General features: G+C 39.6%; 4 protein-coding genes and 1 non-coding gene across 31 annotated transcripts in view; 4 read left to right on the top strand and 1 right to left on the bottom strand.

Moving 5' to 3' along the window:
- Nucleotides 1–1,934, top strand: part of ndufs5 (NADH:ubiquinone oxidoreductase subunit S5) — a 5,831-nt gene extending 3,897 nt beyond the window's left edge. Inside the window, exons 2-4 of one of the 2 annotated variants that reach the window (XM_072548462.1) lie at nt 452–534; nt 936–1,161; nt 1,643–1,934. In XM_072548462.1, coding sequence (XP_072404563.1) covers nt 946–1,161; nt 1,643–1,747 — 321 coding nt within the window. In that variant the 5' untranslated portion in view covers nt 452–534; nt 936–945 and the 3' untranslated portion in view covers nt 1,748–1,934. The remainder of the gene's footprint in view (nt 1–451; nt 535–935; nt 1,162–1,642) is intronic. The other variant, XM_072548461.1, reaches the window with a different exon arrangement.
- Nucleotides 1,935–63,912: 61,978 nt separating this feature from the next.
- Nucleotides 63,913–663,092, top strand: macf1a (microtubule actin crosslinking factor 1a). Of its 22 annotated transcripts, none has more exons than XM_072548439.1 (102): nt 63,936–64,454; nt 285,874–285,935; nt 322,330–322,419; nt 327,017–327,109; nt 333,455–333,532; nt 335,768–335,860; nt 371,097–371,263; nt 371,503–371,615; nt 375,813–375,919; nt 379,712–379,831; nt 380,801–380,896; nt 382,910–383,037; nt 384,352–384,445; nt 388,256–388,410; nt 392,450–392,729; nt 395,246–395,374; nt 396,298–396,375; nt 401,090–401,251; nt 404,416–404,520; nt 409,357–409,452; nt 412,253–412,378; nt 415,298–415,450; nt 415,744–415,851; nt 416,510–416,664; nt 417,375–417,501; nt 419,012–419,195; nt 420,934–421,091; nt 421,357–421,535; nt 422,850–422,988; nt 426,702–426,895; nt 427,659–427,821; nt 428,914–428,997; nt 429,100–429,207; nt 429,304–429,402; nt 431,309–431,461; nt 436,350–436,438; nt 438,799–438,934; nt 447,259–452,367; nt 458,802–458,951; nt 459,085–459,300; nt 465,176–465,325; nt 467,247–467,480; nt 469,249–469,398; nt 470,436–470,669; nt 471,829–472,080; nt 473,634–473,862; nt 474,122–474,438; nt 475,598–475,774; nt 482,134–482,257; nt 484,480–484,688; nt 485,093–485,410; nt 486,372–486,538; nt 493,151–493,307; nt 493,604–493,730; nt 495,451–495,513; nt 500,871–501,106; nt 502,016–502,145; nt 503,250–503,449; nt 503,557–504,052; nt 506,818–508,289; nt 544,052–544,213; nt 548,493–548,663; nt 551,400–551,566; nt 553,439–553,598; nt 555,992–556,318; nt 557,515–557,599; nt 562,297–562,538; nt 562,662–562,868; nt 582,071–582,190; nt 583,333–583,440; nt 583,711–583,929; nt 585,684–585,887; nt 588,608–588,839; nt 593,177–593,403; nt 593,584–593,706; nt 596,378–596,479; nt 596,565–596,666; nt 597,275–597,448; nt 601,034–601,189; nt 602,077–602,274; nt 605,471–605,599; nt 608,152–608,322; nt 608,965–609,120; nt 610,527–610,733; nt 613,835–613,954; nt 615,410–615,579; nt 616,044–616,203; nt 616,397–616,591; nt 617,746–617,874; nt 618,657–618,800; nt 622,345–622,533; nt 626,834–626,930; nt 629,298–629,467; nt 635,326–635,488; nt 635,892–636,046; nt 636,534–636,608; nt 641,326–641,343; nt 645,119–645,236; nt 654,963–655,174; nt 657,066–657,167; nt 659,822–659,930; nt 661,875–663,092. In XM_072548439.1, the coding sequence occupies exons 1-102, from the start codon at nt 64,292–64,294 to the stop codon at nt 662,120–662,122; spliced, it is 22,404 nt and encodes a 7,467-aa protein (XP_072404540.1). In that variant the 5' UTR covers nt 63,936–64,291; the 3' UTR covers nt 662,123–663,092. The 22 variants fall into 22 exon arrangements, with proteins under 22 accessions (XP_072404552.1, XP_072404551.1, XP_072404540.1 ...); XM_072548440.1 differs by lacking the exon at nt 63,936–64,454 and adding an exon at nt 128,881–129,128; XM_072548441.1 differs by lacking the exon at nt 63,936–64,454 and adding an exon at nt 280,845–281,069.
- A 37,843-nt stretch (nt 663,093–700,935) lies between these two features.
- Nucleotides 700,936–794,985, top strand: LOC140453612 (bone morphogenetic protein 7-like). 2 transcript variants are annotated; one of them, XM_072548456.1, is made up of 7 exons: nt 700,936–701,616; nt 754,724–754,916; nt 770,328–770,476; nt 775,359–775,556; nt 776,573–776,649; nt 783,152–783,262; nt 794,336–794,985. In XM_072548456.1, exons 1-7 carry the CDS (start codon nt 701,226–701,228, stop codon nt 794,483–794,485), a joined length of 1,269 nt encoding a protein of 422 aa, XP_072404557.1. In that variant the 5' UTR covers nt 700,936–701,225; the 3' UTR covers nt 794,486–794,985. The 2 variants fall into 2 exon arrangements, with proteins under 2 accessions (XP_072404557.1, XP_072404556.1); XM_072548455.1 differs by having other exon boundaries at nt 776,570–776,649.
- Nucleotides 720,004–720,075, bottom strand: trnaw-cca (transfer RNA tryptophan (anticodon CCA)). Its single transcript has one exon. It is a non-coding gene; the product is annotated as a tRNA-Trp (tRNA).
- Nucleotides 794,986–821,302: 26,317 nt separating the features above from the next.
- On the top strand, nt 821,303–854,981 carry hmgcl (3-hydroxy-3-methylglutaryl-CoA lyase). Of its 4 annotated transcripts, none has more exons than XM_072548459.1 (9): nt 821,303–821,403; nt 832,168–832,251; nt 839,198–839,305; nt 841,977–842,072; nt 845,014–845,162; nt 848,990–849,053; nt 849,333–849,521; nt 851,384–851,509; nt 852,658–854,981. In XM_072548459.1, exons 1-9 carry the CDS (start codon nt 821,383–821,385, stop codon nt 852,757–852,759), a joined length of 939 nt encoding a protein of 312 aa, XP_072404560.1. In that variant the 5' UTR covers nt 821,303–821,382; the 3' UTR covers nt 852,760–854,981. The 4 variants fall into 4 exon arrangements, with proteins under 4 accessions (XP_072404560.1, XP_072404558.1, XP_072404559.1 ...); XM_072548457.1 differs by lacking the exon at nt 821,303–821,403 and adding an exon at nt 824,812–824,934; XM_072548458.1 differs by lacking the exon at nt 821,303–821,403 and adding an exon at nt 824,897–825,011.
- The last annotated feature ends 14,486 nt before the right edge of the window (nt 854,982–869,467 follow it).

Here is an 869,467-nt window from a genome sequence, read left to right as displayed (position 1 = left end):
ATCTCTACTTGACCTTGAAATGCTAGCCCAGCCAGCAATCCGTAAATGAATAAATAAAGCTCTTTTTCATTCCACTGGGAGCTGGAGCCCAAGCAGGATGAGGCCCTGACAGGACCAGCAGAGCCTCGGTAGGCCGAGGGGCAGGAAGGTTGAACTTTGGCCTGACTGCACTGAATCCATTTCCTTTGGAGGTGGGAAGTGGGCAGCCAAATCCCACTATCCAGCCGAATTTTCTTCCTCCTGCCAATGTCCCTACTGCTTTTCATTGTTAGTTGGGTGGGGAGGGTTCCATCCAATATTCTAGTTGATTGTGACTTTTGCTGTGACATAATAATAATTTTTAGTTTATGTATTGTCATGACAGTATCTCCTAACACATTGTTTTTGTAATAGCCTCATAGCAGTGGTACTGGATCTTTACCAACTTGTAATTACTGTGTTAAACTTCTAGAAGTCCTTCACACAGCATTGTGGATGACCAACACATATGGATTGTAGAGGTTCGAGGAGATAGCTCACCACCATCTCTTGAAGGTAGTTACAGCTTGGTAATAAATGTTGGCCCAGCCAGTAACACTAATGTGTCCTGAATGAGTTTTTTTAAAAACCGAGATTCTTCTCCCACTCTGTGTGATCCAAGCCTACTGCTTGGAGATTGCTGAAAATGTGTTGCTGGAAAAGCGCAGCAGGTCAGGCAGCATCCAAAGAGCAGGAGAATCAACATTTCGGGCATGAGTTCTTCTTTGGCTCATTCCCGAAACGTCGATTCTCCTGCTCCTTGGATGCTGCCTGACCTGCTGCGCTTTTCCAGCAACACATTTTCAACTCTGATCTCCAGCATCCACAGTCCTCACTTTCTCCTGCTTGGAGATTGCATCAATTATAATACCATGTTTACTTCCATCAGTTAATTCCTGAGTATCCTGTGCTTCCAGGCTCTCAGCCATGCCGTTGATTAATCTTCAAGAAAAAATAGGTATCGATATTGACAAATGGTTGCTGATCCAAAGTGGCGTACAACCTAATCACCGCCCAGCTCGTTGCCATGTATTTGAGAAGGAGTGGATTGAATGTGCACATGGAATTGGGAAGATCAGAGCCACGAAGGAATGTAAACTTGAATTGGAAGATTTCCAAGAATGTTTACACCATCAGAAATTGGTATGTAGCTAGATACTGTGGGGAGAGATAATGTTTTGTAACAAAGATTTCAGAAAGGTGCAGTTGAGAGTTTGAAATGTTCTTGCAGTTGTCGATTTTATTCTTTGAGCTTAAGTTAGAAGTCTTTTTAAAGAAGTCACATCTATGAACTAAGCAATGTTTCATATTATTGTAATGGTGGAAGTAGTCTGAAATGTGGATGGCATCCTAACTTAATTCAAGTGCAGATTTCTTCCCTATGTTTAATTGATTTCATACCCATTTATGTACACGACAATATGTTGTATGGATATTTTACTATTGCCCTGATGTACTTGTGTAAGGTATGATTTGCCTTGATGGCATGCAAAGCAATACTTTTCCCTGTCTCGGTACACATGACAAATTAATCAAATCACATAATTTGCCTGCAAGAGATTACATCTCCATAAACTCCCAAGTGTTTTGCTTACATTGCTGCTGCTTGTTGTCTTGTTCACAGCACAAGAGGCTGCGTGATATCAAAATGCAAAAGGAAAAGCTAATGAAGGAAGGCAAATACACTCCTCCAGACCACCACACTGGCAACGATGAACAACGACCGTAGGTGCTGCCCTCACTTCATCACATTGGCAAGAGCAACCATCCTCGCAACACTCAGACTGAAGTATTGCACTTGGTCTGCCAAAGATTATTATGTAAAGCTTTCATGCCATGGATACCAGTATACTTGTGCAGATGGTGATAGATCTGTATAATTTACTATTGAATAATTAAATTCTAATTCAGTGTGACACTGCTTGCTCCCTGTGCTTTTAATTTGTTGAAAGATGCTCCAGCCTCAATATTATTTTGTTGATGCTGTCTCGCATTATTGGTGCAGTCTGGAAAACTCTCATGTTAAACCTTACGTGCGAGAATGAGTGTATTAGAATTCTCACCGCCCAACTCAATCTTTCTTACTAAACATGGTCTTAGATAGAACTGCACTGCTACCACCTTGATATCTATTTCACCCTGAGTTGAATCTCTGTCCCTTGTACTGTGTTTCACCAAGACCATCGGCATGCATTTTGCTAGTACCATTTCTGCCCCTGGCTCAGCTCATCTACTGCTGAAACCTTCATCCCTATTTTTGTCACCAAGAGACTCAACAATTGCCTGACCCTAACTCCTGACTAAACTCCCATCTTGCACGCTGTCTATAATCTTAAACTAGTCTAACACTTACCTTAATTCATTCTAAGCCCCTTCTCCCAGCACTCCTATGCTTGCTGACTCATTCTTGCTGCTCATCCGGGAACATTTCAATTTTATATATTTATTACATTCTTTGTTTTAAAATTTCTCTGTGATATCACCCCTCCCTATTTCTATAACCTCCTCCAGCCCTGTATCCCTCAGATATTTGCATTCCTCCAATTCTGATCTCTTGTGCATCCCACTTTCAGTTGTTTTACTATCAGTGGTTCTGTCCTCAGCTCATTCAGCCCAAAATTCTGGAATTCTAGCCCCTCTTCCAAAAAAAAAGATCTTCCACCTCATTATCCCTTTTACTTTGAGGCTCTGTAAAACATACCTCTTTCACCATGCTTTTGATTGCCTGGCCCATTTCCTTACATATCTCAATATCAACATTTGTATATGCTTCTAAAAAGTACCTTAAGATGAATGCAAGTTGTTAGTGCACGTGCAGAGTCTGGTAACGATGAAAGCGTATCTCCATGTATAAAGTGCAGTTCTCGGATCATCTGGTTGCCCCTCATTGCCTGCATGTAATGGTATTCAACTCTTGCTCTCCACTCACGAGGAACTCTGGTGTCATTTCACCTCCTTGTTTAGACTTACCAGGTAAAGTGTTCATATCACTTGCGTCACAACACTTGGAACGTACTGGATGGTAATAATGGTAAAATCAATATTGGTTTCAACCCATTCCACAAAGCACTTGATGTCTCCACATTTCAAGCCAGCTAGTGTCATGGATTTGCTGCATCCATGTGCTGACTGCAATGTAAGTGAAGTCATTGTAAGGGTTTTAATGGTCAATCGCTTTGAAGAGTAGATCTACTTGGAATAACTTTTTAATTTCTCCAAAGAATTCTCTCTACATCTATTTCCCGTCGTCTGTATCCTCCAGCTCCAAGAACCAATTGCTGTTTATTTTGCTGTAAATCCTATGAGAAGGAACCTTTGGATAGTTGCTGATTAGTGAGCATGATCATGGGAGTACAGAAATATAACAGATTGGCTCATTTGAAACATATTTTGATTTTTAAAGTAAAATGGATACAGTTCAAAGTCACCTTAATCAAAGAATAATTTTGAAAATATCAGAACACTGCTATATAATGTAGAAATCATTAGCCAATCACTTTCCTAAAAATATAGCCATTGTTTGTTTTGAACCATAACTCATACAGCTTTGCTTATCCTTAATTTTGGTCATTTCGGATGAGTGAATAGCTAAAATAAAATCAGTCACAATGTGATTCATTTTTACCTATTCCACCATCATCAATATTTGTCATAGCTTCAGTTTTTTCAAAATTGTTTCTTGTGTTAATGTACATTGTGCTCTGTCTTCTATTTTAAAATACCTGAAAAGTTGAACACCATTCCCCACAGCCTTGCGTCCAAATCTGTGTATCAAAGTTGTTGCTGTCAGTACTCAGTATGACAACATCATATATTTGCGACCAGCCAATCTTCTCTCAAGTCATGCTTTTTCATTCCCTCAAAGCAAGTTTTCATCCAACTTTCTACTTGCTAATTCAATACTCTCACTCTTCCTCAACAGTCTTCTGTAATCCTTTTTCAAAGGCTTTTTGAAAACCTACTTATTCCACATCGGTTGCATTTGCCTTCTCCATCCATTTTATTTGTTATCTCCATTTAGAGTTTTGTTAGCTTTACCTTGCACAATCATTTGAAATTAAGTTCAGCTGCAGTTATATAGATATTAATGAGTATCATAGTTAATTAGAGATTCCCAAATTATCCCAATGATTGGTTTTAAACTAGCAATGCTGTAATTATGTGGAGTAGAACTTCAATCCCTTTTTAAATTTGCTACTGTCCAGCCCTTAAGCGCACACCCACACATAACAGAATGATGAGATATTATGTCTTGTGCTATGCCCCATTTTCCAAAGGGATTCTTTGATACACAGTCAAAGGGTCAGGAATTTTGCCCTCCCTCAGCTGAACTAGAAATACTAAAGTATTACAGAATTTATCTTTACACCTCACTTTTAACCAATTGTAGTTTTACAGAAAAAAGTAGTGTCTTTATAAAGTGTTATGACCAATTTCCATTTATCCAGAACAAGTAATCTCCACGTTTCAATTGTTAGAAACAGACGATGAAGAGGAGTAGGTCATTTGACCCTTTGTTCCTGCTCAGCTATTCAATAAGATCATGTTACACCATGCATTGAAAAAATGTGATACACTTGAAGCTTTTTTGACAACAAAAAGTTGAGGTGTGCTTTAGGTGTAACTCTGTGATGCTGAAAATGATCGAGGTGGGCCACTGTTCAGCCTTAGGGTTGAAGGATAGAAGATTTATTGTTCTCTTTGATCTTAATCATCTTTTTGTTGGTCGATGAAAAAAGACCGAAGTCCAGTAATGATCCTCGTACTCCATCAATCTGAATTTACAAAGTACTGTTAAAGTCATTTGCCCACTGCAAGTGGGAAAGCTAATTAATTGTCTGCTTGCATTTCCTTGCCATTGTTCCAGCTGTCATTATTATTGTAAAATATGAGCCTGTATTGTGTAGATGAAAGCGAGATAGCTGCTGGTTCCTGAAAACTTTTTCAAAGCTGCAAATGAATGGATTGTTTAAGTGGACTTTTTTAAAAAAAACATGAACAAGTCAGTTAATACATTTAATCTAATATCAGTTTTTAAATTCCAAGAAGTAAGGTTTCTAAATAATGGATAATCCACAAAGCATTTCTTTAATCTGCTGATGTCACATAATAACATACAACCCAATGGGATTCTGTGGAAATGTAATTGTGGTGATGATCAACAGAGTTTTATTTATTCCAGGTGTTCACCATTGTAAGAACCCTTCCTCTAATCATATTCATTTCCTTTGGTGAAACCTACCTTTGGGGCATTAATTGAAATTGGAGCTCACTATTAGATGAGCTGATCTAGTGTTGCTTTCAGCATCAACACACTGAAACTTTGGATCTCCTTGAGGCTGACTGTGGAAAAACTCAAACAACTTGAATTTTTTTAATTAATTCATTCACAGGATATGGGCATTGCTGGCTTGGCCAGCATTTATCATCTATCCCTACTTGCCCAGAGAGCAGATGACAGGGGTGGCATTGCTGTGGGTCTGGAGGCACATATAGGTAAGGATGGTGGTCTCCTTCCCAAAAGGACATGAGTGAACTAGATGGGTTTTTCCAACAATCAACAAATGGAGTGGGGTGGCATGGTCGCTCAGTGGTTGGTACTGCTGTCAAACAGCGCCAGGGACCCCGGTTCAATTCCACCCTCGAGTGACTGTGTGAAGTTTGCACATTTTCCCTGTGTCTGCGTGGACTTCCTGGTGCTCTGGTTTCCTACCACAGAACAAACATGTGTAGGTTAGGTGGATTGGACGTGCTAAATTGCCCATAATGACCAGTGATGTGTAGGCTAGGTGAGTTAGCCATAGAAGTGCAAGGTTACAGGATAGGGTGGGATAGTAGGTCTGGGTGAAATGCTCTTTGGAGGATTGCTGTGGACTCAATGGGCTGAATGGCCTATTTCCACACTGGGGGAATCTGATTCTATGAACAATAGCTTCATGGTTATCATTAGGCAGAGGAACAGGTGGTGTTGAGGAAGAAGGGAGGCTGCAGAAGGACTTGGATATGTTAGATGAGTGGGCAAAGAAGTGGCAGATGGAATACAATGTGGCAAAGTGTAAGATTATGTATTTTGATAGGAAGAATAGAGGCATAGACTTTTCTAAATGGATAAAGGCTTCAGAAATCTGAAGCATGAAGAGATTTGGGAGTCCTAGCTCAGGGGTCCAAAGGAAGTTTACATAGTTGAAATCCCGGGGTTGAAGAGCAGCGGACGACTCTGGGTCAGTATCCATTGAGTTTAAAAGGAGAGGGAGATCTGATTGAAACTTACAGGATACTGATATTACCGGATAGAGTGGACATGGAGAAGATGTATCCAGTAGTAAAGAGAGACAAGGACCTGAGGGCACGGCCTCAGGGTGAAGGAACAGCCCTTTAAAACTGAGATGAGGAATTTCTGCAGTCAGAGGGTGGTAACTCTATAGAACTGATTGTTGCAGTGGACTGTGGAGGCAAAGTCATTGAGTATATGTGAGACAGATTTGAGATGTGGAGGGGATGCTTCCCCTCATGGGCCATTCTAGGACAAGAGATCATAGTCTTAAGATAAGAGGTAGCAAATTTAGAACAGAGTTGAGGAACAGCTTCTCCCAAAGGATTGCGAATCTGTGGAATACGCTACCCCAAAAAGCAGTGGATGCTGGGACAGTAAGTAAAAATGAGGAGTCGGACCGATTTTTAATTGATAATTAGTTGAAGACTTATGGAGAGATGGCAGGAAAATGGGGGTGAGGAGCATATCAGCCATGATCGAATAGCAGAGCAGACTCGATGGGCTGAATGGCCTAATTCTGCTATGAACTTATGATTGGTAAGGGGATCAAGGCTCATAGCGAGAAGGCAGGAGAATGGCATTGAGAATGCATATCAGCCATGATCAAACAGACTGGATGTGCTAAGTGATCTAATTCTGCTCCTATAATCTTAATTCTAGATTTTTGTTAGATTCAAACTCCACCGACTGATGTAGCTGGATTTGAACCTGGATCTCTGGATTAACAGTCCTGTGATAATACCACCAGGCCATCACCTCCTAATTGTTCCTATTCAAGAGATAAAGACTTCTCGCCTACCCAGACTTGTGGAGAAAGTGATCCCACAGTTTATATTAAATGGGAAATTACAGCCACTATGAAGGAACAGTGATATTTATACAACAACCTGAAGGTGCTAAGATTTGCCACAATGCTATGCTCTTGTTCTACTTAGCGTACAGATAGTGGGAGGAAGATACTTTTGATAAGCATTTGCTGTATGCATTTTGTATTTGTACAAACTGTAGGCACTGTTTGTGGTAGAGGGTGTGGGCTATTGAACCTAATGAGTGTTGATTAATACTATAAGAATTAAGTTATAAATATAGATTTTATTATGGGAATAATACAAACACACATGCAGTGACCTCATATTACAAATGTGTTCTAAACACACCCAAATGTATTTACCTTTTTAAGATCAACCAACAGGCCATTTATGTTATGCTTGTTCCTTAAAACCAATTTACAACTCATTGACATTGAGTCTTGTCACCAAAGACTGTCTGGTATCAGAAGATAAAAGGCTTCCTAGCACAGTTTCAAGAGACTTTTAATCCAGAGATCCAGGTTCAAATTTACATGTACAGAAAACAAAATTACTCACCAAACTAGGTAGCTGTAACCAGGTAAGCTGTTACAGATTCCAAGTCTGCCTTTGATACCAGCACCAGTGTTGTATGTTTGTCTCTTAAAGACATTCTCCAGAAAACAGTTATTTAACTACACTCATGAAGAAGTTGCATTTTACCCACAAGATTGAATATTTAATTCAAGTTGGAATCCAAAAACCACTTCACCAAGCATTGCTTCTCCAACAATAATGGTTGTCTATCAAATGGACTGTTGTTTACCAATTGCAATGCGTTTCTTGCACATTGTTGTAGCTGCACGCATTGTGTATTGGTTTGTCATCAGACTCCTGATGTGAATCTTGTAGGTGCTAGAAAAGGTTTGATGGGATCAGCAGATGATCTACTCCAAACAGGAGAGCTTGTGTTTGCCTTGTTTTTCCACTGAGAGTGTTGTAATTTAAATTCCATTTAGATAGTGAAAGACTTAACTGTGGTACTATTGGCTGTGTTTTCTCATGTTGGAAATAAAAACAGTTGGGGAAAATGCAGCAGGAGTGGTAGTAGTTGTGGAGAGAAGGGTTAATGTTTCAAATCCAATCTGACTCTTTCTTGGAACTTGAGAGCTGGAAGCTGTTGACAAAGGGGGTGGTGGTTTGTGTGGAACAGATCATAAAGGTGCACAGAACAAACAAGAGGGTGTGCTGAAGGTAGAGGAGGAGAGGTATAGATTCAAAATTGGTGTGAATGGGAGGTGTGGCTAGTAGAAAATAGGTCAGCTCAGTTCAGTGCAATCCAAACAAACATGACACTGGGGTAAAGGAGTATAATCGAAATGGAGGACTGCACTCATGCTCTGAAGTTGATGACTTCAATGTTAAGTCCTCAAGACTGTAAAGTGACAAATGTAATGCCATTCCTGCATCTTGTATAGGCTTTGCTGGAACACTGCAGCCAGCCCAGAACAGAAATGTTAGTATCAGAGTGAGATGGTACATTGAAAGACAAGCCTCTGGAAGATCAGGGTCATTCTTTCAACAGAACAGACGTGTTACCCAGACCAGTCACTTCTTTCAATCAAATCTCATTTCTTCACAGCTGACAATGCAGTCTCCTCTACATTAGCAAGATTCCTCCCCTCCCTTGGGACTTCTATGCATAGATGTGCTCCAAGCAGAGCTAACCTATTCCTTACTATTCTCAAGCCTACCAATCAACACTAATTTTGCATCTAACTCTATCCTCTATCATTAACACTCCTTTTTTTACTCTAGGTACCCTCACCAATGTCCCACTCACTTCTCCTCCTCTGTCCACAGCATAAAAGGACATAATTTTCCTTCCCTCTTCAGTCCCATGGAAATATCAAGTAGGACTCACTGTTACTTCACATATGCTGTGACAAATTCCTCTCGCACTTTGTTTTTTTTAATTTCTGCTCTCCTGCATCTAAGTGATTTTCTTTTATTTTGGTTGTTGGACATGGTCATTACCTAGTATTTATGTCTCACAGATGTTACCTGCTATTTGTCAGCTCAGCCAGAGCTGCTGCAAGATGACATTGACTTGCTTTGCCAGAGGTTTTCTGAACGCAGTTCAAGACTGGAATTGTCAGCAAAAATATCACTCCTGACCTTGGGATGGAGGAGAGGTCATTCAGGAAGCAGTTGAAGATGCTTAACTAGCAGTTTGCTAAAATAAATTGCGCAATTTATTTTAGATTGTAAGTGAAAAAATTATTACAGGTCAGGTCAATTCCCTGGCTGTCCTCTGTTTGGCTTGTCCTATAATAATAGTGTTGTCCCAGTCGAACTCATGTTGCTTGTCATCTGAGTGTGTGGCTACTAAGGATAGCTGGCCAACTAGCCACGAAACGACATGACCAGCTATCCTTAGTAGCCACTGGGACAACACTACTATTATAGGACAAGCCAAACAGAGGACAGCCAGGGAATTCCTAGAGGCATGGCACTCATCCACAGATTCAATCAATAAGCACATCGACCTGGACCCAATATACCGGCCACTGCAGCGGACAGCTGGAACTGACAACCGGAAGCGGCAGAGACAAATCACTACAAATGCCGGAGGAAACATCACAGAAGTGCTTCACAGGAGGCTCCCAAGCACTGAGGATGTCACCTAGACAGGGGACAAAAAGTCTGCAACACAAATTCCCAGCTCGGTGAACAGAACCACAACAACACAGCAAATCGTGCAGTTGAGTTCAGTTTTAATGGCACCATGTAGGCTGGAATAGGTAATGTTACAATGGGGCCAACAGTAGGACCAGCTTTTGTAAATATCTTTGTCAGATTCCATGACAAATGTGTCTTTGCTGTAAGAATATCCTTAAATGTCTTATTGCGTTCCATCCTGTGCTCAAATTCATGTGTCAAGTGAGCTGCCTCCCCTTGATTTCCTAGTTGTGAGATCAATCAGATTTTCCACTATTGCCTACTACAAATCTATCTTCACTGGTCCTTATACATGTTGGGATCCTACAGTTCTACATGCTAAAGGTATTTTTAATCAGTCTGTTCTAGGACATTATTACACATGTCTCGCAGATGGAACTGGAACCTAGGCCTCCCAAACTGGCAATGAGATGTTACCACTGCCCCACAAGAATGATCAATGCTTTTGGCAACCACATAAATAGACCCTGATCAACTTGTTCATTATTTAAACTTGATGATACTAAAAGCCAGCACATCAAAGTCACCCTGGCAGAAAAGGGATACCCTGATTAGATCACTTCTTGCTATATATCGCACAAACTCATACACTACCCTAAAGTGGTCATATAATGTGCCCAATCTATCTCAGATTAACCTGGAAGGGTAAGGTATCTCAAATGTTTGAATAACAGGTGAAGTTCCCTACTATTAGGCACTAATAACATGAAAGGTGTTCACCACTAAGAAAATGCTGCCACAAAGCCGTCGAGAGGTTTGAGACTGAGTATAGTGGCATATGAATTTCCATGTCAGTGTAATGCCAATTATGTAGATCATACATTGCAAAGACAGGGAGATCATCTCAGCTGACATTTTTTTCATTTTAGCTGTTGTCAGCAAGTAAGTTACTAACCATACCCAACCAGCCCATGCTTGCAAAACCCACAAAACAACATCCAATGTTAGAAATGGTTCTGCAATTGGACAACATTTGTTGGATGATCCTGAGTATGCAAAGAATTATGCTGACAACCAATTTAGGATTGTCAGTCAGGCTTGTAGTACGGTGCATTTGCGTACACTGGAAGCTACATACATTAATCCATAAGACTCTTTGCAGATGGAAAGAACATGCATTCACACTGCACCTGCTTTACCTCAACAAAATAGAAAATATATATTCATTGGTTCTGGTATTTCCCTGAAGAAATTAACCAATCAAGAGCCAACCTGTCTGGTTTAAAATTTAAAGAAATTCTTTAGGTTTGCTGTCAGTCAGCATTTAATGTGTGTATTCTCATTGGCTGTATCAGAGTCCACTTGCTAATAGATCAACATTCTCCTCTCATACAATATAAATGTTGGTTTTCCCCTTGAATTAGTATTCTAACAAGTTGCTCTGATGAATGCAAGGTTAAAAGCTTTAATAAAATGTGCCTTTTGTCAGCAATAAATTTTGAAGTATTATTACTCTAGTACTTTAGGAAATGTAGCAGCCAAATTATTCACAGCAAGCTTCCAGAAACAACAATGAGATAATGATCACTGTATTTTGTGATGTTTGTTGAGGTATAAATCTTAGCCAAGACACCTGGAGAAACTCCCCTGTTCTTAAAATACTGCCATGGGACTTTCTATGTCCAACTGAGGAGGTGGGGATCTCAGTTTGATTCTGAAGCAATTGACTGTAACCAACGCTGCAGTAGTTTCTCAGGACTGTTCTAAGGCGTTGATCTAAATTATATGCTGAAGTCTCTGCAGTGGGACAAGAACTCCCAACCTCCTGACTCAAACTGGACAGCTACCAACTAATCCACAGCTGTGCAATGGAAAATTTCATGGCCATTGTCTGGGGCTTTTTGATGCATGCTTCCATTATGCGTGGATGTTCTGTCTTTCAATAATAATATCTTATGCTTGTAACACATTTAAAGCAGTAAAATTGACCAAAGACAGGTCACTAGAGCATGATCAGAACTACAGAGTAGTGCTGTAATGATTTACATAACTGAAAATGACTCAGCCTTTAACATTTTTGTTTTTAATGCTTGTAATTTGGTGAACATAGGCAGAGCATTCCTATTTGTCCACATCAAAGTTACTGGTTAAACTATAAGGCTAATACCAAAATATCCTGCATGGGCCATTCCGTGTTAAAAATGCAGGTCTTTATTTCAATTGAGCTCTCTTCATCTTGTCTGCCTATAATACATTGTGTTTCACTGTGTCCTATGGTTGGTACTCTGTATTTTAAATCTTACTACTCATGTTACCTTATACCCTCTTATTAAGCAGGTATTTATTTCACATCAGCATTTGCAAATGTTGTGAGGGAAAGCTCAAGTTAATGATTCATTGATTTCCAACTGACAATTATACTATAAATGTTGAGTAGTAACTATTTTTAGTCATTACAAATCAAGAATCATACTTCCCTAATTAGCAATATCTGACATCAACTCAATAGTATAATTCAACGAAGACTTAATCTTTGCATTGCATTAGCACCCCATGCAAGTGCTGTTAAACTTTCTTTAAAAGGAAGTGATTGCCTTGTCACAAAACATATTTGAACAAAAATAAAAGTTAATCTAATTGTAATGTGAAATAAATGAATCAGTTTGCAGTATAATCCTGAGAATTTTCAGGCATTTTTACACTAAGATTAAATTATACAATAATTTGAATGTTGCTACATAACTAGTAAATAGAAATTTAATGCATAAAAGTAATTATCAGGTCATATGAATTAAGATAGGTAATTTGCACAGGTTTTCTCACAGAGATTCAATATATCACTCTCATATTAAAAGCTCTGCTGAAATTAAATAAACATACTATAAAAGAGTCCAAATGGAATTTCTTCTGAATTGTTTCATTCATAATTTCTGAAAGTAATTTATGCAACTCATTATTGTGATAATGATGGTCATATGAGCTTGACACTGATAAATGATTATCCTAATATAGGCAACTTTAATTACAGTTGTTGAATTGCCCCATTCATGGCTCTGGAGCTTGTAGTTTGCCATATCTCACTCTTCCTGTTTTGACTCCATTCTCCACGGTTAGTCATCCTTGTATTGTATGTGAGAGACATTATGCTCCATATCGCTAATTGTTTATTGTCCAACAACATGTTCCTGATTTCTCATATCCTTTCATTGTGCAACAAGATGGTGGCAGGGTAGCAGGGCTGCATGTGGGCTCTTGCCAGAGCCTCATCCATTCCCATCCGCTTGTATTCTTTTTTATCTCTTTTTACTTCTGCTGTTTTTCTTTACTTTGGCGGCATTGGCACAGCAGTGCGAGCGGGCAATGTGCAAAGTGCGGCAGCCTCCTAGTAGTTGGAGGTGGTGACAGTGGCAACAAGGATATCCTCCCAGCATTCAGGGCTGGAGGAGCCACAGACCTCCTCCATCGATCAGAGGCATCGACAGAAACTCTCTAAAATGGAGCACTGACAAGGCAACATCTCAGAGGACGGTAGCCAGAGCAGGACTCTTGGGGCGGTGACTGCCTGACCTGGCAGTGGAGCCAGGGACTCCTGTTTGCAGGAGGCCCAGAGCAGGGACTTCCGGCATTGGTGAAGTGGCAGATACAGCGGCGACTGAGTGGTATTCCCAGAGAGGGGACTCATGATATGAGAGGTCCAAGCAGAGTCAGGGATTCCTGTTATTGGTGACGTAGCAGAACTGGAGACTCCTGGTTGTGGGGCCCGTGTGAGTTCAGCAGAGGACTTGGCTGCTGTGAGGTGGGCCCAATGGCAAAAAGATGGCGTCTGAAGAATGGTGGGTCCTATGATGGTGGAAGAGGGGTGCCATGTTGCTGGTGAGCCAACTCATTGTGGACGCAGAAGAACAGAGATAGACTCTTTTCATGGCATTTTACTGAATTATTCCCTGCAAAATGCAAGTGACAATAAACCATTCAAATTCTTTGTCTTACAAAGTTTGCACTGACAGCTCATTAAATAAGGAAGAATGGATAACAAAGAGGAAACAAGAAAGTGGAAAAAAAGCAGTGGTTTATGATGTCATCTGAAGCCCTCCAGAACCAAAATTTTGACAATCATCGGAACCCAGATTGTATTACTGCCTTCAGCATCTAACACCCACCTGCCTCAAGTAGTCAAATCTGTCATCCACCATCTTCACAGAAAGTTGTACTCTGACCTAGTTACAGAGTTGTAAATCGAAATCACATTGATTTATGTGACTTTGTATTGTCACTTCTATTATAATCAAGCAGCAAATATATTTCTATATAGTAACAATAAACAGAGGAAGGTTAAGAGCATGTATTGAGTTCACTACTTCTATTTCCTTTCCAAAGTCAGTTAACGGTATTATATAAAGACAATGGCACAGACTACATTCCAAACCCCCTTATGTGTTAATCTTAGTCATTTCATTGTGGAATTATTAAAGCATAGCTGAAGGATTTCCCCACAGCAATGGAGGAGTATTAGAGATTGTAAGATTTAGTTATCTAATAATTTGACTTGATCAAACAAATGAGGAATTAAATTATATTTTGTTGAATTGTGGTTTGTTATGTACAGTTTCTGTAAGGAATAAAGCCATATGGTCTGTGTCGAAAGTAATGTTATGGGTTTATGGTTGTATGGTTGCTTTGGCTCAGACTAATTTAAACGTAGCCGGATAAATGTAAAAATGTTTTGAGCTAAAAGATTTTTTATCAAGGACACACTCATATTTTACATTGATTTTGTTTTGTAAATTAAAGTATGTAAAAGGCCAATGGATACATATAAAAATATATGTACATATCTATTGCTTTGGAATTATGTTTCGCAGTGAGTTTTGTAATCTTGTTTTGATCTTGTAAAATATATATCAATTGAGATATTTGGGATGGTAGTTAATCACAAGAAGGTGACACTACATGCTCTAGACAGATACCTAAATGGGTTCATTATTGTGTCTTGGTAAAAATCAATGGAATTGGTAGACATTATAGGGACCTGTCGTAAAAGGGATGATCTGCAGACTTTCTGGAGATATGAGTGTAATTGCCCTTCTTCTCAGCTCAGTGACAAACTGCAATTTATTTATAAAAGTTGCTGTTAAGCAGTTTTTAACACAAATACACCTGGTCCCAGCATGTTTCACACAAGTATCAAATTCAGGTTCTCCAAAAGACCAGAAGACCACAAGGTGTGGGAACAGACATAGATCATTCAGCCCATTGAGTCTGCTCTACCATTCTGCATGATGGTGGCTGATTTGAACAGCTTCAACTCTACTTTCCTGCCTTTTCCCAGTAATCCATGATTCCCTTTCTGATTAAAAATCTGTCTATCTCAGATTTGAATATACTTATCAACCCAAGATCTATATCCATTTGCAGTAAAGAATTCACTACCCATTTAGATACAGAACTACTCTTTTTCTCTGTCTTCTCTGGCAATCTTTTATTCTGAGATTATGCCCTCTGATCCTGAATCCTCCCACAAGAGAAAACAATCTTTCTATATCTCCCTTGTCAAGTCCCCTAAGAAAATTATATGTTTCAATAAGGTCACCTCTTATTCTTCTAAACTCCAACGAGTAAATGGCCAACCTACTCAACCTCTCCTCAGAAGACAGTCCCTTCATACCTGGATCAACCTAGCGAACTGTCTCTGCACTCCCTATGTTACCTGTGTATCATTGCTTAAATAAGGGATATAAGATTGTTCACCTTGTGGTCTGATTCATACCTTGTATAGCTTTAGCAGACCTCCCTGCTTTTTATGTTCCATTCCCTTTGAAATTCTATTTGCCTTTCCTACTACCTCCTGAACTTGTATGATAGTTTTGTGATTTATGCACAAGGACTCCCATATTCTTCAGTGCTGTAGTTTTCTGCAGTCATTCTCCATTTAAATAAATACAGTTCCTCTATTCCACTTGCCAAAATGCATGATTTCACATTTCCTCACATTATATGCCATCTGCCAGTTTTAACCCACTTGCTTCACCTGTCTATATCCCTCTGTAGACTCTTCGAGTCATCCTCACCACTTGCCTTACCAATCATTTTTGTGCCATCTGCAAACATGGCTTTGGTACATTCACTTTCCTCATCCTAGTCATTATTATATTGTGAATAATTTTGGCCCCAGCATCGATCCTTGTGGCACTCCACCAGTTACAACCAACTTAAAAATGCCCTGCTTATCCCATGGTACCTCATCAAATGCCTTCTGCAGGACACCAAGGCATTGAATTCTATGAAAAACTCCATTCACTGCTGATATGAAGATGTAGAGGCGTACTGTACTTTTAAGAGAAGCAAGGACTGACAGAAAGCACAAAGTATCCTGAACAAGGTAAAAATGTAACACTTGGTTGAAACAAATAGCTGGAGTTGTTGTTAAAGCATAAAAACAAATTCAAATTCGGCTAATCAGTTTAAATTATACCCCAAGATACCAAAATCCAATTGAATTTGAAATATAATGTTTTTGATTACATCAAACCAATGAAATAATCTGATGTTTTGAGGTATAAAACCAGACATTTTGAATAGTTAGAAGAAGAACTACCAAGCCACCAATAAGTACAGACTGCCAGCAGAACAGCTCTCAGAAAGGGACCTGTCCATAAGAAGGTTGTGCAGCAGAACATTGAAACTGACCTAGAGAAAATCTACAGAGAAAACTCTACAAAAGAGAATTGACAAAGCTGACTGGTCTTTGGAACATGTTTTTTTTGTGTGAATCTAATCAGAATTTTTTATCGGACCAGTGTTGCAGAGTGAGAAGTAAAAGATAGGTTTAAGAGAAAGGAGTTGTAAATAGTTGTTGGTTTTAATATTATCTGTTGGACTTAAAGAATAAAATTGTTAACCTTTACTTTAAATAGTGACCTCTGGGATAGTTCTTTGCCTCTTGAATTTTAACAGATTACGGCTTGAGGTAAACTTTTGCTGTGTTGCTAGTTTAAATTAGCAGAGGGGTTTACCCCATGTCGTAACCTTACATATACCAGAGAACATGAAATGTAAATGCATATTCTAATTGTGCTCCTCAAATTGTTAGGATGTTGTACAGTATATAGTTTATGTAATTCCAACTCTTACGTATTTCTGCAAAGTCTTATGAGAAATTTTCCCAAGACAATGCTGTACTTCATGATACATCTCAAATGCAGAGTAAAACTAACATTACTCTGAATGTAGAAGCTTTAATTAGCTTTGGGAGTTTCCACATGTTAAGGTACTAATCTCAAGCAGAGTGCCAGGTGAAAACCTGCACTTAGTCTTTATTTAAATGGTGAGAATAGTGAATATGAAAATGCAGGTGTTAGGCCACAGCAAGACAAGTATACTTGCAAATAGCTGGCTGGAAAACCATAAAATATATATTTTCACAGTTTTCAATAGATATTAGAGGAACAAAAGGATCCTGCTGTTCTGCCCCAAGTTCTGATGTCACATTCCCATGGTCACTTTAGGAATTAGATGAAACAGAAGAAATATTGTTTAAATATTAACCAACCAAGTTGCCTCAGTCCTGGAGGGAGTAGCTTTTTGATGACAAGAATTCAGATATTGTTAATCTTGCATTTATTATGTTTCCTTGGTTTTCATAATATTTTTAAAAATACTTTTGTGTAATAGTGAGAAATCAGAGTTAATAACAATGATATATTCAGCATTCAATAACCTCTTTCACAAAATTACATTCCTTGATGTCTGACTTGAACCAGTGTGTACATGTAGAGACAAAGAGACATAGCCGGCTCATTTTACTTGTTGACCTCTGTACTTGCCTGTAAGGCTGAACAGTCACAGCTGATCCCAAATCCACATATCCATTATTACTGTTATATGAAACAACATTTCTCAAAAACAGTTTGTCTGGCCTCGAAAGCTGGAAGTAATTTTAAAATACTTAACCCTTGGTGTATGATATAAAAATGTTAAAGTTCACAGGTGGGCATTCCCTTTACATTTTAAATCAGCTGTGCTATGCAGGCATAAAATGAACTCAGGTGATAACATAGAATTCCTACACTGTGGAAACAGGCCCTTTGGCCCAACAAATCCATAGTGACCCATTCTCTCTACCCTATATTTGCCTCTAACTAATGCACCTCACCTACTCATCCCTGAGCACTATGGGCAATTTAGCATGGCCCATTCACCTAACCTACACATCTTTGGATTGCTTGGGGGGTGGGGGGGAGAGACAAACCAAAACACCTGGAGGGAACCTGCACAGGAGTATGTACAAACTCCACATAGACATGTCCCCAAGGCTGGAATTGAACCCATGGTCCCTGGATCTGTGAGAGAGCAGTGCTAACCACTGAGCTACTATGTCACCACAGGTTTAGCGCTTTGCTAAAGTCCAAGAAGCCTATTCTGAGGTTGGCATCAAGAATGCTAATAATGGGAAAAATAAGTATTTATCATCACATTTCAATGATAGAATTTGATAGTGTATAGAAGGGTTTTGATTAATGTGTACAGACTAAATGTGACAGTCGGAAGACAGTACATTTCTTTGTATCACCTTGAACTCACTGCTCTGGACCATGGACTCCATCACTGGTGCAGTAGAGTCATAGAATCATAGAGATGTACAGCATGGAAACAGATCCTTCGATCCAACCTGTCCATGCCGACCAGATATCCCAACGCAACCTAGTCCCACCTGCCAGCACCCGGCCCATATCCCTCCAAACCCTTCCTATTCATATATCCATCCAAGTGCTTTTTAAATGTTGCAATTGTACCAGCCTCCACCATATCCTCTGGCAGCTCATTCCATACACGTACCACCCTCTGCATGAAAAAGTTGCCCCTTAGGTCTCTTTTATATCTTTGCCCTCTCATCCTCAACCTATGCCCTCTAGTTCTGGACTCCCCGAATCCAGGGAAAAGACTTTGTCTATTTATCCTATCCATACCCCTCATAATTTTGTAAACCTCTATAAGGTCACCCCTCAGCCTCCGACGCTCCAGGGAAAGCAGCCCCAGCCTGTTCAGCCTCTCCCTATAGCTCAAATCCTCCAACCCTGGCAACATCCTTGTAAGTCTTTTCTGAACCCTTTCAAGTTTCACAACATCTTTCTGATAGGAAGGAGACCAGAATTGCACGCAATGTTCCAACAGTGGCCGAACCAATGACCTGTACAGCTGCAACATGACCTCCCAACTCCTGTACTCAATACTCTGACCAATAAAGGAAAGCATACCAAACACCTTCTTCACTATCCTATCTACCTGCGACTCTACTTTCAAGGGACTATGAACCTGCACTCCAAGGTCTCTTTGTTCAGCAACACTCCCTAGGACCTTACCATTAAGTGTAGAAGTCCTGCTAAGATTTGCTTTCCCAACATGCAGCACCTCACATTTATCTGAATTAAACTCCATCTGCCACTTCTCAGCCCAGTGGCCCATCTGGTCCAGACCTGTTGTGATCTGAGGTAACCCTCTTCGTTCACATCTAGATCTTAAATGTGGGTAGTACATCAACAAAGTGAATTAAAACATGGCAGGCTTTTGTCCTTTTGAAGTGAAGGAGGAGAGGGATGAAAATATAAAAGAGGAACTGTATTGTTGGCTCCATGGCTGATTTAGAAACAGATTCTCCATGTTTAAGACATCAAGATGGTGACAAAATATTCAATTTTCGTAACAGTAGTTCACACCTGATCTACCTATCAACTGAGGTATCATACAAATCACTGTCAGCTATTTATCTTCTACTGCTGTTACTTTTAAGCATGAAAAAGTAAACACCTTGTGTGAGAACAGTTTCAAGACAGGACTGTTATAGAATCATAGATTGTTTTCCAGGAAGTTGCTCTTTTTCAACTTTAATACTGAAGTGCATTGACATACTTTCAGTACTTTAAGGTAACCAGCAATAGCAGAGAAAAGTTATTTTAAGCAGTCATTCTCCTGTATGAGTATTGAGAAACAAATATGCCAGTTTACCATTCTAGATAAAAAGGCTGTCATTTGTTTCTTTCATGATTACAATCTAAAGAACTAGCTGGCACTATTAATTACAAAGGTCTGAAGGATGAAAAGGTAAAAAAAAATTGAATATTTTGTCACCATCTTGATGTATTAAACATGGAGAATCTGTTTCTAAATCAGCCATGGAGCCAACAATACAGTTCCTCTTTTGTATTTTCATCTCTCTCCTCCTTCACTTCAAAAGGACAAAAGTCTGCCATGTTTTTATTCACTTTGTTGATGTACTACCCACATTTAAGATCTAGATCTATCTGATGCCTATAATTTGCATTTCAAATGCAGCTAGATCATGAAAGTGAGGTCCACATGAACATATTAATTACACACAGCAACAGGGTTTCTCAGTAATTTTGCTCATCAAACTTAAAGCTTTAGAATGTTTTGAAGTACTTAAAAAATCAATAGATTAAGAACAATTTACGAAGTGGCAACTCTTCAAATAATTTTCAAGCATTCTAATATTGTTTTGCTAAAGTCATGTACATTTTCCATTGAAAATAACCCCATCTTTTAGGAGGATGTTAGCAATGATGAAAATCATGTTCATGAAGTGCAACAGAAGAAATATAAAACTATTGAAAAGTAATCAATATGATCTTTCATAAGAATATTAAATTTATGATATTCATATGTTAAAATGTACATCAGTCTAAGTTCCTTACATTATACAATATGGATATTGACCTTCAGGGTTTTGTACAATAAATATAAAAATATAATGACTTTGAATGCAAACATTTTTATGTCTTTAATCAAAACAATAATTATGGAATAGTATCCACATAATCATATCTATTAGGATTTGGAGAAATATTTCTCTCTTAACTGAGTTAGCTAATCTCACCTGGGAGACTACATATGACTTCTATGCCCTTATGGTCTGAGGGAATGAGGCAGAGGGTGTGCAAAGGACAGAGGCAAAAATCAAACAGGATACCACTCTGATCAGAGCTCTTCTGGAAAATGATTTATGGGAATTCGTACATACAATGTCACGGTCAGCTAACTGTGATGCCTTTCACAATGGGATTAGTCTGCTGTCTTAGAATGAGGGTTGATATGTAGAGAATAGTCAAGTGGTAAATGAGCAGAAGCCATTTGTCTGCTGTGAAATCATACTGCAGCACACATAATATTTGTATGAAATGAGGTATGAAATCTCCCTCATAAAAAGTTTCAACTAAAGTGCTAAAGATTAGCTGAAATGTTAAATGCCATCTCCTCTCCAATTATATAGAGCTGGTTTCATCTTAACATTAAATGGAACTATTCAATGGAAATTCATTCTGTAGAGCTGAACATCACCAGAAATTGGCTAAGTATCATTTCCAATGAATTTCATGGAAGGCTTCTCTCTGCAAAGCCTGATGCTGTTGTCTCAAACTCACCACATTTGGATACATCACATGCCTACCATCCTCTGTTTACTTGATACTAACCCAAATCTCCCACTTGCCATTGGCAAAAGTATCATCACTGCTGGGATATCCCAAAATTCCAGCACCATATTTAACAGGCCATCAAATGCTAGCAGCCCAGAGATCACCTGCAAGGTTTATGACATTTCCCCAGACATGACAGACAGGGACCTGGATGTCCTCATGGACCAAAGGAAGACCATCTACCTCTTACAGAGAGGTCACAACACCAGAAGCTACGAGAAGAATCCAAGGTTGCCATCCAGAGAAATGTCCAGCTACACGACAAGATGGTCAATGACTTCTCCACTCTTCCAGGATCAGTGCCATCATCTTCACACGCTATCACTTCTACTGCACTCACCTCCCAACAAAGCTCATGCTGTAACATTTACACTATTCCATGCAATCCTCAATTGTTCTCACCCACCAACTCCTCCCAGGCTATAACCTAGTCTGGTCTCCGCACAGCATATTCACTCAATCCCTCCCTTTATCTCATTTCAGGGGGAAAATGACCCACAATAGTGCCAAAAGAGGCAGGATAAGTGGTTGAGAGCCTAAAATTCAGTTCCTCACCACCTATAAGAAGACAATGTAGGCTCTTGCCAGCAAGGACCAGGATCAGGACGAGTCCCGTGAGAGGCAGAAACACTCATGTTTTGGCAACCAAGTAAGAAACATTCACAGGAAATGTTGGAGAAGCTCAGCTTGTCTAGCAACAACTGTGAGAGAGAAAGACAGAGTTAGCGTTTTGAGTCCTTTCTTGGCAATTACATTAACCCCTGACAAACTAGGCTTTGAACTTTCCCAAGTTCCCACCCAACCCATTTATCTAAGTTTTAATCTCTCCATTCTGCTCTCAAACCCAGGCTTATTGAGCAAACATGTCATATCTATTTTTTTCTGCCCCCATGCTGATTTCATTGACACCCACAACATTACCCCTTTCCTTTCAATGCTTTATCATCTCCCCTCTTTATTCATTGAGTTTCCCTCTCTTTATAATTGTTATTCCCTCTGCATCACAGCATACTGCCTCTAATCCTCATAAGTAAACTCCCCAGCTACCCTCCTGCAGCAGTGTCCACTAACAAACTCCATTGACCTAATGGGTTAGGACTGATTGTGGCACAAGCCCTTGAACAATTTAGACAAACACTCTGAATGTCAAGACCCAAGACTAATATCTGTACAGCTCCTTGGCTACCTTCCTGTGACTCCCTAGACTGATGGCATGGACCCAGAGGACTAACTGTGGCACGTTCTCTGTGTTGCAAGGTTATGGTCCCCTTCACTGTGACTTACTTGAGTGATCATCTGACTGTGCTCAAGCCCCTGGACTGATATCAGATGCTGCCTTTGACTTCCTGTGCTGGGACCCACTGACTGAAGGTTATTGCCCTTGACTAGACTGACGACTATTCCCCTTACACTTTGAGACATGACCACTCAATTAACACACATGCAGTGTGTTTGATCTGTGCACAGTAGGTAATGGTACAAGTGTGACATTGATGTAGCATCGTGCAGTACAGCAGCATGAACATGTCCACCATCTTGATGATCGCTGCTGACAACCGTGACAGCTGCCTGGCTTTGTGTTTGCACTAAATAGTAAAGAAAAACAGGAATACTGTCAGTCTGTAAGCTCTGGCTGAGGGGGCAACTAAAAAAGGCAAGAATGCTGTGAAATTCAAAATTGGCAGAGTGAGTGCTAAGAAAGCAGACGAGCAATCCTGAGAGGCAGCCTGGTCCAACCTATAAGCGGTGTCTGTCCCTGTGCAAGCAGTGTCCTGGGACAGCATTACAATGAGATGTGCCACTATGCTCCATAGTGCAGAAGTGTATTGCAGGTGGGCTGGAGATGTGCCATGATGATGCAATGAGGCTGGTCAGATGCCAATGTCCATTAATGGGGGTTGTGTATGGTCACTGCACATGGCATATGCCTTAAGATATTGGTGCCATGTGTCAAAAGTGGCAGACCAGAGGAGCAGGTGGTGAGCTGAAGTTGCTCAGTAACACTGTTGGGATTCATGTTGGGCATTTTCAGTATCTAGTTTCTATTTGGCAGACAGAATAACAGGAAAAAGATTATTAATGAGGGTGAAAACAAGTGATAGTGCATGCTATTAGGCCTCTTGCTCTTCCCTAGCAAGCATCTCATTTTGCCATCCATCACTCATTTGGTAAATGGACATATTGGTCTCAATGTCAAGAAATTTCTCTCTGACCATCTCACCAGATTTTCCCTACTTTCTCTCCATGGCCCACATCATTATTAAACTGGACAGGGTTCAGAAGAGATTTACCAAGATGTTGCCAGGAAGGTTTAACTTATAAATAAAGGCTGGGACTTTTTCACTGGAGTGGAAGAGGTTGAGAAGTGACTTTATAGAAGTTTATAAAATAATGAGGGGTACAGATAGAGTTAATGGTAGTTGTCTTTTCCCTACGTTGGGGGATTTCAAGACTAAAGGGTACATTTTTAAGGTGAGGGGAGAGAGATTCTAAAAAGAGGAGGAACAAATTTTTTACACAGATGATGGTTTGAGTGTGGAATGAACTTTCTAAGGAAGTAGTGGATGTGGGTACAGTTACAACATGTAAAAGATATTTGGAGAAGTACATGAATGGAAAAGGTTTGGAGAGTTATGGGTCAGATGCAGGCAGGTGGGACTGCTTTAGTTTGGGATTATGTTTGGTATGGACTGATTGGACCGAACAGTCTGTTTCCGCTTTATGATTCTATGACTCTGATTCAGGGACTGGGAAGATTCCATTCATCGTTCTGCTTTATGTATATGAATTCAAAAGGGTAAATGAGAAGTTATGGTTGTAGAGATCAGTTCTGTCAGGGTAGTATTTCTTAGTGCCTGTGCTAACTACCCTTCAGGCTATCCATGAAGAACTTCCCTGATAGTCAGGGCAGACTGATATGTCAGATGGCACAGCAGATTTAGCCATTATCTGTTCATTGCTGGGAACTGATCCAAACACAACTCAGACTGATAGGATAAAAATCTACTCTTTTTGATCACAGGAAGGATCAAATAAAATGAGTTTCAAGCAAGTGTTACATTTGTGCAGTGAGCAGCATTTCTCTTGAGGCTGGGATTAAAGCATGTTGCTGAGACAGCTTGTCATCATCTAAGCTGCACTGTACCTACCTGGAGCTGCACTAGATTGACATGCCAGATGAAATGTTCAATTTCTAGTGCTTTCATCATTTATATTAAAAATCAATCAGATGTATATTTAGATAACCTAAAATAAAATCCATGCTGTGCCGTATCAACATCTGTTCATTTGACTTCCCAGGAATGTTTCTCTTCATTCTGAGGATTATTGTAATCATTAATCATTAAATTCCTGAACGCAATTACTGACTTCTGTCATATCCACTGCATCTCAGCATTTAACATTGCACTGTGATTCATAAAAGTCAGCCCCATCTACCTCCAGAATCTTGACAGACTTTATCATTTCATCTGTTTCAATGATCTCAATAATTTGAGCAGTTTGTGTGTCTGGAAGGTCACTTGTGTTTTCAGTTAGAGGGATTTGCCACATATAAAAAAAATCATCTGCTTGTATTCAACAGTTCTGAAGTGAAGTATATTTTTCTTTCAGGCAATTTTTCTGTGGAGTTAAGTATAAAATGGAGAAGATTGCATTTCCTGAGAAATAACATAAAATGTCTGTAATAAGTCCCATTATTCTGGAACACTGAAACGTGCCATTCTACACTGCACTTTTAAATAAAGTTTATTCTGACAGGTTTAAATAACTGATACATAATCCAGTAATTATTTCAGGGAATGAACCACCACTGAATGTCCATTGGTAAGAACCACCTCCCTCCCTTTGTCTCTTTATTTTTCTAAATTTCCTAAAGATGCCCAGTGGAACATTTTCTTATAATAAAATTGTTGTTCGTAGGTGCACTCATAAACAAAGGTTGATACTGAGTCACAAAAGGAGATATTAGGGCTGAAGTTTCAATGAGATCACCACTTAATCTTTGAAAGTTTAAGGAATATAGATCTAGTTATCTCAACATCTCCTTATAAGAAAACCCATCAATCCAGGATTGGTCTGGTGCACTTCTGCTGCATTTTATCTGTGGCAAGTATATTTTCCTTTAATAAAGCGACCAGTACCATACACATTACTCCAAGTGCTGTCTCACCACAGCTTTATAATATTGCAGCAAGACATTTTTACTTCCGTACTCAAATCCCTTTGCAATGGAAGCTAACATACCATTTGCCAACCCTATTGATTATTGTCTGCATGCTGTCTCTAAGTGACTCATGAACAAGGACGCACAGGTCCCTTTGGACACTCACTATTCCCAATGTTTCACTGCATTGATTAATGGCCTGTAAAAGTGTCTCTTCTTAATCCCATGCGGTATATTCCTTTGTTTCCCTTTTTTTTACAGCCCCTTTCTCAAATCCATAATGTAGTCACTGTAATTAAAGTGAATTCTGCCAATGAACAGAGCTAGTGTTCTATTGGTTGTCTTCAGTAAGTATTTAAGTTGATCCCTTCTCCACTGGCAAATGTTAATATTAATGTATTTTGGTAATGTTTCACTGTTTCTCTTGCAGTCATAAGACAGGTATGTGTCATTGTTAGAAATATTTCTGGTTTCAAACATTACTTTGAAAGTGTCAAAGTGTCCAAGATAGAATAATACAGTGACAGCTTAAATTCATTCACAGATTTTGTAGCAGACATTTCTGAGGATAAATTTTCCTATCCTGTGAAGACGATGCACCGTGATTGTGATGATTGACCTCACTTTGAATATCCAGTAATATTTTTTGTTTTTGCTTCTTGTACATGAAAGTCACAAGAATACTTCGCATAGCAATTTGAGGAGGAGATGCCATCAATTTAGTATTTTTAAAGGAAATTTGGAGAATATATCTTCATGCCCAAAGTCAGCTCCCTTAAACACTCCTACACTAAAGTGAACTTTTATTTGCTGAGGTGAAGAAGTAAACTATTTTCAGACACGCAATTTATATTTAGTGTGTGGTAGCATGTACCTTTTCAAAATAAATGGAAATATTCTTAGAAAACTTCTGTCTCTTTCCATCGCCTTTTGCCTAATTTTAGTGGGGTCTTTGTTTAAGTACTTTCATTCTACAATGACAATGAGTGTTGATAATGTTAGTTGTCTGAATGTAGCAGGCACTATAACTTGCATAAATACAATTTACTTCATTAATCCACCATAACAGAACAAATTTGACCACACATATTCACCAGAATTTATAGTGTGGCTATTTTTCAGGTAGAAAGATTATGGAGTCATTCAGCTGACATTTGGGACTTGGTGACTGGTAAGACTTTCCCAAAGCTGCCATCCTATGGGTCTGGAACAAAATAGGGTACCACAATCAAGATGAAATCCAGAAACAGGAAATGAACATTAATCGGAATTCAAAATGCTAATTGGCTGAATTAATTGCCATTATTAATTTTAAACACTTTAAGTTCATTTAAGTAATTTTTCCCGTACACAAGAAAGTAAATTGCTTCTGCGGGTTTTTTTTCCTTCTCCTATTAAAATTTCACCTCAATGTAATAAAATGGCTTCACTCTATTTATAGAACTATAGTGATAAAGGCACTGAATTTTATATTGATAATATTTTAACATTTGAAACAATGTAATAATTCTGTCACCTACTTTTGGTGTCCATTTCTTGTCAGGCTGGTTGATAGATTGACAATCTTATTTGTCAGTTTCAATTGATTCATTGTGGGAGGCATGATTTCTAATAATACTTGACTCGTGTAACATAAAAACATTTCCATTGTTAATTCTCCACCTATGAATTGTTCTCCTTAAACTTTTTGTCCCTGCCTTCGTCCATCCTCAACTCCAACAACTAGTGTCACAAAGCTGGTCCTTTTTCTTTCTAAAAGATGTTCCTTTTCTCATGGATACTGTGCCCTTGATTTTTTTTCAGAGGGGCCATAAAACTCTCCAGGTATCGAGTAGATCAGTTTGGTATAGTTATTAAAGGGTATTGAGAGGGCTTATTGTTTATATGTAAAAGAATGAGACCTCATGCCAAAGTGGTCATGCTTTAGAAGTGACATGTATAATGAAAGGGGAGTGGTCAGCTCTCTAGCCGAGCAGTTCAGTCCAGAACTAGTTAGGAGTTCAGCTGTGTGGAAACAGGTTGTGAAACTCGCTCTCCTTCTGCCCTTCTAACCTCAATCTGTAAGCATTTGTTCCATTTTTACTGTTTTTTTAAAGGGAATATGCTTCTTGGAACTGTTGTATATATTCAGACCAGCATGATTAAGTCTAATTTGGATAAACTGAGTTCCATACAGGTTTTTTATTGTGTTCTTTGTATTTTATTGTGTAATTTTGTGAATAAACTTTTGTCTGTTTTAAAACCTGGTAGTCAACCTAGCTAACTTACTCTGGGTAATTCTCACTGTACACTTACTAAAACAAATTGCAAAGTTATGGCCTAAGCTGCCTGCTTTTTCTTTCTTGTAAATATTTTTAATGAAAAGAAAAAGGGTTTGGGGTGTTTTTTTTACAAAATTAAAAACTTAATACAAAATAGTGTAACCACTTTACAATATAATAACAGCATCAATATAAAATTTTAAAAACTAACTACCAATCTACTCTACAAACTACCAAAACACAAAATACAATATAAGAAAGAAGAGTCCTGGGGGACTTTCTGATACCCAACTTACTAAAGTGTTTTTCCTCACACAAACGGAAAGGATAGTATTTAGTTTCTTCCCGTATGCATCTAGAGAAGAAAGATTTGGAAAGCCCAAAAGGAGAGACACCTGGTCCAACCCAAACTCTGTTCCCAAAATCTTTGCTAAGGCATTCGCTACACTGTCCCAATATCTATGAATCTTATGGCATGACAACAAACAATGAGTGAGTGTACAACTTCTATTTTACATTTAGGGCACATTGGGGACGCTCCTGCCTTAAACTTTGCAAGCCACTCTGGTGCTATATGAGCCCTATGAAGTATCTTCAATTGAATAGCTTGAGTTCTATTACAGATAGAGATCTTCCTGACATTTTCCCAGATATCTTCCCACATCTCTAAGGAGATTTTCATCCCTAATTCTTGAGTTCAGGTTTTATATAACCGTTCCATGTCCTTCGATACCTTATTACCTAGCGTGTGATAGAGAGTACTGACCGAGGGTGCACCCATTGGCCGACACACTCTCCTTTCCATATCTGATTTGTAAGGATTAGCCATCAATGTGATCTTTTTTTGTACGAAGTCTTGTACTTGAAAATATCAAAAAAGGTCCTTGCTAGGCAACCGGAACTTCTGACCCAACTGTTCGAAGGACATCATGACCTCCCCATCGAACAGATCTCACAAACAGGAGAAGCCTCTGAGCTCCCAAATTCTAAATCCAGCATCTATCAAGCCTTCTGAAATCCCAACATTCCCACTATAGGAGTAAAAGGGGAGTTTTTTTGTAAATTACCCTCACCCTGTTGCATCATCCTCCAAGCTTTGATTGTGTTTAATACAATTGGGCTTTTACAATGATCTGTGATAATTCTCAACTTATCCATAAATAATAGATTGATGAGGGGGCATTTTGCTTGGGAAGCCTCGATATCCAGCCAAATTGATTGTGGATCGCAAGAGACCCAGTCAGCCACATATGATAACAGGGAACTCAGTTGATACTTCCTAAAATCTGGGAAATCTAGACCTCCCCTTACTTGTGGGAACTGCAACTTACCTCATCTAATAAGGGGCCGTCTATGATTCCAAATAAAAGAACCCAGCCAACCATAAAGCTTACGCAGTTCCTGTCTCTGCAACATCAAAGTAAGCATTCTCATGAGGTATAATAGGCGAGGGAGAATATTCATCTTCACCAAAGCTATTCTCCCTAGCCAGGAGATCTTCCCAGCATTGGAGGTCCTGCCTTATTTTCTCTAATAAATGCATATAATTAGCTTTATATAGCTGACCAAATACCGGGTTAATAAAAATACCTAAATAGAGAAAACCTCCCAGAGACCACCTAAAGGGGAAGCGGAAACCATCTGCAAAATTGGAAATGCTGGTAAAACCTCCTAGTGGCATGGCCTCTGATTTCGTAAAGTTAATTTTGTAACCTGAAAACATGCCAAATAAATTAACCACTTGAATTAAATGGGACACAGATATCGATGGATCATTTAAGAACAGAAGGACGTCATCTGCATGATGTGATTTTATTCTTACCCGATCCTACCTCGTGGCCGTTATATTGGGGTCAGTTCAGATAGCTTCCACCAGCGGTTCAATCACTAGTGTAGATAGTAGTGGTGAGAGAGGACAACCTCTGCCAACAGTAAAACTATCCAATCTTATGCCGTTGGTAATCACCACTACTTTTGGGTCTTTACATAATACTGTGACCCACTTGGCAAAACCTCTCCAATACCAAACCACTACATAGTATAAACAAAAGGCCATCCACGCGGTCAAATGCTTTCTCAGCATCTAGGGAGACGACTACTCCCGATATTACTCCTTACTGGCAGACTTGTACCATGTTTAACACTCTTCCGATATCATTAGTAGAAGTGCGACCCTTAATAAACCCCATCTGATCCTCTTTTATAATAAATGGTAAAACCCTCTCTAGTCTTAATGCCAACATTTTTGAGAGGATTTTAAAGTCCACATTCAAAAAGGATAGAGGTCTCTACAAAGTACAGTCATCTGGGGCCTTTCCTTTCTTAAGAATGAGAGAGATATTTGCTTCTGTCAAAGAGGGCGGGAGGCTACCTTGACTATATGAATAGTTATACATATCTATAAGTGGTCCAGTCAATTCGTCTATGTACTCTTTATAGAACTCAGCCTGAAATCCGGTTAGGCCGGGCACTTTACCGCTCTGGAGCTGCCTCAACACCTCCTGCACTTCCTGAGTTGTCAGGGGGGGCATTCAAAAGCGACACCTGCTCCAAGGATAAGCCCAAAAGGACCAGATTCTTAAAATAAAGACTCCATTTTCCTTGCTCTATCCTCACAGCCTGCCGGAGTATACAACTCGAAGTAGAATTTTCTAAAGGCTTCACCGATCTTTTTAGGATAACAAGTCAAAGTACCAGCACCATTTCTAATAGACGTAATGGATTAGGAGCCATTTTCTTTCTGGCAAGGTATGCTAGATACCTGCTCGACTTATCACCAAGCTCAAATAATCTCTGCTTCGCAAATAGCATCTCCCTCTTTGCTGTTTGAGTAAGTGTAGCATTCAAGGTAGTCCTGAGGGCTGTAATCCGCTGTAATTTAGTAATGGACAACCTATCAGCATATGCAAGCCTCAAGCAGACGCTGTTGTTCTCCCTTTTGTCTTTTCCGGGTCACAGAATATGAGATAATCAAGTCGCGCGCATATGCCTTAGCAGTCTCCCACATCACCGATGGGTTACTAGCCGTACTTGAGTTGATGTCCCAGAAAGTTTTAAATTCCTGTGAGAAGTATTCTATGAACTTACTATCCTTCAATAGGAAAGGATCCATACGCCAATGCCAGGAACCCATCATGTCACCATTAGTCTTGACCTCCATATATACTGCTGCATGGTCAGAAATAGCTATATTCCCTATTTTACAAAACAGTATCAACTTCAGAAAGGTCAAAGGGACAAAAACATATCAATTCTGGTATGGCACTTGTGCAGGTTAGAAAAAAAAGTAAAATCTCTACCCTCAGAGTGAAGACACCTCCACACAATTATCAGTCCCAACTCCCTAATTAGATCAGCCAACTGCTTAAATCTCAGAGATATACCCGCAGAGCTCCGAGGTATCATGTCCACTTTGGGATCGATAATACAATTAAAATCTCTCCTATAATTATGTGACGCACCCCAATGGCCATCAACTTGGAGAGCGCATTTGTTATGAATTTAAAAGGATGTGCCGGGGGGCAATAGACATTCAAAATCCCATGTTCCTCTCTATATATTAGGGCTTTAAGTATTATAAACCATCCGGACTCATCTTTTATCTGGCTTAACATTTGGAAGGGAAGATTCTTCTGGATAAGAATGGCCACTCCCCTACTTTTCAAATTAAAAGATGAAAAGAACACCTGACCAAATCCTCCCTGCTGCAGCTTCAAATGTTACTTATCAAGTAGATGTGTCTACTGTAAAAGTGCCAAATTAACCCTCTCTTTTTTAAGACTTGATAGTATCTTTTCCTTTTAATTGGCGAGTGGCTCCTTTTGATATTCCAGGTGCACCATTTAAACGACTGACTAGCCACGATCATTCAAGAAAGTGCGAGACCCCCCAGGAGGAAGAACCCCACACAACAAGTATTGAGTAGAGACCATAAACAATTCACATAAATTTAAAAATACAACCTTGAAAACAACTAAATCAAAACTACTAAGAACGACATCTAAAAAAAACATAAGACATGATTAAAAGGAGACCTTCCCCCTTGTCAACAAGGGGGCACTCTTACCATCCAATAATCCCACCATAACACCTCCCAGCTAGAGCCATGCCCTTGGCCCAGATATTACAAAGTAAGATAAACAAATACCAATGTCTTTCAATACAGAAATTAGAAGTGGGTAACCAACCCACCTCCTCCATATTATTACCTAGGCATTCTTAACAAAACGGAGAAAGCGAGGACTGCAGATGCTGGAATACCAGAGTTGAAAAATGTGGTGCTGGACAAACACAGCAGGCCAGGCAGCATCTGAGGAGCAGGAGAATCGATGTTTCGGGCATAAGCCCTTCTTCAGGAATGAGGCTGGTGTGCCAAGCGGGCTGAGATAAAAGGTAGGGGGGAAGGAATTTGGGGGAGGGGCACTGGGAATACAACAGGTGGAAGGAGGTGAGGGTGAGGGTGATAGGCCGGAGAGGGGGTGGGGGGGCGGAGAGGTCGGGAAGAAGATTGCAGGTCAAGAGGATGGTGCTGAATCCGAGGGTTGGGACTGAGATAAGGTGGGGGGAGAACAACTCAAATGACCTCCTCCTTCAAAGACCGCAATTTCCCCTCCGATGTGGTCGACGACGCTCTCCACAGAATCTCCTCCACTTCCCGCACCTCCGCCCTTGAACCCCGCCCCTCCAATCCCCACCAGGACAGAACCCCACTGGTCCTCACCTTCCACCCCACCAACCTCTGGATACATTGTATCATCCTCTGTCATTTCCGCCACCTCCAGACAGACCCCTTCACAAGGGATATATTTCCCTCTCCACCCCTATCAGCGTTCAGGAGAGACCAATCCCACCGCGACTCCCTCGTCAAGTCCACACTCCCCACCAACCCAACCTCCACTCCCGGCACCTTCCCCTGCAACCACAAGAAATGCAAAACTTGCGCCCACACCTCCCCCCTCACCTCCCTCCAAGGGCCCAATGGATCCTTCTATATCCATCGCAAATTCACCTGCACCTCCACACACATCATTTACTGTATCCGCTGCACCCGATGTGGTCTCCTCTACATTGGGGAGACAGGCCGCCTACTTGCGGAACGTTTCAGGGAACACCTCTGGGAAACCTGCACCAACCAACCCAACTGCCCTGTGGCTGAACACTTTAACTCCCCCTCCCACTCCACCAAGGACATGCAGGTCCTTGGCCTCCTCCATCGCCAGACCCTGGCCACACGACACCTGGAGGAAGAGCGCCTCATCTTCCGCCTCGGAACCCTCCAACCACACGGGATGAATATAGATTTCTCCAGCTTCCTCATTTCCCCTCCCCCCACCTTATCTCAGTCCCAACCCTCGGATTCAGCACCACCCTCTTGACCTGTAATCTTCTTCCCGACCTCTCCGCCCCCACCCCCTCTCCGGCCTATCACCTCCTTCCACCTATCGTATTCCCAGAGCCCCTCCCCCAAATTCCCTCCTTCCTACCTTTTATCTCATCCCGCTTGGCACACCAGCCTCATTCCTGAAGAAGGGCTTATGCCCGAAACCTTGATTCTCCTGCTCCTCGGATGCTGCCTGGCCTGCTGTGTTTTTCCAGCACCACATTTTTCAATTCTTAACAAAACAGCAACATAAAATAAAATATATAAAATTACAATCCCAGTAAATATTAAAGGAAAACTCAAAAACATCCCCCAACAACCAGATAAGCCAAGCAAGTTGTAAATAAGAGTTAAGAGAAAAAAACCACCACATCCACTTCCTCCCCACCCCTCCCCCCCACGCACCCCACCCTCCCGGAAGGAAGAAAAAGAGAAAGGGGGAAGAAGGAGGAAAAAAAGGGGGAAAATAAAATAATTGTCCACACAGTTCAAGTCCTTCAGTCTATTTGAGAGCATCTAAAAATTCTTTGGCTTTTTCTGGCGATCTGAAGTTATACACAGACCCTCCATAACTAAAGCACAGCATTGCCAGGTATCTCATGGAGTACTGAATATTTAAATCCCTCAGACGCTTCTTTACCTTGTCAAATACCTTCATCTTACGCACCACAACTGGAGAAAGGTCCTGGAACAGCATTATTTTGGATCCTTTCCCAAAACTCTGGAGGCCTCCAGCAACATTTGCTTTTCCCTGCAGTGCTGGAGTTGCACTAGGGCCGGGCGGGGGTGCTGTTCCGACCCGGGCCTGCGCACAGCAACCCAGTGGGCCTGCTCAACCCACACCCTGCCTAACTCCAACTCCAGTTTCAGCAGTTGTGGGAAAAAATCAACAAGCTGGTCTTCCTCCTCCCATTTGGGAAGGCCCAGTAACTGAATATTCTTCCAATGATCACGATTTCCGCGGTCATCGATATGCTTTTCTAAGGCCCGGATTCGGTGTTCCAGAGCCCAGACCCGACCCACGGAAGATTCAGCAGCAGTCTCGGACGGCGTGGCCTGTTGCTTCGCCCCTCCAACACGCTTCCCGAGTTTCACGATCTCTCGTTCATGCTTCTGCCGCATGACCAAGATGGACCGGGTCTCCCACCTGGACCAGGTCTCCTCAATTGAAGCGTTGATCGTCTCTTGGAGCTTAACAAACTCTGATTAGGCTCGCCTCTGCAGTAAGTACCCCGGGGTGGCTGTGGACGCATCTGTTGTGGTGGTGGGAGCGTGGTACCTGACTGTTGCGAACTCTATGATCGTTTACCTTTAGTCATTTTAGAATGTACCAAACTGCTAAAGTTTGATGCAAAATGACTATAGCTGCTGGGAAAAAGCTATTTTTAGTAGTTTAAAAAGTGAGGGTAGGGTAGATTACAATATTAAGGGACGCAGGATTCTCTCAGTCTGTAATGCTGAGGGATGAGGAGATATGTACTCCTAAGGGACTATTGCCAGAAAGCAGACTAGGTGAAAATTAATGCTCTCAATATTCAAGAGTTAATGTTTTGTTTGGCTGAGCTGTATTATTCTTATTTATTAGTTTGTTGTTAGTTATTATTTATTTCGTTAAGTAGTTGGGACTTTTATTATATTTATTTTTATATACAAATTTATACGTTTGTACAGGAGGGCGGTTTGGGGTTTTTTTTTACAATTTTTTGGTGTTCTTTCTCTGTATTGTTTTATATTTGTTGTACCAATAAAAATCTATTTTTCAATAAAAATGTATTTTAAAAAATAAATAATGGATGTGTCAACTGGATTTCCAAAAGCAATCCCATTATGCAACATCACAGCTAAAAGAGTTGTAAAAGAATTACTTAAATTTTTTACAAGATACGGACTACCAGTAGCAATCAAGGATCAAACTTCACATCCAAACTATTCAAGGAGATTGTGGATAATTTGGAAATAAAGCAATTCAAATCTACTGCGTACCATCCAGAATTGCCGGGAGCGCTAGAGAGATGGCATCAAACATTAAAGACCCTGTTGAGGGCTTATGGTCAGAATTATCCAGATGATTAGGACAAAGGAATTCTGTTTGTACTTTTTGCGATCAGAAATGCACCAAATGAATCGACCAAATTCAGTCCATTTGAATTAATTTTCAGGCATGAAGTAGGAGGACCGTTAAAATTGATTCGGGAAAAATTAATAAGTCAGAATTCAGAGACCACCCATTTGGATTATGTGTCTAATTTTAGAGAATGATTAAATTGAGCTGGAGAATTGGCTAAACAGCATTTAAAAGTATCACAGTATACAATGAAACAGGAAGCAAATAAGAAATCACAAATTTGCAATTTTGCAATTGGGGATACAGTATGGTTGTTATTTCCAATAACAGGTGAACCTTTAAAAGCCAGGTTTAGTGGACCTTATCTAATCAAGAGGAAATTGAGTCAGGTGAACTACTTGATAAGGACTCCAGACAGGAAGAAATCTCACAGAGTGTGTCATGCGAATCTACTCAAAATGTATTTTGATAGGGAAGGAAAGCAAGAGGAGAAGGTGTTAATGATTACAGCACAGAAGGAAGAACCAGGCTCAGAGGATTCTGAATTGGACATTCCTCAAATCAAATTGGACAACAAGGAAGTTGTCAAAAATTGGGATAAGTTCTTGAGTTACCTTCCACAAGAAAATTAAAATGACCTGAAAGAGTTATTACTATCACACAGGGAGATATGCGGAAATAAACTAGGAAGTACTAACCTAATTGTGCATGATGTAGAGATAGAAGATGCTGTTCTGATTAAGCATAACTCTCTATTGTTGGCACAGGTTCAGAAGGAGATAGAGTACATGCTCCAAAATGGCATAATTGAAGTGAGTTACAGTGACTGGAGCTCACCCATAGTCATAGTGCCAAAGCCAGATGGTACCCAACAGTTATGTGTGGACTATTGCAAAGTCAACGCCATTACAAAGACTAATGCATATCCCACTCCATGGTTGGAGGACTGTGTCAAAAATGTGGGACAAGCAACTTACATTTCTAAGTTGGACTTGCTCAGAGGCCACTGGCAAGTACCTCTGTCAGACAATTGTCAATGACAATTTCAGCTTTCATAACACCAACTGAACTATATCAGTTCAAAGTCACGCCATTTGGTATGAAAAACACTCCAGCCACCTCTTAGAGACTGACTAATAAGGTTGGCGCAATATCGAGGGCCGAAGGGCCTGTACTGCGCTGTAATGTTCTATGTTCTATGTCATTGTCAGGTTACCCAATTGTATTATTTACATTGATGACCTGGCGATTTTTAGATGCTCATGGAAGGAACATTTACAGCATTTATTGGACTTGTTCGATCGACTTCAGAAGGCAAGCTTGGTGGTAAACCTAGCTAAAAGTGAATTTGCCAAAGCCCAAGCCACCTTCCTGGGCCATATTATTGGACATGGACAAATGGCTCCACGGGATGCGAAAACGAAAGTAATTGGGGAATTTCCCACAGCATCAAAGAAAAAACTAGTACTAATATTCCTGGGATTGAGTAGATTTTACTGAAAATTTGTGCTGAACTTTAGCAGTGCGGCTGCTTCACTCACCGAATTGCTAAAAAAGGTCGAGAAGTTTCAGTGGACAGGCATTTGACAGCCTAAAAACTGTGTTAACCACTGCCCCAGTATCAGCCAAACCGGATTATACAAAGCCTTTCAAGGTGGTTATCGATGCCAGCGATGTGGGTGTCGGTGCGGTGCTTCTGCAGGAGGAGGATGAGGGGACAGAAAGACCCATCGGGTATTTTTCCAGGAAGTTGAACGTTCATCAACAGAAATATTCAATGGTGGAGAAAGACACTTTGAGTTTGGTGTTGGCCTTACAACATTTCAGTGTTTATATTACCAGCAATGCATCTGAGACAATCATATACACTGACCACAGCCCATTGACATTTGTGAGAAAATTTAAGGACAAAAATGCCAGACTGTTTAGATGGAGCTTGTGGTTGCAGCCATTCAATTTGAAATTGCACATGTGGTAGGTCACGGAATTGTGATTGCCGATGCATTATTGAGGCTCGAATCAGATATGGAAGCATTCAGTGGCAGGTATGCCACAGCGTGAATTCGCATGTGATTGTACATATTTGCAGGTGTATAGTTAGTGTAGTGTATATGTATATTTTAGACTACTAACGAGTTGGTTGTAGAAGGGTTTTAAAAATGAAGCCATCTTTTGATATTGATGGGTCATTTTTTTAAGGGGGGTGGTATCACAAAGCTGGTCCCTTTTTTCTCAAGAATACTGTGTCCTTGATTTTCTTCAGAGGACTCATAAAACTCTCCCAGTTCCGGTTAGACTGGTTTGGTACAGAGATGAAATGGTATTGAGAGGCCTTTTTGTTTATAAAAGATGAGACTTCGGGCCAAAGTGGCCATGTTTTAGACATGACCTGTATAATGAAAGGAGAATGGTCAGCTCTCTCACTGAGCAGTTTAGTCCAGAACTAGTTCAGAGTTCAGCTGTGTGTAAACAGGCTCTCTCACTCCTTCTGCCCTTCGAACTTCAAACTGTAAGCATTTGTTCCATTTTTACTGTTTTTTAAAGGAATTTTGCTCATTGGGAATGTTATGTATATTCGCAACTGCCTCCACGATCGCCAGGAAGACCATCGCCGACATTCCTGAAGAAGGGCTTATGCCCGAAACATTGATTCTCCTGTTCCTTGGATGCTGTCTGACCTGCTGCGCTTTTCCAGCAACACATTTTCAACAGCATAATTAAGTCTGGTTTGGATAGATTGAGTTCCGTAGGGGTTCTTTATTCTGTTCTTTGTATTTCATTGTGTAATGTTGTGAATAAATTTTTGTCTGTTTTAAAACCTGGTAGTCAACCTAGCTAACTTACTCTGGGTAATTCTCACTGTACACTGACCGAAACAAATTGCAAAGTTATGGTCTGGGCTGCCTGCTTAAGAAAGTTTTGAGTGGTTTGGCCTAGTCCAGATCACTAGTACAAACAACTTATTGGATATTTGACTTTGACTAATCTCAACTTCAGTTGCCTCTACTGCACTCTTCCTTCCCCTTCCCCTTATTCACCAAGCCAAACCTCCTGCAATGTTTGCACTGCCCTAGGCCTGAAAGCAAAATCAGAATTGTTGGGAAAACTCAGCAGGTCTGGCAGCATCTATTAACAGAAATCAGTGTTAACACTTCAGGTCCAATGACGCATGTTCAGAACAGAAGAAGGTTGATATATATGCTAAAGATGGGATGGGGGGGGCGCGGTAAATAATAGGTGGAGATGAAGCCCAGAAAGAGACAGAATACCAGTTGGACAGACAAAGTAATGGGTAAAGGCCACCCTGGGAGAATCAATAGCTGCTAATGAGGGCCATTAGTGGCTGACAATGGGTTCTTTGTGGTAGCAGCCCATGTGATAACAAGGCTGGTTGTTGGGGTTGGGGTAAGGAGATGGGAGAGGGTGCTCATCCTAAACTTGTTGAACTCAATATTGAGATTTTTCATATCTTATTTTGGTTTCTCATTTATTTATCTGCCCTCCCCAAGCCAACCTGTTCACAAAACCATCATTTTGTCCCTGAATATTTTCTCACTAAACTGTTAGCAATCCAATCTCCACTTTCTACTTCACAATGTCATTTATCTTTTCTCTTTAGCTATTGTCCCTTCCCTTTTGAAATCACTATCCTCATCAAATACTGGAACATGTCACCTCCCACAAGTCTGTGCCCATTTTTACCACAACCCCATGTCTGAATTTCTCCAATTAGATATCCATCCATGCCATAGCAAATAAATAGCTGTAATTAAAATCATCAAATGGTATCACCCATACCGGTGACTGAGACAAATAACTCCTCCCAGTTAACTTGATTTTTTTCAGCCTTTTGAGATGTTGGTTATGTACATCATCATACTTCTCTCTTATACAACTTATAGAAATACTTATAATTTGGTTTCACCTCTACCTATCCAAATGACATGGCACTGTGTTCCATATTGTATGTTCATACCCAGGTGAATGGTGGAGCAGGCAGAAGGGGCCAAATGACATATTCCTGTTCCTATTTCTTATGGTTTTATAGCTCTATCTCTCCAGGCCCTCCTTTGACCCATACTGCATTGTCACTCTTAAAGAGGTATGATTTCCTTCAGTTAATCATACAGAAGATCAAACACAACATCAGTTCCCATCACAAAACCTGGTCTCCCAATACCAGTTCTATCCTTTACTCTGACTACTCTCAGGTTGAACCAGGTTGCTTAAAACTGCCTTATCTTACTTGACTCTGAGTTCACCTCAACCTATTTGCCTTCTCATTAAGACTATCTACCTCTGCCTCCGTTAGACTGTCTGCCAAAGCACATCTGCTACTGACATCTTCATGCATGCCTTTTTCATATCGGGACTTCATTATTCCAATGTTCTTCTGGCTGACATCCTCTCTCCATAATCTTCTTCTCATGCAAAATTAAGTTGCCCTTGTTCTACCCTACATCAAGTTCCACTACCTATAAAACCAGATATTGCTAGAAAAACTCAGCAATTCTGGCAGCATCTGTGAAGAGAAATCATAGTTAATATTTCAAATTCAATTTCTATTTTTGTTTGTTTCAGATCTCCAACATCCATAATTCTTTGTTTCATCCCAGTTTCCTATCTCTGCTGAGCTCACTGAATTAGAATCATTCCTCTAATGTCTCAAATTTAAGAATCTCATCTTGTAAGTCAATTTCTTTCCTAATCTGTAACTTTCACCACTCCTAAAACTTTATTTCTCCAACTTTGACATCTTGTGTGGTTTCTCACTTTGCCTCATCTATAATGGCCGTCCCTTAAGTCATCAAGGCCCTATTGTCTGGAATTCATTCTCCAAATCTCTTCATCTCTTTCTTTGAAGACCCAAAGTCTTAAGACTGAAAATGCTGAAAAAACATTGTTGACCAGATTCTAGTCACGCTTCCTAACATCTCCCTCTTCAGTTTGATGTTGACTCTTATCTGATTACAATGCTGAGAAACGCCTAGGAATGTTTGTATGTGTTAAAGGCATTTTGGAAAGACAAGCCATTTCTTCTGCCATTGCTTAAGGTACATAAATAGAACTTGAATAACTGCATCATGGCTGGAATTCACCCGACATATGGCTGTTGGAGAGGAGCGCTTATGACTTTATTTGGAAGTACAAGATTTCAAGTAGTTTTGTGTGAAAACGCATGGAGAATTGCACAGATGCATTCATGAATGGGGCAAATAAAAATAAGAATAGGTATTAATTTTTAGAATATCTGACTGCATTCTCAAGGCCTACGATGGAGAGTATGCATAAAGCTAAAGGTTGATTTATCTTGTAAATTATGTTATCCAAACTTCTAGTCCAGCTTTTAGTTCAAACAAAGCTCCATTGAACCCTATTAAACTCAATGTTTATCCCAAGTTAGAAAAACAGCCAGTTCACATATTTGAGCCAATTACTTAATCCAGAAATATCCCTGAGAATAACAGAAACTCTGTCCAGTGAAACATTTTCGTGAAGATATACCAAAAATGAGACCATTATTCTGAAGCACATTAACATGGGCAGAATACCAGACATTGAAAAGGCCCACAAGTTATCCAGTGGAGATCCTGGAAGGAAAATGAAAAATGATCTTTTATATGCCCGCCAATCCTAAAACAAAACGCTGAAAGAAAACTTGCACAGAATTACACAAAATGTTTCCATCGGCTCCAGGGAAATCAGCAGCGATCTGTGCCAGCAAGAAACGTACAAAGGTTCTTTTGGGGGATGAGATACACATGAATTAAGTATTCACTTTCTATCCACAGTTTCTCAGCTGTTTCCTTTGGTTGAGTCTATCTTATTTTTCACTGTCTACCTTCTACACACATCAAGTTAAGAATTTTAGTTGATGTCTTTTGAGGAAATTATATTCACAACAGCACTGACCTGCTTGCCAAACCACATCTTTTGGTAACTGTTACTTCATCATTTCAGATGCCAAAAAGAACGTTTTGTGCTTTCTTTTCTACTTTTGCTACAATAAGCTTATTTTCTGTCAGTGACAAGCATTTCTTTTTACTTTTGAATTTAACTTCCCCAGAGTCAGCAATCTTTCATTCCAATCTAGCTATACTTATTTCAGCCAGGCACTCCGCAAAGTTTAATTGATTGAAAAGAATTGTTAATTTAAATTCACATGGTTTCTACCAAACCAATAACAATTTGTGCTGTGATATATATTTGCATTCCTTATTGTCTTCAGTTCTTGAAAGACAGAGATGGGTCTTAACCACAATGCTATGACCTCAAGCAAGGGTAGGGAAAAGAGAGAGGTCCAAAACCCACTCCAGCAAAAACAGTGATTAAAAGCTGTGCTATTGGTATTAATCTTATCCATGTTGATCACCTAGCCAACTAACACACCTAACATCAGAGTTGCAGTGGCAATATGCACGCCTATGTGTGTGTTGCAGTCTGAAGCTATGGGCATTGAATGTTAGAAGTTCCAGGTTTATTTCCATCATATTGGTTGACCAGAAATCTCTCCTGCTCTAACCACCTGCCAATGGTTGGAAGGATTACAGGTTATTGTTCAACATGTTTGGCCTCATTGCTTCATTTAAACATAGCTTCCTTAGTTATTGGTTCCTGGAGTGGCAAAGCTAGGAAGGGGTGAGATCATGGGGGAATTTGCAACAGGGATGCAAACTTTAAAATTCAGTTGTTGCTGGACCAGCAGATAATGTACCTCAGTGAGGTATGGATTGGTTCATGTTCGGATACATGTAGAAAACATTTGGATGAGCTAAGTTATAGATGGTGGAGAATGAAAGGCAGGGAACGAAAATTGGATTTGTATGACAATTATGAAGTTTGTAAGACTGGTATGTTTTGATGTGAGCCATGAAGTATTTTCTTAAATGTTTATCATTTTTCCTCACAGCCTTTGCTGCTAAACTCCTTTTACAGTTCACTCCAGCCAGCTCTGCACTCATCTTTTGTAATTACCCTTATTTAAGCATAGCATAGTTGTTTCGGACCCAATTTCCTTCCTCTCAAACTAATCACTAAATTCCATCATGTTATGGTTACTGATTCCAAGAAGATCTTTTAATCTGACATCATTTATTAATCGGCCTCATTGTACATTACCAGATCCAAAATAGTCTGATCCTTGGTTTGGATCCACAACATATTATTCTAGGAAACTGTCCTGAATACACTCTTTGTGTTCTTTCTTATGGTTTCCTCAGCCAAGCCCAATCCACATGAAGATAAGTCACCCACGATTAGTGTAATGTCTTGCTTACATGTCCTCATTATCTCTTGATTTATTCTGTATCCCGCTGCATAGCTACCAATGCGGGCCTATAAACTACTTCTTTCCCTTTTTATTTCTTATCTTCACTTATATGGATTTCACATCTTCTGGTCCAAAATCATTTCTTGCTATCTTATTTATTTCATCCCATGCCAATAATGCTACCAAACCACCTTTTCTTTCTTGCCTGCTCTTTGTCAAGTCAGGGAGTCCTGAACATTTAGTTCCCAGCTTTGATCTCATTGTAACCATGTCTCTGTAATAGGTATAAGGTAATATCCTTAGCCTGAATTTGTGTTGTCAATTCATTTATTTTAATCTGAATACTATGTGCATTTAAAAAAAAATCAGTTTACCTTTTTATCACATTTCCCTTCTTTAAACTATTTACTGTTGTTTTTCTATGTTTGTATACTTGCCCGTTCCTTTACCACTCTGGATTGTGTTACCCAAATAGCTGTCCTGTAACGCTGCCATACCCTCTTGCTTTGTAAGCCTACAACATCCCTCTCCCAAACCATCCTTACTTCATCTCCTTTAGTTAGTTTAAAGCCCTATTAATAGCCCTAGTTATTCAATTCAGCAGGACTCTGGTTCCAGCACAGTTCAGCTGAAGCCCATCTTACCAGAACAACTCATTTTTACCACAGTACTGGTTCCAATACTCCACAAACCAAAATCTATTCCACTCACAATACTTATTGATGGATGCACTTAAGTCCTGGAATTTATGTTTCATCAGCACTCTAACACAACCTTACAATGGCTTTGTGAGCTTTCAATAATTATGCTTCATATCATCATAGGTGTGTCTGGGTGTTGTATTACAAATATGCAAAAAGCCATTTTCTCCCCCTTTAGACTATTAGTCACCTTATTGCCAGACTAGCTTTTCACCTTTGTTGTCTTCACCTTCTGCATTATATTTTAAATACAGTAAAATGCAAAACCAGCTCATCTTAAATATTTTTAGATTTAATAGAAAACAACATTGGAATAGTTTAAAATTAACTCTAATTGGGCATAAATCATGAAGTAATTCATATATTAACTCTTGTTCTGACATTATTTTTACATCGTGCTCAGAATTCAGCATAACCTATCAAATCTTATAGTTATTTAATAGTTATTTAATAGCATATTTTACAAACTGTATGTAGCCTTTTTAGTGAAGGAAGTGAGAAACTTTAATGCATTGACATCAGCAATTAACATGCCACATTCAGGTTCAGTACAGTTTAGGTACAAATACACTTTAATCTGAACCGCAGTGAGCATTCTTTTGCACTATTCTTTTTTTATAAATATTTTTATTGACAACCTTTTTAAATCTTTTACAAAACATTTATATACAAAGAAAAAGAATAACACCATGAAAATAGAAAAAAAGTCAGTACAAAAAAGGCCATGACACAGTGCTATTGTTACTAAACAACCTATTTTCCGACCAGAACAAACATATTTACTTAACGTAAACTAAATTACAGACATATTAAATAAATACTAACTGAAACTCAATTCAAATAACTTAAATTAAATAATATCTCACAACTTTACTCTATTTCACTCATCACATCTCCACTGAGGCTCCCATCCCTGGGAGCACCAGCTACACGGCATGGTTAGAGACCCAGGTTCAGTTCCCGCCTCAGGCAACTCTGTGTGGAGTTTGCACATTTTCCCTGTGTCTGCGTGGGTTTCCTCCGGGTGCTCCAGTTTCCTCCCACAATCCAAAAATGTGCAGGTTAGGTGAATTGGCCATGTTAAATTGCCCGTAGTGTTAGGTGAAGAGGTAAATGTAAGGGAATGGGTCTGGGTGGGTTGCGCTTCGGCAGGTCGGTGTGGACTTGTTGGGCCGAAGGGTCTGCTTCCACACCGTAAGTAATCTAATCTACACTATCCGTATTCTTTTTCCCCCAGTCTCCTCCTCCTGGGGCCCCACAGGCACCCATACTGATTCCCACGGTTATACCAAGGCCCTGATTAATATTGCTGATAAGTTAGCGTCAATATAATTTAAAAAGGGCCGCTACGTCTTGTAAAACTGTTCCATTTTGTGGTGCACCATATTTGTGAGGTAATCTTGTGGGAGATGCTGCAGCACCAGCCCAAGCCACCCCATAAGACCTGGTGGCTTTTCTGACGTCCAGTTCACCAGAATATTTTTTTCTCGCACAGTGGGTAAGAACATTACCCAATCTCTTCCCATGCTCACCTAGAGAGGGCGAATTTGGCAACCCCAAAAGGAGAAATTCCGGATCCACGTTATTTTAAATCCCCAGGATAACCTTTAGCTCCTTTACTATAGCATTCCAGTATCTCTGGATTCCTACAACAGGACCAGTAACAGTGTGTAAGAGTGCCTATACTAATTTTATATTTGATGATACTCCTCTCTTGAACTTAGCTAGCCTCTTTGGTGTCTTATGAGCCCCTGTGTAAGATCTTCAATTGCATGGCCTGCGCACTGTTACATATTGAGATTTTCCTTACATTCCTCCAGTTGTCTTCCCATATCTCCCATGAAATATCCTCTCCTAACTCTCGATTCCATGTCCTACAAAGTCCTTCCATGTCCCCCAGGGTGCGACCTTTCTGTAAGTGATATAAAGTACTGAGTGAAAGAGCACCCGTACACTGGAATATTCTTTTCTGCACGTCTGATTTGTAACACTGAACCAGGATCATGGTCTTCCTCTGTCTATAGTCCCTTATCTCGAAATACTGAAAAAGGTCCCTATTAGACAATCCATATTTCTGACTTAACTGACTAAATGACATTAGGACTTCCCTCCCAAATAAATCTCCCAGGCAGAAGATTCCCTTATTCACCCATGTCTTAAAGCTGGAGTCCATTGTCCCAGATTTAAATCCTTGGGCTCCCACCAATGGGGTAAATGGCAAAGTCTTAGACCAATTGCCCTCATCTTGCCTCATTATCCTCTAGGCTTTTACAGTATTAAAAATAATTGGACTTTTACACTGCTGGGTCACGGATTTCTTCTTGTCCATGATTAATAAATGAATTAAAGGACATTTCGACTGCGAGACTTCAATATCAAGCCAAATCAACTCCAAATTCCCTCCGTATCCTGTCACCAACATATGTTAACACAGCACTTATTTGGTACTTTTTCAATTCTGGAAGATCCACCCCTCCCTCAGCCTGCGAAAGCTACAATTTAGTGAATTTAATTAGAGTACACTTGTGGCATCAAATAAAGAACCCTAGCCAACCATTAAGGCTCCATAACACTTGTCTCAGCAACAACAACGGGAGCATTGTCAAGGGGTACAGCAGTCGAGGAAGAACATTCATCTTAATCAGGGCTATTCGGCCCAACTATGATAACGGTAACCCCTCCTACCACTGCAAATCCTGTTTTATCCTCTCTAGTAATTGTACAAAGTTAGCTTTGTACAGCTGGTGGAAGGAAGGGGTAATAAAAATTCCCAAATACAAAAAACCTTTTGGCGAAAATCTAAACGGGAATTGCATTCCATCCTTCAGGTTAGGCACCACCACTAATCCCCCTACCGGCATGGGTTCGATTTTATAAAATTGATCCTGTAACCTGAGAAACCACCATATGAATTAATTGTTTGGATCAGTTGAGGAACAGACTTTTCTGGAGTGGCCAAAAGTAAGAGGACATCGTCAGCATAAAGGGTGATCTTATGTTTCCCCCATTCTCACCTTTGGTGCTACTATTTCAAGATCCCTCCTGATAGCTTCGGCTAAAGGTTCAATCACCAAGGTAAATAACAGCGGTGATAAAGGACCTCAAATAGATGCGGCCGTTCTATCTGACCAAATGCATTTCTAGGGAGACCACCAAATCCAAAATCAATCTTTGTTGGCATACCTGCGCTGTGTTCAGTACTCTCCTAATATTGTTGGAGGGGCTACAGCCCTTAACAAAACCTGTCTGGTCTTCTTTTATAATATGGGGCAGGACCTTCTCCGACCTCAGGACCAGCGTCTTGGATAAAATTTTGAAATCTATATTCAACAGCGAAATTGGTCTACACGAAGTACATTCTTTGGGTCCTTCCCTTTCTTTAAAATGAGGGAGATATTAGCCTCCCTAAGAGAGTGCGGCAGACAATCCTGTGTATATGAATAGTTGTATATCCCCAAAAGTGGTTCCATTAACATGTTTATGAATTCCTTATCGAATTCAGTTGGGAATCCATCTGGCCCCGGTGCTTTGCCACCCTGGAGATGCCTTATTGCTTCCTGTACTTCCCGTACCGTTAAAGGCGCATTCAACAAGGAAGCATACTCCGTACTTATATTGGGGAGGTTCAGATTTTCAAAAAAGGACTGCATTCCCATTGTACCATGTTCGCCCCCCCGCCCCCCTCCAACCGATATAGCTCTGCAAAGTCTTCCCTAAACCTAACATTGATGTTTTTCAACTAGCGGGTAATTGTACCAGCCTTCTCCCTAACAGAGGTAATAGATTGGGAAGCTTTTTCCCTCCTAGTCAAATAAGCCAGATATCTACCAGGCTAATCAATGAATTCAAACAGTATTTGTTTGGCACAGGAGACCTCTTTTTTAGCCACTTGTGTGTGCAATGAGTTGAGAGCAGCCCAGAGAGCTGTGACCCACTGCAGTTTAACCAATGATAGCCTATTATAATATGTTTTCTCAGCGACCTTCAGCCGGGTCTCCAGCATCCGTTGCTGCTCCTTCCTCTGCCTCTTTCTAGTCGTCGAATATGAAATGATCAGACCTTGTAAATATGCCTTAGTGGCCTCCCACAGCATTGTCGGGATTACTAGCCGTACCTGAATTGGCATCCCAAAATGCCCTGAACTCTCTTGTAATATATTCAATAAATTTACTATTCCTTAACAAAAATGGATCCATGCACCAGTGATGTGCATCCATTCCACTACCCTTGATTTTAACATCTAAATATACTGGTGCATGATCTGAAACAGCTATATTCCTAATTTTGCATGCCAATGTTTTGTGTCCAAACCATCAGTTGGCATAAAAACATGTCAATTCGCGTATAGCACTTATTTGGGTTGGAATAGAACGTGAAGTCTCTTCCGTTAGGGTGGTGGTACCTCCACACATCCACTAGTCCCAACTCAGTGCGCATATCCTTTGGCACCATGTCAATCTCCGGATCTATCAGGCAATTAAAATCTTCTATAATCATATGGCGAACCCCAAGATTAATTAATTTTGCCATTGCACAAATTAGAAATTTAAGAGGTTGCGCCGGGGGACAACATACATTCAAAACACCGTATTCTTTTCCATGTATTAGGGCTTTAAGAATGATAAATCGCCCATGTTCATTCTTAATCTGCTCTGTTACCTGGAAAGGGAGGTTCTTTCTTATCAGTATAGCCACTCCTTTATGCTTAAATCTGAAGAATGAGAAAAATACCCTGTCATAACCCCCCTGCTGCAATTTCCGATGTTCCTTATCACTTAGCTGTGTCTCCTGCAGCAGGGCAATGCCCATCCTTTCCTTCCTGAGGCTTGATAAGACCTTCGTTCCTTTAATAGGAGAATGGCTCTCTTTTATATTCCAGGTGCACCACCTGAACAAATCACTAGCCATGGTCATCTAGGGCAGCCTGTGGTTTCCCAGGAGGTGTGACGAGTTACAAAGATATTAATTCTATGCGATCTAAGAACTACTCCTATAAAAACAATTACAACTAAAAAGAACACTATATTTAACTGAAACAGACACCCAAATAACCCCCAATTCACTTGAAATTGTCCCCCTTGCCCATAGGGGGCACCCCTCCCAATCCTTACGACCATCTTAACTCCCTCTAGCCGAGGCCATGTCCTAGCCCCAGGCAATTCACAAATGAACAAAACCTGTTATTTACATTCTGAGAGTTAACAATGGATACCCAAACCCACCCTCCCCATTCATCTTAGCCACAGATATAGCCACCCCGAATAGAAAATCAAGAGGACTGCAATAAAAAAAAGGAACCCTAGATAATACCCAACCGACTGAGATATAAAATAATTCCAATTTTACAACAAAGCTGTACATATAAAACTAATAACCACAAAAAAGAGGAAGAGGGAAGTAGAAAGGGGGGTAATAAAATAAAACCCAAATCATTGTCCACAATGATGCCCCCTCTCCTCCCATCCCAGCTAAGTTCCTTCATTTCAAAGACTTCACAAAGTCCTTTGCTTTTTCTGCAGAGTCAAAGTTATGTACCGGTCCCACCATGGGCGAAACACAGCACAGCCGGGTACTTCAAGGACCATTGAATGTTCAGGTTCCTTAATTCTTTCTTAACATCATCAAATGTCCTTCTCTTCTTAATAAGGGCTCCTGAAAAGTCCTGAAAAAACATTATTAGATTAGATTAGATTAGATTAGATTACTTACAGAGTGGAAACAGGCCCTTCGGCCCAACAAGTCCACACCGCCCCGCCGAAGCACAACCCACCCATACCCCTACATTTACCCCTTACCTAACACTACGGGCAATTTAGATTGGCCAATTCACCTAACCTGCACATCTTTGGACTGTGGGAGGAAACCGGAGCACCCGGAGGAAACCCACGCAGACACGGGGAGAATGTGCAAACTCCACACAGACAGTTGCCTGAGGTGGGAATTGAACCCAGGTCTCTGGCGCTGTGAGGCAGCAGTGCTAACCAATGTTTTGTGTCCAAACCATCAGTTGGCATAAAAACATGTCAATTCGCGTATAGCACTTATTTGGGTTGGAATAGAACGTAAAGTCTCTTCCGTTAGGGTGGTGGTACCTCCACACATCCACTAGTCCCAACTCAGTGCGCATATCCTTTGATGTTAGTTCCTTTAGGCCTCTTTCCTTTACTGGACTTCATCCTGGCCTTAAAGGTGCCCCAGACAATTTCAGCGGCTCCAAATAGTAAGTTTATACAAATACTTTTTTATCCTGGGAGTGGTTGATAAGGGTGGGGGGAGTGGTAAAGGTCCACCTTATCTTTGAGCCTTTATACATTAAAGCTTGTGAATTCTTTCCCAATCTTCTTTTTGTTTCCACTATTAACTATTTTTCTCTATAATACAGGAGCTGCACTAGGACTATGCGGGGCCATGGGTCCAGTCTTGACCTGCGCATTGCGATCCAGTCGGCCCGCTCCAACCTTACCAGGCCTGACTCCAACTCCAATCCCAGGAACTTCAGAAGCCATCCCTGCAGAAAGCTGACGAGGTCCTTGCCTTCCTCGTGTCCCGGGAGTCCCATGATCTGTCGGTTTTTTCCTTTTATTTTTGTTTTCCAGGTCATTGACTTGATCCTGAAGGATCCGAACCTGGTCTTCCAGCGTTCGGATTCTTCCTCCCGAGACCTCGGTAATGGTCTCCTCCACTGCCTCCAGTCTTCATTCCAGCAGCTGGATGTCCTGCTCATGCTTTTTTAGCATGGCAGACAGTGGCTCAACTGCTGCTTGAATCCACTCTCGGAGTTTGCCAAACTTCGAGAGTAAGTGTTGCTGTCCTGCTAGATCCAAAGGAGCCATCCTGGAAGTCTGAGCACTGGCTGCAGGCACCCCCGCTGCAGTATGGGAGTGTCCTGTCTGCTGTGTTCCTTTAGGCCTCTTTCCTTTCCTGGACTTCATCCTGGCCTTAAAGGTGTCCCAGACAATTTCAGCGGCTGCAAATAGTAAGTTTATACGAATACTTTTTTATCCTGGGGGTGGTTGATAAGGGTGGGGGGAGTGGTAAAGGTCCACCTTGCCCGGGGTATGGCACAGAGCCCAGCACAGAAGACCACTCAGACTGCTGCCATCTTGGATCTCTCCTTTTGCACTATTCTGATGTTTCAGTTTTGTATGCTAGCATTCAAAGAGTAAGGGTACAAATTTAGGCTGTTACCAGAGCTGTCATGAACTGGGTTTAAGAAATAATTTTAAATAGGTATCAAGCAGCCAATGGACAAAAGCAAACTGTTTCCTACCAGCCTTGACTGAATTCAAACCCTCATTCCAAAATTGCATTCTGCTCAAAACTCTTACCACTCAGATCGGTTCAAAATGTTGAAGAGAACAAACATCAATACATCAACTGCACTGATGACTTTGTTCATCCTCTTATAAAATTATCTCAAATCGACATCAACCTAAATACCTTGAGGTCTTCCATCTTGTCCTTCCACTCAACATGAATCCCTTTTTTAACGTTTTTTTTAGATCTGTCCATGGGATGTGGGTGTCACTGGCAAGGGCAGCTATTATTGCCCATCCCAAATTGGGCAAAAATTGATGAAGAAAGTGGGGATGACTTGCCTTTTTGAATGGCTGCTGTCCTTGAGGTGTAGGGATGAGCTGTTATGAAGGGAGTTCCAGGATTTTGACACAATTATAGTGCAGGATTAATTGATGGATGTTACTAACATCAATTCAATCAATTGTCCCAATGATTGTAATTATTTCATGTGTTTTTCAACTTTCCTTGCATGTTAGTTTTGAAGATTTTGAATTTTGTTAATCACCTCTAATATTTGATAAGATCACACTATTCTTTTTTTCCAGCACTTTACTGAAATAATTTGTCATTCCTCAGGAATGTAGGAGGCATGGGTACGATATTCCAATGTGGTCTACTGAAAAATGTGTGGCTGAGAGTGCTTAATAATGTTATAATCTAATCTATACAATAACAACAACTTATATTTCAATAGTGTCTTTAATGGTTGTACAGGACACTGGTTAGGCCACTTTTGGAATTCTGGTCTCCCTGCTATAGGAAAGATGTTGTGAAACTTGAAAGAGTTCAGAAAATATTTACAAGGATGTTGCCAGGGTTAGAGGGTTTGAGCTCCAATGAGAGACTGAATAGGCTGGGGCTACTCTACCTGGAGTGTCGGAGGCTGAGAGGTGGCCATATAGAGACTTATAAAATCATGGGAGGCATGGATAGGGTAAATAGACAAGGTCTTTTCTCCAGGGTGGTGGTGTCCAAAATTGGAAGGCATAGGTTAAGGTGAGAGGAATCTATGGGACAACTTTCTCATACAGAGGATGGTGTGTGTATGGAATGAGATGCCAGAGGAAGTGGTGGAGGCTGGTACAATTACAATATTTAAAAGGCAGCTGGAGAGGTATATGAATAGAAAGGGATACGGGCCAAATGTTGGCAAATGGAACCTGATTAATTTAGGCTATCTGGTTGGAATGGATGAGTTAGACTGAAGGGTCTGTTTCCATGCTGTTCATCGCTATGACTCTATAACTCTTATGTAGTAAAATGGCCCAAGGTGCTTCACAGGAGTACATCAAAGTTTGACACTGAGTCACTATGTGGATAATAGGACAGACAAACTTGAAACTTGGTCAAAGAGATACATTTTAAGGATTTTCATAAGGAAGAAGGAGAGGTCAGGGCTCTGGTAGGGCAGCTAGGGACACATTCAAACTGTCAATTTGATTCAAAACCAGATCTTAGATGTAAAATACACCCTAGTGCCTCATCAATATTTCAAGACTACTTTTCATTATATTTGCGTGTTGCAACTGCATTGTCCACTTTTATCCATTTTCTTATGCCCTCTTCATTTAATTCAGTTTAAAAAATACTCTAGGTCTGCTTTTCCCATTCCTGTACCCATAATAATTATATAAACAAATATCTATATCTTTACAGAATAAGAATTCTAATGTTTTCCCTCATAACTAAGACCCTGACTTTACAGATCTGCCAAGTAGCTTTTCTCTTTACCCACTCCAATAATTCATTGTGGCACTTGTATCTTGGCAACCAGAATGTGATGCAGCACTCAAGTTCTGTTCTCACTAGAGCATAGTGCAGTTTTATCACGACTTTCTTTTTCTGTCTGCACCCTTCACTCTTAAGGTTTGTTGCCTAAGTTTGTTTCCACAGAAATGTTGATGCTATATTTGAAAATCTTAAAGGATTTCCTTAAAATGCCTCATTTCAGCATTACTGTTAACTTAATATAATTTTCCACTTCACCAGATCATTCTTCACAAGTAACTCCGAAGAATTAAACTGCATTTGTTTCAATGCAACGGATCTTAGGCTGTTGAATTCAGAGCATGTATGGGAAGATGGGACTGAGACATCATGGCTATTACAGAAACATGGTCAACGGAACAACAGGACTGGCAGCTCATTATTACAGGTTTTAGGTACAAAACGAAGGATAGAAAGGGAGGAAAGAGAGAAGGAAGTGTGGTGTTTTTGATTAAGGAATTGGAGAAGATATTTCTGTGTGATTGTCCAGTGAAATAGATGGAAATTAGAAATAAGAAGGGGATGTTCACTTTGCTAGGATTGTACTATTGCCCCCCCCCCCCCCCAACAGCCAGAGGGAAATTGAGCAGCAAGAAAGTAGAGAGATCTCAGATATACAAACATATATATAAGAATAATAGGGTTGCAATAGTAGGGATTTTAATTTTCCAAACATTGACTGGGACTGCCAGAGTTAAAGGCTTGGATGGTGAGGAATTTGTCTTATGTGTTCAAGAAAGCTTTCTTTATCAATATATAAATGCACCTACTAGAGAAGGAGCAAGACTTGACCTTCTCTTAGGAAATCAAGCAGCAAACTGGCTGAAAAATTAGTAGGGGGACACTTTGGGATCAGTGATCATAATTCTGTTAGTTTTCAAATAGTTATATGAAAGGATTATTCTTCCATAAAAGTTAAAGTTCTTAATTGGAGTTAGGCAAATTTTAATGGTATGAGATAAGAACTTTCAAAAGTTGATTGGAGAAGACTATTCGCAGGAAAAGGGGTGACTGGCAAGTGGGAGGTGTGCAAAAGTGTGATAATGAGAGTTCAGAGGCATTATGTTCCTGTTAGAGTGAAAGGTAAGGCTGGTAAGAGTCAGGAACAATGAATGAATAAAGGTATTGAGTTTCTAGAATCATAGAATCCCTTCAATTTGGAAGCAGGCCATTCAGCCTATCGAGTCCACACTGACCCTCTGAAGAGCATCCCATCCAGACCCACCCCCGTCTCCCCCCCACCCACCTAATCCCTGTAACCCTGCATTTTCCCAAAGCTAATCCATCTAGCCAGCACATCCCTGGACACTATGGGCAATCATTATGGCCAATTCACATAACCTGCACATCTTTGGACTGTAGGAGGAAACTGCAACAGCCAGAGGAAACCCTTGCAGACATGGGAGAATGTGCAAATTATACACATCCCTGAGGATGGAATCAAACCCAGGTCCTGATGTTATGAGGCAACAGTGCTAACCACTAAACCACTGGGCTGCCTCTACCACAGAGGAAGCAGTGAATACAGGAACAGTTATAATGTAAAAAGGACACTTGTATAAGTACATGAATAGGAAAGTTTGGAAAGATATGGGGCGAGAAGCAAGCAGATGGGACTAGCTTATTTTGGGAACATGATTGGTGTGGACTAGTTGGACCATGCTGAGTGGTTCTATGACTCTAACTGTAATTCTATCGTACAATAATCCATTCTATTTCTTAGATCATATTAAATTTCTGAGTAGTTTTAAATAAAATGGTTCGACTTTGATGTAATTATTTCTGATTTGTTGCTAAATTCTAGGTTCAATACTGCTTTTGTTCCGTTAATCTATTAATGTAATGTTCTAACAAATCACTCATCAACTATAGACAGCAATTTTATCACTTTCACACATTGAAATAATAAAAAAGTCTTTTGATTTTATGGTCTCTTTCATTGTATATTGTTTTATTGCTTGAACAAGGTGTAATTATATTGTTATCACATCAGTTCATTTGTCAGCTTCTGTTACATAAATACCCATGTTGAATGCTGACATCCATCCTTTCTGACTTAATCTAATACCCCAATATTCTCGATAACATCTTTGTTATTACATGATAATCTCCCTTGCTGGTGCAACTTTTGATTCTGATCATATTTCAATTATTCTAATTATGTACATATTATAGAACATAGAATATAGAACATTACAGCACAGTACAGGTTCTTCGGCCCTCGATGTTGCGCCGACCTGCAAAATTAATCTGATGGCCACCTAACCTACACCGATCCATTATTATCCATATGTATGTCCAAGGCCCATTTAAATGCCCTTAACATTGGCGATTCTACTACTGTTGTAAGCAGACCATTCTACGCCCCTACTATCTCTGAGTAAAGAAACTACCCCTGATATCTGTCTTAAATCTATCACCCCTCAATTTACAGTTATGTCTCTTCATGTTAGCCTTCACCATCTGAGGAAGAAGGCTCTCACTGTCCATCTTATCTAACTTTCTGATTATCTTATACATCTCGATTAAGTCACCTCTCAACCTTCTTCTCTCCAAAGAAAACAGCCCCAATTCCCACAACCTTTCCTCATAAAACCTTCCTTCCATACCAGGCAATACCCTGGTAAATCTCCTCTGAACCCTTTCCAAACCTTCCACATTTTTCCAATAATGCGGTGACCAGAACTGCATGCAATACTCCAAATGTGACCTTACCAGTGTCTTGTATAGCTGAAGCATGACCTTGTGGGTTCGAAACTTAATCCCCCTACCAATAAATGCCAACACACCATATGCCTTCTGAACAATCCTATCAACCTGGGTGGCAACTTTCAAGGATTTATGCACCTGGACACCGAGATCTCTCTGTTCATCTACACTGCCAAGAATTTTACCATTAGCAATTGAATTGGTCTCAATTTATTGAAACATTTTCATTTCCAGATTTGAGAATTATGTCCAATTTCCATTATTTTATATCATGGCACATTGTAGATATATTCTATCTACGTGGCATTCTGCTTTCTCCTTATGCTCCACTCATGCTTGAACTACTTTTGCTTTTTCCATTGCAAAAATGTACCTGATTCATTTGGTAGTACTGACTTTGACTATTGCCAGAAGCTTTTTGTCTTATAGTCATCAGGATTTGCAAGGACATCAAGGTAAAGATATTTTAAACCAGGCAGGCTGAGTCTAAGTATTCAGGTTATTGCCCTGAAAAATGAACCAGTGATGTCACTCACTTAGGTGAGCTGAGACAAGTGCAGTGCTGCAGTCCACATCCACATTTGCACATTCCTTATGCTTGCAAAGAACAGGGACCTGGATATGAACATATGTAGCTTCCAGATTGTACAATTATGCCACACCTTGGGCACGATTGACAATTCTAAACTGGATTACATTGTCCTTCATGCACTCAGGATTATAGAACATAGAACATAGAACATAGAAAAATACAGCGCAGTACAGGCCTTTTGGCCCTCGAGGTTGTGCCGATCCAAGCCCACCTAACCTACACTAGACCACTATCCTCCATATGCCTATCCAATGCCCGTTTAAATGCCCATAAAGAGGGAGAGTCCACCACTGCTACTGGCAGGGCATTCCATGAACTCACGACTCGCTGAGTAAAGAATCTACCCCTAACATCTGTCCTATACCTACCACCCCTTAATTTAAAGTTATGCCCCCTCGTAATAGCTGACTCCATACGTGGAAAAAGGTTCTCATGGTCAACCCTATCTAAACCCCTAATCATCTTGTACACCTCTATCAAGTCACCCCTAAACCTTCTTTTCTCCAATGAAAACAGCCCCAAGTACCTCAGCCTTTCCTCGTACGATCTTCCTTCCATACCAGGCAATATCCTGGTAAACCTTTTCTGCACCCGTTCCAGTGCCTCCACATCCTTCCTATAGTGTGGCGACCAAAACTGCACACAATACTCCAGATGAGGCCGCACCAGAGTTTTATACAACTGCAACATTACCTCAGGACTCCGGAACTCAATTCGTCTACCAATGAAAGCCAGTACGCCATATGCCTTCTTCACCGCACTATTTACCTGGGTGGCAACTTTCAGAGATCTGTGTACATGGACACCAAGATCCCTCTGCTCATCCACACTACCAAGTAACCAACCATTAGCCCAGTACCCCATCTTTTTGTTACTCATACCAAAGTGAATCACCTCACACTTACCCACATTGAACTCCATTTGCCACCTTTCTGCCCAGCTCTGCAGCTTATCTATATCCCGCTGTAACCTGACACATCCTTCCTTTATGTCAACAGCTCCACCGACTTTCGTATCATCCGCAAACTTGCTCACACAACCTTCTAGCCCCTCCTCCAGGTCATTTATAAAAATGACAAACAGCAATGGTCCCAAAACAGATCCTTGCGGTACACCGCTAGTAACTGCACTCCAAGATGAACTTTTACCATCAACTACTACCCTCTGTCTTCTTCCAGCCAGCCAATTCCTAATCCAAACCTCCAACTCACCCTCAATGCCATACCTCCGTATTTCTTTCAGTAGCCTACCATGGGGAACCTTATCAAACGTCTTACTAAAATCCCTATACATCACATCTACCACTTTACCCTCATCCACCTCCTTAGTCACCTTCTCAAAGAATTCAATAAGGTTTGTGAGGCACGATCTGCCCTTCACAAAACCATGCTGACTATCCTTGATCACATTATTCCTATCCAGATGTTCATAAATCCTATCCCTTACAATTCTCTCTAAGACTTTGCCCACAACAGAAGTGAGGCTCACCGGCCTATAGTTATACCTACTCCCCTTCTTGAACAAGGGAACCACATTTGCTATCCTCAAGTCTTCTGGCACTATTCCTGTAGACAACGAGGACATAAAAATCAAGGCCAATGGCTCTGCAATCTCCTCCCTTGCTTCCCAGAGAATCCTAGGATAAATGCCATCAGGCCCAGGGGACTTATCTATTTTCACCCTTTCCAGAATTTCCAACACCTCTTCCCTACATACCTCAAAGCCGTCCATTCTAATTAATTGTGACTCAGTATTCACATCGGCAACAATGTCCTGCTCCTGAGTGAATACTGACGAAAAGTATTCATTCAGTGTCTCCCCAATCTCTTCAGCCTCCACACGCAACTTCCCACTACTATCCTTGACTGGACCTATTCCTACCCTAGTCATTCTTTTATTCCTGACATACCATAGAAAGCCTTTGGGTTTTCCCTAATCCTACCAAATAAGGACTTTTCATGTCCCCTCCTTGCTGCTCTTAGCTCTCTCTTCAGATCCAGCAAATCTAGCAAATGTTATGCAATCACGAATGATGAATCATATGTTGAACAATGTGCTGTGCATTTTACAAGAGCCGGTTGATTGCACAAGGTTAATAAAGTGCTTGCTGTGAACAGTTGAAAGAATATACCATGACCAGAGTCAACCTTCCTGGTTTAAAATTTAAACAAAGCTTGGCAATTAACTGTAATTCATTATTAGCTGGTGTACAATTAATGTCTACTTGCAAACCAATAAGCTCTCTCCTCTCATATAGAATAAATTTTGATATCCCTTAGTATTCTTGCAAATTGTCCTGACTGGTGCAAAACAAAAAGCTTTAACAAGTCATCTACTTTCTTTGGTAATAAGTAAATATCTGTCTCCACATATGAGGCGTGTTATGTGTTCATGGTCTTTTAAAATACAGCCAAGATGCAATGAGGTACCTGACAAAGGAGCAGTGTTCAGAAAGCTTGTATTTCCAAATAAACCTGATGGACTATAACCTGGTGTTGTGTGATTTTTAATTTTTTTAAATGTATATAGAATCTTAAAATATATTAACTGTTATTTTCTACAAGTTGGTCGTAAGATCAGCGGTTAGAAGGCAATTTATTGATTATTGCAACTCTTTGTATCTATTTTACTGCCAGTAGTAAGGAAGTAAATTTCTGATAACTCGTTAGTTTGTAATCTGCCATGTATTTATCTTGTCAAGAACGATCTACACCCTTATTTCCTCTCTTCTTTCACCTGCTAGAGAATATTATGCAAAACAAAAATGTTTTTATTCCAAATTCGGTCCCCAAGGGTTGGATTTTTTTCATTCTCTTTGTGTATGCTTATCTTTCATTGTCTGGTTTCCTCACCGTTTTAATCCTCTACCCTCTACTCTGCATTTAGACTTGGTCTGAACCGGACACCATGATTTTACCTTGAGCTTTTGAAATAGCATTTGCAAATGTTGGAAATCTGATGGAAGAGATCAACAATGACATTGCAAGGAAAGATCATTGACCTGAAAGATTGGGGGGCGAGGGGGGTGCATTTTCCCAGGTGATGGGGGTCCCGCCGACCAGCTGTATGTCCGGCTACAGTCTGCCACAGTTTCCGACCCTCTGGGGAATGGTCGCACTATTCAGGCCAGGGAGGGGAGTCGCCCGGGGTCAAGCACCTGGGGGCGAAACGTGCTACGCACCAAAGAGGCTGGCAGCTGCTAATTGCCGGCTGTTACGCGGTGAACAATATTGAACTCCACCCAACTGTCTCTATTGATGCCCTCAAATCGGCTGAGTATTTTCACCAGGTTCTGTTTTTTTTAGATGCCCAGCATTAGCTGTATTTTGCATTCGGAGTGGGGTGGTGGAGAAGCCAATACGATACAGTTTAATAAAGAGATGCAGATACGACAACATTAAAAGAGATTGTTTAAATTTTAAAGTCTATTTTCATATCCATGTTGCAAATTTCCAGCTGTTTTAAAGACTTTGTCACTTTATAATTCAATATATTAGTGCAAGTAAGATGTTTAAAGGCAATTTATCGATTTGCACAACATTCCGGGTAGACTGTGATTATAGTTGTGCAATGCAAATGAACATATTTTATTCATAGATTTCCGCTTTGGTTACCACAAAGTGGCGCTCACTTTCCCAATGACCAGGAAAACACATTTCAGCTTTCAACTAACCCTGTGGGAAATCCGAATCCCCCGCTGTTACTAGCAAGCTTTTACTGTGATATTAAAATGCAAATTCCTGTCGTGATGTAAAGTCATTTTGGGAGCGGCTTTAACATTTTCGCGGGGAAAGAACGCTGCGAAAATAGCACATATTCCACACTTGCTGTTGGAAAACAGAATCCTGTGTATTTTTAGGCTAACTGAGAGTGAAGAACTCCCTCCCACCCACCGAGAATTTTGGATACATGACAAGACAGCCGCCATTTCCTACCAGCGTCAATATCTTACTTGCCTCGCTACTCGCCTCGTTTCCCATTCTGTGGTCACTTGCACTTTATTAGAATGGATGCTGAAGAGGTTAGGCATCAGCATCTCCCTCCTCTCCCAGCAATAAACTGATAGGCACTCAGGCAGAGATAGAGATACACACAGATACAACATACAGATTCACAAAAACATAGATGGAGATACACACATACCCACACAGAAACATACTCACATATATACATACACACACAAACATATTCTCACAAACATACGTGTAGATATTCATACAAGCATATATACTGATACAAATGCACATACAGATATAGGTACACATAGATACAGACACAAATCATGTAGAAATATGGATACTAATACAAATGAAGACTTCCATGCAGAGATATAGAACCTGACCCATTTGGATGTAAATGTCAGGCATCATCTCTCCACCCCCGAGGCTCTCAGCCTCATTCCTGATGAAGGGCTTTTGCCTGAAACATTGATTTTCCTGCTCCTTGGATGCTGCCTGACCTGCTGTGCTTTTCCAGCACCACTCCAGTCTTGACAATGTCAGACATGCACATAATCCAATGATGTAATTAAATACACAGGTACAGTCGCTAATGTGGGCAAACTTACAAAAAACCACAGAGCACACATGGTTACAGATCGATATTTGATACCGATGAATTGGGAATGCACTAAGGAGAATTAACAACTCAGAAACAAACCCTTCGCCCATGCCGACCAGGTTTCCTAAACTGAACTTGTCCCATTTGCTCATATTTAGCTTTCTCCCTCTAAACTTTTACTATCCATGTGTCTGTGCAAATGTCTTTTAAATATTGTAATTGTCCAACCTCTACCACTTCCTCTGGCAGTGCATCACCCTTGGGGTGAAAACATTGCCCCTTAGGTCCCTTTTAAATCTTTTCTCTCTCACCTTAAACCTATGCCCTCTAGTTTTGGACTCCCCTACACTGTGGAAAGAAAAACACATTGGCTATTTGTCTTATCTATGCTTCTCATGATTTTATAAACATCTATAAGGTCACCTCTCAGCCGTCAATGTTCTAGGGAAACAATCCCAGCCTATCAAACTTCTCCTTATAACTCAAACCTTCTAGTCTTGGTAACATCCTTGTAATTTTGTTTGCACCCTTTCCAGTTTAATAACATTCTTCCTATAGCAGGGTGACCAGAATTGTACACAGTACTCCAAATGTGGCCTTACCAATGCCTTGGACGAAGTGAGGACTGTAGATGCTGGAAATCAGAGTCGAAAAGTGTGGTGCAGGAACTCCTGATGAAGAGCTTATGCTCGAAACGTCGACTCTCCTGCTCCTTGGATGTTGCCTGATCGGCTGCTTTTCCAGTACCACACTTTACCAATGTCATAGCATGACATCCCAACTCCTATAATCAATGCTCTGATGATGAAGGAAAGCATGCCAAATGCCTTCTTCACCACCCTGTCTATGTGTAACATCATTTTCAAGGAACTATGTATTTGCACCATTAGGTCCCACAGTTCAACAACACTCCCCCAGCCCTATCATTAATTGTGTGAAGTCCTCCCCTGGTTTGACTTACCAAAATGCAACACCTTGCACTTATCTGCACTGAATGCCATCTGCCATTCCTCAGCCCACTGGCCCAGTTGATCAAGATCCTGTTGTATTCTTAAATAACCTTTTTCATTGTCTGCCACGGCACTAATTTTGGTGTCAGCTGCAAACTTACGAACTATGCCTCCTATTCAAATTGTTTATATAAATGACAAACAGCAATGGACCCAGCACCAAATTTTGCAACACACCGCTGGTCATAGGCCTCCAGTCTGAAAAATAACCCTCAACCACCACCCTCTGTCTTCTACTGTCAAGCCAATTTTGTATCCAACTGGCCAGCCATCCCTGGATCCCATGTAATTTAACCATACTGACCAATCTACTATGCAGTACCTTGTCGAAGGCCTTGCTAAAGACCATGTCAACAAAATCTATCACTCTGCCTTCACCAACCTTTATGGTCATCTTTTCATAAAACTCTATCAAATTTGTGAAACACAATTTCCTGTGCACAAACCATGTTGACTATCCCTATTCAGTCCTTGCCTTTCCAAATGCAGGTTGAACCTGTCTGCAGTTCCCTGGCTTTTCCTTGCAGCCTTTCTTAAATAAGGGCACCACATTAGCCAATCTCCAGTTTTCATGTACCTTACCCATGGCTGTCAATGATACAAATATTTTTGCTAAGGGCCCTGCAATTTCTTCCTGAGCTTCCCGTGGTTTCTTGGGATACACTTGATGGATGTCAGGGATTTATCTACCTTTATGTGTTTTAAAGCTGCCGAGTTTAAAACGTCTGAGAATTAAACGATGTAAACAACAGAAGTTTCTGCAGAAAATCTGGTTCCAAAGATTGTTTCAACATTCCTGGTAAACTTGAATTTTCTTCTGTTTATGCTGTGTTGTTAATCAACAATATAATGATGTGCATCAATGAAGTACTTGTAACATGCTGCAGATAATTTCACAAAAGACGATTTGATGAAGATCAAAAACTAACCAAATACTGCCTCTGGCTATTAGAAAAAGGATGAAACTTTTAGTTGTAAATCAGCAATAAAGAGGAACATTAGAAGAAAAAGAATGTGGAAATGAGTAAATGGGAATTACGGTGTTTCTGGCCTAAACAGCTGAAACAACAGCTACCAATAGTAAATTTTAGAATATACAAGAGGCTGGAGGTATAAAAATGGCTGGACTTGAATGTAGAGTGATCTTGACATTATGGGTTCACTTCCTGTACCAGTTGAGATTACCATGAAATTACTTCCTTCTCAGCCTCTCCCTTTGCCTGAGATATGGTGACCCTCATGTTGAGCCGCCAACAGTTGTCTCTCTCTAATGAGAGAGCAGCCCTACGGTAATTTAGAAATATTCTTTGCGTTATACAAATATCCTGAATCAGCACTACCTGTCCAGTAAACCTTGCAAAACGCTAAATAATACTGGAAAAATGATTTGTAATTGTTAGAGTGTAATCGGAATAACAGGAATAACATCCACATATTTTGACAAATTACTTATCAATTTACGATAGAAGACCTTGCTTGGTGAAACTGGGACCAGTACAGCAGATTGGGTTATGGGATCTGTCCAGCTTACCTCAACAAATTTAGTATTCTGACTACAAATCTCAGTTTTTTGCCTACTCACTGTCCTGACTGTACAACTGCCTCACACAGTATTTCTGACAATCCTGTACAATTGTCTCCTCCAGAACTAGGGGTCACAGTCTAAGAAAACAGGGTAGGCCATTTCGGACTGAGATGAGGTGAAATTTCTTCATTCAGGGAATGGCCAATCTGTGGAATTCTTTCACAAACAGATTGAAAATAAGACGTTGAATGCTTTCAAGAAGGAGTTAGATATATTCTTAGTGCAAATGGATCAAAGGGTTTGTGGCAGGAAAGGGGCGGTGAAGTAACTTGGATAGATGATCATCCATGATCATATTGAATGGTGGAGCATTTGTCAAAGGCCGAATGGCCTACACATGCTCCTATTTGATATGTTTCTATTAATAATGATTCCAAATGATTGGAGGTAAGTAGGGGAGATCCGGCTGGGCGAGCTCTTTGAGGGTTTCCACTCAGTTCATTGGTTGAGAGGGGGAGTTTCTTCCTTGAAACGCAGGTTCCTGTCACATGAAAAGACCGCTTCGTCCAAATGAGGAGTGCAGGGGCGGAATGCAAATTCAATTCAACCAAATCATTGAATTCAATATGAAATTATCATCACGTCAAAAATAAAACAAGCAGTCAACTCCATACAATCTACGTTCTCTGTTTTTTTTCTGCAAATGGTTATTTTTAGAAAGAGGGGAGTTTTGAAAGAGAAGGCTTTTTTAAAAAAAATGGGAGTTCAGTGTCATTCTTAATACAGTATTTACCAGGTCAGGAAATTCGGGTGTTCATAACATTCCTAACTGAATAATTTTCTGTATGGGGTAGATAGGGGACTACTAAAGCAGATCATTTGCGAATACAGAAATCATACAGAGATAATAGTGTGAAAGCATTTAAAGTTTATTTTAGATCAAAACTAATCTGACCAAAAATCACATTGAATTCATGATGCCTTCAGTGGAATAACCTAATTAAAATCATATTTTTTAAAAAAATCCAATGCCTGATTTTTCCTTTACTAAATGGAATTATTTTATTGCAGTAAAATACAAAGCAGGAGATGAAGAATGATTTAGTAAACCCGCTCGGCTGGACCAATCCGGCTTGTGAGCAGGCATGGTGGATCAGTCTGAGGTTATAGTGTGTGAAGATAATCCGTGTTTTTATTGCTGTTGGCGGTAATCTCCCCTTTGCTCTCTCACTCCGCGAATTGGAAGAGCAGAGAGCGTTTGGAAGGGAGGGAGACAACGCCAAGAAATCCAAAAAAAGAGAGAGGGGGGGGGAAAAAATCAGAAATTCCTCCAGGTGTGTCTTCATCTCAGCACCCTGCTGGGTAACCAGAGACAGTGCAAAGCAATTATTCGAAGGAAATATCGCAAGGTCGGATTGACTGTTCTGAGAGAATTGCGACCGGCGGTGATTTAGTGACAGCTATTTGCGGAGTCACAGGGTCAGCTTCAGTGTTCACCGGAAACAACTGAAGCCAGTCACAGCAGCCGCCAGCTCACGGTAAGAACCTGCCCCTCCAGCAGGTTGAAAGCAGGACGTTTCTGTGCTCACTCACCACCACCTCCCCTCTCCCACTTAACATTTGAAGTGAGCCCCCCCCCCCCCAACCTCAGATACTACACGGTGAAGTGTTGCTCTGTTCTCCGATCTTTGTGTGTGAGAGAGGCTGAGAAGAAGAAGAAAACGACATTTCTCCTGATGTCTTCTTCAGACGAAGAGAGTGTGAGCGAGAGATCGGGAAGCTTGTCCCCGTGTCCGGGGGATACTTTACCCTGGAATCTTTCCAAACATCAGAGGTCCAAGAGGCAAAGCCAGGAGTCGGTGCTGGACCCCGCGGAGAGAGCTGTGGTCAGAGTGGCTGGTAAGAAATCTCTTTGAACATTATGTGGATTGAGAGAGCCCGCAGCCCGGGCTCTCAAACCACTTCATAGATTTCAAACCATTTACTGATAAAGAATGTTGTGAAGGAAATGTCATCAATTGGGGGGTAACTACATATCGATCAAATATTAAAGAACAAAGCAACAAGCAAGGGGGAAGGATGCTTGTAGCACATGTGCGCTTTTTACAAACGGGCGCCTGTGTTCGCCCAATACCAACCAGTCGAGTTGGGGATTATTTCCTTATTAATGGTCTAATTCACATCCTGAGTGTCCTAATGTTTGAGTGAAATTAACATTTCAGTCAGAAATATGATCACCCGGCTGGGTCTATTTGTATTGTATGGATTAACCATCTCCTAACCTGAAGTTCTGGGTGGATTCCTTCTGCTCGGTCTCTTCTCACTCTATTGGAGAAAGCCCAGTGACAGGTCAGAAAGCTGGGGACCACTCCTGCTATTGCAACCGCCTATGACTAGTCCCTGTCACTCTCAGCTTTTCAACAGATAGTGCGAGTTTAACTGGAATTTATTATAGAAAATCCCATTTTTTTTTTCTTCATGGATTGCTAAATAATGCTTCAATTCTATTGAATGACGTCACCGTCCGACATCCGTGATTTAAACGGACCCAGAAGATGGGAGTAGCTGGTGTCTTGGTTGCTATGGTTCCGCCCACGGAGGAGTACTTTGCATTTCTAGTGGTGTGTCTGAAGTGTTACAAATGAAAGCCCCACCATCAATCCTGATACTACCATCTTCTCCAACATGTAGGCGTGACATAGAAACAAAATGCTGCTAGTTCCAAGAAATTAAACATTAGCATTTCGAATGTGTATATATTATGTATAAAGTAATCTGATTTAAAAGGCATCATACATTTCTCAATGTGAACATCAATCCGGATGTATGGAGTATCTGGTATTTCTGGTTGATAACACAAAGCTATTTCAATATATGAAACCTCCAGTAGCCCCTGTGGTCAGATTTCCTCTATGCAGAGGCGTGCCACGTGAAAACCTGCTAGGGATAATAAAATCAAAATCACTAAATCGTAATCGTGATCATTTAAACACCAACCAACACCAGGGACTCCGGCTGCTGGCTACAATGTAAAACACCAGTGAATCGTGAATAACATAAGAGTCAGTCATCCAAAATTGTGAAAAACCAGCCAAAAGCCTCCATTCTAAAAAGCAATCGACACTTGGGTGTGTCAGATGAAAAACTGCAAGCAGTCCTGAAAAATGTATCACCAACTATCAATTCTCAAAACGTGATGCAATCCTAAAATTACCACTGGCAATCCTAAAATAACTGATATCGTCCAAAAATCCTGAAGAGAGTTTAGAAAAAAGACTATAACTAATAATACTGACATTTGAAAGACAATTTTAAAAGATAAAGACCTTCAGTAATGTTGATATTTAAACCGTCAGTCGTGTGTATGGGATTTTTAATAGTCCAGCAAACCTGAATCAGCCTATTATTTTGCTTTGTGAAACAGCAATCAATATTTTGTCATTATAAAACAACTAATTATCTTGTCAGGTAATAAGCCAGCGAGCAATGTTGTAATACAGAAGAAGAGCCAAATTTGTATTATGAAATACTAGACAATAATCTTGTATTATAAAAGCCAAATATACTATACTGCAGTACAAAATAAGAGCCAGTAATTCTCTATTACAACACTCTTAAACGATTAGCCTGGAATGAAAAAGACCAACCAGTGACCCTATAATATAAAAATGGCCAATATTCCCAAAATGTAAAAGATCTCAATCAGTAATCATAGATCATAGAATGGAATCATAGAAATGCAACATGAAAAGAGGCCATTTGGTCCATTCTGTCCTTGCAGACTCTTTGTCAAAAACATTTAGCTATTCCCACTTCCGTGTCCTTTCCACAAAGCACCACAGTTTTTCTCTTCAAATGACTATCCAATTCCCTTTTCAAAGCCATAATTGAAACTGCCTCCACCACATCCTGAATCTCTGCATTCCAAATCTTAACATTCATATGTCAACTACAACTTTTGAAATTGTGATCTGCACATCCAAGTATAGATTAATAATGTAGATTAAGAAATGCAATAAATCAGAAAACTACAGAGAGTGGTGTGCACAGCCTAAGGCATCACGGGAGCCAACCTTCCACCCATGGACTCCCTTTATAAGGCTTGCAGCCACAGAAAGGCTGCCAACATCATCAAAGAGCCTTCACACCCTGGTAATAATCTCTACAACCTCTTCCGTCGTCAGGCAAAAGATACAGAAGCCTGAACACATGCACCAGTTGATTCAGGGGCACTTTCTTCCTGGTCATTATTAGACTATTGAATGGACTCTGTAGCCTCAAATAATGCTGATCTTGCTCATGCTGATCTCTCTTGTAGGTACTGCATGCTTCCATCTAAACCTTTTGTTTTGCACATCCTTACTTATTATGATCTGCCTCTACTGCTCATAAACAAAATTTTTCACTATACTTCGGTACAAGTGACAATAAATAAATCAATGAATCAAACAAATCTTGGGGAACTTCACTTCAAACTTTCTCCTGTGTGGAAAAAAATCATGCAACACTATTCTGTTTCATGTCATTCATTCAATTTCAGACCCATGTTGCACTGTCTCTGTTATTACATGTGCATCAATTAAGCCTGTCATATGGCATTTTATAGAACCCCTTCTGTTGTCTATTTATACCACATCAAACATATTGTCCTCATCAACCCTCACCACCACTTCACCAAAAACTCAGTCATTTATTCTATTAAAAAACCTGCACTCATCCTGCAATGGAAAACACTAGCTAATAATTCCACAAAAGATGAACAAATACAACACAAATCACTAGTTCATAATCCAGTAAAAGAAAATGTCAGTCAGCAATATGGAATATGAATATTCAACCAATGGTGGCTAGTTTGGACAAACAGGTAGAAACCTAGCCACCAGGACACATGGACACCAACTAGCCACAAAACAATATGACCCTCTCTCACTAGTATCCTTACATACAGAGAAGGAAGGACACCACTTCGACTAGGACAACACATCCATCTTAGGACAAGCCAAACAGGGACATGCACAAGAGTTCCTAGAAGCAACTGGAACTCTATGAACAAACACATCGAGTTAGACCTCATCTACCATCCCCTGAGAAAAAGAACAGGAAATGACATCACCCCAGGAAATGACATCACCATCCCAAAGATACCCAAACATATAAATAGAAAGCAGGAATCATGTACAGTGCTTTGCCTGGAGGCCCACTGAAGATGTTACCTAGTAGGGTGACAAAACGTCTGGAAATGAACCTTCCAGCTCAGCGAGAAAACCTACATCCAGAACCTCAACCTGAGCTACAAATCTTCCCAAGACTCACTAATCAGCCAATATTTCTATCATATAAATGCAAAGTAATTATCAAAAATTTAACATCTAGGATTAATTATCAATCTTGCATTGTAAAATACAATATCATAATACTGTAATATCAAATACTAGTCAATAATCCTGTAATTAATTACATAAACTGGCAAATCTGCGATATATCCATGCTGTGGTGGAGGCTGGTACAATTACAACATTTAAAAGGCATCTGGATGGATACATGAATAGGAAGGGGTCAGAGGGTTATGGGCCAAATGCTGGCAAATGGGACTAGATTTATTTATTTCTTGTCAGCATGAACAAGTTAGACCAAAGAGTCTGTTTCTGTGCTATATATCTTAATGACTCCCATAACCCTACAAGGCACCAGCCAACAATTAGGTATTATAAACATGTATGGAATCCTGAAGATTATTGCATTGGATTGTCAAAATATATGCACATTTGTACACCAGCACCAAATAAAGTTGTTGCATTGTCGTAAAAGCCAACTGATTCACTAACTTTCAAATTATAACATTGCATTTTGAATTAGGTAGGTACAACACTCATGATTTTAATGTGTGATCAAGAAATTTAGATTTTTAGAAATAAATGAAATAAAGTTACGTGAAAGAATCTGCTTCCTTTCACTCTATAGTCTTCATAATCTCTTCCATGTAAAGAAGTGTAGTATACATTTAGCTCCCTACTCTAGTTCTTGAATTTGCCAAGCCCTAAATTTTAATGCAGGATAGTCTGAGAATTCCTAGTCTCAACAATGATGTAGCATCTAAAACAATCAATAGTTTTATTGTGGTATCCAATTTAATAACTCGTTTCTCTGTTGTTTACTTTCATATTTATGTATCAAAATTTGTACTGTAGTCTATGGTGCCAGGAAAGTCAAAGTTTTGCTGTGGGTTTATCATAAGCTTCAGGTGGAGTTCATCCTGCACCTTTGTGTCTCCTTGTGCTGGAACTCCAATAGATTGCTGCTGTCTGTGATTAATTTTCTCTGCTGCTGCTGCAGCCTTACCCCAGTCTTACTTTACACTCATGACTGTCTATAAAACTGGCTAAATTAGCTTCCAACTGGTTGAATTTCTTCATGGCTTGAACCACACATGTTCCTTTATTTCCAAGTGTTCCCTTCTGTAATACATTATTTACTGTGGCCACTTGATTTCTTTCTGTTGCTAACTGTGTACACTGTGTTGAGCCTTCTCTCACTCTTTATTTAGCTTCTGCACAGGCTTTCCCATTCTCTGGTTCAGTGCCTAAGTATACCTTTAAGCCCATCACTAGCTGGACCCTTCCACTGCTGTGCTTCAATTCAGATAATTTCACCACCTCAGTTTGTATTGCTGAGCCTGTAGCCTCAAATAATGCTGATCTTGCTCAAGCTGATCTCTCTTGTAGGTACTGCATGCTTCCATCTAAACCTTTTGTTTTGCACATCCTTACTTATTATGATCTGCCTGTACTGCTCGTAAACAAAACTTTTCACTATACTTCGGTACAAGTTTATCATCACTTGTTTTTAATTCAGGCTCTCATCATCCATTTCCATTGCATAAATCTGATCACCATCTTCATATTTTAGCAATGTGAGATCTATGCTCTTGTGAGTGAATAAAAACAGACTTGATGGAACATGACTATATACAGAAGATGGTAAGAGATGATATCCTATTAGGAATACTAGAGAGATAGGCTTAAGTTCCATGTGATTTGATATTCAGTCTGACATTTCTACTCTCACACATGCTTAATAGCTATACCCAAAGTAAAGGTATAGTCCCTTTTCACATCAAAACACAATATTTTCTTTATTCATGCGTTATCAGTGTTGTCACCAAGGCAATATTTATTGTCAATCGCTCATAGCCTATGAGAAGGTAGTGGTGGTGAAGTCTGTTTTTGAAGTCCATTTGGTGTAAGGACACCAATAGAACTGTTAGATATGGAGTTCCAATATTTTGAAATCAATGATGGTGAAGAACTGCAATAAATTTCTAAGTTAGGATGATGTGTTACCTTTGGGTGCTGGTTGTATTCCATGCCCATATTCTTCTAAGTGGTAAATGTCAAAGCTTTGGAATGCAGTTATAGAAAGGGGGGAAGGTCTCAGATACAGTCACTTAGATGGGTTAACTCCAGGAAGGGTAAGAGAGGTAGGCAACTAGAACAGGAGTCCTTTGTGGATATACCCATTTCAAACAGGTATGCTGTTTTGGAAAATATAGGGGATGATGGATTCTCAGGGGAACGTAGCACAAACAGCCAAATTTCTGGTATTGAGACTGGTTCTAATGCAACGAGGGGTACGTCGGCTTCCAAGAGATCAATTGTGTTAGGGGATTCTGTAGTCAGAGGTCCAGACAGGATCAAGGATGTCTCAGAGAGGGTGCAGAATGTTCTCACAGGGGAGAGGGGCCAGCAGGAGGTCATTGTCCACATTGGAACCAACAATATTGGAAGGGAAAAGGTTGAGACTCTGAAGGGAGATTACAGAGAGTTAGGCAGAAATTTAAAAAGGAGGTTCTCAAGGGTAGTAATATCTGGATTACTCCCAGTGCTACGAGCTAGTGAGGGCAGGAATAGGAGACTAGAGTAGATGATTGCCTGGCTGAGGAGCTGGTGTATGGGAGAAGGATTCACATTTTTGGATCATTGGAATCTCTTTTGGGGTAGAAGTGACCTGTACAAGAAGGACGGATTGCACCTAAATTGGAAGGGGACTAATATACTGGCAGGGAAATTTGCTAGAACTGCTTGGGAGGATTTAAACTAGTAAGGTGGGGGGGTGGGACCCTGGGAGATAGTGAGGAAAGAGATCGATCTGAGACGGGTACAGCTGAGAACAGACGTGAGACAAACAGTCAAGGCAGGCAGGGACAAGGTAGAACTAATAAATTAAACTGCATTTATTTCAATGCAAGGGGCCTAACAGGGAAAGCAGGTGAACTCAGGGCATGGTTAGAAACATGGGACTGGGATATCATAGCAATTATGGAAACATGGCTCAGGGATGGGCAGGACTGGCAGCTGCATGTTCCAGGATACAAATGCTACAGGAAGGATAGAAAGGGAGGCAAAAGAGGAGGGGAGAGTGGCATTTTTGATAAGGGATATCATTACAGCTGTGCGATGGGAGGATATTCCCGGAAATGCATCCAGGGAAGTTATTTGGGTGGAACTGAGAAATAAGAAAGGGATGATCACCTTATTGGGATTGTATTATAGACTCCTCAATAGTCAGAGGGAAATTGAGAAACAAACTTGTAAGGAGATCTCAGCTATCTATAAGAATAATATGGTGGTTATGGTAGGGGATTTTAACTTTCCAAACATCGACTGGGACTGCCATAGTGTTAAAGGTTTAGATGGAGAGGAATTTCTTAAGTGTGTACAAGACAATTTTCTGATTCAGTATGTGGATGGACCTACGAGAGAAGGTGCAAAACTTGACCTACTCTTGGGAAATAAGGCAGGGTAGGTGACTGAGGTGTCAGTGGGGGAGCACTTTGGGGCCAGCGAGCATAATTCTACTCGTTTTAAAATAGTGATGGAAAAGGATAGACCAGATCTAAAATAGTCCTAAATTGGAGAAAGGCCAATTTTGACGGTATTAGGCAAAAACTTTCAAAAGCTGATTGGAGGCAGATGTTTGCAGTAAAGGGACGGCTCGAAAATGGGAAGCCTTCAGAAATGAGATAGCAAGATTCCAGAGAAAGTATATTCCTGTCAGGATGAAAGGGAAGGCTGGTAGGTATAGGGAATGCTGGATGACAAAAGAAATTGAGGGTTTGGTTAAGAAAAAGAAGGAAGCATATGTCAGGTGCAGACAGGATATATTGAGTGAATCCTTAGAAGAGTATAAAGAAAGTAGGAGTATACTTAAGAGGGAAATCAGGAGGGCAAAACGGGGACATGAGATAGCTTTGGCAAATAGAATTAAGGAGAATCCAAAGGGTTTTTACAAATATATTAAGGACAAAAGGGTAACTAGGGAGAGAATAGGGCCCGAGCTGAAAATGTGTTGCTGGAAAAGCGCTGCAGGTCAGGCAGCATCCAAGGAACAGGAGAATCGACGTTTTGGGCATAAGCACTTCTTCAGGAATGAGGAAAGTGTGTCCAGCAGACTAAGATAAAAGGTAGGGAGGAGGGACTTGGGGGAGGGGCGTTGGGAATGCGATAGGTGGAAGGAGGTCAAGGTGAGGGTGATAGGCCAGAGTGGGGTGGGGGCGGAGAGGTCAGGAAGAAGATTGCAGGTTAGGAAGGCAGTGCTGAGTTCGAGGGATTTGACTGAGACAAGGTGGGGGGAGGGGAAATGAGGAAACTGGAGAAATCTGAGTTCATCCCTTGTGGTTGGAGGGTTCCCAGGCGGAAGATGAGGCGCTCTTCCTCCAACCGTCGTGTTGCTATGGTCTGGCGATGGAGGAGTCCAAGGACCTGCATGTCCTTGGTGGAGTGGGAGGGGAAGTTGAAGTGTTGGGCTACGGGGTGGTTGGGTTGGTTGGTCCGGGTGCCCCAGAGGTGTTCTCTGAAACGTTCCGCAAGTAGGCGGCCTGTCTCCCCAATATAGAGGAGGCGACATCGGGTGCAGCGGATGCAATAGATGATGTGTGTGGAGGTGCAGGTGAATTTGTGGCGGATATGGAAGTGTCCCTTGGGGCCTTGGAGGGAAGTAAGGGGCGTAAGTTTTTCATTTCTTGCGGTTGCAGGGGAAGGTGCCGGGAGTGGAGGTTGGGTTGGTGGGGGGTGTGGACCTGACGAGGGAGTCACGGAGGGAGTGGTCTTTTCAGAACGCTGATAGGGGAGGGAAGGGAAATATGTCCCTGGTGGTGGGGTCCGTTTGGAGGTGGCGGAAATGACGGCGGATGATACGCTGGACATGGAGGTTGGTGGGGTGGTAGGTGAGGACCAGTGGGGTTTTGTCCTGGTGGTGGTTGGAGGGGCGAGGCTCAAGGCGGAGGAGCGGGAAGTGGAAGAGATGCGGTGGAGGGCATCGTCGACTACGTCTGGGGGGAAATTGCGGTCCTTGAAGAAGGAGGCCATCTGGGTGGTACGGTTTTGGAACTGGTCCTCCTGGGAGCAGATGCGGCGGAGACGAAGGAATTGGGAATATGGGATGGTGTTTTTACAGGGGGCAGGGTGGGAGGAGGTGTAGTCTAGGTAGCTGTGGGAGTCGGTCGGTTTATAGTAAATGTCCGTGTTGATTCGGTCACCCGAGATAGAAATGGAAAGGTCTAGGAAGGGGAGGGAGGAGTCTGAGACGGTCCAGGTGAATTTGAGATCGGTGTGGAAAATGTTGGTAAAGTGGATGAACTGTTCAACCTCCTTGTGGGAGCACGAGGCAGCACCGATACAGTCATCGATGTAGTGGAGGAAAAGGTGGGGGGTGGGGCTAGTGTAGCTACGGAAGATGGACTGTTCCATATATCCTATCCCCCACCTTTTCCTCCGTTCCACACCCCACCAAATCCCTCGAACTCAGCACCGCCTTCCTAACCTGCAATCTTCTTCCTGACCTCTCCGCCCCCATCCCACTCCGGCCTATCACCCTCACCTTGACCTCCCTCCACCTATCACATTTCCAACGCCCCTCCCCCAAGTCCCTCCTCCCTACCTTTTATCTTAGCCTGCTGGACACACTTTCCTCATTCCTGAAGAAGTGCTTATGCCCGAAACGTCGATTCTCCTGTTCCTTGGATGCTGCCTGACCTGCTGCGCTTTTCCAGCAACACATTTTCAGCTCTGATCTCCAGCATCTGCAGTCCTCACTTTCTCCTCAGAGAATAGGGCCCCTCAAAGATCAGCAAGGCAGCCTTTGTGTGGAGCCACAGAAAATGGGTGAGATACTAAATGAATATTTTGCATCAGTATTTACTGTGGAAAAGGATATGGAAAATATAGACTGTAGGGAAATAGATGGTGACATCTTGCAAAATGTCCAGATTACAGAGGAGGAAGTGCTGGATGTCTTGAAACAGTTAAAGGTGGATAAACCCCCAGGACCTGATCAGGTGTACCCGAGAACTCTGTGGGAAGCAAGAGAAGTGATTGCTGGGCCTCTTGCTGAGATATTTGTATCATCGATAGTCATAGGTGAAGTGCCAGATGACTGGAGGTTGGCAAATGTGGTGCCACTGTTTAAGAAGGGTGGTAAGGACAAGCCAGGGAACTATAGACTAGTGAGCCTGACCTCGGTGGTGGGCAAGTTGTTGGAGGGAATCCTGAGGGACAGGATGTTCATGTATTTGGAAAGGCAAGGACTGATTCAGGATAGTCAACATGGCTTTGTGCATGGGCAATCATGTCTCACAAACTTGATTGAGTTTTTTGATGAAGTAACAAAGAAGATTGATGAGGGCAGAGCAGTAGATGTGATCTATATGGACTTCAGTAAGGCGTTCGACAAGGTTCCCCATGGGACGCTGATTAGCAAGGTTAGATCTCATGGAATACAGGGAGAGCTAGCCATTTGGATACAGAACTGGCTCAAAGGTAGAAGGTGGTGGTGGAGGGTTGTTTTTCAGACTGGAGGTCTGTGACCAGTGGAGTGCCACAAGGATCGCTGTTGGGCCCTGTACTTTTTGTCATTTACATAAATGATTTGGATGCGAGCATAAGAGGTACAGTTAGTAAGTTTGCAGATGACACCAAAATTGGAGGTGTAGTGGACAGCGAAGACGGTTACCTCAGATTACAACAGGATCTTGGCCAGATGGACCAATGGGCTGAGAAGTGGCAGATGGAGTTTAATTCAGCAAAATGCAAGGTGCTGCATTTTGGGAAAGCAAATCTTAGCAGGACTTATACACTTAATGGTAAGGTCCTAGGGAATGTTGCTGAACAAAGAGACCTTGGAGTGCAGGTTCATAGCTCCTTGAAAGTGGAGTCGCAGGTAGATAGGATCGTGAAGAAGGCATTTGTCAGAGTATTGAGTACAGGAGTTGGGAGGTCATGTTGGGGCTGTACAGGACATTGGTTAGGCCACTTTTGGAATATTGCGTACAATTTTGGTCTCCTTCCTATCGGAAAGATGTTGTGAAACTTGAAAGGGTTCAGAAAAGATTTACAAGGATGTTGCCAGGGTTGGAGGATCTGAGCTACAGGGAAGAGGCTGAACAGGCTGGGGCTGTTTTCCCTGGAGTGTTGGAGGCTAAGGGGTGACCTTATAGAGGTTTACAAAATTATGGATAGGATAAATAGGCAGAGTCTTTTCCCTGGGGTCGGGGAGTCCAGAACTAGAGGGCATAGGTTTAGGGTGAGAGGGGAAAGATATAAAAGAGACCTAAGGGGCAACCTTTTCACGCAGAGGGTGGTACGTGTATGGAATGAGCTGCTAGAAGATGTGGTGGAGGCTGGTACAATTGCAACTTTTAAGAGGCATTTGGATGGGTATATGAATTGGATGGGTACATGAATAGGAAGGATTTGGAGGGATATGGGCCGGGTGCTGGCAGGTGGGACTAGATTGGGTTGGGATATCTGGTTGGCATGCACGGGTTGTATGACTCTATATGCTATAAAAATAGTCTTGGTAAATTGCTGAAGTGCATTTTGTAAATGGTGAAACCTGGTAGTGGAAGGAATAAATGTTTAAGATAATGGATAGGGTGTCAATAAAGCAGGTGTTTTGTCCTGGATGATATCACACTTCTTGAGTGTGGTTGAAGCTGCACTCATCCAGGTAATGCAGGAGTATTCCATGACACCCCCGACTTGTGCCTTGCAGAAAGTGGAAAATCTCTGTGGTAATGAGTTATTGAGTGAGAGCGTAGTTGTTGGAAGCCAATCATCTCGACCTAGGACATCATGCAGTAGACACCTATAATGTTTGGGCTGTTTAATTTATCATCTTCATTCATCGTAAGCTCAGGAGGAGGGATTTTCACTTGTGACCGTGATATATTCAGTCCAGTTTGCAATTTCTAAGCTAGCACAGTCTATGTCCACAAGCAGCAAAAACTGGACTAGATTCAAGCTTGGATTAATATGTGACATTTCACACCAAGTTATGATCATCAAGCAAAAATCTAACCATTTAAATTTGCGAATGACAGCAGAATAAGTAGAAAAGTAAGCTATCAAGAGGCAATCAAGAGTCTCCAAAGGGACGTAAACAAGTGAGTGGGGAAAAAATTGGCAGGAGGTGTTGAACATGGCTAAATATGAATTTTGCCATTTTTACAGGAAGAATAGAAAAGCAGTTTACTTCCTAAATGAAGAGAAATTGCAGAATTCGGTAGTCCAGAGGGAGCTGGAACTCCTGGTACATGAATCGCAGTAAGTTAGTATGCAGGTATACAAGTGTTTAGGAAAACAAATGGAATATTGTTGCTAAATGCAAGTGAAATGGAATGTAAAAATAGTGAGGTTTTACTGTACGAGATTCCATTATGATCACGCCTGAAGTATAGTACAGTCTTACTCTCCTTATTTGAGAAAACGTATAATTGCTTTCAAAGCTGTTCAGAGAAAGCTCACTCGATTCATCCCTGGGATGAAAAGATTATTTTATTAAGAAAGGTTAAAGAGGTTAGGCCTATATCCATTAGACATTAGAAGAACGAAAGGCTATCACACTGAAACATATAAAATCTTGAGTGGAATGGATGTTTCCTTTTGAAGGGGAAAGTTAAAACCGAGGACATAGTTTAAGAATTAGAAGTCTCTTCTTTCAAACAGCGATGAACAGATCTTTTTAAATCTCAAAAAGTTGTTCCGTGTTAAGGTTTCTCAAATATGCGTTTGATTTTTGATGAACAAGAGATTCAAGGGTTATTGCATTGAGATAGGAGGTTAAAGCTGAGATCACATGCAAGACCTTACTGAAGGCCAGGGCAAAGCAGCAAATACTCTACTAGCTCACATGTCCTCATAGTATTCAGGGCATTACTATCACAATAAACACCCTGAGAGTTACTATAGACTAGAAACCTAGCTTGACACCAGCCACAAAATTATAGGAGCAGGGCAGAGATTAGATATTCTCTGGCTGTGAATTCACCTCCTGATTTCTCAAAGCATTTACATCAAATGCAAGCCTCTTTTCAGGAGTTTGATGCAATATTCCCACTTAAATGGAACATTTAAAATTCAATAACATTCAGAACAAAACAGCCTGCATAATTGGCACTATATCCAATGGTTGCTCCCATCATCACTTGCACACAATAGTGTATAGCATGAATAACATCCATTGCAACAACTCTTCAAGATTTTTTTGGCAACACTTTCCAAACTCAAGAGCTGCACTACCCAGGAAACAAATGGTAGATGCATGGGAAACGACCACCTGAGGGTTTACTTCACATTACACATCATTGATACTTATAAATATATCACTATTCCTTCATCATTGCTGGGTCAAAGTCCGAGAACTTCCTACCTAACAACACTGGAGATTCCCTAACCACATGGATTACACCAGTTCAAGAAGGTGGGGCAATCAAAGATATTAAGGCATGGACAATATTCCATCGATGGCCATATTCCATGTACGAAAGAAATACTAAACACTCAGAGTAAAGCCATTGCTTAGTTCAAATGCATCTTGAAAGCATATCAAATCAATGAATGTTGATGCAGTACTCAGCAATTAAAGTTAATCATGTGTGCCTGTAGCAAATTATTTTCAATTATGCTATAGAGTGACAATCTTTGATTAATTGCGTCTGTAGTTGGAATGGGGGCTAGTAGAAGTGGTTGAGAAGAGGATATTGGATGCATTCAAGAAACAGTTACAACCGACAGTTGTACAAGTTTGGGAAGATTAAGCATGCCTTAGCCCCTTCTTATGCGCCAATCCTGTGATGTTCAGAACGCAGAAACCTAGGGAGAGGTGGAGACTATTCAGTCCTTTGAGTCTGCTCTGCCATTCATAGAAATGTGGAAAGAGGCCCTTCAGCTCATCCTCATAACCCCAGAATTTACCATGGCTAAACCACCTATCCTGAACATCCCTACGACAATTTAGCATGGCCATTCTTGTACATCTTTGGACTGTGGGAGGAACCTGGAGAACCTGCACACAGATACAGGCAGAACATGCAAACTCCACCCAAGATTGGAATTGAAGCTGGGTCCCTGGCGCTCTAAGGCAGCAGTGCTGACCATTGAGCAACCCATTCAGTAAAATCATGGCTAATCTGGCTGCAGGATCAACTCCTCTTTCCTGTCTGGCCATCTTAACTTCCCTGCCTATTAACAATCTTTTTAGCTCTATCTTGAGTAATTCCAGTGATCCAGCCTCCACTGCTTTCTGAAAAAAGTAGTGATAGACCACTATTTTGTGTTGCTGCAGCTACTGTAGTGTCAATATACCCACAGTGCTGTTAGCAATGAGTTCTAGTTTGATGGCAACAGTGGGATAGTGATAGTGTCACCAGATTAATAATCCAGCAGTCCAGACCAATCCTCTGGGCAGTTGGTAGAATTCAAATTCATTTAATTAATAAATCAGCAAGTTTAAAAGCTAGTCTCAGTAATGTTAACCATAAAACTATTGGATAGTTGTAAAAAGCCATCTGGTCCACAATTGTCCTTTAGGGAAGGAAATCTGTTGCTCTTACCTGGTCAGGCCTACATGTGACTCCAGAACCATGTCAGTTGGATTGATTCTTAACTGTCCTCTGAAATGGCCTAGTATGAGGCACAGTTGTATCAAACCGCTACAGAAAAACATCTTAACTCTAAATATTAACTATAATCTCCCTCTAGACATTCCCAACTGTCTGAACAAAAAGTGAGAAGAGGAAAGTAAAAAAAGGGAAGGATGGAAAAAAGTAAACAAAATTACCATGAAAAGCACAAAGAAGTGACATAACTAAAATTTTGTACCAAAAAATTTGTAAATACTCATATCCATAAAGTGATTGAAAATGTCATAGAGGTCTACGCCACATAAAAAGGCCTTTCAGCCCATCAAGTTTGCACCAATCAAAAACAACCACCAAATTATTGTAATCCTATTTTCTAGTGTTTGGCCCATAGCCTTGAATCAGCCATACCAGCCATATCAGTGATTGTTAGAGCAATGGCAGAGCAGATTTGTTGGGCCAGATAGCATAATTCTGTAGTTTTATGAATGGTTTGGCATCACAAGTGTACATCTGAAAACATCTTCAATGTTTTGAGGGTTTCTACCTCAACCTATGGCCTATGAGGAACTGAAAATTAATGCCAGCACCCCTGCAATTTCCTCATCAATTGTTCAGGATACATTTAATCTAGTCCTGGATATTTATCTACATTATATCCTGAAAGACCAATCAGAACCTCCTCTCTGTCTATGCTAATTTCTTTAAGTACATCACAGTCTTTCTCCCTGATTTCTATGTGCACATTGTCCCTCTCACTAGTGAATACCAACACAAAGCATTCATTTTAAACCCTACCCATATCCTCTAAGCACAGCAGGTCAGAGAGCATCTGAGGAGCAGAAAAATCAATGTTTGGACCAAAGATCTTCGTCAGGACTGGGGACGGGGAAGGAGCCCAGAAGTATGTAGAATGAGGGGGTTGTGTGGGGTTGGGGGAAGTGTAGGTGGGACGTGATAGGTGGATGCAGATAGGGGGGTTATCATCCACCTATCATCATCCCACCTATCCTTCACCCAACCCCACCCTCTTCCCTCTATATACTTCTGGGCTCCCCCCCCTCTCCAGTCTTGACAAAGAGTTTCAGCCCTAAACATTGACTTTCCTGTTTGTGGGATGTTGTCTGACCTGTTGTGCTTTTCCAGCTTCACAACTATTGACTCTGACTTCCAGCATCTGCAGTCCTTACTGTCTCTATGCCCTCCAGTTCCATGTGCAAATCATCATTGTGATCATTGATGGGCTCAAATTTTTCTTTAGTTATCCTTTTACCCTTTACCATAAATTGCTGGAGAAACTCAGGAGGCCTGGCATCTGTGGAGAGAGATAGAGTTAATGTTTCAAGTCCAAGTATCCTTCTTCAGCATGCGCAGTTCTATATTTTATCCTTTTACTCTTCATGTACTTGCAAAATAATTTAGGATTTTCATTTATTTCACTTGTCATTATTCTTTCACGTTTCTTTTCTCTCCAAATTTATTTTTAAATTTCCCTCTGCATATCCTTTGATGTTCTAGAACTTCTACTGTTTTGAGCTCTCACTGTGTGCCATAAGTCTTCCATTTTCTCTTTATCCAATCCTGTATATCCCTGGATATCCAAGAATCACTGGATTTGTTAGTCCCATCCTTTATCTTTATTGGTACATGTTGGACCAAGACACTTCCTATTTCCTTCTAGAATATGTCCTACTGTTCTGACATAGATTTTTCTAAAATTATCAGCTCCCAGTCCACTGTAGCCAGATTATACTTCATTTTATTAAAATTGTCCTTCTGCCAGTTTAGAACTTTGATTTTAGCACCATCCTTATCCTTTTCCAACGCAACTTTAATCTAATAGTGTTGTTATCACTATCTATATAATGCTTCTCCAGTGATATTTCAACTACCTGCCCACCATTATTACCTAAATTAAATCTAGGACCACACCTCTTTCTTGCACAGCCTTCTACATTTTACATACTGGCTTAAAAAGTTCTCTTGGATGTATTTTAGGAATGCTGCTCCCTTTAAACATTTCACACAATGACCATCTCAGCTAATGACAGGCAAATTGAAATGCCTACTATCAATACCTTATTACTTTTAGACTTCTATGAAATTTGGCAACATATCTGCTCTTCTATTTATTTCAAACTGTTAGGGGGCCCATACTGCACTCCCAGCAATGTCATTACTTCTTTTTGGTTTTTAAGTTCTACCCATATTGTTTCATTTGAAGGGCTTTCTCTGATGTCATCCCACCTCATTGCTGTAACTGATTCCCTAATGAGTGCTCCAAACTACCTCCTTGCATTAAAATAAATACAATCCAACTTTTCTGAACTCCCCTTGTGCTCTAAATGGCTTATAAGATCTATGATTTCTTGACTCACTTACTGTCTCTTCTAATTTTGGCCATTCATCTCTCCTTGCTGAACATTCTCTTTGGATCACAGTGCCCTACCGAGTTAATTTAAACCCTCTGCACAGCACGAGCAAACTGCTCCCCAAGTATAAATACAAACTTTAAATTTTATCAGGACTTTAATGAATTTAAATTAAATTCCAATATGACATCTTCGAGTTTGAGTGTCTATCATTATTTCAGGATTGCTAGGCACTGAGCAGAGGAGATTTACCAAGATGTTGCTGGGCTAGAGAGTTTTAGCTTTGAAGACAGACTTTATATAAGCTTACACTTGCAAGAAGCGAGTCTTATTTCTGATCCTCAAACTATTTCATAACCAGTATTCCTGTATACTTTGAATTTTTTATTGCTATTGACACCTCACTATTCAGAACCCCTATGCTATTGGAGTGATGACTCTCATTATAAATGCTTGCACGTGGATGGCACAGTAGCTCAGTGGTTAGTACTGCTATGAATCCTGATAGTGGAGATCCCATGGGTGTGCCGTTGGTTTGTTTGTAGATTATGTTGTTGAAGGTGAAGTGGGTGGTGAGGCACAGGTCCACTAGCTTCATGATATTTTCGTTGGTAATGTGATTGATGGTGGTTGGGGTGTGTGTGATGGTCTCTTCTAAAAGTGTGGTATGTGTTTCCTTTGCCAAGTCGATGTTGATGGAGGTGAACAGTGCTGTTACGTTGAATGAGATCATTGTTTCGTCTTCCTCTATTTTGGTGTTTTTGATGATTTTTAGGAATTCCTGGGTGGAGTGGATGGAGTGCTGTGACTCTTCTACTAGGTATATCAGTCTTGCGTGTAGTTCATTGGCCAGTCTGTAAATTGGTACTCTGGGTAGTGAGACTATGGGTCTGAGGGGGGCTCCTAGTTTATGGATTTTTGGTAGTCCGTAGAATCGTGGGGTGTTGGTCCCGCCTGGTTGCATTTTCTGGAATTCTGTCTTGTTTAATTGACACTGTATGACACTGTAATCTTTTGCTATAAATTTTGTGTCTATGATCCTGCTCCACAGCTACCTGATGAAGGAGCAGTGCTCCATCAGCTAGTGCTTCCAAATAAACTAGTTGGTCTATAACCTCGTGTCGTGCGATTTTTAACTTTGTCCACCACAGTCCAACACTAGCACCTCCACATCTTTATTAGTTGAGGCATAGAGTTTAAAAGAAGGAAGATAATGCTGGAACTGTATAAGAAGCTGGTTAGGCCATAGCTATAGAGTATTGTGCACCATTCTGGAATCCCATTACAGGACGCCTGTGATTGCACTGGAGAGGGAGCAGAGGAGATTAACCAAGATGTTGCCTGGCTAGAGAGTTTTAGTTTTGAAGAGAGATTAGATAAACTGGAGTTGTATTCCTTAGAGCAGGGGAGACAAAATGAGGATATGATCAAGATGTATAAGTTATGAAGGGAATCAAAAAAGGTAGTCAGGAAGAAACCTTTCCTCTTTTTGGAGGGCTCACTGACTGGGGGCATAGATCTACGGTAAGGGGCAGAAAGTTTAGAAGAAATGTGAGGAAAAATCTTTTGACTCATAGAACAGTGAGAATCTGGAACTCACTTCCTGTAAGGTAACATTTAAGGAATGTTCAGATGTACACTTGCAATGCCAAAGCTCTTAAGGCTATGGGCCAAGTGCTGGAAAATAGGATTAAAATAGTTGGCATTTTTTGACCGATGGGCCAAAGGGCCTTTTCTGTGTTGTAAATCTCCGTAACTCTATAACTCTGTGACCAGTAGGATGGATGGCTCTGATATCCTAAAGTTTTCAACAGCTACATCATGGACTGCCTTGAGGCAAATGATTCTAAAATAGTCCAGTTAGTAGAATCGTCCACCTGTACCTCTAATTGTACAATGACACCAATGACCTAATGCGTGTATGATGCTGAGAAAGTAGTTTGCAGATGATATACGATAGTGACTTCGAGGCTTTTCGGGGCAAATCCCTCCAACTCCTCTGCAGTTACAAGCTGCTTCTACTGCCATGCCTGGGTTTACGAGAGCATGGGACTGTTTCTTAAAATATACCCAGAGAAAGTGAAAAGGAAAATAAATGATAATGGCAATCTCCTGTGCAGTCATTAAAGTTACAGTAATATTAATAGGGACCATAACAGCAGGAAATGAGGTGGAATTCTTTATTAAGCAGGAGCTGAAATCTTGGTTTTCCAACTTTGGGTCGACTGTGAAACATTCAGTTGGCAATGTGTTAGCAGCATCATGATGTCCAGTGGTAGGAACTTATTCATCTTGCATTTTCTTGGTTGTTTAATCTTTGGATCTTTGGATTTATTTAATTTTGCGTCACAGATGAGATGAACAGGAGAAGCTGAACAGTCTTTTTGCAGCAAAGAAGCTGCAGAGGAAAAGGGAAACATAGAGCAAATTAATCCAGGGCTTTCTAGATGATGAAAGAGATAAAGATTAAAGATGAAGCAGAAAAAAATACCCTTCTGACAGATTCAATGAGTTGGATAATACAATTGAGAACCTGAATATAGAAGATTCAGAGGAGAATTAGAAGGAAAAAATGACAAGCAACAAAGACATTAAGAAGTATCTGGCAGCTAACTTAAAAGGGAATTCAAAATGAAATCGGCATATAAATAGTAAAAGTCTGGTAACGGAAGAATTAGCATTGACTAGAGGCTGTTGTGCCTGATGACTGAGGTGCTGAGGTGTTGAATTAATCCTTTGCATTTGTCTTCACCAAGGAAGAAGATGCTGCTCAGTTCATGGTGTAAGAGGAGAAAATTCAGACACTTGAAGAGTTTAAAATTGATAAGGGGGAGGCATTGGATAGTCAATCTTAAAGTTGATAATGCATCTGGACTGGAAGAAATGCATCCAAGAATGGTGAAGAAAGTGTGAGTGGAAATTGTAGGGATGTTGGCCCATAATTTTCCAATTTTGCCATTTTTTTGTTCATTCATGGGATTTAGGCATCACCAAGCATCCGTTATTGCCCAGAGGGCAGTTAAGTGTCAACCACATTGCTGTGAGTTCAGAGTCACATGTAGGCCAGAACAGGTAAGGATGGTAGTTTCCTTCCCTAAAGGACATCAGTGAACCAGATGGGTTTTTCCTGAAAATCAACAATGGTTTCATGGTGATCATTAGACTTTTAATTCTAGGTATCAATTGAATTCATATTCCACCATTTGCCCTGGCAGGATTCAAACCCAGGTCCCTAGAATATTACAAGGTCCAGGGGTAGGAACAATACCACTGCACCGCAAGACTCCCTTAAAGCTTGCTGTCACATAAGCTTTTAGAAATAATATCCCTGGATAAAATTAGTGGTTAACTGGACAAATGCAGGTTAATTAAGGAAAGCCAGTATGGATTTATTGAGGCAAATTGTTTTTAACCAACTTGCTTGAGATAATTGATGAGTCAACTGACAGGATTGATGAAGGTGGTGCTGCTGATGCTGAGATTTAGATCCACAAACGGCATTTGACAAAGTGCTTTACAACAGATTGTGATAAGCCATGCCTCGTTATAAGAAAGGGATAATAGCAATATGGATACAAAACTAACAGAGGAACTGGAAATAAAGAGTAAAGGTGAACATTTATTTTTCTGACTGGAATGTTTGTAGTGCGTTACCAAGGAGTGGTTTTAGGAACCCTGCTCCCCTAATGTATATTAAGGACCTCAACTCTCATGTACAGGCATAACTTCAAACTGTGTGGATATTATAAAACATGAAGGTGTTGTGGGCTATGAGGAAGATAGTTTTGAATTTAAGAAGTATGTAGATGGTATTTTACAAGGTGATGTTCTGAAAGTTTTAATGTTGGAGACATTATTAAGCTCCACCTGATCTGAAGATAATATTCAGTCTTGGCTGAAGAAAAAAGGAGTCCAGCTCAAAATTTTGAAGCAGACAGATGTGACACCGTTGTCTCCGTATAGTCTTATCATAATTATTACAACTAACAAGCCAATGTATTTTGCATACGTTGCTATCATACAATAAAATTACATCTTGTTAAAACAAGTGCCTCTTCCCATTAAGATTTACTAGTGGTTAATCTTCTACCACAGCTAACCAAATTGGCTCTTAGACCCAACACGCAAAGGAGGATTGAGGGGCTGTTGTGGTCGAGCAATTGTGTTCCCTAACTCTAAGCTGACAAATTTGGGGTCAAGTCCCAATTGCTGCAGCGGGGTATTATTCCATGTCTGAATAGGTTGATGTCACATTGCCTTGACAGTACAAATCATTTCACATGCATTATTACCCAATTCATATTGAATGATAACACACTACCATAGTGTTGCCAAGTAAGATGTCTTACAGTACCCATTATTTATCAATGATTGCTAATCATGAAGCATAACAATAAAATATATTCTCTGATTAAGAACATCCCAAAAATACACATGGTAATAAACTATATTGTGAGATTTATATACATGTATATAATTTAAAGCATCTTATTACACAAACCATCAATTAACTCTCATTACATCTTAATTCTTGGCATGTCATTGTTGTGCCCCTGTCAACCAATAGACAGTTGACAGTGATTTCTTTTGCATGTGGTGACCTTGACAGATGTAATCTGGTAGGCCATGGCATTGAGAACATAGGTAGAAGGACACCCTCCTTGGCCTTGCCTGCAGAAGGATCCAAAGTCACCAGCCAAGACAATGAGGAGCACGAACTTATTTTGGGAGTTCCTTAAGAGGATGATCCCCAGAGCAATTGCCATTGTTCCTTCTTCTCTCGCTGCTCAATGGCACCTCCCTGTACCCCTAAGGAAGATGGTGACCAGGACAGAGGTCAAGATGCTTTATGACTTTTGACTAGCTACTGATGTTCTGAACCCATGGCCAGAGTAATGGAGTATAATACTTTGCACATGTAGGTTATTTAATACACCTGGCTCTCCATGACAGTTGCCAGCATCTCTACTGAAGAAGTCAAGTGCTCATATTCTAGATCCATGACAGAACTCAAGGTTTGGAATGACACCTCTACAGACTGTAGGAGGCTCCTCACAGTCCCTGGCACCTCTGCCACATTATCCTTCACCTTCTCCTTACCAGGGACCCGAGTTCAATTCCAGCCTTGGGCAACCGTTTGTGTGGAGTTTGTACATTCTCCCCGTGTCCACGTGGGTTTCTGCCGGGAGCTCTGGTTTCAGCTCACAGTCCAAAGATGTGCAGGTTAGGTGGATTGGCCATGCAAAATTGTTCATAGTGTTTAGCCATGTGCAAGCTAGGTGGATTATCCATGGTAAATGTGGGGTTACGGAAATAGGGTAAGGTGCTGGATTTGGGTTGGATGCTTTTCAGAGGGTTTTTACTTGATTTGATTTGATTTAGTTTATTATTGTCACAGGGACCAAAATACAGTAAAATGTATTGTTTTGCGAGCTATCCATGCAAATCAAACCTTACGTAAATATATCAGTCTAATAGAAAAAATGCAGAATATAGTATTATAGCTACAGAGAAGGTGCAGAGAAAAACCAACTCTAATATACGAGAGATCCGTTCAAAGGTCTGATAACAGCGGGAAAGAAGCTGTTCTTGAATCTGTTGGTGTAGACTCAATGGTGAAAATGGCTTATGTCCGCATTGTAGGGATTCTATGATTCTCTATATTTCCAGCATGATTATTGTGACTAAGATCACACACCTTCATCAACCTGGGCTCAGTATTGGCCTGATCCTGAAGAACCCTCCCATTGTGAGGGACCTCAGATGACACATCTTTTTACTCAGTCGCTGGGATATAACTCTGAAGTGGTCACAAGCATTTGCCTAAAAATATCTATACACTAACCATCTGAAATGTACAGGCATGTAACAGAGCTGGCGGGGGATCAATGATGATGTATTGTCTGGATCTTGTTGACCATCATCAGAGGCAGAGTCATAGTTCCACTATGGCTTTCATGGAAGTTGGAGGGATTGGGGGTCAATGGGAATTGATGGTCAGGTTGAGGAGGCAGAGGGGATTTGGGGCAGTAGGAATCTGGAAGGAGTGCGGGGCCTCTGTCGGGGATTTTGGAGGGAAGAGTGGTTAAGTCAGGGTTATATTGCATCCTAATGGCCCAGGTCAGTGGGATGTCAGTAATTTGTCTGCCATCTAGGGCTGGGGCAATGTCAGGCCTGCAGTGTTGTTGGGAAGTTGGGGGTTGGGTGGCATGTTCTTTGAGAGCTAGGTAAGGACTCAGCTGGGCTGTTTGGGGGTGGTCAGAGGAGGCAGTGGGTTGAGCGTCAATGATGAGTCAAAAAAAGTCAGTTTTATTGTTAACCAGGAGTTACTGTAGGTTTTATTTCCTCTAAATTATCCTGGCCAACTATTGATGTAAGTGAGTTGAAACCATCCAAAGTCTCTGGCTCTAACTTAGCATTAAGACATTTTTGGAGGGTTTCAGATGCTGGTAATTGTCCATTGAAAGTTTCAATTTCCTGGGTAATTCCTACAAAGTCACCTAGATTGGGGCTTCCACATGGTCTCAACTCACAACTCCAGTCTGTGTTGCTGCCACAACTATCTTCCTGTTGGAAGATTTGGGTCACTATTTCTGTGAGTCTCCACATTGAATGATGTCATTACATTGTAGCACAACAAAGCATCACAGCTGAGACCAATCCTCCTGCCATCTTTCAACAGTCACACAGAGGGACACTGTTGTGGTGCAATGATGGTGTCCCTACCCCTGGACATCCCACCTGCTCCAGAGGTATGTAATAACATCTCTGAACAGGGTGATTCGAAAAAACAGGTCAATAACCACATATTAATGGCAGTTTCCCTCTCTCTGAGCCAGAAGACAAGGAGTCCAACTTGTTCCAGATGTCTGTAATCACATCTCTGAAGAAGTTGATTCGAAAATATCACAGCATCCACACATTTGCATTTCCAGCATGTGTAACTGGATATGAATCATTAGTGGAAATGCTGGTCAATTTTCTGTACCCATACCTGGTTAGTTGTGAAAGCTTCCTTTGGTGCACTGTGTCACAATGCTGGTCATTTTACAAGGTTACTATCCCCTTGAGGTTTTTTCCAGAGAGGGGGTAATTGGCCAGGCTCCAATGAGGCTGAATTTGATAGGTTCATTGGGGCCCTTTTTGTTTACTCCTAACAGAAAATGCCTCCAGCCTAAGGCTTTCATGTCTTTAAAAAAATGTATAACCAAAGGGGAGTGGTCAGCTAGCTGTGTGGCTAGTCTTTGCTTAGATTACAGTTTTTGGTTCAGTTCTGCAGCAGTACATATGAAGAAAGGATGCTGGGGTAAGTCCAGCTATGTACTCTGTCTCTATAACTTCAAGCCTGTTAGCCCTGGTTTGTTTCATTTTTACTCTTTGTGCCAAGGGACTTATTGGGACTTACAACTATTTTCAGAACAGCATCATTAAGTCGGGATTGTGTGTCGGGTTTTTAGATAGGATAACATATTCTATTTTCTGTTCTCTGTGTTTCATTCCATAATTTTGTAAATAAATTCTGTTTGTTTAAAACTTGGCAGTCGGACCAGCTAATTTACTCTGGGAATATCCACTATATACTTACCTAAAACGAATAGCAAAGTTATGGTCTGGGCTACATGCTTAAGAATGTTTTGAGGGGTTGGGCCCAGTCTGTAACAACTGGTAGTGTCCCTACTTCTGGGTTCAAGTTTCTGCTGCCCTGGAGGTGCGTCATAATATGTCTGGACAGTAGTCTTAAATATATCTACCAGGTTCATCACAGATATTTTAATCAACCTGTTCCAATATGTTATGACCCACTCCCTATGGAATGGGCTTTAAGGGTCTAGAGAAGGAGCAAAAACTGACCTTCTCTTGGGAGCTAAGGCAGGGAAAGTGACTGAAGTGTTAGTAGGGAAACCCTTTAGGACTAGTGATCATAGAACTGCTAATTTTAAAACAAACTTAAAAATCACACCATACCAGATTATAGTCCAACAGGTTTATTTGGAAGCACTAGCTTTCGAAGCACTGCTTCTTCATCAAGTACTTCTTCACCGCCTGATGAAGAAGCAGTGTTTCGAAAGCTAGTGCTTCCAAATAAACCTGTTGGACTATAACTTGGTGTTGTGTGATTTTTAACTTTGTCCACCCCAGTCCAACATCAGCTCCTCCAAACCAATTTTAAAATAGTTATGGAAATGGATAAGTATTCCACAAAAGTTAAAGTTCTTATTTGGTGTAAGGCAAATTTTATTGGTATTTTAATTTTAATGAAACAAGAACTTTAAAAACTTGATTAGAGTAGATTGTTCCCAGGATGACGGACAAGTGGAAGACTTTCAAAAGTGTGATAATGAGAGTTCAGAGGCTTTATGTTCCAGTTAGAGTGAAAGCTAAGGCTGGTAAGACTAAGGAATGATAGAGGAATAAAGATATTGAGGATCTAGTCAAGATTAAGAAAGAATCATATATTAGAACTGGGATAAATGAATTTCTTGAAGAGTACAAAGAGTGTAGCGGCATTCTTAAGAAGGCAGAGAGTGGGTTTGAGATAGCCTTGCCGAAAAGGTTAAAGATAATTGAGAAAGATTCGACATTAAGAGCAAGAGAGCAACTAGAGAGAGAGTTGGATTCCTTAAAGATCGACAAGGTCATCTTTGTGTTGAACCTCAGGAGATGGGAGGGACAGTCAATGAATATTTCATGTCAGTTTTTACTGTTAAAAAAGATGGAGGCTAGAGAACTCAAGGAAATAAATATTGAAGTTTTAAAAAGAGTTTACATTACAGAAGTGCTCGAGGTCTTAGAAAACATAAAGGTAGGTAAATCTCCACGGCCTGATCCCTATAACCTAGGACATTGTTGGGATGTTAGGGAGGAAATTGTGGATCCCCGAGCAGAAATATCTGTGTCATCTATCCCACAGGTGAAGTACTGAAGGACTGGAGGGTTGCTAATCTTGTGCCATTGTTGAAGAAAGGCTGTAAAGAGAAGCCTAAAAACTATAGACCCGTGAGTCTGACATCACCGGTCAGTGAGTTGTTGGTTGTGATGCTGAAAGATAGAATTTACATGCATTCGGAGAGGCAAGAGTTGATTAGGGATAGTCACATGATTTTGTGTGAGGAAAACTATGTCTTGCAAACTGGATTAGGTTTTTTAAAGAAGTAACCAAAATGATTGATAAAGGCAGAGCAGTAAACATTGTTTACTTGGACTTTAATACTTTGACACGGTTCCACATGGTAGACTAATTAGTAAAATTCAATTGGATGGGATTCAGGGTGAGCTTGCCAAATTGGATACAAAGTTGGTTTTATGGTAAGAGACAGTGGGTGGTGGTGGATGGTTGTTTTTCGGACTGAAGGCCTATGACCAACAATGTCCCACAGGGATCAGTACTGGGTCCACTTTTGTTTTGTCATTTATATAAATGACTTGGATGAGAATACAAGAGGCATGGTTAATAAGTTGGTCGTGTAGAGGAAGGTGAAGAAGGTTATCGAGGATTTCAAAGAGATCTTGATCATTTGGGTCAATGGGCTGAGGAGCAGCAGATGGAGTATAATTTGGTTAAATGTGAGGTATTGCATTTTGGTAATACAAACAAGGACAGTACTTATGCAATTAATGGTAGGGCCCTGGGTCATGCTGTAGAACAAAGACACCTAGGTGTTCATGTCCAAAATTCTTTGAAATTTGTGTCACAGATAGACAGGGTGGTTAAGAAGGCATTTAACATGCTTACCTTCACTGTTGAGACCTTCCAGTATAGAGGTTGGGACATCACATTAAGGTTGTACAGCACATTGGTGAGGCCTCTTCCGGAGTACTGTGTGCAATTTGGTCAGCCTGTTATAAGAGGGTATTATTAGAGTGGAGAGGGTTCAGAAAACATTTACCAGGACGTTGCCGGGAATGGAGGGTTTGAGATATAAAAACAGACTGGAATGACTGGGATATTTTTTTCACTGGAACATAGGAGGTTGAAAGGTGACCTTATTGAGGTTTATAAATCATGAGGGGCACAGATAAGGTGAATGCAAGAGTCTTTTCCTTTGTGTTATAAGATGTGGGTATACCTTTAAGAGAGTTAAAAGCAGCCGAACTACCGGACCTAGCATCAACCGTACTCAAAAATGGTAACAGTATAACATTGTGTTGAACCACTCAATTAGTTTGTTGCTTGGAGACAAAAACAAATTTGAATTCGGCTAATCAGCTTAAATTATATCTGAAACATAACAAGCTCCAGTCAAGTTTGAATTGAATATATTGACAATCTTAAAAGTCAATGACACAATCCGGTGCTCTGGAGTATAAGACTGGGGAAAATTGAACAGTTGAGAGGAGAACTGCTAAAGCCCAGCATGTAAACAGACTGCTTGAAAATTGCTCTCTCTTAAAAGTACCTTTTTGATTAGTAACCTGTAATGCAGAAATTCCTAACAAGGAGAAGACACAGTAAGATCTGAAAACAAAAACCTACGTCTGCCCTGGTTTTGAGATAAGAAGTGTTGTTTTGTAAGTTTTAACCAGGAGTTTTATCGGACTAGTTATCTTAGAGAAAGAAATTTTAAAAAGTGGTTAGTTAAGTATTCTCTGTTTTACTTTAAGAAATAAAATTGTTAGTTTTTACTTTACATAGTTCTTGGCCAGTAGAGATTTTACAGATTACTGCATGAGATAAATTGTTTCTGTGTTGCTGGTTTTAAATTAAGCAGAAGAGTTTACCCCTTGTCGTAACAATAGGATTGGCGAGTTCAAAACTAGGGGATATATTTTTAAGGTGAGAGGTGCAACGTTTTTTACACAGAGTGGTTCATGTGTGGAATGAACTGCCAGAGAAAGTGGTGGATGCAGGTACAATGTTTGAAAGACATTTGGATAACTTCATGAATAGGAAAGGTTTTGAGGAGTATGGGCCAAGCGCAGACAGGTAGGACTGGTTTAGTTTAGAAAAATTGTTGGCATGGACTGGTTGGACTGAAGGGTCTGTTTCCATGCTGTTTGACTCTATGACTCAAAGATAGAGACAGTACTATTATGTCACAGAGGTCTTACCATGCTGTTTATAGCCTTCCTTCTATCTTCCTGGTCGAAATGAACTAAGCAAGACAGAGGATCATACCTGATATTTCTATCATTTGCATTGGCTCAGTCATTAATTGAACATCACAATGAGGCATTAAGGGAGCTCAATGATAAATTTCTATATACCAAGTTTCCAAGTGTGGTTTACATTGTTGAATTAATTTTTTTAAAATGTTGGTGTGTAATTTGAGCTAGGACAGCTGCAGAGCATATTTTCAACCTCCTTAGAGACACAGAATGCTATGTAAGTAGAGGAGCTGCAATAATGCTTATTCTATGACTCATATTACCATGAGATATTCGATTCTAATTGTAGGGTTAAGGATTGTTTATTCTTTGTGCCTCCTTTTTATATTGCAGCATTTTCTAAATCAGATTGTAAAGCAATGACTTTGTGACTTGTTTATAAGTGTGCATCTTCTAATAATGCTGTGCACTTATTAAATGTTTGTTCATTATACAATGCTATACTTTGCAGCCCATGTCCTACTCCTCCAATGACCACCTGTGACAGAACTTTTCATGATATCATTGTCCATACTCTGAAATTATCACTTGAAACTTCCATCTGATTCCATCCTACAAACCTGCTCTTTGACTGTACTGTCCCCTTTACATCTGCTCAGATATGACTCAAAGAATGAAACACTTGGCATATTTTTCCATTATAAAGGTGTGATTTGAAGAGGGAGATGGCACGGGGCAGGGTGACACTAGGCACACGGACACACAAAATGGCTGCTGAGCCATCAGTTGGTCAACTTGACACATAAGATGGCCGCCGGATCCCAATATGGAGAGAACCAGCAGACCAGATACAGACACCGTCAGGGCAACCAGCACAATGCACTCACAACCCAGTTGATTAATTTAAGGTGGGTGGGGGAGAAAATACGAACACTGCCCGCCAAAGTGTTTGGGTCCAGCCAACACCTCTTATAGAAATGCTAACAGCTTGATACAGACTCGGTATGAAATGCTAATATCTAGGTCTGCAGTAATCGTCCTTCTCAGGAAGAGCAATTAGCACCCATTAGCTGTCTTCCTGTTTGTCCTATGAGCAAAACCAATGCAGTGTACAAAATCCCATGCAAGGACTGCACAAAACACTACACAGGACAAACAGGAAGACAGATAACGATCCGCATCCATGAACACCAACTAGCCACGAAACGACATGACCAGCTATCCTCAGTAGCCACACATGCAGATGACAAGCAACATGAGTTTGACTGGGACGACACTACTATTATAGGACAAGCCAAACAGAGAACAGCCAGGGAGTTCCTTGAGGCATGGCATTCATCCACAGATTCAATCAATAAGCACATCGATCTGGACCCAATATACCAGCCACTGCAGCAGACAGCTGGAACTGACAACTGGAAGCGGCAGATACAAATCACTATAAATGCTGGAGGAAACATCACAGAAGCGCTTCACAGGAGGGTCCCAAGCACTGAGGATGTCACCTAGACAGGGGACGAAATGTCTGCAATACAAATTCCCAGCTCAGCGAACAGAACCACAACAACGAGCACCCGAGCTACAAATCTTCTCACAAATTTTCTTGACATGTGCTCTGGATCAAGAGAAGACTCACAGGTGACCACTGTGGTGTTGGTGTCTTTCTATCCCCGGAGCTCCTTGTGCAATAAACTCTTGTCATTGAACCCCTGATCCTAACTCAGAGACTGGTGTTTTTCCCCACAACAGATTTAAATATCTTTCTGAAAAAACTCTGTATATACAACAATGCAATACCTGTTGTAATGTGGATAAATATGGCAGCAATATACCACACAAGACTCTCAGTGATAAGTATCATGACATTGTTTTAGATGATCTCAATTGAGTGAGGAATGTTGTTTTGGCCACCAAGAAAGTATTCAGATCTTTTATCACATTAAAATCATTGATGTCCATCTGTCAAAGTGCATATGACCTCTAATTAAAATTGCCAAATTAATACTCCTTCATTATTGCACTGGAGTGTTAGCCTAAATTATGTACTTACGTCTTGGTGTGGGGCTTGCATCTACTTCATTCTAGCTCAAGAATAAAACTGCTATCAACTAATATCAAATAAATTGCATTATGACACAATAATTGCCTCAAAGATAGTTGCATGAAGAACATTAAGGTTGTAAGTAAGATATTTATTTTGAAGTAGAGATTGTCTATTGTTTTCAGACTAAGTGCCAGCCTTCTTCAGCAAGAGTGGTATATATTTCTCACCAATAGGACAAACTCACCAAACAAAGTTTTAGGGTGGTAAGCAGTTGGAAAAGAGTAGGCCTACAAGTCTATAATGAAGGATAGGATGATCACCACAAAAATATTCAGTTTGATCCAGTACCCAGTTTGGATTCCACTGTGAGCACTGTTCTCCAGATCTCGTGAATGAATTTTTAAAATTACCTTGTAAGTACAGCTTGATTGATGAATATGTCTATCATAATGGCAAGACTGATTTTGTTTGAAAAATGATTTTTTTGTCCACTTTCTGCTACTTATAAGAGCAACCTCTTGTGTGATATTATATGGGCTAACCACACTGAAAATTCCTAAACAATTGCAGTTGTGTTAGTACATTGTATGAATAAATTACAAATCTTTGAATAGTATTGGAACTGAATCAATTACTTTGTCTATATACCCTGTAACTTATACAGGTTACCACTCAAGAGAATTATGAACAACTGTGATGTCATTATTGGCACCATTCAAAATTTGGGAAGAAAGGTTAGCTCTTTCCATTCAGCAAAACAAGGCTAGAATGTATTTAAAAATAAATAGGAAAACTTCCAGGCCTTCTACTATGCAGCACTACATCTTTAAAGAACCTCAATAAGCCATCCACTTTCAACCTATCCAAGATGGAACAGGTATTGGAGCCCAGAGTTTGAATCAATGCAGTTTGAGATTCCAGCAAAAGTGGAAAAGTTGGAGACACAAACTCTGGTGAGAAGGTCAGTTGTGTTGACCATGGAACTCGTCATACATTCCATGGTGGAGTACTGAGTACTAATGTCCCACAACAGGACACCACACAACTTGGAAGCTAGCTCATCCAGACTTTTGATACAGCAATCGGTTGGCAAAATAGTTGTGATGAAAAATCATTGATCTGAAACTTTAATTCTATTTCTGTCTCTCCACAGATGCTGCCAGATTTGTCAGCATTATCTGTTTTCATTCTCAAGTGCACTGAGAATTTTCTTTTCAAGGATGAATCCCGAGAGTCAGCATCTCTCATCTCATCAAAGCTTGGAGGCAAGCTTGCCCTGAGATGAAACATCTCCTGGGTTGTCCATTCCATTAGTTCCTGCTTCTGCTCACCCATGCAAGACACAGGCCTCTCTAACTCACCCCAACCTCTCCTGGTGCCAAACTCTATGCTGGTACTTGGGAGGGATAGAATGCATGGTAGTGCATTTTGTAGGGGATCATTTTCATCCAGATATCTTATTTTCCAGGGCCCAAGTACTGAGAAAAACATAGACTAAGAGGCAAAGATTGAGTCATAGAGTCATAGAGATGTATAGCATGGAAACAGACCCTTCAGCCCAACTCGTCCATGTCAACCAGGTATCCTAACCTAATCTAGTCCCATTTGGCAGCACTTGGCCCATATCTCTTTTTTATAATATATTTTTATTTAAAAAAAATAGATTTTTAAATATTACAACAAATACAAAACAATGCAATTCAAAACAATACAAAATAGTACAAAACTAAATCCAAATAATAAAAAAATTCCCCAACCCACCCTCCTATACGAATGTATAAACATATATAGAGAAGTATAAAATATAAAAAAACCTAAACTAGCTATTGAACTAAATAAATAAATACCTACCAACAAACAAATAAATAGTAATAACTCAGCCCAACCAAACAAACACTCGTACATTCTCAGTTCCTCCTCCCTGGATATTGGACTCATGAAACACAATCGTTGTGGCTATATAAAAGCCCTTGTTAGTGTGGCGGATAAATCTGTGTCCAGATATTTCAAAAAGGGTTGCCATGTCTTGTAAAATTTCTCAGTTTTGTGGTGTACCATATTTGTGAGAAAAACCAGGGGAATATGCTCCATAACAATCTTCCGCCAACCCGACAGGCCTGGGAGTTTTTCGAAGATCCAACCTACGTCCTTGCACAGAACGTAAGAATATTGAAAAGTTTTTTCTTATGCACGTCTGCAGGAAATACAATAGTTAGGCCCAAAAGGAGCGAAATAGGTTCCTTCTCCACCCCTACACCTAAAATCCTCTCCATTGCACCCGCCACAGCACTCCAATATGCTTGAAGCCTGTCACAAGACCAAAGACAATGGGTAAGAGTGCCCGTGCAGACCTTGCACTTGAGGCATGCTGAAGATACCCCTGGTTTAAATTTTGACAAACAGTCTGGGACTAAGTGGACCTTGTGAAGAATTTTCAACTGTAAAGCATGGGTCCTTTTGCAAATTGATATCTACCTTGCATTCTCCCAAATATCCTCCCATACCTCTGAAGAAACTTCAACACCCAACTCTCTTTCCTACATCTTGCAGAGTCGATCAGACTCATTTGAGGTGGCAGCCCCAATTGGTGATATAAAGTACTGACAGAGAGTGTACTCTTAGCCCTTAGTTACCCCCACAAACCCAATCACTCACTAGGTCAAAAGTGAGCTTAATTGGTAATTTTTAATGTCCGGAAGGTCTACTCCCCCCAATCTGTGAGGCAACTGCAGTTTGGCTAATTTAATGAAGGGCCGTTTACGGTGCCAGATAAAGGAGCTGAACCAACCGTTCAGTCTCTTGAGTGTTTGTTTATTGAAAATCAGGGGGAGCATCCATATAGGGTATAGCAAACGAGGGAGAATATTCAACTTAATAAGCGCTATCCGACCCAATCACGAGACTGGAAGTGCCTCCCATCTTTGGAGATCTAGTTTAATTTTTTAAAATAATTGAGTAAAGTTGGCTTTGAACAACCAATCCAGAACTGGAGTAATGAATATGCCCAAATACACAAAACCCCCCTGTGACCACCTAAATGAGCCTATGTTGATGTCTAGGAATGCCCGAAATTTCCTAGAGAAATACTCCACAAACTTACTGTCCATGAGAATAAAGGGGTCCATTCACCAGTACCTTGAGTCCACTGTAACATCCTTAATCTTAACCATGAGGTACACTGGAGCATGGTCAGAGATGGCAATATTACCAATCGTATAGGATGCCACCAGATCCAGGGTTACCGCAGGGGTCAGAAAGAAATCAATCCTCGTGTGACATCTATGCGGATTGGAGAAAAACATGAAATCCCTACCTGTCGGGTGGGGACACCTCCAGACGTTCACCAACCTTAATTCCCTACACAAACCCCATAACTGTTTAGTTTGTGCAGAGGGTATCAAGGGACCGTTAGGCAAACTGTCTACTGTGGGGTCCATGAGGCAGTTAAAATCTCCCCCTATAATGATGTGCCGAGACTTGAGACTTATCAGTTTAGAAAAAGCATTTACCAAGAATTTAAGAGGATGAGCTGGGAGACAATAAACATTTAAAATACCGTATTCTTCCCCATTTATCAAGGCTTTAAGAATTACAAACCTCCCATATGTGTTTTTAACACATTCCAACAATTTAAATGAGAGATTTTTCCTAACCAGTATAGTCACTCCCCTACTTCTGGTATTAAATGATTTCAGATGCTTCTTGTCATCCAAATGTGTCTCCTGTAACAAAGCAAAATCCACCTTCTCCTTTCTAAGACTAAAGAGTACCTTCTTCCTCTTAACTGGTAAGTGACTTCCCTTGATATTCCAGGTACACCATTTAATCATGAGCCATAATCTTCTGCAATTACATTTAAATTCCAGAGAGGAGGAACTCGAACCACAAATTGCTGAGCCTTAGTGTCACATGATCCACCAAATATAAAAACTACATAAACTAAAACCACTACATTTAACAAACATACAAAATTATTAAAAATAAAAAACAACAAAAAACAGAAAACAAACCAACATATAAAGTGCCAATAGCGCTGAGTAGGGGAACTCACCCCCTGCCTGGTGGGTGCAACTACCCATCCCGAACTGCCCATAAATAGGCATCTAACCATCTCAACCACCATCACTTCTTCCAGCTAGAGCCGCATTGCAAGCACAAGCTAAAAAGAATAAACACCCCACAGAATATCAATGTGAATAAAAAAACATTCTTTTATTAAAAAAAAGGGGAATAAATACCCCACCCATCCTTTGGTATGTCCTAACTTAGAAATTTAAAATGTATATCTTAATCACTGCCAGACATAGTTTGAACCAAATTATTATCAATAGAAGAAAAAAAGGGGGGAGAAACAAAGCTCCAACCGGATTTCCTCCATTTCTTTTACAGAATGATAAATGCATACTCAAGCAACAATATTTATACATACTACAACTGTTTAAATTAGGTTAGTTTGTCCACAAAGTCTCTTGCCTTCTCCGATGTGTCAAAGAGATGCATGGATCCATCGAAGGTGATCTGAAGCACTGCTGGATATCTCAGGGAGTACTGAATCCCAAGCTCCTTCAATCTTCTCTTGACATCATCATACCATTTTCGTTTTTGGATCCCCGCCGCTGAAAAGTCCTGAAAAAACATTATCTTAGATCCCTCGTAAATTAGGGCCTTTGGATCCTTCCCCTGGAGTCTAGAAGCCTCCATGACTCTCTCCTTATCCCGGTAATGATGGAACCGCACCAGGAAAGGACGAGGGCGTTGACCCAGACCTGACCTCCGCGTTGCGACCCAGTGAGCCCTCTCTATCTTCAATCCTCTCATGCCAGCCTCCAAGTCAAAGAATTTCGGAAGCCAATCTTCAACAAATTCCACAGGCCGCCCACCTCAGGCAGACCGATGATCTGAATGTTTTTTCTCCTGCCCCTGTTTTCAAGATCATCCACTTGGTCATGCAAATTATGAATCTGCGTCTTCAGGGCTTGGATCTCATCCTTGAATGAACTGGCATCAGCTTCCACTACTATGACCCTGTGCTCCACCTCATCCGTCCTCTTCCCCAGGTCTCCCAGCTGCTGCTCATGCTTCTGCAGCATGAGAGAGACTGGAGCCAGCTTTTCTTCAATCTGTTTCCTCAGCATCTCACGAGTCTTCCCAAGCTGGTTCACCAGGTCCTGGAGAGTAATCGGCTCCGAGGCTGCTGCAGGCTGAGCTGCAGACCCGGCCTTGGATGCTTCTCCTCCCTTTTTAGGCATTTCTGGACAGCTGAAAATACAGGTAAGTCAATTTTTAAATGTTTCTTGGGGCTCCACAATCTTTCCAACGCCCCAAGAAATCCTGATGGCCTGGGTTGGATGAGTTAAAGGACCGTCCTGCTCCTGCTGCGATGCGAAGCTCTGCAGTGTGATCTTCTCAGGTCCCCGCCATCTTGGATCCCCGGCCCATATCTCTTTAAACTCTTCCTATTCATATTCGGATGCCTTTTAAATGTTGTAATTGGATCAGCCTCCATTACTTCCTCTGGCAGCTAATTGCATACACACACCACTCTCTGCCTGAAAAAGTTGCCCCTTAAGTCCCTTTTAAATTTTTCCCCTCTCACTCTAAACCTATGGCCTCTAGTTCTGGATTTACTCACCCCTGGGAAAGTACCTTGTTTATTTTCCCAATCCATGCCCCTCATGATTTTACAAACCTCCATAAAGTCACCCCTCAGCCTCCGACACTCCAGGGAAACAGCCCCAGCCTATTCAGCCTCCCCCTATAGCTCAAATCCACTAACCCTGTCAACATCCTTGTAAATCTTTTCTGAACCCCTTCAAGTTTTGCAACGTTCTTCTGAGAGGAGGGAGAATCGCATATAATATTCCAAAAGTTGCCTAACCAATGTTCTGTACAGCTGCAAAATGATCTCCCAACTCCTATACCCAGTGGCCTGTCCAATAAAAAAAACATACCAAACGCCTCCTTCACTATCTTATCTACCTGTGCCTCCACTTTCAAGAAACTATGAACCTGCACTCTGTTCAGCAACACTCCTCAGGACCTTACCATTAAGTGTATAAGTCCTGTTAAGGTTTACCTTTTCAAATGCAGTACTTCACATTTATCTAAATTAAACTCCATCTGCCACTCCTCAGCCCATTGGCCCAATTGATCAAGAATCTGTTGTAGTCTGAGGTAACCTTCTTCACTGTCCACTACACCTCCAATTTTGATGTCATCTGCAAACTTACCAACTATACCTCATAAGTTCACCTCTGAATCATTTACATAAATGATGAAAAGCAGTGGACCCAGCAATGATCCTTGTGGCACACCACTGGTCAAAGGCCTCCAGTATGAAAAGCAACCTTCCAGCCTCTGCCTTCTACCTTCAAGCCAGTTCTATAACCAAATGCCTAGTTCTCCCCGTATTCCATGAGATCTAACCATGCTAACCAGTCTACCATCAGGAACGTTGTCGAAAGCCTAACTGAAGTCCATGTAGATCACGTCCACCACTCTTCGTTCAAGAATCCTCTTCGTTACTTCTTCAAAAAACTCAATCAAGTTCATGAGACATGATTTCCCAAACAGAAAGCCATGTTGACTCAGCTAGACATTAGCTGATGCAAGGCTTCACTCGGCAGCACAATGTTGGCAACATAGGTCAATGTGTAACTGCTCAAGCTAAAGTAAGGGCACAAGCAATAGATAGACAGCATATTGCCATATTAAAACTTTTTTCTCTTAATGACCTGCAATCTCCAGGGCTAAATGCTCCATCTCACTACAGGTCATGGTAATTGTCCAACCCATCAATTTTTGTTATCTTCTCAGACAATCTTTGTTGCAAAAGGAAGTGAAAGTATTAACACTTGGCTGTGTAAAAGTGAATGTCTTCATGATCGTGCAGTTCATTTTCAATGTGAGGGAAAAGTACAAATTAGTGAGGGCCGGGAGATGTCCAATATCTGGACTGTGAAGTCAAAAAGGACTACTCAGAAGAGTTTATGGTTTACCAATTATTACCTTGTCAGAAATGATTGCTGGTAGGTTCAGCAGAGACAGTAGGAAACAGCAGGAGGGTGTGTGTTTGGAGTTCAAGCAGAGATAATACTTTGTGATTACTGGAAAAGAATATGATGCAGAACAGGGAGATATTAAGATTGTTCTGTATGGGAGTGGTGGAAGGAAGTTGCTGGTAAATTGGAGTGACCTGGAAAAATTCAATATCTTGCAGATCTGCTGCTGACTATTAAAACCACCAATAATCTAAGGAAAGCGTATTGCAAATATTAAACACAGTAGACTTTCATTACAAAATAACTTGGTTTCAAATAGCAACGAATAAGCAATGAAGCATAATTTGCTGTGGCCACGCATCAAACAGTACATGGGAAGATCGAGGCATCTGGTGCTGGGTGAGCAGAGCAGTAACTGTATCTCCCTAATCAGTTAGATTGCTGAACTGAGAAATAAACAATACAGAGTTGGAAGGATAGTGTACATTAAAGTAAGTGAATTTGATGTAAATCAAAATGGAAAATGAAATAGAGAGGGAAAGAAATAAAAAGGAAAATCAAATATTTTGTTTTAAACTTTACATTTTAACCTCCAAAAATAATTAAAACCTTAAGCAATAAGCATCCATCCTTGTTGCAGTTCATTTTCATTACTGGAGAGGAGAATCGCTGTAATAAACACATACCATGTTGTTAAAAGGTTACTGAAATTGAAATGGACATGAAGTAACCTCCTGTGCCAAGGTAGGTCATATCAACCCCACAAGTGCAACAACCTGAGGCTGTTCAGTTTCAAGGGTGAGGCAAAGTTTGTGACATAGTTTTCACAAAGCTGACAAGTGAGCAGTCAAATGTGGATAATAAATTTGGTTATTTGAGTTTAATCTCTAATGTGCTCAATGCTTGCATTTGCTATACCACTGGCACATTAATAATCAGTTAATAAACATTAATTGGACAGGAAATTATGACACATTATAACTATATAGTCAGTTGAATTATGTTGGTCTTGAATCTCATTTTACATTTCAATCAAATTGAAAGGAAATTGCGAGGAAAATTGAAAGACAAATATTTCTCTATTGCTTTTGAGCTTCTCCTCGAGGCCAATCAGAGATAGGCTTTGGCATAAATCTGTCAGCTAGTCACCTTGCCACTAACATTATAGCAGAAATGAAGTAACATGAAATAAAGGGACTGCAGAAATCCAAAAAAAAGTGAACAAAATTGGAATAGTTGGTAAGTTGTTTCAAAATAGGACTTTATAAAATACAATTTCAAAGACATTCCCAGTTTAGATCTTCATATTGACTCATTACACTTTCTGTGAGTGCTTACAAATGATAAAGAAAATGTTATTTAGACACAAAAAAGGTACCATGATGACATCAACTATAGGTTCAGGTTACCAACTTTAAAGGGACTAGCAACTAAATCTAATATGGCTAAATGTAAGCTAAATAAAACAATGAGGTGTGCACATGATGATAGATTTCAATTTTCAGATAAGCCTGTTTAAGTGGAAACCAAACAAAGTCTAATTCCACACATACAATCAAAGGCTCTCCAAAGCCAAAATGGTTTTTCAAAGATATTTGCAATTGGTGATTAGGAGTATATGAACAACCCTTAGCTGTTAAATTGCATACAACTGGCTCAGATATAATGTTAGTTTTTACACTACAACTGATAGTAATTGGAAATCTAATACAATACAATGCCCTCTACAGGAGATTGGAGACTTGTGGGAGCAGAGCAAGTTTTGCCTCTTTGACAAATTAGTTGAAGATTCCTTAGGGGGGTATGTAACACGTGATGGACTTTGGTCTGTTTTGATTTTGAAATTTTAAAAACCTCAAACTTGAACTCACTGATCCTTTTTCTGCTTGTAAACAGAGACAGGGTGGAAGGGAGGTCAAGGGAACCTACTCATTCCCAGGACTCATCATGACTAGCCCCTCTCCATGCAATCATGCAAGTAACAACCTCCACTCTATGACCCAACCCCCTTTGAAATCACAAACCCCCTTTTCTCAATTATGGCCCTTGCAACCACTAATTCCCGCATGATCCCCACCCTGTGACCACTAAAACCACAATGATAACTGACTCTCTCATAGTAACTGACACCTATCCCAAAATCATTGACTCATCTGATGCCTGATCTCTGCCCCAATATATTTCCAACATTCCTTGACTCTTAAACCAATGCTGCGTTCAATTCACTGTACCTTGTGACCTTTATCAGAGCAGCAGGAAAACTAACAATGCAGAATCTATCTAATAATGTCAGTTAACCCTTTCAGATACTAAATGACTTAGACAATATTAACTATTCTTGCATGAAAAGAATTACCTTAAGAGTCTATTGCTTCTCTTGTCAATTACTTAACGTTTTAAATTACCTTATGTTTCTCAATCCTTCCTGCTATGCAAATAATTTCTCCCTATCTACTCTCCAGAAACTTCATCATTTTGAATACCTCTGTTAACTTTCCTCTCAACCTTTTCGTCTCAAGAGTATTTCCAACTTCTCTAATCTATCTATGTAACAGAAGTTCTTCATCAATAAAACTATTTTTGTGAACCTTGCTTCACGTCCTTCCCAAATTGTGGTGCCGAGACTGGATGTAATACTCCAGGCAAGGACAAACCAGTGCTTGAGACATGTTTAATATAACTTCATTGCTTTTGAAATCCAGGCCCCTATTGATAAAACCCAAGATGCAGTATCTTTTATTACACATTTCCTCAACCTGTGCTGAGACATTCAGTTATTTATGCACATATACTCTACGTTCTTTGTTCCTGCACCTCCTTTCCTATAGCAGACACAATGGTAGCCATCGTGCTGATTACACTTTATTAAGACATGAGTAAGGATCACCATGCTTCACTAACCAATACTACTTAACTGTTAGCTCTCTATTTTGAAAGGTAAAATAGGAGCTTCTTCTATTGCAATATTAACATAAGTTTATTTAGTAGAACACAATATTATGTCGTGTTTATTTCCTGATTGACAAGCATTTAGAATTACTGAAAAAAGAAATTTTGTTAAAGCTCTTTGTCTTACACTCATTCGGACCATTTGTGTGAATGCCAAATCAAAGGGGAAACCAACATTTATATTTCATGAGAGGAAAATGCTGATTGGTTGGCAAGTGGACTCTTTTTCTGGTAATGGCTTTGCCATGGAGAAGGTGTGAATTCATGATGATTGACATTCTTTGATTAAATGTTAAACCATTTTGCTTAGATAAATTAATTAGCAAATAGCTTTCGATATTTTATTGAGTTGAAACAAATGCAGCACACATTCTTTCTGTCTGCAAAGAACAGGGCATTGTATTGACCAGCCTCATTTTGTCTTTAACTTAGTGATTCAAACATTGGAAGATCAATCACAATGAAACTTTTTGTTGTTAAAGGCTCAATTGCAAGATGACAATATCAGTAAATATACTGAGACAATTGTTGGAAGTATCAAAAAGGAAATCAAACAGTTTCTCCTTTTTTTCAAAACAGTATATGCATAAGTATATTATTCCTACTTGATTTTATTATCAATTATAAATAAACATAGCCATTTGAGAAAGGCCAATGTGTGTCTTATCAACAAATTAGTGACTGCATAACATATTTTGTGATAAAAGATACAGTTTCAATTTACTCTGAGAAAAATGCTACACTACAAGTGTAAAAGAATGCTCAGAAACAAATGTACATGGTATTTAATACTGCTTTGATTATCAATGAGTAGAGGCCACAAGTTTATGTGATACAGCCAGCCCTTCTATAATACGATGGTTGCATTCTTGTGCAACCCCGCATTATAGAAAAAATGCACTTTGGAAAAATGCTTAAAGTAATGGTGCTGTAATCATGTTACAGCAAACACATGTTTTAAAAATTTGTGCTTTAGAAGCAACATCCCAAATTCATCAATTGCGTTACAGCAAATTTGCTTTGACAAAACACGTGTTATAACAGAATGACCTGGATAAGGAAATTCAATTGTTGGTCATGTGCTGAAGTCTTGCAGTATTGGAAGTTATAAGTTGAGTGAATTTTCAGGTTAGTCTCAAAATGAGATCCTATTTATTCAGATGGAAAGGAAATAAACATATTTTTGAAAGACTAACAAAAGCACTTTGCTATTGCACCTATTAGAGTTTTATAATTTGACTGCATGCAGATTAAGACAACTGTTCTTTGTTGTTCCTTCAGTTCTAAAATGAACATGAACATAGGAATTAATAGTAATTTGACTCACATTGGATAGCAGGATCAGTGATCTATTTATTGAGCCACCTCATTTCTGTGTCTATGGATACAAATCCCATGATGCATTCATGATATTATGCCTTTTGCTATAACATGTAGCTGCTGAAATGGTGCCAACCTCTTTTCAAAAGAATATACATGATGTCGCAAAATGTCTAAAAAATACAAAATATGCCAGCAATTTGATTGCAATTGTTCTTTGTTTACAACTCATTGAAAGACAATATATTCCTTGCATTTCGGGCAGGCAGCAGAATTCACACAAAGCATCGTGCGGGTGAATGAGAATTATTGAGCAGCTGGGATTGCTGATGACCCAAGGGATTGATTTCAGTTAGTGTGCACTGCATTTGCCAGCTTTGGCAGTGTCAAGGGATTTGGTTGTGTCACTAGTTCTCTAGTATGGTTGAGATGCAGCATACTCCAAAAATTTGGAATGAAACTTATTGGTAACTGTTGTTAACAAATACTAAATCGTTGGCACAGGCTAGGAAAGAGGACCCAATTTTGAAGAACTTCCCATAGGTAAATCTTCAGGAGCTTAAAATCTGCTCAGACCTGGCTACCTTCCATAGTTATAATTCACCACCGACATCCCTGTCCCATACTGCAACTATACTGTAAACTGTCTACTTCAACATCGCTTCCTCAATCCTCTATCCTCATCTCCAAAGTAAGTGCAAGAAGCACATAACATCATTGTCACTAATATTGAACCATCCAATCATCCTTTAGTGCTCAATCATATCCTGACCCTGAACTTGTATTTTGTCTCGTTGTGTCTCATCTTCCCTCATACCCTTTCTGAGTGCATCTTGTCAAGAGATCCAACTCCTGTTCCCTTCATCCTAGCCCCACAAAACCACTTGTGACCATAGTTCACCTTTTGATCCACATCTTAACTTGTATTGTAAACATTTCTCTTTTATAGCCTTTCTCACCCTCTCCTCTATTACCATCCTTGTAAATTATGGTGCTATGTTCAGATTCCCTATCTCTTCAAAAACTTTAGATTTGTGTTGTCTCCAAAATTTAATTCTATGTTTTCTGAAACTCAATGTTTTATCTCTCCAATCAGTTTTACATTATAGCCACAATACTGAAACGGCCCTTACCAAATTCCTGAATTGATATCTGACATGACTGTGGCAAAATTAAATTTTCTCTCCTTGTCTTTATCAGCTGTTTACAGCCTTTGACTTGGTTGACCACTTGGATAAACCTCTACACTGTCATCCAGCTTGGGCGGATTGCTCCCACTTGGTTCCATTCCTTTAATCTAATATGGCCATCATTTCCAGTGTCTCTCACAGATCTATTCTTGGCCCCCTCCTAATTCTCATCTATATGTTGCTTCTCAGTAATATTATCAAAAGGCAAAGTGTTCATTTTCACATGCAGGCTGACAACACTCAGCTCTACCTGACCACCAATTTTTCAACTCTTCCACTATTGCTAAATTATCAGACTGCTTATCCAGCAGCCAATACTGGATGAGAAAAGATTTCCTCCAATGAAGTATTGAGAAGATTAAAGCTTTAGTTTTAGCTTCTGCTCCAAATTCTGTTCCCTGTCACCTGCTCCAAACATAACTTTGGCAAAGTCTATGATTTTTAAAAATTCAGTCTTGGGATGAAATCAATTATTAGCCTAGCCCTAATTGCCCTTGAGAAGATGGTGGTGAGCCACCTTCTTGAATCATTGTAGATCATCTTCTGTACATAATCCCACAATGCCATGAGGGTGAGAGTTCCCGGACCCAGCAACACTGAAAAATAACAGAGATGTATTTCCAAGTCAACTTGGCAAGTGGCTTGGAGGGGAACTTACAGGTGGTAGACTTCCCATATATTTGCTGCCCTTATCACTCTAGTTGGAAGGGGTCTTGGGTTTAGAAGGTGAATTTCTGCAGTGCATCTTGTGGATGCTACACACTGCTGCTTAGCATTGGTGGTGGAGTGAATGGATATTTGTGGATGGGGTGCCAATCAAGCAGCAGCTTTGACTTGGATGGTGACAAGCTTCTTAAGTATTGTTGGAGTGCATTCAATCAGGCAAGTGGGGAGAGTTCCCCACACTTCTACTTTGTGACTTGGTAGGCAGGCTAATGTGCTGTTTTGGATCTGACATTTTTCAGTTCTGCCATTATGTACTTTGTCAGGGTAGGATTGCTGTGAACAATGCAAGCACATTAACAATGAATGGTTGCCTGAATTTCAACTATTATCATTTAAAAGAGACTTGAGGGGCAACTTTTTCACACAGAGGATGGTTCATATGTGGAATGAATGGCAAGAGGAAATGGTAGATGCAGATACAGTTACAAATTTAAAAGACATTTGGATAGTTACATAAATAAGAACATAAGACATAAGAACGAGGAGCAGGAATAGGCCATCTGGCCCTTTGCGCCTGCTCCGCCATTCAATAAGATCATGGTTGATCTTTTCATGGACTCAGCTCCATTTACCTGTCCTCTCACCATAATCCTTTATTCCTTTATTATTCAAAACATTATCTAGCTTAGCTTTAAAAACATTTGCTGAGGAAGCCTCAACTATTTCACTGGGCGGGGCATTCCACAGATTCACAACTGTCTGGGTGAAGAAGTTCTTTATCAATTCAGTCCTAAATCTGCTCCCTCTAATCGAGATGCTGTCCTGTCCTAGTTACACCCACCAGTAGAAACATCCTCTCTACTTCTATCCTATCTATTCCCTTCATAATTTTATATGTTTCTATAAGATCCTCATTAGATTAGATTAGATTAGATTAGATTACTTACAGTGTGGAAACAGGCCCTCCGGCCCAACAAGTCCACACCGCCCCGCCGAAGCGTAACCCACCCATACCCCTACATCTACATCTACCCATTACCTAACACTACGGGCAATTTAGCATGGCCAATTCACCTGACCTGTACATCTTTGGAGTGTGGGAGGAAACCAGAGCACCCGGAGGAAACCCACGCAGACATGGGGAGAACGTGCAAACTCCACACAGTCAGAAGAATAGATTCTTCTAAATTCCAATGAATATAATCCCAGTGTACTCAGTTTCTGTTCATAAACCAACTCCGTCAACTCCAAAGTCAGCCTAGTGAACATTTTCTGCATCCCCTGTAGTGCCAGTACATCCTTTCTCAAGTAAGGAGGCCAAAACTGCATGCAGTACCCCAGGTATGGCCTCATTAGCACCCTATACAGCTGCAACATAATTTCTCTGCTTTTAAACTCAGTCCGTTTAGCAATGAAATACAAAATTCCATTTGCCTTCTTAATTACCTGGTGTACCTGCAGACCTATCCCCTGTGATTCATACACAAGGACACCCAGGTCCCTCTGCACAGCAGCATGCTGCAATTTCTTTACTATTCAAATAAGAATCCTTTTTACTGTTACTCCTACCAAAATAGATGACTTCACATTTATTAACATTATACTCCATCTGCCAGACCTTTGCCCACTCACTTAAACTATCTACATCCCTTTCCAAAGTTTCACAGTCCTCTGCACACTTTGCTCTACCACTCATCTTAGTGTCATCTGCAAACTTTGACAAACTACATGTGGTACCTAACTCCAAATAATCTAAATTGTGAATAATTGCTGTTTCAGCACTGATCCCTGAGGCACAGCACTAGTCACTGATTGTCAATCAGAAGAGCACTCATTTATCCCCAGTCTTTGTTTCCTGTTAGTTAACCAATCCTCTATGCATGCTAATGCATTGCCTGAAATGCTATGCATCTTTATCTTATGCAGCAGCCTTTTGTGTGGTATCTTGTTGAATGCCTTTTGGAAATGTAGATACACCACATCTACTGGACCTGGTTTTCAAAGTGTTCATAATGTCTTCATAGAATTCCAGTAGATTAGTTCAGCATGACCTGCCCTTCATGCATCTGCCCAACGGGACAACTTCTAACTAGATACCTTGCTATTTCTTCCTTGATAACAGACTCAAGCATTTTCCATAATACAGAAGTTAAGCTAACCCGTCTATAATTCCTCATCTTTTTGTCTACCTCCTTTTTTAAACAGTGGCTTCACATTTGCTGTTTCCTAATCTGCCCCAGAGTCCAGTGAATTTTGGAAAATTACCACAAGTGCATTTGCTATTTCTCCCATCAATGTCTCTTCTTCAGGCAGCCGAGAAAATTTGGCATGACAGCGAATACACTTGCCAACTTTTATAGGTGCGCCATTGAGAGCATTCTGTCTGAATGTATCACTACCTGGAATGGCAACTGTACCAGTCAAGATCAGAGAGGGTAACAGAGAGTGATGAACTCAGCCCGGACAATCACAAAGGTCAACATCCCATCCCATCCCACTTACCAGGCCTGCTGTCAAGGAAAGGTCACCAGCATTCTCAAAGATCTATTCCACCCTGGATTGTAGAATTTCTAAAATCTCTACCATCAGGGAAAAAGTACAGAAGACTGAATTCATGCACTAGCCAGTTTCAAAACAGTATCTACCCTACTGTTGTTAGAATACTGAATGGACTCACAAACTCTTAGCATTTGCCAGTACCTGTGTTTTTATTCTTGCCGCTGTTTTCCTATTATTTACTTATCTATGCTATTCACTATGTGATCTGCCTGCATTGCTCACATGACAAAGCTTTTCACTGTGCCTCAGAACACATGACAATAAATTCAATTCAATTCAATTCACTCATCTCTTTTAGCACCCTTGGATGCATTTCACCTGGGCCAGGAGATTTGTCTACCCTTAGTTCCATTAACTTGCCCAACACTACCTCTTTCATGATAATGATTATTTCCAGGTCTTCACCTACCTTTGTGTCTTTGTCAATTACTGGCATGCTATTCGTGTCCTCCACTGTGAAGACCAACACAAAATGCCTAATTAATGCCTTGGTCATCTCCTCGTATCCCATGATTAAATCCCCCTTCTCATCCTCTAAAAGACCAATGTTTATTTTAGCCACTTTTTTCCATTTTATATATTTATAGAAATTTTTGCTCTCCATCTTTATATTCTGCACTAGTTTATTCCCACAATCCATCTTACTTTTCTTTATAGCTTTTTTGTGGCTTTCTATTGACCTTGAAAGCTTTCCCAATCTTTTAGTTTCCTGCCAATCTTGGCCGCTTTATATGCCTTCTCTTTCAATTTGTTAGCCTCCCTTATTTCCTCAGACACCCATGGCAGATTACCCCTTTTTTTACAGTCCTTCCTTTTCATTGGTATACACTTACACTCAGCATTTTGAAAAATTGCTTTGAAAATCCTCCACTGTTCGTCAACTGTCCCATCATAAAATCTTTGCTTCCAGTCTACTTTAGCGAACTCCTCCCTCATCCTATTGTAGTCTCCATTATTGAAGAACAGGACTCCAGTATTGGATTTTATCTTTACACTTTACATCAGTATTCTAAACTCAATCATACTGTGATCAGTTCCTCCAATAGGATCCCTAACTGTGACATCATTAATTATTCCTGTCTCGTGACACAGGACCAGATCTAGTATAGCTTGTTCCCTCGTCACTTCCATCACATACTGGTCAAAAAAACTATTGCGGATACAGTCAATGAGCTCCTTCTCAAGGCTACCCTGACTGACCTGCTTCAACCAATTAACATGTAGATTAAAATCCCCCATAATAATTATTGTACCATTTTTACAGGTATTAGTTATTTCTTTGTTTATTGACGCCCCCCCCCCCCCCGCCACTCCCAGCAATGTGATATTATTTGGTGGCCTATTCACTACACCTATCAGTGACTTCAACTACTTAGAATTTCTCACTTCCATCCAAATGGATTCAACCTTATTCTTCATAGGTCCAACATAATCTCTCACCACCACCCTAATGTCATCCTCAAATATGAGAGCTACACCACATCTCTTGTCTTCTGTCTGTCCTTCTGAGTAGCCTTATACCCCTGCATATTTAACTCCCAGTCATGATCATCCTACAACCATGTCTCTGTAATGGCTATTAAATTATAGGAAAGGTTTAGTGCGATATGGGTTAAACACAAGCAAGTGGGACTAGTTTAACTTGAGAAACTTGGTCGGTATGGGTGAATTAGACTGAAGGATCTGCTTCAGTGCCTTATGACTCTATGGTCAACAAAGATCTGACTATGCAACTCCACTTTTCCAGCTTTTGGCTTATAGCCCTGGATGATATGGCAACACAAGTAAGTATCTAAATCTTACTTAAATGTTATGAGAGTTTCTGACTCAAACACCCCTTCAGCAATGAGTTCCAGACTCCCGCCACTCTCTTAGAGTGAAAGATTTTTCCTCAATTCTCAACTTAACCTTGTACTCAAACCTTAAACCCCCTAGTTATTCATCCCTCTACTAATAAAAAAAATTCTCTTCCCTCTATCTAAACTCCTCATATTCATATCTTCATAATCCTCATATATACCTCTATCATGTCCCCACTACCTTCACCGTTCTGAGGAAACCACCCAGTCTATCCAATCTTAGCTCATAGCTCAGACCGTCCACTCCAGGCAGCATCCTGGTAAATGTCCTTTGTATCTTCTATAGTGCAATTACATCCTTTATATAATGTGATGGATGACTGCAATATAATTTGCCCTGTTTTGAATGCAGTCACATGTCTTTTCCATGTTTTCATGCTTCAGTGCAAAATCACAGAACATCACTACAGCTTCAGCTGGGTGGGCATTCATTGGGCTGTTCAGGGTTATCAACTTCCTCAGGCTCCTTGGTTGAAGAACATACTGTATCCACGACTGACTCATCTGTCAGTTCCATTGTGCAGCGTAAGGTGCCAACCATGTTTGTCCAAGTTTCAAAGGTTGATTCTGCTAGAATTTCCATATTAGCCTTCCACATTTGAGTCAAAAGCCTCATTCCCAGTCTGGTCAGTCTCACCATGCTCCTCCTTATTCTCATTATCTTGAGCCATCGTAACCTGGAGTGAAAAACCATTACAAAAATACAGTAATACTTGGAATTAAACACACTGGTCATGTTGGAGCTCCATGTTGAACTATATTGGGTTTTACTTTCTGGGAGCTCATTGGAATCAAATGCAGTGAAAGCACTTAATGATTGTGGCATCACCATCTTCCATGCCTTCATCATCATGATCATGGCTTCTCAAACATTTGAGTAATACTCCTACTTCTTTCCAATGTCTTTAATAATATGAAAGATCATTCTTTGTCTTGAATTGGTTTGGCCATCACTGCAACTCCAAGTGGCCCAGACATTTTGCCAGGCTGGGAGTGTTTGACTGCAGTTGGGGAGTTCTTTATGTGAGCTGTCTCGAATCACATTAGCAGAATTTCTTTGACATCAGGATAGATAACCATTCTCAATGTCTTCCTTGCTGGAGATAATGTATGTTTGTCAAGTTGATCTAAGATTTTCACCTTGTGCTTTAGATCAGTTGATAAATTCAGGGGTGGAATCTCCACTTCTTTACAGTGTCTATTTTTCACTTCATAGCATGGTTTTCTATTTGTTGTATTAATCTCATTTTCTCTCTAACTTACATTACTTTTAACATTCTTACAGATTTACCCATACATGGTGGGTTTCACAGAGAGTTTTCCCAAATTTAAAAATGACTTACCGTAATTTCACAGTATCGTAGACTAATTCTGCTCCGATTATTTAGGATGGTTAAATGACATGCTTTTGCAAACTTAGCTAGTCAGGAACTTTGACTGATCATCAGCATTTCCACTAATTCTGTTTTTATCTGTATGATCTGTGTGCAGCAGTGACTTTCGGAACTGGAAGTCAAGGCTGCAAAAAGCGTCGGTACACTAATTGCAATGCATGGACCCTCAGTGTTGCTAAGCAGCTTACAGGGAACTTTACCGATCTATAGGCATTCTTTACCGAATTTTCTATTCTGATAGCAGGAATGGCTGACAACTTTGATACAACCAGAGTTTCAGGTATCCAATTTTGACTTATCATAATTTCACTGTAGAAGTGACTATTTAAGAGGATACATTCTCCTTTTCAATTAGTTCCAGTATCCTAATAGCAATTCTGAGTTACCTCTCTAATGAGAGTGGTGAGCCTGTGGAATTCTCTACCATAGAAAGTGATATAAATATTTTCAAGAAGAGTTTCATACAGTTCTAGCTCTGAATGGATCAAAGGGAATGGGGAGAAAGTGGAAACAGAGCACTAAGTTAGATGATCAGCAATGATCACATTGAATGGCAAAACAGGAACTAATGGCCTACTTCTGCTCCAAAAAAAACAAAGTTTTATTGATACTTACTTAAATCATTAAAGAAAATTCAAGAAATTTTAACAGGGAGTAGATATTGGATTCTGGCTAGAGTGTTTACTTTGAAAGGGATTATTCTCACCAGGGAGAATGGAAGAGGCATCCATTGGACTTTGTCTTCCGAGATTGTTTGGAATATTTCTGACAAGTTATGCAGGTTTATTGTTGCACAGTGGTTTTGTTAACCTCTTTCTGTATTGGATATTTATGGTAATCATTTTGAGTGAAACATTGTTTATAATTCTGGGAGTGATTGTGTGCTTAACTCATAGCTTCCTTTCCATGTAGTTTATTTTGTATCCTAAGATACTGAATCATTTGTCACAGTTGGAGCTTTAGGGAACAGAGAAATTAAAACAAATTTTAGCACACTTCAATAATCCTATATTGTGCCTCCTTAGCATTGTAATCATTTATTAATCTTATTTTAGAAACAATAATAAGCAATGGATGTTTTTAAATTATGCCATAATATTTTTCAACTTACATTCAAGTAACGTAGTCCTTTGCTTTTTGCAGTAGACACTGATGTTTCTCACTGTGACTATGGTCACATAATGTACTGTTGACTTCCTCCTGCCTTACCTTGTCTATGATGCCATACAATACCCTGTCCTTGCACTTCACTGTCTTTCACTGCAGAACAAATTGATTGTCACCTTGTTTCACTTTGTATGTTGTGCGGTCTTTAATTTCACTTTATAGGTATTACCAACTGTAAATTGAACAGCGAGCTCTTCCCAAATTTCCTCTTGTGTCACTAATAGCTGTTGCCGTTTTATTCCATGTCTTGTATAACTTTCAAATCAGTTAGTTCCAATTCTGCTATGGTTAGTTATCTCTACTCTTAACTTTTCTAGTTTAGTTTCCTCACCTGACAGTAATAATAATGTGACTAGATTTTAATTTCTCCCCAACTTTATTCCACACTGAGCACTTCACGTTATTCTGCTTTGACTGATATTGCTCAATCATAATGTCAATGCATTGCATTGTTAGAAAATCTGTTGTCTGGATACCTTAACTTTGAACTGCCTGTAATTTTAGTGCTAAAAGAGGTAATAGAGAATATTTTTTAAAAATGTATTCTGTACAACAGTGTGAATTTCTCATGGCAAAGCATCCCTGCCTTGGAACCAGAAGCTCCAGGTTTATACTTGAGGATTAAATGACCAAGGAAGATGCACTCCTAATGTGACCAAACAATCTGAGCATCAATCTCTAAATCCTTCCAATACACCTAGTGGTAGTTGGTAAACACAGGAGTCTCAATGTCAACTAATTTCCAGCAGGCAACAGCAATTTACTTTGCCAAACATAATTGTAGACCCAAGCCTATGGTTACTAATGCCTCTCAAGACATGGTACCTGAAAAGAGTTACAGAATCATAGAATCCCTTCAGTGTGGAAGTAAACCATTCAGTCCATTGTGTCCACACTGACACTTTGAAGAGCATCCCTTGTAGACCCAACTCACATCTCCCACGACTAATCCACCTAGCCTGCACATCCCTGGATACTATTGGGCAGTTTAACATTGCCAATCCACCTAATCTGCACATCTTTGGACTGTTGGAGGAATCAAAGCACCAAAGGAAACCCATACAGACATGGGGTGAATATGCAAATTCCTCACAGTCAGACAGTCGTCCAAGGGTGGAATCAAACTTGGGTCCCTGCTGCTGTGAGACAGCAGTGACAACCACTGAGCCACTGTGCTACCCAATGATCAATAAACTTCTAGATATGGTAAGTACTCAAACTGATCAGAGTATGGTGTAATAATGAGGAGAAAGTGAGGACTGCAGATGCTGGAGATCAGAGCTGAAAATGTGTTGCTGGAAAAGTGCAGCAGATCAGGCAGCATCCAAGGAACAGGAGAATCGATGTTTCGGGCATCGCCCCTTCTTCTTCAGATTCCTGAAGAAGGGCTGATGCCCGAAATGTCGATTCTCCTGTTCCTTGGATGCTGCCTGACCTGCTGCGCTTTTCCAGCAACACATTTTCAGCTATGGTGTAACAATGTCTTAAGAGAGTTTGAAGAGCTTTATACATTATGGAAACAAATGGCAGCTGTTAGAACAAAGTGTTATGATTGTAAATGTGGTTGCTCTGCAACTGTCCTCATTGTCTTCAGTTATCCTCAATTTTATCTTCTTGCTGCACTTTTTTTGTTACATTCAAAATTTTGTTGTCTGATCCTAAAGTGTGAAGAATGTAACTGTTTAACTTGTATTACATTGTGCTTTACTTTCTCATGGTGAACTGAAGTAAAATAATTGGTTCTGAGGAAGGGTCACCAGACCCAAAATGTTAACACTGGTTTGTTTTCACAGATGCTGCCAGACCTGCTGAGCTTTACCAGCAACTCCTGTTTTTTTTTAAATAATTGGTTACTGTCCCTGGTGTCACCTCACACGAATTTACTACAGCCAGCATTTCGCCCTGAAGTGACGTTGCTGTGGTTGATATTGTCCATCTAAATTTGTGATGTGTGATTTACACCTTGTTCTCATAAATAGCAATGTGATTTGTGTTGTTTAGTGTTTTGTGTCATATTCTGTAGATATCACACTTTGATCTGTTGTCTTCATCTTTCTTCATAAGCTGTGCTGTTTCTTATATTTCACAGGTAATTTGGATCAATTGTTTTTTTTTAATTTACAGTATAGAGCCTTGCAGGCATTGGTTTCAACTGAGGTACTGCTCATTCAAATTTGCCTGTGCTGTTCACAGGCCACTCGATTTAATGCCAAGGTGAAATAATGAGGTCATGTTATTTATATGTGTAGTTTCATTATTAATATTTAAGTGCAATGACAACTAGTCCAATGCTGAAGTTTACATTTTGTAGTGAGGTTCTGTCTGTAATATGAGTCTTTATACCTTGCCCGATTGAAACAGACTTCTTAAAAGAGGAAATGTAGATTTTTAGTAGAGCTTTTCTTTTGGAAAGATTTGTTGAACTTACCTGTACCTCAAATGTTCTTTGCTGCATTTCTTCCACCCATTACTAATTTTGGATTTAAGTGATTAGCTAGTGTTCTCCAGTCTTAGTTGACAGGACAAATGACAGCTGCTGTCATTTTCTTTTCTATTGGTTGAGATGTGAATAGCTTGTGTTCCCATACATCTCTTCTGATTTGCTGCTGACATTTAAATCCCAGAGAAAATATTACTCAAATTGCATCACTTAATGGACTGCTAAATTTAAGAAGGCAATCATCACCACTTTTTCAAGAGCAACTAGGGATGGGTAATAAATGCTTGCCCAGACAGTGAAGTCCATGTCCCATGAATGAATAAAAAAATTATAAGCAGTAGGAAGACAAAGAGGACATAGAAGATGGTGATCACAGAGTGAACTGTTTGTACTACTGACAAGAAAGCCCAACTCAGTTAATCACCACCAGTGAATGATGTATCTATCGGATCCAATGGCCACTCTCCTCTATTAATTTTCATCCCTTTATTGGGTCAGCAATGCTTCACTGTTATCAGAACTGCATCAGTTTGGTGTAATTCATGACATGCTGTAAGGTCAAGGCTAGGATATATTGTTGTCGTCGAGAGTGTGGTGCTGGTAAAGCACAGCAGGTCAGGCAGCATCTGAGGAGCAGGAGAATGAATGTTTCAGGCAAAAGCCCTTCAACGGGAATGGGGCTGTGAGCTTAGGGGGTGGTGACATAAATGTGAGGGAGGGTGGGGCTGAGGGGAAGGTAGCTGAGAGTGCAAAAGGTAGGTGGAGGTGGGGGTAATGCTGAAAGGTCAGAGAGGAGTAGATAGGTAGGAAGGAAGATGGAGAGGTAGATGTACTGGGCGGGGGGGGGAGAGAGAGGGGGAGGTTATGGGGAGTTGAAGTGTTCGGCGACAGGGCAAAGGAGTTGGTTGGTGCGGGTGTTCTGGAGATGTTCTCTAAAGCGCACTGCCAGTAGGTCCTTGGCCGCCTTTATCACCACACCCGACACATGCAGGAAGTACGCCACATCTTCCTCCCCTGGACCCTCTAACCCCACGGCATCAATGTGGATTTCACCAGTTTCCTCATTTTCTCTTCTCCCACTTACCCCAGTTCCAACTTCCACCATCCTCATGACTTGTCCTACCTTTCCATCTTCCTTCCCACCTATTCGCCTATTTGCACCACCCTCCTCTCCAGCCTATCACCATTACCTCCACCTCCATCTACCTATTGCATTCTCAGCTATCTACCCCCCCCCAGCCCCACACCTCTCCCATTTATCTCACCACTCCCTCGGCTCACAGCCTCATTCCTGATGAAAGGCTTTTGCCAAAATATCAATTCTCCTGCTCCTCGGATGCTGCCTGACCTCCTGTGCTTTCCAGCACCACACTTTCGACTCTAATCTCCAGCATCTGCAGTCCTCACTTTCACCTATGTTGTTATAGTGTTTAAAGTAGCAGGTATCTTGGCAACTTGAGTTTACATGGCCATGGACAAGGTCTCCATTGACTCTTGGACTCATTTGATTGCCATGATTGAAGTGCCATAAAATTGGCAGCTCAATACATGTACAAAAGCATCTTTACCATTGCCTGCACTGTCAAAAATTTAAGATAGAGATGAGGAGGAATTTCGTCTTTCAGAGAGTTGTGAATTTGTGGAATTATTTACTGCAGAGGGCTGTTAAGGCTGGGTCACAAAGTATATTAAAGGCTGAGATGGACAGATTTTTAATTGGTAGGGAAGTTAAGGATTATCAGATCAACCATGATTTTATTAAATAGTGGAGCAAACTCAAATGGCTGAATGGTTCACTTCTGCTCCAACATTTTATACATCTTATCATCAACCCACCCTGTTTGAATTAGATTCCTCTAATCTCTTTGTAATCATGGACATTGTATAGGAAAGGACTGTTAGTACATTTCAGACTTCCTATCACATTCAATGATTTTGGTTTTGTTGAAGACCCTGATATACAGTATCTGTGCAGCTAAGCAGACAAGGACATTGGGAAAAAAGAAAGAATCTGAATATGGACAAGGTAACAATGTTGTGTTATGTGACATGTGGATCACTAATATTTAATTCAATTATTGGGTATCAAAATCTCTCCGCCTTCAATGGTTAGGGATGCCAAAACTTTGCTTCCTCTCTGTACCATGAAAGACTATCTGTATTCCCTATCTTTTCCTTGTACTCTACACTCACTTAAACAGCAATGAGGTTATATATGAATGACTAGTGGCGCATTTTCATGAATGCAGTGAATTTAATGTAGCTGACGATCAGGTAGAGACATCAAGTTGCATTAATAGTAAAGTGACTTGCAATACAGAAAGATAGATGAAGAACAAGGAAGTGCACAGGAGCAATATGTGCATGTGAAAGATAATTGGGTGTGTCAAGTTGTGTCTTGACAAGGCAGAGTAAGGGTTGAGGGGATAAGGCGGGGGTGGGGGGGGAGTGATATACACAACATGGTCAGGAACATGGTTACTGTGGGACTGCAGTAGTTTGGGACCTCAGCTGAGTGAGATAAGGCTGACTGAATGGATTGGAAATGGATTCAAAGTGAAAACTTAGCTAGTACATCCTGTCCAAGTACACTTGACAGGGGTAAAATCAAATTAGGTATGTAAGTAAAATAGCCCAAATAATGGAGTGAGATCTGACTGGTTATTGTTGGGAATTTGATTCAAAATGGAAATTAGGTGCAAAGTAGGGCAGAAGTACTCCAACTAAGGTTTACTGCAAGAAATAAACTTTCCAGAGCTAAAAGTAAGTGGGAGAGGATGTTTGTACCAATGATATTGGTAGGACTGGATGGGAGGCTTTGCTGAAATTCTTTGAACAGTTGGGATCTAAATTAAAAAGCAGGACCATCGAGGTAATGATCTCTGGATTACTGCTTCAGCTACAGGCAAAGTGGCATAGGGTAGACATTCCTGATGAAGGGCTTATGCCCAAAACGTCGACTCTCCTGCTCCTTGGACGCTGCCTGACCTGCTGTGTTTTTCCACTCTGATCTCCAGCATCTGCAGTCCTCACTTTCCCATAGGGTAACTAAAGTCAAGGAGTAAAATGTGTAGCTCAAAAATTGGTGTCGGTGGAATGGATTTCAGTTTGTGGGGCACTGACACCAGTACTGAGGTAGAATTGAGCTGTTCTGAGAGGTGGGCTTCATTTGAACCATGTTGGGATCAGTATTTTGGTGGATCGAATAACTGGGACTGTGGAAAGAGCTTTAAACTAATTAGACCGGGGATGGTTTAGGAAGAAGAAATGCAAGCTTACAAAGCAAGACAATATGGCAGAATTACAGGGCAGCTATTTGGATAACAATACCCAGAGCAGGACAGGAAGGGACAGAGAAAACAAACATTGAAAGACAGCAGTAAATAGGATGAAAAGGGGAAATAATGCTAAAAAGGCAAAATTCTTTACTTGAGGGCATGTATTATTTGGAACAAAATAAATGAATTAACCTCACAAATATAGGATAACAGGTATAATCTTATAGCCATATAGAAATATGATTTCAAGGAGATCAAAGTTGGGAACTAAATATTCAGGGTTATGTGACTTTTCAAAAGTACAGGCTGAAAGGAAAGGGCGATTGGGTAGCATTGTTGGTATTGAAGAAGTATGATATCGAAACACAATATTGAATTGCAAGGTGTAGAATCCATATGAGGTAAGAAATAAAAAGGGAAAAGAAACACTGTTGGAGTAGTCTGCAAGCCCCTAACAGTGGCTATATATTGGAAAACGGAATAAGTCAGGAGATAATGTGTACTAAGTTTAAATAAAGGTAATTACAAAGGAATGAGGGCAGAGGTGGCTGGAGTGGACTGGTGAAGGAGTTTAGTAACAAAGATGGTTGAGGAACAATGGCACACAGTTAAGAAAATAATGGTTAACCAGGTAAGTTAAGAACAGCATTAGATTCACGTAAAAACAGACAATGTAGCAAAAATTAATGGTAAGTTTGAGGATTGGGAAAGTTTTAAAAATCAACAAAAGACAACTGAAGAAAAGTGTGAGAAAATAAACTTTGAGGGTAAACCTGCAAATAGTATCAAGGTGGACAACAAGGGTTTCTTTAAATATATATATAAAAAACAGAGAATTTAAAATGAACATAGGCCCCTGAGAGAATGACACTGGGGAAATAATAATGGGAAACCAGAAAATAGCAGAGGAGTTGAATAAATATTTTGCACCAGTCTTCACGGTAGAAGACAATAATAGCTAAGGAGTACTATGGAAACAAATGGGGCTAAATATCGATCAGCCCTGTGGACCTGATGGGATGTACCTTAAGATATTCAGGCAGGTAGCTACAGAGGTAGTCAAAGTCTCACAGGATTGGAAATGTAAAATCTCCATTTAAAAAGGGAAGGAAACAAAACAACAGTGACTATAGGCCAGTTAGCTTAATGTCTGTTATTAGTAAAATGTTAGTGTCTTTAGTATCTACTATAAAGAATGTAATAGCACAGTATTTAGAAATGCATAATATGATCCAGCAGAATCAGCATAGCTTAATGAAGGGGAAATCAAAATGACAAGTTGCTAGAATTCTTTGAACATGTAAATAGCAGTTTATATAAAGGGGAAGTAGTGGATGTAATATATTTCGATTTTCAGAAGACATTTGATAAGACGCCATTCATTAGGCTACTTATTAAGAGCCCATGGTGTTGGAATTAATATATTAGCATGGATACAATATTGGCTAACTAATAGGAGACAGAAATTTGGGATAAGTGAGGCATTTTCAGGATGGTGATGTGGGGTCACAATTATTTACAATATATATTAATGATTAGAATGAGGGAAGTGAATGTTTGTAGATGATACAAAATAGATGCAAAGGCAAATGATGAGGGTGAAAAAATGTGCAGAGGGATATAGACAGGATAAGAATGGGTAAAAACTTGGAAGATGGAATATAATGTGGAGAAAAGTGAGATTGTGTGCATTTGCAGAAAGAATAGAGAAGTTGAATATTAATTAAAATATGAAAGACTGCATAATGCTACACAACAGAGGGAGTTGGGAGTCCTCATCTATAAATCATAAAAAGCTAACATCCAGGTTCAGCAGGTAATAGGGAAGGTAAATGAAATGTTGGCCTTTATTTTCAAAAAGGAATGGATATAAAAGTGAGGAGGTTTTGCTAAAGCTATAAAAAGCTCTAGTCAGAATATAGTAGGAGGCTTTGTGCCCTTTATCTAAAGAAAGATATACTGGCAGGCTGTCTTGAGAGGGTTCCCTTGGTTGATACCATGTAAGAAGATTCTTATGAGGATATGTTGAGCTTGTACTGTCAAGGACTTAGAGGACTTGACAGGTTAGATGTAAAAGGTTGTTTCCCCTTATGGGAGAGTTTAGGATCAGAAAGTGTAATCTCAGAATAAGAGGTTACACATTTAAGACAGTGATGTGGAGGAATATCCTCTCTCAGAAGTTGGAAGTTACTCAGTATATTCAAAGCTAACATAGATTTTTAATCAGTAAGGGAGTCAAGGGTTATGGGGAAGAGGCAGGATCATGGAATTGAGGATGATCAGATCAGATATGATCTCATTGGATAGCAGTTTAGACTCAATGGGCTGAATGGCCTACTTCTCTTCCTATGTCAGATGATCTTATGATACATGTGGAAGCGCAACTGTACTCTCCTTTCCTAGCTTGGTTAGGGCATTAAAGCTCTTCACACGGTGAATCTAGAAATGTAGTCATGATTTGGAGATGCTGGTGTTGGACTGGGGTGTACAAATTTAAAAATCACACAACACCAGGTTATAGTCCAACAGGTTTAATTGGAAGCACACTAGCTTTTGGAGCGACTCTCCTTCATCAGGTGATAGTGGAGGGCTCGATCGTAACACAGAATTTATAGCAAAAATTTACAATGTGATGTAACTGAAATTATACATTGAAAAATTGATTGTCTGTTAAGCCTTCCATCTGTTAGAATACAGTGATAGTTTCATTTCTTTCATGTGTAAATCACAAAACCTTTTTTTTAAGTTGCATTCTCGGGTTAGCTGTTAACAATGGTGATAGCTAGACAATATGTTGAAGGTGTTGGTCCCCTGTGTTCTCTGTCTATGCCATGATGTTTAGATTGATTCTAATCTAAAAAGTGAGATAACAGAGTTTTACATAAATCCATGCAATTTTTGAGCTCAGAGTTCTACATGAATGCATGCAGTTTTTGAGCAAAGTACAATGTAACTCTGAAAGTACAAATTCACCCCACAAAATATGTGTACATGTGGGTCTTTGTCTGTCTGTGTGGGGTGGGGGTTGTGAGTGTGAGAAAGTGTGTATGTGTGTAGTGAGTGCAGAGTGTCTTAAGTCTGTGAGGGGGTGCATGTGTGAGTGTGGGAGTGTGTGTGTCTATAAGGGTGTTTGCACGTCTGTGTGTACCTGTGTCTGTGTGTGTGAAGGAATATCTGTGTGTGTGTGTGTGTGTGTAGTGCAATGGTGATCACCTGTAATGTGACATGAACCCAAGGTCCCGGTTGAACATTCTTCCTGCTGGTGAGCCCATCACCACTTCCAAACACACCACTTTCAGTTGCAACAACAAGTGTCTTCTTCTAATTGCTGGACAAGAACTGGACAGTACTTTGAACACTTCTGAGGGCATCAATAACTTTACTAACAACCAATTTAAGATAATCAGTTCAACTCGTAAAGTGGCTCACTTTCACTTGTTTAAAGCAACATACATTCAGATGGAGTGATTTATTCTCTGAAAATGAAAGAAGTTGTTTAAACCTTGCACATTTTTGAATAATTTGGGAGCTTAGGGAGCCTATATTTCTCCATTGCCTTCTCCATGGCAATACCTCAGTCAATCAGTTGACTTTTAAAACAATCAGCAGACTTGCCTCCTGTAGTATAAATGTTTGGTTTGAAAAGTAGTATTCATCTGATTACCCTGATTAGTTCATGATGAAACACTTCACACCATGTCTTTCTTTTCAGCAATAACCAGAACCATCTTACTTTAGGCTAGGTTTGTCTCTAAACTGTGGAGTGTTTTCTACTCAATTCCTATTGACTGAAGTTATACTTGGGCTCCTTAATGCAATGGTTGGTCAAATGGTGCCTTGATATCAAGGACAGTTTACCTCACCCCAAGTTCAGCTGTTTTGTTAATGTTTAGGCCAAAGCTATAATGAGATCTGGAGCTGTGGTGCTCTGTGGGAACCCAAAATGAGCACGTGCGAGCAGGTCACTGCTCTTTATGTAGTCCTAATATTGTTAAAGCACTGTTAACAATATCTTCCCTAACTTTGCTGATGATCCGGTATAGCTTGATGGGATAGTAATAGGCTGAGGTGGATTTGTCTAGCTTTTTGTGAAAAGGACATATCTGGACAATCTTCCACATTGCCAGGTAGAAACTGGTGCTGTAGCTGTATTGGAAAATCTTGGCTAGGGACGTGACTAGTTCTGATACATGTTTTCAGTACTACTGCTATAATGCTGTCAGATTTCATAGTTGTTTCAATGTCCAGTGCCTTCAGCCATTTTTATTTATCAAGTGGAGTGAATTATAGAACATAGAACATAGAAGAATACAGCGCAGTACAGGCCCTTCGGCCCTCGATGTTGCGCCGATCAAAGCCCACCTAACCTACACTAACCCACTATCCTCAATATACCTATCCAATGCCCGCTTAAATACCCATAAAGAGGGAGAGTACACCACTGCTACTGGCAGGGCATTCCATGAACTTACGACTCAAAAGAATTGTTGAAAGAAGAGTTTCTGTGATATTGGGGACCTTGGGAGACTGAGATGGATCATTCCTTTAACACTTCTGGCTGAATGGACAAAAAACGCTTCAACTTTATCTTTTGTTGTGATATGCTGGCCTTCCCTATTATTAAGGATGGGGATACTTATGGTGCCTCCTTCTGATCTGTTACCTAATTTTCTACAAGTATTCAACTCTGGATGTGGCAGGATTGCAGAGCTTTGATCCAATCCATTGGCTATAGGATTGCTTGGCTTTGTACAACATATGCTGCTTCTGCTGTTTGGCATGCAATTGATCATGTGCTGTAATTTCAGCAGGTTGACAGCTCATTTTTAAGTATGGCTGGCATTGCTTCGAGCATATTCTCACTCTCACGTTGACACAATGAATTAGCATTGTGCCATGTGAGGCAAATGCTAAATCATGAAGTTATGGATTAGAGTTGAATGCAATTCTACTGCTGCTGTTGGTGGTCTACAGTGCCTAGTGGCTGCCCAAAGTTGAGTTGCTAGGCCTGTTCAAAATCATATGAGATGAATGGCTGATATCTTAACAATGTCCTCTGGACTGATCACTGATATCTCATGCTTTAATGGCTTAATCTCTTCATAATCCTGTTGATTATCCCACAGACTAACCTGGCAGTGATATGATTGTCAATTTCTCTAAAATCTCACTTGTGTTAGGTTGATTTCTTAATGATCTCATATGACAGTAATGTAGACCTCTCCCGTATTGCTCCAAAAAATTTGATTGGTTGATTCTTCCATAATGAGTTGACAATGATGTAATTGATTGCTGCACAATCTCATTTGGCAATATGTGATTGGTTAATTTCTATAATCTCATCTGTTTTCAAATGTAATTGATTGATCACACCATCACCTCACCTGATAGTAATATGATTAATAGATTTCGCCAACCTCTTCTTTGAGCATGATTTGGTGACTCAACTTTGCACAGTCTCACTTGACAGTGATCTAATGAGTTGATCTCGCAATTATCTCATCTGTTTAGTGATGTGACTGGTTGACCTCTCCATTATCATACTTGGGTGTGATCTGATTAGTTGAGTTTTGCTTAATCTCACTTCAGAGTTGAGTTTTCCGTAATTCATGTGTCAGTGATAATGATTGGTTGACCAATGTATTCAATGAAATAAATTCATCTGCAGTGATGTGATTGGTTGACCTCTGCATGAACACATCTAACCATGTTGTGATCAGTCGATTTCTTAATAAATTGACCTGATAGTGATGTGATTGGTTGATCTCACAATAATCTCACCTGGCAATTATATAATGGTTAAGATTAGAATGGTGCTGGAAAAGCACAGCAGCTCAGGCAGCATCTGAAGAGCAGGAAACTCAACGTTTCGGGCAAAAGCCCTTCATCAGGTGATGGGGTGCTCATTCCTGATGAAGAGCTTTGCCCGAAATGTCGATTTTCCTGCTGCTTGGATGCTGCCTAACCTGCTGTGCTTTTCCAGCATCTGCAGTACCCACTTCTGCTTAATTACATAATGGTTGATGCCTCATTAATATCACCTGGCAGTGGTTGAATTGCTTGATGTTTATGTGCTGTCATGCCAGTGATGTTTGAAAGCTGCATTATTATATCTTGCAGTCCAAAGATTGGTATCTCTATCTTTGACTTGATGGTGGCATGTTTGGTTGATCTCTGCATTATCTCACCTAGTAATGGTATGATTGGTTGATTACTCAATCTTCGAGGAGAAAGTGAGGACTGCAAATGCTGGAGATCAGAGCTGAAAATGTTTTGCTGGAACAGCGCAGCAGGTCAGGCAGCATCCAAGGAACAGGAGAATCGACGTTTCGGGCATCAGCCCTTCTTCAGGAATGAGGAAAGTGTGTCTTTCTTCATTCCTGAAGAAGGGCTGATGCCCGAAACGTCGATTCTCCTGTTCCTTGGATGCTGCCTGACCTGCTGCGCTGTTCCAGCAACACATTTTCAGCTCTGATTACTCAATCTGTCTTGATGGTGATGTATTTGGTTGATTTCTGTATGATATCACCTACCAAGCAGTGTAAATGTTCATGAACCCAATAATCTGCCTTGGCACTTGGGTGAATGATGAATAATTAAATATTCCCAGGCAGTGAGCTGAATGGTTTATATCTGCTTTGGCAATGAGGTGAATGATACACATCTAAATACACCCCTTGCACTGAGGTAATGAATGAACAACAATGCACACTAGCAATCAGGTAAAAGGTGATATCTGAATACTCCCTTGGCTGTCAGGTAAAAGATGGATAGCTGAGTACTCCCCTGGCAGTCAGATAAATGGTGCCTATCTGAATACATTCCCCCCTCCCCCAGACAGTCAGGTGAAAGGTAGATTTCTAAATACACCCCAGGCAGTCAGGTAAAAGATAAATAGCTAAGTACAACCCTGGCAGTCAGCTAAGTGGTGGCTATCTGAATAATCCCTTGGACAGTCAGGTGAAAGATGGATTTCTGAATACATCTCTGGCATTCAGATGATCGGGGAATATCTGAGTACACCCCAGACAGTCAAAGCTGTACAGCATGGAAACAGACCCTTTGGTCCAACCTGCTGACCAGATATCCTAAATTAATCTAGTCCCATATCCCTCTAAACCCTTCCTATTCATATACCCATCCAGAGGCCTTTTAAATGTTGTAATTGTCCCAGCCTCCACCATGTTCTCTGGCAGCACATTCCATACATGCACCATATGCTGAAAAGGTTGTCCTTTAGGTTCCTTGTAAATATTTCCCCACTTACCTTAAATCTATGCCATCTAGTTTTGGAGTCCACTACCCAATCGAAAAGATCTTGGCTATTTGCTGTATCTATGCCTCTCATGATTTTATAAACTTCTGTAAGGTCACCCCTCAGCCTCCAATGCTCTGCGAAAACAGCCCCAGCCTTTTCAGCTTTTCCTTATAAGCTCAAACCCTTGAATTCTGGCAACATGCTTGTAAATCTTTTCTGAACCCTTTTAAGTTTTACATCTTTCCAATAGCAGGGAGACCAGAACTGAATGCAGTATTCCAAAAGTGGCCTATACAGTTGCAACATGACCTCCCAACTCCTATCCTTGATGACAAATGAAAACAGAAGTTGCTGGAAAAGTTCAGCAGGTCTAGCAGCATCTGTGAAGAGAAGTCATAGTTAACATTTCGGGTCACTGGACCCAAAATGTTAACTTTGATTTCTCTTCACAGATGTTGCCAGACCTGTGAACTTTTCCAGAAACTTCTGTTTTTGTTTCTGATATACAGCATTCGCATTTCTTTTGGTTCCTATACTCAACATACTGACCAATAAAGGCAAGCAAACCAAATACCTTTTTCACTGTCTTGTCCACCTGTCACTCGAGAGTCATAGAGATGCACAGCATGGAAACAGATCCTTCAGTCCAACTTGTCTATGCCGACCAGATATCCTAATCTAGTCCCATCTGCAGCGCTTGACCCTATCCCTCTGAAGCCTTCCTATTCATTTACCTATCCAAATGCCTTTATAAGTGTTGTAATTGCACCAGCCTCCACTACTTCCTCTGGCAACTTAGTCCATACATACACCACCCTCTGCATGAAAAGGTTGCCCCTTCGGTCCCTTTTAAATCTTTCCCCTTTCATCCTAAAACTATGCCTTCTATTTCTGGACACCCTCAACCCACGAAAAAGATCTTGTCTACTTACTCCATCCATGCCCGTCATGATTTTCTGAACCTTAAGGTCACCCTTTAGCCTCTGACACTTTAGGGAAAACAGCCCCAGCCTATTAAGCCTCTCTCGATAGCTCAAACCCTCCAAGGCTGGCAACATCTTTGTAAATCCTTTCTGAAGCCTTTCAAGTTGCACAACATCCTTCCTTTGGGAGGGAGACCAGAATTGTACACAATAGGCCAAAAATGTCCTAATCAATGTCCCTTACAGCTGCAACATGACTTCCCAACTCGTATACTCAACGTTCTGGCCAATAAAAGAAAATATATAAAATGCCTTCTTCACTATCCTATCTACCTGTGACTCCACTTTCAAGGAGCTATGAACCTGCATTCCAAGGTCTCTGTTCAGTAACAGGACCTTACCATTAAGTGTATAAGTCTTGACCTGATTGCCTTTCCAAAATGCAGCCCCTCACACTTATCCAAATTAAACTCTACCAACCATCCCAGTCAGGTGGATGGTGGATATCTAAATACATCTCTGGAAGTCAGGTGAATGGCGAATATCCGAGTACTCCCCTGGCAGTAGTGTGAATGATGGATATCTGAATATTCACTGCTGATTTTTTTTTTTGGCTGTTGTTCTCTGACCCTGGAATCGCCGTTGGTCGCGAGGTACCGGCGCGTGGCGGGGTGGGGGACAGTGCTGTGCGCAGCCGCGGGGAGGCGCTGATTGGGCTGCTATCCCAGAGCCAGGAGGCGCTCGGCTGGAGCCCAGAGGCGGCGCTCTGGCTGCTGCCACTTCCTCGGGAATGTGGTCGGCCTAAGTGCGAGAGTGCATCAGACTCCGGGCGGCGCTGCCTAACAATCCGCCAGCGGGTGTGAACCATTCATCAGCAAGAAATAAAATAAAAGGAGCAGGGAAGCGGCGGGGCGGGGACTGATCCCGGGGCGTTGGGGGGGGAAAGAAAAGCTCGTCTGAGTCTGCTGCGGCTGCATTCTCGTCCCGCAGTGAGTCTGGAAACTCCGTGCTGTGAGCCGGCGGGAGGAAAGGGCAAGAAGAGAGGCCGATCGCACTCGGTGTGTGGGTGCGGGGAGGATTGCGGCTGGAATACTGCCACTATGGCCGGTTATGTGCCGGGTCAGCTACCAACCACTTTCGCCGAGGAGAAGGAATATGTTCAGGCCTATGAGGACGTTTTGGAGAGATACAAAGGTAATGAATAGCTCTCCTGTATAATCACTGCTTCTGAAAGGGCCCGGCATTATTCAAGACCTTTGCAAGCACGCAAATAGGAATTTTCCTTTTGAACGTTCACAGTCTTGGCAACCCTGTGATATATTTGTCACAATTGTACACTTTTTTTTCCCCTCCCCTTCCTTTTTTTTTGTTCCTTTCATTGGTTCCGAGATGTTAATTATCTGCTGAAAAGGTGTTTTATTTTATTGTAGCTATTTCCCATCCAATATTAATCTCCAATTTTCCCAAGTTGAAAACACAAATTCCAAGGAGAAAGATACTGTCAAGTCCTGCAGGGCTTTGAATTCTTAGTTTTGTTTGGGTATAATTCCTCCTTAAATTCATGACGCCCTTTTTCTTATTCATGTGACAGCTCCGTGTTTTCATTTTCGCACCAGGGCTCATTTCCGAAAGAAATCTTGGTGTTCATGCAGGGTGTTTTCGCTTGTTATATTCGTATGCGTATTTACCGGCGGCATATTTAATACCATTATTTTCAAAAAATCTAACAAATGTCCCTATCTGCCATTAACTGATCTTTGTATCGAAATGACTTTTGTCTGGAAAGTAGCTTAGTCAAAAAATGCAGAAATCTGTCTTCAATCAGCAAATGACCATTTTTAAATTGTGATCTTGGTTGGATTAGTTAAACAGCTGGTGAATGGTTAGGTTTGTACATAACGTTTTAAATCTAACAATGTTACTGTAAACCCATAACCTTTCTTTATTTCATCCTGCCGGTTTGTCAGAGCAAGGTGTGACAGACTAGGGAGGCGCTGCATTGCGAGTTAAGACTTTTTGCCGAACAATAGAAAGAGGATGTTTGTGGGCAAGTGAGATTACTCAGAATGTTCTTAATCCTGGTGATGTAACAAACTTGTCAGCTCAACCTGTGCGTGGTATCCTATTTCGAAAACGAAATTGGATGAATTTCTTTCTAGTGGAGAATGCTTTCATATCGTAAACCGCGTATATTATTCGTTGCAATTCTGACCTTACTACTTTTTAACCAGCTGTAGTTAAAGAATGTTATGAGATTTAAAAAAAATAGTTTTAGGCATCCAGTTGGATTTAAAATCACTAGCCTGCAGCATTCATAATTTCACTTGCATTCCTGAAGAGAGACAATGACTATCAAATTGACCTGTATCTGCAGAGATAGGTATTCGAACCCGTTTAACGAATGCTGCATTTTAATGTCTTTCTCCCTGCAGTGCTCTGTCCAGGCACCCTAACCATAGTTAACCTGAGCAATTCAGTTGGCGCATGCGTGTTGGCAAGGCGGAGTGTGTGCTGGGATTGCTTTTGAGTATAAACAGGTTGATTCGAAAAGTTGTTTTAACCTAAACATTCCTGTAACAAGCGGGGGGACGTGGTCTAAGGGACTGATCAACATTCGTGATTTGTAGTATATAATTCGGTTTTTAAATTGTGATGCTTTTAAAACTGGTTTTGATTTCATAAAGACAGTTTTAAACCATCGAGTGCTTTTTGAAATAATTAGTTTTCACATTGGCATTGTGCTGGTTATACACTATTTCGTGCTTGTAGTATCAGTACTTGTGCCTTGTAGCCAGAAGTTGCTGGTTTAGAAGACTTGAAATGATCTTTGAATTGTTTGCAATTAGTATTTTAAAATGATGCGGGTATAATTTTTTTGTCTTTTTATTTTCCTTTTAGGCATTGCACAATTTTGGATCAAATTAACAAAAAACTAGAATAAACCATTCAGCCCTCAAGCCTGTTCTACCATTCAATTAGATAGTAGCTTACTACTTTATTCTTTCATCCAAATGGATGAAAGTCAGTCTATGAACTGAGAGCAGTTAAAAGTCAGCCACATTGCTGTGGGTCTGGAGTATATGTAGGTCAGACCAGCTAAGAATGAGATTTCCTTCCTGAAAGGATTTTAGTGGACAAAATGGGTTGTTGATAACAATAGATGATTATGTTCATTATTACTGAGGCTACCTTTTATGTCCTAGGTTCATTAATTGAACTTAAATTCCACCTACTATGGTTGGATTTGAACCCGTGTCCCTAGAGCATTTGACTGAGCCTTTGGCTTCTGAGAGTAGTGTTATTATGACTAAATCGCCATCCACCCCCTTTTTAAACCTGAAGCTCCATTTATTGATCTTGGTTTTAATATTTTTTGATACATTTGTCTGCTATTTCTTCCTTTATCAGTAACCTAACTACATAAATTAGTGGTAATGTTAGTATTTGCACATTCTCCCCGTGTCTGCGTGGGTTTCCTCCGGGTGCTCCGGTTTCCTCCCACACTCCAAAGATGTGCTGGTCAGGTGAATTGGCCATGCTAAATTGCCCGTAGTGTTAGGTAAGGGGTAAATGTAGGGGTATGGGTGGGTTGCGCTTCGGCGGGGCGGTGTGGACTTGTTGGGATGAAGGGCCTGTTTCCACACTGTATGTAATCTAATCTAATCTATTTTCATGTAAGATGGTGAATGTGTGTACATGAATCTATGTATTTTGGTCCTTCTATGCCTAATAATAGACTGAGTTAAAATTTGCAACTATGCATTTAATTTTTTGTTATCCATCTTCCATTTGTGAATGCAAGGAGAAACAACATTGAGTCCAGCCTACATTTTTGTCTGCATGTAGGTGGAATGGATGTATTTTGTCTGAACTTTTAATTGTTGATTTAATTGGATTGCAATGTTTTGTAATATTGAGACAGAAGTAATTGAGGTAGAAATGAAAGCCATGCATAAAGTTTTAGGAAATTTTGAAAATCATATCATGGAGCTATTTCAGCTGTTCTGCTTTTAGAATTTACAATGTACAGAAATGCTTATCAGTTCTTGTTATCTAAACTGTTCAATATGTTGTTAAAATATAAGGCAAATTTCTATTCTTGAAAGGGGGAGGCAATAGCCCAGTGGTATTATCAATAAACGGTTAAACCATAGATCCAGTTAGTGCTCTGGGAACCTGGGTTTGCATCCCGCCGCACCAGATAGTATAATTTGAACTCCATAAAATCTGTGAGTAGAGTCGACTGATGACTGTGAATACGTTATGAACCAGATATGTTTTTCCAACAATCAAAGATTATTTTAGGGAAGGAATCTGCCATCCTTACTTGGTCTGGCCTACATCTGACTCCAGACCAGCAGCAATGTAGTTGACTCTTAACTGTCCTCTGGGCAATTAGGGATAGCAATGAATGCTGGCTTGGCCAGCAACACCCTCATCCCATGAATGAATTAAAAGAAAAAAGTTGGTACATGTAGCTGATGCAGGATGGGCAATAAAAGCTGGCCTTACTAGACATGCCCACATTGTGTAAACAAATAATTGTTGATCTAAATTGCAAGAAATGTTGCTGTAATGTCTTCAATTACAGTATAGAAAAGCATAATTCTTGCTCAGGCTTGTCTGCAAAGTATTTAGCCAAAACCTAGTTAATGTCCAAACCATTGAGAAGCTGAGAATATGGTGCTATTTTCATCTTTGCATACAGTGATTAATGGAGATTTCATTTGGCTAAAATTTTGTCAAGTGTATAAAATCTTCTATAATCTTTGATTTATCACCTGGAGAAATTAGATACATATTTCAGGTGTAATGTTTGTTAATGCATGTCTTGCCCACGCAACTAGTAATAGATTATTCCTCCTTCTTGTGCTTCTCTTTAAATTTTGTATATATCTCCTGTGCTTCTCAAATCTGCCCATTAATTGCCCACACTTGCAACTAACTGACTTGTAACAGCAAGGAGCACTGGGCCCATCAAAGGCTATGGGATCCAACAAAAGCAGCTGCAGGATTGAAGAATTGTGCCATAAAACTTGCTCATTTACATTCCAATTACTTTCTAATTGTTCAGGGTGGGTTCTGGTTGGATTTTGGACCTCAAACAAGAGTTGAATTCCTAAATTCAGATAAGAGTGATTTGCCTTTGAAATGTTGTCTTCTGTAGACACCATGAAGGAACACAGTAAAACTAAAATCAGGAAGAGAAAACTCTGGCTCCAGTCATGCCTATCAGAGGGGCGGCAGTGGGGTATCACATTAAATTAGTATTGTCAGGAAAAAAGTTGCTAACCTCAGCTGGTCAGGGCTACCGGTGACTTCAGATCAACAGCCATATAGTTGATTCTTAAATGTCCTCCGAAATGGCAAGTTTTTTTTGTATCTAACCACCAGAATGTCTCCTAAAAGGATTGAAACTGTGTGGACAACCTGATGTGAACCAAGGCAATGACATTCACAACTCTGACCTTGCAAAGTCTTCCGTGCTAACATCTCAAAATTAGGAGAGGTGTCCCATAGAGTAGTCAAACAACAGCCTGATATAGTCATGCTTGTAGAATAATTCCTTACAACATCCCAGACACTACCACCATCATCCTAGGTATGTCCTGTCCTAGCAGTAGGGCAGAATCGCCTGTGGTGATATACACTCAAGTGAGAGTTGCTCTGGGAACCCTTGGCATTGATTCAGGAACTCGTGAAACTCATGATGTAAGTTCATGTGTGAACAAAGAAACCTATTGGTTACCACCTACTGTTCCCATTCAAGTGAGATTTAGAGGATGGCAAATGTGCAGAATGTACTCCACTCACACCGATGTGGGGATTTCTGTGTCAATTAGGAAGAGTGACTTGATAGCACCAAGCTGACTGAACTGGTTCAGACCTGGCCCAGCAGCAGGATATGAGGGGGAACAAATGTACATGAAACCATCCTCGCCAACCTATACGTATCAGCTGAGTCTGTCACCGAATCAAAACGTTCTGGTGTAGAAGGAAGCCATTTGACCCATTGTGTGTACTGTTCTCTAAACAAACATTTTGAGTCTGACTTTCTCCTGCTTTTTCCTCTGCACACTATCTTTTCTGTATAAGCAATTAATGTCTCTTGAATGTCTTGATTGAATCTACCTCCACCACACTTATCACTGCATTTTAGACTCTCCCACTGTGTGGGGGGAGAAAAATCATTTTCTCTCACATTGCATTATTACTTTTTCATACTTTTATGTCCTTTAAATCTGTGCCCTCTCATCCTTCTTTCTTTTTGGGTATAACTCTATCCAGTCCTCTCGCGCTCTTGCTCTCTCCCTCCCATTTCCTCTTAACCTTCTCATCTGCAAGGAAAACAGTCCAAATGTCTCCAGTCACTCTCCGATCTCTACTGCAGTCTCTCCTGAGGTGTAGCATCCAGACTGTACTCAACACTGTAGCTGGTGTCTTAAATCAACATAATCTCCTTGCTCTTGTACTTCACCCAAGCCTTGTTAATGAATCTGCAATGTGTGGTTTATTAACAGCTCTCTCTGTCCTACCACCTTTTTAATGATTCATGCACGTATTCACCAAGATCCATCTGTTCCTGTACTATTTTGGATTTTAGTTTTACCCTTTTAGTTTGTACTGTCTCCCTGTTCTTCTTCCCAAAGTATATCAACTTACACTACTCTGTATTGAAGTTTATCTGCCATTTATTTGCCCTTTTCCACCAACTTGCCAAGTCCTTTTTTTTTGAAGTTTGACACTGTATCCTTCCTACAGCTTACAATTAGTCCAAGTTTTGTGTTGGAATTTTGAATTTGACATCTGTACACCAAGGTGTAGATCATTTAGTATAAATTTGGGGAAAGCATGGATTCCAACACTGATTCCTTGGAAACTTGCATTATAAATCATCCTTCAGCCCCTTTTTCCCCCCCAAAAAAATCCAATACCTTTGCAATAGTTTCTATCACTCAGCCATGTTTGTATCCATGTTGCTATTGTACTTTTTAAATTCCATGAGTTCCAGGTTTGCAGGTTTGTGTGACATTGCATCAAACCCCTTTCAGAAATTCACATTTACTGCAACGATAGAACTTATATGCACTGTATACTTCTTGATTTTCTGTATTTTTGATTATGGATTCAATTGGAAAATGGACAGATTTTAAAGTCACGGATAATGGCAAGGGATTGCTGCATTTTCAACAGGCAAGTTACTTGTTGATCGTTTGTAGGTGCTGTATGTTCAGGCATTTTTGGAGTGAGTGGGGCAGAAGAGGTAGAGTAGATAAATTTGAGCTAAGAGTGTGTATGAATAGGGATTTGGCTGGCTCCAAGTAGATTGGTCTGGTCTGTGTAGTGGTGACTTCTCATAGTTGACAAAGGCCTTCTGTCTGCCAGTGATTTTGATTTGGCTCCCATGGCTGTGAATAATAGTCAGAAGCCTGAAGAAAGCTGGTTTTCCATTACCAGTTGCTGTTAGTTGCACCTTTTCAACAAGTAAGTTAAAGACTTGTGTACGTTGTGAGTCACTCACCTTGCCACCTTCAGGCAAGTGGAAGTAGCTGGAGAAGGAAGATCAAGGAACAGCTAGTCTTCACAAGCCAAAAGGATAATTTCAGCAAACCCTGTGGTGTGTATGTGTGTGCGCATGTAAGGGGCTTAAGTGTTTTGTGTAACTGAGTATATGCCAATTGTTCAGTACAGAAACCTGGCCTGTTTTGTCAGCTTGGTTCTTTTAAAAAACAACAGCTAAAGTGGTGGACTTTACTTTGATAAAATGTTTAATTTTTGTGATGACTCTGGGAGTAGCAGGGCCTCACTTCCAGTTTGCTACTCTGGTGGTATGCGGCACGTTGCCCTAGTCAATCCTCATAGCTTCTCTTTCTTCAAAAAAACTTTTTAGTTAAATATGGTTCTTATCTTTTATGACATCCATGCTGGCTGTCCTTCCTCAACCTGTATTTGTCCATATGATTATTCATTTTCTCCCAAATTGGGAAAGTCTTAATGTCAAGGTTAACTTGACTGGTCTGTAATTTCTGCACCCTTTTCTTGAAAGAGGCCAGAGTTTGCTCTTCTCTGGTTCTCTGGCACCACCCTTGAGTCAGAGAAACTGAAAAATTGATGCCAATGTCTACTTTCTCCCCTCCAATATCCTTGTGTGCCTTTCATCTGTCCTGGTGTCTTGTCAACTTTAAGTATTGTTAGCCTATCTGACACTTCCTCCTTCTCAAATTTTAAATCTATAGCGATTGAATTTGCACTTGTCACCACAGCCTGTCCAGCAAGTGTCCTTGATGAAGACCAGTGCAAAGTATTCCTTTTAATACCTCAGCCATGATCCCTGTTTCCATATCCAGATCCCCCTCATTGCACCTAATCACTCTTGTTCCTTTTAACCTTTTTTTCAACTATTGATCTGTCTATAGAAGATTTTAAGATTCTCCCTTTGTTAGCTGCTAGTCTGTTTTCATAATCCTCCTTTTTCACCTACCTTATCAGCATCATTCTTAATTATATTTTTAAACTGACAACTTTTTAAAAAAAAAAAAAATTCCTATTTCCTTTTGTTCAGTGAGCTCTGGATTTGTTCATCATTCCTTTTTTTTCCCCCATTTCAGAGAAAATATCTTGACTGTCCTTGAACCTTTTTTTTTTGAAGCTAGCTCGTTATTCAGCTCCAGTTTTTCCAGCTAAATTTTGGCTCCAATTTTACAGCTCTGTTCTTTCTGGTCTGGACTTTCTAGTTAATATTAGTTAACACCCAGTACTGCTGTTGCTTGAGCCAGGTCTCTGTTGTAGCCATATTATCATAATTTCACATGTCAATCTGCACCTGTAACTCATCTTTATTCTTGTACTCTACCTTCACTTACATGCATTGTAACACTGCTTTAGACTCTTATAAAAATCCCTCCACCTATTAACTTGCTAATCTGTATTCTGATAGTGTTTCCCAGTATTTTGTGCCCCAGAAATATTTTTTCCAATTGAGTTTAATTTTAACCAACACACACGTGCACAAACATCCTCTTAAATTCTGACTGTAACTCCAATCTCTCTACCTCCTATGTTGTTATTGTAATGTGGACCACAATCTTAGGCTGAGTGTCCTTCCCAGAAGAATGTTCTACAGTTGCTCTGTGACATCTGACCCTGGCATCAAAGAGGCAACATTTCATCCAGGAGTCATGCTTCTAGCTGCAGAAAGCTGCCTGTTCATCTTAAGTAATCATCACTGTTCTTCCATTCTCTATGCTTACCTCTTTACAACTCCTCTTGAGGAATTGTTGCCTCATCAGTATACAGAAAGAAAAACCTACTAACAAGCACAATAATCTCTGAAGGCCCACACTACCTGTTTTGTTCTCTTGGTCAGCTTGACAGTCATTCATTCCCTGTTTGCTTGCATGCACTAGCCTCTGTGACCATTTCCCAAAATGTGCTATCCCATAACCTCAAGGATGCTGCACTGTGACTTGAGCTCCATAACCCAGAACTGCAACTGGTGATGTTTCCTGCATAAGTTATGTAAGTGATGTGAAGTATCCAAGACTTCCCACATACCAGAGGTGGTGGTGAGCTAATGCCTTGAACTGCTATGGTCTGCCTGCTGTGGGTTGATCCACAATGCCATTAGGGAGGGAATTCCAAGATTTGGACCCATTGACAGTGAAGGAATGGCATTATATTTCCAAGTCAAGATTGAGTGGCTTGGAGGGGAACTTGAAGATGATGGTGTTCCCATATATCAGTTGCCCTTCCAAATGGAAGTGATCATTGGTTTGAAAGGTGCTGTCTGAGGATCTTTGAATTTCTGCAGTGCATTTTGTAGATGGTACACACTGTTGCTACTGAGTGGTGGTGGAGAGAGTGGATGTTTGTGGACATAGTGCCAATCAAGTGGCTGCTTTGTCCTGGACAGTGTCGAGCTTTTTGAGTGGTGTTGGGGCTGCACTCACCTGGACAGGCTTTGAGGAGTCAGGGAGTGAGTTACTCGCTGCAGTGTACCTAACCCCTCTCCTGCTCTTTTTGTCACTGCATTTACGTGGTGAATCCAGTTCAGTTTCTGATAACTCCCAGGATGTTGATAGCAGGGCATTCAGTGATGGTAAAACCATTTTAATGTTATGGGGCGGTGGCTAGATTTGTCTCTCATTGGTGATGGTCATTAGTGCCACACAAATGCCAGGCTATGTTCATTCCACTTGTCAGCCCCAGCCTGGGTATTGTCCCAATAAAACTGAAGGAACAGTGGATGCTGTAAATCCAACAAAAACAAGTTGCTGGAAATGCTCAGTAGGTCTGGCAGCATTTGTGCAGAGAAATCAAAGTTAACATTTTGGGGATGGTGACCCTTCCTTAGAACCATCTTCCTCTGTCAAGTATGACCCCAACCACTGGAGAGTTTACTGCCTGATACCCATTGATTCCAGTTTTGCTAGGGCTCCTTGATGCCATACTCTGTTGAATGCAGCCTTGATGTGTGTCTCTGTGTCCCACACATCTCGATTCAGCTCTTGCCTATGATTTGAATGAAGGCCATAATGAGGTCTGGAACTCTGTGGCCCTGGTGGAACCCAAACTAAGTGTCGCTGAGTAGGTGCAGCTTGATAACACTCTTACTGACATCTATCACTTTTTTTCTCTGATGATGGACTGTATATTGGGGCAATAATTGGCTGGGTTGTATTTGTCTTTTTTCATATACAGGTCATATAGGCAACTTTCCACATTATGTAAATGCCAGTGTAATTGTACCAGTGTTGTAACTATACTGGAGCAGTGAGTTCTGGCGCACAAGTCTTCAGTACTATTGCCAGCATGTTGTCAGGGCCAATAGCTTGGTAGTATCCACTGCCTCCAACCATTTCTTGGTATCACGTGGAATGAGTTGAATTGGCTGAAGACTGGTATCTCTAATTCTAGAGGAGGGCAAGGTGAATCATCCACTCTCTCTTCTGGCTGAAGATTGCTGTGAAAGTTTCAGCCTTATCATTTGCACTGAAGTACTGGACTCTCCTCCCATTTTGAGGATGCGGAGATTTGAGGAGCCACTGCCTCCAGCGAGTTGTTTAATTATCTATCACCATTCATGACTGGATGTGGCAGGTCTGCAGAACTTAGATCTGATCTGTTGGTTGTGGGATTGCTTAGCTCCATCTGTCACTTACTGCTTATGCTGCTTGGCATATAAGCAGTCCTCCAGGAGAAAGTGAGGACTGCAGATGCTGGAGATCAGAGCTGAAAATGTTGCTGGAAAAGCGCAGCAGGTCAGGCAGCATCAAAGGAACAGGAGAATCGACGTTTTGGGCATAAGCCCTTCTTCATTCCAAGGGCTTATGCCCGAAACGTCAATTCTCCTGTTCCTTGGATGCTGCCTGACCTGCTGTGCTTTTCCAGCAACACATTTTCATCAAGTAGTCCTGCTTGGCTTCACCAGATTGTCTCATCTTTGGGTATGCTCGGTGTTGCTCCTGGCATGCCCTCCTGCATTCTCCATTGAACCTAAAGATTGAGTGGGGGAATATGCCGAGCCATGAGGTTGCAGCTTGTGCTCTGCTGCTGTTGGCCAACAGTGCCTCATGGATGCCCAGTCTTGAGTTGCTAGACCTGTTTGATGTCTGTTCCATTTAGCACAGTGATAATGCTACACAACATGGAGGTTATTCTCAATGTGAAGACAGGACTTTGCCTCTACAAGGACTGTGCAGTGGCTAATCTTGCTGATACTGTCATGGACAGAGGCATCTGTAGCCAACAGATTTGATAAGGCTGAGGTTAAGTATGTTTGGTTTCCACACCACTTGCTGCAGACCCAGTCTAGCAGCTATGTCCTTTACGACCTGACCAGCTTGGTCAGGTGGTATTGCTGCCAAGCCACTCCTGGTGGTGGGCAATGAAATCCCCCACCCAGAGTGCACTTTTGTGCCTTTGCCATCCTCAGTGCTTCCTCTCCGTATTACTCAACTTAGTAGAAAACTGATTCATCAGCTGAGGGAGGATGGTAAGTGGTAATTAGCAGGTGGTTTCCTTGCCCCGTTTAACCTAAGACATGAGACTTTATGGGTTCTGGGGTAAATGCTGAGGACTCTGAGCTATACACTCCTGACTGTATGCCACTGTGCAGCCAGCTCTGCTGGGTGTGTCCTGCAGATGAGACAGGACATGTCCAGGGATAGTAATGGTGGTATATGGGACGTTGCCTGCAAGGCATGATTCTATGGGTATGATAATAACAGCCTGTTGCTTGACTAGTCTGTGAGACGGAGAAAGTGAAGTCTGCAGATACTAGAGATCAAGTCAAAAAGTGTGACAGAGAAAGCACAGCAAGTCAGGCAGCATCCCAGGAGCAGGACAGCTGGCATTGAGCATAAGCTCTTGAGGAATGTGCTGAGACAGCTCTTCCAATTTTGGCATTGGCCCCCAGATGTTAGTGAGGTCAGTAGGGTTGGTTCTACTGTTGTCTCTTCCTGTGCCCAGGTTGCTGCCAGGTGATGCATCTGGTTTTATTTCTTTTGAGACTTTGTAGTGATTGGTACAACTGACTAGCTTGCTGATGTCATGTGGCATGTTCCTGATGAAGGGTTTTTGCCCGAAATGTCCATTCTCCTGCTCCTCGGATGCTGCCTGACCTGTGCTTTACCAGCACCATTCTAATCTTCAGTGTCTGCAGTACCCATGTCTGCCTGCCTGAGTGGCTTGCTAGGCCACTGAGTGGACATTTTGAGATTCAGCCACGCTACTGTGGGTCTGGAGTCACGTTTAGGTTAGATCAGGTGAGGATGGCATATTTCCTTCCCTGAAAGCCATTAGTGAACCAGATGGATTTTTCCAACAATTTTCAATGATTTCATTGTCATCAATAGATTCTCAATTCCAGATTTTTTTTTTAATAATTGAATTCAAATTCCACCATCAAACCTGGGTCCCTGAACGTTATTTGGGTCTCTGGATTAATAGTCTAATAAGATTCTCAGGGACAAGATATATATGCACTTAGAAGCAAATGACTTATTAGCAATAGATAGTGTGGTTTTGTGTGGAGGAGGTCATGACACACTAACTTGATCAAGTTTTTCGAAGAGGTGATGAAGTGAGGGGAAAAGCAGTTGGTTTTTACATGAATATACAGTAAAATCTTTGACAAGGTCCCTTATGGCAGACTGGTACAAAAAGTGAAATCTAGTTGTACTGGGGGTGAGCTGGTAAAACTAGCTTGGTCAAAGGAGGCAGAGGGTAGTGGGGCATGGATGCTTTTCGGAACGGAGGGCTGTAACTAGTTATGTTCCACAGGGATCAGTTCTGGGATCTCTGTTCATGATCTAGAGAAATGATTTTGGAGGAAAACTTAGCTGGTCTAATTTAGTAAGTTTGTGGATGATACAAAGATTGGAGTTGCACATAGTGAGGAGCGTTTGGAATATACAGCAGGATATAGATCAGTTGGAGTCATAGTCAGAAAAATGCCAGATGGAGTTTAATCCAGACAAATGTCAGGTGATGCATTTTGGAAGGTCCAGTACAAGTGGAAATCAGTGAATGGCAGAACCCTTTTAGGAGTATTAATCTGTAGAGGCATCTGTGTTTGCAGGTCCACAGGTCACTGAAGGTGGCAGCACAGGTAGGTAAGCTAGTTTTTTTTTAAAATAAGCATGCTTGCATTCATTGGAAGGGGCATTGAGTATAAGGACAGGCAAGTTATGCTGCAGCTTTGTAGAACTTTAGGCTGCATTCGGAATATTGCATACAGTTCTGGCCACCACACTACCAGAACGATGTGGATGCTTTGGATGTTGCCTGGTATGGGGGATTTTAGTTCAGAAGGAAGGTTGGGGTAGACTGGGTTTGTTTTCACTGGAATGCAGGAGGTTGAGGGGTGACCTGATAGGAGCTTAAGATTGGAAAGTATGAGGTTTTTTTGCAGGATGAAGGGTTCAATTATAGGGGGCACAGGATCATTCTCACAAAGGGTAGTGAGTGCCTGGAATGCACTGCCACAGGTGGTGGTGGAAGCAATACCATAGCACTCGAGAAGCACCTGGATGAATGCATGAAAAGAAAGACAATAGAGGGGTATGGATTCTGTAAATGAAGATCTTTTTCAGTATGAAAGGGTGAAATGTGGCTGTTCAAACTTGGAGGGCTGAAGGGCCTGTTCGTGTGCTGTGTTGTTCTTTGTTCTTTATTATTTAATGCTGTTAGGCCATTGCCTCCCCTATTGTTTATAAATGTCATACTACAGTTTAGGAGTATTAACCAATTCCTACAAGGTGAAATTTAAAAAAAAAAACCCAAACCACCAACTCATTCCTTTCCTCACCTAACTTGTCAACTCATTAAGCTCCCAGCATTCCCTTTTAAGCTGCACTTTCAATAGTGACAGTTCATGATATTATCACTATGATCCCAGCATGGTCTTTGCGAAGATTGCATGGTCATTGAGCAAACCTTCCAACATGTTGTGCAGCACTATCACTGTGCTGATGGAATTGATTTCAAATTATTCTAGAAACTCCCGACTGGACATCCATGAAGTACTATAGGCCGTCAACAACAGCAGAATTGTATTCAATCGCAATCTGTAACCTCATGAGCCTCACACTCCATTATGAAATTGGGGGATCAACCCTGGTTCAATGAGCTGTGTGTGAGGGGCATGCCAGGAGCAGTACAGGCATACTTAACAATGAGGTGTCAAGCCAGTGAAGCTACAACACTGCTGGCATTCCAAACAGTGTAAGCCACCTCTGACAGCAACTCCGCATTCAGTGTATCTGATCTAAACTCATGTGTGCTATTAACAAATGGCTGAAGGCATTGGATATTGCAAAGGACTTAACAGCATTGTAGGCAATAGTGCTGAAGACTAGTTTCTGACCGAGCCATACCCCCAGCCAATCTATTCCACTACAAGTGCAACAATGCCAGATTGGTATCTGTGTAAAGTTGCTCTGTCCTGTCGTCAACAAATCCAATAGGGACAATCTGATGAGTAAGCATAACTTGATGGGGCAACAAAGAGTGATGCAAGGTCTTGTCAACAAGGCCATTAAGTGGTACTTACTCAACAATAACCTGTGTGTGAATCTTGGCTTTAGTTCTGGAGGGATAATCAGGACCTGATCTCTATTATAACCTTGCTCTACATGACCAATTGAGTTCCAGTTGAGAACTGAAATTAGGGAGACTGCCATTGATGTGAAGGCATTACTTACCACGTGGACCAAGGAGCCTGAGCAAAATGAGTTGGGGAAAGTTTGTCTGCAGGTTGGAGTCCTACTGGCAAAAAAAGATTTGTGGTTTTGGGGGTCAATATCCCAGCCGCAGGATGTCCGTGCAGGAGTTTTTACAGGGTTTTGCTGTCAGCCCAACTATCTTCAACTGCTTTATTGATCTTTCCTCCACTTAAGTTGAGGTGGGGATGTGCAATCATCTGTGAGCAATATTTAGCACTGTTCACAATCCTTCAGATATTGGAATGTTCATTGTTACAAGACCTGGGCAACCTTCTGGCTTGATAAGTGGCAAACAATATTCATTCCAAGGAAGTGGCGGATAACGACCATATCCCATAAAAGAGAATGCACCCTTTTCCCCTTGCTATTCAATGGCATCATTGCTGAATATCTCTATCAGCATCCTGGTAGCTGGAATTGACTAGAAACTGAACTGCACCAGTTGAAGAAATAGTGTGGCTAGAAGAACTGGTTAGAAAATTTTTTTTAAAATTCACTCTTGAAACGTTGGTATTGCTGTCTGGCCATCATTTATTGCTCATCTGTAGTTGCCTTTGAAAAGCTGATGGTGAGTTGCCATCTTGAGCTGCTACAGTCAAAGTGCTGTAGATAACCTATGATGTCTTTAGGGAATTCAGTGGGTGTTCGTGTCCTGACTCCCCAAAGATTGCCTACTATGTATAAAGCACACATCAGACTTATGATGGAATACTCCATTTACTGGGATGAGGGCAGCTATGGCAAACTTGATACCATCGGGGCAAAACAGGATGACCTGAATAGCATTCGATCTAGATAACTTTACAGTGTAGAAACAGGCCCTTCGGCCCACCAAGTCCACACCGACCCGCCGAAGCGCAACCCACCCATACCCCTACATTTACCCCTTACCTAACACTACGGGCAATTTAGCATGGCTAATTCACCTGACCTGCACATCTTTGGACTGTGGGAGGAAACCGGAGCACCCGGAGGAAACCCACGCAGACATGGGGAGAACGTGCAAACTCCACACAGTCAGTCGCCTGAGGTGGGAATTGAACCCGGGTCTCTGGCGCTGTGAGGCAGCAGTGCTAACCACTGTGCCGCCCACTTTTTGAAAAAATAGGCTGGGGCAGTTTTCCCTAAAGTGTCGGAGGCTGAAATTAGATTAGATTGCATGGACTGCAGCATATCTACATCTTTTAATATTGATATCTTCCCCTACCAACGCAGTGTGTACTATCTACAAAGCAATTTGGGGCAGCTCATTGGTTAGCCCTGCATGCCTCACAGCACCTGGGACCCAAGTTCAATTCAAGTCTGTGGCGACTGTCTGTGTGGGTTTATTCCGGGTACTCATCTTTGGACTGTGGGAGGAAACCAGTGTGGATCAATTGAATTGACCATGCTAAATTGCCCATAATGATAGGGGAATGGGTCTAGGTGGGTTACTCTTTTTGGAGAGTCGGTGTAGATTTGTTGGGCTGAAGGTCCTGTTTCCATACTGTAGGGGATCTAATTTAATCTAAACATTCCAAACCTGAGGCTGCTACCACTTAGTTGGATGAGGGTAGCAAATGCATGGGAGTATCAGCACCTGCAAATTCTCCCCCAAGTCTACATAATTGGCAACTGACTTAATTCTAATATTGGAAATATATTGCCATTCTTTTACTGTCAAAGTCAAAACCCTGAAACACACTCCCTAACAGCCTTGTCTATGTATGTATACCACATGGACTGCAGCATATCAAGAACGCAGTTCACTAACATGTCTTGAAGGTAATTGGGTTTGGCAAATGTTGGCCGAAGCAGCAACATCCACCTCTTGTGAAGGAATCCAAAAATAGGAAGATAGTTGTTGGAGGCCAATCACCTCATTCCCAGCGGGATTTCTTGAGGTATTGTCTGGCCTAACCACCATCAGCTGCTCCCTTGATATAGGGTTGTTAGCTTGTGTGCATTGCTGTTTTTAAACTTCCTTCATAAGGAAGTAGCCTGTACATCAAATTTAATTCAGCATTCAGGTTTAGATGATCTCTGGTATGAATGCTACTTTGTCGTTTAAGTGCCAGGTAATGACAATCTTGATTTTGTTTTGAAATTCAATAGCTTTACTAGTCATCTAGTGTCGTTCCCCCACCCCTCCTCCACCATTATCATTCAAATTTAAGTGGGCCAACCTCTCTCATTGTAGCTACAAGGGCAGGTCAAAACCTGGATGGTCTGTGTGAGTAACTCCTCTCCTGATCTTCTTCATTGGTAAGATCAATCAGAAATGTGACTGATTTTAATCTTTTCGGGCTACAATTCTAGCCGCTTACTAAGATTGACACCGTCCAGGACAAAACATCCCACTTGATTATCATCCCATCCTCAATTACTAGCGCACCATGACATTGGTAAATACCATTTACAAAATGTACTGCAGCAACTTGCCAATGCTTCTCGATTAGCACTTTCCAGGCATGTAACCTTTACCATATCAAAAATTTAGGGCACAAGCACATGGGAACACCCCCATCTTCAAGTTGCTTGTCATTCTGACTTGGACTTTTTTGTTGTTACGACTTTGCTTTAAAATCCTGAAATTTCCTATGTGGGAATATTTTTCATCCGATTGACTATAATGGGTCAAGCCAATTCCACTGCCATCTACTTTCTTGAGAGAAATTAAGGGAGTTAAATTATTGTCCACATACACTCTACATTTTTTTTGTGAGAGTACAGTTCAGGTTTGAATTGATCAATGTGTTCATTATCTGGTCAAATTTGACAGCGTCTCCAATGTATATGACTCTTTATGCACAGTACATCTGTAATTCTCTTCAGGCTGTAGAGATGTAGCAATTCCAGATCGGAGCGATTTTATCTATCCAGAGTGTTGCTTTCATGATTTCAGAGTTCAAACTTTCATAGAGATGTACAGCACAGAAACAGACGCTTTTTGGTCCAATTTGTCCATGCCGACCAGATATCCTAAATTAATCTAGTCCTATTTGCTAACATTGGCCTATATCCTTCCAAACCCTTCCTATTCATATACCCATCCAGATGCCTTTTTTAAATGTCATAATTGTACCAGCCTTTTCCTTTGGCAGCTCATTTCTCTCTCACACACACACACACACACACACACACACACACACACACACACACACACACACACACACACACACACACACACCATCTGCTGCGTGAAAAGGTTGCCCCTTCGGTCCCTTTTTTAAAATCTTTTCCCCTAAACCTATGCCCTCTAGTTCTAGAGCCCCCCCCCCACTCTAGGGAAAAGATCTTGTCTATTTCCCCTATCCATGCCCCTTGTGATTTTAACCCTCTATATAAGGTCATCCATCAGTCTGTGATGCTCCAGGGAAAACAGCCCCAGCCTATTCAGCCTCTCCCTATGCTCAAACCTGGCAGCAAACCTTTTTCTGAAACTTTTTTCAAGTCAATCAGTAACATTTTAATCAATGACTTCTGATAGGTCTCATGTAAAATGTGATTTTAATACAAATGCATATTACTATATTGCAAAAATATCTTGGGATAACACATTCCAAATGTTGCTAAATCCTAATTGCTGGAAAAAAAGACAATTTAGTTATTTTTGAGAAGATTTTGTTTTGGCTTCAAGCATTGGTATGATTTGACAATAATAAAAATATTCACATTACAAATGTGAAAATCCACTTTTGAGTATCTTTCACCTAGAGGGCTCTTCATCCAGAGGAATTCTCTTCCTCAGAACATAATGGAGTCAGTCATTTTAAATATTTTTAAGCTTGAGTTAAGTATAGTCTTGTCGTATTAGGCTCCCTTGTCTACCTACTGTCCTTTGACAATGGTTGAGGCCACCTTGGTTCAACTGTCAATTGGTTGGGAAGCCTTGAAGGGCAGATGCTCAAACTTCTTTAGTTCTAGGTATTTTTAATTGACCTGTTCAGATACATTATGACCACCATGTAAAACAGCTAGGAGTTGAGCCCAGGCTTTTTGGGCCAGAAGTAGGGCCACTATAGCTGTGCCACAAGACCCGTCCTGTGCGCTAATATCCTGTTTTGATTTCCATGTATGTTGCCTTGGAATTTAAGCAGCTCTGGTGCACCTTTTTTTTAGATCTAGATCTATACGTTTGCATTGGGATAATGAGCTTTAATTTCATGTGTGTGCACTGAGGTGATCTCCGCTTCTGGTCAGTCAATTTTTAAAAAATAAAAACTCAAGCTGGTAACTAAGAAGGTGAGATAAAATATTGTACTGCTCCATGATAGAATGTATTGATATTCCAAATTGCAATGCTGTATAGAATTTTGTTATGGAAAAGTCAGTTGAAATAAGTCTCTTAAATGTAAGTTGTTTTTTTTTTCTTTTGGTACAGTGACTATGTAATTATAGTCTCCCATGCCAGTCTGTTACTTTTGAGAACATTTCTATCCTATTTTTGGAGAATCCTTTCCATGTGATGCATTAGGTTCTACAGTTCAGTGATGCAGAGCAAATATTTTAGAATGGTTGCTTCTTTGTTACAAGGAGTGATATCCTAATAATAGGATTTTTTTTTGAGTCAGTATGATATGCATTTTTCTAAAGTTCTGGCTTGTTTGATTTGTTTTACGTAGATATGTCTACAGTCAGCAGTACATCTTCAGTGGAAAAGTACTTTAAGCCAATTTGTTTGAGAACGAAGGATGGAAATCAGCTGTTGTTTCACATACACACGAATGAATCCATATCCAACAGTCCTAATGTTTGTCGATATCGGTTGTGGGTTGGCATCAGTTAAATTTCTTTAAAGGATTAAAAAAGTTAGTATTTTTAATTGTGAATTTTAAACTTCTAGTTTCTTGACGATCTAGAATCCTGATCGAGCAGCTAGAGGCAGTTCATCCTATTTGAGTCTGCACCAACCCTCTGAAGAGCATCCCACCCTATCCCCATAACCCCTCATTTGCTATGCCTAACTCACCTGAGCTACACATTCCTGGAGGCTGCGGTGCAATTTAGCATGGCCATTTCATCTAACCCACACCTCTTTGACCTGGCCTCGCCTCTTCTGTTGCCTTTTTTTTTTACTGCCTATTAGCCTACAAATATGAGGTGAATGGTTTCAAATCTACTACCCAGTGTAGATTTCTTTGCTTATTGAAACCTGACAAACATGGTGTGGTATAAAGTTATATAGAAGTTGGGAAAATTACAGATTCACTTTACCCTTGTGCTCTGATATTTGAGCCTCACTACTCCTAAGATCATTACAAAAGTTAAAGATTTAATTAAATTAATCAATGACCCCAATTTATTTGTCTGGTGATCTCCTCTGGATAACAGAAAACATTGACCAGTCACCTTTAGAAGCTATACTTATCTGCAAGAGATCATTGCACAGATTTTGCGTGGAAGTTCCAGTAGAAATTCGATCCATTAACCCTCTGCCAATGGGGGAAAATGGTCATGATAAGCGGATCCGCAGATAATGATCTAATTAATTATTACAAGCTAATTTATCAATTTTTAACTGCAGGAAATAAAATATGAAATGTTAACATGTCACTCTGTAGCTTAAGCCTAAGCCCCTATACATATATGCAGATGGGCAAGTAAACTTTTATTATGGGTGGGGAAAAAAGTGGTGAGAATATGTATAGGGTATAAGCAGGTAGGGAAAGAGTTAAGTTCTTGTTTCACAAAACCTAGAGGTTCAGCTGAGCATGACAGATCAGATAAGAACTTGCAGTTAACAATCGGGTGCTGGAGGCAAGGGTAATGGGTTAACAAGGAAGAAAAGCATTCATTATGTAGAGCCATTTAACAATATTGGAAGCATTCAGTATGGAAGGTCGGTTTAACAAGGTGGAAAGTATTCATTATGTGAAGCCAGTTAAGATTAAGAACATGAATTGTGTAACAGCAGATGGCTTAATCTTTACTGTCGACTCTGGGTGACTGTTACAATCTCTATGTATATTGCCTTAATCTGGATGTTCCACCGTGTGAAATGACTAATTCATGAAGAAACTGCTGATTGAGAGAGAAGATGGAGAATTCATGTCACTGTTCACATGGGTGATCATGTTCTCTCCCTTCAGGGCCCGGAGTAAAGTTGGAGGTAAAACTACACTGTCTGTGAGAGTTTTACTTGAGCTGAGGGGGGACGACAGTGGGGAAGCACAGTTCAGTTGGACCACAGGATTCAATGAGGGGTCGTTTTCTTCTCTTCCAATCTGTAGTTTCATATCCGGATTTTTTTCAATTCTGCACTGAAGATCAGAGCAGTTGACAGTTTTTCAGACGCTGGTTAGATGCAGCAGCTTACTGCCAAACCTTACTTTTAACTCATGTTCAACATTGTAATTTTTCCTGTGTAGTATGATTTGGAGATACAGAAGCAAAATCCCAGTGGTGCTAAGAATGAGTTCGAAACAAATACAAGAAATATTCATCTGTTTGAAAGATCATCAACCTTAAGTCTTAACTGTGGCCCCTCCAGGGAGACTGCCAGACTATTTGGTATTTCCAGCCCTCCTTATCAAAAAAATATAAATGTTGATTGAACATACTAAGAAATGCAAAAATATATTGCATTGTTTTGGCTTTGTTTGAATTCTCTGTGCATTTTCGCTTTTTGTTGAATGCATTGACATCCAAGTATGATTGTGGGAATTGCCGTTTTTATTAGTGAATCCAATCAGCGAATGGTGATGTTTAATCATAGTGTCTTGCAGTTTTCTTTGCTTGATGTCACTTAGTTACTTCTCGTGGGAGTCAGCAGGAAGGGAGTCCTGATAGAATTTTTATGACCTGAGGTACTGAGACCAATTGTGGAGCTGCAGTTGCTTTACTTAACTGGTCTTTACTTAACTGTGTAGATGTTAATAAGGAAAGTTTTTTTTTAAGTAAACTTCGGCAATGCAAAGTTAATGCATGTGCTTCTTGGAGGCTTTAGCACAATGAACTAGTGTCAGAAACACAAGCTTACAATGTTTGGTGCAGTCACACCTTGTCCTATTCACACATTTTCTTCTGTCATTTGACTCCTATTGACACCAATGTCCCTAGAAGGGCAAAATTACGAACATTACTTATAACATTTTGTGTTATTAATACTCAGTATGTGACTGGAACAAAGATAAATTACGGTTTCTTTTTGTTTAGATTCTCCATTTATAATGGGGTCTCAAAGTAGGCAGTGTCCTAAGGCATTCCTTTGGACAGAAGTTAACTTTTTTTTTTCTCTTTCCCCACTTTGGAGTTGTGGGTCCTGAGATGACTGAATGAATGGTCTAGTGAGGGATCTGCACTCTGTGCCACAGGTGGGCAGATACTGTTTGAAACAGAAGTATGCCAATTGGATTTTTGTACGATCATAATTTTGAAGTTAGTTTCTGTGAAGTATGCAGCCTGGTGCTCAAATTGCTTAAAAATATCATTTTAGGCTAGAGAATTGTGAAAGATCCAATAGGGAGTTAAGATACTCCATGCAAATTGAGTTGAATTTACTTGAAGGTGTTAAATGCCATGAGATAGTGAACAAGACTTGAATGTGTAATAACATCCCTGATGTATCTAACAAAGTTTATGACAAATTCAGATTTCCAGAATCCTTTTGTGGGGGAAAATGTATTGTTTAAAAAATTTTAGCCATTTTAATCAAAGTATTTGTCTCCAGTTTTGAAGAACATTTCCCTTATCTACCACTTTTAGATTTTTCTTGAGGAAGTCATATAATCTAACTTGTAGATTCTCTTTTAATTGATTTAAACACCTTTTTTTTTTGGAAGCCTTGGAATATGCAGTGAAGAAAACTGGTAGATGAGAAAGGACATTGCTCCAACATCCCATCTCACTTCCAAATGTGACCTCCATTGTAATTTTGGCATTGAAAAGAAAACATCAGTTTATTTATATAATGCCACCTTTTTTAATCTTGAAAACATTTAGCCAAGCACCTTCAAGGATAAGTAATTGGCAAACATTGATCCAAGTCAAGGGTATTAAGGCTTAAGTGGGAAATTTAAGGAAGGAGTTCTAGAACTTTTGGGTCCTGGTTGTTGAAGATAAATTTGCCATTAGTGGTAGCAATGTAGTCACAAATTCACGAGATGCTGGAGTTGAATGAACATCAAGTTTTCTGTGTAGTAGAATTGGTGCAGAGATAGCGATGGGGAGGTTTGAAGCCATAAGGATTTTAGATGGTGTGCTTTTATGGTGAATGATGCCATATGACCTCAATGTGTGGCTTTATGGTTTTGATTTGTATTTCCATGTTTTGTATTAAAATACAGTTTTAGATTCATGTTCAATTTTTATGTTCTGAGTGGTGTCAGTACAGCTGATGTTATTTAGTGAGGGTTTTGAGGATCGATGCAAAGATTAAGTTGAACAGTTCAGTGCATTAGAAAGCAGGGATTGTGGGGGGGAAATGCGGCAGAAATTACCTGTTGCCTAAAAACAGGAATTACGTATCAGAGACCGAATCATCCAGAAGGCAAACCGTGTGTACAGGCCCCGTCCAAGCAAAAAGGTGCTGTTAGTTTAGTATCCCAAATGGCAAGACTGAAGAAAAGGTCCTGAATTAGCTGAGGAAAGAGATCTGAAAGCTGAGGACATGGAAAACCCATACATTTTGCTCTGAAGCTTTTAGAAGTCAGTAAGAAGGGGTGGCAGGGTGGCTCAGTGATTAGCACTGCTGCCTCTCAGTGTCAGGACACTGGTTTGATTCCAACCTTGGGTGACTGTCCTTGTGGAGTTTGCACATTTTTCCTAGTGTGTTGGTTTCTTCACAGTCCAAAGGTATCCAGATTAGGTGGATTAATCATGCTGAATTGCTGATAGCCAGTACATCTCTGGACACTGGATTAGCCATAAAAAGTAAGATTCCACAGATAGGATAGGGGGTTGGTTCTGGGTGGGATGCTGTTCAGGGGGTCAATGTGGACTTGATAAGCCAAATGGCCTGCTTCCACACTAGTCACTTCTCTTATGAAAAGGTTGAATTAGCCAATTACAGCCATGCCAACTGAAATAAGGAACTTTAAATTCAGTGACTCTACACAGGGCTTTGAGTTTCAAAGTGGTAGTTGTTAAAGGGTTGAATCACTATTTCTGATTATTTGTAATAAGGCAATTTCAACTTATTCCTGTATAATGTGTTAGTGTTCCTTTTTTTTGTGTCAAATAAATATATATGACCTTTCCCTAAAAGTATAACTACCAGGTTTCGGTGATAAGTATCATTTTAGAGATGCCTCCTTGAACACTGAAACATTGGTACTTTCTCTCTCACTTTAAAATATCTCAATCTTAACTATTCTGTTGTATTTCATAATTTTGTTTTATATTCATGTGTATTTCAATCATTTGCTTTGCAAAATATTTTGGCACTCACTAGATGGAAGTGGCTTTGATGTCCTGGTCAAATGAATTCCTAACAAACCATAGGCACCTGCATAAAGTACAGCCATATGTTTATCAAGACATGTTTTGAATTTGTCAGAGCAGTATGTACCTGTTTTGAGGTTTGTTGAAAATGTTTGTACTTGTTAAGTTAATCAGCAGCATTTTAGTATGTTTAGCTTAGTCAAAGCTAAACATCTGATGTGTTAAGATTTACAGTCACTACTTATAGCCCCCTAGTTATTGAGGATTGTCACATTAAATTTGGTAAATTAAAAATTGTGGTGGTCTTGCTGTAGAATAGTAAGAAGAATAGAGTTGTAGGTTTGTTTATTGGGCTTTGATTTTTATCCCCTACAGCAGCTGAAATTTTTAAAAAGCACCTATTACTTCACCAGGAGGATGATTCGAAATAACCTTGGAGTAAAAAGATCTTTTGAGTTTAATTTCTGTGCATTGTTTTGATATGTAGCTGTTGCTTTTTAAGAACCAAATACCATTCGTTTTCTTGATGCGCAAGTATGCATAAATTCAGTGAAGACCTGACTAAATGTTTTTAAGGTTGTTTTACTTATCAATTTCTTGAATCAATGGTTGTGACGGCTGAAACATGCTGTGCACTTTGAACTCTAATCTAAACAAATCTGAGATATGTGCAAGAAGCAGAAAAGGCTGAACATGACACAGATGTGTAGACTCCTTATTGAACACCATTTTTGGTGCTTATTCTTTTGTCAGTGTTTTGTGGATCCATGACTGACTTGTGAATGACTTGTTTTTTTTATGGGAAAGGGGATGGACAGAAGAAGGAAGGAATGATTTTCTGAAATGTTTAAATAATTAATCAATATTTTATAATCCAATTATCTATGATACTACAGCAAAGAAACTGAAAGTTAGAACACTGAGAGCTTAGCAATATCCTTGGAGAGAGAAACAGTGTTAATGTTTTGAGTCCAACATGACTCCTCTTCAGAACTAAAAGTTATTGGAAAATGCTTTTCTGTACTTTTTTAAACAACAGTGGAGAAAGAGTAAGAGGGCAGATGGTGTAGAGGTCCAGCGCAAAAGATAAAGCGGTTGTTGATAGTAACAGACAAGAGAAACGTAAAGTCCTTGTAAATTTAAGGTGTGAAAGGGAGCACCTTACTAAGAGCAAAGCAAACCAGACATAAGGGGGTGGAAAATCGAAGAAAGATAAAGAACGGACAGAGGCTGGGACTTTCCTCCTGAAGTATAGGAGGCTGAGGGGTTACCTTGGTTTATAAAATCTTGAGGGACTTTACATCTCCTACCTCTGAAACAGTCTGTTAACGAAGCTTCAGAATTCCATGTTGAGACCTCCAACGTTGTAAACTGCCTATGCAGAAAATGAGGGGTTGTTTCTTGAGCTTGTTGTGCTTTGGAATTTTGCAGCCAGCCAACGACAAATTGGTTTATTGAACTAGCGAGTGACTAGGTGGTCAGGGGCATACATATGGACAGAGTGGTGGTGTTCCAAAAATGGTCATCCAGTCTGTTTGGTTTTGCCAACATAAAGGAGACCATGTTGTGAGCTGGGTTGAAGGTACAGGTAAATGCTTCACCTGGAAGGTCTATTTGGTGCTTTGGACAGTGAGGAGGTGAATGGGCAAGTGTTATGTCTGTGACTTGGATGGAAAGATGCCACAGGGGAGTGAGGAAATGTTAGATATGATGGAAGAATGGACCAGCTGTTACAGGAAATAATTCCCTGTGGTATGCTAAGAGAAGTGAAAAGTAGGGTAGTGGCATCTGACTGGATATATTGGACATGATGATGGAAGATCCTTTTGAAAACAAGGAAGTGGGGTTAAAATTAAGGGCCAAGGAAACTTTATCATTGTTCTGGAAAGGGTGTGAGAAATGCATTGGACACAGCTGAAGGCCCTGTCAACCACAACAGTGTGGATTTCCTCAGTTGAGGGCACAGGAGGCAGCTGGAAGGTTCATCTAAGATATAGCTATCTGAAGATTAAGTCATACTTTAATCACATGCAATCAAGATTGCTCACTGCAGTAGTCACACCTAGTGAGTTTACTGTAAATCATCTATAAGTTGTGTAATGTTTCATTTGCTTGACTGTGGAATTAAAGTTCCAAAATGTCCTAAATTTTTACGGATGGCTGTGTTTGAGAATGTGGATTTTTTTTTGTTTTGAAAATTGTGACGGTGAGATCTTTTATGCTTAATCTGTCAGCCATTACTGTCTGCACAGCACATGCATTTCATGTTTGAAAGGGAAAAATAAATTGGCAGAACAAACTAGTGAGTTCAGGTGATTTAGTTTCGAGGAGTCTATCTTTGTGGGATTAATTGACTTTGTATTAGTGTTGTCTTTATGATTTGACTTTAATTTGAAGCTTATGCTTCCATGCTGTACTGCTACCATCAAGCCAAGGGTTTAATCCTGGCTGAGTGGAAAGTGCAGTAGGGCATGCGAGAAGCAGTACCAGGCATAACTAAGATGAGGTATCAACCTGATGAAGCTACCAAACAAGACACTTTTTTTTGTCTATCACTTGCTGCCTGGCATGCAAAGTTAAACAATCCCACAGCTGATGGATGAGATCTAAAACTTTGCAGTCCTGCCACTTCCAGTTGTGAATGGTGGACAATTAAACAACTTCCTGGAGAAGGAGGTTCCTCCAGCACATCAGTGTAAAGGATAAGGCTGAATCTTCACAGCAATCTGCAACCACTAATGTTGAGTGGTCTATCTCTGACTGACTCCTCCACTGGTCCCTAGCATCACATATGCCAATCTTCAGTCAACTTGATTCACCTCATGTAATATCAAAACTGGTTGGAAGCACTTGAGACTGCAAAGGCTATGGGTCCTGACAATTTTCTGACAGACTGAAAACTTGCATTCCAGAATTGGCTGCTCTCCTAGTCAAGCTAATCTATACAATGCTGGCATCTGACAATGGAAAATTGTCCAGATGTTCCTGTACACCAAGCAGGTTAAATCCCCCCTGGCCAATTACTGCCCTATCCGTCTACTCTTAACACCTTCCATCATTTCATTGGTGATAATCAATAGTGCTCTCAAGCAGCACATGCTCAATGACAACCCTGTCTGGGTTTTGCCAAGCCAATTCTGCCCCTGACCTCATTACAGCCTTGGTTCAAATATGGACAAAAAAAGCTGAAGTCGAGAGGTAAAATGAGGGTGACAGCTCTTGACCTTGAGACCACATTTGACATGTGGCATCAAGGAGCCCTTGCAAAATTGGAATGGGGCAAACTCTGCTAGTTGGAGTCATTCCTGGCACAGAGGAAGATGCGGTGATTTATTGGAGGTCAATCATCTCAACTCCAGGATGTTTCCACAGAAGGTGGGGATAGTATCCATCTTCAGCTACTTCATTAATGACTTCCCTCAATCATAAGGTCAGAAGTGGATGTTTGCTGCTGATTGTGTGCAATGTTCAGCACATTCGTGATTCCTCATACAAAAGCAGTTCATCTTCCTGTAGGAAGGCCTGAACAATATTCAGGCATGGCTGAGAACTGGAAAGTAAGTGGCCATCTTCAGTAAGAGGCAATCTCACCACTGCCTCTTGACCTTTTTGAATCCCCCACTATCAACATCCTATGGGTTACCATTAACCAGTAATTCAACTGGATTTGTCACAAACAAATTTTAGCTACAAGTGCAAGTTGGAGGTGAGGAATACTGCAGCAAATACTTCTCCACTTGACCACCTAAAGCTTGTGCACCATCTACAAACTCCAACACACTCCAGACTTGGACCTTTTTGAAGTTTGGTAGAATGTGAAGTGATTTCATGGAAACACCACATTTGGAGGACTTAACAGGATAGATGCTGAGTGTGTTTCAAAGGTTAGTTGTGCAGGGCAGCAGTGTGTGAATTTAGAAATAAAGGCATAGTTTTAAAAAAAAAAGACACTCCTTTCTAAGGTGGAGCAATTTCCTCTGAGGGTCGTCATCTTTAGAATTCTCTTCCCCAGAAAGCAGTAGAGCCTTCATCATTGAATATGTTCAAATGATAATTTATGTTGGGCAGGCAGGAAAGTGAAATGAATATGATAATTCTATTGATCACTCATGATCTTATTGAGGGGGGGGGGGTCACAGGCTCAATGGACTGAATGGTCTGTTCCTTAGTCTTATGAATAACGTGGAATGAAGATGTGGAGCTCATCTATGAAAATGAGGTTGTTTGGGATTTAATGGTTTATCGTATGCCTCAATATTCTTGTTTGTTTTCAAACTAAAGCTATTGGAAATAGTACAAAAATATTTTACATATCTTTTTATCCTAAAGGGTTTAGCACTTACCAAGGATAATATGTTACATTTCACATGATCTGTTCAGGTTTCATTTTTGAATTGCACAATTTGAGTAGATGATCAATGACTATGTGCCACCTTTTTTTAGGTTTTTTAGATTTATTTTTAAGGATCAGCTTTTGGTGTGTAATTGATTTACCATAAATTTCTGTTCATTTTATAACATACAGGACAAAGGTTGAAGGTAAGAATACTTGTTCCTGGTAAATCAATGTGGTCTACATTCACAACCCGTTAATGAGTGGACTTCTGTTTTAGCAGCAAGTAACTTCTTTTTTTTATTCCGGCCTTTCTTATTACACTTAAGGCCAACACGCAAACGCTCTAACTTATAACAGGACAGTATGTTAGATTGCCTAATGCTTTCGTCATTCTAAAATTGTTTCTTAGCTAAAAGATAAACAGTAACTTCACAAGAGATAAGCTAGCATTGTAATCATCTATGTAGTAGATGATAAAGAATTGTGAACTTGACACATTACTGATGTTTATGAAGCAAATTGTTATAATTATCGTCTCCTAAACGAAGTCCTAGCATGAGAATTAAATTTCATTGCTCAGTTGTAGAACTTATCTCCAGTTAGAAGGCTGGAGATCCACTGCAGAAGTTAATCTAGATTTAGGTTAGTGTTTTGTAGCAGTAATGATTAAGTGCTGCATTACCAGATATGCTGCATTTTAGATCAGTTGTTAAACCATAAAAAGGTTTCTAGGACAGAGGGAGGCCATTTGGCACATTCTATCTAACATAATGATTCAGTATTCCTTCCATCCTCCACCACTCACATCTGTCAGTTCAAATGGGCATAAAATATATTGTGTAGCATTTTATTTCAGGGAAAGGAAGTCTTCCTGCTGACATCACCAGCATTTTTCTCTTGAGTAGCAAAAATGGTTATTCATCCCTTTTTTTATTTTCCCCTCGTCTTGTTTGCTCTATCTTCCCTTTTTTTTTTGTCTCCCTTGTGCTTTGTCTCACTAGGTCTATTTTTTTTCTCTTTAACAGTCTCCCTTAGTAATCTTGCTGAATTTCTAATTAAGGCAGTGGCAATAATCATGGAATATTGCAACATAACTCTAGTTAATAAAAATAACTTTAGGAGATGACTGCAAACTCATTCGTGAGGTGTTGGGGAGTGTGCTAAGAAGGGAATTTTAAAACATCAAAAAGAAACAGCAAAAGTGCAGGATAGTGAAGAGGCGAATGATCTTAAATATAGGAAAAAGTAGAAGATATAAACAGAAGAATGCAGCAGAAATTAGAACCAGAAATTATTATGGCAAGTAGTCAAAATTCAAGACTCTTTTTAACTAACTGTCAACAGCATTTGTAACAAGATAAAAGGAGTTGACAGCATAAATATAAACATGACTTGGTAGTTATTACAGAGTAGTGTGTTACAGGGTGACAAGGACTGGGAATTCTATTCAATGGTATTTGTTCTGGGAACAATGGGGAAAGTAGGAAAAGGAGAGGGGTACCATTGTTAATAAAGGAAGATATCTGAGCAGTGCTGAGTGATGTGAGGTGTCAGGCCATCAGAGTTGCCTGACTTTGACTATAAATCGAGAAATCCCAGACATGTGTAAGAAGGAGGCTAAAATTATCGCAGGTGATTTTTACTCCACCCAGCTGATTTGTACAGTTAAACAGGTTAATGTGGGATGCAAGCTTGCAGAGTACATGTGATTCTAGTTTGTTTCTTAGTGCAGCATAATGCACAACCCACCTGGGAACAGACTATTTTATATCAGTAACGTGTGATGAGATAGGATTAATGCAAGATCTTGTTTATAACCATTCCTCTGGGGATAGCTATCACAACATGGCAGAGTTTCAAATTCTGTTCAAGAGAGAGCAACTCTGGTCTGAGCTGAAGATCAGATAATGAGCAGTGGCAGACCTTTTTAACCAGATATTTCATAAAGGGCCAGCAAAACTTTTTTATTTTGATCAAAAACCTTAAAGTAGTCAAGAGAAATGTTTAAAGTGGCCAAAGCTAGTAATTGGCCAGAAGATTGAGAATTCTTTTAGGAATCAGGAGTGGGTGATTCAATTTTCCCTCTCTTTCGTTAGCATTTAATTATGAATGTTAATTGGTTTATAAGGAGTAGTCAGTGTATGAGACCCCTGGGATACATGACTTGGGAGTTGATGAGGGCTAACAGGGAAGTAAATAATTTTTAAGCCATTATTTTTGCATTGGTTTCAATGGAGGGAGCTATAAATGTCACCATTGGTTAGCAAGGTGCTAATGTGAGGCAATTTAAAAATAGTCTGTATCACAAGGGACAAATTTATTTGACAAACTAACAGTACTGAAGGCAGAGAAGTTGCCAGGACTTGATGGCCTGCATCCAAGAGTCTTTAAAGCAGTGGATGTAGAGATTGTAGAGGCATTGGTTGAAATCTTCTAGAAGTCATTAGAATCTAGGTGAGTTTCAAAGGTTTGGTAAACTGCTAATTTGATGTGAAAACCAAGAACAATGGTTGCTGGAAATCTGAAATAAAAACAAATTGGGGAAACTCAGCAATTGGAGCAGAGTTCATGTTTCAGGTCCAGTTCTGAAGTGACACTGGACTCCAAGCATTAACTGCTTTCTCTCCACAGATGCTGTCAGATCTGAGTTTCTGCAGCAATTTGTTTTTGTTGCTAATTCTAGAAAGGAGGGTGACAAAGCAGAGAACTATAGACCAGTTAGATTCCAATTTGACTATTGGAGAAAATACTAGAGTCCATTTATTGTTTTTAAAAAAAAAGCAATGTTTATAAAAATTTAACACCATTTGACAGTCGAAGTGTAACACTTTGACAAATTTGCTTTGCAGTTCTTTGCAGGTATAACCACAGGATTGATAAACGGTAACGTGGTACTTGATATTGTTGTAATTCAAACGATGCAATGTGAAAAAAGGTTGTTGTGCAAGATTGGAGCCCACAGTATTGATGGTGATGTATGAGCATGGTTTGAGGGTTGGCTATCATGGAGTCTTAATGGGCCTTCAGGTTGGAAGGATGCAGCGCACCACTAATAATAAGGTCCAGTCCTAGATCCTCTGTTATTATCTGTTTTAGGAGGGTGGGCTGAGCATATGTTGTGATGCCCCCTAAAGAATCTAAAGGGAATATGGATAGGTGGCTAGAATAGGAAAAACCTGGCAGATGGAGTTTAATGCAGGACAGTGTTATGCACTTTACTAGGAAGAATCAAAAGATATTGTGTTCATGACTTAGTGAGTGGCTAAACATGTTAGTCCTTTTATTCATGCGAGCTTCGAATGAGCGATGATCTTATTGAAATGTATGAGATTCTGAGGGCGCTTGACGAGATAGATATTTGCACTAGTGGGGAATTGTTGAACTAGGGGACATAATTACAGAATAAGGAAACACTGTCTCATTTTAAAAGTGAGATGCAGAAGAATTTCTTGTCCCAGAAAGTGGTGAACTTCTGGAATTCTCCATTCCAGTGAGCTAGATCAGTATTTAAGAGCAGCTAAGTGGATTTTTAAACAATCCAGGAGCTGTCAGAGAAATAGTTAAGGTCCTGGACCGATCATCAATGATCTTTTATAGGATGACTGGGCAGGTGATTGGTATACTCCTGCTTCTGTTTATGTTCTTCTGCTCTATCTCCATTTTACTTGTGTTGTGCTCATTGCGTGGATCTGCTACTGAGAATAAAGAAGCTGACATTCTGTCTATCATTTCTTTAGGTTGCTGTCATCTATATTGTTTTTCAATACTGAAAAACATTCCTGGTGCACTTGACCCTAACTTGTCCCACCTCTGCTTGAGCTAGAATCTCATTAACTTGCCATCTCCTGTGATCTGGATTACAAATAAGTTTGTTTTCTGACAGATTGCATGTGTAAGCATCAAGCTCTTGTTTTTCACAATTTCACCAAATGTATCTGTAATGCAGTTTCAGAAGTTATCTCAGTTCAGGTAATAGTGATTTTTCTGTTTCAGTTTTGCTTTGCACTGTTTATAATATTGAGTTCTAATTTGAGTCAACACTTTTGGAAAGATAGAAATATTAATACTTGTATCAATTAAAATCTAAAATGTATTTATCATCAAAGTATACTTTTTGTATACTGTACCACCAAGTGTTGTGGAATTCCTTTTTAAATGTAGTTTGAAAGTCCGTATAGTTAGTTAATGCTGACTTAATCCTTTGAATTTCATACATTTTTTTTAATAAATGAATTTGGAGGCCATTGATCTTTTATTCCATTAAACTTATCGGTATGTTGGGTTTGTGATCAAGGGCAGTTGGACGCTTCAAAGTATTGAGAATAGCTTAAACTAATTTTTGGTAATGGAAAAATACTTTTTTGGATCTTTGTTCCAGGATATCATAACTAAAATAATTCGAATTATTCTATTTTATGGCTGTGGTGTGTCTGTTTCTGAAAAGGAGCTTGGAGTTTACTTTTAACTGCAAACATTCATTTTTTTTTATTATTCAGAGGAAGACATTAATCAGTATAGTCCTGGTTGTTATAGGTAGTCATGTTACTCCAACTGCTACAGTGACTTTTTTCATCATTCCTGATGAACAGTAATTTTTCTGCATGCTGCAAATCCACCAGATGGTGGATGTCATGTATTTTGGAGATATTGTGCTGCTCCTACATATACATTAAAATTTTTAAATTTTACTACTGCTGGACCCATACATCCTTTCTTTGCTTGGAAATGTTCTTCTAGTCATCTCCTGTTTTACATTGCTTTGCCACATAGTATGATTTAAGCTAAGATCTTCTGAAGCTCTTAGGGGCTCTTATTGTTTGGATAGTATTACATTTAAATGAAACTAGGACTTTTGTTATTGTTTACTTCTAACATGCATTCTTAAGTATCAATGTTCTAATCAGATGGAATAAAATAAAACTTGTAAAGGAACAACCAAGTGTGCTGTTACTCTTCCATTTTGAAGAACCAACAGCCCATAACTAATACAAAAAGCTAGCCCATGGAGTTCTGTCACTCAACTAGTGAACTGTTTTTTGCATTTAAAGTATTCACTGGAGTTAGAGCTGAGAGATTTTTCTTATCGTTTTGGGGATGAGGGTGTCACTGGCTAGGCCAACATTCATTGCCCATCCCTGATTGCCCAGAGGGTAGTTAAGTCAACCACATTGCTATGGGTCTGGAGTTGCATGTAGGCCAGACCCGGTAAGGATGGCTGCTTCCTTCCTTAAAGGGCATTAGTAAACCAGATGTGTTTTTCCAACATGGATTCATGGTCATCAGACTCTTGCAGATTTTTATTGAAATCAAATTTCATTCTCTGTTGTGGTGGGATTTGAGTCCAGATTCCCAGAGCATTACCAGGGTCTCCGGACTAATAGTCAAACAATAATAGTCAGACAACCGGAAGCGGCAGAGACAAGCCACTACAAATGCTGGAGGAAACATCACAGAAGCACTTCACAGGAGGCTCCCAAGCACTGAGGATGTCACCTAGACAGGGGACGAAACGTTTGCAACACAAATTCCCAGCTCGGCGAACAGAACCAAAACCACTCCAATGAGTAAACCTGGCCTTCAGCAAAGTACAGCATTGTCTATGTCATGTCGGTCAGTTCCATAAGTTGTTTTTTGTTTCTCCCTGTGGTCCACTTAATCAGTAGTCTTTGGGCAACAGTATCTTCTGATGATGCTGCATCTTAGATTAAAAATGGTTTAGTGGCCTCCTCCAGAAATCTGTTTGGGGTCTCATTCAATCACTATTAATTACACAGACAATGAGAGAGAAATTCAAGTTGGCTGATGACAAAGATGGTATTGTAACTAAAGAGACATTTAATTTTTAATCTCGCTTTCACCTTTAAATATACCCCCTAGTCATTAAATTCCCCATTTTGAGGAAAAGACACCTACATGAACCCTATCCATACCTATCATAATTTTATAAACGTCTATCAGGCCACCTCTCAACCTCCTGAGCTCCAGGGGAAAAAATCCCAGCCTTTTTACTCGAGCCTTCCATAACTGGCAACATTCTGGTAAAATATTTCCAGACCCCCTCCAATTTAATATCCTTCCTATAGCAGGGTGACCAGAACTGGAAAACAGTACTCCAGAAGAGGCCTCACTAAAGTCCTGTACAACCTCAACATGCCTTTCCAACTCCTGTACTCCAAAGGATTAAGCAATGAAGGCAAGCTTGCTGAATACCTCTTTAATTACACTGCCTATATGTGACACAAATTTCAAATAATTATACACCGGAGTCCCTTGGTCCCTCTGTCTACAACATTATCCAAGGCCCTACCATTAATTCTATATGTTGTGCCCCTTTTTGTGTGCCAAAATGCAATACCTCTCATTTATCCAAATTGAACTCCACCTGCCATTTTTCAGTCCGTTGACCCAATTGATCAAGATTCCTTTGTAATCATGGAAAATCATCTTCACTGTCTACTATATCTTAATCTGTTATTTGAACAAGACTTGGTAGGGGAGGAAGCTGCAGCTGTTTTGTCTTGTTTCAACTGTAACTTGTTTATTTTAGTGGCGACTCTCAGCTTTTCTCTTTTTTTTTAAGAAAGACCCTGTAGGTAGCTGTACTTTTTCTCACCTCTTGGAGAAAGTGAGGACTGCAAATGCTGGAGATCAGAGCTGAAAATGTGTTGCATGAGTACCACCTTCCACTTCTGACTTGTTCCAAATGTACAGCACAGCAGTAGGTTCAGCATAGGGGTTTTTATTGAAGGGAGTTTATGGTGTCTGCTACAGTGTATGTTACTCTGGTAGAGTTAAAATGATTGCAACAGACTAGGAGGGGTATTTCTTCATAATTGCATTTCAGTCTAAAGATTGAAGGTTGAAAGAAAATTGGAGTTATGCGTGTGAGCCATTAAAATGTCATGGACAGGTCCAAAGAATAGCTAAATGCAAATGAAGTGTTGATCTTTTGTACTTTATTCCTTTTTTGTAGTTAAAGTTAGGTTTCATACAAACTCCTGGTTAGATCATTTTAAGGACTTAAAGTGGTAGATGGAGAAAAATCACCCCCAGTTATGTAATCTAGGGCTAGGATCTTATTGTCAAGTTGGAACCAGACCTTCTTGCATGAAGACCAAGAAAATTAATAGTTTTCTATTTTTAAAAAAGGAATCTTAGCTTCCTGAATGAAATATCCATGGAATGTAGGGTATAATTCCTGAAGGTATTTTGTAGCCAAGAAGTCTGGATTGGAGTTGATTTGCTGAATGCAATCAGCTGTTCACTTTTTTTTTAGCATCCAGAAAGCCAACTGTGGCATACTTTGAATTTGAGGAACCCTAGCAAACCCAGTGTGTTACACAAATGATAGTACATGAGCTCATCTTTCAGTAATGCAAAACTTTGCAAAATCCTTTATGGACATTTTTTGAGGAGCACAGATTTGAGGAGCTGTTGATCTACAAGTGCACTTGTTCCAGTTGTTTCATTTGCCAGGTGTTTATTGGTTTGGTAAAATTCTGTGAATGTTATTTACTCACATTCTTATCTGCTGAAGTTTACTTTAACTTTTTTTTGGAATATTGGTTGCAAATTTTAAGACCTGTTTCTCTTGGTGTATTGAAATCTTTCTTTGAGAGATTATAAGCTTGGCTTTGTGAAAATAGTGTATGGACTGAAATGTTTCTCTCTTCAAAGCAAATTTGAATGTTGGATCTGACATTTTGGTCAGACATAACATGTTGTAATCTTAAATGTTCAGTGATACTGTGGACCTACCTATGTGAAACAACATCGATAATGCTTGGGCTTCATACATACGTTCTGAAATGTGCTTACAGATGTGAAGCTTAGTTGATTTTTGTTTTATTCTCTAAATATGGCAGGGGCCAGAACTAAACATTTGCTCAATACATTTTCAAACTTGTACATTTTCTTCCCGTGCCTTCCTTTTTAAGGCAACATTTGCTGCACTATATCTAATGGGAGAAAGTGGTGTGTAAACTCATATTGGCTTATAGGTTGTGTTTGGTTTCTGTCTTTTTTTTTTGTAGGATCCAAAGAGTGAGGATAGAAGGTCAGTGACATGACTAGTGTATGTGGCTAAAATATATTCTGTATCCCCACCCACAGGAAAAAGAAGTACATCTTTTAAATACAATTGCAAATAGAAGTTTCTTTTGCCAGTTGAAAATCTATAGCATAGATGAGACAATAGTAATTATCAATTCTTGGAGTTTTTAGATCAGGCATACAATTAAAGAATTTTGGGTTAGTGGTGCTGGAAGAGCATAGCAGTTCAGGCAGCATCCAAGGAGCAGTAAATCGACGTTTCGGGCAAAAGCCCTTCATCAGGAATAAAGGCAGAGAGCCTGAAGCATGGAGAGATGAGCTAGAGGAAGGTGGGGATGGGGTGCTTTAGGGAACATCTCCAACAGTGAAGGAGGCCCAACATTTCAACTCTTTTTTTTTTTTCCACCCCACCCCACCCAACCCAAACTGAGGACATGGAGGTCCTGGACCTCCTTCACTGCTCCCTAACCACCAGACGTCTGGAGGAAGAACGACTCCTCTTCTGCCTCTGAACACTTCAACCCCAGGGCATCAATGTGGACTTCAACAGTTTCCTCATTTCCACTTTCCCCATCTTGCCCTAGTTCTAAACTTCCAGCTCAGCACTATCCCCATGACTTGCCCTACCTGCCTGTCGTCTTTTCCACCTATCCATTCCACCCTCCTCCCCTGACCTATCACCTTCATCCCCCTTCCCCACTCACCTATTGTACTCTATGCTACTCTCTCCCCACCCCCACCCTCCTCTAGCTTATCTCTCCATGCTTCAGGATCTCTGCCTTTATTCCTGATGAAGGGCTTTTACCCGAAACATCAATTTTGCTGCTTCTCGGATGCTGTCTGAACTGCTGTGCTCTTCCAGCACTAATCCAAAATCTGGTTTCCAGCATCTGCAGTCATTGTTTTTACCTATACAATTAAAGAAAATGTAATTTAAATGCTAATTTGGGTTGGATTGGATTGTGGTATTTACAAATTGCCTTTTTTTTTGAAAGAAAAAAGTCTTTGAAATCCTTACTGGTTAAGAGTCCACACAAGGCTGACCTCTTCTGTTAACTGCGTTTTGGGACAATTGTACCTAGAATTATTGATATTAGGTGTAACTTTAAGTTCAATTTTTTTCCCTCTTCTAATCGGGACTGAAGGTTGAGATCCAAAAACCTTTTCGGGTTTTGGAATTATGAAAATATTGAGCAATTTGCCTTTTTCAAGTTGACCATTCCTAATAAAATACTTTGTACAGCAAGAAAAGTACATTTGATATAGCAGCTTTCATGAACTTGGGATGTTCCAAATACTACTATAGCCACCACTGAAAAGAACTTGATGGAGAATTTTGTACTTGGTTCGCTCAGTTGGCTGGATTACTAGTTTGTGGCAGCGTGACTCCTAAAGTGTAAGTTCATTTCATATACTAGCTAAGGCTACCAGGAAGGTCCTGTTTTTTTTTTTTGCAACCAGTCCTGTAATTCAGGTTGAACTTGAAATAAATTAGTTTTCGCGCTCCTATAGTCCTCCTAGAATTGTGATTTCTCTGAATTCTCAATTGTCCTACTTCATCTGTTCAAACAAAGTGGTCCTGCCTTTATATATTTAGTGTAGTCATTGCTGAAATCTGCAACTAGCTTATGTCATATTAAATAGAATCATGTGACTAGTAATGATCCATATTGTGATACTGATGTCTGCACTTCCCTAATGGTTTTTGAGATTTTGAGTAATCTCCATTGCTGAAATTTGCATCTAAATCCCTACACTTCCACTGCTGGGAAGAGCGGGAGGGAAGGTATTCTGGTCTGCAAATCAGTTTTGAGAAAATGTTAATACAAAATCAAGTCAGTGTTTAATACATGCTCCATTGCCCAGAAAGAGACTTATTCCAACAATTAGTCAACAACTTTTAATGTTGTCTTGAGCATTTGACTCTTTGGCTTTACTCAGTTTTCATACTACTTAGAAATTATAATGGTGAATTCATGTGAGAATGTGTCCATATTTAATTGCATTTTAACTCATCAAATAGAATTTGGGGTTTAAGATTTGTATTTGAATTGCTAGTCATAGTGTCAATATTTAGCAATGGTCATTTTGACCATGTTTAGTCAGACATCAATGCATCATGGCCATGTAACTTTTATTTTATGCATGATTTCATAGGTTTTGTATGAATCAGGGATCATAAGTTCTGGTATCATCATCCCCATGCTGTTTTTACTCAATGAATTTTTAAAAATGCTTAGCATTTGAAGGAATGATAAAAGCTTCCTCAGTTGTTGAGACATTTGGGGCCATGCCATGCTGAAGTGATCACAGTTTCATTTTCAGACCATTGGAGCAGAAATTAGGCCATTCGGTCCATCAAGTCTCCTCCTCTGCCATTCAATCATGGTTAATAGGTTTTTCAACCCCATTTTCCCACTCACTTCCCATAACCTTTTTGATCCCCTTGGCAATCAAGAAGTTAGCCGTCTCTTGTCTTTAAAAATACGCAATGACCTGGCCTCCACAGCCCTCTGTGGCAATGAATTATTCAGATTCATCACTCTTTGACTAAAAAAAGTTTCTCCATATCTTTGTTCTAAAGGGTCTTCCCTTTATTGTACTCAAAGGCTGTGCCCTCTGGTCGTCTTAGCTTCTCTCAATGGAACCATCTTCCCAACATCCACTCTGACAAATCCATTCAGTACTTTGAAAGTTTCAATTAGATTCCTCCTCATCCTTCTAAATGAGTATAGTCCCAGAGTGCTCAAATGTTCCTCATATGATAAGCTTTTCATTTTTGGGATCATTCTTGTGAACCTCCTGGACCTGTTCCAGGGCAATCCTTTTGAGGTCTGGGACCCAAACTTGCTCACAATACTCTAAAATGTGGTCTGAGGTACATCCTTGCTTTTATATTCTAGTTCTCTTGAGAGGAGTCATAATGTTGTGTTTGCCTTCCTAATTACTGACTCAACCTGCAAGTTTACCTTTTTAAGAGAATCCTGGACTAGGACTCCCAAGTCTCTTATACTCCAGATTTCTGAATTTTCTCCCCATTTAGAAAATAGTCTATGCCCCCCCCCCCCCCCCCCCCATTCCTACCAAAGTACATGACCTTGCACTTTCCTGCACTATATTTCATCTGTCACTACTTAGCCCACTCTCCTAACTTGTTTAAATCTTTCTGCTGCCTCCCTATCTCCTCAATGCTATCTGCTTCTACATCTATCTTTGTATCATTTGCAAACTTGGCCAGAATGCCCATAATTCCTCCATCCAGATAATTTAGTGTATAAAGTGAAAAGTTGTTTGCCTAACACTGGCTTCCAGCTTCTGTCCTGAGAAGGAGCCTTTTTGTGCCCACTCTCTGCTTTCTGCCAAACAGCCGATCTTCATCCATGCTAGTACCTTGCCTCTAACACCATGAAGCCTTATCTTACTCTGCGTCCTCCCATATGGCACCTATCAAAGGCCTTCTGGAAGTCCAGATAGATAATATCCATTGGCTTTCCTCTGTCTAACCTGCTTATTACCAACTCCAAAGAATTGTAACAGATTTGTCAGGCATAACGTCCTTTTTGATGAAACCATGCTGACTTTGCCCTATTTTACCATGACTTCCAAGAATTCAGAAATCTCATCCTTTGGTAAAATTGGAGGTCATGCTAATTGGCCTATAATTTCCCATCTTTTGCCTAACTCTGTTCTTAAATGGGAGTTAAATTAGTAATTTTCCAGTCCTCTGGGACCCCCACTGATTCCAATAATACCAGAAAGACCACTACTAAAGGCCCCGTTATCTTTCTGCTATCTCCTTCTTCAGAACCCCTGGGGTGTAGTCCATCTGGTCCAGGTGACTTTTGTCCACTTTAAGACCTTTTTTTTTTCCCAAGTTTTCTAGCACCTTTTCCTTGGTGATGGCCACCATATTCCTTTCTGCCCCCCAATTCTCTTGAATTTTGGGATATTAATTGTGTCTTCCATCATGAAGACTGATGCAAAGTACTGATTCAGTTCCTCAGCCATTTCTTTGTTCCCCATTACCAGTTCTCCAGCATCTTTCAGCAGCCCAATGCTCACTTCTGCCTCTCTTGCCCTTTTTATATATCTAAAGAAACTCTTGCAATCTTGTCTAATATTATTGGCTAGCTTGTCTTCTTCATATTCCATCTTCTTCTCCCTCCTTATTTCTATCTTGGTTGTCCTTTGATCTTTTGAAGGCTTCCCAGTCCTTGGTCTTTGACTTTCTTAAAAACTGCTGCCAAGACACTTTTTTTTTTTGTTTTGTTTTTTTTTTGTTTGCCTGTCCGTTTCTTTTGACATTAAAGTAGACCAAATGCTGAGGCTCATTTAAGAGCTCAGTACATGAACTGTTGTTGTCACTGAGATTTTTCCTTTACTTTAGCAAAAGCTGAAAATAGTCAAGTGTTTAAATGGACTAAATTTACTCCAGTTCATGAAATCATGAGAGTAAATTTGAACTGAGATGTCAATCAATTTTTCAGACTCCAGCTAACAAGTACTCTATGGTAATACCAGGATATACTGGAGCTACTGATTTTCTGGTGCAGAGCTCCAAGTTCATTTTAGTCAAGTACACTGCACTTCTAATGGAATAGCAATGACTGATTTGATTTGGGGTAGGCGGGGAGTAAATATGGTGAGGTTTGTTTTGCACATATTACAATCTGTAATTTGTATGCAGGCTTACAACAGTCCTACTACAGTCATGAATAGTAGTGGACAGTGTTTAGAAACTCACTGGAGGAGATGGCTTCAGTGATCCCTATCTTCAATGATGGGGGAGCCTAACGTATGCATACAAAGTTGATCTACTCCATGTGATATCAAGAAATGATTGGAGATATTGGATCATACAAAGACAACATTCCAGCAATAGTGCTGCTGATGTGCTGCAGAACTTGCAACCCTAGCTAAGCTGTTTCAGTATAATTAGAGCATCTCTGACGATATGGAAAGTTGCCCAGGTGTATTCTGTACCCAACAGAGGAGAAATACAACCAAACTAACTATTGCCCCACCTGACTACTCTCCATCAGAGTGATGGTGTCAACACAGTACTATGAAGCAGCACCTACTTAGCAATAACCTGCTATTTGCACCCAGTTTGGGTTCACTAGGGCTACTTAACTCTTCTCATAATCGAAAGATCTGAATTCCAGAGGTGAGGTGCGTGACAGCTTTTGATATCAATGCCACATTTCACCATCTGTGGCATCAAATAACCCTGAGAAAACATGAGTTGATGGGAACCAGGACAAACTCCCCACTGTTAGTTGTACCTGGCGCATTGACATCCAAAACTTATAACCATCTTTCAGTCATCTCTGCAGGCTTTGCTCAGGGTAGTCTCCCAGGCCCAATCTTCAGTTGCTTTACAATGACCTTCCTTCCATCTTTAAGGTCAGAAATTGGGATGTTCACTGATTTTATACTGAGTGCAATTCCTCATACAGAGGCAGTCTGTTCAGATACAGCAAGACATGGGCTGACAAATGGCTATGACCATTTGCAATAAGAAACAATCTAACCACTGCCCCTTGACATTCAGTGCTGTGCTCATCACTGAATCCCCCATGATCAACATCCCAGAGGTTACCATTGATCAGTAATTGACAGATATTCATAGAAAGAGTGGGTCAGAGGTGAGCAATATTGCAGTGAGGACTATCTGACTCCCCAGTGCTTGTCCACCATTTAGAGTTTGATAGAATACTGCATGCTTGCCTGGATTAGTACAACTCCAACAAAACTCCCCAAGCTTGACCCTTCTCAGGGCAAGGAACCTGTCTAATTGTGGATATGGTGCCAAAGTTTACCCCACTCTACCACTCCATAGGGGCAGTGTGTAAATCTACAAAACGCACAGCAGAAATTTGCCAAATATTCTTAGCATCTTCCAAACTCTCAACCGCTTCCATCTAGAAGGACAAGAGCAGTGGATATCTGGGACAGCACATACAGCATTCCCTGTAAGGAACTCCCAATCCAGACTCTGAAATATAGATCGCTATTCCATCAGTAGTGTTGGGTCAAAATCCTGGAATTTTCTCCCTAATGGCATTGGTCTACAAGAGTTTTAAATACAGCTGACCACCGACCATCCCAAGGTTTTGCAATAAATGCTGATCCAGCCGGTGTTGTTTGCATCCCACAAGTGAATTTTTAAAAAATCCCTACACTTCTCCATTTCAAATGTGTATTCTTATTCTAGAATACCCTCCCCCATATCTCAGTCAAAGCTCCTTTTTGAATCTTGTATGTTTTAATAAGATTACCTGTCATTCTCAAACTAATGAATAGTGGCCTAACCTGTCCAGCTGTTCTTTATCAGCCAACTCTTGTTCCAGCAGTTCAGTGAATTCTTTTTGAATTGTCTCCAATGCTTGTAGATCATTCCCTTTTAAATACAAGGGCCAAAACTGCACATCTCCAGATTTGGCTGCACAGCCCTTGCACCGTGATGCCAAGACTTCCCCTATGTTTAAATTCCAAAGCTATAGCAATAAAAATGTAAATTCTATGATCCCCCGATTTTCTCCCTTCCCCCAATGTGCATTGCCTTACATGTTGACATTAAACTCCATGCAAGTTTTTTTTTTGTCCACTTAATCAACCTGCCTATGTTCCCTTGCAGAGCATGCACTTCCACCTATTTTTTTGTCATCTTGGAATTTTGATACTCTACACACTGACTTGTCCCTAGCACTGAGCCTTGTGGCACTCAACTATTGCTTCTTTCCACCTGAAGAAAGACTTATTAAACCAAACTATCTTGTGTGTTAACCAATCCTCAATTCGTGCTAACATATTGCCCCAATATCATGAATTCTTATCTTCTGCAATAATTGATACGCTACATCTACAGGTTCCACCTTATCAACTCTGCTTGTTATATCCTCAAACAATTCCTATAAATTTGTTAAACAGGATTTTGCTGTCACATAACCATGTTGACTCTTAAGAATTTCTCAATGTTCTGCTTTTTTTTGTTTCTTAATAAATAACTCTCGCATTTTCATAAGAACAGATATTAGGCTAGTTGGTTAATAGTTTCCTTTTATGTGTTGGTCAGCCTTAAACTGGGACATCGTTTTGGCAGTTTGCCAATTTGCTGGAACTTTCCCAGAACCCATTGAGTACTGGAATGCTTCAACCAATAGTTGCATAATCTCTGCAAACACTTCCTTCCTTCAAAAGCCTTGGATGTAGACCATGAGGTTCTTGCAACTTGGCTGGCTTTTATCCGACTAGTTCATCAAACATGTCTGTGATAAACTGTCACAAGATCTTTCCTCTCATCAGCACATTGATCTGTTATCTTTTGAGATGTTTTATAGTGTCCTCCATCATGAAGACTGTTGCAAAATATTGGTTTAAGTAATCTGCTATTTCCTTGTTCCCCATTAATTCCCCAGTTTTATCCTATCTCTAGCTTTTTTTAAATATAAAGAACTGTTCTTTCTTTTGTCAGGATACTTTTAATCCATTTTCTCCCACCTAATTTGTCTTTTTAGACATCAACTTAAGTCCGCAATTCTCTGACCACCTACTTGTACTCACTGCTCTGTTTGCCTTAGTTTTTGCTTGGATATTTTTCATGACTACTTTGGTTCATCATTCTTTTTGATTTGGTATATTTTTAAATGAACGCTATGAAATACCTGTTTCAATCTCTGCCACTGCTTATCCACTATTTACCCAACCTGCAGCTCTTTCTTAAAACCTCTGTCATTGCCCTAAAATAAGCTCGAGGCCACTGGTTTGTGACAGTTGTATTCCCTCTGACTAAATTTTAAATTCTACCATGCTGTGATTGCTATTCACATAGGATTCTTAACTATGAAATCTTTTCTCAATGCTAGTTCATTACACTTTGAGTCTTAATCCTGTTCCTGGGTAGGTTGAGAGGTGTTGCTTTAATAAATAATCCTTAATGTGCTCGACAAATTGTCTTCCATTTTTATTCTTGTCCACTTGATTTTTTTTTCTAATTTGTATGCAGATTACAATCACGTTGGGCGGCACGGTGGCACAGTGGTTAGCACTGCTGCCTCACAGCACCAGAGACCCGGGTTCAATTCCTGCCTCAGGTGGCTGACTGACTGTGTGGAGTTTGCACGTTCTCCCCGTGTCTGTGTGGGTTTCCTCCGGGTGCTCCGGTTTCCTCCCACAGTCCAAAGATGTGCAGGTCAGGTGAATTGGCCATGCTAAATTGCCCATAGTATTAGGTAAGGGGTAAATGTATGGGTGGGTTGCGCTTCGGCGGGGCGGTGTGGACTTGTTGGGCCGAAGGGCCTGTTTCCACACTGTAAGTAATCTAATCTAATCTAATCTAAAACCCCATGGCAATTGTACTGCCCTTCCTAAACGTCTGTCTTACTTTCCAGTGCATATTTTGCTCTACAGTGAGGCACCTCTTCTGGGGCCTGTAGATGATTTCCACCTGTGACTTCTTTTCCCTCATCATTCCTTATTTCTATTCAAATAGATTCCACATTGCAACATATTGCATTTGTAACACTACTCACTTGTGGTGCCTTCCTCTTTGTGAAGCAACTCCACCTTATTTTACGTTTGCTTCTTCTGGAATGTTAGATATCCTTGACCAAGACTGGGAACTCTCTTCATCCTGCAACCATGACTCTGTAGCAGCTATTAAGTCATAGTCATTACTTATATTTGTGGTGTCAACTCATCTGTCAGGACAAATGCTGCTTGTCTTCAGAAAGAGTCTGCGACTTTGACTTTTTACCATCATTCTAATTTCTGCACTTTGATTTCCTTATTTTCTGTTGTTTCCTGTCACATTGATTATAATTTGTTTGTTTCAGTGCCCTGCACCTCTGCTCTGATTTTGGTTTTTTTTTTAAACTTGCTTTCAATTAATCCCCCTCCCACTCTGCAGTAATTAGTTTGAAGCCCTGTCTACAACCATATTATGATTCTTTAGGACATTTAGTCCCAGCATGGTTCAAGTGAAGCCAATGCCAATGGAACAGCTTTCTCTTTTCCAATGTTGTGGCTGATAACTCATTTCTCCCACACTTTTAGCCACGCACTTGCCTCTCCAAACTTGTTTATCCTTACTGCTCTGCATGTGGCTCAAGTAGTAATCTAGAGATTATTACTTTTTTTGTGGTTCTGTTTTAATTTGGTCCTGAGCTGCTCGCAATCCCTCAGCAGGTGTTCTTGCCTAGTTCTGCCTATGTCCCTGGAACCTACATCGATCCTTCCTCTCCAGCTCAGGAGAGATGTCCCTCACCTTTTGCAGCAGGTAGGCAACGCAGCCTCTGACCTCCCTTTTTTTTTCTACAGCAAACTATTCTTGTAACTATGCTATTTCCCCCTAAGAGCCCCACATTCCTTCTGCCACCACCTTTCTTCCCGCCCCCCCCCCCCTTAAACTCTGCTCACTTATTCACTAATCCTCACTGTGGTGTTGCCTCTGCCTCTGTTTTAGATTGGAAGCAAAACCTCCTTCCTATTGAACAAGAGCACTGGTTAAGGCTCTACTAGAGCTAAATACTGGAATCCCATACCTGCCTCACTTGCAATCTTATAGTCCTCTGACTGCAGACTGCTTTAAATGTAATTAAAGCTCCCCACTATCTTAAGGGAGATTTAAGGGTAGGTAGTGTGTGTATATATAGTTATCTCCTGCATTTAATATCATATTTGAGCAGCACTGGGGAACCATCTTATTTGTGGCCTTTGTATACATGAGGATACTAGTCATTTGATTTTGGATAGTTGTAATGGCTAGCTCTTTTTGAGCAGCATAGAATGTTGAGATTTGTGGTTTGTGACGCAACAGAATTCTGGCATTGAAATTATTTGGATTACCATTTTTTCTTTTTGCATAATTATTTAAAATAGCAAATTTTAGATGAGATTTTCTGCAAACAAAATATGATTTGCAATTGGCTACCAGAAATATTTAAGTGCAGTAAAACTGAATTTAGAAAAAATCTTTCACATGACTACAAGCATGTGCCCTCATAAGTGTCCATTTAATACCATTGTATGGCGTCAATGGCTTAATTTAGCAGTTACCCCTATTGTTCCAGTGGATGTCTCCAGAATTCTGAACTACCAAATTTTAAAACTTGGAATATTATGTTGCAGTTGTGAAAAACAAAATCTGTTAAATTATGGTCTTGTGTATACATCACCATAGATAGCAAGCACATTGTTTCTGTGTGTATGTGAACAGTCAGTTTAGCAGACTTCACATGAAATTCAAAGAGAACTATTTTAAGATTTGAATTTATGCACTAAATATTAGCTATTTTGAGTATATGGGGAAATCGTTTTGTTTTCGAACTGGGAATCTTTACATGTGTACTTGTCATTCAAAATTGCATGTGGGTGGTTGTGCTTGACTTCTATAATGTGAAATATTTAAAGACCCAATGGTTCAGTTTTCTTTCACCTGTCCATTTTACAGTTTTTAAAAGAACTTTTCACAGGCAGAATGAAAACTGCACCTGTCATGGATATTTGAGGACCTCCATTCCAGTATCTGTTTTATAGCTGCAGGCACAATAATTGTAAAGATATTTAAGAGGTTGTCCAGCTATTTTACATTTAGTCACTGGCTACTTTGCATGCCTTTCTCGTTGGACAGAAGGTGAAATTGCTATCCCTCAAGGACACAGCCAAGGAAACTGATTTCGAAATCACTTTACGCTTTACATAGTGATATGGCTTTGCATCTGATTCAGTTTTTCCAAGTTTAATCATACTCAAGTAATTTATTTCAATGTGGTGCTCATATGTCGACTGCTGCAGATTTTAGGTTTTGTCACTTTTTATTCCTGTTGCTTGAAGCGACACCAGTGTACAAAGAAAAAGCTATCGACTACATTCTTTCCAGTGATTCCATTTTATATACTTGGACTCAGCAAACTGACTGCTCATGCATTTAACAAGTTGTAATTATTTGCCGGGAAGAGGGATTATTCTATTTTAAGGCGATTTAATTCTTTGCCTTTTACGAAAGCTGTCTAAATATCCGGAGAAATCTTTGCAGCTGGTTTTGTCATTTAAAACTAAAATTCTTGGAATTTGAATATGGCGATGCAAATTTCGAATAGTTGTCTTAGTTACAGGCTCTTGGGCTGTGGTGCAGTTTCTGTTTAAAATAACAAGTACTTAGGTGGTTAAATAGTTGCTGGTGACTGGGTCAATAATGTTTGCACGTTTCACAGACTTAATCATTTATCACAACGTATTCAATTACTTTGGGATATAATATGAAAATGAATGAGACCTTATTACATAAACAAGTCTGTCATAATATTAAACAGATTGACATAAGTCAAACTCTGTCACAGGATCCTGTTGTCTGTTAGTGTTTCCCAGTAGTGTTTAGTAGTCTCACTCCAGACAAATTGTGACAGACGCATGAATAAATTCACCCTTTGAAAGGCATACACTGGAATGGTGGCTGTGGTTGGCACTGGTGCTTCAGTTCTAGGGACCTGGGTTCAATTCTAGCAACTGTCTATCTGTCTGTCTGTCTGTCATTTGCACATTCTCCCTGGGTCTGTTTCCTCCAGGTGCTCCGGTTTCCCCTCTGTTTGAAGATGTGCAGGTTAGGTGGATTGGCCATGCTAAATTGCCCAGTGTTCAGGGATTTGTAGGTTAGGTGCATTAACTAGGGGAATGGGTCTGGGTAGAATACTCTTTTGGAGAGTTGGTGTGGACTTGTTGGGCCAAATGGCCTGTTTCCACACTAGGATTTTGTGATTCTATCCAGTGGGTTGCTTGTATTTTGGATGGTCAAGTTTTTTTGAGCATTTTGGGGCTGCGTCATGCTCTTGTCTTGTCTGTTGATAGTATACTACAAAGCTTGGAATCCTTTCCCAAAGGCCATTGTGGGGCAACCTAAGCATATGGACTGTAATGGTTCAAGAAAGCAGCTCACTGTTAACTACTTTTTTTTTAAATGACAAGTAGGGATGGGTAACAGATGATGAGCCCATGAGAAACTCCCATGATTCCCACAAGTGCGTACAATTTTTTTTTTGAAAAACTGACAGGCTTAGGGAGTCAGAGGTGAAATTTGCTGTAGAATTCAGTCTTTGAACTCATTTTAATGGTAGTTATTCCAGGGCTTAGTTAAATTTCTAGTCAATCATGGTCCAGGAATTTGATGCTTGGGTCATGGTAATGCTGCTTAGTAGCCAGGAAAGGTAAATAGTACTCATTGGAAATGGTCATCGATGGTGCACATGTTACTTAAAAGTTATCAGCTCTAAATGTTCAGGTGCTCCTTTTTATGTAGTCTGGATTGCTTTGGTCTGAGGAATTGCAATTTGTACTTACCTTTTTTGGATGATTGCAATTGTTCTTTCCCTTTTTTTTGACCTTATTTTTGTTTTGGGGGAAGATTATCGATGCAACAGTTGAACATTGTTGAGTCTTGACTATCACATTTCTGCAGCAATTTCTTGGCACAAAGGTGATTTAACCTCCAACCCCCTTTGCATAGGGTATGACTCAAAAATAGTGGAAATTTTCATCTTCCTGTTGACTTCAACTTTTTCCAGGACTCAGTGCTCAGTGTTTATTCACAGTGGCACAGTGGTTAGCACTACTGCCAGAGACCCAGGTTCAATTCCCACCTCGGGCAACTGTCTGTGTGGAGTTTGCACATTCTCCCCGTGTCTGTGTGGGTTTCCTCCGGGTGCTCTGGTATCCTCTCTCAGTCACAAAGATGTGCAGGTCAGGTGAATTAGCCACGCTAAATTGCCCGTAGTGTTAGATGAAGGGGTAAATGTAGGGAAATGGTTCTGGGTGGGTTGGTCTTCGGAGGGTTGGTGTGGACTTGTTGGGCCAAAGAGCCTGTTTCCACACTAAGTAATCTAATCTTAAAAAACTGAAGACATCTTACATCATTATATTTTTGATGACATGTAGACTGGGATAGTAATTGGGTGCATTGGATTTGTCTTTTGTGAACAGAATATTCCCATTTAGTGTTGATGCAAGAGTTGTGGCTGTATTGAAAAAGCTTAACTGAAGGTATAGCTAATTTTGGTGCACAGTTCTTCAGAATTGCTGCTGTGATGTTACATTCTTCATCCTTTTGTAGCATTAGGCTCTTTTAGCCATTTCTTGATATCACATGGAATAAATGAAATTGACTGAAGACTGGAACCTATGGTGGGAATTTCAGGAAGAGATAGAGACAATTCACCAACTGTTTTTGCTGAAGATGGCCACAGATATTTCAGCTCCTCTTTTGCACTGGCATTCTAGGCTCCACCATAATTTGAGGATGAAGATGTTCTTGGAACCTGTTAGTGCATTCAGCTGTTTAACTGACCTCTTCACTCAGATTTTGAAAGTGACAGCAATATAGATTTGGTCCTGTGTTGTGAAACTACTTAGCTTTATCTGTTGCTGCTTCTGTTGCGTGCATTTAGACCGATTGTTTTAACTTCAGCAGATTGACATATAATTTTTGGATATGCCTGATGCTGTTGCTGCCATGTACCCCTTCGGTATTCCTTATTGAACCAAAATTGGTCATCTAGTTTAGTGGTGATGGCTGAGTGAAAGATATTACTGGGTCCCTTGCTTAGATGTTTGTATTATCAGGTGAGGTGACTGGAGGGTGGCTAATGTGGTGCCACTGTATAAGAAAGGTGGTTCTTAAAGCCAGGAACCATAGACTAGTTGGTAGGTTGTTGGGAGAGATTCAGAGGGACAGGATTTACGTGCATTTGGAAAGGCAAGGACTGATTAGGGATAGTAAACATGGCTTTTTGCATGGGAAATCCTGTCTTGCTAATTTGATTTTTTTTTGAAGAGGTGACGAAGAGTAGGAGACGTTGTCGATATGAACTTCAAAGCATTTGACAAGAGACCACTTGGTAGACTTGGCAAGGTTAGAGCACATATAATCCAAGAGGAGCTAGCCAATTGGATACAAAATTGGTTTGAAGATAGGAAATGGAGGCTTGGTGTTAGAGGGCTGTTTCAAACTGGAGGCTTGTGACCAGCAGTGTGCCACAAGGATTGGTGTTGGGTCCACTAATTTTATTCATTTGCATAAATGATTTGGATGTGAATGTAGGAGATAGGCTTAGTAGGTTTGCAGATGATGCCAAAATTGCTGGTGTAATGGATAGTGAAGACAGCTACCCCAGTACACTGGGAGCTTGATCAGATGGGCCAATAGGCTGAGGAGTGGCAGATGACATTTTAATTTAGATGTGAGGTGCTGCATTTTGGTAAGGCAAGTCAGGGCAGGGCTTATACACTTAATGGGAGGGCCCTGGGGATTGTTGCCGAGTCAAGAGACCTAGGGTTGCAAGTACATTGCTCCTTAAAGTGGAGTCATAGCTAAACAAGATGGTGAAGGTGATGTTTGGCACACTTGCCTTAATTTGATCAGTGCAATGAGTCTGAGTTGGGACATGTTGTGGCTGTGCAGGTCATTGGTGAGGCCACATTTAGGATACTGTGTTCAATTCCGGTCACCCTTCTATAGGAAAGATGCTCAACTTGAAAGGGCTCAGAAAAGATTTATAAGGATGTTACTGGGACTGGACAATTTGAGATAAAGGGAGAAACTGAATACAGAATAACCTCTGCTATCATAGTGTCAATTATCCAAATTTCAGATAATCAGAATAAGATCTCAAGGTCACGTAAAAACGTTATCCAAACAATCTGGTATCCGAACAAAATACTCCCAGCCCATCTTGTTCGGATAATCCATGTTCTGTAGGCTGAGGCTTTTTTCTCTGAAGCATTGGAGACTGAGGGGTAAACTTTTGTAGGGATTTATAGAATCATGAAGTGCATAGTGAATGGCCAAGGTCCTTTTTTTTTCCCCACGGTAGGGACGTCCAGAACGAGAGGGCATAGTCTTGAAGTGAGATTGGAAAGATTTTTAAAAGGGACCTGTGGGGCAACTTTTCCAAGCAGAGGGGTGGGTGTGTGTGTGTGTGTGTTGAACTGCCAGAGGAAGTACTGAAAGTGGGTAAGATTACAGCTTTCAAAAGTCATCTGGATGTGTGCATGAATAAGAATAGTTTAGAGGGATGTGGACTAAATGCTGGCAAATGGGACCATATAAGTTTTTAAGGAAATCTGGTCAGCATGGATGAGTTGGACCAAGCGTCTGTTTCTGTACTGCATGACTGTCAGATCATGCCCAGTTTTGAGCTGCTAGAGCTGTTCTGAATTGTCCCCATTTAGCATGGTGATAGTTTTGTGTAACATGGAAGGCATATTCATGTTCTGGTGATTAGTTATTCTTAAGAACTATCATGTTAAACCTACAAATATTATCATAGACCGAAGCATCCGCAGTGGGTGCGAGTGCAAGCAGGTGGTTTTCTCTTTTATTCTGTCACCACTTATCTGCCAGACTTAGCCTGTGCTGTGTATTTTTAGGACTTGGCTACCTTGTCCAGTTGTGCTAATACTGACATCAAATGTTTTTCACTACCTGGATAAGGTAACATGCTCTTTCTGCCCTGTGCTGCTTCCAAGTGATGTCTAACATGGAGGAGCTCTGATTCATCAGGTGAAGGAAAACAAGGGGATTTAATCATAAGGTTTCCTTGCCTGTATTTGATCTGTGCCATGAGACGTTGAGGTCCTGAGTCATTGCTGAGGGCTCCTAGTATGTTACTGTGCTACCACCTCTGGGCTGGTGGTTGAGAAATCTGGGATGTAATCTGTAAGATGTGATTTAGTAAATATAACTGTTGAGCTGTTGCTTGACCAGTAGGATTGTTCTCATAATTTTCATTCCAATGACAGTGTTTGCGAAGAAGACCTTATTTTGAGCTGGATGTACCTTTTTTGGTTTCTGGTATTTAGACTGTTGGATGGTTTGTTCCGTTTTACTTTCATTCAACTTTTCTATAGAAGTTTGATACAAGTGCCTTGGTGAGTTTAGCCACTTCAGAGGGTTAAAAGTCAACTACGTTGTTGCATTTCTGGAGTTTCATGTAAACTAGTATAGTAAGGATGGCAGATTCTCTGGATTTTTTTTTTTTGCAGTAATCCTATAGTTTTCACTGTTGTCAAGGCCAGCTGTTAACAGCAGATTTATTAATTGAACTTAAATTCCCTCAATTGTTGTAAAGGGGCCTTTCTCTAGAGCATAGTTTGTATAGGCCTTTTTTTTTTCTGGCTTTATTAGTATTTGTGGAATGGTAGCAGAGTGAAGATGTGAGGGGCCATATCTGACATTATAAAGTCATAATGTTTCAGTCTTGGCCATTTATCATTTGTTTTCTGAAAGCTGCTAATGATGAAACTCCCAGGGTACATCTAACATTGAAATGACTTTGTATTTTTTTAAAGTCATGAGTAATGTATTGCGTGTGGGGTGAAGGCTCTACAGTTTGTCTAATTGTTGTCTAAGTTGATCGTTTCATTCCATATAAGAGTATATGGAGTGGTGCAGCTTGTGCTAGTTTTTTGTTGTTCACTGGAGTAATGATTTTCAGACTTGTATAATATTTGATTTTCAAATACAAAGCTGTTATCCTACGAATTTGGAATCAACAAAGATTTAATGGAGAAAACAGCTGCATGTAAACTAGCAAGCAAGATAATACTATGTCAGTTTCCATATTCTTGTGAAAAGGCAAGATTAATGAAAGTAGAAGTCAATACTTTTTTTGAGGTGCATTTCTTCAGACTTGCAAGAAGCATTCAATAAGATGTACATAAGGTTATTGTATTAAATTAGTGCCTTGGATCATGCAAGATACATACAGTATCATGGATTTAAGGTGGGTAGATGGTGAGGGGGGAGAAGAAACAGCAGTAAGTAGGCATAATTGACCATTTTCAAGTCAGAAGGTAAATACTGGAGAGATTCTTCAAGGGAGTCCTCTATAATTTATATTAATGTCTTGAATACAGTGACAGAGTAACTTGGCATGGTCCAATGGCTTGCAACTAATGCCATTAACAAACTGAGATTTGTCAGTTTTCAGTTCCATTTAATTTTTCTAGTGCAGTTGTCTTAATGTTCCTCACTGATTTAGATTCTTTATCTCCCCTAATATAATTTTTGTATCTGCTAATATGAAGATGACAATTCTTTAATTTCTTGTCATTTCCTTGTTTTCATTGTCATTTCTCCTGTGTCAGCCTCTTGACCTTTTCTCATCAGCAGAATTTTTTGTTTTTATCTTGGACCCACACTTTTTTTGTTTTTTGGCTGTGCTTCCTCTTCAATTTTTAAGTATACAAAGAGGTTAACCTCACTGGTAAGGTCAGAATTTATTGCACATTCTTAATTGTCTTTTTGAGAAGTTGGTGGTGAGCGACTCAATTGAATACAACTGAATTATTTGCTAGACCATTTCAGAGGGCAGTCAAGAGTTGACCGCAATGTTAGTGTCAAATAGGCGAGATAAACGTGACACGTATACTTCTGTAAAGGATATTTGTGAACAACCTTCCATAGTAGTTTGTTTCAATTTCATGAAAATTATATTTCCCAGTTGCAAAAGTGGAACTTGACCTTCTAACTCAAATCCAGGGTCACAGACTAAAGATCTAATAACCCCAATGCATAACTTCCTTCTCTAAGACACCAATAGCAGTGTGGTTATTTGGAAATGAATCCAATATCTGCTGAAGCAACTATGACATGTATAAAGAGGAAAAAATGAACCAAAAGATTTTCAGGTATTTGAAATGAAACATGCAGACGAGATGGCAAGCATCCCATCTGAAGGAGATAACAATATAATAGTTAGAACACGCCACTAAGTGTACAGTGGACGAAGCAAAGTTTAACTTGACCACCCACTGGCTACAAAAACAGGTCAGAATTTGGGGAATCTGCAGTGAGTAATTTTACATCCCGATTTCCCCAGAGCTGTCTACCATTTATAAAGCAGAAGTTAGTGTGATGAAATGCCTTCCAATCACTGGATGAGTACAGCTCCAATAATGGTTAAGCAGGTTAACAGAATCCAGGACAAAATAGGATTTTCATTCTATCTGGTGCATTAAACATCCTCCAACACTCTCTGCATCAATAGCACATTACAATGACAATGCATACTGTTTGAGATGCACAGCAGTACTTTGAATATTCATTCAAGTGCACCTTCCAGATGTGTGCTCAGTACGATGTAGAGCAAGGCCAGCAGATGGCTGAGAATATCACCATCCTTGGTGTCATTAGGTGTGTTTTGTGTGTGCATGTGTTTAAACTGATGTTCCATGGATTGCAGTAGTTCAAGAACATGGTTCATTACCACCACCTCAAAGGCAATCGGATGCTAGTAGAGCATGAATTAATATTTCTCTAAAATTTACCCAGCTGCTTTCAAGCAAAACCATTTTCCTTAAAGTTTTTTCCTGTACTAGAAGAAAGTCCTGGTTCTAGTTTCCTTTCAATCGTGTATAATATTTTATTACGTAGAATAATACAGTGATGAACAGGCCCTTTGGCACTCGATGTTGTGCCAACCTGTGAACTATTCTCAGCTTGCCCCCCGCCTCCCCCCACATACACTACCCCAAAATCCTCTTTTGTGCTTATCTAAGGATTGTTTAAATCTCCCTAATTTGGCTGAATTGACTACCTTTAGCAGGTAGGGCATTCCACACCCTTATAACTCTCTGCGTAAAGAACTTTCTTTCCTCTGACATCTGTCTTAAATCTATCACCCTTCCATTTGTAGTTATGTCCCCTCGTACAAGCTGACATCATCCTAGGAAAAAGTCTTTCTCTGTCTACCCGATCTAATGCTCTGATCATCTTGTATGTCTCTATCAAATTTCCCCCCCCCCTCAGCCTTTCCTCATAAGACCTTCCCTCCAGGCCAGGCAACATTCTGGTAAATCTCCTCTGCACATTTTTTCAATGCTTCCACAGCCTTTCTGTAATGGGGCGGCCAGAACTGTACACACAATTCCAAGTGTGGCTGTACCAGCGTTTTGTATAGTTGCAGCATGATATTGTGGTTCCGGAACTCAATCCCTCTACCAATGAAACCTAACACAGCATATGCCTTCTTAACAGCACAATCCACCTGGGCGGCAACTTTCAGGGATACCCTACTTTTGTTATCCTAATGTTTAAATGATTATTCTGTCCTGTAAAATGATATAGTCTATCACTAACATTAGTTTAATTTAATGAGTGTTATGGACCGGTTATAAAAATATTGTGTATTTCTGGTGTATATATAGATAAATGCTACTGTTTTCTGCTAATACTTTGAACATTGACTCAAATTTTGGCATCTTTTCAGAAAACCACATTTTAAAAGTAGGGAAGGTTTTTTAAAAAAAAAAATTTGGTATGAAATATATGTTCATGTTGTAGTGTGCCATCAATCTCTTCCTACATTTCGTGATGTTAACATTTGCTACATGGAAATTTGTAAAGGTATTAGTGACCATAAAACAAGCCATAAAACAGATGCAGTGAATTTATCAAAGATAATGCTGTAGAGATCATGTTTAGATTTGCAATGACACTGGTACTAAATCGTATTCCAGTGGCTGCAGAGCATAAAGATGTGACAGCTTCTTTAAAGTCTAACTGAGGAAACTTGTTATTTATTTGGTTTGTCTGCTGACTAAACCAGGAAGTACAAAAGCCTCCTTTTCAGCCGTGTATGACATCATTACAATTCATCAAAGTTTTCGTTCTTGTGCCACTAATAAATAGTGTTTGTAAGTCACCAATTTTATTTTACAGAAGAAGTATTTTTTTAACAAAATTGAAATTGTTACCTCTATGAAGTCGTATCAAACCTTTCTAACTGAAATTGCAACATTGAAAGGTAGGTTGACATTAACTTTTTCGGAGATGTATGTTGTGATTTGGTTTAAACTCCATCTTTGTGAAATTTTGAGTATAGAGTCTGTTGAGAGTCAACTTTTTATTTTTTCATTGCCTAGATTTGTTGGCAGTTTCAGTCAAAAGGCATTACTAGTTTGTACATTTTTTTTTAAGCAAGGTGCTGACATTTTTATTGCTACTACCTTGCAGTAAACAGTACATTTTCACTTGGCATTTTGTGCTGGTTTTTAAAAAAACAAAACTTCTCTCATTTTGCTTATGAATGAAAAACTGAGAATCTGGAGGAATTATGCAACAAAAAATTCAGTTGGCAAATGTAACTATTACAAAACAACAGCAATTTCCATTATTCTTTACGAATCAGTTTAAAAACATGTGGATTGCGACTGTTTCGGGAGTTAATTCAGCAAAATGGAAAATCTTGCTAAATTCTAAAACGCACACGGTGACTTTTTGTTTTGCCTTCATATTTTGAACAAATTTAGTTTTATACATTCACTTGTTGAACTAGTGGACTTCGTGACCAAAAACTGTTGTTTAAGCAATGTTTGTCATTTGCTGCATAAATTTGACCTATAAACCTCCACTTTGTTTATGTAGTAGTAGTTTAATATTCACAGGGCAAACAATGAAAAAAATTGCTTGAATATTGGGTAAAAGGTACAGAAGTCTGTAAAGCTCTTTCTACACTGTTTATAAAATTCCCCATCTCCCCTTTTTTTCAGCCATTTTGAAAATGCAGAACTTTTCCTTAATGTACAAATAGAGCTTCAAATCAATTTTTTTTTTGTACTTGCACATTCATTTGACTTGTTAGCTGCCACGATTGAAAATTTTTAAGTTGCAGTTTTGGTAGTAGTGTTAGATATTTTTGCATTGGAGTTGTTATATGGTCACTGGTTAGCTTAAATCCTTGATAATTTGTAATTACAAATTATTAACTTTTGTGAAAATATTATGTGGAGATGCTGGTTTTCGATTGGGGTGGACCAAGTTTAAAAATCACACGACACCATGTTATAGTCCACCAGGTCTCTATGGAAGTACTAGTTTTCACAGCACTGCTGCTTCAGGTGGTTGTGGAGTATAAGATGATTATACTCCCCAACCACCTGAAGAAGCAGTAGCGCTCCGAAAACTAGTACTTCCAAATAGAGCTGGTGGACTATGACCTGGTGTTGTGTGGTTGCTAACTTTGTGAAAATAAACAGTCATGTTTCAATTTAGCACTTGCTACTAAATGAACAAAGCTAAGTCTTTAAAGTTATATTAAAGTATTAAAATAATAGAAGCTATCTCACTGTATTTAATAGCTTGATCAAGATGTCAGTATATATTAAGTAATTATGGTAGAAAGCTAGAATAGCTTGTAAACTAATTGCAGTACAGATTTGATCATCTTACTGTGATGGCAGCCTCACATGGATTGTGCAGAGATTGCAATGATTGTTCTGTTTTCTGCCACATGCTTGTTGCAGTAAAATTGACTTTGATAATCTGACCTTGAACAGAACATGCTGCATTTTGAGCAGTGTCTTTGGTGAAGATCTTTCTCATGAATATTTTTGCATTTGCCGTTATTGATAGTAGTTTCCACTTTATTTGTTTTTCCAAATAGTGCAGTTGACAGCAATATCCATAAATGACTTCCTTTTTGTTTTAATTCTTCTTGTTTCCTCTCCACTGTTCATGGTCACCTTTTTAGGTGCTTTTATGTCGCAAGAGAATTGGCTATCCTAACATAATGTGCAAGATAAATCTTTGGTTGACTTATTTTCTCCTCCCATTGCATATCGGTCATCTTCTACCCTGATGGCTTTGCCAAGAACAAAAGTGAAACATAGGTAGGAGGCTATTAGAACAATAAACCCTGGCTGGTGAATAGTTATTTTTAACCAGCTGCCAAACTGGTCTAGCATATTTTGACTTTATTGTGAAAGCCCCACTTTTTAAATTTTGGTTTTTTGGGTTACAAATGCTCATGTTACCTTTTTTGATTTAGGCATATACAGACAATTGGGTGGGAAAGCATCCTGTTTCAACACCTCTGCCAATGTCACCAAAATATTTGGATACAAGACCTTGATTAGATGGGCAAATGGGTTGAGGAGCAATAGGTGGAGTTTAATTTAGATAAATGTGAGGTGCTGCATTTTGGTAGGGCAAAGCAGGGCATCATTTTATACACTTGATGGTAGTATTGCTGAATAAAGACCCCTTTAGGTGCAGGTTCATTGCTCCTTTCAAGTTAAGTTGCAGGTAAACAGGGTGGTGAAGGTGGTGTTTGGTACACTTACCTTTTTAATTGTCAGTATTTGAAGAGAAGTTGGGAAGTAATGTTGTGGCTGTACAGGACATTGGCTAGACTACTTTGGAATACAGGGTTCAATTCTGTTCTCCCTGCTATAGAGAAGATGTAAAACTTGAAAGGGTTCAGAAAAAGTTTTAAGAATGTTGTCGGGGTTAGAGCATTTTGAGCAATAGGGAAAGGCTGGGCTATTCCCTGGAGTATTGGAGGCTGAGGGGCGACTTCAAGTTCATCATGAGAGGCATTGATATGGTGAATACTCAGTCTTTTTTCTAGAGGATATAGGTTTAAGAGGAAAGATTTTAAAAGGGACATAAGGAGCAACTTTTTCATGCAGAGGGCGGTGCATGTATGAAATGAGGTGGTGGTGGAGACTGGTACCTTTTTTAAAAGGTTGCAATTGTATCAGATGGGTACATGAATAGGAATGGTCTAGAGTGATTTTGGGTTAAATGGAACTAGATTAATTTAGAGTATTTGGTTGGCATGGACGAGTTGGACTGAAGGTTCTGTTTCTGTGCTGTACATTGCTATGACTCTGTAACTTGTAAATTAAACTATTTTTTTAAAGCACCTGCTTTCTGCTCAACTTAACTGCATGTGCCAGTTTCTACTGTGCTAAGTGAGAAAACCAGCATGCCATTTGAAAAATTTGTTTTAATTTGTAAACCCAGTTCTATTCAGTCATTTGAAATTTGCAGTTAGTCCTGATGTTAGTTTCTCAGTTCTCTTGCCAAATTATCTGACCTTGGTAACAATGCCAAAATGGTTCTAATGTTTTCAGAAAAAAAGGGCTTTTGATATTTTGTGTAAGATGCATCACTTGTGAATTTGAAGCATGTTAATTAACTAATGTAGAATAAAAAGGAAAGCATCTGCAATAGTAACCAATAAAGTAGTGGGAGTGTCCGAACTAATTAATTGTCTTTTAGGGAATGCAACCAGAGCTGTTGTCTCAACCATGGTGGTTGCTGACAACAATCGATTCTTCTATTACCATCACTGTTCTGTTCTATCTCTGAACAGAGATATACCAGAAATTCTGCAGTAGTCCTGGGAGCCCTGAATGTTGACTCCAGACTTCGAGCTTCCTAGTTTTGATTTCAAGTAAACGCTGAAATCTGATTAAACAGAACTGCTCTCTGAACATTACTTGGAAGGAGTGCTGAGACTACAGGGGCACAAGTACACTGGATGGAAGACTTCATTGCCCATTAAATTAAATAGTTCAGTAGCAACAGTATTGACTTGAACTGGTTAGGTTCTGAAGAAAATTGCTTCTAGACCAACTGTTTAGGTAACTGACACAAGAAAGGAAGCTACTTTACATAGTCCTTAACAATCTCCATATCCTTGATTCATTTGTTGATGAAACCTTTTTCCTCATGCCACTACTGATTTTGTGCATTACTGTATCTTGAATCAGTATTCATCAGTTACTGATGCATCTACAATCAATGCAGTCATATTCAAAATCCAGTTAAGGAATGTTATGAACACTTTAACCATTCCAGGGTATCATCCTCCTCATTTTACCATCCGTAGGTAAACCTTGTTGAAAGAGAAGATGTTACCAAAGCTTATTTGACACTCATGATAGACTAGAATAGGAAATTTCAAAGGCAACAACAATTTATACTGCCCAAGAAAAGGGTGGTGATAAGTTGGCAAGTTGAGTTGGGGTGTTGTGATGGAAAATGCACTAGGGAGCAATTGTCTCCCTTTCAATTAAAAGAAAAACCTGGAAAACAAAATACGTGGACTGTTTCAGTTTGCAGAGCACAGGGTTCAGCTTCTGAATATTGTATATGTAACTCAAAGTATCAATGTGCAAGATTAAGAGCTTGACTGAATTTTAAATCCATTAGTGCAATTCCAAAAACATTCAGAATTGTTCAGTCACTTTTGTCCAATTCCAATCGCATCTAATATTGGACATTTTATGTTATAAGTTTTGCAAGACCAGATTGTACTCAACTATCAGCGCACTCTTTTAATTCTTTAATGGACACCACTTGTTGTTTTATGATCTAGTAGTATTATGATAAAACAGTCCACATGACTGGCACTTCGTACACAGTTTAAACATCCACTTCCTCCTCCATCAATGCACCATAGCTGCAGTGTGTACTTTTTACATGGTGCTCTGTCACATGATGCCAAGATTTCTTAAGCACCTCTCAAGGACATGGGAACAGCACCACTTCCATATTCCTAAACTCCAATCGCACTGCTATTTTGAAGAAGAAGCAGAATCCCTAGAGTGTGGAAGCAGGCTATTTGGCCCAAGTCCACTCTGACTCTATGAAGAGCATCCCAATCAGACCCACCCATTACACTATCCCCGTAACCCTGCATTTCCCATTGTTATCCATGTAACCTGCACATCCCGAGACACTGGCCATGTCAAATTGCCCAATCACCTAACCTGCACATCTTTGGTCTGTGGGAGGAGATACAGGGAGAACGTGCAAACTCCACACCAGGTAATTGCCCAGTGTGAAATCGAACCAGCTCTCTTGTGTTGAGTCAGCAGTGCTAACCACTAAGACACTGGACATGGATTACCATTCTTTCATTGATACTGGAGGGAGAAAAAAACTTAGACATCCCTCCCTAACAGCAGTGTCAGAGACTGCAATGGTTAATGAATGAAGCATGCCACCTTGCACAGTGCTTAAACCACAAGTGTGGAGTGCATCTTTGTACACAACAGATTTGCATAAAGGCTGTGTTGATATCTGATTTTTAAAAAGACCAAAAGTGTAAACACCAAAGGAACCACCTGAGCTGAAGATCTTTTTCTAATATTCAGTGACAGCTGATTTTGCTGTGACTAGCAAAAACGTCTTAGTGCAAACCTGTTCTGATCTGTTTCTGTTGTGGTGACTCTGCGATATGACCCAAATGAAATTTGAGTCTGTGTAATGTATATAAAATACTAAGTACTCATGTCCACAATGTCAGCCAGTCATTATATGCTAACTCTACAACCTCTTTGTTGCAAATAACCTTTGGGACAACGCAGCAACAATTATTGGAAGGTTAGTGATCAGGGTTACATTGACCTTCTATTTCCTCAAGGCCTGACAAAACTGGTAAATTGAATGATTTATACCTGTATTGATATAGTAAAGTTTGTTTTTGAGGATATGGAACATGCTGATTTTTGGTCAGTTGATAGTTATAAAAATTGGCCGAAAAGAAAACAGCACAGTACTTTATGAAAAGTGAACAAAATAATGAAATAGACAACCGTTTATGATCCTAGTACTTGATTTTTATTGTTTGATTTCACAACTGATTTTTGAAAAAAAATCCACTCCTGGATAGCTTTATGGCTGGAAATTGGCCATTTTTTTTTCAATTTAATTGCTTAAAGTTAAGTTGCAAAGAATCACTGACCAATTCTGCTATTCTGGTAATAAAATAAGGAGAATGTGTTCCTTTCTAATTATTATTGACTTTTTTTTCATGTGTAGATCTTGAATGGGAAAATTATTGTTTGACATATATGAATTTGCAAATCTGACCCTTTAAGGTTTTTGAAGATCTAAATATGAATATTTATCCATGCTAAGGTATGGTCAAAAGCCTTGCGGTGATTTGGGCACTAGATTTTTTGTTGAAATACTGATGTTTTGAGCATTGTACTAATGGGCAGTAATCTTAGATGTAAGATATTTTGCCCAGTGAGAAATTACACAAAATATTTCTTAGTAACAAGTTGATTTCACCACTTTTGACAACCACTTACTAAACTACTGCAGAAAATGGAGGTTTTGTTGAGTTGAAAGAGCCCCAATACTTTTCTATGTAAGTAAGGAACAGGAAACTATTATCTGTAACCTCTAGTACATGCAAATGCACCACGCTGGGAGGCCAAATGACAATCTTTAAATTTGGTTTTTCATGTAATTCTTTGCATACTCCAGGTTATACAATAAATGCAGCCTAGTTGCAGAATAATTCTAGTGTTGGTCATTGAGAGTTTTGCAAGCACAGACTGGTTGGTTGGGTTGGTCAGCACATTTTTCTTTGAAAGGGTATGCTGTTTGATATGATCTGCCAGTCTTTGTACAGTCTACGTAATCTGACATTTTCACTGACACATTCATATGACATTTTGTATGATTGATGAACATTTTGTTCAGCACAGCCTTGATGCTGAAATAGAAGGTACATCAAAGCCATTCTGTGGGATGATGGCTACACTGAATAGATAAGTTCTCACTGTAATTCGTGCAAACTCTCAAATGGCTCGAAGGCTGTCATTGGGGAATTTTCAAATGATGAATTTAGAGATGTGTTTTAAGAATGTGAATATAATAGTTGTGAATGGCACAATGATGAGTTCTTTTTAGCAATGATATATGCTAAAGGAATGCTACAGTAGTAGACACTTGATTTACAGTTTGACTGATTTTAAGTCAACTGATCTACTGTCATATAGGCTATCCATGTTAATAATTCCCAAATTATCTCTCCACTTTTTTGGAGCAGTTGAATTCATTGCAAGCAAGCAGAAATTATTCAATGACCGGCTAAATTGCAAACAATTTGGCAAGCCTTAATGTGATGTAAGGGCCATCAGAAGTTAGCTTCAGTCAGGAGGATATGGCATATGGAAAGGGGGTCCAAAAGAATGGAAAGGCGCAGACAAAGGCTGAAAGTATCAAATGTTGGAGATCACGGTGGATTAAATAGTAGTATCCATGGAGACAGAGCAAGTTAATGTTTCGAGTCTAGATAACTCTTCACTTAAAGCATCAGATCTCCAGCACTTATTTCCAGTACAGATTCCAGCATCTTCACTAATTTTTCTACAGAGAAGAGTCTTATTGATCAACCTGGAAAAATAATTGTACTGTATAAGGAGTTTTAGAAAATTAAGTCCAATTCCCCTGATGCCCAAAAGTTATACAGCTACAAGAATCAAACTGTTGCAATTGACAGGAATTTTGACTATTGACACATCGGTTTTGATGGTCTTTGATGCCATTTGGTCCCAAAACAGTTGCCACATGTTGGTACTGAAGTCAATTGTTTAGTACACTGGCTAAACATTTGAAGTATAACAGGAAGGTACATTGAAAATGATAAGCTGGAGGAATCCTCTAGATGAGGGGCAAGAGGTTAGGCCCATGGAATGAAAACATGAAGTACGAAGATGAAAGGCAGGAAAATGTAGTGCTAGCTCACAGTCTGGGATTGACAGGACCCTACAAAGCATTCATGAGCTGTTGAATGGAATCCTAGTAACAAGAGATGATCAAAAAGTAGTCACCCAGAAAGAGAAACTGTAATTTAACAAGTCAAGGAATATTGTATAAACTAGGAATGTCGCCAGAAGCTGAAGCCCATGTGAATAAGCAGCCTGGTGGTTGCAAACAAATGAAAGATCTTAATGTAAGATGCTAAAGGACAAGATTAACAAAGCTGGAGAGAATTTCTGTGAACAGCAATACCAGTTAGGGAACAACTAACCTTTTGCATAAGCAAATGTGAGGAAAAAGTGTTGCCTGATGGGACTTGTAAGACTAAAGTAAGGCCAATGGTTGGTTTGAAGAAAAACTGACATCTCTGATATGAGTAGATCCACCAATAGTATGAAAAACAGTTGTGACCATTTTCTTGGCTTTTGTTAGCAACAAATTCTTTAAAATTAAGATCAGCTGATGATTAAAGTTGCAAATCGGCCAGCAGATCAGCTCAAGAGGGAAGTCTTTTTCTTTTGTTTGCCAAAAGTGGCTCAACACAACAGACTCTGGAGGTCATTGTATGTATTACCAAAATGATGCCTGTAGCATTTGGTACTTTTCAGTAAGGTCTGTCTCACTAAAATTGGGCTGTCTTCTGGGGAAAAAAATCCAAACCTGTTGTGTTTTACTGGCACCATTTGTGGCAGCTTGCAGGCACCTTTTGCATATAGATAATTGTGTGGTAGGAGCACACAATTTGAAAATATTGTCATAAGTTGGCTGAAAACCAAATTCATAATGGTAAGTTAGGTATCTGGAGTTTTATAACTACTATAGATTGGAAATCATGCGGAATGAATGGAGTGTCACTTTGCACCAGCAATCCTATTTACTTAATTCTTATTTATGAAAATAAGACGACCAAAAATAAAATAGTGGCTTCCAGAACTGAGATGGTGGAATTGTGAAATCAAATTGGACAGCTGGATTGACTGGGCACATAAATGATGTCTGGTTTGAGATCTTGGAGTTGCATACAATTATGAAACAGCCAAAGGTTGAAGATATCATTTGGGCAAGCAAAACATTGAAAAGTTTTAAATGAAGCTTTTTTTTGGTTTTGCAATTCTTATTGTTGGGAAATGCCAGGAAATTTGAACTTTTTTTTTAAAGTGACCTTTCTTCTCAAAGGTGCAGAACTGTTTATAATCTTTTACGGGGAAAGGGGGAGGTAAATGTTGCCCTTTATTGGAAAGCTTAAAAACAATAGTTATGGGCCCCTTTACAGAAACTCTCCTTGTTCTTGAGGCATTAGATGTCCTGTTTTCTTTGAACATATTGGAAGGAATTTTAAAGGAATTTGGCAGCAATACCCATTTATGCTACATCGCAAATTCACCATGGAATAAAATACACTCCACAATGTGTAAATGAAAATAAAATTAGAGGTTTATTGCAGTTTCAAAACAGGTTCTGGAGAATAGAGAAATATCTGAAATTGATGTGGGTGAATAGCAGCAGTCTGCTACCTGTTGCTTTTTGTAAAGAAAGCACAAAGAAACTTTTTTGGAAATACTGGGAAAAGGGTGATTGGAACATTAATGGCAAAGTAAAATGTGAACCTAAACTGTTTATCATTTCTACACTTTTTTTGAAGGATGAGAATTCAGTCTTGTCAAAAAGTCTGGCTGAGACTTCGTTGAACAAGAGAACAGTTGATGGGTATACAATATTAGTTATGGATTAATTGGGTGCGCGTTCTCTCTATAGATATGGGCAGCGAGTAATCTGTTAGATGGGAGTTTCATGAAGTGTAGTTAACGGAAATAAGGCTCTCGCTTGCTTTGTTCAAAACATTATATTTGTGTGAATAACAATTTTCCCCACTGGTCATAAATTTGTTTTCAATGTAATTCTTCATACACTCCAGGTTATTTGGTAATTGCAGAATTACATTTAATGTAGAACACCTGTTGGAATTTTGGGAAAGCACAGGATGTTTACAATTAGTACCTTGCCCATTAAGATGGTCAAAGGAATATCCATTTTAATTTAATCCACCAGTGATTTGGACATATGCCTGAGCATCTCACTGACATTGAAATTAATATACTGGTACCACACTACATGTTAAGAGAGCACCTTTTTGGTTCAATGGCAGACCATTGCTACTGCATTATAAGAATGAAACAGCTAGCTTCACTTGTTTTGCTCAATTTTTTTTGAGATCCCTAGTCTTCAAGTAAATCTGAAATGGTCTGGACACTTTTTTTGAAAACTTTTTGGCTCATTCTTGAGTTTTTATGATATACAGTGAGAAATGTTCTGACCAGAGTATCCTTATGCTGCAGAAATCCTTTTTTCTCTTGACAATGGCAGGATGAATCTCCTGTTGGTTTCCGGATGTACCTCTCTGGAAGCTGTCTCACTCCTACATCTGGCTCTGGTAGCTCGCAAAGCTATTTGGCAGCTTCTTTTTGTAATCCCTGCGGAATTGCTGCCTGTTCAAAATCCAAGGTTTATTAGGAGGCCTGTAATGATTTCTTTTCTCTCCTTTTTTGTTAAACCCATAACAAGGTTAAATACACCTCTGCATCCACGTAAAAAGGTTAATAAATTAACTTTGATCAACATTCCTTTTTCCTGTTAGGAGTAGATGGACAGTCTACAGCACAAGTGTTTGCAGCCTTAAGTTTTGAAGTACTGAGTGATTTTGAGCTGACTTGTAAGCTCAAGTGTGCTGCTGTTGTTTCCAAGAATAAATACTATACTACATCTACTTTTAATAACCTAAGCCTTCCGTTGGTCTTGAACAATTTAAGTGTCAAAGCTTACTGTCTGGGTTGCAGTTGTCATACAAAATTCTGATGTACAGGTGCATCTCATATTTCTTGAGTCTTTTGATTTTAAAATACACTTTGTCTCAAGTCAAGTGCACATCATGAATGTCAACATGTTGGTGCCCACACGGTTTGCCAGTGAAATTTGAGCAAGCAGCTTTCAAAAACACATACCGTTTTTCAAATTTTAAGTTCCCATATTTGGGTAATTTTTAAATGTCTTGTAAACTTGACCGAGAGTGATGTTACAACATACAAATTATTCAAAATGCCTAGCACATTACTATATAAATTGATGGTGTCAGTATAATTAAAATTGTAATACATTTTTCATTTTTAGTATGAAATAATTGTTTGTGAAATTACCCAATTTAATGTCATGGTTTATTCATGGAATTGAAGACACAGCATAGAACTTTTGTACCTCAACAAGTGAGCTTTTCAATTTATATTTAGAAAATCTATTAAATATTGGTTGTGGAAAGGACTGCAGTTATACTAGAAATGTGCAATGTGGAGCAACTGATAAGTTTGGCCCTTAAGAATCTTCAAGTAAAGATGCAGGGTGTGTCCAGCTTATCTCGCACTTTGGAGTTAACAGAATGCTTTTTTTAAAGGAAGGATATTTTTTTAATCTAGATGTCCAAATGTGTGTTTGGAATAGTCTTTGCTCAGGTTTTATCTTCCGTAGCTGACCTTGTTCAAAATTAAACAAGTGCAGCCCTCTTCAGTTCAAAGAACAAGGACTCATTTCAGTTTAGAAGATAATATGTTTAAAAATCTGTGTATTTTCAGCTTTCAAGATGCAGGCTGCTTGGGCCTTGCCATTTATCAGGGTTCATAGTTTGTCATAGAGTCAGAGGGCACGAAAGCAGACCCTTCAGTCCAACCAGTCCAAGCTGGCTATAAACCCAACCTAAATTAGTTCCACCTGCCTGCACTTGGACCACATCCCTCCAAACCTTTCCTATCCATGTACTTATCTTTTAAATGTTGTAACTCTACCCACATCCTCCACCTTCCCCCAGAAGTATTCCATCCATGAATCACCTTTGTTTAAAAAAAGTTGCCCCTTGTCTTTTTTAAACCTTTCTCCTTCTGTGTTTTTAAAAAACTGTCCCCTAGTCTTGAAATCCCCTAATCTAGAGAAAAGACACCTCCCATTCGCCTTATCTACACCTCTCTTTATTTTATAAACTTCTATCAGGTCACCTCTCAACCTTCTAGTCTTCAGTGAAAAATGTTCCAGCCTCGCTTTACAACTCTATCCTCCATTCCTGATAACATCCTGGTAAATCTGTTCTGAATCCTCTGCAGCTTAATATCCTTCCTGTAACAGGGTGACCAGAACTGGACACTGTACTCCAGAAGAAGGCTCATCGCCATCCTGGGGAACGTTCACACTGTCCCAACTGCTATACTAAAGTTTGAAGTAATGAAGGCAAGCATGCGCAATGCTGCCTTAACTACCCTATCTATATGTGATGCAAATTTCAAAGAATTATGTACCTAAACCCATAAGAGTCCCTGTTCTGCAGCACAACTCAAGGCCTTACTTTTAATTGTATAAGTCCTACCCTTGTTTGTTTTAGCAAATTGCAATGCTTTGCATTTATCCAATTTTAAACTCCGTATGCCACTCCTCAACCCATTGACCCAATTGATCGAGATCTTTGTAATTTCAGATAACCACCTTCACTGTCCACTATCCCACAATCTGTCATCTTCAAACTTACTAATCGTGCTCTTTATATTCTTTCAATATTTTCATCTGTAAATGACTGACAAAAGAAATCTTGAAATACAAAGATATATGCTGATTGGTTTCAACTATTCCAGAATGTGATTTCATACTTAACATGATACTATCTCTGAAAAAGACAAACAGTGTACAGATTGAGTGGTTGTGTTGTGAATGGATCTCCTGGCCTGCCTTTTTATTTAGCACTTGCTGCTGAAGCAAATGAGATTCATATGGAAAACAACTGTTTCGATACACAGTGGAGGATGTCTTCTGTTAATCTTTATAATATGCAGTTCCAATAAGCTTTGGCAGTTTTCCAAACTACTGGTAAGTTTTTCATGTATTACCTGCAATCCGTTCTTGAACTTTTTCTTTTATTAAGATTTCTAATACGAGAGGCAATATACAACTAGTAAAGCAAATTACAAATCCTACATTAGTTTTGTAGAGCATCGTGAAGTGATACCTGATGCCCTCTAAACTGAGCAGAGGTGAACTCTTCAGTGAAATCGAGACTGCTTTGCAAAAATAAAATATTTGGAGATTTTTGTGAAGTTAACCTCTTTTTCACCTATTATTATAATAACTGATATTTAGTTAGCTAATTTGTTGTGGTAGAGTTTGAAGTTCTTTTATCCCCATACCCTTGCACATTTGAATATCTCAATTGAACCTGCCTCCTCCCCATTCCTGACAATACATTCCATACCTTGACTACCTGCTGGGTGAAAAATCTTTCACCTTGCATTTATATCCTTAGTAAATCACTAAACCTGTTCCTGCTATTTCTAGACTCCATAACTCGATTCAATTTTATCTAATATGCGTCAGTTTCTCTCGATTCCTTTTAAGGATCCAGACTTGCTTCCACATTAAAAATGAGTTCTCCGATTTAACTGAGGAGTGAAATGCATGATTTACTGTTTCTGTAACAGTTAGAGCGGAAAGTGATTGGGGAAGCTGGAGGAAATAATGCTGGGGTTGCCACACACATCTTTCTTTGATTCTTGACTTTAATTAGTTGCTAGCAATGAGACTATAGTGTTTTCTGTCCCTCCACTTCAGGGGTCTTGGGCCAGGATTTTCCACATTTCATGGCAATCATGCCCATTTTTCAAGGAGTTTCTCTGGGTGTCCTTGAAGTATTTCCTCTGTTTTGGGACTTGCTTACTGTGTAAAAGCACTCTACTCAGCTTGTTTTGGGCATCTTGTTCTTCTGAGTGAAGAAGCTGACATTGGTTCACTTATCCTGTCAAGAATTTGCAGGATCTTGCAGAGGCAGTGCTTCATACTTTTCTAGAGTTATGAGGTGCCTGTTGTTCACTGTCTATATTTGAGTTGTACAGGATGGTGGGTATCACTGATCATGTGCTCAGTGCTGAGTTTGAGGTTCTGTCTTTGGCAATGAAAAGCTGAGTTGGCACAATGAAAGTGTTAAACTTCATTGATCTCTGCCCATGTCAACAGGTTCCCATGGTATGAAAGGCCTCGTCAACTTGGAGCTCAAATGCCAACCAAAACCTATTCCACCAATTGTGAAGTGGTTTTAAAATTGTTTTGAGATCTAGCAGAAGAAGTAGAATTTATATTGAAAACAGTGGGGACCAGGAGGCAATATAGGTCAGCATAGATAGGTGAGAGATTGGAGGGCTTAGCTTGTGGTCATGTTGGATATCAAAGCTGTGGCTTCTGTATTTGAACCTGAGACAGTGGCTGGGAGGAGGGTAGGGCTAGTGGAAAGAGTAATAAGCGTATGGCAGGAAACCTATATGATGGTTTAAACTTTTCTGCGGGAAATTGTAGCTTGTGCAACCTTTCTTTGTCTTGCCCTTGCTCCCCTTTGAAAATCGTACAATGAGACATCTCTGAATGAAGTCTTTCAGCCCATTGTAGCTATGTTTTGTTAGCATTTTCTAGAGAACCTTTTATGGGGTTTTGTTTTTTAAACTCCACTTACTCTTGCCGCTTTCAGGTGACTAAATCACCATATCCCTACTGAACCATAGGGAGGCTGCTGCTATGAGAGAGAGAGAGATGACTGGTCACCATGGCTCAGGTGAGGGGAGAGTTAGAGGAGTATCTCTTGTGGCAACTTCAGCTGGTGCAGAGACTCCACCTACACTGGTGTCACTCTATTGCAAACCAATCATCAAGCCAGCTAAGCTAATAGCATGGGAACAGGGGTCTAAATACTTTCTCTCCTTTCCATTGCTCAAGAACACTGCAAAATTATGAAATTAGAATTTTATTAGAAAATATTTTCTACCAGCTGTGTAGACAATATTCAGGAGACATAGCATACTTAAATTTGAATAGTTTAGATAGTCAGGTAACTAAACTGATCTGATCATATACCTGGACTAAATGGGAGATATGGCTTTCCCTTCACTGTACTCTTCTGTAGCATTCTTTTCCTTCCTTCCATTTTAAAAAAAAGTTCTTGATTTGGATGTAACTCCTTAGTCACAAATTGGGGTTTTGCTAATATCTTTGTGTTCCTGCATTTTCAGTGAATAATGGTAAGTATGTCAGACATAAAAATTGCTGTTACTAAGGTTGGGTTCATTTTTACTTATTACAAGTTGTTCTGCTACAACAATTGTGTTCCTCTGCAACCTTGCACTACAGAAAATCACATTATAGAAAACCACCATAGAAAATGGCTGTACCTGTTCAGAAAGATTGTGTTATCCAAGCAATGTCTATAATTTGTCAATCACTTTATAGGCAATTTGCGCTGATGAAAACGTGTTATAGCAGAGTGACCTGTACGCTCAATAGAAATTCCCGGTGGCTCTTCAATAGAGAGAAATGTTTTCTGTTTATTCTCTAACCAGAGCATGCAGGAAGATAGTGAAAGCATGGAGATTAAAGTGCTCCTAAATGTTCCAGCTTAGGTCAGCTAAACTAGTTAAAAACAATGACTGCAGATGCTGAAAACCAAATACTGGATTAGTGGTGCTGGAAGAGCACAGCGGTTCAGGCAGTATCCAACGAGCAGCAAAATCTGCTCAGCTAAACTAGTACTGATGTGTGATCAAATCCAAGCTTTTCATTGTCTATACCCATACAGTTCAACTACGTGTTGACTGTCAGTTCAGTTAGCGAGGATTGATACATTTTTAAATATTTCTTTGACTTCTTTTATTCTAATTTTTGGTTTTGTTTAGGTTGACTGAAATCTATTTTAATTAGCATAATACCTACTTTTTAAAACTTTCTAAGATTTGACTGATGGCTGGAAAAGAAGTGGTACATGAGAATGCAGTAGATGCGTAGCTATTGGAAGGTAAATGAAATGGATTTTGAGGCTTTTGGCAAGATTTTTCTTGTAGGAAAGTAATACTGTCATGTTTGGAGTGGGGCAGAAAATGGTAGCAAGAGTAAAGATTGTGAAGTGAAATATCGGGGCAGAATCATTTGCGGAAGTATGCCAATTTGGGTTGTAAAGGGAATTGCAAATGAAGGTCAAACTTAAAATCAAATCAGTGTACTGTAGAATGAACTTATTGGGATTTACCTAGCATGGTATGATGAGAGAATGTGTCTTTGGTTATGGAATAAAATGTTTGGTCTTGGAATAGCAACCTACTGCAGACAAATGAAAACAAAATGCTGGAAATACTCAACTCTGCAGCATCAGAACAGAAACAGTTAGTGTTTTAGGTTGAAGAACTCAGATGATTTAAACTCAAGATGCTTCTGGACCTGCTGACTATTTCCGGCATTTTATGTTTTCTTTACTTTTGGTGATGGAGTTGGGGGTGGAGATTCATAATTTTGCTGATTTTTATTTTCAGTTATGCCTGGAAGTGGGAATTTAAATGGCAGTGAAGATGGAGTTAAAACAAAAAGTCAAATTAGTTGTGCTGTTAATGGGTGATATTGAGTATGGATCAGGTAGACAGATTTTCTAAACCAGTGTTGATATGTTTTTATACACCACTGGAGCAGGTGGGACTTGAAACTGGGCCTGTTGGCTCAGACAAAGGTGCTACCACTATCACAAGAGTAACACAACTACACAGAGCAGTTAGCTTTTAAATAACATTTTCTAATCAAGATGTTATTGCATACCTCTGGTAAAAGGTGGGACTTTAACTTTGGTCTCCTGGCTTAGAGGTAGGAACATTACTACTGCATTACAAAGCCCTATGGGTAGAAGGTTATCTTTGGATCAAACAGGCTGCTCACTGGTCATGATGATGCTTTCAGAATGACTTTTGTGTGCATGGCATTACTGATGTGTAAATAGTCCACCGGTGGAACAAAAGGGATATCTTATGAATTGCGAATCCACACAAGTTGCTCATAACTTTGCAACATTAACTGTCATTTAAAATTCACATCAAAAATTTTTATTTTCGTAGGGAAGAAGTTTTAGTTCTTTAATAATCTTAAAGATCTGGAGCTTAGTTTCAAAGCTACTCTTGTGGTGTAGTCATTTTTTAATTTGGAAAATAATCTAGCCAAAGGAAAAATAGATTACTCACCATAGAAATCATGTATTTTGTGAATGTAATGCATCAGTCGCACATTTTGAGACTGATTTTGTTTTAAGCTTGGTTTTTTATCTGTTTATACTGATGCAATGGTTAATCTGAAGTCATAGATTACCTTCTATAATGATCAGTGCATACTTCTCTTCAAAATTTGCAAAAATAGCCACGTTGTGAGGACATTCCATCCTGACTGGATAATTATAATCTTCCATGAAATATGTTAACAACTATCATGAGTTGTGTGCACCAGGGTGCTTCTGCTTTGTGTATATTTTGTATTTTCCACATTTTTCTGTATGGAAGTCAAAGAGCAAGTTTATACATTGTTTACTTCTAGTATACTGATTTTTAAGGAGATGTGTGGATACTGAAACACTGTGACACTGAACATCAAGGACCAGTTAGCTTTCATGTTTCATCCCTGGCCTGATCTGACTTGGGTAAACTCAGTTGGAATGATGGTGGGCAGGAGAGTTGCTTCAGCATTATTGGGCTGAGTAGCCAAGAAACATGCCTGTGTTTTGCTGCTTCTGTTTTATGTTTTAGAGATTCACTTTAGAAAACCAAATTGGGTTAAAAATGTTTAATTGTAACATTTTCAGACAGTCTATTGTTACGCATCCCAAGATTTTGATACCAGCAGATTTCTAGTGCCCTCTAGAATAGTAACCTGGTATGTTCTGCTTGAGAATCTGGACAAAGGACGTGAAATCTGTGCGGCACTTCTTACCAGTGATCTCCTCCTCAATGCCTAAACTGGTAAAATGACATTTTAACTTTAGAATTAAATTACAACTAAAGTAGTTACTGTACAGTTTTTAAAAACAAAAGTTTGTAAAACCTCTACTTGGTTGAGATCAATCCATTTGTGCAGTTAAATTTGCTGCTTGCTATCTCATTGGGTAATAAAACGTAGATTTTCAATCTGAGGTGTTTGAACAAATTGCTTTTGTTCAGATTGACTGTATCATGAAAACCTAACAATGAGATGGGTGTCTTTTGAATACTTGATGGTGTATTTTCTACTTCAGATTCCCTACAGTATGGAAACAGGCCCTTCGGCCCAACAAGTCCACACTGACCCTCAAGAGTATCCCACCCAGACCTATTCCCCTACCCCCTATATTTACACCAACTAATGTACCTATCACTGTGGGCAATTTAGTATGGCCAATTCACCTGACCTGCACATCTTTGGACGGGTGGGAGGAAACCGGAGCACCCGGAGGAAACCCACACACACTGGGAGAATGTGCAAACTCCACACAGTCACCTGAAGTGGGGATCAAACCCGGGTCCCTGGTGCTTAACCACTGAGCCAATAAAATTCAATTTTGTTGAACTTGATTTGGATGGGTTTGGTGTGTTGATAGTAACTTGAAAGTGCTCATGGACAATTTTCCAAGTTTTACTTGGTGTGGAGAAAATGGAACCAAGGCCTTGTAATTCTAAACTTTTTTGATTACTTTTTGGATTGTTGCTGTGAAATACCATCTTTTGGACTTCCCATTTTTGTTTCTGCCCATTCAGTTTCATTTAACTAGTGGACATTTAGTGCAAAGTTTCTTCTTGTTTTTCTACTTTATCCAGCATTATGACACATGTATGACTCTACACCATAGCTACACATGGGTGGATTCCTGGTAAAGTGACATCATGATATTTGCTATACCTTAATTGCTTAGTATTATGAACCAAATTTTATGTTGCTGAGCATTTATTCAGAGGATTGACAGGTGCTTGGGTTTTGTATCCAGGATTACTGTTGGTAATTGCTGATAGCTGGTTGTAGAACAGTAATGGGCTAACTGAGATTTATCATCTTTGTAGAGAAAAGATGCCCTGAATTTTGCTTGATTAACAAAATGTTTGAAAATTATAAGTCATCCTGAACCACACCTATGAAGCATACTATGTGATCCTGTTCAAAGCCAACACCCTATATTTGGAGTGAGTCTGATTGTCTGTCTGGAAAAGTGACTTCATTGCTTTTATTCTTCTGTATAATGATCACCCTGTGGTTTCCTGCTGCACCAGTGAAAACCTGTTTTATGTTGAGATTACACATGATGCCCAACCCTAGGATACAGTTACACAAAATATTGCATTGATTTATTTGTGGTGTTCTTAGTTGGCAGCTTAAATGGTATTACACACAAGAACCTGGGCTTGAAACCAAGCACGAATATTCATTTGTATTAGTGTTATGTTATTGTTCTAAATATTGCTTTGTTGTATAAGAAGAATCAAATACTAATGAGTTTGGTTCATTTAAAATGGTGACCGGGAACATATTGTGCTGTGTAAAGTGAATATTGTATGATGCTTTAATTCTTCAGTGTTGATATTACAGTGCTTATAAATGAGTTTCATTTTTCTGTCAAAATTTGCAATTTTACTGTTTGATTTTCGATTGATAAGTCAGCTGCTCATAGAGCGCACTTATATTGCTTTGCTCTTTTTTCCTACATGTCATAGATTTGAGATTTTCTTAGATTTAAGTTTTGGATTTTTGGGAAATGCACAATATGGGAAGAGGTGAATATTCATACAAACTATTAATGCTCTCATTTAATAAGGTGGTAAAATGGGTTGACTGCAAATACTTCATGTGATAAGGATCAAAGATAAACAGCATAATTATACAGAATTTGTCATTCCACTGGCTTTTCTTTTGCTGCTACCCTAAAATGAAGCATGTATTCGAATTGGCATAAGTTTGTTCCCTTTTTTCGCTCTTCAATCACTAGTTTGTGACTTAAGCTTTGCCGTTATTCAGTGCTTTCACAGTGGTGCAAATCATTTGCATCATTTTGATGTTTGTTATGTAGTCACTGTCATATTAGAAATGTGACAGCCATTCAGCAGGCTCCCACAACAGCAAGTTAGTCCAGGACCAAATGATCTGTCTTAACTTTGGTTGAGCAATAAAATTTGGCTTGTTCATTGGAGTAGAACTGCTCCTCTTACAAAAAGGATTCCATGAAACATTCAAATTTCTGAGAAGCAGGTATCTAGTTTGACATAGTATTTGAAAGATTCCACCTTTGACAGTGCATCAGTCCTTCAGTACTGCAAGAAAGGAAAATGCATCTATGGTGAAAAACAAAAATGCACATTGTGTTGTTACCTTTTTTCTTCACAATTACACACAGTACTTTATTGGTGGATCAGCCTGAATTTTGTCTTCAATAACATTGAGTTGGAACTAAACTCAAGTTCTTCTGGCTTAGAGGGAAGCCTCAGATGGAGTCGCAGCTGCTGCTACATTCAACAACTGTTGAAATTCAGTCTCATTCTCAGCTGCCTAAGAAGGCTTGTGAAAAATTACCACCTCTGGTAGTAGGAGAAAAGTTAAAACAATGTATTTTCAACAGATGAGTAAAGCACTATTTTTGTAGAATTGAGAACAAAGTCCCTGTATTCAGTGTTAGCCAAGGCTTTACTGGTGGCACTCTTGCTCCTGAGTGTCTCAGTTGTGGGTTCAAGATCCATTCGAGGTTGAGCAAAGAAATAAAGGCTGACATTCTGGTGCAATACTGTGGGACTGTTACACTATCAGAGATTCTTCATTCATATTATAATGTTGAACTGGGGCCCAAACTCTTCCCTTGTGAATGTAAAAATGCCATCGTGCAAAAAAATAGACTGGTCATTACCATTATTGCTGTTTTTGGAGTTGATTTGCCTGTGGTGCGCCTTGCATTGCAACAGTGACTACACATCAAAATCACTCTTCTATAATGTATAAATGTCTGTTTCTGTGGTCATATTCATGAGATTCTGATTTGAAGCCAACTTGGATATGTTAAAAGTTTCTGGAAATGTGTTCTGCAGCAGGAATACATGCAAATATAAAATTAGAGGATTTGACTATGTTTCCCCATCTTCATTGTGGCACCATGAAACATTGGGTATCTTTTTTACAATTACCTCATGAGATGTTGGTATCACTGGAAACGCTATCAAATCAATTTTTTTTTTTGAAACCCCATCTCAGCTGCCCCTGAAAAGATGGTAAGCTTCTTCCTTGAACTGTCACCGTTCATATAGGAAAGGAAAAGCTCTAATCCAGGAACTCAACAATGGAATTCTATGTTAATAGAGGTGGTACGGATGGCTTGAAAAAAATTGGAATTGATGCATGCTCTTCCATAATTTCTGCCTCCTGCTGCAAAATAGGAAGAGCTGGAGTCCTTAAGTGATGTCATCTTGTCACCTAATGGTACACACCTAGTTACACATTTTGCCATCGTTGCTTTATTCGCTACTCCTTTGCAACTTCCCCTGAAACAACTTTATTACACAACTCTTGCTCATTTTTGTACCCAGTTACCCAGGATTTACCGCAAGATTTCTTTGCTAGCTTCCTTACCCAGCCTCTGCAGCCAGCAACTTTTCGGCTTCTCTGATTTTCTCCTTCTGTTTCTACTTACTACACCTGTACTTGAGTTTATAGCCTTCAAGTCTGCCCTATAAGCACTTCTGCTCATTTGCAGCCATTTACCTAAATTTTGACAGATCACTTGGCCTCTTTTAATACCATTGCCCAATGATATACAAAACTGTCTCTGTTTGCTAAGTAAACTCTAATTTTTTTGTTGTAGCCTTCACCACAGTTATCCACAATTTCTCCTTTCAGCGTCACCTATCTCTTGAATCAATCTTGGAAAATTCTCTCTCCCAAGTTGCTGACAACTGCTCTGTTTTTTTTTAGCTGCCAAATGTCTGAATTTCGGACAGTTTTGGGGTGGCATGGAGGATCAGTGGTTAGCACGGCTGCCTCCCAGCACCAGGGACCCCGGTTAGATTCCAGTCTCTGACGACTATGCAAACTCCACACAGACATTCTCTCCATGTCTGTGTGGGTTTCCTCCCACACTTCAAAGGTTTGCAGATTAGGTGAATTGGCCATGCTAAACTACCAATAGTGTTCAGAAATTTGTCGGTTAGGTGTGTTAGTTAGGGATAAAATGTAGATGAATGGGAATGGGTCTGGATGGGTTACTCTTTGGAGAGTTTGTTTGGACTTGATGGGCTGAATGGCCTGTTTCCACACTGTAGGGGTTCAATGATTCTAAGAATCTAGTATATCATACTCTAACCTCCCACCCTTCCTCGATCCCTTTGAAAAAAATTATTAATTTCCAAAAGTGCTCTTTCTCAATCAGCTTTTTTTCTCATTCACTAAATGATCCATAGTGGTTTTTTCCCAGCTTTTTAACTGCAACCAGTAATTCACCTGTGGTTTCTCATTCAGGGTAATGCAACCCATCAAAAGTAAAGAGAAACACTGGATTCTTCCCCCATTGGTTGATCATCTGATAAAGCTGTCCCCCTTAAGACAAAAGAGTGGACACTTAAATGTAGAGGGTGTTTGGCATGAACAAGTTGGACCACAAGGTCAGTTTCCATGCTGTATAACTGACTGTATAACTGGTTTAGCTGAGAATTGATTATAACTGGCTTGACAACAACATATCAAGTGTAATCTGGCTCTGTTCTGCCAAACTGTTGGCAATTCACATTCTCTTCCTGGCCCAGTTTGAGTTAACACATTAAATGGTTCCTTGTCTTTGCATTTTGCACACCCTTTTCAAATCTGACAGCGCTTCCTCAATAAAATACTGTCTGTCTGTCAATAGACTGTTGTCTTCAAGCTTCCTTCCTCCAGTCCTTTTAAACATATTATTTTTCACATACATGCACGTCTTTTCTGCAACTCTCTAATAGAACATTTTGGAGAAGAATTTCAAACATTGCCATAATCAATGAAAGAATCCTCATGGAAGGATAAATGACATTTGTGATAGCTACTCTGTTCTTCCTCAAACCAATCAAGAATAATACATCCTTTGCAATTAACAAAACCATTCTCTTCTCTTGTATCCGTTTAACTGTAATTGCCCTCATCATCTGGATATATTCTTACCTATTTAATGTACCCAGAGAACTGACTCTTATTTTTCTTCCAACTTTGGTCTTTTTGAAAACACAACAAAAGTATCAATGATTCCCTTCTGTTTTGCATCTATGTACTGCTTTTTTGAGATAATCCAGTAACTTTTTATGACAAAGTATTCAGGAATACAAAGCCATTGTCTTTCTCCCACCACAGACATTTTCCTTGTTATCAATTCTGTTTGCACTGTCGCATTAAACGTATGTAGTCTTGGGATTCATATTTAACCCTGAGCTAAGCTTCAGACTATATAATACCTTTTCACATTTCAAAGGCTGCCTATTTCCAACACTCTGACACCGTTTGTCTCTGAACCTTCTATGTTTTGATGAAATCCTCAAATGAAAAACTCACAGTAATGAGGGTCACACTTAATTGTTCTGGAAGTTTCAATTCTTCTGATGCTCTAGTATTTGAGAATGAATGCCCTTCACATCAAAACAGCATTTGATTTGAGCTGGGCATCAAGGAGTCTAACTTAAACCTGACACAAGTGGGAAATAGCAGGGAGCACTATCCACACATTTAATCATACTTAGAAAAAATGGTAGTGGTGGTGGTTCTTGGTCAAACATCTCTCTTCCAAGCCATCACTGCAGCAGTTCCTTGTTTCAGAAATGCTGTTATTCACCTTCAGAACAGGTGGGACTTGAACCCAGGCTTCCTGGTTCAATGGTAGGGAAATTTACCACTGCAGTACAAGAAAGTCCTTACTCTGGGTAGTATCCTAGGCCCAAACACCTTCCCCTGTTTTTCTTCCCTCTACCATATTGTCAAAAGTGAAGTTGTTATCTGGTTGGGAATTACAAATGGCGCTGAATGTCATATAATGTTGAATTAGTCTGTGTGCATATGCAGCAAGATCTTGATAACAGTTGGTTTTGTGTTAATGAGTGGCAAGTAATATTTAAAATTTCCAGGCAATAACTATTTCCAACAAGAATAGATCTAGTCATGTTCCAACAGTATTACCTTCAGTGACATTACCATCACTGAATCCCCCCAATATCAACATCCTGGGAATTAACATTGACTGTATGTGAACTCTATCAGCCGTATGAATGCATTGTCTACAAGATCAGAGATGGGGAGTTCTGTGACCTATAACTCACCACCTGGCTCTCCAAAGCCCTGTCCCATCATCCATAAGGCTCCAGTCAGAAGTGTGTTGGAATAATCTCCACTTGCCTGAATGAGAGCTGTTCCAAGAATACTTAAGATTTAGATCATTTTGAGGACAAAGTAGATCCCTTTTTAATTGAGAATCTATGCATCATTTTAAATATTCACATCCTCCACGATTGCCTCTTAGCAGCAGAATATTGGCAGCAATTCACCAAATAACTTTTTAAAATCTGTGAAGTCTACCATCTGGAAGGATATAAGCAGCGTGGGGACATCACCACCTTGAATTTTCCAACCACATCTTGACATTGAGATATTCCAGTGTCTATTCACTGACATTGAGTCAAAGTCCTGTAACTCCATTGCTTAGAATTCTAAGTGTAGGTGTGACCATGTGAACTGTAGCAGCTCGGGAAGGTGGTGGCAAAGCAGTAACATCACTTCCCTAGTAATCAAAGTCCCAATTTAATGATCTGGTAACATTGTGGTTCATTTCAATTCACTACAACAGGCAGCTGTGGAGGCTAGGTCATTAAGTTTATTTAAAACTGAGGTTCTTCGGGATCAAGGGTTACAGGGAGAAAGCATGAGAATGGGGTTGAGAAACTTACCAGCCATGATTGAATGGCGGAGCAGACTGGTATAATTTCTGCTCCTATGGCTTATGGTTCAAATCCCGCCATTGCAGATGGTGAAACATGAATTCCATTAACATTTTGGAATTGAAAATTGGGCCCTTTGGAAATCTGTCAATCTTGCCTGGTTTGACCTTTTGGTGTGATTTCAGACCACAGCAATGTGGTTGATTTTGAAGTGCTAGGTAACAAATTTTATTGCCAGTTTGTAAGTTTTTAGCCACATTCCTTGACTGAATAACAAAAAAAACCTGACCTAATCAGCAGCACTTAACCCATGAAAGAACTTGAAGATTATCCAGATTCAGCACATGCCATAATTTTCAGAGATTGGAAACTGCTACTAAAGGTCTTTTAAATTGATTTCATTTCAGTATGTGTATCATATTGTGGTTCATCACTTAGTGGGTCCTACACTGTTTAGGAAAGAATACAGGAGTAAGCATTTTCTTGGCTGTCTGGAGATTTGCACAGCAACAACAATATTCTCAACAGTTGTCCATATCTATAGATTTAAGCTGGGTAGTTCAAACACTTTTTGGTTTGAGTCAGGTTTGTTGGTCAGTAATTAATAGACCCTGCAGAGGGTGTTAGTTAAGCCCCCTCTCATTTTGAAATTGAACCAAGAGTTAATTGTTTGAACATTTCTACTTAGTTGAGCAACAGGAGGTTTACCAATGCAGCCTAAATTATTTTTACATGTTGACAGTTAGACAGACTTTTATGGAAACTGGGTTTTCCAACAAAATTAATACTGAGAAATTGATCAAGAATGAAACACTATATAAATAACAAATAAAACAGAAGGAATCTATTCCTCATCGTTCATGCTGTTTGCATATTAAACAGTTACCTCTGACATCTACCTAAATGAAAGGTGGTTGCAAAGCACTGCAGTGACAACATTGTACAATAGTACTTCCCCACAGATATCCCACTGCATTGTGGGCATCACTGTGATTGGGTTTATTTTCTTGTATCATGACAACTTGTGGGAGAAGAGGTTGAAGGCCTTTGCTTTATGGTCAGTTTTTTTGGCAAATGGAGTACAATGTTATCTGTACATCCACACTTTAAGTGTATCATTTTAAATAATAGTATTTCTATTTTTCACACTGAAATGTACAACTTCACATTTAGCCACCTTGTACAGATTTGCCATTTACTTGCCCATTCACACAACTTGTTAAAATCACCTTGAAGCCTCTTGCTTCGTCACTTATCATATTGACTTGGAAATATATCACCATTCCTTTAGTATTGCCAGGTCAAAGTCTTGAACTCCCTTTGAATAGAATTGAGTAATGACCTCTGCCAAATGGACTGCAGCTGTTCAAGAAGGCAATTCACCATCATGACCTTCCAGGGCAAAGTAGTAAGGGCAGTAAATGCTGGCCTGGATAGTGAAGCCCTTGTCTAGGAGGTGCAGATTCAGGCCCACATGTTCCTGAGGTGTGGAATAATATGTCTGAGCAAGTTGATTTGAAAAATCTCCTGTTTTTATTAATTTTTAAAGTTAAGTTTTCGACAATTACCCAGCCAAAATCCTGCTGGAGTGAAGGCAGTTGATGATTTTAAGTGGCCAGCTGTCTTTGTAAGCTAGATACAGTAAATACAAACCTTCTGACATTGAAAACCTGGGCCAGAATTTTGGGTTTGTGGCCCCTCAACAAATGTGTGCTAAATTGCTTTCTGCATTGTAAATGCTCATGGCTCTTTCTCAACTTTTTTTTTTGTTTTTGGTTGGGAGGTGTGAAAATTGACGACTTAACTGTGAAAATAGAATCATCTTTATCCATATTTTTAAATGGAGAGGTTGAGACAGAGGTCAAGCGGTCGACTTCCAAGCCAATAAATTTAAACAGATTATATGAGGCCTTGGCGTTTTTTAAAATATTAGAACACTAGAAGCAGCCTGAATGAATTGGGTCAAACTCTCTGAGCCAGGGTTTTTAGTTTAACTTTCAGTAGCTGTTGGTTTTGAAAGCTGACATCTCTCATCCTTGCTCTCATGCTCTGCTACAAGCTTGAGTTTTCTTCCTGCTGCTAGAAATGCATGTGAGACCATCTATTTTACTGACTTTTTTTTGCCTTTGCCAAGGGTGTGCTTGTGGGATGTGACTATATTGGGAATAATTAGTTTATTATTTCAGTATTTCAAGAGTTATTGTTAAGCCAGTTCTTTATTGAATTTTTGGTCTGTATTTTAACTTTATGCATATGCTAAGTGTGTTTTGCTTCAAGGCTGATAGCTTGACCAATCGAATTCCATCCAGAACACTTGCCTTTTGATTCCTGATGAAGGGCTTTTGCCTGAAATGTCGCTTTTCCTGCTCCTCTGCTGCCTGACCTGCCATGCTTTTCCAGCACTACTAATCTAGACACTTAAAATAGTGTTGGGGTCTAGGCTATTCTCCTTAACATGTTTTGAGGGGCTTTGGTCTGGATCATAACAAATGTTGAACTGTTATTTTACACCCTATGCACACTGATTAGGATAATTGTGGACTTGACACCTTTATTAACTACTATATTAATCTTATTGGCAGGGAAGAAGGGCATGTCTGAGTGTTTACCTGGACTGCTTTTAAAAAGCATACATAACCTGAAGGCTCTTGGTTTATTGGTCAATGAGAATTCAGTAATGAAAAATTGTTTTCTGCCTCATTGGGATTTAGGGTACTGTTTCTATCAAAATGGTCCACAAATTATGATAAACATTGCAGAGGAAAAATAAATTTAGAATTTATGCTCAGCTATTCATCAATGGGTATTTGATGTTGCAGTCAATTTAGTCAAAGGATGTGTTCTGCTTGCTTAAAAAACTAAGGCTTGTGTCTGAAAATCCTGATCAATTTTGCAAAGCAATTATGGATTAAAAGGTTGTCTGGGCATGTATGTTACAAAATTCTGTAATGGCTAGTCTTCACAGAAAACAATGGCTGGGAGTTGCACAATTTTGCAAACTAGGCAGAATGTCTAACATGCCTAATGATTCACATGAAACCTTTGTTCTTTGGTTTATCCTGACTTCACACTGAACATGGTTTCATGGGCACTTACAATGTTTAGAGTGTATCTAAATTCTGGACATTTGGACTGTTTCCATAGACTTTTTTTTGTTTGAGCATTATGGCTGAGCTTCCTAGTCTTCCAGTTTCCACAGGCTTGCACTTGTACCACTTGGTACTGAACTGCATTTCTGTTCTTGACGCTGTACCCACCGAATGTTTTGATTTCACCCCCATCCCACCTAATATAACAGGAACTAAAAATTGACAATTGCTTAGAAAAAAAAATGCATTTTGTTAAACCTTTTTTGCATGCATCAAGGCAATTTGCAAGAATTATAATGTAAAGGGAAACAACATTTGTGCTGAGAGGAGAGTGCTAATTAGTTGGCAATTGAACTCTGGTAGAAGCAATGCTAAGGAGAATGCACCAATTAGATGAGTATCAGTTAACTGCCAAACTTTGTTAAAACATGAAACCAGTCAAGTTGACTCTGCTCAAGGCATTGCCTTGAAGGAGCGGCATGATGGCTTAGTGCAGAGGTGGGGAACCTTTTCCACGTTGGAAGGCCGCATTATAATCTAATAAGGCCACATCCAAGAAACTTCAATTATATATTCAAAATTTGCATTTTTAAAAATTGTGGCGGTCAGTCTGAGGATTATTTCGTTGAGTTTTCTTTTACTCTGGTATTCTAAATACATTCATTTTAAGATTAAAAATAAAGGATGAAAAACAAATTTAAAAAATAAAAGATTTTGTTCTGCAAAACTTGGATTCATTCAAAAGGCCACATACAATGGCCTAGAAGGCCACAGGTTCCGCACCCCTGGCTTAGTGGTTAGCACTGCAGCCTCACAGTGCCAGGGACCCAGGTTCAGTTCCAGCCTCTAGCAACGGTGTGGAGTTTGCACATACTCCCTGTGTCTGTGTGGGTTTCTTCGGAGTGCTCCAGTTTCTTCCCACAATCAAAAGATGTGCTAAATCACCCATAGTATGCAGTGCATCATTCAGAGGGAAATGGGTCTGGGTGGGTTACTCTTCGGAGGGTCGGTGTGGACTTGTTGGGCCAAATGGCCTGCTTCCACACTAGAAATCTAAACCACTGAATGACTTGTATGTATTGCTGAATTGAAACTGGGACCGTGTGCATGGGTGTTCTTTTTGTCTGCAAAGCACACTGCCCAGTGTGTTAATATGTGGCTTCCAGTACATATTGCACTGTCTGATCCTAAATTGGTTAAGGGTATAACTTTTTGCATACTCTCTAGGCAACATTTGTAAAATAATTGATAACTGAATTTCATCTGACATTATATGAAATGCTCTGCTTATTACAAATGCAACCTTTTCAACAATACTCAAATGAAAACCATGAAAATGTGGTAGTAAAGTAGATGTAAAAGGTAAACTTAATTTTGAAAAATGTTGTAATTTAATTTATTTCACACCTAATTTTAAATGGTTATTTTACTGAATATTAACTCTGGTCTGCCACACATAAGGCTTAATTTTCATATTTTTGCTCTTTCATCAAGCTGATCTATGGGCTCTAATAGATCAAAAGGAGCTACAGTGCAATTTTATTAAAATAGTTGCTGAACAAATACATTTAACCGTGATATCCTGGGTTATCCAATTTGGCCCCACTCAGGCTTGTCTGTGAGTTAGAACTTTTTGTAGATTAATATTTTAGTAAGTAAAGACTTAAGAATATTCTTATCTTAGTGGTGTTTCTCTTTGCTGTTGACGCATGTTTAATAAACTAGATTTGTATTCACTAGAATTTGGTTTACTGTTTTGCAGCAATAAATTTTGAATAAATGACTGGTTTTCGTCTTTATATACTGTAAAATGTTTGAACTAGTTAAAGTCTCCACTATTTAAAAATCTTAAAATAAGGTTCTATTAACCTTCTCACAACAAGTTAAGTATAAATTAAAAATTGTGCAAGTTACATTTTAAGGTTCAATATTTGATTTAGATGCCCTGAGTTGTACGATTACTGTAAACTAGCACATTAGATCTGTGATTGGAGTATTGACTTGGTACAAAGATGATGTTTGGTCCAATTCTTCCTTGTCTGATCAGACCTAGACATGTCTGGAATGTCAAAATTTGCAGGTTAACTCCACCCTTACTGAGGGATTGTTAGACATCCAAAATTATGTTTCCTTTTTTGTTTCTGTGGAATTTCACCACTGCTGTGCGTACAAATCAAGATTTTTTTTTGTAAAAGATACATATGAAGCTACATTGCAGTAAATGTTAATTCACTTTTATTATTTTGACTTAGTTAAATGCAGTAAATGTTTTTTAATAGAAAAGAATGCATTTTCCATTCTTAACAATTTGTACTTATGTCCTCTTATTAATTCCTGTGTCACAGGAAGTTGAGCAGTCCACCCTCTGGTTAGTTGGCAGAAGTTATTTATTGAAGCAGTCAGTGGATGGTTGGCATTTGTTATCGCTCACTGTTTAACAAACACTAACTACAGCAAACCAGAAAGTTTTTAGTTGTCTGGAAAATCTTTGAATTCATCGTGTGCTTGTCTTTGTAATTTGACTGCACAGCAACAGTAACTGACTTTTTAAACCTATTGAGTCCTATTGGGGAGAGGAACTCAAAAATAGTTCCTTTGGTTCCTTTATTGCAAATCAGAATAACTAACTATATTAATCATTTAAACTTGATGTTGACTGAGATTAAGGTATTATATGCAAATGAATACTTTTTGCTTGTATCAAGAGATTATAATTTTGTGCATATTTTGGCCAAAATTGACTTCCACAAGCAAATTTTGCAATCTTCTAAAACAAGTTGGTGTTCTAATACAAAATTTGAAAATGAGCAAGCAGAAATAGGTAGAAATTGGAGTTGTGAAAATTTTTAAGAAAACTAAAATCACACAGTAAAGCATCAAGTATACAGAGTTGCTAAAGTAAGCTTTGCCTGAAAGAGTAAGGCTAGGGAACTAAAGTTCCAAGTTGTTGAACAGTTTTTTTAAAGCTCTGGCTTCACAGCACTAGACAGAAAATATCCAAAGAATTGTAGAAAATTGAGGCAAAAGGCCAGAATTTAAAACAGTCATGATCTCTAGAAACTTGGGACTAAAGGCTGACAATTCCCTTGACCTGTATTGGGGTCTTGGAGGAAGTGTCTGTTGAGGTAGTGAATGTGTTGTCTATATTCAAGAAGCTTTTCTCTAGAAAGAGCCCACTGAATTTGAAAACTGCAAATGTACATCACTAATCAAGAAAGGAATGAGACAGACAGCAGGAAACTAGTCCAGTTAATCCAACTTCCATATGGGCAAATGCATTATTGAGGTTATCGTGGCTGTTTATAGAAAATCATAAGTTAGGCAGAGTCAGCATTTTGTGAAAGGAAATAATGTTTTGATATATTTAAGATTTCTTTTGAGTATTTCACAAGGAGGGTGGTTAGAGAGGAACCAGTAGATGACATTTAGATTTTCAAAGGGCCCTCAAGGTAACATAAAAGGTTGCTGCAAAAGAGAAAAGTTAATGGTATTGGGTGTGCTGTATTAATATAGTCTGGCTAGATGACCAGAAATAGAAGAACGATAAAGGTCATTTTTAGGCCAGCCAACTGTAACTAGTGGAATGCAGCAGGCATCAGTGCTCAGGCTTCAACTATTTAAGTTAATGACCTAAAATAATGACTTGAAGTTACAGACTAAATTGCAGCACGTTCTGTCATAATGTGTGTTTCATTAATGCAAATTCACTGTAATGCAATTGACTAATTGTTTCGACAGTGCAAACTTTTGAAATGTGTGCTGGCTGTAACAAAATTACAGCACCAACACTATAAGCACTAAAGCTTGGTTTTCCTATAACATTGGGTTGCATAAGAACACAATCATCTCACCTTATAGAAGAACTGACTGTACAGCTAAATTGGCTAATGATACAAAAATACAAAGCAATTTGTGAAGAGGATACAGAGAGGCTTATATAAGGATGTTTGGATATTCTTTATGAACAGAAGCATGTTACCATGCAGTCACAATAGGTAAATCAGAAGGTAAATACAATTTTGGCTTTTATTGCAAGGGGATGGAAAATCAAAGTGGATCTTGCTGCATTTATACAGGCATTGGTGTGATCACACATCCTGTGTCGGGCTTCTGGCTTGAAAAACTTATTTGCAATGGAAGAAGTACAGAGAAGACTCACTAGGCTGATTTCTGAGATGATTGTGTTCTCTAATGACAAAAGTTTGAATGGGTTGGGTTTGTACTCGGTTTACAGAGAAGAGAGCTGACCTTATCAAAGCATCGCATAGATTAAAAATAAGGGGTCTTCCATTTAAGATTTATGATCGGGTGACTTATTCTTTCGGGTCTGTTTTAGTTTCTGGAATTCTCATCCCCAGAGAACTTTGGAGTCTGAATCATACAATCTATTCAATGTTAGAAAGTTCTTGATCAATAGAGATGAGGATTATGGGGGCCAGGTAAGAAAACAACACAGTAGACCTCATGGGCCAAATGTCTTGATTCTATACCTACTTGTTACAATTGTGAAAACTGGATGTTGGGATCTAAATCCCTGATAAGTGATTTGAAAACAGCTGCTGCATACTGTGGGCAAAAGCAGTGTTTTGCAGGTTCCAACAGCTCACATTACATCACTACTTGATAATCTGCTGATGCAGTATCTACTGACAAGAATGCTTCCATGCACGACACCCTTTTCTGATTTGTGACTCATCAAAAGTAATGGCTGTCTCATGAATTTTACAAAAATAGGGGTGCATCTAAGAATGAAAATGCACTGTTCAAAAGCAATTTTGCTTTGAGGTACATACTTCAAAGATGTAATCAATTTTTATTTCATTGCCACAGTTAAAATAATTTGTACTGCAACCCAACAACACTTCACCAAAAATTTATATTAATTTGGAATCCTGTTCATAACCTGTGTTTTCCATGCTTATCTTTCTGGTAAAGCATTTGAGAAATGCATTTACAAATAAGGTCTGCATTTAATTTAAGGTGAGGAATTGTGATTAAAATTATAGAAAGCATTTCTACCGTCACAGCAATTTGTTCCCTAATTTGGTATTGATTCCACTTTGTGGATAGTGTGCTTCAAAGATTGCTGTCATCCCTGAAGGTTGCAGGGGAAATAATTTCAGAATATCAGGCATTTTCCCGTGATACTGCCCATTGACCATATCCAGCTGGTAGTGAACTTCCTAATTACTGTCACAATCCTACATGAGCACTTGCTCTGTGCCACTGCTGCAGATTTTTAATCTGCCAGCTTTATTTGAAAGACTGCTGATTTCCATTCCAATTTTCCATGTATGGGCAACTGGAACGCAGAACTTGTTTGTGATTTAGTCCAAAAAAATCTGTTTGTTTTATTAAGGCCAGAAACGATTGTTAAATTAAACTGTGGTTTGCCTGTGCATTGATTTGGGAATTGTTTGTTTGGCTTAGTCCCTGTCTTGCTTGAGATCATAAGTACTTTCTGCTTAGCTCAAATGTGGAAGTGTCTTAGTCCTATTTAAAACTTGCCCAACATTTGTCTTTTATAACTAAAATCAGAAGTCCTACTGATTTGATTCATGTTAATCAAGAGTTTAATAGGAAAACTGATCATTTATATAAAGTTAGTGCTCATGTTTCGTCAGAAGGGTGTGCATAAAAGCCACACTCTCTGGAGAAACAACAGAATTTAAGCTGATGCTTCAGTGCAGTGTTGTCTAAGTGCTGCATTGTTAGAGGTGCTGTTTTTTCTTTCAGGTGAGGCATTTAAAATGAAGACCTGAATAGATGCAAGGTTGGGTGCAAACTATGCTATGCTACTGTTTGAAGATCGCAGATAACATACAAACTAGCAGCAGGAGTAGGCTATTTGGCTCTCTTTGAGCCTGCTCTGCAATTCAATAAGGTCATGGCTGACTCTTGCATGGCTTCAGCTCCACTTGCCTGCCACCTCACCATTACCCTTAATTCCTTAACTGTTCAAAAAAAAATGTATCTTAGCTTTGAAAGCATTTACTGAGGAGTCCTCAACTTCATTGGACATGGAATTCCATAGATTCACAACCCTGAAAGTGAAGAGGTTCCTTCTCAATTCAAACCTAAATCTGCATCTGGTAATTTTGAGGCTGTGCCCTCTTGTCCGAGTTTCATCCACCAATGGAAAGCTCCTCTCTTTCTCATCTATTCCCTTCATAATCCTATGTTTCTATAAGATTCCCCCTCATATTTTTCTAAATACCAATGAATAGAATGCTAGTCTACTCAGTCCCTCCTCATAAGCCAGCCACGTCCACTCCAGACGTACTGGCACCCCCCTCTTGTGCCAGTACATCCTTTCTCAAGGTGTGGCCTCACCAGCGCCCTACACAGCTGCAGCACAACCTCCCTGCTTTTAAACTTGATTCCTTATTGCAAAGAAGGACAAAATTTCATTTGCCGCCTTAATTACCTGTTGCACTTGCAGACCAACCTTCTGTGATTCATTCACATGGACACCCAGGTCCACCTGCAAAGTAGCACACTGCGATTTTTAACCATTCAAGTAATAGACCTTTTTTACTGTTGTTCCTACCAAAATGGATCACTTCTCATGTATGAACATTGTACTCCATCTGCCGGATCTTTGCCCACTCAATTAAACTATCGATGTCCCTTTCACACTCCTCTGTACTATCTCTCCTCTTCGTGTCATCTGCAAACTTTGATACACTACATGTCCTCAACTCCAAATCCTCTATGTAAATTGTGAATAATTGTTATCCTAATATTGACCCCTGAGGCACACCACTAATCACTGCCAACCAGAAAAGCATTCATTTATCCCCACTCTTTGCTTCCTATTAGTTAACCAAACTTCTGTCCATGCTAATGCATTGCCTGTAACACCTTGCCTTTTTGTATGGCACCCTGTCAAATGCCTATTGGAAATCTCTAGATACACCACACTTACTAGCTCTCCATTGTCCACCATGCTGTGCTGAAGGGCTGGAGAGTCATACAGCATGGCAATGCACCCTTTTGGTCCAACTCATTTGCACCAACCAGACATGCCAATTTGACCTAGTCTCATTTTCTAGCATTTGGTCCATTATCTCTCTCAAACCCTTCCTATTCATATACCCATTCAGGTGCCTTTTTTAAATGTTGTAATTGTACCAGCCTACTCCCATTTCCACTGGCAACTCCATTCCATAGACACACTGCCTTCTGCATGGGGAAAAAGTTGGGCCTCAGGTCCCTTTTTTAAAAAAAAAATTTTTTGCCTCCTCCCCTTAAATCCATGCCCTGTAGTTGGATTCTTCCCACCCCACTCTAGACCTTTGGCTATTCACCCTATCCATGCCCCTCAATTTTAGAACCCCAAGATCACCCCCTCAGTCTCTGAAGCTCAAGGAGAAAAAAAGACCACCAGCCTATTTTCAGCCTCCCCCTAGAACTCTAAGCCTCCAGTCCTTGCAACATTCTTGTAAATCGTTTACGTACCCTGTCCAATTCAGCAACTGCTTTCCGATAGAAGGACCAGAATTGTAAGCAGTACTCTTAAAAGTGGCCTCACTGATGTCCCCACTCCTATACTCTATGCTCTAATAAATTGAGGCAAGCTTGCCAAATGCTGCCTTTTACTACCCATCTATCTGTGACTCCTCTTTCAAGGAGCTATGCATTAGGACTTCTAAGTCCTTTTGTACAGTAACACACCCCAGGGCCCTACATTTAAGTGTATAAATCCTGCTCTGGTTTACCTTAGCAACATGTAGCACCTCCCATTTATCTAAATTAAACTCTGCCTGCCATACCTCAGCACTATCAATGACCCTTTATACTATGAGAAAATTTTCACTGTCCACTACACCATCTATTTTGCTGTTATCTGCAAACCATTTCTCCTATATTTGCATCTAAATCATTAATCTAAATGACAAAAAGCAGTGGACCCAGATCCTTGTAGCATGTTGCTTGTCACTGGTTTCCAGTCCAAAAAAGCAACCCTCTACTACCACCCTTTTGTACTCCTACCATCAAGCCAATTTTGTATTCAATTGGCTAGTTCTTCTGGATCCCATGTCATCAAAGCTTACCAGTCTACCATATGCATGGTGGCTCGGTGGTTACCACTGCAGCCCTACAGCAGCAGGATCCTGGGTTTGATTCCATCCACTGGTGACTATCTATATGGAGTTTGCACATTTTCTTTGTCTGCATGGGTATCCATTGGGTGCTCAGGTTTCTTCCCACAGTACAAAGATGTACAGGTTAGGTGGATTTGCCATGCTAAACTGTCCATGTCCAGGGATGTGCAGGGTTACAGGAATAGAATAGAGGGGTGAGTCTGGGTGGGATGCTCTTCAGAGGGTCAGTGTGGTCTTGATGGGCTGAATGGCCTGCTTCCACACTGTAAGGACTCTGATTCTATGCAAGGAATTGTCCAAAGCTTTCCTAAGGTCCATATAGATAACGTCTATTGTTTTGTCACCTTCAATCCTCTGAGTTTTTTTTTGAAGAGTTGGTGACAATCTGGGTTAGTGAGACACTATTTTCCACACACCAGACCTGTTGACTATTCTGAATCAGTCTGTCTTTCTAAATGCATATAACTCCTGTCCCTCCAACTTCCCCACCACTGGAAGGCTTGCAGGTCTATAGTTCCCTGGCTTTTCCTTCTTAAATAATGGCACCACATTTGCCAATGTCCAGTCTTGTGGCACCTCTGCCATGTCTGTCCATGATGCAAAAATCAGTAAGTGGCTGAGCAATCTCGTTGCTAGCTTCTGGGAAATACCTGATCAGGTCACAAAGATTTAATTTAAATTTTGTGCATTTTTTAAGATCTCTAGAACCATCTCCTGTAATGTGGACTCTCTTTTTTTTTCAAGGCATTGCTGTATTTATTTTCCCAAATTCCTCAACTTCCATGTCCTTCTCTGCAGTAAATACTGGCATGAAGTATTCATTTAACATCTCCTCCTGTTGTTTCATACACAGACAACCATGTTGATCTTTAAGCGGCCCTATTCTGTCCAGTATTCTTTCCCAAGTTTCTCTTTTGCCCTTAACATACTTGTAGAATTTCTTTAGATTCTCCTTAACGGTATTTGCCAAAGCTATGCCCTTTTTGTTTTGTCCTCCTGATTTCCTAAAGTGTACTTTACTACAACCCTTCTACTCCTGGGGGTTCATAATCCCAACTGTCTAAACCTGACATATACCTCTTTTTTTTTTCTTGACCAGAGTCTCCATTTTTCTAGTCATCCAGCATTTCCTACACCTGCCAGCCTTTCCCTTCACAATAGCAGGAACATACTATCTCTGAATTAGTTATCTCATTTTTAAAGGCCTTCCACTTCCCAGCCATCCTTTTTTACCTCCTTCCTGTGTTTTGGGCAATATGTATCCTCCTCCAATGCAGTCAAAAACAAATGGCTGGGTCATTACTTTTCGCTGTTTGTGGGAACTTAGGCAAGTGTGCAATTAGCACTTACCAATGACTCTTTGTGACATTGACTGCATATCAAAAAGGAGCTTATCCCACACCACCTGCTCAACATGACCCATGTTCTCGATAACTGACAGCATCTCTTCCAACCACATTCAAATGTTCATTCTTATTTTGTGTCATTTTGATCTCTGCCGTAACTATCTCTGTGTATATACTCTGTAGCCCCCACAAATATATTTGAAGCTCAAATGGACATTGTAGAAATTCAACAATATAAGTAAAACCTCCTTTGAAGTTGGTGATACTGTACAATTTTGAGCATGTTGCAATGAAGACAGCCCTTCAACATGTTGGTTCTTATCATCTACTTTCCCATCACACTATCTAACTGTTTATTGCATAAGTTCATTCGCCTGACACGCTGTTCCAGCTTTTAATTATTAACTGTAAGGAAATGATTTCTGACTTCTGTCCTGAATTTAGCCTCCTGAACTCGTGCTGTTTTGGAGTTCTGGAGTGTACTGAGTTTGTGTTCATTTTCTGTATCCCATTTGCTTGTATCTAATCTGGACTTTTTTTTTATGCCGGTAAGTCCTAGTTTATTTAATTGTTTGGCAAGGACCTAATTCTTTAATATCGTTGCTCCGAAAGTCATGATCTTAAAATCCTAGGTGGGTGGTCTGAATGAGCCACTATATGGCTTTCAGAATAAGTTTGACGATTTGAACTCATGATTTGGTAACCTAATACACGAATCTATTTTAATGCTGGCTCCAATTTTTTTTTTGGAATTGGCAACCAACAAATGTAATTCTGTTTTGGCAACTTCTGCCCCAAGTATGGGCTATGTGTATCTTCTATTCATAGTTTCTCACAAGCAATAGCATTAGTGCTAATTTTACCTTGTACTCATTAGCCCAGTTGCAAATAGTTCCTCCTTTTGGTACTGTTTTACTTAAGTCCCTTGACTCTACAGTCTTTGCTCATTACAAGGTCATGAGCTGTCCAACCTTAGCCTAGACAATCCAGATTTTTTGATTTTTAAGCATTCCAATTTCTCCAGATTGCTCAGATGTCTGGGTTTTCAGCTTCCCTCAGTGCCCTCCCTTCAATCAGTACTTTGGATTTGAAATGGATACTTGGTTGTTAAATATTATTTATAAATGACTGGGAGCTATTGGCCAGGAACCAATTGTGTGTTCAGGGAGGGCCACCTTCAAGGCTATACTGGAACGTCAGGGTTATGCGGAAAGTCTCACCAACTTAAGCAGTCTCCTAGCCAGTATGGCAAATAGGATTGAAGACAAAAGCACTAAACTTTGCAAGCCTAAAGCTTGCTTGATTACTATCCAAAGTGTCAAACATTTTTATGAAGCGTAGATGCTTTTTAAATTGTAATTTAAGAGCTGGATTGATGTCCCGAAATCGATCGACCAATCAATGGACCTGTAACAAAAGATTTTGGCTGGTGGATCATGTGAGGGAAGTTGATCTAATCAGAGACATGGATGTTCATTGGTGCATTCAAGGTGCAGTCCAAATCTGGGCAGTGGTTAGTGACCAGGAGCACAGAGGCTGCTGCTAGTTGCAGCCACCAGTTCAAACACATCCACATCAAGCACACTGACCCAGGCCTAACTAATGGAAAGAGAACAGGAGGTCACCCTTCAAGATGAAATTCTTACTGCCTTGCAGCATTGGAGATGAAGGACAGCAACAGCAGCTGGTTAGTGGGTAAGAGCTAAACTGGGATTGGGATATGTTCTTGACATAGACTGCAGCAAAGGCTTGGGCAATGCTGCACTACCCCTCACTTTTTTTTATCCCTACCATACCTTTTGCAAACTCCCCCTCACTTTTAAACATGGTTACATTTAATATCAATCTCACTCTACAACTACACACCAAAAGGATAATATCGTGATATAGCAAAAAGTCATGAAAGGGTAAATAAGTTTCGGTTAGGGAATAATTTTAAGCCAATCCTGTCTGCCTCCACGTGGTCCAAATTCCCCTATTCTCTGCCTGTTCACGTCAGTCAAAATGCCTCTTAAATGTTGTGATCATATCTGCTTCTACCACCTCCTTTGGCAGCATGTTCCAGGCTCTTACCACCCTCTGTGTAAAAGTAGAAACTTTTCCTGTCCATCTCCCTTACTTTTCCCCTCGCACTTTTTTTTCTAACCCATGCTTCCTACCATTTGACATTTCCATTTTGGGGGTGGAGAAAGACTTTGACGATCCAGTCTAACCACACTTCTTAAGTTGTACGTACTTCCATCCTGTCACCCTTCAGTCTCTGCTTTAGTGAAAACAATCCAAGTTTATCCAACATCATTACAGCTAATACACTCAATCCAGGCAAGATCTTGGTAAACCCCTCTTGCGTGCTCTCCAAAGCGTCCATTTCTCCCTGTAGTGCTGCACACAGCATTCCAAATGTGGTCTAACTAAAGTCCTTCTTACAGCTGCAACATGATTTGCCAACTTTATGCTCAGTGTCCTGACTGATCAAAGCAAGCATCTGTGTGCCACCTTTATCACCTTATCCATTTGTGTTGCCATTTTCAGTGAGCTGTGGACTTCCCAAGATCCCCCTGTATATCAATGCTGTTAAGGATCCTGGCATTTGCTGTATAATTTCCTCTGCATTTGACCTCTCACAATGTACCAACTTGTACTTGTCTAGATTAAACTTCATCTATCATTTCTCCGCTCAACTTTCCAACTGATCAAAGTTTTTGGAAAAGACCTAAAATGCTTATGCTGGATTAATTGTGCTGAGTCTTTCTATCTTTTGTTTTGATGTCATTACACAATGTCGTTACATTTGCTTTACTGCAAAAATAAAATGTTTTTATAGGTCTTGCTAAAGTACTACTCTTGACAAGACTTTAGCTCCTTTTTAAAAAAAAAATATAATTTTATACCTCGTCTTGCATAATTATGACTTGTCAGCCTACAAAATGTGCATAATATACATTTTGATGCAGTATTACCAGACTCAGTAATCGAGGGTTGAAGTAAAGAATCTGCAATTTCAAAAATGTTGAGTTTTCTTTATCTCCTTTATTACAGTATCTATTTCAAATTGAACAATGTAGCTAATTACTTTGTGAAAAAACTTCTAAACCTAGCTGAGAATATTAAATTTTGTTTGGATTGCTATCAGATTTTAAAATCATTTTCAGGTGGTTGTTTAATTTTGTTTTCTCTATTCTATTTTCTTCCTCCATCTCCCTCTGCATTAAGTGAATGGATGCAATTTTGACAACTAGGGTTCTGGTACGACTAAACAGATCTGCTCCATTTTTTTTTGTATGATAATCTTTCACTTGTCCTTCTTGCAATATGGAAATGTTCTTTCCCTCCCATTGCGAATCAGATTGAAATTGACCTTTTATTTCAGTTATGTGCCAGTTACTGATTTGACACTTATGTAAGGAAGAAATGCTTAAATCTGATTTTGGAGATGCCGGTGTTGGACTGGGGTGTACAAAGTTTAAAAATCACACAACACCAGGTTATAGTCCAACAGGTTTAATTGGAAGCACACTAGCTTTCGGAGTGTCGCTCCTTCATCAAAAATTTAGTGATGTTCAATGTTTGAGAAGATTTGTAGCTCGGGTGCTCGTTGTTGTGGTTGTGTTTGCCAAGCTGGGAATTTGTGTTGCAGATGTTTCGTCCCCTGTCTAGGTGACATCCTCAGGGCTTGGGAGCCTCCTGTGAAGCGCTTCTGTGATCTTTCCTCTGGCATTTGACAACCGGAAGCGGCAGATTCAAACCACTACAAATGCCAGAGGAAAGATCACAAGCGCTTCACAGGAGGCTCCCAAGCACTGAGGATGTCACCTAGACAGGGGACAAAACATCTGCAACACAAATTCCCAGCTTGGCAAACACAACCACAACATTTAGTGATGTAACTGAAATTATACATTGAAAAATGCCTTTATTGTCTGTTGAGTCGTTCATCTGTTCGAATACCATGATAGTTTCACTTCTTTCATATGTAAATCACAAAACCTTTTTTAAAAGTTGCATTCTCTGGTTAGCTGTAACAATGGTTATTAGCTAGACAATATGTTGAAGCTGTTGGCCCCCTGTGTTCTGTCTGTCTATACCATGATGTTTAGATTGATTCTAATCTTAAAAAGTGAGATAAGAGTTTTACATGAATTCATGCAGTTTTTGAGCAAAGTACAATATAACTCCAAGTACAAATTCACCCCACAAAATGTGTGCATGTGGGTCTTTGTCTGTCTGTCTGTGTTGGGGGTTGAGTGTGTGTAGTGTCTGTGAGGGGGTGAATGTTTGAGTGTTGGAGTATATGTGCGTGTCTGAGGTGGGGGGTTGAGTGCCTGTGTGTGTGTAGAGTGGTCGAAGTGTGTGTAGTACAATGGTGGTCACCTGTAATGTGACATGAATTCAAGGTCCTGGTTGAGGCCCTCCCTATGGGTACCGAACTTAGCTATCAGCCTCTGCTCGGCCACTTTTCGCTGCTGCCTGTCCCAAAGCCTGCCTTGGAGGATGGTCACCCGAAGGTCCGAGGTAAAATATCCTGGACCACTGAAGTGCTCCCCAACTGGGAGGGAACACTCCTGTCTGCTGATTTTGTTGTTTGGTGCCCATTCATCCGTTGTCGTAGCCTTTGCTCAGTTTCCCCATGCGAGTAGAAGCTGATAGCTAAGTTCGGTATCCATAGGGAGGGCCTCAACCAGGACCTTGGGTTCATGTCCCACTACAGGTGACCACCATTGCACTATACACACAGATACTCCTACACACGCGGACATGTGCGGACACTCTTGCAGACCCACACACACGCTCTCTCTCGCTCTCTCTCGCTCTCTCTCGCTCTCTCTCGCTCTCTCTCGCTCTCTCTCGCTCTCTCTCGCTCTCTCTCGCTCTCTCTCGCTCTCTCTCGCTCTCTCTCGCTCTCTCTCGCTCTCTCTCGCTCTCTCTCGCTCTCTCTCGCTCTCTCTCGCTCTCTCTCGCTCTCTCTCGCTCTCTCTCGCTCTCTCTCGCTCTCTCTCGCTCTCTCTCGCTCTCTCTCGCTCTCTCTCGCTCTCTCTCGCTCTCTCTCGCTCTCTCTCGCTCTCTCTCGCTCTCTCTCGCTCTCTCTCGCTCTCTCTCGCTCTCTCTCGCTCTCTCTCGCTCTCTCTCGCTCTCTCTCGCTCTCTCTCGCTCTCTCTCGCTCTCTCTCGCTCTCTCTCGCTCTCTCTCGCTCTCTCTCGCTCTCTCTCGCTCTCTCTCGCTCTCTCTCGCTCTCTCTCGCTCTCTCTCGCTCTCTCTCGCTCTCTCTCGCTCTCTCTCGCTCTCTCTCGCTCTCTCTCGCTCTCTCTCGCTCTCTCTCGCTCTCTCTCGCTCTCTCTCGCTCTCTCTCGCTCTCTCTCGCTCTCTCTCGCTCTCTCTCGCTCTCTCTCGCTCTCTCTCGCTCTCTCTCGCTCTCTCTCGCTCTCTCTCGCTCTCTCTCGCTCTCTCTCGCTCTCTCTCGCTCTCTCTCGCTCTCTCTCGCTCTCTCTCGCTCTCTCTCGCTCTCTCTCGCTCTCTCTCGCTCTCTCTCGCTCTCTCTCGCTCTCTCTCGCTCTCTCTCGCTCTCTCTCGCTCTCTCTCGCTCTCTCTCGCTCTCTCTCGCTCTCTCTCGCTCTCTCTCGCTCTCTCTCGCTCTCTCTCGCTCTCTCTCGCTCTCTCTCGCTCTCTCTCGCTCTCTCTCGCTCTCTCTCGCTCTCTCTCGCTCTCTCTCGCTCTCTCTCGCTCTCTCTCGCTCTCTCTCGCTCTCTCTCGCTCTCTCTCGCTCTCTCTCGCTCTCTCTCGCTCTCTCTCGCTCTCTCTCGCTCTCTCTCGCTCTCTCTCGCTCTCTCTCGCTCTCTCTCGCTCTCTCTCGCTCTCTCTCGCTCTCTCTCGCTCTCTCTCGCTCTCTCTCGCTCTCTCTCGCTCTCTCTCGCTCTCTCTCGCTCTCTCTCGCTCTCTCTCGCTCTCTCTCGCTCTCTCTCGCTCTCTCTCGCTCTCTCTCGCTCTCTCTCGCTCTCTCTCGCTCTCTCTCGCTCTCTCTCGCTCTCTCTCGCTCTCTCTCGCTCTCTCTCGCTCTCTCTCGCTCTCTCTCGCTCTCTCTCGCTCTCTCTCGCTCTCTCTCGCTCTCTCTCGCTCTCTCTCGCTCTCTCTCGCTCTCTCTCGCTCTCTCTCGCTCTCTCTCGCTCTCTCTCGCTCTCTCTCGCTCTCTCTCGCTCTCTCTCGCTCTCTCTCGCTCTCTCTCGCTCTCTCTCGCTCTCTCTCGCTCTCTCTCGCTCTCTCTCGCTCTCTCTCGCTCTCTCTCGCTCTCTCTCGCTCTCTCTCGCTCTCTCTCGCTCTCTCTCGCTCTCTCTCGCTCTCTCTCGCTCTCTCTCGCTCTCTCTCGCTCTCTCTCGCTCTCTCTCGCTCTCTCTCGCTCTCTCTCGCTCTCTCTCGCTCTCTCTCGCTCTCTCTCGCCCTCTCTCGCCCTCTCTCGCTCTCTCTCGCCCTCTCTCGCCCTCTCTCGCCCTCTCTCGCCCTCTCTCGCCCTCTCTCGCCCTCTCTCGCCCTCTCTCGCCCTCTCTCGCCCTCTCTCGCCCTCTCTCGCCCTCTCTCGCCCTCTCTCGCCCTCTCTCGCCCTCTCTCGCCCTCTCTCGCCCTCTCTCGCCCTCTCTCGCCCTCTCTCGCTCTCTCTCTCTCTCTCTCTCTCTCTCTCTCTCTCTCTCTCTCAGGCCCCCAACCCAGACATGCGCGCACACTCCATCTCCCCCCTCTCCCCTTCCCCCTCCCCCTCTGGTGCAAAAGAGGGATGCATGTAAGTTGAGACTAAATAACTTTATCAATGCAATCTGCTTAGAAATCAACATGAAATGATTTTTTTAAAAGGTATTTTGTCACTCTCTCCCATTCTGTAGTGCTTCTCAGATGAGAAACTTAGTATTTTATAGCACTCAGAAATGCATGGAGAACAGTTTGACAATGGTGCAGCCACTTGTTTCTAGGTTCAATTTCTGTGAATAGAGGAGTTGTTCTGATGTTTGCATGCTTAGTATATGTCTTCCATTTTTACTGTAATTCATTATTTTTCACTTCCCAGTAGTTTTGGCAGCTTTGATTTTATGCATTAACTAGTGTTTCCACGCATCAAATATATGATCCAGAGGGAGCTGGATTAGTTGTGATAAATCTCAGCCTTCTCTTTTAGTGTACAATGCAGTGATTCATTCTTAATTCCATGGGGGCCACAAGCAGTATTTACATTTAATATAAAAACTTTTGTGCTGAAGAGTATTGGTCTGATGCCCTTACTATCCACCAATGGAGACAGGTGTGGAAAAGGATTGTTGAAAAGGACAATCAACAACTGGCTAATCATAAAGCTTTGAAGTAAAGTCTGTGTTGGACTGTGTTTGTCTTCCTCTCTCTTTTGGATGCTACCAAATTTGTTGAATTTCTCTAGTAATTCCTGCTTTTATTTCATACTTCTGGTGCACACAGTATTTTTTAACCTAAAAATCTCACTCTGCACATCGACAGCAATTGGAAAACTGAGTGCGATTGTTGACTCAAAGTCCAAACTAGTGGAACAGAAACAATAATCCAATATGGAGGTGAGGTGATCTCTGTCTAATGAGGTTGGAATTTTCAAATAGTTTGCCATCTAACATAGAATACAGCGCAGTACAGGCCCTTTGGGCCTCGATGTTGCGCTGGTCCAAACCCACCTAACCTACACTAGCCCACTATCCTCCATATGCCTATCCAATGCCCTTTTAAATGCCTATAAAGAGGGAGAGTCCACCACTGCTACTGGCAGGGCATTCCATGAACACTCAACTTGCTGAGTAAAGAACCTACCCCTAACATCTGTCCTGTACCTACCACCCCTTAATTTAAAGCTATGCCCCCTCGTAATAGCGGACTCCATACGTGGAAAAAGGTTCTCATGGTCAACCCTATCTAAACCCCTAATCATCTTGTACACCTCTATCAAGTCACCCCTAAGCCGTCTTTTCTCCAATGAAAACAGCCCCAAGTACCTCAGCCTTTCCTCCTATGGTCTTCCGACCATACCAGGCAACATCCTGGTAAACCTCCTCTGCACCCGTTCCAGTGCCTTCACATCCTTCCTATAGTATGGCGACCAAAACTGCACACAATACTCCAGATGCGGCCGCACCAGAGTCTTATACAACTGCAACATGACCTCAGGACTCCGGAACTCAATTCCTCTACCAATAAAAGCCAGTACGCCATATGCCGCCTTCACCGCACTATTTACCTGGGTGGCAACTTTCAGAGATCTGTGTACATGGATACCAAGATCCTTCTGCTCATCCACACTACCAAGTATCCGACCATTAGCCCAGTATCCCATCTTTTTGTTACTCTTACCAAAGTGAATCACTTCACACTTGGCTACATTGAACTCCATTTGCCACCTTTCTGCCCAGCTCTGCAGCTTATCTATATCCTGCTGTAACCTGACACATCCTTCCTCACTGTCAACAACTCCACAGACTTTCGTATCATCCGCAAACTCGCTCACCAACCTTCTAGCCCCTCCTCCAGGTCACTTATAAAAATGACAAACAGCAATGGTCCCAAAACAGATCCTTGTGGAACACTGCTAGTAACTGCACTCCAAGATGAACCTTTACCATCAACTACTACCCTCTGTCTTCCAGCCAGCCAATTCCTAATCCAAACCTCCAACTCCCCCTCAATGCCATACCTCCGTATTTTTTTGCAGTTGCCTACCATGGGGAACCTTATCAAACGCCTTACTAAAGTCCATATACACCACATCTACCGCTTTCCCCTCGTCCACCTCCTTAGTCACTTTCTCGAAGAATTCAATAAGGTTTGTGAGGCACGACCTGCCCTTCACAAAACCATGCTGACTATCCTTGATCACATTATTTCTATCCAGATGTTCATAAATCCTATTCCTTACAATTCTCTCTGACTTTGCCCACAACAGAAGTGAGACTCACCGGCCTATAGTTACTAGTGTTCTGTTGGCTCAATCGAGCACTTGTTTTTTTTTCCAGAATTTACTTCCGTGAAATTGCATGACTTAAAAAGATGGTTGGCACAAACTTAAATACTTGTCTCCTAGGTTCTATTTTTATTGTGTACATCTGTGCTGCTGTACAGTTTACAAATGTGCAGCAGTGTATTGAAGTTGCTGGAGTGTTGTGGACATTAAATTTCAGGGCATTAGTTTAACTGTATTATTCCAGTATCAGGCCAAAAGGTTAGTAGCCACCTCCAGAAGATGATTTAAGATTAGAGAACAAATCACCTTTTTTACAATGTAGTTCCAGTCAGTACTGTAGACAGTGAGTCACTGTACTGACAAAATTTGAAATATAAACTTGTTACTTTCCAGTATTTTAAACTGTACCTTTGCTCCACAAATCCTGCAATCTGAATTTTTAATCATTTTTACTTTTATTGTAAGACCAGAATGAATATAAAACATCTCCTAAGGAATTGCTTTATCTCCAGAGGAATGTGAAAATTAAATAGCAGACGTCTTGTATTACTTACTGTGATATTCCATGTATTAATCTAATGTTGGAATATCTTCATACAAATGAATTAAAGGAATGCACCAAAGAGTTTTGGAAGCTGAATAGGAAATGCAAATGAAAGCAAAATCTCATTGAACTTGGAGTATGTTGCTCAATCCAAGCATGTCAAAGCAAGAACAAACTGTTTAATTTCATTTTGATTCAAGTAATTTGATCCAGATTCTTCTGTCTTTTTACATGTATATTAAGTTCACCGCTTTACTGGGGCTAGCAGATTTTGTCATTGTGGCACAGAAGGAAGCATTCAGCCCTGCGGGTCCTGGCTGGCTCCCCATAAAGCTGTTTAATTAGTCCCATTTTCCTCAAGTACCCATGCAGTGTCTCTGCTGTCACTACTATGGTGTTGTAATACCTAAATCAAATTTCAAATGGACCCCACCACGAGAGAGATTTCCCTCCCCACCCCTATCAGCGTTCCAAAAAGACCATTCCCTCTGCGACTCCCTCGTCAGGTCCACACCTACTCCTGGCACGTTTCCCTGTGCCCATATAACTTTCTCCTCACCTCTGTCCAAGGCCCCAAGGGATCCTTCCACATTAGTCAGGAATTTACCTGTACCTTTATCAACGTCATCTACTGCATCTGTTGCATCGGTGTGGTCTCCTCTACATCGGGGAGACAAGACATCTTCTTGTGGATCTTTTCAGAGAACATCTCTGGGATGTCCGCACCCACCAACTCCTCCATCCTGTGGCTGAACACTTTAACTCCCTCTCCCACTCTGTCAAGGACACATGGTCCTGGGCTGCCTCCACCGCTAAACCGTTACTACTTGACACCTGAAGGAGGAATGACTCACTTTAGCCTTGGGACCCTTGCAACCACATGGGATAAATGTGGATTTCAACAGCTTCCTCATTGCCCACATTATCCCAGTCCCAACCCACAAGCTTCATCCCTGATGAAGGGCTTATGCTCGAATTGTTGATTCTCCTCTTCGGATGCTGCCTGAACTGCTGTGCTTTTCCAGCACTACACTCTCAACTCAGAGCTCCAGCATCTGCAGTCCTCACTTTCTCCTAAATCCATATCTGATCATTTTTAATAAACTTTCACTCTTTTGACAGACTTGACTCTTCTGTGGTGCTGTTTTTGGGTGTCCTCCAATAACTTGAGCTGTGAGTGGCTTTCAGCAGGCCAGTTGATTTCTGTAAGGTAGTGAAGTCACTGTTGAACTTGAATTTTTTTTTTTGCTTGATATTTGCTGATGCTGATTCTGAGCAGGCTTTAATCTGAAATTCAGGGGTGCCAAGGCTAATGTATTGTCCCTATTGTCATTCCAATTAAATCAGCAAACTCAGCACAGAGTGGGGATTAAATATGGAATCTTCTTTGTTTGTGCTTTCTCAGTTACACTTTAACTAATTTCACTGAACCATAATGAAAAGACTGCACTGGTTAATAAGTGATAAAATATTCTACATGACAAAGATTTGTAAATTCTCGTCACTTTACTGTGAATTATAACTAGAACTCAGTGCTTGTGATGGAGTTTGCAATTGTTTATTATTCTGTAATTGATTGAAATGTCAAGTAAACACTTTGAATACAAATCTTTAAATTATTAATTGTCAGGTTACTTGATTATTCATCATGGCTTTTCAATACAGATTTGATTTCCATAGCTTGCTTTTGTTGACCCAGTTTGGGAAGTTGACTCTCCGGTTGCATATTTCCACCCTAACTCTTCAATTTTTGTACACATTCAAAACCAAGCATTGTTTTTGAAGATTAATTTTAAAATCTGTGCCTTTGATTTTTTTAATATTGTCTGTTGGATTTGGACTGTCAAAATGAGAGAAGTAAGACGGTGCCAAATTTTGAGGTGATTGTTAATAGATTTCAGCAGTCATCATCTGTTTGAGTAGCAGGTTGTACTTGAGAGATGTTTGCACATTCAGAAATCCTCAATGTTGTTAATTAGATGTGTAAGAATCCATTGTAGAATCAATACAAGTGTACAAAAAGCAGCAGAAGTGAGCCATTTGGCCCCTCAAGAGTTCTGTACCATTCAGTAAGATCATGGCTGATCTAGCCATCATCTCAACTCCTCTTACCTGTATTATCTCCATAACCCTTAATTCCCCTACCATGTTAAAAACCCATCCAACTGTGCTTTTGAATGTATTTAATGAAGCCGCCTCTTCAGTTTCCTTGGACAGAGAATTCCATAGATTCACTTCTCTCCAGGAAAGAGTTCCTCCTCATCTCTGTCCTAAATTTACTCCCCCTAATCTTGAGGCTGCCCCCCCTAGTCCTTGTTTCACCCACCAGGGGAAACCACTTTCCTGTCTCTATCTTATCTATCCCTTTCATTAATGTTTCTACACAATCCCCTCCCGCTTCTAAATTCTAGCGAGTGCAGTCCTAGATTGTTCAACCTGACCTCCATAGGGTAACCCCGTCATCACTGGAATCAACCTGGTGAACTGCCTCCAAAGCCAGTATCTTTCCTCAAGTAAGGAGACCAGAGCTCGCACAATATTCCAGATGTGACCTCCACTGCTCTTAAATTCATTAGCAATGAAACCCAATCTTCCATTTACCTTCCTGATTACCTGTTGACCCTGCAAATCAATTTTCAACTATTGATAATATGATCACTCCTAAATCCCTCTGCACAACAGCATGCTGCAATCTTTCACCATTTAAATAATACTCTGATCTATCATTTTCACTTCCAAAGTGGATAACCTTACTTTACCAACATTTGTACTCCATCTGCCAGACCCTGGCCCACTCACTCAACCTGTCTAAATCTCTCTGCAGACCCTCCACATCCTCTGCACAGTTTGCCTTTCCACTCAATTTAGTGTCATCAGCAAACTCTCTTCTCTTCTCTTACAAATTGTGAATAGTTGCAGGCCAAACACCAACCCCTGTGACATCCTGCTCACCACTGATCTCCAACCAGAGAAACCTCCATTTATCCCAACTCTCTCTGCTTTCTATTGGTTAACCAGTCCTCTATCCATGCTAGTACACTCTCCATAATTCCAAATGTTCTCATCTTCTGGATGAGTCTTTTATGTGGCTCCTTATCAAATGCCTTCTTGAAATCCAAGTATACAATATCCACTCGCTCCCCTCCATCCACCACACTTGTTTCATCCTCCAATAACTCCAGTAAGTTTGTCAAACACTACCTTTCCCTTCCTGAATCCATGCTGCATCTTCCTGATAGAACCGTTTCCATCCAGATGTCTCACTATTCCTTATTGAATAGCCTCCAGCATTTTCCTGACTAATTGGCCTATAGTTACTTGCTTTTGCCTACACCCTTTTTTTAAAAATAACAGTGGTGAGATATTTACTGTCTTCTAGTCTGCTGGGATCTGCCCGGAGTCCAGTGAATTTTGGTAAATTACCACTAATGCATCTACTAAACTTGTGCTATTTCTTACAGCACCCTGTGATGCATTCCGTCAGGATCAGGGGACTTATCTACTTTCCTTTTTAGACAGTCAAGTTTGCTCAACATTACCACTTTAGTGGTGATAATTGAATTGAGGTCCTCTCCTCCTATCGTATCCTTAACATTATTCTTTGGCATGTTAGACACCACTTCCACTGTGAAGACTGACACAAAATAATAGTTATTCAAGGCCTCTGCTATTTCAGCATTACCCAATATTAATTCCCCTTTCTCATCCTGCGAGGGACCTACATCCACTTTAGCCACCCTTTTTATGTAATTTTAAAAACTTTTCCTACCTGTTTTTTGTTTGCTAGTTTGCATTCATAATCTATCTTTTCCTTTCTTTATTGCTTGTTTTGTGGTTCTTTGTTCCTTTTTAAACTTTTCTCAATTTTCCTGTTTCCCACTAACCTTGGCTATTTTGTAAGCATAACTTGTGATGCTCTTGGTGAGGGATCTCCAGGATTTTGACGCATTGACACCTGAAGAAATGATATTTCCGAGTCAGGATGGTGAATGGTGTGGAGAGGATTGTGCAGCATGGTGTTCTCATGTATCTGCTGTCCTTGTCCTTGTCCTTCTCGATGGAAGTGGTTGTGGTTTTGGAAGGTACTGTCTGCGGAGTCTTCTGAATTTCTGCAATGTATCTTGAAAATGGTACACACTACTGTTAGTGACTGTGGTAGAGGGAGTTCATGTTTATGGATATAGTTTCAATCTTGTTGGGCTGCTTTATCCTGGATGGTATCAAGCTTGTTGGTATCAAGTAGCGTTGGAGCTGAACTCTTCCAGACAAGTGTAGAGTATTCTATCACACTCCTGACTTGTAGATGGTGAACAGACTTTGAGGAGTAGGGAAAGCATTACTCGCTGTAGAATTCCTTGCCTCTGATCTGCTTTGCTAGTTACTTGTATGGCTAGTCCAGTTCATCTAGTTCATAACAGCTCCCAGAATGTTTATAGTGGAGGATTCATTGATAGTTATTGCATTTACTGTCAAGGGGTGATTGCTAGATTCTGTCTTGGATATGATCATATCCCTGTCATGCAATTGTTAGTTGTAAGCTCAAACCTAGATATTGTCCAGGTACCTGCAGCCGGGCGTGGATTGCCTCCGTATTGGAAGAGTCACATATGTTCCTGAACATTGTGCAGCCATTAGTGAACATCCCTACTTTTATGATAGAGGGAAGGTAAATAATGAAGCAGCAGATGATGGTTAGGCCAAGAACACTACCGTGAGGAACTTCTGTAGAGAGAATTTGCAGCTCTGATTGACCTCCACCTACGACAACAATCTTCCTTTTTAACCTGCAGAGAATTTTTTTTGTCCCTGATTCCCTTTGACTCCAGTTGTGCAAGAGCGTTTTGATGCCAATGCAGTCAAGTGTGCTATTGATGTCTGGGGTTGTCACCTATACCTCTGGAATTCAGCTTTTTTGTCTTTGTTTGAACCAAGGCTGTAATGAGGTCAGGAGTTGAGTGGCCGTGGCAGAACCCAAACTGAATGTCAGTGAACAGGTTATTGCGAAGCATTTACTACTTGTTGGCACTGTTGATTTTCCCCATCATTTTACTCTTGAGAGTAGACTGATGGGGTGATAGTTGACCAGATTGGACTTGTCCTGCATTGTGTCCAGGTTATGCAAGCGTAATTTTCCACTTGTTGTGCAGATGCCATTGTAGCTGTTCTAGATTCTCTTGTTGGATATGATCATTGGCTGGCACTTGCGTGAAGCTTGGCCAGGTGTGCAGTAAGTTCTGGAGAAAAAGCTTTCAGTACTATTGCTGAAATGTCGTCAGGGTCCATAGCCTTCACAGTATCCAATGGTTCTACTTGTTTCTTGTCCTGTGGAGTGAATCAAATTCACTGAAGACTGATTTATGTGGTGCTGAGGATCAGCATGTTGATCTGTTTGTGATTTTTGAATGTGTGTAGTATCTACAAATTATAAAGTGTTATGTGGATGCTTGAGGTTTTGTTTTCTGCCAAGAAAAGCTTTAGCTGATTCTAAATTTTAGATAGAAAATTCCTAGCTTGTTTTGTTCATATTTGTACTGCATTTAGGAAAACTGGAGGGTAGTTTTACAGGAGAATGGAATTAAATGTTTAATAATCTGAAATCAGTAAGAATTAATCTATTTACCTTTTTGCTCAATGATGCTGATTCAATTAACAGCTACACTCTGTTTAGAATCTGTGTCTAGTGCTGTCAAAAATTAGGCTATCTTCAACTGAAGTGTGAACCAGTTGTTTTTAAAGAAGCGCTCTCTCCAGCCTTGGAGCCTTTCATTTATGTTTTCTCAAGGATGTGCTGTGTCCTAACAACTGTTTAAAAATATAACTGTAGAATCAAAACTCTAGCATCCTTGTCAGAAATATTCTTAATTTTATGGCTTATTATGCTGCATTAGTCATGTTACTTTAAATTAATGCAGCACTAAGTCACCTTTTTTAAGTCTGTGAAAGCTTTTCTACAGTCTGCTGTTAGTAACAAGTAATTGTGACCATGCCAGTCTTTGACTCTGTGTGGAGTTTGCACATTCTCCCAGTGTCTGTGGGTTTCCTCCCACAGTCCAAAAATGTGCAGGTTAGGTGAATTGGCCTTGCTAAATTGCCCATAGTCATAGTCATGGAGATGAACAGCATGGAAACAGACCCTTTTGGTCCAACCAGCTATCCCAACCCAATCTACTCCCACCTGGCCCATATCAATCCAAACCCTTGCTATTCATATACCCATCCAAATACCTCTTAAATGTTGCAATTGTACCAGCCTCTGCCACATCCTCTGGCAGATCATTCCATACACATACCACCCCCTGCATGAAAAGGTTATCCTTAGGTCTCTTTTTTTTTATATATCTTTCCCTTCCCCCTAAACCTATGCCCTCTAGTTCTGGACTCCCCAACCCCAGGGAAAAGACTCTGCCTATTTATCCTATCCATGCCCCTCATAATTTTGTAAACCTCTATAAGGTCACCCCTCAGCCTCTGACGCTGCAGGGAAAACAGCCCCAGCGTGTTCAGCCTCTCCCTGTAGTCAAATCCTCCAACCCTGGCACCATACTTTTAAATCTTTTCTGAACCCTTTCAAGTTTCACAACATCTTTCCGATGGGAAGGAGACCAGAATTGCACACAATATTCCAACAGTGGCCTAACCAATGTGCTGTACAGCCGCAACATGACCTCCCAACTCCTGTACTCCTACTCTGACCAATAAAGGAAAGCATACCAAACGCTGCCTTCACTATCCTATCTACCTGCGACTCCAATTTCAAGGAGCTATGAACCTGCACTCCAAGGTCTCTTTGTTCAGCAACACTCCCTAGGACCTTACTATTAAATGCATTCGATTTGAGATTTGATTTCCCAAAATGCAGCACCTCGCATTTATCGGAATTAAACTCCATCTGCCACTTCTCAGCCCATTGGCCCATCTGGTCCAGATCCTGTTGTAATCGGAGGTAACCCTCTTCGCTATCCACTACACCTCCAATTTTGGTGTCATTTGCAAACTTACTAACTGTACCTCTTTTATGCTCTCATCCAAATCATTTATCTAAATGACAAAACATAGAGGGCCCAGCACCGAACCTTGTGGCACTCCACTGGTCACCATTCTCCAGTCTCCTCCACCACCCTCTGTCTTCTACCTTTTTGAGCCAGTTCTGTATCCAAATGGCTAGTTCTTCCTGTATTCCATGAGATCTAACCTTGCTAATCAGTCTCCCATGGGGAGCCTTGTCGAACGCCTTGCTGAAGTCCATATAGATCGTATCTACTGCTCTGCCCTCATCAATCATCTTTGTTACTTCAAAAAAACTCCAAGTTTGTGAGACATGATTTCCCATGCACATAGTCATGTTGACTATCCCTAATCAGTCCTTGCCTTTCCAAATACATGTACATCCTGTCCTTCAGGATTCCCTCCAACAACTTGCCCTCCACAGAGGTCAGGCTCACTGGTCTGTAGTTCCCTGGCTTGTCTTTACCGCCCTTCTTAAACAGTGCCACCACGTTTGCCAACCTCCAGTCTTCCGGCACCTCACCTGTGACTATCGATGATACAAATATCTCAGCAAGAGAACCAGCAATCACTTCTCTTGCTTCCCACAGAGTTCTCTGGTACACCTGATCAGGTCCTGGGGATTTATTCACTCTTAACCATTTAAAGACATCCAGCACTTCCTCCTTGTAATCTGGACATTTTGCAAAATGTCACCATCTATTTCCCTCCAGTCCAAACTTCCATATCCTTTTCCACAGTAAATACTGATGCAAAATATTCATTTATTATCTCCTCCATTTTCTGTGGGTCCACACAAAGGCCGCCTTGCTGATCTTTGAGGGGCCCTATTCTCTCCCTAGTTACCCTTTTGCCCTTTTAATAAATTTGTAAAAACCCTTTGGATTCTCCTTCATCCTATTTGCCTAATCTATTTCATGTCCCTGTTTTGTCCTCCTGATTTCCCTCTTAAGTATACTCCTACTTTCTTTATACCCTTCTAAGGATTTACTCGATCTATCCTGTCTATATCTGACATATGCTTCCTCCTGTTTCTTAACCAAACCCTCAATTCTTTTAGTCATCCAACATTCCCTATACCTACCAGCCTTCCTTTTTCACCCTGACAGAGATATACTTTCTCTGCATTCTTGTTATCTCATTTCTGAAGGCTTCCCATTTTCCAGCTGTCCCTTTTTTACTTGCCAACATCTGCCTCCAATCAGCTTTTGAAAGTTCTTGCCTAATACTGTCAAAATTGTCCTTTCTCCAATTTAGAACTTCAACTTTTAGATCTGGTCCATCCTTTTCCATCACTATTTTAAAACTAATAGAATTATGGCCGCTGGCCCCAATGGGCTCCCCCACTGACACCTCAGTCACCTGCCCTGCCTTATTTCCCAAAAGGAGGTCAAGTTTTGCACCTTCTCTAGTAGGTACATCCACATACTGAATCGAAAATTGTCTTGTACACCCTTAAGAAATGCCTCTCCATCTAAACCTTTAACACTATGGCAGTCCCATTCGATGTTTGGAAAGTTAAAATCCCCTACCATAACCACCATATTATTCTTACAGATAGCTGAGATCTCCTTACAAGTTTGTTTCTCAATTTCCCTCTGACTATTGGGGGGGGGGGGTCTATAATACAATCCCAATAAGGTGATCATCCCTTTCTTATTTCTCAGTTCCACCCAAGTAACTTCCCTGGATGTATTTCTGGAAATATCCTCCCTCAGCACAGCTATAATGCTATCCCTTATCAAAAATGCCTCTTTCCCCCTCCTCTTTTGCCTCCCTTTCTATCCTACCTGTAGCATTTGCATCCTGGAACATGAAGCTGCCAGTCCTGCCCATCCCTGAGCCATGTTTCCATAATTGCTATGATATCCCAGCCCCATTTTCCTAACCATGCCCTGAGTTCATCTGCCTTCCCTGTTAGGCCCCTTGCATTGAAATAAATGCAGTTTAATTTATTAGTCCTACCTTGTCCCTGTCTGCCTTGACTTTTTGATTATCTTCTCTTTTCTCTTTAGCTGTACCTGTCTCAGATCGGCCTCTTTCCTCACTATCTCCCTGGGCCCCACCCCCCCACCTTACTAGTTTAAATCCTCCCAAGCGGTTCTAGCAAATCTCCCTGCCAGTATATTAGTTCCCTTCCAATTTAGGTGCAATCCATCCTTCTTGTACAAGTCACTTCTACCCCAAAAGAGATTCCACTAATCCAAAAATGTGAATCCTTCTCCCATACACCAGCTCCTCAGCCAGGTAATCATCTACTCTAGTCTCCTATTCCTGCCCTCACTAGCCTGTAGCACTAGGAGTAATCCAGATATTACTACCCTTGAGGACCTTTTTTTAACATTTCTGCCTAACTCTCTGTAATCTCCCTTCAGAATCTCAACCTTTTCCCTTCCAATATTGTTGGTTCCAATGTGGACAATGACCTCCTGCTGGCCCCTCTTCCCCCGTGAGAAGATTCTGCACCCTCTGAGACATCCTTGATCCTGGCACCAGGGAAACAACACACCATTCTGCTTTTTCTCTGCTGGCCACAGAAACGTCTGTCTGGACCTCTGACTACAGAATCCCCTAACACAGTTGATCTCTTGGAAGCCAATGTACCCCTCATTGCACTAGAGCCAGTCTCAATACCAGAAACTTGGCTGTTTTGTGCTATGTTTCCCTGAGAATCCATCACCCCTATACTTTCCAAAATAGCATACCTATTTGAAATGGGTATATCCACAAAAGACTCCTGCCCTAGATGCTGACTTCTCTCACCCTGACTCCTTCCCACCCCCCCCCCCCCCCCCCACCCCATAACTGCCATCCATCACATGCTGTTGCAAATTCCTCCTTGCTTCTATCTGTCTCTCCAACCCATCCACTCGATCTGATAAGATTCGCATCCAACAGCATTTATGGCAGATATAATCCGCAGTAACACTTAAACTCCCACATCCGACAAGAAGTACATATCACTGCAAAGGCCATTTTTGCTCCTACACAATCTATAGACCCAGAAAATAACAGTCTTATTCCTCTACAAACACTGCCCCAGGTTAAATTAATAGCTATGGCTTCTATTTTAAGTTTAATCAAGAGACTTCTCTCCAAAAACAAATAATCGAAAGAATCCATTATACTCACTACTACAGCCTTTCTCTTGGACAGATTTGAAACTTATCTGATTCTGTGCTGTGAACTTCGCCCAACAGTTCCTCCAAGATTAGTTGTGAATTTCACTGATGAACTCTGATGTCCAGCGATGCACTAATTCAAACAGCAAAGGCGGTAACTGTGCAGGTTCTCTCCCCCTTCTCACCATGCGCTTCCTTTGTCTGCTCTGCTCTTCCTTTTAAAACTGCTGTTGTTTTGACTTATGATTTGGAACTTTGGAAAAAAAAATCAGGAATGTTTAGGTGAGCTGCATTAGTTAGGGGGAAATGTAGAGTAATAGGTAGGGGAATAGGTCGGTGTGGACTTGTTGGGCCAAATGGCCTATTTCCCCACAAGGGATTCTTTGCTTTGTTACATTTGCAATTCTGATGTAGTGTAATTAAAATAGCATCTCGCAGCTGATCTCATTTGGGTGAGTTATTCCTCCAGACAGCAGGGGGAGACATCAGGCAAATAAGCTCTGGTTCATCAGTTCTTTGACCAATATATTGCATCTCTTGCTGGATCTAATTACTTCGCAATAACTTCACCGTCATGAATAATCTTAGCATCTGTAAAGTGCTGAAAGTTAGTAAGCAATTGTTTTATTAATTCACCGTATATATTAAAATGAATTGCGGAGATATCACATTTTGTGGGGGAAAAAAAGCTGTTACTTGTCATTACCAGTTAAAGATTTCCTTGCCTATATTTAACCTGAAGCCATTAGAATTCATTGATATACAGTTGGGAGCAAGAGTTCCTTTTGAGAGTCCTCAACAGTGGGTCTGCAGTCATTCTATTATAACCTCAGTTGGGGATCTGTCCTGCCAGTGGGACATTGACACACTCAGGGATGATGATGATGAACAGGTTATTGCTAAGCACATATTGCTTGATGGCACTGTTGTTGACCCCCTTCCATGGGACAGAGTCATACTTACATGAATCATACCTTACAGACAATAAAAAGCTGTTGACTCATGTGCCTGACTGGAGGCCTGTGACTAGTGGTGTGCCACAAAGATCAGTGCTGTGTCCACTGCTTTTTGCCATCTATACAAATGATTTTGGATGTGAATGTAGGAAGTATAGTTAGTAAGTTTTCAGCTGACACCATAATTAGAGGTGTAGTGGACAGCAAATCAAGTAACCTTTGTGGGTGGCACGGTGGTTAGCACTGCTGCCTCAGTGCCTGAGACATGGGTTCAATTCCCACCTCAGGCGACTGACTGTGTGGAGTTTGCACGTTCTCCCCATGTCTGCATGGGTTTCCTCCAGGTGCTCTGGTTTCCTCCCACAGTCCAAAGATGTGCAGGTCAGGTGAATTGGCCATGCTAAATTGCCCATAGTGTTAGGTAAGGGGTAAATGTAGGGGTATGGGTGGGTTGTGCTTCGGCGGGTCGGTGTCGACTTGTTGGGCCGAAGGGCCTGTTTCCACACTGTAATGTAATCTAATCTAACCTCTAAATACAATGGGATCTTGATCAGATTAGTCCAAGCGTGGCAGAGTGAGCTTAATTTGAGATGCTGCATTTTGGAAAGGAAAATCAGGGCAGGACTCATACACTTGAAGGTAAGGTCCTGCTGAACAGAGACCTTGGAGTGCAGGTTTGTAATTCCTTAAGTGGAGTCACAGGTAGATAGGCTAGTGAAGGTGGTGTGCTGGTATGCTTCCCTTGGTCAGTGTATTGAGTATAGCAGTTGGATGGTCATGTAGCTGTACAGAACATTGGTTAGGCGATTTTTGGAATAACGTGTACAATTTCTGGCCTCTTGACTATAGCAAGGATGTTGTGAAACTTGAACGGGTTCAGAAAAAATTTACAAGGATGTTGATAGCATTGGAGGATTTGAGCTCTAAGGAGAGGCTGAATAGGCTGGGGCTATTTTCCCTGCAGTGTTGGAGGTTGAGGGGTGACCTTTATCGAGGCTTATAAAATCATGAGGGGCATAGGTAGGGTGAATAGTCAAGTCTTTTCCCAGGTTAGGGGAGTCCAAAACTAGGTGAGTGGGAAGATTTAAAAGGGGTAACTTTCTTGAGCAGCAGATGATGCACTTATGGAATGTAGTGGTGGAGGTGGGCAAAATAACAATGTTCTTTTAAAAGGGCATCTGGATGGGTATATGAATTGGAAAGATTTAAAGGGATATGGACCAAATGTTGGCAAATGAGTGTAGATTAACTTAGGGTATCTTGTCAACATAGGCGAGTTGGACCGAAAGGTCTGTTTCCATGCTGTACAGCTGACTCTGACTCTCCTTATCAGGAGAAATTTGCAGGTTCGGCAGTGCTGTTTTCCCCTTGTTTCTGAACCCTAGGTTGTCAGTTGGTCCATCCAGTTTCTTCATTTTTTTTTTCTTTTTGAGACTTTGTAGTGATTTAATACAACTGAAAAGCTTGCTAGGCTGTTTGTTTGAGGACATTTGAGAGTTAGTCATATTGCTGTGGTTCTGGAGTCACATTTAGGCCAGGCCAGGAGAGGATGGCAGATTTCTTTTCTTAAAGGACGTTCATGAGCCAGATGGATTTTTCCAACACTTGGTGGTTCATAGTCATCAATAGATTACTAATTCCAGATTTTGTTTTTGTATGGCATTCAAATTCCTCCATCGCCTGTCGTTGGGTCCCAGAAAATTGGTTGAGTTTTTGGACTAATAGTCTAAAGAAAATACTGCTAAATCATTGCCTCCCCTTTTCCAAGTCTATACTTAAGTATGAGCAGGAATAAAATAAAAGCAAAAGGCCCATGTCCTGTTTAGTGGAGGTGTGTCTGAAACCTCAGACCTGTGATTCGCATATCCTGCGTTATGTGGAAAATCCAAGACACTCCCAACAATCTAAATGATCACATGTGCTGGAGCAACTTGAGATTTAAGTTGTTGAACTGTACTCCACTGAAAGCTGAGCAGGATTCCTGATTATAAAGCATTGAGATGAAATAGAGGAGGGGATAGAAGACAGAGTGGCAATGTTGATCGAGGAATCATGAGGACTGACACCTTCATTCATCAAAGGAGGCCATGTGGCTAGAAGCTTTCTTTTTTTTTAAAAAAACACTAAAGCAGGAAATGTGGTGTTTGAATATTGTCGGTCCCCTACAAGTCAAAGAGATATAAGGGATTAAATGTGTAATGAAATGTGAAAAGTGAAAGAGTAATGCAGTAATAGGGAATATTAATAACTGAAATAGTAATTGGGATAGTTAAGATGCAAGTTTAGGCTCTAACAGGATTCTTTCATTGCATCTAAGAACTTTTTTAGCCAGTACATGGAAAGCCCAACATGGGAGGGGGACAGTTCAGGATCTAATATTCAGAAATGAACCTGGGAAATTGGAAGGTGAATTAGGGAGGGGGAGCATTTTGGAGACAGTGATCGTAATTCAGTCAGACTTGGGATAGTTGCAGAAAAGCACAAAGATGAGCTGCGACTAAAATCTCTAAACTAAAAGTTAGTTTTACTGAGAGGACATAATTTGGCAGATTAAACTGTCAGAGCTGTAGGAGATTTTTGAGGAAATGGAGGAAGTATAGCACGCACACATATTCACAAAGAGTAATGGTAGCACCAAGACTGTAGAACTCTGGACATCAAGGGACTTGATTTTTTTTAATTTTTAAAAAGGTAGAGAAGCTAATGGTAGATACTGAATGCTTAAGGAACCAAAGAGAATCTGTAAGAAAGCAATGGCAAGTAGCAGAATGAAAAACCTGAAGGGTTTTTTGAGAAGTGTAAAGATCCAGGAAGTAACTAGGGAAATAGTTAGGAACCATACAAGTAATCTGTGCCTGAACCCAAAAGACATGGGCATGGTCTTCACTTAATACTTTGTATCAGCCTTCACAATGAAAAAGGATAAAGTAGGTGTAGGCAATAGGATAGAAGACTGTGAAATATTAGAATAAATTTAAGAGGTGAGGCACTAGCAAGTCTAGCAGCTGTGAAAGTGGATACACCTGCAGGGCTGAATGAGATGGATGACAGGCTGGAGGTGACAAAATAGGAGTTGTCAGAGGCCTGGTAGTAATTGTCAGGCCACAGGCGAGGTGCCAGAGAATTAGAAAACTGTTAAGATTGTCCATTATTAAATAGGGGAGGAAGCAATTGATCACTGTCTCACCTTGGTGATAAGGAATTTATTAGAAAGAATCCTAAGGGATATAATATATCTGCATTTCAATAATCTGCGATACTCAGCAAGGAGTTAAAGCCAGATAATGTTTCACAATTTGATTAAGTTTTTATCAGGAGGTAATCAGAAGTGTTGAAAGCAATATGGTGTATGTGATCTATGTAAATGTCTCATGACTGACTGGTCAAGAATGAAAACCCATAGGATCCAAAGCAAATTGGCAAATTTGGATCCAAAAGTGACTGAGGGGCATAAGGTGGGAGGTAATTATAGAGGAATATTTCAGTGATTTGGTAATTTTGTTTTTCGTGGGGTTCTGCTAGGCTGTGTATTAGGGCGCTTGCTGCGAGTGAGAAAGTGAGGACTGCAGATGCTGGAGATAGGAATCGAAAAGTGTGGTGCTGGAAAAGCACAGCAGGTCAGGCAGCATCCAAGGAGCAGGAGAGTTAATGTTTTAGGCATAGGTCCTTGCTGTTTGTGGTATACGTTAATAATTTTGAGCATAAATTCACCCATGGTCTTTTAGTCAACACTTCCCTAACCTGTAATTACTTATTCCCTAGAAGGACAAGGGAAATGAGTACATGGGAACACCAACTGCAAGTTCTCATCCTAACTTGGAAATATATCGCTGTTCCTTCATTGTCATTGGGAGAAAATTCTAGAACTCCTAACTTCATGGCTTGTGGGTCTACCTACATCATATGACACACTGATTCAAAAATATAGCTCACCACCATTTTCTCAAGGATAGTTAGTGACGGGGAGTATGATCAAGAAGGTCAAAAGTGACGTGAAAATAGGTAGAGCAGAAAATAGAATGGCTGTATACTTCAGGAGAATATCAAGGATTGTTCTGTTGGGTAGGGCAATGGTATTTGAAATTCACGGAGAACAGTGAGGTCCTGAATGTAGAGAGGACTGAGAAGGCACAGATTGTTGCGTGGTCGGACCTTGGAAAATATTGAAGATCAGAGGCACCTTGGTGCACGTGTTCACCAATCCCTGAAGGTAAAGGGTAAGTGGATAAGGTGGTCTAAAAGGCTTTAAGAAACTTGCCCTTATTAGCCAAGGCCTAAATTGTGAGAGCAATCCAGTTAGTATGAGCATCATGGTGTACAGACAAGCACATTATTTCCACATGGCCAGTAATGGAGAAATTAGTTGAGATAAGAAGGCTAAGTTGAGAACTTTATTTAACGGATGGTGTTGGGAATCTACAATTGACTGCTTGAAAGAATGTTTTAAGTCTGAACTCTTGTAATGTTTAAACAGTATTTCGAAGTAGTCCAAAGGCAGCAGGACTTGGACAATACCCACATTTGTGCTGGCAAGTGACATTTATACCGTATAATTGCCAGGGAATAACAATAGCTCTTTGACATTCAATGGCATTGTCATTGTCATTGTCGAATCCCCTACAAGCAATGGTGGTTGCCATTGACTAGAAACTGAAGTGGGCTAGCCATTATTAATATTGTGGTGAAGAGAACAGGTCATAAGCTAGAAATCCTGCAATGAGTAACTCTTTTTTTTCTCCTGACTCCCCAAAATCTGACTACCATCTACAAGCGCAAGTCAGGATGGAATGCTTCCCACTTCCCTGGATGAGTGCAGCTTCAACAAAACTGGAGAAACTTGACATCAGCCAGGATAAAGCAGCCTTGATGGACATCACATCTAGAAGCATTCACTTCCTCTACCGCTGATGCTCAGTAACTGCAGTGTGTACCATTTCCAAGATGCACTGCAGAAATTTGTCAGGCTCTCTTTTTTTTTTAGCAAACCCCTTCGAAACCCCTGACCAGTACCATCTAGATAGAGAAAGAAGGACGGCAGATACATGGCAACCCCACATTTGATTTCTCCTCGACCACTCAGAATCCTGACTTGGAAATAAATTGTTATTTCTTTAAAATTGTTGGCTCAGAATCCTGAAGCCCCCCCTCCCCTCACCTCAGCCCCACAATGGCAAAATACTTGCAGTGGTTCAAGAAGAAAGCTCACCACCACTTTCTTGGGGTCAACTGGGGATGAGCAAAAATTGTTGGCCCAACTCAGGATGCCCAAATCTACAGTGAATTTAGAAATTCACTTGCATTGCCATGATCTCCAGGGCAATGGGCCAAAAACTGGAAAATGGGATTAGTGTCATGAGACAAAAAATAACAGCTGTGGATGCTGGAAATCTGTAATGAAGATCGAAGGGTCACTGGACCTGAGAGGACGATTTTTGGCTTGCTTTCCACAGATGCTGCCAGACCAACAGAGTTTGTCCAACTAGTTTTTTTGTTGGTGCAGTGAGATCTCAGTTGACCACGGTGGATAACCTGACAACTGATGCCAGTCAGTGTTCCTCAATCAAATTTTGACTGTTTGTTTCCAGGAATCTGCTAAAAATTAATTACAGGAAAAGTTATTGGAAAATCATTACTTGATTTTGTTTTTTAAGATGTTCACTTAATTACTTTATTTGATGAAGGCATAAATATACAAATTTCCAATACTACATATTTTAAAATGTTTCCAATTTAAAGGTTTTAATCTATAGATTAGATTACTTAGTGTGGAAACAGGCCCTTCGGCCCAACAAGTCCACACCGACACGCAACCCACCCAGACCCATTCCCCTACATTTATCCCTTCACCTAACACTCTGGGCAATTTAGCATGGCCAATTCACCTAACCTGCACATTTTTGGTCTGTGGGAGGAAACCGGAGCACCCGGAGGAAACCCACGCAGACACGGGGAGAATATGCAAACTCCACACACAGTCGCCTGAGGTGGGAATTGAACCCAGGTCTCTGGTGCTGTGAGGCAGCAATGCTAACCACTGTGCCACCGTGCTGCCCATCTTGTGTTTATGTATGTGTGTTGTCTTCTGAGAACAGACAACACTTATTAAATTTACCTTTTGTGTTGATGTTGTTTTTAATGTGATTGCATCATCTAACAAAAAAAGTGAGAATCAAGAAAGAGCCCTCAAAACCAGAAGCAACTATTGAGATTTCTCAGCACTGTTAATAAATTATTTGGACCTCCGACCTATATTATCATGTTGAAATTTTAAAATTATTTAAAATGCTTTCCAGCATCTTGAGATCATGAAATATGTTCCACAAATACTAGTTCTTCCATTCTGCTGCATTTAATAGTTTTTCAGCCATTTCTAAAAATACCACTTTAATATTGTATACTTTCTTCTTAATTTTCCCAAGTGTTGCAATGACTGCAGCTATTCAAAGAATCCTAACAATAAGCAATTGTGATTTGACACTAATTTCCTCAACTGAGTCTGAGAATACTGATATTTGAGATGTACAAGGCAAGCAGATAACTTTTTTTGAAAAGAAATTTTTTTTTTTTGCTTTAATTTCCAGAATGAAGTGAAAGGTATTCACTTCTGCACCCAGAGGGCAGGAATACTTGTGGTTAAACATACGGCATTGAGGAAGAAAATGAGCTGGGTCTTGGCCAATTCATGCTGAATCAGATAGGGTTTATCGCCCTCAAGAACTACATTGTCAATATTTCTTCTGTGTCTGTTTAGATATGTTTATAGTTCAAAATAATTTCAGGATTTACCACCTCTCCCAATTCCAGAAATGCTGGATTGTTTGTCTTTTAAATACCCCCATCCGGTAGGAACCTTTACCAATCTCTGAATTTCATCTGATGGCAAAGTCAAAACCCTTTTATATCTCTGACTCTAATTGTGCTACAACACGGAAACAGACCCTTCAGTCCAACCCATCCACACCGACCAGATTTCCCAATCTAGTCCCACCTGCCAGTACCCAGCCCATATCCCTCCAAACCCTTCTTATTCATGTGCCCATCCAAATGTCTTTTTAAATGTTGCAGTTGTACCAGCCTCCACCACTACTTCTGGCAGCTCATTCGATACTTAACAACACCTGTTTTGTGTGAAATTTTTTTTTAATGTAACCTCCACCTCCACCTCCACCTCCACCTCCACCTCCACCTCCACCTCCACCTCCACCTCCACCTCCACCTCCACCTCCACCTCCACCTCCACCTCCACCTCCACCTCCACCTCCACCTCCACCTCCACCTCCACCTCCACCTCCACCTCCACCTCCACCTCCACCTCCACCTCCACCTCCACCTCCACCTCCACACACCACCCACCCACAAACACCCTAAACCTATGCCCCCTCGTTCTGGATTCTCCTGTCCCAGGGAAAAGACTTTGTCTATTTATCCTATCCATGTCCCTCATGATCTTATAAACATCTATAAGGTCACCCATCCACCTCCGACACTCCAGGTAAAACTGACCCAGCCTATTCAATCTCTCCCTATAGCTCAAATCCTCCAACCCAGGCAAGCTCCTTGTAAATCCTTTTCTGAACCCTTTCAATTTTCACAACATCTTTCCAATAGGAAGGAGACCAGAATTGCACGCAATATTCCAAAAGTGGCCTAACTAATGTCCCGTACAGCCGCAACATGACCTCCCAATTCCTGTACTCAATACTCTGACCAATAAAGGAAAGCATACCAAACGCCGCCTTCACTATCCTATCTACCTGCGTCTCCACTTTCAAGGAGCTATGAACCGTACTCCACGGTCTTTGATCAGCAACACTACTGAGGACCTTACCATTAAGTGTATAAGTCCTGCTAAGATTTGCTTTCCCAAAATGCAGCACCTCACATTTATCTAAATTTAAACTTCATCTGCCACTCCTCAGCCCATTGGCCCATCTGATCAAGATCCCTTTGTAATCTGAGGTAACCACCTTTCCTGTCCACTACATTTCCAATTTTAGTGTCATCTGCAAACTTACTAACTATACCTCTTATGCTTGCATCCAAATCATTTATATAAATGTTGAAAAGTAGTGGACCCAGCACTGATCCTTGTGGCACTCCACTGGTCACAGGCCTCCCAGTCTCAAAAACAAACCATCACCACCACCCTCTGTCTTCTACCTTCCTTCAAGCCAGTTGTGCATGCAAATGACTAGTTCTCCACATACTCCATCAGATCTAACCTTGCTAGCCAGTCTCCCATGGGAACTTTTTTGAACGCCTTACTGAAGTCCAAATACATCACATCTGCCGCTCTGCCCTCATCAATCCTCTTTGTTACTACTTCAAAAAACCCGATTGAGTTTGAGAGACATAATTTCCCACGCATAAAGCCATAATCAGTCCTTGTCTTTCCAAATACAAGTACATCCTGTCCCTCAGGATTCCTCCGACAACTTGCCCACCACAGACACTAGGCTTACTGGTCTATAGTTCCCTGGCTTGTCCTTATCTCCTTTCTTAAACAGTGGCACCACACTAGCCAACCTCCAGTCTTCCGGCACCTTACTGGTGACTATCAATGATCCAAATATCTCAGCAAGAGGCCTGCAATCACTTCCCTAGCTTCCCACAGAGTTTGAGGGTACACCTGATCAGGTCCTGTGCACTTATCCACTTTTATACATTTCAAGACATCCAGCCCTTTTTCCTCTCTAATATGGATGTTTTTCAAGATGTCACCATCTATTTCCTCACATTCAGTAATCTTCATTGTATTTTTCCACAGCAAACACTGATGCAAAATACTCGTTTAGTATTTGCCCCATCTCTTGCGGCTCCACACAAAGGCTGCCTTGCTGATCTTTGAGGGGCCGTACTCTCTCCTTAGTTACCCTTCTGTCCTTTTAATGTATTTGTAAAAACCTTTTGGATTCTCCTTAACCCTATTTGCCAAAGCTATCTCATGTCCCCCATTTGTCCTCCTGATTTCTGTCTCAAGTATACTCCTACTGCCTTTATACTCTTCCAAGGATTCAGTTGATCTATCCTGTCTATACCTGATGAATGCTTCCTTTATTTTTCTTAATCAAGGCCTCAATTTCTTTAGTCATCTAGCATTCCCGACACCAGCCTTTCCTTTCACCCTAACAGGAATATACTGTTCCTGAGCGCTTGTTATCTCATTTCTGAAGGCTTCCCATTTTCCAGCTGTCCCTTTTTTTTACATGAGAACATCTGTCCCCAATCAGTTTTTGAACGTTCTTACCTATATTGTCAAAATTAGCCTTCCTCCAATTTAGAACTTCAACCTTTAGATCTGTTCTATCCTTTTCCATCACTCTTTTAAAACTAATAGAATTATGGTCGCCGGTCCCAAAATGCTCCCCCACTGACACCTCAGTCACCTGCCCTGCCTTATTTCCCAGGAGTAGGTCAAGTTTTGCACCTTCTCTAGTAGGTACATCCATGTACTGAATCAGGAAATTGTCTTGTGCACACTGAAATTCCTCTCTATCTAAGCCCTTAACACTCTGGCAGTCCCAGTCTGTTTGGAAAGTTAAAATCCCCTGACCACCGCTACTGCCTTACGAGTTTAATTCCTCCTGAGCAACTCTACCAAATCTCACTGGCAGTATATTATTCCACTACCAATTCAGGTGCAATCCTCCTGCTTGTACAGGTCACTTCTACCCCAAAAGAGATTTCAATGATCCAAAAATGTGAATCCTTCTCCCACACACTAGCTCCTCAGCCTTGCATTCATCTGCTGTATCCTCCTATTCCTACCCTTACTAGCCTATAACACCGGGAGTAATTCAGATAATACTACTCTTGAGGACCTTTTTTAAATTCTTGCCTAACTCTCTACATTCTGCCTTTAGAATCTCATCCTTTTCCCTTCCCATGTCGTTGGTTCCAATGTATGTAATGACCTCTTGCTGGCCCCTCTTCCCCCTTGAGAACATTCTGCACCCTCTCTGAGAAATCCTTGACCCTGGCATAATGGAAGCAACACACCATCCTGATCTTTCGCTGCTGGCCACAGAAATGTCAATGCGCCTCTGACTAGAGAGTTCCCTGACATAATTGATCTCTTGGAACCACATGTATCAGTCATTGCATTAGAACCGGTCTCTATACCAGAATGTTGGCTGTCCATGCTACACTCCCCTGAGAATCCATCACTCCCTACATTTTCCAAAACAGCATACTTGTTTGAAATGGGGATAGCCACAGAAGACTCCTGCCTACCTATCTTACCTTTATCTGGAGTTAACCCATTTATATGACTGTATTGGCAACTTTTCTCCCTTCGTGTAACTGCCATCCATCATACCGTCTTGCTCTGTCAATTCCTCACTGTCTCTAACTGTCACTCCGTTCGATCAGATAAGATTCGCAACCAATGGCATTTATTGCAGACGTAATCCTCAGTGACACGTAAACTCTCCCTGAACTCCCACAACCGACCAGAAGAGCATATCACTCTACTAAGGGCCGTTTTTGCTGTTTCCAATCTGTAGACCCAGAAAATAGCAGTCTTATTCGTCTACAAAATACTCCTCCAGGCTAATTTAAAAAGCTGTAAAGTATTAACTTTACTTGAGACCCATCTCAATAAAACATATATTCAAGAGATAACCCACTCTACTCACCTAGTGTAGATTTACAGCAAGGCTATACTTAAAACTATTCACTTATCTGCTTAAGTTGGACTTTGGTATGCTTTTCGGAAGGTCAGTGTAGACGTGATGGGCTGAATTGCTTCTTCCCACACTAAGGACTTTGTGCTTGAACTTTCCATATTTTTGGTTACTCATACTAGAATTTGTAGTCTTCTGTGGATCTAAAGTGTGCATATCATGATGCCTCAAGCTACTTGCAAAGCTTAAGTCTGTATTTCTCTTTTTGCATATTAAATTGTTGATAAGAGTATTCATTAATTTATGCTCTTGGAAACAGACCCTTCGGTCCAACCTGTCCATGCTGACCAGATATCCCAACCCAATCTAGTCCCACCTGCCAGCACCTGGCCCATATCCCTCTCAACCCTTCCTATTCATATATGTATCCAAATGCCTCTTAAATGTTGCAATTGTACCACCCTCCTCCACATCCTCTGGCAGCTCATTCCATACACATACCACCCCCTGCATGAAAACGTTGCCCCTTGGGTGTCTCATGTCTTTCCCCCCCCCCCCCCCCCACCCTAAACCTATGCCCTCTGATTCTGGACTCCCTGACCTCAGGGAAAAGACTTTGTCTATTTATCCTAGCCATGCCCCTTATAATTTTGTAAACCTCTGTAAGGTCACCCCTCAGCCTCCAGGAAAAGCCGCCCCAGCGTGTTCAGCCTCTCTCTCTCTATCCCTCAAATTCTCCAACCCTGGCAACATCCTTTTTAAATCTTTTCTGAACCCTTTCAAGTTTCACAACATCCTTCCAATAGGAAGGAAACCAGAATTGGATGCAATATTCCAATAGTGGCCTAATCAATGTCCTGTACAGCTGCAACATGACCTCCCAACTCCTGTACTCAATACTCTGACCAATAAAGGAAAGCACTGCCTTCACTATCCTATCTACCTGCGACTCCACTTTCAAGGAACCTGCACTCCAAGGTCTCTTTGTTCAGCAACACGCCCTAGCACCTTACCATTAAGTGTATAAGTCCTGTGAAGACTTGCTTTCTCAAAATGCAGCACCTCATATATTTATCAGAATTAAACTCCATCTGCCACTTCTCAGCCCATTGGCCCATCTGGTCCAGATCCTGATGTAATCTGAGCTAATCCTCTTCGCTGTCCACAACACCTCCAATTTTGGTGTTAGCTGTGAACTTACTAACTGTACCTCTTATGATTGCATCCAAATCATTTATGTAAATGACAAAAGTAGAGGATCCAGCACCGATCCTTGTGGCACTCCACTGGTCACAGGCCTCCAGTCTGTAAGACAACACTCCACAATCACCACCACCACCCTCTGTCTTCTACCTTTTTGAGCTAGTTCTGTATCCAAATGGCGAGTTCTCCCTGTATTCCATGAGATCTAACCTTGCTAATCAGTCTCCCATGGGAACCTTAGAATGTCTTACTGAAGTCCATATAGATCGCATCTACTGCTCTGGCCTCCTCAATCTTCTTTGTTACTACTTCAAAAAAACTCAATCAAGTTTGTGAGACATGATTTCCCAGGCACAAAGCCACGCTGACTATCCCCTAATCAGTCCTTGCCTTTCCAAATACATGTACATCCTGTCCCTCAGGATTCCCTCCAACAACTTGCCCACGACTGACATCAGGCTCACCGGTCTGTAGTTCCCTGGCTTGTCTTTACTGCCCTTCTTAAACAGTAGCACCACGTTTGCCAACCTCCAGTCTTCCAGCACCTCACCTATGACTATCAATGATACAAATATGGGCTAAGAACTATACTTTTAAACCTCTCCGGCCTGCAAAATCGAAACTATGCAAAATGGAAACTAAACAAAATGGCAAACAGTGCAATAGTGTGAAAAGATTGAGTTGCCTGAGGTTGATGCATGTGGGCTAGGATTACATTTTAGATATCCCTGCTGTAAGGTTTGGAAATGTTCTAACTTTTTGTTTTCTGAGCTCTTTGTAAGTAACTAGTGACCAAACTCCAGAGTTGGGCCTCGTTGATCTGTGTGGTCTAATATGCACCAATGGGTGCTGATTTTGCCATTTTAGTATGTGGGACAACACCGCCTGTGTTGTAGCATTCTGTGTGATTGTCTCACAATGACAATGTTTTTACAGTATGTTAAATCAATGCACTCTAATCCTTTTTTTTGTCCATTTTTAAAACATTAAAACTGTACTGACACAGATTATAAATGTGATAAAACTGAATTCTTATCCTATTTCTATTCATATGTTTTAAGAAATTGTTACTTCTGCTTTAATGAGGCAAGTGACTAAATGTAGGATTTGTGCTGAATTGGAGGTTTTTGGCCGCACTTAAAATATAACTTGGACAAGCCTATTATTATCTCTGATATGCTACCCTCTTTTTTAAAAAAAAACCTGAAGCACCACTTTCAGTCCATGTATATATGGACCACAAGTGTTCTCCTCCAGTTCAATACTTATTTAACCAGCAAATGTTTGTGTTCAGATAGTATGTACTGGATGCTCACTGGAAACCAATGAGGATGATCTATGAAATTGGGAGTTTTTGTGCAAATGATCTCTGATATTGCAATTATAGATAATATTCCTCTTGCAAATCAAATTGCATATTAGAGAGAATGGGCTCTGCTTGCATTTATTTTCTTTTCCCACTGAATAACTTAAAACAGTTTCACATTATCTGGATAATATTTATTCCTTTTAATCTTTAGTGCTTAAACCCACACTCTAGACACTTGTGTATTTGCAAGACCTTTTTATTGGCCTATTAGCTGCAACATTACATTGCAGCAGTGATAAGTAATCAAAAACACTTAATTATCTGTGAAACATTTGGAACCCCTCAAAATTGAAAAGACTTTTTTGTCTTTGCATTGTGAAATAAGTGTACACTACTTATTATAAGCCAGTGTTCCTTTTTAAAATTTTTTTTTCTATAATGTTCTTTCCGAAGTATTGAAGTATATTTTGCACAGGTGCTTTATCAACTTAATCAAGCCTTCAGTCAACCACTGGAAAGAAGTGGTATGAAATAAAAGCTGATGTGATCTTGGAGCAGGAGTACACCTTAGCCCTGGTCCGTAAAGCCTGCTCTGCCACTCAGTCATGGCTAGTCTGTAAACTCAAATCCACCTTCACAGCTGTCACTGGTTTACCTTTCACTTCATGCTTACCAAGAATCTCTCCATCTTGGTCTTAAAACTATTCAAAAACTTGCTGTTTATTTCCTTTTCAGGAAGGGAGTTCCAAAGATTTATGACCCTTTTTTGGGAGCATCATCTGTCATTTTATATTCCATTTCCCTTGTAATATGATGACTCTTTGTTAGCCTTCCTAATTATTTTCTATACCTGTATACAAGCTTTTTGCATTCTTGTAGTAGGTCATCCAGACCCCTCTGCATCTGACCTGATCTCTGAATGGTGTGATCTCATGAATATTTATTGATATAAATTTTGTGTATGCCAAGTCTGGAAATTAAGTTGCAGATGAGATTGGCACAAGGTAGTAAGATGCAATTTTTGACTTTATTTGGTCCCTTTTTCATTTTTCTAGTTTTAGCTTGGTTACTGAAAGGTACCGAGGAAAGTAAAGTACTTCTACACAAGGAGGAAGAAGCCTGTTTGGATCTAGTTTATTGGTTGCCAAATAGCACTCTGAGGTGTCCAGTGGATACACAAGAAAAAGGACCCTTGTATATTTAGGGAATCCTATTTGATGCCGCGGTTCTGTTTAGAAAATGAAGTGGGAGGAAATTACATTTAGAACTTTGGTGTAGTGAGTATCTTTGTACATCATGGCATAATCTTCAAGATTATTCCCTTGAGTAAATATTGTTTAGGCTACAAAATTATACCTGTTGCATATACTTGTGTAAAAGTTGCTTTCAAGTAATGTGATCTTTTGATCTTCAAAGAGAGCGTAATGTTTTCCTATACTTCATGTAAAAGTCAACCCTGAATCAAAACCCAAAAAATTTCAAATCTCAAAACCCGCTATTTCAAATTAAAGTATGATCTCTATAATTCTTGTAGATCCTCAATTTTTCATTAAACAAATAAGTTTAGGTTTGTGTTGCTTCCTAATTGTTGCCAGTTAAGCTGGGAAGAATATAGATTGTTCTTGAATTTTGGGAGTAAAACTGATGGATTAGAGAAGAGAAATAAACAGGTCATGTGGAAGGTGGACCAGTCATAACTATCTTGTGTACCAAACTAAATGAGGAGCTAGGTTTTTTTGGCAAATAATTCGCTTCCTATCTCTTAGTTTATGGCTGGTGAACAGATACCAAAGTCAAGAGCATGATGGCTATTCTTTGTATGGATGAGTGTAGCCCCAACAATACTCAAAGTTTGATAGATCTGTATACAGTACTAAGCGATATACTTGATTGCACCACATCCACCATCTTCAGCATTCACTAACAACACCGAGGCAGCAATGTGTACCATCTACAAGATCCACTGCAGGCAAATCACCCAAGACTATTTTGATAACATTCCAAACCAGGAATCTCTGTATAGAAGGCCATTACCTGCACATTCTCATTCAAGTCTCTCTATCCTGACTTCAAGCTACATCGTTTTTCCTACAACTTTACTGGGTCAACATCTTTGAACTCCTAACATGTTCTTTGGGGGTCAGTTCACACCAAGATCAAAGTGATTCAAGAAGACATCTCATCACTATTTTCTTGAGGGCAATTAGGGATGGGCAATAAATTTAACCTAGCCAGGAAAGCTTAGATATAACTTTAAAAAATAAAAGATTTGACTTGTTCTGAATTTTGAGTGATTGTAAAAGATTTTTTAATTCCTGAGTATATATCCCACAAGTTACATTTGTTACAGGCTGCTTCCAATGTACATGGCTCTCATGCACAAACTGCAAAGTTCGAATTAGATGGTCTGATTAATGGAATATTATAGGGACAAATTCCCAAAATTTAACTTAACTTTAGACTTAACTGAAATATTTTAAGCTTAGTGGATCAATTTGGAGTTTGAACGTGTTTAGCCTCAGCCAGAGATGTTGATGGGTGGTACAATTGGCTTGTATTCCTTGGCTAGAGAAGGTGAAAAACTCAACCAGTATCGGAGAATGGGTTCAGATTTCCAGTAGTTAAGTATTAGCTAATATTGTCTCGACTTGCATGAAGAATGATTACTTGGGACAAATGTGGAAGTGTTGCCAGTGACTTTTAAATCCTGCCGTAGTCTACATTCATGTGTTTTGTGAGGGGTAAAGTGGGAGGAGAAGCTGGGGCTTGGACGATAATGATTGGGATGTCCCTTCCGTATAGGATTTGTGCAAAAGGAATGCCTCAAGGTGCTCATTGTGTTGTGAAACAGAATTTAATACTCAAGATATTGGGAAATTTTGAGAGAAAATTTAAGAAGCCTCTTAAAGAAGGAAGGGAGGTGGAGAGTTTTGAGAGGGCTTTCAGATCTTAGGGCCTCAACTGCTGAAGGCATGTCATCAGTAGTAGAGTGCTTAAAATCAAGGATGCACAAAAGCAAAAGTATGACTTTTCCAATTGTTGATCTGTCCTTGCAATATACATCTGTTAATATTTCAGTTGTGCTTTGTTTCCAAATTTCTTGGAATAGGTTTTGTGTAGTTAATAATCCTTTCCTGTATGCCTCGTCTTTCAAGGTAACTTCTAGATAGGACTCTAGCTTAAATGATACATCACTGGAGATAATTACAGTAAGCAAAAACTAAACTTTATCTTACTGCTTGAGGAAAATTGGCCCAGATTTCATGGTCCCAAAAGTGGCAAATGCTGAGTTTTAATGCTAGTAAGGGCCATAATTGCATTGTGGTCGTATAGGCACTTATGCTCAAATCCAGTACATAGTTGCAATCCAACCAAATAGGCTGCATGGAAGGTCATGCTTGCAGGCCAATTGGGACTAGGTTTATCTCCATATTTTTAAAATTTAAACAGAAAATATTAATGAACATTAGTAACTTTCTATCATTTACAAATTCTTCTGTCGTCATCTTTGTCAGGAGTCCTCAGGTAACATGTTAATTTCGAGCCTTAAGTTTTTAAATATCAGTTACCTGCTTTAGCTTCACTGGAGTCGTGTGGCAGTGTATGTACGAATATAAGTCGATTGGAACATCATTATGAATAATACATTTGAAAGTCCTGCTGCAAATAACTTGCACCATTGTCTTCAATTTGTAATAGTGTGGAGTGATTTCAGGAGAGAGCTGCAATTAGTTTCAACTGTGAAAACACTTCTCAGCCCTCCGACTGCTCTGACCCCTCACTACTTCACTGCTCAGTTTTGCTAATATCAAGAACAGGAGATTTTGTTTTTTCTTTTTAACTACTGAATATGTTGAGCTCTGTGTTGGTTAGTTCCTGAGATTTATTAATTTATCTCTAACATTTTTCATGTTCAATTAAAATTCACCCAGTTCTATTTTGAAGAGGAGCAGAAGTTATCCAATTGTCTTACCTTTAATACCACAAATCAATATATCTGGTCATTAGCCTGTTGCTGTTTTTGCATGTTGTACGCAAAGTAACTGTTCACTATAGTACACCTAGAATATTGTCTTCACTCCAGGAATATTCATTGTCTGTAAAGCATATAGGTTATTTCAATTATTGTGAAATATGCTGTATGAATGCAGGTCTTTTTCTGTTGTTAACTTAGGATTCTAAAGCTGGTCGCTACAACTTTTCTTCAGGCAATTAATATTGGAAACATATTAAGTCAGAGAAACAATGTAACGTGGCAGAATGATTAAATTTCAATTCTACCACAAACATCATGCATCATGTTTTATGGATTATGTTTTGTTGACTAGTCTCTGCACTTTACAACTAATGTGGAGGTCATGTAGTCCACTATTGGTTGAACCTTAAGTATAGTTAACAAACTCATTGTATCATTGTTCTTGATCAAATCTGCAATAATCTGTGCCACCAGTATCAGCACAGTTTCATGAAGAGCAAGTCATGCTTTACAAACTTGCTGGAGCTCTTTTGAGGATATACCTAGCAAAGTAGATAATGAAGGTCTGGTGGATGTGGTAAATGTAGACTTCAAGAAGGTATTTGACAAGGTACTGCATAAAAAAACTGATTTTAGAAGGTTAGATGCTGGAGGGGTTAAGGGTAAAACATTCTCTGCATAGCGAACAGTAACCAATGGGTTGCTGCAGGATTCAGTTCTTGGGCCTCAACTACTTAGTGTACTTACACTGTCCCTGCATGCAGATCATTTAACATAACAAAGTTTGCAGATGGTAGTTGGAAAAGCAGGCAGTGATGCTAGAGAGTTTACAGATAGATATTGATGACTAGAAAAATGGGCCAGAATCTGGCAGATGGTGTTTAATGTGGACAAGTGCAAAGTTGACCATTTTGGCTGGAAAAACAAGGGCAAATAGTATTTAAACAGGAAGTAGGTTCAAAGTGCATCAGTTCAGAGGAATCTGAGCATTCGTGTTTGAATCACAAAGTGTGTGTGTAGGTGCAGTATATACTATAGGTACATGGAATCCTGGCATTTATTGCAAAAGGATTGGATTATAGAAGTAAATAAGTATTGTTTAAAATTAATAAGGTGTTATGTAACTTGGATAACTATTTCAAAGAAAAAAATGCAAGGGGAGAAATTATTACTTTTTTGTTCATTATTCTTTATATCTCTATACCTGTGAAAATGAATTGTAAGATAACCTAGTAGATCTGAACAGCTTTTTTTTTGTTCTCTTGTTGCTAAGAATTAGAAAAGCAGCATTATCCAAAAGTCTCAACATGGTTTCAAATAATATTTGCATCTTGGTGCAGAAAATATCCTTGCTTTGAATCCAAAAATATACTCTCTTTTTTTTCTAACCTAAGGAATGGGAATAGTGTTTGCTTCATGTTATGTTTGTGGCTATTGGATGATTTTTGAGTGAATGTTGATCTGGGTGTTGGAGAGTTGGCTTTTTCTGTCCTGCATTAATGCTGTGGATGTTACATTGTCTGTCACAGGCCTACACAGCAGTGATTGCTAATGTCTCACATTAAGCCTGTGAGGTGGAAAGAGGCATTCCATCCTGACCTATGTTTTAAGAGCTCTTATCAAACTTAAGTTCTCTGTTCTTGATGCCACTGAGGGATGAATGATGTCTGTGGCCTTTTTCTGTCATGTCTGACTTGTACAGCTGCTGTCCGTACTCATGGAAATCACCTCTGCTATTTTCCTCTGCCTCCCTGAAATCGCTCATTCCATATGCAAGCTGTTATGGACCAGGCCAGACACCCTCGAAACATTTCAAGAAAGTAGCCCAGACTCTAACTTCTCCAGTTTTAAGCAGGTGTAACATGGATATTCCAGGAAGAATGCAGTTGGTCAAACCATTTAGTTTTAAACAAAACTGAATTTATTTACAAAATTACTGAATGAAACGCAAGAGAACAAAATACAGAATATCTTGACCTATCTGAAAACCCAACAGATCATCCCAACTTAATGCTACTGTTCCATATACTTGCAACAACTTCCATAAACACTCCCTAGCACAAAAGGTAAAATCAAACACACTGCCTCACAGGAGAGAAGTCAGAGAGACAGGTTAAGCATGGACCTGCTTCTTAGGGTTCAGCAGCTTCACAACACCACTGCATGACTGCTTTCAGTGAATAGCCAGACCAAACCAAAACAGAAAAGCTGAGCTGGGAGAACTGGCCACTCCCTTTTTCATTGTACAAGTGCTTTTATTTTTAAAACCTGAGAGCCTTTTCCTTGAGGCAGCATCTGTTAGCCATAATCAAATTTGGCTCTAAAACCCTTCAACTTAGACTTTTCGGTCTTTTATGACATTTTTTTAAAAAAAAAACAAGCACAACATAACCTAGTTAGCGGAGCAGCAGCATCACACAGCATTTCGTTTCTCCCAAATAATTCAAATGCTCATAAACCTTAAGTTATTTTCCACTTCCACCACTATTCTGTCATCCCATCTGCAGAGTCACTAACTCACCTTACATCCTCCTTGTTCCTGATCTGGAGGTGCCTGTGTTGGACAGGGTGGACAAAGTCAAGAATCATACGGTACTAGGTGATAGTTCAACAGCTTTATTTAAAATCACAAATTCTTCACATATGCAGGTGAATCTTGGCAGATTTGGGAGGATTGTTTAGGGTCTGGATGGAAGTGAGAGGGGAGGTGTGGGGGGCAGGTGTTGCACCTTTTGCAGTTGCAGGGGAAGGTATTGGGTGTGGTGGTGAAGTTGGTATGGAGTATAGGGTTGACTGGGGAGTTGCAGAGTGAGTGATCCCTGCAGAAAGTGGATGGGTGGAGAAGGAAATGTCTTTTTGATAGTGGAATCTGATCGTAGGTCATCGAAATATCAGAAGATGATGAGTTGGATTCTGAGGTTGCTGGGGTGGTGTGAGGACTGTGGGAACTCCTATTTTTGGAGGGGGTTTGAGGGTAGAAGTGCAGAGATGGAGGAAATATGGTTGAGGGCATCATTTAATTACTGAGGAGGGGAAACTATGGTCCCTAAAGTAGGAGAATACACCTCCTCAAGTGGCGCACCTCATCCTGGGAGCAAATGTGTTGGAGACAGAGGAATTGGGAGTGTGGGATAGCATTTTTTGCAGGAGGGTAGCTGAGAGGAGGTGTAGTCCAGGTAGTTGTGGGAGTCAATCGGTTTGAAATGGATATCGGTGGTGAGTCAGTTTCCGAAGATGGAGACTGAGGGGTCCAGGAAGGGGAGGGAGGTGTCAGAAATGGCTAGGATGAATTTGAGAGCAGGGTGAAAGGTGTTGGCGAAGTTGAACTGCAAGAGGCAGCACTGATTCAGTCATCGATGTAGCAGAGGAAGATGTGAAGTATGGTGCTAGTCTAGTTGCGGAAGATGGACTGTCCCACGAAGCCTTAAGAGTCAGGCATAGCCTCTGCCCATGTGGGATTATTCGGCCTATTATGTCTGTGTGGACTCCTCAAATTGTCAATTCACCTATTGCCATTTTCCTGTTGTCCTCCCAAGACTCTGATCCTTTTTGAATAATTGTCTGATCCTTTTTTTGTGGCTTAATTTAACATGTTCTCTCTATACCAGGTTCTAACCACTTACTCTGAAGACATTTTCATACGTATTAATTTTTTCGTGCTAGTTACTTTAGCAAATGTCATAAAGCCCACTTTCTTGACCCATACACTCATCACAATGTTTCTTATTTTTGTGCTTTTATCCCAAAGCCCAGTGGATAAATTTAAAGGTTTCTTAGTGGCTTTCGTGATAATAGTGATTTGCTAATCAGATGTATTTGCATGTCAGTTACCAAAACCAGCTAAAATCTGTGGCTGATGTGGAACATTGCAATTGAATTCAGTATCCCTAGTTGGAGGTAGACCAATGTAGATACCCGTGGCCACACCTTTTTTGATCTGAAGAAAGTGAGCAAAAGTAAGAGAAGTTGGTCAAAGTGAGGAGAGCTCAGCCAGGTGGAGGAAGGTGTTGGTGGATGGTAAAGGTTCAGGCCACCTTTCCAGGGAAAGATGGAGCACCCTGAGACTATCCTGAAGGGTTTGCACACCCATAATGAAGATGTGACTAGTGCCTGCAAAGTAGAAATTTAGAAACTGATGTAAAGGATCAGAAGAATCACAGATGTAAATGGGAAGAGACTGGCAAGGGGAGGAAAATAAAACTCTTCAGGACAAGAAGAAATAAGTTTCATGGAACAGGATCCAGCAGAAACAATCTATCTGCCAGGCAGACCACAGATTCCATAGCCTGTTGATGTGTGATGCCTAGGCCTACGAAAAGAAATAAGGCACTTTAGTGTAATAAATGCTGGCGAGCCTGTGCATTGAAAACTCCCCAGTATGAGTCACCACTGTTATGGGGAAGTAGAAAAGAATTTGTTCTTTTGGTGGCTTTTGAAATTTCTGATTGACTGACTGTTATTTGTAATCTTGTGGTTATTTCTACGAATTGAGTTCTGAAGGGGAGGTGTGAATCTTAATTGCATGATAGTGATTTGCGTGTCAGTTACCCAAACCAGCTAAAATTAGGTTGCATTTTGCGTGTAAAAATGTAGATAGTTCGGTTAACCATCTCTTTTCCTGTCAGAATGATTAGTTTCTCTATCTCCCTATCAAATGATTCTATTCTTAAGCATCTCAGTTAGACAACCACTGGGACCATCTGGGCTTGAAGCGCAAACCGTAATGTTGTATTCTCAACTTAATCATTTTAATTGATTTGTATCACTAGTGAATCTGTGCTGTACCCCTCTTAGGAAATGTAAGAGTCATAGAGATGTACAGCATGGAAATGGGCCCTTCGGACCAACCTGTCCACGCCGACCAGATATCCCAACCCAATCTCGTCCCACCTGCCAGCACCCGGCCCATATTCCTCCAAACCCTTTCTATTCATATACCCATCCAAATGCTTTTTAAATGTTGCAATTGTATCAGCCTCCTCCACTTCCTCTGGGAGCTCATTCCATACACATACCAGCCTCTGTGTGAAAACATTACTCCGTAGGTCTCTTTTATATCTTGTTTCTCTCTCTCTCTCTCCTCCCCCCCCCCCCCCCCCCCCCCCCCCCCCCCCCCCCCAACCCAACCTCACCTTTAAACCTATACCCTCTTGTTCTGGACCCCCCCCACCCCAGGGAAAAGACTTTGTCTATTTATCCTATCCATGCCCCTCATAATTTTGTAAACTTCAATAAGGTCACCCCTCAGCCTCTGTTCCAGGGAAAACAGTCCCAGCCTGTTCAGCCTCTCCCTCGAGCTCAAATCCTCGCATCCTGGCAACATCAAAGAGGTATCTCCAATCCTAATTTCTGAAAGACTGTGACCATTAAGTGATCACCTGTGTTAACTGCTGTTCAATAGTAACAACAACAACAAATAAAAGATGAAGTTAAGGAAGGAGTTTTTTTATAAATGAGCTGAAATTTATGTATCCAGAAATCAAATATGGAATTAGACGGCAAGTTAGCTGCAGAGGATCAGGATTAGCAAATGTAAGCGGAAACAGGTAGTCAATCCATGTGACAAGTTATAAATTTCTACTTTGTAAATAGAACCAGTCTGTCTCAAGGTTGGAATACAGACAGACTCTAATGTCACTTTTTTCTTATGCATTGTCTGAGCTGAGATGTCTCTTTTTTTTTTATTAATTGAAACCTTAAATTATCGGGAACATGTGCCTTAAGTTCTGGGCTTTACATATTAATGAATTGAAACCTGCAACCTCCTCTGAAAGATGCAAGACTTAACAATCAAACTTATTCAATATAACATCAGTTGCATGACACTATGATCTTGCTATAAACTGTTTTATGATCCTATGCCACTAACTACCGGATGAAGGAGCAGTGCTCCAAAAGTTAGTACTTCCAAATAAAGCTGTTGGACTAAAACTTGGTGTTGAGAGTTTTAACAGCAATAGGAAAAGATAATCTTTTTTTCTATGGTTAACATGTGGCTTGTTCATTTCAGCTTTATTAAATAGGATATTTGTGTGTGTGTGTGTGTGTGTGTGTGTGTGTGTGTGTGTGTGTGCGTATTGACATAATCTGCCTCCGCTTCAGATGCATGGTTTGTTGTGGAGACTAGCCAATGGCTTCAGCCTCGCACTGACCTGGAGATGACTGCTGTTCATGCAGCACTGAATATTAGACATGTGGTTCAAAAATAGAGGTGAGGTAGGGGGGGGAAGAAAAACATTTGAGGGGTTGGTGGAGAGGTAGAGATATCTTTGCCTGGGATCAGTTGCCAAAAGCTGTAAGTCACCAAGAGGTTGTGTGAGGGTCATTGTTGAAATTGCTCTCGCTATGATTGGATATAGAGAAAGTGAGGACTGCAGATGCTGGAGATCAGAGTCGAGACTGTGCGGCTGGAAAAGCACTGCAGATTAGGCAGCATCAGGATGCTGCCTGATCTGTGCTTTTCCAGCAACACACACTCTACTATGATCGGATATGACTGAACCCCAGTAAAGGTAATCCTCCTGAAGTAGTAACCTGAAGAAAGGTGTTGGAGAATGATTGATTGATTTAATTTGACTGTGTTGCAACAGGATGAAAAAAACACACCATATTTAGTCATTTCAGTATTATGGCAGAAGCCAATTGTAGAGATTGAAAAATGGATACTATAATGGAATAGATTTGCAAATCAGCTTGTGCCTTTTTTTTTCAGACTTTTAAAAAATAAACTGGTTGACAAATAAGAGACTTGAACATTGGATTCTACCACCAATATTTTCATTATAGGCTGGGTGTATTGCGATGAGATCAGTGCCTTCCAAATGGATGAAATTTTGAGGTTGCAACTTCTCAGACAGCATTGGCTGCTGTGGAAATCTGGCTGAGTGATGACAGCTGAGAGGCTCCTTTTAAGTTCCCTTTCTTGGTGGGTATGGCTTAAAGTTTTGATCTCTTGAGGTCTGATTGCTACTGCAAACAAAAACCAGTGTTTTTCAAAGAAAAACTTTCCTTCCACCAGACCCAGAAGTTTGGGAAGCATGGAGCTGGATATCATACAAGTCATGCGAGCAGTGAGATCCATTCTTGAGCAATGCTATCTCCTCAATCAGGAGAGGAATGCATAATGAATTCAGAAAAAAAGTCTTAACCTTTTTTGATTTGAACTGATTTAAGCCAATGGAGCAAATGTTATGTTGTTGAAGTTGCACTTTAAGAATATGCATTAGATTTGCATTATTACCAAGTATTGTTTGAATTGTTAGGGTCTATATTGTCAGATTTTTATTTGACCAGATTGTGATTTCTCTAAACGTTGGTCTAAAGGAATCTCTGATTTGTGACCACAATGTTAGACACTTGTCATGCTAATAACAAAATGTGTTGAGAAACTGTAGCAGTTTTATCACACTTAACCTGTGGTAAGATTACCAACACAGTTGTGAGATACAGGAGAAAAGTAGACCACCAATAGCATAGAACATAGAACAATACCGCACAGAACAGGCCCTTTGGCCCACGATGTTGTGCCGAACATTTGTCCTAGCTTAAGCACCCATCCATGTACCTATCCAATTGTCACTTAAAGGTCGCCAATGATTCTGACTCTACCACTCCCACAGGCAGCGCATTCCATGCCCCCACCACTTTCTCTGGGTAAAGAACCTACCCCTGATATCTCCCCTGTACCTTCCACCCTTCACCTTAAATTTATGTCCCCTTGTAACACTCTGTTGTACCCGGGGAAAAGGTTTCTGACTGTCTACTCTATCTATTCCTCTGATCATCTTATAAAACTCTATCAAGTCACCCCTCATCCTTTGCCGTTCCAATGAGAAAAGGCCTAGCACTCTCAACCTATCCTCGTACGACCTATTCTCCATTCCAGGCAACATCCTGGTAAATCTTCTCTGCACCCTCTCCAAAGCTTCCACATTTTTCCTAAAGTGAGGCGACCAGAACTGCACACAGTACTCCAAATGTGGCCTAACAAAAAGGTCCTGTCCAGATGCAACATCAGTTCATGACTCTTGAATTCAATCCCTCCGCTAATGAACGCTAATACACCATAGGCCTCCTTACAAGCTCTATCCACCTGAGTGGCAACTTTCAAAGATCTATGAACATAGACCCCAAGATCCCTCTGCTCCCCCACCTTATTAAGAACCCTACCGTTAACCCTGTATTCCGCATTCTTGTCCTTCCAAAATGGACAACTTCACACTTGGCAGGGTTGAACTCCATCTGCCACTCCTCAGCCCAGCTCTGCATCATATCGAAGTCCCTTTGCAGCCGACAACAGACCTCCTCGCTATCCACAACTCCTCCAATCTTTGTATCGTCTGCAAATTTACTGACCCACCCTTCGACTCCCTCTTCCAAGTCATTAATAAAAATTACAAACAGCAGAGGACCCAGAACTGATCCCTGCGGAAATCCACTTGTAACTGGTCTCCAGGCTGAATATTTACTATCTACCACCATTCTCTGACTTCGACCTGTTAGCCAGTTTTCTATCCAACTGGCCAAATTTCCCTCTATCCCATGCCTCCTGACTTTCCGCATAAGCCTACCATGGGGAACCTTATCAAATGCCTTACTAAAATCCATATATGCTACATCCACTGCTCTACCCTCTTCCACATGCTTGGTCACCACCTCGAAGAATTCAACAAGACTTGTAAGGCAAGACCTACCCTTCACAAATCAGTGCTGGCTGTCCCTAATCAAGCAGTGTCTTTCCAGATACTCCTAAATCCTATCCCTCAGTACCCTTTCCATTACTTTGCCTACCACCGAAGTAAGACTAACTGGTCTGTAATTCCTGGGGTTATCCTATTCCCTTTTTTGAACAGGGGCACAACATTCACCACTCCCCAGTCCCCTGGTACCACCCAGGGGACTGGATATGTATTCCTTCTGGGAAACTAAAATCACTCACTACAACAACCCTGTTGTTTTTACATCTTTCCATGATCTGCTTAATATCTGTTCCACTATTGCTACTGGCTGTTAAGAGGCCTGCAGTAATAATCCCAACATAGTCATAGTCATGGCACTTTTTTTTTCTTCCTAAGTTCTACTGATATTGCCTCGCTGGATGAGGCCTCTTTGTTACAGCTGTGACATTCTCCTTAATTAGTAATGTAACTCACCCCACCCCTTTTACGTCCCTCTCTATCACCCCTGAAACATCTAAACCCAGCAATGTTAAACATTCAGTACTGCTTTTCTTTCAACCATGTTTCTCTAATGGCTACAGCGTCATTGTCTATGTACTAATCATATTTTAAAAATGCAAACCTCAAGATTATACTACCTATTAGGACAGAGATGAGGAGAAACTACTTCACCCAGAGAGTGGTGGTTGTGTGGAATGCTCTGCCCCAGAGGGCAGTTGCGGCCCAGTCTCTGAATTCATTTAAGGAAAAAGTTGGATAGAGCTCTCAAGGATAGTGGAATCAAGGGTTATGGAGATAGGGCAGGAACACGATACTGATTAAGAATGATCAGCCATGATCATATTGAATGGTGGTGTAGGCTCGAAGGGCAGAATGGCCTACTCCTGTACAGATTGTCTATTGTATAATTTGGAAATCATTAACATATGAAACAAGATCAGTTAATGTTTAGATTATTTTACTTTTTATTTCTAATTTTGAATTTCAGAGGATGAAGTCGACTCTTAGGTGAGCTTCAGATATCTATCATATCTGGGCATTTTGGTGTGAAAGTGAAAAGATAACGAGCAGAAAATCATTCCTTTCATTTCAGCTATTTGCTGTCTGCTCCCACAGGATGATGATTCTTTTCAAGAAATAAGTCACTTAATTTGTGGTTACATTACATATAATACTAACTGCTTAGATAAGGAAAACAAATGTTTTGCAAATGCTTGCTATTTTGAAAAATAAAATTAACTTTTGTCTGCTATGTGTATTTTGAATTATTTGCGATTGAAGCTACCCCAATTCCTCATTATAGTCTTAAATCTTGACAATTCAGACTAAAATTCAAAACATTCATCGGAAATTCCACTGAACAAGCCACATTACATATTTTTGCTTACGGTATAAGTTTTGGCCGACCAGCTAATTCTGCCAAATTCTAAATTTAATCTAGTCCCATTTGCCAGCATTTGTCCTGTAGCCCTCTAAATGCTTCCTATTCATAAACCCTTGTAGATATCTTTTGAATGTTGTGTTTGTATCACCCTCCACTACTACTTCCAGGCAGCTCATTCCATACATGCACTACCCTCTACATGAAAAGGTTGCCTCTTGGGTACCTTTTTTAAATGTTCCCTCTCACCCTAAACCTATGCCCCCTCATTCTGGACTCCTCCCAACCCAGGGAAAAGACCGTGTCTATTTACCCTATCCATGCCACTCGTGATTTTCTATACCTCTGAGGTCACCCCTCAGTGTCCACTTCAGGGAAAACAGCCCCAGCTTATTCAGCTTCTCCTGATAATCAAATCTTTCAACCCTGGCAACAACCTTGTATGTCTTTTCTGACCCTTTTAAGTTTCACAACATTCTTCATATAGGAAGGGGACTAGAATTGCACACCGTATTCCAAAAGTGGCCTAACCAATGTCATGTACAGCTGTAGCATAACCTCCCAACTCCTATACTCAATGCTCTGACCAATAAATGAAAGCATACTAAACGCTGCCTTCACTATCCTATCTGAGACTCCACTTTCAAGGAACTATGAACCTGCACGCCAAGATCTTTGTGTAGCAACACTCCCTAGGACCTTCCAGTTAAGTGTGTAAGTCCTGCCCTGATATGCCTTTCCAAAATGCAGCACCTTGCATTTATCTAAATTAAACTCCATCTTCTGCTCCTCGGCCCATTGGCCTATCTGATCAAGATCCCATTGTACTCTGAGGTGACTTTTGCTGTCCACTACACCTCCACTTTTGGTGTCATCTGCAAACTTAACTATTCCTCCTATGTTCACATTGAAATCGCTTATATAAATAAAGAAAAGCAGTGGACCCAGCACCAATCCTTATAGCACACTGCTGGTCACAGGCCTCCAGTCTGAAAAACAACCATCCATCTCTGCCCTCTGTCTTCTATCTTTGAGCTAGTTCTGTATCCAATGGCTAGTTCTCCATGTATTCCATGAGATCTAACCTTGCTAACCAGTCTACCATGAGGAGCCTTGTCAAGTGTCTTTACTGAAGTCCATATAGATCGTGTTCACTGCTGTGCCATCATCAAGCCTCTTGGTTACTATATTTTTTTAAAAAGCCTCAATCGAGTTAGTGAGACATGATTTCTCATACATAAAGCCATGTTGACTATCCCTAATCGGTTCTTCGAGGAGAAAGTGAGGACTGCAGATACTGGAGATCAGAGCTGAAAATGTTTTGCTGGAAAAGCGCAGCAGGTCAGGCAGCATCCAAGGAACAGGAGAATCGATGTTTCGGGCATAAGCCCTTCTTCAGGAAGGGCATATGCCCGAAACGTCGATTCTCCTGTTCCTTGGATGCTGCCTGACCTGCTGCGCTTTTCCAGCAACACATTTTTAGCTCTAATCGGTTCTTGCCTATCCAACTACATGGAATCCTGAGGGACAGGATTTACCTCCCCAATAACTTATGTCTGATGTCAGGCTCACCGGTCTATTGTTCCTTGGTTTTTCTTCTCTCTCTCTCTCTCTCTCTCTCTCTCTCTCCCTCTCTCTTATCTGATTTCACCTAGCAATTGCCTCCCTAGCTTCCCACAGAGTTCTAGGTACACCTGATCAAGTCCTGGGGATTTATCCACCTTTTGAGTTTGAAGACATTCAGGGCACCACCTCTGTAATATGGACATTTTTTTTTCAAGATGTCACCATCTGTTTCCCCACATTCTGTATCTTCCATGTTCCTCGCCACACTAAACACAGATGTAAAATACTTTAGTATCTCCTGCAACTTCAAATGCCGCCTTGCTGATCTTTCTAAAGAAGGGCTTATACCCGAAACGTCGATTCTCCTGCTCCTTGGATGCTGCGCTTTTCCAGCAACACATTTTTCAGCTCTGATCTCCAGCATCTGCGGTCTTCACTTTCTCCTAGGGGCCCTATTCTCTCCCTAGTTACCCTTTTGTCCTTTTGTTTACAAACTCCCTTTGGATTCTCCTTAACCTTATTTGCCAAAGCTACCCTATGTCCCCTTTAGACCTCCTGATCTTCCTCAAGTATGTTTCTACTCCCTTGTACTCTTCTAAGGATTCAATCTACCTCTGGTGTCTATATCAGATATATACTTTTTTTTTCTTAACCAAAATCTCCATTTCTCTAGTCCTCCAGCATTTCTACACCTACAGCCTTGCCTAACACAAACATAATGTCTCTGGACACTTGTTATCTCACTCTTGAAGGCTTCCCATTTTCCAGCCATTCCTTTACCTGTGAACATCTGCCCCCTATCAACTTTTGAAAGTTATTGCCTAATGCCATCAAAATTGGCCTTCCTCCAATTTCTAACTTAAACTTTTAGATCCTGTCTATCTTTTTCCATCACTATTTTAAAACTAATAGAATTATGGTTGATGGCCCCAAAGTACTTGACCTGCCTTATTTCCCAAGAGTAGATAAAGTTTTGCACCTTCTCTAGTTTTACCCACATACCGAATCAGAAAATTTTCTTGTATACATTTAACAAATGCTTCTCCATAACAACCCTTAGCAACGATCTGCTCAAAGCAAATCAAAGCCTTTTTTTTGCCAGCTTTTCACCATGGCTTCACCTAACTCCATCTGCTCCTCTCTACAGATCACTATTCCACCATGCTTTTCAGCTTCCACTCTCCAAAACTCACTTTTTCCCAATTCTGGTGTGCTAGCTTGCATAAAGTCCTGACCCGTCACCTGTCATATTAGTTCACAGACCAATGATGTCTCAAATTCCAAAATGATTTTTCCTCTCCTGAACATTGCAACCTCTTCAAGCTCTACATTTTTGAGAATTCTGTGCTCTGACAGTTCTGGAAGCTTGTATGTCCTGAGTTGCAGAAAGCCAAGCCTTTGCAGCAATGGCTCTAGCTGTCTCGTCCCCAAGTTTGAAATTCTCTTGCTCAATCTTTCCACCTGTGTCCTCTTATGTGGTGCATTGTAAAGAGCAGAGGGCCCCAAAGCTGTTCTCTAATCAGTGAGAAACAACTGGTGACTGTTTAACCTGTAGATTGCCGCACCTCCAGTGAGGGGCAAGGTTGAAAAGCTTGGGACCTTTGTGGTGATCTCAATCAATAAGGCAATTGAACCCATATCACAAAGAAGACCTCCAGCCGACTGAGCTGCTGATCAATCCCACCTCTTAAAGATGCCTCTTCAATTCTGTTTTCAGTCATCCATGCTAATACTATTTCTTTGTGGCTTAGTGTGAAACTTTGTTTGGTAATGGTCCTGTGAGGCACTTTGGGGCATCTTAATGCATTAAAGCACTATAGAAATAAAAGTTATTCTTCTGCAGAGGTCCTTAAGATTGTTCTGTGATGAACATCATAAATGCATTTTGTGTTGATTTATGTTTAAGTTTCTGCCAAAGGAAAGGATGTTAAGGGTAGTTAATTACAAAATGAACTCCAAACGTAATGCAAAACAAACCACAAGTTCAGGAAATAAACTGTATTGATTACAAGTTTTTAAACTCTGCTCATCTGGTGGATCATCAACCTCCCCAGTGAGGCTGGTAATAACCAAGTGGAAAATTTGGATTATGACCTAATCATGACTGTCAGAAATCTTCTAAGGAAAAATGCGTCAGCTGCTGACTGCAGCAGCAAGTAAAGACAAAGTGCTCCTAATCTGTGAAAACTTGTTAGGATGTAATGACAACACAAGTTAACTTGAAAAAGGTTAATTAGGTTTTAAGTTTTTATTTCTTCAAAAATAATTTTTAAAAATACCGGATATCTGTGTGTACAGGAAACCTGTGGTTATTCACTTGAAGAGCTCACATATTTATCGTTTAAGTGGTACAGAAGCGCATCAACAGAAAGGAATTCATTGCAACAGTTCCTATTCCTACTCCAGAAAGCAGTGTTGGGGGAGAAATGCCAGTACCTAGCTCTTCCTTGCTAGGGCCTGTACTCTTCATTGTTGGGCACTTTCTGAGCATTGCTAGTGTCTGGTACTTTCATAGTCAAAACACAGGCAGAGAAGGTGAGTATTCTTCACTTGGTCATGCATGATTCAGATGGAGCAGGAGATTAATCATACAAATAAACTTTTTAAAAATCTTGCCTTCACAATGTTGTTGCACTCTTGCCTGAAAGCAAGTTCCACTGCTTAATTGGAATTTTACTAATTGTGAACTGAGATGAGGAAAAGATCTTTTTCATTTGGAATGGGGTTGCAGTACTGCAACGTCATAGTGTTTAATGTAACTGGCTTAAGCTCATACTTTTTTTTGCAGAACAGCTTAGTGCTGTAATAATTCCCCAGTGAGTTTTACTTGATTTTAAAAATGGTCAGTTTGGTATAACTTAGTCACCAAATTGTTTTGCTAAAATTATCAGCAGGAGGAATGAAATTTGAAAACACAGATCAATTACTCCCCTTCATTTTTTAAGATAGATCTTTTGTTTTCTTAAATGTTTTATAATGCACATAAAGTCAGTAGGAATGTAATCTAGTTGCTGATATTGCCAGTGCTGAAAATGATTATTTGTGACCCTTTATAAAGAACCTTTTACTTGCCCATTGCTTAGTTTGCTTTTAAAAGAAAGCAATAATGAGGATGATAATATTGCTTAAAAGAATAGCTTTGTAGAAGTAATGAAGATCAAGGATGGGAGAAAACTGAATTTTATGTGCACAGCTGAGCTTGAGGCATTCTGGGTGCTTATGTATCAGGTGACACACCAAGTTAATAAATTGTGAGGCTAATATTGTTGGTTTGGCTATAACATGCATTTCTTCATCGTGAATTGGCTATAACGTGATTGAAGAACTTAGACCATTATTTGTAAATGTGAACTTGCATTACCTGTATTGGCTATAAGGTGATTCTGGTTCCATTGATTTACATGGTGCCGCTATTATGTGATTTTCTTATAATGGGGATTTGCACAGAAATGGCACTATCACATTATATCAGAACAGACTGTACCCACATTAATATCATGAGGATTTGCTGCTTCTGCAATTAATTAAATAAATAGACAAAAAGTCAATTTGTTTAAGATATTGATTTATTTGCAGTGATTTGATTTGAAAACCGGATCGTGAATCAACATATTTTACCCATCAATGTTATGGTATTCGCATTATTTTGCTAAACACTTGGTGATCGCACGTTGCAAGCTAACTGCGAAGAATTATATTGACTTCTATTTCTATATGAATATTGTAAAATACTATGAATTCTAGAAGTCTGAAATTAAAAGGCAAAATGTTGGAGAAACTCTGGTCTGGCGGTATCTAAGGAAAGAGCAACTGTTAACATTTCAAGTTCAAAGACTCCACTTTGGAACTGATGGGATGTGGAGAATCATGGTTTTTATGCTGTAGGCAAAGAGAAGAAGGATTTCTGTTTTCCACTTTGACTAACATGAATCTTTGAAGAAATCTATTGTTAAACCAAATCCCTTTAATACTGCAGTACAAATCATTTTTGAGATGTTTGAATATTTGGAATTCTTCCATATTGCTGATGTATGTTTTTTTTAAAAAAAATGAAACTAAAGTCATTCAAATCTCTGAACTGTTAGAGTATTTCTGGTCAGAACGGAATGTCGCGTTTTGTTGAACAGAATAAAGATTTCCCCCTCATTCATTGCTGCTATTTGTTACCTCCTTGAAAACTCCTCATTTAAGTATGTATCCTCTTTCACAGCATCTGCGGTGCACTCTAGACTTTTTTTTTCTTGAAATTTCTGTTGCCAGTGTAGCTTAATCACCAGAGAGAAATCAAGTGGTGCAAGCTGGTGAATTTCTCAAATACTTGAATTAGCAGCACCCAGAGTGCACGGTTACCAGAGATGAGCAAATTAAATGAGTATCTCAGGATCCAAAGTTTGATCTTCTGAGTGATGTTAAGAAACCCTAGCTGCAGCACACTCTTTTAAATCCATCTTAACTGAGTTATATTAAGATGAGGATTTGTTTAACTTGTTAGAAATTGGTTTTCAAAATAATTTAAGTTCATAATAATGGTAAAATCAGGAGAATTGTTTTCATTCCATAGAAAACTCTCATTTTGAATCTTGGATGTTGGCTCAATGAGTTAGGTTGCCTGATAATTGCAATACTAGTGACCCTCCAGTTAAGATGATAATTCTGATCAACACTTTGTATTTTTAGTTACTAAACTGAAGAGAAATGGAAAATTGAAATTTCAGTTACTCTGTCCAAGCATTCTTAAAGGAAACAACCTGCAGTCATTGCAATCTACTTGCCCAAGCTAAATTAAAAATGAAAATGAAATGAGCTCTGTCATCTTTTGAATGTCAATTTCTAGACAGATTTGAATGTTCCAATATTTTAAAAACTAAGTTCCCAGCATTTCTGTTAAGCAGATGGAAAGTGAGGTCAGGGGTTCAGAGTGTAATCCTTTGAAATTGTTTATCATAAAAGTTATTCCAGGTTAACGTCCATAGTGCAGATTTCTGGATGTTGGAAACAAATTGATCAATTGTTAGAAGTTTAATTAACTTAGGAAGGGGTGTAAATACAAACAACTATAAAATAATATCAGGTAATTAAAAGTTCATTGTGACTTGTATAAAAATCCAGTTTCCATCTGCTCACTTTGAAGTCATCCTTTTATTACCCTCAATTTTTCAAAAGTATCCATTAACAGTTTCTTCTTCACCATCCATGCTGCCTGTAATTGCACAAGACAAGTGGAAGTAGCTGTGTTTTTCCTGCACAATGGCCAATGACTGTGGTTGTAGGAAATTCCTCCATTTTCTACCTCTTTCCCTGGAAAATAACTTGCCTTGGAAAAAGCTTTATAATTTGTTCCCTGTTGATTTAATTTGATTTGAATTTCCACTGAATAAGAACATGGATTCATAGAATCATGGAATCCCAACAGGGTGGAAGCAGGCCATTTGGCTCACTGAATTCACACTGTTCCTCTGAAGAGCATTCCGTACAGACCTACCTCCCTGTCCTATCCCTATAACCCTGCATTTTCTGTGGCCTGTCCACCTAGCCTGCACATTCCTGGACATTATGGGCAATTTAGCATGGCAAATTCACCCAAACTGCACATCTTTGGACTGAGGGAGAAAACTGGAGCACTCAGAGGAAAACCATGCAGACATGGGCAGAATGTGCAAACTTCTTACAGACAGAGGGTGAAACTGAACTCTTATCCCTGGCACTGAGGTGGCAGTACTAACCACTGAGCTGCTGTGCTGAAATTGAAACCAGTGATTTTGCTTCGAATGTTAGCAGACAATGAAAGCAATATGTAGTAAATGAAGCTTAAATGATAGTTTTATAAATTCATTCATTGGATCTGGGTTTGCTTACTTGGCAGCATTTATTACCTGTCTGTAGTTGCCCTAAGGGCAGTTAAGAGTCTGCTTAACTGATGAAAATGATAGACCTGCTCTCTTTATTAGGGCAGCATATGTCTAGAGTCACATGTAGGCCAGACTGTTTAACAATAGTGGAGTTCCTTCCCTAAGGGACATTAGTAAACCAGATAGGTTTTATGGCAATTGAACATATTTAGGTGGTTTATATTAGGTTAGCTTTTTTAAAATTAAAGACCTTTTGTGAATCCAAATTTCATCATTGCCATTGTGGAATTCAAACCTATATTTGTAGAAAATTAGTCTGGGGTTCTGGATTACTTGATTGTGCAGTGACTTTACCACTGCATCACTACCACCTCTACTCTTGTTTTTGGCAAATAATACAAGTTAACCCTCCATGTGCCAAATGTTCTAAGTACATTTTACTGTAAATTCCATTTTCTGCACCATTGCATTTCCTCTTACTATGACAAAGTAGAATTACCTTTGGGAAATTGGTTCAAATTAATTCAGTCAGAAGTCTATTGCACTTATTTAAGGAAGTGGTTCAGGAAGTAGTTTGATACCTGGAATATGCAGGTTTTCTTATGAGGAAAGGTTGGACAGACCGAGTTTGCTTTCATTGGAGTTTAAGCGTGAGGAATGACTTGGATTGAAATAAGATTCTGAATGAATGGTTCTGACAACCTGGGAAAAATGATTGTTCTTATCGGTGAGTTCAAAGATAGGGAACACTATTTCCAAAATTAGGAGTCTCACATTTAGGACAGAAATTAAGTGAATTTTTTTGAGGGTTGTGCAATTTTGGAAATCCCTGGCTCAGACAGTAGTGGAGGCAGCCTCATTGAATAAAAGCAAAATACTGTGGATGCTGAAGATCTGAAATAAGCCCCAACACTGGAGAAATTCTGGGTCTGGCAGCATCTTTAGAGAGAAACAGCTCGTTTCAAGTCCAGTATATTTCCCTTTAACTGGAGACTTTTGAGGAAAGTCATAACAATCTCTAAACATTACCACTCTTTCTCTCTCCATAGCTGCTGCCAGACCTGCTAAGTTTCTGCAGCATTCTGATATTGTTGTAGGCTCACAGAGTATATTTAAGGTGGCGGTAGAAAGATTTTTATAAGAACTAAAAACTGCTGGAGGAACCCAAGGTTTGGCAACATCTGTGGAAAGAAAGTAGCGTTCACATTTTGAGTCCAGTGACTTTCCATGAGAACTGACAGCAGCTTGCAAAAAGTGGTATTTGTGCTGAAGACCGTGAGGGTGTGGAGAGAAGATGGGCGGAGATGGAGCCCCGAGAGAGCACAAAATGAAAGGGATAGGCAGGCGAGGGAATTATAGATGGTAAGCCAGGGTAAAAGAACAGCTGAATAAGTGATACTGAAGGCTAAGAAGAGGAGAGATCGGTTTGGCTGTGCTGAAACCAACCTATTTCATGACTGGGCCATGGTGTGGGGTTGATAAAGAAATACATGGAAGAAAATGATCAGGCTCTAAAGTTATTGGGCTCGATGTTGACTCCTCAAGCCTTAGGGTTCCTAAGGGAAAGATGGGATGCTGTTCTTCCAGCTTGTGCTGAGGCTCACTGGAGCACTGTAGTTAGCCTGTGATAGAATTGTTGATATAGGAACATGGTGTATTGATCTGGTAAGCAACTGGAAGCTTGGGGTCATCTTTACAGATACAACATTGGGTGACTGCTTTGCAGAACACCAATCTAGATTTTGTGCTCCCAGGGTAGAAGAGACCACATTGTCATCAGCGACTACCATAGACTAGATTGAATGAAGTGCAGCTAAATTGCTGCTTCATCTAGAAGATGTCTGGAGCCTTGGATAGTGAAGTGGGAGGAGGAAAACAGGCAGACAGTTTCTGTGATTGAAGTTTGTTTTTGTTTTCCACCAATCTGCTCATCCCTTCTTTTCCCCTACCCTAACCCCAATTTAACCATAAATAACACATCTTCAGAACTGACAGTAGATAGAAAGAGTCACCAGACTCAGAACATTTAACTCTGCATTCTGTCAGCAGATGCTGCCAAACCTATTGAACGTACACAGCAGTTTGTTTTTGTTCCAGATCTCTAGCATTCAGTTTTTAAAATTTTTTAGTTGAAAGCAGGTTGTTTGGCAATGGATGCACTTAGGGTGGAGTAGGTAAAATTGGCTGAATGTCCAACGTTTCCTAATTTATATGTTCATATAACATGGAGATGCAAAATGAGTTAGTATATTTGTTTAAGATAAAATCATGCTTGAGGGCATTTCCTAGCTATTCTGAAACTTTGCTAAAATTTCAATTGGAAAGTTTTTTTTTTAAACCAAATGAATAGAGTTTAGTGAAGCTTTTTGCAACACTAAAGGTAAAGGATAGGATGCAGTAGGGCAAAATCTCAAAGTGGAGTATACATTGGTTCTGTCCAAAAAACTAAGTGATTGTGTAAAAGGTGCTCCATCACAGTGTACCAACAGCTTTTATTAGTTGCATTGTACTTCACTGCTTTGCAAGTGGGAATACAATTAAAAGTTTTCAATTTGCTGAATATTGAAAACTGGCTGGGGGGAGTGGTGGGAAAAATAGCTGGTGCAAAAACACAACGCAGAGTGATTGGGCTAGATTGGGAAGTTTTTCTTGTAATGTCGAGATTTTACGTAATACGAATAAGCAGGACACAACACTGGAGATGGGTTTGGTAGGTACCTGTGTGCTGAAACAATGAAGAATGCCATGAGAAATTACAAACTGATAGAATGAGGACTTATTGGAAGGAGAGAGTGAACTAGAAATCAGTTGTTCATTAACTGAAATACTTTGTACACTTCTGGTTAGCATATTACAGTTGTATTCTGATCCTTGAGATTGGAGATCGCTGAGCTTCAAAACTGGGAATCTAAAGCCAAGCTAAATTATCATAAACTTTTTTTTTCCAAACAGTAGAATGAGTATATGGAAATATTGGTGGTAGCTATCTTGGAAAATTCAAGAGTTGGTTAGAATTTTAGGCAGAAGTTGTAATTTTGAAGACTGTTGGATACCAAGTATAGGATCTGAGTTTCTTTTAAGTTTTAAGCTGAAGCAGACGGACCCTCTAACTTTTTAGATCCTGCTCACCTCAGTGTTCAGAAGAGGAATTGTAATGATTGCTATTTAAGAAAAAACGTTTCTTTCTTGTTTATGTGCTTTGCTTTTAATGGGCAGACTGAATTGTAGAACTAGAATGATAGTTTACTGTCTTCACTGTCTTAACACCACTGAAGGAAGTAGCATCTGGTTTGGAGGGGGAGGGGTAGAAGGTCATGAGAAGGATGGAGTGGTGTGGGCAGAGCAAGGGAGAAGTTGGTAGAAAATGTCCGCTGGTAATTTCTGTAGGCATAGTATCTGACACCACGAGGGCTCCTTCTTTTATTCGTGTTTAGCTCATTCCGTTAGATTCACTGCCTCTATTTCTGTGAATCATTTTCAGCTTTGAGGAAATGACGTTAGACTGCCATGTTTTAAGGAGGTTGATCTGACAGTTTATTTGAAGCAGTGCAGCACAGATATTGCAGCAGTAGCAGGTGAATACAGGAGAAAATTATAGCTGTACTAGATTTAAAGGCTCCCTGGCAAATACACAAGCTGCAAAAGATATTTATAGCTCCGAACAGTTTCTGCATGTTATCAACATGAAGCAAGAGAAAGAGGGAAATGATTTCAGTCTGCGTATGTTTCAGTGCCTTCTGTATGTCTGATTCAGTTCAGTAATATGGGTCACTGGAAAATTGATTGCTGGTGAAGAAAGAAAATGCATCAGTTCTTTTGAGTTTTTAATTTGACTGCAGTTTTTTTTTGGCAACTGGATGATTTGAAACAAGCCTGGCTGGACTTTGTAAGACAATACAACAGCTGTAGGAATGCGCAGATACAAACAACAGTTTATCTTTTTACTAAGAGACTTGCTTTAGTTGCCTCTGTTGCTATAATTTCATTTTGTCTTAAATCAGTAGAATTTATTTTTTGAACTTTGGATTCAAAGTGTGCATGTCACTAACAGATATGAATGGCAATGAGCCACACATGCACTCTTTGAGTTGGCAGTTTGCAGACTGTTAAGGTATCAGAAGATTGGGAGAAATCCTAGCTTTTCAGGAAGTGGTTCACGACCTACCACTGTATATTACACTTGGCTCATTGCATCATAACAGCATTCTGGTGTGCTTCAAGGCCTCAAACTTTCAAGACGAGAACAAAGCATAATGTCAGCTACACGTGCTGGTAAAATATGGGGTCTCTACAGTAATGACAGGGAGCTAAATGCAAGCCTGGTTTCCTTGATGTGCTGCATGGGTCAGTATGATTTATTTGTTTAAATTCTATAGTCCGTAATAATATTGTACATGAAACTGTTATTATATTTCAAGCAATAAAAGAAAACTATTAGTCTTTACCACTGCACAATTTAAGTTGGAAACATTTTTATAATGTGTAGCATTGTGTGCTGATAACTTTTTTTTTTCCTTAATATTCATCGCTTTCTCCACCCCCCCCCCGCAACCCCCAATACCACATGTGAAATTCTAGTTGAGTGCGTTGATCTATGAATCTAAAACCATGACTGTAATGACTACTTCATCCCTTTTAATGTATTGAGAACTTTCAAGATTAAAGTTCATTAAAATGTACAAGATACGTTTGCCATTCTAGTACTAATATTTCCTTTACCTGTTCTAATCACTAAAACAAATGGTCAGTCAAACGTCACATCACAGTAGTGTAATTTTTTTTCTTGCAAGTCCTAATAGTGTATTCACTCATGGAAATTTTGAATTTCATTTATTTCATAGATGAGTCCTTGGAAAGTGCATCCTATTTGCGTAGTAATAGCGAAGAGCAGATTTGTACCAACAATTTCTCCATAATGGGCAGTGACTTCTTAAATCGGGTAACTGTAGCTGGTGATTGGGGTAAACCATTTCTTCTCACTTGGAGGAAATGTGAAAAATAAGACATTTTAGTTGTTCTGTTGTTTTGAGCTACTTAACAGTTAAGTTTCTATAAATACCTGCCTACCTTAAATAGAGTGGGGCACCGAATGGAAACAAAGGAAAATATTTATTTTGTTAAAAGCTGGGTTGTGTTGATGTTTAGTTATGTAAAAGAAAAAGCATGCTTCTACCTTATTTTTTGACATTGATTTTGGGATACAATTTTGTTCAAACAGACATTATCATTCTTATAGCACTTAATAGCAGTCATGCTCGTGGTCGACACCATGAGAAAATGTTGAATAACACATCACTGCAGAAATTGACAAATCTCTGTATAATCTGTGATATTTAAAATGATGGTTTGTCAATTTGTCTTGTGTTGTTTATTTAGTTACAACTAAAACATTCAAAATGAGGCTAGACTGTGAACTGAATTTTGTTTCAGGTTTTCACCAGTATTTCTGGATAGTGGGAGCATGCAACAGAATGGTATTAGATTAAATATGTAAAAATCAGGATTGCAGTAGCTGTGAAATATATGCTAGCGCATATTAAGTACACCATTCCGTAGGCTTTTTAAACAACTCCTGAGTTTTATGATGGCTGAAAATGTGCAGTATTGAACTACACTCTTGGCTATTACATGTTACTAATTTTGACCAATTGTGCCCTTCTTGATTTTTCGTGATATCACTGTCTGCTTCAGCGTCTGCTTTAGAAGCATCAGCATGAGGCCTAAGCTTGCACACTAGAGTCGTCATCTTTTTTAGATGAAATGTTGAACTGAAGCCTGTTTGCTGTCCCATGCAGGTGAACAAGATATTATTCTGAAGAAGAATAAGGGAACTTTCCACAACATTCTGGCCATTATTCATTCCTCCTCATCACATTTGGTCATTATCACATTAATGTTTGTGGACCCTTGCGCATATGCAATTGTTGCCATATTTCCTACAACAATCTGTGAATGCACTTCATAGGTGGTTAATTGTTTCTGGACAGGCCAAGGTTGTGAATGCCCCTTTATATAAAGGCAAGCTTCTGCCTTTCTTTACAAGGGATATTTACCATAATCACTCTGAAAGATTAAGAATTTTAAAAATATTTTCAAGGACTCTCAGTGGAATATACAGTTTTTATGGTAAAATGTAAATATTGTAGATTGAAGAAGAAAACTTCAAAGACCTAACTTTTTTTTGCTCTGTTTTTGTTTTCTAACCTGCATCTTTCTCTAAAGATGGGGGTCTATTCCCCACTGAGCATTCTCCTTTAATTATACAATTGAAGTCCGCAATCTCTTGTTGCTTTGGTGCTCCAGTGAACCAAATGAATTTTAACTTCGTGCACTAAACTTATCTTAAACTTCACAGATTAAGATGGTTTCTTCAGTTTTGTAACATTTTCCTGAGTCATTGACTTAAGGACATTGATTAACTTGCAGTAATTGGCTTTCTGTTATCTCAGCATGACTTGTGCATTGATATACATGGAGATTTATAAAGATTGGTCTCTCAAATATTCTTAAGTCCTTCAATTTGTAAATATGACATTCAAGAGTCAAAATAAATTGACACCATTTCTAGTTTGGAAGCTTGCAACATGTGGACTTCTCTTCAGGTGTAGTACAACTTGGAGGAAATGAGAACTGCAGATGCTGGACATCAAAGCTGAAAATGCTGGAAAAGCGCAGCAGGTCAGGCAGCATCCAAGGAGCAGGAAAATCAACGTTTCAGGCATGAGCCCTTCAGGAATGGCTCCTTGGGTCCAGTTCAAAACTGTATTTTGAAGATGCCCAGATGGTCTATTGTGTCTCCTGGGAATTTGTACAAATTTTGCTTTTAAGTATTAGCACATTTTCCTTTAATACTAAAATGAATTCCTGTCTGCTGAATAGTTGCTCTGGGCTTTCGTTGAAGTAGGTGTGCATTGCTTTTCTCATTTCTTCTTTCTATATGAAGAAGTAAAGCATTGCTCTTGGCAAAACAACTTAGAACTCCATGTTACAGTACAAAGTCTAAGACTAATTATAAAAGATTAATAATATCTGACTATATTACAGAAATTCCTTCCTTACATCACTAAATCCATTTACCTCCCTTCTGTTCAAACTTTGTTTGAACCTGTTTTGTTGAGAAAGAATGTTTACTTGGAATTTTCATGAGATAAATTTGTGTTCTAAATGTTTTCTACAGAAAACAGTTCTGTTGTATGTGTTTGAGGTTTAAACCATATTATTCAATTAATAATCCATATCAATCTTGATTGCAGTCAATTTTTATCTCCAGAATAAAGCAAAAGTACAAGGTTCCACCTTTTTAATCCAACAAATAAAACTTTCTTCTGTAAAATCAAAAATGTTACTTGGAGTTTGGGTTAATTGACCAGTGTTGTACTGGTGCCACCTCTTTAGTGAGCAGATGTTGAGATACAAATTTTCATTGCCCAAATGAAAGGAACAATCAGCTTTCCAATTTGGAGAATTTGAACATGCCTGTGGCCTAGTACAATGAATGCTCAAGCTGTGCTAGTAATTTGCATTCTTGGTATTTTAATTTGAAGACTTTTTGATTTCATCATATTAGCCTTTTAAAAAATTGTTAATTTTCTTGATTAAAACATGTTAAATAATGATTCCTAGTTTTATTTGGTTTGGAGATCAAAATTGGATCGATCATAATTGGATCGATCGTAAAGTTATCAGTCACAATCTGTATAGCTGCTGTGAAGCCTCAAGACAAATGATATGAAGTGCAGTTAAGAGTACATACATGTGAGGTTACAGTTCTGGGCCAGTGCTTTGCACTTTACATAGTAATCTTCCAAAGTGCAATCTTCTGGCAAGCACCCAAGAGTTACTAGGCCATGGGGATCAAATGCAAAAGAATTGCTTGGCCTTTGATCTGTCAAAAACAAGTTGTTGGATCTAATGGTTTGTTCCTTTTTCTCAAAATTCTTGTGCTGAGAACTGTTTTAGCTTCAACGTGCAAAATATTATACTACTAGCTTTTGGGGGAAAAAAAATTAGAATTCATCGAGTGTTGTCCACATCTAATAATTACAGGGTATGATCTACACATTTCATATGTAGTCCAGTATATATGATTGTTGTGAAACAGGATTTTACATGGACGTCCCTCTTGATAAAGCCTGTTGTTTTGCTGGAGTGTGAGGCTCGTTAGACAAGGATGTGTTAACCTAGGTTATGTCTAGTTGTGAATTACGTGCTTGTAAGTAAGGATAACAACTGGATTGTTAGATTTTTGCTAACTTTGGAATGTACGGATTTGAAGATAATCACAATTGAGGAGAAAGGCCTAAGCAGGTATGATTATTTTACAAATATAGTTTATGCTTATGAACTATATAAATGGCAAAAGACCTACAATTAATTTCTGGTTCTTTAAAAACAACTTGTAACACGTTGGATGTGTGATAAGTTTTTGTTTTCCAATTATTTTGCTTATGTTTTCAATTAATATTTTTAAGTGTAACCTTTTGTGGTAGGAAGTCAGATGTAACCCAGGTAGATGCCAGGTAAAACAGCTTTTATGCAGCATTAATATTGTATCTTACCTAACCGTAGAACTCAACTGCATTGGTGAGAGATCTTGCTATTGCCTGCACTAGCTATCTCTCTCTTCTAGGTAAAATTCTCAATTAATGCCAAAGCGTTTTTGCTTAAGAAAATAAGTTACTGAATTAATCTTGGAATAGGCATGAACATTTATTGAAGATCTGAATTTTTCTCTCCCAATTCTCTTGTGGGTTTAACATGAAAAGTGTTCTCATTTAATGTGGTACATTTATATCTGTGTAGCTATATGAAAAGACATAGGCTGCACTGAAGAATGTTTTTGTACCTTATTTTAGAAAGGTATTTCATACTTTTTTGAAAATAACATTTTGTAGTTGGGACACCTATTTTCTGTGATTTTTGTGGAAAACAACAATGTGAAATAGAAATAGACAGTGACCATGGTTAATTGAGCAGTATTCCTATTTTAATTTGAAGCCTTCAGTGCTTCATTGTTTAAGTAAATTTGATTGTAACTATTATAGAGAAGATATTGTAGAGGAAGTAAAGCATCTGTTGCTTATGCTTTTTCAAATAGTGCAATTTAAATCACTTGAGGGTAAAGTAACGTTTTTTTTTGTTTATACAGATGAGCGTGACAGAGTGCAGAAAAAGACGTTCACAAAATGGATCAACAAACATCTCATAAAGGTAAAATTATTTAATAGCAACATTGAGAGGGTTCTGTTATGCTTTAGATCTATTTTCAATCTAGCAGCAATAAGTAACATTTACAGTTACACTAACATTTATAATTACACAAACATTTTGTTTACCTTTTCCTGTGCTAAATTTTCATCTTGCTAATGATTATATGTTGCCACCATTCTCCATAAATCCATTTCGCCTCCAATATTCCTTGTAGTAATAAGTGTAATGTGAAATTTTACAGGGGACTTGCATTAGAAAGATTTACATTTAATCAGGTTCGTTACTGTGACAACTTTGCTACATTTCAGACATTTTGTTGCTGATGCCAATAAGGCAGTTCACGTTATTCACAACGTCCATATTCATCAGTGAAATGGCAAAGTAGTTAATCAGTTGTTGGAGATATTGATTGAGAAGGCAAAACATTTTTGGTCAGACATTGGTGTCACAATTGCTGATTGAAAGAGGTTGCAAAAATTTAATCCGTCTGAGTATATAATGTGCGAGTCTTTTTACCTGGGGTTTTCAGGGTCTGCAAGGTAATTGGACTCTTCAAGGTTATATTGCTGTTCATCATCAGACCTAGATTTTTTTGTGTTTTTGAACATTTTAAAAAATCAAAATGCACATTTCAATGACCATTAAAATATTGGAATGCATTTTGTGATGTAAGGGGTGTATGACTTCAATATATTTTCGCATTATTTAATGTCATCGGTGAGGAAATGGAATATTGGGAATCTCATTGGATTAGTAATCCAGAACCCCAGGTAAATGTTTTGGGAGCATAGGTTCAATTGCTATCATAGCAGATGGTGAAATTTGATTTAACAAGGAATTTAAAAAAGTTAGTCTTTGGCAATCATGTGACCCCTGTCGATTGTTGCAAAACTCTATCTGGCTGACAAATATCTTTTTGAGGGAAAGACATCAGTCCTTTCCTTGTGTAGCATGCAGATGACTCTAGACCCACTTGTGTGTTGACCCTTACCCCTCTATTGGAAATGAGAGATTTGCGAAATATGCTGGCCTAACCAGTGGTGACACCCACAACCTATGAATGAATATTTTTAAAAAATTGACTTTGGATTTTGAGCTAGTACTAGAGAGTTTGGTCTTTTTCTTTGAAAGATATTAATAATTGACTTGTAAGAGTTTGTGTTACTATATGCTAATTTATTTAAAGAAAGCAGACTGAGGGGGCTAATTCATGGAGCTTAATGGGAATTGGTTTGTATTTGGGAGAGTTCCCTAGCAAACAAAATAGAGTGGTGCATCAGGCTTGCAGATAGATTCTGGGATTGCAGGATGTAAATAGCTTGGAAAAAATGCTTTTCTGTTTGGCAGTTTTACAAAAGTTGGTGAAGCTGGATGTGCAGAACAGTTGCTTCTGAGAAGTTGAGGCCATTTAGAACTCTTAAGGAGGTGACCTCCATGTAAAGTTCATTTAAAGTTCCAGAACAAAAATGTGAGATTAAAACCCAAAGGGGTCATTAGAAGTTGTGAATGTCTGAGCTTAGTTGTACGAAGACTATAGAAAGAGGCCATCGGCTTCTTGAGATGGGGCATTAAAGCCACAGCAATGTAAGCCTTATAGATGTGAAATAAGGATTCACTGTGGTATGTTTAAAGGAGTGTCCTTGAGTTTAATTATATTTCACTGTTTTCAAGTTTTAAAATGTGTTGTGTAAATATTTTGTTTTTCTATTTTTATTTCACTTGCAAAACATGTTCTATTATCAAAACCAAAGCTGCAGTATTGTGTTTATATTTTAGTAAAAGACCACCTTGTTACAACCAAAAGAAAAAATAAAATATGATCATCAAGCCAGATTTCTTCACCTGGGAACATGACAAGTTTTTTGTGATTTAAGCAGTCTTCTAAGCACGTTTTTTAGAAAAAGAAAGTGAATTTAGACCAATATCTGCCATTCTTTTTGACTACAACTTCAAAACATTCACAATCAAAATTTTTGGACAAACCTGTGGTAACATTGTTACTTTGTTTCTATACTTTTTCAAAACTGTTTCTTCATGCCCAACCAGTGAAATGCTTTACGCAATTGCCTATGTTACACAAACTACCAACTTGGAGACATAAGTATCTTTGTAGGAACATTTGGAACTGGAGTTGGCATAGGTCGTTCAACCTATCGATTTTGCTCCGCCATTCTGATCTTCAATACCATTTTCCCAGCATGCACATGTTCCCAAAATATTAACCGTATCAAATGGAGCGAATCTTTATCTGGATGGGTACATGAAGAGGAAGGGTTTAGAGGGATATGGGCCAAATGCTAGCAAACACGCTTAGGCTAGATTGCAATGTCTGGTCAGCATGGGCATGTTGCACCGAAGAATGTTTCTGTGCTGCATGATTCTATGACTCTCTAAATCTGTACCTAAAATGATTTTTAACCCCGAAGTAACATTGTAATTATTTTGAAGGACTGTCTCCAGGTGCTGATTACTAAGCTCACATCTCTATCTGTCTTTTCCTTGTATTCCTTAAGTAAAATCCTTTAATGGTGTCTGCTGCTAGGTCATACCTACAGACTCTCTGTAGACTGAACTTTAAACCCTCAAGTATACTGGGTGGTTTTAGTCAAGATGGGATGTAAAAACAAACCTCCCATCTGAACACAATTTGCCCACTTCTGGCTTTCTAATAGTAGTGGACTGGTGGTTAGTAGCTCACCTCTCCTGAGAAGGGAGGTTGGCTTCATATTTAGCCCATGTTGCATGTCAACACCTGGCAGTTGAGCTCTCCCAGACCACAGGATAGCTGCTGGCTGAAGGGAGGCACCTATAAGTCTGTGGAAATATGTAGTGTGCTTTTGTAAAGACCTTTTGGTTTTATTCTGTATTTTGGATTGTAGTCTTAAATGGAAAAAGGGCTGTTTTTAAAAGCAAGTACAGTGGGGATTACTGCAATTTTTTTTACAATCGGGTTGCCAACACACACTGTTTTGTGCTGCTGCTTCGTTCAGTCACTGGGCGGGAAGCTAGATGTCGATGAGGTAGCATCGGGGGGAGTGTGTGAATTTGGCTGGCAACAAGTAGCTGGTTTGTGGAGTAGTGACCAGTTGATAACAAAAGCTGTCTGCCTGCTAATAACTCTGGCTTCTGGTTACATAAACAAGTTATGGTAGTGAACAATATGGTCAGAAGCCTTCGGCCCTCTGGAAGGGGAAATAGTGTATCCTTTTGTCGTGGAAAATATCTGAAGCCTGAGGAAAGCTAGCTTATTTTCCCTCGCCTGTTGCTGTAAACTCTGCTTTTAACCAACAAGTTAGAGGGTCTATATAATTTGTGAACTAGTTGTTCTGTACCTCCTGCAAGAAAATGAAAAATCCCTGGATAAGAGGGATTAAAGTACAGCAAGTCTTGGCAAGCACAAGGATCATCTTGGTGAACCCTGTGGGCATGTGCCATTGAGCATAGGCCATTATCCTTTCACCCACAGTGGTGCCTTTTTTTTATTGTTGTTGTCAATCTGTGTGTTCATGGTGAGTCTTTTGGGGGATTTTTATAAGGGGATTAGAGTTTTAAGAAGTAGAATTATAAGCCAATTGATAATTGTTTACCTGTGGTGAGAATTTCTAATAAATAGTTAATCTTAGATACAGAACCCTGATCAGTGTCCTGAGTTAGCCAGGGTATAAGCAGCCAGGTAAATAGGGAAATTTTTGTGTGCTTCGATAAAACCTTTAACTCGTGCATCAACTCTGGAAATAACGAGGCTGGATTTCCAGTTTGCTACCCCAGTGAGACGTAACCCCTTACAGTGCTGCCAATTGGAGTGGCTGTGCTTCCATGCTCTCGCTCTGTCTTCATCCAAAGATTATCCTGTGGCTTGAAAATAAAACTGAACTCTCCCTTTAATGCACCCACTAGCAGCTGTAAGACTTTCTTCCATTGTAGCCTGTTCCATAGTGTTGTTCCCCTGATTAGAAGCCAAACCTAAGTCCGTGCTACGGTTTTAAAAAGTGCTTTCAGGGCTTGTTTCTGAACAAGTGCTGATCGTTACAGCATGTCCCTGGACCCCAAATAGCACTAAAGCATGTCACCAAGCTCTAAATAGCTTTACAAACTATCTTTCCCGAAGATATTCTGTGACCACAGACATTTCCATAGGATATGAAACTACTGTATTATTTTAGGAAGGGGTATGAATTGTCACTGTGCATTGCTTGATAAACGTTTGTTCACTTAACCACAGGAATTGAATATCCTGTATCTTTCAAGCCTTTCTTTTGTTTAATCTTTTTGCTGTCACTATCTTTTAGCTTACAAGACAATATAATTGGCAATTGCAGACTGCCCTACTTATCCTCTCAAATACAGCAAATTCTCTTACAATTCAATTGCCCTGGCTATGTTACCGAATAGAAACTGTGGATCGATCATGTTTTAGGATTTTCTTTATCACTCGTTATTTCCTTTTATGGAAAGGATGAGCTGTCATGAAAGTGAGTTTTCATTAATTTGCTAGAATACATGTTCAACACATGCAGTTCTTTTCTCTTAAACCTATCAATTTGTGATTGTGGCTCGCCATTTACTTCTGGCTAGGACAGGCCAGATGTCCCATTCCAGCTCATGAAACCAGGATAGCGCTCTCCATATTGAGAATAGCAGGGGATGACTTTTTTTTTCCCCCAAAAGGTAGTCCAAGTAACTGGTTTTGCTGGCAAGCTTATTGGTAAATGATTGAGAGTGATAAATCATTTGAGGTAGCTCTTTCTGCAGGTGGAAACTGAAGGGTAAGGGCAAATGCGCACTTCATCAGCCATTTGTATCTGGTGTGCATGCCTGGCTGAACAAGAAAAACTCATTATCTTAAGACCTGTGCAAGATGCTGGGGCTACCTATGGGTATGTTGAGCACTCTGATGAGAATATCTAAAGCTGACCTAGACTACATGTTAATCAGAGTTGATGTTTAAACTTGTAATCCCTTGAGTTGTGTTTATACTACTTTGTTTTGAGAGTGAATAGACTGCACTTAAGTTTTGTTGCATTCCTGGTTTTGTCATGCTTCTCCTTTTTCAGGGACATTCCTTTTTGACAATTGGAACTGACTATCCTTTCTTCGTGTGCCATTATTCCACTGGGTATTGAATCCAAATCTGTCGCTACCTATTTTGTGAGCAGCATGTACCAAATTAAAGTGGTGATTTTTGCCCCCTTCCATAGAGATGATGATTTCCAATATAAAAAGACTCTTAAGCCCCAAAAGAGATTAGTTAGTTCAATACAGACCAAGAAGGAAGTTGGCCCAAGAATATACTTCCAGTATATGTAGTTCAGTTTTCTTTTTGCCTATTGAGCAATTTGAGGAAGTTTTTTTAAAAATCTTCCTTGTATATTAGACAATAAGAAAACTATGGAAATTGTTTGAAAATTTCACCAGTTTAGAAATAAACTGGCCAAAATTAGAGGCAGACCTGTTTCTGACATTATTACTGCATTGCATCTGCAAATGGTGGTTTGTTGAAATTACTTGCTTTAGGCAAAGAATCTAGGCAAAGAACAGAATTTTGAGAATATTCATTTGTTCTTGTGTGCATATATTGTCAATGGTTATATGTTATGTTGCCTTTTAATTTTACATGCATTGCTCCCTTAAGTAGAGCTTCACTCACTTGTGATTACTGTTTTTTCATCTTGGTCTCTTTAACCATAGGTATCTGTATTCGTCTTTATAGTGTCTCTTTAAACACATTATATTTGTGTGCAAACTGAAAGAAAGGGGAGACTTAGCCTGAATCTTGATAAGGTCCCTCCTGGCAGGCTGCTCAAAGTAGGAGCATGCGGAATACGAGGCAAAGTGGCACATTAGAACCAAAATTGATTTGAGAGTCAAGACATAGCGCATGATGATAGAAATATGTTTCTATGATTTGAAGTCTGTTCCTAGTGGGATTCTATAGGGATTAGTACTGTGGCCTTTGCTGTTTGTTTTATTAATAATTTGAGCTTACATATAGGGAGCATGACAAAGAAGTTCACAGGTGACATGAAAATTGGCAATGATAAATAGTGAAGAGGATAGAGGTAAGCCTGCAGGAGTACATCAATGGACTGCTAGCAGAACACTGACAAATATAATTCAATCTGGAAAGGTGTGAGGTAATGTCCTTGGAGGGCTTTCAAGGCAATGGATTAGACTGAGTATTAAGAGCACGGAAAATATTAAAGATCGGAGGGACCTTGGTGTACAGATCCACAGATCCCAAAAGCAACAGGGCAAGTAGATAAATGGTTAAAAAGACCTATGGGAGCACTTGCTTTGTTTGCTCTTGTCTTCTTTGCCTCAGCTATGTTATGTTGGACCTGTATGAAATGCTGGTTAGGCCAAAACTGGAGGACTGTGTGCAGTTCTGATTACATTATAGGAAAGATGTAATTGTAGTAGAGATGCTGAGTTCAAAGGAGATTTACCAGGATGCTGGGAGATCTGATCTGTGACGAAAGATTGGATAGACTAGGTTGTTTTTCCCTGAAGCAGCAAAGGTTGAGAGGGGCCCTGTATACTATTTTGAGGAGCATAGGATGTAGAGGAAACTGGCTTTTCCATTAATAAAGGTTTCAATAACCATAACCGTTAAATGGTAAAAAGCCAAAAGGACAGCTGGAGAGAATCTTTTTTTTTGAACTTGGAGGGTGAGGGTGGAACTTGCTGCCTGAAAGGATGGTTGAATCAGAAGCTCTCCACATTTAAGTGGTGTTCGGATACTGACTTTCCATCGTGTCCACAGCAATGAGCTGAAAGCTAGAAAATGGGGTTAATGTAATCAGATCTTCTTTGACCAGTGCAGACATGATAGGCCGAGTGGCTCCCTGTTGTGCTGTAAACCACTTTGAGTCTGTAAGCATAACTTTTATCAATGGAAAGGAAATTGGGCAATAAAATATTCAGCCACCTGCAATATATAATGGGTTGAATGAAACAAGTTGTTTTCGGTCTAACATTGTGCATTGAGGCAGGGTTAAATAGTAATCTCGTTGTATAAGATCTACCTGAAAATGGTAATCATAGAACAACTGATTTCCTTGTTCAATTTGAAAGTAATAGGCTCTGGTTCCAGACAAAATTTGCATTTAAATAAAGTTAATTGCATAGGTATTAAGAAAGAGGCTAATAGGGTGATTAAGGTAAAAAGATACATAGGTTTTAAAAAATGGGAAACAGCATTTAAAGAAACAATTCAAAATATTCAAATATATGTTCCATTTGCGATTTTTGACAATATTTGTAGCTTCGGTTGACATTCAGGTTGGTCTCAGTTGGTTGGCCTCCAGTGAACTGCTGGTTTTCTGTCCCGTTTTCTATCTGTGTCTTGGACTGTTATGGCGGGTAATATCATCTCGGGTCCTTTTTCCTCCTCCGTTGGTAAATCGGGTCCAAATCAATGTGTTTCTTGATGGAGTTCCGGTTTGAATGTGAGGCCTCTAGGAATTACCGTGTGAGTCGTTGTTTAGCCTGTCCTAGGATGGACAGCATTCAAACTGGAACTACAATAAACATATCAATTTGGATCCCATTTACTAACCTCTGAGAAAAAGGACCTGAAATGATACCTCCTGCTGTAACAGACCAAGGTACACAGATAGAAAGCGGGGCGGAACACCAGCACTTCACTGGAGGCCAACCAACTGAGACCAACCTGAACCTCAACCGAAGCTACAAATCTTGTCAAAAATCGCAAATGGAACATATATTTGAATATTTTGAATTGTTTCTTTAAATGCTGTTTCCCATTTTTTAAAACCTACATATCTTTTTACCTTAATCACCCTATTAGCTAACTGATTGTTACCTAGCATGGTGACGAAACATCTGGGAATAAGCCTACCAGTTCAGCGAGCAAACTTGCAACCTCTGTTCCATTTTGAAAAAACCCAAAAACTCAGGAATAAAGATCCGTCCATGGCTTGTTAAAGATAGTATTTGAATTTAAAAGTATGATGCTTTAATAGTGGAAAATATATTAAGCTTGAAGTGTGTTTCAGAAACTGGCGAAAGGTCACCAAAGAATTGATAAAAGGACAAAATAGAATATGGGCTCAAACTGTCTAAGAATATAAATCTCTAGGAATATGAGTTGTGATTGAGAGGTTCATTGTTATCATTAGAGATTTTGATTTTAAAATAGAGACATATGGACCTTGGTCATTTCTGTGAACTTTTTTTAAAATATAAAGTCATTGGGAATAGTAACCTAACTACATTTCTAGAAAGCATGTTGAACACTATACTGTTGCTGTGATGGAATGTTTGTGCTGCTGCATGTAGGACAGATTTGAGGTCATCATTATTTATGTATTTTTTATTTCGGTTTTGAAGAATCCAGAGCCCAGTAAAGAGAACAGTTATCAGCTCAAGGGAACCATTCAGCCGAGCAGAAATGGTTTTAGTTTAAGGAGCTTCCAGGCTGGGAGAGTCTGTACACCATCTGAGAATTGTCAGAACTGAAAAGGTGTCAGCTGTCAGAATTGAAAAAGGTTTATGCCAGCAGACTCTGAAAGGAGTTACAAAGCAGTCTCAACTGCCCAAGAAAACTGGAAAGAATTAGTGAATGAAGAAATTTAGTAGTGAGTTAGTAGTGATATTTCTCTGGAATTTGAGTTCTCCGTAAAAGATTAAAGTCGGGAAACAGGTTGAAGCTTTGTTTTATTGTTTGTGTTAGGACTTTTGTAATTCCTACATAGTTTGTTTTTTTATGTGTAAAAGGCTAATGTTCTTTTGCTTATGAATATCTACAACTTTGTGTGAATCTCTGTGACTCGCCAATGTGCAATAATAACTGAAAAATGAAACTTGTTCGGTTAAGCCAGATTTCTGAGATCCGGCCATTCCAGTGACGTCTTTAATTGCACTCAACAACAGTTTTTTTTTCAGGAGGAAAGTGGCAAAAGTAACCCTGAGAAATCATCACTGGGAGGATGCTGCCTGAACTGCTGTGCTCTTCCAGCACCACTAATCCAGAATCTGGTTTCCAGCATCTGCAGTCATTATTTTTACCTGAAAAATATTTTGTCTGTCTTCATGGTAGACAACAGAGCTTTAGAGAGTGAGTGAGGGAGGGGGGAATCAAAGGGCTACTAAGGGAGGAAATTGTTTTTGATTTGTCAATATCCCCTGGATTAAAAGTGGCCTGGAAGGGTTAGACGCTACCAAATGTAAGACCATGGGGTGGCATGATGCCTCAGTGATTAGCACTGCTGCCTCACAATGCCAGCCACCTCAGTTCGATTCCAGCCTTTGGCCACTGTTTGTGTGGAGTTTGCACATTCTGCCTGTGTTCTGTGTGGGTTTCCTCTGGTTTCCACAGCCCAAAGATGCGCAGGTTAGGTGGGTTAGCCATGCTAAGTTACGGATTGTCTAGGAATGTGCAGGCTAGATGAAATTAGCCATGGGAAATGCAAGGATACAGAAATAGGGTAAGGGAGTGGGTCAGGATGGGATGCTCTTTAGAGGGTCTGTGTGGACTCGTTGGACTGAATGACTTGCTTCCAAACTGTGGAGAGCCTATGATTCTAATCCATCAAGGGCGAGTGACAAAGCAAGAAAACTGCAAGTCAGGATGCCTGGAATTAGTTCTTGGTAATATGTTGTAATCTTTTATCAGAGGTCATGACAATCAATAAACTTAGAAAATCCTTGTGTGATTAGACAAAATTGACATAGATTTATGAAAGTGAATTGGTAACCAATTTAGTATTTTGAGGGTCTGCCGTTTAGGGTAGATAAAGTGCCACAAATTGTTTTGGTACATTTTGATTTCCAAAAAGATTATAAAAAAAGGTGACCCATAAAAGCACAATATGCAAGTTAATAGCGCATGCATTTGTGGAAGAAGGATTACTTGACAAAGGGCCAATTTTTTTTATTCACTTGTGGGACAAGGGTGTCACTGTCTGGCCACATTTATTGCCCATCCATTTAAGTTCTTTTTCCTGAGGTTCTTGCACACTTATTACAACTGCAAAATGCCAACTTCTGTGAACAAGCAAAATTTATTAAGCACGGTACAGTACAAGCTTAGGTGAAACTCTGAACATTCCTTACCATGCTTGCAAGGCATGTCCAGGGATGTGTCTGTCTGAACAAAGGAAACAGTCCATCCTTTATACAAAATCGTTACATCACAGTTAATGCTCAATCATTCCGTCAGTCACATGCCACTCAAGATACAATGCAGTGACCACCTCACCTTCAGAAATAATGTAATGCAAATCGTCAGTTAAAATCAGATATGGTGTGAATTGTATTTTTTTTTGTGACCACGGGGGAGTAATCAAGTTCTACCTGTTATGTTCTTATTGATTTATGAATAGGGGATGAAAATGTAAATCATCCCTGAATGGCGAAGGATGAATGTAAACCTCCCACATTCCCAATAAGGCTTAATTGCAGATTTTTTAAAAATTCAAATTTCACCATCTGCAGTGGTGTAACCAGTTGAGTGCTGCAACTATCATTTCTCAACTTTTTTTTTACAATCTATTAAAGACTCTGAGGAAGTGACAGGGTGCATTAGTAATGCCCATACACCTGAGCTAGGAGACTCCGATTTCATTTCCCACCTACTCCAGAGGTGCATCATAACACTGCCAAATAGATTTATCAGGAAACATTTAGAAGAGAATAAGGTATGTGTCTATATTTACTAACAATACCAAGCTGCAAAGATGCAAGAAGATTAAATGAGTAAATAACAAGACAACAAATTGAGTACAGCTTGGGCAGTGTGTGAATATTGTAGTAAAGCAGATCCTTTTTAAAAAAAGGTTTGGAGCTTTATAAATGCTGATAGAGATTTAGATTAAATCTGAGAGGCAGAGCATGTACAGCAAGCAATTAAGAAGGCATGACATGTTAAAAGTTAATTTCAAAAGGATGGTAGCAAGACTTTACTTCATTGGTGCAGGGCCTTGGTAAGGCCACACCTGAAGTGATCTGCTCCGTTTGGTAGCCATATCTAAACAATGGCATGCTTATGTTAGAGACAATAGTGCAGGTTCATGATGGTTCCTGGAATGAGGATTGTACTGTAATAAAAAGCTGAGTAAATGAGGTCTAGTTCTCTGGAGTTTGGAAAAATAAGAAATGATGATCTCACTAGGTATTCAAGATTCTAAAGGAGCTTGACAAGATAGCAATATCAGCCATTTCCCCTGGGATGGGGAATAGAACAAGGTTCTGTCTTGGGTGGATAATTTTGGACTGAAATTTGGAATTACATCACTCTGTTGAGAGTCTGTGGATTCTATATAGTATTGGCTTGTGGGCTGTCCACTGTTGTTGAATATATTTGATGATGAGATGGACAGATTTGGTTTCTTCAGAATATAGGGAGCGGCTAAGGAAGTACAAGTGAAGGAAGATGGCCATGAGTGTACTGGGTGCCAGTGCAGGTTGATGGGCTGAATGGTCTATTTCTATTTCTTGTTCTGGTATAAATTATGCCAGCTAACTATTCAATAGGGATGCAATGATCTAATAAATAATGTCAAAGTTCATGCAATTGCGTTAAAGGGAATTTTAAAGAGCGTGATGTGAGCACAGTGAAAACCCTATTTTCAGAAACTTGTGCTGATTAGCAAATGAGAGATTTAACTGAAGTCACACTCTCCCCGTGTCTAAACCAGAAGCCAGAAAACTGAGAAAATGAGTTGGCTGTTCCTTAAGCTTACATTGAAGTGTCAAATGGAGGCCATAGTTGGTGAATATATGAGATGGTCAACTAAAAATGGCAACTCCTATTTGTAACTGAAATTAACGTGTTCAGTAAAGTGGCCATCTAATCTGCAATTAGTCTCCCCAACAGAAGAGGGGGGGGGTCAAGTTGTCAATGTAAGGAAAGTATGTAAATTACTGACTAGGATGCATTAAGTTTTATCATCTGTTTGAAAGTGTTTCTGGAAGAGCTGGGGTGTTGCACACTATCATTTATGCTAATATTTCTTGATTTAAGCTAACATGAAGTGCTAATCTATTATTGGAATAATGACATTTTACTTTGTCATCCAAGCCTTGAATATGTTCCATTACGCTTTCAAATACTGCAAAGTTTTGGAATGTTATTGTAACGGTCCTTACCTTGCCCTATTACTGCTATTATGCATGAGGCTTGTTGTGACTAGAGGGCTGTGTTTATTACCACTTTATGACACAAAAGACATTAGAAAGTCAATTGGCAGTGTAACTGAGAAATAATGCAGTTTTTTCAGGACACACTGGTGTAATAGATATCCATTCACAGAACATTTTTTTACATTTGGCTTATGGTTAGCAAGAACATTTTACTTGTTGCTAAAGGGGAAAACTTTGATACTTTGGATTAATCTTAAAATCTGCAAATGAGGCATGACCCCATTAAAGGCAATTGCACTAAATGGTTTTAATTTAGGTTGCAATGTAAATCAGCCTTTGATCATGGATTTTGGTACTAGTAACATGAAATATGATTTCAACAAAAAATAACACGCAAGGCCAAACTTCTGCAACAAATGCTAGCTTTGCCAGTGATGCCCATGTTACATGAAAGAATAAAGAAACAAATAATGATAGCAACTTAATTGGAGAAGAAATAATAGCAAGACTAACAATGCTAACCGTTAGTTTTGGAAATCACCACCAACATGTGGCAACTGCACATGCACAATTTAACACTGAAATCAAAGGTTCTATTTGATTTACCTTGCTTGTATTAAAGTCTTGTGATAATTGCATGTCTGTTTCATCACTCAAATGTTGTCAGGCTAATTTTTAAGGAGTAAATTTTAAAGAAACGTTTTAAAGCCTAGCACTGCAGATGCTAGAAATCTAAAGTAAAGATGGAAGTTGTTGGAGAAGCTCAAATCTATTTTGGAGAAAAGTTATGTTGGATCTTTCCCAACTTCATTTCACTTTGACTTTATCCACCACTTTGTTTTTATTTGAGTAAATTATTGGTTTGTCCATGTCTTTAAAAGTTCTCGAAACACTTGAAAATGTTGCCATGCATGAATCGTATTAGCTTTGCATCTCATTACCTTTTTTAAAAAGGTTTAAGCATAATAAAAAAAAAGATATAATTTATATTTTAGAAGTAAACCAGGGCTATGCCAGAATCTGTCTAACTGCATTTCTTTACGTCAAGGAATTTCTGATAATTGGATCAGTATGCACTTTAAAATTTGTGTGTCTCTATTTTTTTGTTTTTATTGTCCAAAACACTGTCTCGCAAGGGCTGACAGATCTCATTCTCCATGTATGCTGTCTGCATATCTAAGTTTAAATATGCTGGGGAGATGCAGTATTTTTGATGCTGACTGTGAAAATCAATTGTCAGAAAATTCAAAATAAAATTGTATTATAAGAGAAACTTGTATTAAGTATGCAGAGATGCTTGGGACTGTATATCATTATTCACATTACCTTTTGGTTGATGTGGCGCACAATAATCAGGTTTTATGATGTACTTCAAGTGAGAAGTGTTCACACCACCCTCAAGGAAACTGTAACCACAATGGGTGGATACTGAATGTAAGGAGAAGTGATGTTTTGCATTGAAATTAGCATTTCATATAGATCTGGTAATATTGGATAATATTTCAAAATCCAGTGTGTAAAAGTGACTTCATTCTGAGTGGTTGCTGTGCTAAATATCTTTTCATAGCAAAAGCTTTGAATAAACAGTTCAATTGCAGAGCAGTGGCAGTGTTGGCCTGTTTGTAATTGTGTAGGACTTTTTCTTCAAACTATACATAACCTTGCCTGTAGAATCATGGAGAAGCAACTGGTTATCTTAAGATTGTATGGGCTGTTTTCACTTAGAGAGACAGCTGGTGGTGGTCTAACCTGAGGGTTATTGTTGTTCTTGATTTTTTTTAAATTTGAGGCAAAACTGTACAAAAGTCTCCAGGTGTGGCCTTGCCTACATCCTGTACAGCTGTAAGAAAACTTAACTTTTTAAGCTCTAATACCATAGCAAAAAAAGACAATACCATTTGCTGCCGTAATTACTTGCTGTAGTTGCATATTTTCTGTGATTAATGAGCCAGAACACCCAGATCCATCTGTGCTTCACTTTTTTATGGCAAATCCTTCTACTTAAATAATAATCTGCCTTTCGATTCTTACCAAAATGCATAACCTCACACTTTGCTAAATTAAACTCAATCTCCCAAGTTTCTGCCCCCTCTCCACCTATCTCTAATCCCCTTATAGATTGCTTATGAGCTCATCACATGCCCTCACATCTACTTTTGTATCATCAGCAACCATGACCATATAAAGACTGAAACCAGCCAACTAGGTTCACAAAAATAGCATCTCTTTACTTCAAATTTGCATGATAAATCTTTCATCTCCCAGTCTATGAATTTATCTTTGGAGAATTAAGTTTAACAGAACAACAAAGTCGACTTCAAATATATATAAATGGAAATACAAATTGGAATAAAAGTGACTGTATAAATGGATCTATATCACTAGCTGCTTTGAACAGCAACACAAAAGAAAAAAAATGAAGTGATAACAAAAAGGATATTGTAAGGCTTTCTCCCTCCTCCTGTGTCTCAACACCCCCCAAAAGAAAAGATGAAGTAGTAACTTGGAAAAAACAACCATTCACTGAGAACATGACAATATCTGCAATTTCTCCATTGCTGATAAAACAAGACAGCAGGCTAACAGTTGGATTTGTCATTCTCTTAATTCAAGGACTCCTAAGAACTTGAAATTACAATTGTCTATTACAGACAGGAGGATAAAGACACTCTTCCCACCCTCTTTCAGACTTCCCTGTTTGTGTATATTTGACGTAGCATTTTTATTACTTGGGGTTAGCAGCTAATAAAATTCCTTTCTCTTAGGACATAAAGTGACAGTTGTGTGCTAAAAGTAAACGTGTTGAGACTGACTGAGAGAATGTTATAAAAAAAGGGAACGGATTTGCCCTGCTTGTCTGTTCAGCACACCAGGCTGTTAACGGGGTTTTTCCACAGCAACTGGTAACATCATAATGGTTCACTGGTTGACTTAATTGTCTTCAGCAAAATTGTAAACCTTGCAATTCTTTTCATCAACTTTGGTACACTCATACAGAGTATACATCAGCAGAGATGAGAAGAATAGCCTTGTTTTACATTTGAATTAAGAGTATTAACAAGTATCAAAATTTCCATTTCTTCAGGCAGAGCCTGAGTTTAGAAACCTGAGCATCAGTCAGACTGTTTTCCTAATTTGCCCTCTAGTGACAATGTTGAATAACTTTATGCGACACATGTTGGAAACCCCCTCTTCTCTTCAAAAGAAAACCTAGTGAATTGTGACTAAAGAATTCTGCCTGTTTATCTTCATGTTAAACATTTTTCCTGCCAACATACTGGCAGATGTTGGGGGATGGGCTAAAGTCTTGAACAATCAATGTTCAGCCTCCAGCCCACTGAACTGAGGCCTCCATGGAAAGCAAGTGGGAGCTACTTCAAATGCATAGGACACCATCAGACCACGCCTAACTACACTACAATATTGATGTCAAGCCAGGATGAACCCTATGAAGTCTGGCAATAGAATCATGGTAGGAGGATATTCTGGGCAAAAATGCCTAACGACAACTTTAGCGATACTCTTAGAATTATTTTGGGCTTCCAGAAGTGCTAGCCTGAAGTGTCACAAGGAATTTTGGGACCTGTCCAACCCCTGATGCCTCGGGAGAACTGCCACCTTTCTGTCATCTCCTGACCTTCAACTCCATCAATCAGAAAAACTGTTACCCTGAAAACCTTCCCACTTGACTTTCCAGCTGTATTCTCCCATGACATGTACGTGGTACCTGCTAGAAGCCAGTCAGTGAATTTGACCAGTTATTCTGCAAGACTTTAGGAATTTTTAAAGAAATGGAGCCATGGAGTTCAGATGGGATAAGCTTCTGCATCCTTGTTTCGTCACCTGCGCTGACTACCCTTTAAAAGTACTTCACTGATAGGGCATTTGGGAACATCGAAGACTGTGAAAGGCAGGTACCTATACAAATAAAAGTACTTCTCAGCCCTCTTTGCAATTAATGGGTCATATGGACAATATGGAGTATGTTTTCTGATATTTGGCCCCACTAAAAAATATTTGACTCACTCCAATCATATCATTTAATTTTACAATCCTGCTCACCAGTGTTACATGGTTTTTAATATTGAAAAACAAAAAAAAATGCATAAATGTTAACTTTTAACTGATTAGTTTTAGTTTGAGTGTAAATCTAACTAAGGCATTGTCTGTTGATCGTGATATGTTCAGATCATGTTTATAGTGGTGCGAAACAAACAATTCCATGTTGTGCAATAACAAAACAAAGTAAATGTATGTTAGCAATTCAGCATTTCAGTGCTGGTGGGATTGTAATTAAAACTTAATATCATTTTTGATTTCCTTTATTAAATATTTCTGTGAAAGCATCACTGAAGAATTAATAGCTAGGCTGATGGTCAGGACCACTTGTATCAAAAAATTCTGTAAATTGACTAAATTAATTGATCATCTAAATGTAAATAAGACATCCAATCTTGCTGTTTTATCTATACATTTTTGTTGCTTTTAAAAATGTAAATTTCAATTTGTTTACATCAAAATATTTATCTGAGCTTAAGAGAAATGCTGGAGATTTAAAACTAACAAAAACAGGAATTGTTAATTCTGACAAGGGTCACAGGATGTGAAACATTAAATCTGTTTTCTCTCCACTGATGTTGCCACACTTGCTGTTTCTCCAGCAACTTCTGTTTTTGTTTACCCAAGTTAGCATTTACTTTGTAAGTTGCAGTTATTATGACAGTGACTTTAATATTGTTTAGAACTTTTTAGAATGTTTAATCTTCTAATGTAGCATTAACAGGAAAGCTAACCTCACGTGTACTTTGCCATCAATAGCTAATTTTCACCCAGAATGTTCTGATCATCTAACATGCTCTCTGAAAACCTTGCTACTATTTTCTGTCATTTCAAAAATCTTCTAGAAACTATACTATTCCCCTTTCTCTAAATGTTGCCCTCTTTTGTGTGTATTTTTCCATAACTGCTTTGAGACACTTTGTGCAGAACACTAAAGTCACATCAATTTAAGGCTGTTTGCACAATGTGGTAAGACTGCCTATTTACTGAGCAGAGATGCCCCTCAATTTGCTGCCATAAATATAGCATTGTGATGATACTTTGGCGTGAATGCTAAAGGCAAAACAGAAGTGAAGTTGAAAATCTGAAAACTGAGGATTTTAGTTTGGTTCAATCACGCTCCGAAATCTGCTTACCTGTAGCATGTTCCCAATCAAGGTATATTCCACATGAGAAGCTTAACAGTATCAGATGGTCTTGAAAGTGTATTTATGGGAGTATATTTTAGGTTAGCAATGTTGTCATCATCCCTCTTACCACATTTTAGTAGGATTGAATTTCCCAATTGGTTTTCACAAATGGGAATACTGAATTGCCTAAGTTAACCAAGTTAAGTTTAAAATTTGGATTAAAAATAGAACAAAAAAATTTAACAGATACTTTCACCTGATGTTAAAGTGATGATAACTATCTAGAGGTAGAGTAATACTGTGCAGGTTTTCCTCATTAAAATTCATTTGTTGAAATAATATGTTCATCTTTGTTTCTTTTCAAAAATGTTCAGGTAGGTGGGGAAGTGAGAATGGAATGGTGGTGGTTGATGTGAAATAATACTGTCTTAAATGTTTTTGCCAACTCGATAAATGCCCAACTTGTATTGAAACAAAAGGGATGATTATATAAATGTATCAGAGTTAAATGGTATGGTATTAAAATTGCTGTAAATGCATGTGCACTCAGTGTATAATAAAATGTGGTGCACAACCTTAATTTATATTTCTGTGATCAAAGTATTTGCATATTTATCCAATGCAGTTTCCATGTACATAGATACAAGACAACTTTGTCTCCAATGTGTATGATTGAAGTGTTATTGTCCAGTGTCACCAATGCTATCAATTTTTTTTTTGATTATGCATTTTGGTTTAAGACAGAAACTCTTAACTTTACCACAAAAGGAAAAGATATCAAGAGACTTGATAGTTTAACACTGAATGAGTTGATGTTTGAATATAATTAATGCAATGCAGGTTCAACAGCAAGTAGATTGTTTTATAAGCATTTAAACCTTTGCGATGTGGAATCTCATTCTAGTATTGTTGCACTTGGAAAATTAAAGATGAACATATTATTTCAATAAATGAACGTTAATGAGGAAACTCTATACAGTATTACTCTACCTCTAGATAGTTATCACTTGTTTTAACATATGGGAAAGTGTCTGTTAAATTTTAAATTTGTGTTAAAAATAGAAAAAAGTTAAATTTTGTTAACTTGGGGCAATTTGGTATTCCCATATGTGAAAACCAATTGGGAAATTTTAATCCTACTTAACATCAAACGTGATGATAGAGTGTTGCTTTTTAGATTGGAGGTATGTGACCAGTGGCATGCCACAGGATCTGTGCTGGGTCCACTGCTTATACGAATGATTTGGATGTGAACATAGGTGTAGTTAGTAAGTTTGCCGATGACACCAAAATTGGAGGTGGTGTAGACGCCAAAGCAGGTTACCTCTGAGTTCAAGAGGATCTTGGTCAGGTGGACCAATGGGCCGAGAAGTGGCACATGGAGTTAAATTTAGATGTGCGGTGCTGTCTTTTGGAAAGGCAAATAAGGGTAAAACTTGGACCCTTAATGGTTAGATCCTGGGAAGTGTTGCTGAACAAAGAGACCTTGGAATGCAGGTTCATAGCTCCTTGAAAGTGGAGTCACAGGTAGATAGGATGATGAAGTGGTATGCTTTCCTTCATTGGTCAGAGCATTGAGTATAACAGTTGGAAGGCCATGTTGCAGCTGTGCAGAACATTGGTTAGGCCACTGTTGGAATATTGTATGCAATTCTGGTCATCCTCCTATAGGAATGATGTTGTAAAGCTTGAAATGGTTCAGAAAAGATTTACAAGAATGTTGCCAGGGTTGGAAGATTTGAGCTAGAAAGAGAGGCTGAATGGGTTGAGGCTGTTTTCCCTGGAGTGTCATAAGCAGAGGAGTGACCATATAGAGGTTTAATAAAATCATAAGGGAGATGGATAAGCTAAATAGACAAATATTTTCCCTTGGTCAGGGAGTCCAGAACTAGAGAGCATAGGTTTAAGTTGAGCGAAAAGATTTAAAAGGGGACTAAGGAACAACCTTTTTCATGCAGAGGGTGGTGCATATATGAAATGAACTGCCAGAGGAAGTGGTGGAGGCTGGAACAATTATGACATTTAAAAGGCATCTAGATGTGTTTATGAATAGGAAGGGTTGAAAGTGATATGGGCCAAGTGCTGGCAAATGGGACTAGATTAGGTTAGGATACCTCCGTGGACAGTTGGACTGAAGGAACGGTTTCCATGCTGTACATCTGCTTCTGACTGTTACAGCTCATTGATATTTACCAGTATTTTTCTAATATTGGTGCATAATCCTGATAACGGAAACCCCTAGGCCAATGTGAATGGGCTTTTATTTTTGTAACATTTAAATTTTGTGAAAACGTACAGTACACTACAACATTATTTTTAAGAAGTTGTCTGCTTTTCCTATATATGGCCTCGGCTTGTCTTGAGTCTGGCTTTAGTAGTACCCATAATATGCCAACCCACAGCAGAAATACTTCTTTGAAGGAACAAATGATGTGTTAACCTTTTTTCAAATGCTTGGTCTAAATGTTGCACAGATATAATAACTGCACACTAGTTGCTTTAACTTTTTCTTCCAATATCATTTTTCATAAATCGAAACAATGAAATACTAGGACACGTGCCGATGCTGTCACTTCAAAAAGGTTATTTTGTCCTTTTTTTGAGGTGGCATGGGCAGAGATGCAGAAGTGGCTATGGAAGGCATCCTATGTCAACAATCAGAGGAGGCCTTTTGTTTTTCTTGTAAAAGTAGCTAAAACAGTTGTTATGGACCAGGCCAGACCCCCTCAAAATATTTTAAGAAGTTTGCCTATACCCTAACTTTTTCTTTAAAATAAAATCAGATGTGAAGTGGATATTCCTAGTGTGATGCAGGTCAAACCACTCTGCTCGAAGCAAAACAGATTTTTTTTAAAAACACAACAGTTGAAACATGAACAAAAGAAAACAACTTAGAATAACTTAACTATTGGCAAACTTAACTGAACTGAGACAGTAACTTAACTAAGGAACCTGTTTCGATCTAGTAACATCCCATAAACTCATTACTAGGCAAAAAAGTAAATTGGAACAGAGATTTCTTACAGGCAGGAGGGAACAACAACCAAAGACATTTCAGGCAGAAAAGTTAGTCAGGAACGATTCGTTTAATCTTGTCTTCCTGGCCTCTTGTATCTTGATTACCACAATTAAACCAAACTAGGAAAAAACCTGAACTGGGAGAACTGTCCATACCACTACCATTGTGAAACTGGGATCTTCCTAGACCCTTCAGCATCTCTGCCTTTACGACCTCTTTTTTTTTTTTGTCAAAAGAAAATCCAAGAACAAAATATCCTTGTTAAAGTGATGGTATCATCATACAGTGGAAGGGTAGTGGCCACCTCCTGGATCAAGCTTTCTAGTTTTTTTAGCTGTCTCAGTTAGAAGCTGTTTGGTTTCCAGAAGTCCCCTGCCACTTTAGTAAAATGATTCCTCGCTGCTCCATTCCCTGAAGTCTCTCTTGATGTTGTTTCCTCCTGATTTAGAGAATTATCTGTAAGAATCTGTGCCTGAATTTGTCTTATTGCCGAGAGGTGTGTTTATGGAATTAGGTTCTTTTCCCGCGGCTTCTCGCACAAGGTGCAATTCATACACACCAACTTCTGCGAACAGTTAAAGTTTATTAAAGCTTGTACAAGCTAGGTGGACCCCCTTTGACCTCCTTCGCAGGTGTGTGAAGTCAAGTCAAAAGAGGCCCTGAACAAAGAAAACACATTCCCTTTATACAGGTCAGTTGGTAATGCTTACAGATAGTCTGGCCACTCTCCCACAGTCACATGCCACTCAAGACAATCCCCAGCCACTCCCTCTCAGTCACGTTACCATTCTACAATGGTAGAATGAGATAATCCTCAGAGATAATGTAAATGTAAATGCCCTAATCTTGGGGAATCATTATGCAGACAATTTCCTGACTCTGATTCCCCAAGACAATGCAGGTATACCTAGCTTCAGGGGATGACTATGAAAGCAGTTCTGAATGGAAGGCACTGTATAATAGTTTAATTTGATAGTAGGGGGTGTAGTAGCAAATGGCTGTCTAAATGGAGTGGGCATCATCCGCATTCCTGCGGATACATCTTCACCCACTTTCAGAATGTTCAATTAGTGCAGTTTTACCCTTTAATATTACAGTAATGTCCAGAGAGCTATTCCAATTTAATCTTTTAACATTACAATGGGAAGTTACTATATTGGAGTGGTTAATTACTAATATATACTGTATTATTCAGTTAAGTTTTACCAATAATTAAGTTCTTTGAAATTCCTTTTTGTTTTGTTTGTATTTTAACTATAGTGTTTAAATAAATTGTTTTTTGCTTAACATTACATCATATCTGGAACATACTGTTCCCATCTACCTTTTAAAATAAGAAAAGGTTAGGGTTTAGTCTACCTTAAAATATTTTGAGGAGATTAGTCTGATCTGTAACAAACATTTTGGTTCATTAGGATCCACAGCAAGTAAAAAACTTAATCAGTAAAGGCGGGTATGCATGCCATGAAGTTGCTGGTTATTTCCCAAATGGTGCCAAACTCTCTCAAACTCAAGATCACCATAACATTTTGCAGCCAACATAGTCACGTGGCTATTTTTGAAGTCCATTCCCGCTGATTTGATTCACTGTTTAAATTCTTGTGTTCAATTGAAGTATTGTCAGGTACATGAATTATGTGTATGGTGTGCTTTTTAAAAATCTATCAACTGTTTCAAACTTCATTGTTTATTGTTAGGATTATTATGATAAATTATTTTATTTGATTATTACACAGCATAAAGTGCACAACCCTTTTAATCAGTATACATTTGATGGTAGTGAATGTGATGGTGTTTACATCATGAACGCTGGTACATTGTAGCAGAAAGGTCTTCTCTAAGTGCAGGTGTAACATACTGCTGCAAACACCTATTAGCTCCTCATTATGTAACATGCTGTGATACTTACGGCATTCTCAGAAATGGTTTGTTTTACAGTATAATAAATAGTCTCATCCAATTCCTTTCCACCTCATTTACCCTCATTGTCATTATCCCCTCGGACTATAACGGGGTATCAACATTAACCATCCCACTCTACACTTTCCTTAAATGTGCATTCTAAGGTGTAATTTTTATGTATCATTCATTTTGGACTTTGAATTTGAGCTTATGGGTTTTCGTTTGTGTTTGAAGTGGCTTGATAAAATTAAGTGTTAAGCCATCATATTTTAAAATAAGTTTTTGTGTGTTCCTGGTGTGCAATGGGGTTTTGTTTTCATCTGGTGAGTTTACATGCAAACAAAGTAAATCATATAATAGATTTTCAATTTAAAAGTTTCTGGAATTTTTTTCTCAATACAGAAAATGCATGTGGCTTGTTTTTAAAACAAAAGGTTTTGGGTTTCAGTTGGGATTTGCAGAAATCTTGGCTGAAGCTGGATGCATAGAGCAGTTGTCCTGACAAAACAAGGTTGTTTCGAATTATGTTGGGCTAAGCAGTTTAGTTTGAATGCTGTGGATGAAGGAGCCATGTGAAGTCGAGAAAGTCTAAGCTTCGATGTCTGAGAGCTCCAGAAAGAGGTTATCAGATTCTCGAGACTAGGGTATGGAGCTAAAGTTAAATGAAGCCCTATAGATGTGGAAGAGATGGAAATTCTCTCTGGTGTGAGTGGTGCTTTTGGGACTAATGGGATTATAGTTTACCGTGTATTTGAAAATCTTTGAACATGAGTTATATGTAAACAGTTTTGCTTATTCTATTTTCATCTCTTCAGTAATAAATTTCCTTTTTATTGTTAACTAAACCTTCAGCATTGCTTATGTTTCAGTGTAAGGCCATGTCCGTTACAGCAAAAATAAAGTACAAAGTGATCAATCAAGCTAGGTTTCAGTCTGGACTTGTCAAGTCATAAATTCAGCTGGGATGATAGCACACGACTTGTTCAATTACATTTAGTTTTACTGAAGTTACTTTTCTGGCCTTGTGATTTGGTAGCTACTAGATCACCCAGTCATTCTTGTCAAACCAGTCTCTAGTTTCTGACTGAGAAACCTGGAGTTTCTTTGCAAGTATTGTTTATGATGGATTTAAGGACAGAACAGGCACGGAGTATTTAGTGGTTCCTGTTCAGGGAGTGTCTGCAGGTTGGCTATGATGCACTAAGTAAGTTGTTCTTCACTGTGCTCTTGGGTCCATTGTCATTGAATTTTCTGAGACTGTGCTTTTGCTGCTGAATATGGGCTAGGCTGAGTTGAGATAATAGCTCAGATTAGGCAATTGTCAGTCTAGCAGTCATCGGCTTCTATCATGGCATGGTTGCTATAAGTGTCCTTGCAGTTTGTCGCTTTGACAGTGACATAGTCAAGCAGGTGCCAATGTTCAAAACGAGGATGTTGTCATGAGGTCTTGTATTTGTCTGCCTGATTAAAAAGGGTGTTTGTGATGCTCAGGCCATGTTTTAGGCACTTAATCAAGATGGGGCTACCTTTTGGTGTTTGCCTTCCCCATATTTTCTGCTCCAGAAATGCCTTTCTGAAGATTACTGTCCCACCCAGTTATGGCATTGAAACCACAAAGGAGTCTACCTTTGGATCATGGGAGATGGGCTGGAGTAAAGTTGCTTTTTTGGCCTCATCCATTGCTTCCACAATTGGAGCTATTAAGTGTTCTTGGAAAGAACCCAAATTATTGTAATAAAGTTGGGGAAGGCATTAAATTGGAAATTAGAGATGCAAATAATAAAAGTACGGCTTTAATTTTGGGTGGCCTTAACTGCATATAACTTAGGAAAATTAAATCAGTAAGGATACTGTAGAGGAGGAATTCCTGGACTGTGTGCAAAACAGATTTCTGTATTAACAGGTTGAGGAACCACAGAGAATGGACCATGCTTGACCGGAGTGGTTTATAAACCCAAATAAATAATTGGCAATCCAGCTATGCAAGAACCCTTTGGGAAGACTGACCATAATACAATTTGAATTCCTCATTAAAGTAGAGACTGACATTGTTGATTCTGAGACTAAAGCTTTCAATATAAGAGAAGAAAGATACAATGGTGTGATGCACGAGGTGGCTATGATAAATTGGGGAAGGTTACTTAAAACGTTGGTGAATAGACAATGGCAAATATTTAAAGAATGTATGGAAGAACTGGAACAATTGTTGATTCCATTCTGGCACAAAAAAAGGAAAATGTGCCCTGACCATGGTTAACAAGGGAAACTAGGGATTATATTAGATCCAAGGAAGGGGCTTATGAATTGGCCAAAAAAACAGACCCAAGGATTGGGAACAATTTTTAGATTTCAACAAAGGAAGACAAAGGGATTGATAGGCAGGAAAACAGCAGGAGAGTAAACTTGCAGGAAAATATAAACTGGAAAATTTCCAGTCTGTATGTAAAGAGAAAAAGATCCCTTATAGTCAGAAACCGGGCAAGTTATAATGGGGAGCCAAGAGATGCCAGATCGGTTAAATACAGGTGTCTCAGTTTAAGGATATAGAGTATGCCATTTAGGACGGAGATGAAAAATTTCTTCATCAGAGAATTGTCATAGATAGCAAACGAGGCCAAAACATAGAATGTTTTCGAGAAGGAGTTAGATACAGTTCGTAGGGCTGAAGGGAACCGGGAACAAGGTTTTGAGTTGGATGATCAAGCCTGTGCCTTAATTCAGTGTGATCATGGTTGAAGGGCCAAATGGTCTATTCCTCCCATTTTTCTCAATTTCCATGTTTTGCCCCAATGACTGGTCTACTACCTTTTGATTTTGACTGAGCCAAATTGTCATGAGACATTTGTATGTGCCATGAGGGTTTGCTTTGTTGATGAATCAGTTAGTTTCTTTATGGTGAAATCAACTCCATGGATTTGGCATTCTTCCTCTTGGTTGACCAGAAGGAAATATATATCTGCCATCTTATTCTGGAGTTAGGTTCTCCTGCTCATCACATCTCCCTCAGAAAAGTGAGGTCAGCATCATTTCACCAAGGTCCACAGGCTACTATAGCAGAGGTGTTCAAGTCTGTTACATCCATGAGGTTCTTGATGCTTTTAAGATGTTTGAAAATGCCCATACCTGGGTTACTTCAATGTTTGGGGTGGTGATGTGCATTACACACAGACTATAGTCATTCTGGTGAATAAATATCCTATCCAATGGTATGATAGCTGATATGCTTGGAGACTAGTTTCTGCTGCAGACACTAGGTAACTGTGAATACCTGCTGCTAGTGCATTCTCCCTCGTCATCCAATGATGGATGGAGATGGACAGGTCTTAGCTTTTTCTGTCTGCATGTAAAAGTTATGTACATGATATAAGTTTGTGGTATATTTGTATACTTGCCTTTATTAGTTCGTGGCAAGAATACAAGAGTATGGACCAAATGATGGAACTGTACGGATTGGCCATGGTTCCGACAACATTGGAAGCATTATTAGAGTGCTGGAAAATAGGACTAGATACTTGATGACCAACATGGACACACAAATTTGAAGGACTTTCTTCCATGCTGTAAAATGCTGTAACGGAGCTATATTTTTGATTGCTTTTAAACAAAAATTAGTCCTTTTGAATGGGTGGGGGGAGTGCTTTTGCAAAAAGAATTGTATGTAAATGTATGCTTGTGCCTAAAGTTTGAACCATGAAAAATTCTTTATTGTTCAACCCCAATTTCTCTTAAGGTGCTGAACCACTTCTGTTAACCCACAGAGGTGGTAGGAAGGGAATCCTTGGTTTTTAGCCAGATTACAACCACCAAATGGCACTTTGGTCTAGGGTCAGGATGGTATATTGTTTAGATAGGAGCTTGGAGGAGTTGGTGTTCCCACATGTAAAGACAAAAGCAAAGTTGACACGGCAGAGATTGTATGTTTGCAGGTGCTGTCAGAGAAACGTTGATGCATTGCAGTTTGTGTAGGAAGTGGAGGGTTTGGATGTTTTAAGGAGTTAGTACCATCAGTCAGGCTGTTTTATCCTGGCTAGTGTTGACCTGTTTTATTATCATGATGCACTCATGCAGGCAATTGAAGATTATACCATCATAGTCCTGACTTGCGCCTTTAGTTGGTGGAATAGCTTTAGAATTCCTAGTCTCTGAGATGCTCTGGTAGCCACAATATTTATATGGTTGTCCAGTTCAATTTCTAGTCAACTGTAACTAAAAGAGTGTGTTACGACACTGGGTAAACCCTGTTGCTTAATTTAAACCAGCGACACAGAACAGATTTATCCCGTGCAGTAATCTGTGAAATTTTGAGAGGTCAAGAACTATTTAAAGTAAAAATGAACAACTTTGTCTTAAAGTATAACAGAGACTAATTAACTAACAACTATTTACAACTCCTTCCTCTAACCTATCTTTTACTTTCCCTTGTATAGTAGTAGTCCTCCTTTTCAAAGTATGCATCCACATACATATCCTTTATTGTCTTGTCTTGCTGTTGCAAGTCTCTTAGCCTTTCAGGACTAAACACTTCTGTCTGACCCTCTGCCTGTTCAGGTTTTTCCTGCACCATTATGTCAAACAGGGTATCTGCTAACTGAACCTCAACTCCTTCATCTTTCTCTCTTTAGTTTTTCACTTTGTGCTGTGACTTATGATGGTGGGTTCTGGTTACCACACAGTCTGGGAAAATACCAGGATATTTCTGTTTTAACTCCTCAGTCTCTTGGTCATCTTGGGCTTCTCCACAAAAAAGGGGTGTCACTCCCATCTTCAATCCTGCCAAATCATTCCCAAGAACAAATTGAATTCCTGGAACTGACTCTCGATCACTCCTGCTGTAACTTCTCCAGTCTTGAGTTGGCACTCCAACCTGATCTTACATAGGGGAATGCTAAATTTCTTTACATCCATCCCACAAATTACCACACTCTCTCCGGTAACAGATCAGAGAAGAGTGCATATTTGCTCATCCCTGACTATTAGTGACTGGTTAGATTCTGTATCTCTCAAAATTAGAACTTGTCCTTCTCCCCCTGTTCTTTGAATAAGCTTTACCCACAAGTGAATTCTTTGTAGAGATCAGGTACTAACTCCATACCCAGCTCCTCTCTCAGCTGTGCACTGTCCTGCAGGTCTTTGGCTCTTCTTAGGGTCTCCTTTACTACCTGCATAAATGCCACTGGCTTGGCTTCCTTTACCACATCTTTTCCCATAATGTCTTTCTTTAACGACCAGCACTGTCTTTCAGTGTCTCACTTTACCACAATGGAAACACTTGAGGCAGTTTACCTCCTTTTCACCCTATTGGGCCTATTTTTTTTTTAAAATCCTGTGGTAAATTCTTACCAGTGTTCTCCTACTCTTGGTTTTGTAGTATCAGATATCCCCTTTTCCCAACTTCTATCCCTCAAGGATGAAATTCTGGCCAGAAGCTTGTCTTTATACACCAATATGTATACATCTGCTAGTTCTGCCCTTTTCACTTCCTGAACATGTGAATTCTTACCATCTCTGGAAGTGAATTTTTAAACTCCAGAATAATCTCTCTTTTGAGCCTCAAAGGTCCTATCTATTTTCAAAACACATTCATCGACCAAATGACTGTTCAAACTCAACACAAGTCTGACCTGGTTCCTCCTTTGTCTTTCTGAACCACTGTCTATATGCTTCTGGTACCAATTTATAAGCATTTAAAATAGCCTGTTTAACCTCTTCATAATCTCTTGACCCCTCCTCTGACAACACAGCAAATACCTCACTAGCTCTGCCAACCAGTTTAGTCTGAACTAGCATTGCCCATAAATTGTTGGACCACTGCATCTGCCTAGCCAGTTTTTCAAATGAAATAAAGAAGGCTTCAACATCTTATGACAGAGTTTTGACATTTGTATATATCACTACCGTCTTTTTTTTTTAAATGTCCATCCTGTTAACTTGACCAACTTGCATCTTAAGTTCAAATTCTGCCCCTCTGTCTCTCTTGTAACTCCATTTTCCTTAAATGTAATTTGTTTTTCTACCTCTACTGCACTTGTCTATTTCTCTGACGTACCTAAGTGTTTGAGTAATTCCCTGATAGTTTCTGCTTTACTTTTGTCCTTGATTAAACCCAAATCTAACTCTTTGCTAATTCTAAAAGTATGTCCTTTCTCAAGTTTAGAAGTAAAGAAAATGTGTATAGGGTATAAGCAGGAAGGGAGAGAGTTAAGTTCTGAGTTTTGTGAAACAAGAGGTTCAGCTGAGCATGACTCAGATCAGATAAGAGCTTGCAGTTAACAATGGGGTGCTGGAGGCAAGGATAGTGGGTTAACAAGGTGGAAAAGCATTCATTATGTAGAGCCATTTAACAATATTAGAAGCATTCACAAGGTGAAAAGTATTCATTATGTGAAGCCAGTTAAGGTTAAGAACATTTTGTATAACAGCAGATGGCTTAATCTTTACTATTGACACTGGTTGGTTGTAACTGTCACCCAATCAATATGTATATTGCCTTATCTGGATGCTACTGCCTGCAAAGTGACATATAATTCATTAAGAAACTGCTGCTTGAGAGAGAAGACAGAGAACTCGTGCCACAGTGCACATGGGCGATGTTCTCTCTCCCTCCAGGGTCGGAAATAAAGATGGAGGTAAAACTACACTGTCTCTGAGCATTTTGCTTCAGCTGAGGGGGGAGCAGGTCGACAAACATCCTTGGCAAATTTGAGAATATCTTCAAATCCCAAAGCCTCTTTTGGAATTTTAAGAAATGTTTGTCTCCCTTTTAATCAACCATAAGTCACCGAAATTAAACAAATTGCCTCACCTACGTTTTATTTAAAGATCTAGGACACTAACCTGCAAGTGTTTAAATTCTGTTGGGATTTTTCGTAGCCCCAAATCTATTCAAATCTGTCAAAACCAGTTCAAATCACATTCAGGACCCAAACCGTTCAAATCACGGACAAAAGCCCCCAATTCATTCAAATTCCGATGATAAGCCCCCAAAGCATCGAATTGTGTCATTGGCTTTTGAAATTGTCACTATACTAAATTCAAGCTTGATTTGGAGTTTGGTATTTTTCGGCATATACTTTAAACTGATTGGCCTAATTTGAGTTTGGTTTGTTGTCTCTCCAGGCAACCAGCTAAATCTAGTTGTTTATCCCCATGATGCCAACAGAGGTAACTGAAGAATAAGATTTCACTTTAGACTTTGGGGAAGAATTGTAAAATGTGAAGAGGATATTGTGGGAGTTGGTATAATGGGACAATTTTCATGAAACGGAGTGTATTTGTAATAATTTGAGGACAATTCAATCAATTTCTCTGTCCTACCAATCCATTCCTTAGAAACTAAGGCAGGACAAATCCATTTTTTTTTACCTGATGATATTACATTCGCATTCCAAAGAAATACCCTAATTGGATTCATATGATGCATTTTCTAAACCTGGACACTGAATCTGTCAAGTGAATGGCAATTGTAGATCCAACAAAGAGGAGATGAGGGAGTAGATCAGGAACATGAGAATAGGCTGCCGTTGTGACCTCTCCCTCCCTCCCCTCGTCTTCTCTCCTTCCCCCCCCTCCTCCTCCACCCCCCCTCCCCCCTCCCCCCCCCCCCTCCTCCTTTTACTGTTATGCAATGAATGTTCTTAACCTTGTTAACTAGATTTGTACAATAGATACTTACCCCTTGTTAGCTGACCTTGCATACTAAATGCTTCTAATATTGTTAAATGCTCTACATAATGACTGCTTTTCCAACTTGTTAGCCCATTACCCTTGCCTCCAGCACCCCATTGTTGACTACAAGTTCTTATGTGATCTGAGTCATGCTCAGCTGAATCTCGTTTCACAAATCTCAGACTTAACACTTTCCCTGTCTGCTTATACCCTATATACATTCTCCATGCCTACCTCTGCTTTATACGTAGTACAAGTTTTTAATAAACCTGAACAGTCTAGAGAAAGCTGATATGCTCATTGAGTCTGCATGAGTTCGGAAAGAACAATATTTTATTGTTATGCTCTAGCTATGAAATTTTACCTGACTCAACTCAACTTGAGATTCTGGTTTGCAGTAAAAATAGAGACCTTTGTACTACTTTGACCCCTTGATGTAAATCTGCTTTGTGATTAAAAGACACTGTTTCAAAGACCTTTTTCAAATAACCCAGGAGACAGGCAGACAGTCAGAATGATGACTGTTCTGGTGCAGTTATCATATTACTGTCATCTTTTGAATTTGAACCATTTTTGAATAAACCTATTTCTTCGGTGAAATCTCCACATCAGTGATGTTTGACGGCTTCTGTTCAGAATTTCATTTTCTGCACAACTAGTCTCTAAAGAATAAATAGCACTTTGAGGGGAAAAAAAAAATCTTTTTCCACATGTAAAGAGATGGATTTTGCTATATTTCATCAAAGCAATTTACGAAGATGTGAAGTAAAAGTTTTTTTTCCACATATATTTATAGCATGAAGTATATTTGTTTATCTTTTTATTTTGACAGTACTGGACTGCAGTCATTATTAAAGGAAACTTTGAGTTGATGTCATAGTCATAGAGACGTACAGCATGCAAACAGACCCTTTTTTGGTCCAACCGTCCATGCTAACCAGATATCCCAACCCAATCTAGTCCCACCTGCCAGCACCCGACCCATATTCCTCCAAACCCTTCCTTCCTGTTCATATACCCATCCAAATGTCTTCTGAATGTTGCAGCCTCCACCACATCCTCTGGCAGCTCATCCCATACACTTACCACCCTGTGTGTGGATAAAGTTGTACCTTGGGTCTCTTTTGTCTCTCTTTCTCCCCCCCCCCCCCCCCCCCCCAAACCTATGCCCTCTGGTTCTGGACTCCCCAACCCCAGGGAAAAGACTTTGTCTATTTATCCTATCTATTCCCCTCATAATTTTATAAACCTCTATAAGGTCACCCCTCAGCCTCCGATGCTCCAGGGGAAAACAGCTCCAGCCTGATAAGCTTCTCCCTATAAGCTCAAATCCTCCAACCCTGGCAACATCCTTGTTAATATTTTCTGAACCCTTTCAAGTTTCACAACACCTTTTCCGATAGGAAGGAGACCAGAATTGCATGCAATATTCCGACAGTGGCCTAATCAATGACCTGTACAGCTGCAACATGACCTCCCAACTCCTGTACTCCATACTCTGACCAATAAAAGAAAGCATACCAAACGCCGCCTTCACTATCCTATCTACCTGCAACTCCAATTTCAAGGAGTTATGAACCTGCACTCCAAGGTCTCTTTGTTCAGCAATATTCTCTAGGACCTTAGCAGGACTTATACACGTAATGATAAGATTTGCTTTCCCAAAATGCAGCACCTTGCTGAATTATCCAAATTAAACTCCATCTGCCACTTCTCAGCCCATTGGCCCATCTGGTCAAGATCCTGCTATAATCTGAGGGAACCTTCTTTGCTGTCCACTACACCTCCAATTTTGGTGTCATCTGCAAACTTACTAATTGTACCTCTTAGGATTACATCCAAGTCATTTATGTAAATGACAAAATGTAGAGGACCCAGCACCGATCCTTGTGGCACTCACTCCACTGGTCACAGGCCTCCAGTCTGAAATACAACCCTCCACCACCACCCTCTGTCTTCTACCCTTGAGCCAGTTCTGTATCCAAAGGACTAGTTCTCCCTGTATTCTATGAGATCTAACTTTGCTAACCAGCCCCCCCATGGGGGAACCTTGTTGAACGGCTTAATGAAGTCCATATAGATCATGTCCACTGCTCTGCCCTTATCAATCCTCTTTTTGTTAATTCAAAAAAGTCAATCAAGTTTGTGAGACACAATTTCCCACACACAAAGCTATGTGGACTATGTTTTTTTAAAAAAAAATTATAATGGGATAACTGTCTAAAATTGAATTAAATTTCAATTGACATGTTTCAGAAGGACTTTCTTGTTCAGAAGGAGGCCATTTAGCCCATTTTGTCTGCATTGGTGCTTAACATTTTCATTTAGTGCCAATTGCCTGCCTTGTCCCCATTACCTTGCATTTTCTTTCTATTTAAATAATGCAAAAATCATCAACTTGTATCATTTAAAGATGGCTGCTGGTTTCTCCTTATGATAACAATAAAACAGCACCGGATCAACTTTTACATGAATACAATTCACTTTCAACAGGATAGACCTAACTGGGAAGTAAAAGACTCTTGATGCATCATTCAATCTGTTTTTTTAAAAAAAAAAGGGCTTACTTTCCACAATTTCCCTTCTAGATCACCAACTTCGTGGTTTTAAAAATACTTCCTTCTGAAATATTTCCCCTTGCAAAAATGCAGCTTTTATATTAATCAATTTACATTCTCAAGGGTATGTTAAGAGCTAAGGAAATCTTCAGGTTTATGGTGATCAACATAAAACAAGTCCCTCTTCGAAATTTCAAGCAAGCTTTAGCTTTATCTGAATCATCAGGAAGCACTTAGTGCATTGAAATCTGTGAGATAAGACCAGCTGACCAGGAACAACAAACTCCTCCATGGCTCACTGCCTGGATCTGTTGATAGCTATTTTGGCCACGCCCAGGACCAGAAGCACGAGAAAGTCCCCTGACCTGTCTGTCCCTCCCAGCATGGTGTGCCCTTAGACAAGGAGCATGAGGTTTAAATATTTGCTCCTCGTCTGTGTATGTCTGTGCTCAGGTATCCCTGGAGAGGGAGGATGCAATGCTCGCTGAAATGATAGAAGCCTTTAGAGACCAGTGGGCACCACACAGACTGGGGTACATTGTTATCCTGGACAATGTTGTTTTCATTTGGTATGTTTCTCTATCATTGTACACTATACTGTTAAACTGTAAGTTTGTTTTTTTTGTTACAGTGCCTCAATAGGCACTGTTTAACATTTTTTTGACTTTGAAAGAATGTTTTAAAGAAGTACAAGGTGCTTTCCTCTGTATCTAATCCAGTGCACTCCTGTCCTGACCATGTTCAATCATGACCATGTAGAAAGAACTTTGTTTTCACTTTAAAATATTAGATAAAACCATTGGTCCCTAAGTTCTGTCTAGCTTTTCAGCTTCCTTTCTGTCTGACACGTTTTATGAACTTGCCCTTGATATCCTCCCTCTATTTTCTACCCCTTGAGGCACATATGACTCTAGTGTCAACTTTTGATACTGAAAGCAACAAAGGTTGGAGATTACAGCAGGCTAGGCAGCATCCATGGAGAGAGAGCAAGCTAATGTTTAGAGTCTAGATGACTCTTCAGAGCTGACATGCAGTGTGGAGGGGTATCATTTATGCTATAGTTGAGGGCAAGGATTGGAAGTGGGAAGAGTGGTGGCGGTAGAGTGTTGTGTGCTGGGGGAGAAAGGATATTGATAGTTCAGATTAAGTAATCAGAATGTGAGAATAGCAGGACAATGGTGGGTCTAACTGCCAGGCTTGAAAGAATAGTCAGTACCACTGGGGTGGGAGAAGGGGAGAGAGGACATGATGAAAGAGAATGCCGCAAGTGAAGCTAGAAGGAAGGGAAGGAATGGGAGTTGGTGCACAATTTAAAGCTGTCGAGCTCAATATTAAGTCCAGAAGCTTGTAAATTTTCAATTTTGAAGAAATGTTTGTCACCCAGTTTGTGCTGTGATTCATTAGAGAATTGCAGCATGCTGAAGACAGACAAGTGGGCATGCAAGCAGGGCGCTGTGTTAAAATGACTGGCTATGAGAAGGCTGGAGTCATGCTTGCACCTAGATTGGAGGTGTTCAGCAGTCACCTAGTCTGCATTTGGTTTCTCCACTGTAGCGTAGGCCACCTGGAGTGGAGCGAATGCTGCTACATCTGGAAAGACTGTTTAGGCCCTTTGATAGTGAGCAGGGCGGAGGTGAAGGGGCAGCTATCGCACCTTCTGCAGTTACATGGGAAGGAAGGTGTTAGTGGTCGATGTGGTCAACTTTTAATAGCTGTCTTCTGGGGCAAATAGGTTTGTCCTATTCTTCAGTGTCATGCTGTCCTTGTTTATCCAGCACTTTATCTGCCATAATCTGCTCCTCTTCATTACCACCATATGTGTATGTAAAGCCTCTTTTTATTTATTGCTCAGATTCTGTAAATCCATATAACCATTGCCAAATAACCTTGAGGAATGTACTTTGTGATATTGTAAAACTAGTGTTTCTCCATCACCATCTTGCCCAAATCTTGTCACCCAAATTTTGTCACATTTTCTGCCCTCCCCTTTTTGAAATATACCGTATCCCTGGATTAAAATTTATTTGATAGCCTTACATGATGCCAAAAGACTCATTGAGTTATCTTTGAAACCTTAGCCTTAATGTTTTTTTTCTCCCTACACACAGCATTTAGATGTTCAGAAAAAAGTGAGGCAAATTGTAGATGAAACCAGGGGTAAGTGAGGACTGCAGATGCTGGAGATCAGAGTCGAGAGTGTGGTGCTGGAAAAGCACAGCAGATCAGGCAGCATCCGAGGAGCAGGAGAATTGACATTTCGGGCATGAGCCCTTCATCCGGAATGAGGCTTGTGGGCCAGCGGGCTGAGAGATAAATAGGAGCGGGTGGGATTGGTAGCTGAGAAAGTGATAGGTAGATGAAGGTGAGGGAGAAGGTGAAAAGTCGGAGAAGAGGGTGGAGCGGATAGATGGGAAAGATGACAGACAGGTCAGGAGGGCAGTGCCAAGTTGGTGGCTTGGGACTGGAATAATGTGGGGGTGGGGGGGGGGGGGGGGGAGAGAAATGAGGAAACTGTTGAAATCCATGTTGATCCCAATTGGTTGCAGGGTCCCAAGGTGGAATATGAGGTGTGCGTTCTTCAGGCATCTGGTGATAAGGGTTTGATGGAGCCCAGTCCTGCATTTCCTTGGTGGAGTGGGAGCAGGGAGTTGAAGTGTTCAGCCATGGGGCTGTTGGGTTAGTTGGTGCGGGTGTCTCAGATGTTCTCTGAAATGACCTGCAAGTAGGTGTCCCATCTCTCCGACGTAGAGGAGACCACATCGGGTGCAACAGATACAGTGATGTATCCAGTCCAGGAGGAAAGAACATCAAAAGGCAATTCTGAGAGAAAACTCCAGAATGTCCGAGGGACATTGGGGGAGATACAGGTAAATTTCTAACCAACCAGGGGAATTGATCCTTGATTATCAAAGGAATTTTTGGATTTATCCAAGAACATCCTTGATATAAACTGCACCCCTCAACCATTTGCACAAGGTGCAAAATGAAAATTCTTTATTTTCCTTTATCTCAAGTCCATTGGTACAACTTTATTGGAGTATTTCACTTATGGTGCAGAGAGGCCATGATTGTACCCTTCTGTATTTTTCACTTTTATATGTTTTTTTTTTACTGATCTGTTTTAAGTTTAGTGTACTCACATCTCTTTCTAACCTGAGAAGACAAATGGGTGAAGTGCTGGTGCAGTTTTAAAACAATTAGCCTTTGCTTCCTTATGCTTCCTGTCTTTGGCTTAATATTTTGCTTAGAGAAATTAGGTCTTGTTAAAAAGAGACTTAATGTCTAAATTGGGTGAACAGTAAATTCACTGACTCCCCAAAAACAATTGCCTTGTGTTCCATATCCACTTTTTCATTTGTGTCACTTAACAGTAAGAGTATTTCACTTTTAATAGCACAAGGGTGCTACTGAAGTATTTTATATCCATGGTGTTTTGCATAGAATTCCCACTCTTTTTTTTTATGGATGTTAATGAGTTTTTGTCCCCAAACCTGGACACACACACACACCCTCATCATTTATTTAAAATTTAACATGATGCTCTTTCACTGAAACTGAAGCGCACAATTTTGTAACAACAAAATAAACAAGAATAAAACAAACCAGTGCTCTGTTCCCCCCCCCCCCCCCACAGTTCAAAGGTGTGCAGGTTAGGTGAATTGGCCATGCTAAATTGTCCTGTCGTGTGCAGGGATGAGCGTGGGATACTCTTTGGAGGGTCAGTGTGGACTCGATGGGCTAAATGGCCTGCTTCCAAGCTGTACAGATTCTATCATCCATGGTATCCAGAGAGTTGTGAAATGCTGCTATAATTGATTCCTCAATTATTGGCTTTACTGCTGAATATTCCATGACAACTGCTGGAAATAAATGTTTCTCCAAGAATTTATTTTAGGCTTCTGATTCTCTCTCAAGGTTTTTTTGCGGTTTTAAGATTTGTTTCTGTTTCTGTTCAGGTACGAAAGCACATCGGTGATCTTTATGAAGATCTCCGCGATGGACATAACTTGATTTCACTTTTGGAAGTCCTCTCTGGAGTGACTCTGGTAAGTGCATTTTTAGTATAATTTTAAGTGAGTGCAGAATTAAGTTGCAGAATGATTAATGTGAACTCTGATTAAAAGGGGATAACTTTTTGTAAGATATTAACCTGCCAGGATTATGACAAAATTTAAATTTGTACTCTTTGCAATCTGATTAGTCTGTTTACTTGTTTGACAAATCTAAGCTTTTGAAATTCAGCCGTTCCAACTGTTACCTGCATGTATCTTATAAATAATAATGTGTGGAATCTATTCATTGTAAATTTTATATTGTAGTGAAAAAAGGTTGGTTGTATTTCTAAATAGAGATTAGGTATCTAAATGTAATTGCAAAAGCACTTTGTTTTACTTTAATAAATTCCTGACTTTCCATTCTGGTTTCAGCTGGTTTTAGGCTCTGAACTATAGTAGTAAGGGACCCTGCTTAGTGTTTGTTTATTTTTTTAACCTAAATCAGCTTGTGCTGAGTATTTTCTTCCCAACAATATTGCATAAAGTAGAAGGTTACTCATTTTGTGACTTCAATTTCAAATGCTTCTTGCACAGAATTTAATTTGTGATGCATTATTGACATCTAGTGGGCATGAATCAGTACTGCGTTGATGGGCAGAGAACAGAAGTGGAAATATGGTAAAGTAATTGCTTAAAATAGGTGCATTTGTGATCCTGAATTAGATCCTTTTTATTAAATAGGAATGAGTTAACTATCCAGCCCCTCTAGTATATTCCATCCTTTAAGTTTAATTGTATCCGACCTGAACCTCACGTCTTAATTTTCAATCCTATCCATTGATTACCCTTTCTCAATAAGAAACTATTGACCTTGATGGTGAAAATTTGAATCTCCCCAACATTACCACCATTTTAGAGAGAAAAATTAACAGGTTCCACTGCTAATTGAATGGAAGGAATGCTTGCTAATTGCATTTGTGTTACCTAGCTCTAATTTTAAGATTATAACTATTGTTCTGTATTTCCCTAATGTACAAAATAGCTTCTCTGTTAGCAGCCTTTTTTATGCATTGAATCATCTTCAACATGCATTTCAGCCTCCTTAAGACAAGGGAATAATGTTCTACTTTTAGCTCCATAAGCCAGAGTATGTTTCTAGTGAATATGCATATTCAATCTAGGTGAGAACAAAAGATAGGTTTCCTCTAAATGGTTAACTATGGTATGGAGGTGCCGGTGTTGGACTGGGTTGGACAAAGTCAGAAATTGCACAATGCCAGGTTATAGTCCAATAGGTCTATTTGAAATTACAAGCTTTGAGTGAAGTCACTTCACTTGACGAAGGAGCAGCACTCTGAAAGCTTGTGATTTCAAATAGACCTATTGGACTATAACCTGGTGTCATGTGACTTCTGTCTGAATGATTAAGTGTAATATCATTTGAGATTATATGAACTGCCAAATATATTTTTAAATTGTGCTTTGCTAAAATCCCTTCCATTCTCTTTTATAAATACTTATATGTAGTTCTGGAATGGATGTACTGTAATATATTTCTCAAGTGTTAGTATCTGGCATAGGAATGCAGTGTATTTTCTAAATGTAAACTATTGACTGACAAATTCAGTTTTCAAAATGATAAATGTCAACAGACAAATATGACTTGTGCTTCTAGTACTTCATTCTGGATTGTTACCTACTTGAAGACCCTTGAATGAAGTCCACTGCACTGCGGTTTTCCAAAAAACCATGATAACATCATTAAATTTGCAGCTTCTCTAGGAACAATTTCTGGAAAAACTATTCAACTCGATAATGGTGCTTTCTCCAAATAGGCTAGGTTTGAATCTGGTATTCAATAACATCCTATGTTGTCTTTTACGTGTATTGTGCAACATAAAGAATGCCTTTCACAATCTTAAGTTATCCCATTATGCTTCATTGGCAGTGAACTACTTCTGCAGTGCAGTCTGTAATTTTTAAAAATGCAGGAACTAGTTTTTGCACATGTGGATCTCAGAAGTGGTGTAAATGACTAGGCAACCTGTGGGCTGAATTCTACTAGAAACCAGCGAAGTGTCAGTTTTGGCAAGTTTGTTTCCAAGAGTCCTACTGAGTTTTCTCATGCTGTCTTCCCAAACTCCATTCATTATCAATGCACCCATTTGCCACAACAGAGTACTGGCTACCACCGTGACCTTCTGGGATTCCTGATGCCAGCATCATCTTTGAAGCCCAGCCATGCATCCTGTCAAGAGTTTGAACACAACTGTTCTGCATGATTCTTGACCATATGTGGGGCAGAGGAAACTGGCTTCCTGTTTTAGGTGGATGGTTGGGGGGAGGAGTTGCTTGTGATTGCTGGCAATGGAGTGCAACCTGCAATAATGGTGACTGATAGAAGGCCAGAGGAGCACACAGCAAGTTGAGTTGCCAGGTTACCACTCTGATTTTAATGTCAGAAAGAGTCACCTAGTTTCCTAACATTGGGAAGTTCCTCCTAGGCCATCTCATATGATTCTCCTGTCATTCTCATCATTACCCATGTCATTTTAGTGGTGGGGAAGAATATGCCCTATGATTTTGTTATTTTGGAGACATGAATGTTGACCAGGAGAATTATTTTCCTGCTGTGCTTCATGTTAAGAGTTTTTACATTCCACTCCTGAGAAGCCAGCCTCTCTGTCTCATTTGAAAAAGCAGTATTATACTCCCAAGCAAATATTTTTGTATTACAATTTCCGTGTATGGTTATAAAATTAAAATAAGTTACGAGCAAATGTGGACCACTCCGCACCACACTGTTCCTGTCATTCTATTATGTTTGCCTTGAATTCCATCCCAATGATAACCTTATAATCTACCTCCATCTTTAGCACCTTCTTCTGAGGCAGAATATTCTAAAGTGTCTCAACTCTGAGAGAAGAACATTCTTCTGATACCTGACCTAAAAGTCCTCATTTTAAAGCAGTGCCACCAGTTCTGGATCCACCCACAAGAAGAAACATACTTTTCTTGTCCAGTTTGTTCGAGCTGTTCAAGATTCTGCAATTGGGTTAACCCAAACTCTCAAACTCCTTAACTCTAATGGAAACAAATCCTCAAGATCAATCTAATAAACCACTTCTGAATTGCTTTTAAAACATGTGCATCCTTCCTTGAATAAGGAGATCCAAAATGCATACAGTATTTGAGGTGTCATCTCTCAAATGCCCTGCATTGCATTTTGTTAAATTCTTCAGATAAAATATAGCATTCTAGTTAGACTTCCTGATTTATATGCTATACCTGCATACTTTGACTCATCCACCAGAATATCTAGAACTTTCTGCATGTGGAAACTCTGCAGTCATTATTCTCTGTTTTAGATATAGAATCCCTAAAGTGTGGAAACAGACCCTTCAGCCCAACAAGTCCACACCGACCCTTTGGAGAGTAACCCACCCAGACCCATTCCCCTATCGTATATTTTGCCCAATGCCCCTAACCTACACATCCCTGAACACTATGGGTAATTTAGTACGGCCAGTTCGCCTGATCTGCACATCTTTGGGAGGAAACCGGAGCACCCAGAGAAAACCCACGCAAACATAGGGAGAATGTGCAAACTCCACACAGACAGTCGCCTGAGGCTGGAATCGAACCTGAGTCCCTAGTGCTGTGAGGTAGCAGTGCTGACCACTGAGCCACCGTGCTCTGCTTTCTTTTTTCTTCCTGTCAAAGTGAATTACTTTGCATCTTCCTACATTATACTCCATTTACTCAGATTTTGGCTCACTCTTTCAACCTGTCTATCTATATTCTTCTGCATCCTCCTTATGTCCTCTTCACAATATACCTTCCTGACTTTCTAAAGTTTAGAAGTTGATATGCATTTATTATCAAACATATTGATTTTCATTAACTCCCCAATGTTTTGGGATGACCTGGAGTTGTGAAAGGCTCTGTACAAATATGATTTCCTCTTTTTTACTCTTTACTCTTTTTTTGTTTTTCTTTTTTTTTCTCCTTTTTTTCCTTGTTTTATTTTCCACTTTTTCTGTCATCAAAGCTGTAAACATACTGCCAATGTCCATGGTACAAGGGAGCTCATTTAATTAAAAGGATCCTGAAATTCTGTTAGTGTGATTTTACAAAAACAATGGATCTCAAAATACCAGAATAGCATATTGGTACATGGTACGCATTTCTGAGGCTATTTCTGTCCAATGTTTCTCAAGTGCTGAGTACAGCAAGGAGAACTTCTGGTAAAGGAAAAGTAACCTCAGAAAAATAATATCATGGTTGCATCAATCCTGTGCCAACCTAAAACTACTTGTGGTTCAGGATCTAATCCAAGAGTTGCAATAGCTGAATCCTCACTGCCCTTAGAATTAGATTTTAATGAGGGGCCCAATAAAACAAATCAGTTGTTGTTCATCATTCGGAAGTTTGTACATTTATAGTTTAAGTATAAAGAGACTGTTGAGAAGAAAATGTGCTTGGATGTTTTATTTATCTAGTAATAGGCTCTACTTGAACAAGTTAATTCAAAGCCTTTGTGTGCAATTTCTGCTTTTCTCTCATCCCCTTTTCCACCCCCCCCCCCCCACCTCCAAATTCGCTCTGCTTTGGTTCTGCCATTGTCTGTTTGTCTAATGCTGGATAGCAAAAAGAACAGTCTGTGCTGAAGAACTTGCGCTTGATGAAACTACCATCCTGTGTTTCTGAACAGAGTCCGGAAGAGGGGAATGATGAGGGGGTAGGTGCCACCCCTGAAAAAGCAGTATGATAGTTACTGTATCACTGCTAGATAATCCACACTGTTGCTAATTCAGAGAGCACCTCAAATTAATGAATTTTATTTATGATCTGGTTATTTATTGAAATAGATGTTTTATGTCAGTGCCCAGCATCTTAAATGCTTTGTTCCCTTTTTATTTTAACATTTTACCTTTTGCCCCAATTCTTTTCTTCTCTTCGCCAGTGCCTCTTACAGGAACTGGAATAACAGCATCATTTGAGCTATAGATTAAAGGCATGCTTTTTTGAAGAATTTGTTGCATATGCCATTTTCCCTGCAGAAATGACAATTAATTATCTTAAGGCAGAACTTCATTCTGGAGAATAGCCATTTTGGAATGTAATCTGAGGGATTTGAATCCAATCTATTGCAGAAGTATTCAGACTCACTAATGACAAAGCTACAAGAACTTTTGCATTTAGACTAAATTCCAAATAACAAGTATCGAGAGTTCAGTATGTGATGCTTGGAGGCTATTATTGTGTGTAGTACAAGCATAATGCCACGTTGTGCTTTATCTTCCAAACATAAAGATCAAGATGCCCTTTTAAAAACCCTCAGTAAATTTAGAAAGAATCCAAAGCTGGCCATTGGGGATAAGACTGGATACAAAATGTTGTATTGTATGTGGCATTGATAAGGGCTCAGAATGGGTAATGTCGATGTATGTGAAAAGACCATAAGAAATAAGAACAAGAGTTGGCTGTTTTGCCCCTTGAGCCTACACAGCTATTCAGTAGGATCGTGACTTATCGGTGCCCTTTTCCCTTAACGCTTAGATTCTTGTTTAGTAGGGGAATTTTCTACCTTGGCCTTAAACATACACAAAGGCTGTATCCCCACAACTCTGTAGCATGGAGTTCCAAAGACACTCAACCCTCAGAGAAAATTCCTCCTCATCGCAGACTTAAATTGGCATCCCTTAATTCTGAGTCTGTGCCCTCTGTGCTAGAGCATGAAGGGAACCATCGTCTCAGCACTTTGAAACATAGCAGATTCTAAAGGTGTTTAACAATGAAATCACCCCTCATTCTTTCAAATTCCACTGAGTAGAATCCAAATCTGTTTAGCCTTTACTCATAAGACAATCCCTCCATACTGGAGATCTTTCTAATGAATCTTCTGTGAACTGCTTCCAATAAAATAATTTATTTTCTTAAGGGGACTGAAATTGCTGTCAGTGCTCTAGATGTATACTCAGTGGATTATCTCAACATTGATTCAGTATCTTGCTTGTGGCATTAGAATGAAGAAAAATAATACAACGCTAATTCTAATCTTTTTGTTTCCTTTATTGTGATCTGGGCATTTTGGGTTAACTTGTTTAATATTTAATTTGTTCATGTTGGTGATTATTTTAAGTATTTCCAAACTAAGCAATAAAGGCTTTGGTATCTGTTTGAGTTAATTTTGGCATCCTGTACAGAAATTCTATCCATGAGTTAGTGGATGGAATAGGGTACAAAACTGATGTATTTGTATACTCTCTGTTTAAAACAATTTCCTGTCCTGAAAATCTGATGTAAAGCTGCACATTTTATTGTCAGTACTTTCTTTAAAAATACAGTTCCTGATTGCATTCTTTCCAGCATATTTGCTGAAACCCAGACCACGCATGGAAGACATGATATGTCAGTATATTTTAATTGGGTGCTTTCACTTTTGCAATGAAAGGAGCAATGAAGAAAATGTTTGTGTTTGCTTGCTGCCTGAGATTGTAGCAGTAGTTTTCTTTTATCCTAATAAATTAACCAAGATAATGTTTATAGTATTTGCTGTGAGACGTGAACTAACACTGCTCACCTTGAGGATTGATCCCCCTCCTAGATACTTGCTAGTTCATGAAAATAAATACTTTAATTTTTCAGGAATAAATTGGTGATGGAGCGTGCAGCCAATGTTTCTGGTGTGATTTGTAATATGTAATTTATTTTCCTGTTATGTGAATTGTTCTCCAGCATATGTTTGCATGTAAACTGCCAAAGATGACCAATTCAGGCTAATAGGTTTTCTTTTGAAAAAATAATTAGCTGGACTATTCCTCATGGTGTGGAGCTTGCAGATAATGAAGCCGCCTGCAGAATATTACTACATTATGGAAAGATAATACACTTCTACTGGCATTGGAAGTTTTGGATGACCAGGCTCCTGGCATCCAGCTGAATTGCTTTATAATTCCTGCCGTCCGTACAGTTATTTTATCAATCCAGCATTTAATGGAACAAAGTGTCTTTCCCCCTCAGCATTGAACTAGTCCTGGCGACTTCATCCTGGTTGGGCTTGCAGTATTTGTGTTGGCCAAATACCTTTTTGATTGTCTGAACCTGCTGGCTGACACTCTTCCCGTTGTAGCTGCTTAAACCAACTGATAGATTTGATTGAATTGTTTTGCATGGAAATATTATCATTCATTGTAGTAGCTGTCTGGGGTATGAAATTTGAATTGTGTAACAGGCTGTGATGGGAAGAGATCAGCTACTGAATGCTAGCCTGATGTTTTGGAAGTTTTAGCAATTGTGAATATCACTAGTCATTAAGCAGATTTGGAGATGTTCACTGTGGAAGCAAATCCACGGTGGCACAGTGGTTAGCACTGCTGCCTCACAGTGCCGGAGACCCGGGTTCAATTCCCGCCTCAGGCGACTGACTGTGTGGAGTTTGCATCTTCTCCCCGTGTCTGCGTAGGTTTCCTCCGGGTGCTCCGGTTTCCTCCCACAGTCACAAAGATGTGCAGGTCAGGTGAATTGGCCATGCTAAATTGCCCGTAGTGTTAGGTAAGGGGTAAATGTAGGGGTATGGGTGGGTTGCGCTTCGGCGGGTCGGCGGGTCGGTGTGGACTTGTTGGGCTGAAGGGCCTGTTTCCATACTGTAATGTAATCTTAAAAAAAAGTGGTCAGCAGTGTATCTGGAATTAAGCAGACACTTTTTGTGTGATATTTCACTCTTAATTTGCTCAGCCTGAACATTGGAACCTTCTAAATCCTGGGATTACATCAGGTGTGTTCAGGTTTTCTCAAACTTGACTTCTGGCTTATTTAAATATTAATGTGTGTTCAATAGAACAGACACAGTTGCAACTTCTCTTTCCTTTTTTCTTTTTCTTTTCCTTTTTTTCTTTCTTTCTTTCCCTCCGAATGCTGCAGTTTTACTTATGATTTCCTTGGAGATTGGTATGTTTAAAAAGGAAATTCAGTTATCCAGTGTTCAGCTGAGAGGATGTCACAATGAGATTTTATTTCAGACTTGTGCTATAACAATCTAAAAGCAACACCGATTAAACTCATTTTATTTGGCAACTTCTGAAAACTACACAACAGAACATTTTTCTTTACCTTCAACACAATCAAACATCCTACTCCTCCATTATACTTTACACCATAATTTATAAATACCTTAAATTCTAATCCAGCCAACACAGTTATTTGTAGCTCCTGAGAGTTTACTTTTCCTATTTTTTCCATCCCTAGTAACATTTAATCTCAGAGCTGTCTTTTACGGTGAGGTTTATGTAGGAAATATTCATTCTATTTCAAACTGTGAATTGGAATTTGGTATTTTCAATCGGCGTGTGAGCACCCACCTGTGGGAAATCAGATTTGTTGCCTCTACCTGCCCTCACTGACTCTGATCCTAGCACAGTGGCTAGGATATGAAACTCAAGATATTTTTAAGATAACCTTGTGCTCGTATTTTACAATGTTTTTCTGTAAACACGTCCTCTCATGAAGCCAGTCTCCGAGACAATGCGAATCATGTGGGCCTTGTATATATGTGAAAAAGCTAACTTAGACCCAATTGGAATTAAGTAGCGAATTAAAGTATAAGTATGTTTACAAAAATGGAAATTGCTGGAAAAGCACAGCAAGTCTGAGAAATCAGTTAACGTCAGAACTGAGGAAAGGTCACGACCTGAAACGTTAACTCAGCTTTCTCTTCACAGATGCTGCCAGAGCTCCTGACCTTTTCCAGTAATTTTTTTTTCTCTGTTTTGCAGCATCTGCACTACTTTTGTTTTTATAACTCTTTACAGCCTGACATCATTTACACCTTCATGTGATTAGAGACGAAGTGTTCACTGCTGTCATATGTTTTCACCATTGCCTACAGATATGAATATCTTTTACATTATCCTCAGTTGAATGACCTGGGCCTCCCTTTAGTATTGTTGCCAGCATTATGCCAAATAGGTCACATGATGACTTTCTCTTTCATTCTATGCTAAATTAAAAACAGTCCCAAAATATATCTGTCTTTTAAAATCTTTTGTCTGTAACATACTCTAATCTTAAGTCCATCAGTCCAGAATAAAATATTGTTGATTCTGGAAAAGTGAAGTAAAAGTGGAAAATATGCAGCATCTGTGGAGAGAGGGACAGTGTTTGTGCGTCATATCAATAAGTTTTCATCAGTTCTGTGTTCCTTCTATACTGATTTTCTACCAAACTATGTCTGCCAATTTGATTACCACCAAGGGGAAAAAGTAGAGGAATGGGACTAAAGGTGCTCTTGTAAAAGGCCAGTACAACCGAAAATGTCCAAAGTAACTCTATTATGATTCTGTTGTTTGTTAATTGATATGAAGCTTAAAGTTCCCGTGATTTATATATTGTTTTCCTTAGACACCCTCGTTGTTTCTTAAAGAGTACTCTGTCCAAAACTACAGCCCCTAGCAGGGAGAGTGGAGGCTATAAGCTGCTTTCATGATGTCGCATACTGACACTGCTCAGCTAAGATGTTTGTCCATTACTATGTTCATCTCAGTCACTATCATCAAGGCTATCCATACTCTTCGTTCATTTGGTTTTGTTCTTACCCGAAACATTAAGTACCCTGTAATATTGAGTTTCAGCCTTGGCGACTGAAACCTCTTTCCTGTAATATGACTAATAATTCATCTTCATTTATTTCTATTTGTGTTAATTGTACTGTTGAGAATATTTTGAATTTGGATAAAATGCCTTTTTTCCTGATTTAACATTTTTCACTGCACTATGACCATTTAATATTTCTGTCCCTTCCTGCCACACCCTGTCTGTCATGATACAATTGCTATGCTGTTTGGGAGCTTAAACCTTTCTCATTATATTCATAAATTTCTCCTCATTTAAACTTTCCCTCTTACCTGCTGAAGTAAAGAATTACAATAATTTTCTGCTATCCTTTCAGTAATGGAACTAGCTGCTGTATAGTGGTATTTGGGTGATCTAATGAGTAAGTTTAAATGAAGACTATTGTATCTTTAACAAAACCTGTGTTTTCTAATATTCTATTGTATGTTTATGGGAGAAACAAAATATCCCAACATAATTAATTTTTTGGAAAGACAAACCAAATGAACGAAGAGAGTGGGTAGCATTGATGAAATAAAGTCATGAGTCATGTGAAAGTAAACTCTTAGTATATCATTACACTGCACCTGTTCGAGGTGTATTCCAGGCAGAAAATTGAGCGTTTTTCAATGACTTGTATCATCCATTCTAATAATATTTTCTTAAGTTTCTAGTGCTGTTCTTTTGCTTTGATTGACAGTGGTTTCCTTTGTTCTCGAAATGCTCAGCAGATAAGACATCATTTTTAAAGAGAGAAACAATTACATTTCAGGACTGAAATCTTTTGTGAAAAGTCCTGACAAATTTCCAGCATCTACTACATTTTGCCTTTATTAGTTCACTGGCTGGATACTTGGACTGAAAACTAATTACACATTTCTCCACTTTTACTTCAGAATACTTTGTAAAGTCAATGACACAACATTGTTTAGAGCATTTGACTATCTCAAGCATATTGGTTTGCAGGACATGGGATTAAATGGGAGGGTGGTTAATAGCTTAAACCCAGAAAAACAACACCTTGGGAAGGAATAAGTCAGAAATTGCCTGGTGAGGATGACGAGGGTGGCAATAGTGACGCTGTGGACTCCATGAACAGACTGTTACTGACTAAATGCGAGGTTGTTTTGGGTGTAGACTGAATGAAGAACTGCTTTGGGTCATATTACAGTTAAAACATCAACTGTAGAGTGTGCTGTACAAAGGAACTATATTGTTCATCTTTCCCTTACCCTTTAATGTTTGTTTAGCTTAAATTTGTCGATGAAATATTTTTACATGAGCAAACTACTAATATTTTAACCAATTTTGAATGTTGCCTGCTGCCTTCTGTACATGTGACAGGTGTTAGAAAACTAACTATTCTGTTGTATGTTACACATACTGTTACATGTGAATGGAATGACATCTACAGCTTTGTCTATCATTCTGTAATTGTGTTAATACTGTGTAATATACTAATTTTCTCTTCTAGCCTCGTGAGAAAGGCCGCATGCGTTTCCACAGGTTACAGAATGTACAGATTGCACTTGACTACCTAAAACAACGACAGGTGAGTACATGGATACATGGTGATGATATTGAACTATCAATCTAGATTTTGTACATTTCAAATCCCACCATAGTAAGTCATGAAATTGATTGATTTTGTACATTCATTGGCTATAATGTTTACTTGCGCTATCACGTTTACTGTGTAGGGGGAAGCAGTGTTTGATATACCATCACCTCCGGTTTCCCTCTGTTTGCATACCAACTTGACTTTGAACCAGTGACAAAAGAAAAATGCAATATGTCAATGTCCTGCAATTATCTAAAATAATATGGTAGCATCATCACTACACAGGTTGAAGGAGACTCACCAATGATATTTAGGAATAGGCAGTAAATGCAGCTTTCTCTACATTTTCAATAATGAAGCAAAGATAACTTATTGTATTACACATTACTTCCAGTTGTTCTATTTTAGCAGTTGGATTTTAAAGTAACTTTAACAGATGTGAACTTTAACCTGGGTCATGGTAATTAGATAAATTTATTATCCCACGCAAGATTCCCTGTAGGCTTGATGGGCTATTGCATCAGTGAATTTTATAATCTGTTTAAACTAAGAAGGTGCTTAGGTATGTCTCAGCTAAGTTAGTGCTGCTAGAAAGTCTGCATCTGGTAATCATTTTGGGCTTGGGTGTGAATTTTTCCCAGAGAGACATAAATTGCAGATGCCTGAATCCAAAGTAGACAAGCAGGTGGCTGGAAGAGCACAGCAAGCCAGGCAGCATCAGGAAGTAGAGAAGTCTGACATTTTGGGTATGATCCTTCTTCCGGATGGCTTGCTGAGGAAGCGTTATAACCAAATGTCGAAGTTCTCCACTACCTGATGCTGCCTGGCTTGCTGTGCTCTTCCAATCTCCTCTTTGTGAATTTCTCCTGAGCAAATTAGTTCCCTGAAACTCACTCAAGTTACATTATCTTGATATGTCACAGGGATGCAGCTAGCTGATCACCATACCATTGAAGAAAAGTAGAGAAAGTAGAGCATACTTTTTTCTAGAGTACTTCAAATTCCAATTATTAATGATCAAAAATGTCCTTAAAATGTAGTGGATTTCCAACAAATGGATCTAAAGGGGAAGTTAATTATTATTGTAATCGGATAGGAGGAGGTATCCCATCCTTTTCAGCTCTATATTTGCATAACAATAAAGGTAAAGTCACCAAAGACCAAGAGAGCCAAAGATCTGCATGCTCATTAGTGGGAGGTGACTGGTGCTGAGTTTAACCTGAGTTTCACCATGCCTTAGGTGAGGGGCAAGTTTGAGAAGGCAGGACCTTCATGATGACCTCAGTCAGTTTGGTAATTGAACCTATACTGTTGGCTTCACTCTATATCACAAACTAGCTATCTAGCCAATCAAGCTAACTAATCCTCCATATGTGCATAATGTATAAATTTCAGCTGAAATAGCTTGTTAATACATTGTTCTATCTACGTGACCAGGAGTTTGGTTAAGACGAGCACAACAGTAATTATTTAACGCATTGGTCATGTTTACAGGAAGCTACATATATTCAGATACAGAACCATGTTATTTGCAGACAGAACGTGTACACACAGTGCATCTGTTTCAACTCAACAGAATAGGTGACAAGCGACATGCTGGATCATTTCTCACTGCACTGACTAAGCCTGGCCTTTATGTATCACTCAGCATTGATTGGTAGAGGTGTTGCCATGGAGAATTAATCTATCAGTTAACTGTAATCAGTACTCTTCTGTCATGCAGTATAAATATTAATTTTCTCCTTGAATTGGTATTCTTGTTCATTGTTCGATTCTGGGAATAAACAGTTTGTCCTCAATGCTTTGTGTCAATAAAAATTCAATAATTCCACATAACGATGTCCATTGTGACTTTAGTACTACCATTTCCACTTAACTCCACTTAACAATTGGAAGAATCAATTATCAGACTTGTTGATCTTGAAGGGAATTTTTAAGTTCCAAAATCAATTCAGGAAAGTTCTGGTGTTATTTTGCAAATAATCGACCAGTTATTTCTAATGTTCCAATTACAGGGATACTTGCTTTGCAATTTATTCACCAAAGTTTTGATATTTTGGTATAGGTCAAAAGAACTTTTTTTTTCTCTCTAGAACACTTCATCTCTGAGATTTATTAGATTAACTGAAGTATAAAATGGGATGTTCTTATTTCTCAAATATGCAGTAGACAAAGCTGAGCCTTTCTACTATACTGAAGAAACTGTCTGTGTTTTTGTTGTTTTAGGTGAAATTAGTAAATATTAGAAATGATGACATTACTGATGGAAATCCGAAATTAACACTTGGTTTAATATGGACCATAATTCTCCATTTTCAGGTAAGGATTTTTGTATCTAAGGTATTTCTAAATTGTAAATGTATGAAATTTCATGAGTGAAACATTTCAGCAATAAGGCTACTCCTAAAATTAATTGAAGCGAGCCAGCTGCAAACTTAAGCATTTGTAAATTCCATAAGTGCAAAATGTTTGTTGCAATGTATTTTTCAGTACCCATTTGTTGTGAAAGCTCTTGGCTAACCCATAGATAAGCATGCATGTGTGGGTTCAGCTATTTGGGACAATACTTCACCAAATTCAAAAAGAGAAGTTGCTGGAATAGCTCAGCACATGTGAAGAAAAATTAAAGTTAATGATTTGAGTCCAGTGACCCTTCCACAAAACTAATGATAGCTAAGAAAATGTTGGTTTATCTGCAGATTATAGAGTGGGGGAGATGGTAAGGAGTAAACAATATGGAGAGATAGAGCCCAAAGAGAGAGAAGAATAACTGGACAGATGAAAGGGGTCAGTAATAATCTGGCTGGGAGGGTGCATAGATGTTAGTAGCAGACAGTGATAACAAGACCTGGTGTGTGTGGTAGGGAACTAGGACATGGGGGAGTCCAGATTCTGAAATTATTGAATTCTATACAGAGCCTGGAGGGCTGCAGAGTCCACAAGCAGAATGTGAAGTGTTGTTCTTCCAGCTTGCACTGAGCTTTGCTGGAGCACTGCAGCAAACCTGAGGTACCGATGTTGGCCAGGGAGCAGGGTGGTATGTTAAAGTGGCAGGCAACTGGAAGCTCAGGGTCACTTTTGCAGGCAGAGCATAAATGTTGTGTGACATTACTAAATTTATTGAATTACCAGACATTTTCAATCCGTGGGATTTACTGCAGGTATTTCTGGGGTAATGCATGTTTCAGCAGTGTGATTTGGCTAAAAGGTTGCTGAAGAATTAGGGAATGGTATTTTGGAGAATGCTTACCTCTGTTGGCAATAGCCTGATTCTAGTGGGTATTGGTTTGCGTGCTTTGTTCTGCGCGCTGAAATCTCCATGCCATTTTGTGTATGCGCCGATGTTCTTTCTTTTCTGTGTATGCACCGATATTCGTGCATTTGTGATGGTCTGTGTGCTGTTCTGCACATGTACTGATGTCTGCTGTTCTGTGCATGCGGGGTATCAACACTGGTCTTTGTGCCTTTCTGAACATGCGCTGATGTCAGCTACTGACAGAGCAGCTTTCTGAGAGGTACTGTGCAGACAGCAGCTTTCTTAGATTTTTAAAAATGTACTGTGTTAAATTTACTTTTTTTAATGATTTCAGCCTTCATTCAGACTGTGCTATAGTTTGCATTAGACATTTGGATGATTATTTGAGCGATCGTCAGTGATTTTGTTTTAGTTGGTCTGCCCCAACCTCCCTCTCTTTTTTCCATAGGCCCCATTATTTCTATTGAGAGAGGGTTCACTGGAATGCAACTATGGTGTTTATCGGAGAACTACCTGTATTTCAAATATTAGGTACAAACCCATCCGAAGGAGCTTTGTGAAATTGTCAGAAACAGGTGCTTGGCCAGAGACCCATAGATTAGCCAAAGTGATCAAACACATTGAGTACAGGACATTGGTTAGGCCACTGTTGGAATATTGTGTGCAATTCTGATCTGTTTCCTATTGGAAGGATGTTGTGCACCTTGAAAGGGTTTGGAAAAGATTTACAAGGATGTTGCCATGGTTGGAGGATTTGAGCTACAGGGTTGAATAGGCTGTGGGCTGTTTTCCCTCAAGCGTCAGAGGCTGAGGGGTGACCTTATAGAGGTTTATAAAATCATGAGGGGCATGAATAGGGTAAATAGACAAAGTCTTTCCCCTGGGGTCGGGGAGTCCAGAACTAGAGGGCATAGGTTTTAGGGTGAGAGGGGAAAGACATAAAAGAGACCCAAAGGGCAATGTTTTCATGCAGTGGGTGGTACATGTATGGAATGAGCTGCTAGAGGAAGTGGTGGAGGCGAGTAAGTTTGCAATTTTTAAAAGGCATCTGGATGGGGACATGAATAGGAAGGGTTTGGAGGGATATGGGCCGGGTACTGGCAGGTGGGTCTAGATTGGGTTGGGATATCTGGTCGACATGGGCGAGTTGGACCGAAGGGTTTGTTTCTGTGCTGTACATCTCTATGACTCTATGACACGGTTAAAGAACTGTGCTTTAATGTAGGAAAATACAGGAAGTTAGTTCAAGGATATGCACATAAAACATCGAATGTATGGCCACCAATGGCATGGAAAAGAGGGCAAGAACTGCACAAGAATCTGGAAAGCAGGTTTTATGGCTTTCGAGAACTGGAAGGGTTACAACAGGGTGTGGCAATGGAGGGATTTGCACACAAGACAAATGTTTTAAATATGTTGCGTTAGAGGACTTTGGAGGTGTTGTATATCGGAGAGGTCATGATGGTTGTTTGTTGTGGATAACTGTACAGGTGCACTTTTGGATAACTTACATTGGATGGAGGGCAAGAGCGCAAAGTGGAAGACATTAGATGCAAGAGTAAAATGCTGTGGATGTTGGAAAATTGAAATATAAAAAGAACTTCAGACTGAGCAGCGTCTGGAGAGAGAAACTGTTAATGTTTCGGGTCAATAACTCCCAGAACTGGGAATGCTGAATCACCATTTTTAAGTGCTGGAGAGGAGACACTGGAATAATTCAGTTAGGAGGTTACAAAGAGATGAACAAGGTTTCAGTTACAGATGGATTGAAATAGAAGTGAAAACATGAGATCCATGGAGGTAGTTAGTCTTTGTAATTGAAATTTGCGATGAATGAGAGAGGCAAAATTTGAGAACAGTTCTGTTTAGAATGTGATAGTTAGTGGCAGAGAAGAGATGGAATTAATGACAAGGTCGTTGACAATTCTGGGTGTTAGAGAAATGGTTTTGGTCTTCCTGATGTTTAAATGGGGGAAAATTTGATGCCGTTCATGTATTGGATGTTGTAAATAGGAGGTGGAGAAGTAAAGCTGGATATCACCTATATTTTTATTTATATATATATTTATCTATCTGAGGAAAAATACGCTGACAGGAAGCATGCAGAGAATCAAGAACCTGAAAGATGATCTTGCTGAGAAGTGGAGCTGTAGCTATTATCAAATATGCCAACTGGAGCCAAATGAGGTCCATCTCATTGTCCCGTATATTGGAGAAGAGGCATTAGAGAATCATGGCGTGATTTATAGCTTTAGAGGTTTCAGGGATGGTAGAAAAGATAACAGATCAGTCATATTGAATGTATTTACATGTTTTTTTTTCTTCTGGTTGGCTTCAATATTGCTCGTTTTTGGAACCTGATTGGAAGAATTTGTGGGAAAGATGAGGGCGGCTTGAATGGCATTGCAGCAATAAATTTTCTCCACTGATAAAATTTAGAATATTCTTTAGTTATGCAATTTTTGTTTTTTAAAATGTAAATGTATCAGTGGTTCAAAAATTAAATATTCTAAATAGTCTTCTGTTTCCTAAAAGATTTGCATGTAATGCAAATGCATTTGTGCCACTTCCAGTACTTTTGTCAATGTTGCTCTGGTTCAATGTTTATTGCCAATTATCGGAACATGTTCAGTATTTTTATGATGACCATATTCTGTCTGGATGGTTTTTATAGGTGTTATTTTTAAATTCAGATTTAAAGAACTTTCAGCACAAGAATTTCTCTTTTATAGATGTCAGTACCTATTTTGGAGTAAATAATCAGCATTAAAACTGAGGCAGGTCATTGCATCAAAAGCAGGAAGTGTGTGTAGATTAAAGCTGTATCTAAGAATTGGTGTTGATTAATTCAAATTTTTTTTTGAAAAATGACATTATTGCATTCTGATAGTTGGTACTGTATTTAAAATGTGATTTGAATTCCTCTACAATTGCCCAGTGTTTGGTAGGTCATGGTAGGTAACTTCAATATTTTAACTTGCAAAATGGATCTGTTGATTTCCTGGACTGCAGTAGCAGGATAAGTTGCACAGTGGTGTTCATGTGTGATTGAATTGTATTTTACATTGAAGTTAATATCAATTTTATTTTACAGGTGTGTGTGTATGTTTGCTGTGTCAGCACAGTCAGACTAAAAGGTGCATATCAGTTTCAGGGTTGCATTCTTTAGGGCTGCAAACTTCATGCTGCTGGCAACCATTATGTGTTGGTGGATGATGTTAAGCATATTGCGGTAGTTCACATGCCTCCATAGTTGAAACCTTTTAAAGTTGACTGGGGAGGGGAACTGGATATACATTTCCCTCTGCACATGTCCTGGTATTTTGCAGACAAGCTAGCACCTGAGCAATGATTGATTAGTATTTATCTCAAATTGTTAGAGAAATTCAAGATTTAATATTGTATTTCACTGAAATTGCCTAGAGTTGTCTTTGTGTAAACCTGTAAATAATAAACTGAAAGTTGTCATTCTCCATGAATGATGGCACGTAGAGCTCCTCTGAAAAAGTGCAACTTGGGGAAAAATTGGGTTGATACTTGGCTGAATAAGGTAAAATCAGAATTTACAGTTTAAATTATAAACTAGCAAATGTGAATAATACTGTTCTAGATAATGAAACCCAAAATTCATTCCTATTGAATGTGTAATAATATTTCTGCTGCAAATGTTACACATCTGCCATAATGATGTACTTTGTATATTGCTCTCATTTATCAAAACTTCTCATACAGACCAGGATTGTCTGCTCACCAGAGATTTGCTATTCCAGTGTAGATGGGAATTGCACATGCGGATTTGTGGCAGACTTTGAAAGAATTGTTCAGAAAATTGAAGATTCCACTGAGCAGTTCTTCACCTGGAACCCTCTACAGTCAAAATTTTAAATCTGAAAATCTCTGGTGTTATCAGGAATAGATAGACAATTAAATACATCTTCTACCTCCTGACTGGCTGTTCAACAGACACTATGCTTGTCTCATAGAGTCCCTACATAGAATCATAGAATCCCTCCAGTGTGGAAACAGGCCCTTTGGCCCAACAAGTCCACACTGACCCTCCAAAGATTTACCCCCCCAGAAGCCTTTCCTACCCTATTATCCTATATTTTCCCCCTGCCTAATATATCTAACCTACATGTCCCTGAACAGTGGGCAATTTAGTATTGCCAATTCACCTAACCTGCACATCTTTGGATTGTGGGAGGAAACTGGAGCAGCCAGAGGAAACCCATGCAGACACTGGGAGAATGTGCAGACTCCGAGCAGGCAGTTGCCAGAGGTTGGAATTGAACCTGGGTCCCTGGCTCTGTGAGGCAGCAGTGTTAACCATTGAGCCACCATGCTACCCCTACCCAGATTTGAACTCTTGATCTCTAGCCAAATGCTGTACCACTGAGCTTATACCCCCACGCCTCACTTGCCATAACTACACCTCACCTCGACCACTTGCATCCCAGATCTTGAGCTGACACCTCTCCAGGACCTGGACATAATCTCTGTAACCCCACCTTCGATATATCATACCTCTAACTCCTCCACTCATCCCCACCCTCAAGTGGACCAAGCCCTCCCCACCTCTGTATTAATCTGTATTTCCTTCCTCTAACTGTCTGTTCTGCAGTACGAAGAACTGTCAAATTGGTGTCCTGCATTTCAGAGGGTATTTCCCTTCTGAGTTGTAGTGCTTCCTTTTTTCATGAAAAAGGAGGACTCAACTGTGTGAGATTGCCACTCAATGGGGAATCTAGCCCCATAGCTTGAAAAATTGAAAATTTGGAAATGATTAGAAAACAAAATTTTGCTTTTTATACTAAAGATGGAAATGAGAAATGCATTCTCTTTTTGAAGTATATTATTCTTCTATTATGTTATTTAGTGTTTGTGATATTTTTATTAGTTGGTACATGATGGTGAGCGTGCAAAATGCTGTTTCGGACAATAGGTTTAAAACTTTTATTTGGGTAGCTATATTCATGCACATAATCAATTATTTTGTCAGCTTCATCCTTCAATGACACATCTTTGTTTTAATGTGTTGTGTAATGTAAGCAGTGATGAGGTACAATAGTTTCATGAATATGATAGGTATCTGAATTGTGTATTGTGAAACTTGAATTTGCTATGAAGGTGTCTCGCTGGAAGTGACTCATTGGTAGGTGTTGACTATTCGAAGAATGAAATGTTACTAAATATTACTAAATATTAAATATTATCAATGCTCATTGTCATAAACCTTGTGTTTTGTGTGAGTTATCAGCTTGATGGATTTGGGAGCTGAGACAGTTTCACAATTTTTTAAATACATTGTTTTTATGTTGTAGATCTTGAATTTTTGTGGTTATGATGTTTCAAATAATTACAACATTGGGAGCCCAATTGAGAATGGTGAAACAATTAATTGTGAAAGATCAGGAATGAAATATTTATTGTTTGAAGGCAGTAGCTGATTAGGTGCACTCTCAGTGCTCCCAAACCTAGCCTTCACAATGCAAAGTTGACCAAAGCTCAGTCTGTTTCCAGAATCTTTCATTTAGCACAGTTGTACACAGATAAAGCTCTCTGATTACTTTGACTTATTTTCAAAATCAATTTTGCCTCTGTAAAAATACTGAAAGCTGAGATTTGTACTATATTAAGATCATATCAGTTAGCATCTGAAAAAAGGAAGTAGATCAACCCCATGGGTTGGACCTTTCATCAGAGTTGTCTGATTATTTATTGTTGCCCTTGAGACAAGCTAAAGACAGCTGGACAGCGATACCAAGTTACATCAGGTGTTAGAAAATGTACTATTGAAGTTCATTAATATTTTCTTTTGGAAATTGTATGTCTACTTGGCAGCTTTTCAGTGAAACAAAAAACAAGTAAATGACCTCCACCTAATAATTACCAATTTATAAATGCTGATAATTAGAAGAATAAAGCATTATTGTTTCAAACTGTTCTGGGTGTGGCCATGTTTTCCCATGGGCTAACCTCTCATTATGATTAGTACTAAAAGAAGAATGTGAAATATAGGATTTGAAAGTAAATCCAATATCACATGCTAACTAAGGAGTGGCTTTGGTAAAGCAACCTGCCCTTTTTGATGCATGGGACAGTAGGATAATATGGGGAGAGATTCAGAAGCAGTAGAATACTTGAAAAATATTAGGTTGTTACTATACAAATTCCAGAGTAATCTAGAGTTTGCAGACAATTCCAGATATCACTGATGTTACCTTTGTGGAGTTAAGCCCAAGGAGATTATCTCTAGAATTTATTTCAGCTTGAGATATTTCACTTCCATTATATCAGCACAGACATAATCCTAAATAATTAGACATAGAAATATCTGTTCTCTTGCTTTTCGTTTTGAACTGATTAACTTTATTGTCACATGTACTTAAAGGAGTACAGTGAAAAGTTTATAAGTTGCCACTTACAGCACCATCAGTACAAAATTACCTAGGTGCAACTTCAAGTTAGACGTTCCACGTATATGGACTGTCCATATAGTCAGAGTCAGAGATATGTACAACATGGAAACAGACCCTTCGGTCCAACACGTCCTTGCCGACCAGATATCCCAACCCAATCTAGTCCCACCTGCCAGCGCATGGCCCATATCCCTCCAAACCCTTCCTATTCATATACCCATCCAAGTGCCTCTTTTAAATGTTGCAATTGTACCAGTCTCCACCACATCCTCTGGCAGCTCATTCTATACACGTACCACCATCTGCGTGAAAAAGTTGCCCCTTAGGTCTCCTTTTATATCTTTTCCCCCTTCGCCCTAAACCTTTGCCCTCTAGTTCTGGACTCCCCGACCCCAGGGAAAAGATTTTGCCTGTTTATCCTATCCATGCCCCTCATAATTTTGTAAACCTCTATAAGGTCACCCCTCAGCCTCCAACGCTCCAGGGAAAACAGCCCCAGCCTGTTCAACCTCTCCCCTTCATGGAGAAATGTGTGAAGGAAAACACTTTTTTTTGACCACAAATCCATCAGGAAGTGGTCAGTGTGTAACATCCGTGAGACCCTATGGGAAATGGAGAGGGTGGATCCTGTCAAGCGGTTCCCTGGGCAACTGTCAAAGTCATTTGGCAGAATACCTCATTGCCAGAACTTTCAACCAAATGCCAGGACATCACTTGGCTGGTGGTGAGAAGGGCTCTGCCTGTGAGATCGTTTATGCACACCTGCACATTCTCCGCCACTGTATGCTGCCCTCAAAAGGAGCTGTGGAGGGGATGAGACTGTCACACACCACCTAGAATGCTGGAAAAGCTCCTCTGATGCTGCCTGACCTGTGCTTTTCCAGCATCTGCAGTCCTCACTTTTGCCTACCACCTTGAATGTGCCTATGCAAAGGAAGTCTGGAGAGAAATACAGCAGTCTTTGTTGAGGTTTGTCCCGAGCAGCTCTGTGATGCGGGACTCCATGCTGTACAGTCTGTTCCCTGGGGGACACCAAGATGAACATCAACTGCACCTGGAGGACCCTCAGCTCGGTGAAAGATCAAGTTTTGGTCTGCCCGAAACTTGCTAGTCTTCCAGTTGAGGGAGTTGACCCCAAGTGAGTGGTGCAGACTGGCATGTTCAAAGGAACGCACTAAAGCTTGGGGCAGCCGCCATTAAGGTGCAGTGGAGAAAGACCACTGTGAAAGGTCCTTCTGCCAAAGAATATCGGGGGTTATTTCTGTAATTAGGCCTTGCTGACGTCTCTGCTAAATGCCAAGAAGTTGATTGTAAATATAGAGAATAGTGAATGTCAAGGCTTAATTCTTTCTCTGTAAGAAAGGGGAGTATAGATCTGAACCGTTTCATTAACTGTACATGTACACAAAGATTTCTTTTTATGAATAAAGTATATTTTTGCAATAAGTTACAGAATAACAATGTCAACAACAGGTGGCAGCATCATAGGTACAGTGTACCTAGGTGCAATCCTTAGTTACAGAATAGAGCAGTGAAGATTAAAAAAAATCACAGAATCCCTACAGTGTGGAAGCAGGCTGTTTTGGCCCAACATCCTCTGCAGAGTAACCCACGCCAACTCATTCCCCAACCTTCTTATTCTACATTTCGCTTGAATAATGCACCTAATCTACACATCCCTGAGCACTCTGCGATTTACCATATTCAATACACCTAACCTCTCCTGCATCTGTGGGAGGAAACCTGGGGAGAATGAGTTAACGCCACACAGACAGTCGCCTGATGGTAGAATCGAACCCGGGTCTCTGGTGCTGTGAGGCAGCAGTGATAACCACTGAGCCACCGTGCCACCCTGTAAGTTACATTACAGCTATACATAGTATACCCATATGTCAATAAGAAAGAAACAAAGTTAAAAAGATAAACAACGCACTCTCTCTCCAAGGGCTGTCTGCAGCAAATCAGGACAGGAGGTCTCTATTTGGTCTGACCGCTAGTTGCAATCCCGTTTATGCATTGGGCTGCTGTTTGTACTCCTGCTATGCTCTGTGCCGGATGACTGGTTGTGGAAGTCAGGTTGGGTAGTAAGAGGTCTAGAGAAGGGAAGAAAAGAGCGAAGAAAGAAAGAATGGGCAGATTGGACGAGCTCCAGCTGGAGTGTCCAACTCTGCCGCCGCCCAGTGTGGTATTTTTAACTATTAAACATCCTTAAATTTGCAGAATCTTAATTTGCCATAACAAGAAAATTTAGTAGTTTGAAACTTTTTTTTAGTTTGAAAAAGTACAGTATACTGCATATTAGTATATTTATTTTGATCAAAGGTTAATTGACCTGAATATTTCAAAACTGACCAGAAAGTAAATTTATACGCAAATTGAAACCAAATACAGTACAGTATAACTTATAAATATAAGTACGAGTGATTCTTCATAGGTCGGATCTGTAAGTACAAAAGTTTGGAAATCAGATGTTTCTAAATCGCTGACATCATGTATACATAATGCCACTGCATCTATTTGATCATCTGTTATGAATTTAAATTATGATCTCTTGAACATTTTGCTAATGAAGGAAGTGTACTTGGGTGGAGGGGCAGCGAATGAGTAAAAGGAATTGTATAGTCTCTTTCACACCATCAGAATGCCACCAAGTACTCCACAATCAATGAATTACTTTTGAAGTGCAGTTATTGTTTTGTAAGCAAACACTTCAACCAAATTGCACGTGTCAAAGTTCCATAAAACAGGATAAGAGACAATAACCAAATTTTGTAGCTGGATCAGAATAAGTCTTTATCTGATGTTGGATTACCACCCACTCCAGGCGATACCTACTCTGCACCCCTATCTCATTATTCACGCTTCTGGCAGTGTCATATTCTTCTATCTCCCTGACATTGGGTTGTGACAGAACGCATGCTTCTGTGTCATCTAATGTTGGAGTTTACAATAAACCTGTTTTTGTTTTTACTCATCTACCCTGCATGTTTATTTTATTTGCATAGTGTGATTTATAAATTGCTAAGTACTTTATCAGTTTTAGATTGGTAAATTTATCATATTGGCATGAGGCTATAAATTTAAGTGCTTTGCATTCAGCCAAAGTGCTACAAGTGACCTTTCTGTGAATTGGATGCAGTCCAGCAGAGGAAGCACCTGGGGAAAAATACAGAAGACTTGTATCACCCAATTAAATCTCATCCATGTAGGTCATAACTATAAAAAGAGAAGAAAAATGGGAAGAAAATGAAGGGATAAAAATGTGGCCAGTATTTTGTGGAAAACAACTGATGTAAGATTGAATATATTATCATTCTCTTGGTTCGTGATTAATGTCTTTTGAGTTAATCAATGTTAATTTGTTGGGAACTCTAGTTTTCTGTACGACTTGTATTCCCAGTCTGGATGTGACTTCCTTGAAGTTTTTAAGTTCAATGAATTATGATTGTTGGTTTTTACAGGCTGACATTCAAGTCAGAAACTTGTAAGTGTAAGGTGTAAGCTGTGTTTTGAACAACATGCACCCCCCCCCCCCCCCCCCCCCCCAATTTATCTCTCCACCCTGGAGGCTTCCTGCCTCTATTCCTGATGAAGGGCTTTTGCCTGAAACGTTGATTTTCATGCTCCTTGGATGCTGCCTGATCTGCTGTGCTTTTCCAGCACCACACTGATCTAAACTCTGGTTTCCAGCATCTGCAGTCCTCACTTTTGCCTACTTTACTTTTTCTGTTATTTGTAACCACAACAGCAAGGAAAACATGCCTCCCAGTGTTTCTTTGCCTTTTGCAATATTAAAAAGGTCTTATTGAAACAGCAAGTTTCAAGACTGACTTAGAATTCAGCCTAATGAGTTTATGATGGGTCACTGACTCCAGTTCTACACATCACTTAGAGCTACAAGTCTACAGAGATTAGCATAACTGAAGCCAATCTTTAGGAATGTCATCAGCATTTATTTAGAGACGTGCACATTACAGAGATATACTTATCTCAAGAATTATATTTGTCTGTACCTTTTTGATTGGCATAAATGAATTTCTGGTTAATACCCATCATCTGCATATTGTTAAATACCATAGTATAATTAACATTCCATATTCTCTCAATTAAACATAGTTTATATGTATCAAAATTCAAAACAAATTAAATGCCTCTATAATCTGTATAAAGCATTCCATTGTGGAACACTGCTTCCCTTAAAGGTCCTGTCTAGGTAAGATTATAGACTTGCAGCAAATCAGATTTATTGAGTTGAGTTAACTAATATGCTGATAGTTGGCATCCAATCCATGAGATTGGTCCTGTCACAGGTACCACTTGTGAAGTAGTTATCAAAGTCTTTGGGGGCTGTGTTCCAGTTGGTGCCATGTTGCCAGCTGCTGATCATTAGTGGAGTGTACCAACTCCTAGATGCTGTCACTATTTTCAGGGTTAACTAGTGTCTTCCAGATGTGAAAATTCATGTTTAGCATCTTTGTTACACTTGCAAGCAGCCTTGAAGTGGAACTTTGTGTTCTAGCAACTGCCCAAATGCTTGCCAAATAGGGAATCATTAGGCATGTGATCACCACTCACCCTATAAACATGCCTGACCCAGCAAAGACATCTCCACTTGATGATTGTTAACATACGTGGATGAATTGTTTTTGAGAGAACTCCCACATTCATAATCTGTTGTGGCCTACACATGACTCCAGACTTACAGCAGTGTGGTTGACTTATGACAGTCCAATTGAAATGCCCTAGCAAGGAAGCTAGTTGGTACCAAACTGCTATAGAAAAGTCTCAAGGAGTAAACCCATTCAGACTATTTGGCTTTGACCAGGGCAACAGCAATGAGCAACATGTGATCATGCAAAGTCTTCCTTGCTTGGGGGCTAGTGCAAAATTGGGAGACATCTCCCATAGATGAGTCAATCGAAAGCCCATGTTGCTATTCTGAGTCGCACATTACAGCCAATGTTACAGACATCATCTTCCTTGGTTATGCCCTGTCTCACCATCAGGACAAAAACAGCATAGTGATGCATAGTGGAATGAAGTTCTTTGGCAATCCTCAAATGACTGCGCCCCATGAGGTGTTACAGCAATGATAAAGCAGCCTACTGATTCCTCCTATTGTCCTCTTTCAATTGCCCCCCACCCCCACCCCCCATCCCACCCCCTTGCTGTTGAAGTACTTCACTGTGTTGAACACCAGTTTGAGGAAGCCTGCAGGGGCACAAATTAATTTTTAAAAAGACATTAAAACACATGGGAAAGGAAAAAATTTATTGGCATGGATTAGTTGGCTAACAGACAGAAAACAGTAGAAACAAATGGGTCATTCTCATGTTGGCAGGCTGAGACTAGTGGGGCATTAAAATGCAATTTTTCCAAATTTGCAGATGATAGAAGCCAAAGTGGGAATGTGTCTTATTAGGAAGCTGAAAAGCAGCATCAAGAGCATTTGGACAGGCTTAGTGAAGGAGTAAGAACTTCATCAGACTTGGTCTCAGCTTGGTGGGACTGTTTTATGATGAGAAATTGGGCAAACCGGATCTGTATTCTCATTTTGAAGAATAAGTGGTGATTTTTCTACACACTGTTCAGAATTCTTTTATAATAGATTTCTACAAAAATTCAGTTTTTGAATATTCTATTTCTGGCTGCCAATCAATGGGATACAGGGTTGGGGAATAGGGTGTTAAGGCATGGAAATGTTCAGTCAGCTATGATCATATTGTATGGTCAGACAGGCTTGATGGGTTGAATAACCTACTCCTGCTTCTGTGCTCATTTCTGTATTAAGTGGGAAGCCTGTTGCATTTAATCTGTTGGCTAGTTTTAGAGTGCTGACAAGGAAAACCATTGTAGCGTTCGCCCCTAAATTCATTAAGTAATAAGGAAGGTAAATGGAATATTGGCCTTTATTTCAAAGAGAATGGAATATAAAAATAGGGAGGTTTTGCTAAAATTGTACAAGGTATTAATCGGTTTGCTACTGGAAAACTGAGGAGTTTTGGGCCCGGTATCTAAGGAAAGGTATCTAAGGATGTGGCCCAAAGAAGGTTCACTAGGTTGATCCCAGCTATGCAGGTGTCTCCATCTGGACCCCTCCCTTTGGTCTCTTACCTGCACCTGATCTGTTTAGAACTATTGACATAAGTTCTTAACTTCTCTATTCCCTCCCTCCCCACACACCTGTTTAAACCTATCTCCCTCTGAACTGACTGCATTCTGTGCTCTCAGATCCAACCCTGACTTAGTAGTCAGGCCTGTTGACCAGGATGGTGTTGTAGTTTGTCTGGCGTACTGACCTCTATCTTGTAGAGGCTGAACACTAGCTCTTGGACCCTCCTATCTACCCCTGGACCATGATACCACCATTTGAACATCAAACTATTACTTCTACAACTTCCCATTCTTAATTGCCCAACCTCAGACAGCCTGCTTTTACCTTCTTCCCAAAATCTTCAAACATGATTGCTGAGACAGACCCATTGTTTCAGCCTAAACCTACCCACGGAACTTTATTTCTTTCTCCCCGTGGCTTGATTTTTTTTTCTCCCCTTATTATGTCTCTTTCCCCTTTCATCCATGATTCTTCTGACCCTTTACATTGGTTTCAAAATTTCTAGTTTACTGGCACTAGCTGCCTCTCGACACCATGGACGTGCTGCTACTCTTCATATCCATCCCACGACAGGATGGTCTGAGGGCACTCTGCTTCCTTTTTGAAAGAAGGCCAGAACCATCCCATACACAATTACTATCGCCATCTTCCTCTCTGTGGCTTTTGAATAACTCTCCTTAAACTCCTCACTTGCAACAGACACATGGCTATGTCTATCCAGACAAGCTGCAGTTATGCCTGTCTCTTTGTGGAGACAATGGAACTTTCCTTGTTGTAGTCCTACTCTGGTTCCTCAAATTCTTTCTCTGATACATCATGAGATAATTGTGTTGCTTCCCTGGTTTCTCTGGAAAATTTTATCAATTTTGTTTCCAGTTTCCATTCTCTCTCCTTTTTTCCTTGGGCCATCTCTCACTCCTCCCTTTCCTTCCTCACCATTTGTTTCCATTTAGGGGGATATCCATTGAAAGCCCACTGACTTCCACCATTACCATGCACCTAATACCTGCTTCCTGTAAGAACTCCATCCAGGTTCTCTTCTCTATCGCATTTCTTCTGATGATGTCACCTTCTGCAAGGGTTTATCAGGCGCATCCTCCCCTTTCCTCAAGCAAGGATTCCTGTTAGCCTGGTTGACAGGTCCCTCAGCTGTGTCTAACTCATTTTTGGCACTTCTGCCCTCCTCTCTTCCCTTCCACAACAATGATAGGAACACCCTAGTCTCACTTTCCGTTCTGCCAGCCTCCATATCCAAAGGGTCAAAAGTCAGTTTCCACCACCTTCAGTGGGATGCCATCACGAGATGTACATTTCCCTCTCCTCCCTTGTCAGTATCCCTTGGCGTCTGTTCCCTCTGTAAAATTCTGGTCCGTTTCTCTTGCACTCACAAAACCTGGCACACACCCACAACATTCCCTGCAACTACAGAAGGTGCAACACTTCACTCTTTTCTCCCCCCAGTTCACTATCTAAGGCCTCAGACCCATGTTCCAGGTGAAACAGTGCTTTAGCTGCACTCCATTTAATCCAGTCTACTGTATTTGCTGCGAACAATGTAGTTTTCTCTACACTGGGGTTACACATACTGGGTAACTGTTTTGTGGAATACCACCCTCCATCTATTAAAAATGACTTGAAACATCCACTTCAACACAAAGCCATGTTTCCATGCAAGTATTTCTGTCTCCGGCCTGCTGCAGCATTCTAGTAAAGTTGAATGTAAGATAGAGGAATATCTCCTTATCTAACAGCTAGACCAGTTAGTCTGACCTCAGTGGTGGGAAAGATACTGGAGTCTATTATAAAGGATGAAATTACGGCACATCTGGATAGTAGTAACAGGATAGGACAGAGTCAGCATGGATTTATGAAGGGGAAATCATGCTTGACTAATCTTCTGGAATTTTTTGAGGATGTAACTCTGAAGATGGATGAGGGAGATCCAGTAGATGTAGTATACCTGGACTTTCAGAAAGCCTTTGATAAAGTCCCACACAGGAGGTCGGTGAGTAAAATTAGGGAGCATGGAATTGGGGGCAAAGTACTAGATTGGATTGAAAATTGGTTGTCTGATAGGAAACAAAGGGTAGTGATAAACGGTTCCATTTCGGAATGGCAGACAGTGACCAGTGGGGTACCACAGGGATCCGTGCTGGGACCGCAGCTTTTTACGATATATGTTAATGATATAGAAGATGGTATCAGCAATAACATTAGCAAATTTGCTGATGATACAAAGCTGGGTGGCAGGGTGAAATGTGATGAGGATGTTAGGAGATTACAGGGTGACCTGGACAAGTTAGGTGAGTGGGCAGATGCATGGCAGATGCAGTTTAATGAGGATAAATGTATGTTTATCCACTTTGGTGGCAAGAACAGGAAGGCAGATTACTACCTAAATGGAATCAATTTAGAATAAGGGGCAGTACAGAGAGATCTGGGTGTTCTTGTACACCAGTCAATGCAGGTACAGCAGGTAGTGAAGAAGGCTAATAGCATGCTGGCCTTCATAACAAGAGGGATTGAGTATAGAAGCAAAGAGGTGCTTCTGCAGCTGTACAGGGCCCTGGTGAGACCACACCTGAGTACTGTGTGCAGTTCTGGTCTCCAAATTTGAGGAAAGACATTCTGGCTATTGAGGGAGTGCAGCGTAGGTTCACTAGGTCAATTCCTGGAATGGCGGGATTACCTTACACTGAGACTGGAGTGACTGGGCTTGTATACCCTTGAGTTTAGAAGACTGAGAGGGGATCTGATTGAGACATATAAGATTATGAAAGGATTGGACACTCTGGCAGCAGGAGACATGTTTCCGCTGATGGGTGAGTGCCGAACCAGAGGACACAGCTTAAAAATATGGGGTAGACCATTTAGGACAGAGATGAGGAGAAACTTCTTCACCCAGAGAGTGGTGGCTGTGTGGAATGCTCTGCCCCAGAGGGCAGTGGAGGCCCAGTCTCTGGATTCATTTAAGAAAGAGTTGGATAGAGCTCTCAAAGATAGTGGAATCAAGGGTTATGGAGATAAGGCAGGAAGAGGATACTGATTAGGAATGATCAGACATGATCATATTGAATGGCGGTGCAGGCTAGAAGGGCTGAATGGCCTACTCCTGCACCTATTGTCTATTGTCTAGCTACATACTGTCTTGAATTTAACCACTTCAGACTTGAACCCTTCCCTCCATGTTCATTACTCACCTGTGCCCCCAGGTTCTGTTCTGTATGCTCCTAGCATAGCCAAATCATTTTCAATTATTCACCCTTCCTGTTGCCATCCATTCAGAATTTCTCTAGCTCTCACACGCTCTCTCTTGCGCTCGCTCTCCTGGCTTATCAGCAATCCCTTCTTGGATTTTTTTTATTCCCCTCTCTGTCAACGCCATCTTTATCTATTCGGCATGTTCTCTTTCAGGTCTCTTCCCCAACAACCCGTTTCTGCCGTTAGTATAAATACCACCTTTTCTCTGTTGATTTCCATTCTGATAAAGGGTCTATGGACACAAAACATGATCCTTGTTTTTCTGCTTGTAAGTTTTTTTTTTCGCTGAGCTGCCATGTTTGTTTTCAGGTGTTTCTTCAACATGTTAGGTAACATCTGTTTTTCTTTCCAAAGATACTGCTAGGCCTTCTGAGTTTCTCCAGCACTTTGTTTTTGTTTCAGATCTCTGGCATCAGCAGTTCTTTATTGTATTATGGCTGTTAACAGCCCTGTGCTCTTCTATGGACTGAAAAAATTGGGGAAAAAAGGATGGAATTAAACTCCAATACACACAAAAAATTATAGAGTTTGAGCTATAGGGAGATGCTGAATAGGCTGGGGTTCTTTTCCCTGGAGCATCGGAGTCTGAGGGGTGACGTTATAGAGGTTTATAAAATCATGAGGGACATGAATATGGTGAAAAACCAAGGTCTTTTACCCAGGGTAGGAGAGTTCAAAACTAGAGGGGATAGGTTTAAGGTGTGAGGGGAAAGACTAAAGAGACTTAAGGGGCAACTTTTTCATGCAGAGGGTGGTGCATGTATGGAATAAATTGCCAGAGGAACTGGTGGAGGCTGGTACCAATATGACATGTAAAACCTATATGGATGGGAATGTTGATAGGAAAGGTTAAGAGGGATGTGAGTCAAATGCTAGCAAACTGAACTTGATTAATTTAGCATATCTGTTCGATCTGGATGGGTTGGACTGAAGGATCTATTTCGATTTTGTACATCTGTATGACACCCACAAAAGTTCAGTTTGGAAAGAGATTTGTTCCTTGTTGAAGATCCTCTTGCGTTGGTTAGTCTTTCAACCAAGCCTGGTTTTAAGAGTTTCCAGGTAAGCTTACCACTGATCGTTCATTCTAACCCCTTCACAAAGCAATACAAGGCTATCCTAGCTTTAGCAACATACAAGATTGCACTTTTCTAGCAACAAGCAGTCACTGAACTCGAAACATTAAGTCTGTTTTTCTCTGTGGATGCTGCCAGACCTCCGGAGTTTCTCCAGCACTTTACTTTTTGTTCCAGGTATGGGAGGACTCTGTTATGAGTGCAAGTTGAGTAGGTTGAGCCTTTACTCATTGAATTTAGAATGAGAGGTGATGTCATTGAAACATATAACTAACTTTAAGTAACAAAGCTCCCTGCAACAATTGCAAAGCAGCATTCCCATAATTTTCTATCACGTTCCCTACCAGTCCACAATGCTGCTCACTCTTTCCTTTTTTAGTTGTTTACTTATATTTTGTTGGGACGTGAATGTTGCTGGCAAGGCTAATGTTGTTGGGGTCATCCCTAATTTGCTGCAGAGAAGCTTGGTAGTGAGTTGCTTCTTTGAACTGCAGCAGTCCATGTATTTAACACCCAACTGTTAGGAACTGAGTTCTAGATTGCTAACCCAGTGACTGTGAAGGAATGGTATGTGGATTTGAGGAGTGTTTGTAGTTGGTCTTCTCACATGTTTGTATCTATGTAATAGAGGTCCTGGGTTTGGAAGATGCCCCCAAAGATTTTGCAAGGACTGCAGTACATCATGTAGCTGTTGTATCCTGCTGCCTCATTGCACTTATGGTGGAGGGAGTGGATTTTTAAAGTGATGGGTGGGATGCCAATTAAGTGAGCTGCTTTTGAACTGGATCGTGTTGAGCTTCCCATTTATTGTTGGGGCTGAACTTTTCCAGGAAAGTAGTCCTGATTTGGAGATGCCAGTGTTGGACTGGGGTGTACAAAGTTAAAAATCACACAACACAATTCTGTGAAATTCTGTGTTACGATCGAACCCTCCACAATCCCCTGATGAAGGAGCGTCGCTCCGAAAGCTAGTGTGCTTCCAATTAAACCTGTTGGACTATAACCTGGTGTTGTGATTTTTAACTGTCCAGGAAAGAGTATTCAGTCTCATTCTTGACATATGGTGGAAGTGAGGACTGTAAATGCTGGAGATCAGAATAGGGAATGTGGTGCTGGAAAAGCACAGCAGGTCAGGCAGAATCTGAGGAGCAGGAGAATTGACGTTTCAGGCAAAAGCCCTCCTTCAGGTATGAGGCTGAGTCTCTATGGTTATCTCTCCATCCCCCCTCTAGTTCACGCAGCCAAAGAATTTATATGGTTCGTACTGTTCAGTTCCTGATCAATAGTGACCCCCAGAATATTGATAGTGAAGGATTCAGATCTAATAATGCCATTGAATGTGATGGTGATGGTTGGATTCTTTCTTGTTGGAAATAATCATTACCTGTAAATTGTGTGGCATAAATGTTACTTGCTAATTATCAGACCAAAGTCAAATGTTATCCAGCTATGGAAACATGTGGCACACATTGCTTCACTGTCTGAGGGGTAGTGAAAGGCACTGAACACTGCCCAGCTTTCTCACCCCCTGATTTCTGATTTGAGTGTCCTTAGTTAAAAGCCTTGCTCTATCCAGTGTCTTCATTGGCAGCATGGTGGCTCAGTGGTTAGCACTGTTGCCTCACAGGGACCCAGGTTCGATTCCACCCTCAGGCGACTGTGCGGAGTTTGCACACTCTCCCCGTGTCTGTGTGGGTTTCCTCTGGGTGCTCTGGATCCAAAGATATGCAGGTTAGGTGAATAGGCCATGCTAAATTGCCCATAGTTTTCAGGGATGCCAAGCTTAGGTGCATTAGTCAGGGGAAAATATAGGGCAATGGGTCTGGGTGGGTTACTCTTCAGCGGGTCAGTGTGGACTTGTTGGGCTGAAGGGCTTGTTTCCACATTGTAGAGATTAAATTTAAAACAAAATTAGTGAACTTGTGTGCTTGCCTGTGTACCAACACCTTCAAAGCAGTGCATGTGTATTTTTTTTGAGTTAGGAGTTTGCAGATGACATTAAGATTGGTGGAGTAGCAGAAAGCATAAGGGACTGTCAAAGAATAAAGGAGGATATAGATATACTGGAGAGTTGGATGAAAAGTGGCAGGTGGCTTTCAAACCAGACAAATGTGAGGTGATGCATTTAGGTAAGACTAATTCTAGCGCGAATTATACAATGAATGGAAGAGTCTTTGGAAAATTTGATTGGCAGGGAGATCTGGGAGTGCAAGTCCATTGTCCCTTGAAGGTTGCTGCACAGGTGGATAGAGTGGTCAGGAAGGCATGTAGCATGCTTGCCTTCACCATTTGGAATATTGAGTATAACAGCTGGCAAGTCATGTTAAAATTATCCAAGACGTTGGTTTGGCCACATTTAGAATACTGTGTACATTACCAAAAGGATGTGAACGCTTTGGAGAGGGTGTAGAGCAGGTTTACGAGAATGTTGGCTGGTATAGAAGATGCTGGCTATGAAGAGAAGTTGAGTAGGTCAGGATTGTTTTCATTAGAAAAAAGGAGATTGAAGGGGGACCTGATTGAGGTTTACAAAATCATGAAGGGTATAGACAGGGTGGATAGAGACAAGCTTTTTCCCAGGGTGAAGGATTCAATAATGAGAGGTCACGGTTTCAAGGCGAGAGGTGGAAAGTTTAAAGGGGTGGTGGGCGTCTGGAATGCGTTGTCAGCAAACGTGCTAGTGGTAGGCACGGTATATTCATTTAAGATGTGTCTGGACAGATGCATGAGTAGTTGGGGAGTAGAGGGATACAGATGCTTAGGAATTGGGCAACAGGTTTAGATAGTAGATTTGGATTGGCTCAGGCTTGGAGGGCGGAAGGGCCGGTTCTGGGGCTGTAAATTTTCTTTGTTCTAAAAAAAAATGTGGGCCCACGAGGGAATGCAGAACAAAGAAGATGAACAAAGAAGATGAACAAAGAAACTGGAGAGAGCATTAAAAAAATGCAGTGAAGATGGGACTTGGAAAAAGACATGACAGTTACATGCATTTGGACAGGAAAAAGTGACACATAATTTTTTTGCCTCCTTGATTTGTTTCTCTTCCAAATCCTATTTACATCCCTAAGCCCCATGATTGTTCTAATGCCATGTCAACACTCTTTTCCACTTAGAATCCTCCTTAAGTTTCATTTGACCATTTTCCCATACTTCAATTTATTAATGCTTGATGTGATAATGCAAATAACCATGAAGTGAATAGTGCTTGTATTAATACACTTTGGGTGAAAATTGGATAGCAACATCCCATGACCGCACGTGTACAGTTAAAATCCCAAATCGGGAATTTGCTGTCAATATGACCTGACGTTCCAAAAGCTGTGTGAATGTGACATCCAGCTGTGATACTCTATTCCCTATTCTGAACTGTGTGGAAGTGTCTGTACTTGACTGATTTTATGTAAACTAAACTTGCCAGTAAATATTAGGCTTGCCCATTCTAATATGAGAATAATCTTTTTAATTGTGTTATATGTTTGCATTATAACGGAACCACCTTTCTGGCACAGAAAATTGAGTTTACAAGTGGAAAATGTAGTTTAATTCCATCAGATTTCAAACACTATTGGAGAATTGAATACTTTTTTAAAAATAACTTTACCTTTCTGCATTTTATTTCTTTCAATCCACTTTGTCTTTCCCTATATTTCACATCTGTACTTAGTATGACGTTGAATTCCGTACTCTAACTACAACTTCCTGGTTCAACTCTGCACTGCTCATTAATGATCCTTCAATCTGGTTAAGGTGATACAGTTTGTTTAACTTTTATCACAGGTCCAAGATGTTCTGCAGAGGCTACAGGGATATTTTGGATAACTAGCTGATGGAAATTTCCAGTGGAAAATGCAAGATTATGAATGGTTGTTGCAGTTTATTCACTGCTGAGCTCCAAATCATTTGTATCATCTAATATCATTTGTATCATGCATTTTGTTAAGCCAGCTAAAAGTTTTAAAAAGCTCGAAATGGGCATGGCTCCAAATATTTTTCTTAGTGAAATAATTATCTGGGTGCCATTTATTATATATGCTTTAAGTTGTCTCCAAAAATTTATTCCTGCAGGAGGTATTTTGGCTATTTCTTTGTAGTATAGCTTCTAAGGACCATGCCTGTATAATGAAATGAAATTCAGTAGTGGGCGAAGAGGAAGAGAGGTTTGAGTTTGTCACACTGCTCCAGCTCAACATGCTGTAACTTAGAGTTCTCATGTTTCTCCTTTGTGGTTTGCTTTGGAGAATGTTCTCATGCCACAGAATTCCAGAGTTGCATTTTCCCTTTGTCCTATCATATATGACTGCAGAAGCTAATGAAACCATTACACTTGAAGCACACTTGAAATACTATAACAAACATGAAAATATTCTGTAGAAAGTTTCACTTTATATATGCATATAATAAACTCCTCAAATATAAGTAAATTCCAATATCATGCATTGGAATATGTATGATATTGATGCTGAAAACATTTGATGTGCACCTTAGATTTTGGTAGTACTGAGACCATTTTCTGTAACCAGCTATTAAATAGCATGACTTGGGAACTGTCAAAACTTAGTGAGGTGGGTGGGGCGAGAGGAGGGAAGAAAGAGTGAGAATGTTTTTAGTTAAATGCATTTTTACGTTTCTAATTGTTATATCATGTTTGAAGTAGAAACACATCTAATACTGAGTATCTTTTTATGTTAAATAGTTAACATATACACTTCAACTTATTGTTTTTTGTTTAAATTTAACTATGAATATTGTCTAAGGGCATAGTTATTTTTCAGAATTGGAAATTTCAACAAAATTCTGGAAATTGTGCAGTTTGCATTGTCTTCTGTTCCAGAAACTGAAGGAAACTCTACCTTTAAGTAATCAATACAGTATAATGTTCATGAATTTCAAAAAGTGCAGATGTGGAAGATGTGAATTTTTACTTTTTAACAATATAAAATATAAACTGAATAACAAAGTGTTATAAATATCAGCTGAATTTAATTAATTATTTTGGCATCATTTCAAAATAAATGATAGTCAAAACTGTCATCTTACATTTTTGTAAAGCTGCATTTAGAACATTTGGAATAATTGGAGTTGGAACACTGCCACAAACTTGTTGACTCCATTTTGTATTGAGTATTAATGATGGATAATGTACATACATTAATACATATCTTCAGTAATTGCAATTTTTTCATTCACCTTAATAGAGCTGAGGAACTGTCTTGCTTGATACAATGTGAACCTGATGTAGTTTCACTTATTCTGCAGCATACCAATGACTTTTTGTTGGCATGACGCAACTGTCTGCTTTTGCTGCCGAGACTGCGGTAATATTAAAGTCAGTATGTGAAGACGTCGCAAGCGTGGTGCGCATAATAACCTATTGGCTGGGGAGTGGCTTGTGATAGCTTACAGAATTTTGTTTCGTTTACCGATATTCTGTACAAATTGAGTTTTTGCTTTAGCAATATTAAGCATACATGAGCACGCTCAGTAATACCTGTACTGCACAGAATACAGATTATATTTAGCATTGAAAAGGTTAATACACCAATTTAAAATCCTGCCATGGAAATTTGACAGCACGTAAACAGTTAAAGAATGCCATTACAGGATTTTTGCACTTCCTTTAACAAAATATGCCATTGTTATTCCATGCCATTTTCTGGAGGTGTTTAAATAGTTCATCGTGGAACGGGAAAAGGAGGGACGATAGAGACAATGTCAGCCAATCAAAAATCAGTTTGTTTTAGGTCAAGTAGTTTGAACTGCCATGACGTGCATTAGATTACTGTATGTCACTGAGACAGTACCTTAAGATTGCTAGCCCTGCAATATTCTGAAAGTTAGAAATTTAAATTGCCGTTTGATTTCTTCTGGGGCGAGGTTGAACTTGTATGATGAATCGAGCTTAGATGCGGCCGTGTGACGCCAGTGCAATAGATGCACCCAACATTTTTATGCTGACACAATGGGAAACTCTTTAGGATGCGTTCGAGAGCAACAAGAAACTGCAGAAGCTAAACAGAAGAAATCTACCCTCATGCCACAGAAAAGAAATAGATTAAGACGCATGAGAAAACACAAGAAAACTGTTTCACATTCCAGAGATGCTGCAGGAAGAACAGAGAAAAGCCTGACAGGAAAATCATTTCATTTGCTACAGAAAAATGGTGAGACTGGTTTTAATGAATCACATTTTCCTTTGGACATTACGGTGGTACAATTGTCAAAGAAGACTGATGCCAATCACAAAAACCAGAATAAAGGACAAGACTTTTCGAATATGTTTCAAGAGCCTGCACATCTTAATGATTCATTAAGTGTTATTACTGAAACAGTAATTACTCCAAAGGAATCAATAGACGCAAATGCTGAAGGTGGTGGTGACAATGCACAGAAGGTGCTTTTAGTCAAAGCTAAAATCAAAACAATCGATGAGTATGTGGAGAAATTTGGGAAAGAAATACCTTTATCTGATCAAAACACACCAAGCAAAGTGCTTTGTGATAGAACTGTAAAATCTTCAGAATCCAAATTGAAAAGAGGTTTGAGTGTGTCTGGAGAAGAGAGCCAAATTCATCAAGAAAAAGGAAATATAGCCATAAACAGGAGAAGAATTGAAAATATCACTGATGCTGCTGCCATAGATGGTGTTAAAATAAAAAATGGTGTTGAAAATCCTACATCATCCAGAATGACAGCCATGGTGAGTGAGACTGCAGATTGAGTGGGAGGGGAATAACTCAATGAGGCTCAATGCATTTGATAAGCAATTCAAACCTTTTAGTTGCAAAACAAAGTTGTGAGGACAGTGGTCAGTCCTCTCTGCATATGGAAACTGGAGCTGTTGCAAAGGAGGTAAAGTTAAGTACACAGACTGGTTTATCACCTTTGCAGAATGACTAAATAGAATACTTCAGACTAATAGCACTCTCTATCCCTCTGGATATTGTAGTAGTTTGCTATTGGTATTCAATGATAATGAGTCTGAAAGAACACCAAGCAGAGATTTTGAGCTGCTCTGCTGTATGCCTGATAGATGCAACATGCCCACCTCAAACAATGAATTTGGATTATTAATGAATAGTGAGGGTAAAGATAACTTAGTTGTTCTCATTAAAGCAGGGAGTGATTTATATGAAGGATGCCTCCCTGCAATAGTAATGATTTTAACAGTTTCCAATAATGTTTCTAATGCATGCTGGGCTCGAATATTGAAATGCAGAATATTTAGATGTTCAACAGTCTGATCTGTTTTGCTTTCCATCAAGTGACTTGCAGAGCACCCCCAAATTTCAAGTACTTCCTGAAGCCACAAACTATTGTGACTGTATCCCTTTACTTGTAAAGCTGTTTCTAATTAAAGCCTGTCTATAGAGTATCTCCATGCTCTTATTTTATAGTTAGTTTGTTTTCAACATTTCGGTTTAAGATCTGTTCAGTAAACAGCCAGAAATCAAGATTTATCAGTAGTGCAAAGCAGAGTAGATGCATTGAAATGGCAGAGCACCTAACCTCTCCAAAGCAATAGACCGAGTAGAGCAGATTGTGTCTTCTGGGAAGAACATGCTAGATATACCACCATATTCATGCTGAAGATGATGTGATTTTGAGCCTTCAGCTTCATGTACATCTGGTCTGTGAGCCTTGGTGTGCAAACTACTTCCTGCTGCAGCTCACTAAAAGAAGTTAACTCCTGGACAGAGGACGTCAGTGGGGCAAGAACAGCTGGACAGGAACCAAAGGTGGACAGAAGAAACTATAGCTGAATGATCAGCTTCAAACAAGAGATGGTTTGGGCATAGATGAGGTATATTCTTTCAAGAGCAAGATGACAAAAGATCCAGAACTTCCTGGAAGTCAAAGGAGTAGAAATTAAGTTAAAGAAGAAAATTTGTGCTCATGACAGGTAGTAAATTTGAGAACCAAACTGAATATAAAAGATTCAGAGAAAGGTAATAGAGCAAATGGGAGAAGCAAAGAAGGATTTTGAAAGCACCCAGCAGGTAATATGAAAGGAAATCCTAAAGTCTGTCTTAAATCAAACAATAGTACAAGGGTGATAAAAGGAGGAGTAAGAAAGTAATACTTTTGGTTAAGAACCAAGAAAGAAATTTTCAATTGGGAGGCAAGAGGTGTGACTGAGCTTTTAAATGAAAGCTTTGCACCTATCTTTACCTATGAGACAAATGCTGCCCAGGGCAAGGTGACAGAAGAGGAAACTTGATCATTGGGAAAATTTTAAAATTTGTAAGAGGTTCTGGTTAAGCTTTTGGTTCTTAAAGTTGATAAGACACCAGGTGCAGATGAGATGCATCCAAGAATATTGAAGGATGAGTGTGGAAATTAGAGGCACTATGAAATAACTTTCAATCTTCTCTGGCTTCTGGAATAATGCCAGAAGGTTGGAGAATTGCAAACATTATTCCCTTTTTGCAAAAAAAAACCTTGTAAATATCAGCCCGGAGATTGCAGACTTGTCAGGTTAATTTCAATAGTGGAGAATCTTCTTGAAGCAATTATTCAGAGAGCCTGGATTTCAGGGAAAATAGTGTTAAGTTTGAGTTCCTGAAGAGTTAACAGGGAGGGTTAATAAGGGGAAGGCTGTTGATGTGTTGTATGTGAACTCCCAAAGTATGTTCAACATTTTGCTAAATAAAAGACTTGAAGTTATAAGTCATGAAATAAGAGGGGTAGTGGCAAACTGGATAGGTTGAGGGATAGGAAATAGTGTTGGTTATTGGGTATTTTCTGGGCTGGTTCTGCACCCTCAGTTTGTTTATTGAAAGAAAGTAATAGCCACCAATAGAATGATTTGGCTGCCCATCCAAAGACACTTTTTCAAAATGGTGCTGACCACATTGTCATATTACTGAGGCAGTAAGTCTGCTGATTCCATTTTGAAGTGGATCCCGACCAGTTAATCCAGTCACAAAGTATGACATTTCACTCTAGTGTTTACTTCATTACTGTTAACTGCCCATAAATGAGATTTTATTCCATATTATATTAATTTGACCACCTACTTTCAAATTTCTTCCCTAGACATCACTACAGTGTATCCTCAGAAAATAGCAAGCAATGTGTCTACAGTTGAATGTGGTAAACAGAAATAATTTCAAACGAAACAATTGGAAAAATAAGTTTGTTCTTTTAAGGTACTTCTGAAACTCTATCACTTTGACCACATTTTAGTGGTCAATCATATTTTGTTTGATGTCCACTTTTTTATGCATGAGTATTTCCCTGCAAGCTGGCTTGAGACACTGCCTTATGTCCAAGCTGCCACATCCCATAAAACCAAGTTATACCAAATATTTGAACTTTATCGGTTAATGTTTCTAATATTGCCATACTGTCAATCAGTACTGCTCTACATAGCCTGCTCCTTTGTCCCACTATAATGCTACAAAGCAAAGTAAAATGTAGGTTAAATCTTTTAAGGTAATTGACAAATGAGCCACCAGGGAGGTGAGAATTATTTTTACATGTTAAGCAATGAGACCTGGAATGTGTTACCTTAACTCTGTCTGGAACCAGATTCAATATCAAATTTGTGAAGGAAGGTGGATAAATATGGGAAGGAGTAAAATTTACAGGATACTGGTAAAACGTGGGTGTGTGAAACCAGTTGGATATCTATTTGAAATGCTGGCATTGGCATATTGGTACTCTTTGCTGTATTCATGCAATCTACTCAAGCATTTGCAGCAACTGATGTAAAAATCCCAAATTGGAAAATTTGGGCTGATACAGAGAAGATTGCATTGACAAATACCAGATTGCACCCTCACGATTAATAGAATTTCCAGAAACTGTCTTTTTTTTTAAAATAAGAGCCTTCCCAAAAAAACTACTCATCACATTTATTAGTTTCTGAAAATTAAAAAACAAAAACTGAATTTTTTTTCATTTGAATTCGACATCTGAAAATTCCCAAGTAGGAAATTCAGTGCTTTTCCCAAATTTGACATTAAACTGGGAGACTGCCAAAATAATTCCATGTCCTATGTCAGGAGCACAAATCTTCCCATCTTTAATTTTTAAAAAAAAGTAATAATGACGGAAAGTCATTGTTTTTGATGTAAACTAGCTAAATAGTTGAACCATAATCTTGGTGTATGTACTTTAAGTGTAACTTTATATTTAGCAGTAATAATGTTGTATCTGTTCTTTTTAAACATAACTGTGAAGAAAGAGCTGGACTATTATGCACCAACCTAATAATGGTTTTCTTGCTGCGGTATTTCTATCCCAGCTCCTTGTGCATTGCATGTGAAATTTACACACCAGAATTGTTGCTTCAATTGGAATAGTCAATATACTTGAGATTTATTTCACAGATCATGAATTCAATGACTGCTGATTAGGGGATTGTTGCAAATGTTGGCAGAGAGATTATTTAGACCTTAAGACCATTAGACATAGCAGTAGAATTAGGCTTTATGGTCCATAGTTTGTTCCACCAATCAATCGTGGCTGATGTGCTTCTCAATCCTTTCTCTTGCCTTCTCTCTGTCTAACCCTTGATAAACTTATTTCTGTCTTAAATACACTCCAATGACTTAGCACCCTCAGCCTTCTGCAGCAATGAGTTCCACAACTTCACCATCCTCTTGCTGAAGAATTTCTTTCTCACCTTAGTTCTAAACAGTCATCCCCTCACTCGGACTTTTTCTTTGCGTTTTAACATACATTGGAGTCATAGAGGTGTACAGCCCAGAAACAGACCCTTTAGTCCAACTTGTCCATGCTGACCAGATGGCCCAACCCAATCTAGTCCCACCTGCCAGTACTCGGCCCATATCCCTCCAAACCCATTCTATTCATGTACCCATCCAGATGCCTTTTAAATGTTGTAGTTGTACTAGCCTCCATCACTTCCTCTGCCAGCTCATTCCATACATGTACCACCTGTGAAAAATTGCCCCTCGGATCTCTTTTATATCTTTCCCCTATCACCTTAAACCTATATCCTTTAGTTCTGGACTCCCTCCAACCCAGGGAAAAGACTTTGCCTATTTATTCTATCCATGCCCCTCATAATTTTGTAAACCTCTATAAGGTCACCTCTCCGCCTCCAACGCTCCAGTAAAAGCAGCCCTAGCCTATTCAACCTCTCCCAATAACTCAATTCCTCCAACCCTGGCAAAATCCTTGTAAATCTTTTCTGAACCCTTTTCAAGTTTCACAACATCTTTCCGATAGGAAGGAGACCAGAATTGCATGCAATGTTCCAATGGTGGCTAACCAATGTCCTGTACAACTGCAACATGACCTCCCAACTCCTGTACTCAATACTCTGACCAATAAAGCAAAGCATGCTAAACGCCTTCTTCACTATCCTATCTACCTGCGACTCCACTTTCAAGAAACTATGAACCTGCACTCCACGATCTCTTTGTTCAGCAACACTCCCTAGAGGAATAAGACAGTGCTATTTTCTGGGTCTGTAGATTGAAAGAAGCAAAAATGGCCTTTAGTTGAGTGATATGCTGCTCTTGTCGGATGTGGGCTTTTAGGGAGCACTTACGGGTTACTGGGGGTTATACCTGCAATAAATGCCATTGGTTGTAAATCCTATCAGATCGAATGGATCAGTTGGAGAGACAGAAACAATGGGGAATTTACAAGAGCAAGGGGATGTGATGGATGGCAGTTATAGGAAGAGGGAAGAGTCACAGATACAGTCACACAGACGATGGGTTAACTCCAAGAGAGGTAAGTAGTTGGTCCAAGAGTCTTCTGTGGCTATCCCCATTTCAAAAAGTATGCTGTCCTTGAAAATGTAGAGGGTGATGGATTCTCCAGTGAACATAGCACGAACAGCCAAATTTCTGGCATTGAGACTGGCTGTAATGTAATGTAACGTAATGCAATACGTTAGGTTCCAAGAGGTTGACTGTTGGGGGTCTCTTTAGCCCGAGGCACAGAGAAATGTTTGTGTCCAGCATGAAAAATCAGAATGGTGTGTTGCTTTCCTGGTGCTAGGATCAAGGATGTTTCAGATAGGGTGCAGAATGTTCTCAAGGGGGAAGAGGGGCCAGCAGGAGGTCACTGTATGCATTGGAACCAAAGACATAGGAAGGGAAAAGGTTGTGATTCCAAAGGGAGATTTCAGAGAGTTAGGCAGGAATTTAAAAAGGACGTCCTCGAGAGTAGTAATATCTAGATTACTCCTGGTGCTGTGAGCTAGTGAGGGCAGGAATAGGAGGATAGAACAGATGAATGCATGGGAGAAGGGTTCACATTTTTGGATCACTGGAATCTCTTTTGGGGTAGAAGTGACCTAAATTGGAAGGGAACTAATATATTGGCAGAGATAGTTACTAGAGATACTCAGGAGGATTTAAACTAGTAAGGTGGGGGGTGAGATCCTCCCTGGATAGTGAGGAAAGAGATCCATCGGAGACTGGTACAGTTGAGAACAAAGGCGCGTCAAACAGTCAGGGCAGGCAGAGACAAAGCTGAGAACAAGGTAGGACTAATAAATTAAACTGCATTTATTTCAATTCAAGAGGCCTAAAAGGGAAGGCAGATGAACTCAGGGCATGGTTAGGAACATGGGACTGGGATATCCATAGCAGTTACAGAAACATGGACAGGACTGGCAGCTTAATGTTCCAGGATACAAATGCTATAGGAAGGACAAAGGGAGGCAAGAGAGGAGGGGGAGTGACCTTTTTGATAAGGGATAGCATTACAGCTGTACTGAGGGAGGATATTCCTGGAAATGCATCCAGGGAGGTTGAGTGGAACTGAGAAATAAGAAAAGGATGATGACCTTATTGGGATTGTATTGTTGACCCCCTAATAGTCAGAGGGAAATTGAGAAACCAATTTGTAAGGAGATCTGTTATCTATAAGAATAGTAGGGTGGTTATGGTAGGGGGTTTTAAAACATGAGGGTGGAACCCAGGGAGGTAGTGAGGAAAGAGATCAACCAGAAACTGGTACAGTTGAGAACAAAAGCGAGTCAAACAATCTTACTAGTTGAAATCCTCCTGAGTGGCTCTTGCAAATCTCCCTGCCAGTGTATTTCCAAACATAGACTGGGACTGCCATAGTGTTGAGGGTTTAGATGGAGAGGAATTTGCATGTACATGGATGTACTTACTAGAGAAGGTGCAAAACTTGATCTACTCTTGGGAAATAAGGCAGAGCATGTTACTGAGGTGTCAGTAGGGGATCATGTTGGGGCCAGCGACCATAATTCTATTCGTTTTAAAATAGTGATGGAAAAGGATAGACCAGATCTAAAAGTTGAAGTTCTAAATTGGAGAAAGGCTGATTTTGACGGTATTAAGAAAGAACTTTCAAAAGCTGATTGGGTGCAGATGTTTGCAGGTTAAGGGATGGTTGGAAAATGGGAAGCCTTCAAAGAGTCCAGAGAAAGTATATTCCTGTTAGGGTGAAAGGAAAGGCTGGGAGGTATAGGGAATGCTGGATGACTAAAGAAATTGAGGGTTTGGTTAAGGGGAAAAAAAGGAAGCATATGTCAGTTATAGACAGGATAGATCAAGTGAATCCTGAGAAGAGTATAAAGGCAGTAGGAGTATACTTGAGAGGGAAATCAGGAGGACAAAAAGGAGACATGAGATAGCTTTGGCAAATAGAATAAAGGAGAATCCAAAGGGTTTTTACAAATACATTAAGGGCAAAACGGTAACTAAGGAGAGAATAGGGTCCCTCAAATATCAGCAAGGTGGCCTTTGTGTGGAGCCACAGGAGATGGGGGAGATACTAAACTAATATTTTGCATCAGTATTTACTATGGAAAAGGACATAAGATATAGAAGGTAGGGAAATAAATGATGACATCTTGAAAAATATCCACATTATAGGAGGAAGTGCTGTCTTGAAATGCGTGAAAGTGGATAAATCCCCAGGACCTGATCAGGTGTACCTTAGAACTCTGTGGGAAGCTAGGGAAATGATTGCTGGGCCCCTTAGAGATATTTGTATCATTGATTGTCACAGGTGAGGTGCCGGAGGACTAGAGCTTAGCTAACGTAGTGCCACTATTAAAGAAGGGTGGTAAGGACAAGCCAGGGAACTATAGACCAGTGAGCCTGATGTCGGTGGTGGGCAAGTTGTTGGAGGGAATCCTGAGGGACAGGATATACATGTATTTGGAAAGGCAAGGACTAATTAGGGACAGTCAACATAGCCTTTTGCATGGGAAATCATGTCTCACAAACTTGATTGAGTTTTTTGAAGTAGTAGCAAAGAGGATTGAGGGCAGAGTGGTAGATGTGATCTATATAGACTTCAGTAAGGTGTTCGACAAGGTTCCCCATGGGAGACTAGTTAGCAAGATTAGATCTCATGGTGTATTGTCATATCTAGCCTTAACTATTCCATTGCATTCCTGGCCTCCCTCCTGTGTTGTAAGCTCAGAAAACTTGAGGTCATCCAAAATTCTGCTTCCTGCGTCCTAATCTACACTGAGTCTTATTCATCCAAGACTCCTCTACTCACTGGCACCTGGTAAAGTGATTACTCCATTTTTAAATTCTCATCGTCTGTCCTCCTATATTGATTGTCATCATTGCCCACAACCTTGTTTAGTTCTGGGCTTTTGGGCACCCTGATTTCAATTACTTCACCGTTTGGCTCTGCTTTCAGTTGCCTAGAATTTCTAAATACCATCTCTCCTTCACATTTTAAAAAGTCCTTAAAACATATCTACTTTGTCCACACACCTGGTTACCTAGCCTCATCTCATTTGCTGAATGCATTCTAGTGAAGTGTTTTCAGATGCTCTATTATGCTGCACCTGCTACATTGTTCCTATGTGTTGCTGAATTTGCCCACCTACTAATATTACCTTCCAGTAGAAATTGGTACGTCTTTTATCATCTTGAGATGAAGTACCTTGAAACATTAATTTCTGTTGTAATTTGAAACAACATGGCAGGTAATTTGGATGCTCTGTTCGCAAGCTGCGTTGATACCAGGAGAATGCCTCTGCTTCTGTTTGATAACTTATGGCCAACTGAAAGGATAGAAGCTTCCTTCAGTGCCATCTCATTCAAGAAAAAAACACCTTTCAAGCAGATGGCAATCTCTCAGTATTATAACAAGAATAGATTGTGTATGCATGTTTTTGGAATTGAGCTTGAATATACTCTGATTAGCTCTGAGAAATGTTCTTTTAGCAATTTGTTAGAGCTGGATGTATCAGTGGATTGGAGTCTGATCAAAGTGATATCTTTTCAAAAAGTGGCACAGATCTAACCTGACAGTACTGCATGTGTTAATGGTTAAGTGAATAAATTGGGTGTGTATGGACATATATAAAAAATTGTCACATGAATTCCATTTGCCCATTTTGTTCTCAAGGAGGCTACAGAGAAACAACAAACATATTTTGTAGTTCTTATATTCGTTCATGAGATGTGAGCTGCCTTCTCGAGTCCCTGTTGTTTGCTGTTGGTAGACTCTCAATGTCATTAGGGAGGGAGATACAGGATTTTGACCCAGTGACAGTGAAGGAATGATGATATTTCCAAGTCAGGGTGTTGAGTGGCTTAGAAGGGAACTTGCAGGTGGTGGTGTTCCTGCTGCTCTTGTCTTTTTAGTTGGAAGTGGCCATCGGTTTGAAAGGTGCCATTATAAATCTGTTCCTGGAGTGCATCTTGTAGATGGTGTACACTGTAGATGGTAGCAAAACACTGTTGCTACTGAACACAGTAGTGGAAGGGATGAATATTTGTTACTGTGTGCCAATCAAGTGGGCTTTTTAATGTTGAATTTGCACATATTCAGGCAAGTGGAGAGTATTCCATCACTCTTGACTTGTGACTTGTAGATGTTGGACAGGCTTTAGACAGTCAGAAGGTGCGATACTGCAGGATTTTGAGCCTGTGACCTGCTCTTGTAGCCACAATACTTGTATGGATAGCCCAGCTCCGTTTCTGGTCAGTGGTATGCCTGTGACAGTGCAGAATCCAGTGGTGATAATGGCCCCCTGATATTCAGTAGCATTAACAAGTTCTGTCTTCTGAGAAATGGGTCATTGTCTGGCACTTTGTGAATATTACTTGGCACTTATCAGCCCAAATCTGGATACTGTCTATGCCTTGCTGCATTTGAACATGGACTGCATGAGATTCTAAAGAGCCAAATGACGGTGAATGTTGTGCAATTATCAGTGAACATCCCACTTCTGCCTTTACAATGGTCAGAAGATCATTGAAGCAGCTAGAAATGATGTGCTTAGGACATTTACACAGAGGAACTCCTGCAGAGATTTCCAGGAGCTGAAATGAATGACCACAACAATTTTCCTTCGTGCCAGATATGGTACAGGTGTCATCAGTGATTAATTTAATGATGGGGCTTTTTTTAGTATGTCTTAATGGATGACAGTAATCACATTCGTTAACTGTGAGTCAGATTTGTAGTGAATTGGTACTGTGTATGGTCTTAAATAATATGATGCGGTGGTGCTGATATTGGACTGGGGTGGATAAAGTGATAAATCACAACCAGGTTATAGTCCAACAGGTTTATTTGGAAGTTGAAAGCTTGTACTTCCAAATAAACCTTCTGGACTGTAACCGTGTCGTACGATTTTTAACTTTAATATGACTTGGATATAGCAGTCGTGACAATGCTATCACTTGGAAAAAAAAATTTGTCCTTGGGTTTTTTTGGAGAGGTTATAAAAGCAGAGGTATTGAAGAGTCTAGTTTAACAATGGGAGGGGAGTGATCAGTTCTCCCAGTTCATTTTTTTTCTAGTTTCCATTTAGCTGTAAGACTTACAAGATGTGTGATTCCAGATGTGGTAGCTGTCTGGAATGCTCTTCCCCAGAGGCCAGTGGAGGCCCAGTCTCTGAATTCATTTAAGAAAGAGTTAGCTAGAGCTCTCTAGGATAGTGGAATCAAGGGTTATGGAGATAAGGCAGGAACAGGAGACTGATTAAGGATAATCAGCCATGATCATATTGAATGGTGGTGTAGGCTTGAAGGGCAGAATGGCCTCCTACTGCACCTATTGTCTATTGTCCAGGAAAGTTGCAAGCTTCACTAAAGGATTCCTCTGACTTTATCTGAAATCTCTTTCTGGGTATTGTTCCATTCTGCCTGTAAGAATCTGTTTGAATTTACCTTTTTGCCAAGGAACGTGTTATGGGATGTTACTATATTGGAACAGTTAATTGGTAATAGTTATTGTATTTGGTTGATTAAGTTTTCAATAGTTAAATTCTAAGTTCCACTTTTGTTCGTGTTTCAACTGTTGTGATTAAATAAGTCCTGTTTTGCTTAAAGCCAAGTGGTTTGACCAGTTGCAGCACATCTGGAATACCCATTTCACATCTGTCTTTAAATTGAGAAAAAGTTAGGGTCTAAGCTACCTTCTTTTAAAATGTTTTGAGGGAATTTGGCCTTGTCCGTGACACACTGTTTCAATAATTTTCTTTTTACAGATCTCGGAGATCTATGTGGGTGGAGAATCAGGTGACATGTCAGCTAAGGAGAAACTATTACTTTGGACGCAGAAATTGACAGAAGGTTACTCTGGGTTAAAATGCTCCAATTTCACCTCTAGCTGGAGTGATGGAAAAGTATTCAATGCCATCATCCATAAGTACAGGTGAATTAATGCGATCGAATTGCCCAAATATAGTTTTGACTTTCTCCACTTTTTTTCTTTGTTCATATATAATTCAAATAATCCACTTCAACATTTCCAATCCCTGAAAAAGTTTTATATGTCAGATGTGACTGTTACTTGATTGGACTTGTTACATTTTAAAAAAGAATGTTAATTATGACTTATATTTTGTAATTAATTTCAGTGTATTGATGTCAATTTGATACTTGGTTTTGCAGACCAGACCTCATTGACATGGAAAAAGTTGCACTTCAGAGCAATCAGGAGAATTTGGAGCAAGCCTTTGCTGTTGCTGAAGCACTTGGTGTTACAAGACTGTTGGATCCAGAAGGTAGGCTGTAAATAGTTATAGAGACTACACTGTACAAGAAAAGTGTTTCTGCCATATAATACGTGCATTATTATTGTTCATCTGAGTATGAAATCGACTAAAGATGGATAAAATGTTCAGAGTCTGCATAATGTCAATTAGATTTAAAATATTTTTCAAGCATTATATCATAACACTTTTTTTTTAGCTGATGGTGTTTTCCCAAGATGTATTCCTATGTTTTGAAACTGCAATGCTTGTAACAAGGTGAATGCTTGAGTTTCTATTTCCCCTGCTCTTGAAAAAAAGGACTATAGTTCTGCTACTGGCATAGTACGGTGATTCAAAAACCTTTTGTCATATAAGTATATGATGCCAACCAGGTGTTGAGTAGGCATCTGCCACCATCTCCATTTTCCAACTGGGTTGATAGAACTCACATTGCTTAAAGTGATAGAGGAAAACAACTGGGTGGTCTGATAAGATGCTTGTATCATAAACACAATGTAATTTAGTACATGAGCGCAATCGAGCATAAGCTAAACATTAATAAGATCATTAATGTTACTAAGAGAGGAAACCCAAGTGGCAGGTCTACCTTTATTTTAATGTTTTTATTTAAACTATTTTTCTAATCAATCAGTTCAGATGTTATTCCACACCTCTAGAGCAGAAGTGACTTGAACCCAGACCTCCTGGTCCAGAGGTAGGAATGCTATCCCTGCACCACAAGTGACACTCCAGCTCTGCCTTTCTTGAGATCCTGAACTGTCCTGCATTTCACACCCATGTCCTTATGATACAGTTAGATTGGGTGGAACTTAATGCAACCTTCAACACATTGTTTCAGAACCATTCCTTCATAACAAAAACTTGGGCCAATAATCGAGAAAACAGGTATTCAGTTCCAACAACAATACTTTGAGCATCTGAATTCATAGAAGAAATTTTATAGAAGAAATGGGGGAAAAATAAGGCTTAGTCAATAAAAGTGACTATTGTAAAGGACGTATCTTTCTATTCTTCTGTATTTTTGATTGTGGACTCAAGTGGGAAGGGTTTAGTGCACTTTTTATAAGTAAGTTATCAAAATTGTGTAACTGGTGCTTTAATTTGTCACTTTTATTGAAGGAAATGGGAGAGGTTGGTTGCAGATGAGCTGGCATCAGGTAGTGTTTGCAAAGTGAGATTTGACTCTCAGCAAATAACTGGTTTATGGAGGTGTGATCAGCTGTGGATGACAGAGGCCATTTGTGTGCCATCAACTATGTTTTGGTTCTGTAGCTAAACAACTTGCAGGTGTGAACGGTGTTAGCAGAATCCTTCAGACCTGTGGAAGGGGAGGTGGTGTATTTCTCTGCAGTAGAGAATACTTGAAACCTGAAGAAAACCAGCTTATTTTTCCCTTGCCAGTTACTGTAAACTGTTATTTTTGGCAAATAAATTAATGACTTTATCATTTGTAAACCTGTTGTCTGTGCCTCTTGCAAGGAAATGGAAAATGCCTGGAGAAGAGAGATTGAAGAATAGCAATCCTGGCAAATAAAAGGATCAGGGACTGTTGATTATTTACTGGAGACAGGAACTATTGAGCTCCCCCCTTCTCAAACTGCTTTCCCTTCTATCAATAACAATTTTTTCTTCATTGCTCTCTGTCTGTGTGTGTGTGTAGGAGAGTTACATGTTGACAGTTCGCAATAGTTTGCCTGTAAAATGAATCTACTTAAGTACAGAAACCTGGTCAGTATTTTGAGTCAACTTGTGGCTAAAAAGGCAGATCAATTAAGGAATTTTGTATTTCAATTGAATGTTTAACTTTGGGAATAATAAGGCTTTATTTCCAGTGTGCTATCCTGTTGCGATATGACCCCCCAGAAGGAAACCTGCTGACTTTAACTCAGGCTGACATAGCTGTGACTCCAGTGCCACATCACTGTGGTTGGTTTTCTTTCATTGTAAAGATGTACTTTATTTGTAAATCTTTAGGGAGATGCATAGATACTAAAACAGTTCTGTACGACTTTGCACATCAATAAAAACAAACCTTGGATCTGACATTCCCTGCATTATGCAGGACACGATTTACATACATTGGAGGCAACAAGAGAGTGACAACTGTATCAAACCCTTATTGTTCTTTGGCAGAAAGACCTTAGACAGTGGTCTTTCCCCTCTGTGCCTTGGTGGCAGCAGTGAAAGCTTTAGTGCATCCCTCAGTATGTCATCCTGGACCTTGGAGCATGCCAGTCTACAACATTCAGTTGAGGTCATCTCTTTGCACCAACAACATTTGAACAGACCAAAGAGAGTCTTTCACCGGGTTGGTGGACCTCCAGGCATAGTCAATGTTTGTCTGTATGTTGTGGGGAACAGATCATAGAGCACAGAGTCCTGCATCATGGAGCTGCTCAGATGAACCTCAGTAAAATCACTGCATCTCTCTTCAGACCTTCTTTGCATAGGCAGATCCTACAAGGAAATGTGTGACAATTTTTAATGACTGTTTTAAATGAGTTGTGGTAGGATAAGTGTACACAGACACACATCAAAGGAAGCAGTGTGCAGAGGCAAAGGTCTCCATGTCTCCATGAAGAATCTGATGGGCAGTGCCCTTCGCACCATAAGCCATCACCTGCACCTTGGTGCTTGTTTTCAAATTCCAGCAATGAGGAATTCTGCCAAATGACTTTGACAGTCTGCTCAAGGAGCCACACAACAGGATCAGCCTTCTTGTTTTCTCAGTGTCTTGAGGATTCTACATGCTGACCACTCCCTGATACACTTGTAGGCAAAGATGTTTTCCTTTACAAGTTTTTCCACAAGGTACAGCTGATAGAGTGGTCAACGACTTGGAGCGTTCTGTGATACCAATGCCAGACCCATTCTTCCTAACACCGGGGACAGGTAGAACCTCCGTACGTAGTGACACTTGGTGTTTGTGTACCAAGGGCAAAGGTGAGGATTGCAGATGCTGGAGATCAGAGTCTAGATTAGAGTGGTGCTAGAAAAGCACAGCAGGTCAGGCAGCATCTGAGGAGCAGGAAAAGCAGAAGGGCTTTTGCCCCGCACATCTATTTTCCTGCTTCTCGGATGCTGCCTGACCTGCGCTTTTTCAGAACCACTCTAATTCTAGTTTGTGTACCAAGGGTCTATGCACAGCCTGATACAGCCACACACCAGGGTGGCCATATTCTTCCCCTCCTTAGCTGAAACTTTGTACATGGTGTTCCTGTAAACTTGGTCTATTTTTGGCCTCCAGATGAAATGGAAGATGGCTCAGGTGATTGCAATGGTGCAGGTTCAGGGAATGGGCCAGACCTGCGCCACATATAAGAATACTCACTACCTCCGGTTTAATTTTAATTTAATTTTCATTTTAACTTAAGTTTTAATCTTGTTATCTAGTCCACCATTTGAAACCTTGCTGAGTGCCTTATTATTATATAACTGACCAGGTTTTTACCCACAATGAAAAGGGAGCAGTGCTCCCATCTGCACAGTTTCTGTCTCACCTAGACTATGTCTTGGCATATCTTGCACTTGATACCTAATAGTCACCCGATGTAGCCCAGCTGGCCTCTGTTATGTCAAAAATAATCTTTTAGAAGGAAAATACCCACCACCACTTTCTTAGAACGGCTGGGAATAAGCCATAAGTCCTGACATCAGTTTCCTCATTTTCCCTCTCCCCACCTTATCCCAGATCCAACCTTCCAATTTGGCACCACCCTCTTGAACTGTCTTACGTGTACATCTTCCTTCCACCACCCTCTGACCGATCACCATCATCTCCTACCTTTTGCATTCTCCTACTATTGCATTCCCATCTACCTTCCCCCAGCAATCCCCCACCCATTTATCTCTCAGCACTCCTTGGGCCACCCCCTCATTCCTGTTGAAGAACTCATGCTCAAAATGTCGCCTTTCCTGCTCTCCTCAGATGCTGCCTGACCGGCTGTGCTTTTCTAGTATCGCACTTTTTGACTCTGATGTCCAGCAGCTGCAGTCCTCACTTCCTCCTTTGTAGTGACAGCCATGTTCTGAGAATAAGAATATAATTAGATACCATAGTCCTCTCATGTATGAAGCGTATTTTATGTAATGTCTGCAACTATCTGAGTACTGTTTTAAAGAGAACCTACTGAATCTGCTTTTAGGCTATCAATTATGAGTTGTTGGCCTTGTTCTTGAGGGAAGTAACAGAGTTATTTTTTTCAGATGTTGATGTTCCATCTCCGGATGAGAAGTCAGTCCTCACTTATGTCTCCTCCATATATGAATCATTCCCAAAGGTCCCAGAAGGAGGTGAAGGTGTCAATGCAAATGTAAGTCTTCAAACTTTCCAACTTGTAGCTTAGCATTGTATTACAATGTATTACATTGCAAATGCAGACTAAACCAGAGCTGCTGACGTGAAAATGGCTAAATACTTTAGCTGATAGATAAAACAGTGCAATGCAATCTTTTTTTTTGCACAGTTATGGGGTTTATTCAAAGTTACCTGGAAATGGACTTTTTAAACACCTTCCATATCAAAATTCAGTTTCATTAATAAATTACTCATGATAAATTCATAATTATTTCCTATTCAGAAGGAGACCATCCCATCCATGCAAACCCCTTGCAAATCAATCCTATCAGTCTAACTCTCCAACTCTATCCCTGCATCCTTGCAATGCTATTGCGCTCAAGTGCCCAACCAATTTCGCTCTTGTCAAAGTTGAATACCAAGCAACTTTGTGAAACCTGGAAACTTGGCATTTAGCCATGGATTGCAGTGTCGCTGGCTGGCCAGCATTTATTACCTGTCCCTAGTTACCCTAGGTGGTGGTAAGCTGCCTTTGTTAAGACACTGCAGTCCATGTGCTGTTGGTTCACCCACATTGTCCTTAGGGAGGGAACGCTAGGATTTTGACTCCAGGATTTTTGACTTAATTCTTGTTGTATTTCTAAGTGTTCTTAGAAATATAACAATAACTACTTTATCAATTATCCTATTTTAACAATGTGTCAATCTGTTAAAGAACTTCAGGAAGGGTCAGAATTATTTATTGCGTGGAGGCATAGAGCTGTGCAGCACAGAAACTGACCCTTCAGTCTAACTCATCCATACCGACCAGATATCCTAAATTAATCTAGTCCCATATGCCAGCACTTGGCCCATATCCCTCTAAACCCTTCCTATTCATATACCCACCCTTTTAAATGTTGTTGTACCCACTTCCTCTGGCAGTTCATTCTATGCACACACCACTCTGTGTGGAAAAGTTGTCCCTTAGGTACCTTTTTAAATCTTTGCCCTCTTACCTTAAACCTCTGTCATCTAGTATTGATTCCCTTACCCTGCGGAAAAGACCTTGACTATTCACCCTATCCATACCCTTCATGATTTTATAATCTTTCAAGAGGTCGCCACTCAGCCTCCGACACTCCAGGGAAAATAGCCCCAACCTAGTTATCCTCCAAACCTGGCAATAGCCTTGTAAATTCTCTAACCCTTTCAAGTTTCACAATATATTTCCTTTGGCAGGGAGACCTGAACTGAATGTAGTATTCCTAAAGTGGCCTAACTAATATCCTGTAAGCAACCACATGATCTCCCAACTCCTATACGCAAAAAACTGACCAATAAAGGCGTGTACCAAAAGCTGCTTTCACTGTCCTGTCCACCTGCGACTCCACTTGCACTCTAAGGTCTCTTTATTTGGCAACATGCCTCAGGACCTTACCATTAAGTATAGAAGTCCTGCCCTGATTTGCACTACTGAAATGTAGTACCTCACATTTATCTAAATTAAACGCCATCTGGCCAAGGTCCCAGTGTGCTCTGAAGTAACCTTCACTATGCACTACACCACCACTTTTGGTGTCATCTGAAAACTTACTAACCATACCTCAGATGTTCGCATCCAATCATTTATAGAAATGACAAAAAGAAGTGGACCCAGACTGATTCTTATGTCACAGGTCTCCAGTTCAAAAAACAACTCTGCACTACTACCCTCTGTCTCCTACCTTTGAGTCAATTTTGTATCCAAATAGCTAGTTCTCCTTGTGTTCCATGTGATCTAACCTTGTTAACCTGTCCACCATGCAAAACCTTGTCGAGTGCCTTACTATCATATAACTGTTGACGTTTATGGCACAGAATGAAGCTATCCAACGTATAATACCTTTTCTAGACAAATCCAAAGTCTGTTCTACTTCCCTGCTACTTTCCTAGAGTCTTGTGTCTTCCAATGCTTCAAACATTTATTAAGACTTCCCTCAAAAGATGCATTAGTCTCCACTTCAGTCAGATCATTTGGTAAAGCATTTCATTCTTCAATCAAATTTCTATGTAAAGAAATTTCACCTGATATTTCTCCACATACTGTGTTAAATTGATAATCCCACATTGCTAACTCCCAAATAACACAAAATTAATCCTTCTGTGTTCACTATTAAAACTGTTCAATTTTAGAAGTCTGTATGCGTGCCCTTTTTCAACTTGTGTCTGCTACAACTACTGCATCCCATCACTAGTACAACTTGTTAACTCTGTACATTGTTGGGCTTTTGCCCTTTTTTATGATCAATCATCCAAAAATTGCACAGTATTCTGTGACCTAATAAATATTTGTGTATAAATCCATGATTTCTACTTTATTCTATACACTATGCTGCATGTGTGAAATCCAACATTCCTTTGTTTATTCTCTTTACATACCTGCACTTTCAGGGAAATACCTATTTCAACTCTTAGTCATTCAGTGTTCATTCTCAACATTTCATGTCATAATGTTGATTCTGCATTTTTTTTGTATTGCCTAACTCTTAGCATTTAAGTTGCATTTGCCATTTGTCTACCAGTACTTCTCACCTGTGTACCCTCTCCTAAAGTTGATTAACAGTATCGCTTACTCTAAATATTTTATTTTCGTGTGAGCGAAGTTCAAAATTCATTTCTTCTGTCCAAGTTCAGCCCTTCTATGTATAACAAGATTGCAAGAGAGCCCAGCCCTTCCTTTTTTGGGGTGGAGTACAGCTGACTCTGTTCCAGTCAGGGCAAACAATCTATGCTCAATCATTGTTTAATGACTGGTTGTTTGAAACTTTGTATCCATAATACTCTGCTTCTTATCACCTAATATGTCTGAACTTCTCCAAGGAAACTCTTGGCATGCTTTATCAAATGCTTTTCTGAAAATGTTATATGCACCATGCCTGCTATTTCTTTATTTGACTCATCTTCAATAACACCTAAATTGTCAAATTTGCCATTCAAAAGTTTGAACTCCCTGCCCTTGATTTTGTTTTCTGTATTTCTAACTCTTTAGTCATTTGATTACCACTTATTGATGATAAATATTTAACTATGACTATATGGTTTATCCTCCTTCCTTTCAGAAGAAGGATTTTACAGCAGCTACTCTGTCCTTCCTTAGTTAAGGAAGATTGAAAATTTATGGCCATAGATCCTGCTGCTTTCTGTTTGTTTGTCAAGCCGTATAAACAGCTGCATAAAATTAATAGTGTTGCCATTAATAGCAATAAACAGCTCCAGACTGAAGTAAGAACTGGATACTTTGGTTTGAGTTTATTAAATGATTGTCACTTGTCCATTTGTCAGAAAGTGGTGTAGGTGGCACACATACTAACTAAAATTAATTTTCTATCGCAGAATTGTGCATCACAGAAGAAGTATATTCAGCTCAGGATTATGGTTTTTTTCGAAGTTGTCGTCAACTCATTGTTCTATCTATAAAGATTTATGCACATGAACAGCCAGGTTTCTGCCCTCTTTTTATAAACTAAATAGTACAATTTTAGTCCTTTATCACAAACTTTTCCGAAATGCATCACTTGATACTAGCCTACATCAAATTTTACCGACCATATATATTCACATTTTAACTGTGTACTTCAGAAGTCTGTCCTCCATCTTATCTATACTTCCAAGTTTTAAGTCATTAGTAAACTCTACATTTTACCGACTGTACCCAAAATCTTATTGTTAACATATGTCAAAAAAAAACATGGTTCGCATTGTTGTTGAATTGATTAGTTAAGTATTCTAATTGATGTGAATCATCATTTAGGCTCTTCTGATTATTGTTACTGTTTTTTCTCTCCAGGAGGTTGATTCTAAGTGGCAGGAATACCAGAATAAAGTAAACTACCTCTTCCAGTGGATCAGGCAGCATATCACACTGATGTCTGATAAAGCTTTTCCACACAATCCTGTAGAACTTAAGGTGAATATTAACATCTTCCTGCTGTGTCATTTATAATATTGAACTGGGCAACCATTTCGTATTTAAATGAATCCAGATGGCAACAGTATGTTTTCTTCTGATTCATAATGTGGACACCAGCTTGCTGCAAATATAAATTGAAGAATAGCACACTATATGCAGCCCAGTACTTGTGCTATCAGTAAGTAGAATAACTGCCATATTTCAGTTGATGAAACAAAGCTGAAATTGCTGGAGAAACTCAGCAGGTCTGGCAGCACCTTTTGGAGAGGAGGCAGAATCGATGTTTCAGGTGCAATACTATAGAGTCTAGGGCAGTCTCCTTTCGAAGAAGGGTCAATGGACTCAAAACATTGACTTTGCTTTTTGTCACAAATGCTGCCAGACCCGCTGAGTTTATCCAGGCATTTCTATTTTTATTCCAGATTTCCAGTATCTGCAGTTCTTTGTTCCTTTCCCCAGTTGATGGATTTCAGATGTATTGGAAGTGAAGTGATTTTCGAATTTGACTTTGGTTTAAAATAATTAATTTATCTTTAAACTATTTTAATTTATTTTGACATGTATTAAGCTCTTGTCTGATTTAAGGGACTAAAGTTAAATTCATGGCTTATTTAATGAATTTTACTAGTTCTAGGTGGAAAATGTTTGATGCAATACTGGAATCTTGACTGCCCAATTTTGGAAAGGGGAACAAAAGTGAAAACAAAAAGTGGGACTCCATGAAAATCCTCTTGGAAATGAATTAATCTTAGTCATATAGGCCATAGAGTAGTTAGTTATACCTTTTTTGGTTGAGGGGGAAAGTTGATTGTGGGAGTAGTTGTGGCAAAACTGTAAAGGTATATTTGTGGGATTTTTATATATAATAGCATATTTTTCTGCAAATCGGTGAAATGATGCAGCAAAGTCTTTGGATTCTGTCATGTAAGCTTGAACTAACGATTCATTTCTCTTTCTTTTCCCCAGGCACTTTATAATGAATATGTACATTTTAAAGAAACTGAAATACCAGCAAAAGAAGCAGAAAAGGCACAAATACAACATTTATATAAATTATTTGAGGTAAGATGTTGGGGACTAGAAATTGGATTGAGCATAAATCAAAAGGCTGACCCAGGAAATTACGGAAGAGTCAGCCTGACATCTGTGGTGGGTGGGATGGTGGGGGAGGATGTTATTGGAGTCTGTATTCAAGAATAGGGTAACTGATCACCTGGAAAATTTTCAGTTAATTAGGAAGAGTTAGCATGGATTCATAAAGGGTAGATCGTTTTTTGACAGACCGCATTCTTGAAGTGGTGACAAAGATGGTGGACAAAAGTAAGTTGATGCATTTGTGATATGGGCTTCCAGAAGGCTTTTGATAAAGTTCCATGCAAGAGAATGTTAACTAAGATACAAGCCCAGGGAATTGAGTGCATATTACTAACATGGATACGTAGTTGCTGAGTGGCAAGAAACAAAGTTGGAGTAATGGTACATACTCAAATTGGCAAGATGTGATTAGTGTCCTACAGGGATCTTTGTGGGGGGGATCACCATAATCATTAAAAACTTGGATAATAGCATGAAAAGTCCAATATCCAAATTTACTAATGACACAAATTTGGGCAGCATTGCAGATAGTGTTCACAGCAGCATAATATTACAACAGATTTGATGAATGAGTTAAGCTGTAGCAGATATGTTTTAATATAAGCAAGTGTGAAGTTTTCCATTTTGGGCCAAAAAAGAATAGATCGGTATTTTTTTTAGAAGGCGTAATGTTAAATAGTGGATGGCCAGTGAGATTTGGGGATTAGATACCTAGCTCTTTAAAATGACGTGAACATGTACAGTAAATAGGCAAGAAGGCTAATGAAATATTGGCCTTGTACCTTAAAAAGCTGGAGTATAAGAGTGAGATGTTATGCTGCAGCTATACAAAACCATTTGTCGAGCCCACTTAAGAGTACTGTGAGCAGATCTGGGCATCACATCTTAGGAAGGATGTTTTGACCCTGTAGGAAGTTAATACACGTTTACAAGGATGATACATTGACTTCGGGTGTTAAGTTATGAGAAGCGATTGAACAAATTAGACCTTTTATTCTCTGGAATTTACAAAGTTAAGGGACGATCTAGCCAAGGTCTTCAGGAGGTTAGAGAACGTCTGGATAGAATTAGGCCAGGCCATTCAGGAAAGATATTAGAAAGCACTTATTTATGCACATAGAGTAGTGGAGGTTTGGAATTCTCTTTCTCAAACTGCAGTCGATGCTAATTGAGTTGTTAATTTTGACTCTGAGATGGACAAATTTTTATTAAACAAAGTATCAAGGGATATAGGCCCAAAGCAGGCATGTGGAGTTAGGTCACTGATCTTATTGAATAGTGGAGCAAGTCCAAAGGTCAGAATGGCCTACTACTGTTCCTAATTGTGATCTGTTAACTTGTGATTTTAATTGTAGCGATGTAGCAGCACCTCTTTTGGATAGTACTAGTGAGCTGTAGGTGCTATGCATTGAGGACAGCCAGTTGGGTTGGCTTTGAGAGTCAATAGTCAAAGGAGCCCAATTGTGGGAGGGGAGTATGTGTGGGGGTTTGAATGGTGATCTGTTATTGCACATGTTCTTAATATGGGTAAGAGAGGAATACCTCTCCTAACTCCATGTCATGAATTGATTTTCTTTGGAATGACACTCTTGAATGGTCCCTTTTAGGGATTGTTGATTAGACTCCTCAGCATGAATGCATGCTAGAGGTTATAATTGTGCACAGTCTGACTTCACAACAAACCCTGGAAACAACCTTTAGACACCCTTCTCCCCCAAGATTTGCACAAACACTCATCCACTTTATCATCAAAACCAAGGCAAAAGCATGAGCACTCCAGTGGATGATGCATCTGTAGTGCAGAATATGCTTGCACATTGTTTGTTGTTTTGAGCCCTTTGGTTACGCAATCCAATTTATAGGGCTGGATTGTTAAAAAGACAGCATTTTTCCGAAGCAGATTATGTATGTTTCAGTGATGGGACTTGTGCATATTGTAATAACTTAAATTGCAATATCTGTTTCTTTTCCCTTTTTTAGGTTTGGATAGAGTTTGGTCGAATTTTGCTTCCCCAAGGATACCACCCCAATGATGTAGAGGAAGAATGGGGCAAACTGATCATTGAAATGTTAGAGAGAGAGAAGGCCCTCAGACCTGCAGTAGACAGGTTTGTTAATTAATGATTATTATTATTATTAGGTTTTCAGTTTTGCAGGCAAATATAATCTGTGGTAAAAATGAAATTTTCACATCACATCCAACAGAATAACCATCAGGGCTATTTATATGCTCTATTTGTGCAATTCCACCATCCCTATGATTTTAAAAAAATTATTTGTTAGCAACTCTTGGTTATTGATATATGTTGGGGAAATAAGATTGATTACAGTGCTGGTTCTCAGTAAGCAATTGTGTCTCTGCAATTGGTAATTCTTGTACATAATAAATGCAAAATAGGACATCTTTCTTTGTTTTAACAATCAGCACAGTAATATTATGGGTAGGTAGGTTGGGTCTGATACAGCAGCAAACCTGGATCTTATTAATACTGAATTGTTTTCAAATTGATTTCGAAAAGTATGATGCTCCATTCAGATAGTTTCACGTTATGCCATCGCGCTTTTGAAAGGACTTGTAGTTGTATGATTATGCAAGTGTCAGTGCAGCATTAGACACTGGAAATAAGGTATTTTGAATTTAATACATTCTTCATACATTAATAAGCTTATTTTAATGTTTATTTGAAATATTTAATACTTCTTGGAAAATAATAAATGAAAAGCTAATGATCAGTATGTTAACTTTATTGTTTACATAGAGCTCCATGTTTTCTGTTTCTCCCTTCACCCAAAAGCACTGTTGGCCAAGTCACAGACTGAGTAGGCAGGACTTTTTGGCAGCATGGTATCACAATATTAGTGATGAATTCAAAGGTTTGGAACTCCAGTAAAACAGTTAGTAAACTTAGGTGTGATTAATTAAAGCACCTTAACCTGCACTGACTTGCATGTTCTGATTAATAAGATACTATACCAAAGGTTCAGCAGGAAGACTGGCAATAGGCAATGTTTGGATAGTAGTGTGTCAAGGATTAACATTGCAATCGATAAATAACGCAGCATATTCAAAGTCCTATTTCATGCTTATGCTAATCTTAGTAAATCACAGGTTGTTGATGAAGCCACCTTTCAAAATGTGTTGCTGTAGGACAGGTTGAGGAAAAGGTTAGAATGGTATACTTGTTCTAATCCCCTTCATTCAGGGAAGTGAGTAAATGTAGAGCTATTTACTATGAAATGGATCTATATACAAATTTGGATATGGTGGACACTTAAGCATATTTTGAAAAGTCATATTCAATGAACTGCATGAAATAGACAACTGCAGTAACAGCCAGATTTTATGTGCTTGATGGTAGTGTAGAAAGTCATCTGTTTAATGTGAAATTAATTTCTGTCTTTTCTCTTTTTTTCTTTTGCAGGCTGGAACTACTGCTGCAGATTGCCAATAAAATCCAAAATGGAGCTTTGAACTGTGAGGAAAAAATAACATTGGCCAAAAATACTCTGCAAGCTGTGAGTAGTGGCGACCATGACAGATAATTTGTAATATCTCTCTTCTGTGGGGGATAGATTCATTTTATATACATCATAAAATCAAAAGTCCTAAAAATAGTCAGATTTGTGCAGAGAGGAAAAAGTAAATGTTTCTGATTTGTGAACTCGTCAGAACTGACAAAAGTTAAAGATGTAATAGGTTTTGAGCAACTGAAAAGGAGAAAAATGGGAAGAATATCAAAAAAGGAAGATAGTATAGAGGAAGAAGATATTAAATGGCAAAACCTTTGTGGTGCAAGACCACAGGGGCAAGACTTTTTTTAAAAAAAAACAAAGGTGTTTAGAAATATGAAAGATAATATCCTGAATAGCTGTCATCTGAAAATCAGGTTGGTAAAGTAAACAAAACAGTAGTTTGGAGGGTGGGGGGGAGGGGAGAGGAGAGAGAGGAGACAAACTGGAAATTCAAGAAGGAAATTAAAGGGAAAGTGAGAATAAGAGAAGTTAGAAAGACAACAGAATCAATGGTGCAGAAAACTCAAAGGATTGTATAGTATGGTCAAGTGAAATAGGGATTGATAGGAAGGGTGAGGGGATGAATATATGAATGCATGGAGCATAAGAAGTAAGGTGGATGAGCTTGAGGCTCAGTTGGAAATTGGCAGGTATGATGTTGTGGGGATAACTGAGATGTGGCTTCAAGTGGACAGGGCCTGGGAAATGAATATTCAAGGCTATACGTGCTATGGAAAGGACAGACTGACGGGCAGAGGGGGTGGGGTGGCCCTGTTGGTGAGGAATGATATTCAGTCCGTTGCAAAGGGGGACATAGAATCAGGAGATGTAGAATCAGTGTAGATAGAGCTGAGAAATTCTAAGGGTAGAAAGACCCTGGTGAGAGTTATCTACAGGCCCCCAAACAGTAGTCTGGATGTAGGGTGTAAGTTGAATAAGGAGTTGAAATTGGCCTGTCACAGAGGTATTACTACAGTTGTTATGGGGGACTTTAACATGCAGGTAGACTGGGAGAATCAGGATGGTACTGGACCCCAAGAAAAGGAGCTTATGGAGTGCCTCCAAGATGGATTCTTAGAACAGCTGGTGCTGGAGCCTACCAGGGAGAAGGTAATTCTGGATCTCTTGTGTAACAAACTGGATTTGATCAGGGTCCTCAAAGTAAAGGAGCCATTAGGAGGTGGTGATCATAATATAAGTTTTCATCTGCAGTGGGGGGGGGGGGGGGGGGAGAGAAGGGAGAAGTGTCAGCATTGCAGTTGAACAAAGGGAACTGTGGAGCTATGAGGGCGGAGCTGGCCAAAGATCAATGGTTCAAAACCTTAGCAGGGATGGCAGTGGAACAACAATGGCAGGTATTTCTGGATATAATGCAGAAGGTGCAGGATCCGTTCTTTCCAAAGGGGAGCCAGGGGCAGCCGTGGCTGACAAGGGAAGTTAAGGACTGTATAAAGATAAGAGAAGTATAACATAGCAAAGATGAACAGGGAGCCGGAGGACTGGGAAACTTTTAAAGAGCAACAGAGGGTAACTAAAAAGGCAATATGTAAAGAAAAAATGTGGTACGAAGGCAAACTGGCCAATAATATAAAGGAGGATGGTAAAAGCTTTTTAAAAGAAGAAAAAATGGTTAAGACTAAAATTGAGCCCTTGAAGACAGAAATGGGTGAATTCATTATGGGGAATAAGGAAATGGCAGAAGGGTTGAATAGGTACTTTGGATCTGTCTTCACTGGGGAAGACCCATGCAATCTCCCAGATGTACTGAAGGGAGTTTATATTAGGCAGGAAATGGTGTTCGATAGACTGTTAGGTCTGAAGGCTGATAAGTCCCTGGGACCTGCTGATCTGCATCCCAGGGTACTTAAGGAGGTGGCTCTAGAAATTGTGGATGCATTAGTAATAATTTTCCAATGTTCCATAGATTCAAGATCAATTGCTACAGATTGGAGGGTGGCTAATGTTGTCCCATTTTTCAAGAAAGGAGGGAGATAGAAAACAGGGAATTATAGACCAGTTAGCCTGATGTCAGTGGTGGGAAAGATGCTGGAGTCAATTATAAAAGATGAAATTATGACTTGTTTGGATAGCAGTAACAGGATAGGTCAGAGTCAGCGTGGATTTATGAAGGGGCAATCGTGCTTGACTAATCTCTTGGAATTGCATCTTTTTAAGGATGTAGCTATGAAGATAGACAAGGGAGAGCCAGTGGATGTAGTGTACCTGGACTTTATCGGGGTACCGGGGCTTTCTGAAAGTCCCACATAGATTAGTGAGCAAAATTTGGGCCCATGGTATTAGGGGCAAAATACTGACTTGGATTGAAAATTGGCTGGCTGACAGAAAGCAAAGAGTAGTGATAAATGGGTCCCTTTCAGAATGGCAGGTGGTGACCAGTGGGGTACCACAAGGTTCGGTGCTGAGACCTCAGCTTTTAAAATCAACATTAATGATATAGATGAAAGTATTAAAAGTAATATTAGCAAATTTACTGATGATACAAAGCTGGATGGCAATGAAATGTGAGGAGGATGTTATGAACATACAGGGTGCCTTGGACAGGCTGGGTGAGTGGACACCTGCATGGCAGATGCAGTTAATGTGGATAAATGTGTGGTTATCCACATTGGCAAGAACAGGAAGGCAGATTATTATCAAAATGGAGCCAAGTTAGGTAAAGGGGCGGTAAAATGAGATCTAGGTGTTCTTGTGCATCAGTCAATGAAAGCAAGCATGCAGGTACAGCAGGCAGTGAAGAAAGCTAATAGCATGCTGGCCTTCATAACGAGGAATTGAGTATAGAAGCAAAGAGGTCCTTCTGCAGCTGTACAGGGCCCTGGTAAGACCGCACCTGGAGTATTGTGTGCGGTTTTGGTCGCCAAATTTGAGGAAGGACATTCTGGCTATTGAGGGAGTGCAGCGTAGGTTCACTAGGTTAATTCCTGGAATGACGGGTCTATCATATGTTGAAAGAGTGGAGCAACTGGGCTTGTATACACTTGAGTTTAGAAGGATGAGCAGGGATCTGATTGAGACATATCAGGGTATTAAAGGATTGGACACTCTGGAGGCAAGAAGCACGTTTCTGCTGATGGGGGAGTCCAGAACCAGAGGACACAGTTTAAAAATAAGGGGAGACTATTTAGAATAGAGTTGAGGAGAAACTTCTTCACCCGAAGAGTGGTGGATATATGGAATGCTCTGCCTCCAGAAGGCAGTGGAGGCCAAGTCTCTAGATACTTTCAAGAAAGAGTTGGATAGAGCTCTTAGAGGTAGTGGAATCAAGGGTTATGGCGATAAGGCAGGAACAGGATACTGATCAGCCATGATCCTAATGAATGGGGTGCTGGCTCCAAGGGCTGAATGACCTACTCCTGCACCTATTAACTGGAGACAGAGTTTATGATCTTCTTGTTGTGTTCAGAAGGCTGTAAAGTGCTTAAATGAAAATGCGCTGTTTACTAAATGTTGCGTTTCATTTGAATACTGTAGCAGGCCAACGACAGAATTGTCAGAATGGAAGTAATGAATTAAAATGGAAACTTTTTGACTTAATGGCAGTGTTCTGCAAACTGATCTCTCCAGTGTAGCAGGGACCACATCATGGACAGTAAATGAAGATTCATGTTTGCTGCAATTCATGACATTCAACATCTGACTATGTGATCGTTCTTGTGAGCTGGATTAACCATTATTTTTCCCAGAGTTATGATTGACTAAATAGTAAACTTCCCAAATTAATGTTTTGGGGTCATGTGACAGATGGATGGATTTAAAATAAATTTGATTTATTTCGTCTTGTTTTATCCCCAGGATGCTGCTCACATAGAGTCAGGCCAGCAGGTTCAATATGAAACTGAGGTGCTTATGTACTTAGAGGAGTGTGAGCAAATAATACGTCAGCTTCAAATTGATGTGCAGATTCTTCGAGATGAGAAGTATTATCAAGTGGAACAGATTGCTATGAGGTATGCTTATTTTTATAATATGTTTATTTGGATCAATGTACTCATTCCATATAAAGCAATGCACCAATTAAGAGAACATAAATTCAAATTGTTGTAAATGTTATTGTGGTAAATGCAGTAATAAATTGTGGCTTTCACATTTGTTATTTCTTTAAGCAGTGCTGTTACAATGCACTGAATGTTCAAAAAGTAATTATGTAATTGATGTTTACTTTCTGTGATATTTAGGCTGTCAAATATTGTTTAGTATCATTTTGTTTTAATACATAAAAGGAAGTTGACATATCAATATTAAGGTACTATTAAGCTGATAAATAATGTGACTTGAAGATGTTTCCAGTATGAAATTTAGTTTAGTCTGATAAGATCTTGACTGAAATAATACCTCTACCAAAGTACAATTAAGTGAAGCACTTATAAAGTCGTTGTTATCATCTATATTCTGTTTAGTGGAATTGAAGTGGCAAGGATAAAATATTATTTTACTGGTGAAGTTGTGGATGCCAGATCTGTAGCCAACTCTGAAGAGGAGCATTTAGAGCTATAATTTGTTAAAAGGGCATTTTTATGCTTATTGAAATACAGAATGGTGGGTGAATTGTAATGGAAAGAAAATTTCCTTGTTTCAAAAACTCCGTTCCAGCGTTGCCTACAACTAGGTTAATAATGTGCTATCACATTCAATGAACATATTGTTTTCCCCTTCAGTAACACATTTATTCTCACTGCAAATTAACCTTAATATATCAAGTCACCACATCGATGCATCCGTGCCGCCTTTAAATTTGGAAATATGTTGCTGATTTTATGGTAAAATTGTCAGTTCTTGCATTTGTGTCTCTACTCAATTAGAACAAGGTTAAGGTTGTCATAAAATCTTTAACATAGGCCTTTAGAGTGCCAGATGTTTTCTCAACAACTTGTTCAGAGATGTTATTACACACCTCTGGAACAGGTGAGACTTGAAACCAGGCCTCCTGCAGTAGAGGTAGGGACACGACACTGCACCACAAGTCCAACTTGCTATTATTTTGTTGATTTTAAATGTGCCCATCCCCTGCAGTTTCCTTCCCCATCCTATGCTTCCTAAATCTTGCCTAATCGCATCGTAATTGCATTTCTCCCAGCTGTAACTCTTGCCCAGTAGTTTACACCTATCCCTTTATGTCACAAAAGTAAACTTTAGTCAACTTTCCAAAGATTGACTGGGAACACTATACTACTAGAGATGGGTCAGTTTTTGTCCAGTGTGTGCAGAAGGGCTTCCTGACACAGTATGTAGACAGGCCAACAAGGGGCGACGCTGAATTAGATTTGGTACTGGGTAATGAGCCCGGCCAGGTGTTAGACTTGGAAGTAGGTGAGCTCTGGTGATAGCGATCACAATTCTGTTATGTTTACTTTAGTGATAGCAAGTGATAGGTGTATGCCACTGGCCAAGAGTTACAGCTGGGGAAAGGCAATTACGATGCGATTAGGCAAGATTTAGGAAGCATAGGATGGGGAAGGAAACTGCAGGGGATAGGCACATAGGAAATGTGGAGCTTATTCAAGGAAAAGCTCCTGAATGTCCTAAATAAGTGTGTACCTGTCAGGCAAGGAGGAAGCTGTAGAGCGCAGGAGCCGTGATTTACGAAGGAAGTGGAACCTCTCTTCAAGAGGAAGAAAGCTTATTTTAGGATGAGATGTGAAGGCTCCGAGCACTTGAGGATTGCAAGGTAGCTAGGAAAGACCTAAAGAGAGAGCTCAGAAGAGCCAGGAGGAGACATGAGAAGTTGTTGGTGGATGGGATCCGGGTAAACCCTAAGGCTTTCTATTGGTATTTAAGGAATAAAAGAATGACGAGAGTAAGATTAGGGCCAATCAAGGATAGTAGTGGAAAGTTGAGTGTGGAGTCAGAGGAGATAGGGGAAGCATTAAATGAATATTTTTCGACAGTATTCACTCTAGAAACGACAATGTTGTTGAGGAGAATACGGAGATACTGGCTACTAGACTAGATGTAATTGAGGCTCACAGAAAAGAGGTATTAGAAATCCTGCAGTGTGTGAAAATAGCTAAGTCCCCTGGGCCGGATGGGATTTATCGTAGGATCCTCTGGGATGCCAGGGAGGAGATTGCCGAGCCTTTGGCATTGATCTTTAAATCATCATTGTCTACAGGAATAGTGCCAGAAGACTGGAGGATAGCAAATGTGGTTCTCCTGTTCAAGAAGGGGAGTAGAGACAACCCTGGTAATTATAGACCAGTAAGCCTTACTTCTTCAGTTGTTGGTAAAGTGTTGGAAAAGATTGTAAGAGGTAGGATTTATAATCATCTAGAAAAGAATAATTTGATTAGGGATAGTCAGCACGGTTTTGTGAAGGGTAGGTCGTGCCTCACAAACCTTGTTCTTTGAGAAGGTGACCAAACAGGTAGATGAGAGTAAACCAGTTGATGTGGTGTATATGGATTTCAGCAAGGCGTTTGATAAGGTTCCCCACAGTAGGCTATTGTACAAAATGCAGAGGAATGGGACTGTGGGAGATGTAGCAGTTTGGATCCGTAATTGGCTTGCTGAAAGAAGACAGAGGGTGGTGGTTGATGGGAAATGTTCATCCTGGAGTCCAGTTATTAGTGGTGTGCACAAGGGTCAGTGTTGGGTCCACTGCTATTCGTCATTTTTATAAATGACCTGGATGAGGGCGTAGAAGGGTAGGTTTGTAAATTTGCAGATGACACTAATGTTGGTGACGTTGTGGATTGTGATGAAGGATGTAGGTTACAGAGAGACATAGATAAGCTGCAGAGGTGGCAAATGGAGTTTAATGTGGACAAGTGTGAGGTGATTCACTTTGGTCGGAGTAAACGGAATGCAAAGTACTGGGCTAATGGTAAGATTCTTGGTAGTGTAGATGAGCAGAGAGATCTGTGTCCAGGTACACAGATCCTTGAAAATTGCCACCCAGTTTGACAGGGTTGTTCAGAAGGCATGGTGTTTTAGCTTTTATTAATAGAAGGATAGAGTTCTGGAACAATGAGGTTATGCTACAGCTGTACAAAACTCTGGTGCGGCCACACTTGGAGTATTGTATACCGTTCTGGTCACCACATTATAAGAAGGATGTGGAGGTTTTGGAAAGAGTGCAGAAGAGATTTACTAGGATGTTGCCTGGTATGGAGGGAAGGTCTTATGAGGAAAGGCTGAGGGCCTTGAGGCTGTTTTTGTTGGAGAGAAGGTTGAGAGGCGACTTAATAGAGACATATAAGATAATCAGAGGGTCAGATAGGGTGGACAGGGAGAGCCTTTTTCCAAGTATGGTGACGGCAAGTACAAGTGGGCCTAGCTTTAAATTGAGGGCTGATAGATATAGGACAGATGTCAGAGGTAGTTTCTTTACTCCGAGTAGTAAGGGTATGGAATGCTTTGCCTGCAACGATAGTAGATTTGCCAACTTTAAGTACATTTAACTCATCATCGGACAAGTATATGGAAGTACGTGGAATAGCGTAGGTTAGATGGGCTTCAGATTGGTATGACAGGTCAGCACAACATCAAGGGCTGAAGGGCCTGTGCTGCGCTGTAATATTCGATGTTCTAAATGCAAACCAGGTAGGCCAGCACTGATTGTTCAGGATATTGCCATGAATCATATGGCATTTATATGTCACAGTACTGATTTGTGTGATGGGCTGTCTCTTTTTTTGGCTTGAGGATAACAGCCTGAGATAGTTAGTTTTAACCATTACTATACTGGTCAGCACTCTACCCTCCTGCTGTATAAGATGTTGCTTAGGGTCAGGTATACAGCATTTTCTTTTAGTAAATTTCACTACATTGCATTCCTGACAAGTACAAGAAGTGTCTGTTTCATGATATTTTAGTAACGTTAAATATCATTGAAGATAACTTTTAGTTAAATATTCAGCATTAAGGTGGTTTCAGATTGTTTTAATATGAAAAACATGGAAATAGCTATCCGATGAATTTGAAATGCCAGTATAAGTGGTATCATGTTGACAAAGCCTTAATGTGTTGGCATCTTATCTTTGTTCACAGAATTATTAAACTGCAGGATGAGCTTATGGCAGTGAGACTTGAATGCAGAAACTTGTACAGAAAAGGACATTTTATCTCCTCCACAGAGCATTTACAACCTTTGAACTTGACTGTCACTGACTTATCAACTGATGCCAGCTCAGGCACTTTGCACATCACTTCCCTTGTGGGATTTAAAAAACCTGTGACAAGATCAGAATTGATTGCAGTCTCTTCAACACAAGATGAAGGAAACCTGAGATTTGTATATGAGCTTTTGGCTTGGGTGGAGGAAGTGCAGGTACTGTTTACTACTTTGGTTATGCAAGTCAGAAGTGGATTGTACTTATATAGCTAAGGTTTCATTGTTTTGAATTGTTTGCAAGCTTTTGTGAAGTTATGATTTTGACTCTTTTGCATCCCCCCATGCTTAAAAACAAAACATTTTTTGTCTTTTGTTGTACTATGTCCATTCGCCACAATTATTGAGCAATGCCTTGAAAAGCAATTGCTATTAGCATGCAGTTTCTTTTGCCAAAACTTCAGATTTATGCTTCGATATAAAAATCTACCTGCATTGCTAAAGTTGCAAGTAATACATTTTTGGCCACGCATGTTGCATCATATTATCTTGTTCCCTTCAACTAATCTTAAAATTGAAGTAGAAAAATGATCAAATATTTTCCAATTTTTGATTCTAAAGTTAGTAATAAGCATTGGTCAAGCTCAAGGAAATCCCTGTGGCTGCTATTAGCAATTTGTAACTTCCTCAAGTTTTCAAAGTTGAAATAGACATCCTGTCAGCTTTACAGTGTCATGGTCAAGAACTATAATACTGAATCACCTCCTGGCCGTGACCTTTAATTGCAGTGTGTGCCTTTTCTAAAGAAAATAGACAGCCAAAAGGTGAGTGTGGATGTAAATTCAGTGGCTGTTTGGATTTGAATTCTGGAAAATCACACTAATGCAGTCAAGAAAATTTCAAGCGGGAAGACTAAAAGGAAGAGATGATGAGGGTCTGTCTGAACAAGAAGTCATCTCCTGCAGGAATTTTTATTTTCCCCTTTGAGAGTTATACAAAAATCTTAAAAGCCTCCGATGTAGCCTGTCTCTCTTTAGTAGCATCATGTCCTAGTGTAGATCTCTCCTCACTTTGAGTGCTACCAGCCAGCTACCATTTGAAGGGCTGATGAAAGGCTTATTCCTGAAACATTGACTCTCTTTGGATTCATTTAAGAAAGAATTAGATAGAGCTCTTAAAGATAGTGGAGTCAAGGGTTATGGAGATAAGGCTGGAACAGGATGCTGATTGGGAATGATCAGCCATGATCATATTGAATGGCGGTGCAGGCTCGAAGGGCTGAATGGCCTACTCCTGCATCTATTGTCTATTGTCTTGCTCCTCAGATGCTACCTGACCTGCTGTGCTTTTCCAGCACCACACTTTTTTGAGCATCTGCCACCGTACTTGTCAGCATCTTCAGTCCTCACTTTCTCCTACTGTGGAAAGGAACCAGGGCAAAAGAATTTCAATCATTCTGAAAAGCTCAGAATCTTGAAATTGACAGTTCCTCCATCAACGTCAGCATTACCATTTACATTACTGTAATGGCCACAGAATTAACACTATCTACTCTTCTTAAAACGACTGAGATTTATCCATATGTATTTTTCAACTTTTATGCTGGCTTCTTATTCCTAATCTGTGTGTGTGTGTGTTGAATCATCATTATTTTTTCTCTTATTTGGTAATGAAAAAACTTTTACCTTGTTAACTCAAGGTATGGAAGTGCCGATGTTGGACTGGGGTGGACAAGATCAGAAGTCACATGACACCAGGTTATTGTCCAAGTAGTTTACTTGAAATCACAACTTTTTGGAGCGATACTGCTTCAAGTGTAGTGACAAAAGGAGCAGTGCTCAGAATGCTTGTGATTTCAAATAAACCTGTTAGACTATAATCTGGTGTCATGTGACTTGTGGCCTTGCTGGCTAAAGACAGCCTGATTAACTTGGCTGCTCCTTTTTAAAATATTAATCCATTCAGTCTGAGAGAAAGGCGTATGCCTTTAAATTAACTTTGTTGTGACCAACTGAGGGTGAAGGTGAATTAAGGGGAGCAAGTTCATCCCTCAACCAGGGAGCTTAACAATTGGGTCATTTTGTGAGGAACTTTGCCCAGGGATGGATTGTAACAATACTGACATAGCTAATTTAATGTAACTTGAAAGATTGCATTTATCAGTAAGCTTAATTTTCTTTTTGAATGTTTTTGCAGTCTCCTGTAATTCTCAAGAGTATGCAATCTAAGCTTAAAGATTTGAGTTGAATATGTGTCCTAAGAAAATACATTTAACAAAGTTCTAGACAGATTGCACCCATTACCACACTAAGGTCTTTAGAGCTGAGTGCAACTCGAGTGCAGACTGATTTGATTTTCTGTCAGAGCATGCAGGTGTGAATCATCAGGTTTTCTGATGATGTAGATGTACATGAAATTACAAATTTTTTTTCCATTTCACTACTTGGGTTGGAGAGCTCACAGTTGCTTTTATATTAGTAAAAAACATTTCTGCTGCCAGCTATGTTTGTACTTGAAAACAACTTTGCTAGATTTAGCAAGGCGAGCAGACATAAAGTCTCATTTTTGAGTAAATTGGTGAATGAAATACATTTGCTTCATTGTGCTGTTGGCTGCCTGAAATTCTAATATAGGGAGGCAACAGCACTAGCCCACATCATGCACAATATAATAGCAGTTGTAAAGCAATTTCAACATGAAATAGTTTGGAATTGATGTAAGGTTTGATCTCTCAGGTGAGACTTGACAGAGCTGAGTGGGGCACTGACTTACCTAGTGTGGAGACACAGCTTGATAACCACAAGACAATCCACACTGCAGTAGAAGAACTGGAATCTAGTCTTGAAGAAGCTAAAATTTATGAAGTAAGTTTTTTTTTCATGTTTTATGTTTCAGTAATTCAGGCATGTGTAATTCACAACCATTTGAATATATCAAAACTCTAGATTAGCTGTCACTTGCATTCTAAACTTCTGCTAAATATTGCTATCTTTGAGTCAAGCAGTTGCCTGCAGTGTTAGGTGAAGGGGTCTGGGTGGGTTGCTCTTCGGAGGGTCAATGTGGACTTGTTGGGCCGAACGGCCTGTTTCCACGCTGTAAGTAATCTAATCGAATCTATATTTTATGTGCATCTTAATGGCCTTACTCTTCGAAAGGGACTATTCTGCCACTTTATTTTAGAATGACTTTGCTGTATAGAAAAGCCTAGTGTTAATTCCTTCCACGTTCATTCTAAATGAATTAACATTTATACAAATGCAATTACATTGTGGGTAATGAAGAAAGTTAATAGTCAAGGTAAATGTAGCATTAACTTCAGTTTGTAATTGCTTGTTGTCCCATCAGATTTACTTGATTGGTTTAGGTTTTTTGCTTGCAAAATTGAAGCTCCTGAGAAAAAAGAACACTGTCTTTTAGCCCTTTAAATCTTCTGTCATTCAAGAAGTTTGTGATAATTTTCTATCTCAAATCCATTTTCCTGTCTCATCCCCATATTTCCCCAAGTAATAAGTACTCATGCTTTAGATGGACATCCACAATTTTCTGTTAAATAATATTTTCGTATTTTAGGCAAGTAAAGTCACTTTATTACTTAATGACTGTTTATAGCATTGTTTTTGATGGCTTCTGTGCTTTCAGAGACTATACTGGTGAGGCAAGTTTCGATCTTTAAATCCCACGTCTGCATTGCCAAACACTATTTTGTGTTGTAATTATCCAGAGAGTATAAAGCTCCCCTTTACAACATGCAGCATATATTAATTTCTCCAAGTTGTTTTGTTTACAGGGTCAAATCTCTCCCAATTTCAAGACTACTTATGTAGACACATTAAGTAAACTGGAGCTACAATACCTCAAGCTACTGGTAAGTTAATTTGTGTAATTCAATTATTTCACAATTAATTCCAATCAAATGGAACCTTCTCTGAATATGGGGAGTTTTGGAAAATAAAACTAATGAATCACTGCCACTTCTTTTAAAACTCTAGGATGAATCCATCAAAAACTGGGCACTCTGCCTGCAGCTCCAAAATTTTATTCAGAATTAATTTAGAAATAAGTGCTACCCAGGATATTGCTAGTTTGATGACCACACCTTCAGTGAGCATTTAAAGCTTTCAGCTACCCGGACCAAATCCTGTCTCTGCCAATAATTAAATAAAACCAATATAAACATTTACATTGGAATACAACATTATGCTTTTTGTTAAACCTGAGCTACCTTGTATATCTTTGTTGGAACAAAGCAGACAAGTTTGTGCATTTTTTTGAGGGAGTGTTACATTAGAATATCTTCCATCTTACTTTTAATGAGAGAGAATTCTGTAACCCTTCAAAGCCAATTTCTTTAATAAGTCAAACCAAATTTTGTGGCAAAAAGTACAAATGTACAAACAAGGAGTGGAAGTAGGTGGCTTAGCCCCTTGAGCCTGCTCAACTATTCAGTAAAATCATGGCTGATCTGATTATAGCACAAACCACGTTCCCACCAACCTTTTGCTAAGCAAGAATCTGTTCACCTTTGCTTTAAAAATATTCAAAAATTCTGTTTACACCACCTTTATCAGGGAGGAGTTCCAAAGACACTAACCCTCTAAAGGTAAATAAAAAACACTTCATCTCTGTTTCAAGCATGCAATGGCTGATATTTATACAGTAACCATAGTTCCCTAGATTTTTCCATAAGAGGCAGCATTCTCTTCGCAACCACTCTATCAAGACCCCTGTCAATTAACACCTTACTTTTCTCAACTCCTGTAAATACAAACTCAGCTCATCCAACCTTTCCTGAAAGAAAACCCATTCATTCCAGGTGTTAGTGTGGTAAATGTTCTCCAAACTTCTTTCAACAGATTTTACTTAAGGTGACCAATACTGTGCACAGGACTCCAGGTGCAATCTCACCCTATCTTACTCAGGCATCTAATATATTGGAACAACACCACTGAAAGTTTCTCTCCAACCCACACTCCATCCTGACTTGGAAATATATCACTCTTTCTTCAGTGTCATTGAATCAAAATCCTGGAACTCTCTCCTGACAGCCCTGTGGGTATACCTACACGAAATGGACTACAGCAGTTCAAAAAGGCAGCTCATCACCATGTTCTCAAGAGCAGTGAGGGGTGGTCAATAGTTGTTGGACCAGCCAGCAAACTCCCAATCACAACATGGTTAGAAAAATAAACAAATACCCTCTGGCACCTATGTACAGTACATCCACTGGTTCTCCTTTATCGACTATGTGTTCATTTTTCAAAAATTCCAATAGATTGCTTAAACATGATTTCTTTCACAAAATCGCATTGACTTTGCCTGATTAAATTGAAAGTCAAGATAAGTGCTAAGCTTCTACAATAAGTGCTTCTAACATTTTTGCTATTACAGATGTTAAATTAACTGACCTGTTGTTTCTGGTTTTTGGTGTCCTTTTTTTTTGAATAAAAGAGTTTTATATTAGCTTTTTTCCAATCTAATGGACCCTTCTCTGAATCCACGGAGTTTTGGAAAATAAAACTAAAGAATCACTGCCACTTCTTTTAAAACACTCGGATGAAATCCATCAAAAACTGGGTACTCTGCCTGTGGCTCCAAAATTTTATTCAGAGTTACTTCATTGATTGTAATTTTCCAGAATTCCCCCTATCTTTGCATTTCCAGATAATGTATATAGCTCCTCCTAGAATGTTACTTGTATCCTTTATAGTGAAGACTGATGTAAAATAGTTTATCTGCCATATCTTTCTTTATATTCCATTATTAATCCCCCAAACTCCTTTTCTGTGTAACCAATGCTCATTTTAACTTCATTTTATAGAAACTCTTACCATCTGTGTTCATGTTTCTGGCTAGCTTTCTCTAATACTCCAGGTTTGCCCTCATTAATTTTTTTGATCATTGTCTATTATATTCTATCCAATCTTCTGATTTCCATCTTTCTTTGCATACTTTCGTTTTTCCTTCAAGTTTGGTACCTTAACCTCTCTGTAAAATTCAATCACTATTCTCATGACTGCTACCTGAGGGCATCTTCACTGTGAGATCAATATTTAATCCTATCTCAATCACAATACCAGGTCTACTGAATACCAACCTGCAATGTGGTTACAATTAAGGGACTGTATGTACACTCCCACAAGTGACTTCTTGGCTTTCTTTTCTCATCTTGTCTCAAACTGTTTCCATATCCTAGTTTCCTGAACTGAGGTCATCCCTCTCTTTGTGCTCATTGTGATAACCTAACAGTGCCATCCCTCCGGCTTTGCAGAGCATCATGTTCTTCCTAATTGTGCAGTATCTTTCAACATTCAGATCCAAGACCATATCATCCTTCAGTCATGTTTCTGGAATGCCTAACAGATTGAATCCATTTATTTCTATTCGTGCTCTGTTCACCCATTTTGTTTCAAGTACTACATGCATTCAAATACAAAATCTTAAGTTTTATCCCTTTGTTCTTTGTGTATTCTAGTCTAACCTGTTAGTTTATTCTTAGATTTGTATTACCTATCCCTTCCTGTCAATCTTTTTGTGTTTCTCACTCCTTCTCTTCCTTCCTTGATTTGCCACTTAGATTTGATCTTTTGCCCCCACTAATTAATTGAAAATCCTTTCTACTTTAAAAAAAGTTTGATATTTTGCCAAGCAATCTGTACATATTTTTGCTGTTACAAACAATTAGTAGTGGCAGCAATTTTGGAATTTTTAGTTAAAGCTCACATTTAAACAAATATGCATGAATGAACTTAGTAGAGGGGAGGAGAGGAAGCAAAGACTTAGCAGTAGAAGGCAAACTGACTTGAAATATCTATAGCAAGATGTGTCTATTGCAGACACCTGCACCAATCAACCTTACCGCCCCGTGGCCGAACACTTCAACTCCCCCCTCCCACTCCACCAAGGACATGCAGGTCCTGGACTGCCTCCATCGCCACACCATAACCACCGACGCCTGGGGGAAGAAGGCCTCATCTTCCACCTTGGTACCCTCCAACCACACAGCATCAATTTGGACTTAACCAGTTCCCTCACTCCCCTCCTGCCACCTTCCCCCAATTCGGCACTGCCCCCATGACCTGTCCAGCCTGTCTATCTTCCTTCCCACCTATCTGCTCCACCCTCCTCTCCGACCTATCACCATTACCCCCACATCCATCTACTTATTGTGCACTCAGCTACCTCCCCACCCCCATCCCTACTTCCATTTATCTCTCCACCCCCTCGACTCACAAATGTCATCCCTGATGAAGGGCTTATGCCCAAAGCATTGATTCTCCTGCTCCTTTGATGCTGCCTGACCTGCTGTGCTTTTCAAGCACCAGCCTTATTTTTGTATGTTCATCCTTATCTGAACAAATTTCTTGAAAATGTAAAGATTGTTTTCTTTGTGAGTATATTCCACTGTTTGCCCCTCTGATAGAGTCCATATCTGGATTGAAACTTGGGCCAGTGTCACTTTCCACCAGTCTGAAAGATTGAAGAACAGCGAGTGGATAGAAACAGCCTTTCTCCTCAAGCACTGAAAACTAGCGCATTCTGTGTACCAAAGCATTATTTAGGAGCAAAAAAGGAGTTTTCATTCTGCAATTTAAAATCTTAGTTGCCAGTTGTTATAGTTTGTTGTAATGGTTCTCTCATAATTAAACACTGATCTCTCTACAATACTGGTTAAAAAGTTAATTGATAGTCACACTCCATTGTCACAATTCACTGGGATGGTGTGCTAGAAATCAACGCCCATTATTTCCAGAGTCATCAGAAATGTGAAAATTTGATTAAACACCCAAATTGCCAATTAGGCCAACTTATTAAATTCAGATTAAGAGAAATGCGCACTTGATTTTTCTATTCAGAGAAGCACAGTCTTGCAACTGTTCAGATCACAGATGTCAATAAGTTGTTTTCTTCTAACTCCTTCTTAATCTTTGCTAACGATGTAAGGTTGTGAATACACTGATTTTTAGTCTTTCATTTCAGTAATTGAGGATTTTCCCTTTGTGTCTCTGAAGGTGTTTTTCTTTGCTTTTTTCTACTTTCAACAAGGGAATTTGCAGAGTAGGGAAATGCTGTAGAACAACAAAATAACAGGAGGTTTTCTGTTATTTCTTCCCATGTAAGGGATAGTGAGATTCAGTTGTTGCCGCCTTTCAGGCTAGAAGCTTGACATTGCATACAGGCTATGGCCATTTGTCCAGGAGCCAATCAAGTCATTGTTACTATGCCGAGCCCTTATGACCATAATTGGAAAAACTAATCAAAAGACTATCTCTGGGTGAAAAACTGCCCTGAACACACACAGGTAGTGTCATTCTGTCTTGAATGCACTCTCGGTACTTGAACAAGGCAACATTGTAGACACCGCACTTAATTTGTCACAGTAACTCATTTTTTAAAATGACAACATCATCTTCCAGCTTCCTTGGTTTAAAACCGTGTCTTATCCCATTTTTCTTTTAGTTCACATTCTAAAAAGAGGTCTTTATATAATGATTTACTATTTTCTTTAGTGCTGATCACTGACTTGGCGATGCATTCCTTTTTGTTAGTTCAATAAGTAATGCTATGTTGTTTGTCCTCAGGAAACTTCAAGGTTACGAATGAAGCACTTGACTAGTTTGCACAGTTTTGTATCAAAAGTGACAACTGAGCTTATCTGGCTAAATGAAAAGGAAGAGGAAGAATTGGCTTATGACTGGAGTGACAACAATACAAATATTTCTGCCAAGAAAGAGTATTTTACTGTAAGTTTTATGCTGAACCTTTTTATAGTATAGTGTTTTAAGGAAGATTTATTTGTCTCGTTTACCCTAACCCACTGCTTCTTTGTTTCTCTAGCCTCATTATCTGGCAATAGTGCTGATAAAATGATTTAAAATTGAGAGCACTTCTTTGGGGTAGAGAAATGCATACAGGTACACTGTCTCAAACTGGGTGTCTAATACTGGAGGAATCTGCAAACTAGATATTTTTAGCATGTGTTATGCATTGCTGTATTAACGGAGTTTAGTTTAACTTAATTGAACAGTTTGGCTGGGTGCTGCATGGTGCCAGACTTGGCTGGTTCATTATGCGCTAATCTATTCCTGTGCTCCATGCAAAATCTAGCATTGCCTTTCTCAAAACTGGCAGCCTCACATGAACGTTTATCTGTAGTTTCAATTTTCCATCAACTGTTGTCCGGTACAAAGGTTATGTGTACAGTTATGTTCCCATAAGCAAACCCGACTGAGCCATGGTTTTAAGAATGGCAGTCTTTTTTAATTAGGAACTGATTCTCTTCCATTCCTTTTGGGTTTGCGAATTTGGGCAGAAAGTTGCCAGGAGTGGAATAAAAGTGAGCCATTGATCTTGAGTGCAGTTTTGATAACTGGGAAGGAGTGTTGTTGGAGTCATACTAATGAAAGTTTCAGATCTGCACAATGTTTGCACAGATATAGAAGCATCAATTTTTTTAGTATGGATGTATTCTTGAAGCTGAGGGCATGTTGGGACTGGACAATTTTTTTAAAGCAATTCACTCTGATCAACTTCAAACACTACCTTGTCACTTCAGGGCTATTATTCCATTGCACTACTGAGTTTCTACTGTTATTGCCTTACAAATAGAAAATAAAACTGTGGTCTTGAAATTCCACACTGTTTCTATAGCAACGACTAATTTTTGTAACTGTCTTAAATATCAGGAAAAATTGATGCTCAGCTTGTGTCTCTTGTATGCTGGTCCTGATATGGGTTTTGATATTTTTGGAAGAGTGGATGTACTTCCTTTATGTATTCAGGCTAATTAAATTCTTGGATGATGCAAATGACTTGATCCCTTTTGTGATGAAGCTGAAACTACTTGGAGAGTTCGTAGATGGTTAAAACAGAAAGGAATTGGATTCTTAACATGGCTTTTGTGACCATCAGACATCCTAAAGTGTTTCTCAATAACCGGTTTAGTAGTAGTATTTTTAAAAGTGTATTTACTGTCATATTACTGAAAGTGCAGCAGGAAATTTGTGCAAAACAAACTTTATAAAAAGCAACGTGATAATGCCCAGATGATCTATTTTAATGATAAATAATGTCTAGGGCATTGGTAATAACACCCGTTGTTTCAAGGAAATCCATGGGATCTTTTATGTCCACCTGGGAGAGTGGATAGGACTTCTGTTCAGTGTCACATATGGGAGAAAAGAAAATCAATAATACAACACTTTCACTCAGTGCTGCACTGAATTGTTAGCCTAGTTTGTCATTTTCAAATCCTGGAGTAGGACTTGAACCACAGCCTTCTAACTCAGGTGAGAATGCTACCAACATATGAACACAACTTTCCATCCCCCTCCCAAAACCCAACATGGAAACTGTGGTGAAGTTGAAGATTAATATAGCATATGGTTCACAAATAAAAATGAAATTGCTCAAACATGGGAAAATGATTTTAATAAGCACTGATACCATTAGTGAGTTTTGAGAAGATTAGTAATACAGGTTGAGGTTCTGGATGTAGGTTTGCTCACTGAGCTAGAAGGTTCGCTTTCAGACGTTTCTTCACCATAAGAGGTTACATTGTCAGTGAGCCTCCAGATGAAGCGCTAGTGAACTGGCCTGCTTGTATGAAACATTTGGGTGCACCATTTTGCAGAAGAGACAATAAGCAGAAGTATAAGGCTAATTACAAATGATTAGAGGGAGGTTTTGAGGCTTCCATGCCTGTCTAGCCACAGCAGCACCTGCAGAATGCCCGGAATGGCTTCACTTCCATGGACTTTATACACTTAATGGTAGGGTCCGAGGGAGTGTTGCTGAACAAAGAGACCTTGGAGTGCAGCTTCCTTGAAAGTGGGGTTGCAGGTAGATAGGATAGTGAAGAAGGCGCTTGGTATGCTTTCCTTTATTGGTCAGAGTATTGTGTACAGGAGTTGGGAGGTCATGTTGCGGCTGTACAGGACATTGGTTAGGCCACTGTTAGAATATTGCGTGCAATTCTGGTCGCCTTCCTATCGGAAAGATGTTGTGAAACTTGAAAGGATTCAGAAAAGATTTACAAGGATGTTGCCAGGGTTGGATGATTTGAGCTACAGGGAGAGGCTGAACAGGCTAGGACTGTTTTTCCCTGGAGCGTCAGAGGCTGAGGGGTGACCTTAAAGAGGTTTACAAAATTGAGGGGCATGGATAGGGTAAATAGACAAAGTATTTTCCCTGGGGTCGGGAGTCCAGAACAAGAGGGCATAGGTTTAGGGTGAGGGGGGAAAAGATATAAAAGAGACCTAAGGGGCAACTTTTTCATGCAGAGGGTGGTATGTGTATGGAATGATCTGCCAGAGGATGTGGTGGAGGCTGGTACAATTGCAACATTTAAGAGGCATTTGGATGGGTATATGAATAGGAAGGGTTTGGAGGGATATGGGCCGGGTGCTGGCAGGTGGGACTAAATTGGGTTGGCATATCTGGTCGGCATGGATGGGTTGGACTGAAGGGTCTGTTTCCATGCTGAACATCACTATGACTCTGATGCTTGCTAATTCAACATTTTATCATTTGAAAGGTGGAAACATTGTTGAGAGAGCACCCTCTGACACTAATTGGCCAAATCTAGGAAAATCATTGCAATACAGCTCCCCACATATTGGTGTATGGAGCCATGTTTGTCTCTTCCTAGGGAGACTTAACCAATACATGAAATCACGTCTCCCCTCCCCTCCCCTCCCCTCCCCTCCCCTCCCCTTGTATTTGTTCATCCTACTTGCTGACTTTGATTGTAAATTCTGTGACTAATCTTAACATTTGCTGTGGACAGTGATATTTCTTTTCCTTCAGAGTTATTTGTCCTCTGTCCAAAGTGTACCTCAATAATTGATGTGATTATTAAAATTGTACAAAGTTTTGTTAAAAGTTACACTTATCACATCTTCTCTAGGAACTGAAGAAAGAATTGGAGCAGAAACAGAAAGTTATCATATCGCACCAGGAAACAGGGGAGCATCTTTCACTAGAGAACCATCCAGCCAGGCAGACAGTTGAGGTAATTTGTTCAGCAAATGTATCATCACATTTCGGTTGTACAGGATGTTTCTGAAGTACTGTAACCAGCTCTGGATGCCCTGTTTTAGGAAGTTTGTTATTTAATCTGGTTCAGAAAAGATTTACCAGGATATTGCTGGGAATGGAGGGTTTGAGTTATAAAGAGAGATTGGATTGGCTGGGATATTTTTCACTGGAGTGTAGGAGGTTGGGGGATGACCTAGAGGTTTTTAAAACGACGAGTGGTATAGATAAGGTGAATGACAAGTGTCTTTTCCCTTTTGAAGACAAAGGAGTATTTTTTTAAGGTGAGAGGAGAAAGATTAACAAATGACATGACAGGGCAACTTTTTTTTTGTTTTTTTTTTATATACAGCAGTTCATGTGTGGATTGAACTTCCAGAGGAAGTGGTAGATGTGGGTACAGTTACAATGTTTAACAGACATTTGGATAAGTAGATGAACAAGAAGTGTTTGGAGGGAAATGGACCAAATGCAGACAAGTGGCGATAGTTTGAGATTATGGTCAGCATGAACTGAAGGGTCTGTTTCCGTCCTGTATGAAGTTTGACAAATCATTATTGAACTCTGATTTCAAGGCAAGCAGGCCTGAGTTTTAGCTACCTCTGTTCAATCTATAATATGGTTAAAGCATGGGATTATCAAAAGCTGCTTCAATCCTGCATTTCTTTTAAAATGTAAAAATAATGATTGTTCCTAGTAGTTGTACCTTCTTGAAAACTCCTGAACTTAAGTCCCAGTTTGAACAATTGCATTTACCTGTTGTACCGTACCTCTGTTTAACAAAATTTATGTCAGGATATTGGAATGCTAAATATTGGCAAGATTAATTTACTGGCTGCAGATTCATCGTGTTAATTGATCAGGAAAAAATCATCAGTTCTTAGACACAAGTTCACAATCTAGCTAATGTGGTTTGTGCACCAGTGAAGATTTAGGTATTTGAGGGAGGGCATGGAGAATCAGGGTGCTTATAATGGCATAAATGTAGATAATTCATTCTGAAAAAGCAAAAAATTTTCTATTAATTTTGACATGTTTTCTGTAAATTTTCAAAGAATAGATATTAGCAATTGTAGGAAATTAACAGCCACTTGACAACTAAAGAATATCTACTGTAAAGAAAAAGTTTCATTTTCATATAAAATTTATGGTACTCAAATTTGCAGAACCTTGAATTTAATTCTTTGAAAATGTTATGCACCAGTTTATGCAGTAACAGATTTGGGGATTTTAAAATTCATTCATGGGATGTGTACATTATTGGTTGGGCCAGTATTTATTGCCCATCCCTAACTTTTGAGAAGGTGGCAATTAACTACTCCCTTGAGACACTGGAGTCCATTTGCAGGAGATAGATGCAAAAATTAGGGAGGAAATTAAGAATTTTGACTCCGTGCTAGTGAAGGAGCTGAGATCTATTTCCAGATCAGGAGGATGTGCAGCATGGTGGGGAACTGCTTTAGTGCCGTTAGAGCAGGCAAATGGAAAGTATACCATAATGCTACAGACTTGTGTCTTGTAGATTGTTTCGTGAGATTTATTGTAGAGATATGGGGTTCCTCTAATGAAGAGGAATTGAGCAATTAGGCTTATACTCTTTTTGTAGTTTAGAAAAATAAAATGTAATTTGAGGGATATAAAATGCTAAAGGGAATTGACAGAGAAGTAGGATGTTTCCTCAAGTATTGCAGTCGAGAATGACCAGGTTGTAGTTATAGGCTGTGGGCTAGCAGAATTAAAGCAGATGAGAACTTACTTTTCGAAGGGTCGTGAATCAATGGCATTCACTACTCCAGGGTATGATGGCTAATGGGTCATTGAGTAAATTTAAGATGGAGGTAGGTAGATTTTTAATTAGCAAGGATTTGAAGCAGGCAGGGAAGTGAGTTTGAGGCAGAGATGAGATCAGTCATTGTAATAAATGGTGAAGTAGATTCAAGAGGCTGAATTGCCTACTCCTGCTCTCAGTTATAGAGTCATAGAGACATACAGCACAGAAACAGACCCTTTGGTCCATTTGTCCATGCTGACCAGATATCCCAACCCAATCTAGTACCACCTGCCAGCACCCGGCCCATATCCCTCCAAACTCTTCCTATTCATATACCCATCCAGTTGCCTTTTAAATGTTGCTGTTATGCCAGCCACCACCATTTCCTCTGGCAGCTCATTCCATACATTTATGGCAAGACAGCTTCATCACCCTCTGCGTGAAAGCGTTGCCCCTTAGGTCTCTTTTATATCTTTCCCTTCTCACCCTAAACCTATGCCCTCTAGTTCTGGACTCCCCGACCCCAGGGAAACGACTTTGTCTATTTATCCTGTCCATGCCCTTCATGATTTTGTAAACCTCTATAAGGTCACCCATCAGCCTCCAACGCTCCAGGGAAAACAACCCCAGCCTGTTCAGCCTCTCCCTGTAGCTCAGATCCTCCAACCCTGGCAACATCCTTGTAAATCTTTTCTGAACCTTTTCAAATTTCACAACATCTTTCTAATAGGAAGGAGACCAGAATTGCACGCAATATTCCAATAGTGGCCTAACCAATGTCCTGTACAGTTGCCACATGACCTCCCAATTCCTGCAGTCAATACTCTGACCAATAAAGGAAAGCATACCAAACACCTTCTTCACTATCCTATCTACCTGTGACTCCACTTTCAAGGAGCTATGAACCTGCACTCCAAGGTCTCTTTGTTCAGCAACACTCCCTAGGACCTTACCATTAAGTGTATAAGTCCTGCTAAGATTTGCTTTCCCAAAATGCAGCATCTCTCATTTATTTGAATTAAACTCCATCTGCCACTTCTCAGTCCATTGGCCCATCTGAACAAGATCCTGTTGTAATCTGAGGTAACCTTCTTTGTTGTCCACTACACCTCCAATTTTGGTGTTATCTGCAAACTTACGAACTATATACCTCTTGTGTCACATCCAGATCATTTATATAAATGATGAAAAGTAGTGGACCCAGCACCAATCCTTGTAGCACTCCACTGGTCACAGGATTCCAGTCTGAAAAACAGCCATCCACCACCATCCTGTCTTCTACCTTTTTCAGCCTGTTCTGTATCCAAATGGCTAATTCTCCCTGTATTCCGTGAGATCCAACCTTGCTAACTAGTCTCTCTTGGGGAACCTTTTCAAATACCTGACTGAAGTCCATATAGATCACATCTACCGCTCTGCCCTAATCATTCTTATATTCTAAATGGTGGTAGAAAGGCTTTGGGAAGTCTGGGGCTGAAGATCTAGACCCCCAGGAGGGACCTCTTGTTCCGCAATTGGTCAAAAGAATCACTAGCAGTACGATCTGCTTCAGCAAGGTTTCACAGTTTATTACGACGTCGGACGCAGGTTTGTCCAGCAACACAGAGGTTAACAGCTTCTGTGTTCCTTGGAGAAACTGTGCAATTGAATTTGAACGATAAGCAATTTTATATGTATCTTCAGAGACAATGCACCATTTTTTACAAAAGAAAACCAATGAAATGTAATAAGGTGACATAATAGATAGCAGGTTAATCCAACGGTGTTTCCTGGGAAACAGTATTGTCTTACGTACATTATCATCTCATACTTGTGGTTCAAGGTTAGTCAGGGTGGTTAGTTAATGTCTTATGATTCATATTTTGAAGACTCCATTGTCTGCATTATCTTTTAATTTAGCAAAGCAGGAATGCAGCTTTCAACTATTGTAGCACAGTATTAACCTGAAGTCATTTCATGTTACTTTTATATTGATAAGCCATTTTGTGGTTAATAAAAGCTTGCATAGATTTGTTGCTCCTGACAACAGCCTATATCCAGGTTTTTAGATCCTCAGCGTGAATTATTTGCTGCAGGATTCTTAGCCTCTGTCCCATTCTTGTAGCTACAGTACTTGTATGGCTTGTCTTGTTCAGTTTCTAGTCAAACCCCACTTTGGTGCAAAGTTAGTGGTTAATTGTCACTAGTCAGTCCAAATAAAGATATTGTTCAGTCTTTCTGCATTTGGGCAAGGACTTCTTCAGTATCTGAGGAGTTGCAAATGATGCTGAATGTTGTGCAGTCATCAACGAACATCAACACTTGTAACCTTATGATGGAGTGAAAGTCATTGAAGCAACTGAAGATGGTTGGGTGAAGGTAATGTTGAGCAAAGTATGTTGTTAGAAAAAAGGTTGTAAAGCTTGAATATTCAACATTTTTACTTCACAAAAGATACTGAAATTCAGTTAAAAAGAAACAAAATAATAGCAAGACAGGGATCCATAACATTCATTAATTTGCAGCTGATGTCAGTTGGTAGCACTCTTGACTGAGAGTCAGATGGACAGAAGTTCCAGTCTTGCTTGGATACACCATCGAGATGATCATTTTATCCAATCAATTAGATTGTGCATCTAACAATGTTTCAAAGAGATTGCATATTCAACAGCATTGTAATTCTTCTGTAAACACTTCACAGATATATCAGAATATTACAGCCTCCATAAATGCTACTGAGAGAAAAAATTGGCTAACATGTTACGTACCTATGCATCTCCGATGCTATTTGTAGGATATTGCAGTGCCCAGTTGGTTGCCATGCCTGCTGTTTACAGCACTGAGTGCGTTTCAAAAAATAATTTCAGTAATGAATTATTTTCAAGTCCTGAATATGTGATAAATGACGACATTATAAGTTCTATTAGAGAAGATTTAGTTTGTCAGCATAATAGAAGTACTTGCATTATTGTCTTATCTAACAACAAAATGGTTTTTTAGTTGAGTTATAGAAGAAGTACTAATCATATTCTGACTAAACTGCTTTTTGTCACTTCTTCAAAGGCATACAGTGCAGCCCTTAAGACACAATGGCACTGGATCAAACAATTGTGTTGCTGCGTGGAACAACATGTAAAGGACAATACTGCTTACTTCCAGGTAAGATAGACTTTATAGTTACAGTGAGCACATTAACTATAGGATCTATTTGCAAAAATAGTGCCTCATTGAAGGGAATGCATACATTGATTACTGAAATAGTTAATCTATTATTTTTAAGTGAAGGTTACTTTATAGATACCTGTGAAATAAAGTTAGTCAACAACATATGTTGAAAATGCAAGAGGTGCTACCCCTCAAATTCCTAAACACTAGCCACAAATGTTCTTTCCAACAATACAGACTTATTAAAAACTTCCCTGTTTTAGCTGTAAGTTAGTGAATGTTCAGAAAATTAAACTCTTGTTTGCCACTTTACATTTGGCCCGAAGGAGCATGGAGCTGTATGAAAGATCTCAGCTACTACTGAACCCAACTCCTCAGCGGTCTTGTTACGAAGTCTCAATGAAAAGAATGTTAATGTTATTCAGGTGTTGAGTCAACTGGAGGTTACGGTTATAATGTTGCGCACATGGTAATAAGATTGGTTTTCTTCTCCAGATAGAGCAAGAGAGAAAGAATTGCTGTTTTGTAACAGTTTTTTTTTGAAAGATCTATTTTTCTGTGTGTTTCTCTGATCCTTTCATTGCTGATCTTTAGTAATCATTCTTTATACCTTTTATTTCCAGTCACACTCTGTTTCTCCTTCCTGGTCCAAAAAACAAATCTTGGACCTCAAACAAGTGTGTACCTTCTCATAATTTTGCTCCATCTCAAGACATATTCCATAAACACTGGTAGATTATAGATTGGACTTTGTTTTTCTCAGCATTCTCCCCTCTCTGAGAAGTGTTGATTCTTTTTGTAGTGATGTTTCAGAAATGATGTTCTCCATTCTTTACCTCTAAGTAGTCATCATTTATGAATGAGCCTGTACTGTACGTGTTGATAAACTGTTCAACACTGAATGGAAACACAACTAAATTTGATCATCTTCTCCACCTCTGCATAGGCTACTGAGTCATTAGCAGAAACTCAAACTAATTTCTCATACTCTGCATCAATTCTCTTGTGGCCAATTGCGAGCCCCAAATGCAGCACCTAGAATATCAAAGTCTGATTCTATCTATGAAATGTACAGTTCCTCACCATTCAACTTGTTGTGCTATCAGTAAATTATGTCTGGGACATTTTTATAGCATTTCTGTCCATTTGTATTTTAATCATTTTGTATTCTGTGAAGTACAGAAATTTCATGATCAAAATGATTTCCATACTGATTGAGCTTCATTGAACCTTCTTATACGTCTGCCTTGCACACACACCACCCCCACCCCCACCCCCACCAAACTCTCAACTTTACCAGTTTGAATCCTCCAGAGCAGCTCTGGCAAATCTCCCTGTCAATATATTAGTCCCCTTTCAATTCAGGGCAACCCATCTTTGTTCAGGTCACTTCTACCCCAGAAGAGATTGCAATGATCCAAAAATGTGAATCCTTCTCCCCTGAACCAGCTTCTCAGCCATACATTCATCTGCTCTATCCTCCTCTTCCTACTGTAACTAGTGCATGGCACCAGGAATAATCCAGGTATTAGTACCCTCCAGGAACTCCTTTTTAAATTCCTCCCGACCATCATATGTTCTGTCCTCAGAATCTCATCCTTTCTCTTCCTATGTCGGTTCCATTGTGTACTATGACCCCTGGTGGGCCTTCTCCCCTTTTAAGAATATTCTACACCTTGTTCAAGATATCCTTGAAGCTGGCACCAGGGACGCAGTGCACCTTTTTGATTTCTTGCTGTTGGCTGCAGAAATGTCTGTCTGTCTGTGCCTCTGCCGAGAGAGTTTTCTGTCACAGTCAATCACTTGGAATCTGATGTGCCCTTTGTTACATTAGAGTCAGTCTCTGTACCAGAAACTTGGCTGTCTGTGCTACATTCCCCTGAGAGTCCATCACCCCCTAAATTTTCCAAAACAGCATACTTGTTTGAGATGGGGATAGCCACAGAAGACACCTGCATGACCTGCCTCCCCCTCCTACCTTTTCCTGGAGGTAACCCATCTCCCTTCCTACTATCTATCATCTGCCATCTATCACACCCCATAGCTCCTGTGAATTCCTCATTGCTGCTAAGTGTCACTCCAACTGATCCATGCGATCCAATAGGATTCACAACAAAACACAATTCTGGGAGACATAACCATCAGTGACATGGAAACTCCCTCATCCGATAGGAAGAACGCTTACTAGAAGCTATCTTTGCACCTTAACAATTTATAGACCCAGAAAAAAGCACAGTCTTACTCCACTAAAAAGATACTGCTCCAGGCTAACCTATTACCTGTGTTTTATATTTGTAAAGTTTAGTCAAACGACAGATCTTAATAAACATACTTTCTTCACTATTGTAGCTTTACAAAATAAACAGTAAGGTTACACTGTGAAAAGCTACTTAGCTGCTCCCCTGCTGTGAGCTATCCTGCACAGATTTCTCCAAGATCAGCCGTGAATTACGCTGTTTGTTAATTTTTCTTGAACAAACTCCGATGTTCAGAGATACTTGAAAATCAAGCAGCAGAGGTATCATGCAATTTTTTGAGATTGGCTGAATAATACAATTATTTCCTTCTCTCTTAGTTGCAACGTTTCACTATGACTGCTTGATGCAACACTAGGTCATGGACTCATTTGCTTTTTAGTTAATTAATTTATTTATTTATTTACATCGAAGTTCAATATCTATGCAACTAATTTAATAACAGCCCATCTTGGTTTAGGAGATATTTGGAAACTTGTCTTTTACTTTATTCTTTAATCCATTAAAATAATAATCTATGTATTCCTGCTCTCTTGCAGTTTTTAAGTGACATTAAAGAAGCAGAACAGTATTTACGGAGCCTGCAAGAGACAATAAAGAGAAAGTATAAGTGTGACCGGACCAGTGGTCTGTCAAAACTGGAGGATCTACTCCAAGATTCCATGGTATGGACAATGATTTGCTTATTAGAAATGAATATTCTTTTATTTGTTTGATAATTGTCTTGTTTGTGAAGTCAGCCTCATGGAAAGTTTTAACCAAAATTTTTCACAGAGGACTTGAATTTAGTAGTTAGTAATATGTAAACATGAAGTTTTGAATTTGGACATCTGAAGCATCCGAACATTCCTTACACATGTCAAATTGCTCTGTGTAAGTTTCTCCAGTCTGACAGTTGAATGGTGCAAGATGAAACTCGAGGATGACAATTTTTGAGACCTGTTTGGAAATTAGGCATAAGAAATGCATTTATAGGCTCAGTGTCTATCATAATTGCTGGAGAGTGGCAAACAGTTGCTTTGAATTCCTCACCGCATGTGCCATTTGACAAATTGTCATGTGTGTCCATGGTTAGGAAGAGGGCATTAGTGTATTTGCACACTTAATAATGAGTTGTGCTGTCCATCATGCCACCTGAGCAGCTGGTATCTAAAATGGCTTAAATCCATTTTTCTTAGCTACCTGGCAACAACTGGTGACTTTCATTTTATTCATTGTTTGGGTGTAGACATCACTGACATTTATTACAAATCTTTAACTGTCCTTGAGCAGGTTGTGGTGATTTGATTTCTTGGACTACTGCAGTCCTTGGGTGTAGCTACACCTACAGTGCTGTTAGAAAGAGAATTCCAGAATGTTGACCGGGTGATTGCAGTTCCAACTCAGCAGTGTATGGTTTGGAGGGGGCTTGCAGTTGGTAGTGTTACAATGTATCTGTCACTGTTGTCCTTCCTGGTGATAGAGTTGGGTGATTTGGAAGGTAATGTCAAATGAGGCTTGTGGAGTTGATGCAGTGCATCTTGTTGATGGTGCACAAAGCTGCTACTGTGCATTGATGGTGGAGGAAGTGAATGTTCTGGATGTTAGATTGGGTACCAAGCAAGCATGCTGCTTTGTACTGTAAATTTTTTGGGTCTGTAGTCGTCCAGGCAAGTGGAGAATATTCTATCACATTCTTCATGTTTGGAGTTTTGAAGTCACTTGACAATAAAATATCGTGGCAAATAATAAATGGTCAGTAAAATTTATGACTGGGTCCGTTATCTGAAATTGGACCACAGCCTACAGTTCTTCACAGCTTGATTCAATAATAGAATTTACAAGAATGGAACTGTAATGGTGGCTGGAATTCTTTGCCTCAGCTCAGCATCATTCTGTAAGCCAGTGCTAGTATGAGTAGGATATACATAGATGGACGATCAGAGTTCCAGCATCTGTAATTGTTTGTTTTATTACATTTTCTTCATGTTGGCTTTTAGTACATTCTTGTCCTCTTCCATTCTCCTGTGGTTTATCTGCCCTTACAGAAGTGGGAGAAAATTATTTGCTTTGGGAGCGTGGTATTTTGATGTTCTTAACCAAAGGCCAATAGAGTGGCTAACATGGGACCATAGCATTGATGTTTGTTTGGTTGCAAGCCTGAGAGGACACTGATGTTTGTGTCTTTATCATTCCAACTGATCACCTTCAGGCAGCGTTAATGTTACGAGTCCTGTGCTTTTGCCTCTGTCAAGCTTGTCCTCTTGTACATTGTCCATATTGTAACGACTGTGTTTTGGATCAAGAGTTTTGATTCAGTTCTGATGTTACAGTCTGTGAGCATTGGTTTATCCAAGCAGTCAAAGACTCCACCAGATTTTAGATGGTGCTGGATTATTTCACCGATGTCAGCCTTCTATTATAATTTCCAAGGAATTTGCAAGTGTTCCACATTTTCCAGGTACTCATGATAAATCTTAAACAATGAGGCATGAGTGTTTATATTTGAAACTTGCAGATGGAGGACTTTGGCCTTCTGAATGTTAAGTGTGAATCTCAACTGCCTAAGTAAGTATGTCAGTGATATTCTGGAGGTGTGTTTCCAAAGTTCTCCCCTTGCTCTCACTATAGGACCAAAACAGTTAGGTACAGAAGTGCAACTTCTGTCTAGGGCTGCTTTGGTTACATGATTTCTTATTAGGAACTCTAGCAATGCTCAACAGTAGGACTGTGGCAAACATGTCCTCAACAACAAGAGCAGGTAAGAGAGATGTGCCATCTGGAATAGCTTGGTGGTATTCTGGCAAAGGCAGTAATGTGAGCCCCTCAAAGTCTTAGTTACTTTACCATTGGATCAAGATTTTGTTTTGTCATATGTGTAAGCTGGTGTGCTGTAGTTTTTCTAAGGTGTCTTCTTTGTCATCCTCCACATTATTAGTCTTGTCTTTGGTGAGGGTGATTGTGTTCCATGAGACTGAAGACTGCTGATGAGATCAATTCATTTAGTTGTGTGAAAAAGCATGTAAACCCTTCAAGTGTTTTGTATTGTTTGATCCTGCTAAAATGACTAGATTAATCTAATTGAATTTTTCCAACTTTGTTTATTCATCTATAATATAAAAATATGTTTGAGACTTAATCAATGAGCTGCTTTGTTTTCATTTCTAGTTCTAAAAATTTAGAATTTTTGGAAGCGCTTACAATTGAACCCCTTTTAGTTGAAATTTGTTTCCTTTGTGTTGTCCCTGTATGCCATCTAGAGGGCAAAGACAGGAAAAAAAATGGTTTTGTGAAAATCTAATACATAGGTGGAAAATGTAATACATCGTCACCCAATTAAAATTCAGCACTTAAATCTGCTTTGAAACATAGTTTATATTTTGACTTGCTTATGTGTAGTTTTGAAAGCAATATCTTATTGTAGTTAAATTATTTTTTTTAACAATATAATCTCAGGATGTCTTTAACTGTTTTTAGCAGTTTGTGTGTGACTGTTTAATCCACAGACACATTTTTCCATTTTAGCACCTTCGATTTGCTCACTTCACAGAGTGATCACATTAATTTTTGTGATTTTTGATTTTTGACTATCTTTTATTTTGAAGGATGAAAAGGAACAGCTGATCAAGTACAAGAGTTCCATAGCAAGCCTTGTTGGCAGAGCAAAAACAATTGTTCAGTTGAAACCAAGAAATCCTGATAATGCGATAAAAACCACTATCCCAATCAAGGCTATTTGTGACTACAGGCAGATTGAGGTAGGAATTCTGCACCTGATTTTAGTAAAAGACTGAAAAGGGAACAAAACGTTGAATTGCTTTTAGTAATGTGGAGGTAGTGGTATTAAAATGTATTAAGTACATTTTCCATTTTTGGCCAAGGAAGGCTTGCACCTAGAATTGGCACTGACAACTTGTTCTTGTACTATCATAAATTTTCAACTCTGCAGTGTTTTTATTGAGTAAGAAATTTAATGAATTTTGCAAACAATTTTTTTTATCCCTATTCCCTCACCTCCTCCCTGCCCTGTCTCTGTTATTTCTCATGGGAGCCGCTTGGCACCATGCAGCATCCATCAACTGGGAAGGTTAAAGGGTCTGGGCCGCAGTCAACACTCCATAACCACTGTCAGTGTCACTTCGGAATTGGCCAGCAGGAGGTAGGTTTTAAATGGGGTCATCCAGCCATGCCAATGATTCCCTCCATCAGAGACTGGTACATTGCACCTCAAGACATTTTGTGTACAGTTCAACTTGGAAATATCATTCCCAAGCAACGGTACATGTGCTTTAGCAATTGCTACAATTCAAAACCCATGACTATTTGTTTGGGGCATTCACTTTCTATTTAAAATAAAAAAAACTTTTATCATTCAAATGGACAATAACAGCAGTTTCATGATAATGCAAATTTTGTGACAAAATTTAGCACTAATTTTACTTTGTCAGATGTCTCATTCTTTTTTTCCCAACAAAAGGAACAAGTGTGTAAATTTATAACACTCTATAATTAGCAGATCATGTTTTGTTATGGTTTATTGGGCCAACATCATGGAGCACTGGATCCTTCCCAAACTTTTTGCATTTATTATTTGCACAAGTTGTTTCCAAAGGCCATGGACAAGCATGTTATATGCAACACCATTCAACCAAACAAGTGAAGAAGTTAAAAATGTAGTTACTTAATTTTCTATTTAAGCAAGTGGCTATTATGTAACACTCACTATGCTTCTACTGATGCCATGGTTTAATAAAATATAGATGTGTCTGCATTTGAACATAAAAGTCCTGGCATTATAAACCTGTAATTATTAACAGATTACTGTCTGTAAGAATGATGAGTGCGTTCTGGAGGATAACTCTCACCGAACCAAGTGGAAAGTTATTAGTCCAACTGGCAATGAGGCAATGGTTCCATCTGTCTGTTTCACAATCCCTGCACCAAACGAAGAAGCAATTGACGCTGGCAGCAGGTATAGAACATTTTGTTATTAAAGAGCAATTTGATATAGGTGGTTTTCATCATGCACTTTTTATTTCAGAATATATCAACTAATTGATTGAAGTAATTTTTAAAAAACCTTTTAAGTAAAATCTATTTATTCAGCAGTCGGATCTTGTGCAGTATCAATTTTATAAATTCACTTCTATGAATTGTTGTCCAGGTTGTATGGAATGTTATATGATTAAAGTTTAGATCTTTTATGAATGATATCCTAAAGGACATATTTTCAGTGGATTTTTTGGATTAGTGACACTTGAGTGATTTTTTTTTGTGGAATGACCAAACCTAATTCAAATGGCTTCAAATGCTTACCAGGTTAAAATATAAATCTGTTCATTGAAGTAGCCATGTCATGAAGGCTTCCTTCTATAGATATTACATTATAACTAAAGAGTGTTGTCAATAAATTTAGGTTTTGACCTTTTATTGCCATAACACTACTTTGAAAGTTGACCCACTTTCTACTGGATAAAATATACTTTTTAAATATTTTGGCACTTTGTTAAAATAATTCTGTTGTGGATCTGCCATGCTGAATCATTTCAGGGAAACCTACAGCAAGTGAGAATTTAAACAGATGTTAATGCCACGCAGATTTCAAAATGATCTTGCCTTGCTGTGATGTAAAAGTTATAGTTTGATTTTACATGCCCTCACCAATCTAATCATGTGTTTCAGGGTTGAACAAATGTATCAGAATGTTATGGCTTTGTGGCACCAGCTGCATATTAACATGAAAAGTGTTGTGTCCTGGAATTATCTAGTGAAAGATATTGAAACCATTCACTCCTGGAACAAAGAAACAGTATGTATCCATTTGTTTGCTGAAATTTTGCTAACAAAAAAGACTATTGAAATAGTACAAACCTATCATGCTTTGTAATTAATAGTAGAATAACAAAATTTAAAGATTGAATTCACAGACATGTAGGCTGTCATTTTAGCCCATACTTCCCATTTCTGACACAACCCTGATAGAAATTTCAATATGCTGAAAAACCCTGTCCATAAATGCAATTTATTCTTGACTTTTTAAAAGTGTATTTTTTACTTTGCAAAGTATCTTTTATAACATGAATCATATAAAGGCTATGTATATGCAATACCATATTCTGAATAATTCTGGAGCCCAATTTTTGTGGTTTGAATGATGGTGAAACTGTCAGCATTTCTAACATTGCTGTGTGAAACTGTAAGCAGCCTCAGGCATTCACATACTAAGTTAAATGCTGAAATACAGATGTCAGAGATTTCCTGCTCTACAGGATCCACTTCTGAAGTCCTGACACCAATATGTGATTTACAGACCACTGAATTAACACAGACTTCTACTTTTTATGGTAGTACTGTTCGTAACTAGGGTTTTAATAGCGTACTAAATCGTAAACAAGAAGTCTGGCCCTTAAAAATCTGTTATATTTTGACATGTTAAACTTTTTCATTCCTTAGATATATTTTTTGTCTCTTTTATGGTTTTTCAACTTCTGTCTTAGTCCATGTGTGGTTGCTGACTTTTATCTGTAAAATTATTTTTAAAAAGTGAATGATAAAATCTGTTTGATATTTTATTGTGCTGTCCCTCTGACAATTCTTCAATGTGATAGGCAGTTAAGCCTACTACGTGGCTGAGGACTACAGATGCTGGAGATCAGAGTAAAAAAAAAATGTGCTGGAAAAGCACAGCCATTCAAGCAGCATCCAAGGAGCAAGAGAGTCAATGTTTCCAGTATGAGCTCCTGATGAAGAGCCCATACTCATTGTCGACTCTCCTGCCCTTCAGATACTGCCTGACCGACTCTGCTTTTCCAGCACCGCACTTTTCAAATACTTAGTGACATCGCTGATATTAGACACCAGGATCCTCTACGACTACGTCAGAATGAAAGTAACATTGAGAAAAAAAAATTGAAAACCACACTGCAAGCTTGCAAGGTCATGTTGTGCAGCTTTATTTGAGGTCAAAGGAGGATGCTGTTACCTTGCCAGTGATTGTCACCCTGATTTTCATTTAGTTAAGAGATTTTTTTTTAAAAAAGTAATCTATATCTTGCATTTATTTGCAGCGCGATAGCTTGATTGATTTGTATTTTACAACTACTCCAAATATTATTTTAGATGTTTTTGTCAACAATATTATTTAAATAGCACTGATACCACAAAACTAACTTATGAATTATTGTGTGACCCAAAAGCTTTTAAAACCAAACTAGCTAAGGGAGGTAACAGCATGTAGACCTGCTGACAACCTAAACATTAAAATTGTCTCTGACAGATTCATACCTGATTTAGACAGCCTCTATTCCTTCTTATTGCAGTTTAAAACTCTGAAAGAAAACGAGCATACGCAAGTCATGAAAAATCTCCAGATGCATTTTGAGGATTTTCTTGAGGACAGCCAGGAGTCTCAGGTCTTCTCCATCGCAGACAGGTTGCGGTTAGAGGAAGATGTTGATAACTGTAAGGCGCAAAGTGAGAAGCTACTAGTATCCGTGGAAACAGGTTAGTGAAATGAACACACAATTAATATGCACTTTTTTTCAGCGCTTCAGTGTAATTATTTTATTAAAATGAAGTAACATGACAAATAACTTTAAAGTATGTACTAGAGACAACACAGCCTTTAATCTTATGAATTGGATTTTCAATAACAATTCCCGCTAGCAGTATGCTGACCTTTGAAGAGCGTGATTTGATATTTGATATTTAAGTGTTTGCTTAGCGCAAAATCAATTGCTGTAATAATGTTGTACAGTATGAAACAGTGGTACTTATAGGTGGCAAAACATTCCTTACAAGGATAGGTGTTTTGTGGAGTTCTGAGGTGCCATTGGAAATAAATACAAATGAAGACATTGTTAGAACCAAGGACAGTGTGGTATTTGACCCCTTGACCTGTCCTGTTTTCATTTTGCAGGCCAAGTAACAGTCTTCAAAGTACACAGCAGCTCTTATTCTCATGACTAGCAGTGTACAGGATAGCATGCTCAGGTTTAATAATTAACCTTTGCTTTTGTTCATGGGTTGTGAGTATTGCAAATAAGATCATAACTTATTGCCCAGATCTAATTGTACTTGAAAAGGTGATTTGTAAGCTACTGAAATGCATTCCCGATGAAGGGCTTATGCCCGAAACATCAATTGTCCTTCTCCTCCGATGCTGCCTGACCTGTGCTTTTCCAGCTCCACACTCTTGACTGCAATCCATATCTCGTAGGTCAAACCACATTGCCAAACCACAAAATCAAGAAATAGGATAGCTGCCCCCACAGGGCACATTGTTGAAACATCCTGCATATGACAATTAAATATAATCTTGGGAACTGACTAGACTTTGCATGTTCATGCTTATGGTCTTGCTGCAATAGCCCTTTAAAAGGTTGCACTTTATTGAATGTGGAATAATTGGATTTTTCATGGTGTACTAACCACTTAATAACCTTCCTGTCCCATCAGCACTAATGCTATATTTGTGAAATGTTGATTTTTTTTCTTGATAAAATTCGCATCAGTCCATTTGCTATTTTAGCTTCTACTATAATCCCATCTGTTCGTAGCAATCATTTATTTCTTTTTTTTTTGAAAAAGTTTGATGCATTTTACTTGCTGGCTAAGAGAATACATCATCGTGACTGACTGCTTGCCTTGCTGATGATACCACTTTTACATTTATTGTTGTCTTCTAAATATTCCTCAATTTTTAACTCGTAGTGCCCATTTTAACAATGCAGTTTTTTTTTGTTTGCACCAATAATTGTAGCTCTCAAATGATTAAAGGAGAAAAAAGGAAAGAAAGGATCCCTTGTTTGTTTGAGAGACTAAGAAATTCTTCAACTTAAACTTTCCATTTCAGATTCTAAAATTTGTGTTGCTGTTGCATTAATGACTATGAATAAGACCTTACTAAGAATCTGTGTCAGTGCAGAATTTGGTGGCATGTACTATAACAATTTATTTTGAAAGGTAGGGCACATCATACTTCTGACAGTAGGTTAAGCTATGCTGCTTTGAAGTTCTAACTATATTTAGCCTTCAGTTTAGGGAAGCAAATTTGACTGGTGCAATCTTGGATCCTTTAAGAAAATGGCTTCCAATGACAGTTTTGAAAGCTAATGTCATGACTTTTATTTTCATTTTGTTTAACTTCCTTGTTATCTCCATAATCATTGTGACTTGAGAAAATAACAAGAGGTTTGCATTCCTTTCAAATTTTATATCTAATTATGTGCTTATTAAATAGAAGAGAAAGATGAGACATTGAGTAAAACCTACATCTCCGAGCTTCAAAACATCTGTTTGCGACTAGAGAAGTATCGAGACCGATTAATACGGAGGATTCAAGCCTCTGTCGAAGGCGATGCCATTCAAGATAGTGCCTTTAGAATCGTTGAGCAAGAGGTTTGTCTGATACAATATCTATCCTCAATAAATTTACGATTGCTTACTTGTCACAGCAATCTCAATATTGTCTTTGAGCATTGTGCTAATTTAGTCCAACTAAAGCTGGCCTACATTATACTATGGGAAATGTGCTCTCATAATATTTTTAGGTGAAAAACATAAAAACTTTTGCTATCTCTTTTCTACAATTTATCCTTGTTCTCCTAAGTAAACTTTCCATAGATCTATTTATTGATTCTTTCATTACTTACTGTTTTTGCAGAACATGCAGCAGGAGTTGGATGGATTGAAATCTCAATTAAATCAAGTGACAAAGAAATGTGAGAGTTTTTTCCACCAGTCTCCCTCTGCAGCAAGTATTCCAGCTTTGCATTCTGAGTTGGAATTGGTGACACAGAAGATGAATCAAGTGCATTTATTATCCTCCACCTACATGGACAAGTAAGTCTGAAATTACAGAACAAAACTGCCAAGGGTTAAGTCTATGAAGAGTGACTAAATGAGTATGTATTCGAAATATTGCAGTCATTTGTCTTTTGATGGGCTAGTAGGAGTAGCATCTATGAACAGATCACTTTTATATTTTGTTTGTAGAATGTTTTGGAGATTCTGTTTCAGACCACAGATGTAAATTGTGTATTAATAAAGATTTTATTATATTCAGTAAGTGGACAGTTATTGAGGATTCGTAGGATCAGTCTAAAGCTCTAGTGGTATTTAGAAATGCATGATTTTTATTTGTAAATCTGTAAATAAAAACATAAATGTGTGAAGAGTAGGTACATTTAATATTTACATTTGCTTCCTTACTATAATCTTTCTCCATTTAATCTCTAGATACTTTTTTGGGGGATACTGGATTGTATATCTGCTATTTGCTGCCTTGTTATATGGATTAGACAAGGGAGATAGTGTGGCAGAATCTGAAAGATATACAATCTTTCTCTGCACCTTCTCTGTATCTATAACACTATATTCTGCATTCTGATCTGTTACCCTAATATAAGGTATTAGGGTAAGGTATGATTTGTCAGGTTAACATGCAAAACAATACTTTTCACTGTGTACCTCAGTACATGACAATAATGCATCAAATCAAAGATGAACTGAGAAAAATGTCTATTTGTTAAAATATTAATTGCTGTCACATTGACTGAAATTAGTTCCATTGACAACTAGATCATATAAGCAGGCCCACACCATGGAGTTTCACGAGAATGGTATAAATTTAAGCAGTTGTCTGATCATACTTGAAATGTTGTTTCCAAATTTGGTCCTTAAGCTTTTAAAACCACAAGTAAAAAGGTTTGAAAAATGACAGCAAAAGTAATTCAAGCTTTAGATCATCAGGCTGTAGATAAAAATCCGTACAGGCTAAATTCTTTTGCACAGTTATTCCTTTTCCAAATCTCTTTGTTAAAACATTGAGGTATATTGTTAAAGGAGTGGAAAAATATTGCCTTCAGATTGTGGCAAAATTGACTTCAAGCTATTGTTAATTTAGAGAATGCGATCTTCATATTTGTTGATGCTATAACTGAGCTTACTTCAGGAAATGCATGCTCCACTGTAGTATCTCAAGGCAAGTTAAATGAATATCTAATTAGTAGATGTAAAGATATGATTTTGCCACAAGAGAAGATACAAGATAATCTGAAGATGAAAGGGGATTGTTCCAAAACCATTGCTCTTTTATTCTTATGCACGGAGGTTTTATTTTCAGCAACTAACTTTTTTAAAAAAAATTTCTTTTAGACTGAAAACCGTGGATGTTATGTTGAAAAGCAGTCAAGGAGCTGAGATGCTTGTAAAAATGTACGAAATGAAGCTGAGTGAGGAAGACGCAGTACCAGTAGACCAGGAGGCTATTGAAAGACACAGAACCTTACTACAGGTCAGATAGTTCTCAGTAATCCGTATAGCTAATTGATACACAATTCTTGAAGTCTTGGTACCCTGGCCAAGTAGTGGGTAACAACAGCAACAACTTACATTTAAATAGCATCTTTAACATAGGAAACCATCCAAATGCACTTCAGAGAAAATTTGACCCTGAGGCATAGATATTGACGGGCAGAAATAAAAGTTGATCAACGAGACAGGTTTTCAGAAGAATTTTGGAAAAAGAAAGTGTGTTTAATGAGGGAATTCCAGAGATTGCAACTTAGACAGCTGAAGGATCAACAGTCAATGGAAGGTAAAAGGAGGGGGTTGATTTAGATATGTTAGTTGGTGGAATGTTAGGTGTCCTTGAGTTTTTAGGCTGGAAGAGCTTGCATAAATAGGGGGATAAGAGTACAGCAGAATTTCATCAGATTTTTGAAACTGATGTGGATCAGGAATCCCTTTAGGTCTGGAATGCGCTGTCTAGAAGTGTGAGATAGGTTGAATTCATGCATTCAAGGCGGTATTAGGTAATTATTTAAATAGTAAAGCTATAGAGGGGAAATGTCAGGAGAATGGCTGAATCATAATGCTCATTCAGAGATCCAGTTCAGATACAATGGCTGAATGTTCCTCTGTCACAACAATTCTGTGATTCTGAGTAAACAGAATCATTATGATGGGTCTAGAAGATTTTGATGTTGATAAATATACCTGCAATAATATTTTGGTTGAGCTGATGTTTTAGGGATGTAAGATGTAGAAGGTTAATTAGGTAAGTACTAAGTTAGTTGGTAATGTAAGCATGGTTGAGTGTCAGCAGCACATGTATTGTGACAGGGACACAGACTGGCCATGTTACAAAGTAGACATTTTCTGTGATGTCAAGTTCAGAAACTTACCTTTTGGGTTCAAATTTAATTGCAGCTTCAGTGGGCTGACAGTGATTGTCCACAGTAAACCGGAAAATATTTATAACCTGTAAAGCAATAGACTTGTTAGAAGATTTTTAAAAGAATTCACCATGATGTATGATTTGGAGGTGCTGGTGTTGGACGGGGGTGTACAAAGTTAAAAATCACAATACCAGATATAAACACAGAATTTGTAGCAAAAGTTTACAGTGATACAACTGAAATTATATATTGAAAAAGACAACAAACAATTCAGGTCTTTTTCAATACATAATTGCAGTTGCATCACACTATAAACTTTTGCTATAAATTCTGTGTCTTACAATGTTATACTCCACAACCACCTGATGAAGAAAAAGCGCTCCGAAAGCTACTGTTTCCATCTAAACCTGTTGGACTATAACCTGTTGTGTGATTTTTAACTTTGTACACCATGATACATAACTAGTTCATGCTTCTAACAGTAAAAGCTCTACTAGCAAAAATACATGGTCCGTAGTCAATTAAAGAGATAGGGACAACATAAATCTAAAAGAAAAGTAATACAAGAATGCAAACAAAACAGAACGCATCCTAGTGATTGGCAGGAGAACAGACAAGGATGACAAACAGGCTAAGAATGATACGCAAAAAGAATGTGTAAGTAAACCTGCAAGGGTTATCAGAACCATCTCAAAAATCTCTACGATTACATCTGAAATTGTGAATGATTTAAGAACAATTTTAAAAAGTAAAATGCTGTTTATATATCTGAAAATGAGGAACTAGTTCCAATTCATCATTATTTACATCACAGGAAGAGATTGCCTGCTGTCTTTTGAGCCTGCTCCACATATTCAATACCCTGTTTCTGCTTTCTCCCATGCCCCTTGATCTCATTCGCCCTAAGGACTATTTAACTACTTGAAAATATTCCATGTTTTAGCCACAACCACCACATGGCAAGTTTCCTGCAATCTGTAAACGGATGCAGGTGCATCACTGTTCTCATACTAGCTGAGGTTACCATGAAGCACTCCTTCTCAAACTCTTTCCTCTCCTGAAATATAGTGACCCTCAGATTTACCAGCTGTCCCTCTCTAATGAGAGAGCAGCCCTACGGTCCAAAATGTATATAACAGGATTTACCTTTTACCTGCATCATGTTGAATAGAGACTATCTTCCTCAAGCACATGGCTTGGTAGTTTGCAGAGCCAAACAGCTGCTCTGTCTGTTGATTGTGCAAAGCTGCTATGTGTCATTCATTGATTAGTAGGAAGGCCTCATCTCGGAATTGGCTTCCCCTGCATCCTTCCCTATGCTATTGTAAATCAACATTAGCCCTGTGTCCGGTTAGAAATTCTGATTGGCTTGCCTCAAGACCCTAATTTTATCCTCCATCTTGAAATTAAATGTATGACCTAAAGCTCAATTGTTACTTCCAGATATTCTGAATCCTTCCGGGAACCTTGGAAACTCCCAGTCTTTACTGTGTTAATATGGAAACTGTTGTTCTAAGTAAAACAATCTCATATTCCCTTTGTTCTAATGGTAATCAAACCTCGCAAGCTTTTTGTAAGTTAGACTTCAGAACAGGTCACTTGACCCCTTCCTTGAATCTAACAGTCTTGTAACCCTCATAACTATAATCAGCTGAGCAATGGAGAAGAGGCATTGAAGGAGAATAGTATAGTGCCACTGTGTCAAGGCCTGCAAATAGGTTCAGACGGATGTGAAGGGATAGTTCAGGTAGAAGTTTATGTATGATTTTTAAGAAGGATAATTTTAAAGGTGTTATGGGTTTAAACATAATTGGAGATGTTGAAGCATTGAAGTTGCAGGAAATGGAGGCATAGAGGTAATGTGACTAGATTTAATAATCCAAAGACCCAGATTGATGATCTGAGGTTTAGATCAAAATCCCACCATGGCAATTTTGTAGAACTTAAATTCATCAAGTAATTCTAACATATAAAGCTAAATTCAATAATTCTCTCTTCTCCCCACCACCCCCCCCCCCCCCCCCCCGCCACCCCCCTCCCAAACAAATCAAGCTGGCTGAGTAATATTCTGCAGGGAGAGAAAAATGGCAACATATGTGATCTGATGTTTATATGACTTCAATCCCATGTCAATTTGGTTGAATCTTAACTGGCCTCCAAAATGGCCTCCCAAGCCACACCGTTCACGGGCAATTAGAAATGGGCAACATATGCTGGTTTTTGCCAATGAAGGCCTCATCCCGTGTAGTAAAATATTATAAAGAAAATCGGGAGGTGATATTATATCCACAGAGTTTGGATGATGAAGGGAAGTTTCAAATGTGCCAATAGTTGGGAAGATCAGAGGAACCAAGTGTTAGTTTCATGAATAAGTGGTTATAGTAAATCAGATTTGGGGGAGAAGAACCTAGAGAGTTTGAACCATTCGCTGTATGTTCTTGCATGTAGACCAGAAAAGTTAATTTGAATGGTCAGCAGTTTGGTGTATGTGCTTTAAGAGCTTGAGGACAGGGTTCGTAGAAACATGCTAATGGTCATTGATCCCTTCTGATTCTGGTGTCAGTTTGAGGATTTTCAATATGAACATATTTATCCAACCATGTGTTTTAGCACATTATGTCACATAAGACTGTTTTTACTCCAAAGTATTAAACCTAATATCAGTCAATGGTTACTGAATATGAATGTTACACTTGTACTGGTAAAAGGGAATAACAAAGCTGAAAATTTGTTTTGAACTTTTATTGATGTTTGACACTCACGCATTTTTGGTTTTAGAAGTTTTTTTTGTTATGAAAGTAAGTGACATAATCTTTGTTACTTGCAGCAATGGCTTCATGATGTAAATGATAAAGACGATGTGTTTTCCTCTTTGGATGAGGGAATGCAGCAAGCAAATGCTGTTGGTGAACATCTCTTCAAGCTACATAACGAACGCAATTTGGATTTAGAGCGATATCAAGAAAAGGCAGCACAGCTAAAGGATCGGTGGCGAAATATCTGTTCACAAATTGAAATTAGGTTAGCTGTCTTTTGGGTCCTCTTTTCCAAAGTGCAACTTTTTAAATAGTTTTTTTTGTATTTGAACGCAATGCTTCTACAAATCCATTAGCCTAGTCTTCTCTACAGGTTTTTCATTGCTGTTTTTCTACTCTCACTGAGACCTGCTTCAGGCACATATGTTCATTCATCCCACCTTTGACATCATCTGCTTTAATAACAATTCTCTTTTTTTTTAAAAGACATACATTGAAGCAATAAATTATTTCTTGATCTCACATTGTTTGCCATTATTTTCTGATCATTGAACATTGGTATAGATCGGAAGCTTTGTCTTTCACATTAATTTATTAACAATTTAAACACCAGTGACAATGAAGATTAACTGTTATTGTATTTGTGCCATTGTAATTTCATGATCTAACATGGAAGAAGGTTTCTCTCATAAGATTTAATCTGACAACTAATTGGTGGTACCATGTTCCAAGCCAACCTGATATTACACTATTTCACAACACCACCACCAATGTCTAAACTCTCTAATCCTAATAATGCATGATAGTGACATGTAAATGTCTCTCTTTTATCCTTTTGGTTTCATTTTCATCTTCTATAAAGTTAAAGCTATTAAGCTAAAGTTCTGAACATAATGTTGGTTGTTCATTCAATACCTTTTGATGTAGCCTGTGGATGAAAATTACAGCTGTGGTCTAGAGTGAAATCTTACGTAGAGGAGTTGACTAAGTTCAACTACTTCATTTTACCCTTTCCTTACACTATGCAGAGAGTCTGAATTGGAAAGCATTGAAGGGTTATTAAAGAATTACAGGGGATGCCATCAGTCACTGATTGATTGGATTGAAGAAACAACTGCACAGCAAGAGAAGATGGAGCCAGGCAAGGCTGAAGATACCAAGATCCTGTCACAGCAACTTAGTCAGCAAATGGTAAGAAAAACTAAATCCACTGTAATTCACCAGTCGTCTTCAAGAATGCAGTGCTGTTGCCTTCAATAGTTTATTCTTCCTTTAGCTGGATCTTTCTAGTTTATCAATTCAATGGGAGGACCATTGAACCAAAAGTATTGTCCTTGAAGCCAGCTCCATAAAATCTTCAAGTAACACTTCTGCAAAATGAATTATGATAGACTGGATGCTGTGTCTTGATTTCCTAATAGCGTTTTGCCTGCTTGGTGGTGGTTTCTCAATTCTCAAAAGACCAGAGTTCCAAACAAAGGCAAAAAGAAATGCATCAAGGACATTATGAAGTTTTCTGTGAAGCAATGATATTGGTAAAGGGGTGGAGCTTGCTTTTTCAAAATTATGATAATTTGTCCATGAAAATGCGTTCTTCTTGGAGTCGAGATGCCTTAATTTACAAGTTGCTGACTAAGCCAATGTTTATTTCATGTATGATTGCCTTCAAGGTGGTGGTGGTCAGCCGCTGCCTTGAACTGCTGTAGTCTGTGTGGTACAGCCTCAGTGCTGTGAGTAAGTGACAGTGAAGGATTGTCAATATTAGTTCCGAGTTAGAATGATTTGTGGTTTGTAGGGGTACTTGCAAGTTGTGGTGTTCCCAGGCATCTTAACTATGAGGCACAGTGGAAAATCAACAGAAATAAATGCTGCATTCTATATCCTACGACCTCATGGGACACTCTGCTCCATTTGCCCAAACATCTGCAGGTTTAGGATCGGCTTGTTCAGTCACATGAAGCCTACGGCAGAAATTTGTGACTTTGAATAGATGTGACCTTCAGCTGGAGGGACAGCTGTAACCAAGGACAACCAAGAAAGTGTCCACTTCAAAAAAAATAATTGCTTCAATGTTGGTCTAATGTCTGTTTTATTTGCCTTTTTTGTTTTGCTTTGATTCCTATCTTGATAGTCCATAAGTTTGAACTACAATTATGCAGCTTATTCCTAAAAGATTAATACCCCAGTTATTAAAAAATTAAGTAAAACTGAAAACTTGCTCTTAAACTCACTGTATTTTGTATCATGAAATATATAGACTCAAATTCTTTTATTTTGATTTAGGCACTGGTTGCTGAGATTGAAAAGAATCAAACTAAATTAGATGAATGCCAAAACCTCTCTAAACAGTACTCAGTATCTGTAAAGGTAAGCTTTTGACACATTTGGAATTAAATTCATTAATAAGATACTTTTGTTTTTGTGAATTCAGTGAAACAGAATTTAAAATACCTCACTTGATATCTCTAGGATTATGAATTGCAGTTGATGACTTATAGAGCTTTTGTTGAATCTCACCAAAAATCACCTGCAAAACGTCGGAGATTGCATTCCTCATCAGATGTCATAACCCAAGAGGTGGGAAGCAGGGCTAAATGAAAATAATTCTTTGTCAATATTCATTGTAAATAAAATAGCAATGCAGTTTTTGATATTCTCTTTCCATTTGTGTAGTTCATGGACCTTCGAACCCAGTACACAGCATTGGTGACCTTAACAACCCAGCATGTGAAGTACATCAGTGATTCTTTAAGGCGACTAGAAGAAGAGGAAGTAAGTGGACCAAGAAAATAGGGACAATGAATTGCATGTGAATTAAGAGCTGGGGTGAACCATTTGGGCCTACAACCCCATTTTGATGAGATTGTGGCTGATTTGGTTTACAGCCTTGGGCGTACTTTGCTGTATGTACCCTGTAGCTTCTAACTCCCAGTTCAAGACTGCTGCTAATTTCCAATCACTTCTCATGATCAATAAATGTTGGCCTTGCCAGAACTGCCCACATTCCTTGAAAAGTAATATAAGACCATGAGAGGATTTGGCAGTGTTAATGCTGTAAATGTTTTCCTTTATGGGAGAGAATAGAATGAAGAGCCACAGATTTAAAGAGGTCTCCCATTTAAGATGGAGATGAGGCAAAATCTTTGAGGTTTTTATGGTCTGTAGTATTTGTCTTTCCCCAGAGAGCAGTGTAAGTAAGATTATTGAATATTTTTAAGGTAAATTAGTATGGATTCTTGATTGTGTACTCCCATACCTTTTTTTGATTCCTTTATCAAAGTGGAGTTTGAGGCCTTAATCAAATAAACTGTGATCTTAGGAAATGTCAAGACAGACTTGAAGGGCCGAGTGGCCTACTGCTCCCAATATGATGTTTGTATGTACGTAAGCCTAAAGATGTTGGCATATTTGCAGTAAATTAACTCAGTGTTGTTGTGGCTCTGTTCGCCGAGCTGGGAATTTGTCTTGCAAACGTTTCGTCCCCTGTCTAGGTAACATCCTCAGTGCTTGGGAGCCTCCTGTGAAGCGCTTCTGTGCTGTTTTCTCCGGTATTTATAGTGGTCTGTCTCTGCCGCTTCCGGTTGTCAGTTCGTCACCTAGACAGGGGACGAAACGTTTGCAAGACAAATTCCCAGCTCGGTGAACAGAGCCACAACAACGAGCACCCGAGCTACAAATCTTCTACTAAACTTTGAGATTAACTCAGCTCCTTCAAACATTAATTATGGAAGCACTCATCTTACAGTAAAGATATCCTATTTAATCCATAGTTTCAGATTTCAACCAGAGCATTCTGTGATTACTCTACTCTTGAAGATCATTGTGAGAGGAGGACCATTTTAAGCCCTCAGCTTTATTCATATTGGCAACTTTTGGGTAATGAGCTTGTGTTCTGACACAGCTCACCTGTTTGTGGAGTTTGGGAGAAGTAAGCCAAGTTATGGGGAGCTAGCTTCCAGCAGATCAAAGGGGCTCTAATTTAATTCACAAATGTAAATTTTTAAATAGGCAATCAGTGACAACCTAATATACAAAGCTGACCGTTCAACCTTATTTCGCTTGGAGCAGGATTTAGCAGTTCTGATAAAATCAAACACAGGTGTGCTAACATCAGTAGAGAGAGAATCTAATGTTAACTGTTTGTCTGTTTCTCTGGACCTGCTTAGCTTTTTCAGCATTTTGTTTTTAACAGCTCTGAATCATCAGTTCATGGAATCTCTTCTTAAAACCCAATTATGATGCAGCTTATAGAATTATAAAGAAATGCAGCCTAGAATGAGACAATTTAACCCACTGTTACTCTGCCAGCTCTTTAAGAGAGCTATCCCATTAGTCCCATGCCCCAATTATCCCGTTATGTTTGAGGTAGATATCCAATACCTTTCTGAAAGTTGTTGTCTGCTTCCACCATTTTTTCAGGTAGTACATAATGTCGGTTCTGATATGAAGCAATAGTTCCATTCTCATGCGATTTCACAATATAAGAAAATCGTGCAGTAATCACACCATTTAAGCTAATGGGGCCGGAATAGTGTTATAGCCAGTATAATTAAGGAAAGTTCACATTCTACAAATAAGTCTAAATTCTTCAATTGCATTAAAGCTAATTCACGTTGAAGAAACGCACACACATTTATAGCAGAACCGACTGTATCTTCTTTTTCATTCCTGACTACAGAAAGTTGTTGAAGAAGAGAAACATGAGCGTGTTGAAAAAATGAAGGAGCTCCTAGGCTGGGTTTTGAATACTAGTCATGAAATAGAAAACAGGAACACTCTACCAGAAGAGGGAGACCTGCGATCCATTGAAGAATCATTTTGTGAGCAGCAGGTATGCGAACACAAATGTCTTAAATTAACATTATGGGAGATAAAATGTAATATTAAGAGACTAATATTAAATGCAGCAAGTGGTCTAAATATGCATTATGTTCTGCAGCATCTGCAAAAGATACAGATATGTCAACGTTTCAACTGTTCAATCAGAATGAAGGTTATGGCCTCATTTGCACCCTCTTTGCCAGCCTATAAATATCAGGGTAGAAAGGTGTGGAAAGTCAAGAATCCTCACTTGGCTTATTTCAGGGTATGCCTGGAGGTGCCATGCATGGAAATGTAATACCTTATTTTTAAATTGTTTATATCTACATATAGAGTTCTGCATGTCCCTTTCTTCAAAACATGGAGGATCTGGTGTTGGACAGGGGTAAACAAAGTTTAAAAATCGCATATCAGGTTATAGTCCAACAGGTTTATTTGGAAGCACTAGCCTTGGGAGCACTGCTTATTTCCACAACCACCTGATGAAGGAGCAGCGCTCCAAAAGCTGGTGCTTCCAAATAAACCTGTTGGACTATAACCTGGTGTTGATTTTTTTTAAACTTTTTTTAAAAACAGCATTTTTGTATATTGTCTTAAACAGAACTAAGGGTAATAGTCTCCTAGGGAATGTTAACACTTTTTGGCTGTTCTTGGTTTTGTTTTAGTTCTCCAGAAGCAATTTTTTGTATATTTGTTGAAAGCAACTTAATAATTTTAAAATTTTTTCTTCTTCCTTTCTGCTGGGTAGCCAAGCCTTTCACTATAAGTCATAGAGTCAGAGATATACAGTGCAGAAACTGACCCTTCAGTCCAATTCGCCCATGCCAGTCAGGTGTCCAAAGCTGATCTAGTCCCATTTGTCAGCATTTGGCCCTTATCCCTCTAAATCTTTCCTCTTCATGTACCCGTCCAGATGTCTTTTCAAATGTTGTAATTGTAACCGCCTCCACCACTTCCTCTGACAGCTCATTCCATACTTGCACCACCCTCTTCATGATAAAGTTGCCCTTTAGGTCACTTTTAAATCTTTTCCTTCTCACCTTAAACCTAGTTTTGCACTCATCTATCTTGAAAAAAGACCTTGGCTGTTCACATTATCCATGTCCCTGATAACTTTAGAAACCTATATGGTCACTCCTCAGCCTCTGACCCTCCAGGGAAAATAGCCTCCGCCTATTCAGCCTCTCTGTAGCTTAGACACTTCAATCCCGGCAACATCCTTGTAAATCCTTTCAAGTTTCACAACATCCTCTCTATTGCAGGGAGACTAGAATTGAGTGCAGTATTCTAAAAGTGGCCTCACCTAAAGTCCTGTATAGCCACAACATAACATTCCAACTCCTATACTCAATGTTCTGACCAATGAAGGCAGCCGTGCCAAACATGCCAAACACCACTTTCACTACCCTGTCTATCTGTGACTCCACTTCAAGAAACTAAGCACCTGCATGTCTTGGTCCCTTTTTGTTTGGCAATGCTCCTGAAGACCCTGCCCTGATTTGCCTTAAAAGCAACATCACCCACTAAATTAAACTCCATCTGCCGCTCATTGGCCCATCTCATCAAGGTCCTGTTGTACTCTATGATAGCCTTCACTGTCCACTCCACCACCAATTTTGGTGTCATCTGCAAACTTACTCATCATACCTCCTATATTCACATTCAAATCATTTATGTAAATGACAAAATGTAGTGGACCCAGCACCAATCGTTGCGGCACACCACTGGTCACAGGCCTGCAGTCCAAAAAACAGCTCTCCATCACCGTCCTTTATCTCCTAGCTTCAAGCTAATGTATCCAGTTGGCTGGCCTCCCCCGGATTCCATGTGATCAAACCCCCTTGTAAGAAGCTATGCAGAAATCATCATCTTGAGCTTTTGATGGTTGCTGTTGTTGTAATGGCTGTTAGTCGTAGAGGTCTCCAGCATGGAAACAGGCACTTTGGCCCAACTTGCCCATGCCACCTAGTATTTACAATTAAACTCATTTCATCTGTGTTTGGTGCTTATCCCTCCATACCTATCCTTTCTATGTACCTGTCTAAATGTTTCTTAAGTGACAAAATTGAACTCTGTTCCAGCACTACCTCTAGTATTCCAGACATTCACTACCATCTGAATTGCCCCTCTGAACCCTTTTGTATCCCTCCCCTCTCACCTTAAACTTATGCCTTCTAGTTTTAAACCCCCCTGCTGTTGGCTATCTACTTTATCTATGCCTTTTATGATTTTATAGACCTCTAGGAGGTCACCCCTCAGTCTCCTATATTGTAGGGAAAAGTGTTCAGCCTATCCAACCTCTCCTTTATAACTCAAACCTTCCAGACCAGGTAGCGTCCTGGTAAATCTTTTCTGCATTCTTTCTAGTTTTAATGATATTCTCTCTATAGTAGAGCAACTAGAACTGCACGTAGCACTCCAAATGTGGCCTCACAATGTGTTGTACAGTTGCAAAAAGGTGTTCCAACTCCTATACTCGGTGCTCTGACCGATGAAAGCAAGTGTGCCGAAAGCCACCTTCACCACCCTGTCTACTTGTGACTCCACTTTGAAGGAGCTATGAACCTATATGCCGAGGTCTTTTTGTTCTATAACACTCCTCAGGACCCTACCATTTACTAAGTCCTGCCCTGGCTTGACCCAGCAAAATGCAATACTTTGCATTTATCTAAATTAAACTTCATCTGCCATTCCTCAGCCCAGTGACCAGAATTGATCAAGATCTCGTTGCATTCCCAACTAACCACCTTCGCTGTCCACTTTACCCCCAATCTTAATGAAATCCGCACCTCCTAAGTTCTCATCTAAAACCATTCTATAAATGGCAAATAAGTGGACCCAGCACTGATTCTTAATAAATATTTTACAACTGAACATCGCCAGAACTTCAGAGTCATTGAATTATTTGCAGAATTTAATTGCTATTGTCATTTAGAGAGATATGACAATTAACATACAGCCAGGGGGAGGTGATTGTCTAGTGATATTATCACTGGACTGTTAATCCAGAGACCCAGGTAATGATCTGAGGACCCAGTTTTGAATTCCAACACAACGGATGGTGGAATTTGAATTCAAAAATCCAGTATTAAGAGTCTAATTGTCAAGTGTTGGAAAAACCCAACTGGTTGGCTAATGTCCTTTTGAGGGAAGGAAGCTGCCGTCCTTACCTGGTCTCGCCTACATGGGGCTCCAGACTCACAGCATTGTGGTTGACTCTTAGGCAATTAGGGATGGGTAATGAAAGCTACCTAGCCAGCGAGTTCCTCATTCCATGAATGCATAGAGATCCCACAAGCAGTAATTCCAAGAGTTAACCTGTTAAACTGGTTTTGGTGTGTGTCCGAAGAAGAAATGTTAAAACAGGATAGTGGAAGGGGAGGTGAACTCTTCTTTTACAAACATACTATAGGAACAAGGCAAAAACATACATGTTGTTATGGTCTCGGTTTGTCGTGGGGCTTGAATCCACGACCACCTGACTTTGAAATGTGCATACGGCTTACTGAGTGCCATTATATTAGGAGGTGCTAAAGAACAACTTGAGATTTTGCATTGCACCTGATGTAAGAGTGAGTGATTTCTGCTTAGACCTTCTATATTTTAGAGCTAATAAAATTGAGTTAACTTTAAAGGTATTTAACTGTTGCTGTCAAATTTTCTGCAATCATGTAACTGCATAGGACCATCATCTGTTATTGAAATTTGAAGTAATTTTTCAGTATTAAGATATTGTTGTTTTCAGCTTACATGTTTAATTCGGTTCCTCAGCATACCTGTTCAAATAATAGACTCCTTCACTAATGTGATAGCAAAATATTTTAGATGCTGTAAATACTCATCCGATCAGGCAGCATCTGTGGTGAGAGGAAGTTTGCAGATTGTGATCTTTTCTCCGAATACTGTACTGAAATGTGAATTTTATCTCCCTTTTCACAATTGCTGCCAGACCAACTGAGTATTTCCAGTATTTTCTGTCTTTACGTTGTCAGCTATTTATTCTTGCTGCCATGATTTAATATACTCTGCTCCATACTCCGGTTGTAGGTTTGCTTGCTGAGCTGGTAGATTTGTTCTCTGACGTTTTGTCACCAGTTATAGTTGGTCATGTCTTTTGGTGGCTAGTTGGTGCCCATTTATCAACCTCTCTCTGAAATGATATAATCTACCACAACAAACCAAGACTGATAAATAGCAAGCAGGGCAGGGCACCAATGCTTCACTGGAGGCTCACTGATCATGTTACCTAGCATGGTGGCGAAACATCTGAGAACAAATCTACCAGCTCCTTGAACAAACTTACAACCTGATCCACATCCAGAGTACAAATCTTCTCCAAAATCTCTGCTCAACACTGTTTGTGAATGTGCAGATCTGCATTTCCTATTGTAAATTTGAAATTGATATCACTGGTTAGTCCTTTTTCAAAAAAAATTTCTAATCCTTGGAAGGATTTTTTTTTAAATTGCATTACATACTGATAATAGCTTCTGGATTAGTGGTACTGGAAGAGCACAGTAGTTCGGGCAGAATCCGAGGAGCAGTAAAATCGACGTTTCGGGCAAAAGCCCTGGTAATAGTTGTCTATCTAAAACCAGTGTTTCCCAATAGATTGTCTACTAGCTACATAGGATCCCCATTTTTATTCACATCAAATTTGCATGCATCCTTTAACCATTTTTAAGTTGGTAAGATGGAAAGCAGAGCCTATGATCATTTTGATAATTAAATGTTGAAGTAAATGTATACTTACAAATTATATTTCCCTCCACAATTTAACATATGTAAAACATTTTCAAATAAAATCAGTTTAATGTTGCTAAAACTGCATTACTGGGAAATACCATTCCAGGTGAAAGCATACTAGCAAAGCCTAAAAATATTTATTCTTGGTACAGGCAATTACAGAAGAACTCAATGCCAAGAAAGATCAAATAACGGAAGCGGTCAAAACAGCACAGATTTTTCTAGCAAAGCATGGGAACAGGTTAGTTGGTGTTGTACTTTGTATTTGTGTTTGGATCTCAGTTGTTACCATGACAACACATTTACTAAAAATGAACAGCTGGGAAAGGAAAAGATCTGCTTCCCAACTTAATTATATATGGGTGTGGAAACTTAGATTTCACAAATTGTAATTCCTGCTGAGTTCATGGTTTGTGCAAAGTAATTTCTTGTGAAGGAAGTTCTATTGTATTCCTTGATCATCAACAGATAAGCAAAGTAACCCACATTTACCACTTTATAATCATTTAACTTGCAATACGGATGCAAAAATTGGAAATCTATACTTAGACGTCCAGAGGAAATAATGTGGACAGGTGGGAAGTGATTCTCATTTGCCTTTAAGATAAAATTTATTGCTATTACCATAATTTCATTTGATATATACATAAGTGCATACAAACGTACGAATAATTGTCAGAGCAATATGAAGAAGTTTAATTATGTGCAGTAGCATATCTGCAGGGTCATCTGCATGACGTGTAACACCAACATCCCATTCCTGTGTTAATGTACTTGGATTCAGGTTGTTTTCCCCAAGGTAGAAATGGTACTAATACCATAGAAATATTTTGACAATTATAATATTAAATAAAAATATACTTTTAATATCTCATGTAATTATATTGGTATAATTCAAGCTCAAACTACAAATCAAAATAAAACAATTCTCCATTTAGGTTCCAGTGCTGCTGAGTTAAAAGATAATCTATGTTAATGAATGCATAAAGAAGTACTTCCCTTCATTGTATCAAAATATCTCATCTGGCAAGTCATCCTGTCCTTCCAGATTTCATATGTGCAAAATGTATTTTTGTATGTTGAAATAACTTGTAAGAAAGTTATAAAGGTTGATGGGGGGTAAGCTAGTGGATGTGGTTTACTTGGACTTAGAAAGTTTTTTCGACACGGTCCCACATGAGATTAGCATGTAAACCTAAACTGCAATTGGTGTAGTATACCGATATGGATAGAAACTGTTTGGCAAACAAGAAACAGTAGGTATAAACAGGCCTTTTTCTGTGAGCCAACCAGTGGGCTACCGTAGGGGTCAGTGCTTAGGATCGCAGCTATTCACTATATATTGAGTTAGATTAGGGAACTAAAAGTAAATCTCCAAATTTGCAAATGATACAAAGCTGGTGGGAGGGTCAACTGTGAGGTAGACACAGATGATTTAATGTGATTTGGGCAAGTTAAGTGAGTGGGCAAATGCTTGGAAGATAAAGTATAATGTGGATAAATGTGAAGTTATCTACTTTGGTTGCAAAAACAAAGGGAGATTATTTATTATCTGAACGGCAAAAGATAAGGAAAGAGGGAGGTACAATGAGACTGGGCAGGATTAATGTATGAAGAGAAATTTGATCGTTTAAGAACATATTTACTGCCTTTGAAGAATGAGAGTGGTGGTTTCTCTTAGAAACCTATAATTCTGACAAGACTAGTCAGGGGAAACTGAGGAAGGACATTCCAGATGTAAAAGACTTGGAGTCACAGTTTAAGGATATGAGATAGGCCATTTAGGACTGAGATGACGAGAAATTTCTTCAACCAGGGAGTGGTGAGCCGATGGGATTTTCTGTCACATGAAGTGGTTGAGGTCAAAACAAAGAAGGAAATAGATATAGTTCTTAGGGCTAAAGGGTCTGGGGAGAAAGTGAGAACAGGGATTTAGATGATCTTGAATGGCACAGCAGGTTTGAAGGGCTAAATGGCCTAATCTACTCCTATTTTCTGCCTTTCTGAAAAAGGCCTCCAGAATCAGAAGCAATTTGAAAGTGAAGTTTAAGTATTATCTGGAAGCATACTATTTGAGACATGTAATGGAAATATTAATTTTGTATCCTAATGTCTACTTATGGTTAATACAAATTATTGTCAAACTCTTAAGGAAACTGGAATTTGAGTTCTCCAAGTTGTATGATATTTAATTTTTAAATACCAGCAATTGGCTCATGTTTTCTGACCTAATTGAAATCACTTTCTTTAAAAAAAAAGGGCAGAGTTTGTTCATTTGGCAGATTATGAATTTCCTGTCTATTAAATAGAATAGAGGGAAATCGCAGACATAAGAATGGTTGAAGCAATGTAAGATAGATCCAATGTAGGTATTAATGGAAGGATCCAAGTTCTCAAGAAAGCACTGACCATAATATCAATGTTAAAAGAAGTGGGAATTGGTTCAGTGTAAATGTTAAAGTCCCAATGATCAAATGAAGTTTGACTGTGTGTTTTGGAAGAATCCCATGCAGAGGTTTCCTTCCTCATTTCATTTGCCCTTCTTTACTCCCTATTCCCAAATGCAGACAATATTAATTACTAATTGTTGAATCTTTCCAGGATGTCTCCGGAAGAAGAAGAACAAATGATGTCACAGTTGAACACACTAAAAGAAACATATAGTCACCTGTGTGAGCAATCAGCAGAGCAACTTCAGCAACTACAGGATAAACTCACTGAAGAAGTGCAGCGCAAGGTATACTTTGGGTCATAAAAATATTGTTTTTGAATTAATATTTCAAGTATCTTTTTACTGCCTCCAACATCTGGTAATGTGACTACATGGATCAGTATATGAATGTATTTGTGACTGCATAAATGACCAAAAATCACTTCATTGCATGGTGTGTTTTATCTGTAGTAGCACGGAGTGAACATCATTACTCATGTACATCTGATTACTCAACCCACAGACAATTTTATGTTTCTCAGCCGATTATCTCCAATTCAACAATGCTGGCTTTCAATGTGCTCCCTGTAGTAAACTTTGTGTGCTTTGTCTTGTGTTTCTTTTCAAAGTATGTATCCGCTATGTGCTTCATTTATAGTGAAAAACTGCTAGAAATTTATCAGGCTAATCATAGTTGACATTTAAAGAAATCCCACTACAAATTTGCACTCTTCATTTAAGCAAACAAATATTGTATGATGTGAGTTGTAAAGGAAAATAGAGTTTCCATTTGCCTGACGAAACTCAGCAGGCCTGAAAGCATCTGTGGGAAGAATCAAAATTAACATTTCTATTCCAATTTAACACCTCTTTTAGCTGACTGAAGCTGAAAAAGGTATGAGAGAGCAAGTGGACCATAAGAGAAGGTCAGGGAGGGTTGGAAGGATTAGAGATCTCACATGTCACAGTATAAAGGGCAAAGGACATAAGAATGGTTGAAGCAATGTAGGTATTAATGGAAGGATCCAAGTTCTCAAGAAAGCAAAACCAAGAAATTCAGACACCTCCCAGAACCGTAATAAGATTCTTCTGTCCAAACTTTCCACCCAACCTTTGAATTCAAAGTATTATACTCTGTCATTTCTGCCAACTACACCAAACAGATCTTTTTCCTCCTCCCTTCTCCTGTCACCCTTCCAAAGGGACAGTTCCCTTCAGGATAACCTGATCCACTCCTCTATCACCTTCAGTATCTTAAGCCCTCCCACTCCTTTCAGCTGAAGCAGTGACTTACTTATAATTCTTTCCGCCTAGTCCACTGTATTTGTTGCAGTATCCTCTATCTTGGTGAGCTCAATTGCAGACCAGAGGAGTGCTTTGGGGAACACCTTGGCAGTCAATTTGTGCAGTCTGATCAAAAACTGTTTTGTGTTGGTCAGGAAATAAATATTAGCACCACACCAAGAGGAATCCTGTCTGCTCCTCTTCAAACTGTGACATTAGTATGTGTTATACTGGCGTATGGAGCATCAGTTTAATGCCTTAATCCAAAGTATTTAGAATGCTGAGCATATTTTCTGGATCAGGCTGTAAAGGCCCCTACTGATGGAGATTACATTGCCTGAGAAACAAAAACTGAATCTTTTCAGACCTCATTAATTGTTTACTGCTTCATCAATGCATGACAGGGTGTGGGTGTGTTGTGTGTGAGATATGTGTAGAAATAAGAATGGTCTAATTGAGTTTTGCTCAATTACTACCACTTTTCCAAAGTTACTCACCTAATGTCTGTTTCCAGGATACCCATATGTTACCTATATATCGTGATGCACTGTGAAATACAGCCTAATACTAACTCTAATTGTGCCATATTTTACAGTGTTCTCACAATATATTAATATTTCGGCATTTGTAAGGTGTCTCATGATAAATAGCCTATCTTAGAACCTACCTTCTCTGCATTATTCAGCAACAGGAGGTTGGATATATATATATCTTTTATTGCTTCGCTGTAGAAAGGAACGATGTTTGAAGATGGTATGGTCTTTGCTTGCTAAAAGCAACGTAGTGCGATCATTATCAAGTATGAATTTCCATGACAAGTTGAGCATGATGTGTCACTCTGATTTTCCTATGAATAATTATGTCAAATTAACCAGCATCCTTGCTTACAACTCAAAACTAACCCTTCTGAAATAGAAGATGGATTAAAATTTGATGCAAAAAAAACCCATAAGCCGCATGCTGGACCTAACAACAAGCTTACACTGTGTGTGACACTGCTGAAATACTCGCATTAGCTCTATTTGCTACTGGCAAGCCTACTGGTAAGTAAATGTTTTTGTCTTTTCCTGTTCTAAATTGGTATATTCTTTTGTCACATTTCTGTCTTTGTTCATTGTGTATTTCTAATTAAAATAATGCCAAACAATTAACTATCCACATCCTGGACATTATCATTGACTAGAAATTGAGCTGGAGTAGCCATTTAAATGCTGTGCAGTTATGGCCAGGTCAGAGGCTAGGAATCCTGCAGGGAGTAACTTACCTCCTGTCGTCTTAATTCCCTATGAACCATCAAAATGGCACAAGTCAGGAGTGTGATGAAATACTCCCCACGTGGCTAGATGAGTGCAGCTCCAAGAGCATTCAAGCCACTTGACACCACCCAGGATGAAGCAACCCACTTGATTAACACACCATCCATCACCTTCACCACTCTATAGTGAGAGGCAGCCTAATATACTAGCTACAAAATGCACTGCAGTAAATCACCAACCCTCCCTTGATAGTGCATTCCAAACCCAAGACCTCTGCCAGCCAGAGGATAAGGGCAGCAGATGGATGGGAACATCATCTGCAAGTTCCCCTCCAAGCAACACGATGTCCTGAATTGAACTATATTACTGCCATTCCTTCATTATGACTGGGTGAAAATTCTTCTAATAAGCACCATGGGTGCCTCTCCATTGTGAGGACTGCAGTGTTTCACGAAAACAGCGCACTTACCGCCTTCAGTGCAATTAAGGACAGGTGATAAACTTAACATTTCCCAAAAATCATAGCTTGCATTGTGGCTTTCAGGATCTCTGAAATGTATGATAAAATTCCAGAAATTATCATATTTTGGTATGATCAGTTTTTCATTCTTAAAAATATCATACTGCATTAAATAAACAATTCTGTAAGGAGGAATATATTTTATATAACCAGTTTCAAGGAGAAAGTGAGGACTGCAGATGCTGGAGATCAGAGCTGAAAATGTGTTGCTGGAAAAGCGCAGCAGGTCAGGCAGCATCCAAGGAACAGAAAAATCCACGTTTCGGTCATAAGCCCTTGAAGGGCTTATGCCCGAAACGTCGATTCTCCTGTTCTTTGGATGCTGCCTGACGTGCTGTGCTTTTCCAGCAACACATTTTCAGCTATAACCAGTTTCAGGCTTGCATAGAAAATGGGAGCAGGAGTAGGCCACTTGGCCCTTCAAGCCTATTCTAATATTCACTTATAATCATGGCTGATCATCCAAAGTCACTGGCCTGTTCCCATTTTCCCCCCATCCTTCGATCCCTTTAGCCCCAGTTGCTACCTCTGATTCTTTCTTGAAATCGTACAATATTTAGCCTCGACTGCTTTCTGTGGTAGTAACTTCCACAGACTCACTACACTCAGGGTGAAAATTTCTCCTCGACTGTCCTTAATGGTTTGCCTGTATCTTCAGACTGAGACTGCTGGTTCTGGACTACCCTATCGTCAGGAACATCATTCATACATCTCCCCTTTCTAGTTATAAAAGTTTCCTCTTCATTCTTCTGAACTCCAGCATACTCCAAACCTAACCAAGCTTTCCTCATGCATAGTCCTGCCATCTCAGGAAATAATATGGCAAATTGTCATGACACTCCCTCTATAGAAAGAACATTCTTGCTCAGGTTAGGAGATCAAAACTGCACATGATATTCCAGATGTGATCTCTCTAAAGCGCTGTGTAATTGAAGCATGACATCCCCATTCACCCCCCACCTCCCCCTCTTGTTCATAGCCATTTAGATGATAATCCACTTTCCTCTTTTTGCTCCCAAAGCGGATTATCTCACATTTATTCACATTGAGCAAATGCATGGTACTTGCAGTATAATCATTCAACTTGTCCAACTCTCACTAAAGCATCTCTGCATCTTCCTCCCCTTCCATCCCCAGTTTTGTCATCTGCAAATTTGGGGATATTGCATGTAGTTCTCTATCTTAATAATTTAATATATATTGTGAATAGCTGGAGCCCATGCATTGATCCCTAGGATATGTCACTGGTCACTGCCTGCCATTCAGTAAAAGGCCCATTTACTCCTATTCTTTGTTTCCTGCCTGCCAACAAGTTTTCTATCCATCTCAACACAACAACCCCAATCCAGTGTGCTTTAATTTTACATGCTAAGCTGTTATGTGGGACTTGGTCAAAATCAAATAAACCATACCCACTGGCTCCCCCTCATCTCTTCTTTTGTCATTGAAGAATGCCAGTAAATTTATCAAGTATGATTTTCTTTTCATAAATTCATGTTGACTCTGTCCAATCCTGCCATTGTTTAGCAAGTGCTCAGCTATTCTGTCTTTTATAGTCTTTTTCAAATACAAAACTCCGATGAACCTCATTCTTAGATGTGATTTGGAGATTCTGGTGTTGGACTGGGGTGTACAAAGTTTAAAAAATCTCAATACCAGGTTATAGTTCAACAGGTTTATTTGGAAGCACTAGCTTTCGAGCACTGCTCCTTCAGGTGGTTGTGGAGAATAAGATTGTAAGACAAAAATGTATAGCAAAAGTTTACAGTGTGATGTAACTGAAATTATATGTTGAAAAAGACCTGGATTGTTTAAGTCTCTCCTCTTATAAAATGACCATGTTAGTTTCAGTTCTTTCATATATAAATCGCAAAATGTCTTTAAAAGTTACATTCTGAAGTGAACTTTAACAATTGGTGTCATGTCGGCCCAGATAATGCATTGAAGGTGTGACCTGCCCTGTGTGAGACTCTGTGCTGCAATGGTCAGACTGGTTCTAATCTAAAAAATGGACTTACAGAATCTTACATGGATTCATGCAGTGTTTGAGAAAAGTAAATTGTAATTGTGCAAGTACAAATTCGCCTGGTGTGGTGGGTGTTGAGTGTGTGAGAGTGTAAAGGGGTAAAAGTCTTTGACAGGGTGTGTGTGGGAGTGTATATATGAGAGCAAGTAAATACAAGGGCTGCAGATGCTGGAAACCAGATTCTAGATTAGAGTGGTGCTGGAAAAGCACAACAGTTCAGGCAGCATCCGAGGAGCAGGAAAATTGACATTTCGGGCAAAAGTCCTTCATCAGGAATAGAGGCAGAGTGCCTGCAGGGTGGAAAGATAAATGAGAGGGGGGTGGGGAGAAAGTAGCACAGATTACAATGGGTGAATGGGGGTGGGGATGAAGGTGATAGGTCAGAGAGGAGGGTGGAGTGGAGAGATGGAAAGGAAGATAGGCAGGTAGGACAAGTCATGGGGACAGTGCTGAGCTGGAAGTTTGGAGCTGGGGGAAGGGGAAATGAGGAAACTGGTGAAGTCCATATTAATGCCCTGGGGTTGAAGTGTTCCACGGCGGAAGATGAGGCGTTCTTCCTGCAGGCAGCAGTGAAGGAGGCCCAGGACCTCCATGTCCTCGGCTGAGTGGGAGGGGGAGTTGAAATGTTGGGCCACAGGGCAGTGTGGTTGATTGGTGCGGGTGTCCCAGAGATGTTCCCTAAAGCGCTCCGCTAGGAGGCGTCCAGTCTCCCCAATGTAGAGGAGCCCACATCAGGAGCAACGGATATAATAAATGATATTGGTGGATGTGCAGGTGAAACTTTGGATGTGGAAGGCTCCTTTGGGGCCTTGGATGGAGGTGAGGGAGGAGGTGTGGGCACAGGTTTTGCAATTCCTGCAGAGTGTGAGTGAGCATGACCCAGACCCAGTCCCAGTCGAGGCCATCCCCATAGGTACCGGGCTTGTTATCAGCCTCTGCTCGGCCACTTTTCGTTGTTGCCTGTCCCGAAGTCCACCTTGGAAGGCAGTCACCCGAAGATCCGAGGCCGAATGTCCCGGACTGCTGAAGTGTTCTCCAACTGGGATGAAACACTCTTGTGTATTAATTGTTGTGCGTGGTCCAAGCTTCTGCTTGGTCTGTCCAATCAACCATGCTTCGGCATCCTTGCATGCAGCATGAGATCGACAATATTGGCTGAGTCGCATGATTACCTGTCCCATACGCGTAACGTGGTATCCATGTCAACATTCTGACACTACTTGCAGCATCTTCCATGACCAGGTTGTATGTGAGCACCTCGCCAAGACCTTCCCCACACCTCCACTTCTCACCTGAAACAGATCAGTGTTCATAGCAAACTGCACGGCTGTCACGACAACATACAACCTTGTCATGGTAGGTGCTGCAAGATGTGTTAGAATGTCGACACAGATGCCACCGTTATGCGTGGGGGACACATCCCACGATGCCAGTGGCAGGTACTCATGCGACTCAGCCAACATTGCCTATCTCATACGCTGCAGGCAAGGATGCCCTGAGGCGTGGTACATTGACAAGACAATGCAGAAGCTACGGCAATGGATGAATGAACACCTCACAACAATCAACAGACAGGAGTGTTCCCTCCCAGTTGGAGAACACTTCACTTCAGCAGTCCAGGACGTTCGACCTCGCACCTTCAGGTGACTGTCCTCCAAGGCAGTCTTCCGGACAGGCAATAACGAAAAGTGGCCAAGCAGAGGCTGATAGCCAAGTTCAGTACTCAAGAGGATGGCCTCAACTGGGACCTTGGTTTGATGTCAAACTACAGGTTTGCAATATGCGCACACGCAGACTGATGCATGGACTCGCAACCTCTCACAGACTTATACTCTTTTACACTCGCACATAGATAGACACACTGTCACAGAACTCATAACCCCCTCCCCCCCCACACACCCCGGCATGCGCACGCACACACACACACACACACACACACACACACACACACACACGTTTGTGAAGTAAATTTGCACTTGCAGAATCACGTTTTACTTTGCTCAAACACTGCATGAGTCCATGTAAGATTCTGTAAATCAGTTTTTAAGATTAGAATCAGTCTCTCACAGTGCAGCTCATATCTTAATGCATTATCTGGGCCGACATGACACCACTTGTTAAAGTTCACTTAAGAATGTAAGTTTTAAAAAATGTTTTGTGATTTACATGTGAAAGAACTGAAACCAACATGGTCATTCTAACAGATGAGAGACTTAACAAACAATCCAGGTCTTTTTCAATATATAATTTGTTACATCACACTAAACTTTTTTTTTGCAATAAATTCTGTGTCTAAGGATCTCATATTCCACAACCACCTGATGAAGGAGCAGTGCTCCAAAAGCTAGTGCTTCCAAATAAACCTGTTGGACTATAACCTGGTGTTGTGTGATTTTTAACTTTGTATATCCTTAGACAGTTGACAAATGACAAGAATGCTAAAAGTCTATTAAGTGTTTTGTTAGGTCAAAACATTACCTGCCATGTTTGCTGTCTTGCCTGCTTTTTCCTTTGTGCAATGCTTAAGCTCACAGTATTACCATCCCACAACACTACAAGTCCACGGAATATGCATAAGTTAATACTTCGTCACTTTCTAAAATCCATTTATGATGTTTAATTAGATTATTTTATAATTTTGAGATGTGTACAGCAACATTTACAAGTGTACAACAGTTCATAAATTTTTAGTATAAACCACAAATGGCAATGCAATTTTGTTGTTTTAATATCTGTCAGCTCATTAATGTAACTTTCACATTGTGTGCATTGTCAACCATTGCTCCGTCAAGATTAAATGATTGTTCTTGTTAACATAATCATCTTTCAGATTATCAAGCACTCGAGTGCATTTTTTTCTTAAAGACATTCTCTTGTAATTTTTCCTAGTGAGGGATCTAGTTTCCTATAACTGATTGCAGAGCTTTTTATTTCCTGCTACATCAGAGCCAGACTCAATTGCCTAGTTTCAGAGACCACTCAAAGTTTAGTCTATTATCACAAAGCACAAGTTAGCTACCTACCAGCAGCAGAACTGACTAGAGTTGCATCAACTTAGGATATTTCATTCCATGACAACATGATGCTGAGATATCTCTAAATGCGATAATGGAACTGGCAAAGAGCTTCTCTGGTTCGGTAGTCTACCTAAAGGTGTAGTGACGATTAGAAGTGAAAATATTGCTTTCTGAAGGGAGTTTCAAGCCAAGTTCATACCCGTCACTAAATCTGGCAGATTTCACATAAAAAGTGGACTACACCAGAAACTGATTTAAAGTCATCTGAAGTGGGGCATGTTAAAGTGATAAACTGTTATGAATCAGCTAATATACAAACTGCAATGGCTTCAATTTCCTTTAGGTTTTGTAGTTTTTAATGCAAAGTCAATACGAATTGTCTTTCACCTTCTGTAGTTTTAAAATGGTTTTGTCAAAATGAGTATAAATTAATTACTGATAAACCAAAAATTGCTCTTTTAAATAAGCATGTATACTTATTAGTTGCTTGAATTTCAGTGACCTAACATGTTCTTTACATTTTCCAGGAGAATGAAACAATTGCAGGTGTGATTGACCTAGGAACGGTTGAAATGTTTTCAATTTTCCATGCCATGCAGAAGGGCCTCATAGACCAGGACACAGGGTTCGCTTTGCTGCAAATTCAAGTCATTAATTCTGGCCTCATAACACCTGAAACAAATGAAAGATTATCAGTGGAAGAAGCTTTCGAAAGAGGTGCACTAGATAACCAAACAGCTAAATCTTTAAAAATTCTGGAGACTGCCATACAGCTGCTGAAGAGCACAAGCTTTAAAAACAAGAAGCTTCTGCCTGTTGCTGCTGCTGTTGAAGAGAGGAAAATTGAAGAGCATGTTGGGCTGAAGATTCTGGAGACACAGCTTTGCAGTGGTGGTCCTTGTCACCCATCAGTGGATGAAGCTATGAAGTTGGATTGGACTTTACAACAGGGACTGATTAGTGCTTCTCTTCACTCAAAGCTGAAAGCTAGACAAAGAATGCAGAAAAGTCTCATTGATCCAAACACAGGAGAAAAGCTCAATCTTTCAGAACTGATGGAACGGTGCATTATTGATAAAGAAACTGGTTTGACATTATTTCCAATAAAACAACTTGCTGGTGGAATGGTGTGCCTGAAATCTGGTAGGAAAGTTAGTATATTTCGTGCTATCCAGGAAGGCCTGATAGATCAGCAGGTGATGGTAAGACTTTTAGAAGCCCAGCTGTTTGCAGGAGGCATTGTAGATCCCAGAACAGGGCACCGATTAACAGTGGATGAAGCAGTGAGACATAATTTAATTGATCATGACATAGCCTGTTCCATATTAATTCGCCAGATCCAAATGGGTGGTGTTATTGATCCTGTCTCGGGTCAGCGACTAACACTAGATGAAGCTGTGCAACGGGATTTGATGACATCAAGAAGTGCATTGGTTATATTGCAGTCCCAGTTGTCGTTTAAGGGTTTGTTGTGGCCAGAATCTGGTGAAGTCCTTCCTATGGCTAATGCATTGCAACAGGGACTTGTCTCCACAGAGCTTGCACACAAAATCCTGAAGAGGAGAGCGACAATATCAGAACTTTATGTCCCAGAAACAACTGAAGTGCTGTCCTGGGAAAAGTCAATTCAACGTGGAATTGTAGACTCTAAAGTTGCTAAGGTGTTAAAATCTATTCATATACCTGATGTGATACCAAATATGAAAGAACCAAGTACTCCAAACCTGAGCAGATTGAATTGGCAGTCAACTTCTGAGAGCCTGGCAAATTCCAGTTTGCCATGCCTAGATACGGACAATGGTACTGAAGCCTCTAATAGTCAAATAGCGGAGGTAAAGCTGTTGTCATATTTGATGGCACAAAGTTACATGGATGTGCACACTGGTAACAGGTTACTTTTGGTTGATGCTGAGTTGAATGACATCACAAAAGAAATCATAGGTGCAACCATGGTCATGAAAGGGAAAGGTCTGCTGGAGGAATGCAGTGGAGAGGATAATTTAATGGAAATAAACCCTACAGATTTTGTTGCAATATGTCATTCAGGTAATGCAAAGTTAGAGCAGAATGACAGATTAAAAACAAGTGATGAGAAGAAATCTGAAGTTGTTCGTAGAAAACAGGAGTCAAGCTCAGATGGACAGATTAAGGAAACTATGATCAGCAAAGAAATAGTCACTAAGAAAATAGACTCACCAGTCTTTCAAGAATTAGATGATAAGTCAGGAACAAGCAAGAATGTTCTCTCAACTAAATCACAACCAATGACTAAAAGAAAAAAGAAAATGATGAAACATGAGACTGATGAGAAAGAAAAGCTTAAACAAACATTGGATAAATCTAAACCTGTCACTAGTGTAATCATTAATGAAATTGCTACTACTGACAAATCTACAGAATTACAATGTAAAGCACCTATATCTAACAAAGATAATGACACTTCACTTTCTGCAGTAACTGACATGAAAAGTCAATCACCTTCTCAAAAGCAGGTTAACATTAACAGAGAAACCTTTGACCTGCAGCCAGCTGCACCGTTAATTGGCTCTATAATAGATGTTACGGCATCAATGGCTCAAACGTCACTTCAAAAATCTCATGATAACTTGGTAGTAAAAAATATGGTTGAAACTTATAATGGAGATGCTTCTCTGATAAATGCTAGCACGAGTGAACCAATATTATTTGAAGAAAAAATTGAACAAGATAATCTGAATGAGACAATAAAAGGTAAAAGTGAACAGCTATCTGATGGGCGAAATTCTGAGCAGTATGAAGGAGTAGAAGCTGTCCAATACTTAGAACCTGCATTAAAGTCCATTCCAACCAAAGAATGTTTGGAAGAGAAATTGGCATTAAATTTTCTGATTGACCAGCTTCAACATGGAGGCATCATTGATGATCAAACAGGACAAAAACTAGCACTCAATGAAGCAGTGGCCAAAGGGGTGCTGCAAAGCCACACTGCTCTCAAACTGATGGAAAAACTATGCATCTTCAGTGGCTTCTTTGATCCACAAACCCATGAGACATTTACAATAGCTGAGGCAATAGATGAAGGACTTGTGGATGAACAGTTGATTCAGAAGATATTTAATTCTGAGAAAGTTATTTGTGGAGTAATTGATTCAGAAAACTCTTCCATACGCTCTATTAAAGATGCAGCTGAAGTTGGCCTTCTGGATCAGGAAACTGCAGCTAGAATCCTGGAGGGACAAGTGGTTTCCGGTGGAATCATTGACTTAAAACGAGATAAACAGTTATCTGTGACTTTAGCATCAAAAATGGGTTTGGTGGCTAATGCACCTTTGGATAATTTGACCAAGCTGGAGAAGGCCATTAAAGGAAAGGAATCTGATGATGATGCAAGGCTGAGAAAGATCTCATTACAGCTGGAAATGAATGGCATAGTGGATCCTCAGACAAAAGAATGCATCTCCATTGTTGAAGCAAGAAAAAGGGGTATCCTTGATAAAGCAACCATTCTTAATGTTTTGAAAAAACAGGTTGTTTTGGGGGGCATTAACCATCACACATCAGGAACTAGACTTTCTGTAACTGACGCAACAAAATGCGGCCTAGTTGACCAAGACGTAGCTGATGAATTAATTGAAGTAGAGAAAGCTTGTCAACATGTGTATCTCCATCCTAAGACAATGCAACCAATCACTTTGTCTGAAGCTGTAACATTGGGCCTTGTGAGTTCAGACTTTGTTTTGCAGGTGAAAGAACTCCAGGCTTTGAGTGGAAGGTTCAAAGAACCAGGAACATCTAAAAATCTGACAATAGTTCAAGCAACAAAGCAAGGATGGTTAGAAACATCTATAATGGAAAAGGCAATGGCTTCTCCTGAAATGAATGAAGGAATTGTGGATCCTGCACAGTGTGTGATATTACCTTATTCAGAGTTAATAAAAAAAGGAAAAATTGACATGGAATCTGGCAAGAGATATTTGGAGGTCAAATATTTTACAGGAATTGTAGATGAAGACTCTGGCAAGACTTTATCTGTTGCTGAAGCAGTAAAAGCAAAGAAAGTGGATCCAGTGCCAGCTTTGCGATTGCTACAGGCCCAAGCTGATAGTGGTGGAATTGTGGATTGGGCGACTGATAGCCGAATGACTCTTGCAAAAGCTACAGAGTGTGGGCTATTAGATGACAACATGCTGAAGATTATTGCTACCGATCAACTTTTGAATGGAGGAATATTTGATGCACTTACTGGAGACAAGGTGCCACTGGTTCAAGCAGCTGCAAGTGGTCTTATTAGTCAAAACATGGCCAAGGAAATAGAATTAAATTTAGGTTTTCTTAGTGAATACCCTAATCCTGACAAGACCAATGCTGCAAAGATGGTAGAAATTGTTAAACCCATAATGCAAAAAACCTCTTTCCAGGAACTATCTTCAAATGAAATGACCTCTATGTTCCTTCAAAGAGCAGATACTGACGATCAGTTGAGTGGTGAAATTAAAGTAGTTGGTTCTAAAAGTGAAGAGCTTTTGTTACCTGAAGTGCCTATATCACCAAAAATGAATAAAATGGAAGTTAAAGAAGATATATTACCTCTTACTCATAGTACAAGTTCACTGACAGTCGCTGCTCAAGAAGCTTTGGTGTGTATGGACAAAGAGACTGAATTTGGAGATGCCAGCAAAGTGGTTGAAGAAGAAATTGAGCTTTCTAATGGTTCAGAGGAATGCTTAAATGTTCTGGAGAAAGAACTGGATGTTATTTGTTTGGAAATGAGCGATTGTCCAAAGTTCACGGAAGGAAATGATCATAATTCTAGAAATGAAACACAAAGCATAATTTCTAACAATTTAGAAGGTAAGAGTGTTCAAGAAATCTATTTTGTGGATAATGAAAAGAAAGAACCCAAATCAGAAGAAAAGGAACAACTGATTTTATCAAGTATAAAAGATCTTCCTAATTATGGGGCAAAGGAAATAAATGAATTGGCTAGATACCAACTGGAAGATGAAATCTCAATAGAGTGTGTGCCTATGAATCATAAAGAGAGAGATGCACTTTTAAGAAAAAACAAGGAAACCGTTCAAAAGCTGGATGTAGAAAATGTATCTGAAATGAAGTTTCTTGGAATGGCAACAAATGTTAAGCACACTGAAGAATCAAATGCAGAAGCAGAGGAAAAAGAAAATCTAGAGCAAAGTGAAAAATTAGCAGGTAAAATATCTGATGAAGGTAAACTTTCCAGTGCAAGCAAAACAGCACGATCTGTTGTGCCCACAGAAAGCATGTTTCTAACTAACGACACAATAAATGAAAACTTAATAATACTTTCAAAAAATAAGCACCTGTGTCCAGAATCAAAAGAAATATTCATCACAAAGTTAAGTGAAGGTGAGAGATCAATAGCATACACAAATGAACAGGAAAAGACTGAATTTGGTCAAAAGCTGAATAACTCCTTGGGCCAGAACATTGCAGTGAATTCTGAAGCAGCTAATAAGAGTGTCCTTATCGTGGACAATATTGAAACTGACCAGATGACCAGTGAAAGCCTCCTCCAGAAACAAACTGAAGAACTAACATTTATGAAAGTGAGTGAGCAAGGAGGAGATAACAAAGATACCAGAAGTACTGAGAACAGATCAGATGAGGAAGAAAAGCAGGTAGCTATAACATATTGAAGAACAATTTTTTTTAAAAAGTTTGTTTGTTTTTTATTTTATTTGTCTTTTCACACTTCGATTACTTAAACCCAACTGAAAGGATTATCTAACTGTAGACTAGGCTCCTCTGAGTGTTGTTCCATATCAGGCCCATTAGTGTGAAATAATAGACATAAGTGTGTGACTTCCTGTATGATTTCCCCCCTCTAATTCACTGAAGGCTAGCATCTAGCTTTTGTTTAATATACTGCTGAATGTAGTACTGTACAGTTAGATTGGTATCTTCAGTATGATTGAAGAATCATGTCCGTGAGATCACATACTGCTGCTCTGTGGAATTACTGATTTTGCACCTTGCTGATCTTTTCTCTGGCCTAACCTGTACCTTTGATTTAAAGGTAAATATTTGCAAACTGTTATATTCTAAATGTGAAATGAGATGCAAATATTTAGAACCTTGATTGCAATATTAATGGATCAGTAGCATTAGTTTGAAATTGTTGAAGATAAAAGTGAACACATTTACAGTGAATAGAGATTTTGCTAATATACAGTAACAGGCAGAGGCGATGACCTCATGGTATTATTGCTGGATGGTTAATCCAACGACCCCGATTAACATTCTGGGGACCTGGGTTCAAATTCCACCAGGGCAGACAGTGGAATTTGAATTCAACAAATATCTCGAATTAAGAATCTAATGACTGTGTTATAAATCCATTGCTAATTGTTGGAAAAACCTATCTGGTTCACTAATGTCCTTTTAAGAAAGGAAATCTGTCATTCTCACTTGGTCCAGCCTATATGTGATTGCAGACCCACAGCAACGTGGTTGAATTTCAACTGCCCTCTGGGCAATTAGAGATGGGCAGTAAATGCTGCCTAGCCAGGAATGCCCTCAACCCAGGAATGAGTAAAGAAGAAAAACTACAGTATGTTGTTGCAGTATGCTACTGTGGGTCAATGAGTCAAAATTTATAGTAGAATAATTGTAGTAGAATGACAATATTAAGCAATCTCATGTCAAAATGAAATGACTTGACCATAATGGCTGAAATGAGAAAAAACTTTGGCACCCCCAAAGTTTGATCACAGGATTAAAATATGCAGTTTCCTATACAAATTGTTAGGCCACTGTTGGAATATTGCATGCAATTCTGGTCGTCTTCCTATGGAAAGATGTTGTGAAACTTGAAAGGGTTCAGAAAAGATTTACAAGGATGTTGCCAGGGTTGGAGGATTTGAGCTCTAGGGAGAGGCTGAACAGGTTGGATGGGTCAGTTTTCCCTGAGCATCGGAGGCTGAGGTGTGACCTTATAGAGGTTTTCAAAATTGAGGGGCATGGATAGGATAAATAGACAAAGTCTTTTCCCTGGGATTGGGGAGTCCAGAACTAGAGGGCATAGGTTTAGGGTGAGAGGGGAAAGATATAAGAGACCTAAGGGGCAACTTTTTCACGCAGAGGGTGGTATGTGTATGGAATGATCTGCCAGAGGATGTGGTGGAGGCTGGTACAATTGCAACATTTGAGGCATTTGGATGGGTATATGAATAGGAAGGGTTTGGAGGGATATGGGCTGGGTACTGGCAGGTGGGACTAGATTGGGTTGGGATATCTGGTCGGCGTGGACAGGTTGGACCGAAGGGTCTGTTTCCATGCTGTACGTCACTATACCTCTACGACTGCCTATGTCTCAACTTGCACCAACTCCCATTCCCTTATCATCCCTATAATCACTGAACTACATTGGTTCATGGTGAAGCAATGGAATTCTCATCATGGTTTTCAAATCCCTCCATCTGATCTCCTTCAGTCCTACAGATCTCTGCAATAGCAGTGTTTCTGTAATTCTGGCCTCTTCTGTACTCTGTTATTTGCTTCACTATTGGTGGACATATTTTTAGTTGGCTAGATGCTACACCTTTCTGCCCTTCTGTCTTGTTTTTCTCTTAAGACACTCCTCAAACCTGCCATAATATCTCCTTATGCAGCTATGCTATATTCTATTTTACAACATTCCTATGAAGCATCTAGGCTATTATTTACTATATTGTAATTAATAAAGGAGTATAAGTTGGTGTTCAAAGCTTTTCTGACTCAGTTTCCAAAGATAAATTTCACAACTTCTTTGAGTGTTTACAAAAGAGTTTATCTTTTCTCTCTGGAGCAAATACAAAGTCTTCTGATTATATTACATTCTGTTGACTTATTGGACCAACCTTTGCAGTCAGGCACTACTCATTACCTCTGCACGTGCCCATAAACTACTTATTGGACTTTGTAAGGCAGTTTGCTGCAAATTAAGAATCCAAGATATGTAACTTCAAGCGATGTTATTACAGATGGGACTTGAACTTCGGTCAGCTGGCTCTGAGGTAGGGATACTAGAATCACTCGAGAGTAGGTTGGACCTACCTGAACAGGGCAGCACTTGTATCTCCTTAGACAAGCATATTGAACCATTATTAATGAGCGTAACAGAGGCTGAACCAGAAGGGTTCAGATAATGAACTTATTGGCAAATCAAGTACAGATTGAGAAATAAATAAAAAGGAGAGGAGGCGTGCTCATGCTATTGGTGAGGGTTTAAACTACTTTAGCAGAAGGATATGATACAGAGTGGAGATGCAATTGGGATAAGACAAACATAGAAGAAAAAAACAAGTCAGTCTGTAAGGCATAGCATCTGTAATCAAGTTAAGATGCAAGGGAGAATGGCAAGATTGATGTTTATTTACATGTAGGAAATTTTGCAGATGATTTGAGGTTGCTGATTTATGCATAGGGATAGGATATCATTGCTATCACAGAATTAATTTTAAAGGAAGGGTGGGACTGTCAGTTCAATATTCCAGGATGTAGATTCTTCAGGTAAGAAAGGGAGGTCTGTAACAGAGGAGATACTGTAGTAATAATTGATTCTTAAATTTGAACACAGACAATGCTATCAATTGGCATTTAGCAATATCTTGCTAACTGAGATGATTTTGTGTATCGTCTCTCAACTACTTAGCTCCAGATCTCATTTTAGCCTTGGACCAAAGCATGGACATAAGTTAACTTCCAGAGATGAGGGGAAGAGTGGTTATCCTTGATAGAAAGGTACAAGAAGGAGGTGTTAGCAATTCTGGAGAGTGTGAAAATACATAAGTCCCCAGGGCCAGATAGGATTTATCCTATGATTCTCTGGGAAGCCAGGGAGGAAATTGCAGGGTCTTTAGCTTTCATCTTTGTCGCCATTGTCTACAGGAATAGTGCCACAATACTGGAGGATAGCAAATGTTGCCCTCTTCATCACGAAGTAAAAACAACCCTGGTAATTTATAGACCAGTGAGCCTGACTTCAGTTGTGAGTAAAGTGTTGGAAAAGGTTACAAGAGATAGGATTTATAATCAACTGGAGAGGAATAAGTTGATTAGGGATAGTCAATGCGGTTTTGAAGGGTAGGTTGTGCCTCACAAACATTGATTTCTTTGAGATCATGACCAAACAGGTGGATGAGGGTAAATCGGTTGATATGGTGCATACGGATTTCAGTAAAGGGTTTGATAAGGTTCCCTACGATAGGTTATTACAGAAAATACTGAGGCATGAGATTGAGGGTGATTTAGCGGTTTGGATCAGAAATTGGTTAGCTGAAAGGTAGAGGGTGGTGGTTGATGGGAAATATTCATCCTGGAGTTCAGTTACTAGTGGTGTACCGCAAGGATCTGTTTTGGGGTCACCCCTGTTTGTTTGTAATTTTTATAAATGACCTAGATGAGGGTGTAGAAGGATGGGTTAGTAAATTTACAGATGACATTAAGGTTGGTGGAGTTGTGTATAGTGCTGAAGGATGTTGCAGGTTACAGAGGGACGTAGATAAGCTGCAGACCTGGGCTGAGAGGTGGAAAATGGAGTTTAATGTGGAAAAGTGTGAGATGATTCACTTTTGGAAGGAGCAACAGGAAAACAGAATACTGGACTAATGGTGAGATTCCTGGTAGTGTTGATGAGCAGAGAGATCTCAGTATCCATGTGCATAGATCCTGAAATTTGCCAGCCAAGTTGATAGGGTTGTAAAAAGGCATACAGTGTGTTAGCTTTTATTAGTCGAGGGATTGAGTGTCAGAGCCACGAGGTCATGCTGCAACTGTACAAAACTCTGGTGCAGTCGCACTTGGAGTATAGCGTATAGTTCTGGTCACCCCATTTTAGGAAGGAAGTTTTGGAAAGGGTTCAGAGGATATTTACTAGAATGTTGCCTGGAGGGAAGACCTTATGAGGAAAGGCTGAGGAACTTAAGACTGTGTTTTTGTTAGAGCGAAGAAGGTTAAGAGGTGACTTAATTGAGACATCTGATCAGAGGGTTAGACAGGATGGACAGTGAGAGCCTTTTTCCTCGGATGGTGATGGCTAGCATGATGGGACATAGCCATAAATTGAGGAGTGATAGATATAGGACTGATGTCAGAGGTAGTTTCTTTACTCAGAGTAGTAGAGGCGTGGAATGCACTGCCTGCAATAGTAATAGACTCGCCACCTTTAAGGGCATTTAAATGGTCATTGGATAAACATATGGATGAAAATGGAATGGTGTGTAGGATAGATAAGCTTCAGATTGGTTCCACAGCTCGGTGTGACATCGAGGGACGAAGTGCCTGTACTGCGCTGTTATGTTCTATGTAGCACTTGACAAGTAATAATTGGAAGCAGCCTTAATATCCAGTCATTTTAAGGTCATTCACTCTGATCAGAAATAGCTAGGTTCATAGCTTGCACAAGCAGCCTCCAGTGTTGGAACTAAGCCTGTAGACAAGGCTGCAGGAATTCCTGAAGATAGTATTTCAGGTATTTATATTCAGTCACTTCGATGTCCAGCCTTCAGCAACACAGATTAGAATTGTGCCTGTTTGATGATAAATACACAGCCCTCCGATAATGAAGCAGTTGCTGTTGCTATACAGCAAAATCTGGACAACATCCTGACTTGATCACACAGCAATGACTTCTAGTTTCCAAATTTCCCCTCCCCCACCTCATCCCAGATCCAACCCTCCAACTGGGCATCACCCTCTTGACCTGTCCTACCTATTAATCTATCCACTCCACCCTCCCCACCAACTTATCACAATTGCCCCTTACCTGCATCCACCTATCATCTTTCCCCCTAACACCACCCTATTTATCTCTCAGCCCCCTTGCCCCTCAACCTTCCTGTTGAAGGGCTTATACACAAAGCTCTCCTGCTCCTCAGATGCTGCCTGATGTGTGCTTTTCCAGCACCACACTTTTTGACGATTCTTTGAGCTGATTAGAGACAAGTAATATTAAAAACACACAAATGTCAGGCATGACAACCTCCGATAATGCTACTAGGCCATCACTTCTGCCTTAAAATATTGTGCTCGCATGAGGTTCTTTAGGGTACTTGATTCCTATAGTGCCCTTTATGTCGGACAAAGTGGTATTTGATGTGCTGGTGGCATTGAAGGTTAAGGGAAGACTTGGTCAAGGTCGTGAGCTTTTTTTTCTTGGTGGAGATAGTCAGTCATTAATTGGTATTTGCATAACACTGAATCCATCTGCCACTTGCCAGCCCAGGTAAAGGTATTTTCAAGGTTCACATGAGTTGTTATAGTTTTGATGTTATGTGAACAAAGCTCAGTGTTAGCAGAAGCTGATAGAAATCCTATGATAGAAAGTGCGGTTATTAATAAAGTAGCACTAGATTGTTTTGTAAGGAACTCCTGTACTAATGCCCCAGAAATTAATTTGTTCAGACCAAATACTGAAGTTGATAACATTGTAATGTTTCAACAAGATGAATTGGCCAAAAGTTTATATAACTGAAATAATGATTATAAAAATAATAGGGTTGGCCGAGTAACATGTTTACATGTCCATGTCGGGCCACATACTTAATGTGCTACAGTTATCTTAATCTTCCACTTACTGTTTGTATGTTGTATATGGTGGCTCAGTGGTTAGCACTGCTGCCTCACAGTGCCAGGGACCCGGGTTCAATTCCAGCCTCAGGCAACTGTGTTTGCGTGAAGTTTGCACACACTCATGTCTGAGTGGGTTTCCTCCGTGTGCTCTGGTTCCTCCCACAATCCAAAATGTGCAGATTGGGTGAGTTGGCCATGCTAAATTGCCCATAGTGTTCAGGGATGTGTAGGTTAGGTCAGGGGTAAATGTAGAGTATTGGGGAATGGATTTGGGTGGGATACTCTTCGGAGGTTGGTGAGGACTTGTTGGGCTGAAAGGCCTGTTTCCACACTAAGGGTTCTAATTCTAATTCTAAATACAATTCAACAGGAGCTTTTTGTTGGTTTTCCAGACAAAAAATAATTGGTTAAAATCAGTACAAATTAAAATTTTCTTCAGTGAAATTGGTTAAGAGTTTTAAAATTTAGAAGTCAATTTAACTTATTTTGCCTGTGTCATTAGCCCGTGTATAGTAAACAGCAATGCCTGGAACATGATGAGAATCTCGTCAGTTACCTTTCTCTTGTATTGGATGTTGAAGTCAGACTTAAGCAGCAGCAACCAGCTGGTGCCAACCTTACCATGCTTCGTGAACAGTTCCACTTGGCAGAGGTGAATATTCTTTGCTTCAAACTTAGTTGTTACACAATATAATGCATTTTCCTTTTGTTACTTGTTTTATTTGACTTTATACACATATTTCAAGAATGGTAATGTTTCAGTAATTTTAACGTTGCGTTTTCAGGATTTCGAAGTGGAATTGGAACAGCTATCAATCCTGATTGAGCGAGAGCTGGCATCAATAAATAAGTTACTTGAAGGATGCACACAACATGTGCCTGAACAGTTATTGAGAGCGCTTGAGAAAGACTCAAAAAACCTGCAAATATCATTTACCTCTGTCCGTGAAGTGTCAAAAGCTTGGCATGGAACTCTGGCAAACTTATTGGCAACTGAAAAAGTGAGCTGATTGAAAGAATGCAGTGAACATATAAATCTAACTCTAATTCTTGAAAAGCTTAATTTATTTTGTATTGTCCTTCATCAGTCTTGGAGGTTATTTATTTGCAAAGATGTTTGCTTGGTTGGTCTGCAGTTCATCGACCAGGTAGCCTGTAGAAAGATAGCAAGATATCAAGGAATGCTTAACTAACTAATGCTGAAAGTTGGGGTTTAAAGTGAATTGTTGCAAAATCAATATTTTATATTTGCAGTCACTGAACTGTCATAGAGTCATAGAGATGTACAGCATGGAAACACATCCTTCAGTCCAACCCGTCCATGCCGACCAGATATCCCAACCCAATCTAGTCACACCTGCCAGCACCTGGCCCATATCCCTCCAAACCCTTCCTATTCATATACCCATCCAAATGCCTCTTAAATGTTGCAATTGTACCAGTCTCCACCACTTCATCTGGCAGCTCATTCCATACACATACCACCCTCTGTGTGAAAAAGTTGCCCCTTAGGTCTCTTTTACATCTTTCCCCCCTCATCCTAAACCGATGCCCTCTAGTTCTGGGCTCCCCAACCCCAGGGAATAGACTTTGTCTATTTCCCCTATCCATGGCCCGCATAATTTTGTAAACCTCTATAAGGTCACCCCTCAGCCTCTGACACTCCAGGAAAACAGCCCCAGCCTGTTCAGCCTCTCCCCATAGCTCAAATCCTCCCAACCCTGGCAACATCCTTGTAAATCTTTTCTGAACCCTTCCATGTTTGACAACATCTTTCCAATAGGAAGGAGACCAGAATTGCACGCAATATTCCAACAGTGGCCTAACCAAGGACCTATACAGCCGCAACATGACCTCCCAACTCCTGTACTCCATATTATGACCAATAAAGGAAAGCATACCAAACACCTACTTCACTATCCTATCTACCTGCAACTCCACTTTCAAGGAGCTATGAACCTGCACTCCAAGGTCTCTTTGTTCAGCAACACTCCCTATGACCTTACCATTAAGTGTATAAGTCCTGCTAAGATTTGCTTTCTCAAAATGCAGCATCCCGCATTTATCTGAATTAAACTCCATCTGCCACTTCTCAGCCCATTGACCCATCTGGTCAAGATCTGAGGTTGTAATCTGAGGTAACCCTCTTCGCTGTCCACGACACCTCCAATTTTGGTGTCATCTGCAAACTTAGTAACTGTTCTTCTTATGCTCGCATCCAAATCATTTATGTAAATGACAAAATGTAGAGGACCCAGCACCAATCTTTGTGGCACTCCACTGGTCACATGCCTCCAGTCTGAAAAACAACCCTCCACCACCACCCTCTGTCTTCTACTTTTGAGCTAGTTCTGTATCCAAATGGCTAGTTCTCCCTGTATTCCGTGAGATCTAACTTTGCTAACCAGTCTCCCATGAGCTACTTTGTCTAATGCCTTACTGAAGTCCATATAGATCACATCTACAGCTCTGTCCTTATCAATCCTCTTTGTTACTTCTTCAAAAAACTCAATCAAGTTTGAGTGTCATGATTTCCCTAATCAGTGCTTGCCTTTCCAAATACATGTACATCCTGTCCCTCAGGATTCCCTCCAAAACTTGCCCACCACCGATGTCAGGCTCACTGGACTATAGTTCCCTTGCTTGTCCTTACCACCCTTCTTAAACAGAGGCATCACGTTAGCCAACCTCCAGTCTACCAGCACCTCACCTGTGATTATCCATGATACAAATATCTTAGCAAGAGGACCAGCAATCACTTCTCTAGCTTCCCACAGAGTTCTCTGGTACACCTGATCAGGTCCTGGGGATTTATCCACCTTTTTATGCGTTTCAAGATCCCCAGCACTTCCTCCTCTGTAATATGGACATTTTGCAAGGTGTCACCATCTATTTCTATATCTTCCATATCCTTTTCCACAGTAAACACTGATGCAAAATACTCGTATCTCCCCTTTTTTCTGCAGCTCCGCACAAAGGCCGCCTTGCTGATCTTTGAGGGGCCCTATTCTCTCCCTAGTTACCCTTTTGCCAATGTAATTGTAATTGTAAAAACCCTTTAGAATTTCCTTAATTCTATTTGCCAAAGCTATCTCATGTCCCCTTTTGTTGCCCTCCTGATTTCCCTCTTAAGTATACTCCTTTATACTCTTCTAAGGATTCACTCGATCTATGCTGTCTCTAGCTGACATATGCTTCCTTTTTCTTAACCAAACCCTCAATTTCTTTAGTCATCCATTATTCCCTATACCTACTAGCCTTTCCTTTCACCCTAACAGGAATATATTTTCTTTTCTCATTTTCTCATTTTTCGTTTTCTGAAGGCTTCCCATTTTCCAGCCGTCCCTTTACCTGTGAACATCTGCCCTCAATCAGCTTTCAAATGTTCTTGCCTAATACCGTCAAAATTTGCCTTTCTCCAATTTAGAACTTCAACTTTTAGATCTGGTCCATCCTTTTCCATCACTATTTTAAAACTAATAGAATTATGGTCGCTGGCCCCAAAGTGCTCCCCCACTGACACCTCAGTCACCTGCCCTGCCTTATTTCCCAAGAGTAGGTCAAGTTTTGTACCTTTTCTTGTAGGTATATCCATATACTGAATCAGAAAATTTTCTTGTACACACTTAAACTCCTCTCCATCTCAACCCTTAACACTATGGTAGCCCCAGTATATGTTTGGAAGTTTAAAATCCCCCACCATAACCACCCTATTATTCTTACACATAGCTGAGATCTCCTTACAAGCTTGTTTCTCAATTTCCCTCTGACTATTGGGGGGGGGTCTATAATACAATCCCAATAAGGTGATCATCCCTTTCTTATTTCTCGGTTCCACCCAAATAACTTCCCTGGATGTATTTCCAGGAATATCCTCCCTCAGCACAGCTATAATGCTATCCCTTATCAAAAATGCCACTCCCCCTCCTCTCTTGCCTCCCTGTTTATCCTTCCTGTAGCATTTGTATCCTGGAACATTAAGCTGCCAGTCCTGTCCATCGCTGAGCCATGTTTCTGTAATTGCTATGATATCCTAGTCCCATTTTCCTAACCATGCCCTGAGTTCATCAGCCTTCGTTGTTAGGCCCCTTGCATTGAAATAAATGCAGTTTAATTTATTAGTCCTATCTTGTCCCTGCCTGCCCTGACTGTTTGACACTTCTGTTCTCAACTGTACCAATCTCATATTGACCTCTTTCCTCACTATCTCCCCACCTTTATTAGTTTAAATCCTCCCAAGCAGCTTGAGCAAATCTCCCAGCCAGTATATTAGTCCCCTTCCAATTTTGGTGCAATCCGTCCTTCTTGTACAGGTCACTTCTACCCCAAAAGAGATTCCACTGATCCAAAAATGTGAATCCTTCTCCTATATCCCAGCTCCTCAGCCATGCATTCATCTGCTCTATCCTCCTATTCCTGCCCTCACTAGCTCGTTGCACTGGGAGTAATCCAGATATTACGACTCTCGAGGAGCTCCTTTTTCAATTCCTGCCTAACTCTCTGTACTCCCTTCAGAATCTCAACCTTTTCCCTTCCCTTGTCGTTGGTTCCAATGTGGACAATGACCTCTTGCTGGCCCCTCTTCCCCCATGAGAATGTTCTGCACCCTTTCTGAGACATCCTTGATCCTGGTACCAGGGAAGCAACACACCATTCTGCTTTTTCGCTGCTGGCCATAGAAACGCCTGTGCCTCTGACTAGAGAATCCCCAATTGATCTCCTGGAACCCGAGGTACTTCTCATTGCATTAGAGCCAGTCTCAATACCAGAAACTTGGATGTTCGTACTACGTTCCCCTGAGAATCCATCACCCCCTGCATTTTCCAAAACAGCATACCTGTTTGAAATGGGTTTAGCCACAAAAGACTCCTGCACTCCTGTTTTTTGTGGAACATTCCTCATTGCTTCTAGCTGTCTCTCCAACCGATCCATTCGCTCTGATAAGATTCGCAACCAACAGCATTTATGGCAGATATAATCTGCAGTAACACTTAAACTCTCATTAAACTCCCACATCTGACAACAAGTATGTATCACTCTATTAAAGGCCATTTTTGCTCTTTCACAATCTACAGACCCAGAAAATAACATGTCTTATTCCTCTACAAACACTGCCTCAGCTTAAATTAATAGTTATGGCTTACAATTTAAGTTTTTAATCAAGAGACATATCTCCAAAAACATAGAACCCACTCTACTCACTACTGCAGACTTTCTGTAGGCCACACTTAAAGCAACAATTAACTTATCTGATTCTGTGTTGTGAACTTCGCCCAACAATTCCTCCAAGATCAGTTGTGAGTTTCACTGTTTGTTAATTTTCCCAGATGCCCTCTGATGTCCAGTGATACATGAATTTAAACAGCAGAGGCAGTGTCAGTTTTTCCCTCTCTCTTCCCCCCCCCTCTCTTTTTCCCCCCCCTCTCTTTTTCCCCCCCCTCTCTTTTTCCCCCCCCTCTCTTTTTTCCCCCCCCTCTCTTCCTCCCACCCTCTCTTCCTCCCCCCCCTCTCTTCCTCCCCCCCCTCTCTTCCTCCCCCCCCTCTCTTCCTCCCCCCCCCTCTCTTCCTCCCCCCCCCTCTCTTCCTCCCCCCCCCTCTCTTCCTCCCCCCCCCCTCTCTTCCTCCCCCCCCCTCTCTTCCTCCCCCCCCCTCTCTTCCTCCCCCCCCCTCTCTTCCTCCCCCCCCCTCTCTTCCTCCCCCCCCTCTCTTCCTCCCCCCCCTCTCTTCCTCCCCCCCCTCTCTTCCTCCCCCCCCTCTCTTCCTCCCCCCCCTCTCTTCCTCCCCCCCCCCTCTTCCTCCCCCCCCCCTCTTCCTCCCCCCCCTCTCTTCCTCCCCCCCCTCTCTTCCTCCCCCCCCTCTCTTCCTCCCCCCCCTCTCTTCCTCCCCCCCCTTCTTCCCCCCCCTCTCTTCCTCCCCCCCTTCCTCTCCCCCCCTTCCTTTCCTCCCCCCCCTTCCTCTCCCCCCCCTCTCTTCCTCCCCCCCCCTTCCTCTTCCCCCCCCCCTCTCTTCCTCCCCCCCCTTCCTTTCCTCCCCCCCCCCTTCCTTTCCTCCCCCCCCTTCCTTTCCTCACCACCCCCCTTCCGCACCCCCCCCCTTCCGCACCCCCCCCCTTCCGCACCCCCCCCCTTCCGCACCCCCCCCCCTTCCGCACCCCCCCCCTTCCGCACCCCCCCCCTTCCGCACCCCCCCCCTTCCGCACCCCCCCCCTTCCGCACCCCCCCCCTTCCGCACCCCCCCCCCTTCCGCACCCCCCCCCCTTCCGCACCCCCCCCCCTTCCGCACCCCCCCCCCTTCCGCACCCCCCCCCCTTCCGCACCCCCCCCCTTCCGCACCCCCCCCCTTCCGCACCCCCCCCCCTTCCGCACCCCCCCCCCTTCCGCACCCCCCCCCCTTCCGCACCCCCCCCCTTCCGCACCCCCCCCCCTTCCGCACCCCCCCCCTTCCGCCCCCCCCTTCTCTCCCCCCCCCCCCCCCCCCCCCCTCTTCCCCCCTCTTTGTTAAAAACAAAGTTCCAGAAGTTGATTTGTTCCACTGTAATTATATAACGGAAAACTGATGTAGTTAATGCCCATTTAAAACTTATGCATACTAGGTATCAGAAGTTGTGGATAAAAATCTCATTGAAAAGTTTTTTTCCTGCAAAAAAGAAAATAATTTGCCATATGCAACTGAATTACGTTACTTGAAGTAGTGACTATATTAGAAGTTGTGGAGATTTGACAAAAAAAAGTAAATAAAACTGCTTGCACAAGAGTAATTTGGAGAATGGAAGTAGGACATAATTTTCAACCGTATTATTGAGGATACGAAATAAACCAGAAGTTAAACTGGTATTTAAAAGGTATGTGTTACTAACCATTGTCTTTTGTTTTTAAGAATAAAGTAATCACTGAATATGAACATCTTCAAAAGAAACAAGGAGCACTTATGGGCTTGTTAATTCAAACCTCAGAAATTGTGCATAAGACCGAATCTGAGACGTCAAAAGATGTGATGGTCTTGAAACAGAATCTGCAGCAGTATAAGGTAAATGACTGACTCACTTTTCAAATTAACCCATAAGTAAATAGCATACATGCAGTACAAAAATAGTGTTACAAACTTGAGGAAAATTTGAGGAAGTTTAAATAAAATTTAATTAATGTTCTGAGGATAAGTTGGTTTCCTGCAGTTGATTCCTTACTAAAATAACTTCCCACCAGAACCCATCTGTTTCATGAAACAAGAGTTCAAAACAATTAATTGCAATGACCAGAAATTCATACCTGATATTTTTCTTTATGCTTTCTTATTTTGTGTGCAAATCTTCAAACTCCTCCAGTCTAATTTCCTTTTAAGAAGGTAAGTAACTGAAATGACTGCAGATGCTGGAAATCAGACAAAAACAGAAATTACTGAGCAAGTTTAGCAAGTCTGGCAGCATCTGTGGAGAGAAATCAGAGTTAATGTTTTGCATCCAGTGACTAAGGAAGGCTTAACTTTGATTTTTCTCCACAGATGCTGCCAGACCTGTTGAACTTCTCCAACAATTTCTGTTTTTGTTTTGATTAAAAACAGTGGCTTGCTCAGGTCCTCCATGCCATCTGATTTCAAATTCCTTGGGTAATATTACTTGACCAAAGATGTGAACGCTCCAGTTTCTTGAATATATACCTGCACAATATTCTGAGTAATATCTTAAGTTATGAAAAATTCAAGAAATAAATCTTTTTTTCTTCTCTAATAGACACCCTCAGGCAACATCCTGGAACTTGCTGAACAATATTCCACACAACCTTTATTGATTTAATACTTTGGTGAATGGTGACTGGTTGAATTTGAACCCTCCTTCAAAGGACGTTCATATTTCCAATTTCAATTGTTTTTACTTTATGCATATTCAGAAAGCATCAAAAGACAACCATGCTTTATAACCTCTCCTCATATCTAAACAGCACGTTAGCCTCCTATGAAATGCTCCACCATAGAAAACACAACTGCATTCCAATCTTCAGCACTTCCTTTCCTGCTGCCTTTGAAAATTATTTTGTTTCACTTGTTTCTAATCTTATTGAGTTTTTATGTTCTTGGTGTTGTTTGTCATCACTTATTTTCTTTCCTTGTTACTTAAAGTATAATAGTTTGTTTATTATTTGAACTTAAAGCATTCAAAACATTATTCTTCTGTTAAAGACCTAGTTTCACTTCCCTCATTTAAATCTTCCCAAAATTTTTCTTTTGAATACTTTGAGCAGGATGAATGAATAAGCAACCCAGGAATTTTGGATGTTTGCAAGTCTCAAGTTTGTTCATATTTTTACCAGTGACCTTGAATTTAATGGGTCATCTTAATTTCATAGATAACATTAGTTTCCAAGTGGACTGCTGAGTAACCTTAATGTAGCAGGTTTCCTGTTGTGTCTCTTGCATGTAGTGTTAAAAAGCACTTACTTCTGTTTCAATTTCTCATTTGGATGTCCACATTTGATGCTTTTTTGGCTCCACCAGCTTTCTCTGATACTCGATTCAATTTTCAAGCAATCATGGCATTAAAAGTGAAGTTGTGCTTTGAATTTTTCAAGGAAGCCAGCATTCTCAATAAGTTGTGTTACATCAACTTCTTGACATAACATCTACCTCAAGGGTCAGGCATTGTGATGGAAATTGGTAAAGTATCATACCACTACTGGTGGACAACTCCCAGCAGTAGGTTTTAGAGATGGACAGTATAATTATGTCTTTTTGTTTAATACCTATAGGTTTCATCTTGGGTGTATGTAACTCAGTTACAATATACCTATAACTATTTGTAAGTGACGAGATTTAAGAACACAACAAGTACAATGATTTTCATTAAAATATTCCAAGTATTTTCTGCAGTTCTAAAATGTAGATAATGCTATAGCACTTTGGGTTTCAAGTGAACATTAATTTATTTTCTTTCACTTTCTCCTCCTCCCTTTTACAGGAACTGAAACAATCACTGTCACAAATTAAACCAGTTATTGATGATGCAGCTTTTGATATTCAGTTCTTTATTTCTGAACATGCCCAAGACCTAACCCCTCAACAAAGCAGGCAATTGCTTAGACTATTAAACGAACTCCAGCGATCATTTAGGGAAACCTCTGAAAATGTTTTGGAACGAATAGAAGCATTAGATCTTCACCTTCGAGACAAAAGTTCCGTGGAGTTCGAGAAGGTTTGGACCAGTCTGCAACTAACTTTAAGCACAAGGATATATTCAACCTTAGGAAAAGAAAATCATAGTTTCTTGTTTATAATAAAGTATTAACATTGCTAGAGACAAAGTGAGAATTTATTTTCAAAATGCATTCAACTGTTGCATGTTAAGGAGGGGCAAGCAACTAGTAATGTTCTTTGTGATTTGAATCAATTGCAATTCTACCTGAAAGCATTGTTGTGTATTACTAAAATAACTGCAGTTCTCTTTAATTTCAAATAGTTTCCAACTGTGAATACTAAAATGATGGTTATTAGAATTGTTAGGTTATTAGAAATGATAAACTGCTTTCGTTAGTCAAAGCCGCACAGTACTGTTTTATCATCTTGAACACTAAGACATGCCCAGTTTGAACAATTCAGGTCTAACTAGGTAAAGGGATAAAAAAGTAAAGCAGTTTGCTGTGCATATTATGTCCAGTCAAGTAGCTACCACACAGTCTGTAAATCAACAATGGAATTCAATTAGAAAGAAAATACACTAGTACCTATTTGATGAGAAAACTGGAAATATTTCGCTAAGCGCAGCTGAACACATGATATGAAAAATCATTGTTCAGTGTGATGGATTAAATTGAATGGGGCCATGTAAATTGGCACAACCAAGTATTAAAAATATCCCAAGAAGTTTGAACTCCTAGTAGAAACATAAACTTGATGAAATTGACTTTGACCATAACAAGATTAATCGTAAAGCAACCCAAAAGTCTTTAATCTGGATTAAATTGCACTCTAATTAGACATTTCATCATATTGGCAGTATTTTAACATGTTGTGTAGATTATCCTTGTGTGTTTTGTTCAGCTGCAATGCTATCTGTAACCCTCTAACCAATGGTCATTGTTGTCAATCTTGTAACCTGTTTTGCCTTGCTTTTCCAGATACTTTTGTTCCGTAATTCGCCCTGGCTCACATTATAATGAAGATAATTCTTTGTAGTGGATCTGAAAATGGTTATTCAAGTGTTAACTGTGGTTTTTAAACTGCAAAACCACTGCTTATAGTTCCTGTCATTATTGTTCAATAACAACTGATCCTGCACTGCTTCTAAAATATTTTGTGACACTTTCACACTGTGGCTTTGATACACTCCTTGTATTTGTGTGACACATCTTGCTCAATTTTACTAATTCATGCAATGGTCGCTAAAGTGTATACAAAAGATGGAGAGACAAACAAACTAAGTTCATGTTCAACCAACTCAAAAATCAAACTGGCTCAACTGATGTTCTTTGCAGATTTCTGAATGTGTAGTGACCTTAGATCTAGATGCCATAATGCATAAAATTCTTATTGGCAATTAAACCCATGAGATTTTCTTTCTAGTATCATACAAGTAGTCTAAAATTTAAATTAACCAACTTAAACCTTGTATTAAAAATCACAAACTTATTACCTTTCGAACATGGTTTTCAAATGCCTATTTCATTATGAATTATATTTGGATTTGAATTTGAGATTGTTGTAAACTTCCAATATATTTTAATTAACTAAACAAGCTGTTCCGTATCTGTGTTTAACTTGTGTGTCAACTCCGACATCCACCAATATTTAATAAAAATGGCTTTAGAACCTTCTACATCAAAAATCTGCACAGATCTGTGTATTGCCCTCATGCAGAAGTAGTCTATAGACAGTGTAAAGTTTTATTTAAAGACAACTGTTCTGAGACTAATATCACCGGCACAGGAATTAGGCATGTAATTTTTTTTTTGGTCTCCTTTCAGGCACAGCAAGAACAACAAGAGGAATGCAGGCAGAAACTGGATGAACTCAGTACATGGCTGGCTCAGACAGCTAGCAGCGTAGCCAGTCACCAGGTGGCAGTTGGCGAGAGTGACCTGCCAGCTCTTCATCAGCATCAGAGCGTAATTCAGGTTAGTTATTGCAAGTTTACAGGAATAAAACATCCTTACTTTTTGACCACCTATCTGTTGTTTTAGTTTAAGTTAATGTCATCCAAACACACACACAACAGATCTTGAATGATATACTTTTTGTCTTTGTTTCTTGAAGTTTGTTGAGAGGTAACAACTTTTACTTTAAAAATTAGAAAACAGACATTGACTTTCACTGGGTGGTGGGACATCCAGTGAAACCGTGAGGATCTGCATCAAGAAGGGTCCCCATTTCTTTCCAGCAGAGGGCTGCAAAGCAGTATATCTGTCTCCTTGCCCCACCACATGTGCATATATATGTGCACACGCACAATCAAATACACAGTCTCTCTCACGCGCACACACACCATGCACACACATAGTTGGGAATCAGATTTGCAGGAATGGCCTAATTGACAGACTATTGCAGTGCTGCTGGCAACATCCAACTCCCATAGCCTTCCCTAATTGTCTGATTTGCCAGCAGGCGGTCAATTGGGAGACCAACTATTGTAAAATTGCAGAGCCAGTGCCTCTGCCAGTACATATGGGCTTAGGTCCCATTTTTTGCCCTGACATTGGGCTACCAAACCATATGCTGAAATACAGCTCAATGCTAGCAAGTCCAATAGGAAATTCAAACAAAACTCTGGCTAGAATGTGAACCTCACTACCACAGGAGTAGTTTTGACTCGTACAAATGCAATTAAATGGAATCTAGACTGTGAAAAATGAAAGAAACCAGACCATCACTTATTGCAACTAATACTGCAACACATTTTTCTACTCGGTGAATTCTTAAGGCTAAAGAAATCGAAGGGTATGGGGAGAAAGTTGGAACAGGGCACTGAGTTGGATGATGAAGCATAATCACATTGAATGGCAGAGCAGACTTGAAGCGCTGAATGGCCTACTCCTCCTATTTTGTGTTTCTAAATCACGACCCTGGAAATCAAATGATGCAAACAGTGTACTTTAATTGTCTTTTTGTGCAGAAATGCTATTCTATTGATTTTGGTGCTATGTTCCCTTTTTAGGCTTTGCAAAAAGATGTGCAATCACATGCTTCTGTGGTAGAGGATGTAACCAAAGCCACACAACGTCTATTGGAGGAGAATCGAGGCAAGCTAGATTCTGATGAACTGACAGCAGTTGAAACAAAATTACTGGAAGTAAAGGCTCAACACCAAGTCTTGTGTCAAAGTACTGACACACTTCAGAAGCAAGTTGACAATGCATTAACAAAAGCTGTCCAGCAAGAAACTGAGAAGGTAATACACACTGTTGATAGGGTGCCACCAATACCACTCTTGCACTGGAGAGTGATACTCAGACACTCAGCAGTGATAAAGACATGAATGTGGTAACAGTAATTAAATCATTACATCTTTTCTATTGCTTACCTCTTACAGCTGCATAAAAATTGGTGATTTAATCTTGCAAATACCAAACCTACAAATAGTAATCAGTAGGATTATGACAGTGTGATCTATATTAGAATGCTGTAGATTAAAACATGAAGTTGAAATCTGTTGCAAATGTCAGATGCCGGCAATTTTTTTAAAAAGCTGGCCTGTAACAGTCCGACATGGTGCAGACTAAATAGTAGAGAGTGGAAATATGCCACTCAATGGAAGGAAGATCCACTCTTGAGCTGATCGCCAACCAGTTCATCCAACAGCTTTTCCAGTCCCAGCACCAGTAGAATTGAGAAGTAGTTGTTTCTGTAATTGCAAATAGGCCCAAAATGAAGACATATTTACTATGATTAGATTAGATTACTTAGTGTGGAAACAGGCCCTTCGGCCCAACAAGTCCACACCGACCTGCCGAAGCGCAACCCACCCAGAACCATTCCTCTACATTTACCTCTTCACCTAACACTACAGGCAATTTAGCATGGCCAATTCACCTAACCTACACATTTTTACATTTTTTTTTGAATTGTGGGAGGAAACCAGAGCAGACACGGGGAGAACGTGCAAACTCTGCACAGAGAGTCACCTGAAGCGGGAATTGAATCCCGGTCTCTCGTGCTGTGAGGCAGCAGTGCTAACCACTGTGCCACCGTGCTGCCCACATCTGAAATGGGCCATGTAATATTAAGGCTTGGTACGAAACTCAATCACAGTTGCATTATTTATCTAAAAATATTATGTAGATTGCCTTTTTTTTTGTCATGCAACAACCCAGTATATTCTGGGAGCCGGTTGAGAGCAACCAAGATGGCAGGGAATTGACCACATGTAATATTTTGTCACCCCCACTCCTGTACTGCCAACAGCACACCCCACCGGGAGCTGTAAAATCCAACCCAAAAACTTCTTAATGATCATTTCAGTTCTTAAACTTATGTATTAAATCTAGAAAAATTGAGAATTGTTATCTTTCATCAAATGCTATTAACTTTAAAAATGTAATTATTTATAGGCTCAAGCTGTCAAAGAATTTGAAGAAAACAAGGGTAAAATAGATGGCCTTTTAGGGTGGCTCTCAGCCATGGAACAGCAGGCAGCATCGTGTTCCCAACATGTACTGCTTCAGGAAGAACCGAGTTTAAAGTATGAAGGTGGCAAATTAGAAGCATTAAGAAATGATTTACAGTTACAGGGCCCGAATGATGGAACAAATACTGTGGCTGAGATGGGTGTAAGTCTGAACCAGCAGCAGCAAGCACTAAAGGTATGAATATTTCAGTCTGTTTCCGATTAGAGCACTTTCTAAAACAGTTGCATAACAAGAAGATCTCTGTTGCTATATTGACTTGACCCTTAATATCAAACAGAAACTAGGAGAAAATGAGGACTGCAGATGCTGGAGATCAGCGCTTAAAAATGTGTTACTGGAAAAGCGCAGCAGGTCAGGCAGCATCAAAGTAACAGGAGAATCGATGTTTTGGGCATAAGCCTGAAGAAGGGCTTATGCCCAAAACGTCGATTCTCCTGTTCCTTTGCCTGACCTCCTGCGCTTTTCCAGCAACACATTTTTAAGTATCAAACAGAAACAACTGGTATATGTGTGGGAAACCCAGCAGATCTGGTAGCACCTATGGAGAGAAAAGTGTTTAATGTTTTGAGTCCAATGACCTTTCCTCAGAACTAGAAGCAGCTAGCAAAGGTGGTATTTATGATGGGGTGTGTGAGAGGGAACGGTAGAGATTAGAGCCCACTTTCTCTGCTTTTTGGTTCATTCCTCTTTCCCTTCATGCTCCACCTTTAGTATATTACCACCTTTTCCTAGCTACCTCTAATTCTGAAAAAGGGTCATTGGACTCAAAACATTAACTCTATTTTCTCTTCACAGATACTGTCAGATCTGCTGTGTTTCTCCAGCAGTTTGTTTTTCTTTGTTCCAAATCTCCAGCATCCACAATTCTTTGTTTTATAAGGTGTTATTGATATTCTCATGACCTTCTGGTTTTCTGACGCCATTCCTGAGGCAGGTACAGTTCCAGAGCTCGAAGTGTATCTGGTCTGATGGTGAACAGGCAGTTAGGCTCATTAAGAGTCTTGTCAAACAGAGATTGAAGAGGTTGGTTGAGGATAATGTCCCTGTCTCTAGATTGGAAAGCCCAGGTTCAAGTCCTTCCTGCTGTAGAGGTGTATCATAACATATCTGCACAGGTTTATGTTAAAAATGGCTAAACATGTCTACTGGGAATTTTCCAATCCGACCCAAGTGTCCTAGTCTGAATGAGATCAGTTCAACTGCCTGTAGGCATGTACCCAACTAAATTACTTCCTTTTAAAGGAGTTCCTGTCTACCCTGCCCACTGTGCTGGACTGGTTGCTTTATCTGCTTTCTTAAATGTTTTAAAATGTGCCAAAGAGGCACCTTCCTTTATAAATTGCCCCCTTTGGTACTTTTTACTGATCATTTCCTATACCCATGTACTGCTGAAGCACTGAGGTTTTGCCCATCATCCTTAGCAGGACAAGAAACTTGTCACTATGCCTATTGGCAAGTTAAAATTCCAATAAATAACTGTTCACTCTCGCGCGCTCTCCTCTCTCTCTCGCTCGCTCGCTCTCTCTCCAACATCACTCACCTCCCCCCACCCCAAGGGCCGTGTTTGTTTAATGTCTGGTCATCTTCCTTTACTGAAAATCAGGAAGACTGTTTTATCATATTTCAATTGATCTTGTACTAAAGAGACCTAAGTTCCTGAAAAAAGATTTTGGATCATGAAAACTTGAATATAGATCTGCCTACAAAGGAAAATCTCTTTCTTTCAGGTCAGTCTTGAAAACTTGTTATCGCAACAGCAAGATTTCTTGTTGGCAACGCAGTCAGCTCAATCCTTCCTGGACAAGCACAGCCATAACCTTTCACCAGAACAGAAAGAGCGACTGCAGAATAGTCTAAATGAGTTGAAGGTACAGTATGAGACAGCAGTTTTGCAGGCAGAAACTCAACTGAAACATGTGCAGGTCCTGCAAGAAGAACTCCAAAAATTTCTAAAAGGTGGGTGAATGAATCACATTGCTTTCCAAATTTCAAAAGAAGCCTGTTTACTTGAAGTGAAAAGAATTGTGAATAAACTTACATGAAACACTAGTTTCAAGAACATGATTGGAATTAGCTGTAGTAATTGTTCTGAGATAGAATTAATTCTAAATAATTTGATTTCTTTTTAATGGTTTCCACTTTCCAAAATATAAGATTTAATCCAACATTATAACGATATCTGTATAATTGAAACCTTACTTTTTTGTAAAAATAGATTATGGGGAGTTTGAGGCCTGGCTACTCCAATCTGAAAATGAACTTGAAGAGATAAAAGTTGGAGAAATGGACAGCGACTCATTACAAATCAAACTGCAGAGACAGAAGAGTTTCTCTGAGGATATTATTTCTCATAAAGGAGATCTAAGATATATCACAATCTCTGGACAAAAGGTCCTGGATACTGCAGATGCTTTTGCTGAAACCAATACAAATGAAAATTTTAAGACCCCCATTGATCCGTCTGTTACCAGCACACTGGTAAAGAACAAGTTGGAAAATGCCAAACATCGCTATAACACACTTCATTCCAAAGTAAGATACTTTTACATTAAGGAAATGAAAGATATTTAATGTCTTAGATTATATTTTAAAATTCCAGAAAAACACAAGATAAATCAATGGTTAATATGTGGTTAGATAGACAATGTGCATAGTTCAGTTGTCTTGTAAATAATACTGGCATGGGAGACAGTAACCTGTTATTATATCGCCTGTCCGTTATGACCATCTTAAGTGCTCCCACTCCTTCAATTATGCACAAGCCACTGCAACAAATAATAGCATCCTAGTAAATAATACTTTATTTCCTGGGAAGTGTAATTGTACCAGGCTCGACTTCAAAGAAAATTAAGCCGAAACGCAACATATTGAAAATTGAGGCAATTGTTGAGCTGCTGGTCATCATTGTATTGTTCAATTTGAAAATTAGACATTTAGAATTATTGTAATTTTTTTTTTAATTTTGTATTTTCTAAATGCTAGTCCTGTAAATCAAAGAATAATCTTTTGATTTTGTATCCTCTTTAAATTAAGTGGTTGGTGGAGTGAAATGGAATACTTTCCCACTTTGGGTGATCATTGTTTAATCATTGATTATTCCTAGCTTAGTACAACACAGACTGGGCTTGCAGAAAAGTTCATTTCTTCTTGAAGCTGTCTGATAGCTGGGAGTTACCCTAAAACCCCACCTATTTTAACATTTCTGCTCCTTGTGCACATAACAGTGAAATGATGTTGGGATAAGTCTGAAAAGGTGGTGGAGTTCATTCTGGAGTTATGAGGGATGATTCCATTATAATTTTCTAAAGGGAACTGGATAAGTAATTGACAGAGGAAAAAATGTCCAGGTTTATAGAGCAACAGCCAAGCAATTGTACTAATTGGATAGTTCTTCTAAATGGAGTGTCTTCCTGTGTTCCACCACCTTTTGATTCCCGTCTTCTCTCTTCTGATTTGTGCATTTTTGATGGTGCTCACTCAGCCTTGCTATTTCGTTAGTTTTCAAAAAGATATTGCTGCTGAAAGTATCAAATGCAGTGTTATGAATTAATTAAATTTTCAAAAACACGTGGCAGTGAATTTTTATCTTTGTGTGGGTTGGATATTCATTGAATTGTGCAAAACAGACAGTATGCCATTAAACAAAATGGAGGGTTTTAAAAGTCCATGTAATTATTTGCTTGGTTCACAGTGCAATAAACTTAGTTGTCACCTGACAAGTATGTTGGAAAAATACCAACATTTCCAAGAGGTTGCCAACGGATTGGATGTGTGGTTAGGGAACTCTGAGACAACTGGAGACGAGCTTCTGTCAGAAACAATTTCTTCTGATCCACAAAGCCTGCAGATGCAGCTTGAGAGTATCAAGGTAAAACCATTCATTCTCAAAATATTAATATAGAGATTTCTTTACTTGTAAAGGCAAAACTGTAAAAACTGCAAAGTAATATTATGTATTATAAACAATAATATTAAAACCCCTAAAGTGAATGCAGGAGGGTGTGCCAGAAATATAACTACCAAAAGATGAGGCATTAACCTGGTGAAGCTACCATACGTGGACTAGTTGTATACCAATCTGTGGAAGAAGTATATAATAGACATTTATGCAATTGTGCAAATGGATCACATGTAAGCTTTTCAGGCCTGCCATATCCAGTCACGAATGATTGTGGGCAATTAAGCAACACACTTTGGAGGTGGCTCCCCAAATATCTTCATTCTCAAAGATGAGTGAGCCCAGTGCATCAATGCAAAAAATAAAGCCAAAACATTTGTAATCCCCTTTGCCCATAAATGCCAAGTGGATGATCCATCTGCTTCCCATAAAGGTCCCCAGCATCCCTGACATCTTAGCCAGTTTGATTCACTTCATGGAAATTATTATTAATGTCAGTGAGATTAATAAGTATACTAACCATGTACGATTAAAGGAGTTTTAAAATGAAGCCTTATTTGGATATTGATGGTTCACTTTTTTCCAAAAACACTAAAAATTATTACTTAATTTTGATGTAGGGTGTGATTTTTTTTTAAAACATATTATGATTTATTTTGGGGTCTGGATTTTAAGCTAGTGGAATGTCAATTTTGATCTATATCTGTGAGGAGCTTTAATATTGTAGTCTTTCTGGAGCCATTGTTATGGACCAGGCCAGACCCCCACAAAACATTTCAAGAAGGTAACCCAGGACCTAACTTTTCTAGTTGTTTAGCAGATTAACGTGGATATTCCAGGAGTGATGCAGTTGGTCAAATAACTCAGTTTTAAACAGAATAGAATTTATTTACAGACTACCAAATGAAACATGAACAAAATAGAACAGAATATAAAATAATTTAACCTATCTGAAAACCCAACCGATTCTATCACAACTTAATAATGCTGTTCTAATTTTCCTGCAACATCCTTATAAACATATGCCTTGGTGAAATGGTAAATTCAAACACAGGTTCTTACAAGAGAGATGTCAGAGCGAATCAGCTAGGGATCATTTGCTGAATGGATCCTCTTATCACTCCAGCAGCTGTTTCTCTAGGACCCTAGATAAAACAAAACCAAACTAGAGAAATCTCTGGTCTAGGGAAACTGGTACTCCCCTTTTATTGTACAAGCGTGTTTTAAAAACAAAACTGAAAGCCTTTTCCCTAATTTATTGCCTTGGGCAATCTCTGTTAGGCATAACCTCAGACACACCAGAACCTCTGCCTTTTACAAACCCTTGTTGAAAAAAACCAAGGGCAACATAACCTTCTTAAAGGGTCAGCATCGTAACACCTCCCCCTTCTTTTTTAAAAAAAAGTGAACCATCAATATCCAAATATGGCTTCATTTTAAAACTCCTTAAATCGTACATGGTTAGTATACTACAACAAATATACATTACACTGACTATAGCCATGCAAGCTTACACTTCTACATTCTATTTCAGTCTGTTTACTCCTGTCACTGAATGCCTCCATTTCTCATGCAAGTCTCAACAATGTGTCAGTAGTCACGTTTTTCCGTCTTGCCACATGTATAATTTTCAAATTGATTGGCTGTAATAATAAGCTCCACCTAAATAATCTGTAATTTTTGTCCTTAAGTGGCTCAGTGGTTAGCACTGCTGCCTCACAGCACCAAGGACCTGGGTTCAATTCCAGCCTCTGGTGACTGTCTGTGTGAAATTTGCACATTCTCCCCGTGTCTGCGTGGGTTTCCTCCGGGTGCTCCGGTTTCCTCCCACAGTCCAAAGATGTGCAGGTCAGGTGAATTGGCCATGATAAATTGCCCATAGAGCATTAATCAGAGGGAATGGGTCTGGGGGAGCATAATCACATGACACAGACTTCTTTCTGTCTGGAGTCCTTATTAAATAGTTCACCTCACTCAACCTCTTTTTGACTTGATAAGGTCCACTAAACCTTGCTTTTAAAGTTCACCTATCACTGGAAGTAATGTGAACGCTTTAACTCTGGTAGCAAGTTTTTGATTTCTTGTCTGCTTCCTGTTTCATTGTATGCTGTGATATTTTTAAATGCTGTCTAGCCAACTCCTGCACTAATTCAATGTTGAGATATTTTTAATATATTTTATAACTTTGAAATATTTTATAATAATATTTCAATGTGCCACCACGCACTGCAACACAGGAACTACATGGAGCAGAGGGAAATCACCCATACAGTTTATTCGAAAAGAATGGGTACCCAATGAACATAGTCCACCGATTTATCAGCAACAAACCCAAGCAAGCAGACAAAACATGTCAGAAACACTAGCCAGGCACCTCAGAAATGGCTGCCAGGCTACTCAAACTCCCTGTCGTCATGGTAGCCCACGAACACACAAAAATGGCAGCTAATGAACTTGAAAGACCCTATACAGACAGCAAGCAAAACTAATGTCATTTACAAAATACCTCACAAGAACTGTAACTAGCACTACATTGGACAAACAGGCAGAAAACTAGCCACCAGGATATATGAATATCAACTAGCCGCAAAAAGACATGACCTGCTCTCGCTTGTATCCTTGCATACGGATGAGGAAGGACAACACATCCATCTTAGAACAAGTCAAACAGAGACACGCACAGAATTCCTAGAAGAATGCCATTCCAACCGGAACTCTATCAGCAAGCACATTGACTTGGATCCCATTTCCCATCCCTGAGAAAACCCAAACATAGAAAGTGGTCTACACCTCCAGGACTTCATCCAGAGGCTCACTGAAGATATTACCTAGTATGGTGATGAAGTATCTGAAAATGAATATTCCAGCTCAGTGAGCAAACTTACATCTAGATTTCTACTTTGACACAAACAAGAGCAAATATATGACAATCATTTGATCAAACAAGGTCTCTGATAATTCCACTTCATCTTTCTTGTTTGTATTCTTTTGATCTTTCCTGTTTCAACTGGTGACTTTATGACCTTGTTACCACATAGTCAGGAGAAGTCCCAGGGTATACTTCCTGTAATACCTCAGTTGCCTGATTTTCCACTGGCTTTTCAACCATAGTAGGCAGCACTCCTACCTGTGGACCGGCCATATTGTTAGCAATGACAAATTGTATTCCTGAAGCTGAGCATTTTTCCAGTACTCCTACCACCAATTCTCCACTTTTCACTGGACACTCTAACCTCATTCTACATAACTGAGCACTACTTGTCTCACCATGAATTCCACTCACTAGCATTTCTTCCACCAGTAGTCATTCAGAGGTACATATATCATCATCTCTCAACATCACAGATTGAGAGGATCCTGTATCTCTTAATATTGTAACCTCTTTGCCTGCTCCTCTTGGCCTACGCGAGTAAACTTTACCTTCACACGTATATGGTTTAAGAAGATCTGGCTTTTCCTCCTTAACCAACCAGGTTGTACATTCTGGTGCAGCTGTATAGCCTCCACTGTGCTGGCATTCCTCTCATCTGATTTTTGCCTTGTCTTATCCACGTGCTGTTTCCGGAACAACTCTCCCCTCAGACAAGCTGGAATTCACCAGCATCTCTTACGCCATACCATCTTTAAAAATCCATTGTAAACGAATTCACACACTGCCAGTGTGGGGTTGCCCTGCGTGCATGCTGACATTTTTAACCCTGGATATGACAGATGGGACATATTCGACCCCTGCTTTGCAGGCAGGGTCCTGGACATACTTCTGGACAGAATGGTGCCAATATGGGACTTCCTCTTCATCTTCCCCCAGGGCCAGCTGTGGAGTCTATAGCCCCAGACAATGCCAACTTGGTCAGAGGTTGCCAGCTGGGTTTAAAGTACTTTTTTTTCCCATCTGGAGGAATGGCCAAACTACAAGAAGGACAATGTCTACTTTTCTCCAATTCGCCAGGATACATTCCACCATTATCTCACTGATATAGCTCATGCTCACTCTATCTCTGTTACTGTGCTTAACTTCCACCAAAGTTCATACTCCTCCATTCTCAATATCATCTGCAACATCTTCCCCACTCGCTGTCACCAAACTGAACACCAGTAACTCTGCATGTCTTCTGCACTTCCTACACACCCACATTCCCATCTGCACCAACAGTAATAGCTGTGTCACTCGCTTTCATCTTCTGAAGTACCACCACTTCTCTCAATCCATGAGGAAAACGGGCCACAACAGGGTGGAATGAGCCAAGGCATCCTGCGTCACATGGCTTCTCACACCTTATGAAAAGAATACCCTGATTCTAACTGCCCTGGTAGAACCTGCACTAGAATTGAGGTTGTCCTTGACTTACTGTGCCAAGAAAACTTGAGTGAAGGTTCTCCCCTTAACTTGACAGAGGCCTGCTGACAGCAATTTCAAGCTTCCTGACTTTGTGTGCAGAGAGGTATGGCAAACAGCAGTGAAGCACAAAAAAGCAATGCAAGACAGGAATACTGTGAGCACTGAGAGCAAGGAAAGAGTCTAGCGATACCACCTGCACAAGATAGTCGTTAGAGCAGCACAAGATACAGCCTTTAAGAGCCAAAGCATTCTGTAAGTAGGCCTGAGATATGCACTGAGGGTTTCCTTAATTTGGCACACGTTGGCTGCCAATGTCTGAACATGTGGTGTATGTGGCCAGTGTCCATGGAGCATGCGCTGAGGTGTTGGTGCCTGAAATCCAACATGGAAATCATTCAGAGCAAATGTTGAGTTGAATTTGCCAGGTGCTCACTCCAGTTTTCCTCCTTGAGCTTTCCTGATGTCAAGCTGGAACTATGTACAGAGTTGTAAGGGTAAATATAACCTCGTGATGTGAAATTTTGTCTCTGTATGTCCTATGGCAAATTAAATCTGGCAAATTTATCATCTGTATAAGTTATTCTGTAAGATTGATTTAATACTGAAGAGCCAGAAGCATCCTGGCAGCAGGATAGTGTGCAATAGTTTTTAAATTATCTAAATCATGATCTTTATACAAATGCACATTGTCAAAAGTTCAAAATTATATTCTGGGATGTGAGCTTGGCTGGCAATTATAACCTATCATTAATTGCTGAATTGAGTGCTTTGCTACACCACTTCAGAGGGCAGGAATGAGACATATGGTAGTAGTCATAAATTGGACAATTTTAAAAGGGTGACTGATTTAAGGACATTACGGTATGATCAGCTATCACACATGCTGCTATTAAATTTTTTTTGTCTGTAGAATAACAATGACAAATCGTGATTTTACAACTGTTGGTTTAACACTGGCAGTTACATATTTATTTAGTTTTAGAAGAAATCCTGCAGGAACTCTTAATCCATGTCACAGTCTTCAATCTCGACAACTTTCTCTCCTCCCTTTCCCTGAAGGATGAATATGGTGCCTGTAGGCAACAGCCTTTTCAATATTTTCTGCATCAAGAAACTGTGTCAGCAGACTTAAGTGGTACCCAATTTGTTGCTCTAAAACATATCATCCTAATATATTCTCCAAGCTACTGGATGTCGTTCAGAAGACTAAGCCCCAGCTCATTTTTCCCTTCCCTAATCAAAAGCAATTGAGACTATTTCTAACACATTATTAGCCTTCCATTCTGTATGAGAGTGGAAAACTGGACTATGCCTTAATATATTAAGCCACAAAGAGGAGCTATTGAATAAAAATTCAACTAAAATAAAGAATAATGATAAAAGTCAAACTGAAACCCAAACCCTGTAAAGTACCTTGAGACACTTTCCTAATTTAAATGCTAGATAAGAGTTTATGTCATAGAAATAGAATCTCTACAGGTGTGGAAACAGGCCAATCAGCCCAACAAATCCACACTGACCCTTTGGGTAGCATTCCACACCAGACTCTTCCCCATACCCTTTTCCCTGTAACCCTACATTTCCCGTTACTACATCCCTGGACACTATATGGATAATTTGGCATGACCAACCCACCTAACTTGTAGGTCTTTGGACTGTGGGAGGAAACCAAAACACCTGGCAGAAACCCACACAGACGTGGGAAGCATGTGCAAACTCCACACAGCAAGATGCCTAAGGGTAGAATCGAACCTAGGTCCCTGGTGCTTTGAAGTAGCTGTTCCTACCACTGAGCACTGTGCCACCCACGTTTGCTGGAGTTTACTTATAATTATTGAAGCTGTTCAAATTATGTTCAGTGAACATTATTTAAGATTTTAGTTACCATGTAATTTGTATTTTACTTGTACTTGTGATACTGCTTGTGTACAATTCCTGGAATCGTTATGAATTTATGCTCTGGATGTCTCACTGAGTTGTGTAATTACAGGTGCTTCAGGAAGACTTAGATGAACATCAAGTCAGTGTAGAGAAGTTACAGCAAGCAGCAAAATCATTACTGTCCTTGGATGATGACCTGATTCTGAACCAGAATCAAATTCAGCAAAGAACAGGTATAGTTGAGAAACAATATTTCCTATCAACAATTACTGCAAGTTTCTTCGGTACTCACAATGAATCTGAAAGAAACTCCAAACTATCTGAACCATTCTTAGAAATATGGTATAAGTTGTGACAGTTTCAAATGTTTGTTTATTTTCATGAATGAGCTCATACATCCATTGCAAATAGCTATCTGTCATATCACCAATAATGAAAAAGCCTAATCAATTGTTTTAGGCTGAAGACTTGTATGGAGTTAAAGTCCACATATAAATAACATAGCAATACTGTTTTAAGTACAGTACTGTTCCAGACAAGCTACGTTCAGAATGAAGTTTAAACTTATGAACGATGTAGTGATCCAGGCAAGTTATGCCAGAATCCTCCTGGTATTGTATAGCACATATTTATTGAATTATGTCTTTGCTGTAGTGGCACATAGTTCAAGTGTTAAGTCGTTTGAAAGTACTGCACGAGAAGTTCATAAATCATTGAGTTGTGGAGTTAAGCCTACCTAGTTTGGAGATGGTGAAAATGAAAACTGGACCAAATGGGATTTTGTGCAGGGACTCCTCTCAATCACAGTAACATATTTGTATCAAATAATGAAGCAAGTAATTATGTCAGAGTCATGCTATACCAGCCAACTGTTTCAAAAGTCTTATGTTATTCATTTGAAAATAAGAATAACTTTAAACTCATACAAAAGCAATAAAAGAATTTACTGGAATCTAAAACAAAGGCAAAAAACTGGCGCAAGTAGTGCTTTTGTCAGAAACTATAATTAGTAAAGATAGTCAATGCATAAAATGAAAATTCTCAGTTTTTCTGTCCAGACTGTTTTGTTTGGTTGGCTTATGGGGCAGGTTTACTAGTGAGTTTATTTGGTGGATAAAAGCATGATGGATATGAGACTGCCAAATAAATCTGGTGGTTTCGGGCATGTTAGTGGGGGAATATAAAGATGTTAAGTGAAAGCCCAACAACTCTGACTGAAGGGATGTTTTCCTAAAGTATGTGTAGTGATTGTAACAAAGTCAGCCAAGTGGGCATCATTGAATATGATTGGGGTTGTTAATCTGGTCCAATCAGGGAGCCCTAGCTGACAGATAAGAACACGGTGGCACCGTGGTTAGCACTGCTGCCTCACAGCGCCAGAGACCTGGGTTCAGTTCCCACCTCTGGCAACTGTCTGTGTGGAGTTTGCATGCTCTCCCCGTGTCTGCGTGGGTTTCCTCCAGGTGCTCCTCCCACAGTCCAAAGATGTGTGGGTTAGGTGAATTAGCTATGCTAAATTGCCCGTAGTGTTAGGTGAATGGATAAGTGTAGTGGAATGGGTCTGGGTGGGTTGCTCTTCAGAGGGTCGGTGTGGACTTGTTGGGCCGAAGGGCCTGTTTCCACACTAAGTAATCTAATCTAAAAAACAGGAGTATCAGAGCGGACTGGTTCTGAAGAAGCTGAATCAGTGACAAGGACCGTCAATGTGTAATTAAAGGGTGACTTGGTGATAGGATACCAGCATGATCCTGTTTGATACCAGCATAATCAATGGGCTAACTGGCATACTTTTGTTCCTGGGAGAAAGAAAGCACTGCAGATGATGGAGATGAGGATAGTGTGTGTGGTGCTGGAAAGACACAGCAGGTCAGGTGGCATCTGAGGAGCAGGAGAATTGACGTTTCTGGCATTTGTCCTTCATCAGAAATGAGGGTTGTGTGCTGGGGGGGGCTGAGAGATAAACGGGAGGGGGATTCGGTTTGAGGGAAAGGTAGCTGAGAGTGCAATAGGTAGATGAAGGTGGGGGAGAAGGTGATTGGTCGGAGATGAGGGTGGAGCAGATGGATGAGAAAGGCGATGGACAGGTCAAGAGGGCGCTGCTGAGTTGAAACTTTGAGACAGGGATAATCACTTTCTCCCCCATCTTCGTCTACCCGTCATTGTCAGCTCCCTCTATTTTCAGCTCCAACTACCTTTCACACACATTCTTTTCAAATAACCCCCTTCCACCCCCTGTCCCCTGTCTCGCTCACGCTCGTACTCTGTACCCTTCACTGTCCCTGCTCCAACCTTTATTTGCCCTTGTCGCCCCTCCTTCCCTCTACAACTGACTTGAAAGTACAAAATAAAATTCACTTTTAATGACTTCCCTTTGTCACTGTAGAACCTGCTTTTAATGAAACTGTAACTTTAAATTTAGCTACATGTTGCCATATTTACATTTTGTTCTTTTCAGATTGTATCACACAGAGATATGAAAACTTGACACAGCTAGTGTCAAAGCGTAGTGAGAAGTTGCAGATGGCAAGTGCTCAGTCCCAAAATGTTCAAGAAGGCTTGGATAACTTACTGGACTGGTTGGAAGACATTGAAAAGAATTTGAAAAATCAGGATAATTTATTGACTTCATGTGCTGCCATCCAGGATACCCTTGCCCAAAATACTGTGAGTTCTCTCTCAGACTTGTGCTTTACAGAACCGTTAAATTATAATAACTTTGTGTTCCTATTGCTATATTTTCATGATTTTCTAGGAGATTCCTTTATGAACATTGAGATTTTTGGACAGCTTATATTTCGTTTTACAGATACACTGTGAATATTACCTTTTATCCTGGCAGTAGTGTTAGAATACCTAAAACTATTATCTTTTTTCTGTTTTTCTCCCTAGTCCCCTCACGCCTTCCCTCTTTGACTTGATTGATCTCTCTCTCTCTACATATGACAGGAGTACAACTGACAGGAACGACCAATAGCTACTTCCTAAAATTAAAATTATAATGTATACTGAAGTTTTAAGATACATAATTGTTTTCATTATACAAAAATAATTTTTTTTTAATCTTTTAGAAATTAAAGCAGGATATTGCTAGCCATCAAAGCAGCATCAACGCAATGCAGGAAATGGTTTGTGGTTTCATTGAAAATGCAGATGGAGCAACTGCTTCCTCGCTCCAAGAGAAACTTGACCAGCTGAACAGCCAATTGGGAGCAGTATGCAGTGAACAGCAGGAGAAAGAAGAGAAGTTGAGAAAGCTGCTTCCCAAAATGGAGCAGTTTGAGAAATTGGTACAGGACATTGGACAGTTCATGAACAGTAAATCACAAAGCCTGGCAGCTGGAGCAGATCCAAATAAAGACATTGCTTATTTTTCACAGAAAATGCTGGTGAATACAATGCTTGTAAACTTATTTCTAGTTGTGATCCACCAATTTTTTTTTTGTTTGTAAAATGAGCACTAAAAAGCATTAGATGTAACTTATCACTAATGCAAACACACTTCAATTAAACATATGGGCAATTAATATGTTAACTTGCCAAGCCGTGTGCCAGACTCAACTACCTTAAGCTGACTTTCACTCTACCATAAAGTTAGAAGTGGATCTGCTCACTAAGTTGAGGACTGTAGTCATTCAATTTGAAATTCCTTGGATAATGAAGTAGTCTTTGTTTGCATGGAACAAGATCTGGATGTCATCCAAGTTTGACTAATAAGTGGTAAATTACATCAGTGCAAGAAAAAGCTGTTTCGCTTACTATATTATTGCCTCCTTTCTTTACCACAAACACCACAGGGCCAGCATTGACCAGAAACTTAACTGGACACCCACAAAAGGCCATAGTTACCAGAGCAAATAAAACACTGAAGATTCTGTAGGGAGTGGCTGAACTGCTGTCTCCTCAAAACTGTTTCACCTACAAGTGATGAGTATGATGGAAATCTGTCCCCTTGTTTGGATGGGTGCAACTGTAAAGAGAAAGTGGAGATCAGCATCAATGAATGTAGCACTAGAAAAGCACAGCAGGTCAGCCGGTATCCAAGGAGCAGGAGAATTGACATTTCTGGTATAATTCATCAGGAATTATGCCTGAAACGTCAGTTCTCCTGCTCCTCGGATGCTGCCTGACCTGCTGTGCTTTTCCAGTGCCACAATTTTCAACTCTGGGTGCAACTGTAACAGCAATTGGGGCACTCAGCACCAACTAGGACATAACATTCTAGTTAGTCAGCATCCTATTAAAATACCCTGTTCAAAATAATACTTCATTCCCCAGCGTTTGCATTGATAAGCAAGAGAAGCCATGCTATTTTTCTTAACTGCATCTGACTGTATATGTTTACCATAGGAGGAGAGTACAGAAATGGTAAAGCATAGTGAAGATCTGCAGACTCTACAGCGACTGGCAGAGGAGCTGACAGCATCTGGCAATTTGACAGACAAGAATCAGCTCGCAGAAACTGTCAAAGACTTAACCAGAAGATACAAACATTTAGAGCAAGATGTTAAGAAGAGGTAAGAAACATTGCTCTATTAAATGGCTTATCTTAGGCCATTTTGTAGCTGAATGTTAATTTTGTAGGCAGCATAAGTCCAAAGTTCATAGAATTAATGTGTTATTGCTGCATTGAGAATAACACATTTGGACTAAAATATCATAGTTTGGCATTGAGAAGATTATCTCAATGTAAATTATTGTTATTTTAATGTCAAATCACTCATTTAGAAATAGATTTGACATGATGTATTCCTATCCTTTTTATTTCTGCCATTTTCCATCCAAGAGGCTGCTCAAGTGACCCAGTTCCAGAATCCCTTTCCACTTCTGCCAGCTGGTCATATACTATAAACCAGTATTCAAGTTCAGTATTTCAACCCCTTTAATGCCTAAATATTTAGCAAAACAAACAAATTTATGTACAATTTAAACCATGCCTTACACCCATTTCATTAATGTGATGGATTGAGATAAGGACAAATGTTTAGAATGAAAAGTGATAGTTTATATTGGAAGTTGGTTTCTCCACACAGATTCTTCTGTTGCTTTGCTTTCATTCCTTGAGTGATGGAAATCACCCGGGTTAAATTAAGAAAAGCATCAACGACAGCGCTACTTGATAATTCAGGGAAATCTCTTAATATTTGGAGTCAAACTTGTCCATTACATTTTTGGGGAGACTCTGATTAAGACTGCTATCAGATGATCTGTCCAGGAGATTCTTTTTCTTTATATAGGCAGAGCCTGGCAACATGGGTACTGCAGAAAAATCTCTGACCTTCTCTGCAATGTAATTCTTTCAGGAGAGAGAATACATCTTAATATTGTCAATGCCATGAAGACATTGAGAGAGCAGGAGTGCATTATTGATGTAAAGAATAGCTAGTACTGAAGTGCTAAATGGCTCATTTATAGAAAGTGCCAAAATTTTGACATGACAACTGTCAAGTGCGTCCATGGAGCAATTGATTGAAATGCTCACTTTGTTACATAGAACAGAAAATATTCATGAATTAATTTACCATTATCTCTGTATCATCATCCAGGACCTCTTGCAAATCAGTAGACTTGTTTAGACAGTGAGTACTTTCTTATGCATATTGTATGCATCCAAATAACATTAGGAGTAATAGCCCTCTGATTACATATCACTACTGCACTGCACCTGCCAGTCATTGACTTGCTTCAGTGGTACAGATACCAGCATGTTGTGACCAGACAGTATTGTGGTGATTTATGAATTTGTAAATCAATCACAAAACAATCTGTGATTATCTTGGTAGGTCACATCTGACCAAACAAAATATCTTGGTGTATTGCCTCTTTATAAATGTATCACATGTGAGACAGAAAGGTAAACTAAACCTCTGTTAACACATCTGGCTACTAATGCCTTTATTCAGTGGTTAAATTGGGACATAATTGGTAATGGCATTAATTTGACGTGATGCATGCTATTTGATATTGGCATTAATTGAATTAGTTTTAGGCCTCCTAAGTATTTTGCATGCTGTGTATGCAAGCACAGGTACTATTAGTGCCTGTGCTAAGTTGAGACTTTCTTGACTTCATAACTCTAATCCACTAGTATGAGGCTTCAAGGGCTTTAAGTATGTTTCCGATAAAACATTGCGGATTTTTTTTTCTCTCTTCACAGAAGCAGCTGAGTATTTCTAGCATTTTCTGTTTTATTCCACATTTCCAGCTTTTGCAATATTTTATTTTTATACTGCTTTGCTCATCATTAGTTGCGCCTGTGTCCATTTGAAAAACTTGGGTGGTTTGGCCACGTTGTTTGCAATTTGTCCCCTGGTGTCTGCATATAAAGAGGTTTTAGATTGTTAGTTGATCAATGTGGCACATAGCACACCACAGTTGAGGGTATTTAGCAGTTCCAGTCCAAAGGTACATGTTTCATATTTTTTTTGTCATATTTACATCTTGATCATGTTTTATGTATTGTTTCAAGGTTTTGCTTCCTAGCCTGAGATTTGCATGTCGAGTCATTGTTGTCTCACCAGAAATTTTATCAAGTAAGCTGGTACTGGCAAGACAAATATCTTAACTTCACTTCTTATCACAATGTTTTGTATTATTTTTAACACTCTCCATCTGTCCGTTTGTCACTCTTATGTCTGATGGATATAGTTGTAATGCAATGTATACAACTAAAAATAAAGCCCAAGCCCCTTCCTCCATGTTTGAACTATCCAGAGTATCTATCAGGATTTGCTGTCAGACACCAGCTCTAATAACACGCCAGTTCTGTGTCTGGAATTGTATACGTGGCCCACATAAGACAGCCAACGTTTGTTGATTCTCTTGGAATCTTGCACTGTGACTGGGTTTTCTTTTGGAAAATAAAAGCAGACCCAGAGAGTGGTGATTATGTCATACCAATCTTCCTTGTGCACTTGATACATCAAGGGGACTTGTGAGCCCTCTCTCCTTGCCAGGTCAGTTGATTGCAGGCTGTGTAATATCCATGGTGCACTATATTAAGAGAAAAATCAACTACAGTTACCAGGGATTATGCTGGGCACAGCATCAAATTATGTATTTTGTTAAGTTTTTCACTTATTTTTGTATCTGCCTGTTAATTCTCGAGAGAGCTTCTTGTGAAATATTTCAAATTTTCACTCTATCCTTTGAGGACCAAACTCATGCTTATACTTTGTTGTGGTTCAAAGATGAAACTGAGCTCATGGACTTCATTGCTGTGTTGATAAGTAGCAGTTTGGAAAATGGAATTACACCTTTTTAAAATCAGTTTGCTGCAACGCAAAATATTTGCAATGTAGCAAGGAATCTTCAGGTTTTCTCATGGTTCTTTTCAATAGTCAGTGTTACTACTGGGAACCACTAAAGTCAATAAAGGATAAGGTAGTGAGCCTTCCTGTGCATCACTTCTGGCAGCATCGATCAATACTGTCTTTGATGTCAGTCACAATACAAATTTTGGTTTTTATTCTATTTATGACCTGATGGCAATGGATTGTTAATTAAAGTGCTTCAGAACATAGATATTCAATCAAGATATTGGTCAAAGGAATTAATTCCTACTGTTAGGACACAAAGACAGCTAAATCAAATCTGTCTCCCTATCCATGTATTTGCAACGTAGTGAAATTAAAGCTTTCAGTGTCCCTCAAAATTGACCCCAACGGTTCCTAACCAGACTTTTTGAATAACCAGTACTAAACTTTGTGAATAACTCATACTGTACACTAGAATTATAGTTTTCAAGATTTAACAATTTATTAATAATATAGCTTCAGCAGAGGAAGCTAAACAACCAGGCAATCTAATTAATGTATTTGATTTAAGTCCAATCTTTGAATCTAATGCCCGCACTCATGCAGATGGATAAAGGATAAATCAAAAGAAAAAAATAATGAGACCTAACTGGCCAGTTCACTTAAGCCATCTCCATGATCCGTAATCTCACAGGCACGTGGGATTGTATCTTGCTTGGATTCTGGAGAGACTGCATGCAACTAGCTTCCTGTAGACTCTGAGGGATGTTCACTTAATATTTGTAACTGAGATGCTATTCTCTGAGCTTTCAGTAAGTTGATAATGAAAAAATAACCATGAACCAATCAAACCTCTATCTTGAAGTTTCAACCAGAACAATCCTCCTGACTTAATTGCCATTCAAAATCAGTTCAAGCATTGGTTTCTCTTTGTTAATCTGGTTGTCTCCCTGAGAGACCCCTGTTAACTTTTAAACATCTGCCACTTGTTTAAGCATAATGCATCTTTGGAACCCAAATATTCTTTAAACAAGAATTCTTTGAACATTCTTTTGAGTATTCTTTGAACAGGAATCAACCTGCAATTAACTTCCAGGCCTGGCCTTGTAAGCCAAATATCAGTTTGTTTCATTTTATTTTTAAAACAAGCTGCTGGTCACAGTCCAAAGGTCAACTTCAGCTCACTGATATGAACTCCAAACCAAAAATGATCAAACTATAAAATCTAAATAATTGTAAGACCAGTGAGAGTTCTAACACTGCATATTTGCTAATTAGTCAAATTTGAAGTTCCTTATCCTTCAAATCAAGCTTGTTGCCCAATTTGAAAGGGCAAAATGCTGTGCGTACCAGAAAATATACTATGGTTTAGTTTTGAGTCTAAAATCTAACCAAAGGGTCAAGTGAGGGAAGAATCAACAATATGTAAATAAAACCAAAGCTGCTTTGTTTTTGGATAATCAAAACACTGATCAGCCATCAAAACATGCCCTGGCTCAGTTAGTTCAAATAATTTAGGTTTTAATGTATTATTGTTCAGTGAAAAGGCAGGGGTGCACCTTGTTGAAGGATTGAGGGAAGGAATGGGTGAACTTTGAAGGGATTGGGAAGTAGCAGCGCCAGCGAAGTTGGGGTTTGTAGTTGAGCCATGTCTTAGGGATGGGGGGGTGGGTGAATTTTCCAAGAGTTTGGTACTTAATGGATGAGAGAAGGCAGGGGAAGGGATATGGAGCAGTTGGTGAGTATGTCTCCGGGTTGAAGGAGGGAGTGAGTTATGTTGTGGGGCGAGGGAATGGTCGGTGATTGTGTCTCAGGGTTGAAGGAGTGTGAGCTGTATTGCAGCAGTGAGTGATGGAATGGTCAGTGAGTGTGCCTCAGGGTTGAAGGAGGAGAGTGACCTGTATTGCACTGGTGAGGGAGGAGGTAAGCTTGTTGAAGGGTAGAGGGAGGGAGTGAGTGAGCCATGTCAGGTTGGATGGGAGGTGAGACATGGAGGTAGGAAGTGGTGAGCCTCGTTAAAGGGGTGAGGAGTGTTTGCTGAACATCTCAGTGAGAGGAGGTTATAGAAGTGCAGATGTTCGGTTCGCCAAGTGTTAAGTTCATGATGAGAGAAAGCGTGGCTGCATTAGAATTAAGACTTGGCCCCTTCACACTGTCCATGCATCCCCAGTGGTGGGGTGGCGCAGTGGTTAGCGCTACTGTCTCATAGTGCAAGGGACCTGGGTTCTATTCCAGCCTCTGCAAACTCTGCACACAGTTGCCATTCTCCCTGTGTCTGTGTGTGGCTTTACTCCGGGCAGTCTGGTTTCCTCCCCCAGTCCAAAGATATGCAGGCTAGGTAGATTAGCCACGGGAAATTCAGAGTTACAGGAGTACGGTAAAGGTTTGGTGTGGGTGGGAAACTCTTCAGAGGGGAGGTATGGGCTCGATGGGCTGAATGGCTTGCTTCAACATTGTAGGGCGTTTATGGAGCTGGCATCAGAAGGTGAAAAGTGGTCACTTCAAGTTGCAGCCTCTGTTAGACACTCCCTCTCCAATACTAGTTAGAGTGGGCATCCTTATTTTAAAAAATAAAGACCGTGTAGGCCTATTTGTATGTCAGCAATAATCTGCGTTATAGGTAGGAGTAAGGCTAATGTGGATTAGTGAAAGAAAATGTGTTGCCTAAGGAATTCTTGATGTAAGATTGAATAAAGATGTCCGTTTGCAAATGATAACTTTTCACATGTTGGATGATGGAATACCAGTTGGAAATCTATTTGAGTTTGGATCTGACAAAGTGAGGATTTTGGGTAGTTAATGTTTTGGAGTTATAGAAGCTAATATTCATTGTGCTGTGATGTCGAGTCTGAAAGCTAAGCTCAGGATTATAAACTGTGTGCTCGATTTATCAGAGTTGAACATTTGGACATAGGTGAACAGAACAGCAACATTATCTCAATAAATTTGATGAAATAGTTACCACAAACATTGTTGAACTGTAGATTGTTTGAAAATGACATGAATGATTTTGGCAACCAATCCGTTTTTCTTCTGGTTTCATGAACCTTGACAGATTACACTGTCATCTCCTCAACAATCAGTTTGACATTGGGTTTGATGAGATTATTTTCAACAGATTCTTGTTGCTGTCACTGTTAGATGAGCTGCAGATCTGAACCATTTTTGTTGATTTTGTTTAGTAATCTTTACATTCTCAAGTTTCCCTTAATTTGAATTTAATCAAACTTGAAATGTCTTTTCTTTCAAGAAACAATAGATTTGTGGGAAAAATGAACATGCCTGTAATGTTCCATTCTTATGTGAACGATTAGTAACTCCCTAAATGATATATTCAAGTATTTTTCATGGGTAGAATTCTCCAGTGTGCAAACCTATTACTAATGGCAGATTCAAAATAGTTTTGTGTTCAGAGTTGGAGCTGACAATATTGATGCATACTAGAAATGGTGACTGTGATGTACAACAAAGCCTGGATCGATTGTCAGTTCTTTTGTCGACCCATCAATGTTAACTTCATAACCATTGAACTGATGTTAAGCAGGTACCTGACTGGACCTAACTAGATTAATGCCTTTGCCCAATTTGAAATTCTTCCTGCTACTGACCAGTCAGTAGAGGTACTAGTCAAAGTCGTGCACTCCTAAGACAGTTCCACTGCACTGCCACTGTCCTTGACAATTCCCCACTTTCAAAGATGATGAAGAGTGATCGTAATTTGAAAATTGTTTAAAGTAAAACAAAATCTGTGTTTTAAATATATCCATAAATAAAATGTTTAAACATTAAAATAGTTCACGTATTTGTCTAAGCTTATTATTTTTCATAATTTCTAGTGATAAATACATAAACATTTGAGCTTATATTTTTCAGGGAAGAAGAAGCATTATCCTGCCAGCAGCACCTGAGTGAATTCACATCTCTAGTAGAGTCCGTTAGAAAATGGTTAAAGGAAACAGAGTCTAGTGTGCCAGCTTTTGAATCTGCGCTTGATACAGATGTGCTGGAGAAACATATCCAGCAAGTAAAGGTGAGGAAGTGGAAAGAAAATAAAATACAAAATTTGCAAATTTATGGAACAAGACATATTTTGAATCTATACTTGCTGTGTAATTTAGAATTTCTATTTCGTTCTTCAAACTCTAAATTATCTGGATTAAAACTTCTGATGGAAGGGAGAATGGTCTCAGGCAACATGATTACTAACAAATTTGTTTATAACATTTGCCTTCCTCCTGGGAAAAGTGAAAATCATGACATAAATAAGATACATGTGAAAAATTGCAATTAGACAGTGTAATAAAATGGCTTGCTCTGATTTCACAGATCCTTATGGAAGATTGGTCATCAAAATCTCCCCAAGTGCAAGAAATAAATCATAAAGGAACCCAGTTAGAAAGTCTCATCATGGAGTTAACGTCACCTGATACTTCCTTATTGTCCAGTAAAAGAGGTAATAGCAAAGATCATTGAAAGTGCAGTTAACTTGATGTTTTTGCATTTTAAAAAATAATTTTAGAATCCCTGTGTAATGCATGGTTTACTGTAAAAAGAAAACAGACAAACTACCTGCTCAAACTTTCCTTCAGCCGTCTGCAATTGTTTGAAAGTGAATGAGAATGATTTTTATTTCTTCATACCTTTTGGAAATGTTAAGCCACTATCTGATGGCACAGTCCTGATTGGGTTTTCCCCACCCACTTATTCTTGGCCATGCTGCCATGTTGGTAATTAATGAACAACTTTATAACACCCTAAATCAAGTGTGTCAGTAGAACTACTTACAAATTGCTTGCTTTTCTAATCCCTTCATGTTGTCCAGTTTTTCTTATGTGTCAGCTTTGTTTGTGACTTGCTTCAATGTTGTATTTAAGAACAGTCACGATTTCTAATCCACTTTATTTGATCTATGTGCTTGCCATGTCAACATAGGCTAATTTGGTCAGTATGCTCTTTCTATGTAGTTTATTTTATCTTAGAAAAGCTGTAGTGTACCATTTTATTCCTATATTTAATGTAGTTTCATGTTTCTTAATAGTATACATCCATCCAAGTGAGTAAATATATGGCCTATGCCTCGCTTTTGCCCAGTACAAGCAATTAAGTTATTACAAGCATACTCAAATTTTTAGTTTAGTTCTGTTGTTCTATTAAGAAGATAGACATTTTGCTGATGAAGACAATGTTAATTGTTCCTCCACCCTATGATCATTCTATATAACTAAATATGTTGATAGTGCTTGTTATCAATTATTATTTTAATAATGTCTCCATATATAATTTGAGATAATACATTCCTACTTGAAATTGTCCATGCTTCAGGTCAAAGTGATTCTCTGTTTGTCAGAGAAATTTATTGTAGTAACAAGAAATAAGTGTAGTTGGTATAGCAAAGTCCAACCTTCATAAGTGGAAAGTACTTAACATTTATGCAGCACTTACAATCTTAATGTGCTTTGCAGTTTTCAAAGTACTTTGATTGGAGTTACTGCTATAATGTGGGAAAAATAGAGCAAATTCTACGAACAGTTATGCAAAAAAGATGAGATAATCTGTTCTAGCGGTATTATATGTATTGGCCAGGAGACGGTGAGAGCTCCCCCTGCCTCTCTAAGAGTGCCCTGATGTCTTTTTCTCAAGAAAGCAGGTAGAACCTTGTTTTTGTGTCTCTTTGGAAAGATGGCACCTTTGGTATTCCTCTATCCTTTTAGTGCTGCATACGTGAGTCAGGCTAAATGATGTACTCTAGTCTCTGGAGGAGTATGTGAATTCATGGCACCGAGAAAGAGAGTGCTACCACTGAATTAAGATTGACACTTTAGATGCAATGAGCATTTGTAAAGAATTTAAAGATGCTACACTGCTTAATTTTCTTTGTGCATTAGTGTATGTGGCAGGGTTTTCCACAATCTTGTCTACGAAATAACACTACTAAAGCTTAGCTGCATATATAGATGTATGTTATAAATTATAATTATCCATGCTTCTGCAACTTCAGCAATATATTTAAGGTTTATGTGCAGCTATTGCACAATGCAAAGCATTTTTAAAGCCAGCTGCATGTGTAGTGCTTATTAGTGTCTTGTGATATCCTGCTGATGGAGCATGTGTGCTCAACTTTGTTCCTAACATTGGCTGTCCTGTGCACTGTTGTCTCCCTGTTGTTTACTCAGGTTCTGTAATGATGAATGGTGGAGTGACTGCACCTAGTATGAATGGGTACCACAGAAACAAAGGTGAGAACATAGGAAATCTGAGGTGTTTTTCTGTTGCAACATCAATTATTTTTGTCCATGAGTGGATTCGTATAGGAATGTTAAAGAGGGTAAAATCAAATATTAATAATGTACTGTACTCTTATCTGTACTGGAATACAGCCTTGGTTGACAAAATTTCTAATCTCGGTTTAACTGGGTACTTGCTATAAACCTAAACAATCATTCTTAATTGAAAAACCAGAATTGATCATTGTGGACTAACCCTTTTAATTGTATGAGATTCTTCAGACAAAATGTGACATTGTATAACTGACAATTAAAAAATATTTGACAAGGATACTTAGTAATATTTGATTTTGTAAAAATGTGGATACAGTCCATTATGAGAAGCTATATGACCTCGTCGTTTCTATATAAACATGTTAGGAAAAGCTTCCAAGGAAACCCTAAAGTAGTCTATTGTTGTACTTCCCTTGCTTGGAGACAATTGTTTGGACAAAAAAATGGTGTAAATATTATCTGTAGTCTAATTTGAAACAGTAGCCAGGATAAGCTGACTCATGCTGCCAGGTAAAATTGCCAAGTGAAGTTATTAAAGTAGAAAGTTGCACCCAGTTTCAGGACTCTGAAAACAATTACACTTTTAAGAATATGTGGCCTGTCATAGAGATGTACAGCATGGAAACAGACCCTTCGGTCTAACCCGTCCTTGCCAACCAGATATCCCAACCCAATCTAGTCCCACCTGCCAGCACCTGGCCCATATCCCTCCAAACCCTTCCTATTCATATACCCATCCAAATGCCTCTTAAATGTTGCAATTGTACCAGCCTCCACCACTTCCTCTGGCAGCACATTCCATACACGTGCCACCCTCTGTGTGAAAAAGTTGCCCCTTAGGTGTCTCTTTTTTTTTTATATCTTTCCCCTCTCACCCTAAACCTATGCCCTCTAGTTCTGGTCTCCCTGACCCCAGGAAAAGACTATCCTATTTACCCTATCCATGCCCCTCAATTTCGTAAACCTCTATAAGGTCATCCCTCAGCCTCCGACGCTCCAGGGAAAACTGCTCCAGCTTGTTCAGCCTGTCCCTATAGCTCAAATCCTCCAACCCTGGCAACATTCTGGTAAATCTTTTCCGAACCCTTTCAAGTTTCACAACGTCTTTTCGATAGGAAGGAGACCAGAATTGCACGCAATGTTCCAACAGTGGCCTAACCAATGACCTGTACAGCTGCAACGTGACCTCCCAACTCTGTACTCAATACTCTGACCAATAAAGCAAAGCATACCAAATGCCGCCTTCACTATCCTATCTACCTGCGACTTTACTTTCAAGGAGCTATGCACCTGCACTCCAAGGTCTCTTTGTTCAGCAACACTCCCTAGGACCTTACCATTAAGTGTATAAGTCCTGCTAAGATTTGCTTTCCCAAAATACAGCACCTCGCATTTATCTGAATTAAACCCCATCTGCCACTTCTCAGTCCATCTGGTCAAGTTCCAGGTGTATTCTGAGGTAACCTTCTTCGCTGTCCACTACACCTCCAATTTTGGTGTCATCTGCAACTTACTAACTGTACCTGTTATGCACGTATCCAAATCATTTATAGAAATGACGAAAAGTAGAGGACCCAGCACCGATCCTTGTGGCACTCCACTGGTCACAGGCCTCCAGTCTGAAAAACAACCCTCCACCACCACCCTCTGTCTTCTACCTTTGAGCCAGTTCTGTATCCAAATGGCTAGTTCTTCCTGTATTCTCAGATCTAACTTTGCTAACCAGTCTCCCATGAGCTACCTTGTCTAATGCCTTACTGAAGTCCATATAGATCACATCTACCACTCTGCCCTCATCAATCCTCTTTGTTACTTCTTCAAAAAACTCAATCAAGTTTGTGAGACATGATTTCCCATGCACAAAGCCATGTTGACTATCCCGAATCAGTTCTTGCCTTTCCAAATACATGTACATCCTGTCCCTCAGGATTCCCTCCAACAACTTGCCCACCACTGAGGTCAGGCTCACCAGTCTGTTGTTTCCTAGTTTGTCTTTAACGCCCTTCTTAAACAGTGGCACCACGTTAGCCAACCTCCAGTCTTCCGGCACCTCACCTGTGACTATCGATGATACAAATATCTCAGCAAGAGGACCAGCAATCACCTCTCTAGCTTCCCACAGAGTTCTCGGGTACACTGATCAGGTCCTGGGGATTTATCCACCTTTACCTGTTTCAAGACATCCAGCACTTCCTCCTCTGTCATCTGGACATTTTGCAAAATGTCACCATCTATTTCCCTACAGTCTATATCCTTTTCCATCTTAAACACTGATGCAAAATACTCACTTAGTATCTTCCCCCATTTTCTGCGGCTCCACACACAGGCCGCCTTGCTGATCTTTGAGGGGCCCTATTGTCTCCCCAGTTACCCTTTTGTCCTCTATGTATTTGTAAAAACTCTTTGGCAAATAGAATTAAAGAGAATCCAAAGCTATCTCATATCCCCTTTTTGCCCTCCTGATTTCCCTGTTAAGTATACTCCTACTGCCGTTATACTTTTCTAAGCTTTCACTCGATCTATCCGGTCTATACCTGACATATGCTTCCTTCTTTTTCTTAACCAAACCCTCAATTTCTTAGTCATCCATCAATCCCTCTACCTACCAGCCTTCCCTTTCACCCTGACAGGAATATACTTTCTCTGGATTCTTGTTATCTCATTTCTGAAGGCTTCCCATTTTTCAGCTATCCCTTTACCTGCGAACATCTGCCCCCAGTCAGCTTTCTAAAGTTTTTAGATTAGATTAGATTCCCTACAGTGTGGAAACGAGCCCTTCAGCCCAACAAATCCATGCCGACCCTCCGAAGAGTAACCCACCCAGACCCATTTCCCACTGACTAATGCACTTAACACTATGAGCAATTTAGAATGGCCAGTTCACCTGACCCACACGTCTTTGGACTGGGGGAGGAAACCGGAGCACCCGGAGGAAACCCACCCAGGCACGGAGAATTTGCAAACTCCACACAGACAGCTGCCCAGGGCCAGAATTGAACCTGGTCCCTGGTGCTGTGAGGCAGCAGTGCTAAACACTGAGCCACCATGCCACCCCTCTGGCCTAATACCGTCAAAATTGGCCTTTCTCCAATTTAGAATTTCAACTGTTAGATCTGGTCTATTCTTTTCCATCATTATTTAAAATCTAATAGAATTATGGTCACTGGCCCCAAAGTACTCCCCCACCGACACCTCAGTCACCTGTTTTGCCTTATTTCCCAGGAGTCGGTCAAGTTTTGCACCTTCTCTAGTAGGTACATCCACATAGTGAATCAGAAAATCGCCTTGTGTACACATATTCCTCTCCATCTAAACCTTTGATACTATGGCAGCCCCAGTCTATGTTTGGAAAGTTAAAATCCCCTCCCGTAACCACCCTATTATTCTTACAGATAGCTGAGATCTCCTTACAAGTTTGACTGGGGGGGGTCTATAATACAATCCCAATAAGGTTTCTCAGTACTACCCAAATAACTTCCCTGGATGTATTTCTGGGAATATCCTCCCTCAGCACAGCTGTAATGATATCCCTTATCAAAAATGTCATCAACCCCTTCCCCCCCCCCCCCCCCCCCCCACCCCTTGCTCTCTTGCCTCCCTTTCTATCCTTCCTGTAGCATTTGTATCCTGGAACGTTAAGCTGCCAGTCCTGCCCATCCGTGAGCCATGTTTCTTTAATTGCTATGATATCCTAGTCCCATGTTCCTAACCATGCCCTGAGTTCATCTGCCTTCCCTATTAGGCCCCTTGCATTGAAATAAATGCAGTTTTTAATTTATTTGTCCTACCTTGTCCCTGCGTGCCCTGACTTGTCTGTCTGTCTCACTTCAGTTCTCAACTGTACCAATCTCAGATTGATCTCTTTCCTTACTATCTCCCTGGGTCCCACCACCACCCCGCACCCCCCCCCCCCCCCCCCCACCAAACCTTACTAGTTAAAATCCTCCAAAGCAGCTCTAGCAAATTTCCCTGCCAGTATATTAGTCCCCTTCCAATTTAGGTGCAATCCATCCTCCTTGTACAGGTCACTTCTACCCCAAAAGAGATTCCAATGATCCAAAAATGTGAATCCTTCTCCCATACACCAGCTCCTCAGCCATGCATTCATCTGCTCTATCCTCCTATTCTACCCTCACTAGCTCGTGGCACTGAGAGTAATCCAGATATTACTACTCTCGAGGACCTCCTTTTTAAATTCCTGCCTAACTCTCTGTAATCTTCCTTCAGAATCTCAACCTTTTCCCTTCCTATGCCATTGGTTCCAATGTGGACAATGACCTCTTGCTGGCCTCTCTCTGAGACATCCTTGATCCTGGCACCAGGGAAGCAACACCCCATTCTGCTTTTTCACTGCTGGCCACAGAAATGTCTGTCTATACCTCAGATTAGAGAATCCCCTAACACAATTGATCTCTTGGAACCCGACGTAGCCCTCGTTGCATTCAAGCCAGTCTCAATACCAGAAACTTGGCTGTTCGTGCTATGTTCCCCTAAGAATCCATCACCCTCCTACATTTTCCAAAACAGCATACCTGTTTGAAATGGATATATCCACAACAGACTCCTGCACCCATCTATGTGATTCTATCTGGGACTCTTTCCCCCCCCCCCCCCCCCCCCGCCGCCCCATATCTGCCATCCATCACATACTGTTGCTGTTGCAAATTCCTCATTGCTTCTAACTGTCTCTCCAACCGATTCATTCGATCTGATAAGATTCGCAGCCAACAGCATTTATGGCAGATATAATCTGCAGTACACCATAACCTCTCTTTAAGTCCCACATCTGACAAGAAGTACACATCACTCTATTAAAGGCCATTTTTGCTCCTTCACAATCTACAGACCCAGAAATTAAGACTGTCTTATTCCTCTACAAACACTGCCCCAGCTTAAATTAATAGTTATGGCTTATATTTAAGTTTAATCAAGAGACATATCTCCAAAAACACATCATTAAGAAAGAACCCACCCTATTCACTACTGCAGATTCTCTGTAGACCACACTTAAAACCGTGATTAACTTATCTGATTCTGTGTTGTGAACTTCGCCCAACAGTTCCTCCAAGATCAGTTGTGAATTTCACTTTGTTAATTTTCCCAGATGCACTGTCATGTCTCAAATATAAAACCATACATTTCTATAACAGTAGACAAACCATTATTTGTAAATATTATGCGTAGATACATATAATATCACAATGATCATCTCATCAATGTAAGTTTTTCTGATGATCCTCTAAAGATCATGGTGCTACTAACTAAATAGTCTCGTTTTGGCCATTTGTGGTTGACATGTATTTTTCCATTTGTAGACCTTGCAGAAATTCAACAGGGTGTCTCTGATGTGAACCATGATTATAAGACCCTTGGAAATGTACTAAAGGAATGTCAGGACCACCTTCAGGCCACAATTTGCCAAATGCAAGAGGTTCAAGAAGAAACAGATTCTGTTCTGAAATGGCTAGAGTTAAAAGAGCATACTTTGACCAGGTTGAATTCATCACCGGCGAAAACTCAAGCTGTGAAAACACAAGTAGAGCAAAACAAGGTAAATGTAACAAACTTATTAAATAATGTAAATGTAATCCCTCACTTAAATCATTATAATACCTCAGCAAATTAAACTTCTGAAGCCTGTGATTTCCCATTATTTTTCAGTTTATAAATGGATGCTGCAACTTTAGGGAGGAACAAGTTATGTTGAGGGCACAAATAGAATGAAAGTAGTCCATTTGATTTATTTTCTCAGTTTTTTTAAAGCAAAATAAGTGTTCCAGCTTCATTTAATCATTCAGATTGAATGTTTGATTCTGAACCACAGGAACATTCATAAGGGCTAAAGTTAATTGCTGTGAAGGCTGGGTTCCTCAGTGTGAGTCCAGATCATCAAGTAGTATAACTTCATGTGAAGACCTGAATTTTCAGTTCTGATATGTGTGCGTAAACACTTCCAATGTGAGAAACAAATATAATTCAGGTTACTTTAACTTGAGTTATCCTCAATTGTAGATTGGTTGATGAACAAAGATAACACTATTTTTGTGACGTTATGGAGTGTATATAGTTTACACTTTATCTATGTCATCTGGTATTTAAGAAACCAAAGCTCTAATATGTCTCTATCTTTTGTTACTTTGCGCTCTGGTCAGGGCACACAAATTGAAAAAATGTTTTTTAGCCAAATAGCTTGAGCTGTTTAATTCTTTTCGTCTTAATGATTTCAGTTTTGTTTAGGTGCTGGATTTTAATTTTGTGCAATTTATGTTGCGTAAAATGTAAGGACTAAAGACAATGTATATTTGATTCTTAAAGAACTGACATAAAATTTTGTGCAATTAATTGTGCTACCATGTAATTCTTCAATAAGTAAATATTTCAGAAAATGTCAGAATTAATGCTGTATTTTAGTACGTGCAAGTTTGCAAAGTTCTTAATAACTAAATTCCTTTGTCATTAGGCATTTCTTGTTGAGCTTGAACAGAATTCTGGAAAAGTTGAGAAGCTGAAAGAGACATTACAAGACTTATTGAAAAAAAATCCAGACTCACCTGAAGCAAAGAAGTTAATGCAAGTGCTAGAACAAATAGGTAAAGCAAGTATGATACAGTGCTAATATTCATACATTTGGAATGGAATACCTTACCCTCAGAACAAACAAGGAAGCATACTGGAACTGAACTGGCAGGTGAAGTTAGGATGTGGAATTGGTTGGGCTGAATAGTCTGCTTTCATAATGTAATTTCTCTGGGATGGGAAGTTTAATTCTGTAGATGATATTCCATGAAATAGTGGGAAAATAAAAAAGTCATTATCTAAGCAAGGGAAAATGCTTAAAATAATCTGGTCACAACTGTATATTGTCCAACCTGCTTCACGTATTTTCATGAATGTGTTTATATACAGAAGTGGAAGGAAAGTCTCTGGTTTGATCCCTGGTTCATGCCAAATTAGCACAGAAAATGTAGACATTAAAAGGAGAACTTGATACCAACTGGAAAAGTGTACATGTGAAGATCTTGGGTGGCAATATGGAGGGTTAGGATGCATTTCTGTAGTTACTGTGTGTAATAACATATTTACAATGGTACATGCAGAGCTCCTATTCACTACTTTTCCCAAGTTTGGAATGAAATTCTATTCAGTTGAGGATCTACACATTGCAGTAGCGATTCTTAATTGTACAAGCTTATCCATGATGAGTAGCTATTTGGATCAGTTAGGGTGGGAATATTGCTTGCCCTTTTACTGTATCTCCACCTCAGTCACTGAAACAAGAGGGGTGAAAATTGGGGGGAAATGTGACAACTATAACCAAAATGTTCAAATCTCTGATTCATGCAAGAAACTTTGAATTGAGATTTTAAATCTCATTTGCCTAGGAAGATTTCCGTTCTACTCATAAATCTGTTTTGGGTCATCTAGATTGAGGTATTTTTTTTAAATTTTAGATTATGGTTTGTTCTGGAAACTTGATTAGCTATTTGGTCTAGAATATTATTTTAACAATAGTTCTGAAGTTGTAGTTCTCAAAAGTTAATGTACAAGCCTTTGTATCATTTTATAGTGTGTGAATAAGTGCAATTATTTTAATGATTTGCATTGATTTTGTTGAACAGCATAAACCAATACATATAATATTGCGTGTAGCTTTTCTCAGATTAAATAATTGAAGTCATCTTTTCTTTATTTAGAGTCAAAGTGGACTCATGCCAATCAGATAGTAACTGAAAGACAACAAAAGCTTGAGGAATCAGCCAACCTACTCTCAAATTTCCAGAATACAGAATCACAGCTCAGTCCATGGCTGTCAGAAAAGGAGTTAATGATGAGTGTATTGGGTCCTCTATCGATTGATCCAAATATGCTGCGTGCTCAGAAACAACAAGTACAGGTAAAACTAAGGACCAGAAATGTCAAAATTATTTACAGATGCAATAAAAAGATTGTATATTAAATTATTCCTGATATCTCTAATTAAAATCTTTTTGTTCGTGACAGTTCATGTTGAAAGAATTTGAGACTCGTAAACCCCAGTATGAACAGCTAAACAAAGCAGCAGAAGGCATACTGTGTGCATCTGGAGATGTATCTCCTCCTGACAGCCAGCTAAGCAATCAGCACAGAACCATTAATGACAAATGGAATAAACTTACCAATCAGCTCAGCAGCCGTTCAAGTCAAATTGATCAAGCCATAGCCAAAAGTACACAGTACCAGGAGCTACTGCAGCAGCTCACTGACAAAATCAAGATCCTCTGTGATAAACTAAGCAACCAGTCTGTGATTAGTACTCAGCCAGATGTTGTCAAACAACAACTCGAAGAAACCAGTGAAATTCGCTCAGATTTGGATCAGCAAAAGGAGCAGATTGAACAGGCACAGATTCTCTGTGATGACCTGTCTTCTCTCATCGGTGAACAATATTTAAAAGATGAGCTTCGGAAACGCCTAGAAGCAGTTGTAATGCCATTTAATGGTCTTGAAGAGAGAGCAGGTAGGCATTGATGCTGCAGATTTAGTTATAGTGTGGCAAAAGAAATTGTAAAACAATTTAAAACCAGTTTATCATCTGACAGATGTACTGAAAAAGCAGATTCCTATAATTTTTGAAGTTGTTGTTTTTGGTTACTTTTGTTGCAGATGCTTTCCACTCTTCCACCAATATGCATGGGAACTTAGCTGAAACCTCTAGTCAATAGCTGTCAGAAGCAGGTTAAATTACCCACTTCCTCTAAGAGATGGAAGAGACCCAGCTCATACTTTTCAGCTAAGTCTTTGACTCTGGTTGAGAACTATGACATTGTTCTTTCCCAGATTAGTTAGATGTTTATTTGATATTGCTACTTTCATTAAAATACTCTAAAAATTGATTTCCTACTTAACTCCTATGATTAATATTCCAACCTGCTTCCCATTTCTATGTTTCAATTAATTTTGAGGCCAAATCTGTGCTCTGGCACATAGCCAATTAGCCATACTAGGGACATAATTATTCCTTCCCTAGAGTGGCAAGAAGGGCAAATAGTTGAGTGAAGCAGAAATGCTTGGAGAAACTCAGCAGGTCTGGCATCATTTGTGAGAAGAAACCAGAGTTCACCTTTTGAGTCTGGTGCCTCTTCATTGGATTTGAAATGTCAACCCTGCACACACATTGAATTTCTCCATCAATTTGTTTCTGTTTTATATTTTTAGCATCCGCAGTTGTTTATGTTTTAGATAATTGCATGAGTTGAAAAGTGTGGTGCTGGTAAAGCACAGCAGATCAGGCAGCATTTGAGGATCTGGACAGATGACATTTCAGACATAATCCCTCCATCAGGAATGTGGGAATGGGGCTGAGAAATAACTAGGGTGGGGCCGGGGGAAGATAGGTGGGAAGACAATAGGTAGATGCAGGTGGTGGGTGACTGGAGAGATGAAGCAGATAGGTGCGAAGGAAGATGGACAGGTAGGACAGGTCAAGAAGGCCGTGTCAAGTTGGAGGGTTCAATGTGGGATAAGGTGGGTAGTGGAGAGATTTGGAAACTGGTGAAGTAAATGTTGATGCCATGTGATTGAAGGGTCCCAAGGTGGATGATGAGGTGTTCTTCCTTGAGGTATCAGGTGGCTTGGTTTTGGGGGTGGAAGAGGCATAGGACTTGGAAATCTTTGGAGCAGTGTGAGGGGGAGTTGAATTGGTCGGCCACAGGGCAGTGGGATTGTTTGGTGCATGTATTCCAGAGATGTTCCCTGAAATGCTCTGCGAGTTGACGTGAGTCAGCCCTAGAGATACACTCCCCCTGCCCCTCCCCCTCCCCTCACCAAATTAAGATTTCAATGCTGGCTGAGAAGGTTCATTTGGGCCTGCCTTGTCTCTCCTCCAATTAAGGCTGTTAAAAGTCAATTAAAGACCACTCAAAGGTCTCCATTTGCCACTGACCCAGTTACCCACAGCTCCTGTCAGGCAGAAAAAGTTGCAACTTTGCCAATTGGGGCCAGTTTGGGACAGAGATGAGGGACGAGAGTGCTCACTGCTGAAGACCACATTATCGATAATTTGGATTTGCAGGATTTTAGGAATCCTTCCCCTTTCAAAGCCCATTTCTATGACAAACTGAATCACATCACTTTTGTATCCAGATGGAAATATTGATTGCGTATCCTTAGGGCACCAACTCCATTATGGGGAAAAGTGGACAGTTTAATGCATATAGGTTATTCCACTATAAAGTGCATTTCATTTGTGCAAATTGGCTATAGCGCAACTAATGAATTGTGGATGTTTGAGTTAGGCAAACTTTCTGCTGAACGAGTATAGCAATTTTCCTTGTGATCTTCGATTAGCAATCTTCTACAGCACAACTTTCTATAGTGGTTTTCATAGATTAGATACCCTACAGTGTGGAAACAGACCCTTCAACCCAACAGGTCCACACTGACCCTCTGAAGAGTAATCCACCTAGATCCATTCCCCTATGCTATTGCTCAACATTTACCCCTGACTAATGTACCCAACCTACACATCCCTGAATACTACAGGGCAATTTAGCATGGCCAATTCACCTAACCTGCACGTATTTGGACTGTCTGAGAAAACCAGAGCACCTGGAGGAACCTCACGCAGAGACAGGGAGAGTGTGCAAACTCCACACAGATAGTTGCCCGAGGCTTTCCTTAGCGTGATTTTCAATAGTGCAAAGTTAGAGAGAAACACAACTATCAGGTTATAGCAGAATGATGTTTAATTGTTTACAACCCAGTGTGATGAACACCTTCCTGGGCCTTTGAAGACAAGAAGTCTAACCACTGTAAATTTCTTTTCAGCAAACCAATCTGGGTGACCCTTTAATTTTTAAGTCATGTCACTCTGGCCTTGTGTTAGGCAAACGTCGAAACTGGTTATGTGACTGCTTTATTTTATCCCAAAGTAAGGCCAGTCCTGAAACTCAGTAGTATTATAAATGTTATTTTTGTAACAATCATTGACTTGTTTCATTGACTTTAACCAAAATTACCTTATTTTCAACTCTATTCAGCAAGACAGATTATACACTTTAAAATGACTGTACAATTTTACAGTGCACACAGTAGATTAAAAAAAAATCAACTGTTCCATCAATAATTAAAATATTTTATATGTTAAATATATAGTATCTATACTTGCAATTAAGGTTTGCAATAATATTTTAAAATATTTTAAATATCAATTCAATGGAAAATTTGAAAGATGACCGGAATTGTGTATGTTTCCAAATAATGTGAGATCATTATTATTTATAGGTGATCGGATAAACCAACTTCAGACAATTCTGGCCAGTTCTCAACAGTTTCAACAGACCTTTGATGAACTCAAGCTGTGGCTAGATACTAAATGTAGTGAACATGCTCAAAGGTCTCCTGTGTCTGCAAACTTTGATATTTTACTGTCTCAGATAAGTGAGCAGGAAGAGTTCCAAAAAAGCCTGAATCAGCATTCAGGTTCATATGAAATGATTCTTGCTGAAGGGGAGACTCTATTTCGAAGTGCCCAACCTGGGGAAGAAAAAACAATCCTTCAGAGTCAGTTGTCAACTCTTAAAGGACAGTGGAACGATCTAACCAAACAGGTTACAAGCAGACATTCTAAACTTAAAGACTGCCTGCAGAAAGCACAAAAGTACAGAGAGTATGTGGAAGACTTGCTTCCATGGATTGGAGATTGTGAATTTAAAATTAAAGAACTGGAGATTACTGTTGATCCAGGACAGCTTAATTCCTCTTTAGCTAATGCTAAAGATCTGCATCATGATGTGGAGAAACACCGTTCACTCCTGGAAATGATGAATACTGCTGCTGATATTCTTGTTGAGTCTTGTCAGGTCAATGAAGAAGGAATTAGGGATGAAAAAGCAGGTATAAATCAAAGAATGGACCTTATTACAGAACATCTTCAAACCAAGAGTGAATCAATCGAGGAGATGGCTCAAAGGCTAAAGGAGTTTCAGGATTCCCTGAAAAACATTCAGAAGAAACTTGATGGGACTAAGCAACAGCTTGAAATATATGATGCTCTTGGACCACAAGCCTACAGTAATAAGAACTTGGAAAAGCTTAGAACACGGCAGGAATCTCTGCAAATGTTAGAGCCACAAGTAGAGTACCTGAGAGACCTTGCCCAAGGACTAGCAGCAGATGCCCCTGATGGTGCAGATTCATCACAGCTTCTACAGCAAGCAGAGGTAGTTCAGCAAGAATACAGTGATGTAAAACAGAAAGTGGATGAAAGTTGTTTATCAATGGAAAACAAACTTCAAGGAATTGGGAATTTCCAGAGCCATGTACGAGAAATGTTTTCATACCTTGCAGACCTGGATGATGAACTGGATAGCATGAGTCCTGTTGGTAGGGATTTGGACAGCCTACAATCACAGATTGATGATATTAAACAATTCATGAGCAAGCTTAAAGAATTAAAAAAAGACATTGAAACTTCAGAAAAAGAATGTAAGCAGATGCTAGAAGTAGAAGGCAGTCCAGACCTACAAGGACTGAAACGAGAGCTTGAAGCCTTGAACAAACAGTGTGGTAAACTACTGGACCGAGGGAGGAACAGACAAGAGCAAGTAGAGATGACTGTTTCACGAGTTGATGATTTTTATGAAAAGCTTAAAGAACTGAACAGCCTCCTAACTAAAACAGAAGAGGGTGAAGAATTGCAAGGAATGGTAGGAACAGAAGTTGATGTTATCAATCAGCAATTGGCAAACTTTAAGGTAGGATTTCTTTTAACTTAGCCCATAGTACTTTTTAAGAGATTTCCAAAGTGATAAATAGTTCCAAACATTTTTTTTCTATAAGGTATTAGTAATTTGTTTCAGTCCTACGACCATTATTTGAATGTATATTTGTAGTTTCAATCAGCATAATTCTTATTAAATTCTTAGTAATGGAATCCTGTTAGGATGGGTGAACTGAAGCGTTGTTCTTGTGTGGCAATGTCCATGTTGTAAATTAGCATCCGCTCCTTTAGTCTGTGCTGTTGGAATTTTTATTTTGGATGATTAATGGTGGTACACACCATCTATATGCACATTGGCTAGCAGTAATTTTTATAAATCATAAATTCAGGTTTATCTGAAAGGATCCTTATGGAACATATGCGTTCTATTTCAAAGTACCCAACCTGAAGAAAAAAATTAAAGCTTTAGGGCAATTGTCAACCTTCAAAGGAAGCGAGATCAGCTAATGAAACAGCTAGCCGGCAGATATTCTAGGCTCAAAGATTACCTTCACAAAGTGTAGCAATACTGACAGTATGTAAGGACTTGCTGACATGGATAGAAGACTGTGAAGTCTTCAGACATTGTACTGATGCCAGTCACAATAGTGGCTGAAGAAAGTAGGAGGTTACAATTTGTTTGAAGGCAGTTTATGCAGTTCAGTGTTTATGCAACTGAAAAATTGAGATTGATCGTTCAGCAACGAGAAGGAGGAGTAACTGAGCATCATTTCATTGAGAAAAGTGAGGGAGGTAAAAGAAAAGTAGAACCAATAATTTGAGAATTTTGGGAACAACAGCTGGAATCAGTGCTTCAGAAGGGAGAGAGAGGGAGCAATACACAATTGAAGGGGAGGAGACAAGTGTGAATCTGAAGCATATTTATTGTGTAGAATGGGACAGCACAGATGGTGGAACATGAGAAGAAAGCAAATGAAAAAATTCAAGAACAGAATTTTTTGGGTGGGAACAGGAGGGTGTGGAGGTTCAAGGAAAGAGAAGCCATATCTGATGCTTTGTTTTTGAAGTGTAGAAGATTGAGACAGCTGTAAGACTAAGAATAACTTGGAACAGAAGAAGCAGGAGGCAGAGCAGTGGATGTGATCTGTATGGACTTCAGTAAGGCATTTGACAAGGTTCCTCATGATAGACTGGTTAGCAAGATTAGATCACATAGAATACAGGGAGAACTCACCATTTGGATATAGAACTAGCTGTAAGGTAAAAGACCGAGGATGGTGGTAGAGGGTTGCTTTTCAGACTGGAGGCCTGTGACCAGTGGTGTGCCACAAGGATCAGCGCTGTGTCATTTATGTAAATGATTTGGATGTGAACATTGGCAAAGTTAATAAATTTGCAGATGACATCAAAATTGGAGGTGTAGTGGACAGCAAAGAAGGTTACCTCCGATTACAACGGGTCTTGATCAGATGGACCAAGGAGTGGCAGATGGTGTTTGATTTAGATAAATGTGAGATGCTATGTTTTGGAAAGGCAAATCAGAGAAGAACTTATGCATTTAATGGTAAGGTCCTGGTGAGTGTAACTGAACAGAGACCTTGGCGTGCAGGTTCATAGTTCCTTGAAAGTGGAGTTGCAAGTAGATAGAATACTGAAGATGGCATTTGTATGCTTGCCTTTATTGGTCAGTGTGTTGAGTGTAGGAGTTGGGAGGTCATTTTGCGTCTATACAGGACATTGGTGAGGCCACTTTTGGAATACTGTGTGCAATTCTAGTCTCCCCAGTATAGGAAGGACGTTGTGAAACTTGAAAGAGTTCAGAAAAGATTTACAAGAATGTTGCCAGGATTGGAGGTTTTTTTAAAGATTAGATTACTTAATCTGGAAACAGGCCCTTCGGCCCAACAAGTCCCCATCGACCCGCCGAAGCGCAACCCACCCAGACCCATTCCCCTACATTTACCCCTCCATCTAACACTACGGGCAATTTCGCATGGCCAATTCACCTAACCAGCACATTTTAATTTTTGGACTGTGGGAGGAAACCGGAGTACCCGGAGGAAACTCACGCAGACACGGAGAATGTGCAAACTCCACACAGTCGCCTGAGGAGGGAATTAAACCCGGGTCTCTGACACTGAGGCAGCAGTGCTGACCACTGTGCCACCATGTCGCCCGTGAGCTATAGGGAGAGGCTGAAGAGGCTGGGACTATTCTCCCCTGAGAATCGGAGACTGAGGGGTGACCTTAGAGAGATTTATAAAATCATGAGAGGCATGGATAAGGTAAATAGACAAGGTCATTTCCCCCGGTGGGGGAATCCAGAACCAGAGGGCATAGGTTTCAGCTAAGAGGGGCAAGATTTAAAAGGGATCTACAGGATAACTTTTTCATATAGAGGATGGTGTATTTATGGAATGAGCTGCCAGATGAAGTGGTGGAAGCTGGTACAATTACAACATTTAATAGGCATCTGAACAGGTATATGAATAAGAAGGGTTTAAAGGGATATGGGCCAAGTGCTGGCAAATGCAACTAGATTAAGTTAGGATATCTGGTCAGCACGAACAGGTTAGACCTAAGGGTCTGTTTCTGTCTTGTACATCACTACGACTCTAAGCAGAGTGCAGTGATTTAAAGATGAATATCAATCCAGGAACACCACTTTGGGGAAATATGAGCAAGGCTAGGAGCAGTTTTTTCAATTGTAAAATGGTAGACAAAAGACTGCAAAAGAAAATTGGAGTGAGGATAAACTGGGAGCAGCATGTTTTTGGATAGAAGAAACAGAAGCAGGGAAGAAAACACAGGGCATGTTTTGTTTGGTTTCAAATACTGCTCATTTTTTAAATTAACCAGCATAGAGCATTTTTTAAGTTGGGATAGATTACCTATTATTTAAAATCTTATTGTATGCCTGCTTTCTCATTTCTTCTATCCCTAATACAAATAAATAGGCAGTTACCCACGCAGAGAAGCTGTTGGTATACTGACACGTAAGTGTTTGCTGCAGTTTGGAAGTTAAGATTTTACACTTGTTGTCTTCACTGTTCTCTGGTTTTGTATCCATTTTGACATCCATTGTCTACCATTAATGCCCAAGCTTTATATAGAATCATGAGCTAACACAGAAAGTGGCTGTGTGATCAGTGTGCTTGTGCTCTTTCTTCAAACCAGCTGTCCAGTTTATTCCCACTTTCTTACTCTTTACCTCTTTTTTTTATTTCAAGCAGTTAGCCAATTTTTAGAAAATTATTTTTGTACCTTGGGCTCCAATCTTCATTCTCCAGGACAAACCAGGATTGGGAACAGATATTGATCTTTCCAAAGATGTCCACATCCCATGAAAGGGAGGAAAAATGCATGACATAATAATTTGACTTCATCAGTTCTACTACTTCTGCCTAAATCTCGGTTTTCTGGTTTCATTAGACACCCTTCTGCTGTTGGAATTTTTTTATTACTTATTCAATCAAAACTGTCATGTTTTTACATTTCTCTCTATTCTTCCCTTTGCTGTCTCTGATCTAGGAAGTTTGGTTTCTCTAATTTTTAAGTAACTGAAGTCATTAATCCCATGTGCTGATGGTCCACACTATTAAAATGAGGAAAATCTTTTTTTAGGGGTTTGACGTAACCCTGTGGTTTTTAGAATCCCTACTGTGTAGGAACAGGCCCTTTGGCCCAACAAGCCCACACCAACCCTCCAAAGATATCCCACCCAGACCCATTTCCCTACATTTTATCCCTGACTCCTGCACCTAACCTATACACTATGGGCAATTTAGAATGGCCAATTCACCTAACCTGCACATTTTTGGATCATGAGAGGAAACTGGAGCACCTGGAGGAAACCAAACAGACACTGGGAGAATGTGCAAACTCCGCATAGACAGTCACCCAAGGCTGGAATTGAACCCAGGTCCCTGTGAGGTAGCAGTGCTAACCACTGAGCTACCTGTGCTACCCAAAGTCAAAGGCAAATATCTTCAATGCCCTTCTTTTATCAAACTGATCTACTAGTCCTGCCACTGTCAAAGACTTAGCATGTGTACAGCTGGTCTTAAAATATAAACATTATACTACCTGTTCAAATGTTCCTATCAAATAACACTTCACACTTGTCTGCATTTAATTTTATCTATCATGCGTCTGTCCATTTTATCATGACTTGGACTTGGATTTCTGGAGATTCTGAATAATACATAAGTCCCAACAACAACGCTGAAAACAGCACAGTTCCATGCCACCTGAAGAATAGCCATTTATCACTATGCTGTTTTTCTACCGCAGAATCAAGTTTGTATGCATACGCCCATTGCCCTTCAATACCAGGGGATTTTGTTTTGCTAGCTAGTGTATTATACAATATTCTATCAAATATTCTTTGAAAGTTCATATGTACACTGTCAGCTGCAACCCTGTCAAACACACTGTCCATACAAAGCTCTCAATCAATCCAATCTTTCATTTGCTGCTAGGCAGATTTTCTTTTATTAGACTGTACTTTACCAAGAATTTGCAAATTTTCTTCTTGATAGCTTCCAAAAGTTTTTCAACCATCAATGTTTGACTGGTCTGTAGTTGCTGGTAGGTTTATGCACTTTCTTTCTCTTTGAGTTTGTGGGCAACATTTTCAATCTACCAGTATATTTCTTTGTCTATCCAGGGAGAATTGGAAGAATATATCCAGAGCTGTCACATTTCCTTTGGATGCATTTCTTCAGGGACAGATGACAGTTTTCCTGTTGTGAATGCTTCTCTTCTCATTCTTTTTTTATCCAGTCAATTTCTCTATTGCCTCTTCCTTTTCAGTTGATATTAGAAGCATAATTTTTCATGCAAGTAGATGCAATGTACTCCTAGTTCTGAACTGGCCACATTCTTCCTTTGACCTCTTGTCATTTATGTATTTGAGATACCAACAGATATATTTTGTCATCTGTCCTCTTTCCCTCCATTCACAAGAACACTAATTCAAGGGGAAAATTAAATTTTATTTTTTTTTGTATGGTGTGTGTGTGTGTGTGTGTGTGTGTGTGTGCAGGTGTAAAACACAGTGAAAGACACACAGTGCACGAATCTTTATTCAATTTCCACCACCAGGAAGATAGGAAAAACACCCGAGTGGCCAGTGACAAGCACTGCCCTTCACATCAAAGGGCAATGCTGTGTGAGCAAAACAGTGAAGGGGAGGGTAAGGACTAAATCAAAATAGAGTTGGAGAAAATTAAATTTTATAATGCAAGCAAGTGCTGATTGGATAAGTGGACACTGATCAGTTGAGGCATTACCCTAGAAATGCATCATTTAAAGATGATTAACTGCCAGACTTTGTTCACATTTTAAACCAATCAACCAGAAAATGGCTGTTGCTTGATTTGTTAAGTTGAAATAGGTGCAATGTGCATGCATGTGTACATAGCCAACCAACTAGTTATGTATTGATAAACTACTTCCTGTTCCTTTTTGTTATCTTTTCATCCAATCTTGCCTGTAGCTAAATCTTTTGGCTCTTCTCCTTTCCTCTTACAAGTCCCCATTTTACTTTTTATATTGAGCTTAGTTCTTTACTGAATTATGAATTTGACTTTTATCACCAGCTTCCTTTTTCCTGTTTCATTTCAATCTCTATCTTTAATCATCCACAAACTGCTTGGTTTGGGTGCCTTTCTTTTCCCATTACTAGGAATATATTTGGTTTTTACCTGGTTTTTCTTTGAAAGCTTTCCATTCCTTAATTACCGCTTTATGTACCAATCTTTGATTATAGTTCAACTTGGTTAGTTCTCTCTCTTTGACTTTGTGGGCAACGTTTTCCAAATTATTCCTCGTTGAATTGTCTATTTGTATTGATTCTCAGGCTTTTCCATAACTATGCTAACCGAATGATATTATGATCACAATTTTTCAAATGTTCTCCAAGTGAAATGTCCTATTCTTCAGAACTAGCACCAGATTACAGCTCAACTGCCAGAAACATCAGACCAAATTTTTAAACAGCCAGTAGCTGGTTAAGGGGCTGGCAAGGGAATAGTGTCAACATTTGGGTCTTCCACTGTGATCACATCCCAATTAATGAATAAGGGCCACCTACCCATGGCTGACTTGTGGGAGGGAGAGAAACATGCAAACCACCTCCTGGCCATGACTGAGGTGACCACAATTGTCACCAAGTAAAGATGTTTCCCAATGCAAAAAGGCACTTCATAGGATCTCTCCAACTTGAGGCCAATTGACATTGGCAGCTCCCACCTCTGCCCGTAGGTTTCAAATCTCCCTGGGCTGGAGGGTTTCCAACTGGACCTCCACCTTGGGGGACAGCATTCCACCCTTCATTGGGCCTCACGTACTGTTCCAACCCTGCTTCAGAACCTGGATATATGCTCAACCGCAGTCACAATTGCAGAATAGAAATCCAATGGATTCGTTTTTTTTTATAGACATTCAGATACAGACTTCAGTTCTGAAACTATAGCACTCATTGTTCTTGACACTGGTGGTGTGGTGGGCCTTCACATTATTGAATACAGTACCTAATTACTTCAGAATGGATGTGAATGCATTGGAAATCACAGCAAGCCAAATTTCTGTTTTGAAGCTGGTGGATCAATTGCAACACGTTTTCTATTTTTGAGCTCTGACCAAAACAGTGTTGGTGATTTTGAGCAAGGGACCCTCTTTCACTTATTTGTCTGATTCCTAGTTGGTATTTATCACTGATATAACATGGCAAGTTATCCACTTTTGGAATATGGCAGCAATGTCCTGAGAGAGCTTTTTTGTTTGGGTGGGGGGGGTGGAATTTAATGCCTAACTTCTTCCAGTAGCCAACGAGAACTTTGACCAGAATGCTTTGTAAGTAAAGTGTATTCACAAGGAAGTAATAGCTTGATGGAGTAGTGACCGTTTCAGTGACAAAACCAGTTTATTGCTTCGAATCTTGAGCATGTGACTCAATTGCAAGTCACCCTCTTTGTTGTTTGCCTTTATTAAAAAAGCTGTTTGGGAAAATTGCATTTTCCTGGTACACTATTGATCCTCTTTTACATAGGAAGTTTTGGTGGTTGGGTGGACAATCACATGTGATGTAGACTCTGTGATTTAAATATATCTTTAGACTGCACTTCCTGACACACAAGAACATGTGTACTTAATCCCCCATCATGAATATAGTCAAAGAAATAAATACATAAATGAAAAAGAAATATGTCTGGTAAGAAAAAATGTTGTAGTAGAATTTTAATTTTTAAAAATTACTTTAATATGCCTAATCGGAAATAATTATAGAATGGACAGTTGGTAATCATCAGATAGCTGGTGTCAGCAAGCATTGATATTTTTATGATTTTTATTAATATAATTTTTAACCTAGTCTAATGTAAGTTTAGATTTTGTTTTTTGAGTTAGTAATGAGCTTTCTGTTTGAGTTAGTAATGAGCCCAAAATTCATTATTAACTTGTAGCCATGATGATTTATTTTAAAACCATCGTTGAGGCCTAGCTTTAGAATAAATTGTTTTTTGTGTGCAGCACAAATAGATTTCTGTTTATCTTTTGTTATCTGCAAGATAAGGTTTATGAGGATGTTGCCTGGTATGGAAGATGCTGACTATGAAGAGAGGTTGAGTAGGTTGGGTTCCTTTTAATTAGGAAGAAAGGAGATTGCGGGTGGTGGGGGAACCAGACTGAGGTCTACAAAATCATGAAGGGTATAGACAGGGTAGATAGAAATAAGCGTTTTCTCAGGGTGAAGGATTCAATAACGAGAGGTCTTACTTTCAAGGTGAGAGGTGATATGTTTTAAGGGGGATACACGCGGCAAGTACTTTACGCAGAGGTTGGTGGGTGTCTGGAACACATTACCAGCAGAGGTTGTAGAGGCAGGCACGGTAGATTCATTTAAGATCTGTCTGGACAGATGCATGAGTAGGTGGGGAGCAGAGGGATACAGATGCTTAGGAATTGGACGACAGATTGAGACAGTAGATTTGGATCAGGTCAGGCTTGGAGGGCTGAGGAGTTTTGTTCCTGGACTGTAAATTTTCTTTGTTCTCTGTTCTTTCTTTGTAAACAATGGGACCTGGGTTTGTTTGACATTTCTGGAATGCTCTTAAGTTCAAGGGAAACACCTAACACCATAAGGAAGGAGCTTTTAGTTTTACTCTTGAGCTTTGTGCAGTCCTGTGAACTCCATAGGTGAATATGGCTACGTCGACCCATGCTTCTGAAAATGATGGGATATAGTGAAGTCGGCTACTTTTAAAGTGATGAGTTACTGTTAGTCTCAGACCAGGAATTCGGAGATAAAACCCTGAAAAGGTTACTTAAAACTGAGCATGCTTTTAATGCAAGTGTATAAAAGCTTCAGGAAGAAGCTATCAGCAGCGCCAGTCTTTACATTAAAGCAGCAAGTAACTTAAACCTACCAAGGTATTGGAGACAGGAACGCTGGTATGAGTATTGCAGGAGTATGTTTTGGGATGTTGCATCATTTGGGTACTGTAGAAAAGTTGTTTTCTTTTCAGTGTCTGAAGGATTGTTATGGGATCACACTTTTGCTGTGTGTTTAAAACATCTTTTGAGTTTGATTTATTCCACTTTATCTTAATTTCTTGCATTAATAAACTGTTTTATTGTTAAAGCAAAACCTGCAGCATTGTGTCCTTATGCTTCAGTGAGCAACCACTTCACTGAACTCAAAACAAATCAAAATATGATCAAGCGAGCCAGATTTCAGTCTGAAATATGACTTGTCCGGGAATAACAACAGCTGGGATCTTAACACATGTAAAAAGAGCTGCAGGATTAGAGAGATGGTGCAGATTATTTCCACACATCACTAGAATCCCCAAGCTTCAAAGTCATAACTTTCCAAGCGTAGTCACCCCCATTATGACTTATTTTAGAAAGCACTTCTTCAGTTTTCTCAATCCAGTCATTTTGTTCTGTTACACTTTGTGACTAACCATGAAAACGGTACAGAAAATTGATCTATTAGCCCATTCAGGATCTGGGCAGAGTATTATATATGTCAAAAAGTGAGGAATAGGCTATAATGTCTAATCTTTAAAGATATTTGTCCTCAAAGCTCACTGACACGTCTTAGTACATAACAGGATTTGAATACATTTGCTGTTTTCAAAAAGAATGATGCGCCTGTTTGAAATTTGAGTTTTGAAAAGTTAATTTTCCTGACCTGCATGTCATTTCCAATGATGTCAGCATTGGTTAACCACTCATGAGACCTTTTATAATAAATTTCAGGCCAATTTATTCTTCATGCTTCATGCTTTTCATACTTAAATATATATTTATTCCTTTCATGACAGACTATGCCCTCTACCCAATCCCATGGTCCTTCATAGTCCCTATGCCAATGTCCCTGGTATCCACCTTAGATAGACATCAACACCCATGCAGAGATGAAATAAATTTGTATTAAATAAATTGACTTGGGTCTGGATTTTTGCCATGGTGGAGAGGTTGTCTATCATGGCAAAGATGGCAGAGCTGATCAGACATTGGAAGACATACCCCCAAGCGACTTCCCTTTTTTTCCAGGAGTGAAAACTGAGTCCATTCTTAGTTTGTGTGTGTGTGTGTATGCTTTATAGAGGCAGCTGGCCATTTACATAATGAGCTGTCTCCACTGAAATGGAAGTGCTGGCATTAAAGTACTGTGACACTGGGAGCACAAAGAGCAGGTCTAACTTTTCTGTATTTGCTTGAAAAACCAAGGTATTCCTTTCAAGTGACTATGCCTCACCTCCCCATCCTCCATACTTTAGATACAGTCCCAGGCGGTCATGGAATATGTAGTCAGCAACTTATTTTTGGGTGGTGGGGTCTTGAATGTTAAAGGTATATACCAATTTGTCTGAAAGCTATTCAGAATTATCACGGTGCTATCAAAGCACTTAAAGGGCTTGGTTTTCTTTTAAAATGTGGATTTAAATCAAAGTCAGTGCTAGATATTTCATTGTTCATGTTGACATAAACCAGTGGAGGATTTATGCTTTCTCAACCTATCATTTTCATTAAGTACCTGTTAAGTCAGCAATTTGATGGACAGTTCTGAGTGCTTCTAGAATAGAAATATTTGGTGTCATGTGAGATCATATTGAAGGAATTGAAATTTTTTTGAGATCATATTGAAGGAGTTGAAACTTTTTATCAATGTTTTTAATAATGTAATCAATGCATTTTCTTGTTTGAGCATTAACGTTTCATGCAGCTGGGCAGCTCTTGCATCCAGCCCATGCAGTATCATGCAGCTGGCCGCCTCCACTTTCATTCTGAGGTCATGTAACATGTCTCCAAGGGCACCCTGTAACTTCTGAATGAAAATCCAACCTCCCGGGCCAGTTTTCCCAGGTTGAATTTGCAGAGCTGGGAATTCCCTGTAAAAGGAGGGCCTAAGTGTATATTGCAGACTTCATTTTTGGTAAAACAAATCTCCACTGCATAACACATTAAAATATTTAATTCAGGTGTCCAAACCTTTATTATAACTGCAAGCATTTATATTCATATTCTCACTTCAAAAAGTCCATAACTAATTTGAACTGTCAGTTAAACTGTGAAATGGCAGCTACCCTACTAGGATAATGGACGGTTTTGAAATCCACCAGATAGCATGAATCCAGTAATTGAAATACTCTCAGCCTCAATCAGTAGGCAGAGTGAAATAGCAGGCAGTGTTTTTTTTTAAGCTTAAGGCATTTTATTTAAAAGATCTAAAGAGCAGTGTTTTTTTACATGCCTTGACCGCTTTCCTTGCCTATTGCTTTTCACACTCTTGACTGTTTATTCTGCAAGTCCATTGACCGTTCCAAACAGCGTGATAGTTAATGAGCATATGCACTTTACAAGTGCATTCGTGCGTACTTTTCACTATTGCAATAGACACCTGACATCCCGCAGTAGACTAGGAAACAATGAGGACTGCAGATGCTAGAGTGTCAGTCAAAAAAGATGGTGCTGGAAAAGCACAGCATGTCAGGCAGCATCCAAGGAGCAGGAGAGTTGACACTTTGGGCACAAGACTTGCACCAGGAATGTGGAAGGAGAAGTGAGATGAGAGATATTATGGGACTGGGTAAGGGGAAAAATGGGTGGGAAGGCGATAGGTGGATGAAGGTGGGGGATAATTGTGATAGGTCAGTGAGGAGGGTGGAGTAGATAGTTGGGAAGGAAGGTGGAGAGGTAAAGAGGACAATGCCAAGGTGGAGGGTTGGATCTGGGATGGGGGTGGGGTGGGGAGGAGATTTGGAAACTAGTGAAGTCATTGTTGATGTTGTGTGGTTGAAAGGTCCCAAGGCAGAAGATTAGGCTTTCTTCCTTCAGTTGGTTGTTGACTGATTTGGTTTCAATGTGGTCTTCTCTGCATCGGGGAGACAGGACACCAACTCACGGAGTATTTCAGGTAACGTCTCTGGGACACGTACCAAACAAACTCACCGCCCTGTGTCCAACTATTTCATCTCCCCCTTCTACTCCCCCAAGGACGTGCAAGACCTGGGCTGCCTCCAGCATCAAATCAAAGCCACCCACCAACTGGGGAAGAAGAACACCTCCTCTTTTGCCTTGAGACCTTTCAACCACACTTCACCAACATAGACTTCACTAGTTTCCTCTTACTAGGACTACGCTGCACACCTCAGGTTTCACTTCCTTGGGCTTACAAAATCTTTCTGGAGTAGAGGCTGCTAGTGATTTAAATGACCAACTGTGTCTGTGAACTATGAATCCTGCCCCGATTCTTCTTCTATTAAAATGAGAAGTGCTGTGCTTAGGGATGAGAGTTGCAGTTTCTTGGATCATCTTTCTATAATAGTACTTCCAATTATTTCCTGTTTAAGTAGCAGCTTATTACTATTACATGAGGAGCTGTGTATATATAGGTTACTAAATACACAAATTCTTGGTTAATATGTATTACTGGATTAAAGTCTAAAGTGGTGTTTATATGCACCTTGAAAAATGGATGAAACTACTGCTTTAACTGGCATTACCTGGAGTTAATTTAAATTGCATCAATTCCATGAATGAGCAGCTGGGTTGAGTTATCTAGTTGTTCTGCTAAAAATAGCATTCAAGTCTGTCACCTGTCTTTAGCTAACTATTTGTGTTCCTCCCCAATAGTTGACATAGCAGTCCGTGTCTGGAGTTCTACAGCACTCTACGCCTGTTGTCTCAGGACCCCTCCCTATAGAAACATGTGCTTGAATATCATTGCTTTGCTATTTTTAAGAAATTATGCTGTGCAGATTGGCTTTAACAGCCATCTCATTGGCATCAGGTTTTATTTGAAGAGAACTACAACCACGACAAAACGTTTTATAATAATCTTTTAACCTTTCAATTTTTTTCTTAACTTTCATTTGTCTTTTTCAAATCATTTATCTGCTATTTTCCTTCATCTGATGCCTTCCTGTGGGCACGATTAATTTAAGGCATGTTTCTCAGGTGTAGTTGCTCTCTGCCCTGCATGAATCCAAGCCCCAGACAATGAATTTTAAAATGATTTTGGGATCGAAGGAACACAGCAACAAAGCATAATCCTGTTGTTGCCCAACATCCAGATATCTACTTTCACTCAAGATTTGAGCAGTTTCCTTAGGCATTCTGATAATAGTCATCCATATCAGCAACTTGTTTCCTAAACAGGGGTCAGTTGTGGTTTTCTTGCAAGTTTAACATAAGCCACAGATTAAACCTGGAACTTTTGCAGTCTGTTTGGTGTAGCTATTCACTATCTTAACATGTTGAGCAATTGAAGAGCTTGTTTCGAAGTGATTTGAAATTGAAATGTTGAATTTCTGATTATGATGATACAGAAATTGTCTGGTCTCCTTAACAGAAGATTAAATGTTAAAAAAAATTTGTTCAAAATTATTGTGAGCATCACTTCAATAGCAGCGATAGTTGCAAATTAGTCTATGTGGCCACGTTGCATGAAGACTTTGAATCATTAGAATCCCTATAATAGGCTATTCGGCCCAACATGTCCACACTGACCTTTCAAAGAGCAGCCCGTCCAGACCCACCCACCTACCCTATCCCTGTAACCCTGCACTTCCCATGGCCAACCCACCTAGCCTGTAAATTCCTGGACATTATGGACAAATTAGCATGGCCAATCCACTTAATTGCACGTTTTTGGATTTCGAGAGGAAATCTGCGCAGATACTGGTGGAGTCTGAAAACTCCACACAGACAGTAGCCCAAGGATAGAATTGAACCCGGCTCCATGGTGCTAACCACTGAGCCCATGCTATCCTATTTGGCTGCTAACTGAGGACTTTATTGAATATGAAGACAGCATTCAGGCTATTCGGGGGTGAAGACAGTGCATGACTGGCTGAATAAGGATTATAAATCCCAAGGCTAAGGGGTGACCTTATAGAGGTTTATAAATTCATGAGGGGCTTGGATAGGATAACTAGACTGTCTTTTCCCTGGGGTGGGGGAGTCCAGAACTAAGGGCATAGGTTTAGGGTGAGAGGGGAAAGATATAAAAGAGACCTAAGGGGCAACTTTTTCATGCAGAGGGTGGTACATGTATGGAATGAGCTGCCAGAGGAAGTGGTGGTGGCTAGTACAATTGCAACATTTAAGAGGCATCTGGATGGGTATATGAATAGGAAGGGTTTGGAGGGATATCGGCCAGGTGCTGGCAGGTGGGACTAGATTGGTTGGGATATCTGATCAGCATGGATGATTTGGATCGAAGGGTGTTTCCTTGCTGTACCTCTCTATGACTAAGAATTTTTTTTAAAGGTTTACACTAATAGTGAAAGTCAGTAATGGGTTACAACTGGCTGCTTTAAAGTTCAAAATAGATCTGTCACATAAATTTAATATTTTAATTTTGCTACTTTTTATTAATGGTCTTCATTGCTTGCTAAACCAAGAACTTCAGAGTGAAGTGTAGTCTCCACTAAATGACTACCCAGTAGGAACCTCCTTCAATTTGTCTCACATCTCGATATCAAGCAAGCAAGCAAACTGTTTTCGTTATACAATTATTCATGTTAAGCAAATACCACTGAGTATTTGGGAAATGTTTTGATACTTCATGATTCCTAATGTTAAATTTTTAACCATTGCCTGAGATGTACTGTTGTTTGAAATTAATTCCTTGTTAAATTATCTGTTTGACACCTTTTGATAAAATATCAACTTCCCCATAAATGAGCACCACATAACTCTTTTTTTTCATTGTGGTTCAAAAGATACTCACTTAGCAAATTACTACTACATGTTTTTTTTAGGACATTACCTTGTGCTCGGACTTCACTCTTTTGAGAGATCTGTAACAAAGCTTCATACACACAATTAATACTCTCTCAGTATTTTTCTTTGTCTATGGCAAAGAAACGTTTTTTTTAAAAATCTCCATACTTACTACTGTCATCACGGATGATGCAGCTGAAGTGCAGGACACAAGTTAACATCTAAATAGGAATGCTAGGAAAATGACTGGTCTGACATGTTGATGCAGTGCAGGACTGGTATTCTCATTTTGATTTCAATTTTGATATCGTCATGGCTGTTGCTCTGCGAAGTGGTTCAGTGATGCATTCAACCAGTATCTGTGATCAACCATCTATGTAGCACCATGTGAGGTGAAGTTAAACTATCCATATTTGCGATGTAGCAATGTCATTTCTTATAAACACTACAGAGTAAAATGTTAATCTGTATTGGCAGCTTGCAGAGATGGAATGTTTCTGGATTTTAAAGTTTCTGCGCATCATTCCAGTCAGTTGCTAAATGTTCATCGGTGTTTTAAGATATTCCACAATAATAGGCTTCTGCATATAGACTGTTCGTTTATATTTTTTTTGTTTTGGTTGAAAGTTCAAAAGATATATATACGCATACAGCATCTAATCAGATTGCACACATTAAGATTTTTAATGTAACTATATGAACCACAAATCATGTGCATCCATTCCTTTTTGTGGACCATGAGAGGACAAGGCAGACTGATTTCCATTAACAAATGGATAAATGCTCATTTCTCTTTAAATACCAAGAACAAGTTAGCCAATATACAGCTGTCTTAACACTGTTTCCAAATCTGGCTGAACCACCTTAAACTTTAGAACTTTTTTTCCCAAACCTTTGCTCGCTATGACCCCCATATCGAGGTTTGGAAGTTATCATGACTCTTTTAATAGGAGTGGAATTGAACCAGGCTGTGGGGATATGAGGGTAAAGCAAACCATGGCTATGGAATGGTGATCTATTGGAGCATGGGGAGGAGCTGTTGAGCTCCAAAGCAGCTGTTGCTGGCTCGCATTTGTGACCCCAAGATTTCAGCTTATGGCCCCACTTCGGAAAGCCCTTCTCTGAAGGATTTGTATGTCAAAAACACTCCTACTCTAGTATCATTTTGGAAAGAAAACGTAGTTGCTCTATTCTTAACCCTACTATCAGTTGTTTTTTTAATTCCTTGTTAGCCACACCCTAACTATAAGCATGAAAAGTCATACATTACTACTTCGTCAAGATGAGACTAAAAAAGAATTTGCTTTCTCTCTACAGATGTTCCTGGATTCTGCCATGTTTTTCCAGCAATGTTAACACTTCAGGTCCTGATAGAGACTTTGTTTTGCCCCTTACCCCTTTACTCCCGAGTCAAAATGCCTTCATCCTGCTTGAATCCTGACCATAAATACCTATCTGATTAGTTGCAAACCTCTATCTTGATAACTGCTCTAATAAGCTGGTCTCTTTTTCTTCTAACCTCAGTCCTGACTATTCAAAATTCCTTTCCTATTTCCTGCACTACCTGAAGTTGTAGAAACAGCCACAATTTTACTGCTTCCTAAAATATTCCTTTTGAAAATCCAGAGTCCAGGTTCATCACTTTTGTACTTTCCTGGGATGAATGTCACTGGCAGAGCCAACATTTCTTACACGTTCTTAATTGCCATAGAGAAGATGGGTGATGAGCTATATTCTCAAATTTATGTAGTCCATATTGTGTTGCTGTGCCTACAGTTTTGTTAGAAAGGGAATGCCAGGATTTTGAATATATGATAGAGAAGGAATGTTGACCTAGTTCCAAGTCAGGATGAGTGTGGCTTGGAGAGGAACTTGCAGGTGATGTAATGGTGTTTTGTTATATCTTTTTCTACACACTCTCTGGAACATCACTTGCAGGCAATGGATTGGCTTCCGCATGTCCCTGATGAAATCATCTGTATCTCTTCATTCCTGTCAAACCCTTAATTAATTCTTTGCTATCAGACAATATGGTTACAATTCAGTCTTTGATCATCTGTAATTTTATACAACTAAATGTACCAAAACCTGAAATCTTATCCTCAGCCACTAATACGTTTTGTACCATAACTGTTGACTTTGTTCCCCTAATCCTTTACTGTTGAGGGCTGTGGAGTTGAGTCATTAAGTTTATTCAAAGCTGAGAGAGACCGATTTCTAATCAGTAAGGAAATCGAGATTATGGGGATAAGGAAGGCAAGTTGAACTGAAATAACAGATAAGCAACGGTTTTATTGAGTGGAGGAACAGATTGAATGAGCAGAAGTAGTTTCCATATGTCTTGACTTACTGTTGTCTTAGTCTGAACCTGTGACTTGTCTTAGTTGTTCCCAACCCTTTGTTTTCCCTGATTAAGGTCTACCTATATCTACCTCTTCTGCCTCTGCTCATTCTTTAAAATGTCTGTTGCTGACATACTCATTCATTACTTTGTCTTCTCCAGACTCAATTCTTTGAGTGATGTCCAGGCTGTTATTTTTTTATATATCTTCCATTCTCTGTAAGTCTCAACTGGAAGAAAAAATCGTGGGCCGTATTCCATCCACTCCAAACCATGTTCACCAAGCTCTCTGTCCTTGCTGATCTAAATAGACGTCTGGTTCCCCCCAGGGTCTCCAATTTGAAATTGCTTCCCTATCTCCATAATCTGTACAATGCTACCTTTCCAGCACTGTCATTCCCCCAACTGTCAGTTTCACCTATTCGGGGATCCTTCCATCAGAACACACCACGCTGTTACTTAGGTCCCACACTTGGCAATTATGCCTTCAACCACCACTTATTTAAGCTTTGGAATTCCCTCTTTCTCTCCAATGCCCCCTCTGCTTCCACGGTCCATCACTGACCACCATCTCCAGGTCTTTCATTTATTGCAATAGCAGTCAATTTCTTTGTGCATCAGAGAAGCACCTTAGGATATTTTTTCCAAATTAAAGATGCAGTATAAAATACCAATACTGATAAATTGTTGTTAGATTACATACAACTACTTTCCAATGTTTATATCCACATGGAATAGAAGATGATGTCCAAAGACGACTGAAATGTCTAGTACTAAAATATTAATTACAGGATTAACATTTTTCATACATCTGTTTTAATTCTGTGCAATAACACACCATTTTTAATAGTTGGACATGATAGGGGTGGGGGGGGGTATAGATGGAAATACATTTGAGTTTTTAAAAAAGGGAGTGGACAGCATGATGCATAATTTGAGCATGTGGATGGTATAGAAGAGCTACTTTTGCTGATAAATGTCGCAATGTTTACCAGTTTCAGACATGTTGATGTATTACAGTCTCTTGCTCTGGAACTTTCGTATGTGAATATTTAGATGATTGATCTAGATTTATGACTAGTGTGATAGGTTAAAGTTCTAACATTAATTTATTAATGTTATCACTTGAATTTGTATGTCTTAAAATGGATTCAAAAATGCAATTTGTGATTCACTTCTCTCTCCCTTTTTTAATACTTTTCTGCAGAAAGTTTTTTTGTGTAGTAAAGAGGCGCATTGAGATTTTACAAAAGGTGCATAAAAGTCTTGCATAGTGCAACATTGAACATTACACCATAATAATGAAACAGCATTTGCTTTAGCATTATGCTCCTAACTGGGAGTATTGCAATATGAATATAATATTTCAGTGATCGGGAAACCTGTGCAACCTTAGACTTGAGTTATATTTAATTGCTGTCACCAGATTCGTATTGTCTCTGTTGAACTGCAGTGTTTATGCCTTGTAATGCTAGTGATCAGAAAGAAACCTTGAGGCGATACATCGGGGATAAGCACCTAATATTGACATTGAAACAAAGTCTGAAAATGTGGAATTTACAGTTGAAGAGGTTTACAGCTGATGTTCCTGGACTTAGGAGTTGGTCAGTGAAAGATTAACTGACCATTTTTTAAACACACTGTGAAGAATCTTATTCACCCTAGGAGTGTCTGATGCCAAACTTATTATAGATTGCATGCTATGGTTAGAAATAGCAATGCAAAGTATTTTTTTACATCATGAATCAGAAAATACCTAGCCATCAGATTCTTAAAGAGCAGCTTAAAATATTATACTGCAACTGTCAGCCACTGCTTAAAATATCTTTTTTTTTCGCAGTATATATTGTACAATGAGATAAGAAATACAGCAACTGTGGAAAGGTTTTAGTTTATTTTACAATTCCTTAGAAACATTTCCCAGAATCAGATTCCCAATTTTATTCATTCTTAATCCAGTTCATTTCCCCTGAACTTGCTTTGTAAATAAAGGAAAGTGGCACGAACAGAATCTACTCCCAGTTTGACCATTCTAATAAAATCATTGGATGATCAAGTATTTTGATCCAATAATCTTTATATTTACAAAAGCAGTATATAGTAAATGACTTTGAAGTGGTACCTGTAAAGATCATGTTGCTGTGTGCAAAACTGAGCAGCTATTTGTGCGGTCCTATATATACAAGATCTATTAGCAACTTTGATTAAAAATTGCACCATTTGTTCTCCCAATTAGAATAACACATGCAAGTGACTGTTGTCATTTTATTGCCAAGTTTGTCGTGCAAACCCTATTGACAAGGTTAAACAATATTAAAAACTAACCAGTTGCAGGCCCTTGCTTTTCATACATCTGCCACATATCATTTTTGGAGTCCATTTTTTAATATTAGTAATCTCCAAACATGAAGTCACATCATGAAATGCATGTAGATATAATGAAAATGCTATATTTTGAGATCCCCTGCATACAAAAACAATTGTCTGTTCTGATGAAGAGTCACCAGACTTGGAACATGTACTCTGCTTTCTTCCCATGGATGCTGTGAGACCTACTGAGTTTCTGCAATTTGCTTTTGTTTGAAAAGTTATTGTCTGGTTGTGGAATGTGGGAAGGCTAGACTAGTCCTGATCTCATTGCTTCTACACCTGGTATGAAGTTGTTTCACAATATAAATATTGTACAAATCAAATGTTTTTTGTCATAGTTGCTTTTTGAGTCAACAATTGATATCAAAATACGTGAATTTGAAGCATTGATCAGTTGTTTGCTTAAAGCTACTTATTTTCCTGTATCTCAAATTCCATCAAATTCTAAAACTCTAAGCTTTAAGTTTTGGTGTTCAGGCAGTCTGGCACTTTAAAATTTGGAACTGGTTACTAACCAATTAGTGTTTTGCTTGGCAACTCCAGATGTTCTGATGCTAGGTGTACTCTTGTTGACCTTTCCTAATGTCTTAGTGTTAATGTGTTCTTATGCATGACAGACTCTCTACCCTCTTACAAATCCAATCTCCCCACCCCCTCCTGATGGATTAAATTACTAACTAACTGGCAGACGAAGCAGTGCTGTGGTATTCTGAGTTGTGTTGAACTGTTGAAAATTCTTTAACTCAGATGTGGTTTCTGTATAATGCTTATGAGCACTTGAAACTAGAAAGATAACTGTACTGAAGAACGCAATAAATGTTACATTGCAGACACTTATTTCATGTAAAACTACTAAACATTAAGAAAGTCTTAAGATAATTTCGTGAACGTACCTAACTGGTATCGTTGTAAATTCAATATTTTAAAAAAGTCCAGATTTTCTGACGGCTAAATAGCCATTATTCCATTATGGATGGGAATTGGGTATGTGATCCCTGTAGAGTACCCACCATAGCAGATTCTGAAGGAATTACCCAGGAAATTGAAGATTGTGCTACCAATTTTCCATTGCTTGGAACCTTCTGAAAGTTTTCATTTAATTCAGAGGCTTCCAATTAAATTAAGTATAATAATGACTCAAGGAATGTTAGGCTATTAAACATACAGGATTAGTGGTGCTGGAAGAGCACAGCAGTTCAGGCAGCATCCAACGAGCAGCGAAATCAACGTTTCGGGCAAAAGCCCTTCAACTCCTTTGTAATTATTCAATTTAACCCATACCCTGCAGCTGGATTGGAATTCACCCCCTTACGCCAGACCAGAACACAGGCCTAACACCCACCCACTGCCCTTACCCTGACCAAATTTCACCCACCCACCCACCTATTCCAATCCTAAACACTACATCACTCACCTTGCCACCTTGAACCAAGGCACCTTACCCTACTTGACAACCTACTCACCTAGCACCCTACCCTTCCAGTACCCTAACTTTTATCTAATGTACTTTTAGTTTGACAGCAGCTGTCAAAGAAGCTGTCAGGACTTCTAACATTTCAGAATAAGGCAGCTGACTGCTGTGTAAAGGGAGCATGGTTGGTCTACCCCAATAATTCTGTGCTACAAAAGAACTCTCAGAATGAAAGTGCAACTTCATATTTCTGAAAAAGGTCAAATCGAATCTTCTCTCTCAAACGAGGAACAGCCCTTGTGAAAAGAAGGACCGGAGAAGCAATCTGTTTGAGATTGCTAACCTTCAGAAAATCTAGACCTCCATTTTCTTGGTTGAAAGGGTAAAAACCTATCTATGTCACTAATCTTGAAGGTTATTTTTTTCTTTTGTCCTTGCTATAATTTGATTTAGATTATTTTAAAATATTGTATTGAAAGTTATTATCAATGGTTCATCTGCAGGTCATTCATTAGACTTCTTGGTTAGTCCACCACTCAGTCTAGAACTGAGCCATACAGATCAGAAAGTTCCTAAATTGGTTCCCAGTCTGTGCTCAGTTAATTCATTTGAGAGGGGCAACACACGCAAAACTGCATTTAGCATCACTAACCAGTGACCTACACTGATTAGGTGTGTAGCAATAAACAGCTGGAGTATATGCAGAGCTACAAAAAGAGAAGGGGTAAAGGGGAGATTATAGAAAGGAAATGTATATAAGTCTGAGTGTTTCTGTGTTTTAAAGTCAAAAAGATTGCGGCTAACAAAAAAATCCAACTTTACACCATGTAATTCCTGAAAGATCTCCATATTTGAAGCGCAAGTTTTATTTACCAATTTATATCTCCTAATTTCTCCAAGTATACATTGGGTGTGATGAATCAAAATGTAAGTGTGATATATTTGTCTTTGTTTTAATGTACCTCATAAGGAGCTTGTAGCTTCAAGTCAAATGGCTGCCAGCCAGCTTTGATTGCGATAATTTCTTGGCTAGGCTGCTAAGTAAAAGCACCTGGTAATATGGAACTTTTCCACAAAACTGGCGGACAAGACTGATGCCTCAAGTTTTCACAGCACCTGTGGAGAAGTCAAAAATCAATACCATTGGGTCAGTGGGTCAAAATCCTGGAACTGTCTTCCGAACAACATTGTGGCTGTACCTACACCATATATACTGTAGCAGTAAAAGAAAGTAGTTCATCACCACCCAACCTCAAAGGCAACTGAAAATGAACAATAAATGCCCAGACAGCACTGCCCACATCCAATGATTTTTTTTTAAATACAGCTTTCGAGGTCAATAAACTCAGTTGGTTGGACTGCTGATTTGTGATGCTGAGAAACAATTCTGCTTAAATAGCTGGCGAGCCCTTTCCCATCCCTTAAGTTGCATTTCCCACTTAATTCCAATGGTCTTTCAGTGTAAGATCACAACTCTTGTTATACTGTACAACCTGAATCTACAGGGATCTGAATGAAGACTTTCTTGATCTACATATGGAAATCCTAACTATCTTGGATTTATTCAACCTAAGTCCCATAAATGAAGGGACATTTCATGGTAATCCACTTTGTCTCCTCGTTCCCTATATTTCTCATTTTTATCATCGCTCTGAAGTTGACAATCTACCTTCTAGGGCGTGAATAAGACATATTCCGTAAAAGGAGAAAGTAAGGACTGCAGATGCTGGAGATCAGAGCTGAAAATGTGTTGCTGGAAAAGTGCAGCAGGTCAGGCAGCATCCAAGGAACAGGAGAATCAAAGTTTCGGGCATAAACGTCGATTCTCCTGTTCCTTGGATGTTGCCTGACCTGCTGCGCTTTTCCAGTAACACATTTTCAGCTCATTCTGTAAAAGGCAAATTAAGTTTTTAAGCTTGGTATTCTTGTACGTCCTGGTCATATTTTAATTAATGCAAATCTGAATGAATTAAAATCAATGAGCAAAGAAGGAATGATTCAAAGTACAACAAATGAAAACAAGATAGTTTTTGAATTTGCTACTTTTCATCCGATTTTAAATACCTGAACTGTTGTCTGAAATGGAAAAGTTTTCCACACATACTTGGTTTTTGTTTCTTTTCATCAGAACTACCCAGTTGCTCTGCCGCTTCCTCGTGTTTGATGACTTGCACATAGGAGAATACAGAGATAATATACTATAAGAAAAAAAAGCCCCAGCCTATTTGATATTTTCCAGAATTCATAAGCTATGACACTCGTATCATCTGTGTGTGTGTGTATATATATATATATTTATGCTTTCTCCATTGCTTCTATGTCCATTTTGCAATTTGGAGATTAGAATTATGCCCAGTATTCCAATTCCAATCTGATCAGGGCCTGTGCACATTTGATGTGATATCCCTACTCTAAATTCTGTATCTCCAGAAATAAATCCTGGTGCTTTGTTAGAAATTTTAATTCCTTTGTTGACCAGCAGTGCTGCTGCTAATTGTGTCTTCACCTGGTTTAAAAAAACTTCAGTGGAACCATGCCTTTTGAGAGAATTTTGGCTTAATAATGTGTTCTATTTGGAATTTATATTTACTCTGATTAATGTAGATGAATATTTTGGAATCTGAAACTGCCTGTGGAAAGAACTATTACTAATAGTGCTGTGCTGTCAGGATTGTAAAGGATTGACTTTGCGAGAAATTAACTAAAGAAACATTGATTCGCATTAGTGAATCGAAACCATGTTCATGTATTGTTAAAAAGCTGTAGCTTCTTGAACGTTTGCGTGTCAACTCAAAGATCTGCTTTGGGGGAAAAAAAGTGCTTAAAACTAAATGAACTTTTTAGAAAATAAAGATTATGTAGTGAATGGATTATAGTGCTATTTCAGGAACTCTACCGAGTACAAGCTATTATAGTAATCCGAGTTTCCATTGCGCTTTGACAAGCTTTTTGACCGTGCTGTAAAACAGTCCACTAGGGAATGTGATTTCAAACTGGTGGGTTAATGGCCGTTTACCCTATCCACTACTGTATCACAGTGTCTGGATGAGAGCAGCAAAACAAGGAAACCAAGGGGGCAGGGATTAGAGAGACACCCAAAACATGACAAAACAGAAAAGGAATTTTGAGTCTGATGTAGTATTTCCGTATCAAGATTGTGCTGAAAAAGGCAAAGAAATTTTCCTCCAGAAGATCTTGCATTCCATTGGCTGATCTGATGTTGAGTAGAAATGTTTTGCATTGCACACAAGGTTTATTTTAGCTCTAAATTATAGAGGCTGCCTGCTTTGTTGAATTCAAATTATCATACGAAGTCGGATGACATTAATACTAGAAAATTCAAAATAAACGAACAAAATTTTAGTGAGATTATAAAGTTTTAAAAGTGTAGAGTTTTATGAACTTAAAAAAATTCTGCAATCTACAAAGTTGGAAAATTAGGAATTTTAACATCAGGCTGAACTTCATAGTTCTATTTATGAAATAAAAGCTCAATTTTAACTAACTTAAATTTGTGGTCTCAATTTTCAAAATTTTTTAATTCTTACATATATGTTTTAATGTTTTTAACCTAGATGGACGTGATTTGGACTTTGAGTAAGAGACTGACAACACAAAGCTAACAGAAATAATTCCCTGTTTCTAAGGAGTATTTATAAGAAATTTGATACAGTCAAAGCATTAATTTTTGAATGCCATGTTCTCTGCTGCAGCATATTTTAGTGTATCCACGTCTCCTATGTAAGCCACTGTAGAGCGGCAGTCACTAAAGAGTCAACTTATTCAGAAGTTGCAGCTTGACCACATGGGGTTGAAACGTAAGAGAGGCAGGGGAGGGTGCACAAGTTGGGACTTCAGCACTCTCAATGTTTTCGGACTGACAGAGAAAATAAGATCACAGCAGATGCTACTCAGCGTGTGTATATGTGAGGGGGGGGGAGGGGGGAACGAGCGAGCAAAAAAGGGCGTTTCTTTGTGTAAGCAGAGAGACACTCAAGTCAGTTGAGAGGAAAAAAATGTACTGGAAACCGTTTGCCTGCCGTACTGTTTAAGATCTTGTGGCTATTTAACAATTTTTTTTAGAAAGTAAGTGTTTAAAACTTTTTTAACCTCTTATCTAAGTTCTGGAAAGTTGACAAGACTGCTACGGGATTTTTTTTGGCTGTGAAAGCATAATACATCTAATTAGCCACAGAAGCTGACGTCGGTTTTGGGATTAATCACTGCTGCTTCACATTGCCCATGAGCAAACCAGTTCTGCTAACTTACTTTAAACAGCACATGCTGAGGAAGAGCTGGCCGGGCAAAGCAGATTTTTGGAAGGGCTGGACAGAACGCGGAAGCTCACAAAACCCTTTTGTTCAAGAGTAAAAGTTTGCCTTGGAGCATGTGATAGCTGGACACAACGCTTTTTCAAGATCTGGGAAGAAAATTAACTTTGTGTGCCATGCTGCTTATAGGCTGCTTGTTACAGTTCATAAACCAGGAGGAAAAAGAAAAGCTGTTTGGCAATTGATGGGGTGGGGGGAAAACACCTGGACCAAAGTAGATAAATAAGCAAGTCATACTGCAGTAGGAGCTGACAACTCTTGGCACTGGTCTGATTTGTGCCGGAGTTACTCTTGCTCTTCACGCTCTTTGGATAACCGTTAAACTACACTCTGGCTGGGATTGTAGAATCATGGCAAAGTGGTTTAATAGCATCAACCTGCAAATGATTGATTTATAGGTAATAACCTTAAATCATCCTTTGTAAAAACAACTCATCTGGAAACCTTTAGTCATTGTTCTGAAGTTGTACAGTTTTAAAAAATGCCATGATGTTGCTAAGAAAGGAAGCAGCTGAAGCTCCACTGATTGAAGAACTTCCTGTCTTTGAATCTGCCGGAATATCCGCCAAGAATCACTTTTCAAAAGAAAACTTGCCAGTTTTCAAGGACTGCCTCTCCTGCAGCAGTCGGGGTCTTAGGCATTGTAGTTTGTGGTTAAAATGAAAATAATTTGCACAGTTTTGGACTAAGCATATGAAAGGCTGCTTTCTGTTTAACCAGGATGTACATTATCAGAAGACCAGAGAAGATCTGATTGAATGCATAAATGTAGTTTTGGCTCTTTTGTGTGAAGTGATTTTATTGATTGGATATACTTCATTTAATGTGGCAAGTGAGTAATAAGCTGTTGGAACATCTACATATTAGAGACTTCTAATTGAATAAAAATTCACAAGCATATTTCTCTGTTGGATTTGAAGTGAAAGACACACAGTTTCAAAAATCTGGTTAATTTTCCTTTTTTGTGTTATTTAAGACACCTTTGGAATTATGGGGAAGCCACTCAGCAGGCCAGACTGTTTACGACGTAATAATCCCACCTGTTTAGGAAAAAATGAAGATGATGACATGTACATTGAAGATTGTTACATTCCACAAAGATCCATATATGACACTATGAGAATTAATGAACAAATAGATCTAGGAACAAAAAGTAACCAGCCATCAAGAAGTTTTGCTGATCACACACACTCTGTAAACCAGAGAGCTGTAGAGACTAGCACATTATCAAGTAATGGAACTCCTACAACATCCAGTGTATTTGAAACAAGAGCTAGTTGTGAAAGTAAAAAATTAGATGAAAGAGTTATATTTGATGCATTAAAACTGAGCAGTGATGTGATCCGGTCCTCTGGCCCACCAAAAAGGAGACCGCATGTGGAGAGGAAAGAGAATATTAATAGGAGATCATGGAAAGCTTTCTTGCCTCCAAATTTTCCAGACTTTGCAGAAAGAACCGAAATCCCACCAAATGAATCTGCAGGCAGCATAAATTTGAATCCAGAGAAAAGATATTCTAGCCAATTCCCTGTTGAGATTCCTAATCTTTCTTCTGAAAACGAATTGACCATAGTGAAATCAGCATTAGAAAATGAAAATAATTCCACATTTCAGCATGGAGCTGAAAGTAAATTCAAAGATACTGTAATATTGTCTCAAAGTTCGGAAAGTGAATATGTTCCATTACTAGAATACAAGGATGTATCAGTGATGGCTAGACATTTGCCAGAGAATGATGCATGTGTATCTGCAACATGGCCAAGAGCCTTCAGGGCCAAGGGAACATTAGAAGATGCCTCATTTCTACATAGAAGAGCATATGAAATAGCAGAGGAAAACAAAACTCTACATGCAACATCAATAGAGTGTGGAGGTGTTTCAGATTTGGGTGCAATCAAAATAAACTCTGACATTTATAATGTACAGGTTGATTTTGAAGAACAGGATTATGTCATAGAATTCAAAAGCCAAGTTAATCCTGGGACTGGGGCGCAGTGTGAAGATGAAAAAGTATTGTTTAGTTCCGAATGTCTGAGTGAAGAATCAGCACTTCTTCACCTGGATGCTGTAATCCAGGAAAGCATAGAGGGAGACATAGACTCACTGTTACAATTTGAACAAGAGGAACAGTGGTTAAATGAAAGCAAAGAATATCTCAGTGAAGAATTGGCACTTCAGCAACTAGATGCTGCAATCATGGAAATTACAGAGGAAGAGACTGACCCTCTCTTAAAATTTGAGGAGCAAACATTTATTGATGACAAACCCCTTAGTCAAAAATCAGCTTTTCAACATCTAGATGTAATGCAAACTTCAGTAGGTGATATAGACTCCCTACTACAATTTGAAGAAGAAGAGAGAAACCTCACTGAAGACAGCAATATTTTCAATGAACTGTCAACGCTTCAAGCAGATTCCAAGATCTTGGAAAGCACAGAAGGAGATAAGGACTCTCTGTTACAGTTTGAAAATGAAGAAAGATACTTGATTGAAGAGAGCAACACTTTTAAAGAAGAGTCTGCAATTCAGCAAGTAGGTGCTATAATCCTGGAAAACACAGTCGCAGACAAAGATTCATTTTTGGAATTTGAAGTGGAAGTCAGCCAGTTATTGGATGATAACAAAATAATAGATTCTGATGTGATAATCGAAGGGAAAGAAAACCTTATGGCTGTCCAGAAATTAAACTCTGCAACTAGAGAGAAGTCTGATGAATGGAAAATGATTGAAGAGTTAAACAGAAAACCACAAAGCAGTAGAAAAGCTATTGAGAGAGAAAATGTCATCGAGCAGAAATCAGCCAACACAGATTGGAAAAATAATATTGATCAGAAAGCAAAATCTGAGGGCATCTTTGAATCTGAAGGACAACAGACAGATTCAAATTTTGACACTACTGGACCAGAGGAAGCTGATGTATATCAAAAAGGAATTGCAGCTATATCGAAGGATAATTATAGTGAGATATTCACTACTGATCTTTGGAAGGAAAGTTTGGTTGATGCAGAGAATATATTAGTCAATTCAGAGGAAAAATCTAAATGTCATAAAGAAATCACTGTTTTGTTTGAAGCAAATGATAAAAATACTGATTATGAAACTCTAATCCAGGAATGTGAAATATATAATCCTGTCTTTACAAAAGATGGGCAACAAAATTCTGTTAAACAATATGGAACAACAGCAGATTCATCAATACCATCCGATCTAAATCTTGGTTACTGTGCTCAGGAAGTAGCAATTTTGCCGAGTGTGCAAGAGAATAAAGAAATACAAGCAAACTCTGTGCAGTTAAATGAGCACGATATTGTTGAACGTCCTTTAACAGTCTCCATAGTAACATCATGTCTAGATCTCTCATACCGTGCTTTGGAAATGGGAACATTACCCAGTGAGGGGAAGGTTAAAGAAATGCAAGCACCCATTGTACAACTAAAGGAATGTGAAATGGTTGCTGAGCCTCCTACTACAAATTCTCCTTTAGAATCCATCACTGATCAATCCAACTGTAGTCTGGAAGTATCAACATTTCCCAGAGTATGTAATGCAGGCTTTGAAGTGAAGATTGGTGACTTTGAAGAGAAGCAAGGCCTACATTCAGATAGCGAAAGTAAGAAATGGGTTGAATTTGAAATGCAGGAAATTAGAGTTCAGTTGGAATCATCAAACTTGGATCTGGAACCTGGTGAAACTCAGATTCAAATTCCTGTCACTTGTAGTTGCACTGATATTAAACAGAAAGATTTGCCAGACTTAGATGAAGTTAAATGGTCAGGAAGTTTCAATACTGTTTCTTGTGACACAGTGGATGTGTGTAGTTCAGGGCAACAGTTAGAAATTGAGCCCCTCAGAATAGATTTTGAGTCTGATGTGATGGTTCATAATAGATCTTCCAGTGAAGTACTGTTGTTTAACATGGATGTGGATCGACCACTTGAAGCAATCCGGTTTCTCTTTCAATGTGATGAAGAAGTGGACATTAGTGAGCCAACTGTCACAACACAAGCAACTGCAGCTGAAAGTAGGGAAATGGACCCAAAAGCAGATGTATGGGAAAATGTTTCAAATTCATGCTTTGGGGGTGACTTTATTGAAGCAGGAATGCTGGAGTATTTATTTGAGTTAGAATCCCATGAAGAATCCGAAGTCACTATTCCAAGGATATTGACCTTGGAACCAGGTTCACACGATATAAGTTTAGATATTAACACAGAGAAGTTTACTACGGAACCAAATGAACTTGAATTTTCTGTTTCAAGTGAAGATTTGGATACAGATATTGAGGTATTTATGATATTTTCTGCTATTCAAAATTCCTAATATTCTTGACAAATTAGTGATAAATATGGCATGAAAGCATATGCAACTATTTGTAGCTCTGAATAAATTTTTAAAATTAAGTTTCCACTTTGGCAATTTCAAATATATCTCCCATCTTTGTAAGAAAGATTTAAGTTAATCGATAAGTTATCATAGGAGAAAAGAATCATTTTCTGCCTCCTTTTCCCTTTTTTTTAAAAAGTCTGATGTTAAAAGTCAGTTAAATATAGGGTTCATGAAATATATCTAATGCAATGTAAGTGGAAAGTATCTGTTGTGTTCTTCTAGATCTAACTTGTAAAGATCAAAGAATTTGACTATTTAACCAAAACATCCCAAGATTTCAGAAATAATCTTAACAATTAAATGAAATGTGCACATTAGTTTTGATTAACAATTATTTATCTGTTATTGCTGGTTTACTGAAAGGATTTTGAATTCCTTAACTAGATAACCACCAAGTTCAAGTGTCAGATTTGCAGGCAAACTGATTCACTTAAAATCAGTAAATCAGCTGACTTTCAAACTTTGCCACTTTTGATTTGAATTAGTCTGGTTGGTTCTCATTACTTGGATCACAACTATAACTGGTTGTTTCAGAGTAGCATTTTTTGGCAACTGTTCAAAAGGTCTGTCGTCAAAGACATTCCAATATCTTGATAGACGAAATGTTTAAAATTCCAATTTTTTTTTATTTTAAGCATGTGCCTGTAAAAATTAGGTCGAGGTTTATGCTCAGATTTATAATCTAGCCAAATAAAAAGAGGAGCTTTTAGTGATCTTACATCACTATATTCAATTTATGTAGACCAAACTTTTCAGAAGAGGAAATAGCAATTTAAGACTAATATTACATAAATTGCCACAATTGTGCAGCGAGACGGCCATTTCAGTAGTCATTACAAAAAGTGTTTGTTGTGCAAGTACAATCACCAGTTTTCACAGCTAGTTGACACTTGGATCCAGAATGTTTGCATATGACTTACCTTTCTCAGAGCAGCAGACACCAGACAACTTCACCTAGCCCATTGCCAGTTGAACCAGCAAGTTTGATCTTTTAAAGGCATTGTTCTTTGTGTATATTTGGATTCCTGTTGTTCATTGTGAGAGTAGGAAAATTATTTATTTTCTATTGTGTCAAAATTGTCACTTAAATGGACCTTACAATTTGTGGAGAGGAAAAAGGCAACGTGGCATACCATTCTTCTCACTTCTGTCAATAATATCTCTAAAGTTAGGAATTAATTATTCAGGGAACTGACTTAGAAAATTTATATTCATATTTTTCCTGATGCAACATTCTTGTTTCATTTCTGTAGATATTGAGTGTTTTCTTTTTCATTCGCACAAGTATTTAAATATGTTTAGGATATCTCTGCATTTGATAGGAGCTGAGAATTCTTGTTTAAATTTGTAGTAAGTGATTATTTCAATCTTTTTAGATATGGAGTCATTCTGCTCAATTTCTAGAAATCTGGTTGTATGATATTGTTGTATTGAATGAATTAGTTGCGGAGGCAATGGTGCTTAGTTTAGCTTGCTTGTGAAAGTATGGATATTTTATGTTGTATGTGTTCCACAGCTTTTCTGTCATTTATGGTTCTGCACTGTTTATGTAAGTATGATCTATGTTTAATTGATACACTTGGGTGTTAATGATGCCACTGAGCATGGTTACCTACTTGAATGTAGACTCCACTGAAAATTACACCTTGAGCCTGTTTTCTGATTTTATTTGTTGCATTTTTTTTTAAAGCAATAAATTTTGGTCTGCAACTTAATTGTGTTCTGAATTAATCAGGAAATTTTACCTTGATCAATGTCCAAAGATTCCATGTTTACTGACTAGTGGATGTGTAACTTAATCTGCAAATGCGGCTGCGTACGCCCGCTAAAAGACAGCAACTGTATGCCAAGCTTTCGTTGCTGATCTCATTTAAAAGGATGTCATTTGTATCTGCCAATAACTCAATTTGTTTTGCATGTTCTTAACTATCTAAATGCAGTAGCAGGACCAAGACTTCAACGATTATTGTTGGAAAAACATGACTTACCTTCTGTATTAGTTTAGTCTGATGGTGTTGGAACAGGAATCTGGCTGTCTGAGTGCATTGATTGGACTTTGTCTCCCTGTACGCACATAGTGATTTGAACAAAATTCCAGTAATATGACCACACAGTCCATCCCAACTGTTATGAAAAAGTGATGGTAAGCTGCCTTCATGAACTGCTTCAATCTGGTGGAGGTGTTCCAAAATTTGTATCAGGTAGGGATTTCTAGGCTTTTGTGTCCCCAACAATAAAGGAGCTGGCCCATGTGGTCTCACCGGAATCTTGAAAGTGGTGTTGATCCCATTGTCCTTGTGTTTAGTTGAGGCTACGAGTTTGGGAACTCTGTCGATGAAGTCTTAGCAAGTTGCTGCAACATAGTAAACTCTACTGCCTCTGTATGTTCGTAGTGGATGAGGTACTGATCTTGAGTATTGCTGCATTTACAGTAACAAGGCAGTTGAACAGTCTTCTGTTACACCCATGACTTGTCTTAGTGATAGTGAACCAGCAGTGGTGAATCAACCACTGCAGAATACCCTTGACCTCCTGTGGCATCCTGATGCATGTTAATAATCTCATCCTGTGGATTTTCTGTTTAACACATCTGCTGACCCAGGTCAGGAACTCCGTAATAATTTCATTGATTTTGCTATTGCGAGATGGTTATTTGCACTTGAGACTCTTTGAAAGCAGATTTTTATTATTTTATACAGTTAAAGTTTTTAAAAAAAAGGCTGACCAATACCAGGCATTAACATCACTGTATCTTCATTGTCCAAACAGGAAGTTCTCAATAGCCCATGGCTTTTAAGGCTTCTGAATAGTCATTACCCTCCCAATGGTTACAAATTCCTTAACCCTTCAATGTAATTTTTTTCAGTCTTTTCAACTTTGAAGTTCTGTCACTTTTCTATTGATTATACATTAGCTCATTTTGGGATGATGTGGACTGTGAAATTGTTCCTTTCTATTTGCTCCTTGACCTCCTCAATGCTTAGGCTATTTCCACTTAAATCAATTATCATTCACATGCCATAGTTACTTCAGTTGATTTTTTTTTTCGATCATCAGCTGCAATGTGTACATTAGAAATGTCTACATTGCATGAAAAGTATATGTTTGAAATCAGTACTATATTAGAAAATGGCACTTATCTACAATGTGCAAAAGTAAAGCCATGTTAATAACACTTGTTAGCTAAGCCCTTGGGCTTTACTAGCTTCTGTTCTTTACATTCAAAATTCACCAAATACAATCATGAAAGCTGTTGGAATATTTCCACTGTTAGTTACAAAACCATTCCTGGTCAAGATAATTTCCTCTTAAAAACAATGGCATATAAATATATAATAGGCTTCAGCACAAAATAGACATCAACAAATCAGAAAAATGATTTTGCACTCTGCCCAAGTTGTCTTGCTGGCCTACCTGAAAAATAGGTTCCCAATTTGCTGCTGCCCAATTACTCTCCAAGTGAACTTAAAAGTAGTGATCTGTTGATAACCTAAAACTTTTTTTCCTGTCCAACTCCCTTTACTGAAGGGTGGGGAAGCCATTTAAATGCCTGTTTAAAAGTTAACTGTTGTGTGGTAAGCCAACTCCCAGCTAAGTTTAAATATTCTAATAAAGGCAAAATAAAACGGATGCTAGAAATCTGAAATTTTAAAAACCTGGAGAAACTCAGCAGGTCTGGCAACATCTGTGGAGGGTTTAAAATTTAAATGCACAGGTTAAAATTTTGAGTCCAGTATGACCCTTCAGAACGTCTTACAAGTCCTATTGGACTTAACATTAATACTGACGAATTTGTCTCGCCACAAATGTAGCCAGTTCTGCTGAGTTTCTCCACCATTTTCTGTTTTTATTTTAAAGTTAAACATTGTCTGTTAAAAGTTTGAGAAGATTTGTAGCTCGAGTGCTCGTTGTTGTGGTTCTGTTCGCTGAGCTGGGAATTTGTGTTGCAGATGTTTTGTCCCCTGTCTAGGTGATATCCTCAGTGAAGCGCTTCTGTGATCTTTCCTCCCGCATTTATAGTGGTTTGTCTCTGCCGCTTCCGGTTGTCAGTCCCAGCTGTCCGCTGCAGTGGCCGGTATATTGGGTCCAGGTCGATGTGCTTATTGATTGAATCGGTGGATGAGTGCCATGCCTCGAGGAATTCCCTGGCTGTTCTCTGTTTGGCTTTCCCTGAAGAAGGGCTGATGCCCGAAACGTAGATTCTCCTGCTCCTTTGATGCTGCCTGACCTGTTGCGCTTTTCCAGCAACACATTTTCAGCTCTGATCTCCAGCATCTGCAGTCCTCACTTTGTCCTATAATATTAGTGTTGTCCCAGTCGAACTCATGTTGCTTGTCATCTGCGTGTGTGGCTACTAAGGATAGCCGGTTGTGTCGTTTCGTGGCTAGTTGGTGTTTATGGATGCAGATCGTTAGCTGTCTTCCTGTTTGTCCTATGTAGTGTTTTGTGCAGTCCTTGCATGGGATTTTGTACACTACATTGATTTTGCTCATGCTGGGTATTGGGTCCTTTCTCCTGGTGAGTTGTTGTCTGAGAGTGGCTGTTGGTTTGTGTGCTGTTATGAGTCCTAGTGGTCGCAGTAGTCTGGCTGTCAGTTCAGAAACGTTGTTAATGTATGATAACGTGGCTAGTCCTTTGGGTTGGGGCATGTCCTTATTCCGTGCCCCACATGCGGATGACAAGCAACATGAGTTCGACTGGGACAACACTACTATTATAGGACAAGCCAAACAGAACAGCCAGGGAATTCCTAGAGGCATGGCACTCATCCACAGATTCTATCAACAAACACATCGAACTGGACCTAATATACCAGCCACTGCAGCGGACAGCTGGAACTGACAACCGGAAGCAGCAGAGACAAACGACTATAAATGCCGGAGGAAACATCACAGAAGCGCTTCACAGGAGGCTCCCAAGCACTGAGGATGTCACCCAGACGGGACGAAACGTCTGCAACACAAATTCCCAGCTCAGCGAACGGAGCCACAACAATTGTTTGTTAACATGCATAATTTAAGTTGTTGACAAGTTTTTCTGTCTTTGGATAAATGAAAAAAAAATGCTTTGAATTTCATCATCTTTAACGTCAATTCTTGCATACTTTTATTTTGGATGCTTTGCAAATCAGTCTGTGGAGCCAGATAATCCACAATTAGGCAAGATACATAACCGTGGTCGGCCACCTTTTTTTAAAAAAAATTTTGACACATTATGGCACACTTCCAGAAGAGGTGATGCTTGAAACCCACCTTCTAGCTTGGAAGTAGGGACTCTGCACCTATATGACTAGAGATTTAAACCAAACAAGTAGCATTTTCACTTATTCCCAATACTGAAAGAGATTATTTGTAAGCAGTATCTAGAAATGCATTAATTTGTCATTTTTCATGTACAAATTACAACTCATGAAGTCATATTCAAGACTGAGATTTTTAATCAGTAATGAAATCAAAGATTGTGGAGAAAATGCAGGAAAGTGAAGTTGGATTGTCATTATCAGCTGTGATCTCATTGAATGATGGAGCAGACTCAGTGGTCTGAATGGCTTGCTTCTGTTCCTGTATCTTATGGTGTCCGTTCCAACTCTGTGCCTATCTTGTACAATCCAGTGCATTTGAATGTAAAAAACAAAAGTACATTAAGCTCGGGGCTTAGATGACAATTGCTACAATATGCAAAAGTAAAATAACTTAAGTGCAAATTTCTAATACCAGGAAATTCGATTTCAAACACAAGTTTCACGTGCTAGAGACATTTCTATTGCGGAACAATCTGTCTCCTAACTTATTTTATGTTTTTCCTATTCCATGGCATACTGAGTAATGACACTGTCATGTCAGTGCCAACCCTCTTAAAACAGTTGGGCATCTGTAGGTGTTTCAACTTGTCACCTTCGGAACCATAAAAATTTAATACTGTGTTTGACAAAGTTTTGCTCAGTTTTTGTACCTATTGAGAGAGAATTAGGTAAAATCAGGTCAGCTTTTTATGTATTCCAGAGACAGTTTGTTGAACTAATGCCTTAATTCCTCTCACTATGTAGTAATAGAGAACGTAGTAGTTGTAGAATTGTCTGTTGAACTGCAAATAAAAATGAAAGAAACCTTGTTAATAGTGCTTAAGTTAGGTTGGTTAAAATTTGAGCATAGTAGAGAATTACATTGGGTGGTGTTGATAAATAGCTACCCAATACAATTTCATAATTTTACCAAAACCTACGGTTAGAAGTTTTTGCATTTGGCAAAAAAGCAGAAAATATCAGGGAACTGTACTGCTTTAATTCTTTGACTACTGAGTCTATCATTAAAAAAAAACTCACTATTCGAAAATTGAAAGAAATGCCAAAGTATTTGTTCATGGTCAGATGTCATAAGGTTAAGTTATATTGTCTAATATTGGAATTCAACGGTATCAGTTTTAATTGGCTCCAACTGATGGGAAGTATGCTAACAGATGTGTTTTATATTGTGAGAGATCTGAGGACTTGAGACCATTTAGTTTGATATAAACTATGATTTAATCATTTTACAGTTTTCAACCTAGTATGACATTCCAAAATGTGTATTTGTATATCTAATTGATGATTTTAATTGTATACTGATTTTTTGTGGGGACACATGGTAATGTTGCCATTCCTATGCAAAATAGCATTGTTTCAAGGTGACCAGTATTGTTGACTTTTGTTTTCTCTCTTTATTCTTCTTTTGGTTTAGACATTCCAGAAAGTTCAGGTGGATCCCATTCATTACAAACTTCAGCAGGCTAATGCAGTGGGGCAGGGTCTTATTCAGAGTGCTGCAAAGAATGCCAACACCCAAGGACTTGAACATGATCTTGATGAGACAAACACCAGATGGAACACACTCAATAAAAAGGTTAGTTCTTCATTGCTATGGAAAAGAAACTTTTTTTGTAGATATATAAGAATTATTAAGGCTAAAGAAAAATTAATTCAAACTTTGTATGCTTTGTACATTCCAAGTTTGTTTAATCAATAATCAGTACAAAATATAAAGGTTCAACCCTTAAAATTGGGATGCTGGCCTCACAGGATAGCTTAACACTTGCAACATTAAGAAGTTAAGTAAATGTTTTTTTTAAAAACACCTGCACTTCTATAATGCCATATCATGTTTTGTAAAGTACACCAAAGCACTTCAATACCAATGAATTACTTTGAAGTGCAATCATTTGTTTTCAAATGAATGTTGTAGAAACCAATACACCAACTTTCAGAGACCAGTCGTATTGTATCTTCTAATAAACCAAACAAATCTGTCCAGATGAAAACAATCCAATATTAATCACCAGTTTGTGTCTAGGTATCTCAGCTTATCTAGGGCAGCATTAAAGTAATTTAGATTGAGAATACTCTCCACCTTGTTGAGTGGTGCTTCCATTGTATTAAATGGGCTAAATTAAAACAAATTTAACAACTCAGAAATTAGTGTCCAAGAGACTTGGTGCCATCAGTAGCAACAGCATCTGCAACCTTGTGATCCAGCACATGTACCATTCTACCTTTGCCATAACTCTGGAGAATCCAAACAAAGAGACTTGAGGATGCAGGTGCATAGTTCCTTGAAAGTGAAGTAGCAGGCAGACAAGATGGTGAAGGAGGTGTTTAGCATGCTTGCTATCATTGGTCAGAACATTGACTATAGGAGTTGGGACTTCATGTTGCGGCTGTACTGGATATTAAAGCCACTTTGAGTACTGCATACAATTCTGGTCACCCTTCTATAGGAAGGATATTGTCAAACCTGTGAGGATGCAGAAAAGATTTACAAAAATGTTGCCAGTATAGTGATTGTAATATCAGTCAGGTGGACATCATAGAATATGCATTCTGAGGAAGGGTCACTTGATCTGAAACATCAACTCTGATTTCTTTTCACACATGCTGCTAAACCAACTGAGCTTTTCCAGCAACTTGTGTTTTTTTTTCCTGATCATTTGAGTATGAGTTCCCTAACTGGGGCTGACCGATTTATAAACATGAGTCAGACGTTCTATCCCCTCAGAATCTGAGGAAGGCAAACGAGTCAAGTACTATGCACACGTAAATAAAGAGTGACATGGTGATAGGATAACCAGCCTTTGTGGAGTTATTTCAGGCAGGACTAAAGGATTTGTTATATGGAGAGGCTGAATCAGCTCTTTGTTCCTGGAGCATCAGAGACTGAGGGCTGACCTTACAGATATTTATAAACTCATGAGAGGTATAGGCAGGGTGTTTAACCAAGGTCTTTTTCTCAGGATAGGGAAGATCAAAGCTAGAAGACATAGGCTTAAGATGAGATGGGAAAGATGCTCGCTGAGCTGAAAGATCTTTAAAAAAGACCTAAAAGACAGGTTTTATTTCACTGAAGCTTGTATATGGAACAACTGCCAACAGAAGTGGTGGAGGTGGGTATAATATTTAAAAGGCATTTGGATGGGTGCATGAATAGAAACCGTTTAAAGGGATGTGGTCCAAATGGGACTAGGTCAGATTGGGATGTCTGGTCAGCTCAGACAAATTGGACTGAAGGGTCTATTTCTGTGTTGTATGACTCTATGACTATGACTATACAACCATCCTTTTTGATATAGAGTGCAAAAGGGCAAGCCAGGCACACCTAACAATGAGGTGAAACTGGAACACAGGACAGTGGCACAAGCAGCTTGTGTTGTTTGGGGCTAAGCGATTACACAACTAACAGATGAGACCTGGCTCTGCGAGTTTTGAGAAGATTTGTAGCTCAGGTTGAGGTTTTGGATGTAGGTTTGCTTGCTGAGCTGAAAGGTTCATTTCCAGACGTTTCATTACCTTACTAGGTAACAACATATGTGAGGATACTAGAGAGTCATGTCTTTTTGTGGCTAGTTGGTGTTCATATATCCTGGTGGCTAGTTTTCTGCCTGTTTGTCCAATGTAGTGTTTGTTACAGTCCTTGCATGGTATTTTGTAAGAAAGGACAGTTCCTAGAGGTTGACCCATTGCGGAGGCTCTGTGTCACAGGTGCCAATCTTCAGCTGATTCAGTTAAATCTGTGATATCAAGAAACAACTGAAGCCACTGGATATGACAAAAATTATTGACCCCAAAATATTCCAGCAATCATATTAAAGGCTTATGCTGCCCTTAACTAAGATGTTCCAGTATCGTACTGGCATCTGCCTGCCAATGTAGAGGCAAGCCCAAATATGTCCTCTTCACAAGAACAAGACAAAATCCAGCCCTTTTTTTTTGAAATTCATTTGTGGGACATAAGCTTTGCTGACTGGCCACCATTTATTGCCTGTCCTTCGTTGTACTTCATTGTCCTTCAGAAGGTGATGATAAAGTTTTTGAACTGCTGCAGTCCACATGTTCTAAATCTACCCGCAACACCATTAGAGAGGCAATTCCAGGATTTTGACCAATGACCATGAAGAAGTAATAGTATATCCAAGTCAGGATGGTGAGTGGCTTAGAGGATTACTTGCACCTGGTGGTGCTTCCATCTCCTGCCGTTGTCATTCAGAGTGATGTAAGGAGTTATTGACAATGCTATTGAGTTCAGGTTTTGGGGTGGTGGGGGGAGGGTTTGGGGGCCAGGGACCCACTTTTGAGTTCCTCTTGGGGACCATAGGCATCTAAGAGCAGCCAGATGTCAGGTTGGGGGGAGTGACCTTTTTGAATAGGTAAAAGTGGCTAGTTGTGACCTTTCAAAGACGTTTCATGGAAATTCCCTAAGGATTGCCATATGGGATGGTTACTGGGATAGCTGCACAGTGTGATTTGCCCTGGGACATCACATTTCCCTAGATACAGCTCTGGCCACATAACTATTGGTTGTTGGAAAAACTCACTTGGTTCACTAATCCTCTTTAGGGAAGGAAATCTGCCATCCTTACCTGGCCTCTGAGATTCTAGAGACTCTGGAATATGATTGATTTCTAATTGCCCTCTGAAATGTCATAGAGAGCCTAACTGGTTTGACGCTGTGCACATCCTTCCAAGAATAAAGAAAAAAAAACTACAAGATGCACTTCACCACCTCACCTAGGGTCCTGCAACAATATCTTCCAAACTGCAACCTCGGCCACCTAAAAGAACGAGCAGTGGATGCACAGGAATACCAGGATCTGCAAATTCTATGTCAGCTGACGCATCTTGAATTAAAACTGTGTTGCCATTCTTTCAATGTCACTAGGATAAAATCCTTCATAACAGCACTTTAGGTATGTAACTACACCATATCAAATTCAGTAGCTCAAGGCAGCTCGCCGCCCACTTCTCACAAGAACTAAGAACTGACCTAGACTCTGAATGAAAAAAGAAAGAAATTAGCTTCAGTTTCCACGGATTCTCAGTCCTGATAGCAATCCAGAATTTTTATTCTAAGTGTATGTGCACAAAATAGTGAATGAAGGCAGACTTGGATTCAAGCTATCATACCACTTCGAATTGAGAAGTCAATAATTATTCATTATCTGGACTAACAAAAACAATAACCTAATTGAGCAATTTCTGTATGTGGTGTTAGTCTAGTAATGTGACAAAATTTTCTGGAAAAGGGAAAAAAATGCTATTTAAACTCAATATTTTGGTTCATGTGGTTAAAAAGTAATATATTTAGGCTTTTGATTGAAAAGAAGTTGGGCGATTATATTGGATGAAAAGCAAAATAGCAATATGAAACTAGAGCATTTATCATGGTTCAGTTCCTAGTTTAAACCCATTGGCAGTCATGCTATTAAATTTCCCAGATAATTATTTGTGGTATTGCAGACAGTGAATCGATCTTCCATGTTAGTGGAACCTCCCTGTCTTCAAATCCCCTTGACCTGATGTCCCTTCTCTTCCTCTACCTTCTCCTTCCAGAATACCTTCACCCTGCGCATCTCTGCCATCTCTCCCTAGCCCATTCTCTGCCTTTTTGCCCATGGTTCTTTCTCTGCCCTCTCTTTTACCCATCTCTGGCCTTCCTCCCCTACACACTCCCATCCCTCTTGGCCTCCATTGCCCACCCACACTTGTGTCTTTATCACTACTTGTTCCTTTCTCTATATTACCTCCGCTCTTCCCTCTTCAGCTTGGTTGTTCTTATTCTCCTCTACAAATCTTGTATCTGTGGAGGAAAACCCTAAATTAGAATTGTTTAACAAAAATTGTTCTTTTTCAAGGTGGCAGAGCGTATTTCCCAATTGCAAGAAGCACTGTTACACCGTGGAAAATTCCAGGACGCTTTGGAGCCTTTGTTGAGCTGGCTTACGGATACTGAAGAACTGATCGCTAATCAGAAGCCTCCATCAGCTGAATACAAAGTGGTGAAGGCACAAATTCAAGAACAGAAGGTATTTTGCAGTGTAGAAGCAAAGCAATACATTTGGATTCTCTTTTGCAATAGACAGGCAAGAATAATGGCAGATTTTATTTGAAAAGCCATATAATAGGGTAAAATTTGAGACATGGATCAAAAGTTTAGAATACTGCACTGCATTTTTCATCTCCAGGAATTGGATTATAAAGAGACATTTGTTCCATATGCAGAGATGAACAAGTGGCCATCCACTGAATTAATGCCAAGTCTGAATAGTGCAAATCACTATTCTTTCCTCCAGTTCATTGGTAAAATAAAATTTGTCTCTGTGCCAGTTTTCCATCTTTTAAAGAGCCCTGTCTCCAAGAAAAAGTGCTTGGCAAAGGTTTCTTTGCACATATACAAAGTAAAGACTTGAAATGCCTCTCATGTTACGAGATTGAGGAAAGTGGCACATAATTCATCCCTTCTCCTCCAATGTAAGGGGGATTTGTGAAACAACCTTTAACGAAAGCGATGTTTTTAATAGACTTAAACAATTCACTTGAAATTTTGAACAAAGTTGAAAGTTTTATTCTGTTAACAGCTCAAGCTGTGCAAATGGACCAGCAGAGTTTTAAGGTGACATTGATAATTAACTGAAGAGTATAATTTGTTTATTCATATGATTCACCTTCACAATGAATGCAGTTCTAAGAATTTTTGGTATAAAGGTTCACCTTTCAGATAATGTACACCTTTCTCTTATTGCTGAACTTGCCTTGATAATCCTGTTACAGTAACAGCTCAAGTGGTTTCAGTTGAATTAACTCCTGGATCAGCTTATCATTACTTTAGTCTTTTCCTCAGAATAACTTATGTTTCAGTGTACTCACAAGAATGTTCATTTGGATATATTTTGTGAAATAACAGTACCCAGTGTTTGTGGGTGTTTATGCTGATATTAATGTCACTTTAATGTTTCAAAGAATATTTCCTTAATTACTGGGCTAAAATTGATCAGGCTATATAGTAGTTCCATTATTTTGGGCCATTGATCATTGCCAATAGAAGGATTCCATTTGTTGGTTTATTTTTCAGGATTTTTGGATGTTTAATCATCTAATTATGTTAATATGTTATGTTGGATCAATGTAGCTAAGACCGGTGAAACGCACAACGTACTCTTAAACTCCTTTAGTCCTGAATACAGAGTTACATATGTTGACAAACAATCAAAACAATATGTAATTCTTTAGGCTATATTTATATTAGGATTTTTTTGCAAAGAGCTGAATTCTAAGGTTAAACAATTTTACATATTATCCATATAGTGTATGATCTTAAGCTATCCTGGCATTGTACAACTTAATTTTTTATGATATAAGCTGATCCATTCCTAATTGTCTGCCTCTTTGTAGTGTGGTGTAATATAATACCGTTAGCAAGATTTTAGTTGCAAAACAAACTAACACATCAAAAACTGCATCTTTTACGTTTGGGGTTCAGCATCAAAGATTATATTTTCTCCTGTAAACCTTGCTGGAATCTTTATTTCACAATAGAAGTTGATCCTGCATTATACAGTTGATAAAGCCGAGAGTCTGGGAATGCCCTGTGAGGGGGTCAGATCTGTCTGTGATAAGCGTGTCTGGGAACTCAGTTAAAATTAAGCTGGGCTGGAGGACTAACCACCGTAAGAGAACCTTTGAGAAACAGATCTCTTTCCAAACTGGTAGTATTGGCACAGCTTTTAATTCTTCCAGGCATCTTCTGAGAGTGCATTTAATTTAATTCTCATATTTAAGTTTCCCCTATTTTTCGAGTCTATAGAAGAGAACAGGGCAAGTAAACAGCCATAATAAAACAAAGAACTGCGGATACTGGAGATCTGAAACAAAAACAAAAAAGTGTTAGAGAAAATCAACAGGTCTGGCAGCATCTGTGCAGAGGAAAACAAAGTTAATGTTTTGAATCCAGTGACTCCAGAACTAAAAGTAAATTGGAAATGACATTTATGCTGATGACAGGAAATGGGGTTAGGAGACAAAAGGATGAATACTGTACCACAGAGGGGTGGAAAGGGGTAAGCTGACAAAGGGATTGCTGGTGGAACTAGATACTGATTAGATGATAACAGGAATTGAGAATAGTTGAAAATGGATTGGCTGTGTTGAATACACCCTATAAACAACCAAACCTGGGGGTACAGAAGTAGATGATGAATATGGAAGGAAATTATTAAACTCAGTGTGTCCTGAGGGCTGTAAAATACATAGATGAATGATGAGATTTTCCTCAGCTTGCATTGAGCTTCAGTGGAGCCCAGTAGCAGGCCTGAGACTGAAACGTTGGCATGGGAACATAGTAGTGTGTTGAACTAGCAGGCAACTGGAAACTTGGGATCATTTTTATGGAGAGAGCAGAGCTGTTTGGCAAAATAGTCACCCAGTCTGTGTTTCAACCCATTAAAAGGGTCAATAGCTATGTTAGTAGGAGACAGACAATGTAACTATTTCACTTAATTTGCATCCTGTCATATCACAAGATAACTTTGAGCACTATGGACTCATTTTTCTCTCGACATGCAAGCATTCAATAAAAATCAGGACAACAAAATAGCTGAATGGTTGGACAATGTTTCCATAGTATCTTGCGAAGAATATGGAAAACATAAAGGAGTCAGGAATGCGTAACAGCCTCTCCGGGCAGTTACTTTGCAACATTGTTTCACAAAGAAATGAGATTTAAGTCTAAAGGAACTTGGCAACTGTAATTTGTTTTTGCCCAGCTGCTGCAAAGACTACTAGATGATCGCAAATCAACAGTGGAAATTATTGAAGCAGAAGGAGAAAGGATAGCAGAATCAGCAGAAACAGCTGAAAAAGAGAAGATACAAAAACAACTACAGAGCCTGAGGGAGAGATGGGACAGTTTGCTCAGCAAGGCCATTGCAAGGTATGTGGCCTTTCCATATTCATGTGGGAAGAGACAAAATCATGTTTTGTTTTACAAATAAAAAAAGATGTTTTTCAAACAATTTTGTCAAAAGTAGTGTAACTTTTCTGGAATTATAAGTTCCCACCATTCTTTATCAACTATGCTGAGCTTGAAATCAAAACTGAAACAGATTGCATGTTATAAGCTTTTGATTTCTCAACTACTTTTGTAACTTTGAGTAAATACTGCATTTTCAAAGCTATAAAGGGAGGAAAAAGCAAACATCAAAATAAGCTTAGCAAAACTTTAATATTTTGAAAATGATTTAAATTGCATTTGTACACCTAAAGAAAGGAAAGGTTTGGAAGCAGGAGCAGATTCCAGGTTGCAGTTCTCATTAATTAATGTATGAAAATGGAACAGAAAATATGTAAAAGACAGACCATATATTTGCAACATATGAATTCAACAAAACCTCGTGTCCATTTGTAAACATATGAGGACTATGTGTGAACTAATGGTGAGATTTTATAGCACCAAAGCAATGTGAAAAATCTTTTTATTGTGACATCCGTAGGGCTTTTAAAACTTGATTGCAGTGTTAAAGTTCAGGAAACGTGCACGTGCAGCTGTGTAGAGAGCCACTGTCAACTGAATTTACAACTTAAAGCAAACTTAAGTTGATAGTTTTTACTCCATTTTAAGTTTATAGATCTATTTATGTCACTGCACTGTAGTCAAGTGTGTAGGCATTGGAAGGAATGCCAATTGTTCCTGCAAGGAAGAATGTACTAGCATAGAACTATTTCCTCAATCCTACTCTGCAATTCTATTTAGGGCACAAGGTATGAGTGTCAGCTTGGAGATAAATCTAAATGCACATCTACTTAAAAGAGAAAACAGTGCTGTGTAGGTATTTGAAAAGTGATATCTCTGCATTGATATGAAGAAGGTAGATTTGAATAAGTATAATTTTACATCATTTATAAGTTCTTTCCATACAATTGAATTAATTCTTCTAAATCCCATGGTTGTGCAGTGAAGTGTGTTGTATATTTGATCCTGGAAGCACAAAGCAAATGTGCATCTAATCACTGTCAGCGGTCAAAATCATTGTTCAAATGCTCCAATGGAGATTTCACTGCACTTAGTAACTAAAGTTATTATATTTGAACATTTGAATTGTAGATCATACAAATCCAAATTTTCCATTTATCTAAAGGCTTGTTCTCTGAATGTTAACTATAAATTTTTTTTGCATTAAAAGAAATTGGAAGTTCAGAAAATACTCTGAATCCATTTGAAAAATCTGCATGGCTATCTGCCTTAATCATTTGACATTCTGACAGACATCTTAAGTATTGTGGAGTATAGCAATTATGCAGCAACAAAAACAGGATGAATTAACTCTCATTCTTTGTCCAGATGCTCTTAATAATTTGACAGTGTTCAAAATAAGTGAATTAATTAACATATCAATGCTGTAAGCAACAGGAAAATGGTAAAGTGACAAATTCCATGTGAAGTTGTAAATCTCAGTAGTCAATGTGGCTAAGCATTTGCACAATCTTCTATTTCAGTTTGTCCCGATCAAATATTCGCACTAGCTGTTTATTGCACTGTCTATTATGATTATGTGCTGCAAAGACAGGTGTATATTAATATACTTATGCAAAATGTAGTTTTTATGTTGATGCTTTCAAGAGTTTGATTAGGTTGCTAAAGTTAAATTCTACTCAAGAATGTGCTACCAGCTTATGTTCTCTAAACCAGAGTAAATTAAATATTAGGATTTAGTTTAATTGAATGCAGTCAACCTGGATAATTTGATGCTGTTTGTATAAATATTTGTAGTGCTATAATACTTTCTTTCTTCATATTTTAACGCAGGCAGAGCCAGTTAGAAAATATTTTAATCATTGCAAAACAGTTCCATGAGACAGTAGAACCTTTGAATGAGTGGCTGACCAGCAAGGAGAAGAAGTTGGCAAACTCTGAACCTGTAGGAACTCAAACTTCTAAAATTCAGCAGCAAATTACACGCCATAAGGTAAGTGGCATTATTCTAAGGTATAATTTCTTCATATCGAGTCAGTTGTAACTGAATGACCTGTTGTAAAATTCTGAATTTTTAGTCTCTTCTCTTGCTGTCATATTAGTTTGTGTATTCTTATGTTATGAAGTGCACCAGAATTAGTGCTGAAGTTGTGGTTTGACTTTTAACTGCAAACTGTCTTCACTATGCAGTCCTTCAATATATTCCAAAACCCATCTCCTAAGGAAGGAGAAGGTACCATGTATCTGCAGTGTAAAATGACACATTGATTTGGAATGATTTGCAGAAATGTACAAGAGCCCTCTTTTGGTTGTAGATAAACAAAATGTTAGAATGGAAATCCAACACAACCATCTTTTTGTCGCCATCCCCTCCCATAACAAAACTTGTCAAATGTTGTGATGGTTATGAAAAAGGAAAACAAGCTTCCTTTTGTTTTGGCTGACAAGAGTTCGGACGTTTTCAAATTTCAGTTTTTTATTGGATGTCAAGGAAACCCTAGAAAGAGAAGATAGGTTGGTAGCAAGCCAAGTTTTCACAATGCCATTCAGCTGAATGAAGAGCTACTACTTTTGTTAAGGACAAGCTAAAATCTGATTTGTTGATTTGAACTAAAATCAGAATCAATTGGACTTCGCCCAAGCAAGAACATTTTGTGTATGCATACAGATGCCTCTCTCATTCTGATTTGTAACTAACCTTCATATTTACATAAATCACTTTGTCTCAATTCAATTCCTACACACTTCCTTAATAAGTGATGTAAATTTGCCCAGTATTTCAAAAAAAATCTTGTTGTGAGAACCTTTATTTTTATGTCCATTTGAGGTATATTTATACAATTTTATTTTAAAATTTAACCATTTGCAACTTGTTATGAAGATCTTTCAACCCTATCCAACCCTAGCTTTAAATAAAGATTGTGCTGCTATCAAAAAATCGTGAGTTTTTTCCCCTTTTATAAATTGCTAGTTTTTTGCCCCTCCTCTGAAGGCATTGAATTTTTATTGGGATAAGGTTCCATTGGGATATTATTTGGTTTTATTGGGATAAGGTGTATTTGAATGTCTTGCCACAGTGGCTTTTATTCCTGTATTAATATTGTTGAAAGTATTTTACCAAGGGCACTTTTCAGTCAAGGCAATTCTGTCATTGTTCAACACCCATACGTGTGAACTTCAAACAGGATTCATGCTGCTTGATTTCTTTATGCTTGAACCAAGTTTCCTATTACTATCCTGGATGAGTCTAGCTAATTTCAAGCAGAAAAATAGCTGCAACTTCCTGGTTTGTATGACTCAGCCATTCATTGGATAAACCGGCTCTCTGGAGAACATTTTTGCGACTGAATTGCATTTTTAGTTAGCCTAACTCTGCTGTGCTAATTAATTGTGGTCAAATAAAAAAGGCAGTTTTGTTCAGCATCTATGAACTTTTTTTTTGTATAATGTGAAAGACTGTTAAAGATCAGTCTTCTATGATTTCTCACTTAATGTTGACTGCTAACGAACAAATATCCTTAGGCGGTTTAATGGAACTTCACAGCTCTGGTCATCTCTGATGTATAAGGATAAATGATAATGGTTGATGACATTAGTGAGAGTGTAAAGGTATGAGTGCACTTTTTGTTGCATACAGATTAAGTGTTTCTAAAAGCACAGTTGTCTAACCTTTTTGGACATAATTCAGTCCAAGTTAATGAAATGAAAGTATCCTGATTTGCAAATTTATAAAGAATCTCTGTGCCGTATGTTGGCCAATCTCAATTCTATTTTCGTGATTGTTGAAGTGATTGTGTGTTTATGTATAATATGTTTTTAATTATACCTTATTGATGTAGGAATGCTACAGACAGAAAACAATATTGAAGTGTTGAAATGTTTACTGCATTCCTAGATTAAGAAGAAATAGTTTTGCAGATGTTTGCTTTAAATAAGCACCAAGACTGTTCATTTATTATTCTGATTGCTTTCAACTTCAAAACATTTTAGACTTTGCTTTGAACTTGCATTGCGGTTTTTTTGCATGGTCTGTTTGACACAATTTTTGCACCAGACACAATAAGCTGCACTAAATGCTATCTTTGCAATTAGTTCAGTAAATGTGTCTGGATAAAAATGGTTGTGTTCGATTTATAACCTAATGCTTCCACCACTTGATCTTGTATGAATGATTTATGCTCCAGATTAAGATGGTCCTTTTCTGGTCTTTTGTCACCCCTCCTTTTTGTAACGCCTTAGAAAGTTTTGTTGTTTGAAAGATGCAATAGAAGGTGTAAGTTTTTTGTTGAAGTTTATTTTGATACATTAATTTCTTTTCCTTTTTGCTTTTTCAATTTTCAATTCATGATCTTGTTTCTTTATGCTATAATTTTATCCTTGGTTCAGGCCTTGGAGGACGACATCACAAACCAAAGCCAGAACATCAAGCAGGCTGTCAATGTCGGCCAGTTTCTTATGACCTTAAGTGCTAAAGCAGACCAGGAGATGGTAGAGGACAAATTGGAGTCTATCCAGACTCAGTATAGGGAGATTAGGGACAGGTGCAGCCGAAAGGCAGACCTGCTCCAGCAAGCCCTTGCCAACGCCAAGATCTTTGGAGAGGAGGAGGTAGAGGTGTTGAATTGGCTGGCTGACATTCAGGACAAGCTCAGTCTGGTGACCGTCAAAGATTACAAATCTGACATCCTGCATAAACAACACACAGAACAACTGGTATTTCATTTTTTTTTCTCATCTATTCTCTTAATTTTTACATATACTTTACCAATTTTGTTTGTTTAATATTCATTCTGATTTTAATTGATTCATCTTATATTGGTTCAAATGTAACTTTTTGGTTGCATTTAACATTTTGTTTCAAGATTTTCTAGAAGAATCATAAAAGATGCAATGAAAATAACGTCCCACGTATGTTACCAATCACACTACTTTATAAATCCTTACATATAACAGCTCAATATTAATATCCTAAATATTTGCCTTCCGCTATGTTGTTGAATTTATCTTATTCTCCAATATTAGATTTCCCATTTGTCTTGACATATTGAGTTGCAACTAATGTTTTAAAATAAATTGAAGTTTTCAATCCGATTCATGTAGCCAAAATCCTATATATTTAAATTGGAGTCTAAAATACCACAACTAAGTTGGCCCTATACAATTTTATGGTTCTGTTTTATTTGATTTAAATAGGAATATTAGAAGTTACTTCAACCACAATATTTGCATATTTAATTGCCAAAACTCAGAATAAACATGTTTAATACACGTTTGGCATAAACATTTAATTCAGCATTGCTGTGAATACTGGCATCAACCTTTTGATCCCGTTGATCTGTTTGTTTTGTAAGTGCTAGGTGGTTATGTAATTATAGTAGAATGGCATAATAAGATTTAAAAAAAAACAAGTTAATGTTTTAAGACCAAGATTTGAGAAGTGAATCTTCAATCATTTAGTATTTTGATTTAACTCTGGACAAATAGATTTTCTAAAAACAGATCCATCAAATTTTTGCTGTTATGTTAATTGCACTTATTAATTTTAGAAGTAAGCTGTTTAAGTTTAAATTTCACATGTTTGGCTTTTAAATAATATAATTCATAAAGCAGCAATGCTATAACCAGCATAATCTAATGCTGGCCTAGAAAAATGTTTTGATTGTAACTAGATTTGAGGAATATGTAGAAGTACATGTTCTAATGAGTCATTCTAAAGAATTGCTGCTCATTTCACACTAAGTCTCAGCACTGGTCAAGACAGCTGCTCTGTAATTTTTCTTGCATTTGGCTATGATTCAGATTGAGTCCTTTTTGGATCTCTCAGCATTAAAGTCATGAGAAGCAGGAATGATGTTTCCGTAGAAACCTCGCCATCCTTTTATTAAGCAGCTGCGATGATCTCTTTATAGGCTTTGAATGATGACATTATATCCCGGAAGAAGAATGTAGATCAAGCCATTAAAAACGGACAGGCCCTACTTAAACAAACTACAGGTAACGTCTCCAATACTCCAAACTTTCTTTTTATTTTTGATCTTGGTATTGATCTGCTAACAACATTTTAAGATGAGCAGGTACTAATTTCCAGCATGAGCAAGATTGCACAATAAATGATGTGTTTTTTCTGGAATAAGTTGTAAACTTTTAATCAAGGCTTTGAATTCATTGTTTTGACTTGTCATTGTGTTGTTACTTACCGAAGCCCAGCATCAATTGTACACCGTGCACAAAGGCACCATCTGCCAGCTTCCTGGCATCAAGAATTGGAGTTGGAACAAAGCCCAATGCTGTCCTTAGTAGTGAATGAGTTAAAATGTGCATTCTAAAAACATGTTGATAAATATTCTGCAACTGAAAGAAAATTTTAAAATGATTTGTCTTCACGTTAAAGCAGGTATTTTTAAACAAAATGGACTTCATCTATCACATTGGGCACTGAAATTCAAAAACTGTTATTGCTCTCAGATATAAACTTATTTTATAAAATTTTGATGTTTTGGTATTGATTGCATGATGATTCCTAGCCAAGGATTCCAGCATAAGCCTACTTTACAGTCTTGCTGTTCGATTAGCTGCAAAATGATGTCTAACTGGCAGAAGTGATAGCATGCACATTATTTTATTGTATCCAAGACACCACTAATGCCGTATATGAAATTGAAAACATGTGAGTGTTATCTTCTGCATTCAGGCTGTACAGCGTTTGCACATTCTCCCAGTGTCTGCATAGGTTTCCTCCGGGTGCTCCAGTTTCCTTTCACAGTACAAAAATGTGCAGGTTAGGTGAATTGGCCATGCTAAATTGCCTGTAGTTAGATGCATTAGTCAGGGTAAATGTAGGGGAATGGGTCTGGAGGGGTTGCTCTTCGGAGGGTTGGTGTGGGCTTGTTGGGCCAAAGGGCCTGTTTCCACACTAAGTAATCTAATCACTCGCAACTTTAGGGGACACTTATACTCTGCACTGTTCTGAATTGGTTGACATTCTTAACATTACTGTATGCTTAAACAAATAAAACAACTGAAACATCTTTAAACATGGACAATGTTTAAAACAAATTATTGTTTTCTTCAAAAGAATGTTTTATCTAACCTCATGGGCTAAATTTTACAGGGAAGTGAGGGTGGACTGGAGGCAAACAGGGAAGAAATGTCAGATGCCAAAAGACTCCTGAAACAATGCAATCCTGCAGTCTTAAGTAGGTGAGAGTGGGACTTCTGCCCTCAATGAGAGCAAGTTATGCCACTGATAGCACCACTAGTCAGATTGGCCAGGATCTCTAGCAGTCTCAGCAGTGCCAGAACTCAGAAGTGGACAGCCATGGCATCTGTTAAGTCCTGGTTTTTAAGGGGCAGCACGGTGTCTCAGTGGTCAGCACTGCTGCCTCTCAGCGCCAGGGACCTGGGTTCAATTCCAACCTTGGACAACTGTCTGTGTGGAGTTTGCACATTCTCCCTGTGTCTGCGTGGTTTCCTCCCACATCCAAAGATGTGCAGGTCAGGTGAATTGTCCATGCTAAATTATCTATAGTGTAGTTATTAGTCAGGGGTAAATATGGGATAGGGAAATGAGTCATTGTTTCCACACTGTAGGAATTCTAATTCTAATTCAAAGATGGCGAAAAGACCGTGGAATCGGAGTAGGTGGATGATGGGATAGGTTTTGATGGCTCGCTTTTTCTCTTGTTGTGATGTATCATTGTCCCAGTGATGGGGGAAGAAAAATCCAGTTTTGCACACAAGCAAAGTTATCAATCATTTACATGTAATTTCTGTATAAAATGATATGAACATGATAAGAAATTGTATTATCCAAGATGATACACTTTTTTAAAATCAGTCACTAGTCGTTGCCTCTCATTTCTTTAAAAATTGTGTTTTTGACAAGTACAATCCCAAAAACAATAATTTTTCTCTGACTTTGTAAAGCAAATTGACTCTTTATAATTCATAAAACACACACAGCTCCAGAGAAAGTGTAAAATGGCCATAGTCTTGTGAGGTTGGTTTTGAGATACAGTTTCTTCACATTAATTTCTTCCTTATAAATCACGTAATTAGCCTAACTTTAGAAATATGATTTTATTAAGAAGTTCATAGAGCATAAAGGAAAATATAATGTATCCTTCACTGATATTGAATCCTTTTAAGACTAAATTTATCACTTCGTGTTGTAGAGACGTAAAAATGGAGAGCAACATTAAATACTTTGTTTTTATTGATATAGTTGTAAATTACATGTTTATCACTCATGGAAGAATTGATTATTTGACCTATTCTTTGTTGTGGAGTTCTTTTCTAATAAAGTCTTAATATAAACATTTACAGAATCATTGGCTGATATAATTAATTGAGAGTGTGGTCCTAGAAAACTACAGGTCAAGCAGCATCCAAGGAGCAGGCGAATCAATGTTTCGGGCATAAGCTGCTCTTCAGGAATGAGGCTTGTGGGCCAGGGGGGAGGGGGATTCTGATTGGGGGAAAGGTAGCTGAGAATGCAATAGGTAGATGGAGGTGGGGAAGAAGGTGACAAGGGAGTCGTGGAGGGAATGGCCTCTGAAATGCTGATGGGGTGGAGAGGGAAATATATCCCTAGTAGCGGGGTCTGTTTGCAAGTGGCAGAAATGGCAAAGGATGCTGCAATGTATCCGGAGTTTGGTGGGTGGGAAGTGAGGACCGGGCGTTCTGTCTTTTTTTTTGTATTGGGAGAAGTAGGGTTCAAGGGTAGAGGTGCAGGAGATGCACTGGAGGGCATTGTTGACCACATGGGAGGGGAAATTGCAGTCTTTGAAGAAGGAGGCCATCTGGGATTTTCTGTGGTGGAATTGGTCATCCTGGGAACAGATGCAGTGGATGTGGATCTATCTCCATCTCGAGCAACCGACAAACTACAGACATCTATTACAAACCCACCAACTTGCACAGCTACCTGAACGACACCACCTTTTACCCTGCTTCCTGTAAAAACCCTATCCTTTATTGCCAATTCCTCCACCTCCGCCACATCTGTTCCCAGGGTGACCAGTTCCACCCAGATGGCGTCCCTCTTCAAAGACCGCAACTTCCCCTCCCACATGGTCGACGATGACCTCCAGTGTATCTCCTCCACTTCCCGCACCTCTGCCCTTGAACCCCCTTACTCCCAATGCAACAAGGACAGAATCCCCCGTTCCTCACCTTCCACACCACCAACCTCCATATACATTGCATCAACCTCCGCCACCTACAAACAGACAGACCCCACCAGTAGGGATATATTTCCCTCCCCACTCCTATCAGCATTTCGGAGTGACCATTCCCTCTGTGACACCCTTGTCAGATGCAGCCCCGTGCACCCCAACCCCCACCAGCCCTCATCCCACATTTGGCACCTTCCCCTGTCCCACAGAGAATGCAAGACCTGCACCTACACCTCCCCCTTCACCTCTGACCAAGGCCCCAAAGGATCCTTCCACATCTGACAAAAATCTACCTGTACATGTTCAAATGTCATCTGCTGTATTTATTGCGCCAGATGCACTCTCCTCTACATTGGGGAAACTGGACGCCAACTTGCGAATCGTTTCAGGGAACATCTCTGGGACACCCTCACCAACCCCACAGCCCCGTGGCTGATCACTTTAACTCCTCATCCCACTCCGCCAAGGACATTCAGGTCCTGGGCCTCCTCCATTGCCAAGTCCTAACCACCTGATGCCTGGAGGAGGAACACCTCCTCTTCCACTATGGGACCCTGCAACCACACGGAATTAATGTGGATTTCACCAGTTTCCTCATTTCCCTCCCCCCACCTTATCCCAGTCCCAAGCCTCCAACTCAGCACACCCTCCTGACCTGTCCATCATCTTTCCCATCTATCCACGCCACCCTCCTCTCCAACCTATCACCTTCTCCCCCACCTTCATCTACCTGTTGCATTCTCAGCTACCTTTCCCCCAGCCCCACTCCACTGTTTACGAACTGGGGAAAATCCTTGTTATTTGTAACAATCATATAAACATAAAATATCTTGAAATTGTACTGTTATCAGACTAGGCCATTGTCAGACTTTTAGCAATAATTTTTGTGTATCCACCATTATTTCTAAGAAAGTGTAGTCTAAAGAAAAGTCACTCCCTACCTAAATCACCCAAGAAAAGCAAATAACATTAAACTTAAAACCCCTTGAAATGGCCTAGCAAGTCACTCACTCAAAGGGCTAGCAGGGATGGACAACAAATACTGGCCTTGCCAGTGACAACCCATGTCACATTAATGTTTTTAAAAATTATTGTTGTTTATTTTGTAGTAACAGACCACTTTTTAAACATTTAATCAATCCTGAGATGTAGGTTTGAAACTCTCTCTAAAATCAATAAGTTAGATAAATTAATATTAGAGCTATTAAATGGTGTGTGGAAAGTCTAACAAATGGAGCAAAATTCCCATTATTGATTTTTTTTTGTAAAAAGTTGAAATTTTAAAATGCTTCAACTGGAGGTTTTCTTCCTTTTTTGGGAATAGAAAGCAGAACAAATCTTTGAGAAAAAATTGTTTTTTTTCATGTTGATGACCAGCTGCTAGATGACCTTTAGAGGACAGTATTAAAATAAAGATGTTAACAAAGTTAACATCTTAATCAGTAATTGAATATTTGTATCTTCCTATTTCTTTTATTTATTACTTAATATTTTCTTTGATATTTGTTTCTTCAGGTGAAGAAGTGATTTTAATTCAGGAGAAGTTAGATGGTATCAAGATCCGTTATGCAGAAATTACTACTACCAGTTCCCGGGCACTGAAAACATTAGAGCAAGTTTTGCAACTTGCCACAAAATTTCAGGCTTTTAATGAGGAACTGTGTGGCTGGCTTGATCTGATAGAGGCTGAGCTTGCTGCAGGTACTCCACAGTCACCAATTGGAGAACAGATTCCACAGGTTCATGAGAGACAGAAGGTGAGCAGAACATTAGGAGAATGAGAGTAGTATTTTATGCTCAGATTTTATTGTTCTGACATTTGATTAAAGACAGCAGATAATGGTGCTTAACTGAATATTCAACTCATTCTTAACAATCAGGAGTTGAAGAAGGAGGTGATGGAATACCGGCTGGTTCTGGACACTGTGAATGAAGTGAGCAATGCATTACTAGAACTGGTGCCATGGAGAGCACGAGAGGGTCTCGATCGCCAGGTGGCAGAAGCCAATGAGCGCTACAAAACTGTGAGCGACACTGTAACACAGAAAGTCGAAGCAATCGATGCTGCCATTCAGAGGTCACAACAGGTAAGTTTTCTTATATGAGCATTTCTATGCCTGTTTCAGACACCTCCTGGTATGTGATAGGAATGTTCCCAGACACTCTGAAGCTCAAGCAAATAAAATTGTTCTACTGAATACTGCAAACATTAATTGTGGAAACAGGTCTATACAGGATTTGCAAGCTAATGTTTATAACAATGATGGCTGAACATGAAGGATTATCCAAATTATAGCCTGTCTGCTGAGCCTTGGAGATTCATTTTCTCTTGTATTTCATGCTGTTTATTTTGACTGACATCTTATAGGTCTTTACTGCAATTGTTGTGATGTAGGATTTACCTACTCATGAGACATGAGAATTTATTCATTTTAGCAATTTGACGTGTCTGCAAATTAATGGAAACGTTATTATATAATGTGCATGGGGAAATTGTATGCACTTAGGCCACACAGATTAGATGTTGTCTTGAACACTTCTGTTACAGAAGATGTATGTTAACCTGCTTCGATGGATAGACATGGAATAAACCATACATTGGATTATGCCACTCTTATGAGAATATATACCATAAACTTGTGATTAAATTTGATACATTGCACCCTAATCTCCTGAATACACTCTTGGCAGGGATTTGTGAGATGAAAACAGGCTTTTCTCCCTTTTCATCTTTGATATCAGACTGGCTTTAGTGAGGGCACGGGAGTAGGCTGTACTGTTTCCTCTGTCAAAATTAATTACAATGTAAGAAATCCAAGAGGAATATATATTCTGAAGTCCACACAAGTAATAACCTGCCTAGCCTATATGCTGCAAGCCAACATTTTGAAAAAGGTTGTGCACATCCATAATTTCAAACGATTTAGAAGCAGAATTAGGCCATTGGCCCATTGAGTCTGCTCCATCATTCGATCATGGCTGTTATGCTCCTCACCCCCAGTTTCCTGCCTTCTCTCCCTATCCCTTCAACTCATTACCAATTAAATATCTGTCTAATGTCTCAAATTTACTCACTGTCCCAGCATTCACCACACTTTAGGATAGCAAATTCCACAGATTTACGATCCTTTTGGGAGAAGTAGTTTCTCCTCAACTTTATTTTAAATTTGCTACCCCTTATCCTGAGACGATGACCTCTCATCCTAGAATGCCCCATAACAGAGAGAATCCTCTCCATGTCTATTTTATCCACACCTTTTATCATCTTGAATACCTCCATTTGATGTTCCCTCATTCTTCTAAATTCCAAAGAGTAGAGGCCTAAACTGTTCAATCTCTTCATAACACAAACCCCTCATCTCTGGGGTCAATCTAGTGAATCTCTTCTGAACTGCTTCCAATGCCACTACATCTTTCCCCAAATAAGGGGACCAAAACTGTGCACAATATTCCCAGGTGTGGTCTCACCTATACCTTGTATAGTTACAACAATTCTTCCTTACCTTTATATTCTATTCCCTTACCTTTAAAAGCCAGCATTCTATTCACTTTCCTAATGATTTGCTGTACCTGTATGCTAGTTTTCTGTGACTTCTAAATGAGTACACCTAGATACCTCTGCACCAGAGCACCTCGAAGTCTATCTCCATTAAGATAATAGGTTGCTCTCCCATTTTTTCAACCCAAATGAATGACCGTGCACTTATCCACATTAAACTCCATCTGCCACAGTTTGGCCTACTGTCCTAATCTATCTATATCTATTTTTAAGGTTCTTATTTCCTCATTTGCAATTTACCATAACGCCAATTTTTGTCATCTGCAAATTTGGCTATAGAGCCTTCTAACTCTGTATCCAAGTTGTTAATGTGGATTGTAAATAGCTAGGGTCCAAGGACTTAATCCTGTTGCACCCTCTAGTTACATGCTGCCATCCAGAAGAAAAAACAGTTATCCCAACTCTGTCTTTTCTCCGTCAGGCAGTAATCAATCCAGGCTAATAAATTACTCCTAATCCCATATGATCCAACCTTGTGAATTAACCTTTTGTGTGGCACCTTATCAAGTGCCTTTTGGAAGTCCAGATAAATTATATCTACTGCGTCCCCATTATCCACTTGTTATTACTTTGAAAAACTCTAGCAAATTAGTCAAACATGATTTCCCCTCATAAAACCGTGCTGACTCTGGACAGCATTTTGACTTGCTAAATGTCCTGATATTGCTTCCTTGCATGTTTCTAATACTTGCCTAACAACAGACCTTAAACTAACTGATTTCCCATATTGTACCTCCCTCCCTTTTTGAATAAGGGCAATATATTAAGCCATTTTCCAATCCATTGGAACCTTTCCCATGTCCAGGAAATTTTGGAACCGATGGATCAACTATCTCCTCCGTCCCTTCCTTTAATACCCTAGGATGTAGGCCATCAGGCCCAGGGGACTTGTCTGTCCACAATCCTTAGTTTGCTTAGTACCTTTCCCTATCAATGTTGATTGTTCTAAATTCTGCTTTATCTATTGTCTCTCACTTGCTCATTCCAATAGGAATGGTACTTTTGTCCTCCACCGTGAAAACTGAGGCAAAGTATTGATTCAACATTTCTGCCATCAGTGTTCCCCATTATTAACTCCTCCGGTTTCATCTTCCAAGGGGCCAACGTTCACATTAGAGACTCTTTCTTTCCTTTTATATACTTGTAGAAGCATTTGCTATCTCTTTTTTGATATTTTGTGCTGGTTTTGGTTTGTAATTTGCCTTAGCACCTCTTATTAATTTTTTAGTATCCCTTTATGTTTGAAAGTTTCCCAATCTTCCATCCTGCCACTGGCCATGGCAATATGGTATACTGTAGTTTTTGACCTTATATTATCCTAGATCTCCTTGTTAAGCTTTAAATGTTTTTTACTTCCTCCACCCCCCACCCACCATCTTTTTCAGTGGGATATATTTTAGTTGTGAGGATTTGAGCAGCTCCTTAAACATCGGTCATGTCTCATCCACTGTCAGACAGTTCCTTCCTGCCCAGTCTATTCATGCCAGATCTGTCCTCATGCCTATATAAATTTCCTTTGTTTAATTCCAGAACACGACTGTGCAACTCCACTTTCTCACCTGCAAACTAAATTTTGAATTCTATCATACTAACGTCACTGCTGCCCTGAGGAAAGGGCTGTGGTTCTTCATGTGCGATAATGAGCATGCACTTAAAAAGATTGTATTTGACCCTGTGCTGATCTGCTCTGCCTATATTCCACAGGCATCACAAATACTGGCAACTTTCTGCTTTGCCATATGGGGGCCTCAGTCCTTTCTTTGCTGAAACCCAGTTCAAATTTTGTATGTTTAGTTAGTTCAATCTTTTATGAGCATGTTCTACTTTTAAGACAGGTCTTAAAACTCACATCTGTAGCAGGCAAATTTACCCTTGCTAATTCCTCCTTCTTTGGCTTAATTTTTTTTTTCCGTGTGGCTTTGTGTGATAGCGTGGGAGTTTCTTTAACATTAATCCTAAACTTAAGTACATAGAGTCATAGAGATGTACAGCATGGAAACAGACCCTTCAGTTCAACAGATATCATGCTGACCAGATATCCTAACCCAATCTAGTCCCCTCTGCCAGCACCTGGCCCATATCCCTCCAAACCCTTCCTATTCATATACCCATCCAAATGCCTCTTAAATGTTGCAATTGTACCAGCCTCCACCACTTCCTCTGGCAGCTCATTCCATACCCGTACCACCCTCTGTGTGGAAAAGTTGCCCCTTGGGTCTCTTTTACATTTTTCCCCTCTCACACTAAACCGATGCCCTCTAGTTCTGGACCCCCGACCCCAGGGAGAAGACTTTGTCTATTTATCCTATCCATGCCCCTCATAATTTTGTGAACCTCTGTAAGGTCACCCCTCAGCCTCCAACGCTCCAGGGAAAAGAACCCCAGCCTGTTCAGCCTCTCCCTATGGCTCAAATCCTCCAACCCTGGCAATATCATTGTAAATCATTTCTGAACCCTTTCACGTTTCACAACATCTTTTTGATAGGAAGGAGACTAGAATTGCACACAGTATTCCAACAGTGGCCTAAGCAATGTCCTGTACAGCCGCAACATGACCTCCCAACTCCTGTACTCAATACTCTGATTAATAAAAGAAAGCATACCAAACGCCGTCTTCACTATCCTATCTACCTGCGAATCCACTTTCAAGGAGCTATGAACCTGCACTCCCAAAGTCTCTTTGTTCAGCAACAGTCCTGCTAAGATTTGCTTTCCCAAAATGTAGCACCTCGCATTTATCTGAATTAAGCTCCATCTGCCACTTCTTGGCCCATCTGGTCAAGATCCTGTTGTAATCTGAGGTAACTCTCTTCGCTGTCCACTACATCTCCAATTTTTGTGTCATCTGCAAACTTACTAACTACACCTCTTATGTTTGCATCCAAATCATTTATGTAAATGACGAAAAGTAGAGGACCCAGCACTGATCCTTGTGGCACTCCACTGGTCACAGGGCTCCAGTCTGAAAAATAACCCTGCACCACCACCCTCTGTCTTTTCTACTCTTGAGCCAGTTCTGTATCCAAATGGCTAGTTCTCCCTGTATTCTAAGAGATCTAACCTTGCTAATCAGTCTCCCGTGGGGAACCTTGTCGAATGCCTTACTGAAGTCCATATAGATCACATCTACCGCTCTGCCCTCATCAATCTTCTTTGTTACTTCATCAAAAAAACTCAATCAAGTTTGTGAGACATGATTTCCCATGCATAAAGCCATATTGACTATCCCTAATCAGTCCCTGCCTTTCCAAATACATGTACATCCTGTCCCTCAGGATTCCCTCCAACAACTTGCCCACCACTGAGGTCAGGCTCACCAGTCTGTTGTTTCCTGGCTTGTCTTTACCACCCTTCTTAAACAGTGGCACCACGTTAGCCAACCTCCAGTCTTCTGGCGCCTCACCTGTTACTATCGATGCTACAAATATTTCAGCAAGAATATAAGCACAGCAATCGCTTCTCCAGCTTCCCAAACAGTTCTCAGGTACACCTGATCAGGTCCTAGGGATTGTTATGGTGCCACTATCCATTGTAGTCTTCACCATATCATAAAAAAAAGTTAAATTTATCATTTTTACTGTGTGTGTGTGTATATGGGCTTCAACAACCTGCAAATATGTGGTGATGTGACCTATGCGATCCCTGCATAGGTGGGGAGAAAAAAGATTGGATGTGTGTAAGCTCCATGATGCAAAACTTCATTTGTATGTGATCTCCTTGCCCAAAAATATATCTCCATATTTGAGACAAGTTCTTACTTTGCAGTAGATTACTAAATTTCAAGAGTAGTATAACTCATCCATATATCTGAGTGGCAATTTCAAGTTTCCACAGCTTGAAGGATCCCCAGAGCGTGACAAGTATACCTGATTCTTTTTAAAATGCTCATAAAAGCTTAACTCCATAGTCATCCAGTAGATAGTAGTATGATAAGTTGGAATGACTTTGAAAATTATATGTAAGTTTGGTCACTGAGCTGGAAGGTTCATTTTCAGACATTTCATCACTATACTAGGTAACATCATCAGTGAGCCTCTGGTGAAGCACTGGTGTTATGTCCTGCTTTCTGTTTGTGTTTAGGGTTGGTGATATAATTTCCTGTTTTTCTCCAGAGGGTGATAGATGGGATCCAAGTCAATGTGTTTGTTTGTTAGATTTCAGCTTGGGATGCCATGCTTCTTGGAATTCTCGTGCATATCTCTGTTTGGCTTGTCCTAGGATGGATGGATGGATGTGTTGTCCCAGTCAAAGTTATTTGTATGAAAGGATACTAGTGATAGTGGTCATGTATTTTTGTGGCTAGTTGATGTTCATGTATCCTGGCGGCTCGTTTTCTGAATGTTAGTCCAATGTAGTATTTGTTACAGTTCTTGCAAGGTATTTTGTAAATGACGTTCATTTTGCTTGTTATCTGTACAGGGTCTTTTTTTAAGTTCATTAGCTGCTGTTTTTAGCATGTTGGTGGGTTTGTGGGCTACCATGATACCAATAGGTTTGAGTAGTTTGGCAGTCATTTCCAAGATGCCTTTGATGTTGGGGAGAGTGGCTAGGTTGTTTTGTCTGCTTGTTTGGAAATGTTGCTGAGAAATCGGCAGACTGTGTTCATTGGGTACCCGTCCTTTTTGAATACACTGCATAGGTGATTTTCCTCTGCTCCTTGTTCCTCTGTGCTGTGGCTGGTTGAAATAATGTTCTAATGCAACTTCGTTTGTGAGTATTGGGATGATTGCTTCTGCAGTTCAGTATTTGGTCCGTGCGTGTTGTTTTGCTGTAAATGCTGGTTTGAAGTTCTCTATTGACTGTTCACTCTTCTGTGACATCTAGGAATGCCAGTTTGTTGTTTTCCTCTTTTGTGAATTTTACACCATTAAGGATATTATTGATGGTCTTGAAGGTTTCCTCTAATTTGTTATGTTTAGCGATGACAAAGGTGTCAGCCATGTAGCGGACCCAAAGTTTGGGTTGGATGGTTGGCAGAGCTGTTTGTTAGAGTCTTTGCATGATGATGATACCTAATAGGGTGAAGAAACATCTGAAAATGAACCTTCCAGCTCAGTGAGCAAACCTAGATCCAGAACCTGAACCTGAGCTATAAATCTCAAAATTCACTAACTTTGAAAATTATATCATTTGATATTTTTATCCAAATGAGTATTGTAATTCAAAGAAGTACCTTTTTAATTACTTGCAAAGATAGATCATTAGATTTTTTTTTTGTTGACTAACCCTATTCACCAGTTTTTCTTTAATTGCAAAAGGGAATGCCATTTGGTGTTGGTCATGTCTGCAACGACAAATGTAGTGGATTGACTAAGTTTATCTTTTAAGTAGTATTTGCTAAATAAAAGGCTTAGTCACTATTGAACAATAATGTTTGTGGTAGATGTCGAGTGTAAGTCTGGAGGAGCTAGTGCCATGAAGTTCAAAGGGTGGTGAGGTACATTTTACCAAATGTGGTTTTGTTGTATAATGTCCTGGACATATTTGCACACTGGAAAAAGTTTTGAAACGATTATTCATTAGCATCAGTCACCAGTCATTTGTAAGCCAGTGAAAATTTATATATACTCTATTTACATTGTGTATGAGTGCTTGATTTATTTGAATTAGGTGATTTATGTAATCCTCGCTCTCATGTTAACCACCACTCAGCATACTTTACTTGTATAACTGCCTATAAACTTAGTTGCTGTAAAGTGTGCTTTGCCATATTTATTTGTCAGAAGTTCTTTGTTGTTATCTTGTTTAACCCTTTAAGGGTTGTATTGTTTAGCCCTTTAAAAATTAATCTAAATTCCACTGGAGAACATTGTTACTCCAGTTTATCTTCCTGTCTCGAATACTGTTCTGCACATGATTGGAATCATGCAAATTAAAGCTGTTAACTATAATTGAGAAACATGGCTTGCTATTTTTAACAAAATAACTCTCAAAGGGTTAAACTTTTGCTACAGTTTGTATTCTATATATATTGTCATCACATTTGCAAACTTCTCGATTAAACCTTGTCTCTTTTGCCTTCTGAAGAATGTTAACAAGCAAACTGTGTCTTCCATCTTCATCTGTAAACTTGAAATTGTTAACAGGATTGATATAGAAATGTTTGAAGCTGCTGAAGAATGAAATATAAATTCCAAAATTTGCTGTACAGTGCCCCTCAGTAACAGAGGATAACACCACACAGTAATTTTTTAATGTACCAATGGAGCAAAATTTTTGTTCTGTGGCAAGGGTGGGGGTTAGTTTGCTATCAGAATCCATTTTCAATACTCAAACATTTGATGTATTCTTGCTGCAGTTATTGCCATCTTGCAGGAAGCGTTCAATACTCCCCTTAATTATAGCTTATTTTTCTATGTCAAATGTATCCTGAAAAAGATTTTAATCCTCTCCAATTCAATATGAATGCACATGAGCTGGTGTGGGCAGCTGACAAAAAAAAATTGCTTCCTTTTATATACCTCGTGTTGTCTATTGGATTCACAAGGAACTACATTTACTTGTTAACTATTGTACACTCATTTTTCAGATCAAGGAGGCCATTTAGTATAGATTTGTAAGAAAATATAAGAATATTTCAAGCAAGCTTCAAATTCAGTCACAGTAGAGCTCTGAAGTTATAGGAACAGGATAAAGCCATTTCACTCTTAAGCCTGTTCCACTATTCATTGAGATTGTGTTGATCTGTAACATCACATCATGTATATGCATTTGTCCCATACGTCTGAATATTTTTTGATTAACAAAACTCTTAGTGTCCTTTTTAAAGTAACAGCTGGCCTACATCAACTGTAATCCGAAGATGATCATGCCAAATTTATCCACATTCCACCTTTTGCACATAGAAGTGTTTTCAAACTTTACCCCTGAGAGGTCTGGCTTTCATCTTTAGGTTGTGTTCTCGATCCTAGATTTCTCAAGCAATGAAGTATTTTCTGTCGTTTCGGTTCTCCATAAACTCCATAAAGAGTTTAATCAAATCACCCTTAACATATTAAAAAGAAAATCTTAGTTTGCATAATTTCCATTCATAATTTAATATTTGGAATTCGGGCATCATTCTAGTAATTGTCAACTCCCTCTGAAGACCTTACTAAGGTTTCCTGTGCTAAGGTGTACTGAACACAGAACTTAGGTCCCAGTTCTCTAGATCAGAAGTGATGGATTTCATTAATTTTTATGATTTTATCTTTTGTATTTATCCATGGCATCTTAACGATCTGTGTACATTGATCCCTAAATCTTGTTAGATTTCCATTTCTTCTAGGTTTTCACAATTTAAAGGGTATTCTGATCTACCCCATAGAAGCCCAAAATGAATGACCTCCTCTTTTGTCTACTTTTAAATTATTTGTTGTAGCTTTCTCCCTGTTTTCCTAAGCCATAAATTGTATACTTAGATCTGCACATGTTACAATATCATCTATGCAATGGCAAACCAGGCCTGTGGTTCTTTATTCTGTCACCTAAGTCATTGTATTTATTCTTCATTGGTTGAGGCCCCAACATAGATCCCTGATGACACCATTAGTCACCACCTGATGATTAGAGTACCTGGCCATTATCTTCAATCTCTGATTCTTGTCGCTCACTTAATTTCCTAACCAGGACATAAATTTGCCCTCAGTTCCATGAATTTCAAATTTAGTTACCGAGCTGTTCATAAAATCAAATCATTTCTGGAACTCCATTATGAATAATACCCACTGGCATGCCTTTTCCAATATTTTGAAACTTCAGTCAGGTTCTTCAGACATGACCAAGTCGCGACAAGTATATTCTGCGAGTAATATTCATGGAAAACCAACTCTTCACAAAAAGTTAGCTAACTTCAAAAATGAGTAGGTTGAATAAATATCATTGGGAACAGCATTAGAGGTTTTGGGAATAAGCATGGATAACAGTTAAACATTTTCAGTATACAGGGTAGATTTTGAACTCCTTAGTCCTTCTAATTTAGTGCAATTGAACAAAGGATAGAATGGTTGTTACTGTTGGATGTATAAATATTGTACAGTTTTTTGCTTAGTTTTGAAGAACTTGGGAGAAATTTTATTGAAATTTCCTTTTTGATTTGTGTTCAAAAAGGGTATTACATATGGGGTATGGGATGAGCTGACTCAAACCATCAAATGACCTTATTCCATGTTTGAAGCGTTTTCCTCTGGAGAAAAAAATGCAAAGACCAATAAAAGTTTTTTTTTTACCAAAATTGGAGGTGTAGTGGACAGCAAAGAGGGTTACCTCAGATTACAACAGAATCTTGATCGGGGGGCCAATGGGCTGAGATGTGACAGATGTAGTTTAATTCAAATAAATGCGAGGTACTGCATTTTGGGACGGTAAATCTTAGCAGGACTTATACATGTAATGGTAAGGTCCTAGGGAGTGTTGCTGAACAAAGAGACCTTGGAGTGCAGGTTCATAGCTCCTTGAAAGTGGAGTCGCAGGTAGATAGGATAGTGAAGAAGGCATTTGGTATGCTTTCCCTTATTGGTCAGAGTATTGAGTACAGCAGTTGGGAGATCATGTTGCGGCTGTACAGGACATTGGTTAGGCCACTGTTGGAATATTGCCTATGTAGATTCTGGTCTCCTTCCTATCGGAAAGATGTTGTGAAACTTGAACGGGTTCAGAAAAGATTTACAAGGATGTTGCCAGGGTTGGAGGATTTGAGCGAAAGGGAGAGGCTGAACAGGCTGGGGCTGTTTTCCCTGGAGTGTCGGAGGCTGAGAGGTGACCTTATAGAGGTATACAAAATCATGAGGGGCATGGATAGGATAAATAGACAAAGTCTTTTCCCTGGGGTCGGAGAGTCCAGAGCTAGAGGGCATAGGTTTAGGGTGAGAGGGGAAAGATATAAAAGAGACCTACTGTGAAATAGTTGCCCCTAGGGTGGTACATGTATGGAATGAGCTGCCAGAGGAAGTAGTGGAGGCTGGTACAATTGCAACATTTAAGAGGCATTTGGATGGGCATATGAATAGGAAGGGTTTGAAGTGATATGGGCCGGGTGGTGGCAGGTGGGACTAGATTGGGTTGGGATATCTGGTTGGCACGGGCGGGTTGGACCGAAGGGTCTGTTTCCATGCTGTACATCTTTATGATTGTGACTGGTTTGACAGGATAAATAGGTATAACGCTCACTGAAATTGAGGAGAGAAGATAGATGTAAACACTCTACACAGGTAACTGTCAGGGCATGAAATGGTCTAAAAAATAGAATAATCGAGGCAAAGACCAAAATCTACAGATAATTACTGTTCACGCTACTTGCTGTGTGAGCTCGATACATTCTGAGAACCAGGAAAGTCTATTTAAAAGCTGCTTCGTAGGAGATGGTTAAATTCTTGGACAATGTTCACTGCTGAATATTCTCTCCCCGCTCATTTTCTGCATGACCTCACTGGAAATCAAAATCACACCGTTTTGGTCATATCAATGATTAATAACAATCTAACATTATTTAAATGTTTTATTAAACAGGTTTTGAGTGCCAGTAAATATGTTCTTCTGGTCTGCAATTAAAAACAGGAAGTGTCCCTGTAAGCTAGACATTTTCAATTTACAAATTTCATTTTTAAGTTAAAATTAATCTGCTTGATTTGTTTATTGAATCAATAAATTAAGAGCTATAATAGTTATTTGGTACCTAACTTGACTACTGCTACAAAGAGTGACACGGTATGTCAAAACTTTTCATCTTATACATCAGGACAGTTCATAAGAAATTACAATATAAAAAGAAAACTATTTAATGCTATATGTGAAGAGTGCTGTTAGGCTGGCAAATGAATTCTGGTAGAGATGTCATTATTGTGACAATAATATGACTTTAAGATTTCTATTTTGTCCTGGGTTTTTTTTCTTGCAGAAATATTGAGACAGATAATGAGCAGTCTGCTCCAGAGCCAATAAAGTAAACAGTTTGTGAGGCCTTTAGGTTTTTTTTAAGCTGGAATAATAGAAGCAGCTTGAATGGATGGGGTAAAGTTCCCACAGAAGCTTTTTTTTTAAAACATGTTGACCTGAAGCTGGATGTAGAAGCTTTTATTCCTCTCACTCTTACAGCTAAAAGATGGGGTTCTCTGCCTGCTGCTAAAATTACGTGAGGCAACCTATTTCACGGAGTTTGTCTTTGACAATGGTATATTTATGGGATGCTACAATATTGGAAAGGTTAATTAGTAGTGGAGTGTATGTATTATTTTGTTAAGCATTTCAATAGAGTTACAGTTAAGCCAATTCTTTTATTTTATCTGTATCTTGGTTATCATGTATGAAGAAAGTGTGTTTTGTTTCAAGCTTGGTAGTTTGACCAATTGAAATGCATTTGGAACACAACACTTTACACTTATCTTTAAAATAAGGAAAAGTTAAGCTTTGGGCTATTTCCTTAATATATTTTGAGGACATTTGGTCTGGTCCAAAACACCATGGAGAATGTACCGGTTAGATAGCTAGCTGTTAACAACCAAGGTTTGTTCAGACTTAAATCAATATTTGATTTTATTGTTGTCATGTGCAAAGATACAATGAAAAGTATTGTTTTGTGTGCTGTGCAAGCTGATCAAATCATACAAAGTGTGATCAAGTAGAAGTACAGAGTGCAAAACAGTTACAGCTACAGAGAAAGTGTGGAGAGAGAGATTGACATTAACATTTGAGAGGTCTATTCAAAAGTCTGATAAAAGTGGGGAAGAAGCTGTTTTTGTACATATATTCAAATTTTTATATCTGCTGCCCACTTGAAAAGGTTGGAAGAGAGTATAACCAGGTTGGAAGGGTATTGGATTTTCTTGGTTACTTTGCCAAGGCAACAGGAAGTATAGATGGAGTCAATGAAATGAAGACTAGTTTGCATGATGGACTGAGCTGTGTTCATGACTCTGCAGTTTCTTGCAGTCTTGGGAAGACCAGTTGCCATACTAAGCTGTGATACATCCAGAAAGGATGCTTTCTAAGATGCATCTATAAAAATTGGTAAGTGTCTTTGTGGACATGCCAAATTTCCTTAGCCTCCTGACAAAGTAGGGGTGTTGGTGTGCTTACTTGATTATTGCATCAACGTGGATGGACTGGGTTGTTGGTGATTACTCCTCAAAACTTGGCTTTGTCTACCGTCTTGCCCCTCACTCCATTTGCTGAAGTCAATGCCCAACTCCTTTGTTTTGCTGATGTTGGAGAGGTTATTGTCTTTGCACTATGCTGTTAAACACTTGATCGCTTTCATGTACTCTGTCTTGTTATTGTTTGAGATCCAACCTTCAACAGTGGTGTCATCAGCTAACTTGTAAATGGAATTGGAGTGGAATTTGGTCACGCAATCTTGAGTGTAATAGGGAGCTGAGTGTGTAACCTTGTGGGGCACCAATGTTGAGGATTTTCGTGGAGAAGGTGCTGTCATCTATTCTTGCTGATTGTGATTTATGGGATAGGAAGTCGAGGATCCAGTTAGAGTGGGAAACCGAGACCCAAGTCTGAGTTTGGAGAGGAGTTTATTTGGAATTATGGTGTTGAAGGCAGAGCTGTAATCAAAAAATAGGGGCCTGACGTGGGTTTCCTTGTTATCCAGATGTACCAAGGAAATGAGTGTATGGCGAGGGAGTTGGTGTCTGTTTTGGACCTGTTGGTCTGGTAGGCAAATTGCAAAGGATCAATGTAATTTGAGAGGCTGGATTTAACATGAGCCATGACTAACCTCTCGCACTTCATAATTAAGGAGGTCAGAACCACCAGGTGGTAGTTATTGAGGCGTGCTACGTGACTTTTTTCTTCTGCATCTAAATTGATGGTAGTCTTTTTAGCAGGTGGGAATTTCAGATTGAAGTAAGAGAAGGTTAAAGATGTCAGCAAATACTCCCGCCTGCTGATCCGCAGAGGATTTTGAGTGCGTGGCTGGGGATTCCCAAAGGGCCAGTCACTTTCCATGGGTTCACTGAAGAAGGCTGATTTAACATCTGCGTTGTTGACCGTGGATCTATTGGGGGGGGGGTGAGATCGTTTCACTGATACGCTCAAAGTGAGCGTCAAATGCATTGAGCTCATCAAGTAGAGATGTAATGTTGCCCTCCATTCTGTTTGACTTCGCTTTGTAGCCCATTAATCAAATGTAGCAAGGCTTACATGATATAGTTTGGTTAGATTGGGTTTCAAACCTAGTTTGGTATTGCCTCTTGGTATCTCTGGCCTTATGAATATTATATTTGGATTTCCTGTATAGATCAGGCTTACCCAACTTGAATGCCTCAGTCCTGGACTTCACTAGAGAGTGGATCTCCCTGTTCATCCACATTTTCTGGTTGGGGAACATTTAGATTAACTACTTCGGTACGCATCTCCTACACTCTTACTAATGAAATCTATAATGGTTGTGACATACTCGTTCAGATTGGCCACTGAGTTCTTGAATATGGACCAGTCCACCAATTATAAGTAGTCCTGCAGAAGCCCTTCTGTTGCCTCAAACCAGCACTGCACTACCTTCTGTATTGGGTCCTCATGTTTCAATTTCTGTTTATAAGCTGGGAGGAGGCACACAGGGTTGTCGTCATCTGATTTTCCAAAATGCAGATGGATGATAGAGTAGTAGGAATCTTTGGTTGTATAGCAATGGTCAAGGATGATAGGATCTCTAGTGGGGCAGGAGATGTGTCAATGGTATTTTGGTAGCACATTCTTGAGGTTGGTCTGGTTCATATCACTGTTTACAGTGAACAGGCCTGGGGTATTCCATCTCGACTGTTTGTAGCGGTGTCTACTTCATCAAGTGCAGTCTTCACTGCTGCATGGGGTAGGATGTAGACCACTGTCAGGATAGTGGAGGTGAACTCATGTGGCAGGTGATCCATGTCTCTCTGAAACAGAGCACGCAGTAGTCTCTCAATTCCATTTGGAAGTGAGTCTAGCTTTAAAATCATCCATCTTGTTTTCAGTGACTTGAGCGTTTGACACAAGTATGCTGGGAAGGGGGTGGGGATTTGAAACCGTGAAGTTTCAATCTTACCTGAAGTCCAGTGCATGTCCCCATTTCATGGGGAGATGCTGCTCCTAGTCAATCCTAGATATCAGTGCAGGAAGTCTTCTGCTCTGAAACGTAAATAGGTACATCTGATATGGTCCTGGACAGGAGTTGTAGCCTTGACCATTTGTGGGGGGGGGGGGATCTGTGGTTGTTTCAGTCGGGCATCCTCAATGTTGGGTCACCATTGGATCTGGTCCTCTTCCCATGTTGGTTGGTCCTTTAGGTCTGGGTTTCCATGGGGAGGTCAGGCTTGCAGGAGGCTGGTAAACCATTGACTTCTCCTTGGCTTGCCAAGATCATTCCAGCATCTGTAATCGCGTCTCACCAGTTGGAGAGTCTTCAAACCTGAAAGGAGAAGAGACCATTTTTAGTAATTCTGAAAGACTAGAATTGAGGTTTAGGAGAGCAGAATGATCATAACATATGTAAGAATAAGATCTGCTGTAGACACACCTAAAGATTCACCATGCTGTGGTGTCATCTTGAATCCAGCCAACATAGTTGGTAATGATTAATCAAGGCATTGCCTTAAGGAATGGATGAGAGAACAGCTGTTGCTTAGTTTGTTAAATTGAAATGGGTGCAATGTGTGTACATGTTCCTTCATTCTCTTTGCAAAGAACAGAGCCGTGTCTCTCAGTTTGTGCAATTCCCACAGGCACAAGTGCAAGTCCAACTGACCATCTTAAAAATACATCAATGTAATTCCTAATCCACTCTGGATTATTTAACAAATTTTGCCCAATTGTGAAATTAAATGTAAAGTTGGACACTCTGTTTTGGATGATGCAGGCATTGAGTGATTGTGTATTGTCAGTATTTTTGTTCAAAACAGCCAAAGGGATATGCTGTTGGGTACAATCTGCCAGTATTTATGATATATGGCCCATTTGCTGAGCATTGCACTGGTGTGAAATTCATATATCACGATTGTGTAGTAATTAAATTGTTTTAGCTTAATGGAGGTGTTCTATTGGTGCCAATCATCCTTGCAACTGCATAATAGCATATTGTAATTACCTTCAGTTACCTTCTGGAGATATCTAAAGTATAGCACTTACCAGGGCTAGCAATATTGATGGCTTTTGGTCCCTTTGTCAGTTGTACAATGAGAAATACTTTGGTCAGTGTCATCCAAAGATGGCTTTGCATCCTATGTTGAAGTCAAGCTCGCACAGTGAACGAATGGCTTGAGCCCCATTTTACAAGGCTGCAATTGAGGCCAATCTTAATGTTTTCCCTTTACATTGTTATTTCTTTTGAATTGTCCTGATAAGTGCATGGTGAAAGGCATCAACAAATCTATCTTTCTTTAGCAAAATAAGTGTTGCTGCATTTAATCTTACAGCTAGATTTTTAAAATGGACCACAAGGGATGAACTCTGATTTCTCCAGTTTCCTCATTTCCCCTCCCCCCACCTTGTCTCAGTCAAATCCCTCGAACTCAGCACCGCCTTCCTAACCTGCAATCATCTTCCTGACCTCTCCGCCCCCACCCCACTCCGGCCTATCACCCTCACCTTGACCTCCTTCCACCTACTGCATTTCCAACGCCCCTCCCCCAAGTCCCTCCTCCCTACCTTTTATCTTAGCCTGCTGGACACTTTCCTCATTCCTGAAGAAGGGCTTATGCCCGAAACGTCGATTCTCCTGTTCTTTGAATGCTGCCTGACCTGCGCTTTTCCAGCAACACGTTTTCAGCTCTGATCTCCAGCATCTGCAGTCCTCACTTTCTCCTTGAATCTAGCAATAGTAGTGTGTGGTGCTGGAAAAGCACAGCAGGTCAGGCAGCATCCGAGGAGCGGGAGAACCAATGTTTCGGGTAAGAGCCCTTCATCAGGAATGAGGCTTGTGAGCCGAGGGGGCTGAGAGATAATTGGGAGGGGGTGGGGCTGGGGGGAAGGTAGCTGAGAGTGCTTTGGGTAGGTGAAGAATGGGCTAATGGTGATAGATCAGAGAGGAGGGTGGAGCGGATAGGTGGGAAGGAAGATGGACGGGTCATGAGGGTGGTGCCGAGTTGGAAGGTTGCAACTGCGATATAGTGGGGGAGGGGAAATGAGGAAACTAGTGAAGTCCACATTGATGCTGTGAGGTTGTAGGGTCACAACATGGAAGATGAAGTGTTCTTCCTCCTGGAGTCGGGTGGTTAGGGTGTGGTGATGGGGGAGGCCCAGGACCTGCATGTCCTTGGCAGTTTGGGAGGGGAGAGTTGAAGTGTTTGGCCACAAGGCGGTGGGGGTTGATTGGTGTGGGTGTCCCTGTGATGTTCTCTGAAGCACTGTACAAGTAGGCATCCTGTCTCCCCAATGTAGAGGAGACCACGTCAAGAGCAACGGATACAATAAATGACTTGTGGAAGTGCAGATAAAACTCTGATGGATGTGGAAGGCTCCTTTGGGGCAATGGATGCAAGTGAGGGGGGAGGTGTGGGTGCAGATCTTGCAGTTTCTGCAGTGGCAGGAGGAGGTGTCCGGAGGGAAGAGTGGGTTGGTGGGAGGCATGGGCTTGACTAGGGAGTTGCGGAGGGAATGCTCTTTACGGAAAGCAAACAGGTGGGGAGGATAATAAATATCAGGTGGTGTGCTCCATGTGTAGGTGGCTTAAGTTCACCTGGACCATCTCAGATACCTCCCTCCCCTTCCTGGACACCTCCATCCCCATCAACAGTGACCAACTCAACAAAAGTAAACCAAACTCATTTCCACATACCTTGATCTGTCCTATTTCCCCTGGTTGAGGAACTCCTCACATATATTTGAGACACCACCACCTCCAAGACTTTTGTTGCCACAGTTCCCAACGCCTCATCTTCACATTGGACATCCAGTCCTTATACACCTCGATCAGCCATGAAGAAGGCCTCCAAGTTCTTTGTTTCTTCCTCTCCCGGCATTCCCACCAGTACTCCTCCACTCATTTGTTTGGCTGAACTGGTCCTCGCCCTCAATAATTTCTCCTTTGAATCCTCCCACTAAAGGGGTAGCCATGGGGCCCAGCTATGCTAGTCTGTCTGTGGGATACGTGGAACAGTTTATCTTTGCAGTTACACCGGCACCAACCCCCACCTTTTCCTCTGCTACATTTATGACTGTATTGGTGCCACCTCATGCTCCCATGAGGACGTTGAACAGTTAATCAACTTTACCAACACATTCCGTCCCAACCTTAAGTTCACCATTGCCATTTCAGACATCTCCCTCCCCTTCTTGGACATCTCCATTTCTATCAACGGTGACTGACTCAACAAAACAAAACCCGTACAAATGGACCCCACCACCAGAGATCTATTTCCCTCCTCACCCCATCCGCTTTTCGTAAGGGCCATTCCCCTCCGCGACTCCTTTGTCAGGTCCACCGCCCCACCAGCCTACCCTCCCCTCCTGGCACCTTCATTGCCACTACAGGAATTGCAAAACCTGTACCCACACCTCTTTCTCTGCCCCCACCTCACCTCCATCCAAGGCCCCAAAGGAGCCTTGGAGCCTTCCATATCCATCAGAGATTTACCTGCATATCCATGCATGTAATTTACTGCATCCGTTGCTCCCGATGTGGCCACCTCTACATTGGGGAGACAGTTCAGCCAAACAAATGAGTGGAGGAGTACTGGTGGGAATGTCGGGAGAGGAAGAAACAAAGAGCTTGGAGGCCTTCTTCATGGCTGATCGAGGTGTATAAGGACTGGATGACCTACTTGCAGAGCCCTTCAGAGAACATCTCCAGGACACACTCACCAACCAACCCCACCATCCCGTAGCTGACCACTTCAACTTCCCCTTCCACTCTGCAAGGACATTGCAGGTCCAGGGCCGCCTCCACCACCAGACTCTAACCACCTGATGCCGGGAGGAAGAACGCCTCATCTTCCACCTTGGGAACCTCCAACCATACAACATCAATGTGGACTTCACTAGTTTCCTCATCGCCGCCGCCCACTTTATCCCAGTCGCTAGCCACCACCCACCACCCTCATGACCTGCCGATCTTCCTTCCCAACATTACCCCACCTCCACCTACCTATCGCACTCTGTTACCTTCCCCACAGCCCCATCCCATTCCCATTTATCTCTCAGCCCCCTCAGTCCACAAGCCTCGTTCCTGATGAAGGGCTTATGCCCAAAAGGTCAATTCTTCTCCTTGGATGCTGTCTGACCTCCTCTGCTTTTCCAGTATCACATGTTAAACTCTGATCTCCAGCATCTGCAGTGCTCTCTTTCTAAATAAAAACAATGACTGCAGATGCTGAAAACCAAATACTGGATTAGTGGTGCTGGAAGAGCACAGCAGTTCAGGCAGCATCCTACGAGCAGCGAAATCGACGTTTCGGGCAAAAGCCCTTCATCAGGAAGGGCTTTTGCCCGAAACGTCGATTTCGCTGCTCGTAGGATGCTGCCTGAACTGCTGTGCTCTTCCAGCACCACTAATCCAGTGCTCTCTTTCTGCCAGCTGAATATAGCAATATACTGCTGTGCATTACAACTGCACTGAAAAAGTCTAAGGTGGTGGACTTGTGTGTTGTTAGAAAAAATTGTGGAATTGCTCTAAGCAATAATTAATATATGAGCCAGAGTAGTTCATCTCTGATTTTTCTGGCACTACCTGTGTTCCAATTGCAGCTCTGCTTTGTTTCTGTCCATCTGTTTTTGTCTAAAGCTGTGTGTCTGCTTTGTTCCTTAATGTTCCGTGCTGCTTCTCCTTTCTGCTAGTATGAGCAGGCTGCCGACTCCGAGCTTACCTGGGTGGCAGAAACCATGCGAAAGTTGACAGCCTTGGGCCCAATAAGGCTCGAACAAGATCAGACAACAGCTCAACTTCAGGTGCAGAAGGTAGGAATAATGTGTACATGGTGACTCTGAACTTGCGTCTGATATAATCCATTTATATTGGTATCCTTTGAATAAATTGTACACTATTGTTCCATATTATGTACACTTTACACTACAATTTTATTTGTTGCAAAGTCATGCTGTATACTAAATTTTTTGGTGAAGGAAAAGATTTACTTTCTGTTGGTCATTTTATTTTCTCTTGATCTGGTTTTGTTTTCCTCGACTATTTCTCCCCTCTAACCAAAAGTCATACCTTTCAAGAGAGGAAGAGAAAATTGTTATAATATCTTTAAGCAATTTTAAGGAAAATAGTTTAACTCCTTTCATTTTATTCGCAACTCTGATATAGCTGTTCCTGTTTCTTTTCTCATCTTTTGAGATTCAGTTCAGTTCAAAACACAAGTGATGGTTAGTGATTGCCAACATATTCAAATTATGAAATGGGTAGTGAGCCTATCTTTCTCTAGTTACAATTCCTGTTTCAATGGTAGATTAAAATTTAGGATTCAGTTTAAAATCAGGTTCTGTAGAATGAATTTTAACTATTGAAATGAAGTTCATATTGCCATTTAAGGGTGTGTTAATGAAAAGACTTTCAGCGTTTTCCCATTATCCCTCTGTAGTGTACTAGGGTATTGATCCGTGCAGTGCATTTAATAATATTCTGTAGGGAACTGTTCTAAACTGCTGATCTTTAAACTGTTGGACAAACTGAGCTAATCAAATTCTTATGTTTGATATGTTTAAACAACCATTAAATTCTAATTGGTCCTTATGTCTACAGTTCTTATTTGAAGAGCTGAAACTTGAGGATTATTTGAAATATAATTAACTTACAAACCAGTTGACCACTGGTTCAACCCAAAATAGGCAGTAATTAACGCAGCATCTCAGATACATTCCATTTGCAAAGCAGTTTACAATTTTCTGGCTGTCCTAAACTTCCATTTTATTTCGCTCGGGTTCACTCATCCATGACTTTGTATCCGCCATGTCAGCGTAACAGAATGAAACTTAGTGATCTGAGTTATGTTGAAGGTAGGAACTGTAGATAGTTACACACCATATGCAATATTGGCACTAGAGATCATGTGATGTTGTGTTTCCATGTTTTAAAACCTTTTCTTTAATGTCTTTAGGCCTTTTCAATAGATGTCATAAGGCACAAGGATTCAATAGATGAATTGGTAAACACTCAAGAAGAAATTCTAAGTACCTGCGGTGACGAACAGAAAACAATGTTGCAGGTATCATTTTGGTATTTCTGCAGATGGCCTGCCAGGAACATTGAATGTTTACAATTATATGTATTCACTTAATAAAAACCAAGCTGTGAAATGTGCATATTTATTTCCATAAAATGAATTATTATTTGCATGCCATAAGGCAAAATATTACAATTTGTGAAATTTTAATAAACATTGTAAAATTGTCAGTCAAGACATTGAATATTGAAGGAGGGCCCTGTGATAATTAATCTAAAATATGTATGTCTATGTGTACACACATCCACATAGGAGAAAATGGACTTGTTGCAGCAACAATATGAGACAGTCAGTCTGATGAACACTGAAAGATACTCCCAATTGGAGCGGGCTCAAGTCCTTATTAACCAGTTCTGGGAAACACATGAGGAGCTGTGCCCTTGGCTTGATGAGACCAGAAGTCTGATATCACAACTCCCACCACCAGCTGTTGACCATGAGATGCTGAAACTACAACAGGAAGAAATGAGGGTAAGGATAAAAGAACAGTTGAATTGTGACACAAATGCAAGGCTGGAGGAACTCAGCAAATCTGGAAGCATCTGTAGAGTGAAATAGAGTTAATATTTCGAGTTTTTCACGACGCTTTTTCCGAATCTTTTGTTTTTATTTAATGTAGATTTATCCATATGCTTAAATTCTTCAGTGTATACATGCCTTTGCAGTTTGGGTTGCCAGATTCTCCATTGAAACCAGTAAGCTATTTAGGATTGAAGGAACACAGAAGATAAGGAACGTTCTGTATGTTGTCAGTGTGGGAAAAGGTGACTATGGTGTATCAGAACTGCCATAAAAGGAAGAACTTAAACTATCCAATGCCAGGACCATCTATTCCAGGTAGAACATATCCAAAACCCCAGGAGTTTGATTTTCTGGTACTATCAAGTTTGATATCTTCCACGTTTCTTGAGGTTCCTTGCTCTGCAGACAACCTGATTGACAAGCATGGCTTCCAATCAGATGGAGCACCCTGAAGAAGCAGTTGCAGGGTTGGATTGTTCTGATTGCTGACCCTGGAGAAGGTTTAATTGATCTGATCCCGAAGCCCTGAGTTGGGACGGAATGTCTGATCCTGGGATGGATTGTAGGATTAGAATGATTTGTGTTTGTGTGGTCGGGGGGGAAGAGGTTGGTGCAGAGGTTGGTTATAGCGAGCTAGGGATGTAGCACTGTTCCTTCACCCAGCCAACAAGGAATGCTGCCTGTGGCTGCCCTCAGCTCACTGCAGCTTCCAGTTTTCCCAAGGCTGAAGAAACCCAGCTGATGACCGCTTCATTAGCATTTAAAGTCCTAACCACAAACACCAATGACGTGTTTACTTTCAAGAAATTCATGTACAAAACATCATGCTGGAGTTGTACGGTGTCTTGATGAGACAGTATTATGTGCAGCTTCAGTCTCCTTCCCTCAGAAAGGATACATGTTCCTTGGAGGAAATTCAATGCAATGTTATTGGATTGATTCCTTGGATGAAAGGCCTTCCCTTTGAGGAGAGATTGCATATAAAATTTGTTCTTGAGAGATTTGACGGGACCTAATTGAAATACACAAATTCTTCAGAGGTTTGACAAGATAGTTCCTGGAAGGATTTCTCACTTGGCTAGAGCATCTATATTAGAGGTTATGTGTTTCTTGCAAGCTGTGTATGCTCATAGCCATGCAGCAATCTGAAAGGGCCGTGCAGATTGCTCACACATTGTCAGTTAAAATACCACGTGAGCAAATCCTCAAGTGTTTAAAGTCACCATGTATTCAAATGAACAGTTTATGCAGAACAAAACTCCTAGAAAGGGGTAGATCACAGTCTCGGAATAAGACATGGCCATTTAGATCTGAGATAAGAAGAAGTTTCTGCACTTAAAAGGTTGTGAATCTTTGGAATTCTGTTTCCGAGGAACTTGTGAATGTTAAATTGTCAGTGTACTGAAAATAAGGATGGGCACTTTACCTCCATGTCTCCACTCCATTGAGACAGAAAATGTGGAAAGCTGTGACTGATGTAGAACATCTTACGAAAGGGCAGGATTGAAGGACCAAATTGCCTACTACTATTTGTTAAGTATTATAGTTATGTTCTCAGACCGAGTGTGGCTCACCTGTGAAGCACAAAGTACTAAATTTGCCCATTTGATATTTTGTTTCATATTATGCCAGAGGTGTCATCTTAGGTCCCCATGTATATAGAGTTCTTTCAACTTTGCGACCTGTTTTTATTTTCATAACAGCAACTTCGTGAATCAATCTCCGAACACAAGCCTCATATCGATAAATTGATGAAGATTGGCCCTCAGCTGATGGTGTTGAATTCTGATGAGGGTAAAATGGTTCATGAAAAATATACCACAGCTGAAGAACTTTATGCTAAAATAAAGCAGGATGCAAGACAGCGGGCTTTAGCTTTGGATGAAGCAATTTCTCAGTCTGCTCAGGTACGCTCGTGATCCTAGCTCATTTGCATGGGGATTTTTCGGAAGATATTCATGAAATGAAAAGGGGATCGTCTTTCCTTTTTGTTCTTTTTGTTCTCCATTGCTGTCACTACCTAATATAATTCTTGCTTCAGAATGCTGGCTAGTCTAGATTACAGGCATCTCCTTGACAATATCAGTTACATTGTTTGAAAATATTCTACTCCTGGAGTCATTGTACCTTTAGTTGGTTTCAGAACCTTTGGAAACAATAATAAAGTGAAATGTGAGGTAATAATTTGCAATGAATGACCGATTAATTGACCAATAAACAGAAAGGTTGGTGATTTTTGATGAATTAGCAATTCATTGATAAATTTGCATGTATCTATAATTGGGAATCAGTTACCTGAAACTTTGACAGCCTCTAAACAATGCATACTCCGAAAACCTGCTTATTTGATAGTTGTGGGTTCAATTTTTGCTGTGTTTGCAAGTCATATCCGGTAATGTGTGCCCATTTTCTCCTTTTAAATTAATGCATTTCTTAATATAACTGTTTATTGATACTTCCTTACTAGCTGTTCTTTTCATCAGTGGTGTTGATGTAGTGTGTTTAACATAGTATTCTAGTGGGAATTAAGAATGACGCATGCAGCGTAGGGAGTAGGAATCAGTACAGCGGTATGGAGAGAAAATAATGATAGACTCCTATCACATGGCATAAACATCAGGAATGTTTGCAAAGTGTATCCCTTCCATATTTGTCTGTTTCGATGCATTCCCTTGTGTTCCCCCTTCATAGTTTTCTCATACTAACATGTCATTTGTTTTCCATTCCGCTCAACCCGTGGAATTAACTGTTTATTTGCCGACACATCCTGCTACGTTGTGTTTAATTGTTGTGTTCATCAATCTACTCATTAGCATGCTGAGGTAAGCAGAGCTCCTTGGAAAATCGATTGCTGCACTTTGAGGTTGCTCTTCCATTTTAGTTTGTGTTGATGTGTCTATCATTAGGAATCAGTTACCTGAAGCTTGGACAGCCTCTAAACAATGCACACAGAACTTATACATGCAGTACTCCAAAAACCTGCTTGTTGATAGTTGTGGGTTCAATTTTGCTATATTTTACCAAGTAAAATACATTGCTTTTAAAATTGTTCCTTTTGCATCACTGTAATTGACCACTGGCATTTTTGTTTTGAAAAAAAAAGGTTTAGCATTTCTGCTTCTTGGTCTATTTTTATATTATTGTTGAGCAACCTTTTCTTTTTAATCCTAATGTAATGTCCAGATTAGATTAAAACCTACCCCTCAGCTAGTCAAATAATATCCTTGAGTCCAACTTCAAAAATTCTGTATTCCTCCAGATTGATCATTCCATTTTCACTTCTCACCTGAGCCTGACTGAGCATAACTGTCAAAGTAATGCTGAAATGTGAGCACCTGCCATTTCTAACCTGTTCAATCTCAACGTTTTGTTGAAGTTAGGACTTCTATAGCCAAATGAGAAAATAGTTTTCTCCCACTTAGTTTAACTTCCAATTTCCAAGTGAATGGATATTTTTCAAGACCAATATAGTAACTAGTTGCTACAAAAACAGACTGTGCTCTCCTGTATGATTCAATGTAACTAATTATTATAGTATTTATATTTCTTTTTTTAAAAATTGTTAATGTTTCCAATTTTGTATGTCACTTAAGTTGACTTCCAGCTCTATTAAGTGTTTGTTCAGTTATTGTTGTGATTTTAATCTATGGAATAGGTCTTATAAGTTGATGAGCAAGATCTACAATATAATTCAACATTTTGAAGCTTTGGTTCATTTTGGTTTGAAGTAAATTTATTTTGTCACACATTACAAGAATTTAGCTTCATTCAGAGGACTTGTTTAATTGTGATGAGTCAAATAAGTTTCTGTTTAATCTTTGATGGAAGTGAATAATAGTTATTATATTTGCTGAAGTAAAAAAGTAATTCATTATAAGTAGTCTTCCATTTTTTAGTTTGATGAAGTGCAAAATTATGAAAAAAAATTCAAGCATTTCGAATACCAAATTAACTAAATTACAGAAGTTAAATTTATGTTGCAGATTTAATGATGCAAAGTTTTATTTTTTATGCACCTGGATAAGAATGTAATTTTCAAAATTTAAATGAATTCATTTGTAGATTATTCACATTCAGAGTAGATATTAACCATTGATTATGATGACAGCATAATTTTATTAATATCAAGAGTCCAATTTTTCAATAGTTCAAGTTATAGGAGAGTGAAAATGCCTAAAGAAAAATGACAAGTCTGTTTACTCAGAATAAATTCCCCTTACTCCAAATACAAATTCAAAATGCAAATGATGTGGAATGTGTGACTATTTTTGTAGCCTGTGTTTTGTTTAAATTGAAGCATTAATGTTTCTTTGTTTCCTTTTCAATAATTCCATATTTTCTTCCAAATTGACTCAATCATAGAAATTCATATGAAAATTGAGGTGACTTAGCTTTATTAAATTACTTAAACTGTGCAAAACCTCAATGAGTTATTTATTATACATTTTGACGCAAGAACAAATTTTACTTGCAGACAATCCAGAAGACTTGCAACAAAATGGTGTGCTACTCATTGCATCACTCAAGTTTTCACTGATAATTTCTGCTGCATATTGCTTTAGGTAAGGATGATTCTGAGAAAATTGTCAATGTTAACTGCACTTTCTCTTATTTATGATTTGTTTAGTTTCACGATAAGATTGATCCAATGTTGGAGTCTCTGGGACACATTGTTGATCGGATGCGGACGCCTCCATCAATACCCGCTGAAGTTGAGAAAATCAAAGAGCACATCAATGAGAACAAAAATATTGCAATGGAGCTTGAAAAACTTCAACCATCTTTTGAAGCTCTTAAACATCGTGGTGAGGAACTGATTGGACGGTCATCTGGAGCAGATGAAGATCCTGCAGCTAAAGGTATTGACTATTTAAGTTTTGAATTCCTACATAACAACAAGACTGATCATCATTGTAATAAGCAATTTCACAATTTGTTTCCAGATCGGAAACTGGTTTCCAGATTCCTGAATGTATTTCTCAAAAATGTTTAAAGCAAAATTAAAATCTGTCCATGTAATGTTAACTGTTTGTAATCCATTGTTCAGGATCTGGTGAATGGAATATTATCCGATTTATTCATGTAAAATGCTTTGGGATATTCTGAGAACAGTATGCATGTTACCTGTTCTCAATGTCTTTTTTAAAAACTTGGTGTTATTTTTGCCTCAAATTTGTATTGCACCCAATTCAAGAAACATGAATGAATGAAAAGAATTTGCATTATGTGCAATGCCTTTCACCAATTCAGAACATAAGTTAAACAGCATTAATGAATTGTTCTTGAAGTGTAGACACTAATCTAATATAGGCAGTCAATTTGTGCAACAGAAGCTCCAATTTTTAAAAAGTGCAATGAATGGGCTTAATTCAGCATTCATGGCTATGTCAGTGTTTTGGAAACAGATGGTCTAAGTTGCCCACCTATCATGGTGGAACTGACCTATTCAATTAATCAGTTTCACAGTTGAAAGAGTTCTTTATACATGCCATGGAAACATAGAAAATAGAGTAGGCTATTCAGCCAATCGAGCTCACGATTCAACAGGATCATGGATGATTCTCAATCACAATACCATACTTCTGGACTGTCCCACTCTGCCTTGACACCCTTAGCATGTAGACATCTATTTATTTCTTAAATATATTCGGTGACTTGACCGCCGCTGCCACCAATGATAAAGAATTTCACAGAATCACTGTCTTCTCAGTGAAAAAATGTGTTCTCTCTCTCACTCTAAAATGCTTACTGCACACCCTGAGACTAAGATTCCTTCTTTGGGACTCCCTATCCAGGGGAAGCATCATTTCTGCATTCAGTCTGTCTAGCTCTGTCAGAATTTTATGTTTCAATGTAATCCCCTTTTATTCTTTTATACTCCAAGTTAATATAACATCATCAGCCTAATCTCTCCTCATATGACATCCCAAAAATCAATTTGGTGAACCTTCACTGCACTGCCTCTATGAAAGTATATCTCTGGTACAGGTAAAAACAATGACTGCAGACGCTGGAAACCAGATTCTGGATTAGTGGTGCTGGAAGAGCACAGCAGTTCAGGCAGCATCCAAGGAGCTTCAAAATCTACGTTTCGGGCAAAAGCCCTTCATCAGGAATAAAGGCAGTGAGCCTGGAGCTTGGAGAGAATAGCTAGAGGAGGGTGGGGGTGAGGAGAAGGTAGCATGGAGTACAATGGGTGAGTGGGGGAGGGGATGAAGGTGATAGGTCAGGGAGGAGAGGGTGGAGTGGATAGGTGGAAAAGGAGATAGGTAGGACAAGTCATGGGGACAGTGCTGAGCTGGAAGTTTAGAACTAGGATGAGGTGGGGGAAGGGGAAATGAGGAAACTATTGAAGTCCACATTGATGCCCTGGGGTTGAAGTGTTCCAAGGCGGAAGACGAGGCATTCTTCCTCCAGGCGTCTGGTGGTGAGGGAGCGGCGGTGAAGGAGGCCCAGGACCTCCATGTCCTCGGCAGAGTGGGAGGGGGAGTTGAAATGTTGGGCCACGGGGCGGTGTGGTTGATTGGTGCGGTTGTCCCGGAGATGTTCCCTAAAGCGCTCTGCTAGGAGGCGCCCAGTCTCCCCAATGTAGAGGAGACCGCATCGGGAGCAACGGATACAATAAATGATATTGGTGGGTGTGCAAGTAAAACTTTGGATGTGGAAGGCTCCTTTAGGGCCTTGGATAGAGGTGAGGGAGGAGGTGTGGGCACAGGTTTTACAGTTCCTGCGGTGGCAGGGGAAAGTGCCAGGATGGGAGGGTGGGTTGTAGGGGGGCGTGGACCTGACCAGGTAGTCACGGAGGGAACGGTCTTTGCGGAAGGTGGAAAGGGGTGGGGAGGGAAATATATCCCTGGTGGTGGGGTCTGTTTGGAGGTGGCGGAAATGTCGGCAGATGATTTGGTTTATGCGAAGGTTGGTAGGGTGGGAGGTGAGCACCAGGGGCGTTCTATCCTTGTTACGGTTGGAGGGGTAGGGTCTGAGGGCGGAGGTGCTGGATGTAGACGAGATGCATTGGAGGGCATCTTTAACCACGTGGGAAGGGAAATTGCGGTCTCTAAAGAAGGTGTGTTCTGTGGTGGAACTGATCCTCACTCACCCATTGTACTCTATGCTACTTTCTCCCCACCCCCACCCTCCTCTAGCTATTCTCTCCACGCTCCAGGCTCACTACCTTTATTTCTGATGAAGGCGTTTACCCGAAACGTTGATTTTGAAGCTCCTTGGATGCTGCCTGAACTGCTGTGCTCTTCCAGCACCACTAATCCAGTATCTCTTGGTACATACCACACAATGTTCCAGATGATCAGTTCCTCTAGTCATACAGTACGGAAACAGATCTTTTGATCCAACCTGTTCCGTTCCAAACATAATCCCAAGCTAAACTAGTCCCACCTGCCTGTTCCTTGCCCAAATCCCTCCAAGTTTTTTCTGTTCATGTATCTATCCAAATATCATTTAAACGTTGTAATTGTACCCACATCCTCAGGAAGTTCATTCCACATATAAACCACCGTCTGTGTTTTTTTAAAAAAAAATTACCTGAGCTTAAAACTTTCTGGCTCCTGTACTCAAACTGCAGTGAAGGCCAAAGTACTGTTAATTTCCTAACTGCCTGCTGTACCAGCATACTTGCTTTTAATGGATGGTGTGCAAAGACACTTTGCTGTACTTTTACATCAACACTTCCTAATCTATAACTACTTAAATGATACTCTGCAATTCAGTATTTCTTACCAAGAGAACAACTACTTTTTACCACATGATACTGCAACTGCCATACCCACTCTCTCAAATTGTCTAAGTATTCTTAAATCACCTTTACATCCTCCTCGCCATTCTCAATCTAATTTGGTATCATCAGCAAATTTGGAAATATTACATTTGTTTCCCTCATCCAAATCGTTGATGGATGTTATGTAAGTGGAAACAAGTAGTGATCCTTGCAATATTCCATTTGTGCTTTCCATTCCAAAGGCATTTATTCCTACTGTTTCCTGTCTTCTAACCAATTCTCAATGCGTGCCATACATTACTGCCAATCCCAAATGCTTTGATTTTGCACACCAACATCTTAAGTGGAACTTTATCAAAGCGTTTTTGAAAATCCAAATAAAACGCACCCAATCGTTCACCCTCCTCTATTCTACTAATTACATCTTCAAAAAACTCCAAAAGATTTGTCAAACAAGATTTTCCTTTCATAAATCCTTGGTAACTGTGTAATCACATTGGTATTTTGAGTGTCCTTTTATCACATCATTTATAAAGACTCCAACACTTTCCCAACTGCTGATATCAGGCCAGTCTGTAACTTCCAGTTTTCTTTATCCTTCATTTTTTTAAAGTAATGGGGGTTAAATTTTCTATTCTCCTGTCACTGGGACTACAGAACTTTAAAAGATGACAACCAATGCATTCATATTTTCCTGGCCACTGCAGTTGGTGCCAAGGGATGTGGAGTTATAGGGGATTTATCAACTTTCAGTCCCATTAATTTCTTCAGCATTTTGTTTTTACAAATACTAATCACCTTCAATTCCTCCTTCCTAATGTACCCTTGTTTCCCTAGCATTTCTGGGAAATTATTTGTGTATTCTTATGTGAAGACAGAACTGAAACAGTTGTTTAATAGACCTGCCAATTCCTTGACCTCCATTATCAATTCTCCTGTTATAAACTGTAAGGGACCTACATTTGTCTTGAATAATCTGTTTCTCTTTTCATGCTGATTTTGTCACTTTTTTTTAATGGATTTGAGTACTAATAAAAAGAAAGATGCTGCTTTTTTTTTAGATTGAACATAATGTATCTAAACAGTTTTAGTTGCATACATTTAGCAAAGGCTGCAGTAATTTTATTTCTATATCTGAAATAGATGTTGATTGTTACAATTTGTTGCAGGTAACAGTTAATTTTAAGACAATTTATCATCTAATACAAATGACCAAAGCTCTTTCCTGTTGCACGATTGAGGAGTAACTGATTCAATTTGGATCGGGTTCTAAACAGTCAGCTTTTTCAAACTGCATTGACTAGTCAGTTTCCAAAGAGTCTAATATTTGAAATATTACCCTTCATTGTCTGCTCTGATGGGTTCCTTTCTGGCAGTGTTCGATCCTTCTGGGACCATTGATCAGGAACATAGACATCTTAAATATTCTAGCTTACTTTCTTCCAATCTGTAATCCTTTAGCCATTCAAGACAAATTGGATGAGATGGTGTTTTACTGGGAAGATATCAAAAGTCGAGGTGAAGAGCGAGATATTAAACTATTAGATGTACTTGATCTGGCTGAAAAGTTCTGGTGTGACATGGCTGCCTTGCTGACCACCATTAAGGATACACAGGACATCGTGAGAGACCTGGAGAGTCCTGGTATTGACCCCTCAATCATTAAACAACAACAAGAGGCTGCAGAGGTATAGAAAATATTAAATTTTCATTGTTCTCTCAAATCTGTAAATATACTCCAAATATTTATTTGTCTTGACTGAAATCACAAAAATTGATTTTTCTTTTTATTTTTAAAAATAGATTAGATTGTAATATGGGAGCTGCTCAGGATTAATAATTTTTTGGTAATATTCTGTTGATTTCAGACAATTAAAGAGGAGACAGATGGACTCCATGAAGAACTAGAATTTGTAAGAATCCTGGGAGCAGACCTCATCTTTGCTTGTGGAGAATTTGAAAAACCAGAAGTGAAGAAAAGCATAGATGAGGTATAATTGTGCAATGAAGTAGGATTAACTAATAACCTCAGTTATGATGTCTCTAGGTAATAAAGACCATAAAATGATTGAATTTTGCATTTGGTTTGAAAGAAGAATGCTTCCAAGACTTTTTTTTTAAGAAGTAAATAAGAGGAATTATGAGGACATGAAAGCAGAACTGGCTAAAGCGGAGTGGTGGCAGATCAAAAGGTTGGACAGAATAACCAAAGAATTGATTGAAGAGGGAAATAATACAGTACAAGAGAAAGCTGACAGAAGCATAAAAACAGCTATTAGGAGACTCCATAAATATTTTTATAGAGTCATAGAGATGTACAGCATAGAAACAGACCCTTCGGTCCAACTCGTTCATGCCAACCAGATATCCCAACGCAATCTAGTCCCACCTGATAGCACCCGGCCCATATCCCTCCAAACCCTTCCTATTCATATACCCATCCAGATGCCTCTTTAAATGTTACAATTGTACCAGCCTCCACCACTTCCTCTGGCAGCTCATTCCATACCACCCTCTGTGTGAAAAAGTTGTCCCTTGGGTCTCTCTTATCTCATTCCCCTCTCACCCTAAACCTATGCCCTCTAATCCTGGACTCTTTATTTGAAGAAGAGTTTTAAGATTCAGTCATATCCCATTAAATTCAACAATGGCGAAAGTAACACCTTTGTTGAAAAGAGCGGGAGATGTCAGGAAACGACATGCTCCCTAACATCTGTCATAGAGAGAATGTTAGAAGCTACTGTTAAGATTGTAGCAGAGTACTTGGATAAGTTTCAAGGTAATCAGGCAGAACTAACATGGTTTTGTGAAAGATAAATCGTATTTGACCAGTCAGTTGGAGTTGTTTAAGGAGATGATCCTGCTATTAATTATGTTTTGAGTGCATGTAAAATATTATTCATAATAATGATTAAATAATACATTCTGGGTTAAAGTGTATAGGATGAAGATAATATAGCATGGAATGAGAATTGGTTAAGAAATAGGAAAAAGTGAGAATGAATGGCAGGTGGTGACTAGTGGTGTACCACAGGACCCTTACTATTCACAATGCGCAAATAAATGACCAAAATGAGGGAATCACATGCACCTTTTTCCAGAGTTGCTGATGACACAACTAGGCAGTATTGTTTGTGAGAAAGATGTAAGAAGCAAGTTGTGTAAATGGGCAAACGTATGACAGATCCAGTAATAATCACTAAATGTGAAGGTAGGTTAGATTACTTACAGCATGGAAACAGGCCCTTCGGCCCAACAAGTCCACACCGCCCCGCCGAAGCGCAACCCACCCATACCCCTACATCTACCCTTTACCTAACACTACGGGCAATTTAGCATGGCCAATTCACCTAACCTGCACATCTTTGGACTGTGGGAGGAAACCGGAGCACCCGGAGGAAACCCACGCAGACACTGGGAGAACGTGCAAACTCCACACAGTCAGTCGCCTGAGGCTGGAATTGAACCCAGGTCTCTGGCGCTGTGAGGCAGCAGTGCTAACCACTGTGCCACCCACTTTGTACTTTGTGCAAACAACAAAAAGGCAGAGTATTATTTAAATTATATAATGGGGAGTATGGCTGTACAAAGGGATCTGGGTGTCCTTGTACACCAGTCAATAAAAGCAGACTGGCAGCTGCAACAAGCAATGAGGAAGGAAAATTGTATTTTGACCTTTTATTGTGAGAGGATCTGAATTCAGAAAGAGTGATGTTTTACTTCAGGTATACAAGGCCTTGGTTGGACCACATATGGAGTATCGCATGCAACTTTGCTCTCCCTACCAAAGAGAGGATATACTTGCCATGGAGGGAGTGCAGCAGATGTTCAAAATTCCAATAAAGGGAATGGCAGGCCAGCCCCCTGAGGGGAGATTGCTTCAACTGGGCTTATATTTTTTGAGTTTAAAAGGTTGAGAAAAGATCTAATTGAAACATATAAAGTTCCAACAGGGCTGGACTAACTAGATGCAGAGAGGATGCTTTCCATGGTTGGAGATGCTAGAATCAGGTGATGCATTAGAGTAGCGGAAGGAAAGATTTCTTCACTCAACAATCACCCCTTCCCACAATCCAAAGATGTGCAGGTTAGGTGAATTGGCCATGCTAAATTGCCCATAATGTTCAGGGATGTGTAGGTTAGGTGCATTAGTCAGGGGTCAGTATAGGGTAGGTGAATGGATTTGGGTGGCATACTCATCGGACGGACGGTGTGGACCTATTGGGCTGAAGGGCCTGGTTTCCACACTGTGGGGATTCTTCGTCGTCGTCTTAAGATTAGACTACTTGTTTTCAGGTAATGTTACTCCTCCGCTTTTTCTGTAATTCCATCCAGTCTGACAAATCTTCTGGATCTCTGCATTCCTCCATTTCCAGCCTCTTGTATATCCCCAATTTTCTTCATTTCATCATTGGTAGCAGTAGCTACCAAGGGTCTTAGGTTTTGAAATTCCCTCCCTAAACCTTTTCACCCCTCTTCTTTTAAGATACTCCCTAAAACATGTCTGATTGACCAGAACTTTGGTAACCTGTCCCAATATCTCCTTAAGCATCTTGTTTTATCCAGTTCTGCTTCTGTGAAACAGAAGATGTGATGTGGGTGGGTTGTGTTGTTGTACCATCATATTTCCTTTCTAATGGAGTCTATCATAAATATTTCTAGCTCAATTATGCATGGGATAACCTGAACAAAGCATGGAAAGAGCGGATGGACAAACTGGAGGAGGTCATGCAGGCAGCTGTACAATACCAAGATTCACTGCAAGTAAGGAATGTTCTGCATACCATCATTGTATATATGAATGAAGTACTAATTTGAATAATACTTCTTGATTTGTTATGATGTTTAGGCAATGTTTGACTGGCTGGATAATACAGTGATAAAACTTGGTGAGATGTCTCCAGTAGGCACGGACATCAGCACTGTGAAACAACAAATAAACGAAATGAAGGTGAGTTACTGTTACAGTAAAATAACATGCAACATACACAAAGCATTAGAAGGAATCAACAAAATGAAACAAAAATAGTACTCCACTTTTACTGTTCACATACATTTCATCTTGGTTTTATCTAAAATAAACATTCATTCCTTTTAATGGATTGACAAGGTTATCTGATGTCCATCATTAGATTGTTCAATTCATTTGGACAGCGAATAGCTGGACCATATTGAGCCAGGTGACAGGACTTTGCTGTGTTGGTTAACTTGGCCATTTTACGCAATGTAGCTTACTATCTGCTGCAGAGCCATTAGGTTGCATTCTAAGTGAGTATAGAGTCAAATCCATTTGACTGTCTCCTTCATTGGTAGCTGCTGACATTACTGTTTACACACTCATCTGAAGTATTATCATTTGGTACTGCACATGTCCACAAAGCAAACTGCAGTAATATGCCAGAATTTTAAAAGTTGAGGTGCAAGCGTTAGTGGACTTAGTTGGAAAGGGAAAATCATTGCAATATAGCTTTGATTTTAACTTTGTTACAATTTTGTGTTAATATTTGATGTGCCCTTATGGATGACACTTAACTTTCTCACTGCACTTACACTCCACAGGAGTTTAAAATGGAGGTTTATCAGCAGCAAATAGAAATGGAAAAACTGAACCACCAGGGGGAGCTACTGCTTAAGAGAGCCTCAGATGACACGGACCGTGACATAATTCAGCAGCCGCTCACTGAACTCAAACACCTCTGGGAAGATCTGGGCGAAAAGATTATTCGCAGACAGGTATAAGCGGCCTGCTACAGTTAAGATTTCCAAGTATTGCTTTTAATGTGTGCATTATCAATACATAAATTGATATGGTGTAAAATACTTTGCCAGTGCTTCAGCCAATTATGACCTCTTAAAGGTATGGAAAGTCCATTAAAAGACCGGGAAAGAGACAGACCAATTTAAGTTGTACACTCAGGTTCATGATTTGTACATGAATTTAAGTGCTGGAAGGAATTAAAGCAAAAACTATCAAGTTTTGACATTCACTACAATATTACATTGGCAAAGAATTCAAGTTCCATGTTTAAAGTGATGTGCAAATGCAGTAAAGGTGCTGTGAGACCAAACTACTACACACAGTGAGTTTTTAGGACATGGAATGTCTGGAAATGTGGCGGAGACCATTCAGTTGAGGCTTCCAAGAGAGCAGTGGATTAAATTTGGGTAGTAATGTTATGCAGGGATATGGGCAAAGGGGATGCAACTGGCAAGAGATAATAGAGAAGGTTAAATAATAGTCGGTCCTGGCACAATGTGCCAACGGTCTCCTTCTGCACAGTAATAATTGTCTGTCTTTGTGGTTCTATTCTAAAGTACTTGACTTTGTTAATATGATATTAAGCAATGTGAATTCATACATCCATCACTTATCAAACCCTTCAGTATTAACAATTGAACAGTACCTGTTGCTTCAAGTCTAGCTTCAAAGGTGAACACAAGGTCCTGCCTAACAAAATGTTTCACATTGAGAGTGCTGCACAACTGCACCAGCTTCTTTCGGAAGGTGTGGACATTGCTGTTCAATGAAGAGTGCGGGAGTGCATCACTGGAGCAGCACCAAGTATACCTAAAAATGAAGGGTTGAATTAGTGAAGCTACAACAGCGCTACCTGTGTGCCAAACAACATAAGCAGCAAGCGATAGACAGAGCTAAGTGATTCCAAACAACACATCAGAACTAACTCTGCAAATTTGCCGCATCCAGTCATGATTGGTGGTGGGTTAATAAACAACTCATTGGAGAAGAAGGCTCCACAAATATCCCCCAACTTAAATCGTGGAGGGAGCCAGCACATTAGTACAAAAGAACAAGGCTGAAGCATTCATGTCAACTTCAGTTAGAAGTGCCAAGTGGAGGATCCATCTCCGCCTCCATCAGAGGTCTTTAGCATCATGGATATATGTCTTTGGCCGATTCAATCCAGTCCATGTGATATAAAGAAATGGTTGAAGGCATTGTATACTACAGTGGCTTCAGGCCCTGGCAATGTTCCAGCAATAGTATTGTGTTCCAAAACCTGCCACCGTGAGCCAAATTGTTCCAACATGGACATGATACTGCTATCTACCCAACTATGTTGAGAATTGCCTAGGTATGTCCTACAGACAAAAAAATGGGAAAAGTTGCACCCAGCCAATTACCACCCTATCAACCTGTTCTCAATCATAAATAAAGTCACAGAAGGTGTCATCGACAGTACTATCAAGCAGTATGGACTTAACATTAACCTGCTTACTGACATCCTGTTTGAGTTGAGCCAGGGCAACGTAGCTCCTGACCTCATTGATGTTTTGGTTGAAACATGGGCGAACATGCTGAATTGGTGAGGTGAGAGGGTCTGCCATGACTTCAAGATTACATTCGAACAAGTGTGGCATTAAAAAAACCTCTTTCAAAATTGGAGTCAGTGGGCATTGGGGGAAAACTCCCCAGTGGTTGGAGTCATACCTGACACAATGGAAGGTGGCTGTGATGGTTGGAGGTCAGTCATCTCAGCTTCACAGCATCTCTCCCAGGAGTTCCTCAAGGTAGTGTCCTTAGTTGCTTTGTCACTAGTCTCCTTCATAAAATCAGAAGTGGGGATGTTCACTGATGACTCGTAACATTCAGCACTATTCATGACTCGTTATATATGGTACTGGTCTACACCCAAATGCAGCAGGATCTGGACATTATTGAGACTTAGGCTGGCAAGTGGCAAGTAACATTTGCCCCGTGCAAGTGCTAGGAAGTGACCACCAGCCAATGGCATTCAATGATATTACCATAACTGAATCCCCCCACTATCAACAACTATTGATCAGAAGCTGATCAGAACTAGACATTTTTTTAAGTACTGTGGTTACAAGCATAGGTCAGAAGCTGGGATGTTATGCAGCAGATAATTAATGTTCTGACTCCCTAAATCCTGTCCATTATCTACAAGGCATAAATCAGGAATATGATGGAATACTCCCACTTGCCAGGATGAGCGCAACTTCAGCAATAGTCAAGAAGCATGATACCATCCAGGCCAAAACAGTTCATTGATTAGCATCACATCCACAGCCATTGATTCTCTATATCATAAATGCTAAGCAGCAGCACTGTGTACCATCTACAAGACACACTGCAGAAATTTAACAAGGCTCTATTAACAGATTGCTACCATCTACAAGGACAGCAGCAGTAGATATGTGTGAAAACATCACTTGCAAATTCCCCTCCATCAATTCTCAATCCTAATTTGGTAATATGTCACCAAGTCACTCAGTATTGCTGAGTCAGAATCCTGGAATTCGCACCTTAACAGCATACCTACTCCAAATAGACTACAACAGTTCCAGAAAACAGCTGACCACCACCACCTCGAGCAGCTAGAGATGGGCAATAAATGCTGGCCAACTAGCAATGCCCACATCTTGTGAGTAAATAACAAAAATAGAAGTGGAGATACCATCCTCGCACCCAAGCCTGCAAGGGGACCTCCAGTTTTTAATGGACTGTCTGCCTACGTGACATCAGCACTTTTACAGTGAAGGAAGGGGCTGTTAAGTAATCATTCAGTGACCACTTTAAAGCTCGTTTTATCTCTGGACAGTGAGATGATTCTTGACATGGCCCTCCCAAACTTGGATCAGAAGGAGTTGAGAAGGTGATGGATCTGAGTAGATTATTGCATTTCCAGAGCTAGGGGACACATTAATAACTGAGAATAAGAATTTTTTTCTAATCTGAAAGTCTTGGGTCTTTGGACTTGTATTCCCCAGAGAGCAATGCAAGTGAAGCTTATTGAATATTTCTGAAACAAAAGAGGTAGATTCCTGGCCACCAAGGAAGTTGATTGATTGTTATCGGGGTAAACAGGATGAAGTTAAAGCTACAGCTCCGATCAACAATGATCTTGTCTGATGTGACAGGCTAGAGGGGTCAAGTGGCATCCTCTCCCTAATTAGAGTATTCTACCCTCGTCTTTCCTTCCCTTACCACAAACTCACTGACTTTTATACATCTGTTTGTGGGCAGAATTAAGTTTAACCTTTTTTTTTTGCATTTTCAACCAGGCAGATCTGTTGTAGGATATATGGACTCCAAAGAAGCTGAAAACCCTTCCTTTCATCCTTTCTTTATCTCTTCCAAATTCATGGAATAGATTCTGGGAATGAACTCATGCCCAGGCCATTATTCCTGAGCTTAATGCAGCTACTTATGGTTGTATAAAAATAGGCATACATACCGACCTCTTTACAGACCTAAGGAGAGTTGTGACTAGTTCTGATAGCGTAAACAAATATTTGATGTGAATGACTAACTCTGAACTTATTATTTCTCCACAGCACAAGGTGGAGGGTGCCCTACTGGCACTGGGTCAGTTTCAGCATGCTTTGGCTGAACTTATGACCTGGCTGAATCATACAGAGGAGCTTCTGGATGGACAAAGGCCAATTACTGGGGACCCAAAAGCCATAGAAATTGAACTTGCCAAGCATCATGTATGTCAAAATAACATTGTAATGGCTATCAATGAAGTTATCCTCTGCAAAGATTTACCTTTCATAACTGTATAACCATTGGATCATACAATCGTATATAATTAATATTGTGTTGTAAAAATAATAATATGGTTTTGGATAATGTTCTTTGAGAAAACATAGCTGTTTGAAGCATTATATATGTTATGTTAATGTTGTCATTGTTCGTTTAAATTCTGTCTTAAATTTAAATTGTAACTTATTTGTCTTTGAAGATCCATCGTAGTGCTCTTTGAGCTCAACCTTCTTTGCTAGATATGGTCTTCCGTCAACAAATGTATCATATGATGTCAGGAAGTAGAGTTGATCTTTGTATGTTGTGAAAGTGAATAATGACTGAATTCACCTTCATACTCTAAGTGTTGAGGGAAATGAAGTAAGGAGCAAAGAGCCAAGACCGATTGAACCTTCAGCCACCTAGGCAGTCAATGAACGATGGTGAAATTGAGGATGGGGCAATTACTCCGAAAGCCAGTATCAGAAATGTAAAGCTGTAAATCTGTATAGTAGGTAAAGGATGGTAGGGTAATAATGTAGGGAGAGACCACAACACATTACGCAGAAAGTTTGGATTTTCAAAGCAAGGTGTTAAAGGATGAGAAGGTAGTATTGGATGGCAAAGACTGGACATATTATGAGTTAGAATAAAGATAGCAGTGTTTTACATGAAGTTCCAACATTGAGCAATAGACCTCAACACACCAGAGAGTTTGCCCACCATTCTCTTTATAGATGCTGAGGATCTTTTTGTCTTTTTCAATTATATTAGTTGCTTTAAAGTTTGTGATGTTGGGTCCAGATAACCGGTTTGTGCAATATTTGGTAAATGGATCTTTAACTCCCCACAGGTACTGAAGAATGATGTTCTTGCCCACAAGTCAACAGTGGACACCGTAAATAAAGCTGGGAATGAGCTTCTGGAGTCAAGTGCAGGGGAGGATGCCAGCAACCTAAAACGTCGATTAGATAAGTTAAATCAGAGCTGGCAATCACTGCTTCAGAAAACTGAAGGGAGGGAACAACAATTGGAAGCTGCTCTCCAGCAGGTATTCAATAGCTGAAGAACTTTGGGAGACCTGTATTTATTAATACTTGAATAGGCAAAGTCAAGTTACAAGCACTTTTTGTGTGCCACTGCTTAGGTTTCTGTTATATTCTCAATTCCTTCGTCTCTGCCGCATCTGCTCCCAGGAGGACCATTTCCAATACCAAAAAACCCAGATGGCCTCTTTCTTCAAAGACCACAATTTCCCCCCAGATGTGGTCAACGATGCTCTCCACTGCATCTCCTCCACTTCCCGCTCCTCCGCCCTTGAGCCCCGCCCCTTCAATCGCCACCGGGACAGAACCCCACTGGTCCTCACCTACCAACCCATCAACCTCCATATACATCATATCATCCGTCGCCATTTCTGCCACCTCCAAACGGACCTCCCCGATCGGCGTTCTGAAAATACTACTCCCTCTGTGACTCCCTCGTCAGGTCGACACCCCCCCCCCCCCCCCCCCCCCCGCACCCAACCTCCACTCCTGGCACCTTCCCCTGCACCTCCACACACATTATTTACTGCATCCGCTGCACCCGTTTTGGCCTCCTCTATATTGGAGAGACAGGCCGCCTACTTGCAGAACGTTTCAGAGAACACCTCTGGGACACCCGGACTAACCAACCCAACCACCCCGTCACTCAACACTTCAACTCCCTCTCCCACTCCACCAAGGACATGCAGGTCCTTGGACTCCTCCATCGCCAGACCATAGCAACACGACGGCTGGAGGAAGAGCGCCTCATCTTCCGCCTAGAAACCCTCCAACCATAAGGGATGAACTCAGACTTCTCCAGTTTCCTCATTTTCCCCTCCCCCCTCCCCCCCCACCCCCCACCTTGTCTCAGTCCCAACCCTCGAACTCAGCACCACCTTCCTAACCTGCAATTTTCTTCCTGACCTCTCCGCCCCCACCCCCACTCTAGCCAATCACCCTCACCTTTAACCTCCTTCCACCTATCGCATTTCCAATGCCCCTACCCCGAGTCCCTCCTCCCTACCTTTTTATCTTCACCTGCTTGGCACACTTTCCTTATTCCTGAAGAAGGGCTCATGCCCAAAATGTCGATTCTCCTCCTTGGATGCTGCCTGACCTGCTGTGCTTTTCCAGCAACACATTTTCAGCTCTGATCTCCAGCATCTGCAGTCCTCACTTTCTCCTTAGGTTTCTGTTATACAACATTTAATCTGTATTTGCCTTTGCTATTCATCCTGAGGCCAATCATAAATTAATTGACATCTATTTAAGATAGCTTGCAGATTTCTGGCAGTATGCCAATCTGTAATCTTCTCTCCCCAAAACTGACTGATTGGATCTGAAGCCTTAAAATTACAGTGAGCAAGAAAGGCCACTTATTTGGCTATAATCCAGTTTCCTTTGCTTTCCTGTGTACTCTTTTGCGTAGGTACCCCAGGAGCATTTATCGAATCCTCTTACTGTTAAAGTAACGTACTGCAGATGCTGGAAATCTGAAATAAAAACTGTGTAATCATCCAGCAGTTGAAACTGCATCTGTAGAGATGTAACTTCAAACTTCAGTATTCTGAAGGGGATTTATATCAGACTTGAAATGTTAAGTCTATTTCTCTCTCTCCACAGATGCTGCCAGATCTGCTGAGTTTTCCCATCACTTTAGTGTTTAGATGGAATAAAAACATTCAATAGGCACTTTATGGGAAATTCCTCATTTCAAGTTTCTTGAGATTACTCTGACCCTGAAGTGAACAATTTATTCTCAGCTCCTAATGGGCTTGCTTGCTTCCTTTTCTGTTCCTAGTCAGCTAACTTAGAATTGGAATTAGGTTTTATTGTCATGTGTATTCAAGTACAGGAGTCAGTGAAAAGTGTACGAAGTCGTCATTCCTGGCACCATTGTAGGTACAAAATAGAAGAATGAAGAAACTTTTGATACCAGGGCTGATTTTCAGTGTGAGGATTACTGCAGAATGAATTGCTCTATATTCTGCCTTCAGTCGCTTAACTGCAGACTGACTTGTAACTAAGAATTAGAAAACCTGTAACCTTTATTGTACAGTGACTTTCTGTGGATGTTGTTCTTTCCAAAGTTCATATCTATGGCAGTATTGATTTCATGAGCCTTCTCTGCAGATAGAATGCTAATTAGCTACTTTGTAAGCCTCCAACATTTTATCTCAGAATTAAACTGATAATACCAGAAACACACACAAAGTATAACTGTTTATAAAAGTTGACTTTCTTAACATCTCCCTGTGAGACTTGGAATCTGAACGTGGTAAACCTTTTTTTCTCAGTTAGCCTGGGCCCCAAAGCAGCCAAGCTACCCAAGAAGGTGGTCAGGCAGAATTCAGAGCAGGACACGTGACCATTTTTCTCATTTTTACCTTAAAGTAAAGAGGCAGTACCAGATGATAACGATATAATGAACTTGTTTATAACACATTTTAGCCCGTGCTTGCACCTGCCTCTGATTTTTATATAATTCAAAATGTTGTAACTTTTTTTTTGATTTCAGCATCAACTGTTAACGATTTGTCTCTCTCTATCTTTGTCTCTTTTTGTTCTGATGTACTAAGGATTCTTGAGTTATTTCTCCCAAAATGTGCAACTACAGTAGATGGTTCTCCACATTGCACTGCATCAGCTGCCTGTATGCCCACTCCAGTAACCTGACTCTATTCTGCATTATTCTCCAGTTTTCTGTGCTTTTAAATTGGTATTGTTTGTTTTAATGCCTACAGTCAAATAATTTATATAAACAGAAATTAAAACACATCACTGAACAAATGTAGGTCTAAATCACCATCCAACAATTTGATGACTTATACCTATATGTTTTCTTTCTCTCTACTATCCAGTTCTTTTAATCCAACTGCATTCCCTTGAATACAGTATTGCCTTCATTTCTGCAACATTGCACAAGTATTATAGAATCCCTACAGTGTGGAAACAAGCTATTAAGCCCAACAAGTCCACACTGGTCCTACAAAGAGTATCCCACCCTTTTTGATATAACTTTAGTACTTTAACTGTCGGTTGCTTTGTAAGCTAAGTTGTTTAAGTTATGATCTGTTTGAGTAGCTCGTATTCATTTATAGTACTTTATCTCATGGATTCTTCTGGCATGGACATTGGATTTCTATATTCTGAGTGAATATTAGCAAACTTCGTGAGACAGCTGGTATGTTTTTCTGAACAATGCTTCTTGTTTGACAGGCTGAAAGTTTTCATAGCGAGATTGAGGATTTCTTGCAGTGGTTGAGCCGAGTTGAAAATCAGCTGGCAGCATCTAAATCCATTGGAGGTTTACCGGAGACAGCCAGAGAACAACTCAATGTCCACTTGGTAAGTGATTTGTAATCTCCTTCAAAAGCACAGGATTTGCAAAACAAAATTCTTTTAATAGCTTCATCAAAAAGCAAAATAAATAGTTACAATCTGGGTTTAAAAAGGCAGTATCAGAGCTGGAGATCCAGGCAGTTGAAGGCACAGCTACCAGTGATGCTCAGAAGGCAGGAATTTGAATGAATGTCCACATCTCAGCAGGGTTAAGTTTCTGGCGACATTACAGAGAAATTTGAAAATAAGGAGCTGTATTACTTACCCAGGGCCTCTGTAGGTCAGCAAGCAGAGGGTGATGAATGAATAGGATTTGGTGCCAGTTTGAAGAAAGGTTTCAGATGAACTCAAGTTTGCAGATGGTAGAATATGGGAGACAGGCCAAGAGGTTTTTAGAATACGCAAGTCCAGAGGTAGCAAAGGCATTGATGAGAGTTTAAACAACAAATAAGTGAGCCAGGGACTGAGTTGGCAGTTCTAGCCATGTCCCAGATTTGATTGAAAACTCATTTTGGGTCAAATATAACATGAGTTTCAAACCTTCTATTCCAGCCTACAAACAGTTGGCAAGATGAGGGATGGCAATGGATCTAGGTTTATGGTGGGGACTGGAGACATGAGCTTCAATTGTCCTAGTAATATTTGGAGAAAAATTATTTTCATCTAATACTAAGTATTTAACAAGTATTCTAACAATTTAGAGACAGAATAATAGTGGGCTCAAGATAAATGGTGATGAGGTAAACTCAGATGTCTTCAGCAAATGTGGGGAAGCTGGTCCATCTGACTATTCAGTAAATTTCCTGGAAACCTCCTTTTACGATGGGAAGAATAGCTCAGTGCAGACAGAAATTGGGGGAGGAAACTTGGTAAAATGCCGTGAAGGAAATTGAATCGCAAGTTCAGTGCCAGACCCAGCCTAGACAAAGGGTAAAAACAATGACTGCAGATGCTGGAAACCAGATTCTGGATTAGAGTGGTGCTGGAAAAGCACAGCAGTTCAGGCAGCATCTACTCCTCGGATGCTGCCTGAACTGCTGTGCTTTTCCAGCACCACTTTGACAGTCTTTGTCTAGGCTGGATTAATGAAAATTTGTTACGAAAGTAGATAACTGTGCAAGGGGTAAAGTTCAATTGGCCATAGCCTGATACTTTTAAAGCAGACTTCGATATCCCCACTGAAAATGGCAGTTTAAGTCTAGTCATCAGTTCAAGAATTCAGACTCAAAATAGTTAAAAACTAAACCTCCTATGACGACATGGTGCACAAAGGTGCTTCAACTAGTGTTAATGAGGGGACTTGCCCAAACAAATTGAACAATCCATGTATCTTTCTTTAATGTATTTGTTCCTTCTGTTTCCAGTTTTCTTTCTCTCAATTACCAAGACTACTTGAGCCAATATTTACCAGTCTCTCTCTGTAAATATTTATAACATGCTGTAGAGCTGTGCACTCAAATTTATCACTTTCCCCCATCATACCATCACCTTGGGACAAAGTGTGCTTACTACTGTTCTACAAATTGCATTGAATTACTCCCCTCCTTCAAGACACAATGGTACTACAACTTTATTGGGTTTAAATTCTGCAATTCCTTCCCTGACACCATTGTGGGTGTGCCTATGGCACACAGTCTGCAATGATTTAAGAAGGCCACTTGTCACCATTTTCTCAAAGGTGGCTAGGGACAGGCATTAAATGCTAGCCAGCCAGTGACATCCACATCCCAAGAGTGGATTGGAAAAAAACTTTTTAAAAAAAAACTGCATCATGCTAAATAAATAAAAGAATGTGAATGTAAACTTGAACCAGTCATATTGATGCATCATTTGATTTTGGACTGGCATTCTGATGTACAGTATTAATGCGATAATGTCATTGTAGGAAATGACTGCATATTTTCACTCAAATTGTGTACATAGAACATAGAACAATACAGCACAGAACAGGCCCTTCGGCCCACGATGTTGTGCCGAACTTCTATCCTAGATTAAGCACCCATCCATGTACCTATCCAAATGCCGCTTAAAGGTCGCCAATGAATCTGACTCTACCACTCCCACGGGCAGCGCATTCCATGCCCCCACCACTCTCTGGGTGAAGAACCCACCCCTGACATCTCCCCTATACCTTCCACCCTTCACCTTAAATTTATGTCCCCTTGTAACACTCTGTTGTACCCGGGGAAAAAGTATTTAACAGATATATTGATGTTACTTCCTAATCTCTCTCAATCCCTTGACTGTTTTATGGGAAACAAAATGCAAGATATCAAATAGCTATTCTGTATATTTAAACTTCATAGACTATAACATAAGCTCTTTCATGAAAGGCATCTAATACTTGTTTGCTAGCATATCCTGCTCTAAATAACATGTAATAAAATAATAATAATTGTAGAGATCTTTTGTTTACAGACAGTGAGCAGATCATTGTAACTAAAAAGGATTAGGTTGTGTGATAGGAAATTTGATTTCTTGAATACTGACAAATAATATTATAGGTGGCAATGAATCACTAGGATTAACTGTAAAAATTGCTTTGTTTTATTTTTTAGGAACTCTACCGGGAATTCTATGCTAATGAGGAGACATACAAGAACTTGCTGGAGAAAGGCCGGCTGTTGCTGAGTGCTCGCGATGATGCTACAGGATCTAATGTCGAACAGTGTGTCACATTATTAGAACAGAAGTGGCAACTGATGAGCACCAGGATAGAGGAAAAGAAGGTAGGAGTGCCAATAGTGTCAGAAGGGCCAACAGTGGGAGGATAGGAATATTATTACGAGTAGGAAGATGGTGACTTTTAAAAAGGACTGTAGTGTCCGTTCTTAATGCTTCTATCCAGCAATCTTGGATTTTTATTGACATAAATAATTGTTTGAAAAGAGTTACAAGATTACAAGTAAAGAAGTTGTGGGTGCGGTGGGAAACAGTGAGTAGCTCCATGGAGAAGTAGCATATATTAATGAATGAAATAGTCATCATCTATGCTATAATAATAGTATCGCAGGTGTGGTGTTGGAAAAGCACAGCAGGTCAGGCAGCAGCCGAGGAGCAGGAGAATCTTTCCTATCTATCCACTCCACCCTCCTCTCCGACCTATCACCTTCTCCCTCACCTTCCTCTACCTATTGCAATCCCAGATACCTTCCCTCTAGCCCCACCCCCTCCCATTTATCTTTCAGCCCACCTGCCCACAAGTTTCATTCCTGATGAAGGGCTTTTACCAGAAATATCGATTCTCCTGTTCATCAGATGCTGCCGGACCTGTGCTTTTCCAGCACCACACTCTCGACTCTGATCTCCAACATCTGCAGTCCTCACTTCCTACTGTACTAATTGTAAGACTTTTTTGTTTTTATTTTCAGACCAAGCTAGAAGATGCCCTCAGTCTTGCAACAGACTTTCAGAATTCCTTGCAAGATTTCATTAACTGGCTTACTCAAGCAGAGCAAAGTCTGAACATCGTAGCTCCTCCTAGTCTTATCGTTGATACAGTACTTTTCCAGATAGACGAGCACAAGGTATTGGAGGTTCTGGATTATTCTTGGTTTAGAGGAGCTAATGTTGGCAGATAGTCTCAATTATGGAGTGAGGATTGTTAAGAAGTGCTATCCTCTCAATCCAGGGACCAAAGAATTATGAGGCTGCTTCAGTTAACTTCAAAGGAGAATCAAATGACTGCTTCAGTATGGAGCTGAGGGACTAGGAGTCTGTTCAGTGCCTGGGACTGGGGATAAGGTGATTGCTCAATATTTTGGGGATTGAGCGACGGCTCAATGTGTGTCAGACTCTAGGTGACCAGTGACAGGGTAAATGTTCAATACATGGGATAGGGCCACTGCAAAAGACTTGGGAAGGAGCAGGGAGACTGCTTGATTGTCAGGACAAAAATACAGCTACTGCTAAATACTTGGCTCAGGAATTGGGACTCGATACCTGGATTGATATGACTGTGCTGTATGCAGGATAAGACAACTGCTCTTTGGGAGACAGGACAACTGATCAATATGCTGTATAAGATAACTACTCGATAGTCAGAATGGGGATGGAGTGACTGATCATACACAGGGCAGGTACTGGGGGACTGATAGAAGGACCAGAGATAGAAGGACTGTAGCAATTCAGAACAGAGTGTGCATTGACAGCTACCACACCACAGGATCTTTTAAAAGAAATCCATACACTAAAGCATTTTCCACATTTTCTTTGCACTTGGTTTCAGAAGGTACATTAATTGAGTTGTGCTTTAAACAAGAATTCATAAATAATGGAATGATTATAAAGAGCTGAATTTAATGTTACAATCTGTTTAACAAAATTCTTAGTCAAGTTGCAAATGCAAATACATTTAAATGTTTTTACTACAGTCAAAAATGAGACTTTGAAAATATTAGAAGTCATGTAGTGCCACAACATGAGAAATGCTGAGGGAAATAGAAGCAGAACTGGAGAAACTCAGCAAGTCTATGAAGCATCTGTGGTGAGAGAAACAAAGTTATCATGTTGAGTCCAGAGTGATTCCTTGAAGAGTCATATTGGACTTGAAACATTCAGTCTGTTTCTTGCAGCACAGGTGCAACAAAACCTGCTGAGTTTTTCCACAATGGTTTATTTCTAAATTCTTAGCATCTGCTTTTATTAGCAGAAGAGCTGTTGTGCTCCCCAGTGTACCCCCAGGAAAGGGGCTTGTCTCCTTGTACTCCACAGGCTCCGCTGTGCTGTTGTGGGTTTTTCCACATGAAGAAAAGGTAAATAAGAGGGAGTTAACCAGAAGGTTACAAAACTATACTGTATAAGGGCTAGCTACAAAGCAGCACTTTGACCACTTGCAGCATGCTTTCTTTCCATTTGATAATGAGTCCTCAGAGTGTAAAACAAAGACAAAAGTGCAAATATGTTTAGCTAATACTTTATTACTATTTTCCAGATATTTGCTAATGAAGTTAATTCTCATCGTGACCAAATTATTGACCTGGATAAAACTGGAAATCAGTTAAAGTTTCTCAGCCAGAAACAGGATGTGGTTTTGATTAAAAACTTGCTCTTTAGTGTGCAATCACGGTGGGAGAAAGTGGTACAGCGTTCTGTTGAGAGAGGAAGAGCACTTGATGAAGCCAGAAAACGTGCAAAGCAGGTATACAGAATTAAAATGAATATGTTCCTGTATTTTCCCTGACCTGTTTTCTAAAAACACTCCTTTGTGTAGACTTGTTGGTATGTTGAAATATGTTATCACCTCCTGCATCTTTCCCAAAATTTATATTTGAATCCTTCTAATCTGATTTCCACCTCACTGCAACACTGAAACAGCTCTTAACGATGTAATATTTGTTATCCTTCATGACAGTGACAAAGGTAAGCTATCCATCCATGTCATAGTTGACATGTCAGTAGCTTTTGATGTTGGTCTTGCTGCTCCTTTCCACTGTCATCCAACTAGGTGAGTCTGCACTTACCTATTTCTATTCTTATGGATCTCATTGTGGCCCAAGTGTCACTTAGTGTCTTCTCTTCTTACTCCTACACTGCTAATGATGTCTGCCAAAGATCTATTTTGATCCCCTGCTGGGTATGCAAGCTTCCCCTTAGCATTATCAGCAAACCTACCATTTCTGTCACATGTATGCCAACAACATCCAACTGTACCTCACTACCACCTCTCTCAACTCCTTCACTTTTAACTTGTATCCAAATTGAAATTGGGTCTCCCAAAAATTGCAGGTTAAAGGCAAATATACAGGTGGAGAAGAATTGAAGAACAGTAAGAATTTTAACATTGAGGTGTTATTAGACTGGGAGCAAGTATAGCTCACTGAAAATGGTGTGTGACAACCAGTATGGAATGAGCAAAGATTTCATCCATTTGAATGTTTGGCATACCAAAGCCTTCAGTTGTTGCCACAAGTTCCACTAACTCTACTCCCTTCCCTGGCAACTTTGAGGTTGAACCAGACTGGACACCAGCTCAGTGCCATTTGATTACAAGATGAGTTTGCAACCACTTATCTATACCATCACCTCAGATCACCTGTTTCCCTCCTAAGCTCACTTGCTGCTGAACACCCAGTCGTTTACATTGTCACCTCTAGACTTGACTATTCCAGTGCATTTTTGGGCAGCTTGTCTCACTCTAATTTCTAAGCTTGTTGCCCTTAGTTATCCTTATTTACGTTGTACTATACCATGGTAGATGGTGGAATTTGAATTCAATTTTTGAAAAGGTCTGGAATAAAGTGTCTAATAGTGACCATCAAAGAATTGTCAATTTTTGGAAAAAGCCATCTTGCTTGCTAATGTTGTTTCAGAGTGGGAAATTACTGTACTTAACTGGTCTGGCCTACCTATATCCTATGAATGAATTTTTGTTTTCAAGTTCTGCTTGTCAGTCATCCAGTGCTTGTTGATCTACGCTGGCTTCCAATTGAGAATTGCCTCATTTTAAAATTCCAATTCCAATTCCTCTTCGTAAATCTCTCCATGTCCATGTCCCTCATTTCTATAATTTCCTCCAATCCCATGACTCTTGAGATCTCTGCACTCATTCAATTTTGACTTCTTGGGCATCCCAATTTCAATTACTCCACAACTGGAGGCCATTCTTTAACTACCAACTGCATTAAACATTGGAATCCCTCCTGAAACCTGACCACGTCTCCTTCACTTTTTGAATATTCCTTAGAAGCTACCACATTAACCAAGACTTAGAGATGCCGATGTTGAACTGGGGTGTGCAAAGTTTAAAAATCGTAAAACACCAGGTTATAGTCCAACAGATTTAATTGGAAGCACCAGCTTTGAGTGCTGCTCCTTCATCAGGTGGTTGTGGAGTATAAGATTGTAAGGCACAGAGATTATAACAAAAGTTTACAGTGTGATGTAAATGAAAGTATGCATTGAAAAAGACCTGGATTGTTTAAGTCTCTCATCTGTTAGAATGACCATGTCGTTCGTATGTAAATTGCAAAGTTTTTTTAAAAAGTTACATTCTCAAGTGAACTTTATCTGGGCTGACAGATGCCAATTGTGAATGTATTGAAGGTGTAAGCTGCACTGTGTGATACTGTCTGTGCTGCAATGTTTATACTGATTCTAATCTAAAAAAATGAATTTACAGAATTTTACATAGATTCGTGCAGTGTTTGAGCGAAGTAAAATGTAATTCTGCAAGCACAAATTCACCCCACAAACTTGTGTGTGTGTGTGGAGAGGGCGCAAGATTGTTGTGGGTGCATGTGTGTGAGGACACTCTCTGACTCTGACACTGACTGACACACACACACACACACACACACACACACACACACACACACACACACACACACACACACACACACACACACCTACAGACACGAATGCATCCTCTCACAGACTTATACCCATTTATGCTCTCAGTCTCACACAGCACCCACTCCCCCACAGACACTCACAACCCTCTTTGCCCCCCACCCCCAAACACCTGGTTGTCATGAAAAACTCTATATAAATGCACCTGTGTCTTTCAAAGTAATGATATTAAAATGCAAATGACAATAATAAGATGCTGCTCTTTAATGATTGCAATAAAAATTAATTTACTACCTGTGCTATTACAGAATATAAGTCTTGCCAATAGAGTCTTCCTGTATCTGGCAGGGATGAGAATATTTCCATCAAGAACCCTCTATCAGACCCGTCATTAGTAATAATAATTTACTGCCTTAGAAACATCTTTGCAATACTTGGATTACAGAAAAATTTCTTACCTTACCTAGGTTAAGTTGGCTTACATTTGTAAAGGTCCTGTTCACTGTTAAATCATAATTTCTGGTTTATATACCTTTGATTAAACACAGACTTTTGAAATTATTTTTCTTGGCACTAATACTTTGAATATTAATGTCCTTTTCAATTCCTGATGTGCACTAACCATGAACAGTGATCAGTCTCTTGAAAACCTTTTATTTCTTTATTTAATTTGAGTTATGCCTGGAAGTGAAACTGACTGAAGAGCATTTAAAGTGCAAAAGTTATATATTTTTCTCAAGTTAATTTTGTCTTTTTTTTAATAGAACCTTTTAGCTTTTGAAATTTTTAATTTACTTTACACCAATCCACCTTGTATTTTGTGAACTTTCAGTAGTACAAATAGTTTGATACAAGACCGATGGGTTCTGCTGCAGTTTCCTGACTAAAATAAATGTTTTGTTTCTGAGCCAATTGAATTTAATTCAAAGTATTGTATTTTTCTATCTTAAGTTCTTTGAAGCCTGGAAAAAGTTGATTGACTGGCTAGAGGAGGCAGAAAACAATTTGGATACTGATCTTGAAATTTCCAATGATCCAGATAAAATAAAATTGCAGCTGTCAAAGCACAAGGTAAGAAATCTGCTGAATTCTGATTCTTTTAAAGTTCAAAATACAACTTGCATTGTTTTATTTTTCCTCGCAAATATTCCCTTTTCCTATCCTCAGTTGAGCATGGTGACATTTTTTGAATAACCTTCTGAGGAATTCTGATGCCAGTAGTAACAACCTCCATACTATCCTGTTTGACATCTAATTCAGCTGGATTCAAGGCCATTTTGGTGTGTCATTATTTGGTGCTATCACCTAGTGCAGGAAGTCGAATACAGCCAATAAGAAGGACTTTATGTTGAGTCATTCAAATAATAACTATGGGCTAGTCAAAGTGGGAAAGGAATTTTTTTGTGAAAAGAACACCGTTCAAAAGTCTGGAGGTATAAGTATTGTGTCCATGGTTGTTTGATATAGATATCTAAATTGAATTTTTCTTTTCAATTTCAAAATCGTCTGAAGAATTTTCTACTAACTAAGTGATTATAACCACCAAACTATGCACTGGCAACGATCTTTTTTTTCTTTCTTTGCAATTTGACCTGAGTTTGTTAGAGTTTGAAATGATGGAAATTCTATCCAATGCTTAAAGAGCTTGGTGTTAGTAAGTTTCACCAGGGGAAAAAAGAAGCCAATTAATCTAAATTATAATTGCCAATTTCCAATTCCTCTTGCATAAGGGTACAGAATGACCCAATTTTTTTTTAAACTAACTGTTTTTTCCTTTTTACAATCGTAAGCAAAATAATGGTCGGTGCATAAAATTGTCTGGTCTTTAACCATTCATTTGAGAGTTTGAAGAGTTGTACCATCTTAACCTGATGTTTAGATTATCTTTACTTGAGTGTTTTGCATCCTTCAGTGCATTGTGAACTGAGTTGAGCGAAAACTGAAATTTTCTTCTTGTGATCTCCAAGTTTTTACATATTTCTTCAGGTGGATCAACAATTAAATATTTGGCATTTTAAAATGTTGTTACAAATTAAGATTTCCATTTATAATGAGTGCAAAGCTCATTCCACACTTGCGGCCATTATGATCGGGTCTTAATGCGCACAAAAGGTTAAATTTACTAAACTACAGATGCAACTACAATGAAATGTGTATAGTATTTCTGATTGACGAAAGCAATTTTTGATTTTAAAACAAGACTAACGCCGCCTTCAACTGATCAATGTCAATGTTTCCCTCAGATGCAGCTTTCAAATTAATATTTTTCCAAGCGTTTAGTGTCCACAAATACAAAACTTGCACATTTGGTTCCAAGCGTTGGAACCAAATCTAGAGTATCGCAAGTAAACTGAGTTGAAAAGTGCCAATGGAAATTAAATAAGGATTTTAGGCAACAAATCAAAAATGTGGATACTTAATGATCACTCCTGTGATTGCCAAATTGAGATCTGATGTGCTGCACCGAGACGTACAGTCTGTGCTCTTGTTTTTCAAACATTTTACTCTTTTTAAAAATTGTACAAGGAATTCCAAAAAACCTTGGGTGGGAAACAACCAGTGTATGACACCACGATCCGCATGGGCCGTTCCATGAAAGAAAAGGCTTCACTTACAGAAGACTGTCAGAAACTGGATAACCTGCTGGGCGAAGTGCGTGATAAATGGGACACTGTTTGTGGCAAATCTGTTGAGAGGTAAGGGTAATAAATACATTTTTAGCATATTGTTGTCTAGTATTGTGAAACTTTCTAGCCAAGGAAATTATAACTACATATTTATGTATTTTAGTCATGATTAGTTACTTGGAAAGAGACCAAGTTACTATAATTTACACATTATAATTCCAGTTAGTTTTCATGTCCATGCTGTGAAATGAAATAAACTTTGGTATGCCTATTTGAAGTTCATTTCTAATGAAATGAAATATTTATTGACATTCTTCTGCAAGTTTAATCCGGATATACAAGTGACATTGCATCAGACATTGAATCTATTTTTGCTTAACCTGTGTTTTTGAAAAAAAAGATTGTTGCTGATAAGCTAAATCCATTTCGTTTGCCAGACGCTCTGTTGTTTTGCATGAGTCAACTTAATATTTTTTTTAAAAGATATCGTTTTAATAAATATTAAAGATTGTTGATTCTTTGGTCCTATTTAGGCAGCATAAGCTGGAGGAGGCACTACTGTTTTCAGGACAGTTTACTGATGCACTCCAGGCTCTAGTTGATTGGCTATACAAAGTTGAGCCACAATTAGCTGAGGATCAGCCTGTCCATGGAGACCTAGATCTTGTGATGAACTTGATGGATGCTCACAAGGTAAAATATTATTGTTAAGTGTGTTACATTCACAATTGTGTAGCTTCATCGAAGTGTTAGCAGCCAACTGATTTAATTATATGGCTGAATATTTCCATAAAATTTTGCTTTTATTTGTACATACTGCTTACTAAAACCTGAGAATTCTTAAACTCTTTTATGTTCTGCACTGAAAAATTTCTTTCTTGTGTAGGTTTTCCAAAAAGAACTTGGTAAGCGCACCGGTAGTGTACAGGTCCTAAAACGATCAGCTCGTGAATTGATTGAGAACAGTCGTGATGATACAACTTGGGTGAAAGTCCAGTTGCAGGAACTGAGCATACGCTGGGACACTGTCTGCAAACTGTCTGTTTCTAAACAGACACGACTTGAGCAAGCACTTAAACAGGTGAGAGCACATTGTGGTACTTAATTGACAATCTCAATTTTGCACTGGTTTAGTTTATCAATTTGAAGATTTATAGTATAACTACATAAAATCAATAGTCGGAATACCACTTCCTGTAATGCATACTAACTTGATTTTATCTGCATGTTACCACCAAACAGTATTAAAAATTTTCTATTTGCATCCATGCATGTTATAGGAGCATAGAACTGGGTGAGGCCATTGAATCCCTTGAGTTTGTTCCAAAATGGCTGATCTGAATCTTGCCTCCCTTTGCCTACCTGTGTTCCATATGGTTTGATACCTATGCCTGACAAAAAGGTATCAAGTTTAATCTTGAAAACTTCAATCAACCCAACATCTATAGCCTTTTGGGGAAAAGAGTTCCAGATTTCATTACCTTTTGTATGCAAAATCCTTCCTGAGCTTACTTGCGACCAGCATCTCTAATGTTTAAGATTGCAGTGCTCTATTCCCATGCCTGTATCTGACTAATTGAATCTCATACTTTTAAAAAGATCAACTCCTCGGTTTTCTAAGCTCCAGGGAATACAAACCAAGTCTATGCATCTTTTAGACCTCAGGTCATTTAGTGACTGTCATCCTGAGGTGCAGTGCCAAAACTGAATGTTGTTCCAGATGAGTTCTGACCAAGATGTTATACACTGAAGTCTACTTTCCTCCCCTTTGTTTACTAGTCCCACTTGAGATAAAGGCAAGATTTACTGAACCATTTTAATTGTGTGCCTGCAATCACTAATTTTTAGCAACTGTTATACACATGAATGCTTCTGCTTATCCACAATCCTAGTTTCTCACTAAGAAGGCAATAACTTTGATTCATAATTTGGATTTTCTCTGAATTTAAGTGGGAAGGAAGCAAATATGTCAAGAAACTTCTATCAAAATCAATTACTTCTCAGTGGCATTGTCATAAGCAGTGTGCAGAGCTAATGGTCCACAATAATTCTTTCTCTTAACATTCCAAAGTCATGTGAAATGCCTACTTAATTGAAAATTACAATTTTTTTTTAAATCTGCCTGCCTATAATTTTTTGGAAAGATGGATGTAACTACTGTGAAATCCTAATGTTCTCATTTAAATATCAGAACAACTGAACTGTGTTACCCATTATTGGTTAATTCTGATATAGGCTGAGGAGTTCCGCAATGCTGTGCATGCTCTCCTGGAATGGCTTTCTGAGGCAGAGCAGTCACTTCGATTCCGAGGCGTTCTACCAGATGATGTGGAGTCTTTGCAGTCTTTAATCGATTTACACAAGGTCAGTTGTCCACTTGAATAGTGAAGTAAGATTTTCTGTATAAACGTTTTCAGTATTTTGATGGAAGTGGACTGAAGGTTAATCCAAATTTCAAATTAAATGTGAATATTTCTATCTAAGTTTGGCTTTTAAAATAGAAGAATGAGGTTTTAATTCATGCATACTTGCAGAAATAAAATCAGATACAAATTAGCATAATTAATTTCAAATTATTATTTTTGAAAGGCACAGCATAAAAGCTGCATGTTATTGTCTCAATATTCGAGAAATTAACTGAAAATCCTTGAATTTATAACTATTAAAGTAGTGTCCTGGAATGTTCTTGGAAATTAAGGTTGAACAGCCTAGTTTTTAGATACCTTTTAAGAAACTACTTTGTATGATTGGTGTGAAACAAAAATTTACTTAAACACACAGTGTGCTATTCTTAATGACTTCTATATGGGTCATGATAAATATGCTGTATTAAAGGCCTGATTAACTTAGGAAAGCAAAGGACTGATGACATGTTTTGAAAGCTATTTATCTTTTTATATTTTTTGTATTTAAAAATTTGAAATGGAATATACCATTTGTAGTAGGACACTTCCTGTGCACAAAAATTTTTCAAATATATTTTAGTTGCAACGTTTTGACACATCTTGTCAAATTTTGACACTTTTGTGTCAAATGAACTGTCTTATGTTAAATTATGACTTCCAGATTTTTTTCTTGAATATGTGTCCTTCTGTCAAGGAAAATAGGATTGCGCTGTTGTTAACTTGTAGGTTTTATATTTTCAGGAATTTATGAAGAAGGTGGAAGAGAAGCGAGTGGATGTAAATAAAGCAGCTGGAATGGGAGAAGCCATTCTTGCAGTGTGCCACCCAGACTGTGTGACCACAGTCAAACACTGGATCACAATTATCCGAGCCCGCTTCGAAGAAGTAAGAAAGAAATGAAGCAGATCTTGAATTATTAAAAAAAATAGAATGATCGCATCAAATTAAGTGCCTTAATCCCATTTTAAGTGATCTAATAGTTAAAATGTTTAAATCTATTTGTGTAAATTTTAGATTGCTGTTTTTTTTAATCCTAACCCGATAACTTTTATTAGTTTTGAATGACTAACTTGGTAAAACATAAAACGATCTATGGGTAAGATCCTTTACTCTGTGTTGGATTAATCTAAATAGATCATTTGGAATTCTAATGTAAACTGAGAAAGAGGGTCAAGCAAAGATACGCAAACACGTGTCTAAGTACAAGATTCAGTTCTGTTTGGAATTGAAAATTGTTTTGCTTTTTCATCGAAGACAATAGTCTGTTTCTGCTCAGCAGTTTTTCCATCAGCTCAGACATAGCCATCTAGAATAGGAAATTACTAGCCTGCAAGACAATAGAACAAAGCACTGAAGCTGACCCATGTCTTAAGAGGTGGACCATGCTAAGTTTTCCAAAGCAAATCCCTTTTGCTTTAACCTGAATAGGCTTAATTCAGTTTTTTTCTTTATTCATTCACTGGATGAGTGTCACCGACTAGGCAGCATTTATTGTCCATCCCTAATTGCCCTGAAGGCAGTTAAGAGTCAACTACGTTGCTATGTGCTGGAGTCACATGTAGGCCAGACCAGAATGGCAGTTTCCTTCCCTAAAAGACATTCATGAACCAGATGGGTTTTTCCAACAATTGACAATGGATTCATGGTCATCATTAGATTCTTAATTCCAGATATTTATTGAATTCAAATTCCGCCATCTGCCACAGTAAGATTTGAACCTGGGGATGAATACTAATTAAAGCATAACTGGGAGCCATTTTTGATGAATGACAACACAGAACTGTAAATTTGTAGTGGTTACAAAAAAAAATAAATTTCAGCAGGACTTGACTGCTTTTTGTTCAATTTAAATTGTACAAAAAGCAGAGTGCTGGAGAAACGCAAGTGAAACAGCATCTGTCGAGAGAAAGAGTTAATATTTCAAGTGCAGTCAGAGCTGGGCAACCCTTTTGCTGTATGGACAAAGATTCAATGACAGCCTTTCACCAGAAACCTCAGCTTAAATAGTGAAGTAATGCTGGTGTTTGCCAAGTGCATAGCCTGCTTTTTACTCCTCAAATTGCTGCTCATAAAACTTCTTGACTATGGGGCTCTTGTTGTAATACCCTTACCTCTGGGTCAGATGACCTGGATTCAAGTCTTATCTATACCAAAGGTGCAACATAAAATCTTGGACAGGTTGATTTAAAAATATCCAAAACTGGGTGACTAGTAAATTTATCTGGCCTTATTGGTGGTAATCTTTAGAGAATTGTCTGTTTTCTCAGCGCATTTTATTTCTGTACTGTACACTGAGCTGAGAAGCTAAACTTGCATATTGACTATTAGACCGCAGTCTTTGCTGATGAAGTGTATGATCATTAGCTCAACTAGGAAGCAGTGAAATTAATTGCAAAGTCCTGACACAGTTTTGAAAGTTACTTAACTTCATCAACATTGTCATCGACTTCTTAGAATAAACTGCATGACACCTAAGGTTTAAGTGATAAGGAAACCTCACTATTATGCTGTTTTGTTACAGATTGCCACCTTCAAATTGAACGGGGAAATGAATTGAGGTGCTAACTCAAGTCTTGACTTGATGGGCCTATTCCTACATTCCTTTCCCTTTTCACAATTTGTTTCTCTATTGTATTATAGTAGTTCCTCTTTTCTAAGACTACTGGGCTACACTTCTGTTTAACCTAAAGGTTAACTATATTTTAATGTATGTTATCTTAAAGTTGCATCTGTTTTCTAAGATAGTTCTAATATTCCAGGTAATATTTGTTTATATGAAACATGTATTGCTAAAAAGGGCATCTTTTGTCGAAGCCCTCATCTCTCAGGAGTTACCAGAGTAAAAGAAAAGAATTTATGCTATATAGAATTAGGCTACTTATTAGTTGGCAAGAGGACTCTGTTGTCATGAATGTTGTCGTGCAAAATGCATCTGTTAGTGATAACTGACAGTTAGCTGCAGCGTGTTGTTTAAGTTTTAAACCAGTCTCAGGTCAAGCATTGCCCTAAGAAATCAACAATAGAATGGCTTTCACCTATTTTGTTGATTTTAAACAGGCGAAGTATGTGTACATTTCTTTCTTTGTTTCTTTCTACAGACAAATCCTTGCAAATTAATTGGAGTGCATAGAAATGCACCGTGCTGCAAGCCCAAATGAAAATTCTTGCACATTCAACATTATTTAGAAAATGTTGTCTGATCACATCTAATATCGGACACTTCAAGGGTTTTTCAAGCCTAGGCTGTTTGGATACAATCAATACCTTGTTTGTTGTGAACAGCTGAAGGAATACCCTGTTTGATACAATCCACCAGTCTTCAGAGCTGGCACTAAAACCATACCACATGACTCATTTGTGGATAGAATGCCTTTTTGATTGGACATTATCATTTTGTTAAAGGTGAACGTAATTTGATGTTGCTACTACAAAGCTTGGCAGTTAACTATTAGCCATCGTTGAGTGGTGCATGCTCCATGGCAATGCCTCTTCCAATCCGCATTGTCTTGCCAACCTGTCGGCACTTACTTCATGTTAGAATAAATTATGTTTTCGTTTTGATGGTTGTAAATTTAAACAACACTCAGCAGCTAACTGTCGAGTGCAAGATGAGAAACATTGATAAAATATGTTGTCTTTTCGGCAATACACAAGTTCTGTGCTGCCACATCACTTCATGAATTTCTTATTCCATGTCGTTAACAAAGTTTAAAAACAGACTGCATTGTGAAGGAGAACAAAATATTTAATTTACACAAGATTTGAATTGCTTCAAGCTCTAAATTAAAGTATGAACACAACTATAATTATTCTGCCACCCTATGTATGAGTTGATGGTGCAACCAGAAATAAAACTTCAGGATCAATTTATGATTAATGGGCCTGAGTGGGATATGATCAGTTAAAAGCAAAATGCCGCTGGAAATCTGAATAAAGTCAGGAAATTCTTGAGAAACACAGTCCTGGCAGCACCTGTGAAGAGAGAAACAGAATTGATGTCTGGAGTCCAAAGGCAACTCCTTGGGATTTGTAATTTTAATTCATTCCTCTGATTCTTGTCCTGTCAAGCAAAGAAATGGACTCAGCATGATTGATGACTGCAGAGCCAGCAGCACATTAACAACGTCAAATTGGAGGAGGGAATTTGAATTCCTCCTCAAAGACTTGATAGCAAGACATAGTGTGAAGCAATTTAAATGCTGGGCAGAGTGTTCTTACACCTTTTTGGGACCCCATTTATGTTTTAAATGATATAATACTTGGCAAACATGTTGTCTAGAAAATTCAAGTACTCCATATCCTAAAAGGGATCATTATCAAACAGATGTTTTTTTTTCAAAATCGAGATTTTGTACTTAAAGACTTTATATTCTTCATTGAGCTATTAAAGATGATCATTAGTTTTCTTTTTGTGATTTTTTACCTCTAGGTATTGACGTGGGCAAAACAGCACCAGCAACGATTAACTAGTGCACTGACAGAGTTGGTCACCAATGCTGAATTATTGGAAGAGTTGTTGGCCTGGTTACAGTGGGCTGAAACTACACTAATACAGAGAGATCAAGATTCCATGCCAAAAGACATTGCTCAGGTTAAGGTACTCATCACAGAGCATCAGGTATGTCAGAACCGTATACCTCTTGCATGCAGCAAGTGTCTTGACAAAACTTTTTCTTAACTCTAATTGTAAATCAGTTTTGTTTGCTGCACTGAAAATTTACTAGCCATCATTTGTTTCAAAATTTGAACTTTGCAGTTTCTACGATCTGCAATTCAATGTGTGCATGCACATGAACAAAGTGTATTTATCACTGACTTCAAAGAAAGCCATCCCCACAGATTTAATAGTGGTAGAAGTTTCTTCGTGTCTCACAATAGTTTACATTTGGTGTAAATGTAAAGGTGATGTTGTGATGTGCAACAGCAATTGTCAGTCAGTAGGTAGGCAGCTAATAAGACCATCAGACATAGGAACTGAATTAGGCTATTTCACCAATCAAGTCAGTTCTGCCATTCAATTATGGCTGATATGGCTCTCAACCCCATTATCCTGGCTTCTCCCTGTAATCCTTGGACCTCTTACCAAACAAGAACCTATATATTTCTGTCTTGAATACACTCAATGACTTGGCCTCTGTACAGCAGTGGGTTCCACAGATTCACCACTTGAAAAAATTCTTGCTCATCTCAGCTCTAAAGGGTCATCCTTTCAATCTGAGGTTGTACCCTTGGCTCCTAGTCTGTCCTACTAGTTGATACATCTTCTCCATATCCACTCTATCCAGGCCTCTCCGTATTCCCTAAGTTTCAATTAGATCACCCTTGCATGCCCCCCCCATCCTTCTAAACACTATAGAGTACAGGCACAATCTTCAACTGCTCCTTATTTAACATTAATTTAAACGTCCTTTAGATCCTATCCAATGCCTGCACATCCTTCCCTAGATATAGGGCCTAAAACTGCTCATAATATTCCAAATGCAGTCTGACCAGAGCCACCTTCAGCCTTAGCAGTACATCTTTGCTCTTGTATTCTAGCCCTCTTAAAATGAATGCTATCATTGTATTTACTTCCTAGCTTCCAACTGAACCTGCATGTTAACCTTAAAAGAATCCTAAGCTAGGACTTCCATGCCCCTTTTTGTATTTCAGATTTCTGCAGCCTTTCCTGTGTAGAAAATAGTCTAAGCCTCGATTCTTCCTATCGCGGTGCATAACCTCACACTGCTTCTCACACTGTTCCAGCTGCTAGTTCTTTGCCCACTCTTCTAGCATGTCCAAATCTTTAGCCTCTCCACTTCTTCAATACTACCTGTCCTCCACCTATTCTTGTGCATACTTATAAACCATGCCATCAGTTCCTTTATCTGGATCATTTGTATATAAAATGAATAGTTGTGGTCCCAACAAGGACCCCTGCGGAACTCCACTAGTCATCAGCTGCCATCCTAATAAAGACTCCTTTATCCCTACTCTCTGCCTTCTACTAGGCAGCCAATCCTCTAACCATGCCAGCACTTTGCCCTAAAACCATGGGCTCTTATTTAGCAGCCCCCTGTACGAACTATACCAAAGGCCTTCTAGAAACATAAATAAATCACATCCACTGGTTCTCCCTTGTCTAACTTGCACAGTACCTCCTCAAAGAATTATATCAAATTTATCAAGCATGACTTCCTGTTGACAAAGTCACATCGACGCAGCCCTGTTTTACTATTCACTTCCAAGTACTCCACATTCTCATCCTCAATAATGTAAAATCTTACGAATGACCAAGGTGTCACTAATTCGCACATAGCTGCTTATCGTCTAGCCATTTTCCTGACATCTGGGGCACTCCAAGACTCCAGTGATTCCTGGAAGATCATCACCAAAATCTCTGCTATCTCCTTCAGAATTCTGGGGTGGAGACCATCTAGTCTGGTGAATTATCCACCTTCAGACCTCTCTGCTTCCTCAACACATCCTTAGTGATGACCACTACACACCCCCTCACTCCATGACTTCTTGAAGTTCTGGTATGTTGCTGGTGTCTTTCACTGTGAAAATGGATGCAAAGTACCTTTTCAGTTCTGCCACCTTTTCTTTGTTCCCCACACTACTTCTCCAACCTTTTCCAACGCTACAGTGTCCACCCTTGCCCCTCTCTCTCTTCTCTCTCTCTCTCTCTCTCTCTCTCTCTCTCTCTCTCTCTCTCTCTCTCTCTCTTCTCTCTCTCTCCTCTCCTCTCTTCTCTCTCTCTCTCTCTCTCTCTCTCTCTCTCTCTCTCTCTCTCTCTCTTCTCTCTCTCACTCTCAGCTTTTAAAAAACTTGCAGTCTTCTTTTATATTACTAGCTAGCTTATTATCTTTCTTTTTCCCTTTTGTTGCTTTTTTAGTTATCCTCTGCTGCCTTTTAAAGACTTCTCTGTCCTTTGGCCTCCCACTAATTTTAATCACCTTGTATGCTTTTATTTTGCCTTTATGCTGTCCCTGACTTCCCATGATTGACTCATCTCCCCTTAGCATGTTATTTCATCATTGGGATGAATTTCTGCTCTGCCTCCCGTATTACCCTCAAACGCCTGCCATTGCTGCTCCATCCTCTTTCCTCTGAGATTTCCCCTTCCATTCAGCTCTGGCCAGCTCCTCAATCGTGTCTTGGTACTTAACTTTACTCAATTGACATACTCCTGATTCAAGCTTCTCCCTCTCAAACAGCGCAGTGAATTTGAGCACATTATGGTCACTGCCCCCTTGAGGTTCCTTCAGCTTCAGCTCCCTAATTACAAATCAACAAATCCAGAATTGCAAGTTCCTCGTGGGATCCATCACAAATTGCTCCAAAAATTCAGACATGCCAGAGATACATTTTTCTTGATCTTTCCAGTCCACCTTTATGTTGAAGCCTTTCATGACGATTGTAATAGTGCCTTTCTATCATGCCATTTCTATCTCCTGATTGATTTTCTTTCCCAAATCCTGACTACTGCTGGGAGCCCTGTACACAACTCCTATCAGTCTTTTTTTGTCCTTTTGCTGTTCCTCAACCCTACCCCCACAGATTCTACTCCATATCACTTCCTATCAATTTAATTTCCTATTTACAAGGCAACCCAACCACTGTGCCCATCTGCCTGCCTTTTCATTAGGATGTGTATTGTTGGATTTTTAATGCCCAGGCCTGACCCCCGCCCCTCCCCGCCGCGCCCCCCCACCGCAGCCATGTCTCTCGCATCCACAACATCATACCTGTTCATTTTGATCTGCGCTACATGCTCACTCACCTCTTCTCATGTACTGCGTGTATTTAAGTACAGCACCAGAATTGAATAGACATGAGACATAGCTAAGCAGAGAGTTAAAAAAATGCTCAAAATCTTACACTTTTAACTTCAATTTTCAGATAGCAAAATAAATGCTTGTATTAAAGTAGAATCTAAAATAAAGACTTTTTTTAAAAAGGTTTGTATAAATATGTGGGTTTTTATTATTGTGGGTAAAGTTGATATTCCATAAATAATACATATGTTTACAGGGCCAGCAATGATTTTTAGCAGTAATTATGACGTTAGTATGCCATTAGAACACACAACACCTCATTCAACAAGGCATAGCTTTTTCTAGGTTTTTAACAGTGAGGCCAACTAAGTCAGAGTGCAAGTTATTGCAAAATCGTGATTACAAGGAAGATAGGAATATATGAGGACTTTGGTACCTCAGTCTTTGAAGGAGCATGGACGTATTGATAGCAACTTCTGCATTTCCACGTTATTCTGCACATGTAAGAACTCTCAAAGTTGTTGTCAGTTTCAGTGAAATAATAGTGGTAAGTTCAGACAATTTTACCATTGTTACAGCTGCAAATTGACTAGACCCTATTGAGCTAAAGTAATTCCTGAGAAGAACTAGATAATTTACTCCACTGAAATCCCAAAATTTCCTATTTAAAAGTTTGTTCCTGTAATATAGCTAACATTGACAAAAGAACACTTCTTGAACATCCTTACTCATCTCTGAGGCTTTGAGAGAGTTAACAACATGGACTGGAACTGTAGTCCAGTATAGACCAGACTCAGAAGTGTGTTGCATGTCTTTTTTTTCCTGGAAGACAAAGGAACCTATGTAGCTTTAATGTAAACTGGCAACTTTAATGGTTACTTTCTGGTACAAGTCTATAAATTTAAGACCTCTTTTTATAATTTTATAATGAACCTTAATAGGTTTTAAACTCACAAGTTCATCCAGTTCCACAATCTGATTTATCAGATTTTGATTTTTCAATGATACCTCAAAGGTGAGTGTTATATCTTCCCATTCATTGAATGGAAGTGCCTAGTGTTGATTAAACAGTACAGCCCTAACTAAACAAAATCATCAACTCTTTCATGTATTATTAACTGTCCATTTTCCAGTTCAATTATCTTTCTTTTTTTTCAGTCTTTTATGGAAGAAATGACACGGAAACAACCGGATGTGGATAAAGTAACAAAAACATACAAGCGGAAAGCAGTAGAACCATCCCACATGCGAGGAAGTAAGCCTCTTTCATTCAACAAAGCAGTATTAGAGTACAGATCAAACATACAGGAAAAGGTTCTCCAAAACTGTAATTATGCATTTGGTTACAAATTACAAAATGAATAGGTGCAATTTTTGATGAGTAATTACTGGGTACTTGCTGTATGGCTCTTATCTAAAGTATGATCAGGAATTACACAATGATCTTTGAATAACTTTACCATTTTCACTTCAAGAATAAGTCATCCTTTTGGTTTGTCTTTTTAAAGAAGTGTTTCATTGTATACTTAAGAGGGAAATCAGGAGGGCAAAAAGGGGATGTGAGATAGCTTTGGCAAATAGAATTAAGGAGAATCCAAAGGATTTTTACAAACACATTAAGGGCAACTAGGGAGAGAATAGGGACCCTCAAAGTTCAGCAAGGTGGCCTTTGTGTGAAGCCGCAGAAAATGGGGGAGATACTCAATGAGTATTTTGCATCAGTATTTACTGTGGAACAGGACATGGAAGATATAGACTGTAGGGAAATAGATGGTGACATCTTGCAAAATGTCCATATTACAGGGGAGAAAGTGCGGGATGTCTTGAAACGGGTAAAGGTGAATAAATCCCCAGGACCTGATCAGGTGTACCCTAGAACTCTGTGGGAAGCTAGGGAAGTGATTGCTGGGCCTCTTGCTGAGATATTTGTATCATCGATAGTCACAGATGAGGTGCCGGAAGGCTGGAGGTTGGCTAATGTGGTACCACCATTTAAGAAGGTGGTAAGGACAATCCAGGGAACTATAGCCTGATCTCAGTGGTGGGCAAGTTGTTGGAGGGAATCCTGAGGGGCAGGATGTACATGTATTTGGAAAGGCAAAGACTGATTAGGGATAGTCAGCATGGCTTTATGCATGGGAAATAATGTCTCACAAACTCAATTGAGTTTTTTGAAGAAGTAAGAAAGTGGATTGATGAGGGCAGAGCGGTAGGTGTGATCTATATGGACTTCAGTAAGGTGTTCGACAAGGTTCCCCATGGGAGACTGGTTAACAAGGTTAGACCTCGTGGAATACAGGGAGAACTAGCCATTTGGATACAGAACTGGCTCAAGGGTAGAAGACAGAGGGTGGTGGTGAAGGGTTGTATTTCAGACTGGAGGCCTGTGACCAGTGGAGTGCCACAAGGATCGGTGCTGGGTCCTCTACTTTTCGTCATTTCTATAAATGATTTGGATGCGAGCAGAAGAAATATAGTTAGTAAGTTTGCAGATGACACCAAAATTGGAGGTGTAGTGGACAGCGAAGAAGGTTACCACAGATTACAATGGGATTTTGATCAGATGGGCCAATGGGCTGAGAAGTAGCAGATGGAGTTTAATTCAGATAAATGCGAGGTGCTGCATGTTGGGAAAGCAAATCTTAGCAGGACTTATACACTTAATGGTAAGGTCCTTGGGAGCGTCGCTGAACAAGCGACCTTGGAGTGCAAGTTCATAGTTCCTTGAAAGTAGAGTCGCAGGTAGATAGGATAGTGAAGAAGGTGTTTGGTATGCTTTCCTTTATTGGTCAGAGTATTGAGTACAGCAGTTGGGAGGTCATGTTGCCGCTGTACAGGACATTGGTTAGGCCACTGTTAGAATATTGCGTGCAATTCTGGTCTCCTTCCTATCGGAAAGATGTTGTGAAACTTGAAAGGGTTCAGAAAAGATTTACAAGGATGTTGCCAGGGTTGGAGGATTTGAGCTATAGGGAGAGACTGAACAGGCTGGGGCTGTTTTCCGTGGAGCATTGGAGGCTGAGGGGTGACCTTATAGAGGTTTACAAAATTATGAGGGTCATGGATAGGGTAAATAGGCAAAGTCTTTTCCCTGGGGTCGGAGAGTCCAGAACTAGAGGGCAAAGGTTTAGGGTGAGAGGGGAAAGATCTAAAAGAGACCTAAGGGGCAACTTGTTCACACACACAGGGTGGTAGTGTATGGAATGAGCTACCCAAGGAAGTGGTGGAGGCTGGTAGAATTGCAACATTTTGACAGGCATTTGGATGGGTATATGAATAGGAGGGGTTTGGAGGGATATGGGCCGGGTGCTGGCAGGTGGGATAGATTGGGTTGGGATATCCAGTCGGCATGGATGGGTCGGACTGAAGGGTCTTTTTCCATGCTGTACATCTCTATAACTCTATTGTGATGTATTTGCTCTTAAGGTATCTAATTTTTTTCTACAAACATTCACTAAATTGCTAGTTTTTTTTTAAAAGTCAAAAACAGTACATTTGAAGCAACACAACCTTTAGTCTGTTACTAGCTGATAGCGTTAAAACTATTTAGATTTTACATGCAGTCTGACTGTTAGATTATTGTACTAGTCAATATTTCATGTTTTCTTCTTATGCGTTACAGGAAAACCTCTCAATCAGATGACTAATCCACCTGCACCCACTGCTATCACATCACAGACTGAAACAAAGAATCCCCAGATAAATCTGCTTTCTGGCAGATGGCAGCAAGTCTGGTTACTAGCACTGGAGAGACAGCGCAAGCTCCATGACTGTCTGGACCGGTTGGAGGAAGTAAGGGCTCTTAAGTTAGAAAAGAATGTTCCATTGTGGTAACCGAGCCTCTTGGAACATAGAGGCAATTCAGCCCCTCGTGCCTGCATTAGCTCTTTGAAAGAGTTATCCAGTTAGTGCTCTTCCCCCAATCTATGCCCAAAATTGTCGAACAATTTTTCCATTTCAAATGTATAGGGGGAAAAAATTGGTAAAATGGCCCTTTACTTGAATGCATGTAGCATTTGGAACAAAATAAATATATTAATGACAAATAAAGATTTATTGGGTCTGATCTTAGCCATTACAGAGACATGATTACATGGCAATCCAAACTGAGAATTAAATATTCAGGGGTATGTGACTTTCAAAAGGAAAGGGTGCAGGGGTAGCATTGTATTTATTTCATCCTGTACTAACTATAATAAGAAATTATCTTGAATCAGAAAATATAAAATCCATATTAGTGGAGGTAAGAAATGGAAAGGAAAAGAAGATCATGGTAGGAGTAGTCTGTGAAGTCCCTAACAGTAGTTATGTGGTGGGACAGAGAATAAATTGAGATAATTAAGACATGTAGAAAAGGACATTACATTAATTATAGGTCACTTTTATCTTCATGTAGATTAGTTAGTCAGATTGGCAAAGCTACCAGTGAGAAATAATTCGTAGCATATTTGGGACAGTTTCCTAGAACAATTGAAGATCCAACCAGGGATCAGGCTATTTTGAATCTGGTAATGTGTAGTGATGTGGGATTAATAAATGATATCAGAATAAAGGATCGTATAAGAAACTCCTGATCATGACATGGTAAAATTTAATGTAAAATTTTAAGAGGAACGGATTGGAAACAACTGTGCTAGGCATAAATAAGGGTAATTATAAAAGAATAAGCACAGAGTTGTCTGGATTGGATGAAATTCCCTACAGTGTGGAAACAGGCCCTTCAGCCCATCCAGTCCACACCAACCCTCGGAAGAGTAACCCACCCCGACCCATTTCCCTCTGACTCGTGCTTCTAACACTATGGGCAATTCAACATGGCCAATTCACCTCACCTGCACAATTTTTGCAATGTGGGAGGAAACCACTGGGAGAGCGTGCAAACTCCACACAGACGGTTGGCTCAGGTGGGAATCGAACCCGGGTCCCTGGCGCTCTGAGGTAGCAGTGCTAACCACTGAGCCACCATGCTGCCCTGGAGTGGAGTAGGAAAGGCATTTGGTATCAAAGATTGTTGAACTATCGCAGACATTTAATAAAATAGTTCATGGGTCTCAGCAAAGATATATTGCAATGAGAAAGAAGGGTTCTAAGAAGGAGATAAATCAATCATAGTTAACGAGGGAAGCTAAGGGTAGCATCAAATTGTATACTTCCTTTTATATAAATGTGACAAAGATAAACAGTAAACCAGAAGGTTGGGAACTTTTTAAAATTAATAGAAGGCACCCAAAAAAGTAAACTTTGAGGGTAAACTTGCAAGAATTAAGCTGGACAAAAGTTTCCTTAAATATGTGAAAAGGAAGAGAGCGAGACCAAAGTTAACATGGGCCTCTTAGAGTCTGAGGTTGGAGAAATAATGACAGGGAACCAGGAAATGGCAGAGGTGTTGAATAAATATTTTGCTTCAGTCTTTAGAGTAGAATACACTTTTGGCATTCCAAAATTACTAAATAATGAAGGGCCAAAAGGAAGAAAGAAAATAAATACAATAAAAAATAAAAGCTTCTGGTGTAGAGTAACATGTTGGCAGAAATAGAAGATTGACTAGCTAAAAGAGAACAGAGTAGACCTAATTTACAGGAGTAGGCCATTCAGTCCATTGAGCTTGCTCCACCATTTAATACTATCATGGGTATTCAAATATCACAATGTCTTTTATTCATACTATCCCCATAACTCTACTTCACTGATGATCAAAAATCCCTCTACTTCGTTTTTTTTTTATTTTCTTCATTCATGGGTTGTTCCTGTCGCTCACTGCTTAAAAATGTGTTGCTGGAAAAGCGCAGCAGGTCAGGCAGCATCAAAGGAGAAGGAGAATCGACGTTTCGGGCATAAGCCCTGTTGCTCACTGTCCAACATTTATTGCCTGAACTAGTTGCCCTTGAGAAAGTGGTGGTGTGCTACCTTGTTGAAGAGCTGCAATCCATATGCTGTAGGTAGATCTACAATGCCCTTAGGTAGGGAATTCCAAGATTTTGATCCAGAAACAGTGATATATTTCCAAGTCAGGATGGTGAGCAGCTTAGAGGGAAACTTGCAGTTGGTGGTATTCCCATGTATCTGCTGTCCTTGTCCTTCTAGATGGAAGTAGTGTGAGTTGGAAGATGCAGTCTGTGGATCTTGTAGACAGTACACAGTGCTGCTACTGAACCTCTGTGCTGGAGGGAGTGAATGGTTATACTTAAAGACTGAGCTTCCACAAGCCTGTGGAGTAGAGATTTTCAAAGATTTGTCATCCTCTGAGTAAAAATATTGATAGCAGGACTGACACATGAGGAAAGATTGGATCATTTACAGTTATATTCTCTGGAGTTGGAAAGATTGAGGGAATATCTCATAGAAATCTATAAAAAAATTTAAGGGGACTAATCAGGGAAAGATTTACCCAATGACTAGGAAACCCAGAGCCAAGGGTCACAGGTTAAGCGTACAACGATAGTCCATTTAGAACTGAAATGAAAAATTTCTTCACTGAAAGAGTGATGAGCCTGTGAAATTCTCTGCCTCAAAGTGTTTCAAGAGTGAGTTAGATATATTTCACGGGGCTAAAGAAATCAAAGGGTATAGGAGAAAGTGGGTTACAGGATACTGAGTTGGTTGATCAGCTCTGATCATATTGAATGGCATAGCAAACTGGAAGGGGCTCACTGGCCTACTCTTTTTGTTTAATGTTCCTTGTTTTTTTTCATCTCCATCAAAATGGCATCCCCCTTTGTTTTAAGTTCTGTCCCTGGTTCTACACTCCCCAAGTGAGGGAAACATCTTGCCTGCATCTATTGTGTATCCCTTTTAAGTATTTTTTAGGTTTCAATGAGGTAATCTCTCATTCTTTTGAAAGTCTACAGAATACAGGCTGTTTAGCCAATCTGTCTGACGATCCCAGGAACCTTCTGATAAACCTTCATTTGTTTCCATCTTTGGCAGCAATATATTTCCTGTATTAAGGAGACCAAAACTGCGCACAGTATTCCAGATGAAGTTCAACCATGATTCTATACGATTGAAGCAAGACTTCACTACTTCTGTATTCAAATCCTTTTGCAGTAAAAGATAACATTCTATGAGTCTTTTTAATGGCTTACTGCACATCCAAGTCCTTTTGCACATCTATATGGTCCAGTCTCTCACCACTTAAAAAATTTACTGCAGTTCTGTTCTAAATGTGATTACTAATGTATTTACTATCTCCATAACCACCACCTTCAATACTCTGTGACAAAACTCTCAGGTCCTAGTGACTTACCAACTAATTTATTCAGTGCAACCTTCTTACTAATACTGACTTCATTCTATGTCTCATTGTCCCAAGTCACTTGAATCCCTGACTCTGTGAAATTTCTTTTATCTTCCTCAGTGAAAACCCACAAAATGATCATTAAAATAAAACAAAGAACTGTGGGAGCTGGGGATCTGAAGCAAAAACAAAGTGCTAGAGAAACTCAGCAGGTCTGTCAGTGTCTGTGGAGAGAGAGAAACAGAGTTAAAGTTTGAGGCCAGTGACCCTGAAGGGTCATGAAGTAATCATTTAGCTTCTCTGCCATTTCTCCATTTCTACTTAAGGAATTCTTCTGACAGTGCTTTTATTTGATCCACATTTGTCTTAGCCAAGCATTTCTTTTTTACTTATTTGTTGAAGCTTTTACTGTCCATTATGCTCTTTGATAGTTTGCACTTGTACTCCAATCTTTCTTCTGTAATCTGTTTCTTGGTCCTCCTTTGTAGTACCTTACCACATCCCAATCCTCAGATGTCTTGCCAATTTGTTAACCTTTTTCTTTTAACTTTTATACAATCCTTAACTTCTTTTCTCAGCCATAATTATCTGACCACTTTTTTGAGTCTTGGCATCTTGAAGGAGCATTATAGTTGCTGTCAGTCATGTATTCTTTAAAGGCTATCTGTTCCCTATGTGCATCATGCTTTTTAATCTGTTTTCCCAATCCAGCTCAGCTAATTTGTACCTCATGCTTTCATAATTTCCCTTGTTCAAATTTAACATCCTTGTCTCAGATTGAAGTGCCTCATTTTCAAACATGATATAAAATTCTGTCATTGTGTGATTACTCATTCCTAAAGGTTCTTTTGTGACCAGATTTGGAGATGCCGGTGTTAGACTGGGGTGGGCAAAGCTTAAAAAATCACACAACACCAGGTTATAGTCCAACAGTCTTTTTTTTGGAAGCACTAGCTTTCAAAGTGCTGCCTGTTCATCGAGGCACCGCCTCGAAAACCATTGCTTCCCAATAAACCGTTTGGGACGAGATTATTAGTTAGCCCTTTATCATTTAAAATACTCAGTCATTTAAAAAGAAGGGGTGGCCTATTTAAGACAGAATTGAGGCAATTTTGTTTCTCCTAAGAAGCGCAAATGTCAAGAACCCTCCCTTAAAATGAAATAGAAACAGAGTCTTTGAATATTGTTTTAATTGGGGTAAATGGATTTTTAATAGGCAAGTAGGTGAAGGGTTATCACAAGTAGTGATATAATGTGGAGCTGAGGCTATAATGAGATGAACTGTGATCCTATTAAATAATGAAGCAAACTCAGGGGAGCCACATGGGTATTCCTGCTCCTAACTCATGTGTTTGTACATCCACCTCTTTGTTTGCCAAGTATCGTTACTCTGAGTACCAGCCCAATGGAAACATTTCATATTTAATTGCTCTATCAATCATCATAATATTGACCACCCAGATTAAATCTCCCTTCAACCTTCTCTGCTTCAATGGAAACAATCCCAGCTTTTCTCATGATTCCACTTAACTGAAGTCCTTTAATCCTGGTAATGTCCTGGTAAGTCACTTATTTCTCAAAGAGCTTAAGATCTATGGTGTATTATCGTTCATTAGCAGAGGGATTGAATTCAAGAGTTGTGAAGTGATGTTGCAGCTGTACAGGACTTTGGTTAGGCCACATTTGGAGTACTGTGTGCAGTTCTGGTCGCCTCACTTTAGGAAAGATGTGGAAGCTTTGGAGAGAGTGCACAGAAGATTTACCAGGATGTTGCCTGGAATGGAGAATAGGTCATACGAGGATAGGTTGAGAGTTCTCGGCCTTTTCTTGTTGGAACGGCGAAGGATGAGGGGTGACTTGATAGAGGTTTATAAGATGATCAGGGGAATAGATAGAGTAGACAGTCAGAAACTTTTTCCCCGGGTACAACAGAGTGTTACAAGGGGACATAAATTTAAGGTGAAGGGTGGAAGGCATAGGGGAGATGTCAGGGGTGGGTTCTTTACCCAGAGAGTGGTGGGGGCATGGAATGCGCTGCCCGTGGGAGTGGTAGAGTCAGGACCATTGGCGACCTTTAAGCAGCATTTGGATAGGTACATGGATGGGTGCTTAATCTAGGATAGAAGTTCGGCACAACATCGTGGGCCGAAGAGCCTGTTCTGTGCTGTATTGTTCTATGTTCTATCTTTCCTGATCCCTGGGGTCAATAATTGAATTAAGTAATCTAGCTGAGATCTATTTGGTTATTTAAATGAATTTAAAATAAATAACTTCTTTTTGTATTTAAAGATGCCAGAATTCTGTATGTTTTTAAAACATTTTATTTACAAAACAAAATATTAATACCACTGCAATGCAGACAGCCTGAATTATTGTTTTAAATTTTCTGGTGAAAAATATCTTGACTTTGCAGTTGAAAGAGTTTGCCAACTTTGACTTCGATGTTTGGCGGAAGAAATATATGCGATGGATGAACCATAAGAAGTCCCGCGTGATGGACTTTTTCCGGAGGATTGATAAGGATCAAGATGGAAAGATCACAAGACAAGAGTTCATTGATGGAATCCTTTCCTCAAGTAATTGGAATGGTTTATAAGATTATTATTTGAATTATAACATGTTCTTCTGGAGTAAAACATAATATTTCCCCTTTATTGGGCTAAACAGTGTAATTGGTTACAAGGCATGAACTAATTTTAAAAAGGCATATTTCTTTCACAAATAAGCCCACCCATGTCAAGATAATGTTGAGCAATTTTGGTTTCACTGCCTGCTTTAATTTAGAGAATTATGATGCAATTTCATTTCAAACTGACCACATTAGAATTTTAAATTCTTTGGTTTTAGTGGCTGTAAGTTTACATGAAGGCTAAACAATTCCAGGATGAGAGAGAAAATATAAAGCAAGAAAATCTTGAAGGCTAGTGAAAATCATTTGTAAAATTATCCTATTTTATGTTCTAATTTCCCACCTTTCAGAGTTCCCCACCAGTAAACTGGAAATGACTGCTGTTGCTGACATCTTTGACCGAGATGGAGATGGCTACATTGATTACTATGAATTTGTGGCTGCACTTCATCCAAATAAAGATGCCTACCGACCTGTTACTGACGCTGACAAGATTGAGGATGAAGTATGTACCTTTTTTTTTTGCTCCTTTTGTAGCTGATGTATAATTCCTGTATTTAGGGTTAAATACTAAAAGCAAACAAATATTTGAAACCAGACAAAAAGGGCATTAGTTATTAAATAAATGAAAATGATTTTTTTCTACAGTACATAGTGAATTAGGAAGTGTAGTAGTTAGGAAATTGGTAGGAAAAGGTGAATTGATCTGTCTTTGCCATCCAGACATGATATAACTCAATGTACATCATTAATAATGCCCACCTTTCTGCTTCAGTAGATCCAAAAGGCAATCAGATCTTCAGAAAATCTGTGATCCAGTTCCCTATAGGATCTGCCTTCCATGACTCACTTACAAATGATACTCCTTAAAACAATAGTATGCATTTAAGATAGTATTTTCATTTAGATGTTATATTTATTCAAGCTCATGTAAAGTATTTGTTACTTATTGTGCAATTTATAGTTTTTAATTTTAACAATTTGTTTTGTAGGTAACACGGCAAGTGGCACAATGTAAGTGTGCAAAACGATTTCAGGTGGAGCAAATTGGAGAAAACAAATACAGAGTAAGTTAAATAATTTATTTCCAAATTTAAGAAGGAACAGTTTTGCACATTTTAAATCCAATCCCTTCTAAAGCATGTATGTTCTTAAAGATGAAAATAGTTATTCTTTCTTATACTTCACCTTTTTCTTAATTTTAATATTTTGGAGAAAGTATAACATGAAATTATTTAACTTTATTTTTCTAAAAATTAATGACTCTATAAATGTGTGGTGTGGATTCTGTATATTCCATAAAGTAATGTCTATCAAGTAAATGCATACATTTTAAAGGTAAAGGTGATAAACAGGTATTTTCCATGACCCAACTGAAATCATCAATGAATTTCCAACATCTTGCTGCTAAATGTTTCACTCCAGATGAATCACATTATCTTTGTTCCTTCATTATTAAGTAGAGCATAGGAAATATTGAATTTTGCAGGAGATAGAAGTCTGCTGTTTAAATATAATTAACTTTTAACTTGAACGGATCTCATTATTAATTTCTGAGACTATTTTGCAAAGTAAACAAATTGCCCATTGACTGATGAATAATACCTTCTGTAATATGTGCCAGTTTGAAAACCCTTGAAAACCTTTTAGTGGAAAAAAAAATCATTTTTGTTTGGAGCATTTGAAGGTTCAAAAATAAGTTTATGCTTCAGATTGGTTTTGTTGGACAAATTTACTGCAGAGGCCAGTGTAAGAAGTTCAGGCAATAAAGTTGGAACAAGGACACACATCATGCAATGATATCATGCAATTTGGTAAATAACTAGTTGTACTACACAAAGGCAGTCAACAGCATTTCAAATAGTTCTCCTTTCCCCTCTGAATTCAGCAACTATAGATGCTTATGAATCCTTTTTACCCTATGTTTTGTTGAAATTTGTGCAAGAAAACCTTTTTAGGGTCATTTTAATCCCTTAGAGCCAGCAGCTCTTCTATGTTGTCATGTTCGCATTTTGTTATCTGTTTGTCAGTGCTTACATTAACTCATCAATTGTGATTACAATTCTTGTCACAAGTCAAGTAGTTTATCTTTAACACGCAATCCATCATGTGGTTTTGATTAGCTTGAGCCATGCAGACTGTATTTTTCACTCTCATCTAAAATTGAACCTTCATCTCCTAAAAACTCCTACAAAATGAGTATTAAAAAGGAATTTTATAATACACAAAGTGTTATAAAACATTTCCTGCACACAGAATGATAATGGAATAGTGTAGGTTAGATGGGCTTCAGAGCAGTTTCACAGGTTGGTGCAAAATGTTGTAATGTTCTATATCTTGATTAAATTATTATTAATTTAGTATAAATGTATTGGATATTTCTTCAGTTGTTGAAACTATCCCGAAGAACTGTAATGCAACCAACTAAATTATTGGAAGACTAACAGATGTTGCGGATTTGTGTTGCAAACGATGAGCAATCACCATTTAGAAGCTTGTACCCAATCAACTGTCTAAATTATGCCACAATTAATCTTTCTAATATAATTGCGCAATCTTTTTGCAGTTGAAAAACATCCCTATTTCATTATTTCCAGTGGAGTTTGTTTATTCTGTTATCCTGCATCAATATTTCAAGCTTATGCACTTTCACATCCCATGAACAAGGGAGAAGAATTTTGTAAGAGATTTTAAAGATGAGAGGTTATAAATTAGTAATCTAATTATGTAATAGTCCTTTTACTGTTATTTTATTGGTTTACAATAATATTTACTATTAGAAAATGATATGTTTATACCAAATTTAGTACTCAATAACATTGTGCTCAGTATAAATCTGAGGTCAATGAGACAATATAAAATGAACACAATAACCCTGTTATACCAACATAAGCTGCAATATAAAGTCTGTAATTGACTTGTGCATCTTTTTGAGAAATTCTTTTCCACACTCTTCTCTCTACATCTGGAGCGTTGACTCATTGAATATGCTTCCAGAGGCAGTGACCATCCTTTAGCACTTATTGTAGCAGCCATTATTTAGGTATGTGCCTTAACATTGAGTGATAGTAGATTAATCCAATAACGCACAGCACAGCAACTGAGCTGTAATTCCTAAGTCATGTGAATGAATGTTACACCAGGAGGGTTACTAGATAGCAGTAAGAAGCAGGAAAGATTACAACATTTCCCTCTATAATCTAGATATGCTGAGGTGAATGCCCTTCTAATGTTTCAACAAAAGTCAGCACAAACTGGCATTTGTACAATGCCTATGGCTGAGCTTGTTTGGAGTTACCTCAACTTAATTGGGTATGACACATGTTACTAAAAATTTTGAACTTAAATAATCTTCTTTACAGTTGGGATACTTGACTTGGAGGGTAACTTGGAGGGACAGGAGAGATGGGGAGGGGTACACAAGGCGAAGGTTGGTTGGAAGCCAACCCATCCAATGAAGCCCACCCTGCAACCATGAAGTGCCCCTGGCAGGCTGCTTCTGGAATGGCCTGAGGGAACCTGGCCTAAGGGAAGTCCAGGTAATTGGGTCAAAAAGTGTTTGAAAAACTTCAGAAGGGTTCTGGGGGTGAGATTTGCACAGCAGGAGGTTGGGAAGGAAGAAAATAACTTTGTGTGGAATAAATGGAGGGAGTGTTTCTAACACCCAAAGCACACTCCTGAGCACAGTATCCACCCCTTCCTTCCCAGCATTTTATAAACTTCTTTGAATTAAAAGGAATCCTATTCCTACCTGCCCACATCACCCAAATTTTGGCATGTGTAGATTATCAGAATTTGTTGAATTTTTTACAAACTCCATTGACCTTAAATGATGTATTTACATTTGTAATATCTTGTATTTTGGTGGTGAGCTTGGAAGTGGGTGGAAAGGCAACGGGCTAGCCACCCTGCCTACCTTGGATACAAGCATACCCAACAAGGACATGGAACACCTAACTCTTGTTAGTGGAAGATTATGACAGAAGTTGCCGCTAGCAAGAAAAATGTGTAATGGATCACTTTATAATACTGTAAATGTTACTTAGGCAGCTTTTACATGGCAAAGAGGTTCTAGTATATGTCGGCAGACTTTGGTTTCTTATACAAGTCCCATCTTTACTACATGGTAAGTTTTTAGGTGGACAGCATACTTTGAAGCTAATAACTCTGAACAATCTCTGCTAACTGATAGATAACTTTTTTTTTAGCATTCAGGAGTTTAGCAACGTCCTTAAGATTTGTTATTTGGTTGTTTTGAGTAAACTTACTCGAAAGACCAAAAATATAAAGCGAAACCAGAGGTGTAAACCCATAGTAAATTCACCTAATTCCAAAGTGAAGTTTAAAAAAAATCCCTGGAGAGGTGATGTTGAGCAAGGTTTGCTGCAGTATGTGCTGCATCCCCCAGAACACTGCAAATTATCTGCCATTACTCTGGAGCAGAAAGTCTCCCATTTATCATTTGAAATATTTAAAGTCCTGCATCAAAATTTAGAAATTCTGTGCATGTTTAAGCCAGGCAGGGTTGTACCAATGTGACCAGGATTATGTGACTAAATCTGAACAGTTTCTATCAGCCTCTTTCCATACTTTTATAAACTGCTGGAAAGCATTTAATTAGAACTGAATTAGGCATCTGATTATTTCTCTAATTGTAGAATAGTGAAACTTGTGTATTATTTCAGAATATCACAAATATATTCCTGTTTTGAATTGTGAGGCATCACTTTGTCAAACCAATTGCTATTAAACAATCACATTAATGTGTTCTCACAGTCCCTACTGGGGTGAATACATCTTCCAACCACAAACTTTCTGTTCATGGATATTTATTGTTAGAAAAGTGAGAATTTCCAGTGCTAAGGGCTTATTCAAAAGCAGATATGTAGGATACATTTATTTTTAAGAGGAAATCATTGTAAATGATCAGTTTTCTATATTCATTTGTGGAATATGGACATCAAAGGATGGCCAGCATTTGCCCTTCCCTCAAGATGGTAGTGAGTTGCATCATAATTCGTTTGTATCTCAACCAGTCTGTACCTGAATATAGGTGTTAAAAAAAGTTCCACAGATCCATTTTATTATGGACATTTGTTTAACTTGCTGGAATTCTTTAAACAACAGTTGGTTAGCTGCCACATATTTTGCTTCCTTGTCCAACTGCAAGATCACTTATACTGTACTTTGCCTGGTCAGCAAAGCATCTGTTTCATTGAGTTCAGAAGAGGATGGAAAGAAAGCACTATTGCTCATTTACGTGTCTAAAATTTCTAAAGCTGCAGCTGAAGATAACTCAAGTTAAGCCTAGGAGGAAATAATAGCCAAAAAGTATTTTATTTTTGTCATATTGATTGTACAGTATTATCTAGGTTCCTGAGAAGAAGAAAAAGCAAAAGCATCATCAACTACATAAGAAGTAACTGGCTTTCAGTTTGTTCATTCAAGAACAACACTGATTATTGAATATGGCAAATTTATGTCAAAACAAACTCATCAAGAGACCCTCATTGAAAACAGGTTTAAAATGTTCAGTTGCAATTTATGCAGTCAAGCTATTCTAGATAGAATAAGTTTGGTTAAACTTAATGTTCATAATTGAAGTTAGAATGGGGAAATGAATTTAGGTTTTTTTTATTGCTATATGTCTCATTTGGAGTACTGTATTGTACTGTATACTGGTGCATATATCCCATTGCAATGAAATTTTACTTTTGAATGTGCTTAATGTGTATCTCTAAAAGTCTTCTCTCTTTTTGTTCACATTTCTTTTGCTGGATGTAGTTCTTCCTAGGAAATCAGGTACTGTGCACTCAATGTGCTAAGAAATATGACACGTGCTGTGAATGTCCACTATGATCTGCATGTGAATGGTTCTTTCTGTCTTCCACAGAGCACCAAGAAAATTTCTGTTAACCATTCCAAATAATTGGTGAAAACCAAATATAATCCATGTGATTACTTATTTCATAAAAAGTAAAAAGAATGAAACATTTAAATAATGTCATTAAATAAATTACTAGTGCAGAGATTTTCTTTGTGCCAGAAAACTGCATGCTGGCCACAATATTTTGGTCTATCCCTACCTTCACCATTTAATCATCTTACTGAAGCAACCTGTTTGGTGTTTCAGATTGGTGTGAATAAATACTTAACACCATTTTAAACCTTTTTAAGAACTGTAAATTAAGTTGAGAAACAAACATTGTATTTTTCATATTAAACAATCACATTTAACAGCACCATCAATACTTAGGAAGCAATTAAATCAGTGCCACAGTTTGGTTGTATCTAAAACATTTTTGATAATAGAGAGAATTTTCAGTAACATTCATAGCTTTAATCTGTGGGAGATCTGGTACATTATTGTGTTCTGGTTGATCAATTTGTGGTGTTATTCCCAGGAACTTGTTGACTGACTCAAATGCAATCCACACTACATACATGAATTTTTTGAGGGCAGATGAATAAGAAGTTAGGTGTCATCTAAGATTGTTAGATTAATTTTGTGAAATTCTATTATTCAATCTTCATGTATACAAAAGAAACTAAATCGCATAGTGTTTGGCTTAGTTGTGAGGATCACACCTTTCAACAATGTACAACATAATTATGCCAGCATTTCAGATAATTTTCAAAGAAGATTTTATTTTAAGACAAATTCAGCACTTTGAATTTGACATGTATGTCATTTATGGAGGAGTTTCAAAATGTTGAATTCTAAAATTTTCCAAAGTTGCAACAGTAAATGTTTATATCTATCAGAACTCCCTCTTGGGGTAGTCTATCGCACCTTTGTATGATCTTTGTATAGTTACACAAATGATAACTATTCAGGAACACTGTGTGATGTTTAATCAGAGAATATCTTGCTACCAGATTTATTCAGTGAGACGAAATATAAAGGAATCCATGTGGGTATTTATTTGGCTATTAGAAATAACTACATTCAGTTGTGCACAATTGCAAAATGTCCATATCTTAATATGCATGGATTGTAGGAGTGATCAATTTGTAGTCTAATGTCTGCATAAGTCTGGTGATATGCCTTTACCCTGAGACAGATTGCTTACCAATATATTAATTAACTTGATAGCAAATCACCAATTTGCATGCCATTTTTTAAGCAGTAGGGATGTGACAGTTATCCCTTGATAAGCATATAATTATTTAAAGATTTTTTTGGTAATGAATTCTGTTTTATTCCCAAAAAAATCATATTTAAAATTGTTCATGTGATAATTCTTGCATAGTTTACATTTGGATCTGTTAATTTATATACCATTTCACCTATTTTGTTTCTGAGCGTAATTGTCTGGTCATGAATTTATGTACATTATCTCCAAAGAACTCCAAAAAATAGTAAGTTTGCCTTATCTTAAAAGACAAATGTACTTGAAATCTATGCATAACCCACAATTATTTTAAATAACTGTTGCATCTCTGCTAATCACATTAAGGTTCAGTGGGATCTGTCTTGGGAAAAATAGTTCTCATTTATTGCATATAGTAAAACAAATTAATGGGCATTGTTAATTCCTTATTGTTTGAACTTTTATAGAATAACTTAATAGGTGATTATTGAAATTCTTTCATGCCTTTTGAAAAAGGCTTCCAATTCGTTAGGCTTGCCTGGGAATGTTAGTTACTTTAATATTTTTCTGACATGGAAGAATGTCAGTAATTGCTTATTCTCTCAACTATATGTTTTATTATATGGGCTATTTATAAAGTACATATTTAAGAAATCCTGCAAATATCATTTAATATTTTGTTTGAATTTGCCCTTTCCTTGAAGATTAAATTTGGATAGTTTATGTATAAGCAGAATCCTTTGCCAGTTGTCAATGGTATTTCCATGGGAAATCAAAATTGCATTCAGCTTAGGTTCTGCACCCCTTGAAATTAAACTTCTGAAGAACTTTGCTGCATCATCAAAGTTGTTTTTGTATGAAGAAAAATTATGTGCAAGGTTTTATAATGCAGTGGATGAAAGGAGACATGATGTCATCACAAATGGCAGTAAAATGCAGGGTTGCTAGTTCAATTTGTGTGGAGCACACTGGCTCACAAATTAACACATGAGAGAACTGTGTTTGTAAGTAACTTGTAAGTTTTAGATTTATTATTTAATGGTTCACAATGGAAGCATTACCATTCTATGTATCTTGTTCCTGCACCTCTAAAATAATAATTTATTCTGGTAAGCACTGAGTGGTGCAATTCTTAATTAAGCCCATATAATAAAAAAAAGTTGATTATCTTAGTCCTTCCGTTAGCACAAATATACAATTACTACCTGCAGTGCAAGGTTTATTTTGGGATGCATTCAAGGTTACAAATAAAACCTGCCTCCTTATAAATGAATCAACTCCGTAAGGTCATAAACGTGGATGAACTTATTTGTCATAATGGCCCTTGTGTGAAATGAACCACTGGTAAGTCGATTTTAAATGGATTAAACCAGCCTTGCACTGTTGCTCATAATGAAGCAAATGAAATTATATCAAAGAACAACTCCATTGCAATTAATCCGGAAATGAATCCTTTAAAAGCCAAATGTTCTTATCAAAATCATGAATATTTAACATGTTAAGTTTGACTATTTTTATGTTTCTAAACTGTGCAAACTTTGTAGGGCAGTTTTCAGTAGTTATATATTGTGAAGGATGCAAAAATCAAATCATACACAGTTAAATTTTGACAGTAGTAAAGGGATTTTCACTCTAAGGTACAGCTGCTGGTTTAAATCATTAATTTGTATATGGATTAACCCATAATTTGACATAATGGGATGTTAATTTCATTGATTTTAAAATTTTACAAAAGTTTCCCATGGCCAGTTTCAAGCTGCAATCACCTTGTTTTTCCTCTACCAAATTATTTTTAAAACTGTTTCACCATTTTTAGCTTAGGTCTTGTGTTGGACTAGTTATTAAGTTTAAAACAAAATCACTCCGCTCAATGCACTGAGTAGTCAGCTTGAACAACATTGGCATAGGGCATCCCTTTCCTAGTTAAATGAGAGCGGGAAAATGCATAATAGGTGGAAATTGGCTCATGGGAACCTGAAATGTGTCAATTAAGACAAAGTACTAGAAATACTCAAATAAAAACTAAAAACTGTTGATGCTGGAAATCTGAAACAAAAACAGAAAGTGCTGGAGAAATTCAGATCTGGCTGCATTCAAATGGAGAAAAATAGTTAGCGTTTCAAACCCAATTCGGTCAGGTTCTGATCATTACCAGACTCATAGTATTCTTCTGTCTACAGGTGCTTTCAGGCCTGCTGAGTTTCTCCAGCACTTCCTTATTTTGGATATTGAAGATACTCAGCTGGCCTCACAGCATCAAAAAGATTATGCTTCAGAACTGAAATTCTATCAGTTCAGAAGGATTGTATTCAGCTCAAAATGTTGACTTTGTCTCTCCCTTCATAGATGCTGCCTGACCTGCTCGGTGTTTGTTCATTTTCTATTTTTTGTTTTCATTTTCAGCATCTGCCATACTTTGCTTTTATTTGAGAAACTGGAGTTTCTGTGCTTCAGAATTAAGTTTCAATTTTTTGAATCTGCAGTTTGGAGATTCTCAGCAGTTGCGCCTGGTGCGTATTCTGCGAAGCACAGTAATGGTCCGTGTTGGAGGAGGCTGGATGGCATTGGATGAATTCTTAGTAAAAAATGATCCCTGCAGAGGTAAGATCAAATGAGTGTGGATGCTTCTATCTCTTCTACATCTATCATTAGCTATCGCTCTTGCAACATTCTGGCATATTGTTTATTTTCTACATGGCACACTATGTCCAAAGCAATTTAGAGGTAAGATGATAAACAATCATAACAGACTGAATAAGATACAAAGAATGCCCTTCAATATTTGAACCTCAGATTTGAGGTGCTTTTACACTCTCTTGTCTCCCTGGACAAAAGAACATGTAATTGTTTGATTCATTTTCCTGTATCTTTGCCTCTGTCAAATAAGGATGAAACTCCTATTATTGATGGGTATTTTCAGAAATTGAGTTGTGTTTTATAACATCAGTTTTACGACTTGATTCTTGCTGATGTCGTTTCAAAACTATGTAATAATGTGATATTTCACTTGTGCTTTAGTGTAAAGTTATAATAATAGTTGCAGAAAGCAGACTTAAACTGACTTTGAAATTTTCCTGGAATCATGACAACATAATTTTGTATAACTTAGAGTAATTGCATCTATGTGGTACAATTAAATTTGAAATAGTAGACCTGAGTGGATTTACATGCATAATTGGAAATATTACATATCACAAAAAAGGGCTTAGCCAACAGTGATGAGGACTTATAGATCCTATCAAGAAGGCAAAGACAAGTTAGTGGTATATAATGGATGTGAGGAAAACTGAGAAATACAGAGAAAACTCAATTATCTGAACAACATGGGTGGAGAGTATTTTGTTCAGATAATTGAGTACTTGATAATAGCTTAGCCAAGCATCGGGACCTTGCAATATTATTCGGATAATCGAAAGCCGGATAATCGAAGATCCTTTGTATGTGGATGTGCAGTCAATGGAAAGGAAAGATTGGGGCAAAAGAACAGAATTGCGGGAACTCAAAATTAGTACCCTAAAAGTGAGCATGAGTGGATACAGTGATTTTAATGAAAAGCTGACAAATTTTATGTTTAATAAAATAGTATTGAGAGAAAGTAAAGCAGCTAAATAGTCGCCATAGTCTTACTAGATGCTGTGTCATCAGAGAGAGATAACTAGTGATGGTTTAACCTGAGATCAGCACACCTCAGGAAATGAGATAGGTTAAGAAGAAAAGTCTTTCATGGTAACTCAACCGGCACGATAGCTGAACTCTCATTGGCAAAGTTTTGCATCACAATTGAATCATCCAGCCAACTGAACTAACTAACTCCCAGGAATGATCATTTTATCCAGCACATTGTTTAAGGCCCACATTTTATACTGTCTGTTTTCAGGCATCCAATAATAAAAATGTTATTAGAGCCACAAGGTCTACACAAAATTGTTTTGTCAGGATGGTCTCTGGAAAAGAATTGTAGTTATTAGAGAACTGAAATAATGTGACTATTTCCAAAAGCCTCCAGGAAATTTAGTGAGAAATGTTGTAATTATGACATTTAGTAAATATGTTGTCCAGAATTTCAAAAGTATTATCAATTATCACAGTGAAGAGAAAGATTAGGGAGAAATCCTTCAAATGGCAGGTTGTTGAAACATACAGTACAATAACAAAGAACATTCCATTTTTTGCAAGAGGAACAGATAAATACTTGAAACAGAAGAAAATATAGGGGGATGGAATGGAAAGCAGAGCAGTGTATTTTACTTTAGAATACTATGGTAGAGAATTGACGTTGACCTGATGAACTAAATGGCTTCCTGCACTAAATTTCTAGTTGTATTTGGAAATATATATTAGATGTAAGTCACTCTATAACTCGTAAAAGTAAGTATTCAGAAATACTTTACTATTCAAATTAGGTGAAATATTAAATTAAGGAACTAAAAGTTCTGGAATTCTGTTTTCTAACTCTCTAACACTTTATAAGCTACTTTTATTTCCTCTGCTAAGGCTCTTACCTGTTTTATCTGTCTGATTGAAGATGATTTTCTACTTGATGCTCTTGCACATACTGCAAATCTGTGTTCCTGCACATGCTTACAAGAAAGCACAGGTATGATAGAAATCATTAGAAGTCCTACCTTTAATTAAAACAAAGTTTGCAATGTCCCTGTTCACAACTTTTAGGGAATGGGCTCCAGAATTGATCATTTGCACACACACCCTCTTTTGATCATCAACTACAAAGAAGTCTTTTATTTAAAGAATCATTCTCTTGTCCCTATATGACCATGCTGCTCTAATCTACCTGCTTCAGTTGAAAGATTGGGACAAATAGTTGCAGATTTCTCTACCATTGCTAGTAGAGGAATCTCAAATATTCAAACACGTGAGGCTCACTGAAAACAGCCAAATTGCCTCATTAAAATGTATATTTGGAAATGAAATTTTCAACCAAGAATATTAATGCAGATTTGATTTAATCAAATTAAGATTCAAATAAAAATTAAATATCCACATCAAACCTCTGTATCCATAACATAGTTGACGGACAAGCATAAGGGTCAGAATTACTGAAGTACAATTAGCTGTTGTTATTATCACCCTGCAAATAAAGTCTCAAATTTGATCAAGTTTATTAAACTTGGTGAACTTGAGTTCAAGAGCCCTGGAGCTCGAATGTCTGATGCCCAGGTTGTGAAATGAATGGCAACATATGGAAATAGATCTTCAATAAGAATGGTCATTTAAAAAAAAAACCTGCAAAGCAAAAGTTAAATTTAACTGGTTATTATATGTTCACAGGAAACTAAGTAGTTGAAACACTGGCTCTATGCAGCAATTGTTTTTACCCCATATTTGCTTACAAGGTCAAACTTAATTTTTTTTGCTTTCTAAGAGTATTGAGAATCTTTTATTTTCCAGATTGTTGCCCAAATTAGTGTCAATCATATTCTCCACTTGTCAATCTTCCTGTCTTATCCTTCTTTGATATTTGTTTTTAGTCTTTCCAAATTATTTTTATTTCCTTTTTGAAATCTCATTAATTTTATCTTATTGATAAAACATTTGAAGATTTGCTTCCAGGTTTCGCCACATGCCACTGACACTTCTTCTGTTGGATTCTCTCCTATAAAGTAAATGCCTCTCAATGATTGATTTCAGATGTTCAACCTGACAGGCTTCTCCTATAGATCCCTGGCAGAGCACCTAGTAGTTCCAGGATACTACATTGCTCAGATTCTTCTGAGTCTTTTTAACTGATGATTTAAAATCTAAGCCTATTTTGATCAGCATGGTTCAGAAAGAACAGGAATTTATTTATGAAAAATTTTTTAATGTTAACATGTGCAAGTTCACCAAGTAAATGATTCTGCTATTCTTTTCCAATCAGTCTGTCTAATTGAGTTTCAGATTTTCGTGTCATTTCCTTCTAGTTCATCATCAGGGGAATAAATTGTTACGTTCGGAATCGAATTCTTCGATTTCAAATCAGTCTCCAATAGGTTGGCAATTCTTCTCTGTCCAACTTGTCTTTCCCCCCTCTCCTCCCTGTGAATGGCTTTGGCTTTGTTTTTTTTTTCAGCCACATTGATAGACTGATCTTTTGCACACAGTACCACAGCCAGGTTCTCAGAATTCACTATTTTAATTACTGACTTTAATTTATGATAATTTACATAGTCCTAAATTTGAACTCTGATCAAGTAAATACGCAATTTTTATTTGGATTTGGATTTTGATTTAAGACTGAGCAGGAATCAAGAAACAAAGTTGATTCCATTAAAAGTTTCATCTAAAGAAAGGTTTGAAATGCTAGTTGGCATAAGTTGATGTAAAATGGGAACATAAATCAGGCAACACTCTTCCAAAATAAAGATATTGTGGAATAGCTTACCAGAGCAGTCTTTGGGTGTAAGGGCTGATTGTAAATCCTAAAGTGACAAGGTGTTTGGTCAGAAAGCTCAAGTTTCTATGTAAATAAATGTTAATATTTGAGAAGTTCAAATACATTATCTATAGAGTGCCCAGCTTTAAAACACCTGAGTCAAACAGTTGGATGGCCTATATTGTTCAGACATTATCCAAAATTGCATTTCCAGATTCAGGTGGGAGTTTCTTAATACACCTTGCATCTTCTATGAATTATCCTCAATCACAAGAAAAGAGTGTCCTAAGGTGGTTTTATTTTTATTTTCCAAATTACCATACAAAAGAACAAATGACACTGAAGTCAGTGGAATGGTGGACAATGTGGAAGAATGTTGCAGGTTGCAGGGGGACTTGGATAAACTGCAATATTGAGCTAAGAGGTGGCAAATAGAGTTCAATGCAGATAAATGTGAGGTAATTCATTTTGGGAAGAATATCAGGAAGGCAGAATACTGGATCAGTGGAAAGAATTTTGGTACTGTGGATGTGCAGAGAGATCTTGGTGCCCATGTACATAGATCCGTGAAAGTTGCCATCGAGGGTGATAGTGCTGTTAAGAAGGCATGCTGTGTGTCAGGTTTTGTTGGTAGAGGGACTGAGTTTTGAAGCCGTGATGTCACGCTGCAACTGTACAAAACGCTAATGTGGCCTCACTTGGAATATTGTCTGTTCTGGTTGTACCATTACAGGAAGGATGTGGAAGCATTGGAAAAGGTGCAGAGGAGATTTACCAGGATGTTGTTTGGTCTGGAGGGAAGGTCGTATGTGGAAAGACTGAGGGACTTGGGTCTGTTCTCCTGGAGAGAAGGCTAAGAGGGGGTTTAATAGATGATCAGAGGATTAGATAGGGTGCACAGTGAGAGTCTTTTTCCTAGGATGATGACATTGGCTTGTATAAGGGGGCATAGCTGCAAGTTGGGGGGTGATAGATTTAAGACAGATGTCAGAGGCAGGTTCTTTATTCAGATTGATATGGGTGTGGAATGCCCTGCCTGCCAGTGTAGTTAACTCAACCACATTAGGGCATTTAAACAGTCCTTGGAGAAGCATATGGATGATGAGATAGCGTTGGGGAATGGGCTTAGATTAGTTCACAGGTCGGTGCAACGTCGAGAGCAGTGGCCTGTTCTACGCTGTATTGTTCTATGTTCTAATATAAAAAGCATACTATTCACTTGGGATTTGCTGAATAATATGCTTTCATTAAGTTTTCTTGTCTTATAAACAATTGTGACAGCCATTTTTTAAAAATGTGAATATTGCCTTATTTATAGAGACAGACTGAAACATAAATTATTTCCAAATGCCTGCCTTCATCCAGTCCTTAGGCAAAGTCAAATGGGTGTGCTATTTCTGGGAGAAATAAGTAACACAATTATTTACTATGCGGGAAGTACTTTTTGCTTCAATCCCAATCATAAGACTATGGATGAGGAAAGGTGCAAGTTATAAAATCAAATATGGATTGGTTATTGAGTGATTCATGGAGCCAGGCTATACCTGTACTGTGTGCTATGTCAAATGCACTAATTCCAAATTGCATGAAAAACTGCTCTACGTTTGTTCTGTTTCACTGAAGCCATCTAAAGCTAAACATACTTCTGTACTTCCTTTGGAGTGGGTCCAAGATAACCTTAATAGCTTTTCTTCATACAGCTAAGTAACCTCTGTATTAAGTTATCCTTCAGACCATCTGGGAATGTTTTATGGTTCAGCATAGTGACCTTGAAATGGAGTTTTATGGCTAATATTTCCGATGATAATGCTTCACGTATGCTGGCATTTAAAAATCTGTCCTAATTTGTTACACGTTTACACAGGTATAATTAGGGGATTAAATTAAGCCTGAAATTATTTTTTAAAAAGAGTTTTCAGGTTACACTGTCTGCCCCTCTAGTGATCAGTTCAGATAAATAATGTTAAGGAAGGGCAAGAATCAAATGAAACAAATTTAAATTGAGGGTGAAATATGTTAGCCCAGATTTAAGTGTTTGCTTACACTATTATTCTTTCTTTAAAAAAAACCCTTTGAAAAAATTAGTTGCATTTAATTCGCCAAGGCGCATTTTTAATAGCAAACCAAATCATAATTATTGCTGAACTACCTTTCTACCTGACAAACTAAGTTTATATTTGTGAAATATCAAATTTCTCCATCCATGATTAAACATTTGTAGATCTTTTAAAATAAAAACATTCTCCATAGCAACACTTCAGCCAATCTGAGCCAACTTGCCAACCAGTCAACATTCTTTTTCCTGTAGTGTAAACTCTTGTATTTGTCTGCACTCATCAGAACAAAAAATTTTAAAACAAAAAGCTTCAACAGCATGGTCCTGTCTTTTGCAATATTTTACATTTTAAAAAGTACTATTTGAAGCTAATGGCATTTCTGTTTCCAGCTTAATCCCACGTGTGTCCCAATCTTTCTTCTGATTTGTCAAATTACTTTTTAAAAAAGGTTAAAACCTGCTTTTCACTTCCTGGTTGCCATCTGTCAGAACTTATCCATGTTATTGGCTGCTTAGCCTGCTTGATGCCATCACTGTTGCTGGATGCAAGAGGTTCCCGATAGCATGCACCAAAATTAAATCAAAGTTTAGAAAGTTGAAATCTAGCCTACAGAGATTACTGGATCTTTCAGGCAAGTTTCTCCAAGGTCAGCACTGAGTGCCCCCACTTTTCTGCTGACTGCAAAATCCAGGTACATAACTTAAAACAGAATTTTATTGAGTATGTCTCAACTGCTCCAGAGCTGTGTAACATCATCTATGAGCAGGTTGATTGATTTAAAAATTATAAAAAATAAAGCTGACCCACACACTATGGCATGCTTTTTTTTGGGAAAGAAAACTCCGAAGGCCTCCAGTGGCACAGTGCCTCTGAGTGAGGAGACTGGTGCTCAAGTTCCACTGGCTCCAGGAATGTATGTCATAACATCTCTGAACAGGATATTTAGAAATAATTCATAAAACAGACTCAAGGGCATCTTGTAGTGCAGTGCTAGTATCTTTACCTCTGTGTTATGAGGCCTGAGTTCATGTTCCACCTGCTTCAGAGGTATGTAATAACATCTCTGTGCAAGTTGATTACAAAACAAAGAACACACCCATAAATAAATAAATAAATAAACGGGTAGAAACCAACAGACAATAAAGCAGACCCAGGGATGAGCTGTCAGTCTCCGTCTGGAACTCGCCTATGGACCCCATGAGTAGTGGCTGTTTTTGGTGTTCAACAATAAGTGATATTCTGTTCTACTCAGACTTTTTCTAAGTTGTTACACTCCATTTGAAATTTTTTTTTGCTTTAAATCTAATCATACAGATCCCAACCCAGAAGCAAAGTGCTGGACCATTTTTTTTTAATGAAAGCTGATTTTGGTAACAATTAATTTGACTTGGATTGACAACATCACCTGGCATCTTCGACAATCTAATAAGTTGTGATGATAATTTAGTTTCCTTTTCTAAAATCTGCTATGATTTTAGTGCTATGATTTTGATGTCAGTGACTGGTTGATTTGGAATGGTGAAATGAGAAATTCACCACCAGCTTCTACTGAACACTTGAACTCTGAGCCATTTTTGTTTGAACACTGCTAAGGTTACCACAGGGCAGCACAAAATCTCACTTAGGATGAAGGTAAAACTATCTCCTGCAGATCTGCTCACAATAGGCATTCCTTTTCACTAACTATCATTCAGTTAGCAGAACATTTTGTGACTCAGTAATGCACCCTACCAACGTAGGATGGGTATCTTTTGAGCCAGAAATAACTTGCCTATGCAAAGACACCTTTTCTTTAAAAAAAAATTAGTAAATTAATTTATTTATTAAGCATTGTTTTAAAAATTCGAGATTTGTTTTGCTTTGAGAATTCATTTATAAACACCTTGCCCATCTCTTTATCACACTGCTCTTTTACATATTCAGAATACACATGGTCTTCTAAATGGAATGCATCGCTTATATTGAAATATCCTCACTTAGCTCCTGAAGTTTCTGTTAATCATCTACATATTGCAAACTCCAGTTTTCAGTGTTACTGCCACTTTTACTTAGTCAAACTTTCATACTCTTGCTTTTTAACGAGCAAATGTCAAAAGAATTTTGCAGTTTTGGTGATAAATATTTGTTACTTTGTATTTTGTCCAAATCCTCTTGATTCAATCAAGTTCTTTATTTCTTTGGTTCTTCTTCATTTGTGTTTGAATGTTCAGTCACCAGAAATACTGAACCAAAACAGTCAGTTTTGTAATTGAGCCAGAATCTGCACGTCAGCATCCACTTAAATTGATTGTGCCATTGCTACATTTAACATTTTTCTCATAATGTAATTTCACATAGAAAATTTGCCTCTGAGATTATTAGCAGCTCCAAGTTCCTAGTCTTCTGAGCTATATTCCTAGTCATTCTTTAGACACTGTTTGACTGCACGGATTACATCTCTGTACCATCAGAGCCTTCAATTAGAGTCATAGAGATGTACAGCATGGAAACAGACCCTTCGGCCCAACCTGTCCATGTCGATCAGCCATCCCAATCGAATCTAGTCCCACCTGCCAGCACCCGGCCCAAATCCCTCCAAACCCTTCCTATTCATATACCCATCCAAATGCCTTTTAAATATTGCAATTGTACCAGCCTCCACCACTTCCTCTGGCAGCTCACTCCATACCCATACCACCCTCTGTGTGAAAACGTTGCCCTTAGGTCTCTTATATCTTTCCCCTCTCACACTAAACCTATGCTTGTCTAGTTCTGGACTCCCCGACCCCAGGGAAAAGAATTTGCCTATTTACCCTATCCATGCCTCCATAATGAATCTTGACTTTGTGATCATCTAGATAGTTATGAAATGTCACTAATTTTGCCATTTAATTGTGATCAGTTTATTTGACAACAAAATACATACACAAAAACTATTTCACTTATTGTTTTCAGATTTTTGTGTATGTATGCAATCTTAAAAGCTGTAGATCATTGTTAGTTATAGATTCTGGTTTTTGTGCTTCTCTCGCTTGTTACTTTATGAAATATTTTTCATTGCTGTTAGTTTTTTTTACTCTTTACAATATTAGTTTAATTCAATGAGCTGATAAAGCTTGAGCTCAAAGAAATGAACACATACATTACTATTCTGAAGGAGCTCGTGATCTTTAAGTTCATTCTCTTTGAAGAAAACTCTGAGAAAGGACCATACAAAATCTATTAAAGCACTTCAACTGCTTGCAGAATTGTAACCTGGGGACAAACATCTTTTTCTAAACGGTTAATAAAATTTCTGATAATCAGGGTCACAACTTATCTCACTTGATACTGTTTTTAAGAAGTGTATATGTTTTCTGATTTATCCTTATTTCGTATTCTTGCCTCCAGCTGAGAAGGTGGTTCAATCCAGGTTATGGACATCTCTTGAATTCCCAGAATGTTGCTTTGTGATCAAATGAGAGAAGTGCATGTAGCATGGCAAAATTGAAATGTAAACTTGGCTTTCCACCTATTCATCAGGATACTGTTTCTACAAATGTTTCAACCATTATCACATCCAATGCCGTAATAAATTGGCATATCTAGCAATTGATTTTAATCATGAGCTAAAGACTGATTTGGTGGGATAAGAGAAGTAGCAACAAGATAACCGAACCTTTACAGATGTATATTATGTTATCTGTCTTAGTTCATAAATATTGTTAAAATCCATTGCTGTGAAAAACAAAGTTAATGAAAGTTTGCATGATCAGTAGTTTCCTTTTCATTTACATCCATTAATTTTATATTTGCTGTTCCGTTTTCTGATATGTCATGTCAGTTGCTGATTTCACAGATATCTTTTTGAATTGACTTGTTTGGCTCTTTCTCCTTCAAGTACTATATAAATTGCAGTATCAATGTACTTTTTTTCAGCAAGGGGACGAACCAACTTAGAACTGCGGGAGAAATTTATCTTACCAGAAGGAGCCTCTCAGGGTATGGCTGCCTTCAGATTGAAGGGACGTAAATCTAAACCTTCTTCCAGGGCTGCATCTCCAACTCGCTCGAGCTCCAGTGCCAGCCACAGTAACCATAGTTGTACCTCCATGCCATCGTCACCTGCAACTCCAGCCAGTGGAAACAGAGTAAGCATTTTAGTTTTATACTGCTATAGTGTTTTAATATTAATTTTTCAGTTGTAGTTGGACCAGTTTGAAAGCTGGCAACCGTCCGAATCGCAACAAGATAAAATTTTAATATCTGTATTATTTACATGCTGGCTGCATTTTTAAGTAAGAACATGGTGCCAGTAAAATACTATCATTACAGCTGTAGACAGTGTCATGAGAGCGTTAAAGATAGTTAGCAGTTGTGCTAATATTTGTACAATGGGTATAATTTGAGATCCACAAAAGAGGAAATATTTGCAGAAACCTTGAAACTGAAAGCTCTTTTAGTGTTCTTTGTGGAATATGCATAATAAGTAGAATAAAAAGATCTAATTGGTCTCACATGCTAACGCCATTTGTACAGTAACCAGGGTATCTCTAAGACCTTAGAACACAGGCAAAAATAACAAAATGTCAAGCTTACCTGTTTAACTTAATTTTAAAGCATCATGGAGAAGAGCAAGTAATGCAAAAGACATTCAAGTCATTAATGAAAATGGCGTGTAACATTTTTGTTAATATATTCACTGCTCTTTTTCCACTGCCATTTCATGATAAATTCATTTGACTTTTTAAAGCTATGAAGAATTGACGAATCACTAGACAGTAGAGCAGTGTAGCATGATGGCTCAGTGGTTAGCACTGCTGCCTTACAGCACCAGGAACCCAGCTTCAATTCCAGCCTCTGGTGACTGTGCAAACTCCACACAGACATTCTCCCTGTGTTTGCATGGGTTTCCTCTGGGTGCTCCAATTTCCTCCCACAATCCAAAGATGTGCAGGTCAGGTGAATTGGCCGTGCTAAATTGCCCATAATGTTAGGTGCATTAGTCAGGGAGAAGTGGGTCTGGGTGGGTACTCCTCGGAGCGTCATTGTAGACCTGTTAGGCCAAAGGGCCTGTTTCCACACTGTAGGGAATCTAACCTAATCTAAAATGGCCTCAAAACAATTATGGAACTGGAAACTAATTGTGATGATGTCATTACTGAGACATCTATTGTTGCATAATTGAAACCATTTCAAGAAACTGGGATGATCGCGCAGCATCGGGACAACAAAATCCTACCATTGTCATTCTGTAAAACAATTTAGTGTTGTTCATTACTAATATTTCATAAACACAAGAGCAGTTCATGCGTCTACCATGTCAATATTCAATCCCATGCCATTTCATTTTGTTGCATTCATTTTTAAATGATGATGTCACCTTTACACTGAACAAGAATGTATGTTTGAAATAATGAAAGCTCAGCAGATGCAGGGCAAATCCAAGTCTGAACTGCAGCTGTTTGAATTCATATTTTAATTCCCCTGTCCATTTTCTTCCACTGCAGTTTTCTATTTTTTTTTGAGTCACAACATTAGTGAAATTTCTTCTGATAAGAAAAAAGTGAAGTATCGTATTTATCTAACAAGTAACTAAATTTACCCATAATGACTTGTACAAAAACATGTTCCTAATGCAAATACTCAAAAATGATTGTTGATTTATGTTTTGTTTGAAGTGATCAGAGTTTTGATAAATGAGTGTCTTTTTGAATACATGAAGATCCTTTGATATTGTTTAATACTGAGAATAACAAAAAGCATCTTGTTCAGTATTTTACAAGGGTGTACATTTATCCTTGAAATTTGTCAATTTGTTCTCAGTTTCACATGTTTCAGTTATTACAGTTTTCATTTACCTTTGTTTATTATTTACAATTTTTACCATTTCATTGTTTGAAGTTAACTTTCTGTTAACATTTGCCCTATCCCTTCCTGTTCTCTTACCTATCCTTTTAAACCCTTTTTCTTTCACCATCCATTGTCCATTTTGTTTTTAATCTGCTCTCCCTCCTTCCTGCCCTCCTCTCCATCTCACAGACCTTCACCCGTTGTTATGACAAACCTTGGTTGACAAACAGTAAAGCTTCTACTCCCACTAAGTGCCTAGACTCCCATGTGTTCCAGATCCCGAGCATTGAGGTACAGTATAAACCATCAAGAGCTAATAGCCAGAGGCAATTGACGTTTTACAGAGCAGTGGTCAGTGAGTGGTGCTTGTTCCCCAGTTAACCAAAGTACAGTTTGGTGTACTTTCAAGAAGTGGGTGATGTGTTTACTAAATTTTACTGTTATTTGAAAATGGTATTTAGTAATTGTCAATGTATAATATTTTCAAATAGATTTTTTTTAAATTCAGGTGCTAGGTATTACAATTCAAAAACAATACAAAATAGACCTAGGAATAATAGTTTATGCATAAACTATCTAAACCCAACACCTTTGGGGGAAAAAGACTTCCACAGTTTTGTGTGCTTTTTCACTAAATCTCTCAAACAAATTTGTTAAGATGATTTTTTTTCATTAGTTTTAGTCTTTCTATTATTCAGCCTTATGATATTGAGAGTGGTTACCAATCAGAAGTGTTACTTCCAGATGTGGTTTAAGAAAAAGAAACAAATGAAAGAAAATTGTGCTTCTTACCTTCTCCATCACAGTCCCTCCTCTCCCCCGCTGTGCAATCAATTTTCATTTTACTTAAAAAGACAAAAATAATGAAAATGTGGTATTAATAATGGCTGCTAGATATTTATCAACAGCACTAATAAAATTTTAATATTTTCATATATGATCCTGAATTTCTTTTACTACTTGGCCATAAATATTCTCAACTACCTGAGTAGATTTTCTATTCCAAAATGAAGTCAACTGCATCCATCCAAATTAAAATCTTTTGTCTATTTACTTTGGAAAATTGGTGCTAATTATATTAATGATACTGGGGATGTATCAGATAGTGCTCTAAAGCTAAGAATAGTTTATAGTCTGCAGTATTTTTGATAGAGATTTATGGAGAAGAAGAAAGTGTCCTATCTTACCTTATTAAAACACATTTCCTGGTAACTGATCAAGGAGCATGGTATTGTCAATGATCAAATGGAGATCCCTGCTTGAACGGCTTGATGCTTACAGCTGAAAAAAGTAGCAAGAGATAAGATAGGGTCATGGGTTTAAAAAAAAGGCTCCTCTGGAGAAAATTTGAGAGTATTAAGAGAATTGGAGATGACCACCATGACAGGCAGAGTTACTGGAAGTTAAGCACTGAATGCATTCTCTGAAGTCTGACTATTTTTAAACCTACCACCACCTTCTATTAGGGAGCAGGTTCACTGACATTTTACCATTGCTCTGTCACAAACTATGCTTTTAACATGTTTGTTCCACAAGCTATATGCTGCATATGCTTTAACATGTGGAAATTGGAAGGCTTTAACTCAGCATAGTTCCATATAATAGTGTTTTCCTGAATTGGTATTTCTGAAATATTTTCACTAATTCTCACTGCAGAGCAATCAGACTGAATGATACTTTTCAGATTGAGGTACAGGAGTAATTTTGTGATATTTTCAACATCTGCTTAGGATTCTTCATCACAGTCATTTTATTTGTATGGTCTCGTAATTTCTATCAATATGTATATGTTTCGATCAAACTGGTAATTGATGAGTCCGATTGATGGAATGTTGCTGCCTGCAATTTTGTTTCTGTATTTCTGGGCTTCTTTTTAATCTGAAAAATTTCATGTGATTGCTCTTCAGGATAAATGTGTGCGCCAGAATTTACACCACAATCTAGAACCACCAGTTGTGTATGTTTCCGTTTGTTAAACATGTAGTACTTGAAAATCTTTAACTGTCAAATTCTTATGTACTTGACATTCTTGGACTTGACCTATGTCACTATATATTAATACAGCAGCTTTAATACATAGTCAGAATGGCTGTTAAACACTTTAGGACAATGTAGTGAATGTCATTATTTACACGTTAAAGTCCCACAGTAGATAGCAAATTTGTCTGTTTTGGAGTTGTGGAATAAGTACTGGAAATATCTGCTTGTCTTCCATGGAATCTTTTGAGTAGAGAGAACCTAAAATGAGCACTTCACCTGAAAGGCAATGCAGAGTTCCCTCAATACTGCACTGATGTATCATCTTTCTTTGACCTCGTCCTTTCATTGGTTTTAATCCCATTACCTTCAATTTTAGAAACAAAGATCACACTCATTCGTTGTCATGTTTATAAAAAATATCTGTGGACTCCTCAGATGGGACCGTCAATGTAAGACAAACCCAACAGTGAGCACAACAACCTTTTGTTGTTTGGAACTGACTTTGCATTATAATTGCCACTAATGTGACAGTTTTTAGCATAAGTTTTGATTAATATTCTCTGCACTTTCTGATCTTTCTGCTTGGTGAGTGGATCAAGTTTTAAATTAAATCTTTGTGTAAATTTTCATCATTTAGTTTTATTATTTTGGACTAGAGCTTTGAAATATGTCAGGAAGGTTTCATTTGTCTGTATATGTATGCGGTGTGGTACTTCAGCTGAATAGACCAACAGCACCCCAAGTTAGGGTGATTGTTGTAGCAGTGATTTCCTGAATCCCCACCTGAAAGTTTGCCCCATCTTTGAATAAATTTTATTATTCAGTATCTGAAGCCATTTGTAAATCATTAGAAAGTAATGTAATGTTCAATTATGTATGATGTGGATCTATTTGCATTTATTTTTTACTGCTGTTTAGTCAGCTTTCTCTTGGCATTTAAAAAGAAAATTTGTAATTTAAATCAGGTAACACCTACACAGGGGAGTAAACTCAGACGACCAAGCTATCACTCCAGTAAAGCATCGCTCACTGGAGACAATGGCAACACATCTGCCACTAAATCCAGCAAAACTGGTGAGTTCTAAAGTATGTGATGAAACTAATCATTGGCTTAGTTACAGAATTAAAAGGGTGTTCCTCTCTGGTGAGTGGAAGGGAATTGCCCCTAACTCATTTGGTGTTTGTCATAGTGGATTTCGAAAATTCAGAGATTTAAGGTGCGAGATTATTTTTGTTGACACTCTAGTGATGAACCATTCATTCACAATGTCAATGTTCTTTTTCACTTAAAGCATTTGAAATTGATCTTGCATGTACATGTAAATATTTTGTATATTACTGTTTCATATGACTGTGTGCTAATGTAACAAAATATACTCTGCAGAACTAGCCAGCAAATGACCTCATTCATGTATTCAGATATATAGTTCTACAGACAGCAGAATTTGGAAGATGAGAATAACAAAATAGTTGTGTAGCATGTTTTCTGTTCCTATGTTTTTTTTACTTCACTTGCCTGTCCCCTTTTATCTTCTATTGCCTTAATCACAGTTAGACTTGCCAATTGTGTTGTTAATAATTTCTAAAAACTCTTACATCTCTTTGGTTCCCTTTTTCCATTATCCCTATCTTGCCTCATGCCTGCAGAACTCATCTTGTTCATAAAACCACAACTAAACCTTGATTCCATTTCACTTCCTCCAAGAGCCTATTCTAGTCAGGCTCCTAGATCCAACAATACAAGTGGATGTGTCTGGCAATCTGCCCATTCTCATGTCCTCGTTTCTACTTTGCTGTTTTGCCCAGTAAAACATGTCATTCTTGGGTCTAGCTCCTACTTCTAAGCCAAAAAGAAGGAATTGACCATTTCTGGTACACAATTAAATTTGTCATCAGTTGCCTGATCTGGCTGAACAACAGCAAAAGTCATTCAGGTTTATTGTCATCTGTCAACATTGGGATCATCTTGTAGAGCAGAGTACCCCGTTTTTCCATCCACTGTCGACTTGAACAAAAGTGAGCAGCTCAGAATTTCTTAGACGCTAAGTTTGAGATCTTCTTCTATTTAGTTGTCAATGCTGCTCCATCTTGTGCACAAAGCCAAAACCCTCTCAGAGCTGCATTTAGTCTGTTTTTCAGTTTCACTTCCATCTTGCCTCACACCCAAAGAGCTCACCTTGATCATAAAACCACCACAAAATCTCATTTTTGCTGAAATACTGAGCACCTAAATTCCCTTTCTGACCTCCATGCTAGCTTATCTCAAGTAGTACCGTCTTCTCTTTCTTAAGTGTCATCAACTTTTCCTTTCCTCCAAGACTGATTCTAATTCCCTATTATACCTGGGAGATACTATATCCCCTCCATCTTCCCTTTGCTCTCAAATCCTTGAACATGGTTTCTTCTCCGATTCACATTGATCTCTCAACAGGCTTTCACCCTGCAAGATCTGAGTCACCTCCAGTCAATGTTGTGATTAACATCCTCAATAACTGCAACCTAGCACAATTTTACCCCTCTCTTCTTTCTGTTGCTGTGTTCTTTGTCATCATCCTTCAGTGCTTTGGCCTAACTTGTTTACCCATTCTGCCAGAAAGTGGTCCAAATAGGAATTATTTGAAATAGAGTCATAGAGATGTACAGCACAGAAACAGACCTTTTCAGTCAAATTCGTCCATGCCAACCAGATATCCTAACCAAATCTATCTCCATTTCCAGCACTTGGCCCATATCCCTCTAAACCCTTCCTATTCATATACCTATCCAGATGCCTTTTAAATGTGGTACCCCTAGTGGAAATAGGTTTATTGGGATTGCTAGAGATATTCCTGTGAAAATTGTTTTAGAATTCTTATATCCTTCTGAGACAATATTTGGAAGGGGAAAACTGAAAACAATTTATAATTCTTAAGACAAAGAAAAAGTGTTGCAGAAGATACCACTTTTGAGTGCAGGGCAAGGCCAGCATTTATAGCAACTTATAATAACATTGTGTTTATTTGACCTTGTCATCCACAGATTCTAAAAGGACCCCAAGTAGGCCAACGAGTCGAGCTGGGAGTCGTGCTGGCAGCAGAGCAAACAGTCGGCGTGGCAGTGATGCTTCAGATTTTGATCTTTTGGAAACACAGTCAATGTGTTCAGATATTTCTGAATCCAGCACAGCAGGATCCCAAGCAAGCTCAAGAAAAAGTTCTGCAAAACCTTCGAAAATCCCAACACCTTCAAAGAAAACCACCCCAAAAAACACAAGCACCAGAAGATAATGTAAATAATATGGTGGATTAGTCACTTTTCTCTCTCTCACTCTCACTCTCACTCTCACTCTCTCTCTCTCTCTCTCTCTCTCTCTCTCTCACTCACACACACACACACACACACACACACACACACACACACACACACAGACACTCCCTCTCTCTCTCTCTCTCTTTTTGAAGCCACCAGATGTATGATATTCTACAAAAAAAGTACTGTTGTCACCATTATAAAAGATTAATTGTGGTCTGATGCTGCCTTATCATTGTACCTTATCTGTTTTTTTTTGTTTTTGTAAGTTAAAAGTTTTTTCATGTGAATATTTATGTAGATAAAACATCCATATTTTGTTCCCATGACCTCTGTGTCTGAGGGAAGTGAGAATGCTTTTAAAAAGAAAGGAAATTTAAATGTGTTCATGTTCTATTGAAGATTTGAACTACTGCTTTTTTAAAAAAAACAAACTTGCATTTACAAAACAACCCTTCAAAAGAAAACTTGCTGTGTAAGCAAGACAAATGCTGCAGTGTTTGTTAGAAATCACGGATACCTCACGGAGTATTTAAAGTGGGAAAAAAAAATGGAGCGATGTACAGTTTTACTTATTTTTAAGATTGTTCATTTTTTGCCTGCTGAAAGTTACGCAAATAATTATGACAAAAAGTGCACATGCAAGTTGTAAAAGACAATTGTTATCTTGTAAGCAGTATAAAGGACACTTTAATAGCAGCTGATGATTATTTTGTTGGGCCACACCAGCAGTTGCTAGCGAGGCCTTTCTCTCACTTTTTTATGCTGCTTTTGTTCATTTGAACTGACCACTGGGGCTACATGAGCAGCTGTATTTATATTCTATTGATATCTAGTCTGACCATGTCGCTGTGTGAATCTTAACAGAAATTGTACCAATGAGTCAAACATTCATTTTTTGTATTCAAAAGCAAATGTTCTTTCAATAACTTAAAAAAAAAGTACTGCTTCTCTTGTCTCTCTGGTAATTATTCAAGTGAATTAAGATATTTCCTGCTCCGTACATACACTTTCTACTAAGTTTGGCACTTTACACCTTTTTTGTGACCAATCTCAGTTCCAATAAGGGCAGACCATTTGGCCTAATTACTGTTTGTAACTCTAAATGATGATATAACTGATCCTCGGGCGGCACGGTGGCACAGTGGTTAGCACCGCTGCCTCACAGCGCCAGAGACCCGGGTTCAATTCCCGCCTCAGACGACTGACTGTGTGGAGTTTGCACGTTCTCCCCGTGTCTGCGTGGGTTTCCTCTGGGTGCTCCGGTTTCCTCCCACACTCCAAAGATGTGCAGGTCAGGTGAATTGGCCATGCTAATTTGCCCGTAGTGTTAGGTAAGGGGTAGATGTAGGGGTATGGGTGGGTTGCGCTTCGGCAGGGCGGTGTGGACTTGTTGGGCCGAAGGGCCTGTTTCCACACTGTAAGTAATCTAATCTAATCTAGTGTAAACATCCCATTGCACACAATTTACAAACCCATTTTACATATGTTTATCAGGTACAGTTAATGTTTAAAATGCTATTACCAACCAAAAAAGTTTTTAAAAATCTATGATCATTGACATCTCTAATTGGCAACTGTGCCACATGTGGAGATGGATTGCATCTCCCAATCCAATATCACTGTCTGTTTTTCTTTAGTTGCAAAGTGGGTCATCTCTAGTAGGCTCAAGGATCAAATATAAAATTCTTCTCATCATATTCACCATACTCAATGCATACCTGGGTCTTCAGGTACCAGCATAAGCAATGTATTAGATTATGGTTTAAACTGCTGATCAGTTTAATGCAATAGAAAATGGGCAAGTAAGTTGTGGCAATGATATTTAATTTTAGAAGCAATAACTGTTTCTTTGAAGCAGTCAAACCACAATACTAAATTTCATTGTGAACTAGGTTTGACTCATATACCCTGATTATTGTTTCAATGATGATTATTCAAGTGAATGAAGATTTTCCTCCTTCCATATGATGATTATCCTCCCAGTCTCTTTAGACTATGTTTATTACTTCACATTACTCAACTGGAACAAAATGGGCTCAGAAGTACCTTGGAGCACAGCCTTTAAAAATATAATTCCAAACAAAAAGGTAAGACCGTATAGCTGATTATTGATTTGGGAAAAATTTTGATGTCTGGGTCTTGGGGATCAATTCTGGGAAAAGTGGGGCCTATATACATCAAACGGGCCATACCTCAAGGCCAGGACAAACATCCTTCAGGGACAGTTTGCTAATGTTGTGAGAAAGGGTTTAAATTCATTTATCAAAGTGATGGGAACCAGGATATAGTATTAAAAGGAGAAACAACATGTGAAAGGGTCAAGAGAAACAGAAAACACCAAAGAAATAATGAGTTATTTCATGGGAGCAGACTAAGTGAATGCAATAAGATGCAATTCAGGTTTGCAAATTATATAAGTCAAAGCATGAAGTTTTTAAAGAAAGGAAAGGTGCTTGAGCTGCAGATGGAAATATGCACACTGGAAGTAATATGGCAACAAATGAGATTTCTAGATAATTGAGATACTGTACATTTCTAGACACAAGAGGTTCGGAAATGAGGAAAGCAAGAAAGGGAGGAGAAGGATGATAATACAGATTTAAGGAGAATGTGACTGTTTAATATACTGTCCTAGAGGGCCCAAGACAGAAGTTTATTTTTACCTGAATTCAAATAGATTAAGTACAGTTATGCTAATAAGTATAGTTGATAGCCGCCACCTTTGTAGTAAAGATGTAGAGGAACAAGCTTATAGCAGAATAAACAAACAAAAGCTGACAAAACTCTACAAGCTTGGCAGCATCTGTGGAGAGAGAATCTGTTAGTTTGTAAAGTCTGGTATGACTTCTTCAGACTTAGAATGAAATTAGATAGAGGTGAAAAAATATTCAGTAGTGACAATGGCAGACTTGTAAACCTGGGCAAACCCAATCTATAAAGGATAATTAACTATGGAGGGTAGAGAGCATGCTCAATGGGGAAAAAGGCATTCCTGTGGAATTAGGTAGGCAATAGCAAAAAGGGGCAAGTTAAATGTCTCATACCCTTGCTATTTCCAGTGGGTTTATCCATTTGTTCTGTGTTCATGTCAAATTAACAGTTTCAAAGGGGTCTGTGGAACTATCCAAAGAATTCAAGTAGATCCTTTCCTGAAAAGTGGACAGTGCAGTGTGCTGTATTAAGTATTGTCCAAAAGTTTCTACATTTGTTTTAATGCTTTCTTGTTTGAGATTGTCCCAGTAGGATACAATCTGGGCTAGTATTTTATTTTGCTGTTACTCTCTGGATTTTTGCGCATTTGATGGTTGATCAAGGAGGATGGTGTTGCTCCGTTTTCTTGTGCTACTAGTGGTAATTTGGGATAACTGGCTCTTGAACCATATCAGAAAGAAGTTAAGAATCAACAACTTTTGGAGGAAGCCTAATGTTACTTAGTGAGCCAGATGAGTTTGTATGACAATCTAATAGTTTCATGGTCTCTTTTGCCAGCTGTTTTGGTAGCTCACTCTTATTGCTGGGCTTATTATTTCTGATTTTGTGAACTGATTTGCGCAAATATGTTTCACAGTTTTAATTTTGTTTGTATATTTTAGGCCTTGTTTAGTGGAAAGAAATTCTTTAGGGATTAACTTTCATTTAAATAATTGTCCACATTTGCTGCATAGGTGAGGCATTTAAAGTATTTACCCATAGAGATCATAAACATATCAGAATTGTAGATCAGAGTTTTGACCGACTTCTCTTGAAAGACGAAGTTGTATAATGAAGCCAGGTTTCTGTTCACCAAGTACAATTCCAGAATTAGAATCTTCGCACTTTTTACTTCAATCATGGTACTGACTTCTATATTCTAATTTTATAGGACTCTCCTACATCTCTGCAAAGTTGTTTAATTTTTTCATCCATACCTTAAGTTTGAAGTTCTCGTATCACAAAAAAGCTTTGACCACCAACCCAGTGACCTGACTTTCTGGAGATTCTGACACACTAATGGAAACTGGGTATAATCCAGGTTTCAGCACCTAACTGTAATGCAGTGAACATTAAAAGAACAAACAAACAAACCACGCCCTCCTTTCAGTGCCAACTTCTGATTCCAGGCCTTCCAAAATAAAATGATGAGTATCCTCAATGTTGATAAATCGTGAAAGTTCTGACCATAAATGTTTTTTGGGATTTCCAAACCTTTTCTATTTCTGGAAGCATCAAGTCTGACTCTCAGTTCCCCATCTTCCCAATTAGTCATTCCAGCACTCAAAATGATGATTGATAGTTTAATGATATACATAAGTTTCTAAGGTCCAAATTTGGTAAGAAATTAAAACTAGCTTTGTTCTCATTCTTTGTCACATTGAAACAAAGAGCAAGAGTGGACAATTCAACTGTTTGACCCTGTTCCGCCATTCAATATGATCATGGCTGATCCCTCTATCACAATGCTGTATTCTTGTTTTCTCTCCAGACCTTTAATATCTTGGGGGGAAAAAAATTCTCTCTAGAATATATTCAGTTACACAGCCTCCACAGCCTTTGGTGGTAGCAAATTCCATAGGTTGACCATCTTTTGAGTTTTTTTTAATGCATTCACAGTGTGGATACACCAGCATTTATTGCCCAAACCTAACTGCCTAGAGGGAAACCAGAGTCAAGCAAATTGCTGAGAGTTTGGAGCAACTTTAGGCCAGACCAGGTGGAGATAGCAGTTTCTGTCCCTAAAGTCCATCTAGTCCACTATAGTCGATGATTTTTTTTTTGGTCACCATTAAATTCTTAATTCTGGTTTTAATTGAATTCACATTCCATCATCTGCCGCACTAGGATTCAAACCCAGGTCCCCAGAATATTACTTGAGTTTTTAAATTAATACTCTATCGATAATACCACTAGGCCATCATCTCCCCTAAGTAGTAAAGTTTGGTTTCCTCATCTCAGTCCTAAGTAACCAACCCCATACCCTGAGACCGCCTCCTGGTTTGGGACTCCAACCAGGGAAAACATTCTCCCTGTATTTAGGCTGCGTAACTCTGCATAAAGTTTTATGTTTCAATTGGATCTATTCTAATTATAAACTCTAATGAATGTGGGCCCAGTCAAATCAGTCTCTCTTTGCACAGCAGCTAGATCTCTTGCATCAGCCTAGTGAACCTTGGTTGCACTTCCTCAATAGCACATATATCCTCTCATAAATGGGGAGAGGAAAACTGCATATGCTACTCAATGCATTCTCGCCAAGGCCTGTGTAACTGCAGTAAGACATCCCTACTTCAAACTTAAATCCTTTTGCAATGAATGACAATATACCATTTGCCTTCCTAATTGGTTGCTACAACTGCCTGTTAATTTTCATTAACTTGTGTAAAAGGATAGCCAGATCCTGTTTACACATCCACATTTTGCAATATATCATTATTTAAATAATACTGTTATTTTTCATCCAAAGCTATATGACTTCACATCTATTAATGTTGTACAGAATCTGCCATATGGGGGCAGCACGGTGGCTCAGTGGTTAGTACTGCGGCCTCACTGCGCCACGGGTCCGGGTTCGATTCCAGCCAAGGGTGACTGTGTGGAGTTTGCACATTCTCCCCGTGTCTGCATGGGTTTCCTCCAGGTGCTCTGGTTTTGTCCCACAATCCAAAAATTATTGTTGAGCCAAACAGAATGCTCAGAAATGAAATTACTCAAATGCAGCTAAAATAATTACCAGAATTAAGCAGCTGATTGTAGACCATTCCAAACTGTGACTGGGTCACTATATATATTCTAGAAAAATATATAGTTTGTAATGAAGGTCCAAATTTTTTTAAAGAAAATCTTTCTGAAATTGGACCAGAAATGTAATTCTGTTTGCTGATTTAAGAGGAAGCTATCTGTTTAGAAAATGGTCAGTTGTTATGTTAAAAGGAAAACCATCCCAAAATGCCACTGGCAACCCTGCACTTCTAACTACTTGAAGATAGTTCATCAATTCTCTCAAATATCTTGATATGTAAAAGAGAGGGGCAGTGGTGGTGGCATTGTGGTAATTTCACTGGAGTAATGATTCAGAACCCCAGGTCAACGTTCAGGGGAGTACAAAGTGAAATTATAATTCAATAAAAGAAAATCAGGAATTCAAAAGCTGGTCTTAATGATGACTATATACTGGAATCATTGTCAATTGTTGTAAAACCATATCTGGCTCACAACGTATTTAGGAAAGGAAATCTGCCATTCTTACTTGGTCCAGCCTCTATGTGACTCCAAATCCATAACAATGTAGTTGACTCTGAAGTGTCTTCTGAAATGGCCTAGCAAGCCATTGAGTTGTATCAAACCACTACACAGTCTACAGGGAGGAATGAAAGCATATGGAAAACCTGACATTGACCTGGGAGAACACAGCTGTCAACCACGCACAGTTTTCCTTACTGAGAACTGAGTGCATGTGTCAAAGTTAAGATAGCTGTCTCACAGACTAGTCAAACAACAGCTTGACACAGTCATATTCAAGAAATAATACCTTGGTTGATGAATTGATATTTCTCTATGGAGAACACATTCTGAGGGTGGCAAGAAAGCACATCGTACTCTGGGTAGAGAAGTTCATTGCACTGCCAAGCCACTTTGGTAATAGATAGTCACAGACTTGAGTCCTAAAAGGTTTAGTTGTTGGATTGGATTTCCTGCAGCTGTGAGAGAACAGACAAGAGAAAAATTTACTTGAACTTATTCTCACCAATCTACATGTTGCAATTGCATCTGACCATAACAGTAGGGGTAGGAGTTACCATTACATACTCCTTGTGGGGACAAAGTCCTATCTTCACATTAGTGTCACACAACACAATGGATGATCATTTCAGTGTGCTAAATGGGACAGACTTCAGGCAAACCTAGCAACCCAAAACGAGATTCATGAGATGCTTTGGGGCATCAGTAGCAGTAGAATTGTGTTTTTTTTTTATTTCAAAAATATACTTTTATTCATAAAATGATTTGATGGTCTGTACATTTGGTCATGCCATACATATGTCCACATTTACAAACACAGATTTGAATTTATCCTTGTCATATACAGGTCTGTGCATTTTTCAATCTTACACATATATTTGGCTGAGGCATCAGCAGAGCCCAAAAAACTTCCGCATGGGCCCCCTGTTCTTCTTTAGGCAGGCCGATCTTACACGGTGGTCTTTCCCCACCGCGCCTTGGCGGTAGCTGCCCCAAGCTTCAGCGCGTCCCTCAACACGTAGTCTTGGACCTTGGAATGTGCCGGTCGGGGTCAACTCCTTCAGCTGGAAGATCAACAGGTTTCAGACCGCCCAGAGAGTGTCCTTCACCGAGTTGATGATCCTCCAGGCGCAGTTAATGTTCATCTCGGTGTGAGTCCCGGGGAACAGGCCGTAGAGCACGGAGTCCCGCGTCACGGCGCTGCTCGGGACGAACCTCTACAAGCACCACTGCATTCCTCTCCAGACTTCCTCTGCATAGGCACATTCCAGAAGGAGGTGTGTGACAGTCTCGTCCCCCCCGCAGCCACTTCGAGGGCAGCGTGCGGTGCGGCAAAGAGTCCGGGCGTGCATGAAGGATCTCATAGACAGAGCCCTTCTCACCACCAGCCAAGCCACATCTTGGTGCTTGTTGGAAAGTTCTGGCGATGAGGCATTCTGCCAAATGGCTTTGACAGTCTGCTCAGGGAACCACTCGACAGGATCCGCCCTCTCCTTTTCCCGAAGGGTCTCAAGGACACTACGTGCTGACCACTTCCTGATGGACTTGTGGTCAAAGGTGTTTTTCTTCATAAATTTCTCCACGAAGGACAGGTGATACGGAACGGTCCAACTACTCGGAGCGTTCCGCGGCAGCCAGGCCAGGCCAGGCCAGGCCCATCCTTCGCAACACCGGGGACAGGTAGAACCTCAGTACGTAGTGACACTTGGTGTTTGCGTACCGGGGATCCACACACAGCTTGATGCAGCCACACACAAAGGTGGCCATCAGGGTGAGGGTGGCATTGGGCATGATTTTTCCCCCATTGCACCGGTCTTTGTACATTGAGTCTCTTCGGACCCGGTCCATCTTTGATCTCCAAATGAATTGGAAGATGGCCCAGGTGACTGCGGCGGCACTCAGTTTCTCACCTTGTGATCCTGCTAATCCCCCCACTCTAGCATTACCATCAAGCCAAGAATCATTAGTGATCAACTCTGATTCAATTAAGCATGTCAGCAGCGGTAGCACCACCACCGGGAATATTTAACAAGGTGCCAAACTGGTGAAACTGCAACAGAGGACTATCTGCAAACCAAACAGCAGAAACAGTGTGTAACTGCAAAATCCAAGCTGTGCAGTCCTGCCACATGTCGTCATAAATTGTAATGAACAAGTCAACAGCCAGTAAGAATGGAGACTACTAATATCCCCATGCTCTCCTTTGACTGACTGTAGAACAAGGAGCCCTAACTGAAGTCAATGGGAATCGGAGAAAATTTTCTGCTGATCAGTCATATTTAACACAAAGATGGTTGTGGTTGTTGGAGAACATTTGTCTCAGACTTGACATCTCAGCAGGCATTCCTCTGGATAGGTATTTTATAATTAATCTGCTCAGATATGTCATGACACACAACTGGAGCAAATGTGACTTCACCCTTGGTCTCTTGGCTCAGAGGTATGGACACTACAACTACACCACACGACCCCATGAAGTTCCTCAGAATAATGTCCCAGACCCAACCATTTTCAAATGCATCCTCAATGATGTTTCACCATCAGTGCAGATGTTTGCTGATGACTGCACAACATTCACTACCATTCATGATTCCTCAGATACTGAAACATTCCATATCCAGAAGCAGCAATATTCACATTACCATGTGGAAAGATGCAGAGAAAGCAATCTTAAAGATCAGGTTTCAAACTTTTCATAAATACCAGTAGCAGGAGTCTGCCTTATACACATGAGAGGGAGCAGCTGAAGTTCACTACGCAGGAATGTGAGGGCAAACTCATGTTTGGATTATAAAATCAAATTCTTGGGAAGTTAAAACAAGTCTTAGAATCATCTAATTTGGCTATATGGATCGTCTGTTGGTAAAGGAGATCTCACTGTAAAAGGCAATTCTAAGATGCAAATTAGCAGGCTGCAAAAAGAATAGGAATAAAGCTTTAGTAACTAAGAATCACTGGATTTATTCTGAGGAAATGGAATGTTTCTGTAAAGGACAGACTCAACTGTATCTGTGAAGAACAAAAATGGGATATTCTTTGGTTCAAACTAAAATTGTCCAAAAAGGTAGTGATTAGATAATGGTCCAAAAATCTTATTGTATCATCCTTTGCAGGTAATAATTAAGTTCAAAGTTATCTTTGAATGTTATCAGTCTCTATAATTATTGTAACTAATATTTAGATTGTAGTTCTAAATGCAAACTTTGTTTTCCTCTTTCAAGAGATGAAGGGGTCACTGTCAAAGCCAGTATTTGCTGCACATCCCTGATTGTTCTTGAACGAAGGTTGCCACCTTGTTGTGCATCAATGTGGAGTCACATGTAAACCAGATCAGAGAAGGTCAGCAGACTTCCTTCCTTGAGTTTTTCCCATCAACAGTAATTTCATCATCTCCCATTGCTGAGACTAACTTTCACTTCTATATTATTAGATGAATTTAAATTCCATCAGTTGCCATGGTGGAATTTGTCCCCAGGACATGGGTCTAGGCCATCAGCTTACCAGTCCAGATGCAATACCCTGTACACCACTGTCACCCCAAAGTTCTTGTTTATTATGCTTTATAAATTCTCACCGATGGCTGCTTTGAAAACTTTTTCATGTAATGTTACCCCTCACTGGGGTAGTGCATTAGAAATCAAGCCCCATTATTCCAGGATCTGTCAAAGAAATTAAAAGAAAAAAAAATTATCAAGGTTCTGGATTTACCAGTCTGATAGATACAGGTTAACGGAAAACATGGACCAGGATTTCTGACCTGTTTATGACAAATGCTGTGCCTGTAAATAAGCAACTATGAACTGTCAAGGCATAGCTTTACTTGTTAATACTCTAAACCCTTTTTTAAAAAACCACAAAAATACAAATTAGTATGAAACATCAATGTTCTGGATGGAGAGGAAGAAAATTCTGGGGAAATAGTTCAAGGACACCAGTCCTCAGGATTTGATGGAATGTTCCTTTTACTTTCTTAGAATTTTTAGTTCGCCAAGCTTTTCCTTCAGGTGTTTTCACTTCTTTGCAAGAGGCAAGGAGTGACTGGTTCACAAATTGTAAACACTTTGACTTATTGATTAAAATCAATAGCTTACAGCAACTAGTTGGAAAAAGCACTGACCTCTTTAGTTTCAGGTATTTTGCTGGAGTGACAAACACATCCATACACCACCTCCCACTCCAAAGATCAGAGTTTATCCCTGTATCTTTCATACCACCCAGATTTTCAGCTACCCAAGAACCAGTCAAAGTTTTTATCAGGCTGATGATCTTTGGCAACCACCGTTCCTCACAATTCTACAAACCAATCAACTACTGTTACTGGTGGAATCTTACAAATGCCCCAGTGTTGTGCCGATTTTACACTTTCTCACTGCTTACAAGCCATAAGTGTAAACAATTCTTACAGAAACTTGCTTTTTAAAAGTACATTTCCTTTCTTAGTCCTTTATTGTAAAACATTCCTTTTCCCAATTCAGTCCACAATCAAACCCTTCTCCAGCATTCTGTGTTTACAATAATGTCTTTACAATATAGAATTTAGTCTGTTTTTTTTGTGAGCTCTGAAAGGTGAGCATGTCTCATACATTGAAGATTTCTCTACTTGGTTTGGTACAGTTTTCTATCTCAGTCAGCAGATGAGATGAGTGAAGTTACATGCATAGTGAAGCATGTTATATTTGAAAGAAGGCTTAGTGAGTATATAGCATCTTGCAATGGTTCTGTTTCAGCACAAATTCCATCTCATTTAAGAACCTTGTTTCTCTTGCACAAATTGTATATTACACTAATTAAAATCTCAGTCTTGCATTCAACATAGTATACTGTAATTTACAGACCTATAACTGATACATCACAGATACTGTGGCACATTAACTTCTATTAATCTAAATAGTGAACCTAAAGTTTTTTGAACTTTTGCTTGTTGTCATTTAAATTAAACCTTTTTTCAATATAGCGCCCCTTATCAAATTTTCTCATTTAACTTAAATCTATCAGTTCCAGTAGCAAAAAAACTCAAACTACATTTAGATTTATGTCATCCAAATATGTGTATTAGTCCTATTTTTAGATAAATTTTATGCACATCAAGGACTCTTTGAGTCAAGTTAAACACAAGGCATATGCTCAGTAAAATTCCTTTTGCAGTATCTTGCCAGGGGAAAATGAGGACTGCAGATGCTGCAAGAGTATGGTGCTGGAAAATCGCAGCCGGTCAGGCAGGATCCGAGGTGCAGGAGAGTCGACGTTTCGAGCATAAGCTCTTCATCAGGAATGATGGGATGGCCCAAGGGGGCAGAAAGTTAAATGGGAGGGGATGGGGAAGTTAACCGGGAATGTAATAGGTAGATGAAGGTGGGGTTGAAGGTGATAGGAGAGGGTGGACAGGTAGGACAGTTCAAGAGGTCAGTGCTGAGTTGGAAGGTTGGTTCTGGGATAAGGTGGGGAGAGGGGAAATGAGGAAACTAGTGAAATCCACATTGATCCTGTGTTGTTAGAGGGTCCTGAGGCAGAAGATGAGGCATTCTTCCTCCAGGTGTCAGGTGGCTAGAGTTTGGCAGTGGAGGAGGCCCAGGACTTGCATCTCCTTGTCGGAGTGGGAGTGTGAGTTAAAGTATTTGGCCACAGGATGGTGGGGTTGTTTAGTGCATGTCCCAGAGATGTTCTCTGAAACATTTGCAACTTGGCATCCTGTCTCCCCAATGTAGAGGAGACCACATAGAGAACAATGGACACAGTAGATGACGTGTGTGGAAGTACAGGTAAATCTCTGTTGGATGTGGAAGGATCCTTCAGGGTCTCGGATGGAGGTGAGGGGGGAGGTGTGGGCACAGATTTTGCACTTCTTGTGGTGGCAGGGGAAGGTGTTGGGAGTGGAGGGTGGGTTGGTGGTTGGGTCAAGGACCTAACAAGGGAGTGAGTCGCGGAGGGAATGGTCTCAATGTCTTGCCAGGGTTCAACTGTGACCTCAGAAGCTAACTAGCAACTGCACCATGTGATTTTTTTTTCCCTCTGTACCCTATAACTGCTTTCCTTAATTGTGACAGCCATTTCTGTGTTATTTTGTGGCAACTGTGTGTGTAAGCTCGTGACTGCTAGGATTTGAGGATTTCCAATCTAAGGGCGATGCTGGATAAAGAAAATAAATTCTTGGCCCTTTCAAATCTCACATAGAAAATTAAAGTGTCTGTTCATTCAATTTTCTGTATTATTTCTATTAATTTATTCATGCAACTAATTAAACCGACATCACTTCACCTTTCATTTTATTCCAAGATACATTGTTTTTAATCAGACTTTTCATAGTTCTGCAAACTCAGGTAATTTTTAACGATGTATTGAATTTAAAGGTTTTAATTTAAACTCTAATTGCCTGCAACCAATCCAGGAGAATAAAAATAGCAATGGGCATCCTGCTATTATTGCATCCTATACATTTAGCAAGTGTTTTGTCATTGTCAAATTTTCTATGAAATTCATATCTTCAATACTGTGTGCAATATGGTTTTGTTTTAAAATTTTTATTTAGCCATTTCATCTACTCCCACCTTGCATTATCTAAAGAAGACACTATGTACTCTGATTTTGGCAAGTAAACGTGAAGCTAATATATTTTCTTTTAAATTAAGATCATATGTTATCTTATACACTTTTCCAGATAAAAGCCAAGAGAATGTTAACTTTGCAATCTCTATTCCTTGCTGCACTTAACATTGAGTTAATGTAGAGAACCACATCTACTACAGTACTATCACATGGAAAGTGTTTTTAAACAAGAAGGCTGAAGGCTTTCTTGGATGGCCTGGCTATAATTAGCTAATGTTGCTGTTATCTCCCACTCACAGATAATTTCATAGTGCTGGTAGTCTTTAACCGGGAAGCACGCAATTCTAAATCTAAGTACTGATGCAAGAGTTATTTGTCACAGATATTTTTACTAAGGATTCTGGTGAATACTAACGTTAGCTTTGACATTAGTGTTTTGACACTGTGCAGAGAAGCAAGGGGAAAATTTTGATTCTTTTCAACTTTGTTTAATGATTGCATCCTCCCAATGAAATATGTGTTTATGGTTTGTGTTTGGCAACATAGCCAAACAATCTGTCTTCATGATTTACATCTCCAAGCAAGTCTTCAATTTATAGAGTCATACAACATGGAAACAGACCCTTCAATCCAATCAGCCCATGCTGACAATAATCCCAAGCTAAACTAGTCCCACCTGCCTGCGCTTGGCCCATATCCCTCCAAATCTTTTCTTATTCATGTATTTATCTAACTGTCTTTTAACTGTTGTAACTGTACCTGCATCCACCACTTTCTCTGGAAGCTTACTCTACACACAAACCATTCTCTGTTTATAAAATAATCCCCCAATCTTTTATCTCTCACCTTAAGATTTAGTCCTAATTCTTTAATTTTCCCATCCTAGGGAAAAGACATCTGCCATTCAACTTACCTATACCTCTCATGATTTTAAAAACTTCTATAAGGTCACCACTCAACCTTCTATACTCAGTGAAAAATGTCTCAGCCTATCCAGTCACTCTTTATAACGCCTTATAAATAGCTGAGACTTTAACAGACATCTTTGCAGTATCCTTGCACAAGGATGAGGTCCCGGAGGACTGGAGAATTGCTAAAGTTGTCCCCTTGTTTAAGAAGGGTAGCAGGGACAATCTAGGTAATTATAGACTGATGAGCCTGATGTCAGTGGTAGGAGGCTGCTGGAGAAGATCATGAGGAATAGGATCTCCTTACATTTGGAAGAAAATGAGCTTATCAGTGATAGGCAGCATAGTTTTGTGCAGGGGAGGTAATGTCTTTGCCACTTCCTCAAAGAATTTTATTAAGTTACTATGTTGATTGATGAGGGAAGGGCTGTAGATGTCATATATATGGACTTCAGTAAGGCATTTGATAAAGTTCCCTATAGTAGGCTGATAGAGAAAATGAAGTCGCACGGGGTCCAGGGTGTACAAGCTAGTTGGATAGAGAACTGGCTGGGCAGCAGGAGACAGAGAATAGTACTGGAAGGGAGTTTCTCAAAATGGAGAACTGTGACCAGTGGTGTTCCACAGGGGTCCATGTTGGGACCACTGTTTGTGATGTACATAAATGTTCTGGAGGAACGTACAGGTGGTCTGATTAGCACGTTTTTAGATGACACTAAGATTGGTGGAGTAGCAGATAGTGAAGGGGACTGTCAGAGAATGCAGCAGAATATAGATAGATTGGAGACTCTGGCAGAAAAATGGCAGATGGAGTTCAATCTGGGGAAATGCACAGTGCATTTTGGAAGATCCAATTCAAGAGCGAACTATGTAGTTAATGGAAAAGCCCTGCATAAAGGTCTGGGTGCATAGGTCCATTGTATCCTGAAGGCACTGCAAGTCGATAGAGTGGTCAAGAAGGCATGTGGCATGCTTTCCTTCATCGGATCGGGTATTGAGTATAAGAGTTGGCAGGTCATGTTACAGTTGTAAAGGACTTTGGTTCAGCCACATTTGGAATACCTCATACAGCTCTGGTCGCCACATTACCAAAAGGATGTGGATGCTTTGGAGAGGGTGCAGAGGAGGTTCACCAGGATGTTGCCTGGTATGGAGGGTGCTAGCTATAAAGAGAGGTTGAGTAGATTAGGATCATTTTCATTAGAAAGACTGAAGTTGAGAGGGGACCTGATTGAGGTCTATAAAATCATGAGAGATACAGACAGGGTGGATATCAAGAAGCTCTTTCCTGGTTGGGGGTGGGGGTGGACCTCAATTAGTATGGTCATGAGTTCAAGGTGAGGGGGCTAAGGTTTAAGGGAGATATGCATGGAATGTTCTTTACACAAAGGGTGGTGGTGACTGGAACATGTTGCCAGCAGAAGTGTTAGAGGCAGGTATAATAGCATCATTTAAGATGTATCTAGACAGATACATGAATGTGCAGAGAGCAGAGGGATACAGATCCTTAGAAAATAGGCAACAGGTTTAGATAAAGGATCTGGATCGGCGCAGGCTTGGAGGGCCAAAGGGCCTGTTCCTGTGCTGTAATTTTCTTTGTTCAAACACTATATTCCTGGCAATATCCTGGTAAATCTCTTCTAAACTCTCTGTGGCTTAATAATATCCTTCCAGAACAGGGCAACTGGACACAGTAGTCCAGAAGAGGCTTCACCAATGTCTTGTACAACCTCAACATAATGTTGCAACTCCTATACTCAAAGGACTGAGCAATGAATGCAAGCTTGTTAAAAGCCATCTTAACCACCCTAACTATATGTGATGCAAACTTCAAAGAATAATGTACCTGAACCCCAAGGTCTCTCTGTTCTACAACACCACTCAAGGACCTACTTTTAATTGTAAAAGTCCTGCCCTTGTTTATTTTACCAAAATGTAATACCTCGCATTTATGCAAATTAAACCCCATCTGCCACTCTTCAGCCTATTGACTTTAATTGATCAATATCTCTTTTATAATCTCAGATAACCTTCTTTCCTGTCAACTATACCATAAATCTTAATGTCATCTGTTAACTTACTAACTATGCCTTTTGTATTCTCATCTAAATAACTTATACATATGACAAACAAAGGTAGACCCAGCACATGATCCCTGTGGAACACTGATCACAGACCTCCAGTCCAAAAATTGGACCTCCACCAGTACTCTTTCCTGTCATTAAACCAATTTTGTGTGAAACTGACAAGATCACCCTGAATCCCATGGGATCTAACTTTACTGGTTAGTCTACCACGCAGACCCTTCCAAAAGACTTACCTGAAGTCCAAGTAAATAATGTCTACTGCTGTGTCCTCATCAATCTTCTTAGTTACTTCCTCAGAAAATACAATCAAGCTTGTGAGACACTATTTCTCTCGCACAAAACTATTCTACCTATCCCTAATCATTGTTTGCCTCTCCAAATGCAATTAAGTCTTATCTTTCAGAATCACTTCCAACATCTTAACCACCACTGAAGTCTATAGTTCCTAGGCGTCTCCTTAGATCCCTCCTTAAAGGTAGTCCCTATTAGCCACTCTCTGGCACCCAACCCGTGGTTATAGATAATGCAAATATTTCTGCAAGAGGCCATGCAATATCTTCCCTGACATATTGAGGTTAAAAGGTTAAGTAGTTGTAAACACAATGGACAGTGGCGTATACCAATCTATTATTCAACACTCCTCCACAGGAGCAATCAACATCAAAGTGGACAAGACTCTTTGCCAAAGACCAATAAGGTCTTGGATTAAGCAGTTAATCAAATAACCCCAGTATAAATCGTTAGACTTGCACTTTTAGAGCACCAAGGTGTCAAGCACACACAAGCTGTCACAAAATAGGTCTTTCACCTCACAAAATCAAATATCTGTCATATGCTAATAAGTGAAGTTTGGAGTAATGGCTACTGGAAAGTGGGAGTGTGTGACTAGATGTTTGCAGCAATGTTGAAATGTACATAGAAGTCAAAAAGTAAACCCAAGAGCCTGGAAAGGAGATGAGGTAGTGGTTATTTTCCAGCCTGTAAAGAAACTGCAATAGGTAAATGAAACAAGTTAATAATACTTTGAGGTCTTGATAAATGGATGGCTGATGAAGCTGCAAACATCTGATTTCCATTTGAAGTTGCAACTGGGGTGAGACACTGAATTGAATACAAAAGTGGATAACATTCTGGCCTGGCACTCTTTCCAACCACAAATATGAAACCCTGAACTAGTGCTACTTCTGTTTCTAGCCGCACAATGTTTCCCTGACAAAAGAGTTAGATGCTTGTTAAAAATAATTGCAACTTTCTCAAAGAACATGAATAACGCCTCCTCCATTGGTTAAACCCCGTTTCTACAAAAAACTCATGAAATTAACAGCAGAACCAGCTTGTTTAATGATCTGAACAAAGTGGAGCAGTTCTTCACTGAGCATTTCGAACTGCACAGCATCAGGGAGTCTTTCTGTCTCCTTGAAAGGTAGGGTTCCAATCTTCACATGACAAGATTGCTAGAAGGTGCCATACAAGATTTGAATTGTGAATGTTAAATATTTCATAGTTGTATCTCTTCATGAAGATCAATTGTTTATGCAGTGTTCAGTTTTTTTAAATTGTACTGCCAATACCATTCCTTTCTTCAGAAAAATGTCCTCAGGATGTGGGCAATGTTGGCCAGGCTGCATTTGTTGCCCGTCCCTGGTTTCCTTGACAACAGTGTGGCTTCCAGGCCACTTCAGAGAGCATTGTGAACCAACCACTTTACTGTGGAATTGGAGGCACACATAGGCCAGACTCTGTAGGGTTGGAAGTTCATTTCTTTGGAGGGCATCAGTGAACTATATGGGGTCTTTAAACAATTGGCTTTTAATGCTTATGCAAACACAGCTACCAATTTATGCATCACAGATCCCATAAAACATAGAGACAACGCTTAGATATTTAGTTCACAAGAAGATCAAAGAACTGTGTTTCCCCAGGCCCAGGACAAATTTCCTGTTCTCCTTCATGAGATTTTTCACATCTAAATGGAATAAAGAAATATCATTTTAGCATCTCATCCTAAAGACAGCGCCTCCCACAGTGCAGCATTCCCTCAGATCTCAGCTGAAATGGGTGCCTAAGTTGTGTTCAAACACTGCAGTAAACTGCCGCCTTGCTTTGATACTGCATGGTCGTTCTATTCAGAACTGTTAGCAATAAGATGATAGATATTAAAATTTGAAAGGATGAGAAGACCTTTATACAATATTCTAATTTTCAGTGACAGTCTTTTTGTACTTTAATTTCTCCCCACTGCCCTCTTGATTCCATCTCATCTACATAATCATAGACAGGAAATTGCCATCAAAGGTTTCTCCTCCCATCCCCACTCTGTTATCTGGTGTCTCCCAAGAATCTGTCCATCCTGTTTCTCATCTAGAGGCGATATCCAAAACACATCAGTTTCCAATAGTATGCTGCTGGTACCCATTACTAAATTGTCAGACTACTTGTCTCTCACCTGGCAGAAATTTCTTTCCTTTAAATACTGGGAAGACTGATGTATTGTTTTCAGCACCCAGCATAAACTCTCTTCCCTGTTCTCCAAGTAAATCCCTCTCCCTCGCATATTGTGTGTGTTGTGGTGTCCTCTCTGTTGTGTGTTAGTTTGGCCATTTTTTTCTTTTAGCGCCGTTTTTTTGCGGTGTGTGGTCCTGTTCTGTCCTATGGTGACAGCCTGTTCTATGGTCCGGGTCCATTCCTGATTGGTGGTTAATTTCAAAAACCCCACCCCACAGCTCACCAATAGCATAAACAACACACTGAGGAACCTACAAAAATACTGACAGATAACCAGGTTTGACCTACAAAGAATGAAACCTGAAAGCAACAACACCCCCAGATTCTATGGACTACCTAAAGTGCACAAACCAGATATCCCACTCAGACCCATTGTATCATTACCAGGGACACCATCACACAAACTGGCTAAAGAACTACAGCAGAAACTGAAACATCTGATCAGCAGATCCAGACACTCTATACAGTCAACACAGGAATTCTTGGACATCATCAGAAATATACACATAGACAAGGAAGAAACTATGGTCTCATTCGATGTAACTGCACTGTTCACCTCTATCAACCAAACCCTAGCCAGAGAAACAATAACCAACCTGTTGGAGATACAGAACAGACAACAGGACGTTGAACCTATCAACAAAGACGGCATACTCAAACTACTGGACCTGTGCCTCACAACACACTTCACATTCAACAACCAAATATATGAACAAATCAACGGCACCCCCATGGGCTCACCCATCTCTGGACTCATAGCAGAAGCAGTAATACAAAGATTAGAACAAACAGTCTTACCGCAAATTCAACCCAAACTCTGGGTCAGATATGTGGATGACACCTTTGTAATCATTAAAAACACAGAAATAGAGAACACACACCGGATCATCAACGCCACACTCACAGAAATCCCATTCACTAGCGAGGAAGAAAAGGACAACCAACTCCCATTCCTAGACGTGATGGTACAGAGAACACCTGACGGAGAATTCACCACAAAGGTTTACAGGAAAGCCACACACACAGACCAAGTCCTTAACTACGAAAGCAACCACCCCGACACACACAAAAGAAGTTGCATCAAGACACTGTTCAAAAGGGCCACAACACACTGCAGTACACCAGAACTGCAAAAAGAGGAAGAACAACACCTATACAATGTATTCACCAAAAACGATACCCGCGCAATTTCATCAACAGATGCCTAAGGGAAAGACAATGGAACGAGGACATGCCACAACCCAAAGGACTAGCCACCTTACCATACATCAAGAGCATTTCCGAACTGACAGCCAGACTACTGCGACCACTAACAGCACACAAACCAACAGCCACTCTCAGACAACAACTCACCAGAACGAAGGATCCGATACCCAGCATGAGCAAAACTAATGTAGTGTACAAAATCCCATGCAAGGACTGCACAAAACACTACATAGGACAAACAGGAAGACAGCTAACGATCCGCATCCATGAACACCAACTAACCACGAAACGACACAACCAGCTATCCTTAGTAGCCACACACGCAGATGACAAGCAACATGAGTTCGACTGGGACAACACTACTATTATAGGACAAACCAAACAGAGAACAGCCAGGGAATTCCTAGAGGCATGGCACTCATCCACAGATTCAATCAATAAGCACATCGACCTGGACCCAATATACCGACCACTGCAACGAACAGCTGGAACTGACAACCGGAAGCGGCAGAGACAAACCACTATAAATGCCAGAGGAAACATCACAGAAGTGCTTCACGGGTGGCTCCCAAGCACTGAGGATGTCACCTAGACAGGGGACAAAACGTCTGCAACACAAATTCCCAGCTCGGTGAACAGAACCACAATAAATGTCACAAATTGATTGGAGTCTATAACTAGGAAATGCAATTTAAAATTAAGAGATGTCTTATCAGACAGATGAAGAGAAGGCTTTTCTCTCAGAAGGTGGTTCATCCGTGGAAATGTATTCCCCACAGAGCCAGTGGAGGCAGGGTCATTGAATATTTTCAAGGCTGTTAGTTAGATTCTCAATTGACAAAGGGGAGTTGAAAGGTATAGAGGGTAGACAGGAAAGTAGAGTTGAGGCCACGATTAGATTAGCTATGATCTTTTCAATTGTTGGGGCAGGCCTACTCCTAATTCATATCTACATGAAGATTGCTAGGTGCAAACACTTAAACATGTCAGTATAGGAGTAGGGGATAGCAATTTTGTTATAGCTTGAATTTACTTAGTGATAACGGTCAAGGTGCATAGTCAGCTGTAAATAACCCTGCAGCACAATTCAGGCTGAAATGTAAAAGGACTAGTACATCTATTTTTTTTAACTTAATCTCTTTTTCTGATCACCATGTTCAAAAATGTTATTACACACTTCTGGAGTAGGTAGGATTTGAATCTGGGCCTTCAGGTCCAGGGTTTGGGACACTATCACTGCACCATAATATTGTTAGTTAATCCACTAACTATCCATTTATAGAATCAAAGAGCTGTACGACATGAAATTGACCCTTCAGTCCAACTGGTGCCTGCTGACCAGATAACATAAATAAATCTAGTCCCATTTGTCAGCATTTGGTCCATATCGCGCTAAACCGTTCCTATTCATATATTCATCCCAATGACTTTTAAATGTTGTAATTGTACCAGCCTTCACCACTTCCTTTGGAGTTCATTCCATACACGCACTACCCTCTTTGAAAATGTTGCCCCTTAGGTCCATTTTAAATCTTTATTCCCTCACCTTAAATCGATGCCCTTTAGTATTGGACTCACCTACCCTTGGAAAATACCTTGGCTATTCACCCTATCCATGCCCCTCATGAACATATAAACTTCTATAAGAGTACCCCTCAGCCTCCAGGGAAAATAGCCCCAGCCTATTCGGCCGGTCCGTATAGCTCAAACCTTCAATCCTGGCAACATCCTTGCAAATCTTTTCTGAACCCTTTCAAGTTTCACAACATTCTTCCTATAGCAGGGAGGCCAGAATTGCACGTAGTATTCCAAATGTGGCCTTACCAACCTCCTGTACAGCTGCAACATAGCTTCCCAACTCCTATATTCAGTGCACCCACCAATAAAGGCAAGCATACTAAACACCAACTTCACTGGCCTGTCTACCTGTGACTCCACTGTCAAGGAACTGTGAACCTATGCTCCAAGGTTTCTTTGTTCAGCAACACTCCCCAGAATCTTACTATTAAATGTACAAAGTCCTACCTTGATTTGCCTTTCCAAAATGAAGCACCTCTCATTTATGTAAATTAAACTCTGCCTGACATTCCTCAGCCCATTAGCCAAGATCCCAAGAATTCTTTCCAAATCAACACCTGATTTTGACAGGTACCAGGTATTAACTTATCCATCATGCAGTGGTGAACAAAGTCCCCATGAAGCATAGAATAGTCTGAAAGATTGCAATATAAAAAGTATTAAAAAGATTGTAGCAACTGACAAACGATCAAAAGAAATAGTATTCAAAGGCAAAAAAGCTGGCAGACAAAAGTACAGAAAGAATAAACGCACATAGCAATAAAGCACCCATACATCTTAAAAAGTGGCAAGTTGACAATTTGCTAGGATGGGAATTCAGTGCAGAAGGACATGTTCCTTTTTATTTAAATTTTTTACAAAAAAGTTCAATTAAAACCTTAATTACATAAAACCAAGGTAGGCTAGAGATGGCATTGCAGAAGCTGTTCTGCATTTGTAGCACGTAAGATTTTGTAGAGAGGCATGTGGTCCTATTCAACTGCATGTTCAGAAAGTGCACGTAACATCAGCTCAGTTGTTGAGGTTGAGACTGAGCTGCTGGCATTTCAATGGGTCAAGAAAACAAAAAGTCTGAAGCTTAATCCAGGAAGCAGTCACAGCTGTCAGGATAGGTTTAATGAGTGATCAAGAATAGAAGGGTATGACTACCTATCACCTTCCCAGCTACCTTACCACACCCCACCCACCCTCCCCCCACACATTCCTGATGAAGGGGTTATGCCCAAAACATCAATTCCCTGCTCATGGGATGCAGCCTGACCTGCTGTGCTTTTCCAGCGCCACACGTTTTGACTCTGACTTCCAGCATTGTAGTCCTCACTTCCTCTCAAGACTACAAGTCAGCCAGGTAAGGAGACTGCAGTGTGAGGTAGAGGAGCTTCAGTCCATCCAATAAGTACAAGGAATTTGCGACTGGTGTGGATAGGAATAAAGGCTGCATTATGATGAATATCAGGATCACAACTCTGTGGTACAGAATGACATTTAAGGGAGGAGCAGAAAGAAATATGGTTTTAATAGATAGTACGGAGAATAGTACTGGGATAAATGGTGTTTGCTGCTGGAATTGGGCAAAGCAAAGGCTGTGTTGAATGCCAGTGCTCAGGTTAAAAAAAGGTTTGGGAGGAATTTGGAGGAGAGAGTGAATCCAGTCGTTGTGGCCTAAGTAGGAATCAATAAATAAAGAACAAGGTTATGCAGAGGGGGTTTGAGGAGCCATGGTATAAAGTCAAAAGCAGAATCTTTAAAAGCACTTAGTAGAGTGCATATCTCTGTGCAATTGTAATAGCGTTAACATTGTAACAGAAGTTCGAGGTTTTTTCCCTGCTGTGTAAGTAAAAAGCTTAAGAGGAATTTTTTTTTTGTATAAGATCTTCCATCTCACTAAGGAAGCCTCAAACCATTCCACATCCAAAACCTGATCTGAAAACTCCATTCACATTTTGACAGCTGTGACAAATCCCACTACAGCAGCTGAGACAGTCCACAACATTCTAAAACAATACACAATATTCTTTTTTTAAAAAAATCAATTCATCCTATATCCCAATATTAATGAATCTTGCAAAAATTCTTGGATGTGAGTCTGCATCTTTGTGCGGGGGTAGAAAAATCGATTCCTCCTTGGGCCATAACCAATCTGTGCATCAAGTTTCATTGAAATTCAAAGCCATTTGTTTTGAGAAAGCTCGACATACCAGGTTGAAAGCATTACCTCTTTCCATGTTCAACGGTGGTGGCATTCACCTCTAGACCATCACCTGACCCCTGCATAAACTGGTACAGAAGCAACAAGTTTAAAGGTTTAAACGTACAACTAAGACAATAACATGTGAAGCACAGGTTTCAATTGGCACCTGTACTAGGCAAAGAGGGAGCAGTTCTACTACAACAAACTTCACTTAAGCCAAATTGCTACAAATGTCTTGGTGAATCAAATAACTCAGGTGGGAGATAAGACTTCAAGGGAATACTGATGAATGAAATTTCAGTTTAGAGGAAATTTTTAAGTCTAAGAACTACCAAGGCTGTAGAGCAGAACGTTAGGGAAGGGGACGCAGTGTTTAATAATGGTAATAGGGTGTGGCAACGAGAGCCAAATCGGAAAAAAGTAAGGACTGAAAATTTAAGGTGCTTTTTCTGAATGCATGAGAAATTTGTAACAAGTCAATAAATGACATAAATGAAGCTAAATAGGTTTGATCTCATTCTCATTGTCAAGATGTTGTTGCTAGTGACAACTGTTCGGAACTGAATATTTCAGGGTACTTGAGAAAAAGGTGAAGAACATGGAACGGAGATGGTATATACCAGATGATAAATGATGACATAAAGTTAATAATGAAAAAGGATCTTACCCCAGAAAACCAAGACATAGAATCAGTTGGGTTGAGTTATGAAATACCAATGTTTACAAAATACTAGTATGTGTACTTTAACAATCCCATTAGAATAATAATTGCATTGGACTGAGTAACATCTCAAAAAATTGGAGGAATTTGTATCAAGAGTAATGCAAAAAATCCTTAAAATTTTTAATCTTTATGTAGAGTGGGTAAGCAAGTTGGTGAAACAGCTTACAGGATGAATTAGTAGTATGAATTTCAGAAAATATTCTTGAAACTCAATTAATCAACCAAGAAACAGATTTTTTGAGGTCTGGTGCTGTGTAATGAGACAGGATTACTTAGTAATCTTAAAAGAAAGTCTTCCCAGGAGAATCCTGGTCATCGTGTGAAAATGATATGTTTCATGGTAGGCTTAAGAATGATGTTTTAAAATCTAAATCAAGACTTTTAGGTTTAAGCAAAACCAATAATAGAAATCAAAGGGATGAGTTGGCTGAGGTAGATTCCAAGATTAGATGAAACATATGACAGTAGATAATGATAGTATACAATTTTTGATAAATAATGCATAATTATCAATGAAAATACATTCCATTAAGGGACAAAATCTCCATTGGCTATCTAAATTCAGGATAGTATTAGATTAAGAGTAGAAGCATATGATTTTGCCAAAAAGAGTTGAAAGTCTAAAATCAGCAAGAGATGATTAAGCAATCAATTGTGGTAGAAAGTAGTATACAAGAGTAACAGATTGTAAGAGCTTTTACAAATATGTAAAAGATACAGACCCCTTACAGACAATAAGGGGTCTATGATAAATATTGGTAATAAGAAGGATTTGGAGCTGTTTGTACCTGACCCATAAAATCAACATATAAATATAACAAGCTATTAGAAGGTAAATGGTATTTAATTACTTTTTATTTCAAGATGGTTGGAATATAAAAGTCAACAAGACTGGCTATAATTTTATAGAGCTCTAGTAAAACTACACCTGCAAACTGTGTGCAGTTTTACACTCTTTGCCTTAAAAGAGGTGCAACAAAGGCTTGCTAGATCGTTTCCTAGAATGAAAAGTCTGTCCTGTGAAGAGGGATTGAGTAGAATGTGTGCACATTCTCCGTGAAATATGAAACGTTTTGAGAAGCTTGACAGGATAGAGCTAAGGATTCGTAGTTTCAGATTGTCTGTTTAGGACTGAGATGAGGAGAAATATCTTCACACACATTACAAATTTGAGCCTTTGGAATTCTCTGTCTAAAGAATGTTGGATGTTCAGAGACTGATAGACTTTTTGGGGATCTAATGGAATCAAGGAATATAGGAATAGGGTACAAAGTGAAGTTTATATAAAGACTTAGCCATCACCTTGTATTTTGGTAGTGCACACTTAATGGGCTTGGAGGGCCTTCTGCTTTTAGTTCTTATTCTAAAACTATGCCAAAGGAATGGGTAAGTTAAAGAAATTCAAGCAGACAGCAATGAGCAGGAAGATAAAATTCCTTTAGCTACAGGAGAGAGATGCAGTAAGTATTCTTTTGTTGACTGTACTAAAAATGATATGACACATATCCACAATGATTATATTGAACTCTGGATGAATAAAATAAGTTATTGTAACAAAGTATGGATAGTCCTAGACGTAATGACAATAAATTTACTATTCTTTACCAACCATAACTGCTAGACCTGACTGTTTAATCAATATTGAAAATGTCTTGCAACTTTCAATGAAAATATCTCTCCGTTCTCTCTTTTTAGAACTTCTTGAGGCCACACTTTGCATTACTCTACTTCAGCCCCTTGCTTCAGCCTCAATTTTTGTACAGCTTCCTTTCAACATATTTGAGAATTAGATGCCACAGTATAAATGCAAGTCTTTGTTCTAATTGTCAGCCTCCACACATTGCTAATTAAACAGCTTATAATTTGATTCCCAGATTCAAATTAACTGAGTACAATTAGCTTCAAGTTAGATCTTAGTCTCCTGTGATATCTCCTATCAAATCAAGAGTCCCACTGACACACACTAATGCTGCTATTTTATCATTGAATGTTGAGTGTAAGGGGGAATAACTTGCCTCTCTAAACACATTGGTTTAAACTTAGTGCCTTCGATGTGAATGAGAAGTTTAGTTGCTAGCTGAATTTTATAAATGTATTTGTGATTTATGTTAGTAATCTAGAAATTATGCAAGAAAGAAAGATTCCAGAATTTCAAGCAATTCACCCTTATGGTACTGTGAACTCTCAGAGGGGTTAAGCTCAATGTCTCTGAGACATCATGAATCTGTAATTAACTTCAGTCTTCAGTTAACATGTTTCAAAACATGTGTTGACTTATCTGAATGAAGATCACATGGAACTAATGTGGTTAAATTAAATCTGTTTAGTAACATTGATGTCATCAGGAGTCAATATCGTGGCTTTTTTAGTGGTTATATGGTACCTTATAATCAGCTTGGATATCAATTTTTATGAATTTGATATCTAAAGGCACTTCAACTGATGGGAAAGCGTCTGTCACTCCTTACCCACATGCAGAGATGAAGAAATCATTTAAAACTGATTATAATACCTGCATCAAAAACTATGAGATTTTCCAAAATGTTATCCAAAAGTGGGAAATGTTAAGTTTAATTATATCCAATTATATATAATTAGATATAATAAGAAGGAATGAGAATCTTTGGGAACAAACTTATTTGGAACATTGTTTTTCAAAAAATGATCTTGTTATTGACTTTGCTTGTTTCCACTTTTGCAACATTTTCTTAATCTTTACCTCATCCTAACCAGCATGAAAACCTTTATTTTGTTGCTTTAATTCTCAACTTCTGTGACATTCTCTGTGCAGAATCCCAGGGTTTAAACTCACCTCATCTAAAGTCCTGGTCGTTCATTTTACACCCTTCACTAAATATTGCTCAACTGTCACCGCTGACCTCATCTGTCTGCAGCTTTCTGCATTGCCCCATTTCAAATTTATCTTTCTGAAATATAGTCTTCCACCTCAATATATGTTAATTAAATAATGAAAGGGGAACAAACTAAGTTCTGATGCAGAAAGGCTGTAACAATGAGTGTAAAAGGCTCCGCTCCTATTTTATTCTTTTCTTTATTTTGTAGATAACATTTGTCTTCTTTCGAATTCTTCTGTTAGAAGGTTTTGCTTTTTCCTTGCATTGATTCCCTGCAACCCTGTGTATTGAAGCTCTCTCTCTCTCTCTCTCTCTGTTCTTCCCCTGGCTTTTACCAAAGATCATTCAAGGGATATCTGTGCCTTAAAAAGAGAAACAGAGGAGTGAATTTTACCCAAACTTGGCTGAGTGTCCATTTCAGGTAGTTCAATGGGATTTTTTTCTCCGTGAGCTCAAGTGGGTTGTGTCACATAAATCTTAGCAGCTTACCTTGCTATGTATGTACTAAGACGCAATGGTGTCACTCTTGTACTATCTTGCACTCACCAGCAGCAGAATAACTTGCCACTGCTGGGATCTTCTGGGACTTGTGCTGCCAGCATCATTTTAAATCCTAGATCTGTATTATAACAAATTCTACAAGCCAGGAACTGCCATTCACCATATGTTGCTGCACAATTCTAAAGGACATAGTTAACAAAGTTATTTTTGTTGGGACACTGGAACAGCACTGAAATGTAGTGGGAGGATAAGATAAAAGAAAACCTTATAAGGCACATGGCTGGCACAGGTGAAATGTCATTGTAAATGCATCATCACATTTTCAACTGTCACATCTAACTGAAGCTATAAGAATAAACATAGAGGCTAGCCATCCTCAGTGCTGCATGATTTTCTAACCCAGTCTGAACAATCAGACTTTGAACGCGTCCATACCAACATGAAACTTTGTCATCATTAAATGAGGACGCATCGGATATTGTGAAGGCTTCTATCAGTTTGTAATCTGAACTTTAGTAAAATATAAAACTAGTGAGTACATTTGCAGTTGGGATTAAACTTCAGCAACAAAACAATTTACAGTCAAAGTTGGCTTTATGTAGCTCAGTTCCACTGAAGGAGGCTTACAAAGAAGTCCTTTCTGCTGTGCTGCAAGATACTATGGGAGTCCTCCATTTTGCCACATCATGACGGCACCTTTTGCTGGAAACTCCACAATAGGAGACTTCACCACATCCAATGGAGTTTGCTGCTGGTCCTGGGCTTCTAGACAGATGTGTTCCTCATCTATTCCTCTGGATGCTTCTTAGTACGACAGACAGTGCCTTCATCCTTATGAGGTTAGCAGGGAGCACAAGGCAGAAAGGACGATGAAAGACTAGACTGAAAGGCAGAACCTGTGATTCATTACTGAAGCAGTACCTGTGTTGTCTTACATCCTCATCTAAATCACATATAGAATGCTGAGAATCTTACAATGCAGAAAGAGACCATTCAACCTATCCTGCCGGTATCATCTCCCAAAAATGCAACCAAGGTAGTCCCAAATGTTCAGCCCTATCTCTATAACTCTCTAAAGTCAACACTTTTAAATATATATCCAGCTCTTTTGAAATCTCCTATGGAATCCACCTCCACCACTCTCCCAGGCAGCACGTTCCAAATCCTAATAATTCTGATTAAAGAAGTTTCTCCTCATCTCACTACTAGCTCTCTAACTGACAACCTTGAAATTGTGACCCCCTAGTTACTGACATGCCAACTAATGGAAATACAATTTCCTTCTTTACCCTGTCAAAATTGTTCATAATTTTGAACACCTCAAACAGGTCACCTCTTAAACAAAAATAGAAATTGTTGGAAAATCTAAGCATCTGGTAGCATCTCTGGAGAGAATTCAGACTTAACGTTTCAGGTCCACCGACGCTTCTTCAGTACTTCTGATTTCTCTTCACAAATGCTGCCTGACCTGAGATTTTCCAACAATTTCAAATTTACAGCATCCACAGTTCATCTGGGTGTTTTTTTTCACCTCATAATCTTCTCTGCTCCATGGAGAATAAACCCAATTGCTCAAATCTTACCTTGTATTTAAAATCCCTCATTGCTGGTACCATTCTAGTAAATTTTCTTTGTACTCTCTCCAGGGCTTTAACATCCTTCCTTAAATAAGGTACCCAGAATTAAACACAAATATTCTAAATGTGGTCTGACTAATTATTTGTAGCGGTGTAACATCCCTTTTTTGTTTTTATACTCTTTCTCTCTTAACAGCTGTTTCAACTTGCCTGGCCACTTTCAGCAATTTATATATTTGATTCCCAGAGATCCTCTGATCCTGTACTCCCCTCAAAGTTGTACCATTGAACCTGTATTGTCTCCCCATGTTTCTTCTGCCAAAATGCATTACCTTTCCTTTCTCTGCATTAAAATTCATCTGTCAGTGTCTGGCCATTTGGCCAACTTGTCAATGTCCTCTGAAGTCACTCAACATCATCCTCACAATTCACAGTTCTCCCCACTAGCTTAGTCGCTTCTGAAAATTTGGAGATTTTTCCCTCAACTCCCATCTTAAAATCATTTATGTAAATCAGAAAAAGCAATGGTCCCAACACCAATCCTTAACACCACTTTCAACTCATCTCCAGTCTGAGAAATGTCCATCTCTATGTAATGTGGAAGTGCCGATGCTGGATTGAGGTGGACAAAGTTAAAAATCAGACAACACCAGGTTATAGTCCAACGTGTTTATTCAGAGTGCTTTTCCTTCGTCAAGTAGCTAGTGGAGCAGGAATACAAGACACAGAATTTATAGCTAAAGATCATAGTGTCATGCAACTGATACAATATATTGAACACACCTAGATTGCTGTTAAGTCTTTCATCTTTTAGAATGCAAGTATCAATTCATTAATAAGTAAATCCCAGAACTTCTTTCAAGTCACACTCCTGAGATAATTTTAGGTTTTGTTAGAAAGAAGATGACATCTCAGCTCAGACAATGCATTAAAGGTGTGAAGTTAGAATCTCTCTATATTCTAATCTTGATTCTATTTCCAAAGCAGGACCTTATAAAATGTCACATGTATGCTTTTTGAACAACATACAATGTATCTGCAAATATAATTCAGCAAACCACTATAAATGCCAAAGGAAACATCACAGAAGTGCTTCACAGGAGGCTCCCAAGCACGGAGGATATCACCTAGTAAGGGGACGAAACATCTGCAACACAAATTCCCAGCTCAGCAAACAGAACCACAACAACAATTCAGCAAGTTCAGTCATCCAGGGTACTCTAGCTCTAGATACCATGTATTTATTTGTCATGGGTATGTACCTAGCTTGCACCTTATTCATCTCTCTTTTGAAAGTCTCCCATTTTTCATCCATCGTTGTATCCACCAAACTGCATTTCAAATCAACCTGCTGCATTTCAGATAGTAGGCTGCTAAAATCTACCCTTTTCTGATCTGGGATCTTAATCCTTGAATGGATTTATCCTTTTCCAATTAAATTTTGAACTTTATTGTATTATGATCGCTATTTCCCGAATCCCTCCTAAAATAATCCAACAGAGGCTGGTATCCTGTCATCAAGTCACCCTTTATTTACATGTGAAGAGTCCTTGACCCTGATCCAGCTTCCTCAGAACCAGCTCTGTGTGAACAGGATGTCTTGACACTCCAGTTCTTATCTGTCAGTCAGGGTTCCCTGATTGAACCAGATTAACAACCCTCATATTCTATGAAATCTATCTGGCCAACCTCATTTCAATCGCTCCACCTCCCACTCTGATGTTCTCCACTTCATTTGCCTCATTTCCTAGGACCAGATCCAGCTCAACTCTAGCTGGGACTGGAAACATACTGTTCCAGAACATTCTCCTGTACACATTGTCGCACTTTCTCTCCTTCCATACTCCATACTCTATCTTTTTACCAGTGGAGCAACAATGACAGGTATTTCTGGGTATAATGCAGAAGATGCAGGATTAGTTCATTCCAAAAAGGAAGAAAGATCCTAAGAGGAGGCAAGGGTGGCCGTGGCTGACGAGGGAAGTTAAGAAACATACAAAGTCAAAAGAGACAAAGTATAACATAGCAAAGATGAGTTGGAAAACGGAGGACTGGGAAGCTTTTAAAGAACAACAGAGGATAGCTAAGAAGGAAATACGCAGAGAAAAAAATGAGGTACGAAGGTAAACTGGCCAAAAATATAAAGGAGGATAGTAAAAGCTTTTTTAGGAATATGAAAGGAAAAAAAATGGTTAAGACTAAAATTGGGCCCTTGAAGACAGAAACAGGTGATTATATTATGGGGAACAAAGAAATGGCAGAAGAGTTGAATTGGTACTTCAGATCTGTGTTCACTGGGAAAGACACAAGCAATCTCCCTGAGGTAATAGTGGCTGAAGGACCTGAATTGATGGGAATTTATATTTGCCAGGAAATGGTGTTGGAGAGACTGTTAGGTCTGAAGGCTGATAAGTCCCCGGGACCTGATGGCCTACATCCCAGGGTACTGAAGGAGGTGGCTCTAGAAATCATGGATGCATTGGTGATCATTTTCCAATGTTCTATAGATTCAGGATCAGTTCCTGCGGATTGGAGGGTGGCTAATGTTGTCCCACTTTTTAAGAAAGGAGGGCGAGAGAAAGCCGGGAATTACAGACCAGTTAGCCTGACCTCAGTGGTGGGAAAGATGCTGGAGTCAATTATAAAGGATGAAATTACAACACATCTGGATAGCAGTAACAGGATAGGTCAGAGTCAGCATGGATTTATGAAGGGGAAATCATGCTTGACTAATCTTCTGGAATTTTTTGAGGATGTAACTCTGAAGATGGACAAGGGAGATCCAGTGGATGTAGTATACCTGGACTTTCAGAAAGCCTTTGAAAAAGTCCCACATAGGAGGTTAGTGAGCAAAATTAGGGCACATGGTATTAGGGGCAAAATACTGACATGGATTGAAAATTGGTTGGCTGACAGGAAACAAAGAGTAGTGATAAACGGCTCCCTTTTGGAATAGCAGGTGGTGACCAGTGGGGTACCGCAGGGATCAGTGCTGGGACCGCAGCTTTTTACAATATACATTAATGATATAGATGATGGTATTAAAAGTAATATTAACAAATTTGCTGATGATACAAAGCTGGGTGGCAGGGTGAAATGTGAGGAAGATGTTAGGAGATTACAGGGTGACCTGGACAGGCTAAGTGAATGGACAGATGCATGGCAGATGCAGTTTAATGTGGATAAATGTGTGGTTATCCACTTTGGTGGCAAGAACAGGAAGGCAGATAAATGGAGTCAAGTTAGGTAAAGGGGCAGTACAACGAGATCTAGGTGTTTTTATGCATCAGTCAATGAAAGCCAGCATGCAGGTACAGCAGGCAGTGAAGAAAGGTAATAGCCTGCTGACCTTCATAACAAGAGGAATTAAGTATAGAAGCAAAGAGGTCCTTCTGCATCTGTACAGGGCCCTGGCGGGACCGCACCTAGAATATTGTGCGCAGTTTTGGTCTCCAAAATTGAGGAAAGACATTCTGGCTATTGAGGGAGTGCAGCATAGGTTCACGAGGTAAATTCCTGGAATGGCGGGACTATCTTACGTTGAAAGATTGGAGTGACTGGGCTTGGAGAACCTTGAGTTTAGAAGGCTGAGAGGGGATCTGATTGAGACGTATAAGATTATTAAAGGATTGGACACGCTGGAGGCAGGAAGCATGTGTCCACTGATGGGTGAGTCCCGAACCAGAGGACACAGGTTAAAAATAAGGGGTAGGCAACTTAGAACAGAGTTGAGGAGAAACTTCTTCACCCAGAGAGTGGTGGGTGTATGGAATGCTCTGCCCCAGAAGGCTGTGGAGGCCAAGTCTCTGGATACTTTCAAGAAAGAGTTGGATAGAGCTCTTAAGGATAGTGGAATCAAGGGTTATGGGGATAAGGCAGGAACAGGATACTGATTGAGGATGATCAGCCATGATCATAATGAATGGTGGTGCTGGCTCAAAGGGCAGAATGGCCTACTCCTGCACCTATTGTCTATTGTCTACTCTAGGATAACAGAAATCACCAACTATCACAACCTTATCTGTTCCGCAGATTTCCATTATCTGCCTACAAATGCTTTCTGCTACTTCTTCCACACTGTTTGAACGTCTGTAATAGATAACCAACAAGGTCACTGCTCCCTTCCTGTTTCAAACCTCCAAACACACAGTTTATAATTTGGGAACTGCATTGTATTCAAGGGCTATCTTTGACCAAGACTGCTACAACGTCTTCATTTTTACCCATCCTGTTTCCACTAAAACCCTTAGACCCCAGGATGTTAAGTATATTCAGCTCTGTCTGGCTTGAGCCATATTTCTGTCAAAGCTCCTATGTCATATCCCCTACAGCAATTTCTCCAATTATCTTCACTATATTCCATGCATTTACATACAAACAATTTAATCCTGCCCTTATCTCTCAACCATCAGAAGGTGACCATTTCTCTGTTTACTGTCAACACTCAAGCATCCCCTCAATTCCTTTTCCCCATTTTCTCTCTTTTGTCCTCACTAGCACTTCCAGGAATAAGCCCATTATTCAACCACATCTCTCCAATTCTCCCCACCACCACGCTGTGGAAAACTTTCCAGAAGCTGTTCTGTTATGTCCTTAAATCCTTGCACCTGTGAGGCAACAGACCAAGTGGGACCCATGATCTAAACTGCACACTAGACTGTCTATGTCTTGAAAGATTGAGTCACCCATTACTACTATTTTTCTAATCTGCCTATGCCTTCATCTCTTTTCCCAGAGTAGCCTCAGGCACCATGGTAGTATGGTTTTCCCTTGAGTCATCTACACGTGACTCAATCACGTTGCTCACGAAATAAAATTTCAGACTTGTTAGACAGCTCCAAGAATGTGTTTCCTGGACCTGCTGTCTCGTTTCCTTTCCCCAAATGGTCACCCATTCTTCTGCCATCTGTGCACTCCTCCTTGAATGTGCACGGCGAAGAGAGTCAGTGCTCCAAATCAACCAAATGTTGTTCAAGGGCTGCTACCCTCTGGTACTGCACACAGATATAACTGTCCTAAATGTACTGTGAATCCAAAACTTTTTACATTTTATATGCAACACTCATCAAAAGCTTTCCAAAGTTCTTGCCATATTCACTGGTCCCTGCTGAGGTTCTGCTGTTTCTAAGCCATAAACAAATTTTCTAGCAGGACTGTTCTTTAACAGGCTCCTTCACAATTCTATTGTGGTGAGTGAGCTAACCTCCCCCAGAATCCTCCTCGGTCACTTCTCGCTACCATATGCGCAATCAAAGTGAGACACAGCTGCTACCACACCTGCAATGGGGAAAGTAAGTTTTTTTTTCCACTCTCTGAGGATGCAGATTCACCTTCAAGGGGAAATAGCATGAAACTGGCATGCACACTGAACAGGGTAAAGGCATCTGTCCTCACATAATTCTATGTGAGGATCTCATGATTTGACTACCTGTCTCGACTAAATGAACCTAAATGCCTCAATGACCTTTTGTGGGCAATATCAGAAATGAAGCATCTTCTCAGTAATGTGATTATTTATCAATTGCACACATACTAAGAGCATTGAGACAGTGCCCTCAAAACATTGTGATATTGAGACCTCTGACAAAAAAGGCAGTGAGAGGCCTCCGTGTGGACCTTGCACATCGCCAATTTGATTTGAGAGTATATTGCACAAGCTGTTTGAGGCACACATGTGCACACGTGCACACACATGCGCAGTTTGAGATTTTATATATGGTAGTAATATTGAGAACTTTTCTCCCCATCTTCAATCCCCAAGTGGCCTAAAAAAGGCAGCATTGCTTGTAGAATATTAATGAGATCATTTTCTAGTCTAAGGTGTGAGGTGAGCAACTCCTGGACTTTGCGCAGATGATAGTTTGTGAATTGTGGAACTTAGGTGAAACTTTACAGATCATCTCACGTTACTTCTGTTTGATAGCTATTACTCAGATTAATTGGAAATGTTAAATGATATGGTCAAGATTGGTTATGGGGAGGACATTGTCAAGATAGTTGGCCAATCCATGAGGTTCTCATGCAGGATTATTTGATAACAGATGTCTTTAAGCTGTGCTATGTAAGTGTCTGTCTAATGCAGTTGACCTGTGAAGGGTATGTCACAACTCACTGGAGTGATGTGTTGGAAATTGAGCCCAGCTTCACCCAGAGTCATCACAAGAGTTAAAAACCTTTCAAAAGTACATGAAGTTCCCCAGTTTACCTGACTTTCACATCCAAGTTGATAAAAAGCACAAACCAAGTTTCAGTACTGAATAAAAGTCATCTTATTATATTAGACTCTAGCTACAGGTAGGAGACAGTGAGGTCTGCAGATGGTGGAGATCAGAGTTGAGAGTATGTTGCTGGAAAAGCACAGCAAGTCAGGCAGCATCCTAGGAGCAGGAAAATCAACGTTTTGAGCCGGAGCCCTTCATCAGGAATGTTGGATTGTTGAATTCATTGGATTAACAATAGCGAAAGTGTAATAATACTGTAGAAAATACCAAAGGATTGAAATTTATTCAGTCCAGGTAGGAGTGTACAGCAGAGCTGGAGGCCTTAGGTCCTATCAACATTTTGCCAGTGAAGCTAATTCAAAGTGTGGAGGTTAGTTGGTAGTTTGACGAGGATGACATTCACTGACTATGAATTGTTGTCAGGTAAATCTGGATGGTTAGGAGCCATAGGGGTCAAAGCATTAAGACCCTTATGAACTTGACCATGAGTCCCAGTGTTATTCATTGGTGATTGTCTGAAAATATCTAAATGTTATCCAAGACCAAAATGACCAGTGGCTACTTCGACTGCTCATGGGGCAGACGACATAGTGATGCGAAATTGTACCATTAATCATGTCCATCCAATTTCCTGCCAATGACTCAACTAGTGAAGACGAAAACTGATGAGTGCTCACAATAGAGTCACAATTTTTAACAATACAGATCTTTATTAAACAATTCCTATATACCTCACTACCCTCAGTAGAGTATTCCAATAAAAGCCTACCTTTCATTTTCCTTTCTCCAGTTTAATTGGGATGGAAGGAGAAAAGTTGGGAAATGGCTAAATATTAAGCTAGTTCCTGACCAAAAGTGAGCTTTTGGGGTGGTGGGGTGGCTTGGTGGCTCAGTGGCTAGCACTGCTACCTCACAGGTTCCCAGGGTCCCAGGTTCGATTCCAGCCTCGGGCAACTGTCTTTGTGGAGTTTGCACATTCTCCCTGTGTCTGTGTGGGTTTCCTCTGGGTGCTCCAGTTTCTCCCACAATCCAAAAGATGTGCAGGTTAGGTGAATTGGCCATGCTAAATTGTCCATAGTGTTAGGTACAGTAGTCAGAATGGGGGTGGGTTACTCTTCAGAGGGTTGGTGTGGACTTGTTGAGCTGAAGGGCCTGTTTCCATACTGTAGGGAATCTTTAAAAAAATCTTTAATTGTACTATAAAGTATGGTGTACAATTTGCACCTTAATGCATTTTATGCTTTCTGTTCTTCAGAAATAAATTGTGTTAAAAATATGATTTATGGTAATTTCAACAAAGACAATGTTTCCTACCATTCTGTGCTTTGAAATGAGCCCAACATACCAGTGAAAAAATTAAGTGGAACAGAAACACATGATGTAAACAAGCTGCGCATTTGGCAGAAATTGTGATAGTAATGAGCTCTGAGTCTGATGCAATATATTTAGTGATTCCACTTTCTGAGGCTTTGAAGAGTGAATTCTAAATACTGAAGTAGAAATGTAACCATTTAGATATGATATGAACTCTCTTTCTACAGATGCTGCCAGATCTATTGAGTATCTACAGTATTCTCTCTGTTTTTAGTTCAGATTTCTAGTTTTTCAGGTATTTTGTTTTGTCTGAATATTGAACTCTTTTTATATAGTATCTGTTCCTTAATTTTATTAGCATTTTTTTTAAAAACAAACTGTGAATTTGGATCTGGTACTAACCTGAGAGAGTGGCTTTCTACTGACCTTGGTGATCGAATCTGGATGGCAAGACATTTTAAGCTGGAGATGGGAAAGCTGAGCATAATAAAAAGGCTTCATTTAAATATTATCAAAGTGCATTTCAAGCAATTTCATCTTTATGATGATCAATAGCACCAACAACTTACATTTATACAGCTCCCTGGCATAAACTATCCCCAGGTGCTCACAGGAGCATTATTAGATGATAACACCAAGCCAGACAAGGACATGTCACAGCAGGTGGTCAAAGGTTGCTCAAAAAAGGTGGTTTTCCAACAACATTTTAAATAATGAGAGAGGGGTTGAGAGGACGGCATGATCTTGATGCAAGTAACGTGTAGATTTATTAAAAACACCCACTGACCCTGCAATGACTTTAGCAATATGCAATGCAGATAATTTATTTATGATTCGTTTGAAGTTTTCAAACTTCTGAAAGCTCCTCGTGCAGTTGACAGGGAGAAGCTATTCCCATTTGTAAAACAGTTCACAAGTGAAAGAATACAGACTTAAAATGATTTGCAAAGGAAAGAAATGTGATATAAGAAGGAACATTTTCACACAGTGAATGGTTTGGGTCGGAAATGCACTGCCTGGAAGTAAGGTGCAGACAGGTTCAAATGAGACATTCAAGAGAGCATTAAATGGTCATTTAAATAAAAATAATGTGAAAGACTTTCGGGAAAGGGTACGAGGATGGTACAAAGTCATGATGCTCATCAGAGAGCCAGTGCAGGCATGATGGGCCAAATGGCCGCCTTCTGCGACATAATGATTTGTGATTTCCTCTGCAGTCTACAACCTCTAAGAGATCAGTTACTAATGAGTTGTCTTTTTCCTAGAAACTCCTGCGTCAACACATTATTTCACATAGTTCTATGATTGTTTTCTTTATTTTGATCCTGAAGTGGATGGAGTTGACTCGAGATGGATGATTGAAGATCTGTCACAGAGCTGGCAGCTGAGACAATCAGCTACTACCCAGTGGATTTCTGATGTCTGCCTCACCCATCCTGTCTGATCAACAATCTCAGGCCCAATCTCAACAGTGTCTGGGAGTTTATGTTGTCACTGATATGAGGGGTTTTCTCTTTGAGGTTTTTAATCACGATATGGAAATGGTTCAGACAATTATTTCCAACCTGTGGCATATGTATTTGGTCCCACCGATCTTACACCTAAATAATATGTGAATTACCCTTCTTACCTTTTAATACTTCCTATTTCCCAAACATTTGCACACTATTAACCGTTTGTCTTCTCGAATGTCAGCAATGCACTTATACAGAAAAATATCCTGTAAGATAGAAGCAGACAAGTAAAGAATTTCCAGCTTATTTACTGGTACAACTAGATATTTAGGTCTAAAGAATCTGTTTCTGGAGCAACTGTAACTGATGTTTACAGTTCTCTCAGTACCTTGTAATTTTGAACAGTTGATTAATGTTTTCATCTGCAGGTTCTCTTGAGCTGAAGCTGCTGTGAAACAGATGAAGTTTAGTTTGAATTTTATACAACTCATAAAGCAAAATAAACAGTCAAATTACAAACAAGCCTAAAATTCAAACAACTTAAAAACATTCGGAAATTAACTACCTTAAAATGAAAAATGAGCATGAACAAAATAAAACAAATGAAAGGGTTAAGCTTATTTTAAATGACAGGCTTCATGGACGCATGAATTTAGGCACTGTATAACCTCAAGATTCTGTGAATGTGCTGTGATTAGTCTATATATAGATGGTATGGCTCAAGTCTGGAGTATGCGGATGCTGTGGTGTTTGAATGGCCTGAGGTTGTACCTATCATCCAACAACAGCCAAACCAGTCAGATAGTAGCAAACCCTGGGGAATCAGCCTGAGTCATTTCAGCAGCTTGAGACTCGATAAATACAGACTCTGGAGGCTCAGGAGCTGAAAGTGTAAGTCTGCAACCGAATTCAACTGTCATATTTTCTGAAGGGATTTAAAGTTCAAGGAACTGTTTTAACCATGATTGACAAAAAGCTGTAATAAATTTGCAGCACTTTTAAAAAAGTTTCTTGCAATTCTTTCTCCCCTTTCGATGTCTGTATTTTAATTGCGGCAGATACAATTCATCTAAGGAATACTAATATCTCATTACATGCTAGTGAAGCATTTTGGAGGAATTTTTGACACTGTTCAAAGAACTGACGTTTTCCATCAATAACAAAAAAAAATCAATTGAAAGAAACAAAAGTATTGGTTATGGCTGGAATGCGGAGGGGTGACAAGACAGTTTTTCTTCTGATCTGCTTTTTGGGACTGTTTCTGGACTTGGTCAATGGCAGCTTGATGAAGCAGCGGTCTCATTCAAGCTTTATCCATCGGAGACTAAACAGCAGGGAGAGGCGAGAAATGCAAAAAGAGATCTTGTCTATTTTGGGTTTACCTCGGCGTCCCAAACCTTTGCTCTCTGTCAAACGCTCATCGTCCGCTCCAGTTTTCATGCTGGACCTTTATCGCACCATGGCCAATGAAGAGTCAGACAAGTGGCAAGGAGCTTCATTGCCTTTTCATGTGTTCCAGAGCACTCGGAGACCTCTTGAGGAGACCTTCCTCAGTCAAGCAGATACCATTATGAGCTTTGTCAATGTAGGTAAGTTTGAAAAGAAAAAGTCTTGCGTATTACACGTGTATAGTCCACGTCTTTAATGAGTCGAATGCTGGCATGGTCTCCTGCCAACAGTTGCTATAAGCTGAAGACTTTGACTTCTCATTGGTGTGCAATTCATAGCATGAAGTCAATTTGGTGTTTTACATTTTAGAAAACATAATGCCAGTTGGTAGAAGTAATCTCATAATACTTCAGTTTAACAGCGGCTTCAGTTTAACTGCAAACTTAACAATAGTGCAGTGTGGCACAGATCTATTGTCCTTGTGAGGATTTTCTGAATTCATTCAATGCGGAGTAAAAAAATGTCTGCTGTGCAATGTTGTATCGGCACTGGTGTACCGCTGGCACCCAACTCAATGCTTCCATCTGTACAATGTCATCAAGCACACATGTATCTGCTAACTTCAGATGGATTCTCACATTTGGCTTTGGATATGGTAAAAGATTGTGAAATAAAGGTCAATAGTGGTCCTAAAGAGTATTGTGTTAGTTTCCTTTTAACAATGTGTACATTTTAAGTTGTTAACTGTAACTGGGTAGCTGGCTTTTTATGTTCTTTTTGAAAAAGAAATCATTTTATAAGAATTTGTCATTCCTATTTTATTAGATTAGAAAATGTTTATTACTGCAGTTTCTATTTTGGAAGTTGCACATATTCCTTCATGGAATAAACATCCAGGTGACCTTAAGTGTGCTGTAGGGGAATCACATAGTTATATACCAAGGGTAGGTTCTTTCCCACAATTCCTAATACAGTGACAATATAACATCAGTTTATAAATGTTGGATTAATACAAGATTAGATTTGTTTTCTTCAGAATCCAATGGAGTTCACCACCAATTTAAGAAACATTTGTGGGAGTTACAGAATACCTGTAATTAACTTAGGCTGGGGATTGGAATGATTGTGGTTTTGTCAACACATGATAAAATCCAGGCATAACTTAACACTTGCCTAACCATGAAGTATGAATGTGTGGCACATAGCCTATTCCTGTAATTTCCATTGGTTGAATCTTGCATTTTTTAGCTGCCAGTTTTGTCAAGTTTCATGGAGGGTTTCTCTCTATGAGGCTTAGTACATTTTCTCGCTACATCTTACTGAATACACACCTCATTAACGAGCCACCCCACCCCCATGCTGCCTACCCCATCTGATTCTAGCACCATTCGACCATTCGCTGTACTCAGGAGAACTCACCATTGGTGGATTATCCCAGAATGGACCAGCATTCCTGGCATCGGCGCCATCTTTGATGATCCAGTATGCACCCAGTCAAATATGGTCAGTCCAGAGTTATCCTGCATGATTCCTGATATTTGCCCCAGTCTTGGCAGAGAGGGGAATTGTCACCTTCCTTTGTGAGCAGGGACCAGGAGGTCTTGCTGGACAGGGCTGTGCAGTTGCAGAGCATCCTCTTCTCCCAGGAGTAGTAGTGGAGCTGTAGCAAGCTGGCCTGGTCCAAGGTTGTCAGCACAGGCCAGTGCAATCTCCTCTCCTTGAAGGAATGCCCAGACATGTAGGAAGAGGATCAATGTTCTTGTCCGTCTGCTGTCTGATGCCTCACACTCACTCTATCTTTGCTACTGTAACTATTTCCCATCAATCCTCACGCTCTATCACCATCACTATTGCCTGCAACATCTTCCCTCACTCACTATCACCCACCCTAATCCCCCAATGCCAGGAACCCTGTATACTCACTCAGGACACCTGCACCAAACATAACAGCTGTGCCACCTGCTTTCATCTGCCTTAATATCTGCCTCCTTCTCATTCCAGGCAGAAAACAGCCCACAGTACGGCAGAAAGAGTCGAGTGGGTGGTGACCTGCCTGACATTCAGCTCTTCTTGCCTTATAAGGAAAGGATGTTGTCTCTGACTACCCTGAACAGCTGACTGTCCACCTGCAAGCTAGTGGAGGCTGCCCCTGACCTACTGTACCAGGACCCCCTGAGTGAAAACTATCCCCCTTGACTTAGAACAACCATAACAAGGTTCCTTCCTATAAATCTGCACTAAATGACCAGGCCATTCAGCAAAACTGAGAGCCTGGTATCTCTGCTTGAAAGGCAAGGCTCAAAAAGGCAAGGCAAGGATTCTATGACCATCCAGGTAGGCTCAAAATAAGTAAGTCACCGAATAGCTCAGAAATGCAGCATGGTCCAGTCAATGATTTCGATGTGTGTGCTTGAGCACAGAGTGTCCCTGCAGCAGTTTTACAATGATGGCTGTCGTTTCAGCCCAAGAAGCAACATTGGCGTGCAGAAGCATATTATAAGTGGTTCAGATGCGTATTGAGGATTCTTAGCTGGCACATCTGATGCCAACGTCAAATGTCAATGAATGTGATGTGCATGTGCCAGTGCCTATGAAGCATGCCATGTTGGTGCCCAGTATCAAATATGGAGGTCTTTGGAGCAAGGAGCAAGTTGAAGTCACCAGGAGCCCACTCTGAATTCCATGTCAGGAATTGTCAACATCTAAATTACTCGCAGTGAATGCATATTAATGAGATGAATTTTACAGCTAATAAGGTTGTGAATAAGCAGTAATTGTCCTTGATAAATAACTCACTGCTGCCTCAAGAGAATCATGTCAAGATGTCCAAAACGCAGTTGAAAAGTGCACCAAGTTGCCCCTGATGTTAAGATGGGCTTTGGACTTCTTGGGCAATTCTGCCAGATTTCTTGCCCTAGCCACATCTTCAGGCCCCTATAAGATTCAACCCTATGTATTTCTTTGTGTAAGAACATGGAAAGAATTTATAGTCTCTTTAAATTCATTAAACAAAATGTATACTTAACCTGATTATTGCTTTCTTTTAACATTTCAGGAAACACTGAAATTCTAAAGCATGAACTGTATTTGCCCCAAAGTAGATTCAATTTCAAAGACAGCTTTAAGTTCTTTCACTTCCCCACCTTTATAACTTTAAAATAAGCATTATGTACACATCGATGGGCCATACTTTGCTGTCACAGGGCACCTGATGGCATCTGCCTTTAGTTATATTTTTCCTTTGCATCTTAACTGTTTCGAAAGCTTTTTTGTGCGACAGCTTTTTGGAAGTGCAAGCTAATAGCACTACAGTGAGAGGAAACAAATCTGGTTCTATAAGAGAAGGAGGAAAGCAACTGCATTTCCTGAACCAACTTGATTGGAGAATTGTGAAATGAACATTGAGTGGTCTGAGATGGAAGTGTAGGTTAAAGTCAGTGAATTGATTGTCACTTCAGGTACAAGAAGAGAACTAGAGAGGGAAAGAAAGATTGGATTGAGACAGAAAGGAAAAGAGGAAGAATTAATTAAAACCCTCACTTTTAAAATTTTCAATTAAAACCAGAATCTTTGGATTTGTAAAAGCTAATTTTCAGAACTAGTCAATTCAACCAGCATTAACTGACAGTTAGCACATCAGTTAAAAAAAATGAAATTACAATATTTCAAGTTTTAGTTCATATCTACTTGACAATACGACAACTTCATGCCATTCAACTGAATTTAATAGTGAATCAAGGACTCTTTTTGTAAAATTAAAGACAGGCACAATTCAGATAACACTTTTGTGATTTTAGTGTTTAACCTTATAACTGTCCTGTCTGAAATTACTGTGCCATTGATGTGAAAATATTTGCTAGCCTAATTAGTCTCATCATCATTATCTTGATAGAAATGTTAAACCAATAACTTGAATTGATATTGTACCTTTAATGTAGGAAAACATTGCAGTAGTATAATCAGACAAAATGTCCTTACCAGTTAAAGGAGGAGGCGTAGAAGGGTAACTAAAACTATGCTAAAAGAGGTGTCTATTAAGGAAGCATTTTTTAAAAAGTGGGATTGAAAGACATAATACGAGGAAATGTCAAAGCTTAAGGCCTGAAGGAATACCAGCTAATGGTGGGGTATGGAAATTTACAGGAGCCAAGAAGCCAATGTTGGAGGAATTCAGAGTTCTTAGAGGATTGTAGTTCTGTTCGAGGTTACAGAGTTAAGAAAGGAAGGCCAAAGTGATGTCCACACAAGAATGAGAATTGTAAATTTGATGTTTTGGGGATTTGAGAACCAGTGTAGGTCAGCCCAGATGTGATGACTGAAGAGAATTGATACAAGATAGGATACTGGCAGCAGAATGATAGAGCTGAAGCTAATGGAAGATGAGGGACACTTGTCTAGAGAGAATTTGAATAACTAAGTCAGGAGGTTTTAAAGGACCATAAGTACAGCAATAAGCTGCCCAGCCCCTTCTGCCATTCCAGTCAATCTCAACTAAGCTGTCCCTTAACTCCATTTGTCCATCTTTTTTCCATATCCCTTGATATCTTACCTAAATAACCTGTTGATCTCCATCTTGGAAATTTAAATGATCTCTGCATCTACACAAGTCTGAGAGAGCAAATTCCAAATTTCCACTACTCTCTTGTATGATACCTCATCAGATATCTTCCAGATGTTCTTATAACCAATATTCATAGAGAGAGTTGCCTCTCGACAATGCTGGTGACCTGCTCAGAAAATTCAGTTCAATCAGTCAGACCTGACCATAGAGTTTAGTCAACGAAAACTTCAGTCAGAAAATTCTGACTAAGTAGCTGCAATTTCTTCATCAATTTCTTTTAATATTTTACATGTGAAATAATTAGTTCTAGAAATATGTATTTCCTAACTCTACTTATTTCCTCATTATCATTACTTTATAGATAATAAGCAAAGGCAGCTAGTTAATAGTATTAGTGGTCCATTGAAGGCTGAGAATTGGGATACTGTCACTGACAATGGGGAAATGGCAGACATTCTGAACAACTGTTTTTCTTCAATATTGACAGCAGCAAAGGAGGGTAGCTTGCTGAAAGTGCTAAAAAAATTAACGCAGGATCAGGGACAGGTTCTAAATAAAATTAGCTTCAGTAAATCATCGAAAGTGGGGGAATTAGTGGAACTGACAAATTCCCAGGATCTAATGGTTTCCATCCACAGGTGTTAAAGGAGTTAGGAGAGCAATGCCCTAACCAAAATCTATCAGAATTCCCTAGATTCAGGAGTCGTACTCTTATCACTCTGCTCTTTAAGAAGGGTAACAGAGGGAAAACAAGGAATTACAGAGCAGTTAACCTAACATCTGTGATGGCAAAATTATCGGAGTCTATAATTAAGGATATGGTAACTGAACACCTTCAAAAATCTCAGTTAATCAGGGAGAGTCATTAAACCTGTGCATGTCCCCTGTAGTCTTCATGAAGATGAAAGATGGAAAACTGAGAATCTATATCAACTACTGGGTATTCAATGCAAAGACTCTGAATTCTAGGTTGAGGGTGAGCATCTTTGACAATGTATTATAAATTCTCAAAGGTGCTACATATTTCTGCAGCATTGACCTGGCCCATCATTATAATCCACTATCCTTCGTTGAACCAGACAAGGAAAACACAACATCCCAAATGGGCACTGGTGACTTTATGAATGCACAAGAATGCCATTTAGGCTCTATAGTGCCTCTACCATCTTCATGTGTGTAATGGAAAAGCTCTTAGCACCTTTAATTTTCAGGCCCTCTGTTTATCTCAACATTATACTTAGCTCCTGTCAACATTTGAGGAGACCTTTGAAACACTAGATACATCTTAGCCAATGGATATGGTTTAATTTGAAAGTCAAAGAGAAGTGACTGCAATAACGATATGGTTCTGCAGGACCTCATTACTCGGGAAGGCACTACACCTGACAATGGCACAATCCAAGCGGTATTGAATTGGCCCTGGGTGCATTGCATTCAGTTTAGAAGAGTAGAAGTGGCCTCTGCCCAGACAGAGAGGGAGCTGCCTGGGTTTCTTGCTCTGGCTATTTACTATAGGAGATAATGCAAGTATATGCACTGTTGCCTTCCCCACAACTTGCTGTGGAAATCAAAGAATGTTGAAGGAACCGGTGGGAAAAGATATACACAGTGTGATACTCCATGGCCATAACAGGGAGTTGGACCCTGGCATGAGAAGATTCCTTTCATAACCCTCAAACAGAAACTTGTTGCATTATCAATTCCCTTTCATACTGGCAACCCCTGTTAGCTTCCTTGGCCTAAGAGGAGTACTGTCACAGAGTCAAGAGCAAAAAAGGTGGTTATCATTTACACCAGTTGGAGCCAAAAGCCAAGTGAGAGAAATATGCAGAATGACTCCAGTTTGAGACTTGAATAAAAGTTCAGAGATATTCTGATCATTGGAGAGTTTGAAGTGGTTATAGACAACAACCCTCGCAGCTATTTCTGAATATCCATGAGCTTGAAACAACAGAAACTCAATGTGTCACTGAACTTACTTCATTCCAGACCAGATACCAATGAGCAAAAGTGATCTAAGTGCAGATGCGCTTAGTTGGAAGACTAACCACGGAAGGGAACCCACCTCTGCCCAGCCGAGGGAGGTTGTGGCAGACACTATGCCCCTGCCCAAATCAAAGGAAGCATTCCAACCCCAATTTCACATGAATGGATAGATAGCTGAGCAACGCAAGACGCTAAACCGAGCATTTGAGATGGCATCCAAGATAACTGAGAGAGAAACTCTGAGAAGAAAAACATTGACAGATCACAAAGCTGACAGGACTGACCTTCCAATTGTTGCAAAGGTTTTTGTGTGAAATTGGTGTATCAGGGTTTGGAGTAAAATACAAAGTGTCTGGGATCCTGAAACCCCACAGAGTCACCATGTGCTGGACATGGGTGGCCACACCTATATTGATGAGCAAGTAGCTGGAAAGCAGCTTTAGAGAACAGTTCAGAGGGAAATGGCTTAAGGCTAAAAGTTTGGTAGATGATGTCAGAGGGAAGCAGTTCACTCAGTGGTATTATGGAACCTGAAGTGTCAGAGTGTGATGCCTCAAGTGAAGTGGAGGCAGGTACCCATGAGGGATCCTGGAGTGGTTTGTGTGTTGTGAATTAAGTGAGTGCATCCAGTGTGGGAAAGCCTACTTTCATCCTGCAAGCTTCTGCTTTGAAAAAAGCATGACTTGTACATTGTTAGGGAGTAACGCACAAAAAGCACTATCCAAAACAATTCAGGATGTCAAGATTTTACTTCTGTGAATCAGTGGACAAAGCACATTACTGATTTTGAAACATTGCTGTATCAAAGCAATCAAAGACCATCAAAGATACAAGCATCAGATCTTCTATTATCAAATTCATTCTAAATGGATTACATTTTTAATAGATTTAAGATAGGTTAAAGAATCACTGTGATAATTAGCCAATGCAATATATTGGCATGGATCAAGACAGGAAACAGAGAATAGGAAGAAATGGGATTTTTTTTTACAAGTGACAGACTAGTGGTATACAATTATTCACAATATATATAAATGACCTGGATGGGGAAACCAAATTTCCAAGTGTGGGTGGGAGCTGTGAGAAGGATGCAAAAAGCTTCAATGGATTCCAATAAGTCGAATGAGTAGGTAAATACACGTCAGATGAAGTACAATATGGCTAAATGTGAAGTTATACACTTCAGTATGAAAAAAGGAAAGTATTATTTAAATTGTGACATATTGGAAAATGTGGATGCACAAAGGGATCTGGGTGTCCTTGTACATCAGTCACAGAAAGTAGAAAGGCAGGTGCAGCAGCAGTTAGGAAGGCAACTGGATTTTTGGCCTTCCTTGCAAGAGGATTTGAATTCAAAACTAGAGATGTCTTGCTGCAGTCATGCAGAGCACTGGTGAGACTGTACCTGGAGTACTGTGCAGTTTTGATCTCCTTATCTAAGAAAGGGTATACTTGCCATAGAGGAAGTACAGCGGATGTTCACTAGACTGGTAATGAGGATGGCAGGACTGTCCTATGAGGAGAGATTATTTCAACCCTGCCTGTATTCACCAGAGGTTGGTCAAATAAGAAGGGTTCCAACTGAAATGTATAAAATACTAGCAGGGCTGGACAGACGAGATACAGGGAGGAGATTTTCCTGGTTGCAGGTGCTAGAATCAGGAGACACCGACTCAGGGTAGGGGATAGATCATTTAGGACTGAGATGAGGGAATATTTCTTCACACAAAGGGTAGTGAATCTGTATTCTTTACCACAGAAGACAGTGAAGGCCAAGTCACTGAAAATATTCAAGAAAGAATGATACAATTTTAGATTTTAGAGGCATCAAGGGGTATGAGGAGAAAACTGAATGTGGCATTGAGATAGGGGGTCAGCTGTGAGCACATTGAATGACAGAGCATGCTCAAAGGGCCGAATGGCCTCCTCCTGTTCTTGGTTTCTACATTTCTCTATAACACTAGAATGACCATAAAGACTAGATAAGCCTAGACATAGGGCAAAGGAATGTACTGGTAAAAATACAATTTGAACAGATGCTGCAGTAATCATTTTCACATTTATAATCAGCTTCCTGGTAGCTGGAGATGAAACTAGTAAATTCATTTATGATACAATTAGATAATACAGGAAATTTGTGGACGTTGAGATACAGGAAACATGATAAACTAAATGTTTTTCATGTATTTGTTTTGTGTCCTTGTGAACAAATTCACCTTATTGGTAGCTATATTGCCAGAGGTGCACCACAACTCTCCCACTGCTGAGGCTTGACACTGGATATTTATCCTAACATGATGGGGACAGGAACAAAGACAGACAGGCATGTAATTTAGTAAACCCATCCTGCCTGCGAGCCATTGTGGGGAAGGCCAGGCCTGACCAGGCATAGAGCAGCTACTCACTGAGGTTATTACAAGGCCAGTTATGACCGTGGATCAGAGTCTGTGTCTGAGTGATGCCAGACCACAGCTGCAGGCTATGATGGTCTGGCAGCTGAAGCAAATTTTAATTTCACATTTGTTAGATTTTCTGAGAAGGCACCATTCTCTTTTAGCTGCCATGGCTTCTGCCATAGCTTCCACACGAGAGGACCTCTTATTAGACCACACCATCTGTTGTAAAGCTGCTTCATATTCAATTGTTTTTTGAGATCTTGAGTTTTGAATGATGATGGAATGGTGGCTACCTTGTTTCAAGTACTCTGTGGGTTGGAGAGTTATTTCTGATAACAAATCAATCTGGGATAGCCGATCAAGAACAAACTGCCCAGCTTTTGTTTCCTATATCTGAAGTAACTTTGTAGTGGATTCAGTGTGAAACCTGACTTCATATGGAAGAGCAACTGAACTCAAAATATTGCATTTCTTGAGCAAGTTGTGCCTCTGTAATGAATTTCTGCAGAGAGAAACTATTTTGTTTCTCTTCACCTGAAGAGAGAGTGTGCTTTGTATTATTTAGAAGGCTAAACATGTCCATTTTCACCTTACAAATCGTGTCAATTAACCAATTCTGCACCTTCTCTGAATGGGTTTTGTTCTATAATAAAATGATAATTTTGTAGTTATTAAAGAAACCTGTTAGCTGGATCATTTCATTCTAGGTTTAATGTAGAGAAAGCATCTTTTAATTTGTATAAACTATTGTTAGATTCATGTTCTGATCGTAGAGTGGTGGAGCGAGAGCAAGAGGGCATTACTCCCATCTGCCAGAAAAGCAGCACCTTGCAGTAGCATTCTCAAGGCAAATATCGTTTAATTCTAAATGGGCTAATATTGTAAAAGGGATAAAAGGAAAGTCCAGGTATCTTGTGCATTATTGCATCAGTAAAACTTATGCAGTTGCTAATTCTTTCAAACAAAGTCTAGTTTAATTTCCCAGCACACTCCGCAAAGTTTATATATAAATTAAACAACTTCCTGTATTGGATTAAACTCAGATCCTTACTTGTCAGAATATTTCACAGAATCAGAAGAGATGGAGGATTTATCCAAGTGATTATTTTAATAAAAAATCAAGGTTAGGCTAATTGAAATGTCACAATGGTTAGAACTAAAAGCAGGACCTCAGAAAGCAGATGTATTTGAGGAAATAGCACAATGTTTGAAATTGGAAGAACAGCAAAGCAAGTCAGAAGGTGAGTCCGTTGAGCTGGCGAGAATTCAACTGCAGGTACAGCAGCCTGAAATAGAGAAATAATTGGAAATGGGAAACCTTGAACTCCAGAGAGAGGACAGAGAAAAAGTAGTAGCACTCTAGGGAAAGAAGAATGAAAGGAAAAAATGCATTTGAAGCAAAGGAAAAGAAGAAAGAAAGAGGAAAGGAAGTGAAAGAGGGGACACCAGCATAAAAGAACTGGATTGTATAAAGGAAGCATCTGACTCTGAAACACTCTGACAAGGAAGGATCTGAGTCCAATCCAGGATCTGAGTCCAATCCAATCTTGTATAAACACTGCTGTGAGTTCAGGGAAAGTAAACCAAGTACCTGAGACTTTTTTTATCATAAGGAAAAATAACTTCTTATTCCTCCAATGAGACAAGTAAACCTAACAAAAGTAGCAGCACAGGAAACATTCAAAGTCTTTTTTTTTAAACTGGGGAAAGGCGTGACGTTTTCACCAGCGGGGCTAAAGATTGTAAAAACATATGAGGGGCTTTTTTTTACTCAAAGTGGTTTGTGTGTGGAATGAACTTCCAGAGGAATTGGTGGATGCAGATACAGTTGCAACGTTTAGAAGATACTTAGGTAAGTATATGAATAGGATATGTTTGGAAGGATATGGGTCAGGCACACGCAAGTGGGAGTAATTTAGTTTGGGATTATGGTCACCATGGGCTGTTTGGACTGAAGGGTATGTTTCCCATGCTCTGTGACTGTATGAATGCCAAAGATTTAGTTAACAATATTAGCAGGGAGTATGCATTCAATTCTTGTTATTGAGTACACCTCATGTATGACCTAAAATCTGGAACTTTCACAGTCGGGATGGTTAACCAATATATGCAGTTGACCTACTTCTAGGGAATGATTTGGCAGGAGCAAAGGTTATAACTTATTCAGTAATCATGGAAAAACCAAGTGAGGTTAAACAGATGGACCAGTTACAGGAAAAGGTTCCAGGAATTTTTCCTTCATGTGTAGTGACCCAAGAAATTGTGAAACAAAGTTTGGCATCAGATTTGCACCACAGATAGATATTTGGTTACCTGAAATATTATTTGGGAATTTGGTTAATCCAAAAGATGCATTAAAGAAGACTTTTAGGATTGAAGCTCAGCACCACAGACCAGAATTTTAGGTCGTCTAATTGACTCAAACTGAAGTTGAAGTTGAAGGAGTTCCAACATGTTACTGAATTAAAATTGGGATTTTGATGAGGAAGTGGAAGTCTTCTCACAGAACTGCAAATGACAATGATATTGCCCAAGTATCGTCAAGAAATATTAAGGAAAACTCCTGTCACATGGTGGAAAAACACAGCATGCAATTCACCCAATATCTTGAATTGCCATTTCATTTTTAAGGAATATTTTAGTAGGAAGTTGAGACACTGTGTGGAACCCTAATGAAAGACATCACAATTACGAGTATGTCCTTACAATTATGCACATAGCTAATTAATTCCCAGAGACCATTCCCTTGAGATCAATTTCTGCTGAGTGAGTAGCAGAGAAGTTAACCCAGTTCTTCATTCAATATGGATTAATGATGAAGATCCAGTGAGACCAAGGTTTCAATTTCATGTCTCAAACTTTTCAAGTAGTTATGAATAGTCTGGGTATAACATAATTAAAATCCACCCATATTGACCAAGGAGCTGTAGAAAGTTACCATCAAACCCACAAAATGATGATTAAGGCATACTGTCATGAACATCATCAGATCTGGAAAAATGATTCAAATTTCTTTTATTTGCTGCAGGAGTTTCACTAAATGAGTGTATTGGTTCTAGTCCTTTTAGAATTAGTTTATGGACATGTAATAATGTCCTCTCAAACTAATCGAGGACAGAAAGATGAGTCATCCATGTTAGACTATGGAGCTGCTGTTATGGACTAAGCCAGACCACTCAAAATATTCTTAAGCAGGCAGCTCAGACCATAACTTTGCAATTTGTTTGGTAAATATACAGTGAAAATTACCTGGATTAAGTTGGCTAGGTTGACTACTAGATTTTAAAACAGACAAAGATTTATTCACAAAATTACACAATGAAACACAAAGAACAGAGTAAAGAACCCCTTCATAACCCAACCTATCCAACTAGACTTAATTATGCTGTTCCGAATATACACAACAGTCCCAATAAGCAAATTCCCTTGAAAAACCAGTATAAATGAAACACATGCTTACAGGTTAAAGTTGAAGGGCAAAGAGAGAGAGAGAGAGAGAGTTTCCATACAGCTCCCTGTTGAACTTTCAACTAGTTCGAGACTGAACTAAAACTGCTCAGCTAGAGAGCTGACCACTCCCCTTTCTTTATACACATCATTTCTAAAACATGACCACTTTGGCCTGAAGTCTCATCTGTTTACGTATAAACAAAAGGCCTGTAAAAATCCTTTTCATCTCTGTACCAAACCAGACTGATTGGGGCCTGGCCCAGTTTTTTGCCTCTCTGAAAGAAATCAAGGACAGAGTCTCCTTGAGCCAAGGAACAGCTTTTAGAAAAAAAGGGACTAGCTCTGTGACACTGTGTTCCAAGAATAGCTCAGAGGAGCCTACAGAGTAGTTCAAGTACACCTTATACATGACAAATAACTATCACCGAATAAGCTGACAAGCATTTCATCCAGGTGATGAGGTGTTGATGTTATTGCCTTTTACAAGGTGAACTTATAAGGGAGGCCTAGAGAATTCCTAAATTGAACCACTTATCATCTGGGTAGCTAATGGGCAGCACAGTGGCTCAGTGATTAGCACTGCTGCTTCACAGTGCCAGAGGCCTGAGTCTAATTCCAGCCTCAGACGACTGTCTGGGCAGAGTTTGCAGCTTCTCCATATCTGTGCAGGTTTCCCCCAGGTGTTCCAGTTTCTTTCCACTGTCCAAAGATGTGCAGATTAGGTGAATTAGCCATGCTGAATTGTCCATAGTGTCCAGGGATGTGCATTAGGTGGATTAGCCACAGGAAATGCAAGGTTACATGGATAGGGTAGGGGAGTGGGTAGGGGTGGAATGCTTTTCGGCGAGTTGGTATGGACTCAATGGGCTGCATGGCCTGCTACTACAGTAGGATTCTGTGATTGTATGAATGAACTATTGGGGAAGTTAAATACCATGCTTTCATATTTAGATTTAGAAGAATTAAAAGATCTTATAAGGTTACTGACAATCTAAGCGTCTATAGGGACAAACCAGGATATACAATTTTAGCTGCGCATGATGTGTATGTAGGAGAACCTTCTTCTATCAAATGTCATCCTTTTGCTTAAGTCCAGAGAAACAAACCCAAGTGGAAACAGAAATCCACTACATGTCAGAAAACTGTCTAATTCAATCGAGTCAATGTAGCTGAAATTCCCCAGTTGTGTTAGCCCTAATGGTTCAACCAGATTCTGTACAGAACACCGAAAGGTCAATGCAGAAACAAAGGCAGACTCCTATCTAATTCCTCATTTGAAATTTTGTGTTGGCAGTGACAGATTTCTTACCAATGTGTTCTTCAAGGAATGCTAGCAAGTTCCTTTAACACCCAGAGCTTAAAAGCAGCTGACCTTTGTCACATCATCCAGTCTTTACCAATTCTGAGTGATGCTATTTGGGCGAAAAAATACTCCATCAACCTTTTAGAGAATAAAGAATCGAGTTGCAATCGATGTTCCTAATTGTGTAGTTTACCTTAATGATATACTACTCTGATGGCTCTTGGAAAGAATACTTAAAACAACAACAAGCTTTGTCAAGGAAATTAGTTGGCTGATTTAGTGTTAAACCTTGCCAAACTAAATTTGCAAAGGTGCAAGAAAGCTGGCTGGGATAGGGCAAAAACAAGTCCTGCCAACTAAAGTACAAGAATTACTGTATTCTTTCACCCATCATCCTGAAGTGGAGAGACTCCCAGAGGCAGAACCTTCATTGTCTCTGTCTCTGGGAAAAATCATGCGTGTGTGGTGCTGACCCACAATCTTAGTTGGGTGGTATATTAGTTCCCAAATGCAAGAGTATTTTCAAAGATGGTAAGATGCTACCCACTATCCATATTGTATCTATTAAATTTGGCACCATTGAGTACTCAGTGAATGATAGAAGCTGGTGCTTCTTCAGGATAATTAAAGGAATCTACTGTTGAGTTCAAAGGAGGCAAAATAGGACCAGTGGGAGTGACTTTATCAAAATGTTTTTTGGGATAGTGAAACACAACCTGCCTTCAGGATTCTTAAAGGGAAAATGATTGATGACCCAAGACCAGCTAAATGATAACACTTAAAACTTCCACCACTCTCGCCTCAAATCATCAGCCAGCCGTTTGTGAACCTCTCACCAGAATAAGTGTAAAGTTAAAAATCACACAATACCAGGTTATAGTCCAACACTGCTCCGAAAGCTAGTACTTCCAAATAAATCTGTTGCACTATAACCTGGTGTTGTGTGATTTTTAACTTTGTCCACCTCAGTCCAACAGCAGCATCTCCACATCAAGAATAAGTGTAACAAAGGAAGGGTTTCAGATTTATTCTCAGCAAGATATCTTTGGTACGGATGGCTGTGTTGAATGATTCGGGGCAAGGTAGAGGAGGCATGTTAGAGTACTAGCAGAAAACTTACTAAATCGCAACTGAGAAAGTTGTGGAGACTAAGAAAGCCAACTACTGAGTTGAACTTGTCAGAGAAAAGGAATACCGGAGGAGAGTTCATTTTGAAATTGGCCTTGGATCTTTGTCAGCTCAAGGACTTTCTTATGAGCTACGCCTGCAGCTGTCTGGCAGCTGGCATAACTCAGCTTTTGTTTGGTGAAGGAAGCATATGGTGTCTTTTCAGCTTGAATTCCCTACTGATCTCCTCTTCCTCATCAAAACAGAGGAACAAAAGAGTCTCCTTCATTTCCAATCGAGTTAAAAATATGGGTTTAAAACAATTTTAAAATTCCGTCAATACTTAAATAAATTTAAGTTTGAAAAGTAACTTTTAATTTTAAAAGCAATAAAAAATTGAAAATAAAGCCAAGTATACATATTTTTTTAAAAATGTAGACTACTTTCCAGGTTTTGTAGCATCACTTTCGGAGCAACCTGCCCAGCACAAGTAGCCCAAATGCCACGTTCCATTAACTGACGCAAGGTTTCAAAAAACAATCTAGATTGTCCTGGAATTTCTAAACAAAAGTTCAAGATTAATCTGTTAGGCACTGCTGTGAGCAACCTTGGAGAAAAATCATAACAGCATTGAAAGAATACCATGATTTTTCTCTTAATTTTCTTTGAGTGCTGTCATTTATGAAATATAGGTGGAGAAAAGTAAAGGCTCTTCGACTGCTAAGTTTCTAGGGCTATATCTACCAGAGTTAGCAACCATATTACTGACAAAAATCATTACTTGCCTGAAGCAAAATGAGAAAAAGCACCCCAAGATGTCTGCTGCGGATTACCCTTTTCTCCCCAGTTCATCCATGTCAGCTGCCTCAGCTGTGCCCATAAAAATAGGACGCTAAATGGAGGAAAATTATTGCACATTTGTATAGAATTTTGCAGCTTTTATTTAAAGTTCTCATATTCTCCTTTCAATTTTTAAAAGTTGTTTTGCTCTTTTTGTTTCTCTGAGCTATGAAGATTTGTCATGAGGAATCAGACTATACTAAGTCCTGTATTTTAGGGAAGTACCAGAACAATGTACATTGAGTTTTTTTTCATGGACTGCATGTCTGATTCGTTTAAATATGCAATCCCATTAAATAGTTTGCAAATTTACATAGAGGGGTTGATTTTGATGTGGCTGCTCAGGAGCTTTCAAAGTTGCTGCTCTACTTAAAGGGTACATTATACAGGGGCTTTTCTTCTCAGCTTTCCTTCTTTGCCCAAGGCCATGTCTCCTTTTATTTTGCCCATCACTTTCCCTGAATGCTGAGAGTGGGAACCTCCTGTGAGGTGACATGGACACAACCCTATTTTCTGCTTCTCTGGAGTTATACAAATGTGTGACAATCATTTCTTAGCTGAAATACCCGGGGCAGGCATGAATTTCTCTTCCCTCCTGTTTCATTAATTGCAGCTGGAGAGCTTGGCAAAAACAAAACAAAAGCATTTCATTATAAGACACAAAAAAGACTATTCTTAAAGAGTGCCATTGCACCACCTGCCTTGATGGGATCAAGTGGGTTCTCATCTACATACAGCTGAGCAAGTTAACTTGAACAAGTGCTACTGTTTCATATGCAAAATCATCTCAAAGTAGCAGGAGAAAACTCATTGTTACAGAAGTTGCACAACACTGAACCTGATTACCATCTTCCAAACTGCTAAGAAATGTACAAGGAGGCATAGGACTGAATTTCAACAAAAATCAGCTAAGTGTCAACTTTGGGGAATTTGACAAGGGTTTCTGTCTTTGTGCTCTAGCGAGTTATGTCTCACAATTCACCTCACTATCAATGCATCACACATTCTCTATGGTGCTGCTCATGTGCTTTCTTACACTCACCAGCAGTACATGTTCTCACCAGGATCTGCTGGGATTTCCACCACTTGCGCCATAGAAACGGCCAAGCTTTCAAAGTTGCTGCTCTGCTTAAAGGGTCCATTATACCAGATGTAGTGCATTACGTCAAACACAGCTAGCCATGAATAGCCCTTCACAGCATGTAGGGATTCTGATGAAGGGTCTCTGAACTTGAAGCATGAATACTGTTTTTCTCTCCACAGCTGCTGCCAGATCTCCTGAGTTTCTCTTTCACATCCTGTTTTTGTTTCAGATTTCCAGTACCTTCAGTTTTTTGTTTAGTTTTATACATACCAGAATAGGACCCTACCTGAAGAAGTGCTACTCTTTCCCTAATGCCCAGTGTACCATTGTCCAGGACTGACAATGGCCCAGCCCACCAACTGATTTGGAATAACAGCCAAAATGATGAGTGAACAGACTCCAGATTGTTTTCCATGCATCTCCCTGACTGACTTATAGTTAATCCCTGGATTTGTTGCACTGGATCTGTAGGATTCACTGTGGCCGATGCCCCGAAATGCAAGGATACAAAACTCCTGACTCTGACTGCCACAAGTGGCTGGCTGACTGTGTCTAAGCCCTGAACTGAGACTGGATGCTGCCCTTGACCCACTGGGGTGGTATCAATGACTATTATTTGTCCCTCTCAATCTGACTGACTCCCCTTCGACCTTGTAACATGGCCATTTGATTCGGTCTTGCTATTCAAATAAGCTGCTGACACATGCTGCAGGTGTGACATTGATTTATAAGAGTGCCATATAGCAATGTATCCATCCCCTCAATTCTGGCAAACATGACTTTCTGCTTGGCATAGTGTCTGTGATAAATAGCAAGGCAAAACAGATGTACTGTGAGCCTGTAAGTCCTTAATGAGATGGCAAAACACAAAAAGGCAGGGCAAAGCAAGACTTAGAAAAGATGCTGGGAGCATTCAAGTAAGTACAAAGTGAGTGAGCACAAAGGAAACAAGCTAAACACCATGAGATACATTGATTCTACGGTGTTATGCTTTGCCGGGACACAACTGCACCCTATGCAAATTGGCCAGAGCTATGTTACAATTTTTTGATTCATTCGCACGACATGGGCATCACTGGCTGGCCCACCATATATTGCCCATCCATAGTTGCCCTTGAGAAGATGGAGGTGAACTGCCTTTTTGAACTGGTGCAATCCATTTACTCTACATAGACCCACAATGCTGTTCCACATGTTGATCTGGTCTTCACATTTGAACTGTTCACCAGAATTTCTTTCTGCATTTAAGCGCCTGGCTGTTCTCATTAGATATAATTTAAGGTTTATGATAAGATATATTTTTGTATTTAATGAAGATTTAATGAAGTCAGACAAAATTTTCTACATCTCTGAAAAATACCGACAAATGAGTGAGAAACCACAGAAGCCTCTAGATTAGATTAGATTAGATTAGATTACTTACAGTGTGGAAACAGGCCCTTCGGCCCAACAAGTCCACACCGCCCCGCCGAAGCGTAACCCACCCATACCCCTACATCTACATCTTCATCTACCCCTTACCTCACACTATGGGCAATTTAGCATGACCAATTCACCTGACCTGCACATCTTTGGACTGTGGGAGGAAACCAGAGCACCCGGAGGAAACCCACGCAGACACGGGGAGAACGTGCAAACTCCACACAGTCAGTCACCTGAGGCAGGAATTGAACCCGGGTCTCTGGCGCTGTGAGGCAGCAGTGCTAACCACTGTGCCACCGTGCCGCCCACTTTTACAAATCAAACTGACAGCAAAGCTTCACGTGAGATCGAAAGTTTCCATAAAGAAGATTTGGCTCAACAGATATCCGGAGTGAACGGACTCCTTTCTTGATTTGAAATGTAAGAAGTTGACGTCAGTGAGCCTGACGTGTTCCGAACACGCAACCTTCTGATCTGGAGTCAGACGCGCTACCGTTGCGCCACAAGCTCACGGACAACAAGTCCACACCGACCCATACCCCTAACCTAACACTACAGGCAATTTAGCATGGCCAATTCACCTGACCTGCACATCTTTGGACTGTGGGAGGAAACCCACACAGACACAGGGAGAACATGCAAACTCCACACAGTCAGTCGCCTGAGGCAGGAATTGAACCCAGGTCCCTGGTGCTGTGAGGCAGCAGTGCTAACCACTGTGCCACCATGCCGCCCACTAGTAAAATGTTAATGCAGTGGTGTTTCAGTTTTGTGTTCTGAAGTTTGTTCTGAAGTTATTTGCTGTCTTTATCTCTGAAACCAAATGAACCTCTTGAACAATAATTATTTAACGGTGCATTAGCTTTGAGTGTGGAGGAAGCCTTATTGTTCACTATGAAAGCTCAGCTAAAGCCATCTGTATTAATTGAGTTGAACTGTAAACTGGGATTAATGTAATTCCGGTTCCACTACAAATGGTTTCAATAAGTTTGTTTTACTCTGGAAATATAGTTTTTAAAAACTAATCATACCTGTGCTGTGATCATGTCATTTTGACTTGAAACGGTGAATGTATCTTGTGGGTCATTTTACAGGTAATTGTGCCTCTTTTAAGAATTGTTTTATAACCTGATAATTCATGGAATACAGGGAGAACTAGCCATTTGGATACAGAACTGGTTCAAAGGTAGAAGACAGAGGGTGGTGGTGGAGGGTTGTTTTTCAGACTGGAGGTCTGTGACCAGTGGAGTGCCACAGGGATTGGTACGGGGCCCTCTACATTTTGTCATTTACATAAATGATTTGGATGCGAGCAGAAGAAATATAGTTAGTAAGTTTGCAGATGACACAAAAATTGGAGGTGTAGTGGACAGTGAAGAGGGTTACCTCAGATTACAACAGGACCTGGACGAGATGGGCCAATGGGTTGAGAAGTGGCAGATGGAGTTTAATTCAGATAAATGCGAGGTGCTGCATTTTGGGAAAGCAAATCTTAGCAGGACTTATACACTTAATGGTAAGGTCATAGGGAGTGTTGCTGAACAAAGAGACCTTGGAGTGCAGGTTCATAACTCCTTGAAAGTGGAGTCGCAGGTAGTTAGGATAGTGAAGAAGGCGTTTGGTATGTTTTCTTTTATTGAGTATTGAGTACAGGAGTTGGGAGGTCATGTTGCGGCTGTACAGGACATTGGTTAGGCCACTGTTGGAATATTGCGTGCAACTCTGGTCTCCTTCCTATCGGAAAAATGTTGTGAAACTTGAAAGGGTTCAGAAAAGATTTACAAGGATGTTGCCAGGGTTGGAGGATCTGAGCTACAGGGAGAGGCTGAATAGGCTGGGGCTGTTTTCCCTGGAGCATCGGAGGCTGAGAGGTGACCTTATAGAGGTTTACAAAATTATGAGGGGAATAGATAGGATAAATAGACAGACAGTCTTTTCCCTGGTGTCAGGGAGTCCAGAACTAGAGGGCATAGGTTTAGGGTGAGAGGGGAAAGATATAAAAGAGTCCTCAGGGGCAACATTTTCACACAGAGGGTGGTACGTGTATGGAATGAGCTGCCAGAGGATGTGGTGGAATCTGGTACAATTGCAACATTTAAGAGGCATTTGGATGGGTATATGAATAGGAAGGGTTTGGAGGGATATGGGCCGGGTGCTGGCAGGTGGGACTAGATTGGGTTGGGATAGCTGGTCAGCATGGACGGGTTGGACCGAAGGGTCTGTTTCGTGCTGTACATCCCTATGACTCTATGACTCTAATTCATTAAGCAATGAATAAATTCACAGCCCTGCATTAACTAAAAGGAGGTGACTGAAGAATACAGATGGAGCTTTTGGAAACCTGAGATATCAGGAGCAATTTCAACCCTTCCAAACTGGCTGTAAAAGCATGGAACTTCAGTTAAAATAGAGTAGTTCGCTCTACCATTGATCTGTGACTCTAAGGCACCAGTTGTGATGACAGTGGGTGGAAATTGGGTGTCCAAAGATATGCAGATGGAACCCCAATGGAATTTTAGCCTGCTCCTAAACAGGTCCCTACTAGAGATGCCCTATTATGTGAAACTGCTAGGAAGCTGGTGAGTACATTTAAGGGACATTTATATGTACAAAAAAGACACTTACAATGTGGCCAGGAGGAGATCTAGGATCCACAAGTACAATCCAGATTTCTGTGTTGAGTTCTCTCCCACCATTACACACCCCACCCCAGGTATGAGGCAGTTTGGAAATCCCTCACATCCTAAACCATTCTGATGCCAACCAGTTCCCTGTACTACACAAAATTTTCTTCTTTAACAAATCAAAAAGAACAAGCTCTCATGTGCATTGAAATTTGAACTGTACCTTATTCTATTTAAGGTAAAATTCTGCAAATATTAGAAATCTGAAATAAAAGCAAAGTACTTAAGAAACTCAGCAGGTTTGGCACATTTGTGGAGAGATAAACAGAGTTAACATTTTAAATTCAATAAGACTTTTCTTCAGGAAACATAGTCACTCTCTAAAGAATGCCCACACCATATCAGAGAAGGCACTTTAATTTGGTTATTGTAGTGTAGTGGCAGTATCCCTTCCTCAGGCCAGAAGATCCAGTCCAGGTCTTATGTTCCCCAGAGATGTGCCACAACATGTCTGAATAGATTGATGAAAAATAATCACAAGAGCAAAACATATAATTATCTAATTAAGTATTTTCAATTGTGAGAAAGAGTCATACAGTCATACAGCATGGAAACAGACTCTTTGATCCAACCAATCTGTGCCAAATATAATCCCAAACTAAACTAGTCCCACCTGCCTGCTCCTGGCCCATATCCCTCCAAACCTTTCCTATTCATGTATCTATCCAAATGTATTTTAAATGTTGTAATTGTATCCACATCCACCACTACCTCAGGAAGTTCATTTCACACAGGAACCAGTCTCTGGGTAAAACATTTTCCCCATATGTCTTTTTTAAATCTCCTCTCACCTTAAAGTCTTGAAATCCCCCAACCTAGGGAAAAGACACCTGTTATTAACTGTATCTATATGCGTCATTATTTTATAACTTCTGTCAGATCACCTCCCAACTTCCTAAGTTCCAGTGAAAAAAGTGCCAACCTTTCTTTATCACTCAAGCCTTCCATAGCTGACAACATCCTGATAAATTTCTTCTGAATCCAGATAGCACAATATTTAATGAGCTAGAATTTGTTTCTTTTGTAGAATAAGGTCATGGTTCTGAAAGATTTCATGCATTAAGCAATCTGATGACTTCATAAAGACATGAGGAAAGACAAAATCTTAAAGAATGATTTGATCTTGTAGAATTAAGCCCTATGTTCACAGATCTCCCAGTGTCATAGAAACAACATCTAACTTACCAATGTAACTTATACCCAATTACTATTTCGCAACAGGCTATATCTTATTTAACACAAAAGCACCTTCTAGTTAAGACTCACTATTGGTTTTCCTCTATCAGTGTAAATCCCGAAGACTGTTAAACCTAGTCAAGGGAAGTGGATGGTAGCAGTAAACTATTTCATCCACATGCACCATCTTTTGACAAGACATTATGCTAGTGTTCCTCCATTTTGAATTCCAATGAGGAAGGACAGCTTCCATTTTAAGGTGAAAGTGAGGACTGCAGATGCTGGAGCTCAGAGTCTAGATTAGAGTGGTACTGGAAAAGCACAGCAGGGCAGGCAGCATCCGAGGAGCAAGAAAATCGATGTTTGTGTAGCACAGGGAACTAGGCAGCATCAGAATGGTGCTGTAGACACAGTGAGTTTAGGAGAAGAGGGATTTCCAAAGTGCCTCACACCTGGGCACTCAAGAATTCATATTTGAAGACATATTCAAACAAGATTGAAAAGAATTAAATTTTGTCTAAGGAGAGGAATTCATGAGGTAAAGTTAATGCTCACTTACAAAATACTTATACTAATACCACTATTTGCTGAATGTCCTGGACAGGATGTGATTAAAAGATTTTTTTTAAGATATCCAATGGAATATATTGTGCTTATATAGAAACTTGCACCTTAGTTACACATACGGCTGATCTAATACTATTATATTTTTAAAACCCTACTGTAATAAAAAGAGCTCCTGCTAAATAAAACAGAATGTAGAAACGTGTGTGAATCCTTCAGCCTCTGACATAGCAAAGTTAATACTTCAGGCATGACATTTCTGCAATAAAAGCTTCGGTTCTGAAATTCCAGAGTTTCTCCCAATCTTTTTTGTTGCAACTGTGGCAGAACCAGTTTAAGGCCCCGATAATAAAATCTGTTGAAAACAGCTGTTTGCACTATTTATTTGGTGGATTCTGCTGGTCTCCCACTGAAATTATAACAAGAAACTAGGAGAACTGCCAAATGCCAGGCTCTGTGCCTTTATTTTATACAGCCAGTTAAAATGGAAGCTGTCAAGATTCGAGTGGTGCTGGAAAAGCACAGCAGGTCAGGCAGCATCCGAGGAGCAGGAAAATCGACGTTTTGGGCAAAAGCCCTTCATCAGAAATGAGACTTGAGTAGAATTCAGTTGAATTTTTCACTGTTGTCACTTTCGCTCCATCATCCTCAAGCTCTGATGACACACTAGGCTGGGTCTGATTCAAACTATAACTACTTGTGGAATGTTGAATAGGGTGGGGTGACCAACTATCCCAAAGTACTATTACAGGCATCGTCTTAGTAATAGGTATTCGTGCGGCTTGTCAATCACAGGCCTGTCCAAAATGTGGCCAGGACAGTGTAAGAAAATAAATACTTCACCAGACAAGTCGTGAGAAAACTGGTAATTAACAGAAGGGGACAGATTTCAAAAATTATACCTTGACCCAGACATAACAATGAATGTTCAAATTTCTAAATATTTCGTTGGTCTTAATCATTGATCAAAACCTTTGAGAGTATCTCTTCTTTTATGACTGAGTTTGTTTTATGACTTGTTAGAACCACATATTTATTTTGGAATGAAAACTAGAAAACTTGAAGTTTTGGACAATTCCCAGGATGCAGTGAGTCTATCAGGTGACTTTTTGAAACTTGAAGATCAAAAGCGGAAGTGTGATATGCTTTCTTTATTGTTGATAAAAGATCAAGTTGACCTTTGGAGAAGGTCTAGAGAGTGATAAGATAGGTTTGTTACTTTTGCTAGACAAGCCAATGAAAGGAGCATTGGGATGCAGGTCACCTAGAGCAGCCTTTGGACTGTTTCTTCTTGTTTTGCCATAAACTGTGGAGTGACGCAGTTGAAAAGAGACTTCCATTTAGCCTGCAGCAAATGCAGGACTCTGCCTTTCTCACTCTCTTTATCAATCTATACATAGAAATAAATACCGTACTGTTGTGAGAACGAATTCTCTCCTTCTCTTTCTCTCTGCCTATTCTTCTTTCCCTCTCCCTCTGTGAGTAAAAGACAGTTTGAAAAACTGAACTGTGAACTTAACAAAACACCTGGGTCTAACCGGCGACACAAACTGAGGATTGTCCATTACCTTGCAGGAGACAATGAAGTGATCTTGTCAACTGAAAGAACTACAAAAACATCACTTCATTCCGCCCTTGTGGTTTGGAATCTTGACCTAAAGGATTTTCATTTTTTCATTTTGACTATTTTCTGTCCATTCATAATATTTCTAGAGTTCTTTGTTCTGTTTCTGTATGAATGTATGTGTATTTGGGTTTAAAGGGGGTACAGTTTAAGTTTATAAAGCAGTATTTAATAACCTATTTTGTCACTTGTTAAAGAATAAGTTAGTTTATAATAAGCTTTTATGGTTATTGATGAAACCTCATGGGAGTCTATTTTCTGACCTAGATCACAGTGAAAGGAAAGCAATTTAACTGTCTTGGTGATTCATTTGGACATTTACACTTTCGGTATGTCTTATAGAGTAGTGGGATTTGATTACCTGCACATTCATCCTATCAGAGTCATAATACTGTCAAAATTAAAGGGTCAGGACAGTGGTAAAATATAAGAATTTAACTAAGACAGAAAACAGAGAATAGTGGTAAATTGTTTCATTCAGACTAAAGGCTATTCAGTGGTATTCCCCAGCGTTCAGTATTACAGCTACTGCTCTTTTCGATATGTATTAATGGCCTGTATTTTTGAATGTGGGTTTCAAAGTTTATGGAGTTAGTATAAAATTCAAAACTATAGTTAACAATGAGAAGGATAAGGAGCAGCAACTGTATTTATTTGTAGGAATTTGGGGTGGCGTGGTGGCTCAGTGGTTAACACTTCTGCCTCACAGCACCAGGGTCCAAGGTTTGATTCCAGCCTCAGATGACTGTGTGGAGTTTGCACATTCTCCCTGTGTCTGCGTGGGTTTCCTCCAGGTCCTCTGGTTTCCTCCCACAGTCCAAAGATGTGCAGGTCAGGTAAATTGGCCACGGTATATTGCCCATAGTGTTAGGTGCATTAGTCAGAAGGCAATGGGTCTGGGTGGGTTACTCTTTGGAGGGTCGGTGTGGACTGGTTGGACCGAAGGGCCTGTTTCCACACTGTAGGGAATCTAATCTTATTCAGCAGACCCTTCTGAAGGTGTAAGCATTGCACACCAAATTCAATTGTATTGGCTTCAAATTCACCAACTCTATCCTGGTACACATGAGTGAACATTTTGGTGAGGTATTACCAGACTGCACTCCCATAAAAGAGCTGAAAGAGGAGGAAAATAGAGAGCAGTAGCTTGTTATTCATGATCTGCGACCTGCACTGGGCATTTAAGAAACATTCTGTACCTACCCTGTCAGCATCAAGGAAATGTTGTTTGGGCAGTGTTGAGGACAGTAGCAGTATGTGTGTTTGCCATAGGCTCAAACAATGGAGCCTTATCACCAGTTAGCTTGGACACCCTTCCCAGTGAAGCAAGGCTTTGCTCTGCCAAACCCATGTGGTACCTGCTATACAATGGCCACCCCACATTAAAATAATTCACGTACAGGTATACTTGCTCTCAAAATTCAGCGTGGAACCTGGAATGTCAAGACGCTCATGGACAACCTTGACAGTGACAGATTGGAACTGCTATCGGTGCCTGGGAACTCAGACATTCCAACATTGACATCACCAGCCTAAGTGGGACCCAGTCAGTGGAGAAGGCCAGCTCAAGTTACATGGTGGTGGTTACACCTTCTGGAAAGTTAGATCAGAAGAAGAGTGCTGCCTCCACAGGGCTAGCTTCACCACTGATTACAGACCTGCTTGGCTATCTCAGAGACTCCTCTTGCAGATAGGACGTGGGTGAGGAATCAGTTGGTTAGGTCTTCCAAAGCGTTGGTAGAGGTATGATGGGCCAAATAGTCTTTTTCTATGCAATAGCTTTCTATTATTTTATGGTTTACCTTCTCTTCCTGTACCTAAAATCATAACTCAAGCCTTGTACAGATGAAAAAGCAGTTTATCAACAGCACAGATATACATTAATGAAGGTTGGCTTAATAGAGCTGTCCCTTTTAGGGGTTTCTATGACAGTGAGCAAATGTTTGTGCCTGTGGTTAATAATGTTTTAACTGCTGGAACAATCAGTAATGATTGAACAAGCTAGCTTCAATCTGATAGCCACAAGGTCAATTTCAAACCCAGTTGAGGGTAAATTAATACAAGCAATTTTGAGTCTTGAGCTGAAATTGTGGATCAGATTACTGACAAAAATAAGAACAAAGGTAAGCTATTCAACCCATCAGTATATCATGATTGATTGAAAACTTCAATTTCTTTTACCTCCCCATCCCCATACTCCCATATGCCCCATTGGTAATCTCAAATCTGTCAGTCCCTGCTTTTAACATACTAAGCTTCTTCACAACTATCTGAGTAAAAACATCTTAAATGTAAGTGGCATCGCCCTTTACATTTGTGCTCCCTGATTCTAGACTCCTCATTTAGAGGAAACAGATCCCTGCATCTGTCCTGTATATTACTTTTAAGTATTTTGTAGGTTTCAAGGAGATCACCTCTCACTTTTTTGAATATCTAGAGAATACAGGCCCACTTTGCCCAATATCTCTTCAGAGGAGAGTTTCTCCATCCAGGGAGTATGTCTGATGAACCTTCATTGCAATCCTTCTAGGGCAATAACATCTTTACTGAAATAAGGAGACCAAAACTGCACACAATACTCCAGGTATGGTCTAACCAAGCTCCTGTAAAGTTGAAGTAAGACATCACTATTCCTGTACTCAAATTCTTTTCCAATGAAGGCTATCATCCAAATAGCTTGCTGCACCTGCATTTCAGTTTTCAGAGATTGTTAACAGCTGGAATCCAAGTACTGATCCTTGCAGTACCCCAACATCCTGCCAGTGCGAAACTGACACATTTAGTCCTAAAAAAGCCAAAGAATTACGGATGCTGAAAATCAGAAACAAAAGCATTTATTTCTACTCTGTTTTCTGTCTATTAGCCAATCATTAATCCATGCTAGTATATTCCCTTCTATCCTATCTATTTTAAATTGTCTAACCAGACTCGTGAGGGGGACTTTCCCAAAAGCCTTCTGAAGTGATTCCCTTTCCTGCATGCTGGTCATAAATCTGTATGAACTATTTAGGATGCTATAATCTAGGACCTGAAGTGGGTTTTGTCTCCAGCAGAATATTTTAGCTGATGTGGCAATGCTTATGTTAACCGTCATAACATTAAAAAACTAGGCATAGGTAACGTGGTACTGAAAGATCCAACCGATGTTTATTACATCTGGCTATTATAAGTAATTATTATATTGACAGACTCATATGGGGCTAGGTTTGCATTAAGATATTCTGTTACAACAGAAGAGCTACAACTTGTGCTCTGTAATGCTTCAAGTGATCCCAGTAAGATGGCATCTGAGAGATTTATTCTTTCAGGTCACATGTTGTAATACTGTATGATATCATGAGCATATATAGAACATATGGAGGGGGTATAGGGGCTGGAGGAGATTACAGAGATAGGGAGGGGGTGTAGAGGCTGGAGGGTTTACAGAGATAGGGACAGGATATAGGGGCTGAGGAACATCTTAAAGATATTCTGACATATTCTGTCTATTTAAAGTATACTGACATATTGACAGTGAGAAAAACAATCTTGTGAATACAAATCCATAGTGTAAATATGCCTTTAAATTGATAACATTTGTACCACAACTGGCTTTTGATTCAAAGACGTCTTAATGCAATTGGAATAATAGAATGGACCTATTCCATTCTATTATTGGTGGTTAAAATGTCATTTTGAAACCATGTCCAGGAAAATTTACTCTATATTTATTCTGCGCAGTGTTGAGCCAGGAGTTCATAATATTAATGGGCACACAATGAATATTCCACTCTCCAATGTTGGCACCTCTCACCTGGGAAGTACATGAATACATTCCCAATAAATACTTCAGGTCTGTGATATTTGTTAATCTTCAAACAACCTTTATAATGATGCACCTGGAGATTATATCCAAAACATATGCCTGCAGGAAGGCAGCTGATCACAAGCAGCCTGAGAGTGGAGAAGATCATAGACTATAAATCTCGGGCAGCAGCATCTTACAAACAGTATCACTTGAATTGCCTGTTATATATCCCACCCGAAATTCTACTTGGAACAATGAAAACGGATATTGGGCTGGAAATAAAATGGGCATTCAGAAAATAGCCACCTGATTCTCTCATCATCCATGACAAATTTCTGCTATATTTTATCTTGCAAGAGTGAAAGTGCAGCAAATTATACCTTGATGATTCCCTAAAGTTTGTGTTTTGATGAACAAGTCAGGAGCACTCTGGAATTCTGTCCACTTGCCTGCAACAACACCTTGCAAGACAGAACATCTGCTTGACTGGCACCCCATCCATCACCTAAAGCATTCACTTTGTTGCTACTGTATGTCAGTGGTAAACAGAATTGAAAATTTGTTGCTGGAAAAGCGCAGCAGGTCAGGCAGCATCCAAGGAGCAGGAGAATCGATGTTTCGGGCATAAGCCCTTCTTCAGGAATGAGGAAAGTGTGTCCAGCAGGCTAAGATAAAAGGTAGGGAGGAGGGACTTGGGGGAGGGACGTTGGGAATACGATAGGTGGAAGGAGGTTAAGGTGAGGGTGAGATGCCGGAGTGGGGTAGGGGCGGAGAGGTCAGGAAGAAGATTGCAGGTTAGGAAGGCAGTGCTGAGTTCGAGGGATTTGACTGAGACAAGGTGGGGGGAGGGGAAATGAGGAAACTGGAGAAATCTGAGTTCATCCCTTGTGGTTGGAGGGTTCCTAGGCGGAAGATGAGGCGCTCTTCCTCCAACCGTCGTGTTGCTATAGTCTGGCGACGGAGGAGTCCAAGGACCTGCATGTCCTTGATGGAGTGGGAGGGGGAGTTGAAGTGTTGAGCTACGGGGTGGTTGGGTTGGTTGGTTCGGGTGTCCCAGAGGTGTTCTCTGAAACGTTCCGCAAGTAGGCGGCCTGTCTCCCCAATATAGAGGAGGCCACATCGGGTGCAGCGGATGAAGGAAATGATGTGTGTGGAGGTGCAGGTAAATTTGTGGTGGATATGGAAGGATCCCTTGGGGCCTTGGAGGGAAGTAAGGGGGGAGGTGTGGGCGCAAGTTTTGCATTTCTTGCGGTTGCAGGGGAAGGTGCCGGGAGTGGAGGTTGGGTTGGTGGGGGGTGTGGACCTGACGAGGGAGTAAACAGAGTCTACTATTCATGGGATGTACTGAAGCAATTCACCAAGTCACCCTCCACAGTACCAAATGTGTGGTGTCTATCACTTAGAAGAAAGAAGGGTAGCAGATGCATTGGAACACCACCACTTGTAGAGTCTCACACACCATCCAGATTTGGAACAATATTGCAGTTATTTCACCATCGCTGGGTTGAAATCTGGAACTCACTTCCTAATACTAATGTAGGTTTACTTCCATCATGTGGACTCCATCATTCAAGGCAGTAGCTCACCACCACCTTCTCAAGGACAAGTACAGATAGGCAACAAATACAGGCCTTCCCAGTGACACTCCAATCTCAGGAGCAAATTTTAGAAAAAAGCACTTGGATGAGTTGGTCTTGTATAAACCTGACTTAAGTTTACTGTGTGGTTTACCAGGCTGAATGTTGTCTTTGGTGTGGTTCCTGCATTAACATGATGACGCTGCCAAATGGCCAGCCTTCAATGTGGCTTCCTCCAATTCCCAAGGACAGGAATCCACACATTTGTATCAAAATCTCTGTTGGGACTGAATTACCAACCACAACATTACAGCAGAAACTAAAAGTGCATCTGTGACTCACTCAACATTTGAACAGGCAGAGTTCAGCCTTTATCCTGGAAAAATCATTAACACTTACTAATAGTTGGAGAAAAAAAGGTCACACAAAATATTAGTTCAAAAAAGAAAAAAATTCCAACAAATCCAATGGATTCAAACAGCTCATTTTGTATTGCAATCCCTCATGCAGTAATTTTTAAATGTTATAACATGGTAATAGTATCAATCACTCACTTCATCAATCCAGTTAGCAACTACCACCTGTATTGAGGGAGTGAGTGAGTGACACAAAGTGGGTGTTTAGGAATCCACATCACCCAATAGGGGAGTTACCAAATTTACAGTTGTTATTTTGCAATTTAAAGAGTTTCTGCTAAATGAAACTCTGGAAGTTTTACTCACTCAAAGGTGCTACATAAATGAATTTTGTTTTTGGGCCTGCACATACTGGGAAAGTCTGCCAAGTCTGTACGCAGAACTCCATCCTTTAAACCCTTCAATTTGGTTTCTTCCCACATGCCATAGTACCAAAGTCACAATGACATCCGGCGATTGTGAACAAGGTAAATGATCCCTCCTTGTCATCCATAGTTTGGTTACACCTTTGCTTAATATTTGATGCTGAAAATGCCACCATTCACCCTAAACATCACCTCCCGCCCCAACTCACTGTCTAGACTCTTTTGCTGCTTAAATCTTAATTCACAACTTTGTTACCTCTGTGTTAGACTAATTCAATGTAACGTTTGTGGATCTCCCACATTCTATTTCTTATAAACTTTAGATAATTTAAAACTCAATCATCAGGAACCTTAATTGACACCGATTGTCTCTAAGTCAGTCAAAGTCCTTCACAAATGAGCGTATGCTCTCTTTTGAGTCCTAAATGTGTCTGCTGAATTTAGCATGTTCTGTCTAATGTCATGAAAAGCCTTCAGTGCTTGGTCATATATTGCTGGATTCTCAGCAATTCCTTGTTTTATCAATATATCATCAGCATCAAATATAGAACGTCTGGGTCTATTCGAGGAGTAGAGGGTCTTTTCTTTAATGAGGTTACTTCATAGATATATTTTGCCAGAAGTCAGGTGAAATTTCACTAGTTTCTCTTACCTTCTGAGATCATTTATCATGATTTCCGCCATTTTAACTGACCAAAGCTTACTGTCTGTTCCCAGTATCTGCTGGTTACCCTTCCAGATAGAGACTGTGTGCTCCAAGTTATGCTGGTTTGCTTAATGCTGGAGTCTGCCTGTTCATGTTTGGTTTATTTCTGGATTCTGTTTTCTCCGTGTTTTTCAGTTTTTGTTGTGCTTTGTCAGTCTGAACTATTGCCTGGAAAAGCCTACTCTGATCTCTGACAGTTGCATTGACTTCCTTCCCCTGAATACTGCTTTTTCTCCCATCCTGCTTTAGTGACAAAATATGGCTTCTTTTGCATCTTGCCTTCGTTTAAGTTGTGCTGTGCCAGGCACTGCTTTGTACTGTTCTCCAAAGGACAGGTTTTCCAGTTTTACTGTTGCCACCATGTTGTATGCTTGTTCAGAAATGGACAGGGAAGAAGTCTTTGTAGCCAGAACCTTTTATTCTAGTGCATACAAGATCTAGAGAGGAGGGAGAGGACACTGCACAACTACAGCAGAATATGACTTTCAACACATGACCTGACATGATATCACTGGTAGTTATCAACAACCCTATCGTTAGCTCCTTTTATAGTATCTGTGTCTTCATTTGCCTAAGCTTCAAGCCCTAGAATACCTTCTATAAGCCTTTCCCCCTCTTTACCTCTCTGCCATCTTTACCACACTCCTTAAAGCCAATTTGAACAAGCTTTTGGTCATCTGATTAATGTGGCTCAAAGTCATTTTTTGTATTCTAATGTTCCTGTGAAGCCCCAAGGGATGTTTTATTATGATAAATGCAGTATATCAATGTTATTTGTTGGCATTTCCTTTCTGAGGTGGCTGATTTATAGGGTCATAGAGATGTACAGCATGGAAACAGACCCTTCCGTCCAACTTGTCCATGCTGACCAGACATCCTAAAATAATCTAGTTCCATATCCCTCTTAACCCTTTCTATTTATATACCCATCCAGATGCCTTTTAAATGTTGCAATTGTACCAGCCTCCACTACTTCCTCTGGCAGCTCATTTCACACTTGCACCACCCTTTGTGTGAAAAAGTTGCCCCTTAGGTCCCTTTTAAATCTTTCCTTTCTCACCCTAAACCTATGCCCTCTAATGGGCGGCACGGTGGCTCAGTGGTTAGCACTGATGCCTCACAGCACCAGGGTCCCAGGTTCAATTCCAGCCTCTGGCGAGAGTGTGGTGTTTGCACATTTTCCCCGTGTCTGCATGGGTTTTCTCCCACAGGTCAGGTGGATTGACCATGCTAAATTGCCCGTAGTGTTAGGTGCATTAGTCAGAGGGAAATGGGCCTGGATGGGTTACTCTTCGGAGGGTCGGTGTGGACTTGTTGGGCCAAAGGGCCTGTTTCCACACTGTAGGTAATCTAATCTAGTTCTGGACTCCCCCAACCTAGGGAAAAGACCTTGCCTATTTAACTTATTTATGCCCCTCATAATTTTATAAACCTCTATAAGGTTACCCCTCAGCCTCAACAGTCCAGGGAAAACAGCCCCAGCCTATTCAGCCTCTCCCTATAGCTCAAACCCTCCAATCCTGACAACATTCTTGTAAATCTTTCTGAACTCTTTCAAGTTTCACAGCATCCTTCCTAGAGGAGGGAGACCAGAATTACATACAATATTCCAAAAGTGGCCTGATTAATGTCCTGTACAACCGCAACATGATCTCCCAACTCCTATGCTCAATGCATTGACCAATAAAGGAAAGCATATATGATTTATTTATCATTTTACCATGAGTGAATTAACTCAAGCTGAAACTATTTTCACATATTCTGACTTTCTCCTATAATTGAAAAGATACTCAACTCATCCATCAGCTCTTCATTTTCCATCTGATTTACCCCCTCCCTATAGATGGACCCCTCCCTAACCAGTAGGAAGTGTGAACAGTTCTTTATTAAGGTTGCTACCAGATAGAGTTTTGAACAGCTACTTTTTAACTGAAAGCCAGACACCGTACTTCTGATTTTTTTTTCAAAATAAAGATCCAATTTTAGATTTAATTCATGACATGCAGTGTCACAATACTTATTCACAGTGTTAAGGGTTTCATCATTAGCAAAACTTCAGTTATAATCCCATTTCCTTCACCAATTTTGGATTTGCTGCTAATCCTAGTCTAAAAGGTGTGTGGATGAATTCACCCCTGGATTTCCCTTGCTTGCCCTGGAGAGATATCTTTCCTCATCTTGATATATCTTCAGATAACCAAGCGAGGACTTGATCTCATTATGGAAAATCATAGAAGAAAATCTGACAGTAATACCATACCCTGATCTTGAGCAGTTAAACTGCTCTATTTTGGTTGGTTTCCACATGTTTGCACTTTTCTAGAATAAAGTATAGAATGATCTTATGCAGGTATCCATGACTCATATGTATGAGCAGAGGAATGGGTACCTGTGCTGCACACTCGCAACTTTCTCGCAAGTTTTGAAATGGTGGACATACAGTTTATTCCTATTTCTCAATTACATGTAAAACATATGCAGTGGGCTGAACCTTTTGACTGAATACAAGTCCTGTCACCGAGGAGGGAAAGCAGGAGGCAGTAATTGGTATGGTGCTGCCAGTAGCTGCAGCTCCAGGAGGGAGATGAAATGGTGAGGTGCTATCAAAGTTTCGGTAAGTTTCAGGAAGGAAGCAGAGATCAGACAAAGAAAGGACCAGTATTTGCTGAGGCACTCACTCTGGACCCACCCCTACCCCGGCAGTAAGCCACTGAAAGGTTGCCAGAATTTATCTAATGGTCTCGCGACACCACAGTGGAGATAGAAACAATGTTAAGGTTTTGAGCCATGTGTGATTCTTTTTCAGAAGAGTGATTTGAAGACAGAAGTTTCTTTTTCATTGATGGAAATTCATTGACAATTTTGTGGGTAGCTTTGATGCAAAAATGTGAAAAGATAAATCCTGTTTTAAAAATCTGAATTTTGAGTGTTGACTTTAATGGGTTGCCCAGAGTAAATAGGAAAAGGTGGTTTGCTGTCTTGGTTCTGCAACTGTCAAGAACCTCAAGGGAGCCTTCCGTTAGGTGGATACATTTGCTGTCTGGCTCAGACATTTTGGTCCTTTTCATGTGCAAATCAATGTCCTATAATATTCACTGCAATGTTGAAAATTGGACAAAATTGTATTTTGTCTGCAGCAACCAGTTTTGTGTGTAACTGTACCCGTGACACAGAAAAGCAGCCACACAATCAAATACCAGATAACTGAATACCATACAAAGCACCATTATGGATATTCTACTTGACTTTACCAGATGAACAACAGAAGAGAAATCATAATCAGTAGGTTTTTCAAATGTTTTTTCTGTGGGGTCAGGAGGTTGAGTACTTATCCAGGATCCAAAAGAATAATGCAGGTTCTTCCACTCTCATTCCCTTCAACTCCTGCCCTCTACCATTCTTGCCAACCAGGTCAGCTCCTATACAAAATGGTTACAGGACAGCAGGAGACCATTTTTCCTGTTGTATCCATGTTGACTCTGCAAGAGCAATTCAGCTTGTTCCACTCCTTCACTGTTTCTCCATAGCCTGGCTAATTCTTTCTTTTAATTTGCGTATCCAATTTCTTTTCGATTCTGTCTCTATTACACTCAGTGCACTTTCAATCCTAACCATTTTCTGTTTGAAAATAATTTTCTCTCTTGTCACTGTAAGTTCTTTTTCCACTCATCTCAAGAGAGTGCCCTTTGGTTTTCAAACATTCCACCAATGGGAACAATTTGGCTCTATTTGCTCTGTATAGATCCCTCACGATTTTGAATAGCTGTATTAAATCATCTTCTCTAAGGAGATCAACACCGACTTCTCTAATCTATTTTTGTAATTGAAATCCCTCATCAATAGAAAAATTCTTGTAAAATGTTTGTGCAACCCCTTTACAGGCTTCATATAATTCCTAAAGTGCAGTGCCCAGAATAGGAAACAATGCTCCAATTGAGGTCAGTATAGTGTTTTTTTTCAGCATAGCTTTCTTACTTTTGTAGTCAATGACTTTATTTATAAAGCCCAGGCTCCCATGCATGTGCATTTATATCATATGGCCTAATATTGGTGGCTGAAAACTGCTGACTGTATCAGATTGCCCATTTGGCAGTGAATATTCATTGGCAATAACCTGGCTGTCTGCAGGGACCAACCTTCTGGCAACATCAGACAACACACTCCACCTAAAACTACCCTCACAGTGCCTTTCGTTTTGAAAAAATTACTCATTTTGAATATTCTCAGCCTAAAAACTTGGGTGTCTGCTGTAAAGCTGCCTTGGTTGCAATGGTATTATCCAATGGAAACAGCTCCTTTACGTCAACTACAAGATTTACAGATAATGACTTTGCATATTTATATTTGGTCTGTGTTTATTCCTGCTTTTGATTATAATTAAAGTCTTAAGCATAAAATCTGGTGCGAGCAAAGGAAGCACTTCATTCAAACGACTTTTCAACAGGGTTTCCAGAAGGGTTGTTCCACTGGGTGGGAACCCATCCCTGTGCGTGATTGTCATACACTTCTGATTAGATGGTCTCAGAAGATACTTTAAGTAAATAAGGATGAAAAGCAATGTAATTGTAAGTTCATTTCTTTTAATGTGGCGAGTACTTCATCACGGTCCCTGGAGATGAGAGGCCGTCACGCAGATGGCAAATATTATTGTTCCCTTCACCCATGAGCAGCTCATTTCCCTAGTGTAGATGGACTGAGCCTGAGATTTCCCCTTCCCAGGAACATCTTAAACAGTGAGAGTCCTGCCCTTGTAATGTTTTTTGGGTTTTTTTAACTAAAATGTATGCTCTTTCATTAGATATTTTATAAAACTTAACTGTTTTACATTTCAATGCTTTTCTGTCTTTGATGAAACTCTCTGCTGTACCCTTGAAGACGCATATCTTTAAGGTTCCATTTCCCCTGGTCTCAGGCCCCCTGCTGTCCCTCACGCATTGGCCCATTATCTTTGTGGATCTAGATTGTATACAGTTCTGGTCACCACACTACCGGAAGGATGTGGATGCTTTGGAGAGGGTACAGAAAATGTTTACCAGGATGTTGCTTGGTATAGGGAATTATAGCTATGAAAAAAAGATTGGCTAGACCGGGTTTGTTTTCACTGGAATGCAGGATGTTGAGGGGCAACCTGATAGAAGTTTATAAGATTGTGAATGGCAAGGTTCAAGGGCCAGGGTAGGGGGATGGGAGTGGGTGGGGGGGTGGTAGGGGTTGGAGTTTAGAAGAGGTGTGTGAGGCAAGTTTTTCACACGGAGTCATTAGTGCCAGGAACGCGCTGACAGATGAGGTGGTGGACACAATAGCAGCATTCAAGAAGCACCTGGATGAATACATGAATAGGGGGACATAGATCCTGTAAGTGAAGACCATTTATTTTGGAAGGGCAAAGTGCGTTGTTGCAGGTTTGAAGGGCTGAATGGCCTGTTCTTGTGTTGTATTGTTCTTTGTTCTAGACAATAAGGTATCAGTTATGCGACAGAAAGAGGTTTCAGAGTTCTCTGTTTGGTCGATATGGGATTGAAGTCCTGCTAGCAAGCAAACCCTGCATACAAACTAGGTGAAACACTCAACCTCCCCGGGCCATGAAGCAGTCATCAGTAATCACTTCCCAACAATTATGGTTGTCCACCTAGGAAATTCTGTGTGGCTGGTCATGGGTTCCGTGGGTCCTTGTGTGGATGATGAGCCTGATCCTTGAGCTGCATTTCTGACCACACATTTGGCAGGTGTTTGTAGCTTCTGGAATCAAATCTTGGCCTTGAGATCATGGCATTAGTTCTCAGGTTCATTTTCTGTATTTCATATTGCCAACAAGTGTCCTGAAAGAATTGTGTCAGTTCGTGAAGGAGCTTCTTCCGAGTCAGTTTGTCTGAACAAGAGTCTCCCATGCATTAATATCTGTGTTGCATTTCTTGACGAAGACTTCAGGGATTCTTTGAAATGCTTCCTTTATCATCCCTTCATTCCCTGAGCTGGGCAAAGATGATTTATTTTGGCACTTGGAACTCAGGCATCCTAAGCACATGGTAAAAACAATGACTGCAGATGCTGAAAACCAAATACTGGATTAGTGGTGCTGGAAGAGCACAGCAGTTCAGGCAGCATCCAATGAGCAGCGAAATCGACGTTTCGGGCAAAAGCCCTTCATCAGGAATAAAGGCAGAGAGCCTGAAGTGTGGAGAGATAAGCTAGAGGAGGGTGGGGGTGGGGAGAGAGTAGCATAGAGTACAATGGGTGAGTGGGGGAGGAGATGAAGGTGATAGGTCAAGGAGGAGAGGGTGGAGTGGATAGGTGGAAAAGAAGATAGGCAGGTCGGACAAGTCCGGACAAGTCAAGGAGACAGTGCTGAGCTGGAAGAGAACTGTTGCTGGTGTTTTTGAATCTGTAGTCTGTACTGTTTGTCCTGTTCGGGTCCGAACTCTGCTGGTTTAAAGGTGGTCTGGAGTCCGTGTGGGATGGGTTGGTTACGGAGGCAGGCACTGAGGAAGCAAATGTGGCTGTGGTACCGAGTTTGTTTCACAACATGGTTGAAGAGCTTCAGAGCAGAGGAAATGACCTGGGAGTTGCAGTGGGAGAGGGACTCCCTGAGATTCTTGTAGAGAGAGGAGGAAAATTCTTCAAGGCAGGCATCCTTGCAAGAGGATTCGCAGTAGGGTTAAAATCAACAAGGTAAAAACAATGACTGCAGATGCTGAAAACCTCTGCTCTGCTCTGAAGGTCTTCAACCATGTTGTGAAACAAACTCGGTACCACAGCCACATTTGCTTCCTCAGTGCATGCCTCCGTAACCAACTCATCCCACACGGACTCCAGACCACCTTTAAACCAGCAGAGTTCGGACCCGAACAGGACAAACAGTACAGACTACAGATTCAAAAACACCAGCAACAGTTCTCTTCCAGCTCAGCACTGTCTCCTTGACTTGTCCGGACTTGTCCGACCTGCCTATCTCCTTTTCCACCTATCCACTCCACCCTCTCCTCCTTGACCTATCACCTTCATCTCCACCCCCACTCACCCATTGTACTCTATGCTACTCTCTCCCCACCCCCACCCTCCTCTAGCTTATCTCTCCACGCTTCAGGCTCACTGCCTTTATTCCTGATGAAGGGCTTTTGCCCGAAACGTCGATTTCGCTGCTCATTGGATGCTGCCTGAACTGCTGTGCTCTTCCAGCACCACTAATCCATCCTAAGCACATGGCCAGCCCAGTGGAATTGGTCTAATTGATTATGGCCTCAATGCTAGTGCTATTAGTTGCTTCAAGGACATTGATCTTAGTAAACCTGTCTTCCAGCTGATGCGGAGAATCCATATCAAACAGCATTCATGGTACTTCTCAAGGACCTTGGGATGGCCATATATATATAGTCCATATTTCAGAGCCACATAGAAGAATCAGAACGATGACAGTCTTACACACAAGGATCTTAGTATCAGAATAGATGTCACAATTATCAAATGTTCTCATCCTCAGGTGTCTGAAGGCGATGTTTGCAGATTGAACGTGATGTTGAGTCTCCACATCAACGTTAGCTTTAGAGGACAGATAGCTTCCCAGGTCAAAGGAATATTCCATATTTAGGATGATTTCTCCACTGATCTTAATCTTGACCTGTGATGAGTTGATAAAGGATTGAAGTCTTCTTGAGTTTGAAGCTGAGACTAATCTTTCCATATGCTTACATGAAGGCATTAAGCAAGGCTTAAAGATTCTGTTCCAAGAGAACAGAGATGCCACGGTCATCTACGTGCTGATGTTGCATGAGCAAGATCAGTGTTGTAGTGGAGAGGTGATCTCCTATGTACATTCCTGACTCTCCTTTCAATATTAATAATTATTGAGAAAAGATCTCATGAAAAACAATGATCTGTTTTTGCTGCAAATTGTGAGTGAAATACTGAAATTGGACAGCATAGTGCCATTGAAGCTCAATAATGCCGGGGTAATCAAATTTTAACTGGTTGTGAAATGCAAACATAACAACAATAAAATGTATTTATGTAATGGTAAGATTGCCATAGTCTTACCAGACCATAGAATAGAGACCCTACAGTGTGGAAACTGGCCCTTTGGCCCAACAAGTCCACACCGACCCTCCAAAGAGTAACCCACCCAGACCCATTCCCCTGACTAATGCACCTAACCTACACATCCCTGAACATTATGGGCAATTTAGCATGGCCAATTCACCTAACCTGCACATCTTTGGATTGTGGGAGGAAATCAGAGCGCCCAGACGAAACAGACAAGGGGAGAATGTGCAAACTCTACATAGACAGTTGCCCGAGGCTGGAATCAAACCTGGGTCCCTAGCACTGGGAGGCAGCAGTGCTAACCACTGAGCCACCAGGCCGCCCAAAGAGCTCTCAATAGAGAGAGAGAGGCAACCATCGGAGACCACAGTGGAGAATTTGGAGGGCAGGATCCAAACACTGGAAGGCCAGATTCGGGCCCTGTGGACCAGGTCAACAACCTCAAGAATTGAGGTTGAAGGAAGAACTTATGGTTAGTTGGGCTTCCAGAACGTGAAAAAGGTAAGAGCCTGGTCAGCTTCCTGGAGCAGTGGCTCCCGCAGTTTCTCGGGCTGGAAGGTGAATGTGGAGTGGGCCCACTGGATTGCGATGCGCAGATCTGGGTTGGATCAGCACCCCCGCCCGGTCCTAGTGTGACTCCAGTGTTACAAGGAGAAGCAAATGATAGTGAAAGCCTCCAGAAGGCTGGGAAAAGACTCAGAGGATCTGGTGTACAAGGGGTCAAAAATTCTGTTTTTCCAAGTCTTCTCTGGGGCTGTAATCAAGAAGAGAAAATCTTTTGATGGAATGAGGAAGAGTTTGAAAGAAGTGAATATCCAATACTCTGTGAGATACCTGGCAGTACTGCGTTTCAACCATGGAGGGTCTGTTTACAATTTTGACTCAGCAGAGAAAGCAAGGGATTTTCTAGACTCTTTGTAACAGATGGTCTGGGTCAGGAAAATTATGGACAATGGTATATCCTTTGCTCTCTTGGTTGTTGGTTTTTCCCTTTTACTTTTACTAATTCCTGTTTATTCCCTTGTCCTTTTCTGGGTCTGGGGTGGTTATCTCTTTTATTAAAATGAATGGGGTTGACATTAGGAGGGGATGGATTGGGCATCCACTTTTGATTTTCACGTGTGTAAATAATAGGTTTTCTTTGTCTCTGTACTGCTTGGATTTGGGGCACAGCCTTAGCTGGAAGGAACCATGATGGTAGTAGGGATTTGGATGAGTGCCCCCTATGAGCAAGGGGGAAATTTCCAATTGTTTGTATGTTTGTTTGTTTAATTTAGGAGTAGTTGTTAGTTTTTTAGTTTGTGTAGTATCTATAGCAATAGTTTTTAGATTTCATGAATCCTATTTTTTCTCCACTTGGTGCACCTTGAGTAAGCTTCTTCCCCTCAGGGAGCTGTGGGTTGGTTATGGCTAGTGGTTCGTTTAGATGGTGCCCCTGGAACAGAAAGGGAAGTCATTGCCCAATCAAAAGAAAGAGAGTGCTCTCAAACCTCAGAAAGGAGAGGGTTGGCATTGCCCTGCTACAAGAAACACACTTGAATGACAAAGAACATTTGAAACTACAACAGGGAGGGTTTGGTAGGGTATTCTTTTCCTCTTTCAATTCTAAAAGTAGTGGAGTGGCCATACTAGTATAGAAGAACCTCTTATTTCAGATAATAGTCCAAATTAAGGATGAATATGGGCAGTTTATCATCCTTAAGGCCTTAATACACAGGGAGGAGTCAGCATCCTGAACGTCTATTGTCTTCCGGTCCACCCCTTTAAATGTTTAATCGATGCATTCTTAAATTGATGGCTCTTTGGGTTGTGCCATACAATTATAGGAGGAGACTTTAACTGACTCATGGACTCCGAGGTGGACAGGATGCCAAGAGGTCTCTTGGATATCTTGCCTCAATCCTGACAGTTGGTGGACTGATGTGGGGAGTTGGGGTTGGTCAGTGTGTAGAGATGTCCTCAACCTAATAGTAGGGATTTTTAACTTTTATTCTAACCCGCACAAGTGTCATACAAGAAGTATTGTGTTCTTTGATCCATCAACCTGCCTGGGTTCGGTGTTATCCTGCAGGATTTGGAATATAGCCATTTCGGACCATGCGGCAGTATACTTGGATGTCAAGATCAGAGGTAGTGGAATAGCCACGCAGCATTGGAGCATGGATCCATTTCATTTGAAGGATAGGAAATTCATAGAGTGCTTCACCAGGGAGTTTAAGACCTTCTGGGACATTAACTTGGGTACAGCCAGGAACCCATCAATGCTCTGGGAGACTACCAAGACTTATTAAAGGGGATTAATTATTTCATATTCAGCAACCGGGAAGAGGCAGAGAGAAGAACAGCAAGGTATGCTGAGGCCCAGCTGAAGGCAGCCGAATTGGCTTATTATGACGGAGCATCTGTCACTAAGCTACAGCAGGTCACAACTCTCTGGGCTGCTCTGAACTCAGCATTTACCCAGGTGGCAAAGAGACAGGTCTCCTTTGTGAAGCAAAGATTATTTGAATACAGATATAAGCCAGGTATATACCTGGTATACTTGATCAGGAAGAAAAGCGCCCCGCAGTCCATTGTGTTCATTAGGGACGGAACTGATACTATCACTTGCGAGTCTAAGAGGATTAATACGACATTTAGGAAATTTTACGCAGAGCTAAATCGGTCGAAGGGTGGTGAGGACGGAATAGCAAGGATGGAATCCTTTTTGAGAATCTGGACCTCCTAGGTATAAATGCAGAGCAAACCTCCCTTTAGAATGCACCCTTAATAATACAAGGGATACAAGTGGCAGTAAAGCAGCTCCAAAGTGGCAAAGCACCTGGCCCGGTGGGGTTTCCGAGTGAGTTCTACAAGGAACCTATAAACATGTTGGCTGAGCCAATATTGGGCATGTGACAACCGCTCATATGGCCAGGACTGTCTTCCACCCTCTCTTGGGGGGGGGGGGGGCAATATCTCCCTTATTATAAAGAGAGGGAAAGATCCTGAGGACTGTACCTCGTATAGACCTATCTCACTGCTGAACATAGATTTTAAAATCCTGTCTAAAATCCTGGCTTTGAGATGGAGAAGGTGCGAACCATTACTATTAAGGGTCATAACTCTTCCAATAATATCAGGAGAGTGTTGAATATAGTACAGGTATGTCAGCAGAAGTCAATTCCAGGCTTGGTGGTCTCCATGGACACAGAAAAGGTGTTTGATCGAGTGGAGTAGAGTGGCCATATCTTTTTGGTGACCTGGAACATTTTGGCCTTGGGGGGGCTTTCTCTAGGTGGGTGGCAGAGATATATGATGACCCAATGGCAGCGGTCCTTATAAACGACGTAAAATCAGATAATTTTAGCATTGAGAGAGGTAGCCGACAAGGGTGTCCTCTCTTGACGCTGCTATTTACCTTAGTAATTGAACCGCTGACAGAGGCTATACGGAAAGACTCTAAAATAGTTGCCCCAAAGGTAGGAATGGGAGAGTACAAAGTTACTCTTTACGCTGATGATGTCCTTCTCTTTCTGACTAACCCGGAAAAGTCTGTACCCCAGTTAATACAAAAGATTAACTTATTCAGCATGTTCTCAGGATATAAAATTAATTTTACAAAATTGGAAGCCATGCCCATGGGAGGCTTGTTGGGAGTGCCTGACCTGGAGGATGGAACACAATTCCCTTTCCAGTGGTCACAAAAAGGTTTTTTTTATTTGGGTATTTTTATTACCCCCACTTTCCACCAGTTGTATTGAGCTAACTTTGTGCAATTGTTTAAAGGATAAAACAAGATCTTCAGTGATGGGCAGGGTTATCAATATCATGGTTAGACCAAATAGCCCTGATTAAAATGAATGTTCTTCCTCGGCTACCAAATCCCATGAGTATGCTCCCATTGCTGTTGCCCAACAAGTGCTGCAGAGGCTCAATGGTTGCCTTGGATCCTTCATTTGGCATCATAGGCACCCTCTTATTAAATTCACCGAATTGCAACTTCCACAGGATATGGGGTGGTAGATCTCCCAGATTTTAAGTGATACCAAATAAGCGCCCTATTGTCCTATGTGAGTGACTGGGTGTGGAAGGATCCGAGGTCAATATAGCTTGACATCGAGGCCTCCCAGGCAAGGTGTGCCCTCTGTAATTTGCTGTTTATAAATAGGATGAAATCTGTTACTGAGCATTGTAGACGCCTGATTAATATCAACACGGTTAAAGCATGGAGGGTGATACAGCAGGCCAAGGGCAACATGCATAAGACCTCACCATTTACTCCCTTAGTTGGAGCCCCAGGATTTAGGCCGGGGTCAGTGGATTCTGGCTTTAAAGCATGGGAGGTCAAGGGAGTCTCCTGTTTGGAAGACCTACTTGAAGGAGAGGTCCTGATGTCTCATGACCAGTTAAGACGCAAATATGGGCTACCCAGTAGGGACCTCTTCCATTAGTTTCAGGTTAGGGACCATACAGAGAAGGACCATACTGTTAACTCAGCCCTACAAGTCCAACATGGAGAGAACAGTGCTCTATTGGACACTCTCTTGGTCAGTACTCTATGTCATTTACAGAGAGAGGACACCGTGGAAGATATGGAAAGACTGTACGGAGTCTGGAGTCAGGAGCTAGGGTTAGAAGTATCATCTGAAACATGGGAGAACATATGGAAGAATGTGAAAAAGATCTCAATGTGCAATCAAGTGCAGGCTATGCATTTGAAGATTCTCCATAGTGCCCATATGAACCCGGAGCAATTAGCAAAATTCAAAAAAGGAGCAACTCCAGGGTGCCCAAAATGTAAAACAAGCAGTGGCTCCCTGACACATTGTCTGTGATTGTGTCATAAGATCCGTGGTGCCATTACTGGGGTGCCATATTGAATGAGGTGGAGAAGATCCTGGGAATTGAAGTTAGGGTGGATCCAGTATCCCTTCTTTTGGGATTGCTGAATCTGCCTTCACTAGATGAAGACGGGAAGAGATTATTCAACATTCTCACATATTGTATAAAGAAGAACATTTTAATGACCTGAACCTCAGAAAAACCCCCAGGTCTCATGGGGTGACATAGACTAGTGATGCAGCACGTTCCCCTGGATTTTCTTACAAATGCAGTCTACCAGAAAACAGAACTATTCTATAAGATGTGGCGGCCCTTTTTAAATTACATTGACACAGACTTGTCAGCCATATTGACCAGGGCCTTTATATAGCCATGAGGGCCGGGTTTGCAGTCCGGGGACCTTGGGGGGAGGAGACTTGAATAAGTACAGGTATAATAACTGATGCTCCCGTGGAATGGAGCTTCAGTGGAGGTGCGCCAGGTATAATTTAATTTAACTTAAATAAACTCAACTCAAACCAAATTAAATTAAATTAAGTTGATTTTGTCTAGTTTGACTTAATCTAGGCTAAGTTAGGTTAGTTTAGTACAAGTTAAATTATTTTTAACTAACTTGCTACATTCAATTATTTATCAAATTATAACGTGGAAATAATGTTCCATACCTTTGTGATAGTATTGGGTTTTTTTTGTAGAGTAGTAGGTAGTTTATTGTGGGCGGCACGGTGGCACAGTGGTTAGCACTGCTGCCTCACAGCGCCAGAGACCCGGGTTCAGTTCCCGCCTCAGGCGACTGACTGTGTGGAGTTTGCACGTTCTCCCCGTGTCTGCGTGGGTTTCCTCCGGGTGCTCCGGTTTCCTCCCACAGTCCAAAAAATGTGCAGGTCAGGTAAATTGGCCATACTAAATTGCCCGTAGTGTTAGGTAGGGAGTAAATGTAGGGGTATGGGTGGGTTGCGCTTCGGCGGGGCGGTGTGGACTTCTCAATAATAAAAAATGAGCAACAACTGGTGGGGATTTAACCTGAAGGCAACTACACCTCAGGCATGGGGAGAGATTGAGAAGGAGAATCCTTCACAGTAACTTCAGCCAGTGTAGGAGTTAAACCCATGCTGTTAATGCAGCACTAACTACCGTTCAGCCAATTGAGCTAAACTGACCTCTATAATATGTGTATCATAAAACATCTCATGATGCTTTAGAAGACAACCATATGAAGCATTAGGACAGATGGCCAAATACATGGTCAGAGAAGTGAGTGTTATGGAACATATTAAAGGAAGAAGATGAGGTGGTGAGGCAGGAACATATAGGAAGGGAATTCCAGAGTTGAGGGCCTAGCCAGCAGAAAGCACAGTTGCCAATGTGAAGCAATTAAAATCACAGGTTGCTCAAGAGGCTGGAACTAGACAAGCACAGAAACAAAGAAACAAGTTTTGAATACTAAATGGTCTAAATGATAAAGACAGGATATTAATCAACATTTCAGGTGAAGACAGATGAAATGTATGTTTTAGCAATGTTGATGGGACAAGTGCAAGCCCAATACTAGCAACAGCCACCTAAACAAAGTTGACACAATGGATCAACAGAAAGTTATAAATAAAATAAGAATGGAAAATTACCTCTATAAATTCCACAGAAAGGAAGAAGGGGGGTTCACAGGGATGATAAAAGATGCAGGCTCTCTATATAGCATATAGCTCTGCCATTCTCTAACTCAATATTGTTACAAATACATAAAATGATCAATGCTCTAACTACAAATCTGAAGAAGATAATTTGTCTTTATTTAGACCTCTGATTTCACCGAGGAGGCTTTGAGTCAATCCATATCCAACAACCTGTTCTCAAAGCTCTGCTCACATTTTAACAACTGTGATTAATTGCAACACAGCAGCTGAGACAGTCCACAACATTCAAAATTAATCAGCAACATTCTAAATTTTTAAAAATTTAAATAAACCAACCTATAACAATGTTAAAAATAATGTCAACATGCCCTATCTCCCAATGTTAACGGATTCTTGAAAATAATTTCAGCATCCAAACACAAATCTCCACCAACAACTAATCAATGCTTCCCCCAACCATACCTTTACTATATTTCATGTGTCATTGTAATCTGTTGATTAGTTTTTCAAATATATTATTTACAGACAAAACAGGGTGAAAACATTACTGACCCCATCTGAAATGGGGAAAGTGACAAGTGGAAAGAGCAGTGTATGAAACATAAAGCTTTATCACACTATATTAACCCAACATTGCTACAACTACACAGCTCTTCCTCCAGGCATTTCCTTGCCCTGTTTGATGCTCTGTACCTGTAGCACTGAAAAAAGAAATATTTTTATTCAAGAGTTTCCACCCCACTGTGAAGGCTTCCAGACAAGCTGCATCGAACAACCTGTTCTGAAAACTCTGCTCAGAGCTGCAACAACTTGCTGCACAGCAGCTGAGACAATTGACAAGTTTCTAAACCATCAAAACCATGCTAAGTAAATCCACATACAGTAATTTTACTTCTTTTAAAATTGCTGCATCTCCCAATGATAATGGCTCACTTGAAAAACTTGCAGCATTTGGTATGGATCCATGATTTCATCAACAACTATTCAGTTCTTCCTTGGGTCATACCCTCTCTGTGTACCAGGTTTTGTTGAAATCTGTCCATTAAGTTTTTGAAATATGTTGTTTACAGACAGTCAGACTAACAATTGGGATGAAATCATTGCCTTCACCCATCTTCAGTGGCAGAGGAAATTGTCAGGGAAGAAATTTGAATTAATAAATAAATTGGAATTAAAAATTAGAGTATTTCAAGATGCAAAAGAGAACAGCAAGGGAGAGTAAATATTCTGAATGATTGCATTCTCCAGCCAATAATGGTACAATTAGCAGCATGGGGAGAGGTAAGTATATCGGGCAGTAACAATTGGCAAGTTGAACTAACTGGTCTGTTTCTTTGTAGTAAATTCTATGCTGTGAACTCAGATTGGCCAAATGGCCACTCTCAAGCCAAAGTATCTTGTGATTTTACACACTTGATCTTTAGTGTGTTAAGATATATTTTTTCTAAGAATATTTTAATAATCAGGAAATACTTTGGTGCTGGGAATGTTTATGTTCTTTTTCTCTCACTGAGCTGTGAGGTTGTAAATTTTGTAAAGACTACAGTAAACCTGCATTCCTGGCTCTGTTGGTTTTAACTCACTATTTATTCTCACCTCAGACAAGTTAATAAAAATATAATACTGTTTGGATAAAATCAACTAGTGAATAGCAATGTATGGTCTCTTACAGTATCTGCCAAGTCACCCTTCTCTGATTCAGCCTTTCACCATGTGTCTGCGGCTGAAAAATATTCACTTCTATTTCCGTCTCCAATTCAGCTGCTCTACTCACATATTCAAAAGGTTTCATGAAAGAAACAGTATTCCTACCCCCTCCACACACACACTCACCGTTGGAGCAAACCGCTGACATAATAAAACCTGAACAAAGTACTGATCTCTATAAACATGTGCCAATACCATAATTTTGTGCTGTGACTTTAAACGTTGAGCAGTAGAATTAATATTATAATTTTTCTGCATGTTTAGGGGTGTTCTGCATATCAGTAACTACAAGCCAAATTTTCCCTTTTGATTCAAGTGTGGCAAAAGTGTGTTCGGCAGTGACTAAAATCACACGCCAACTATCAAGAAAACATAGCCTTCTCTTGCCAGTCAATTAAGAGCTGACAGGCAAGTGTAGGTAAGTTTCTCAGCAAATCAGAGGCCAGGATACTGGGTATCTGGATCATGAACAGCTGTCTCCCTATCAAAGGCCAGAACCTTCTAGGTCCTGAAGTCTGCCAGGCCACGACTTATCCTCAGAATATACAACATAAAAAGGACCCCAACCTGCCAGCCCAGGTCACCATTCAAGTTTCTCACTCACAGGGAAGGTAGATGCATGAGGAGGTCGCAAGTTAAGGCCTTTAAGTGGCTGCCATTTAACCATTTAAGAACTTTAATTGGTGGCCCGTGGACCTTCTCGCTCAGAACATACTTAGTGTGATAGCAAGAATGGGGCAAGTTTCTCTCCAACTCGCCCAAATATTTTCCCCCATCTCACTACCTGCAGACAGGTGAAATTCACTCCTATTTACTTTCATCATGTTTTAAATTCTATCCTTTTATTTTCTCTTCTACAGTGTTGAGTATGATGTGCAATACAGTATATATTGGTTATAACTTGCTCTTGTATTAGCAAGTTTTGAGAAGATTTGTAGCTCAGGTTGAGGTTCTGGATGTAAGTTTGCTCGCTGAGCTAGAAGGTTCATTTCCAGACGTTTCGTCACCCTACTTGTATATCAATCAATTCTGAAGAAATCTCTTACCTATGAGATGAATAAACATTTTGGTTATAGCATGAATTTGAATTTTGAGAGTAACATTCTACTCATTGATTGACATAATTGGGGTCTGTTTGTAAACTGTGCTGATTTACTGAAATATCTAGAGATTTAGGAAAAGCTAATCACCAATCACAAACAAAGGAATCCCATCCCAAATTTTTAATTTATTTATTTTCAATCCAAACATATTTTCTCATAGTGTCATCTCCTATCCTTGTATTTTCTGGCCAAATTGAGAATAAGTAATGTATAGAACATATGTGTGGTTACCTGACCAGGTTGGGCCCAAGTTCAAGAAACCATGAGAAAATGAAAATCAGTCAAAGATAAAATTAACATTCTTATAAAGAGGCACTGAAACTGTATCTCCTTGCTGCTTCACATCATTCTGGAAGTTACATACTGCAAGAAGAAAGGTTTACCTGCCAGTTGGCAAGTTTCTGATGACGATGGAGCTAGATCCCAGAACACTCAATGAACTATATGTCAACTGCTGCTTCTAAACAACAAACCAGAGACAAGAAAAGAATGGATATACAAGCATGAACTGGAGGATGTTGCAACACAGGGATAGAATGCCAAACCAAATCAGCTTCATGATCACTGGATTCACAACACAATGAAATTAAAACATTCAATGACCTTTAAAATTGCCTAATTGTTCCTAACCAGACTTTTTGAATAACAGATCTTGAACACTAAGTTTATCACTTAAATAAAAGTTAACAATTTAACTTTAATAGAGCAGATAAACATCAAAGTAAAAAAAAATAATATCTATGATCTAAATCCCAATTTCCTTTAATCATACCTGACAGACAGACATGCTTAAGGGATAAATTAAGAAAGAAAGCAAAAGAATAATAATTTGCCAGTTCAATAAAGTTTCCAGTTTCATGAAATACTTGGACAATAGGTTGTTCACAGGCAAGTAGAACAAATGTCTTGCTTGAATTCTGAAGTCACTGGTTAATGCAAACAGTTTCAGCAGACTTCTAACAATATTTAATTATTTCTTACAGACTCTGATTCTTTTCCCAGAACCTTCACAATTCAATAACTGGAGAAAAACTAGAGACTAAAACCACACATCACCATCTCTGGAAGTCTCCAAAAGGTTTCACTGCCTCCTACCAAACCCTAGTCAGTCGTAACCCATTCTCCCTGATTCAAAAATCTATCTAGCTGCCAGCCTTGGATTAGCAACAATATGGTACCAATTCAACTTAAGTTGCATTGTCTTTCTAGGCCAATTCCCACCAGAAAACATCTGCTCTTTTTTCTCTTCTATTTTAAAATAAGGGGCTGTTCAACGTTCAATTCTTAACTTCAATTTACAGTTCCAAATTGAAACAATGAGAAAATTAAAGAAAAATCATGACTCTACCCCTCACTCACTCTGCTTGTCATCAAACTCAAAAGTTAGTTCCCTGTGAAAAGTGACTTAAAACAACAACTATTCACCAGGAATTCAAGGGTTTCTATAAATGTTGCCAGTTTATAGAAGAAATACGGCCAACAGCTAAACAGCCAGGACTCTCATCATGCTACCAACTCAACTACTCTAAGAACTTTAAACTGAAGTTGCGTTTAGCTGCCTGACATCCCTAAACATCCCTCTCTCACCTTCTTTGTATGGTTACTACCTGTGATTCTGTTGTGTCGATGTTGCATTTATTATTTTGGGGATAATAAATTTCCTCCCTCTTTCATTCAAGAAAACATTCCAATGTGGCTCCTCCATTTTAAACTAATTAATTCCACTTTAGTGGAAGTGTATGAGCTGTATAGAGTCATAGAGTCATAGAGATGTACAGCACAGAAACAGACCCTTTGGTCCAACCCGTCCATGCAGATTAGATATCCCAACCCAATCTAGTCCCACCTGCCAGCACCCAGCAAATATCACTCCAAACTCTTCCTATTCATATACCCATCATATTCATATGCTAAACAGAAATCTTTAAGAATTATATTTGGCAGTACAGAACTTGGGTATCACTGACAAAATGGGACTTTTTGCAGCAATGTTCAAAATAAAAATGTTGCGACTGCCCATGAGGTATTTAAGAAGAGGAGAGCTGATTACCCCTCCTCACCTGGTCATGACAATATACAGAAGTCTAAATAATTCTGAACAAAATGAAGATGGAAAGGCCATATTTACTGAAAAGGATTCTTTTCCCCAAGGGCCTCCTCTTTCACCCAATGTTAAAGGTACCCCCACAGTGGTTTTAAATGGGGAATTGAAGGATACTGAAGAATAATTGTATCCTGTCAATTGTGCATGCGGCAGCTAAAGCTTGTTACAAAACATCGATGCCTGGCCCAACAGTAGAGTTTAAGTAAGCAACTATGTTCTAGATAGCGTAGAGTTTCCTGAGCTCTTCTTGGCAAATGGTGAGTATACCATCTCACTCGTGATTTGAGCTTGGTGCAGGATTGTAGGTTTTTAGGGGCTAGGGAGTAAGCCACACTTCACAGTACCAAGATAGTACTCTATTCTTGTAGCATGGACTGGTCCAATGGTATATTATGGTGTTTAATCAAATTTAGTTCTGAGTCAATGATAACTTGGTGATAGCAATGCCTTTGGGAGTCAAGAGGAGAAAGTTGGGTTTATTATAACCATTACTTGATAATTAAGTGACATAAATGTTACCTGTAACTTTTAAGCCCTGTTTCCAGCGCCTTCCATTAATGTACTCCACTTCCATGTTGTGATGAATTTTCAAGCCTCTGTCTGGCTCTGCTACCCAAAATTGGACATGTTCAAATATCATAACCAGACAAGTTCCAGCCCTCGGCATTCCTGAATAAATACTACAGCAGGTCAACCAGTGAAAGAAAAGAGCTGAATGTGCAATCTACTATAAATAATTCAGAATACCATATTTGACAAAATTCAATTTCAATCTAACTAGTTCAGGCTAATGAGCTAGGTGATATTGTAAATCCCAGAACCAATGTTTATGTAATGTCTGGGTGCTGAAGGTAATGTGACCATGAGTGGATATATGCTCATACATATGGATTCATACCAACATATGTATCTAATTAAGTTGTAATTCATACAATAGAAAAAAAAAGTTTGCAAAGATCTGCAGAATTTATTCGCAATGTCAAAAAGTTAGCTTTCAACAACCGTTCAAATGTGACAAAACCCAGTTAATATTATCAAATTTTGCAAACTTTCAATGTTAATTCCAAGCAAGGTAACATACCAACACAAAATATCAGGGAAAACTTTGGCTATTGAGGATATACACATGTTTGCCCAAAAATGCTTTTAAAAAGTGAACGAATATTTAAGACAGTTCATTTTGGATTCACAATTGGGAGTCCAGATTTGATAATTGTCAATTGAGCTCAAAATTATGCTTTTCTTTCTCATGTTTTTAGTTTTTGCTCAAAAAACACTTGCATAACCACAAACATCAAATCTTCCCAGAACTAGGACAATTAAACAGCCTATTGAAATGTCTTTGTTTATCTTCTACGATATTTTTAAGAATGGTAACCTGGTGCTATTTTGTTGTGACAGCTGAAAATAATTTTATCAAGAAAATAAAATATACATTTTTAATAAGAGTGGCTGCTTCAGCATCTATGAGCAACTTAATATTAAATAACTGGAAATTAATTTTTGAAGAAGAAACCTTTGCTAGTTTCACTGATCCACACTAGTCAGTTTCTTCTCAAATTTTTTAACAAATTTTGAAGTCTCGACAAATGCACTTGCACCAAAGGCTCCAAGCAAGATCAGTTGACAGAAATGTGCCATGTTGATTAATTTTACAGGGGTGTAGCCAGTTTTGTGGGCAGGGCTGGTTTCCTGCACAATGTTTTTCAAACCACCATCAATGATCAAGGGAACTCAATTTGCATTGGATAAGATGCTTGACATTCCTTAATCTTTTCCATTGGCTTTGTCAATGGAACTGAGTGGAAATTTTGTCCCATATCTATTTCAAGAAAACAGAACCAAGAACAGTCACATCAAAGGAAGTTCAAAATATCTTTCTAGATGGAAGATTCCTGCTTCTGCCAGTCACATCATCTCGGCTTTGGAGTAAGACCAGTTTAAAATGTCTGATAGTTTCAGAGGCACGTGGTTTAGATAAACATAAAATCTTCAGTAACCTTTTTATTTCTGAAACACACCCTTTTTTGCCCTTTAATTAATTCCTTCTCTTTGGGAGTTTATTTTTAAAAGCGGAACATTCCTATAATTATGTCTCTGGATTTCGTTTTGGTTTATGAACCACTACCCTTTCCTTGCTTTACATGAAGAAAATAGAATCAGCGCAAAGCGAAGATTCTGTTATTCAACATTGTGTAATGTGACTGTTAAAGTACAGCAAAATAGAACTATTGAGAAGTTTTAATCTTTAATCACCAAACTTCTCACCTTAGTTATGCTACAATGTCCAGTCACAGTGAATTCCTTGTATGGAATATGCATTGAGTAGTTGTGAGAGTCAAAAACATTCTGAAAAGTTGACTTATGTATCAGGAGTGGCACTATAGTAAATCACTGCTGAACCTACATTTGACAAAGTAATTTGGTCTGTATTAAAAACTCTACGGGGAACAGGAGAATGAGGGGGAAAATTACAAGGGAGGGATACATTCTCTTTAAAATACTTTGCTAGTTAACTATTGAAAATACTTTATTTAGCAAGAGTTAACCCTGTATTGATGATGAAAGTATTCTTCTAAAATCTGATCTTTGAGGAGATTAAGTTTCTCTATTTCTTGTAGTAGTATACAATTAATTTTAAAAAAATCTCTGTGGAAGATTGTATTAGTGTAGGAAACATAATTACCTCCACAGTTCTCTAAATCTATGGAGTTTCAGAGTACAGGAAGGAGCAGAGCTCAACTGGAGTTCTCTCCCATTTTATCTAGTACCCAATTATAGAGCAGCATTCACATAGGATTGGAGATGGTACAAGTTTAACAATGGCTCTTTTTGTTATTGTTTTGACAGTGGAGCACAATGAAGATATTTTTCACCACAAGGCACAGTGGAAAGAATTTAAGTTCGATTTAACTCAGATTCCTCGTGGTGAAATGGTAACTGCTGCAGAGTTTAGGATCTACAAAGGAGCCAATGACAATTTCCATGGGAACATGACCCTTCATATCACAATTTACCAAGTGTTGCAGGTGCTCCAGGACAGGTTAGTACATACCATTCATTATTCATGGAGTCATCTAACCTGTAGTTTACAGGAGTATTTTCCCCTTCCCAAAACCAAAAAAAATGCTGCATTCACTGAGCCAGTGTTGGATTGGGGTGGACAAAGTTAAAAATTACTCAGCACCGGCTTATAGTCCAACAGGTTTATTTGGGCGCACTAGCTTTCGGAGCACTGCTCCTTCACCAGGTGGTTGTGGAGCAGGACCATAAGACACAAAATTTATAGCAAAAGATTACAGTGTCATGCAACTGAAATGATATATTGAACAAACCTAGATTGTTGTTAAGTCTTTCATCTTTTAGAATGGGTCGCAAGTTTCAGTTCATTAATATGTAAATCCCAGAACTTCTTTAAAGTCACATTCTCAAAATAACTTAAGATTTTATTTTAAAAAGTGACATCTCAGCTCAGACAGCGCGTTAAAGGTGTGAGGTTAGAGTCTGTCTGTATCCCAATTTTGAGTCAGACTGTTTCTATTTCCAAAATGGAATTTACCAAATATTACATGGATTGACTGCCTGCAGATTGTGCATTTTTTTAGCAAAATAGAATGTATCTGCAAATACAAATTCACCCATAGATTTATATGTGTGTGTGCATGCATGAGAGAGAGAGAGAGATAGAATGACTGTGTATATGTGAGTGTGTGCATGTGAGAGACTGTGTGTTTGCTTATGTGCAAGTTTGGTAAAGTGTGTGTGAGTGTGATGGAGTAGAAGCCTGTGAGAGGGTGTGTGTGTGGGTGTGGGTGTGGGGGGTGGGGGGTTTGTATGTCTTTGTGTATGACAGAGACCGTGTGTATGAGAGTGGGTTTGCATGAGTGTGAGTATGTAAGATGTGTGTGTGTGAGAGAGAGAGAGACAGAGAGAAAGTAAGGTTTAGTGGGGTCACCTATAGTGTGACATGGACCCAAGGTCTGGGTTGAGGACATCCTCATGGGTACTAAACTTGGCTATCAGCTGACGCTTGGCCACTTTTGCATTGTTGCCTGTCCCAAGATCCTCCCTGGAGGATGGTTACCCGAAGATCCGAGGCTGAATGTCCCTGACTGCTGAAGTGTTCCCCAATTGGGAGGGGAGACCCCTGTTACTGTCACTGATAACATTTTCACAATGCTTTGCCAAATAGTTTCACCTCCATCTTTCCTGAAGGCATTGACCATTCGTGAAGTACATTCCACTGATGCTCATGCTATTCATGTGCAAATCCCAACAATAAGCAAGATTTTTTTTAAAATGAGGGGATCTCATTGAATCATTGAAATTCAAAGAGATGGAACTCTGGATGCAGGAATGCTGTATTCTCTGGCTGAGTGCTGGGGGCTAGGGCATGGTGTGGTTTCAGAACAAGATGTCACAATTTCAGGATATGTGGTAGGCCCATTTTAGACTGAGGTGAAGAGAAATGTCTTCACTCAATTGTCAACCTGTCAAATTTATTACCACAGAAGTCACTGAATATATTTTGAAAAGAAATAGATTTTTTAAGCTCAAGCCATCAAAGATTTGAGGAGAGAGCAGGAATGTGGTGTGGAGATACCCTGGTGCTGAGAGGTAGCAGTGCTAACCACTATGCTACCATGCTGACTAATAGGGAGATTGACTGTAACACATGATTTCATCCTTCATCAGGATTAACGAACTCAGAATATATTGAGTATTGAACCTGTCACCTTTCTGGTAAAGAACCAAATGCATGTATGAGCGAAGCCAATTTTCAAAAGGGTTTTTAAAAATTCTTTCTTAGGAGGAGGCATTGCTAGCTCCCTCAGCATTTATTGTCTATGTCTTAATTTCTCATGAGAAGGCAGTTAGCCACCTTCTCCATGCAGTGTATGTATATCTGTAGTGTTGTTAGGAAGGGTGTTCCAGGAATTAGATTTAGTGAAGGTAAAGGAATGGTGTGGGTCGCTATAGGTACAGAAATGTTTTGAGATATATAGCAGCTGGGAGGTTGGTGGAGGATAATATTTGTTTGTGGCTTTTAAGGGTTTAGAAATTTCATATTGAATGTAAGCATAATTTAGAACCGTATGGGCATAAAGGAGACATGGGTCAACATAAAGAGACATAAAGATAATGATCATAAAAGTAGAATTCCATTAAAATTAGAGAGAGATAATTGCTACAGTTAGGAGCCTGGCTGCACTTGCAAGGGACATGGTCACTGGACATGGGTAGTGTTCCTGTACATTTGCTGTCCTTATCCTTCCAGCTGGTAGAGTCATGGTTTTGGAAAGGTAATCCTTCAATGAGTAAGTTTTACAAAATAACATTTTACTGTTACCACTATTTAGCCCTAATGTTCCCAAAATGATATTTTTAGATAGCTGTTGCTCACTTAATGGCCCATTGGTTAGATCGATGCACCAGAACACTGAGCAATAGACATGAGTCATTGGTAACCAGAGAAAAATATGCTTATTAATAGGCATTGAATAGATGTTCAACCTAATCCTGTATTAAGCATGTTTTAGTAGTTTTTTTCTGGGGATGCCAAGTTTGAAAACACAACCACTCACAAGTTCCCCTCCAAGCCACACAACAGGGTGACTTGGAACTGTATCACTAGTTGGGTAATAGATGGTGAGTTGGGCAGTGAGGGGCTGGGAGTCAAAATTCTGGAATTCCCTTTCCAGCAGTACTGTGGGTGTCCAAACGTCTTAGTTCAAGAAGGCAGCTAACCACTACCATCTCAAGGACAATTAGGGATAGGCAATAAATGCTGGCCTTGCCAACAATAACTACATCCCTTGAATTATTTTTAAAACAAATGTCAGTGGAGCTGATAGTAAATGTCAAAACTGAATATATTTAGCAAAACAACTAGGAGGAAAAGTCACTTAGCACCACGGGGACCTTTAAGTGATGTGAACAGAACTAATTTTTCAAAAATAAAAGCATGCCCAGCTCAAAATATATGGTTGGCATCTGAAAGAAAAAGCTTGATTAAAATTTTGGGTGGGACTCTTGATCAGAGCTGTTATTTGCATTTCTGTTTCTTTTTATGACTGTTATTCAGTTAGTTGCTATCACCTCTCATGAGACCCAACAAAATGTTTATTGAAAATAGCATTTCCTGGGTAGAATAAGCAGTATAGATAAAATCATGGGATCAAAGGACTTTAAGTGAGGCAGTCTAGTCATTCGTGCTGAGAGCTGGTCTGACAGGCAGACAGTCAAGAGTTCAAGTCCCAGGGCAATCTAATGCCGGGATGAGTTTTTAGGCTGTTTTGTTGTCTAGGTTGCTGCCCAATTCACAATGTAGCATGGAGATGTCAACCCAAAAGAGAGGAATAAACTTATTCCAATGGCACTACCTAGTGTTCATACCAGCAGCACAGAGTTGTAAAAGTAGAGCACTTATGGATGAAATGAATTCAAATATAGTTATTGTAAAATATTTTAAAAATCAAAATATCTTATTTGATGTTCCTTATTTGATTTCCATTTTCAAGCTTGACTCCCACGCCCAGAAAGACAGGCTCTCAATGGATAAAATAAACTGTTCTGACTATGGTCAGTTGCTTCCCTCATCAAACCTGTGAAAATGTGAATAGTATATTGTGATGCAGTGAAGGATTCTGTATCAGCAAATGTTTGCTTATTCCCCACCACTACCCTTCATCTCAGTAAACTTATCTCAAATTTGACATTTCGGGAACTCTGAATCCAAATAATAATTAAAACACAGATTGAAACTCTGATATTAGAGTTATAAAGCAACACCCAACAGACTGAATATAGTAGCCATGGCACTTGGAATCTCCAGAATACAGTTCCACTTTTAGATCCCAGAAGAAAGCCTTGCTCTTTGGATGTGCACACTAGGGAATCTCACAAAGGCTCTGGTCTGCTATCAACAGAAAATCAGGTCAGCCTGTGTCTCATTTCCTGATATAAACTCCCAGAAAAATGAAGTTTCACACTAAGAATGTGCAGTTGGCTCTTATCCTTATTTGCTGGAATAATTCTCCTGTTGAATAGTTACGGATGTGGTTTCTTGCATCAAACACCATTGCCTGTATGATGTGGTCTAAATGTTTTTCTATATGTTAGCCCACGTAACATAGACTGTGGAGAGTAGATTATTTTTCATTCAAGGGATGTGGGTATTGCTGGCTGAATCAGCATTTATTTAACATTCCTAATTGCCCTTGAAAGTTGGTGATAGTAAGCTGCCCTCTTGAACCACTGCAGTCCAGTTTGTATAGGTACATACACAATTCTAATAGGGAGGGAGTTGCAGCATTTTGACCTAGTGAAGGAACAGCAATATTTTACAAAACCAAGGTGATGAGTGCCTTAGAGTAGAGTTTGGAAAAGGTGTCATTCCCATGTATCTATGCCGTTGTCTTTCTAGATGTTAATGGTTGTCAGTTTTGGAAAATGTTAAAGAAGTCTTGGCGAATTTCTGCAATGCATCATGTAGATGGTACACTCTGCTGCTAGTGTGTTTAGGTGATGGAGAGTGTGTATGTTAGTGGATGTAATGCCAATTAAGCAGGCTGCTTTGTCCTGGATAGTGTCAGGTTTCTTGTGTTGTTGGAGCTGCAGTCATTCAGACAAGTGAGGACTATTCCATCACACTCCTGGACTTGTTCCTTATATATTGTGAATAGACTTTGTCAAATCAGGAGATAAGTTTTTTTTTGCAGGATTCCAAGCCTTTGGTCTGCACTTAAAGACACAGTATTCATATGCCTAGTCCAGTTCAATTTCTGGGTAAAAACAAGGACTGCAGATGCTGGAAACCAGACTCTAGATTAGAGTGGTGCTGGAAAAGCACAGCAGGTCAGGCAGCATCCAAGGAGCAGGAAAATCGACATTTCGGGCAAACTTTTGGTCAATAGCAACCCCCAGAACATTGATAGTGGGGGACTCAGTGATGGTAATGCTATTCGATATTAAGTGACAACAGTTAGATTCTCTCTCATTATCAATGCTCATTGTTTGGCACTTGTCTGTTGCAAATGTTACTTGTCACTTGTCAATCTAAGCCTGACTATTGTCTTGCTACATTTGGACATGGGTTTCTTGAGTCATGAGTGGTGCTGAACATTGTGCAGTCATCAGCGAACATCCCCACTTTTTAACTTCTAGCAGCTGAAGATGATTGGGCCTAGCACACCACTCTGAGGAACTCCTTAAAGATATCCCTGCACTAAAATGAATAACCTCTAATGACTACAAGCATCTTCCTTTGCGTCAGGTATGACTTCAACAAATGGAGAGTTTTTCCCCTTTTTCCAATTTGCTCTAGTTTTCCTTGGATTCCTTGACGCCACACTTAGTCAAATCAAGCTTTGATGTCTGGGGCAGTCATTCTAACCTCACCTCTGGAATTCAGCTCTTTTGTGCAAGTTTGAATCAAGTTTGCAATAATCTCAGGAGCTGTGGCCCTGGAGTACCCCCGAAATAGACTCAACATCAATAAACAGTTTATCGCTAAACAGCTGCTTCTTGATAGCACTGTTGATGACCTGTTCCCCAACTTTACTGATAGTTGAGAGGAGACTAACGGGGCAATAATTAGCTGATTTGGGTTTGTCCTTGTTTTAGTGTGCAAGACATACCTGAACAATTTTCCATATTGCAGATGGATGTCAGTTTACAGCTGTGAAACACTATAAAATAGTGCTTTGATGCAGCTGTACAGCAGACATTTTGTAATTTATGAACAACACTAACTATTTACAATGTTATAAGAACTCACACTTACACATAGTCAGGGTTCTATGTTTACTAATGTTACAGCTGATTACATGACTGTAACATTGAAAATAGATGACTGCAATGACAACATAGTGCACCGATTCCATTGTACTGTGACTGCTGAAGTGATGTAAGGACCTTTATACTGGACATCAAATGACATGATGCCACCTAACTATCTTAAAGGTACTCTCCTTTCTAGAATCTATGCAATAGTATTGCATTTCACTTTTTTTCCCTTAAAGAATGGGAACCCTATCCCAATATCCTCTTATACAAGAATGCGTGTGGATACATCAAGTCTACTCAATAAAATAGTGCTTTGATAGATATACAGCAACAATGGATCCAGTACTTACACAGTTATAACAACATGGCTCTTTGTTATGGTGGATGTGCATCATTTGTTTTGGATGTGTTGTTGTCATGAATCATACTTTCAGTATCTTGGTTGTCATCCTTTGAGATGAGTGGTTAATCATATGATGCTTGACTGTGTCGACTATTTCTTTGCAGGATTCAACCATTTGTTTTTTAAATGTTACCTGGTAAGGAATCCTTCCACAAACCCACGTGTTTACATGAAAATCTCCAACTTTTACCTTTGGCTTGGTTCAATTTGAGATAATTGTTCATTTTCATTGTTCTGTTCCTATACCATTTTGTCCCTTGTGTCCAAAGATGTGCCATGCACATATGTTTGGCTGCTGTGAATTTGGGAGAGGAACTATGTGGATTTGTCTTCCAAACCTGAGAACTGCCAGTGATGCTAAACCATTATCTTGAAGAGTGTTACATAGATTTAGCATAGTTAACCAAAAGTCTTGGCACATCGCTTTACACTTCACTCTCTTGGATTTTACCATACAGACAATGCATTCTGCAAAACTGTCAGGTTGAGGTTAGTATAAAGAGATAACATGTTGGACATTCCACTTCCTTCATATGTCTTGCAAAGGTCCATTAATGTACTGCGGACAGTTATACACAATTTGTTGAGGAACTCCCTTGTTAGGATTTGTTCTTGTTAGGATTTGGAAGTTTGCTAAGAGAATCAGAGATATTCATCTGTGAACCTGGTTTGTATCATATTTCCAAATTATACCCTTGGATCTTCATATGTAGTCATTAGAGTAAAGGAGGGACACTTGTGTGTTGTGCCTGGGATAATTTCCAACATATTGTGGAACAATAAAATGCTTGTGAGAAACCATTTGTGAGAAACCATTGCATTCTGAAAACTAAAGCAGAAGTTTCTTTTTCAATGTTGGAGAAGTTTTCTTGAGCTGTTATATGGAACCACAAACTGAATTCAATTGGCTTGTCATCCTGTAATAGACATGCTTTGAGGCCTATCTGGGATGCATCTACTTCCAACATAGTGAGTGTGGTGGGATCATAATATTGAAGAACTACTTGCTGGATGACAGAGCATTTTTGAGAGATTGAAAAATATGTTGGTGATCTTCCTGCCATGTGTATAATGTATCTTTGCAGGTAAGATCATGAACAGTAGAGGCTTGGTGGATAAATTTGGAATATATGGAGATGAAAAGTTGAAGAAACTGAGACACTTTTCTCAGTCACTTTTGGTTTGTGATATGGGCAACTTATGCACAACTTTTATTTTGGTAGGATTATGTCTATACCATTTTACCAGTAGATTAATCTGAATAAATTTATATGCCTATGTTGACTTGATAAGACTTGTTGGAGACAGGGTCATGTTTCCTTACTGCCATGAACTGATGGAGGTTTGTGTCATGTTCGGGGGATCCAAGATGGCGGCAGTCTGAGTGGTCTGCTGTGCTGGACTCTGTGCCACACCCCGAGCAAGGTGGATATTCATGCCCCCCCCCCCACTTATCACCCACCTCCAGGAGAAAAAAGTATTAATTTAAACTTACTGAATATTTGGAGCTGCTGAAATTGTCTGGGACAGCTTTAAGGCCAGGATGAAATCCGGTAAAGGAAAGGGGCCTAAAGGAACACAGCAGACAGAACACTCCACTACAGCATCGGGGGTGCCTGCAGCCAGTGCTGAGTCTCCCAGGATAGCCCCTATGGATCCAGCAGGATAATAGCAATTACTCTCGGAGTTTGCCAAACTCCGAGAGTGGATTCAAGCAGCAGTTGAGCCACTGTCTGCCATGCTAATAAAGCACGAGCAGGACATCCAGCTGCTGGAACAAAGACTGGGGGCAGTGGAGGAGACCATTACCGAGGTCTCGGGAGGAAGAATCCGAACGCTGGAAGACCAGGTTTGGATCCTTCAAGATCTTTGACTCTGCAGAAAAGGCGAAAGCCTTTGTGAAGTCTTTGAATTGAAGGACCTGAGCTGGTTGGGAGGGGAGGGGGCATCATTGTGGACAATGGTTCAGGGCTTTTTTTTATTAACCCCTTTCTACTTACCTCTCCCTTTCCCTTTTTCTTGGTTTTATATGTACTGTTTTGTTGTAAAATTGTAAAATTGGAATTATTTTATATAATTGGTCGGTTGGGTCTTATCTAGGGTTCCTTTTATTTACTGCTGTCCTCTTGATTTTGTCCTGGGGGTGGTTATATCTGTGGCTAAGATGAATGGAGGGGTGATGGGTATCCATTGTTAACTCTCAGAATTTAAACAACAGGTTTTCTTCATTTGTGAATTGCCTGAGGCTAGGACATGGCCTCAGCTAGAGGGAGCTAAGATGGTAGTAAGGACTGGAAGGGGTGCCCCCTATGGGCAAGGGGGAAGAGTTCGAGCGAATTGGGGGTTATTTGGGTGTCTGTTTCAGTTAAATGTAGTGGGTTTTTTTAGTTGTAGTTGTTTTTATAGCAATAGTTCTTAGATTGCATAGAATTAATATCTTTGTAGTTCATCACACTTCAGATAAGTTCCCTCCTCCTGGGAAACCACGGGCTGCCCTAGATGACCATGGCTAGTGATTTGTTCAGGTGGTGCACCTGGAATATAAAAGGGAGCCATTCTCCTATGAAAGGAACGAAGGTCTTATTAAGCCTCAGGAAGGAAAGGATGGACATTGCCCTGCTGCAGGAGACACATCTAACTGGTAAGGAACATCGGAAACTGCAGCAGGGGGGTTATGACAGGGTATTTTTCTCATCCTTCAGATCTAAGTGTGGAGGAGTGGCCATACTAATAAGAAGGAACATCCCTTTCCAGGTAACAGAGCAGATTAAGGTTAAAAATAGACGGTTTATCATTCTTAAAGCCCTAATACATGGAAAAACATATGGTGTTTTGAATGTATATTGTCCCCCAGCGCACCCTCTTAAATTTCTAATTGACGCAATGGCTAAATTAATTAATCTTGGGGTTCGCCGTGTAATTATAGGAGGAGATTTTAATCGCTTAATAGATTCAGAGATTGACAGGGTGCCAAAGGGCCTGGCAGGTACGCCCAAGCAGTCTAAGCAGTTGGTGGATATGCACGATGAGTTGGGATGAGTGGATGTGTGGAGGTACCTCCACCCTAATGGAAGTGATTTCATGTTCTATTCCAACCCACACAAGTGCCATACGCGAATTGACATGTTTTTTATGCCAACTGACAGTTTGGACAGAATATTGGCGTGCAAAATTGGGAATATAGCTGTTTTGGATCATGCACCAGTATATTTAGATGTTAAAATCAAGGCTAGTGGAATGGATGCACGTCACTGGTGTATGGATCCATTTTTGTTAGGGGATAGTAAATTTATTAAATATATTACAAGAGAGTTCAGACTCTTTTGGGATATTAATTCAGATATGGCTAGTAATCTGGCAATGCTTTGGGAAGCCACTAAAGCATATTTACGAGATTTGATCATTTCATATTCGACGACTAGAAAGAGGCAGAGGGAGGAGCAGCAATGGATGCTGAAGATCCGGCTGAAGGTAGCTGAGAAAACATATTATAATAGGCCATCATTGGTTAAGCTTCAGCAGGTCACAGGTCTCCGGGCTGCTCTTGACTCAATGCACACACAAGGTAATAAAAAGGTCTCCTTTGCCAAACAAAGCCTGTTTGAATTCGGAGATTAGCCTGGTAGCTATCTGGCTTATCTGACTAGGAGGAAAAAAGCTTCCCAATCTATTACCCCTGTTAGGGAGAAGGCTGGTACAACTTGGAAACAAAGAGACCTTGGAGTGCAGGTTCATAGCTCCTTGAAAGTGGAGTCGCAGGTAGATAGGATAGTGAAGAAGGCATTTGGTATGCTTTCCTTTATTGGTCAGAGTATTGAGTACAGGAGTTGGGAGGTCATGTTGCGGCTGTACAGGACATTGGTTAGGCCACTGTTGGAATATTGCATGCAATTCTGGTCTCCTTCCTATCGGAAAGATGTGAAACTTGAAAGGGTTCAGAAAAGATTTACAAGGATGTTGCCAGGGTTGAAGGATCTGAGTTACAGGGAGAGGCTGAATAGGCTGGGGCTGTTTTCCCTGGAGTGTCGGATGCTGTGGGGTGACGTTATAGAGGTTTACAAAATTATGAGGGGCAGAGATAGGATAAATAGACAAAGTCTTTTCCCTGGGGTCGGGGAGTCCAGAACTAGAGGGCATAGGTTTAGGGTGAGAGGGGAAAGATATAAAAGAGACCTAAGGGGCAACTTTTTCACACAGAGGGTGGTACGTATATGGAATGAGCTGCCAGAGGATGTGGTGGAGGCTGGTACAATTGCAACATTTAAGATGGGTATATGAATAGGAAGGGTTTGGAGGGATATGAGCCGGATGCTGGCAGGTGGGACTAGATTGGGTTGGGATATCTGGTCAGCATGGATGAGTTGGACCGAAGGGTCTGTTTCCATGCTGTACATCTCTATGACTCTATGACTATGATATCAATGTATTGCTACAGTCAAACCTGTCTGGATAAAGGTCAATCAGACCATGGATAAACTTGATGTTATGGACTGGAACCTTTGGTGTTGCAATTTATGCATTTGTTACCTCATGGATCATACTTATACATAGATCTGCATACATTGGTAGACCAATAATAGTTGATTTAACTGTTTCAATTATATAAAAGTTTGCAGGTGTCCATCCCGAAGAGCCATATTGACACTGAAGATGGAAAATGTCAATGCATGGTATTGCTTAGTATGCATGAATTGCACCACATTATGCCAGTTTTCTAAGTATATTTCATGTAAGTTGTGTAAAGGGATAGTATTCACACTTGCACCAGTATCAATCTTGGCTTTTAGTGCATGTTGTCCATTCCTTTCAGGGTATATTATTTGAGTGGACATATAGGCTTCAGCTTCTCTGATGATGTGCATGTGGTGTTTGGAGTTCACCACAAGTACTATTTGACAGGGATCTATTAGCAGTAACATTGCAGATACCTCCTGGTCTTCATTGACACACTTGTGTGCTGTGAATGAAAGTTTGGAAACATTCTTGGCATTGTTCCTTGCTTGAGTTTTCTTTACTTGCCCCTATGGAGCATTGTGTTTCACTTTGGGTTTCTCTGGGCACTTGGATTCTTCCCTGTTTTAAGTAATGTCTTCTTGAAGAACATATCTTGCATATGCCATGAAATGCTGAACCCTCTTTTGGCGGGTAAGCCAAGCCACATCTCTTATAAGATTTGAATGTTTTACTGCTTATGCTGCTGAAATAATGATGGCAACAATACTTGTTGTACAGTCAAATACCTTTAGATGCTGTAGACCATCTAAAGTTACTCAAGCATGCATCTATCTGCAAGCAGTGATTTTGATCATCTGTTTATGCATTTGACTAAAAGTACCTTTCAAAAGGATTTAATGGTTGCAGAGGCAGTGACTAGTTCCATAAACCTTTCAGCTAAGTTAGTTTTGGTGAAATCATATTTCTTACATTTGCATCGTCATCTGCCTTGGGACTGGTTGGTTGTTTCAGCTAGCTATTGTCAGTATTATATGAACTCCGGTCTGAAAGTTCTGAAATTGACTCAAGCATTAAGCTGATCTCTGAAAACAAAAATTGCAAAACTTTTGTCAGGATCTTTGCAGTCACCATTAGAAACACCCACGAGTGCTGTTATTCCTCTTAACCCTTCATTTTCCAAAGTTTGAGTGACTTTCTTTTATCAGCTATTTATTGATCTGTGAAGTCAAGATTTATCCTTTCTTTAAATAAGTGAAGTTGTGACAGATGTCAATGGAGCACCAATCCATGCTCAACTGTTTGTTTTCCATCTTTACTGTGCAGGTTAATGTTCTTTAAAAATGCCTGGATACAAAGAATCTGTATTGCAATGTAATACTTTTCTTCTTTTTATTATTGTTGTTGGCTTCTCTTTTTTTTATCTTTCTTGTTGTTGCTGTTTTAAAAGTTGTGGCTTTAAAATAATATTTGAGTCGTCATTGTACATAGCATTCTCGCCAAAAGAGATATCAGGGTAATTTCAGCTTTCATGCAATTTCTGAAAAAAAAAATCAGTGGAATCACCCAACGTTTGGATACAAGTAATACCTCAATAGTAAATAGAATATTTCTTATAAGCTTTTTTTGCTGTGTTTCATCTGAAGATCACTTTGCGAAAGCAGAGCAAAGCAAAGCAAAGCTTTTTGAAACAGATGCACTTTTTTAAAGAGGAAGAGAATACTCATAAACATTTCTCCTCCATTGAATTTGTTATGCTTCAGTATAGGTTGTAATCTTGGTTGTTAGTTGCAAACTTTATCTCTGAATTCAGAGTGATGGTTAGAAAACAGAGCTCTTCACACTGCCATTGTGCTATCACCTTTACAGCCTTTAGTGCCAACTGGCTTCCACCAGCATTTAGTTCCTACCAGTGCAACCGTGATGGGTGACACCACCATTGCTATTCTGATATGGTTTGAGTGTTTACCTGTGTTAGCTCATGTAACACAATCAAAGAAGACCAGATTCTAGTCAATACAGATTATTTGAGTTTATTAACAACACTTATTGTTATAAGAACTCAGGCTTGTATATAATGTAGCTTCTATGCTTGCTGAGGTGGCAGCTATGCTACATGACTGTAACAATACACATGGCTGACTACAATGACTCTGCATTGCACACACTCCATTGTAGGTAGCTTTATTAATTAGTTAAAGAGAATGAAGTAGAAAGGCAAACTTGTTGGTATTTTAGTTCATCTCAATATGTTGCTTCACTGCTCAAGAGGTTAATCAAGAAAGGACAATTGGAAACTGTAAGCTTGAGGTTACTAACAACGGAATATGCCATTTGTTAAAAAAAGTTAAGTTTAAAAGTAGCTGGGAGGGAATGCTTTGCAGAAATTCAAGGAAACGTCCATCTCTGAACAGGAAATTAATGGAGGTTTGAGGATGAAGTACCAGCAGAATAGAAATAAAGGAGAGGCTCAGGAGGATTAGGGTTTGCGATTGCCAGTTTGGAGAAATTTGGCAAGGTTATGACAACTGAAGTCTGGACAGTTGTTTTGAGAGCTGTACATTGGGGATGCAGATTTAACCTTGTTTCAACCAAATCATATATTTAGCTCACAACTGTTAAGGATAACATCAAAAGTTGAGGTAAGAGAAGAAACCTACTTTCCCTTTTTTCCCACCCTACTCCCAAAACTTTAGCAGCTATTGAGTATGAAATATTAATGAGAAAAACCTGAAATTGCACAACTGCATACACTGTAAAGCTGCAGCTTGAGACAGTTACTGGAATACTCATCTCAGTCTTCAGTTGACAGCTTGTTTTAAGTGTATGACAGATTCCATTCACTTGCTAATCTATTCAGTGTTCCTTCACACTAAGATAGAGAATGCTTTAATCTGAGATGCCACACTCAGCATATGGTTATTTCATCATATCAGTACTTAAACCTGGAACTCTGCAAATGACAGCAGTCAGAATCCATCAGTTTACTCTGTCCACATGCACAGTTGTTTGAAGTTTTTTCTCAAAAGGATCTGATGAATAATGTTCATTACTAAATATTGCCTTAAAAGCATGTTAAAATAGTCAGGAGCACCCCACAGAAACATATTTGCAACTGCAATCTCCAAACATTCCATTAACATTCAACAGTCTACAGGGCTGCCTTTTAAATAATGTTTTTCCTAATGGTTACCAAATGCATTCTAACAGGTGCTAAGCCTTCATCTACTCTAGCAACAGCTACCTGCATTTAGATAGCACTTGGAATGTAGTTAAACATTACAAGACACTTCATAGAATGGCTATCAAAAATGTTTGTCACTTAGCCTGCCAAGGAAATACAAATGAAGATATAGCTTTTAAGAAGTGTCTTCTGACAAGAAAGAGATAAAGAAAGGTTGAAGAGGTTTAAGAGAGAATTCCTTTCCTTGGGCCACTGCAAGTGAAAACATATCTATCAGTGTTAGAAATTAAAGTCAGGGATATACCAGAAGTCAGAATTGAAGAACACAGAGATTCCAGTCATTTCTGAAGATTTTAGTGAGGTTACAGAAATCAGGATAGAGGAGCCATGGAGGAAAATGAAAATAAGGGTGAGAGTTTTAAATTGAGGTATTGACAAACTGGGAGTCTGTGTGTCTCTGGATTAGTGGTGCTGGAAGAGCACAGCAGTTCAGGCAGGATAGGGTAAAGGATGTAGAACATGGTGTCACTTAGGATATGGCCAAAATATTTTGGTTGAATGCAAGTTTATGGTGGAAAATGGGAAGGAGGCCATAGTTCATTGAAATATTCCAGTCCAGAGAGAACAATGACATGGATGATGATTTCAGCAGCAAAGGAGCTGAGGCAAAGTAGAAACAGGTGATATGCAAGTAAGTGGTCTTAATGATAGAGTGGATACATGGTCTGATGTTTATCCGAAGATGAAATAAGACATCAAAGTTGTCAAGGATCTAGTTAAGCCTCAGACAATCACCAAGGAGAGGAATGGAGTGGCTGGCTTGGAAATTAAGATTGTGGTGGAGATTGAAGACAATGACTCAGGTTGTCCTGATATTTAGTTGGAGAAAGCTTTCTCTTATTGGGCAAGCATCATGACAAATCAGTAATGGCAGAGAGGTCAAGAGAAGTGGTAGAGCAACAGAGCCTGGTATAATCAGCACACATGCAGCCGGATCTTATGGTGATATACAAAGGGCAGCATGTAAATAAAAAATAAGAGCGAGCCAAGGATGGATTCTTGGGGAACCCCAGAGATAATAGCACAGAAGCAAACAGAGAAGACATTAAAGAGCAGATGGATTGGCCATGCTAAATTTCCCATGGTGTCTAGCGATGTGCAGGCATGGTGGTTAGCCATGGGAAAGACAGGATTACGGGGATAGGGTATGGGGGGATGCTCTTCAGAAGATTGGTGTTGACTTGATGGTCCAAGTAGCCTCAATCTGGATTGTAATGATTGTATGATTCCATAAAATTGAATAGAATGACCTGTATTGTGTTTTCAGGGAAGCTGTCTCAAAAATGGAGGAGATCAAGTTTTATCTAATTTTGATGCTGTTATGATATTTCAGTTGCCTTGGAGCTAACTACTTTGCTCTACATGGCCTTTAAGAGATTCCTTCAAACTTATACATGGTCACCTGACTTTATGCTTTTTATGACTCTATGTTATATCTTGTGTTGTAATTTCCCTGCAATGTTCCTTTGAGGTTTTTAGTATTTGTAGGTTGTTGGTATTTATAAGGCCACAGATCATAATTCCCTATCCGTCAGCTCAAATTGACTGACTTCTTTTTCCATTTGTAGAGAACCAGAGCTCCTCCTATTGGACAATCAAGAAGTATGGCCCACAGAAGAAGGGTGGTTGGAGTTTGACATCACAGCAACAAGCAACGATTGGCTGATGAATCCTCATTATAATCTGGGTCTGCGCCTTTGTGTGGAAACTGAGGAAGGTATTATATTTAAAGTCACATAATTAACTTCCAAGATTAAAATAAGTCACACTAGATTGCAATTTCTTATTATTTTTGAGTGTTTGTTGTAAAAAGATTTCACTCCCACCCCTGGCCCAGGCAACTAAAGTTTTTGGTTCAAGCATTATAAGGTCTTTTCCTACAGCATGCCTTTAATGGAAGTGTTAACCAAAAGTGAATGTTTCAATCTGTCATTGATTCAATTCTCATTTATTGCAACATGAACATTTCATGGTTTGTAAGGTAATTTTAAGATGCGCATAGTCCTTAACCAACTATGCATCTAGTTTATTAGCACATGTAATTATACCAGATCATCTTCCTTGCATCATTAACAATATAGCTCAGAGCATTTGGAAGAACTAACTCTCATACGTTTCTTCACACAGCATTGAAGGGTGGAAATGTGGCTACAACACTGCCAGTTCTGCCTCCTTTTCCTTATTAATTTTAAGTGCTGTCACCTCCAAATAAATTTCTTCTAATTACATTTTTAAAATACACTAAACAAAATAAGTAGAGCTTTTCTTTTAAAAGACATGATTTTAACTTTCTTTCACATCATTTTAAACATCATTATGGTGGGTACAAGTAGCAAAACCCTGAGCAGGATATTGCTTTGTGATTTCACCACTCATCTCTTGACATGGATCTATTGTTCCTGATGAAGAGTTCTGACCCGAAACATTGACTTTCCTGCTCCTCCGATGCTGCCTGACCTGCTGTGCCTTTCCAGCTCCACTTTTTATTGACTATTGTTTTGATGAGTACTGGAGGGGGGAGTAAAAACTAACATTGTACGTGTATGCCCACTGCTGCATATTCAATATTTTAAGTAGATCTTGCAAAAAGTTCACATTTAATTTATTTGAAGTCAAAAAAATCACCAAAAGATCATAGAACTTAGAACAGCAAAGCACAGGAACAGGCCCTTTGGCCCATTGTGTCTATGCTGACCATGACGTCATTCTCAAATAATCCCATCTGCCTGCACAAGGTCAATATCCCTCTACTCCCTGTCTGTTTACATGACTGTATAAATGCCTCTTAAACTTTGCGAACAAATCTTCTTCTACCACCACCTGACGAAGGAGCAGAACTCCGAAAGCTAGTGCTTCCAAATAAACCTGCTGGACTATAACCTGGTGTTGTGTGATTTTTTTAACTTTTGCCACAACTCCAGCAATGCATTTCAGGCACCTACAACCCTCAGTATAAAAAACGGTCCTCGCACATGTCTTATAAACTTTTCCACTCTCACCTTAAAGCTATCCTCCTGGTATTTTACCTTTCCATCCTGGGAAAATGATTTTAACTACCCACCCTATCCATGTCTCTCATACCTTTACATACTTCTATCTGATTTCTCCTCAGCCTCTGACACTGTAGCAAAAATAATCCCCAAGTTTGTCCAACCTCTCCTTCTAGCTAATATATTCCACTCCAGGCAACATCCTCGTAGCCTCTTGTGCACCCCCTCTAAAGCATCCACATTCTTCCAGAACTGCACACAATACAACAAATGTGGCCTCACTAAAGTTTCATATAGCTGCAATATGACTTGCCAACTATTATTCTCAATGGCCTGACCAATGAAGGCAAGCATGACATATGCCATTTTTACTACTTGTGTTGCCACTTTCAGGGAGTTATGAACTTGCACCCCAAGATCCCTCTATATATCAATGCTTGTGAGGGTCCTGACATTTATTGTACATTTTTCTCTTGCATTTGACCACTCAAGATACATCACCTCACACTTATCCAAATTAAACTCCATCTGCCATTTCTCCGCAAAACTTTCCAAGTAGATCTATATCTTGCCATATCCTTTGGCAATCTTCCTCACTATTCATAATTCCACCAACTTTTATGTCAAATTTACTAATCAGATGGCCAACATTTTCTTTCAAATCATTTATATATTATGACAAACAAAATAGCTCCCAGCACTGATCTTTGTGAAACACCACTGGTCACAAAATTCCAGTCAGAAAAAGACTCCTCCATAACTAACCTCTGTCTCCTATGACCCAACCAATTTGCCATCCAATTTGCCAACTTGCCATTGATCCAATGCTACTTAAACTTCTGAACCAGCCTATCATGAGCGAGCTGGTCAAATGCTTTAGCAAAGTCCACATAGACAACATCTACTGCTGTAACCTCATTAATCATCTTTATCACTTCCTCAAAAAACTCAATCAAGTTTGTGAGACATGATCTCCCTTGCACGAGCCAATGCTGATTATCCGTAATAAGTCCATTCTTCTCCGACTGCAAGTAAATCCTGTCCCTAAGAATCTTCTCCAATAATTAACCTACCACTATTGTAAGTCTTACTGACCTATAATTTCCTGGATTATCCCTGTTGCCCTTCTTAAGCAAAGGAACAATATTCTCCAGTCTTCTGGGACCTAAAGAAAACACAATGATCCTAGTCAAGGTTCCAGCAATCTCCTCCCTTGCCTCCTTCAGTATCCTGGGATAGATCCCATCAGGTCCTGGGACTTATCCTACTTAATGTCTTCTCCTCCTCCTCCTCCTTAATATCATCATGCTCCAGAATATCAACATACCCTTCCCTAAACTTACCATCATCCATGTCCTTCTGCTTAGTGAATACCTATGCAAAGTACTCATCAAGGGCCTCACCCACTTCCTCTGGCTCAACTTATAAATTCCCTCCTTTGTCCTTGAGCGGACCTGCCCATTCACTAGCTACCTTCTTGTTCCTAATTTATGTATAAATTGCCTTGGGATTCTCCTTAATCATACTTGCCAAGGACAATTCGTGGCTCTTTCTGACCCTCCTAATTTCTTGTTAAAGTTATTTTCTGCTTTTTTTATATTCCTCAATGGTCTTCCTTTTCTTTTTGACTAATCTTTCTATATCTTCTGTCATCGAAGGTTCCTGAATCTTTCATATCTTTCATCCCCACAGGATCATGCTGATCCTGAACTCTGACCAATTGGCCTTTAAAAGACTCCCACATATCAGGTGTGGATTTACCCTCAAATAGCCAACACTCCCAATCTAACTTTCACAGTTCCTGACTAATACTGCTTGAATTAGCTTTCCCTCAATTTAGCAGTTTCACCCAAGAACCAGTCTTTTCCTTATCTACTACTATCTTAAAACTTATGAAATTATGATCACTGTTCCCAAATGCTCCCCCACTGAAATTTCAACCATGAGGCCAGGCTTATTCTCCAATACACAGTTAAGCACAGCCCCTTCCCTGGTTGGACTATCTCCATAAAAACAAAAGAACTCCGGATGCTGTAAATCAGAGACAAAAATGGAAATTGCTGGAAGGGTTCTGAGGAAGGGTCACCCAACCTGAAACATTAACTCTGATTTCTCTCCACAGATGCTGCCAGACCTGCTGAGCATTTGCAGCAATTTTTATTTTTGTCTTGAACCTGTTTTAATTTTTAATTCTCTCAAACTCTGGGAGAAATTCCTGATGAATTGCTTACGCTCGAAACGTCAACTCTCCTGCTCCTCGACTGGCTGTGCTTTTCCAGCGCCATACCTTTTCACACCTCTCTCAAATCTTGCCCCATCTAGGTTCCTGGCAATAAAGGAGTCCCAATCAATGCTGGGGCAGTTAAAATCACCCACTACAGCAACTCTGTTGTTTTTACATCTTTCCCTGATTTGCCTACATATCTGTTTCTCTATTTCCCACTGGCTATTGGGAGGCCTACAACATAACCCATCATAGTGATTGCACCTTTCTTATTCCTGAGTTCTATCCATATGGTCTCTCTGGATGTGTGATCCAAGATGTCCTCTCTTAGTACAGCTGTGACATTCTCCTTAATCAGTGATGCAACTCCCCCATCTTTTTCATACCCTTCTCTATCTCACCTGAATGAACATAAGGAGTAAAAATCCACTTTGTTTCTGCAGCATATTAAAAGTCGCTAATTATTTTTTCCTCTCTCTTTGTCTCTTTATACCTGTACCTGGTCTAAAGAGCCAACAAACTGCTGCTTGATGACTTCTGATGTAATTCTCAAACCATCCGTGATGGGGGGAAGTGGATTGTACACTGTAGTAGTCTTGCAAAATGGTTCCTCTGAATTTCCCTCCCAGATTTGGGGATAATTGACTGTGCTCCTTATGGAGTTACAGCTGAGACTAGGAACACACCATGTAGTAACTTGGAAGTGAGTTTATGTGGCTTGCTACTCCAAGGCATAGTTTGCATAAGGCCTTATATGACGTGCAGCTATGAATCCCAATTTTGTTTACTTTAATGGCCATATGTTCGCAGGATGTTCTGGAAAATGAAATTAATGCTGCAGAAGCTAATTATGTGCTGACACTGTCATGAACATCCATTATAACAATAGTGAAGATTGTGGAAAATATATCCAAGTCAGTGAAGGTAGGAAACTCAGCCATTCATTTTAAAAAACGCAGCAGTTCTGGTTTTTGAGTGGCATAGCCAGCCATCTAGCAAATGTCTGCCAGCACATTCTAAGAGCCAGCTGCAGGGCCTAGCTTGGACAGATAAAGATAGAAAGATCTACAACATTTTTGTGTTTTAAAAATCCAAGTGATATTTAAAGTAGCAGTCATGTAAAATTGGATAATGTACTGATTGTTTACTGCCAAAAAGTGTGGTGCTGGAAAAACACAGCCAGTCAGGCAGCATCCGAGGAGCAGGAGATTCGATGTTTTGAGCATAAACTCTTCATCATTCCTGAAATGAAACAAAACGTCAACTCTCCTGCTCCTCGGATGCTACCTGACCTGCTGTGCGTTTCCAGCACCACACTTTTTGACTCTAATGTCCAGCATCTGCAGTCCTCACTTTCTCCTGATTGTTCACTGCTCCATGTTAAGCTCCTGGACGCAGTCTAGACCCTGACTCTGTTGGGCTGGTAGGACGACGAGGAGCCCGTTCAAAGCAGCCATTCATGGTAACCTTTTTCAGAGCAAGTCCAGCACCAATTCGTACAACACGGACTACAAAACCACGCAGAGGTCGTAAGAAGCACAACCAATCACAGGAATCCTGTGAGAAACTACCTAGCACATCAGGTAACGCAGTCAACATGTGACCATAACTAATATTGTACAGATTAAATTTGCATTAAACTATGAGTCTAATGTATTACCTTAGTTGTTTTTCCTTATGTTATGAAAGACATACTATCGCCCAGAAACCTGAATCAAAGCTGAGTTAGAATATGTATTTCAAGTTGTTATGTAACTAACTCTTAATTTTGGTGCAAAAGTATTGTCACAGTACTCAAAAACGACATAAATTATTGATAATCAGCTAGGTAACGTTGAGTGGTTGAGGAATTCAGAGCAAGGAGAGAGAGTAAGGATAGAACAGCACATGTGGAGAAGGTAAATTACAAAGGGAAATCAAAAATCTTAAAATGCTACCTTTAAATAAACAAGCATAATTAGAAGGCTGATGAGAGTAGAGGGTGGAATTTAATTCCCCTGCTGAAGCAATTTTGGAGGTGATAGTGGCTTTTAATTGGGCAAGAGTGCTAGGTTGGAACCCAATCGTTTTCTAACTTCTGCCTGATTAAGTCCAGGCCAGGAAGAGTCATAGATGGTCTTCCATTCAGAAGTTCTTACATGGACTTGGTTTGAATCAACAATGGGTGGAGAAGTTGGCACATGGAATGCCCAAAGGCTTTCAGGGAAGTCACTCACTCAAAGGCACTCTGTGGTGACAGAGTTGGCATCGGAAAGAGCATCCCAAAAGTCCAGTCCCTGCCTTTGCATCTAACACTCAACCCCCACTGCTCCCAGTGGCATTGACAGCAATGGACAGCAATGGAATTTCACACCAATATCCTTGATTCCCGAGTGTGCCCATCACTGGTGCCTTAGCCGGGATCTGATATAATTGGCTTCATTAAAAGTTCATGGCCTGGATTAAATTCTGCCCATTGTGTTCACTCCATCACCAATGAATCTCCTGTGAGGCTGGTCTAGAACTTATTCCATATTGCTTTTTTAAACTCAAAGATAAGTGGGTTAGTTACCACAATATGATTTGTTTTGTCTTTTTTTAAATTACGCATATTAAGCAGCCCGTTATTCTGGAGATCACAGGCGAGTATGTAAGAGACATGATCTGTACGTTAGCTTCCGCGACCTTGGCTGGCAGGTAAGGTGCCTCTATTTCTGTGATAGGCAGAAAATGTATGTAGGTGTTTTTAATGTGTAACCTTATGAGTGAATTGGTGACTGAAGCCCTTCCAGTTTTCCAAGATAGGTTTTATGTGTTTGCATGAGTTTTTTGCTTTTTCTTCACCAGTTCATTAATTTTTGACTTCACCGATAATTTTTAACTAAATGACAACTGTTTCCACTAGTATTAATTGGATATATTTCCTGTTTTAAAATTGATATTAACGTACATCCATTTCTTTCTTTGGGCAACACGTATCAATCATGTGCATCATGGTGCACTCTTCAGTCCAATTACACTTGGCAGCAAATGATCAATGTGCATGTACCTACACTCACATTGATTTTCACACTTTGCAAGAATTTAATGAATTTTTAACCATTATATTGCTTCTGTAAACACAACTGGCTTCTCAGGAGATCAGAATGCACAGGCTATGGCTTCTCACCATACCTCCAAATTTCCAGGAGCTCATATAGTTCTCAACAACATGCATTACATCATGCAGATAGATTTTACTATGACCTGTGAAAGCAGGATTTCCCAAGATGCTGAAATATAGGACCCTCTTCAGACTGATGAAACAATATAAGTACCAGTCACTGCTTCAGTCATTGGGAACCGACAATCAGCAATAACAGCAATTCACAGCTTTCAGTTTCTCACAAACTAACAAGTGATAATCATACTCCAAATGTACATCAAGACGATGCATATAGAATATAGAATATAGAACAATACAACGCAGAACAGGCCCTTCGGCCCTCAATGTTGCGCCGACCTGTGAACTATTCTCAGCTTGTCCCCCTACACTATCCCATCATCATCCATGTGCTCATCCAAGGATTGTTTAAATGCCCCTAATGTGGCTGAGTTGACTACATTGGTAGGTAGAGCATTCCACTCCCTTACCTCTCTCTAAATAAGGAACCTGCCTCTGACATCTGTCTTAAATCTATCACCCCTCAATTTGTAGTTAAAACAGAGATGAAACAAATCTTTTCTTTTGGAAGGTGTTGATTCTTTGGAACTCTCTCCCTGAGAAAACAGTGGAACCATAGTCTTACTGTAACTGTACAAAGTGCTTGGACTTATATTTTTCACTTCCATGTGGATGTACCCATATAGCTGCATTCTGTAGTTTCATTTGTTTCAATTTATGGTTTTCTTGAAAATGTCAGACTTTTCACTGCACACTTTTCAGCTATTATTTGAGCACCCCCAACAATTTGATCTATTTTGAGCATTAGTACATTTTATTTCTAATTCAATGCATAGATTAGGCAAAGAAATCATCAAATATATAATAGTCATACCGTTAGATTATCCCAAAATCTATCCTGTGCTGTGACAGTGCTATCATTGACATGAATTTAAATTCATCTCGTGTCTGTGAACCGCCACAAGTTTTCTCTCAAACTGCCAGATCTGCTAATGTCGAGGTGTGGGGGGTGGGGGGGCATTATCCAACTTTGATTGTAGGAAGAAGAAGGTATTAGATTGTTATCTAAGGAGATGAATGTTTCCTTATTGGGAAGTACCTGAGCAGTCGAAGCAGTCAACATCTTGGATGTTGGTGTCAATTAATGCAGTCACACATTTTTTAGATTTGGATTCAAGTTTTAAAGCTTGATGAATTAGATGTCATCAAGAATACAATTACATCTCATTTAACTTACAAACACAGTAAAACATCTAAAATGAAACTTTGCATAAGTTGTAAGGAGTCACCGAAGATATACTTCAAGATCTAATCTATGGTTATCCAATCCTCATATCTTCACCATTGACACTAACCCTGTTTGATTCAGAATAAAATGTGGACATCTTGGCATAACTAAGACATATATACAGGAAGTATTTATTGCAACGAACACACTGAATTCTCTTCCAGCCTAAATCTTGATTATTATGGATGACATTGAGCATCATGGCCATAATATTGCTAAATAACCATGCTTTATTGTTCTACTAAAGCTTTCAATATGAAGTCAAAGGAATTAAAATGGAAAATGAAACTATTATCATAGACAGATGAGCATACAAGTAATTCTAAATCTTATAGGTAATGTAAACTAGCCTCTTACACCAGAGCAGACGTAAAAACTCATTGGTGGCTGCCAAAATATTCTCAGCTTTCATGTTCTAACTTCTTTCATTTTGCGCAGGAGGATCTAAAAAAAAAAATTGTGTAACAATTGTTTATATATAATGAGAATGAAGTAAGTATATGCATGTTTGCAGAAAATTGCTTCATTCAGAAAATAAAATTAACACTTTACATGCAATGGACTAGTATTATTCAATTTTTTTGTTCAATTTTTTTTTTACGGAGCACAGCCAAATGAGCTACATTCATTTTTGAATCGATGTTGTAGAATCTATATGGGTGGAGGTAAGAAATAACAAGGGAAGTAGACACTAGTGAGAGTCATCTGTAGGCCCTAACAGCAGCTGGTCTGTAGGATAGAGAATAAGTTAAGGCATAATTAAGGAATTTTATTTTTAAAGGCATTACATTAATCATGGGTGGCTTTAGTCTTCATATGGATTGGGAAAGTCAAATTGACAAAGGTAGCTATGAGGAAGAATTAATAGAGTGTATATGAGACAGTTTCCTGAAACAATATCTGGTGGATCCAACTGGGATCAGGCTATTTTGGATTTGGCAGATTTAATAAACAATCTTAGAGTTACATTAGGGAACAGTGACCATTGCATGGTAGAATTTTACATCCAATTTGAGACTGAGTGACAACTGTACTAAACATAAATAAAGGTAATTACACTGGAAGGAGGGGTGGATTGGCTGGAGTAGACTATGACAGACATTTAGCAGAAAAGATGGCTGAGGAACAATAGCAGATCTTTGAGAAAACAGCTCATGGCTTACAGCAAAGATATATCCCAGTGAAAGAGGGATTCTAAAATGAGGATAAACCAACCATGGTTGGCCAAGGAAGTTAAGACAGTAAAAAAACTAGTGAAAGGAAAAAAAAATACAATATGGCAAAGCTTATTCATAAACCAGAAGATTAGGAAAGTTCTCAAAGTCTACAAAAATGGCAGAATCAGACACAGCAAGCATAGATTTATGATGGGGAAATTATGCTCGACTAATCTGTTTAAATTCAATGAAGGTGCAACTCGTAGAATTGACAAGGGGGAGCCAGTCAATGTGGTATATTTGGACTTTCAGAAGGTATTTGACAAGTCCTGCATAAGAGATTATTGTGCAAGATTAAAGTGTATGGGATTGAGGGAAGTGTCTTGAAATGGATAGAAAGCTGGTTGGCAGAGAGGAAACAAAGCATAGGAATTAATGCATCCTTTTCAAATTGGTAGGCAGTTACTAGTGGGGTGCCACAGGGATCGGACCCCAGCTATTCACAATATATGTTAATGATTTAAATGAGGTAACAAAATGTAACATCTCAAAGTTTGCAAATAATACCAAGTTGGGAGGGAGGGTGAACTATGATGAGGATGCGGAGATTCTTCAGCATGCTCTGGACAGGTTGGGCAAGTGGGCAAATCAATGGCAGACGCAGTATAATTTGGATAAATGTGAGGCTATTCACTTTGGAAATAAAAACACAAAGGCAGGTTATTACCTGAACGGCTGTAAATTGGAAGAAGGGATTATGCAGCAGGACCTGGGTGTCTTTGTGTACCAGCCACTGAAGGTGAGCATGGAAGTGCAAAAGACAATAAAGAAGGCAAATGGTATGTTGGCCTTCATTGTGAGAGCTTTTGAGTACTGAAGCAGGGATGTGTCATTGCAGTTATACAGGGTCTTGGTGAGGCCCCACCTAGAATATTATGTGCAGTTTTGGTCTCCTTTTCTGAAGAAGGATGTTCTTGCTCTTGAGAGAGTGCAGCGAAGATTTACCAGCTGATTCGGGGGACTGACACATGAGGATAGATTGACTAGATTAGGATTGTTTTCGCTGGCGTTCAGATAAGTAGGGGAGGGTGGGTCTCAAAGAGACTTATAAAATCCTAACAGGACTAGACAGGGTAGATGCAGGAAGGATGTTTCCGATAGTGGGGGCATCCAGAACCAGGGATCACAGTCTGAGGATTCTGGGTGGACCATTTAGCACAGTGATGAGGAGACTTTTCTTCACACAAAGAGTGGTAAGCCTGTGGAATTCATTATCACAGGAAGTAGTTGATGCCAAAACATTGAATTTATTCAAGAAGTGGCTAGATATAATAATTGGGGTGAATGGGATCAAAGGTTATAGGGAGAAAGCAAGATTAAGCTATTGAATTGGATGATCGGCCATGATCATGATGAATGGTGAACCAGGCTTGAAAGGCCGAATGGTCTCTTCCTAATCCTATCTTCTTTGTGTATGATTCTATGATGAAAAAAACATGAAGAGGGAGAAAATAAATTATGAGGGCAAACTGACAGGTATTATGAAAGTGGGGAGTAAGAGCTTCTTTAAAAATATAAAAAAGGAAAATAGAAGCCAAGATGATTATAGGTCCCTTAGAGAATTAGGCTGAGGAAATAACAATAGAGAACCAGGAAGTGACAGCTGAGTTTAACAAATAATTTGTATCAGTCTTCCAAGATTACTAAATAATCAATGGGCCCAAGGGAGGGAGGGAAAAATAAATACAATAACAATCACTAAGAAAAAAGTACCAGGGAAACGAATGGGGCTAAAGGCTGTTATGTCCCCAAATCATTTGCATCTCAAAACTTTAGAAAAGATAGCTGCAGGGGTAATGAAAAAATTGAAATAATCTGCCAAGAATCCTTAGTTTGGGAATGTCCCAGAAGATTGGCCAGTTAGGGAAATGTTACAGTCCATTTTAAAGGATATAATAGCAAAGCATTTAGAAATACATAATAAATACCATCAAGCAGAGTCAGCATGGCTTCATGAAGAGGAAACCAAGTCTGGCAAATTTATTACAGTTCTTTGAGGAGGTAGCAAGCTGAATAGATAAAGAAAAACCAATAGATGTAATATATTTAGGTTTCCAAAGGTGTTTAATGAATTACAACAGATAAAGCTACAGAATAAATAAGAGGATCTGGTGTTGGGGGTAGTATCGTGGAATGGATGAGGGAATTAGCATAATTATAGAAGACAGAGCATTGGGATAAAGGGGGCATTTTCAGGATGACAACCTGTATGATGGAATCCCAGATGGATCAATTATTTACTATATATATTAATGGCTTGCATGACAGAAGTGAATATATTATTACCAAGTTTATAGATGATACAAAAATAGTTGGGAAGGGAAGTAATGAGGATGACACAATGAATCTATAAAGGGATATAGACAGATTGAGTGAATAGGTAAAAACTTGGCCAATGGAATATAATGTGGGAAATGTGCAGGTAGAATAGGAGAAATCGATGTTATTTAATTGGGAAAAACTGGATAAAGCTACAGTATAGAGAGGCCAAGTCGACAAAAAGATAGCATCTGAGTTCAGTAGATAATAAAGCAAATGGCCTTTATTTAAAAGGGACTGAAGTATAAAAATAAGGAGGACTTGCTAAAACTATTTAAGGCATTAGTCAGACCACATCTGGAATACTATTAACAGATTTGGTTCATTTTGTTAAGGAAAGATATACTGGCATTGGCAGAAATCTAGGGAAGGTTCACTAGATTGATTCTAATATGGAGAGGTTTTCTTATGAGGAGAAGTTGAATATTGTTGGATGTCCATTCTTTGAAAAATGAGAGAGAATCTTACTGAAACAGATAAGTTTCTTAGGGGGGGCTTGACAGACTAGATACTGAGAAGTTGTTGCCACTTGTGGGACAGTCTAGGACCAGAGGGCATAATCTCAAAGTAAGGGGATGCACATTTAAGGCAGAGATTGAGCAGGAATTTCTTCTCTCAGAGAGTAGTGAATCTTTGGAATTCTTTACCATGCAGGGCTGTCAAGGCTGGGTATTTAAGTATATTCAAGGCAGAGATAGAGGGATTTTTAATCAGTAAGGGAATCAAGGAATATGGGAATAAGGCAGGAAAATGAAGCTAAAGATTATCAGAACAGTCATAGTCTTATTGAATGGTATAGCAGAATCAATGGGCTGAATGGCCTATTTCTGCTTCATTGTCTTATGGTCTTCTGGTCATTCACTAATGGAAGTATCCAAATGTTCATATGAGAGGGATTCTTAAGTGCATTTGTATCTTCTTGACAATTTAAGGAAATAAGAAAGCATGCGATCATTACTCTAATTCTAAAAAAAAGTTAAAACGAAAAGGAATGAAAAAGACAGAAAGAAAATAAGAAAAGCTAGAGCATTTGAGAAGAGGGAGATCCATGACTGAATTAAATTCTGTTGATGAATCTGAATTCCTTTTAATTGGATAGGTACTGTGGATGGATAAAGTTTTTCAAAGAAATATCTTTCATCAAAGTTAAACTGACCACGTGAGCAGAAATGATGGTCTGTGTGGATTAACTTTTTCTGTCTATCAATGTAGGATTGGATAATTGCACCAGAGGGTTACGCAGCATTTTATTGTGATGGAGAATGTTCATTTCCACTTGACTCCCACATGAATGCAACCAACCATGCAGTTGTTCAGACATTGGTAAGTGTATGAGTCCCTTTGACTAGGGTCAGCCTGTTTCTGAATTGCTGCCATGCATTTAACACAGCTTGTAGTAGTGACTTACAAATGAAACATATCAAATATAAAAAAGTATGCACTTGCTGAAAAAAATTGAAAAAATAAATATTGAAACTAAATTAAAGGGAAGATGGTCCATATAGGTCTAATATTAAAGGTAAAAGAAATATTTAAATGGCATGTATTGTGACTCTTCAGAAATTCCTGGTGCTTCATAGCCAGTGGACCATTTTGAAAGGCATTGACCTTTTCATATACAAAGACTCACAGCTGTTTTGTGTACAGGGCAATCCTGATGAAGGGCTTATGCCCAAAACATCAATTCTCCTGCTCCTCGGATGCTGCCTGACTTGCTGTGTTTTCCCAGCAACGCACTCTCAACTCTGATTTCCAGCATCTGCAGTCCTAACTTTCTCTCAATCCAACAAAAAGTAGTCATTTAATCCTAAAGACAGCTGGAAAAGTACAGCAGGTCAGACAGCATTCAAGGAGCAGGGAAGTCAATGTTTCAGGTTGAAACCTTCATTAAGATAAAGGGTTTCAGCCCAAAGCTTTGACTTTCCTGCCGCTCAGATGTGTCTAACCTGCTGTGTCTTCCAGCTTCACATCTACTGACTCTGATTTCCAGCATCTGCAGTCTTTACTGTCCTCTAATCCTAAAGACAGCACCACTGAATGATTATATATGTTCAGTCAGTTTTGCAATAAGAAGTCAGTTTGTATCACATGTTCAAATTCTGGAATGTAGTTTTTAGATTAGATTAGATTAGATTACTTACAGTGTGGAAACAGGCCCTTCGGCCCAACAAGTCCACACCGACCCTCCGAAGCGCAACCCACCCAAACCCCTACATCTACCCCTTACCTAACACTACGGGCAATTTAGTATAGCCAATTCACCTGACCGGCACATCTTTTTGGAGTGTGGGAGGAAACTGGAGCACCCGGAGGAAACCCACGCAGACACGGGGAGAATGTGCAAACTCCACACAGAGAGTCGCCTGAGGTGGGAATTGAACCCGGGTCTCTGGCGCTGTGAGGCAGCAGTGCTAACTGCTGTGCCACCGTGCCGCCCATAGTTGGAATCCAATCAAAACCTACCTGGAAGATAGGAAGCTTGAGAATTCCCATTAGTCCTTTGTGCATTCAGAAGTGTATTAATGCATGATCTCTGTCTGATAGTTGTCCTAAAGCTGATCCTGTCCCAAATCCCAGGATGGGTTGACTTATATTACTCCATAGGGAGAGATGGGACCAAAGATTGAGAGTCCTAGATGCTGCATTCAATGGGGAAGCATAAGTCCTACGACTGACCATGAAGAAAGATGCTGACAAAGCTGAAGTGATCTCTCTGACTGGGATTTCTCTTTTGCCAGTTCAAATCTGGCAATCAGTTAGCAAAGAATTAAGCAATCAATCAAAAAGAAGCAAAAGAGGAAGTAAAAACAATGACTGCATTTATTTATTTAAAATTTTAGGTAGCTTAATGAATTATTATGAGTGCATGAAGAAAGAATCTAAGATAAGCTTGAAAACTTAAAGTGTGAACATTTCTATCATGACAAAACATTTCACAAATGTAAATTGAGATTTCCAGGATCTCTAAACAGTAGTTACTCTTTTTTTCAAACAAAAACAGAAAGTGATGAAGAAACACAGCAGGTCTGGCAGCATCCCTATAAGAAAAAGAGTTAACTTTTCGAGTGCAGTCATTTCTGCTAGAATTGAAAATAGTTCCTAGATTGTTGTTGTGCATAGAATTTGTAAATGTTTTTATGCAGCTGCACATGCAGCAACTTAAAGGAAATAATTTCTATTGGCGCTGACAAAAAGATTCTGAGTTTTGTTTTATTGTTTAAAAAAGCTTTATTGATTTGAAAAAACTATAAGAATATACAAAGAATTTTTACTCTCTTCCATACATGCTTTGCGGAGGGAAAAAAACGACACAAACAACAAATTGGAATTTGACATCTACCATGCGTTAGGTAATAGGAGAGTCTGAGAACTGAACAGGCCCCCATTGTAATTTGACTGAAAGACCTTAGATGGTGGTCTTTCCCTACTACGCATTGGCAGCAGCTGCCTCAAGCTTTAGTGCGCCTCACAGCACGTTGTCCTGGACATAGGAGTGTGCCAGTCTGCAACACTCATTTGAAGTCAGTTCTTTACCAAAGAGTGTCTTTGGTCAAGTTATAGAGTCATAAAGACGTACAACACATAAATAGACTCTTTGGTCCAACTTGTCCATGCCGACAAATATCCTAAATTTATGTAGTCCCATTTGCCAGCATTTGGCTCATATCCCTCTAAACCCTTCCTATTCATATACCCATCCAGATGCTTCTCAAATGTTGTAATTGTACCAGCCTCCACCACTTCCTGTGGCAGCTCATTCCACACACAACACCTCCCTCTGCATGAAAAAGTTACCTTTTAGGTCCCTTTTAAATCTCTCCCCTCTCACCTTAAACCTCTAGTTTAGGATTCCCCCACTCCAGGGAAAAGACCTTGTCCCTCATAATTTTTTAAATAAATATATTTATTGGAAAAGAAAAAAAGTTTTTAGGATTTTTATAAAATTACAAAACTAATACAAAATAGTGTAATCACTTTACAGTATAATGACAATATCAATATTAAAAAAGCTAACTACTAATCTACTCTACAAACTACCAATACATAAAATAAGATATAAAAAGAAAAACTCGATATATTAACAAAAAAAACTACAGTACAGTACATAACTAACAGCAAAAGAAGAGGGGAAAAAAGGAAAAAGTAAATAAATAAATAAGCATTCAAAGTAAAATTATGTCAAGTCGTAACAAAAGTTTATTTATACAGGATTCTTCCTCCCAGGGATTCCCAAATTGACAGACATAGTCCTCATGGCTAATCAAAGGCCCTAGGGCCTGGACAGTATGGCCGGTACATCTGCATCAGTGTAGCTCAGGAAGGGCCACCATGTTCTATAAAACAATTCTGTTTTTTGGTGCACCATATTTGTAAGGAAGTCTAGAGGGACATATTCCATAACTATCCAATGCCAGTTCAAAAGTCCAGAAGGACTTTCGGATACCCAGCTTGCTAATATGTTTTTCCTTGCACAAAAGGAGAGGATAGAAAATAATTTCTTCCCATATCCATCTAGAGAGGGAAAATTTGAAGAGCATAAAATGAGAGACACCAAGTCTAACCCAATCTCTGTTCCAAAATCTTTGCCAAAGCATTCGCTACACTGTCCCACTATCTACGAATCTTATGGCATGTCCACAAACAATAAGTGAGAGTACCAACGTCTATTTCACATTTAGGACATATTGGAGATGCTCCTGTCTTAAACTTTGCAAGTCGCTCTGGTGCTATATGAGCCCTATGAAGTATCTTCAATTGAATAGCTTGAGTTCTATTACAGATAGAGATCTTCCTGGCATTTTCCCAGATATCCTCGCACATTTCTAATTTACAGTCGTTTCATGTCCTTATTACCCAGCGAGTGATGAAGGGTACTGACCGAGGGTGCACCCATCGGCCAAAGCATTCTCCTTTCCATATCTGATTTATAAGGATTGGTCATCAGTGTGGTCTTGTTTTTGTACAAAGTCTCGTACTTGAAAATATTGAAAGAAATCCTTGCTAGGCAACTCGAACTTCTTACATAGCTGTTCAAAGGACATCAAATAAATCTCCCAAGCAGGAGATTCCTCTGGACTCCTAAATTTTAAATTCAGCATCTGTCAAGCCTGGCTGAAATCCCAGCATTCCCACTATGGGGGTAAAGGGGGAGATTTTTTGTAGATTACCCTCACCCTGTTGCATCATCCTCCAGGCTTTGATTGTGTTTAGGACAATCGGGCTTTTACAATGATCTGTGACAGTTCTCATCTTTTCCATAAACAATAGATTGATGAGGGGGCATTTTGATTGGGAAGCCTCAATATCCAGCCAAATTGATTGTGAATCGCAAGAGACCCAGTCAGCCACATATGATAGCAGAGAGCTCAGTTGGCACTTTCTAAAATGCAGAAAATCTGGACCTCCCCTTACTTGTGGGAGCTGTAATTTATCTAATTTAATAAGGGATTGTCTGTGATTCCAAACAAAGGAACCAAGCCAACCATAAAACTTGCACAGCGACTGTCTTGGCAACATCAAGGGAAGCATTCTCATGGGGTATAATAAGCATGGGAGGATATTCATCTTAACCAAAGCTATTCTTCCTAACCAGGATATCAGGAGACCTTCCCAACGCTGGAGGTCCTGCCTTATTTTCTCTAATAAATGAATAGAATTAGCTTTATAGAACTGACCAAATACGGGGTAATAAAAATATCTAAATAGAGAAAACCTCCCAGTGATCACTGAAAGGGGAAGCGGAATCCATCCTCAAAATTGAATATGCTGATAAGACCTTCTACTGGCATGGCCTCTGATTTTGTGAAATTAATTTTGTACCCTGAAAACATACCAGATAAGTTAACCACTTGAATTAAGAGGGGCACAGATGTCAATGGATCATTTAAGAAAAGAAGAACATCATCCGCATATGCTTGCCTGTTCCTACCTCCGGGGCCATTATACTGTGGTCAGTTCGGATGGCTTCCGCCAGCGGTTCGATCACTAGTGTAAATACTAGTGGCAAGGGAGGGCATCCTTGATGACAACCTCTGCTGACACTAAAACTATCCAATCTTATGCCATTGGTAATCACCGCTTCTTTCAGGTCATTATATAAAACTGTGACCAATTTAGTAAAAACCTCTCCAATACCAAACCATTCCACAGTATAAAAAACGGTATGGTCATTCTACCCAATCAAATGCTTTCTCTTCATCTAAGGAGACAACTAATGCCAGTATTGCTTTTTGCTGGGAGACTTGTACCATATTTAACACTCTTCTGATATTAATAGTAGATCTGCAACCCTTAATAAACCACGTCTGATCCTCTTTTGTAATAAATGGCAAAACCTTCTCCAGTCTTATTGCCAGCATTTTCAAGAGGATTTTAAAGTCCACATTTAATAAGGATATAGGCTTCTACGAGGTACAGTCATCTGGGGCTTTCCCTTTCTTGAGGATGAGAGAGATATTTGCTTCTCTCAGGAAGGGTGGGAGATAACCCTGCCTAAATGAGTAGTTGTACATGTCTATAAGTGGTCCGGCCAACTCGTCTATAAACTCTTTATAAAACTCAACCTGGAATCCATCTGGCCCCGATGCTTTGCCACTCTGGAGCTGCCTCACCGCCTCCTGCACCTCCTGAGTTGTCAGGGGGGCATTCAAAGAGGACACCTGCTCTGAGATTATGCCCCAAAGATCCAGATTCTTAAAAAAAAAGACTCCATCCTTCTCGTTCTATCTTCACAGCCCTCCGACTGGTACAGCTCAAAATAAAACTTTCTAAAAGCTGAGTTGATCTTTTTAGGATCACAAATCAAAGTACCAGCACCATCTCTAATAGATGTAATGGATTGGGGAGCCTTCTTCTTTCTAGCCAGGTATGCTAGATACCTGCCCAGCTTATTGCCGTATTCAAATAGTCTCTGCTTCGCAAATAGTATCTCCCTCTTTGCTGTTTGAGTAAGTGTAGCATTCAAGGTAGTCCTGAGGGCTGTAATCCACTGTAATTTAATTATGGATGGCCTATCAGCACATGCTGACTCAGCTGCCTTCAGGCGAGCTTCGAGCAGACGTTGTTGTTCTCCCCTCTATCGTTTCTGGGTCGCAGAAAATGATACAATTAAGCCGCGCACATATGCCTTAGCAGTCTCCCACATCACCGATGGATGACTGGCCATACCTAAGTTAATGTCCCAGAAAGCTTTAAATTCCTGCAAGAACTATTCTATGAACTTATTATCCTTCAGTAGGAAAGGGTCCACACACCAGTGTCGGGAGTCTATCTTATCACCACTAGTCTCCATATGACCTCCATATAGACTGCTGCATGGTCAGAAATAGCTATATTCTCTATTTTACTGGACGGTATCAAACTCGGAAAGGTTGAGGGGACAAAAAAAAATCAATTCTGGTATGGCACTTGTGTGGGTTAGAATAAAAAGTGAAATCTCTACCCTCAGGTTGAAGACACCTCCACATATCTACCAGTCCCAGCTCCCTATTCAGATCAACCAACTGCTTAGATAGCAGAGATAGGCCCGCAGAGCTCCTAGGTATCCTGTCCGCCCTGGGATCAATGTACAATTAAAATCTCCCCCTATAATTATGTGATGTACCCCAAGGGCCATCAGCCTGGAGAACGCATCTGTTATGAATTTAAAAGGATGTGCCGGGGGACAATATACATTCAAAATCCCATACTCCTCTCCATACATTAGAGCTTTAAGTATTCTAAACCATCTTTTATCTGCTTAACATTTGGATTGGAAGATTTTTCCGAATAAGAATGGCCACTCCCCTACTATTCTAGTGGAAGGATGAAAAGAACATCTAGCCAAATCCTCCCTGCTGCGGCTTCAAGTGTTCCTTGTCAGTTAGGTATGTCTCCTGTAAAAGGGTTACATCAACCCTCTCTTTTTTAAGACTTGATAATATCTTTCCTTTTTATTGGTGAGTGGCTCCATTTAACATTCCAGGTGCACCATTTAAGCGAATGACTGGCCATGATCGCCCAAGAAAGTCTGAGATCCCCCCAGGAGGAAGAACCCCACACAAGCATTGAGTAAAAACTGTGAACAATCCACATAAGTTTAAAAAAACATTTTTAAAACTACTAAAAATTGCTTCTAAAAAATAACATAAGATATAGCTAAAAGGGGTCTTTCCCCCTTGACCACTGGGGGCACTCCTACTGTCCAATAATCCCACCATAGCACCTTTCAGCTGGAGCTATGCTCTCGCCCCAGACATCCCTAAATAAAATGAACAAATACCAATGTCTTATAACAAGGAAATTAAAAGTGGGCATCCAACCCAGCCCCTCCATATTATTACCGTAGACATTCTTAACAAAACAGCATCATGAAAAAAAATGTATAAAATTACGATCTCAGAAAATATTTTAAAAAAACTAGAAAAAACTTGAAAACACTCCCCAACAACCAGATAAACCAAGCAAATTATAAATAAAAGTTAAAAGACAACCACCCCCAGAAAAGATCAGAAGAAAAAGGGGGAAGAAGGAGGAACAAAAGGGGGTAAAGAAAAAAAAAGTCCATATAATTCAGGTCCTTCAGTCCATTTAAGAGCATCCAAAAATTCTTTTGCTTTTTTTTGGCGAACTGAAATTATACACAGACCCTCCGTGACTGAAGCGCAGCGTTGTCAGGTATCTCAAGGAGTACTGAATACTTAAATCCCTCAGACACTTCTTCACCTCGTCTTATGTACCACGACTGGAGAGAAGTCCTGAAACAGCATTATTTTGGATCCTTTGTATACCACAGCTTGGGGATCCTTCCCCAAAGCTCTGGAGGCCTCCAGCAACATTTGCTTGTCCCTATAGTGCTGGAGTCGCACTTGGGCTGGGTGGGGGCTCTGATCCAACCCGCGCCTGTGAACAGCAACCCAGTGGGCCCGCTCAACCTGCACCCGGCGCAGGCCTCAATCCAGCTTCAACAGTTGTGGGGCCCCTCATAATTTTATAAACCTCTATAAGGTCACCCCTCAGTCTCCAACGCTCGAGGGAAAACAGCCCCAGCCTATTCAGCCTCTCCTGTAGCTCAAACACTCCAATCCTGGCAACATCCTTTTAAATCTTTTCAAGTTTCACAACATCCTTCCTATAGTAGGGAGACTAGAATTGCACACAGTATTCCAAAAGTGGCCTAACCAATGTTCTGTACAGCTGCAACATGACCTCCCAACTCCTGATCTCAATGCACTGACCAATAAAGGCAAGCATACTAAATGTCTTCCTCACAATCCATCTACCTGCAAGTCCATTTTCAAGGAACAGTGAAACTGTACTCCAAGGTCTCTTTGTTCAGCAACTCTCCCCAGGACCTCACCATTAGTGTACAAGTCCTGCTTTGATTTGACTTTCCCAAAATGCGGCATATCACATTTATCTAAACTAAATGCTTTCTGCCACTCCTCGGCCCATTGGCCCATCTGATCAAGATCGCTTTGAACTCTGACGTATCTTTCTTCACTGTCCACTATATCTCTAATTTTGGTGTCATCTGTAAACTTACTCAAGGTATCTCCTATGTTCACATCCAAATAATTTATATAAATGAGGAAAAGCAATGGACCCAGCATCGATCCTTGTGGCACATCACTGGTCACAGGCCTCCAGCCTGAAAATCAACCCTCCACCAATACCCTCTGTCTTCTATCTTCGAGCCAGTTATGTACCCAATTGGCTAGTTCTCCCTGTATTTCATGTGATCTAATCTTGCTAACTAGTCTACCATGAAGAACCTGTCAAGCACCTTACTGAAGTCCATTTAGATCACATCTATCACTCTGTCTGCATCAATCCTCTTCAATACTTCTTCAAAAAACTCAAACAAGTTATTGAGACATGATTTCCTATGCACAAAAGACTATTCCTAATCAGCCCTTGCCTTTCCAAATATATGTAAACCCTGTCCCTTAGAATTCCTTCCGACAACCTGCCCACCACTGATGTCAGGCTCACCGATCTATAGGACTAATAGGATCTAACAGGACTCTCGTTATCTCATTTCTGAAAGCTTCCCATTTTCCAGCTCTCCCTTTACCTGTGAACATCTGCCCCCAATCAACTTTTGAAAGTTCTTGCCTAATACTGTCAAAATTGACCTTCCTTCAATTTAGAACTTTAAATTTTAGATCAGGTCTATCCTTTACCATCACTATTTTAAAACTAATAGAATTATAGTCATTGGCCCCAAAGTGCTCCCCCACTGACACCTCAGCTTTATTTCCCAAGAGTAGGTCAAGTTTTGCACCTTCTCTAGTAGGTACGCCTACATACTGAATCAGAAAATGTTCTTGTACACACTTAATAAATTCATCTCCCTCCAAGCCCTTAACACCATGGCAGTCCCAGTCGATGTTTGGAAAGTTAAAATCCCCTACCACTATCACCCTATTATTCTTACAGATAACTGAGAAATTTGTTTCTCAATTTCCTGCTGACTATTTGGGGATGTATCGTACAATCCCAATAAGGTGATCATCCCTTTCTTATTTCTCAGTTCCACCCACGTAATTTCCCTGGATGTATTCCCAGGAATGTCTTCCCTAAGTACAGACATAATGTTATTCCTCAACAAAAATGCTATTTCCCCTCCTATCTGTCCCCTTTTCTATCCTTCCTATAGCATCTGTACCTTGGAACATTAAGCTGCCAGTCCTGTCCATCCCTGAGCCAACTCTCTTAATTGCTATGATATCCCAGCCCAATGTTCCCAACCGTGCCCTAAGGTCATCTGCCTTTAAATGTCCTCCAGGCACAGTCAATGTTTGTCTCAGTGTGCATCCTGGGAAACAGCCTGTAAAGCCTAGAGTTCCACGTCACATAGATGCTCAGGATGAACCTTGACAAAAACCATTATATCTCCCGACAGACCTTGTTTGAATAGGCAGATTTTAGAAGGAAATGTGTGACAGTGTCTTCACCAGCGCAGCCACTTTGAGGGCAGTGTGTGGTGGCGGAGAGAGTCCAGGTGTACATGAATGATTTGACGGGCCACCAGCCAAGCTACATCTTGGTGCTTGTTGGGAAGTTCTAGCGATGAGGTATTCTGCCGAATGACTTTGACAGTCTGCTCAGGGAACCACACAACAGAATTCATTCTGTCCCTTTCCTATCGGATCCTGAGGTCACTACCTGCTGACCACTTCCTGATGATCTAATGGGTCAAAGGTGTTTTCCTTTACAAATTTTTCAACGAGGGGCAAGTGATACGGAATGCTCCACTTGAACACAACTCGGAGTGTTCCATGGCACCAAGTCCAGGTCATCCTGGTAACACCAGGGACAAGTGGAACCTCATTCCATAGTGACACATGGTGTTTGTGTCCTGACAGTCTACGCATAACCTAATACAGCCACACAAAGGTGGTCATTGGCTTGAGGGCAGTGTTGGATATATCCATCTACCCTTCCACCTTATCTGGAGGTTCATGCATGGTGTCCCTGTGGATACAGTTTATCTTTGACCTCCAGATGAAGTGGAAGATGGCTCAGGCGAGTGCAGTGGTGGGGAATATGCCAGATCTGTGCTATAATATTGAGAATAGCTCACACCTGATGACCAGGTTTTTACCCACAATGGAGAGGGAGCGATGCTCCCATAAGCCCAGTTTCTGCCTAACACCTTGGCAATATGCTCCTCTGAAGTTTTCATGCACGCCAAAGCCCCTCGGACTATGTCCCCAACACCTTCAGATAATCTGACCTGACCAATGAAGGGGATAAAGAATTGGTCGGCCCAGTTCCCAGACTACATGGTCTCACCCTTGCCTTAAATAACCTTTGCTCCTGAGGTCAGTTTGTACTGGGTGAAGATGCTCATGAGCAGATCCAAGCATAAAACGGCACCGTTGTCAATGTAGGGAGGCCTTGATCTGCAGGCCCTCGTTGTCTGGAGTAATCACCCCTCTTAAGCTCACATCCTTCCTAAGGAACTCAGCAAAAGGGTTTTACACAACACACAAACAAGGCAGGAGGAATGGGCAGTCATGTCTAACCCCAGATCTGATTAACCAACCTAGACTCCACCTGTTACTTTGCACTGTGCTACTGATGTTGGTGTAAAGCAATTGGATTCCCTCCCAAAGCCTAAATTGGAGAGCATATCCCTCATGTATGTGTACAATATCCTGTTGAAGGCTTTCTGCTACTCCTCCCTCTTCCCTTTTCTCCTTGTCGATGAGGGTGATGATACCTTTCCTGTTGGATTCTCACATGCTACCTGCCAGAAGCATACTGTCTGACGTATTGTCTGGAGCATTGATTAATGTCCTACTATTTGGAACCTGGAAATTAGTTTTGATGTGCATGGAGAGGAAAATTGTCTAGTCATGCACTGGAGAAAACAAAAAACAAATTTAAGATATTTTCTTCTCTTAACAGGCTCACCTGTTGAAGCCAGAAGCAGTTCCAAAGCCATGCTGTGCACCAACAAAACTTAGTGCCACTTCAGTACTCTACTTTGATGAGAAATACAATGTGATATTAAAAAAGTACCGGAATATGGTGGCAAAGTCATGTGGCTGTCAATAATCTTTTCCAAGTGTGTTGCAATTGTGCTTGGTAAAATATTCAAGGAAGAATATCATCAAGAAAATAGCAAGTGAAAAAAGCACTGCAGTCTCCTTTGTATTGCCAAGTGTTAATATTTAATATATCGCAATTTCATTTAGATCTGTACAGTCGAATTTCATTTTTAAAGCCTTTAGATATAAATAAAATGGTCCAAGATAACGTTTTCTAAATATACCAAAGCACTTGCACTTCAACACTGAAGAGAAGAAAAACTTTTAAATAATATTTTTGATAATACTGTACCAAATTACCTTGCTTTTTTGCCCTTGTATGAACAAAATAGACAATTTGGAAAAAAGACATTGATTCATCCTGATGGTGACTAAGACTCTATAACCCACAGATAGGGAAGACTGTGCACCCTCCTTCTCCTCATTATGTACATTCTGTTTCTACAACAGACAATACTGTGTATTATGTTGATTGACACAGCACTACTGATTGAAAAAATAACTTAAAGTAGCTTTTTAATAAATGTAATGCTTACATTTGTGTTTTCATTTTTGCCTGTATTGTAAACAGGATTAACCCTAAAGTGTCATTGAGGTATTGACTTCACTGTAAGCTGTTTAACTCTTCAGCGAGCAAATCTTCATTGCAAAAAAACTGCTTTACTAAACTATTTCCACATTTATAGAACCGTATGTATTTTGAGGTCTCAAGTTATGGTCTGTGAGTAAATGAGATTTTGTATAATCAACTTAATTATTTGATGACTTGCAGCAAGAAATGTAAATGAGTAGATTTTTGTAAAAAGATAATCAGAAAATCCCTACCTATGAGCATTCCAGTGCACATCCAGAACAGACAACTAATTGACTTGATCTCCCTCTCTTATCCTCCAAATTACCTTGCATTGCTATATGACTGGCTGAGACCCAAATGGTTAAGTTGGAAGTTTAAAAGACAAATCACAAATGGTTCATTTTTAGTCTTGGATTAAACAATCTACAGCAGCTGCCAGAAGCAGACTGGACTTCCATACTTTATCTTATATTTGAAAACATTGTGCAAAAAGAACTCATTTTGGAAGAGATATCTGTTATTTCTCAATTATAATATGGAGTCTTTGTAGACCTTTTGTTGGGTCTTTATGTTTTGCGAGTGTTCACACTGACTTTGCCAGTCAGCAGAATTATATAGTTATAGCCGGAGCCATTTTGATGAGGTGTCTCATGATATGAAACAATTGCTCTTATGACAAGAAAGAATTATCAAGCAGCATTTAGTGGCTTCGTGTATGATCTATGACTCTGCTCCGTTGTAATGAAGAAAGATGTGGAATACCTCAAGCTTTATTCTGAGTTTTCATGAGATCAAAAGGCACAAAAAATGCATATGTAAAGGATAATATTATAACAATGGTAATGTACATCTTGTGTGACAATAGGCAAAATTTTACTAGCCCCTGAATGATGTGGGCATTGGCAACTCATTTGGGAAAAAAGGGTGAGATCAACAGAAATTACATTAGATTAGATTCTCTACAATATGGAAACAGGCTCTTCAGCCCAACAAGTCCACACTGACCCTTTGAAGAGTAACCCACCCAGACCCATTCCCCTATATTTACCCCTGACTAATGCACCTAACACTATGGGCAATTTAGCATTACCAATCACCTGACCTCCACATCTTTGGATTGTGGGAAGAAACCCACATAGACAGTCACCCGAGGTGGGAATCAAACCCGGATCCCTGGCAAGGTGATGCAGCAGTGCTAACCATTGAGCCACCGTGCCACCCCAGTGTTGCTTGCTTGCTCTCTTACCACCGTTCACTTTGCATCTGCTTAGATACTCACAGCATGCTCACTACTGCTATTAGGCAGTAGTGTGGGGGTATATTAAAAAATGAAAAATAAATACAACCAGGAGATAAGAATCTCAAAAATAAAATAGAAACTAGTTAGTACAATGGCAAACATGAAAGTCTGAGGGGATACCTGGCAATTCCAACCCACTGGTGCTCCTCCAGTCCTCCATCTTGGGCGGCACTCACCAACATCTCAAGGCATGCTCCATGGGCAGTGATTATTCACAAACACCAACCATGATGGTTGGCATCAGATGTATACCAATCTTTCTGCATCCTCATGGTATGCACCTACTCGCTTACAATTAAGTTCGGCACATCAGGACTGCATTGTGGAGTGCACCAGCACCTTTCATGGTAATACTGCTGCCAGGACACACTATGTACAGGGACAGGCTCATGGATTGGATCAGGGTACAGCTCAGTATTGCTCACTTACTCACTTAACAATCATTCAACTTTTCATCTGCTTCAATGCTCACTGCATCTATGGCTTGCCTTTTTATTCTTTGCCCCCTCAGCCAGAGCTGGAAGGCTCACAGTAACTCTGCCTTGCCTTGCTGTTTAGCACAGACATAAAGCCAGGCAGCTTGTCATGGTTGTCAGCAGTGATCAGTCAAGGGGGCACACATTTTGCTGGACAGTACTGCTAAGGCAATCTCACATCTGCACCATATGCCAGCAGTTTATGCAACAAACACACTGCATATGCTTAAGCCAAATTGCCATGTCTCAAAGTCTATGAAGAGTAGTCTGAGGTCAGGAAAAGTGACAAAGCGTTCAGAGAGGTGGTCCCAGTACAGTAAGCCAAGGGCAGAGACTGATATCAGTCCACAGATCACCAATGCATTTAGAAATGACAATCATCAATCTACAATGATTATTAACATGGTGAGAATTACTTCTGACCAGAATTCGTACCCCACACAGTTGGAGACTGCAAGCATTTCACTTGCAGGGTGCTATGATTCTTGATAAATTCATTCTATACTCTGACAGTACCTGATTAATGCAATTGTTCCTTGAATGGCCTCACATTGCTCACAAACTACAGTCCAAGTGCTCAGAAAGAAAATGAAACACTTTCTCTGCCCACTCCAGCTTTGGTAGCAGCCATTTTCTATTTCCAATTTGCATTTAAAAATCGCAGATTATGGAAGACAACACAGATCATGTTTGGCATGGGGTGTCGCAGACTCAGTTTGGTTAACAAGGCCCCTCCCCAACCCCAAGCTTCCATGTTCCTTTCTTCCCTGCATTCCCTTTCAAGCCCATCAGTACTGAGCTTCCAAACATTTTCTTCCACGTCTTTGAAATACTACTACATCTCCCATAATTATTCCCTGAGCCCCAGTTCTTCAGCCTGGTTTTGCCAAATAATGTGCTGCACTACTCCCCCCACACCATGCTATGCACTATAATCTCTCCTTTTGTATGTTGAATTTCCCTCCTTCACAATTATTAACTCCTCTGCATCCAAATATTCTGCCTCCAATCCCAGGAATTGACTTCCCTATATTCCCTACCACAGCATTGGCATTGATAACCTCCACTAACCTTCTTTGAGCTGACCCAAGGGCTGAACTGTGGCCCCTTTTCCCTGACCAAATTGAATGAAGGGCCCTGGCCAAGGAGTGACCAGACCAGGCAGAGAGGCATAAAGAAGTCTTTTTTAGGATGGCAGCCGGTAACTACTGGCGTTTTAATAAAGAAGGATGAGGGGGATCTAATTGAAACATATAGAATACTGAATGGCCTGGACAGAGTGGATGTTGGGAAGTTGTTTACATTATTAGGAGACACTAGGAACAGAGTACCATAGAGGCATGGTGCATGGGTAAAAGGGCGAGTTTTGGAACAACAATGTAAGAAATCTTGCTCAAACTCAGGATGAGAAACCCTTCATGAAACTCACCATATTGACACTTATAACTTCTTATAACATTCAGCCCAGTATTTCATAGATTTGTCCAGTCTGATAACACAAGCTACTGAAATAATGGCAACGTAACCTTATCAATAACTCTGTTACTCATTTTTGGTGACTGTAGTATTTCCAGTTTTACAAATTTCACACATTAAAAATTAGACTTTTTCTTTTTTAATGAAGTTTGTTGCCACATTAGGTTCTATTACTGTACCCAAAGCATGTCTAATCCATGTACAGCATTGTTAGTGTCGAAAAATTGAATCAGAAAATACCAGATTTTCCCCATGGAGTAATACTTGCCAAAATAAGCTCTGGCAGGGCTTACAAATTTATGATCGTGTATAAAAATAAATTCTTGATGCCATTGGTTGCAGTTTTAGTTATCCTGGAAGGTAAATTATAAACAAACCAACATGATAGAAGTTTTTCAAGGAACGTAATTCTTGCTCATAGAAGGCATAGTACAGTCTGACATGTGAGGATGCACACTTCCCTCATTCCGTCTTTTATGAAGAATCTTATGGATTGAAAGACACTACAAGATAATCAACTTCTTTCAATATTTAAAATGGTAACCTGAGTATGAAATGCCAACAGTTTACTTTAGACAAGCAGGAGGCTGGAAGAACACAGCTAGCCAGGCAGCATCAGGAAGTAGAGAAATCAATGTTGTGGGATTAACCCTTCTTCAGGACTTGTAATACACTCAAAATGTTGACTTCTCCACCTCTTGATGCTGCCTGGCTTGCTGTGTTTTTCCAGACTCCTGCTTGTCTACATTGGATTCCAGAATCTGCAGCTTTTTTGTCCTGTGTAGTGGTCAGCAAAGAAGGTTACCTCAGAGTACAACAAGATCTTGATCAGATGGGCCAGTGGGCTGAATTACAACATTTAAAAGGCATCTGGAGGGTGTATGTATAGGAAAGGTCCAGAGGGATATGGGCCAAGTGCTGGCAAATGGGACTAAATTAGGTTAGGATATCTGGTCGGTGTGGATGAGTTAGACCGAAGGATCTGTTCCTGTCCTGTAGATCTCTATGACTCTGTGATTCTTGACGAATGTTGTTTGCCACTTTTAGCTACAACTGAAAATCTTTCACGCAGGATTTCACTGGTGTTGACACCCTCTGGTTAGATTTGCTGCAACAGTTCAGACCATGTAGCTGTGACTAATTGAGGTTCAGGAAGGTGGTGATGTAGTGGTCGTATTACTAAACTTGTAGTCCATGATCCCCAAGCTTATTTCCTTAATGACATGGGTTCAAAGCCCATATAGGAATGGAGCAATTTGAAGTAAATTTTTAACATTGGCCAAGTGGTGATGATTTTTCTGTTTTTGATTGTTGCCAAAACTCACCTGGTTCTGAAATCTTTTAGGGAAGGAAATCTGCCATCCTTACCCATGTGTCTGGCCCATGTGTGATTCAAAATCCTCATAACGTGATTGAGAGTTAACTGGCCTCTAGGCAATTAGGTCTGTGAACCTTCTGCTAAAAGAAACAGGATTCATAGTTGCAATCAAAGGATAAACTAAAACATAACATTTTCCCTTGTACAAGACCTTGGTTACGCTTTAGTTAGAGTACTGCATGCAGTTTGGTGCTGCCAAATAGTGGGGAAGATTGAAAAATATGCAAATGAGGGCCAGAATTTTGGTTTCCATTTTAAAACACCTTGGTTACTTAAATAGGGTCAAAGAGAAGAATAGGTAAAATTCAGATAAGGTTGCTTTTGGATGATTTAATTGAATTATCAAATGATGATACAAATAGAATGTGTTTTTGAGAAAGATTATTTAAACTGAATTGATTAGAGAGGATTCTGACTTACTTATGTAAGGGTAATTCTAGTTTGGAATTTCCATTTTTTTCCAGAACAGGTTGCTAATTCTTGTAGTGTACACTGATTCACTACATTCCTTCAAAAGAGAACTGGTCTTGCTACTGGATGAGGTGGAGATTACCTTGTAACTCATTGGAATTGACTCTACATCAGGGTCAATGTGATCTCTTTGATTAATTTTAATTTCTTCAAGAGTTTGGAATTGAACTTCTTCAACTTTTCTTTTAGCCTAATTGACCTAAGTTTTTATCAGGGATTTTGGTGTCTCCAAAGAGTTTAAATAGCTTCTGGTCAGTTGGACATAAGGCATTGTAACAATTTGGGAAAAACTAGATAGACATGTTAGTCTTTTCCTGTCTGACGTTGCCATACATTTGTATGTCTAGATGATTCCACTTTACTACTCACCTTTTCTACCTATCAAGAGGTCTCATTCAAATACGAGGGGACATGACAAGACTCTATTATCACTTAACATTTGACTCCTTCCAAACATTTTCAAAAGACAAGTGAGAAATGTCTCATTTTTAAGCATAATTCTACATTGTGTAACTGACTCAGGGAATTTTTTTTTATGTATTTAAATGATGGGATGTAGGTGTGCTTGATTAGGTCAGTCACTCACCCAGTAGCTACATTCCTCCCTAACCAATCCAGTTTAAATAATCTTCCTCAACGACACATTCTATTTGTATTAAGAGGAATTTGGATGGGTATGTGAATAGGAAGGGTTTGGAGGAATATGGGCCAGGTGCTGGCAGGTGGGACTCGTTTGGGTTGGGATATCTGGTTGGCATGGACGAGTTGGACCGAAGGGTCTGTTTCCATGCTGTACATCTCTATGACTCTATAACCAAGTTCTTGTTCAAGGGAAAATATTATGTTTTAGTTTATCCTTTGATTGCAACTGTGAATCCTGCTTGTTTTAGCTAAAGGTTCACAGAATTGGTTAGCCTCAAAATATTCAAGCCTAACTATGTTAATATTTCTCAGAAAACATACTGATTGTTGGTGATGAGAAATTTGACATTGGGAAACCCCGACAATATGTCTCTAAAGATTGGCTGGTTGTAAAGAAAGTATATGGACCAGACTAAACTCCCTTCAAATATATCAAGGAGATAGCCCAGACCCTAACTTTTATCTTATTCAAAGGCAGGTGTAAGGTGCTGAGATCCGGTTGTAATTCAATTGGTTACGCTACTTGGTTTTAAGCAAAAGACACTTTATTCTTACCCTACAGTTAAAATACAAACTCAAGAAAGAAGAATTGGTATAACTTTAACTCTACTGGAAAATTTAACAGAATAATAGATTATTTAACTACCAAACAGCAACTGTTCCAATATAGTAACAGCCCATATACACACCCTAAGCAATGCAAATTCAATAAAATAGATTGTCTCACATGCGATGTTTCTCTAGTCCACAGGGAAAAACACTAAGAGAAAATTCTGGTAGAGAGATATGTATGCAGCTTCCACAACCAACTTCAAAACTCCAACAATTACTGAAAGCTAAATTCAAACCCTAGTTTTGTGGGAGCCTGACTCCACCCATTTATGTTGCTTCTATTGTTGCAACTTAAAAAAAGAACCTCAAGGTCTCACAAACTGTTTACATTATTGGCTTGGAGGAAACAAATCAGTACCTATGGCTCAAAATCTCTCTTCAAGAAAAACAAAGATAAAATACACCTTTTAAAACCATAGTATCATCACAAAAGGAAATTCTTTAAAGCTCTAGGAAAGTACTTGGTGCTTCTGTAATATTAGTAGTCTACAATATTTGTGAGAAATGAAGAAGCATTCTTTATTTGACTTTCTTAAATTGCCTCAACTTCTCCTTGTAATCAGAGGGAGATTCTCTTCGTAGTCATCTTTACTTAGCTAGGTTCTTTCAACAGCAACATTGAAATAAGTTAAATACTGGGTACAGCTGCCAGTTTCAGAGCTAATTATACAAAATGTCTGAGATCAGGAAAAATAAGAATTAGGCAAGCTCAGATATCATTAGTCATAAGTAAAGTGAGTTTAGCCAGATCTAGGATTCAAATTGGAAATACAATCCCAGTGCTTCTGAGGGTCATTGAGACAATGCTCCAGATGTTAATGCTATTGTTCCAGAAAAGGCAAGAAACCATCTCAAATATGCTCTCTAACATTGCCAACCATTAGCATTCATCAAGCCATACATCTGACCAGTAGATTAATCCTCTAAGTCTGTTACCTTGCTGACTATCTAGGGAGTTACTCCTAACGTAATTTCATCAATTTTGAATAGTTTCACCTACTAGTCTCAGCCTTAGCTTGATAGTCATTGGTGCTGTTAGTAATAAACAATGAAGAAAATGCTGTTTTTTCTTTATGATCTCTGCTATTCATTTTGTAAGTCTCTTTGTCCATTAATTGTTGAAATTCAAACTGCAATTTATCTCTAGCAGTCTTTATATTTATATCTATACTCAGCCATATACTCAGTATTTAAATGTTGATTTTGTAGCTAATAAATAGTTTTGGTTCATGTCTTGTCTGATTTCTTCCTTGCTAATTCTGCAAGAAAGGATTACCTTCAATCAATGGCTTTTAGATATTCTTATCTGGATAAATCAACTCAGAAAATCAGCTCAAATTTCACCCAGACTAGTTAATGTGAGATGATTTGTTGAATTATTTAAGTATTATTCATTCCTAGACTCAAAACTGGACGTAAAACATTAAACTGTTATTTATTGGAAGTTAAGTGAGGCATGTATTTGCCAGAATTTCTACAAGATGAAAACCAGACCATAGGCTGTTTTATTTTAAAATGGTATGTTGTGTAGGCAGTAAGGTTTTCAAGAGAATGTTACACGGACTGAGTTTGACATGTTGGAAGAACTGTTGGAAGACATTTGTTTAAATGAAGCAAGTTAACTCACTGATGCAGAAAAGTGTGGCATATTCTTTATTTAGTATCACTGGAAGAAGTAATGTTTGAATTCAATGATGCACTCCTACCTGTCCTTCTGTTTGTTCACCTTGTCTTGAAATAGAGCAGCTTACTGATTCTATACAATCATTGAATATACAGCACTTGAGGTATTTATTTAATCTATTGAGTCTACCTTACTGTTTCACAGTGCAATCCAATTAGCCCCACATTTAGTTTAATCCCATATTCTTATATTTTTGTTTCTTAATCAATATGGTTTTCTAATTATCTTTTGAAGAATATTATTGATTCAGATCCATTGCACAATTAGCTATTGCATTCCAATCGTAACCACTCAAGCAAAAAACAGCTTTTCCTTATATTACCTCTGGTTCTTTTGCTAAACACTGTAAATATGTGCCCTCTAGTTGTCATTCTGTTAGTTATTGGAAGCAGTTTTTTTTTCTATCTGTTTCAATCCTTCATGATCCTAAATTTCTAAAAGATCACCTCTTAGCTTTCTCTGAAGAGAGCCTTAGATTCTCCCATCTATCCATATAAGTGCAATTCTTCATGCTTGAAACCATTCTAATAAATCTCTTCCTTACTCTCTTCAAAGGTTTCATGTCAATCCTAAAGAATGATCACCAAAGTTAAGCACACTGCTCCAGCTTGGAAATAGGTTCCACTCAATGTCTTGGCTTTTGCATAATATGTTCTATTTTAAAAAGTCCATTTTTTATCATGCCTTCACTCACTAAATGTGTGATCCATCTGATTTAGAGTGATTCAAACATTAGCAATGTGATATGCACAACAATTCACTTCAGATCACAAGACATATTGGTGTTGTTACTGCAAACAATTATAATCAGACAAGTAGATGTAGCAACAGTGTGAGTCAACTCTCAACAAATGTTTGATCAATTGATATGAGAGTAAATGATGCCTTTGAAAAAGAAGAGATCTAAAGAAGATTTGAATAGTATCCCTCAATGGTTTACTATGGGTTCATCTGTTCAGATAAACTCAGGTCAGACCTGCAGGTGTTTCTTTAAACAATATATATTATCAATATATTCATGATGATTTAGCCACAGGCAGTGGCTGCCTGGAACTGCTCTGGGTCCGATCTTCTAATGGAATATCTTTTGCATGACTACTGAGATCACAGTTAAATTACAGCATGCCTCTGAAGCCAACAGCACATTTATCAAACCCTACCCCTCTTCCAAATGCCTTTGTTCATCCACCCCTCCACTCCATATTTCCCACTTTAGTCAACAGTTACTACTTAAAGCTCCACCATCACTGTTCCACCACTCAGTTTAATCTAATCCATTTATATATAGACACATAGGCACCAATATATAGGTATATATTCATCTTTTGTCAATTTTGATAGACCTCCTAGCTTATAGTGACATACACGTTTGAATATGCCCCCCTCTTTTACCAAATTTGAGTAACGTATATATAGGGTAAATGTTTAGGACCTCAGTACTGTATCAACCCTGATGTTACCTCTTGTCACTGCCTGCCAATTCACAAATGACTCTCTTATACCAATACTCTGCTTCCAACTTATTGGTCAATTAGTCTCCAATTCCATATACTTTAACTTTAATTACTGTAAGACCATTCTTGTGTCAGCATGGTTCAAGCAAGAGAGATTTTATTCAAGCATATGAAAGGAAGAAGTTCATTTCAATTATCCATAGAGCCTCTCAATCATATAAATTCTGTATCACACATTTATAATTCTTCAACTTTTTGCAGGCCACTTTATCTCAGCTTTGAGTCTACTAGTTTCCAAGGTAACTCACTCATTTTATATGGCTTTCAATTCCTTGCTCTGAAGAATTGTTACAACTGAAATTGAACAGTTACAGCTAATACTATCAAGATTTTTAATTTTACCTCTACTAATATTAACCATATTGTCATTAAAGTCTTGTGTCAAATCTTCTCCGGTGCCTTCAGAAAGTTTATATATGTGACATTCATTGGTCCGCTTTTGCTTACTGTCAAAATAGGGATTAGTTTAACATAACCAAAATTCCACAAATAGTGGAATTTACTCTACCAGTCAGCCTATTTTTTCTTTTACCAAATGAGATTCCAGGCTCATTTATCATCTGTTGCTTAAAACAAGCATTAAAAGCAAAGAACATTTGAAAACTAATTGTTAACTCAGATCATTCAACCCTTCAAGCCTACTCCACTGTTCAATAATTCTCGTCACATATACACAGATAATGTATATTTTTAACCTCAACCCAATTTCCTGCCTGCTTTCCCCACTGTTCCCACTCTCATAAACATTGATTCATTGTAAATCAACACTCTGATTAAATCATTCTTGAATATTTCAATGACCTGCTCTCATCAGTAGAGAACTTTTAAAATTGTTGCCCAATTTATTGTTATTGCCTACACATTATGGCCTGAATATTGTGATTTTGTTTTGCTTATGTGAGTTTTCTTGCTCATCAAACTATCCTCATTAACTGCCTGCCTAATGGCACCTCTTTTGCATGATTCTCATCCATCCTACCACTGCCATTCCAGGAACAATTCACCACTCAACGGACATCCCAGAATTGACTGACATCAGCATCATCTTTAAAAGGTCATAGAGCACCCAGAAAATCAATGTTAGTTCAGAACTTTCCCTGCCCAGTTCCTGACATGTATCTCAGTTGTGGCAAAGAAGGGAGAATAGGACATCACTGTTGTAGTGATTGTAACGAGGTCATTCAGGTGGACCTCATAAAATATGAGTTCCCAGATTGGGGTTGTTAACCTGGTCCAATCAGGGATCCCTGGCTGACAGATAAGAATAGGCATGTCAGACATTCTGCTCACTCTGAGAGCTGGCTCTTAGGGAGCTGAATCAATGTCAAGGACTCTCCATATAAATAAAAGGTGACTGGTGACTGGTGATGAGAAACCTACCTCTAAGGAGTTATTTCAGATTTCTGGTCCACGACTTAGAGGTCCTGCTGGATGGGTGGCACAGATGCAGGATGTCCTCTTCCCCCAGGACCAACAGAGTAAGGCCATAACATCAAACTGTGTCAGAATAGTCTGAAGATGAGTGCCTTCTCCACTCCAACAGTGCCACCATTCGTACTCAAGTGAGCTTAGTACTTACTCTACTGTACCCAACTCATAGCAAAGCTCATGCTCTACCACTTCCCTGCAACATCTTCCCTCACTCATTGTCACCCACCTCAACCCCAACACCACTAACCCTGCTCACTCTCTGTGCTCCTTACTCATTCTGTTAGAATACCTCCACACCTACATTAATAGCACTATCTGTGTCACCCACTTTAATTCCCCTTGATACTTAATTTTCTCTTTTCCAAAAAAAACACATTAGAGCTGAAAGAATTAAGCAGAGTGTGAGAATGCCTGATATTCAGCTCCTTACCCCTTATTAGTAGGACATCCTGAATCTGACTGCCCCAAATGGCTGACTAACTGTGCCTAAGTCCCTGGACTGCTCGCAGAGACTGCCCTTCACTTATTGTACTGCAACCTCTCTGACCACCTCCCTGCACTGACTAAGAATTGCTGATAACCATGATAAGCAACCTGGTTTTGTATCTGCGCTTAACATCACAACAAAATAGCAGTACTCTGAGCCTGGTATCTCTGGTTGAGGAGCTAAGTGCAAAAGTCAAGGCAAGGCAGCGATCCTGCAAGCATTCAGATAGGGTCATAATGTGTGAGCACTAGGAAAGCAAGCAAACAGCCCAGAGATGCAGCCAAGTCCAGCCTATGAACTGGGTGTGTATCCCTGAGTGCCAAGTATCCTTGTTGCAGCATTATAGTAATAGCTGCCATTGTGTTCTGAGGTGCTACATTGAAATGTAGATGCGTACTGTAAGTGGTTCAGAGATGGGGCCATGGGAGTCATTAGAGGCTGGCACATATCAAATGCCAATGTCCGTGAATGTGGGCGTATGTGGCTGGTGCCCAAGAAGCATTCCCTGAACATGCTGTCCAACATAGCAGTCCTTTGGAGCAAATGGTGAGTTGAAGTCACTCTGACATGTCATGAAGTCTCAGCATCCAGTTTGTTCGGTGGAATTGCTAAGATGGGAAGCTGTGTCTTTACAAGGTGTGATGTGCAGTTAATTCAAACAATAATCCCACTTAAAAGGCAACTCACTGCTGCCCAGTGAGAAACTCACCTTGATGTCAGCCAGTTGCATAAAAGATACATGAAGTTATTCGCAGGCCTTGCGGAACTTATCATGCAATTCTGCCATATTCCATGTAAGTACCAATAACATGGATAAAACTAGGGCAGAGGTTCTGCTAAAAGAGTATGAACAGCTAGGAGTTAAATTGAAAAACACAACCAAAACAGTAATAATCTCTGGATTACTACCTGAGCCATGAGCTAATTGGCACAGGGTGAATAAAATTAAGCAGGTAAGTGTGTGGCTGAAGAGTTGGTGTGTGAGAAATGGGTTCAAATTCATGGGACATTAGCATCAGTACTGAGGAAGAAGGGACCTGTTCCGACGGAATGGTCTTCATTTGAACTATGCTGGGACCAGGATCCTAGTGAATCGCATAACTAGGGCTATAAACAGGGCTTCAAACTAAATGGGGGTGGGGGGAGTGTTCAGTTATAGGGGAAATTAGAAAACTTGAATTAAAAGAGGAAGTAAGGCTGCAGAACTCAGGAGAGGTTTTTAAAATCTCCAGCACAGACACAAATAGGACAGAGTATCAGGAAAGGGTTAGCAATCAAACTTCAAGCACACGGGACAAACGAATGACAATGAGAAAAGGGATGGTTAATACAGGACTGAAGATGTTATATTTGAATGCTCACTGTATAAAGAATAAGGTAAATGAGCTTATGGTGAAGATCGAAATTGGCAGGTATGACGTAGTGGGCATCACAGAGATGTGGCTACAAGGGGATCAGGATTGGGAGCTGAATATTCAAGGATATACATCCTATCAAAAAGATAGGCAGGTGGATGGAGGGGGTGAGGTTGTCCTATTAGTAAGAAATGAAATTAAATCAATAGTAAGAAACAAAGAAGGGTCAGATGGTGTAGAATATGTGTGGGTAGAATTGAGGAACCACAAAGGTAAAAAAAAATAGTTGAAGTCGTAAGATACACCAGGAAATAGAAAAGACATGTAGAAAAGGCAAAGTTATAGTGATCTTAGGGGATTTCAATATACAGGTGACTAGGAAAATCAGGTTGGTAGTGGTCTGCAAGAAAAGGAATTTGTGGAATGTCTACGAGATGGTTATTTGGAGCAGCTTGTGGTGGAGCCCTGCAGGGACAGGCAATACTGGATTTAGTGTTGTGCAATGAGGCAGACTTGATAAAGGAGCTTAAGGACCTTAAGAAGCAGTGATCATAACTTGATCGACTTTCCTCTGCAATTTAAGAGGGAGAATCAGAGGTAACATTATTTCAGCTGAAGAAAGGCATGAAGGAAGAACTGTGTAGAATTGACTGGGAGAGGAATATAGCAGGAAATTCAGTGGCACAGCATTGGCAGGGGTTTCTGGGAGTAATTCTGAAGACCCAGCAGAGATTCATCCTAAGGAAAAAGAAGCATGGTACAGGGAGGATGAGGCAACGATGGCTGACTAGGGAAGTCAGGATAGCATCAAAGCAAAAGAGAAAGCATATAAAGTAGTAAACAACAGTGGGAAACCAGAGGACTGGGAAACTTATAAAGACCATGAGAAGGCAACAAAAAAAAAGGGAAAAGATAAATATGAGGGTAAGCTAGCCAGTAATATAAAGGAAGAACTGTAAGAGTTTCTTTCAATATAAATGGCAAAACAGGCAAAAATGGACATTGGGCAGCTGGAAAATGATGCAGGAAAGATTATAGTGGGGAATAAAGAAATGGCTGAGGAACTGAATAATTGCTTTGCATCAGTCTTCACAGTGGAAGACATGAGTAATATCCCAAAAATTCAAGAGAGTGAGGGTTAGAGCTGAGTATGGTGGCCACTACCAAGAAGAAGGTGCTAGAAAAACTGAATGGCCTGAAGACAGATAAATCACCTGAACCAGATGGACAACACCCCAGTGTTCTAAGAGAGATAGCTGAAGAGACAATGTAAGTGTTAGTGGTAGTAACAAACACTACATCGGGCAAACAGGATACATGAACATCAATTAACCACAAAAAGACATGACCCACTCTCACTAGTATCCTTACATACAGATGAGGAAGGACACCACTTCGACAAGGACAACACATCTATCCTAGGTAAAGCCAAACAGAGACATGCACGAGAATTCCTAGAAGCATGGCATTCCAACCAGAACTTATCAACAAACACATCGACTTGGACCCCATTTACCACTCTCTGAGAAAAAGAACATGAAATGACATAATCGCAGCACATCACCATAGAAAAAGACATCACCAACCAAAGGAAACCTAAACACATAAATAGAAAGCAGGTCACTAACACCAGTGCTTCACCAGAGGCTCAATGATGATGTTACCTAGTATAGTGACGAAACGTCTGAAAACAAACCTTCCAGCTCAGCAAGCAAATTTACATCCAATGGTAATCTTTCAGGAATCACTAGAATCAGGAAGGGTCCCAGAGGACTGGAAAATTGCTAATGTGACAAACTGTTAAAATAGTAAAGCAGAAGATGGAAACTTACAGACCAATTAGCCTAACCTTGGTTGTGGATAAGATCCTGGAATCCATTGTGAAGGACGTTATCTATCTGGACATCAAGAAGGCCATTGACAAGGTGCCACACAGAGGGTACTGAGTAAGATAAGGGCCAATAGTGTTACAGGCAAGATGCTAGCATGGATAGAAACCTGACTGTCTGGTAGGAAGCAGAGAGTGGGGATAAAAGGCTCTTTCTCAGGGTGGCAGCTGGTGGCACCTTGAGGTGGTGTTCCTCAAGGCTCAGTGTTAGGATCACAACATTTCACATCATACATTAACAATCTAGGTGAAGGAACTGAGAGCATTCTGGCTAAGTTTTCAGATGAAACAAAGATTGGTAGAGAGACAGGAGGCACTGAGGAGGCAGGGAGGCTGCAGAAGGATTTGGACAGGCTAGGAGAGTGGGCAAAGTGGCAGTTGGAGTACAATGTGGGAAAGTGTGAGGTCATGCACATTGGTAGGAAGAATAGAGGCATGGACTATTTTCTAAATGGGGAGAAAATTCAGAAGTCTGTGAGTTCTAGTGCAAAATTCTCTCAAGATAAACTTGCAAGTTGAGCCAGTAATTAGGAAGGTAAATGCAATGATGGCATTTATTTTGAAAGGACTTGAAGATAAAAGCAGGGATGTACTTCTGAGGCTCTATAACGCTCTGGTCAGGTCACATTTGGCATATTGTGCGCAGATCTCAGGAAGGATGTACTGGTCCTAGAGCATGTTCAGAGGAGGTTCACGGGAATGGTCCCAGGAATAAACAGCTTTTTTTAAAAAACACATTTTTATTGAAAAATAGATTTTTAATATTACAACAAATACAAAACATACAATTCAAAACAATACAAAGACATAACACTAAAAAATGTAAAAAACACAAAGCGCCCTCATGTACAAATGTATAAATATGCATTAAAAATTTTTAAAAACCCAACTAACAACTTAACTAAATAAATAATAATAATACAGCTCAGGAAAACAAAGCACTAACTCTCGAATATCAAGAGCATTAATTTTCATCTATTCATATGATTGGAGATCCCCTCTCTGGATATTGGACTCATAAAACACAATTGTTACGGCTATATAAAAGTCCTTACTGTTGTGGCAGACAAATCTTTGTCCAGGTAGTTCAAAAAGGGCCGCCATGTCTTATAGAAATTCTCAGTTTTGTGGTATACCATTCTTGTAAGAAAATCCATGGGGATATGCTCCCTAACAATCTTATGCCAACCCGACAAGCCTGGGGGATTTTCGGATACCCAACTTAACAAGATAATATTTCCTGTGCTGAAAGTGAGGATTTTGAAAAGATTTTTCTTATGCACATCTACAGGGAACACACTGGGCAGGCCAAGAAGAAGAGAAATTGGGTCCTTCTCCAGCCTTACACCCAAAATCCCCCCCATTGCACCTGCCACGGTGCTCCAATATGTTTCAAGCCCACCACAGAACCAGAGAAAATGGGTAAGAGTGCCTGTTTCATTTGGGGCATGTTGAAGATACCCCTGGTTTAAATTTTGACAAATGATCCGGAGCCAAGTGGACCCCCTGTGGAGAATCTTCAACTAGGTAAAACATGGGTCCTATTGCAAATTGATATCTTTCTTGCATTTTCCAAAATATCTTCCCATGCCTCTGAGGAGACCTCAACCCCTAGCTCTCTCTCCCACACCCTGCATAACCGATCAAACTCATCTGAGGGGCTACCCCCCAGTTGATGATATAAAGTGCTGACAGAAAGTGTACTCTTAGCACTAAGCAACCTCCTCTCTATGTAGGATTTGTAGAGATCAGTCAAAAGTGTATTTTTTTTAAATAAAATCCCTAACTTGAAAAAAACGAAAGAGGTCCCTGCTAGATAGCTCATATTTCCGCGCCAACTGATCAAAAGACATCGTTGTATCGCCCTCAAATAAGACATGCAAGACACACCCCTAGCTGCCCAATGTTTGAATCCTGAATCCTGAATCCATCAACCCTATTTGGAAACCCAGCATACCCACTACAGGTGTAAGAAAAGGTGTTTTGGTAATATTGCCTTCCTTCTGCCGAATTGCCCTCCATGCTTTAACAGTGTTGATAATTATTGGGTTATGCCAATATTCCTTAACTGTCCTCATTTTGTCCAAAAACATCAAGCTAATAAGGGGGCACTTTGCCTGAGAGGTTTTGATACCTAACCATATTGAAAGAGGGTTCCCACAAGCCCAATTACTCACGTAAGATAAAAGTGAACTTAGTTGATCGTTTTTAATGTCCAGGAGATCCATTCCACCCCCCCCCCCAGGTCTGTGAGGCAATTGCAGTTTAACTAATTTAATAAGGGGCTTTACGATGCCAAATAAAAGAGCTGAACCAGCCATTCAGTCGCCTCAACGTTTGCTTATCAAAAATCAGGGGGAGCATCCATATAGGGTACAACAAATAGGGGAGAATATTCATTTTAATAAGTGCTATCTGACCTAACCATGAGACTGAAAATACCTCCCATCTTTGAAGGTTCGTTTGACTTTGTTGAATAATTGAGCAGAATTAGCTTTAAACAACCAATCAAGAACAACCTTTCTGTGACCACTTAAATGGGAATCGAAATTCGCCCTCAAGGCCTAGCACCTTTGTAAGACCACCCATAGGCATAGCCTCTGATTTTTCAAAATTAAACTTGTACTCCAAAAAGGTGCCAAACAAACTGATGGATTGTATCAGGTAGTGCACCAAAACTGCTTGGTTTGACAAAAAAATGAGGACATTGTATGCGTACAACAAAATCTTATGTAATTTTGACCCCACTTCTGGAGGTGATATATTGGGATCCTACGAATGGCCTCCGCCAACAGTTCAATTACAAATGTAAAAAACAATGGCGAAACGGAACAGCCCTTTCGGTTGCCCCTAGAAATGCTAAAATTGCTTGATTGTATCCCATTGGTGATGACCACAGCGAGAGGGTCACTGTAGAGAAGCTTTAGCCATCTTATAAAGGCTTCGCCCAAGCCAAACCGTTCCAGACACGGACACTCAAATCAGTCAAATGCTTTCTCTGCATCTAGAGAAATCACCAATCCCTGCATTGACTGTTGTTGACATGCTTGAATTACATTAAGCAGCCTCATAGCATTATTGGAGGATCTGTGGCCCTTTATGAAGCCAGTCTGGTCCTCTTTCACAATAGAAGGTAACACAGTCTCCAGCCTTAATGCAAGCATCTTAGAGAGGGTTTTAAAGTCAACATTTAAGAGTGAAATGATTCAGTCCTCAGGGACCATCCCTTTTTTAAGAATAAGCGAATATTGGCCTCTCCTAGAGATGGCAGGAGACGATCATGACTGTATGAATCATTGAACATGTTGAGCATCGGGCCTGACAATATGCTTATAAATTCCTTATAGAATTCGCTGGAAAGTCCATTTCAGCCTACTGCACCTCTTGCTCTGATAAGGGGGCATTGAGAAAAGACTCTTGTTCGGGGATCATATCCAGGAGCTCCAGATCCTTGAAAAAGGACTCCATCTTGGCCCGGTCCTCCTCACAAACCTCAGATTCATATAATTCTGAATAAACTCTCTGGAATGCCGCATTAATCTTTTTGGAATCACATTTTAGGTTCCCAGACCCGTCCCTAATCAACCTAAGGGCTTGAGGGATACTCCTTTTCCTGGTGAGATATGTCTAGGTACTTGCCCGGCTTGTCACCATGCTCATATAACCTTTGTTTTGTGAAAGTAAGCTCCTTCTTTGCTGTTATGTGAGCATGGAATTCAATGCAGACCGCAATGCCGTAATCCTCTGTAGCTTGGCCAACGAGGGCCTGACAAAGTAAGCCTTCTCGGCTGCTTTCAACCTTGCTTCAAGGAGACGTTGCTGCTCACCCTTCTGCTGCTTCCTACTGGCAGAGTAGGAAATAACTAACCCCTTGGCATAGGCTTTGGCAGTTTCCCAAAGGACAGACGGGTTACTAACCAAGCCTGAGTTAATGTCCAGGAATGCCCTAAATTCCTTAGAGAAGTACTCCACAAACTTATTATCCTTAAGTATAAAGGGATCCATTTGCCAGTGCCTCCAGCCCACTATAGTGTTCTTAATCTTAACCAACAGGTACACTAGAGCATGATCGAAGAGGGTAAAATTACCAATCGTACAAGATGCCACCAAGTCCAGGATTGCCACAGTGGTCAGGAAAAAATGTCAATTCTGGTGTGACATCTGTGTGGATTGGAAAAACATGTAAAATCCCTGCATGTAGAGTGGAGATGCCTTCAGACGTCCACCAACCCTAACTCCACACACAGATCCACTAATTGTTTAGTTTGTACAAATGGTATCAGGGGGATTTGGGCAACCTGTCTACTGTGGGATCCATAAGACAATTAAAATCTCCCCTATCATGATATGCTGGGACTCAAAACTGATCAATTTAGAATACGCATCTACCAGAAATTTGAGGGGATTGGCCGGAGGGTGATAAACATTTAAAACATCATATTCTTCCCCGTTTATCAGGGCTTTGTACATTACAAACCTTGTGTGTGTGTGTCTTTAACACACTCTAGTAACTTAAATGGAAGATTCCTCCTAACCAATATAGCCACTCCCCTACTTTTGGTATTAAAAGATGAAAAGTAAACCCAATCAAAGCCATTCTGCTGTGGTTTCAAATGCTCCCCATCAGCCAAGTGTGTCTCCTGTAATAAAGTAATATCCACTGCTTCCTTTCTAAGACTTGAGAGTACCTTTCTCCTCTTAATTGGTGAGTGACTCCACTTCATGTTCTACTTACACTATTTAATCAAGTCATTAGCCATACCCTTCTGCAGTAACGTTTAGATTCCAGCAGGAGGAACTCAAATTACAAATCACCAAACCTTAGTGTCGCAAATTCCATCAAACATAAAAACTACATAAACTAAAACCATTACAGTTAACAAACCTACAAAGCTATCAAAGACTATATACAACAAAAACATAAAAAGAAACCAACATTTAAAGTGCCAATGGTGCTGAATAGGGAAATTCACCCCCTGCCCAAAGGGGGCATCTACACATTCAAAAGTACAACCTCCCATTCCGCTGCCAATACTGCAGCCAGGGCATTTAACTACCTGAACCGGGCACAAACTGCCCGTAAGTAAACATCTAGCCATTATCTGGGCCAACATGACACCAATTGTTAAAGTTCACTTGAGAATGTAACTTTAAAAAAGTAACGTGATTTACATAAACCAACATGTTCATTCTAAAAGATGACAGACTTAACAAACAATCCAGGATTTACCAATTAATAATTTCAGTTACATCGCACTGTAAACTTTTGCCATAAATTCTGTGTCTTACAATCTTATTCTTCACAACCACCTGATGAAGGAGCAGTGCTTCAAAAGCTAGTGTTTCCAAATAAACCTGTTGGACTATAACCTGGTGTTGTGTGCTTTTTAACTTTGTACATCCAGCATCTCCAAATCATGTCTAGCCATCCCAATCACTTTCCCTCCTCCTCGCCAGAGCCGCAACACAAACACAAGCACAAATAAATACACCATGAAATAACAATGTGAACAAAGAAATTTTTTTAAAAAAGGGAAGTACCCACCCATCCTTTGGTATGACTTAACTTGAAGTTGAAAGTACACATCCCAACTTTCTCTGAGCATAGTTTAGTCCAGATTATTACCAATTTAAAAAATAGGAGACGAAAGCTCCGACTGGACTTCCTCTTTATTTCAAAGAAAAGTAGAGACATACCCAAATAACACTACTATTTGTTCATACTAAATTGTTCAGATCAAGTTAATTTGTCCACAAAATCTCTTGCCTTCTCTGATGTGTCAAAGAAATGTACAGATCCATCTAAGGTGATCCAAAGCACCACCGGATACCTCAGAGAGTACTGGATCCCGAGCTCCCTCAGTCTTCTTTTGATGCCGTTATAGGATTTTCTTTTCCGGATCACCGCTGAGAAGTTCTGGAAGAACATGATCTTAGAGCTTTCATAAACCAGGGACTTTGGATTCTTCCCCTGGATTCTGGAAGCTTCCAGAATTCTCTCCTTTTCTCTACAGTGATGAAACCACATCAAGATAGAATGAGGACACAGCTTTAGACCTAACCTCCACGCCACGACCCGGTGAGCCCTCTCAATCGTCAGGTTTCTCATTCCAGCCTCCAAGTTAAGGAATTTCGGCAACCAGTCCTCAATAAATTCCATTGGCCGCTCACCTTCCTTCCTCTCCGGCAGACCGATGATCCGAATATTTTTTCTCCTGCCCCTGTTTTTGAGGTCATCAACCTGATCAAGCAACTTACCGACCTGAAATGGTATCAGTTTCCGCCACTGAGACTCTGTGTTCTACCTCATCATTCCTTTTGTCCAGGTCTCCTAGCTGCTGTTCATGCTTCTGCAGCATGACAGAGATCAGGGCCAGCTTCTCCTCTATCCATTTGCCCAATGTTTCGCGAGATTTTGCGAGTTGCTTCATAGTAAGAAATTGAGTCCGAGGATCCTGCAGGCTGGGATGTGGGCCCAGCCTCAGACTTACGTCCTCCCTTCTTCGGCATCCCTGGATGACGAAAACCATGGGAAGTTGCTCTCTGACAGTTCCCTGGGACTCCACAACCTTTCCAGAGTCCCAGGATATTGCAGTGGTCCGGGAGGGGAGGGTTAGGACTTCATCCCACTCGCAATGCGATGCAGAGCTGCCACCTTGGATTCCCCCCATGAACAGCTTAACATATGAAGAACGTTTGAAAACTCTGGGTCTATACTCGATGGAGTTTAGAAGGATGAGGGGGGGATCTAATTGAAACTTACAGAATACTGAATGGCCTGGGGAAAGTGGATGTTGGGAAGATGTTTCCATTTTTAGGAGAGATTAGGACCCAAGGACACAGCCTTAGAGTGAAGGGAAGACCTTTTAGAATGGAGATAAGGAGAAACTTCTTCAGCCAGAGAATGGTGAATCTATGGAATTCACTGCCACAGATGGCTGTGGAGGCCAGGTCATTGAGTATATTTAAAACAGAGACATATAGGTTCTTAATTGTAAAGGGGATCAAGGGTTACAGGGAGAAAGCAGGAGAATGGGGCTAAGAAACTTATCAGCCATGATTGAATAGTAGAGCAGACTCGGTGGACTGAATGACTTAATTTCTGCTCCTATGTCTTAAGGTCTTATGGTCTCATATTTCTTGCCATTTCCCACATTGTTCAAACCCCTACAAAACACATCTGTTGTTATATTTGGATTTCCCATATGTAAAACAAAGAACTGTGAATGCTGGAAATCTGAAACAAAAACTGACATTTCTGGAGAAAATCAGCATAAAGCATCTGTGAAGAGAAAGCAGAGTTAACATTTCAAGTCCTGTTCTGAAGAAGGGTCATTGGACTTGAAATGTTAACTCTGCTTTCACTATAGTTGCCTATTTTTGTCACTAGCTGGTTTACATTTGTGAAGATGAACACCAAGAGGCGAAAGCGGGACACTACAGTAATACTAAAGTGCCAGGACAAATCGCTATACCTTTCCTGCAGGCTTAAACATTGGGATTGAGAAAATAACTGATATATCAATAAAAAATAGAATCTGTTCCTGTTGCTTTAAATTCAGTGTGAGATCATCATGTGTAATGTATTGTATTCAGTTTAACTTATAGGTGTCCATACACACATCCATGCTCCTCCTTCATCCTCAGTGGCCTTCATTTCCTGTACAAAGCTGATTGAACCTTTCCAAACAGAGTAATTTTTACTCACAGTTACTTTCTATGGGAAGAGGCAAAGTGTTTGTCCCATTAGAATGTTTGTTTGTAAATAATATATCTCATAAATGAACGGACAGTTTCCAACTAAACATGATACACAAGATAGGGTATGACCAATGAATAACTGTTTCTTTGCAGCGTTTGCACATTCTCCCAGTGTCTGCATGGGTTTCCCCCGGGTGCTCCGGTTTCCTTTCACAGTACAAAAATGTGCAGGTTAGGTGAATTGGCCATGCTAAATTGTCCTGAGTGTTAGGTGCATTAGTCAGGGTAAACATAGGGTAATGGGTCTGGGTGGGTTGTTCTTCGGAGGGTCGGTGTGGACTTGTTGGGCCAAAGGGCCTGTTTCCACACTGTAAGTAATCTAATCTATGAATCCAGGTTATGCAAATTTTTAAGGGATCCATTCATTAACATTGGGAGATAATTAATTCTTTTTTAGAATTGATTGTTTTAGAATGTTGTAGATTGTCTCAGCTGATGTAATACAGTTAAATGTAAGCGCTCCCTGTCTTCGCAGGTACAATCCTATCTCCCCTCCAAAGCCTGTGTTTTGTTCTCATCTTAGACTAAAACCCATGTTTTGTCTTTTTTGGCATGGTACAGGGTCATCCTCACATTCCATTTCCAAATGAGGCCTCAGGCTTAATGTTGGTTCAGTACATTGCATTTTCAAAGAAACTCTATCTGTCTGCTGCATCAGCATGTTTATGCGGTTTAACTAGCTTTGGTTTTAACCTGTCTTGAAATGTAAATAAATGAAAATTAACTTAAACGATTTATCTGATTATTACTTATGAAGTTAACTAAAACTCTCTCCCTCATTCTAATCCTAGTTGGCGATTCATGTGGTTTACTCACATCATACACAAATCTCCCCCTAACACACGTGACTCCAAGTCACAGCAATGTGGTTTGCTCTTATTGTATGACTAAGTAGATCATAGAAAGGCAGTGTACCTTTAGGAGTAATAAATGATATCATTACATGTCTCCTTCCATTTTACAAGTCACTATCTGACCTTCGGTCGTCACAGGGCCAGAGAGTCAGTATGCAATGTATAGTGTTATGTTATGTAGCCATAACAATTAGCAAGCAATTAAAAACCTATACAATGTATAAATTTCAGACCTTTTAACAATATAGTATTGTTAAAAATACATCAAGGTATCTGTCGCAACAACAAAGTCTTCCTAGTAAATGTTACATTGGCTCATATATTGGAAAGCCCTGACAGCATATTGTAATGGAAGTGGTGCTTGACCCGAGAAGCCACATCAACATTTAATTGCCTTCTTAAATAGTCAAGCGAGCCAGACACAATTAGGTTTTTTTCAAAAATATGTTTGATTTATATCATTTGTATTTGAAATTGTTTCAATTTGAACATTCCACATGCAAGAATATTCAACAACCTGATAGAAGTTTATAAAATAATGAGACATATGGATAGGGTTAATGGTAGTTGTCTTTTCCCTAGAATGGGGGAGTTCAAGGCTAGGGGATACATTTTTAAGGTGAGAGGAGAGAGATTTAAAAAAGATATGGGCAATTTCTTTACACAAAGGGTGGTTCGCATGTGGAATGAACTTGCTGAGGAAATGGTGGATGTGGGTACAATCACAACATTTAAAAGACATTTGGATAAGTACATGAATAGGAAAGGTTTGGAGAGATATAGGCCAGGAGCAGGCAAGTGGGATTAATTTAGTTTGGGATTAGGTTCAGCATGGACTGGTTGGACCAAAGGGTCTGTTTCCATGCTGTATGACTTTATGACTATGACTTTACATCTCAAGACACATTCACTTAATTCCATTATAATACTCATGATGTTTACAAAATAGATTCTACATAAGGTATACAGTCCAAGGACAAAGCATTTCAGATTGGAATTAATGGAAATTGCAACAGGTCCCTTACAACATTTTCCACTCTGAGGTGCCTCAAGACATGTTCAAGATTCTTGGTTTTCCTCACATTATTCTAGTTTTCAGCCAATGACCAATGACCTATCCCCTTTTTCCCAGACACAATTTAAGAAAAAATCATTTGTGGGATGCGAGCGGTGCTGATTGGGTCAATATTTATTGCCATTCTCAGTTGCCATTGAGGTGGTGATGATGTGCTATCTTTTTGAACCACGTTAAAAATCATACAACACCAACAGGACCAACAGATTTATTTCGAAGTACAAGCATTCAGAGCACTGTTCCTTCATCAGTTAGCTAGAAACATCACTTGAACCACTACAGTCTATTTGGTACAGGTCGACCCTCAATGCCATTATGGAGAGAGTGCCAGGATTTTGGCCTAGTGACACTGAAGGAACAGCAGTATATTTTCAAGTCTTGATGATGAGTCTCTTGGATGGGAACATGCAAGTGGTGGTGTTCTCATGTATCTGCTGCCCTTGTTTGGAAGATGCTATCTTAGAAGCATTAGTGAATTTCTCCAGTTCATTTTCTAGTCAATAGTAACCCCAAGTGTGTTGATAGAAGGGGGTTTAGCAATAGTAATACATTTGAATGTCAAGGGGCAATGGTTAGGTTATGTCTTCTTGGAAATGTTCATTGCCTGGCACTTGTGTGGTGCACATGTTACTTGCCATTTGTCAGAGATAACTTGGATATTGTTCAGCTCCTGATGCATTGGTTCAGTATCTGAGGAGTTGCAAATGGTGCTGAATATTGTGTAGTCATCAGCAAATATCCTCAATTCTGACTTTATGACAGAAGGAAGGTTATTAATGAAGATAGTTGGGCCTAGAACACTACCCTGCTTAGATAACTCTTTTCCAAGAACCACACCGTCTTCCTTGTGCCAAATATTGTTCCAACTAGTAGAGATTTTTAACCTGATTCCCACTGATATTGATTTTGCTAGGACTCCTTAATAGAACTCTCAGTCAAATGTGGTCTGAATCTCACTTCTGGAATTCAGCTCTTTTCTCCAAGATTGAACCAAGGCTGTAATGAGGTCAGGAGCTGACTGTTAGCAGAACCTAAACTGAATGTTAGCGAGCTGGCTATTGCTAAGTTGTTCCACTTGATAGAACAGTTAATGTAACCTTCCTTCACTTTTCTGGTGGACAAGAGTAGACTGATGAGGTGATAATTGTTGGATTTTACTTGCTTTTTGTGAACAGGACAAACCTGGACAATTTTCTACCGTTGGTGCCAATATTGTAGCTGTACTGGAACAGTTTGGCTAGAGACGCAGCAAGTTTTAGAGAAAAAAAATTTAAGTGCTACCTCCGAAATGTTGTTGAGGCCTTTGCAGTATCCGATGCCTCCAGCCATTTCTTGGTATCACATGGAGTAGAACAAATTGACTGAAGACCAGCATCTGAGAGTTAGAGATGGTAACAAATGCTGGCCCTACCAGTGACACCCAAATCCCAATGAAGGATTTTTAAAAAGCCATCTCTCCTATTCCACACATGCACTTATTGAGTGTGACTTTAATTGTCGATCATTTAAAAATTACAGAAAACTTTGCAAAAGACAAATTCTTCTTGATAACAATGAAAAATGCAATTGGCATCCTAGTCGAATATATTAAAAGTATTTTCTTTGCGAGTTTTGTTGATTTCTGCCTTCTTCGTATGCCGATATCAACAACTTGTCTTTGCATCCTTTCAATTTGGTGGAAAGCAGGAAAACACTTACAAGATTTGGTGTCTTGCCCAAACTGTCGGGTTGTGTTTGATTAAATGAATTGGGAAAATACAGGATAAGAAAAACTGAAGCTAATCGCTGAACAAATTGAAATAGGAAGTGCTCGGTTTCAGTTCCCTGACGTCAGGGCAGGAGCTCTATGTACTTGTGCTTCGTTTTTATTTGGAGGGAGGGCTTGAATGGTGTTTAATTTTCGATCGGAATAATGTGGTGGCAAGAATGGGAGCGGCATGTACACAGGTGAGAAAATCCCATGAACCATGCGGAGATAACAGTTACATTGATTTGACACAACATTGACACTAAAGGCGTCCATGACGCACACTGAATTCAAGCGAACACTGTCGCTGGATGGTGCTGCTAGTCGAAGTTATATTGTTACTTTTGACAATTGGTAGAATTACTTTTGGTAACCTTGGCTATTTAATATAATTCCTACTAAGATAAAGTGTATCGTTCCTCATTCCTGCCAAACTATTTTCACCGCTACTTCTTAATTTGTGTTGTTTCGAATTTGTTTTCTTTCCGTTTTGATTAAAATAAACAGGACATTTAGTCAGTTTTCAGGAGCGGCTAGTATTTTGCTGTTCCCAAACGCGCGGTTATCTTGATTTTAAATTATTTAATGGTCCTAAGCGATTGGACTGGTTTATCTGTGAAGAAATGTTCTGCATCAAGTGCTCTGCTTTGCTACTAAAACCGTGTTTCGTGCAACGTTGTTGTTGCAGCAAGGAAGTGACTTAAGTCATGCTGTAGAATATGCGATACAGCATTTTTTCCCAATTTTTATTTGGTAAATGTATAATAAATCTATTTTTCCGCGTGTCGTCTTTCTGCAGTTGTTAGTTACCTTTCTTCACCCACTTCCTTTGAAGAACAGTAATAAGAAAATCTGCCGGTCGATTAATTGTCCGAGAGGCCACCACATGAACGTTCTTTGCTTGGCCATAATAATCTTTACGTCAACATGACTGCAGTCGAGTCAACAGGATTCTCCTTGCCCCCAGCACTAGCATTCCATTGGATGTCAAATCAGAATTCTGATCTCCAGATTCCCCACTTTACATGGCTGGTGGGCTTGAGGATGGAGGGGCTTTGGACTTCGAACTCTGCCAAGATTGCTTCTTTGAGTTCTCTGGCTGAAGGCACGTATGACTGACAGCATTGTGACATTCACCATGAGCAGAACCCAAGAAGGCCCCAGCGGGAGTAAAGCTCATGGGAAGGCTAGTGGTATTGTGGTGGTATTCGTGATCATCCCAAGATAATGTTCTGGCAACCCAGGTTTGAAACCTGCCATGTCAGATGGTGGAATTTGTAGTCAATAAAAAATTGGAATTAAGAGTCTAATAGTAACGATGAAACCATTGATGGTTGTCAGGAAAATTTACTAGTGCCCTTCAGGGAAGGAAACTGCTGTCCTTACCCAGTCTTGCCTACATGTACTCTAGGCTCACAGCAAAGTGGCTGACTTTTAACTACCTCCGGGGATAGGCAATAAATGCTTGTCTGCGATGCTCTCATCCCATGGAAGAATAAAAAGATCGCCAGTACTGTTGGGTGATTTAGCTTTAGCAAAGGGAAACACTAACTTAAGATGGTCACAGTGGTTACCTGATTAGGTTCAGCCAAGTTCATGAAGCCACCAATAAACAAGATCCAGTCTCAACTGTAATCAACATGGCATCAAAGTGACTGAAGCAAGTCATTTAGGTATGTCTCCTATTTGAAATTTTATGTATTGGGATGAAAGTCATCTGCAGATTATCCAATTTGGGAAAAAACAATGAAGTCAGACACAAAAAATAAAGGAACTATATTTCAGACAATAGCTTTTGGGAGCAGAGCAGAGAGAAAAGGTAATGGATTAGTAAGCTAGTGGAACTAGTAAGCATGCTCTCCCTCCCTATTCCTCTTAGTCTTAAAAATCAGCACTAGATGTCAGTGATAAAGTGAATCGAAAAAACATCCATTTACCAACAATGTAAGGACATCAACAGATTTTGCCACTACTGAGAATTAGACATAAGTTAAACCACTGTGCCTTTGGGTTATAACCTAACACATCAAGCACTCTTAAGGATTTTTTTAAAACGGTCTGTTGCTGAAAAACACACACTTTGTGGAAGCTTTTAATCTTGCATTCATCAAGATATTTCACAAAAACCCAAATTTAAGGGGAAAACCAACGAAAGAATGCTTATTGGTTGAAAAATGACCTTTAATTGACAGAGGCTGTGCCATGGAGAATACATATGTTAATTCTGATTGAAAGTTAACAGCCAGTCTTTGTTTACATTTTATGATTCACCAAAACTGTCGACTGAGACATATACCAGCTGTCATCCATTTTGTTAATTGAAGCAAACATAGTGTGTGAATATTTTCTTTCTGTCCAGGGCCCTACTGTAACTGCCAATATATGATAGTGCCTTACTGTGAGCCCAACTGACAACTCTCAATTGATTGTGTGCATGATTCCTCACACATTCTAGATTATCTAGTGAATGTTGATTAATTGCAGAACCACATCTCATGTTAAACACTGTGACACAGAATAAAAAGCCTGCGTGCTAATTGCTTTTCCTTAATCTTCCTTATTTGACAACTCCTCCTTGTTAAAATTTTATACCAGTATTTGCATGTGTTTGATGTCACGTTTTTATTATTTTTTTTCTCCTCAGGGTTAGTAATATAACTGCTTTTTTGATCAAGGAGATCTTGTAACTTAGTTAACTTCCTACTTGATTTTGAACAATTAGTCAGCTATATTTTAAAGGACAGTGATATAGCCATGTGCTGAAAGAAATTAAAAGTCTTTGTTGTTGCCAACTGAGAAGGTTTGGCAAACTGTTGAAACTCAAATCTCCAAATTACCTTTCAAAGCCTTTCTGATGGAGGCAAAGCCCAAGAAAATCTTGGCCAAAGGATACTCAGTTGTAGAGGGTCTCGGGATATATTTTCTATCATTGTGGTCGACGGCTTGCTTATGCCAGGGGACTGCACTGCAAACGCTGGTTGCAGACTCCCCGTTGATGAATCCATACTACACAGGCTCCGAGCAACGTTCTCAAAAGACAGTTCACGGTGAACTCCTGAACCCAATGTCTGATGCAACTGTTGAATTCTGAAACCATGGGCTTAACAGCTGATGCAACTCTCCAGCGGCTAAATCTTTGGGATTTTAAACTGTGAATAAATAGGAACAAACATTGCCTCGGGCTTTTGGCACTACTTGGGACTCAGCATTCCGGAACTGTAGTTACTTCAAATAAATGCTAGATTCTTAAATGGCTCGCTTCCTTGCGCTGTCAAGACAAAATCAGTTACACGACTTAATCCAGTCACGTTGAGATGTTTTGAAAAAAAAACATTTTATGTAAAGGTGCCTCCAAGGTTGTAAAATATTCTAAGCCACTTCGCAGGAATTTTACTGAATGAAATTTAACATCGAGTCATAGAAAGAAATATTGTCGAACTCATGCCTGATGATCCCCATCCACATTACAAGTTCAAAAACACAATGAGCTCCAGCCCGGCAGCCAACAGGAACCTGGAGTGACCTGAATCTCGCGAGATTTAACTGGCGCGGCGGCGGGATTTGGTGGGGGTGGGGGTGGGGGTGGGGGTGGGGGTGAGGGGGTCAGAGTTCAAGGCTCAATTCAGACGAACAGAGACCGAATTAAAATGCCGGCGCTGGCAACCGCGATGTTGTTGCCCCGGTTACATGTTGCTGCAGCGGCTGCATTCCATCGTGCACTAGCTACAACTGTGAGTGATCGCGGAGTAATATGTTTATAAAAGAGATGCGTGGTTTGTTGGTGTCCTTTGACGTATTTGCTCGGATGGTAAGGACGGGATTTATGAGGATACGTTGTTAACCTGTATAAATGTCATCTTGGGGGCGTAAACACATTTCAATGCACGTATACATGAGATGGGGGCGGGGGACAACGGAACATCCCGTCAAGTCTTCTCAATAAAATCATGGCTGATCTGGAACTTCTACTTTCCTTCCTACTCTCAATGTCCCCAGTTCTTTGAGCGAGCAATAATTTGTGGGACTCGGCCTTAAATATTTTCAAATATGAAGTATCCTCTGGGGCAGAGAAATCCTGAAAGTGACAGCATTTTAAATGAATTTGACCACAACCTTATACATTAACTATCTGGATGGAGGAACTAAGGGCATTCTGGTTAAGTTTGAAGACGATACGAAGATATGCTGTGGAGGTACCGGTGTTGGACGGGGATGGACAAAGTTAAAAATCACACAGCACCAGGTAATCGTCCAACAGGTTTATTTGGAAGTATTAGCTTTTGGATCACTGCTCCTTCATCGGGTAGCTGTCTAGCAGGGTCATAAGACACATGATTTATAGCAAAGGATTAGTGTCATGCAACTGAAATGAAATATTAAACAATATATTATTTCAGTTGCATGATAGTTTAATGTTTTGCTATAATTTCTGTGTCTTATGATCCTGCCCTACAGCTACCTGATGAAGCAGAACTCCAAAAGCTAGTACTTCCAAATAAACCTGTTGGACCATAACATGGTGTTGTGTGATTTTTAACTTGATAGGTAGAGGGACAGGTTGAGGAGACTGGGAGGCTGCGAGGCTGCAGAAGGGTTTGGACAGTTTAGTAGAGTCGGCAAAGAAGTGGCAGATGGAGTACAACATGGGAAATTGTGATCATGCACTTTGGTAGGAAGAATAGAGGCCTAGACTACTTTATAAATGGAGAGAAAATTCAGAAGTCTGAAGTGCAAAGAGACTTGGGAGTTCTAGTGCAGGATTCTCACAAAGCAAACTTGCAGGTTGAGTCAGTAGTTAGGAAGGCAAATGCAATGGTAGCATTTATTTTGAGAGGACTTGAATATAGAAGCAGGGACAAACTTCTACGGCATTATAAGGTTTTGGTCAGGCCACGTTTGGAGTATTGTGTGCAGTTTTGGGCCCCATATCTCAGGAAGGATGTATTGTTCCTGGAGCATTCAGAGGACGTTCACAAGAATAGTCCCAGGAATGAAAAGTCTAACTTATGAGGAACATTTGAGGACTCTGGGTTTATACTTGATGGAGTTTAGAAGGATATGGGGAATCTAATTGCAACATACAGAATACTGAATGGCCTGGACAGAGTGGATGTTGGGAAGATGTTTCCATTGTTAGGAGACATTAGGACCTGAAGACACAGCTTTAGAGTAAAGGGAAAATCTTTTAGAATGGAGACAAGGAGAAACTTCTTTCAGCCAGAGAGTGGTGAATCTATGGAATTCATTGCCAAAGAAGGCTATGGAGGCCAGACTGAGATAGATAGGTTCTTGAGTATCAAGGGGATCAAAAGCTATGGGGAGAAAGTGTAAAGGGGTTGAGAAAGATTGGCAGAGCAGACTTGATGGGCTGAATGGCTTAATCTCTGGTCATATATCTTATGGTATTATGGATAAAATTTTCCTCCAAATTATTTCCCTCTAATCAAGACTGCACCCCCTTGTTTTAGATTCACGGCTGATGGAAACAATGACCGTAGATGTTGACCCTGTCAAACTCCTTCAGACTCTTAACTGTCTCACTAGGTCAGTCCTCAATCTTCTCAAAACCAAAGAATATAAGCCCAATTTACTCATCCTCTTAACGTGGAATAGCCTGTCATTCTGGGGATCAACATAGCGAACGTTTGTGTACTACATCAAATGTTAGTGTATCCTCCCTTAAGAATGGGTCCAAAATTGCATAATAACAGGTTTGGTTTTAGCAAAGCTTGTATAATCACAACATTCAAAAGGCATCTAGATGGGTATACAAATAGGAAGGGTTTAGAGGGATATGGGCCAAGTGCTGGCAAATGTGACTAGATTAATTTAGGATATCCAGTCGGCATGGACAAGTTGGACCGAAGGGTCTGTTTCCATGCTGTACGTCTCTGACTACACAGATGTCATTGCATTATGGAAAGGCAAATCAGGACAGGACTTATCCACTTAATGGTAAGGTCCTGGGGAGTGCTGCTGAACAAAGAGACCTTGGAATGCAGGTTCATAGTTCCTTTGAAAGTAGAGTCGCAGATGGATTGAATAGTGAAGAAGGTATTAGATGTTTGGTATGCTAGTCTTTATTGGTCACTTCACTGAGTGGAGGAATTGGGAGGTCATGTTGCAGCTATATGGGATATTAGTTAGGCCACTATTGGAATAGTGCATGCAATTCTAGTCTCTTTGCTATAGTAAGGATGTTGTGAAACTTGAAAGGCTTCAGAAATGACTTGAAAGGATGTTGTCAGGGTTGGAGGATTTGGACTACTGGGAGAGGCTAAATAGGCTGGGGCTATTTTCCCTGGAACATCCATGTGAAAAAGTTGCCCCTCCATTCTCTTTTAAATCTTTCTCCTCTCACTTTAAACTTATGACTTGTAGTTCTGGAGTCCCATAACCTTGGGGAACGACCTTGGCTGTTTACCTTAGCTATTCCCCTCATGATTTTATAAACTTCTATAAGGTCACCCCTCAGTCTCCCACACTCCAGGAAAAAAGTCCCAGCCATATCCAGCCTCATCTTATAATTCAAACCCTCCAGTCTTGGTGACATTCCTGTGCATCTTTTTTGCCCCTTTTCCAGTTTACTAACATCTTTCCTATAGCAAGGCGACTAGAATTGTATAGGGAAGTGAAGACTGCAGATGTTGGAGATCAGAGTTGAAATGTGTGGCACTGGAAAAACACAGCAGGTCAGGCAGTATCTGAAGAGCAGGAGAGTCAATGTTTCGGGCATTCCTGATGAAGGGCTTAGGCCCAAAACATCAACTCTCCTGATCCTCGGATGCTGCCTGACCTGCTGTGCTTTTCCAGTGCCACACTTTTCGACTAGAATTGTGTACCAAATGTGGACTTAATAATTTAGTTTCCACGTTATAAACTGTATTTGGTCCTTGCTGTTTATTTTTAATTTTGTGTTGCATGTTTGTTTTTTTTTGTTGTTTTGTTTTATTACAAGATGTGTAATACAAATCCTAAATTAGGGAACCAGCCTAACTTAGACATCAGTGAAGAAAATGTAGCAACTGTGCCTTTTACCCTGTTAACAAACATAGGTCTTTTGTAGCTCAGGTTGAGATTCTGGATGTGAGTTTACTTGCTGAGAGCTGGAAGATTTGTTTTCAGATGTTTCGTCACCATACTAAATAACATCATGAGCCTCGGTATAAGCACTGGTGGTATGACCTGCTCTTTATTTATGTGCTTAGGATTCCTTGGGTTGATAATGTCATTTGCCATTGTGATGACATTTCCTGTTAAGTTTCTCGGGGCGGGGGGCGCAGTAAATGGGATCCAAGTCAATGTGTTTGTTGATAGAGTTTCAGTTGGAATGCCATGCTTCTCAGAATTCTCGTGCGTGTCTCTGTTTGGCTTGTCCTAGAATGGATGTGTTGTCCCAGTCGAAGTGGTGTCCTTCGTCATCTGCATGTAAAGATACAAGTGAGAGTGGGTCATGTCTTTTTGTGGCTAGTTAATGTTCATGTATCCTGGTAGGTAGTTTTCTGCCTGTTTGTCCAATGTAGTTGTTACAGTTCTTGCAGGATATATGAGCATCAACTAGCCACAAAAAGACATTACCCACTCTCACTAGTATTTTTACATACAGATGAAGAAGGACACTACTTCAACTGGGACAAGCCAAACAGAGACAAGCACGAGAATTCTTTAGAAGCATGGCATTCCAACCAGAATTCTATCAACAAACACATTGATTTGGATCCCATTTACCACCCCCAAGGAAAAGAACAGAAAATAAGATCACCAACCCAAGGAAACCTAAACTCATAAATTAAAAAGTGGGCCATACCACCAGTGCTTCACCAGAGGCTTACGATTTTACCTAGTATGGTGATGAAACATCTGAAAACAAACCTTCCAGCTCAGCAAGCAAACTTACATCCAAAACATGGATCTATTATGAAATTGAATTGGTTGTGCCTTGGTATACAGTATTGATTCTTTTTTTCCTCCCCCAAAAACTCATTTGTACAAAGTACATGCTGTGTTTGGTAGACACCATTGCTAAGTTATGTTAAAGTAAAACTTACTTTAACTATGTTTGGTTTGTAGAACTTTTGTAATTCAATAGATAGCATGAAGTTGCTATTCTGCTCTGAATTATTACATTAAAAACATTTCAACAATTATCTAAAGCTTCACTAATTTATTTGTATTTTTGTGCACTCATTTACACGCAGTAACATATTTGCAAACCCTTGAATGAAACTGCATGTTTGTCAACTAATTTTCTTATTGACTTTATAAAAAGTACAGAACTTGTTGTGTGGTTAACACTAGTATTGAACTAAGTACAAGGACAATTCTGTTTACCTTAGAGCATTGGTAAATATGGTGATACATACAGATTTCGCAGAGGAATGAGAACCGGGAGATTACTTTTGAGAGAAAAAAATAACATGCACAGTGAATTTGGATAGACTGTAGTAGAACAAGACATTAAATAATAAATTAGATAGTCAGAATAAGAAAAAATGCAATCTTGTCCAAATTAGATTTACTGTGCGTATAAGTGAACACGTGGAATGTGATCTGAGCTGCAGATATGGGGATTTGAGAATAAAAGCAAAGTATTATGGGTGTTGGAGATCTGAAATACAAACAAAGTGCTGGAGAAACTCAAAGCTGTGATAGCATCTGTGGATAGAGGAATAGAGTTAACGTATCAAGTCCAATAACACACTTCTTGGAGCACTGGGAATATGATATTAGATTAGATTCCCTACAGTACGGAAACAGGCCCTTCAGCCCAACAAGTCCACACCGACCGTTAGACAAATTAGCCCAATAAAGCAGAGACCACACAAACCAAATCGGGTGAAATTGACAAGCTGTTTATTAACAAGTGATTATCACTGGAAGAGTAATTGTCTAGGCTGACATAGAACTGACAGTCTGTACAGGTAGATCAAGGGTTTTCTTCCTCGACCTGAGGATGAAGCCAGCTTTTATAGGAATCTTGTACAATAAGGTTAATTAAAATGGGGAAAGGTATAATGTATTTGGAAATTGAATAATCCAGTTACAATGATGATAATTGAAAAACAGTTATTGGAAGAATGTCCTGATTCATGATACAATGCAACATCCTAACAGTATCAATGAGTTTTGATGGGATCAGGAGATTCCAGTTCTCTTTGCAAGTAGGTGAGAATGTCTCTTTTGAAACAGTAAGGTGTTTCCATTGTTCATGTCCTGGGTGCAAGGTCCTTGGTGGTGCCTGTCCGTCTGCCCTGTTCTTTGTGTGGCTTTGGTATTGCTGTGTTATGAGATTGCCCTCAGGGCTTTGGGACAGCTGTGTTGACCTGGTATTGTTAATGTGTTTTGGGAAGTGTATTCCCTTGTCTGTGAGTGCTGTCTGGTTTCACTTGTCAGCCTGTTTGGTCACTGCTGAGGCATTCTGGGTGTTTCTGGTATAGTTTGGCCAAGTTTGCTTTCCTATGTTCTGTGTGGGCCTACTATGTGTAGGCAGGGTGGCAGATATTTTCCCACACCGACCACACCCAGACCCATTCCTCTACCCTCTATATACCCCTGACTAATGCACCTAACACTATGGGCAAATTAGCATGGTCAATTCACCTGACCTGCTCATCTTTGGACAATGGGAGGAAACCGGAGCACCCACACAGGACACCCACACAGACACGGGGAGAATGTGTAAACTCCACACAGTCACCCGGTGGCGGGTGAGGCAGCAGTGCTAACCACTGAGCCACCGTGCCACCCAAATTGTGGTGGTAATGGCAATCTGGATGGAAACAAAGCAGGATTGGGTAATAAATGTTGCTGAATGCAAGGTATTCAGGAAAGAAAAGACAAATGGAAGCATTGATTCAGCAGAACATTACTGTGCTGAAGAAAAAAACCACCTGAAGAGATAAACAACATTTCCCCTAAACTGCACGGCTGTGCAGCCATTGGGATGTTGCACACATGCTGATCAGCCGATCCATGAACATGGATTGCAGAGCAGAAAAAAAATGACAGAAAACATTGATTATATCCTGAATCAATTTAGTTATAGCTAAGAGCCACAGCAGTACAATTAAAATGTTATATATACTCTTTGTGCCACCAACATTGGGAAAAGATAAGAGGAACAAAAAGGTAAGAAAATTACATATGGTTAAAAGTTAAAGAATAGTTATAATGAGAGACTTTAATTATCCATATACACTGAGATAGTAATAATATAAAGAGTAAAATAGGGGAAAGAATATCTGGTGTGTTCATGAGAATTTTGTGGAGCAGTATGTTTCTGCTCCAATGAGGAAGGAGGCATTGCTGAATCTCAGTTTGGGAAAGGAGGTGGGTTAAGTAGATTTGTTAGGAGATGAACGCTTAAGGAAAAGTGATTGTAGTGTCATTAGGTTTAAGTTAGCCAAATAAAAAGACCAGTAGCTATCCAAAATACAAGCAATTTAATTGGGAAGGACTAATTTCAATGGGGTGGCAATAATCTGGCTAAAGTAAAGTGAAATCAAATATTGGCTGACAAACCTGTAATGGATAAGTAGGCTGTCTTTAAAGAAGAGATTTGATAGAGATAGTCAAATTGCAAGGTAGAGTAGATGGGGTGGGGGAACTGTTCCAGTTGGTGAAAGGGTCAAGAAACAATGTTAAAACTTTGAAGTAGTAAATAACAAAATTAATTTCTTGGAAGTACAGAACTTAAACGTTGCTAAAAAGAAGTCTCTTGGCATGTAGGTGCAGTAGGAAATGTTAACTGAGTCTATTAACTGAAATTCAAACCAAGCAGGTCAGCTCCCTGCCAACCATAAGCCAAACAATCAGCACCCTCCTGTATTGCTATATAAATTGATACTTCCTTTCTAAAGTTTTTTTAATTGTGTTTCTGTCCTGATGAATGCAAGATGAAAATTCAGGAATATTTCTAGTAATGTTTAAACATTGGAGGATATTAATAATTTCTTATAATTCAGACTTGTGCAGCTGTGGCACAATCTCTGCCTGAACAAGTGAAGATTGTAGAAGTTGGACCCCGAGATGGTCTACAGAATGAGAAGGTAATTGACATTATGTAGAAACTTTACTTTGAACGTTGAAAATGGAAACAGTTATTTTGTTAACTTTTTGCAAGAATGGCTTTACTGATATCAGAGTGAAATTTAACTGCATTCTCATAATTTTAATAAAAGATGTTGCCCAGTTGACATTTGTACAATTTTAAATGTTATTGCTTCTTTTTGGTTGCATTCAGTTTTGTTTTCTGCAGACATACCTTATTCTCAATTTAAGGAGAAATTTAATCACAAGATGTCCCATTTTTGAGAAATCCCATCAAACCAGGAAAATCTTATTTAAAAATTAAAAGAACTGCTGATGCTGTAAATCAGAAACACAAACAGAAATTGCTGAAAAATCTCAGCAGGTCTAGCAGCATCTCTGGAGAGAAATCAGACTTAACATTTTGGGTTGAGTAACCCTTCCTTAGAGTTCCCATTGAATAAAATTAATATGACAATAATTTGTGGAAAGATGATGCAGAATGGGATTACATTGCTTTGTAGCAACTGCTAAAATGTCAATCTCAATGTCTCTAACATTGAGTTGATTTAATGAGAAAAAACATCCAAGTTATATGTTACACATAGTAAGCAAACAGTATTTCCACGATTACCAACATTTGTACCAGTTGAGGAAGAGCAATGGTAGAGATTGGAAAGCTGAGATGCGTGGGTTTGGAGGATAGATTTTGGGTGAGGGCTGAGGAACTGCATTGGAGGAAGGAAATTCAATCACTACTGTCACTGTATATTGCACACCAAATGCCTAGTCAATAAAGCTAACCAGGCAAAAGTGAGGGCTGCAGATGCTGGAAATCAGAGTCTAGGTTAGAGTGGTGCTGGAAAAGCACAGCAGGTCAGGCAGCATCCGAGGAGCAGGAAAATTGACTTTTCGGGCAAAAGCCCTTCATCAGGACTGAAGGCAGGGAGCCTCCAAGGTGGAGAGACCCTGGAGGCTCCCTGCCTTCAGTCCTGAAGAAGGGCTTTTGCCTGAAATGTCGATATTTTTTTTCCCTGCTCCTTGGTTGCTGCCTGACCTGCTGTGCTTTTCCAGCACCACTCTAACCAAGCTAACCAATCTACAGCAATTCCCAATTTTACATGAATCCTGCACAGGAATCACACTAAACAATCACACAGTACAGAAGACATCCTTTGGCCTTTTGAGTCTCCATTAGTCCCACTTTCCAGTACCAGACCAATAGCTTTGAATATTATGACATAGTGTTAATCCAAACGCTTTTTAAAAATTGTGAGGTTACCTACCTCAATGATCCTCCCAGAAGTCCCACCCAACGCTCTGGGTGAAAAGAGTTCTCCTCAACTCCTCTCAAAACATTCTGGCTTTCATCTTAAAAGTGTACCTCCTTATTCTTAGCCCTTTGACTAAGGGGAACAGCTGCATTCTATCCACCTTGTACATACCCTTCAATCTTATAAACTTCTTTCAGGCCCCCTCTCGGTTCCAAAGAAAACAACCTGAATTTACCCAGCTTCCCTTCGTAGTTAAAGAGCTCCATCCAAGGAAATATTTGGTAAATCCCCTCTTCAAATGCAAATACACCCTTCTTATAATGTGTTTGAAATGGCACACAGTACTCCAATGGCCCAACCTCCCTGCTCTCATAATCTACGCCTTGACTGCTCAAGAGTAAATGACCCATATGTCTTCTTAATCTACTCTGCCAGCCTCAGGAATTTGGAGGCAAGCACCCCAAGGTCCATATATTCCTCTGAGCCTCTTGGTATCCTTTGTTACAATTTTAGTATATACTGTCAAATTGAGCACCAAATTAAATTTCACCAACTGCCATGGAGAGATTTGAACCGAAGCTCCCAGAACATTAACCTATCCCTTTGAATTACTAATCCATCAACATTACCACTACTCCACTCTCTGCGGGATATCAAAGTAGACAATTTAAAATTTTCTCATGCCATTCGTTTGCCCATTCACAACCCATCAGGATTCCTTTGGAGGTGTATTCTCTTCAAACTTGATTTCCTACCTTTGTGTCTTCATCAAACATGGTTGCAATACAGTCAATTCCTTCATCCAAATTATTAATACAGATTGTAAGGATTGTTCCTCTTGAGCACTAATCCCTGCGGCACTCCACTAGTTCTAGTTTGCCAAGTTGAAAATGACCCACTTATCCTGACTCTGCCTTCAGTTCATTAGTCAATGATATATTCTTGCAAATATACTCCCATAACATGGCAACCTATCGAATGTATTATGAAAACCCAAATCCATGACATATATTACTTTTCCTTGAACCACTTGCTTTTTACAATTTCGAAAAGCGTGACATTTGTCAGATATTATTTCCCTCTATCACAATCTCTAAGTATCCAATTACTGCTGCCTTAATAATGGATAAGCATTTTCTCCTTGACAGATATTAGGCTAGCTGCGCTATCGGCTCCTGCTGTTTTATCCCCCACCCCATTCTTTTCTTCAAACCGATGTTACATTGGAAAATCAGCAATCTGCTGTGGCCTTTCCAGGATCTAGGAAGTTGTGGAAGGTCACATCTAATACATCCGTATCTCTGCAGCTACTTCTCTTAATATTTTAAAACACAGTTGTTATTTCCAGAGAGACTTGTTGGCTTGTAGTCCCATTAGTTTTCCCCTATACTTTTTTCCTCAGTGATTGAGGACATTTAAGTTCTTCCATCTCCTTTATCTTTTCATTTTCTACAATTCTTGGGATGCATTCTGTGTAACCCTACTGTGAAGACAAATACATAATACTTCAAAAATATTCTGTAATGGGAGGCATCAACAGCTGGGCCAGCATATATTGCCTGTCCCAATCTGCCCTTGAGAAGGTGGTGAGCTGCCTTCTTGATCCACTGCAGTCCATGTGCTGTATTTAGACCCACAATGCCATTAAGGAGAGAATTCCACATTTTGACCCAGTGACAGTGAAATAATGGCGATATATTTCCAAATCAGGATGTGAGTGACAACTTGTGGTCATTGATAGTGTTTCCACATGTCTGCTGCCCTTGTCCCTCCAAATGGAATGGTCTTAGGTTTGGAAGAAGTCTTAGTGAATTTCTGCAGTGGATCTTGTACATGGTACACACTGCTACTTCTGAGCATCAGTGTTTGAGAGCATTGATGTGGTGCCAAGCAAGTAGGCCCAAATGGTGTCAAGCTTTCTCACAGCTGCACTCATCCAAGCAAATGGAGAGTATTCCATCACACTAGGCGGGCAGGCTGGGACTTTTTTCACTAGAACGTAGGAGGTTGAGGGGTGACCTTGAATAGGTTTATAAAGTCATGATGGGCATAGATAAGGTGAATAGCAATGGGTCTTTTCCCTAGGATGGGGGAGTTCAAAACTATGGATATGTTTTGAAGGTGAGAGGAGAAAGTTTTAAAAAGGACATGGGCGGCAACCTTTTCACACAATGGTTTCTGTATGGAATGAACTGTCAGAAGAAATGGTGGGATGCTGGCACAGTAAGATCATTTTAAACATTTGGATAAATATATGAATTGGAGGGATATGAGCCAAACACAGGCAAGTGGGATTAGTTTAATTTGGAAACATGATCGGTGTAGATTAGTTGGATAGAACAGTCTGTTTCCATGCTGTATGACTCTGAGTAGTTGGGCAATTCAGACAAGAACAGAGTGGTGATGGAGGGACAATAATTGGCCTGGCTTTCTTTTGGATTGGAGGAACCTGTCCATGGTTTCTCCTTCTGGGACCACTTTGTACCTTGTTGCTCCACTTTATTGAAAGTGTACAGGTTTGATGTGAACAAAGATTAGATTAGATTACTTACAGTGTGGAAACAGGCCCCGCCGAAGCGTAACCCACCCATACCCCTACATCTACCCCTTTACCTAACACTACGGGCAATTTAGCATGGCCAATTCACCTGACCTGCACATCTTTTGGACTGTGGGAGGAAACCGGAGCACCCGGAGGAAACCCACACAGACACGGGGAGAAAGTGCAAACTCCACACAGTCAGTCGCCTGAGGCGGGAATTGAACCCGGGTCTCTGGCACTGTGAGGCAGCAGTGCTAACCACCGTGCCGCCCACGATTTAGCCATAATGCTCATGACAATCAAATAACAGTTTAAATGCCTGGTGAAACTGATTTCTCAAAATCCACCAAGAATAAGAACACTTTTAGGAATGTATGCATTTTTTTCTAGATTTGGAAATGTTACAAGCAATTAGTTCAATAAAAATAAACTGCAATGATTTGCAACATGCAATAAATCTTTGTTTGCTTTTTATCAGTGAACCAGTTGACTAAGGTAATACAGCAATTGACTAATTAAAAGACAGTTGCTTAAAATTTTAATACCTTGAATGCTTCATTACTTTAAAGACATTTTATTAATTCAAGTTTATTGAATGCTATAAGAAGGATAGAAAGGGAAGTAAGAGAGGAGGGGAGTAGCATTTGATAACGGATAGTATTACAGCTGTACTTAGGGAGGATATTCTTGGAAATACATCCAGGGAAGTTATTTGGGTGGAACTGAGAAATAAGAAAGGGATGATCACCTTATTTGATTGTATTATAGACCCCTAATAGTCAGCGGGAAATTGAGAAACAAACTTATAAGGAGATTTCAGTTATCTGTAAGAAGAATAGGATGGTAGTGGGAGGGGATTTTAACAAACATACACTGGGACTGCCATTGTGTTAAGGTTGTTGTGGTTCTGTTCGCCGAGCTGGGAATTTGTGTTGCAGACGTTCGTCCCCTGTCTAGGTGACATCCTCAGTGCTTGGGAGCCTCCTGTGAAGTGCTTCTGTGGTGTTTCCTCCGGCATTTATAGTGGTTTGTCTCTGCCGCTTCTGGTTGTCAGTTCCAGCTGTCCGCTGCAGTGGCCGGTATATTGGGTCCAGGTCGATGTGTTTGTTGATAGAATCTGTGGATGAGTGCCTCTAGGAATTCCCTGGCTGTTCTCTGTTTGGCTTGTCTTATAATAGTAGTGTTGTCCCAGTCGAACGCATGTTGCTCATCATCCGCGTGTGTGGCTACTAAGGATAGCTGGTCGTGTCGTTTCGTGGCTAGTTGGTGTTCATGTATACGGATCGTTAACTGTCTTCCTGTTTGTCCTATGTAGTGTTTTGTGCAGTCCTTGCATGGGATTTTGTAATTCAAAGATTAGAACAAACAGTCTTACCGCAAATTCAACCCAAACTCTGGGTCAGATATGTAGATCATATCTTTGTAATCATTAAAAACACAGAAATAGAGAACATACACCGGATCATCAACGCCATACTCGCAGGAATCAGATTCACTAGAGAGGAAGAAAAAGACAACCAACTCCCATTCCTAGACGTGATGGTACCGAGAACACCGAACGGAGAATTCACCACAAAGATATACAGGAAAGCCACACACACACAGATCAAGTCCTGAACTATGAAAGCAACCACCCCAACACACACAAAAGAAGTTGCATCAAGACACTGTTCAAAAGGGCCACAACACACTGCAGCACACCAGAACTGCAAAAGGAGGATGAAGAACACCTCTACAATGTATTTGCCAAAAACGGATACCCCTGCAATTTCATCAACAGATGCCTAAGGGAAAGACAGCGGAATGAGGTCATGCCACAACCCAAAGGACTAGCCACGTTACCATACATCAAGAACATTTCTGAACAGACAGCCAGACTACTACGACCACTAGGACTCCTAACAGCACACAAACCAACAGCCACTCTCAGACAACAACTCACCAGGACAAAGGACCCGATACCCAGCATGAGCAAAACCAACGTAGTGTACAAAATCCCATGCAAGGACTGCACAAAACACTACATAGGACAAACATGAAGACAGCTAACGATCCACATCCATGAACACCAACTAGCCACGAAACGACACGACCAGCTATCTTTAGTTGCCCCACACGCGGATGACAAGCGACATGAGTTCGACTGGGACAACACTACTATTATAAGACAAGCCAAACAGAAAAGCCAGGGAATTCCTAGAGGCATGGCACTCATCCACAGATTCTATCAACAAACATATCGACCTGGACCCAATATACTGGCCACTGCAGCGGACAGCTGGAACTGACAACCGGAAGCGGCAGAGACAAACCACTATAAATGCCGGAGGAAACATCACAGCAGTGCTTCACAGGAGGCTCCAGAAAGGCTTCAGAAAAGATTTACAAGGTTGTTGTCAGGTTTTGGAGGATTTGAGCTATACGTAGAGGTTGAATAGGCTGGGGCTGTTTTGCCTGGAGTGTCGAAGGCTGAGGGGTGATCTTATAGAGGTTTATAAAATCATGAGGGGCATGAATAGGATAAATAGACAAAGTCATTTCCTGGGGTGGGGGAGTCCAGAACTAGAGGGCATAGGTTTAAGGTTAGAGGGAAAAGATATATAAGAGACCTAAGGGACAACTTTTCACACAGAGGGTGGTGCATGTATGGAATGAGCTACCAGAGGAAGTGGTGGAGGCTGGTACAATTACAGCATTTAAAAGGCATATAGATTAGTATATGAATAGGAAGGGTTTAGAGTGATATGGGCCAAGTGCTGGTAAATGGGACTAGATTAGGTTGGGATATCTGGTCGGCGCGGACAAGTTGGAGCAAAGTTTTTCCGCGCTGTAAGTCTCTATGACTCTGTGCCCTTAATCTACAGTTCAGTGTCGCACCTCTAAATCCAACAAAAACATACTATTGGATAAAAAGTGTTTAATATCATTGGATTGAGGATAAGCAATTTAGTAATATGCGCCGTTTCAATTCTGGAGACCATATGTTGAAATTGAATTGGCTCAAGGACAACAAGCAATGAAAAACTCAGTGTTGTTGGTTTAGATGTTACAGTCTTTATTGAAATTTGTTTTTTGGAATTTCTGTCTGCTATTTTTGCATAGAATTTTTATCCTGAGAGGTTTCCTTCTTTTAATTGCTTCCAATTGCAGGTCATTGTTCCGGCTGATGTTAAAATTCACTTAATTAACCTTCTCTCCGAGGCTGGGTTGTCTGTTGTGGAAGCAACAAGCTTTGTCTCTCCAAAATGGGTTCCTCAGGTAAGCAGGGTTAGAAATTTGAACTAACCTTGAACAGCTTTTGCATATATGTTTGTCAGACTTGAAAGTTAAGCAGTTTATGGACCCAGATTCTGAACATGAACAACCACAGTACAGATTTCTGTTTCTACACTGATGGCACTCTCATAAACACAGGACTTCTCAAAATCTCCATGCACTTGTCTGAAATCTTGTTGTGAATTCTTGAACATGATCCGTACACTATAAATTGCCGACACCTCTCCTCTTGATGGTGTGATTCCTGCAGACATCACCAGCAGAAACCAAGTAATCGATCCAATTGGTGAAGTCCCAGGATTCAATCGTTCTTGGTAAATTTGGATAACCATCAACCGCTTGAGGACAGGCCAGGGAAGGTGTTGCCACTTGCTTTACAAGTGGGACATGAGGAACAGCTCAAATTGTGATTGTAGCCATTCGAGTCAGACTGTAGCCCAAATATTTTTGCAAGATCCATTCCATGTAATGTCACAATGACTCAGATTGCTTCAGCTGAAGTTATTAAATGGATTGTCAACTTCCACATCAAACTATAACTGCTTTTCCAGCCATATGGATAAAAAACAATGCTGTGCTGTTTTAAAGGTAAATTTGCTGTGTAATTGAAATTATTAATGTTTGTGTAAGTATGTAATAGATTTTTTTCCGTCTTGTATATGCATTGAGTCCTGTCCATAGGAGATTAAGAGAAAATATATCCCTTGTTGATCGTCTGCTTTATAAAAATTGATGTCTGTCTTCAGTCGTCTTAATCTTAAGCTCTGAAATTCTGTTTTCAATCTCTGGCCCTGTTTTTCATTCCTGGATTGGGGAAGCAATACTGGCAGAAACTATGAGTTATGAATGCAACCATTAAAAAATATCCACCCAAGCTTCAGATTTTTGATCCAGAGACTGGACTTTATTTGTGAATAAGGTAGGTGACCAAGGAAGAGCCAAAGAGGCAGCCCAATTCCTTAATTGGCCTGCATGGGGATTTTGGTACTAAATAAAATGGTTAAAAACTAAGATTAGAATAGAAAATATCTCTCTTGGTCACATTTCCTCATTTCCCCTTGCTGTCCCATCTGTGCCCCATTAGTTGCACCTGTAGCTACACCTATGCCCTTCATTCATGTTATGGCCTATCTTCCATGACTCATCACATCCCATATGCTCCCAGTCATCATGGCTATTTATAGCCCCATGCCAATGCATTTTCCCACCTACCAATATTTCCCATTCTCCCTCAATGCCAACTCACCTATTATCCACCCACAGTAATTAATCAGGAGGAGGCATAACTGCAAATAAGTCATCTGTTTATTGGTAATGTCACTATTCAGAGAGAAAAAGGCACTCTCGTTGATGCAAACCAAATATCCAATACAGTGAAATTGCTTCAACAAATCCCTCCAAGAATGCTTCACTTAACTGGTTCATACCTTGTGTCAACAAACATCCCGCTTGAGTAGAAGCATGGCCATACAGCACAGAAACAGATTCTTTGATCCGACTCATCCGCACCAACCATACATTCAGACATCCATAGTTGAACTAGTCCCATTTGTCAGCATTTGGCTCATGTCCCTCTAAATCCTTCCTATTCATATACCCATCCAGCTGCACTTTAAATGTTGTAATTTCCCACCTGCCAACATTTTCCATTCCTCCTCAATACCAACTCACCTATTATTTACCATGGGCATTAATCAGGAGGAGGCATGACCCCACCAATTCCTCTGCACTGCCCTCTGCGTGAAAATGTTACCCCTCAAGTCCTTTTTAAAACTTTACCCTCTCACCTTAACCCTATGACCTCTAGTTTTAGACTCCCCCAGCCTCGGAAAAAGACCTTTTGCTATTCACCCTATCCATGGCCTTCATGATTTTATGAACCTCCATAAGGTCGTCTCTCAGTCTCCAATGTTCCAGGGAAAATAGTCCCAGTCTATTCAGCCTCTCCCTATAGCTCAAACTCTCCAGTCCCAGCAACATCCTTGTAAATATTTTCTGCACCCTCTCAAGTTTAACAACATCCTTCCTATAGAAGGACTACCAGAATTATACACAGTATTCTAAAAGTGGCTTCACCAATTTTCTGTAATCCTATACTTAAGTGTTCTAACCAATAAGACAAATCTGCCAAACGCTGCCTTTATCACCCTGTCTACCTGTAACTCCACTTTCAAGCAACTGTGCACCTGCATCCCTAGATTCTTTGTTTAGCAATTTACCCCAGGGCCCTACCATTAATGTATAAGTCCTGTCTGTTCCCAAATACATTGTAATTCCTGACAAATTCTGGCACTTTTGCCATTCTGGTGAAAGTCAGGGTCTCTCTTTCTTTCTTTTTAAGATACTCCCTCTAAAGCCTACTTCTTGACTAATCTTTTGTTCACCTGAACTGGTATCTCCTTGGGCAGCTTATTCCCAAATTTTGGGGTTGATCCTATGTGTGAAGTGCCTTGGGATGTTTCGCTGCATTAGTGAAAGTTGTCATACTAATTCATTATAATTAATGTTAAATTTATTTTCCAGTGGAAATGGCATTTCATGATGTTAGTAGTTAATGTTGTATTGCAGCCCTTAACATGACCTCTCTTAGTGACTAATCTTGTACTTAGCTACTCTGTGTACTAGATTGTATCTAATACTGTTTTCCGTGTAGATGGCTGATCAGAAGGAAGTGATACAAGGAATCCGAAAGTATCCAAATGTGAGGTACCCAGTGCTGACTCCCAACCTGAAAGGGTTTGAAAGTGCAGTAAGTTTCTATTCCAAGATCTACGTTTCTGATTGTTTACTCAATGGAATGAAATAATCCCCTCTAACACCTTTTTAAAAAGAGAATTCTATGGCAAAAATATGGTCAAATACGTTTTATTTTGCTGACCTGAATAATCCTCTCTAGCAATAAATCTAATTTTGCAAAGTACTCTCAAGCCTTTATGTAAAAATGCAAATATTTGTGCATTTAGCATGTTGTGACACTGCAATTGATTAAACACAAACATTCATATCAATAAGCCATTCAGTTCCTTGATCTTGCTGTACCATTCAGTAAGATTTATAGCTGATCTGATTTATAACTTCAAATCTGCCTTTCTCACTTACCTGTTATCCTCCTCCTTCTTTCTCTTTCTAATCCACCCACACCCACACACTTAACAAGAATCTATCTACTTCAGCCTTAACAAATGTTAAAGGACACTTCCACCATATTTTCAGGAAGAGACTTCCAAAGAGACAGAATTTTTACTTCTTCTCTGTGTTATAAATGAATGACCCTTGATATTTAAAAAAAAACTCTAGTTCAGGATTCTTGCACAAGAGGAGGCATCCTCTCCACATCTACCCTATCCAGACTCCTCAGGATCTTGACTGTTTCAATCAGATCATTTCTAACTCTTCTAAACTCCCAAGTCTACTCTGTCCAACCTTCTCTTCATAAAACACCCCTCCTATTATCCAGGTTGAAGTTTTGTAAACCTCTAAATTGCCTTCAACACATTCATATCCTTTTTTTAAGTAAGGTGACAAATATGACGCACAGCACTCCTAGATGTGGTCTCATCTGTCTTGTATAACTGAAGGATAACCTCTATCCTTTTGCATTCAGTTTCCCTTGCAATAACTGATAACATTCTCTGAACTTTCTCAATTACTTGCTATACCTGCATACTAACCTTTTGTGATTCATGCATAAAGACACCCAGATCACTCTGCATCTCAGAGCTGTGCAATCCCTTTTAGATACTTTTTTTTATCCTTCCTGCCAGAATGGCCAATTTTACATTTTACTCCATTTGCCACATCTTTGGCCGTTAACTTCACCTATTTGTATCTTTCTTTAATCTTCTTTGTCGTCTTCACAACTTACTTCTACCTATCTTTATATCATCAGCAAAATTGGCAAATCATACCTTCTATCCCTTTATCCAAGTTGTTTATATAAATTGTAAATAGTTAAGATACATGCACAACTCCATGTGGTACACCACTCATTACAGCTTGCCCACTCTAAAAAGATCTATTTATATCTACTCTCTGGTTCATGTTAGCCAGCCAATTGGTGCCACTATACTACTCCCTACACCATGAGCTTTTAACTTCCCACAATAAAAAGACTTGGTACCTTATCAAATGCCATCTGGAAATCTAAGTACAGTATATGTAATAGTTCTTCTTTACCATAGCGCATGTTACCTCAAAGAATTGTAATTGATGGGTCATTCTTAAACTTCCAAAAAGATTGAACGAATCTTTGCTTTTAGTGGTGAAATAATGTCTAATTGTCCAATGTAAATGTACATTATGCCTCAGTCAGTATAGTGTGCTGTGGTTTGTATAAAATTCACCTGCATTTGATTCAAAATCAGTCTGCTTTGCAATTGTTTTAATTTTATTTTTCTCTCTCTCTCAGTTTAAGTGGGTTCATTGATTTTAATGAGCTGATAATTCCTGGGTTCTATTGGACCAATTGCTTAGATGCCTATACTTTGTATAGGCATATCAAATATTCATGCTTTGAAGTTAATTGTTATTCATTCATTTTCCTGTAAATTAAAAGGCATTTGTGAAGTTAGCTCTATCATTTAAATCGATCTATGCATAAAAGTATTGACTATTTTATTGAGAAAGAATAAAATCTGAGAGTTCCCTGAGGTAGTGTTTTGGATATTTAGTTAAAACCTGATTTAAGATCAAATATTGAGTGCATTTGCTATACAATACAGTAATTCCTGTACACTTGAGCTGTTCAGAAGCTGTTTACTAACAGTAGTTAACCAATCACATTTTAATTGTATTTTAACACCTTAGGAAATTTTTTGTCCCTTAATCATTTTTTGCTGCTTTACAAATAAAACCATTCATTATTTTGGCATTCAGAAAACTTGGTAATGCAGTACAGCACTGTATTGCATTCAATTATTGGTTTACTGTAAACTACATCGTGTTTTGGACCCTCAAGTATTTTAAAGATTCTCCTTTACCTCATCGCTCACTTGAGGCATTGTGACCCTCAGGTTAAACCACTACTAGTCTCACTCCGAGAGAGTAGCTCTATGGTCTGTTAGGACTAAAGCTACGTTTATTCTTAGGATAGATTATTGAGCAGGTGTAGTCCTCTGGTCAGTAACTGTCAGACCACCTAAGGCAAGCAAGATGTTCATCTGTGATATAATTTTAGAACCATTATTCTAGATAATTCCTGGAATGAAATATCTATACTGTCGAGAAAATATCTGTCAAATTTAATTTACTCCGGTTATAATTATAAAGCTTTTCAAATGTTGGCCAATTCAGGAGCAACTATGAACAAAAGCATGCTAGAAAGGATATAGTAGATTCCTTAAATTTGGAAAATAAATTGTAGAGGAAAAGTTAAGGCTCAAGTTTGGAAACTGATGACATGCTACCTTACAGAATTAAGTGAAAAATGATAAACAGAAGTTAGAAGTAAAGCAGACTACGCTATTTCCTGATAGTCAATTATTAGAATTTGGTATTGGTATAAATCACACGTCCATGTACTTTTTATAATTAGCTTGTCATAGGTGCCTAGTTTTACTTATTATTTAATTTCTGGAATCCTTTGTCACTTATAGTCATCCCAGTGATATAATCTAGGACTGGGACCTGCTTTGATCTGTAGTGTTCTATTTTAGCCTGTATAATAAATAGCATAATTAACTTTTTCACAGATCAAGGCAGGTGCAAAAGAGGTAGCCATCTTTGGAGCTGCCTCAGAAATGTTCAGCAAAAGAAACATTAATTGTTCCATTGACGAGAGTCTACAACGGTTTGAAGAGGTGATGAAAGCAGCAAAGGATTCGAGCATTCCAGTCCGAGGGTATGATTGCAAATCTTCCTTCGTGTTTTTATGTTGTGAAATGCATTTTGCATTTTTGAAGACAACTTTGTGTTATTGAGAGATTTTTTTAAAATAATCAAATATATAATTAAATTCAAAGTTAAAATAGTTCTTTGATTACTCCCACAGCAAGTGATCTGAGAAATTGCCAGTGTATTGCAATTTTAAAAAACACTTGTCTGCTGTCAGCTAAACTGCAACAACCTTATTGTGAGATTTGTTATTAGAAAGAAGGCATCTACTGTAAATAATTCAATGTTTTAATCATTCCCCAATTTTATTCCCTTTTATCCTCTTGCTGTTAAGATTTATACGCAAAATGTGTTAGCGGGCTATTTGAAATATAGTACTTTGCGACTGTGTCAATTTCAGTGTGCACTTAAGGCACATAGAGTCATTAGAGTTATACATCACGAAACAGGCTCTTTGGTCCAACTTGTCCATGCCAATCAGATATCCACGTATAAATTTTGTTAAGCACAGGATATTGAATAGCAATACAAATGAACTGTGGCTGAACTCTGTCATTCTCAACCTACTAAAGCAAGGAGACAAGCCAGTTGCTCCCCATTTGCTGCTCTTCCTGAGGTTTTCACATTTCTTCCTGTCACAGGCTTATCTGGGACCTTCCTAAAGCACAATTCATTAACTCTAAATGGACAACATTCTGCTGTTATTCATCCTGCAAAAGGCCTCACTTGGAAATCAGTCCCAGGCTTTATTCCTGTTCCCATGCAATAATTTTTAAACATTTTTAAATATCATAACTTCACTTCACCTTTTATGATTTTGTTCAGCCCTGTATCCATTATCACATTATTTTGATTTTTGCTTTCGACATGTCCTTTATTTGCTTATAGCTGTGCTTGGAGAGCCTTCAGTTTAATTCTTGAAGTACCAAAAATCTCTCCACTCCGCTGTTCAACTTCAAAAATCCTCTAAAATCCACTTTTGCAGCCAAGCTTCATTCTTTCTGGCTTGATGTATGTATTTGTGAAGTACTTGGGAAATTGCTGTGTTACAGACCTGACTTAAAAATATTGAGGAACGTAACAATGAACAGTGTCACATGGATTTATGTACAGCAATACAGGAACTGCAGATTAGTTTATCTTCTCAAACAGCTGATGAATTTGTTAAAGCAAGTTTCTGGGTGAATTAGATGAAGATTTAAATCAATGCTTGAGAATAGACCTATATGTATTGTAAATATTTTTTTTGATTCTAGGGTTGTTTATTTTCCTTGAGAGAATTTTCTAAAAGTTGCAAAATGATTTAGTTTTATGAAAAACACACGGGGCCTTTGAGTTCTGATCAATCAACTAAATGGATTTAAATCAAGAACTCTCTTCCTAATCTGGCAAGCCTGGTATTTGACAGAGAACTTGTGAGACATCCATTTAAATCCAATGTCAAACTAAATTGCATTCTGGAGAGGAAGGATAAATTGTTCAGTACACACAGACTGAACTCTCATTGAAAATTTCATTCTGCAGCTTTACAAGGAGCTGAATGTGTTTAAAACTTTAAAAGGTACAGAAGGTTGAAGATGGGGGAAGTAAGGATTGTGAATTGGACAAGTCTGCTGCTGCAGCTTTAGTTCTGAAAGAGCTGATGAAACTATTTAACTGGGCTTATTAAAGGGGAAGACTCTGATCTAAAACTGTTTTGAGCCAAGCTAAGAAGATTGTAGAGGAGTATCATTTGGATGTTAACCATAGCAAGGAACTTTTGGAGAGACAATAACTCCCAGTGAAAGCAACTCTAGAGCCAAATCCATTGATGTGAAAGGTATGGAACCCTGTAATCTGGTCTGACATTGCACGTAATGCAGTTAATTGTAACTTTGTAAAACATATCATTGTATGGAGTATTTAAACTTCAGTTAATTTTTGCAAGCAAATACCATTGGTGTGGTGGTACATACTTAATTTAGTATTTATTTTGGGTTTGACTATTACAGTCAAAGTTTTATACATCAGTTCTTTAATTCAGGTTTTAATTGGGGTTTCCTATTTTAGGTTATTAATCTGTGTGGGGAATGTAAAATTAGCTTTTTGTAGCACATTTTCAATACATAGAGTTCTCAGCTGAAAGCATTGATTTGTTTTTAAAACTTGCAGATTATTCTTTGAAATCATTTTGCAAATAATATTCATATCCTTTATTAAATTATCAATTTGAATATTTTAGCATGTTCAGTCTTGGGGGAGATCAATTTTTTTAGAGGTGGGTAATGAGGCCATTCTACTGTTGCTGAAACAGAAACCTTTTTCAACTTTCAGCTTGTCATTGCAGATTGTTTAACTGTAAGTGAAAGTTTTTAAATTAACAATCTTATAGCAGAAACTAGACACTGCAGTATTATAAAGATAAACTTTAAAGAGTGAAAAAAAAAGGAGTGCTTGGAAAAGTTGAAGGAAATGGATAAAATTTATTTTATATATGCCTGTAACTAATTTATTGTAATCAGCTGCAATTCTTTGTATTGTACTTGCTGTTATCTGCCACAGGAGGGCAGTTGTAACCTTGCAAATATCATGCAATCATGCAAATTCTGTTTGGATAAGTACTGCGCGTAATTTCAAAGTAACTTGATACATACGGTGAGACAAACAATTGCTGATCAAGTTGGACCTAATGACTGTATACACCTTGGTGTGGTGAAACTAGCACTGATCATAAATATAGCAGTAAATAGATTTTTGAAATGTAGAGCCATGTCTCATTTTAGTTGAGGTTTCATTGTTATTTATCTATATTGTTTTGCATAGAGACTATTGTTTTGCTGGGGTATGATCTTGCAGTCAATTCTTTGATTCTTTAAAGCAAGTCACATCACAAACAATATAAAATGGCTACTGCAAATCATGTGACCTGCTACATTTCAGCTTCAGATAGTCGCAAATCGAAAACAAATACCTAATTAAATATGGACATTCAGCCATCTGAAGAATTCACACATCACTCTGCTTAAGGATTTACCTGCACAAAATTGCAGCTGGCTCATTTTTTCCTGTTTTTGCAGAGGATGAATTAGAACATCAAAGCTTATATTGAAGATGTGGATGGATCCTATCAACCTTCTATTGTATTATAGCTTCCTCACACAAACTTGGACTGGGTGAAAAAATGTTAAACAATAGTGTAGAATGTTAGCATACACCATACGCCGCTGCTTGGTCTGGCAGGTGAGGTGGTGGGGGAGAGAAAAAAGAACTTTGTATGATGACTAAATCATATTGCTAACTGCTTTAAAGTCAGTGAGAAGTTCTACTGGAAAGCCATTGAAGTAGCTGCAAGTCATCCTAACGGCAATACCATCAGTAAGTGATCCTGGGGCACCTTCTAGCCCAAACCTGTTCCAACTCTGGTTCTTAGATGAACTAAATTAGAATTTCAAGGAACATCACAGTCTATTGAGAATCCTTCGCTACACGATACCCTCACTTTCAATTTAAAATATGAAAATCATCTAAGACTACAAACCTGTCACAAAATTCATTGAGATCATTACAATCTATAACATTACTTGGTTTCATATGTGTCAAATCTTTATGTGCATGTGAGACAAATGAGTGAAAAGTTGCATCATTTTTGGGTTAAATGTATGAGAATAAATAATTATCATTTGTCTTTGAACTCAAGTTTGCTGACAAACTTATTTAATTGTGGTACATAGTCTGAAGACTAGAAAACACATTTCTGCAAACATACTGATGACGGTAGTAAAGGGAGCACAAATTCTGTCAATGATGATATTAAATTCATTTTTAGATTGAACTTGGTCTTTTCTACTTTTCCAGATATGTATCCTGTGTCCTTGGCTGCCCTTATGAAGGAAATGTTTCCCCAACTAAAGTTGCAGAGGCACGTATGATTAGAGTTAGGGAAAAGAAGGAACACTTGAAATTTATAAAAAGGTTTTTTTGTACTGTAAAGTCAGTGAACACTTTGGTAATAAGTCATTAAATGTATGAAATAGATATTATGAAAATTAATTTAAATGCAAAAGAAGATGTGCTAATGTGCTCTCATAATTTAACAGGTTTTCTACATTAAAATTTAAGTACATGACTAAATATTAAGATGCATTATAAAATTAACCAGTATTAATTTTGCAATTGATTTTGCTCTTTTGTTTTACAGGTGGCCAAGAAAATGTATTCCATGGGTTGTTACGAGATATCCCTGGGGGATACAATTGGTATAGGAACACCTGGCAGCATGCGAGAAATGCTGACAGCTGTAATCAAGGAGATTCCAGTCAGTGCACTAGCTGTACATTGTCATGATACATATGGCCAGGCTCTTGTCAACGTCTTTACAGCACTAGAGGCAAGTTTATATTTCCAAATTAAGACTTTTTTTATGCATTTTGTTTTTAACTGTGAGGCTTAAGTTTCAATAAAATTGCTTTGATAAACTGAGTTTGAGCAGATTACATGTGGTGGATTTCACAGTTCTAATACTATCTTAAATATAGCTGCTAATTGCATGCTTTCAGCTATAATTGCTATACCTTTGTCAGCCTCTGCTCACAATTACCTGTACAAGGTATACATTAATTCAGTTAGATATCTGGGTTGCAGCATCAGTACCATAAGTATCTGAGCATTTTCTGACTTACCAAATACTTCTGATAAAGCCCTATACACAATATTAATAATACAGGTAGTTCTGCTGCAAAGTTTCGTTAACGCAAATTCGTTGTAATGTGAATGATGAATTGGGGACACTGTTTCTAAAACGCACTTTTAAAATGTGTGTTGGCTATATTGCAGTTATATTGCTAACACACCGCTGTTCTAAAGTGCGATTTTTCTATAATGCAGGGTGGCACAAGAACAAAGTCATTGTGTGGTTGGAGAACTGCCTGTACATGCACTGGGTACTGATTTTAATCTTGTTGAACTCCTGACCAGCCTCCACAAACAATGCACCTTTTAATTATCTTTTTTTCCTTCCTGCTTCTCAATTTTAATTAGCATACTTTTCTTGGGATAAAAACTGACCACTTCATATCTGTAGTGATAATTTTTTGAAATCTCTAATGTGTTGATGCTAACTAAGATGTTAAAATAATTTCAAAAGTCTAAACTGGTTTATATTGACAGTCTGTTGTCTTATAAAGAAAACCAAGAGAGATCGGCAAAACTTCGTTTTTAGCTGAGCAACTTATATTTAGAAAAACGATTTTTGGAATACATCAATAATATTTTTAATAATACACTTCTTGGAATTTTTTTGGAATTCTTTCAGAATTAATGTAAATAAATCCCTGGGGCCTGATCAGGTGTTTCCCAGAACTTTGTGGGAAGCAAGGGAAAAGATTGCTGGGCCCCTTGTAGCATTGACGGCCACGAATCAGATGCTAGAAGACTGGAGGCTAGCTAATGTGGTGCCATTGTTTCAGAAAATAGGGAATTATAGACCGGTGAGCCTACGCTGTTGGAGTGGAATTCTGAGGGACCGGATTTCCATGCATTTGGAAAGACAACGACTGATTAGCGATAGTCACATGGCTTTGTGTGTGGAAAGTTGTGTCTCATGAACTTGATTCTGTATTTTTGAAGAGATGACGAAGAAGATTGATGAAAGCAGAGTGGTAGGCATTCTCAATATGGACTTCAGCAAGGAGTTCAACAAGATTCCACATAGTAGACTGGTTAGCAAGGTTAGTTAGTCTTAAAGTATTGTACTGGAGCTACAAGAACAGGTTAAAGGCTAAAAATCTGAGGTGATTAACTCACCTCCAGTCTGCCCAAAACTTGTTCATCCTGCTTTATTTGTAATACTAAAAATGTATTGAAGTATAAACAACTCATCCCTGTAAATTTCCTTTGCTGAACACTTTTAATCTTATTTTCTTTTGTTTGTGAGTTGCTGACTACATCATTAAGTAATGTCCTACTATCCATTTCCTGGTCTGAATCTGACCATCTAAATCTAGACTTTGGCTCCAATCCATTTTGATATGTCCCATTATGAAGGTGAATTAAACTATGTATCCCATACACCCTCAAATAACAACTAAGAAAGCAATATGAGACGTGCAATTGGGGAACAGGTTTTTGTTGTTTATTTTTAATTCATTTGAAATTTAGTTGTCTCCATAATCTTGATTAACTATTGACCACGGCTGGCTACCCAGTAACTTAAGTGTTATTCTAATCTGGAGTTTTCTATTTGTTTTTCAGATGGGAATTTCAACAGTGGACTCATCAATAGCTGGCTTGGGTGGCTGTCCTTATGCACAAGGTGCATCTGGAAATGTGGCAACTGAGGATGTAGTGTACATGTTGAATGGGCTGGGAATTCACACTGTATGTATGCCTTTGAGGAACCAATTTCTGTTTTAGCTTTTCATGTTGTTATCTGATGTCTGTAACAATCAAAAGAAGAATTGACCCAGTGAAGTTTAATTCTTCAGCTCAGTAAAAGCAAACTGTAGTAAAAAGATTTTTCTAAGTTTATATAACTTTCTCTGAAAGCACATTGCCACCAACTAGGGACTTCAGTTGTTCACTTGCATCTGCTGTGTCATCCCTTGCAGTACCCTGATGTTATTCTGCATGAGGATTGTTATCCCATTTTCTCCAGTTCTCTCACCAGGCATTCACCAGAGGAGGGGCTTTAAACTTGATGGAGGGGAGTGTTTATACAAATATAATTTAATTCAGAACCTAGAAATTTCTGACTGATATTCAGAAGTATTGCATATAATTTACTTTCTGGTTTACACACTATGACAGAATGTCAGGTGATAGTTTAAATAAACTGTAAACGAATTATGTGGGATTAGCTTAGAAAGTAAAGCCAACAATTAACCCAAGCAAATGATTTAGATTGGGCATCGCAGAATGAGAAAGATTAGTTTGACAAGCTACTAACTGTCAAATCTTCTGAATCTGGTTGCATTGATTAATTGGGGCAAGGCAAAAGATTACATTTCATATTTTGTTCTCTCTTTTATACATCTACATGTAAATGTCATCTTGTTTTCTGTATCAATTCTAAATATTATTATTATTTTGATACAAATGCTGCATACATACCCAAGTGATATTTTCATATGCTTGAGTACAGTAGATGTCACAGCATACTTAAATCAGAGTTATCTTAGGTTTAATTGGCTGAATACCTTTTGGCATAGTGTATAATTTGAGACAAAATGTGTTGGTGCAGGTTTGGAGGGCCAAAGGGCCTGCTCCTGCACTGTGTTGTTCTTTATATAACTTTTAAGTATAGCATGTATGGGCGGAGAAAGATAATTTTGGCCTTCATTCTCAGCTGTCACCATCACTAGGGTTACCCTTTCTTCTTGGTCTTTTGGAAGCTGATATATTATGATTAATGAGAAGCTGCAATATACTATTTTGTACAAGCACCACGGTGGTAGAAGGCAAATCAATCTTGGTCTTTCTCATCAAATATTATGATTTAATGCAACATGTTTTACTCTATTTTCTAGGGAGTGGATTTGCAGAAGTTATTGGACGCTGGTGGATATATCTGCAGAGTCCTAAACAGGAAAACCAGCTCTAAAGTTGCTCAGGCATCTTGCAAATTGTAGTAATCAGTAAACTATTATGTATAGACTGAATAGATGGAAGTATGGACAAGTATTGTAAACAGTTTCAATCCACAACTTTCTTGTTGTAATTCCTATGTATAATATTGAGCTAGATTCTGAAGTGTAATTGTTTAATCACTTATTCCTCTTAAAGAGAAAGTTACTGTAGCTTCAGACATTTACTCATTATCTGTACTTTTTCCCAAAAATGCCTCTCATAATTACCTAATGATTTTTATTCCATATTCCAAGTTGTTTCATCTCTTGCTTAAGTTAGCAACTAAGTGCATTCGCCAAGGCTCAACTGAGCTAACTCCTTTCTGGGTGGCACAGTGACTCAGTGCTTAGTATTGCTGCCTCACAGTGCCAGGGACCTGGTTTTGATTCCAGCCTCTGGTGCCTGTCTGTCTGGAGTTTGCATGTTTTCCCCATGTCTGTGTGGGTTTCTGCCGGGGTGCTCCAGGTTACTCCCACAGTCTAAAGATGATGCAGGTTAGGTGGATTGCCCTATAGTGTACAGGGGTGTGCAGGCTAGGTGGATTAATGTGGGGTTATGGAGATGGGGTGCTGGGTCTGGGTGAGATGCTCTTCAAAGGATCACTGCAGACGCAATGCGTCACATGGCCTTTTTCTACACTAAGGGTTCTGTGATTCAACGCCAAATGTGTAAAGTTATCAGAAAATCTTCACATGATTTTAGATTCTAAAGGTATAGACATTTTTCATCCGTCCAATTCTCAGTAGTTTTCTTTCATGATCCAAAAATAAAATTCTCAACAAAGCTTTTCTGTATATTCAGAGTTGACTGTATTTATTTTTCTAAAATTATAAATGAATGAGAAAACTGAAGAAAACTAAACAAATATTATTATATTTTAATGTGTTAAAACAAGCATTAGTTCATTTAACTGATCGGCCATACTAAAATTTTTCTGTAATTTGAAAAATATTATCAGGATTTAAAAACGTATTAATGGAATTCTGATGTGAAGCGGTCAGGTATTTTCATGTGATTTATACCGAAATTGCTGTACGTCTATAGATTGAAGAGGAAATTAAACTCAAAAGTCCTAATTGATATTATGCGATTCAATTACAGAAATTTGCTGTCTTATTGCACTGAGACAACTAAAATGTTGTCAAAAATATTATGATATTTTGAAATTTTAGGACAACATTTTACAGTTTAGAAAGTGCCTACTAATTATAGATGCTACACATTTTTACACTCATTTTGCCAGCAGTTGGAAAATGGCAGATGACCCACATCTCAAGTATAACTAAGCTTATAAAGCAATCAATGAAGGAACTTTCTATACCTTTGATAAAGGGTCAGTTGGACTCAATGTCAGCTCTTTCCTCTCCTTACAGATGCTGCCAGACCTGCTGAGATTTTACAGCACTTTCTCTTTTGGTTTCTATACCTCAATGATATTTTATTAGAAGGGCACTGTCTTTCACCCTTTAATACTAATCATGTGTCACAGCAGTGCTGACTGTCTTAAAAAGATAAATGTTTTGAACTGAAGAATGCAGTTATCACAACGATGTTTTGATTTTACACCTTCAATTTCGTGCATTCATTCTAATTTATTTTGATTTTGTTTTGCATTCATGAGGTGTGAATTTTGCTGGCTGGGACAGCATTTATTTCCAATTCCCATTTGTCCTTTGAAAGATAGTGATGAGCTGCTTCTTAACCACTGCAGTCCATTTGATGTTGGTATACTCACAATGTCATTCGGAACATAGTTTTGGGGATTTCGACCCAATGATGCCACAGGTATGGTGATATATTTCCAAGTCAGAGTGATGAATGGCTTCGAGGGGAACTTGCAGTGAGTGGCATAATAAGGTAGGAGCTGAGCAGAACCCAAACTGAAATGAATAAGCAGGTTATTCTAAGCAAGTACTGCTTGATAATTGTCGATGACACCTTCTATTAGTTTACTGATAATTGAGAGAAGATAAGGCAGTAATTGGTTGTGTTGGATTTATTCTTTTTTTGTGTATAGGGACAGATTTGGGTAATCTTCCACTGTGCTGGGTAGATGCCAATGTTGTAGCTGCAGTTCTGATGCAAAGTACCATTGCTCGAATGTTGTCAGGGTCCATTGGTTTGCAATATTCATTGCCTTCAGTCAATTCTTGTTATCACATGGAGCGAAACGAATTCCCATCCTGAATAATGGGGAGCTCAACACATCAGTGTAAAAGGTAAGCCAAAGTATTTGCAACAATCTGCAACCAGAAATGTCGAGCAGATGATTCAACTTGGCCTCCACCACAGAGATCTCAGTGATGCTCAGGATCCATGGTGGAAACCAAGTTTAATCATCTGCTTGACATTTCTGGTTGCAGATTGTTGCAAATACTTTTGGTTTACCTTTTACACTGATGCATTGAGCTCCCTGGAATATTTTTGGAACTTTCTCCTCCCATTAAATTGTCTTACTATCCCCATTTATGGATGTGGCAGGACTGCAGAACGCGGATCTGATTTGTTCATTGTACAATCACTTAGCCTTGTCTATCTCTTGGTGCTTATTTTATTTACTATGTGAGTAATCTTGTGCAGTATCTTCACCAGGGTTAATCGCCTGACTTGATGATAATAGTAGAATAAGGTTGCAGACTATTTGAGTACCATCTGTTTCAGTTGATGGCCCACAGCACCTTGAGGATGCCTGTTCTTTAGTTGTTAGATACAATCTAAAATCTATCCCTTTTAGTACAGTAGTAATGCAACACAATATGATGGCTGGTATCTTCAGTGTGAGGACAGGACTTTGACTCCACAAAGGTTGTATAATGGTCACTGTTACTGATACTGCCATGGACAATGCATTTGTGGCAGGCAGATTAGCGAGAATTAGGTTATGTATGCTTTTCCCTGTGGTTAGCTCTTTCACCACCTGCTCCAGACACAATATGGCAGCTGTATGTTTTTGGATTTTGGTCAGTAACTGTGCTGCTGAGCCATTGTTGGTGATGAGCATTAAAGTCCACCATCCACAGTACATTCTGTATCCTTGCCACCCTCCATGATTCCACTGAGTAGTGTTCAACTTGGATGATGATTCTTCAGCTGAACAGATGTGAGGGAATGTAGACAAGGAAACCTCTTGCTTATTGCCATGTTTGGCTTGATTCAATGAGATTTAATGGGGTCCAAAGTCTATTTTAAGGGTTCACAGGGCAATTCTCTTTTGACTGTTCACTACTATGCTACCACTTGTGCCTTTGGGACAGGACATACCCACAAGATTGTCTTGAAATATTGCAAGGTATGGATATGACTGTCAGACTGTTGCTTAACTAGTCTGTGAGACAGTCCTCAATTTTAACATTATCCTCCAAATGTTAATAATACAGATATGTTAGCATAATATGTTTTAGTACTAGTAAACCAGAGTCCTTGTCAAAGAATCTATCTAGACAATCCAATTTCCAATCTCATCATGCAGTTTTCGAATTTTAATTTGATTAAAATAATCTTTCTCTGAAAATAGAGCCACCATCAATTATTTCAAATGATCATGGAGCTGACATGTTGTTAAAAAGAAATATCTATTAGAGAAGAAAACCAGCAATCCTTGTCAAGTCTGGCACTACATTGATTACTTTTTCCGAAATCAAAATTTGCTTGCATTTGGAAGTGTCTTGGCAAACCATTTGGCTCTATCAAGCCCTTACAGGGAAATGTATTACATGCATTTATGTAGCTCTTTTATGGTCACTGGATGTCCCAAAGTCCTTTCATAGCCAATCAAGTTGGAGTTTGAAGCTTGAATTATACTGCTACCTTCTCAGTACAACTAGAGATGGTTAATAATTGGCCCTTAACACTATAATTTACTCTATCTTTAAAATGAACTTGGAAAAAATTTGCATTTTTAAAATGAAACCTTGGTGAAAAATTAAAAGCAGTAATTTATGGTTTCAAACATTGACCCTCCAATATGTTTGTACCTTTCGTATATTTTAGAACTGATTAAAAACAATTTAAATTAAAATTTTAAAACATTCAAGAAAATGAAGTACGACCAATGTCTGAACACTGAAACAGGAAAATAGCATTTATTTGAATAAATTGAAGAAAGCATTCAAATTTCTAGTGCAAAAATATTTGTTACATTTGAATTCGGTAGACTGTTAATGGCTTGCTTTAGCTACATTTTTAAATAGCTTTGTATGATGAAAGTTGCATAATACGTATTATCATTTTCAAAATTGGATTGTTTTAAAGAGATACAGATGGATATTGGTAACTGCTGTAAGATTTTGATTTTTTTTTAAGTCTGCAGAATCATTCTGGAGTGACCTAAATCCAGAATTACATGTGACTGCAAACCTTTGTCATGTTAATGGAAGTATGTTTATATTTTTGAGTGTATGACAGACAAATCAATCCAGGCCAAAACTATTTTCAGTTCAATTAACGACAATCAGGATGAAGTTCAGAGGCAAGTTTTTACTTTTGCTCCTCGCAGAAGTAGGGTTCAATTCTGGGAAGCCAGTCACCCTTGGCGGTAGGGTCTTGGATGTGCGGCTTTCATGCCAGAAGAGTTTGGATAGCAATCTGTAAGCAATTAGAACTGAAAAAATTTAAGATCTTAGATTTATGAAGAATTAATTTCAGTAAACACTGAAGGGAATCATCAAATATTCACTGACTCCTTCCTAGATCTTCTCATTCGATTTAGAAACCTAAAGTGTTTGCAATAGGTGTGTAATTTCTATGGATTTGAGATTATGTAATCAATGGTGTTGGGAAATTTGATGTTTGTGTTAAATGTGTAATGTATTTATACAGACAGAGCTTTATTTTGTTTTCTTTTAGTGTAATAAATTTGTTCTGTTGTTTAAAGAATATTTATAGCCTTGTGTGAAAATGTTTGTGACTAATCACCATGTTAGCTAACAGCAAAAAAATTTAAAATATGATCTATCAAACTGGGTATCATTCTAGGATCTGACTTATCCAGTAGTACCATTAATTGGAATCATAACACTTCACAAGATAAACCAAGAATAATTGTTTTACATGTCAGATTCTTAATTGCAGTTTGCCTCTAACTCTGTAAACAGGTTAAAGAGATTATAATTTTGACCACTGAACATTTTGTGAACTTCTGAGTTTTGATATTCAACATGATATACATAAATTTAACATAGAACATGAAATATAAAATAGTACAGCATAGTAACAGGCCTTTCAGCCTGTTTGTACCAAGCATGATGCCATTCTAAGCTAATCACATCTGCCTGCTGATGTATTTCTGTAATTCTTGTCTGTTCATGTGTCTATCCAAATGCCTCTTAAACTAATATATCTACATCTACTTTCCCTGACAGAGCATTCCTGGCATCTACCACCTTGCATTGTTTTAAAAAAAAACTTTCCACACCCATGCTGAGTAAGTGAAGTAATATATTTGGGTTGTTGCATTGCCCAAAACACTACTTAGGTAGTGTCTCCCACCCATTCCTCTCCTCTAACCAATTAAAAAGGTTCTGTGCACCGGATTGGTAAGGTAATTAGGGTTTTTTTTGTATTTATTTTTCTACAGTATCTTTGGGAATTTAGAATAGTGGGAATGGCACTTAGGGCAGTTGAACGTCCCTCATGCAGCATGTGGGAGGTAAGGGTCACCATTAGTGTCCCTGCTGACTTCATCTGTGGGAAGTGCACCCAACTCCAGCTCCTTGAAAACAGCATTAGGGAGCTGGAGCTGGATGAACTTCAGATCATTCAGGAGGCAGATGGGGTTACTGAGAAGAGTTACAGGAAGATAGTCACAACTCAGGTGCAAGGAAGAGGCAGATGGGTTACTGTCAGAGAACAGAAAGGTAACTGGCAGGCAGTGCAGGGAGGCCCTGTGGCTGTTCCCTCAATAACAAGTATACCGTTTTGGATACTGTTGTGGGGGGGTGGGGAGGGCAACTTACCAGGGATAAGCTCTGGGGTGCAAGTCTCTGGCATAGAGTCTGTCCCTGTTGCTCAGAGGAGGGGGGTGGGGGGAATGAGCAGAGCATTAGTCATTGGGAACTCCATAGTTAGGGGGACAGATAGGAGGTTCTGTGGGAATGAGAGAGTCACAGTTGGTGTGTTGCCTCCCAGGTGCCAGGATTCAAAATGTTTCAGACCTTATCTTTGGAATCCTTGAGGGGGAGCAGTCCCAAGTCGTGGTCCACATAGGTACTACAGACATAGGTAGGAAAAGGGACAGAGATTTAAGGCTGAAATTCAGGGATCGAGAACAAACAGAGTTGTTATCTCTGGTTTGTTGCCCAGGCCACATGCTAGTGAGGGCGAGGAATAGAAAGCGAGAGAGGAGTTGAACACGTAGCTACAGAGATGGTGCAGAAGGGAGGGTTTCAGATACCTGGATAATTGGGGCTCACTCTGGGGTAGGTGGGACCTCTACAAATAGGTCTACACCTGAACCAGAGGGGTACCACTATCCTGGGGAGGGGGGGGGGGGGGTTCTTGCTAATCCTCATTGGGAGGGTTTAAACTAATTCAGCAGGGAGATGGGAACCTAAGTTGTAGTTCCAGTGTCCAGGAGGTTGAGAGTAGTGAGGACAGCAATGAGGTTTCAAGCTCACAAAAGTTCACTGGCAAGCAGGAAGGTGGTTTGAAGTGTGTCTATTTCAATGCCAGGAGCATCCGGAATAAGGTGGGTGAACTTGCAGCATGGGTTGGTACCTGGGACTTCGATGTTGTGGCCATTTTGGAGACATGGATAGAGAAGGACAGGAATGGTTGTTGCAGGTTCTGGGATACACATGTTTCAGTAAGAACCGAGAAGATGGTAAAAGATGGGGAGGTTTGGCATTGTTAGTCAAGGACAGTATTACAGTGGCAGAAAGGTTTGATGACTCATCTACTGCGGTATATGGGCTGACATTAGAAACAGGAGCGGTTAACCTATTGGGAGTTTTTTATAGCTCCCCAAATAGTTCCAGAGATGTAGAAAAAGGATAGCAAAGATAATTATGAATAGAAGCAAGAGTAACAGAGTAATTGAAATGGGGGACTTTAACTTTCCAAACATTGACTGGAAATACTATAGTTTGAGAACTTTAGATGGGTCCGTTTTTGTCCAATGTGTCCAGGATGTCTTCCTGACGCAGTATATAGACAGACCAACAGGGGCAAGGCCACATTGGATTTGGTACTGGGTAATAAACCTGGTCAGGGGTTAGATTTGGAGGAATGTGAGCACTTTGGTAATAGAACATAGAACATTACAGTGCAGTACAGGCCCTTCGACCCTCGATGTTGTGCCGACCTGTGGAACCAATCTGAAGTCCATCTAACCTACACTATTCCATTCTCATCTATATACCTAGCAAAAGACCATTTAAACACCCTTAAAGTTGTCGAGTCTACTACAGTTACAGGCAGTGCATTTCACGCCCCTACTACTCTCTAAATAAAGAAACTACCCCTGACATCTGTCCTGTATCCATCACCCCTCAATTTAAAGTTAAGTCCTCTCATGCTAGCCATCGCCATCCAAGGAAAAAGGCTCTCAGTGTCTAACCTATCTAACCCGCTGATTATCTTCTATGTCTCAGTTAAGTCACCTCTCAACCTTCTCTCTAACGAAAACAGCCTCAAGTCCCTCAGCCTTTCCTCATAAGACCTTCCCTCCATACCAGGCAACATCCTAGTAAATCTCCTCTGACCCCTTTCCACATCCTATAAGACAGTGACCAGAACTGTATGCAATACTCAAAATGTGGCCACACCAAAGTTTTGCATAGCTGCAGCATGATCTCATGGTTACGAAACTCAATCCCTCTACCATTAAAAGCTAACACACCGTATGCCTTCTTAACAGCCCTTTCAACCTGGGTGGCAACTTTCAAGGATCTATATTCATGGACACTGAGATTTCTCTGCTCATCTACACTACCAAGAATCTTACCATTAGCCCAGTACTCTTTATTCCTGTTACTCCTTCTGAAGTGAATCATCTCACAGTTTTCCACATTAAACCTCATTTGCCACCTCTCAGCCCAGCTCTGCAGCTTATCAATGTCTCTCTGTAACCTACAACATCCTTCAGAACTATTCACAACTCTAACGACCCTAGTTTCATCCGCAAATTTACTAACCCATCCTTCTATGCCCTCATCCAGGTCATTAATAAAAATGACAAACAACAGAGGACCCAAAACAGATCCTTGTGGTACCCCACTAGTAACTGAACTCTAGGATGAATATTTCCCATCAACCACCACCCTGTCTTCTTTTAGCTCGCCAATTTCTGATCCAAACCACTAAATCACCTTCAATCCCATGCCTCCATATTTTGTGCAATAGCCTATTGTGAGGAACCTTATCAACACCTTATTGAAATCCATATACCCTGTACACCACATCAACTGCTTTACCCTCATCCACCTGTTTGGTCACTTTTTCAAAGAACTCAATAAGGTTTGTGAGGCTTGACCTACACTTCACAAAACCATGTTGACTATCCCTAATCAACTTATTCCTTTCTAGATGATTATAAATCCTGTCTCTTATAACCTTTTTCCAACGCTTTATCCACAAGCAAAGTAAGGCTGACAAGGCTATAAATTCCATGGTTGTCTCTATTCCCCTTATTGATCAAGGGAACAACATTTGCTATCGTCCAGTCTTCTGGCACTATTCCCATAAACAATGACAACATAAAGATCAAAGCAAAGACTCTGCAATCTCCTCCCTGGCTTCCCAGAGAATCTGAGGATAGGCATTTATTTATTTTTATACTTTCTAGAATTGCTAACACCTCCTCCCTATGCATCTTAATCCCATCTAAGCTGGTAGCCTGTATCTCCATATTCTTCTCTACCACATTGTCTTCTTCTAGCGTGAATACTGACGAAAAGTATTAATTTAGCAATTCCCATATCTTCTCTGACTCCACGCACAACTTCCCATTACTATGCTTGATTGGCCCAAATCCTACTTTAGTCAATCTTTTATTCCTGGTATATCATTAGAAAACGTTAGGGTTTTCCTTGATCCTATCTGCCAACCTCCTGGCTCTTCTTAACGCTCTCTTTAGGTCTTTCCTGACTCTCAAGCACCCCAACTGAGCCATCACATCTCATCCTAACATAAGCCACCTTCTTCCTCTTGACGAAATTCAACTTCCTTAGTAAATCATAGCTCCCAGTTCAACAACTTCCTCCCTGCCTGACCGGTACATGCTTATCAAGGACCTGCAGTAGCTGGTCCTTGAATAAGCTCCACATTTCAACTGTGCCCATCCCCTGCAGTTTCCTTCCCCGTCCTATGCATCCTAAATCTTGCCTAATCGCATTGTAATTACCTTTCCCCAGCTATAAATTTTACCCTGTGTTGTATACCTATCCCTTTCCATCTCTAAAGTAAACATAACTGAATTGTGGTCACTATCACCAAAGTGCTCACCTACCTACAAATCTAACATCTGGCCGGGTTCATTACTCAGTATCAAATCTAATGTGGCCTCGCCCTTTGTTGGCCTGTTTACATACGGTGTCAGGAAACCCTCTTGCACACATTGGACAAAAACTGACCAATTTAAAATACTTGAACTATAGTATTCCCAGTCAATATTTGGAAAGTTAAAGGCCCCCATGACAACTATCCTGTCACTCCTGCTCCTATCAAGGATCATCTTTGCTATCCTATCCTCAACATCTATGAAAGTATTTGGAGGCTGACAGAAAATTCCCAACAGAGTGACCTCTCCTTTCCTGTTTCTAATCTCAGCCCTAACTACCTCAGTAGACAAGTCCTCAAACGTCCTTTCTGCAACCGTAAAACTGTCCTTGACTAACAGTGCTACCTCTCTGTTCTCTGTTCTTAATGAAGCATCTAAATCCTGGAACCTGCAACAACCATTCCTGTCCCTGCTCTACCCATGTCTCTGAAATGGCCACAACATCGAAATCCCAGGTACAAACCCATGCTGCAAGTTCACCCAGCCTATTCCAGATGCTCCTGGTGTTTAAGTAGACACACTTCAAACCAACTTCTTGCTTGCTGGTGCCTTTTTGTGATCTTGAAATCTTAGTTCTGACTTCACTACTCTCAACCTCCTGTATACTCGAAGTACAACTCTGGTTCCCATCCCCCTGCTGAATTAGTTTAAAACCACTTGAAGACCATTGGCAAATGTACCCCCCCAGGATATTGGTACCCATCTGGTTCAAGTGAAGACCATCCTGTAGGGGTCCCACCTACCCCAGAAAAAGCCCCATTTATCCAGGATTCCAAAACCCTCCCTCCTGCATCATTCCTGTAGCCACTTGTTCAATGACCTATCGCCTTCATCTCCTCTCCCCCCCCCCCCCCCCCCATTCACCTATTGTACTCCATGCTACTTTCTCCCCACCCCCACCCTCCTCTCATTTATCTCTCCACCCTTTTCAGGGAATCCCTCTCCCACTGCAACTCCCAGGTCATTTCCTCTGCCCTGAAGCTCCTCAACCATGTCCTGAAACAAACTCGCTACTACAGCCACATTTGCTTCCTCAGCGCCTGCATCCGTAACCAACTCATCCCACATGGACTCTGGACCACCGTTAAACCAGCAGAATTCGGAACCAAACAGGACAAACAGTACAGACTACAGATTCAAAAACACCAGCAACAGTTCTCCTTCCAGATCCTCTGCTCCACGCTCGCAGCAATGTGGCGGCACCTAACCTCTCTACAGACAGCCCTGCCTCAGCTGAGGGCTATACTCTCTCAGAATTGCAAAGGACCCCTTCTGTACTATATCCTCAGGAGAATTCAAACTCACAACAAACAGTATTTCAACTCCATCTCAAACATCAAAAACTGTAAGTACAACAAACTTTTATCTACCCACCTCCATAGCCAGCGCTCCTCAAACATTCCAGTAGATGCCTCCTAGCAGAGCGCTTTAGGGAACATCTCTGGGACACCTGCACCAATCAAACACACCACCCTGTGGCCCAACATTTCAACTCCTCCCCCCCCCTCCCACTCTGTCGAGGACATGGAGGTCCTGGGCCTCCTTCACCGCCGCTCCCTCACCACCAAACGCCTGGAGGAAGAACACCTCATCTTCTGCCTTGGAACATTTCAACCCCAGGGCATCGATGTGGACTTCAACAGTTTCCTCATTTCCCTTTCCCCCACCTCACCCCAGTTCCAAACTTCCAGCTCAGCACTGTCCCCATGACTTGTCCCACCTGCCTATCTTATTTTCCACCTATCCACTCCATCCTCCCCCCGACCTATCACCTTCAACCCCTCCCCCACTCACCTATTGTACTCTATGCTACTTTCTCCCCACCCCCACCCTCCTCTCATTTATCTCTCCACCCTTCAGACTCTCTGCCTGTATTCCTGATGAAGGGCTTTTGCCCAAAACGTCGATTTTACTGCTCCTCTGATGCTGTCTGAACTGCTGTGCTTTTCCAGCACCACTCTAATCTAGCCACATGTTCAATTCATCTCTCTCCCTATTCATCACCTTGCTAGCACGTGGTACGGAAAAAAAAAACAGGGAAAATAACTCTTGTCTGTTCTAGCTCTAAGCTTCCACCCTAGCTCCCTAAATTTCTGCCTTAAATCCCCATCTTTCTTCCTATCTATAGGATGCCTATGTGGATCACGACTTGGGGCTGCTCTTCCCCCCCCAAGGACCTGAAAACACGATCAGAGACCACCGTTCAGTTATGTTTACATTAGTGATGTAAAGGAAGGTATATAATGCAGGCCAAGAGTTATTGCTGTGGGAAAGGCAACTATGATGTGATTAGGCAAGATTTAGGATGCATAGGATAGGGAAGGAAACTGCAGGGGAGGGGCACAATTGAAATATGAAGCTTATTCGAGGAACACTTACTGCGTATCCTTGATAAATATGTACCTGTCAGGCAGGGAGGAAGTTGTTGAGCGTGGGAGCCATGGTTTAGTAAAGAAGTTGAATCTCTTGTCAAGAGGAAGAAGAAGGATTATGTTGGGATGAGCCGTGAAGGCTCAGTTAGGGCACTTGAGAGTTATAAGTTAGCCAGGAAAGACCTAAAGAGAGAGCTGAGAAGAGCCAGGAGGGGACATGAAAAGTCATTTGCAGATAGGATAAAAAAAAACCCAAAGCTTTCTATCAGTATATCAAGAGTGAAAGAGGAAGATTAGGGCCAATCAAGCATAGTTGTGGAAAATTGTGCATGGAGTCCAAGGAGATAGGGGAAGCATTGGATAAAAGCAAATTTTCCAGCATTTTCTCTTTTGGAGATCGGGGAAGCGCTACATGAATATTTTTCATCAGTATTAACACTGGAAAAATCAAAGGAGAATACTGAGATACAGGCTACTAGACGAGATGGGATTGAGGTTCACAAGGAGGAGGTGTTAGCAAATCTGGAAAGTGGGAAAATAGATATGTTCCCTAGGCCAGATGGGATTTATCCTTGGATTCTCTGGGAAGCCAGAGAGGAGATTGCGGAGACTTTGGCTTTGATCTTTATGTCGTTGTTGTCTCCAGGAATAGTGCCAGAAGATTGGAGGTTAGCAAATGTTATCCCATTGTTCAAGAAGGGGAGTTCAGGGTTAAGACAACCTTGGTAATTATAAACCAGTGAGCCTTACTTCGATTGTGGGTAGTGTTGGAAAAGGTTATAAGAGATAGGATTTATAATCATCTCGAGTGGAATACATTGATTAGGGATAGTCAACACAGTTTTATGACGGGTAAGTTGTACCTCACAAACCTTATTGAGTTCTTTGAGAAGGTGACTGAACAGGTGGATGAGGATTGAGCAGTTGATGTGGTATATATGGATTTCAGTAAGGCATTTGATAAGGTTCCCCACAGTAGGCTATTGCACAAAATACGGAGGCATGGGATTGAGGGTGATTTGGATCAGAAATTGGCTAGCTGAAAGAAGACCGAGGGTGATGGTTGATGAGAAATGTTCATCCTGGAGTTCAGTTACTAGTGGGATACCGCAAGGATCTGTTTTGGGACCACTGCTGTTTGTCATTTTTATAAATGACCTAGATGAGGATGTAGAAGGATGGTTTAGTAAATTTGCGGATGACACTAAGGTCGGTGGACTTGTGGATTGTTCTGAAGGATGTTGTAAGTTACAGAGAAACATAGATAAGTTGCAGGGCTGGGCTGAGAGGTGATAAATGGGATTTAATGCAGAAAAGTGAGGTGATTCACTTTGTAAGGAACAACAGGAATAAAGAGTACTGGGCTAATGGTAAGATTCTTGGTAGTGTGGATGAGGAAAGAGATCTCGGTGTCCATGTACATAGATCCTTGAAAGTTTGTTGAGAAGACATACTGTGTTTATTGATAGAGGGATTGAGTTTTGGAGCCACAAGGTCATGTTGCAGCTGCACAAAACTCTGATGTGGCCGCACTTGGAGTATTGCGTACAGTTCTGGTCACCGCCTTTATAGGAAGGATATGGAAGCTTTGGAAAGGGTGCAGAGGACATTTACTAGGATGTTGCCTGGTATGGAGGGAAGATCTTATGAGGAAAGGCTGAGGGACTTGAGGCTGTTTTCATTAGAGAGAAGATTGAGAGGTAACTTAATTGAGACATATAAAATAATCAGAGGATTAGATAGGGTGGACAATGAGAGCCTTTTTCCATAAATGGAGATGGCCAACCCCAGGGGACATAACTTTAAGTTGAGGGGTGATAGATACAGAACAGATGGCAGAGTAATTCCTTTACTCAGAGAGTAATAGGGGTGTAGAATGCACTGCCTCCAACAGTAGTAGACTTGCCAACTTTAAGGGCATTTAAATAGTCATTGGATAAACATATGGATGAAAATGGAACAGGATAGATATGCTTCAGATTGGTTCCACAGGTCAGCAGAAAATTGAGGGCCGAAGGGCTTGTGATGTTCTATGTTCTAGGCACATCATCTTTTAAACTTTCCGCCTCTCTCCTTAAATCAAGTTGTCTGCCTCCCCACCATTAATATTTAACATTTCTATGAGGGGAAAAAGACTCATTATTTACCCTATCTATGCCCCTCATAATTTTATATACTTTCATCAGATTGCATCTCAGCCTCTGACGCTCTAGCAAAAACAATCCAAGTTTATCCAATCACTCATTGTCGTTAATTCTTCCAATCCAGCCAACATCATGGTAACCTCTTTTCCACCCTCTCAAATGTCTACTCATCTTTCCTATAGGGTGGTGCCAGAACTGCATACAATTCACCAAATGTGGCCTAATTAAAGTTTTACACAGCTGCAACATGACGTGCCAACTTTTATACTCAATGCACCAACTGATCAAAGCATGGGCCTTCTTTACCCCCTTATCTGCTTGTGTTGCCACTTTCAAGAAGCTATGGAGTTGGACACCAACATCCCTCTGTATATTAGTGCTAATAAGGGTGCCATAATTTACTGTAAACATTCATTTGATCTCCCAAAATGCATCACCTTATACTTATTTGGATTAAACTCCATTTGCCATTTCTCTGCCTAATTTTCCAACTGATCTAAATCTATATCCTTTGATAAACTTCCTTACTATCCACAACTCTACAAACATTTGTGTCATCTGCAAACTTACAAATCAGACACCTACATTTTCATCCAAATCACTTATATGTGTGTACACATAAAATTACAAATAACACCAGACCCAGGACTGTTTTTATTTTGTGGAACATCACTGGTCACAGACATGCGGTCAAAAAAACACCCCCGCCCCCCCAAAATACTCTATCTTCTATGGGCAATTTTGTATCCAACTTGCTAACTCATCGTGGATTCCAAGTAACTTAATCTTCTGGACCAGCCTATCATGAGGGACCTTGTTAATGCTTTGGTTAGACAACATCCAAAGCCCTGCTCTCATCAATCATCTTTGTCACTACCTCAAAAATCTCAAGTTTGTGAGAGAAGACCTCCCCCACATAAAGCAGTGTTGACAATCCATAATAAGCCCATTCTTCTCCAAATGTGAGCAAGTCTGTCACTAAGAATAATTTCCCTTACTATTGATATAAAGCTCATTGGTCTATAATTTGCTGGATTATCACTGTTGCTCTTCTTAAAGGGACAATATTGATATTCTCCAGTCTCGTGGAACCTCACCTGTGGCTAAAAAGGATACAAAGATCTCTATCACAGCCCTAGCAATTTCCTCCCGCCTCTATCAGTATCTTAGGATAAATCCCGTGGAATTTCAAGACTCCCTAATATCAACATACCCTCTCTAAACTTATCATCATCCATGTCCTCCTCTTGGTGAATACTGATGCAAAGTACTCATTAAGAACCTCAACCATTTCGTCTGGCTCCATGCATAAATTCTCTCCTATGCCCTTGAGTGGACCTACACTCTCCTTAGTTACCCTAATTTTATGTATAAAATGCCTTGTGTTTCTTATGTTTCTCAGTGCAACCCATACAGATTCCACATTGTCAGAGCTAATATCCTTCCTCACTGTTGCATTAATTTTCTCTTTAACTGTCAATGCAACTTCACCTTTTTTTTGTCTGTCCTTCTGAAATACTGATTACTTCAGATGCTGTGTTCTTATCCTTGGACTACCTGCAGCGATGTCTCTCTAATCCTGACTATATTATGTTTTCAACTATTTGCATGATTAATTCATTCAAATTATTGTGAATTCGCCATGCATTAAGACACAAAGACTTAAGGCTTCTTTTAACATAACTTGTCCCGTTCCCAATATTTTTCACTGAGGTCCTTTTTGATCCTGGCCCATGATTTCTCTGTCAAACATTTTTATCTGACTTTGCTTTCTGTCTTTTGTTTTTGTCCATGATTCCCATTCCTTTGACTCCTTGCATAAGTTCCCATTTCACTGACATTTTAGTTAAAGTTTTCCCAACCACTCTAGGAAATACTCCCCAAGAACATCAGTCCTGCTCCTGCCCAGGTTTCTAGTTTGTACTGGTCCTATCTCCTGCGAAACCAGTCCCAATGCCTCAATCTGAAAAACCTACCTCTCTCGTCATCTCTTTAGCCATCTCTAGCTATATCTGATATATCTAGCTATTTCTACACTGACAAACACATGGCAATGATAGTAATCTTGAGATCACCAGCTTTTGAAGTCCTATTTTTCAACTTATTCCTAACTCCCTAAATTCTGCTTTTAGGATCTCATTCTTTTCTTTTTCCCGATGTTGTTTGTACCTTTGTGTATTGTGACCGCTTACTGTTCATCCTCCTCGAGAATAGCCTACAGCTTCTCTGATCCATCCTTGACTCTCATACCAGGGAGCCATCATAGCATCCTGGAATCTCATTTGAGGCTACTGGAATGCCTATTTTCCTCAATTGAATTCCCAATAGCTATTGCATTCCCATACTTTTTATTCCTTCCCTGTGCAGGAGAGTCTGTAGTGGTACAACAAATGGGCAGTTGCTGCTTTCCCTTTTTAGGCAGTTCTTCTCAACAGTATCCAAAGTGGCATATCTGTTTTGCAGGGGAGACTCTTGCTGTCCCTGGTGGTCACCCATTCCCTTCCTGCCTGTGGTGACCATCTCTCTATACATGCTATCCATGATACTCTTTACCTCTTGGGTGCCTCACAGTAGCCCTAGCTGCCTCTAAAACCTACGCTACCAGGACGTACAGCTGAAGACTTCTGGCTCCTGGCACTGGAAATGTTCCTAGCTTCAAACATGGAGCAGGGAGCGTGTACCATGGCTTTGAGCTCTC

The sequence above is a fragment of the Chiloscyllium punctatum genome, chromosome 27 (assembly GCF_047496795.1).
Source record: "Chiloscyllium punctatum isolate Juve2018m chromosome 27, sChiPun1.3, whole genome shotgun sequence".
NCBI lineage: Eukaryota > Metazoa > Chordata > Chondrichthyes > Orectolobiformes > Hemiscylliidae > Chiloscyllium > Chiloscyllium punctatum.
This window is presented reverse-complemented; position numbering and strand designations above follow the sequence as displayed.

Excerpts from the sequence above, each read along its gene's own strand:
- macf1a (XM_072548433.1), top strand. The coding sequence starts at position 359,628 with ATGGGAAACTCTTTAGGATGCGTTCGAGAGCAACAAGAAACTGCAGAA. Across the intron at positions 383,038-384,351 it reads CTCAGACCTGCAGTAGACAG|GCTGGAACTACTGCTGCAGA; the intron begins GTTTGTTAATTA and ends TTTCTTTTGCAG. Across the intron at positions 470,670-471,828 it reads TCCAGCAAGAAACTGAGAAG|GCTCAAGCTGTCAAAGAATT; the intron begins GTAATACACACT and ends AATTATTTATAG.
- LOC140453612 (XM_072548455.1), top strand. The coding sequence starts at position 701,226 with ATGGCTGGAATGCGGAGGGGTGACAAGACAGTTTTTCTTCTGATCTGC. Across the intron at positions 754,917-770,327 it reads TTGCAGGTGCTCCAGGACAG|AGAACCAGAGCTCCTCCTAT; the intron begins GTTAGTACATAC and ends TTCCATTTGTAG. Across the intron at positions 775,557-776,569 it reads GAAACTACCTAGCACATCAG|CAGCCCGTTATTCTGGAGAT; the intron begins GTAACGCAGTCA and ends ACGCATATTAAG.
- hmgcl (XM_072548457.1), top strand. The coding sequence starts at position 824,851 with ATGCCGGCGCTGGCAACCGCGATGTTGTTGCCCCGGTTACATGTTGCT. Across the intron at positions 839,306-841,976 it reads CTCCAAAATGGGTTCCTCAG|ATGGCTGATCAGAAGGAAGT; the intron begins GTAAGCAGGGTT and ends TTTTCCGTGTAG. Across the intron at positions 849,522-851,383 it reads ACGTCTTTACAGCACTAGAG|ATGGGAATTTCAACAGTGGA; the intron begins GCAAGTTTATAT and ends TTTGTTTTTCAG.